Source organism: Stegostoma tigrinum, chromosome 17 (assembly GCF_030684315.1).
Source record: "Stegostoma tigrinum isolate sSteTig4 chromosome 17, sSteTig4.hap1, whole genome shotgun sequence".
In the NCBI taxonomy this organism is placed as follows: Eukaryota; Metazoa; Chordata; class Chondrichthyes; order Orectolobiformes; family Stegostomatidae; genus Stegostoma; species Stegostoma tigrinum.
This window is the reverse complement of record NC_081370.1, coordinates 19,443,293-20,596,725: the sequence shown is the minus strand read 5'-3', so window position 1 is coordinate 20,596,725 and position 1,153,433 is coordinate 19,443,293. Positions and strand designations below refer to the sequence as shown.

General features: G+C 40.6%; 2 protein-coding genes across 10 annotated transcripts in view; one reads left to right on the top strand and one right to left on the bottom strand.

The window, feature by feature from the left end:
- The first annotated feature begins 406,692 nt into the window (after positions 1-406,692).
- LOC125459215 (synaptotagmin-7-like) lies at positions 406,693-1,044,356 on the top strand. 2 transcript variants are annotated; one of them, XM_059652015.1, is made up of 15 exons: positions 406,693-407,004; positions 444,762-444,800; positions 638,320-638,425; positions 709,406-709,509; positions 843,933-844,012; positions 859,548-859,679; positions 860,174-860,377; positions 870,412-870,774; positions 892,418-892,540; positions 926,595-926,730; positions 1,005,364-1,005,628; positions 1,011,091-1,011,260; positions 1,027,504-1,027,618; positions 1,030,313-1,030,512; positions 1,034,537-1,044,356. In XM_059652015.1, exons 3-15 carry the CDS (start codon positions 638,398-638,400, stop codon positions 1,034,639-1,034,641), a joined length of 2,025 nt encoding a protein of 674 aa, XP_059507998.1. In that variant the 5' UTR covers positions 406,693-407,004; positions 444,762-444,800; positions 638,320-638,397; the 3' UTR covers positions 1,034,642-1,044,356. The 2 variants fall into 2 exon arrangements, with proteins under 2 accessions (XP_059507998.1, XP_048401261.1); XM_048545304.2 differs by lacking the exons at positions 444,762-444,800; positions 638,320-638,425 and having other exon boundaries at positions 406,694-407,004.
- A 23,337-nt stretch (positions 1,044,357-1,067,693) lies between these two features.
- Positions 1,067,694-1,153,433, bottom strand: part of dagla (diacylglycerol lipase, alpha) — a 319,027-nt gene continuing 233,287 nt past the window's right edge. For 7 of the 8 annotated variants that reach the window (XM_048545917.2, XM_048545916.2, XM_048545918.2 and 4 more), the window contains 9 exons: positions 1,150,960-1,151,037; positions 1,148,148-1,148,228; positions 1,133,261-1,133,403; positions 1,131,343-1,131,411; positions 1,124,116-1,124,188; positions 1,122,450-1,122,643; positions 1,111,552-1,111,681; positions 1,105,574-1,105,728; positions 1,078,345-1,084,307 (listed from right to left, as the gene is read on the bottom strand). In XM_048545917.2, the coding sequence (XP_048401874.1) occupies positions 1,083,350-1,084,307; positions 1,105,574-1,105,728; positions 1,111,552-1,111,681; positions 1,122,450-1,122,643; positions 1,124,116-1,124,188; positions 1,131,343-1,131,411; positions 1,133,261-1,133,403; positions 1,148,148-1,148,228; positions 1,150,960-1,151,037 (1,881 nt within the window). In that variant the 3' untranslated portion in view covers positions 1,078,345-1,083,349. Of the gene's footprint in view, positions 1,076,913-1,078,344; positions 1,084,308-1,105,573; positions 1,105,729-1,111,551; positions 1,111,682-1,122,449; positions 1,122,644-1,124,115; positions 1,124,189-1,131,342; positions 1,131,412-1,133,260; positions 1,133,404-1,148,147; positions 1,148,229-1,150,959; positions 1,151,038-1,153,433 lie in introns of those variants that run through there. The other variant, XR_007249020.2, reaches the window with a different exon arrangement.

The window sequence follows — 1,153,433 nt, the reverse complement described above, 5'->3', positions numbered from 1 at the left end:
GTTGCGAACCGAGCGGAGGTGTTCTGCAAAGATGACCCCAAGCCTCCGCTTGGTTTCCCCAATGTAGAGGAAGCCACACCGGGTACAATGGATACAGTATACCACATTGGCAGATGTGCAGGTGAACATCTGCTAATGTGGAAGGTCATCTTGGGGCCTGGGATGAGGGTGAGGGAGGAGGTGTGGGGGCAAGTGTCGCACTTCCTGCGGTTGAAGGGGAAGGTGCCAGGTGTGGTGGGGTTGGAAGGGAGTGTGGAGCGGACAAGGGAGTCACGGAAAGAGTGGTCTCTCTGGAAGACAGACAAGGGTGGGGATGGAAAAATGGCTTGGGTGGTCGGGTCAGATTGTAGATGGCGGAAGTGTCGGAGGATGATGCGTTGTATCCGGATGTTGGTGGGGTGGTATGTGAGAATGAGGGGGATCCTCTTCGGGCGGGTGTGGCGGGGGCGGGGTGTGAGGGATGTGTTGTGTGAAATGTGGGAGACACAGTCAAAGGCGTTCTCGACCACTGCGGGGGAAATGTTGTGGTCCTTGAAGAACGTGGACATCTAGGATGTGCGGGAGTGGAATGCCTCATCCTGGGAGCAGATGCGGCGGATGCGGAGGAATTGGGAAGAGGGGATGGAATTTTTGCAGGAGGGTGGATGGGAGGAGGTGTATTCCAGGTAGCTGTGGGAGTCAGTGTGCTTGAAATGGACATCAGTTTCTAGCTGGTTACCTGAGCTGGAGACTGAGACCTTGGCCTGCTGTGTTCATCCAGCTTCACACTTCGTTATCTTGGATTCTCCAGCATCTGCAGTTCCCATTATCACTAAGAAAAAAGTACAATGGTTGGGATTAGTCATTCATCCTAGTTAACTAAAAATCTTAAATATTGTATTCAGCTTCAAGAGGAACAGCACATAATGCGGAAACATAGCTAACAAATCAGAGGCTTTGGCAAGATATAAAGAATATAAAAGAATAATGATAAAATTAATGAGGAGAGAAAATTAAAGTACATTGGAAAGCTAGTCAAAAAATACACAACAGATAGTGCGACTTAGCATAAAATTTTCAAAATTTAAAAAGAGAAAAAAGTGAGCATTTGTCCTATAGAGAGTGAATCTGGAGAATTTATAATGGAAAATAAAGAGATGGCAAGTGAATTGAACAGGTACATTGCATCAATGTTAACTATATACAGTATAAGTAACATCCCAGAGGCAGATATAAATATAAATGTAAATGCAAAGGAGAGAGAAACTTAGGAAAATTACAATTTCTAGAGAAGTGGTAGAAAATAAGTTATTGAAATTGTGGGCTAACAAGTATTTGGGTTCTGATAAACATCATGCCAGATCTCAAAAGATGTGGCAAGTGAGATGGTTGATGCAATAGTAGACAAATTAGATTAAAAGGTAGCAGCTGTAACCCTCATATTCACAAATGAAGGAATATGAAAAGCAGGAAAGCAGGAAATTACTGGCCAGTTGGCTAGCAACATTAAAAGCTACTATTTAATAAGTTATGGCAAGACATTTAGATGATTTCAAACATAATAAGACAGAGTGAGCATAGTTTTGTGAAAGGGAAATCATATTTAACCAATCTATTAGAGTTCTTTGAGGATGTAACATGTGTTGTGAATACTGGAGAACTAGTGGACATATTTTATTTAGATTTCCAGCAGGCACATGATAAAGTGCCACGTCAAAGTGTGGCAAAGTAAACTTCAGAACTTTAATAACTGTTCGTGGATTGAAGGAATCAGTAATAGCTCTTTCTGGAATAAATTGTTTCCTGAGATGAAAGGGTCAAGGAGAAACCATTGTAAAGAAACTGAAACCACCATGCTAATTAACCATCGCTGGGAAGAAGGAACCAAAGCAACATAAATGAGCTAACAAAGTGTGGAGCTGGATGAACACAGCAGGCCAAGCAGCATCTCAGGAGCACAAAGCTGATGTTTCAGACCTAGACCCTTCATCAGAGAGGGTCTACGCCCGAAACGTCAGCTTTTGTGCTCCTGAGATGCTGCTTGGCCTGCTATGTTCATCCAGCTTCACATTTTGTTACATTGGATTCTCCAGCATCTGCAGTTCCCATTATCACCAACACAAATGAGCTGTTTCCTGGGAAAGAGTAGATAACATTGCTTGATAAATTGTTCATGAAAAATGGGCAATTAACATTGCCTATAGAAGGAATGTTTTGAAGTAAAGGGGTTAGTTGCAGGACAGTTTGTTTCAAACAGACAGCTAACACTGAATGTGATGAGGAACAGGGGAGCTACTTTTGGTAAGAAAATAAACTACAGACTTGAGGACTCCAGTAGTATAATCAATAATGTCAAACCACAAACTTGAAAGGGAGACAAATCGTACAAGAATCAAATACGAGAACTTTCCCTTAAGTGAACTTCAAAGAACAACACTGCACAAGAATCAAATCTTGGTCACATCCAGGGACAGGCACTGTTGCTTGGAATTGTAGCTAAATTCCACCATTAACTAGATCATAGCCAAGGTGACTTTTGAGGCTTAACTTGCTTGAGAGGACTTATTTTGGTTGCTATGTGCAATAAAGACTAAAAAGTTGTTTCGGTATTTGATAGTGAGATTTCTTAATAAATAGCCAAATTAAAAGTAACTTGCATTGATTTAGACACAACAACAGACTATTGCAGAAAAATAAAAGCCTCTATAGGGAGTAGCATTTTTATGCATTCATCATTGAAGAGAATTAAAAGTCAACCTCATTGCTGTTGGTCTAGAGTCGCATGCCAGCCAGATCAGGGAAAGATAGCAAATTTCTATCCCTAAAATACATTAGTCAACTAAATTTTTAAAGACAGTTGACTGTAGTTATATGGTCACCATCAGTCTAGCTTTTCAATGAATTTAGAACTTAGCAAGTGCCATGATGAGATTTGGACCTGTTTCCACACAACTTTGCCCTGGGGGTCTAGCATACTAGTCTAGTGACATTACCACTATATGGTGTTTTGCCCAAATCCTGGTAATGGAAAATAAAGAGACAGCAGATGAATTAACTGATAATTTGCATCAATTTGCATTATAAAAGATGTAGATTATTTGGCTTACAGGAAACTGAGAAACATAGAAACATAGAAGATAGGAGCACAATCATGGCTGATCATCAAATTCCGTAGCCTAATCCTGCTTTCTCCCCATAACCTTTGATCCCATTGGCCCCAAGTACTATATCGAGCTACCTCTTGAATACATTCAATGTTTTGGCATCAACTACTTCCTGTGATAATGAATTCCACAGACTCTCCACTCTTTGGGAGGAGAAATGTCTCCTCATCTCTGTCCTAAATGGTCTCTGCGAATCTTTAGACTGTGACCCCTGGTTCTGGACACACCCACTATCAGGAACATCCTTCTTGCATCTACCATGTCTGGTCCTGTTAGAATTTTATAAGTCTCTAGAGATTCCCCTCATTTTTCTGAACTTATGCAAAAACAATCCTAACCTAATCAATCTCTCCTCATACATCAAAGAAACACTTTTCTTCCTCAAGGTTGGTAAGATGTCATAAATAGTGTGAAGCCCAAAGAATACAGCAGGCATGTTCCTCCAATGTTCCTCCAGCTCCAAACTGTATTGTCTCTGACTCCAGCATTCACAGTTCTTTCTAACTCTAGGATGTAACAAATGTTGCTCCACCAGAATCAGTGCCAAGAATTTAATAGCTTCCAATGTAAAAAAATAGTTTGAATGAAAGCATAGAGCGTTGGTTACAAGTTTGCTGATGACTCAAAAATAGATAGAAAAGTAGGTTTTGAAGAGAATGCGAGTAGGCCATATAAAGATGTAGATAGCTTAAGTTAGTGGAAAAAGAAGTGGTGAATGGATTTGAATGTGGAAAAATGCAAATTTGTCCAATTTGACCGGAAGACTGAAAAATAAGAGACTATCGGGTTTTGAAGAGCAAAGGCACCTGTGTGTCTCGGTGAGTGAATCACAAAAGCTTAGGATAGCAGGTAAAGCATAGAATTAGCAAAGCTAATTGTATTCTAGTGTTTGTGAGAGGAAATGGTTAGAAAAGTAGGGAAGTTAAGCTTTGGTTATACAGGGCGAATACATCTACCATGTTGTGTATAGTGCTGGTCACCTTAGTTAGGATAGGTTATGAATGCATTGCAGTTCACAGAAGGTTTACCATACTAATACCTTGAATAGGTTGGTTGTTCTGAGGAGAGACTGGACAGGCTGGGCTTGTATTTGCTAGAGTTCAGTAGTGTAAGAAGTGCCCTGATGGTAACAAAACATCTTGCAAGGTCTTGATAGGGTAGCTTTGAAAAGGAAGTTTCCTGTTAAGGGAGAATCTAAAATGATTGGTCATTCTTTAAAAACAAGGGGGTACCTAATTAAAACTCAAATGAGGCAAAATACTCACTCTCAGAAGGCCATGAATCTTTGAAATCCTTTTCTAAGAAAAGATGGTGGAAGCATAGTACTTGAATAATTCTAAGGGAAAGGTAAATAGATTTGTGGTGGGAAAGGATTTTAGATATTCTCAGAGTTAGGCAGGAATGTGGTTTTGAGGTTACAATCAGATAAGCAGTAATCTTATTAAATGGCAGAGCAGGTACAAGGGGGAGAATGGCCTACTCCTGCTCCTTGTTCACATGTTCATATGAAGATGTAGAATGGGACAGAGTAATGAACAGTGGAAATTAATCCTTGTTGGTGAGGGAGAAAATCATATTGTTAGGTACCTTTCTCCAGGATATTCAAAATGGATTGGATCGAGTTACTGAAAGAAAAGATGTCTGCAGAAGGTTTGGACTTTATATAGTAAATAGCCGCTACTTATTTCATGATTCCTTCTTTAGCGTTCATTATGACTACCATTATTATTCAATTTTGATCAAACTATCTTCTTTGGCCTTATATTTCAAAAGTTGCAGGAGTCAATGTAGAGGAGGCCACAACGGGAACTGTGGATGCAGTATGCCACATCAGCAGATGTGCAGGTGAACATCTGCTTGATGTGGTAAGTCTTCTTGGGGCCTGGAATGGGGGTGAGGGGAGAGTTGCAGGGGTAGGTGTAGCACTTTCTGCAGTTGCAGGGAAAAGTGCCTGGTGTGGTGGGGCTAGAGGGGAGTGTGGAGCGGACAAGGGAGTCACGGAAAGAGTGGTCCCTCTGGAAGGCAGATAAGGGTGAGGAGGGAAAAATATCTTTAGTGGTGGGGTCGGATTGCAGATGGTGGAAGTGTCGGACGATGATGCGTTAGATCTGGAGAATGGTGGGGATATACATCGGGGAAACCAAGCTGAGGCTAGGGGGCCACTTTGCAGAACACCTACGCTCGGTTCACAATAAACAATTGCACCTCCCAGTCGCGAACCATTTCAACTCTCCCTCCCAATCCACAGATGACATCCTGGGTCTCCTGCAGTGCCACAGTGATGCTACCCAAAGGTTGCAGGAACAGCAAATCATTCCGCTTGGGAACCCTGCAGTCCAATGGTATCAAAATGGACTTCGCAAGCTTCAACATCTCCCCTCCCCCTACGACATCCCAAAACCAGCCCAGCTCATCCCTGCCTCCCCTTGGGGTGGCACAGTGGCTCAGTGGTTAGCACTGCAGCCTCACAGCGCCAGGGTCCTGGGTTCGATTCCCGCCTCGGGTGACTGCCTGTGTGGAGTTTGCACATTCTCCCCGTTTCTGCGTGGGTTTCCTCCGGGTGCTCTGGTTTCCTCCCACAGTCCAAAGATGTGCAGGCTAGGTGGATTGGCCATGCTAAATTGCCCGTTGTGTGTTCAGGGGTGTGTGGGTTATAGGGGTGTGGGTCTGGGTGGGATGCTTCAAGGGGCGGTGTGGACTTGTTGGGCCAAGGGGCCTGTTTCCACACTGTAGGGAATCTAATCTAATCTAACCTGCCCTTCCTCCCACCTATCCCCTCCTCCCACCTCAATCCCCACCCCAATCTCCTATCTACTAACCTCATCCCGCCCCCTTGACCTGTCCGTCCTCCCTGGACTGACCTATCTTCTTCCTAGCTTCCCACCTACACTCACCTTTACTGGCTCCATCCCTGCCTCTTTGATCAATCTGTCTCCTCTCTGCCTAAGTTCCCCTTAATCCATCTTCTATCCACCTCCGCCTCTCCCTGTTTATTTCAGAACCCCCTTCCCCTCCCCCATTTCTGAAGAAGGGTCTAGGCCTGAAACGTCAGCTCTCCTGCTCCTCTGATGCTGCTTGGCCTACTGTGTTCACCCAGCTCTACACCTTGTTATCACAGATTCTCCAGCATCTGCAGTTCCTACTATCTCATCTTGTTGAAAGCAGTTTTGTTCTTAAGAAAATTTTGTCTGAATGACTGGAAAGACACCATAAGGGTGACTGGGGTGCTTGAGTGAGCATAGAGGATATGAGGGGACATGGGGAATAGATGGATGAGTGAGGTGGTGAGATACGAGGTCCAAAGGCCTAACATTTCACAAAATAGATTGGACAAAGTCTAAAAGAACTAAGGAAAGTATTTTAAACAACCCATTTTGACATTTGGTGATTCCCCATGGCCAACTCTTATCTGGTGATCGGCCTAACCACATCTTGTATCAGCTCCTCATATCTCAAAATGACAATTGTACTATTCAGTACAGTGTTGCTCAAGGTGGGTACGCTGATGTGGGGCATTTTCTACCTTAGGAGCAAAAATTCTTCTGAATCCTTCAGTGCCTATCAAGTATCTTCAGATTTTTCCAGCATTCAATGAGTATAGTCCCATATTACTCATCATAGGACAACAGTCTCATCCCAATTTAGTGAAATTTCACTGTACTGCCTCAACTGAAATTGTGCCATTTTCAAAAATACAAACTCAAAACTGTGCAGAGTACCCCTGGTATAGTCTCACCAATATCCTATACAACTGCACTAAGGCTTCTATATTAGAACAAGGAAAAAAGAACAAAAAAAAACAAACAGCAGTACAGGACAGACTTTGGCCTCTTGGCCCACCAAGAAAATTCTTCAACTCTACTCCCTGTGCAATAAAGATTAACATGTCATTTGCCTTCCTAATGCTTTCTGTACTACAAATGAACGTTCTATGTTCCTACCACAAATACTTAATCACTTATAAATTTCATGTCTTTATACATTTTCAATTTTGTTATTCTTAGTTCCAAAGTGAGTAACTTCACACTCGTCCACATTACACATGATCTGCCATCTTGTTGCCCACGGCTTTAACTCAGTGTCTCTCTTTGTAGCCTCTTTGTATCCTCTTCATAACTTTTGTTCCCACCTAGCTTAGTGTTGTCAGCAAACAGAAGTGGATTACTTCTGGAATTTTCATCTGAGTCATTATTATAGATTGTAACTAGTTTAGATTCTGGTTTCTGATCCTTACACCCTGCCAACCAAATGCTCTTTACTCCTACTCTTTCCTTCAGTCTAATACACAGTCCATACTTGTATGTTAACCCCAACTCCAGGAATGTTTATCTTGTATTTTGTATTTTAATTGCCACCTTGTTGAACACTTTTTTACTAATCAAGTATGCATTCATTCCTTGTAATCTGTTAATTCACTATCTGTTGATCTATGTATTTGTCAGGTTGACCCTCAAATATTTTTTCTTAAATACTCATCCACTTTGACGACATGGTCCTTCACAGTGCATAGGAGAATTACGTAGGTGGGTTATCCAAGTTATTTTGATATCCACAGTAAGTTCATGCCTCCAGCTCCCACAGATAATGATGATTCAGTATACTACATCTACTAGATCTCTTTAATGTACCCTATATCTTCAAAATATTTTAATTTTTTTTCAAAAATGATTTTCTTTTAATAAAGCCAACTTAACTTTTTCTAATCATTCTTTGTTTTATAAATATGTTTTTAATCATTCCTTAATACAGGGTTCAGATACACTCTGAACACTGATGTCAGACTAATTGGCCTGTGGTTCCTTGTTTCCTGCAATTGGTTTAGTGTTAGCAGAGTAACATTTAGTCATTTTCAAGCCACTAAGACCATTCTAGGTAATTTGAGAAAATCATAAACAGCACATCCACTACTTCTGCAATTACCATTTGGGACCTGTGGAGGTAAACCATTCGGGCCTGGGATTGTTAGATTTACTTAATACTTTTGCTCTGCTGATATTAATTACCCTATGTTCCTTACTCTTTTCTCATTTCTGAATTGTTCTTTACTTCTGGTAATTAATGTCTTTCTTCAACTATGAACACAATGCAAAATATTTGTTTAGTCTCTGTGCCATTTTCTCATTCCTGACGATAATTTATTTTGTCTCTGCATCTAAGGAACAAACATTTACGTCAATTACGTTCTGTCATTAATTGTACTCGCTAAACCCTTGCAATCTGTTTTAATGTTCCTGGCCAATTTACTCTCATATTCAATTTTTCCACCCTTTTTTCAACTTTATGATGGTTCGTTACAGGTTTCTAAAACACTTCCAATTCCCAGACTTACTGATATTCATTGTCACATTATCAGCTTCTTTATTTAATCTAATACAATCCTTAACTTGCACACTAAGCCATAGAGTGACCCTTCTTGCTGAGATTTTACTGTTTGGGGGAAAATATTTTCATTGATCTTAAATATTTTCCACTTCATTTGTCATCATACCTTTTAGTCAATCAACTTTGGCCAGCTTTTCCATCATATTGATCTAATCTTTAAGGGCTAAGTGCTTGTTGGGGGCAAGTTGCTTTCACACTTAATATAGAATTCAGTTGTGTATTATAACCTCTCAAACCCAGAAATCTACATCAAGCCATTTCTGAATTTCAGAACTCCTGGATTTAACTTCATGTTAACTTTGAATCAGATAGAAACATGCAACAGATACATAAAACAGTGGTAAAGTATTGTAAAGCAGTACTAAACTGTCTGCCTCATCCATCCAAAACATGATGAATGTTGTAAATATGTTGTAAGCCAGTTAATAGAGTTGGATGGAAGAGGATGCAGTACCTGCAAAGTATGTTACAAAACTTGAATTTACCTTGTTTCAGACTCCTCTTCCTGTAGGCCACAAGTTTTGGTGATGGTTAAGAGCAGCAGCATGATAGGTCATGTGTGCTGTTTGCCATTTCCCAGCCATCTGGGTCATCAAGAGCCCACCTGCAGGATTATGGAAACTACAGCCCAGGACTGGCGCGGCAGCCAGACCACGAGACAGCTGTAAAAGGTCAGTCACATGATAGGTTAGGGGCTCAGGTTGTTAGGGTTACGGCTCAGGAAAAGTCCTGGGAAAGGCTCTTGTGGCTTGGAGATGGTGTCCCTGCTTCTGAGAGAGGAGACAGGGATTCAACTCCCTCCTATGCCAGATGTGTGTCATAACATGTTTGAACAGGCTGATTAGAAAAATATCAAGTAAAATCCCTGAGAACTACCCAGAGCAGTGGATAGCTTTGATATAAGCCTGGGAGTCATTGATAATTCTAGCTTTGATATAAGCCTGGGAGTCATTGATAATTCATCGTGGCTGAAGAAGAGAGTGGAGGTGAAGGAAACACACAAGCAACAATTCCTTGGTGCAGAAAAGAAAGATTGGAGGCTAGTGAAACTCAAGGACCACGGAAGTTTAGTGAAGTCTGTGGAAAATCTGAAAATGTACCCATGGCTTGGTGCTAGAGCGCAGTCTCAAGAATTCAGGAGACAACATTCACAGAAAAACAGAGACCATTACCAAAATATGAGCAATCATTGAGGCAGCCAGTGATGCAATGGCTTTTGAGGGAGATTCAAAACTAGGTTTCAAAAATGAATAATTGGAAACCCTTGTAGGGGAGATAAATGTTAAATAATATTTGGTGGTCCACAGTTAAATAATATTTGGTGGTCCACAGCATAACTGTTGTCCAGGATAGCTGAGAAATCTTTGGAATCTGTCTTGACCATATTTGTTATTCAAAGGGCTCTGTGGGGTGTTCAATTGAGTTTATCTGTTTTTGGATAGGCATTCATTCAGGCAAGTGGCGAGTATTCTATTTAACTCTTGACGTGTGCTTTGTAGATAGTGAACAGTCTTTGAGGAATCAGGATGTGAGTTTCTTACTGCAGTATTCCTAGCCTCTGATCTGCTCTTGTAACCATTGTATTTATGTGGCTAGTCCAATCATTGTGAACATGTTATTGAAGATGGTTCTCACAGAGTTCTCTAAGCTCTCAAGGAAACCATCATCTGACTGACAGTACAAAGGCATTCTTAACTAATATTCATGAACAAGAATTTGACAGAGAAAGGTGTTCCTGACTGAAGAACAGCAGAGAAGGCAATAAATATTCTGGAAGATGTATCCTGGCAATAATTTTGAGAGACTTTTGATTCATGTTTTTTCTTTATTAATTTAATTCTATAGACGGATCTTACTAGCATACCATTAGAATTTTGTTTTATTTGGGAATAGTTAGTGGTTAAAGTTATAGTTAGTGGTTTTTTTTGTTAGTCATTCTGCTAATTTGTTCACTGTTAGTTACACAAATAGATTGTTACTTGTTGATTATAGAGTGACTGTCAGGTGTTCATTTAATTTAACCTCCCCTTTCTAAGAGAGTGGGCATTGTAAAAGGCAGGTTATACCACTTTCCACACTTTAACAGATTAAGAGGTGAGGCAAGCTTCTCTAGGTGTTTCAGGTTTAGTTATTCAGAGGGGGGGTTGACCTCCGCTTTATTAACAGCTCAATTTCTGGTCAATGGCAATCCTTAGATATTTGACAGTGGGGAATTCAGTGATGATAATGCCACTGAATGTGAAGTTGTTGCTGGACTGGTAAATGTATCTTTCAACATATGCTAAACATTGACTGAACTTCTTTTTAAGTAGCTATTTGATTTTGTATTGTGAGTTCCTCTGAAAAGTACAGTAAGCAAGGCATCTGCTTCTCCAGGTCTCAGTCATATGCATAGGATTCTAAAATTTTTTTCTTGTGTACAATAAAAGGTGATGGCTGAAAAATTCCAATGGCCAGTGCTCTTGGAGTAGAGTAAATTGGAGTTGGGTACTGGGACCAAGAGGAATTCCTGATGTAGCTGACTGGTAATAGATCAGAAATTTTCTTTCAAAAGAGGCATTTTCCCTGTTTCTGAAGAAATCCTCCAAGTGTCTATTAAACTCAAGTGAATTTGAACCCTCTGAATTCTTTTAACAGTCCAACTATGCTAGAGGATTTTAAAACATTATTATCCAACTAACCCACCTGCTCCCTGCCTCCATTCAACACTGACACCCACCCTCTCAACTATACCTCCACTATATTTTACACCCCCGATTTCAGACAGCTGCACCCTTCACCAGAAACCTCCCTTGTCCTGCCAACCCATCTTGATTCCACAACCAAGGCCTGGCCTGACTGTGCTAGATCAGGCATCCTCTCCTTCCTAGCCTGACTTCCTCCTCCTTAGACTCTCCTCCCCCAAAACCATTTAACTATGAAAAGGGTGGTCTTACAAGCTTGTGGTAGTATGCCTACATCTGGGCCAAAAGCTGTAAGTTCAAACTCCATTTCCCTTATCTAGCCTATCAAAGCAAGTTGTTTAAAAATAGTGCATGGATTCCTGTGCTGCAGAGGTCATGTTCCTAGCTCTGATCCAGGTCCAGCGTTGTATCATAACATATCTGAACAGGTTGATTTTAAAAAGATCTACAGGTGTGCTTGTAAACTACTTTAAACAACCTTTTATAAACCTTGCCTTTCCTGAGCAGAGAAAACACTTGTGCACACAAAAAAAGACTCCTGAGGTGAAACTGAAACATCTGATACATTTTATCTCCAGATTGTTCTAATCCCCAAATTATGTTATCAAGAGGCAAGAGAACAACAATTATTTATCTCAACAGCATGGCAACACAAACAGTTAATCACCTAACTGTAATGACCTCAATCTCACAGCTTCAGAACAATTCCACTACACAAGTGCTGCATTGCATTTGCTTTTCTAATTAAAACAATTAGGCTGGTTTAATGAATGAGTTCACAACTCCTGTTTGCTTTGTTCAAGAGGAAATCAACAGCTTCTTGAGTCACAGCAGATTGGAAGCCTGCATCTCACCTTCACTCCCACATTTCACAAACCTACACAGCCCAGTGATCAACGCTTAGCAATTCTACCCAATGCTAAATCTAAGATAATAAAATGTGAGGCTGGATGAACACAGCAGGCCAAGCAGCATCTCAGGAGCACAAAAGCTGACATTTCGGGCCTAGACCCTTCATCAGAGAGGGGGATGGGGAGAGGGAACTGGAATAAATAGGGAGAGAGGGGGAGGCGGACTGAAGATGGAGAGTAAAGAAGATAGGTGGAGAGAGTATAGGTGGGGAGGTAGGGAGGGGGATAGGTCAGTCCAGGGAAGACGGACAGGTCAAGGAGGTGTGGCTTGGGGTGGGAGGAAGGGATGGGTGAGAGGAAGAACAGGTTAGGGAGGCAGAGACAGGTTGGACTGGTTTTGGGATGCAGTGGGTGGGGGTAAGAGCTGGGCTGGTTTTGTGGTGCAGTGGGGGGAGGGGACGAACTGAGCTGGTTTAGGGATGCAGTTGGGGAAGGGGAGATTTTGAAACTGGTGAAGTCCACATTGATACCATTGGGCTGCAGGGTTCCCAGGCGGAATATGAGTTGCTGTTCCTGCAACCTTTGGGTGGCATCATTGTGGCACTGCAGGAGGCCCATGATGGACATGTCATCTAAGCAATGGGAGGGGGAGTGGAAATGGTTTGCGACTGGGAGGTGCAGTTGTTTGTTGCGAACTGAGCGGAGGTGTTCTGCAAAGCGGTCTCCAAGCCTCCGCTTTATTTCCCCAATGTAGTGGAAGCCACACCGGGTACAGTGGATGCAGTATACCACATTGGCAGATGTGCAGGTGAACCTCTGCTTAATGTGGAATGTCATCTTGGGGCCTGGGATAGGGGTGAAGGAGGAGGTGTGGGGGCAAGTGTAGCATTTCCTGCGGTTGCAGGGGAAGGTGCGGGGTGTGGTGGGGTTGGAGGGCAGTGTGGAGTGAACAAGGGAGTCACGGAGAGAGTGGTCTCTCCGGAAAGCAGACAGGGGTGGGGATGGAGAAATGTCTTGGGTGGTGGGATCGGATTGTAAATGGCGGAAGTGTCGGAGGATGATGCGTTGTAGCCGGAGTTTGGTAGGATGGTGTGTGAGAACGAGGGAGATCCTCTTTGGGCGGTTGTGGCGGGGGCAGGGTGTGAGGGATGTGTTGCAGGAAATATGGGAGACGCGGTCAAGGGCGTTCTCGATCACTGTGGGGGGAAAGTTGCGGTCCTTGAAGAACTTGGACATCTGGGATGTGCGGGAGTGGATTGTCTTATCGTGGGAGCAGATGCGGCGGAGGCGGAGGAGTTGGGAATAGGGGATGGAATTTCTGCAGGAGGGTGGGTGGGAGGAGGTGTATTCTAGGTAGCTGTGGGAGTCGGTGGGCTTGAAATGGACATCAGTTACAAGCTGGTTGCCTGAGATGGAGACTGAGAGGTCCAGGAAGCTGAGGGATGTGCTGGAGATGGCCCAGGCGAACTGAAGGTTGGGGTGGAAGGTGTTGGTGAAGTGGGTGAACTGTTCGAGCTCCTCTGGGGAGCAAGAGGCGGCGCCGATACAGTCATCAATGTACCGGAGGAAGAGGTGGGGTTTGGGGCCTGTGCAGGTGCAGAAGAGGGACTGTTCCACGTAACCTACAAAGAGGCAGGCATAGCTGGGGCCCATGCGGGTGCCCATGGCCACCCCCTTAGTCTGTAGGAAGTGGGAGGAGTCAAAAGAGAAGTTGTTGAGAGTGAGGACGAGTTCAGCTAGGCGGATGAGGGTGTCGGTGGAGGGGAACTGGTCGGGCCTGCGGGACAGGAAGAAGTGGAGGGCCTTGAGGCCATCTGCATGCGGAATGCAGGTGTATAGGGGCTGGACGTCCATGGTGGAGATGAGGTGTGGGGGGCCAGGGAATTGGAAGTCCTGGAGGAGGTGGAGGGCGTGGGTGGTGTCACGGACGTAGGTGGGGAGTTCCTGGACCAAAGGGGAGAAAATGGAGTCCAGATAGGTGGAAATGAGTTCGGTGGGGCAGGAGCAGGCTGAGACGATGGGTCGACCAGGGCAGGCAGGTTTGTGGATTTTGGGAAGGAGATAGAAACGGGCCATGCGGGGTTGGGGAACAATGAGGTTGGAGGCTGTGGGTGGGAGGTCCCCTGAGGTGATGAGGTCATGAATGGCATTGGAGATGATGGTTTAGTGCTCGAGTGTGGGGTCATGATCGAGGAGGCGGTAGGAGGTGGTGTCGGAGAGTTGGCGTCTGGCCTCGGCGATGTAGAGGTCAGTGCGCCATACTACCACTGCGCCACCCTTGTCTGCGGGTTTGATGGTGAGGTTGGGGTTGGAGCGGAGGGCTGCCCGTTCTGCGGGGGAGAGGTTGGAGTGGGTGAGAGGGCTGGAGAGGTTGAGGCGGTTAATGTCTCGACGGCAGTTGGAGATGAAGAGGTCGAGGGAGGGTAGGAGGCCTGGGGGTGGTGTCCAGGAGGAGGACTTGTGTTGGAAGCGGTTGAAGGGGTCAGTGGAGGGAGGGTTAGGCTCCCGGTTGAAGAAGTAGGCATGGAGGCGAAGACGGCGGAAAAACTGCTCTATGTCCAATCGTGACTGGTATTCGTTGATGTGTGGTTGTAGGGGGACAAAGGTGAGCCCCTTGCTTAGGACTGACCGTTCATCCTCAGTCAGTGGAAGGTCTGGGGGGATGGTGAAGATGAGGCAGGGCTCAGTGTGGCTGTCTTCTCTGGGGTTGCTGGCTGTGGACGTTGTGGGCGGAGCGATGAGGTCGTCGGCCGTGGGCGGGGTTCCGTCGGCGTCGGCTGTGGGCGGGGTTCCGTCAGCCGTGGGTGGGGTTCCGTCGGCGTCGGCCGTGGGCGGGGTTCCGTCGGCCGTGGGCGTGGTTCCGTCGGCGGTTGGAGGATCGGGGTGGGCGGAAGCATCTGCGGTGAGGGTGGTGTGTGAGGTGTTGTACCTGGAAGTGGAGGTGGTGACTGCAGCAGCGGTTCCGGAAGTTCTGTGGCCAGCGGAGGCGGATGTGACATCATCGGTGGGGTCTCCGGCCGTGTCCTCATGGTCAATGGCGGCGGGTGCGTGGTGGGGGAGAGACAGGGACAGACTCGGGATTTGGGAGGCGCAGGAATCCTCTTGTGGGTGGCAGGGGCCAGTGAGTTGGTTGTACTTACGATTTTTGGTGTCCAGTAAAGCTGAGTGAAACTGGGTATTCAGTCTGTGGATCCTGCGGAGGATAAAAAACAGCAGGGGTCTTTTGCAGGTCTGGGAGAGGGAGGCTCTGAGCTGGGGCAGGCTGGATTGCAGTGTGTGGAGGTGCTGGCGCATGGCTGCGAGTGTCTGTTTCAGGACTTGCAGGGAGAAACGCTTCTGAAGGGTCTGAATATTCTGGGTGTAGAGGTGGTCACGGTTGGGGCCAAATTGGGAAGGCTGAAATGTAGACTGTAGTCCCTTGGGGATGATCTGGCTCCGTAGGCAGGTGCTGAGGAAGGTGATGTGGCTGTGGTATCTGGTTTGCTTCAGGACATGGTCGAGCAGTTTCAAGGCCGAAGAGATTACAAGAGAGTTGCAATGGGAGAGAGATTCCCTGAGGTTGGTCCGGAGGGAGGAGGGTAACTTCTTCAGGTTAGGCATCCCTGGAAGAGGCTTTGCAGTGAGGTTAAAATAGTATCAGAGATAATGGGAACTGCAGATGCTGGAGAATTCCAAGATAATAAAATGTGAGACTGGATGAACACAGCAGGCCAAGCAGCATCTCAGGAGCACAAAAGCTGACGTTCCAAGATAATAAAATGTGAGGCTGGATTCCAAGAAAATAAAATGTGAGGCTGGATTCCAAGATAATAAAATATGAGGCTGGATAAGATAATAAAATGTGAGGCTGGATCTAGTTGCTAAATCTAGTTGCCCATTTACAGGCTGTCCTGCCTGCACTAAAAAGTAATGAGCTACCATCTCCTTTACCCACTCTGTGGCAGCCCTGTTTGGCTATGCAGTTATAAATTTGTTTGCTTAGAACTGGCTTACTCTACAAAATGTGCTGACAGGCCTCTTTTTGCATTTATAGCATTTCTAGTTTTGTCACATTGTTTAACTGTTCACTGAACAAGCTTGTGAAAAATTTAATTGTCACCCCTGCCCTAAAAGAGATGGACTTGGTTTGGTTGGGATGGGTATTCAGCTGCAAAAAAAAATCTCCAATCCCAGAGGCAGACTCCTGACTCCACCTCAACATCATTGGAGTTGAGACAGAGTATGAAGGTTTATGCCCAGGCAGGTGGGTTTCTTCATTAGACACTGCAATGAGGCTGCATGTCTAAGATTTAATCTGTTTGAAATTCCACCTTGGCTGGCTAGGGTCAGTGGGACTTGGGAAACACAGCAGCTTAGAGAGGCAAAGCTATCTGGATCTCAGAGTTAAATGTTCTTTCATTTTATTCACTGGATCCAGTGAAGCTACATCCTCCCCTCCTAATAATTTTATATAATCAACCTTTGCCAGATTCTGTTTGACACATTTCACCACTAGAATCCCACCCCCCTTGACCATCCCCCCAATTTCTCCCCAACTTCTGATCTTGAGTACATCTCATGAACTTATCTTTCAGCCTTCTGACTCTCCAGCCTTCCCCAGAAGAGTTTGATTCTGACATTTAATTTTTCTAACCATTAAATGAGGGACTCAAATCTAGCCACCTTCCAATTTGAGTTTCCAATCTCAAACATGTCACTGCCCTACCAATGAACAACCATCACACTCCTTCCATCTAACAACGATGTCTCAAACTTTCATCAATCCAAAGCTCCCAGTATCTTCAACCCACCCCCTCAATGTTTTCCAAGTGCTAACATGCCCCCTTAACCTCCCCAGTGTTTCTGATTCTCCAATATCTCCATCTCCTAATGCTTTTCTAGGCCCCTGATTTGCATTAGAGGCTCTACCAGTGTGTACAATTCTGATCAACCCACAGTTACTGGTATAAATCTTATTTTTATCCTCTTTGCTCCCTGGCTGTGATATGATGCTAAAGGACTTACTGCAAGCCAGCCAACTAGTTTCTCAATCTGCCTGGCCATCACGAGAAAATAGAGGTGTAAAATATTCATCAGATCTTGTGGATAAATTTGCCACTTCTCCAAAAATAACTGTTCTTATGGGTTTACTGATCACAAAAAAAAACACCCGACTTTCTCCTATCCCTCAGGCTAACATTCATCATGGCCCACATAAGGCCAAAAGCATATAGTATGTAAGCTGAAAATCTGAAATGAAATCCACTGGGAAGCATTCAGCAAGAGGACACTGAAAAACAGAATTAACATGTGCTTTCATTGCAATTGGGTGGGTGCCATGCAAGTTCACTATGACAGACTACCTCCCACCATTCCATCACACCCACCTCAAAGGCATAACAAATTAGAATGAAATCTCCCTACTTATGCAATAGGCATTCACCTGTGATTTTAAGGCAAAGGTCTCATTTGAAGACTGGCTGGCAATAATGAGCTACTTAAATTACACTATAGTTTAGTTCATGGTATTACCTGAATCAGTCCATGTAATTGCTTTCAAATTACTCTCAGCTGTCCAATACTCTCTATGTGAGTCACAAGTGCAATGTTTTAAGTTGATGTATAATAACTTGGGGTAATGTAGTAGATGAGAATTGAAAAGATTAGTCAGCGATAGCAGTAACTCAGCGGCTGCTATCTGAAATAATTTGAGAGAATTTGTTTATTTAGAACCGCTTTGATTCTGTAACAGGATTACCAAATATACTGCAGACATGAAAAGAAGCTAAATTGATCCATAGAACAGTTATTTATTCAGTCCAAATAGATATTTATTGTTTGAAATGGGGTGTGAGGTGTATGCACATATTTCCAACATTAGCCTTGCAAAGAGTTTCTGGTACGCATATCAAATGATTAGGAGCATGCAGAGGCGGCAGGGCCTGAAATGAAATCAGTAATACTTGTTGATTCCTATCAGCACCAAGGTTCTAAGACAAAATTCTTGCTGCTGAACAGTGAGAGCTGTATTAATGGTGTTTATTGCTCACTATCAGCCTCAATACTACCTGATCTCATCTTATCAATATTGCAGTTTTCCTATTCTCCCTCCTGCTGGAAGGATGCTGAGAATTCCTAACATCAAAGTCAGAAGGGGTACTTGGTAACTCCAGTTTGCCACTTTCTCTTCCAGATATCTATCTCAGACCCCTGGCACCAACATCTCAGAAGGCGTAGAAGGATGGGTTCGTAAATTTGCAGATGACACTAAAGTCAGTGGAGTTGTGGATAGTGCGGAAGGATGTGAGAGAGATAATGGGAACTGCAGATGCTGGAGAATCCGAGATAACAAAGTGTGGAGCTGGATGAACGCAGCAGGCCAAGCAGCAGTCTGGGAACATGTTGCAGGTTACAGAGGGATATAGATAAGCTGCAGAGCTGGGCTGAAAGGTGGCAAATGGAGTTTAATGTGGAAAAATGTGAGGTGATTCACTTTAGAAGGAGTAACAGGAATACAAAGTACTGGGCTAATGGTAAGATTCTTGGTGGTGTGGATGAGCAGAGAGATCTTGGTGTCCATGTGCACAGATCCCTGAAAGTTGGCACTCAGGTTGATAGGGTTGTTAAGAAGGCGTTCAGTGTGCTAGGTTTTATTGGTAGAGGGATCGAGTTTTGGAGCCATGAGGTCATGTTGCAGCTGTACAAAACTCTGGTGCAGCTGCACTTGGAGTATTGTGTACAGTTCTGGTCACCGCATGACAGGAAGGATGTGGAAGCATTGGAAAGGGTGCAGAGAGATTTACCAGGATGTTGCCTGGTATGGAGCGAAAGTCTTATGAGGAAAGGCTGAGGGACTTGAGGCTGTTTTCATTAGGGAGAAGTAAGTTAAGAGGCAACTTTATAGAGACATAAAAGATGATCAGAGGATTGGAAAGGGTGGACAGTGAGAGCCTTTTTCCTCAGATGGTGATGGCTAGCACGAGAGAGGTGTGGATTGCCCTGCCTGCAACAGTAGTAGACTCGCCAACTTTCAGGGCAAATGGTCATTGGATAAACATATGGATGATAATGGAATAGTGTAGGTTAGATGGTCTTCAGATTGGTTTCTCAGATCGGCACAACATCGAGGGCTGAAGGGCCTGTACTGCACTATAATGTTCAATGTTCTAAGTTCTATACTCCATGGACAGCAGCCACATGCACAGATGTTTCTGTCCAATATGTACCAGCCTTACCACATCATCTTGGCACATGTCTAACCCACTTAAGGATGCTCCCTCACTTAACATGCTGCATTTTGGAACACAGTGGTACCAGCAGTTGCTGGAATTTTCTTTCTGGCTGCCCGGGTCTTTGAGGTCTGTGCACACTAGGGTCTTCCTGAAGTCAATTCCATGTTTGGCATGCCAACGCCATTTGCTATGCACAGTGGAGGGATGGCTCTCAGTTAGCTGTGCAGCTTAGAGAGAACATTGATCTCTACTGTTCATTGCAATGCTGTTGCAAGGACACTGTGCTCCCTAGACCAGGGAGCATCTCAGGACTGTGCATTCACTCTATTAGTGCTCACTCACTGCATCTACCAGGAGGTGGACAGCATTTATGCCCGGCCTTGTCATGCCTTTTGAGCTTTACCCCCTCAGCCAGAAGTTAAAGGAGTGCAATATTTCTAACTTGTCTTCCTATTCAGCACATTCAGAAAGCCTAGCAGTTTATCATGGTTGTCAGCTGCCATCAGTCAATGGAGTGGTCAGCTTGCAATATCACACTATCCAATCTAAAAGTCATGCTGATAACATGCACCATCAGCCCACTTGGCAGACACTGCATGTGCACAAACAAAACGGCTATTGTCACAAAGCCAGAGGGGAGCAGTCAGCACTCATGGGGAACGAGGTGTGCTGCCATCAATCAGGAAGTTCCTGTACCATCAGTCAAGGTAGCCTCCAATATTAGCTCAAGGCTGTGGGTCATGAACAGGAACCTCGCCTCCGAGCTGAAACCATCTGTTAGATACCCAGCACCCATCTTGGCTCTTTCAGGAGTACTGTAGGCAGCTTTCTCCTGGAATGAGACAGAGAGCGATTGAGTGGGCTGAAAGTGGTTGTCTATTCATGCTTGTATAGGTGGAGGAAAGGTGGTGAGGTCTCCCAGTTGAGAGAGTAGGAGATGCAGATACTATGCAGAATAATTAGTCGGGGGGATTGGGTGGGTGAGAGTGTGAGGGAAGATGCTGCATGCAATACACCAGTCATAGACCATGGGCCTTAGTGGGATGTGAGTGCAGCAGCAGAGATAGAATGAGTGTAAGTTACCTCTTACCCTAGCAGAGTGTAGAAGCTCATTAACCTACCTGCACTATTGTAGAATATTCCTGCAGAGACTGCACTGGCCACTGACAGCAACCTTGGTCTAGTCTGGAAGATGTTGTCTGCTGGTCTTGGAGAAAGAGGGTGACTACCTTCTGCACCAGCCATTCACCAGAAAATCAAAGTCCCCGTCCACAAAGCAGTATGCCCAATTCCCTTTATCTATCCTGCCCAGGGCAAATATCAAGAACCATTTCAGGCAGCAACAGCATCCCAGCACCACATTTTAGAAAAGCTACTAGTATCAGACATCCAGAATGTCTCAACAATAGAAAGTACCTCTGCTTACAGCGAGTGGGAGAATTGGCTAGCATCAGACAGGAGGGACAACATAGAGGCATTATCCCTAGTTAGTGAGGTGTGTTTGGGATAACAATGCGAGAAATGTCACTGTCTCATGGACAGAAACCTTCCATGAAACTTGACCAAAATGACACTTGGCTATTTTCTGTTAAGATTCAGCCCATGTTTTGGATCTTGCAATTCATTCAGGCTTTGGGAAACTGTTGACATGGTAGGTTTAGCTTATTTAAGTAAGACATGGCAGAGAGTGACTTGTTCACTAGTAACCTGCATGTCATGCTGTATACCCTAAAACATGATGGGTAGAATTTTGGATCTAACTCACATCAAGTCAAGGGAGCTTTTAATCGGATATTTGTGCGTGTGTGGAGGAGAGATAGACAGGAGGAGGGGCAGCATTCCTGACCTGCTGTCAATTGAGGATTTTGAGTGGTCAATTAATGTCCACTTCAGGGATTCAAACAGCCACCATTACTAACTCAATGGTGGACCAAGGGCTGTCATACAGGAAAAACAGGAAACAAAGCCTATAATATTGCTCTTATATTTCAAGAGGAAGTTTCTCATTCAAAAGTGTCCCAAATGTGTTAAATGGTGCCTTTAAACTATGGAGCTTTAAAAACAAAAAGCTGGCATTAAAATACATCATATGGAAAGTGCTGGTGTTGTGATAATGTCACTGGGCTAGTAATCCAATACCCCAAGTTAATGTTCTAGGGACATGGGTGTGAATCCCACTGTGTCAAGTAGTGAAATTTGAATTTAATAAAAATCTATATTAAAAAGTTAGTTTAACACATGTAACGACTGTTAATTGTCAGACAGAGATCTGGATCAATGACCTTTAGGGAAAGAAATCTGCTCTCTTTATCCTCTCTGCCTTACATGTAACTCCAGACCATCCAACAATGTGACTGACTCTTAACTGGGATTTGCAATAAAGGCTAAGAGATAGCACAGTGTGGAGTTGGAGGAACGCAGCAGGCCAGGCAGCATCTGAGGAGCAGGAAAGCTGATGTTTCTCGTTGTGACCCTACTTCAAAACCCGACCTGCTTTCTCGCTCCTCTGATGATGCTTGGCCTGCTGTGTTCCTCCAGCTCACACTGTGTTATCTCTGGCTCCAGTATCGGCAGTTCTCACTATCTCTTTTCAATAAAGGCTGACTTGTGAGGTTCAGTACCTCATCCAAAAGCAGCCAATGTCTGATCAAGAGACACTGAGAGGGGTGAGAGTCACTGAGACCATGTGTCCTGAGCTTGCAACTGGCCCCTTCTTTCCCCCCCTGTATACCATGATCCTCTTCATCACTCACCCAATCCTCAGTCCCGTCTCATTCTGAGACCACAGGGTGACATAATAACAACAGCAGCCATCTCTCCTCCAGGGCTAATGTTGTGATCAGAGATAATGGGAACTGCAGATGCTGGAGAATCCAAGATAACAAAGTGTGTAGCTGGATGAACACAGCAGGCCAAGCAGCATCTCAGGAGCACAAAAGCTGACGTTTCAGGCCTCGACCCTTCTGATGGTTCCAGGCCCGAAACGTCAGCTTTTGTGCTCCTGAGATGCAGCTTGGCCTGCTGTGTTCATCCAGCTCCACACTTTGTTATCTTCTCCAGGTCAGTTCTGAGTACAGTAATCTGGCAAAGTGAACCACAAACATCAAGAACCCCTGCTAATTTTAATTTGTACTCCTTAAGTCTTGAAATTACAGGAATAGTGACATTGTACACTTTTCACTACATCTTTGTCCTGGAGTACATGTGAATACACATAAAATCTAAATCCAAATGTTCTCTCTCAATCAGGCAATCCACTGAAAGATTAATGGTGATAGGGTGAAGTTGGACTTTCAAATCATGGTTTCTTCATGGGTGAGGAACAGAGAGCACTCAAAACACCAATGAATGTATCACAGTCTTTTGACAACAACTCATAACAACAGCTTTGGTTTTCAACTTGAACTGATAGAAACACTAGAACCTCTGGAGCTGATTGACGAGATTGTCTCAGCATACTGCAATGGGCTGGAACAGTCTCATTGACTGAGACAACAAATCTACCCCTTGAAACCAATTTGGTAAAGTTAAGGGAGTGAAAGAAATGAACACATTTTTCACTGTTGTAGCAATTACAAACAGTAAGAACTGGAAGCTAAATGCTGCTAAATACCTGCCAGCAAAAAGAACCACCGCAAACAGAGGAATGTGAAGCAATCCCTGTTGACCAAATAAACATACTCCCCACACAATTGTAACCATACAGAAAGAAAAACAGATGGTACAGACTATAAGCCAAGCTCACTCTTTATATTTTCTAGTCTACTGAGGGCATCTTAGGCAGCACAATAATCCATACTGCTCACTAACATTTGTCATCTGCAGCCAAAGAAAACACAGCAAAGAGCTAAGCATTTAGGAAAAGAATAGCAAGTAAGAGTGAATTCAGAAAACATAATAGATAACAAAGTTAAATTAGGGAAAATTGCTTAACAACATTAAGGAGCCCAAAATTCAGAGAGGTCATTGGAACAGGTAAAGTCTCCCCTCCTCCACAACACAATTGACAGCCACATGTCTCCACCCCCATCCACCTTTAGCTGTGACATTTGTCTTTGCTCTCAGTTAACAAGTAAAATCATCATATCTCCTTTATCTGACACTAACACAGTGTGGAGCTGGAGGAACACAGCAGGCCAAGCAGCGTTGGAGGAACAGGAAGGTTGATGTTTTTTGGGGGGTCGGGACACTTCTTTCGAAAATATAGGTCTGTTCTCTGTTGTAAAAAAAAGACAACCGGTGGATTGACCTGATGCTTAGCCTAAAATAATTCCATGCCTCATGCAAGGGGAAAGATTGAGAAGGAGGAATCCTTATGGTAACTTCAGCCAGTAGGAGAGTTGAATGCAGGCTGTTGGCATTACTTTACATTGCAAACCAGCCACCCAGTCCACTGTGTCAACTGATCCCTGCAGTGTCAAATAGGGAAGAGACAACAGCAGCAGAGCATAAAGCCAGTTGTTTTTGAAAAGGGATATGGTACCACAGGAGGAAACAAGTAACCAAAGGAGGAGGTTGACAGTCAGACTGAGGAAACAAGTGCCAGGTTTCAGGGAGCTAGAGCTACATATCAAAATGACAGAGATACAGGACAGGAACGTAAGTCTATTTCAAATCAGGGGCTGGATAGCAGTGAATATGATGATATGTACTTTATCAGAAGAAATGACTGTTATAATGATGTCCACCTCTTTAAACTTGATGATTCCCTTCCACTGCAGGAAGAAGATTCACTATTTCACTTGAGCAGCCAAGGTAAACTGTTTGTCTGGTGCTTTCACTCTTTTTCCATGTGGGCATTTGTTCAAGTGTTGTCCTTACTTTGCCAGAGGAATCAGAGATGAAACTGAAATCTGACAGAGGAGAAAATGACTCTGCAATCATTAGTTTTTGGCTTCTAGTTTGCAGGCACAAATCTATCTGATAATGTTCCAGCACATTCAATTGGAGCCAATGAGCACCATCTTGAAAAATGTGTGATGGATGGCAGCCAACCTCAGTGTTATTCCCAGTGTGAAATATTTGAAAAGGATTCAAGAAAGATTCTGACAGATACAGTTAGCTCCACCATCCCATTGATCAGTGCTTTTCAGGTTCAGAGGAAGTCGCATGTCAGCATATGTGACCCCACATAGAAATCACTTCCATAAAGTCATCCTCTCCACAGTTGACAGCTTGAATGATGTTTTCAGCCAATGCTGACAGACATGTTCCTTTATTACACTTTGCAACTGTAGTGATTGTAACAATGTCAGCCAAGTAGACCTCATAGAATATGAGTTCCCTAATTAGGGCTGGTAATCTGGTCCAATCAGCGAGCCCTAGCTGACAGATAAGAACAGGACTGTCAGAGATCCTGTTCATTCTGAGACTGAGCTCTGAAGGAGTTGATAAAGGGTGACTTGGTGATGGGATACCAGCCTCCGGAGTCATTTCTGTGGCGATGAGAGAAAAGCACACTTCTGAAGAAGTTTGCTCGGTCATCTTTGAGATTGGGTAAGCATTTCTGGCATCATGTCATTTTTTGGGAAGCTTGACTTACTTGATCCTGCCGTCAAAGGCAGGGGCCCAGTATGTGGAAAAATGCGTTATTTTTTCAAGGCAAAGAACATTGGGGCAAGTAAAAAGCAACAATTAATTCTCCTGACACCTTGTGGACCCGCAACCTTCTTGGTTATTAGGAACTTAACTTTCCCTGAGGCAGCAAATAAGGAAATATTTCAAGTGCTGACGGATTTAATTAAGGAATACTACGACCCTAAGCTTCCTCTAATTCAGAGATGCTGTCAGTTTTATTTGGCAACTTGAGAACCAGGTGAATCCATTTCAGGTTTTTTGCTTGATGATTGGTAGAGGCATGTGAATTTGGTTTAACCCTTAATGAGAAGCTGAAAGCCTGTTTCATGTATGAGATTAAAGATGAAACCATGCAAAAGAGCCTAATTGCTGAAGCCCAAATGGACTTCAGGCAGGCACCACAAGCAAATGGAGCAAGAGTTGCAGGGAAGTCCAATGGAAATGTACACTCTCACCAGGCCAACTGAGCTTGGGGAACACCACTTGAGTGAAGGCAATTGCATAGCCTCAGTCAGGGCATATTCCGATCAGAGGATCTCTAGGTCAGCCCACAGCAAAACCCCAAAACAAAGCCAAGTCTCAGCCAACTTGTTAAAAGTTTCTTCAGGATCCGGGCCGGCATGCCATTGTAGTTGCTGCTGTTAAGCGGACTCAAGACAGCAAAGAAGACCCTCTAGGCCTGAACTGAGTAAGAGAACACATAGGTTACTATCCAGAAGAGTGCACACCCTGGAAAGTCCACCTATATCTGGTTTGCAACAGCTAAATTACTTAGCAACTTCCAAATCGGAACCAATCGAAATAAACTTCTGGTTAAATGTTCATCTGGTCCTCATGGAGGTTGATATCAGCTCAGCCATTTCAGTGATCGCACTGAATTCACATTGTACTCCAACCTTTAAGTTTATGCAAGACCTCGGCTAGACTGAGAACCAAGACCGGGGAATATTTACAGGTTAACGGTACAACTTTGGTTCTGCTCTCTTGGTAGAAGCAACTGGTTCAGTTACCACTGATTGTAGCGCAAGGTTCAGCTTGGTTGGGGCGAAATTGACTAAGAAAGATTCACCTAGATTGGCACAACATTTTTCAATTAGAAAATGACTGCCTGAGAGAAAGCCTAATTAAATAGCCAGAAGTTTTTCCAGCAACATCAAAGGAGCAAAGGCCACCTTGCACGTCAACCAGGAAACTATTCCACAATTCTGTAAGGCTAGCCCGGTGCCATACAGGCAAAAATAGATAGACAAATCAGAAGGCTGGAAAGGGAAGGAATCAGCAAACCAGTCCAATCTGTGACCAGACCATTTGTGAAGCTCAATGAGTTGTTATGCCTTTGTGGGGATTTAAAACAAACACTGAACGTTTTTTTTTGCAGATTGATAAATACCCAAACCCTTGAGTAGAGGACTTGCACACAAAGCTGGCAGGGGGGCTGTCCTTCACAAAGCTGGGCATGAATCACATGTACATGCAATTGAGATTCAGCGAGAAGTATGCTGCAAATAATACCCATACATGTTTGTAACAACATACAAGATTGCCATTTCTTGAATTTTTCAGCAGGCAAAGTTTTACAAGATTTACCTCAGGTCACCATTTACCTAGATGACATGCTTATAACAAGGGAGCCCAATAAGGAGAACTTAAAGAACTCGGACATAGTCCTCAGACATTTCTCCCAGGCAGCATACAGGAGGGAAAAATGTGTGTTCAAGGCAGCCAACTGACATACCTGGGCTACAGGGTCCACAAGACCAGGTTACACCCATTGGAAAATAAAGTGAGGGCAATCAAAGGTGCCCCAGCTCCCGTGTCTGTACCAGAGCTTAGGTCTTTTTTTGGATTGGTGAATTATTAGGAAAAGATCATACATCACTTGGCCTCCGTCCTGGCACCTTTGCATCCACTCCTGAAGAGTGGTCAGCCTTGGAAATAGTCACATAGACAAAACCAGAGCTTTCAGGGAAGTGAAGCAACAGCCTTCATCTTTTAAGGTGCTGGTCTTTTGAATCTTAAGCAATATTTGGTTTTAACATGCAATGTCTCCCTGTACAGCATCAGGTTAGTATTAACTCAGAGGTGGACCAAAGGAGAAGGACACCCAATAATGTATACATCCAGGACTTTGGCTAATGTAAAGTATGCCGAAATGAAGAAGGAGGTTTTAGAATTCATATTTGGTATCAGGAAGACCCACCAATACCTTTACAGATGTAATTTGTAGTAACAAAGAACCACAAACCCCTGCTCGGCCCAGTTAAAGAGGATAAGGCAGTGCCAGCCATAGCTTCAGGCCAAATTCAGCAGTGGTCTCCGACACTAAATGCATATAATGCAAGTTAGAACACCACCCAGGAGGCCAAACAGCAAACGCTGATGCATTGAGCCTTTTCCCACTGGAAGATGTACCACCATTGGTACCACCACTAGAAGAGTCCATTATGGCTTTAAATTATATTGACATACTTACAGTCACAGCTGACAATATCAAATTTTAGATACAGAAAGATCTCTTTCTGGCAAAATTGAGGCAGCTGGTGTGAATGGGAAACAAAAGGGCCATCGCAACCAGGATAAAAACCATTTTGGAACCAGAGACACCAGATCGCAGTAGAGGATGCCATATTTTTTATAGCGAGCAAGGTTGACTGTCCTAAGTAATGGTTGCTGCCAGACACTGACTGAACTCCATCAAAGTCATCCAAGAGTTTCCAAAATGAAGATGTTGTTGAACAGTTATGTCTGGTGACCAGGATTAGATACCGACATAGCCGTATTAGTGGGGAAGTGGCCAGAGTGCCAAGAAGGATAAAAATTACTGCCAGCAGCTCACACACATTCATGGGGACTATAAACCCTAGACTCAGTTGCATGTTGACTATGCGATGCCAGTCATTGCGATGCATACTCAAAGTAATTGGACATGCATTGAGTTCATTCATCAAGCACGGGGACGATGATAGAAGAACTGTTTGCAATCTTTTGCAATACACTGACTCTGGAAGCACATCCACACTTTGAAGGCAAGCTTAAAGAAACAGCTTACATCTTTAGTGGAAACCAAACTGTCCCAGTTCCTACTTGATTATAGGGCCACCCCTCATGCAACAACAGATATAGCTCCAGCAGAGTTGCAAATGGGGAGAAGACTTTGCACCAGGTTAAATCTGATCTGCCCAGAACTGGAGATGGGGGAGGGTGAAATGGCATTGAGAATGCTAATGCCAGACACAAGACTCCGATAAGCAACAAGCATTCTGAGCAAACTGGAAAAAGACATTTCTAGTTAGAGGTAATGGGAACTGCAGATGCTGGAGAATCCGAGGTAACAAGGTGTGGAGCTGAATGAACACAGCAGGCCAAGCAGCATCTTAGGAGCGCAAAAGCTGACGTTTCGGGCCTAGACCCTTCATCAGAAAAGGGGGATGGGGAGAGGGTTCTGAAATAAATAGGGAGAGAGGGGGAGGTGGACCGAAGATGGAGAGAAAAGAAGATAGGTGGAGAGGAGAGTATGTGTGGGGAAGTGGGGAGGGGATAGGTCAGTCCGGGGAGGATGGACAGGTCAAGGGGATGGGATGAGGTTAGTAGGTAGGAAATGGAGGTACAGCTTGAGGTGGGAGGAGGGGATGGGTGAGAAGTAGAACAGTTAGGGAGGCAGGGACGAGCTAGGCTGGTTTTAGGATGCAGTGGGGGGAGGGGAGATTTTGAAGCTTGTGAAATCCACATTGATACCATTGCGCTGCAGGGTTCCCAAGCGGAATATGAGTTGCTGTTCCTGCAACCTTCAGGTGGCATCATTATGGCACTGTAGGAGGCCAAGGATGGACATGTTGTCTAAGGAATGCGAGGGGATATTAAAATGGTTCGCAACTGGGAGGTGCAGTTGTTCATTGTGAACCGAGCGTAGGTGTTCTGCAAAGCAGTCCCCAAGCCTCCACTTGGCTTCCCCAATGTAGAGGAGGCCACAACAGGTACGGCTGATGCAGTATACTACATTGGCAGATGTGCAGTTGAACATCTGCTTGATGTGGAAAGTTCGCAATAAACACCGCCTCTGGTCAGATTTTACCTCATGTTAACTAAGTACATGCTGCTAGTACAAATAAGGCCAATTTGTGACAGCAAGAGAGAATGAAAGATAAAGAAATAAAGTGCATTTATATTTTAGATCACTATCTTGATAACCCAGTTAAAGCATTAGTTTCACACTAATTCATCATTGAAATTTAGCGTTGCAAAAATCAGGATTATAACTACTTCACAGTTATGCGCCTGAACAATATGTGCCCAAGTGTCCATAAAGGTAATGTTGAAACAATGAGAACTTTCCCAGTGGAATGGAATGGGAGTGACATTCTGGGGTTGGGGAGAGGTGGCATATGGCGGTGGGTGCTCAGTGATGAGCTCAGGTGCCTGGTCAAGGAGACACTTTACCCCATCTTTCCTGCCACCAGTTTGCGTAGTGAAAACCCTTAGGCTGGATGAATGACCTTGGTCCTTCACGCTTCTGCTTAAATCCTAAAGACAGGCTCAGTCCCTCAACTGACTACTACCTAACCACTTCAGAACCTTCTTTGGCATATTGGCAGACTGCCACCCAACAGCGCAGTGCACTCTTTCTGCTGCAATCTGGTGAGGTAAGATTCAGCAATTAGGCCATAACCACAGCACCCATAGCGTTTTATGACTCTAGCCTCCTGCAAAATTCCATTGGTAGGCGGTAAAATCTAGGCTCCTATTGTATTCTATTGGGTTCTATCTGATCCTTACCAGAATAACAGAATTAATTCAGCATAAGCCCTGAAAATATTTGTGTATTTGGGCTGGACAAAATCAGAAGTGACATGACACCAGGTTAATAGTCCAACAGGTTTATTTAAAATCATGAGCTTTCAGAATGCAACTTCGCCTGACAAAGGAGCAGCACTCCAAAAGCTTGTGATTTTAAATAAACCTGTTGGACTCTAACCTGGTTAATAAAATGTGAGGCTGGACGAACACAGCAGGCCAAGCAGCATCTCAGGAGCACAAAAGCTGATGTTTCGGGCCTAGACCCTTCATCAGAGAAGGGTCTAGGCCCGAAACGTCAGCTTTTGTGCTCCTGAGATGCTGCTTGGCCTGCTGTGTTCATCCAGCCTCACATTTTATTATCTTGGAATCTCCAGCATCTGCAGTTCCCATTATCTCGGACTCTAACCTGGTGTTCTGATTCTGAAAATATTTGACATCTCTGCCTCTAGACTGTTCAAACTAGGAATATCTCAAGCTTTATTCCCTACTTATTTTATAGTAACTTACGACAGCCAGCGTTACGAGAAAATAACGAACAAAGAAGTGTACAGCTCAAGAGCATGTCCTTCAGCCCACTGCACTGCACTGACACATGATGCCTTTCTCAACTCAAAACCTTTTCCCAAATCATATATCAGTCAAGATGCTTGTTAAACATTGCTACTGAATTTGTTTCTACCACCTTCTCTGGCAGTGCATCCCAAGCACGTACCACCCTCTATTTAAAAAAAAAAGGCCTCTCACATCTCTTTTAAACTTAGCTCCTCTTACCTTAAACTACAGCCCCTAGAAATTGACATTTCTACCCTGGAAAAATGTTCCAATGATCCATTCTATTCATACCTCTCTTAATTTTGTAAACTTTAAGCACATCATTGGCAAAATTTAAGTGAAGCAAACTTAAGTTTGTCTAATTTTTCCTCTTGGCTTACGCACTAATTAACCAAAGTGACCAAAGTTTACACAGGGTCCCCTCATCTTGATGAGCTGTTCTTCCACTAGTACAGCACCTGTATGAATAATGGACAAGGTCTCGGATTGGCCATTGATCTCTGCCAATGCTCACAAGGAAGCAAAATTGAGTGAAGTGCTGGAGAAGAACTAAAAATGTTGCCCACTCTGAAGTAATGTTTCTGGAGAAGATGAAGAAAGCAAGAAATTGGGAGGAGGAAAACTGGAGAGAACATCAGCGAGAAGAAATTGAAAGAAATGCTGATACTGGATTGATATTTGACCGTACGATATCGGAGGAGAATTAGGCCATTCGACCCTTTGATTATGCTCCACCATTCAATCATAGCTGACGTACTCTTCAACCCCATTGTCCTCCCTTCTCCCTCGACCTTTAATCCCCTTATTAATCAAGAACCTATCCATTTCTGTCTTAAATACACTCAATGACTTGGTCTTCAAGCCTTCTGTGGCAATGAGTTCCACAGTTAAATTGTTATCTGGCTGAAGAAATTCTTCCTCATCTCAGTTCCAAATGGTCATCCTTTCACTCTGAGGCTGTGACCTCAGGTCCTAGTCTCTTCCACTGGTGGAAACATATTCTCCGTGTCCACTCTGTCCTTGTCTCTCAGTATTCTTTACCTTTTCAATGAGATCACCCCTCATCCTTCTCAACTCCACCGAGTACAGACACATGACAAGCCCAACATCCTGGGGTCATTCTTATGAACTTCCTCTGGATCCTTTCAAAGACTGGCATATCCCTCCTTCGTTAGATAAACCCAAAACTGCTCACAACATTCCAAATATGGTCTGTCCATCGGCATGGTTAGAATAACAGACTGTGTTACAATCATTAACATTTCTGCACCTTAAAATTTGACATTGGGTCTTCCTGAATTGACCGAAATCTGCGCGTGGAAACTTCTGCCATCCTAAACAAATGTTTTTGATGATAATGCATTAGGGACTACTGTGCAAGGAATAAATAGTTGGAAAAACAAATTTGGTGTTATATGGGAACTGGTCTTTTGTAAAGCAGTGAATATTAAAGCTTCATGGTTGAAACAGAAAGAAACTAATGTTACCATTCTCCATAATTTTTTTTAATCATTGCTGTAGGTAATTAACTTGTTCTTTGCATTACTGTTTTATCCACCCCAGCAAATTATGTATGCTAGCTAATATTTCTCTCACACTTGAAGATTGTTTACATGCACCTTGACGATTTTGACATTTATTTTACCAAGTGTCACTCGTATGTTAAATTGGAAGGCCTCCTTTCTCTGATTATAAAAATCTCTTCTGGCTCCATTACTAGTCAAGTGTATGACATAGGTTACAATAGAGCTGACAATCTTTCAGTATTATATTTGCCTATGAAAGTAGCATGTTTTTGTGTGTGTTCATGACAATTAAAAATGTCTCATCTTTCAGAGGGATTGAGCCAGAACTCAACTGACACAGTCAAACAGAGAAGTTGGTATGTTTGTCATGTTGACATCTGTTTATTAGCTCAGGTACATAAAACACAACACCTGCAATTCAGTAGACTTGTCTGAGAAAATACTTGCTTAATATGCTGCAACTTTTTGCTGTGAATCAATAACATGGAAGATGCACCTTTCCATATATTTCCAAACGGACTGACATAGGCAATATCTGTTGAGGAATTTGATGCCTGGATACACACAGAATTCAGATTGCACTTAGAATCCATATTATGACCCCGACTGCACAAACTTTCATCCAACCATGTACTGGCTAGGTTTGGATTTGAATTTTGAGTTTGCTTAAGAAATTTCTAACATTTAAATCAAACACGACAATCTGATTTTTGCTTTGATTCAGAAACAGAAGTCTGTTTCCCCTTTTTTTTCAGTCATTCTTTAATGGTTTCCACAGACTCCCTCTTTAAACACAGCTCCAGCCTTGACCCATCTCTATCTTAGTTCTTGACTGGATTAGACTTGCTGCCATTCCCACTCATACAAATTGCAGCGCAAAGTAAGAAATAAAACCTGGAAAAATTCCAAGAGGCCAATAAGAACACCTTTCTTCACTTCGAAGAGTATATGTGTCAGATGGAAAGATGGGTCAGTCAGATGCCAATTGCATTGTGGTATGCAATATCAGCACTAAACTCAGTGTAAATTGTTGAAACAAAGAACTTGATTTTGAATAAAAAGTGCTGGAAATACAACCAGTTTGGCAGCACCTGTGGAGTGAGGTAGAGAGTTAACGTTTCAGATCAATGATCTTTGATCAGAATTGATTTTTTTAACTCTGCACAATCAGTGAAAACCATGTGGGTTGTGCAGTAAAATAGGAGCCAGCTCCCTCTCACTAAAATTCTGATATCTTTGTGCCACTGCTATTTTACCCTGCCAATTCCAATGGAATAAATGACTGCAGGCTAGCAGCTGCCTCATCAAAATTTAGTATCACGGCCCAATAACGTTGTGAAGATGCTGATGTGATTTGAACTCAGAATCAGAACTGTGTAACTGTGTGTTCTGGCCTTTTCTGAATTTTGGCAAGAGATGGGTCTTTCCTGGCTGTGGTCCTAAGAGCTTTTTTTAAAAGATTGCCTTGAGGGACCCAGGGAGCAGGGGCAGTGTTCAACATGTATACAAGGATATTATGGACTTCTTTTTCTGACCAGAATTGTTTCAGGAAACCTTGCTCAAACAATTACATTGCTTAACAGATATGTAAGACCTTTGAATTACTATTGCTGACCCCCACTAAACAAAAATAAAGTTTTGGTCTAAGTTTCAGCCCCATTATACATGACACTTTTAATAATCGTTAGTCAGTTGAGATTTTCTGCCCATGTCTCAGACAAGGAAATTGACTTCAGTGTCCACATAAAAACCACATAAAAAAAATTATTAGCTCATCCTGCTACAGACATTGGAGCTGGAAAGAAATGCTTATGGTTCACTAACAGCATTCTCAGAAAAGTCTTGAAGCATTCTTCAAGCACAAACCAAGTAATTGTTGCTGCATAGGTGAAACAATAATACTTTTTTCCAGGGCTGTGTATACTGATGATATTTAATGAAAGACTGTTAGTTGAGCCACATACTGTGTTTAGTCACTTAGCTAAACTATCACATCCTAAGGTCAGCACCTCTACCAATGAAGCACTATCTCAGAATCACAATAAGGGAGGAATCCATTCTGTAATGGTTGACTCAACAAACATTCGGAGGCAGGCATACCATCAGCTAAGCCAAGCTAATACTATTGATCTTAAATGTCGTAAAATTTCATCAGTTTACAGTTGATGTGAATCTATACAATTATTATGCTTTATCACAAAATGTAAGTAAACATTTACTTTAATAGCAGGACCTTGAATTTTAGTCTTTTGCACTGTTTGTGTGATTTATATAATCCTGAGCTGTCAATTTAAGATACAGAATGAAGAACTGAATGGTTCACTGTTGTGGTTATACCTCCATCTCCCACTCATTCAAATGCAGTTTCTTCACTGGGAAAACAGAGTAGAAGAATTTACTCATTATTTTTGTATCCTTTTCATTTAGTAATATTTTATATAGGCCTGAAGAAATTAGTTGAGTCTTTGTTGTGATCAATGTAGGAAAATTAAATAAACTGGATGTACAAATCCTATTTATCAAGGGTTTAGTTTCCAAATGGGGAATTCCAATTAGATGTAAAATAATTTTGAGCAGAATAATATCATCCCAGGCCACAAGTGAATTAGATTTGAACATGTGCTCATTTTTGGACCATGCTGATGGTGTGAGTCACTCTTCTAAAGTCACTTTAGTTAAAGTAGGTTATGCCCTGTTTACCACTGAGTTTTATTTCATCATGAACACTAGTGGCCATACACTTCTTAAATGATTTATAAATCAATGTTAAGAAGAATCATCTTTTGGAATAATATATCAATCCTTTTTTACAAAAGGAATCTAAATTATGCAACAGATATTTGGACTTCTAAGGATATCTTTCTGATAGAATGCCTTTGATTTCTTTTTATTCCAAATGCAACCTGGAGGTGTTGAAAGTTTGCAAACAAAATAAAAATACAGCCCTTTCTGTTTTCATTATGAGCAGTTGGTTGGATCAATAGTAATATCAAGCTGTTGTTGTCCTGCACCTTCAGAATTCATTGTCAGCAGGAATCCTGGATAGTTAACAGTTCCTATGTCAAAATCTGCTGGCTCTCAGTATCATTGGTGGCAAGTGTGCTGACAGCAATGGCTATTTCATTTATATTATGACAGTGCTGAGGTAGTGTCTGCTCTGTCCTGATGATAAGAAGTGAGCAGCTTTTGTTGAACACTGAGACAAATTCCTAACACAGCCTTAAATGTAATGTATAAATGGAATGAGACTGGATTTTCCAAATTAAGGATGAGTAACTATACAAGAAAAGCACAATTGCAATGGTTCCTTCAGTTGTGATGGGGCAGAGGGCGATTAACTAGTGTGGCTCTCGACTTGCAGAGGGAAATCTGGAAGCCAATTGAACACATTATAAACATGAGATCTCAGCTCAACTGTACCAATTTAACCTGACTTCTGAATTTCTCATTTATACTCTCATGATTCAAATTTGATCTTTGTTACATTTAAAGGGAAAGTTACAAATAGCAGTTGGAAGCTTTCAATTTGTACAGTGATAATACAGTAAGGAAAAGCATCCAGATTCAATGACTCTTCATTACAATTGCTGTCAGGTGCTGACCAGAGGAATAGGGTATACTTTTCTTCCCAGCAATTGGAGGAAGAAATTTGGTTCAATGAACTAGGAGGCACAGATTGAAGTAGTGAGGAGATGAAAAGCAGTAACATTGTGCCCTGGATATTCTGGATGCAGTGTCAAAACCACTTCAACGGTCGAAATCAGGTCAGAAAAAGTGTATACATTTGCTAATGCAATTACATTTTTGTTTTAAGCCCTACTCACCCTCTAAGCTGTCTTACTAAGTTGTCAGATCCATTCAATGTCCACAACAAACAATCTTCACTTTCAATTCAATCATCACTTCTCTGTTGACCCACCATTGACATTCACCTTAATCCTTCTGCAATGTGATGCATCCATCCGTTGAGAAAATACCTCACTTCCTTGCACTTACAAATATGCCCTTCATTTCTCATAGACAAGAGTATAAAACACAAAGGTAGGGGACCGAACTGATAATGGGCTACCACTTTGGTCTAACTCACAAAAATTCTGGAGAAGTTAAATAACATAATTATATCCAGAGCTGCAGTGACTGAAACCTCACAAATATCTCGTGCAAATATCTTTGATTCGTAAGTGCTGAATTCATCAATAACTGAATTTACAAGAAGACTAAATCATGTCCCTTTCATTTGGCTTCCAGGCCTTCACATGAGAACAAGTACCACAGAATATCCATGAATGCAATTCCTCAGAGGATTCGATTCCTGCAAAGCTTACACTGTCGTAAACTGTATATCAATGCACTAGCACAGAAACTCACACTTCAATGAGTCCAGTCAGACAGTTGGATTTTCAGCTTGTGATTCACAATTCACAAATGAGCATAAGCAGACATTGGTGTCAGCGAGTGTTGTAGATAATCCATGTCAGGAATAAGAAGAATAATCCCCCTTTAACCTCAGCTGAACACAGACACATTCAGAGGGAGGATGCTAAAGATACCTTAAGCAACTATTTGACTAACATATTACTTACACTGTCCACAAGAGTGAAGAGAATCACTAGTACATTGCAGAGATTTGTGAGAACATTAACCCTGGATGGGCAGTCTATCTGCAAAGCTGCACAGCTCTGCAATTGTTAGATACCAATTCTTTTGCCACCTTTAACCAGATATCCACAGCCTTACAACCTAGCTTCAGCCTATGTGGTCTGCAGCGGTATGGTAGGAGTGATGCAGGACTGGCTTTGGATAAAGATAATGCAGAAAGTGAACATGGAAGATGGAATTCCAATGTTCACACTTCTCAGCCAATATCCACTCCTCCACGTTCACCACCCACCAGTACCTTAAGTGGTATCTCACCAGAGAAACGATGACCTCCAAAACACAGAGGAGCTAAGCCAAGAACATCTCAATCAGCAGGGATCCAAGAAGGCCACCTAAACTTTTGCTAAAATCACACAATTGCACAATGTGCTGTAAAGTATTGGTGAAGAAATTATAAATCACAACAAATGTGTATATAAATATTAGACAAAATGTTTTTGTTCTAGCTTTCCAGCATTTGTATAACTCCACAAAAAAAGTAATAATTTTCACCATGTCCACATGTTGCTCATTTAGAGGCCCATAGGTCATCTTGTCCTATAGTGAATGTTAATATATGCTGGAACCCATTGTGTGGTAGATGACTGGTAGAAGGACTATATAGCTTCAAAGCAATGGTGCTGAGCATGGTAAGGGAGTAGGGAATATGGTGATGGCAGTGGGAATGAACTTTGTTTTGTACTGTTTCCCACTTATACACTATCAGAGCATCCCCAACAGCCTGGGCAACAATGTGAACAACTTGCCTGGTCATGGGTGTTCTGTCTTTATCCTCCTCCACTGCTTAGCTCTTCATCCATTTTGTCCTCCTCATTGTAAGAGAAGAGAGAAGCCCTTTCATTCTCCACCACCTGGAAACCTCAGTGTTGCACGTCCACGCTGCTGTGGCTGATGATTGTCTCTTCTGGTGTGCTGACAGTGACAGCCAAGTAGCTCCTATCCTGAACCTGTCAGTTTGACGTCTTCTGAGTTGATAATATTTGTACTGTCGCAGGTACTTGCTACTATATCTTAGAAGCGCCAACTGAGCAGTAAGTGATTTCTGGACAGGTACGATAACAATGTGCAAATACACAGCTGACCTGTTGTTTATACTTGTCATCATTTCCCAAGTCAGCTTCCAGAGTTGCTGGCAATGTGTGGCAACCAAGTGAAATTTGGAGCCAAATTAAAAACAACTTTAAAATGTTTCATCAACATTTCTTATCAATGCAAAAAAATCATTTGTATCCAATTAGAAAATGATCGAGTCCAGCAAGAACTGTTCACATGTGTATGTTAAAACCAAACATAGGTATCTGGGAGCTGGATGGCACTCCTCGTCAAAGTCAAAAATATTTGCACAGACCCTTCGGTTCCCTGGCTGGATGGAGACCAGACTTACCCCATCCTCTCCCAAGATAGGAGCAGCACCCCTCAAACTTTCCAACATTTTGGCTACACAGGAATTTCTTAAAAAGGTTTAATCTTCTGATGGGCAATTTCCCTGCAGCTGGAACCCCCTGCAGGGTCTCCTACTCAGGGCTAGAATAAAAAAACTTACATTTTCCAATTTACTTAACTGTACCATTCTCCAGGAAGCTTTAGAAGGATCAAAAGCAGTTCAAGCTCCTTGGTAATCATAGTACTGACAATCCCCTTTTCACCCATGCCCCTTCTGACTGTCCCCACAAATGCCTGATTTCCCCTCTGTCACGCCCCTAAACCACATTCATAATCCATCTTGTCTACTGCCCTGACCCAAACTCACTACCTCCACCTGCCTCAGTTATCCCCTGCCCTATTGAACATCTCCCAATCTCATCCACCCATCTGCCACATTATCCCCTCAGGCAACTGCTACCTGGCTACCTCACTGACCCACTTGATATTCTACTCCCTTGAATTACTTGCCATCCTAATCCCTGACCCACATCCACCCCACCCCCTCACCCAGTCACACATTTTCCTTCAACCTCACACACCTACACAATACCCTGTCTCCTCACCAACCTGTCACCAGGCCCATATCTACCCAGGTGCTACACTACTCCATCAGCCAACCTGTGCCCTCACCCACCTGCTACCCTGCACCTCATCTACCTGCAATGTGACTTCATCACCTACTCACTCACCACATTATCTCTCAACCATCTGTCTCCCTTTCCCTTCCCCAGGTACCTTATACCTTTACCTTCTCTCTGTAGCTTTCCTGATAGGCTTTGGGACATTAAAGCCCTGTACTTACCAAAATGCAGGAACCAGTGCTATAAAAACCAGGCCATGGTTTGAATCACCCTGTTGATCTTATCCTGCCAAAATGGACTCCACATCAAGTACATCATCCAACAATGATTCCTGCTTCTCAGAAGTTTTGGCCAATCATCACCACATAAAGTCCTATCCTATCACCTGTACTAGGGTTAAAATTCCAAATGTGATTGAGAAACAATTGTGCTGTAATTCAAAGTAATGTTGTGTACACTATGAGTCCTTACTATAAGACTGAAATATTACCTCAGCTATACTCACATTACATGATTTTATCTTGGCATCAAACAAATTGCCGATAACACATTCAGCTTTCATGCCTCCGAATATCGTTCCTAAATTTTACAAGTAATCATAAACAAACACAACCCCTCAAGTCCTGCTGCTCCACTGTTTCTAAAAGTAATGTTCTGGATTTACTTCCTCTATCCCTCAAAGTACTGTGTCCTATATCGTTCAATGAGCTGCTCAATGATGCAGTCAATGACAAAAATGGACTAATGTGCTCAGAGATCATTAGTGCATCTGGCCAAATCAATTGTAAATTTATTACAAGGATAGAATCCAAACTTAAATGTTCAATTAATGGTGCAATTTATAGTGACAAGTTTAAAACAAATGCTATGCTGACCTGAAGCACAGCATTGTTTTGGATTTAGGTTTCCGAGTTCAGTTTATGCTCATAGCTTGCACATTTTTCAGTTACGATTGGATGATGTCAAACAACACACAACTGATGAGATTAGAAAATCTGGATGTGAGTTTGCTCGCTGAGCTGGAATGTTCATTTTCAGACGTTTCGTCACCTTTTTTTTAAAATTTGAAAAAATATACTTTATTCATAAGATGTACAAAAAATAAAACATATTTATACACCTACCCAGTCAAGCAAGCCGCTCCGGATTACCCAGGGGGTACATACATCAACTAAAGGAAAAAAAAACAAACAAAGAAGAAAACAAAACAAAGCAAAGAAAATACCCCGGCAGTCGTCACCCTGCACAGTCCCCGTTGGCCCCTTGACCAGTTGGAGAAGGCGCCAGCTGGGCCCAGGTACCAGATAGGACCCTTTTTTCTATTCTGGACAAGGGGTTTCATACCGTGGTCTTTCCCCACCGCGCCTTGGTGGCGGCTGCCCCAAGCTTTAGCGCGTCCCTCGGCACGTAGTCCTGGACCTTGGAGTGCGCCAGTCTGCAACATTCGGTCGGGGTCAGTTCTTTCACCTGGCAGACCAGCAAGTTGCGGGCAGACCAAAGAGCGTCTTTCACCGCATTGATGGTCCTCCAGGCACAGTTGATGTTGGTCTCGGTGTGCGTCCTAGGAAACAGACCCTAGAGCACGGAGTCCCGCGTCACGGAGCTGCTCGGGACGAACCTCGACAAATACCACTGCATCCCCCTCCAGACCTCCTGCGCCTAGGCACACTCCAGAAGGAGGTGATCGACAGTCTCGTCCCCCCCGCAGCCACCTCGAGGGCAGCATGCGGTGGTGCAGAGATTCCGGGCATGCATAAAGGATCTCACTGGCAGAGCCCCTCTCACCGCCAGCCAAGCAATGTCCTTGTGCTTGTTTGAAAGTTCTGGCGATGAGGCATTCTGCCAACCGACTCTGGCAGTCTGTGTGGGGAATCACAGGACGGGATCCACCCTCTCCTTTTCCCGAAGGGTCTCGAGGATATTACGTGCTGACCACTGCCTGACAGCCTTGTGGTCAAAGATGTTTCCTTTCAAATATTTCTCCACGAAGGACAGGTGGTACGGAACGGTCCAACTACTCGGAGCGCTCCGCGGCAACAAGGCCAGGCCCATCCTTCGCAACACCAGGGACAGGTAGAACCTCAGTAAGTAGTGACACTTGGTGTTTGCGTACTGAGGATCTACGCACAGCTTGATGCAGCCGCACACAAAGGTAGCTGTCAGAGTGAGGGTGGCGTTCGGTATGCCCTTTCCCCCATTTTCCAGGTCTTTGTACATGGTGCCCCTGCGGACCCGGTCCATCCTCGACCCCCAGATGAAGTGGAAGATGGCCCTGGTGACCGCAGCGGCGCAGGTCCAGGGAATAGGCCAGGCCTGCGCCACATACAACAGTACCGAAAGCCCCTCGCACCTGACAACCAGGTTCTTATTCGCGATGGAGAGGGACCAGAGCGTCCACCTGCTCAGCTTCTGCTTCAATTTGGTGATACGCTCCTCCCAAGTCTTAGTGCAGGCCCCAGCTCCACCAAACCAAACACCCAGCACCTTCAGGTAGTCTGTCCAGACGGTGAAGGGGATGAAGGAGCGGTCGTCCCAGTTCCCGAAGAACATGACCTCACTCTTACCCCTATTGACTTTGGCACCCGAGGCCAGTTCAAACTGGCCGCAGATGTCCAATAGTCTACTCACCGACCGACGATCGGTGCAGAGGACGGCGACATCGTCCATGTACAGGGAGGTCTTGACCTGAAGGCCTCTGCTGCCTGGGATAGTCACACCTTTCAGGCTCACGTCCTTGCTGATGGATGCGGCGAACGGCTCCACACAGCACACGAACAAGGCAGGAGAGCGCGGGCAGCCCTGCCTGACTCCAGATCTGACAGGAAAACTGTCCGATTCCCACTCGTTGATCGAGACTGCGCTAACAATGTTGGCGTAGGCCAGCCGGATCCAATGCGGATGCCCTCTCCGAACCCCAATTTGGAGAGGACGTCCCTCATGTAAGCATGAGAGACCCTGTCGAAGGCCTTCTCCTGGTCCAGGCTGACGAGGCAGGTGTCCACCCGCCTGTCCTGTACGTAGGCGATTGTATCCCTGATGAGCGCAAGGCTCTCAGCGATTTTCCTTCCCGACACAGCACAGGTTTGGTCAGGGTGAATCACCGACTCCAGGACAGACCTGACCCAGTTGGCTATGACCTTGGCCAGGATTTTGTAGTCCACGTTCAATAGTGAAAAGGGACGCCAATTCTTAATTTCTTCCCTCTCCCCCTTCCTCTTGTAAATGAGGGTGATGATGCCCTTCCTCATGGACTTGCACATTTCCCCTGCCCGAAGCGCACTATCGTACACCTCCAGCAGGTCCTGGCCGACCAGGTCCCACAGAGCGGAATACAGCTCGACCAGTAAGCCGTCGCTCCCGGGAGTCCTATTCCTCTCCAAGGACTTGAGGGCTGTGGTCAGCTCGTCCAGGGATATCGGCCAGTCCAGCCACTCCCTCGTGCCATCGTCTAAGACCTCCGTGATAGACGACAGGAACGACTCGGAGGCCGTGCTGTCTGTGGGCTTCGCGTCGTACAGTCCGGCATAGAAGGATCAGCTGATCCTCAAAATGTCGGGCCGAGACGACGTCACTGAGCCGTCGTCCTCCTTCAGCCGGCTAAGCACAGAGCTCTCTTTGTGCACCTTCTGAAAGAAGAAACGCGAGCACGTCTCGTCCTGCTCCACAGAGCGGACCCTGGACCGGAAGATTATCCTGGAGGCCTCCGCGGCGAAGAGCGAGGCTTGCTGGCCCCTCGCCTTGCGGAGGTCCTCCGTGACATCGACCCCCATCAACCGCAGAAGGAGCAGGTTCTGCACCCTTTTCTGCAGTTGTGACAGCTTTCCCCGCCTCTCTCTCGCCTTCCGAACACCCTTGAGGACAAAGAACCTCTTGATGTTCTCCTTCACCGTCTCCCACCAGTTGCCCGGAGACTCAAAGAGGGGTTTCACGGTTCTCCAACCGGCGTACTCCCTCTTAAGCTCCTCGACGTTCTCTGGGGTCAACAGAGTCGTGTTGAGCTTCCACGTCCCCTTGCCGGCCAGCTGGTCGTCCTGTAAGTGACAGTCGGCCAGCAGGAGGCAGTGGTCAGACAAGAACACTGGCTCGATGCCGGTGGACCTGACAGAGAACGCCCGTGACACAAACAGGAAGTCTATCCTTGAGCGAATAGACCCGTCTGGCCGTGACCAGGTGTACCTCCACTGCACTCCGTCTGCAGGGGTGCTGAAGACGTCGAACAGCTTGGCGTCCTTCACCATGCCCATCAGGAATCTGGACGTGACGTCCAGTTGACTCCCCCCACCCGCTGTCCCCACGCCGGATCTTCCATCTGCATCGATGATGCAGTTGAAGTCTCCGCCCAGGATGGCCGGCCTGGACGTAGCCAGCAGGGGTGGAAGCCGCTGCAGGATGGCCAACCGCTCACTCCGTACCGCTGGGGCGTACACGTTGATCAGCCTCAGGGGAGCGTTCCTGTAGGTGATGTCAGCCACTAGGAGGCGCCCCCCCAACCGCCTCCTGAACTTGAGAGATTGTGAAGTCGCGCCTCCGCAGCAGAATAGCCCGGCCCGAGGACCGACAGTCGTTACCCCTCGGCCCGATCAAAGGCCCACAGGTCCAGGCGCCGGACCATTTCCCGTACCTGCCGAGGTGCGGTATCCCGCACTCTTGCAGAAACAGGAGGTCCGCCTTGATGGTGGTCAGGTAGGCCAACGTGGACACACATCTTGCAGTGGACTTGATATTGCGCACATTAATGCTCGCAACTCGTACCCCCATTGTGGGCAGTGGCCGCAGTACCCTCCCCAAGTCCAAGGTCCAGCCCCTCCATCTGTCCCTTCGTGCCCATTGCCCGGGCTAACTGCTGAATGCTTTCCGGGCTGAGGAAACCGTCCGTGCTGCCTTCCGGGTGGCATCCCCCCGTCGGGGGTACAGAGGCAGGAGGGTCCGGCTCTGGGTCAGGCTGGGGTCACGCTGTTTCCTCCTTCCTGCCTGGAAGTTCCAGGGGGCCCTCCAGTGCCCCAGCGGCACTTGACTGGGTGTCGGAGCGAGCCTCAGGACGCCTCCCGTCACCTGGAAGCGTGGTGCTGCTTTCCTTCTCCCTGGAGATCTTTAACTTCTGCTTCAGGCGGGCCCTCTCCAAATCCCCTTCGTCAGAGGAGGTCTTATAGCCCCCCTGTAGCTGCCTCTTCCCGCCTGATGGTTGCGGTTCCTGGGCCCGTTGACGCACCTTCCTCCTCGCTTTCCGGGCCGTCGTCCACTCCCCTGGGTTGCCTGTCGCCACCTCCATCGACTCCGGGTTGCCGGGGGGGAGCGGAGCCTGCAGGGGCGCTTTGCTGGCCTCGGGCCTATCCTGCGGGGCTGGGCCCTCCTGGACGACCTGGCCCTCTTGTACATTAGTGGGGTCATTGCTGGGCCCTGGTGTCTTCCTCTCCTCCGGGGTGCTGGCCCCGCATTGCCCCTGCCGGCGACCTGGGCGTGGGTGGTCCCCCGCTGCGGGCATGCCCTATAGAGGTGGCCCGCTTCCCTGCAAAGGTTGCAGCTTTTCTCTTGTGGGCAATTCTTTGCAAGGTGTCCCTCCTCCCTGCAGTTCCTGCAGATGGTGGCTTTGCAGTCGGCCGCCACGTGACCTGACCTACCACAGGCATGGCAGACTTCAGGTTGCCTTGCATAGGTCAGGTAGCCCTTGCTCCCGCCGCTCGCAAAGCTGGACGGTGGGTGTACGACGTTCCCGTCCGTGCCCATCCTCAGCGTCACCTTGACCTGCCTCTTACTGGCCCAGATGCCAAAGGGGTCCATGATGTCAGTTAGGGCCCCTTCCACCTTCACGTACCTTCCAAGGAAGGTCAGGACATCAACTGCTGGCACATGCGGGTCGTACATGTGTACAGTCACCATACGGCTCCTCTGCGCTGGCATCACAAACAGCGGGACAGCGGTCAATACAGAGAGGGGACCCTCACCTCCTTTCTCCTTGAAAACCTCCAGGAAGCGCTCGCAAAGCTTGGCACTCCTGAAGGTCACATCGTAAAAACCTCTTCCGGGGAAATCCTGCAGGCAGTAAATGCCCGCAGCAGCGAACCCGCAACAATCCAGCAGGACCCTCTTCACGAAGAAGGTGCGTGTCACAGGTACACCTTCATCCACCTTCTTTACGGAAACGTGGATGGTGTTCCAGACCCCCTGACCTGGGGCACGAGCACTTGCCGCAGCCATCGTTGCAGGTTGGCTGCTCCCCTGAGCCAGCGTTAGGCCAAAGCCAACATTAAGAGTCACTGGTTGCAAGGGTGCACCGCCAACCCGACGTCTTCCTTTCACCTCCAACACAGTGCTCTCCTCCTCTCGATCCACAAGAGAGTGGGTCTTTATTTTGTTCCAGATATAAGCTGGTTCACTGAGCTTGAAGGTTTGTTCCCAGACGTTTCGTCACCATTCTAGGTAACATCATCAGTGAGCCTCCGACGAAGCGCTGATGTTATGTCCCGCTTTCTATTTATCTGGTTAGGTTTCCTTGGGTTGGTGATGTCATTTCCTGCATTGGTGATGTCATTTTCAGTTCTTTTTCTCAGGGGATGGTAGATTGGTTCCAAATCAATGTGTTTGTTGATGGAGTTCCGGTTGGAATGCCATGCTTCTAGGAATTCTCGTGCGTGTCTCTGTTTGGCTTGTCCTAGGATGGACGTGTTGTCTCAATCAAAGCGGTGTCCTTCCTCATCTGTATGTAAGGATACGAGTGATAGTGGGTCATGTCATTTTGGGGCTAGTTGATGTTCATGTATCCTGGTGGCTAGCTTTCTGCCAGTTTGTCCAATGTAGTGTTTGTCACAGTTCTTGCAAGGTATTTTGTAGATGACGTTCGTTTTATTTGTTGTCTGTATAGGGTCTTTTAAGTTCATTAGCTGCTGTTTTAGTGTGTTGGTGGGTTTGTGGGCTACCCTGATGCCAAGAGGTCCGAGTAGTCTGGCAGTCATTTCGGAAATGTCTTTGATGTAGGGGAGAGCGGTTATGGTTTCTGAGCCCGTATTGTCTGTTTGTTTGGGTTTGTCGCTGAGGAATCGGCGGACTGTGTTCATAGGTTACCCATTCTTTTTGAATACGCTGTATAGGTGATTTTTCTCTGCTCTGCGTAGTTCCTCTGTGCTGCAGTGTGTGGTGGCTCGTTGGAATAATGTTCTAATGCAGCTTCGTTTGTGGGTGTTGGGATGGTTGCTCCTGTAGTTCAGTATTTGGTCCGTATGTGTTGTTTTCCTGTAGACGCTGGTTTGAAGTTCCCCGTTGGCTGTTCGCTCTACTGTGACATCTAGGAATGGCAGTTTGTTGTTGTTTTCCTCCTCTTTTGTGAATGTTATGCCAGTAAGGGTATTATTGACGATCTTGAAAGTCTCCTCTAATTTGTGGAGTTTAGTGATGACAAAGTGGTCATCCACATAGCGGACCCAAAGTTTGGGTTGGATGATTGGCAGAGCTGTTTGTTCGAGCCTCTGCTAAGAACCCTGATATCGGAGATCCCATGGGTGTACTGTTGGTTTGTCTGTAGGTTTTGTTATTGAAAGTGAAGTGGGCGGTGAGGCATAGGTCCACTAGCTTGATGATGTTGTTCTTGCTGATGAGGTTGGTGGTGTCTGGTGTATGTGTCTTCTGTTCTTCTAATAGTGTCATCAGTGTTTCTTTGGCCAGGTTGATGTTGATGGATGTGAACAGGGCTGTTACGTCAAAGGAGACCATTATTTCATCCTTTATCTTGGTGTCTTTGATGGTGTTCAGGAATTCTTGGGTGGAGCGAATGGAGTGGTGGGAGTCTTCTACTAGGTGTTTTAGTCTTTAGTGTGGTTCCTTGGCTAATCTGTAGGTTGGTGTTCCAGGTAGCGACACTATGGGTCTTAGGGGGGCTCCTGGTTTGTGAATTTTTGGTAGTCTGTAGAAGCGTGGTGTGTTGGATCCATCTGGTTTCATTTTTTGGAAGTCTCTCTTGTTTAATTCTCCAGATTTTTGAAGTTTTTTGAGTAAGGCTGTGATTCGGTTCTCTAGTTGTGGGGTCGGGTCTATCGCCACCTGTTGGTAAGTGTCGATATCTGCAAGCAGTGCGTTCGCTTTCTCAATGTAGTCTGTTCGGTTTAAGATGACTGTCAAGCGTCCTTTGTCTGCAGGTAGGATAATGATGTTTTTGTCTTTTTGAGTCCTTTTAGGGCTTTCCTTTCTTGCGTATTGAGTGTGTTTTCTTCCTTTTTCCTGCTTAGTGTTGGTGCAACTGTCTGTCTGATGGTTTGCTGGGTTTCTTCTGTGAGTTTGTTGTCTTTCAGTGTTGCTTCTAACGCTGCTAAGAAATCTTTCTTGTCTGCATCCCGGAAGTTGTAATTTAATCCTCTTACTAAGACGGCATTCCAACCGGAACTCCATAAACAAACACATTGATTTGGAACCAATCTACCATCCCCTGAGAAAAAGAACAGGAAATGACATCACCAATGCAGGAAATGACATCACCAACCCAAGGAAACCTAACCAGATAAATAGAAAGCGGGACCTAACACCAGAGCTTCGTCGGAGGCTCACTGATGATGTTACCTAGAATGGTGACGAAACGCCTGAAAACTAACCTTCCAGCTCAGCGAGCAAACTCACATCCAGAACCTCAACCTGAGCTACAAATCTTTTCAAAACTCGCTAGATTAGAAAATTGTGTGTAAATGCAAACTAAAGTAACACATGTGATAAAAGTTAAGCCTCAGGACAGAAAGAAGAAACACTTGAAATGTAGGAAGGATTCAGACCTATCACATTGAATAGTGCCTCCAACTGTCTTAGTAATTTTTTAGTAATGTCTTTGACAAGGGCCTGCGTGGCAGTCTAGTCATGAAAGTTAGGTCGCATGGGGTCCAGGGAAAGCTAGCTAACTGAATTCAAAGTAGACACAATGGAAGCTGAGCTGCTTTTGCAAAGAGTTCACATGGACATAATGGGCTGAATAACCTGTGTTTCTAGAACTGTAATATCTGTAATAACTGGAAGCAGAGGGTGATGGTTGAAGGTTATTTCTCGGACTGGAGGCCAGTGACTAGTGGTGTGCCACAGGGCTCAGTGCTGGAACATTTGTTACTTGCTATTTACATAAATGATCTGGATGTGAATGTACAAGGCATGATTAGTATCATCCACAAACTTACAAAATTAGGAGGAAACGTTGATCGCAAAGAAGGTCATCAAAAATTAAGAGGGATCTTGATCAGATGGTGAAGCTGACTGAGGATTGGCAAATGCAATTCATTACAGATAAATGTGAGGAATTGCACTTTGAAAAGTCAAACCAAGATAGGACTTACACATTAAATGGTAAGGTCCTGAGGAGTGTTGTGGAATAGAGAGACCTAGGAGTACAAGAACATACTTCATTGAAAGTGGTGTCACAGGTAGATAGGGTGGTGAAGAAGGCATTTAGCTTGCTGGCTTTCATTGGTCAAGGCACTGAGCATTGGAGTTAGGATGTTACGTTACAGTTGTATAAGTTGTTGGTGAGGCTGCACTTGGAGTATTATGTACAGTTTTGGTCACCCTGTTATAGGAAAGGCATAGTTAAACTGGAAATTGTGCAAAGAGGTTTTATGAGGATGTTGCCAGGACCAGTAGGCCTGAGTTATCGGGAGAGATTAACCAGGTTAGGACTTTATTCCTTCTAATTTAGGAGAATGAGCGGTGATCTTATTGAGATGAATAAAATCATGAGGGGCATAGACAGGATGAATACATATAGACTTTTTCCCAGGGATGGGGAATTGAAAACTAGAGGGCAGAGGTCTAAGGTGAGAGGGGAAAGATTTATGAAGGACCTGAGGGGCAATTTCTTTACACAGAGAGTGGTGCATATATAGAATGGACGGTTATAGAAAGTGGTTCAGGCAGGTACAATAGCAACACTTAGAAAACATTTGAATAGCTACACAGATGAGAAGAGTTTAGATAGATATGGATCAAATGCGGGCAATTTGAACTAGCTGAGTGGGCATTGCAGCCAGCATGGACCAGTTTGGCCCATGGGGCAAGTTTCCATGCTGTATTACTCTATGACTCTATGACTTTATGACGTATTTATTCCAAACATCTTTCCTAGACATGACTAGCAGATTCCCACCTGCTGTCTTTGAAGCTCACTGACTGACAAGAAGCAGTTTCCCTGATTGTTTGAGATGGACCTTCAGGACTGACCATTGTCCAATCTCCAAATAATACTTGGACATATCTCCTGACTGGGGCCTAGCGCCTGGATAGTGTGCTGACTCCACCCATGACTGACAGTACTGGGATTCTCTAACCAATGGTGATTCCACCTTGATTGGACTGAGAACTATTCCCGCATTCTTTCAAACATAACCATTTGGTTGAATAATTGTCCTATAACTGATAAGTGTAACAAGCAGGCTTTTTATGTATCTGCACAGTGGAGCATGTCTCTGTGGCAGTAGTGATACATTTTGGGCTCTGGCAGAAGTGTCACTACATTATTTAGCATGGAAGAGCAAAGCATGAATATCGTCAGCAAGCAGGTAGACAGCAAATGAGCATGTGCAAAGAGCAAGAAATCTGTCCTGAGATGGAGCCTGGGTCCCATTGGTGAGCTGGGTGCCTGTCCCTGCATGCAAAATATCCTTTCAGTAGCCATTCATTGTTAGTTACCAATGCACCCACCAATGCTGATCTCAACCTGTAAGTGAATCAGAGATGTGGCAGGAGGATACAGAGGGATTGGCAGTTATTGAATGCCAAAGTCCATGGATGAAGGGTGTGTGGCCTGTGCCCATGGATCACGCTATGAGATTCTGCTACATGTTGACCAATATGAAGGCTTTTCAGAGCCAGCAATTAGCTAAGTTGCCAGTTGCCTGTTCTGACATCCTAGCATCTAATTTATTCACAACAGGTAGTATGATAGATAAGTGCATGGTGATGAGGCAAGATCTATAGTTGATGAGGTTGTTAACAACCAATTATTCCCCTAAGTAGGCAACTGACAGCTGTCGAGTGAGAAATCTCACTTTGACACCCAGAACTTAGTTATAAGAAGCAGCTATATATTACCATTATCAACTTTTGCTGGACTTCTTGCACTGTTCTGCCACAATTCTCACCATAATCCATGGTGGTCAGGTTCCTGCAAGATTCTGCCCTTCATCTTTTCCTAGCAACTCTAGATATCCATTTCAAAAAGGAATAATCCAAAAAGCGATATCCTGTACTCCTAATACTAGGCACTGATATACAGAATGGTTATACCTGCAATTTAATATTTAAAAGAGACTCCCATCTGTTTAGGATTGGCTCTTCAAACACAATTGTTCCATTACACAGATGATGCAAACAGAACTAAGATTCAGGGTATTAGCAATTTTCAAATCAAATGATCTGAAAACTTCAGCTCAAATTTTCATAGGCTTTGATATCAGTATACAAAAAATTGGTCAAGTACATTCTGAATTTGTCTGTATGAGAAACAATCTCAATGGATTAGTTTTAACTGATGAAAGGCAACATTGGCTTTTCATGCCATTTTGTTCATTACAGAGATTAAAAAGATCAGCTTTACTAATAAAAGGAAAAGAACAGTTTCTATTGAGAAAGTTCTATGTGAATGCTTGTCAGTGAAATTTTGGCAAGGAGATAAAACAGTTAGATCTTTAATCCAACAAAAGACCTTGTGTGAAAAATCAAATTGAGCAGTGCCAACATTAAGGTGCTGCATTTTCAGTGCCTGAAACAGCATCCATAGCCCATTCAAATCATATTGGACACAATGGCCTGAATTATACTAGAAATTGTCAAATCTGCATCGCCTGTCTGGATGACACCAGCACAAAGACCCACACATGACCTGCATGGAAACCTGATATCGAGCAGCCATCCTACAACCATGGTGACCCCAGTGAGAAGAGGTGTGACATTGCAGATATGTTGGCAGCATGACATAACCTTCTGATATGCACCTCTGGGCAGTGTGTAGTCACAGCCCCTCTCTCATCTGGAAACGCTTTCACGGCAGTGTCATGATCTGTACATCCTTTGCTTATTATGATATTCTGTAGCGCTCGTAAACTGTATTACGGTGCATGTGACAATAAATCAATCAATCAATCAATCAAAGATAAGACAGTGTGAAGCTGGAGGAACACAGCAGGCCAAGCAGCATCAGAGGAGCAGGAAAGTTTGACGTTTCGGGTTGAGACCTGGGTCTCAAAAACATCAAACTTTCCTGCTCCTCTGAAGCTGCTAGGCCTGCTGTGTTCCTCCAGCTTCACACCATTTTATCTGATTCTCCAGCATTGGCAGTTCCTACTATCTCTGTAATCAATCAATCAATCAATCAAGGTGAGTGACTGTGACTCCTCTGCATCTTTGCCACACCCTGAGGGCACCTAAAGCAGTAAGTTCTGCACTCGGATTCAGCTACATGTCAGTGGAGGTTGATGCTAGTCCTGGGCTTGTGGTCACGTTTTGCTTATCCATGCATGTGGCAGCCCTTATCATATGCTGAATAGGGGACAGTCCCAAGGACCTTACATGGGCAACAGCAGAAACAAAGCTGCTGCTCAGGCCAGTGATCGTTCAGCAGTCACTGCACAAATAATACTTAGACAGTATCCTCTAAACACTGGGACATAGAGGACCCCAACAACTACCTAGATGTTGCATATATTGTCTGATTCTGTTGCTCACACCTCTTAGCAAACAACCTGGGACAGAGTGTTGCAGTATTAATGAGAACCTTTCTCCCCCACTTTCAGTCTTCACTATACCCAAGAAAGGCAGTGATGCATACAGGACAATGTTGTGGATGTCTTATGGTCCACGGTGGGAAGTGAGCATTTTCTGCACCTTAGATAGGTTATGGGACTTTGAAAGGTGATTGCTACTTTGGCAACGAGGGTGAGCTTTTTCAGTTCACAAAACATTGTTCGTGTCACAGCTATTAGTGGGAATGATTCATAATATTGTATAGTGTGGTCAAGAGTGCTTGGGACCAGGACTTCCAGTTGACAATGTTTACATACAGTGTTTTGTATTCACAGATTACTTTTACTTGTACTGTTTGAATGCCTGTTTATTCCTATCAGCGTTTGAAGGGTCTCACAGCACACAAATGTGGACTCCCCTCACTCACAGGGTGACCAATTACTTGGCCACACTGGGTGTGGTGGCAACCATTTTCGTTCCCATTGTGCACAGTGATTTGGATGACAATGGAAGGAAACAGCAGTCACAGTGAAACATAGGTTCAGATTCTCAATCCAGGCAACCCACCAAATCTTCATATTCCCTTCTTCCTTACCATGCGCATCAATGCCGCTGGTTTTAATCTTCTCTACGTTTCCACTCAAACCGTTTGTGTAACTTGTCATCTCGACACTTTATCTCCTGAATCCCAGGGGCACACTGGGTAGACATGCCACCCGTAGTAGTGCAATGTTCTCACACCCTCATTGAAGCCTGGATGCTGCTAACTATTGATGGCACCCATCCTGCAGTACCCCTTGTCCTCCCATTCACTGTAATTCCCTCTCTTCATAAACACAGTGTTGGCCCCTTTTACAGCAGCAATTTTACTGAAATATGTGTGGTTTGTTTGCCAACTACAGGTGTAATTTTAATGTAGCACAGAGTCACCCAGCAAAGCCCTTAACTGATCACTGCTGTAAACCTACCTGGCTTTGCGTCTGTGCATGAAGGCAAAGCAGGACAAAAGTATTGTGAACCTTCAAGCTCTGGGTGGGGGGCAAAGTGCAATTAAGCAAGGCAGAAATGTTCTAAGCATCCAAGTTAGCACAGAGTGAGTGAGTGCTCGGAGAGTAAGTGAGGAGCCATGGGTGCACCTTAGACAAATAGGCGCTTATCCCTGCAAGCAAGGTGCCCTGGTCAGCCTTGGAGTCTTAGAAACCTTGGAATCCTCTACAGTGTGGAAACAGGCCATTTGGCCCAACAAATCTATACCCACTTGCCAAAGAGCATCTGAGTTACCCTATAGCCTTGCATTTCCCACGGCTAATACACCTAACCTACATATCCCTGGGATTATTTAGCATGGCCAATCCACCTGACCTGCACATTTTTGGACTGAGGAAGGTTCTGAGGAAGGGTCACTGAACCCAAAACGTTAACTCTGATTTCTCTTTACAGATGCTGCCAGACCTGCTGAGCTTTTCCAGCAATTTCTGTTTTTGTTTCCGATTTACAACATCCACAGTTCTTTCTCTTTTTTTAAATTGACAAGTGAATGTGTGCTGATTTTTCTGTATTTTCACAAATGAATTAACATTGCCCACTTGTCTCAGGGGTTGGGAAGACTCTGCCCCCCTGTGTCCTGTCAAGATGCCGTAATGCTGTAGCAGTCCACTGTGTCATCTACATTTGAGCTGTCATGGCAAAACCAGTGGTGATGACTAAGCAGCAAGGGTTATGCAAAGGTGACAACTCCGGTGTATAAACCATGTAGGTATGTGTAGCACACGTACAATGAAATCCATGTTGCCACTCTTAGAGATATAAAACAAAACAGTGATGTGCTGAACAATCACTTCCACTGCCTGGGGCACTCTGCAAAAAAAATCCTCAATTATTTATCATAATTTGTGGCACTTGACAGCACAACATCATTGTCATGGTACAACAGCATTTGTTACCAGTTGTACAGCAAGCAGCTGAAAAAAGGGAGAGCAGTACAAAGACTGGGGAAAGCAGAAAGCAGGAGGTCAAAGACTACACAATAGCTTCATTCAGCCCTGCTGTCCTTGAAGACCTTCAGTGGGTGTGAAATGAAGAACCTAATTCCACACTCATCAACTGCCAACTGAAAGGCCCTTGGTACATTGACACTGATTGGACAATGAATGCTGTCTTCCTGAGCAACAAAATCATCTCTCTGGACAAGGGGAGGCACCACAGCAATTCTCAAAATCTGTTGAAGGATAAGTTGTTGGATTGATGTCCACCCTGAACTGAGTTGGTAGCCTGAGTTGGAACCGAAATGGTAGCAATCAGAGTGAGCATGGCAGCAAGCTGAGCTTCTATTGCAACACACAATGCACCAATTGGAAATTGTGCTATTGACCATCACATCTTGCATCTTGCTTGAGTCCACAATTTGACGAATGACATTGGTCATGCATGCCAGATGGGAGCGATGAACGTTAAGTTCTGCACAAACTCCTGTGCAAGGTTGGTGTCAGATTGCTCCACAATCCATGAAGGAAACGTTCTGCTAAGCAGCCAAAGCCCCAAGCATTCTTTTGTGCATAATTATCAGGCTTCTTCAGTAGTCTGTCTGATCACAGTCTTTGCCTGAGTTCTGTGCAGCAGAAATTGTGAGGAAATTTCACAGTCCTAGGAGTTGATACAAACATAATCCTTTCCTTCTGGCTGGCCTGGAGGCAAGTCCTGCCCTGGGTCTCCCAATCCACCCGCAGTTTTCCATATGTGCAGTGTCAGTATCTGAGATAATGGCGCAAGTGTAGGTGTGAGTAACAATTTGCCTTCAACTCCATTATCATTTACACTTCAATCTGTAGTTACACCAGCACATGGTGATCCCTGGGTATCTGAGACCAGCATAGGGCAAGGTTGTGGGGAGATGAATGGTCAGGTTGCAAGTTCTGACAATCTACAACATCTACATTAGAAGAGATTGGGTGATGGAGGTAGGTAGGTTTTGAAAAGGGGGATTAATTTTGAAGTGGGGTTAAATTTTCCGAAGAAGGGTCTCGACCTAAAATGTCAACATTCCTGCTCCTCTGATGCTGCTTGGCCTGCTGTGTTCATCAAGCTTCACATAGTGTTATTTTAGTTTTGATGTTATTCCCACATTTTATTATTTCAGCAGTCATTGTTCCAACGCTCGTGAATATAATTTTCTCTTGACAATTTTGAGAATTCAATCTGTTTCAGGGAGGTGGTAGATATGCTGGAGCACCTGAGAGTTTATACAGTCTGTAGTTTGTGTCTATGAGGCTATCAGCAATGCAATGTGTGAAGGAATGGTGAAACTGTGAATGTAAAGGTATCAGTCCTGATTGTTAGATATTGTTAAAAATCGAAAGAACTGCGGATGCTGTAAATCAGGAACAAAAACAGAAATTGCTAGAAAAGCTTACCAGGTCTAGCAGCATCAGTGAAGAGAAATCAGAGTTAACATTTCAGGTCTGGTGACCCTTCCTCAGAACCGATATTAGCAAGAAAAATGTTGGTTTTTATGCAGAAGGGAGGGTGCAGGGAGAGGGTATAAAGTTCACTTTCTCTTCACAGAACTAACAGACCTGGTGAGATTTATCCAGCAATTTCTGTTTTTGAGTTAGATGTCGTTTAGCAAACAGTGCATGTGGTACATTTGAAGATGCACTGACTTGGTCACTCATGTGAAGTAATTTCTCCTGGTATTTTGCAGAGATCCTTGGCAGTGATTGCAATGGCTATCTGCTTTCACTGCCTTCCCAGAGTTTATTGGAGGGTCTACCTTTCTCCAATTGACGTAGCACTTCTCTGCTCTTCTGTGCCTCATTAAACAAGGCCTCGAGAACAATGTCAAAGAGATATATTGGAACTTTATAAGATCACAAGACTATAAGAAATAGGAGCAGAAATTGGGCCTTTCAGCCCATCGAGTCTTCTCCGCCATTCAATCATGGCTGATAAGTTCCACAATGCCATTCTCCTGCTTTCTCCCCGTAACCCTTGGTCCCCTTGATAATCAAGAACCTTTCTATCTCAGTCTTAAAAGTACTCAATGTACCTTTATGTACTTATGTCACACACAAGTCAGAAACTGTTTTGGATTTCATCTGCCTCTTTAAATAACAATGCACCACTGCTGTAAGTAATGCAGACTAAGTTTTAATTGACGCTAACCTTCAACAATTTTGCCGGTCTTAGTGATGCAATTAGTCAGCACATTCAGCTATTAACTGAAACCAAGGATGGACCATTTACTGTTTCAGTAGGTTCTTCTGGAGCAGAGGTAGAGCCCTTATCCCTGGATCATGAAGCCCAGGTTCAAGTCCCACCTGCTCCAGAGGTGTGTAATAACATATCTGAGCAGGTTAGTTAGGAAAAATAGGTTAAATAAAAGAAAAAGAATGATTTTGGGCCTTGTGCTCAGGCTTGGAGCTGTTCAATGGCACAACACACACTGCCTGCAGGCCACAATCATGAAAATTAGTAAGGAGCATAGAGTTTTACATTCCTTCAATCAGAAGGAACAGGTGCAGAGTGTTTGGTTTACATGATTCCCAAGCCCTTTTCTGTGGGATGTCGAGTACTGTGGCTCATGTATCTACTCATTACTGCTGGTATCCTACGCGTTAGTGCAGTCAGGCACAACTGGGTTAATAGGTAAAATATTATTTCGTATCCAGTATTGCCACTACTTCAGGGGAATAATAGATCCCAATATGAGAGCCCAAGTGATTTTTAGTTGCTGCCAATGCTTGTTTTGGTAGGGTATGGGTGCTGCTCCTGTCACCTGGGATAATATGGAACATTTTCCCAGACAATAATTAGAGACACTTTAGTTGAAAGCCATGAATTTTTTGTTGTCTGTGATGTTCCACAAAACTAAAGAGAGTAATTAAAAGTTCAACCTTGGAGAAAATTGTCAAATTAGTTTGGCAAAAAATTATAAAGCACGACTAATAGCAGACTGTGTGTGGAATTGGAATCTGATGTAAAATAACAACCTTCGTTTTTTTTAGATTTGCTTCCTTGAACTTTTATTTTGCATTCATGTTTACTTTGGCTCAGGGTGTAAAATTGTTACAAACAATTAAAAATGTTGTGTGTTCACTTGTCACCCAGGTCAGCACATCAATATGAGATTAGGTCTTGAGTACAATACTGAAGTGGCTAGTTCGATGTTAAAAGTGATATCCTTCAGATTAATTGTTAAATAGGGACCCAGGTATTTGTTCTATTGGCTCAAGTCAATATCCTGCTCCACTATCTAAAAAAGGGCAGGGAATGCACCTGGTATTCTAGGCATCAAACAAGAGAGAAGTAGATCTTACCCTATTTGTTCCAGATAGAATGTGTTGCAGCCCCTCTTTAGAATCTGAACCACAATTTCGAAGATCCACTTTCCCCAAGAGAGTTTGTTATTAGCATTTGGCAGGCAATACCAACTGCACCGATAACAACAACAAATAATATTTAAAATAATAAACAGTCTAAGGCACTTTAATGGAAACAAAATACAACTCCAATCCATGCAAAGAGATATTAAAATAGAGTGACCAGAACATTGATCAAACAGAGAGATTTTAAGAGATGTCTTGAAAGAGAAAAGTGAGGCCAGAAAGCAGAGAAGTGTAGGATGAAAGTAAGGAGCACACACCAATGGGAGAGCCATTAAAACTGGGAATGTTCATCAGACTAGAATTAGATGGGCATAGATGTCTCAAAGCACTGTGAAGCATTGGGGAAATGACAGAGTTTGGGATGAGCATGTCCAGGGACCAATTTGAAAACAATGAAGAGAATTCTTTAATCAAAACAGTGCAGGCTAGTGAACACAGTGGAAATAGTTAAACAAGATATGGTGCAAAGTACAATATGGCACACAGATTATTGAATGCAAGATAACACGGTGTGAAGCTGAATGAACACAGCAGGCCAAGCAGCATTCTGAAGAAGGGTCCCGGCCCGAAAAGTCAAACTTTCCTGCTCCTCTCATGCTACTTGGCCTGCTGTATTCATCCAGCTTCACGCCGTGTTATCTCAGGTTCTTCAGCATCAACAGTTCCTACTATCTCGGTAACAGATTATTGGATGCAGTCAGGTTTATATAGCATGGAATGCTGGACAACTGTCAGGATCAGTTTGGAATTGTTGGGTCTCTGGGTAACAAAGGCATGAAATAAGTGTTTGAGCAGCTTATGAGCTGAAACAGAATCAGAGTAAAGTGATCTTATGGAGGTGTAAGTGCCTGTCTTAGAGATAGTGTGGATATGCAATGAAAGCTCATCTCACATCAAATATTACACTAAATTATGAACTGTCTGATTTCGTCTCAGGTGGTTGTCAGGAAGATGGCTGGATTCAGGTGTGGTGAATTAGTTTTGGAATTGCCATTGAAAACAATGGGCTGACTCTTACTTTTTTTGGCTAAGTGTTAATTTTGTCAAATTTCATGAAGAGTTTCTCTTCTTATACTCCTCGTATTAAGCCTCTCTCACTTGATTCTAGCTCCACTTGACCATTCAACAGTCCCAGAGCTATTTGTCACTCACTGGATATCTACTGAAAGCCTCTTTTCCCTGGGGCCGAGGTGCACCAGACAGTCTGGAGTTGCCCCTCACCAGCAATATAATGGCACAGCACAATAAAGCCATGCTGCTCACAGCACAAAGCCGACATGGCTGACACTCCTGCACACATACAACTCCACTCTCTTACCCATTGGTTAAACACCAAGCCACACATTCAGCTTGCCTTAGCCTCATCCTACGTAACCACCCTCTCTGATTCACAACTACTCTGTCACTATTACCTATAACAGACCTGTAGCTACTCATTGTTTAGTCAGGGAACATCACTTACAGGGAAATGATCAGACAATTCCAAAGTTGAGATTCCTTTTTTACAGTCAGCAAAATGCAACACAAGACAAGTAAAGGCTGCTGTACACCCCCACAAGGCGAACCAGATGCTGGCAAGATGACCAATGACAAACATTTCTCAATGGTCAGCCCTTACTTAATAGAGCCAGTGTAAATCAGGCCTTGTCTGGCTTGTAGCACCTGACGCAGCTGAGCTTTGACATGGACAAGGGGAGCTTCCGCCTCCCATCATTCCCGTTTTCCTCCTTGAAGACTGCTCCCATTCCCCCAGTTCCTCGGCATTTATTGAATTGCTTCATTGTCTGTGCCAATTGTGCAAAGCACAACATTCTAGGATGATGCAGCATACAGTGTACAGACTATACTGGAAGACTCCCCTGAAACGGGTCCAAGCAGCAGAACTGCACTATCATTTGCTTGAAAATGGCACTAACATTGTATCTGCACTCTGTGTCAGTCAGGCAGCTGTACAATGGTGTCATGAGCCATAGTAGCAGTTGTTACCTGTCTTGGCAAGTATCGGATGCCAATGCCTGTTCATGAGGGGTGATTGCAGCTGGTGCACATGGATTGTGCCCTGAGATACCATTATATGGTGAGCAATATGGAGGCCTTTCACAGCCAGTGGTGAGCTGAAATTGCCTGGTGGCCACTCTGCCTTCCAAATCAAGAATTATCGCCATCCAGCTTTCTCGTAGTGTATAGTGGGACAAGTCACTGCATATTAATGAGGTTGGATGTATAGTTAATAAGTTCATTGAAGAGCAAAAATTGCCTAATTCCCCTTTAATTAGCTCCTTACTGAGAGTCTCACCTCAACTCTGGGAATCATGGGGCTTGATTTCCATTGTGCTGCTCCAGCAAGAAGTAACACAGAGCCTTCCTTTTTCTGAGGAAATTGCAAAATTGGCAGAAGGAAGTAAATTGAATTTATTTTGCTTTTATGAAGTTGTTTCTTCATCCTGATGCCTGCTTCATGCTCAAGTGCTGTGATAACTGCAAACCAGTTTCGGACAATAGATTTATTTATTTAATTTAATGTACCCAAGTACAGTGAAAAGTGGGCAATGTTGCCATGTTGCAGTGCCATCTTGGATTAATAAATTACTGAATAAATTGTATGAGTGGTAAAATTCTGAATAAGTTAAAATTAAACTGATATTACTGGAACTGAAACAGCTTCAAAAGTTCATTTTTCCCTCTCTGCTCCACCAGTTGCCGCCATCCGACATCATCCCCAGGATCCTGGCAATGTGTTCCTTTTCTGCAGCTGAACCAAGAGACACGCTCTCATTGTCTACGGCACGCATACATTTAGATAAAGCCAACAACTGGAGTAGATATTTGAGTAAAGACTATCCCTCGTACTTTACTGCTTCATAAAGGCAATCAAATCTCAGGTTTGTGTCTCAGGACAAGTCTAGGTGACTATCCAACTTTCCTTAAGCTTCTCAAAATTGTGGATAAGCCAGCTTGAGTGCAGGCCTCAATGTATTCTTATTTAATGGCCCCAATCCAAAAATACCCTTGGTCTCTGAGAAACCTTTGTTGCTGTTCCACAGGTTCATTTCAGCTCCTCACCCAGTCTTTTAACCGCCTGTTTCAAAGCTGCTTCCCCACTGATTTCAAAGAACTGATCCTGTATGAAAACATACAGATGAAACTAGACTAAAAGAGTATCTTCCTGCCTATTTTTTATAGGATAGTGTCTCTGGGATATGTCAGAGAAATTTAAGCTAATTAATATAACCTTCAAAACATCAGTAGGGGTTCCAGAACATTCTGCTGATCTGTAAAGAATGTTGAAGCTTCTACTTTGAGAAATTATGAAATGCTGTAATTCAGTGGTGAGATAAATAACAATTTAATAGTACCTACTGTACCCTAGAGGGTTGGTGAATGAAATTGCCATGGAAATACACATCAACTTTTGTAATATCAGATTGAAATTTAAGCTTAATGCTTTTCCAAAATTGAAGAAAATGCTTTACGTAATGTTCAAGGTCTGTAATGAGCCATTGTGAAGAAAGGAACATGTACCAACTTGTAAAATGGTTCCTAGTTTATGTAAAATGGCTGATTTCTTCACTTTCTAACCTTGAAACTTGATCATTTCCTGAAGTTTATTTTTGTCCAATTCTCTGAAAAATGTTGCAAAGCACATTGAGGAAGGATACTGTCTCCTTTAACAAATCCTTACGGGTCAGTCTAGGTCATGAAGAAGGATGTTTCCTTAATTTTGTGATCATCTTTGGAGGATATGGGAATGGATGATGGATGAGAGGGAGACTTCTGATAAAACACTGGCATCATTTCCTGTCCACCAAAATTTCCAGAGCAGAGATGAAAACATAGCATAAACATTTGGGCATATTACTTCAGTAGGCAGATGAAGGAAATAAACATAGAAATGTAGAAGCTAGGCCATTCTGCCCTTCAAGCCTGCTCCACCATTCAATTTGATCAAGCTGATTTTCTGTCTCAACACCATATCCCTGCTTGCTCTTCATACCCAGTGATTCGTCCAATATCTCGGAACATAACAATCTCTTTCTTGAATTTACTTAGTAACTTAGCCTCCATAGTTCTCCACAGCAAATTACACAGTTGACCTTGCTTTGAGTGAAGAAATATTTCTTCCTCTCAATCCTAAATACTCTACAACCTATCCTAAAACTGTGATCCCTGGTTCAAGACTCCCCAAACAGGGATAGCATCCTCCCTTCAACTAATCTGTCTAGTGCTGTAGAATTTTACACGTTTCTATCAGTTCCCCACTTATCCTTCATACTCTCTTCATACAACAATCCCGCCATCCCTGGTATCAGTCTAATGAACCTTTGCTCTCTGGCATGTCTGTCCTCACTTAGGTGGGGAGACCAAAGGGGTGCACAATGCTTCAAATGCAGTCTTAACTGCAGTTGGATATCCTTACTTGAACTCTAATCCTCTTGTAATGAAGACTAACTGAACACCTGCCTTCCCAATTGTTTGCTGTTCCTGCCTATTTATGTTCATACACAATTTTATAAACTCATATGATCATTTGGAATTTGCAGACAGCTAAGCAAGGGCACTGGCTACGATCTTGAATAAAGATGCCTGCAAGTATCCAGTAATCTCTGTTGCATGATATCCCCTTTTCTAATAGTAACTCAATTCTAATGCCACATCTGAGAGACCTCATAGCACAGAGATTTCAGCAAGTCCCTACAAGCCAGCAATGAACTTGGAGCATTCATACTTCATTAACTAGGAAGTTATAAAATATTTTAAATTCTGCGTTTTAGTATAAATTTACAGATAACAAAATTATTCTTTGGCCGGCTTAAGATAGGATCTAAAATTATGTTAAAAAGACATTTAAATATATATATTTAGTACTCCAAGAGAATATTTCTGAAAAATAAGGCAGAATATTTAATCATTGCGAAGGAATTTGGAATTCCACCAATATAAAATTAGGAAACATATGGATTAGTTCATTCTAATACTTTTGAATAAGATTCCATTGTGGGTTATTGCCATTAGCTCATGTTTAAAGGCAACAGCATTCCATGTGAAAATCAGAGCTGTGCTTTTTTTTCTCTCCCATGATCAAAACAGCAGAAGTCAATTGCTGCAGATTAATTAATGCAGCAAAGATTAGACATTAAATTGGAACTGTACTAAAACAATACACAAAGGAATATTATGAGAACACAATAACTTATTCTGTATTAACAAGCATCAGAAAATATAGTAAATGTGGATATTGATACTAAACTCTGGAGAACAAAATTTGCATTCTGTTAAACTGCTGCTAGTAGTTAAAGAATCCCTGATCAGACAGAGGTCGATAGTGTGGTTGTAAGTATTTAATTTCACAGTTTGTTTAGGAAATTAACTCTCAATATAGGAATTTATTTTGAATATCGATAAATGGGAACACTTCAATGAGAAACTGATGAGCTGAATTGGGGTAATTAGAATTCAAAGTGAAACCTGTATTTATTTAATAATTTCAGAGTTAGATGTGAGAACACTTAAGCAATGGATGGCCCATCTCTGGAGGAGTATGAATTCTACAATTATTTCTAATCAATTTAATTCCCAACATTGACTTCTTTGCATCTCCCCTTTCTTTTTTCTCACTACTATAAGCGATACCTTCAGCCTCTTCAACTCCACGAAATAAAAATAAACTAAAAGGATTAATAAGGACAGAGCGGTGGAAACGGTCCATATGGATTTCAGTAAGGCAGTTGACAAGGTTCCTCATGTTAGACTGGTCAGCAAGGTTATATCATACACAAGAGAGGGAGAACTAGCAATCTGAATACAGAACTGGCCAGAAGGTAGGAGACAACATGTGGTTATGGAGTGTTGCTTTTCAGACTGGAGACCTGTGACCAATGGTGTGCCACAAGGTCGGTGCCAGCTGTGCTGTTTTTTGTCATTTATGTGAATGATTTAGATGTGGACATAGGAGGTGTGGATAGTAAGTTTGCAGATGACACAAAAATTGGATGTGCAGCGGACAACGAAGAAGATTACCTCAGAGTACAACAGGATCTTGATCCGATGGGCTGATGGGCCAAGGACTGGCAGATGGAGATTAGTTTAGAATAATGTGAGGTGTTGCATTTTGGAAAGGCAAATCAGGGCAGGACTTATACACTTAATGGTAAGATCCTGGGTAGCATAGGTAAACAAAAAGACCTTGGAGTGTAGTTTCATTGTTCCTTAAAAGTGGAGTTGCTGGTAGACAGGAAGGTGAAGAAGACATTTGGTACACTTGCCTTTATTGGTCAGTGCATTGAGTATGAGTTGGAAGGTCACGTTGCAGCTGTACAGGGTATTGGTTAGGCAATTTTTGGAATACTACATGCAATTCTGTTCTCCATGTATAGGAAGGATGTTGTGAATCTTGAAAGGGTTCAGAAAAGATTCATAAGGATGTTGCCAGGATTGGGGGCTATAGGGAGAGGCTGAATAGACTGAGGCTATTTTCCCTGGAGCGTCGGAGGATGAGGGGCAATCTTTTAGAAGTTTATAAGATCATGAAGGGAATGAATAGGATAGATAGAAAGGGTCTCTTTCCCTGGTTGGAGGAGTCCAAAACTAGAGACCATAGATTTAGGGTGAGAGGGGAAAGATTTAAAAAGGATATAAGGGGAAAGATTTTAATGCAGAGGATGGTGCATGTATAGAATGAGCTGCCAGAGGAAGTAGTGGAGGCTGGCACAATTACAACACTTAAAAGGCATTGGGATGTGTATATGAGCAGGAATGGTTTTGAGGGACAGAGGCCAAATGCTGGAAAATGGGACTACACTTATTTAGGATATCTGGTCAGCATGGACGAGTTGGACCGAAGGGTCAGCTTCTGTGCTGTATATCTCTGAGTCTATCACTATTGTGACTGCTAAAAATCTGAAACAAAAGCATGAAAATGTCAGAGAAACTCAACAGGTCAGGCAGCATCTGTGGAGAGAGAAACAGAGAGGATGCTTTGAATCCACAACAGTCCCAAAGAAGAATCTTTGAACTCTAAATGTTAACTCTGTTTTCTCTATCCACAGATGCTGCCAGACCTGCTGCTTTTCTCTAACACTTTCTGATTTTATTTCTTCAACTCTACTGTCTGGAATTCCCATCCCAACTTACATTCCCATCTGAGATAACAGGGTGAAGAGCTTGATGAACACAGCAGGCCAAGCAGCATCATAGGAGCGGGAAAATTGACGTTTCAGGTCTAGATCATTCCCATCTATTTCCTTGTGAGCACATTTGGTTTTAAAACATTTTAAGCTTACCTTTACTGGCAAAGATATCAGTCATCTCTCCAAATTCTTCCATGCTGGCTCCATGTCTGTTCCTTTCATTTATATAACAAAAGAACCTTCTCTGTTTAGAATTATTTTACACTGTTAAAAGTAGTACATATAAACAGCAAAGAAATAGACCACTGAATCCAATTGGCATGTACTAATCTTTCAGTGCTACTCATGCTTTCCTTCATCCTATCTATCAACCTCCTTCTATTTCTATTATTATTAATCAAAAGTATTAAAACAATTGACCAAAATGGTTATGTGAAGTTATTTTGTAAACTATCCATGGCGTTATTGAAAGTTGGAACTAGCTCCAGGGGTTAAATGGTTTCTTTCTCTTTCTAGATAATAAAATGCGAGGCTGGATGAACACAGCAGGCCCAGCAGCATCTCAGGAGCACAAAAGCTGACGTTTCGGGCCTAGACCCTTCACCAGAGAGGGGGATGGGGTGATGGTTCTGGAATAAATAGGGAGAGAGGGGGAGGCGGACCGAAGATGGAGAGAAAAGAAGATAGGTGGAGAGGAGAGTATAGGCGGGGAGGTAGGGAGGGGATAGGTCAGTCCAGGGAAGACGGACAGGTCAAGGAGGTGGGATGACGTAATGCTACACTTGCCCCCACACCTCTTCCCTCACCCCTATCCCAGGCCCCAAGATGACTTTCCATATTAAGCAGAGGTTCACCTGCACATCTGCCAATGTGGTATACTGTATCCACTGTGCCCGGTGTGGCTTCCTCTACATTGGGGAAACCAAGCAGAGGCTTGGGGACCGCTTTGCAGAACACCTCCGCTCGGTTCGCAATAAACAACTGCACCTCCCAGTCGCAATCCATTTCCACTCCCTCTCCCATTCTTTAGATGATATGTCCATCATGGGCCTCCTGCAGTGCCACAATGATGCCACCCGAAGGTTGCAGGAACAGCAACTCATATTCCGCTTGGGAACCCTGCATCCCAATGGTATCAATGTGGACTTCACCAGCTTCAAAATCTCCCCTTCCCCCACCGCATCCCAAAACCAGCCCAGTTCGTCCCCTCCCCCCACAGCACCACACAACCAGCCCAGCTCTTCCCCTCCACCCACTGCAACCCAAAACCAGTCCAGCCTGTCTCTGCCTCCCTAACCTGTTCTCCCTCTCACCCATCCCTTCCTCCCACCCCAAGCTGCACCTCCATCTCCTACCTACTAACCTCATCCCACCTCCTTGACCTGTCCGTCTTCCCTGGACTGACCTATCCCCTCCCTACCTCCCCACCTATACTCTCCTTTCCACCTATCTTCTTTTCTCTCCATCTTCGGTCTGCCTCCCCCTCTCTCCCTAATTATTCCAGAACCCTCACCCCATCCCCCTCTGTGATGAAGGGTCTAGGCCCGAAACGTCAGCTTTTGTGCTCCTGAGATGCTGCTTGGCCTGCTGTGTTCATCCAGCCTCACATTTTATTATCTTGGATTCTCCAGCATCTGCAGTTCCCATTATCACTCTTTCTCTTCCTATGTTCTTTTCTGCCATGTGTACTTTTCAAGCCTCCTCTAATATATGTGTTTATGATAATCACTTCAAACACTTTCTGTGGTAGCCAGTTCCACATTCTCACCAAGCAGCACACCTACTATGTATTGCCAGCACTTTCTTTTCTTTTCATTTCAAATTTCCAGTTTTTAGTGGGTTTTCACTTTATCATCTCTTCGTCCATTCCAAATGATTTTGGCACCAAGTTAAAATGCTGTCATTGAGCTGACAAATTTCCCTTGTCATCTTACTGTGCCAAAAAAAACCAACACTGATGGTTTGGTATGATGATTTGCGAAAGTTGACAAGTGACCTTGCTGTAATGTTACCATTTTCAAGCACTGTGAAAGTATTTTGCAGTCTTTGTTGATAAGGAAGATGACTGTGTAAATTTTACACTTCAATGCATGCCTTCCTGATTTCTGTGTAATTAGGATAATTTAGAGAATGAGAGATTCTGACAAAGAGCCCTGATATTCGTTTATATTAAATAAGAATTGGTAATTATGGCATTTATAGGGAATGAGTGACATTTGAAGGAAAGCCTCAAAGGATTCAAAGGCTTTTGTGAGGAATGATGGCAACTTCTACTTCACTTAATGTACAACACCGTCCTCATGTGGGATTAATTGAGGCATTAGTCTGAGGATCATGTTTTGGAAATGGAACTGGTTTAAGCCAGCACCTTGAAAAGGGCTTGTAACAAACCAACAGCTGATTTTTCATCATCTCCAATTTTCTTTCTGCTGGCTCACAGGCAACACTTAAAACCCATTTTGAGGCTGGTTCTCTGGTATCACTGTCGCATTCACTTGGTTTAAAATTAAAACCTCCACAATATTTCAACAGATAGTATAAACTGGCGCACTGTATAACAAGTTGCTGATTTAATATACACCCATTTCACACTGCTAGCATGAATCAATTTCACCATTTTTATAATTTTAGTTGTATATGTGCCAATAAAATGAACAAAACACTAGACGTTCTGAAATGTCTCTTCTCTGAATAAAATGTGAAGGCAAATATCTTTCAAATCTATGTGTTTTTTTTAAGGGTAGATCACTTTTTAACTGATGCAGTTTTTTTTTCCAGATAAGATACAAAGCTGAACATGATTATGCCTGCTCTGTGCTGTTCTGACCAGATGAGAAAATTGAACCAGTTCCCTTTTGTTTTATACCTCCTAGATTGGTCACAACAAAATTTATAAATTCTTTGTAGCATGGAGCTATATCCTTCTCCAGTTAAAATGTCAATAACCTTTTTTTTACTGTCAACAATAAGGAGTCAACTGCAAGGTATTTTTGAGCGAAAAGAAGATCAATTTGAAAGATGCAAAGTCACATACATGGTGCTCTTGCAGTCACAGGTATAAAGTTAAAAGTGATCAGTGTGCAGTACAAAGGAAGGTTGAATAATATGCAGTTTAGGATCTTTTCAATTTACTTGAAGTGTATTTTTATAACCTGAGACCACAGTTGAAATTTGGCTTGTTGAACAATCAAAAGTATCAACTGTTGCAATTATTGTTTAAGTTCTTGGTCTTTTGATGCTTCTTCCCAGTCAGAGTTTCTATAGAGAAAGGGAGAACACCAATTGTGTTCAATTCCACATTCTTTAGCCTAGCTCCGCTTCTTCATCTGACAAAGGACTCTTCAAAAAATAACCTCGCTGTGTATTCCACTTCTGCAGAGGTCATTGTGCCTGGGCTTAATAATTGCAGGCAAAGTTTCATCTCCAACATGTGAAGATTCTCACAAAGATATAAATCAAATAAGAGATGAAGGCTTTTGCATGTCTCCAAGGTGGACCTGGCTGACTGGTTTCATTGCTGTTAGGGAAAATGTTAATATCAGGTCAAACTGTCTTTTGTCTAATCCATGTTAGTTTTGTGAAATTTCGTAACTTTGTGTGTGTCAGTCAATTCCTGTATTTTGATTTTTTTTAAAAAATCATTTCCATCCATTAAAGTCCCAAGTATTAAATTGGCGAATGGTATTCAAGGATCAGTAGTCTGCATTCCACTTTCATGACAGAACATAGAACATAGAACATAGAAAAATACAGCATAGTACAGGCCCTTTGGCACACGATGTTGTACCGTGGAATAATCCTAAGCCAAAAACAAAATAACCTAATCTACATTCCCCTCAATTTTCTGCTGTCCATGTACATGTCCAGCAGTTGCTTAAATGCCACTAATGACTCTGCTTCCACGACTACCACTGGTAAACTATTCCATGCGTTTACAACTCTCTGGGTGAAGAACCTCCCTCTGACGTCTCCTCTATACCTTCCTCCTAACACCTTAAAACTATGACCCCTCATGGCAGTCAATCCTGCCCTGGGGAAAAGTCTCTGGCTATCGACTCTATCCATGCCTCTTATTACCTTGTACACCTCGATCAGGTCACCTCTCTTCCTCCTTCTCTCCAGAGAGAAAAGTCCCAGCTCAGTCAATCTGTCCTCGTAAGACAAGCCCTCCAGTCCAGGCAACATCCTGGTAAACCTCCTTCGCACCCTCTTCAAAGCCTCCACTTCTTTCCTATAATAAGGCGACCAGAACTGGACACAATATTCCAAGTAAATAGTTGTTCAATAGATGTTAAAAGTTCCATGTAAATATTGAAAATAGTCTTCTTTGCTCACCCAATGTCACCAAAACAAAGGAATAAGTGTTGATTAATTTCACTGTTGTTATTTGAGATATTTCTGAAGTAAATTTAACATGATTTGATGTGGAAAGTTGATTTAAAATTAGAAGGTGGAAACTTAAAGGACCTAAATAACGTAGCCTATGGTAAGGTCTGTGGCAGAATCCACGCAAGCTATCTGGTGAGGCCTATCTTGATATTCGGAGCAACTTGCTCTGTTTCTTACGTGTCTGGCAGACAATGAGGCATGTTTCTTGCTAAGCAACAGTGAGTTGCCCACTTTAGGTGGATAATAGCTTGTTAAATACCTTATTAATGTCATACCTCACCTCATCAATATTCAACTTTCCATCCTACTTTACACACTGAACAATCTAGATATCGAGAATTTTTGACATGCAAGTCAGAATAGGTACCTGGTCACTTCACCTTGGCATTTGCTCCAAAGGACATCTATGTTGGACACTGGGCACCGGAATATCAAGATATGGTCCATAGGCACTGGCCAATGTGTACTGCACATCCATGACAATTGGCACTCTCTACACGTGCTAGCATCTAAGAACCTTTGTGGCACATCAATGATCACTTCAGTACACTTCTGCACTTTAATGCTGTAACTTGGGCTGCACCAGCAACTATCATTGTAATGCTGAAACCAGGTCACTGCCTGCTTAGGGTCATACATTTAGCCCATGGACTGGAGCAGTTCACATCTCTGACCTGTTCGCTTGCTAGCATAATAATCAGTCACACTCAGTCCATATGGATGTTCACAGCATCACTACGTTGCCTTGCATCTTTGCACTTCCACCTCCACAGCCAGAGGTACAAGGCTCACAGTGCTGACTCAGAGATAGCAGGAACTGCAGATGCTGGAGTCAGAGATAACACCGTGTCGAGCTGTAAGAATGGAGCTGGAAGAACACAGCAGGTCAGACAGCATCAGAGGAGCAGGAAAGTTGATATTTTAGATCGGGATCCTCCTTCAGAATTTCCAAAGGAGGATTCCCACCTGAAACATCAACTTACCTGTTCCTCTGATGCTGCCTGGCCTGCTCTGTTCTTCCAGCTCCAATAAGTGTTATCATAGGAGTGCTGTACTGCCATACTATTTAGTGCAGACACAAAGCCAGGAAGCTTGTCATACTTGTCAGCAGCCCTCAGTTAAGTCAACAGAGATAGCTTTCGTTCAGCAGTTCCAACAGAGTAAGTCAGGGGCAGTCTCCAACACCGGCCAAGGAGTGTAGATACAGTCAGTCAGCCACACAGAGCAGTCAAAGTCAGGAGGAGCTGAATGTCGGGCAGTCCACCACCTGTCTTGATTCTTCCTGTCCTATTGTGGGCTGTTATCCTCCTGGAATGAGAGAGATGCAGGTATTAAGGGCGATGAAATGAGATGAAAATGGAGGTACTTCTGTTACATTTGGTGCAGGTGGTGAGGTATGTACAGGCAGCCCGGAGGTGAGTGATGCCAGAGATTAGAGTGGCTGACAGTGACTGAGGGAAGATTACAACAGACAGTAGTAAGACTGGTAGAGCATGAACCTTGGTGGGAGTGGGTGAAGTAGCAGAGAGAGAGTGAGTGTGAGATATCAGGGAAAATTACAACTTACATGAGTGGAATTTTTTTTTTCGTTTGTGGAACATGGGTGTCCCTGGCTGGCACATCCCTAGCTGCCCTTGAGAAGGTGGTGGTGATCTGGCTTCTTGAACTGCTGTAGTCCTCCTGCTGTGGGTTAATCTACAATGCCATTAGGGAGGAAATTCCAGATTTTTAACCCAATGACAGTGAAGAAGTGGTGATGGACTTCCAAGTCAGGATAGTGAGTGGCTTGGAGAGGAACTTGCAGGAGAGTGAAGGACATTGACCTTTTTTCCTAAATTGCTGTGCATTCCTGCAGTGGCTGAGGTTTGAGTTGTATCTGCAGAGCAGGCTGGCATGGTATGGTGTCATGGCCTCTTGTGCTGGTCCAGAGGAGAGCAGGACTTCCCTGTCATTCACCACTCCATCTAGCATGACTTCAAAATCCCTGCCTACAAATTTCCCTCACCTGCTATGTTCAGGCAAACGTCAGGAACTGTACACTACAGCTCCAAACTGACAGTACTTGTCCAGGCGCACAATGGGTTTTTAAAGATGGCATCATTGCCTGCGAAGCTGGTCAATTCTGGGATATCTGAGTTGTTCAGTGAATAGTAAATAGTAAGATGGGCTGGAATCAGACAAGCGAGACACCATAGGATTGGATGGATAGTTAATGTAATTGAGTTTTATGAGATAGAGCAAAAATACCCAACAGTCCTTGTGATGAAAAACCTCCCAAAAACTTCAAACAACTCCAACTTAGTCAAAGAAATTCAGATTCAGTCCATTACAAATATTATAAATAACACAATGATTGGAAAAAAGGGGCAGGATTGTTCAGTTCCGTAGCAATGGCCTTTATCACATTAAGAATTGTTGATTGTCATTGACATTATATAACCAAAATGCCTATGTCATAATTAAGAATCACTCAGTTATAAATATAGCTGTTGATTATTGAAGAACCACTGAGTAATTGAATATCAACAATAATCATTGATATTTATACAGAATAACATGAAAGGTTCAAGAATAAATGTCAATCAACAACTAGGGCTAAAAACACTTACCATACTATCTATCTACATAGGCCAGTAGGACATTGAAATCTTCCCCGGTGGTCATACAATAGCCTTCAGTTTTCTGGCAAAGACCAGTGTGGAATTAATGCAGTTGCCAGCTTGGGCCTGGTATTGAAGCCGCAGCCACTAGTTTCACTGACTCAGTTTTATTTGGAACTAGCACCGATTTTTAAACAGTGCAACAGCACATCACAGGCCATTCACTTGAAAGGTTCCCAGAGATATCTGAGATTAAACATAGTCCATCCATTTACTGGTTGATTAATACCAAACTCCAGCCCTTTCAACATGTGTAAAAAGATATCACTGGAAGGAAATAAGTAGAACACGTGTAAAATTTGGAAATGCCTCCATTCTATATGTTGTTAAAAGTTCTGAGTACAAACTATTCGAAGAAAAAAATTATCTCCCCAGTCATATAAAATATTGACTAACCAGAGTAGAAAACATTTGTTGATCCTTTCAGTATCAGTCATAATACACATCATAACTTGCTTCTTTGCTTTTTATTATTTAACAGTTATGAAATATTTAAGGCAAGTGTATTTTATGCCTCCTTTGTTAATTTCTACTTCAGAGCAAAATTTTACTTTGTATCTTTCACTGACTTTTGTACTTTGACAGGATGAAAGAAAATCCCATAACTCTCCTTTCCAAAAATTATTGCCTAAGGTTTCCCATAAATATCCCACTCTGAGGTTTTTTGGTTTAGTGTTGGTTTCCACTGGCTCATCACAAATAGTGCACAATTATCACTTCTCACAATTTTTTACAATCACATATTGATGATGCTATCCAATTACCGCCACATTGGAATGGATCGGCCTGAGGCCCATGAATATTGACGTCTAAGACTAATTTAAATTGCAGATGGCAGCTGGTTGCCCCCCTGTACCTGACTGGCAAATTAATGATGGATTATGGACCTCTAGACTGTTGAAAGCAACCTCTGGCAACTCCCAGTATAAATGACCATGAGGTGGGGAACAGAAGTTCAACTGGGAACAAAACAGAAGTGTTTAGGAGAGAGATGAGAGTAAAGCTAGCAATAATTTTTGGTGTTGCAGTGAATCTGGATAGAACATTTATCAATCTGCAGACTAAACATGCAAACAAATACCTTTCAAAGGACTTAATGTGTTAACTGCATCTTGCAATTGTTTCTTTCAGGAAAGTGGTTAGGCCAAAGGTTGACCAAAGAAATTCCTTTACCCGGACAGCCTATGGAGCTCGCTGTCACAGAAAACCATTGAAGGTTTTCAAGAAGGAGTTAGATATAGTTCTTAAGGCGATAGGGATCAAAGGGTATGGCAGAAAAGAAGGGCAGGCTACTGAGCAATTCTCTTGTTCCAACATTCTGCACACAGCGGTTGGTATGCCAAAGCAGATCACAGCATTAACTTCCAGTTGATGAATTCACTGCCACACAGACATCAGAAGTCCATGCAGAAGAAAAAACATAGAAGGAACGCTGGAACTAAGTTGGATAATGAACCATGATCATATTGAAAGGGGGAGCAGTCTTAAAGGGCAGAATGGCCTACTCATGCTTTTAGTTTCTTTGCTTCTGTTTCTGAGGTGTTTGAAATTGTGAAGGAAACAAGAATGAGAGAGCATTGATTTAAAGTGATGTGGAGAAGAAGCAAAGGCGATGTAAGGAATAGATTTTTCAGACAGCGAACAGTTAAGGTATAGCATGTTTTGCCTGCAAATGTGGTGGAGGTAGGTTCAATTGAAGCAATCAAGAAGGCATTGAATGATTATTTGAACAGAAATAGTATGCAAGAATATGAGGAAAAAGCAGGAGATTGGCACTAGGTAATCATGCTCTTTTGAAGAGCCAGTGCAGCCAGACTGGACCAAATGGCCTCCTTCTGCATTATAACAAGTCTGTGATTTATTGATCATCTGCTTACACGACAGTCCAGTTTTGCAAAAGAGGCCTTTTAGTCCAATTTGCTTACTGCCAATTTTTTTTATCATGTCTAGGCACTGGATATTTTTCTTTTGATGTTGACAACATGGCAGCTGGCATTTCCATCATTACGTATGCGTGTAGATGGTTACTTTGGCAATTAGTTTAGTCTTGTTAAACACAAATGACATTAACCATTACAGGCTCTACTCTGGTTAGTCAGTATTTTATATGACTGGGAGAGATTTTTTTCTTCTAATTGTTTGTACTCAAACCTTTGAACAATACATAGAATGGAGGCATTTCCAATTATTCTAGATGTGTTATACTTATTTCCTTCAATTGATGTATGTTTATATTTTTACAGATTTAGAACAGATATACTTCTTTTCAAATTATTTTGTACTTCCTCCATTTATAGTCTTATAACCAGCAAAACATCCTTAGGAAGGGTGACCGGGCCCAAAACATTAATTCTATCTTTTTTTTCTTCACAGATGCTGCCAGACCAGTTGAACTTTTCCAGCAACTTCTGTTTTTGTTCTTGATTTACAGCATCCACAGTTCTTTTGGGATTTTATTTACCATTAGAATTAATGCTTTTGCTGACGTCAAATAAAACTTTGCAGTAATTTGTGGCTTGTGCAAAGCGAATACATGAAAATCTCCACTGGGACAGCTGATTCCAAAGCAGGCCTAACAATGAGAAGTGAAATCAGATTTGGTTAATTTTGGTGACTAGGCCATGAGATGACAGATACAGTCAGTAAGAAAAATACAAATTAATTAAAAGATAGCGATGAACAATTTGACATGATGCAGGATGGACAAGACATCTTGATCATAAAAACAACACCAAATGATGAGCGAAGCTGATTACGGACCAAAAAATGTATCATCTCTAGGAAGCAGATATACTAAGTGATAACTTTGCATCTTTTCTTTGCTAAAGAACAGAATAAGAATGGGGAAAAACATGTCACAGTAAATGAAGGAGTAGTAGAGAAAATGTTATAGATAAAAGTAGTTCATGATGGGTTTCTTGAAACATTGACAGCACTCAGAATAGAATAGTCATGCTGATTACAAACTATACTCCCCTTTTAAATAAAGGGGAATAAGAATAAACTTGATAACTCCAAGCCAGCCAGCCTAATGTCAGTGGTGGGGAAATTTTCAAGTCTTTTAATAGAAGTTTCCCAGCCTTTGACCATCATGGGCACTAGCAAAAATTGGAAGAATGCACTGAGAATTGAAAAATGAGATGCTCAGCTTCGAGAAAAAAGTTGATTTCCCTTAAGGTTTCAATGTCTAGGTGAATATGTCAGGATGCTACTTCTGTGCATGAGCATCTACGTCTCAGTTAATATTGCCTCATTTATATGTAGTTTTCATTTCTCCCAGGTACGTTTGAGAAACTGGGTGGCGATAAATCCCAAATTGGAAGTCTGAGGTTTCCTGGAGAGTTCAGGCCTCCATGTTGACCACTATTTCTCAACATCCCAGAGCATAGGTAGTATAGTCAGTGGGCAGACAGCTTGTAATGCATGCCAGTACTTAATAGACATAGGGTAAACATGTTGCTATACTGCAACGTGCTATATTAATGTCAGATTTATAGCATGTGCCAGCAGCTTTCAAAGCAAACCTCAACATAATGGCCATATCTGAAAGTCCAAGATATGTACTACTCATGTGATTGAACGTGGTTATGGCTTGGTTAGAGGGTGCCACCATGCTCAGACAAGAGCACCTTCCAATCTCAGTCCAAAGTTCTTGACAACCATCAGTTGGCACTTTGTGTGATCGGGGTCCGAAGATCCGTATGCTTTCAGTTCAGGAGTTGAACCATGATCAGCCCCACTGGACAAGCCCAACCACTCTGGGATTACAGGCAAGTCAGAAGGGGAGCTGTAGAGACATTTGTGAGAGGTCTGTGCTGTCCTCAGTCAGAGCTGTCTTCACAAGTCAGTTCAGGGAAAGGACCACAGTCAGGAGTGGTTGTTTGAGCAGCTGATGTCAAAGGGCTCATCAGGGGTTAATCCATACTGTGTTGGTTAAATAGGAATTGAGGATTGGAGACACTACACTGAAGGGCAACTCCAAATAGAAGGATCAGATCTCAGACAGTGTTAGAGAGTATGGGGTTCTATAAGTGCGGGTGGGACTTATCACAAGGCAACAGAATGTAGTTTGTTAGTGCACATGTCAATGTAGCAGGCCAGAAGTTTGAAGGAAAAAAGGGATATTGATAGTTGTATGGAAGGTTTGAATGGGTGTGTGGTTAACCTCAAAGCTGATGGGGTGGGCTGAGACAGATGTACAAAAGGATACAATAAAGGCATTGAATGAGAGGGGAAAATCACGGCTTTCAGGCAGAACCTGGAAGTCATTCTCAGGAATATGATGTAGATATTGGTCCATCTTGCACCAAATCTCAACTGTGCAACAAAGACGAAAAATAACTGCCAGCACTCTCTCAGTGGGTTTGTTTTATCCGTGGCCAAGATGCACTTGTGGATTATATGAGGCCATTTGGTCAATTATATTAATCAGACACGCACTGGATCAATGATATCTTCACTTAAATATCTGCACATGCAGCTCTTGCACTGACCAACAATATATACTACAATTCTTGACCTAAAGCAATCATATACATGTCATTGATCATGATAAATTATTCCAATCAAGCTTTGTGAAACAGACGCAATCACAGGTGATCTTGAAAGTGCCACCTTCGTTCATCAATACTTAAACACGTTCAAAGGTCTCATAGCTGCACAAGTGCTAAAAGTACTTAAAGTCAACTGTAAGTCTGTGATAATATGAGCCAATATACTCAATGTTACATTTCATGGGTGATGTTGGGACTGGGGCAAGGTAGTATTTCTCCTGCTACTGTTACAATATCTCAATATAGTTGTGTGAGGGATCTTCCCCTGGCAGGGGCTCAGGACACATTGCCAGCCACTCTGCCACTGTTTTTGTCCTTTCTTTCCTTTTATGAAATAGTTTCTCCCACAATGAGACAAAGGGAGGACTAAGTGAGACGGAGGGAGCTGGAAGAGCTCTGAGTTGCAGTGCAGGAGCACAACAGGTAGTGCAGTGTCTGAGTGAGTGAGCAGAAAGATAGTAATTTCAGAGGATGAGGTGGGTAGAAACCATTAACCATTAACCATTAACTATTAACCATTAACTAAAGATGCTGCATTAGTGACTGCTGTGGACCATTAACCTTGGTGAGAATTCCGCATGTAGTGATATGAATTAACATGAGTATGAGGTAACAGAGGAAAGATGGGGTCTTTTGTAGAGCACAGAAAGTTATTGTCCTCCTTGCACTCCCGCCTCATATTCCTTCTGACCACAAAAATGGCCCTCACCCAGTTGTCCTTCACAAACCTTTTCCCCAGGGCAGGACTGACTGCCACAAGGGGTCATAGTTTTAAGGTGTTAGGAGGAAGGTATAGAGGAGACGTCAGAGGGAAGTTCTTCACCCAGGGAGTTGTGACCGCATGGAATATTTTGCCAGTGGTAGTCGTGGAAGCGGAGTCATTAGTGACATTTAAGCGACTGCTGGACATGCGCATGGACAGCAGTGAATTGAGGGGGATGTAGGTTGGGTTATTTTATTTTTGGATTAGGATTAATCCACGGCACAACATCGTGGGCCGAAGGTCCTGTACTGTGCTATACTTTTCTATGTTCTATCTATGTTCTAAACCAAGCTGGTAAGGTTTGGGAACGTAGTGTCCACTGGGAGTCCTGGGGAAAGGGAATGACCTTTCACTCCTGTACCCTGTCTACCAGGATCTCCAGGTTGCTGTTGGTGGAAGGGTGTTTCAACCTCCTTTTCGCTGCAATCTACTTTTGAAATATGGTAGAGCAACACCTTTAGACTGGTCATTCCTAGCTGGTAACATTTGAGGTGCTGTACAGCCATTCCTAGTTTGAGGTGCTGTACAGCTAGAGTTTACATATAATGTGTGCGGCATCTACACCAGCAGGTCTCAGCTGCAGCAGCTTTTCTGCCTCAGTGTCTGCATGATTCAATGGGAAGGGTGCATTGGAGCTTGATGCATATTTGATGAGATGAGCAGCAGATGGTTGCGTAAGAAATCTCATAGAGCCCACAAATGGAACTATCTTTGTTCTTGTTCAGAGATAGTAAGAACTGCCGATGCTGGAGTCAGAGATAGCACAGCATCCTGACCCAAAATGTCAACTTTCCTGCTACTCTTCAGCCTGACCTGCTGTGCTCCTCCAGCTCCTCACTGTTTTCTTTGTTCTTGTCCTCACTTCCTGCCGTACCTGGCTCTGCATTTAAAGGATCATCCTCTGCTAGTTCCGCCAACTCCAGCAAGATGCCACAACCAAATACATCTTCCCATCCACTCCCTTGTTAGCATTCTGCAGAGGCTGTTACCTCTGTGGGTCTTCAATCAACTTCTCCACAAATCCTAATGCTTCCTCATGTCATCTGGTACCTTCCCACGCAGTTACAGAAGGTAAAACACATTTCTTTATACCCTGTTCTTTCTCATGGTCCAAGGTCCCGAACATATCTTGCAGCTGATTCAGTAGCTTACATTTACTTGTTTCAAACTAATCTGCTGTGTTCACAATGCAGATTCTTTTACAAAGGTAATGCCAAAGTCAAATGAAATGACTGTTTTGTTGATGACTTCAGGGCGATAAGGCAGGAAATTGCAGTTAAAGTTGATGAGGTCAGCCATGATCTCTTTGAATAGTGAGTAGAAACGGTGTGCCAAATGACCAATTCTGCTCCTGTATCTAAGATAACAAAGTGTGGAGCTGGATGAACACAGCAGGCCAAGCAGCATCTCAGGAGCACAAAAGCTGACGTTTCGGGCCTAGACCCTCTGATGAAGGGTCTAGGCCCGAAACGTCAGCTTTTGTGCTCCTGAGATGCTGCTTGGCCTGCTGTGTTCATCCAGCTCCACACTTTGTTATCTTGGGATTCTCCAGCATCTGCAGTTCCCGTTATCTCCGCTCCTGTATCTAATGGTTTTGTAAAACACTTGTCTTTAACTCTATTACAACACTACTAATATCTACAATACTACCAATTACTAATGTCCTTTAGGGAAGGAAACTGCCATCCTTCCCTGGTCTGGAATAAATGTGATTCCAGACCCACAGCAATGTGGTTGACTCTTAACTGTTCTCTGGTATGGCGATAAATACTGGCCTAGCCAGTGACATACTTATCCCATAGAGCCATAGAGACACAGCTAAGTACAACGTGGAAACAGATCCTTAGGTCCAACTTGTCTATACTAACCAGATACCCTAAATTAGTCTAGTCCTATTTGCCAGCATTGGCCCATATCCCTCTAAACACTTCATATTTTATACATGCATCCAAATGTCACTTAAATGTTGTATTTGTACCAACCTCCACCACTTCCTCTGGCAGCTCATTCCATACACACACACACACACACACACACACACACACACACACACACACACACACACACACACAACCCTGTGTGTGAAAACATTGTCCCTCAGGTTCCTTTCAAATCTTTCCCCTCTCACCTGAAACCTATGGCCTCTAGTTTTGGACTCCCCACCGCAGGGTAAAGGCCCTCTAAACCATGGGTAAATTAAAACAAAATTACAGTTTTGGTCTTTATCCAGGAAAAATTTTCTAGTATAGTTTGATGGTCTGAAAGAGGATCAACCTAGCTGTTGCCGTGATAACCCGTATACTTTCAAAAATCAGACTTTGCCAAATGTTTGAACAATTTTATGTAATAGCACTGTTTCCTTTTCCAATCTGAATTATTTAATTTCCACAATCCACTGATCTAATTATAGATCTTAGATTTATTTCTATGGTTTATGAATAGGCTAATCATATTCCAGCTCCTTCCAAGGAGACCTCATCTCATCTGAATTGAGCTGTTCTATTCTAAATCTGACTAAGTATGCAAAATAATACCATTAGATCTGGATCCTCTTTATGGAATTGTAATTGCAGCTGTTATAATGGAGTGTTTCTCTTTCCTCTCACAGAATGTTTAAATGATGCTGTCAAATTATTTTACTGGCATTACAATCAATAGCTTGGAATATGATAAGTGGGTTAGTGTGCCCTGATTTTATGTGATTTGCTTCTAATTCTTAGCAGTTCTATTCAGCTCAATGAAAACATTAGAATGGCTAACAAATACTTTGATCTTTTAGTTTGTTTTCATCAATAATCATTTCCAAGGATTTCACATACCTGCAATACTTAGCCATTCTAGGTTTTTATTCTTCTGGGTAGATACAATGAATAGATTATACACAGCACACATTGAATAGAATATATAAGGCCCAAAAACAGACTGTTCAGCCTTTTGGTATTTATTTTTCACTCAAGCCTGCTCTTGCCTTCCTTATCTAAATAACAGCATAACTGTTGAGCATCTTCTTCCTCATATGGTATTTACCTTTTCCTCAAATATGTCTGCATTGCCTGCCTCAACTAATTTCCCCAACTCCAACTCTTTCATCATTACTACTATCATGAGTTCCATATTCTCACTATTTTCGGAAAAGCAAGTTTCTTCTATACTCTCCATTCAACATTTTGGTTACTATAATATTTGAAAGAGACCTTGTAACAGATTTCTATGAAATATAATTTCTAAATTTACCTTTTTACAAACTGTATTTCCCTTCTCATTCAGAGTCGTGAGTGCTAAGGACACAAATACAAAGTTTTGTCCATTATTCCAGCGCAATACAGGTAGTTCTGCTAAGACGTGTGTTTCGTTAATGCAAATTGGTTGTAATGCAATTGATGACGCTGTTTGGATAATGCAAACTTTCTGCTGTACAGGTATAATGATTTTCTGTGGCAACTTCCCCATAATGTAATTTTCTATAATGATTTTCTATAGTGTGAGGTCACAAAAGAATGCAACTATTGCATTACAGGAGAACGACCTGTACTGAACAAATGTTACATTGTCTGAGGTTCTTTCCTTTGTATGTGTAACTAGCATGGATTTTATTGTTTGTGAGAAAGCAAGGTGCTCTGTGGTGACATTGAAGAAAGCTCCCTGCACAAATGTAACAATTGTTGTGGCATCTTCTTCAATCTTCCAGTTAAATCATGAGGATTTCCAGGCATACAGTAAATGTAATGTCGGCAAGTTGGGTTAGCAGTCAGTTACACAGAATTTTTTTCACATTTTGCTACACTGACAGGGGGAAATTTTTGTTTCAGTCATTCACGGGATGTGGGCCTTGTGGGTGAGGTCAGCATTTATTGTACATCCTGGCACGGTGGCTCAGTGGTTAGCACTGCAGCCTCACAGCACCAGGGACCGAGGTTCAATTCCAGCCTCGGGCAACTGTCTGTGCGGAGTTTGCACATTCTCCCTGTGTCTGCATGGGTTTTCTCTGGGTGCTCTGGTTTCCACCCACAGTCCAAAGATATGCAGGCTAGGTGGATCGGCCATGCTAAATTGCCTGTAGTGTTCAGGGGTGTGTGGGTTATAGTGGGGTGGGACTGGGTGGGATGCTCCAAGGGGCGGTGTGGACTTGTTGGGCTGAAGCGCCTCTTTCCACACCGTAGGGAATCTGTTCAAAACCCAGAAGGCAGTTAGAGTCAACCATGTTGCTGTGGGCCTGGAGTCACATGTAGGATAGACCAAGTAAAGACAGTAGCTTCCTTCCCTAAAGGACAGTAGTGAACCACATGGGCTTTTCCTGACCATCAGAAATGGATTCATAGTAATCAATAGACTTTCAGATTTTTATTGAATTCAAATTCCACCCTCCATCATGTTGGGATTTGAACTCAGGTTCCCAGGACTTTACCTGGGAATTTGGATTAACAGTCTAGTGATAACGCCAATAGGCCATCTCCTCCCTTAAAAGCAATGGAAATGTGATTGCAATCAAGCCCCACTACTCCACAAACGGTGCCTTTAGTATCACTGTACTAAGTCAATCGCCAAAAAGAGCAAACTGTTTCCCCTTATTACTGTTATCCATAATAAAAGAAAATTTCACTGGGTTTTCACCAGAAATTCAAAAGTAACTTGTTTGTTATTAACAAAACATTTTTTAAGCAAGTTGTAAAATTTGGTTAATAACTGATCTCTCATTTGGAAATTGAATTACTTCTCCCTAATCCAGACAAGCACGTTCACACAAGAAACAAGGCCATACAGCTATGTAAAGAGTATATGTTTCTTTTTAAAGAAACAAATAAATACTGAGGGCTCATAGTTCCAATACAAAGGATAAAATAGGATGGCTTCTTATGATTCCCTTAATATTCTGTTAATGAGAGCAAAATAATGAATAAATAAGTCAAGGAAAATCTTCAGACCAGTTCAAATTGGAAGTGTTCAGTTCAGATAGGAAGTTCGTTAGATTTTAGGTACTTAAACGAAAGTTACAATTCAGCTTTCAGAGTTTATTGAGTGCTCAAAGTCTAATATTTAGAATAGTTTCAAGTTCCCAGAAATATTTCACTAAGAGACAGCTTTGTGCAGTTTGTCCTCTTTAAAGGTTTCATTTTGTATTTTCTGGAGGAAGAAATTTGTAGATTGCACATTTTAGAAGCTTATTAAATTTGACTCGTGTCCTCAAGTCACAAAAAAAGCAGGAACCAACTCCAGAAGAGTATTTCTAGACAATGTTCAACACACAAGCTCCATCTCTTCCAAACCAATTTTGTGCAGCAATTCAAGCCATAAATCTCATCGCTTGCCACTCTTAAAAACATTAATTGTCACTTTTCCAAAGTTACTTCAGTTTTAAGTAATTGACAGGTGGTTCATTTCTCAAATGTCCGTTCAAAACTTTGGTGAACTTTTTTAGTCCGGAATGCTCAAACAATATCGTATTCAATTTCTTCATACTCTTTAATGATAAAAAGATGTTCCCAACAACAGAAAACTCAGAAGATTAAACAAAAACTTTACCTTACTTTTTATTAAAATTTTCAGGTAACAAAATTATGACTATTATAATTATTATGGCTAGATTTAATTGAAACTATATAATTTATATATATTTTTAGAAATTACAAATATGCAAAACCTTTTAGCATGATTGAGAAATTTGATATCCTACAAATAAAGGTTAGTGTTTCAGAGCAAGTGAGAGTGTAAGCAATAGTTATGAAATTAATATGTTTTCAAAATCCAATTATCTCACTGTACAAGGAATAATTTTCTTTGGTTTCAACAGTAAGACTAACAGCACAATGAGTCAATAGATTTTACATTTATTGTAATCTGGCAGTGCCTCATAAGTGGAGAAATGTATCCCAAAAACAATTTCTGGATATCTGCATTATTTTGCATCCTTGAAGTTGCTTTCAGTAATAACAGATAAGTTCCAGTTCACATCTTCTTTGTCATCATGGAATATGAGTCATAAACTGTGGGCCAGTTGTTTGTTTCGATTTTGTGTTAAATGTTGCATTTATATTATCAGTAGAACACTCCCAGTCCCATGCAAGCAGTACCAACCCCAATATAAATCTATCAGTTCATTAAGACCAGGAAGTCCGAAACAATAATACAACAAATATAAAAAGAAGGTTAAGAACAGAAAAGGATCCAGGATTGTTTGGAGAGCAGTGGATGAGGGGAGGGGGAGTGGTGGTGGAGGGTAACAGTTGTTGGTGTAGTGGTTGTGGGAGATTAAAAATGTTGTTTCTGCAGATAAGGATGAATGGTGGGGTCTTGCAAAAGCAGACCATTAAAGTCACAAAATTTATAGCAGAAAGTCACAAGATTTTGTAGCAGAAATTCACAAAATTTTGTAGCAGAAGTTTATCATTAACCAGAGATTAGGTTCTGCAAAGATGGCAGTTAGCATGACCAGAAACATTCTTTCTGCAGACAAGGACACGGTAGAGATAAGGGTGTTGTAGCAGAGGCTTATTTCTGCAAACGTGACGATTCGCACGTACAGCATGTCTAGTGCTCTTTAGGATCGCCAAATACGGATTGCAGTAAAAAACAGGGAATGGGGCCTTCGGCCGGCAGAAAAGGGAGCAATAAACAAGGGCTGTCCGACAGGACAGGGAATGATAGGATAAGACCAATGGGAGCAGGGAGGCGTGATTCTGCAACTCGTAAATTGTATAAGAATGTTTAACATTCTTCGTTGGGGTGCCTGTCTAGCAGACACCCTTTCTTGCAAGATCGTACAGAATAAAATTGTCTTGTTTCCAAGGCTTTGTCTCAGGCTGAATTTGTGAGCAGGGACCGTTTCTCACAATTGGGGGCTCGTCCGGGATACGACACTCCGACCGCTCGATACTCTTGGGACGACAGGGAAGGTGCGCCTCGCCGATTTTGGCGATCTCCAACTCCCTTGTTTGTCGTTTGCGGTTTGGGCGAGTGCGATCTGGACTGGGAGACCTTGAAAACAAGACGGGTAGACGCGACGGGTCCGGTCGGGTAACTCTTGTGCACAAGACCCAGATCAGGAAAGGTCTTAAAGATCTGTCCAGGCGACCGGGAGAGCAGCGGTATTTGCTGCAGGTATTGCTGCAGGGACGTACGGAAGTACAGGGAAGAGTTGTAACGACCAGGTAACTCCGTGCACGGACCAAGGTAAGAAAACTGACCTTTAAGTATTGCCTCGGTTGCCAGGACGTACGGACAGTACGGGGAATTGGCAAAATATAAAAAGTATATAATTGGCCTGATTAATCGGACGAGTAAGGTGTCTGCCTGATTCGAGCACCCAGCCTTAGACCGGTTGTTAAGAGGGAAAATCCCCCATGCGTGGGTTAGGACCCTGAAGTCGGTGTGGAAGAAGGTGCCACCGAATCTCGACAAGATTAATTAAATTAGCAACAATGGGAGGCAAGGGGAGTTGCCTGAGTAGCGATTGATCTGCAAATAACGTCAAAGTGGAATATATTCCGCCCGACAGTCCTTTTGGGGAGAATGTTGGGCAGTTGAGAATACGGCTCCCGGACGCGGGAGAAAGACAAGACTACAATGATAAATTATTGTTGTTTTGTTTGGTCTAGAGAAAGCATTAAGGTACCTGATTTTTTTTTGGCCCAAATATGGATCCGACGAAGATTGGCTATGCCAATACCTATATATATATATACATCAATCGGAAAGAACCATTCAGTCAGAAAGAGTCACATTATGCGGCTTGTTGGATAGGAGGTGCGAAGTTAAGACTATATCCTATGACTACAGAAAGATCAGGGGGAGGGCAGGGAAAGGAAGAACAAGAGAAACCACAATGGGATCCCCTAACATGTTTGCCACCTCCCTACAACCAGCCCACAGCCCCAGAACAAACCCCAGCACCTGAAAAAGAGACAAACTCTGAGGTAAAAGACGCGGAACCTAGAAGGCCCAGAATTACACGACCTACCACACGTAAAGGAGGGGCAGAAACAAAGGAAAAGGAAAAATTATACCCTTTAAGGGATGTCCTGATTGGGGATGGTGAAATTGGGTATGTGGATGCGCCCTTAACCAGTAGCGAAGTCAGAATCTTTAAAAAAAGAAATGGAAAGGTTTATAGAGGATCTGGTTGGACTGGCCGAACAGTTAGATCAATTCCTAGGACCCAATTTATATACCTGGGGAGAACTGATGGCAATTCTAGGAACCCTATTTTCGGGGGAAGAACGAGGTATGATTAGGAGGGCAGCCTTACAGGAGTGGGAAAAAAGACACCCAGCAGGACTGAATGTGGTCCCCGCAGATCAGAAATTCCCGAATGCCGATCCTCATTGGGACAATAATGATAGACACGATAGAGCATCAATGCGGGATGTGAGGGAAATGGTAATATTGGGAATTAAAGAGGCAGCACCCAGATCGCAGAATTTTGCTAAAGCCTTCGAAGTACGACAAGAGAAGGATGAAACTCCTTCTACATTTCTTTAAAGGCTCAAGGAGGCCACAAGGAAGTATTCGGGGATGGATCCCGATGATCAGGGACTTTTAAAAGTCCAGTTTGTAACTAAATCGTGGCCGGACATACAAAAGAAATTACTGAAAATAGAGGGATGGAGTGAGAGACAGATGGAGGAATTACTATGAGAGGCGCAGAAGGTATATGTAAAAAGGGAGGATGAGAAGCAGAAACACAAAGCAAAAATGATGGTCGCCGCCATTAACGAAGTAACAAAGAAAGAAAGTTTTGAACAGGGAACACGGAGGCAGAAAGAGAGACAAAGAGGCGAGGTAGATACTAGACGCGGGAGACGACAGGCAGGATGTTACCGTTGTGGAAGAGTGGGGCATTTTAGGCGGGAATGCCCAGAGTTAACACAGGAAAGGGAAACGGTCTCCCTAATGGCCCTCAATGAGGATTAGGGGAGTCAGGGGTTCCTTCCTCCTAAGGCCCACCAGGAACTCTTGATAAACTTAAAGGTGGGACCTGAAAGGGAGGAGGCAGTATTCTTGGTGGACACCGGTGCGGCACGGTCATCCCTAAGTTTTATACCTACTAGTGTTAAATTGACTAGCGAGTATCTCAGGGTTTCCGGAGAAAAAGGCGAAGGATTCCCAGTACCTATTTTTGAGCTAACCCTAATTAGAAACGATGATAAGGAAGTGACAGGACAATTACTATACATTCCCGACATTGGGAGTAATTTACTAGGTAGGGATTTGATTATATTGCTGAGCTTAAAAATTGGGGTAGAGAATAGTGCGGTAGCTGTAACAATGGCTATGTTAACGCCTAGGGAAGAACAACAAATCAGTCCTGATGTGGGGGCGAGAGCTGATAACGCAGGGCACCTAACTATTACCCCATTGGTAATCACACTGACTCGAAAAGATGAGACGGTTCGGGTTAGACAATACCCTATATCCTCTCTCCTTATGAAATGTTGTTTGGATTACCTTTCTTGGGTGGAAAAGGGGAATTACCAACTGTAGAGTTCAATGATAAGTTTTTTTAAGAACTATATTGTGGCGCTTGGTTCTTCTTTGTCCGTCCTTAGGAAGAAGGGTCTGTTGATCCAGACACCTCCACTAGAGTTCGCAGTACATCGGATACGACTGGGTGATTGGGTCCTGATCAAAACCTGGAAAGATACCAAACTGCACCCAAGCTGGGAGGGACCGTTCCTAACCCTCCTGACTACTGAAACAGTCATGCGTACTGCTGAAAAAGGGTGGAGTCATCACACTCGTGTTAAGAGTCCGGTGGACGCTCCTTCCCCTCCAGCCGAGTGGCAAGCTCATCCTACAGACAACCCTTTGAAAGTCAAACTGAGCAGAAAGTATGAACTGAATTGATATGAGAAACTTTAAGTATTGGTTAAAATTTTTTTTGAATTGTAAGCGTTGCGAGAACCCACGCCTCCCGGGTACTTAAAGGGTTAGGGAATAGACAGGTAGGGGGGTGCTGAGAAGCTGAAATGAGCAGGCAGCTTTATGTTGTTACGAGAATATTAGCGCTAGTTGCCAAGGGGGTTGGGAAGAATCATTTTACCGCGTTATGTCACAATTATGCTAGAGTAACAGGGCGTACCGACTGTTGGGTATGCGCTGCGATCCCACACCATGGAGAATCTAGAATCCCTCTCATGGTAGTACCATTTACCAATAGAGAGGTGTACGAGGCACAACAATTTGACTTGGGCTCAAATGATACCAAATGGAGATCTGAAAGGGGTGATTATAAATTCGCAGGATGGTTCCCACGACCAGCTTTGAAAACCTTGGGTGCTATCGACGGCCTCAGGGTTTCCCCACCGAAAGAAGTAGTCAATACCACTTGTTTCTGCAATCAGAATGACAGCGCACCCTTCTAGTTAGGAAACTCATCTTATGTCGCCACCAGCCAAGCTACTGGCACAAATGTACCCCACATATTGAACGGGACATATTGGATATGTGGCCTAGAGGCCTATCCCTTTATCCCCGGGGAAAGGTACATTCGGGTGACCGAATGCGTAGGAAGCGTAGAAATGCAGGAACGTTATGATCTTGATCTAACACTGCCTCAAAGTCAGAAAGGCTGGAGTGGCTGTTGCTACCTCGCCTATGTAATGCCCCATCTGAGGTTGTTAGATGAAACCCCCGAAATAACTCAGAATGAGCAGGGAAAGAAGCGGACACCCCGAGAAGTAACTGAAGGGGGTCGCTTTCTCTGGACTTTAATACCTATGTATGGGACCGCCCGAGCAGGAAGAGAAATAAAAAAGCTGGCGGTTTCCCTGGAGGAGTTGGCCAACAATACTGCCGATGCATTGGCCGAGACTCAATCCCAAGTGGCGGCCATAACGATTGAAATGATTGCTGCCAGACTAACGATTTTCCAGAATAGATGGCCCTAGATTATATTTTGGCAGAGAAAGGTGGTACCTGTGTCCTAATCGGGGAAGAATGTTGTACATACATACCTGAGGTTTCCCATAATATTACTGATATCTCCCAACACATGCGTGACTAAATCGCCAAAATAAGGGAGGCTGGTAACCGATACCGGAATGAAAAAGGCTGGGAATGGGGAATTGGGGATAAACTGTTTGGGGAAGGTGGTTGGTTAATTTGGCCATCTATGGATTATTGATATTAGTGGGTCTGGTGGTGGGGTTTAATGTCCTCAAATGGATACTGAACCGATTAATGACATCTCTAGGGGAACGAACCCTAGTACATCACCAGATGCTTTTACAATCAGCAGATGGTATGCAACAAAGAGAAAGTCAAAGAATGCTTCTAGAATTCGAAAAACGAACATCACAAAGAGTGATTTAAGGGCTAACCGTGTACAAGATTGTGAACCTCAACGCCAGCAGGCGTAAGAGGGCAGAAAATGGGAAAATGAATTTAAAGAAGGGGGCTTAATTAGTGCAGAAACAACAGTTTGAGAAAAAGAAAAAGGGAGAATTGTGAGAGATTAAACATGCTGTTTCTGCAGGTAAGGATGAATGGTGGGGTCTTGCAAAAGCAGACCATTAAAGTCACAAGATTTTATTGCAGAAAGTCACAAGATATTATAGCATAAATTTACAAGATTTTGTAGCAGAAGTTTATCATTAACCAGAGATTAGGTTCTACAAAGATGGCAGTTAGCACGACCAGAAACATTCTTTCTGCAGACAAGGACATGGTAGAGATAAGGGTGTTGTAGCAGAGGCTTATTTCTGTAAACGTGACGATTCGCACGTACAGCATGTCTAGTGCTCTTTAGGATAGCCAAATACGGATTGCAATAAAAAAAAGGGAATGGGGCCTTCGGCCGGCAGAAAAGGGAGCAATAAACAGGGGCTGTCCGACAGGACGGGGAATGATAGGATAAGAGCAATGGGAGCAGGGAGACGTGATTCTGCAACTCGTAAATTGTATAAGAATGTTTAACATTCTTCGTAGGGTTTGCCTGTCTAGCAGACACCCTTTCTTGCAAGATCGTACAGAATAAAATTGTCTTGTTTCCAAGGCTTTGTCTCAGGCTGAACTTGTGAACAGGGACTGTTTCTCACAGTGGTGGAGTAGTATTTACTGAAATAGTACTCCAGAGATTCAGGTTAATGCTCTGGAACATGGGCTCAAATCCCACAATAGCCAATAGTGAAACTTGAATTCAGTTAAAAAAATGATAAACAGATTATTGAAAACCATTTGGTGTACTGATGTTCTTACCTGATCTGGGCCTACTGAAGCACAATGTGTTTGACTCTTAAATGGCCTAGCAAGCCATTCAGTTTAAGGGGCAATTAGGGATGGGCAAGTATTGACTCAACCAGTGACATACACATCCCTTGATTTAACAAATGCAAGGGAGAAAGCAAGAAGGCTAAGCCATCAGCCCCTCAAGCTTGCTCTGTAATTCGATAAGATCATGGTTGATCTGATTGTGGCCTCAAATCCACTTGCCTTGCATCTAATTCTCATTTTTGGATCTTACTATCTTGGAAGAACCTTGCAAAATGAGTTACTTGCTGAAATTTATTCTATGTGGAATAATACTCAGTAGTCAGTACTTTGCAAGAAAGCATAAGAAGTCAGATGAAAGAGAAAATATTTGATGTCAGTAGAAAGGATAATATATTATATTGACAGCTTCATTATTTCTTAACCAGGGCCCTAAATTCTTGAGACTCACTTTCAATGGTTTACAGTGCTATGTTTTTTAATGCACTAATCTCCAGGAGACAGTCTGGGCAAGCTATCATCCACACAATACAATGCACTCATGTCTTCAATATTCCATCCTCATTCAAGGGTCATCTATCACATATTTTACTGATAATAATATTGTGGAATGAATACAATTAACTTCTGACATAAAATCAGGAAACTGCAAAAAAGGATCAAAAGAGTTTTCTCTTAGTATTACTGTTGTGAACAGGCACTTCTGTATAATTAGTTCCAAATCTACAATTGATGACAAATAGAACATTGGGTCTTCTTCTCAGTGGATATAAAATACCTGAGTTTTGTAATAAGGTGATAAATAAGGGGACACATTTTTATTAGCTCATGCCCTGAACTGATAATCCTCAAACTATTATTCACTCAGTGTATCTCTGAATTAATTTAAATTATGTTTTTTACACTTCCTAGGTTTTTTGCATAGCAGGCCTTCCATTGATTGATAGCAAGGGTGAAAACATTAAAAGAAAACTGAATACCCAATCAATTTAAATCTGCTAACACATCTTTCTTATTTCTTGTTGAAATCAAGTTTCAAAAGATAAAATGTTCTGTATCTTAGTATTTCAGTTCCTGCACTCTAGTCTCACATAACAATAACCCATATACATTGCCACGGTGTCATTATTAGTCTGACATGAAATAGGTTAATGGTGAACCAGTGTACAGTGAAGTATGGGTGTTTCTGTCAGTGCTCAGCTTACTATGTGTTGAATGGATACCTTAATTCAGAAACACAACCAGCATCATTGCAATCTGCTCACAGCCAATAATAACATGGTTCAAAATTATTTTGATAAATGACCATAGGATCTATTGCATTTCCAAAAAATCTCCAAGGATTTCCATCAACTTACTAAGCATACTCCCTATGTGACTTTTGACTACTGGATACAATTTAATTTGGTGATTCTGTCTGAACAGGTTTGTCTAATTGTGGCAGCTTATTCAATTTTTCACAAGATGCCATAAATGTGATTTATATTTCTCTCACTCCTTTCCTGTGTTTCATTTTGTGGGTGTTCCTTCGTATTCTAAGACTGTAACTTCATTTCTGCTTGTATTCACTGCTTCTGATACTCAGTTTTAAATAGTCATTCTTGCTGTAGGCAGGTATGGACTTTGTTACAGTGAATGCCGTCGAGGAAGAATTGCTCTTATTTTGTGAAACGAGAAAATCATGTACCACTGGAATTTTGGTGTCCTTACAATTCCTGTCATGACATCCGTGGAAAACAGTAGAGACCTCTGAAGATGTAGATTGTGTGAATTGTTTCTCCAAGCTGTCTGCAGATCTCCTGCTGAAGTTATAGTCAGTGATCAATGAACCACTGTGAATGTTCTATCCCATTATTTCCTCTATTGCTGTATTATAGCATTGTTGTAAGTAGAGACCGGAATCATCCTTTCCTCATTCAGTATAAGGCAACAGAAGAAAATCTGTAGAATACACAACATACCAGTGACTGAATACTTTGACACTTTTCAGTCAATAGGGGGTAATAATCATATATTTATTTTTTTTAAAAATAGAAGAACTGCAGATGCTGTAAATCAGAAACAAAAGCAGAAATTTCAATTCCTCTGTTCTGAGGAAGGGTCAGTCAACCCAAAACATTAACACTGACTTCCTTCCATGGATGCTGCCAGACCTGCTGGGTTTTTCCAGAAGTTTATGTTTTTAACATATTTACTATGATTGTATTATGAACCTGACTGCACTCTTTTGAAAGAGGTCACTAATGTAATGGGTGGGAATTTATTTTTTGGTCTTGGGATTTGGGTATTGTTGGCAAAGCTGGCATTCCTAATTGCCCTTGGGAAGTTGTGATGAACCACCTTCTTGAAGTCTATACAATGCAATTACATCTATATTGCTGTAGCAGACTGATTTGCAGAATCCTGATAGAGTGACAATGAAAGACTGTGACATAGTTACGAGTCAGGGTAGTGAGTGACTTTCAAGATGGTGGTGCTCCCTTTTATCACCTGGCCTTCTGATTCAAGGTGGCAGAAGTCACTAGGTTAGACTGCACTATAATAGGAACGTGGGCAAAAACATCTATGAATGTTAATCATCCAAACTTCCAGAAGCATTTAATGAAATCCATGATAAGTGATTGTTGGTTAAAGTTGAAGCGCATGGAATTGAAGACAAATTGTTTACCAGGTTAAGGAATTGGCTGAGCCACAAGTGACAAAGTTTAGGACAGTTACTCTAGGTGGCAGGATGTGATTTGAGGTTCTGTTTAGGGCCTCAGCTACTCAGTGCATTAGCTAATGTTTAAATGATGGATAGAAAGTCACATATCCAAATCTGCCAATGACATAAAAAAGATGCTGCCGCAAGCAGCATAGAGGCAAAGGTTGAATTGCAGAGATATTGAGAGATTCAGAAAATGGGCAAAACAGACAAATGGACAAATGAATTTCAATATAGGCAAATGTCAGGTCAGCAACTTGGGACCTAAATGAATGGAACGGGGTACTTCATAAATGGAGAATAGCAAGAAGCTGTGACCGTTAGAAGACACTTGAGTTCAGGTATGTAGATCATTAGAATAGTATCACTTGGATTAGAAAATAATCAAGAAAGCTAATGGAATGCTGGCCTTTCTTCCCACAGAACTAAAATTTGCATGGAAATACAAAGCTTTGGTCAAATTAGACCAGGAATACAATGAGCAATTCTGGGCAATGCAGCTATGCAGCATCTTGGAATACAGTTCAGAATTACTAGAATGATAACTAGACACTAAGGCCTAGATTTTAAATGGAGATGGCCATTCCATCCACAGGCTGGAAATGTTGGAGATGGATCTAGGAAGCCATGACTGGAGTTTAGGTTATTGTCTCCGAGTCTGAGGTGTCCATCTTAGTGTGGGAAGATTTCCCAGATCCAAAACAACTTTTTGTAGCAGTTGCATTTATGACCTTGATTTCTTTTTGCCTTAAAATATCTTACAGCTGACTATATGAATATGCCTGGAAACAGTACTGTATTATTTGAAGATTAAAATTAAATTCTACAAAGCTGTTGACCTTATTGGCCCTCTGTTTTGCAGAAAACCTAGCTCTGCAATAGTTGGATCACCAAAGACACGTGAGGGTCATCAAAAGCATGAGTATGGAGCTAAGTCATGATGATGTCCGCACAAGAGGGAACGGGAGCAAAGTGCCAAAACCAATAGCCTGATGCCTTGCCTTTCTACACCTGCAAGGTCAGTTTATATAAAAGAAAAATACTGCAGATGCTGCAAATCTGAAATAAATACAGAGAATGCTGGAGAAACTCAGCAGGCGTGGCATCTGTGGAGAGAAATAGAGTTAACGTTTCAACTCTGATATGAAGCTTCTTCAGAACTTATTTGCATCCATAAAGCTCCACTCCACAAGTAGGAATTATTTTTTGATTTTTTCAGGAAAGGCAGTCTACTTTTTCAGAATATTAAAAGGATTTGTTTTTGTTCATGAAGTATGCAGGATGTGCAGATTCTTGTTTGCAGTTTGACAGGCAATTAGATTTATTATCCATTTTCTATCAATCTAATCTGAAATAGGGAATGGAAGTTAGCAATGGAGAGGGCTATTTTATCCCTCTTCTGAAGTTAGATCAGGACCTGATTGCTGGTTCATGATGTCAATTTTGCATAAATGCACAGTGGTGGTATTATTGCATCCCAAGTATAGTTAGATTACTATGTAACATTGCAGCACAAGGAGGCTGATTCTTATATCCTTTTAGCTGTGAGTTGCATTAGGCTTTTTGGAACAATTACAACCCAGCATGATTGTTTACCATATCTCACCAAACATGCCTCATTAATAACCTACACCTCCTGTACAGAATGTCTCATATCCAATTCTAGCCCCATTTTACTACGCTCTGTTTCCTGAACAATTTGCCACTTGACATTTTACGAAATACCAGGATCCCAGATGCCTGTGCCATTTATTTAAAGGCCACTATACAATGGGATGAACATAGGCACCGCCATCCCAAAGCTGCCCTGCTCAGTCAAGGATAGAGCCTAAGCCCATCTGAGAAAGGAAACATAGAGTCACAATTCTCTTTGTATGGTAGTTTTTTTTTGTGATTTGTGCACAAATTCTCCCAAAACTCTGCGCTGTCGCTTTCTGTATTCCCTCTCCACTAAAAAGAATTTAGCTCCTCTATATCCTGCCAAAGTGTACAAACTCACATTTTGCCACATTATATTCCATCTGTTAAGTTTTTGCCCATTCACTTAGCCTGAATGTATCTCTTTGCAGACTCTCTTTCAGCTTGCTTTCCCATCTATTTTTCCATCATGCATAAACATGGCTATAGAACATTCATTTTCTTCATCCAAGTCATTAACTTATATTGCAAATAATTCTGGCCCCTCACTGATCTCTGTGGCTCTCCATTATTACCAATCAGCTTGAAAATGCCCCCCTTTTATTCCAAGTCTTTGACCTCTATTTGTAAGCCAATCTTCTGCCCATGGGTGATATAATATCTCCAATGTCATGCATGGGCTGTTAAGTTATTAAGTAGCCAAATATAGAATAGAATTCCGGAACCCCACAGTGCAAAAGGAGGCTATTTGGCCTGCCATATCTGTGCCAACCCTCCAAAGATCATCCCACCCGGCTCCAACCCCCATCCCATCCCCATAACTCCACATGGGGTTTTTACCATGGCTAACCCACCTAACCTGTGTGTCCCGGTGCACCATGGGCAATTTTCAACAAGGTCAATTTACCTCACCTTCCCATCTTTGGGCTGTGGAAGGAATCCAGAACACCTGGACGAAACTTACATGGACACGGTGAGAATGTACAAACTCCACATATCCGCCTAAGACTGGAATCAAACCTGGCACCTTGGGTCCCTGGCACTTGGAGGAAGACAGTGCTGCACAGAACATGTGGTACCTTATGAAACAAATTCTGGAAATTTAAATATATTACATTCATGGTTTCCCCTCTATCTATCCTGCTTGTTACCTCTTCAAAGAATTCTAAGAAATAAGTCAGGCATGATTTCCCCTTCTTGAAGCCATGTTGACTTTGCTTGGTCATATTCTTTATTTCTAAATGCTCCGCTATTACATCCTTCATAATAGAATCTTGTATTTTCCCAAAAGGCGTTAAGCTAAACAAGCCTCAGTTCTGTGCTTTTATTTGTCTCCTTCCATTTTTAAATAAATGTGTGACATTGGCAGCTTTACAATTCTCTGGGACTTTTCCAGAATCTAAGAATTCTTAGAAGATTACTAGCAGGATCTTCACTATCTCAATAACTACTTCTTTTAATATCCTAGAATGGATCCCATTAAATCCAGGGAATGTAGCAGTCTTTAGCACCATCGTTTTCCCTGGTACTTTTTTTCTGCTGATAGTCATTCTATTTATTTGCTCTCCTCCATTGCCCTTAATATTTTAGTATTTTGGAATGGTACATAGTGCCATCTTGTTGGTGAGGAAGAATGAACAGAAGTGTTATAAAAAAGGACAATGACCTTCTCGGTTCTGCCAGCATATGTACAATATTCTTGATCCTGCTATATCACAGTCACTCTTTCTCTGCTACTGCACTCTGTTCTAACCAAGGCACAGGATCTGTCATTTTCAATACTTTCTGAAGTATTATGTGGATTGGCTGTGGTCTAGATGTATTAATGCCAGTCTGTAAATCCACAGTGACTAAGGGGATATCTTGGGAACTTGGGTTCAAATCCCACCATGGGAGATGGTGGAATTAAAATTCAACAACTCTGGACTTAAGTGAATGTAATGTTAATCATTGATGATCAATGGCGATTGTCAGGAAAAACCCATCCAGTTCACTAACATCCTTTAGGGAGGGAAACTGTCATCCTTACCAGGTCTGGTCTATATGTGAATCCAGACCCACAGCAATGTGGTTAACTCTTAAATACCTTTTGGGCAATTAAGGATGAGCAATAAATGTTCACCTTACTTGCTCTTGCTCAATAAGATGACTAAACCTTACATGACTTTTGCACTGCCAACACACTTACCAGGATACTTCACCATCTTTCACCATCTGCACCAGCACTAATGGCCATGCCACCCCTTTCATTTCACTCGATCCCTCCCTTTATCTCATTTCAGGAGAAGGCAGCTCATAAGGGCTAAAAGAACATGGTAAAGTGAAGGGGTACTTGACATTTGGAGTCTCAGCTCCTATGAAGAGAGAATCGTGGCCCTCACTGGAGAAGGCTAGGCCCACCCTTGTGGATGCCAATACATCCACGTCTCACCATCTGAATGAGTGCCACTCTTCATTTCATTGCAACTTTTACAGCAACCCCGCTGTCAGTCTCAACAGCTGCACACTACTTCTAATCACCTGACATGACGCCCTTTCTCATTCTCTCTCTCTCTCCTGTCTTGCGCAATGAAACTGCTGGCCTCCCCAGAGACTGTATCTGAGGCCTCAGTAGTCTTGTCCTCAGAGGAAGCATCAACAAGACTGCCTTCTGCACTCCTCACATTAGCCGCGATACTGACGCGGTTGTGGGCACAGAAGGTCTTGTAGCACAATCTGGTGAGCACCTCACTGCAGTGGGTCCACAGTAGATTGAGGAAAAAATGTTCCATTCCCCTGGAACTTGGAGGACTGCTGGAGAGCAGGCACCTATTCAGCCCCTTCTGACAGCATCAAACAAGGGCTTCATCTATGTGCACAGGGAGGAACAAGGGTAACAGACAGGTGAATGGGACCCAGCGGCTCTCATTGCCCAGAAGCTGCAGAAATGCAGTGAGTCATCTGGCCTAGAGTCAGAGATTCAAGGATGCTCAGCAAATATTGTGCATTGTTACACAAATTAGGCAACTATGCATTTCTTAGGTTATCCATTAGATTTTACAATATTAGCTTCAGTCAATAGAGCATTAATGTTGATTTCTGTCAGTTGGCATTGAATAGTACAGATATGCACATTTTAATTTTGCAGGTCAAGATCATTTATCAGCATTTTATGTTTTGAATCCTATCAAATGAAAGAGAGTTTAATAAATTAATTACTTAAATAACGAAAGCATTTTACTTCCAAACCACTGGTCCACAGGAGTTTCATATTTGTCATATAATCATTAATTCTGTTCGAAGACTGGAAATGTCAATCAATCAATGTAAATAAAGGTAATAATATTGCATGTTTTGGCATATTCACTGTTCAAATAGTTTGAGTCATCTGGCAGAAATGATAAAAAAAATCAAGCAGCCTGATTGACAGCTGTACGGCAAATTTGTGAAAAGAGGCCAGATTAAAGATTCAGTGTAGTTCTTTCATGGTTAGCTCTGGAGTTTGAAGTTTCTATGTGGTCCTAGAACAAAGAACAAAGAAAATTACAGCACAGGAACAGGCCCTTCGGCCCTCCAAGCTTGTGCTGATCCAGGTGCTCTATCTAAACCTGTCACCTATTTTCCAATGATCTGTATCCCTCTGCTCCCTGCCCATTCATGAATAAGTCTAGATACATCTTAAATGACACTATCGTGCCCGCCTCTACCACCTCCGCTGGCAATGTGTTACAGGCACACACCACCCTCTGCATAAAGAACTTTCCGTGTGTATCTCCCTTAAACTTTACCCCTCTCACCTTGAAATCATGACCCCTAGCAATTGAGTCCCCCACTCTGAGGAAAAAGCTTCTTGCTATCCACCCTGTCTATATCTCTCATGATTTTGTAGACCTCAATCAGGGCACTTGTCAACCTCTGTCTCTCTAATGTAATCCTTATCTACTCAACCTCTCTTCATACCTAGCACCGTCCTTATCAGGCAACATCCTGTTGAGCTTTCTTTGCACCCTCTCCAAAGCATCCACATTCTTTTGGTAATGTGGAGACCAGAACTGTATGCAGTATTCCAAATGTGGTCAAACCAAAGTCCTACACAACTGCAACATGACCTGCCAACTCTTGTATTCAATACTCCATCCGATGAATGAATGCATGCCATATGCCTTCTTAACCACTCTATCGACCTGCATTGCCGCCTTCAGGGTATAATGGACCTAAACACCCAGATCTCTCTGTGCATCAGTTTTTTCCCAGGGCTTTTCAATTTACTGTTTAGTTCGCTCTTGCATTGGATCTTCCAAAATGCATCACCTCACATTTACTTGGACTGAACTCCAACCGCCTTTCTCCACCCAACTCTCCAATCTATCTATATTCTGCTGCATTCTCCAACAGTCCCCTTCACCACCTGCTACTCCACCAATCTTAGTGTCATCTGCAAACTTGCTAATCAGACCATCTATACCTTCCTCCAGATCATTTACATATATCGCAAACAACAGTGGTCCCAACACAGATCCTTGTGGAACACCACTGGTCATAGTTCTCCATTTTGAGAAACTCCCTTCCTCTACAACCCTCTGTATCCTGTTGCCCAGCCAATTCTCTATCCATCTAGCTAGTACACCCTGGACCCAATGCGACTTCACTTGCTCCATCAGCCTACCATGGGGAACCTTATCAAACACTTTACTAAAGTCCATGTATACGACATCCACACCTCTTCCCTCATCTATCAACTTTGTCACTTCCTCAAAGAATTCTATCAAGTTGGTAAGACATGACCTTCCCTGCACAAAACCATGCTGCCTATCACTAATAAGCCCATTTTCTTCCAAATATAAATAGATCCTATCCCTCAGTATCTTCTCCAGCAGTTTGCCCACCACTGACATCAGGCTCACTGGTCTATAATTACCTGGATTATCCTTGCTACCCTTCTTAAACAAGGGGACAACATTAGCAATTCTCCAGTCCTCCAGGGCCTCATCCGTGTACAAGGATGCTGCAAAGATATCTGTTAAAGCCCCAGCTATTTCCTCTCTCCCTTCCCTCAGTAATCTAGGATAGATCCCATCCAGACCTGGGGACTTGTCCACCCTAATGCCTTTTAGAATACCCAACACTTCCCCACTGCCTTATGCCAATTTGACCTAGAGTACTCAAACATCTATCCCTAACCTCAATATCTGTCATGTCCCTCTCCTCAGTGAATACCGAAGCAAAGTATTCATTAAGAATCTCACTCATTTTCTCTGACTCGTCGCATAAATTTCCTCCTTTGTCCTTGAGTGGGCCAAACCTTTCTCTAATTACCCTCTTGCTCTTTATGTACGAATAAAAGGCTATGGGACTTTCCTTAGCCTTGTTTGCTAAAGATATTTCAAGACCCAATTCTATTTGGATTTTTTTGGGAGGCTAGATCAGCAATTATTTTGCTGGTGCCAGAGAGACTTTGCAGAAACAGTAAAGTGCTGGTAAGATTCTGGCTTATTCAAAGTGGAATTGCCATTATCATCGGCTCAGATTATTTATTTATTTATAGATCACATATAAAAACAAAATTTGCAGTTACTCTAGGTATGTGAGTATTGTGTATTTGTCTATTAAATTTTAGCATATATATATATTCACAGGAAGAAGGACATTATATGGGATCACTTTCCAGTATGCCAGTGTAGAATAACAATTCTTTTTCTATTTGATCCTTTCGTCTTACTTATCCAATAATTGGGCGGATAAAGGCACAATCCAATCATCGCGGGCACAAGTCTACTTACAACAGCAGCCAGCAATGTTGGAGCTAAATGAGAGACCAAGGATAAAACCCAGGAATATATTCAATTCATTGCAGAAACAGGAGATTGTGCCCATTCAACCAGTAACATTGATCTTTTTCCTCATTAAGGTATGCCCAACATTTCTCCAGCTGTACCAGTGACATTTTTGCAAATTTAAAAATGCAAATTTAATGCACAATGGGAAAATCTTACAAAGTTATAACTATCTGTATAGACAGAATAGATGATAAGAAATAATTACACCGGATCTGGCCTTATATTAATAATGAAGGCTTCAAAGACTATTATGCATTTTTCTTAAACTAAGATGTGCTATTCTTTACCATTTCCTTTTTCATAACCAGATCTTTTACATACCTTTAAGCTGTAAAAAGAAAGGTTATGTCCCTAATAGGGAAGATATTGGTGTACTGTATTTCCACCTGACATAGAAAGCAGCTTGGCATTGCTTGCGTCTCTGATTCAGAATTCATACTGGGTCACTTTCACAGTTCAGGCTAGTAATCATTCTTTCCATTTAGCATTGCTATACATTTGCAAGACATAGAGAGATCAATATCTTTTCAGTTTATCCAAGCACAGTTTGACAAGTGAAGCTATTAATAATTTTTTTGGAATGAGGGTTACCAACAACAGCTCATATCAAGGGGAGTTCATGTAAGATATTAATGATGAGAATGAACATTGAATTCTTGAAGAAAACAATTGGGGCAATCAAAAGGCATTATTTCCTGAGTAGCTCCACTGTGTTACTAACAATTACAATTGTATTCAGTCAGCTCAGAGTTGAACACAAAACTCTGTAGCCACATTTCGTACAAAATACTTTGATGATATGGAAACCTCTTTCTAAATGTAATAAATATTAAGCAAAGAAAATTGCACACTCGATTAAACGGGGACAGCTGCTCTATTACCTTAGTCATTCAGAAAGGATGCTTTACATTGCAGCATACATAATAAATTCTTCACAGAAGTGACCTCCAAATTAAGAACCCAAATGGGGAGATTTTTATCTTACTTATGGTTGTGAGATGCCCTTCTTTTTGTAGAAACATTTTCACATTTAGTTTATCCTCCATCATGCTGTCGGGCACTATCACTGTCTGAAATGGAATAGACTTTGATCAGACCTAGAAACTGAAAACTGGGCATCCATGAGGCACTGTGGCCATGAATAACAGCAGAATGTTACTGAATGATAATCCACAGCCTGTGGTCACATCATATCCTCCACTCTACTGTTGCCATCAAGCGGAGATTAATCCTGGTTCAATGGAGAATGCAGAGGGTACGCCAGAAGCAACAGCCTAAAAATGACACATCAGCCCAGTGAAATGACAACAGAGCTCTACTTGCATGCTAAACAGCCTAAACTGCGCACAACAAATAAGACTAAGGGACCCCAGAACCTAAGGGTCAGATTTTGTTGCTGACGTCCTGTCACATTCTGTCACGAATAGTGGTGAACAACAAAACAATTAACCAGAGGATGAGAATCAAAAGAACTGTGGATGCTGTAATTCACAAACAAAAACAGAAGTTGTTGGAAAAACTCAGCAGCTGTGGCAGCGTCTATGAAAAGAAAACGTTTCGGGCCTGGTGACCCTTCCTCAAAACTGATGGTAGCAAGGAAAATATCAGATTATATGCAGAAGACAGAGTAGGGAGGGGGCTGGGTAAGGAGTAAACAGTAGTAGAGTCCACAGAGAGAGACGAGTAGTTGGAGAGATAAAGGAGTGGATAACAATCTGGCTAGGAGGGTGAATAGCTGTTAATGGTTAACAATGGGTAGTGTGTAATGACAGACTATGTGATAACAAGGCCTCGTATGTGCTGTAGTGGGCTAACACATACTATTTGTCTTCTTTACCGCCTGCTGCAGCTGCATGCTTACCTTCAGTGACTGGTATACAAGGGCACCCAGGTCCTGCTGCACACTCCCCTTACCCAATTTGCAGCCATTCAGGAAGTAATCTGCCTTCTTGTTCTTGCTTTTGAAGTGAATAACCTCACATTTATCCAAATTATACCACACCTGCCACTGATTTGCCCAGTCACCCAACTTGTCCAGATCATGCTGAAGGATCTCTGCATCCTCATCACAGTTCACCCTCCTATCCAACTTGGTATCATCTGCAAACTTGGAGATGTTGCATCTTGGTCCCTCATCCAAATGATTAATATATATTGTGAATAGCTGGGGTCCTCGCATCGATCTATGTCTGCCAATTTAAAAAGCACCATTAATTCCTATTCTTTGTTTCCTTTCTGCCAACCAGTTTCCTATCTGTCTCAATAAACTTCTCCCAATCCCAAGCACTTTAATCTTGCACATTAATCTCTTATGTGTGACTTTGTTAAATGCTTTCTGAAAGTCCAAATATACTACATCAACTAGCCCCCTCTTATCAATTCTACTAGTTATATCTTCATAGAACCCCAACAGATTTGTCAAGCATGATTTCCCTTTCATAAATCCATGTCGACTGTCTGATATTGCCATTGCTTTCTATAAAATCCTTGACAATGGATTTGAAAATTTTCCCCACTACCGATATTAGGCTCACCGGTCTATAATTCCCTGTTTTCTCTCTACTCCCTTTTTGAATATTAGAGTGACATTAGCCACCCTCCAATCTGCAGGGACTGTTCCAGAATCTATAGAATCCTGGAATATGACCATCAATGCATCCACTATTTTTAGAGCTATTTCCTTAAGTACTCTGGGATATAGATTATCAGGCCCTGGGAGTTTATCCACCTACAATCCCAACAATTTTCCCAGCACCATTTCTCTACTAGTATTGATCTCCCTCAGTTCTTCCTGCTCAGTAAATTCTTGCATCCTCCAACAATTCTGGTGTCTGATTTGAATGGTCTTTAGTGAAGACAGAACCAAAGTATGTATTCAGTTCCTCAGCTATTTCTTTTTCCTCTAATATAAATTCGCCTGTTTCTGTCTGTAGGGGACTTATGTTTGTCTTTACCAATCTCTTTCTCTTCAGGTACCAATAGAAAGTCTTAGTGTCAGTCTTCATGCTCCCTGAAAGCTTACCTTTATACTCTATTTTCCCCTTCTTATTCAGTCCCAAGGTCCTTCTTTGCTGAATTCCAACTACTTTCCAATCCTCAGATTTATTATTTTTCTTGGTAAATCTGTATGCTTCTTCCTTGGATTGGATACTATCTCTTATTTCCTTTGTAAGCCATGGATCAGCCCTCTTACCCATTTTGCTTGTGCAACAGACAGGAATAAACAATTGTTGCAGTTTCCCCACACGTCCCCTATCAACTGTCATCCCTTTAAGTAACTCTTACCAATCTATCCAGGTCAACTCACACTTCACATCCACATAGTTTCCTTTATTGACTTTCAGCACCCTAGTCTCTGAATCGACAACCTCGCTCTCCATTTTGATAAAAAAATTCTATCATGTTATGGTCGCTCTTCCCAGGGGGTCTCGTACAGCTAGATTGGCAATGATTCCCTTCTCTTACACAGGAACCAGTCTAAGATAGCTGGCTATCCAGTTGGTTCCTCCACATATTGGTCAAGAAAACCATCCAATTTACTCTCCAGGATTTCCTTCTCTGTGGCATTGTGACTAATTTGATTTGCCCAATCCACGTGCAGATTAAAATCACCATGATCACTGATATTTCCATATCACATGCATCTCTAATTTCCTATTTAATGCCATTCTTGACATCACCACTGCAGTTTGGGGGTCTATATATGACGCCTACTTATGTTTTCTGCCCCTTGGTAATTCTCAACACTACCAATATATACTCCACATTGTCAGAGCTAACATCCTTTCTGTATTGTTGTGTTAACTACCTCTTTAGCCAGCAATGCTGCTCCACCACCATTTCCGTTGTGCCTGTCCATCCTAAACACTGAATACCCTGGAACATTCAGTTCCCATCTGTGGTCACACTGCAGCCATGTCTCCATAATCTCAATTATATCATACTAATTTACATCTATTTGTACAATTAGTTCATCCACTTTATTGCAGATGCTCCGCGCATTAAGGCACAAAACCTTTAAGCTTGTCCACAAACACAAACAATGTTTGTCTTCTCCTTATTTTTCTCAATAGTCCTTTTTGAATCTTGTCCTTGGTTTCTCAGCCTTTCAGTTTTCTTATTCCCTTTTCTAGCTTTTGTTTTTGTCCAAGCTGCTTGTGTTTGGCATGTGGACCACAGCTCATGTTCCTTAGACTTGATATAATTCTTAGATGCCTTGCATCAACAGATTTTAGCAGCTCTGCTATCAACTTCTTTGAGATAATTTCTCTATTTCCTTCACATAATGTGCCATTTGGACTGAAAGATCTATCATCATCATGCAAGATCTATTCTGCCATGAATCTGCTTTAGCTCTTCATTCACAAACTTGGCACGTCTGCACAGACCAATTGCTCTGGACACTCATCTCATTGCTTTTTCAAGCACCCTGATTTATGTGTCAACATAACAGCGTGTTCAACCTGAGGACTTTATAGTAATGAAGCTTAAGACATCTGCTTACAAGCTGTGTACTTCATATTTGAGTTCTCGTGACTACAGTAGTCTAGACGTAGCATTTGAACATTATTGAATTTCAATCCAAACATATTAGTTTGAATTCTATTGTGAAAGTTCTAAATTTAAATTTTCAAAAAGCCCAATTTTAATTAGAGAAAGTTTGAAAACTGAACAGTTTGGAGACATTTTGTTCATTAAACAAATATGTTAACATAATGTCTTTGGACTAATTAATCTGACTTCAGGAGCAATGGAGAAATGTTAATGGAGTCATCATAATGAAAATGATAGCATAATGTCAGGTAAAACTCATTATGTTTTTTTTTAGGAATAGCACAATCAATTCGCTGGTGTCAGAGAAACCGTCCCCATTAGTAAATTGTATTCAGTCGCTAGTTACTTTTCAGTCAATGTCGGTTGTACTAAAGTTAGACATTCTCATTAATTGTGATCAAAGGCTCAGCTTCACACTAATAGTCTTCAAACTTCAGTAATACAGAAACAAACTATTGCAAATGCTGTAAATGTAAAAGGGCTAGAAAATTCAATAGGTCTCTGCACTGGTAGAAAAGAACAGAGGTAACATTTCTGGTCATGAGAACTAAAGCTACGAAAAGTTTTTAAGCCTATAATAAAGGGTGAGGGGACATGGAGAACAAAGGAGAAGGTTACAACGAGGATTAAGATTTCTTGATGCAATAGTCAAACAGAGAGAATGGTAATTTATATAGGAATGATACATAAATTGTGTCTAAATGAGGTCTGATTGCTACATAAACACCATCTAAATGCAATATGAAGATATAAAGAAACAAACAATGTTGACCCAGCAAAACCAAAAAAGACAATATCCCAGACTAAGATGAAGACAGGGGTTATGAGCTAATGAGATTGGACTCAATATTGATTGTAGAAGCTGTGCAGTACCAAGCTGAAAGATATTTTGCGAGGCATCTTGTCTGTTATCAGTCAGAACTGTCTCCCTAAGTTGGTCACAGGTGTGCACACCGTCAGTCCTGGGAAAGCATAATGAATGTTTTGAGGATGGTAACAGGGGACATTGTTGCAGTAGCGAGATAAGGGGACCAGTAAGAATTTGAGGCAGCAACCTGGTGTGCTGGGTGACAAGGACAGTGAAAAGCAAAATTTCAATGTATAAGTGAAGAGCAAACTGGGTTCAGTCGGACACAGAATGTTGTGAGAAATGAGGTGGGAGGTGATCACCACCATTGTGCCTCGACAGCGTGTGTGGGAAGGTCAGCTGTAGTAATGGGGCTCAGGAGGTAAGGAGGAAAGTTGGGAACTAAATTTGACCAGTTGGGTGGGAACAAGTAGAAATTCAGTAGAGATTGATTGTCCAGTGAATGCTGGGTAAGAAGTGACGTAAATGTTCGGTGTGGGAATCTGACAAGTAAGCCAAGCTGGTACCAGAATGCAACTTGCATTGGCTTCTACAATCTGACAGTTGCTGAATGCAGCCTACAAATAGATAATAGCTGTAACCATGCTCAGAGTGAATGCTGTCAGTGTGCGTTTTCGGGTGAAAAATGTGAGATCCCCGAGGGGCAATTGCATCGATCATGTACAAGCAGAGTACAGGTTAAAATTGTGTATCATCCAGCATGCAGTGTTCAACTGTGTGTTGGTAAACAAGATTGACTATGTGATTGGACCATATAGATTGCCGTTAAATATCTCTGAAGCAAAAGTAATCACAGCCTTAAAAGAGGCAACCACAGGCCACGATGTACGCAACTAACGCAAAACCCCTAAGGTGCGCATGGGGCACAGGACTGATTCTTCACTACCTATACTGTAAGTATCATGCAAGGCTCTCTTATATGCAATGATGTCTTTTGTCGCTAACGTGATGCTAGGAGAAAAAACTCCAGTACTGATGTAGTACTTACAATCTCCTATTATTTGTTTGCGGCCTAAGTTGTGCTGCTTCATTGGAATAAGGTCCAGTGCCAAAATTCCAAGAAGAATCACCCCATGGCTCTCCTTGTCAGAGTACTCCATGTTCCAATAGATGATGGAATATGTTAAGCAATCATTTGTAAGTAATGCAAATTCTGACTGCTCTCATTGCTCTGTTTCTCATGTTCCCACATAGATTCATTGCAATTATGACTAATGGATCCAGCTACAACAGAGCTGGTTGTCACTGTTGCTGCAATGTAGTGAAATTGAAAAGAAAGGGAAGAGGAACAGATGTATCATCAAAAACAGGACCAGCAATAACCTGCAGCACACTCTGAGCAGCCTCCACATGAAGAAATCACAGCCGAAGGGCACTTCAGGTCGCTCAGAAGGCACACGTGAGACAGGGTCTTCCATTTTTATTGCCAATTCCTCTGAAAGAGTGAGGCATAGCATCGTCACAGGCTGAGGGCATCTCTGGACGGAATTGCTGAACTCTGCTATCTCTTGGAGCAGGGCCTGTGACCGTGAGGAATGAGTAGCCATCCTATTCTGTTGACCATTAAGGTGACAGCTGTATTGAACATTTATGCAATTGGCTCAACTCAGTGATCCACTGAGAACCTCCGCAGGGTTTCCCAATCATCCACCTGTAAATGTATTGAGACTTTGGTTGCTGCTATTTGTGCCTCATCATACCCCTTCACTTGATTTCTCTGTGCGACGGTCAGTGCTGCAGCTTGGGCACTAGAGTTCAGTAACATAGCTGCTTCCTCCAAGTGCAGGACCATGATAGATAGTCGATACATGATGTTGAGAAGGCCATATCACAACACAGCTGAGTTCATCAATAGAAAAGAATTAGATTCCATTAAACCGCACAACATCTGTGATCATCAATGCCACTTCTTAGAAGTGTGTGCACAGTACCCTGGAGGTAACCACAATGTTTATATCCTTGAGATATTTTGTGTTCCTTGTTGAGCATGGTTGATGACTCTCTCATGCAATGCCCTGAATTAGGTGATGCACTGGTACTGTACAGCCCATTCTTTGACTTGGGCCATGGCGGAGTTTACAAAGGCCTGTTGAAGATTTGATTCTACTCCTTGTATTGGTCTGTTGGGGCCTTTCAGTATCCTCCAAGACGGAGTGTGCCGTATAATCCTGGCATGCTGTGATCAGTACAACTGAATTCAGACGTGAGGCGACATTATAGATTCTGAAGTACTGTAAGAGTGAGAACAGTCTTCTGAGGAAGAAGATCAAGCAATGAGCAGAAATAACATCACCTAATGCATCATAAAACACAGCAGCACCAGGTACTACAAGCCACACAAGGCTTAATTGACACTCAGTTCCAATAGGTGAGAGCTGTGGGCAGTGATCATTCACTGACTGACTGTAAAATTGTTAGTGCTCAAAATACAAGCAGTTAGATTCTGTTCCAACAACTTCAGTTTTTACTTGATTCCTGTGCACTTGTTTACAAATGAAAGTTAATGTTTTGAGGTGACTAAAGGCTTTCCTGAAAAGTGATAGTCCCACATTAAGTTGTAGGGGGGATTAGGAAAAGAGTAGCACTGAGTTAGAGAGGGCTGTAAGATGGGATGTTACCAAGGAAAGTTGTATTGTGTAGCCTGATGTTTATCAGTGATTGGGGTAGGAATGAGCAGTTGTACATGCAAAGACGTGTGAGCCTTGACAGGCATGTGGCATGAGATTTGTGGTTACTGTGCCATTATGTGCATGGTGAAGGACAAGTCTAGACTGTCAGTGTTTAACTGGGTGAATAGCTGAACTTTCCTTCATGACACAGTTACCTGGGATACACCTGGCAATGGCATGTACATCTGGTTATGGCAAGTAGAAGAATTGGACTATTACCAAATAAGAGCAGAATCATGGGAGGTATAGGTAGCTAAGGGGGCAAGTTGGAGATGATTATGGGTGAAAACTCATTAAGCCTCACAGAGAAAACCCTCCATGAAACACAATAAAAATGACACTGTGCAAACATATGGGAAGATGCTGCCCACTATTTTTAAACTGAAACAAGCACACAAACATTGCCACAGTTTGAATTATTATGTATTCTGCGTCCCACTGTATTGGAACGGAAGTGCAAGGTTGACAATTTGAAGACCCCACCAGTGGCGGAATGAAGCATACAGAAGTCAATTACTTAGAATAAAACTTTGATTTCCTTGAGATAATGGCACACTATTAAACTAATCAAAGCTACCATTTGAAAAGATAATGGGATTTTTGAGCTAGCGATGGCAGCTAAAGCAAAGTCATGCGACTAACCAAGCTTTGTGCATGAGACAAAAAACTGCTGATGCTGGAATTCAAGACAAACAGGAGGCTGGAAGAACACAACAAGCCAGGCAGCGTCTGGAGGAAAGGAGAAGACAATGTTTCGGGTATTACTTTTCTTCAGGAGGATACTACCTGAAACATTGACTTCTCCTTTCCTCCAGATGCAGCCTGGCTTGCTAGTTTCTTCCAGTTTCCTGTTTGTCTACAAGGAGATAGTAGGAACTGCCGATGCTGGAGTCAGAGATAACACAGTGTGGATCTGGAGGAATGCAGCAGGCCAGGCAGTATCAGAGGAGCAAGAAAGCTGACATTTCAGATCAGGAATAGAGATAATGGGAACTGCAGATGCTGGAGAATTCCAAGATAATAAAATGTGAGGCTGGATGAACACAGCAGGCCAAGCAGCATCTCAGGAGCACAAAAGCTGACGTTTCGGGCCTAGACCCGGGAAGGGTCTAGAGAAGGGTAGACTGCTTGATGTGAGTGAGAAGTGAACCAGATCATCTCAGAGGGATTGGTGCCTCTGGAATCCTGGAAAGGGAGCACAAGGGAAGATGTGTTTGAATGTATCACATTGGAGTTAGAGGAAATGGCAGAAAATGAAATGTTGAATGTAGAGGCTGATAAGGAGGAAGGTGATAACCAAGGAAGCGCCATCATGGTTCTGGGAAGGAGGAACAGGGCTGAGAGCAGACACATTGGAAATGCTGGAGGGCTCTGTCAACAATACTGGGTGGGAATCCTCAGTATATAGAAACAAAGTCATGTTGAAAGTGGTAACGTGGAAGTTTGTTTCTTCATAATGAATACAGTGGAAATAGAGTAACTGGGAGAACGATGCCCGTACAAAGAGCACATGGAGTAATTCTAGATTAGGTAGTTGCAGCAATCCATGGGCTTGCAGTAAACATTCAATTATTAGTCTGCCTCTACCTCCTTGCCCACAGTACATTCTATCCTTTTCTACTCCACTTGTTTCTATTCCATTGAATTTAAAATTTCCTATCTTAATTTAATTTGTGCTCCCCTTATACAGTCTCTTCCCAATTATTCCCTATCACTCTTCTAACACCCTAGATGTTTCCAGTTTCCTGGCCCTAAACATTTCCTTTCTCATTGCATATCAGATCGCTCCAACCCTCAGGTTTGTACCAGATCTGTCTGCTTCATCCTCAAATGAAGACTCAATCAGTCACAATCCACCATCAGCCTTTTCCATTTGACTGAGATTGTTTAGGTATTGAACAATTTCTGTCAATTCCACTCACATCCTCCAATAAATAGTGTTGCCTTGGGTCTATGCCTGGGTCTCAGATACAACCTCCTTTCTTCGGAATAAGTGGAACATCTCATTTCTAGTCAGCTGAGGCTACTTTTTGAGTATTGTTCTGGTTGTCCTGCTATAAGAAGGATATTACTAAACTGGAGAGGCTTCAGAAAAGATTTACAAGATGTTGCTAGGGCTGGAGGGTTTGAGTTCTAAGGAGAGGCTGGATAGGCTGGGATTTTTCTCAGTAGAGAATGGGAGGTTAGGGGTGACCTTACAGAGGTTTATAACATCATGAGGGGCAGAGATTAGGTGAATAGCAAAGGTCTTTTCTCTAGTGTAGGGGGGGGTCTTAGGTGAGAGGAGAAAGATTTAAAAGAGGCTTGAGGGGCAGCTTGTTCACACTGATGGTGGTTCATACAAGGAATGAACTGCCAGAGGAAGTGGTAGATGAAGGCACAGTTACAACATTTAAAAGACATTTAGACAGATATATGAATAACAAAGGTTTAAAGAAATATGGGCAAAATGCAGGAAGTGGAACTAGTTTAGCTTGGGAAACTTGAATTGTGGATGAGTTGGACTGAAGGGTCTGTTTCCATGCTGTATGACTCTGAATCTATAACTCACATCCTGAGACCTGTAAGAACTTCATTCTACTCTACCAGTTTCTCCATCTTGGTTATATGTGTTTCGATGATGCAATATTTCACATAGGTTCCTCTGACATGTCTTGCTCCAGCATGCTGTGACAACCAAACCAGCCTTCCTCTGCTCTCCCCTTTCAACACTCCACAGGGACATTTCCTCATAACACACTTATCCATTTCTCAATCACTCCTAAGATCATCTCAATATCCTCTGACATCTTTTCAGGTCATTTATAAAACAGCACTACTTGCACACCAGAAGCATAAACAGCAAGTGATAGACAAGGATAAGCAATTCCATAATCAATGAAACAGATCTATGCTCTCTAGTCGTGCCAGATCTGGTCATGAATGTGTTGGACAATTTAACAATTTACTGCAGGAAGTTGGAGATGTGAGTGGGGATAGGTGGAGGGGCTGGCGACGGGTGGACAGCACATCCTTGCAAAAATTGAGGCTGAAGGTTGTTATCAAGGCTGAAGCATTCACAACAATCTTCAGCCAGAAGTATCAAGTAGTTGATCTATTCCGGCATCCTCCAGAGTTCCCCAGCATCACAGATGCCAGTCTTCAGCCAACTTGATTCATTCTTTGTACAATCAAGAAGTGGTTGGAGGTACTGGATTGTACAAAGGCTACATTCTGGCAATAGTACTGAAGACTTATGCTCCAGAACTTGCAGCTCCCTGAGTCAAGCTCTCCCAGCACAGCTAAATCATCGCATCTACCGAACAATATGGAAAATTGCACAGGTGAGGCCTGTACACAAAAAAGGAGGACAAATCCAACTCAGCCAATTACCATTCCATCAGTCTATTCTCGACCATCAATAAAGTGATGAAAGGTGTCATTGACAGTACTGTTAAGGAGCACTTGCTGAGCAATAATCTGCTCCACTGATGCTCAAATTGCATTCTATCAGGGCCTTTCAGCTCAGGTCTTCGGCATATGCACTCTACACAGGTTTTGCATTGGGCCAATTTCGAACATCCACTAATGGATTCTCTACAGTTATCGACCACATGGCTGAAGCATATGTATATTGGGATTCCTACAGCTCTACATGCTATTTGATCGGGCTCACTGAAAGTGTGATAAACATTGGTTAGCCACTTGCTCACCACACAGGTTTTACTCTGAAAAGGGATACATCAAACCCAACCTGCACACTAATGGCCACCTGATCAGATCATACTTGCTACATATTGTGCAATCACACAAATAAGGGCAAGAGGAGTTGGGCCTGCAAGGGACCATGTTGCTTTCACTTATGTAATAGGGGTGAGAAGAAGCAGACCTGAAAGGGGAATGAGAGTACATCATATTTAGCCTTTAGTTTTAGCAGTGCAGACTTGATGGACTAAAGGGCCTCTTCTTTGGAGTATGATTCTGTGAGGGAGCATATTGTGGGACTGCTCAACTGCGTTTGACAAAAGGTTCAAAAGTGACATTGCAGGAAAGTCATGAGCAGTTTGATTATTAAGCAGCTGCTGGTGGGGGCTGAGTTCAACTCCAGTAATTTTGAAAAGAAACATTTTTTTTAATGTAGCACAGGCAAGGTACTAATTGATGGGTGCCGGAGAGGGACCTAACTTATAATTAATGGCTTTCTGTTAATCTCTAATAAAGTAAGCTTGAAGTAAGTAAGAGTAACAAAACTTATAAAGTAATCATTGGGTTTAAAAATTTAAGGATCGAGTATGGTGTCTCAGCTCTGCAAATGACCTACGGCATATTGTGAATACCTGTGTGACTCATAAGAGCCCATGTACAGGAAGTGACATTGGTTTCAGAGCTTGAGCAGTGTATGAAGTCAACGAAATGCAATGTGATGCAGTGAACTAATTGGATTGCATGTTTAGAGAGATAGTCACATCACAAGTTAGGGGCGAGAAGGCAGATAGGCAAAGGATGACCATCAGGTAGTCTAAGAGAAATAGGCAGGTAATGCGGGAGTTCCCCTGGGGTTGTATTGATGGACCCACTTTCCATTCTTTGTATCAGTGAAACTATTGGATCCTTGTATGAGTGATAGCAAAAACCAAGCCTTTGGTGCCATGTGTGACTCTGATTTGCAAGAAGGAAGGAAAAAGAGTAGAAAGGCAGTACCAATACAAGACAGGCATTTCTGAGGCCACCAAAATAACTGGAAGATGGTTTGCTTCGTCCATGCTGCTAGGTTTGCAGAGCATTCTTCTGGGGGAGAGTGAACAACCAGAAATCATGCTCTAAATTGATACCAATTACATTGCTAGGAAAAGGGATGTGCAACTGGAATGTAGGGAACTAGGCAGATAATTAATAAGCAGGACCTCTAAAGTAGTAACTTCCACATTCAAGTAAGTACAGAATTACAAAGACAGATGAAGGAATGGCTGGAAAGACGAAGTAGCTGGCTCTAGATCCCTAGGACACTGAGGCTGACTCTGGAGCAGCAGACACCAGTACAAACTGCACCAGAACTGGAATTAGGTTCCTTTCAGTGTATTTTGCTGTTGGGAAGGTTTAAACCAAGCATGGATGTGTGAAGCATGAGAGAATATTAGAAAGCAAGGTGTGCAAAACATTGGGAGAGCAGAGAAGTAAAAGAGAGAATAGTAAGTTAATAGCAATGTTGAAGTAAGACAGAAAGTAATGAAATCTAAATCTGGGTAACACTGCATGTATGTGAAATGAACAGGATATAGTTAATAAGACTGGGGTGTTATAGGAACAGATTGCCTTATGGGATTGTGATGTTGTGGTGATTATGGAGCCCTGGATAATGAAAGGCAGCTCTGGTGAGAATATTCCTAGTTATAAGAAGCTCAGAAAATAAAGAAAAGTTTAAAAAAGAGGAACAGTGGGTTCTTTTGGTTAAGGAAGATTGCAAAACTGGAGAAAGAGAATATTTCAAAAGGTTCAAGGACAGAATTTACAGCTAAAGAATAAGAGGACAGCATTACATTACTTACTGTAACCTGTAGACCACCAAGTGAGAAGGATACAGAGGAACAAATTTGCAAGGAAATTACAGGGAGGTGTAACTATCATAGAGTGGCTACAATGGATGACTTTAATTACCCATGTATTGACTGGTATAATGATTTTGTAAAGGGAGAAAAGGGATATTATTTGTGGTCTGTTTTCAGGGGTATTTCCTATAGCAGTATGGGTCCTGACCAACCGGAATAGAGACACCAATAAATTGGAAACATTGTCTTAAGAAGAGTCTACAGAGGTTGGCTGTTGGACTTAATTCTGTGATATGACTATGTCAATTGCTTGATCAAATCTATGTTTAGGCACGTCCAAACTGGCCATGAGACCCCAGCTATTCATAACAATGCTTTTTCAGGGTGGATTGGGCTGAGTTATTTTAATCTTCCTGACTTATGCTCAAGGATCCTACATCATTGGTTATATTTTACATTGACTTTGAGAAGTTTTCGGATTTCACTCAAATTTCCCAATTGGATTTGTTAAAGTCTGAAGATCAAAACTTGTCTTTTTCACTCTTCTTGGACAGCATCCAGTTTCCCAACCATTCTGATTTCTCTTTGATTGGATCCTCTTGTTTACATCATTACCTCAATGAATTAAGGTCATGGACTGGCCATCAATTCATTCAGTTTCATTTCACAGAGCAAAACAAGGTTTAAATATTGATTTTCTTGGGAAGAGCCTGTTGGTATTCAATAATTTGCTTGCAGATATCTCCCAACCATAATCCATTAGTTTATGAATGTAAAATGCTTTTGAGTTGAGATTGTGTTGCATTTCCTTATCAAGCAAAGACACTAAAGCTCAAACCGTTGGCATGTGCACTGTCAGCAAGAACTCTAACATCAACGCTACAGAATCCAAGCTGAATACATTTCATTTATTTGGAGTAAAGGCTCACTTGTTTTGATTTAAAATCCAACTTTCATCCACTAATGCCAGAGAACGTGCTGGCAAGTGTATAATGCAGGGAAATCTACTTTGTATGAATGCCAACTTATTTACTGAGATCAACTGAAATGGGTTTTGTGATTTGTCTTCACTATGGTGATCATCAATCTCGCTCCTAACATTTTCTCAATGTTGAAAGCTCTAACAGTTCCAGAATATCTTCCCTTTTGTCCCTGTAATTTAAATCTTTCACCACTAAAGACATCTTTACAACTGTAGGCTTTGATTCAAATACAATACAACTAAAAGAGTAAAGCAGAATGGCAGAGCACATTGAAAGAATTAAGTCGTAACAGGCAAATCCAAGCATTAACACTGCTTGAGAGTAAATTTCACAAACCTTCAATGATCAGATCAAGTTTTCACAGATTCAGAAAGACTGTGGAGCCATTAAAAATGGTGGGTGAGACTTGATTCCAGTACTAGAAATATTCCCTGATGCGGAATAAGGATGGAGACAGTGAATCCATGACCTACACTCCTGACTTGGTCATTTCTTTGCAATTCCTAGCGCCCTGCAGTCTTTGTGAAGTTGGTTTAGTAGCTCCATGAGTTTTGTCCTCAGAGGAGATATTAACCATTGTCTGTATTTGAGAACCGAGAGTTGGTATTTTTACGAAAGGTTTACATATGTTCTCTTCCTGGCATAAACCAAACCTAAATTAAATGAAACTAAATTAAACTTTTATGAAGGGGATTTCATAAATGTACGGAGCATAGGTTATACAGCTACAGATCTGTGTTTTCATGAGATATAGACTTTGATAGAAAATATGTCATTTCTGTCCATTTGTTTGACTGAAATCAGGATTAAAAATTTACCTTTTGTTCCCTCATTCAGTTGCTTTTATTTTATTTGTTCATTTTTGACATGTGCCATTGAAAAGGTGCAGTGAGCCATTGAATTGAAACGTTGGAGTCTGTGGGAGTTAGGTATACTGACAGTGCTGTTTGATTTTGACCCTGTAGCTGTACCACTGGAATGGTGGTATAGTTCAAGACAGGATGGTTTGAGGCTTGAAGGGGAATTTACAGATGGTGGTGTTCCTGTGAGCCCTCAAGTTCTGAGGAAGTGTCACCGGACCCAAAACTTTAACTCTGTTTTTTTTTCTTTACAGATACTGCCAGGCCTGTTGAGCTTTTTCAGCAACTTCTGTTTTTTGTTTGTGGTGTTCCTGTGAGTCTAGTGACTTTGCCATTCTGGATCTGAGGGATTGGAAGGTGTTACTAAAGGAATGTTGGTGAGTTGCTGCAGTACTTCATGTAGATGGTGTACAGACTCCTGGCACTATTCATCAATAATGGACATTTTGAATGTTAAAAATGGTGGATGATCTTCCAATCAAGTTGATGTCCTGCATAGTGTTGAGCTTGTTGAGTGTTGGACGTGGACATACCCATTTGTAACCTTATGATGAAGAGAAGTTTTTTTTTAAGGTTAGGGCTTTTTGATAATATACACAGTCAACTGCTGTCGTGATGTCAAGGGCAGTCAATCTCCTTTCCCTTTCATCCCCCACCCACTTGGGTTCAGCTCTCTTGACCATATTTGGATCAAAGTTTTAATGAGATCTGAAGCTGAGCGACCCTCGGAGAACGAACTTGAATATCAGAGAATGAGTAATTGCTTGTCATATTTCATCTGATAGCACTATCAAAAATACAGTTGATCTTCTTATTGATGATTTGGAACAGACTGGTTCGGCAGTACTTGGTTCAGTTTATATTTTTCCTGCTTTTTGTTGATAGGAATCAGAAGGCATTGGTGACTGTGGTGGTCATCACTAAGGAGAAGGTGCTGGGAAGCTGTAAGGTCTGAAGGTGGATAAATCACTCTGACTAAGTGGACTACATCCAGAGTTCTGAAGGAGATGGTTGAGACTGGGGAGGTGTTGGCGGTGATCTTTCGGGAAGCATGGAAGTCAGGCAGAGTCCCAAAGGTCAAAAAAATGGCTAATGTAACACCCTCTTTAAGAAGAATGGGAGGCAGAAGACAGGAAAATAGAGGCCGATCAGCCCGATCTTGGTCATTGGGAAGATTTTAGAGACCATTGTTAAGGATGAGATTGCAAAGTACTTGGAAGTGCATGGTAAAATAGGGTTAAGTCAGCACGACTTCATCAAGGTCATGCCTGACAAATCTGTTAGAATTCTTTGAGGAAGGAACGAGTAAGTTAGACAAAGGAGAGGCAGTGGACGTGATCTATTTGGATCTATCGATGGCCTTTGACAAGGTGCTGCACAGAAGGCTGCCAAATAAGATGAGCCCATGGTGTTAAGAACAAAAGTACTGGCATGGATAGAGGATTGACTGACTGGCAGAAGGCAGAGAGTGATGACAAAAGACTCTTTTATAGGATGACAGCTGGTGACTAGTGGAGTTCCACAGGTTGGGACCACAAATATTCATGTGAAACATTAACACTTTGGATAAGGGAGTTGAGGATATTGTTCTTAAGTTTGCAATTGATAGGTGAAGGGACAGGTAATGTTGAGGAATTGGGGATTCTGCAGAAGGACTTGGACAGACAAGGAGAGTGGGCAAAGAAGTTGCAGATGGAATACAATGTGGGAAAGTGTGAGGTTTTACTTTGGCAGGAAGAATAGAGGCATAGACTATTTTCCAAATGGGGAAAAGGCTGTGCAAATCTGAAGAACAAAAGAACTTAGGAGTCCTAGTTCAGGATTCTCTTAAAGTTAACATACAAGTTCCACCGGCACTGCTGTAGTATTTTACTATCACTGAAAAGTAACAATGTTAGCATTCATTTCAAGAGGGCTAGAATGCAAGAGCAGAAATGTTCTGCCAGGGTTGGGCAACAGTCTGGACAGAACGTATTTGGAATATTGCAAGCAGTTTTGACTCTGTATCTAAAGAACGATGTGTTGGCCTCAGAGGAAGTTTGCAAGAGTGATCTTGGAAATGAAAGGCTTGTGCTATGGTAAGCCTTTGGGCCTGTACATGATGGAGTTTTGAAGGATAAGGAGGGAATCTCACCGAAACTTACAGACACTAAGAGGCCTGGGTAGAGTGAACATGCGGAACGTGTTTCCACTAGCAAGAGAGACTAAGCCCTGAAGGTAAAGCCTCAGAGTAAAGGAACAACCCTTTAGAACAGTGATGAGGAGGAATTTCTTCAACCAGAGGATGGTGAATCTGTGGAATTCATGCTGCCGAAGGCTATGGAAGTCAAGTTGTTGGGTGTATTTAAAATACACATTGATAGGTCCTTAATTAGTAGGGGAATCAAGAGTTAAGAGGAGGAGGCAGGAGAATGGGATTGAGAAACACATCAGCTATGATGAAATGGTGGAACAGACTCAATGTGTTGAATGGCCTAATTCTGCTCCTGAATCTTATGGTCTTACGGTATTACTTGAGCAATTTTCCAAATTGTAGGGTAGATGCCAGCATTTTACTTGTGCTCAAGCAGAGTGTAACTATTTTTGGAGTGCATGTCTGTTGTACTATTGCCGTAAAGTTGTCACAGCCCATAGCCTTTTCAGAATGCAGTACATTAAGCCATTTGTTGATATTTACAAATGTACATATTAATTAGAAACAAGGGTAGGCAGTCCCTCAAACCTTTTCCACTATTTAATAAGGTCTTGAAAGATCTGATTACTCCACTCTTTTGCCTACCTTTCATTACCTTTCACCTCTTGGTTATCAAGAATCTATCTACCTCTGCCTTAAGAAGTTTCAAATACTCTCCTATCACCACCTTTCAAGGAAAAGATTCCCAAAGGCTCACAGCCTTCTGTGAGGAGAAATAAATCTTCTTAATACTGTCTTAAATTGGCTAGTTTTTTTTTTCAATAGTTAGCCTTCATTCCCACAGGAGGATACATTCTTTCTACATGCATTATGTTGAGATCCCTCAGGATCTTATATGCTCCAAGCAAGGCATCTCTTACTCTTCTTAACTCCCATTGGAAAAAAAGCCAAGACTATCCATTCTTTCCTCATAAGACAAGCTACCCATTCCAGGAATTAGATTTATTATCCTTCTCTGAACTGTTTCCAATGCATTTGCATCCATCTTTGAGTAATGAAATTACTACCAAACAGTAAATATGATGTCATCAATGTCCTGGCTGAGGTAAATACACCCAACCTTTGTATTCAATTTCCCTCGCAATAACCTATTACATTCCATGAGTTGTACCTACTCCATTAACCTTCTGAAATTCACGTACTGGGACATCCAGATCCCCCAGAAATTTACGAAATAAAAACTGAAAGAACTGTTGCTGTTGTAAATCAGGATCAAAAACAAAAATTGCTGGAAGCTTTTTCTTCACAGATGCTGCCACACCCACTAAGCTTTTCCAGCTCCTTCTGTTTTAGTTCCCCCGAATTTTGTAACTCTGCACTTTCTTACCATTTAGATTTTTTTTTTATTTTTGCAATCAAAATGGACAATTTCACACATAAACACATGGTATAAAATTTGCAAGATCTTTGCCCACCCACTTAGCCAATCTATACCCGTTCATAGTAGTTCTTTGTATCCTCGTCACAATTTATCTTCTGACTTCTCTTTCTGTCATGTGGAGTGAATTGGATTTGATGAAGGCTGACATTTATGATACGGGGCACTCAGAGGAGGTTTTGATGGGGCATCGACTTATCACTTCTGATTGACATTGGTTGCAAATACTTCAGTCATTTTTTTGCACTAATGTGCTACATTCCTCCATCACACAGTATGGGGATACCTGTGGATCCTCCTCTTCCTGTTAGTTTTTTAATTGCTCATCATTATATAAGACTGAATGTGTCAGATTTGTAGAGCTATAATCTGATTCCTTGTTTGTGGAATTACTGAGCTCTGTTCTAACCACCGTTCGGCATGCATTTGTTCTCTGTTGTAAGTTTACCAAGTTGGCACCAAATTTTGAGGTAACCTTTGATGCTGCTTTTCATTGGACCAGGGTTCATCTCCTGATTTGATGGTTATAATAGAGTGGGTGTTATAATGAGCAATGAAGTTGAACGTTGTGTTTGAATGTAATTCTGTGGCTGCCGATAACCCACAGCACCTGATTGATGGCCAATTTATCGTTGCCATAACTATTTGAAATCAATTCCATGCAGCATGGTGGTTAGTGCCATACAACATGATGGACGAGGTCTGCATGGTGAAGAAAAGATGCCAACTCTACAAAGATAATGGGATGGTAAATCCTAACAAAACTCTCTTTGGCAGATGTGGATACAACAGGTAGATTGGTGAGGTTGAGATCAGGAAAGTTGGTCTCTTGTTAGTTCCCTCACCATCTGCCACAGGTTCAGTCTAGCAGCAAAGTCCTTCAAGGCTTGGCCAGCTCAGCCTCTAGTGTTACTACTGAGCCACCCTTGGTGATGAACATAGTACCTCCCAATACAGACTACATTTTTGCCTTTACCATTCTCAGTGCTTCTTAAAATTGTTGTTAGACAGCAATAGCACTGGTCCATCAGCTGGGGATGGAGGAGCGGCACAGGTTTTCAGCACAGTAGATAGTAAACAGTCGGAGAGTTTCTTGCCAATGTTTGACTTGGAGCCATGAGACTTTGCATGAGCTGGAGTCAACATTGAGGACACCCAGTGCAATTACATCTTGACTATATTCTAGGTACTGCTATCTTTGCTGGTGGGATATGATATACCCAGGGACATGCGAATGCTGGATGTCAATTATCTTGGTCCTGAAACATCACTGCTATTCTTCAGCATTTGAATTCAGCTTTAGTTGCTTTATCAATGGCCTTTCTTTCCATCACAAGTTCAGAACTGCAGATGATTGCTAATAATTATACGATATGCAGCACCATTCAAGCCTCCTCAGATAGCAAAACAGTTCATGGTCATATGCAACAATACCTGGACAACATTTAGGCTTGAGCTGACAAATAACAAGTAAAATTTATGCCATATAATTGCCAAGTAATGATCATCTCCAACAGAGAAAATCTAGTCATATCCCTTTGCCATTCAATGGCATTACCATTACTGAATGCCTCACACATAATCCAGCAGGTAAGGATAGTACATTTCTTCCATCGTAATTGACAAATGTTCATTGTAACCATCACTGAGTCTAGCCTTAATTAATTCAAATTAAGCCAGCTACCGTGGTGGAATTTGTGCCCATATCCCCAAATCATTGATTAGGGTATCTCTAGATTATCAGTCCAGAGACATTAAAGCGCAACCTCACCTTGTAAAGTTTAGTCTATGTAATAACACTGTCTTGGAGACAGCTGCAAAACTCTGAGTGCCATTTAAGTAATCTAGCCAGTTTTGTTATTGTTTAAAATTTATCCCTTAACTGTCTATTTGTTTGTCTTTTCTGTGAATGGGGGCTGAAAACAAATGTTTCATCCAAAGCCTTAGAGAGCATTCAGTCATAAAGCCCTTTGGTCCACCATATCTATGCTGACCAACAAATATCAAACTACATTAATCCTATTTACCTGCACTTGGTCCACTACCTACTCTGACCTTAAAAGTTGCAAAAGAACCTGCTTCCCCTACCATTTCAGATAGGACATCCAATATTTCTACCAACCCCCGGGTGAAAGATTTCTTTTCCCAGATCTCCTTTAAACCACTTGCTCCGCACCCTAAACTTATGTTGCCTAGTCTTAGAAATGTCTGCCATGGGAAAAAATTCTCACAATCTACTCTGCCAATGCGTGTCATAATTTTTATATACTTCAATCAGATCGCTCTGTATTATTCTGCAGCACCTTGCAGCCACGTAGCCGGTTGAACTAACTAGCCCTTTGATCACAAATGTATTTACCTGCCCTTTCTGCTCATCACTTCTGAACTTTGAAAACCAGAAAACTAACAATCTCAGTTTTCAAAGATTCAATTGTTTCAGCATACACTGCTCTCTGGTAGAGACTTCCAAACTTAACTAACTTTCTTCATGTTGTTTCTACCTTCACCCACCCACTACCATCATCACCCCAGGAAGGTAAACCTACTAAATCAAACTTATGGTCAGCTTAAAGCCTTAATGATAAGAAATTTCATATCATTAAAGATCCTTACCTTTAGCAGCAAGAGGCTGTATCCTGTAATGAAATGTCCTTTCCCAAGCTGTATCCAAGCCAGCAAAATGTTCTCATAATAGAAAATATCTCCAAGGATATTACACTAGAAGCAACTTAGTTTTTAAGCTCACCAATATCAGCCCTTGGAATCTTAACTTACAAATTCTTGGATACTGCTGGGGACTCATGAGATTTTAAGTATGAGACTGAACTCTTCTATTGGCTTCTGAACACTTAATTTAAGAATAAATTTTAAATTATGCTGTAGAAATTAATATTGTATCATACAATATCAATGACAACTATGACATGAGATTAATATGTTCAATTTGGACAAATTGATTAATTCCATATTTCAAAAAATTTACCTTCAATCAAATAGATTTAAAGAAAAATATACACACAATTCGTAATAATTTCTTTATATTGTCTTGTCTCAAGCTTTGAGGGAATTCTATTTGAGCTCAATCCTTTCTTGTGGCTACTGATCTGACAGTGTGTGAGATACATGTCTGTTGCCTTATAGTTTGTCGCTGTGACAGGAAATTTTATCACCTTGCTTTCATTAATTCTTCTGGTTCAAATAGTCCTAATATCTGGCTCTGTCACAGATGCCTGATCACCCTCAGACGTCCCTAAAACTCATTTGCTTTCCTGTACAGCATTTTTGGCATTTATTTAAAAATTTAACATAGTGCATTTCATTTAAAGCAATTCCTCTAAACTTAACGTACACCTTAATCATTTCCATGATTTGTTAATTTCATTACAGCCTTCATGGAAAAATGTGTTTTCTGATTTCCCTCTTGAATTGCCTAGTTGTAATTATGAAGTTATTTATTGTATTTATAATTTCAACAGTAGCAGGGTCAGTGTCTCTCATATTGTGTTAACCTACTGCATAATTTTAACTTCAGCATGAGCAAGAACAATTATTTTCCCTTTCATTTTAATAAAGTGCTTGTCATCCCTGAAATGCTACTTAATTTGCATTCCTTTGAATTCACATAGATTTGAGCAAAGTAATTAAGATACTTTAACCATAAGACTCATATTGAATTGGTTCACCCATATTTGTGGTGTCAGAGGTTAACTGATGGTCAGGTATGGAATGCAGCATTCATTCCTCAGCAAGAAAGGCTCCTTCCTCATTTGCACTTGAGGCATTTCTCTTATAATTTTTGATTTCTCTGTTTACGTAATATTTTACAATAATTTTTATTAACAGCAGTGCTTATATTTTGTTATATATGCTTTATTGTTACATTGGTAATGAAGATTGGGTCATTTTCTTGTATCACGTCATTTTTAGCAAATTTCACACACACTACATTTTCTACAAAGCTGTCATCATAAATACCATGCAACAATAGTGAAAATCAAAACCTTTCAGGTGTAATTTCTTTTTGTTAAAAACCCAAGGCAAAGCATTCTATTACTTGCCTGTGTTGCCCTTGAGAAAGTGGTGGTAAGTTTTCTTCCTGAATTACTGCTGTCAGTGCAGGGAGAATTTCATTTGTAATGATTTTTGATGCACAACTGAGTTTTTTAAAGTACAAGAAACATGATTAAAAGGCTTTTGTTTAACTTAGACAATGAATATGCAGAAGAAGGTGGTCATCTGATATTAGAATTTTTTTTGCATTCATAAAATGTGTGGGTATCTTTGTCTCAACCACTATTTATTGTTCATCCCTAGTTGGCCCAGTGAAGGTAGTGTTGAGCCGCTTTCATCAACTACTGCAGTTTTTGGAATACCCAGAGTGTTATTAGGAAAGGAGTTCCAGGATTTTGAATCTGTAACACTGAGCAAACAGCGGCATAGTTCAAAATCACCATTGGGTCACTGGTGAGGAAATTTCAAGTCGCATTGTTCCCATGGATTTTCTATGTTTATCCTTCTAGTTTGCAGAGGTCATGGGTTTGGAAGGTGCTGTCAAAGATGGTGCATACTGGTACTGACTGCTATCATCATGTATCTGTAGTGCAGGGATTGAATTTTCAAGATGGAGTAAATTAAACAGGATGTTTTGTACTGGATTGTGTCAACATTCTCGAATGTGGTTGGAGTCATACCCACTCAGATAAGTGGAAAGTTCCATCAGCCTGCTGAATTATTTGCCTCAGAGTTCCTGGCTTCTGATTTGTAGCCATAGCTCTTTTTTGACTGGTACAGCTCACTTTCTAGTCAATGCTAACCCCTAAGATGATTATAATGGTGGAAATCAGCAATGGTAATGCTATCAAACATCAAGCAGTGATGCTTACCTCTCTTTTGATGAAGATGGTCATTGCCTGTCACTTGTATGGCATGGTTGTTAATTGCTACTTATCAGCACAAGCCTGGATGTTGTTAGAACTTCAACACGCTATTTGGGGCTGCATAGATGGAGTTGTAGCTAATCCTGTGATAATTAACCTGGAAACACAAAATAGAAAGTGATCCAATTCCTACAGCTGGATCATAGAAAAATACTGTGGATGCTGAAAATCTGAAATAAAACAAAGTTCTGGAGAAATTCAGCAAGTCTGGCTACATTTGTGGAGAAGGAAGCAGAATTAATATTTCAAGTCAGATAAGGCCTCTTTAGAACATACATTTGCATATGTTAGATAGACAAAATGTGCAAAAACAATATTCCACTTAAAAACAAAATAATTATAATTCAACAAATATAACCAATTGAGTTGCAAAACTGATTGGTGATCAACACAATTTATTTTTACAGTTTCATAACAAGAGTCCAAGACATAATTGTGTTGTGATTAAAAATGTAAAAGCTTTGAATAGTAATCACTGGTGATGGGTAACAAGGGAAATGCCATTCATCTAATTGCTGTATCTGATTAAAAAGAATGCAAAGGCACAGACAGAAAATTGTCTTATGTTTTCTTAACTAACAATATGGATAGATTAACTTTTCCTGTTCAATATAAATATTTTGATGCAGAAAGCAAAAGACAACTAATATTGTTATCTGAGATAACAAGGTGTACAGCCGGTTGAATACAGCAGGCCAAGCAGCATCAGAGGAGCAGGAGGGCTGATGTTTCAGGCCTCGACCCTTCTTCAGAAATGGGGGAAGTGAAGGGGGATCTTAAATAAATAGTGAGAGAGGGGGAGTCAGATAGAAGATGGATAGAGGAGACGATAGGTGGAGAGGAGACAGACAGGTCAAAGAGACGGAGATGGAGCCAGTAAAGGTGAGTGTAGGTGGGGAGTTAGAGAGAAGATAGGTCAGTCCAGGGAGGATGGACAGGTCAAGGGGGCGGGATGAGGTTAATAGGTAGGAGATGGGATGGGGCTTGAGGTGGGAGGAGGGGATAGGTCAGAGGAAGGACAGGTTAGGGAGGCGGGGACGAGCTGGACTGGTTTTGGAAAGCAGTAGGGGGAGGGGAGATTTTGAAGCTTCTGAAGTCTACATTGATACCATTGGGCTGTAGGATTCCCAAGCAGAATATGAGATGCTGTTCCTGCAACCTTTGGTTAGCATTGTTTTGGCACAGCAGGAGGCCCAGGATGGAAGTGTTGTCTGAGGAATGGGAGGGGGAGTTGAAATGGTTCACGACTGGGAGATGCAGTTGTTTACTGCAAACCGAGCGTAGGTGTTCTGCAAAGTGGTCCCCAAGCCTCTGCTTGGTTTCCCTCATATAGAGGAGGCCACAATGGGAGCAGCGGATGCGTATTCTACATTAGCAAATGTGCAGGTGAGCATCTGCTTGATGTGGAAAGTCTTGGGGCCTGGTTTGCGGGTGAGGGGGGAGGTGTAGGGGCAGGTGTAGCACTTCCTGCGGTTGCAGGGAAAAGTGCCAGGTGAGGTGGGGCTGGAGGTGAGTGTGGGACGGACAAGGGAGTCATGGAGAGAGTGGTCCCTACGGAAAGCAGATAAGGGTGGGAAAAATATCTTTGGTAGTGGGGTCAGATTGCAGATGGCAGAAGTGTCGGAGGATGATGCTTTAGATCCAGAGGTTGATGGGGTGGTACGTGAGGATGTGAGGATGGGGGGTTCTGTTTTGGTTGTTATTGCGGGGGGGGGGGTGTGGTTGTGAGGGATGAGTTGCGGGAAATGTGGGAGACACAGTCGAGGGCATTCTTGACCACTGAGCGGGGGGGAAGTTGCGGACTGTGAAAAACGAGGACATCTGAGATGTTTGGGAGTAGAATGCCTCATCCTGGGAGCAGATGTGGCAGAGGTGAAAGAATTGGGAATAGGGGATGGCACTTTTGCAGCAAGGTGGGTGGGAGGAAGTGTATTCTCAGTGGCTGTGGGAATCGGTGGCTTGAAATGGATATCGGTTTCTAGGTGGTTGCATGAGATGGAGACAGTAAGGTCTAGGAAAGAGAGAGAGATATTAGAGATACTTGGGTTGAACTTAAGGTTGGGGTGGAAGGTGTTGGTGAAGTGGATGAACTGTTCAAGCTCCTCGTGGGTGCATGAGGCGGTGCCGAAATAGTCATCAATGTACCGGAGGAAGACGTGGGGTTTAGGGCCAGTGTAGGTACGGAAGAGGGATTGTTCCACTTAACCTACAAAGAGGCAGGCATAGCTTGGGTCCATGTGGGTACTCATGGCCACCTCCTTTGTAGGAAGTGGGAAGAAGTGAAAGAGAATTTGTTGAGGGTGAGGGCGAGTTCAGAATAGCGGATGAGACTGTCAGTGGAGGGGGACTGGTCGGGTCTGCGAGACAGGAAGAAGCGGAGGGGCTTTAGGCCATCTGTATGGGGAATGCAGGTGTATAGGGACTGGACGTCCATGGTAAAGGTGAGGTGCTGGGAACGGAGGAATTGGAAGTTCTCGGGGAGATGGAGGGTGTGGGTGGTGTCATGGACGTGGGTAGGGCGTTCCTGGACCAAGGGGGATAAATGGAATTGAGATAGGTGGAGATGAGTTCAGTGGGGCAGGAACAAGCGAAGGCAATGGGTCGACCAGGGCAGTCAGGTTTGCGGATTTTGGGAAGCAGATAGAAGCGGACGGTGCAGGGTTGGGGAACAATGAGGTTGGAGGCTGTGGGTGGGAGGTCACCTGAAGGGATAAGATTGTGGGTGGTTTGGAAGATGATGGTTTGGAGGTCGGCGGTGGGGTCATGATCAAGGGGGCGGTAGGAGGAGGTGTCGGAGAGTTGGCATCTGGCCTCGGCAATGTAGAGGTCAGTGCGCCATACCACAACTGTGCCTCCCTTGTCCGCCGGTTTTATGGTGCGGTTGGGATTGGAGCGGAGGGCTGCACGTTCAGCGGGGGAGAGGCTGGAGCGGGTGAGAGGGGTGGAGAATTTGAGGCGATTGATGTCTCGGCAGTAGTTCAAGGTGAAGAGGTTGAGGGAGGGTAGGAGGCCTTGGGTGGCTTCCAGGAGGGGGTGTGTTGGAGGTAGGAGAAGGGGTCAGTAGAGGGAGAGTTAGGCTCACGGTTGAAGAAGTAAGTGTGGAGGCAGAGGTGGCGATAAAACTGCTCTATGTCCAAACGTGGCCTGTAACCGTTGACGTGTGGGTGGAGGGGGACAAGGGTGAGCCCTTTACCGAGGCCTGACTGTTCATCCTCAGTAAGGGGGAGGTCTGGGGGGCATGGTGAAGACCCAGCAGGGCTGGGTGCTGCTGTGTCCTCTGGAGCTGCTGGCTGTGGAGGTGGTGGGCGGAGCAGCGGTGATGGGTGGAGTTGCGTTGTCAGCAGTGGGTGGAGCTGCATCGGCGTCGGCATGAGCGGAGCACCGTTGGCAGTGGGCGGAGCGGGGTAGGTGGCAGCAGCAGCAGTGATGGTAGGTGTGTCCTCAGAGTCTATGGTGTTGACCTCAGAAATGGAGGCGGTGACATCAGCTGCGGTGTCGATGGCGTTCGCTGTCCCGGAAGTGTGGTACCCAGCGGCGGAGGATGTGACATCATCCGTGGGTGGTCCGACAGTGGTCACATGGCCAATGGCGGTGGGCACATTGTGGGGAAGGTTCTGTATACAGCTGGGGATTTGGGAGGTGGAGGAAGCCCGTTTTGGGTGGTTGGCACCAGTACGTTTACTGTACTTACAGCTTTTTGTGTCCAATAAACCTGAATAGAATTGTGAGTTCAGATTGTGGATTCTCTCTGAAAAAAAAACTGTTCACTTCAACACAAAGTACTTACTTTGAAAGCTAACTTTTGTATTGCTAATTTCACATTGAGACATGTAACATTAGCATTGGGAAACATTTCCATTTCAGGTATCTATAACTTTACTTTCCTCTTTGCACTATTTGTCATACAATAGCATACATTGCAGCCTGTATTTTCTTAATTCATCGATAACTGGTAAATAAATTGGTTAGTCACTGAGCTGGTTCAAATAGAACTTTATATGAATGTATCAATCAATGTGGTCATAAAATTGCACTGTTAAGTCATTCTCAGTTAGGTAGACCACAATCAGGAAAAAATTAAAATTCACTCAAATTTATCTCTGTAATAATATTAAACTATGTTTTTTGCCATCATCATACAAAATATTTTTGTACAACCGTGATAAATTATGGGCTTTAATTTTTCAACAATATTTGACTTTAACCTATTTTTCTGACCAACCAGTTCAGAGTTGTCGTTACCCACTTCTGAAGCAAACAAAACTTAAATCTGAACCTTCTGGGCCAGGGGTAGGGATACTACCTGAGATATTCATGGAGTAAAATGATTTTTAAAAAGGAAGAAATGTGGACCTAAAATGCCTGCAATAACCTGACCGCAAACTGAAGCAATTTTGGGAAACCACGACAAAGTTAATTAAAACATCTGAACTGAAATTAACATTTTATCGAAAGGCATTAAACAAGTCATTTGAGTCAGATGTCAAGAAATTCACATCTTCTGTTTTAATTTACATTTGTATGAGAAGTTGTTTATTCTGTACATGAATTACCTGCTAGAACTAATCCATCTTCAAATTTCAGTTGAGCCAGAATAAAGGAAACACAAAATGAACATTGTTTTATCACTTCTTCAGCAGAGCAGCAGAAAAGTAAAGGAAATTGATTGGTAATAGCAAGGATTGGAAGATTCTCTTTCACTGTTATCTTCTCAACATTCGAAATGCTACCACAAAGCAAATTGAAATATTTTATTATCACTTCAGATTTGCATTTTAAAATAGAGGCAGATGAACTTTTGTCATCTCAGTGAAGGTTTTTTTTAGAATTCAGAATGTTATTTGGAATAATACACCATTTCTAAGAGGCAAGTGACTTCAGTTAAGTTCCCTGCTGGACACCTGTGGTGTTAATGGATGTAATGTTCAAACTACTGGTTTATGTCAAGCAGAGAAGAGAGATCAGGGCTATTAGATTTGTTTTGACTTCAGAAGTGGGTTTAACAGTAGATACATGAGATCTAGTCAACATAGCCGAAAGGGTTTAGTTTGTGAAGCTTCTAAGTTCAGAGAGATTACAGAAAAAGTCTTCAAGTTGTTTAGAATTGAAAATGGCTAGGCCATTATGGCAGTGGACACAGAAAGACTTCATAAAATTCAGCAATTTAAAGAAGAACTGAAAACAGCCATGCAGGTCAGAAATTACAGAGCTGAAATGGAGGTGATAGTTTTCTGGGATTGAGTATCTGTAAGGATAAGGTAAGAATCAAGATAGTGTGAGGAAACAGGATGAAACTTTACTTTGATGCTTATGTTAAAATCTATCCAAACTGCCATAAATTAAAATCTTTGTCTGTTAGTTTCTTCTTTCGTATAATTAATTTGGGGTCTTTTGTTGAAGGATATTTGCCACATTGTGTTCAGCAACCAACCAGCACGGTAACTACAAAAATTTAATATTAGGACAGGTTTCCGTCTGGGATCTGCCTTGCCTAGTTTTACTATAAAATAGGATCAAAGCAGGAGAAACATTCGTTCTCCAAGAACTCAAGGAGATCTACAGATTTTGCTGCTGCTGAGGATGTGAAATATCATGTAAACAGCCATAATCTTGATTTCAACACCAAGGAGTCTAATAAGCTATTACATTGCAGAGCCTTTATCTTTCTATTGTTGAGGGGGGGAGTGGGGGTTTGAACCCCTGTGATAATTAAAATTGAAATACAAGACCCCATTCTGTTACGGTGGGAGTGGAGGTCCCCTCCTAATAATTAAACCTGAAAGATCCAGAGAAGTTCACCCTCATCTCACCTAACCTGTTAAAAATTTACAGAGATGGGGATGTTAAATGAAAGAAAATCCCTGATATTCATTTGATAAGTCATAAGTAACTATTTATTTATTTAACCCTAACAGTGAACAAATTAACAGGACTGCTAACAAACTGAACAAATGCCCTCCAACTCCTAACTATTCCTTAACTGAACAAAATTCTACTAGTATACTATTCCAATAAATATAAGTCCCACTTATATAACCCAAGCAGTAAAAAAAAATAAAACTTAGCCTGTCAAAGTCCACACAGAATGTGTCTTCCAGAATATTCCATCTTCTATACTGCCTCTCCATTCATAAACACCGTTCTTCCACTGTCAGTGATGTTTTCACTGTGACAACTCTTAATCAGAAGTGCCCTTGTACCTTTTATGAATAAGATGGTACTTTCTTAGAGAGCTTAGCGATTTCATTCGAGAGCGAGGTACTTATTTCTCAGATGGTAGTTCACTCTCACACTGATTTTCAAAAACCCTCTCCTTATATACCTTGGATGACATATGCATTTTCTTACAATTGCAGTGGTCCGAGATTGTCAAAATCATCAGATTTAAATTCAACTGGCTTTCAATTGTTAAGCGCTTGGTTTAAATTAATTGGTTGATTCCAGCTATTTGCTAAAATATCAAAACAAGCCTAAGAATTCCAATCACGCAGACAATTGATACATATTTCCATTTCAGCACTGTGTGTATCTGCTCAGCTGTTTACAGACACCTTTTTGTTTAAATCTCCGAGCTTAGAAAAGCACATCACCTCTTAAAGGGATGACTCACTCTTCCCCCTTCTCATTTTTATGAACAAATTCTAGCTTCTGGCCTTCCAATTCAAAATTACTCAACACAACTTCATAACACTATTGTACTAGACACCTCCCCTTTTTAAACCTTATAATTGTATTTGATGTTCGAATATAGAACATAGAACAGTTCAGTACAGTACAGGCCCTTCGTCCCACGATGTTGTCCTGACCTATTATCCGACTCTAAGATCAAACTACCCTGCATACATTACATTTTATTATCATCCATGTGCCTACTCAATGTTGCATTTTATTATATTTTTCCCAGAAGTTAGTAAGAAAGAAAATTTCTCTTCCTTTCAATCAAATAAATTGCATAATTAGCTCCTATAATTTTGACTAGTACTGTGTTTCAATTAAAATGTGAGGTAGCTGAAAGCAAGAGAAAAGTAAAACAAATCTTTGCTGCAGTCAATCAAGTGTTGTGAAATATAGGGTAGCTGATTCACCCCTCCTCACCTCTCCAAAGTGAATTGTTAATGCCTAATAAAAACCAAAAGAACTGTGAATGCTGTTAATCAGGAACAAAAGCAAAGTCGCTGCAAAAGCTCAACATGTCTGGCAGCATCTGTGGAGGAGAAAACAGAGTTAACGTTTCGGGTTCGGTGACCCTTCCTCAGCACAGCTCTGAGGAAGGGTCATTGGGCCCAAAACGATAACTCTGTCTTCTCCTCCACCGATGCTGCCAGATCTGCGTAGCTTTTCCAGCAACTTTGCTTTTGTTGTTGTCATTGTCAATATTTAATGTTTATTGTGCCGTATAACCTGTTTATTTATATAGTTTTCCTCTGTACCTAAAATGTATTTTGTTGTTAACTACAGAACAAATGATTACCACTTCTTATTTTGCTTCCTTTGCAGACGTTTTTTTTGCTTTTTCATTCATCTATTTATTTTCTTCTCTGAAACATAAGAGTTTACAACAGAAAAGAAGCAACCTAGGTCCCAATCAAAGTATCAGCAGGAGCTGCAGATGCTGGAGAATCTGAGATAACAAAGTGTAGAGCTGGATGAACACAGCAGTCCAAACAGCATCATGGAAGCAGGAAAGCTGACATTTCGGGCCTAGATCCTTCTTCAGAAATGCAAAGAATGTGCAAAGAAACACATTGCTTTTCATATTTTCTGCAAAGGCTTAGAACAACCAACATCACAATTCCTGTCAGGACTTGATAGCTAGTAGAATTTATGAATTCTTTAGTCTTACTTATTTGGGATAGCAAGGAATATAGAGCAAAGACAGGAGTTGAAGCAAAGATCCACCATGGCTTAATAGAATAGTGAAATAGGTTGGGGGCTGAAAATCTAGCAATGTTCCTGTATTTATCAGCAATCTGAAAGAATTCCACCAAAATTATGAATAGAAGAGACTCCTCCAAAGGTTTGAAATGAAGTATGGTGTTAGGAAGTCTATAGTGTGTAGAAACTCAACTGTTCTTCACGCAGTATAATCCAAGCTGGTCTCACTTTCCTCCAACTGTTTACTCTTTACTGACAACACTGGATGCCTGATTACAAGTTGTCGGACTATCCCCTTAGCTGAAATGGCTTACCATTCAGAAAACAACAATAACAAAAACAAACAGAAATGGAACACAACTAAAAAGTGCAACTGTCATATGAATTGGTTTAGAGCTGAAAAGTTTGGTCAGCAAATGAGTTGCTTTGTTGATTACAGCGACAATGTACAGCGACAAATTAACCACAAATTACTGTCAGTTTTTGGGTGACTGTCTCACCTGTCAATTTGTTTCTGAATATTTATATGTGGCCCCAATGCATAATTAGAATTGAATTCAAAACATTCACTTGGAACCTATTTAATAAAAGTCAAACAATAGAAGTAAATATCTGGAACAATTAAGTGTATATAAATATATAAACATTCAAATAATAAAGGAGAGGACAATGATGACACAGCAATACAATGCATTGCTGTGATATTAGAAGACTGATAAAATATAACCTACGGCAGGGAATTTTTGGCATTGTTTATTTTCTGTTGTTTTGCAGGGAGCAACCATCACACACTGGTCCTATTTTTTATTTGCAATATTCATTTTCCTACCTGGATATTCTAATTTCCTATAAAATTGCTTCCTAACTACCATATGCATACATGATGCCAATTAGTTCCAGGTTGTGTTTGGCCAATAGCTGTTACCATCCTCTTTTACCAGCTGCATCTATAAGGCCAACCAGTTCTAAAGTGTTTGAGGAAATTTACAATAAAAACAGAAATTGCTGAAGAAATTCAGCAGGCCCGGCAACGCCAGTGCAGAGAGAGCAAAATTAGCATTTTGGCTCGAGTGACCTTTCAGAAGTGATTGTAGAAAGAAAAAAGTTAGTCTCTGAACTGAAGATAGGGTGGATGGTGAGGAGGATGAGTAAACAATAGGTTGAGGTGGAGTCAAGGAAGAGACAACAAACAGTTCGACAGGCAAAGCAATGGGTAACAATCAGACTGGGAGAATCAATGATTGCTGCCCAGAATGGGTTGTGCAACATTATTGTGGCATTCTGGCCCTTTCACAGCTGGAGTGAATAAAGGAGTATATCCTGAATTTAGATGAAGTTGGCAAAGAACAAAAACAGCAATCTTTTGAAGATGAAAATGAGGCTTAAAATCAGGATGTTGAGCAAGGGGATGACCCAAGAGAAAGACAGAGGAATGCATCATCAAACCCAGATACCAGAGATAATGAAAAGAAAACACACTTCCAGGACCAATAAGTTTGTTTCAAATTTGTACAATTGTTTAATATTCTTTTGACAATCTGGCAACAGCCCTTGCTCGGTGCAAAGGGCATATGGAGCTTGTTATGTTTTCAGTCCTTGAGTGTATTTTATTGCTGAATAAATATTTCATAATCTATGTAATTATGTGCCTGATATTCCTCAGTGATCCTATTTTCAAATATCTATACATTACATGTTCTACTGACTTTTATCTAAAAAGCAGCAATCAGTGTATTAGCATCCCATGGTGCTAAGGTGAGGTAGCTCTCAAAGCTTCTATCAGGATGTCACATTAAGAGTTGTGCAGTGAAATCTCTCATTGTATCTGGCAGGTTGAGAGGAGTTCCTGAGGAATCGCCTTTTGACTCTTTCATCGTCAACAATATTTCAGTATTTCAGAGGCCGTAGACTGTAACATTGCTCTGATAGGATCAAGCATAATATAGCACAGCACTGAATAAGAGATGGAATTTTGGGCAGGCTTTTTATCAGCTGACTTTATCATTTGGCAGAGATTGGACATGTGAATTGCAATTCTCTGAAACAAAAGGAGAGATTAAGTGTGATGGAAGTGGGTGAAAGAGCAGGTAGTGGTGATGCATGAAAAGGAGAGGTGGTGACGGGTCCCTGGTGAGTAAGGATAAAATGCAGAGGACTGCAAAGGTCCGTGGTTTTGAACAATGAAAAGGGTTAGTGTAGTTGAGAGGGTACGATGCATGTAATTGTGAGAATTGTAGTCCAGGAACATTGGTGAGAGGTGTGTACAATGGCAATTAGTGTGATTTGTGGTAAGTGAGAGAGAAAAGTTAGTGATACTTACCCTTGTAGAAAATAAATGATCATTGGTCTTCTTTTTGCACTTCTGGCATCCCACTTCACCTGGACGCAGCACAAACCCAGGCTGTAATGAGTATCCAAATGGCTTGGCCTAGAGGTGTGGCCTTCTAAGGTGGTCAAATAGAAAAAGGACTACTCTTCTTTCCATTTCTCTGTCCATTAATGGCTCCAAGTTCCTAACCACAATGCAAGGAATCAGCTTGCATTTCCTCCCAGCTGCATCCTGCATGATAAAGTTCAAACACCAGAGTGTAAAGGGGATTTTCCTGGATTATAGGATCTGAAGTGCAACTTCAAATACAGTGGCAGAGGTGTGTTTGGCCATAGGGTTCTGGCATGGGCCAGCCCATCCACTTCTCTGGCTGTACAATTCCTCAGGAAAAGCACCTAAGAATTTGGCTGAATAATCCATGACCTGAACAGCAGAAAACTGCATAAAAAGTTATTCCATAATAGAAAATGGAATGCCTGAATCTCACTCGACAAAACACTTCCACTAGAAGTGGGAAATCTCTCCCTATTGTTACTAAGACAAGGGGGAGACCTAGAAGAACAGTCTGTCCCTTTCAAGATGCTAATATAAAAAACATAAGAATAAAGGAACTAGGAGCAGGAGTAGGCCCATCTGGCCCCTTGAGCCTGCCCTGCCATTTAATGAGATCATGGCTGATCTTTTTGAGACTCTGTTCCACTTACCCGCCCACTCACCCTTAATTCCTTTGTTGTTCAAAAATTTATCTAGCCTTGCCTTAAAAACATTCAGCAAGGTAGCTTCAATCACTTCACTTGGCAGGGAATTCCACAGATTCACAACCCTTCGGGTGAAGAAGTTCCTCCTGACCTCAGTCATCTGCTTCCCTTTATTTTGGGGTGATGCCCTCTAGTCCTAGTTTCACCTGCTAACAGAAACAACCTCCCTGCCTCCATCTTATCTTATCTGTTCCCTTCATAATCTTATATGTTTCTATATGATCTCCCCTCATTCTTCTGAATTCCAATGAGCATAATCCCAGTCTAAACAGTCTCTCCTCATAATTCAACCCTCTCAACTCTGGAATCAACTGAGTGAATCTCCTCTGCACCCTCTCCAATGCTAGTATATCTCTTCTCAAGTAAGGAGACCAAAACTGCACACAGTACTCCAGGTGTGGCCTCACCAGGACCCTATACAGCTGCAGCATAGCCTCCCTGTTTTTAAACTCTGTCCCTCTAGCAATGGCAGACAAAATTCCATTTGCCTTTTTAATTACCTGCTGCACCTGCAATCCTACTTATAGCAATTCATGCACAAGGATACCCAAGTCCCTTTGCATCGCAGCGTGCTGCAATTTTTTACCATTTAGAACATAGTCCGTTTTGCTGTTATTCCTACCAAAATGGATGACCTCACACTTATCAACATTGTACCCCATCTGCCAGACCTTTGCCCACTCACTTAGACTATCTATATCCCTCTGCAGATTTCAGTGTCTTCTGCACACCTTGCTCTACCACTCACCTTAGAGTCATGTGCAAATTTTGACACACCACACTCCAACTCCAAATCATCTATGTAATATGTCTGTCTTTACCTACTCACATCCTTATGACATTATTAGATTGGCTGGAGGTAAACACTTTCAGAACAATTATTTTACACTATGCACACTACTCTGCATTTTTGGAACATGATTAAATGAAGAGGTTGAAGTGGAGAATAGCAGAAAATGTTTTCTACAAGAATGTAAAGGTGAGGCTTGATCAAATAGAGGTAAAGGTGTGAAAGTGAACATACCTTCATTAATGATAATGTTTAAACCAAATAATTTGCCATTTTACATATCTGTAGCCAAAAAAAATTTGTAATGCATTAGAAATCACATCATATAATAAGAAAGTCTAGAAAGTATAAATTTTAAACCATTGGGTAATGTTATGGAAGACTTTGATAGATGGAGCTGAATAATTCATTATTTTGTTGACCTTAAAGTTCACAAAAATATACCAGACAGTTAAAACACTATTTCTCAATCAAAGGCAGTGACAGCGGGAAACCACAATTATGTGTCTGTAGTGAAAGCTGTGAAAATTTCTCAACTTTTACCCCTGATTCATACTTCATTCTCATTCCTGATTTCTATCTGATGATCCTCCGGGACATTGAATGGCAGTGGAGTGAACTCCATATTAGGTACTAGGTTTGTGAGATCAAGAATTCCTGTCCTGTGTGCTGTACGGTTCAAGTTGCTGTGACAACAACTTAAAGTTGTGATCAAGGATAAGTTGCAATAGGGAAAGATTACAGGTGGGTAGGTGGGAGTAACACAGAAAACAACACCTTTGCGAACTGGAAACGAGAAAGAGAACTTAGTGCTAATGTGTACTATGGATCAAATAGAAACAACAAAATCAAGGGTGAATAGGAGAACAGAGCCAGCGTGAAGGCAAGTGGGAGAGCAGCCAAGCGAATTAAGGAAGGAGAAGGATGCTAATCTGTACATTCATCAATGTGATTTTCAAATAAGAAATACACACAAATTCAGAGGGCAGTAGGATAGTGCCACAATTATGAAGAATTTCTCTTGAAAACCTTATAGACAACTCCCTTTAATTCCTTATAGAAACCTTTGGTTTTTCCATGGCCTTGGCTGAACACTATTGTAACACTGTAAAATCTTCTTAGACAAGTTACTTGACATAAAACATAAAGTGAGTCATCTTGTGCAGAAAGAAACACATGCACTATAGAAATTTCACTCTGAATAGCAGAAGGTCAAACAAAGAAGGCTTAATGATCCATTCTTTGGAGTTTCAGAACAATAATTGTCTACATCTATTCATTAGACGCTAGGCAAATCTCTATTTAATTTATAAATCCTGAATGGCACTGTTCAGATCATCAAGTAAACAAAAAAAAACTTACTGGAGTGTTTTAGGTGCTAGGAGTATCATTATGTTGGAATTACTTCCTTTTTTTATACCCTTTCAAGAAGAAGTGCTTGTTGCTAATGTTCTGGACCCCTGCTGCATTTTTTTCTCTCTTCTAAATTGCTGTCACCACCTAGATGTTTCAATGACCTTGTTGAGCAGTTATGTATAAGAGAGAATTTGAAAAGCAGAGTTCATGTAAGAAAAACAGCAACAAACAGAAACAAAGCAAGAAGTCTGAGGATTCCCATTTATGATTTTTTTCTCTTTGTGCATCAATTTCATTGCCTATAGCTTCCATCGCCCAAAGAACAGCATGTGTCTAACCTCCAACCAGGCAATGACAAAACAGGCAGGTTCAGACATCTAAAACAAAAGATTACATTGTTAAGAGTAAGTCTTGGCAGGATTTCTGAATGTTCGTGTTGGAGTTACTCTGACCAAACTATAGGATATCTCAGGAAACTTATTAGGGAGCTCAGTTTATTCACAGTAGGAGGCTGAGTATCACAGCTGAATAATTTTAAGCAATGAAGAACCAATGCAAAACTTTGGTCAGTGAGTGAAATACAAAGTCCTGTAATGCTCATCTGTTGTGGATTGATCTCTTCTGTTTGAAGCTAATGGGATTTCCACATTAAAGCCATTGACTACTGTAGAATAAATAGGCAAGTGCACACATATTATGAGCCTTTTCTTTAAAGCACCAAACTGCAATTTTAATGTTAACTGAACTCAGTTGGTACAATGGTTACCTCTGAGTAAGGAAGTTGTGTCTTTCCAAATTTGAATGTGATCTGACACTTAATTCAGAGGAATATTCAATTTTCATAGATGCCAGTCTTCAAATATCATTTTAATCCAAAGCTCCATTTGCAGATTCAACTGGACTTTATTTGCAGGCAAGCAGAGACATAGCCACGTGTCCTGGTCAACATCCTACCCTCAACAAAAGCTACCATTAACAGCTCAACAGGTAATCATTGTTGCTGCATTCGCTCATGTAACAACTGCCTTTTAAATTAATTAATCACATGTTGAACATTAATGCATCATATTTGAAAAGGAGGCAATGAACAAAAACCTTGTCAGTCCCTTACTTGTCTCCAGCCTTTTGTGCATTTATCATTCACCAATCCAAAGGGTTTAGTCCTCCAATGGAATGCTCTGCAAGAAGTGCTTTACTTCTCTTTTCTTCTCCTTCAATAACACTGTTGGAAATGCACCAGTTTGCAGTTTTGACCACCGATCCTAATCTCTATTTCTTTGATTCAGTGCCCACTTTCCTTTTGGGCTGATTAAACATCTTGGGTCATTTCCTGCTAAGCCTGCTATGTAACTGCAAGCAGTTGTTTCTTTCTCTTCCTATTTCAAGTAAATATGCATTTTTATAGCAAAGGTTTAGAAGTGTCTGCAACCCAGCGTCTACTTATCAAAGCAACATGTAAAGAGAAAATGTGAAAATTCCTTAAGAAAAGATAATCTTACTACATATAAGCTGAATATTGATTCACTTCACTTTAACATTTATTCTTTCATAAACCCAGGCCGCCTAAGGTCTCCATAACCTGAGGTGTACCATTTTACTATGCCCAGAGCCTATCATATACTTTTACAAACTCATAAACCATGATTTAGAATTGTTTAAAAAATTTATTGGAGTTCGTTGAAAGAGTGACATGCACTGTGGATGCCTATGTTTGAGCTGGTAGATCTGTTCAGAAACTATTTTATTTACCAGGCTTTACATTAGTCATCCTTCTCAATACTATAATGGACAGATGTAACCTTGACAGGTAGATTGGTAAGGATGACCTGAATTAAACATATCTCAGTGATAATGGGAACTGCAGATGCTGGAGAATCCAAGATAACAAAGTGTGGAGCTGGATGAACACAGCAGGCCAAGCAGCATCTCAGGAGCACAAAAGCTGACGTTTCGGGCCTAGACCCTTCATAAGAGAGGGGGATGGGGAGAGGGAACTGGAATAAATAGGGAGAGAGGGGGAGGCGGACCAAAGATGGAGAGAAAACAAGATAGGTAGAGAGGAGAGTATAGGTGAGGAGGTAGGGAGGGGATAGGTCATTCCAGGGAAGATCTTCCCTGGACTGACCTATTCCCTCCCTACCTCCCCACCTATACTCTCCTCTCTACCTATCTTATTTTCTCTCCATCTTCGGTCCGCCTCCCCCTCTCTCCCTATTTATTCCAGTTCCCTCTCTGATGAGGGGTCTAGGCCCGAAACGTCAGCATTTCTGCTCCTGAGATGCTGCTTGGCCTGCTGTGTTCATTCAGCTCCACACTTTGTTATCTTAAACATATCTCATGTTGTTTCTCTCACCAGCTGTCTCCTGTCATGCCTGGAAGCTTTACTTTGCAAACAGCTATTGTTTCTTTCCTTGTACCTTATACCAAAATTGGTGACAAACCCAGTATTTATTGCACACTCACAATTGCCTTTTTATAGGTAGCTTTTTGAACTGTTGCAGTAATACTGTGCAGGTTTTCCAAACCAAAAGTAGTTCCAGGCTCCAAAACAGTGAAGGAACACTGACATATTTCCAACTTTTGGGAATGTGACCTGGAGGGGAACTATCATTTCATGACTTCTCTTGCATCTGTTGTTGATGTCCATTTTCATGATAGAGGTTGCAGATTTGGAATTTGCTTTCAAAGAAACCCTGGGGTGAATTGCTACAATGGATTGGCTAGATGTTAGATGCTGCCATCAGTAGACAGAGTTTTAAGGTGATGGATGAAGTGCCAATCAAACAGCCTGCTTTGCCCCTGAATGGTGTTAAGTTTTTTTGAGTGTTATTGAAGTTGCTCTCATCCTGAGATTCTGTGTCTGTGTGGCTTGCTGAGCTACAAGAATCAGCTACATTGATGTGGATTTGGACTAGTATATATGCCAGGCTAAGGAAACATGGCAGATTTCTACCTTCAAGGCCACTAGTGAACCAGAAGGCTTTTCACAAAAATGGAATCATTTCCATTTACACCTGCTTAAAAAATCCTACCACTGACAATGAACATTTCTACTGCAATTAACATAGTTCCTGGAATTTTAAGAGTGCAACATGCCCCACTTAGAATCAAGTTGCTTGTGACATATGGAACCGAGTATAATATCTCACGTAATAAATAAAAGATGAAATAATTATTTTTGAGCAGCAAATGCCTGTCTTGATTTTGGATCCTTTCTCAAATTTCTTCCTGTGAATAATTTCAATTTCTTGTAATGTCTTTAATTCAAATCATATCCACCACATGCATTTGCTTTGCTCTTGCCTAGTGCTATATTCCCCGGAATTTAGAAATACAAGGGATGATTGAACCAAAGTTTACAATGTATTAAAGGCAACAGTTTGAGTGGATAGAGAAAACTTGAAAATTAAACCCTTTAGGTGTGAAATTTGACAACACCCCTACATGCAAAGAGTAGTGAAGATGTTTGTGTTTAGATCACCCTATCCAGTCACATATGGCACACCTTTGTGGGAGGTGGGATTTCAGCTAGGACCAGAGGTACGGACACTCCCACTGCACCACAAGAGCAGTGCATGTTCTGAATGTTCTTCTACAAATGCCAATTGATGCTGTTAATTGTTAGCTTTAAAACTGAGTTTATTAGTTTTTATTAACCAAAGCTATTAAAATATATGGGGAAATTTAGTTATATAGAGTTTATTGTAAAGGAGAGATTGGCCACACTGACCTAAAACTGAAACACTCAAAGAGGAGCATCCTATAATCTGTTTAAAAAAATATGAAAAGTGATGTAACCTGCCTTTCAGCAACTTCTAGTGGTTAAGTAAAATAAGTTCCTGACACTCACTTTAAAATCAACAAGTAACAATTTAGTTATCTAATTTTAACAGTGAACAAATTAGCTAAACACTTAACAATACAAAAAACCCATTCTAACCACTAACTATTCCCGAATAAAACAAGATTCTAATGGCATGCTGTTCCAATAAATACAATTCCCACATATATAAATAAAAACAAACAATAAAATTTAGTGTCTCAAAATTACAGCCAGGTTACGTGTCTTCTGAAATATTCTGTGTCTTCTCCGTCGAATGTTCTGTCAGGATCACCTTGTCCATTGATTCTTCTGCCAGGAATATTAACTAGTTGTGGTGCAGGTACTTTTGATTTAGATGGTGCTTTCTCTAAAACTTAGAGGAGACTGCGAGAGCCAGCGATTCTCTCATAAGATCTGAGAGTTGTTAATCCCAACAGTTGGCAGTTTACTTTCTTGTCTTTGTCCAACTGCCTTCTTCCTTTATACCCTTGATGACATATCAATTTCTTACAATAGGATTGGTCCTATGTTGCAAAAACCATCAGAATTAAATTTAATTGTTTTTTGGTATGTAAGTGCCTTTTTAAATTGATTGGCTAAATCTCAAACATGCTGTCTTGATAATAAAATAAAACTGCAGCTTGGCCTGCTAATTGTGCGGCCTTTTAATATAAATGATTCAATTCATGCTCTTGAAAACATTCAAGCTGCTCACAGATGCCCTTTTTAAACCTCTAAGCATGGAAAATGCGTATCATCTGTAAAGGGACTACCCACTACTTTCTCCCTAGCATTTTACAAGCACCAAATTCTAACTTCCTGCCTCCCAATCCACAAGTACCCTACCCAACTTCACAACAGGTTATGCTGCAGATCATTCATGATCTTATGAAATGTTTGAGTAGACTTGAGGGACTAAGTGGCTAAGAACGGGGCTTATGGGTGGTTTTTTTGTGAGGTGAGCTAGAGGGACAATTCTCATTGAAGTGCAGTGACTGAAATAAGTGCAAGAGAGAGACTGACAGATTTCTAGTTACTGATGACCTCCAAGGATATGGGGAAAGTGCAGAATTTGGCATTGTGAAATGCGTGATCTAGGATGACAGAGCAGGCATAAGGGGCTGAATGGCCTATGTCTGCTCTTTCACTCATCTCTTATAAAAGTGAATCGCCAACGTGAAAAAAAGTTGCTGTGCAACAATAAGATGCTGTTGGCAGTCTAAACAAACAGAGTCAGACCTCTCCCCTCAGTGAGTGGATGTCTGCCTTAGGCGGTTGATGGGCAATCTGCTTAACCAACAGCTCTTGCAACCCCAGCAGTGCCAGAACTCAGTACTGGGCATAGTTGGACTGCAGGAAGCTCCGGTTGAAGAGGGAATCGTCACTAGATAGTAAGTCCAGGATTTAGTTTGGCAAGAGTTTGGGAGACTGGGAGTGGAGGCACAGACTTTGGAGGTTAGAAGGTGAGAGGTTAGTACATCAGTGGGAATATCCACAAGCTGCATAGGACTCCCACTGAATGAAATTCACCCCCATCATGCTTTTTTAACATGGCCTTCCAACTCTTGCCTGCCTGCCCACGCTAACCATATTATGGAATATGCACAATAATAATTAGGTCAGTTAGTTTGTTAACAGTCTCCTATTGTTACCAATTGCCTACTAATGAAGTCTTTCAAAAAAGAATTCTGATTTTGGCACGCAGAATCTTCTAGACACCATATTTAGAATTCCAGTTACCATTTAAGATTTTCAACAATAGTTGTCCTATACTGGCCAAAATTTATTCTGTAGTAATTTGTACAAATTTTGTTCCCTTTACAAAATAGTGAAAGTTAATACACTTAAATACATTTAACGGAGCAATGCTCAATTCAGTATTATAACATATTATTATTTTCTTTACGTAAACAACAATGTTAAATTGTTAAAGCCAAACCTGAAAAATCATTGATGTATTTTTATTCAACTTTGAATGTGCTCCTTCTTAGCATTTGATCAAGTATCATCACATAATCTGCTTCTGAAGTTAAATTCTGGTTGATACTTAACTCAGCGAGACGCCACTTTGCTGTTCTGCAGCAATTATTTGGCAACTACTAACTCAGTGTACACATTTCATCTTTTGATATCACTGTCCAATATATTATCAATTTTTGAACACATCTTTTTTAAACCTGTAAATCTGGGATTGCGGCTCAGTTTTGGTATTTTCACAGATAATCATTGCTGGTGTCTGGTGGCTTTTGACTGATATCTGGTACTGAGTAAGGGGTGCTGCTGCCAATCTTCCACTGCCTTTGTTTCATCTTGGGCCTCTCTAATGATTAGTGGTAGGGGATGTACTATGCTGGAGCATCTGCACTGTCCTCAGATAACAAGATTTATTGCACAATAGCAATAAGTAAAACTACATTTGTTCAGAGTCAATTACCATTACTTAGGAACTGGTACTCCCTCTGAAAACTAGATTAACTCTCTTTGTCTCCAGCCACAGACTTTTGTGCTATCAGTCAAATAATTGGAGCCAACATAACATGAACATTATTTCCTTCGGAACCATTACCACTTACAACAAAAGTGAAGTCAAAATGGGCAGATTGCTGTTGACAATCTTAAACATAAGTCAAAAGGAAATCTGCGTACCGATGAACACGTGTCCAAATTACATCTGTTCAGAACCAGCATATTTCAGGAATTTGTGCAGGCAAGAAAGAGTGTTGTGCAGGTGAAGAATGGGAATAATGGCTGAACAATGCCAGTGAACAGCAGTGGATGAAGTTCTCACCGGACTGTCATGAAAGGTTGAAGAATGTTCTCTGTAGCATAGGTGATTTAAGCCTGAATTTTGTCCATCTCATGAAATCGTGAATTGCATTACAGCTATGCCATTTCAATGTGTAAATTGCTAGAAAATTTAAGGTCACAAACCTGAAAATGAGTGATAGATTTTGATACAAGATTTAATATGCTGGAATATTGACATACACCATGAGAATACTATAATGACTGAGACTGCAGTCCTACTACTTCATGGGTCACAGCATAAAATAAAAATTCTTTCCCCAATTACCAAGATAACCTTCTCACTATCAAATTTTAAAACAAGGCATATCATTTTTTTTTCTTAATAGAAACAATTATTGGTTTATTATCAAAAATCTTATTCAATAAAGATGCAATCATTTGTTAACATACACAATTGTTAGCACAGAACCATAAGATTCTCTCTCTAACTATCCCTAAAATACACACCGTTTACACATTCTTCAGGAAAAGATTTTTAAAAATTGACTTCTCTACTGGGATTGACTTTCTGAGAGAGAAAAAACCAAACACTTTACACTTTAGGAAGTGTTTTTTTTCAGGGGGGTTCTGATTGTCAGGTTGGGTGATCAAGTCACTAACTATGTGTGACAACAAGGTGTAGGGCTGAATGAACACAGCAGGCCAAGCAACATCAGGGGAGCAGGAAAGCTGATGTTTTGGGCCTAGACCATTCTTCATAAAATCATAACTATGTCTGGGATCTTGCTCAGTTTGCTCAGGAAATACAATCTTGAGATGTTTCTTCAATCATTCTTTCAAACGTACAAACAGTTGTTATCCTAAATTCAACAAAAGGGCTTTCTTTTCTGAAATAAGAGAGATCAATTGGGTGGCTTACTCATAGCAAGATTTTCTCCAACTCACCTTGCTCTCAGTAGGATTTCCCTCAACCAAAACAAGAACCACTCCAAGTCAGTCACTGTTCAAATTAGCCCCAGTGATGGTCTACAGCAAAGCAAAGATATATCGCAAGTAATGTGATCAACAGGAAACCTTATTAAAACAAAATCACCAATACAGCCAGTGAACTTTCAATAAATTCTCTAAAGAAATCATGCCAGGAGTTTCCACATAACTTGAAATGAATCCATTTTCCACAACCCTCAAAACTTTATTCCTCCAACCAATGTTAAACAAAGCATTTTTATAACAATGTTAACACCTTATCAATAAGTAACAGACTACATGTCTAACAATTCTCCTCATAAGCAAAGTGGGTGGCAACTGATGACCAAGAACCCCAAATTTTTCAAATTTACTTCCCACTTTAATTTGAAACAGAAGTTTGAAAACAAGAAATCTTAATAATTATTTCCAGAAATTTGGTTATTCAAAATGCTTCACCTATAATTCTTGCTTATCTAAATTGCTTGACAAAACAATTACCTTGAACTAATATAAGCAAAGTTCCACAGCTAAAGACAAGAGTAGCAGGGAAAGAAATCATTCGACCCAGGTAGTGTTAGGGTTAGGCAAAGACTTAAACAAAATATACTGTGGTACCAAAGGCAATTCATATTTTTCACAGCCTTGAATATCCTTTATCAGTGCCACATCAATAAGAAACAACAACTCTGAATTTCAACTTTCACAGACAAAAAGTACTAACAAACACATTGCCAAGGCAAAATTTCTGTAGTAAAGAAAACTGTTGGTAGCATACTTATGACAGTCAATATAGCCGAATTGACCGGTGCTGTTACTTAAACAAGGATGGAAGAAAAAGGTTTTGCACTATTAGCCCAGTTTTGCTGGAAAATCACAGACCATAACTGCTTTCAAACACAGTATGCACTTGGCGCATGAAAATAGCAAGTTGAGAACATAAAGAACAAAGAACAAAGAAAATTACAGCACAGGAACAGGCCGTTCAGCCCTCCAAGCCTGCACTGACATGCTGCCCGTCACAAGTAAAACCCTCTACCCTTCCGGGGACCATATGCCTCTATTCCCATCCTATTCATGTATTTGTCAAGACGCCCTTTCAAAGTCACTACAGTATCTGCTTCGACTACGTACCCCTGCAGCGAGTTCCAGGCACCCACCATCCTCTGTGTAAAAAAAAACTTACCTTATTCATCACCTTTAAACCTTGCCCCTCACACCTTAAACTTATGGCCCCTGATAACTGACTCTTTCAACCTGGGAAAAAGCTTATGGATATCCACAATGTCCATACCCTTCATAATTTTGTAGACCTCTATCAGGTCGCCCCTCGACCTCCATCATTCCAATGTGAACAACCCAAATTTCACCAACCTATCCTCAAACCAAATGCCGTCCATACCAGGCAACATCCTGGTAAATCTGTTCTGTACCCTCTCCAAAGCCACCACATCTTTCTGGTAGTGTGGCAACCAGAATTGAACAGAATATTCCAAATGCAGCCTAACCAAGGTTACATTTTCCTCCAAATCATTTAGATATATTTCAAACAGCAAAGGTCCCAATGTGGATGCTGGAGGAACACCACTAGTCACAGCCCTCCATTCAGAAACATACCCTTCCACGGCTACCCTCTATGGCGGAGCCAGTTTTTTATCCAACTTGCAAGCTCACCTCTAACCCCATGTGACATCACCTTCTGTATCAGCCTGCCATGAGGGCCTTACTGAAGTTACAGACAGACAAGAATGGGGAAAGCACAATAAACTCATTGAAATTCTCTCCTCTGATACACATTTTCTCCTACTGTAGGAAATGTCTTACTTCGTTTATTACTATGCTTGACAAATTACTCTGGACACTTATTTCTCTTTAATTTGGCTTTTCATTCTTTTTAATTTGAATCCTAGAGTCTTATTTCCTGGTCTTATTAATGGATTAGATTTTATTTTAAAAATTTTGAGAATTTATGGAGCAGGACACGCAAAGGAGAACCGTTGAATGTCCTACACTTTCGATTTTCAAAGTATGTTTGATGATGTGGCACACAAATGTAGTACAGAAATAGGGGCTTATGGAATCGGTGGTAATCAATGAATGGAGGATTAGCTAAAGACAGAAAACAGAGTAGAGAAATAGGTTATTTCCAGGTGGTAGACCATTACTTGTGGGTGCTTAAGCTTCAACATTTCCCCAACCTACTTATGACTTAGGTGAAAGGGCCAAGTATAACGTATTAAAATTTGTTGATGATAACAGATTGGGTGGAAAGTAAGTTGTGGGGAGGTAACAGGAATCAGCATTGGGACAAAGAATTAGGAAGGTTAAAAAATTGGGAAGTTATTCATTTTGGTTAGAAAAATATAAACAATAGAGTACTTTGAAGGTGATGAAAAAGTTAAATATTGGTTTCCAGATGCATTTCAGTATCGTTGTGTGAAAGACAGGAAACTAATGTCCAGGGGTCTTCCTTGCAAGTCCTTGATCTTGTGATGAGCCTTATTGAAACACAACAGTCGACTGTGATGGGAGATGTTAGTATTAAAACAATGTATAAATTAACATTGGCCATAGAATTGTTCCTTAAATTGGTCATTTAGTCTGCATTCATTCTTCCAATGTAGCAGTGAGGACTGCACTGGTCAGCAGTAAATGCAGTATACTAAGTTTTAAGACATGAAAATTGTTGCTTCAAGGAGTATTGTATGATGAGGAGACGGGAGGTGAAATGGAAGTTGTTACATTTCCTGTTCTTACATGAAAGGCTGCAATGAGAGGGGAAAGGGGTGTTGGGCGAGTAAGGACCAAGAGAGCCCTACCATTGCCCCAGGAAAATAGGAAGGAGTGGGAACAGACTGTGGGGAATGGTTTGGTGACAGTTCACAATTATGTCAAACGCAATGGGCAGAATCCTGAATTGAGCAAGAAGGATATGTCAGAGAGGCATGCATGGATAGTTGCATTGTCAGAGCAAATATGACTGGGTTGCCACAAACTGACAGAGTGGAATGGAAATCTTACAGGGTGCAGGGTGTGAGGAAATGCAATCAAGGTATCTGTAAGAGTCAATGATCTTATAACGCATATTCATCAATTTTCAGTTCCCTGAAATGGAGGAGAGAAGTTGAGGAAGGGAAGAGTCAGAGTTAGGCCATTTGAAGGCAAAAGGATGGAACGTGAAAGCAAAACTGATGAAGCTTCCCAATCCAAGGGGAAGGCAAGAAATGGCACACCAAAATCATCAAAGAACCAGAAAAAAAAGTGTTGATAGAGGGGTTCCTGAGACAGACTAGAACAAAAACAAGAGAACAAATGAACAAAGAACAAAAGAGAAGTACAGCACAGGAATAGGCCCTTCAGCCCTCCAAGCCTGTGCCAATCAACATGCCCTGACTAAACTAAAACACAAATCTTCTGCCTCTATTTGGTCCGTATCTCTCTATTCTCTCCCTATTCATGTAACGATTCCAGATGCCTCTTAAATGTCACCAACGTGCCTGCTTCCACTGGCTCCTCTGGCAGTGCATTGCAGGCTCCTATTACTCTCTGCGTGATAAACTTTCATCGTAAATCTCCCATAAACATTTACCCTCCCATATTGAACATGAGTACCCTTGTAATTGAAACTTCAACCCTGGAAACAAGCCTCTGACTGTACATCCTATCTGTGCCTCTCATAACTTTGTAGATCTCTATCAGGTCTCCTCTCAGCTGCCATCTTTCCAATGAAAACAATCGTAGCCTTTTTAACCTTTCCTCATAACCAATGCCCTTGAAACTGGGCAACATCCTGGTGAATCTTCTCTGCACCCTCTCCAAAGCTTCCACATCCTTCTGGTAATGTGGCAAACAAAACCGTACACAATAATCCCAATGCGGCCTAATAAGGTTTTTATATAGCTGCAACATGATTTGCCAACTCTTGTACTCCATGCCCCGACCAATGAAGGCAAGCACACCATATGCCTTCTTAGTCACTTTGGCCATCTGTGTTGCCATTTTTAGGGAACTGTGGACCTGCACGCCTAGGTCCATCTGCATGTTAATGTTCCTAAGGGTCCTGCATTTAACAGTATAATTCACACCTAAATTTCATCCTCCAAAATACATCACCTCATATTTGTCTGGATTAAACTCCATCTGACATTTCTGTGCCCAAGTTGCTATCCATATCCTGTTATATACTTTCACAATCGTCGGCACTATCAGCAACTCCACCAATCATCATGTCATCTGCGAACTTATGAATCAGACCTCCCTTATTCTCCTCCAGATCATTTATATATACTACAAACAATGAAGACCTAAGACTTATCCCTGTGGAACACCACTAGTTATAGGTCTCCATTCTGAAAACAACCCTTCCACCGCTACACTCTGTCTTGTATGCCTCAGCTAGTTTTGTATCCATCTAGCCGACCCACCCCAAATCCCTTGTGATTTTAGTTTTTGTACTGATCTGCCATGTGGGACTCTATTAAATGCTTTACTAAAATCCACATAATCAACATACACAGCTCTTCGTCCATCAATTATCTTTGTCAACCTGTCTATATATGCTATAAAAAGACAGCAACAGCTAGGATCAATTTGATAACAGCAAGGATTGAGGGGAGGTCAGTACGCAAAGGGAGAAATCCAAGTTGAAGAAACAACACTGGAAGAATATGAAAAGGACTGCTGAGACTGGGGAGGAACATTGATCAAAGAAGTAGCTAGCAAGGTGAAGGTTATGGAAGTAGAGCTCAAAATCATGCTGAACAAAAAAATAAGTAAATATGGGGATTAAAGGGATAAAGCCGAGTCCTTTGCCCAAGGACAGGTCATTCAGGAACTTGAAAGGTGAAGGTCAGAGGGTTTCAAGAATAAACATCAAGGGGTGAGATAAGAAGAAGGGATGGCGTCAGAGGAAAGTTATTGGGAAGATAGACCTGGAGGAATGTTTGTACCCATGAATTGTTGGAGTCTTTAATCCTTAAAATCTGAAAGGAAGAGAAAAATATTTTGAAGTAGTCAAATGGTTAAAAGAATAAAATGAAAATGAAAAGCAGGACAGTATCAGATAGAGATAGTAGGAACTGCAGATGCTGGAGAATCTGAGTATCGGGGCCTAAACCCCAAACATCAACCTTCTTCCTCCTCCTCTGATGCTGCTTGGCCTGCTGTGTTAATCCAGCTCTACACCTTGTTATCTCAGCATCAATAGCCTCAGTGCTGCTGAAGAGAGAGATCAAAAGTATTTATGTGGCAACTAATGAAAATTCCAGGAGTTGTCTGCAACTTTACATTGATCCAAAATACATAAGGTGGAATTTCTACTGGAATCTGCATGGAACCAGATGCAGTCACTGAGCAAGAAAATGTGGCTATGAAAGCAGAGACATGACCAAACATTGCAATGCAATTAGACACCAATGAAAATAGACAAGGTAAAAGGCACAAATACAAATTCCTCCAGAGCAAAGAACAGAACATCTCTGCTGTGGGCATTCCTGGAAGAGAAGTGGCAGAAAACAAAATCTTAATCCAAAAGCAGAAAATGCTGGAAATATTCAGCAGGCCGCCGGAGAGAGAAACAAAGTTTACATTTCAGTCTGTAACTTTTGATCAGAATGGATGACCACACAAGAGGTCCTTAACTGCAAGGAAAACAGCAACTTTTGAATGCACAATATAATTGCCAAAGACAGAAGATCGTTTGGAAGTACTTGCCAAAACATCAATAACATCAACATCACTGCAAGCAATATTATGGCGACTCAGCTTCACATAGTCTGAGGTAACAGAGGAAAAATGATGATGAGCTAAACATTACTTACAAATGTCTTGAAACTAATTTAATTTTGTAGACAGAAGTCTATTTCTCCATTTCTCAAATACTCAATGAAAAAGAAACATATTATTAAAGGAGGAATATCATGTTAAGATATTAGCCTGCTCATTAATAATGTAGAATAGGTCAATATTAGATCCTTTAGTTTCTATTTTTAACTTACGTTGCAGTGTCAGATTTGCATTGCTTCTGATTTAATCTATTTCTTTTCTTTTATATGGCACTTTGTCAAATGCTTGTAAAAGTCTGCCTTAAATATTTTCCCTACTTACAGCTCTACAACTCATTTTATCTATAATAAACAAGTGAATAAATGATTTTTCTCAGCACCATTGTTCAATGTTGCAAAGGGAATTCTCATCCAGTACATACACAGGAAATCATCTATATGCATTACATCAGCATAAAAACATACTCTCCAAATATATTTTCAGACTAAATGCTGAATTAGAATTTACCTCACAATTGAAGTAAAATTTGCAATGCAAAAGCAAAATGACATAGTTTGTGATATGCACTGCCAACTAATGCTGCCAACTCTTTGGCAAGAGAATATGGTTACCACCGTAGATTAGCTAAGGCTTTAAAAAGAAACTGAGTTTGCTAGTAGTACTAGTAGCAAGACCACTATTCAACCTATTGCTAAATATCTAGCACTACCGATAGCTTCCAAACATCTGGCTTCCATTTTAGTTCTATCTGAACACTTACTAATTGGCGTAAAATGTCAGCCTCCAGTCATTATTACAGTGAATCAGTGGTAAATTTCATGAAAATGAACTTGGTGTCAGTGATATTGTTTTCAAACTATTTTAATCCTATGTGTAACGCACAAGTTTATTATGGTTCAAAAGAAAATTATAAGGTTAATTTTAACTCAATCTGGCATTGGGACACAGGATGTCCCTAAACAAGCAGTCGGCCAGGAAGTTGGGAAAGAAATGAGACCAAACCAACTGGGTCTTTGTAAAAACGGTTTTACATCTGTCTCCTGCCTAATGCTTGTAGGAATGACATGGAAACCAATGGGCAGGATTTGGCACCTGATACCATTGTTACCCCAAAGGAGCAGTTCCCAATGTAAGGTAAGGGGATGTTGTAGAGCCAATCATGATGATGACAAAAAGAGGAAATATGAAAGCAGTAAGGTCCCATGATCCTTTGAGGAGTTCCTGCTCTTCCTCATCACATGGACTCCTTTCAAAACACAAAAGAAAATAGTTTTTAGTAAATTATAGAGCATCTCATTTATCAAACTTAAATATCTTGTAAACAAATTCCAGAAGACATATAATCTTGGTTAAAAACTTATATCAATATACTTTATTTTGTGAACCTTTGAGACTCAGTCATTTAGCCTATAAATAACATGCTGGATCTAGAGGAGTGAAACAACATAGAAAATATCCAATTATCAACCCAGTGAATAAATCCATGTTAGTGATACACTTGTGAATGCACATACACTGCATCATGGTTTTAGTTCGACAAAACAGTCTATCCTGGACAGTTAAAGCCAAGTAATTTTAGATTGTGTTCAGGCAAGCTGTCCCATGACTGGAACCACTTGGATGCACCACCTTGTAACAGATTAGTAGATCCATGGAATGTGTCAGATAGCAAGGAATGGAAGCAGGCGAAAAGAACTATGGTTGAACTGACAGGAATATATCTCTACCAGACACCAGAACTGATGCCAGAACAAAGTTATCTCCCTAATGAGCCAAGCAGAACTATAGGTGAAGACTCCAATTATAGAAAGTTTTAGCTACTTGACTGGAACAAAGCAAAAGATAGCATTGTTTGTTTTGGCAAGCAGAACCATGGCTTAAATTGAGTAATGCAAAGCATTCTCATGCCAGGCAAAGACAGACTGCAAAAGTGCAGAATGCAGCATTGTGATACACACAAGCAGAACAATGGCTGATATCAAGCATGATGTGCATTCTATGGCAGAAGCTTTTTGATGCTTTTGCAGTATGGAAGTGCAGTGGGTGTGAGGTAGTAATTCTTTCTTCATTAGTGTAACTCTTAAGGCTGAATTTGCAAACATCCTGCATTCAAAATTGTACCCGAGACTGACAATGAAATGGGTCATAATTTTACTGCTATCTTAAAACTGCTAGACTGAATGAAGTGAATGCAGAAAATTAATTCTGTGCACTCTCACTTGCCTTCTCCAAATTACACATTTCCACCCACTTTTTCAATAGAAACCAAGTCCCAAAACTTTATACAGAACCAACATTGCAGTGAAAAGTCAGCCCATACATGAAACCAAGTAGATTGAGAAAGGCAAACAGAACATTGATAGGAAATAGCATTGGGCAGTAGAAATACAAGCCGGGTCTATGCATGGCACTGTTTTGATAGAAAATACTGTTCCATCCTTTCAGTGCAGTAATTGAAATTTAAGATTCCGATCAAGGTGTAAATAATCACAAACATTTGGTACAAACCATATCAGTAATCTTTATTTAAGTCAGAAAGAAGGGCAAAGGTTTTGAATGATTAAAGCAAATTGTGTGATGGAAATTGGAAATCAGAATGAGTGTGACCTTGAGAAGGTGATGCTCAGAGTTCCTGAAACTTTATTTTGTTTACTTGAAATGGCTATATATACTAGGTGAGGTCATTTAAAAACAAAGACATGATCCCAGACCATGAAATGTTCCTGAATATTGAAATTGTTCTCAGTCCTTGATAGAACTGTACAAGACCATAAGCTATTGATTTTGAAATCAGCTGAATTAACATTCAGATGAAGAAGGTAATGAGGATAGCTGTAGATTGATATTATCAAATATTTCCATGGGGTGTATTAACTGTATGCTTCTGGAGGGATGGTTACAATGGTTTAGTATTCCAACAATATACTACTGGTCCGGGGACATGGGTTCAAATCATGGCAGTTGGTGGAATTTAAATTCAATTAATGTATCTGTAGTTAGGCAGCCAACTTCAGTAATGGTGACCATGATAATCCACACTGAGTCTCATAAAAGTCCATCTGGCTCACTAATGTCATTTAAGCCAGAAAATCTGATGTCATATTGTGTCTAGCCTACATGTGACTCGAAACAGTCAGTAATGTGGTTAACTGCCCTTTGAAACGGCCCAGCATTTATTTCAAGGACAATTGGAAATCAGCTACAAATGTTTTACCATCAATGTCCACATCCAAGGAACGATTTTAAAAATAATCAGAAGTATTTTCAGTGGAGATTTGAGTTCAATTGTGGAAAATTGGATATTAATTATTGCTATGGAATTCCACTTTAACTCCTTTCCAAAACAAGGCTATTTACTATAGTTAACTATACATGCAGTGTGGAACCAGAATATTATACAGTTCTCATGCTTTCTTTATGTTTGAAAATATCTTATACTCTCAAGTACTGTGCTCAATGCATTTGCTTCTACTGTTGAACAGAACCTCATGACGTCACATATAAAGAGTCCTATATAAAATATCTGGTCTCAACCTCTAAGAATAGGAACAACTGACAGAACCAGTACTGCGACAGATATCCACAGCATTTAGTATCACAGGGTAATTTAATCAAACATGCATTCCCTTTATCTAATCTGCAGTGCTCAAAGTCAACAATCACTGCATGCTCTGATTATTTTTTCTTTCTGAATACAAACATCTGAATCAACGGCAAAAATCAATGAGATTTCCAAATCGATGAAATTTCCAAATCATCAGTCATCTCACAGTGTTTAAATTTAGGCAGGCTATATTCCTTAAAGCCCAATACTGCCTAGTGATCAAATGTTATTTTCCTACATCTTTTTTTCATGTAAAAAAATACTTTGTTGATTTTTTTTATATTTTCTAAACTGAGGTATGAATTTCATTCCTTGCAGCAATGAGCTTTGTCAATTATTGGGTGGTTTTGTGAAAACAGTACAAATGGTAGAGGCAAAAGGTTTTTAGTTTAGAAAGGTATCATATGTTGGCATAGTCTAGATGGGCCAAAGAGCTTACTTCTGTACTGTATTTTCTTTTGCGCTATGGTGCTAAACTAGCAGATCAATGGTGGTACCTGACAGATCATGCAGCAATCCCAGTAAATGGGAAGACTAGTTGGCCCATTGGATCTGTACTGGCCCACTGAACATTTGAAATTCATGCCAATCTCCTACCTTTACCCTGTAACGCTGAACATTGCTTTTATTTAAACAATCATCAAAAACATTTTTTCATGTCTCAATTGATTTGTCTCCACTTCACTTCAGATCCTAATTACTTACTTTGTGAAGAAAGTTTTTCTCACAAACAAACACAGTAATTGCTGGAAACACACAGCAGGACTGGCAACATCAGAACATGTTCTGAGGAAGGGTCACTGAACCCAAAACATTAACTCTGATTCCATCCACAGATGTTGCCAGACCTGCCGAGCTTTTCCAGCAATTTCAGTTTTTGTTTCTGACTTGCAGAATCCGCAATTCAATCTTTTTTTAAAGTTTTTCTCATCTTGCATTTGCTTCTTTTACCCAATACTTTAAAACTACTTAATCTTTTTACAAGTCACAGAGTCATACAACACAGAAACAGAGCCTTTGGCCCAACTCATCCATGCCAACCAGGTTTCCTAAACTGAACTAGTCCTATTCATCTGTCTTTGATCCTATCCCGCTAAACACTTCCAATCCATGTACCTGTCCAAATGTCTTTTAAATGCTGTCATTGTACCTGCCACGACCACTTCCTCTGGCAGCTCATTCCGTATACGTGCCACCCTCTGTGTGAAAATGTTGTGCCACAGGTCCATTTTAATTTTTCCCCTCTCACTTTAAAACTATGCCCTCCAGTTTTGAACTCGCCTACCATGGGAAAAGTGGTAAGTTTTTCTCTATCCACTACTCCAGGTCCCTCACGATTTTGAGGCCTTCTGTCAAGTGTCCTCTTAGCCTTTTCCTCTCTAAGGCAAACAGTTCCAACTTTTCCAATCTTTCCTCACAACTCAAGGGTCTCAAACTTGGAATAATTATGGTAAAGCTATTCTTCACTCCCTGCAATGCCTCACGCCAATAATGTGACACACAGTGCACACAATATTCCAGCTAAGTCTGACCAGTGTTTTTTAAAAGTACACCATAACCTCCTTATGTGTACTCAATGCACCCATGTATGAAGCCTGGAATACTGAATGCTTTACCAACATATCTCTTTACCAGTTCTTCTATTTTTAATGGCCGAAGTACAGATACACTCTCTGCTCCTTGTACACCTTTCAGAGTCGTACCCTTCCTTTTACACCGCTTCTTCATGTTTTTTGATCAAAGTATATCAGCTCACACTTCTTCCCACTGAAATCGACCTGCCGCCCATCCACCCATTCCTCCAGCATATCAATGTTGTTTGAATTTCGACACTGTCCTCCTCACACTTTATAATTTTCAACTTTTCCATCATTGGCCAACTTGTAAGTGGTCTCGGTCTTGGTCTTCGGGGAACAATTTCAACGTCTCGGGAAATGTCCCAAAACCAAACTGCTAGCAACCTTCCTCCAGCCTGATAAATTCTCATTCACCCTAACTTTCTGCTTTATATCCCTCAGCTAACTTTATATCTGCATTGCTACTTTCTATTTTATTCGATGACCTATAAATTTCCTCGCAAGTTTGTTTCATATCAGTAGACTGAATGATGTCCACATACAACAGATGAATGGCCTTCCCCTCATCAACCCTCCTTCCTACCACTTCAAAGAACTGCAGCAAGTTAGGCCATTTTTCCAGAACCAAATCAGGTTATCCCTTCTGAGTCTATTTACATTTTTTCATGAAACTATTAATTTTATTTAGAATAATTGTTTCCAGAAGTAAACTAATGTGGGCTGATCTATAATTGCTGGTGCTTTTGAGGCTTTTTCATAATTTCTCTTTACTTCTCTTTGTTTTCTGCTTCCCTTCTGAACTTTCTGTAATCAGTTTCATTTTTAATTGAAATCATTCAATGACCCCTTGATTTGTTTGTCCTACCTTTTGCTTTTGAATGTGCCCAAACCTTCTCTACTTTGAAGGCAGTCAATTGTTCAGCTCTGTTTCTCCAGTCAACTTTTGTTATCCATCTACCCACACAGCTCCTATTCTTGGTCACAGTCCCTGGGCCTTTGTAGGATGTAGCAAAAATCTATCAAGTTTTCCATTAGACTCATCAAGTAGCTAAGTAAAATTCCTTCACTCTCTTTGAGGGATTTGGATAAATGCTTTCATTCTTGCTTACACCCCAAGTTCCTTTTAACTAGTTGCTCCAGAGCTGAGAGCACAGACTTCATATCCTTCCTGTCACTTGTTTCTCTCCTCTGCCCCTCCAGATACTCACCACAGAACCCAAAATCCCAGCTGAACCCCATTGCCAATTGCTGACTTTCTTTGTTTTCAGGCGATCTCCCAAATGCATTTTGCAGCCTCGACCTATCATCTTTTCTGCAGCCAAGAGGATGACGACTTCCTGCACTACTTGAGCACTTACCACTCACACTCTTTGCAATCTCCTTGTACTTGCTGACATCTGTTTCTCCAATGGCCAAGATCATGGGATCCATGCAAATTTGTGACACTGTCACACTTAGCTCCCGACTGAGCTTTAAGGCTCAGGTATCACAGACTATCCAAATTGGGCAGTCAAGGAAACAAGTGATGTTAAGATAACTTATTAAGTTCATTATGAAGTAACAGCTTACATAATGTAAGCTCATATTTCAGCTAAATTAATGGAAAATGCATATGACTGTAACAGCTGAGATGTGTTAACTGATCTCAAACGATAAACAGATGGACAGCACAGAGCAAGTGTTTTCTCTTTAGCTTGAGACAGCAGTCTTCTCCTTTCTAATTGAATTATTAAGAAACTGTTCCCCCGGTCTACCTTCATCCGAAGTCGGCACATTAGACCATAAAGCCATTAAAAAAAAGAATTGGAGGAGTCCTTTCGGCTCCTTGAGCCTGCTCTGCCGTTCAGTAGGATCATAGCTAATTCGACATACCTCATGTCTACTTTCGAACAGCACTCCCCACTACACAACCCAAACTCTGGGCCCGCTATTTAGATGACGCCTTCATGCTTATCAAATGCACAAAACTAGAAGAAACACACCAACACATAAACAACATCCTTACCAGGATAAAATTCACAAACGACAAGAACGACTGACTACCGTATTCCTAGACATAATGTTAAAATGCAAAAACTGTGGGGAACTCCAGGCTAGCGTATATAGGAAGACCACACATATGGACTACATATTCAAGACACAACACGACCAGATTCACTAATCACCCTATCGTACATCATGGACATTTCAGAGATGACCACAAGACTACTCAGACCCTTAAGCATCAGGGTAGCCCACAAACTAGCAACCACCCTACACCAGCTACTGACAAACGTAAAGGATCCCATACCCAAAACCAGAAAAACTAGTGTAATGTACAAAATACCATGCATGGAGTGTGAGAAACACTACACAGGCCAAACCGGAAGAAAACTGACAATACAGATACACAAGCCCCAACTAGCCAACAAAAGACACGACCAATTCTCACTTGACTCACGACACATGGACAAAGAAGGACACAAATTTGACTGAGACAACACGTCCATAATCGCACAAGCCAATCATGCCAGGGAATGACTTGGAGGCCTGGTATTCTAACTGGAACTCCATTGATAAACACATTGAATTAGATCCTGTGTACAAACCAATGAAAAACAGAAACAGAAGTGGTACCAAGTAACCCAAAAAACAAAGGCACATAAGTAACAAGTGGGACAGAACACCATCGCTTCATCGGAAGCACACCAATGATGTTACCTAGCAGACTGACGAAACATTTGCAACCAAACCCACTGGCTTGGCAAGCATGCCTACAAACTCATTCATAACCCGAGCTCAAATCTTCTTGAAAACTTTAAATATTAAAGGACTTTCTTAATGGATTGAATGCGATGTTAGGAACATGCTCACCCTGGCTCTCAGATACTGACAGCAGCTTTGGGAAACTGACACCTCAGGCAACATCAGGATTTTAGGTAATAAAATGTAGGCTGGATGAACACAGCAGGCCAAGCAGCATCTCAGGAGCACCAAAACTGACGTTTCGGGCCTAGACCCTTCATCAGAGAGGGGGATGGGGTGAGGGTTCTGGAATAAATAGGGAGAGAGCGGGAGGTGGACCGAAGATGGAGAGAAAAGAAGATAGGTGGAGAGGAGAGTAGGGAGGGTATAGGTCAGTCCAGGGAAGACGGACAGGTCAAGGAGTTGTGATGAGGATGGTAGGTAGGGCTTGGAGGTGCGGCTTGGGGTGGGAGGAAGGGATGGGTGAGAGGAAGAACAGGTTAGGTTGGACTGGTTTTGGGATACAGTGGGTGGAGGGGAAGAGCTGGGCTGGTTGTGTGATGCAGTGGGGGGAGGGGACGAACTGGGCTGGTTTTGGGATGCGGTGGGGGAAGGGGAGATTTTGAAGCTGGTGAAGTCCACATTGATACCATTGGGCTGCAGGGTTCCCAAGCGGAATATGAGCTGCTGTTCCTGCAACCTTCGGGTGGCATCATTGTGGCACTGCAGGAGGCCCATGATGGACATGTCATCTAAAGAATGGGAGGGGGAGTGGGAAAGGTTTGCGACTGGGAGGTGCAGTTGGTAATTGCGAACCAAGCGGACGTGTTCTGCAAAGCGGTCCCCAAGCCTCCGCTTGTTTTCCCCAATGTAGAGGAAGCCACACCGGGTACAATCCATACAGTATACCACATTGGCAGATGAGCAGGTGAACCTCTGCTTAATATGGAAAGTCATCTTGGGGCCTGGGATAGGGGTGAGGGAAGAGGTGTGGGGGCAAGTGTAGCATTTCCTGCGGTTGCAGGGGAAGGTGCCGGGTGTGGTGGGGTTGGAGGGCAGTGTGGAACAAACAAGGGAGTCATGGAGAGAGTGGTCTCTCTGGAAAGCAGACAAGGGTGGGGATGGAAAAATGTCTTGGGTGGTGGGGTCGGATTGTAGATGGCGGAAGTGTCAGAGGATGATACGTTGTATCCGGAGGTTGGTGGGGTGGTGTGTGAGAACGAGGGGGATTCTCTTTGGGCGGTTGTGGCGGGGGCGGGGTGTGAGGGATGTGTTGCGGGAAATGCCGGAGACGCGGTCAAGGGCATTCTCAACCACTGTGGGGGGAAAGTTGCGGTCCTTGAAGTACTTGGACATCTGGGATGTGCAGGAGTGGAATGCCTCATCATGGGAGCAGATGTGGCGGAGGTGGAGGAATTGGGAATAGGGGATGGAATTTTTGCAGGAGGGTGGGTGGGAGGAGGTGTATTCTAGGTAGCTGTGGGAGTCGGTGGGCTTGAAATGGACATCAGTTACAAGCTGGTTGCCTGAGGTGGAGACTGAGAGATCCAGGAAGGCGAGGGATGTGCTGGAGATGGCCCAGGTGAACTGAAGGTTGGAGTGGAAGGTGTTGGTGAAGTGGATGAACTGTTCGAGCTTCTCTGGGGAGCAAGAGGCGGCGCCGATACAGTCATCAATGTAACGGAGGAAGAGGTGGGGTTTGGGGCCCGTGTAGGTGCGGAAGAGGGACTGTTCCACATAACCTACAAAGAGGCAGGCATAGCTGGGGCCCATGCGGGTGCCCATGGCCACCCCCTTTGTCTGTCGGAAGTGGGACTTCCGATGTGGACTTCACCAGCTTCAAAATCTCCCCTTCCCCCACCACATCCCAAAACCAGCCCAGTTCGTCCCCTCCCTCCACTGCACCACACAACCAGCCCAGCTCTTCCCCTCCACCCACTGCATCCCAAAACCAGTCCAACATGTCTCTGCTTCCCTAACCTGTTCTTCCTCTCACCCATCCCTTCCTCCCACTCCAAGCCGCACCTCCATCTCCTACCTACTAACCTCATCTCACCTCCTTGACCTGACCGTCTTCCCTGGACTGACCTATCCCCTCCCTACCTCCCCACCTATACTGTCCTCTCCACCTATCTTCTTTTCTCTCCATCTTCGGTCCGCCTCCCCCTCGCTCCCTATTTATTCCAGCACCCTCACCCATCCCCCTCGCTGATGAAGGGTCTAGGCCCGATACGTCAGTTTTTGTGCTCCTGAGATGCTGCTGGGCCTGCTGTGTTCATCCAGCCTCACATTTTATTATCTTGGATTCTCCAGCATCTGCAGTTCCCATTATCACTGATACAACATCAGGATTTTAACCTGCAGGCACAACTCAGCACAACTCTCCTGCACAATTACAATTGAGCAAGGTTTTCATGAGAATGTCATCGAATTTATGGTCCCTTCAACCAAGAAGAAAGATAAAGGACAGAGGTTTACACTAGTTGCAAAAATGTCCTGATATCGAAACAAATGATCATTGTTTCATTTATTACTGGGTCAAAATCTTGGCACCTGCTTCCTTTAATTAACAATGTGCACTCAACTTTCACAGCTCAATTTAATGCTCAACAAGGACCAATGAACATTACCAGCATCTGAAATTTACCAACAGCTCAGAGTGACAGCAGCTATAGTAAAGTGAAACTACGAGAAGTATGGATGGAATGGATAGCTGGAGTCTTTTTCCTAAATGCTATGGGGCATAGGTTTAAGGTGAGAGAGGGACAGTTTAAAGGAGACATGCAAGTCAATTTGTTTCTGCAACAGAGGGTGGTAGGTGTCTGGAATTTGCTGCCAGGGAAAGTGGCAGAAGCAAACACGACAGCAACATTTAAGCGGCATTTGGACGGCACATGAACAGACAGGCAATAGTGGGATATGGACCATGTGCAGGCAGATGGAAGTAGTTTAGAATGACATTGTGGTCAACATGGACATGGTGGGCTGAAGAGCCTGTTGTTGTGCTACACTTCAGCAGTCCTCATACATTTTAACCCACATCCAGTAATGTGTTCTCTAACAGATGCATCAGGAAATATCTGGAATTGGATTCACACAATACTTATGCATTAATCTCACTGTCAGACACTCAGCACAGAAATTCTAACAGAGAATAGGAAGAATAAACATGTAATTATTCTTGTGAACATTAAGATATGTATATCTAGCACAGATGCCAATTACTAAGTGTTATCTGCATTGTTAGATAGATCATCAACTTCTGTGTATCTACAGATGACCAAATCTCTCTTATTAGTTCAAACCTTCAGCTGGAGTATCTTATAGGTTAACACAAAGAAGCTGACATGCTTCACCACATTACTATCAGACAGAATCAGTGCTAGCACAGAACATGCATCATTGAGACTTTGTGATCACAGTCATTTCACACATGACTGAATTTTGTTATGTGACAGAAATTGAGGGCAGAATCAGCAGCATTGCATGATAGAAAGCAGGCCATCATCTAAAAATCAAGTGGCCTTACAAACTAGTAGAAAAACTGATTTTGTACTACATCGTGTGCCATGAAATCATATTGCTTCATGACAATGGTATTGCACATGAAACTTGACCAGCTATACCAAAAGTACAATTATCTTAAATGCATGACAGCCATATGTATTGCACCTTTTCCAGGAAGGACTTCTGAGTGTTAAGATGGAAATATTCTTGTGGAGCAGCCTTGTGGTCAGAAACAGCTTCCCATATGGAACAGTCCATTAGAAACTATATAATACACAGGAACATTGAAAACTCTGTTAACATCTACAACTGAATCCATCATCAACAAAACCATAGCAACTACTCCAAGTTAATATTTTATGGAAAATACAAGTGGTCCTTGGAAATCAATGTATTTTGCTTGTTATTCATGATCGACATAGGAAATGGCCAGAAATCATTCCAACAAATTATATTACTATCAATTCAGTTATTGGCATTCATGATAAGTTATTTACAAAATGGGTTTTGCTGGAAGCTATGATGAAGGACAATGAACTGCAGTGATAATGGGAACTGCAGATGCTGGAGAATCCAAGATAATAAAATGTGAGGCTGGATGAACACAGCAGGCCCAGCAGCATCTCAGGAGCACAAAAACTGACGTTTCGGGCCTAGACCCTTCATCAGAGAGGGGGATGGGGTGAGGGTTCTGGAATAAATAGGGAGAGAGGGGGAGGCGGACCGAAGATGGAGAGAAAAGAAGATAGGTGGAGAGGACAGTATAGGTGGGGAGGTAAGGAGGGGATAGGTCAGTCCAGGGAAGGCGGACAGGTCAAGGAGGTGGGATGAGGTAGGAGATGGAGGTGCAGCTTGGGGTGGGAGGAAGGGATGGGTGAGAGGAAGAACAGGTTAGGGAGGCAGAGACAGGCTGGACTGGTTTTGGGATGCAGTGGGTGGAGGGGAAGAGCTGGGCTGGTTGTGTGGTTCAGTGGGGGGAGGGGACAAACTGGGCTGGTTTTGTGATGCGGTGGGGGAAGGGGAGATTCCCAAAACCAGTCCAGCTTGTCTCTGCCTCCCTAACCTGTTCTTCCTCTCACCCATCCCTTCCACCCACCCCAAGCCGCACCTCCATCTCCTACCTACTAACCTCATCCCACCTCCTTGGCCTGTCCGTCTTCCCTGGATTGACCTATCCCCTCCCTAACTATACTCTCCGCTCCACCTATCTTCTTTTCTCTCCATCTTCGGTCCACCTCCCCCTCTCTCCCTATTTATTCCAGAGCCGTCACCCCATCCCCCTCTCTGATGAAGGGTCTAGGCCCGAAACGTCAGCTTTTGTGCTCCTGAGATGCTGCTGGGCCTGCTGTGTTCAGCCAGCCTCACATTTTATGACAATGAACTGCAGTTTATTTTCAGCTGGTTCGAAGAGTTCCTAGAAAGCTATAGAATTTCCTATAAACTAAAATCATCAACCCACTACAACCCACAATCAAATGGTGACACCAAATGATTTAACAAATTGATAAAAGGCAATCTGAGAGCCATTATATGGAAGGGAAAGCAATTTGAACAATCCAGCCATGTCCTACTTCACAAATCAATTGATCCCTCAGTTGTGGACTGGAAAGTCTCTCACCAAATTTATGACTGTTGTAGTCTTGGCATACTGCTGACCATTCTTAATCTATCTAATGGCAAAGTTAAAACAAAAACAAAAAGGAAAAGAAAATCACAAAACAATAAGCTAAGCAAAAGTATAATTCATCAAGCAGACAGATGCAAGAAACCATGATTTGAAGATGAAGAATGGGCTTGCGTGTCTTAGACCAAACTGCAACAATAAACTCACGTCATCTCTATTGAGAACCACGCTCAACAAAATTGTTGAATCTGTTGAATGACAACACACAGTAAAATGTGGGAAACTTAGCAGCTAATAGACTAGGAGATTGAGGATGCTAATTATGAAGATGAATTTTCTTTTCTGAAGAGTAACTGCAAAGTTGATCTTCTGCCTCATCCAGCTGATTACACAGGACTGCAATGTCAAGTTCATAGATCTAAGCACTATCCTCAACAATCTGATGGTGGCATTCTGCTGGAGTATTCTGAAATGATGGAGAATGATCCCTTGAATGCGGAGCCTGATGGGATGAAATGATTTTTTCGAACATCAATGATTGCTTCAGTGCCACTTCATGCTCCTGCCAGGACCTTGGAAACTTTGTTCATTTTGCTTCCAATTCCCAACCCTGTATAACGTTCACATCATCCAGGTCCAATTCTACCCTTCCTTTCCTTGGCCTCTATGTCTCCATTTTGAGAAATAAACTGTCCACTGCCATCCACTGTAAAGCCATTAACTCCCGCAGCTACCTTCATTACAGCTCTTCACACCCCACGTTCTACAAGAACTCCATCCCATTCTCCCAGCTCCTTCGACTACATTGCATCTGTTTTTTACAAGATAATGTATGGTTTAGAAGGGGTGGACGCTAGGAAGTTGTTTCCGTTAGGCGGGGAGACTAGGACCCGTGGACACAACCTTAAAATTAGAGGGGGTAAATTTAAAACTGAAATGAGACAACATTTCTTCAGCTAGAGAGTGATGGGCTTGTGGAATTCATTGCCATAGAGTGCAGTGGAGGCCAGGACGTTGGATGCCTTCAAGGCAAAGATCAACAAATTCTTGATCTCAGAAGGAATCAAGGGCCACAGGGAGATTGCAGGGAAGTGGTGTTGAAATGCCCATCAGCTTGATGGGCCGAATGGCCTTACTTCCACTCCTATGTCTTATGGTCTTATGGTCTTATGGTTTGGATGATGCTACCTTCCAAAACAATCTTACTGAAATGGCTATCAGAGATAATGGGAACTGTAGATGTTGGAGAATCCAAGATAACAAAGGCCTGAAACATCAGTTTTTGTGCTCCTGAGATGCTGCTTGGCCTGCTATGTTCATCCAGCTCCACACTTTGTTACCTCTTTTATTGACATGGCTTGCTTCTTTCATAATCGTGATTTCCTACCCACTGTGGTTGATAGGGCCCTCTACTGCATCTGACTGATCACCTGTGGTTCCACCCTTGCCCCTTCCCATCACCCACAACAGCATGATCGGGTTCCTCTTGTCAGCACTTTTCATCCCACCAGCCTCTGCATTCAAAGGATTATTCTCCACCATTTCCTATGCGCATTTTTTGTTTTAAAGGTTGGAATGGTGGTTCAGTGGTTAGCACTGCTGCCTCACAGCGCCAGGGACCCAGGTTCAATTCCACCCTCCGACAACTGTCTGTGTGGAGTTTGCACATTCTCCCTGTGTCTGCGTGGGTTTCCTCCAGGTGCTCCGGTTTCCTCCCACAGTCCAAAAATGTGCAGGTTAGGTGGATTGGCCATGCTAAATTGCCCACAGTGTTCAGGTATGTGTAGATTAGGAGGGTTATACAGGGAGATGAGTCTTCCTGGGATACTCTGAGGGTCAGTGTGGGCTTGTTGGGCCAAAGGGTTTTGTAGGGATTTGATGGTTTCAGATAACTCCAGCACTATGCCACCACCAAACATGTCTTCCCCTTACATGCCCTTCTGCATTTTGTAGGCATCAGTCTATCTGGGACTTCCTTGTCCATTCCACAACCACCAACACCACCCCACTTTCCCGCAGAACCCTCCCATGTGACAGCAGAAGGTGCAACACCTATCCCTTCACATTCTCCCTGCTCACCAACCCACAGTCTAAACAAACAGGCTTTCCAGGTGAAGCAGCAGTTCACCTGCACCTTCTCCAATCTTACGTACTATATTCACTGTACGCAATGTGGCCTATTCTACACTGGAGAAACCAAACGCAGCCTGGGTGACAGTTTTGCAGAACACCTCAGATCTGTGTGCCAGCAGGACCTGACTTTCCTGTAGCTAGTCATTTTAACACAGCATCCTGCTCGCATGCCCATGTGTCTGTCCTCAGCATGGTGCTGTGCTCCAGATAATCACAGCACAAACTGAGGGAGCAACATCTCATCTTTAAACTAGGGACTTTACAGCCTCCTGGGCTTAATGTTGAGTTGAATACCTTCAAATTGTAAACTAACTCCCATTTCTTCCTTTTCTGTTAGCTTGTTACAATCTGTTATCATGTCCTTTCTCCACTCCCCCCATCCCAGTTGGACTGTCTGTTCTTTTAAGCCTGGTGGAGGACAACACACAATTATCCTGCCATTCTCACAGTCTGATCATTTTATCAGAACTATCAATGTCTTTTCTCCGCTAGCTCCCTATACCCACTACCCCCATTCCTACACTGTCCCCGCCACAGACTATAGCATAACTGCTGCCCCCTCCACACTTCACTTCAGCTATGAAGAAACAGCATCTAAACTCGAAACATTAGCTTGCTCTCCTTCCATACATGCTGTCTGACCCATTGTGATCTCCAGCATTTGTTGTTTTCAATACAGAATTCAGCAAGTGCAGTAATTTTCTCAAACAGAAGGAGGGAGAGAGTATGTTAGACTGTGCAGGAGAGCACTTAGTAAGTGATGCATGAGCAATGGAAGCGATAAGGTGTTTCCAGAGGTGAGCAGGAAGTATAGAGTGCAGGGTTTGTGGTAAAGGAGGATGACGTTGATATGACCCATTGAGTTAACATGAAACATGTAATACTGAGAGTTACAGACATGAGCCTTGGTTTGAGGTGGCAGGGTTAGAGCGTCGGGCCTTTTGAGTGTGAGATAGCAGAGAGAATATAATGATACTCTTGTGGAGTGCATGTCTTCCTGCATTGCTGTGAAATGTGTGTAACCTGGAGTCTACATTGACCCAAGACAATATCTCATTCCATGCTGGATCAGTCTGGTTAAGTGACCTCTTCTGCTCATCATCAGGATACATTACTGCCCTCCTCTCCACCACCCCATCCACCAGCATCTCCAGGTCCCAGTTGGCTTACTGAGGAGTTAAGTTCCTTTTCTGGGCTATTTCCTGTACGTGGATGCATAGCACCGAAGTCTGAAGGACAGTTTGTGGTCTGCAACGCCTAAAATGGTGTGCAGCTGGGTGTTAAATATTATGCCAACTGCAGAAACTCCAAACCATGTTGGCACCTCAGTGCTTCCTGCCATTCAGCTGTATGAGATGGGCACTTTAGTCCCTGGCTGTAAAATTAATGAGGCAAAGAGCAGAACATTGTGTAAGAAAAACATGCTATAAATCTCACTCGAAAACACACTCTAAAACAAAATAGTAACATCCAAACCCAAATATTCCCCTTGAGATTTCAGAGTACTTCATGCTGCCATGGTGTTCTGAGAGTTTGCCTTTGACAGGCAAAGCTTATGTCATCTCCAGTAACGTAAAAAATTGAGAGTGGATAACGTGACATTAAAGAACCTTACAGACATACATTACAACTAACTATTATGTATAAATATTACAATTCTTAGGCGCGTACATGTCTGGACTAATATTAGGTTATGACAAGGCAGCTTGTTTATTGTAGAGTATATTATGTTACACGTTATCTGAGGTAAGATGGAGTACAAGAGATCTTTATGCCTTCATGTCACATGTTATGATACCCATGAGGTGGAGATATCGGTATCGGACTGGGGTGGACAAAATGAGAAATCACACAACACCCAGGCTATAGTCTAACAGGTATATTTGAAAACACAAGATTTTGGAGCTCTCTCACTAACACCTGAAGAAGGACTGAGGCTCTGAAAGCTTAAGTTTTCAAATAAACCTGTTGGACTATAACCTGGTGTTGTGTGATTTCTGACCACGTTATGATACATCAATGATATCATGGCATCTCTCCCAACAGCATACTGACAGAGTAACGGTGAACTATAGCACATAAAATGTGTTACATCTTTCCCATGTGCAGATTTCTCCTAGCCGAAGTAACTTAGAGATGAATTTCATCCAATGCAGTTATTCATGTGGTGCTAAAGGAAATTAAACTCCCCATAGCTTTATGTTCAATACCTTGATAGTTTGTTTCTAAAAGAGCAACAAGACTTGCTCTTATTACCACAGAAACACTTAGGGAGTGACTAAAGCAATTCAACTCACCAACATAAATTAGAAACTCAATTTACAGAAATGAACAATTATTACCTGGCAATATCACGGTACCAAGGGAATTCTAGTATTGCAAAGTTTCTACAATGCCTAGAGTGGCTCTTCTAACTCGTTCAAATATAGAACATTGGTAGAAAGTACATCAAATTTGCATTACTAAAAAGCATGTGGTGGGCACTGTTGCTGGGATACAGATTGAATATTTGAACAGCTGGCTGCAGCATCAGGACAATGTTTATGCTGTGTCCCAAACAGCATAATACTGCAATCAGAAACAAGACAGTGACTATATAATAACCTTAGGAAACATTTTCACTGAATAAAGCCACTTGGAAGGGGAAAGTTGGCCAGAAGTTATTCTCAATTCAAACACAGTTCTGCAAACATAGAAAATAGCCTTCAACAAGGATACTGAGGTGTAAAGTTATTCACCTTGGTCGTAAGAATACTATCTCCAAAAATCGTGGAATGTTGGCTATTATTGTGAGGAGATTGGAGTACAGGATTAAGGAAGTATTGATAAAATTTAACAGGGGTTTTGGTAAGTCCACATGAGGAACACTGTGTAATTCTGGTCTCAGCATTTATGCAAAGATATGCCTAACAGTAAGGCAGTGCAGCATAGATATACAACGTCATTACTTGGGATGAGGGATGTTGTATAAAAGGTCGTTAGTACCTGTAGGGATTAACTGACATCACAACATAATCTATGGGTAGAATATAAAATATTGTTGCTGGGAGAGGTAACTAACTTTTAAGTATCAGTATAGCAGTGATCCAAGTGCAAATTGGAGACAGCCACAACATATCCCTGGTGAACAGAATTGCAGATTTCATTAAGACAGTGCCAGCCAGACAAGAGCTTCACATATACAAAAGCTACAGCCATCTAAGAGGAAGAAAAAAAAGATTCAAGTCAGAAATCAATGAGTGTATCTTTCAAAATTTAGCAGCTTAAAAGCACAAAGACTAGTCAGCTTCTGTGAAAGCAGCAGTGATTGGAAAGGTTGCAGAAGCAATAGCAATACACAGCCTGCCTGTAGAAGTTCAAAGCAATAAATCATAGTTAAAAACAAAACAAACAAAAACACAAGTGAAGACCACAGAAAATCTCTCAAAGTTACAAGAAAATTTAAAAATCAATAAATTGGATAAAATAGTTGATAACAGATAATTGAACTAAGTAAAATCCCTTGGAGGAAGTGTGGAAATTCTTACATTAAAAGAAAATATCCTATACCAATAAAAGAAGGCTTCAATCACTGTATTGAGTGAATGGGCATCATCTTAAAATTGTAATGAAAATTCAAGGAAGAAATCTTTGTAAAATAGTTACTTGCTAAGAACCTCATTTAACCACATTTAGTGCTGTCCCTATTAGCATTGCTTCATTTTAACATCACTAAAATTTTGGGATGATAAATCTCACTGAACATTGTGAAATTTGCAATATCACCTTTGGCCTGAATGGTGCCATTTGGGAATGACCTCTTCCCCTCCCACATCAGAGGCCAGTCCCACAGTATAGACTTGCATCACTGCCTGAAATTTTCACCAGTGAAGACATACTCACCAAGCCTAGACTAGCCACCAAAGTCTGTGCTCACCCTGGTCAGATTGCAACCACTGCCAGACAATACACCACCCCGATGAATTGTGCAAACCACCACCACCCTGAGGACCCACCCTAACATGATGGAGCTGTCCCTTCCGACCAGCAGAGCTCCAGAAATCTCCAAGCTCTTCAATGTACTCCCCCCATGACTTGCAGGGCATCTGACAGAACTAAACTCAGCAGCCTTGCCTGCCTCCTCTCCCCAAGGCCCTCATGCTATTTGTCACTTTCAATTCAGCAGTCCTCCCCTCCTCTAGGTACACCAGCAACTTCTCAAATGAACAGCACCCCTTTTCCCACACTTCCATTCCGAGGTGGTATTCGGATTGGCAGAGCCCTCATGGTAGACTGTGGCTCACAGACAGTGGAACAATGCAGTGCAGCTAGACCAAAGCAGCCATCATGCTCCACATGCCCCAACCATCACCCCAATCCCACCTATACCCAAATCCCTAGCATGCAACAGTTCTTCTGTGCTTCACCACCAGTCTCAAACTGCAATCCATCATGGGATCCCTGGCCAACATTACAGAAAGGGAATGGGGAAGCAGGGAGTGGAAGGACATGTCAGGTAATCCAGTCACAACTGACTCTCTATCATTCGTTTACCAATATCAGAATTCTGCTCAAGTAAGAGTGATACGGTCACTTTAGAAAATACAGCTATAATCTTATATTATTTTTTCACTGTTAAGGAAAACCCTGTGGAAACCAATTCTAACTCCAACATTAATTGTCATAGGAATCAATGCTTCACTTATTTTCTCTTAAAGTCATGATTTTCAGGAATGTAAATACAACTTTAAGTGAAAGCCCTCTCCAATTAGAGTATGAAGTGAAAGCCAGAAGAAGAGTTTGCTAAAAGTCATTGGTTTGTGTAAAAATAAACTTTTGTTGTATATCCAAAAATAATGCTTAAGATCAAATCAGCACAATGCAAATTTTTTAAAGTTTAAAAAGAGATAAGCTGAAAAGATATGATGCAAATGATGCAAAGTTACAGTCTTTCTCTCCAACTCGAAAGAAAATAGTAATTCTACACTTTTCAGCATTTTAACCTTTAAATCTTGTCTCCAGTTCAAAGTTGCTTGCTCATTAGGCACAATTAAAATTGGTTCCTGTACCTTTCTTTTTACAGATTTCTGAGCACATTTTTTCAACAGAAATAGATGAATAATTCTGAAACATCTAGAAGTTCTTTTACATTAGTTAACAGAATTTTTTAAAACATTATACAAACAAACATAAGAAGATAGAAATTAATCTTTGAACAACGACAAAGTTGCTGGAAAAGTTCAGCAGACCCGGCAGCATCTGTGAAGGGAAAAACAGAGTTAACGTTTCAGGTCCGGTGATGCTTCCTCAGAACTGGGCTCCAAAACATTAACTCTGTTTTTCCTTCACAGATGCTGCTAGACCTGCTGAGATTTTCCAGCATTTTTGTCTTTGTTCCTGATTTACAGTATCCGCAGTTCTTTCAGTATTTATTTAGAAATTAATCTTTGTTATAAATGAAAAACAAACTTTATAATCAATCTTCACTATCCTATAATGCAAAAATGAAACATTATAAAAGTAGTGTTTTAAGAAACTCGTTGAAGATGTCTCAATATTTAACATTGGAAATAAGCATTCAATTGAAAGCACTGAACAGCAAAACCAGATGCATCAACAAACAATTTTTTAAAAAGTCAGCAGCTTTCTAGTGAAGTATTTAAATAGCAGAAATATCCACAGTTAAATGCAGTTACAATGGAGAAAGTCATTATACGTTCAAACACATTTAACAGATTCTCCAGACAGGGAATTAAATTGGACTGTATGGAAAACTCGTCATGCAATTGAAAATTGTGACATTAGAAGTCCTGAGAAGAACAATGTCCAGGTGCAGACTAAGTTTTAAACAGCAGAATGTAACAGAAGAGATGGATACCATTGATAATATTATGAGAGGACCTTATATGAAGAACCATTTAGATAACAGAAACAGTATAATTTAGTTGAAGAATACAGCTTCTAAGGGAATCTATTGACAAATTTATTCATGACCTTTATTGTTTCTCAGGATTTCGTGATTTTGGTGATATATTCTGCATGAAATCATTCTTCTTCTGAAGAGGAGTGATATTGCATTCGGAATTATCAAATTTGCTTCTCTCTTCACAGATGCTGCCAGATCTGCTAAGTTTCCCCAGTATTTTCTGTTTAGCATCTGTAAGGTTGCTGTTGAGAGTAAAATGTTTGAATCTTTATTTCTGGTGTTTTTAAATAGCCCATTTCAAGTCATTGTTGTATCGTGTTGTATAGTGTAAAACAGTTTATGTTTTTTATTTCGCAAAGTGTATGTTTCATTGAGTTCTTTACAGGATTTCTCACCATGAGGCCTAGCGAGATGTCTACCATATCTTACCAAAATCACCTCATTAAATACATTACCTGTCACTATGGCATCCCTCTCATTTGATTCTAGCCCCATCCTACCTTGTGCTACTCCCAGAAGTACTAGTCATTCACTACATATCTGCCAAAAAACTTTAATCCCTGGCACCCATGCCATGTGTAAAATGCTGCTATGCACGTGTACAAATTGATATTGCTTCTCACCAACAATGTCATAGCATAGCAGACACAAAGCCACGCTGCTCACTGCACATCGTCTGTACGGCTGAAATTTCCTACTATCATAGCATACAGCAAATGTGGATCCTGCACTTTTGCCCATCAATCTGAGACTGACTCCACCTACTCTGGTCATTGTCTCTTCCAATTCCAATGACCTTTTAGTCAATCAGCACCAGGTTGCCAGATACCTCTCCAGAATCTTCAACTTCCTTTTTGCCTCGCACTACACTGAAAGACCCTAGGTCCAGATCTAACACAGTAAAGTTTTTCTACCACTTTCCTCTCTGCCCCCTGAGTCCCAGAAATATGCCTTAATGATGCCTACCCTGGTCTGTTGTGATTCCCCTACTGCTTGTAATATCTCTACAGGACTGACTATTGCCCACTCTGTGGACTATAATCAGAAGTATCCCCCAACAGTGATGGGCTGAGCAGACAACTGACTGTGCCTAAGCCCCTGGACCATATGTGGACTGTGCCTCTCATCAACAGCAGCCCCTCTCCCCTTGACTGGACTGAGGAGTAGCCCACACCCACTTTTCATCATGGCTATTTGATTCAACATATGCTCAACGGTTTTACCATGCAGCCACCTGCACATGCTGTAGGTTTTAGATTGACATCTCAATATGCCATACCACAAGATGGCCCCACCCTCTGCCTCAGACAAATCATAATAGGCAACATGGCAAGCAACCTGTCTGTGTGTCTGTATGAAAGAGCACGTCAATATGTAATATAAACTACAAGGACATCACAATAGACAGTGAGCTGAGCCATTGGATCGTAATTCAGCAGGAACAAACAGTTTCACAGAGTGGAGAAAATAACCTGGTAATATTGACAAGATTTCCCTTTGTTTAGATTAATGAAATAATTCTTAATGTAATTAACTACCTCATTTTCACTTTCACAAGAAACCATTAGCTGCTCATCTCCACTGTTAAGCCTAATACCCAAACAAAAACCAGTGAATAAGATAAACAAAGCAAATGTCACATTGATCAATTATTTAATATGTCCCAAACAATCTAATTATCATAAATCTAAATATATTTTCACTTGTATTACCAACATTTCCTCAAATTTCTTCCAATAAACCATTGAAATTCATGGAAAATCATTTACATTCTGTAAGGTGGGCCAAAAATCCCCAATCAGTTGTTGGACATACCCTGGGCTTAAAAGCCCTCTCAATGAAGAAGTTATGAGAATTATAGTATTTCAGATTAAAGTCACTGGGACTCCAGGAACCATGGACTGCAATGGAGCCAGGGAAAGGTTGGCTGGGAGAAACTGGCGAATATACATGCCCAGGGCAGATGGCTGAGACGGGGTTAGCTAAGCGAAACTAAAAGGAAAACCTCCCATTCATGCCTCAGCTATAACAATGCAAGCCAGCCTACAGGAAATAACAACCTAACAATTCCAGATCCTCTGCAGCCTACACAGGTATCAAACCATTCACTTCCAAATCAGTGCTCAGGCACAAAGGTGCCGAACATTCCACCCCTCTGTGTTGCATGAAAATCTGTTTCAGCTTGGAACCTTCACACCACTATGGGAACAGACACCAATCCGAAGGAAACGCTAGCCATTCCAATCCCATCAAAACCATTCTTTCCAATCGAAAAATGATTATTAGTCACTCCAGTACTCAGGAAGCCTTTTCAACTCTGAAAAGAGGAACAATAGCTCACAGATTTGGCAGGAGATAAAGGGGAGGCCTGCAGTGGGATATAACTGGAGACCCCAAGCCCAGCACAAGAGAGAGTGAAGTGGAAGGTGTAGCAAAAAGCCAAGGAAAAATGAGAGAGAAGCAAGAAAAGAAAGGGAGAATCCTGCACTGTGAGTGGGGCACCACGAAACCAGTACAACAAAACCAAGATAACAAAGTGTGGAGAGATAATGGGAACTGCAGATGCTGGAGAATCCGAGATAACAAAGTGTGGAGCTGGATGAACACAGCAGGCCAAGCAGCAGCTTAGGAGCACAAAATCAACTACTGAAAATGAACTACAAACCTCCATTCAGAGATGGTAGGAACTGCCGATGCTCAAGTCTGAGATAATAAGGTGTAGACCTGGATGAACACAGCAGGCCAGGCAGAATCCAAAGAAGGGCCCGAACCTGAACTGTCAGCTTTCCTGCTCCTCTGATGCTGCCTGACCTGCTGTGTTTATCCAGCTCTACACCACAAACCTCCGCTCAATGTCCAGAGGCGACCAAAGGCTCCCGAGATACAACACGCCAACTGGGGCAACATCAGCAACATTCTCCACCAGCCACAAAAACAACCCGCTCGCAAAACCATCAGGAGGAGGAGAAAATCCAGGATGCTCACCAGGCCGGTCCCACCCGTCCAACGGCATCGACAGACACTGCCTGACTGACTATTATCAGCACCCGCTGCCCTTCGCAGAGCCCCAGCTATGGCAAGCGACTACAGTGAGAACCAGTCAAAATCGTGGTTTTCACACCAGGGGTGAGCCTAAGGTCTCTAACTCAGCTGCACTAGACAGGGAAGGGGAGTTTGGGGTCAACTGTGTAAATTACCTCCACGGAAGGGAAGTGGATTAGAACAGGTAACTCTCTTCCTCTTTTCCTCTCACTGGTATAGTAACAGCTACCCATCATATTTACTTTATCCACTGTATTTAATTAACTGGGAGATGGTCTCATTCGGAGGCTGGGGGTTTAATTTGATATTCACTTCTTTGTTTTGTAAATATATTAATTTTGCTTGTCTGTTCAATAAAATCAGAGTTTTTCTTGGCCTCTGAAACATCTGCCTCCAGTGTTATTCCACCACATCATATTATGCTCATAAGCCCAGTGTCAGAACCAGCGAGCTGATCTGCTGTGAGCCAGGCAGCACTCCCTACAATTCCCTGAAAGAATACATTGTACCATGTGATTGAACAATACATTAAAATCAGCACTACTGAGCCCACTAAAAATGTGCAATAACAATGTTCTGCTATCTCCCAATGTCTCTTACTTAACTTGTGACAATTTAAGGGAAACATTTAAGCTAAATATGCATGTTGTACTGCAATATCTAACCTGGAAAATCCGAGAATAAGTTGTTAAATGTTTGTGTAATTATTCGACCAGTCACATCATTGGAGCAATTACTGCAAGTTTCACTGTTGATGCCACTCGACAGATACAGCGAAATTTCCTTTCTTTTCTTACTAACATTCTCTCCCCAGCTAAAAAGTGGCTGTTATTTTGTTTGCCTTAATTCCCCTTTTTGTACATCAGTGCCATGAATGGAAGGGGAGACAACTAATATGCTTCCAAACCTGGTTCCTGTCTTTCTTTTGGCTATCACAGAAGACCAGATCAGGTTCAGTCACAGATTCTTCAATAGCGCCTCACTCAGTATGAGAAGAACAGCAAAGTTATTACAAATAATTCATCATCTCTTCAGATCCACTGGGAGTTTGATTACCTCTGGAACAGTTTTAAGCAAAAAGCTCAATATGTAGGCAGCACACCACACATGTAAGCAGAAATCAAGAAAAATAGCATCAAGTATTCATGGCAAGGATAAATAACCCACGAGGCCTGTGTGAAATTTGAGGTTTTTATTTGTTACCAAAACTGATCCTATAGCATTTCAGGTTCTATAGAATTCATATTAAACATACCTGGGGGCTAAGGGCTACATGGACTGTTGTGTTGCCAGGAAACAGTTTGAATATTTGAGCAGCTGCTTCAATCTTACAGGAGCATTGTTTGCGCTGGATACAAGTAAACAGATTGAAAGCCCTGGTGTCCACTTCTTTCTGGTTCTCCACTTCCTATATACTTTTATTTATCTTCCTCCTTGATTACGAATTATTATTTAGATGGGAAAGGTTTGAATTATGAATGTATGAGCTCAGCAACCTCTGGCAATATTCTTTTAAAAGGCAGCTGCATAGAAAACAGACATAAGCCTGCAGTGGTTTGGAAAATATGGAAATGATAGCAAAAAGTTGTGACAGAGAAGTTAATGACGCCACAAAAATAGCAACCATAGGAATGCAAAATGGAGATGTGTGTAAATTATTATCTTCATTCATGTTAATTATTCACCTGCCAAGAGCCGCAAAAGCTAGGCTTGACAGCACGATGGAATAAGATAGCATTGACATTGAATGGCACTAGACCTCTTATCAGCACTGCAGACCAGCACTAAAAGAAATTAATTGACCAAATAAGGGCAAAAAAAATAACAGAGATAGTAGGAACTGCAGATGCTGGAGAATCTGAGATAACAAAGCATAGGGCTGGATAAACACAGCAGGCCAAGCAGCATCAGAGGAGCAGGGAGGCTGACATTTCGGGCCTAGACCCTTCTTCTGTGGTCATCCAGCTCTACACTTTGTTATCCAAGAAAGGTAACAAACAGGTTGTTTTAAATTATACAGTTATTCAACAGCATAGCACAAAGGATACCCTTAGAATCAATGCTGACATTTTCAAAGTGAATTCAGTTCTACTCCCCTGCTCTTTCCCTATATATCTGCACCTTTTATCTTCCTAGGGACCTATGTAACTCCTTTTTGAAGGCTACCATTGAATCTGCCTCCATCAACCAGTCAGGCAGCCCATTCCAAATCCCAGCTGCTCAATTCATTGGGAAAAATAAAGTTGTTTCCTCATGTTACGTCTTTGGATTATCAACACTTTTAGTCACTGGAAAGATTTTATATTTATTTATTCCACTGGGGACAAGACCCAAAGCAGTGGGCCAGCAACAATGCCACAGAAGTTCCACTGAGTATTAATAACCGCATGCCCCCATTAAACTTTGCTGTTTTTATCTACCTCCATCTGAAATATATTGAAAAACTCTGCTTTCACTCCTTGTGAGGAAGAGAGTTCCAAACAGTCCTGTGGAAAGAACAAACCCTTATTTTTAAACATGACTCCTAGTTCTGGATTCATCCACAAGAGAAAACATCAATAACAAGTAATGCTATTAGTGCTGGATTGGAGTTAGATATCATACTTTTACCATTTGAACTCACTCTCAACATCCTCTTCTACCTATTAGGGAGACAGATTTAAATGATCACTGTTATGAAGGCCTCACATTTAGTATTATTTTGAGGACTGAGTTTGAAGGATTTTGGAAACAAATATTTTTCAATTTATTTGGAGATACCGGGAGTGTTTTTTTAAAAATGTAAATGAAACATAGAAACATAGAAGGATAGGAGCAGGAAGAGGCCATTTGGTCCTTTGAGTCTGCTCTGCCATTCATCATGATCATGTCTGATCATCCAACTCAATCGTCTAATCCTGCTTTCTCCCCATAACCTTTGATCCTAATTACCCCAACTGTTATGTCTAGTCGCCTCTTGAATACATTCAATGTTTTGGCATCAACTACTTCCTGTGGTAATGAATTCCACAGGCTCACCATTCTTTGGGTGAAAAAATGTCTCCTCATGTCAGTCCTAAATTGTCTTTCCTGACCCCTGGTTCTGGACTACCCACTATCGGGAGCATCCTCCCTGCATCTACCCTGTCCAGTACTGTTAAAATTTTATAAGCCTCTAGGAGATCCCTGCCATTCAACTGAATTCTAGCAGAAACAGTCCCAACCTAGTCAATTTCTCCTCATACATCAGGTCCACCATCCCGGGAATCAGCCTGGTAAAACTTTGCTGCACTCCCTCGAGAGTAAGAGCATCCTTCCTCAGGCAAGGAGACCCAAACTGCACACAATATTCCAGGTGTGGTCTCACCAAGGCCCTGTATGACTGCAACAACACATTCCTGCTTTTGTACTTGAAACCTCTCACAATTAAGGCCAACATACCATTTGTCTTCTTTACTGCCTACTGCACCTGCATGCTTACCTTCAGCAACACCCAGGTCCTGCTGCACACTCCCCTGTCCCAATTTACAGCCTTTTCGGTAGTAAGCTGCCTTGGGACAAATTGCTAAAGGTACTTTTTTTAAAAGATTTTTATTTGGAAACCACGTGGATCAAGATAATTGCTGGATCGATTTTCTTTACCTTGCTTGAAGGAAAATACCTGACTGTTTTTACAAATGGGTTTTATGGCCGTTCTGTTTGTTTTTCAAGATTGGAAGTGGATGGAGTTGAAGTCCAACATCATCATGATTGTATTAAACTGTGGAGTAGATTTGATGAACCATACAATCCATTCCTGCTGTTAGTTCTGTGGTGATTGTTGAAGTGTAAAATGAATAAATTAATAGGAAAGTGGAGGCTTCAGATTAGTGATGGCACACCTAGTTAGATGTTGTAACATCCCATGTTGTACAACAACATTTCAACTCTGGCCCTCAGATGAATTAATGGTCACACAATATTTACTCTGTTGTCCTTAAAATTTTAAAAGAAAAAGTGATCCGGGGTGCTGAAGGAGTTGATTGATAGTGATTGATGAAGAGGAGGACATCACTTTCAGTTTATTCTGGTAACAATGACCATGAAGAAGGGAATAACTGATACCAGCTCAACTAATGTGCCGCTTGATCCAGTCCTAGGTTGCCCTGTCTAAACATTTCAAATTTACCTCATGCTGTTTGCTTTCTCTTTCTAATGTACCTACTTAAACATTGAGGTAGCGCTTTCTTATTTGAGAAGTTTCACTCAATGCAGAACTCACAAAGCAATGTGGATTGCATCTATCATATTCTGGGAAGGCCAGCAGAATCATAATACTAATTACACTCTCTCAATGATGTCCCACTATCATGCTAAAATGAATGAACATCCTGGAACCTGGAAAATTTTAACAATTTCATAATGAATGTATGCTTCAGAATTTCAAATCTATACAGGGCTCCATGTAAAAGCTCAGTGAAATAAAAGTTAGACAAATCAATGATTTATTAGTTGTTTTGGCAAAAGACTGTAGCTTGATGTATGTTATAATTGGCACAGTTACTCTACGTATTTTTCAAATGCATTCTTCTAACACACTAGAATTTGCAAAGAACCTACCTGAACTGGGGATGCTTTTAAGTGTACTAATATCATTAAAGATACATCTTCTTTTTACACTACCTCACTCATTTTCTGCTGTCTGCTACTTTCTGCTAACATATTGGCAAACAAAAGTACCCTGCACCCAATTCTAGAGTTTTTCTTCCTAAATTTTATTTGAAATTGGAGTAATCACCAGGAAAGTTCACAGAATTTTTGTGTTAAAATTATGTTCCATGTAGCTGAAATTTCCACTGTTTTAAAAACAGTACATTAGAAACACACCCTCACCAAAAATCTAGCCACACAACTAAGATGAGTGAACTCTGTTACTTGTGCCAATTATAAGCATTTACGAGGTTTGTAAAAATTAAGTTGAATCTTTCAGGTGCAAAGGCACCAACAGGCATGTTTTCCACAAGTTTGGAATTTTTGTTTTATTTTGTTTGAACTTGCATAGGGTTTGACTATATGACCCAAGCTAACAAGATTTTAAAAATTTTATAACGCAGCTTTGTTATTTAAAACAGAGTCAATCCCAAGTGGTTGACCAGCACTGATTTAAAATGCTTGTTTATTGAGAAAAAGCTATTTTCAGCCGTATTTATCATATATTAGCAAATTATGACTCTTAAAAAAAATCAAAGGATAGTTTTATGGCAACCTTAAACAAAAAAAAAATGCACTGGTTCACGATAGGCTCTATATTTGGCAATAACGTGATGATCTTTTACCAATAAGTAATATAGTAAAGAAAGCCCTGTCTTTAAAATCTCTGCAGAATCGGTAATTGTTTTTAAGAATGCTCAGAAAGGACTTAAGGGTTTGCATCAATTGTCGAGGAATCAATTGTAATTTTCTTGGATAATAGGGAATATTTTTAATGAGACCTGTCAAGGCTTGACATGGAAGCAGTAGCAGCAGGAAGGAGGTTAAGACCAGATGCCATGTGGCTGGCAGATAAAAAGGGCAGCAGAAAGCAGAATTATATCAGTACACAAACGCAGACAGTGTGCTGCAGTAGGACAAAGTTATCAAACTCAATGTTTGTTTAGGAGCATGCCAGGCTTACTACAAAAGGACAATTTTGTATTTGGTAATAAGAAGGAAGACGGAATTCCAGAATTCTTGAGAAAGTGACGCACAACTGAGGTAAAAGGGAATGAACTGTGAAAGTGGTGTGAACTTCTCATGTGAATGAACTGAGAGGAACAGAACTAGATATTGTTGGTTGGCTGGTTATTTGTAAAGGAACTCTGGAAAATTATGCCATGAAGATTGTTGTGACTAGACCGAGAGGGGATTTATAGATGTTGGTGTCTTCTTAAGGTTAACTGCACCTTGGGACCTCAGATGAAATAAGGCTAATGGGGAATGCAACTCAAGGACCAAACTGACTGAGTGAGAGATCCTGTGTTTCAGAGGCTGAGTTGGAATGACTGTAAGATTGTGCAACATTTGTGCAGAAATTGATACAGGTGTTTGTGTAAGATTGTTGTATCAACAGTTTATTTGCTTGTTAATTTCTGTGTAATTTTTATTGGCTCTTATCTGTGGTGATGTAAAAGCTACAAAAAACCAAAGGCTAATTTTTTCGTGGGGGGGTCAGAGGTTTTAATTCAGTAAATATGGTTATTTTAGCTTTCACTCTACCCAGGCAGTTTTAAAAATGAAAATGACCTTAATTTAGAACAGGGAAATGAAGAAAACACTTTAAAATGGGTGTAAATTTGAGAACAATTTACATAACAATCACTAATTACATCCCAAGATGAAAATCTAGTCCTTCTTATGGCAAAAGAGGCAAAGTTATCTTGTGCCAGGCATACTATATTGTGTGATTCAATTGCAGTGCAACATGAAAAATAGCAAAACATTCTAAAGACACTTATCCAGTATTACAAATCCACTGCTGTGCCCTTGAACTTAATGGATTTTGACTTCCAACAGTCACAGCTGAACTAGGTGAGAACTACCTGTTCACATTTAAGTAAATGCTAATAAACTATGGCATGAAACAGTGGGGACATAGGACAGGGCCAAACTGGAATCAGAAATTCAGGTGCACCTGGTGAGCTATCAGAAATGGTCCAGATCTAACTTGCAGGTCAGTACATTAAGTTGCCTTGATCTTTACTGCTCAGACAAACAGGGAAGAATACTCCCTGCATCATGGGAAGGAAAAGCTAACCAGCTGGAAATTACAGCTCAGATACATTCACTGATCACCTCATGCCAGCAAAAATAAAGGCAACATATTCAATTCATGGACCTTCCCATCACCTTCTGCATTAAAACAAACACCAAATGCAGCCAATCAGGGCTTAATGGCTTAACTGGAAGCCAATTATAAATTTCAAGTTAAGATTTTCTTCTGTATTTACTGACGATGAAGCAGGAATACAAGGTAATGTAGGAGAACAGAACCACACTGGCCGCTTTAGCACTCAGAACACCAAAAAGTGCCATGAATTACGAGATGGGAGTGTGATATTTCTTGCTATGAACTCCAATCATATACTGAGTGCTGAAACAGAATGTTCTGGTCAGTGGGCCCAACAATCACAAAAAACATAGTGATAGAGTGAAAATAGAATAAAGATAGATATAAAAATATTGTGGCCAATTAGCCTCATTTCCATTTCTACAAGGAAAATGACACTTGGTTCCCTAATTGGTGATTGATTTGTAATGCCTGGATATTAAATTGTAAAATTACACTATTGCATAGGAAGCATCACAGAGGTATTACACAGGGAGTCAGACCAGGCTTGAGTTTCTGTTCAGGCAAAAATCAACATCAGCTAACATCGAAAAAGCATTTTTAATGCTAAAATACATTTCAAAGTACTGCAGGAAGGCCTGAGGAAAATATGGCCAAGTCACGGAGAGAAAGTTTAGGAGGGCTAACTAAATATTTCATCAAGAAGTTGCATTTTAAAGAGATTCAATAAAGGATGAAAGTACAATTGAGATGTGAAGTGTTTCAGGGAGAAAATCCTGAACTGATAGAGCCAAGGAGATCATACAAAATGTTGGTAAAATGTACAGTCTGGAGTAAGGATTGTCCATTTTATAAAAAGGTAAGAGACAAGGAGCACAAGGCCATGATCTTGAAGGACTGTGCAGGTCAGTGGATGTGATGGGAAAGCAGTGCTTGGTATAAGCCAACAGCTAGGCAATAGAGGTTTAGTTGAAGTTGGTGGAGACTGAATGAATCGTAAAGGGTGGGATAACAGGAGAGCAACAGAATAGTCATTCTATAGGTTACAAAGGTTTTACAGAGAGCTGAGATAGAGGAGCAGCTTGGATAAATGTATCACCTCAATGAAGCCAACCCGTAGGAAAGCTGCAGTGCAGCATTTGTAGCAAGTGATATGGGCATTCATTCCTAATAGGATACTCATGTAGGGCAAGAGTGTCAGAATATGTTCAATGAATTGGGGATATGGAGGTAGCAACAAAATGCACTGTACTGAACAAAAGATCTGCTTTCACACTTAGTTGTAGGGTTAAATTGCTTATTATCAGCATTCAAGGAGCAGCACAATACTCTTTACATCTTAAACTTCACCTTAAAATATTCTTTCACTCAGCTACACATGCAATCAGCCCAGAGGAAAGAAAACGTGAAGAGCGTAATTGCTCACTGCATGCACCTGTCACCTTCCCCATTGTGAGCTGCGTGCAGCAACTTGTACTTAATTGTGTTTCATGATAACAATCTTGGTTAATTTTACGTGCTTTTGTTTCACGGTTAGATGAAAAAGAAAAACCTAAGTAACATTAGAATTTTCAACTGACCAGCCAGAACATCATTTACCACAGCAGTCTCTTACTCACCTGCATCATCCCACTCTCACAGAGACACTTAGGATTTTTCTTCTCAAGACATTATCTCCCTTCAGGTCTAAGTTTTCTTCTTTTGTTTGCTTGGATAATAGGCAATGCTGACAAGGTCAATCTTAATTGCCCTGGAGAAAGTGATATTGAGCTGGGTTCTTTAACTGTTGCAGTCCATTTAGTAAAGGTCCACCTAGAGTTCTGGTAAGGAATTGCAGGATTTTGTTCTAGCGGCTATGAAGGATTAGCAAGATGGTTCACATCAGGATGCTATGTGACTTGCGGCAGTGGTGTTCCTATGCATCTGCTGCCTTTTAACTTTCTAGATGGTAGTTGCTGCTTGTTTGGAAGGTGCGTTGTTGAGTTTTTGATGTGCGTCTTATCGGTACAGACTGCAGCCATTGTTCATTGGTGGTGAAGAGACTGAAAGGTTTAGGGTGGTGAATAGGATAGTAATTTGAGTAGACTGCTTTGCCCTGTATAGTGCCAAGCTTCTTGAGTGCTGTTGGAGCTGTACTCATTCAGGCAACTGGAAAAATATCCAATCATAATGCTCACTTGTGCCTTGTAGATAACAGACAAGTTTTGGGAGTTAGTCACTGATGTAATTGCAAGAATTGCCAGCTTTGTGACCTGTTGTTGCAGATACTATATTGCTATGAATGGTCTAGTAAAATGTCTGATCAATGGGAACACCAAGGGGTTAATGGTGGGCGACTCAGAAATGAAATTCCATTAAATTTCAAGGGGAAACAGTTAAATTCTTTCCCATTGCAGATGGATTGCTTCAGTATAAGAAGAATGGTGAATGGTGTTGTATATTGGACAATCATCAATGAGCATCCCGCCTCTGATGTTGAAGAGCAGGTCAGCATTTCCAGACAGAAGTAAATGAACGTAGTTAATTCATAAATACTTGATACAATTGGAGAAAAGAGAGATAAAATAGGCATTCAATGTTCGATCAATGAATTCATGAGATTGAGGAATTCGTAGACATTTTAAAAATAATGTGTGAAAATAGAACCTTTGAAAGCTAGTACGCCATGCCAAGGAAAGTTATAAGTAGAACTCATTGGGGTCAAATGGCAACACCTTCCTGTCACCCAACATTTTAACTCCCTCTCCCATTCTCTGGTGACATTTCCATCCTGGGCCTCCTCCAGTGTCACAATGAAACCACCCGCAAACTGGAGGAGCAATACCTCATATTCCACCTCAGGAGCCTACAGCCCAATGGCCTAAACATTGAATTCACCACTTTTAAAATCTCCCCAGGCCTGGTGTCTTCCCATGACCAAGCCTCCTTTTCATCCTGCCTCCTTAACCTGACACAACTTGTCCATCTTCTCTCCCACTTATCCGCCACATGACCTTGCATGAATATAGTTATGTCATGTATCACAGAAGAGAAAGAGATGTCCAATGCTAAAGTTTAGTGGAAATGACCAGAAATGCAGCCAAAGAGAAACTTTCAAAAGTGGCTAAAAGTCAAACAAGGTTTATGGGACCAAATTTCAGAAAGTGACACAAAGCAAAATGGTAAGCAAGGATAGACTAGAAAGAGGAGAAAAAGGAGGAAGCTATACTTGAATTTTCCATGACTTAGCAAGGAGGCAAAGGAAGAGTGAGTTTTTTTCTTGTCAGAAACTAAAGTTAGTTGGCTAATGAACAAATAGCAGGAGTGCTGTGGAGGTGACCATTTTTAGGCAGCACCGGGAACTGAGGCAACGGCCACATCATTAGCTGATACAATTACCAGCAACATCTTTAATGGACCACCAGCACCTGAATGTTGCTTCAAGTTTCCTTTAATATCTGCTGCTGAACAGCATGAGAGAATCAAAGTGACCCTGGTGTGGACAAAAGCTCATCAGCTCCACTAATACCAGTCATACCCCCATCTCCAGCAGTTGCAATAACAGAGGATGCTCTTGCTGCTAAGCAGGGATCCCCACAGCATGGCAGCATACCCCAAGCCTCAAGAAGCCAGAGGGCAGTTACGAGGTCTTCACAGGTTCAGCGGCAGCAAGGTCAGCAGCCTGTCTCCACTGCAGCTTGCACCAAAGAAGGAGTATCGCAGATGAACTTACAATAACATATTAGGTACACTTGAGTTTCACAGCTAAATAGTTAAGGCTTTACTGCTTGTCTGCTTGTGTTTGTAATAAATGTATTATTTATTCTCTCTACATTATCATCTGTTGTGTTGGGATGTTGCAGCTGGTAATTGGTTCCTCAATACTCTCTTCGTCTTAGGAGACTCACGCTTTACAATAACATCATTGGTCAAGCCTCCTCCTTCAGCAATGTGAAGCTGCACAAGCACAACAAACCACCACAATGTGAGGACCTTCACTGGGTCCGAAATGCCCCAGCTGAATGATCCAGACACCGAAATTTCATCTTTTCAAAACTTATGGTCTGTTTGACAATAACTTGAATCACCTCATATCTAGATATTATTTTCGTTCTGCCTGTTCTACAGTTACTCACTGGTTTCATCATCTTAGACCATAAGACCATAAGACCATAAGACATAGGAGTGGAAGTAAGGCCATTCGGCCCATCAAGTCCACTCCACCATTTAAATCATGGCTGACGGGCATTTCAACACCACTTCCCTGCACTCCCCCCCCCCCCCCCCCCCCCCGTAGCCCTTGATTCCTTTTGAGATCAAGAATTTGTCGATCTCTGCCTTGAAGGCATCGAACGTCCCGGCCTCCACTGCACTCTGCAGCAACGAATTCCACAAGCCCACCACTCTCTGGCTGAAGAAATGTCTCCTCATTTCAGTTTTAAATTTACCCCCTCTAATTTTAAGGCTGTGCCCATGGGCCCTAGTCTCCCCGCCTAACGGAAGCAACTTCCTAGCTTCCACCCCTTTAATCCATCTTTAATGGATAATACATTTTACCAAGAATCCATTCTTGAAAGTGAGCAAGGAAAATGAAAAGCTTAAGAGGGGACCTGTTGAATGTTGAAGAAATGGATTTTCTTCTTGATAACAAAAGAGTTGGCTATTCTCTGAGGACCTCATATATGACATCAATCACCCTTGTATGTGGAGGAGTCCCACAATAGTGCCAAACCCATTGGTTCTCTCCAGCTGACTATGCAGGTCAATGCAATGCTGTATATATTGCTTGGCCCTCCTGAAAAGGGAATCTTTGAGTTCCTTGGTACAGTGATGTGCAACTAATTGGAAGATGCCACACATTCCCACAGTAGTTAAAGAAATGGTCCTAAAAATAGGAAATACATTGGTAGTCACCTTCCAAGATTATATTGACTCGATAAAAGTTACTACAGATTAAAAAAATAGCTAATGCGCCCCTTTATTTAAGAAGGGAAGCAGAGAAAAAAAAAAGCAGGAATTATAGACCAGTCAGCTTGACATCAATAGTGAGAGAAATTCTGGATTCCAGTGTAAAAGAATTAAGAGCTGAGCATTTGGAAAATAGTGGTAAGGTCAGACAGAGTCAATATGGATTTACAAAAGAGCTTGACAAATATACTAGAATTCTTCCAGGATGTAGCTAGTAGAGATGATGACAGGAGCCAGTGGATGCATTATTAAGACTTCCAGAAGATTTTTGACAAAGTCCCACATGAGATTAGGGTGCAAAAATAAAACACTTGGGATTCAGGGAGTATATTAAGATGGAAAGAAAACTGGTTGGCAGACAGGGAATAAAGGGTAGGAATAAATGGATCTATTTCTGAATGGCAGGCAGTGACTAGTGGGGTATAAGAGGAATCAGCATTTGGACCCCAGCTATTTACAATATTTATTAATGATTTGTATGAGAACACTAAAAGCAATATCTCCAAATGTGCAGATGACAGAAAGTTAAGTGGGAGGGTGAGCTGTGAGGAGGATGCAAAGATGCTTTAGCATGATTTGGACAAGCTGAGTGAGTGGACTTTTTATGGCAAGTGCAACATAATGTGGATAAATGTGGGGTAATCCACTTTGGTGGCATAAACAGGAAGACAATTTCAGCTGAATGTCTCAAAATTGAGAGAATGGAATGTGCAATGAGACTGGGGTGTCCTTGTAAACCAGTCACAGAAGATAAGCAAGATAATAAAATGTGAGGCTGGATGAACACAGCAGGCCAAGCAGCATCTCAGGAGCACAAAAGCTGACGTTTCGGGCCTAGACCCTTCATCAGAGAGGGGGATGGGGAGAGGGAACTGGAATAAATAGGGAGAGAGGGGGAGGCGGACCGAAGATGGAGAGTAAAGAAGATAGGTGGAGAGAGTATAGGTGGGGAGGTAGGGTGGGGATAGGTCAGTCCGGGGAAGACGGACAGGTCAAGGAGGTGGGATGAGGTTAGTAGGTAGATGGGGGTGCGGCTTGGGGTGGGAGGAAGGGATGGGTGAGAGGAAGAACCGGTTAGGGAGGCAGAGACAGGTTGGACTGGTTTTGGGATGCAGTGGGTGGGGGGGAAGAGCTGGGCTGGTTGTGTGGTGCAGTAGGGGGAGAGGACGAACTGGGCTGGTTTAGGGATGCAGTAGGGGAAGGGGAGATTTTGAAACTGGTGAAGTCCACATTAATACCATTAGGCTGCAGGGTTCCCAGGCGGAATATGAGTTGCTGTTCCTGCATCAAGGATCCCCCTCATTGTCACACACCACCTCACCAACCTCCGGATACAACACATCATCCTCCGACACTTCCGCCATCTACAATCCGACCCCACCACCCAAGACATTTTTCCATCCCCACCCCTGTCTGCTTTACGGAGAGACCACTCTCTCCGTGACTCCCTTGTTCGCTCCACACTGCCCTCCAACCCCACCACACCCGGCACCTTCCCCTGCAACCGCAGGAAATGCTACACTTGCCCCCACACCTCCTTCCTCACCCCTATCCCAGGCCCCAAGATGACATTCCACATTAAGCAGAGGTTCACCTGCACATCTGCCAATGTGGTATACTGCATCCACTGTACCCGGTGTGGCTTTCTCTACATTGGGGAAACCAAGCGGAGGCTTGGAGACCGCTTTGCAGAACACCTCCGCTCAGTCCGCAACAAACAACTGCACCTCCCAGTCGCAAACCATTTCCACTCCCCCTCCCATTCTTTAGACGACATGTCCATCATGGGCCTCCTGCAGTGCCACAATGATGCCACCCGAAGGTTGCAGGAACAGCAACTCATATTCCGCCTGGGAACCCTGCAGCCTAATGGTATCAATGTGGACTTCACCAGTTTCAAAATCTCCCCTTCCCCCACCGCATCCCTAAACCAGCCCAGTTCGTCCCCTCCCCCCACTGCACCACACAACCAGCCCAGCTCTTCCCCTCCACCCACTGCATCCCAAAACCAGTCCAACCTTTCTCTGCCTCCCTAACCTGTTCTTCCTCTCACCCATCCCTTCCTCCCACCCCAAGCCGCACCCCCAACTACCTACTAACCTCATCCCACCTCCTTGACCTGTCCGTCTTCCCGGGACTGACCTATCCCCTCTCTACCACCCCACCTATACTCTCTCCACCTATCTTCTTTTCTCTCCATCTTCGGTCCACCTCCCCCTCTCTCCCTATTTATTCCAGAACCCTCACCCCATCCCCCTCTCTGATGAAGGGTCTAGGCCCGAAACATCAACTTTTGTGCTCCTGAGATGCTGCTTGGCCTGCTGTGTTCATCCAGCCTCACATTTTATTATCTTGGATTCTGCAGCATCTGCAGTTCCCATTATCTCAGGGGTTATTGCCTAAGTTTATGTAAACCATTTAGGACTGAGACGAAGAGAAATTTCTTCAGCCACAGAGTGGTCAGTCTGTGAAATTTGCTAGCTCAGATATTAGTCAAGGGCAAAACATTGCATAATTTCAAGAAGGCAGTGGATATCGCACTTGGAGCTAAAGGATCAAAGGATGCGAAGGAAAAGCAAGAAGGGGTTTCTGAGTTGAATAGTCAGCCATCCTCATAATGAATGGTAGAATAGCCTTGAAGGGCCTGTTCCTATTTTCTATGTTTTATGTCTCATTTAATCTCCATAACGAGTTCTCCACGGTCAGTTTTCCAGAAGTACACTTCATTCACACTTTGTTTGCAATCCACAACTGGTCATACATGATCTAATTTGATATTGTCAGCGATCAATGCCAATGCCAGCCTACAGGATTGATAGGATTTTACATGCCCCTATCCCCATGACCTTGCCCTCATACCCCCATCTCCAGCTCAGATTTGTCCATGAAGAGTCCAAACAATCTTGCCCTTGAGTCAAAAGAGTGAAAGTAATTCACATCATGGCAAGATCTGTAACTGAAAGTGATTTTCTAAGCATGGCTTAGAAACAAATGCAAGTTGATGAAGACAAGTGAGGCAGTTGACTGGAATGGAGTGTGCGTTAGGATGTGGACAATTTAAGTGATGGTCAAACTGGAGAATGTACATTTTGGGAGGCAAGTGAGGCGTGTTTCAGGAGTGCTCCTGAAGTGAAGCCTGGAGGCAGCAAAATCATAGACATGCAGTCGGATGGGGAGAACATGAAAAGCGGCTGGCAAATGTGATTGTTAACAGTCTTGTTGTTTAACGAAATTACTGACAAACACATATATAACATTCTCTTGCCAGAACTTTAACAATAAATAGGTGAACATTTATGTTAGATAATTTCATCCATTTATTATGTTATCCGGAATTACTTTAGCCTTTTTGGAGCTTATTGAACTCTGGACGCACACTGGTTAATGTGCTTGTGTAAGCTTCATTTTTGTTACTTCATTCCCATTTACTCCAACCCAGGTAATAACCATGTTAAGCAAGCACACGGAGGAATTTTCCACAAACATATTAAACATTGAGCTACCAGAGGAAATTAAACCTGATTTAAACACTCAGATATTGCTCCTAAAGTCCCAGATGCGTACTGCATGAAACATCCAAAATATTAAGTGAGAAATTTGTTATTGGTTATTTTGTAATGGCCCTTTTGTAAAATTGAATCTTTTTTATCCACTGAAACAGTTGTTGAAATACATACACTTGTTTTCAATCTGAAATAAAGGAAGTACAAAGGACTTATACGACTGATTATCTGCAGACAACATTTCTCATCACTGAAAGGCGAAAGTAGGCAAATGTGTGGAACAGAGTAGATAGGTCACATACTGCATGTGCCCTGTGACCAGCCCTGTGTGATTAAAAGATCATTATGATGAATCATGCAGCATGATTTGCCTTCAGTAGCAACTGCTTTATGAAAATAATTTCACTATTCACAAATGCTTTCTGACTGAGACAAGCTGCAGGATATAATCCTGGAAATATCAAAGTTTCTCCTTTGCACATCAGAGAATAATTTGAACTCATTATGAAGTCCAAATGCCAGAGTTACCCTCAGTGTCTTAATAAGACAATGCCTCTTATGCTTCTGTACCAAAGAGATACCAACATTATAAAAGTCAGTGTTGCATCAAAAAATTCATGGAAAATGTCACAGGACTATAAATTACACTTGCTAGATTTGAAGCACACAACCAAGACAAAGTCTGCAATATAACCACAAGCTGTAAACAAAATAAATACAGTGGGGGCTGGAGGAACACAGCAGACCTAGCTCTGAACAAAATGTTTTCTGTGCAGTTTTCTCATATTTTTTCAGTTGGATGTTACAGTTGTAATCATTGTGAAGCACTCAGTGTTCACTAGTGAATTACTTTATGAAGTGACAGCAATGTCCAAAGCCCACACACGCACAGTCAAATGCATAAATTCAGAAGATGATGCCAGTAATTTGCTGTTTCTCCACTTGGTGTGTTGCTGAAATCATGGCAGATTTAAATCAATCACAAATTGCTGAGAAGATGCAAATTGACCTTTTTGTCCCTGTAATATTACAGTATAAAAGCTCTGCGTAAGTTGAGCCTTGTTACTGAGTGTAACTAGACTTTTTTTTATAATGTACTGGTGATTAACCTCACTGGTCTTGGAAAACAAATTTCATATTTGTGTAATGTCAGTTTTTTACTAAAATGTTTAAAGTGCCATATTTATTGAGTATATTTTGATATTTCTCTTTCTAATGTATATGTCTCAATTTTTATTTCTCTCTGTAACATTTATACAAGGTATGGGTTAAAAATCTATTATATTTCATCGTTTTCTGTCTGTGAGAATCGTTAAATGTGATTGGTTGCTCAACCTTCGTGATGACATTTGTGTTGTTGAACATCTGGAGATCTCCTTCACTTGGCAACATATTTACATTAACAATTGTGAAATCTAGCTTTCTTCAAAATCAGTGAGAAGATTGTCATTTGACACTGACCACAAAATCCAGGTCACTATTTCTTTGCTTTCAAGCTTCCACTACTGTGTTGGTCAATTCCAGTCCAATGACATGACCACAGGCTGATACAGCCAAATACTATTGTGGATGTAAGTTAAGCGGCTGTCTCTAGAGAAAGAGAGAGATAAGAGAGAGACTCTTGATAAAGCATACCTTCGGATGCTAATGCACTTCAAACAGCCTTTAAAGGGCGAAAGATGCACATTAAAACAGACTGATCTCTTGTAACTAGAAAGATAATCCTGCTGATGAACCTGCTCAACACCAAACTACTGCCTGTGGATTATGTCCCAAACTGCAGTCGTGTCTTGTGTTTTTCTGTTTGAAGAATACATAAGGACAGGGGTAAAAAAACAGTTTCAATTCCACTGGAGTGAGCTAGTTGGACAAAATGTTCACATGTACATGAGTTTCAGCATTAGACTGCAAAGGTCACAGCGGAAAAAATTATCCCGCGGTCCACCCTATGTTGCAGGAAAAAGAACACTGTCACCCTAGGAGCTGTAAGTTGACCTCATAGTAGCTACATGAAATGGAAGCAGGACAACAGAATTATACCTTCTCGCCCCTGAATGCTGGAATTCAGCCATGATCAAAAGGAATCAGAGCAGCAGAATCTCAGCAAATCTGCAAAACTAAATATTGTGAAATTGGCTATTCAACTGTCAATGTTAATGCTACCAGTAACTTGCACTGCAACAGCTGTAACATTTAACTAAGCACTCCATGAACAATTCAAAAACTGATTCATACATCTGCTTTTTTAACCATTTTTCTCCTTGCACTCAGCTCTTGTTTCAAATCTGTGTGTATATGTGTTGCATGACTAATTCTTCTCATGGTTATGAATTGATAAACTCACACTCTTTATTAACGTAAGCATGATTAAATTGGTTCATTTCAAAACATACATTCTTTTGGGTTTGGCAGAAACATATCCATTTTTAAATTATCCTGTTGTGACTAATTGAGGATGTGTGGATGAATAAAGTGCAAATTTATATCTCCTCACCCCGGGGGCTTGAACATTTGAGGTTTCCCAGTTGGAAACATAATAAATTGGGGAACCTCATGCAGGGTCTGGGTGAAACACGAACCATTCTGAAACGGTTAATAATTACATACAAGTGTCCCTCCTTGAACAAAACCTGAAGAAAATATTCTCTTGGTTTTTCTTGAACCAGAAGTAAGCATTCATAATGTGTGAAACCTTAGAATTGAGTATAGTTGTTCTACCAGAATTGGTTCTCAAGCTTGGAGGCAGTAGAAGACAAAACGGGCCCAGAAACCATAACCACTCTCCCCTACGTCAAAGACATTTCCAAAATGACTGCCAGACTACTCGGACCTCTTGGCATCAGGGTAGCCCACAAACCCACCAACACACTAAAACAGCAGCTAATGAACTTAAAAGACCCTATACAGACAACAAATAAAATGAACGTCATCTACAAAATACCTTGCAAGAACTGTGACAAACACTACATTGGACAAACAGGCAGAAAGCTAGCCACCAGAATACATGAACATCAACTAGCCACAAAACGACATGACCCACTATCACTAGTATCCTCACATACAGATGAGGAACGACACCACTTTGATTGGGACAACACATCCATCCTAGGACAAGCCAAACAGAGACACGCATGAGAATTCTTCAAAGCATGGTATTCCAACCGGAACTCCATCAACAAACACATTGACTTGGAGCCAATCTACCATCCCCTGAGAAAAAGAACAGGAAATGACATCACCAACACAGGAAATGACATCACCAACCCAAGAAAACCTAACCAGATAAATAGAAAGTGGGACATAACACCAGCGCTTTGTCAGAGGCTCACTGATGATGTCACCTAGTATGGTGACGAAACATCTGGGAACAAACCGGCAAGCTCAGTGAACCAGCTTACATCTGGAACAAAATAAAGACCCACTCTCTTGTGAACCGAGAGGAGGAGAGTGCTGTCTTGGAGGTGAAAGGAGGACGTCGGGTGGGCTGTGCACCGTTGCGACCAGTGGATCTTAATGCTGGCTTCGACCTAACGCTGGTTCAGGGGAGCAGCCAACCTGCAACGATGGCTGCGGCAAGGGCTCGTGCCCCAGGTCAGGGGGTCGGAACACCATCCGTGTTTCTGTGAAGAAGGTGGATGAAGGTGCACCTGTGGACCGCACCTTCTTCGTGAAGAGGGTCCTGTTGGACTGTTGTGGGTTCGCTGCTGCGGACATTTACTGCCTGCAGGATTTCCCCAGAGGAGGTTTTTACGACGTGACCTTCAGGAGTGCCAAGATTTGTGAGCGCTTCCTGGAAGTTTTCAAGGAGAAAGGAGGTGAGGGCCCCCTCTCTGTATTGACCACTGTCCCGCTGTTTGTGATGCCAGCACAGAGGAGCCGTATGGTGACTGTACATATGTACAACCCGCATGTGCCAGCAGTTGATGTTCTGATGTTCCTCGGAAGGTATGTGAAGGTGGAAGGGGACCTAACTGACATCATGGACCCCTTTGACATCATGGACCCCTTTGGCATCTGGACCAGTAAGAGGCAGGTCAAGGTGATGCTGAGGATGGGTGCGGTCGGGAACGTCGTACACCCACCGTCCCAGCTTCGCGATCAGCAGGAGCAAGGGCTACCTGACCTATGCAGGGCAACCTAAAGTCTGCCATGCCTGTGGTAGGTCAGGTCACATGGTGGCCGACTGCAAAGCCACCATCTGCAGGGAGGAGGAACACCTTGCAAAGGATTGCCCACAAGAGAAAAGCAGCAACCTTTGCGAGGAAGCGGGCCACCTCTATAGGGCATGCCCGCAGTGGGGGACCACCTACGCCCAGGTCGCCGGCAGGGGCAATGCGGGGCCAGCCCCCCCAGAGGAGAGGAAGGCACCAGGGCCCAACAAGGACCCCACTAATATGCAGGAGGGCCAGGTCGTGCAGGAGGGCCCAGCCCCGCAGGATGGGCCCGAGGCCAGCAAAGCGCCCCTGCAGGCTCCGCTCCCCCCGACAACCCCGAGTCGATGGAGGCGGCGACAGGCGACCCAGGGGAGTGGACGACGGTCCGGAAAGTGAGGAGGAAGGTGCGTCGACGGGCCCAGGAACAGCAACCATCAGGCGGAAAGAGGCAGCTACAGGGGAGCTATAAGGGCTGACGAGGGGGATTTGGAGAGGGGCCGCCCGAAGCAGAAGTTAAAGATCTCGAGGAAGAAGGAAAGCAGCACCACGCTTCCAGGTGACGGGAGGCATCCTGAGGCTCCCTCCGTCACCCAGTCAAATGCCGCTGGGGCACTGGAGGTCCCCCCGGAACTTCCAGGCGGGAAGGAGGAAACAGCGCGTCCCCAACCTGACCCAGAGCCGGACCCTCCTGCCTCTGCACCCCCGATGGGGGGATGTCACCCGGAAGGCAGCACGGACGGTTTCCTGAGCTCGGAGAGCATCCAGCAGTTAGTCCAGGCAATGGGCATGAAGGGACAGATGGAGGGGCTGGACCTTGGACTTGGGGAGGGTACAGCGGTCACTGCCCACAATGGGGGTACGAGTTGCGAGCATTAATGTGCGCAGTGTCAAGTCCACCGCAAGATGTGTATCCACGTTGGCCTACTTGACCACCATCAAGGCGGGCCTCCTGTTTCTGCAGGAGTGCAGGATACCGCACCTCGGCAGGTACAGGGAATGGTCTGGCGCCTGGACCTGTGGGCTTTCGCTCTGGTCGGGGGGGTAACGACTGTCGCTCCTCGGGCCTGGCTATTCTGCTGCGGGGGCGCGACTTCACCATCTCTCAAGTTCAGGAGGTGGTGCGGGGGCGCCTCCTAGTGGCTGACGTCACCTACAGGAACGGTCCCCTGAGGTCGATCAACGTGTACGCCCCAGCAGTACGGAATGAGCGGTTGGCCATCCTGCAGCGGCTTCCACCCGTGCTGGCTACGTCCAGGCCGGTCATCATTGGCGGAGACTCCAACTGCATCATCGATGCAGATGGAAGGTCCGGGGTACGGACAGCGGGTGGGGGGAGTCAACTGGACGTCACGTCCAGATTCCTGATGGGCATGGTGAAGGACGCCAAGCTGCTCGACGTCTTCAGCACCCCTGCAGATGGAGCGCAGCGGAGGAACACCTGGTCGCGGCCAGACGGGTCTATTCGCTCAAGGATAGACTTCCTGTTTGTGTCACGGGCATTCTCTGTCAGGTCCACCGACGTCGAGCCGGTGTTCTTCTCTGACCACTGCCTCCTGCTGGCCGACTGTCACTTACAGGATGACCAGCCAGCAGGCAAGGGGACGTGGAAGCTCAACACAAACCTGTTGACCCCAGAGAACATCGAGGAGCTTAAGAGGGAGTACGCCGGTTGGAGAACCGTGAAACCCCTCTTGGAGTCTCCGGGCGACTGGTGGGAGACGGTGAAGGAGAACATCAAGAGGTTCTTTGTCCTCAAGGGTGTTTGGAAGGCGAGAGACAGGCGGGGAAAGCTGTCACGACTCCAGAAACGGGTGCAGAACCTGCTCCTTCTGCGGTTGATGGCGGTCGATGTCACGGAGAACCTCCGCGAGGTGAGGGGCCAGCAAGCCTCGCTCTTCACCGCGGAGGGCTCCAGGATAATCTTCCAGTCCAGGGTCCGCTCCGTGGAGCAGGACGCGACGTGCTCGCGTTTCTTCTTTCAGAAGGTGCACAAAGAGAGCTCTGTGCTTAGCCGGCTGAAGGAGGACAACGGCTCGGTGAAGTCGTCTCGGCCTGACATTTTGAGGATCAGCAGATCCTTCTATGCCGGACTGTACAACACGAAGCACACGGACAGCACGGCCTCCGAGTCATTCCTGTCGTCTATCACGGAGATCTTAGACGACGGCACGAGGGAGTGGCTGGACTGGCCGATATCCCTGGACGAGCTGACCAGAGCCCTCAAGTCCTTGGAGAGGAATAGGACTCCCGGGATCGACGGCTTACCAGTCGAGCTGTATTCCGCTCTGTGGGACTTGGTCGGCCAGGACCTGCTGGAGGTGTACGATAGTGCGCTTCGGGCAGGGGAAACGTGCAAGTCCATGAGGAAGGGCATCATCACCCTCATTTACAAGAGGAAGGGGGAGACGGAAGAAATTAAGAATTGGCATCCCGTTTCACTATTGAACGTGGACTACAAAATCCTGGCCAAGGTCATAGCCAACCGGGTCAGGTCTGTCCTGGAGTCGGTGATTCACCCTGACCAAACCTGTGCTGTGCCGGGCCTGGCCTCGTTGCCGTGGAACGCTCCGAGTAGTTGGACCATTCCGTACCACCTGTCCTTCGTGGAGAAATTTTTGAAAGGAAACACCTTTGACCACAAGGCCATCAGGCAGTGGTCAGCACGTAGTATCCTCGAGACCCTTCGGGAAAAGGAGAGGGTGGGTCCCGTCGTGTGGTTCCCCACGCAGACTGCCAAAGTTGTTTGGCAGAATGCCTCATCGCCAGAACTTTCAAACAAGCACAAGGACATTGCTTGGCTGGCGGTGAGAGGGGCTCTGCCAGTGAGATCCTTTATGCATGCCTGGAATCTCTGCGCCACCGCACGCTGCCCTCGGGGTGGGTGCGGGGGGGACGAGACTGTCGATCACCTCCTGCTGGAGTGTGCCTTTGCGCAGGAGGTCTGGAGGGGGATGCAGTGGTACTTGTCGAGGTTCGTCCCGAGCAGCTCCGTGACGCGGGACTCCGTGCTCTACGGGCTGTTTCCCGGGACGCACACCGAGACCAACATCAACTGCACCTGGAGGACCATCAATGCGGTGAAAGACGCTCTTTGATCTGCCCGCAATTTGCTGGTCTGCCAGCTGAAAGAATTGACCCTGACCGAACGTTGCAGACTGGTGCACTCCAAGGTCCAGGACTACGTGCTGAGGGACGCGCTAAAGCTTGGGGCAGCAGCCGCCAAGGCGCGGTGGGGAAAGACCACGGTATGAAACCCCTTGTCCAGAATAGAAAAAAGGGCCCTATCTGGTACCTGGGCCCAGCTGGCGCCTTCCCCAACTGGTTGGGGGCCAACTGGGACTGTGCGGGGTGACGACTGCCGGGGTATTTTCTTTGCTTTGTTTTTTTTTCTTCTTTGTTTGTTGTTTGCCTTTAGTTGATGTATGTACCCCCTGGGTAACCCGGAGCGGCTTGCATGACTGGGTAGGTGTATAAATATGTTTTATTTTTTGTACATCTTATGAATAAAGTATATTTTTTTCAAATAAAAAAAACGGTGACGAAACATCTGAAAACTAACCTTCCAGCTCAGTGAGCAAACTCACATCCAGACTAGTAGAAGCTGCAGATGCTGGAGAATCTGAGAAAGCAAGGTGTAGAGCTGGATGAACACAGCAGGCCAAGCAGCATCAGAGGAGCAGGAAGGCTGACGTTTTGGGCCTAGACCCATGTACTTTGCTTGGTATCATCAGTTGTTATAACAGATTTATTATGTAAATACATGTAAAATTAACGACATAGGTGTTATACAGCTTAACCCACAATTAACATTTATATAGCACACAATCAAGAAAAAGTTTCCCAGTTGAAACAACATTGTTCATCAATAATTAATATGTCTTTATTTTAATATGATAATATCTCTGTTTTAACAGTAGGTATCAGAATTCCATAGGAACATAGTAACACATTTGTTCTCGACATAGTTTTGCTGGACAATGTGCTCATTATATGAAATCCTGAGAAGTGGAAGTTAAATATTAGAGAGATTTTCCCTCTCATCCCCTGGAACTTCGAAGACAGAATAATCAAAAACTGAGAACACAGGGAAGATGTTGTCTGGCTTTTTTTCCAGATTAATTTGACTCTTAATTTGAGGTTATGGACAGAAAAGGTGGCAAACGCAATGGAAATTCAAACAAAATTCAACCTCATTAAGCCAAATGTTGCTATACTGAGATATTTTGTGGCATGTGTTAATTGGGCAATTTGTCCTATGCTCTTACTTTCCAAAAATATTTTTGAGAAGCAAAGAGCTGGATATGTGGCTTTGAAATGGCACACGAGCAGCTGACATTTTATTCAACAGTAGGAGAAACAATGGGAGAATTGGCAAAGAAAGAGGCCAAAAATTACTCCTTCCCCACCAGTGCCACCCCAGTGGTAAGTTTGTTGGTGGTGGTGGTGGTATTTCAATGGATTGTGGGTGCAGAGTTCTGAAGCTACTACTTTCCTGCCTGGATTTTAATTGAGACTTTTAAGTGAACCATCCTCTGTCTTTCCTTCTGACACCTTTCTACCCTTGGCATCAACCTCCTCTCTGTGCCCCTCATCCCACCCCTCCCTTGTTGGTCCTATGCCTATGGTCAGTACATTACTAAAATCTGCCATCACTCCAAGTGGCACTGATAAGCAATGGAGAATGGCATGATAGATAAGTAATTCTCCCAAACCTATACCAAGTGCAATGCTTGGAAGATCCTGCCAGTGTTTCAGGTGGTGGGTGAGATCTCTGGTGCCAACATTAAATATTGCCAGAAAAGTAAAATGAGGAAGGTGAATTTAAAACACAAATGAAAAGAAAAGTAAAGATCTGAAGAAGAAAATATGTATGAAAGGAGAAACAGCCAAAGAGACAAGTGAGAAGAAAATTCTGAATATTGCAGTTTATAATTTTCAACATCCTACACTATAAGCACGAGATTCCATGCTGCGGTGATTAGTCTTAAATATTGGTGAAGTTAATTAGTAGTACTGAAATAAAGAAGTGATATCAAGAAATGACTTTCCTCACACACTATTCACCACCATCACTCCCACACCCTGGACGGCATGAACAGAAATACCTGTTTCAATTTCCAGTGTATGGTCCCACTTTCTGCCACAACAGATAGCATTCTCATTGTGGCAAAAATGCTGGAAAAAGCGAGGCATCCCAAGTCTCAGCCCGAACCTGCATCCCTCTTTATCATGGGGACAGGACTGAGAGCTGACCAAATTTCGTTCATTCACAATTACTGGATGGAGATAAGCCTATTAGAGGAACAGCTGCTTCCACAAAATTTTATTTCATAATCCCTGGTAATTGGACCCTGGAGTGTCGAGATTAGACCAGGTAAGAGCAAGCCTGTTCTTGATGCATTTCATTGGATAGCCAGGGTATCCCTTGGAAAAGGTACCAATACAGATATGTTTCGAGGCCATTCTGTCAAAATGTGTAGGGGATAGAGACCATGTGACACATCTTGCTCTCCCAAGCTGGAAAGCTGCAACCAATCTCAGAAAAACTTACCAGCGTAGGCCCAAGGGGCTTAAAACAAAAAGGAGCTCATCAAAGAAGGTATAGCAGGGAGTTAAAGACCATCGGTGTTAGAGAGGTCAGAATGATACTTGGATACAAGAACAGACAACTAGGAGGCAGAGGCACAATGATAGCTATAAGAGGAACAAGGAAAAGTGGCAGTTCCTAACTGAGTGCAAGGAGCATGGTACCTAGGTAACAAGGTGTGTTGGTGAGAGTGAACAAGCAAGTAATTTAGTAAGTGATACATGAGGCTGAGGGTGGGCATGGTGAGTTCAATAGATCAGGAATCAGCAGGATGCTCAGGAATGTTCGGAAAGGGGTCATGATGAGACAAGTTACATGTGGAAATTGATGCATGACGGGGCGGGGGGGTGGAAGGAAAGTCTACAATAATTAGTGGGGTTGAGAGGGTGGTTTGTACGAACGTTGAGTGATGCTCCTGGTTTGTACGGAATGAAGTATTAAGGCATCTGAAAGTTACAGTTTGGGTACCGTCTGTGGGCTTCAGCATTTTCTGTCAATGAGTGTTGGCATTTTACTTCAGCATGCGTATGTAATCAGTTGAGGAGAATGTAATTGCACGAGATAACTAAACTAAACGCCAAGAGAATATAGCATCAGAGATAATGGGAACTGCAGATGCTGGAGAATTCCAAGATAATAAAATGTGAGGCTGGATGAACACAGCAGGCCAAGCAGCATCTCAGGAGCACAAAAGCTGACGTTTCGGGCCTAGACCTCTGATGAAGGGTCTAGACCCGAAACGTCAGCTTTTGTGCTCCTGAAATGCTGCTTGGCCTGCTGTGTTCATACAGCCTCACATTTTATTATCTTGGCCAAGAGAATATAGCTCCCACTTTTAAACCCAATATCACAGTTAGTTTCATGGAAACAATATCTTGCTTGTTGACTCTATTTCTATCACTACAGATGCTGGCAGACTTACTGAGTATTTTTACCACTTTATATTTTCATGAGAAATATTGCATTAATTAAGTAAAACAAAAATAATATTATATATATATATTTAATTGCATCATTATCTTTATGCAAGACAAAGTCTTGTGACATATTAAGAAGGAAAATGGGAGGGGTTGGCCACAGAATCTAAAAGATTAAGAATCCTGCTTTAGGGAAAGCAGGTCAGCTCTTTTAACATCTCTGATTAAATTAGATTCATTAACGTTGGGATCATTCTTGTAAATCACTTCAGAAATAGTGCCAAAGTGAATATATTATCTACTATGCCAGAAAGCCAAAAGCAGTCACAGTAGTCAAGATTGAACATTGTAAAAAACAAAATCCAAAGTGACATTTCCATTTTCACAGCAGGCAGAAAGGCGATTAATAAAATACATGGGTTTTAAAAGAAACTTTGCATCTCAGATGGGGAGCAAACTTGTTGGATTGACGTTGACCACTCCTCCATTATTGTTGCCATCGTAGTACAAAATTGAATGACCTTTTCTGTAATGGGAAGAATTTCCTGAGGTTATTAACTTCCTTTTTTCAGACTTATTGATCTTGTTCATATTTTAAAAACACATGAATAATGTTTCCAATAAGCCACCTGCTTTTTATTTTGCTGATGACACAGCTGACATTTGATATAATAGTCTCTTACAGTACTATTCCAGACACAATAACTTTTTTATTTGGCTTCCAAATTTATGGTGTTTCTCTATTGATTTTCAATTCAATCTGTTTACAGTTCCACATCCGATTTGTCACCAGAATCACTTCTATCAAATTCAAAGCATTATAAACTTTCATTCCACAACAATTGCATTCTAATTCATAGTTTTATCACCTTATCGCTGAGCCTCTCTAATACACCTTACCTTGCCCATAATCTCACTAGCTGTAATTTATTCAGACCACTGTGGCCTACCTCAAATATGCCTGATCAAAAAAATGTCCACGGTACTTGGCCCCATGTTCAATGCCTCCCATGGTCATCGACTCCAAACCACTGCAACGATTGCTTACAGTCATGCGTTCATAGATGTGCTGTCTCCTTTTACAGCACCATTGTGCCCTTCGCATTTTCTACTCCATTACTGGTGCTCACTCAGTCATTATTTCTTTTCCCTCAAGCTGCCCCTCTGTAAACATCCCCAAGTTGTTATCTCCTTCATTATTTCCAAAAACTGCTTTTGTTCAAGGTTTTCTTTATTGTTCATTCTTGTGTTTAGTGTTGCTAGCAAGGACATTTATCAATAGAATTTTGAATTTAGTGGCTCACTGCTCCATTTCAGACAGCAGTTAAGAATCAACTAAACTTTTGACCAGAAAACATTCTAGTGTCTTTTTTTCATCTGCTCAGTGTCCATTTTTACTCCACAAAAGTTGTCCATTTCTGCAAAAAATATAATCAAGGCAAACAAATTGATTATAATAATTCAGCCATTCAGTCCATTTTGGCATATAACCTCCACGTGGCTATTAATTCTAATCCATCCACTTTTATTAATTTTACTTACATTTATAACTTGTTGCTGGTGCAGCATATCTGTTTTTCATGTACTTAGTCATAGATGCCACACTTCAAAAAGTAATTCATTGTATAAAGTGTCTAGTGAAGTGACAAAGCAATAAAAGGTGTATAACTGAAGTGTTATTTGTTTTTGCAGTCTGTAGTATCAACAGGATGCACCATGATACATCTGTTTTTCAATATTGCTCTGATCTACCAAAATACCATTTTTCTCTGCAATTAGTTCTTCACGCTAAACTCTGGCAAATAGAACTGCATGAAAGCTACAAAAGGAAAGATAAGTAAATTTGACCCAATCAATATGTGCAACCATTGGCTTTTCACATGAGGAAATCTAGTTATCTTTTGTATTCATACATCTATAATACAATTTGGAATGTTGAAATTATTTCTGTCGCACCACTAAACCTGAAAATAAATTCCACAGCTTCACAACAAATGTTCTTGTTCTTTATTTTAATTTTAGATTTCATCAGTTTTCATCTTGTAACCATAGCTCAACTAGTTTGTTCCCAATTCTTTTTGAATGCTTTTATTGTATCAATCTATAACTGGCAATATTCTTCCGCAAAGCTTCTCATTTTTTAAGACATTCTTTTCTATTTGTATTCCCTCACGTCAGTCAGCACAGCACCTTCATAAGTCTCTGTTGTAATTAGTGGTATGATCCCAATTGATTGTAGTACTGGTCAAGTCAGTGTCCATAATTACGTTTATATATTTATCATTTATGATTATGACATTTGTAGCAATATCTATCTCCCAGTTAGCATAGTATATGTTGTGATCAAGATCACCAGAACTATGTAAAATGTCATTGCCACTAATCCTTCTTGTTGACATTAGTCTTAAGTTAATGATAGACGCAGGGAAGGATGCCCACTTAAATTTTTACTTGGTTATCTTTTCTTTAAAGCCTTTTGCAGTGACAGGGCAGCAAGAGCAGATTGTGCGCAGAATGGCAGCAGGCTCCTGGGGCCTGGAGATGGCAGTGGGATCAGAGGCTGCAGCCCCCAGGCTCCTCTTGGTGGACAGAGGATGTGACAGCACAGCATCTGCAGCAAAAGCAGGGCATTATAGCAGCAGCGGTTGTGATTACTCTCAGGGTCCTCTTGACAATTGAAGGCAATTGCAGCATGGCATCGGCAGTCAGCGTAGGCCTTTTGCATCATGGCGGCAGCCTCCTGGCTGTCCTGGCAATTGGATATGGCAGTGCCAGCAGCAGCAACAATATAGTTCCTCCCAATGTTCGGGGCAGTAGTGGCAGCATCAGCAAAGCTCCTGCTGGTGATGACAGGCAATGCCGGCAACAAGTACGCAGTTCCTTCCTGTGATTGGTTGACCTAGATTCCAGGCCGTGGCTGGGCCCAGAAGCCTGCGTTCTTGGCTGTGCTTTCCAAACACTGTTATGGTGATAAGACTTTAGGTTTTAAGGTCTGGATGTTTTCTTATCTTTTGGTTCTTTATTTATTTTGCCTTTTTTTTATTGGTCTTGTAACCAAAATAACTGGAGAATGGCAACTTTGCACACTTTTCACTGTACTCACATATTCCTAAATTGCATGCACATGACAATAAAATCTAATTATAGTTCTATTACGTTTATTTGTTTATGTTTGCTTTTCTTGTGTTTATTGTATTTAGTTAGTTAACATGCTGGCTAGTCACTGAACTGGAGATTTCTAATTAAGTGATCCTGGATAGAAAATTCCCAAAAAAAAAGCCTTTCTGTTGAGATGACTTGTTATCTGAACTATTATGAACTTCTCTCAGGAAAGAAATTAAACTTTCTGTTGAGCTCAACTCTCATGTCTTCAGACCCTAGGTAAAGTTCCCCAATTAATTACACTTCCAGTCTCTAACTCATGGTGTAATATATCCTTCAGTTATAATCAACCCAGCTTCAAAAAAACATTTTAGAGCAGCATGTGTTATATCTCAGAAGTAAGCACTTGTTGAAGCTACAACACCGTGTTACCTTCAAGCACACAGGTACTATGGTACCAGACTGGACTTTCAACTTTTACATCACAATTCACAAAGGCACCAAGAACTCCTTTGTGTTAAAGCAGACGTGCGTGAGATCATAGGTATTGGTTAAGAAAATAAAGCTGCAAAATTCCACAATTTTGAGCAAAACTGTAAATTCCAAGATGCAAAATTAGAGCAGTAATTCAACCTAATGTAACTTTAATTCTAACATTCAATTTGAATTAATCTGAAGTAAACATGGGTAACAGGCCCCACCGGGCCAAACACCCCTCAAAGCACATCAAACACCAAATGCATTCACAACATGTTTCACAGATTTCCCCAAAGGCTCATGATGCTGTGGGTCATCAAATCTCATTTAAAAGTTTACAAGTGACTTCAATTCTTCATTGTTGCATACCAATCTTCAGAATTCTTTCAAAAGGCATTCGACCATTGTCGGCTTCAATAATTGTTGGTGTTCTGGCAGTTCTCCCAAACATGTCTGTGCTCCAATGGATGCTAGAAAGTGCACTCCATTATCCGCTCACAATTTCTGATTTTCTCAGACAGCTAGCTTCAGCAAATTCGCAATATCGCTTCAGTTCTTTGAGCTGTAATCTTTCTCAGCTAAACAAAGCAAATGTTGCTTGTGGGCTTCTTACAACCTTGCGCTCAGCTAAAAAAAAATTGCACATAGTTTCTTCTAAGCCTCCATAACTCCTGGGGCTTTTGCTCTACCCTAGCCCCGAGTTTTAATTGCACCTCCTGACTCCTTGGTCTTCTTCTGAATCAAATGGTTTGGATGCCACTACAGCATCGCTTTTGTAAATGAAGCCTGTTGTCCTTGCTTTGGACACTTTGGCCAGTTTATGTAATAACAACATTTTACCCAAATGCTCTTGTCATTCAAAGGTATTCTAAGGGACAAAGAATTAGATTTGCCATTCACCTCAATTTTATTAATAAAATATTCCTTCTTTAAACATTATGTGAGCATTTCCCAAATTGCCACAATTTTTACTGTCTACCGAGCTCTATCTGACAAAGGATTTTACCCACAATGATCCAATGATCCACATGTTTAAGCTGGGACATTGGAATCTCTTTCTTTTCTGAGGTCAAAAATTACGCCAAACCAGGTTCTAGTCCCACAGGTTTCTTTCTCGGTGCTGAGCTCAGAAAGCTTGCATTTTCAAATAAGCCCGTTAGACCATAATCTGGTGTTGTGTGATTTTTGACCTTGTCCATCCCAGCCCTACATCAGCATCCCCACATCGTGACTTCTTTTCTGACATAGGGCTGACTCTTTTCCATGAAGGTGGGTCTCTTAGGTCAGGGCAGATCTTCTCCTGGGCTTTCTGCCAGGAGTTCATCTGCGAAACCCTCCTGTGAGTCTTCGCTGAGTCTTCACTGCATCTTCAATGCATTTTCACCGAGGGGGTGGCACTCAGATGTATGTTTTATTACCCCCTTGCTGTGGCCTTCCAGAATATTCTAAAACCTTTGACCAAAGGAGTCATGAGCTGGGTTAAAATCAACGAATGGGGTCACATCAGTATCCTTCACTGTTGCCACACTGGAAGGTGTAAAGTGCACACACTTTGGCAGTCAAGATGTCAGAGCATCTGATCAACATTTCTCCAAAACACAAACCTTGGACTGGTTGCAATTGCCTCCCCTTGAACCTTTGTGTACTCTTTGATCTTTGTTTTCACTGTTGTCTATAGCTGACACTTGCTAGCTGCTGTTTAATTTAGTTTGATCAATTTTCTGTCAGGTTTGATAGCTCTAGCTGTGGGCCAATTTAGAATGTTCAATTTTAGGTCCACGGTCACCTGACCACAAGCCTCTTCTCCTTGCCCCAAAGTACCTAATTGACTAGCGGCCCAGAAGTAACAACTTCCTCCTCTGACTGACTCAATCCAACTGATTAAATTTACTGCTCAGTAATAATTGAACTGTTTAGAACATAGAACATAGAACAATACAGTGCAGAACAGGCCCTTCAGCTCTCGATGTTGAGCCGACCTGTGAACTAATCTAAGCCCATCCCCCTACACTATCCCATCATCATCCACATGCTTATTCAAGGACTGTTTAAGTGTCCCTAATGTGGCTGAGTTAATTACATTGGCAGGCAGGTATTCCACGCCCTTACCACTCTCTGAGTAAAGAACCTGCCTCTGACATCTGTCTTAAACATATCACCCCTCAATTTGCAGCTATGTCCCCTCGTACAAGCCGACGTCATCATCCTGGGAAAAAGACTCTCACTGTCCACCCTATCTAATCCTCTGATCATCTTGTATGTCTCTACTAAATCTCCTCTTAGCCTTCTTCTCTCCAATGAGAACAGACCCAAGTCCCTCAGTCTTTCTTCAGAGGGCCTGCGCTCCAGACCAGGCAACGTCCTGGTAAATCTCCTCTGCAACTTTTCCAATGCTTCCACATCCTTCCTGGAATGGGGCGACCAGATCTGTACGCAACATTCCAAGTGAGGCCGCACTAGTGTTTTGTACAGTTGCAGCATGACATCACGGTACCGGAACTCAATCCCTCTACCAATAAAACCTAACACACCGTAAGCCTTCTTAACAGCATTATCAACCTTGTTGGCAACTTTCAGGGATCTATGGACATGGACACCAAGATCCCTTTGCACATCCAAGAATCTTTCCATTGACCCAGTATTCTGCCTTCCTATTATTCTTCCCAAAGTGAATCACCTCACATTTATCCGCATTGAACTCCATTTGCCAACTTTCAGCCCAATTCTGCAGCTTATCCAAGTCTCCCTGCAACCTCCAACATTCTTCCATTCTATCCACCACTCCACCGACTTTAGTGTCATCTGCAAACTTACTAACCGATCCACCTATGCCTGCATCCAAGTCATTTATAAAAATCACTAACAGCAGTGGTCCCAAAACAGATCCTTGAGGCACACCACTAGTAACCGGACTCCAGGCTGAATATTTTCCATTAACCACCACTCGTTGCCTTCTTACAGAAAGCCAGCCTCTAATCCAAACTGCTAAATCTCCCTCAATCCCATGCCTCTGTATTTTCTCCAATAGCCTACCATGTGGAACACTATCAAAGGCTTTACTAAAGTCCATGTACACCACATCAACTGCCCTACCCTCATCCACATGCTTGGTCATATTCTCAAAAACTCAATGGGGTTTGTGAGACATGACCAGCCCTTGACAAATCTCTGTTGACTATCTCCAATCAAATTGTTGCTTGCTAGATGATTATAAATCCTCTGTCTTATAATCCTTTCCAAAACCTTTCCTACGATAGATGTAAGGCTCACTCGTCTACAATTACCTGGGTCATCTCTTCTGCCCTTCTTGAACAAGGGCACAACATTTGCAATCCTCCAGTCCTCTGGTACTAAACCTGTAGACAATGAGGACTCAAAGATCAAGGCCAAAGGCTCTGCCATCTCCTCCCTAGCTTCCCAGAGAATCCTCAGAAAAATTCCATCCGGCCCAGGGGATTTATCTACCTTCACACATTCTAGAATTGATAACACCTCCTCCTTACTAACCTCAATCCTTTCAATTCTAATAGCCCATAACTCAGACTTCTCCTCTACAATATTCTCCTTTTCCTGAGTGAAAATAGATGAGAAATATTTGTTTAGCACCTCTCCGATCTCCACAGGGTCCACACACAACTTCCCACTTCTGTCTTTGACTGGCCCTATTCTTACCCTAGTCATCCTCTTATTCCTCAGATACCTACAGAAAGCTTTAGGATTCTCCTTTATTCTACCTGCTAATGTCTGCTCATATCCCCTCCTTGCTCTTCTTAACTCTCTCTTTAAATCCTTCCTAGCTAATCTGTAACTCTCCATCACCTCATCTGAACGATCTTGTCTCAACGTCACAAAAGCCTCCCTCTACCGCTTAACAAGAGATACAATTTCTTTAGTTAACCACGGTTCCCTTACCTTATCACTTCCTTCCTGCCTGACAGGGACATACCTATCAAGGACACGTAATATCTGTTCCTTAAACCAGCTCCACATTGCGATTGTCCCCATCCCCTGCATTTTACTACCCCATTCTATGCCTCATAAGTCTTGCCTAATCACATTATAATTGCTCTTCCCCCATTTATAACTCTTGCCCAGTGGCATGTTCCTATCCCTTTCCATTGCTAAAGTAAACATAACCGAATTATGGTCACTCTCTCCAAAGTGCTCACCTAGCACTAAATCAAACACCTGGCCTGATTCATTGCCAAGTACCAGATCCAGTGTGGCCTCCCCTCTTGTCAGCCCTTCGACATACTGTGTCAGGAAACCCTCCTGCACACATTGGACAAAAACTGATCCATCCAACGTACTAGAGTTATAGCATTTCCAGTCAATGTTGGGGAAGTTAAAGTCTCCCATAATGACCACCCGTTCCTTTCACTCCTGCCCAGAATCGTTTTGCCAATCCTCTCCTCCACATCCCTGGAACTTTGCAGAGGCCTATAAAAAAACTCCCAGCAGTGTGACCTCTCCCGTCCTGTTTCCGACCTCAGCCCATACCACCTCAGTTGAAGAGTCCTTGTCAAAAGTTCTTTCAGCCACACTTATACTGTCCTTGACCAACAAAGCCACACCTCCCCCTCTTTCACCAACTTCCCTGATCTTTATGTAAGATCTAAACCCTGGAACCTGCAACATCCATTCCTGACCTTGCTCTATCCTTGTCTCCGAAATGGCCACGACATTGAAGTCCTAGGTATTTATCCATGCTGCAAGCTCACCTACTTAATCCGGATTTCAAGATTTCCATTGTTTCAAGTCACAAATTGAAAACCTCACATAAAGAACCCACCTTTGTGCCTTGGCAGTATTTGGGAACAGTGAAATGTAGCAACTCCAATTTTGGAACTCTTGTGCTCCCCAATGTAGAGACCTTCTCAAATTGTTGGCTTACACAGCGCATATTGCATGCAACTATTATGATCAACATCACTCGGAAGCAAGCAGTCCTATGTCCAAGAAAAAAAATGATAGTCACTGTCAAACATTAGAACAAAGAACAAGGAAAATTACAGCACAGGAACAGGCCCTTCGGCCCTCCAAGCCTGCGCCGATCAAGATCCTCTATCTAAACCTGTCATCTATTTTCTAAGGGCCTGCATCCCTTTGCTCCCTGCCCATCCATTAGATTAGATTAGATTAGATTCCCTACAGCATGGAAACAGGCTCTTCAGCCCAACAAGTCCACACCGCACCTTGAAGCATCCCACACACCCCTGAACACTATGAGTGATTTAGCATGGCCGATCCACCTAGCTTGCACATATTTGGACTGTGAGAGGAAACCAGAACACCTGGAGGAAACCCACACAGACATGGGGAGAATATGCAAACTCCACACAGACAGTCGCCCGAGGCTGGAATCAGGTCCCTGGCGCTATGAGGCTACAGAGGTAACCACTGAGCCACTGTGCCACCCCTCATTACAATGAGGTTTTCAACATTTTAGAATGTATGCTATACCTGTCACTAACAAAGTGCCGGCTTTTCATTTCCAATCACATCTCTACCATTTTATGCAGTACTAGTACACAGTCACTTTGAGCTCTCTCATGATTTGGACTTGAAGATGATATTGTGACCATAGGATAGCCTTATTTCACAAACCAAACATAGAAGGAATATTGCCTCAGGTTCCTTATGGTAGCAGTCATCAATTGGAGAATTGCCAATAACAAAACAATTTGCTCGCACAAACAATCCACTGTACTGTTGCATTAGTGGTCCCTGGTACACCTACACAAAATCCCCTGATATGCAGAAGAGTATCTACTCTAATTAACCCTGTAGCTTCAGTGGGAAAGCAAACTGTTGTCTACCAGTAAATCAGCCCACACACCCTCTTTAATTATTTTTAAAAGTAGCATGCTCATCCTACTGCCAGCAAAATATCCAGATAACATTTATGTTGCTGCTGTGTTTTTACTAAGTAGACATCAATTTCAGCTGTACACAACCATCCGTTCTAATTAATCACAGCTATACTTTAGTGCCACTTGCACACTTACCAGATTCATCTCCAGTACTATGATCTGACTTATATCACAGTAGTTTGATGCTTAATGATAAACAGAGGCAGTATTTTACTTCAGAATTCATTTTTTTAAAACAACAGCAAAATTCTTTCGGTTGGATCAATATAAATTGGGCTTAGAGGAGGGAGAGCACAGGAGCATCCACAAACTGAACCTTGGCTTTATTTTCACTCTTGGGCAATTGTGCATTAATAAAATATGGTTTCTAATTTAATGTTTACCGGAGAAGAAAGAAGAAAATCAATTATTATTCTATGTGATCTAACTTACACCAGTGACACCAGATAAAAACTAATTAATTAGTCAGATTGTCATGAGTAAGCATTAGTGTTGCTTCTCACTCTCCCACCATGAGCTGAAAAATTTCATTAACTTTGCCTCCAATTTCTACTCTTGTCTCATTTTTCTTGAAACCTGCTAAACCACAAGCCAATCAGGCAACAGTAAGTCTACCGTGGGCCATCCCCCTAAATCAAATCTCCATGGGCAGTAATCTCACCTACCAAGAGCTTCAGGCCTCTCTTTTAATCGCAACACTGTCACGGGGAGGCAGAGCAACCCAGGCCACAGCGAAGCCATGTAGGAGCAAATTACTGCAGATGTTGGAAACTGTACCGAAAACAGCAAATGCTGGAGACCACAATGGGTCAGACAGCAGCCATGGAGAGAGAGTATGTTAACATTTCAAGTCTAGATGACTTTTCATCAGAACTGAAGTGAAGTGTGGACAGGACAATATTTACGCCATACTTGGGGGGGAGGAGGAATTTGGGGGTAGCGGGTGTAAGGTGAAAAAAGATGTTGAAAGTTCAGATTAAGTGATCGGAATATGAGAATGACAGAACAATGGTGTCTCTACCTGCCAGCCTAAAAAGATCAGGCACATCCACCAAGATGGGGGGAATGGGAGAGAGAACATGATGACAGAGAATGTAACAGGTAAAGCTAAAAGAAAGGGAAGAAATGGGAGTTTGCTCACAATTTGAAGGTCTTGAACTCAATATGAAGCCTAGAAGGCAGTAAAGTGCCTAGTCTGAAGAAGAGATGTTGTGCCTTCTGTTTGTGCTGTGATTCGCTGGAGCACTGACATATGGGCAAGTGAGCAGGATGATGCGTTAAAATAACCAGCTATGGGAAGGTTGGGGTCTTGCTCGCACATAGGCCAGAGGTGTTCCGCAAAGCAGTCACCTGGTCAGCGTTTGGTTTCTCCAATGTAGCGTAGGCCACATTGGGTACAGTGAATGCAATACACAAGATTGGAGAAGGTACAGGTGAAATGCTGCTTCACCTGGAAAGACTCATTAGGCTCCTGGATGGTGAGCAGGGAGAAGGTGAAGGGGCAGGTGTTGCTCTTTCTGCTGTTGCATGCGAAGGTGCCGTGGGGAGGGGGTTGATGTTGGTCGTTGTGGAATGGACTAGGGAGTGCCAGAAGAAGCAACCCCTGTGAAATGCAGACAGGGGATTGAGGGAAAATGTGTTTGATGGTGGCATTCTGCTGGAGTTATCCGAAATGATGGAGAATGATCCTTTGAATGTGGAGCCTGATGGGACGAAATGATTTTTTGGAACATCGCTGATTGCTTCAGTGCTACTTCATGCTCCTGCCAGGACCTTGAAAACTTTGTTCATTTTACCTCCAATTTCCACCCCTCTATAACTTTCACAGCATCCGTTTCTAACACTTCCCTTCCTTTCCCTGACCTTTCTATCTCCATTTTGGGAAATAAACTGCCCACTGCCATCCACTGCTAAGCCATCGACTCCGACAGCTAGCTTCACTACAGCTTTTCACGCCCCACGTCCTGCAAGAACTCCATCCCAATCTCCCAGTTCCTATACCTACGTCACATCTGTTTGGATGATGCCACCTTCCAAAACAATGCTACTGACATGGCTTGCTTCTTTCATAACCGTGATTTCCTACCCACTATGGTTGATGGGGTCCTCTACTGCATCTGACCTATCACCTGTGGTTCCAACCTTGCCCCTTCCCATCACCCACAACAGCATGATTGGGTTCCTCTTGTCCTCATTTTTCACCCCACCAGCCTCCACATTCAAAGCATTATCCTCCACCATTTCAGACAAGTCCAGCAAACCATCACATCCTCCACCAAACACATCCTCCCTTCTCTATCTCCCAGTGATCGTTCCCTCCAGGATACCCTAGTTCATTCCATGGCCAACAACACCACTCCCCAAAACCAAGCACAGCCAGGGTAACTGCTTTGCAGAACACCTCAGGTCTGTGTGCCAGCAGGACCCCAACTTTCCCATAGCTAGTCATTTTAACTCAGCATCCTGCTCACATGCCCATGTGTCTGTCCTCAGCATGGTGCTGTGCTCCGATGAATCACAGCACAAGCTGGTGGAGCAACATCTCATCATCAAACTAGGCACTTTACAACCTCCTGGAATTAATATTGAGTTTCACACTTTCAAATTCCAAATCCCATTCCTTCCCTTTCTTTTAGCTTTACTTGCTACATTCTCTGTTATCATGTCCTCTCTCCCATTCCCTCTGTCCCAGTGGATCTGCCTGTTCTTTTTAGACTGGCATCAAAACAAAATGTCAACTTTCCTGCTCCTATGATGCTGCCTGGCCTGCTGGATTCCTCCTGCTCAACACTGTTGTCTTTGACGTCAGCGTCTGCAGTTCTTACTATCTCTTTTTTATCTCCTCCTTTTTCACTGCCCAAGGACTCAAACGATCCTTCCAGATTTACTTGAGAATTTTTTAAAAGATTTGTATTTAACCTATTTTTCCTGATCAACTTCTTCAGAAATGTTATTACACACACCTCTGCAGCAGGTGAGACTTGAAACGAGCAAGCTTAATCTGCCAGGTGTAGGGACACTACCAGTGAGCCATAAGAGGGCCCCAGATTTACTTGATAACAAAGTATGAAGCTGGATGAACACAGCATGCCCAGATTTACTTGTACTGCTTTCAATTTAATACACTACATCTGCTACTCATGATGTGGTCTCCTGTAAACTCAGGATACAAACAGGACCAACTAACCTCATTAACATTCAGATTCCTATCGTGCAAAATTTTCTGGATGCTACTTTGGAAACCAGAGCTGATACTTGGCGGATTAAGCGTGCTGCTTGCTCTGAACTAACTCCATGTTATCAGACTGTAGCTCAGGGCATGATCCATTGGTATGCATCCCTTGTCGACTGACTTTGGCATCTGGCATCTGCCATCATATACATCAAAGCATCTCTCCAATAGATTTATAGGCCAATTAGGAAGCAGACTCACATTACAGGGTATACCAGCAATTAGCATTGAAAAGCTGCAGCTGCAATACTTTGAATGCAAGAACAGGATTCTTGGCTTTGACCAGGCTGCACCACAGAGCTAGTCAGTTGCGTTGTTCGTGCTTGCTCCCTTATATTCTACGTGCATGCTTGCAGCATCCATGCCTTGCCATGTAACAGCTGTTGGTGTATTGGCACTTCTGACAGAGCCAAAGTTTCTCACTACTTCTCTACTGAGGTGATCTTTAGCTCAGACACACTGACAAGCTAGTTGTCATTCTTATCAATACAGATCTGTCCAGGGGTGGGAGGCACATCCTGATGTTCTGCACATTAAAATGATGCCACTTTCCAAAACAGTGCTACTGGCACAGCTTCCTTCTGTCATAACCGTGGTTTCCTACCCACTGTGGTTGACAGGGCGCTTTACTGCATCTAACCTATCACCCGTGATTTTCAGAAGAGGTGAAGAAGGGTCCTGACCCAAAATATTGACTTTCCTGCTCCTCTGATGCTGCCTGGCCTGCTGTGTTCCTACAGCTCCACACTGTGTCACCTCTGACTCCAGCATCTGCAGTTCTTACTATCTCTGAATCTTACAGCTCAGTGGTGCAGCATACACAGTGCATGTTCATTCAAGCAAAGTCAACCAAACCTACATTGGTGAGGATGAAGGAGCAGAATGTAACAAATGCATGGCCAGTGGGCAGGTAGAGAAATATAACAATGAGGGGGAGATGATGGCCTCATGGTATTATTGCTGGACTGTTAATCCAGAGACCCAGACAACATTCTGGGGACCTGGGTTCAAATCCTGCCATAGCAGGTGGTGGAATTTGAATTCAATATCTGGAATTAGTTATATTAATGATGACTGTGAATCCATTGTCGACTGTCGGAAGAACCCATCTGGTTCACTAATGCCCTTTAGGGAAGGAAACTGCTATCCTTACCTGGTCTGATCTATATGTGACTCCAGAACCACAGAATGTAGTTGACTCTTAACTCCCCTCTGGGCAATAAATGCTGCCTAGCCGGCAACGTCCTCATCCCATAAATAAATAATAAAGACAGAATGTGTGAGTCAGAATTAATTAATAAATACCTGGATACAAGAAAAAGCTTGCAAGATATGCAATCAGTCCAAATAATATGATGTCATTCCCAAAATGGTTCTATGGTGTAAAGGTCCAGAAGCCAGCTCAGTCCAATGTACAACAAGTTGAACACGCACAAAGAGAGTGAGGAAATGTTTATGCGATTCCACTGAGTGACATCACTGAGCAGTAAGACATGTGTATCAGTGCAATACACCTTTAAGGGACATTGCCATCATGCCCTTACTATGTCATTGTACGTGCCTGGGATTGTAGTGTACAAATGTAAATACTAGGGCTGCAGTAAAAGTTCATTAAATTCTTCGGTGTTACATGACTTACACCTCATCCTTATGTTACAGGAAACAACAAAGGTATCACAGTATGATAGTGGCAGATCATCAGTTATCACACTACCTCCTGTCACTAGCTATTTAGGACTGAAAAGAGGAGAAATATCTTTGTTCAAGTACTAAGAAAAACTTTGAAATTCTTTACCCAAAGTGCTGTGGATACTAAGTCATTAGGTATACTTCAGACAGAGATTAATAGATTTTGAACAGTAAAGAAAGTGGGGACATTAAAAGATTGTGCAGAAATGTGAAATAGAGATTGAAGCCACAATCTTGTCAAATGAGGTGGCAATCTCCAAAGGACAGATGGCCTACTCCAGCTCCTGTTTATATATTATTATAATCAGTTACATATGCATCAAAGTTTAAACCCTTATCAAACTACCCTGCCTTGATTTTTTTAAACTTTAAATACCAGCTGTGAAACAATTCCTGGATGTCATATAAATAAACAGGAGTTACATTTCTTATTCCTACCTGTGAGTTAATTTTCAGTGATTAGAAAAGACAGTAACTTCTCTTTAGAATCATAGAATAGTTGAGAATAGGAGCAGGTGCAGGCCATTCAGTCCTTTAAACTGCTCCTCTGTTTAATATGATAATTGCTGATCATCTTACTTAGTACCCTGGTTCTGTTTCTTACCCCATATCCTTAGATCCCTTTAGCCCTAAGAACAATGTCTCATTCTTTCTTGAAAACTTTCAGTGTTTTGGCAGCAACCACTTTCTGTGACAAAGAGTTCGATAGATTCACGACTCTCTGGGTGAAGAAATCTCCTCTCAACTCGGTCCTAAATGGCCCACCTTTATTCTAATATGACATGAGCCGTTAAGAAGGATTTGTTCTGTTATGTTTCTTTTGAAAGCAAGTATAAGAAACTTGGAGCCAAACTGATTGTTCTGAGCCCAGCTAACTTTTTTTTTAAAGTTGGTCCAATAGAAGCAGCATGAAGCGGTGGGGTTTAGCTCCAAAGGAACCAGGATTTTAGTTTTAGCTCACAGTACTTGCTGGGGTCTTGGAGCTGGGTGTGGAGATTGTTACTCCTCTCTCTGTCACAGCTAAAATCTTGGGTTTCTTCCTGCTGTCAGAATTGCATGTGAGACAATCTATTTTATGAATTTGCCTCTGCTAAGGTGTGTTTATGGGATGGTACTATATTGGAACAGTTACTGTTTAGTAGTTAAATAATCTCTAACATCATGTTTTCCAACACAGTTAAGTCAACCAATTCTTCTTCATTTTGCTTGTAATATAACCACAGAGTTAAAGTGCGTTGTGCTTCAAGCCTGGTAGTTTTTGACCAATCAAATTGCATCCAGAACACCAAATCTTACACTTGCCTTTAAAAATAAGAGAAGTTGAGGCCAAGGCTACTTTCCCCAATGTACTTTGAGAGAGTTTGGTCTGATTCATTATGACCCTTAGACTGTGATCACTGCTTCCTGACTGCCTGATCATGAGGAATATTCTTTGTGCATTTACCCAGTCCAATCCTGTTAGAATTTTATATGGTCCTAACTAATCCGGTCTCTTTGTCATCAGTCCTGCCATTGCAGGAATCAGTCCGTTAAACTTTCATTGCCATTGTTCTCTCATCTGAACTCCTACCTCAGAGAAGGAGATCAAAACTGCATACAATACTCCAGGTATGGTCTCACCAAGGCTCTGTACAGTTGCAGCAAGGCACCCCTATTCCTACACACAAATCCTCTCACTATGAAGGCCCACATACCATCTGCCTTCTTCATTGCCTGTTAAGCGTGCGTGCTTACTTTCAATAATGGGTATACAAGGACATCAAGGACTCGATGCACTTCCCCCTTCTCCAATCTATCGACATTCAGACAATAATCTGCCTTCCTGGTTTAGCTGCAAAAGTGGATAACTTCATATTTATCAACATTATATCATCTGTCATGCATTTGCCCACGTCTTATCCAAATCACACTGAAGCATCTTTGCACTGTCCTCACAGCTCACGCTACCATTCAGTTTTGTGTCATTTGAAAATTTGGAGATATTGCATTTAATTTCCTCAACTAACTCATAATTATGCATAACGTGAATATCTGGGCTCCAAGCACAGATCCCTGCAATCTACTTATTGCTTGCCACTCAGAAAAGGACCTGTTTATTCTTATTCTTTGTTCCCTGTCTGCCTATGTCTACCAATGTCTGTGCACTACCAACAGTCCCTCCTACATGCTAATCTCTTATGTGGGACCATACTGAAAGACTTCTGAAAGTCCAAGTAAACCATGCAAGTCTGTCCCTTATCACCTCTACTAGTTACATTCTCAAAAACTCCAGTTTTCCTTTTATAAACCCATGCTGATTCTGTCACTATTTTCTAAGAGCTCAGTTATTATATCTTCTCTCATGGAGTCTAGCATCTTCTTGCATTTTTCAGACAAAACTTAAGAGATCTCAGTTGTGCTGCTGGGATATGCACAAACTATAGATAGCATCAGTATTACAACACTGCCCTGAGTTATTAGATAATACAAATAATGTTGTTTCAAATTGTGTATTTTTGCAAGGTGAATATGAAAGCATTTTAAAAACAAGTCATAAATTGAATGTTAATATTTTAAATTGGACAGAATCCAAAGAGGAAAATTATAATGTAATTATCAAGAAACTTATACTCAGTATATTAAGTAGTTGGGGACCTTTAACGGCAATAGAAATGCTAAAACAGGCCTGTAAGTAGCACTAATTAGATCAGTTTCCTCTTGGAGTCCTAGTGGGCAATCAGAACATACTCAATACGAGGTCACATGTCTTTCCAATAATGCCTGCAACCACTCCATTCTGAAAACAGCGTGAGGTTAGTGCAACAACCTGGTTTCACAGCATAACAAAGCATGGAGCTGGATGAACACAGCAGGCCAAGCCTGCAGGCCACTGGGCATTTCTAAAGTGAAATGTTCTCAGTTATAAATTGTCAAAAAGTTCACTAAATTGTGGTGGACAATCTGAAAAAAGTGACAGTCACGATACTATGGAAAGAAATACTTTTATCCACAAAAGTCATAATCAGCACAACTGTGGAAGTAAGCCAACTGGTGAAAATTCTGTGCAAAAGTAATTTTATCAAGTGAAAACAAACTCTAATGCCTGCCCAATTACAATGCACAATAAGGTAATAGGGTCGTTAGTTGATTTTGCATCTATATAATAATTTTTACAATCTCAGAATATGGCAAAGCACTTAGCTGTCAACTAAATACTTTTGATGTGTAGTCACTATTACATTGAAGGGAATCATGGAAGCCAACTTGTGTACAGCAAGGCCCATCAAACAACATTGTGATAATGACTATATAATCTGTTTTTGATTGTGTTGGTTGAGGAATAGATTTACTCTACTCATCTTTAAGTAGTACTTATAGGATCTTTTATATCCACCTGAACAGGCAGGCAGAGCCCTTGACTTAATCTTCTGTTCAAAGAACAAAACCCCTGGCAGTGCAAGATTTTCTCATACTTCACTGTAGTGACAATATAGATGCTGCAAGTCACTGAAATGGGATTTAAACACATAACTTCTAACATGTTCTAAATGGTACGAAAACCCATTCACTCGTTCTGACCAACCTACACTGGATTCTGATTAAGCAATGCTTTGATTTAAATTTTTTTGTTCTTGTTTTCAAATTCTTCCACGCCCGAACTAACACTGTAACGTCCTCCACTATAATACAGTTTTGTGCTCCTCTAATTCCGGAATCTTGAACATGTATGATTTGGCTCATTCCACCATTTGTGACAGTGCCTTTAACTGTCTATGTCTAAATTCTGGAATATACCTCTCCACCAGTCTAAAGGTCAGTCCACCTCAGTCTCCTGCTAAAGTCCCGAGCATCACAGATGCCAGACTTCCACCAATTTGATTCACTCCACATGATGTTATAAAATGGCTAAATATACTGGGTAGTGAAAAGACTACAGGTCCTGATAATATTCTGTGATAAAACTGTCCATAGTCCTAGCCAAGCTGTTCTAGTACAGCTATAACTCTGCCACGTACCAATCTTCAGCTGTTTTATCAATGATCTTCCCTCTATCATAAGGCCAGAATTGGGGATGTTTGCTGATGGTTTTGCAATGTTCAGCAGCAGTTGTGATGCCTGTGATATTAAAGCTGTTCTTGTCTAAGCACAGTAAGATCAGAACGATATCCAGGCTTGAATAGAAAGTGTCAAATAGTATTCATGCCACAGAAGTGTCAAGCAATAACTATCTCCCACAAACAGAATCCTACTACTGCCTCTTGATATTCAATGATAATACCATTGCAAATATTCCACTACAAATATCATGTACCCCCTCAAGGTCCCAATATTGAATTGAATTAGCTGACCACTTCATGTATGTTCTCGATTTTTCTTACATTGTCTCTTGCCCCAGCTTTTCATTGCCCCTTCATTACTCCGTCCATAGCCTTGTATGTTTGTATCTAGTTTATCTAGCTCGAAGCAGAGAGGACCCATTTTCCTCCTTTCACACATAAATTTACATCCATTTTGCATCTTTTTTTTCTCCATCACTAGCAATCCCTTTGTCATCTGTACTGGGCCTCTACCTCTGTCAAAGTGCAAAATAAAAATTTTCTGAGACATCTTTCCAATGCAAAGAAGAGTCATAAAATACTGAAATTGTTAGCTCTTTCTCTCTCCACAGATGCTTCCAGACCTGTTGAATTTCTCCAGCCTCCCCATTTATCACAAAATAGCCCACCTGATTGACACCCTATCCTCGACTTGCAACATTCACTCCCTCCACCATTAGTGTAAAGGGGCAACAGTGTGCACTGTCTGCAAGAGGCATTGCGGTAACTCATGAAGACTCCTTTCACAGCATCTTTGAAAATCACAACCTCTCAAACCTACAAGCAGCATCCTGTTATTGCACTTACTATGGTCTAAATGCATTAGGCCTCTTGCAGCAAACTGAGGATAATGTCACAAAGATGCACTTCACAGGTTATAAAATGAATAGAGTTAAAACGGATTAGTAGGATCATTCTGGAAAACACGCTAGTGTGAAATGTTCTGGAATAAAAACATGATGAGTACATGGACTTGATCTAAAAAAAAATAGATTAGTCTGTACCTTCTTGTAACTGTAAGATCAGAAACTTGTAGATCCTTGCTGCCACGCGTCATGGTAGTTAGACTGAATGAATAATAAAAAGTGTTACTTTGAAGTCTAAGCCTGAAGACAGTACTTCACTTTGCCAACTCCTCAAACAGTCTATAAAGAATCAAACTCATGCTGTGGCATCAAATCACATGATATGAGACTTACATTCAAAGTTTTGTGTTGCAAATTTTGCATAAGAGGATAAGAAAATAATTACCCCATCTTCCAGGATAAGTATATTACCAGAGATAATGGGAACTGCAGATGCTGGAGATTCCAAGATAATAAAATGTGAGGCTGGATGAACACAGCAGGCCAAGCAGCATCTCAGGAGCACAAAAGCTGACGTTTCGGGCCTAGACCCTTCATCCTCTAGAACTATATATTACCAAAAAGCGCTGTTCATTTTGAAACCCACGACCTATATTCAATGCTGCTGAAGGGTCTAGGCCCGAAACGTCAGCTTTTGTGTTCATCCAGCCTCACATTTTATTAAGTATATTACCAATTTGGCAAATTTCATTGCCTGAGGCAAATGGGGTAAATATATCACTATTATTCTCTCTGTTATTATTTTCTATACTTTGTTATTTCGCTCTCAGTTTAGACATTTCTTATTAATTTCTGATCCTCTCCGAAGATTTTTTCTTCTGCTCAATTTTTAATGCTTGTGGCTATACAAAAGCAGCAAATTAAAGTCATTAACACTTATTCTACTTGTTCCCTTTCTCCTTTGTAAACTGCATTAAAAATTCAGTTTCAAGCCCCTTTCAGTTCTGAAGAAGTCATTGGACTCAAAACATTAATTCTGCTTTTATCTCCACAGATGTGAGTTTCTCCAACACTTCCTTTCTAATTTCAGAATTGCTGTATTTCACTTCTCTATTATTGCGATGATCATAATTATGTTTCCCAAGATTTGTACTTACATAGAACGTAGAACATTACAGCACAGTACAGGCCCTTCGGCCCTCAATGTTGTGCCGACCTGTCATACCGATCTCAAGTCCATCTAACCTACACTAGTCCACGTACGTCCATATGCTTATCCAATGACGACTTAAATGTGCCTAAAGTTGGCGAATCTACTACCATTGCAGGCAAAGTGTTCCATTCCCTTACTACTCTCTGAGTAAAGAAACTACCTCTGACATCTGTCCTATATCTTTCACCCCTCAATTTAAAGCTATGCCCCCTCGTGATCGCCGTCACCATGCTAGGAAAAAGGCTCTCCCTATCCACCCTATCTAACCCTCTGATTATTTTATATGTTTCAATTAAGTCACCTCTCAACCTTCTTCTCTCTAACGAAAACAGCCTCAAGTCCCTCAGCCTTTCCTAGTAAGACCTTCTCTCCGTACCAGGCAACATCCTAGTAAATCTCCTCTGCACCCTTTCCAAAGCTTCCACATCCTTCTTATAATGCGGTGACCAGAACTGTATGCAATACTCCAAGTGTGGACGCACCAGAGTTTTGTACAGCTGCAGCATAATTACGTTGGGTCATCAAAGCGCAGGAAACATTACGGCATTTAAAATGGGGGAGGTAAGACAAAGCTGGGATGAAAAGTCCCTGGAAAACTGAAGACACTTACAATACAGCCAACTGCAAATATACTGGGTTCACGTGCAATTGTCAATATAATAGACCAGCCTTCATTGTTCAAAAGACATTGGTGGATTTTCTGTGGACTGACAAATTTTGATCAGAAACTGAAAATACAGAGCTGGATTTTCTCACCAATAACAACGGCAATCGCAGCTTTCCAGTTTCTCATTGTTTACAATGGTAAATGAACAGAGAACAGCATTGAATATAGGTCGTGGGTTTCAAAATGAACAGCGCTTTTTGGTAATATATAGTTCTAGAGGATGTAATTACACTACCAAAAGTTCAATGTACAGTATTAGTTTCAGAAGCACATGTGGGCAGGAAAAAACCTGGAACAACATGAACATATTGGGAAGTCGCTCCTGTCTGCCATGTCTAACTTGAGCACAGTAGCCGGATTGTACAAAACCCCCTAAAGCAAAGGCAGTTTTCCTTCCAATCACCCAATTGAAACAGCATTTCAACTAACTTTCAAACTTCCAAACCATTTCTAGGGTTCCTCTCTTCTAAACTTACTCTTTCTCTTCTCCACTTCCTCCCCAGATACCTGAATGAAAAATTGCAATGTTGGGGTAGCATGACAGAGAGGTGGTGGAAACAAGGAGCTGAATGTTACCACGGGAAAATATTGCAGAATGCAAGACAATTGAGATCTGGGAAGAAGGAAGGAAATCTCATTACATTCACACTTTTAAATTCAAAATGTCATTAAGGAAGCTAATTGCCTCACTGAGAAAAAGGCACAGTTTATCAAAGTTTTGTCGCTTGCATTCATCAATTCAAACCACGAAAATACCAATTTAAAGCGAAAACCAAAATTTATTGTACATGAGAGAAGAATAGTCATTGGTTGGCAAGGGTCGTTGATTGGTGGAGACATGGCCATAGAGATGGCAATAATTAATGGTAATTGACTATTAACTGAAAGGTATTGTTTAACTTTTATACCAGGCTGGTTGACTGATTAGTCATGGTATTGCCACAAGAAATCAACGTGTGAATAGCTGTCACCTAAATTGAAATGATGAGTGTGTGTACATGTTCTTTCTTAGACCCTATGTATTAATATATGTAACTTCCAACTAAGGTAAGTACATTCCCCTGCAAACTCAACTGATAATCCTAAATTGGTTGTCAGCTTCACCTTGTTATGCAAATGTGTGAGATACATTACCCTTCTAAAGTAATCTGAAGTTGACTGGACACTTTTCAGGACTAACAGTAAGTGCCTTAGGGCTTTTCATGAGCTTGTGCAATATATATCAAGAAACATTTCAATCATGGAATCCCTACAGTGTGGAAACGGGCCCTTCAGCCCAAATCGAAACTCAAAGCATCCTACCCAGACCCACCTCACTATAACCCACCTAATCTACACATCCCTGAACACTATGGGCAATTTAGCGTGGTCAATCCACCTAGCATGCACATCTTTGGACTGTGGGAGGAAACTGGAGCACTCAGGGGAAATCCACACAGACACGGGGAGAATGTGCAAACTCCACACAGACAGTTGCCCGAGGGTGGAATTGAACCCAGGTCTCTGGTGCTGTGAGGCTGCAGTGCTAACCACTGAGCCACCGTGCTGCCCCAAAGTAGCCGTTATCCTGCAAGGAGGCTTTGATACATCATGTTTCAGCATCAATCTTGTATGGTGAACAAATGGCTCTGACTCCATTTACAAGATGACCAATCTTGTAAGCAGACCCACGAAGACAGGTTTGTGCAGACAGTCGTAGAGAACCCTTGAGTGATTCTTCAATAAGGAAATTAGGTAAGGGAGCTCATTTTATGTATTTTGTATTTTGTCTTTTGAAGATGAATTTGTACTCAGGATGGAACCCATTAAGACATGTGAGGAAATTCATAGCAGCACCTGCAGATAAAATATATTTAAAATGTTTATTGTTATTAAAAATATTGTCATATGGAACATGATTGGTGGAATCTTATGCATTTTAAAAAAGTGAAATTCAGGGCCTTTTCTGGTACCCAATCCTACACTGGTCATCAGGGCACTGCCAGAATGATCTCTTAGGGGTAGAAAATTAAACCGCTACGATACCTGCCATCAGCTTTAAGACAATCTGTGGGACCCCAAAGAGTTGCAATCTCCCCAGCACAAGCTGCTGCCTTAGTAAAGTTCAGAACTGTCAGTGCAGCATGAGGACTGTGAATATGCCTCCATCTTGTACCATCCCCTGAAGAAGTTAGAAGCACAAAACAGTAAAGTTGAGAGACTCCAGGCTGCCACTATGCAGGGACATCCTGCAATGGGATGGCCAATGGCCAGAGCCATGGCTCAGTAATTGATGCCGCTTCATGGGGTCTGCTGGAACAGGAAGTCCAATAGGCCCCATGCAGCTAGCCACTGGTCGTCCATCTCCAATAATCTGCAGGGCCTGACCCTGAAAGGGGAGGATGGGATCTGTTTCCTCTTGGGCAGATCCCATCAGGCCACAAATGGCCAGTTCTTGTTCACATTTGCTACCCCTTCCTGCTGCGTGTGCAGTATCTACCAGTGATGATCCAATTCTTTTAGATCTTCTCATCTTCTTCTGCTCTGTAAAAGAAAGGGAGGTCCTCCATAATGTATAGACTAGTGCACCATTTGTTAAATGTCACATTACAAAAATAATGATCACAGAACAGTAGAAAATAAAATATTGACCATTGTTACAACTTGTCCCCAGGTGAGGAGTCCCAATTTGTTTCATTTCCAGATGACACACTTCAAACTTTTTAATCACCTGGATGAGGAAGGATGAACCGACTTCCGTTCTTCATTCCCCAGTGCCTCAGTTGGTCACAAGAAGATGAATTTCAAAGGATGCCTTTCCTATGGATAACTTCTGCTCAATTTAACCAGATTTTCTTGAGATATCAAAATGGCAAGTTTATTAGTAATACAAGAAGGAATAATAACACAACACACATACATAGTTTAGAAATGAGAAATGACTACCAAAAAGACAAAAATTAAAAGCTATTTGAATCAGTGTCTGGGTTGCTTGTGATGTGAAATATTGATGGTTGATCAATTTTATGATCCTCGTTTTTGCAGGTTAGCCAAAATTATTTTGTCCTGTTACTTTTGAATTGGTTTACTAGCACTCAGAATGAGAAATACTTTACCTGCAACATTGGGATGATGAAGAGATGTATTTTCAATTGAGACTTTCACAGCACACCAGTGTACAAATCCAGGTTAGTACATGAATACCTCAGCCACTGGGCACACTTCCTTTTAAACCCTGCCCCTATGTATACTTGAAAAGGAGGCTGTGAAAGACTGTTGCCTTTACTTCCATCAAGTTCACAGTTTAAGATACTCACAGAAGACTTCAATTCAATTGACAGTGCATTTCTCCCTTTGAAGCTTCTTTGACATTTTGAAGAGTGGCATTGCAGAATTCGTCTCCAGGAAACCGTTGGCTTTACATCTGCAATCATGTTTTTGGCTGCATTACCTCTCCTTTAAAAAAAATGCTGCAATTAAAAATCCAATATGTTGTAAGCGTCCAGAGCTATGTTCAATGGTCATGACACCATAATTGCAGAGTTCTGATGAAAACAAAGTGTTCATTTAGAAGCTAATCTATAGCACTTTTAAAAAGTCAGTGAAATTACCCTTAAAATGCCTATTATGCCTGGCTGCACCTGCCTTGCAACACTGACAGCATTCAATTATTCAAAAACAGTAAACTGCATACTGAATATCTGAAATAAAAACAGAAAATACTACAAGTCTGGTAAAAACTGTGCAGAGATAGGCAGGGAGGGTAAGTGAGAATTAAGAAACAGCTAGAGAAGCCAACATGTCAAGGGCATGGATGCCTTGTCAAATTTTAATGTCAAATACTTATAATCAGTCTTTTTTCCTCTTCCATACCCAATAACCAACCAAACTGATACCCTGACTGGCTGTCTAGCAGAAAAGCCAAATATAGGTGTTGCTGTTGGGACACTTGGGGACAATACTTGGCAATTAGGAGAAAGAAAGAGCCAACATTTGAAGTTTAGAAGTACAAGGATGCAAAACATTTACTCTTTAATGTCTTCCAAAACTGAATTGATCTGACATAAACTACAATCATGTTCGTCCTTCAAAATCAAAGGTGAACATGATGTCAACTGTAATGCATTGAGTTAAGTTTCAGGTGTGATAACACATCAGAGATCTGTCATACTTTGAACTAGAGCAGCTATTGACCAGCCTCAGTCCCAAACACAGACAACACTAATTGGGGAGCCACACACAAACACTGTGCAGCAGGGACAAAACACTGAGCACATGAAGACACACACAACTGCAACTGAGGAGAAAAAAAAATTATGGTTAGATCAATGCATTAAGTCCCCTTGGAATTATTTAAGCCAAGAATCGAGATACATTCAACTCAAGTGAGAAAGGAGTGACCCTGATTAGCACTCTGTGCAATGACCTCACACCTCTCTTCTTCCCAAACCAGGTCCTAGGAATCTTTCTTTTCCCTTGTGCAAACTGACTGAGAGACAGGTAGAAGAGAAGCCATGAGGGAAGTGAGTCAGAAGGAGTCATGAGGGAAGGAAGGACAGAGACTCTCACATCAAACTAAAAACCTCAGACAATGAGGCACCTGGTTAAAGTCAGGCACTGGACCAGTTAAAACCAGAGACTGACCAACGTGAAAACTGGGCAGCCTGGTGTAGAACTGGTCAACTCTTCACCCTCTGTTGAACACACATGCCATTGCCCTCGACTGACAAGTATGAGTGTCCCCCAAGGAGATGGTGTGTCATTGGTCATGGATTCTGTGGGACTTTGTGTGGCTGATGAAACCGCTTCTAGAGCTACATTTCTGATCACATATTTGGCTGGTGTTTCTCAGAGTTGGAAGTAGTCCTTGGCCTTGAGATCATTGGCATTTCTTTCCTCACTTCCTCTTGCCATTAAAGTATTGTCAGGAATTGTGTCATTTCATACAAATGGTTCCTCTGAGTTGATTCTTCTGAATAAGCATCTCCCATGCATTGACATCAATGTTGCATTTCTTGAGGGAACACTTCAGTGAGTCTTTGAAACACTTCCTTTGAAGACACACTTCAAGTGCTTTCTTTAAGCTGGGCAATTAGAACACAGGCATCCTAAGTACATGGCTAGCACAGCACAACTGTATCTTCAATTCTGGTGCTGTTAGCTGCTTCACGCTCATTGATGTCAGCATGCACATCATCCCAGCTAGTGTGGAAAATATGTCTCAATCAACATTGATAACAATTCTCAAGTGTCTTGAGGTGGTGATTATACATAGTCAAAGTTTCAGACCCATAAAGGAGAGTTACATAAATTGCTGGGAAAGTTCAGCAGGTCTCTGCGAAGAGAAAGCAAAATTAACACTTTAGTGACCTTTCTTCAGAACTTTGTAGCAAGGAAAAGGTCAGTATATATGTAAAGATGGGATGGGGAGGGGAGAGCAGTAAATAATAGGTAGAGGTTGGCCCTAGAGAAAGAGAGAACAATGGCTAGACAGACAGAGGAATGGGTAAAGGTCAGCCTGGGAGTATCAATAGCTGTTAATTGGGACCATTAGTAGCTGACAATAGGTTGGTTGTATTTATTGATTCTTCTCGGCTTACCTGTTACCCATTCCTTTGTCTGCCCAACCTTTGATCTTTCTCTCTTTCTCTGGGCTCCTTCTCCAGCTATTGCTTACTCCAGCCCCTCCCCCCACCCCATCTTTAGCATATGTACCAACCTTATCCAACCTGTTCTGAAGGAGAGTCATAAGATCTGAAATGTTAATTCTGCTTTCTCTCTGCGGAAACTGCCAGACCTGCTGAGATTTTCCAGCAATTTGTGTTTTTTTTTCTGATTTCCAGCATCCACAGTTCTTTGGTTTTATTTAGAAGAGTTGGAGGGATGGTTGCCTTGTGAACAAAGTCCTTAATATCAGCATGAATGTTATAGACATTGAAGGCTCTCATCCTTAGGCATACAAATGCTGCACTCACAGATCGAACGCAATCTTGAATTGCCCAATCGATGTCACCGTTAGGTGAGAGGTAGCTTCCCAGGTTGGTGAAATGTTCCACATTTGGGAGGACTTCTTCTTTAATCCTAGTGGAAGGATAGAACAGAACTTGACTTGGGATGGGTTGGTAAAGGGTTTGAAACTTCAGGAGTTTGAAGCCAAGACCAATTCTTTGGTACACTTCTGTGAAAGAGTTAAGTCAGGTTTAAAGATTCTCTTCCACAAGGGAGGTCGGTGTCATTTTCTTCTTGGATTTCAATGGTTGAGGTTGAAAAGCTTTCTCTCCATCTTGTAGACAATGCTCACATCACATGGAAGGTTGTTCTTGACTAGATCAAGAATGGTGGTGATGAAGATGAAGGAAAAAGAATGGGGATAATGGCACACATCTGTCTGACCCTTGTGTTGGCCTCAAACAAGTCTGTTATATATTACCATCATGATGGTCATCACGGACATCTTGATGTGGAGGAGATGGAGATGTTGATGAACTTCACTGGTCAGCTGACTTTTGACAAGATCTCAATATCAAACTTCTCGATTGACTGAGTGAAAAACCTTGGCCATGCAGAGTGGTCAGTGGTGTTCCTGGCATTTCTTTTGGAATTCCTCAGCTCTTGCTGAGCGGTGAAAATCATATCCATAGTTCCATAGTTTGATCACATTAGTTTTCAGGAAGGGTTTCCTCTGAGACTAGGAGAATGCATCCTGCGAGGATTTGGGCAATGATCTTTCTTGGGGTGGAGAATAGGAAGATTCCTCGATAGTTCCCTCAGTCCACTTCGTCATCTTTCTTGAAGACGGTAATGGCAGCATCCTTGAGCTTTGCAGGGATTTCTTGTCTGCCCAAGAAAACTTGATGGAGTTGATGGATAAGCCATGCACCTCTTAAGTTTGCAAATCTCTTCAGGAATCTCATCTATTCCTGCAGCTCTTCCATTCTTCATGTGTCTAATGGAGGCTTCAAGTTCTGCCATACTAAGCGGAAGTCCAAGATATACATGTGCTGTAGGTTCAAAACGAAACCAATTGTTGACCAATAATATGCAAAGTTATCCCATGTCTCAAAAATGGTTGGAAACTTTTCAGTGAGACCTTCAGTGTGTCCTTGAAGTTTTTATTAAGCATCCATATGAACATTTCTCTTCAATTAACTCACCATGGATGAGTTTTTTTGGCAAGTGCTTTTCAGGCATTTGTTGTAAACCTAAATACAACTGCTGAAGCATCAGACAGAGGGGCAAAACAGTTGGAACACTCTGATCAAAAGTTAATCACATCAGGAGGTCATTAGCAGATAAGGAAGTGCTAGTATCTAAGATTAGTTGAAACAATGGGAAAAGCAAACTGGTAAACAGATGGCTCTGGATTGCAATAACTGTTTAAGCAGTAGGTGAGCCATGTCATGTTCTGATGAGAGACTGGATAGAAGAGAAAATTAACTTGAACTACAATCAGAAAGCAGATAGTGTACATGTTATTATCAAGGCTAAATACTGCAGATGTTGCAAAACTGAAGATGAGATAAAATGCTGTAATAAATAATGAAAGTTACTGACCTGAACTGGCACCTGTTTCTCTCACCACAGATGCTGTCTAACCTGCTGGGTGTTCAACATGCTCTCTTTTTAGAGATAGTAAGAACTGCAAATGCTGGAGTCAGAGATAACACAGTGTGGAGCTGGAGGAACACAGCAAGCCAGGCAGCATCAGAGGAGCAGGAAAGCTGACGTTTTGGGTCAGGACCCTTCTTCAGAAATGGGTCGATGTCTGAAGAAGGGTCCCGACCCGAAAAGTCAGCTTTCCTGCTCCTCTGATGCTGCTTGTCCTGCTGTGATTCTTCAGCTCCACACTGTGCTCTCTTTTTACTTCAGTATGCACACTGCTTGCCATGGAAAGATAGTACAGGAAAGTTAGTGATGACAACAGGTGATAGTTCAAGATTCACTGAAATGGGATAAAAGGACAAATGGATCAGTATCTACTGAATAGACTTATTTGAGGGACATGGTTCTGCCCAGAGGCCTGCTGTTTGATGCAATGGGTCCTATTTTTGTTCCACTCTTCTGGTGTGAATCATGCCAGGAGCTACATTAAGTAGTGCACAATGGCAGAGAGTCTGTACTGGAAACATGCAGAACAGGCAGATCGAGGTCTCAATCAATCAACATGCATGATTTGATGTTAACTTTGCACTTTTCACACAACAGCCCAGCTACAGTTGTATGGACATGCTATATTACTACAGTGAGCTAATGCTTATGATGAAGGTTGCTGCCACAATCCTCCTTAAGTGTAAGAAGCCACAGGGCCTAGTGTGGTAGAGAGAAACCACTTTCTGTCTCACAAGAAGTGTTTCTTGTAGTTAATACAATACATTTTATTACTTGTAAGCAACCAGTTGTATTGATGTGACAGATATTGTTACATGGAATTTGGGGAAGACCAGTTGTTAAGTCTCACTTCTTCAAGATTCCAAACTGTTCTCCTTGCAGGTCCATATGACACTATCATTGTGGGTGGTGCTTACGTCATATCTGCATTAGAGACCCAAATTGGTCACATGACACCCACGGCCAGTGGCAAGGCCTACACAACATGATGGGATACAAAATGAAGCAGAACAGAACAGCAGACAAAAGCACATCCCTCCCTGATATATTCAACGGCTTTTACACTTGGCTCAAGCAGATTGCCAGTGGAAAGGTGTCACCTGCACCAACAGAGCTGGATGCACCTGTTCCCTCAGACACCACTGCAGACATCAGTTTGGCCTTCTTGGGAGTGAAATCCAATGGAAGTGACTGGCCCAGATGGAGTCCCTAGCCGTACACTCAGATCCTGTGCAGACCAACTGGTGAGAGTATTTGCTCACACCTTTACCCTCTCCTTGCTACAGCCTGAAATCCCCACCTGCTGTGAGAAGATCACCATCATCCCGATACCAAAGAAAACACACGCAACATACCTCAATGGCTACCACTCGGTTGCTTTGACCTCCATAATTATGAAGTGCTCCCAGAGGTTAGTCATGGCTCATATTAACTCTTATCTCCCAGCCTGCCTCAATCACCTGCAATTTGCCCAACTACGCAACAGGTCCACAGCAGACAGCATTTCCCTTGCTGTACAATCAGCCCCGGAACATCTGGATAATAAGGATACCTATATCAGGCTTCTACTTATCAACTACAACTCCACCTTCGACACTATAATCCGAACCAAACTAATGTCCAAATTCCAATTTCTAGGGGTCGCAGCTCTGCACTCTACAACTAGCTCCTCAGCTTTCTGACTCACAGACCACAATCAGAAAAGATAAACAATAGCACCTCCTCCATGATAATCCTCAATACTGGCACCCCACAAGGATGCAAGGTCAGGCCCCTATTGTGCTCCCTGTACACTCATGACTGTGTGGCAAAATTTTGCCTGAATGCCATCTTCAAGTTCCCTGATGACACTACTGTTGTAGGCTGGATATCAAATAATGATGGGTCAGAATACAGGAAAGCAATAGAATGCATGGTGTCATGGTGCAAAGATAACAATCTCTCCCTCAATGCCAGCAAAACTAAGGAGCTGATCATTGACTTCAGGAAGACACACCCCAATCTACATCAATAGTATCTTGCTTTTGTACATCTCCTACGCAGCCATAAGTTCATATGCCTCTCTCTGTTCAATCACCCTATGATCTATATGACCTTGTATGGTATGATCTGCCTGTACTGCATGCAAAACAAAACTTTTCCGTATACCTAGGTACCTGTGACATTAATTAATCAAATTAAATCAAATCAAGTCTAATTCTCGGCAGTAACCCTTTCAGACCCATACACAATATTGCAGCAGTCTCAAGGTTTGTTTCAATGATTAACACAAGTTTGATTAAATTGTTCAAATGCTTACATTCACCACTATCTCATCTCTCCCAAGTCTCAAGAGTTCTGGAGGTATCATTAATATTCTAGAACTTGTGCTCCTCAGACCTAGAAAACTTATAGTTTGCTCTGTTGAAGATCATTGACTTTAATCCTCATCCTGACAGTCTGAAGTCTGTAATGTCCTTAGCATTATCAAGCTCCCCATTGGACAATTGACCTGTGATAGGAAATAAAAACCAAAGGAACTGCAGATTCCTATAAAACAGGAATAAAAACAAAGCTGCTGGAAAAGCACAGCAGGTCTGGTAGCATCTGTGAAGGAAAAAACAGTTAGCATTTTGGGTCTGGAAACTTTTCCAGCAACTTTGTTTTCTTTTGTGACCGGTGATAGGAAAGTGTCCTGTAGTTCCTTGTACCACCATTAGATTATATGAACAATATCCAAGCATCTTGAATGACCATAGTTTTTTTTGTTCATACTCTTCAATTGTGTTGCACTGTATCATTATGTCATCAAATCACATGTAAGTCCATGAAGCCTTTGCAATATCTTGGACATAATCCATTGAAAGATCCCTAGGGCCCATGCAACCTCAAATGGTAATCTGTATTATCTCCCAAATACATTTAAGAATGTAACAAGCAACCTTGATAGCTCATCCAACAAAAAGGTCCCAGAATCCATTGTTTGCATCCAGCTTTGTGAAATCTCTACTTTTGGACAGTTTAACAAAACTCTCATTAACTGTGGACATGATGTAGATTTCTCTTGCGTTGATGAGCTGCGTAATTTTGACACAAATTGGAATTGCAAGTTCTTTGTTAATTTGTTTCATTAAGGGATTTGGGTTCATCCTGGCCATTTGGAGATACAAGGGTTTAGAATCTTTTTTTTTCAGTATGGTGCTGCCAGCATAATTCAGTCTAATACAGTGTGTTCAGGAGTTAACATTTTTAGCCCGTTAAATAATTTATAGCATTTCTGTTCAAAAGTTCTACTGTTTAATCTCGTTTACCTTTTGAGTAAGACTGAGGTAAAGGCATTCCTCTTTACTCAAACGTGAGAGTTCTTTATTGTGAGCTACTTGTGATGTTGAACTATATATTGGAGAGTTGTCTTGTGTGGCAAACCATTAATCTTAAATGCCACACCTCCTGAACCATGTAATTGCAAACTTTGCTGCCTGTAGACAGTGTCTTCTTAACAAGGGCTCATTCTCCAGCAATATAAAGACAATCAATCTTGAAGCCTGTGAGATGACCATTGTCATAAATATCAACTTGCTAAAATATATGGTCAGGTGACCTATTTAGCTGAGAAAAATTTAGGTATTCTTCTGCTGTAGATTGTTCTGCTTCATTAAAATTTTTGTATTGGCAGCTTTTTAATTCTTTGTTCTTCTGAGACTGTTCCTCTTCTACTCATTTTCTGAATATAACCTACTGTGTGATAGATGAAGCATTGACATTTAATAGCTGGGCACTGCCTTTGCCTGTGACTTTTCTGTATTCAACAGCACTGTCAAACAAAATAGGGTGAAATCAATTCTTAAATTGACAAAGACAAGCAAATGTGAAGCCATTTAAAAGAATGAGTATATACAACCAAATGATTCAGCTGTGGATAAAACTATTCTTGTAAAGTATAAAATACAAAATGAGGTCAAAATTCTTGCACTCATTAGTTAATCTGGCCAAGGTATTTTAAAGGTGCTTTAAATGGCATTTAATGAAACAAGAAAATAATAAAACTGCCAAAACCTCTGCAGAGTTCAATGAAAAAAGATACAAGCTCTAAGTTATTGTTAGGTTTCTGAGATACAGTCAAAATACTGTGAAGTGTTCAGGAACTGATATTGTCAGAACCCAAAGTACCCTTTGATCATCAGAAGTAGGAGCAGGAATAGGCTATTTGGTCTCTCAACTATATTCTGCCATTCAACTTGAACATGGCTGATCTTCTGCATCAATTCCAATTTCACATGGAATTCCCATAATCCTTAATACCTTTAATATCGAGACATCTACTGATCTCTGTCTAAGCCTCCCCATCCGTTTGGTGTAAAGAGTGCCAAGAAATCATTACCTCCAAGTGAAGAAATTCATCCTCATCTCAGGCCTATGTCATATTCTGAGGCTGTAAACATTGGTTCTTGATCCCAGCAATACACAATTCTTGCATCTACTTTGCTGAATCATGTCAGAATCTTGCACGCTTCAATGAAATCACTACTCACTCTTCTAAACTCATGACAACATAGGTTATGTCTTCTCCATCTTTTCTGAAATGACAATCCTGTTATTTCAGGGATCAGTTTGCTGTTCTATTGGTTGTTCTCCAGTAGGAATGCTCTTTCTTCAATAACAGGACCACAACTCCTGGCATGACCACAGACCAAACATGTCCTAAGAGTGGTCTACAAACTAAGAATTTGCAAAAAATCATTTGCAGCCTATTTCATTCTCAAGTACTTCAATTTAAAAATAATGAGCAACACAACCTTTAACACAATGCTTTAAACAGGACAAATGGTAGGTTTATTTTGCAACTATTGATTAAAGTCCGTTGATGACAAATCCAATTATGTTATTCATTAACATATAAATACAAAAATTTAAAGTAAGGATAAAGATGAAAATGAAGTCAGTCTGTGCTCTCATTGTCGGCCTGGCTTGTTTGAATAATCTCCTACAGAAGTAATGGGGTTGGGATCTTGAAGCCAAATTACAGTAGCCATGCTGGGTTCTGCAGTTGAATAGCTGGAGATTGCTCCCACATGTGGGCTGAACAGAACAGATCCTGGGAGTGAATGAAAGTTCCTCAATTTGCTTTTATGGCACTGCAGATTGTGGCTGTTAGTAATCTTGCGTAGTAAAGCATCCTCGATGCTTTCCTTATTCTTCCTGTTGAGAAGCAGTGTCTGCTTCAAAATGTTTCTTTTATAGTCTCTGCACAAAATATTGTCAACAATATTTTACCATGGTGTGTGTTGCCAAAGCCTAAAAGACCAACATGCATATGCATGTGTAGGTTGTGGCAAAGACATCTCACTGCCGTGACTCAGCCACTTTGCCACCTCCAGATGCCCAGCTGGTCAATGTCACCTTCTTCATTGGTAGCTACAGTATGCCCAACGCGCTGCTGATAATTAGTTACTGTCCTCCTTGCACTTCACAACATTATTGGATCCCCACCAACCCTCACTTCCAGCAGCATCAGCCCCTACTCTACTGCTCCTTGTTGGCCCCATCTCTCATAGCATATCTTGCTACCTCAGATTTTGACTGAGCATACTAACCACTGAACCATTTAATGGTGGCGTTGGCTACACACACAGCTAACTTTTGTACAGGTCAAAATAGCTGCTATCCCAAATATGTTAAAATGATACTTCCATATTAGAAGCTGGTTTAGCCTGCGTGTGGAGTACAGACATTGTCTTTTACTCAAAGTAGGTCACACTAAATGTTTCAGCCATGAGCTGGATGGTTCTGATTATGCCAAGCCTTGTTGGAATAGAAGAAAATATTCACGTCTCCAGGGAAACATTGTCAAGGTGCTTCAATTCATCTTTTAGAATGTTCATTGGATTCAAAATGTAACTTTTGATTCCTTTTGTCAGATGCTCACAGTTTGGTTTCAATACTAGCTGAGGGTAGTAATGCAGCTTTTGAAAACCATTTTGTAAGGTTGTTTGGGCTGAATGTTTTAGTGACGTGAGTGATGTGGGCTAACGTGAGATTTGTGACAAAATCAGACGTGATGTCCATCAAGGAATATCTCAATGCCAGGAGCATCTCTCTTCTTCTTTTACACTTTTGCCGAATTAGGCAGTGATGAGTGGCTAATTAAGAGCTAATCACAACTCACCTCATGAACACAAGCCATACAACAGCCCTTTCCAAACTCTCACAATCATCATCACACCCCACCGCTCCACTTCGTGGCTGTTTAGGAAGCACATCATTGCAAGGCACATTGGTAACGATTGAAAGGCTGCCGCGAAAACACTGTACGCATGGGGTTTGACAGGGGCCAGGCTACATCTTAGGGCTGCTTGCCTGCTCTCTAAGCAGTCTCTCATGACAGCTTGCCAAGACTACAAATTAACATGTTCTAGCTGGCTGCAGAGTGAACAGACTGCATGTACATTCAACCAGATAGTCATGTCCAAAACTGAGAAGATTCAAGGCTATGTGGGAAAGCAGAGGAGTAAGCCAGGATGCTCATGTATGGAAATTCATGGTGTAGGGGCATACGGAACAGCATCAGAGGATATGGTAGAATATGGAAGGAAGTGGGTTATTGGTAGTGACCGATGTTATGACCCCCACAGGGAATATATAGCAAGTAGAATGGACATCATTAAGGTGTAGTATTGGGGCTCAGGCACAGGAAGGGCAGTTGGAGACAAAGTACAATATTGTAGTTCTCCACATCAGGGTGATGGGTGAAAATGGGCTGGGATAGAGCAAGGTAACAATAGATTTGGAGGCTCTGGGTGGGTACCGGGGATCCAGTGCTAACAGTGTTCACTGCCATCACTTGCTGTTCTCTAGGTGGTAATGTAACAGAAAATTAGCTTGGACTGTACTCTGGATGGGCAGAGTCACTGTTACTTTGTACTTGAAGTGGTCTTGAAAGGGTGGGGATGGTAGGGATGGGGGTTGTCTGGGCAGCTTGTGCCGCATCCTGGTGCACTACGTCCTGCACATTTGGAGCAGGTAATAAGGTGCTGGGGCATGACAGCAATCATCCAAGGAGAAGGATGAAGACATTCACTTGGAAAGAAGGCGAACTTGTGGATGACAGAGCCACAGTTACAAGATAGACAGAAACTCATTGATACATGGTTCCAATAGATGTTGGCTGGGTGCAGCTGACCAACACGGACTGTCAACGTCAAGTTGCCAGCTTTGGCCTGTATGGAGCTGGAGCTTGGACTTGTTTCCATTGTGTTCCCATTTGCTGGCTTTCAATTAAATCTTACATTTGCATTTGTCTAAATGCTTGCGAATATATGGTAACACCCTACTGGGCAATGACAAGTTGTGAGTGACCACTGGGCATTGGGGAAAGAATAGTAGAGACTTAGAGAGGATTTTTAAATGTTATGTGTTTGAAGTGAAGTAAACTGCTGTGCTCCTGAGATGCTGCTTGGCCTGCTGTGTTCATCCAGCCTCACATTTTATTATCTTAAACTGCCATGAAACAGTGATTAATGTAAGAGACTGGAGCGAGGGAGTATTAACCATACGAAGGCAGTGTGATTTTGTGGCTGCTGATCTATTATACTGCCAGTACTGCAATATTGGATTGCCAATGCCTGTTTGGGTACAGAGCGGTCTCTCAAAATGATCTGGGCCACCTTTCAGCAAATATCCAGTGAGTGGCAAGTTGTTTAGGAAGTGGCACATGGTAAGTGTGGTTTTGAATCAATTGTAAAAGACAGCAACAGGATGGGGTAGGTAGTTAACAAGGCCATTTATTAAGATATGGGGGCAGGGCTCTCACTAGACTTCACGAAACTCACACTTGACAAAAAAAAATTCAGTCTTTGTGATAATGGGAACTGCAGATGCTGGAGAATCCAAGATAATAAAGTGTGAAGCTGGATGAATGCAGCAGGCCAAGCAGCATCTCAGGAGCACAAAAGCTGACGTTTCGGGCCTGGACCCTTCATCAGAGAGGGGGATGGGGCGAGGATCCTGGAATAAATAGGGAGTGAGGGGGAGGCGGACCGAAGATGGAGAGAAAAGAAGATAGGTGGAGAGGAGAGTATAGGTGGGGAGGTAGGGAGCCACACCTCCATTTCCTACCTACTAACCTCATCCCACCTCCTTGATCTGTCCGTCTTCCCTGGACTGACCTATCCCCTCTCTACCTCCGCATCTATACTCTCCTCTCCACCTATCATCTTCTTTTCTCTCCATCTTCGGTCCGCCTCCCCCTCTCTCCCTATTTATTCCAGCACCCTCTCCCCATCCCCCTCTCTGATGAATGGTCTAGGCCCGAAATGTCAGCTTTTGTGCTCCTGAGATGCTGCTTGGCCTGCTGTGTTCATCCAGCTCCACACTTTGTTATCTTGGATTCTCCAGCATCTGCAGTTCCCATTATCCCTGGCAGAGGCATGTGATTTTGGTTTTACCCTAAGTGAGGTTCTGTGGGGCTTCTTGGTATGTGGGATTAATGATGGGACCATGCAAAAGCACCTACTCGTTGAAGTCCAACTAGTCTTCAAAGCGGCTCTACAACTGGCATTATCATTGTAAAATATGGCAAGTGGAGTATAAAAGGTACAGGCATGCTGACAGAAGTATACACCCTCACCAGTCTGGCTAAGGTTGAGCGAAGGCAGTTGCGTAGCCTTACTCAAGACATATTCTGAACAAAAGGGCCTGAGGCCACTGCACAGCAAAATCACAAAGTAAAGCCAAACCTCAGTCAAATAGTCAAAACTTTCTCAAGAATCCAGCCAGCAGGCCATTGTAGTTGCTGCTGACATGCAGACTCAAGACACCAAGAGTCCCACTAGGCCTGAATTGAGTATGACAATTCATAGGCCAGTATCCATGAGAGTGCATACCCTGTAAAGTCAGCCTACATCTGGTTTGGAACAGTTATGTTGCTTAGCAACACCCAAATCAGAACTGATTTTGTTAAATCGCCACTCAGTTCTAACGGGGCTCGATACTTGTGTGTGGCTAGATCAGCGATTGCAAAGCCAACCTTTACCAAAATTCACTCGGAACTCCAACACAAGTTTGCATAAGACCTTGGGCAAACTGAGAACATATACTGGGGAACCCTGGCAGATTAAGGGTACAACTTTGGTTTCAGTCTCTTATGAGAAGTAGTTAGTTCAGTTACCACTGATGGTAGTGAAAGGTTTTGGCCCAAGCTTGATGGGACAAAATTGCTTGAGAAAGATTCAACTAGATTGGTTCAACATATTCCAATTTGAAAATGGCTGCCTAAATGAAGTTCTAATTAAATACCCACAGGTTTTTCAAGGAAGTCTAGAGACTATCAATGGACCCAAGGCTACTTTACATGTTGACTGAGAAGCAATTCTACAAGATGAAATGCCCACCCAGTGACATTTGCCTTACATGAAAATGTACAGGCTTAAATCGGGAGGCTAGAAAGGGAAGGAACCATCAAACCAATCCAGTTTGCAGTATGGGCAGCACCAGTTGTACTGATTATGAAACTGAAACGGTCAGTTTACCTTTGTAGGGATTTCAAACACAGTGGACAAGTATACGTGACTGCCATTTGGAGTATCATCAGCCTGTGCCATTTTCGAGCAGGTGATGGAGAACATTTTACAATGCTTACCCCAAGTCGCCATTTATCTGAATGATGTGCTAATAACCAGAAAGACCAATAAAGAGCATTTAGAGAACTTGGACAGAGGTGTTAAATATTTCTTCAAGGTAGGGATAGGCCTTGGGGGGTACAAAATGTGTGTTCTAGGCACCCCAAGTGACCCACTTAGGCTACACAGTCAACAAGATCAGGTTACACCCGTTCAAAGCTAAAATGAGGGCAATCAAAGGTATCTCAGCTCCCACATCTGTACTGGAGCTTAGGTCTTTCCTTGGGTTGGTGAATTATCATGGAAAATTTGTACATACTCTGGCTTCCACCTTAGCACCCTTGTACTTGCTGTTGAAAAAGGATCAGCCTTGGAAATGGTGGCCCATATGGAGGCCCAGCACAAACAGAGAAGGTCCATGTGAAAATACAGGATACCAAGCTCTCTCTTCTTCAAACCTGCTCACCCGTAGCAGGATGCGTAGACTTAACTTTGGACTGTTTTGACACCGTAGGACCAACAATTGCAGAGATGAAGGGAGTAACCTGCTATTTTGAGGAACAGACTAAGAACAGGTGGAACAGAAGTAGGCCATTCTGCCCATAAAGTCTGTGCTACCATTCAATTAGATCATAAAGCCTTTTCCTTTAGGATGGTATAGTGGCTCACTGGCTAGCACTGCTGCCCTACAGACCCAGAGATGCAGGTTCAATTCCACCCTCAGGTGACTGTCTGTGTGGAGTTTGCATAGTCTCCCTGTGTGTGAGTTTCCTGCCACAATCCAAACATGTGCAGGTTAGGTGGATTGGACATGCGCAATACAGGGTGGGATGCTCTTCAATGGGTTTGTGTAAACTTGATGGGCTGAATGGCCTGCTTCTGCACTGTAGGGATTCCAACAAAAATCCATCAATTTCAATTTTGAAGTTTTAATTGACTGATCCTCAACACGGCTTTCCTCTTTTCAATGTACCCCTTGTCTGAAGAGACGCTTTTTGCCCAAGGAGGCATTTTCCAATATCATGCTGAATTGATCGTAAATTGATATCTTACTATCATCCAGTTTTGAATGGCATGTACCAAAGGGCTAATTAAAAGAGAAAGATGAAAATAAGGGGGACTTTTAAAAATAGGATAAACATAATACTTCTGTATACGCCAGATGTCCTTTCTATCAATTACCCTGGAAGAGTATTCATGAGCTGTTAACAGAAATCTGTGCAAAGGAAAATCTTTGTGTTGATAATTATTTCTATTTGCACCTTGTATGCAGCCCATCCAACACCTGTTCTGTAGTGATATCATCTGCCAGCTTTCTGTCCTCACTTACAATCAGTTCCGGGTTTTTCTCTTAAACTTAAATAGAACTGGGATTTGTGGACTTTAGTAGACCCATTACCAGGACCAGGAATGCTTAAAGGAAACCTACATCTTTACATTAGCTTTGACAATAATTGTCTTTTTGCTCATCCCATTTTGTCAAATGCAAACTTTCCTATATTTGAACATTACAATATTTTGATATGTCCTTGATTATGGCTATCTCATCTTAAGCCACAATTTTTAATTGAAATATTTAAAAATGAAATGAATAAAATTCAATCAGTTGCATTTGGAATGGTTCAGTGAAGTTGCATTCCCTGCATGAGGACCTAACCCTGAACCCATCGCAGATATTCCAGTGATTGATGTTTCCTTGGGAAAAGTCATGTTTGACATCTGAGCTAAGTCCGTGCCTATGTAATGTAAACACGTCACATTGCCTGCTTCAACTTATCTAACTCACAAAAGGCTCTTCACATGGACAAAATCTAACACTTCCCTTATTTTAAACTGCTTGTCATAGAAAAATTATTACTTTGGCTTGTGAATTATTCAGCTCTTGTCTCAATTAGTCCAAAAATATTTCACACCTTTCTCCCCACTCCTGTTTCCTTTTTCCATTCCTGTTTACAATTTGTTCATTTGTAACATGTCAGTTTCAGTGAAGTGTCATGTTGCGTCCCCTTTTCCTGGAACCTACTGGATCTGCTAATTATGTCTTACTATGGAACAAAAATTATTTTACCTATGCAGAGATAGTAAGAACTGCCAACGCTGGAGCCTGAGATAACACTGTTTGGACCTGGAGGAACACAGTAGGCCAGGCAGCAGAGGAGCAGGAAAGCTGACATTTCGGGTCGGGGCCCTTCTTCAGCAATGGGGGAGGGGAAGGGTGTTCCACCTATCCGCTCCTCCCACCTTACTGACCAATCCCCACCACCACCTAGCTACACTCACCTTTATTAGCTTCATCCCTGCCTCCTTGGCCTGTCCGTCTTCTCTCCCACCCTATCCGTTCCACTTTCTACCTGCTATCACTGCCCCCCTCTTTATTAATTTCCCAGCTCCTTACAGGGGTGAAATGGGGAGGGGGCCACATTTCTGAAGAAGGGTCCTGACCCAAAACGTCAGCTTTCCTGCTCCTCTGATGCTGCCTGGCCTGTGTTCCTCCAGGAACTGTGTTATCTATTTTACTTAATATTGTGTCCACATATATCAGCTATCTTCTCTGAAACTAGTCTTTTGACTTTTCTGAACAGCAACTTCTATTGTTTTAAGCCAATTTCAAAAGCTCTCTGTTTTCTTGAGAACTTTGTTACTTCTTAACCATTTAAGTCATTCTGCCAAGATATATTTATCCTTACACATTGACCTGTTAACCAGGAAGACGGGGTTGCTTATTGAATAATCTGTAACACTGTTGCAATGATACCGAGTTGAAGGACCAAGTCCAGCTCATCTTCTTTCACTTGCTTTGTTTCCCAAGGCTGCTAGACGAGATTAAAAGTAGAAACCCTGTAAAGATCAAAGGACTTGGTATTATCCCAACTGAGCAAGTCAAATCCTAGAATGAAATCTGGTTTTACAGGTTTCATTTTGTTCATTTGATCATCAGTCACTGAAACATAGAGCTAAATATTCCCAGCCCCTGAATGTTATTGGCATGTTAGTTGGGAAAAATTGGTGAGATTGTAAAAATGAGATTCTCTACATCTAAGGGTTTTGTGTAGGGGGGCACTGGCAAAGTCAATGTTTGGGATTGGAGGCGGCACGCTGTGATGTAGAGGTAATAACAATTGTGAAGGGGGCAACTTATTGTTTAAGGGTGGGAAAAGACCATCATGGGAGGGCAAGGGGTACTGTGAGAGGGGAGGACATCAATAGCCAGTTGGCTTCAATGGGGGAACAGTGCGTGGTTATGTTTGGCACGATTAAGCTGTATCCCTTGGGACTCAGGGCATCCATCAGTAGATGAGCAGTTAACTAAAAGGGAATGTGGGAAGATCAATGCTGATGGGGTTGCTAGGGAGGACAAGGCAGAAAGGAACTTGTGGGTTTGTGGGCTGGAGCGTGAAGTGGGGTGGGGTGGTGGGGGAGGATCACCTAGACCGAGAGGCTGAGAATGAAACTCACTCCAAGAGTTGTGTTGCCTTCCATCCTCAACTGAATCATGATAATACGGTGAAAGCCACACTGAAACATGGGCAGGGATAAATGTTTTTTTCACTCTGAGAGAGGACACTCTATTTTAGTGCATTGTGATAATCTTTAAAGTGCAACAGCACCAAACAGACAACTACACAGTTCAGGTGAAGGACATCTGTGATCTGTATACGGACATTGCACATTAACCTACTGCAACAACTAAACAACCGAGCCACAAAAACTCTTGACCACATCATTCGGCATTACAAATTAATCCTATTAATAGCTGTGAGATACAAGTGATGTTTGCATTACTGTGGTGCCATGGTAGAGTCCTTACCTCTAAGCCAGTAGGCCTGTGTTCAATTTCTATCTGCTCCAGCAGTGTGTTATAATGTCTCTGAACAGGATGATTATGAAAACATCTACTAGCAATGTCTTCTGGGCTGGAAGGATTCACCCGTGTTTCGAAAGGATCAATAACTCTCCAAGCTTCCAAAACCAGCACAAGGTGCAGGAGCTGTTCATTTCAAACTTGGAACATGGAATACCTGCTCCATTATCCTACATGTAGTGCAGTCCTCCTTAGATACTGTGTCTGGTGTGACAGCAACATTCCATCTAACTCACTTCAATGTTCTGCACATGAGAATAGGCATCGGTGCACAGATTACAGCATTAACTTCTGGTTCAGGAAGTCACTGAATACACAGGCCTCAGAGGATCTGCACAGCTGGTAAGTAATACTGAGCGAGAGGTCCAATTATTGCTGCCATGTGTACAATTTACTGCTGTATGTGTGTCAAAAAGCTTGAGTAACAGACATTGTGCACAACATCCACATAGAGGACTCCTTGATGGAGGCCCTAGTGTGTGGAGGATGCTGTCCAAATATCATTTGTGAGTGCAGCAACTGCTGAATGATTACCTTATTGAGTGCTGCTTTGCTTCTCATATTTCCCACCTTAATTCATTGGATCCAGGGACAGAAGCCGTGGTTGTTCCAGCATATGAAGGGCTGTTACATGAATAGAAGAGGAACAGATGCATTTGGAAGCTCTGGACCAGCCTTAATTGGTACCTGACGTTGGGGGTGGGGCTACACAGTGCCCCCATGATACAGCAAAGATACAGGAGAGCCACAGTTACTCATCATCCATGAAATGTCATGCAGTTGAGAATGGGCGAATGGTGCCAAACTTGGTCCAAATGCAGCAATCAGAATGCCAATTCATCAGAGATAATGGGAACTGCAGATGCTGGAGAATCCAAGATAACCAAGTGTGAAGCTGGATGAAAACAGCAGGCCAAGCAGCATCTCAGGAGCACAAAAGCTGGCGTTTCGGGCCTAGACCCTTCATTAACCACATCTGATGAAGGGTCTAGGCCTGAAACATCAGCTTTTGTGCTCCTGAGATGCTGCTTGGCCTGCTGTGTTCATCCAGCTTCACTCTTGGTTATTTCAGAATGCCAAGACATGTTGTCTTCAGTATGTGCAAAGCAACACCTTCTTCCACTGGGACTGTTGAGGGCATCTCCATATCAGATTTCCATATAGGTAATGCCTAGAGGTCAGTACTGATATGGTCCAGTGAGGGGATGCACTTGATCCTCAGAATCCCTGCACTGGACAACCAGAAGATGCCTCGAGCCTATGGGATGGATGACTAAGATCCACCAGTGCCACAGCATTGTGACGAGTAGGCAAATGAGAACATTCCTCCAGACAGAACAGTGCCTTCAGCATCACACAGAGCAGCAGTGTTGGCCAAAGCAACGCAGGCAGTATACCTTTCTGAATTTCATTCAGTGGAACTGAGTTATGTGAAGTTATTATTCATTGATTGTAAATGTATTGATACTCCTAAGACCAGCATCCCTTTTGTAATCCCAACTGCAACTGCAGCTAATGGTTTAAACTTTCTTTGTCATTCATGCTGTTCAATAAAGATTAAGTTTACAAACAGATGGAAGCCTTGACAACATTGGATTCTCCCTCATTCAGTCACAAAGTTTATGTGAGGATTGGCACTACGGAAAGGATGGTAATGGATCAGGCAGGGTTAGAACAGTGTAGGAACATAGGCACAAGAGGTGGTCATTTGGCCTCTCAAGTCTGTTTTGCCATTCAATGAGATCGTGGATGATCTGTGGCCTACAAAGCCCTAAATACCTTTGCTTAACTAGAATTTATCTCATATCATGTGACACTCCACCTTCATTCCTACAGTTGCATCTAATAATAACATTCGCTCATCGATCTATTGAGGTTATATTTAAAAATGAGATCATGCTTTTACAATTAAGTGTCAACCATGTGACATCATAAAGGTCAAAATTGCCCTTTGATTTCTTATGTCTAGGTGCAGTTCTGTGTCCACAGCCAGTTTGGAGAGATTAGTTCTAAGGAAGGGTCACTGGACCCAAAATGTTAACTCTGTTTTCTCCTCCACAGATGCTGCCAGACCATCTGAGCTTTTCCAGCAATTTTGTTTTTGTTGGAGGGACCTTGTCCTGTATTGGACTGACAGTTTTGATCAGGAAAGCCCAGGGGCATTTGTAGCTACAGGGCCTAGATACTCTTAGTGAGTACTACCCAGGTGTAGTTTACCCACTTTGCTTGACCTCACAGAGGGTTGAGGATGGCAGTCAGGTGGAAAGGAATGGGTTGGATACCTCTGAGAGGAGACATCTTAAGGGCTTCTTTTTCTGGCTGAGTGTCTGCTGGCTCCTGCCCGATCCCATGTGAGGAAGGGTCAAATGGAATGAGTTCAAGGTTCTTCATTCCCCTATCACCTTACAGGCTGGGGCCATGGAGTGTAAGTACAATAATATATCCAGCAGACACTGAGTGCACAGAATTTGGCTCTCCAAGATAGCTACCAACCAGTCCATGGAGGCAACTAGACCCCACATGCAAGAAGCAGTATGCTGAAGACTGTGTTTGAACGACTCCTCCAACATTTGAGTCAGGGTTCCTATCATTTCAGCCAAATCTGACTGCTCCTCCTGTATCTGCTTGGGGCATTTGGATGAAATCATGAATGGGCTGCTCTCCAGCCTTGGGCTGACCATGTGCCTTGTCTCCAGTAATGCTCTGAATCTCAGCAAACTTGGGTGCTTCTACCTCAACTAGCTGCAGAGATATGTCAATGGCATACTCCTTGAAATATGCTGCTGGTTGTAATCTAGCTAAAGTAGCACCGAAATGTCAGGATCTGAGCTGCTGGAGGGAGACCATCTGGCCGGTGCTCCCTCTGATGGATCTGGCTTCTTCTGCCCGCAGAATCTCTGCTCTAGACAACTGGAGGATACACCTAAAATTCATCCTCATGTCATTTCATGTTGTCATTTCGGTTTTGATGCTCTTAACCCCTTCCTTCCCCAGACAGTATGGCTGAAAACTGAAGTGCAACCACTGTTCTAAACATGTTTGAATGACCTATGGCCCAACGACCAGTTATCAATAACATTTTGCCTACCATTTAGGCAGCACGGTGGCTCAGTGGTTAGCACTGCAGTCTCACAGCGCCAGGGACCTGGGTTCAATCCCAGCCTCAGGTAACTGTCTGTGTGGAGTTTGCACATTCTCCTCATGCCTGTGTGGGCTTCCTCCGGGTACTTCAGTTTCCCCCCACAGTCCAAAGATGCGCAGACTAGGTGGATCAGCCATGCTAAATTGCCCGTAGTGTTCAGGGGTGTGTGGGTTATAGGGGGATGGGTCTGGGTGGGATGCTCCAAGGGTTGGTGTGGGCTTGCTGGGCTGAAGGGGCTGTTTCCACACGGTAGGGAATATAATCTAAAAAAAACTATGTGATTGGTAATAAAATGTGAGGCTGGATGAACACAGCAGGCCAAGCAGCATCTCAGGAGCACAAAAGCTGATGTTTCGGGCCTAGACCCTTCATCAGAGAGGGTCTAGGCCCGAAATGTCAGCTTTTGTGCTCCTGAGATGCTGCTTGGCCTGCTGTGTTCATCCAGCCTCACATTTTATTATCTTGGAATTCTCCAGCATCTGCAGTTCCCATTATCTCTGATACTATGTGATTGGTTCTCATTTAAATGAACAATTTGCAGCTCGTAACAAGATACAGATCACATCTCCCCAGGCTCAGAAGCTGTCTCTCCATTCTCTGCTGTCAAAGCCCACTTTAAACCTAAAGGAAACCAATTCATCTTTCCTTCAGTAGTTGCTGTAAGTTGTGACTTTTAATTGATATGTGGGAAGCCAGCCACCCTGTGCCTAATGGAAGCATTCCAAAAGGAAGGTTCAAGAGCGACCTCGTGATCAGTAAGAGCCAATAGATGCTATGAACTAAAACCAATTTCCCAGTTTTCCGTCTGTCCTTGTTCTTTACTCCCGTGTATGTGGTGTGTGTATGTGTGTAATCTGTAGTGTTATATATGACAGTTTATAACTAACTGTTTGCCTGTAGTTAGAGTCTAATTACTTTTAACGAGTCTGTCTTTTCTGTTACCTTGAGTCTATAAGACAGGTAAACTAGAGAGTTTTGCACACATGTTAAAACCTTTAACAGTTTGTTTATCAAACATAGCACATGGTATTATTTCAAAACATATTCAATAAATCTTCAGCATAATTTGTGATAATTTCAGACTTTGGTGGAGCACAAGACATTAAATTGACTCCACCACAACTGTGCTCGTCATGATACTTAAAATGACAGTGGTCATCACCGTTTACCACACCATTTCTTTCCAGACGATCAACAGACATCTGTGCAATATTATCTGGGAAACTTGCAGGGGTTCCATTCTCAGAGTGGCCAGAGTGTCTACTTTATCTATGATGTAAACTAAACCATTCTTCACTGCAAAGGACAGTTATTACAAGGCATTTCATTCACTTATTGATTATTGCAGCAGTACATTTGCCATATCTCCTATTCATCCTACCAATTGGCACCAAAGCAGCTCTGAGTGTGTCAAAAGGGTGTGAGGTTGTGAATTGTGAGGTTATAATTGTCAGTTAAAGAACACATGAAACTTTTTATAGGGGGATGAGCCTGTAGGGAGTATAAAGTGAATGAAGGTATTTTGTGGTCATGTAAGACAGTTAAGACATTTTAAGGAAGTTGTAGGTTCTTTGCTCAGAGTACAGTGTAAGGAATTAGTACAGTGGTGCTGCAGTAGCAGAGTGTAGAGTGTGGTGATGCCCAGGGTGGGTGGAGTTTGGAGGAAGTGTGGACTATGAGGTGCTTTCATTTCTTTCTGCCTTGCTCTTAATGGTTGGGTGCAAATTCACTCGGACTTAATGCCAGTACCAATTCCCTGCAGGGAGCATGTGAAATGTTTACATCTAGGATAATGAATGTAAAGACCCAGGAGTGTATGACTCATGGTGCACTTACAGATGAAGGTTTGAAAGTCTTCCTTACACCTGATGCTTCAATATGGTGCCTGGGTTTCAGTTGGTGCCTGCATAGACATGATCTCAATCTGAATTGATACAGTGGTTAAGAGATGTTATCAGGTAATTTGTTGAAGATCACCAGGAAAACAACTTATCAGCGTTTACCTTGCGTGTCAGAGATGCTGTGTTGCTGCTGAGAATCTGCAAAGTAGATTTTATGGAGTTATTCTATTGCTGCACCGAGGTTTCCTGGTGAGAACTAGCTGGGGACAGGATGGAAAGGTAGTGGTGTCAGTAATTTGCATAGTTTCCAATGTCAAATTGCACCAGGCCTTCATCAAAAATCGTGACATTGGATTATCCCAGGAAACTTCTGTATGACTCCCTCTGCTGGTAAAACATACTTCCAAGTAACAATGTCAAAAGTCACATTGAGGAAATTCAGAGTAAAAAAACTGCGTACTCACAAGACCAACTGAACAATCATTCACAGAAAAGTTATCTCAATGGCTCTTGTAACCCAATTCTTGAGGGCATTTGACCCTCTTCTAGACTCGCTGTAATATTGGTACCCGAACCAATTCTCAACGTTTTTACACACTCTCCTTCCCACTTCACAATGGCATTGTTTCCATCTCCCAGCTCTGTTCAGCCAGGCAGGTTTTTCCTTAAATATCACTTATTTCCAATTATCTGTTACAGTCACCTGATAAGTTGGTCTCTCCTCTCAGTGCTGCTCCAAACTTACATTTTCTGCATCCTTCTATACTATAGCATTATGACTTCATCATTAATTATCCAAACCACTTCAGCATCAAAGAATCTGCAAGTATTCATGTTAAACCAATGTTTATGGGACATTGAAGGTGTTCCAGTTTCAAAGAGCCAGTGCAAGAGGCAAATTTCCATTTTTTTCTGTCTGCTCCCTATCTCACGCTTGACTATGTCAAGATTCACTCCTATGTACCTATGAAGATGAGTAATAATTTGTTTAAGGCATCAGAGGAATCCTGATGTTCTACTATGTCAACACTTTTATGTGTGGCAGGAAGCAGGATAGAGCAAGAAAGAGAGAGACCGAACAATATAAAAGTACACTATTAAATCCAGTTGGGTAATAAAGGAAACTAAGTATCAGCAAGGAATATTGAAGACGCTTTAGCAATAAAGAGCTAAGTTTTCAAAACATCATTTGCAGGATTTGTTTTAAAGCTAAAATTAGCTAATCTCTACAAAAGGCTTAAATGGAATAATGATGCTATATATGAAAAAGTTAAAACTTTGAGACCCATAGTTAATACAGATGTAAAACAGACTATCTTACTTGAATTGTGATTAGAGAAAAAGAGATAATAAACATAAAATGCGCAAGACTCACATAAACCTAAAGATCAGAACTTTTTGTCTCTTCCATGGAATATTGAATTTACAAAAAAGCAATCAGATAACGCTAATTAATCAGCATCATTTAAAAGAGTCAAATCAGTTCAAAAACATTGGACAGAAGCTGGTTATTGGCTAAACCAGACAATACAGGTGTTTTTTGTTCTACTTGAACCTCTTTGCCTCTTTTCTCATCTAAAGGCAGTATAGAAACATAGAAAATGGGTGCAGGAGTAGGCCATTCAGCCTTTTGAGCCTTCACCACCATTCAGTACGATCATGGCTGATCATGCAATCTCAGTATCCCATTCCTGTCCTCTGCCCATACCCCTTGATCCTTTAGCCACAAGGTCCACATCCAGAACCCTCTTGAATATATCTAATGAACTGGCCCCATAGGCTGCCTGTAGGAGAGAAGTCCACAGTGTCATAACTCTCTAAGTGAAGAAATTCTTCCTCACCTCAGTCCTGAATGGTTTACCCCTTATTCTGAGACAGTGACCCCTAATTCTGGACTTCTCCAACATCGGGACATTCTTCTTATATCTAGCCTGTGCAGTCCCATTAGGATTTTATATGTTTCTATGACATTCCCCCATTCTTCTACATTCCAGTGAGTGCAAGCCCAATCGACCCAGTATTTCCTCATATGTCAGTCCTGCCATCCTGGGAATCAGTCTGATGAACCTTCACTGCATTCCCTCAATAGCAAGAATGTCCTTTCTCAGACTAGGAAAAAAAAACTACACACAATACTCAAGGTGTGGCCTCACCAAGGCCCTGTATAACAGCAGCAAGACACTGTTACTCCAATAATCAAATCCTCTCACAACAAAGGCCAGCACGCCATTAGCTTTCCTCACTGGCTGCTGCACCAGCATGCCAACCTTCAGCAACTGTCCTACCATAACACCCAGGTCTCGTTGTGCCTCACCTTTTCCTAAACTGGTCCTATTCAGATAATAATCTGCCTTCCAGTTTTTGCAACCAAAGTGGATAACCTCACATTTATCCACATTATATTGCAGTTGCCAAGCATTTGCCCACTTAGCCAATCTGTCCAAGTCACCCTGCAGCCTCTGAGCATCCTCCTGCCATACAGCTTAGTGCCATCTGCAAATTTGGAGATACAACATTCAATTCCTTCATGAAAATCATTAATGTATATTGAGAACTGCTGAGGTGCCAGCACTGAAAGCTGCATTACCCCATTTGTCACTGCCTGCCACTCTGAAAAGGGCCCATGTATTCCAACTCTTTGCTTCCTGTCTGCCAACCAGTTGCCTCTCCACAATACATTACCTCTGATATCATAAGCTTTAATTTTCCTTACTAATGTCCTCGGTGAAACCTTGTCAAAAGCTATTTGAAAATCCAGACACGCAACATCTACTGATTCACTCTTATCCACTCTACTGGTCACATCCTCAAAGAATTTCATAAGATTTATAAAACATGATTTCACTGTAGTGAATCTATGTTGGCTAAGACCAATTTTGTCACCACTTTCCAAATACTCAGTTATTATATCCTTAGTGATCGACTCCAGCATTTTCCCAACAACAATGTCAGACTAACCAGCCTATAATTCCCCATTTTTCTCTCTCCTTTTTTAAAGAGTGGAGCTATATTGGCCACCCTCCAGTCCATTGGAACTCTTCCAGAGTCTACAGAATGCTGGAAAATAATCACCAATGCATCTGCTATTTCTAGGGCCACTTCCTTAATTACTCTGGTATGCACAGCATGTGGCCCTGGGGATTTATCAGGTTTTAATCCCATCAATTTCCATAATACCATTTCCTGACTGATAAGGGTTTCCTTCAGGTCCTCCTTCATGCTTTACCCTCTGTCCCCTACCATTTCCTGAAGGTTATTTGTGTCCTTCTTAGCAAAGACAGATCCAAAGTGTTTGTTCAACTGGTCTGTCAGCTTTTTGGTGTCCCTTATGAATTCACCTGATTCTAACGACAAGACACCTTCATTTGTTTTTCCCAGTCTTTTTCTCTTCACATATTGATAGGAGCATTTGTGGTCAGTACTTATGCTTTCTGTGAGCTTACTTTCACACTATATTTTCCCTTACTGAATTAAACCCTTTGTCCTCATCTACTGCATTTTAAATTTCTCCCAGTACTTGGGTTTGTTGCCTTTTCTGGCCAATTTATATGCCTCCTCTTTGGCTTTAACACTATCCCTGATTTCCCTTGTTGACCACCTTCCCTATTTTACACTTATGCCAGCTAGGGATGGACAATTATTGAAGTTCATTCATGTGTTCTTTAAATGTCTGCCATTGCCTATTCGCCATCAAACCCTTAAATATCTTTGGCTAGCTCATCCCTAGCCAATGCATGCCTCACACCATTAAAGCTAGCTTTCTTTAAGTTCAGGAAAGCTAACTTTGATGATATGAGGCATGCACTGGCGAGGATAAGCTGGCCAAGGATACTCAAGTTTTGTCACCTTCTCCCCCAAATGCATGGGTATTTTCCCCTTATTTATTATTTTTTAACAGTTTACATGGTTTTACAAACCATTTTCAGACCTATCATGACTGATGCAGTTTATTTCAGATGGTTTAGTTGCAAAACCTTCTGGCCAGGTTAAAAACATTATAGGCCAATGACATATCATTTTCCAGTGCACAAGTGTAAAAGGAAATAACTTGACCTAACTTCAGATCAAATTTAAAAAGTACAAGCAACTTCCATATTTGAAACACATCTTGGAACACCCATAGCACTTTGCCTAGGCACAATGGTTTTGGTTTTTCTTCTCAATCCTTGCTGATCTCCACCCCTTCTTGTTTGAAGTGATTGATTTTTGACAGACGTATTATTCCACAGGCACTGGGTACTGTCTAGCATCTTACTCAAGAAGATACCATTCATCATTTAGCAAGCTATCTGAACAAAGGCACAACACAGCTGAGCCCATTGAACATACACTTGCATGTATTTACAGCAGGTGTCATTAGATCAAATGCAACGGTGGAAACATTGATCAAGTGAGAGTACATTTTTTCATTGAACCTAACTCTGGATATCTTTCAAGCAGCTATTGACTAGCATAGATTTGAGATCAATGAGTATATCTTAATGATGAAAAAATGCATACTAAATCATCCTTGGCATCAATTCGACTTACAGCTAATGACATTTGAAAGTAGGACTATATAGAAGGAAGAGATGATAATCATACTGCCGCAGGGCCAAGTTGTAACATTGATCCAGCTCACATTAGCCAGCTCATTGACTCTATTTAAAACTTGTCCTTCCTTCCAGCTTTTAAGTTTGCGCAACAACACCGACCTCCTTCTTCACGTCTTAGCTTCAGACATGCTTTTTTTTCAGAAAGCACACAGGATACCTTCAACTGTTACAGTTCAATGAATAGGAATCTCACCTAATTATATAAGATGCCACATGAATTAGAAAGGTAGCAGCACAATTAGCCACATCAAGTGTTCCAAAGGAAATGTTAAAACTTTTAAGGAATACAGTGTCTCAAAACGTTAGGGAGCTCATAAGTATTTCTTTTGTATATAAAGCTGATTCCTCACTAACTTTGAATTAAACTTACTTTTTTTATTGTAGGGTGGAGTTATGTAATTGAAAAAGAGTGTCGATTAGTACGTTCAAGAAAACAAATTTGCTGGTCCTCTGGTCTATTGCTTCAACATTGAAAAGTCTCTCCATCCAATTTGTGCAGATAAAGTCTGTTTTTTGTACTCCTTGCTTAGTTCCATTTGCACTGCTTTCCAACAATCTGCCTTTGTCCTTGGTTCACTCAGCTTCCACCATCAATCTTTCTGAGCCTTTATTATAGATGAAAGCTTTCTTTTAGTTTGGTCTCCATCCTGTTTCACTATCGGTTGCTGCTCCACAGCTCAACCAAAGCCTTCAATGTACTTATGCCTCTTACTTCACTTTGTGACTCTATTATACTTGCTTGTTGACATTGGCATTATGTTTAGTCTGCTGCTTCACTTCGGTCAAGCTAACCATATATTTATCATTATATTCATCTGCAACTTTGAAGTTGCCTGACTCCTTTTGCTAGTGGTCCTTTGATCCTATACCTAACCTTGACATTTGACTGAATTTTACTTTCAGGTAAGCTAACACATAAGCCTCCACTTCTCTGTACCAAAGCCTTTCTTGTCAACTCAGCGGACTCCTTTTCTACTATTACGCAACACGTTACTTTTCCAAAGGACCAACCCAGTTCCTACTTGAAGCAAAATGCTGCACATACTGAAAATCTAGAATAAAGGCACTAAATGTGGAAAATCTCAGCATATTTGGTTGTAACTGTAGAGAGAAAAGCAACTGTAATGATTCAGATCAAATACATTTAACCAGGATTCTTCTGACAAAAGGTTGCATCTCTGACATGTTGAACAGAATCTTCTTTGTTAGGTAGGTATCTTACACACTGCCTGAAAAACCACAGAGACATCTGCATGAGGAGATAGTAGGAGTTGCTGATACTGGAGTCTGCAATAACAAGGTGTAGAGCTGGATGAGCACAGTAGAGGAGCAGGAAAGCTGATGCTTCGGATCTGGACTCCTCTTCAGAAAAACCCGAGACATCTGCATTGGCTGTCACAGGGCAAGCCCACCTGATTTTGTACTCATCAAGTGCTTAAGCAGGTACCAGCAGGTCTTTCATCCAGTTGAGAACCCTGGAGTTTGTGCAGCACAAGGGGTCAGTGCTGCCTCACAATTCCAGGCACCTGGATTCAATTCCATCCTTGGGTGATTGCATGGAATTTGCACAATCTCCTTGTGTTTGTGTGGGTTACATCTGGGTGCATTGGTGTCCTCCCACAGTTCAAAGATGTGCGGGTTATGTGGATTAGCCATGCTAAATTACCCATAGTGTGCAAGGATGTGCAGGTTGGGTGTCTTAGGCATGGGAAATGCAGGGTTATGGGGTAAGGGACTGCATCTGTGTGGGATGTTCTTCGGAAAGTCGGTGTGGACTCAATGGATTGAATGGCCTGCTTCCACACCATTGGGATTCAATGATTCTATGGAGATGTTGTTCCAGCTATCAGGAACTGGGGTCTCATGGGAGTCACAAGCAAGGGCAGGGTTTTGATGTATAGCAGCTACCACCCCTGTCCCATCACAATTTCCTCAGTCATGCAGAAATTAATGAAGAGAAAGGGCTCCCTTCCAGCTGACAGGAAATTCAGACAGGTTTACCTGTCAGTGAGCAACTGATCATTTTTCCTACCTTGAGCTGAGGTAATTGCAACTCAGGCGGGAATACTTAGGCTGAGGTCAAAGGCATTGAGCATCTATCTTGACAACTTACATAACCTTCCAGGCTTCTATCTACTTTCTCACATTCTGCAGGCCCAGAGATTCTGCTCATTAATTCTAATTCTGCCTCTCTCTCCCTCTCTCTCTCTCTCCACAGTTGCTGCCAGCCCTGCTAAGTATTTCCAACACTTTCTGCCTCATTTTCTAGCCGTCTTAGCTTGCAGACATGTATGTCATGAAGTTCCAATAGAGTAGTTTGTGAAACTTGAATTGCATAGACCATCATCATGGTCAATACACATATTTACTGGGAATTGAATGATACAATAGCTTTTCACTTCTTAGTCACACTGATCTAATAGAGACAGGGGGATTGAGTTTAAGAGTCGTGAGATCTTGCTGCAGCTCTATAAAACTTTGGTTAGACCGCACTTGGAATACTGCATCCAGTTCTGGTCGTCCTATTATAGGAAAGATGTGGATGCTTTGGAGAGGGTTCAGAGGATGTTTACCAGGATGCTGCCTGGACTGGAGGGCTTATCTTATGAAGAGAGGTTGACTGAGCTCGGACTTTTTTCATTGGAGAAAAGGAGGAGGAGTGGGAACCTAATTGAGGTATACAAGATAATGAGAGGCATAGATAGAGTTGATAGCCAGAGACTCTTTCCCAGAGCAGAAATGGCTAACACGAGGGGTCATAGTTTTAAGCTGGTTGGAGGAAAGTATAGAGGGGATGTCAGAGGCAGGTTCTTTACACAGGGAGTTGTGAGAGCATGGAATGCGTTGCCAGCAGCAGTTGTGGAAGCAAGGTCATTGGGGACATTTAAGAGACTGCTGGACATGCATATGGTCACAGAAATTTGAGGGTGCATACATGAGGATCAATGGTCGGCACAACATCGTGGGCTGAAGGGCCTGTTCTGTGCTGTACTGTTCTACGTTCTATGTTCTATGTTCTAGAGACATATAAGAAGAGGGGTAAATCATTCAGCCCCTTAAACCTGCTTCACCATTAAATTAAGCTATGTTTGTTATGGATGTTCACTCAATTCACCCACCTCAGTTCACCTCGCTCAGTAATCTTACCCCAAAAAGTCTATCAATCTGAGTTTCATGACTTTCAATTGGCCAAGGCTCAAAAGCTTCTTTGGGGAAACTTTCCACAATACAGTGAAAATGTGCATTCCTGACATCACTTCAGAACTATCAAATAATAATCGTTATAATAAGTCTTATATAAGTAAGTTTGGTCTGTTCACTTGGTGTTACTAGTGAGTATGAACTCGTGGATCAAAATTTTCAAATGAGGCACTAATTGCCAGTAAATTGTGAAACTTGCCCTGAGGTGGAAGCTAATAAGGGAAGAATGGAGAGAAATTTACATTTCATCATACAGTATCTAACCTGACACTGTTTAATGCTGGTACTGATGGGAGAACATCTGAGGACATTCTCCTATTTGTCTAGAAGCCCTTTGGCAGAAATACCACAGAACCATCAGAGAGGTTCCTGATACTCTTCTACCACCTACAATGAAAAAGTCAGAGAAGCCTCTCCAAATTTTATCCTCTTTGTTCCAAACTAAATATATTATATTTCCCAGCACATACATATTTCAACTTGAGGTATAAATTCAAGCCAAAAATGTATAACTCAATCTTAACACATATAGTATATATGCCTCATAATATCTTAATCACTTCACTTATAGCTTGTCTTCTGTTCCATAAAATAAATTGCCCTGAAATAATCAACTTGATCACTTGGAGGTTGGTCAATCAATTAATCCTTGAATATAAATCACCAGGCACAAGCCATGAATGTGCTTCAGGTTAGTAATCAATTCAAGGCACATAAATGAATTGAAGGTTGTACTAATTCCAATTCTTGCCTGACTTCTCCTCAAATTATAATTCTAAGAAAGCATTCCTTTAATGACAGCCAGGGCATGACTACTAATATATTAATCTCTTTCATAGCCAATCTAAAAATTATTCTTCAATAAATTAGTGCCTTTGAGCCGATCAATATTATTAATTGCTGCCATTTGAATGTCAAAATTAATTTGCTCCCTCCCACCTTCACTTCTTTACTCAGTCACACTTTGGTCTCAAAAACATTTTCTTCTTCAACCTGCTCCACTGAATTTGCTGCTTTATTTCCTTCCCTGCTGTTTCACAAGTCTCTTTATTTCACCTTATTTTACCCCCTTCCATAAACAGACAGTTCACAACTTTCCAATTCATGTGTTATTCACACACAGATAGTATGTCAGATGATACATAGACTCTATTTTAATGTGGTGGGCCCACCAAAGGTGGGGTCATAGAAATTCAAGGATCTTGCTTCTGTACTTAGCAACTGGTTCTGCCTCTAGCAATGTTCTGCTCAAGACTGTGACTAAGGCAAACTAAGGAACCTGCCTAAAAGGTTTTTGTATTTAGGGGAAATGGGTGGGGCAGAGGTACCATTAAAGCATTTAACGGGGTCCCAACAGGATCACAATTCACATGGATGGGTTTCATCTTTAGTTGTTCCAATTCAGTTCAAATCGAGGACATTTTGCTTTATGTTGGAAAACCAAAACCAGCCCAGTTCATCCCCTCCCCCCACTGCACCACACAACCAGCCCAGCTCTTCCCCTCCACCCACTGCATCCCAAAACCAGTCCAGCCTGTCTCTGCCTCCCTAACCTGTTCTTCCTCTCACCCATCCCTTCCTCCCACCCCAAGCCGCACCTCCATCTCCTACCTACTAACCTCATCCCACCTCCTTGACCTGTCCGTCTTCCCTGGACTGACCTATCCCCTCCCTACCTCCCCACCTATACTCTCCTCTCCACCTATCTTCTTTTCTCTCCATCTTCGGTCTGCCTCTCCCTCTCTCCCTATTTATTCCAGAACACTCACCCCATCCCCCTCTCTGATGAAGGGTCTAGGCCCAAAACATCAGCTTTTGTGCTCCTGGGATGCTGCTGGGCCTGCTGTGTTCATCCAGCCTCACATTTTATTATCTTAAAAGCTCCCATTATACCATTTCAAAGAAGCATATAATTTAACATAGTGCAAAAAGCAATCTAATGTTTTTGGCCCTTTAAAATTATGTTTTTCCATACAGTTGCACAAAAGTCGACCCGACTCATCCCTCCCAACCACAACATGCTCAACTTGCATTAATAGTCAGCATCAATTATTCACTCACAAATGCATGTTTTACTTACTAGTGCCTTGCAACTGGAAGATATCGTCGGTGGATGTAATCTGTGTTGCAAAGATGCATGTGAGTTTACGGTATACCTATTTTTTACATTAAGATGCCAATGACACTTCAAAATGGAGACCACCTACGCCTGTGTTGGAAGTTCACTTTTATATTCAATGTATATAGCCAGCTGCTGAATTAAGGGTGAAGAGATTAATATTAGAAGACTTAAATTTAAAGTGTATGACAGTGTTGAAACAAGAGCTGTAGTTGTGTTTGAATTCTTCTATATTGTAACTATAACATCCCGCGTAATTGGGTTACTCATTGACGCACAAAACAAGATGATGAGAGGAACTGTCAATCCAGCCAAGGTAACAAAGTGTGGAGCTGGATGACCAAGGGTCTAGGCCAGAAACATCAGCTTTTGTGCTTCTAAGATGCTGCTTGGCCTGCTGTGTTCATCCAGCTCCACACTTTGTTATCTCAGATTCTCCAGCATGTGCAGATCCCATTATCTCTGATCCAGTCAAGGTAGTTGAGTCATAGTAGAAAGCAGCAGACCTAAGACTGAATGCCTAGCGAACAGGGGGCTGCATGAGGATGAGAATTGTAAATGCGTGTTGAGACATTCTTTAGGTAACCGAAATAATCATCTCCCTTGAATAAAATCTTTGCTTGAATCATGCAGATTTAGGAGTGGTAATTTTTCATCAGAACAATTGGTGCAGTCAGCAGGATCCCTGAGGCATATTCGCCACTCCCAGTTTGAATGTTGAAACCAGGTGACACATTGGAATAGCTTCCAATTCTAATACAAGCAGGTCAGTATCTGAGACGGGGAACTGGCTGGCCAATTTGTGACTCTGAAACAAAGAACAATTTTGCATGTTAAGTAATTAAGATGTGTGATTCCAGTTCTGCGGGTGAACAATGAAGTAGCATTGTTCTCAGATTAAACTAGGCAGATTAACGAATAGCTGTCAGTAAAAGAGCTCAAGATAACAAAGTGTGGAGCTGGATGAGCACAGCTGGGCAAGCATCATGTTAGGAGCACAAAAGCTGCCATTTCGGGCCGAGACCCATCATCAGAGAGGGGGATGGGGAGAGGGTTCTGAAATAAATAGGTAGAGAGGGGGAGGCGGACCGAAGATGGATAGAGGAGAAGATAGGTGGAGAGGAGAGTATAGGTGGAGAGGTAGGGAGGGGATAGGTCAGTCCGGGGACCACGGACAGGTCAAGGAGGCGGGATGAGGTTAGTAGGTGGGAAATGGAAGTGTGGCTTGAGGTGGGAGGAGGGGGTAGGTGAGAGGAAGAACAGGTTAGGGAGGCAGGGATGAACTGGGCTGGTTTTGGGATGCAGTGGGGGAAGGGGAGATTTTGAAGCTTGTGAAGTCCACATCAATACCATTGGGCTGCAGGGTTCCCAAGCGGAATATGAGTTGCTGTTCCTGCAACCTTCGGGTGGCATCATTGTGGCACTGCAGGAGACCCAGGATGGACATGTCATCTAAGGAATGGGAGGGGGAGTTAAAATGGTTCGCGACTGAGAGCTGCAGTTGTTTATTGTGAACCGAGCAGAGGTTTTAAAGCGGAGGTGTGTAAAAGAGCTCAGTTTGCAACAAGGAGTGAGACCAATATTAAATAGGAGAAATCCACTTCCCAAATGAAATACTGTATTGAACTATCACAGACAGATCATGAGAAGATTGCAAATCTTACAGTACAACAGACATATGATTGATTTAAGACCAGTGTTCAGGTGGCACAAGGCAATGGAGTCACATAAACTCTGTGAGAAACCTCCCATGGATATGTCAAAAGAAAGTAAATGGCATTTGAGAAATTCTCTAAGGCAAAAAACTGACCCAGAATAATTCAATATACCTTAAAATGTTAAATGGTCTCTGCCAGAACCACCAAGAACTGCTAAATTTGGGAATCTTAGTGTGTAATGATCTTGGAACTATCATGTAAAGCAAGTGAGAAAAATGTACAAAAATAAAGCATGTACTAAAGTCAACAGTGATGCAAATAGTTGAACTCTTGAATGAAACCATCAGGTTCAGCCAGATTTTCACCTTTGGTGATTGAGTGAGGGATTGCAGACAGAATAAACAAGGAAGGGTTACGTGCAGCAATTGTGGGAGCAGAGTCATAAAAAGAAGCATTGTTGGAGGAAGGAGGGAGGACAAGCAGGATGTAACTCCCATCAGGACAATGCTCTGCGGTCACATAGGTAGCACAGCTAACACCCCATTTCTAATACAAATACACATTTTAACATTGCTATTTTACACCATCACACTCTGACAGTAATCATGTAACTGCAACTATAAGAACTAAAGTACACAAGCTACCCATCCTCAGCGCCACACTATCTTGGAATCCTGATTAAGGGAGTGCTTGTCTGTGCCTAATACCTGTTGTGGCATAACATCTTGTCATTATTCAATGTGGGACATACTGGAAAGACTTTGGTTGAAAAGGTTCACCTTTATACAGCAACAACAAAAGTGAAGAAAAGAAAACAATGAAAAGCTGTATTTGCTTCTGGGAATGTCTATTGAAAGGAGGGTCAATTAAGTTTCATCTGGCTTGCTGTGCTTGAAGCTGCACCACTCTATCATTCAGAAGGTAACACTTTCCCTGCTCAGTGTTCTCACCTTCTTCCTTGGAAGCCTGCTGCTTTTCTCCAGCCCTTTAGCATTCATCATGTCTCCTCTTAGCCTGCTCAGATTATGCAGAACCTGCTAGGATTGTGCTGCATACTCCACCTGGATTACATCGCAGGTGCCCACACACTGATTCAAGAATCAGATCCTATTCTTCAGCAGGACTATCATCTGCTTCATGACAGACTTGATGAAGAATGGACATTATACCTACTCTTGGCCTCAGCCAGGTTTTGCGTAATGGAGTTATCAGCCACAGCTGCAGATGGCAGCAATTGACTCCCTCGAACCATGTATGTAGAACATTCAGCCCTCGAACTGAAGCAGGAACTTGTGAGTTCTCAAGATTATAGGCACCATGACAACTTCCGGGGTGCTTAGTGTAGACTTCGAGAATAAAGAATTGATGATCACAGATGACTTGTACATTTATAGAATGGAATCTTTGTTCCTGTTGATAAAGTCAGCCTCATGTGAAGGCAATTTCAATCTGTCATATGTAATTTATAGAGCTCTACAACTGGGAGAAGCCAGCCATCTTGGTAAAGTCTTCTGCACAGATTGCAATACTGGCCTTGTCACAGGGAAACCAGATGAAGCAGTGTGATCTGGCACAATTTGCATTGGTAGCAGCCTTGATATACTTGTGGGTTGAGCTTTGTGAGATATCACAAAAGTCCCCAGTGGCTCCTTAGAAACAGCCAGTTGCAAGAAGAATTAACAGAACTATCACCTTGACACCACCAAGTTAGTACAACCACACATCCCTTCAAACAGGTCTTACTCCAGCTGTTAGTATAGTTCTGTGACAGTGTCCTGGGGCATCCTAAGTCTGTGGTGATACTGTGTCTCACTCACCTGGAGATTGACCCTGGGCTTCTGGTTCCTCCTGAGGGGACCATGCAACATCTTCAGCTGGAGCCAGATTTGGCAGCTGCGTGAGGTTGCCTCTGGTCCTAGGCTTGGTGATGCATTTGTTCCACTTTTATTTCTCTCTGCTGTCATTGCTGTGGCTGGCTCCTTTGGTTACGGTTCCAATGAGCCTGGGTGAGGAATGTCAGGTACAATAAAGATACTTAATAATATAACTAGTCAGCAGTTGCATCACACACAAACACCATTTTAGCAAAGTCCTCCACCAGTGAGACATCGAAGACTCAGAAAAGGAGGGCAATGTAATGCCTCTAAATAGACTTTTCTCATAGGAGCCTTGTTCCATACAATGTGGCAAAAGCCACATCATGCAAATGTAGTAGGAGACTGTGAATGCTGCAGGATTACTTACACTTTGTAGTCCCAGCAGCATTCCCCACACCACCCGAGAAAGGCAGAAGTGTGTATAAGAGAATGTCAGTGAAAATGCTGAGCTCAAGGTGAGAGGAAATCAATTCAGCCCCTGTGTACAAATTATGAGATCTCGGATTATCTTTGTGAATAGTGGCCTGCTAGTGCCACTTTTAAGATGTCTTGTGACTATTTCTGCTTCACAGAGATGACTGTAAGTAATCTCTAATGTCAAGATAATATCGCATATGCAATCAAGATTTCTTATGACCAGAATTTGTACACCACATAGTTGGGTACTACACGCATTTCACATGCAAGGTGCTTTGATTACAGGTTATTCAATTTCTACCATGTAAGTACCTGTTAATGCAATTAATCCCTAAAGGCCTCAGAACATGCACAACTAGAGCTGCATGCTCAGAAAGGAAAAGTATGCTCTGCCCACTCTGAGTGTCATTGCAAATATTTTCTCTTTCAATTCAACATTAATGATTCACATGAGTATGGATGGCAAAATAAGCCTTGTTTTAAGCTGTGAGTCACAAGCTCAGCCTGGTGATTACCGGACCTGTTCACCTGAAACTTCCACATTAATTCATCCTCACTTGCCATGTCAAGCCCTAAGTGCCAAGCTTCACATGTTCCCAACATCTCTTTGAATTATGACTTAATCTGCAAACATTGATCCTTGAACCTCGGTCTTCCAGTGTAATCATACCATGAGGGTAAGAGAGGTGGGGCGTGGTATTATTGATTAAAGAAGCCATCTCTGCAGTAATGAAGGAGGATATTGTGGACAGGACTTCAAATGAAGCCATCTGGGTATAGCTCAGAAATAAAAATAGGGCAATTACATTGCTGGGATTGTACTACAGGCCTGCCAATGTCAGGCTTCCGGACTTCATTAGCAAATGCATGGAGGCCTGTGTACCAAATCAATCTGAGCGTTCCCCAACAGTAAACCTTGGATGAACCAGGATCTGTTCTCTGCTGAAGACCAGACATGGAACATTCAAGTCAGACGACACAGACCTAGACACGAAATCCACATATGACATGCAGAAAGCCCTATGGGATGCCAAGAGGCAGAATGGGACCGAGTTGGATGCCCAAACCTACCAAACAGATTCCCGCCACTTATGGCAAGGCCTAAACAACATTAGTGGATACAAAATGAAGCACAGCAAAATAGGTTGATAAAGACACATCCATCAGTGACCCACTCAATGCTTTCTACACCTGGTTCCAGCAGAATGCCAGCGGTGCGGTGACACCTGCCCTGACAGCCCTGGACACACCTGCTCCCACTGTCACAACTGCAGACATCGGATCGGTCTTCCTGAGAGCCAACTCAAGGAAACTGACCAGCCTGAACGGTGGCCTGTTGAGCACTCACTTCTGTGCAGACCAGCTGGTGGAAGTATTCACTGACATCTTCAACCTCTCCCTCCTACAAGCCAAAGTTCCCACCTGCTTCAAGAAGGCCACCATCATTTCTGCATCTAAGAAAGCACATGCAGTGTGCCTTAACGGCTACCGCCAGTGGCTCTGACCTCAATAATCATGAAGTGTTTCAAGAGCCTGGTCATGGCCCACATCAATTCCAATCTCCCAGCCTGCCTCGATCCCCTTAAATTTGCTCACTGATACAACATGTCCACAGTGGATGTCATATCCCTAGCCTTGCACTTGTTCCTGGAATATCTGGACAGCAAGGACGCCTATGTCGGACTCCTTCTCATTGACTATAGCTCTGCCTTCAACACCATTATCCCCTTCAGATCTCAACACGCCATGACCTTGGTCTTGGCTCCACCCTCACAAACTGGATCCTCAGCTCCCTGACTCACAGGCCGCACTCAGTGAGGATAGGTAACTGCACCTCCTCCACAATAACACTCAACACTGGAGGCCCCCAAGGATGTGTCCTCAGCCCCCTACTTTACTCCCTATACACCCATAACTGTGTTGCCAAATTCCGAATGAACACCAACTGCATGTTCTCTGATGACACCATCATAGCAAGACAGATATCCAACAATGTCAAATCAAAATACAATAGGGAAATAGAGGATTTGGTGTCATGGTGCAATAAGAACAACCTCTTTCTCAACATCAGCAACAACAAAAAAACTGATCGTTGACTTCAGAAAGAAAGGAGGAGAACACGTCCCCATCTACATCTGATTTTGAGAGGGTGAAGAATGTCAAGTTCCTCAGATTGATGATAAACCAATAACCTCTCTTGGAGCTCACATTGATGCGATGGTCAAGAACGTACAACAATGCCTCTTCTTCCTCAGGCAGCTCAGGAAATTTGCCATGTCCTAAAGGTCCCTCACGAATTTCTACAGATGCATCATTGGAAGCATACTATCTGAATGCATTATGGCCTGGAATGGCAGCTGTTCTGCCCGGGACCATAAGAGACTGCAGAAGGTTGTGTGCTCAGCCCAGACCATCATGGAAGCCAACCTTCCCTCCATGGACTCCATTTACTCAGCTCCTTGCTGCAGAAAGACAGCCAACATCATCAAATACCCATCCTATCCTAATAAAGATCTCCTATAAACTCTTCAGTCAGGCAGAAGATACAGAAGCTTGAGCACACACCCTAGCATGTTCAAGAACAATTTCTTTCTGGCTGTTATCAGGTTGATGAATGGAATCTCTAGCCTCAATACTGATCTTGCTAAAGACGATCTTGCCTAGTGAATGCCTTGTGCAATGCAACCCTGTGTGCTTCTGTCTTAGTGTTTCTTACAACCTTTGACCTGTACATCCTTGTTTACTGTGATTCACCTGTACTGCTCATAAACAAAGCTTTTCACTTTACTTTGACAAATTTGTTCATAAATCAATCGATCAATCAATCAACAATCAGGAGATAGAGGAATAGACATGGAGACAAATCACAGAAAGAGTCAGAGAAACAGAGTTATAGTTGTAGGGGACTTCACCTTTGCTAACATTAACTGGATTACCTTAGTGTGAAAGGATGAGATGGAGTAGAATTTTTAAAATGTACCCAGGAGAGAGTTTTCTGACAGTATGAAGGTTATTCTACTGGAGATGGGTCAGTGCCAAACGTAATCATAGGGAATGAAGCCGAGCATTTTGGGGATAGTGACCATAACTCTGTAAGTTGTTACAGAGGGGGAATAGCCAAACCTCTCCTCTAATTAAACTAAAACACAAGCCCCATTCTTTTATAGAGATAACAATGTGTAGAGCTGGATGAACACAGCGGGCCAAGCAGCATCAGAGGAGCAGGAAAGCTGACATTTCAGGCCTAGACCCTTGATTCTCCAGCATCTGCAGTTCCTACTGTCTCTGAAACAATTTTAACCCCATTCTTTTATGACAGGACTAGGGGTTCCCCTTTAATAATTACACTCTGCAACACCCAGATAAACTTGCCTTTCCCTGTGTAAACTATTAAAAGTTGTTAAAAGAAAGATAGTTTCTAATCTCCAATTTACAAATAACAAGAATCAATTTATTTATTTAATCCCAACAATGAACAAATTAACAGAATTACGAACTGACAGACAGTTCCCCACTGAACTACTAAATACTTCCTAACTGAACTAAATTTCACTAGAATATTGTTCAAATAAACACAAGCCCCACTCATATGAATCCAATTAATAAGACAACCATAAATTTAAACTTAATCTCTTCAAATTCACACAGAATGTGTCTTCCTTTAAGTTCTGTCTATTCCATTGATCATCTGTCACAAAAGCCTTTCGTCCGATGATTCTTCCGTCTTGGATGTTTTTCTTTTTAATTTCTTTGGTGACGACTTTGAGCTAAAATGCTACGGTAGCTTTGATAGGTCTTTTCAGAGAACTCGGTAATTTTATTTGAAAGCAAGGTTTGTATCTCAGATGGCAGACTGAAGCTTGGCTCTCTTCTTAGATGGCAGTTGGCTCTCTGTGAATTTTCAAAAATGCCCCCATCTTAATACCCATAAACACATAATGGTATTTCTTATGGAGGATTGGTTCAATGTTGTCAACACCATCAGATTTACATGCAATTGACATTCCGTAGCTAGGTGCTTGTTTAAATTAATTGACTAAATTCAAACGTCGTCTTGGTAAAAATGCTGCTTGTTCAATACAAAGTGTTTTCATTCTCTGTGCACAGTGCTTGTCAACTTACAGGCACAGATAAAGCCACAAGCTCTTTAAGGGACCACAGCACTGCTTTTCCCCATGATCATTTTTACCGACAAATTCTAATTTGCTGCCTTCCAATTCATAAATACTTTATAACTTTGCAACAAAGTTTCAGAGTTACTATGGCAAGGGATAAGGGTAATTTTTTTTCTGTATTCATTAATGAGATGAGGACATTGCTGGCTAGGCAGCATTTATTGCCCATCCCTAACTGCCCGGGGGCAGTTGAGAGTCAACCACATTGCTGTGTGTCTGGAGTCACACGTAGGCCAGACCAGGTAAGGATGGCAGTTTCCCTCCCTAAAGGGCAGTAGTGAACCAAATGGGTTTTGCTGACAATTGACAATGGATTCGTGGCCATCTGTAGATTCTTAATTCCAGACATTTATTGAATTAAAATTCCACCATCTGCCATGGTTGGATTCAACCCCAGATCCCCAGAATGTTATCTAGGTATCTGGATTAATAGTCCAGCATGCAAGCGTCCAGAGTTCAATGTGTAAATTATGTGTCTAAATTGGATGAAGGCCAATGTCAATATCGTTACAGAGGATTTGGCATATCTAGATGGGGCTACTTATGCCAACTACATGCAGGTAAGTCAATATTTGGAAGCTTTTTAAAAGTAGTTTAGTGAGAATTCAGGGCCAGTGTGTTTCTCTAAGAAGTAATGACAAGGGCAGCAGTCCAGGAAACCATGGATGTCAAGGGATATCAAGAGTTTTGTAAAGAAAAAAAAGGAAGTATATGTCAGGCACAGAGTATTAAAAACAAAAGTATAGAGAGTTTAGGAGGTTGCTCAAAGAGAAATTAGGGCTGCAAACAGGGGCCACAAAATATCTTTGGAAGATGGGATCAAGAAAATTTCCAAAAAGTATGTTAAGTAAATGTAAGCATGTTAAGAGTAAGAGAATTACCAGGGAAAGAGTGGGGTCTATTAGGGGCCAAAGGGGCGACCTGTTCGTTGAGCCCATAATGAGATCTTAAATGAATACTTTTCACCTGTAGTCACAAAGGGAAAAGACATTGTTGGACTAACTGAACTAAATTTCACTCGAATATTGTTCAAATAAACACAAGCTCCACTCATATAAACCCAATTATTAAGACAACTATAAATTTAAACTTAATCTCTTCAAATTCACACAGAATATGTCTTCCTTAAAGTTCTGTCTATTCCATTGATCATCTGTCACAAACGCCTTTCTAAGTAATGTTCTAGAACACATTAAGATCAATAAGGAAGCGGTCTTAGGCATGGAGATACATAAATCCTTGGAGCCTGATGAGATGTATCTCAGGCTGCTAAGGAGGCAAGGGAAGAAACTGCTGGAGCCCTGCAGAAGATATTTAATGTCTCACCGACCTCAGGTGTAGTGCTAAATGACTAGAGGGTAGATATCATGGGTATTTGATAGATTGATAGTCAAGAGATGCTCTTTGGGGCACCACCCAGCACTGTACCAGTGGGGCAAGAACTAAACTCATTTTCCACCATTAATGCTTCATGTCTTACATTCTATAATTTGTGAGAGCATCCTAAACTCTCGCAATGAGACCCTTGCTTCATGCCACTATCCTCTCAATACTGATTCCATTACCCTGATTTCTAACTGATTGCAACTGAAGGGTCTGGAAAGTGAAATAGCAGTTAACAGGCAACAGAGTGAAATAACACATAATGCCGGTGAAGTTTGAAAACTGAACTTTTGGTATCCTGATAAATATGTGACAAGGAAGCAGATGAATCCTCAACATTGTTCCTTTATTCCTTGCTAAGTTAAATCTCTCCCAATTGGTGAGGCCATAAGTTCAACTCTGGGACATTCATGTTGGCAGGGAGCAGGCCTGTATATTTTCAGCTCACCATTTTTATCCTGAGTTGATTTGTTGCCTGGTGAGGAAGATTTGCAAATTGAAATGTGCTTATTTGTTGGAGGGTGCCGAAGAGAAACAGTCAGTATTTCAAAATGAATAATACAGTCCAAGTTCTTTAAGGACATCCCAGATGTCCAAGTTCTTTAAGGACCGCAACTTTCCCCCCACGGTGATTGAGAACGCCCTTGACCGCGTCTCCCGCATCTCCCGCGACACATCCCTCACACCCCGCCCCCGCCACAACCGCCCCAAGAGGATCCCCCTCGTTCTCACACACCACCCTACCAACCTCCGGATACAACGCATTATCCTCCGACACTTCCGCCATTTACAATCCGACCCCACCACCCAAGACATTTTTTCATCCCCTCCCCTGTCTGCTTTCCGGAGAGACCACTCTCTCCGTGACTCCCTTGTTCGCTCCACACTGCCCTCCAACCCCACCACACCCGGCACCTTCCCCTGCAACCGCAGGAAATGCTACACTTGTCCCCACACCTCCTCCCTCACCCCCATCCCAGGCCCCAAGATGACATCCCACATTAAGCAGAGGTTCACCTGCACATCTGCCAATGTGGTATACTGCATCCACTGTACCCGGTGCGGCTTCCTCTACATTGGGGAAACCAAGCGGAGGCTTGGGGACCACTTTGCAGAACACCTCCGCTCAGTTCGCAACAAACAACTGCACCTCCCAGTCGCAAACCATTTCCACTCCCCCTCCCATTCTCTTGATGACATGTCCATCATGGGCCTCCTGCACTGCCACAATGATGCCACCCGAAGGTTGCAGGAACAGCAACTCATATTCCGCCTGGGAACCCTGCAGCCATATGGTATCAATGTGGACTTCACCAGTTTCAAAATCTCCCCTTCCCCCACTGCATCCCTAAACCAGCCCAGTTCATCCCCTCCCCCCACTGCACCACACAACCAGCCCAGCTCTTCCCCCCCACCCACTGCATCCCAAAACCAGTCCAACCTGTCTCTGCCTCCCTAACCGGTTCTTCCTCTCACCCATCCCTTCCTCCCACCCCAAGCCGCACCCCCAGCTACCTACTAACCTCATCCCACCTCCTTGACCTGTCCGTCTTCCCTGGACTGACCTATCCCCTCCCTACCTCCCCACCTACACCCTCTCCACCTATCTTCTTTACTCTCCATCTTCGGTCCGCCTCCCCCTCTCTCCCTATTTATTCCAGTTCCCTCCCCCCATCCCCATCTCTGATGAAGGGTCCAGGCCCGAAACGTCAGCTTTTGTGCTCCTGAGATGCTGCTTGGCCTGCTGTGTTCATCCAGCCTCACATTTTAATACAGTGCAATGTTTGGGTGTGGAGGCTACAATGTGATATTAGATGCAAACTGAATAAATATTTTTATTATCTTCTGGTAATAGTCACATTAACTGAGAAGATGTTGTTTTAAGTTATGAAATCCATGCTGTTTTATCAGGAACATTGATTGAACTAATGGATTTGGTGGTATTTTCAGGCAGAAACTTTATGGTCACTGTTTATATATGAATCGGTAATCTTGGTTATTATTACACACTCATGCGAAGTTAATTTTTTTTTCTTTCTATTTAACTTCTGGAATCCGTAGTAAAGTGGTAGAAAACGTCAGAACACAGGAATAGAAGTAGGCCCTTTCGCCTACTTCACCAGTCAATATGGGATCTGCAATCCAACTCCAGATTTTTCTTTTAGTGCCTTGGGTTAATAAAAATTCATCAATCTCAAATTTAGAATTAACAACACATCGTGCAACAATTCCCATTTGTGGAATTGATATCTACCAAGTTATTTATGTAGAAAATGCTTCCTAATTTCACGCCTTAAAAATCTGGCTCCAATTTGTAAACCACCACAGCCAAGATCATACCTCTCCCCCCACCCTACTTACACCATCAACCAGCAGAATTTTTTTTCCAATTTAATTTATTTGTATTCCTTAATATCTTGAAAACATCAAGCGAATCACCCCTTAACTGTAGTGAATGAAACTACATCAGCCAGGTGGATCTCTTGGGAATATAAATTGCCTGATTGGGCCGTTATTTTGGTCCAATCAGGGGGTCCTGGCTGACAGCTAGAAACAGGAGATTCGGGGCTTCTGCTCACTTTAGGAGCCAGCTCTGTGCACCTGTAAATAAAGGGTGACTTGGTGGTGGGATTCATGGAGCTATTGCAATAACATTTTAAATTCAGGGACTACAATGCTCATTTGCATAACTACCACCCACCCCCATGATCCTGGTAAATATACACAATATAATCTTTCTAAGATCTAATGTCCAGAATGCTCACAGTTTTCCAGTTGTTGTCTGACCATTGTTGTGCATTATGGGAAAATGATTTACATTGAGTCATTGGGTTACATAGCATGGACACAGACACTTCGGCCCAATCAGTCCATGCCAAACATAATCCCAAACTAAACTTGTCTCACATGTCTGCTCCTTACCCATATCCCTATAAATCTTTGCTATTCGTGTACTTATCGAAGTGTTTTTTATCTGTTGCAACTGTGCCCACGTCTATCAATCCTCAGGAAGTTCATTCCACACGCAAACCACCCTCTGTGTAAAATATGTGGGCCTCATGTCTTTTTAAAATCTCTTTCCATTAACCTTTTTGATTGCTTTGTGTATTTTGTCTGAATATTTGAAGTATTTTTACTATAATACCTAGATCACCAATCTCTTTGGATTTCCATTGACTCTAATTTTAAAAAAATACCTTTTCTCTATGGAGAAAGCACATAAATTATACAGGTGCTAAAGGATAGTGATTAATTATAGAGCATTAGACGGCAGATAGCAACTGATTTGATCATTTTTGTCAAAGTAGCTCCTGGTTGAGAAAGTCTGGAAGAAGTAGGAGGGAAAGATAAGGGGCTCAGATATGGTGGAATTTGGAGTACAGGGAATTGAATGCCTAGGGTCTACTAAGACTGAGTTGAGTGTTCGAGAATTGCTTCACTATGGGAAGTCATGACGTGGGAAAGAGGTACAGCGCTAGTCAGCAGATCTGGTGAATATTGTGTTGTGATGGGTGAGAAGACTACTTGCAATTTAGGATTGTAAGGTGGCAATGTTTGAGTAGGGTTTTTGGTGTGGATTAGTTATGTATCGAATTGTAATAGATGCTTAGTAGATTTGGTGGCAAAGCAATGCATGGTAGCTGATGAAACGCGTTAGAAAGGACTTTGTGGTCAAGAGAACCTACCTGTTGCAAAGAAATATAGAAGCAGCATTGGGAAAGCGGTGGTGGTGGTGATGAAAGATGGTGATAGTGCTTTGTTGCACAGGTAGGATCTCTTTGTTTCTCCAACACTGGCTTGTGAAAACCGACACGACTTAAAACAAATTGTCGTTGAATCCTATTTGATATAAATATAAATACTGAAATATTCAGACATCTTCCAGCAACAGCCTTGTGCATGGCTCTGGGGGGACAAGACTTTTGCATATGAAGTGGAAAATGACAGTATGAGGGTCTTAATATCAGAGCACAATTTCAATCTGGAGGTGTCTGAGAGAAGGATGCAAGATGTGGAAACCAGATGGATTTTTCCTGACAGTCGGCAATGGTTTCTTGGCCATTATTAGACTCTTAATTCCAGATTATTATTGGATTCAAACTCCACCATCTGCAGTGGTGGGATTCAAACCAAAGCCTGTAGAACATTACTTGTGCCTCTGGATCAATTGTCTAGCGATAATACCACTAGGCCATTGTCTAGCCAGCATTCGTGCTCCACATACACTTCCTTCGACTTTTTTTTAATCTAATGCTGTCAACAAATCTTTCTATTCCTTTCTCTCTCTGGTGGTTTTTTTGTTCTGTTTCAACTAATCCATGTTATGGTGAGTTCCACATAAACACGAACTCCCACCTTCCCGCACAGTGAATCACAATAATGAGCCATAATCACTGATCTCGCTATCACTTATGGATCTTGACAAATTGGCGTTATCTGAATTTTCAGGGAGATAGCAGACCCTTTCCCCCTCAAAAATCATCTCCATGGCAACATGAATGCATTGGTCTTATATCTGCATAGAGAAGCTAATTAACTATCTTTGAGACTCCTACTCAATTTTATCTTGGAAACAAATGGACAATTTAAAGCCCAATTGTTTACCATGTGACATTTTCAACATTTGAAAGGTTCCTCGTTTATCCATTGATAACACACAAGTTACAGCCATTGTCTCTGAGTACAAAAACCTCTTTGACAGTGAAATAATTTGGTCCTTTTTAATCGCTGACAATCAAACACCCAGACTTGCTGCCAGGCAGATTTCAGAACAGGTCATCTGACCCTCCTCATTTTACGCTAAATTAAAGGCACTGATCCCAGAGTGCAATAACCTTATACATCTCATAAATGTAGCAGTATCATACATTATTTTAACAACATTGGAAGATAAAATCAGATTAAATTAAAATCAATAGGTAAATTTAAACCTTCTGAAGAAATATGTATGTAAATGCTGTATTACAAAAGAAAGAAAATTGGTCTTACAAAGCCCTGATTTTGCATAATAATGATTGTTCTTGCATCATCAATTGATATAGTTGGTTGTGAGAGGTTTGGGGAGGGGAAGGGGGAATGTTGTGTTACAAGGTTGCAATTTCATGAAGAGAACAGAATATCTTGATAATAAGATTCTTGGAGATTCAGTTTCTGGCCTGGGTTCTTGCAATCGTGGTTTAACAGCAGGTATTTCTATTTACTGTTCTTTGAAAAGAAACAAGCAGAAAGCAAATAAAGACTGACTGGAAGTGGCTGTGCGTTATCCATGTGTTTGTACAAATGATTGAGTAGAATGTTCAGGCCTTATGAAACTGAATATAACCAAAGCTTTCTGCAGAACAAAGACTGTTGTAAAAATGACTGCTTCGGTGGTCGTATAAATAGTAAAGTTTTACTTTAAGTGTCATGCAAATACAGTGTTAATTTGGTTATTCCTTCCTTAATAAAATATTCGTTCAATTTACCAAAAATATGATGAGGAAATTTTGAAATAATGAATCTGATTGCCATGTTGCTGGATATTCCAGCGGAAAATAAAGGGCAAAGACATGATTCTGTTCAAATATTCACCACTATAGAATGTTATCCTATTAAAACATGTGTAAGAGAAAAGCATTTCACAGATGTAGTGTAAACAATTAATTTTACTGATATTCAATGTATTGTCCTGTTTTCCAACCTTTAAAAGCAATAAAAGTCAAGCAATGCTTTGAAAAGTTGTAACAACCTTTAAAAAGTTGATAAGTTAACATTCATGACAATTCTTAAGACAAAGAAACTAAAGCCTATGTCTCATCTCACCTGATTGTACTAAGAAGGCAGCACTTCATAAATACATCCCAATGAGCAACTTAATTGACAGTTAGCTGCTAACATATACAGTTACATAGAACATAGAACATAGAACATAGAACAGTACAGCACAGAACAGGCCCTTCAGCCCACAATGTTGTGCCGACCATTGATCCTCATGTATGCACCCTCAAATTTCTGTGACCATATACATGTCCAGCAGTCTCTAAAATGACCCCAATGACCTTGCTTCCACAACTGCTGCTGGCAACGCATTCCATGCTCTCACAACTCTCTGCGTAAAGAACCCGCCTCTGACATCCCCTCTATACTTTCCACCAACCAGCTTAAAACTATGACCCCTCGTGCTAGCCATTTCTGCCCTGGGAAATAGTCTCTGGCTATTATTATCTTGTATACCTCAATTAGGTCCCCTCTCCTCCTCCTTTTCTCCAATGAAAAGAGAACGAGCTCAGTCAACCTCTCTTCATAAGATAAGCCCTCCAGTCCAGGCAGCATCCTGGTAAACCTCCTCTGAACCCTGTCCAAAGCATCCACATCTTTCCTATAATAGGGCGCCCAGAACTGGACGCAGTATTCCAAGTGCGGTCTAACCAAAGTTTTATAGAGCTGCAACAAGATCTCACGACTCTTAAACTCAATCCCCCTGTTAATGAAAGCCAAGACACCATATGCTTTCTTAACAACCCTGTCCACTTGGGTGGCCATTTTAAGGGATCTATGTATCTGCACACCAAGATCCCTCTGTTCCTCCACGCTGCCAAGAACCCTATCCTTAATCCTGTACTCAGCTTTCAAATTCGACCTTCCAAAATGCATCACCTCGCATTTATCCAGGTTGAACTCCATCTGCCACCTCTCAGCCCATCTCTGCATCCTGTCAATGTCCCGCTGCAGCCTACAACAGCCCTCTACACTGTCAACGACACCTCCGACCTTTGTGTCGTCTGCAAACTTGCTGACCCATCCTTCAATCCCCTCATCCAAGTCATTAATAAAAATTACAAACAGTAGAGGCCCAAGGACAGAGCCCTGTGGAACACCACTCACCACTGACTTCCAGGCAGAATATTTTCCTTCTACTACCACTCGCTGTCTTCTGTTGGCCAGCCAATTCTGTATCCAAGCAGCTAAGTTCCCCTGTATCCCATTCCTCCTGACCTTCTGAATGAGCCTACCATGGGGAACCTTATCAAATGCCTTACTGAAGTCCATATACACCACATCCACAGCTCGACCCTCATCAACTTTTCTAGTCACATCCTCAAAAAACTCGATAAGGTTTGTAAGGCATGACCTACCCCTCACAAAGCCGTGTTGACTGTATTTGATCAAGCCATGCTCTTCCAGATGGTCATAAATCTTATCCGTCAGAATCCTTTCTAACACCTTGCAGACGACAGACGTGAGACTTACTGGTCTATAATTGCCGGGGATTTCCCTATTTCCTTTCTTGAAGAGAGGAATTACATTTGCCTCCCTCCAGTCCTCAGGTACGACTCCAGTGGAGAGCGAGGATGCAAAGATCTTCGCAAGTGGCGAAGCAATTGCATTTCTCGCTTCCCAAAGCAGCCGAGGACAAATCTGGTCCGGGCCTGGCGACTTGTCAATCTTAATGTTTGACAAAATTTTCAGCACATCAGCTTCCTCTATCTCGATCCATTCCAGCATGCACACCTGCTCTTCAAAGGTTTCATTCACTACAAAGTTCGTTTCTTTCGTAAAGACAGAAGCAAAAAACTCATTTAGGGCTTCCCCTACCTCCTCAGGCTCCACACACAAGTTCCCTATGCTATCCCTGATCGGCCCTACTCTTTCTTTGATCATTCTCTTATTCCTCACGTAAGTGTAAAATGCCTTTGTGTTTTCCCGGATTCCTTCTGCCAAGCCTTTCTCGCGCCCCCTCCTGGCTCTCCTCAGACCATTTTTGAGCTCCTTCCTCGCCTGCATGTAATCCTCTCTAGCTGAACTTGACCCTAGCTTCCTCCACCTTATGTAAGCTACCTTCTTCCTTTTCACAAGAAGCTCCACCGCTCTCGTCATCCAAGGTTCCTTTATCTTACCCCTTTTTGCCTGTTTCAGAGGGACATATTTACTCATCACTCCCAACAACTGTTCCTTAAACAGTCTCCACATGTCTATAGTTCCCTTACCATGGAACAACTGCTCCCAGTCCATGCTTCCTAACTCATGTCTAATCGCATCATAGTTTCCTCTTCCCCAATTAAATATCCTCCCATTTTGCCTAATCCTCTCCTTCTCCATAGCTATGTAGAATGTGAGGCAGTTATGGTCACTATCACCAAAATGCTCTCCCACCACAAGATCTGATACCTGCCCCGGCTTGTTTCCGAGCACCAAGTCTAGAATGGCCTCTCCCCTCGTTGGCCTGTCAACGTACTGCGTTAGGAAACCCTCCTGAACACACCTTACAAAAACAGCTCCATTCAAATCTTCTGCTCGAAGGAGGTTCCAATCAATATTAGGAAAGTTAAAGTCACCCATTACAACAACCCTACTGCGTCCACACTTTTCCAAAATCTGTCGACCTATGCTTTCTTCAATCTCCCTGCTGCTATTGGGGGGCCTGTAGTAAACCCCTAACGAGGTGACTACTCCCTTGCTGTTCCTAATTTCCACCCATACTGACTCAGTAGGCAGATCTTCCTCGACAATGGAAGCTTCTGTAGCTGTGATACCCTCTCTGATTAGTAGTGCTACACCCCCTCCTCTTTTTCCCCCCTCCCTATTCTTTTTAAATGTTCTAAACCCTGGAAGATCCAGCAACCATTCCTGCCCATGAGAAACCTGCTGACACAACTAAAACCAATATGTACACTTCACAGTTCTCAAGCATTCCCAGTACAATTGTGTGGCTGTTAAGACAGTTGTTATTCCGCCACCATCACTTGATTCAACTCTTCACCACCTCATGAAGTGTATAATGGATAGCAATCTCCAGACTTGAAGTAATTAGTGAGGTGACATAAGCCTAACACTAAATTGGCTCAAACAACTAAAAGCAGATTTGTACTTCATTCATTTTGCTGGAAGGCACATTTCTTTTCATCCCTTGGCAAGCCATATGTTCTGTGCTCTGTGTGGGTGGGTGGGTGTTAAATTTCTCTGCATCTTCTTTGCAACATAGCCCAGCATGCCTGCTTCTTCCCAATCACTGATTTACAGTGTGAATAAAATGCAAACTTCCGGGGTGAAAAATTGAGGTCAGTTACTAATGCAAATATGGAATATTATACCTGAAAAGTGGGTCAACAGTATAGAGGAAACTCTGATTATTTTTTGCTGAAAAAGTGGTATCCACTTATACATCACAATCTGCATTACTTCATGTGATTTGGTTACTTTTGACATGGAAATAGTACCTTACAGAAAGTTAAGAAAGAAGCTACGTGGCTGACAGATACCAAAAAAGTTTCAAAAGGAGTTGAAAAGTAAAGATGATCAGCACGTTAGTGCAGGGAGGAACAGAAACAGAAACACAGGATCATTGTATCATGCTCACATTATATACCCACACGTGTACGGATGTACAAATAATGGACAACTTATCTTAAGAACGTAAGACCAAAATAGACATCAACAACATTTTTTATCGATTTAATTTTGATTTATTATCGTCACACGTACCATGATGCAGTGAAAAGTATTGTTTTGTGCGCTAGACAGACAATTCATACCTTACATAAGTACAGCAGGGTAATGGAACAGAATGCAGACTATCGTGTTACAGCTTCAGAGAAAGTGCAGAGGAAGCAATTCTAATATATGAAAGATCCTTCCGTAAGTGTGATAACAGTGGAGAAGAAGCTGTTCTTGAATCTGCTCGTAAATGTTTTTAAATTTTTGTATGTTCTGCTTGACAATCACAGGTGGGAGGGAAACCTTTCAGTTTTAGTTTCAGTTTAAGTGGTTCTGCAGGGTGCTTAGCTGAAGCTAGATTTGTAAAGCAGGTGCTCCTGAGAAATGGAGAAAACAATTTATAACTGTTGGGATCAATGGGATTATATTTTGCTGTCTGTTTCAAAATCTTTAAATATGTGTTTAGTTTGTTTCTTCTATTTTATTTTCATTTCTTTTCTATTGTAGATTTCTGTTTTATTGTTAAACCCAAATCTACAGCACTGTTTGCTTGTTTTTCAGTGATTAACCTCCTCACTGAAACCAATAAAACAAAATACAATTCATCAAGCCAGATTTCAATGAGGGATCGGACTTGTCAAGTAATATTATCTACTGCTTTCATAACAATTTCAATGTCAAGAATCTCATTATTGCCAATCTCACCCTATTTTCTCAACTTTCTCATCAATGTCCATGTTGTTCATGGCCTGGGAACATTCTGCCCTATGTCTATCATACCAATGTAAATTGTAACTGATTCTGATCATATTATAAACTACATCGCGTTAAAGAAAACAGCCTCATCTTGTTGGCTCTTAGTGGTTTTCTTAGTATAGAAAGTAACCTCTCAGCATAAGGGATGCAAACTTACAAAAAACAAGGAAAGGATTTGGAACTACGGATTATTGAATGTACTATTTTCCTACAGATTGCTTCATCTCCTTATGGTCACTTTCAGGAAGCTAAGAAAACCAGCATACTTAATATAAAACTAAAGCGTATGTGCAAATATTGCTCTGAGTGAACATATAATGGCAAACCCTCTTTCCTGAGAGGTTGCAAAATTGATTACTAACAAAGCTTCTCTCTATGAAAATCATGCAAAGAAGGAGAGGTTTTCCATTGTTAATTGGCTGCTGATCCTTGATATGCATTCACGCATTGGTAGAATGCACCTTAGATAAGTTATAAAAGTTTGTTCAACAGCACATTCCAAGGTTGCCACCACTGCTGCTGCACAAAAACAATAGGAATACATGGGAACTACTTGTGGGTTCTACTCTAAGTTACAACTCATCTTGACTTGGAAATATATCAGCATCATGCGAACATATAGGAACATAGTACAGGAATAGCCCTTTCGGCTCCTGTTCCAACTTTTAATGTGATCATGGCTGATGTGTGGGCTAACTCCATATACCTGCCTTTGGCCGGTATCCTTTCATACTTGGCTTACAAAAAAATTATCTTTCTTAGATTTAAAATTAATAACTGGTCATAAATTTCTAGAGTTCCTTCCCTAACGACATGATGGATCTACCACAGAACATGGATTGCAGCAAGACAAGAAAGCAGCTTACCATCTCATCTCAAGGACAATTATGGATGGATAATCAATGCAGACTTTGCCAGTGGTACCCACATTCCATGAACAAGTGCAAATAAAAAGACAGTAGTATTTAAGTAACTGTATCCCAATGAGAGTCAGGATAGCCTCAACAGCATTAAGTCAAAAATAGAATGAGCTTGAAACATGATATTTATGCTGAGCACTGTCAATCGTGGAAGCTATTTTAAAAGAATAGTTTATTTCTGACAGTGATTGGCAGCATTCACAGTGAAACCAAAAAGAAACAGAAATAACCCCTACTTTATACATTATAGAATATGTAAAAATACTGGAGGGATGAGTTAAGTTTCAGAGAAAAGTAATGTTTTTGGATTGAAGGAGAAAGGAAACTGTTTGACTTTGAATAGAAGGTATCTTAAACCAGTCTAGATGAAAAGTTTTACGGATGCAGGAGCCAATTGTTCATATGTATACCTATATGTATACTCCTACCTGATGTTTTCCAGAGGCTCAATCAATTTTTGTGATTGGTTCTCACAGGCAAGCTGCCTGTGTTAATCACACTGGATATTGCAGCTCTCCATGTGGGAGGACAGAAAACTCAAGTACGTTGTTTCTTAAAATCAATACTGCATCTGTTAAAGGGGATGGGAGCTTTAAAGGATGGGGTGGTTACAGAAGTTCACTGGAAATTGTATATCCAGTGTAGCAACACTAACAGCAAAGTCCATCATACCTTAGCTTACATTTTTTTTGTGAAATTGCATTCAAGTTATCTACTTCATATCATTTAACTGAGATTAATTCTAGTTACACATCTTCAGTATGTCTATACACACTGACAAAGCTTGTCTCTTGCTTCCTTTAATTTCCACTAAAGAGAATTTGTAAATATCAGCTAGTCTGTGAAAGTGAAAAGTCGATAATAATAAAATGTGAGGCTGGATGAACACAGCAGGCCAAGCAGCATCGCAGGAGCACAAAAGCTGACGTTTCGGGCCTCGACCCTTCATCTGATGAAGGGTCCAGGCCCGAAACGTCAGCTTTTGTGCTCCTGAGATGCTGCTTGGCCTGCTGTGTTCATCCAGCCTCACATTTTATTATCTTGGAATTCTCCAGCATCTGCAGTTCCCATTATCAGTTGATAATAATACATTACTGTAGCAAATCTGGTTGGTTTTGTACAGCATAATATCCTTCATTAAGTATAATGATAATAGCAAAGGAAGAAATAGAGCAAGTTTTTAAAAAAGCAAAAATCAAACCACATTGAATCGAGGCTGACTTGTCCACATTTTTCAAGTGTGTTGAATGCATACAAATTATTAACCTAAACACTGTAGCGATAAGAGTGGAAAGAACTGAATATTCAGTTGCTAAAAATAATCGATCTCAAGAAATCAATATTAGTCTAATACTAATGATAATGGTACAAATAAGGCTGCAAAGCCTGTGATCCTGTGTTCCCAAGTAATCATACTAGCAGAAGCCACACTACAAGATAAATATAAAAATGATTTTGTAATTGTTCAGATGGCCAGCCACCATAAAACTTTAAAAAAATCTCCAGGATAGATGCAAGATAATAAAATGTGAGGCTGGATGAACACAGCAGGCCCAGCAGCATCTCAGGAGCGCAAAAGCTGACGTTTCGGGCCTAGACCCTTCATCAGAGAGGGGGATGGGGTGAGGGTTCTGGAATAAATAGGGAGAGAGGGGGAGGCGGACCGAAGATGGAGAGAAAAGAAGATAGGTGGAGAGGAGAGTATAGGTGGGGAGGTAGGGAGGGGATAGGTCAGTCCGGGGAAGACGGACAGGTCAAGGAGGTGGGATGAGGTTAGTAGGTAGGAGATGGAGATGCGGCTTGGGGTGGGAGGAAGGGATGGGTGAGAGGAAGAACAGGTTAGGGAGGCAGAGAAAGGTTGGACTGGTTTTGGGATTCAGTGGGTGGAGGGGAAGAGCTGGGCTGGTTGTGTGGTGCAGTGGGGGAGGGGACGAACTGTGCTGGCTTTGGGATGCGGTGGGGGAAGGGGAGATTTTGAAGCTGGTGAAGTCCACATTGATACCATTGGGCTGCAGGGTTCCCAAGTGGAATATGAGCTGCTGTTCCTGCAACCTTCGGGTGGCATCATTGTGGCACTGCAGGAGGCCCATGATGGACATGTCATCTAAAGAATGGGAGGGGGAGTGGAAATGGTTCGCGACTGAGAGGTGCAGTTGTTTATTGCGAAGCGAGAGGAGGTGTTCTGCAAAGCGGTCCCCAAGCCTCTGTTTGGTTTCCCCAATGTAGAGGAAGCCACACCGGGTACAATGGATACAGTGTACCACATTGGCAGATGTGCAGGTGAACCTCTGCTTAATATGGAAAGTCATCTTGGGGCCTGGAATAGGGGTGAGAGAGGAGGTGTGGGGGCAAGTGTAGCATTTCCTGCGGTTGCAGGGGAAGGTGTCGGGTGTGGTCAGGTTGGAGGGCAGTGTGGAGCGAACAAGGGAGTCACAGAGAGAGTGGTCTCTCCTGAAAGCAGACAAGCGTGGGGATGGAAAAATGTCTTGGATGGTGGGGTCGGATTGTAGATGGCGGAAGTGTCAGAGGATGATGCGTTGTATCCGGAGGTTGGTGGAATGGTGTGTGAGAGCGAGGGAGATCCTCTTTGGGCAGTTGTGGCGGGGGCAGCGTGTGAGGGATGTGTTGCGGGAATTGCAGGAGTCGCGGTCAAGGGCGTTCTTGACCACTGTCGGGGGAAAGTTGCGGTCCTTGAAGAACTTGGACATCTGGGATGTGCGGGAGTGGAATGCCTCATTGTGGGAGCAGATGCGGCGGAGGCGGAGGAATTGGGAATAGGGGATGGAATTTTTGCAGGAGGGTGGGTGGGAGGAGGTGTATTCTAGGTAGCTGTGGGAGTCAGTGGGCTTGAAATGGGCATCAGTTACAAGCTGGTTGCTTGAGATGGAGACCGAGAGGTCCAGGAAGGTGAGGGATGTGCTGGAGATGGCCCAGGTGAACTGAAGGTTGGGGTGGAAGGTGTTGGTGAAGTGGATGAACTGTTCGAGCTCCTCTGGGGAGCAAGAGGCGGCACCTGTCCATCTTCCCTGGACTGACCTATCACCTCCCTACCTCCCCACCTATACTCTCCTCTCCACCTATCTTCTTTTCTCTCCATCTTCGGTCCGCCTCCCCCTCTCTCCCTATTTATTCCAGAACCCTCACCCCATCCCCCTCTCTGATGAAGGGTCTAGGCCCGAAACATCAGCTTTTGTGCTCCTGTGATGCTGCTGGGCCTGCTGTGTTCAGCCAGCCTCACATTTTATTATCTTGGATTCTCCAGCATCTGCAGTTCCCATTATCACTGAGACAATCCAGGATAGATGCAACTGTGATTAGGGAATGACTGATGAAAAGTATTCTGAAGTGCATTATGAGTCACCAGGATCTGGCAAAACCGCCTTGACATATCTGTAGAAAATGAATAGGAGCCCATATTAGATTTACAGGTACATGGCAACCTTTCAAATATTGATTGTTTAAGAATAGACTGTGCCTTATCCATTATTCTTGAGCATGTGTTGTGAAGTAGTAAGTGACTGTGTGTATGCATGAGCAGAGTAAGATGAAAGCATGAGAATTCACTCTGATGTGGGGAAAGTTTCTGATTTGGTACATCTGTGTCCTCTAACACTATAATTTGCAAAGTACTAGCCTAAACATATTCATCATTTGAATCTAGTACCCACTCTTAATGTTATGCAACATATTAACCTACAAAGAAAGAAACAGAATTTAGAGGTTAGATGTAATAAGAGCTCATACAGTGAGACTCAAGTTGTATCTCTGCAGCCAGTCATGTAGGATTAATATTCATTATGTACATGTGCAATAAGCAGCAAGGGTCATGTGAAATCTTCGGGAATGAGAAGGGGAGTGTCGGAAGAGTGTACTTTGCATTTCCAGTATTTTCTATTCATTTTTAAACTTTTTATCTTTTGTTTTAAAAACCAACCAGCATCAGGGTCAGGGAAGTCAGACTCTGAACAGTTGAATCAGTAAATACAAAGAAAATGCAGTATCACTGATGGTGGTACATGAGGCTTGAACATGTGATTTGTCCATTCCTTCTTATCTTGCAGGATCCAGCACTTGTCTTATTATCTATTTTCTACGAATACAAATGTTTCAGGGAATCTGATTTGTCTGTTGTGCAATCAATAAGTTTGACAACTTTTACTTTCTATCCTAAGACTTTTCTAGACTTGAGGATAACCACCTGAATAAAACTTTACTTGCCACTGATTTTCCTTCAAGTAACTGCATTCAGTTTGCTTTTGCCAGGTCAAATGTTAAGCTTTATACTGTTTGCCCTCACCAAACTTAGAACTTTTACTCCTATTCTACCTTTGTCCCTTTCCAAATTCATGCTAAATCTTGGCTGCATTATGATCACTATCTCCAAACTGTTCACTCACTGCTACTTCATCCACTTGCCCAGCTTCATTGCCTAACGCTAAACAAAAAATTGTGCACTCTTGTTTTACATGTTACATGCTGCCCAGATAAATTCCCTTGAATTAATTTCAAGAACTTTGTGCTTTCTGAGCCTTTCACACTGTTTCCTAGTTGATATTTAGCTAATTGAATTCCTAATTATTATTGCTCTATTTTGCACTCAGAAATTTATTGATATATTTGCTGTTCTAAGTCTCTGCCACTATTTAGAGCTCTAGACTACGCAACTGCTGAGTAGCCACCCATTTTTTATTTCTGAGCTCAACTAAATTGGCCCAATTTGATGTTTCATTAGTATATTATCAAATGCTCCCTGCTGTGGTTAATTCCTTAACCAATAATGAGAGACCTGCATTAGGGATTCCTGTGGCACTGTCCTTACCTCTGAGTCAGGAGACCCAGGTTCAAGTCTCATCTGCTCTGGAAGTGTACAATAACATTGCTGAGTAGCTTAATTAGAAAATATCTAAGTGGCCTGGGTTAGGGCTCTTCAGGACAGTGGCTGTGTCCCTGGCTCTAGGCCCAAGAGGCTTAGGCTCAACTCCTACCTTCTCCAGAGGTAATAACATAGCTGAATGATGACAAATATCTGCTACACTTCACCTTTCTTTATCACTTTCACTATCCTGCCTGAAAGTTCAATATCCAGGGATGTTGAGCTGTTACCCTTGCTCCACTTTAAGCCAAGGTTCCATTATAGCAATAAAACCATGCTGCCACATGCCTCTGTGCCCCTAGCCCATCAGCTTTTTTTTTCATTATCCTCCTTATATTTACATTTATATCTTCTAACATTGCAAATTTTCTGTGCTGTACATTTTTAACCTTTGTTTCTTATGTCTTTTGGAGACATTTGTTAAGTTTTTGCCTCTCATTCTTTGCTCTGAATTTGCCCTCAGGCTTCCATCCTCCTGCTAATTTAGAAGAACTGTTTTCCAATAGTACGAGTGTATCTCCCTGCACTGTTATTTATTGTGATCCTGTTTGGGTGTAGACCACCTAGTTTGCACAGCACCCACCTTCCCCAGCACTGGCCACAATGCCCTAGTACTCTGTTTCCAACATTCCTACACCACAGCAACATGTTTCAATCACTCAATTCTCCAATTTCTATGCTCACTAGCTTATGGGACTGGGAGTGATCCAGAGATGACTGCTTTTGAGGTCCAGTCTTTCAATATCACTCCCTGAAATCTACTTCCAGCACCTCATTGCCATTCCTACCTAAGTCATTGGCACCAACGTGAACCGTGACCTCTGGCTGATCACCCTTTCACAGAAGAATGACCTATAGCTGCTCAATAAGACCCTTTATCTTCCACCAGGGAAGCTACATAAATTGAGAGCTGCAGAAATGTCTGTCTGATTTCCTGACTCTGGAATGTCCTATCAATATTACTCTTCCATTCTTCTTAAACCCTGCTCCCATATAGCTAAGCGCCCAGCCGCCTCCAATCTGTACAGCTGAGCTGCCTATGGCTGTGCTGTACTTGCCTGAGGAACCATCAGCTTGACCAGAATTCAAAATGGAATATCATTAGTAAGCATGATTGACCCTATGGACGTCTGAATTGTAGCCTCATTTTCTTAGGCTGCCTGGTTGCCGCCTGTATGCTTCTAATGTTTGGTCTGACCAACTCTCTAAACATGTTACCCAGATAATCCTGTGCCACATGGATGCACAATCATGACTCAACCTGCTGCTCATGTTATAAAACCACAACTCTGTTCTTATAAGCAGTGACATTTCCTGCATATGTGTCATTCTGGGACATGTTGTGTGTTCATGACTTCATGCATGCCATAAGTTGTACACTCCACTTGGCTGAACTAAACTGCCATCTCATAATTTTAAAAGTTATTTATTATAACTAGAGGAGAAGAAAAACTTGCCAGTCTGTGCCATTCAGCTTTTTCCCCTGTCCATTCCCCGTGCAGATACTTCTCTCATGTTATTTCAGACTCTCAGAATGCTTACCTCTGGTAATATCTTTCAAGGAAAGAATTAAAAGACAATCACAGTTATTTAAATTCTCCTTGATACCCTTTTCTTGAATGCTTAATTCATAAATCATGTCAAGAGTCTTCCAAATATTGAAAACTGTAAGGAAAGAATTTAGATTTAAATAGCACTTTTCAGACTTTTAAGACTTCCTAAAGTACTTTACAGCTAATTATATTTTTTTAACTTTAGTTAATATGGTAATAGGAAATATAAGCAGTGAATAGTCTCACAAAAATGTCCCACAAACAGCAATATGACAATGGCCAGACTGTGTGTTATTTCAATAATAGTAAAATATTACGAATGCTGGAAATCTGCAATAGAAACAAGAGGTGCTGGACAAACTCAGTATCATCTATGGAGCAAAAAAACAGAGTTAATGCTTGAAGTATGACATCACTTCTTCAGCACCAAGGAAGTTCTGATGAAGAATTACATCAGACTAAAAGCATTAATGTTTTCTCTTGACACACATACTGCCAGACTTACTGTATTTCTCCTGCATTTTCTGTTTATACATTTGCTATGTAGGTAAATTTGATTGAGGAATAATTTAACTAGAACCCAGATGAACTATCCTCTGGTGTTGTTTGAAGAGTTCTTCCAGACATTTTACATATCTAAGAAGGCAGATAGGACTGCAGTTTTATATCACACTTGAACAATAACATTCAAGTGTCAACCTAAATAATGTTAATTTCTGCAGTGGGGTTTGAACCCTCAGCCTTTCAGCACCACTGCATAGAAAAAGTATAAAATGAGCAGCCACATGGCGCAGGAGTTTTCCTTCTAGTTCTGTATTACAACCATTGATTGCTGCTGGCTACAAATTGACTTCACCATGTTAACGCCAGCAAAGTCTAATCCAGATCAAACTCATTATAGATTGCTCATCCCCATCCTTCTTCTTAACTGACATCCTCTGCTTGGTCCACCTAAACTAAGCAATGAATATTTTGATTTTTGGATAAAATTCAGATTTGTCCGGAGTTCAAAATAATGCGATGTAATTGTAAATCATTTGCTTTAATTAAGGTTTTATCATTCAAGCTCTAGGTTACAATATGGAAATCAGAATTCCAGGTATGATTCATCAAACCATGTGGGATTTGCAGTAAAATTTGTAAAGTGAACTTGCAAACACTGGGGAGCTGGTTTGAGACTGTGCATATACAGCTTATGCAGAAAGAAACTAAGAAACCTGATCTTGTACAGAGTTAGAGATGGATTTATAATCAGATGTTCAAGAATTGTCACTAAGATTCATGGGTGATTGTCATCTTCAAGTTTCAAGATGGCAGCAGCTGGGGTACAGTAGGAAGTGTTCAGGCTCTGCGCCTGTATGGTCTCACTCACCTGGCTGGCCACACTCTTCTTTGTTGTTTTCTTTTGTTTTGTTTCTTCATTTCTCTTTTGTATCAGAGTTCACCTTTTCTTCTTTTCTGCAGCTGTGGTGGATGAATGTAGTTGCGAGGCCCTACAGCGGCAGCAGCAGCATGAAAGATCCAGACGTCCACTCCTCGTGGCCATAGTGGCTACAGCTTTATCGAAGGCTTCTTTGTCGGTGGGTCTGGTGCGTCCCTCCTGACAGCAGTTTCAGCAGTGATGGCATGGTGGTTTGGTTTACTCCACATTGCTATGGCAGCAATGTGGTGGTTTTGGGTGGCGACTGAAGTAGCAACAGTGTCAGCATCAGTGACTTGGTGGGTCCAGTCTGTCCCTCGTGGAAATGGCAGCGATGCAGTGGCTTTGGTAACAACTTTGGCAGTAGCAGCATGGTGGGCCTAGTCTGGAAATCCTTGCTTTGGCCATGGCATCCTGTAGCCACTTCAGAATCCCTAGAGCCATGGAGGGAGCAAAAAAATTAACTTTGTCCTAACTTTGACTCAATTATTTCCTTTTATCATTTCAGCAATTAAAATGGTGCTGAACTGTGGTGACTTATACTCATGTAGCTGCATTTTCATAAATCCAAGTGACAATAAATTCCTATTCTATTCTTTCCCTGCTGGACAAGCCTACAGATCCGATATTCAGGAAGAATGGCAGGTTTTCACCTCCTAACTGCAGAAGGGATAGATTGATCACCTAAATCAAAGATGCAATGGCCAATGGCCTCACCATTCAATTCTCCAATCCGAAAGAGTTACATCCCCTCAATACATGGGACTCACATAGAAAACTGTAAGCCAGGCTGTCAGGAATAGCAGAGATAGCAACAGGAAAGTTGACGTTTTGGGTCAGGACCCTTCTCCAGAAATTAGGACAGGGAAGGGAGCTCAGATATAAATAGAGAGAGGAAGGGTGGGGCTGAGGAAGGTCAGTGGCCTCCTCTACATCGATGAGACCAAACAGAGACTGCTTTGTAAAACACCTGCACTCAGTTTGCAACAAACAACACCTTCCAGTCGCAAACCATTTTTTCCCCCTCCTACTCCCTGGCTGACATGTCCATCCTGAGCGTCTTCCAGCGTCACAATGATGCCACCTGGAAGCTGGAGGAGCAGCACCTCATATTCCACCTTGGGACCCTACAACCCAATGACCTAAATGTGGATTTTACCAGTTTCAAAATCTCCACACCCCGCCCCCGGCATCATCCCATGTCTAACCCTCCCTCTCATCCCCACCTGCTTGGCCTGACACAATCTGTCCATCTTTGCTCCCACCTATCTGCCCCTCCCACCTCACTGACCAATCCCCACCACTGCCTACCTGGAATCACCTATTACCATCCCACCTACCTTCCCCAGCCCCACCCCTCCTCTCTCTATTTATTTCAAAATTCCCTTCTCACTCCCCACTTCTGAAGAAGGGTCCTGACCTGAAACGTCAACTTTCCTGCTTCTTTGATGCTGCTTGGCCTGTTGTGTTCTTCCAGCTCCTCACTGTGTTACCTCTGACTCCAGCATCTGCAGTCCTTGCTATCTCTGTCAGGAATACCATTTGCTTGACTGCATATTTACAACAACTTATTTCACCAGCTAATGAAGATGAAGCAGGCTGTCAAAACAGCACATTTAACATAACACAATAAGTGATAGTGAACAGAAATTAAGTATAGATTATTTCTGTGAAAAAATAAGGAAATAATAGATTTCCTCCTCATGCTTGCCTCTCCATTGGCAAACTGTTGATCACCTTCATCCTGCATGGTGTTATTTCCCAGACAGCAGAAATCAAAAAGTTATCTCAAATTGTCTTCACATATGTGAATACAATTGTGGTAAATGGTCATTAAATTGAATTATACCTTTTTCAACTATATTTAAACATTTGTCTATCAGAATGCAACAAGACGAGAAGCCAATTCCAATTCAAGTAAGTCTCAGCAGAGAATAGGCACAAGTCTTCCATACTACTTTAGAGTCAGGAGGTCAGTGTTCTTTCATAGAATCATAGATCATAGAATCTTTACAGTGTGGAAGTAGACCATTCAGCCCATTGAATCCACACTGACTCTCCAAAGAGCATCCCATCCAGACCCACCCACCCTACTCTATCTCCATAACCCTGCATTTTCCATGGCTAATCCACCAGCCTATACATCCCTGCACCATACGGGCAATTTATATAGAATATAGAACATTACAGCACAGTACAGGGCCTTCGGCCCTCAATGTCGTGCCGATATGTCATACCGATCTCAAGCCCATCTAACCTACACTATTCCATGTATGTCCATATGCTTATCCAATGACGACTTAAATGTACCTAAAGTTGGCGAATCTACTACCATTGCAGGCAAAGCATTCCATTCCCTTACTACTCTCCGAGTAAAGAAACTACCTCTGACATCTGTCCTATATCTTTCACCCCTCAATTTAAAGCTATGCCCCCTCGGGCTCGCCATCACTATCCTAGGAAAAAGGCTCTCCCTATCTACCCTATCTAACCCTCTGATTATTTTATATGTTTCAATTAAGTCACCTCTCAACCTTCTTCTCTCTAATGAAGCCTCAAGTCCCTCAGCCTTTCCTCGTAAGACTTTCCCTCCAGACCAGGCAACATCCTAGTAAATCTTCTCTGCACCCTTTCCAAGCTTCCACATCCTTCTTATAATGCGGTGACCAGAACTGTATACAATACTCCAAGTGCGGCCGCACCAGAGTTTTGTGCAGCTGCACCATAACCTCTTGGTTCCGGAACTCGATCCCTCTATTAATGAAAGCTAAAACACTGTCTGCCTTCTTAACAGCCCTGTCAACCTGGGTGGCAACTTTCAAGGATCTGTGTACATGGACAGCGAGATCTCTCTGCTCATCTACACTACTAAGAATCTTACCATTAGCCCTGTACTTTGCCTTCTGGTTACTCTTACCAAAGTGCATCACCTCACACTTGTCTGCATTAAGCTCCATTTGCCACCTCTCAGCCCAGCTCTGCAGCTTATCTATGTCTCTCTGCAACCTACAGCATCCTTCGTCACTATCCACAACTCCACCGACCTTAGTGTCGTCTGCAAATTTACTAACCTATCCTTCTATGCCCTCATCCAGGTCATTTATAAAAATGACAAACAGCAGTGGACCCAACACCAACCCTTGCGGTACACAACTAGTAACTGGTCTCCAGGATGAACATTTCCCATCAACTACCACCCTCTGTCTTCTTTCAGCAAGCCAATTTCTGATCCAAACTGCTATATCTCCCACAATTCCATTCCTCTGCATTTTGTACAGTGTTAATAGCTCATAAAATATTATGGGCAATTATAACAGTGGGGAAGAAGAACAACTAATGATACCATTTTAAATTATGCTCTCTATTTAGTTGAAACATAGTAAGATATAGGCATATGACTAAGCCAATATTGAAAGCAAAATGCATGGAATCATATTACATTTAGTAGTGCAGATTGGAGAAAAAAAATTCTTATAAATGGAATGCAAAGAACCCTATTACTGCATGTTGATCATTAAAGGTATAAAATTAGAACTTGATAATGATGTGTGCACAACTAGTTGTAATTTTCTAATATCAGGATTTCTTTGTTAAAAAATGCATAGAAAATTTTCAGATAAATGTAATCATTTCATTTAATTATAGCACACAGAACTGTCAATCCATTTACAGCAACCGAGTGATAAATGTGTTAAAATCATGAGCAGGGGAATTTCGCTCAAACACATTAGCCAATTTGTTAGAACTGTCGCAGGAACATTTTGCCTGAAGTGTATTTGTAATCTGAGGTAGCTAAACAATTGGTTTAAGATAATTTAATTATGCCAACATTTGTTGGAAGATTTTGCTTTATCACTGTGAAGTGAAGTCAGAAGTGGACAAATCTAGCTGGAGATTATTCTTTATTCATGGAATGGGGGCATCACTGGCTAGACCAGCATTTATTGCCCATTCCTGACTGGCCACTGGCATCGTTGTGGGTCTGGAAATACATGTAGGCCAGAACAGGTAAGGATAGCAGTTTCCTTCCCTAAAGGACATCAATGAACCATATTTGTTTTTCCTGACAATTAACAATGATTTTGCAGTCATCAGGAGGTTCTTAATTCCAGATGTTTTTTCACTGTTAAATTCAAATTCCACCATCTACCACAGCAGGTTTTGAAGACAGGTCCCTTGAGTATTACCTGGCTCTCTGGATTAACAGTATAGCAATAATACCACTGGGCCATTACCTACATGCCTATAATTTAGCAAAACTCTGGGACTCTGTGGTTTATTTCCCAGCATTCATTACCAAGAAGGATACAGCCAAAACTAAATGATGCTCCATGACTGAGGCAGGAAGTGATCTTGATGGTCAGCATGATGTATCATTTAATACTGAGGCAGTAAGGTTATTCTAACCAAGAATTGGCTATCCAGTAGTACATTCACATTCAATTTTAACATTTAGGATAGCATTTAGGAATATTCTTATTTTAGTTTAATCAGAATAACATTTGGGGCAGTTATAAATTTGTCTGCACTGACTGGTCATCTTAATCGGAAAGCTTGGTTTGAAGTTTGCATTTTTTCTGCTATAACTGTTCCGTTCATAACAGAAACGTCAGTAATTTTTATGAAATGATTACTAATCATCATCATTTCACTGTGATCGGCCAGTAAAACATCTTATGTTATCACGTGTAGATTGGGCAACTTTTGTGAACAACAATATCAGGATAATGTCAGCCTCCAAGAAAGAGTAGGTTGGGGTAAGTGAGAAAGAAAAATATGTTAATTCCAAATCTGGCTCTAACCCACACATTTCCAGTTTTAACGCAGGTGCATGCCCAATCTTCTCTGAAGAGCCATGTTAGTCAATAAACAATTCTGTAGGTTTATTAATGTTCAGCCAGGGTTGTCAGCCCTTGGAAAATTCAACAGTTAAAAAGACGTCAACAGGGTAGGACTTGTAATGGCATTCACAGCACTGTACTGGATAAGACACAAATGTGTTTCCTCCAGGCTCAACAATCTTATCTGCACCCCCCCAAACCATCACTCTCTATTTCTGAGCTCACTGCTGTGTTTTTCTATTATGTTATCTTTCATGGCATGAGCACCAAGACTGGGTTCTTACTGAGAACCAGTATCAGAAAATTTATTCTTAAAGCAATTAACTACAACACAACATTTTAATAGACATTTGTGTAGTCTAGGTTGGTTGAATAGCTAACATTCCTGCAGAATTACAAAGCACAGCAGTGTCTATTCAAGATGGTGGCGATTCCTTTATACAAAAGTGTCACATAGCATTATGTAATATTGATTCCTCACTTAAGTCTCTTCAAAGTACTTGCTTACCCACTCATCGATACAACAATATCATAATATCCTCCCTTTTTCTTCAAGGAATTTTAATGAAAAGGATGTACAAGGATACAGATCAAATATAACAATAATGCAATTACACCCATTAGCTTTACATATTGAGATAACACTTCAGCAAAACTAGACTACTGGGATCAAGTTCTCATACAATTAATAGAACGTTGTTACACAATTCCATGTTTATTGTGTGTTGTTTGCCAATATATTTGATGTAAACGGTTTAATATGATTGTGATATCTTGTGGTGTTAACATAATATTTTTAGTGTCACAATCATCACCTTGAATACCTGTATATTAACATAAATAATTTGATTTTTCTTTCTTGTTCTGTCTAATAGTAACACTATTATGTGATCTGAATAGAGTACATTTTCTGTGTCCTTTCATGAATTAAGATGTTGCTATTATTGTCTCATGCACTGACATTTTGACCTGAATGATGTTGAAATCATTCCATCTCATGCTATTTTATTGAGTACATGCAACACTCTATCTCAGCTTTCCAACACAGAAACATGGGCACTCTTTAAGAAACATATGAATTGCGAGAAAAATACAGACCTGTCTTCTGAAAGTAAATGTTGCAGATGAAAACAGATATCTGCCTTGAGGTGAACTTTGTACCATTAACATGGCAATCCTGAAATATTGATAATTTGTTTACACTTCAGGACCATGCCTTAAAATGTGTACAGTATGCTCTGTACAGACCATTGAAATTTGGATAATATAGTGGATAATATAGTAATATATGCTGGATTCACCAGCTATTGCACTTATCTTGGAATGGCTTTACCAATGTATCAAGGATTGTTGGCTAATATGAACAGCTAATTGAGACAACAAAAATGCTGAAGATGGTGGTTAATGTGTCAAAGATTACCCTTGACTTGAATAATGAAAGAATGTTGGTAATGTCACCAAATATAGCACTGAGAGTGTATCTGACATTGATACATGGTTTAGATGGAATTTCATGTGGAATAAGTGGTTCTTTGAATTGTATACTTTATTACATTATGCTTGATGAAGTTTATATGCTTTGTTTAGTATCAATCTTTCCATGTCTTTGTTTGTGCAAGGCCAATAGAGAGATTTACATGCTGGTTTTTTGGTTTTCTCTGAACCAATGTGACTAATATGGAAATGGCTAAATACGTCTTGATGCAAGATTTTGGGAATTAACACTTCATTATCCTTAAAATTAACAATCCTTGATGGGCCTAACCTATCCTTACATGGCCAAAATGAACAGGAAACCTACTAGTGCGTTCAGACCATCTATTAATGATGATATGTTTCAGCTCTTGCAAATGACCATCATCTGTTGTAGCATGTTGAATTTATTCTGTTCTAGTAAAGATCAAAGTGGACTACATCAATATTGAAGACTGTCCATGATCATTATTGTGAGAACATACGTTTCTCCACCTCTTGCATCATTATGAAATGAAGACTGTGTCCACTGGAAAGCCAAAATAGACTACTTCTATCAATAAAGATTTGGTATCCATTCATATGGCACAAATTGCCCCTTAAGGCTTAATATCCTGATACTTGAATCTTGGATCCATTATATGTCATGTGTAGGCATCACCATACTGTGCCTGCATACATTTTATCCAATTGTGTAATGGTACAATGTTAGCACTCAATGTGGCAATTTTGGATTGTAAATTATGTCATGTTTTGTGGTATACATAATCTTGATCACAGTGAATGCTCCAGTTCTTCTAACATTAACAATGTGGTGTGTCAGATTGACCATGTGTTTAGTTTAATTAGGATCTAGAAACTGCTTTCAAGAATTATAGAACCCCTACATTGTGGAAACAGGCCATTCAGCCCAACAAGTCCACACCACTCCTCTGAAGAGCATCCCACCCAGACCCATTCCCCTACCCCCACATTTCCCATGTCTAACCCACCTAACCTAAATATTCCTGGTTACTATGGGCAATTTAGCATAGCCAATCCACCTACCCTGCACATCATTGGACTGTGGGAAGAAACCACAGCACCCAGAGGAAACCCACATAGATATGGGGATAATGTGCAAACTCCACACAGACAGTCACCCAAAGCTGGAATCAAACCTGGGTCACTGGTGCAGTGAGGCAGCAGTGCTAATCACTGAGCCACCGTGCCACCCTGTTACAGTATTTTCTGATCTTCACCTATGCATGGTAGACTGGTTAGCAAGGTTAGATCACATGGAATACAGGGAGAACTAGCCATTTGGATACAGAACTGCTTCGAAGCTAGGAGACAGAGGTTGGTGGTGGACGGTTAGTTTTCAGACTGGAAGCCTGTGTCCAGGGGTGTGCCACAATGACCGGTGCTGGGTCCACTGCTTTTTATCACTTATATAAATGATTGGATGTGAACATCACAGATATGGTTAGTAAGTTTGCAAATGACACCAAAAATGGTGGTACAGTGGACAGGCAAGAAGGTTATCTCAGAGTACAAAGGGACCTTGATCAGATGGGCAAATGGGCTGAGAAGTGGCAGATGGAGTTTAGATAAATGTGAGATGCTGCATTTTGGAAAGGCAAGACAGGGCAGCACTTATTCATTTAATGGTAAGGTCCTGGGGAATTTTGCTGAACAAAGGGACCTTGGAGTGCAGGTTCATAGTTCCTTGAAAGTAGAATTGCAGGCAGACAGGATAGTGAGGAAGGCATTTGACATGCTTGGTATTATTGGTCAATGCATTGAGTATAGGATTGTCGGGGGGGGGGTCATGTTGGGCTGTACAGGACATTGGTTAGGACACTTTTGGAATACTGAGTGCACTGCTGGTTTCCCTGCTATAGGAAACTGTTGTGAAACTCGAAATGGTTCAGCAAAGATTGACAAGGATGTTGCCAAGGTTGGAGTGTTTGACCTATAGGGACAGGCTGAACAGGCTGAAGCTATTTTCCCTAGAAGGCTGGAGACTGACCTGACAGAAGTTTATAAAATCATGAGGGGCGTAGATGGGTGAATAGCCAAGGTCTTTTCTACAGGGTAGTAAGGTCCAAAACTAAAGGGCACAGGTTTAAGGAGGGAGAAGAAAGATTTAAAAGGGTTCAAAAGGACAACTTTTTCATGCAGAGGGTAGTGCGTGTATGGAATGAGCTGCCTGAGGAAGTGGTTGAGGCTGGTACAATTACAACATTTGAAAGACACCTGGACGGGTATATGAATAGGAAATAGTTAGAGGGATATGGGCCAAATGCTGGCAGATGGAACTAGATTAATCTAGGATATCTGGTCAGCATGGACAAGTTGGACCAAAGTTTCTATTTCCATGCTACAGAGCTTTATGATTCTGTTACACTTTAAATATGTAACTTTGGTCACATCCTTTTGTTGGATTTTGGCTAATCCCTTTTCATGTTTTATTGTTGAGTTTTGAGCTGTATCTTGAGTCTTTCCTGAGGAAATTACTTTCTCCACATTTTTGCACTGTGCCCCTTTGAGGTAGACAGCCTGCATATGCTGGGTAATCCTGGATTCCACAATAATAAACGGGATAAAGTGCACATCACGCATGATTTGGGTGGTAAATTGACTGTGTTTACCATTGCTATTATTATTACAAACATGAGAGCATGATGGTGTTGCTGTCCTGCACAATGGCTTCAAACTTTCATCTGTCTCCCATTTTCTAACAGTACTTCTTGAATGACTTAGTTTTGTCTAAGGTATTATCAATTACATGTGTTTTCAGCAAATTCTCTTTCACTGAAGTCACACCCTGAATCTTTGTGCTGAAACTTGTCCACAAACTGGTTAATAGTTTACTCAGTTGTGGCCTACAGGATATAAACTCGAGCCTGTGAATTTTGAAAGTTGCTCTAAGTTTGAGCTGATTCTCTACGGCTTTCAGAAACCTTTAATTGTCATTGTTGGAAAAGCTGCAGAATTTACTCTCCTGAAAACTTCATCTCCAAAAGTATTGAACTTTCTAACAGATTTCAGTTCTTCGTCAAGTACTTTTGGTCAGTGAAGTGAAGTGTAATCTTTTAATTAAAAAAACTGGAATTCTGCTATGAGGTCCATAGCTTGACAATCCATATTCAGAATTTTAATATTCATTGTGGTTTGTATATTTTACACCTTTGTATTTTCACTGAGGTTTTAGAAGTTTCAAAGCGATACCTTGAACAATTACCAGTTAAAATGCACTATACTGCTTTAATTCATAACCGCGGTTGTTGATACTTACCTTTGATCTGGGAGTGAGATTCCTGTAACAGGATACTGTGCAGTAATTCAATGAATGTTGCTGAGCGCAGACTGCAATTGTATTAATTACAATAAGACTTAAGATGGCCACCATTTGCACCAAAATTAGGAGAGAAAATGGAGTTTTGCACATCTTCTTTGCATTTTGCACTTCTTCTTTTAATCAAAATGGTGGATTTGAGCAACAATTCAATGGAACACAACCTTGGAAAACATTAAGTCCACACACAGTAGCTCTGCTCGTGCTTTGACTAGGAACTGCTACCAGAGCAAGAAAACTACTCCAAGAAAAACACTACCCGGTTTCTATTATCACATCCAGATTGATTCAAGTATTGCTTTGCTTGTCATAGATTTACACAGCATGGAAACAGATCCTTCAGTCCAACTAGGTATCCTAAACTGATCTAGTCCCACATGCCAGTATTTGGTCCATATCCTCATGGATCCTTCCTATTCATAACACCATCCAGATGCCTTTTGGATGTTGTAATTGTAACAGCTTCCACCACCTCCTCTGGCAGTTCATTCCATACACACAGCAACAGCTGTGTGAAGAAGTTTCCTGTCAGGTCCCTTTTAAACCTCTCCCCTCTCAAATTAAACCTCTAGTTTTGGACTCCCCTACCTTGGGAAAAAGATTTTAGCTATTCCCCCCATCCATGCCCTTCATGATTTTATAAATGTCTATAAACTTTAGCCTACAACGATCCCAGGGCAAAAGCCCCAGACTATTTCATCTCTCCTGATAGCTCAAACTTCAGGTCCCAGTGATATCCTTGTATATTTTTTCTGAACCTTTTCAAGTTTAGTTACATCTTTCCTGTATCAGGGAGGCCAGAATTGAATGCAGTATTCTAAAAATGGCCCGACCAGTATCCTGTATAGCCGCAACATGGCATCCCAATTCCTATATTCAATGCATTGACCAATGAAGGCAATGATGCTAAACGCCTTCTTCACCATCCTGTCTACCTGCGAGTCTATTTTCAAGGACATGAACCTGGGCCCCAAGGTTTCTTTGTTTGTCAACACTGCACAGAGCCTTCACCATTGACTATATAAGTCCTGGCCTAATTTGCCTTACCAAAATGCAACACTTCACATTTATCTAAAGAAAACTCCGTCTGCCACTCCTAGGCCCATCGGCCCATCTGACCAAAATTTCATTGTATTCTGTGGCAACCTTCTTCACTGACCATTGCACACCAATTTGCTAGTCATCCAGCATTCCTTACACCTACTATCCTTGCCCTTCACACTTACAGATCAATACCATCTCTGAACTCTTGTATCTCATTTTTAACAGCCTCACACTTTCCACCATACTTACTAAACATCGAAACTGTTTATATAAATGATGAAAAGCAGTGGACCCAGGACTGATCCTTGCAGCACACCACTGATCACAGGCCTCCAGTCTGAAAAACAACTCTCCATCGCCACCTGTTGTCTCCTACCTTCAAGCCGATTTTGTATCCAATTGGCTAGGTCCCCTTGGATTCCATGTGATCTACTTAGCTAACCAGTCTGGAATTTTGTCACATGCTTGCTGTGGTCCATATAGACAACATTTACCGCTTTGCCTTCATCAACATTCTTTCTCACTTCTTCAAAAAACTCAATCAAGTTAGTCAGACATGATTTCTCATGCACAAAGCCATGCTGATTTTCTGTAATCAGCCCCTGCCTTTCCAAACGCACATAAATCCCGTTCCTCAAAATCCCCTCCAACAAGTTACCCACCACTGATGTCAGGCTAACCCATCTATAGTACCCTGGCTTTTCCTTACCACCTTCGTTAAATAATGGCACTGCATTAACCAACTTCCAGTCATCTGGCACCCCACTTGTAGCTATTGATGCTACAAATAACCCAGCAAGGGGCCCAGAAATCTCTTCCCTATCTTCCCACAAAGTTCTGACCAGGTTTGGGGGATTTATCCACCTTTATGCATTTTAACACGTCCAACACTTCCTCTTCTGTAATATGGACACATTTCAAGATATCACTATTCATTTCTCAAGTTCTCTAGTCTCCATATCCTTCTCCATTACAAATACTGACATAAAAACTTGTTTAGTATTTCACCCATATCCTGTGGTTCTACACATAGATGGCCTTGTTGATCTTTAAGGGGCCCTATTCTCTCTCTAGTTACTCTTTTTCCCTTAATGCATTTGTAGAGTCTCTTTGGATTCTTCTTAACCCCCTTTGCCAAAGGTATCTCATGTCCCCTTTTTGCCCTTTTGATTTTCCTCTTAGGTGTACTCCTACTACCCTTATATTCCTCTAGGGATTCTCTCAATCCCTGCTGCCTACACCTGGCATATGCTTCCTTCTTCTTGACCAAAGCCTCAATTTCGCTTGTCATCCAGCAATCCCTACACCTACCATCCATGCCCTTCGCACTAACAGATACATACTGTCTCCAAACTCTTGTATCTCATTTTTAAAGGCCTCCCACTTTCCACCAAACCCTTTACCTGCAAATAGCCTCTCCTAATTAACTTTTGAAAGTTCTTATCTAATACTGTCAAAATTGACCTTACTCCAAATTAGAACTTTAACTTTTAAATCAGGTACATCCTTTTCCGTAGCTATTTTAAACTAATAGAATTATGATCACTGGCCCCAAAGTGCTCTCCCATTGAAATCTCAGTCACTTGACTTGAAGGGCTAACCAAGAGGACAGGTGAAGGTAGAGCAATGGACGTTATCTATATGGCCTTTTGTAAGGTCTTTGATGAAATCCTGCATGGCAAGCTACTCGTAAAGGTTAGGCCACATGGAGTCCAGGGAGAGCTAGCTAATTGGATTCAAAATTGGCTCAATGGTAGGAAGCAGAGGGTGATGGTTGAAGGTTGTTTCTCCAACTGGAGGCCTGTGGCTAATGGTGTGCCACAAGGCTTGGTGCTGGGATCTTTGTTATTTGTTATTTACATAAATTATCTGGCTGTGAATGTACAAGGCATGATTAGTAAATGTGTGGATGACACAAAAATAGGAGGTATTGTGAATAGCGAGGAAGGTTATCACAAATTACAGAGGGATCTTGATCAGATGGGGAAGCGAGCTGAGGATTGGCAAATGCAATTCAACACAAATAAGTGTGAGGTGTCATACTTTGGAAAGTCAAACCAAGGTAGGACTTGTACAGTAAATGGTAAGGTCCTGAGGAGTGTTGTGAAATAGAGGGTCCTGGGAGTACAAGTACATAGTTCATTGAAAGCGGTGTCACAGGTAGACAGGGTGGTGAAGAAAACATTTAGCATACCAGCCTTCATCGATCAAGGCATTGACTACAGGAGTTGGGACATTATGTTATGGTTGTAGACAGTTATACATGTCAAGTGAGGCCGCAATTAGAGCATGTGTACAGTTTTGGTCACCCTGTAATAGGAAAGACATAGTTAAACTGGAATGAGTGCAAAGAAGATTTACGAAGATATTGACAGAAATAGTAGGCCTGAGGTATAGGGCTTGGCCAGGATAGGACTTCATTGCCTAGAATGTAGGAGAATGAGGGGTGACCTATTGAGGTATATAAAATCATGAGGAGCATCAACAGGATGAATGCATAGTCTTTTTTCCCAGGGATGGGGAATTGAAAAAAGAGGACATAGGTTTAAGGTGAGAGGGGAAAGATTTAAGAACAACCTGAGGAGCAACCTCTTTAAGCAGAGAGTTGTGCATATATGGAGTGGGCTGCCAGAGAAAGTGGTTGAGGAAGGTACAACTGTAGCATTTAAAAAACATTTGGATAGATACATGGATGGGAGGGGTTTAGAGGAATATGTACCAAATGCAGACAATTGAAACTAGCTGAGTGGGTACCATGGTCAGCATGGACCAGTTCGGACTGAAGGGCCTGGTTTCATGCTGTATTGCTGTATGACTATGACTCTTCCTGACTTCTTTCCCAAGAGAATGTAAGTTTTGCTCATTCTCTGGTCAATACATCCTCATTGAGCAAGGAAATTTTCTTGCGCACACTTAACAATTTTCTCTCCATCCAAGCCCTTAACACTCTGACAGTCCCAATCTACTGATTTTAAAGACTGAGAAGGTTCCACTAACACATATTAACTGAGACATTAATTAATTGATCTCTGACTAACTAAAATACGACACAGACCATCCATTTCCTGATGAGGTTGCTGCGCTGTAGGGTGAGTTGAAACACTTTGATTTTGTTCTCTTGTGGACTTCCATCTTGAACTCAGCAATGTAGCTGCTATAATTTTAATGACCTTCCAGAGTTAACTATTGAGGTATTGTTTTTAAACACCAAGCACTGAACAGCCTTCTAAGATAAATGTTCCAATGCTATATGTAAGCTGGCATTATGATGTGTTCTTTGTGTTCCTCTTGTAAAATGAACACAGAAAAATTATCAAAAGATTTATTTATTGCAGAAGTAAATACATTACAGGATGAATTTTACGAGAAATCAGCTAGGAGATATTGCTCAGATCTTCCTGGATTCAGGCTGCCATGTGTTTAAAGCCCCGCTATATACTAGGTCAAATACTGCAGCTGGGAATGGCCTTTCACATTAGACAGAGTGGAAGGAAAATGAAAAAAAAAATTTCTGATGACTCATAAGAGGCATGGGTGACATTTTATTGGAAACAGCGTATCATATTCGCAAATGTATTGCCACTTATTATCACCTTCTGTCTGATTGACTGTCAATGTAACTGCAGCTGCAAGAACCAAGCTACCCGTCTCTCAAATGATCTCAAGCTAGAAGCTTGTCTGAAGTTGTGCTACTCTTTCCCAAATGCACAGCATATCATCTTGACATTGTGAATGTGGAAATATCACATATTGTGAAACCTTCAAACTGTTGTTAACATCGCTCATTATTGAACAAGATGAAAAGCCAAGAAAGCAATTTCAAAAAAATGTTATACTTACTTCTGGGACTGAGCAGGGGCTGCTTGCTTCTAACAATAATAAATTTATTACCAATGATTGATAACGTCACACAACTTGGATTTCTTGGAATCAGGCATCAATTTAGTGTATATGGTTTGTTGCGTGTCAGATGCAGCATTGCTCTATCAGACTGACAGTAATGTTTCTCCTACTTAATAGCTGAAGTTTCCTCCTCAAACTGCTGTTGCTCTCCGAGGTCTTCACAATCCATCACATCCCCTCTCTGCCAGGTGCAGTTGTGCTCAGATAATGCAGCCGAAAAGATAGAGCAGTATACTGCAAGACATTCCCCAGAATGTTTCGAATATTAGAACCTCATCTTCAGGGGGCCTATATTCTGCTCCACCATGGCCCCAAAGAAAAAAACTGGCTGTAATATGTCTACAATTGGCCTCAGTCATGGGTTATATCATGGAATCATCAGCCATGGTTGTGGAGGTTAGCCGTTGCAATACGCCAACCACCCTCATAAAGTATCTACTTATTGAGATGAGGCATGAACCTGGGAGTGCTCAAAAATATAGGCATCCGGGAAGTTTTCAGGCTATGTATCACAGACATCATGTGGTACTAATGACCACAGATGAGTTGCATGTTGACAAAACAGAAACCTTTTCTACAAATGAAGTTCAGCCACTTTATGGTATTGTTCTCTCAAATCAACGTCTGTACAAACTATTATGCCCTGCGCCAGGAGAAGTCAACTATGTTAGCAAACTACCTAGCTGCAGCAGTGACCTCAGTATGGGGAAATGAGATAAAGTGGTGTGATCTGGTACAAATTACATCAGGTAGAACCATGATACATTTGTGGTCTCAGGATTAAGAGATCCTACACAAGTTCCTATTGGTTCTTTGGAAGCAATCAGCTGCATAAAAATTTCACTGAGTCTAAGAAGCACTGTGAGTATGGAGTTTGAACTCTAGAGAATAAAACAAATCCCACTGGATTACATTGACTCAAACTTTAGAAAGTCTCAAGAGCAGTCATGCCTCCCTGGGGCAGTACATTAATAATCTAGTTGAGCTACTCCACTGTTCTATCTTTATGAACGGCTGCATGTGATGACAGAAGTACTCATCACTGCCAGGTCCTTCCAGGATTACGGTTCCCATTGCCATGTTTGAAACATAGCAATGCATCACAGCAAGCATGGCCAGCCACAAACATCCCTTCACACTGGACATATTCAGAGGAAAATGAAAAACAACAGCTTCTGGGGGGCACATAGGTGGCCCGGGTGATGCTTTATTGTAAATATAAGTTGAGATTCATAATTGTTTTGCTATTTTATATCATTTGTTGATTCAACTTTCACTGTAACTGCAGCTACAAGAAGTGCAGTCCTTCGTGCCATGCTGTGTTAAAACTCCATCTAATAGAATGCTACTCTTCACCTAATGCCCAAAATAGCATTACATCTTATCATTGTTCGATGAGAGAGCATCACAAGCTTCAAAATATTCACTTTTATTCAACAACAGCAATACTGAATCAAAACCAAAAAGAAACTGCTTTTTTTTCTTGGAACAGATGAGGCTTACTCGCCCTTAGACCAACAACACGTTTACAATCAATGATCTGGGAACTGGACTAACATAGTTGCTCATCCAGACAGCTAGCGTAGAAACAATTAGTTGAATGGTATCCTTCTGTATTGATTCTATGAATATAAATTTTCCTGAGTTAAATATTAAGATGTTGGAAGCCATTGCTTTCATTCCCAATCCAAACTCCATTCCCTAATTACTGATTCCATCCCTATCCTAGACAACTGTCTGGCACTTGACCAAACTGTTCACAATGTTGAAGTCATATTTGACCCCGTGGTGAACTTCTAACCAGATATTAATTTGATTAGATTTGATTTGATTTATCTTTTTGTCGCATGCAATTTGTAACAAAATATGGCGAAATGTATTAGTGTTGCCACTCTCTGGTGCCATCTCAAAACACTGAAAAATAAACCAAAACATAGAATATAAAGGTAGTAAATTAAAGAAATAAATTTTAACTTTACAGTCCTTCTTGTTAAGTGCTCAGCCACGTGCCTGGAGCCACACAATTGCTAAGACTGTTTATTTCCATCTCCACAACAGCACGCAATTTCATTTTCCCAAACTCCTAAATCCATAGCATGTAGAAACCTCCAAATACGTCATTGTTAAATCTAAAACTGAATATTTCAATATGCCCTTGGCTAGTCACTTCCATTCTATTCCCTGTAATTTCTAGATAATCCAAAACACTTCTGGCTAGCCATGTATTAGTTTACACCAATCCCCTGTATCCATTCTTTCTGTAGCCTATATTGGCTATGCATCAAAAAATGCCTTGATTTTAATATTTCAATTCTTTTTTTTCAAATCTCTCCACGGCATTTCACTCCCTGTCTCTATAATCTCCTTCAACGCCACAATCCTTCGAGAAATGAGAAGTATTCTATTCTGTCCTCTTAAGCATACCCAATTTTAATTAGAATATTATTTCTCATTTGTCTAAGCACAAAGGCCTGGAATTAAGCCCATAAATCTTTCCGACTCTTTACTTCTTCTTTCTCCCTTGAAGGCACTCTTTAAAACCAAACTCATTGGTCAAGTTTTGGCAATGTTCCTTAGTATTATGTGGCTCAGCTTCTCCACTGGTTTACAGTACTCACATGAAGTTCGTTTGGGAAGCTAATGACATTAAATGTGCTGTATATATTAAATTATTGTTAGTGTTACAACACAATATAATTAAAAATGCCATACAATTGCAAATATTTATTATTCAAATTCAAAGAAAATAAATAATCTAGTATCTGCCAGTAGCTACTTAGCTTCCTTGGCAAAATTGCAATCTAGATGTGAACATTAATACAAGTGTCATGAAAATTTGTGACAGGCCTGTCCTCCTGTACTACCATTATCACCTGCTGTGTGACCTAATACCCTATAATTAATTTTTAACCTATATGCATTTGACATGTGTTAGCAATGTTAGCAAGATACTAGCTTTCATATGCTGTGAACAATGACCAGCTCTTCAAATCATCTTAGATAACAAGGTGTAGAGCTGGATGAACACAACAGGCCAAGCAGCATCAGAGGAGCAGGAAGGCTGACATTTCGGGCCTAGACCCTTCTTCAGAAATGGGGGAGGGGAAGGGGGTTCTGAAATAAATAGGGAGAGAGGGAGAGGCAGATAGAAAATGGATAGAGGAGAAGATAGGTGGAGAGGAGGCAGACCAATCTAAGAGGCAGGGATGGAGCCAGTAAAGGTGAGTATAGAACATAGAACATAGAACATTACAGCACAGTACAGGCCCTTCGGCCCTCGATGTTGTGCCGACCTGTCATACCGATCTCAAGCCCATCTAACCTACACTATTCCATGTACGTCCATATGCTTATCCTATGACGACTTAAATGTACCTAAAGTTGGCGAATCTACTACCATTGCAGGCAAAGCATCCCATTCCCTTACTACTCTCTGAGTGAAGAAACTACCTCTGACATCTGTCCTATATCTTTCACCCCTCAATTTAAACCTATGCCCCCTCGTGCTCGCCGTCACCATCCTAGGAAAAAGGCACTCCTTAACCACCCTATCTAACCCTCTGATTATTTTATATGTCTCAATTAAGTCACCTCTCAACCTTCTTCTCTCTAATGAAAACAGCCTCAAGTCCCTCAGCCTTTACGAAGGTCATAAGACCTTCCCTCCATACCAGGCAACATCCTAGTAAATCTCCTCTGCACCCTTTCCAAAGCTTCCACATCCTTCTTATAATGCGGTGACCAGAACTGTACACAATACTCCAAGTGCGGCCGCACCAGAGTTTTATACAGCTGCAGCATTACCTCTTGGTTCTGGAACTCGATCCCTCTATTAATAAAAGCTAAAACACTGTATACCTTCTTAACAGCCCTGTCAACCTGGGTGACAACTTTCAAGGATTGGAAGTATAGGAGGGGAGGTAGGAAGGAGATAGTCCAGGGAGGATGGATAGGTCAAGGAGGCAAGATGAGGTCAGTAGGTAGGATAACGAGTTGGGCCTTGAGGTGGGATGAGGGGATAGGTGGGAGGAAGGACACGTTAGGGAGGCAGGGACGAGCTGGGCTGGTTTTGGGATGCAGTGGGGAGAGGGGAGCTATTGAAGCTTGTGAAGTCCACATTGATACCATTGAGCTGCAGGGTTCCCAAGCAGAATATGAGTTGCTGTTCCTGCAACCTTCGGGTAGCATCATTGTGGCACTGCAGGGGGCCCAGGAGAGACATGTTGTCTGCAGAATGGGAGGGGGTGTTGAAATGGTTCGTGACTGGGAGGTGTAGTTGTTTAGTGTGAACCAAGCATAAGCTTCTGCAAAGCCATTCTCAAGCCTCCGCTTGGTTTCTGCGATGTAGAGGAGGCCAAAACAGGAACAGCAGATGCAGTATACCACATTAGATTTTCCCTGCAACCACAGGAAGTGCTACACCTGCCCATACACTTCCACCCTCACCCTCGTCCCAGGCCCCAAGAAGACTTTCCACATCTAGCAGATGTTCACTTGCACATCTGCCAGTGTGGTATACTGCATCCGCTGTTCCATTGTGGCCTCCTCTACACTGGGGAAACCAAACGGAGGCTTGGGGACCACTTTGTAGAATGCCTACGCTCAGTTTGCACTAAACAACTATACCTCCCTGTTGCGAACAATTTCAACTCCCCCTCCCATTCTGCAGACGACATGTCCATCCTGGGTCTTCTGCAGTGCCACAATGATGTTCCCTGAAGGTTGCAGGAACAGCAACTCATATTCCACTTGGGAAACCTGCAGCCCAATGGTATCAATGTGGACTTCACAAGCTTCAAAATCTCCCCTCCCCCTACTGCATCCCAAAACCAGCCCAGCTCGTCCCCACCTCCCTAACCTGTCCTTCCTCCCACCTATCCCCTCCTCCCATCTCAAGCCCCACGCCCATCTCCTACCTACTAAGCTCATTCCACCACCTTGACCTGTCCATTCTCCCTGGGCTGACCTATCTCCTCCCTACCTCCCCACCTATACTCACTTTTACTGGCTCCATCCCTGCCTCTTTGACCGGTCTGTCTCCTCTCTACCTATCTTCTCCTCTATCCATCTTCTATCCGCCTCCCCTCTCTTCTTATTTATTTCAGAACGCCCTTGCCCTCCCCCATTTCTGAAGAAGGGTCTAGGCCCGAAACATCAGCTTTCCTGCTGTTCTGATGCTGCTTGGCCTGCTGTGCTCATCCAGCTCTACACCTTGTTATCTCAGATTCTCCAGCATCTGCATTTCCTATCTCTTCAAACTCACCTGTAGCTTCCCTTTCCAGTTGCATTTCCAACATCAAGTCCTGACTAAGTCAGAAAATCCTCACCCTTTAAATATTAACATAGCTGTTCCGTCCTGTTCAGAGGTCAACCGAACTTCAGTTATCTTGCTGCCCATTCCATCCTTCTAACAGTTTGTTTTAGCTGCAATCAAATGTATAATTTTGTGCCCTATTGATTTGTGCTGAACATCACATCCTATTTCAAGTGCTTTGTCAAGTCTGCTTATTTCCATTTCCACAAAAAATGTGTCTCTGCCAATCCTCTCCCCTACTGCTGCTGAAATTTTTTGTATAGGCTTCAATCAACTGCACACTCCTTTTGTTTCCTCCATTTCCCATGCTAGGCTGCAAGGCATCATCTCCCAGCGTACTGAAAAGCTGTCATATGCATCTTCAGTAATCCAGCTGATTAAAAATTCAACTTATTTTATAAAATTAAAATTATTTAACAACTTTTCTGATGAAATTCAAGTGCATTGTTCATCATTTAAAAGTTACATTCAAGGAATCTGCTCACTCGATGTCAGTCACATTTAGAATAACTGACAAGCTGCGGGAACAAATAAACTTTACTGGAAAATCTATAGGTGGGTAAAGTGTAGCATCACTCATTGGTCCTGTTGGAAAAGCTCTTTCCAGCTATTTTAAAAATGTAATATGATGGTAAAACAGGAATCAGGTACAAATTTTGCATTGAGACGTGTCATTGGAATAAACTTTAATTGCGCAAACCGTCATGCACCCAATATAGATTAATTTTGTTCAGGTGGAGGATTAAAAATTATAAAATTGAAACCGAAACTCACCTGCCTATGTACAGTTTTAACAGAGCCAAGACAACGGGCAAACCACCAATAAACTATCAGGTGCAGATTGAGCATCTGAATAATTGCGTTAGGGTGCGTGAGGCCATTATTTTAATAATGATTCTAATTTTAACCACACTCAGCTTGATTTTCCAAGCTTAAGGAAAACCAAGAAGGTAAAAGAAGATGAGAATAACATAATTCATGAGATTCATGAATTTACATCCGTGCTTATTGGCCAAGTGGAGCAGGAGTACTTCCCCCAGTTCAAAAGCTATAACATTACAATTGTAGCCCTGACCATTCTGGTCAGACTTTCCTAGCGGTGAACATGAATGAGGGCATCATGGAAAGCTGTAACAGTAAAGAATTACATGAGATTTAGGAAGCTAGAATTTCTCTCCATAGCGTCACTCACTTGCCCACAGCCCACACTGTACATACCTCTGAGAGAAGAAAACAAAATTGCCAGGACTGATAAGATAACTTAAAGCAATTCTGGGCAACATCCCTCATAAGCTATCTTTTATTATCTCAGTTAAAAGCAGATCTGGAGCTTGACTGTAGTTGCTAGTGCTGATAAGAAATTATTGCATTAAGTACCATATCTAGTTGCAGTCTCAGTAGAAAAGCTGAATGTCACATGTAAGTAGTGTAGAGAACTGACTGACATCTTTTCACAAGGTCAGTTCATTTCCATATTTAGGCAATGCACTCTTCTCACATTGTCCCAGGCTTAAAGGTACAAGGCCACTCATGGAGGCAAAAAATCTTCCCACTTTCATAAAGGCTGTGTTTAATTCTGAAGTATTTTGCAGCCTTGATAAAGTCTGTATTGAGCAGAAGTGAGAAGTAAGAGTAAAGAAGGCAAACTCAACGGGAGGGTGATAGACAGAACCTGGACAAGTAGAGTGAAACAGCCAATCTTTTTAATGGTTGCCAAAATGGCGCAGAGTGTGAATACAGCAAGGATTATCTTGTCCAAAATCAGGGCATGCTCCCCAGAAGGCAACAATGTACGTTAACATTGTGGAACTGATTACCAGGTAGCATACTGTGCAAAATAAGTACTATCAAATAAGAGGGTGTCATCATGACTTAACCCTTTAATCCTACAACTCACACTTTACGTTGCTTCAAGGTGATTTTCTTAATGATGGCAATATTTTATATTTTAATTAGCATAATTAACATTTGATGAATTTTAATGTCTAAGCAGTGAAATCAAAACACAATATCATTACCACTGAGTAGAAGCACAAAGTCTGTGTTACTGCTGTTTGATCATATCCCAGCTACATTTGCATCAGTCAATACAACATATCTCTGCAACCTTTGTGTTTAAAGCACTCTTTCTTATACTATTGCATTGCACCAAAGTCCATGGAGGATGATTGCACCTAATCATTACCTTGCTATTATTTGAACAGTCCAATTACAAAAGCTGTCTTCCCACCCAGGGCAAGTTACAGTGGTATGATTTCTGATGTTATCTGTGTTTTTTTCTCTATGCTCAAATAACTGTCATGTAAAAAAATTCAATTCCAAATTGAACAAATTTACAAAATAACTTGGTAGCCTTAGAACTCAGGAGTTTGTTCAGGATCCAAGGCATTCTTGTTTTCTCTGCATTCTATTTAAGCTCCTTTGGGGGTTGGCATGGTGGCTCAGTGGTTAGCATTGCTACTTCACAGTGACAGATTTGATTCCATCCTTGGCCAACTGTCTGTGTGGAGTTGACACGTTCTCCTCATGTTTGTGTGGGTTTCTTCCAACAGTCCAAAGGTGTACAGGCGAGGTTGATTGGCTATGCTATGTTGCCCGTAGTGTTCAAGGATTAGTTAGGGCAGGATTACAGGGATAGGATAGGGTAGGGGGATGGGTCTGGGTAGGATACCCTTCAAAGGGGTGGTGCGGACTCAATGGGCTAAATGGCTTGCATCCACACATAGGAATTCCTTGCTTCTAAGCAAAGCTCTTTAGATAATCTCTTCATATGCTGATTTTTCAAATCTTGCTCTTTCAAGAATTTTATTAATTTTCAAGTTGAAGTAATTGTCAAAGGCTCAGATTATCTCTCTGAAAGTATCTGTTTCTTCTTTTGTGTCTTGGCAAGCTATAATATCATCAGGTAAGCTGTCATGGAAGTATGTTTATTTGGTCAGCTTTTGTTTTAGTATCTAATTTGAAAGCTCTTCTATGCCTCAAAATTGTTATCTCCAAGACGTTCTACATTCCATTTGGCCCATCTCTGAAATTATGTCTTCCTAGCAATTTCTAATGCCATGTCTTCCTAATGTTATCACATATTTTGCTTGCTTAAAAGTCTTTTATTTAATGGGGATAGCTGATCTGCTGCTGTACTGGAAAGTTTCCTTGAATTTTGTGGCTATGTGGAGATTTCTACCTTTCCTGTGGCTTCACTGCATAAATCCCACTGTTTGCAGTTTTAATAAATGATTCCTACAGCTGATTTTGTGTAAATTATCTTACATTTATCTCGGCTCAGATGAAGGAACTTCTGCCTTTTTTGTGGGGCTGAATAAAGTCTCCTCACTTTCTTTTCCTGTTAGATGAGGTCTACTTTTAATCTGCCCAACCATTTTGCTTTGCTGACTTTGTGATATCTCTGAGCTTGCAACCTTAGTAATATTTCTTTTATGATCCCTTTACTTCTGCTTCTGTAGCTGTGCCTGGTGCTGTCCAATCACTATGAGTGCAACACTCCATCTGAATTGTATATAATCTTTTGCCTTTGTGCTTTTCCAATCTGTATTACTATTCTTTCCTTTTAAGAAACCCACCAGGGATTTTGTACTTTATTCACAGAGTTTTCCACTGTCTGCTTTATTTACGCAGAACTCCATCTTGAGAATGCTCTAACAGACTACTCAAGGTGAAGCCTGTAAATATGAAGTTACTAATTCTACATCTCCAGGGACTTCTATCTTTTCTGTTGCAGCATGTCTCTTAGCAGGTCCGAAAGGCCTTCACCATTCACTGGAGAACTCTTCCTTGTTGAGGATTGCCACAAGGATTTCTTCTGCAGGTTTTGAAATCCTCAACTCTTCCCTGTTGATGGCCATACTATATGAACAGTTAGCTGAAAGTTGAGCTTGAAGATCAGGAATCATAGCCCATCCTGTCTTGTCAGATAAGTGAAATCAAATTCTCACTGCTGCCTACCAACTTATATGGGCATGTCATCTCTCTATACTCTATAAACTGCTGTCATGATGAAGGTTGCTGCTACACTCTTTAAGTTATAGGATACTGCAGGACCTGCTTGGTATAATATGATGGAGAAAACCACTTCTTTGTCTAAGTAGAAGAATCTTGTGTAGTTCATAAAATACAATTTATTATAATGCTAGCAATTAGATTACACTGGTATAGTAAGGGTATTGTTGTAAGGTGGTAATGCCCCTATCTAGGGGCCAGAAGGCACTTATTCAAGTTCCACCTGCTCCAGAAGATTCAAAAATATTTACACTGATATAACAGACAGTGTTTTAGAGACTGAGAAGGATCAGATGTTAGGTCTCAAATTTTTGAGATCTTAAACTGTTCCACCCACAAGTCCTCATGATACCTTCATAGTTAATTCCTCAGTTTGAACCCTTTCATTACTTTTCAAATACAACAGTGAATGAATTTGCTTCAATAAGCCAAACATGGTGGAAGCAGAATGAGACATACATGAATGCAAGTCAGCAACTGACTAAGATTATATAGCAGGTTTATTCATGTCCGAAACATCAACAACTTTTCCACATTAGCAACATCCAGAAAAGTTGCCATTTACAGTAACTCACCTAAATGTATAATTAATGTCAACCTACTAGGGGACAGGAGGCCTGGTTTCAAGTCCCAACTTCTCCCAACTTATGTGTAATCATATCATTGAGCATGTTGATATCTGTGAGTGATATAAATCCGTGGAAAAATAAATCAAAATATGGGTATTATATTATGACTGGCCTAGCTCGTGAGTGCCAAATACTCCCACCACATATAAGACGTAAGTCAGGAATTTAATGGTATTCTCCCACCTGACCAGAAGTAAGCACTTCAAAGAACTGTCAAAAGCTAAACAGCAACACTGTCAAAGGCAATCTGCATTTTGAATCTTTGCAGGTTGAATCTGCATTTTGGAACCTATCCATCAGTTTAAAAATACACTCCCTTCACTATCAGCATCCCAGAGCTGCAGTGTGTGCACTTTTTATGGCAGACTTGTCCAACAGGCAGCCTGTTGGCCACAATGTGACCTACCAAGGGATGCATGAATGAATGAATGAATGATTTATGAATGAATCAATGATGAATGATGGATGAATGAATGAATGATTTATTGTCACATATATCCAAGGTGATACAGTGAAAAGTGTTCTGTTGCCACAATCTGGTGCCTTTTTGAGGTGAAAAGAAAAAGAAGAAAGTACTTAAGTAGAGTTCATCTTCAACAGCTGGTGGCTCCAGGACTTCTGCAAAGTCTCTGTTCCAGGGCTACCTCAGCCAGGAGTCCCTGCTCCATCAAGGAGTCCGAATTGGCTCAATACCAGAGTCCAGACACAGGAAGTAAAAGAGGTTCTGCAAAGGAATGCTCCTTCAATGAAAGTGTGTTCTTCCCTGCATTTGGTGCTGATATGCTACCAGGTCCATTCAGCCTATCAGCAGCAAAAGAAGAGATATACCTTGAATAGAAGAGTGACAAATTGTGTAAACAAGGGTTGTATTATTAAAGATTGAGGCCTGCACATGTAGAACAACAACAGTGAGTCTGCTGGGATGACAGATGGCAAGTAATGGGCAAATGTAGGAGAAAGGCTCCTAGCCAGGAAGCATATCTAGAGTAAGGCGAGTCTACTTCCTTGTTGCAGTGGTGACTTCTCCCATAAGGAGGCAGTCAAGATGGTGGTGCGGCATACAGTGGAGAGAGGGATAGTGAGTTTGTGATAGAGATACATGCATGTAGGTGAAGGAATGAATATGCACCAGTGTGGCAGACGAAAAGAGCATGTGAACCGTAAGACGTAAAATGAGTTGGATAGCCACTCACCCTTTCTCTCCTCCTCCTCCTCCCTCCCAAAACCTAAACACAAAACATATTGGGAGATGAGGTAATCCCAGGGTGAAAGACAAGCCACTTTGGGCCTCTGCATTTATATGAATTCTGCCAAGGTCAGCTCAGAGTGTGCACTACCAGAATCTTGGCCAGTGTTAGTTAATTCTTTAGTTCAAATCCAATTGGTACCACTCCCCTGATGATCAGGCCTTGGAGCCCAGTCCTTTGCTCTCTATATTTCTGATTCATAACAAAAAGGCCAAAAAATGTTTTATTTGTTTGCTCTGCACTTTTTAAAGGCAATTGTGATTAAGCATTCACTTATTTAAGTTATCAATTCATTGCTTTGGAATTGTTTTCTCACTAAATTCATGTTTACTGTTACATCAAACCTTATCATTGTGAAATGTATCAGAGATAGTAGGAACTGCAGATGCTGGAGAATCTGAGATAACAAGGTGTAGAACTGGATGAACACAGCAGGCCAAGCAGCATCAGAAGAGCAGGAAAGCTAACATTTTGGGGGTCTAGGCCCGAAACATCAGCCTTCCTGCTCCTCTGATGCTGCTTGGCCTGCTCTGTTTTCCAGCTCTACACCTTGTCTTCTCATTGTGACATGTGTGGAATTTCCTTTATTGTCACATATATTCAAAACAAAACAGTGAAAAATGTGCACCGCCGCTGTGCAGAAACATCATTCACATTAACTTAGAATAAAGTCATAAAAAGCAAGGATAGCTTAAACTTCCCTTCTCCACTGCTACAGCATGCCACCGCCATAGTCCTGCTCCAAGGTTCCCAGTCCACACTGTGCCACCAACAATGTCCTGCTCCGGGCTTCCTAGCCCACACTATGCCGCTGAGAGTGCCCCTCAGCCCCTCCAACACTCCAGGGATGTGGGCTGCCTTCTCCTGCTCACCTTGGGCTGCCTTCCTGTTACTGCTCATGCCGCTAATTCACACTTGCTGCCCGCGTGCTGCTGCGGAGCTCTTCAACACCCTTCTCCCAGGCTCGCAGTCTACGCACTGCTGCAGGGCTCACTGCTCACAGACTTTCAGGGTACGAGGGCTCACTGTTCTGGGCTTGCCACTGGCTCCAGTGCTGAGGGGAGAGAAGAAGAATAAAAACAGGAGAGGAGGAAAAAGAACAGGCGGAACAGAGCTCCAATAGGAGTGTCCTACTCTGCCACCATCTTGACTTTATTGGACTAAACCTGGTCATTGTCCCCCATCCCACACCCAAGAAACATTAATTGAAATGTGACCTTCCATGCAAAAAGGTTAGATAACCCTGTTCCACAGGATTCTTTGCAGAAAATCAGCGAGTCAGCTTTGACCTTTCCACTCTGTGACCATCACTTCGGCCAAGGGCAGCAAATGCATGCCAATGCCATCACTTCTAAGTTCTCCTCCAAATCACCACCGTCATGACTTGTGATAGCAAAATCCAAAAATCCCTGCCTAACAACTTTGCATCGGTATCAATATTATGAGCATGAGAGATAAACTTGATAGAAGTACAGCACATCTCAGTTCCGCAGGCACAGGCACAGAATCATCTAAAAGTCTGAAATTGTTCTTCCACAATTCTTGGGAAACAGCCAATGGGGCAATTTTGAATTAATCATTAGAAGAAATTATTGGAAAAAGTGAGTTTTTCTAAAGGTCCTTCTGCATTTTTAATGCATTATTTTGGAAAGTGCAGCTTCACTGAAATGTAGTCATGCTGTTATTAAGCAAAGTGCCTAAACCTGTTAACATTCAAGCACAAATTTTAATAGACTTGCCCTTTCTTTTATTTTCCTAAAGTTGAGAGGTCTTCAGATTGCATCCTTCTGCAGAATGACTCTTGCTTTAATGTATTTTGATTTTCACTTAAAGTGTAGGATACACAAAATTTAATTTGAAGTATCATAAGTATTTTCATCCAAGTTAGAGGTTACGAATAGAGACTTGATTTGCAAGATAATCAAACTGTAAATGAGATACATAGAAAAGAGAATTAAGGGCATAATCAAATCAGCCATGGCCATATTTAATGGTAAAGTTATCTTAAGGGACCTAAAGTCTTAATCCTTCTCCTAATTCCCATGTTTGTTTGAAATTTTCATATATTCTGAGTACTTTGTCTGGGATTTTGTTATCCACAACAGGCAAAATGTTCACATTCCGAGAAATGGTAGGAAAGGTGGGGGCTTCTGAGGTAATTATGTGAGTTCACATCAGGGAGTTACCCACCCCTTTCCTGCTGTGTCAAAAATTAAATCTTGGGAAGGCCCATAGTTAATCTGCTGCTAATTAAGGCCCTTACATGGTTGATTAATAACCACTTAAGGACCTCATCAACTAGGGTTGCAATTATTTCATGAAGTATCATCCTACCCAGTCAGCAGACAAACATGAACAGACTATCTGTTTGGTTGGGAGGAGGAAAGAAATCTGAATTCTTGATTTGTACTCTTTTCTGTGGGTTGAAACCTAGGGTAATGGGCTATTCTCAACAGTTCTCTCGCTTCTGAACTCCGAGTAACTCTCACTGAGAATCCTGTCCCTAGACTGGTCACCCACAAACTGCATACCCACCCAGAAACCCCTTCTTCTCCAGCCCCACTACCAACATGACACACCTCCATCAGCAGTAAACCTTATCTGAGAATCCAGGAGGTAGTGGACCAGTGGCAGCCAATGCCCTCACAGTGGCACTAGCTTGAGTTCTAGAGTTGCTATCCTCTGATTCTCCAGCTGTGACTTCCAGCATCAAGTTTGTAATTCTGTCAGAAAATCTGCCTCACTGACTTGATCTGAAAATGGGAAAATTCCGCTGAGTATCTTGTCATCTCTCTTTCTGCCTTCAAAATCTCCTACAATCATCTCAACGACATCATTACCCTCCTCCCTCATCTTCCTGAATTTCTTTCACAAAATCAAATTTCTTGGATGTTTTAAATGTATCAAATAGGCCCGTTAGTTTGGGCTCCCGATAGTCCAAATGGCAATGGCACCTCTTGCAATAAATAACCCACCTATTTTTGAACAAAAACAAAGTTGCTGGAAAAGCTCAGCAAGTCAGGCAGAATCTGTGAAGGAAAAAACAGAGTTAACATTTCAGGTCCAGTGGCCCTTCCTCAGAACCCTTCCCATCCATTTTTGACCCCGGTGACAGAGGATCTGCTTTCTACACAAAATTCATCCCACAAATCAACCCAAACCAATTAGATATAACAAATCTGCATATGTGTAATTCCAACTTCTGATATCTGAGGATAAAAAACAAAATATCAAATATATGCAATCTCCCAAAATGAGCAGGAACAGATCTCCCATGGCATTTATCACAGCAAATACAGGAAAATACATCATTTTATCCAATGAAATATTTATTTCAATCAACAATATATCTCAAAGTACCAAAGTTCTGCTTCTCTCAATCTGCCAAACAGTAAAGCTTCAGAGTAGATGCTCTCTCAGTCATCAGAATTTTTGTCAGCATGAGATTCACTGATGAACATTTCAATTAATGCTCTCACCACAACAGTACCACTGAGTTCAGAACACTGCAACTGTAGTAATCAACTAGAAACATATTTTAGAGTTATGCAGACTCTGGGAGAAAGAGTGTGTGTATGTGAATGAAAAGATGAATTTAACTCTGAAAAGTGCACTGATTTATCAACCTGGAAGTTAAACTTGGGTCCATTTCATTTGGTCAGGTGGTAAAAGTCGCACCTTTCCATAATTCTGGTGCATTTGTGCCAAAAATTCTACATGAAAATTCTGTCTCTCCGATTCTCTCACTTCCTTTTTCTATTCCACAAATCTCTCTCTCTCGTTAATTGTATTTTGTAAAGTTAACTGCTTGGAAGTAATCTGATATGAAAACATAAAAACTGAAAAATGTTTCAAGTTTGTGCTTTATTATGGTTTGATATCATTCAGACAGACAGTGTTATAATTGCTGTTATAACCTGAGAAATGATAGTTGTATTCTGCTGACAGAATCACATTAATGTACTCAGGGAATCCTCCATCAGGTATGGGCTCAGATTTTGGCTGGCTGTCCATTCTGGGCACCTGGGCTATGGCAAAAAATGTAGTTGTGTCTTTAGCTATCACAGTCATTATCAAGCTGAGAAACCCAAATCCAAGTTTTCCTAGGGGCTCAGTGCTCCAACAAAAATACACTTGAACACTCACAAATATACAAAAATAATTCAAAAGGTAAGTTTAATATTGTGAAAAATGCAGTTATGTCAGAACTCATTTTTAGCAGTGCTTATATTTATAGGTTAATCACTTCCTTTAGATAGCATGCTTAAAAATGGCATTGGAAACCATAGGCCTCAATTGGATGAGTTCATAATTATGCCTGACAAAATACTGTAGTGGTCTGCTGTAGCATACTGTATCACTGTTACAGCCTGCCATCATGTACATTAGAAAGATTTGTAGGCAGAAGATGAACATTCTTGGTCAAATTATGAATGCAACTTGCAAAGCCATCAAGTCCTGAGGTGGGACTTAAACCCATTGGTTCTGGCCCAAAGGCAGAAACACCATCACTGCCCCATAAGACCTCCACAGTAAAAGTAGTCTTAGCAGACCATGGGGTTGCCTCTCATTAGAAAACAATCATAGGTGGTGGTTTAACCTGAAGGCTAATTGCTGTTGGTATCACTCTGCATTGTAAAAAGGCTGTCCAGCCAACTGAACAATTTCCATGCTTCCTTCATCTTTGCTGCAGAAACAAAAATAATGTAGAAATCAGTAAGTGAGATTATTAGCTGGATGAAATACAAATACCAACAAATCATCAACAAAATAAACAAATTTGTCAAAGTATGACAGTAAGTGTGCCATAATGAATAGGAAATGTGAACAAGTGGACTATTTTAGCTAATTAATGGATTGCCTGTAGTGTTGTAAAGCTGGGCAAACAAAGCAACCATTTATACACAAAACCCAGCACTATGTTTGAGCTGAATGGGTAGTTATTCTATTTAGTTTTTTGTGCTGCTTGACAGGTATATGTTATCCAGAGCATTGAGATTCATTTTTTTTAATAAAGTGTCATAAAATCATTCCTACACTTTTTTTTCTAAACCAAGTCAGGAACTGGCTTAATGTGACAACTGAGGGACAGTTTCTGCAGTGGTACAGCATTCATTACCACAACTTTGAAATTTCAGCCTAAATTATCTGATTAATTCCTGAAATGGATTTAACTCCATAACCTAAATCGGTTCAGAATACTACCAACAGACCAAATCATCCAAACTGATTGATGAAACAACAGACTCAGAGACAGTGAATGGAATATTTGCCAGTCTTTCATCCTAAACTCTATAAGTTGTAAAAAAAAAGCGTATTTTGTTCATTGGGTGAAAACATAGAGAGTTGCCCATTTTACTTATGTAGTGATAACGTACAATCTTCTATATACACAAAATAAGTAGAGTCAGTGAACCACTAATGACAGTCTAAGAATACCATCAACTGCATATCTACTGTCACCATTCATTCTTACAACTGGCACCAGTGTTATACAAATGTTGTGGAAAGTGATAGTGTTGATGAGATGAGGAAGCTAAAGGAGAGACAAAAGGCAACGACAAAGGGCAGTAATTGTACATATTGATGAGGAAATGATTAAGTCAGTATAATCTGATTTCAAATGTTATCTATGTAGCTAAATCTCAGTAAACTGTTCAAATGAATGTCAGTGGAAACACACTCCAAAAAGTAATTTTCTTACTCCCATATCGTATGCTGTAGGCGATGTTGAAGAGTCTAATATCCAGAAATGTAATGCCACCTCAAGAAAGATGTAATTGAGCATCAGTTTTGGATACCAGGCTACTGTTAAGACAATAGCAAGGCTACTGCATCATCATTAAAATTTGATAGACAGATGGACCTTTTACTTCCATCTCTTATGAATGGTACTGTCTATCTTGCAGATTTGGGGACTTCCAAATGGAAATGGTCCTCTAAAAATGGACATTTGCTTAAATAAGTGAATAATCATGTTGCAATATTTCCAGTGAAACTCAATTTAAAAATATCAGCTCCCATTTTCAATGGAAAATACAGAAAACATGTTTTCACGTGATCTCTATTTTCCATCTTATTCAACATTTTTCATATTATTTACTTCAAACTTTCTCATTGTGGAGAGATTTAAATCTGAATCAAAATAACTCTGCATATCAAGTCTTCCCTACAACCCATCCAATCACTCCCCCTAGCCCTGGAAATGATTGAATCGCTGCACTAGGAACTTGTATTTGCATAATACTTTTAAATGTAGGAAAACATTCCAAAATACACACCGTCAAAAAATGGATGTCAATCTATATGTCAGAAATAGCTCAAAGTGTTTCACATATACGAAGCAACTGTTGTAACTCCGAAGCAACAGTGCAGATAGGGAGCAATTCGTTTTCCCAAAGCAAAATCCCATAAAAAATGCCAGGTAACTTTTTTTTGGAACAACTTAGTAAGATACTAAGAGAATTTTCTATCCTTCGGTTATGTTGACATTTTTCATCATTGAATCAGAAGTTTGTGGTTTCACATGGAGGTAAAGGTTATACTGTTTATAGAGTGTTCTTATAGTGCAGAGTTCTGCCAATATCTTCGTCAATATTTTTCATTCCACTACGAACAAAAATGATTGTGAGGACTTCTATTTTCTATTTGTGAGATCTTAGTGTTAATAAATTGTCTGTACATTTGCCTAAATGTCAATAGTGACTATATTTCAGATCAAATCAATTAGCTGCAAAGTGTATTGTGATATTCTGGGATATGATCATGTGTAATTTAAAAGTAAGTTTTTTATTTCATTTTTGAAGTCATGGAATCTTTATCATCAACCTGCATCATCAGGACAAGCGGACAGAGCATAGGTTTGATACCCCACTTGAAAGATGAAGAAACCTCTGGAATGGAAGAAGAGAACAGAGTCATGAGAGTGACAGAGATGTCTGCAGCAGAAACGTGGTCCCTCCAACCTGGAGACCACGCACCAAGAGAATCCAGGACACCAAAATAGCTGGATCTGTCAAGGCATAAACATTGTCAGGTGACAAGCCCCACATTCTGACTTTACCAGCATTCAAATTGCAACATAGATCAGGTCAGAGATCACACAACACCAGATTATAGTCCAACAGGTTTATTTAAAAACACAAGCTTTCAGAGCCTCACTCTTTCTTCAGATGCTAGTGACAGAGGTAGTATCACACACAGAATTTATAAGTTCCGGCTGGTTTTATTTTCAAAGTAAGAATTTATAAAACACCACATTGATTGACTGTCCACAAATAAGGAGCAAGGCTCGGAAAGCTTGTGTTTTCAGATAAACCTGTTGGACAATAACCTGGTGTCATGTGATTTCTGACCTGTCCACCCGAGTCAAACATCAGCACTTCCACATCATAAAAAGAAGAAAACAGCTGCCATTCAATCCTTTCCCCTCTCCCCAACATTTCTGATCCCTATCTGAGCAGGCAATGGCCTTAGCCTGTTATCCTTCTTGCAACCATTGTCCATGGTCACTGCCCCCAAATATTGTTCTTCTCTAAACTTGCCTGCTGCCCACATACCACCCCCATCAGCTAACTACACCGCCTTCTACAAAAACAATTAAAAACAGTCAAGTTTGTCTTGCTCTCTCTTCTTGTAGAAGGACAGCGCACATTTGGTGACAGGCAAGACCTGATTGGGAGATAAAGGATATGGTCCTCCCAATTTCCCTAAGAAAGATTGGTTCCTGGCAGACAGTATATCTTCAACTTCCTTTTGAAACGTTGAAACTGATTTCATCATCTTTTCAAAAAGAGCATTCCAGATGCTGACAAGAGTGAATAAAATGCTCCTGACATTTTACTAAGCTTTTAAATATATGACCTTTAGACATTGATCCATTTGCAAGAGGGATTTTATTTTCTCTGTCTGTCTTTCTATGAGTGGTCCTCATTTTCTAAAGGCTCCTAATCATGGCTCTCCACACATCTCTATTAGTCTTTCCTTAATGTCGTGATATCACAACAGGGCAAGTAAAAGGGAGAGGTCCCCAGAAATCCACAGTAGTCTGGGAATTTAACTGTCTCAACTGGCGCTATTTTCTCTGTTGTTTCTGTCAAAAACTCTATGCAATAATTTCATTAATTCAACTGCTGTAAGGACAACAATTCCACTTTTTCAATCTCTCTTCATATCTGAAGTCCCTCATCATCTGTATGTCCTGGTAAATCTCTGGTGAACTATATGAACAATTACATTCTTTCTTCCAAACTACGAACTTATGAACAAAAAGTTTCAACCTCTTGCTATCATGGCTGCGATCCCAATGTTCAAAGCAAGTACATCAACAGATTACAAGGATTTCTGAGCTGTCTTTCCTGGGGAACAGATGACAGCACTCCTAGGTGACAACATTTGTGCTCCCCTGACTTCAGTGACCTTACTTGTTGTCCTGTCATCCAGCTAGCCAGTGCACCCAGTGTGTTGCCACACAGGCTGAGATTGTGCAGTCTGAAAATAGTCCCTGAAAGCTCAGCACAGTTTAACCATCTGGAGACCTCTATCATCTCCCTCTTCCCCCAGTCATGGTGTAACCACAAGAGACAGTTTGAGTAATAGTGTGAAGATAGGTAAGGACAGCTGCAAAACAGGTATTCTGGAAAAACACAAGGGCGAATCATTCACTTTTGTTTGCACCTTGCACGTCTTTTTTGATAAAGATGGTATGACAAGAGTTCAGCTGGTAGTAGTTGTGCAGAATTTTGCTGTGATAGAACACCACGGATGAATTGATAAATGGTGCATGGCAAAATAAAACGGTTTTCTGCCTGTCTCTCTCTCTCTCCTTCTGCTGCAGAAACTAACTGGGAGAACTGAGAAATAATATGAAGCTCAGTGAACAGAAGGATTTAGAAAACAAAAGGGATCTCTCATCAAATCCTGTCAACTGGTGCTATTGAACTGTATTTCCAAGTGCTTCTTCTCTACACAAAACACTCATATCTGTTTGTTTATCTTTGTTTGTATGTGTGTATAGGGATTTAAGAAGGTGATTAGAGTTTCAACTTATAGAACTGTATATTGATAATTCACAGCGTTCTTTTTGCCCATGGTTAGAAGTGATTCCTATTTACAAAGGGAGTGAGAAATAAAACAGAGAATTACAGGCAAGTAGACCTAACACGGGTGATGGGAAAAATGCTAGATCTATTATAAAAGACATGGTGAATTTGGAAAGCATTAAGGATATTAGACAAAGCCAGCATGTGTTTATGAAAGTTAAATCATACTTTGTAGAGTTTTTGAGAATGCATCAGAGTAGAATATTTAAGGAAGAACCAGCCTTATGGTGTATGTGAATTTTAATAAGGTCCCTCGCAACAGGTTAGTTGGTAAAGTTAAAGTACATGGGATTGGGGGTAACATACTGACGTGGATCAAGAATTGAGTGGTGGGCAGGAAACAAACAGTGGGAATAATTGGGACTTTTTGAGTGGCAGGAAATGACTAGCGGGATGCTGTAAGGATCAGCGCTTGAGTGCCAGCCGTTCACAGTATGTATAAATGACCTGGGTGAGAGAAACAAATACAACAATTCCAAGTTTGTTGATGATACAATTCCCTGGCTGGGATTGTGAACAGTGAGGGGCATGCAAGGGGGTTTCAAGATGATTTAGACAAGCTGCGTGAGTGGACAAACAGATGGCAGATGTAATACAAGTTAGCTAAATGAAGTTATGCACTTTGGTGTGAAAAACTTAACAATTATATTTAAATAGTGATATGTTGTAAACAGTGGAATTACAAAGGGACTCAGGCTCCTTATACACTAGCCAATGGAAGTAGACAGGCAGGTACAGCAAGCAATTAGAACACCAAATAGCCTTCTTTGCAAGAAGATTTGAGTTCAGAATTAGAAATGCCTTTATACAGTTATTTGGGATTAATCAAGACCACATCTGGTGTATTGTGAGCAAAACCGCCGATGTTTCTGGAGAACGTATAACTGCAGAAGTTGACGGCTGATCTGAAGAGATGGATAATAGCCGGACCTCTTGACACAAGAAATGAAAAGACTTAGTAATGAAAGAAAAAATCAAATCTCATTTAGTAACCTCATTGTACAATCAGAATAGTCTTGTTCTATTTTATGTTCACTTATATTCCTTTATCATTCAAAATACATTCTGTAGATGCTTTACGTTTTGCCTTCAACGCACTGTCACTTCCCTGAAGGCCTCCCATTGCTTTGCTACTAATTTACCCTTAAGTCACCTTTCTAAATCTACCTATTGTAGATCCTTTTCAGGTATATCTGATATTAGGTCTTCCTCAGTTGAGAATTTTGCCTACAATGCAAGAGGCAAAGAATAGTTTGCTGAGCTTTTAATTTATTTCTTAAATATCAGTTTGTATTAAATCAAGGGTGGTTTGTTTGACTGTCTGGTGAGTAAAGATAATTTTTAATCCTCTCACTTTATTTCTGTATCCTGATCCCTAACCAACAATTGTGTCTCTTCATAAACCCTTCGAAATCAATATATTAGTAATACAGTCATGTTTAGAACTTGCAGGGCTTAGTATTTCAAGAATTGTGATTCACGTAATTCATGAATGAATTGGTTAGAATTTGAGTACACAAAGTTTTGCTACAGCCCTACACTCCAAAAGCCAAGTTTGGGAATTCTAATGGTTTATTTTCTTATTCTCACACATACTTTGTTATTGATACATTTCAGTTTGGTCTCTCACTTTATAATAGCTTTCCTTCCACTGGTATCAAAGGTACATATTTTCAAGCAAAGTACCTCATTTGAGAGGAGGATTTTCTCAAAATTATGTTAGAATTTAATAATTTTTATAGCAGAAAGGTATCCTCTGATGATCATTTCCAGAGAATTTTTAACTACTGTATTTCAATACATTTTTGCAATTATTCTAGAAATACAAAAGTCACCTTCCTAATATGTTTTGTAACATAAGGGCCTCTACTTTATGGGAAGAAGGGGGCCAGTCAAAGAGAGCAGGAAGTAAAATTTTTGTTTACACTCTGCTGATTTGAATGGCAGGACCTGAGGCAGGTAAGCACATGGTGTTGGGACACCACTAGACCGGCGTAATCTAGGCATGGGCAAACTAGGGATTGGCAGGTAACAGGGTTGGAAAGAGAGCCTTAGAGTGGTTTATGTGGGAGTGGGGACAAGATTGTAATAGGAAGCAGCAGAAGACACTTCAGGAGTGATGGGAACAATTGAGAAGATGGTGTGGGTTGGGATGGTGTGATGATAATAGGATTTGCTACAGGAAGGTGATAACAATTGAATTTGGGTATAGAACATCATAGGAGTATCCACTGAAATCAGTGCAGTTTTTGGGGAGGCATGTAGCAAATCGGGCAGAGATGGAAAGGAGGGCTAGGTTTGTGGAACGTAAGGTCTCAGGACAGCAGTGAATTTCACGGCATGGTTCAATCACCACCAGCAGGCATCCAAATGATGGAAAACGTACCTAGAAAGTTGGGTAGCAGGGGACAACACAGGAAAAAGTTACAATGGAGAATAGGGAAATGGTGAAGAAACTAAACAATTACTTTGTGTCTACCTTCACAGGATAAGATAAAGTCCCAGAAAAATTAGGGATCCGAGATACTCGCCTATACACTGTCAGGGAAATGAGTGGTAGTGGGGTGTGGATAGTGACAGGCTCACTTGCAGTTGGCTTAGTTCTATCAGGCCCTTACGTAGTCTGAGACCCTTACGTGGTCCTCAATTGGCCACTTTAGGGCCTCAATTGGTGGTGGAATGGTAGGTTGACCATGGACCATTTTCTCTCAAACTTAATTTAAGTAAAGGTGACAAAACAGCAAAGTTTGGGCATGCCATTACCCCCACCTCATGAAATGTGCTCCCTTCCTCTAAGCTCACCAGGTACAGGTGCAGAAAATTCAACTTGTTTAGACTACAATTCTATAAATCTACAATACTAAGATGTCGTTATCTTTGGTTGACTAATTCATGTGAGTACATATAGGAATATAGGATGAAAGTGTTTGATGTTTGTATGTAAATCTTGTACAACAAGTTGGTACTATTATTCATTCAGAGGTTGTGGGTTCTTCTGGCAAAGCCAGTAGTTATAGGCCATCTTAATTGCTCTTGAGAAGATAGTGCTGACTTAACTTCACAACTGAGTGACTTGTATGCCATTACACAGAACAACTTAGAGTCAGTAATGTTGTTGAGCACCGGGAGTTAGATATAGGGTAAGGGTGGCTAGTGAACTGACACATTTTTAAATAATCTGGTAGTTACATGGTAATCATTTGAGACAGTTTTTTTTAAAATTCCTCACGTATTTAATGAGTTCATAATCTCCAGCTACAATGGTGAGATTTGAACTCATATCTGGATTACTGGTCTATTAGCCACCATGTTACTTACAAAACTGAGTTTATCAAATGGGTTCAAGAAAATATATTCGATAAGCTCTAAAGTGATACAGGCATCTCCATCCAACTTGGCCCCATCATTCAGAAGGAAATTATATTTCCACTCCTGTTATTGTACCTGTTTATCTCGAAATCTGTGCTATATGTTGACAACACTAATATAGAGAATTTCCTGACATAAATCCTAGATTTCACAGAATCCTTTCAGTATGGAAGCAGACCAATCGGCCTACTGAGTTGACACTAAACCTTCAAAAAGATCCCATCCAGACCCACCCCATCCCTGTGTCCCTCCACTTCCCATGGCCAATCCACCTTGCCCTGCACATCCCTAGACACTTTGGACAATTTTAGCATGGCCAATCCACCTTGCCCTGCACATCCCTAGACACTTTGGACAATTTTAGCATGGCCAATCCACCTAACCTGCACATCCTTGGACTGTGAGAGGAAACCAGAGCACCCGGAGGAAATCCATGCAGACAGAGGGAGAACGAATTGAACCCGTGACCCTGATGCTGTTAATCTCAGTACTAACCATTGAGCCACCTTGATGCCCCTAAACTTGTCTATTAGATTCATCTAATATGATATTGAATTAGAATCCCTTTTATCCTTTGTCTTATAATTTTGCAAATATTATGCTAGAATTTAACCAGAATTTCCCATTCAACTGCTAAGAGTAGCTCCCATACATTGCATTTGATCAGTTTTGTCCAAAGGCTCAAATATAAAATTGAAACTCCAGCTAGTTCATGCTCTGGACATAATGATATTTCATTTCAAGATTGTATTTATCAAAAGTTGCATTGGCTTTTTTTATATGCAAGTTTTTTTTACATGCAACATATTATCAAAAGAAAGAAAAGCTATTCAACTTAGAAAATGATATCCTGCAGCAAGAATTCAGTCATTATCATGAATTACCTTCTGAATGGATTGTGTTATGGTTTTGCATCCTGCAATGATATTCTATCTTAATTACACAATTTACAGTTTGCTTTGTTTTATCTTGACATCCAGAGGAGAGCTCCTAAATGATATATGATCATCAGAGATAGCAAAACCTGCAGATACTGGAGTCAGAGTCAATACATTGTGGAGCTGGAGGAACACAGCAGGTCAGGCAGCATCAGAGGAGCAGGAGAGTGGACATTTCAGGCCTGGACCCTTCATCAGTTTGGGGAGGGGGAAGGGAGCTGGGAAATAAATAGAGAGAAGGGATGGGGTTTGGAAAGATAGTTGGGATGGTGATATGTGGATGCAGGTAGGGATAGTGGGGATTGGTCAGTAGGAAGGGTGGGGTGGATAGGTGGGGAGGGAGATGGACAGGTAGTGACAGGTCAAGGAGGTGGGGATGAGAGAGTGGGTTGGACATGAGATGAGGCCGGGATTGGGGAGGTTTAGATCATTCTTTTCAGCTTCTAGATTTACAAAGCCAGTCCAATTATCAGTATTGCCAGGAAGCTCTTTGGAAGTAAATTTCATTCTCATATAACAGAACTCAAGATACGTACTGCTAAATTTCCTTGTATCTCAAAACAATTTTCTCTGTCAGTATGAGTAGATTGCATTAACCATTGCTGAGTAACAAGGAAAGTAGAAATTTGTCAAAAGTCATTACCATCGAACTAGATCAGAGGAAATTATTCATTACAAACACTAATCAAAATATAACTTTTGTATCAGAGACTTCTGTCTCTGGCTGGTAAAATAATCATGTTATTTTTAACACTAAATCAATGTCTGTCTTGATTGTCATATTTATATTGTCAGATAAGACTTTAAACAAAAAAGTGGCAGAGTGGATTCAAGTAAAAGAAAATCTATAGGCATCAGAAATCAATCCCTACTTCTTATCCCCATATCTGGTACTGAACAAATATAGCTGTGTAGTCTGGAATTTTTCAAAACCTTCATTTATAATTGATAATTAACAATTACCATTCTCTGTTATTTCTTATCTTACAGCTTTAAATTTACCATTACATACACGACACATGATTTTAGTTGAGCGTCCCTGACACGAACAGCAGTAACAATCTGATTGTACTTTATGGTTATTTACTACCTCATTTACATTGGCATTCCAATCACTGCCATATTACTAGATGTATTTAAATAGGCACACAAAGAAAATGATGTTTCAAACAAATGATGCTTTTAACAAGATGTAGTATTGTAATGTAATTGTGCACCAAGCACAGTTTGCTCTAACCTGCAGGCCTTTCAATGTGATGTTGGATGCCGAACATTAAGCCTGTGACCCTCTTCAATGCTGCCAGGCCAGCAGGAGAGCAAGGGGGCTGCACCGGTGCCAAAGCCAGGCTTGGATGTGTGCTCAGTGAGAAGTTTCTAAATCTGCTACTCCCAGCTGTGGCAACATCGAAGGAACCCTTAGGTTAGGGTGGTAGCTCATGACACTAACTGATATTTACATTTTTCTTACAGTTTCCCATCTCACTCCCAAGACTATAAATCAGCCTCAGCACCAGCGCAATATCCACCAGCCCCTCTAATTCTATGACGGGAAGAAGTTGTCTCCAGGAGTGGAGGCTTTGAGTTATATGCAGAGGCTGGATTGGCTGGAACTTTTTTCACTGGAGCATAGGAGGTTGAGAGTTGACCTGATAGAGTTTTATAAACTAATAAGTGGTATAGATGAATAGTGGGAGACTTTTCCCTAGGGTGGGAGATTTCAAGACTAAGGGCATATATTTAAGATGTGAGGAGAACAATTTAAAAAAGACATATCAGGCAATTTTTTTACACAGAGAATGATTCGTGTGTGGAGTCAAGTTCCAGAGGAAGTGGTGGACAGGACTGCAGTTACAATATTTAAAAGACATTTAGATAATTACATGAACAGGAAATGTTTCAAGGGATATGGGACAAATGTACGCAGGTGGGACTAGTTTAGTTTGGAAATATGGTCAGCATGGACTGGTTGGGTTGAAGGGTCTGTTTCCATACCGTATGACTCTAAGACTTGATAACAACTGGAAATTTTAGAGGATACAATAACAAGGCCATCCTTCCCATCCTCAACAAGGGCAAAGACATTCACCTCAATGGGTATTCTATCTAGGTTCAGCTCAGGTCATATTCTGGTGAGGACAGCACTGATATAGACCCGTAGTGAAGGGAGTCAGAAATAGCTGGGATCTCCAACACTCAGAGGACTGATGCAAAATTTCTCCCAGCTGATTCCAGTTAAGATTATAGCCATCTGTACCAGCCATTAATGAGCTGATGAAGCTGCAGAAACAAGCAGGGACACTTGTGGTAGAGGTGCCAAAGATGTCACTCAGATTAAAGTGAATGATGGAGGAGTCCGCTCAAGTTCTGCCTGATGTCTTGGCCAGAGAAAGCAGTCGAGGCCAAATCATTTAATGTTTTCAAGTAGGATACAGATATAGTCCTAAGGTCTAAAGGGATCAAACGGCATGTGGCAAAAGCAGAAACAGAGAGTACTGAGTTGAATAATCAGTCATTATCATGTTGAGTAATGGAGCCGGCTCGAAGGGCCTGGAGTAGATCTGTTGTGAAATTGGGTACAGCATTTGTGGACTGGGAGGCAGGACATTAGAATTTGATGTTTGTAAAATGCTGGGGGAAAGCACTGTATGGTTCCCTTTCTTAAGGATGTCTGGGCAATAGCTTGTGGGTTTGCAGATGTACAGAGCACCTGAATTGAAACATTTATATCAAAAGGCTGTACAGTTAACAGGCCAAGCAGCAGTTTCGTTTTGTTATCAAGACAACAAGTTTTAAATTTAGCCAATTAATTTGAACCAGGCACTTAGATACTAAAAACCAATTAAATTTAAGTCTGAGATAGTGGGAACTGCCAATACCAGAGAATCTGAGATTACAAGGTATGGAGCTGGATGAACACAGCAGGCCAAGCAGCATCAGATGAGCAGAAAAGATAATGTTTCAGGTTTGGACACTTTTTCTATGAAATTTAAGTCTGATGCTTTTGACAACATTGGATCAATCCCATTGTAAGAAATTGTGATTAAGGATATAAAAGAAGAGGGCAGTTGGACAAAGAGAGGGGAACGAACAGCCATCTGCCAGATTTAACAAACATCAGCTCTAAAGAGAGAATCACAGGCTCTCAAAGAATTCTCTAAGCCTTAGAGAAAGCACCATCTCAATCAAAGGCACCTGGCACAACTAGTTAATGTTCTTGACAGAAGTATTCAACAGAAAAGGCATTCCTGACAGAACATTTGATGGAGAAGACACAGAACATTCCAGAATACACATAATGTGGCTGTAATTTCGAGAGACTAAATTCTAATTTTTAATTTTTTTTTCTTTTATGTAAGCGGGATTTATATTTATTGGAACAGCATGTCATTAGAATTTTGTTTTATTTTGGAATAGTTAGTAGTTAGAAGGGATTTGTTCAATTTGTTATTAGTTTAGTTAATTTGTTCACTGTTGGAGTTAGATAATAAATTATTACTTGTTGATTGTAACATAATCATTAGAGATTTTTTTCTTAATCACTATAAGTTGCTGAAAAATGGATACACCACTTCTCACATTCCTTTTGACAGATTATAAGGCGAGGCACTCTCCCTTGGCTCATTCAGTGTTAGTTCATAGAGGGCAGGGGTCAACCTCGGCTTTATAACAGACTGGGGGCTGGGGTCCAGGACATGGCCAGTTCATGTTCTGGATCTGAATGGATTTGGACAGATTTGGGGTATGAAAGATCCCAGCAAATTTAAATAGATTTGGGGATTAGTGTCCTAGATCTTTAAACTAAACTTAAATGAGAAGTGGAAAATCTGTTTAATTGTAGTTGTTTGTTGTTGGTTAAATCAAAGGTGAGCAAATGGTTTTTAACATTGTTAGAGCTTTTGGGTGTTGAAGATGCTTCTGAAATTTGTCAAGAATGTTTATAAAGACAGAAAATCAGGTCATTTTTAGAATTAGCAAACAGGTTGGAATTGGGTTAAACTAGGAATATCAGGAAAGAATTTGCTGAGCATTGAGCTATTACAGAGAACCAATCAAATGCAGTGAAGTTAGAAAAAATTATGTCGCACATAACTGGGGTTAGAAAGTGAACTTAAAGAAAGGGAAAGAATGCTTGAGTTGGAAAAGATGATATTGGAACTTGAAGCAAAAAGACTTCAAATGGCAGAAATAAAAGTACAAGATAGAAGTCATGATGAGCAAACTTATCACAGCCTACAGCCTGGTAGGAACATATACAAATATGTCCAAACATTATCAAATTTTGATGAAAGAGATGCAGAAGCCTTCTTTATTTCCTTTGAGAAATTGGCTAAATGGATAAACTGACCAGAGTCTATGTGAGTAATGTTATTTCAGACAAAGTTGATAGACAGGGTAGTGAGGTGTTTGCAGTGCTGTCAGAACAGGCTATGTTGAGTGCCTATGAATTGGTACCAGAAGCATATACACAACGGTTCAGAAATGTAAGAAAGGAACCAAGGCAGACTTATATTCAAGCTTGAAAGCATTAAGCAGAGCAGCTTTGATAAATGATGAGAGCATTAAAGCTAGAAGAAACATATGAGAATCTTTGAGATATCATTCAGCTGCAGGAGTTCAAAAACGCAATTCCAGAAGCGATAAAAATTCATGTTGAGGAACAGCAGGTTAAAACAGCGAGAAGAGCTGCTGAGATGGCAGATGAATACGCATTAGTGCTTAAATTAAAATCTAGCTTGATACTCAATGATTCTGCGTAGATTATCGGTAGGTCAACTCCATGACCAAATCTGATTTATACCCAATTCCAAGGCTGGAGTACTGTGTGGAAAAAATAAGACAAGCCATTTAGATCACAAAGTTGGACTTACTTCACGGTTACTGGCAGGTACCTTTGTTGGAGACAATGAAAGAAATTTCTGCTTTTGTCACCCCAAATGGGCTATACCAATTTAAAGTCATGACCTCTAGAATGGAAAACACACCAGTTACTTTTCAAAGACTTATGAACAGAGTTGTTGCAGGTTTGACTAATTGTGCTGTCTATATGGATGACTCAGTGATCTTTATCATTTTGTGGAAAGATCACGAGGCATTTGGCAAAGCGTCATAAACTTGGCAAAAACAGAATCTGTGAAGGCAGAAGTGATGTTCTTACAGCACAATTTGGGACATGGACAGATGATACTGATAAATGTGAAAACAAAATCCACTGAGTAATTTCAAGGCCATCCTCAAAGAAGGAAGTGCTATGTTTTCTTAGGATTGAGTGGAATCTACAGAAAATTTGTACCAAACTTTAGTAGCATGGTGGCACCACTGAGGAATTTGTTAAAAAAGGCACACAAAATTTCAGTGAACAGAGCAATGCCAGGAGGCATTTGAGAATTTAAAAGCAGTGTTAATAACCATGCCAGTTTCAGCTCTGCCAAATTTTTTGAAACCCTTTAAAGCTGCCATCGGCGCAAGCAATGTAGATGTTGGAGATATGTTGTTACAGGAGGATGATTGTGGAATTGAAAAACTAATTGTTTTTTTTTAAAAGAACTCAATATCGACCAGAAATATATATCAACCATTGAAAAAGAGTGTGAAGCTGGATGGACACAGCAGGTCAAGCAGCATCAGAAGTGCAGGGAAGTTTGACGGTTCGGTTCGAGACCCTTCACCAGCTTCACACTGTGTTATCTCAGATTCTCCAGCATTGGCAGTTCCTGCTATCATTGAAAAAGTGTTATTGAGTTTGGTGATGGTGTTGCAACATTTTAATATTTGCATTGTAAACAATGTATCAAAGACAGTTGTATATACTGATCACAATCATTTGACATTTCTGGAGAGATTTAAGGACGAGAACGCCAGATTATTTTGTTGGAGTCTGATGTTACAAGCATTTAATTTACAGATTGTACATGTCGTGGGTCATGAAAATGTTATTTTGGATGCTTTATCGTGGGTTTGAAAGAAAAATGTTTATATAAGATAGAAATTGTAGAATTCAATGTTATAAGTAAATAGAATTAGTATAAAAGGCATAACTCTAGATTAATGAGCTATTAATCTTGTAATATAATGGAGTTAAGGTTTTAAAAGAAAAAGATGAAGCCATCTATTCATAATGATTTCATTATGAAATGAAATAGTCATTTTATTCATGATGGGGAGGTGTTGCAAAGTTAGGCAGAGCATTGGTGACTGGGAGGCAGGATGCCTGAATTTGATGTTTGTAAAATAACGGAGTTTGTAAAATGATCGGGGGGAAAGCACTGTGTGGTCCCTTTAAAAAATGTTGTGTTTTTCCTATGCTTGGAGATTCAAAAAGGATGTCTGGGCAGCACCTTGTGGGTTTGCAGGTGCACAGAGCACCTGAATTGAAACATCTGTATCAAAAGGCTGTACCGTCAGCAAGCTAAGCAGCAGTTTGTTTACTGTTAGAGTTAACTAAATAAATTATTACTTGTTGATTGTAATGTAATTGTTAGGGATTTCTTTTACTTCACCACTAGAAGTTGCAGAGAAAATGGATTACACCTCTTCTCACACTCCTTTCAACAGATTATAGGGTGAGGTGCTCCCCTTTGGGTGATACAGTTTTAGTTCATAGAGGGGGGTGTCAACCTCCACTTTATGACAGTACTCCTGCACTTATCTTCCATATTTCTAAGTGGCATTAGCATTGGATTGCATGACTGACTTCTGGAATGGGTGGCAATCACCTTTGAGAGACAGATGAGTCCTTACAATTGGTTTCTGCCAGGTATGTGCAAGGACTTTTATTACTCGAACCTTGAATGTATTCATTCATTGACTAGGTTGGGGAGGGGAGAGAGTCCTAGGGATCCTAACCACCCACGAGGTGCCCTATTCCCTCAAGCAGTGAAAGAGGAGCGTCTGCATACTGGTAGGGATGATAAGTGGCAGATGCACAAACAGATATTGTCATCTCAGGACACTTCAGAGATACCCTCTGCACCTAAATGCCTCTATCAGAGCAGGACAAGGAAGTTCATATCTACATATGTCCAGGGGATTGACAGCAGCCCAGAACCCATTAGGCACCATATCACCAGGGAATGCCTGACAAAGTTACCTAAGGAAAACCAGTCACCAGACATTCTTAGCTTGGCTGCAAAGGTGCTAATGGTAGGAAAACAAAGGTTTAAGAACGTCAAAATCACTTTGGGTGCACTGGCGTTAACCTCCTGTACAGTGTGAAACTTGACACAAACGTAACACTTTGACTGTCTCATTGTGTCTTTCAAAACGTTAAGGTTCCTTATTATTCATGGTTTTTTATAGAATACCTTGACAGGCACTGATCACCACACGGACTCCTATGCCTATCCTGTGAGCAGTGTGAAACTACTGAATCGATCATTTTCTGTGGCCCTCTGGGAGAAACATAGCTTCCAGAAAGTGAGGCAAAGACAAGATACCTGTCTGTCAGGCCATGGTGACACAGCAGGAACTTAAAATTGGTAAGAGGGATGTATTGGATAAGGTGTCAGTATTTAAAGTTGATAGAGCAATGGGACCAGATGATAGATGCCCTCGATGTTGAAGGAATTGAGAGAAGAAATTGAGGTTGGCAATTATCTTTTAATCTTTCCTACATTCATGATTGTGCTGGAGGATTGGGAAATTCAGTCAGTATATTGTTTTTCAATAAAGTTTGTCAGACTGGCCTATTATTACAGACCACTCATTTTAACTTTGATGGCGGAAAACTTCTAGAAACAATTATTTGTCATAAAATTAATATGAAGGCATTGTTATAAAACTTGCTGAGGATGAGGAAACAGAGTCGCTGGTTAATAGCTATATTTTGGGGTGTAAGATAGTTTATATTGGAGTTCCCTCGGTGCTGGAATTGGGACTCGTGTTTAGCGATACATTTTAAGATGATGCAGGTCTTGGAGTGCAGAGATCAATTTCAGAGTTTGCAGATAATCCAACACGAGAGAATTGTCAACTGTGAGGCCAGCGTAGAACTTTAAAAGGAATCACTCGGTCGGTGGGGTGGGCAGGTGGATGGCAGATGAACTCAAAATAGAGAAGTGTGAGATTGTGCCCTTTGATACAAACAACATGGAGAGACAATACAAAATAAACGGTATGCTGGAGCAGAGAGAACTGAGTATATAAGTACATAAATCTTTAAAGGCACCAGGACAGGTAAAGAGAGCTGTTACTAAACCTATAGAGTTGGAGGGCTCATAAGCGGGGGCAATGAGCAGAAGAATAGGGAGATTATGATGAATTTATATAATGGTTGGATCTCAGCTAAAGTATTGTGTACAGTTCTGGGTGCTATGCTATAGGACGGAATTGAATGCGCTGAAGAAAGTGAAAAAGGGTTTGTGAGAATGATTTAATGGATGAGACACTTCAGTAATCAGGGAACATTGAAGAAGTTGGAACTGTTTCCTTGGAATGCAGAAGATTAGAAGGGTATTTGATAGAGGTTTACAAAATCATAAGGGGTGAGGACAGAGAGACACTGTTCCCACTCATAAATGGATTGAAAACTCAACAGCACTGCTTAAAGGTGAAAATGAAGAAAATGTGAGGTGGAAAAAATACCTTTCTACACAGCGAGTGGACGAATGTTCAATTGAGGTATTCAAGAAGGAATTGGATCATTAATTAAATAGAAACAACATGCAGGTTTATGGGGAAAAGGTAGGAGGCTAACACTGAATTTAAACACTTAGAGATCCAGTGCACACACAATTGGCTGAATGGCCACAATGCGTGTTGTAACAATCCTGTGGTCTCATGCCTTTACACAAGATGCATTGTGTGGGTCTTAACTTACTTTCATAGCACTGTCTTTGTGCTTATTTGGAGGTTGCTGGACCCTCTGACATGCAGTGCTGTTATGTGCTAAGAGAACTAGTTATAGTTCAGAACACTGAAAGTCAATGGAATGGGTCTGCATGTCTGTATAGCACTGTGCTACATCAATGGCACGTCTACAACAAGGTGACAGCAAATTACACAGCAAATATATTGCATGTGATTCAGCTAAATGTCATGTCCAAAAGTCAAAGGGGACCAGTTTCTAGATGTGTCAAGAGAGGACACGGTTGGTGATAAGGTATTACCATTATCAGTCAAGGCGGCTCATCCAACTCCAGCTGTGAAGAACGGTCACCAAACCAAAAATGCTGACTCTGCTTTCTATCCACAGATGCAGCCAAACCTGCTGAGTTTTTGTGTTGGTTGAGTATGATGAGAGTTAGTGGTAATGCAGGAGCAGGGGAGGTGTTACATTGTCCACAATGAGTAAGTGGGAAGCATAGAGGGCAGGAACAATCAGTAGTTTGAGAGGATGAGAGGTGTGAGGGCCATTGAGTGGACATGATGCTTGGAATAATGAGAATTATAGCTCATGAATCTTAGTGACGTGCATGTGAAGTACAGTCAGTACTGGCCCTGTGAGTGTGACATCACAGAGAGATTACAGTGGCGCTTACATCATACTGAAGAAGAAGATCACTGAACTTCTCAGTGCATCGAGTTTTACGCAGGACACTGCACTGATTCAAGCTACTATTTCAGTCCAGGCTGGCTGAATCTGGTGCTGTGGCCTCCTTTGCCAGTCGAAAGGACAAAGCACTGCTCTTCTTTCCACCACCCCATCCACCATAATCTCCAGATATTGTTTAGGAACTGTCATGAGCTAATTTGCCTTTCTGGGCCATTTCATACACAATAATGGTGCAGGACCTCATAGGTAAGGACATTCCTGGCTTGCACTATCTGAAATAATTCCCAACTGGGGTCTAAAGATGGCACCAGTGGTATGAACATCACAAACCTTTGCTACATTATTCTATAAGGCATATGTAACATGGAAAAATATAATCTGCAAGTGGCTTCCTGTAAACCTTTGTAAAAATGGAATATAGGATACCGACTGTCATCTAGATAAACAATTAGCATATTATCCATTACTTTGTACTTAGGGCTTCTAAACATAAAGTACATTTAAGGCCTCAGCTACCCTGATCATCTCTTCTTTACAGGAAGTTCTTCTCTCTGTGCTGTCTTCTCAGCATGTTGATTTGTGTAAATGATAACAAAGTTGAATAAGCTTGTTCAGTGGTGTAAAAAGTTGCATAATGCATAAAGGCTGTACTATCTACCCAATCATTAATGGATCCATCAATCTCATGCTTGATTTTTTTTGCTTCCTGGGCCCAGATAACACTTGGGTTCTACTCCAATGGCCCAGCGGACACTCCAGCTCTATTGGATATTCCTCTCATCCCCACCGTACATTCAAGCCCGGTCTCGATGAGTATTCATCTAACTCCTCCAGCTTGTTACATCAAAAGTTCCCACCCCTCAACCCTCCTCATTCTCCAGTCACAGGCTCTACGTCTGAGAGTGCACCAACAGTGGAAGAGTAGGAACTCTTTTTCTGGACAAAGTCACCTGCAACCCTAATATATTATTAGAGTTGATGTGAAGCTTAGCACCTGAAAATGTTTATATACTATTTACCTCTCTGCTCTGCTGAAGCCCTGGATCCTCATGCTGCTGTGTCTCTTAATTGGAGGGTGCCACCCTTCTACCAATGACTCCCTTGTCTACCTCTATGCATGCTTGCTTTTGGAGATGCTGCCCTCTTCTTGCAATCCTTAGGAGAACTCATTCAATGCAGGATCGATCCCACAACACGACCTCTAGGTAAAAGTGAGAGACTGGTGATTAGGAAGTGGTTGGGGTATCCTTCCGTTCTCTCTTCTCCATTCTTGTGAATGCTCCAGTTCAAAAACCTAAGTGCCAGTGAGCCATTGTAACCAATGTCATGATACCTTTAATTAGAAATCCGTCCATTGACATATACCATGTACCCTCTGTGATGAGACAGGGAACGTGAGAGACTGAATGCTCATACCATGGTTCAGATAAGGAGCCTCAGGAAAAGTCATTCCTCCTCCATTTGGCTCCTGACTCAAATTTCTTTAGCCAGGAACTAGGCAGGGGAATTCCACCCATGGTGTGGTTTGTTAAATGTCAATCTATCATCTGACAAAAGTATTTTCACTGTTCAATTAATAAAATCTCTGTAGCTATGGTTGCATTACCAAAAATAGCATGTATATGACCAATTGTTCATCTACTGTTTCCAGGCTGTACCTATTTAAAAGATAGGAATATGTACGAATACATATTTTTAAAATCCACAATAGATCCTTCAATTGATGCAATCCTTAGTGTCATTCATATAATGTGACATATTCTTTTACAGAAATAGCTAGAAATCTAGAATATTAAAAATGCTTTTCCTCAATGGATACTACAAAATGATGAAGGCATGTTTGCAATTGCCTCAGAAATCATCAAATTTTCTTACAAAGTCAAAAATGAAAGAATGTCTTAATTTTCATTATCATGTTCTATACTGATTCCTTTTGAGAAATATTTTTAAAATACAAGAGTAATCATATTTACCCATCACTCTCTAACATTATCTGATAGAATACCAGATAGATTGTCTATTAAGTTCTGTTTACAATTCACTGTGATTACAATTTAACGTGCTGCGAATTGTACAGGAGTTGGGCTGCAGTTGTTTGAAACAGTTGTTAAAATTCTGCACAGCGGAATCATTCCCTTAGGCAAGCTAGATGCATGTTATTTTATCCAAAGACTTGAAGCTGGATCTGAAGGAAAGAATTGCACGTCAGTTGCTTCCCCATCCTCCTTTAGTACTTATAGGCCTATCCCACTGCTCTCCTGCTGTGATAGCAAAAATTCTCTTCCACCATCATCAGAATGATATAAAAGACTCTGCCCATTGAATATGTCACAGCTACTCATTGGAAGCCTTCACCATGAGCAGAGATAAGAAGGGCCAACCTTGTCAGGAGAAAACCCACATGCCAGTAAGCAGAATTGCAAAACAACAAATCTGCAAACTGTATTGCAGGACTACAGAAATTACTAATGAAACTCAACAGTCTCAGAAACACTTCACTACAGTCTATATCAATCATTCTCAACAGCAGTTTCACCTTGTAAGGTCCAGAGTGCATTTTCAGTGTAAAATCTTTGTTGCAATATATGTTAGTAAGATCAGTTAGGATGCATAATTCACAGGGAGAAAGAAAAACCATGTAGCAATTTACAGGGTGAAATATATAGATCTAAGTCAAAGAAAAAAATGTGTCCTCTTGCCTTACCTACAGCCCTAATGCATGAAAAACAGCATGTAAATTAATTCCGCAATTTTTATTCTTGGTGCCTTTGTGATTTTGGAGTCTTTTTTCGTTTATTGGAACTATATTACAAGGTTTGCGATCACTGCATTCAGAGTGGATGCTAAGTATTAATGTTGCTTGGCAGCAGCATAAACGTGAAAGGCAATTGGCAGTGAGTTGGCTTATAAATCAGAATTTTACTGAAGCTTTTGAACTATTGTATTCTCAGACTCACTAGGAATGAAGGAAATCTGTGCACATGGGACAGTAGGGCAGAAATGCAGCTGGCTAGCAAATATGCTGCTAAGATTGTTAATATGCTACATATTCTAGTCTCTTTTTAAGATTCACACTTTGAAACATGTGCGCTTTCCAATAATATGAAAATAAGGTAACCATTCCTTTATCCCATATCCCTCAATGGGATTGAAAGCAGAGATCATTGATATCTTCTCCACTGCAGTTACCAAGTCAAACTGGGTTTTGGAGCACTCAATTGTTAAAGTACTGACATTTGAGAAAACATTTTCTGGGCTTTTGCATAAGAGTCTGGGAGTACAAACAGTTAAGATAATAAAATGTGAGGCTGGATGAACACAGCAGGCCCAGCAGCATCTCAGGAGCACAAAAGCTGACGTTTCGGGCCTAGACCCTTCATCAGAGAGGGGGATGGGGTGAGGGTTCTGGAATAAATAGGGAGAGAGGGGGAGGCGGACCGAAGATGGAGAGAAAAGAAGATAGGTGGAGAGGAGAGTATAGGTGGGGAGGTAGGGAGGGGATAGGTCATTCCAGGGAAGTCGGACAGGTCAAGGAGGTGGGATGAGGTTAGTAGGTAGGAGATGGAGATGCAGCTAAGGGTGGGAGGGAGGGATGGGTGAGAGGAAGAACACGTTAGGGAGGCAGAGACAGGTTGGACTGGTTTTGGGATGCGGTGGGGGAAGGGGAGATTTTGAAGCTGGTGAAGTCCACATTGATACCATTGGGCTGCAGGGTTCCCAAGCGGAATATGAGTTGCTGTTCCTGCAACCTTCGGGTGGCATCATTGAGGCAGTGCAGGAGGCCCATGATGGACATGTCATCTAAAGAATGGGAGGGGGAGTGGAAATGGTTTGCGACTGGGAGGTGCAGTTGTTTATTGCGAACCGAGAGGAGTTGTTCTGCAAAGCCGTCCCCAAGCCTCCGCTTGGTTTCCCCAATGTAGAGGAAGCCACACCGGGTACAGTGGATGCAGTATACCACATTGGCAGATGTGCAGGTGAACCTCTGCTTAATGTGGAAAGTCATCTTGGGGCCTGGGATAGGGGTGAGGGAGGAGGTGTGGGGGCAAGTGTAGCATTTCCTGCGGTTGCAGGGGAAGGTGTCAGGTGTGGTGGGGTTGGAGGGCAGTGTGGAGCGAATAAGGGAGTCATGGAGAGAGTGGCCTCTCCGGAAAGCAGACAAGGGTGGGGATGGAAAAATGTCTTGGGTGGTGGAGTCGGATTGTAGATGGCGTAAGTGTCGAAGGATGATGCGTTGTATCCGGAGGTTGGTGGGGTGGCGTGTGAGAATGAGGGCGATCCTCTTAGGGCAGTTGTGGCGCGGGCGGGGTGTGAGGGATGTGTTGCGGGAAATGCGGGAGACGCGGTCAAGGGCGTTCTCGACCACTGTGGGGGGAAAGTTGCGGTCCTTGAAGAACTTGGACATCTGGGATGTGTGGGAGTGGAATGCCTCATCGTGGGAGCAGATGTGGCGGAGGCAGAGGAATTGGGAGTAGGGGATGGAATTTTTGCAGGAGGGTGGGTGGGAGGAGGTGTATTCTAGGTAGCTGTGGGAGTCGGTGGGCTTGAAATGGACATCAGTTACAAGCTGGTTGCCTGAGATGGAGACTGAGAGATCCAGGAAGGTGAGGGATGTGCTGGAGATGGCCCAGGTGAATTGAAGGTTGGGGTGGAAGGTGTTGGTGAAGTGGATGAACTGTTCGAGCTCCTCTGGTGAGCAAGTGGCGGCGCCAATACAGTCATCAATGTAACGGAGGAAGAGGTGGGGTTTGGGGCCTGTGTAGGTGCGGAAGAGGGACTGTTCCACGTAACCTACAAAGAGGCAGGCATAGCTGGGGCCCATGCGGGTGCCCATGGCCACCCCCTTAGTCTGTAGGAAGTGGGAGGAATCGAAAGAGAAGTTGTGGAGGGTGAGGACGAGTTCGGCTAGGCGGATGAGGGTGTTGGTGGAGGGGGACTGGTCGGGCCTGCGGGACAGGAAGAAGTGGAGGGCCTTGAGACCATCTGCATGCGGAATACAGGTGTATAGGGACTGGACGTCCATGGTGAAAATGAGGTGTTGGGGGCCAGGGAATTGGAAGTCCTGGAGGAGGTGGAGGGCGTGGGTGGTGTCACGGACGTAGGTGGGGAGTTCCTGGACCAAAGGGGAGAAAATGGAATCCAGATAGGTGGAGATGAGTTCGGTGGGGCAGGAGCAGGCTGAGACGATGGGTCGACCAGGGCAGGCAGGTTTGTGGATTTTGGGAAGGAGATAGAAACAGGCCGTGCGGGGTTGGGGAACAATGAGGTTGGAGGTTGTGGGTGGGAGATCCCCTGAGGTGATGAGGTCATGAATGGTGTTGGAGATGATGGTTTGTTGCTCGGGTGTGGGGTCGAGGGGGCGGTAGGAGGTGGTGCGGAGAGTTGGCGTCTGGCAGTTAAGTTGCCTCTGCACAGAACTGGCTTGAACACAAAAAGGAAAATAGCTCTTTCCTGTTCTTTAACCATTCCATGATTCTATGTGCAATTTGTGTTTGGCCTTATCCACATATTGTAAGCAATCTTGCAACATCGAAAGGCAGTTTGTCCTCTAAAGTAAGTGTAAATCTGATGCTACGGTAGGATTTAAAAATCTGCATCAATCTAAAAGTACAGGGTGTTGATTTTCAGCTTTTCAAGGTAAGAAATATATAAACAAACAACCTGTAAGGTATTTGAAAGGACAGAAAATAGTCAATTTCATACACTGGGCCCTTAACATATTCAACTGCAGGGCAGGACCAAAGAAATGGAAATGGAAGGACTTGGTTGGTAGTGCTAATGCCACCACCTAAAGAAGCAGTGCTCGATAAAGTCTAATAGTCTTTCTGGTTAGCCAAGGTCGACAGTTCAGTTGTTAACTTTTATTGACAATGTATAACAGCAGCAAGGACAGGCGTTGTTCAGAGTAAACAAGGTGCAGAGCTGGATGAACACAGGAGGCCAAGCAGCATCAGAGCATCTTGTTTGTGATTTTGAAATTATGTGCTTCGAATCTCTTAATAAAATACAAAAATCCACAATTCAAACAATGAAAACCAGTTAGTTCTGTTTGTACCTTTAAGTATTCACTGGGATATTGTAGGGAGTAGAAAAATATTTACTGATAACCCAGCATCATATTACCAGTGGTTGGACTTTGTGCTTTCAGGCTTTTGTACAATAAGACTTTTGTTTTGTTTAACTTGTTAGATTGATAGAGATAATAATAACATAGAGTGTAAGCCTCCAACACAAAAATCGTCCTCGTGATCCACCTATGCCTGCAAAGTTGCACCCTTGGTGTCACACAAGAATAACGTCAAATCTTAAACTAGTTGTAAGATCCAGGAAAACACAGAAACAATTATATATTGTTTGCAAATTTCTTCATTAGGAGAGTCCCTGGCTTCAATATAAAGAACACCAATGTATTCTGAGACAAGGTCACATTGCACTTGTATAGGAACCAGGTTTTTATCAGAGACTGGAAGTTTCCAACTGCAAAGAAATGTATCAGTTAATTATAATTCTTGCTGTTTTCCAAGAACTTACAACTAACAAACAGACCTTGGAGAACCAGCCCAGTTTGTCCCCTCCCCCCACTGCACCACACAACCAGCCCAGCGCTTCCCCTCCACCCACTGCATCCCAAAACCAGTCCAACCTGTCTCTGCCTCCCTAACCTGTTCTTTCTCTCACCCATCCCTTCCTCCCACCCCAAGCCGCACCCCCATCTCCTACCTACTAACCTCATCCCGCCTCCTTGACCTGTCCGTCTTCCCTAGACTGACCTATCACCCCCCTACCTCCCCACCTATACTCTCTCCACCTATCTTCTTTTCTCTCCATCTTCGGTCCGCCTCCCCCTCTCTCCCTATTTATTCCAGAACCCTCATGCCATCCCCCTCTCTGATGAAGGGTCTATGCCCAAAACGTCAGCTTTTGTGCTCCTGAGATGCTGCTTGGCCTGCTGTGTTCATCCTGCCTCACATTTTATTATCTTGGAGTGCAAGTTCATAGTTTCTGAAAATAGAGTTGCAGGTAGACAGGATAGTGAAGAAGGCATTTGACATTCTTGCCTTTATTGGTCAGTACATTGATTATAGGAGTTGAGAGGTCATGTTGCAGCTGTACAGTACATTGGATAGGCCACTTTTGGAATACAGCATGTAATTCTGGTCTCCCTACTGTAGGATGGATGTTCTGAAACTTGAAAAAGTTCAGGAAAGATTTAAAAGGATGTTGTCAGGGTTGAAGGGTTTGAGCAATAGGGAGAGGCTGAATAGACTGACCTATTTTCCCTTGAGTGTTCAAATCACGAGGGGCATCGATAGGGGGAATAGCCGAGGTCTTTTCCCCAGGATAGCAGAGCCCAAAACTAAAGGGCACAGTTTTAAGGTGAGAGGGGCGAGATTTAAAAGGGACCTAAGGAGAAACTTTTTCACACAGAGGGTGATGCGTGTATGGAAGGATCTGCCAGAAGAAGTGATGAAGGCTGGTACAATTACAATATTTAAAAGGAATTTGGATGGGCACATGAATAGGAAGGGGTTAAAGGGATATGGACCAATTGCTGGTAAATGGGACTAGATTAATTTCAGATATCTGGTTGGCATGGATGGTTTGGACAGGGTAGCTCAAAATATTCCTATCCTCTGATTTAACGGCCTGATTCACATTACTGTCACATATCTGCTCTTTATAATGTAAATCAGTTTCTCCGGTTCATTGACATTGTTTTTGAATGCAGAACTGACTAAAGTCACCACATCGTTTTCCACATTTCACCACTTTTGAGTACAGACGATGTTTCAGTAGAGCCACATTTGGGTGTAGATGATATAAACTTTAAAAGTGTTTCTAGAAGTTCACATGGTGAGAATGTTTCTTAATTATAATATTCACACAGTTCAGTTCTATTTAACTTATCAGAACTTTCTTGATGAAAAGCAAACCAAGGGCCGGAAGGACCAGAAAGATGATTCACCACCTCAGGATGTCCCAGGGCATTTTGCAGTTATTGAAATACATTTAATGTATTGTCACTATTGCAAACTGCAATTTGGTAGAGCAAATTCTCACAAACAAAATTGTGATAGTGACCAGACAATCTATTTTTGTAATGTTGATTGGAAGTAAATATTAGTCACTGTAGCAGGATCAGTACACTCCTCAGCTCTTCTAAAAGATACAAGAAGATCTTCTATATCCACCCAAGAAAGCAGAACAGGCCTCGGTATAATGTCTTAATCAATGGATGGCACTGCTGCACTTATTCAGTGTCAGCAATGGAGACAGACCAAAGAGAAGAGGGCAGTGGAGGGACCTTCTGAGGCAGTCCGTTGCCAGCACATTATTTCCAGAGATGCTTTTGTTTTCTACCATGAGTAAACCGCAGAGAAGCTCAGGGGTTGACAGTTGCCCTCTGAAGAGACACTGAGCACATGCATGAATATCCTCACCCCAGAAGCAGAAAGCTCCTTAGTCATCACCCTCAACATGATCAACTGCTACCCTTCAGGGAAAATAGATATGATATCTGGAAGCTTGCATGGGGTAGGGACGGCCAAGGGGCTGGAAGTTCATGTGGCATAGAGACAGTCAGGGGGCTGGAGGCTCATACTGAACAAGGACAGCCAGGTGGCTGGAGGCCTGAGCAGGGACAGCTAGTGGGTTGGAGTGTCATGGAGAGTGAAGATAGCCAGTGGGTTGGGGCTTGAGCAGAGCGGAGATAGCTAGTGGGTTGGAGGCCTGTGCAGAGCAGAGATAGCCAGGGGGTTGGAGGCTCGTGCAGAGCAGGGATGGCCAATGGCCAGGAGGCTTGTGCAGAGTGGGGACGGCCAGTGGGTTGGAGGTTTGTGCAGAGCGGGGATGGTCAGTGGGCTGGAGGCTCGCGCAGAGCGGGAATGGCCAGTGGGTTGGAGGCTCATGCAGAGCGGTGATGGCCAGTGGGTTGGAGGCTTGCGCAGAGCAGGGATGGCCAGTGGGTTGGAGGCCCAAGCAATGTGGGCACGTTTGTTGGACGGGGGACTAATGCAGGCAACCAGGGGCTTGTGAGTATAGAAGGCTGATCTTCTGAAAGACTCTAATGTTTATCTTTTTAACTTTATTCCCTTCTTAAAAAACATATACTATGAACAGCAGTAAATAGTGTAACTTTTTTTCCTTTCTTTTTCCCTTTATTTCTGTATTTTGTTTCTAAGGTCTGTACCTAGGTACTTTGTACCTAACACGGTGCCAGTCAAGGTGACATGGTAAGCTTTTCACTGTAGTACTGTACTTCTGTACTTAATTACACATGACAATAAAGGTTTTTCTATTTCTACTTCACTCGAATGTTAGAGTAGATCTGTGCTCAAGTCCTAAAATATAAATATCCTGAAGCTCACACCATACCAACTTAGATGTTTCAGTGTTACCAACTGAGCCCTGACTGACAGAGGGATACTCAGTGAATACAGGAAAATTTCAGTTGAAGTTTTTTATCTCAATTTGGAGATTTTGCAGATAAGGCTATTCAGCAAAGTTTGGCAACTCTGAACTGATGATTGATTAATTAAAAAATGCAGATTTTATTGTGGCATTAAGGTACTTACTGTAAAAAATTATGCGTACAGGACAACTGAAGTAAACAGGAAAGTTGACATTGGACCAGGATATCTCTAACCTCTATATCTAAATCTCTATCATACCCATGTAACCTGAATTCATCATGTGCCCATCAAGGTGCACATTTTAACTATCACTTGAGAATTAAACCCACCACACTCTTTCCTCGTTTTCTGATCTTGGTCACTCTCTGGCATTTCTTTCCTTCCTTTCCCTGTTCCTGTCATTGATCTTGCCATTTTTGTTTTTCCCTCTTGGATAGAGTCCCTTGTTTGATTCCGAACACAATCTATCACCAGTCATCTGCCTTCTTACCATCCTCCTGCCACTTCCACAGATTTGAATGTTGCTTCAATATCCTCATCAAGTAGCCCAAAGTTGCAAGTCCCATCCCCGAACTGAATGATTGAATAATTGAACTGAATGATTTATTTTCACATATATTTCACGGAAAGAAAAACAATAAAATACAGTCAAAAGCTTTTCCAGTGTTGTCATGATATGGCGCCAATTTGAATAATCTAAGAATAATGGAAAAAAAGATTTATCTTAAAGAGAGTCTATCAGTCCTGAGCAGCTCATCATCATCAATGGCGCTTGCACCACCTTCCCTCCTTCACCACCTCATCATCACCTGCTCTGAAACCACCAACATCGGAGTCACATCTGTTGCTGCTCAGCCCACTTTGATGTCATCATTATGCCCTTCTGCTACTGACTGGCTGCTGCCAACGGCAGACCCTACCAATGATAATGTCGCAGATCCCAGGTGCTGTCTTTTGCTGCTAGGCCTACCTCACTGTCATCGCCTCGGCCGATGTAGGAGCTGCCATTTCTCACTCCAGGTCCTGAAAAGTAAGTAAAGGCTCACTCGAGGTCCACGCTGCGTTCGCTTGACATCCGCGCTGGGCCTACTCTCCTCTGTGCTGGGCTTGCTCAAGGTCTGCTGCCAATGCCATCCAAGCTTAAAAGGTAAGGAAGAGAAATAGGAGACAGAAGAAAAACAAGGAAAGAGAAAAATAAAAAAGCAGCCAAAGTGAACGAGCACTTCCATTCAAGGCACAAGACAAACCTTACACATTAGACAGGGGTTCACCTGCACATCCATCAACTTGGTTTACTACATCCGCTGCTCCCAATTTGGCCTCCATTACATTGGTGAGACCAAGCAGAGGCTTGGAGACCGCTTTGTAGAGCATCTGCACTCTTTACATGACAATCAACAACATCCTGTGGTCATGAACCATTTTAGCTTCCACTACCACTCCCTGGGAGACATGTCCAAACTGGATCTCCTCCAGTGTCACAATGACGCCACCCACAAACTGGAGAAGCAGTACCTCATATTCTGCCTTGGGACCCTACAGCCCGATGGCCTAAATGTGCATTTTACCAGTTTCAAAATGTCCCCACCCCCGGCCTCATCCTATTTCCCATCCTCCCTCGCATTCCTCCCTCCTTGACCTGAACAACCTGACCATCTTCTCTCCCACCTAACCAACCCCCCCCACCTCATTAACCAATCCTCAGCACTACCTACCTGCACTCACCTATCACCATCCCACCTACCTTCCCCAATCTCATCTCTCCTCACTCTACTTATTTCTGAGCTTCCTCCCCCTCCCCATTTCTGAAGAAGGGTCCCAACCCAATACATCAACTTTCCTGCTCCTCTGATGCTGCCTGTCCTGCTGTGTTCCTCCAGCTCCATATTGTGTTATCTCTGACTCCAGCATCTGCAGTTCTTACTATGTCTAAGCTCTGGGTCAGAAGCTCAATCGTAATGCATATCAAAATAGACTTGACACCAGGCACATAGGAAAGATATTAGAGCAGATATCACAAAAACCTGTTCAAATAGATAAGTTTCTAAAAATCTTAGGAGGAAAGAAAAGGAGAGATTTAAGGACGGAATTCAACAGCTTCAGACTTTGACAGCTGAAGGAATGGCTCACAACACTGCAGTGATTAAAATCATTAATGCTCAAGAGGATGGTGTTAAAGGAGTACAGTTAATGGAAGGTTGTGAAGCTGCAGATCAGATATTCAGATGGTTAAGTCCATGGGAGGAGTTGAAAACAACAATGAAAATGTTATTAAGAAGCAAACAATTGTGGATGCTGGAAATTTGAAACAAAAACAGAAAGTTCTGGAGATACTAAGCAGGTCTCAAAGCATGTACTGACAAGGGCACAGTTTATGTTTTGAATTCAGGGATCCTTCATCAGAACTGAAAATAGTCAGGAAAATGTAGTATTTATGCTGATGACAGGATGAGGGGAGTGAATACAGTACATGGAAGCAGTGCCCAGAGACAGAGACAAAAAAATGGATAGGTAAATAAAGAGATTGCTGATGATAAGCCAAGAAAGAGAGATACACTCTCTCTCTTCCCACTTCTATGGGAACAAGAATAGTGTTAGCTCAAGTATCATGCACATACTTTTCTCAGGAACAGGTGACGATATAAGTGGTCACTTGGCTCCATTTACATCCCACTTTGGCAATCTGGACTTTGTGAAACCAGTTCTGAACAGGTCTGTCCTCAGTGCAAAAATACCAAAGAACTGCAATGCTGGAAATCCAAAATGAAAACAGAAATTGCTTGGAAAACTCAGCAGGTCCAGCAGCATCTGTGCAGCCAAAGTAGAATTAACAGTTCTGGTCCCGTGACCCTTCTTCAGAACTTATTGTAGCTTGGAAAAGATTGGTATGTATGCTGAAGATGGGGTGAGGAGAGAGATGAAGGAGTAAACAATATGTAAAGATGAAGCCCAGGGAGGCAGAATAACAGTTGGACAGAAAAAGGAATGGGCAAATAGCTGCGAATTGAAACCATTCGTAACTGGCAATGTGATGGTTGTAGCAGCAGCCCAGGTGATGACAAGGCCTGGTGTGTGGGGGTTGGGATAAGTACATGGGAGAAGGCACCCTAAAATTACTTAACTCAATATTGAGCCCAGAATACTGCAGTCTCCAAGAGGAAACTGAGATGCTGTTCATTTGCTTGTGCTGAGGTTCGCTGGAGCACTGCAGCAAGACCGAGACAGAGATGTTGGCTTTGAAACACAGCGGTGTGTTGAAGTGGCAGGCAACTGGAAGCTCAGGGTCATTTTTGCAGATGAATGTAGATGTGTTCCAAAGCAACTGCCCAGTCTGCTTGCTGTTTCGCCAAGACTGCTGTTAGCTCAAGCTACATTTGTGAGCAGCAAATTATAATGTTATGCCTTTGAGAGGCTTATTTTGTCCCTTTTTTAAATGAGTCAAGCTTAAAGCAGAGGTGGAGAGAGGACTGCTCAAAAGCACTAAATTAAACAACTTGTGAGGTCTTGTTTTTTCTTAAAAAAGTTGGAACAATAGAAGCAGCCTGACTAGGTGGGGTTAAGCTCCGACAAAACCAGGAATTTAGTTTTCGTTTACAGGAGTTGTTAGAGTCTCGATATTGGATGTGGAAGCTCTGATTCCTCTGCCTGTTTCAGCTAAAAGCTTGGGGTCTTTTTCTGCTGCAGGGATTGCATGTGAGACAATCTGTTTTACTGAGTTTACCTCTGCCAAATGTGTGTTAACGAGGATGTTACTATATTGATACAGTTAATTAGTAGCTGCTAATATACAAACATATGTTATTTAGTTAACCATTTTGATAGAATTACAGTTAAGCCAACTTTTTCTCTTTTGTTCTTATTTTGTCTCTACTTTAACCGTAAAGACAAAGTGAGTTTTGCTTAAAGTTGAGTAGTTTGACTAATCAAATTGCATCTGGAACGTAATGCCTTGCCCATACCTTGAAAATCAGAAAAAGTTAGAGTATAAAAGTTATCTTATAAAATATATTTTATATATTTAAAAGAGACTCTGCAGTATTCTCGCCTCAATATTGAGTTAAATAATTTTAGGCTGCCTTCTACAATGTGCTTATCTCAAACCTCACACACCAGGCCTTGTCATCGCCTGGGCTGCTACTACAGCCATCACATTGCCAGCGACTAATAGTTTCAATTAGCACCCAATTGCCCATTCCTTTTTCTGTCCAACTGTTATTCTGTCTCTCTGGGCTTCATCTTTACGTATTGTTTATTCCTTCCTCTCTCCCCTCATCTCATCTTCAGCATACATACCAACTTTTTATGAGATAAAATATATTTTAAATATATTTTAAATATAAAATATACATACTAATCTTTTAAAGGTTATCTTCTTACTATATTTTGAGGGGTTTGGTCTAGTCCATAACAGACTGCAGTGAATGAAGTGCAGGTAAATCCTGCAAAACCCAAGTCAGGATGGTAATTGGCCTGGAGAGGAACCTGTAGGTGGAGGTATTCCCACGTATCTGCTTCCCTTGACCTTCTAGATGGAATTAGCCATGGCCTTGGAAGGCGCTGTCTAATGATCTTTGGTGAATTTCTGTGTATGGTACACATGATTGCTAACGATCATTGGTGACGGATGGAGTGAATGTTGTGGATATTTTACCATTCAAGCAGGCTTCTTTCCCCTGGATGGTTTCAAGCTTCTTGAATGTTGTTGGGGCTGCACTCATCTGGGCAAGTGGGAAGTATTCCATCATACTCCTGACTTATGCCTTGTAGCTGGTGGGCAGACTTTGGGGAGCCAGGAGGTAAGTTAGTCAGTGCAGGGTTTCTAGCCTCTTACCTGTTCTTGTAGCCAATGTATTTGGCTAGTTCTAGTTTAGTTTCTGTTCAATGATAACCACCCAATGTTATTGATTGTGTGGGATTCAGTGATGGTAATGTCATTGAGTGTCAAGGGGCAATAGTTAGATTGCCCCTAAGTGGAGATGGTCATTGCTTGACATTTGTGTGGCAAGAATGTTACTTGCCAGTTTTCAGAATAAGCTTGGATATTGTGCAGGGCTTGTTGCATTTGAACACGGACTGTTTCAGTTTCTGAGGAACCATGAATTGTGCAGAACATTGTGTACACATTGGTGAACATCCCCACTTCTGACCTTATGATGGAGGGAAGACTACTGATAAAGCAGCTGAAGATGGTTTGGCCTAGGACACTATCTTGAGGAGCTCCTACACACATGTCCTGGATCTGAAATGATGTACCCCCATAGCCAAAACCATTTTCCTTTCCTTTGATTCAAGTATGACTTCAATCAGCAGAGTTTTTCCCCAACTCTTATTGACTCCAATTTTCCTAGAGCTTCAAGATACCACATTTGGTCAAATGAGGCTTTGATGTCAAGGTCAGGCACTCTCTACTCACTAGTCACCGAATACAGGAATTACCAATAAGAAAGATTGAAAGTACCATTTCCAAATTTGCCAACAACACAAGGCTAATGGGAGTGGGTGGATGAAAAGAGGCTTCAGTGTGATTTAGACCAGTTGAGTTAGCGGACAAATACATGGCAGATGCAGTATAAAATATGTGAAATTGTTCATTTTGATTGGAACAGTAGAATGAAAGAGTGTCACTTCAAAGCTGCAGTTGCTGACACTGAGAAACATGTGCACTATTCTCTAGGGAGACACACACGGTGCTAGTGAATGAGATTTATGAAGTATCTGCTTGTGCACTTTTGTCATGGCTGGCTGTCAAAATGAGAAAAGCTGCATCCACGAATGTTTCTTGCGGCTCGATTCCTTAACTTGTTTTGCAGTGTCTGCAACTTTTCAGTTTGAATACACTTTTTGACTTTAGCTGTATTTACTTAAAAATTTAGGGTGGCATGATGGCTCAGTAGTCAGCACTGCAGCCTCACAGCCCCACGGATCCAGGTTCGATTCCAGCCTCGGGCGACTGTCTGGGTGGAATTTGCACATTCTCCCCATGTCTGCATGGGTTTCCTCCCACAGTCCAAAGATGTGCAGGTTAGGTGGATTGGCCATGCCAAATTGCCCGTAGTATTCAGGGGTGTGTGGGTTATAGGGGGATGGGTCTGAGCGATGCCTCAAGGGGCGGTGTGGACTTATTGGGCTGAACAGCCTGTTTCCACCCTGTAGGTAATTTAATCTAAACTATTTTTGCCTTTAAATATTGGTCAAGAGGAAGAGATCGGAGGGGGTTGGTGGGGGGAGCAAGAGTTTGGGGAAGGAGGAGACTGGGAGGGCCCATTCTCCCCCTTGCCTCACAGACCTAATCATTCCCCACTGTCCCATCCATTCTTTCCACGGTTGGCTTGAAATGAGAATCGAACGGGGCTGGAAGAGAATGTGGACAGATTGCTGGCTCTTGGGATCTCAGGCAGGTGGGCTGAGAGAATGGAGAGGTCTGAGAAATGTTGTGTCTGTGAGTGGATAGAAAATTAGAAGATAGAGAAGTTGTTTAGCATTATGATGCTACAAAAAATCTGGTAATTCCTGACTATGCAAGCCCTAACTTAAAAAAAGCTTAAGTTAGCATCATAACCGCAATCTCTGAGCAGATTATCCATGGCGACTGCCATTAGCAACCTACGGAAGAGCAGACATCACTGACAGCAATTTTAAATTCTTTCACGGGATGAGGGTGTTGCTGGCTAGGCCAGCATTTATTGCCCATCCCTAACTGCCCAGAGGGCAATTAAGTGTCATCCACATTGCTGTTGGACTGAAGTCATATGTAGGCCAGACCAGGTAAATATCACAGGTCCCTTCCCTAAAGGACAATAGTGAACTGGATGGGTTTTTCCGAAAATTCTGAAATTGACAATGGTTTCATGGATAGCATTAGACTGTAATTCCAGATTTTTATTGAATTCAAATTCCACCATCCACCATGGTGGGATTTGAACCTGGGTCCACAGAACTTTACCCGAGTCTCTGGCTTATCACTTCAGCAATAATATGACTAGGTCATTGCCTCCCTTCAAGAAGTTCCAGGTTTATATATTAATCTTGATGCCAGAAATTGCCACAAGTTTCACTCTGCAAAATCCTAGGCCATTGTTCTATGAACTTTGTTCACGGAGAACTAAGAGAAGATAACTGATTTATTATAAGACTGTGAGATAACAAGGTGTAGAGCTGGATGAACACAGCAAGCCAAGCAGCATCAGAGGAGCAGGAAAGCTGATGTTTTGGGTCTAGACCCTTCTTCAGAAAAAAAATTATTTTGTTTTTCCTGAAGAAGTGTCTAGACATGAAATGTCAGCTTTCCTGCTTCTCTGATGCTACTTGGCCTGCTGTATTCATCCAGCTCTACACCTTGTTATCTCAGATTCACTAGCATCGGCAGTTCCTACTATCTCTATTATAAGATAACAAAGTGTGAAGCTGGATGAACACAACAGGCCAAGCAGCATCTCAGGACCACAAAAGCTGACATTTCGGGCCTAGACCCTTAGATGTTGCTTGGCTTGCTGTGTGCATCCAGCTTCACACTTTGTTATCTTGGATTTTCCAGCATCTGCAGTTCCCATTATCATCTCTATTATAAGACTCTTATTGGCAGCAGAGAGGAGACTTTTATCTGCGCTCAATGTTTATTTCAGTTCCCACTGATGTCAAAGATTTCCAGAAAATTCAAACAAAATTGTGATGTTAACCTTCAATGTACAGTTATAAAATTTGAGATTGAAGATAAGGGTTACTGGGGAATTTGGACTAAATAGTAAAAATATTGCAACCTGGACTTTCAGTTGGATTCTTTAATCTTCTGCTATAACATTATGGGACACAAGTCAAAAATACTGATGATACAGCAGAAATAACCATTTGTTTAATTTCAAGTATTGCTTTGATTTTACTCTGAAATGAGATGGGAAACAAAGGGAGCCCTAAAGAAATTCCATCTGAATGGGATGTGATGTTTCCTTTACAGCCACAGCTGGGGTCGTGCTGTTTAGGACAAACTGGCAAGAATCTCTGGATTAGTACTTTCCCTCTTTAGATAACTATTTTTCTTATTTATACCATGAATGATCTTCACATGACTGATCACTTCTTCTGATGTTGGCTACAGGTGGACCATATTTGCAAATTTTCCCTATGATTCAAAACTGGTATTTCGCCAGGGTACTTTCCTCTAAAAAAAATCTCAAGGCTTTGTTTACTAAATTGGCAGTTCTGGGAATCTCACCATCTCCTTTGTCCAGCTGGCCAACGTGCGATTTAAAAACTGGTGCCTCCCTTTAAAGGTTTAGCAGTCATCGAAGATCTAATGAATATGTATATCCCATGTTTGCACAATTCACTCAACACTTTCTATACACGGGAAATTCGCAGAATAACTAGTTAAAATCATCAAATGATCTAAAGCCAAAAATTCAATGACATTGTGTTGCCATTCAACTTGAGTTAGTGAACATTAGGAATGTTACTGAAGGTTTTATTTTAGCCTTATGTCCCAACTTATGAAGAGAAGGGAAGAAACCAGGGTGGAGAATGAAAATAATGTTCTGCATTAGCAGGTGATATATTTTTCATTACTATATATTGTTAAAAGGAGGAATCAACAGACATCATAGTACCATGCAGTTACTAAAAACATCAAAAGAGACAGTTAATTAACTCAAGAAAATCTTTATTTGACTTCTGGTTCCTCAATATATTGTTCTGGAAAATTGCTTCAATTGCATTCCTTAGATTCATCGTCTGTATACTTTGTCAATTTGGTCTGCCCTGTCTATATTAAAATTAAACTGCCTCAGGTTTACTTCATTACCATGTTACATGTTCCTCTAACCTCATGAGTTATACACAGTCCAACACTCCGATTACTATTATGTAGACTGATAATACTCTCACCAGTGTTTTCGGCCTTTATTTTAAAAATCCTTTTTTAGCTCCACTCACTGATGTTTTGAGCTATAATCCTTTCTCCAAGTTGCAGATTCAGTACTAAACATGGCTATCCAGAGCAATCAACAAAGGCTTTAGAACTTTGGGATGCATGAGCAAAAAAGTAGCATGTTAATTAGAGCTTGCAATTCTCAAAATTTATGATGCCCTGGCCAAAGAGTATCCTGAACACCAACCAGATCTGGTTGCCGGGGAAAGACAGGAGGAACTGAAGAGGAAAACCACTAAACTTATATAAAATAAAACAAAGAACTGTGGATCTAAAACAAAACCAGAAAGAGAAACTCAGCAGGTCTGGCCATATCTGTAGACAGAAAAATAGAATTAATACTTTGAATCCAGTGACCTTTTGTCATCTAGTATTAAGAACTTGTGACATAAGGAAAAACTGGAAATGTCTGGACTTTTCAACCTCGGAAATAAATATAAATAAGTGATATTATACATCATCCAAGATTGTGAAGAGTAAAGTAAATGTTGTCCCAGTCTATGACTAAATAGATCTTTGGCAGTTGAAATGGCAGACACAGATCAAAACTAGAGAAGGGCACTTCTAGGACAGTTAAGAGATTTTTCTTCACATGGAAAAATAGTAATTTACATGAAAATTTCAAGCACAAAAGAGAATGCAAGAATCTTGGAATTAGATTAGTAATAATTGAGTGCAACAATATGGTGACGTTAGGATGTCTCTAGATAGATAAATCAAGCTGGGTCAAATGGCTTTCCTCTTCAATAATTACCTGTAATCCACATTCTGCTTTGGTTTCCATTGGCAGTGGGTGCATTTCAGCATCGTTCTTTCATACAAAGAGCAATTTGTACGTACTACACACCAGTTTTTAAATTTGTAACAACATTTAATTTAAAGATTGAGCACATTCTTTGTACAAAAAGGAAACAAGTTTTCTAAATTTTTACGTGTTGATACCTTCCAAAGTGTTAGCTTAGAACTTTCTTTAAAATTTTCCATTTCTCTTCAAATGTTGATCCTCTAGATTTATGTGTGTAGGGATGTATTGTCATTAACAGTAAATGCATATTTGAATTTAATCTGTGTACAAATTACTCTTAATGATTACATTATACAGTAGGGTGTATTTTTAATAGATTGTTACAATGGGAGATCAGTGAAAATTACATTGCATCAAAGTATATCTATGATTTACCTGGAACAAGACAAGACACTATAATCAGTATGTCTTAAAATAAAGAGAGAGAAAGACTTGCAAATTATATAGCAAATTATCATGTCTCTTAGAAGCACCTCAAAGTACTTCACCATGAATACTTTGAAGTGTGGCAGCTATTGTTATACAGACAAATGCAGGAGCTCTTTTGTTCACAGTAACATCCCACAAGCAACAAAGAGATGACTAATTAGCTATTCTGTTTTTAACAGTAATGATTCAGGGGGGCATGTTGGAACAGAAAATCCAAATCAAGGGAAAAAGAGACAGATTTGAAGGGCTATTACAAATGAAATTATTAAGATTTTGCACATGCTACAAGAAGCATGCATAAACTTATAGACACTTTTTATTTACAAAGTTCAAAAATATTGGCTGTGAAATGTTATGAGGTTCAACAGTGGAAGGATTTTTCACAGAATCAGTTTTTGAATGGAATTATACATCAACCACTGAGCCACACTCGAAATTGCTCTGCTAATTTCAAGATGATCTTCATAGAATTCAAAGGAGCTCTAATTAATGATATACCTGAGGTGCCAGGAGGAGCAGCACAGTGATCAGACAGGCAATCTGACTCCACTCTTACTACTGGTACAGGAGGAAACAGGGCAGTCATATTGATAAAATGTGCCAGGAAATAGACTAAACAATGAGAGCATTGTTGGCAGACTAATTCAGTTCTGATATGCTGTAGAACTGGTTATCAGGGAGGTGCCTTTAATTGAAGCAACAACAAAAGATTCTTTTTGACCCTGTCCCACCCAATCTCCTGCGCAAAATGTATTATATCTTCAACTTTTCCCAGTTCTGATGAAAGATCACAGACCTGTAATGTTCATTCTGGCCAAGGCTTTGTTAACAACATGTCTTTCCCGATATCATAACTGGAACTATGCACCACTTATATTCTCTTCTTCTTTTTGCCCAAGCTGCAACAATTAAAATTAAATTTCTGTGCTATGCACGGATAACTTACATAATTAAGCACACAATGGAGCTTTTTTTTTAAACTGGTGAAACCTGTCATCAGTTGATCATGCAAGTACAGGTGGGCTCTAAAAGAGCCCCTAGGTCAAATCATGGTCATAACTTACTTGCGCAACCTCACTGCTGTTAACACAAGACTTTTAGAGCGCAAAGCTGACATGGGTTCTCATTTTTAAATTTCACATTACATTAATGTCACTTCAGTCACATGCATATGTCCATTAGTTGTGCAGGCTAATTTAGTTCAAGAGCTAATTTTACCAGCACATCCCATGTTTGGCACAGATTGATTTGGGACATTTCCTTTTGCTTATACTGTAGTGAATGATCTATCATCTGTCATTCTCCCTCTCCCACGCACGCGCACACGCACACGCACACGCACACGCACACGCAAAGTTGTCATGATTTGTTCCTCTCTGTTATGCTGCAGACAAGGAAAATCAATCACTGTACACACAAATAAATAGATTGGTGCACACCATTTTAAAATGTGAATTGGGCACCGCAAGATTTTCAGACACCGTTAACCTTATTTTGAAGGCAGGGTTTTACTAAAATCTGTAATACTAATAAGTAAATAATAAAATGTGAGGCTGGATGAACACAGCAGGCCAAGCAGCATCTCAGGAGATGCTGCTTGGCCTGCTGTGTTCATCCAGCCTCACATTTTATTATCTTGGAATCTCCAGCATCTGCAGTTCCCATTATCTCTGATACTAATAAGTAGTCATGGAATGCAAATATATTACAAATAAAAAGACTTCACAGACCAGTGTATTGCTTGGCACATCACAAACAAGCCACTGACATTACCCCTGCATCTCAGTCCTTTGGGAAATCAAAATTTTGCATCCCACCTAATTAAGTCACCTTGCATGTGAGTTTCCAATTCCACTTCAGTCATGTTTATGGCCTGAGTGAGATTGCCAATTAGGTTCTAAACAGTGTTGAATTATGATCAGTTCTGCACGGAAAGTTGGAAGTAATTGAATTATGGTGTTAATTAATTTCAATTGATATTTGTATTTGAAAAGCTGTATTTGATTTGAACTAATAGTAAAAGTAAAGCGGCTTGTAATTTCTCCTTGCTCAGGCTGTCTGATAGGATAAGAACCTTGAGAAATATCTTATCAGCAGTAATTTGCTGGTAAAATAATATACAGATATCAAACATGCTGGTCAAGGAAGTTATAGTAATTAGTAGACTTGATTGCCATACAAGTGAAATCAATGAAACCAAAATGTAAAATTCATTAGCTGTATCAGATAAAGACAGGTTTTACAAACTCACAAAATAAACAGGTATAAAACACTTGCTGGATCCTTCCATCATTCCCAATGTCAACACCCAACAGGTGAAGTTGCTCAACAGGAGCACAGATTTGTGAAATTAGGCCCAAGGTGCTCATTCAACTAAACTGGACTCATATTAAGCTAGCTACTAATTGAGCTCCAGATAACAATTATGCACAATAAGTCGAAGCTTCCACAGCTTGGAGTTCCAGTAACAACCCACAGTTTAAAAGACATAATTTATACTGCCTGGCTATAAATTTGACTATCGTAGCCATGGTTACATGGTTGCACATCTGCACAGAGCTCCAGCCCATCAGTTAATTTAACAATGTAATGATTGGGCAGACAGGGTCTCAAAATATCTTCATCAACTTAAGCTTATAAGGCACTTAAAATGTTCAAAAAAGAACTTCAGATTTTTATTTCAATTCACAGGAGTTCTGAAGAAGGGTCACTGGATTTGAAAAGTTATCTCTGCTTTCTCTCCACAGATGCTGCCAGACTGGCTGCGTTTTTCCAGCAATTTCTGATTTAATTTACTAAAATTGCATGGCATGAGGCATTATTTACAAAAGATGTTGCACAGTTTCCACAAAAGTGAGAGGAAACAACACTCTATTCTTCATCACATTAGGATTTCCTGATACTTCTGTTGGTTAAAGTCAATATGGAGAGCATTCACACACATCATAAAACATTGCATGGTGGCTCAGGGGTTAGCACTGATGCCTCACAGTGCTAGGGTCCTGGGTTCAATTCCACCCTCAGGCAACTGTCTGTGTGAATATTGCACATTCTCCCACAGTCCAAAGATGTGTAGGTTAGGTGGATTGGCCATGCTAAATTGCCAAGTGTCCCAGGATGTGTAGATTAGGTGGGTTATAGGGGGACAGGTCTGGGTGGGATTCTCTGAGAGTCAGTGTGGACTTGTTGGGCCAAAGGGCCTGTTTCCACACTGTAGGGATTCAATGATATAAATTGCAACTTATTGTTGTAGAGGCTAATAAAGATAGAAATTAAGAGTAGGAGTAGATCATTTAGCCTATGGCACCATTCAATATGATCAAGATTGATCATGTATCTCAATACTACATTCCCCTTGGAGATGTTAAGGACTGCAGATGCCAAAAGTCAGAATCTATAGGTGTGATCTGGGAAAGCAGAGCAGGTAAGTCAACATTTCAGACCAAAACCCTTTGTCAGCACTGGTGGGGGAGGGCGGAGAGGAAGGAAGAACATAGGACGGCGGAGGAGCTGAGGGAAGGGTAGGAGAGACGGTGATAAGCAGATGCATGTACAGGGTTATTGTGATTGGTCCATGGGAAGGGTGGAGCAGATAGGTGAGAAAGAAGATGGACAGATTAGGTCAGGTCATAAAGGGGAAGGGAGGACATTGAAGTTGGTGAAGTTAATGTTAAAGCCATTGGGTTGTAAGTTTTGAGGCAAAAAATCAGTTGTTGTTCCTCCAGTTTATGTTTGACCTTATTCTGACAGTGGAGACAAGGTTTGAAGATGGTATTGCACTATGGTGATGCAGCCTGTGTGGTTTTAATTTGCAATGAAATGTCATCCACATGATCTATGTGTCCTCAGAAGTTTTATTTTCATTTCCTTGAACTTATGTGTGATGACTTTTACTGTGCTTTGTTTAAGTTGTTAGATTAATAAGTACTGTATGTTCCCAACACAAAAGACATGCCTGTGATCCATCTGCACATGTGTAGTTGCAACCTTGATGTCACACAAACAGAGCATTAAATCCTAAACTCTTCTAAGGGATATTAGTAGAGGATTCAAAATGTGTGTTCAAGGACTACAAAATTTCACCAGTTTGGCTCTTCTGCTCCTCACTGAGATGCGTGATATGTCTTGTAGCACTTATTTCCTAGCACACTTAACAGACTTGCTACTCTTTGTTTCAGATTTACTTCTGTAGTTACTTCATAATTTTGCCATTGACACTTGTCAGAAATTCCAATTCATAGCACTTTACATTTTTCCAGCATCACTGACTGGAATTCACAGCCATTCTGATTCACTCAGTGGAAAGTTGCAAATTGCTGTTTTTAAGTCTTTTACATTGTTTCTTAGAGTAGTTAGCTAAATTAAAGCTTAAAGATTCACACAATTTCAGCTACTCACTCCTGATACCATGTTTCATCTGGAGGTTGTGAATAGGTCACCCTGAACTGAAAGCACTTGCAGCAGAGGTCATGTCACTATGGCAAGTCAAAGTGTAACATATGTTTGCTCATTAAAGTTTTTGAACAGTTTCATTCTATGCCATAATACTATAAATCTCTAGGTGTTTTCTTTCTCCCCGTTATCATAATAGAATTAGGAGGTACTTCGTTCATTTCATCAGCTAAACTGATATGGATATAGTGCTACAAGTAGCTTATTTAACTTAAATTGCATTCAAGTGGGACAAAAATAAAATTAATAAGCCTCATGCAGAATGCAAACATTTTATTCACATACTCCAGTAGAAGATTTGCAGAATGGGCTGCCATAAAAATACATCAATGTTCTTGCATAAATCCTTTTACAAATAAACTAGTCCTGGTGGTGATATGATTACTTAACTAATTAAACAATTTATGGAACATTAAGAGCTGGATCTTCCTCAAGCTAATCACCTATTTTTGGAGAGTTAGTGGAGTGGTAAATGATACAAGAATACAGGTGATAACAACAACCTTTCAGAAAAGGTGTACCTAAGAAGTGAACAACAGAGCCTCAGCTTTTCACTACATATTGTAATGACTTGTATGCAAGAATACAGAAATATATATCCGACATTACAATTGCGTTAAGGTAGACAAATCTGCAGGCCCAGATAGGATTTATTCAAGACACTGTGGGAGGCAAGGGAGGAAATAACTGGGGCCTTAACAGATATCTTTAGCCAAAGATGACGTTCCAGAGGACTGAAAAATGGCCGGTATTATTCCTTTGTTTTAGTGGAGACAGAGAGATAATCCAGGTAATTATAGGTTGGTGAACCTGACGTCAGTAGTGGGGAAGCTGTTGGACAAGGTACTGAGAGATAGGATTTATTCATATTTGGAAGCTAATGGACTTGTTAGTGAGGGGTAGCATGGGTTTGCGCAGGAAAGGTCATATATCACCAATGTATTCGAGCTTTTGAGGAGGTGACAAGAATGATAGATGAGGTAAGGGCAGCAGACATTGTCTACAAGTACTTCAGTAAGGCATTTGATTAGGTACCTCATAGACAGGCTGGTACAGAAGATGGAGTTTCATGGGATCTGAGGTGTGCTAGCCAGATGGACACTGGTTTTGTATAGAAGACAAAGTAGCAGTGGTGGGGGGGGCTTTTCAGAATATAGATCAGGAACTAGTGGTGTTCTGCAAGGATCTATGCTGGGACCCATTTTGTTTGTAATATATATAAATGATCTGGAGGAAAATGTAGGCGCCTTAATTTAAAAAGTGCAGATGACGCAAAAATTGATAGAGTTGCAGATAGTGAGGTGGATTGTGAAAGGATACAGCGAGATATAGAGCGATTGGAGATTTGGGCAGAGAGAGTTTAATCCAGAAAAATGCATGGTGATGCATTTTGGAAGATAAAATTCAGGCAAATTATACAGCAAATAGCAAAACCCTTAGGATCATTGACACACAGAGGACATACAGGTCCACAGATCACTGAAAGTGGCAACATAGTTTGATAAGGTTGTCAAGAAGGCATACAGCAAGCTTGCCGTTATTGGTCAGGGCATCAAATATAAAAGTTGGCAAGTTATGTTATGGTCATATAAAACTTTACTTAGGCTACACTTGGAAGATTGCATGCAGTTATGCTCGTCACACTACCACAAGAATGTGGATGTTTTGGAGAGGGTGTAGAGAACGTTTATCAGAATATTGCCTGCTGTGGAGGGTTTTAGTTATGAGTGGAAGTCTGATCAACTTGGAAGTTTTCACTGGAAAGATGGAGGCTGAGAGGCAACCTGATAGAGGCCCACCAAATTATGAGAGATATAGATGGAGTGTATAGTCAGCAGCTTTTTCCCAGGGTGCAAAGGTGAACTACAAGAGGACACAGGTTCAAAGTGACGGGGGGGAACATTTAGGGGAGAAGTACAGGGATGATTTTTCACATAGAAGGTGGTGGGTGCCTGGAAAACAGTGGAGGTGATGGAAGCAGATAAGTTAGCAACGTTTAAAGCATATCCTGGTAGACACATGAACGGGAGTTGAACAGAAGGTAGAAATTGCATCTGGACAATAAGTAGCCGGTCTAAATAAGGATTAGGAATCGTTGAAGGCTTGGTGGGCTGATTGACCTGTTTGTGCTATATTGTATTGTATTTAGAAAGGACATGACACATTAAGTGAATGTGCAACCTGTGGATGGATCCCGATGGGGCAAATGTGAGGTCAATCACTTTAGTGTCTAAAAAATATAAATGACAGCGTTGAGAGGTTAGAAGTTAAGTGTTAAAAATTACTAAACACTAACGTCAACATAAAACATAATCAAAATGCCTCTTGAAGTGTTATCCTCTTCTCAAAGGATTGGAATTCAAAAGTGAATAACACATTCAAATATCTTAATCGCACAGATCCTTTGTCACACCCAATCTACAGTACTGAGCACATTTTTAGTTGCCAGTACTTCAGACAAAAATATAGCAGGCCAAATTTTCTAAGAAGTGACAATTTCACACAGATTCTCACTCTGGCACATTTTTTTAACCAAAGAAAGGAGCTCTGTTGTTGAGAGGAGATTCTGATCAGGGTTCCAGAAGGCTGGTGATGCTAATTTAATTTAAACATTCAAGAGTTTGAAGAGCAGATATTTATTAGATAAAGATGGTAAATGTGATGGAATAAAAGAGAAGTAAATGAAGTTGAGGAAGAGATTACTCAAATGATGTCACTAATTGGTTCAACAGGTTTTAGAGGCTGAATGGACAACTCATCTTCCTGTATTTCTCATTTTAGCTTTTCAAAGTTTATTACATTTATATATTATTTTAAGAATTTTTTTTCTAGTTTACATGTATATTAAGGCTGTTTAGCAACATTCAATGCGATTTCAGGAACTAGTGAGTTGGCCATTAGATTTCTGAGTTCTTCTTTTTCACAATGAAGAAGAGGATCAGAAGAACCACCACAGGTTTAACATGGGCAGGAAATGATCCCTGTCAATCCTGCTTTAATCCACCCTGCCTATTTCTCTCCAACACCTACTTCCTTGCCTCAAATCATTCTGTATGGAGACGATCAAGGACAATAGCATTTTACTGATAATAATGGTGACAGCCTCCTTATTGATTAAAGCTATTATGTCCTTCATGATAATTACTTTTCAATCACAGTATTCTACTTCTCCCACAGTGCCATGAGATTTTGAGGTGATTTGATGATTTTCAGCTGAAGCTCTTGAGCATCAAGGTCATAACAAGGCAGTTAGTCATAGGGTCATCACATCATACAGCATGGAAACAGATCCTTTGGTCCAACTTGTTCATGTCGACCAGATATCCTAAATCAATTTAGTCTCATTTCTCAGAATTAGGACCATATCCCTCCAATCCTTTCTATTCACACGGCTATCCAATCTTTTAAATGTTGTAATTGTACCAGCCTCCGTCACTTCCTTTGGCAGCTCCTTCCATATAAGCACCACATTCTGTCTACAAGAGTTGCTCCTTAGGTCCCTTTTAAATATTTCCCCTCTTATCTTGAACCTGTGTCCCCTAGCTTCAGACTCTGCTACCCTGGGATCTACTGACCCTTTCCATTACCTCTCATGGTTTTATAAACTTCTATAAAGTCATGCTTTAGACTCCGACGCTCCAAGGAAAATAACCCCAGCCTATTGAGCCTCTCCCTATAGCTCAAATACTCCAACCCTGCAACATTCTTGTAAGCCTTTTCTGAACTCTTTCAAATTTCCTCTCCCTTAGAGAATAGAGAGCAAAATTGAACTGCGTGTTCCAAAGTGGCCTAACCAGTGTCCTGTACAGTTGCAACATGACCTTCCAACTCCTATCCTCAATGTACTGACCAATAAAGGCAAGCATACCAAATGTCTTCTACACCACCCTATCTACCTGTAACTCCACTTCCAAGGAACTATGAGCCTGCACCTCTAGGTCTCTTTGTTCGGCAACACTCCCCAGGGCCTGAGTGTAGAAAAGTTAACCAAAGACTTGTCAAACATAGTGCATAGTGCTGCAGATTCTTTAAAATGTGAAGAAATCATCATTAAGGGAAAGAATCCACAAACATCTATAAAGAAGGAAGAGGAAATTCCTTCAGCAATTTTTAAAAAGGAACACATATCTAGCCAGAGATAATGGGAACTGCAGATGCTGGAGAATTCCAAGATAATAAAATGTGAGGCTGGATGAACACAGCAGGCCAAGCAGCATCTCAGGAGCACAAAAGCTGACGTTTCGGGCCTAGACCCTTCATCAGAGAGGGGGATGGGGAGAGGGAACTGGAATAAATAGGGAGAGAGGGGGAGGCGGACCGAAGATGGAGAGTAAAGAAGATAGGTGGAGAGAGTATAGGTGGGGAGGTAGGGAGGGGATAGGTCAGTCCAGGGAAGACGGACAGGTCAAGGAGGTGGGATGAGGTTAGTAGGTAGCTGGGGGTGCGGCTTGGGGTGGGAGGAAGGGATGGGTGAGAGGAAGAGCCAGTTAGGAAGGCAGAGACAGGTTGGACTGGTTTGGGGATGCAGTGGGTGGGGGGGAAGAGCTGGGCTGGTTGTGTGGTGCAGTGGGGGGAGGGGATGAACTGGGCTGGTTTAGGGATGAATAGGGGAAGGGGAGATTTTGAAACTGGTGAAGTCCACATTGATACCATATGGCTGCAGGGTTCCCAGGCGGAATATGAGTTGCTGTTCCTGCAACCTTCGGGTGGCATCATTGTGGCAGTGCAGGAGGCCCATGATGGACATGTCATCTAGAGAATGGAAGGGGGAGTGGAAATGGTTTGCAACTGGGAGGTGCAGTTGTCTGTTGCGAACTGAGCGGAGGTGTTCTGCAAAGCGGTCCCCAAGTCTCCGCTTGGTTTTCCCAATGTAGAGGAAGCCGCACCGGGTACAGTGGATGCAGTATACCACATTGGCAGATGTGCAGGTGAACCTCTGCTTAATGTGGAATGTCATCCTGGGGCCTGGGATAGGGGTGAGGGGGGAGGTGTGGGGACAAGTGTAGCATTTCCTGCGGTTGCAGGGGAAGGTGCCGGGTATGGTGGGGTTGGAGGGCAGTGTGGAGCGAACAAGGGAGTCACGGAGAGAGTGGTCTCTCCGGAAAGCAGACAGGGGAGGGGATGGAAAAATGTCTTGGGTGGTGGGGTCGGATTGTAAATGGCGGAAGTGTCGGAGGATGATGCGTTGTATCCGGAGGTTGGTGGGGTGGTGTGTGAGAACGAGGGGGATCCTCTTAGGGCGGTTGTGGCGGGGGCGGGGTGTGAGGGATGTGTTGCGGGAAATACGGGAGACGCGGTCAAGGGCGTTCTCGATCACTGTGGGGGGAAAGTTGCGGTCCTTAAAGAACTTGGACATCTGGGATGTGCAGGAGTGGAATGTCTTATTGTGGGAGCAGATGCGGCGGAGGCGGAGGAATTGGGAATAGGGGATGGAATTTTTGCAGGAGGGTGGGTGGGAGGAGGTGTATTCTAGGTAGCTGTGGGAGTCGGTGGGCTTGAAATGGACATCAGTTACAAGCTGGTTGCCTGAGATGGAGATTGAGAGGTCCAGGAAGGTGAGGGATGTGCTGGAGATGGCCCAGACATATCTAGCATATCTAGATACATATATTACATATCTAGCCAGCTCTTGAACCTCCAGCAGCCCAGAACTGGAGAGCTTGAGCTGCAATTAATCTTTCTTTAGAAGCATTAATAATACAAAGCCAGATGGGAGGAAAACCATTAAAAACGTAGTGAGGACCAGAAAGAGTGCCACCAAAGCTACTCTGAGAAAAATCTGAGTCACAAGCTGGGGAAATTACAGCTGCTATCTCACTCCAGAAATAAGTTCAGTCCCATAAAAGATAGGCAAAATTGTTTTTTTTTTGGAAAAGTTCTGAGCTGACAAGCTGAAAGAGGGTTTAAATAATTGTATTTAATAAACATCATGTTTTCATCATTAAAAATCATTACCAGCTTAAGAATTTTTTTAAATGAGGTTAAATCTTGTAATTTTTTAGAACCATCAATATAATTCATCTTACTAGAACTCTGAGGCTGGAAGGCAGGAAAAAAATTGAATTTTAAAAAATGTCATTTTGAACTAATACGAATCTGAACCCACTACTATGGAGGAAAAACATTTCCACTGGGTAGCCTGTGGTCAAGGCTGTGGCCAAGTAGTCCAGGCCAGAAACAGCCTGAGAAGTAGCTGCCATACTATTGATATTGTGAGGGGTCTGCAGACTGACCGCAAAATTCCAGGTATCCTCTGATCCCTGACTTGATTGATCTTTTATTTATATCAATTAGCAAATTGTCTGTGACCTGGTTTTCCCTTAAAATAACTTGTGGTGGCACGGTGCCAGTAAGTTGGCATGAGTAGTTGGTCAGTAGCACGAAATGATGTGCCTGTCTGTTAACTGCATATTAATTGTGTTTCATCATGTACACACAGACAACATTATTGGGTTTTTACTTGAGTATGCAAAAACAATTTTTTTTCTTTATTTATTCATTCACAGAATGAGAGCGTCGCTGCCTGGGCAGCATTTATTGCCTGTTCCTAATTGCCCAGAAGGCAGTTAAGAGTCAAGTACTTTTGCTGTGGATCTTGGAGTCACATGTAGGCCATACCAGGTAAGGATGGCAGTTTCCTTCCTTAAAGGATATTAGTGAACCAGATGGTCTTTCCAACAATTGGCAATTGATGCATGGTCATCATTAGACTTTCAATTCCAGATACTTATTGAAATCAAATTCTATCATTGCCGTGAGATAGTTGGAACTGCAGATGCTGGAAAATCTGAGATAACAAGGTGTAGAGCTGGATGAACACAGCAGGCCAAGCAGCATCAGAAGAGTAGGAAAGCTGATGTTTGGGCCTAGAAATTTCTTCAGAAATCTGCCGTTGCCATGGCAGAATTCAAACCCCGGTCCCCAAAACATCATCCACTTTCTGGATTAACAGTCCAATGATAATACCATTGGGCCACCACCCGTCCCCTGCATTGTGGTTCCAGTAGAAAATATATGCTTGAAGATTCCCCTCTGGAAATAAATGTAAGAGGGAGGACAGACCGACTCCCAGCATCTCCATTCACTAACCAGTTTTCTGCGATACAGCCATTCCCAATCCCATATCAATCTAAAAATTCAGTCCAAAATGATTGCTGCAGTCTGTTTTTATTTCATCGAATGCTTGTATCAAGGCAGAATGCTGATAAAAATGCTAACAGCATTTAGTTTACCATGAGTTCACCATAACTATTGATTAGTAAGAAATGAGGAAAAACTGAGTCAGTTCCGGAAGGTGTTAAACTGACCTGAAGTATAGTGTCGTATATTTCATCAATCAATTCACCAAGGGGCAAATATAAACACATGGCTCTAATCTTGCTTCAATCAAAGGCACATTAACTATGCAATTCTCAAATAATGTTCCATCAATATATCTGCAATATTTATTTCTTTTCATTGCATTTTTAGTTTTCTTTGGAATTGTATTTCAGTTGTTCAGCCTTCTCAGTGACTTGAGTAACAACCAACAACAAACAATTATACAGTGGTCCCATGTCATAAAAAGTGTCGAACTGTTTTACAGAGAGTGAAAAGCACAGACAAAAAATCAGGAAGGAAAGACAAAGGGAATGGAGTTAGTAATCATGTGATTGCATTTGAAAAACTTTCAAGGCAGGAAAGAAGATATATGGCAAAGAAATTCAAGGATAAAGTCACAAAAGATGGGGCTTTTTTTAGTTCACTCTTGGTACACGGGTGTCGCTGACTGGCTAGCATTTATTGTCCATCCTGGTTGCCCTTGACAAGGTGGTGGTGAGCTGCCTTCTTGAACCGCTTCAGTCCATGTGCTATTCTTTGACCCACAATGCTTTAAGGCAGGGAATTCCAGGTTTTTGACCCACCGATGGTGAAGGAATGGCAATATATTTCCAAGTCATGATGGTGAGTGGCTTGGAGGGGATCTTACAGGTGGTGACATTCCCAAATATCTGTTGCTCTTGACCTGCTAGATGGAATGGGTTGTGAATTTGGAAGGTGTTGTCTAACAATCTTTGGGGAATTTCCGCAGTGCACCTTATAGATAGTGTACACTGCTGCTACTGAACATTAGTGATGGAGGGAGTGGATATTTATGGATTTGGTGCCAGTCAAGTGGGCTGCTTTGACCTGAATGGTGACAAGCTTCTGGAGTGTTGCTGGAGCTGCACTCATCCAGGCAAGTGGGGAGGATTCTGTCATACTCCTGACTTGTGCCTTATAGATGATGGACAGGCTTTGAAAATCTGGAAATGAGTTACCCGCTGCAGTGTTCCTCGCCTCTTACATATTCTTGAGGCCACTGTGTTTATGTGGTGAGTCCAGTTGAGTTTCTAGTCAATGGTAACCCCCAAGAAGTTCAGAGTAGACGTTTCATTAATACTAACACCATTAAATGTCAAGAGACAGTGGTTAGATTGTTGCTTATTGGAGATGTTCATTACCTGGCATTTTCGTGCTGCAAATGTTACTTTCCACCTGTCAGCCAAAGCCTTGATATTGTCCAGATCTTGTTGAATTTCAGCATAGGCTGCTTCAGCATCTGAGCAGTCATGAATGGTGCTGAATATTCTGCAATCATCAGCAAACATATCCACTTCTGACTTTACGAAGGAGGGAAGGTGAAGTAGCTGAAGATGATTAGTCTAGAAAAATATCTGAAAGTTTCCTGTAGAGATGTCCTGGAGTTGAGATGACTGACCTCCAACAACTACAACCATCTTCCTACATGCCAGGTATGACACCAACCAGCGGAGAATTTGCTCCCTGTTGTCCATTGATTCCAGCTTTGCAAGGGCTCCTTAATGACATTTGTAGTCGAATGTGGTTTTGGTGTCAAGGGCTATCACTCATTTCATCCCATCATGGCTAAAAGAGGTTGCTGCATTAAGTTGTGTTGTTCAAGGGTGAGAAGGTATGACAGGAAAAGGGGAAGAGGCTGAAGTTCAAATTGGTGAAGAAGAGTCACCTGCCACTTCTCAAATTGGATGTGGCAGATGCAGACCATATGTTGTAAGGTAAGGGTAAACTGAATTTATGCCCAGATGGCAAGATCAACAAAAGAAGGGTTTAGGACATTTGGAATGCAGGACAGATTACATCCTACATAACACAAATCTCTTACTCAATTAAGTAACAATGTGAAGTCAAGCAGTGCAATATAAAGTACATAGAAAAGGTCAGCACAATTAGAATTTCATATATTTGTTTTAAATTTTAAAAAACGTGATGTGCCAAACAACATTACAGCTGGAAAGGCAATGACGCAACAGAAACTTAATAGAATGATTAGAATAAAATTGTGATACTTGTCTTGATATTAATGTTAAGGGAGTTTCCATGTGGATTTGATTGGGAGAGGGTAAGTGGGCAAGGTGGAATCATATGGGGCAAGACTACAATTCAGCTGAGCACAATAAAAATAGGAAGTGCTGGAAATGTTTAGCAGGTCAGGAAACATCTATGGAATAAAAAACAGAATTAATGTTTTAAGTATTCTTGAGAACTGAGCTTCAATCTTGGAACAGTAATCTTTTCTATGACATTATTGAAAGCCTTTTTGAAATCAAAATACATGACATCTACCGTTTCCTTTTTTCCAGGCTTCTTGTAAAATTCTTAAAGAATTCTAATAAATTCATCAAATGTGAATACTGTTTACTATATTCTGATTTTCTGTACTTCTTGCAAAACATAATGCTGTGATGATCTTGATAATAGATTCTAGCATTTTCCAAATGACAACTGTTAGACTAATTAGCCTACAGCATTTTTTATTCACTATCTCTGCCCCTTCTTGAATATTGCTGTGAAATTTATGTTTACAGTTTCTTGAGACATTCCCAGAATCTATGACATTTTGAAAGATTGCAACCAACGCATCCATTACTTCTGCACACTTCTGCTAGGATCCCAGGGTGTTGGAAATCACTTTCAGGAAACCTGTTGCTCTTTAGTCCTATTAGTTTATCTACCCCATCTTCTCTGGTTTTGTGATGGCTTAAAGTTGTCCCATGATGTCTGACTCTTGATTTTCCACTATTGTTGGGACGATTTGTGTCTTCCACTTGTGTCATACAAAATAGAAAGTAATTGTTCAAAGTCTCTGCCATCTTCATGTTTTCTACTATTAATTTCAGAGACTTATCTTCTAAGAGACCAATGTTTACTTTAGCTCCATTTATTCTTTTCGCATAGTCACAGAAATGTATTCCTCTTCATTGTTTTTGGTCAATATGTGTATGTACAAAAGGTGTATATTTTCTTACTCTTACACCAAATTTAAAATGTTGCAGCAACAGGTTTTTGTTTAGATAAGTAAATAACCTTTACAACCATCGCAGATGTTTGAAAAATAACATTTCATACACATACTACCACATACAATGATTAAATAAAGATGAAGAAAAACAATACAATTACAATGTATACTTGTCTCAATCTCTCTTTCAAGAAAGATCTGTAGTTTCTTGGGTGAGTTGATGCTTTTGTTGATGCAAAGATCTTATAAAGCAGAAGATCCTTATTAAGCTGATACCAGGTAGTATAATATACTGGGTGGAATTCTTTTTCCACTTTCAAGGTATTGTCATCAATTATTTTGACTGTTTACTTGACTGTAGCTCATATGATGGTTCCATGATAGAACTCTGTCTCTACATCCTTAAGAAACCACAGAAAGTTATGTGCACAGCGTAGACCATCACAGAAGCTAACCTCCCTTCCACGATCTCCATTTACACATCTTTTGCAGTGGAAAGGCTGCCAAAATCATCACAGACCCATTCCACCCAGGTAATATTCTCCTACAATCTCTTCTGTCAGAAGATACAGAAGCTTGAATACAAACACCAGCAGGTTCAAGAACAGCTTCTTCCCTGCCGTTATTAGACTGATGAATAGACTCTCTAACTTCAAATATTGTTGATCTTGTTAATGTTGTTCTTGCCTCTTGCACGCCCTGTGTGCTGTAACCTGTATGCCTCACTCTGTCCAAGTTTTCTCACCCTATGATCAGCCTGTAATGCTCATAAACAAAGCTTTTCACTCTACTTAGGTACACGTGACAATAAATAAAATCAATCAACCAATCACATAACAGCTTCTTCTGTAATTTATTAAAAGCAGGCAGCAAAATGGTGTCATCATCATGTGATTTATAAAAGTTCAAAGTCTCTTTTCTTAAATAAGGTGGTGTATTTAAAGTTTTTGAGAAGATTTGTCGCTCGGGCTGCGGATGAGGTTGTAGATTTGCTCACCAAGCCAGTATGTTTGGTTGCAGATGTTTCGCCACCCTGTTACATAACATCATCGGTGCACCTCAAGTGATGTGTCAGTATTCTGTCCCACTTGTTATTTATATGCCTTGGGTTGCTGGGGTGGTTGGCATTTCTTCTAGTTCTGTTTTTCAGTGGTTTGTATATCTGGTCCAGTTCAATGTGTTTGTTGATGGAGTTCAGTTGGAATGCCAGGCCTCCAGGAATTCTCTAAAAGGTCTCTGTTTAGCTTGTGCTATTATGGACTGGGACCCCATAAAGTTAGTTTACTTTCATACTCCAGTTGCTCCATATATATTTGCTCCATTTATATTTATTCCTTTCCTTTGCTGGTTTCTAAAATGTTCCCACTTTTCTGGGTTATATTAATCTTTCTAGCATTGCATGTTTTATTGCAAATTCATATAAGATTCTGAGATGGCCTGAGAGGCTAAGAGGATCTTTCACCGTTGGGGGAATTCAGAATTAGGATTTTAAAAATAAGGGCGCACTCATTTAAGGCAAGTACGAGATGGAATTTCTTCTCTGAAAGGTTTGTTGTGTTCTTTTATTCATTCGAAAGAGTATTGCTGGCTAAGCCAGCATTCAGGACCCATCCCTAATTGCCCTTGCAAAGGTGGTGGTGAGTTGCCTTCTGAAGCAGCTACAGTCCTGTTGTGGAGAGAATTCCAACATACAGAATTTCCAGAAGGTCCAATACAAGATTAATGAGATGATTAAGTGATGTAATAATCTTTCAGGTCAAGTAGGTCAAGTACATATATGTATCAGGAATTAAAGTCTGATAGCACTGTCAGATGCTTGTTTGCAATCTATTGCTGATAATAAAATAAAATAATTTACTCTGCAGAACTTTATTTCACATTGTTTATTCCAAACAACATAATTTCGTAAACTGTTTGTCAAAAACAAAACCTTATAAGTTTCCCTGGTATTACATAAAAACACCGTCACTGCTGTGGTGACACTTGGATTACAGTCTGTGTGTAGTTGACATCACCATGTAACCAGAGAAAAAAAAATACAAATTTGTCCTCATTCTAGCTATTCCTGTCATAGGGAAACTCGACACAAATCTCTGCCCTGGTAAACAAGCCTTCCTGCTCAGGCCTGACACTTTCAAGCTCAGCCAACTAAGTGAACATGGATATGTTGCTAGTTATGCCTTGGAAGGATCTGGAGATGAATTCCCTGCCAGGCACCTCCCTCCATACAACTCTGTGCCATGTATCTCTCTCCTCTGCATGTTCTGGTCCTACTTTTGTATAGCTTTGGTGCTATTCATGGTCATGGTCTTCTTTTATTGTGCTGTCAATCACATCTGTAAACATCTACAACATGTTTACGTTAGATGACCTTGCCACTGGTAAGTTAATAGATTCACTTTGGTTCTGACAAAACTTTAAATAATCAAGGCAAGGACAACACTTTAGATAGCAAACTTTCAAAGTAATTTATTTTTAAAAGAGTAACGGTATATTTGTTGCAGCTTCAATTGAGTGATCAGTCTTGCTAGAAACATAAATTAAACTCCAGTTCTTTCACATGTACCAACTTCCCAAAAATCCTGTCCCAGGGAGCATTCACTTACAATCATAACTATAGTCTCACACTCATGAGTGAATTAAAGATGGTTCTTGGAACATCCTTTGTTAACTGCTAAATTATTATTATCTCAACTCAAATCAAACCTGATGTGAGTAGGGTAATTGCATTGGATTTAAGCATTGTTCTGTTTAGTGGGGCAATGATTTAATCTGAATTCGTACAAATTCCCAATCATTACCGTGCACCTGTTTTAAACCACTAAGGGCAAAACTGAGATTCATGTTCAGTGGTTCCAAATTTATCACTTTCCCACAGACAAAGCTTAAAGGAGCAAATTAATACTTTTAAACTTATAGACATTAATACTTTCCCAGCCATAATACTTGATTTCTACTATTGTTAATTATGACATGATTAGGATACATCATATTACAAATTTGTGTCCAACAGGATGTTTTACCTGTTGGGGCAATGATTATCTCCCCTAATGTAAGACCCTAGTCGTGGATTTCAAGGTTTGAAGAATCCAAGACATTTTTAAAACTAATTATTATATAGAAACATTACTTTTCTCAAGTGCCTACATATCTGGGCTCACATTACACTATTATCTTACAACAGAGGACCATGATTATGGTAGAGCATTATGTTTCAAGTCATTCAAGGTAAGATGGAGTCTGAGATCTTCAGTTCACATGCTGTGACGCATTAATTATATCAGAAGCATGTCTCTTAAATGCATACTGACCTATTGACTAGATATATAAGAAAATGTCCATATTTTTACAAGACAAAAACTTGAGCCAAACATGCACACTTGTTATGAAATAACTCCAGAGACTAGTATCCCATCACCAAGTCACCCTTTAATTATGCATTGGAAATACTTGACATTGATCCAGCTCCCTCCGAGCCAGCTCTCGGAATGACACGATGTTTGACACTCTTGTTTTTCACCTATCAGCCAGGGCTTCCCGATTGAGGCTGTCAATCTGGCCCAAAAAGGGAACTCATATTCCGTGAGGTCCACCTGGCTGACTTCATTACAATCACTACTGATGTACATGGGGATTCTACAGCCATGGCATCAGGCAGGTATTTCTGCAGTATGGATAAGTGATGTGTTGTCTCCCTTGTGTCAGGGTCAAGGATGTCACAGAATTGCTGCAAGACATCCTTTTAGGGGAGGGGTTCAGTCATTATTGTGGCTCACTTTAGTGCCAACAACTTAAGTAGGAAAACAAATGAGGTTGTGAAAGCAAAATTCAGGGAAAAGAAAATTAAATGCAGGGTCTAGAGCAGTAATCTTAGGATTACTCCCAGTGGCACGTGCTAATGAACATAAGAACAGAAGAATCAGTTGATTGAATATATTGCTGAAAAACTGGTGCAGGAGGGTAGACATCAGATTTCTGAAGCATTGGGGCCAATTCTGTGCAGGTGGTACTTATGCAAGCTGGTTAGGGATGCCTTAGCCAGGCAGGGACTGATATCCTCACAGGGAGATATGCTAGTGCTGTTGGAGTTGGTTTAACCTATCTTATTAGGTTGATAGTACAAATTGGAAGGGTGTTAAGTTGGTAACAAGAAGTAGAAAAGCTGTGAGGGAAGACTACAAGACAAGAGAAGTAAAGCAATGCACAAAGTGTGCCTCAAATGTGAGGAAATGTCAAAAAGGCAATGTTAAGAACATTCTTGAATGTTCATAACATTCACAATAAGTTGGTGATCTAAAGGCCCAAATTGAGGTAAATGTTTATATTTGCCATAACAGAAACATGGCTGCACAATGATTTGGTCTGAGAGCTCAATATTTAAGGCTATTCAGCACAGAAAAGAATGTTTTGGGGGAACAGAAAGGGGCAGCTCGAGTTACTTGATTGGAGTTATTTACAGACCACTAAATGGTAGTGGCAGCGTGAGTCATGCTATAAATCAGGAGATGAGTGAAGCTTGTCACATGGGCAGTGCAATATCCATGAGTGAATTCAATTTGGATAGAGACAGTATAAAGTAATTGAGCTTTACATCTGTGGGGGACATACCTTGGGAGTGTCATCAGGTTGGATTTCCAGAGCAGTATGTTGAAGAGCCAACTAGAGGACAGACTATTTCAGATCTAATACTATATCATGAAAAAGGGTTAATTAATAATCTTACTGTGAAAGAACTTTTAGGGTGTTACCACAATAGGATAAAATTTTGTATTTTTTTTCAAACTGAGGTAGTTCAATCCAAAGCAAATTTGAAGAAAGAATGGGCACAATTTGTCTGACCTTTATTCGGTAAATACGTTAAAAGACACAACTGTACAGAGGCTGTGGTCAGTTTTTAAAGAACAGTTGCATGGCTGACAATAACTATACATTCCTTTAAATGGTTAGCTCAGTGGGTTGGATTGCTGATTTGCAACGCAGAATGATGCTGAGTAGAATTCCCACACTGACTGGGGTTACTTTGAAGGTCCCTCCTTCTTCACTTCTCCCCTTGCCTGAAGTGTGGTGATTCTCAGGTTAAGCCACCACAAGTGATCTCTCTCTAATTAGAGAGTGGGACCCTGGTATTACAATAACCTTTCTTTCTTTCAAGGCACAAAAACTAAAAAATAATTAGTCAACAGTGGATGACAATGCAAGTTAAGGTTTGTATAAAATTAAAATAAGCAGCTTATGAAGTGGGCAGAAATGGTAATAAATGTGAAGATTGGGAATTCAGTGACAGAGGACCGAGAAACTGATATGGAAACTAAGTGTCCAGAGAGAATAATAAGCAAATTATTATTCATAAGGAATTGTAGGGAAACATAATTGGGCTGTAAGTTTATATGTTACCAGGATCTGATGTATGTCAGAGTGTTGAAGGAGGTGGCTATAAAGGCAGTCGATGCATTAATGGTCTTTTTGCAAAATTCCAAAAATTGTGGAATGATCCTGCAGATTGGAATTTTGCAAACGTTATCCCACTATTTAAGAAAGGAGCAAGGGAAAAAAACAAGGAACTACAGATCCATTAACTGACCATCAGACATACTGAAAGAATTAGAATCTATCATAAAGGATATGATAAATGGACACATAAAAATTAAGTGGTTGGGCATTATCAACATGGATTTGCAAATAGGAATCTGTGTTTAACAAACGTGCTAAGACATTTTGAGGATATTACGAAGAAATCTGATAAGGGGTAGTTGATACATGTAGTATATATGGATTTTCAGAAAATTTTGATCGTGTCCTTGACAGGAGCTTGGTTAGCAAAATTAAAACCAATGGTATAGGATGTCATGTTCTCACATGGATTAAGGACTGGCTAACAGAAAGAATGCAAGAAGTAGAAATAAATGTATCACTCTTGCATTAGAAGACTGCAGTTAGTGGCATGGTGTGAAGAGTAGTTTATGGACCTGAGATGTTCACAATATAAAGTAGAAAGATTTGGACAGTTTCGGAGAGTGGTCCAGGAAATGGCTGATGAAATTCAATGTGAATAAATGTGAGGTTTTGCACTTTGGAAAAAAGAATACAGGCATGGACTATTTTCTAAATGGTGAGAAAATTCGCAAAGCAGAAGTACAAAGGGATCTGGGAGTGTTGGTCCAGGATTCTCTAAAGGTTAACTTGCAGGTAGAGTCCGTAATTAAGAAAGCGAATGTAATGTTGTCGTTTATCTCAGGAGGGTTGGAATATAAAAGCAGCGATGTGCTTCTGAGGCTTTATAAAGCTCTAGTTAGACCACATTTAGAATGCTGTGTCCAATTTTGGGCCCCACATTTCAGGAAGGACATACTAGCCCTGGAGTGCGTCTAGCGGAGATTCACACGGATAATGCCTGAAATGGGAGGTTTAACGTATGATGAATGGCTAAGGATCCTGGGATTGTACTCATTAGAGTTTAGAAGGTTGAGGGGAGATCTAATAGAAACTTACAAGCTAATGTATGGTTTAGAAGGGGTGGACGCTAGGAAATTGTTTCCATTAGGTGGGGAGACTAGGACCTGTGAGCACAGCCTTAAAATTAGATGGGATAAATTTAAAACTGAAATGAGACGACATTTCTTCAGCCAGAGTGGTGGGCTTGTGGAATTCATTGCCACAGAGTGCAGTGTAGGCTGTGACGTTGGATGCCTTCAAGGCAGAGATCGACAAATTCTTGACCTCAGAAGGAATCAAGGGCTACGGGGAGAGTGCAGGGAAGTGGAGTTGAAATGCCCATCAGCCATGATTTAAATGGCGGAGTGGATTTCATGGGCCGAATGGCCTTACTTCCACTCCTATGTCTTATGGTCTTATGGTCTATGGTCTAACATTACTACTGTCAGGACAAAGCTGGACAATGATCTTTTTGTAATTCCAGTAGTTACGCATCTTCAGCAGTTATCCAAACTGTTCGCAATGCCTCAGACAAAAGTATACAAATCAATCTTCAAAATGTTTTCAACATTTAGAGTATGAACATGTGGGCCAAAGGGAATTATTTGGAATGAGTAATCTGCTCAGTGTGACAGATGTAATTTTCATGGTGCCTGGTTTATTCCTGAAATTAGAGTCCTAGTCGTGGAAATTGTTGACTGACTTGATTGGCATGGTTTCAGTGTCATGAATTGTGATTATATGAAGATCCGCTGAACCATTGGTATCTTTCAGGTAAAATATTTTGGGATGCAATGTGGTCATGCCAATGCACAGAATTAGTGATCTGTTACACAACGTAAGACAATCTCTCAAAAATTAGACCACGTGGCACTTGTTAGATATGTGTCTTTTCGCAAGCATTGTGATGTGTTTGCACGAGTTCCTTTTGATGTTTTAGCTTTTAATGTGTGTTGTCCTGACTTTTCAGGATATATACTAATGGCTATAAAAACTTCTGATTGCTTTATACCATTGATTTGCTACATGAGATTAACAATGTGGAAAGCTTAATTGAAAAGGCATATTGGATTTGAAATGTTAACCCTGTTTCTCTCTCTATAGATCTAACTAGACCCGCTGAGATTCTCTGGGAATTTCTGTCTTTATTTCTATTCTCCAGAACCTGTAGTACTTCACTTTTATAATAGGGAAGGCTTAGTCATCTTTTGAAATTTCCCTTCCATTTGGTTAAGTCTGAACTTCACTGACATACATATATTTGTGCACATTCTTACATTTTAGATTAGATTCCCTACAGTGTGCAAACAGGCCCTTCAGCCCAACAAGTCCACACCGCTCCTTGCAGCATCCCACCCAGACCCATCCCCCTATAACCCACACACCCCTGAACACGATGGGCAATTTAGCATGGCCAATCCACCTAGCCTGCACATCTTTGGATTGTGGGAAGAAACCGGAGCACCTGGAGAAAACCCACACAGATATGGGGAGAACGTGCAAACTCCTCACAGTTGCCCGCGGCTGGAATCAAACCTGGGTCCCTGGTGCTGTGAGGCCGCAGTGCTAACCACTGAGCCACTGTGCTGCCCCACTCGTTATTCTCATGTGGGATGTGGCGGCTGCTGGCAAAGTTTGCATTTGTTGTCCCTTCCTAGTTTAGCTTGAAATAATTGGCTCAGTAGGCCATTTCAGATGGCAGCCAAGTCAATCATGTTGCTGAGGTCCTATAGTCACACATAGGTCAGACCAAGTAAGAATGTCAAATTTCCGTCCCTGAAGGACATTAGCGAAACCAATATTTCTTTTACGATCAAAAATCAACCAATCAGTGATGGCTACCTGATCACCATCAGGCTAGCTTTTAATTTCAATTCAAATTTCACCACCTGAATTCAAATCCATGACCACAGAACATTAGCCTAGAGCTTTGGATGACTAGTCTAGTGATACTATCACTGTGTCAGCACGTCCTCCTGTTACACCATATGTTGGCTAGCTGTGTTTTGTTCTGGAGTCTGGTTTAACTTTTTAACCAGATTTCCTACATATGGGCACCCATTGTCACTTGATATCCAATATTTTACAGATACCAAGAAAACCTGGATAATATTTGACTAAGTATGGCAAGCCGCATCTATTACCATTTTGTTGGTTTGGTGCATTTTGCTGACTATAACAACAGCGTTACCTGCACCCAAAACATGTAACTGTTGTTAGCCTGCTGCTATGGTTTTACATTAGCATTCATCCTCAAGCAATGAACAAATAATAGGGCTCAATTTCTTTCCAAAAAGATTCTTCCTAAATGATTTAATTGGTGTGGTAGTAATGAGTAATATAAAGTGCTTCTCTTGACAATTTGGAAAAGTCAGATTCATGCCGTTTGCTGTCACATTTCTGACAAACTGGTCTACCGGGTCTTGGATTTACTGTCCGTCTGACATGAATTGGAGTCTGTTAATGCGGAAGTTAATTTTTATCTTGGCTAGGGCTTCAAGAATCTTGCAGACATCTTCTGAATTTTTCTGATCAAGTACGCAAAGACTGGATGTGGCACATCTGGGAAGCTCCTTGTGCCAATGGTAAGCAAGATTTTTAGGGGTATTTTTCTTAGGATCATTTGTTACTCGATCAGTAAAACAGAACAGCATTGCATGTTTGAACAATTGCAATTCAGTAAGAGTGTCATGGGATGCTCAATCCATTATCAAGTTTCCATTATTCATGATTCTGTCTTAAAAACATTGAACACTACCATTAAACTAATTGTGTTAGTGAAAATTAACAATAACTTCTTCTGTAACAACACAAATTTTGCTTTTGTTGTCTCTCAAACTTTACTTACATGTTGACTGACATGAACAAAGTATTCCAGCTACTAGCTTTTAGATGGTAATGCATTGATTTTGTGTTCCAGCTCAAAACTGCACTTCATCTATTTTGTTTCTTTTCCTTTTTTTAAAAGTATGGAAATCTCAGAAATTTCTGTTGTCTTGAAATATTTCCTTCTGATCAAAAATCATTTAACAATACTTTCTTAGTAGTTAGTGCCTCATCTACAGATCTGTACTCCTCCAAATTAGGATCAGAGTTCCCTCAGAATGTGAAATTCTATCCTAAATTTGAAAAGTCCCAAATAGAGCAGGACAGTTGGCAAATTATTACCCAACTTTTCACAAGAGTCAGGTGTAATGGTAGGTTTTCAGACCCTGGGGGAAAAGGGATTTTTTAAGTCAAGGTCTGGGGGTTTATGGGGTCTATGGAGCATGTAACTGGTAAGCTGAGAATCAGTTTAACAGTTACCCAGGAGCTTGGCTAAATATTTACCTACTTACATAACTGCAGCAGAACACACCGAGTTCTCCAATTTCAATGGATACATTTGGAGGATTCAAAGGAAAGGATATTTGCGCATTGGAATCTTAAATATCCCAGGTAATTCCCAAGAAGTCTGTACAAAGAGATATCCGTAAGGTCCCATTACTCAAATTTCACCTTTTCCACAAAAACAACAATCTGACCATCAGAAAGTACGGGTAATAAAACTGTCCTAAAAATGGCCAAATCTACTGTTCAGCCTACTTACATACTTAAGGAACTTTCCCTCTTGACTTTGTCAGTTTGATATCTACAAAGGTTGAGAAAAGGTAAAAAGACTCTCCATCAAACATTTGACAAGAGGAAACTAAGACAGCAACAACAAGAAATAATTTTTCATTCAAGTGGAATCACAAGAAGTGTAAAATCCTTCTGAACTACAACTGAGACTTGCTTCCATTCACAAACCCTGAAAAATCAGTGCCACCCAAATAAAATTTAGAATCAACTTAAAATGTGTTGAAAAATGCTCATAATTGTGGCAGTAAGTTCCAGTCCCCATCCAAACTGGAAATCTCTGACTTCTGAATCAGGTGTCTTACATCATCCAAATGCACCTTTATTAAACAGATGTGGAAATGAATTGTACGCCCTCTCTATAAATCAAAGATTTTGTTTTACTTCCCATGAGCCTAGGGTTTAATATTTCCACCAATGCATTCCAAAGCCAGACTTAAAAGAAAAATCCAAATTTTTTTTTATCTTTAGTGCTGCAGTGAATCTCTGGACAAGGAGCTTGAGAGAATAAAATTATCCTGTGATCTTAAGCCCAATGTTTTAACACTAATTTTTTTTTGCGTTGGCATAACAGGCCTAATGAATGCAAATTAATCCAATTTGTTTCATGTAATGCTTTTCTCTTCTTTTCTTCCCTTATACTTACCTGCTCAGACATGACATGATATAGTGCCTATGACATAGGTGGGAGTTAAGCCAATAATTTCCTGCCTGCAGGAAGGAATACATTATTACGTCATGAGAGTTTCCCATTCTTCTGGACTGCAATTTTATTACAGAAGTGTATTTATTTGAAATAGTTATGTAACAACCCAAAACCTGAGAGTTGAGTGAACAGGGAGGTTGTAGGTACCCTCTCCATGTATCTTGCAGGCTACAGCACCAGATAAGCAAGTCACAATGTGGGTAAATCTGTGAAAGCTACAAATCTCATTCTGCTTACCAGTTTTTAAATCATTCTTGAGGTAAGTTTACACTAGCATTAAAACAAGAACACATAGAGTGATGATTTAGCATGCTGTCAGGCAAGAAGGAAAATCAGCCTGCAAAGTACTAGGCAGTGTTTACATTTGCTGCCAAGGTAATGCAACCTCTGTAATCAGCTGTCAAAACCTCATTTACATTATAGAGCTGTGCCAAAGTCTGCCTACCAGCAGACAATAGTATTCTAAGATAAACAGGCCATGAAGAGGTAAGTTCCTGAAGTAACGTACTGATTAATTTGCTTGCATGGAGCTCTTGAGCATCATGTTTATGTAAAAACAGAAAATGCTGGAAATATTCAGTGGGTGCACTACTGAGTACTGGCATTTCAGATTTCCAGTATCTCTATATTTTGCTATTACAAGACATGTTACAATACCATTTTTACACACTTAACATTTTATATTAAATTGGTTTGCATTTATAATAAATAGAGCAAAAACAACATCGGAGAAAATTTGTTAACTAGTGTGCTAACAATGGGAATTAAAATTAAACTGCAGTGTACTTTACCTTCAGCTCACATCCAATTACCTACCCGTTGAATTTCCCAGGCTCTGGTCTTCAGAGGGAGTTAAAATCTGATATTCACACCATGAAAATGGATTGTAGTAGATTCAAAGGATTGGTGGAAGTCTTGCCCTGCAGGAACACTGCCCCTACAGTGTTGAATCATTGTACCTGCATTTATGAATTCCTGAATTTAATATTGTTTTGTGCACATCAGACACGGAAAGAGTTTGGTATAATCATCTAGGTTCAACCAATTTGCAAATGAAATTGCCATATAAATCTAACGCACCTATTAATGAGTGTGGCTGCAATTTTATTTACGTAATACTATACTAACATGTACTGTGATCATGATGAACACATTATTCCACCACATTATCATTTAAACTTCTGATTAAAATGAATACGATATGCAAACTAATAATGGCATTTTTAAAATTAAAATGAAAAACATCAAAATGCATTTTACAAATTACACATCTCAATCTTTTAGAAAACTTAGAAAACAAAATTACCTGGGGAATGAATGTGGAAAAAGAAAGGCAGTAATAACAAGTGATATGCCAAGAAGGCAGAAGCAGAATTGTTTATTTTTCAAATTTTACATTCTCTCGTCTTTTTTTGAAATGGATATTTTGCTGTAATGAGAACTTATGTCAATTGTGTGATACCAGCTAACTATAATTTCTGAAAAGTTCCGATCAGCAGTAACCAGAGGACAAAAGCTGAACCATCCTCCTAGAAAATCATACTCTGTGCATTGTGTAGACATTCCAATCAAGGCAACACAAAAGAACCAAATGTTTATGCTCGATCCATTCAAAAAAAGTCACCAAAATGTATTATTTATTAGATGATACCAATGGCCTTTGCAGTTATCTCATTATATACGCAATGGTTTTGATTTTGTTATCTGAATGTCTCAACCAGGAGACCCAGTCATATGACTGAAACTGCTGGTTTTTGAACAGCTTTAGTTATAAAGATTTGGCTTTTTTCCCATTAGTCTTCCTCTTCTATCAAGGGCAGAAAACAGCAAAAAGCAGCTTCAATCTGAGCTAAAAGACTGAACACTAGCCTGTAGTGTTCAGGAATGTGTAGCTTAGGAGGGTTATTGGAGATGGTTCACGGTGGGATGCTCCGAGGGTTGATGAGGACTTGCTGGGCTGAAGGGCCCGTTTCCACATTGTGGGGATTCTATGATTCTATGACCTAAAAGCTTCCAACATCTCAAAGTCTCATTTCCAAAATCAGGCCTCATAAACAGGTTTTGGGGAAGCACACCACTGCTTATGTTTTTGAAAAGGGAAAACAAAACAAAAAAGAAATTGTAAAATCTCACCTCTGTAATGGGCAGGAGAAAAGTCAAATAATTCAAAACACCTCTCCCTTACCTGAGACACAAGATTTTATGTATTCTACAGGAAGTTTGATTTGTGAATATTTAAGATTTTCATATTTCCAAAATCTTATATCCAATAATATTCAACTCCCAGTCCTTCTGAGGCAGTCATATCCCACGGTTATAATCACGTCATATTTCCATGTGTATGATACAGTATGTATAAACTTGGACCAAACATTCAACATATTCACTTGTCACTTACCAAAGAACACATGTTTAGCTTCAAGAGGGGCCCTGCACTGGTGTTATTTACAGGGCCAATCACTCAACACAGAGGTAAGGTAATGTAAAGTAATTTCTGCTATTTCACAGTTTCTGGAAATACTGTGGAATGTTTTTTTGGAGGTATTGCTTAGATTTGGAAGAAAGTGCTGCTGCATATCCATAGAATGTTGCCTGTCTACACAAAGGCTGCCACATGTACAGTGGTTGTAATTGCAGTGCCTCTTGATCTACATCAAAGAAATGGAGAATCACCTAAGGAGAGAGTAAGCTCCATGTGATATTCTTTGCCAAGTTTGAATGCCCACAAGCATTCCAATGATACTAGCCTGCCACCATTCACATGTCTTCATCTATGAAGCATAATCACTGACATTTCTCCTTCTTGCTGACAGGGCACAGACACACAATAGAATCAAAATGAGTGTTACTAGTGAATGATGAGAATGCTGCATATTCTAAGTCATCATGAAGGAGCTTATTTTCTACATTGTTCAGTGGATGTAGACTTTCATAGCTTGGTCAGCATTTATTGCTTATCCATTGTTGCTTTTGAAAAGATGGTGGTGCATTAGTTTGAATTCTGAATCACAGGGACTGCTAACAGGTGAACAATAAATAAGGATGTAATGCATTGAATAGTGTGAGAGGTTTGTGGACCAGTCAGCATTAAATATTATGTGACGATACATTCACTGACAATAACCACCTGTAAGGTCAAGGCTCTTCCTGAGACAATCTTAGGACACAGACCCTAGGCATTGATCTTCTAGGCTATCTGCTCCTGTTCTTTTCTGAGATTGGTTTTGAGGACCTTCCTGAGAAACATGACCTATTTCCTCCTATCAACGTCTACCACTAAGACTTGCAAAACTGCATTCATGAGTGCAGAAGCCTTCTCTCCTTCCTGGTGCTCTAGCTGCATAGCTCCTACATTTAGCCATAGTTAACACAACAATCTTGTATACTGTCTGCAGCTCACCACTAAATCAAGTAGATGGCTTTTAAGAAGAGCAGTTTGACTGCATCACAGTGATTATTGGTAATTGAGCTCTCCTGAGATATGGTATAGGATTCCCATGAAGTGTTTGTCAGACCACGGCTTGAATATGGTGAAATGCTGATTCTCATTGCAAAAAATCAAGGAAATTTGTGTGTATGATTTAATCATAGCTTTACGTTAAGCCTGAGTTCCCTTTGTTTTTCATCAATTTATTGAAACCTCAATCACAACCCGCGGTAGATTGTTAACCTAGCCCTGCCCTCAAGCAAAATCCAGATATTGCTAATTTCCTGCATTCTCATGTGTTTTGAGCAAATTTCCGATTAAAATTAAAATAATATAACCAATGCTTTATAGTGATATATTTCAATATTCTTTTTACACTCTGGAACCTGTTTGTGTGTTTCTGAATCCCTCCTTACACATTTTTAAATATCAGTCAGCAAGATCAGTGCAAATAACAAGAGATACATGTTCAAGCAGGATGGTGTATGATCTGGAAAAGAAGTTGGAAGACGAGATGGTATTTTCATGCACCTGCTACCTTCCAGGGTCCAACTTTGTTAAGTGTTACTTTGAGCATTCCCAATACCATCTAGATTTTCAATTCTCTCCAACTGCAACCGCTCTGTGTGACCAATTTTGTACTGCCATTCATTTCTGCTAGAAATGGAGACGAGATAAATCTCACCTTGTTTAGTCTGGCAGTGATAGCACATTTAGTATAAATATTATTATTTAGTATTGAGGTTGCAGTGATCCATGGGCTGGTAAAAACAACGGACACCTCTTGGGTCACTATCCATTAATTTGCATTGGGCTAATGCGGGCTGAATATACTGTATCCTGCACCGGAACACGGGTTGGTGGTGTGGGAATTTCTGGTCACAACTGTAACAGTGTAGCCACTGTTGCATATCGGCAGCTACAGCAAAGTTTAAAATTGGATATGTTCTGTCGTATGTTTTTCTGAGACAACGCTCTAGTCTGTGAGTACGAAGGAGACAGAGAAAGTTGAAGCCAAACAAAACAGGAACAAGTTATTCAATCAAAACAAACAGTTGTCCAGAGAAACCAAAAAGTGTCCCAAAGATGAGGATTTAATTTATTCAACGCCAGGAGAGATTATTTTAACACTGCTTTCCATTATTGCCCATGCGAGATTGAGTTTTACTTCAGCCTTTAATTGCATACAGTCCTGGACACAGACCAATAAAGGTAAGCATACCAAATACCTTCTTCACTATCCTGTTTACCTGTGACTCCACTTCCAAACAGCTGTGAATCTGCACTTCATGGTTTGTTTGTTTGATGATGCTTCCCAGGGCCCTACAACACCTCAAATTTATCTAAATTAAACTCCATCTGTCACTCTTCGATCTAAAGGTCCATGTGGTCAAGATCCCATTGTACTCTGAGGTAATCTTTTTTGATGGCCACTACATTATCAATTTTGGTGCCATCTGCAAACTTACTAATTATGTCTCCTATATACACATCCAAATAATTTATATAAATGACAAAAAGCAGTGGAACCAGCACAGATCTTTGTGGCATACTGCTGGTCACAGTCTCCAGTCCGAAAAGCAACTCTCCACCACCACCCTCTGTCTCCTACCTTCAAGTCAATTGCGCAATTCATTGTTATAGACCAGGGTAAATGATCCTACAAACAGCAGGTCAGATTTAAGCATTGAATATGGCAGAACTGCAATCATGAATGATAACAGAAAATTAAGCGTCAAAATGGAAGAGGAAGCTCCACCAACATTCTCATCTTTAATGTTGTGGGAGCCCAGAGCATCAATGCAACTACCTTCAACCATACCTGCCAAGTGGATAAACTATCACAAGTGACAGTCTTGAGCTGACTCAATTCACTTCACATGGTATCAAGGATACAGCAAACAAGATGGGGCCTTACAAATTTCCAAATGTAATGTTGTAGATTCGTGAATAATTCAGTCCTCGAGCCAAACTGTTCCAGTATAATCACAACATTGATTTCCATCAGAGAATGTGTAAAGCAGAACAAATCTAATCCAGCCAATTACCTCTTTCCCCTGTTAACTCTCAATTGTCTATACAGGTGATGGCAGGTTTCATCACTGTAATGTCAAGTGCCACTCACTCAGAAATAGCCTGCTCATTGATGCTCACTTTGCATTCAATGAGGGCCATCCAGCTCTAGGCCCTGCAGTTGAACTCAAGAGATGAGATGAGATGAGAATGACTTCCCTCGACATCAGGGTGACATGTGACTGTGTGGCATGTCACAAAATTAAAGTACATAGGAATCAAAGGAAAATTCTCCACTAATTGGAGTGATATCCAATAGAGAGTTTGGGTACTTGGAGGCCAATCATCATAACTCTGCAACATCACTGCAGGAGGTCTTCAGATCAACCCTGTGTTCCAGATCAATCTAGCTTCTACTGCTTCACTAAAGTCCTTAAGGGAAGGAAACTGCCATCATTTCCTGGTCTAGCCTACATGTGACCCCAGACCCACAGCAATGTGGTTGACTCTTAACTGCACTCTGAGCAATTAGGAATGGGCAAATAATGCTGCCTAGCCAGTGACACCCACATCCCATGAATGAATAAGGAAAAAAACAATTAATAAACCCCCATCTATCACAATAGGTCAGAATTTGGGAATGTTCAATGATGGCTGCAATCAAATCTTAAAAAGTCCAGAAAATATTCATGCCTGTATTCATAAGTAGTAAGTCGCATTCATGCCACTCTAGTATCAGGCAGCATTACTATCACTGAATAACCCACCATTAAAATTCTGAGATTACCACTGTCCAGAAGCATAACTGGATCAACCATATAACTACTGTGGTTTCAACAGGTCTGTGGCTGAGAATTCAGCAGTGATTCATAAACCTAATGACACCCCAAAGTGTGTCCACTGTCTACAAGGCAAACGTCAAATATGTGTTGGAATATACTCTACTGGCCAAGTTAAGTGAGCTTCCAGGAATATTCCAGAAGCTCAATTCAACTAATTCAAAGCAGCCTGATTGTCGGCACTCCATGTACCTGTTTAAACATTCACTTCTTTTATCATCATGCACAGTGGCAACAGTACATTCCATTAGCAAGTCTCCTTTATCAACACTTTCCAAATGAGTGACTTCTATTGCCAAAGGTGGCTGACCACCATACTTTCAAGGGCAATTAGCAATGGACAACAAATGGCAATTAGGGCTTTATCTGAGTTGCTGTTCCTGCAACCTTCAGGTGGCATCATTGTGGCACTGCAGGAGGCCCATGATGGACATGTCATATGGAATAATGTCTTGGGTGGTGGGGTCGGATTGTAGATGGCGGAAGTCTCGGAGGATGATGCGTTGTATCTGGAGGATGGTTCACTACCCTGCCTACCTGTGATCCTGCTTTCATGGAGCTCTGAGCTTGCACTTCCCAGGGCCCTACCATTAACTGTTTAAGTTCTACACTGATTTGCCTTATCAAAATACACCACCTCAAATATATCTAAATTAAACTCCATCTGCCACTCCTCGATCCAAAGGCCCATGTGATCAAGGTCCCACTGTACTCTGAGGTAGCCTTCTTCGATGTCCACTACACCACCAATTTTGGTGTTATCTGCAAACTTATCAAACTTATTTTCTATATTCACATCCAAATCATTTATAGAAATGACAAGAAACAGTGGACCCAGCACCGATCCTTGTGGCACATCACTGGAAACAGGCTTCCACTCCAAAAAGCAAACCTCCACCAAAGCCCTACCTGTCTCCTACCTTCAATCCAATTTTATTTCCAACATCTTACCCAGCTATGAAGATGCCTCCCCACCTGTCTTGAGTCACAGCACAAAATAATCACCCCACTGAAAATTTCCATCCACCATTTTTCCAGGTAAGCCAGTGGAATGGAAGGATTGGGATGTTTAGATTAGACATGGGGAAATGCAGGGGTAGGGGAATGAATCAGGGTGGGACGCTCTTCGGAGGGGCGGTGCGGACTCGTTGGGCCGAATAGCCTGTTTCCACACAGCAGGGATTCTATGATACTATGATTTGCAACACCTGCTTTTCCCCTCCTCTCTTCCCAATCCAGACCCAAGCATTCCTTTCCAGGTGAAACATTATTTTTATCGTACAACAAACTTTGTTTTAACTGGTACCTTATGAACTGGCACTCTCAATAAACTAGCAAAAATTATATACCTCAAGTACTGGAAGTTTACAGTATTATTGCGATCTCTGTGATGTCCGAGTATTCAGTCTAGGGTGCGAGTGAGAAGGCTCTCTGCTATTAAGTTTTATTTAAGGCAAAATTGCCATCTTATTTAAGTGATTTTTGCTGTAAATAAAGTATGACAGTGATGTGTATATCCCTGCATTATGTCTCTATTAGTTCCTACATAAAGTCAGGTGACAGGTCAGGAAGTTGACATGACGACCATTGTCTACAATGATACAGAGGGTTATTGGGCCTTGAAAGAGACAGCTTGACCACCTTCCAAAAAGAGGCAATTGTGAGGCTGTTACAGCAATTAAATTACCATTGCACTGAGATTTAATGTGGCACATGAAATATTTTGGGAAGTGTATGGGACAAATAGGAAATTTAATCTAGGTTAAGTTTGCATGGGTGGTGCTGAGCTGCCTTCTTGAACTGCTGCTGTCTACATGCTGTAGGTTGACCCACAATGCCGTTAGGGAGGGGATTCCAAGATTTTGACCCAATGGCACTGAAGGAATGGCAATATATTTCCAAATTTAGACAGTGGGTGACTTGAAGGAAAACTTGCAGATGGTGGTGTTCCCATGTATTTGTTGCCTTGTCATTCTAGATGAAAGTGTTTGTGGGTTTGGAACGTGCTGTCTCAGGATCACTGGTGAATTCCTGGTAATATCCTTCTCCATCGGAGTCATTATTGTCAGATCAGATATTCCTCGATGGTCCTCACCTTCTCCCAAGCATTTTGGACCTTCTTCTCCAGGGAAGACAATGGAAGAATTACCAGTTCCATTTCTGGATCAAACTACCAGAGTAATAACAGTGCTTCATTCTTCCAGGTCTCATGCCACATTACCTTTCCCACCTTCAACTCTATTAAGTCATATAGGATGCCGAAACTCCTTGAGTATGCATTCTGGTCATATATGGTCTGCTCACGCATTTTCTTCTTTTCCATGTGCATCACTCACAAAACCTCTAGATGGCATGTGTCCAAATAAAGAATTGGATTTGTCTCTCACACTTATTTTGGATCTGAGCCAAAACCACTGAATAACCCTATAGCTATTGAGCTTGTCTGCATGTCAATCCTCACTTGCCTGGCCTGGCAGGAACAGTCCCCCTTTCCCTTCCTGTCATTCAGTCACAGCCTGGGTGAAAGCACATAAGAAAACCTTAGGGCTGCTTGTTGTCTCTTTCATTGCTCCTAGAAGCTAATGCTATGGAAATTGGTCACTGACCTGGTGGGCAAGTGCCCTGCAGGAGCAATTGTTATAAACACCCTTATTATCCAGAGATGTTATCCAGGTAAGTGGAAAAGACATCTGTTGCCACTTGATATAAGGGTGAGTGTGGAATGGGAGAGAGGGGAATGGGAAACTAGGGAAAAGAAGAGTGGAAAAGGGGAGAGTAGATAGTGGAAGCGAGTGGGGAGGGGCATGAGTGGAGCAGTTGAGCATGGAGCAAGGAGAATGGAGCATGGTGACTAGAGAGATACAGGATACAATGGGGATGGGGAGCAGGGTGTTGTGTAATGTGGCTAAGGTTAATGGGACAAGGAGTGGGGAATGTGACAAGCTATTTTGGACTGAGGTTGGGGAATGGTCTGGGGTATTAAGTGGCTGCAGGTGGGTTAGATACAAGTGGGGAGTTGAGGGTTAGCAGTTGGTAATGGGTATGAGCAACAACCTGCAACACTTTTGTTCCTTTTTGATGCATGCTGAGGTAAATATAAACATTTACTGCATGTTCTCTTTGGTAGCCTCTATGATAAGCTCCAACTAATCTTAATGATTTTCAATACAAGGCAGACCTACTTTCAAAATCAAAGCTTTCCTGGAAGACTAATTAAAATATACTGCAGCAAATACAATAGTGGCAGTCATTAACCAATCTATTGATACCACGACGTTAGTTCCTAAATAATTCTGACTGATATTGTAAATATGTTGCGAAATAGTTCAAAAACAATCTCTTTAGGTTAATGTATATTTTTGGAAAGGGGGGATGGGGGTGCTTTGGAGGGTGTGAGATGATCTGCTTTAAATCCTGTCTGATGATAAACTTGGCTGGCTTGATTGTTGTAGGTTGTGGGGGGTGCCATGTGGTTTCAACAGGAGCAGTATGCAATGTATTCACACCTTTGAGTGATGCACATGGAAAAGAAGAAAATGGGTTATGGAATGTAGGTAATTACAAAATTGTATAAAGCTACTCGATATTCAGAGTTTTGACTGGAGTGATACGCATGTGAATAAAACAATCATAAGCCTGTACTTTATCTCCAGTGGTCAATTGTTAGGAGTTATGATAACAGACCTGATAACCATCCCCACATTTGTTTAATTCTTTATGTTCTGGTACTTATTCAAGATGGTAACATTGAATCATTCACTTTGACCTAAACGGGTAAACATGCTCTCTGTTTAACATATCTGAAAAACTGCACCTCAAGAATGCACTGAAGTGAACTCAGCCTTCTAATTCAATGACAACTGTGCTAATATTGAGCAAAAAGTGAAGCAAGGTGACATATAATTACTTACCATTATTCTGCTGTTACACATTACTCAGTTATACTTCATTGAGGTCAAAATTTGTTTTGTGAGATAAACATTCTATTCTACGCAATTTAAACTAGATTGCGATTTTTGTTTACTTGCCTACTTACCAACAGAGGTATAACAAAAGTCAGGAATACAACTGTATGTTGTAGTCCATTTTGAAGCAAGGCACACCATGAATTATCATCAAGATATCATGAATATTCAGAATTTAGCACATTTGAGGGAAATAATTTAATGATGTGATTCTTTATGTTGGTTATATTGAAGCTGAACTCCAAAGCAATCAAGTACTAGGAAATATTCCATTACATTAATGCTTAGTACAATTGCAATGATTACTGTGTCAAATTATCTACCTAAATCAGAGCAATTTGATAGCTGATAATTTGAACTCTGTGCTCCTCCAGACAGAAGAGGTAGTTGTGATTCCATTTATGATGATGAGATTGGAGCTTATCTTCAGATTGACCTTGTGAGCCATGGTTCTAGAGCCATTTTTTTATTCTACATGATGGCAGACTGATGATTGATTAAATGCAGAAAATTCATTGCCCCAAGTGAGTTTTGAGGGTGAAACTATAGTAATTTTCTCATATGCTGTTTTTAGTGTTGGATAACATATCAGCAACAAAGACAAAGAAAATTATGGAGTGGACAATATATTGATGCAAGTCATTCATAACAAAATTTATTGGAACTTCTGAGCTAAACTTTGAGATATAGCATAAATGTCTAATATGATGCTGCAAACTTTCCACACAGTGCAGGGCAGTTTTTTAAAATTTAGAGCTCCTTAAATTTATGATATGGTTTTAAACACTAATTGGGGCCACACGTTTTGGGCACCAGATTGTTTTCCCTTTTCTAGGGCTTCTTTCTCTGAGTGCTGCTGCATCCTCCATTATGCCATCTTTTTGATGGCTGCTCCAAGTGGGTTGGTCTACTGCCTCATGAAGTTTGTCAGAGTTACCTGCCTTTATGTGAGAAACCTTCCTTAAGAGTGAGCCTTTGCCCACTCTTCCTGTTCCCATATAGGAATATTGGTTCCTTAATGATTGTCATCGATTCCATTGATACCGCTTGCCAGTTACCTCCAGGGTCCATTGTTCTATGCTTGCATAGTAAAACATTTTGGAATGAGGGCTCTTGTGGTGCAACAGTAGTGACCCTATCTCTGAGCCAAGAGGCTTAGGTTCAAGTGCAATTTGCTCCAGAGATGCTTAATAACATCCCTGAACAGGTTGATTAGGAAAAAAAAAACTATATTGGAGATTTCAACAAAAAAATCCAAGAAGGATTCATTTGTATAATTACCCAATGCCTGTTCAAGGTGGTGCAGGCAGCTAGTAAATTCAGACAGTCTACTGCCAGGGTCACATCAGAGGGGTGGAGAGTTATGTGGATACACCTGGCAATCACACCTCTGAGATCAGCTATCTCAAATTCAATCAGTAGTCAGGGACAAGAGAGCGTGGCTCTGAGTGAGGCAGGTAGAGAAATTGAGGAGGTAGTGCTGAAGAAGCCTCAGTCTAACAGGTTTGAGATTCTTTCTTGGAGACAGTAAGGACTGCAGATGTTGGAAGCTAGAGTCAACAACTGTGAAACTGGAAAAGCACAGTCGGTTAGACAGCATCCGAGCAGCGGGCAAGTCAATGTTTCAGGCTGAAACCTTTCGTCAGGACCTTGCTTCCTGTGTGGTTGAAAGTGGGGTCTGTAGGAAGGATGAGCAAGCTGACCATAACACTGTGGTACAGGCAGCCATTCAAAAGGAGGAAAAAAGAGAAATGTAATTGTAGTAGGGGATTGTATAGTGAGGAGAATAGACACTGTTCTCTGCAGGCAGGATCGAGAGTCCCAAAGATTAGGTGGGCTGCAGAGGAAGTTGGAGTGAGAGGGAAAAGATTAAGTTGTTGGTCCACCTAGGTACCAACAATACCTGTAGATAAAAGTTATGCTTAGGGAAGATTAGCAACTAAGGGTTCAATTAGAAAGCAGAACCGGGAAGGTAATAATCCAGATATTATTACCTGGGCCACATGCAAACTGAAATAGTGTCTACAAGATTAAAGAAGTAAAAAAGTGGCCCATAGATTGGTGTGGGAGAAGTGCATTCGAATTCATTGTACATTGGTACTAGTGATGGGGAAGCAATTAGCAGTCTTCAACTAGACTGCATGGTTCCTGTCAATTGTCCCAGAAATGTTGGAGGGGTAGAGTTTGGCATATGATCTATAGGTCCTAAAGGACACATGCTACATGTGGCCACTTCCTATGGAGCTTGCCCTGAGATGTTCAAGATTGTTGTTCAAAGTGGAGGGCCAAAGAAGTAGGCCCTGGAGTCCCCAGATTATGTTAGGAATTGGAGTCATTAAGATGCACAGCATGGAAACAGACCCTTCAGTCCAACTTGTCCATGCTGACCAGATATCTGAAACTAATCTAGTCTCATTTGCCAGCACCTGGCTCACACCGCTCAAACACCTCCTGTTCATATATCCATCTAAATGCTTTTTTAAAATGCTGTAATTTACAGCCTCCACCACTTGGCCTGGCAGTTCATTCCATACAAGCATCATCCTCTGCATGAAAAAAGTGTCCCTTAGGTCCCTTTTAAATCTTTCCCCTCTTACCTTAAACCTACTGCCTCTAATTTTGCAATCTCCTACACTGGAGAAAAGACTTTAATTATTCAGCCTATCCATGCTGCTCACGATTTTATACACTTCTGTATTCACCTCTCAGCCTTCGACACTCCAGGGAAAATAGCCCCAGCCTCCTCAGCCTCTCCCTATAGTTCAGGCCCTCCAACACTGGTAACATCCTTTCTGAACCCTTTCAAGTTTCACATTAGTTCCTATAGCAGGGAGACCAGAATTGAATGCTGTATTCCAAAAGTGGCCTAAACAATGCTCTGTACATCATCAACATGATCCCCTAACTCCTAAACTTAATGCACTGACCAATAAAGGCAAGCATACCAAATACCCACTTCACTACCCTGTCTCTCCGTGACTCTACTTTCAAGGAACTACGAACCTGTACTCCAAGATCTCTTTGTTCAGTAACATACCCCAGGACCTTGCCATTAAGTATATAAATCCTGCCCTGATTTGTCCTACAAAAATGTAGCACATCGCATTTAACTAGATTAATCTCCATTATCCACTCCTTGGCCCACTGGTCCATCTGATCAAGGTCCCGTTGTACTCTGAAGTAACCTTCTTCACTGTCCACTACACCACCGATTGTTGCTGTTTGGTTTCTACGCAGCAGGTAGGAGAATTGGAAACTGTATATCAATGATGTTAGCTGACGTAATAATGAGGACATCAATGCATGCTAAACCATTGCACACTATTGAGCATTACCTACATTTGAACACCTACTTAGAAAATAGGACTTTCTACTGTAGACAAAGGTAAGTTTCTCACTGTCCATCTCATGCTTTTCTTCCAATGTTTTCATACCATTGCTGATGTCATGGGGAGATTTTGCCTTAAGTTGAGAACACAAATCATATAGCTATTGTAAAACTTTTCTACCAAGCTAAGCCTTTCTCTCCTTTATTTATACATAAATTTAAGAACAGCACCTCTACACCAAGGTCTAGATCAATAAGAAGTATCAAGTAGAGCAAGGGTCTCAAAGCTGACTCCTGGGAACTCCACTGCAATGTTGTTTTGGCCCAAAGAAGAACATCCAGTAATCTTCACTCTCTGTATTTTGTCATTGAATTAATTTTGGATTCTACTGCATGTTGCTCCTGTTCCTTTTGTACCATTAGCTCTAACTTTTCTCACAAGTCTTTTTTGCAGCACTATCAATATCTTCTGGAAGTCTATGTGTACCAGACCAATGGCACTGCAATGATCAATTGTCTCTTCTAAAAAAAAGTAAGACAGTTAAATATGATTTTTACTAAAAGACTCAATGCTAGCTCTTCACTAAGTATATATTTTTTTCACTTTCAGTTTCTAAACATTTCTTAACTATGAAGTTAATCTCACTGATCTATTGTTGCTAGGCTTATGTTTGTACCCTTGTTTCATGAAGTGTTGAACATTTACAATTCTACTGTTCTCTTTCCTAAACATTTCACTAAAATGTAGTACTAAATGCTTCATAAATGTACATTTGTTCTTCATAACATATGACTATTCAAAATAGGGTTTAATGGTTAATTATCATGATTTTACCTCATCAAATGAAATTATTTCTTGATGACAGAAAGACATGTTCAACTCAAAAAACATGTGCTAAGTAATGAAATTCATTCATTATTCATATATATTATTCACTCTAAATTATTTGTGTTAATGGCTTTCAAAGATTGCCATCACACGATCATTACCTCACCACTGAAAGTTTCTAGAGTGGTCTGCAAATGTACTTTCATTCAATTCTGCATTAAAGAATCATTGGTTAACACTTTCTAACAATCTGTCACAATGCTCTAAGCCAAGTGGGTACAAAATATAATTGGCAGCAAACTGGTCAATTAGTTGGAGTACCATTTAGCAAGATGTGAATCAACTTGCCATTATACAATGTATAGGATCTTACAGACTCCATTGCCCACTTCGAAAATGCAATTAAGTGCTGCTTGGTAAACAAGCCAATTCCAGGTTGAGATAAATCTGGATTAGAAAATGAATAAATAGTTGTTTTTTGAGTAAAAAGTGCTAAGCATTCAGAGATTATTACTGCAATTATTTACCCCATTTCATCGCATGATGAAATAGCTGGTAAGTCAACAGCAAGCATAGTCTTAGAAGGGCACAAAAATAATTTAAATATACATCTTAACTTTTACATACTTGCATTCAGAAGTCATTTTTACTTATTTGAAATAATCCAATCTATTTTGACAGAATGCAAAACACCTTCCTGCCAGTGATTGTACTGCAGTGCCTCCACTGTAAGAAATATGTAATTACAACCTAACAAGTTTACTTCAATAAATTCCGTAATAAGTTAGACACAGGAGACATTTGATAAGGAAAATGTAAACAAGAAACATACATAAGCAAGTTGTAAAACATATTATTGGTCAATCAGCCATGGTATTGCCTACACAGGATGAAAACTAAATGTTTTTCACAGCTAAAGAAAAACAAAAGATTAAGGGGTAACCGGGCCAGGATGCAACTTGGATATAGCCCAAAGTAAAAATTGGTATAGAACAAGAGGGTGCATGAGGGGAAGGAAAGAGAGGGAAAGGGAAGATGATAGCAAGAGATGGGCTGAAATAGACCGTAGAGGGACTTAGCAGGAGAAGCAAGGAAAAGGAGAGAAAGTTGGGAAGGAGAGACCAGAGAAGAAATTAGAATGGAAATTGGGAGGTGGGAAGGATGAATGAAGTGACATATATGAGTTGATGGGACAAGATTTAACCTGCAAATCTGACCAGTGGTTGAAAATATACAATAATGGTATCACCACACTAATTATTGAAATCAGACAGTTCTTAGATTGAATTGAAATTCCAATTCCAATCCTGATAGTTTGCCCTTAGAATGACTTGGATTATTTACCCAATGAAGCATAGACCACTGATTTAAAAGAAAGGGAAATTCTAATGGCCTCTGATGAACTCTGCTTTTAGTACCTGGCAGTGGGCATGGAACAAAGGTAAGATCAGGTCTGGCTATTATGTAGAAGAGTGGAAATTACCACTGAGGTGCATCATCATTCCAGACAATTTTGATTTAGTAAGTTTCTGTTTTGATGCAAGTTTCCATTAATCTTAATTTGTATTTTTCTAACAGTGCCCCGTCAGGGAACGTTTAAATAAATTTTGTTTGTTTAAAAAGAGCAGAAAGCCATCACTCACTCTCAACACCTCAATGCATATAATGCCATTTGAGAAAGGTCCAGAAGTTCTCAAGGAACAATACTACAGCAGAAAAATAAAAGGAAAGGTACAAGTTTGAAGGTCAGCAGTGTTCAAATCTTCATTTGTTTAGCTTAATGGTGCCAAGATGCTACAGATTTGGCCAGCATGCAATGATTACTCCAACAAAAATAATAATTGTCCAAATCAACTCCTTACATGAGGTCTACAATCTCTACTAGTTTTTGGTACTCAGCAGGTGTAAGCTGATATTGTATGGACATTTGACAGCCAAAGCCCCTGTTGACTGGAATTGTTGGAGCGTGAAAGTCAAGAATTGTCATTGTAATTTTTTTCAAACCATATTCCATTATCCACAGGCTGTATTGCTCAGGCTGACAGCTGATCTGTGGGGGAGAATGCTGTTCTGCAAGGGTAAAAATAACCACCTGTCTGGGTTGAGAAGTATTACGCTAGTAGATGGAAAAAAACAATGATCAGACTTATTATTCACTTTATAGGCAGTCCATAAATAATTCTGCCAAGACTTCTACTGCATAGAGTGGTGCACCTGGGATTTTTAGAAAAATCAACCACTGTACTTAATTTTTTCTGAGGATGTTAATGTATGCTTATCCATCTGCCATTAATGTATTTATATTTGGGAACCAGATATATGTAGATAATTGAGGAAAGGTATTTATCAAAGAAATATATTTCCCACTCAACCTATTTTTTTGAATCTAAGCTTACCACCTTCTACTATTTCCAAAATGAATTGGATAACAGTTAGATCATATCTTTACTTCTGAGGTTTGCTATATTCAATGCTGCCAAAGTGTTGAATTTTATTTTAAAACCTTGACTATATGTCCAGTTTGTGGTTTAAATTTCCACTCAGTGCACTTAGACAAAAATGACAATCAGTCCTAAATTGAAGGAGTAATAGCCATGTGCTATCAGTGAGGCCTGGGCATGGGGGACATTTGAAATTTGTATGATTCCCAGAGCTGTATCCAGTTCCTTCCTGTTATCATTCACGTAAGGTACAAAACTATTTTCTCCAGCAAGTGTAGCATCAGTGACTCAGCTAATTGCAAGTTAAACCTGCAGTGTCTTATGTTGTTAATAACCAATGCATCTGCATGGAAACAACAATAGGCAAAGAGTCTTAGAGCTGCAGTAAGCTTGACTGCAACAAGTGATGCCATGTTAGCTTTAGTAGGTAGCTGCAGGTTTTGCTTTAGAGGGTGACATTATATTGAGATTGTCCTCCCGGAGAAAAGCAGCCTCCTTGTGAATTACTCCTCAGATAAATATCTTCATGTTGTTCTGGACCAATGCACTTTGTTTGGATGGCAAAGGTATTTATGGGTGAGCCAACTTCTACTTGGTCTCTGTAGTGCACTTTATTCTATCATTTGCTGATGTTCTTCCTCCTTATTATCATTGTCTATACAAAAGTAGTCAAAAAAGGAATAACATCTCTAGAAACCATTTAGCAGCTCAGAACATTATCTGGCCATTTGAATCACTTAATATAACCTAAACAGCAAAAACAATCCTTTCCCACTCGATGATCTCCGCTGTAAGTGTATTTATGTGGACATTAGAAAAGGAAAAAGAACAATTTTGATTGACAAAGATGCCCGTCATAGACAAACAGCAAGCTATCTAGTACAAGCAAGATGTCTTTCAAAAGTTTCACATTTTTACGTAAGAGAAGTTCAAGATTCTCTCAAAATGGTCATGTAACAGCAGTAATTTTGAGGTGGGTGAGGAATTAGCTTAGGAAATATGGTTTGAAGTGCGAATGCAGTTGGGGTCTGAACTTTTTCATTTTAGCTTGAGATGTATCTAGTGTTTTTGGCAGTAGTTCTAGTTTCTCAATCAAGGTCTACATCAAAACTGCTAGATCTTTACAATAAGTTGGTACATCAAACACTAAGTAAATTTGATCACACTATCATCCATTTTTAAAAATTATATGGCATGATAGAAAGACAAAAATTGTCCTCAAACTGAACTTGACTTGGTACATCTAATACAAATAATATCAGCATTTAACCAGCCATTCTGTTTCAGTCCATATTCAGTCACTTGAGATTGCCCGGGGTTGAGCTGAACACTTGAACCACTTCAAATCCCAGCACTGGGGAGGCAGTGGTTTAATGGCAATGTTGTTGGACTAGTAAACTAGTCACTGGCCAGACCTAAACCAGGCTAATGTTCTGGGGGCATGGGTTAATTCTCACTACACATCAAATGGTGAAATGTCAATTCCATAGAAATCTAGAATTAAAAATAAAACTATCCTAATGGTGACCATGCAACCTCTGACAACTGTTGCTCATGCTCTTTCGGGAAGGAAATCTGCCATCCTTATCTGGTCAGGCTTCCACGTGACTTCAGACTTGCAGAAATGCTCTAGGCAATAAATGCTGGCTGATACAATGATGTCTACATCGCATGAATGAACTAAAAAAGATCATTCCACACTGATTAAATTTTAATTTTAACTTTGGAGGTTTCTCTTTTTGCAACATTGAAATGGAAATCAACATATCACTCAACTTCAGTAGATATACTACCTTATAATGGTCTCAAACTATGAATAACTTTACTTTATTTCTGTTCATTTTGAAATTCCTTATGTATAGCATGAATACTCAAGTTTGATAATCATTCTACCTGATAATGTAAAAGAGCTGAATTGATGACAGTAAACACAATCACTAATCTCAAAATTTACTTTGGTCGTATTATTTCAACAGTGTATGTTGATTTGGCTCCATCACCCTTCTGAGCTAGGTAATTTCTTCCAGCAAAGGCATTAATAATCGGCAAAAGGTTTCTCATGCAAATCACCAATTATTATTCTCCTCTCCTCAAGTCCAATGTTTGACTCTATCATCTTTGTAAATTACGGCTCCATCTTCAACCTTCCTTTCCTCTCTAAAGTCTTTGGAAATACTGCCACTTCACAAACCATTACCCATTTTTCCAGTAACTTCATATCTGAATCTCTCCAGTGAGGTTTTATAACCCTGTTATAGTACCAAACTGCTCTAATCAAGGTGATAAAGGTATACTAGCCCACTTCATCTTTCTTGACCTGCCCAGAAGCTTTCATGTGTTTGAACACATTATCCTCCTTAAATGCCTCTCTACCATCATCCAGCTGGGTTGGATTTTTCTTGTGTGGTTCTCTTATGTCACTCACAGCTAGACAGTCCCAAAAGCATTGTCACTTCACCCCTACCTGAAGCCACACAGTGACAAACCTGCCCTGGTTTTCATATCTATACTAGTGCAAACCAGTTCTTATCCCACCCTTGATCCTTCGCTGTCTCTACATTTTGACATCCAGTATTGGATGAACAGAAAGCTCTTGCAAGTGAACACTAGGCAGACTGAAGCTACTAATTTCAATCTTTGCCACAAAACACTGTTCTCTAGTCAATCACTTTCTCTGGCAATTGGATAATGCCGAACCAAATTAATGGTTGAATTTAACTCTAAGGTTAAGCTTCAATGATATATTTCAATGTAACTAAAATTAATTATTTTCACCTCAGTAACATCATGCTGTTTGGCTTGTCTGCTGCTGAAAACCTTAGCCACTTCTTTGTTACTGCCAAGCTTGGACTATTCCACCGCATTCCCAGCTAGCTTCCTACATTCTGTCATCCATGACTCTGAAGTCACCCAAAACTCTTGTGGTGATGTCATAACTCACATTAACTCCCATGCACCTGACCGACCTTGGCTCATTGTCAAAGTTTTGATTTTATAATGCTTATCATTGTTAACAAATTGCTGCAAAAGCCTCACACCTCTCTATCTTTGTAATCTCCTCCAGCCAGAAATTTCTGTGAGATCCCTGCATTCTTCCAAGTATAGCTTCTTAATGAACCCAAATTTTAATCGCTCCATCACTGCTGGTTGAGATTTCAGTTGTCCAGGCCCGAAGTTCTGGAAATATCCTCGTTAAATTTCTCTGCCTCTCTACCTTTCCTTTTTTCTTTAAGATACTCTTTAAAAGTTATCTCGCTGACTAAGCTTTTGGCTATCTGCTGTAATATTGCCTATGTGGTTCAACATCAAGTTTTGTTTGATATTGTTGCAGCCAAAAGCTTTTACAAGTTTTAATTTGTTAAAAGATATTATATAAATAATAAGTCATTGCTCTGACATATTTGATGCTAAAGCAAACATAAACAAACATTCATTTAAACAAGCATTGTTTTTTTTAATCAATATAGAGACAGATGATATGTGCTTTGTTCCAGAATTAGTTGCACTGCAATATCAGTGTCAAATCATGTGTACCATAGAAGAAAAGCATGACAATATGAGTAAACTAAAATTAGTTACTTAAGAGACCTGGTAGTCATTTCAGGACAAATTTCCTTTGTTTTTATAAATTTTACATTGTGTTTTCACGTTCTACCCAATCATTAGGATATTAACAACAGATTAATGCAAATTATAGCAGAATTATAACATTATCGTACACTTATTGAAATCTTTATGCTGTCAATTTTGATTCCGTCTTACAACTTGTCTCGGAGTTAGAAGATTGTGGGTTAATGTCTCACTCTAGAGTCTGAAACACATAGTCAAGACTAGCACTCCTGCAGCACTAACAGAATGATTCACTATCATTGATGATGCCTGTCAGATGACTGAGGTGCAAGTGCCAACCTCAGGTGAGAAGATCCTTCAGCAGTTCTCAAAAAGAGTAGAGGTGCTCACCTACTATGCAGGTCCATATTTATCACTCAATCACTGTGCAAGGAGAGTCATTTCATTACCATTTCGGGGACTTTGCTGTGTACAATTCAGCCGTCACACTTCCTGTAACAGTGACATTTCAAAAGTATTTGATAAGCTGTAAGATACTCTCAGATGTCCTTGGGCTCTGAAAGGTGTAACAAAATACCAGTCATTTCTTCCCAATCAGTCACCACTTACAGAAGTAAGCAGAAGTGCACATAGACATGAAGGAAATACATCACATAAAAAGTTACATTTCCCTAATTCTCTTGGTTCACGTTTGCTGGCAAGACTCCAGTACCTTACAGTAACAGCTGTTCCTCATATGGCCAGTCTCAAGCCAGTTATTAATGACTTTTTCTATGCAAAAGGGTAATCAAGGACTTAACTGGGAACCTCACCTGGAAAGGCCACAAAGGTTGGTGTGAAAAAAGAGAAACTCTACGCTGATGCAGCAATAAATGATCTTTATAGTACAGCTTGCTTTCCAAGCAATGAAAAGTGTATTCTTTATTTAATTCATCCTTTGTGGCAGTTTTCTCTTTGAATAAACTAATGGGATACTGATTTTGTTTTGGATGAGAGGGGTAACAGTGTGATCAATCTTGAATTTGCAGAACTGACATTCATACTCTACCTTTATCATAAGTCTACATTCACCTCCTGCCTGCATATTTTGATTTTCTGTTGCAACTGTCACGTCTTTAACATCTGTTACCATTTCAATTTTCAACATCCATATTCACCATAAAATGCTCTGAATAAGCAATCTAGCAAGCAGGCAGTTAGAAATTGCTCAAAACGCTTTCTTTTATACATTTGTCTTTTTTTTCTGTAACTGAATACTTTAAGTCCAAAGTAAGAGTTTAACGATATTGCATTTTTAAATAATATTTCACAATAACACGATTACAGTTATCAATTGAATTGTTTTTCATGCCTTCATTAAGGCTTATACTTGTAAACTTTCAGGCTTTAAAAAAAATAGGCTTGAGCTTTATATTGTTACCCACAGCTGTGTCTCTATGAATTAAATTTAGATTGAACTCTCTGAACATGTTCAGTTGTCTCATATCTGAGGATTCATCAATGTTGTTCAGGTAGCTGCACTGATACAAAAAAAAAATTCAGTAGCTTCTGGTTGTTTGTGCTAAAAAGCCTTTCAGAATTATTTGAAGTTAGAGAACAAATTTTAAAATCTCTACTTAAATAAAATGTATATAACTCTTGTACAGTCATGTTTTATTGTGTTTGCTAAGTGAGTAGGTGGAATATATATCAATAGGGAAGTAAAAAAGGCTCCTGGTGACACATAAGTTATCATTCTATAAACTCTGGAGAAACTTCTTTTTCCTCATTGTATTTAGTTAATGTTATAATAAAGTTGCATTTTAAAGCAAAATGCCACTAATTATCTGTCTTGACTATCTGATCTGGCTTAACAATTAAGGAGCCTGATTGCCACCTGAATCATGTTGACAGTTTTAAATATTCTAATTGCTGCCTTTAGCAAAATGAGAGGAATGAATTAGGTTAAAGACACTCGTTCTAAAATAAACTCTGTAAACATTTACTGAAGGTCCATGAGAGCAAATGACAGAATAATTGGAGCTAAAGCACCGTCCCAAAAATGTGTTATCATAACGAACATTGTATTTGACTAAGTTTTTTTGCGAAGGTTGTGGATGAGGTGGTTGGCTTGCTCGCTGAGCTGGCTGGTTATCCCACAGAAGCTTCATCACCATACTAGATAACGTCATCAGTGCAGCCTCTGATGATAAGATGTTGTTCTGCTCTGCTTGGAGTTTATATGATTTATATGATCTGCTCCATCTGGGTTGTGTCATTTCTGGTTCTTTTTCACATGGGTTTGTTTATGGGGCCTAATTCCAAATGTTTTTTGATTGCATTACAGGTTGAAAATCAGGCCTCTAGAAATTCCTATGTGTATCTGTGGCTGGCTTGATCCAGGATGGTCACGTTGTTCCAGTTCAAATGATGGCCTTCATTGGCTGAGAGCACTGAGATGATGTAAAGTTTGTTGTGTTGTTTTATTGCCAGCTGGTGTTCGTATATCCTGATAATGAGTTTCCTTCCGGTCTGGCCAATGTTGTGGTTGTTGCAGACATTGCGAGGTATTTTGTAAACTGGTTTTCCACCTGTAATGCAATCAACAAACATGGAGAATTAGATCCCATGCAAAAAAAAGAACCAGAAGTGACACAACTGAACTTAACAGGCTGGATCATATAGATTCCAAACAGAGTAGAAATCGCCTCATCGAAGGCCGCATTCATGAAACTACCTAGCATGGTGATGAAACATCTGTATGATAATCAGCCAACACCACAAGCAAGTCAAACCTCATTGTATTTGACTTGCATATGTTGAGAAAAGTCATTGATTACCCAGAAGACACTAAGTGGTTGAGCTCATGGGATTTGGATAACCACAAGCTTTGCTTGGAACCTCAGACTTGACTTGAGTCAATTTGAAAATTCCGTTCTCGCTTACACAACTAATAAAGAATACTTAAGGTGGTTGTTCAAGATTTTCAGGCAAGGAGCTATTTTGCCTTGCATAATTTTTGTTGTGGTATCTTGACTTGGTGAATCTCCATGAGTGTCCTTCTATTGGATACAGAACAAGAGCACAATATAGAGCAAATGGAAGACAAGGTTACAACTAAAGTGAAAACAAGTGAGGGGTTGTCCTTCTTCCAGATTCTATAAAGCATGCCACTTTGTCAAAAGATGAAAATGATTCCAAATTACAATTACAGAAAAAAAGTGAAACTTAAGACCTCCCAGTAGTTGGCTGATAATTAGAGATAGTATGATTAGGCAGAAAGGCTTCAGTGGAGAACTTATTACATTCCTGAGTCCCTTCAATTAAGTTACCTTGACTGCGCACCCTCCTTCCTTAAAGGCTCTATTCCATTCTCCCAGTTTCTCCCTCTCCGCCATATCTGTTCTGATGATGCCACTTCTACACTGGGCATCTGCAATGTCTACCTTCTTCCTCCGCCAAGAACTCCCCATCACCATGGCTGACAGGGCCCTCAGGTGCATTCAACCCATCTTCTGCACTTCAGCCCTCACCTCTTGTCTTCTCTCCCACAACATCTGAATGATCCTTAGCCACTATTTCTGCCATCTCCAGAGGGATGTCACCATCAGACATATATTCCCCTATTCCCTCTTGTCAGGCTTCTACAGGGATTATTCCCGCCAAGATATGTTGGTCTACTCCCAATGCCTCTCTACTCCAACACACATTCCCTTACAATTGCAGATGGTATAACACCAACCCATTTACTTCTCCCTTCTCATTATCCAAAGCCCTCGACAACCTTCCAGGTGAACTAATGATTTACCTGCACTTCATTCAATCTAGTCCACTACATTTGCTCACAATGTGGCTACTCTACATTGAGGAAACACAGAAAAGGTGACCGCTTTGCAAAATACCTACATTCTGTCTGCAAAAATAACTCTGAGATTCCTGTTGACTGCCACTTTCACAAATCACCATGTTGCCTGGTCGACATCTCTCTCTCAAGCTTGCTGTAGTGCTCCAGTGAAGCGCAGTGCAAGCTGGAAGAACAGCATTTCCTTTTCCATTGGCCTTTCATTTGGCTTTCAAGACTCAATAATGACATCACTGCTTTTACAGATTGAGCACCTCTCCTGTGTCCTTATCCCAAAGCTCACAACACCAAGCCTTGTCGTCATGGATTGTTACCACAAACAATCTATTATCGGCTACTAATGGTCCCATTAGCAGCTGTTAATTCTTCCAGGCTGACATTTGCTCAGTCCTTTGTTTGCCCAACTGTTGTTCTCACTCTGGGCTCCATCTCCACATTACTTACTCCTCATTTTCAGTAATATATACTAAATGTTTCCTAGTTAAAATAAGTTTTGAAGAAGGACCACTGGACCCAAAACATTAATTCCACTTTCTCTTCACAGATGCTGCCAGGCCTGCTGAGTTTTCCCAGTAATCTCTGTTTTTGTTTCTGATTTCCAGTGTCTGCAATTCTTTGGGGTTTATTTTCCTTCAATTACCAGGTCAGGAAGAGTTAGATACTTTTCCCAACTGGAGGGCAACTGAGGCTCTTAAGTGTTTATTTAGAGGTCTCATTCCATCACCAAATCATTAATGAATGGAAACCGCACCTATGGGCAAGCACAGGGAAAGACTGACAGGAATGCCTGTGGGCTGTTTTGTCTCCTTGTGCCAAATGTAATAATCTGCAGGTGGTACAGGAATAGCCTCTCTTACTAACCCAAGACAGCCAGTTCTACTTTCCTGCATTCCAGGGTTCGGACAATGATCCATTCCCTATGACAAAATGCAGTGAATTACCATTTCCTATAGCAAAGCCAATAATGGACATCCACTCACATCTAACTCACTACCAGTTCTTAAAAGTACAAAATTCTACCTGCAGGATCAGGGAACTCAGACAGGAGCAGGAGGCTGCTCAATTTGCATTTTACCCCTTAGGAGCTACTGAAAAAGGACACGGTGAGGTTGCCACCACTCAACAGCCAGCAGATAAATCTACTGTTGTGACCATTAAATTCTGCAGTGTATCTCAGTGAAACCTGGCTTCTAAACAACATTAAAAAAAGCAAAGATCTCACTAATTTGAAAACATTGGGCCTCGTCATATTATTGTTTTACTGTATGGTTATGTAATTAGAGCAAGTCTGTTTTGTTTTTGTTATGTCCACTCCTTTTTGCCATTGGTACCTCAATGCTGTATTGGTGTTACAAGTAGGTATCACAAGCTTGTTAATATGGAATAACACATTATTATAAAATAGCAAATATTTTGATTGAGTGCAAGCAAAGCCACAGGAAATCTATGAGTCGTAAAGTGAAAACAATGCAATTTGCATACACCTCCTGACAACTTTTCCCAGTGCCACCACTTAATGGAGCAGATAATTACTACATACAAAAATAAGTTTCTAATATACACATGATCATAACAACTTATAATGGTGATCTTAAAAAAGGGTAGAAAATTAAGATCAGTTAGTTTTGTGCCCAATACAACAGTCTCCCCACTCTCTCGGTTTCACTTGCAGTTAAAAGTTACATGAAACCAGGTTATAGTCCAACAGGTTTATTTGAAACCACAAGCTTTCACAGCATTGTTCCTTTGACATGTGAAGTGAAGAAAAACATCCATGTATTTTTCGAGAGATCAATGGCCAGAGAGATCTAAAGATCATACAAATGGCATAAGTAGACTGTCAAATAATGAGTTTCTACAGGTGATCGAAATTACCAGATGGTGTGAGTAAAGAGTCAGCAGCTGCAAACTAAGTGAAGGGGCTGATCTATATATTCAATTAATTCAGGCAGAGAGATAATTACAAAAAAACAAAAACAAGGTGGTGCTGGAGACAAGCCAAACAGCTGGAATAACATGCTGCGGGTCTAACCAAAGTCTGCAGTATTATGTGTCATCATGAACAATAACATGCAACGATCATTGGTTATCGATAGTAATGTGGCAGCATTATACATCAACACTATAGATTCATGACAGCCCATTCATATCAAAGCACAAGACTAAGAGGCTCTACTTTGCTCTGAACTTGTGTTCCAGTCAACTTGGCCCTGTTTGATCCTAACACTTTTGGTACCAAAAGTAAACATTTGTTCAGTTCAGTGATAATGGGAACTGCAGATGCTGGAGAATCCAAGATAACAAAGTGTGGAGCTGAATGAACACAACAGGCCAAGCAGCATCTCAGGAGCACAAAACCTGACATTTCAGGCTCAGACCCTTCATCAGAGAGAGGGATGGGGAGAGGGAACTGGAATAAATAGGGAGAGAAGGGGAGGCGGACCCAAGATGGAGAAAAGAAGATAGATATAGAGGAGAGTATAGGTGAGGAGGTAGGGAGGGGACAGGTCAAGGAGGCAGGATGAGGTGGTAGGTAGAAAATAGAGGTGCGGCTTGAGGTGGGAGGAAGGGATAGGTGAGAGGAAAAACAGGTTAGGGAAGCAGAGACAGGTTGGACTGGTTTTAGGATGCAGTGGGGGGAGGGGACGAGCTGGGCTGGTATTGTGATGCAGTGGGGGGAGGGGAAGAACTGTGCTAGTTTTGGGATGCAGTGGGGGAAGGGGAGATTTTGAAGGTTGTGAAGTCCACATTGATACCATTGGGCTGCAGGGTTCCCAAGCAGAATATGAGTTGCTGTTCCTGCAACCTTTGGGTGGCATCACTGTGGCACTGCAGGAGGCCCATGATGGGCATGTCGTCTGAGGAATGGGAGGGGGAGTTGAAATGGTTTGCGACTGGGAGGTGCAGTTGTTTGTTGCGAACCGAGCAGAGGTGTTCTGCAAAGCAGTCCCCAAGCCTCCGCTTGGTTTTCCCAATGTAGAGAGAGCCACACCAGGTGCAATGGATACAATATACCACATTGGCAGATGTGCAGGTGAACACCTGCTTGCTATGGAAGGTCATCTTGGGGCTTGGGATAGCGGTGAGAGAGGAGGTGTGGGGGCAAGTGTAGCACTTCCTGTGGTTGCAGGCGAAGGTGCCGGGTGTGGTGGGGTTGGAGGGGAGTGTGGAGCGGACAAGGGAGTCGCGGAGAGAGTGGCCTCTCTGGAAGGCAGACAAAGGTGGGGATGGAAAAATGTCTTGGGTGGTGGGGTCGGATTGTAGATGGCGGAAGTGTCGGAGGATGATACATTGTATCCGGAGGTTGGTAGGGTGGTATGGGGTGGTATTTGTTCAGTTCACTCAGCTGTGGATATCATGGCCTTGGAATTTGTTCCTTGTTTCCGTTCTCCAATTCTCTTCCAAAAACAGATTAAGAGACCTCACTTTGTGGCTGCTTGTTGGATCAGACTGAGTGCATGATCACAAACCTGCTGCATGATTAACCATTTGAGGGGGACCCTTTTGTGGTGCAGCAGTAGTATCCCTAGCCCTGAATCAACAAAGCCAGGGTTCAAGTCTCACATGCTCAGAATGTAATAATATTTCTGAACAGGAAGGCCATTTCAAGATACTAATTTCATTTTAAGTACTCAAACACTGGGGAGACATGATGTGTAATTTTAAAAAAAAGCAAAAGTGGTCCAAACTAAAAGGCAGTCTTGCATTTGCATGGGACTTTTCTTGTCTTCAACATGTGCTGGAGCACTTTTAAGAAAGTAGTAAAGTATTTTAGCAATGTACAGTTGTAATGTCAAAAGTGTAGCATTGCACACAGGTCCTGGTATTTACTGAGGCATAAACATTGGTTGCCATGATGTGGAGATGCCAGTGTCGGACTGGGATGGACAAAGTCTGAAATCCGGTATAAACACTGGCCAAGGAGAACTGTCCTCGGGATAATGAGCGCCTTCTCCAGTGCAGCACTCCCACAGTGGGAGTCTCAGGAGGCAGCACCGGCCCGTGGCTATTTTGTAGAGCTGGGGATTATCCATATCCTAAGAATAATTTTAGGCAGGCAACAGCTTTCTGCTCAACTCCAGGGACCGGGAATTGATGGGGATGGGGATGGGGATGGGGATGGTCGGGGGGAGGACAGCTGCAAAGGCGACGATAAACCTACTTGGCGATCCGGACATAATTCAAAAGAGGATTTGGTGGTGGAGGAAGAAAATGGTTTACAAAGGAAATTAAGCTCTACACACGTAGCCAGGATTAGCGACACCAGATAGGCTGGTATGTACACAAAAGAACCACTTTCGTTTTCTACCTCGTACCTGTGGGACGACTGGGGCGGGGGAAGAAGCCTTTTGCGAACATCTCTCCCGTCTCACTTGTCCATGCGCTCGCCAACTGGCTGGACGGGCGCTTCCGCGCGCCTCCTCCCCTCCCGCCCCTGGGTGCGTGCCCGCGGAGTGTGTGGTGCGAGCAAGCCTGAGTGTGGCAGTGTTGTCAGCGCGTGGGAGCGAGCGAGCAGGCAGGGAGTCAGAGAAAGTCTGTGTTTGCAGGAGAAGGCTGATAGCAGCCAGCGCCGCGTCCTCTCTCCCTTTATATGTAAAAATGCAACACGGCGCTTTCTGAGTCTTCGCTTTTATTGTGCACGAAGGAAAATAAACAAAAATAAACCCCCCCCGGACACTTACTCCCGGAGAGAAATAAAAATGCTCAAGGACACTCCGAAAGGTAGGGAGGTGGAAATTAAGTGTTTTTTTTTAGAAAAGGTTGCATCGCTTGGGTGTTTGGTTGACAATGGAACAGGCTTTTTGATTTGTTTTGCTCCTTATTTTGTGGCTGCAGTTATCTTCCTCAGTCAACCTGTCGCGTTCTAAAGTCCGCTTCGTGGCGGGTCCTCTATTCTTCTAAGATGTTTTAAAGATAGTGTTCTTTTTATTTTGTCCGCTGGATGGAATCGTCTCGCTTAGGTTGTGTGTGTGTGTGTATGCGAATGTGTGTGAGAGATTTTTATTTGGGAAGTTGCAAAACACCCAGTCTCAGAAGTGGTTGACTTGGCGCTAGCACAACGCACTCGCCTGATGTCGAGGCGAGAGATATCACGATTATCAGTCATTAGTTGGTGTTCTAGAGGAAGGAAACAATTACAATACTTAATGTGATGCTTTTGTCTGTTATGTCCCTCTTTGTGTATGGATGAGCTTTTATCTTTGGCAGTTGCCTCTTACTGTGTGAGTCTTGTTTAGGTTTGTTATATTGTTGAGATTTCGTGGCTATGTTCGCTTTAAATCTAGCCCATTGGATATAATGCCTGCAGTTTAACCAATTTTTTGAGTCGTCTGCATATATTTATTCATGTTTCCTTTTAGTATCTTGCCAGATTCCTTGTTTGGCTTCGGTTCTTTAGCCCATGCAAGTGCAAAATCTCCCTCTTCACCCCCGTCCATCTTTTAAACATTATTTTACGTTAGAATTGTCCTCCACATCTTCATTTTCAAGGTCAGGAGATGTGAGGCACCTTCCGGAACATTACTCTCTTTCCCCCTTCCTTTCTCTCTTTGCATCTAGGTCATAACACAAACCTAAGATGGTGTAGATTTAGGATGAGCATTTTTTGACCTTTTTTACGATTTTGGCGAGATAGAGGCACAACGAAGTTGTTATTTTGAAAGTGGATGTTCTGATAATTTGGAGGACGATCACTTGAGTAAAAAAGTTGGTTTGAAAGGACTTGCAACAATCAATTGTTTCGATGTTGTGCAATAAATCTTTGCTTGTACTTCCAGCTAATCATTTTTCGTGAGTTTCATGTTACTGTTAACAGGTTAATTCTGTATGTTGACATTTTGACCCTTCTGCAAAAAACACCTTTATTGAAATGAGGAAATGTGGTCCTGACACTGAGAAAGCTCTACTGAGAACTTAGATACGGTTTAGATATTGGCTTAACCCAAACGTTCATTTCATATTACACTTGTAATAATAAGACCTACTCAAGAATGCAGTTGAGTAACGGGTGGATTTTAAATACATCGGTGCAGTCACAAATCTACGACGATGTTATACAACAGTTACTACCACCACCCCCACCCTCCCGGTGTGTTTAAACAGCGAGCGCGTTTGATTAGTGGCTAAAATATAATTTCTAATGTAAAATACCTTGCACAGTTCACGTATTGTTGTGCCAAATAGTTTTATACAGGTTTGAGTGTGTCAAGGTGGAGCAGTACAGTACGTTCGTGCTATTGAAGGTATGCTGTACCAACCGCGCCTTTCCTCCGAACTGCTTTCTACTGCCCCTTTACATAGTACTGATTGGAACAAAGATTTCAAATGGATAATAGCTTCAATCCAAGGCTCGGTTTCAAACTGCATCTTCCCACACCTGGCGCCCTCCTGTTCTCTATCAATGAATCAAACGCGTGTTGATTAAAACGCCTTTCAACGGCGCAATTTGGAATGAAGATCTTGGGAGACTGGCCCACCTGCGCCTCCTTTGTGTGTGTGTGTGTGTGTGTGTGTGTGTGAGGGAGTGAGTGAGTGTATGAAAGAGAGAGAGAGATCGAGATATCACCTGTTCAGTCCTGGATCCCGCTGTGCAGCAAGAACTACCGTGCTGCAGGTGGATGTTTGTGTGTAATGTGTTTGGCAGGGAATCTGTGCTCCATTTTCTGTCGTGTATCTTTCCTTGTTGCCTGGGTGGGGAAGAGGAAGTACTGTCTCCATGTGGGAACACGGGATGCACAGCGGACGGAATAAGAAACAATAAACCCGATGCAGCGAGCGTTATCACTTTTATTATATAAGCATTTGAGTAGTGGACGTTTAAGGTTGCCTTGACTAAGGTTTATGATTGAAATGGCGATATGGTCTCATGGAGAGATCTCTGGATTGGTACGATTTCCATTCGGCACACGTCCTTCAAGGACAGAGGACAGGTAGCCAGAGGGTCTGTGCACTTTGCTGTAGATTTGCATTCAGTCTGGCTTAGCAGCGAAAAGAGTAAACCGCCTGGCTGTCAAACAGTTGACAGTCCCTTTTTTTACAATGAGTAGTGGCGAGGATGGGAGTAAAATCTGGTTCAGCGTTGTATGCGTTGACCTTCAAATGCAAAGATTAGTCCTGCACGAATAACTTAAATTCCCGCAGTTAAACAGTTAATATGCAGGAGAACACCAAAGAAAACTATGGTCTGCTGAGGGTGAAATGACCTGAAATAATACCCGCTCAGTGGTGGCAGTAAACACGCTGCAAGTCATTGCCTTCGACTGTTCGGTTGAAACGAGAAATTGATCACTTTCTAACGCTGCCCAAAAACATTTATTACACTCAGTTTTTCTTCTTGCTTGACGACACCATAACAGTTGTAGGGTCAACTGACTAATTGTCTGCTTCTGAATGGTTATTGGGGAATGGAAGAAAGAAATGGACATATGTGATAGGTGTGTCTAGTTACTTTCCTTGTTTTGCACGCGCTGTTCCATTTTAATTGTTTTTCGTTGTCCAGAATGTTTGGTCTATTCAAGTTGAACTGTGTATAATTAGAGACGGCGTACTTTTTAATGGACTTATTGCTGCAATTTCCCCACTTTTTAAGTTAAGATAAACTGATTTACAAACATTGTTGGCTATTCACCTGCTGAGTCACATCACCAATGCGAAATGGTGATGGCTGAAAAATGCATCAAAACGTATTCTTGATAGATTTAGATTTTTCTTCCTGTTACATATTTCAGCGGCACAGGTGTTGCTTTTCATTGCCTACGGTTGGATCATAAATTCTCAAAGGCCTTTACCTGCCATGGGGAGAACAGACTGAATGCTGAATATTAACCCATGATTTTGAAAACAGTGGATAATTCTATCACCAGATTGACGGGGCAACTAATAAGCATATTGATCCGGATTTCGATACAACGATCTCTGCAATGTTTACACCCAATTCATTAATACTCGCGACAATTAAATCTTAATTATTTCCCATTTTACATCGTTTTTTTCTAAAAAAAACTGCCGGGCCGACAGTCCGGATAAATGACAGTAAATTAATTTTGCTTCATTTCCTTTACAACATTATAAATAACAATTAGGATTTCAACAGGATTTTTGGTAGTTTATTTTAAGCACCCCATTTAGAATAACGTTAGGGAAGACTTGCATAGAGAATACGAAAGGAAAAATAGTACATACCAAGGGAAGCAATGCCAATGCCCCAAGGTCAACCTGTTTCACCACCCTGTGTTCATAAATTTAGATTTATGGCCAAGAAAATTAATGGGTTTTTGGTTTCTCTGAGGCAGTGGAAAGGATGTAGAAAAGATTTACAAGAATGGTTCCTGGCAAGGGGAATTTTAACTATATGTGATTGGATTGGTTTGAGAAGCTCAAACTATTCTTGTTGGGTGAAAGAAATCTTGAGACAAATTATAATAGTGATGCTTGATGCCATCATGACTCTGGATAAGTGTAAACATGGGAGAAAAAAACTGTTCCTTCCCTTTTTAATAGAAGAGTCGAGAAACAGAAGACGCCAATGGTCGGCAAAAGGACCAGATGCATTGAGTGATTTTTTTTTCATTGTGAATGATTAAGACCTAGAATGTATGTGTAGTGGAAGTAGATTTGAAGGGGAGTTTTATTTTAATATTCACAGCACGTGGTGTTGCTGTCTAGGACAACATTTATTGTCTGTTCCTAATCGCCTGGAGGGCAATTGAGAGTCGGCTGCAGTTCTGTGGGTCTAGAGTGACATATAGTGCAAATCAAGTAATGATGGTAGTTACCTTCCCGAAAGAACATTACCAAATCATGTGGATTTCTCTGGCAATTGACAATAGTTCCATGGTCATTATTAAACTTAATTCCAGGCTTTTTACTGAATTCAAATTCCATCCTCTGCAATTGCAGGGTGCCCAGAAAATTAGTTGTCTCTTGATTAATAGTTTAATGATAATACAATGAGACCATTAAAAAGAAAACACTTGTAGAGCTATGGGGAAAAGAATTGTACAAACTGACTTGTTTTTGCATATAGCTAGCAGGGTCACAAGGTGCTGAATAGTTTCCTTCAATGTTCTGTGATTAGATGCTGAAAGTTGATGTGCATTAGTCTTGCAATTTAAAATGGTAATCTGTGCTGAGCTCAAAAACAAACCAGAATGTTCCAACAATAACCTACAGGCCATTTGTTAATATAATGCCATGCAATCATGTGACAATTTCAATGAATTGAATAATATGTGGGGTATTCTGTAGACTGTACTGGTGCTTAGCTTATGTACGAGACAACTTAGATTCTTCTGAGCTTGTTGATTGATACATGTTACAAATTGTTTGAATTGTATAAATCAGCAAAGGCTCTGATACAATCCTAGGTCTCGATGGAAAGATCTTGACTTGGCATTGGTGTTTACAAGAGTGGAAAAAAAATTGACCATTTTTTCTCTACTGCTTCTGCTCACTATCCAATAATCCCTGATAGAAGTGCATTTCTGCAAATAAGTGAGTGTAGATGATGGATAGTCTTTCAATTGGTCCCTGATTGTGAAGCCTACAGCCATTCCTTTTTAATACTTGAGCCTTGATAGTGATGACTTCACAGACTTAAAGCATCTAAGTAGCTGTAGTTTGCAAAGTTTTATCAGCATTTTTCTAGAAGGCAAATGAGACTAATTTTCATGGGTCCCAGTTTTGTACCAACATTTCAGTTGTAAGTGCAGATTCAATTTGGAGTCCTGGTTTGAGGCAGTAGAAAGGCTCGCTGTGCTGGATGTACTTTTGGAATTTACATCACATTTCTTTCCACAAAATGTTAATGTCAGTGATATGGGCCTTTGTAGTGTAACTACATTATGTATAGTTTCCACTAATTTAGCAGTAACAAAGCATTTATTCTTTGCTTCTTCTTCCAAAACACAGCTAAACATATTAACCCATGCTTTTTTGTTCATCAACAAAGCTTGCCTACAAAGATTCAGCATCCCTTTTGTGGTTTTTCTCCTTTCCTGACAGCAGTTGAATTCTGGTACTAAGTCAGAGAGATGCCTTGGTGTGCAGGAGTAGTGATGTTAGGAAATTGGTAAGGGGCATTCACATCTGGAATTCATGTGTAACAAATTAAATGTTCACGATGCGTCATCTTTAAGTTAAACTGTAGTGGCAAAATAAATGATTGGATTAACATAGACACTAAAATGAACTTTAACTTAAATGATTAAATCCATAATTTTAATCATTGGGAGAAATTTGGTACTGCAGAAATTAATTTTATTTATTCAGCTCAATTGAAGATGTTCAGCAGTAATTATAAACTTATTACACTGTTAGAAAGTACAATTGCCCGTCAGACAACAAGTTGTAACTTTTACAGTGAAAAGCAATGATTTGTAAAAATGAAAATTCTCCCAATTAATAGATTTCCCAGTCATTGGAGATTTGTATGGTTTAGGGGAGTGTTGGGTTGCCATCTGGAAAAGCGTAGAATTGCTGACAATGTTTCGATCTGTGTGGAATCCTGAAGCTGCTGTTGGTTCCAGTTAAATATCATAGGAGATGCTAATAGTTTCACTGTCATTACCACTGCAAAACTGGGCAATTCCATTATATTAGCATGTGTGGAGTCCAAGTCTTCTATCTTTTATTTTGCTTTCCAGATGGGTAGAGGTGTTGAAGTTTCCATTAGGTTAAGTTTTTTTTTTATGCCTTGGGTGAAAATTTGTTTGACATTTTTAAAAGTATTAATACTTGGATATGTATGTGGACATTGAAAATTATCATGGAATATGATAATTTATTTGTAAAGCTATTGTAAGTTTGTAGATTTTATGCTTGTCATTAGGGTCTCTATGAAACATTCTGGAATGAAAACTTGAATTTCTCAGTTTGTAGTTATTTCGTTTTAAATGCAAGGTTTAATGCATGGGAAGAAGCTGCAACCTTTTTTCATCTGCCACTAGATGTCATGAATACACCTATTTTGGAGATGAACTAGAGCCATCTAGTGACAGTAATAGTACACAGCAATCACCTGAATAAATAATTTTGCAACTATTGGATATAATTTGATTTGTTTACAGTTCCTACAGTTGTCTTGAGCCATTTTCAACTTTCGTTTCATTTCATAGGCAGACGATCTTTCAACTTCATACATATAGTGAAAGGTTTTGAATGAAATAATCAAACATACATATCAAATTATTGTTGTTCTGTGCACTGAACTTCAAACTACGGCACTATTAGGAAACGAAGTCAACACAAAGCTAATTTAGTAGCTTTAACTGATATCTGCATTTTTTCCAAGTTTCAGCAGAATATTTCTCGCAATGTTGTCAATAACCATTAGCTAAACATAACAAATTTTACCAGTGACTTTAAATACTCAAAAGTATCAGGTGTAAATTTTGCATATTAAGTAAAGTTAAGGTTGGTGCATTTCTGTTGTAGATCAATATTTTACATCGAGACAAAAAAAAACAAATGCTGGAATCCAAGGTACACAATCAGGAGGTTGAAAGAATGCAACAAGTCAGGCAGCAACTGGAGGAAAGGAGCAGTCAATGTTTTGAGTATTACCCTTCAGGACAGCCCTGAAGAAGGGTAATACCCAAAATATTAACTGCTCCTTTGTTCCAGATGATCCCTGGCTTGATGTGTTCTTCCAGCCTCCTGTTTGTCAATATTTTACATAGTTGTGGATGAGGGTGAAGGTACCAGGTTTGTGAGATGCACTTACATTTAATAGCTGCGTTTCTTTTTAGGTGAGTTATGGAAGTATTGTTCAGGAATTTTTGAAGATGGTAGCTGTGAACAGTGGTTGAATGTCAGGATTGAAACTAAAGTTCAAGAAGTGAATGTGAGTCAAGATCTCAGTCGGGGGGAGTTGTCTGAACACAGCTTGCAAAATACAATGAATCATCAATGAGATCCATTTAATATTTGGTTAGCATTCATTGGTTACAATGCCTCTGTTGGTCCATGGTGAGTCAAAGATTAGTTGGCCAGTGTATTGTAATCCTTTCTTTTTATTGTTGATCATCCATCTATAATAAATCAATGTGAGTTTCACAAGTGTTTGAGATTGTCCATATTTGCTTGAGTTTCAGGATTGCCTCGGGCTGTTACTGCTTAAAATGATGTGATATGCTGCAGGCATCTTAAAAGAAACATAGCTATTAATTGTAAGTGCCTCAAAATTTTTGGAGTACCTTCATAACTGTACGGAGGAGTGACAGAAGTAATGGCTCCTAATGACCAAAATTGTTAAATCCTCAGGCATTCAACAATTGTAAGAGAAGATTGATTCTGAATGTGCACACTTCTTTCAGATCTGGCTACAGTCAAAAGGACCCCACCTGAAATTTTCAAAATCTGCCTTTTCTCTTTCCAAGTACTTACTGACATGCTGAGTATGGAATTACTTGTCTATATCTGTGAAATACTTGTCAAATGCAATCAGAGCTTGGTAATTGTTTGTTAATTATGGAAGCTAGGAGCTCGTGAAAATGTTTTTTAAATGATTCAGGAGAAGGAATAAGACAACCATGAGAGTGAGGAAGTTAGACCCAAAAGTGAATGCTTGTATAATTTAAGAAAAAAACAGGAAATGCAGATTTACCAACATTGCAAAATAAATGCCTGGTTAAAGTTTTTGAAATAGAATTCCCCATTTGGAAAATATCTTTTACAGTTTTAAGATGCAGTAACGACTTATTTTGAGTATTTTCTGATTTTGATTTTAGATTTCCAACATGTTCAAGCTTTTTTTTAATCTTGTGAAAATTTTTATGTAGTCTCAGAATTCGGATATCTTCAGGTGGCAGTGGTAAAGTATACATTTTGCAAATCATAGAATGAAAATCAATCTTGTCAGGGGATTTAAGTTAATTTTATTTTCAGAAAATAACATTGACATCGACATCATGATAATGGTGCCATGTGATTCTGGCTTGTATTGTATCGCAGTGCTTTAAGGCTGACAGCAACAGTGTGACTTCTGGTCAGTAGCATGGAACTGTAGCATTGTGCCCTGGAGAGAGCTCCACACCATTAGTTTCCAAACCAGCTTAAACTTTGCAAATTGGTTTGTGATCACCACCTATACAAACGTAGAATAACATATTTTTAGTTTCAGTATATTTAAAAAGGTGCATGTTGTGGTTTCAGTAATGTATTTAGTATGCTGTTTATGTTTTATTATTGGCAAGAGGGAGGATAAAAGTCATGTATGTGGTATGGAATAAAGTAAACAAATGTCATGAGAGCAAGTATGTTTAACTGATGTAAATACTTTGGTCAGTCTCGGTTCCGTTGGAATGACATACCTACTGTAAAAGAGCAAGAGTAGAAAGTACTACAGTAACTAGAAATGTAAGCATTTATTTTTCATTTCTTTCAAAGTATTTTAGAAGAAATCACTGTGTAAGCGGAGCTTTATATGATGACCAAAATAGGTTGTAAAAATGTGTTTAACTGTGTTAACGTTACTTGTCTCAACTAGGGTGTCTTTAGCTGTACTAAATTGAATTATAAATGTAAATTTTTTTTTATGCCATTCCTAGGCTAGTATGTCAAGTTTATAACTTGCATTGTTTATTATTCTATCTGTCCAGCAAGGGACCACGTAAAATCAAAATCAGAAAATGATTATATGAGAAAAAATACCTCCACAACCTTTAATGGATTTCCCTCCACTTGAATGTGTCTGCTCTGATCTGGTGACATATCAACTAAAATAACAGCTGACCTTTCTAGTACCATTTTTTTCAAAAAATAAATTTTCAGCTCATCCAGGGTCTTTATACTACCTCTTTCGCTCTGATTTTAGTAGCATCGTCATAATGAAGTGTCACATTATACTGTTGCTCATAGACTGCAACTTTAGACAAAATAGCAGTCTGCTAATTATTTTCCTAAGGCATAAGCCAGACCTTCTGCAAATGGATACATCCTTGCTACACTCCCTTTCAGCCTACCGCACTTCATGCTGCACACAACTTCTGAAAGAAGTGTCTTGAGGTATGGTGATAGTGTCCCTACTTCTGAACCAGGAGGCATGCATTCAAGACCCGCCTGTTCTAAAAGAGTGTGAAAATACCTCACTGGTTGGAAGGCAATGTTACAGAGCGACTAGATACTTTCATAGGTGATTCATTCCCCAGAGCTTAAAAACAGCTTGTAAAAAAGATCAATCCCTTTAACCAAAATGTTACTTGTTGTTTTCACCTCGGATGGCTTCCCACTTCTGGTGATTTCTGGATGTGCTTTGGTTGTTCACTACCTTGCGTAATGAGTGACAGAGTTAGTAGCCTTCAGGAATCACTCTAGACAAATGAAAATTGCTATCATATGTCAGTTTTAATGCTTTTCTTTGAGTTATTTTGATGGAAAAGAATTTGTATATTTCTCATTGTCCAAGCGATATAAAATCATTTGATACAATGAAATGACTTGCATTGCTGCAGCAGTAGTAGTAACATAGAAAAGGACAAATCAGTGCCAAGTCATAGGAAGACTTCCTCCACCATGTCGAAGTTGTAAGTTCCAAGCAATTTGTTAATGGAAATGGGGAAGGGAGAAAGGTTTGTAAAAGAGATTTCCAGAGAATGAGACCTGGATGACTGAAAGCTATGGGTTAGAGGAAGAGGGATGGATAAGCAAGCTGGAGGAATGCGGCATTTGGGGAAGAAGGTAGAACATGAAGAATTTGGAGATGGGAAGTGACAATATGGTTGACGGTCTTAAAGATGAGGATTTGAACTTTGAGTTCAGAATGAAGAGGGATAGATTTTGTTCCACTGGAGTTCATGAAGCTTAATGGTAGTGAGCCAAGGTTTGCAGTAGAAGCAAGCAAGTTCAAATAACAGGGATTGTTTCGAGAAAAGGAAGTTTTTAGTGTCGGGCAGTAGTAGTAGTAGTGTAGTTACGTGAAATGTATTAGCGGAATCTCCCACATTAGATAACTCTTTTATCTTGACTTATCAACGCTGTGGTTATTGTAGCTGTTAGAATTTTGATTATTACTAGAAAAGCATCAGTCCTGCTGCTGCAATCTTATTTTAACCTTTGGCAAACAATAGCTGCTTCATGCATGGAAGCTTCAGTTATTTCAGTTTAAGATGTGGTTTGGCCTACAGGCTAAAGAAATAAAGCATTTCTGCACACTTTCAGGGGCATTTCCTTCATCAGGATGTCCCTGGCTTAACAGGGAAGGGAAGTTTACTGGTTCTGGATACTGAAGTCAATCAAATTGAGTAGTTGTCTTCAGCGGAAAAATGATTGTAGCATTTCATAAGATTTAGATCAACAGTAGGGCAAGGAACAATATTAAGAAAACACTGTATAGCAGACATAAAGCCAACTAGAAAATTATTTGGTCAAAGTGATGTTGGGTAAGGCTGAAAGTATAAGAACTCAAACAAAAATTTTCAGTGGACTGAACTAAACTCAGCCATTCGGGTAGAGTGGCCCTGCAGAAAGATATTACCAAATACTGACTGTAGCTGGAATGGGGTGATCGGACCATATATGGTAAAACTACTTGGGCCAAGACTGACTGAAAGAATAAGCAATTCCAAATATGCGGGGCAGATGAAATCATACACTGGACAGAACCACTTTTAAAAAAAATAGCCAAAGGAGATGCCAAGATCAGTGACAACTCCAGAGGCCAACCCTTGCAAAGAAGTGAGGAAAGACATTGAGACAGGTACAAGCCTGGCCAGCTGAAGACTCTCCGGGATGATAACATAAGGGTATATTGTGGATGCAGGGAATTCAGAGGGAACCAGGTGAGATATTTTCAGTATTACATTATTAACAATTACTGGTGTATAAACTACTGTAAAGTTGTACTTGTTAGAGTTCTGAGCAACTCCATCATTGTCTATCCACCAACTGTTAGCTTTCAGCAATGGGTATCATTGAAATTAAAAATAGATGGGCAAAAATGTAATTCAAATCTATTTGCAGTTGGGTGAGCTTTTCAGCAGATGATTCATATGCATTCCCATGAAGTGAAAAGTTAAAGCAACCAAAACCAGAGCACTGTGAATGCCAGAGGAAATACTGCAAGATTAAAATGAAATAAGCGCATTAGAGATGTCAGGTTCACTTAAAAAAAAAGTTGAATAATCCTGAATTTGCTATACTTTTCTGAAGAAGGGTCACTTGACCCAAAATATTAACTCTGATTTCTCTCAACAGATGCAGCCAGACCTGTTGAGTTTTTTCCAGCAATTTCTGATTTGGTTTTTGTATATATCTAGGTTTGGAATAGAAGTTAAAAGGGAAATAAGAAGAGTAAAGGAAGAGAATGAGAAAGAAATGGCAACCAACATAAATGGGGACCTGTTAGTTTCTATGCGCATATAAATCGTAAGAAGTTAGTAAGATGAATGGAACAATTGGGGTCCAAAATGGAGACAGACACATAAGGCAGAGGGCATAAACAAGTACTTTGCATCCATTTACCAAAGATGGATTACACATTTTTAGAAAAAAGTCAAATCAAAGGAACTACTTAAGATCATATTTAGGCTAAAATTTGACAGAGATGGTACTAGAAAATAGGCAAGAAAGCCTGCCCAGATAGGGTGCTGAGGGAAGTAGCATTGTGAATTATGAAGGTTAGTCATTAGCCTTCTTAAATATGGTGATGTCAGAATAATGGTAAGTTGCAAATGTTACACCCTTGTTCAAAAATACAAAGTATTTTTTGTGGCAGTGTCCCTACCTCTGAACCAGGAGGCACCTCACTTGATCTAGCGTGTGTAATTAAATCTTTGAATGTGTTAATTATAAAAATATCTAGGTAGTGAGTAAGTGGTAACCCTGATATTCATTGAAATAGGCGTTCTTGTATTATGGTAATGTCCCTACCTCTGACCAGGGCGGCCCAGCTTCAAGCCCCATCTGCTTCAAAGGTGCGTCATAACAGACCTGAACTGATTGATTTAAAAATATCTCAAGGATAAACCTACAGACCTAACAGTTTAACCTAACTAGCAGGCAAGTTTTTTGAACAATTTTCTGGGACAGAATCAACTGTTTATTGTGGATTAATTACAGAAGACCAAAATGCATTGTAAAAGGCAAATCATGTTTAACTAGTTTTGGATCAAAGAATGGATGCAGACCATTCAGCTGATCAACTTTGTCACCCCCATCTGAAATCGACTCCCCTATTCCCAAATTCCCCTTATTCCATATGGTGCTGAAAATTTCATTAAGAAGGGGTTGCTAAGAGTAAAATGGCCAATATAACATATATGGATTCCTAAAAAATGTTTAATAAATATCTTTAAAGTAAACCTGCCAGCAAAGATGATGTCTTTGGAATAAAAGAGGCAGTGTTGAGCTGCATAACGAATATTGAACAGGAAATGGAGTAGTGACAAATAGTTGCATTTTAGAAAGGGGAAAGGTATGTGGTGGGATTTCACAGGGGCCAGTATGAGGACCAATGCTTTTTGCAATATTAGTTATTTGATCTTGGGTGGAAAAGGAACAGCTTCAAATTTTGCAGATGAGACAAAATTTAGAATTATTGCACATTCTATTATCGCTCTTGTAATTCAAGAGGATAGAAGTTGGTAGTATAGATAGATGCATGACCGGAAGAGCAATGCAGATTTCAAGACCTCAGGATATATGGAGACATATCATTAAAAACAGCAAGGACGGTTAAGAAAGCACACAATCTTTGGCTTTGTGTGTGAATATATAGATGCACTATACAAAAAAAAGGAATTATATTGTATGATAAAACACAGATTTAGCTATCGTGGTGCAGTTCAGACTAAGCGTTTTAGAGGGTTTGTAAAAAAATATGTACCAGAGCGACTCCTGGATTGACTACAAGTTCTACTTTGGAGGAGATTTGGTAGAAGTGTTCAAAATAGAGTTATCTAGAAAGATCAACTTTTCCAATAAGAATAAGAGTCATGACAAAAGAGCCAAAGGAGACATGAGAAATTATTTGTGCAGTGATTGATGAGAATTTGGAAAGCACAGCCTGAAATGGTGGTGAGGGCAGTTTCTGTCATTGTTTTGAAAAATTAACTTGTTAAGTACTTGGAGAGAAAATTGTAGGTGGCAGAGAAAGATCAGAGTGGAACTCGTGAAACTCCTGACAGCTGGTTGGATGAAGAATCCAAGGCTGGACTTTATTTGGGATATATTTATTGAGTGTGAAGTATTACAGGCATATACCTCTTGACTGAACACATTTTGTTCTTTAAACATTGCTTTATAGATACTTCTAATCAACTTTTTCAGACCATATTATGGCACACTTCCAGAGCAGGTAGCGTTTGAACATGTTTAGGGATGCTCCTACTGCATCATAAGACTCCTTTGTGTTTGCTTTATTTGTGCTCAAGTAAGCATCTATTAATGCTCTCCATATGTATATATCTTAAATTAGATTGTTATAGTATGTCTGAACAGGTTAAGGCAGGTAGGACTTGAACCTGTGGCCATTCTGGTCCCATGGTAGAGACACTATCATTGCCACAAGAGCGCTTATGTGTTTAACTTTGCATGCAATTAACATCTAGCTGGATTGTTCTTGCCAAACGCTGTTGGGGTTTCAGCAGGCTAAGCTTCCATCTTCTGTGTTGCAATTATTCTACAATTCTTGAGAAGAAAGCCAGTGGAGGTATTATTTCCAAATTCGTGTTATAGCATTATGCAGCACAGGGACAGATCATTTGGCCCAACTAATCCATTACCAGGGTTGATGCTCCACATGAGCTTCCTCCCACTCTTCATATGACCCTACCTGCATAATAAGCTGTTCCACTGTCTGTTTATCTAGTTTTCCCTAGAGCACATCTATTTTATTGTGAGATCCATTATTGTAGCTGTTCTGTAGCTAAAGAGGTCTCCCCTGAATTCACTGTTGAATTTATCAGTGACTCATTTTATATTTATTTCCCCTTAAACCATCACTTTGCCCACCCTCCACCCCACCCCAACAAAGAAAAAAAATCTTTGTACCTTTTCTGCTATGTTCTTCTTAAACTCTTTCCTGTTTTTAAGTTAATTGGCTGTATTTTGAAGTTAAAAGGTTAACATGTCTCATTTGGCATTATGTTTGTGACTGAAGTATGCATTCGTGAGGCAGTTGTAGAAAGAATGTTGTTTGTATATGTTCTGGATATAAGTCAAACTCAGTAATTCTCATCCTATTCTCCACATGTTTTGGGTGTGGAATTGGTTATTGAAAGCAGTTAAAAGTGAATAGCGTAAAGTAAATATTGATCATTTAATAATGTAATGTAGAATTTTAGGTAAAATAGCTCCAATTAAACTAACATTCAGAGGAGGATGTTTACTTTGACTTTGACCTTTGAGAGGCAAAAAAGAGTTAGCATATGCTAAAGCTGGGTTGATGTGTCAGATTGTTTCTTTTGGAGTGTGGAAGCAAGTTTCAAATTACGGCTATAAACAGCAGGTGTTGAGTGGAGCCAATTGAGTTTTCATGTGTCATATGCATACACCCACACAATAACAGGAGGTGGGAAGATGTTCCACTTATTTAAATGTAAAATTTTAAAGCACGCTTCTAAGTTACCCAGTCCTTTCCAAATCATTTTCACCATGTTTCAATATTTTTCCAAATAACCTTCTAAAGCCCACAAAATGGTAGCACTTGTAATAAGAAAAAGTAACATGAACAGATAATTCAGTTTAGAATTTTGAAATGTTTTCATAACAGGAGAATTTTTTTCTATAAACCAAATTGTTGACACAATTCTACTGAGTAGAATTCTAAACTTGGCATGTTCTGCATGGGTTCCATTGTAGAAAATGGTTTCATGTGATAAAGATCAAAACTAGGATTTTATGTGTAAACAAAATGAGATTGCAGGGCACAAATTGATGTATAGTCATTGTGATATTAGTTGTTTTTTTTAAGTGCACTGATTCTTCTGAAATGATCAAATGCAGGAAACATTTTTACAGACAATTCTCAAATCATACATAATTGCTGCAAAATAGAGATAATATTAAGAAAATGTGTGGGAATTGGCTGTTCTGCCCCTTGAGCATTGATCATCATTTAATACATTATGGCTGATTTACCTTGGCAAACCTCTCCACATTATGTTTGCATCACTAGTACTCAAAAAAAAAACTTTTGATCTCCAAGTTGAATAAACTCAAGGACAGAGTTTCGTAGTGCTTGGTAAAGCATTCCAAAGACACTCAAACGTTTTGAAAAAATTCTCCCCCATATAATTCCTAGGTATCCAACCCTTTATTCTGAATTTATGGTTTCCTAGTTCTGACTGTTCAGTTGAGAGAAACATCATCTCAGAATCTACCTTATCAACTGCTAAGATTTTAAATGTTTGATTTACTCACCTCCTAACTTCTAGGGAATATGAGCCTAATCACGCAATCTCTTTTCCCGGAGCAATCTTCCCATTCTAGAAACCAAACTAATTGATCTTTGCATTCCCAAAACAAACAAAATAACAATTTAATTCATACTTGTTATATAAATTCTTTGAAAATAACTTGAACTCATTTTATAATACATTTTTTTGTTGTACCAAAACTGCATGTACTGCAAGTGTGGTCTCACCAGGACCTTAAATAGTTTTGTAAGACTTATTTATTCTTACCCCAATTCCTTTTGTAATAAGGCTATAAGATGCCTTTTGTTTTCTAATTGCTTGCTGCAGCTGCATTTTAACTTTTAACTGATTCATATCTAAGGCATGATCCCACAATACCAGCTTCTCGATTTAACAAATATATATTTTTATTCTTCAGACCTAAGTGGTCAACTTCAAAATTCTCTCCATTACATTCTATCTGCCAGATTGTTGCCCATCCATTTGGCCTATCTGAATTATTTGGCAACTTCCAAGTTCCCAGTTTGGTTTCTCACCTAACTTTGAAATATTTTTAACGAGTTGTTCGGATATACAAGGATGTTGCCAGGGTTAGAGGATTTGAGCTATAAGAAGCAGCTGGGGCTATTATCCCTGGAGTATTCTTTATAGACATTTGTAAAATCATGAGGAGCATGCATAGGGTGAATAGCCAAGGTCTTTTCTCTAGGGTGGGGGAGGCTACAGTTAAAAAGCATAGATTTCAGGTGAGGGGAGAAAGATTTTAAAGGGACCTAAGGGGCAACCTTTTTGCACAGTTAGGTACACGTGTGGAATGAGCTGCCAGAGGAAGTGGTGGAGGCAGGTACAATTACACGTATTTAAAAGGCATCTCAGTGGGAGAGTTTCGAGGGATGTGGGCCAAATGCTGGCAAATGAGACAGGATTAATTTAGGATATCTGGTAGGCATGGACGAGTTAGACCAAAGGGTCTGTTTTCATGATATACAGTTCGATGACTCTATATTGAGACACATCTCTGGAGCAGATGGGATTTGAACCTGGACTGTCCAGCCAAAAGGTAGGGACAATACCACTGCAGCACAGGAACCCTCACATCTAATTTTAGCGATGGCATTTAGCTTAATTACACTACAGTACATTTATTCCCTTGTGTTGTCGTAGATATCGATTGCAAATGATTAGTTTGAGCCCAATTACTGAGCATCAGAGTCATCCTCTAACTACAGTGTATCAATCTGAAAACGGCCTCTTTTATTCCATCTGATTTTGTTTCCATTAACTAATTCTCACTCTCATATATTACACCATCACGAGAACTCAAATTTCGTGTAGCAATGTCTTTTACAGCATCTTATCAATAATTTTTGAAAATCTAATAATTCTGCATCCATATTTTTCCTCCTGTTTATGTATCCTCATAGTGAGTTTTGTCTAATACAACCATCCTTTCATAAGCCACTTTGATTCCATATTTCAGTCATAATCTTAAAATATTGCATTACGTTCCAGGGAAAAATAACCGACTATCCTTTCTCTAGATGTAATGGTAGAACGCAAGAACAGGGAACTCCAGTCTAGCGTATACAGAAAGACCACAAAATGGACAAGACACTTGATTATACCATCAATGACCCAACACCCATAAACAGAGCCACATTAGGATATTATTCAAATGAGCCACAATATGCGCAGCAATCCAGAATTGTGCAAAGCAGAACATGAGCACTTATGCAGAGATTTTAAAAGGAATGGATACCCAGAAAGCACAATCTGCAAATACACCTGCAATGAGACACAACACAACCGTACATCAGGGATGTATCAGGTGATCACAAGGCTACTCAAACCCTTAGGTAGCAGGGTAGCCCACAAACCAACAACCACCCTGCGTCAGGATTGTGAGAAGCATTACAAAGGTCAAACTGGAAAAAAACTGACAGTAAAGATACATGGACACCAACTAGCCACTAAGAGACATGACCAATTCTCACTGGTCTCAATACACCAGACAAAGAAGGACATGAATTTGACTGGGACAACACGTCCAGAATAGCACATACTAAGGAATTCCTGGAGGCCTGGCATTCCATCTGGAACTCCATCAACAAATGCATTGAACTGTACCTGATTTACAAACCACTGAAAAATGGAACCAGAAATAATGCCAACCACCACAGCAAACTGAGGCATGTAAATAACAAGTGGGATAGAACCCCAATGCTTCACTGGAGGTGCACTGATGATTTTACCTAGCAGGGTGATAAAATGTCTGCAATGAAACACATCAGCTCGGCAAGCAAGTCTACAACTTCCTCTGCAACTCGAGCTACTTTGTCCAGATCGTTAATGTACCACATGAATAGTTGTCCCAACACTGACATGTGTGGAACTCCACTAGACACTAGCTGTCACTGTTTGGGGGGGGGGGGGGTGGGGGGCAACCCTATTATCCTGACTCTCTGCTTACTTCTCATCAACAATCCTCTAACTGTGCCAGTACATTTTCCCTTAATGCCATGGGCTCTTATGTTATTCAGCACCGCCCTGTATGGCACCTTGCCAAATCCAGAAGATCATGTCCACTGGTTATCCTGCACCTAATATGTCACCTCCTCAGACTCTAACAGATGCGTCATACATGACCACTTCTTGATGAAGTCATGCTGACTCAGCTCTGTTTTACCATGTACTTTCAAGTACTCCAATCTTACTAGCGACTGATGTCAGGCTAACTGGCCTATAGTTTCCTGACTTTTGCCACCCTCCTTCTTCTTAAATAGGGTGTTACATTAACCATTTTCCAGTGTGGGCTGTCCCTGACTACAGTGATTTCTAAAAGATCACTACCACTATTGCTTCCACAATATCCTCCACTATGTCCTTCAGAGCTCTGAAGTGTAATCCATTTGATCCATGTGATTTTATCCACCTTTTAGACTTTTCAGCTTTTGCCACACCCCCTCTTCAGTGATGGCCACTGCACTGCACTCTGCCTTTGACTCTCTTGAATTCTGGTATGCTGTTGCTGTCTGCAATGTGAAAACTGATGCAAAGTACCTATTCAGTTCCTCTGCCTTTTCTTTGTTCCCCACTGTTAGTACTTCAGCCTCATTTTCCAGCAATCCAGTGTATAGATTGTCTCATCCCATAATCTGAAGTCCTCAACCATGTAAATTTAAAGAGTTTTAATTCCTTTTCTTCTCTGGAGATCATTTTCAAATGGATGTGAAGAATAGAGAAATGTTAAGCAGAAACATTAACCCTAATATTAAGTATTAAACAACTCAATTTGATTGTTGAAAGGAAGCTAAGTTACTCATTGGCGTTCCTGGTCTCATGAGCCATTTGCAGCAGATAATTGCTGTTGCATATCCTACAGTTGATAGCTTTGTTCAATTATAAAATGTTAATCCTTGTTTTCTTCAAGGAACAAAGTTAATCAGCAGTTATTGGCTCAGGGGAATATTTGTCAGATTTTTTGTAAGTTAAGCAATTGTTCCTAATCTATTCTTCTTCAAATCAAGCAGGATCTGTCAACTATTCAGTCTTCACCACAAACTTATAGCAGCAGCAGCAGCCACTGATGCATCTTAAATGTTAGGAATTAGTGAAGCGTCAATTTTTTTTTGTATTATTTTGTGAACGGGAAGGTGAAAGTTAAATCTAATTGTATGGAATTGATCATGTTTATCATGTACTACCAACTAAATTTGTTGCTTAAACAAACTTGGTTTTGTAAAGATTTACAAACATGAATGCAGCAAGGAGACCAAGCTAATTATTTAGAATTAACGACACATAGAGGTGAGTATGTTGCCCCAGGTAGCACTACAGGTGATTGACATTTTATACTGATAGAAAATATATCATTTGACATCCTCTGTCTCTGGAGAAAGGGTTGATTGTCTTTGTCTTTGTTGCACAGTGACTGTGATTATTCTTTTCCTTGAAAGTTAAGAGCTGTTATGACTTTTTTTAAACAAACTATGATAACATGAATATATAAAGCATTTTTAATGTAGGAAGCATGCCTCAAGATACTTCCCAGATCAAGCTTGATGAAAATGGATGCCAAATCAAACGTGGAAGTATTGGAAGCTGTGGCCATAAACTTTGAAGCACTGGACTTTTTTAAAGGAGGGAAAATTTTGGAGAGGTGCTGACGTTTATGCAGGACATTCCAAAGTGCAAAACCCAATTGATTGAAGACACTGACATCAATGTTGGATCCAAGGGTATGAGTGTACGAGGGTACAGATTTGAAGGAATGGTTCAGAATACATGCCATTAGAGATCTGAATGAGCAGCTGTGTTTCAGACCCTGAATATTCGGATGCAGATTTGATAGCATCAACATGTTTGAGGTAGAATTGCAAAAAAAAGTTACAAGAACAGAGTAGATCAGGCAAGATTTTAAACCGCGTACACTTTGAGTAGAGGGAAGCCAGTTACAACGTCAACTTGTATGGGCCAGGATGAGAGAGGTTTAGAAAAGACAATTAAGAAACAGGAGAATAAAATAAAGATATGAGGAGAAGAACTAATGGTAATGTTTTGCTTTCCAGAGGAAGAGGGGCAAGAACAGGAGAGGCATTTGAATAGAGTCTGGGCCTTAGTGCTAAAGAAGTTGTTGAGCTTCTTGCACTTGTTAATTGAAGAAGAGAAAAGAAACATTTCGGGAGATGACTGGTAATGGGGGTGGGGGAAGCTTATTTGTCTTTGTTCCAATACCCTCATGGCACAGATGAAGTTCAATGATGCTTAATATGGTTCAAGGAATATACTTAAATTATGTTCCTTTCTCTTTGGGCAAAGTGGGGTGGTGGGCGTGGAGCACTGTCCTACGATTGGGTGAATAAAGGTTTTACTGAAGATGGGGCATCGAAGGTGAAGGCCACAGAGGTTAGAAAATGGAGAAATGTCAGATTGACTCGCAGGCTAAAAGGAAAAGAACTGGTTTCCTGGAAGTGCAGTTATAACTTGCTTGAGCTTGAGTTTCCTTCTATGACTGGGGGAAATCAATCATGGATTTAAAACGGAACAGAGAGATTTCCATGATCAAGTCTATGGATGTACGAAAACCTCAAAATGGCAATACCAAAGGTGCAGCTAAGTATATGATGTGGAGATCCTGGTGTTGAACTGGGGTGGTCAAAGTCAGAAGTCACACAACACCAGGTTGTACTCCAACAAGTTTATTTGAAAACACAAGCTTTTGGAGTGCTGCTGCTTCATCAGGTGTGAAGTGGAATGGGAACCGCAGATGCTGGAGAATCCAAGATAATAAAATGTGAGGCTGGATGAACACAGCAGGCCCAACAGCATCTCAGGAGCACAAAAGCTGACGTTTCGGGCCTAGACCCTTCATCAGAGAGGGGGATGGGGAGAGGGAACTGGAATAAATAGGGAGAGAGGGGGAGGCGGACCAAAGATGGAGAGAAAAGAAGATAGGTAGGGGGAGGGAGGGGATAGGTCAGTCCAGGGAAGACGGACAGGTCAAGGAGATGGGATGAGGTTAGTAGGTAGGAGATGGAGGTGCGGCTTGGGGTGGGAGGAAGGGATGGATGAGAGGAAGAACAGGTTAGGGAGGCAGAGACAGGTTGGACTGGTTTTGGGATGCAGTGGGTGGAGGGGAAGAACTGGGCTGGTTTTGGGATGCGGTGGGGGAAGGGGAGCTTTTGAAGCTGGTGAGGTCCACATTGATAGCATTGGGCTGCAGGGTTCCCAAGTGGAATATGAGTTGCTGTTCCTGCAACCTTCGGGTGGCATCATTGTGGCAGTGCAGGAGGCCCATGTTGGACATGTCATCTAAAGAATGGGAGGGGGAGTGGAAATGGTTTGCGACTGGGAGGTGCAGTTGTTTATTGCGAACCGAGCGGAGGTGTTCTGCAAAGCGGTCCCCAAGCCTCCGCTTGGTTTCCCCAATGTAGAGGAAGCCACAACGGGTACAGTGGATGCAGTATACCACATTGGCAGATGTGCAGGTGAACCTCTGCTTAATGTGGAATGTCATCTTGGGGCCTGGGATAGGGGTGAGGGAGGAGGTGTGGGGGCATGTGTAGCATTTCCTGCGGTTGCAGGGGAAGGTGCCGGGTGTGGTGGGGTTGGAGGGCAGTGTGGAGCGAACAAGGGAGTCACGGAGAGAGTGGTCTCTCCGGAAAGCAGACAGGGGTGGGGATGGAAAAATGTCTTGGGTGGTGGGGTTGGATTGTAGATGGCGCAAGTGTCGGAGGATGATGCGTTGTATCCGGAGGTTGGTGGGGTGATGTGTGAGAACGAGGGGGATCCTCTTTGGGCGGTTGTGGCGGGGGCGGGGTGTGAGGGATGTATCGCGGGAAATGCGGGAGACGCAGTCAAGGGCGTTCTCGACCACTGTGGGGGGAAGTTGCGGTCCTTGAAGAACTTGGACATCTGGGATGTGCGGGAGTGGAATGCCTCATCGTGGGAGCAGATGCGGCGGAGGCGGAGGAGTTGGGAATAGGGGATGGAATTTTTGCAGGAGGTTGGGTGGGAGGAGGTGTATTCTAGGTAGCTGTGGGAGTTGGTGGGCTTGAAATGGACATCAGTTACAAGCTGGTTGCCTGAGATGGAGACTGAGAGATCCAGGAAGGTGAGGGATGTGCTGGAGATGGCCCAGGAGAACTGAAGGTTGGGGTGGAAGGTGTTGGTGAAGTGGATGAACTGTTCGAGCTTGGGAACCCTGCAGCCCAATGCTATCAATGTGGACTTCACCAGCTTCAAAATCTCCCCTTCCCCTACTGCATCCCAAAACCAGCCCAGTTCGTCCCCTCCCCCCACTGCACCACCAACCAGCCCAGCTCTTCCCCTCCACCCACTGCCTCCCAAAACCAGTCCAACCTGTCTCTGCCTCCCTAACCTGTTCTTCCTCTCACCCATCACTTCCTCCCACCCCAAACCGCACCTCCATCTCCTACCTACTACCCTCATCCCACCTCCTTGACCTGTCCGTCTTCCCTGGACTGACCTATCCCCTCCCTACCTCCCCACCTATACTCTCTCCACCTATCTTCTTTTCTCTCCATCTTCGGTCCGCCACCCCCTCTCTCCCTATTTATTCCAGATCCCTCACCCCATCCCCCTCTCTGATGAAGGGTCTAGGCCCTAAAACGTCAGCTTTTGTGCTCCTGAGATGCTGCTGGGCCTGCTGTGTTTATCCAGCCTCACATTTTATCATCAGTGTGAAGTCAGCTTTCAGCACTCTGAAAGCTTGTGACTTCAGCTAAACCTGATGTTGTATGACTTCCAACTAAATTATGTAGAGGTGTTTATGTGGACATAATACTTAGAAAGCACAGGAAGGCAGGTGGATCAAAGGAAAGAGTTGTGAGAGTTGAGCTGAAGATATATATTAGAGTTTTGCTACTCGGCGCAGAGACAGGAGAAAGATATTTTAATTTTCATAGAATCCCTACAGTGTGAGAACAGGCCATTCAGCCCAACATGTCCACACTGCCTCTCTGAAGAGCATCCTACCCAGACCCATTCTCTTACCCCTTTATTTCGCATATCTAACCCACCTAAACTAAACATCCCTGGACACTACAGGCAATTTAATAAGACCAGTTCACCCTATCCTGCACATCTTTGGACTGAGGCAGGAAACCCACGCAAAACAGGGAGCACATGCTCACTCCACATACAGTCACCCGAGGGTGGAATTGAACCTCGGTCTCTGGTGCTGTGAGGCAGTACTGCTAGCCACTAAGCCACTGTGTCACTGAAACGTTAAATGTAATGAAATCAGCTTGTGAAGACGTTGATCCAATAGTATTCCATTGCTGACCCACTCTACTGATCTGCAGGGCTGCTGAAATGAAGACCAAGGAAGTTCTTTCATTTATACACGAATTGCTATCGGAAGAATCATAGTACAACCTGCGAAGCAAGTACATTCCTTTTGTACATGTTGTTGAGACACAACTATGCTGTGTGATGACACTATGGCTTTAAGCAGCGTAGATTGACCTTTTTTTACGAAGAGCGGTTGAGATGGAAGTCTGCTTCTAGCCAATAAAGTTTAAGCGCTTGTAGGCTCCTCTGATGCTGCGTGGCCTGCTGTGTTCCTCTAGTTATCTCTGTTATCTCTGACTCCAGCATCTGCAGTTCTTATTGACCCCACTTTAGGCTGTTTTTTAAAAAATTTTGAACAATAGAGGTGTTCTGAATGGGAGGGGCCAAGCTGCCTCAAAGTAGGATTTTTAGTTTAGCTTTCAAAGAACAAGGAAAATTACAGCACAGGAACAGGCCGTTCAGCCCTCCAAGCCTGCGCCAATCCAGATCCTCCGTCTAAACCTGTCATCTATTTTCTAAGGGTCTGTATCCCTTTGCTCCCTGCCCATCCATGCACCTGTCCAGATACATCTTAAAAGACACTATCGTGGCTGTGTCTACCACCTCTGCTGGCAATGCATTCCAGGCCCCCACGACCCTCTGCATAAAGAACTTCCCACGCATATCTCCCACAAACTTTCCTCTCACTTTGAACTCATGACCCCTAGTAATTGAGTCCCCCACTCTGGGGGTGGGGAAAGCTTCTTGCTATCCATCTTGTCTATACCCCTCATGATTTTGCAGACCTCAATCAGGTCCCCACCTAAATCTCTGTCTTTCAAATGAAAATAATCCTGATGTACTCAACCTTTTCTTTATAGCTAGTACCCGCCATACCAGGCAACATCCTGGTGAACCTTGCTACACCCTCCCCAAAGCATCCACATCATTTTGGTAATGTGGAGACCAGAACTGTACACAGAACTTGAAATGTTTCTCTTGCGCTCGCTCTCTCTCTCATTTTTACTTTTTTTTTCCTTTCTTTCTCTCTCTGTCTCTGCTCCAGCTTAAAAACTTGGGTTCTCTTGCTGCTAGAATTGCATGTAAGATAGTCTATTTTACTGATTTTTGCCTTTGCCAAGGGATACACTTATGCGACCTTACTATGTGGAACAGTTAATGAGTAGTTTATTGTTTTGAGTATTTCAATAGAATTATTTAAACCAATTTTTTTTAAAATTTTGTCTGGATTTTAACAATAATGTATGAACAATGTATTTTGTTTCAAGCCTGGTGGTTTGACCAATCAAAATTCATCTGGAATGCAAAGCTGGGCAACTGCCTTTGAAATAAGAAAAAGTTAGGGTCTAGGCTATCTTTTTGATATGTTTTGAAGGGGCTAGGTATTGTTCAAAATAGCTGGCTCCAAGGAAGGGTAATGCTTTTGGATCCAAACTCTCTAATGTTTTCATGCATGTATGTGTGGGGAGTCAGTTGGCTTGGTGGAAATTGTGAAGCACATGAAGAGGAATAACGGAGAAGATATCTGTCGCTCTTGATTGTTCAGAGGCCTGGTGTATTGACCATGCTGTTTGTAGAAATGGGTGAATGCATCATTATAATTATGTCCATACATAACAAATAATCTTTTAGATTAAGTAGTTTGTGTGTGAGAAATGCTTATGGAAATTGGAACTTGCAGAACTTGTTTTTTTTGTAGAACTGTGATTTAGACAGTTTTACTTTAGTGGAATCTAATGATTAAGAAGTTTTGAAATATTGTGATGAGTAAAAAGTTGACTTATTTGCAATTAGGGGTGAAGAAAATGACTCGGCGTCTACAGCCTTCTATGCCAATCCTGTCAAATCCCCAAAAAATCTTTGCACGTTTCAGTAAGGTGACCTTTCATCCTTTGAAACTCTAAGGAGTGTAGGCCCAACCTACTGAATCTCTCTACATAAGACGGACCCTCCAGACCTGGGATCAGCCTACTGAACATTCGCTGTACTGCTTCAATGCCAGTGTATCTTTTCTTGGATAAGGGGACCAAAACTCTTCACTATATTCCAGCTGTGATCTAACCAGTGTATTATTTTAGCAAGACCTCCCCATATTTATACTCCATTTCCTTTGAAATAAAGGCCAACATTCCATTTGCCTTTGCTAATAGTTGAATTTGGGTGCTAGCTTTTCATGATTTATGTATAAGGGCTCTCAATTCCATTTATGCTGTAGCTTTTACAGTCTTTTTCCAGTTAAATAATAATCAGCTGTTATATTCTTCCTGCCAAAGTGCATAACTTCACGTTTTCCCACATAATACGCTGTCTACAGAGATTTTTGCCCAATCACTAAACCTGTCTATAACTTTTTGCAGGCACTTGACTTCCCAGCTATGTTTGTCATTTGCAAACTTGATTATAGTGTAGCACTCTGGGCATTTTATGAATGATTATTGATTCCTGTAGTAGTCTACTAATTGCGGTGGCCATCCAGAAAATACTCCCCATATCCAGCACTCTCCCTCCAGTTAGATAACCAATTTCCTATCAAACTAATATACTACCTCCAAATGACTTGGGCTGTTATGTTAAGTAGCTTGTGTGATACCTGAGCAAATGTGAAATACCCAAATGTACGAAATTCACAACTTCCCATTTATTTAAACTGCTTTTAACCTTCTCAAGGAATTCTAATATATTTGTCAGGCATTAATTCCCCATTGACGCTGTGCTGATTTTATTTAATTATATATATTTCTAAATGCTCTGCTATTACACCCTCTCATAGACTGAAACATTTTCCAAACAACACATGATAAGCTTACTGGCCTATAGTTACCTTTTATTTAGAAAGAAAATTTTAAAAAGATGTTACATTGGCAGTTTTCAAATCTTCTGGACCTGTTCCAGAATTTTAGGTTCTCCTGGAAGATTACTACCTACTAATCATTCAGGATGATTTTGCAAAAGTCCTTGGATTCTGAGGAAATACCAGAGGATTTGAAAACTACTAGTGCGACATTGCTATTCAATAAGGAAGGGAGGTAACTACTTGCCGATTAGTCTAACACTTAATGTTGGGAAAGGATTGTAATTAATTATTAAGGAAATAACAGAACATTTGAAAAATCATGGTCCAATCAAGCAGAGTCAGCATGGCTTCATGAAAGGGAAATCCTGTCAGATTAATTTATTCGTTTTTCGAGGATGTCTCGACAAGAGCAGATAGAGGGGATCCAGGAAAGGTGATTTATTTGGACTTGCAGAATCCGTTCAACAAAATGCCTCTCAAAGGGTTAAATGGTAAAAACCCAGGATGTTAGAGGTTAGGCAGAAAGGCAAATTGTGAGAGGGTTACTAACAGTTCACAGAGAGATGTTGATAGGTTAATTAGACAAAAAGGAGTATAATTTGAGAAAATATGAAGTTATTCAGTCTGGAGAACAAAAGACAATATTATTGGAGAAAAACTGCAGAAAGCTGCAGCACAAAGGAGCTTGGGATACTTGTGCATGAAACATAGGAAGCTAGTACCAGGTGCAGCAGATAATCAGGAAGGCTAATAGAATGTTAGCCCTTATTTCAAGGAGGTTGAAATAGAAGTGTACAGAAGTCTTTCTGTAACTGTACAAGATGATGGTGAGACCATATCTGGAGAGCTGTGAGCAGCTTTAGTCCTCCGTATTGAATGAAATATGATGTTTAATTCGAGACAGTTCAGAGAAGAACCACCTCATATGATGCTCATTATGGAGGGATTGTCTCATGACTAACAGTTAAACAGTTTGGGACTCTATTCATTGGGATTTCGAAGAATGAGAGGTGATTTAATTGAAACATATACAATTCTGAAGGGGCTTGACAGGGTTAATGCTGGGAGGATGTTTCTCACGGGAGAGTCTAAAACCAAGAGGACATAGTCTCAGAATAAAATTTATGGTTCAGTTGAGTAATTTCTTGTGAAGGTTGGGTGTGATTGGATCTCCTTGCCTGAGAAAGTTGTGGGGACAGAGTCCTTATATGTCTCTTCTAAGGTTGAGATTGATTCCCTTATTTATCAAGAATATACTATTTCCAGGTAAAAGGCAGGAAAGTGGATGTGAGAAATGTCAGATCAAGCTGTAATCCTATTGAATGGTAGAGCAGACTCAAGGAACTAAACATTCTACTGCTGTTAATATTCATCTGGTCTGATGGTCTTTGAAACATCTAAATGTGGTTATTCATTACACACTCTACAATCATCATCTTTTGACACAGTGGAGGGACCTTAACTGTGGACCAGGGAGCCTAGTTTCAAGTTGCACCTGCTCCAAAGGTGTGTAATATTTCTGAAGTGTTTGATTAGAAAATAATCCCCTTTACAATGATCATAAGAGCTCCTTTGATGCAGTTGGAGTGTCTCTACCTCGCAAAGAGAGCACCTGCGTTCAAGTCTCCCCTGCTCCAGAGGTGTGAAATGACATCTCTGAATTGATTGGTCAATATTTTTTCTTATGATCATGTCTCTTTGCAAACAGTGAAAACTGTTTTAGTGATTATTTATTTTGCAAAGTTGTATAAGTTTCTGCCTTGCATTAAGCACCTGGAGCCCTTTGTAATTTTAAGCTGACTTCCTCTATTTCCAACAATCATCTTGTTGTTGTGTTAAAACATTTCCTGCTTTACACATAGTGATCATATCAGCCTTTTGTGGTTTTTAAACTTTTGTTTCTGTTTTGGTCTAGTTTTGAGTTGACTGTGTCTTGATCCCTTTTGATACCTACAGCCATGTGTCACTCCTTCTATATAACTGGCTGTTAATTTCTGTGTATAACTTATTTTCACTTGTGTTTCCTTAATGTGTGTAATTTTATGGCTGTTGGAAAAGCATGTCAAATGGAGCTGGTTAGCTGAATTTTGATTAGAGAATGTTAAAATGTACAATTGCAGAACATTTTATTTGTATAATTGGCAAGTAGCAAATTGGTGTGCACAAATATGTTCAAAACCAATTATTTGGAAAGAATGTGCAGGTGGTATCTCCATAATCTATAGTCTTGGAACCATGCCTTTGCTGGACTGTAGAATTTGCTGGACCGTGGAATGTCACCTGTCAGGGTCAGCATGGAAATATTTAAACTTGTCTAAGAAACGCTATCCAACATTAACTGAAGTGAAAATCAGTCATTTTGGAGAATAAATGTGATCTCCTTACTTGTTAACACAAATCTGGAAAACCAGAAGGACTGCAGGGCTTTGTGTTGGCAGGACATGCCAAACAGCAGAGTTTGCCAAACCAGAGATTGCCACTTTAAAGGAGATACATTTTTAGAATACTGGTTGTATGAACCTGACGTTTGCAATCCAAATGACAGTAAAGTTGTTAACATCTACTGTTTATTGAGGTGCAAATAGCACATCCAATTCTGTTGTGGACAGGTGCATAGTTAAACACAGATATTAAGAACTTGTGTTTGTTGGTGTATTGCTTTGCTATTAATGTCACATAAATAGCACCTAACTGACTGGCATCCCACTAAAATGAATAGAGTGATGTAAAGTTTCTGTATTTGCATTTTAGTAATGATATATATGTAGGTTAGTTGGGTTAACGATGGGGAAATTCAGGGACAGGGTAGAGATTGGACTTTGGGTGGGATGCTTTTTGGAGGGTTGGTGTGGACTCGATGGGCCAAACTGCCTGTTTCCATGCTGAGGGATTCTATGAAATGTATCTAGAAAGTTTGGCTTATCTATCTCCGTCTAAGCACTTTCATAACTGCGCAATGTGTTAATTATTGCCAGTCGAACACACTTTGAAATGATTGTTAACTACTAGAAGTAATTTTTTTTCATGTTTTAAGAAAAATAAACTTGCTTCCCTTTCTTTTCTCCTCATTTAATATCCCCTTCAATGAGTTATCTTCCAATTTTTTTCCTTCCTCTTGCTGTTTCAGTGCCTAATTTACCATTAAATACATTGTTTTAATTATGATTTCTTCTTTAAAACTTTTACCATTAATTTAAGTTTTTCTGAATGAGTAGATGCAGTTGCTTATCCTCGTCCTTTTGATCCCAGATGGTCTGCCAAACTGCTCAAGCACTTAGATTTTTTTTCTCTCAATAGCTGACTAAACCGTGGCATTTTCAGAATTGTAAAATAATATCAGAGTTTTCCTTCAGAATTTTACTCTTAAATAACAACATATTAAAAATTGTTAACACCTGGTGCACAGTGGTACATAAAATGGGAGAAGTTACATTTGTGAGGAAGAAATAACTTGGATTTATGTACTACCTTTACCTTCTCAAAATGCATTACAACTGCTTAACCTACTGTCTAGTGTTGTAAGAAACGTGTTAGTTTTGCACATGGATTCACACACAACAATAAGGACAGAATGGCCAAATAATCATAACTTTCGGCAATGGTGGTGGAAGAAGTATTATCTATGTAATGGAATCTTTTACATGGACCGAGAGGGAGGAATAGACCTTTTGTTTAATTTCTAATATTCAAAGAATTGTACCCTCAAAGTTGCTATGCTTCATCCGTACTGTACTACAGTTTCCGCATGAATTATGATCAGTCATGAGATTGACTCAAAGGTGAGACTACTACCACTAAGACAAAGCTGACAACACCATAATGTAGCTGATCAGATAAACAGTGCAGAAAACAATACATGTGACAAGCCACAAAACTCAAATCTGACATTTGTTCATTGACACATAGATATGATCAAAGCAAAGCTTATTACAACACAGCTATAGTAGTGACAAACATAACACAAAAAAAAGGAAAATGTGTTGACAGAATTCATTTGTCTGTAGATTATTTTACACTATACCAAGACATGTTTGCATGAATTATTATATCAAATTTTCCAATGAAAGCTGAAAATAATATTATATTCGTACCCATTTATAATGGGTGTACAAAATATGCTGCTGCATTTTATTGAAGAGAAATTCATTAACCTTTAGGAAAATCAATTCCATTGCTTGTTTTAAAATGAAGGTGTATCCTTTTGAGTTCAAAAAATTTGCACCTTGCCTTTGTTCTGCTAAATATCAGTGGATGCTGCTGTCTTTTTTTTTATATAAATTATTCATAAACAAAGCTCCATGTACATGATACCTTCATGATTATCCAGTGCTTTTAAGATGTAATGTTTGGCATTTTTTGTCCTAAATTTTTTAAAGATTTCTTCATAAAAGTTGTATTGGTGTTATTGTTCACATTGAACATATGTCAAATAATTATTTTTTAAAAACTGATTTCTGAAATAAATTGACCTATATGGTCAAGGTATTTTTAAAAGGAAGCCTTGCATTTATATAGCAACTTGCATGATTGCTGGATTTTCAAAAGTCATTTACAGCAAATAAAGTAGTTTTGAAGTGTAATTTCTATTCTAATACAGTAAGTTTGACAGCTAATTTTAATTTACTCCTTTTTAGGTATCATTAATTCAAGCAGCACTTTACAATGGCATGAGAAATTCTGCATATGAATTTGTGGATTTGAATTGTTACTTTATTCTTTGCATTGTACTACACGTAAAACCTGTACAAGTTCAGCACACAGCCAGCCAGAACTGCATTTACTACTCATACAGGGCGTTGATGCTTTCAAAGTTAACTTCTCATTTGAGAGCTGTTCACTATCTGATTTCAGAAATTTTCCTGGAAGTTTATTGGGGAAACATATTACAGTGAAGCGTGATTACTATCCTCCTTTCTCTGAGGTTACACTATTCATAATGAAATGATTTGATGAGTGGTTGTAGGGGTAGTGGGGAGGGCAGAACTCAGAAATGTTCATAGCCCTCTGCTGCCTTTGTGTGAGTTTGCACAGTGCTATTCACCTGTAAAATTATCAGCACTGGAAACCCTGATCCTGATCTCACTGTGAAATTATCGCTGTCTATGCAAGTATCCAGCAAACAATAAGCTGTTGTAAAATTTCCTTCCAGCACGCATTGCAGTCAGAAATTCTAATAGACTGTTGCATATTATTGTCTTGCCTCTCCAGGTAAGGGCAAAAACGTGAATGTACAAAGACCTTGCAATAACAATTCAAATTGGCTCTGAGATAGAGAATTTAACATGCTACCAGCCTGCATGCTAACAGTAGTATTTGCACTTACACAAAGCTTTAACACATCAATCTCTTCATGCAATGAATGGGAGAGAATGGAATAAAGGAAGGCCATTTGGCTCCCCAAGATAAATGCTTCCAAGGATTGATTATTCAATATCCAGAGAGAAATTTGCAGAATGATGTTTGAGTGGAATTGGTATTTATGAGACAGATGGCGGAACTGTCTGAATTTGTGTGCGCGTCTAACGCTTTCTAAAATAGTAAATGAAATGTTAAAATGTCTCAGCTAGCTGTCGTACTCCAGAATTAAACACACAAGTGTATTCTTAACACACAGCTTGGGTGAGAGCAATGTGACACCAATCTAACTAATGGATTAACATGAGAGTTAGTGTGACCTTTGAGTTAAATCTTTAATTCTTTCACAGCACTGTCACAGTGTATGATTATCTTTGCTTTTCCACTCCTTGGTTTCATTTCAACTCCAAGTCCATCTGCTTCTTGTTATCTTATGTTCTGTCCCTAAGGTTTTAAAAATAATTGTTCCTTCCATTTATCTTTCTCACTCTTTTCAAGATCTGATGGAAGTGTATAAAATTGAGAAGCAAGATTGAGTAGATCTTTGGAGTCCTTTTTCCAGAGTGAAGATATCCAATACTAGGAGCATAAGTTTTTAAGTTGAAAGGGCAAAGGTTTAAAGGAGATTTACAAGGCAATTTTTGTTTATATGGGGTGATACGTGCCTGAAATGCACTGCTGGGAAGGTGGTAGAAGCAGATATGATATCAACATTTGAGACATTTAGACAGACATATGTACAAGCAGGGAATAAGGAATGTAGACTGTGTGCAGGTAGGTCAGATTAGTTTAGCATGACTTCATGGTCGGTGCAGACATGGTAAGCTGAAGGCCCTAGACCTGTACTGTACTGTTCTCAGGGTTTGTTTGTAACACAGCAACAGAGGATTAAATATGACAGCGTTGTCTGTTATTGTTTTAGAATTTGTTTAGTGAGAGTTGTCCCAGGATGAATTAGGTTTAAATCCTTTTTTTCCCCTTTCCTGTGGAAACTGCCTAATCTCTTGTTGGTGCCTCTAAAGTGCAAAACTTGAATAAATAACTTGTGCATGTCTAAATTTCACAGGTTTCTATCTGCAGCTATCATTTGTTATGCAAAGCATTTGTGCTCTAATTCACTGCCCCATCGTGCTCTGTTGTTCTCAAATTTATCGTCTGCTCAATCCTTCCCCTGACAATGCGTATGCACACATCTCTTCAGGGTGTCCTCACTAGTACATCTGAAAATAATGATTTTAGGTGTATTATGGACCAGGCCCCCTCATTATTTTAAGAAGGTTGCCTGGACCCTAACTTTTCTTTATTTTAAAGGTAGATGTGAAGCGAGTGTTCCATATGTAATGTAATTGGTCAAAGCACTCGACTTTAAGCAAAAGAGAATTTATTTAAATACTACAGTTGCAACATGAACCGAAGCGGAATTTAGTGTAACTTAACTATTTGAAAGCAGCCAATCCGATACAGCAACTTAACAAATTAACTGTTTCAATATAGTGACATCAATATAGTGACATCCTATAAATGGCAAAAAGATAAATTCAGACACAGATTCTTACAGCCAGTTGGGAACAACATCGAGGGAGAGATTTCAGACAAAGTCAAAGGAATCCTCTATTGAAGCTTGCAACACTTCTGGACTGCCACAGCTTAAAAACCTGAACTGGGAGAACTGGGCACTCCCTTCCATTGTTAAATTCATTGTTAAATTAACTGTTAAATTCCGTGGACTCTGGTAGCTCCGCTGAAATGACCACTTAATCAAAAAAAAAGTAGCAGCATTGTTAACTCCACTTTTAAGAAAACCATCAATTACAAAAATGGCTTCATTTTAAAACCCTTTTGTTTTACACTTAGCACACCAATATATTATATGTATATTACACTGACTCTAAGCATACAAGCATTCACTACTATATTCTGTTTTAGTCTGTGTACTCCTGCCATCAAATGCCACTCTCTTTCTTCATCCAAGGTGCGACAATGCATCAGTAATTTCATTTTCTCTTCCTGTCACATGTATGATTTTCAAATAAAACGACTGCAGTAATAAGCTTCATCTAAACAGTCTAGAATTTTTGTCCTTAAATTTCTCCAAAAGCTTTAATGTATTCTGACCAGCATATATAATTATCTCAGACGCAGTACTGGTAACATTTTTTACAGTGTGGAAACAGGCCCTTTGACCCAACAAGCCCACACTGACCCTCAGAACATCCCACCCAGGCCCATCTCCTGATAACCCACCTAATCAACACGTCCCTGAACGTTAGGTAATTTAGTGTGGCCAATCTACCTCAGCTGCACATCTTTGGACTGTAGGAGGAAACCAGAGCACCTAGAGGAAATCTGCACAGGCATGGGGAGAATGTGCAGACTCCGCACAGACAGTTAGCCAAGGGTGGAATTGAACCCAGGTCCCTGGTGCTGTGAGGCAACAGTGCTAACCACTGAGCCACTGATAAACTTGAACGATTTTCTATTGAATTCAAAATTTCACCACTTGTTACAATGAGATTTGAAACCATGTACCCAGAATGAATTTGGGGTTCTGAATTACTAGCCAGTGACATTATCATTAAGCCACTTCCTCCCCAGTTTGTTAAATGTTGTATCGCCAACCCCAAGCTTGTGTTTTCCTTCTCAATTGTGGAATATTTCTGATGAATATTCAATTTCTGGGAGAAATATCCAGTGGGTCTTTCTAGCTTGTTATAAAAGCGAAAATTGTCTTGGCTGTTTTGCATAAAGGTACCTACCAGTATCTTCTAAGTCAAACTTAGAAATATAAGTTGCTTGACCCACCTTCTCAATACAGTCCTCCAAACTTGGAATTGGATTTGAATCAGACTTTGTAACTGTATTGATTCTGCGATAGTCTACATGTAACCGAGTTTTGAGAAGATTTGTAGCTCAGGTTGAGGTTCTGGATGTGAGTTTGCTCGCTGAGCTGGAAGGTTAGTTTTCAGACGTTTCGTCACCATTCTAGGTAACATCATTGGAAAGGTGGGAAAACCACAAATGTGGCAGCACTATTCATGAAAGGTGGAAAATAGAAAATAGGCACCTACAGACTTGTGAGCTGAACATCTATCTAACAATCCAATACTAATGAGGTGGGGGCACAGCATTTCATACAGTCGGACAGAGTCTGTGTTGTTTTGTGAAAGGGAAATTGTATTTGAATTTATTATGATGCCATGAGGATTTAGTGAAGAGAGTGCACACATTATATTTAGATTTCTAAAAGATATTCGATAGCCTACAGGGATAAGGTAAAATGCTTAAAGTTAAGATGTTAGTGAGTGAGATTGATATTTTGCATGGACAGGGATGAAAAAAAGTTAGAATAAATTAATCATTTTCAGGAAGACGAGCAATAATTAGTGGAGCACTACATTGACCAGTGTTGGGACTTCAACTGTTCACAATCTATATCAATGACTTGGATGGAGGAACTGATTATATTTTGGGATGGGTAACGAATGCTGGTCTAGCTAGTGATGCCCTCATTCTGTGAATGAATAAGGAGAAAAAAAGCCAAATTTGTTGTTGATGCAAAGGTTCGATATGAAAGCGAATTTTAAGGATATAAGAGGGATATGGATAGGTTAAGTGAATAGGCAGGAAATTGACAGATGACTATAGTATAGGAAAAATATGAAGTTGTCCTCTTTGGCAGGAAGAATACGAAAGCAGAACATCATTTAAGTGGAAAGAGATTGCAGAATGCTAAGGTATAGAGGAACCTGGACATCCTCAAATGTGAATTATAGGGAATCAGCATGCAGTTACAGCAATAATTATGAAGACTGAATTATGGCACTGCAAGGGGAATGGAGTATAACAAGTAAGGATGTTTTCTACAACTGCACAGATCATTGAGACTGCAGTTAGTAATTCATTTTAGATCATAATTAGGAAAAGTATATAGTTACATAGGAAACAGTTTAGAGAAAATTCAATTGGCTGATTACTGGGGTGAAGCATTTTTGAGTGTTTAAAGGTTGAGCAGTTTATGCATACGTTCATTGGAGTTTAGAAGAATGTTAATTAAACGTAAAATTTTGAGGCAAGTGGGGCACTGACCTTTGAGATGCTGAGACAATATTTACCCCTGTGGAAAATTTGGAACCAGAGGCACAGTTAGAAATACGAAGTCTCCTATTTAGATGGAAATGATGAGGGATTGCAGTTCTGAGAGGATCATTAGTGTTTGGAATGCATTTTCACAGTGAGCAGTGGCAGCCTGATCATTAAATACATTCTGTGCTGAACTAAACGGATTTTTGCTTGACAAGGAAGTAAAAAGTTATGGTGTAGTCAGGAAAGTGAAGCAAAAACCATTATCAAATCAGCTATGATCTTACTGAATGATGGAGCAGGCTTGAGGGGCTGAATAGCTTAGTCCTCTTATATAATTCTTAACTCAACCTATGCAGTAGGTAATGCTGAAGGCAGCATCACATGTCTACAAATAAATAACTTGTGCTGAGAACTGCAGTTGATATTCCAGGAATCACCAGAATAACGGCAAAATAAAGGCAGCTATTGTTTCATGGAAAATCTGTAATATGTTAATCATCACTGAAATAAACAGTGTTTCATTGCAGTGTCTACTTGATAATGAACCTGAATTTAAATTCAAAACTATATTGTGACCCAAACCGTCAAAATGATGTTGGTCAGAGTACCCAAATGTTAGACTGAGGAAAATAATCGGCTAGGGCTGACTGTTTATTGTTAGCCAGCTCACAAACTGGAAAATACACTCATTTAAGTACAAGATCAGCCATTGCTCTGATACCCAAGGTGAGTCACCTCCTGGCACTTGCTGTGCTCACCCATAAGTAACGGCCAGTTAGGTGGGTTTATGAAAAGTGCTTTGTCAAATTGTATGTCGGCAAGATGCCATGGCTTCAGGAAAGAAGGGAGAAATTGAAAGTGAAAGATTGACTTGTCTACTAGAGTCAGTTACTGTCCCGACTTTGTTCCACACTAAGCAAATCAGATCACTACTGTATTCAATACAACAGATCAATAAACTATTCAATAATTGTGTATGCATGTTGACAGTGCAAATGTTTATTTTTAAAGCAGAGATAGGTCGAATCTTGATTACCATGGATGAAAGATTATCAGGGATGTGAAAGAATCTAAAGTTGAGGTTAAAATCTGATTAGCCATGATCTTATTGAATAGCGGAGCAGGCTTGAAGCTACAGTTTGTACTATTTAGCGCCTATTCAAAAGAGAACATGGGACCAATTTTTAACTATAAACTACTTTGGCTTTGTGTTGCAGGCACCCCCTTATCCTTGAAATTGCATCATAAATGCATTTTAATGGAACATTAAGTTGAGAGGTTCACCTCATTAACATTAGGTGCTAATACATGCTTGGGTCTTCCTTATTCAGTTACAGTATTGTTATAGCACCTTTTGAGAACCAATGAGCACACTTTCATGAATCAAATAGTATGCTTTGTGTTTGAAAATGTTCTACATTAAATATCCTAATATGCAGGAAGTCTTTTCTGTAAATTTATCTTATTTGTAGAAACTATATTTTGTGATCAGACTTGCCTTCATTGGAATGGATGAGCTCCCGTTCTCTCTATGTATTTATTTGTCACTGCATTTGTGAAAATGCCAGTGTTCTGAAATGCATTAAGAATGGATTGTATTTGGGGTGGTGTTTATTTAATTTCAGAGAAACAAGTTGGTTCCCATCAATCTGTTCAAGTTTGAAGAGTTGCAGTATCCAATTTTCATCCTGCAACGTTGAAGCTGCTTGTTGATATGTTGACCCCCCCCCCCCCCCCCCCCCATTCAATGGAGGCATTTCTGCCTCTCGGTCAAAGGATGAGTTCAAGCCCTTTACCAGACGCTCAAAATGATATGTTGAAGTGATGTGAAGATCAGAGTAAACAAATTCATCAATGCTGAATGGTTTGGCGAGGCTATGATGAATTCATCTAATGCGAATATGGTGAAGATCCATGGGAAAGATGAGATGTTACCGAAGCAACTATATACAGCTAGATTGAAGGCAGTTGAGCTCAATTCAGAGCCCCAAAATCACTCCGTCTGTCTACCCTTTCAAAATGCGTTTTGTCCAGTTTGTTTTTAAGGGACTATAATATGTATTGATTTTGATTTGCAGAAGGAAGAAAAAAACCTTTTTGAAGGTCAAAAGAACAGGGTGAGTTTGAAATTATCATTGTGGAGAATAATGGATGCATGTTTAACTTGTCCTCTTGTGTTCATCTCTGCATTTTGTTAATAGGTGTGAGGTTTCATTGCAAATTAATTTGCAAATCCTGGTGATAGTATGGATTGAGGAATGCCACATGACAATGTTAACGTGCATGTGAACCGCATCATGAGTTTTTGACCTTTTTTTTTAAAAGTACATATTTAATTTAAGTGATTCTATAGGTTGCCTGGTTAGTAAGCTGAGAGTTGAGTTACTGTTTAGTTGTGATCATTCTTTAGAATGCTTTTTAGATAGCTAAAAGAAAATCAGTGTACTCTAAATTCAAGTACTATTTTAAATCCTTGCTGTACAGAGACGCATAGAATGGGACAGCATCAATCTGTTTCATTTTGAGGGTATAGAATATGTTGCTAAGTCAGATTTTGAATGTGTATGGAATGTTTCATTTTATGAATGGAATATTTGAATCAAAATAGCCAGAAACTATGAAGTTATGCTGAATTTCTCATTCCCACTGTTATTTTTATAAAGGATTTCCAATTTGTGCAGGAGAGTTTTACTCTTGGTTTGAATGACAAAATTACTGTTAGTGATAGATCCTGAGAAAAGAGCTCTAAAAATTAAAGGTCAGTTAAAACGTTTAGGAACAATCTTCTGGTCAGTTATTTGCATTATTTCAGGTTGGATGCAAATATGAAGCCAAAGTGACAGACCAGCACTATGTTCATGATTTAGTTGAGACCAAAATGGCTATAATCAGCAGAGTACATCAAACTGCCAACACTGGCAGCAAGGAATGTGTTAAGATGCACATATATAAACATATTGGTGACGTGAGAAGCAAATTTAAGATGATGACCCAGCTTTTCATGTTATTAACACCATGCCAGTACTAAAGCAATCAAAATCTTTTACATTTATGAATATCATATGTCCTGGAAAAAAGAAACCAGGACAACACGAGGGGTCATAGTTGTAAGCTGTTTGGAGGAAAGTATAGAGGGGATGTCAGAGGTGGGTTCTTTACACAGAGAGTTGTGAGAGAATGGAATGCGTTGCCAGCAGCAGTTGTGGAAGCAAGGTCATTGGGGTCATTTAAGAGACTTCTGGACGTGCATATGGTCACAGAAATTTGAGGGTGCATACGTGAGGATCAATGGTCGGCACAACATCGTGGGCTGAAGGGCCTGTTCTGTGCTGTAGTGTTCTATGTTCTATGTTCTAACACATGCACAAAACTAAAATTGACAAGGGAGGTAGTGCTATCAAATTACCACTGCATCGTGGATGATGATTACTCCAGCAAGTGGTAGTCCATGATACAGCCTTTGAGAAACCATTTCTTGGCATAAAATGAATCATCATTTCTGTAATTGGTAGCATCACATTGCAATGCCAGTATGTGCATTCAGAGTCATAGTCATGCAGCGTGGAAATCAACCCTTCGGTCTAATCAGTCCACCCCAAACGTAATCCCACAATAAACTAGTCCCACCTGCCTGCTCTTGGCCCATATCCTTCCAAAACATTCCAATTCATGAACTTATTCAAATGACTTCTAAACGTTGTAATTGTATCCACCTCAGCCATTTCCTCAGGAAGTTCATTCCACATGCAAACCACCCTTTACATTAAAAAAAAATGCCCGTCATGTCTTTTTTAACATTTCTCTCCTCTCGCCTTAAAAGTTTGCCCCCTAGTCTTGAAATCCCCTATCCTAGGGAAAATACAATTACTATTGACTGTATCCATATCTCTCATAATTTAATAAGCTTCTATCAGGTCACTTTTCTCAAGCTCCTGTGCTCTAGTGAAAAAAATCCCCAGCCTATCCAACCTTTCTTTATAACTCAAACCTTCCACACTCGCAATATCCTGGTAAATCTGTTCTGAACCGTCTCCAGCTTTAATAATATTCTTCCTAGATGGCCAAAACTGGACACAGTACACCAGAAGAGGCCTCTCCAATGCCCTGTACAAGCTCAACATGACTTTCCAACTCAAAGCAATGAAGACAAGCATGACAAATGCCTTTTTAACTACCCTGTCTATATGTGGGGCAAACTTCAAAGAATTATGTACCTGAACCCCTGGGTCCCACCGTTCTACAAACCTACCCAAGGCCCTACTATTCATTGTATAATATGTATCCTTGTTTGTTATACCAAAATGCAATACCTCAAATTTATCCAGATTCAACTCCATCTGCCAACCATCTTGACTTTCTGAAAAGTTCTGTCCAGTAGATACCAATACCCCAGTGGTGGCAGTGTTACTAGTATGCAGGTTTTAGTCATAATTCATAAGATTCAAGCAACACCCACTGAGGTGGAAAAGAACATGTGATGGAATAAAATATTTCAATGAATCCCAAGGATGTGACTTTAGTGAGGCTGAAGCTAGCCAGCAAGACAATTGAGTGCATGCCAGTAGATTACTTAATCCACACAATGATCAAGATATTTCTCCTTAGCTACATGCTTTAGACTGTAAAGTTAAAGATTGCCTCAAGATTGGTCTGTTACATTTGGCTTGAGCCTGTGTGAACGATTGCAATGAGCAAATGCAGGAGTTTGAGATCATTATCTAGGGCTGATCTAATAGTATTAAAGTACTACCTCAGAAGGCTCATCCATTTTGGCCATATAGAGATGAGCTTTGTCCATCACAAAGTCATAGAGTTTTACTGCATGGAAACGGGTCTTTCAGTCAAACTCACCGATGCTAATCAGATATCCTAAATAAATCTAGTCCTATTTGCCCGAATTTGGCTCATACACTCATCCACTCATCCAGATGTCTTTTAATTGGTGTAATTGTACCAGCTTCCTCCATTGACAAGTGACCTTCCTGTCACTGGAAAGACAGGTTAGTTGTTGCATGCAGAGCATAGATGCTCTGCGAACCTGTCCCCGAGTCTGCGTTTGGGTCCCCCAATATAGAGGGAACCACGTCGGGAGCAACGGATGTAATAGAAAAGTTTGGATGAAGTGCAGGTGAATCTCTGCTGGATCTGGAGGGATTGTTTCGGGCCTTGGATGGAGTTGAGAGGAGAGGTGTAGGGGCAGGTGTTACACCTCTTGTGATTGCAGGGAAAGGTACTTGCTGTGGTGGAGGAATTGGGGAGCACAGCGCTGACAAGGGAGTCATGCATCACCCTATCAACCTCTGGATCCGACACATCATCCTCCAAAGTTTGCACCACCTACAATCAGACCCCACCACCAAGGAGACATTTCCCTCCCCAGCCCTGTCTGCTTTCTGCAGGGACCATTCATTCCATAACTCTCTCATCAGCCTCGTACCTACAGACTCTGGCATCCAGCATCTGCAGTCCATCTTGTCTCCACGTCTTTCAGAATACATTCTTGTTTAAAGGTAGGTTCACAATATCTGTTCAAGCTTTGAAGTTCAAACCTTTAACTTATTTTTTTGAAGGTGACACACTCAGTGTAATTTAAGGTTTTTCTAGTTCAAACAAACACACAGCTTAACCTGAGCCCTTTGGTAGCTTCAAGTTATCAAGTCTAGAGAACCAGTTTCTTACAAATGGCTGCCCCTGGCTATTGCCTCAAAAGCAGAAATTCAAACCATTCTAAAAACTATTTCAAAGATAGTTACAGACAAATCCTAAAATGTTATTTCAATCCAATATGGTCTCATAAAAATAGCAAGGATATCAAAATCTTATGATTTATGTTGATTGGTTTTCAATTTAAATCATTGGTAATACTTATGAGCTTCAACATGGGTTCTTCTACTGTCAAACCAAAGAAAACGCCTCAGCCATGCAGTGCTGGTTTAATTGAAGATGACGTGTATTTTTGGTTTGGTGGTTTGGTGTGGTTGCCTCCAACATCTGAGAAAGTTTCACCATTACCTCAGATGTTACAACTAGTTAGGTTGCTCCTCTTGGGAATATGATAAAGTAGAACAGTACGCTCAATTACCATCACACAATCGAGGTGATGTTTTCTCATGCACTGCTGTAATCATTATTCTTGTTAAAGGTACTGTTCCAACTCCCTTGAAGTTGGGTAGATCCCTGTCTGTTTAAGTTTTATGTATCTCTTTTGAAGAGAGTTGGGGACAACACAGCTTTCCTAATTTGATGTTTACTTATGTTTTCGTGTGGAATGAGATTTGAAGCAAAATCTACCACAGAAATAACAAACACAACCGAGATTAGAGATAGTAGGAATTTCTGAAGAAGGGTGTAGGCCTAAAACGTCCGCTTGCCTGCTCCTCTGATGCTGCTTGGCCTGCTGTGTTCACCCAGCTGTACACCTTGTTATCTCAACTGAGAATAGACCTTTTTAGTCACTGTGTATTTCTGTTAGGAATCTGGTGATCTCTCAGTAAGTTATAAGCAGTCATTAGGAGAATCCAAGTAGAAATTCAGAGAACCGGTCTCCTTCTAGACTGCAACCTCAGGTGAACAACTCTTTGAATGGATTACACTGTGCAGTATTATAGAACGTGTTTCCATAAAATTAGTATTGCTTTTGTTTAATGCAGCTATGTTGTATGCCATGCATTCATATTTGTTCAAATGTACTACCAAAACCAAATAATATGTAGTAAAATAAAGGGAAAGAAGCGGAAGTTCAAGAAGCAAGCCTGGTAAATTAAATCCAGAGGCAACATTTTTTGGTGCCTTGAGTGTACTTTCAGGAAGGCATGCAAAATAAGCCTCCGCCTAATTCCTTCCCCTATGTTCTTGAGCTGACCCTCGTTATCATAGTTGGTGGATAAACACCAAAATTGGCCGGTTTCACACACACTTTTCAGATATACTCTGACATATCTCTGGGATAGCAGCGACAGCTTACTTCACTCCAGGGAGTCTGGCTGTGTTTATTTTCCTCTCTGCAGCCCCAGCCGCGCACATGATGTTTCGGGTCTGGACCATTCTTCTTCAGGTTTCTGAAGAATGGTCCAGACTCGCAACATCAGCCTTCCTGCTCCTTTGCTGCTTGGCATCTGTGTTCATCCAGCTCTACACCTTGTTATCTCAGATTCTCTAGCATCTGCAATTTCTACTATCTTTGCTGCCAGATCTGCTCAGTTTCTCCAGCAATTTCTGTTATTATTTCATTGTACAGACATCTTTGCCAAACCATGTGTTGTAGCCACAGTTCCAGACTTCTCCATCACCACCACCGGAGCGGCCAAGTCCCACCAACAGGACAGACCCATCAAAAGTGGTGGCACAGTGCACACAATCAGGCTAGAGTCACTCTAGTACTCTTCAGTATTGCCTCTGGAACTCTGTTTCATGGTGGTCAAAGAACCTCAGCTGATAAATCAGTGCTTCTATGTGCTGAACATTATTTAGAAGAAGTTGTGAGGGTAACAAGGACACAATGTACTCTGAATGGGGGCACTTCAATGTCCATCATCAAGTGTGCTTCAGTGGCATCACTATTGAACTACAACTGGCTGAGTATTTAAGGACATAAGTGCCAGACTGGTTGTGCAGAAGCTGGTCATAGAACCAACAAGAAGGAGTGCCTCCCCACTTTCCTGGATGAGTGCAGCTGTAATGAGACTTGAAGGTTAACACCACCCAAGACAAACCAAGCCACTTGATTTGTTACTTTTTCAACCAGCGTAAATATTCACACCTTCCACTACTGATGGACAGTGACAGCAGTGTATATTCTATGTAAGGATCCTCACTGCAGCAACTCACCAAGCTTCCTTCAACTGATCTCTACTACCTGGACAAACAACGACAGCAAATACATGGGAACTGTGCCAGCTTAAAATATCTCCTCCAAGCCACACATTGTGCTCACTTGGAACTGTATTGTGGTTCCTCCACTATTCTGACCTAGGAATAGAAGGCCAAACCAAATCAGCCTTATTATCACTGGATTCACAACACGGTGAGATTAACTTATTCAACTGGCCCTCAAAATTGCCCATTGCTCCAAACAAATAACAAATTTTAGCCGGCAGGTTTATAGCTTAGACAAAAATGAACAATTTACTATTAATACAGTAATTTTAGCAGAATAAAGCTAAACAACAAAGTAATCTAATGATTCTTTTATTAACCTCTGGCAGGCAAGTATTTAATTGCCGTTTTGGTGTGTCTTTCCAGTTGCAGTCCTATTGAAGATGAACCACTCTCTCTCCTCGGAGGTACTGACCAATTGAAGAGCTGCTTGCTGTTCAGCGTCTTCAACATCTGCACGAGTGCGGGCTGCTGATTAAAATGTCTGGAAGCTGAAGAATTCATTAAAACCAGCTGCCCCCTTCATCAGTTCAATGTGGGTTTGGTGGGCCATGTAGGTCCTAGTGAGCTTTTGTTGGGCCATCTTGGGGGGTTGTGCCAATTGCTGCCAGGACTCATTCACAGGCTACACAGTACTCTGATAGGAGTTCAGCCCCCACCTACCCACAAAACAATAAGAGAGCAGTAAGGGACCATCAGTGTAAACAAAGTGGTCTTCCTATGAGGTAACATGGCCAACTGCTGCTGGCCTTAGCCAGTTAATTGCCTTTTCCTGGCTCAGCTGGCATCCATGAGGAGACCATTAGGCACCTTTCCTGCCCCTGTTAGAGTGGCATGGCAGGAAAACAATGGGCACTCCATACTGTTTTTCCAGTTTTTCGTAAAGGACTGATAAAGTCAAGCCTGGTGCGTGTTATCGTTTGAAGGACAAGCAAAATTGAACCCATCCTTTTAAGATAGTAAGAAATTAAATAGGTTACAGAAGAAACCTTTTACCCAAAGAATGAAAGAGGATATGGATCTTGCCACCACAGTAATTGGTTGAGGTGAATAACAGATGCATTTATGCAAAGCATGTGACAAAAAAGGGAATTTTTGATTATGGTGATGGACAAGAATGAACTGAAGGAGACCGAAGTGCTAACATGGACTTGCTAAGTGTAACTAATGTTGGATGTAATGGTCTTCACTCACCAGACCACCATTCATCCTTCAAATACTGTCAATGGATTTTTCAACTGAATTAGCACTACTTTAATGCTTTGCCAAATAAGCCACTTGATGTGCTGTACTATTATGCTTCATTTGCTGATGCACAGTTGCACAGGGGTTTTGTTTAAATATGCATACTTTGTGTGCTTGAAACCTTCAATATTACAATGGCATTTACCACTAAACTACAGTGGCCTGTGACTTTTGGTTCATAGAATCTTAATGCGCACAAGGAAACCATTCAATTCATTGTGTTTGTGCCATCTCTTTGAAGGAGCTAACAATTAGTCCAATTTCCCTGCTGTTTTCCCTTTTCTTCTCTGTTCAGCATTAAAGAGCCTGAGCTGAAAATTAACAAGCATCTAATGAGGCAAGTTTTTTTTCTCTCAAGGTCTATTAGATGCTTGGAAAATTTGTATTTGGAGAAATGCAGTTTGTTACTGAGTAATGAGGGTCTGTCACGACTGCTAATTATTTGGGTGATGATCCTTCAGAAATGAGATAAAAATCATGTTGCAAACACAAAGAGCAAGCTTGTATTTGGCTGTTGTGGCGCAGTGGTCATGTTACTGTCTCTGAACCAGGAGGCCTGGGTTCAAGTACCACCTGTTCTAGAAGGGTATAATAACATACTTGAATAGGTTGATTAGAAAGTATCTATAATGCTTTGCTGTCATGCTGTCAAAAGAATAGCATTCACAAGATAAGAAAAAGGAATTGTTTAGAAATGGAAACGGCTACAATATTGTTATTAAATCTGTGAAAGGTCCAACTGCTTCTAAATCAGGGGAGAAAAAAAAACAAGATGTTGCATATAGACCAGAGCAGCGCCTCGGTGCCGGAAAATTAGGACAGATGACTCAATAATTGGACTTTTTTTTTCTCCCTTGACAGTTGAATAACCAGGTAAATTTTAAGACGGCAACAGAAAATTTTGTGGTGTAAAATTTATTGGTTAAAAATCAAACATGGTGATTTAGCATGAAGGATCTCTGGGAACTATGAAGGGTGGAGCAAGGAGGGCAAGAATCTGTAATACAGAAGGCGTGTGGATTTTTGCTGTACCAGGCAGAAGAAGCAAATACCAGTTAGCAGTTCTAAACCAAACCCAGCTGCTGGTTGAATGTTTTGAATGTTGTTGCCGGAAGAGGGAGGAAGTGGCAGTATCACAATTATTTGTTGTGTGGTCAACTGGCCCACAGTGTAAGCTAGTTTTGAGGAAAGAGGAATTTTACAGATGCAGAAGTGTTAGAAGAGTTAATTTTTTGCCCAACAGGATCAGCAACTGAAGTATAAACTTGTCTGATCTTGCCATGTTTTTTGTCCCTGTTTCTGTCAACTGATCTTGCATGTCTTTGTGGCTCAATTTATTGTAAACCTAAATGCTGCAAATTCTTTGAATATGTCTCATGGAAGTATAGGATAGGCAATCCCAGACCTCACCTGTTTTACAACCACGGCATATCTCTTAATTTTAAAACAGTGTTGTTATTTTTATCCATCTATGTCATTAACATTAAATGTATGTGTACATGTTGTTTCATTACATTTTAAATGTGAAGCACGTTTCTATTGAACTGAATGAAGTTAAATCTCATGAAATAATGTATGTCATACAGTTTTGAATATAGAATCTGTCTTTAAGCTGAAGGCCAAGCACTTGGGAAATATGAAGGCTTTCAATTATAAACTTCTCTGAGCATTACTAGCGTAAATAAAATAATCTCTAATTTGAGTTAATGAATGAATGTTGAAATGTACGATTAGGGAAAAGGCTATTTAGCAAATACAGGTGACAAAATGTGTGGCAAATTAAACTTAATATTTGTTGTTTTTAATTTTTCCACTTAATTTTTCTATTTCCAAGATAAAAACCAAGGTGAAAAATGAAACATCTCGAAATTTGGCAGGATGAAACACTATCATCTAACTTCGGAGGGTTTCTGATTTAGCAATCAGAATGAATGTAGAGATAAATAATGTATTGAAGGAAAGATATGAAAAAAAACCCTGCTTACTACTTGTTTTGTGCCCTCATTGTTTAAACCCCATAGGTGAGTCAGCAATTGAAGGTCAAGAAATCTCTCTCGTGTTTTGCGAGTGTTTGTTTGATAGGGGATGATGCTGGCATTAGATAAGAATTCAATGCCATTTTGAGATCTTTGAGATCTAGAAAACTGTTCCAAACCGAGAACAGTTTTCTAAGTAGCTCTCAAATACTACAGGTAAAACAGATATTATCATTTGGTGCACATACACCTATCCAGACAAGGAAGTTCCAGGACATAATGTCTGCTGAACGCATCATAATCAATGTCTTGATTTTCACAGTCTAGCAATGTTTATTTTCCATTTATTTTTAAATGCAGTGCCTGGAAATGTTTAGAAAGACATCTACTTCTCTATAAATAAAGAACAAAGGAACTGTGGAGGCTCAGAAGTTCTAAGGAAGGGCCACTGGACCTGAAACACTAACTTTGATAACTCTTCAAAAATGCTGCAAGACCTGCTGAGCTTTTCCAGCAACTTCTGTTTTTGTACCTACTTCACTTTGCTTTATTTTGCAAAAAAGGTGTGGCAACTTGACAGCTGATTTTTGTCTATTTTGGGAAATGAGCCTGAAATCTCATATGTACTGGAATTTTAATTAATGAAATTTGCATCATGATTTCTACTGAACTTTGTTTTTGGCATAACCTGAATTTCCACAACCAGAGCACAAGAAAATTCTTGTAGTACTTAGCAGTTCTGGCAGCCTCTTGTGAAAAGTGGAGTTTACGTTTCAGTAAAAATAATTTCATCAAACCTTAGAAACTAGAAGTCTGGTGTTTGGAGGGAGTAGCAAGAAGAAAACGGGAAATCTGTGATGGGGTGAAAGATAGAAGAGATGACATTATGAAAAGTTTCGTGGTGCATTTCCAAAGAAAATGGTAATGGGGTATGTAAAGTCACAAAGTCTATGTCCAGAAGAGGTGTTAATGTCAGGAAAGCTACCTTCTGAATGCAAGCAGAGGAAACCATAAATAACCAGTAACCTGCACCTTTCCTGCCCCTGTTAGAGTGGCATGGCAGGAAAACAATGGGCACTCCATACTGTTTTTCCAGTTTTTCGTAAAGGACTGATAAAGTCAAGCCTGGTGCGTGTTATCGTTTGAAGGACAAGCAAAATTGAACCCATCCTTTTAAGATAGTAAGAAATTAAATAGGTTACAGAAGAAACCTTTTACCCAAAGAATGAAAGAGGATATGGATCTTGCTACCACAGTAATTGGTTGAGGTGAATAACAGATGCATTTATGCAAAGCATGTGACAAAAAAGGGAATTTTTGATTATGGTGATGGACAAGAATGCACTGAAGGAGACCGAAGTGCTAACATGGACTTGCTAAGTGTAACTAATGTTGGATGTAATGGTCTTCACTCACCAGACCACCATTCATCCTTCAAATACTGTCAATGGATTTTTCAACTGAATTAGCACTACTTTAATGCTTTGCCAAATAAGCCACTTGATGTGCTGTACTATTATGCTTCATTTGCTGATGCACAGTTGCACAGGGGTTTTGTTTAAATATGCATACTTTGTGTGCTTGAAACCTTCAATATTACAATGGCATTTACCACTAAACTACAGTGGCCTGTGACTTTTGGTTCATAGAATCTTAATGCGCACAAGGAAACCATTCAATTCATTGTGTTTACCAGACCAATTTCTGGGATTTCACAACTGACTTTTGAAGGTGCACTTAGTCAGTTAAGACTATAGTCACTGAATAAAGAAGAATGAGGGGGATCACATGGAAGCCGAGAGCATTCCAAGAGGACTTGTCAGGGTAGAAACGGAAAGAATGGTTCCAATGACTGGGGAACCTAGAACCAGAGGTCACAGTGTAAGACTATGGATATGCCATTGAGATGAGGAGGAATTTCTTGACATAGTGAGTAGTGAGGCTGAGAAGTTCTCTGCCACAAAGTGTTTGGGGCCAAGACGTTGAATGCTTTCAAGAATGAGTCACTATAGTTCTTGGGGATAAAGGGATCAAAGGGTTTGGGAAGAAAGTGGGAACATTGGACTGAGTTTGCTCAGAGGAGGCAATGGCCTTGCAATGGAATTACTGCTGGGTTATTACAAAAGAGACCCAGGTAATAGTTTGGTGACCTGGGTTCAAATCCTACCACAGCAGATGGTGGCATTTGAATTCAATTTTAAAAAAAAAATCTGGACGCAAGAGTCTAATGGCCCTGAATCCACTATCAATTGTCAGGAAAAACCCATCCAGTTCACTAATCTCCTCTGGGAAAGGAGATTGCCATCCTTATCAGGCATGGCCTACAAGTGACTCCAGACCGAAAGCAATGTGGCTGACTCTAAACTGCCCGTGGGCAACTAGGGATGGGCAATAAATATTGGCCTACCAATGATGCTCTCATCCCATGAATTAAAAAAATACTGTGATCATATTGAATGGTGGAGCAGATCCTGTTTCTGCTGAAAAGCCTAATAATACCTGAATTAAATGCACTAGAATGCCTAATATTCAAAAGCATAATCTCCACCCCATCTTGCTGAAGGCCATGACATATATGGGATTTTTGTTTTGCAAGATGAACTTTCGCATTCATCACCACCAATATTTCACAATCATGGCTGACCTATTACTGTAGCTTTGTGTTTGCACTACCTAATAACAAAGACATCAAGAAATTAAATGAAGCATGTGTTGACAGATTGCTTTGTTGACTAGTGTCTCAGGCAAAAATGATTTATCTTGCATAGTTTCTATTGTTTCCTTTGGATTGAATAATGCCTGCAATAATTACTACTAAAAAATAAGTGGTGAGTTAATTCTTGACAATGGCCATTGACCTTGTGTGCTGAAACTGGGAGGTTCATTCAATTAACAATAGAGAAACCAGTTAGAACAAAAATGCAGAGAGTTGGAACTGCTGATGCTGGAGAATCTGAGATAACAAAGTGTGAGGCTGGATGAACACAACGGGCCAAGCAACATCGAAAGAGCAGGAAAGCTGGATGTTTTGGGTCGGGACCCTTCTTCAGAAATGGGGGAGGGGAAGGGGATTCTGAAATAAATACGGAGACGGGGGAGGCGGATAGAAGGTGGATAAAGGAGAAGATAGGATGAGAGGAGACAGGTCAAAGAGGCGGGGTAGGAACCAGTGAAGGTGAACATAGGTGGGGAGTTAGGAGGGGATAGGTCAGTCTAGGGAGGACGGACAAGTCGGGGGGTGGGTGTCGGTGGGATGATGTTAGTGGGTAGGGGATGGGGTGGGGCTTGAGGTGGGAGGAATGGTTAGGGAGGCAGGAACTAGCTGGACTGGTTTTGGCATGTGGTCAGGGAAGGGGAGATTTTGAAGCTTGTGAAGTCCACACTGATACCCTTGGGCTGCAGAGTTCCCAAGCGAGATATGAGATGGTATTCCTGCATCTTTCAGCTGGTGTCATTGTGGCAATGCAGGAGGCCCAGGATGGACATGTCGTCCAAGGAGTGGGGGTGGGGGCGGTGGGTGGGAACTGAAATGGTTCGCAACTGGGAGGTGTAGTTGTTGGTTGCAAACTGAGCTTGGGTGTTCCGCAAAGTGGTCCCCAAGCCTCTGTTTGGTTTCCCCGACGAGAGGAGGCCACAACGGGAACAGTGGATACAGTATATCACATTGACAGATGTGCAGGTGAACATCTGTTTGATGTGAACAGTCTTCCTAGGGCCTGGGATCAGGGTGAGGGGTGGGGGTGGGGGGGGAGGGGGTACAGGGGCAGGTGTCGCACTTGATTCAGGTGCAGGGAAAGGTGGAGGGGCTGGAGGGGAGTGTGGAGCGGACAAAGGAGTCATGGACAGAGTGGTTCCTCTGGAAAGCGCAGAAGGGTGGGGAGGGAAAAATGTCTTTGGTGGGGTCGGATTGAAGATGGCAGAAATGTTGGAGGATGATGCGTTGGATTTGGAGGTTGGTGGTATGGTACATGAGGACAAGGGGGATTCTGTTTTGGTTGTTATTGTGGATCGAGGGTGTGAGGGATGAGTTGCAGGAAATGCGGGAGGCACGGTCGAGGGCATTTTTGATCACTGTGGAGGGGAAGTTGTGATTTTTGAAAAAAGAAGACATCTGGGATGTTCAAGAGTGGAATGCCTCATCTATGGAGCAGATGCGGTGGAGGCGAAGGAACGATTACTTAGGGCCATCTGAATGCAGCATGAAAAGATAAAAAAAAAATTTAGTAAAAATGATCCAGCAGAAAAAAAACCTACACAACATGATGAACGCAACAGTTTTGATCCAATGTTGTTGAACTTGATGTCAGATCATGAAGGCTGTAGTGTTGAGTTGAAAGATGAAGTACTTTTTCTTAACCTGGAATCCTTTTTCCACTGTTTCTGGATCATTCCAATGGAAGCATTTTCCTTTACTCTCTCTCTCTCTCCTTTTATTTGCTCACACTCATTCTTGTCACCTCATGATTTTGAATACTTCAATCAAATTTTCTTACAATCGCCATAAATTGGAGACACTGAGACTTTTCTCTTTGTCTATTCAATTAAAATTTCTCATCCCTGGAACTAGTTTTGTGAATCTTTGCATCCTCTCTACTGTCTTCAGATCTCGAAGTGCGGCGTCCAGAACTAGACATAATAACTCCTTTTTAAAAAGAATTCACTCGCGTGACATCAACATGGCCAGCTGGGCCAGCATTTATTGCCTGTCCCTTGGTGAGGTTGAATCAGTATTTTGTACATGTTTTATGAAACTCAGGATTGTATTAGCTGCTTTCATTACACAATAATTTGTGTACATGTATCAACAGCTTCCTCTGCTGCTGAAGTCTCTTTAGAAATAAAATTTCTGAAGTAGTATGTGGGATTGAGGTTCACAAGGAAGAGGTATTAGAAATCTTAGAGGGTGAAGATAGATAAGTCCCCTGGGCCAGATGGGATTTATCCTCGGATCCTCTGGGAAGCCAGGGAGGAGATTGCCGAGCCTTTGGCATTGATCTTTAACTCGTCATTGTCTACAGGAATAGTGCCAGATGACTGGAGGATAGCAAATGTGGTTCCCCTGTTCAAGAAGGGGAGTAGAGACAACCCTGGTAATTATAGACCAGTGAGCCTCACCTTAGTTGTTGGTAAAGTGTTGGAAAAGGTTATAAGGGATAGGATTTATAATCATCTAGAAAAGAATAAATTGATTTAGGATAGTCAGCACGGTTTTATGAAGGGAAGATCGTGCCTCTCAAACCTTATTGAGTTCTTTGAGAAGGTGACGAAACAGGTAGATGAGAGTAAACCGGTTGATGTGGTGTATATGGATTTCAGCAAGGCGTTTGATAAGGTTCCCCACAATAGGTTATTGTACAAAATGCAGAGGAATGGAATTGTGGGAGATATAGCAGTTTGGATCGGAAATTGGCTTGCTGAAAGAAGACAGAGGGTGGTAGTTGATGGGAAATGTTCATCCTGGAGACCAGTTACTAGTGGTGTACCGCAAGGGTCGGTGTTGGGTCCACTGCTGTTTATTATTTTTATAAATGACCTGGATGAGGGCATAGAAGGATGGGTTATTGAATTTGCAGACGACACTAAGGTCGGTGGAGTTGTGGATAGTGACGAAGGATGCTATAGGTTGCAGAGAGACATAGATAAGTTGCAGAGCTGGGCTGAGAGGTGGCAAATGGAGGTTAATGGAGACAAGTATGAGGTGATGCACTTTGGTAGGAGTAACCAGAAGGCAAAGTACAGGGCTAATGGTAAGATTCTTAGTAGTGTAGACGAGCAGAGAGATCTCTGTGCCCATGTACACAGATCCTTGAAAGTTGCCACCCAGGTTGACAGGGCTATTAAGAAGGCATACAGTGTTTTAGCTTTTATTAATAGAGGGATCGAGTTCCGGAACCAAGAGATTATGTTGAAGCTGTACAAAACTCTGGTGCGGCCGCACTTGGAGTGTTGTGTACAGTTCTGGTCACCGCATTATAAGAAGGATGTGGAAGCTTTGGAAAGGGTGCAGAGGAGATTTACTAGGATGTTGCCTGGTCTGGAGGGAAGGTCTTACGAGGAAAGGCTGAGGGACTTGAGGCTGTTTTCATTAGAGAGAAGAAGGTTGAGAAGTGACTTAATTGAAACATATAAAATAATCAGAGGGTTAGATAGGCTCTGCCTAACCACCCTTTTTCCTAGGACGGTGAGGGCGAGCATGAGGGGGCATAGCTTTAAATTGAGGGGTGAAAGATATAGGACAGATGTCAGAGGTAGTTTCTTTACTCAGAGTAGTAAGGGACTGGAACGCTTTGCCTGCAACGGTAGTAGATTCGCCAACTTTAGGTACATTTAAGTCGTCGTTGGACAAGCATACGGACGTACATGGAATAGTATAGGTTAGATGGGCTTGAGATCGGTATGATGGGTCGGCACAACATCGAGGGCCGAAGGACCTGTACTGTACTGTTATGTTCTATGTTCTATGTAGTAATGACTAGTGATGACTGGATATGGCATAAAATTGCAACTCGACTGATGGCCTACGTAGCTGGACACTCCTGTAGTATAGGCATGATCATGGCTGTGCCTTTCTGAAATCTTCTCACTTCGAATTTCTGTCCATCTCTATGCATTCCAGGATATAGTCGCTTTTCCTTCCTGCTACCACACTGTGCCATTGGTTTCATTTGAAATTTTTTGACGTACTCCTAGCATTTATTTCATGGATGTTGTAATCTAAAGCCAGTTAATCATTGTTTTTTTTTCTTTTTCCATTTGTGGGATGTGGGCATCGCTGGCTGGCCAGCATTTATTGCCTGTTCCTCATTGCTTGAGAACATGGTGGTGAGCTGCCTTCTTGAAACACTGCAGTCCACCTGCTGTGGGTTGACCCACATCACCATTAGGGAGGAAATTCCAGTTTTCCTTACAAGCAGTATATAAGTCTGGTCCAAAAGAGCTGCTTGTAATTTTAACTAATAAAAGCTCATTTCTGCATCTTCTCACCACCTTTCTTATTTTTCCTGCAATTGATAGATGGGCTATTTTACAATTGAAGGGAAGCTTCAGTGAAATGTACTGAAGCAACACCACGGAGTGTAATACTGTCATCACCAATCATCTGAACTGTACCGATTTGTAATCAATCTCCTGTGATGCTGCTTTGGCTACTGTATGGGGTTATTTCAAATTAATTGAAATATTCTCTGCAGTTGGTTGTTATCTCATGGAATTGCACTGTTCAGTGAATTTAATAAAATGTGGTGGCTGAAGTGTGATTGTATAGATCAGAAGCAACTTATTTGAAATGAAGGAAAAAGCATTCAATCCTAAGACTTACTACAAAGCAATATTGAAGTCATGTGTTGAATGGTAGCTTTCTTTTTCTGCATCTTGCAGTGTATTACGTGGCTGCTGTGAATTTTGTTTGCTTCAGCACATATAACAAGATGCATTGAAATTATCTACTCCCATCTCTGTATCAGAGGAAACCAATCAAAATTAATACAAAATGAACATGTTTAATTGGTTTGTGCTCTTTGACTGGGACCAAGATAATGAATTAAAAATGAGACTACTTATAGATGTGAGTTTTGCCTCTAGCAGGAAATGTTACGCGAAGTGGCAATGCTTATGTTATCTCCGGTAACACAAGAAACTGGACATGGAAAGCCTGATATTGAAGAGTCCCAACATTTAGTACAGCTTGTGTGCACATGTACACACAATTACATGCCTGTCATAGTGCTAAACTATTCAATTATATCCGAACAGTGTGTTTTCAACCGCGCATCATGCTTCAACTTGTCCAAGTTAAGATGGATTCTGTTTTATATCTTCCTACTGTATGCTATGAGACAGCAATGATATAATGAGCATGTCTCTTTAAAGATCTATTGACAGGCAGACTGTGTGACATAAAACACAACTAATGACTGTAAAGACCATTCACGACCTCATCACCTCAGGGGACCTCCCACCCACAGCCTCCAACCTCATTGTTCCCCAATCCCACACGGCCCGTTTCTATCTCCTTCCCAAAATCCACAAACCTGCCTGCCCTGGTCGACCCATCGTCTCAGCCTGCTCCTGCCCCACCGAACTCATCTCCACCTCTCTGGACTCCATTTTCTCCCCTTTGGTCCAGGAACTCCCCACCTACGTCCGTGACACCACCCACGCCCTCCACCTCCTCCAGGACTTCCAATTCCCTGGCCCCCAACACCTCATATTCACCATGGACATCCAGTCCCTGTACACCTGCATTCCGCATGGAGATGGCCTCAAGGCCCTCCACTTCTTCCTGTCCCGCAGGCCTGACCAGTCCCCCTCCACCGACACACTCATCCGCCTAGCTGAACTCGTCCTCACGCTCAACAACTTCTCTTTTGACTCCTCCCACTTCCTACAGACTAAGGGGGTGGCCATGGGCACCCGCATGGGCCCCAGCTATGCCTGCCTCTTTGTAGGTTACGTGGAACAGTCCCTCTTCCGCACCTACACAGGCCCCAAACCCCACCTCTTCCTCCGGTACATTGATGACTGTATCGGCGCCGCCTCTTGCTCCCCAGAGGAGCTTGAACAGTTAATCCACTTCACCAACACCTTCCACCCCAACCTTCAGTTCACCTGGGCCATCTCCAGCACATCCCTCACCTTCCTGGACCTCTCAGTCTCCATCTCAGGCAACCAGCTTGTAACTGATGTCCATTTCAAGCCCACCGACTCCCACAGCTACCTAGAATACACCTCCTCCCACCCACCCTCCTGCAAAAATTCCATCCCCTATTCCCAATTCCTCCGCCTCCGCCGCATCTGCTCCCACGATAAGACATTCCACTCCCGCACATCCCAGATGTCCAAGTTCTTTAAGGACCGCAACTTTCCCGCCACAGTGATCGAGAACGCCCTTGACCGCGTCTCCCATATTTCCCGCAACACATCCCTCACACCCCGCCCCCGCCACAACCGCCCTAAGAGGATCCCCCTCGTTCTCACACACCACCCTACCAACCTCCGGATACAACTCATCATCCTCCGACACTTTCGCCATTTACAATCCGACCCCACCACCCAAGACATTTTTCCATCCCCTCCCCTGTCTGCTTTCCAGAGAGACCACTCTCTCCGTGACTCCCTTGTTCGCTCCACACTGCCCTCCTACCCCACCACACCCGGCACCTTCCCCTGCAACCGCAGGAAATGCTACACTTGTCCCCACACCTCCTCCCTCACCCCTATCCCAGGCCCCAAGATGACATTCCACATTAAGCAGAGGTTCACCTGCACATCTGCCAATGTGGTATACTGCATCCACTGTACCTGGTGCGGCCTCCTCTACATAGGGGAAACCAAGCGGAGGCTTGGGGACCGCTTTGCAGAACACCTCCGCTCAGTTCGCAACAAACAACTGCACCTCCCAGTCGCAAACCATTTCCACTCCCCCTCCCATTCTCTAGATGACATGTCCATCATGGGCCTCCTGCACTGCCACAATGATGCCACCCGAAGGTTGCAGGAACAGCAACTCATATTCCGCCTGGGAACCCTGCAGCCATATGGTATCAATGTGGACTTCACCAGTTTCAAAATCTCCCCTTCCCCTACTGCATCCCTAAACCAGCCTAGTTCGTCCCCTCCCCCCACTGCACCACACAACCAGCCCAGCTCTTCCCCCCCCCCCCCACCCACTGCATCCCAAAACCAGTCCAACCTGTCTCTGCCTCCCTAACCGGTTCTTCCTCTCACCCATCCCTTCCTCCCACCCCAAGCCACACCCCCAGCTATCTACTAACCTCATCCCACCTCCTTAACCTGTCCGTCTTCCCTGGACTGACCTATCCCCTCCCTACCTCCCCACCTATACTCTCTCCACCTATCTTCTTTACTCTCCATCTTCGGTCCGCCTCCCCCTCTCTCCTTATTTATTCCAGTTCCCTCTCCCCGTCCCCCTCTCTGATGAAGGGTCTAGGCCCGAAACATCAGCTTTTGTGCTCCTGAGATGCTGCTTGGCCTGCTGTGTTCATCCAGCCTCACATTTTATTATAATGACTGTAAAGATATGGCCTACCAATCCCCAACCACAACCACCACCATCCGTATAATTTTGTACATAATCAGAAAGGTCTGTGTAAAATATGAAGGATGCTGATGTAGCATAGTTGGTTATCTCACTAATACAGACTAGAAGCGTCTAGGTTCACTTGTCTACATTTGGTTCTGGCTCTGTGGGTAAAATTTATAAAATTTACAGCTCCAGAATTAACAGTAAACACTCTTCCTTTGTGTTCATTCTCTGTCGTCTTATTTAACCCTTTCTCTCTAATATGGTTTGTTTTATTGTGTTTATCTTTCCAATTTTGCGATGTATAATCATTACAAATGTATAGGAGAAATATTTTTCCTACACTGTGTGTCGAATCATATCATTGTTACTACTTCTCATTTTGTTTTTAAAAAAAATTTGGTCCTCTATTGTGCAGTGTAGTTCTTCATTGCTGTAAATCAAGTACAGTATTTTGTGTGACCTTTAATCATCTCGCAGCTTTTTTTTAAAGGAACCATATAACTCATTTTCCATTGCCATCCAGCTCTGGTTTTTTTTTTTCCCTCTCACTTTCAAGTTGATTTTCTGCTTGGTTTTTTTGCATTTCCATACACAGCACAGTAAACCTTATACTGTCGCTAAATCATTGGTGGCTGACCCCTCTCATTAACCCTTTTTCCCAGGAGGCATATTGTACCAGAGCTAAGCCTGTTGTGACTACCTGCAGTGGTATTATTGTCTCTGAATTTCAGGCAAATAGCATGTTATGATAAGATCCTGAACATTGTACCCCCCCTAGATAGTGACAGACATCTTCTGAAATACAAATATGTTCCACCCTACCTCTGTCTATTTTTCATGCTGACTAATAGTTAAATGAAACTTAATCTAATATATTGTGTTCAGAATTGTGTGCTTGTGTGCACAAACACTGATGGTATTAAGAAGTTAGATCAGTCATTGCTGGATCAAGTACCTTTTTAATGGAACAAAATATGTACATCACTTAATGCAGTGTGGAGCTCGAGGAGCACAACAGGTCAGGCAGTATCAGAGGAGCAGGAGAGTCGATGTTTCAGGCCTGGCCCCTTCTTCAGGACTCTGACTCTAGCATCTGCAGTTCTTGCTATCTCCGAGAGACTTGTGCACATTGCTGATAGTTGATTTAACATTTTTTATTCAAATATCATGCAACGCATGTAATTATTTTTATGATCGAAATAATTTAATGGATTAATACTCATTACTAAGTGGAGGAAATGTATTGCTTGCAGTATCACATTATATTTGGCAGTTTTTCTAAACAACTCCTTTTATGATCAAGGGATATCTTAAAATGCTTCACAACTAATAAAATAGTGTTGAAATGTAATTAAAAAAAGAAATTGCTGGAAAAGCTCAGCAGGTCTGGCAGCATCTGTGGAGAGAAATCAGAGATAACGTTTGGGGTGCAATTATGCTTCCTCAGTACCATTTTTGAAATGTACTTTTCCAAATCGAAGGAAGGCCAGCAGACAATTAATGTACAACATGGTCCTCCAAAGAAAACGGCCCAAATAATCTAACTGAATTCTATTAGCTGCAGGGTAAATATTGGCCAAAGCACAGATCCCATAATTCTTTTCAGTTATGTCATGCATTTTCTTTCTATACACTTGAAAGGGCAGGTATTACTTGAATATTTCATCCAAAGAACAGCACTTTGACAGGACATCACTCTTTAATACTGCTGTTAAATATCATTTTGACCTTGTGTATAAGAACTAGGATATGCCTTGGACCCAGGAACTTCTGAGTCAGCTGGGAGTTCACTGAACTGGTTTTAAATACTAAGATTAGTGGGACCTCTGAATTGCTATTGTAATTCTAATTTAGCATTAGTCAGCGATTTGGTCAAAATATTAAAACCAATTTGAGTGAAAGGTCCATTTGTTCTTTTTAACTGAGTATCCGATTTTAATTACAGGAATGTGAGTAAACTACATTAGACGTCATCCAAAGGAAAGGTATTTGTTTTCACGTGTGCAATGACAACATGCAGCTCTACTTCATTATTTTTCTTGATTTTTTTTCACTTTCAAAATCATAATGTTTATCCAACTCAATCCACTACTTGATGTGCAGAATCACTTTTAAGTTAAATATTATAAGATGGGAGTTATTGTTTTCCGTTCTTAATCCAAACTGTGTTCCTGAACTGCTGACTTTTTCTTTTTTACTTCCTGCTAGCAATCGGTGATTAAGCCAGTTCCTTTACAACCTGGTGTCATACTTTATCCAGAATGAGCTTCTGATCTCATATCTATACAATACTGTACAATCCACAATACAACACTGGAACAGGCCCTTTGGCCCACCAAGGCTGTGCCAATCCCCGATCCTTATTTAGACTTGCTGCTAATTGTCCATACGCAGTATCAATCTCTGCATGATCTGCATTATTCTTGTAATTAACTTCAAAACTCTAACTATTTGTTGCATTACCTTCAAGTTAAATTGTTAGACTAGCACCTCCTGTTTTGCCAGCTGTAATTTGAGATCCAATTTGTTTCATTATGAAGAAGCCTTGACTGTGGTATCCTTGCAAATAATTGTGCCTTTTCCAATAACTATTTCCTCTAACCTAACTCAATTCCCCCAAGTGTGTGAATATTTTACTTTCCATATATTCAAAACAGCGTTTGACTTAATGTTGCAGGTCTGGTTCTGAGGAACATTCTGAGGAAGGGTCACTGGACCTAAAATGTTAACTTCGATTTCTCTCCACAGATGCTGTCAGACATGCTGAGCTTTTCTGGCTGTTTCTGTTTTTGTTTGATTTACAGCATCCGCAGTTACTTTGGCTTTTTTTATTCAAGTAATGTTTGATATCATACTTTGTAGAACAAAAATGATTATATGTTACTTCTAGGGACCCTTACCCACCGAGAACATGTATTGAAAATGGAGGTGCATTATTTTTCTTTGCAAAGCTATAACTGATCTGAGCATTGTTGCATGTAGCGTGTTCCAGACTTTGATATGTGATCTTGGAAGGTATAGCACACAGGAAGTCAGAAATTTAATTCTGAACAGTGAAGTTTTAACAAGTAGTTATTATTTAAATAAATATACCACAATAATTGCAATTATCTTTAAAACTTTCAATTTGAATTGAATGAAACCTGTGGAAGCTATGAACATTCGTTTTTAATTTCTGGAAGATCAAATAGATATTTTGTGCATTTTGACCAAATATTCTCCTTTCAGAAAACAGATGGGAGAGTCTGGATGTCAAAAAGTAATAGCAATTTGAGAACAAATTACACAATTCCCAAATCCATCAGTCATTTTTAACAAATGAAGCTGATATACTGTTTTTTTTAAAAAGTTGATTTTATAATGCAAGTAAAGACACCAACCATTGTCTGGCAAACAAAACAACTGTCTGCCATATTTTAAAAAAACTGCCAGAAGGAATTGCTGTTCTCTGTCAGTTCTAGAAATCCAGCCTTAATTCTTGCTGTGTCCTAACTATGTGCTCACGCTCTTGTATGAGTCTGTCTTTAACTTTCAACCTTGAAACCCAAAGACAGGAAGATGGCCAGTTTAGCTGTTGCAACATTGATCGCAAAACACATTTGGTAGGTGACCTGAATCAATATTTTTGTTATTCAGAGCAAGAGGTGAAAATATACCTGACCTGTGGTAGCACTCTGACCTCCTAAGTCAGCAGATGATGAGTTCAGACGAGTACAGAAACTTCAGCGTGCAACCTAAGCTGACACTCCAGTTTAATGTTGAGTCACTTTGACACTTTTGGAGATGTTTTCCTGGATAAGATCCTTAAACCTACTGTTTTGATCTTTCACTACAACTACCTCTGTTCAAAATTTGAACGATCCCATATCACAATAGGAAGAGAAGCAAGGAAACACTTCCTGATTATTCATTAAAGAAACATCTCAATTTTTTTTCTTAGGTTGTGAGAATGCACATTTCGAAATTACTTTTTTAGAAAAGCTGAGTATTTGTTGCTTAAAAACTGAGTTACTCAAAACCCTAACATTTTGCCATGACTACATTTTGGCATGAACATAGTGGGTAATTAACTTAAGCTCACACCACTGTTGTGATCTCTATGTATATGTCATTGCTGAAGGTTGGGACAGCGTGATGTGTAAGGGATTAAGGTATCACAAATAAAAGCTTCCAAATTTTGGCCTTTAACTCTACATCTGTCAGTGTTAGGAGCTGCTGTTATTTTTCTTTGACATCAATACAGCATTTGATTGAGTACGGAATTGAGGAATCCTAGCAAAACTCGAGTAAGCTAGGATGGTGGCATCAGACTTAACACTTCTTTTAATATTCACTTGTGGTACATGGGCGCCCCGGGCTGGCCAGCATTTATTGCCCATTCTTGGTTGACCTTAATGTGGTAGTGAGCTGCGTTTTTGAACCAGAGGAGTCAAGAGAGAGAAAGATGGTGCTTGAAGTTCAATAATCTCTATCCCAGGACATTGTTGCAGGAGTTCTTCACAGTGGTGTCCTGGGCTTAACATCTTGAAATGCTTTTTCAATGACCTTCTCTCCATCATAAGGCCAGAAGCAGGGATATTTGTTAATGATCGCAATATTGCTCAATTCCTTCCACAACTCCTCAGTTTCTGCAACAACCTATATCTAAATACACAAGACTTGGACAACATCTAGCCTTGAGCTAGAAGTGGCAAATAACAGTCACACAACATAAGTTACAAGTAATGACAATTTCCAATAAGAGTATCTGGTTATCTCCCCATGACACGATGGCATTGCCATTTCTGAAACCCCTGGTGTCAATCTTGTTAGATTTAACATCAATGCAAAACTGAACTTGGATTAACTGTATAAATACTGTGGCCACAAGAGGAAGTCAAAAACCAGGAAAACCAGAGGACATGACTCATCTCACGACTCCCCAAAAGCTGTGCACTGCTTACAAGGCACAAGTCAGGTATGTGATGGAATAAACCCCACTGGCCCAAAAGAATGCAGTTCTAACAATGTTTCAAGAAGCTCAAACCATCTAGGACAAAACAGCCCACTTTACTGATACCTCATCTACCATCTTCAACATGCTGAGGCATATGGCCCAGGTTATGGTCCACACCAGCCACTCTGCCAACCACCACCCCCAAGAAAAGTGTACTATCGAGATAGCCTAGACTCTAATGGTTAGATTTTTTTTTTAAAGAAGGCAATTTGAAGTCACCATGTTCCAGATATGATTTGAATGGCCCACAACTAATTCTTACTCAACACATACACATACTTTTTATTCTTACAACACAGTTAAAACGCAACAAAAAAAGAAGAATTGGCAGAACTTTACTTATTGCGATACTTAACAGAATAATGCATTATTGAACCAGTAATCATTCACTATTCCAATATAGACAACGTCCCATAAATATACCCTTGGCAGAAGCAGTTCAGCAGTTATGATTCTCATGTGCTATCTTGCTCCAGTCCAGGAGAAAGCAATGCCAAAAACTCCCCCTTATGAGTTTTAAGAGGAAGTCTCTCTCACTCACTCACTCACTCACTCACTCACTCACTCACTCACTCACTCACTCACTCACTCACTCACTCACTCACTCACTCACTCACTCACTCACTCACTCACTCACTCACTCACTCACTCACTCACTCACTCACTCACTCACTCACTCACTCACTCACTCACTCCACTCTAGTAGCAGAGAATGCAAGCTTTCAGCTCCAGTGGCCGGCAAAAAAAATACCAACTAACTGAAAGCAAAAATAAATTCTTCTGGATTTCGGTGAGCCGGACCCTGTCTATTCATAATTCTTTTGTCTTACTTTTGAACAAGATCCAGGGAAAATTTGAAACTGACTGTCTATAGGAGACATTTTGACACCACTGTGACAACATCCCTCCACAAGAGAAACAGACAGAACATACCTCTTAAAGGTATAGAATCATTGCCCCATCTATAAGATGTGCAGCTGCAACTTCTCCCAGGCTCTTTGTAGAGTCCCATTCAAACCTGTGAGCCTGTATCCTACAAAGATAAGGGCAGGAGGTGCATGGGAATAGCACCACCTTTCAAGGTTCCCCTGGGCTGCACATCATCCACACTTGGAAATATATCACCATTTCTTTGTTGTCACAGGGTCAAAAATCTTGAATTGTTTTCCTGTCAGCATTGTGAATCTAACTATCCCCAATAGACTTGCAGCAGTTTTTAATGGACCTGACCAAATCCCCTCAAAATATATGAAGATAACCTAGAGCCCACTTCTTCTTATTTTTACAGGCAAGTGTGAAGTGTTCCGGTTGCAATTTGATTTATCAAACTACTGGTCAAAATACAAAATAAAAATAAAAGAACTAACTTAATTGTGATTCTATTGAAATACTTAACAAGGTAATGTATATATTAACTATTACTAATTAGCTTTTCCAAGATAATAATATCCCATAAACACACTCTCGCCAAAGGCAAGTTCAGTAAAATTGATTGTCTCACAGGTAATGGTTCTTCAGTCAAGGTGAAAAGAACATTGAGAAAATTCTGGTAGAGGGGACTCAAGCATTTTGCTGTAGTAGGGAGAGATGTATAGCAGCTTCTGAACCCCTACAGCTACTGAAAGCTAAACTAAAATCCTGGTTGTGTGGGAGCTTGACCCCAGCCATTCATGCTGCTTCTGTTCTGATGTTTTACAAAAAAATTTGAAGGCCTCACAAGCTGTTTATTTTGTTGGCTTGGAACAGACCACTCATCGCCTCTGTCTCAATCTTCTTCACTTTTTTTTCAAAAAGGGCCAACCTACATCTGTTAAAGCCATAGTGTGACCACAAGTTCAAGCAGGCAGGTCACTGGTAGCAATTCAAGAGCATTTAGTGATTGTAAAAAATGCTGGTTACATACCATGAACTAATTTTATAAAATTAGTGAACCTTGGCAATCTCATTGCCAATCATACAACAAAATCCTTGCTATTCATTTCCTCTTTATAGAGTTACTAGCCTATAATTATTATTCATAAGAATAGTGCAATGTCCAATTCTGTCTAAAGGTGGTAGTTCATTCATCTTTGTTTATTCATTTCTGTTTTGCATCATGAAGGATAATAGCTTGTAACACTTAGTTCAAGGATATACGAATAAAAACAAACATTGACCTGCTATTTTAGAATCAAGTTGATTGGAAAAAAATTAAATTTCCATAAGATATATTAAAAAAATGAATTTCCATACAGAATTGAAAACTGTCCCAAATATAAATGCATTCCAAGTTGAACCCTCCAGCTGGCAGAGCAACCTTTTTAATTTCATTAGTCTTCACTGAAGTACAAGATGAAATGTCAGCAAGCTAATCCACAACATCATTTACTCCTGAAAATACCATTAAGTATCAACTCTGGCTAATAGAATAATGTTCAGCAATAACAATAGTGTGATAGTTGACGGACAGGAGGGGATGTGGTTCAGGGAATTAATAAGGGAGTGAGAAATGCACAAGAGACCAAATAGATTGGCGAGGACTCGCCCTGAAAGTGGAGCAGTATTTGTTTAAATGAACTTTAAATTGAAATTACAGGGACTAAAAGATAAATTAATTGAGATAGTGACTGTAATCAGCGAGCATTTAATTAACTTGTATATTGTGGAGGTTGCTGTCAAGCTAGCATTTATTGCCCTAACTGCCATTAAGAAGGTGGTGGTATACTGATTTCGTGAACCTCTGCAGTCCATGGTATAGTGGATAGAGTTCAGTTACACCCTCCAAGCCACTGGGGAGTGGGCCTTGTGTTATAACCCAGGAATGGCAATATAGACCCAAGTCAGGAAGATGTATGGTGTGGAGGGGAACTTGCAAGTGGTGGTGTACCCATGCATCAGCTACCCTTCTCCTTCTAGGCAGTAGAGATTAGGTTTGGAAGATAGTGGTGAATCAGCCTTTGTTGAGTTACTGCACTATATCACATAGAAGGTAAACATTACGGTCAGACGCGAATGAAAGATTAAATTACTATTTCTCAGAATGGATGATTTTACTATGTGTTGCCTGTGACTGCTATGAGTGTGTTTCAGTTCTTTAAGACTTGCTGTGAACTTAGGTGTAAAAGAAACTTGTGTATTTGAGATTGGATGTTAAAGTAGCCTTGTAATTCATTCAGAGAAACTTTGCATGATTGACCTATGCAGGAATTTCCTTGACACTTGAAATTGTTCATTTTTCAAACATGAATTACCTCAAGAGTTAGGATTGGTTACACTTGAGGAAGGTCAGTCATGATGAAGGTCAATATTGATAAACTTGACTGCATATTCTTTCCAAGATACAGTTATTCTGCAGATATGCTTTGGCACTGTTAAAATTTGGTGAACCCTATTACATAAATTGAATTTGGACTTCCAAAAATATTATAACAAATTAATAAAGGGTTTGAAATGTTTTATAAAGGCCTTAATAAATAAGTACTAGGAGTGATTACATTAATGCATGCCATTCAGATGTCTGGATTCTATTGCACTTTCAATATCAAAAGACAGAGTGAATAGTTTGTTCTTCAACTGGCTCATAAGAAAGTGTGGTCAGTTGGCATAGAGTTACAGTTTATCTTCTGCCTAATATCACCTGCATCAAAATAATGGGCTTCCAGGTGGCAATTAAAAGTGGTTTGCTTTGAAGAAGCTGAATGAGGCAGTATGGGGTTAAATGGTGTCACAAATTTAAATCTCAGGCACAGAGGTAAATTTAAGGTGTAAAGTTCCATTGGAATTGCACTGCTGGCTGTATTAGTGTGGTATCAAATTGGGTTATCAGCTGGCGCACTTCAGGAACTTGACAAAATTCATTTCAATTTGTAACAGCAACATGAGCTTCATTGCATTATACAGCATGGGTCTGTTCTCTGAATGCTCAGTAGCTTGAGCTGCTAGATATATACAATTATTGTAACATATAAAACTGTAGGTTGCAAAATTTACCAAATTGGTCTCACCTAAACCGTCTTGAGAAGGATAAGAAAATCAAACAATCTTTTGTTTATTTTGCATGAAACTAGTGGTGGTACAAGACTGATGAATGAGGGAAGTGATTTGACACAGCAATATTTTTAAATCATGGAATGGTTACAGTGGAACTGGCCAAAATCATAGCCAACCAAACATGCTGTCTGTATATTTCAAAGGTGGTGCCTCCAACACCGTACTTTATTCATCAACATGTAGTTTTTAAGTACCTGCATTTTGCCTCTTTGCTTGCGAACAGTGAAGGAAGGTTATGGCTATTGGTATCGTTGGAATTCACCCTGTCGTTGGCACTCAAATGTTAAACTATGAATAAAATGCCAATGGGAAGCATCGTAATGTAATGACTGGTTAAATATACACTATACTAAATAGTTTACAGCATCTTTATTTGGGCTACAGCGAGGTAAAATACCAGTTAAACAGCATATTTTATAATTCTGAAATAAGTTTTCACCTTACTTGAATCCCATCATAATTTCAGTTACTGCTGCATCCGCAATTCTCAGGAAATTTATGTGCATCTAACTCTAATCTCTTAACTATGCCCCACTTCCATCACCCAACAGTGACAGCCATGTTTCAAGTTGTACAGGCGTAAAGTTCTGGGAACCCTGACACACACTCCCCTCTGTTTTTCATGAACTCACTTCTTCTAAGACATTAATGCCTGACCTTATGACCCAATGGTCACCTGGTCTAATGGATTTTCTCCTTGGCTTGGTGTAAATTCACATCTGATTACACCTGCAATGTTTTAGTATATCTGATTACATTTAAAGGTACTTCATAAATGCAAATTGTTTTAATTTTGAAGTGCCATTTTTAAAAGATTGTCTCATCTACGCAACAGCAGAATTAACCAAATATGGAAATTAAGATTGAGTGGTGCAACACAAGAAATGTTACTGTTTGTTTTAAGAACATTCTGATTTTATAACACGTTCATATTTGTTGTCATGTGGCTCATTTCATTTGAGTTGTTAATCTGTTTTTACAGCTGACCTGGTATTGAAAATAACCATCCTATTAATTGTAATAAAGCATGAAATGTCCAATTTAGTCAGTGATATGTTCATAATTATTTTTTATCTCTTATATATCTTCTGATTTCTTTCCTCAAAGCCAATTCTGAAGAAATATTGCCCATGTAATTGAATGTCGTCCTCCTGTACTGTAACACTTCCAATCTATGAAATCTAATGACAGATATGCCACCTTCTATATCTGAGTAAATATTACAATTGTATTGTACATTGGTAATGCATCACAGGTGTTTACAATATCTTTTAAAAGTGTTGCACACTACTGGAGCTTGATTGGAATTCTTTGAGCATTTTCAGTACTTTTTCTCACTGCTTATTGTTGTTTTGATTCATGATTGAGGTAGACTTCCAAGGCTGCCAGTTACCCACTTCTACACCATATAAGCCTTGACCTATGAATATAGATCTATTCAGTTTTAGGATATTTTGTCCAAGCAGGATGCCAGATAAACCTGATCCATGCTTTTGCAACATGGCATCAAGTTGAACATATTCAAGAGCACTACTGTCTTGGCATTACTGTTCTTTTATACCCCTAGCCCCAATCATGTTGACATGATAAAGACCAAGAGAAATAGGAGAAGTATTAGCGCATCCCTTGCATTGAACCTACCCTGCCATTGAGTAAGATCGTGACTGATCTGATGTGGCCTTAATTCTAACTTCCTGCCTGTTCTCCCGTAACATTTTACACCTTTGTAAGTTGCAAAGCTATCTGGCGCAGCCTTGAATATAATCATTGATCCAGTCTCAATGCTTTTTGAGGAAGAAAATTCCAAAGGTTATTAACACACTGTGCCCCCTTAGCTCTAGATTCCCATGAGAGATAATGGGCGGAAAGAAAAGTGTAATTCTAAGCCTTCTAACTCACACCATCTTATGAACCAGTTGGAAAGCAAATCATTCACTCAGATTTTAATATGGAAATTGCACATGGAATCCAGTCATCTGAACCACTTGCATTAGTAGAATCACATCCTGGTACTTAAAACACTTCATCTTTTAATTATAAAATTGTTTTGATGTCAAAACCTAATTAATATAATAAAATTGATCAAATTTAACTAGTGCCGAAGCATATCCATAAGACATGTATATATTTCTATGTCGTCTTGGAAAGAACAAGAAGAGAGTCATATTCGTCAATACTCCCCTAATGACTGACCTTCCTCAATGCTAAATCCTGATAGTATGAAAAAATGCTGAGCAATTTCAGATGACTTGAGGAAATGCATGCATAAAATCAATCGTGTAACAAGACCAGATATGAAACAAGAACAGATATAACAAGATATAGTAAGAGCACAGTTTCACTGAATGAATTACAAGGCTAATTTAACTAATCCATCCATTCCCGAACATCCCCAGCCTCTTCATCAAGATTCTCATTGAGCCTTAAAGCATTAAAGATTGAAGTATAATTCAGCAAAGTTAGGCTGCACTTAGTAAAATCATCACTCCTGATAACTGGCAGTTTAATCTTTCCTTTGCACCTTCCCTTTACATCCGAGAGCAATGTGTACCATTTATGAGATGTACTGCTGTATCTCACCACGGCTGATTCACCAACATCTTCTGCATTTGTGACCTGTACTATCTAGAAGGACAAGGGCAGCAAATACTTGGTAGCATCATCTGCAAGTTCCCCTTCCGAGCCAAACACCAACTTGACTTGGACATATATTGCCATGCCTTTACTGCTGCTGGGTCAAAATCCTGGAAACCCTTCCCAGATGATACAGTGACTGCCATGACACCACATGAACTGTAGTGGTAGAGGAATTTCTCAAGGGCAATTAGGTATGAGCAATAAATGGTGGCTGAACCAACAACTCTCTCAAACCATGAATTAATAAACAAATACTCACTGATTTACAGATTTTCCATCTTAAATCATTTATTGCAACACTTTTTCTGCAATTTCTGTTCACAACCAGTCCAGTTATTTAATAATCACCTCTCCTTTTCAGTCATTCCTTCAGCAACCTATTTTGTATCTTGTGCATAGGTAAAACATTCTTGCAAGATTCCCTGTCAAGCCGCCTCAGAATATATTTCAATAGAATCACTTGTCTAAAGTTTTTGAGACGATTTATAGCCTGGGCTATGGATGAGGTTGTAGACTTGCTCACTAAGCCGGTGTGTTTGGTTGCAGACATTTCGTCACCCTGCTAGGTAACATCATCAGTTGTCTCCGATGAAGTGTTGTGTTCTGTCCCACTTGTCCGATATAACTCATCTGCCAAATTTTGTCCACTCAATTAACATATCTTTAATATCTTTGCAAAGTACTTGTTTGTGTCCTCTTCCATCTTTCTACCTGTTTTTTACAACAACTTTGGTTACAATACCATTGGCCCATTCATCAAAGCCATTGTTTTTTTTCATAAATTGTTAAGGCCTGAGCAATAATTCCTGAGGCACTCCATTTGTAAGGTTATTCCACACGGAAACAGACCCTTCAGTCCAACTCATTCATGACAACCAAGTTTCCCAAACTAAACTAATCCCACTTGCCTGTGTTTGCCCCGTATCCTTCTGAACCTTTTCGCTTAATGTACCTGCCCAAATGGCTTTTAAATGTTGTAACAATTACCTGCATCCAACGCTTCCTCTTGCAGTTCATTCCACATATGAAGCACCCTCTGTATGGAAAAGTTGCCCCTCAGGTCCCTTGGAATTCTTCCTCCTCTCATCTTAAAAATATGCCCCCTGGTTTTGAACTCCCGCCCCCCCCCCCCCCCCCCCCCAACCTAGGCAAATGATCTTTGCTATACTCCTTATCTATGCCCCTTATAACTTTATAAACCTCTATGTGGTCACCCCTCAACTCCTACCCTGAAGTGAAGAAGGTCCCATCCTATCTAGCCTCTGTTTATGACTGAAATTGTCCAGACCTGGCAGCATCCTGCTAAATCTTTTCTGAATTATCTCCAATTTAAAAACATCCTTCCTATAGCAGAGCGATCAGAAGTGTGTACACTACTCCAGAAGAGGTATCAGCAATGTGCTGTACAACCTCAGCAAGACGTTGCAATTCCAATGCTCAATGGTTTGAACAGTGAAGTCAAGTGTACTAAATGCCTTCTTTAACCATCTTGTTCACCTGTGATGCAACTCTCAAAGAACTATGTACTTGAGCCCTTGCGTATCTCCGTTTGACAGAATTACCCAGGACCCTACCATCTATGTATTTGACCACAATGCAGGTACAAGGTGGGCATCTAACTGCAATAATTCAAATATGGAATGTGCGGTAAGTGGAAATTGAATTAGGAGATGAGAATATGTTAGTTGTGTGGAAGAGAAACCAAAGCTATCTTATCACGTTCAATTCTTGAGTCACTGTAGCCAAAGAAATTATAATCTAATGGCACTTGCTATGATTCAGCAAGATCCTGGGATGGTTAAACCAATTATGAGTCAGAATTTATGAAGTCCTTGTCCATTCATCTTCAGGAGATGATACCACAGCGAGAGACCAAAATTAGGTAGTGGTGATTAGGAGCAGGGCTAAAGGAAGGTGGATGCCTGAACAAACGAGCAATCGGAGAAACTTGATGGAAACTCTTGTTTAGGCTGTGGCCTGGTTTGATAGTAACTGGGACAAAGTTATTTTCAAGGTTTTGCAGAGTATCAGCATTTTCTAGTATGAACATGCGCAACATTTTGAAAAAAAAATGCAATCAGTAAATAGAAAACCTGATCAAGTTATTGGGTTGTGTTAACAATGGACATTTGAACTTACTATTATGTGAGAGTATGGGTCTATAGAAGTCATTTTCGATTACAGTTGAACGGATCTTGGTGTATCCTACAGTTTATTCGTTCAAAAGACACTGATTAAATAAAACCTTGAAGATTCCTCTTTACGGATGAGAAAATAGATAGCTTTCAGCAAATATCCGTTTCCATTCCTCTCACGAAGCCTGCTTTCATTGATGTTCTTTCCTTGTTTTCTGGTAATTGCTCCTGAGAGTTTTTGCCAATCTGACAATTTATCCATTTATTTCTACTCTGATCCCTGTTTGTTATTCAATCCTCTGTACATGTTAATTCCAAAGTCCCAATACGTAACCTTAAAGCTGTACACTTGCAACAATTTTTTTGTAAAACTCAAACATTAATCACCACATCGGATTCCTTATTTACGCAATATTTTCACAATTGAGGCTAATCCTTCACCTACCGGGAAAACTGCAGCATTAGTGGAAGCATAAACAAATGTTCAGACTTTTTTTGTTAAATTATGGGATATGGCTATCCCTGCTGAGGATGTCATTTATCACCAAGCCCCACTTACTCTTGAAGTTGGTGATGAGCTGATTCCCTGAACCACTGCAGTTCTGTATATCCAAAATACTGATAGGAAGTGTATTTCAGGATTTTGACCCAGTAAAAAAGAAGGAGCAGTGACATTGTCCAGATTTTGTGTGCCTCGGAGGGAAATTTGCAGGTGGAATTGTTCGGTGCATTTGCTGACCTTGTTCTTCTGGATGGTGAAGATCATGGGATTGGAAGGTACTGTCATGGTTTTGATTTATTGTAGTGCATCTTGTAGATAGCACACACTGCTGCCACTGTCGGTCGTGAAGCGTGTGAATATTGAAAGTTTTGGATAGGTTCCAATCAAGTGGGCAGTTTTACCGTGGATGGTGTCAAGTTTTTTTTTATATGTTGAAGTTTTAATCTTCGAAGTAAACAAAGAATATTACATCACTTTTTTATTTAAGAACCACTGTTTGTTCAGCAGGGTAAGGGGTATTTAACAGTACAGTGTGTTCCATCACACTCTCGACTTGTGGACAGGACTCGGGTGATGGGAGGTGAGCTATTCACTACAGGATTTGTAGCCTATGACCTGTTCGTGCAGCCACTGTATTTCTGTAGTTGGTCCAGTTTAGTTTCTGGTCAATGTTAACCCCCAGTGTGTTGATAGCAGGGGATTCAATCGTGTAAATGCCATTGCATGTTAGCAGGTGATGTTTAGATTCTCTCTAGTTGGAGACGATCATTACCTGGCACTTTTGTGGTACAAATGCTACTTCCCTTATCAGCCCAAGCCAGGATGTTGTCTAGGTTTTGCTGCTTATGGACACTGGCTTCCTTAAGAACTGAGCAGTTGCAAGTAGTGCTGAACTTTGCACAGTCATTAGCGAACATTACCATTTCTGGCCATATGGTGGGAAAGTAATTGAAGCTGCTTAAGATGGTGGGGCCTAAGACACTCCCTTGAGGAGCTCCTGCAGTCTTGTCCTGGGAATGATTGACTTCCAACTACCCAAAAACATTCCTTTGTGCATGAGACAATTTCCATCAGTGAGGCGTTTCCTCCCTAATTTCCATTGACTCCAATTTTGCTGGGCTACTTGACATCAAAGCAGCCACTCTCTCCCCACCTCACCTCTGGAGTTCTGCTGTCTTGACCATATTAGGACCACTGCTTTAATTGTATCATGAGCTGAGTTACTCTAGCGAAACATAACTGAGGACAATAAACAGGCTATTGCAAAGCAAGTACTACTTGACATTACGATTGATAACCATTTCCATTATTTTCATGATTGAGAGTAAACTAAACTGGCTGAATTATACTTGTCTTGGTTTTTGCAAACAAGCCGTATCTGAGAAACTATCTTCATTGTTGGGTTGATGCTAGTTTTGAGCTGTACTGGAATAGCTGCTGTAAGTCATGGCTATTTCCCAAGCATATACCTTCATTACTATTGTTAAGTTGTCGTCAGGGCTGATATCATTTGTGGTATCCAGTGCCTTCAGCCATTTCTTGATATCATGTAGAGTCCATGAAATTGGCTATTGACCTGAAATGCTAGGATTCCTTTGGAGGAAGCAGAAATTGATTATTCTTTTGGCACTTCTGGCTGAAGATGGATGTAACTGTCAGCTTAGTTTTTGCACTGATACCTTGGCTCCTCCAAGATTCAAGTTGGGGTTATTTGTGGGGCTACAATCCTTTTAGTTATTTGATTGTCTTGATTGTTCACCACCATTGTTGACTGTATGTTACATACCTTTAGTGATCTGGTGGTTGTGGGACTGCTCAGTTCTGTCTACTGCACGCTACTGCTGTTTGACTTGCAAGTAGTGCTGTTGATTTATGCTTTGCACTGCGCTTTGCATTCCCTCCTGAACTCTTCACCAAGCCAGGTTTGCTCCCACAGCTCAATGGTTACATCATCAGGCCCATTTATCATAGCATTGTACCAAACAACATAGAGTGTATCCTCAGTGTGAAAATGTGACTGTTTCCACAGGGATTGTATGACAGCTACTAATCAGTAAACAGAAAGACAAGCAGATTGGTGAAGACATGGCCCTCATCTCCTGCAGCACCCGCCGCAGGCCCACTCTCGCAGTGTTGTCCTTTTGGACTAAGTCAGCTTGGAGGAGAAGTAGTGCTACTCAAACACTCTCGGTGATAGCCATTTAAAGACTCCCACCCAGAGTACATTCTGTGCCCTTGCCACCCTTAATCTGGCCTCCAAGTGGTTCTGAACATGAATGAGTGCTGATTGATTAGGCAAAAGCAAAGCTAGTGGGTGGTAATCGGGAAGCTGTTTCCTTTCCCATGGTTGACTGGATGCCACTAGACTTCATGGATCCAGAACAAATGAGGGCTCCCAGTGAAACTTTGTCCTGACCGAATACCATTGTGCCCCCTCAGCAGCTGAGGTCGGTGTCTGGGATACTGTAAGATATGATTCTGATAGTGATTATGTTGGCCTGTTGCTCATTGTCTGTGGGATAACTTTCCAAATTTTGACAAACCCACAGGTATTATTAACAGGGACTTCTGAAAGGTTGGCAGGATTGGGTTGGCTATTGTTGATTTCTAGTGGCCTGTCTGGTTTCATTCCTTTTAGACTTTACCTATTTTGATGTAACGGTATGGATTGCTACATTATTTTAGAGGGCATTAAGAGTCAACCATGCTGCTGTGGCTCTGCTGCCGAATATAGGCTGGACCAGGTAAGGACAGCAGATTATTTGTCCCTAAGGGACATTAGTGAATCAACAGTGATTTCATGGTCACCATTAGTGTAGACTTTTTAAATTAATTCAGATTTCACCATCTGCCACTGGACTAGAGAGCCAGGTTGCATTTTCGGATTACAAGCTCAATAATATTACGACAATGCAATCACCTCCCAGTCCTTGTGTTTAAAAGACATTCGTCAGCTACAAAACTTGCACGTTTTTCATTTTTTTTTAGTCACTCTCTGTTTTGAGATGTCGCTATATCCCTCTGGGGCAAACAGGACTTGTGTTCAAGTCTCCAGCCCTGGCGGTAGGGACATTGCCATTGCAGCACAAGAGCCCCTGTGTGTCTCAAGTAAAAGTTTTGAAATAGTCCCACTTGCTGACTATGTTTTACAAATCAAATGGATGTCAAGGGACAGTGGTTTGATTCAATGTTATTGGAGATGGTCATTGCCTGGCATTTGTTTGGTGTGAATGTTACTTAGCACTCATTGAGCCTGGATGTTATTCAGATCATGCTGCATTTGGACATGGAATGCAAAATCACAAATGGTGCTGAGCATTGAACAATCGATAGTGAACATCCCCACTTCTGACCATATGTTGGAGGGAAGGTCATTGATGGAGCAGTGGAGGATGGTTGGGCCTAGGACATTTCCCTGAAGAACTCCAGAGATATCCTGGAGCTGAGATTACTAGCCTCCAACAATCTCAGCCATCGTCGTATGTGCCAGGCTCAGTGGTTAGCACTGCTGCCTCACAGCACCAGGGACCGGGTTCAATTCTACACTCGGGCGATTATTTGTGTGGAGTCTGCACGTTTTCCCCATGTCTGTGTGGGTTACCTCCGGGTGCTCTGGTTTCCTCCCACAGTCCAAAGATGTTCAGGTTAGGTGGATTGGCCATTCCAAATTGCCCATAGTGTTTAAGGGTGTGTAGATTAGGTGGGTTATAGGGGGATGGTTCTAGTTGGGATGCTGCAAGGGTCGGCGTGGACTTGTTCAGCCGAAAGGCCTGTTTCCACACTGTAGGAATTCTATGATTCCAACCAATGGAGAGTTTTCCCCTTGATGCAAAGCTTGGTCATTCCTGGAACTGTGGATAATGATGGTAGAAGCTCCAATGTTTGCACATTGCCTAGCTCACCAGGAATCTTTGTCACATGTATTGCCTGCTGTTAAAATATAGTGGAGGGATTTGTTTGTGGATGCTCATACCTTTTTTGGCCATCCAGTCCTTTTGTGGAATTTGCAGTCTGAACTTCCAACTCAGGGACACTAAAGCTGTGCCATTAGACCACCTCTAATTTAACTGTAGAGTCTAGGCAGATCCAACATATATCTTGAGTCTGCACTGGGTTGGCTGATCTCAAATGGTATGACAGAAGGAGAGGATCTGTGTTCCTACCCAAAGAATCAGAAATCAGTTATGCCTGTGGTAGAGACAGAAATTTAAAAGCTCCTAAATCAGAAAGAAATTGGACAGAATGCTTACAGCCTTGAACTAAATTCAGTATGGTGTCTGGAAGCCAAAACCATTTAGCCCAGCATTGCACTGTGTGAGATAAAAATATTAAAGAGGCAGTCATACCTCTGTGTGGTGTAGAAAAAATATAAGTATCAGCCAAAGACACTGACGAATAAGCATCATGACTATTTCACAACTGTCGAGAATATTTGTGAGAGGGGCAAGGTTTAAAATGTTATGTTCGGAGAAAGCCTTTATATGTATGTAAGTCAGTATAATTTTGGGCTAATAAGCAATCAGTCAGAGAAGTGCTGTTAAAAGTGCCCAGATTCACACAGAATTCACTTGCAGAGTAGCAGAAGACAGCACATTAAACTTAAATGCTTGCAATGTAGTAGTTAATGTTAATTGCAGAGCACCAGCACTTTATAGAATGATTGATTCAGTTAACCCATAATTGCTCCAAATCAATTGGATTACATCTTAATCTCCTATTCTCAAGAATGCAAATTAAGATCTTGCAATCAATCGTCTATATTTTGTCAGATCTACAAATTTGAATATGTCACACTTTTGTTGTAACTAAGTTGTTAATAGACATGGCACAAAACTACGGCCTCCTCCCTAGGGATCTGTCAGTATGACATATCATTTGAGCCAAAAATGGTGGTCAAAAATGGCGGATATTAAAACAGAAGCAAGAGCAAAATTCTGCAGGTGCTGCAGTTTTGAAATAAATGCAAAAATGCTGGAAATACACAACATCTATTGAGAGAGTAACAGTCGATTTTACAAGTCAATGACCTTTCAACAGAACTGGGACAGGTTGTAGATAATAAAATGTGAGGCTGGATGAACACAGCAGGCCCAGCAGCATCTCAGGAGCATAAAAGCTGACGTTTCGGGCCTAGACCCTTCATCAGAGAGGGGAATGGGGTGAGGGTTCTGGAATAAATAGGGAGAGAGGGGGAGGCGGACCGAAAATGGAGAGAAAAGAAGATAGGTGGAGAGGAGAGTATAGCTGGGGAGGTAAGGAGGGGATAGGTCAGTCCAGGGAAGACGGACAGGTCAAGGAGGTGGGATGAGGTTGGTAGGTAGGAGATGGAGGTGTGGCTTGGGGTGGGAGGAAGGGATGGATGAGAGGAAGAACAGGTTAGGGAGGCAGAGACAGGCTGCACTGGTTTTGGGATGCAGTAGGTGGAGGGGAAGAGCTGGGCTGGTTGTGTGGTGCAGTGGGGGGAGGGGACAAACTGGGCTGGTTTTGGGATGCGGTGGGGGAAGGGGAGATTTTGAAGCTGGTGAAGTCCACATTGATAGCATTGGGCTGCAGGGTTCCCAAGCAGAATATGAGTTGCTGTTCCTGCAGCCTTTGGGTGGCATCATTGTGGCACTGCAGGAGGCCCATGATGGACATGCCATCTAAAGAATGGGAGGGGGAGTGGAAATGGTTTGCGACTGGGAGGTGCAGTTGTTTATTGCGAACCGAGCGGAGGTGTTCTGCAAAGCGGTCCCCAAGCCTCCGCTTGGTTTCCCCAATGTAGAGGAAGCCACACCGGGTACAGTGGATGCAGTATACCACATTGGCAGCTGTGCAGGTGAACCTCTGCTTAATGTGGAATGTCATCTTGGGGCCTGGGATAGGGGTGAGGGAGGAGGTGTGGGGGCAAGTGTAGCATTTCCTGCGGTTGCAGGGGAAGGTGCTGGGTGTGGTGGGGTTGGAGGGCAGTGTGAAGCGAACAAGGGAGTCACGGAGAGAGTGGTCTCTCCGGAAAGCAGACAGGGGTGGGGATGGAAAAATGTCTTGGGTGGTGGGGTCGGATTGTAGATGGCGGAAGTGTCGGAGGATGATGCGTTGTATCCGGAGGTTGGTGGGGTGGCGTGTGAGAATAAGGGGGATTCTCTTTGGGCGGTTGTGGCGGGGGTGGGGTGTGAGGGATGTGTTGCGGGAAATGTGGGAGACGCGGTCAAGGGCGTTCTCGATCACTGTGGGGGGAAAGTTGCGGTCCTTGAAGAACTTGGACATCTGGGATGTGCGGAGGTGGAATGCCTCATCGTGGGAGCAGATGAGGCGGAGGAATTGGGAATAGGGTATGGAATTTTTGCAGGAGGGTGGGTGGGAGGAAGTGTATTCTAGGTAGATGTGGGAGTCGGTGGGCTTGAAATGGGCATCAGTTACAAGCTGGTTGCCTGAGATGGAGACTGAGAGATCCAGGAAGGTGAGGGATGTGCTAGAGATGGCCCAGGTGAACTGAAGGTTGGGCTGGAGGGTGTTGGTGAAGTGGATTAACTGTTCGAGCTCCTCTGGGGAGCAAGAGGCGGCGCCAATACAGTCATCAATGTAATGGAGGAAGAGGGGGGGGTTTGGGGCCTGTGTAGGTGCGGAAGAGGGAATGTTCCACACCACCCCACCAACCTCCGGATATGGAACAGTCCCTCATCCGCACCTACACAGGCCCCAAACCCCACCTCTTCCTCCGGTACATTGATGACTGTATCGGCGCCGCCTCTTGCTCCCCAGAGGAGCTCGAACAGTTCATCCACTTCACCAACACCTTCCACCCCAACCTTCAGTTCACCTGGGCCATCTCTAGCACATCCCTCACCTTCCTGGATCTCTCAGTCTCCATCTCAGGCAACCAGCTTGTAACTGATGTCCATTTCAAGCCCATCGACTCCCACAGCTACCTAGAATACACTTCCTCCCACCCACCCTCCTGCAAAAATTCCACCCCTATTCCCAATTCCTCCGCCTCCGCCGCATCTGCTCCCACGATGAGGCATTCCACTCCCGCACATCCCAGATGTCCAAGTTCTTCAAGGACCACAACTTTCCCCCCACAGTGGTCGAGAACGCCCTTGACCACGTCTCCCACATTTCCTGCAACACATCCCTCTCACCCCACCCCCGCCACAACCGCCCAAAGAGAATCCCCCTCGTTCTCACACACCACCCCACCAACCTCCCGGATACAACGCGTCATCCTCCGACACTTCCGCCATCTACAATCCGACCCCACCACCCAAGACATTTTTCCATCCCCACCCCTGTCTGCTTTCCGGAGAGACCACTCTCTCCGTGACTCCCTTGTTCGCTCCACACTGCCCTCCAACCCCACTACACCTAGCACCTTCCCCTGCAACTGCAGAAAATGCTACACTTGCCCCCCACCTCCTCCTTCACCCCTATCCCAGGCCTCAAGATGACTTTCCACATTAAGCAGAGGTTCACCTGCACATCTGCCAATGTGGTATACTGCATCCACTGTACCCGGTGTGGCTTCCTCTACATTGGGGAAACCAAGCGGAGGCTTGGGGACCGCTTTGCAGAACACCTCCGCTCGGTTCGCAATAAACAACTGCACCTCCCAGTCGCAAACCATTTCCACTCCCCCTCCCATTCTTTAGATGACATGTCCATCATGGGCCTCCTGCAGTGCCACAATGATGCCACCCGAAGGCTGCAGGAACAGCAACTCATATTCTGCTTGGGAACCCTGCAACCCAATGCTATCAATGTGGACTTCACCAGCTTCAAAATCTCCCCTTCCCCCACCGCATCCCAAAACCAGCCCAGTTTGTCCCCTCCCCCCACTGCACCACACAACCAGCCCAGCTCTTCCCCTCCACCCACTGCATCCCAAAACCAGTCCAACCTGTCTCTGCCTCCCTAACCTGTTCTTCCTCTCATCCATCCCTTCCTCCCACCCCAAGCCACACCTCCATCTCCTACCTACCAACCTCATCCCACCTCCTTGACCTGTCCGTCTTCCCTGGACTGACCTATCCCCTCCTTACCTCCCCACCTATACTCTCCTCTCCACCTATCTTCTTTTCTCTCCATTTTCGGTCCACCTCCCCCTCTCTCCCTATTTATTCCAGAACCCTCACCCCATTCCCCTCTCTGAAGGGTCTAGGCCCGAAACGTCAGCTTTTATGCTCCTGAGATGCTGCTGGGCCTGCTGTGTTCATCCAGCCTCACATTTTATTATCTTGGATTCTCCAGCATCTGCAGTTCCCATTATCACAGGTTGGAATTGTAATAGGTCTTCAGCAAGTCAAAGGGGAAAGGTGGAAAAATAACAAAAGGAATATCTGTTAGAGTGGGAGACTAAATGTCAAAATAGTTGATTGAGGGGAGTAGTAATGGGATAATTGAAGACATAAAAGATTTTCTGGAGGACAAGTGAATGGAATACTGTTTGACACCTGCCTCTGAAAACATACATAATGGAAAAACCAGGCTAAAACTGAAAGCTGCAAACTAAATAGATGCAGAAAATATGGTTTGAAATGTTGAACAGAGAAAGGGAGAGAGTTTCGCGTCAAGTCCAGATGAAGGTGAATATGGTATACTGGCTTCTGATTGTTATAATTATACTTTAGTTAAGGTTAATTATAATTGCTACCTTGCAAACTATTTGTTTCTTGTTGTGTAAGACACGTGTCCTGTTTAGGTTCGATGGTGGTAGATCGCCCATCACTGAAACTTTAGCAAGTCTTATGTTCATCACAGAAAAGGAGCATTTGTGACAGCAAACACAACCACATCCCATTCACTTACTGCCCATCACGTTTGTCATTGAGAAAGTGCTGTTGATTTGCTTTCTGGAAATATTGCTGTCCATTTGGTGTAGGTGGATCTGCAATGCTGTTGGGACAATGGAACGACCAAAATGAGAAATTGTTTTAGAAACTGAGCCGGTTTTGGCAGCATCTGTGGAGAGAAAGAGTTAAGTTTTTGAGTCCAGTGATTCTTCAGAATCCAATTGGGAAAAATAGATCTTTTTCAGCTTGCACAATGCAACTAAGAGTGCCAAAAGATTAGTTCTTGAACCTCGATTCCCCTTGATTCCTGTTGACTCCAGTTTTGCCAGAGCATCTTGATGCTGTATTCAGAGATGTGCTGTTCTGATGTCAAGAGTAGCAGCTGTCACCTCATCTCAGCTCTGGACTTCAGCTCTTCTTTCTCTGAATGAAGTAAGGAGGTAGTGAGGTCAGGCGCTGAATGGACCTGGCACACCCCAAACTGAATGTTGCTGAGCAGGTTATTACTAAGCAAGTGCAGCTTGGTAGCACTGTTGATGACAACTTCAATCAATTTACTGATAATTAAAAGTTGACTGGCATGGTTAGATTTGTGCTGCTTGTTATGTGCAGGATATATCTGGGAAATTTTCCACATTTTTGTGCAGTTTAACTGGACTTGTAACAGTTTCGGTAGTGGCACAGCAGGTTCTGGAATGCGTGATTTCAGTGCTATTGCTGGAATGTTGTTAGGGCACATAGTATTGCAAAGACTCAGCGCCTCTGGGTAGTTCTGGCTTTCACATGGAATTAATTAATTTGACTGAAGACTGATATCTGTGTTGCAGGGGACCTCTGGAGGAGGCTGAATGCTTCAAGTTTATCTTTTGCAATGGTGATTTCCTCCACCATTGAGGCTAGGAATATTTGGGAGTCTCCATTTCCATTGCGACCCTAGGACTGACCTTTTGTGGTTCTCTGCTAGTTCTGAAGAAGGGTCACTGGACTCAGAGTTAACTTTGTTTTCTTTCCCATAGATGCTGCCAAACCGGCTGAGTTTCTCCGGCAGTTTCTCATTTTGGTCATTCCATTGTCCCATCTGTCTGTCTTTGCTTTTGCTTTCATCTTCTTTTTAACATGCTTCTTAAAACCTACCCCTTTGACCAAGCTTTTGATCGCCTGTTTAATATTCATTGTGATTTCCTGCCAAATTTTGCTTCTGCAAGAAAAATCCTAAAATTGTTTTATGATGTTCAAGAGTGCTTTTATAAATGCGGTGTGAACACCTATATGAGAAAAAACAATCTTGACTCTGCATACAGATAATAAACTATTTGAGTTGAATAGTTTGTAGTTTGAATTCATCAAAGCAGCAGTTCCCTTTCATACATTCCACCTCATGTATTCTAATATGTTGACAAATCCGAGCTGTAACTGCACTGATCAAGACAGTCGCTTTTTAATGCATAAATTTTAGAATTTCAAATCAAATAGATCCATGCAGCTTTCTTCTAACATTGTTTATGTATTTTTAATAGCAGTTTTATTAGCTATTATAGCAGGTTCCATTTTGAGCCTTTGTATACCTTACCACTTGAGATGAAGCACGTATTATTTCAAACCATGAATTTGTCAAACTTACTCTGACTCTCGAGCATTCTGGAAACCACAGAACAGGATGCAGTAAAAAACAATCTTTTCAACATATTATCACACAATTAAATCAATGCTTCATCTGCAGCTCTAATTTTGAGCTTGATTGCCTCAGTGCATGCAGATCATGATGGATAAGATGTATGCACTATGTACAATAAATTGAGGCAGGAATTTGTGGAAAATTTTAGGCTTGTTTCTGGTATACCAGTTAATTTGAAGCTCCCTTTAAGTAGGTGATTGTGCATTCTCCCCTGAGCTACAAACACCAAAAAAAATTAATAGTAATAAACACCAAACTAAGAGCAGTATGGTGGCTCAGTGGTTAGCATTGCTGCCTCACGGTGGTAAGGAACCAGGTTCAAATCCAGCCTCAGGCAACTCTGTGTATGGAATTTCCACATCCTCTCCCTCTCTGTGTGGGTTTCCTCTGAGTGCCATGGTTTCCTCCCACGGCCCAAAGATGTGCAGGCTAGGTAGATTGGACATGCTAAATTGCCCATGATGTTCAAGGATGTGTAGGTTAGGTAGATTAGCCTTGGGGAAATGCAGGATTACAGGCATAGAGTAGAGGTGAGAGTCCGGATGGGACACTGAAGCGTTGATGTGCACTTGTTGGGCCACAGGCCTGTTCCACATTGTAAGGATTTTAAACCATGAAGACTAAGTAATTTCTGTAGATAATACAATTCAAGTTAGAGTTTTTGCACTGGAAAACCATCCATTAATCCCAGTCCACTGCAATTTCCCCAAAATGCTATAAATTTTTTAAAGATGTTTTCCAATTCCCTTTCAGATTCTACAGCTGAATCTACTTCCAAACACTTTTTTAAAAACAGCGCATTCCAGATAATCATAATTTAGTGATTTTTTTTAAAATAGCCTCATAATTTTTCCTCTTTTTGTGGAGCATCTTGAGTTTATGTTCTCTGGTTGTGAACTTATTAGCTGCATTAGAAATATAAATTCTAAATTAAATACAAGTAATAAATTTACTCGTATACAATAATGTTTGTAGAGTAGGTGATGTGCTGAGTCTCCAAGATATTGGAACTTCTAGATATCAGCATATTTTAGGTAAACATATCTGAAGTGAGCACTTGATGAGCTTCACCTCAGAATCAGTGAGCTGAAGACTATACTTCTGTCACATTGAGGAAGGAAAATGTCACCTGGGCATGTTATTCCCTAACACACACGCACATGCAGGCCTGCAGATTTATGGATTAGTCTCTGAACTTGGTGAAGAATGGATTAATGAATGTTGTGGCCATTCTAGTGGATGTTACTGGAAGCATTGTCATTCAAATTGAACAGACATTTTTTAATCTGTGGTTTTGTAGGCTGATTGAAGTTACTTTGTCCTTGCTCATTATTTTAATTGGCTTGTAGCACTCTGAGTGACAGCTTGGCTTTACCTGTAACACACTGCTAACTAAGGGGTAATTCTTTGTCTGTGATCTCCACAGCATGCCAACACTCAAACCCAATCAGTTGCATGCATTCTGAATAATCACTCCAGTAGTGTTCAGTGACTTGTTAAATCCTGTTCTTCTGTGCTTATGGAGGGTAATTGAGAAATGGCGGAAAGCTGTGACTTTTAGCTGAGAGAGAAGAGCTGGAGGTTAGCCGTCCTTATTACCTCTATTTGTTAAATCTCTCCCTTTCTGAAGATTTCCTTACAATTTACAATTGATTACATTAGCTTCACACAGGATTTTGCCAGATAGTCACTAAATTTAAATCTGCAGTTTTCCTGTATTAGTCCTCCTTTTAACAAAGAATGCATTTTGGAATAAAATTTTAAAAAGTCTGCATGCTCTTTGGCAGTTCTGAACATTATCTTAATACCATTGTGCAGAATCTGAACCAGGATAGTCATGTAAATGCTGCAGCTGTAAGAGCAGGTCAGAGCTAGAAACTTGCATTGAGTAACTTACCTACTGCCTTCCAGATGCTTGTCCACTATCTACAAGGCACAGGTCAGGAGTATGATGGGAAATATTCCCCACTTACCTGGTTGGCTGCAGCTTTAACAGGTTGCAGATTGTCTGTTCTTTGTGTTGACTTAAAGAAAATAAAGTATATTTTCTATGCATCTCCACATATACTTGTGTGGATGTTATAATGTATTGTGGGAGAGATCCTGAGGAGGACAGGAAAGGAAATGCTCCGATAGTAGGATAGGAATAACTCCGAACCATGTGAAGACCCATAGCAACACCCTTTGTTTAGAGCTCTGATGAAGGGTTTAGACCTGGAAACGTCAGCTTTTGTGCTCCTGAGATGCTGCTTGGCCTGCTGTGTTCATCCAGCTTCACACTTTGTTATCTTGGATGCAGCAGGTAAGTTTGGTAAAGCAACTTAAAGTAATACGAACCATGAATAAGCAACCTCTAGGTTTAAAAATATCATTTAAAAATGTTTCTCCATCTGGCATCAGAAAATACTGAGAATTGTGAATCTGAGCTGAGGATATAGAGATATTGTGACCTACATAGGTACATTAGCTGAGAAACACTTCTGCAAATGAAACTGGGGTCAGAATTCCAAATTTCTTAGAAGTTCTTTTCACATGGAACAAATTTGCTGGTAGATTGTGACATTTTGCCGATTTACTACTGCTTGCATTTTGTGATGCTTATCATCTCTACCAGAGTGTGGTCCCAGACAAATGTTTTTTGTAGCGTTTCGCTGCCACCAATCTTCCTTCGTCTCTGCTTTAACTTGCGTCTGTCTATTGATTAATGCTCAAGGATGCACCACTGTAGAAGAGGCACTGTTGTTGGATAACAAGAAGCATTATTGCATAGTAGTAGTAAGTACCAGGATGCACCTTTTCCCTCAGAAGCTAGAATGGAATACCATATCTCCAGCCAAAGACTGCGTGACATTAGTAGATTGGATACAGCCAATGTAATATGAACATTTACAGCTTCAGAATTACCACAATGGTGTATTAGAGGAAAATACTTGAATTGTTTAAAGAATAGTGCAATTCCAAAATGAGAAGGCAATACTTTATTTTGATTATAGATGGATGATATTAGGTTCACCCATTTTATTCTTGCTTACCTTATGGCAGGTCATATCCTGGAGGCTATGCATAAAGTTAGATCAAGGGAGAGCTTGCCACTTGGATACTTAACTGTAAAAAAGAGAGGGTGGTGATGGAGGAGTTGTTTATTGGACTGAAGGCCTGTGACCAGTGATGTTCTGCAGGGATTGGAGCTCGGTCCATTCTTACATGTCACTTATATAAATGATCTGGATGAGAATTTAGGAGGCCTGGTAAGTTTGTGGATGATACCAAAATTGGTGGTATAGTGTACACTGATGAAAATTATCTAAGATTGCAAAGTGATCTTGATCAAATGGGCCAGTGAGCAGTGGAGAGAGCTATGGATTTTAATTTGGATAAATGCACGGTATTGTATTTTAGTAAGACAAGCAGGAGCAGGAGTTGTACAGTTAATGGTAAGGCCCTGATGGTGTTGTGGAACGGTGAGACCCAGGAATTCAGGTACATAGTCCTTTGAAATTTGCGTCACAGGTAGACAGGGTGGTTAAGGCGATCAGCATGCTTGCCTTTGTTGCTCAGACCATCAAGCATAGGAGTTGGGACATGGTGTCGAAGTTGTTCAGGCTGTCGTTGAGACCTTTTTTTGGCGTACTGTGTCCAGTTCTGGTCACCCTGTTGTCAGAAGGATTTTATTAAATTGAAGAGGATTCGGTAAAGATGTACCAGGGTGTTGTTGAGACTGGAGGATTTGAGTTATAATGATAGGCTGTGACATTTTTCTCTGGAGTGTAGGAGCTTTATGGGAGACCTTACTGAGGTTTATAAAGGGGCATAGATAAGGTGAATAGCAAAGGTCCTTTCCCTAGGGTGGGTGAGTTCAAAACTAGGGGGCATGTTTTTAAGGGGAGAGGAGAAAGATTTAGAAGGGAATTCAGAGGCAACTTTTTCACACAGTGTTGTTCGTGTGTGGAATGATCTGCCAGAGGAAGTGGTAGATGCAGGTACTGTTAGAACATTGGGACAGATACATGGATAGGAAAGGTTTAGAGGGATATCGGCTGAAGAAAGGTAAGTGGGACTAGTTTAGTTTGAAAAACTTAATTGGTATGGATGTGTTGGACTGAAGGATCTGTTTCCATGCTTTGTTTCTATCCAAATTCTGGGAATGGTATTTCCAAGTAATTTGAGTTGTTTGCTGGTTTTTAAATATCACACTTTTTAAAACATTGTATTTTCTTTTGACTCCCTTCTCTTTCTTTTAAAACAAACTATTATATGTTGGGCAGATAGACATCCTGATCATTTGTAAATTCTGTGATCGGCTTTATTTATCTATCTGTAAAGTACTAGGGGACCTCACAGTCATTGGAGCTAAAAACATAAACTCAAAAGCACAATTAAAGAAATAATTACTCAAATAATAAAGACCCATGCTGTGTACTGTAGTTATAATGTTTTTACTAATTAAACAATTAATTTCCTGAGGAAGGGTCAACAAACCCGAAACATTAACTCTGTTTTCTCCTTCACAGATGTTGCCAGACTGGCTGAGCTTTTCCAGCAGCTTTGTTTTTGTTCCTGATTTACAGCATCTGCAGTTCTTTTGGTTTTTAATTAATTTCCTTTAGTGTTCCCCGATCATGAAAAATTTCAAGTGAAATAATGGGCATTGCATATGTCTACTGGATGATTGCCAGCTGCATGGTAGAGATTGGAATGTATGAAAGCATTCAGTGAGACCCAACCTGATCCGCTGATCTATCAGATTCTAGATCTGTCAGTTTAAGGAGCATTCGACTATAGAAAAGGTTGAGAGTAGGGTGGTCCGAAATAAAGTTTCAGGGAAGCAAGATGGCACCGGCAAGCAAGAAGTTGGTTTGAAGTGTGTCTACTTCAATGCCAGGAGCGTCCGGAATAAGGTGGGTGAACTTGCAGCATGGGTTAGTACCTGGGACTTCGATGTTGTGGCCACTTCGGAGACATGGATAGAGCAGGGACAGGAATGGTTGTTGCAGGTTCTGGGATTTAGATGTTTCAGTAAGAACAGAGAAGATGGTAAAAGGGGCGGAGGTGTGGCATTGTTGGTCAAGGACAGTATTACAGTTGCAGAAAAGATGTTTGGGGACTCGTCGGCTGAGGTTAGAAACAGGAAAGGAGATGTCACCCTGTTGGGAGTTTTCTATAGGCCTCCAAATAGTTCCAGAGATGTAGAGGAAAGGATAGCAAAGATGATTCTCGACAGGAGTGAGAGAGACAGGGTAGTTGTCATGGGGGACTTCAACTTTCCAAATATTGACTGGGAACACTATAGTTCGACTACTATAGATGAGTCAGTTTTTGTCCAGTGTGTGCAGGAGGGCTTCCTGACACAGTATGTAGGTAGGCCAACAAGGGCTGAAGCCACATTAGATTTGGTACTGGGTAATGAGCCTGGCCAGGTGTTAGATTTGGAAGTAAGTGAGCACTTTGGTGATAGCGATCACAATTCTGTTATGTTTACTTTAGTGATGGAAAGGGATAGGTGTATACCACTGGGCAAGAGTTATAGCTGGGGGAAGGGCAATTACGATGAGATTAGGCAAGATTTAGGGAGCATAGGATGGGGAAGGAAACTGCAGGGGATGGGCACATTAGAAATGTGCAGCTTATTCAAGGAAAAGCTCCTGTGTGTCCTAGATAAGCATGTACCTGTCAGGCAGGGAGGAGGCTGTAGAGTGCGGGAGCCGTGGTTTACGAAGGAGGTGGAATCGCTGGTCAAGAGGAAGAAGGCGGCTATTGTTAGGATGAGATGTGAAAGCTCAGTTAAGGCACTTGAGGGCTACGAGGTAGCTAGGAAAGACCTAAAGAGAGAGCTCAGAAGAGCCAGGAGGAGACATGAGAAGTTGTTGGCGGATAGGATCAGGGTAAACCCTAAGGCCTTCTATAGGTATTTAAGGAATAAAAGAATGACAAAAGTAAGATTAGACCCAATCATGGATAGTAGTGATAAGTTTGTGTGTGGAGTCAGATGAGATAGGGGAAGCGCTAAATGAATATTTTTCAACAGTATTCACTCTAGAAAATGACAATGTTGTCAAGGAGAATACTGAGATACAGGCTACTAGACTAGGTGAGATTGATGTTCTATGTTCTGTGTTCTCAGAAAATCTTCCAGTTTGTCTTGGGTAAGTGTGACACCCTCATGGGATCAAGAAGGGCAGTATCTCTGGCTTTGCATATAAGTATAAACAAAGTGTGAGGATAAAGGAACGTACAAGAGTCTAATCAGAGTAAAGGATTCTGTACGTTTTAAAAATGTGTTCTACGTCAGGTGAGAAGCTGCGTGTACATATCTATTGGGATCCTCATTCCGGCCAAGCAGCAGATGTATAAAAGAAAGTCAGCCATCTTCCCACAAAACAATGTGGAATTTGGAGGAGAATTCAATGTAACTCTGGTTGGAACAAATATTATCAGCAGAAGTTTTGTGTCAAAGTGGTTACAGAATTACTGCATGAGTTGTAATTGAAAACCTTCGGGTATTGGAACAAAGCACGTGACCCAGTTTCCTCCATGTTTTGAAAGAAGCAGTCTAATTTTTTTTTTTAAAATTTGACCAATAATTGCTGACAGGGAGAACACACTTTTTAAGTACAAAGAATATTTTTAAACTGTTTATTTTATATGATCACTTGTTACCATGGGATATAATGGTCCGAGGAATGTAGTTAGATTGCATTGATTGTCGAACGTATGCCTTTTGCTTTTTCCCTAAAGATGCATTTGCTTTTGCTTTGACTAGCATAGATAAAATCTGAGAGGATTGTGGCTGCAGTTAGGTAAAGGAAAGCTATCTCTACTGGAAGGTTTGTAAATATGGCTTTAATATATATCTATCTCTGAGTGCTTAAAGCAATGTAATACATTTTATACTGCAAGGACATTAGCTCTCTGAAGACTATTGTGCTGAATGTGACTGGGAACAAGCAGGGCAATTTGTGCCCTGCCAACTGTCTCATTCTCCTATGATTCAATGCCTTGTTAACAATGTGACCCATCTGACTGTCTGGCAAAGAGCTGAACAAAAAGGCTATCACTTGATCGTGACTGATGAAGTGGAATGTTGGACAGTTTCAGGATTGGAACTGATGATCATTTTGTTACTAATCAAGCACTTGATCTTTTCAGCTACAAAGCCATGTGAAAATGCAACTATTTGTAAGAGAACGTGCAAAAACGTAATTACCATAGTGCAAGTATATTTGCAGTGGTTTGGGTGTGCAGTGAATTTAGCAGAAGCTGGTGTAAATACTTCAATTAAGATGCCACTGTGGCATCATTGATGTTGATACAAACCACTTGATGAAAATTTTGGCAGAGAAGTTTGATATAGAACCAGTGTTCCTAAGTATTAGATTGAATTCTCTTAAAACATAAGCTGTTTGTACATGCAACAAGGAAATTCAAAACCCACCCAAATCAATGCTATTAAGAAATTCTGAGTGAACATAAAAACATGGACAAGAAACAAGAATAGGCAGTCAGCCCTTCAAGTATGTTCAAACATTCAATAATATCATTGCTGATCTGCTTTTAACTTCAATTCTAAATTCTGCATATTAGATTCCCTACAGTGTAGCAACAGGTCCTTCGGCCCAACAAGTCCACACCACCTCTTGATATATCCCACCCAGACCCATCCCCCTATAACCCACGTACCCCTGAATACTACGGCCAATTTAGCATGGCAAATCCACCTACCTTGCACAGTTTTGGGCTGTGGGAGGAAACTGGAGCATCTGAAGGAACCCCACCCAGACACGGGGAGAATGTGTGAACTCCACACCGACAGTCGCCCGAGGCTGGAATTGAACGCGGGTCCCTGGTGCTGTGAGGCTGCAGTGCTAACCACTGAGCCACCGTGCTGCCCCTATCTCCAATTAATTTTTCATCCCCTCGGTAGTCAAAAATCTGCCCTAAAAATATTTAAACATTATGAACTTGGACTCTGTAATTTGTAGGGAGACCACTACTATTCATTGTTAGTGGTTTGAAAATTATTTATTGACAAATTCTTTATTTTATTATCTCCCATTCTCTTCACAATGTTTTGATATACCTGAACATTTTTTTTTCACTGACGTCAGTGATATGATTGGTACTTTATCTGAGTCCATTTATTATGTCAGGCTGCACATCATGTGGTTGAAGGCTATTATGTTGTGAGTTTGCATCAAAATAGGCATGTTGTCATTCATATTGACACTATATGCAAGTTCACCATCCATTAGGAAGTGAAAATGTCACCAATAGTAGCCACCCCTTCGTCCCACTCATATCCGTATAAGACAAAATTCACCAATCTAATAAATTTACTTGAGTTAATGAGATTTTGGAGTTTCTGATTAAGCATAGGCTGGACCTTGTTTTGTTCAGGAGACACTATGCAGTTAACTACATCAAAAGCTGAGTTGATCTAGAACATGGTATCACAGTGTGAAGTCAAATGACAGAGCTTTTAATTTGCATACATTCTGGTTGACAGTTCATAAATTACAATACATTTGTTATTTATTATTGCTCTCTCTTCACCAAGTATTTCATCTGCTGTTTCAGGACTTCAAGTCCATTCACTTTTCTGTCTTTCAGGTCCTGATTAAGCATCTGTCTGATTTCACGCTACCTATTTCCTTACTTCATCTTCTTCTTGAGCAAGCTATAAAATGTTCATACCAAAAACCTTTCAACCATTTCATTATAGCTGTATTCCATAAAATAACAAGGCAATGAATGGATGACCAGTTCATTTGTTTTCGAGTTTATTTAGAAGAAAAAAATGTTGTCCAGGGTCTCCTTGTTCTTTTGAAAAATGCCATGTAACCTCCGACGTACATTTGGAACACAGAACAAGGTCCTTTGTTAAAAGTACCATCTTTTAAACTATTGCAGAAAATGGTCTTCTACATTGATATATCAGCTTCGATCATGAGTTTAGCCCAAGGGCTGGCCTGCAAGTCAAAATATGATTGTATTACTATCAACCTTCATATTACTGAAAGGAAGCTATCCACCTAAGAATCATATAATCCATAAATAGCATCCAATCTCTTTTTAGAAAACTATACTGTAAAAAAAGTGCTGCAAAGCATGAAGCATAATTCCAAGAATATACTTCATTTTGCATTTTCACACGTGAAATAATAACCCTGGAGATCAAGAAACAACGAAAGTGCTTGTACCTTAAGAGAAAATTTGTCATTTAGGCTCCTTTGGTTGTATCATTTCACTTTGCTTATTTCCATCCCTCAAAATGAACTTTTCTCACTGAAATACTACTTGGGGATGTCAGAGTTTGTAAATCTGAATTAAATAAGTTAATTCAAATTTAGGCTTGGGTCAGCTTTTTCTCTCATTGCTCAAATGTGTAGTCATATCTGAGCCAAATCCTGTTGTGTTTTTTTTTGGAATGATTTTTCACAGTACGAAGTTCTGGATTTCCGCACTGACTCGTGCCTGTTCTGTCTGTCTCTGTCATCTTACTGATCCTGGGGGATTACATGTAAGACTCTTACCAAAATTTGAAAAGCCCTTTGGTGAAGGTCTTAGATGGGCAGTGCAAGTACTTTTAAGGCTGAAAAGAATAAAAGGGAATACTAGTACATCAGGTAGTGACTATCCTCACAGTAAACATTTCAAAGGCCTCAAATGGTAGGAAGAACAGACTGAAGAACTTTCTGGAATTTTAGAAGTATTAAGGATCTTGAAAGAATGAAGCTAAGTAGGAAATATTGGACTAAGTATTAATTTGACTCTGTGAGGAAGAGAGAACTTCTTGCAGAGAGTCACCCTGATCGTTCCAGACTGTTTTACAACAAATCAAACAGTTTTGAAAGGCAGACACTTTTTTTATGATGGAAAGAAACCCAAAGTTAAATTAGCACAAAAGTTAGAGAATTATTTGCATCCACTTGAAAAGTAGATACGATTTAAACTCTCCTTTGAAGAAAAGCAGTTCCACAGTTAGTGAACTCTTATCACTGCACCGAATGGATTATAAACATAACGTCACTACAGAGGGACTTTAAATTAACATCTTTTGATTTAAAGGAATAAGTGCTGGTATATTGTTTAAATATTAAATTTTGGTTCAAAATGGTGTTTCTGCTGCTAAAGTGGAAAAGTTTTGCCTGGCAAAATGAGCATCAAATATACATTATCGTTAGGGGTGGATAACTGCATCCCTTTCTGGGTACTGATTAACTGAATAACTCAGTCTGTAATGTATCACTGATCTTTGTGTTGGTCATTTTTGCTCATTAGCTTGTGTTTTAACCCAGTACCAGATACTGGGACAGACTTTTCACAGCTTTTCTAACTTCCCCCAACCAGCCATACAAGTCTTTGAAGAACTCTGCCTTCCTCTAGCTCTGAAGCCATATTGCCCATATTTCCATCATTGCAATGTTAGTGGTAGTAGCTTCAATAGCTTCCCACCTTTCTCTCCTCCTTTAAGATTTTCCATAGAAATAAAACAAAGGCACACCCTCCCACTGATCAATGGTGAAAGAACAGAACGAATTTGTCACTTTTTGTGTCAGACAATCATGGCGAGGAAATGTTCACAAATCTTTATCCTCTGGTAAGAGAAAAATTGCAGTGCACTTTTTGAAGATGAAATATTTTGCACTAAAAGCCATCGTAATCAATGCTGAATGTTTTGAAACCTGAAGTGGTGCAATGAGCATTGAAAGAAAATGTTTTATTGCAGAGGAAGAAAGTACAACTATTTAATTTATATGATTAAGATACAAAAGAATAATTGTAAAATTAGCCACAGCTGCATATTTGGTTAAATTTTGCAGTTTCATAAACATCTTTTGCAGTGCAGACCATTCATTATGGTGAAAAGAGAGCTCAAAAACAAAAAAAACATAACAAATGTGTTGAAGCATAGGTTGTGCTTAGCATCAACATGGTATTACATCATCACAATTACAAAGGGTAATTCATGGCATTGACCCAGTTTCGTATTGTCTACTGAGAAAAGCAAGCCAAGTTTTTGGCATTTTGATCATGGTGCAAAAACACTCCATCATTGTGTTATATGGAAGTATGCCTTGAATATCGGGATTTGATAAGCCAATTAAAATGAGTTGACATCTGGTGAAGATGGAGTTGGGCTTACCTGGGATTGAATAGCCTGCATGGCCTGATGTTGACAAGCTATCAGAAGTAAGCATGGAGAAAATTTAAAAGGGAAAAAACACTTTTCAAAGGATCATTTTAGTATAACGTGATGGAGGTTGATGGGGATTTAGGAGGTACTTCCACTTGAAGCAATAGAATAGGAACAGAATTCTGCAATAGAATTAGAGTTGATTCAGCTCTGAATTGCACACCTACATGTGGGACATGGTCTCCAATATGGGCTTTGGGGACGGAATCCACAATTGGATCCAACTGCTCTGTACCAAAATCGTTAGTGCAGTCTCAATTAATTGATGCGAATCAGAGAGCTTCCCAATCTGATCTGAAGAAAGACAGGGCTGCCCACTTTCCCCTTGTATACAAGGCTTTTGCCGAGTCCATTATTAGGTTCTCATCCTGAGAGGAGTGAATATTCCAGGCAGCAGAGGCATGCAGGTCAAAGCTTCCTTGTGCGTGGAGGTTGTTGTGGTTTTCTGCTCATCCTCTGTGATTGTGTAGACTCATAAGCATCTGTGATTAGCCTGAACTGGACTTGGGAGCCAAGGTAAATTGAGGCAAGAAAGAGGCCATGTTCATAGAACCCCTATTGTGTGGAAATAGGCCCTTCAGCCCAACAAGTTTACACTGACCCTTGGAGCATCCCACCCAGACCCATCCCCCTATAACACACCAAATCTACACATCCCTGAACACTACGGGCAATTTAGCATGGCCAATCCACCTAGCCTGCATATCTTTGGACTGTGGGACGAAACCGGAGCACCCAGAGGAAACTCCCGCAGACATGGGAAGAATGTGCAAATTCCATGCAGACAGTCACCCGAGGGCAGAATTGGATCTGGATCCCTGGTGCTGTGAGATGGCAGTGCTAACCACTGAGCCACCGTGCCACCCTGTATGTTCTTTGAGAACTGGGTCAACTGATCCTTTACCCCCTTCACTGTCAGGACACATTGCCTGAAAGTGCTGGGAGTATGGTTCTGAGGGGCTGGGGCCTATGCAAAAATTTGGAAAAACGCATTGCCAAGATGAGGCAGAAACCGGGCTTTTGGGAGCTCCTCTCCCTTTCCATTGCGGGTAAAAGCCTGGTCGTTAGACGTTGTAGGTGGCCCATTCCCAGAAATTGCACCGTTGCAGCCACCTGAGCCATCTTACACTTTATCTGGAGGTCTAAAATGCACCAAGTCTGCAGGGACCCCACATACAAAACTCTGGATAAGCGGGGTGAAGAACACACCCAACACCACCCTTCTCCTCATGGTCACCATTGTGTCTGGCTGTAACAAGCTATGTACAGACCCTCAATATTGTGAAGGATAGGACTGGCCTTGTTACCACAGGACACTCCAAGTACTTGGACCATTCAGGATCACCTGTCCTTTGGGGAGAAATTTGCAAAGCAAAACACCTTCTGATCACAGATTCATCAGGAAGTGGTAAATACATAGCATCCTTCAGAACCTGCAAGGAAAGGCGAGGGTGGATTGTATTGGATTATTACCTGAACAACTGTCAGTCATTTGGCAAAATACCTCATCACCAGAACTTACCAACAAGCATCAAGACACCACTTGGCTGGTAGTGGGAAGGGCATTCCTGTGAGATCCTTCAATATGCCCAGTCAGTCTGCCCCACCACACACAGCCCTCAAAATGGCTGGGCTGGGGCTAGGGAGATTAGAGACTATCTCACACCTGCTTCTGCAATATGCCTTTGCAGAGGAAGCCTGGGGAAACATGCATTGTTATTTTGTCGTGGTTCATCCTGACCAGCTCTGTGACACAGGACTTTGTGCTCTACAGTCTGTTCCCCTGGATGCACACCCAGCCAAACGTGAACTGTGCTTCCAGGACCATCAGTTTGGTGAAAGATGCACTTTGGTCTGCACAAAATATGTTGGTCTCCCAGAGCAAGGAGTTGACCTCAACTGAGTGTTGCAGATTGGCTCATTCCAAGATCCAGGACCACGTGCTGAAGGACGCACTAAAGCTTGGGGTAGCTGTTGCCAAGGCGCAGTGGGGAAAGTCCATTGCCTGAAGTCTTTCCACTGGTGGGAAATTGGGATCTGTTCAGTTATTGGACCCTCTTAATGCCTGGAATATATGTAAATATTACCTTGTATAAGTAAGAAGTGCATTTGGCTTGTTTTGTTGGACAGTCAAACCCCAGTTGTTTGTTTCCCCATATGCTAATGTAGAGAACTGAACTTCTTCAGTCACTGTGTATATATTTAAAGATATTTTTATGAATAAAATATATTTTTGAAATAGAGATGTGAAGTAACTAAAAAGTATAAGCTAATGGATAGCTGGGCAGCTTTACCAAGTGGTGTGCAAGGAGTCTTGAACCCTTTTGATAACCCAGTCAGGGCCCTCGGGTACAAAATGTCAGTGGTTGCTCATGTTTGAGCCCTGGATTTTAGAGCTTGAGATGTGGTCATAGTCACTGAAGTGTATCTGTAAAGCAGATAACTGTGTATAACATGTTCAGAGGTGTCCTCCTATCTCAAGTTAATGGAAAACAGACAGATAGAGAATGGGTGACTGCAAGGCAGTCCAGGAGAAACAAGCTGGTATTGCAGGAATCCACTGAGGTTCCACTCATTAACCAGTTTTCTATTCAGCATATTGTTGAGGGCAGTGGGTCATTTCAGGAGTGGGGCAGAAGCCAAGCCCATGACATCAGAGGTGTCCCAACAGTACAGGAGGGAAGGAAGAGTAGTGAAAAAGCAATAACTAACAAGGGATTCTTTACTTGAAGGAGCAGCTGGCATTTCTGCAGCTATCAACATGACGTCAGGGTGGTATCAGAGATAATGGGAACTGCAGATGCTGGAGAATTCCAAGATAATAAAATGTGAGGCTGAATGAACACAGCAGGCCAAGCAGCATCTCAGGAGCACAAGATGCTGCTTGGCCTGCTGTGTTCATCCAGCCTCACATTTTATTGTCAGGGTGGTATGTTGTTTCCCTGGTGCTAGGCTCATGGATGTCACTGAAAATGTCTTTAGGACATTCTTTGAGGAGAGGGCAAACAGCCAGAGGTCATACTTTACATTTGGTTCTAGCACATTAGGAAGGGAAATTTTAGGGAGCTGGGTGGAAAATTAGCAAACAGGATCTCTGAAGAAGTAATCTCCAATTCAGTCCCAGTGAAGCAATAAGGAAGGTAATGACCTGGCATTATTATCATTGTGCTGTTTATCCAGAGACCCAGATAATGTTCTGGAAACCTGGGTTTGAGTTCCGCTGCAGCAGATGTTGGAATTTGAATTCAAGATAAACAATCTGGAATTAAGAGTCTAATGATAACCATAAATCCATTGTTGATTGTTGGGAAAACGCACCTTGTTCATTAAGGCCCTTTAGGGGAGGAAACTGCCATCTTCACCTGGTCCAGCCTACATGTGATTCCAGATGCACAGCAATGCGGTTGATTCTTAACTGCCCTCTGGGCAATTAGGGATGGGCAATAAATGCTGCCCAGCTAGCGATGTTCTCATCCCATTAATGAGTAATAAAATGCAAGTGGGTGCACAAATGAGTATAAGCCAGATGAGTGCAAGGCTGGAAAGAGATGCTTGAAGGGTGCGCTTTAGATTCCTGGGAGCCTGGGATTGGCTATTGGATTTGGCTCCTCTGCAAGTTGAATGAGTTACATTTGAACAAAGCTGAAACTTAGATTCTTACAGGGTGATTTCCTAATGTTATTGGTTGGATTTAAACTAACTCAACAGGCGTATGCAAGCCGGGAGAGAAAGTTAGAAAATAATTCTGGAGTGGACAAAATGCTGGGAGAGGCAGATAGAACAAAAATACGGAATAGCAAGTTAATAGTTAGAACTGGAGCAAGGCAGAAATAGTAAAGTCTAAATCAGGGCCACACTCTTTGTACGTGAATGCATTGGTACAATGATAAGATTATGTAGTTGCCGCCACCTTATGCCTTGTGGAATTATGACACTGTGTGGTGATAATGAAGGGCAAGCCTGCATGTTAAATATTCCTGGTTACAAGGTGTTCAGAAAAGATTGGAACAGAATAAAAGCAAGGAGGGCAAGGCTTTTGTTTTAAGATGAGCAGTGTAATATTGGAGAAAGAGGGTGTTTCAGTGGATTCGTGCTATCAATTGTTTTGGCTAAAACTAAGGAATACATAGTCTACTATTTACATCAAGTAATGTAATTATACCTATCAACTGGTGGGGAAGGATGTAGAGGAAAATTCTGCAAGGAAATTAGAGGTGTAAATATCATAGAGTGGTTATACTGGATGACTTCAATTACCACCGTCCCTGTCGATATACAGGTAATGTAAAGAGAAGCAAGGGACTAATGTTCCTAGATTGTGTTCAGGAGAATTTCTTGAATTACAGCAGTACTCAAGTTCTTGAAGAAAGAAGACACTGCTGGAGCTGGTCTGTGTATGCAGAGAGACAATGGGAAGAAAGTGGGCCAAGTCAAGTAACAGCAAGGAAACCTATCCGGAGCAGTGATCGTTACATCATAAGGTTTACGATGAAATTGGAAAATGACATTGGTCAATCCAAACAACCAGAAAGCAGTCTTCAATCGGGCAAGAGCAGAGCTCAGCCAATTAGGTTGGAGAAAAAGTTTAACAATTCAAAGAGAACATGGTTTTTGCACAGCCAAGGCATATTACCTCTTTAAAAAGAAGAGGAGAATAAACCTGTTCAGAGCTCCCTGGATAAAAATGGAGATGGAAAGTACATTAGAGACGAAGTGTGCTTATCATGCCTGGTAGTAAGTTCAATTGAGAGTTATGCTGATTACACAAAGTTCAAAGGAAGGAGGAAAGCAAATCAAAAGAAAGAAACTCGCTAACTAGAAAGGTTTAAAATTGAAAATGAGTGCTGGCAAAGCTGAGATTATTCAATGTTGATAAGGCACCAGGACTGGATAAGATAGGTCTAACATTATTGAAAGAAGCGAGAGTAGAAATTTCAGAGGCATTGGCAAAAGTCTTGCAGGTCAAGAATATAGCGTAAAATGCTTTCGGCCAGTCCCCCAACCTGTTTCCTTGCACTTTTAATGGAGGTCGTCTCAGGGTGGTGAAAAGTGTAAAAGGTCATGATGGAGGTGGTTAGTTGCTAGTTTTGTAAGATGATGGTATGAGTTCTTTGTCACCAACTCTTTATTTCGTAGACAAGTGTTCGGAATGTCATGAGATTTGTATGCAGTGGCTTACGTTCTCTGGAGCTCCGAAGAATGAGATGTAATCGATCACGTTACCCCACTGTCTTCAATTTTCCCACCTTCCAAATGGAGAGTGTTCGCTAACTTTTGTTTCCTCACCTAATTGACTGGTCAACCTCAAAAGAGTTTTAACATACTTGTTCAATATGTGAGCAGCAGAACACAGTCTAAGAACCAAAAGAACTGCAGATGCTGTAAATCAGAAACAAAAACAAAGTTGCTGGAAAAGCTCAGCAGGTCTGGCAGCTTCCGTGGAGGGGAAAAAAGAGTTAATGTTTCTGGTCCGGTGACCCTTACTCAGGGAAAGGGTCACTGGACCTGAAACATTAACTTTTTTTTCCCCTCCACAGAAACTGCCAGACCTGCTGAGCTTTTCCAGCAACTTTGTTTTTGTTCCTTGTTGCAGAAGACAGTCTGTTTTGCTCAACATACACTTTACGGCAGGAATCATTGAATATCTGTCAAGTGGAAGAACTCTGTCTTTATTCTCCTTTAGTTTGTGTATTGAGGATAAATGCCTATGATAACATACAAAAGTAGCATCTTCCCAGAACAAAGCCAAAATATATTCGTAACAATGCGTCAATAATCTGTGACTTTGTAATTTGTAATTGACCATGTTAAAGCAGAACAATCTTCATTGCATCGCCAAAATTATTCTGCAAAGTTCATAAAATGTTATTTTTTTATTTTTACCTGAATAAATTTTTAGCAGGAGAAACTATTCCTTAATCTGTCAGTAAGCATATACCTTTGTAAAATCTTACACTATAGTATCTCGTGATCACAATACGATGTTTCTGATCTCTTGAGTTATAAAATGTTCGGTTGTTTTCTTCTGTTGTCTTTACCATGATGAATGAGACCATTCCGTCTACCTTGTTCTGGTAAACCAGCAGCAGACGCTGTATCAAATAAATTAGTCTTCGTAATTGGAGTTTTCATATGCTTGATATAAACATAATTATATATTTTATCCTCGTCTTTTAGTATGGTATAACAGCACAACATTTTGGGTTCAACAATGTTGATGCTTTTTAATCTGAGAAAACTTCATCTCAATTGAAAGGTTCATATTTCATAGTTACTAATGTACTTCCAGCCAAATTATAGTCCCACGTGAGAAGCATAAGAATACCAGTTTTCCAAAAGATGGAAAAATAGAGGAATGACCAAAACTTGTTATGCATGGAAGGAAACATCTATGTAGTTTTAAGTCTTGATAACTGACATTTGTGTTGAGAGTAGTGTAGAGTATTAGTCATTTGGATACTTAACATAGTGAGGGTAAGTTGTATTTATTGCACAGATCTTCAAAAGGCGGTATAGGTTTAAATGAACCAGATGAACGTCTTATGTAATAGGTCTTCATCTTACTCCCTGTAGTGTTAAGTCAATAGTTAAACAATTGGTCAGTTAAGCACGCAATTAATCAGCTAATTATATATGTAAAACAATAGTAACATAAGCATGGACCCAAACTATATGCAGATTTGAGATGTGTACCTACTAATTTTAAAAAAAGTGCTTAGATACCTGCCTCAATAATAACCCATGCCTCTGTATACATTATTTGGGCTAATATATACAAAACAACATCTGATCAGGATGTGTTAGGATAGAAATTTAATTTTATTGAAGAGAAAGCTGAGGGCCAGGCTAAATGTAAGCATATTGAGTGAAAGGAGAGTTTGCATACGAGACCACCAATTTCACATTTAATCTATTTTTTTTAGGAATGAGTTGGAATTATCACAACTATCTGGTATAGTACATTGGAAGTTGAGCCCCACTTTTCCTGGAGTCATCATTAAAAAATAAAATTAGTGAAAGTTTGATTAAACCACTGAATTTTCCCAATTGTTTTTAATTGTCCCTTTTAGGTTAAAAGACGTGTGTGTCCCTTTTAGGTTAAAAGATGTGTATAGCATGGTAACAGTTTGGGAGAGGCGGTGGGGTGAGTACAGGGAGACAGGTGAAGGTTGGAAAACAAAAGAAGCACATGGGTGGAAGATTGAGGAGGAGTAGAGGAGAGTGAGAAGGAATGGGGAGAATAGATTTCAGTAGGAAATGGGAGAGCAGCTGGGGAAAGGAGTCAGTGAAAATAGAGTGAAGGACAATATTATGTAACAATAAAAATATAGTTACACATTTTAAATCAATTATATTAACCAACTTAATTAATTGTAGCAACACTGATTCCTGTCGAAGTAGTCTACATTAAACAATCGCAGCTTGCAAATGGAACTTGAAAACATTTCTGTTTTGAGGTTTTCCTTCTCACTATTATTTCTGAGCCGAGCAGGCATTTGGTTAGCTACCTGATTTGTCAGTTGATTTACAATGATTTCAGTTGAACACTGTGGAGCCCTTGAAAGGAAAACATTTTTTTTGAAATTGATGTGCTGACAGTGCTGTGTGATTTTGTTTAATGGTCATTGATTTTAGTAGGTCATGACTAGATGTTGAGCCTTGACTGAGTGAAAGCTTGAGAAAGCAGATTGAATGCTTTTGAATGCATCACCACTAATTAATGTGATTAACTGTAGTTGAGCACAGAATGACATTGTTTATCTGCTAGAGAAGGCAATGAACAAATAATACACATGGAATTGTATTGTATATGATGATGCAATAATGAACTGATTTGAATTCCTTTGCTTTGATGCTATCAGGAAAGATGGGTTCATATCTCCATTGATACAGTGAATAAGAGAATGTTATACAACCCACTAAAAGTCTATGTGCCACTATTCATGTAAGGGAATTTCAAGGTTTCACAGCAAATATAAAAGACACAGAGGAAAGTTTTTTTTTAAAGAAAATTTGACTTTTAGGTGATGTATCAGCCTGACAAGTGAGTGATCAGTGGGAAAGTGAACAAGAACAAGGTTTAGGTGATGTCTTTTTCCAAGAATTCTAAGGTTCAGTTTCTTTTCACACAATGGCTTTGTCTGTAATCTGAGATGGAGTTGACATCAGTTTGCCAATTGTATTGAAGTGAATGCTCATCAACCCAAAGTGGTAACACTAATAACGTATGATAACAATGAAAACTACGTAAGACATTTACAGTAGTATTTTGTGATACACAATAAATTTTGTCATCCTGCCAAAACATTCATTTCATTGGACTGAAACTGTTCTGTATTGTACATTACAAAATTGCAATGGTCATGATTCCTGCTAGTTCAAGCTAGTTCTGATTTTATCGGGGGATATCCACTCAAAATTACAGCTGATGACTCAGTGGGGATATCACTCTCAAACAGTGCTGGTAAATCAGTGAATTTCCACATTACAGATATGCCAAAGAATCAGTGGGTGTTTCACTTATTCTGACAGTGCTGATGAGTCACTGGGCATTTTTCTTTTAAGGATTTAATACTGTCTCCTTTCGCATATAATCAAAAACATTGCAATATTTTTGTATTTCAGAGATGCACTGCCATGATTAACAATTATTCCACCTTCAAATTTGTTGTAAGGCAGTAGTCTTTTGAGTTGTGTTGTTTCCTATATGCTTCCTGGCTTTAGATTTGGTGTTTTCTTGCAAGGAAAGACTTCCAGTTCCTGTTTTTAATGTCCATTTATTCATGTGGCTCATCAACAAACTGTATCTAAGTATAGATTTGTGTGAAGTATGAGGATTGGTAATCACTTCCTGAAGGATTTGAACATGTTGCTGTTAAATTTCTCATTTAATTGACTCTGTGCTTGAATAATTAGTATAGATTTTTGAACAAATTTAGCAACTCTAGAACAGCATCCATGAGGCACTGTGGGCCGTTAGGGCAGCAGAATTATAATCCACCACAGTCTGTAACCTCATGGCGTGGCATATCTCACACTCTAAGATCTGCAATCCCCCAGTCATGGATGATGGTGGACAATTAATGGAGGGGAAACCCCATGAAAAAGTGCATTTTTGATGTTGGAGAACCTTAGCACTGCAAAAAAAGGAAAGTTGAAACAGTTGCAGCAATCTTTGGTCATGTGTAGAAGGGGTGATCCAACTTCACTACTTTCTGAGAATCTCAGCATCATAGATATTAATCTTTTTAGCCAATTTTATTAGCACTACATGGTATCAAGTAATAACTGAGGACACTGGATGTTAGAAAGGCTATGGGCCCTTGCATCATTCTGGCAATAGTATTGAAAACCTGTGCTCTAGGACTAGCCATGCCCCTGTCCAAGCTTGTGAAACATTCAGTTACAGTACCGACACCCATCTGGAAATGTGGAAAATTAACAAACTGTAGCCTGCCTGTAGAAAGCCAGACAAATCCAACTGACCAATTAGTATTCAATCAACATGTTGGAAGTATCTTGGATAGCCCAATTGAAAAACACTTCTTCAACACACAACCTTTTTACTGATGCTCAGTTTGTGGCCCCCTCCTCTCCTGAACACATTACAGCCTTACTCCAAACATGGACAAAAGATTTGCATTCAAGATGGGAGAAGTAAGGGTGACTGCACCTGAAATCATAGGAATCATATGAAGCAGGAGCAAATGTTCATCACTAGTTCCTGCCACAACTTACGTGTTTTAAATTCCACATTCCAATTTACCTTCGAAACCCTTTGATTTTCTTGTCTAACAAAAATCTATCCACCTCCGCCTTAAAAATGTTTAACGACGACTAGCTGAGGCAGCATTCCAAAGTCTCACGATCTTCAGGGAAAAGTAAATTCCTCTTCATCTCTGTCCTAAAAAGGTGACTTGAACTTTAAACAGGTCTTCCAATTCCTGACTCACCCAGAAGAATAAATATCTTTCCCATGTCCACTTTTTAAGGCCGTTCAGGATCTTGCACATTTCAATTAAGTCACCCTTCACTCTTCTAAACTCCAGTAGAAACAAGCCCAGCCTGTCCGACCTTTCTTCACAAGACATCCCACTCACTGCAGGCATCAATCTAGTAAACGTTCTCTGAGCTGCCACAAATGCATTTTCAATCTTTCTTTCAATAGGGGGACAAAAACTGCAGACAGTGTTTGAAATGATTAACATGAATCATCTGTCTTGAGATGCTTTTTAGGCTCTAAGGCGCTAATATTCCTTAATGTCAGCATTACACTTGAAGCAGAATCCTGACATCTCTGAGTGGAAAATACAGTAGAATCTAATGATATTCAATCTTTGCCATAGAAGATTTAATCATGTGAATTTCCCAATGTTTGCAAAACTTCCATCGACCCTTGAATGGTTTGAAGATATGTAACATCATCACTATATCATAGTGTGATAACGGATAGTGATAACTGGTAAAAGGATCTTGGACTCCATAACAATGTGATTTATGTAACTGTTGACGTTGCACTATGAATGTAGTGTTTTGTACATGATAGCTAGTTATAATCAATGTTGGATTGTTCAATACCATAATATCCGTGTCTAGTTTTTTTGTGTTCTGAACGATTACATCAGCAATGTTGCGTCAAAATATTCACTACCGTTCAATAATTTTTATGTCTCAAGTTGACACCAGTTTTCTTCATCAGAAACAATCATTCATATTGAAGCCGAGACAATGTTGTTTTGAGTAATTATATATGTCAGTTGAAACCGAAATTGCGATTATTACTGAATTAATTACAGCTACCGTATTAAGTGCTGTCAAAGAAAGAAGTCTTTCCTACATGAGAACCAGCGAACTGCACAGAAAATAGATTATTAAAATATTAGACATGCATTCTGCTCGACAGGTGTTCATGTATTTTTTCCAATTTACAATTTAGATTCCGGTTTCCAGCTGCGATTGCTCTTTTCCAGTGATATGGTCAAGTTAACTGAACTGTTGAGCACAGTTCAACACCTCATTTTTATTTTTTAAGAATCGCTGAAATGACCTATCTGTTTCAATTTAATGTGATTCTGATGTTTGTTTTCCAACAGTGTTCATTTTCTATTTATTGTTACACTCTATGCAGTACCTGTAGCACTATTAATTACTTTATTTCACCTTTTTATAATGCAGCTTTATTTTGTTAGCTTTCAGCATGGAACTATGATTTGTTCACATTGAATTTATTCTCTTTCAATTTTAGCCTTAGCTGTCAAGTCGACAAACTCTTTCTCGTAAATTGTTGAATGAAATACTTATGAAAACTTGAAATATTTATTTTAAATATATTATTGAATTTTAATTTTTTTTTTGCTTTGATGTTGCTGTTATTTCTCTGATGTTTATTGCATTCTGCATCCATCCAGCTCCATTTCCCTTTTAACTATTTTCCACAAATGAAAGCAAACTAGCAATCCTCAGTCAGGTGCATGAGCAACCAATACTGCATGAGTGCCTCCTTATTCAGAAGTTACCAATTGAGTTAAAAGGTTCTCTGGAGTATTTAGTTTAAGGAAATGATGAGGAGACTCTGGAATAGACAAATGGATCTTGATCAACAGCTGATTCTGGGCAACAGAGAAAATATGATGAGAAAGCAGATTTGTGAACGAGAACTGGAAGACACACTGTGCCTGTTTGTCTCTATTTCAAACTACCTGATGAAAAACAATTTGGAACATGGACAACTCACTGAACTCTAGAATCTCTGCAACTGTGCCATTACAGAGAATCATAACAGGTAAACAATTGGATTCTGGTGTTTTAATTTTTACAGCTCAATGTCTCTAAACAAAACAAAACAAAACCATAAATTGCCAATGTGATTGCCTTTATCTTCCTGTTTGTACCGGATACTCCTCCTTGGCTCCCTTTGTGAGCTCATTGACTATCTATGCGTATGTCATGACATGATTTTCAGGTAATAAAATACTTACTCTTACTCAAGAAAACTTTTTTGAATTATCTCTCCATTTTTGAGCAGGTTAATTTAGCTGGGTAACTAAATTATATTCAATTGTGACATCTTGCATGTTTAAGAAAATTTTGTTAAAAAGTTGTCATGACTGACCAAATAAGGGGAGAAAGGAGGAGAGTTGTGATGCTTCTTCACCTGACTGTAACAATGTAGCAATGTTCAGTTTTCTCTATACATAATGTTGTAATGCTGCAGCTAAGCTGGTACTATTTTGTACCATACAAACTTTGAACAAGGAACAAGAGTAGTACATTTGCCCTTTGAGCCTGCTCCACTATTCAATAAAGTTATGGCTGATCTAATTTTAACCTTAAGTCTACATTCCAGCATATCCCCAAAATTCTTTCATTGTACACTATGACCCAGCAGGACTTCTGCCATAAGATAGACCTGCTAGCATTATTCTCCTTTTAGGTTGGGATCTCCAGGGCCTGCTTTGTCCAGTATGGTGGAGGAATAACACTAAGTAGTTTAATAAGAAGATGGTCTTTTCTTAAACTGTCTGTTATACTTCATTGCATGATAATGCATGCTGCATTGGCACAATAGACATTGTTACTTAAACTATTGTAGAATCAAGTTGAGAAGCCTTATTATTCAAAATGCTGAGATGTTTTGCCATTCCTCATGCATATTCTTATGACACCTTCAGATGTTCTTAAAAATAAACCTCTCATAATCATTGGCTGGATGAACACAGCAGGCCAAGCAGCATCTCAGGAGCACAAAAGCTGACGTTTCGGGCCTAGACCCTTCATCAGACCCTCTCTGATGAAGGGTCTAGGCCCGAAACGTCAGCTTTTGTGCTCCTGAGATGCTGCTTGGCCTGCTGTGTTCATCCAGCCTCACATTTTGTTATCTTGGAATTCTCCAGCATCTGCAGTTCCCATTATCTCTCATAATCATTACCTTGTGCAACATGTAAAACAGTGTCCATTGCAAGGACACCAACAACAACTAGAAGCAGCTATAGAATCCCTATTGTGTGGAACAAGGCCATTTGGCCCACTGAGTCTGCACAGATGCTCTGAAGAACATCCCACCTCAACCCCCCCCCCACCCCCCCCCCCTATCCCTGTAACCCTACATTTCCACTGGCTAATCCACCTTACGTACACATCCCTGGATAGTATGGGCAATTCCTCATGGCCAGTCCACCTAACATGCATATCTTTAGACTGTGGGAGGATACCAGAGCCTGCAGAGGAACCCCACGCAGACTTGGAGAGAATCTGCAAACTCCATACAGACAGTTGCTGTTGCTAGCAGTCGTGGCCTCTGGAAGCTAACTGCTTAGAAGGTTGTTAGAAGAAGTGAGAATTTCAGCTTGCTGAGGAGGGGTGCCTGGAAAATAAAGCCAGCAAATCACTACCTCAGCCCTCTATCTTTATATGCAGCAGAGACTGCCAAGCACTCTAGAACAGCACCAGGCTTGACGGAGTTGACCACCACGGCACAAAACATCATCTTAAGTGCCACACAGCTGGCAGCAAAAAAATCTCAAAGTTGTGTTTGGCTTTCAAAGTTTAAACAAATTTAGGTGGTTCTTTATGCAACAGCACCTGAACCCATCAACATTTATGGTGGAAGATTTGTGATATTTGCATTATTACAACTCCTCCTTGGATTTATTCGAGCTTTTCTGCAAGTTTGTTTCAAATGATTCCTTCAGTGAGAAAGGACTCCCTTTCCCTTTACTGCTTTATAGAATTTTAATTTATATGTCTTTTGGAATAATAAAGAATTTCCCTTTGTGAAAAATTGTATCTCTTATTGAACACCAAGCTCATGACAGCATATTGGAGGGCAGGATATTTGGTGAATTCTATTGTTTGAGAAAGGTTTTTGGATCACAAAGACGAAAGATTTTAGGAATACTTCGAGTACCACAATAGCCAAGTATAAACATGCAGAAAAATGAAAAGCCATACAATTGTAATTAAAACGTATGCCATGTCCCCAGCCAAATTGTTCCAGTTCAGGTACAACCCTTGCATCTACTGAAGGATGTGGAAAACTGTCCATGTATGCCCTGTACACAAAGCAAAAACATCCCGAACCTCATCAATTAGCAACCCATCAAGTCTACTCTCAATCATTAGTAAAGAAATAGAAGGTGTTATCATCAGTGCTGTCAAGCAGCACTTGCTCATTGCTCAGTTTGGATTCTGGCCAGGCCACTCAGCTCCTGATCTTTATTAAAGCCTTAGTTCAAGCATGGACAAAACACGAATTCCAAGGGTGAGGTGAGTGTGACCACCCTTGACATCAAGGCTAGAACATTGAACAGTACAGGCCGATCAGCCCACGATGTTGTGCTGACCTGTTATTCTTCTAAGATCATTCTACCCTGCATACCCTACATTTTACTATCCTCCATGTGCCTATCTAAGAGTCGCTTAAAAGTCTCTAAAGTATGTGACTCCACTACCACTGCTAGCAGCATATTTCCACAGGCCTACCACTGTGTGAAGAACCTACCTCTGACATCTCTCCTAAACCTTCCTCCATTCACTTTAAAATTATGTCCCCTCATAATAATCATTTCTACCCTGGGGAAAAAGTCGCTGACAATCCACTCTATCTATGCTGCTCATCATCTTGTACACCTCTGTCAAGTCACCTCTCATCCTTCTTCGCTCCAACGAAAAAAGTCTCAGGTTCGTCAACCTTTCCTCAGAAGACCTGTCCTCCCGTCCACACAGCATCCTGGTAAATCTAAGATAATAAAGTGATAGGAACCCAAGCAGAACTGAAGACAATAGGAATTGTAGAGAGTTGGGTGGGGTGGGGGCATCTGGTGGGTTGGAGGGGGTGGTGATGTGGAGGTTACAGGGAATATACTCTCCACTGTTTGGAGTCATACCTGGCATGCAGATCGTTGGAGGTTAGTCATCTCATCACCAGGAGATCTCTCGTCCTCAGGGTAGTGTCCTTGACCTAACCACTTAAGCTGCTTCAACAATGTCCTTCTCTCCATGATAAGGTCAGAGTGAGATGTTCACCAATGATTAACTGCATAATATTCAATGCCGTTCTAAACTTCTCAGATGCTGAAGTAGTCCATGTTCAAATGCAGCAAAACCTGAGCAACAGAGATAATGGGAACTGCAGATGCTGGAGAATCCAAGGTAACAAAGTGTGGAGCTGGATGAACTATGCAGGCCAAGCAGCATCTAGGAGCACAAAAACTGACATTTTGGGCCTAGACCCTTCATCAGAAAAGGTGGATGGGCAGAGGGTTCTGAAGTAAATAGGGAGAGAGAGGGAGGCAGACTGAAGATAGATAGAGGAGAAGATAGGTGCAGAGGAGAGTATGGGTGGGGAGCTAGGGAGGAGATACTCCTGAGACAATCTTGCTGGCAAATTGCTTTTCTCCTTCGGATACTGGAAAGGACGATTATTTCCGAGAGGAGTGCAGTCATAATCAAGGTGTAGCATCATCAGTTACCCAGCTGTGCAAGAGGGAGGGAAAAAAAAGTGATAGTGAATACTTCTGGTTAGGGAATAGGTGTGCCTATGAACACAATTCAAGGGAGTGGGATGAGTTTAGTAGGTAGGAAATGGAGGTGCGGCTTGAGGTGGGAGGAGGGGACAGTTGAGAAGAAGAACAGGTTAGACAGGTGGGGACGAGCTGGGCTGGTTTTGGGACCACAAGGGAGTTGCAGTGGGAGAGAGATCCCCTGAGGTTGGTCCAGAGGGAGGAGGGTAACTTTTTCAGGTTAAACATCTTGGAAGAGGCTTCGCAGTGAGGTTAAAATTGTGATCAGAGATAATGGGAACTGCAGATGCTGGAGAATCCAAGGTAACAAAGTGTGGAGCTGAATAGGAGCACAAAAGCTGACGTTTTGGGCCTCGACCCTTCATTAGAAAAGGTGGATGGGGAGAGGGTTCTGAAATCAATAGGGAGAAAAGGGGAGGCGGACTGAAGATAGATAGAGGAGAAGATAGGTGCAGAGGAGAGTATGGGTGGGGAGGTAGGGAGGAGATACCCCTGAGACAACCTGAGCTTTAACACCTGAGCAACATCCAGGTTTGACTGACAAGTAATAATATGCAAACCAGTGACTAAAGGACATACATGCAGAAGTAGGCTGTTCAGCCCTTTTGAGTCTGCTGTGTCATTCACTGAAACATAGCTGAATTGATATTTCTCAATCCACTTTTCTGCTTTTATAAAACCAAGTCAGGCTAGAAATCGTGTAGTGAGTAACTCGTTTCCTGACTCCAAAATGCTTGTCCATCACAAAGAACGCATTCAGGAGCATGATGGCATACTCTACATCTGCCTGGATGAGTGCAGCTCCAACAACACTTAAACTCAACACCATCTAGGGTACTTGCCTGTCGCCACATCCATAAACATTCACTCCATCCACCAGCAATGTGCCATAGCAGTAGTATGTACCATCTGTAAAACATATATAGCAATTCATCAAGGCTCCTTGGCACCTTCAAAATTCACAATCACTACCATCTAGAAGGACAAGCACAGCAGATACTTGGGAACCGCATCACTTGCAAGTTTCCCTCCAAATCATCCACCATGTTTACATGGTAATATATCACCAATCCTTTGTTCTCCTACTAAAAGCAGAACTGATGAGCCATGGTATTTGTTCATCTCCTGGAGATGTCATGATACTTAATGTATGGCATCCTTCAGTATCACATAGTCAAAATCCTGGAATCCCTCTCTGATGACATTGTGGGTGTCACTACACTAAATGATTTGCAGTGGTCCAAGAAGACAGCTCACTGATACCTTATTATTTCCATTTGGGAATGAGCAATAAATGCTGGCCCAGACAGCAGCACTGTCTCATGGGTGAATTAAAAGTAATTACCACAATTAAGGCCCTGTTTGTGCGCAAGTTTGGAGTACCTTTGTTTTATTAGAAGCATAGATTTGAATGTAAGAGAGTAATTGCAAACCTATCCAAATCGCTGGTCAGGTCTCTAATTGAATATTGCATTCTATATGGGAAACTACATTTTAGGAAGGATATAAGGCCTTGGACAAGATGCAGAAGCTATCAAGGGCAAGGGATTTCCAAGAAATGTAGGTGTGGATCCTTTACTTTTGAGCAGAGGGGTTGAAAGAGATCTGATGGAGGTGTTGATAATAAAAATGTTGATGGGGTAAATAGAATATCATGTTTCTATTGATGGAGTATCAGTATCAGTAACTGAAGGACCTACATGAGATAAGGTCAGCGTCATAAGAATCATACAGCATGGAAACAGACCCTTCGGTCCAACCAGTCCATGCCAACCATATTCCCAGATTACACTGGCCCCAGCTGCCGGTGCTTGGTCCATTTCCCTCTAAAAAATTTTGTGTTCATGTACTTACCTGAATGTTTTTTTCGTCACTTCATGGTGAAACTCTCTTTTTTATAGAATTATTATGCTCTGGAATGTTCTTTCTGAGAGGGTGTTAGGAGTGAATGCTATGGTGACTTTTAAGGGATGATTAGGTAAATATTATAACAGAAAAAAAAATGGAAAAATAGGAAATATTGCAAAAATAAATGATTAATTCTAACAAAGTATCAGCATAGGCATAATGGCGCTGAATTGCTTTGTTCCATGTGGCATTATTATTATTAGTTGAAGCCCTGGTAGCCTCTGGTGAATGAGCACTCTACATTATTAGTTGATCAGAATTTCGCACACTGTCGAATTTAGCTTCAAATATGGATAGGTGATGGTGTGGTCGTGGGGATCAGAATGAAACTATGACCTGGGCTAAGTGTGTAATTACTTTTGTTAATAATATGCCTGTTTTATCCTCATTAAGAATAGTGGTGATTAACTATATCTGTATGGCATACTGAATCTGTGGCTGAAAGCATAACTGGTAAGTCATGGTATTTGTTCATCTTCTGGAGATGCTGTGACACTTAATATATGGCATCTTGTTTTTACTCAAAGTCCATAAATATTCAGAGTTCCTTCAAGTGATTGATTGTGACAGAACGTGAAAGGCTGGCTATTATCGTGCATCATTTTTCACCATGAATATCACATCAAATGTATGGATAATTTTAATAATTATTACTTTGTGGGAAGATAGTACACTTCTATTGTAGTTTTGAAAAACTTCAAATTGCTAATGCTATATTTTATCTTGCAGACTGACGGCATTTGTGATTTAATTAGCAGACTGATTACAACAAATAGCATTTACCAAATAATTGCTTACAAATTGGGATAACCAAATTAGTATATTATTACAGCAAATGTTTCAGACTGAATTTCTAGATCCCTTAAAGGTCTATTGAGGAATGAACACTCATTTAGACATAGGCATATCTGCTTATAGGACAGCATTCAGTATAGATGTATATTATGACGAAGATGGAAGGAATGTGATGTTTTTCAATAGTCCAGATGTTCCATAGATAACATGAGATTTAAACATATTCTACCCAAGTCCAACACAGCCAACATTATGTTTCACTTGTATTAGAGTTAGAATTTTAAAAATCCATAGAACAGGTTTCTTTCCTAAACACATTTATTGTAACCCATCCAATGCAGATGCAGAATTGTTTAATTCCCACAATTTATAATATGGAATAACTCAAAACATCAAACATACTTCCTAAGTAAAGGTGATAAGGGGGAAGTAAGCATCAGCAGAGACATTAATTTTAAAAAGTGAAATACTTTATGACCGAGTTTGATTTCTGTAAGGCTCAAATGATAAGGAATAGATTGTTCTGGCTATTTGGTAGGTTTGTAATTGTTGTCAAGTTACTTATCATACACAATAGTCTCTGGATCTTGGCAGATACGGGTTGTTTAGAAAATATAACAATGAGAAGCTCTTTCAGTCACTTTCTTCCAGAATAATTGAGGCTTGACACTGTATTCGTCATAAGGATGCTTCGGAAATGAGAACAATGAGCTGGTCAGCTTGTTCTTACCAGGCTTTCCTCAACTAATTCTAAAACTCTAGAAACTTCAAGTCTGCATACACTGTTCAAACAGGACATTCATAAAACTCAGGCATAAACCTCAGATATAAACTAGTCGGGCCTATTCCCTGAAGTGAGTTCAAGCTATCAAGAATAACAATTATCACAAGTCACATGATCTCCAAGCAGCCTTGTTATAGAAAAGTTCAAATATCTTTTCACTGACCCTTTTGTTTTTAGGAAATAAGACTTGAGGCATAAAACCTTTCAAAATCCAAATCTTCAAAAAAAGTCGTGTGAGGTAGTTATACAACTCCTAAAAAAATTATAGAACAGGATGCTTTGTAAATGGTGAAAAATAGACACTTTGGAAGTCCAAAAGAGATTTTAGGTCCATGTGTGCTGCTTATTAGGTCATGAAGAGATAAAGAATATAATAATAAATGCTAGTGCAATATTTGGCCCTCATAGCAAGTTGATCTTCAGATCTAGGAGACTTGAATACAAGGAGTTGAAATAATCTTTAATCCGCACAAAATATGGTAAGAATTTGTTGTCCCACACTTTGGGAAGGATGATTTCACACTGGAAGGAGTACAGTGCAGATTTACCAGAATAATGCCAGACTATGAAACTGTATTTCCTTGAGTTAGAAGAATAAGAAGTGATTTGAATGTTTAATTGTTAATGTGAGTAGAGATTGTCGATTGGGAGGAACAATTTTTGGTTGTCATGTCCCAAATTTAGGCATAACCAAAAACTTAGAGCCGGAACTTGTAGCTGTGAAATTAGCAAACCACCTTGTACAAAATATGGTAGAGGTTCAAAGATCTGCTTCACAAATGACAATTGATGTTAGATGAATTCAGATTTATGTCTTTAGCTAACAAAAGTCAACTAAGGGATATGAGGATGAAATGTGAATTAAGGTTACAAGTCAATCATGATCTAGTGGAAAAGGTTTGAGGGACCAAACGGCTAACTTCTGTTCCCATATTCCTAAACTATTAAGCATAAATCACCTCCTTGTATGTTGACATGGAAGGAACCTTAAAAATGGATATCACATTTCAGATTATAACTGTTACTCTCATCAGTACAATGCAGTTGAAATGCATAGCAGTTATGCTAACTCAAATTATTTTTGTCTGAAGAATTTTGGAGATGAGTTCTACTTTTACTGATCAGGCATTGCATACTCTTGAGAATAATTTCAACCAGGCTACATTAATGCAACACAACATTATTAATGCTTGTCTGATTTAAAGTGTTTATTCATGAATCTAGTTGCATGTTCAGAGTCCTCCTGGAAATATTTGAATAAAGATATTTATGACATGTTCCCTAAAGTGGTTAGAATGCTGGAGATTTTATTACATAACAGGTGACTTCATGAAAAGTGATTAGAGCATTGATGCGTTTCACTTGAAAATCACAATTTATTTTCAATTAATAAATGTCAGAAGCTTGTGGTCAATTTACCCCACACTCCCGCCCCAAAACCATGTGTACAATAATACATAAAGTTAAATTAAAAGGCTGAAATGTGTTCAATTGAATAAGGTATAAGCAGTTGGTAACAAGGCATCATCAACACAATCTATGTAAGAATGTTCATAATCCCAGTCTTATCTCAGTGAAAGTGTTCTCAATGTGCCAACCATTATTCATGCTACATCAATTCTTTTGGGGTGTGACGTAGACTTTTCCTGTTCTACACAATGTTACATTATTTTCCCCCACACGTTTTATTTTGAAATGAAGTATTTGGGATCTATTTTATTTGGATAGATCCACTCAATTTCTATGTACATCTTGCTTGAAATGAATCATAAAATCCTCACTGCTACAAATGGAAAGTGCTCAGTTCACAAAATTCCACTGGAAGTGTCAATATTTGGAAACAATAGCTGATTTGATGCTTGTGATTTTGCAAGCTGAGTGCTTCCTATTTGTTGCACTCAGTTGTGACCATAGCGAGCATTGTGCACATAATTTGATTTCTACAATCAATATATAAATAGATGCCACAGTTACCTACAAATTTAAATATAAGTTGGTTTCATGAGCTATAAAGAAAAATCATTTGAAAGCAAGCAAAATCGACAACCTAAAGGGGATACATGATAAAACCTGCCATTTTATCCCTGTGAATTTCCTTACTGAAACAAGATTCACCCACATCATTATTAAGGGTTGTTTGATTTCGACAGTCAACTAACCCAAACATCAGCCCCCAGAAAAAAATCATCCAGACTTCACAGGAACCAGTGCTTCAACATACAACGGATTTTTCAAAAATCCTGTATTTCCATCCCAGATACAATTTTCAAGACTTAATACAAACATCATCAAAAAATGTGACTAACAGGTACCAAGTGCAATTCCTTCCAGTGCAGAATAGGCATCACGCAGACACCTTAATTGATTTTAACCTTCCTGTGAATTCCATGAGCTTCAGTTCTGTCTGTCCTTCAATTCAGGATGTCTGTGTGATGGTAAGATAATTGGTTTGCTCTAGTTTAAATTTGCTTGTTGGAACCAGTTATTTGAGTCAAGCAGCTCCATCCCTTCCCCCTTTTAAGAATTGCCTGACTATTTTTCTCCAAAAAATTCTGCAGCAATATTGCAACTTGAATAAACTTACTCAAAGATATTCATTTTAAAAAAAATCTTAGTCACAAATGCAGTTTGGTTCTGTATAGTAACACTTGGAGGAAGCAAACAAACAAATATTGGATTTTGACTTTATCCAACAAACAAATCAAAAGCAGCTCTTATTGTACAACACTTCATTTACATGCATCTGAGGCACTAGAAAGGTCCAACAATTAAATGGATTCCCATTTAACTTCAGCAATAAGACCCCATACAGTGGTCTTTTCCAATTGTGCCTTAGTGGAAACTGCCTCGAGCTTTAGTACATCCTTCAGCATGTAGTCCTGCGCCTTGGAATGTGCTGGCCTGCAACACTTGGTCGAGGTCAATTCTTTATTCTGGAAGACTAACAGGTTTTGGGCAGACCAAAGAACATCTTTAACTGAGTTGATTTTTTTTCTGAAAAAGTGTCTAGGCCCAAAACATCAGCATTCATGCTCCTCTGATACTGCTTGGCCTGCTGTGCTCATCCAGCTCTACACCTTGTTGTCTCACATTCTCCAGCATCTGCAGTTCCTACTATCTCTTATTAAAGCTACACTTGATTTTGCATACCAAGCTCAAGCAGAGAACCATTGCATGCTGATTATAATTTAATGTTCTTCCACTCTCATTGGTTTTAGTGTGAGATAAAAGCAACCTTGAATACTAATAGATTTTGTAAAGAAGACCTCTGTCTTCATGTATGGTAATAGAACCTTCTACTAAAGGATGACATCCCTTACAAGCAGTGTATCCCATTTATACTATTTTACAAAAGATGTCTGTGTCTTGGGGCATCAGCCTGACTGCCTTGCAGAATATATGACAAAATGCAAGATGTCTGTGTGATGATAAGATAATTGGTTTGCTTTAGTTTTAAATTTGCTTGTTGGAACCAGTTATTTGAGTCAAGCAGCTCCATCTCTTCTCCCTTTTAAGAATCACCTGATTTTTGCCCATTTATGTTTCTTTTCCTATTCATTTGTGGAATGTGGGCATCACTGGCTGGCCAGCATTTTTTGCCCACCCCTAGTTGCCCTTGAGAAGGTGGTGGTGAACTGCCACCTTAAACTGCTGCAGTCCACCTTCTATAGATTGACCCACAATGCCATTAGGGAGGGAATTCCAGGATTTTGACCCAGTGAACGAACAGTGATAAATTTCCAAGTCAGGATGGTGAGCAGCTTGGAGGGGATCTTGGAGGTAATGGTGTTCCATGTGCCTACTGCTCTTGTCCTTCGAGATGGAAGTGGTCGTAGATTTGGAAGGTGTTGTCTGAGGATCTTTGGTGAATTTCTGCAGTGCATCCTGTAGACAATACACATTGCTGCTAGTTTTCGTGGTGGAGGGAGTGAATTCTTGTGGATGTAGTGCTAATTAAGTGGGCTGCTTTGTCCTGGATGGTGTCAAGCTTCTTGAATGTTGTTGAGCTGCACTCATCCTGGCAAGTGGGGAGTATCCATCATACTCCAGACTTATGCCCTGTAGATGGTGGACAGGCTTTCAGGAGTCAGGAGGTGAGTTAGTCACTGCAATATTCCCAGCTTCTGACCTGTTCTTCTCAGCACAATGTTTATGTGATGAGTTTAGTTGAGTTTCTGGTCAATGATAACCCTCAGGATGTTGATAGAGGGAGATTCAGTAATGGTAACACCATTGAATGTCAAGGGATGGTGGTTAGATTGTCCATCTCTTATTGGTGATGGTCATAGCCTGGCATTTGTGTGGTGCAAATGTCACTGCCACTTGACAGCCCAAGCCAGGATATTGGCCAGATCTTGTTGCGTGCGAACACGGACTGCTTCAGTATTTGAGGAGCCATGAATGGTACTGAACATTGTGCAATCATTGGCAAACGCCTCCACTTCTGAGGAGGGAAGGTCAGTGATGAAGCACCTGAAGATGGTTGGGCCAAGGACGCTACCCTGAGGAACTCCTGCAGAGATGTCCTGGAGCTGGGATGATTGACCTCCAGCAACCACGACCATCTTTCTGTCAGGTACGACACATAGGAAGATAGTTGTAGTTGTTAATAAAATGTGAGGCTGGATGAACACAGCAGGCCAAGCAGCATCTCAGGAGCACAAAAGCTGACGTTTCGGGCCTAGACCCTTCATCAGATGAAGGGTGTGATGAAGGGTCTAGGCCTGAAACGTCAGCTTTTGTGCTCCTGAGATGCTGCTTGGCCTGCTGTGTTCATCCAGCCTCACATTTTATTATCTTGGAATCTCCAGCATCTGCAGTTCCCATTATCTCTAGTTGTAGTTGTTGATGATTACATTAGGTGATGTAATTAAATTCCATCAATAAAACTGATCCAATTTCATTACTTTTATATTAGCAAAACAGATTTGCATTCCATGAATTTTAAACATCCTGATCATGACATCATAAATGTAACTGATTATTTCAATCTCAGTTCTGCTTCTGGGAGGCATTAATGACATTATACATGAACTAAATCATGACTTACAGTTGTGTAATTCCCATAAAAAGAGAAAATGAACGCCTTTTGAATTATCAGCAGGCCTGGCGGCATCTGTGAAGGAGAAAACAGAGTTAACATTTCGGGTCCGTTGGTCCTTCCTCGGAACTGATGGTGGCTGGGAAAACGTCAGTTTATATGCAAAAAGAGGGAGGTGGACGGGGTAGGGAATAAATGATAGGATAGAGCCCTATCCTATCCTGTCCTATCAGGGTTCTATCCTATCGTTTACTCCCTACCCCACCTACCTCCCTATTTTGTGCACATAAACTGACGTTTTCCCAGCCACCGTCAGTTCTGAGGAAGGGTCACCAGACCCAAAACGTTAACTCTGTTTTCTCCTTCACAGATGCTGCTAGACCTGCTGAGCCTTTCCAGCAACTTTGTTTTTGTTTCTGATTTACAGCATCTGCAGTTCTTTTGGTTTTTACCTTTTTTGAATTATATTGTTCTTTCCCTATTTAAAGATTTATATTGATTTTGTTAGAGGGATACTTGTAGTCATACAAGACTTCTAAATGGGCTAATTTCTTGCACTAAATTAGGGTCTTAATGGATTCAGTTACTTCCTGGGAGATGAGTATCTGTGGCCTGAAAAAGCAATGCCTGAATATTGCATTTCTGTGCAGTAGCCATTTAATAGTGTTCTTTGGCATTTGACACAGACCTTATCATCATAAGCCATGCTTTATAAATTTACATGCCGGGAATCCAAATTGAATTTTTAAAAAGGCTAGGCCATATTCCAGTGATTGAGATTACAGTTAAAGGTGATTGCAGATTTGCTTCACTGCACCTTTTACATTCCAAACTATTGAAATGGAGGCGATCTGCCAACAGAGTCACATCAAGAGCAATTGTATCACAGAAGTATGAATGGGAGCCATTGCCCACATGATTGGCAAAGGATCAGGACAATAATGCGGGTACTCAAATGAGTGGAGACAATCTTTCAGCCGTTATCACTTTAACAATGACACTCTAGTTATGAATGGAATGCCCATATATATATTCTTATCATTGAAATCAGGCAACTGGACTACACTAGACAGGATCATATGTTGTTTGTGGAGTGATATAAGGCCATGTGATAAGCCAGTTGCATTTAATGAGTTTAGGTAATGATTTTCTCTGCACAATACCGTAAGTAACTGATATGCTGAAGGAGCAAGACTTTGAGTACAACTAAATACAAAGTGCTGGAGCAACTCAGCACATCTGGCAGCATTTGTGGAGGGAGGAACAGTTAACGTTTCAAATAGAGTATGACTCATTGGAACTGAGAAACAAAAACCTATCAATTCTGAAAAAGTCATACTTGATTTGAAACATTCACTCTGTTTCTCTCTCTGCAGGTGCTACTAGACCTCTTAAGTTTCTCCAGCACTGTTGTCTTTATTTTGGATTAACAGCTTCCACAGTACTTTGCTTCATAAGATCCTGAGTATGTTTGCTTTCTCACTTTATCTCCAGACAACTCATCAGTTTCAAACCCATCTGGTAATTTTACCTATCCAAGTGCTGCATAAAGGGATTTTGAAATGATCTTGCCCAAGCACCTGATATCTCCAAATACATGGATAAATTATCAAGCTTTGTTTTTAAAATGCCTTGATGCTGAATGTAACAGGATCATCAGGTTTATCTGTGTGCCAAAAAATCAGAAATACTCAAGGTCTGGCGACTGTAACTTCACTGGATTCTAAGTTGCTTAATCGATGCCCTCATGTTATAAACAATTCTATGGGGTATAGGAATTTCAGAGCATTTCAAAAATCGTTTTACTTAGACCAGATTAAATACTATACAATAATCCTTTTTAATGTGTTATAAATCAAAGTCTGTCTGTCCCTTTCTGATTACATCTCAAAAAGTTAAATACTCCCTGAATTGGCAAATTTAACTTTTTCCAAAAAAAACTTCTTGCCATCGTGCAAAAAACTAGAGAAGAGAGAAATCAGTCACATCCAATTGTAACAATGTTGATAAAGAAATGAAGATAAAGTTGAATAAACCAAACTATTTCCATAGAATGCAAATTTAAAGATTTCAAAATGCAATAAAATACAATACCATTAATCCTAACAGCACCTGATTACAGTACTTAAACAGCAAAGAGAAATTTCTTCTCTACTGAACATAGAGTTTAACCCTTAGCTGTGTTTTTTTTAATTCCAGGCCATAAGAATCTGATAGCCTCTCCCTTGTATCATTATATAATTGAGATTAGATTTTCTCAACTCCACATAATTCCATCAGGATTTTAATCAAACATTTCTGCTCAGGAAATTCAAATCAAAGCCCTGACCCTCAGGAAACCTGTTTCTGAACAGTCCTAAAGCATCTCCCTTTCTAAGAAGCAACTGTTTCATACATTCACTCACAGCCAAGACTTCTACTTATCTGAATTGATAATGTAACACTGGGAACATCATTTAATGGTAATTAACAAATAGCTACCAGAAGGCAATGTATGCATTTTTTAATAGAACCATGGTAGCCACAGTATGATCAGATCCGAGAAAACTGAAAGTTTTAATGTGTGTATGAGAAATGGAAGCAAAACACAATATATGCTATAAACTTCCAAGATTGAAGTGTTAGTCTATATTGATGTTTTTCTTTGTGAAAGAAGTTGATAAGTTAGTTTTTTTGGAACCATGATTTCAAATTGGTTTCTGTCAAGGAGTAGGTGACTGCAAGAGCCCTGGAACATTAATGGAAATTTAATGGCAATAGTGGCTTATATTGTGGGGTTTTATGTCTGGAGAAAAGAAACACTAAAGCTTTAGTTGTAGCATGGTGTTAGATGCATTTAAAAAAAAAACCATAGTGAGAAAGCTATTGGGTCTACTTTCAAAGGACATCCAATATGTGTCAGAAGCAAGTATCAACTAGTGGAGAAAAAAAGATGATCGTTGTTTAGGGCAGTTAAGGAAATGTGTTACTTCAGTGCAACGATTGCTATTTGTGAACACCTCCAGATAAAAGAGTTTGTTTAGAATTCTGAGCAACAGTTCAGAAACTAAGAGCCAGTCATGTTAAACCTAGACATGTATCTAGATTTTGATTACTTGTGAGATGGTGTTTGGGAGTGGATGGGATTTTGTTTTGCTGTATGTTTTGAAATCTTTGAAAGTTTTGAAGCCATTTAGCTTCATTCAATTTTTAAAAAAATTTCTAATGTAATAAACTTCTGTTTTATTGTTAAAATAAAATCTACACTCTTTTATGTTTTGGTGGAAAGTCATTATGTTAAATTAGAATAAAATAATCTATCAAGTTGAATTCCGTTCTGGGATCTGATTTGCTGATGTAACATCTGTTCAGTCTAGCTCAAGTCAATAACATTTTCACTATTGTTTGCAACGACACAAACTTTTTGCAAGTTATTTCAAACCTCACTCCAATATAATGGAGAATATATCCTAGCCTGAAAAATCAGTGTCTCTGATGTAATGCACTCACCTTTCAGATAAAATGAGCCATTACACATTCTGCCTGCGTTTTCCAATAACTCGGATGAATATAAAATATCCCATGAAGCTATTTGAAAAGGAGCCTGGGATATTCCCAGATGTCCTGGCCAATATTCATTGCGCAATCACCTCTAGTATTACATGTACTAACAGATCAATCATGTTGTGATTGGTTATCAAATCCCGCTGAGCTGACAAGGGTTATCACGGCAAACTTTTTATGCATAGTGCTATGAAAATTGAGAGACATAAGGCAATGTATGCAGGATACAGTAGTTGCAGTTTGTGTCCTTGCTAAATTTAAAACTTTGTGCTTATTCTGCTCAAATGTAATAGGCAATGATGTTCCATGACTGTGCAATATAAAATCAAAACATAGGCATGCATCTGAACTTCTTTCATTGCTGAGTTTCTGATTTCAACTAGATAGTCTGAGTGAATTCCAGATTCTTTCCATAAGGAGACATTAAGTTATTTGGATAAAGCCAGTGATCAGGTCTTTATGGCTATTTTTCAGTTAAGGTTTCTGGCACAGTGTCATTATGATCACTAACACAATATAATTTTGGGTAAGAAAATAGATGCATTACAAATAGTCAGCTGGACTGGAGGCCTGTAATCAGCAGTATTCTGCTGGGATCAGTGCTCGGTCTGCTGTTGTTTTGTCATTTACATAAACAATTTGGATGACAATTTTGGAAGCATAGTTAGTAAGTTTGTGGTTGACACCATATTTCGTGGTATATTGGACAATGAATAAGGTTATCTATAATTAAAAAGGGATCTTGATCAACTGGACAAATGGGCTGAGGAGTAACAGATGGAGTTTAATTCGGATAAATGAGAGGCGTTGCATTTTGGTAAAATGTACAATATACAGTTAATACAAAACATCAAAAATTAAAGTTGCTGGAAAAGCTCATCAGGTCTGGCAGCATCTGTGAAAGAGAAAACCGAGTTAACGTTTCAAGTCTGGTGACCCTTCAGACTGGATGGTTAGAGTTAGAAAGTGGTTGGATAGGCTAGAACATTTTTCACTGATGTGTAAGACGTTAAGGGGTGACCTTATAGAGGCTTTTAATGTACAGTCAATGCTGGGCCCTGGGAATTGTCAAACGGAGAGACTGAGGGGTTCAGGTACATAGTTCTTTGAAAGTTGCATCACAAGTAGACAGGGTGGTTACAAAGGCATGTGGCACGCCCACTCTATTGAGTATAGAGTTGGGGCAACATGTTGAGATTGTACAGGATGTTGGCGAGGCCTCTTCTGGAGTACTGTGTGCAGTTCTGGTCACCCTGGAATAGGAAGAATATTATTAAATTGGAGAAGGGACAGGAAAGATTTGACCGGATATTGCTGGGACTGAAGGGTTAGAGATGTAAAGAGGTTGGCTAGGCTGGAACTTTTTTCACTGGGGTGTAGAAGGTTAACGAGTGACCTTTTGTAGAGTTTATAAAATCATGAAGGGCATAGATAAGGTGCATAGCGAAGATTTTCTCCATAGAGAGGGGAGTTCAAAACTAGAGGGTGTATTTTTGAGGTGAGGAGAAAAAAAACAGAGTTAGAAGGGTCTTGAGGGACAAATTTCTCACACACAATTGGGTTTATGTGTGAGAAGAACTGATTGATTTGATTTATTGTCACGTGTAACTAAGTACAGTGAAAAGCTTTGTTTGCGAGCAGTAGAGGTCATAGTATTGACATACAGATCATAGTTTAGGGTATCTGGTCGGCATGGACAAGTTGGACCAAAGGGTCTGCTGTATATCTCTATAACTCTATAGGGTAAAGAAAAGTTTGATAGAGTTACACTGTATAGGAGATGCATGAAGCAAGATAAACATTATTTGAAGTTAGAGTTCATTCATCAGTCTAATAAAGGCAGGGAGAAATTGTTCTTGAACCTGTTGGTGCAAGTGTTCAAGCTTCAGTGCCTTCCATAAGGCAGAAGATATTCTAGGAGAGCATTGCCAGGGAGGAGAGTGGTTTTGGCAGCCTTGCTACACCAATGAGAAGTGTAAATGAAGTCCAGGGATGGAAGGTTGGCTTCCGTGATAGTCTGGGCTGTGCACACAACTTTCTGTCAAATCTTATAGTCCTGGGCAGAGCAGTTGCCATTGTAGGCCATCATGCCCCTAGACAGTATATTTTCTATGGTGCATCTCTAAAAGTTGGTGAGGGTCTGAATAGACATGCAAAATTTCCTAAGCCACCTGAGGATGAAGAAGCGTTGTAATGCCTTCTTGACCGTCACAAGTATGTGGGATGTCGGTTATCGTCACTTCTAGGAATTTGATGCTGTCCACCCTCTCAACCTCTGCTCTGTTGATGTAATTCGCGGTGTGTTCTCCTTCTTTCTTTATGAAGTCAATGATCAGTTCTTTTGTTTTGCTGACACTGATTGTAATTGCACTATCACTTCTCTATGTCGCCAAGCTCTCTCTCTCCTTTTTGCATTCTGACTCATTGTTGTACAATATAGGAAGTGGTAGATGTAGGTGCAGTTACAACATTTAAGGACATTTGGGCAAGTACTCAAATAGGAAGGGCTCAGAAGGATATGGGTCAAATGCAGGTAAATGGGACCAGATTAGCTTGGGAAACTTGGTCTGCAAGGACAAATTGGACTGAACAATCAGTAACTGAGATTTGTGATTCTATGACTTATACTTGAGAATAACCATAGTATCTTAGTTCTGCATAAGGCATCCCTACATTTTGGCTATGCTGTGAAGTAATTGTTTCTCATGTTAATTGTTCAGGAGTTCTGAGTACAGAAAAGTCAGCTGAGTCTGACCTGCATCTGCCTGGCTGTTCAGTTGCCAGTTCAACAACTTAGTGAACGTGCCAAGTATGGTCGTCACCAATATACGTTGTTGATTGATCGTGGTCAGGATAAGCAGCTGTACTCACCCATGTTGTTTTCTAGCTATTCCACATACTTTGTTGGGAAGTATGCATGGAAGTTCAACAAGTAAGGATGCATTAAGCCCACCAGTAATCCCCTTCACAACGAGATCACCTGCCAGTATTTGCAAGTAGTACTGTGGTGCAGCACTTTTCTCATGGTAAGGATTCATGTAAGAGGAAAACAAACTGGAAGACACGCAAGTTTAAAAAAAAACTAGCTCTCTTACAAAATAATAAAATGTGAGGCTGGATGAACACAGCAGGCCAAGCAGCATCTCAGGAGCACAAAAGCTGACGTTTCGGGCCTAGACCCTTCATCAGAGAGGGGGATGGGGAGAGGGAGCTGGAATAAATAGGGAGAGAGGGGGAGGCGGACCGAAGATGGAGAGTAAAGAAGGTAGGTGGAGAGAAAGTTTATTCTCTCCTGATGGTTTTTGTAAAGACATTGGAGCCTGTCATATTACCCGATATTCTTCTCATGTTCATAAGGATAATTACTCTTCTTGATATGAAAAGAGACAAAATAATCATGTGGGAGATGGAAATTCATACCAATTAATAATTTATTGTAATTTTTCTGCCAGTGGAAACAGGTTCACATAAGCTTCACTGATCTAGTTAATTCAGAATAAATCACATTGCTGAATTCTATTATATGTTGAATTCTAACCTGAAGCTTTGCATAAACAGTTCTACTTATCAGACTGGCTCAGACTTAGTTCCTGTGATGAAGCGTACATCTACACTGTCTGCAGTCAGAAGTTGTTTCATTTCATGAGCAAACATTGGTGAGAAACTAGCGATAGTGCACATTCTAAAATTAAGTGCCATCATGTCTGGAGTCTGAGTGGGAGATGCCAGTGTGTTCCCACTAAGAATAATTACCTTGAATCTTCCAATCGTATTTGCTCTTAAGGTGATAGTTGCATGTGAAAATGGTTGCTGCGCTTTTTCATGGTCAACACAAAGGCTACAATGATCTCCTAGCTGTCATCTAAAGATGAGATTTCAGCCCACTTGCATATTATCAAGCACTTTGCCTTATACGGTTAATTTCAAAATAAAGCAAGCATTCTGTGATTTCTAGTTGTTTGCAATCAGAATCTATTTGCAGAGGAATAATACCTTTAGAGTGATATTTCACATTCCAGACTGTTATCCCCTCCAAGCAAGTTGGCATTAAGCAAGTATACTTATGATCAAGAGCTCAATTCACTATAGATTCACTCTCCTGACATGCACTTATTACAAATCATTCAGTTATCACTGTTCATGCCGCTATTGCCATTTCTTTGACTTTGTGTTTGTCTGAAGTGTATCTGCGTTTACACTGATTTTTTTTTTCCTATTACCCACCCTAAGTTTACTTTCTTCATGTACCCTATGTAACGGCATTAAGTCTGCTACTGGCTGTAGCATTGTAAATCATGTTCTGCCTGAAGCATTTCTAACTAACATGCAGATGGTTATTTTTCTTTGCCATTTATCAAGTTATCTCAGCACTCTTAATCTGTATCTTTTGATGCAAAGCTGTTTATTACTCACAGATATTAAAAGTTATGTTATGCTGAATTATAATTTGACTGCCTCCAATATCTTGTCTTATTTGGATTCAGTAGATAATTTTTTGCCTTCAGCCCTCTTGTACAAAGTGTAATTGCATTTTCACAATACCGGATAACATAAAGTTTCCCAAAATGTTCAACCAAAACCTTGCTACCTTTCTGTTCTCTACATTCTTCCTCTTAGCAACATCAACAGATGTGTTCAACTTCGAAATGCAACCTAATAAGGTACAACTGTATCATCAGTTGACACCTAATGCTCAATGAATCCAAACTTTGTGCTATCATGTTGCTTGATCAACATCTTGTCCTGTGGTGAACTGTATCTTCCGTCAGCTAAGCTTGTGGATTCTGAAAAAAACATTTAAAACACTTGGTACCATGTTTGACTGAGCTCCTGATATCCTCTCCATCACAACATTTGCCCTCTTCTGTTCCTGCAAAATATTTATCCCCACACTAATCGAAGAAAATCAATCACTGAAGCTTTCTTAGATAACAAAGTGTGAAGCTGGATGAACACAGCAGGCCAGGCAGCATCTCAGGAGCACAAAAGCTGACGTTCCGGGCCTCGACCCTTCATCAGAGAGGGGGATGGGGAGAGGGTTCTGAAATAAATAGGGAGAGAGGGGCAGGTGGACCAAAGATGGATAGAGGAGAAGATAGGTGGAGAGGAGAGTATAGGTGGGGAGGGGATAGGTCAGTCCGTAGAGGACGGACAGGTCAAGGAGGTGGGATGAGGTTAGTAGGTAGGAAATGGACGTGCGGGTTGAGATGGGAGGAGGGGATAGGTGAGAGGAAGAACAGGTTAGGGAGGTGGGGATGAGCTAGGCTGGTTTTGTGATGCAGTGGGGGGAGGGGACGAGCTTGGCTGGTTTTGGGATGCAGTGGAGGGAGGGGGAGATTTTGAAGCTTGTGAAGTCCACACTGATACCATTGGGCTGCAGGGTTCCCATGCGAAATATGAGTTGGTGTTCCTGCAACCTTCGGGTGGCATCATTGTGGCACTGCAGGAAGCCATGATGGACATGTCGTCTAAGGAATGGGAGGGGGAGTTAAAATGGTTCGCAAATGGGAGGTGCAGTTGTTTATTGCGAACTGAGCGGAGGTGTTCTGCAAAGCAGTCCCCAATGTAGATGAAGCCACATCAGGTACAGTGGATACAGTATACTACATTGGCAGATGTGCAAGTGAACATCTGCTTAATATGAAAAGTCATCTTGGGGCCTGGGATGGGGTGAGGGAGGAGGTGTGGGGGCAAGTGTAGCACTTCCTGCGGTTGCAGGGGAAGGTGCCAGGTGTGGTGGGGTTGGAGGGGAGTGTGGAGTGGACAAGGGAGTCACGGAGAGAGTGGCTTCTCCAGAAGGCAGACAAGGGTGGGGATGGAAAAATGTCTTGGGTGGTGGGATCGGATTGTATATGGCAGAAGTGTCGGAGGATGATGCATTGTATCAGAGGTTGGTGGGGTGGTATGTGAGGACGAGGGGGATTCTCTTAGGGCGGTTATTGCAGGGGTGGGGTGTGAGGGAGGTGTTGCGGGAGAAGCGGCCAAGGGCGTTCTCGACCTCTGCAGGGGTGGGGGGGAGGGGGAAGTTGCAGTCCTTGAAGAACGCAGACATCTGGGATGTGCGGGAGTGGAATGTCTTATCGTGGGAGCAGATGCGGCGGAGGCGGAGGAATTGGGAATAGGGGATGGAATTTTTGCGGGAGGGTGGGTGGGAGGAGATGTATTCTAGGTAGCTGTGTGAGTCGGTGGGCTTGAAGTGGACATCAGTTTCTAGCTGATTGCCTGAGATGGAGACAGAAAGGTCCAGGAAGGTGAGGGATATGTTGGAGATGGCCCAGGTGAACTTGAGGTTGGGATGGAAGGTGTTGGTAAAGTGGATGAACTGTTCGAGCTCCTCTGGGGAGCAAGAGGCGGCACCGATACAATGTAACGGAGGAAGAGGTGGGGTTTGGGGCTAGTGTACGTGCGAAGCATCTGCAGTTCCCATTATCACTGAAGCTTTCTTACATATGCTTGTCACATCTAGATTCCATTACTCCCCTGTCCTGCTAATTGAGTGCTCATGTCTAACCATCCACCGAGCTGGAAGAATCGCAACTCATTTTCCGCTTGGGGACCCTGAAGCTCTCTGGACTGTATCGGGCTCAATAACTTTAAGGCTTGTGCTCTCATCTGTCCTTGCCTCAACTCTGCCACTGCCACCCCACCCCCCGCCTCCCACCGCCGACCCACCACAGCCAGGCATGTTATTGCATAGTCTGCACACGACCCATTTTTTTGCCATTAACAGCCACCATTAATAGCTGGAGATAGCAAGAACTGCAGATGCTGGAGTCAGAGACAAAACTGTACGGAGCCGGATGAACCTTCTGAAGAAGTGTCCCGACCCAAAACATCAACCTTCCTGCTCCTCTGATGCCGCCTGGTCTACTGTATTCCTCCAGTTCCATGTCATCATGCCTCCATTAATAGCTATTCAACCTCCTTTCCAGAACGTTATCCACTTCTTTGAATGCCCAACTGTTCTTCTCCCTTTTTGGGCTCTATCCTGACCTATTGTTTCCTCCTTACCCCTTCCCCCCACCCCGTCTTCAGCATATAAACCAACATTTTCCAAAATACCATCAGTTGTATGGAAAGGTCAGTCAACCTGAAATATTAGCTGATTTCACTCCACAGATGCTGCCAGATCTGCTGAGTTTTTCTAGCAATTTTGTTTTTTTGTCTCTGATTTACAGCATCTGCAGTTCATTCAGTTTGTATCCATATACCTAGTTCATTTCCTGTTTAATTTAAACAATGCCAGGTCCTCTTGTTTCCATTGTGCAGTCTGAAAACAGACATCATAAAATTACCATATAAAACAGGTGGAGACTGTTGCTGGGGGAAAGAGGAAAAAAAATTCAAGCAAAAGCTCAGTTTTCTGAAATTAGAATGGCCACTGGTCAGAATCACAAATATATTTAAAACTAGCTTTGTGTTTTAATCCCTCTGGAGGTTCATGATTTCTGATTTTTGTGGCTTCTTGCATCCTTTCAACCTCCATGCAGCACAACACAGGGATAAATGATCTCTCGTCATCTGCCAGAGTATGTGTCACTTTTGACTGTTTCTTACAATAATAGGGTTGCTACCAATAGGACTGACACAGCCTTGCATGATGGACGTGTCCATCACATTCCTCTTGTCAAATCTGTTTCTTTCACTTCCAGCTGGCTAACAAGTAGTAATTTGCAGCTACTAGTGTTGGCATAAGAAGCATGAAATAGAGATACAAATATGTAGACAGATTATGGAAAGATATAGGAGTGACAGGGTGGTGGTGATGGAAGATTTAAATTTTCCCTGGGATTCACTTAGTGTTAGGGGTCAAGATGGAGCAGAATTTGTAAGAAGCATCCCGGAGCGTTTTATAGAGCAGTATATAAATAGTCCAACATGGGAAGGGGCTTTACTGGACCTGGTGATGGGGAATGAGCCCGGCCAAATGGTTGAAGTTTCAGTAGGGGATTACTTTTGGAAATAGTGATCACAATTCCTTAAGTTTTAGAATACTCATGAACAAAGACGAGAGTGGTCCGAAAGGAAGAGTGCTAAATTGGGGAAAGACCAACTATAGCAAAATTCGGCAGGAGTTGGGGAATGTGGATTGGCTGCAGCTGTTTGAGGGTAAATCTACATTTGATATTTGGGAGGCTTTTAAAGAGAGGTTGATTAGAGTGCAGGACAGACCTGTCCCTGTGAAAATAAGGGATAGAAAGGGCAAGATTGGGGAACCATGAATGACAGCTGAAATTGTGACACTAGCAAAGAGGAAAAAGGAAGCATACATAGGGCCTAGACGACTGAAAACAGACGAAGCTTTGGAAGAATATTGGGAAAGTAGGACCAATCTGAAACAAGGAATTAAGAGGGCTAAAAGGGACCAGGAAATATCTTTAGCAAACAACTGGGACACGCACGAGAATTCGTAGAAGCATGGCATTCCAACCAGAACTCCATCAACAAACACATTGACTTGGAGCCCATCTACCACCCTCTGAGAAAAAGAACAGGAAATGACATCACCAACACAGGGAATGACATCAGCACAGGAAATTACATCACCAACCCAAGGAAACCCAAACACACAAATAGAAAACAGAGCATAACACCAGCGCTTCATTGGAGGCTCACTGATGATGTTACCTAGAATGGTCAGGAAACGTCTGAAAATGAACCTTCCAGCTCAGCGAGCAAACTTACATCCAGAAGATATTATTCTACTTCATTCATAAGCATTGGGAAAATGAAACTTTACTATCCATCATGACGACAACATCAACGTCCCACTTTCAAGAATCAGACATTTCATCTGCTTTCGGACCATATCATATTCCCTTCTTCTCCTCCTCATCTCTTTCAGTTTTATCATTGCTAAGATTGGTGCTGGTTTCAGCACATGCAATGTGTGAAATCTGTGAAGAGATGTGTAGAACTTTTCAGTCAAAATCCTGACATGAAGAATAAACCCTGTGGGTGTTTCTCAGGCCGGTTCTGTGTTCGGTGAAAGACTTGCCCTGTTACCACTTGTACATGAAGACATCCATCTTCTGTAACCCATGATAGGTCATGCCCTTTCCTGGTGCCAATAGGTGCTAGATCTCTGTGATATTTATGTCAACATTGCTTTTCATAAATGTTATTAATATCTCCATTTGATCAATGTTGCAAGCAATTTGCTGCAATCTCGTTACCTTTCAAATGCAATAGCTTATGCACTGTTGTTTACAACTCATTTTGCATGAACACCCACAGCATCTGGATTACTGGTGAGTGTGGGTTGCCATCCTTTTGAAATGTTCTTGTTTGACATAACATGGCTGGCGTGGAGAATTTTTAGGCTTTGAGGCATCAGTGGCATTGAATTTACAGTCATTGAGGCTTTGACAATGATGGTGAACAAAGGATTGCACATTCAGTGATTTTTTTTGAGGTTCACGCTTCATTGCTTGCTTTGGGCATATATGTCCTGCTAACAAATTGAGGGTCCCTTCCTTTTCCACTGTTCTGCTTCACATTCCTATTTTGAATGACTAACCCGAGGGTTAATTCCCTTTTTTTTCCAGTACTTGTAATCTTTCTTTTCAAGTGTATTTTTCTCCCCATTACTTTAGATGGCCTTCTTTGGTCCTTTTCCCCTTTGTTTTCCTTTGATCATCTCTGTAAAAATGGGCTGTTTCATCAAATCCACAGATATTCCTTCCCTTCCCCCATGAACCTACCAGCCATAGCATTTTTAAAGACCAGCCTCATCCTTGTACCGCTCCTCCCAATTCATTTTCTCTGGCTCTTCAAATCACCCCATTCGGTTTCCCCCACTCTAAATATCTATTTCCATGCGTTATCCCCCATTACCCCTCGAACTTTGACTCTGTTAGGAGATCCACTCTGCTCCCTCCAGTCTACTGGATGTTACCACTACCTCCTACAATCCTGCTTCCCTCCTGCTTCCCCTAGCTTCACTTTGCATTCTGCGCATTCTTGTTTATCAGTGAAGTTTATCTGCCTTTTAAGTTGCATTCTCTGCATTTATTTAAAGGCTCCTTTCAGTTGATTACATTTTTTATCTGTGGCATACAGGCCATGGACAGCATTCTTGCTGAGCCAGTATGCCTGCCTCGTTGCAGCATACTCATAGGCCCCATCAACTTTTGCCCCGAGCATTGTAATGACTTCAGAAGTGGAAGCTTGATCTGCAGTGAACCCAGTTTGAGAGAAGCTCTTGAGCATTGAGCCCTTCATTCTAAAAAGTATTCCTGTCAATACAATGAATCAATTTGTTTGAGAAAATGATGTACACTATGTTCATTAAATCTGGGATGATGCAGTCTATCCTGCTCAGTACGGATCAAACATATAGAGGCAAGTTTTAGAATACTTATGTATTCTGTTGCAGATGAGGAAATTGTGCCCCTGAGCATAACTCAAGTGGATTGGAATTTTAATAAGTATTCATGCTCTTTTAATGCATGCAAAAATTTCCTGCTTATGCGGTTTGGTAAAGTTGACCCACCTGAAATTTTGAGAACTTGATACCAAAGGCTTTTCCTCCCACTGCCAGGAGCTTCTGTGTTTGCACCTTGCTCAAGTAAGTTCTCTTGTTTTCTTTCTAAAAACTCCAATAGGGTCTGGATAATTCCACCCAACTCATCTTTTTATAGATTTTATAAACTTACACTACGTCCTTGGGTACAAAAGGCACAATATATATTATGGAGAGCTAGTAGCATAGAGGTAATGTCATGGGACTGTCAATCCTCAACCCCAGGTTAATGTTCTGGGGACTTGAGCTCAAACCCCACCATGGCAGGTAACAAAATTTGAATTCATTCAATATCTGGAAAGTGACCATGCTGTTTTTTTCATGAAAAACCCATTTGGTTCAGTAACATCCTTTTAAAACAAAGAAATCTGCTGTCCTTGCCTGTCTGGCTCACATGTGACTCCAGACCCACAGAAATGTGGTTGACTCTTAACTCTTAACCTCTTGGCAAATCAAAATGGACAATAAATGCTGGTCGAGAAAGTGACACCCATAACTTATGAATGAATAGCTTTCTTTTAGCTAAACTTCCGCTGTAACTTAAGCATGAAGCTAAATCAGTGGCTTGAGAAGCTTCGCAAGACTAACTTCACACTCACCAACCTCCACTTAGGCTGCATGATTGCTGTAAATGAGCTGGGAATATATCTCATTTGTATTTAGAAATTGTGCATAACAAAACAAAATATGTGATCTGTGGATGGACATGAAATTTATGAAATCGGTGCAATGGCTTCCTGTGTCCCATCCAAATGTAGCGTATTTGTTTGTTACTCAGCACCTTACCTTAATTTGACTTATTGCTATACAGTGCAAACAGTCTGTAGGAATGCTTTCTATTTTACAATCAACACTGATTTGTATTGTCGTATTGTTTTCAAAATAACCATTCTTTTGAATGAGTCAGCTGTTTTATCTTCAATGCATAAAAAAGATTTAGCTGTAATAAATACATCTGTTCTTTGCATTGATAATACGTTGACAGTCATAGAAAATAGGTGCAAAGGACCATTTGGTCCTTTGAGCTTGCACCACAATTTAGTATGATAGCTGATCGTGCAATCTCAAATGTCCCATTCCCGCGCTGTCCCCACACTCCTTGATCCCTTTAGCTGCAAGGAACATATCCAGCTTCTTCTTGGAAAAATTAATGAACTGGCCCCAACAGCTTCCTGTGGAATTTTATCCCACAGGTTCACAACTCTGGGTGAAGAAATTATTCCTTATTTCAGTCCAGAATGGCTTGCCCCTTATTCTTAGACTGTGACCCCATGTCTGGATTTCCAACATCAGGAACATCCTTCCTGCATCTAGTCTGCCCAGTCCCATCAGAATTTAATGTTTTTATGAGATCCTCCCCTCATTCTTCTAAATTCCAGTGAACTCAAGCCCAGTCGATCCAGTCTTTCCTCATATGTCAGTCCTGCCAACCCGGAAATCAGTCTGGTGAACCTTTCCTGGACACTCTCAATGGCAAGAATGATGTTCTTCAGACTAGGAGACCAAAACTACACACAATACTCAAGGTATTGGCTCACCAAGGCCCTGTATAATCGCAGCAAGACATTCTTAATCCACTACAACCATCCGCTCACTATAAAGGCCAGCATGCCATTTGTATTCATCCATGCCTGCTGCACCTGCATGCCAACCTTCAACGACTGTTCCACCATAACAGCCAGGTCTTGTTGTGCGTCACCTTTCCCTAAACTGCTCCGTTTCAGATTATAATCTGCCTTCCAGCTTTTGTGACCAAAATGAATAGCCTTTCATTTATTCACTTTATATTTCATTTGCCCATTCAACCAGACTGTCCAAGTCACCCTGCAGCCTTTGACATTCTCCTCACAGCCCACATTGCCTCCCAGCTTGGTGTCAACTGCAAGTTTAGAGATATTGCATTTGATTCCTTCATCCAAATCATTAACATGTGTTGTCAACAGCTGAGACGCCAGCCCTGAACTCTCTACCCACCTTTTCACTGTCTGCCTCTCTGAAAGGATCTGTTTGTTCCAGTGCTCTGCTTCCTGCCATAATGGTGTTGATTTATGTCAAAAATATCAATTGTTCACTTTGCATTTCTGAAGCTTGTGGCAAATACAATTCCATAGCTAGTCTTATACAGTAAGTTGTATGAAAATCAGTGAGCTGACAGACAACAATTTCTCATTCTTCTTTCCCACTTCCACCAACCACACCTCAGCATCTTCACCAATCTGTTGTTTTGATCCCGTCTTGTGTTAAGCAACTGAGATTTGGTAAAATATAATAAGTTACTCATGATAATCCTTCAGTATGTTGAAGATAAAAGAGCACTGAGATAAGCTGCAGAGATTCAGTGGAATAACCAAAACCTTGATTGAACATACAGACATTTAAGAGAAATGTCTTCTGCTGTTTCAAGATGCCAATGTGTTGGATGAGGGGAATTAAGTGAAATAGGAGTGCACCAGAGTTCCCAGAAGAAACGGTCCCATCCAATGTTAACAGGGGAGGGAAGGGGAACATGAGTCTGGTCATGGCATTCTGTTGGAGGTTTCTTCAAAAAAAAGGGCTGCTTACGATCTTTTGGATATGGTGACTAGTGGGGTAATAAGTCAAGACTAGGCAAACTCTGTGGGACAGTAGGGAAGGGGTGAGGTCAAAGTGCGGGAAATAGGTTGGACATGGTTCAGTGCTCTGTTGACCACGGGGAATCTTCGGTTGAATGAAAAGATTGACATTTCTGAGGTCCCCCTCTGAAAGGTTCAATCGTCAGAACAAATGTGAAAGAGATAGAGAAGCTGGGAGAATGGGATGGACTCCTGTATAGTCAACAAACTGTGGATGTCATTGGGTTTGTTTTGTGTGTTGGTGGCCAACCAATCCCCAGAAATGGAAACCGAGATCTACTCTCAGGCCCTTTATCACATTGCCTCCCAATCAACATTGCTCACCCATTTTCTCACTCTTAGCTCTTATTTTTACTTATTCAACTTTTCTTCTGTCCGGGCATGCTTTCCATACCCTTCTTGTTTATACACTGTGACAATACTATGGTTTTAAGAAGTGTATTTTGTCCTGGATTTTTCTTTTTGAAGAGAGATTTTAAGACAGACACAGTGCTGTCTATTCAATGCTAATAAAATAAACAGCTTGTGAGACCTTAGGGTTTTAATTAAAATTGGAATAATAGAAGCAGCATGAAAGGGTGGAGTCGGGCTCGCACAGAACTAGGGTTTTAATTTTGCTTTTAGTAGCTGCCGGGGTTTAGAAGTTGGCTGTGGAAACTGCACATGTCTCTTGGCCACAGCCAAAAGCTGATGTTCTGTCCCCATTTCCAGAATTGCATGTGAGGCAATCTATTTTTCTAACTTAGCCTTTACCAATGGCATGTTTAGAGGATGTTACTATATTGAAACAGTTGCTGTTTAGTAGTTTTTCTGTTTTCCAATAGAGTTAACTTGATATCAATTCTTTTTTCTTTTGTTTTTATTTTAACTGTGGGGTAAGAATAAGTGTGTTTTGCTTAAAGCCAACTAGTGTAACCATTCAAACTATATCTGGAATGTACCACCTTACACTTCCCTTTAAAGAAGATAAAAGTTAGGGTCAAGGCTATCTCCTTGATATATCTGGAGGGAGTTTGGTCTGGTCCATAACCTTAGCTCTTCCGTAGCGCCTCTCTCACTCCACACTCTCACCACCCTACACCCAGCTGCTAACAGTTGTGAGCAAGGGTCACTGGATCTCAAAACATTAACTTCTTTCTGCAAAAGCTGTCATATCAGCTGAATTTCTTCAATAACTTCTGGTTTACTTGTTAGAGTATGTTCACCCAGAGGCAGTGGATACATGTGGATCTCTATGCATATCCATGTGGACCCAAGAGGGAACAAAACTATAAATTTTAGATTTTGATTTTTTTTCCTCCCCCTTTCTGACCGTGCAACTATTCAGTGGGTTTAGCATGCACTCTTCAATTGGGTTAATTGGAGTATTTGGGGGAGGGAGTATTTTTCTCAGTCGCTTATGTTAAACATTCAATTCCACACAAATTAAATGGATTATCTGTTGAAGATAAGACATGTACTTTTAAAACTGTATAACCAATACCCTCTGAATTACTTAATTTTGCTTCCAGCAGCACTGTTAAAGATGTTTGAAGGTCAACATCATAACTTCCTCTTCCCAAATGTCTGTTATGCAGCAGTAATGTTGCCAAATGTGAACTGTGTTGGGGCTTTAAATTGTTTTCACTAAAGAAAGTGCTTGCCTTAGACTATTAAATACAACCTTTTATTACAGCACTCACTGACATTAGATTGAGCTGATCATTGGCAGATTTGCAGTAGTGCACAAGAGTTGATTATCTAGACTGAAAGAGCAGCAGAATGTCCAGTTTTGCATCATTTGAATCTTATCAGTGTAAATAATGAATGTGCCGCCAGCAGAGTATTAGCAAGAACACAATCTCTGATACTACCTTAAATCCTACCACTCTATACTCTTTCAGGTTTGATTGTTATATTAAATCTCTTTACCAAACACTTCCCATCTTTTCCTGCCCACAGCAACGAGAGAAATCTTTGCATGTTAACAGCAGTCAACATTTGACATATCTGAGATATGTTTCAAGTTGCATCTGAGAAAGGTTGTTTAATGCGACAAATGTATCATTATAAGCTATGCAAGTGGTGTAAGCGCAACAAATGAAAGGAGGAAGGTATCCCCACCTTATTGTATGTGATCAATTTTTGCTGTTATGTTCTTTTTTTCTTGCCCTATGAAATCATTTTGACTTCATTCCAGAAAGTTTCCAACTTGCAGTATGTTTTATTTTCTGGAGATGGCAATACCGAGGTATTGGCTGTAGTTAGCATCGGGTTGTAGTACCTGAAGTGGATCCAACAGCAAGGCATTTTACCTGATGTGGCAATACTTATATTAATAGCATAATCTAGGATGACAATAGCATGGTATTGAACAATCTAATCGATGTTTATACAAGAACAAAGTTGCTGGAAAAGCTCAGCAGGTCTGGCAGCATCTGTGAAGGAAAAAACAGAGTTAATATTTCTGATCCGCTGACCCTTCCTCAGAACTCTCTGGGCTCTATTAACTCTGTTTTCTCCTTCACAGATGCTGCCAGACCTGCTGAGCTGTTCCAGCAACTTTGTTCTTCTTCCTGATTTACAGTATCCACAGTTCTTTCGATGTTTAGTACAGCTGACTAATATGTATAAACATTAAATTCAAAGGCACATCTGTGTCTGGGCTGTCATTAAACTGTTAAATTACAGTAGATGCCATGTCACACTGAGGTAGCATGCTGCAAATCAACCCCAGCTATTTCCATAGTTGTCATTAAAAGTTAAAGACTTTACTGAAGTATGCAAAGCCCCCAATTTACCTATTGGTTTTTGGTTAGATTTGAGTGATCAGGAAGCCAGATTTCTGAATTTAACAAGTACTGTTTAGTATGAGGAAAGATTCTAATCACAAATGACCATGAACTGTTGACAAATACAGGCAGCCCCTGGGTTGTGAATGGTTTCTGTTCTGGAGTCTGTTCATAAGTTAATTTGTACTCAAGTCACATCACAATGCAGGAGAATATAACAGAGCCATTCACATAAGATAACGAAGTGTGAAGCTGGATGAACACAGCAGGCCAAGCAGCATCTCAGGAACACAAAAGCTGATGTTTTGGGCCGAGACCCTTCATCAGAGAGGGGGATGGGGAGAGGGGTCTGGAATAAATGGGGAGAGATGGGGAAGCGGACCGAAGATGGAGAGAAAAGAAGATAGGTGGAGAGGAGAGTATAGGTGGGGAGGTAGGGAGGGGGATAGGTCAGTCCAGGAAAAACGGACAGGTCAAGGAGGCGGGATGAGGTTAGTACGCGGGAAATGGAGGTGCGGCTTGAGGTGGGAGGAAGGGATGGGTGAGAGGAAGAACAGGTTAGAGAGGCTGAGGCAGGCTGGGCTGGTTTTGGGATGCAGTGGGGGGAGGGGACGAGCTTGTCCATTTCAAGCATCAGCTAAGAACTGATGTCCATTTCAAGCCCACTGACTCCCACAGCTACCTAGAATACACCACCTCCCACTACCCTCCTGCAAAAATTCCATCCGCTGTTCCCAATTCCTCCACCTCCGCCGCATCTGCTCCCAGGATGAGGCATTCCACTCCCGCACATCCCAGATGTCCACCTTCTTCAAGGACTGCAACTTTCCCCCTGCAGTGGTTGAGAACGCCCTTGACCGTATCTCCCGCATTTCCCGCAATGCATCCCTCACACCCTGCCCCCGCCACAACCGCCCTAAGAGGATCCCCCTTGTTCTCACACACCACCCCACCAACCTCCGGATACAACGCATCATCCTCCGACACTTCCGCTATCTATAATCCGAACCCACATTTTTCCATCCCCATCCTTGTCTGCCTTCTGGAGAGACCACTCTCTCCGCGACCCCCTTGTTCACTCCACACTCCCCTTCAACCCCACCACACCCGGCACCTTCCCCTGCAACCTCAGGAAGTGCTACACTTGCCCCCACACCACCTCCCTCGCCCCCATCCCAGGCCCCAAGGTGACTTTCCATATTAAGCAGATGTTCACCTGCACATCTGCCAGTGTGGTATACTGTATCCATTGTACCCGGTGTGGCTTCCTCTACATTGGGGAAACCAAGCGGAGGCTTGGGGACTGCTTTGTAGAACACCTCCGCTCGGTTCGCAGCAAACAATTGCACCTCCCAGTCGCGAACCATTTCCACTCCCCCTCTCATTCTTTAGACAACATGTCCATCATGGGTCTCCTGCAGTGCCACATTGATGCCACCCGAAGGTTGCAGTAACAGCAACTCATATTCCGCTTGGGAACCCTGCAGCACAATGGTATCAATGTGGACTTCACAAGCTTCAAAATCTCTCCTACCCCCACTGCATCCCAAAACCAGCCCAGTTTGTCCCCTCCCTCCACTGCATCCCAAAACCAGCCCAGCCTGTCTCCACCTCCCTAACCTGTTCTTCCTCTCACCCATCCCTTCCTCCCACCTCAAGTCGCACCTCCATTTCCTATCTACTAACCTCATCCTGCCTCCTTGACCTGTCCGTCTTCCCTGGACTGAGCTATCCCCTCCCTACCACCCCACCTATACTCTCCTCTCCACCTATCTTCTTTTCTCTCCATCTTCAGTCCGCCTCCCCCTCTCTCCCTATTTATTCCAGAACCCTCTCCCCATCCCTCTCTCCGATGAAGGGTCTAGGCCCGAAACGTCAGGTTTTGTGCTCCTGAGATGCTGCTTAGCCTGCTGTGTTCATCCAGCTTCACACTTTGTTATCTTGGATTCTCCAGCATCTGCAGTTCCCATTGTCACAGAGCCATTCATACGTTGGATTTTCGAACATCCCTGTACGAGATCACATTTGTAAATGAACATCTGTAAGTTCAACGTTCATAAATCACAGACACACTGTAATTCTTCTAGTTAAAATGCTAACCCCTTTCTGAGGTATACCATACAGAAAGACAGAAACAAAATTGATATAACAGGCAGAGGGAAAATAACTGGGGAAACAGTTCTGTAGCACCTGCCCTGAGGCTTCTTTGAGGCATTTCTTTTACTTCCCGAGTCCTTCAGTTCTCTGATCTCTTTCTTCAGGTTCTTTCACTGCTTTCGAGCATGTGTAGAACTACTCATTCATAAATAACACAGACTCAACTTATTTGATAAAAACAACAGCTTACAGCAACCTGTGGGAGGAAAATAAATCTGGGTTTATTTTAGCTTCAGGTATTTTCATTGGAGAGAGAAAGAGTAAGTGAGACCTGACCTCCCCTTTCCAAGGTCATCCACAACGTGTTACAATTGCCCAAATCAATATTTGTCGCCAGCTGAATCTCACTTTGTGTACACACCCCAAAACCCATGCCAACTCTTTTTACACCTTCTCCCATTCCAACACTGCTCGCAAAGCAACAGTGTAAACATGACCAGCAACGTGGGTCAGTAATTAGCTTTTTAAAAATACTGCAAATATTTTCTCAGTCCAGTGTTGTAAACAAATCCTGTTACCAGTTCAGTCCACAGAGTATGGTCTTAACACACAGAGTAGCATGCTTCTAGGATTGTGTCATGCATCAACTGATCACTGGATAAGACCGTGCGTGAGATCTTTATATTCTCAAGTCATATGCTATGGTACAATGATGATCCACGAAACCTAACACAACAGTAACTATTTATCTCCGTGGTGTTGCTCTTAGATCCAGGTGGCTGCTCCTTATTTACCTGCATGGCCTCAAGGGAATGAAGCTTGAAATGGCAACTTTCTGTCAAGGTATAATGAAGTGTGTTTCAAAACACTGTTAGTACAGATTCAGGTCTCTGCTTAGAACAAAAACACTGTTCTCCCCATGGGATTTCCACTTGGTTTAAAACAACATTCTACTAACAAAAGGTCTATTGTACTGACCTGTAATGAATTATTTGACGCTGGTTTGTAAGACACAGGCAGCTAAAAAAATTGACTTGTAAATTGTGTCACCACATCCTTATGAGCATACCATTTAAAAAGACAAACATGTGAATAAATATTTGTACCGTACAGATGAAAAGGGTTCAGATTTGATCTACAGTCGGTGCCGAATTAGCTGGTTTTATCCAGTGCCACTACTGACTCTGCGTTGCTGGGCCTGGGAAGCAATGAGAAATCAGTCCAGAGTGTGGTTCTTGCTGATCTAGATATCTAAGGCAATCTCTTACTTTCTTAAACACATTGTAGGCAAAGAAGATCAATGGCAGTCAACTACTCGACATGACTAGTTCAGTACTGCATATGGTGATGGTTGCAATGCCATACATCTCCGATCCATCACAGTCTCAGAAGAGCCATATCAGACTCAAAATATTAATTCCATTTCTCTCGCCTTAAATGCTGCTAGCCCTGCTGAGTTTCTCCAGCATTCTGTGTCTGCTCGATCTCAGAATGAAAGAACAGACTTGAGAGACTAAATGATCGACTCCTGTTTCTATTGTTCTCCATAGAAAATTATCTGCACTTTCAGTGTATGTCATTGTGTATTAGATGAATGGTATTGCATTTTGATTTCAGTGACAATACAATGATTTCTGCATCGATATTACACTTAAAAAATAAAAGAACCATGTTGCCTTGCAAAGTCTGTTGAATGGGAAACTTGAGTGTCAAAGAATTGCACTTTATCATTTTATATTGTTGAGGCGAAGAACTTTGCTATGGAATGGGACTATTTCTCATGTTCAACTCTGTATCAATCACATTCATGTCACATTGAGCAGTTCACTATTAAACACAGGATAAGTTACCCGATTCTCATGCAATGTTATATCCCAGTTACAGTTTGGAAGGGATTCACTATTTTATCAGTGCTACGATTTTGTATTTGAGACCCTGTGTGGCATTTCGAAGTGACATCACCAGTTAAGTGTCAAATTAGAGACAAATTTACACTGACCCTGAGCCTAGTGGAACTGTATTATGACTGTTCAAATTCATTCTATATTGGCAGCTGCCTTTTTACTATTCCATAAAATAGGCTAGCACTGTAGTTATAAATAACACCCTATCAATATGTTGTCATGGTGCCCTATCTCTGTAAGCTCCCACACACTTTCTAAATAGATTTTACTTTGAAGGCAGAATTGCTGATTTTATGACCCTGTAAATTTTAGAGAGTTCATACTCTGAATTAATCTGTCTTCTGTGTTACTTATTCCATTTTGGCTGAGAAGTTATCAGATTGTGGATTTTGGTTGTTGTAGTTATATAACGTGTTATTATCCAGATCAGATAAATCTGGACACATGCAACATGCTGCTAAAAATCTGGAACAGAAACAGAATATGCCAAAAATATTCCAGATCTGGTAACCTCTGTGGAGACAGAAATGGTTTTAAGATTTTAGGTCTTTGATGCTGCATTAAAATTAGAACAAGAATTTTAAAAATAAAAAATCAAAATGAATTTTGAGCCAATGAAAGTGGCAAGAGTTGAGAGGAGAACAATATTGAGGTCGGGATGGGATCCAGGACTGGGCAGATTAAATGACCAAGTTTCATGGTTCAATGCTCAACCATGTAAAGAAACAAAATGTCTACGGAAGATATGTTACTAGCAGAATCCTGAGTAGTCACCATTTTAAAAACCTAGCCAATGAAATAGAGAGGAGCCAGACAAAGAAAAACAATAACTGAAAATGAAACAAAGTAGGGTTGGAGGTTCCGATTTAAAATTGTTGAAATCAACTTTGAATCCAGAAGGCTTTAAAGTGCAAAATTTTAAAATGATATGCTGTTCCTTATTGCTGAGCTTCAGTGGAACACTGCAGCAGACCAAGAACAGAAAGGTCAGAGTTGGGAGCAAGCAGAAGATTAAAATGACCAGCAACTGGAAGCTCAGCAATATGCTTGCAGACTTTATAGAGGTGTTGCGCAAAGTGGTCACCAATCTATTTCTGATATCCTCAGTGTACAGGAGTTTGTGCTGTGAGCAGCGATAGTACTGGAAGAAGTGTAAGAATGTTGCCTGTTTACCTGAGAGGCATCTTGTGATCAAGGATCGTGAGAAGCAAGGAGGTAAAAAGGAGAGGTGTTGCATCTCCTGAGCTTGCAAGTAGTCATGCTGTTGGAAGGGGAAGGGACTGAATAGTGAACCAGTAATTGTGGAGAGATCAGTCTCTGCAGGATGCTAAAGGAGGAGGGGCTGTTTTGCTGATTTTATACTGAGATGTCAGAAATGGCAGAGGGTGATCCATTAATATGAAGGCTGCTGTGATGGAAAGGCAGGACTGAGGAGAATGCTGTCTTAGTCAACAAGTGATGAGGATAGACGTGTGAATTAGATTGACCAGGTCCTCTAATACATTCACTGGTTGAAGGAAGGGGGCTGTGTGAATCCTTGGTTGAGAGAAAGGAAGGCTTACTGGGAGCGTTAGTTTGAAGACTAGTATTATTTGAGCATAAGTGAAGTTGATTGAGAAAGAAATGTAGCTCCTACAGCAAGTGATATGCTGAGAAGTATAGATCAGGGAGCTTATGATGACTTTTTTCCCTCTGATCGCCTATCCTCAAATGGAGGTGGACGTGTCAGAGATACATTATGTGAAGTTGAGGGCAGTGTGAAAATTGGAATTTTTCTGTTCAGCGAGAGCAGGAAATGACACCTGTTGAGGACCCACATGTCAAATAAACCCACAGTTTGGAAAAGTATTTCATATCCTTTAATCCATGCTAATACTCAAAATACAACCTGTGTTCAACTATTTAGCTATGTTCAGAACTGGCAACCGGTTAAGCACTGTATCTCAATTGACAACAAGCTTAATGCAACTGAGATGAAAATCAGCTAAAACTTAAGGAAAATTCCATTAGCTATTCTGATCATGCTACAATTAAACAGTGCAGAATTGTAGACGATGAATTAAAATAAACCTAATTAGTCCAAAGTGTTTTTGCTTTAACCTTTCCTACAGGCTGGCTAGATTGAAAGACTCATGCAAGCACAGCAAGACTAAGCTTGATAACTGCAGACCCAAAGAATCAAAGAAATACCAATTTGGATTTAATGATTTACTGTTTTAATATATGTGGGAAGAATTGTTTTGAAATAATTAAGTATGAGAGCAACAAAACAACAAGCGTGCAAAAAAGTGGAGAAAAAAAAATCCTAGAGCTTGAGCTTATCTTTATTAATCTATTTATAGCAGTTGCAAAAGTCCATGACCACATCAGTGAAAATGACCACTACAATCCTTGTTGAAAGAAGGTTCACCCTTCACGTTGAAAATATACACCATCATGTTGTGTGGCATGCTGAATGGGATAGGTTTTGAACTTGTCTAGCAACTCCAGACTGGGCATCCTTAAGGACCTGTGGGCCATCAGCAGCTGCATCATTATATTCAAGCATAATCTGCAGTTTTATGCTTTGGCATATAACCCAGTCTCCCTTTATCAGCAATGAAGGGAATCAATCCTAATTCAATGAAGAGTACAGGAGGGCCTACCAGAGGAGGCAGCAGAGATACCTAAAAATGAAGCATCAACCTGTTGAAGCTGCACAATAGAACTACTGTATGCCAAGCAGCATACAGTAAGCAAATGTCTCCACCAATGGATCAGTTTAAGCTGTGCACTTGGCTTCACCATCACTGAATTCCCACTAACAACAACTTGGGGAAAACCATTGATGAGAAATTGAACTGGACTAGCCATATAAATATAGTGGCTACGAGATCTGGTCAGAAGAATGAAATCTGCAGTGAGTAACACAAGTCAGGAGTGTGATGGAATACTTGTCATTTACATGGATAAGTACAGCTCCAACAACATTCAAAAGGCTTGAAACAATTCGGGTACGAAACATTGATCGGTGCTGAGATCCACCAACATTCTCTCCCTCCACCACTGATGCTCATTAGCAGCTGGGTGTGCCATCTGGAACATGCACTGCAGAAATTTACAAAGGCTGCTAAGACAGCACCTTCCAAACTAGTGATCAATACTATCTAGAAGGACAAGTACAGTGAACACATGGGCACACTGCCACTTGCACAATCCCCTCCTAGATACTCACCATCCAACTTGGAAATAGGTTACCAGTGTTGCTAGAAAGAAATTCTGGCACTCCCTCCCTAATGGCATTGAGGATGGAACTACGCCAAATGGATTTCAGCATTTCACGAATGGAGCTCACCACCATCTTCTCAAGGGCCACTTGGGATGGGCAACAAATACTTCCAGCCAGGCTTGTCTACATCCCTGGAGTACATCCTAGAATTATAAAAAGAACACAAAAGTTAGCCTTTAGCCAATTCAGCTGAAGCCATTTAATATCAGCAATTACTCAAGACACTGGATAATGCAAAGGCTATATACCTTGACAGCTTTCTTCAAATAGTATTAAAGACTTATGCTCCGCAATTAGGTGTGCCAGTAGCTGCTCCTGTAAAGTGTCAGTACTGGCATCTACACAACAATGGAAAATTGCCCAGTAGTGTCCTGTCATGAAAAAAAATTGACACATCTAACTGCCAAATACTGCCCTCATCACACTCCACCTCTTTGCTGATGTTTGAGAGTAATGTGTCAATAGTGCTGCCACATACAATGTAAATATTGAAAAAAAACCTGCTCACTGATGCACACCTTGGGTTCCACCAAGACCACTTAACACCTGAACACATTACAGCCTTGGTCCATTTGCTGGTGATCGCAGAAGTGAAGTGACTGTCCTTGATGTCAAGACAATATTTGACTGTATGGCATCAAGACATTCTAACAAAACTGGAGTTGATGGAAATCCATTGAAATTCTCTGCTAGTTGGAATTACGCACAGCACAAACAAAGATGGTTAAGGTTGTTGGAGGCCATTCAACTCAGCCATAGGATATCACTGCAGGAATTCCTCAGGTTGTGTCTTCAGTCCAACCATCCTCAGATGTTTTAGGACACCATTCCCTCTATCTTAAGATGATAAGTGGGGATTTTTGCTGGTGATTGCAGAAGTTTAACACAGATTGTCTCTTCAGATGCTGAAGCAGTTTATGTTAAAATGCAGCAAAACCTGGACAAGGTTTGGGCTGGCCATTAAAAGTAACATTTGTGCCATGCTCTTTGATGTGCAGTGTCATTACTATTGCTGGGTGCCTTACTACCAATTTCTTGGGGGTTCCTATTTAGCAGAAACTGAACTGGACCAGCCATGTAAATACTGTGGCTCTAGGAGCAGATCAAAAATATTTGTCACTTGACTCCTCAAAGGTTATCCATCATCTACGAGACATGTCAAGTCTGTGCTAATATTTCTTCTTCACTTCACTGGATGCGTGCACTGCAAAAACAGAGTGATGCTTTACACCATCATCTATGTCACATCAGCTTGCTCAATTGACAGCCATCTAACACATTCAGCATGCACCCTGCACAGTGATAGCAATGTTCATTGTGTACAAGATGCACTGTAACAACCCACTAAGGCTCCTCAGGTAACATCTCCTAAATCTGTAACCTCCACTACCTAGAAAGTCAAAGGCAGTAGTTGCATCTCTGCCACCTGCAAGATCTCCTTCAAACTATCTTGAGTTGGAATGATGTCACTGTAACTTCACTGGAGCTGGGCCAAAATCTTGGAATACCCTCCCTAATGCTGTGGGTACACTCGTGCCATTTAGACAACCATAGTTCAGCAGTTTACCACTATCACCTACAGAGCAATTAGGGATGACATAAAAATGTTGGTTTAGCCTGCAATGCCCACATCCTGCGCACAATAGTTGGTTCCAAAGAACTGCATTGAACATGAGCACTTTTGCTGTTATTGAAACTTGCCTCTTAATCATGGAATACATTTCATCAATTGGACAAGATAAAACAACATTCTTATAGGTCTCGGCACATCTTGGAAATTTGACACTAAACTCCCTGTCGTTTACATTGTTCAGTCTTATTTCCCTTAAACTCTGAAAAAAATGGGTCCAGTGGTTTTGGTGGTGGATTTAGCAGTGTAGAAACAGAGCCAGCTTGTGTACATCATAGTATTGCATTCTTGTTAAAGATTTCCTGGCAGTGCATTGCTGCCGCTGCTAAAAGTTCAGTGTATTTACATGACTTTAAAAATCTTCGATCTTTCCAGAACTTTTAAATATAAATGGCATTGCTAGCAGCAGCATGTGCAGTCTTTTGAATTTCCTCTGAAAATCAGTCACTTGACTGTCTAACTCCAGCTACAAACTAAAACAAACAAGTGCTGTACAGAAGGATTTATGATCAGACAAACTCAAACAAACACTGTATCACGACAGAAATAATATTCTAGTTTTCAAATGGCAACACCAAAATTTAATATTGCTACTTGATAGGATTGCTGAGTTCTTGTTGCAAATCTACTAAGAGTCGACACGCACTAACCTAAATAGTTGCACATGAATTGCTTTGAAGCATTTGAGACAGCATTTAATGCTGTATAAATGTAATCACTTTATACCATACCAGTAGATCAACTTGTATATTTAGTTTCTCTTGTTAGATTAGATTAGATTAGATTCCCTACAGTGTGAAAACGGGCCCTTTGGCCCAACAAGTCCACACTGCCCCTTGGAGCATCCCACCCAGACCCATCCCCCTGTAACCCACACACCCCTGAACACTATGGGCAATTTAGGATGGCCAATCCACCTAGCCTGCACATCTTTGGACTGTGGGAGGAAACCGGAGCACCCGGAGGAAACCCATGCAGACATGGGGAGAATGTGCAAACTCCACACAGACGGTCACCTGAGGCTGGAATTGAACCCGGGTCCCTGGCACTGTGTGGCTGCAGTGCTAACAACTGAGCCACCATGCTGCCCTAATATTTGTTACCACCTAACTGAGTAGTTAGGTGATTGCAGAGGTATTTGCTAATTGAATGGGAGATGGACCCTATTCTTACTTGTTCAGGACAATTATACTCGTGAGACTTTGTAAAAGAATTGTCTCTATTTCAGAAGCTTTGGAATACAGACAGTACAATAATACAAATGTTTAGCCATCTTTGACAGTGATTTCAAGACATAGGAGTATGACCAAGAACCAATTGGGGTTCCACCCAGTGAATTCACAAAAGGATTTTGAGTACAATGTATGGCTTCACAACAGTGAGCTTTTCTTGTATCTGATCAATGCGTAATTTACTTTGTCCTTGTAAATTCCAATTAAACCCAAAGTTGAACAAATACATTTGGAGGTAGGATATCAAGTTAGGGGCGGCACGGTGGCTCAGTGGTTAGCACTGCAGCCTCACAGCGCCAGGGACCCAGGTTCGATTCCAGCCTCGGATAACTGTCTGTGCAGAGTTTGCACATTCTCCCCGTGTCTGCGCGGGTTTCCTCCAGGTGTTCCTGTTTCCCCCCCCACAGTCCAAAGTTGTGCAGGCTAGGTGGATCGGCCATGCTAAATTGCCCATAGTGTTCAGGGTTGTGTGGGTTCTAGGGGGATGGAATGCTCCAAGGGTCGGTGTGGATTTGTTGGGCCGAAGGGCTGTTTCCACACTGTAGGGAATTTAATCTAATCTAAACTAGCACAATTGTACACTGTCATCCTAAATGCAATTGTAACTTCAGCTGGTTTAGTTTAGCCACAGAGATGCTGCAGGCACTCTGAGATATGGAGTATAAGCAAAATCGGTGAAGACGCTAATTCCCGATTGCAATTCTGTAATGGTTGGTTATTGGCCAGTTCCTGTATTTGGATATTGGGTGAAGAGAGATGGAGATGGCTCTGATGAGGCTTTTAAATAAAGTAAATGCCAGCATTCACTTTAAAGAATGGATAAGATGACAGAGTATTGTTTTTGTCCAGGGAACTGTGATTAATCATGAGCTACTGCCCTCTGGATATGAACACAAAGTAATTATAAGAGAGAAATTGGATGCAAAGATGTCATGCAGAGGGAACACATTTGTCCTAATGATAAAATGAGCCAGCCTACTGGCAAAGATCAGAGAGAATTGCCATCATTTCTGTGAACAGGAGAATTGGTGCCTGGAGTTTAGACATGAGCAATGGACAGAATAATACTTTTTTTTAAGTAGTGCAAATTTTATTTCAAACTCTTCAGCTTTTGTCAAACTCAAAAAGTGAAATTATCTAAAGGCATATCTTTTCATGCAACGTGCAAGATGGAAAATACTGAATTTTACCATTGAGCTCTTATCTTCAATGAACATTAACCCGTGTGATGTTGAATTACCACATTGAGTCTCGACATGTACGCCATTTGGAAAGGAGATGTCAATCTGGCATCTGTTTGAAGGGTCGTATTGAGCTGACTCAAACATAACTACCAATTGTTATCACTAATCTTACTATCTTGATGTGTATCCAAATCAATCTTTAATACTTATCGGGTTGTGCGAACTTAATGTGAAGCTTTCTAAATATAACATCATCCCTGGTTCTGAGTCAGAAAGTTACATCAAAGTTCCACTTCTTTGACTTGGGTACAAAATTAAAACTGCCATGCTAGTGCAGTACTGAGGCAGCTACACTGACTACAATTTTTTTGATGAGAGGTCCAATTTTTGCATTGGATGTAGAAGATTAAATTGCATTATTGTGCGTTAAACCTTGTTATCTGGCCTATGTATATCTTCAGTTAACATCATGCAAAAGCCATTTCATTAACATGTTGGGGAGTTTAGAACCATGGGGCAAAATTTATAAATAAGGGAGATGCCCCTTAAAACTGAGATGAGAATGTTTTTTGGAGGGTCATGAATCTTTGGAATTCTCTGCCATGAAGGGCTGTGGAAACTGTCTTTGAGTATGTTTAAGGTAGAAATTGAATATTTCTAATTACTAGTGCCATAAAGGATTATGTGGGTAAAATGCAATGACAAGTTCAGTCAGCCATGATTGTTTTAAATGGTAGAACATGTTTTTTTATTCCAGAGAGCACCAACGATTTTACCGCTGTGCGTAGTTTCCGAATTTTTGTTCAATCAATTGAATGCATATTTCACAGATTATTTGGCATGATGCCATAACATTGCTCCATCATACGTACACTATGAATGGAAAACAATGAATTTAATTAGCTGCTGGACTTGAAGACCTAGGTTGATCATTTTTGGCCACTGATGAGATGGAGTGAGGTGTTTCTGTTAGAAGAATTGAGTATAAAGGAAAGGAAAGTGATGTTACATTTGTGCACTGCCTTAGGAGATAGCAACTGGAATACCATAAACAGTTTAAACCTTGTTATCTAAGGTATAATTGCATCTTTAGCAGTTGAGAGAAGATTCCCTTAACTGATTCATGGGTTGAATGGGCTATCTTATGAAAAAAGATTGAGCAAATTGGGCCATAAACCCATTGAAATTTAGCATGGTTAGCATGTGGGAGACTTCAACTGAGTGTTTTGTTGGATGCTGACGGCTGATCTTATACAGGTTTATAAAATCAGGAGGGGCATGGAAAAGGGTGAATAGCCAAGGTTTTTTTCCTAGGCTGGGGGAAGCCAAAACTAGAGGGCATAGGTCTAAGTGAGAGGGGAAAGATTTTAAAATGGAGCTGAAGGGTAGCTTTCTCATGCAGAGGATGCTGTGTATATAGAATGAGCTGCCAGAGGAAGTGGTGAAGATGGGTATAACTCCAACATTTAAAAGGCATTTGGTTGGATAAATGAGTAGGAAGAGTTTAGAGGAATATGGGCCAAATGCTGGAAAATGGGACGAGGTCAGATTGGGATGTTTCGTTGGACCGGACGAGTAGGATCATAAGGTTGGTTTCTGTGCTCTATGACTCTAAATATATCAGGGAATTTTGTTCAAAGTGGGAATTCAGAGCAGAGGGGGAAAGAGATGCTTGAAGTAAAATCTACTGCAAGAAGTAACTTTCCTACAGCAAGAGGTGAGCAAGCGAGTTTAAAAGATGCAGATTAAGAGGCTTACATGTTGCAAGACCAGAAACCAAGTCATGAATCACAATGTGGTACACATGCAATGAAAGCTGATTGGTGAGTGTTTCTGCTCTTTAAAGATGAAATGAAGTTGGTTTGGACCGTGTTTAGGTTTCTCTTTTTGAAACCTAGCTTTATATATAAAGTTGATATAGTTGTAAAAAAGAAGTTGGAGTAAAATATAAAGAGCAGAGCTACTAGAGAAATCGACAAATAAATTATATAACATGTCATGATGTGTTGCTGCTGCACTATGTAGGGGTTGCTGGATAACAAGGTTATCCAGGGAAAATGTACCCGTAGCACACTTGTGCCGCTTGAGGAACTTTGGATCAGAGTTGAACTGGAATCTGACCTGCAACGTTGTGCTACCTTAGGTAGGAGGAATACTGTCTGCTCACTTTACCAGGGAGGTACTTGCATCCCTCAAGTTAGGCTATTCAAATGCAGCCTGTGATTAGGGACAGGAGGATGTGACTGCAGGTAAGGCAGAGGACTTGAGGACTAGCATTTGAGGAGCCTCATACCCTTCAATTGTCTGACGGTTATGAAGCCTGTACCCAGTACCAGAACTGAAGAAGAACCTGGAATGGGAGGGGAGCAATCCCTTGCCATTATCTAAGTTAGTTCTTATTTCATTGATGGTTAAGGAAAGGTTCTGCTGGAAAAATAATTGAACAATTAGGAACTAAATTAGAGAGCAGAAACTCCAAGGTATAATTGCTGGATTACTAAGAGAGCTATAGGCAAACTAACATAGGTTAAAGGCCAGACCCGAAATGTCAGCTTTCCCGCTCATTTGCTGCCTGTCCTGCTGTGTTCATCCAGCTCTCCGCCTTGTTATCTCAGACTCCAGCATTGGCAGTTCCTAATATCTCTAGGCTAAATAAAGTTAAGGAGTTGAATGTATCACTCAGATATTGACCTGAGAGGCATGGGTTTCTGTTGAGAGCACTGACGGAGCACTGGTGTGGAAGGAACCTGCTTTGATCGGACAGGCTCCACTTGAACAGTGATGGAACCAATGTTCTAGTAAATTAAGTAACTGGAGCTGTCGAGAGAGCTTCAAACTAGATAAGAGAATGGGAGGGCAGTGGAAAAGAAACACAAGTTTTCAAAGCAAAATGATATGTTAGCATTGCAGGGCAACTATTTTGGTAATGATACCCAAATTAAAATAGGAAGGGAAAGAATCTTCCAACATAAAGAAATGCAGTAAACCAGGATCAAAGGGGGAACAGTTGTTTTATTTACAGAAAGCAAAATTAATGTTTCTTCATTCCAATATATGTGCATTTAAATGTCATCTTCCCTACTCCTATGATGCTGCTTGGCCTGCTGTGTTCATCCAGCTCTACACATTTTTATCGCAGATTCTCGAGCATCTGCAGTTCGTACAATCTATGAATAGAGGTTAGTGAGTATTATCTTGTAAACATGTCTGTATAAAGACTACAAGGAGATCAAAACTGGGAACTAAATATTCAGAGACACATAACTTTTCAAAAGGAAAAGCCAAAAGAGGAAGGTGGTGAGGTAGCTTGGGTAATACGGGAGGGAATAGTTGAGCAAAACATATAGCTGCAAATAAGAATAAGGCAAACCAAAGGGTGGTGAGAGTAGTTCATACGCCCAAAGAGTCACTATACTGTAGAGACAGAGATGAAATAATGACATTTAATAAAGGCAGTACATTAATCATGGGTGACTTCAATCTTCAAGTGACTGGCAAAATCAAATTGACAGGGATACAATACTTCTTTGTGGCTGTTGGGACAGTTTCATGGAATAAAATGTATGGATCCAACCAGGGATCTGACTATTTTGAATCTAGTAATGTGAAATGAAACAGGTTTAATAAATGAAGCCAGAATAAAAGATCCTTTAGAAAACAGTGACCATAACATCATACAATTTAGCATTTGGGTGGAGAGTGATGGATTGGAAACAACACTGCTAAACTTAAATAAAGGTAACAACAAAAAAAAATCAAAGTTGACTGGGGATGTAATTTAGCAAAAATCATGGTTGAGGAACAATGGCAGACATTTGAAGAAAATAATGCATAACTTACAACAGAGAAATTTAGTGAGGAGAGGATTCTGGGAAGGGGATAAACCAATCATTATTAACCAGAGAAGTTAAGGCGAGCATCAAAATGAAAGAGAAAAACATATATACAACGTGACAAAATTAGTAGTAAGCCAGAGAATTGGTATGGTTTTAAACACTAACAAAGATGACCAAAAAATGAGTGTGAATAAACGTTGAATGTAAACTAGCAAGTTATCTAGAAGTGGACCGTAAGAACTTTCTTTTAGCATCCGCAGTCCTTTCGGTTGTTGTAAATCAGGAACAAAAACAAAGTTGCTGGAAAAGCTCAGCAGGTCTGGCAGCATCTTTGAAGGAGCTGAGTTAATGTTTCAGGTCCATTGACCCTTCCTCAGAAGAGAGTCCTTTTTACATATTTAAAGGTAAGGGAGGCCAAGATGAACACAAATTTCTTAGAGAATGAGACAGGGAAAATAACGAGGAACTAGGAAATAGCAGCAGAATTGAACAAATACTTTGAATCAGTCTTTACGGTAGAAAACACTAGCATTCCAAAAATACTAAAAACATTAAGTGGAGAAAGGGCAGGGGAAATAAATACAATAATTATTACTAGAGAAAAAAGACTGGCGAAACTAAAGGGGCTAATGACAACTGTTTTCCTCAACCTGACGGGATGCATCCTCGGATACTAATGGAATTAGCTACAAAGATAGTCAATGCTGAAAATGTAATCTTCCAAGACCCCTTAGATTGGGGAAAAGTCCCACAGGACTGGAAAACAGCCAACATTACATTCTTATTGAATAAAGTGGTGGGTAGTGAGGAAACAGATAAACTAGTAACTCTCAGCCAGTTAGTTTACCATCAGTCATTAGAGCATATGTCAGCAAAATTATAAAGAATGTAATGGAAGCGCTTTTAGAAAATGACAATTTGATCAAGCAGGGTCAGCATGGTTTCTTGAAACCATACCTAGACTATTGTGTGCAGTTTTGGCCTCCTTACCAAAGCAAAGATGTTCTGACTATTTAAGGAGTACAGCACAAGTTTACCAGACTGGGATGGCAGGACTAATGTATGAAGGGAGATTGGATCAGTTAGGACCTTATACAGTAGAATTTAGAAGAATAAGGGGGGATCTCACAGAAATCTAGAACATTTGAACAGAGTAAATGCAGGAAAGGTGTTCCCAATAAATGGGAGTCACAGTCTAAGGGTATAGAGTAGGCTGAATATGACCAAGATGTGGAGAAATGTCTTCGCCTTGAGAATGGTAAGCCTGTGGAATTCCCTGCCAAAGAAAGTAGTTAAGGTGAGAAAGTTGAATGTCTTTTAGAAGGAGCTCGGTATAGTTCCTCGGCCTAAAAGGATCAAAGGAGAAAGCGTGAACAAAGTACTGTGCTAGAAGATCAGCCATGATCATATTGAATGGCAGAGCTGATTTGAAGGGCCTATACTTGCTCCTGTTTCCTGTTTCTATTTAACAAACAGGATGGATAAAGGGAAAAACAGTAAATGCACTTGGATTTCTAAAAGGCATTCAGTAACATCCTGCTCTACTTAATAAGAGTCCATGGTGTTGGGGTAGTATATTAGTGTGGATAGAGGATTGGTTAACGAATAGATGGCAGAGAGTTGAGATAAGGCATTCATTTTCAGGACGGCGACCTGTAACTCATGAAGTGTACAGGGATCAGTACTGAGGTCATAGTTATGTTCAGTATATATTAGTGACTTGAATGAGAAAAGTGAATTTACCACTGCCAAGTTTGTGGATGACTCAAAAATAAGTGGGAAGGCAACTGGTAAGAATGCTACAGAGAGTGTGGAGAGGGATGTAGACAGGCTGTGAGTGGGCAAAAACTTGGCAGATAGAATATAGTGTGGGAAAATGTGAGGTAATGCAATTTGGCAGGAAGAATAGTGGAACAAAGTATTTAAATGAAGAGAGACTGCAGAATCCTGCAAGACAGGGATTTGGGGGTTTTCATGCAAAAATTACAGAAAACTAGCATCTAAGTTCTGTGGGTTACAGGTAAGTCAAATTAATTGTGGGCCTTTGTTTGAAATAGAATGGTGTATATGAATAGGGCAGTCTTGCTTCAAGTGAATATGACACCAGTCAGACCACACTTAGAATACTGTGAATTGTTTTGTTCCCCTTATGGAAAGATGTACTAACATTGGAAGCAGTCCAGTGAGGCCCATGACGGTGATCCTGAGCATGGACAAATTTTGTTATGAAGAGAGGTTGAATAGGTTGGGCCTGCCCTCATGGAAGTTTAAAAGAACGAATGGCCACTTTATTGAAACATATAAGGTTCCTGCAAGAGCTCTTGTGATGCAATGAAAGCCACCCTATCTCTGTCCCAGAGGCTGGGGTCCATGATGCACCTCCTCCAAACATGTGTCAAAACATGTCTGTTATATAAATATTTAAAAATATTTAAGATTCTTAGCAAGCTTGACAGTGTCAATGCTGAGATATTGATTTCCCTTTTGTGGCATACCCTGCATAAATAGGCCATTTAAAACCGAGATGAAGAAGAATTTCTTCTGAGTGTAGTGAATCTGTAGAATTGTTTTCTGAGGGGGCTGTAGAATTGTTTCCTGAGGGGGCTGTAGAAGTTCGGTCATTCAGTATATTCAAGCCTGAAATAATAGGCAGGTTTTTAAATCGATTAGTGCATCTAGGTTAGTAAGGAAAGACAGGAAGATGATCACATTAGCAATATCTAATTGACTGGTGGAGCAGTCTTGGGCTGAGTAGCCTATTTCAGTTCCTGTATCTTATGGTCTAAAAATGAGTAGTGATCTCATTGTAATATATAGGGTGGATGTTAACCTCTATATATTAGAATAAGATTCTAAGCATATTCTAAGTGTAGTTTCTCTGTTAGGTGGAATCTACAACTAGGGGACCTAAGTTTAAAATTAAAGGCCTAGGTCTTCAATTTTAGGCTAAATTGAGGATTTATCTTCCCTAAAAGGTAATTTGTCTGTGAAATTCTCTTCAGAGTGAGGAGCTGGGTTGTTGAATACATTCAAGACTGAATTAGGTTTTCAATGGTGAAAGATATCAAAGTTTTATGGGGTGCAGACAGGAAAATTTGGTTCAGGAGACAGTCAGAGTTTGAGAGGCTGTAATGTGGCTGCTTTTTTAAAAAAACCATGTATTCTTTGTTGCCTATTCCTAATTGTAAATTAAATGAGTAGGCCATTTCTGAGGACTGTTCAGGGTCAAGCTTTTTTCTGAGTACTGAGAATTGCATGCAGACTAGATCCGAGTAAGGATGGCAGATTTCCTTCTCTAAAGGATATTAATGAACAAGAAGTTGACAGTTGATGATTTATTACTGAGGCAGCTTTCAATTCTAGCTTTAATTGTGTTTAAATTCAACCAGCCATAGTGATGGCACTTGAACTTGTGTTCCAAAACAAAAGTTTGGGTCTCTGAATTATTAGTGTAGTGACATTGTCACTAAACCATCAATTTCTCCTAATTCTTTGTGTTCAAATTGTTGTTTGGCAGTTTATAGTTTTAATATTGCTGGGAAAAGTACATTCTGGGGTAGCTTTTCATCTTGCACTCTTGAAACAGTTCTCAGAAATAACGTTTTAAGGATAAATCAACGTATAATCCATATGAGAGGAAAGTGCTGCTGGATTGGAAATGTACTCTGCTAGAGGTGTTACCATGGAGAATGCACCGATTAATGTATGTGCAGTCAGGAATATAGGTCATATAGCCCAAAGACTGCCAAGTTGTATCACGTAGTATATCCCTTCGGTAGTTTGCAACAATCAGGATACTGACGGTTCCCAGCCAGCCCTTGCAAAACTCTGAATGTCGTGTCCAACATTAGATGTGATTCTGCAATTAACAGCATTTGCTGGATGATCTTCAATGTGCAAATAATCCCATTGATAATCAGTTTAGTAGTACCAGTTGGACTCTGTGTTGCGCACTTGCATATACTTGAAGTTGTACAGATGCATAGGGCTCTGGACTTCGCAGATATGAAGAACATGTACACACTGCATCAATTTGAACTCAACAAAATAGATGACTGCCATTTGTTGATTTATTTCTCAGGGGACTGCCTTGGTCAATCATAGTCATCTTGCTTGCTTTAAAATTTAAAGCCTGACAGTTAACTGTCAGTCATTATTAACTGGTCATTCTCTGTTGCAATGCCTCTATCAATCAGAGATAACTTGCCAACCCTTCAGCACACTCCTCTTATCCTCTTACAAATGTTGTTTTTTCCCTTTAAAATGTTATTTATTTGAACTGTCCTCAAGTGTGCAAGATGAAAAGCTTCAACAAAATGCCTTTTTTCATCAACTGTCAAATTCTTATGGTATTGTATATCTGTTCTAACCCATTGCTGCAAATTCAAAAATTAAAATGAATATCGGTACCCAATGTTCAGCTGCTTCTCTCAAGTTCTACTAAAATGCCTGTATCATGAGAAAACATGCCTGTAATTCCTAAGTTAAAGTCTCAGGTAAAATGGAAAAAAATAATCATCTGAAAACTCCTCTTGGCCAAATCTTTAAATTTTCCTTGAGGATAATTGTAAAATAACATTAACAGAATCATAAATACTCATTGGTTGTTTGTTCTAACTGATCTAAGCAAGAAAATGAATGAGGTGGGAAATATGGCACATATCTGTATAAAAAGCCAAAAAAATGACCACTTTCCCCAAGTAACGGGTTTTATTTTATTCCAGACAGCACCAACTATTTTATTGCTGTGCATAGTTTCCTAATTTTTGTATCGTCAGTTGGATGCTGACATATTTGGAAACCTATCATAATATTTGTGATTTCAAACTACACAAATCTGCACCTTTATGTATGGGATCTTATTGTCAAAAGAAATCATGCAAACTACCTTCCCTTAGTGTGAAAAGATCTTGTGTCATGGAGAGTGTCTGTACGTCTGGGCCAGAAAACCCAGGTTCAAGGTCTGTCAGAAAATATCAGAACAGGTCAATTAAAAATATCTTCCCACCAGTGACACACTACTTACCAAGTTGAGAGAAACCATGCTTATTGGTGGAGCTAAAGCTTGAAAACCTCTTATTTTATGGATTTCCTTAGGAATGTAACCAGATGAAACCATGTAATGTAACAGTACAGAAACCAGGTGAATAAGTCATCTGAAATGGCCTAGATTGCCTACCTGGTTCTGGTATTTATCAAGAAGTTGACAGTGTAGGTAAAATGTGCTGAAGTATTTATTTGTGCTGTTTTGTCAACCCTTTATCTATAGTAAGTCTACAGAAGTAACATATTAGTATGAATAGTACAGGGAAAAGCAATTACCAATACCATAAAATTGGCAAACAGAAATTGACTTGAGGATCATTTTGATCATTTGAAACAAGTTGACATGTCACCTTGAAGGAAGTTTCAGAAAAAATCGTGATATTTAAAGTAGCAAATCAAGATGAGATGAGCAAAAGACCGCATTTCAAACGAAAGTAATATAACTGCATATCACTGTCTTAATGGAAATTACAAATTTATTCCAACAGGAGGTCAAAACTCAAAGTTACGCTTGGCAAGATAGAGCTTGTGATTGACAAAACAACAGTCATTGTATCTCAAAGTAATTTACTTAAGTGCCTGAGAGATTTCTGGAAGATGTGATTAAAAGGTTCTATAAATGTAAACCTCTTAATTCAACAGTAACTAAGGAAAAGTTCATTCCTGTGAGTATCAAACATGGACATCATTCCAAATAGATTCTGACATGCAAGTCTGGCTCTACCTTCAGGCTGTCAGCCCATTTGTACACATCCCAATAAAGGTTCAAATTAGACTTTGAATAGGAAAAAATAAAACCTTAGGTTCCATCGTGGTATGAGATAACACTGTATTCTTGAACGGTTGATAACTGTGTAGTCATGGGTTTTTGACTTTTTTTTTCCATCCTCTCTCTTTTGATAGTATAAGTTACTGAGGTAGAAAATAATTTGCAAAAGCAAATCAGCCTCTGCAGCTGGTAGAGCAGATCAAGGCTCCCTTGATCAAATAATCGTATGTTTATCCCTGTTGCTCATAAAATTATGAAATCCACTGAATTGTGATTTGTGCAAGCTTCAAAATGTACAACCAAAATTAACCTGAGCTCCAGTGATTATGTTTATAGCTCAGATTGTGAACTGAATGAAGGATTCCATGGAGGGTAAATTGAATAAAGAGTAGTGATGGTTAGTACTGAGAAAAATCGTTGAAAATGAAATATTAAATTGCTGCCCTGTATCACTCATCACTTTCTATTATACAACAGTCCTTACATGTAGCATTCTATTGAGTCTTGAGCATCTTATGAGCTTGATGTGCATTAAATCACTATTCAAGGCAAAGATATCAGCCATATTCATACAGGAACATTTAAGAAAGAAATGCTATGACTATCCAGTTAATCTGTTTTTGGAGGTAGTGTTGGAAGAAAACATGCTAGCAAAGGGGAAACAAGCTTCATGTCCTTTTAATGTTCCGTTAAGCATAAAGAAACTTTAGTTTGTATCCCACTGGAAGCACAGCATTACTCCGTATAAAGCATATGCTTCGTATTGCAAATGAATGTTAACCAAGATTATAAACCCGGATGGTTACTATGGACTTGATTGACTAGCCTTGATACTGATAGTCGGTGAACTAAAACAGATTATCTTTCTATGCAAATAACGTAATGAACACTATTTTTTGCTAGATTGTCCTAGCTGTGATGATTTATGTTATTCAGTGGTAATTCGTGAAATCAAAAGCAAGAGAGTTATTGTCAAACTATTTATGTTCCTAAAGGAGAAATTTAAGTTGAAACTAATATCAATAACATAGATCACAGCCAATGGTGGAGTAAAAGAGAACACAGGATATATCAGAAAACAGTTTATCTAGATGGTAGGAAGATGAAATTGGCAGTTTGGGAGATGGAGAAGGTTCAGTCACCACTCCTGCACATATATTTCCTTGGCTGATTTTAACCATCAGGAAGAAGCTATGAACTAAATGAGACCTACAAAGTATTAAGTAAGTGTCGAGGCACTAGATATTTTAGATAATATTATAACCAAGGTAAATTTCAAGTTGTCGTCTTTGCAATGTAGGAATTACACTGCAGCTGATTTGCATTGTATAAAGTTCCAAAAACAGCAGTGTGATCATCACCAAATGGTCTGTTTTTAGTGCTGTTGATAATTAAATATCGTTGAGAATATCAGGGATAAACTGCCTAGTCTTTCTAACAAAATCCAATACGTCCACCAGTTAGGGCAGGCAGGACTTTGATTTAATACCTTATCCAAAATAGGAAAGCATATACTTGGTAATACGGTGAAATATCAGCTGGGATAATGCACTCATGTCCAGAGTTGGACCTGAATGAATGGCCTTCCAGCTCAAACAAGAACACTATCACTGAGCCACAGCTGACATTATTCTACAATTAAAAGAACACGGGGAATACAATTTGTTTATTTATGTAAGCAATGTCAAAAACATTGCATTAAGAGCTAGAAATTGTTGACTATATTGAGATAAAATTAGCTTTAAAGCAAAGGAAACTTACAGTATATAAGCACGTAGTAAAATTCTGCTGTATTTGTAGAGAAAAATGTGCCTCGTCTTAGTTATAACTAACGGAAGGATCTACAATCATATTAAAATATGGATACTAACATTAAAGCTAGTCCATTTAAAATATATCCTATTTCTTTTAACACAGTGTAGCATTTTATTATTTTAAAACTAAGTATCATAAATTATCACTAATAAAAGTAAATTCATTGTGATTATTATGAAAAGTGCAGAAGATTGTCTGTTATTTTTGTCTCGAATAACAAATCAGAAGTCTGATCCGTTAAGAGATAGTACGAACTGCAGATGTTGAAGAATCTGAGATACAAAGGTGTAGAGCTGGATGAACACAGCAAGCCAAGCAGCATCAGAGGAGCAGGAAGGCTGAAATTTTGGGCCTAGACCCTTCAGAAAAATGTTTCTGAGGAAGGATCTAGGCCCAAAATTTCAGCCTTCCTGCTCCTCTGATGCTGCTTGGCCTACTGTGTTCATCCAGCTCTACACCTTGTTATCTCTGATCCATTAAGATTGAGATAGTCTAATGACTGTGGAATAGATTACAGATGTTGGACAGATGATGAAGGAAGAAAGTCTTCTCAATACATATTGCTGATTAATAGGTTTATATATAAATTCATTCAGACTGTCAAATCGCCATCTATTGGGTAGAATTGAGGAAGAGATCATAAATGTGAAACAATACGGATGGAGTAGCTTATAACGATGCTGAGCAGATTTAGGCCATTTTGGCCATTAAGTCTGCTCCCCCATTTGTCAAAGCTGATATGTTTCTCAACCCCATTCTCCTGCCGCCTTCATATCATCCTTGATCCCCTTACCAACTAAGAACCTATCTATGTCAGTCTTAAATGCACTCAATGACTTGGTCTCCACAGCCCCCTGTAGCACTGAGTTCCACAGATAAGTACCCTCTGGAGGAAGAAATTCCTCCTTCTCTCAGTTCTAAAGAGGCATCTCTACCATTCTGAGGCAGTGTCCTCAGGTTCTAATCTCTTCTTCTAATGGAAATTTCTTCTCCACATCCAATCTGCTCAGGCCTGTCAGTATTTTGTAAGTTTCAATCAGATCCTCCCTCATCGTTTTAAACTCCATTGAACATAGACCCAGAATCCTCAACAGCTTGTCATATGACAAGCCTTCATCCCGAGATCAGTCTTGCAAACCATCCCTGTTCCCCCCACTGCACCACCACACCCGAGCCAATGCCAGCATGTGCTGTCTTCGATATGGGGCTCAATATTCCAAATGTGGTATGACCACAGACTTATACAGTCTCAGTAGTACATCTCTGTCCTTGTATTCCAGCCCTGTCAAAATGAATGCTAATATGCATTTACCTTCCCAACTGCCAAGTGAACCTACATATTATCCTTAAGAAAATCTTGAACTAGGACTCTAAAGTCCATTTGTGCTTCAGATTTCCAAAGCTTTTCCCATTTAAAAAGTAGTCCATGCCTCTACTCTTTCAACCAGAAGTACATGACCTCACATTTTTCCATATTATATTCCATCTAGCACTTCTTTGCCCAGTGCCCTGGCCTGTCCAAGTTCTTCTGCAGCTTCTCTCCACATATCTTTGTGTCATCTACAAGCTTAGCAACAATGTCATCAGTTCTTTCAGTAAAATCTTACTAAGTCATAATGTTCAGTAGCTGTAAAAAGTATTTACCTCATTTCTGTGAATATTCTGAACCAGCCAGTAGCAGTGGTGCATTCAGGGTGATTCCCTGTCTCAACCACATCAAGATGAAATGGGTCTTCTTAAATGTCTGCCTGTTCTGTCTCTTCAACCAGCCAATTAGCTTCCACGAGTATTCTGTCTGGTAGCTAAGAGAGAGGAAAGCTTTTTTCCCCCCGATACTTGCAACGCTTGTGTGTGTGTGTGTGTGTGTATGTATATTTCTTTCTTATGAAGGAGACAGTCTAAAACATAATTAGTTGCAATTGTAATGCTACTGCTTCTAAAATTTGAGAAGTTAGCTCTTCAAATTCCTGAAGCCATTGTAAGATGGTCCATTTAAACAGAATAAAAAAAGGATTCTGATTGGTTTAGTTCTTAGAGTTGTAACTCTCCAGTGTTTTGCCTAGTAAAAGGTAAAAGTATTTTGGTAAATTGTCAATCATTGCATGTCATTATATACATTAACCTCTATGATTTGCAATCAAATTTGCTTCAATGTTTTAATGGTTTTTAAGTGCTGGGGTGAAAGCCGGTGAACATTTGAGCTAAGTCCCATTATTGGAGCAAATAGTACACATGGATGTTGTTTCCTAGGTGTGCTATCAAACAATTGTCTAAATTTAGAAACAAGGAAAAACAGTCTTGAAAGTATGAGCATTTGTTATTAACCAATGAAAGTTAAAATTAAATTTAAATTTAAAATTAAAATTAAAAGTGCCATGTGTACCCCAGAACACAAAGGGCATGGAACAAATATACATATGGTTAACACAGTGTAAATAATATTTGTGGATTAAATCCAGTGTAAATGTAGAAGTTGTAAGAAAATAGAGTTTAAGTACTACATTATGAAAATATTTTTATAAATAATTAAAGAATATTCTATTACAAGATGATGGCAAGGGAGAAACAATTATACAGATGTATAAACTAGAATCCTGTGCCAAATTTGCAGCTAGCATGTTAAGTTTTATCCATATCTGCAATTAATTGCCAAAATGACAATCAAGAACTCCTTTTCCCAAATCTGAGAATTGGGGCTATATTTTAAAATAAAAATGATTGTCTTTTGCTGAGGCATAGAATAATGAAAGGGATTACCTTGTGAATGTAGATCAGGCAAGGTAAATCCTGCATGTAACTTTAAAACAAATTATGGTAAGACTATAAATATAAACAATAAATATAGACTGAACATTAACCTTAAGAAAATTATCATGAGTTGTAGCATTCGGTAACCTGAGTGTATTTTTGCTAGTGTATCACACTTCCATGCTAGCCAACCTAAATCTGGAGATTCTGAAATTGTTCTCTCCTGTGATGATTGGTGAAAAGTGGCAAACTAAATGTTTTTTAAAATAAGGTTCTTTTGACTGGTTAAAGGCATTGCACTGCTATTAAGCTCTGCTATTTGCTACCATAAGATTGATTACCATTGGTGGGTCATTAATGGCTTAAATTGTTCATAGTGTGTGAGCTCCTTTTCCCTTTTATTCATTCACGGGATGAGGGTGTTGCTGCCTAGGCAGCATTTATTGCCCAGAGAGTCACGTGTCGGCCGGACCAGGTAAGATTGGTAGTTTGTTTCCCTAAAGGACATCAGGGAACCAGATGGGTTGTTCCAACAATCGACAATGGATTCGTGGTCACGTTTAGACTCTTAATCATAGATATTTTATTGAATTCAAATACCAGCATCTACCATGACAGGATTTGAACCTGTGTCACCAGAATGTTTTCTGGGTCTTGGAATTAACAGTATAGTGATAATGCCACTAGGCCATCACCTCCCCACTTGATGTGTAATTTTACATTTGGCTCACCTAGTAACCAAAATGATTAACTGAAGAAGAATATTATTTGGCACAACAGTTTTACAAGTGCCAATACACAGATATAGTTTGTTTCATGATGGCTAGGCACTTTACCTACAGTATTAAAATTTCTGGGAGAGCCAGGAGGCAAACTCATGCATATATAAATTGACTTTTTGCAACAGAATAATGTGGTACAGACAGAGCGGTCTTACCACTGTTAGCTGTTTAAAAAACACTACTGTTTTTCTCAATAGCCTTGCAGATTCTCATTTCTTGTGCACTTGTCTGACTTCAGGCAGTGCATTTCATCTCATGATTGTACAGTGAGCCTTCTGTTTCTGAAAAAAGGGGCATAAACCTCAAATATCCATGCAGCTCTTGATTTACACACGCATCAAGTCTGTGCAAAAGTTCCAGCAATTAGAAACATTAACTTAGTAATAGTTTCTGTGGTAAGTAGAGAAACAAGTTTGGAATCAGAATTATGTTTGGTTCTCCTTTCCTTCACTACTGCTGGATTTCTTGGCTGTCTGCTGTGTGATCGTTGATTTAGTAGGTCTATTACTGGTCACTTGCCTGTATCAAAAGCTTGCGTTTCAAACATAACTCGAGGGAATAGAGCTCATAACCTAGGTTAACACTTGAGACTCTCTAAAGTGATGAACAATAGATTTTTCCAGTGTTGTAACCACCATTCCTACTTCAACATCATCAAATGCAGATTTATTTGTTGTTTATCTTGTCCTTTGTGTTTGCTAACGAGCATATAAATTGCACACAGTTTCCAAAATTAAATATTCAAATATAAATCCACAGATGTTAAACATGCAACCTCTTAGAGGCAGAGAAACTGAAGGAACCATAGAATTTTCTCAAAATGTTTTCTCATTTAGAGGGAGAGACAACAGGTGGCGAGTTTGACCTGAGGGTCACCACACACCTCTGGGAAGGAGTGAGGTGGAGAAGACAGGTCCTTCATGGTGATCTCAACCAGTTTGGGAATTGAACCCATGATGTTAGCACCACTCAGCATAAGAAACCAGCCACCAGCCAACCAAACAAACTAAGCTCCAAATAATCAGTATCCATTATAAACACCACCGATATAATGTACAGCAAAATACTAGGTAAACGTTTTTGAGAAATTTGTAGCTCGGGTTATGGATGAGGTAGTAGACTTGCTCGCTGAACCAGTGTGCTTGGGTGTAGACGTTTAATCACCATGTTAGGTAACATCGTCAGTGTGCCTCCAGTGAAGCTTCTAGGCAATTGAATGTAAAACCACTGTTTGACCAGGGTGGATCATTAACGCACATCTTCTCCTGACTTCAACCATTACAAATTACACAAATGAAATAATTTATTTAAAATTCATGAGTAATTTAGAATTTCAAGTGTGAAAAATATGATGCCACTACTTCAGTTACAGATCTCAGATGACAAGGTGAATTTGCCAGAGTTTTGTGTAAGATAATGAGAACTGCAGATGCTGGAGAATCCAAGATAACAAAGTGTGAAGCTGGATGAACACAGCAGGCCAAGCAGCATCTCAGGAGCACAAAAGCTGACGTTTCGGGCCTAGACCCTTCATCAGAGAGGGGGATGGGGAGAGGGTTCTGAAATAAATAGGGAGAGAAGGGGAGGCGGACCGAATATGTGTAAAGGAGAAGATAGGTGGAGAGGAGAGTATAGGTGGGCAGGGGATAGGTCCGTCCGGGGAGGACGGACAGGTCAAGGAGGTGGGATGAGGTTAGCAGGTAGGAAATGGAGGTGCGGCTTGAGGTGGGAGGAGGGGATAGGTGAGAGGAAGAACAGGTTAGGGAGGCGGGGACGAGCTGAGCTGGTTTTGGGATACCGTGGGGGAGGGGATGAGCTGGGCTGGTTTTGGGATGCAGTGGGAGATTTTGAAGCTTGTGAAGTCCACACTGATACCATTGGGCTGCAGGGTTCCCAAGCGGAATATGAGCCGCTGTTCCTGCAACCTTCGGGTGGCATCGTTGTGGCACTGCAGGAGGCCCATGATGGACATGTCATCTAAGGAATGGGAGGGGGAGTTATAATGGTTTGTGACTGGGAGGTGCAGTTGTTTATTGTGAACCGAGCAGAGGTGTTCTGCAAAGCAGTCCCCAAGCCTCCACTTGGTTTCCCCAATGTAGAGAAAGCCACACTGGGTACAGTGGATACAGTTCCCTTGATAGTTGATTTGTTTATCCTATTGGTCATCAAGAATACTTTGTTTAGCAATTCAATAATTTGCAATGCCAGTCATCTTACTAACTTAAGTTTCCTAACAAGGGCCTTGTGGCACGTTGGTAATGTCCCTATTTTTGGTAAAGTCCCACCTGCTGTTGAGGTACATTATGTGTGAACAGGTTGATTTTTATACACGTTTATTCAAACTAAGGCATCTGAAGAGTTACCTTTTTCAATGTTTGTGAAAGACTTCTTTTTTTCCATTATGTTATCAATGCCACATTTCTGAGTGAACTGGCAATTAAAGGATATGTTGTGCTGCAGTGTTCTTGCCCTGTTCTTGACCCACATTGCTTTCAATGATGGGCCATGCTGAGATTGAGAGAGTGCTCAAGTTATCTTTTAGCAATGAATTGCTGGTTTTGAATGTTGAGCTCATTTAATAAGGAGGTAGAATAAAGCTATTCAAATTAATTTTGTCGAGAATCCTCACATGGAGTGGTGAATGGGATTTAATCCCAAGTGTGTTAAACCATTACACCACCACCTTTAAATCAGGACAGGCACTTTTCACTTGTTTGTAATGGACACCTTTTCTGAAACTGCCCTCCCTGAAGAAAACACTTCAGGCTTTGTCAAAACCAAGCACTGTGGAAACTGGAAATCTAAAATAAAGAAAACACTGGATGTACTCAGTGGGTCAGGGAGTTCCTGTGGAGCTAACAACAGAATGAACACTTCATGTTGATGTTCGTTAATCAGAAATGAGAAAAACTGTATATTTTCATTGCTAATTCATAATGGTGCTGGTTCCTAGGACAACATTATATTTTCTTTAACTGAGAGTTATGACTTGTATCTGAGTTTTGAACATTGATTTTTAGGAAGTTATTTGCAATAGAATGTGATACAATGAAATCCTGTTTGAGTAAGGCCATTAGCTGTTGATCAGAATGGTGGATGATGACAGGTTTTCTTGCTTTCTATAATCACAAGCACTTCAGCTAAGTATCACACACCACTGCCATTCTGGCAGAGATCAGCTAATTAAAAATACACAAGACTAGGGATTAAACTTTTAAATTAAAAGGAATTAATTTATTTTATAAATTTCTTTATTAGTCGTATGTAGATGACTAATTTTGATACATCATTAAAATATTGAAAAGATGCTATCTTTTAACTGCAGCTTACCAAATGAATGCATAAGCTTTTTAACTAGGTCACCAAAGTCTAATAGGCTGCTGACACTCACCACCAATAGAAGATTCACACCCATGTGTTTTTATAAGTAGTGACAACACTACACACATTACAGCTACACAAAGCTTTTTATGACCCAACGCTGCTGTGCTTTAGAGTGAAGAACAGTACAGCATAGTACAGGCCCTTCAGCCCATGATGTTGTGCGAACTTTTACCCTAAACCTAAGGTCTATCAAACCTCCACCCCTATCTTAGACTATCATCCATATGCCTATCTAATAGCTGCTTAAATGCCCCTAATGAGGTTGACTCCACTACCATCTCCAGCAATGCAATCCATGCCCCTACCATTCTGAGTAAAGAACGTTTCTCTGACATCTCCTCTAAATCTACCTCCACTCACTTTTTAAAACTATGCCCCCTCGTAATAGTAACCTGAACCCTCGGAAAACGTCTCTGGCTCCCCACTCTATCTATACCTCTGATCATTTTGTACACTTGTATCAATCGCAGCTTCGTCTAAATGCACAGTGCAGCATACCCAATGGGATTCTGAAGGAGAGTAATAGAGTTGTCTTCTCATGGCACAATGTGGCATGTTCTCGATGATACATTTTAAAGGCCCAATCTTCATGGGTGGGTTAGTAAATCAGGGAGAATGTGGCTGAGTAGATTGTTTGGATTGGAGAATAGTTGGGTTGGGAGATTTTGTAATAAAGTTGGTACTTGGCTAATGATCATGTTGGAGGTTGTGGTCAGGTAGTGGCCTGATTGGGGGTGGAGGGCGTAGTCCAGTTATAGAGTAATTATTTGTTTGGAGGTTAGTCAGATGGTCTTACAGACTGATAAGGGAGTCTATTGTGAAGTTTCCCAGCATTATATTGGGTTTCATTCCCCACCACCACCACCCCTCCCCGCCGCCTCAGCATTTAAGTACAGATCTATTTCAAGTCTCCCACTCCGAGCTAGGTTTAGAGTCCTGCATGCAGGGCCCCAAGGAACAGGGGAACTACTCATTAGAAACTTGCATTTGTTCAGCACATTCTTTGTAGGTTCGCAGGTCAAGATTTCGACAAGGATGTGCATGTTGATCATGCATCAAGTGTCCAACTGTCCTGAACCCAAGCAAATTGGACTTCGAAAAGAAGTGTTTTTGGTTGAAATGTGAGGGATTGTTTGAACCTAGGTGACAAGAGTTGATAGAAATAACTAGATTGTTTGAAGATTAAAGAGAGGCCTGTCCTGGGGTTGTTTATTCAAACACTTGAAATATTTGAATGATGTGTCAGTAGAACTCTGAATAAGGGGAAGAAAATGAAATTATAGCAGAATTCTGTGCATGGATTTTTAATACAAATAATGGTGCACTTACGCAGCACACACATGAATGAACAAAACAGAACATTATGAATATTGTTTCAACTCTTGTTTTGATCCAATCGCATCAGAAATGATCAGATTAAACAGTTTGCCTCAGTGTCCCAGGAGAAAGAAAAGCAGTCAAGTTTCCAAATTAAAGCTTGACCCATACTGCAAAATATACTTGTATGGTCACGAGGCTCGGTTCTGATGTCCTGTCTGTTTAAACTGCTGACACCCACCATCAGGCTCTCTTGCTTACACCCAAGAGAAAAAAACCGATGGAACTGGATTGCCCTGCTCTCTGGAGAGGCCATGTAATAGATTTAACATGGCTGATAGAGTAAAACTGATTTCAAATTGTAAGTCTATAAATTTAAGGGAAGTGAAATGCTGGCAACTATTTTCTTGTGTTTTGGTGATTTTTTTATTGTATGGTTTAATGACATTTTGAGTATGGGTTCAAGACGGCCTGGATGTCAAGAAGAGAAATATAACAGACTTCAACGTAACACAGTTTAACATTCATTAATACTAAATACTGATATGCAGGATAAACATAGATATACTGGACTTTGACTTAGATTTGCACTTATCCAGTGTAACTATATCTTCTTTGTGTGTTCATGCCCACATACCACAAAGGTATTTTCTTATTCTAGAATGTAGCGTAGCCTAGACTGGTGCAGACCAATTCCAGACTTGCTGTGCTGTTTCCTTGACATCATGGCAAGTTTGCTGTAGAGTTCTGAACCCCTTGCATAACAATGTGGAAATGCATAACCACTTCAGACAATCATTAGTTATTGGCATTCCCACTGTAAAGCATTCTGGAAAAACAGCTGGTTGATTTGGGGGTGAGGGTGCGGTGTTCATGACAGGCTACACTATGAACAGTTGGTGAACACAGGATATGTGCCTTGTTTTCAGTGAGGAACACTGCTCCATTGTCACTGTATTGCAAACTGAACTATTTGTAATCATACGTGTTTGGCTCTCTGTCCATTATTTTTTGATCTGAGATTGATATCCGCTAAGAAATTAGTTTCTGCTATGGATCTTCATGTGATTGAACAGGCCCATTCTTGACCCGTAGATTTTTGAGCTGGATATCCCGGCAGATGGCAATTTTTGGCATTTAGGTTTTGATCCCTAACTACTCTGCTCCTGCACTCTGCCTCATTAGTAAGACATTGAGACTCAAGGTGTCACACAGGTTGGTAGATAAGTGGTTACCATTTTGAAGCTATTGCCACACCCAAGATTAACGAGTTACTCGCAGTAAGCAGTTTGCAGTCACACAAACACAGTACTTGTGATTTGCTGAGCTCAGTGCTTTGTTTGTGACAATGAATGCAATGAAGAATTCCTGGTAGTGTTCTTGACACTTAAATTTGTTTGGCAATGAAGAGCACATCACAAGTTTCTCTGGAAGGTGGACCAAAACCACTGTCTCTGGGAGGATTTCCTCAGCTAACGAAGAGGGCAATTTAGAAGAATGCATGCCAAGACTTTCCGTATTCTGGAGATGAGGAAAATAGCATCAAAATTTTCAAAAGTATGATTAATTTCTTGATGGTTAGAATTGTTGCACTCGAAAACCGATAAATAATGTGGTGGGGGCATGGTAGGAGAAAAAACTACTCTACATCATTGAGGAATTGGTAGCAATATTCTTCCCACTTTGATAGATGGCAGTGTCATCTATAAGAAGCAAAACAACATCCTGAGAGGATAGGACAGCTAAAGGAGAGAACAGGGATGGACACCTAGAAAAGAAAGGCTGACAGTAGCTGTTGTGTCTGTGGCATTGGCAAAGCCAGCTTCCTGAAAGCAATGATGTGCTTCTTTCCCTTTCAGTTTTATTCAAAGATTTGCACAGGTCTAAAAAATTCAAAGAGAGCTTTTAGCAACAAGCTGACTATTGTTGACCATCCCCTTGCAGCCCAGTCTTGACGTTTGTCCCCCACCAATGGTTCCATTCCAGATCATGGAGTCACAGCTAAGTTTGGCATTCAAGTCTCCCAGAATGATTATCTTTTCTTCTGAGGTGGTTATGAGGAGTTTAGTAGGTTTGTATGTTTGGTTTCTTTGAAAAGAATGTTTTAGTTATGCCCTGACTCAATTAACAAATTCACCCTTGATGCATGCTATGAACTTTCTCCTTCTTGCTTGCGTATGCTGTCTTGGAGGTATTACTTTTTAAAACATTGCAAAATTCCTAATCTTGGACCCAGCACAATGTGGCAAATAACATTCTAACGATTGAGAATATATATTGTCGATAAGAATTGCATCTGCAGGTGGAATCGATCCTTTGGAAATTGCATAGGTCTTCCTGTGACTCACCCCCAACTCCTTCAAAGGAGGGAAGTTATGCGAGGAGTCAGAAAATGAGTGAGATTCCTAATGAGTACTTTGCATTGGTATTCACCAAGGAGAGGGACATGATTTTGAGGTTAGGGATAAATGTTTGATTACTTTAGGTCAAGTCAGCATAAAGCGGAGGGGAAGTGTTGGGTAGTCTAAAAGGAATGAGGGTGGACAAGTCTCCAGGTCCAGATGGGATCTATGCCAAATTGGGGAGGGAGGCGAGAGAGGAAATAGCTGGGGCCTTATCAGATATCTTTGAAGCATCCTTGAGCATGGGTGAGGTCATTGCTAATGCTGTTGCCTTGTTTAAGAAGGGTAGCAAGGATAATCCAGGTATTAATAGACCGGTGAGCCTGATGTCAGTGGTGGGGAAACTACTGGAGAAGATACTGAGGGTTAGGATCTATTTACATTCAGAAGAAAATGGGCTTATTAGTGATGGGTGGCATGGTTTTGTGCAGGGAAAGTCATGTCTTACCAACTTGATAGAATTTTTTGAGGAAGTGACAAAGTTGATAGATGAGAGAAGGGTTGTGGATGTCAAATACAAGGACTTCAGTAGGCATTTGATAAGGTTCCCAATGGTAGGCTGATGGAAAAAATGAAGTCGCACGGGGTCCAGGGTGTACTAGCGAGATGGATAGAGAACTGGCTGAGCAACAGGAAACAGAGGGTTGTGGTGGAGGAGAGTTTCTCAAAATGAAGAACTGTGACCAGTGGTGTTCCACAGGGATCTGTATTGGAACCACGGTTGTTTGATGATCTGAAGGAAGGTATAGATGGCCTGATTAGCAAGTTTGTAGATAACACTAAGATTGGAGTAGCAGATAGTGAAGGGGACTGTTGGAGAATGCAGAATAGTATAGGTAGGTTAGAGAGTTGGACAGAGAAATGGCAGTTGGAGTTCAATCCAGGAAAATGCGAGGTGATGTATTTTGGAAGATCCAATTCAAGAGCGAACTATACGGTAAGTGGGAAGGCCCTAGGGAAAATTGATGCACAGAGAGATCTAGGTGTTTAGGCCCATTGTACCCTGAAGGTGGCAATGCAGGTCAATAGAGTGGTCAAGGCGGCATATGGCATGCTTTCATTCAGCGGATGAGGTATTGGGCACAGAGTTGGCAGGTCATGTTGCAGTTGTATAGGACTTTGGTTTGACCACATTTAGAATACTGCATACAGTTTTGGGCGCCACATTACCAAAAGAATGTGGATGCTTTGGAGAGGGTGCAAAGGGGGTTCACCAGGATGTTGTCTGGTAAGAAAGGAAGCAAGAAGGGTCAGAAGAAGGGTCTATGCCTGAAATGTCAGCTTTCCTGCTCCTATGATGCTGCATCGCCTGCTGTGTTGATCTAGCTCCACACCTTATTATCTCAGATTCTCCAGCATCTGCAGTTCCTACTATCTCCTGGAAAATAGGTGACTGGTTTAGATAGAGGATCTGGATTGGTGCAAGCTTGGAGGGTTGGGGGGCCTGTTCCTGTGCTGTAATTTTCTTTGTTCTTTGTTTTATGTTCTTCAACTCCATATTTACTGTGCTTCTGATGTTTGGATTTTATATATAAAACAGCCACCTTAATGCATTTTCACATCAACTCCATTTTATTGGTTGTTTTTCCTAAGAAGATAAATAGTAGTCATGTTACTGGACTAGTAAAGCAAAGGGTCATGCTAGCACTTTTGGGGAGAAGTTCCTGAATGGCTCATGGGATTTGAGTTCATATTTAAAAATAACTGGAATTGAAAGTTAGTCTCAGTAATGGTTGCCATGATTAATTATCGTAAAAACACATCTGGTTCACGAGTATCCTTCAGAGAGCAATGGAGGATCTGTCCTTCTCACCTGATCTGGCCTAGCTATGAATTCAGGCACACAGCAATGTGGTTAGCTCTTGTCTCAGCCCTCTGAAGTGGACTAACAAATACTCAGTTCCAGGACAACTAGCAATGGATAAAATATGCTGCCTTGCCAGTGACACCCGTTCTACGAAAGCGTTATTAAAAACTGACAATCTGAAGTTCAGTTAGTGTCAGACATTGCCAAGGCTCAGCCTATTCATGTATGGTTCAGTGCACTTTTCTGTTATGCAAGTATCCCTCCTTTAAAACTTGGAAGTTGTGACTGTTATAATGTAAATTTATACCATTATCATTATTTGGGAATTTGGATTTTAAAATGGAGATGTAAGGGCTTATAGTTTTAGTCCTGTGATGGTGACTGGATTGTTTTGTGAGATAGAATGAACTACAGATGCTGGAGAATCTGAGATGACAAGGCGTAGAGCTGGATGAACACAATAGGCCAAGCAGCATCAGAGGAGCAGGAAGGCTGACGTTTCAGGCTGAGACCCTTCTTCAGAAAAAGGAGGATTGTTTTGAGGGCAGTTTAATTTGTATTGCAGCTTTCGGTGCCAGCAAGGAGTTTTAAAGCTTGTTTAGCAGTTTAAGTAGACAACGCTTTTCTTTAGGCTCATTTGGAAAAATCTAAGGTATCTAGGTGTCTATGTATCTCAGAGAGACAACATAAGGGAGAAAATCAGATCTGGTGAATGTATAGAAAGTTGCTAAAAGGAAATTCTTACAATATCAGTTAAGTAAGACACTAAAGAATTAGGATAGGAGTCATAATTCACCAAGGTTGAGTGTCTATAAAGGGTATCACTGGGAAAAGGGTTGAATTTTTTCTGTCTGTTATTAATGTTAAGGTTTTTCTAAATTGTCTTTATTTGGCCTTGTCCATTTTTTTTTTCCTTGTGTAAGATGCTGGTGTTCATCTGTAAAAGAACATTCAGGTTTCAGTGACTGGCAACCATAGTAAACAAACATTTCAAGAGCATAAGTTTGATTTTCACTTATGATCTCTCGAACCAAGTCTCTTTCAGGTCTGAACTGTCCAGTATTACTATTTGCAGAGATCAGGACCATGAGGAGTGATCACAGCTACAGAGATTGACTTGAAATAAATCTAGTGGAAGTTGTTCTTAGATTCTCAGTATGTGATAAGCTTGTATATGTACTGGATGCTTTTTTCTGAACTTCAAAAAATATATTTTCATAAAATATCATCTCTAACTATATACAAAGATTCTAAATCAGTTCTGCACAATCTTTGCAGAGAAAAAACAAACAAAACATTGGAATTTTGAATATTTTCCACAGCTTCTCTGCAGTTGCAAAATCAAAGGCATTTTCTACTCCTTTCAGAAACGATGTGTATTCATTTTGAGAGAGAAAGAGGGTCTGCTTGCTGAATGGATTGTGCTTTGGCAGAAAGACCTTGTATGGTGGTCTTTCCCCACTCCTCCTTGGGTGGCAGCTGCGAGCTTTAATACGTCTCTCATCACATTGTCATGGGCCTTGGAATGTGCCAGCCTACAATACTGAGTCAAGGTCAACACTTGAAATTGGAACAGCAACAGGGTTTCAAGCAGACCAAAGAGCACCTGTCACTGAGTTATGCTCCTGCAGGCACAGTTGAAGTTTGTCTCTGTGTCCCAGGGAACAGCCTCTTCAAAACCACTGCATCTCTCTCTTCAAATCATCTTTGCAAGATCAAATTCCATAAGGAAATGTCGGACAGTTCCCATCACCACCTGCTGTCCATCAGTCCTGAGGGTAACATGCAGTAGTGCATAGAGACAGAGCATGCATGAAGGATCTGACAGGGAGTGCCTTTCTCACCACCAGCCAAGTGATGCGCTTGATGAAAATTTCTGGTGACGGGGCACTTTGCCAAATGATTTTGACAGCCTGTCTGCTCTGCTCAGCAAACTACCCGACATGGTTCATGCACCTTTTCCTGCAGTTTCTTGAAGACATTATGCGTTGAATATCGCCTCTTGGACTTGGTTCAAATGTGTATTCATTGATAAATTTTTCCTTGAGGGACAGATGATACGAAATGTTCCAACTGTATGGATCATTCTGCAGGAAAGAGGTCAAACCAATCCTTCATAGCACCAGGGACAAGTAGAACCTCAGTACATTATGACACTTAGAATTTGTGTACTGAGGGTCTGCACAGAGCTTAATGCAGCCATACCCAAAGGGAGTCATCAGGATGAGGGTGGCATTGGGTACATCCTTCACACCCTTTTCCAGAGCTTTGTACATGGTGTCCCTGCAGACGGAGTCCATCTTTGACCTCTAGATGAAGTGAAAGATGTCTCAGGTGACTGCTGTGGCACAGGCTCAGGGAAGAGGCCAGATCTCTGCCAAATACAGCAACACTGACAATGCCTCACAAATGATGACCAGGATTGGTGTTCCTATCTGCCCAATTTCTGCCACACCTTGGCAATATGCTGCTCCCAAGTTTTGGCAATTTTTGAATTCCCTTCAAGTCATAAACCCAATACCTTCAGATAATCTGTCCTAATTGTGAAGGTGATAAAGGATTATTAAGCCCAGTGCCCAAAGAACATTGCCTTCAATTTACCTTGGCTTCTGAGGCCAGTTTGAACTGGTCGCAGGCATTCATGTGTCTGTCGGAGTAGACCTGAGCAGAAAACAATGACTTCATCCATGTACAGGGAGGCTTTGACCTGCAGGTCTCTGGTACTGGAATAGTTACCGCTGTCAGGCTTGTACAGCTCCTAATAGAGCTTTTTGCTGAGTCTATACAATACACAAACAAGGCTGCAGGGAGAGAGTGGCCTGTCTGACTCCAGGGCTGATTGGGAAACTTTACACACCCATGGAGTGAGACACTGTTACTGATGTTGGTATGGAGCAGTTGGATCCAATTACAGATTCCCTCCCCAAAGCTTATTGTGGAGAGCAAGTCCCTCACGGAGGTGTGTGGTATCCTGTCAAAGGCCTTCTCCTCGTCCAGACTGAGGCTGGTGTCCACCCCACAGTCCTGTACTTTGATAATCACGTTCCTGAGGAACTGCTGGCCAGAAGCATTCTGTCGTGCACCTCCGGTGGCCCTGGCCGATCAAGTCCCACAGAGCTGAATTCAACTCCACCGATAAGCAGTCACTTCCAGGAGTTTTACGCTTTTTTTTAAAGGACTTGAACATCTTAGTCAGCTCTATGTTGTTTTATAATGCAACTGTTTGAAATGTACAAATCTACTCCAAAACCTTATTGAAATGTACAGTCTGTACCATTGGGAACAGTCTAATCTTATAGTTTCACATCACTGCATTTTAAACTGGAGTGCACACTGCTTTTATACTTGGCCATTTTTCAACACTGCTTCCCTACTTCATGGTGACACTAACAGCAGTTTATTTACAAATCCAGCACAGATTTTATCAGAAATGTTCTGAAACATTTTTTTTCATATGGTTGATTATCTGCTTCACCAGGGAGTACACATCTACATATTTCTCAACCATGGTGGATGCCAAGCCTTACACTTTGGCATAATTAAATAGTAAATTTCTGGCCAGGAATCTTAGTTCCAGATGGAACTAAACTTGTTAAATTGTTAAATCACTTTTAGTACAGTGTTTGATGCCCTTGACTGGGAAAGTGGCCAATCTGTGGGAAAATAATGGTGAAATTTGAAGATGTGTACGAAATAGAGAATGTACAATTTTTTGAAGATGGAACTTGACACCGATCAAAATCATTTGCTGGGTTGTGCGTGATGAAACAGAAATATGATCGACGTAAATGAACATTTGAGACAACCTAGAAACAATGTAGGATGTAAAAAAGGTATGAAAAGGCTGATTTTGCTTTATACAAAATGAGGTTCAAAAATAAAACTCTTCTTTGAATACAGCAAACAAAACCATCTGGCCATTCTCTTTCACTTTTTTATTCTTCAGAATATTTGAATTTACAATGAGCTAAATAAATTTGTATTCCCTACCTCAATGATGACCATGAATCTATTATCGATTGTTGGAAATTCCCCATCTGGTTCAATAATGCACTTTTAGGGAAGGAAATCTGCTGTCCTCACCTAGTCTGGCCTGCATGTGGCTCAAGAGTCATAATGTGGTTGACTTTTGATTGTCCAATGGGCAGTAAATGCTGGCCTATACAGTGATGTCCTTGAATGATCCCTTGAATGACTAGTACAGTAGATTTATCTGCCAGAAAAACCTGACTGCAATTTTCAACAGGCCGTAGAGGTTAAATTTGCTAATCTGACTTGCCAATTAAAAACAAAATTGCTTGCTATAAATAATATTGTCTGTACCTGTGGCATGATTGATTTTGATGATTATTAAATGTATTTACACAATCTAGAATTATTAATAAAGTGCTATAATATTTTGAGGGGACAGGTCAATAAGAAACCTATTTTAACAATAATAATGTGTTTATATGATTCATTATACATTTATTTCTTCAACTGTGTATTGATGCATGTTTTAAAAGGAAAAGAATATCATCACTAAAGGAAAAATAATGATAAAAGCATGTTACAGGATAAAGAAACTTAGTTTCCTTTCACTGTGATGTGTTTTCCCATTTTTTATTTTTCTTTTATGATTTTCAACTTTTCCATTTTTGGTGCTGCAACATTCTGCAAATTCTTATTTAGGCAACTTAGGTTGCCATAGCAATTCTTAACCGATGGCAAAATCTGAATTAACTTGCTTTGCTTGGTGTGTGTACCATAAGAGCTGTGAAAATTATATCAGGCTTTGTAGAGGAAGTATAGGTCCTCTATGGCGTCATGGAATACATCTTGACAGCTCAAACAGATTTAAATAGATGGTGACAGAACACTTCAATGGGAGAAGTCTTTTTCCAAGTTTCTATATTAAAGTGCCAATTAGTCGGGTCTTGTGGTGACAATGAAGAAAATTTCCTTTCACATTTGTAGTGAAATCTCAAATGTATGCTTCTGAAAATCATTTTGCTACTGATAGTGAAAACAAGAGAACTATCTTTACAGTTTTCCTAAATTCAAGTGTTGTCTTCATAGGACCATTCATCATTTCAAAGGCATGTTCTAATAACAGTTGTCCAATAGTATTGCTGATATTCTCTGACCAGTTTTGGTGACAAGATTGACAATTGACAAAAAGAGTTTGAAAAATTGGAACGGAACTTAAAGAATTATGAAAGAGGCTGACATTACTCTGTTTTCGTTTCAGTTTAAAACTTTAGACTTTCTATCTTGTAATTGTTTCTTTCAGGCTTAATGAAATGTGACGGAAGTCAAGTGGACAGTGAATGAATGTAGTACTGGTGAAATCGGAGAGACATGAACTAAACAAAAAGTTGTCACTGAAATCAATACGGTTGGCATGTATGCAAGCATTGATGTAACTTGGAAACAACAGGAGCCAGCGGGGCCAAGCTCCAGGTGCACTTACTGTTACGGACTGTCAGTTACTCTAAGATTTAACAACAGTGTGAAGAAATGCAGAATATCTTGAAACCATCCATTATGTGCTAATGAAAAAATATTCAGTTGCACAACAGTTTTGGCACTGATGTTTTGGCAGCACAGTTCTAGAACTGTAAACACATTACTTGTTTTTCATCTCTCTCTCACATTATGAGAAAGACCATATTTTGTCCCTCTAATTTTGATTGTAGAATCAAATGGGAAAAGAACTGTTTAGAAAACTAGGATTGTTAAAACATTACAGCACTACTTTTTCTTAAAAGCAAGTAACTTGACCATTTAGGTGATGTTTACACTGCAGCAGGTTCAAGCAAAAGAGCGAGTTGTTTACAGAAGTTGTGGAGCCAGTGGATGTGTGGTGGTCGGCTTTTCCATAGGATGAGGTATTTCAAGACTCGGGCACATTTTTTAAGGTGAGAGGAGAGAGATTTAAAAAAGACATGAGGGGCAAATTTTTTATACAGATGGTGGTTTGCATGTGGAATGAACTTCCTGAAGAAAAGGTGGATGAGGGTACAATTACAGTGTTTAAAAGACATTTGGATAAGTACATGAATAGGAAAGGTTTGGAGGGATATGGGCCAGGAACAGGCAGGTGGGATTACTTTAGTTTAGGACTATGTTCAGCATGGACTGATTGGACACAAGGGTCTGTTTTCGTGCTGTAAGTCTCTATGGCTGTGACTCTATAACAAATTGATGACTGATCTGTTGAGCAGTGTCAAAGACCCTTTGCCTGCCAATAACTATGTAATTGGCTTCCAGGTAAATGAATAGCTTGGGGTATGAACGTGATGATGAAAAGTCAGCAGACATCCAAACGCTCAAGAACGGAGATAATGGGAACTGCAGATGCTGGAGAATCCGAGCTAACAAGGTGTGGAGCTGGTTGAAGCATCTTAGGAGCACAAAAGCTGACGTTTCGGGCCTAGACCCTTCATCAGAAAAGGGGGATGAGGAGAGGATTCTGAAATAAATAGGGAGAGAGGGGGAGGCAGACCAAAGATGGATAAAGGAGAAGATAGGTGGAGAGGAGAGTATGGGTGGGGCGGTAGGGAGGGATAGGTCAGTCCAGGGAGGACGGACAAGTCAAGGGGGCGGGGACGGGGGCGGGGTGAGGTTGGTAAGTAGGAAATGGAGGTGCGGCTTTCGGTGGGAGGAGGGGATAGGTGAGAGGAAGAACAGGTTAGGCAGGTGGGGACGAGCTGAGCTGGTTTTGGGATGCAGTGGAGGGGGGGGTTTAGATTTTGAAGCTGGTGAAATCCACATTAATACCATTGGGCTGCAGGGTTCCCAAGCAGAATATGAGTTGCTGTTCCTGCAACCTATGGGTGGCATCATTATGGCACTGCAGGAGGCCCAAAATGGACTAGTTGTCTACAAACCGATGTCCATTTCAAGCCCACCGACTCCCACAGCTACCTGGAATACACATCCTTCCACCCATCGTCCTGCAAAAATTTCATCCCCTGTTCCCAATTCCTTCGTCTCCACCACATCTGCTTCCAGGATGAGGCATTCCACTCCCATACATCCCAGATGTCCTTGTTCTTCAACGACCGCAACGTCCCCCCGCAGTGGTAGAGAACGCCCTTGACCGCGTCTCCCGCATTTCCTGCACCTCATCCCTCACACCCTGTCCCTGCAATAATGGCCAAAAGAGATTCCCCCAGTCCTCACACAACCACCCTACCAACCTCCGGATACAACGCATCATCCTCCGACACTTCCTCCATCTACATTCCGACCCCACCACTGAAGACATTTTTCCGACCCCACTCTTGTCTGCCTTCCGGAGAGACCACTCTCTCTGGGACTCCCTTGTCCGCTTCACACTCCCCTCCAACCCCACCACACCCGGCACTTTCCCCTGCAACCGCAGGAAGTGCTACACCTGCCCCCACACCTCCTCCCTTACCCCCATCCCAGGCCCCAAGATGACTTTCCACATCAAGCAGATGTTCACCTGCACATCTGCCAATGTTGTATACTGCATCCGCTATACCTGGTGTGGCTACCTCTATATTGGGGAAACCAAGCGGAGGCTTGGGGACTGCTTTGCAGAACACCTACACTCGGTTCGCAGTAAACAACTGCACCTCCCAGCCATGAACTATTTCAACTCCCCCTCCCATTCCATAGACGACATGTCCATTCTGGGCCTCCTGCAGTGCCATAATGATGCCATCCGTAGGTTGCTGGAACAGCAACTCATATTCCGCTTGGGAACCCTGCAGCCCAATGGCATCAATGTGCATTTCACCAGCCTCAAAATCTCCCCTCCCCCCCCCACTGCATCCCAAAACCAGCCCAGCTGGCCCTGCCTCCCTAACCTGTTCTTCCTCTCACCTATCCTCTCCTGCCACCTCAAGCCGCTACTCCATTTCCTACTTACCAACCTCATCCCACCCCCTTAACCTGTCCATCCTCCACGGACGGATCTATCCCTCCCTACATGCCCACCCATACTCTCCTCTCCACCTATCTTCTCCTCTATCCATCTTCGGTCTGCCTCCTCCTCTCTCCCTATTTATTTCAGAATCCTCTCCCCATCCCCCTTTTCTGATGAAGGGCCGAGGCCGAAATGTCAGCTTTTGTGTTCCTAAGATGCTGCTTGGCCTGCTGTGTTCATCCAGCTCCACACTTTATTAGCTCAAGAACGGCCTCAGTTCTGTGTAGGGGAGACAAAACCACACTCTCAACCTGAAGAAAAATGGTGTCTTTGTCATTCAGCAGTTGATGTATGCTGTGACTTGTAAATATTAAATCAAAAATCTTTTACAAGTGTGAATCAGTCACCCTGTGCCTCTTACAAACAAGTGACAGCATCTGAGAGGGAAGATTAACAAGCAGTGTTCTGATTAGCACAAAAATCATATCAGCAAATCCTGTGGACACGCACAACTCAACAGCTTTACAAGTTTTTTTCCCCTCTGCCCATAGCAGCCAAGTTCTTTTTGTAGTCTGTGTCTGTCTGTATGTGTATAAAAAAGAGCTTATGAGACGTTTGAGTTTTAACTGGTAAAGAGCGATTTGACAAGCGTCATAATTGTTTAGTTGTGGCTAGGGTTTGTTTATTTGTATTAGATAGTCATTCTTTAGTACAGAAACCTGTTCCATGCTTTGTTAACCTGGTCAGGTAAATTGAGGAATTACGCATGCTTTTAAAACCTTTCACTTTTATGACAATTCCAAGAGTAACAGAGTTTGATTTCTAGTGTATTACTCCAGTGGGGCATAAGTCAAGTGAAGCTAGGAATCTTATTCTGTGCCCTATGTATTTGGTTTTGAAACTCAGCTTCGAAGATGTTTCACCTCAGTCTCATTTGTATATTCAAAAAAATCTACATTGACTTTTTCCAACTTCAGGCCACTTAGTTTTCTTAAATGTTATCCCTTCTGCATTGTGAATATCATCAAAAATTGTGGCTGACTTTGTAATGCTAGCATGTATGAATAGGGTGTACATATTACCATCTTTGATGCAGCTGTGGTTATTGTTTTAAAACTTTCAATGTGAAATCTTGTTTTTAGTTGATGTAATTCTTGAAGAAAATCTTGAGTCCCACCAGTCCCTTGGCATGCTCTTGAAAGATACCATGTTATTTCACCTTTAAAAATATTAGATATGCTTATCTCGCTGCTGTAATTTAGTTTTGCTTTGTCAAAGAGCACTGCCAATCAGCAATGACTTTCTTCTCCGTGGTTCTAGCCACATTCTGGTCCATGCAAAATGTCATTTGGGAAAATGGAAATTTGGGGTTGTTTTTGCACTCAATGCAATAATGTTAAAGTAAATATACATAATTTATTTGAGAAATTAAAATGCTATAATGGCAGATACACTAAATTTGAGTTAGCTATCCAATGAACCAGAAGTAATGTTAATTCTGGTTGTCTACTGGCAACAAAAGAAAAATTTCTTGTTTAATAGACTATGAACAGCTGGTAGTGGAATAACTGGTAGTTGGTATTGTCCTAATTTTATTAACAAAATAGCATGTCTAGGTCATTATAGTGTGATGTGATCTACCTGATAAAAATTCTGCTTTAGATATCTAAGTAGCCAGTTTGCAATGTTGAGTAATTTACTGGAAACTAAGTCAGCCAGTAGTTCTGTTGCTTTGTTTAATAACCCACACAAATAGTTTTAGCCGGAATTAAGTGGTCTCTAGGTATAGCGTAAGAAAGCAGTCAAGTTTAAACAAGTTATGTTTAAAGAAACAGAAGTTTATTCCAGATTAAGCATGACTTTCAATATACCTGCAATGATATTTCATTTTGTTGCAACCCCAGCAATTGGTACTACTGTCACGTCCAAGTGTGACACCAGGCTTCAGGTATCTTTTAATTTAGTCACATGAGTCTGCAGAGTTTCTTCGGCCATAGGCATGCATAACATATATGAGAAATAAATAAATAATGAAGTTATCTGAGTCTAGAACACTGTTTGAAAGAACTCAAAACACAGCAACACTGTTTTCCTGTTTCCCAGCTAGATAGAAAAGTATGTTGAAAGAACTTTACCCTTCTGTTAAATATTTAAGTTCTACTTAACTGATTCTCCCCAGTTTCTTTGCTGTGAGATATGGAGTCTGTTTGCATAAATACCTATAAATTGAGCACATACTTTCTCGGCTTCTAATGAACTGCAGATTTCAGGTGTGTAACTTTATGAGCCAAATACCTATTACAATAGCATAATCCCTGAACTGCACCCAAAAAACTAATTTCAAGGAAACAATCCCTATTGCTTTTGACTTCAGGAACAGTTTTTTTTTCATGAGCTAAGAATAACCCTGCCCAAATTTATTTCACATAGGACCAGAATGTATGAGAGACTGTAGGTTGCGTTCAAATCTAACACCCAGTAGTGAAAAAGCCAGTCTACTAAATTCCATTCCAGTGCACCCACATTGCCAAATGTTTTCCAAAAGGTATGATTTCTTATTATGCACTAATAGAAAACAATATTTTGCAGGAAAGGAAATGCCTCCACCCTACAAAGTTCATTAATATGAAATGTTCACAATACTTTCTGTATTCCAGTACCACAATATTTCACAAAGGGCGCAAGATATCAAATTTTGGTTACTTTTGCCAAAGTAATAAACCATCTGCTGAGAATACTTTGATTCTAAGTTTTTTTCAAATCTAATAAGAGCTGCGAGATTAGCAGATTCAAATTTAATAAGAGAATTTTTCATATCAAAACAGTGTTTCCACTTTAAAAACCATAACTCTCTGTATGTGACAACAATGGGGCAGATATGCTGTGAGAATATTTCCATGGGGAAAGATCAAAATAGATTCTGAATAACTTGAACTAAATTCACTCCCACTTCAAATTTCAGCTTTAAATTTCCCTTTGTAGTAATTTTAGAGATAAACTAGCTTCAGCGAACCCTAATGCCCAAATGAATGCAGATGCATTTGTTATTGCCCTGTTCTACAGTTGTTGCACAAATGTATCTAGGCTACAAAAAAATGATTTCAGAGACAGCAGGAACTACAGGTGCTGGAGAACCTGATCTAACAAGGTGTAGAGCTGGATGAACACAACAGGCCAAGCAGGAAAGCTGACATTTCAGGCCTAGACCCTTCTTTTGAAGAGGGGCCTAGACCCAAAACGTCAGCCTTTCTGCTCCTCTGATGCTGTTGGCCTGCTGTGTTCAACCAGCTCTACACCTTGTTATTACAAAAAAATGATTCCAGTTTCAATGATCTCATTCTGGGCTATCTGACCGATTTTAGATATTTTCGTTACGTTAACCCAAGACGACTGAAACACCCCAGCTACAAAGACAGAATGTGTCACAACTTATTTCTTTGCTTTCAAAATGTCCAGGTGATCAAAAAGACCATTTGAGCATATTTGACATCCCTTCTGGCACTATCTGTGGGGTTGAACTCAAACTGTTTGAGACCATCATTCTTCTGTCTACCTGCTTCAGTGATGCTCAGAATTGAGTTATGTATTCACGACATTTTTTGTTGCTACACATCATAGGATGCTGTTTATTGATTCATCAGTTGCAGTGTAACTATAATCTACGTCGTAAATGACATTTGTAGATATGTTTCATATCCCTAAGTACATTTAGGAGACGGGGAAAATGTTTTCTATGGGAGATAAAAATGACCATTGTTTTGTTGCTTCAGTTTGCAACATTTCTACCTTTCAATGCAAAGTATAGCACTAGATTACAAAAAAAGGAAAGAATTCAGCTTTGTTCCTAGTTTGTATGAAAGCAAACAAATCCCCATTATCATGCCATGGTCTTCCTATCTCATACTGGCTTTTAAAAAAAATCATTGCTTCAAAAATATTGACAAGATGATAATTAACCATGCTTCTGACATTCCCCTAGACCAAAATACAAAACGCAACATAAATGTTTTGTATATAGATATCTGTTATAAAATATAAATAAATCTCTCACTTTGCTTTGCAGTTTTACAAGGAGACATTTCTCTTTGAAATAATAGTTTTACATGAACATGGCCTTTCCATGAAATTTCTAAATAACTTCCTCTGAGTCAGCAAAGTATTTTTCAAGCGCAGTCGCTTTTTATAATGTTTGGAAAGTGAGACAGTCAGCCAGCAAGGCCCTTCCACCCAACTTTGATAAGATAAATTTTTGTGAAGATGGTGGAGTTATATATTTTGGGGTATGATATCTAAAAACTCCCTTGTGTATCTTGTAACAGGGTCAGAGGATATTTTACGCACATCCGAGAGAACAAGTAGAGGTGCTACTTCATGTCTCGTCTGAAAGACAGCATTCCCAAAAGAATGTAGTTCCTCAGTGCTTTACCCCTTTGGTCCACCTAAGTTTCAAGCTAGATTATGTTCTGTTGCCTTCGTGTGGGATATGAATCCTATTATCACCCGAATCAGAGACCAAAGAATGGCACTGACTAAAGACAGATGTGATATATTGATACTTCATTGTAGTACCAAAAGGAATTTTGCATTTGTAAAACTGGACATAAACATGAATTGGTTCCTCTAAGTGTTTAAGCATAGAAAAATACACCATAGGAACAAGCCCTTCAGTCCACCATTCTATGTCGACCATGATGCTATTCTAAACCAATTCTATTTGCCTGAGCATCATCCATATTCCTCTCTTCGAGCCTATTTCTGTGTCTGTCTGAATGCCTCTTGGCCATTTCTTAGCATATCTGCTTCTGCCACGTCCGCTGCAGGGTGTTTCACCCTCTGTATAAAGAAACTTGCCTCGCACATCTCCTCCTTTAAACTTTCTCCCATCACCTAAACTGCAACCTGGGGGGGAAAAAAAGGACTCTGATTATCCACCCTGTTCATGTCTGTTGTAATTTTAAATACTTCTGTTAGGTCAATCCTCAGCCTCTGAAGTTCCATCAAAAATGGTCCATGTTAGTCCAACCTATCCTTAAAGCAGTTACACTTCAATCCAGGCAACGTTCTGGTAAATTGCTTTTGCACCCTCTCCACATCTTTCCTTTACTGTGGTGATGACAGTTTCTATTTGTGCAGAATATCTATCCTCCCTTGAAAGTCCCTTTCAATTTACTGACTGCAACTTTCAATGCCTTCTTATTGAATGTGTGACGCTATGTGCTAATTTAACTCTATTAGCTCTGTACTAAGTCTGAGATGTGTGAGAAATTGCTGCAACTGAGAATTCTAAAAGGAAAATAAGAAACTAAAGCACATTTTATAAGTTGCTTTGAGCTGATTCAGCGCTATGAAAAAGAATATTTTCATTATGTGTTAGTTTGAAAGTATAAACGGCATTTGATTCAATAGCCTTCACACGAGGGATTGATTTGTCTGAACACACAGTAGATTTCTTCAATTAGAAGCAAGACAGATAAATAAAGAAACCAATTTACTTTCATACCCAGCAATAATTGTTCATTTATTACTTGATGTGTTTGCTTGACATGATTGAACACCTGTTTTGACATGTGAGATGCACTTTATCTTCCACTAGAAATTGAGTAAATTTCTGCAGGTTATTTTCTGAGCGTGATGTGGTTTATGACACTGGCCTGCTGTGAAAAGTAATAACAGTTCTTCTTTTGTTATTGACTTACGTTTGTAGTGCCTTTTTCAACTGACTATATCAACCAGCCTTGTAAACAAACAAGGAGATATGGTATCATTTGCAGCTTTGTCCTGAGCTACAGTATATTTAACAGATTTACATCATGTTTTGGCGAACAGAGCCAGAGCATGGAAACAAACCTATCAACCCAACTTGTCCATGTCAACCATGTTCCCAAACTACAATAGTCCTACCTGGATAACAAAGTGTGGAGCTGGATGAACACAGCAGGCCAAGCAGCATCTCAGGAGCACAAAAGCTGACGTTTCAGGCCTAGACCCTTCATCGGAGAGGGAACTGGAATAAATAGAGAAAGAGGCGGAGGCGGACCAAAGATGGAGAGAAAAGAAGATAGGTGGATGGGAGAGTATAGGTGAGGAGGTAGGGAGGGGATAGGTCAGTCCAGGGAAGACGGACAGGTCAAGGAGGCGGGATGAGATGGTAGGTAGGAAATAGAGGCGTGGCTTGAGGTGGGAGGAAGGGATGGGTGAGAGGAAGAACAGGTGAGGGAAGCGGAGACAGGCTGGGCTGGTTTTGTGATGCAGTGGGGGGAAGGGAAGAACTGGGCTGGTATTGGGATGCAGTGGGGAAGGGGAGATTTTGAAGCTTGAGAAGTCCACATTGATACCATTGGGCTGCAGGGTTCCCAAGCGGAATATGAGCTGCTGTTCCTGCAACCTTCGGGTGGCATCATTGTGGCACTGCAGGAGGCCCATGAAGGACATGTCGTCTGAGGAATGGGAGGGGGAGTTAAAATGGTTCGCGACTGGGAGGTGCAGTTGTTTGTTGCGAACCGAGCGGAGGTGTTCTGCAAAGCAGTTCCCAAGCCTCCGCTTGGTTTCCCCAATGTAGAGGAAGCCACACTGGGTACAATGGATACAATATACCACGTTAGCAGATGTGCAGGTGAACATCTGCTTGACATGGAAGGTCATCTTGGGGCCTGGGATGGGGGTGAGGGAGGTGGTGTGGGGGCAAGTGTAGCACTTCCTGCAGTTGCAGGGGAAGGTGCCTGGTGTGGTGAGGTTGGAGGGGAGTGTGGAGTGAACAAAGGAGTCGCGGAGAGAGTGGTCTCTCCGGAAGGCAGACAAGGGTTGGGATGGAAAAATAGCTTGGGTGGTGGGGTCGGAATGTAGATGGCGGAAGTGTCGGAGGATGATGCGTTGTATCCGGAGGTTGGTGGGGTGGTGTGTGAGAACGAGGGGGATCCTCTTTGAGCGGTTGTGGCGGGGACGGGGTGTGAGGGATGTGTTGTGGGAAATGCGGGAGATGCGGTCAAGGGTGTTCTCGACCACTGCGGGGGGGAAGTTGCGTCCTTGAAGAACGTGGACATCTGGGATGTGCGGGAGTGGAATGCCTCATGCTGGGAGCAGATGCGGCGGGGGAGGAGGAATTGGGAATGGGGCTGGAATTTTTGCAGGAGGGTGGATGGGAGGAGGTGTATTCTAGGTAGCTGTGGGAGTCAGTGTGCTTGAAATGGACATCAGTTTCGAGCTGGTTACCTGAGATGGAGACTGAGTGGTCCAGGAAGGTGAGGGATGTGTTGGAGATGGCCCAGGTGAACTTGAGGTTGGGGTGGAAGGTGTTGGTAAAGTGGATGAACTGTTCGAGCTCCTCTGGGGAGCAAGAGGCGGCGCCGATACAGTCATCAATGTAACGGAGGAAGAGATAGGGTTTGGGCCCTGTGTAGGTGCAAAAGAGGGACTGTTCCACATAACCTACAAAGGGGCAGGCATAGCTTGGGCCCATGTGGGTACCCATGGCCACCCCCTTTGTCTGTAGGAAGTGGGAGGAGTCAAAAGAAGTTGTTGAGTGTGAGGACGAGTTCGGCTAGGCGGATGAGGGTGTCGGTGGAGGGGGATTGGTCGGGCCTGCAGGACAGGAAGAAGCGGAGGGCCTTGAGGCCATCTGCATGAGGAATATAGGTGTATAGGGACTGGACGTCCATGGTGAAAATGAGGTGTTGGGGGCCAGGGAATTTGAAGTCCTGGAGGAGGTGGAGGGTGTGGATGGTGTCACGGACATAGGTAGGGAGTTCCTGGACCAAAGGGGAGAAAATGATGTCCAGATAGGTGGAGATGAGTTCGGTGGGGCAGGAACAGGCTGAGACAATGGGTCGACCAAGGCAGGCGGGTTTATGGATTTTGGGAAGGAGATAGAAGCGGGCCGTGTGGGCTTGGGGAACAATGAGGTTGTAGGCTGTGGGTGGGAGGTCCCCTGAGGTGATGAGGTCATGGATGGTGTTGGAGATGATGGTTTGGTGCTCGGGGGTGGGGTCATGATCAAGGGGGCGGTATGAGGAGGTGTTGGAGTTGGCATTTGGCCTCAGCGAAGTAGAGATCAGTGCGCCATACTACTACTGCGCCACCCTTGTCTGCCGGTTTGATGGTGAGGTTGGGGAGGGAGCGGACGGCTGCCCATTCTGCGGGGGAGAGGTTGGAGTGGGTGAGAGAGGTGGAGAGGTTGAGGCGGTTGATGTCTCGACAGCAGTTGGAGATGAAGAGGTCAAGGGAGGGTAGGAGACCTGGGGGAGGTGTCCAGGAGGAGGACTTGTGTTGGAGGTGGGTGAAGGGGTCAGTGGAGGGAGGGTTAGGCTCCCGGTTAAAGAAGTAAGCGTGGAGGCGAAGGCGACGGAAAAACTGCTCGATGTCCAAATGTGACTGGTATTCGTTGATGTGTGGTTGTCGGGGGACAAAGGTGAGCCCCTTGCTTAGGACTGGCCGTTCGTCCTCAGTCAGTGGGAGGTTTGCGGGGATGGTGAAGATGCAGCAGGGCTCAGTGTGGCTGTCTTCTCTGGGGTTGCTGGCTGTGGAGGTTGTGGGCGGAGCAGTGTGGTCGTCGGCTGTGGGCGGGGTTCCATCAGTTATGGGCGGGGTTCCTCTCTACCTCTCCTCTCTACCTATCTTCTTTTCTCTCCATCTTCGGTCCCCCTCCCCCTCTCTCCCTATTTATTCCAGTTCCCTCTCCCCATTCCCCCCTCTGATGAAGGGTCTAGGCCCGAAACGTCAGCTTTTGTGCTCCTGAGATGCTGCTTGACCTGCTGTGTTCATCCAGCTCCACACATTTTGTTATCTTGGATTCTCCAGCATCTGCAGTTCCCATTATCACTAGTCTTACCTGCCTGCATTTGGCCCATATCCCTTCAGTCTTTTCCTATTCATGTACTTATCTAAATGTCTTTTAAACATTATAACTGAACCTGCTACTTCTTCTGGCAGTTTATTCACTGTACTCCCCACTGTCTGTACTAAAAAAAACATTTGTGTCCTTTTTAAAGCTGTCTCTTAACTTAAATATGCCCCTCAGTTTTGAACTTTTGCTATTCACCTTGTCTGTGTCCCGAACAATTTTATAAACCTGTTCAAGGCCACCCCTCAACCTCTTACGGTCCAGTGAAAATGTCCCAGACTATCTAGCCTGTTTTTAAAAACTCAAATCCTCCGTTTCCAGCAATATCCTGGTAAACTTTTTATGAACTCTCTGCAGTTCAATAGTATCCTTTCTGCAACAGGGCGACCAGAATTGCTCCAGAATTTGAAAGATAAGGGAAAATATACTTTTTATCAAAATAATTGTTTGACATTTTATCATCTGAGGCATTTTGTATGTTGACAACAGACCAAAACATGCTAATGGCCTGAAAACTGACAGCCAATTTGGAAATTGGTGCAAGAATAGGTTTTTGACTAATGCAATATTTTGCAATGAGAACTGTAATCTCCAAATAGTTGCATGTGTATATGTAATACAATTAGTTAATTCTACGTCTTGTGCATTTGGACTGAATTTATTATTCTGAGTGAGCATGCTTAGGGGATGGGTTATAATTGGATCAATGTCAGGAATGGTAGCGGGATTGGAGGTATGGAGACATAAAAGGAAGGGTGTGTGCAGTTGAGAAAAAAGGCTTGGGTTACAGTGTTGACCTGCTTAAGGGCTCCAAAGACCACACTTCACCTTGGGCTGGGATGAGGCCCTTGAGGGATTGGGAATGAAAAATGAAAGAGAATAAAAGCAAAGAAGAGGTAGACACTGTGTTAGACTATCCTTTGGCTCATTCTTTGATACAATATATCCTGGGTATTGTAAGGAAGAGGTTGCACAAGGAGTGTGGCTTGACTGAAAGCCTGTCTGTTCTCAAATAGTGTTGACAAGGTGAACATGAAAAGGATGTGTCCTTTTGTGCATCCGAGATTATCACTATTTAAATGTTTTGGGGGCCACTCTTTTAAGATGGAACTGAGGAGAAACATTTTCAGTGACAATAGACAATAGACAATAGGTGCTGGAGTAGGCCATTCGGCCCTTCGATCCAGCACCACCATTCACTATGATCATGGCTGATCATCCACAATCAGTATCCTGTTCCTGCCTTATCCCCATAACCCTTGATTCCACTATCTTTAAGAGCTCTGTCTATCTCTTTCTTGAAAGTATCCAGAGAGTTGGCCTCCACTGCCTTCTGGGACAGAGCATTCCATATATCCACCACTCTCTGGGTGAAGAAGTTTTTCTCAACTCTGTTCTAAATGGCCTACCCCTTATTTTTAAACTGTGTCCTCTGGTCCTGGACTCACCCATCAGCGGAAACATGCTTCCTGCCTCCACAGTGTCCAATCCCTTAATAATCTTATGTCTCAATCAGATCCCCTCTCATCCTTCTAAACTCAAGAGTATACAAGCCCAGTTGCTCCAATCTTTCAACATATGATAGTCCCGCCATTCCGGGAATTGGCCTTGTGAACCTACGCTGCACTCCCTCAATAGCAAGAATGTCCTTCCTCAAATTGGGAGACCAAAACTGCACACAGTACTCCAGGTGCGGTCTCACCAGGGCCCTGTACAGCTGCAGAAGGACCTCTTTGCTCCTATACTCAATTCCTCTTGTGATGAAGGCCAGCATGCCATTAGCTTTCTTCACTACCTGCTGTACCTGCATGCTTGCTTTCATTGACTGATGTACAAGAACACCTAGATCTCGTTGTGCTTCCCCTTTACCTAACTTGACTCCATTGAGATAGTAATTTGCCTACCTGTTCTTGCCACCAAAGTGTATAACCACACATTTATCCACATTAAACTGTATCTGCCATGCATCCGTCCACTCACCTAGCCTGTCCAAGTCACCCTGTATTCTAATAACATCCTCCTCACATTTCACACTGCCACCCAACTTTGTGTCATCAGCAAATTTGCTAATATTACTTCTCATGCCTTCACCTATATCATTAATATATATCGTAAACAGCTGCGGTCCCAGCACCGAACCTTGTGGTACCCCACTGGTCACTGCCTGCCATTCTGAAAGGGAACTTTACAGTTCTTGGGACAGGATTATTGAAAAACGTTTAGGTAAATATGGAGAGATTCTTGCTGGGTAAAGAAATCCGAGATTATCATGGATAGATGGGAATGTGGGCTAGAAAGCACAAAAATATTAGCCATAATCTTACTGAAGGGTGGACCAGCCTTGAAGGGCAGAGTGGCCTACTTTTGTCCAAAATTTGCATGTTTGTAAAGTAGATTTCCTAGCAAATGTGAGAGAGGGAATGAGTAAATTTTTGACTCAGTACTATAGGGGATGATAGTGAAACATCTGCAAAATTTCCTCAGTCAGGTGGAAAGAATTACTGTTATCTCAGACTGTTGTGTCTCACTGCTTGAGGAGAAGTAGGGAAGGGAGTAAAAACAGAGGCTTTTTTTTGGATAGAATGGATTTTATTGCTGAGTGAGGGAAGGGTACCACAGATTGGTAAAATAAAACTGCTGAAAACTGTCCCATGTACATGAATAGGAAAAGTTTGGAGGGATATGGGCCAGGAGCAGGCAGGTGGGACTAGTTTAGTTTGGGATTGTGTTCGGCATGGACTAGTTGGACTGAGGGTCTGTTTCTGTGGTGTATGACTCTATGACTATATGTGAAAGCTTTTGATGAAGCACTCAAGGGCAAATGTAAGAATGCCAAATTCCAACCACCACACCAATTGATACTGGATGACTCTTGGATTCTGGTTGACAGGCAAATCAACTTTATTCATTCACAGGATGTGGGCATCGCTGGCTAGGTCAGCATTCATTGCCCATCATTAATTTCCTAGAGGGCAGGTACGAGTCAACTATGTAGCTCTGGGTCTGGAGTCACAAGTAGGCCAGACAAGGCAAGAAGGACAGATTTCCTTCTATAAAGAACAATTAGTGACCGATGGGTTTTTTGAGCACTCAACAATGGCTGCACAGCCATTATTAGACTCTTAATTTCAGATCCTCATTGAATCAAATTCCACCATCTGCCTAGGCAGGAATGTCACGAGAACATTACCTGAGTCTCTGGATTAAAAGTCCAGTGTTAATGCCATTAGACCATCATCTGCCCTTACTATGGCCAGGGCATTGTGTGTAGAAAACAATGACAGATTATAGGCTTCCCAAGTACCTGGGTAATTCAGGAACAAAAGCTCTTAGCTTGAATATATTGCTTTTGTTTGAAAGAGTATTCCCAATGTTGTATGTCATTTCTACTAAGTGTAAATGATAATTTCAAAATATGACTGATTATCTTGAATTCATCATTAGTGTTGCTCTTGATACATGTTTGTAATATGCAAAGAGTGCTGAATGAGCTTGTGCTTTTAAATCCAAAAACAAAATGTTTGCCTTTTCATGTAATTGGATCACTGGACACCATTTACCCAATAATTCTGCATGTACTATTTGTACCCATGTTGCCTCCCTTGTAGCAATAGCTCAATCAATCTGAGTTGACTTGCCAACCAATCAGCATCCTTTTCTCTTATAATTTAAATTGTTGCGCTCATTTGAAATTTGATCTTCTTGAGTTATCATTGAAGAGTGCAAGATGAAAGCATTCAAATATATAAAGTAGGAACAGAAGTAGACCATTTGGCCACTCAATTGACTCCACCATTCATAATTGATCTGTTTGTGTTTAGAATTCCACATTCCCATTGAACCTGAGAACCCTCAATTCCCTTGCTTAATAAGGGTCTATCCTTATTAAAATAGTAACTAATCTTGTCCTTAATCTTCAGTCTTAAATGAATTCAATGACCCCACCTCCCCTGCGTGCTGAGACAGAGTTTCAAAGATACAAAAATAAAATTCTCCTTATTTTTTACACTGAAAGGTTGGCCCCTAGGTCTGGACTCACCTACAAGAACAAACATCCTTTCCACCTTGTTGAGACCATTCAGGATTTTATAGACTTCAATTAAATCATGCTTCACTCATAAATACAAGTGGGAACAATCCCAACCTACCCATTTTAAGATGCCCATTCCTGGTATCAATCTAACGAACCTTTAAACTGCCTCTAAAGTAGCTACACTATTCCGTAAGTAAATAGACCAAAAGTGTGCACAGTATTTGTGGTCTGGCCTCACCAGTCTCTTGACTAACTAAATAATGATATCCTTTACATTCAATTTCTTTTATAATGAATGAAAGTTTCCCATTAGCTTTCTGGTTTAGGTGCTGCATACTAACTTCTTTTGACCCATGCACCAGGACGCGCACATCCCTTTGCACCTTTAATTCTACAATATTTTTCTGTTTATGTAATAATCTCCCTTTGTGTTTTTTTATTCCTGCCAAAGTGAACTTCACATTTTCCCACCTCAGGGTGCCTTAACTCAGCTGATAAATTATTCTTGCCACATTACATCATACCATGTCTAATATAACTTGCTATCTGGTTGGTTCCAAACTATGCTGCTCTAAGAAACTATTTAGGAAACGTTCTTTAAACTTCCCTGCCAGGCTTACTGTTATCCAATCTGATCTGTCTAACTTATATGCTTAAAGGCACTCTTAATTGTTGCTGTACTTTTATTGCAAATCTCCCTCTGGCAGATTTTTGCCCACTTATTCAAATTATCCCCAGTGATAATGGGAACTGCAGATACTGGAGAATCCACCTCTTCCTCCGTTACATTGATGACTGTATCGGCGCCGCCTCTTGCTCCCCAGAGGAGCTCGAACTGTTCATCCACTTCACCAACACCTTCCACCCCAACCTTCAGTTCACCTGGGCCATCTCCAGCACATCCCTCACCTTCCTGGACCTCTCAGTCTCCATCTCAGGCAACCAGCTTGTAGCTGATGTCCATTTCAAGCCCACCTCCCCCGACCCACCCTCCTGCAAAAATTCCATCCCCTATTCCCAATTCCTCCGCCTCCGCCGCAACTGCTCCCAGGATGAGGCATTCTACTCCCGCACATCCCAGATGTCCAGGTTCTTCAAGGACCGCAACTTTTCCCCCACAGTGGTCGAGAACGCCCTTGACCGCGTCTCCCGCATTTCCCGCAACACATCCCTCACACCCCGCCCCCGCCACAACCACCCAGAGAGGATCCCCCTCGTTCTCGCACACCACTCCACCAACCTCCGGATACAACGCATCATCCTCTGACACTTCCGCCATCTACAATCCGACTCCACCACCCAAGACATTTTTCCATCCCCACCCTTCTCTGCTTTACGGAGAGACCACTCTCTCCATGACTCCCTTGTTCGCTCCACACTGCCGTCCAACCCCACCACACCCAGCACCTTCCCCTGCAACCGCAGGAAATGCTACACTTGCCCCCACACCACCTCCCTCACCCCATCCCAGGCCCCAAGATGACTTTCCACATTAAGCAGAGGTTCACCTGCACATCTGCCAATGTGGTATATTGCATCCACTGTACCCGGTGTGGCTACCTCTACATTGGGGAAACCAAGCGGAGGCTTGGGGACCGCTTTGCAGAACACCTCCGCTCGGTTCGCAATAAACAACTGCACCTCCCAGTCGCAAACCATTTCCACTCCCCCTCCCATTCTTTAGATGACATGTCCATCATGGGCCTCCTGCAGTGCCACAATGATGCCACCCGAAGGTTGCAGGAACAGCAACTCATATTCAGCTTGGGAACCCTGCAGCCCAATGGTATCAATGTGGACTTCACCAGTTTCAAAATCTCCCCTTCCCCCACCGCATCCCAAAATCAGCCCAGTTTGTCCCCTCCCCCCACTGCACCACACAACCAGCCCAGCTCTTCCCCTCCACCCACTGCATCCCAAAACCAGTCCAACCTGTCTCTGCCTCCCTAACCTGTTCTCCCTCTCACCCATCCCTTCCTCCCACCCCAAGCCGCACCTCCATCTCCTACCTACTAATCTCCTCCCACCTCCTTGACCTGTCCGTCTTCCCTGGACTGACCTATCCTCTCCCTACCTCCCCACCTATACTCTCCTCTCCACCTATCTTCTTTTCTCTCCATCTTCGGTCCACCTCCCCCTCTCTCTGTATTTATTCCAGAACCCTCACCCCATCTCCCTCTCTGATGAAGGGTCTAGGCCTGAAACATCAGGTTTTGTGCTCCTGAGATGCTGCTTGGCCTGCTGTGTTCATCCAGCCTCACACAAACTATCCCCGTCTATTTGCAACTTCCTTGTATTTTCTTGATAAGTTACTCTCCTACCTGATTTGGCATCACCTGTGAATTTCACTAACATGCATCCACTCCCCTCATCCAAGTCATTGATATAAATTGTAAAAGATTGAGACCCCAGCATAGCAACTTGTGGCACTCCATTAATCACATCTTGCCACTCAGACCAAGAATTGTATAGACAGGCCCTCTGTTTTCTGGCAGCCAGCCAGTTTTTCTGTCCATGCTTAAAAAAAAGTACTCTCATCCTCCTGACTGTATTGTACTGACTGTACAATACCTTTGATTGCACCTTAACTATTTACTGCTATTAACTCCGCATTCCCATGCTCCAGTGCACCAAAACAATTGCTTTACTTTGTCTCTTAGTCTTTAAATACTTATAGTTTCCTTTTATATTTGGATTTCTTCCGCTGAATTAACCTTTTAGTTATTCTCTGTCATACTTAAATTCTGAGCCATCATCTGAACTGCTATCCATCTTTGCCCAGTTATGTGTCTTTTCCTTAAGTTTGTTGTTTCTCCTAACTACCTTAAGATAACGCAGAAGGTGAATCCTTGCTTTAGCCTTTTTCTATATAGTTGAAATACCCCTTTAAATATATCTACCACTGTGCCACCTACTGTGCTAGTTCACTTCAGCTAGTTCACCTTCCATGCCCACATAGTTGCTATTTATTATGGTTCTGCACTTAGTTGAACTAATCTTGTCCTGTTCAAACTGTGTGAAATTTAATCATGCTGCTGTTGTTGTTACCTCAGGGTGCCTTCACTCTGCTCATAAATTATTCTTGCCACATCACATCATACCATGTCTAATATAACTTGCTATCTCGTTGGTTCCAAACTACGTTGTCCTAAGAAACTATTTAGGAAGCGTTCTTTAAACGTCCCTGCCAGGCTTACTGTTATCCAATCTGATCTGTCTAACTTATATGCTTAAAGGCACCCTTAATTGTTGCTGTACTTTTATTGCAAGCATCCAGTATTTATCCTTGCATATGTTGTCCATATTGTGATTAGTTAGGAGGCCTGTTAAACCACTTTTTCACTGGTGACCTCTTTCCTCTACTGTTCTTCATTTTCACCAAAACTGATTCTACGTCCTGATCCCTTGAATCAAGATCATCTCTAACTATTGCACAAATGCCATCCATGATTAACTGTGCCACCCCTCCACCTTTTACCTAACTTCCAAATTTGCCTCGTATTTCATATACCCCTCAGAATTTCACTTACCCTTCAATATTCCAGTACTCAGTCCTTGTCTAAACGAAACTGTATTTCCTTAAATTTGCACTATTGATGAATTTGCTTCATTAGAATGTGACAGACATTTGTGTATAGGGCCTTTTAGTTTTGCCTTTTTGTTTAGTTGTAGACAATTATGTTGAATGTTGATGTACTCTGGGTTTTTCTTCTCTGCCTCTTCTGTCAATCTCAACCCTTGTTCTCCATATTATTTTTCCTGTCTTACCTTGGCTTTACTCTTTGATACACATGCCTTTGCACATTTGATCCTTTAGTTTAAAACCCTCTCTATTTCCCCAGTTATGCAGTTTTAAAGAACACCGGCCTGAGTATGGTTCAGTTGGTCCCAAAGGTTGTGCACCTCTCCCACTCAGTAGTGCTCAAGGTTGGTACTTATTGGAGGTTGGACAAGTTCCATGTACAAGCAGTTTCAGACACTTAAAACAAAGTAAGGAGCAAATACTGCTCCATTAGGGTGAAAAAGAGCAGAAGTTATGCTCGGTTCGCACTAAATACCACCCAGTCGCGAACAATTTCAACTCCCACTCCCATTCCTCAGATGACATGTCCATCCTCAACCTCCTGCGATGCCACAACGATGCCACCTGAAGGTTGCAGGAACAGCACCTCATATTCCACTTGGGAACACTGCAGCCTAATGGTATCAATGTGGACTTCACAAGCTTCAAAATCTCTCCATCCCTAACCTGTCCTTCCTCCCACCTATCCCCTTCTCCCACCTCCAAGCCCCACCCCCATGTCTTTCCTACAAACCTCATCCCACCCACTTGACCTGTCTGTCCTCCGTGGACTGGCCTATCTCCTCCCTAACTCCCCGCCTACACACCTTTACTGGCTCCATCCCCACTTCTTTGAACTGTATGTCTCCTCTCCACCTATCTTCTCATCTATCCATCTTTGGTCCACCTCCCCCCTTTCCCTATTTATTTCAGCTACCCCTTCCCCCTCCCTCATTTCTGAAGGCCCTCCAAGCTTGCACCGATCCAGATCCTCTATCTAAACCTGTCATCTGTTTTCCAAGAGATAGTAGGAACTGCGGATGCTGGAGAATCTGAGATAACAAGGTGTAGAGCTGGATGAGCACAGCAGGCCAAGCAGCATTTTAGGAGCAAGGAAGCTAACGTTTCGGGCTTAGAGGGTCTAGGCCCGCAATGTCAGTTTTCCTGCTCTTATGATGCTGCATGGCCTGCAGTGTTCATCCAGCCCTACACCTTCATATCTCAGAAGTTAAAGTATCCTGGGCTGATTAAAGGGAGGGATGGTCTATCGTGGAGTCAGGTAAACTGTCTGATTGGAGTCAGATGCAAGGCGCACAGAGACTTTAAAGGCAAGAGATGGGGATATGTGCTGCTTCTAGAATAACATGATTGCATCGTCACTAATTCTGTAATTGTGATGTAGTTTTCCCAATTTCAGAAGGACTTATTCTCCTCTTCATTTCTGACAGTTGAATATGTAAGAATTATGGTTTCCAGATATACAGGTGGTTGTCTGTACTGAACTGTGGGAATAAATTTTAAAAATCCTCCCCTTTCATTTGAGAATTTCTGGATGAATCACTGCTCATTCACAATTTCAATAAGATTTGATGCAGTGATTATAGTGTTTTTGAAGCAGATAATTAAGACGATTGAAATTTAACATTGAGTTGGAGGATCTTTATATTGACTTTAACAGCCTGTGTATTAAGCTAGAGAAGTAGATTTTATTATACAATTACCTGCAGGTCATGATGCATCTCTATGCTTTCCCACATGGTGTTAATGATATGGTGCTCAGTGGGTCTTGATCATGGTTAAGGTATCAAATTTGACTGAATGGATGAACATTCACTTTATAGTTAAAATATTTCTGAAATAGTTTATGCATTTCTCCCTGTGGTTCAGTTATTGAATGTTGCTATGGTAAGTTACTTACTAAAGAAGGTCCCAGCTTTAAAACACCCACTTGAATTTACTGACCTAGACAGATGTAATGGAAACTGTATAATTGATCTCAATGCATCAGCTTAAGAGCAGAAGAAATTAGCCTGGATTTGTGTTATGATTCTATCAGTGCTCCCTGCTGGAAAAATGTTTACATATGATCCATTATCAGGTTCTAGGGCAGATTTGGCCAGAGCAGACTGGGCTGAAAGACACAAACATAGGACATTGATGAATAGTGGAAGGCATTTAAGGAGATATCCAGGTCCTCCCAACTAAAATATACTCCAGAGTCAATAAAACAATGTAAGACGGGATAAAAGCATACATGACTAAGTATGGAAGTTAAGGATAATGCCAGGGCATAAACTAAAGTATATTATATTGCAACAGCTAATGGCTGATTGGAGGATTGGGAAACTTGTGAAAACCATTGACGGTGACTAATAAATAATAAAAAGAGCAACAGTTAATATGAAAGAAAATTAATGCAGTGTTTAAAAGAAAGCAAAAACATTAGTATGTAAATTGGAAGAGAGTTGTTAAAGTGATCATCAGTCCCTTCAAGAATCAGACTGGGGTGTTGATAGTGAGGAACATGGAAATGGGACAGTTAATAAATCACTAGTTTGTCTCAGTTTTCATGAAGGAGAACACAGACACCATCCAAATATTAACCGTAAATGTGGTGATTATTGAAAAGGAGGAACTTAACAATTGCTATCGCAAAGGAAAAGTGCTCAGTAAACATTTGGGATTAAAGGCAGACAAAACCCCTTGGTCTGTTGGGCCACATTCTAAATATGTAAAGGAAGTGGCAACGGAGAGAGTGGATGAGTTACTTATGATATTCCAAAGTTTCCTGGATTCTGAAAGGGATTCAGTGGATTGACAAAATGTGAGTGTAACACCCGTATTCAAAAAGGGATAGAGGCAGAAAGTAGCAAACTATAGACCAGTTATTTTAATGTCTGCCATTGGGAAATTATTGGAATCCATTATTAGTGAAGTTGTTTGGGGACATTTGGAAAGTCAAAATACAATCAATCAGAGTCAATATGGTTTTATGAAGGGTAAATCATGTTTGACAAATCATGTTTAAACCAAACAAACAGACAAAATGGGCCCAGAAACCATAACCATTCTTCCCTATATCAAAGACATTTCCGAAATGACTGCCAGACTACTCGGACCTCTTGGCATCAGGGTAGCCCATAAACCCACCAACACACTAAAACAGCAGCTAATGAACTTAAAAGACCCTATACAGACAACAAACAAAACGAACGTCATCTACAAAATACCTTGCAAGAACTGTGACAAACACTACATTGGACAAACAGGCAGAAAGCTAGCCACCAGGATACATGAACATCAACTAGCCACAAAACAACATGACCCACTATCACTCGTATCCTTACATACAGATGAGGAAGGACACCACTTTGATTGGGACAACACATCCATCCTAGGACAAGCCAAACAGACAAGCACGAGAATTCCTAGAAGCATGGCATTCCAACCGGAACTCCATCAACAAACACATTGATTTGGAGCCAATCTACCATCCCCTGAGAAAAAGAACAGGAAATGACATCACCAACCCAAGGAAACCTAAACAGATAAATAGAAAGCGGGACATAACACCAGCGCTTTGTCGGAGGCTCACTGATGATGTTACTTAAAATGGTGACGAAATGTCTGAAAACTAACCTTCCAGCTCAGCGAGCAAACTCACATCCAGAACCTCAACCTGAGCTACAAATCTTCTCAAAACTCGCATGTTTGACAAATTTACTACAGTTCTTTCAAGATGTAAAAAGTGGATAATCGGGGTCCTGTTGAAGTGATATATCTGGACTTTGAGAAGGCATTTCATAAGGTATCATGTAAGAAATTAACACACAAAGTGAGATCACATGGGATTATGGGTAGTATATTATCTTGGAGTGAGCATTGGCTAATCAAAAGAAAGCAAAGTTTTGGGAGAAATGGGTCTTCTTCTGGATCGGCAATCTGTTGCTAATGGGGTGCCACAGCATTCGGTCTCTGGGCCACAATTATTCACAATCTATAGTAATTAATTAGATGCAGGGATAGAACATACTGCAGCCAAATTTTCATGACAATACTTAAAAAAAAGTGGGGGAATGTAAATTGCAATGAAGAAATATATAAATGGATTGATTAGGTGAATGGTGGAAAGGTTAGCAGTTGGTGTTTAATGCAGATGAATGTGAGATTATCAATTTTAGCTTGAAGAATAAAAAGGCAACTTGTGGTCTAAAAGGAGAGAAGCTTCAAAATACTTTGGTGCCAAAGCATCTGGGTGCCCCTGTGCATGAATTGCAGAAAACCAGTATGTGGTACAGCAGGTAATAAGGAAGGTAAATGGAGTGTTGGTATTTATTGCTAAAGGAATAGAATGTAAAGGTAGGAAAGCATTCTTACGTTGGTACAGAGCATTGGTGAGACCACATCTGGAACGCTGCATCAAGTTTGGTCCCCTCACTGGATACAGTTCAGAGAATCTTTGGAATTTACTACCCGAGTTTACAAAGGATGGTGAAAGACTAAATAAATTTGAGAAGATAGACCATAATTTAATTAGCTATGGGTTAGAGTTATGGGGAGCAGGCAGGAAGGCGGATTTGAGAGCATCCATGATCTTAAATGGTGGAATGGGCTCGAGGGGCTGAATTGTTATTCCTATTCCTAGTTTTTATGTTGTTAACTTTAAAAGCAGGAGTCAGTAATCATGATTGTTTCCCCAGAGGGTGTTCTGTAGAAGCCACCACAAACTAGAATCAATTAGAAATCACACTGTATGAACCTGCAGTATAGGTTAGATTCCCTCGAATTAGATATACATAGATTTTAACGATATATTGCATGCGTAACCATTGCTGAAGAACATTTTCTGAATTTATGAACTTTCATAAATGAAAAATAGTTAGTAATACATTTTAAAAGACGTTCACAAATTTTATTTTCTATCCTAATCCCATATGTGGCTTTCAATCTGAAATTTTGCTTTCTATAAACATATAATTAAATTGGAAGGTTAACCAGTGCATTTATTTTCTAATTTATGGTTTGAGACTATTTCAGTGTTCACTTTGTTTTACTCGCATCACTATTCCTGAACGCTAGCCATTCCCTTGATATGGTACCAGGGCCACCTAACACTGTAGTTTGAGAAACCCATGCTGTAGAGAACTGAAGTGCCTTCAGGGTAACTCTCATTTGATGTTGATGGCAAGCATCATCATTTCATTATTGACTATGAAATCTGGGCTATTCTAAACATTTTCCAAACTAGGATGAGGAGTTTCTGGCTGACTGCTTCATATCATTCGATGATTAACATTCATTTTTGACTTTGTAGAAGCTACATTTTTGGAAAAGTTCATGACATAAAGAGTACTTACAGATAAAATCATTCTTGCCTGTTTGCTGTACATATAAATTGATGGAAGAGATGACAATTTCATGTCCTTTATCTTTTAAATCAGCAACCCATACAAGGCGATGAAATAATATTTCCCGTTATTTAAAACAAAACTTGCAGAGGAAAGATGCACATTCCTAAAACACACACTGCCGCTAATATTAAAATAGAATCAAATATTGTTTGCTTTAGCAATCTTGTTTCTAATTTTACTGAAATGTGCCCTGTTGATCAAATTTATTTGTGCATAGCAAGTTTTGAGAAGATTTGTAGCTCAGGTTTGTGAAAAACTCATGTTTATTTGTGTATATTTAGGTTTTTCAAATTATCATGTACAAAGTTGTTTGTGCAAGCTTGAGTGGTGAGGAGAAAAAACATCTGTGACCTTGATGATCAATGCATCTAATTATATTCCCTTAGTAAATAAGGTTAGAGGATTGAGAAATAAACATAAACTAGATTGAAGTCAAACTAGATAGTAAATGAATTCATTGTAAAGCAAGCACTGAAAGCTCAATATAGAATGAATGAAAAATGGATTGCAGTGATAAAGGAAAAACTTAAAATATAAAATTTGACATTGTTAAAATTGCCAGTAGCTCTCAACCTGAGAGATTGAAACATACACTTGTAATGTTTATTTTCTGAGAAGTTGTTAAAAGCAATCATGTTGTTTAAAAGTTTCTTACACAGTGTTTTGCTGGACTTAATTTTCCGTGGTGCGCATGGATAATTAATATGCAAAATCTAAAGCTTCATAAATAAGTTAACAGTCAGAATGCTGCTTCTTGAAAATTTAGGGTGGAGTAGTACTGCTGGTTTAACCTAATCCATCTCTGACTCCTCCCATGCTCACTTGACATCTGTTTCCATTTCAGAGGAATGCCTGGGTCAGCCCCAATATCCACCGTAAACCTGGAAACTCCCACAATTAACTTGATTATACATCCTCTCAATCTGCTTCGTGTAAAGATTCCATTCCATTCTTCTGGTTTCTTTGTTGTATCTGTTCTGATGTCACCTTCATCAAGGGGCCCTCAAATATCCACCATTCTCCTCAACTGAGGATTCCTCACTACTGTGGTTGACGGCGCTATTAGCTACGTCCTCCCACCTTCCCTCCAACAATAATGACAGGGTACCTGAGCTCCTCAGTTTCTACCCCATCAGCACCCCTATTCAAAAATCACAAGTTGTCATTCTGCCTCCACAAGACACATTCTCCACCCAGACCCCCAATCCATTGGAATTCCACAGAGACCATTCCTTAAGAGATACCCTGGACCAGTCCTCCTCTACACCCAACATCTCCCCATTTTCCTGCAGCACCTTCTTATGTAATTGCAGAAGGTGTAACATTTGACTGTTTACTTACTTCCATCCAAGGCTCCAGATACACGTTACAGTTGAAGCAAATATTTTCACAGTTTATAGCCAACCCATGAACACCAATCTATCTTTTCTATCCCTAGCCTTAGTTTAAAACAATCCCTTTCATCTGCCTACCCTTCTTTTTCCTCCCTCTCTCTGGGCACTATGTGCACCAATCTGTCTCTAACCCCCACCCTACCCCACATCAGCATGAATACCATTTTTTTTCCTACACAAAATAAAAACTGAAAGAGCAGCAGATGCTGTAAAGAACAAAAACAGACATTGCTGAAAAAGCTCAGCAGATCTGACCGCATTGGTGAAGAAAAATATCAGATTTAACATTTTGGATACGGTGATCCTCCCTCAGAACTGATGCTAGCAAGGAAGACATTGCTTTGTATGCAAAAGATAGAGCAGGGATGGGATAGAAAGTAAATGACAGGGTAAAAGATAGAGCCCAAAGAGAGAGAAGAGCAGTTGGATAGACCAAGCAGTTGATAACGATCTGGCTAGGAGGATGAATAGCTGTTAATGGGGGCTGTTACTGACTAACAAGTGATAACAAGGCCTGATGTGTGGGGTAGGGGGCTAGGACACGGAAAAGTTTAGGCCCTAAAATTACTGAACTTAATATTGAGTCCAGCGGACTGCAAGGTCCCCAGCAGAAAGTGAGGTGTTGTTCTTCCAGTTTGTGCTGAGATTCGCTGGAATGCTGCAGCAAGCCTGAGACAGTTGGGGTCAAGGAACAGGGTGGTGTGTTAAAGTGGCAGGCAACTGGAAGCTCAGGCTATTTTTCCCTAGCTGCTTTCAGTCCTGAAGAAGGGTCACTGAACTTAAAATGTTAACTCTCTTCCTCTCTCCACAGATGATATCCGACCTGCTGAATTTCTCCAGCAATGTCAGGTTTTGTTTGTTTCAGATGTCAAGCATCTGCAGTTCTTTGTTTTGTTATAGAGGAATCATAAAAATCCCTGGTAAACCCTGACAATTCAGAATTTACCACATATCTCCACCTTCCCGCAGCTGTTGATCAGTTTACTTGTTAATATCAGGTTGAATCATTCCCACACCTTTTACTGATTCTGTAAATTCTGGACATATGAATATTTTGAATAATGGGTATGCAAATTTGAAACCTGACCCTTCACCTATCACCTGGATTTGATTCCTACATGTACGAAAGGGTAGATAAAGAGAACAGGACGTTGCTTAACTGTAAGGGAAACATATTCAGACGCTTTTCAATTCCATTAAATTTGCAACCAACAAGCACCATTTCACTGCCATGATGATTCCAGTGGCCATCAAAGACTTGCATGTTATCAAAGCGCCAAATAATCTGTGCAGTTTTATTCGCAGGCATGTTGAAGTGTGGTAGCTTTTAATTCTGATAATTCTGCAGAAGTCAATTAGATTAAGAACCTGTTTTAACATTGCAAATGAATAGGATAAAAACAGAAAATGTTAGAGGTATTCATGTTCTGTGGAGAGAGAATCAGAAAATGAAGTTTAATTCATCTCACCAGGACTACATTGTGGTGCATGAGCTGAGGGAATTGAGCAGAAGAACCAGCACTGGAATCCTGATGTGGGAAAACTGCCCCAATTAAGTTGGGACTAGGACAGGTCCAGTGTGGATACTGTGCCCGCTGGCAGTGGAATATCAATTAGACTCACGAGTGAACCACTTAATATCCATTATCTGAATAACCTGGGTATTAAATGGGACTCTCTCTCAGTATTCCCATGTGTGCAGCAAATTTTATTGGATTTACCTCTGGCCTGGTAGGCATGTATCTCTTGGACAGAAACTTAGTGCCTGACCAAAGGACCAAGCATTGGGCAGTGGTTGTGTTAGGACAGGATGAGTGCTGCAAATTGGACTTGAGAAGGTGATGTGTTTAATACAAGGTATTTAAAAAATAATCAAATGTACACGTCGGGCCCATGTAAGTGCCGGCGCAGAGACCTAGAAAAGCAATAGTTTCTTTCCAGCATGAGTGGTAGGTTGCCATCCCACTCTTGACCACTTCCAAATTTGTTTCTGTACCAGGTCTAAATAGCAACAACCTCATACTCAGTAAACGTCAGCTTGGTCGGTTAAGGAGATTTTACATCAGAAAGTACTGTACCAACTCTGAAGCTATGTAACCAATATTTAGGCCGATGCCTCAATATTTACTTGTTCATAATCACTTATATTGTTATAATACGATGGCATTCATTGAAATGCCAGGAGGAGCGTGTAGTCCACTGCAGTGACATTTTGGCCTTTTTATCTCCAGACTTGTTAATCTGCTTGGTTTATGCACATCAGCTTTTTAAATTGATGGTCAGCATTTCCTATTATTTGAGCATTTGAGTATTTCACCATTAACCATTCTCATCATTTGGAAAGCAAGGCTGGAAAATTAAAATCATTTAGAAAAGTGTGACTGAAGCATGTCAGAACCAATTGTGTTATTTACAAGGTGAAATTCGAATTGACGAAAGGCAGACAATTTAGATGTGAGCTTGGACTAATTGTAAACAGTGAATATAAAGTTTTCTAAAAGAATGTTTTGCTATGACAAAAGGCTTTTTAAAAGCGTGCCTGACTAGTGTGTTAATTTGTTTTATTAAACCAGTGTGGTATTCTCTAGTATCAGTCCATCATCTTGGTTTGAGTAAATTTGTCGTGACTTATCCTTCACAAAACCTGTGCTGCCTTTCTTTGATCAGCCCTTAATTGCTAAGTGGTTCATCATTCTGTCTTTGATAGCTTCCAGCAAGTTTATCATAACTGATGTTAGATTGACTGGTCTGTAGTTCATGGTTTCACCTTCCCTTTCATCTTAAATAATAATGACATTGGTAATTTAACAATTCAACCTGCAATTACCTCGTACCTTTCAAATGTTCTGCAGTAGAATCGATCATGCCTTGAAGATACATATATTGTTTTCTCAATTTTTTTAAAAATTGTATAAATCCATTTTGTTGTGCCCTTTAGCTTACTTATTCAAAAAAAAATCATCGTACTCTACCCCAATATGAAAATGAATACAAAAGCAAGCCTGGAATTCTCCACCTATCATTTACCTCATCCCTCAGTTTTTATACAGAAAATGGTCATTTTCCAAGCTGACATCGGTTCTGAAGAAGAGTCATTGGACCCAAAATGTAAACTTTTTTGATTTTTCTCCTCCAATGCTACCAGTCATGCTGAAATTTTTAATCAATTTCTGTTTTTGTTCAGTTTTCCAGCATCTGCAGTTCTTTGGGATTTTCATCTGGAATTCTGTTTTTCTGGTGTAGTCTCACCTGTGTCTGTCTTCTGGAGACCCACATTTCCTGCTATTATAGTAATGCAACTTTATACTGTCTTGTTCGCACTTGTTGTTTTGTCACCCACTACTAAACATGATTGAAGCAACTGTGCAGTACAAATATCTGCCAAAAAAGGATGCTGATTATTTTAACCAATTTACTATATTTCTTTCTATTTTCTATATAATCCCATATCTTGAAAACTGGTGAGCTAGACCCACCCATTCCCTGTCCTTAGCCCGATTATATGAAGTGTTTATTAATCTACATTTCCTGCCCTGGGTACATTCCATACTCCCATATACTTTGCAGGGATGAATATCCACAAAGTGAGCCCAATTTTACAAATGTGTTAGTGAATGGGTTTTCAGAGAGTTAAAATCTCACCCAAACTGTCAGCGAACCAAAGTGACAATGTTGTTTACTTGTCTGAGTGCAGTTTACAACCTGTCAGCTCATCGTGTCTCATGAGTCTTATTAGAGCAATCTAAAGCCAATCCAATGGCTCATCTCATTGTTCCATACTTTGCCAATTTATTCTTTCTCTAAGAGCTGTAAAAATAAAACCCTTTACCTCTGCCATTCTGCTGACATATTCCATTCCCCAGCAGATCTTTTACTGAGTCTTGGTGTTAATTTTAATGTTGATCCCTGATCATTTTCTCCCCGGGATGATATGAAAGCACCACATAATTTTACAATCTTCCATTAAATTTTGTCCTGAATGACTTTACTCCTATTAAAATATTTGTAATTCAGCCATTTTTTCATGTGCTTGCATCAACTTAGTTAACTTATGGCTTTAATATGCTTTCTATAAAATGATACCACAATACTACACACACAACAGACGTGTAAGATCTTTCATTGCTTGTTTACAAAAAGGTCTCTATTTATAAAACTGCAAAAGACTTATTCATGACATCTGTCTTATGTATATTTTAAGAAATTGTGTAATTGACACATTCAGTCTATCCATTCACAAGTTTCAGGGTATTTTTTCTAGAAAGTGCGACATATCAATAGTTACCTTTATTTTATCAAACCCATCACTCTTTGTTTGCCTCTAGAGTCTAAATATGTTCTTTGCAAATTTAAGCCATGCAAACAGACACTTTAGCATCACCTTGCAATATTTTAATGTTTGGTGAGCAAAGCTGTAATATTTTTAAAAATTACAAGCTTTTAGAATTACATTTTATCCACAGCAAATTTTGGCCACAACGATTTGGTTCAAATTTGAATCAGTGAGTTAAGAGATCACAAGCAATAATAAATGAAACTGTTGAGTATATCACCATAAAGCTCTCAGGTTTATTAGATTAAACCTATATAACAATGTTGTATCAATGCTAACAGTTTCTTATTTATGAAATATAACCTTGCCTGGCACAGATACTTTACAGTAATTCAACTTATTTGTGGTGCATGTTTTTTGAACCAGCCAACCTAAAGGAGACTGATTCCATGTTCTGTTTGAATTATACAATGGCTAAAACATCCCGGGAAAATGAAATCTTGGAGCCTTGAAAACTGTGCTTGGGTCAAGGGACAGTAACGATGAAGCAGAGATAAGTGACCTCCAAGGGTTGATCAAGTTATTTTGTCTTTGCAACATGCTTCTTGTGATAATGAAATCAATTGAGACCTAAGCTGTTCTGCAAATCCCTCCGTATGTAGGATCTAGAAAAGGCTGATCTATTGACCTCCAAGTTGAACAAGTAGCCTCTGATTATTGACTTTATTTCTTGCCTATACTAGGATTTTTTTGATGTAACAGCATGTTTACAGTATAAAAGTACTTTTCTACTATTGTCCAGTTACTTACTACCACATATTCAGTCACAGTTACACTTCAAAGCTGTTGGTCTATGACTTTGTTGTTAATATAGTACAAATACTGTTTATTTTATGCTGGTTCTTAAAAACTGGTGTCTGAAAAATGTGTCTGAAAGAGTGGTTCTAGTTTTGAAACCAAGTACCTGATGCCAGTAGCAGACTTTGTAAACAGCAGTAACTGAAGTTCAGATTGCAGTCGACCTGAAGATGAGGATGTGTGCTAATGTAGTCTTAAATATGGCAAGAGGCAGCAGATAAGTGGTGTTCAGGCTCCCAGCCCATCTGCTCCCTCTCGCATGAGCAACCACATCTTTTTTTGTTTTACTTTTCTTCATTTGACTTTTGAATCAAACACAGTATTTTTTTTCTTTCTGCGGCCACGGTGACGAACAGAGGTTGCAGAGAACTATGGAATGGTAAATCCAATCCATGCCTCATGGCCATGGCAGTCGCGGTTTGAGCAACTCTTCCAGCGTCAATGGAATGGGGTCTGTTTTTCCTCTGATATTTCAGCAACGTCCACAACGGTCGCGGAGTGAATGATCCCTCCATTATACAGGAGTTAATTTGGATGGTCCATCAGTCCTCAGAAGTTGAGAATGGGCCCTGTCCATCTATAGCAGGGGCAGGCTTGAGGCTATAGCAGTAGTTGGGGTATCAGGGGCAATGAATCGGATTTAGCAAAGGTGACATTCTGGGTCCAGTCGCTGGTGGCGGGGGCTGTTTCAACATATTTGCTCCTTGGTGGTGCAGACTCGGGGACAGTTTTGACGGCTGTGGAGTAAGGTAGTGTCCCATAGCCACGTATGAAATCAAGAAGCCCTGACTGGAACAAAAAAAAAGTTGTCTTAACTTGTTTCTTTTTTTAACATATAATTAAAATGGCACCAGATTTATTGTGGTGACTTATACACATTTCGCTATATTTTCATGCAGCATAATTTACTATATTGTGTATGAAGCTCATGTTGGCACCAAGACATTGCTTAGTCTGTGGAGCTACTGATAGTTATCAATAACAAAGGTCCTTTGTTTGTTAACAACGGAAGAAGTGTACAAACTTCCTTCAAACTTAGAAGCTGAAGTCAAAAACTCAATTTAAACCTGAAGAAAACTAAATTTCTTTTTCTGCAGCAGTTGCTGTAAGCTGTGACTTTTGCATTGATAAATTGGAGCCATTTTCCAAATGAATCAGTTGCTCTACTCAACTTACAAACTTGTGGAAGCATTCCGAAAAAGACAACTGAATACCAAGGAGTCTGGACAGCCAAATAAGGATCATCTCAACATCAGAATCGGGAAGCAATAACTACTGAACTAATTTTCCAGCCTTTCTACCTCTACCTGTCATCTATCTTCTCTTCTTATTTGGCAATGGCCGAATGGACTGTTAATTCAGAGACGAGGTAATCTTCTGGGGACCTGGATTCAAATCCTGCCACGGCAGATGGTGAAATTTGAATTCAATAAATATCTAGAATTACGACTCTAATGATGACCATGAATCCATTGCTGATTGTTGGAAAAACCCATCTGGATCACTAATGCCCTTTACAGAAAGAAGCTGTCACCCATACCTGGTCAGGCCTACATGCAACTCCAGACCCACAGCAATGTGGTTGACTCAACTGCTGTCTGGGCAATGAGGGATGGGCAATAAATACTGCCTAGTCAACAGTGCTCTCATCCTGTGAATGAGTAAAGAATAAAGAATTTGTATGTATGTATAAGGGAATGTTTAATACAAGGATTAGAGTTTGTGACAATGGTTTCTATCTCTATTTGTAACTATAGTCTATTGCCTTTTAATAAGTATAATTCTTGATTGGTACAGAAATTAGGTTGATGCTTCTTATCAACCTTGGTCTGAAAGTCAGGTAAATTGGGGTACAATGTGTTTTTGAAAAAAAGTTTTAACATTTGGTATGACTCTGGAAACAATAAAGCTTGATTTAAGGCACTCTAACTCAATGCATTATAACACTGATGTGAACAGTGACTGAGCTGGAAAAGCAATATTTTTATACCAGAAATTTGTTTTGAATATCTCAATCTGAACAAGACTTTAATTTTGTACTGTATAAATTGAGTCACAATGATATGCTTTTCTGTGCAAAAGGGAATCGTTTTCAAAGTTTGCTCTTGACTGCATTGGGTTTGTGTACACGCATGCTCTTGCTCACTGTTCCTTCTGTGTTGTCATAGTGCATTTGTGGAATGGTCCGTGAACTACAAATTTGTACCGCTTATTTCAGTCTCCTTTTTAGTTTTATTTTCAGTGTTTTAACTTAGAAATAACCAACAATAAATGTTTACTCATAAGATCAAAGATTAGTTTATTACACTGTTACTTCAAGTTGCTGTGTAAAACGTAAATAGTTATGAGCTAAAATAGACACAAAGTAAGTGTGGATAAAATATATTTACAAATAAATAAGAAAGATTGGTCTTTTCTTTGTTCCTGTTACTTGGTGAAATCAGAATTCAACATCTGTGATGGCTTCTGTACATGAATCATTTGAAATTTACTTATACAGGTGGACACAAATGGTAGAGCAGGCTTTGGTTGGAGAGGGAAGGTTTTTGCCCACTAGTTCTACAGTTAACTGCATTTGCAGATTGCTTTAAAACAAAAAGTTGATTCTTTCTCCTGAAAATCCTGTCTCCTGAGCTTGTGCTCACACTGTCATGCTCTTCTTCTGTCTTTGCCCTTCTCTAGATGTCTGCATTCTTCCTGGGGTGTTTTAACAAAATGGTGTCTCTTAGCCTGACTTTTTTGAAATCAAAGCAAAATGGCTGTTCTGTTAACTTTGAACTATTATTCCATAAAGCAAAATCAATTATGTGGTAATTCTCTGCAGTGACACTCCAATCTGCAGTTTTCTGAGGAGTTTTGAATTCTCCCACTGTTACAGGGATCCATCACATTGTCTAAGAGTTAGTCAGTTTATGAATCACACTCTTTGATTCTGAGATAACACATCAGTCTGTCTTTTTGGCCGCAGTGAAATAGCAAGGACAGTCATGTGATATTTGACAGTCACTTTGCAGCGTTTAACGTCCATTATTACACACAGATTAGCCTTCTTTGTGAAATATCTCCCACGATTACATAGTTGTGACAGTGTCCTCATTAACAAACACACTCACTTTCTCTCATCTCTTCCATTCCCTGGCACATCATTATTTATGTCACTTTCACAGAAACACAAAATGGATTAATGGTGTCAACGGCATGTGCCTTGTTCTGAGACACCATGAGGGTCAGGTTTTAACATTAATGGTTTTAATATTAATGTATCAAAGTGCTGAATGTATTTCGGACAAACAGCGACTGTGGATGGAACAAAAGAGTTAACATTTCAGGTTAAAATTGTATCAGAGATAATGGGAACTGCAGATGCTGGAGAATCCAAGATAATAAAGTGTGAAGCTGGATGAACACAGCAGGCCAAGCAGCATCTTAGGAGCACAAAAGCTGACGTTTCAGGCCTAGACCCTTCATCAGAGAGGGGGATGGGGTGAGGGTTCTGGAATAAATAGGGAGAGAGGGGGAGGCGGACTGAAGATGGAGAGTAAAGAAGATAGGTGGAGAGGAGAGTATAGGCGGGGAGGTAGGGAGGGGATAGGTCAGTCCAGGGAAGACGGACAGGTCAAGGAGGTGGGATGAGGTTAGTAGGTTGGAGATGGAGGTGTGGCTTGGGGTGGGAGGATTTCAGCATTTCAGGTTGATGACCAGTCATCAAGATTTTGAACCATGCTACAAGAGATGCAAAAACTCCAAACTGAGAAAATTAGACGCTGTAAAATAGAACCAAGTTATCTTTGAATTTACAATATCTGTGACCCATACAGGACACACTACTCTTGGTGTGTAAATGGAATTTTTGTATGAAGTACGAAGTATCACCGCCACCCACTCCTTCAAAAATGTCAATAACTCCCACTTACTTCAAATTGTTCTTTGCTGTTAAGTACCTTGTTGTTTCTCCTCAGCAACTTCTGAATTTTGCATTTAACTGTATGATTATGAACTCGAAGTTAGTGTTAGTGTTGGTGAAACAATAGCAGCTAACCCTGTGCTGCCTCTGCATGCCAACAATGTTGTTGCCATTACTATTGACCTAATCCTGCTCTAATATTTACAATGCAAAAGCAGGTCATTCAGCCCAACTAGTACTTGCAGTAATGCTCCACATCAGCCTTAACCCACCTTTCTGCAATTAACCACATCAGTGCATCCTTCTATAATGTTTATTTAGCTTTCCCATAAATATGTTTATATTGGTTGCCTCAACTATTTCATAGAATAATGTGGATATATTTGACAAAAGTCCAATTACACATTAACTTTAAATATAATTGTTTTCATGGGATATGCATCAATTTCAAAGCTGCTTATTATGTAGGGCTCCTTCAGATTTTTTTTGAAAAGTTTGCGTCAACTTTTGCTAGCTTTCAGGTAAATATGAAAATGGAGCCTGCATTTTTTATTAGTTCACGGGATGTGGGTTTCACTGGCTAGGTCAGCATTTATTGCCCATCCCTCATTGCTCAGTGAGCCATTAAGAGGTAACTACATTGCCATAAGCCTGGGTCTATGTCAGACCAAGTAAAGATGGCAATTTCCTTTCCTAAAGGATATTAGTGAAACAGAGGGTCTTTTTCCAGCAATCAGCAATGGATTCGTGGTGATCATTAGACTCTTAGTTCCAGTGTTTTTCTATTGAATTCATGGCAGGATTCAAACCCAGGTCCCCACAAAATTACCAGGGTCTCTGGATGAACAGTCTAGTGATAATACCACTAGACCATTGCCTCCCCCCTCACTGCTGATTAAAGACTTATTTTATAGGAACGTAACGTATATATTTGAAATTTTATTATGAACAAATCTCTTCTTTTTCCCTCCGTGCCTAATATGCATGTGCATAAGTATAAAACATTTCTTGCCAGCTGAAAAAACTGGAGTTCCACTGCAGAACTAAGATTCAGATGTGCATGACAGATAAATTTGAGTACCATTGCTTCTTTTGGAATCATAAGATCAGATCTAGATTGGATTCATGATGCACTTATATAGGAGAATTTTTGGATTTTGCAATGTTTTAATAAAGAGCTGACAACTTTTTTTCCATTAACATTAAATACTATAACTCGTTGGAGCTTTACCATAAGTGCAGTTGCTTAGCTTTTACTGCAGTGCATTCTCATTTAATAATGTTTGGTCCAAAATACTTTGTTTGGAGTGCTTCAATATTCATGATTTAAAAACAAAACCACTACTGGCTCAAAGAAAACAAGCAGCCAATCTGAACTTCAAAGTCTACAAGTGCTACCTTCTGGTGTATTTTCTCCACATCACTTCTCATTTCTGTTTTTGAAGGTGCTAGACTGTTCTTTATATATCCCTAGACCATGCCAGCTGATACTTTGTGTAGTTAAATACACTTACCAAAGTCACAGAATAATTGTTTCATATTTTCACTTTGCATATAAATACGATGCACTATTTTTCAGATCCTAGTTTCCATATCTTAACTGGCATTTCCTTTTGATGCTTAGGATTATCATGGCAAAGATTTACTGACAGGAATTAGACCCATTATGTACAATTGTGAATCAATCTACAGGAATGAAAAGTTATTTTTCTCCCTACTAAGTAATGATTTGTTTTGCCTAATTTTTAAAAAAAGTAGTCTGTGGGACACTATTCTCTTCCCTTGTTCACTGAAATGGGAATTTATATGAATGATTGGCTGGCCTGAACTCTGCATGCCTGTGCCCTGTGCACAAATCATTCTAGTTTGTTTGTGGTATAACAAAACATGCTTGATTCTAAGGAGCTTATTCCCAATGGTGTACATGAATAGTTAGGAATTATTTGGTCTCACATTTTGGGTTTGAGATGTGCACAGAAGTTGCGCCCAGTGTTGTACAATGTATTTGGCTTAGGAACGTGAGTTTTCCTATTGCTGTATTGATATGTTCTGCATTTTTTTAGTTAACCTATTTTCTAATAAATCTGTTCAGGGGTGTTATTACGTAGTTCTGGAGCAGGTGGGACTTGAACTTGGGGCCTCCTGATCTGGAAGAAGGCACACTCCTACGGCACCACAAAATGTTTCCCCCACCCCCCATCCTGTTCATGTCCTGCAATTGATACAGAGGAGCAAATTTGGTCCAGTTGCATTTCATAATGAATAGCCTACTTTGCTATCAAGAATAACAAGTAAAAAATAGCCAGCATAATAGAGGAGTCAAACCCCATCAAAAGTTAAATACACAGGAGAAATCAGGGCAAAACTGAGACAAAATGACAAGATAATCTCAGCAATTGTAATATAGACAAAATTAATACTGTGGAATAATGTATATCAAAAGTAGTATTAAATATGGTCTCTATACCTCGGTATAATGAATTTCTATTAACCTTCGTTGCCTCGGAGTCAGTTTTTTAAAATTATTAACCTATTTTTCTTTTCAGTCTGGTCAGAGGTGTTATTATACACTCCTGGAGCAGTTGTTACTTGAACCCTTGCCTCCCTGGCCTAGGACAGGAACACTGCCACTGTACCACAAGAGGTCCCCCTCTTGAGTCAATAAGATGAACTGGAAGTATGAAACACTTGGTTGTGGTTCAGTTAAACTAAGGAAAGACAACTTGACCCAACAAAGATTCTTTCTTTCCTTTTGTTATGAAAAGTATCATTTTCATGTCCAGTGGGCCTTCAGGTATTAATTCTTCCTTACTACCAGCTGTCATCTTGTTGAGGATTGGCATTTTTGCACTCCTGTTTAAATGTCATCTTAAATTTACAAAAACTTTGTACCTGCTCTCTTGAGTTGGCCTGTAATGTGTTTTTTCTGATATCCTTCAGCCTCACTCATACCTTTTATTACATATAGCAGTCTATATGGGATACAATGTCTTCATTTCACCTGTTAGAAACCTTACCCACATAAAGCTAGCTTAGCTGATATAGCTGTCATGGGTCTGAAAAACCATATCAAGAACCAAACTACCCCCTGCAGGAGAATGCAGGGTATTCAGAAGAGAATATATCCATCACTAGTTCATCGAGCAAAATGACTAACATAACTTGAAAGCTTCACATCAGCCCTACCGTAAAGTCATTTGATTCTGTTTGGAATATTTCAAGGATGCTCAGTGAACAGTATTTACTTGCCTGGTTTCTGTCTCTGATCAGAATGTACAAGCATTAGTATATAGCTATATCACTATGGCAAGAATTCTGGAAAAACATCCATCTTTTAGTCTGTCTTCCAGCATTTGCAAACAGCTGACTAGAAATTGTTTGTTTGAGATGCAAATACAATGAAATAAACCTCTGTCTGAAGCAGTAAGTAGTTCTCTGTAGAGAGCAATATACTTCTGCTAATCTTCCAAACTTCATATGTTTCCCTTTTACTAAAAAAAGCCCAGTGTAAAGTATTTGTGTATTACCATGAGATTGAACAATTCTTCAACTTTACCAACACCTTTCACTCCCAACGTCAAGTTCACCGGGACCATCTCTGATGCCTCTCTCTCTTTCCTGGACCTCTCTGACTCCATCTCTGGTGACCGCCTCGAAACCAACATCTAGTTCGAGCCCGCCGACCCCCACAGCTACCTAAACTACACCTATTCTCACCCACCTTCCTGCATGAATGCAATCCCTGAATCCCATTTCTGCTGCCTCCATGGTATCTGCTCCCAAGGTGGGGTGTTCCACTCCCGAACATCCCAGAATTCCTCTTATTTCAAGGACTGCAACTCGCCCACCTTGAGAGGTCAAAAGTGCTTTCGACCACATCTCTTAAGTTTCCAGCACCTGTGTCCTCCCATCCCACCCTGCAACAAAAACAAAGACAGAATCCCCTTTGCTCTTCCGTAACACCCCACTAACCTCCAAATTCAATGTATTATTCTCCTCCACTTCTGCCACCCGCAATCTGACCTCACAACCAAGGATATATTTCCCTCCCCAACTCCGATCTGCCTTCCATAGGGACTGCTTTCTCCGTGATTCCCTCATCCGCTCCACACTCCCCACTAGCCCTACCACCCACGGCACCTTTCTCTGCAACTGCAGGCAGTGCTCCACGTGCCTGTACGCTGCCCCCTCACCTACCCCACCTCTCTCCAAGGAATCAAAAAAACCTTTCACATCAGACAGAGTTTCACCTCCACATCTGCCAATGTGGTCGATTGCATCCACTGCTCCTGATATGGCCTCCTCTACATCCAAGCAGAGACTGGGAAACTGTTTTGTAGAGCACCTGTGCTCCATTTGTGATGAACAACAACACCTTCCAGTTGCAAACCATTTCAACTCCCCTTTCCACTCCCTGGGTGACATCCCAGGCCATCTCCAGTGTCACAATGACCACACCCGCAAACTGGAGGAGCAGCGCCTCATACTCCCCCTTGGGAGTCTACAACCCATTGGTCTCAATGTGGACTTTACCAATTTCAAAATCTCCCCCCCCCCGGCCTCATCCAATGATGAACTCTCCTTCTCATCCCTGCCTCCTTGACTTGATACAACCCGTCCACCTTCTCTCCAGCCTGTCTGTGTCTCCCAGCTCACCGACCAATCCCCACCACTGCCTACCTACACTCAGTCATCATCATCCCACCTACCTTTTTCAGTCCCACCCCTCCTGTCTGTCTTTATTTCAGAGCTCCCTTTCCTCTCCCCATTTCTGAAGAATGGTCCCAACCCGAAATGTCAAATTTCCTGCTCCTTGATGCAGCTTGGCCTGCTGTGCTCCTCCAGCTCCACACTGTGTTATCTCTGACTCAAGGTTTGGCAATTCTTATTATCTCTTTGTGTACGAATTGTTATTTTCTCCATTTTCAGTCAAAATATCTTCATGCTTCTGCTCAGGGTGAATGTCAATGCATAGGATATACATTGTGCTTCTAAAACAAACTCCAAACTAAATAATTTATTGCTGAATAAAGTTGAAACAACAGACTAAGTTATAGAGGTCTACAACACTGAAAAAGACCCTTTGGCCCTTTGAAATCTGCAATAGTTTTTAATTGAAAACTAGTGTAGTCAGCGACTTCCTATTTATTCAACCTGATGATTACAAGACAAGGACTATAAATCCAAACCAAGAGTTTTGAGAAGATTTGTAGCTCAGGTTGAGGTTCTGGATGTGAGTTTGCTCGCTGAGCTGGAAGGTTAGTTTTCAGACGTTTCGTCACCATTCTACGTAACATCATCAGTGAGCCTCCGATGAAGCGCTGGTGTTATGTCCCGCTTTCTGTTTATCTGTTTAGGTTTCCTTGGGTTGGTGATGTCATTTCCTGTTCTTTTTCTCAGAGGATGGTAAATTGATTTGGAGCCAATGTGTTTGTTGATGGAGTTCCGGTTGGAATGCCATACCTCTAGGAATTCTCGGGCGTGTCTCTGTTTGGCTTGTCCTAGGATGGATGTGTTGTCCCAATTAAAGTGGTGTCCTTCCTCATCTGTATGTAAGTATGTATAGGGTCAGACAACAAGCAAAACGAACGTCATCTACAAAATACCTTGCAAGAACTGTGACAAACACTACATTGGACAAACAGGCAGAAAGCTAGCCACCAGGATACATGAACATCAACGAGCCACAAAACTACATGACCCACTATCACTAGTATCCTACATACAGATGACGAAGGACACCACTTTGATTGGGACAACACATCCATCCTAGGACAAGCCAAACGGAGACAGGCACGAGAATTCCTAGAGGCATGGCATTCCAACCGGAACTCCATCAACAAACACATCGGCTCCAAATCAATTTACCATCCTCTGAGAAAAAGAACAGGAAATGACATCACCAATGCAGGAATTGACATCACCAACCCAAGGAAACCTAAACAGATAAATAGAAAGTGGGGCATAACACCAGCGCTTCATCAGAGGCTCTCTGATGATTTTACCTAGAATGTTGACGAAATGTCTGAAAACTAATCTTCCAGCTCAGCGAGCAGACTTGCATCCAGATCCAAACCAAGATTCAGGATCTTCACATACCTATAGTCAGGATGAGCACCGGTGGAGCAGAATTGGACCCTACTCAGCAGCAGGACTGAGTTTGGGGGAAAAAAAAATTGAAGTATGACATAAAGGAAAATTCCTAAGTTGGTTGCTGGTTGAACAGCTGCTATTCGTCTTTCATTTCAATTTAAGCTGTAAGGAAAGACTCCTCATACGTTCGGTACTTCATTTTCTCTAGTTTAAAGAATATTATCATAGGAAGCAATTCAAGGCTATGACTTGGCAAAGCGGCTTGGCCACATGGAAATGTGTGATGTAGGCAGCAATGTGGCTTAGTGGTTAGCAACTGCTGCCTCACAGCGCCAGGGACCCAGGTTCGATTCACCCTTGGGCGACTGTCTACGTGGAGTTTGCACATTCTCCCCGTGTCTAAGATAACAAAGTGTTGAGCTGGATGAACACAGCTGGCCAAGCAGCATCTTAGGAGCACAAAATCTGATGTTTTGGGCCTTGACCCTTCCACGCGGGTTTCCTCCCACAGTCCCAAGATCTGCAGGCTAGGTGTATTGGCCATACTAGATTGCCTGTAGTGTTCAGGGATATGTAGATTAGGTGATTTATAGGAGGATGGGTCTGGGTGGGGTGCACTGAGGTTCAGTGTGGACTTGTTGGGCCAAAGGACCTGTTTCCACACTGTTGGGATTCTGCTCTATGAGTGTAGGAAGTTGGAAACAATTCTAGTAATAGGATATTTTGCATATTAACATGCACAGAAATGGATTTGTACACCACTGGAGCAAGTGGGACTTGAACCCCAAGGGTCACCCTGGCAGGAGGGAGGGACACTACAGATGTGCCACAAAAACAATCACTAACAATTTTTGTTTATCTGTACCCAGTACCGTTGCATACTGTTTTCTGATGAAGGTCGAGGCCCGAAACGTCAGCTTTTGTACTCCTAAGATGCAGTTTGGCCTGCTGTGTTCGTCCAGCTCCACGCTTTGTTATCTCGGATTCTCCAGCATCTGCAGGTCCCATTATCTCTGTTGCTACACACAACCGACTTTCTTTCCCTCAATCACCAAATCAGCCATAGTTTTGTTTTTTTGCCAATTGGCCACCACCAGTAAAACGCTCAATAGATTCATTTACATTCAAAGCCCATTAAGGGCATTGCAGACCATCAAAGGTGAAGGGGTGGAAGCATGTTTATTATTATCATGTGACCAGGAAGTGCCTCCAGCTTCAGATGCTCAAGGTGGCTGACATTGAATTCAGTATTTTCATTTAGGGGCATGGTGATAGATAGACAATGGCTTTTCATGAGCAAATGCATGCATTTCAATAGTGAAACACTCCTTTCTGTTGTGAAAACACAGCAGGAAATGTGGCTCAGCCATGGCTAACAAACATATGAAGGATAGTATTAGATCCAAAGCGAAGTCATACAACGTTGCTAGGACAAGTAAATGATTTGTTGATTCAGTGTTATTTACAAAGGAGTACCAAGAGATTAGTTAAAGGGAAAAAGAAAAGTATGAGTAAACTTGCAAAAAACAAAAAGTAGACTTGTATAATTTCTGCAAGAATGTAAATAGAAAAACAACAAATGAAGATAAACATAGGATCCTGACAATCGAAAATAGGAGATTGGTGATGGAAAACAAGAAAACAGCAAAGCACTTTAAATAAAACTCATTACATCCTGTTTTCACAGAAACAGACAGGAATAATCTAGAAATGATGTAGGACCAAAGGTCTAGTGAAAAGGAGGAATTCAAGGAACTTCAATGTTAGTTTTTGTTTTAAAAAGCGCTGGAAAAATTAATGGAGCTGAAAACTGGTAAATCCTCAGGGCATGATAATCTAAGTCACAGATAACTGAAATACATAGCCATAGAAACGGGGGATGTATCAGTTATCATCTTCCTAAATTCTGTAGGTTCTGGAGCAATCCAAGCGGATTACAAATTGGCAACTATAACCCCATTCTTTTCTTTAAAAAAAAGGAAGAGAGCGAAAATGGTGATTTACAGATAGTTAACCTCACAGTAGTGATAGGAAAAATGTTAGAATCTATCACAAAAGATATGATGACAGAGCACTTAAAATATTAACAGAATTCAAAAAATCAACATGGATTTATGAAATCAAAATCACATTTGATAAACCTAAGAGGTTTTTGAGGATGAAGCTAGTAGAATAGACAAGGGAGAACCAGGGGATGTTGTACATTTGGGATTTTCAGAAAGCTTTTGATAAAGTCTCTCAAGGTTACTGTGAAAAAACATCATGTGAAATTGGTGGTAAACACTGGTATGCATTGAGAATTGGTTAGCAAACAGGCAACAGTAAGAATAAATGTCTTGAAGTATTTTATTCATTTTTTGGGAACCTGAGTTTTGTACATGTACTCCTCTAATCTGTGGAGTATTAGAGAAACAGTGTCTGTGCAGATATGGATATGGTGTAGCACTGAGATGGAAATTAACCGCAATTTTATTTATAGAGATTAGTGAAGGTAGGCAGTTTTATTGTTGTGGTTATTTAATTAGATGAAGTTTATCATGGTTTTAGCTCCTTTTGAAAGGCTATTAGCTGCTATTTTTCTGCTTTGTCATATTCCTAGATGATAGCAATATCTCTACAGCACTCTGCGGATCGATTACAGATGTGTTGTATATTGCAGGGGGTTGTTCTTCTAAAATCAATTTTCAACACTGAGATAAAGATGATGATTTCAAATCTGTTACCATTTTTGTTAGAGATTTTGTTGAAATCTATTATGCAAATATTGAAATGGGAAAGAAGCTTCTGAAAGATTATTGGGCTGAAGGTTCTTGGAAATACAGATTTTCTGAAATTACTATTCAGAACAAAGGTAAATTGTGGTATTTGCAGGTTTAATTTTTTCAGTATTTGTCTTTTTGACTGCGCAAGTACCATACTGCACAAATTCATGCTTATCCAGATACATCAACTGCTTCTTGTCATCACTGTCTTTGATACGATCTGGTTCTCTTGAGCCCATTTCTACTTCTTTCATGAGAAATCAACTCCCCCTTTTGAACTTGAACCTTGCCAGTACTATGGCTATCTCATTTTGTTTAGATATGACTTTATCAGTTCAGCCTCAACATCATCATCTCAACTTACATATCCTCAACCAGCCCAACCAATACAATTACCATTTCCACTTTTATTCTATCATTTTATCTCCTTTATTGTCCTCTAATGTTTATAAAACTTACTAGTCACATCACTAAAACCGCCCTGCTTTGGGATTCAGATGCAATTTTACATTAATAGGTGAATTGTCCTTTCTTGATCTCTTTCCTTCTGTGATGTTCGGTAGAATCACGGTCCAATTCTTCTCCATTATATTTCCACTGTTTATATTCTTGAGACTGCCCTTGAGTGATTATATGCGTACTTTTCTGATGCAGCTTTCATAGACAAATTTTAGAAGTTTCCTTTCATTACCATTTATTTGTATGTAGATATACCAACTTTCTTATAGCTCAAGTAATTGAGTTAATTTGAGTAAACTAGCAGCATATTTAAAAGGTTGTTTTATTTATAACACCTTTAGTTGCGAGCTTAACAGTAACACAACACTTTATTCAATCAGTTAACCCACAATATCTCTCACATGCAATTTAAATGCTGACAGAAATGAAACAGTCATTATAAAGCGGAGTTTAAGTCTCTTTTTCAGTGTAGGCCTAATCTTTCTACTTGAATTGATACTTCAGATGAATCCATATTCATTGAATTTATGAATTCAACAACTTGTGAGTTGAGTTGATGTTTAATGACTCCTTGTTTGTCCAAATAAATGGTATTGCCAAAGGATCCCCCCGCCCCCATTTTCTCAGGCGTCTTTGTTAGATTCCAATTTATTTATACCTCTTAAAGGGATTACCTCGATGAAACAAACAAGAGCAGGTCTTACACAATTAAAGGCCTCACCAATGCATTGTACAGCTACAATGAGGAAAGGAGTTGGGATTTCATATTGAGGTCGGACAGTACATTGGTGAGGCCTCTTCTGGAGTACTGTGTGCAGACCCCAAAGGTCTGAGCAATGAAGGAAAGGATTTTAAACACCTCAACCACCATGTCTACCTGCAACACAACTTGCAAATAATTATGTACCTGAATCTTTAAATCTCTTTGTTCCACAGTACTACCTAGGACCCTACCTTTAATTGTCTACGTCCTGTCTTGTTTTGTTTTATTTTTCCCCAAAATGCAATACTTCACATTTTTCCAAATTAAATTCCATCTTCCAGACCTCAGCCCATTGACCCAATTGATCAAGATTTCTTTGTAATCTTAGAGAACCTTCTTCACTGTCCACTACACCACCAATTTTGGTGTCATCCACAAACTTAGTAACCATACCTCCAATATTCTCATCCAAATCATTTATATAAATGTCAAACAAAAGTGGACCTAGCACCAATCCCTGTGGAACACTGCTGCTCATAGGCCTTCAGTCTGTAAAACAACCCTACATCATCACTCTGTCTCTTACCATCAAGCCAATTTTGTACCTAATTGTTAAGCTCATCCTGAATCCCAGGTGTTCTAATTTTACTAACCAGTCTACAATGTGGAATCTTGTCACAGACTCTAGTAAAATCCACGTAGACAATGTCTACTATTCTGCCTTCTTCAATCTTTTTGGTTATTTCCTGAAAACAAGTTTGTGAGACATGATTTCTCTTGTGCAAGACCATGCCAAATATCCCTAATCAGTCCTTGCTGCTCCAAATGCATGTAATTCCTATCCTCCAAAGTAATCTCCAACAATTTACCCACTATCAATGTCAGGCTCACAGGTTTACAGTTCAATATTGGACTTTAATAGTTTAAATGCCTCAGTTACCAAATTGGCAAGGATCATATGTTATATCTTCCAATATCTTTTTAGAATATATGGGCATTATCTTACAATTAGAACTAGGCCAGTCAGGTGGAAAATCAGGAAGTATTTTTGCGAAAAGATAAATGAAATTAGAACTCTTTGTCCCACTTTCTACCTATTTTCCATGCCACCGGAAAGCTGTACTATGTAGAATTGATTTAAAATTTAATTGCAGATTTTTTAATGGATCTGAAGAAATGTACTGTAAGCTGTAATTCAGCTAAAAAACAGACTTTGCTTGACGGTCTACAGGGCCTACTCCAGTTCAAAAACCTGAAACGTGTTTTTTAAACAAAAATGTTTTTTTCAGTGCAATTATGCTGACATTATCATCATAAATTAGCTCTAATTTATTTCTCAACTGTTCAAGAAACACAGCTTTGATATACTCAAAGTGTACTGTTGTGTCATCGGTAAACTTAATAAAACGGTAACTATGAAAACACCATTAAATTGCTGTACAATACAGTGCATTCCAAGAGCTGCATACTGAATGTTCCATTCGATTAGTTCAAAACATTGTTCAATCATGCAAAGCATAACTAATTTTCAAAAGCACATAGGGCAGCAGATTAGCCTGTACGTTAAATTTCTGTTCAGAATTTTGCAAACTAATGACCTTGAAACATGCTCATTGCTCAATTTTTCACTTCACAGTAACTGTGTTCCAAAAAGTGCAAAGGAGTTAAATCCTTTAGTGATGCTTTAATGATTTTATAGTAGCCTAAAGCAAAGCTGGTATTTTCTGGAGCCCATGCTGCTCTTTTACGCGCTGTGATATGTGATAGTCTCTAGTCCTTTAATCTTTAGGATGCCCAAGCTTGCAAGAGAAGTTTGGAAATGAATAGTTTTGATTATTTTTCCCAGCTAATATGCAGTGACACTGATTCATTAATGAACCAGTTCAAAACAGGAATAATTGTATCAATGTAATTTAGGGTTAATAAATGTTAGTTTCTGTATTGGTACAAATCTCTATCTTAGTCAGGATTGTGAATTACCATTCAAGAACATGACCACATAGACCAAATGCTAATGGAATGCTGCTTTATCAGGTATGTCAAGTTTATAATTGAAATGTTTAATCAAGGCTGGGATTGACCTTTCTAGACAATCTATATTTGGTGATACTTTACAATTTTGACTTCATTGAATTTCAGTCCTACGCGTATCCATTTCTTGTCATAGCAACATATTCTACCTGCAGATAAAAGACACTGAGATATAAGGTGCACAAGAAGGCATCTGCATTGTGTACTTCCTATGTTTAGATTTAAGCACAGAACCTCCCAAATCATCAGTTGCTCACTATTTTCTTGTAGTCCATCATGTTTTTCTTGAAATTATTCATTCACACAATGTGTTGCTGGCAATGCTTGTATTTACCAGAACCACTACAAAAATATTGTGGCTACGAGGCTAGAAATTTTGGGGCAAATAACTCATTCCCTGATTTGCAAGAGCTTTTCTACAGTACACACATCAGGAATGTGATGTAATACTCTTCTCTTGCAAGGTGAGTGCAGGTGCAATAACACTTTAGAAAATGACTGCATCAATAACAAAGACTTCAGACTGCTGCCATCTTCTGAAAATGGATGGATATCATTTTAGTTGTGTTTGAACAGTTGATGAGGGGAACAGTTACTTATGGAGCGCAGGCCCTCAATAGTACAGCTGCTATATTGTTTGAGCCCATAGCTTTTGCTCCAAGTATGTCCTGGTGTTTTTTTTTAATATTGTATAGAGTGAACTAGATTGGTTGAAGACAGAATTTCTGATGCAGGCAATCTAAGGAAGACACCAACATCATTCATTTGTTTACATTTCTGGACAAAGATGACAGCAAATACATAGGTCTTTTGCACATCACCGTCATTCAGAATGGGAATTATGTTGGCTGCAGGCTGAAGAGTTCTACCACAATATCTCTTTAGTGGTCAGGGACTAAGAGTCTGTTCAGTTGTTCTTCTGGCACCATAAACCATTCATGTGCCTTACCAAGAAGATGCTCTTGTCTTATCAAGATATACTTTATTGCATAATAGTGGCAAGGTACATTAGTTAGAAAGTCATTTTAAGCAGATGGTTAGGATATGTAGGTGACATATCTATCTTCACAATCCAGCAATATTCTCCCGATTTCTCCTCTGAAGACTCCATTATCATCAAATTGGATGGAGTTTAATGTCTCCTGCAATGTTAGCCCTTTTAGAAACATTGCCTTTTCCAAACTTTTTGCCCCCAAAGTTATCATTTGTAAAATCATTTACCACTGTCACAGTTCACCCATGACTCCAATTTCACAAATTCAGGAAGTCAGCAGGTTTTCACTATATTTCCAGAACATGTTTTCTGCTTGGAAGGTTGATGGGTCTTTAGTTTCAGGACTATTGACCTTGATTCTGAGTTCCCGCAGTTCCTCTATTCAACTGGCTGAGCTGTATGGATATATATGATTGCTGCTGGATCACTGCATCTTAAACAACCATACCATTCGTGTTAAGCGATAACAAGGTATAGAGCTGGATGAACACAGCAGGTCAAGCAGCATCAGGGGAGCAGGAAGGCTGACATTTCGGGCCTAGACCCTTTTTCTGAAAGGTTGCTTTTCTGTGCACATTGCCCTTGGCTCAAGCACGACAATTGTCGTGCACCATGATGCCTACAATAGAAGGTACTTTGCTATTCCTGAAGACAGCTACCTCATGTACATCATCTACTAGTCCTGTGCACTCAACTGTGGAATCAACCTCTTTTTTAGGATAGGAATTGTCTTCAGTATGTCAGTGAGTCTAATTAGTCACACTGAAGTTGGTAAACCAGTGAGCTAAATAAAAATCAGCATTTTTATTCAAAAGTAGATTTGACTTGCTGAATCCCACACTGAGTTTCTCCATTGGATTATGGGTAATTGAGATGAATCCAGATCTCGCTGAAAGACTCTCTAACAAATTGTAGCCGGTTGTCTGACATAACCATGTCATGGATCCCACTTGTAGTGAGTATTTCATGGCAAATGTACCATTTTCACCTCTGCCCAGTGGAAAAAGTAGTTGGCAGCAATAATATAAGCTCATTAGTCAAATATAACTGGCTTGTTAATACTAATTTCCAAGGTCAAGTATTGGGGATCAGGGGCGGCCACTGCTGAGTTCTGTGATTGGTTTAACTTTGCAGTCAGCCATGAGGTCCGCAAAAATACCTGACCTCTCAAAGACAATTGAGCCCTGCCTTTGCATTTGCTTATCCCCAGGTGTCCTTCAAATATTCTGTCTAGTTTACCTTGCCCCAGTGAAACAAAAACCACCAACTTTTCATCAAAAACCAACTCCGGCTACCATTGTGACATGCTGTTTCACGCTCAAAATAGGTCAAAATGACCAACCCATTGTTGCTTGGATCCGATCAAGCTTTGCAATTCTGACAAATGGCCACAAATTCTCAGTCATTTTGTTTGTCATATTTTGTCCTGTAGGCGAACCCTGTAAGTTGTAGTCAGAATCTCTGTATCCATGGAGACATCCTTACCACCTGCTTTCTTGTCATAGGGAAATCTATAATTTATGATACTTCTGTGAGCACATTTTGCCAAGAATGTAATCTGAAAATCCTATGCACAGCCATATGATTCAGAGTCTCCTCCTGCACAATTTAGTGGTTTTCTCTGTCTGAGAATGCTATGGAGGCACACTGATTTACAGCCCCTATCTAGTTGTTGTGGAGAAAGCATTACACCCATGCCTAATACATTTGCAACTGTGGCGGTTGGACTGGATGAATAGTAATGGGCAAGGACATCTGTGAACTTCAGCATGCCCCTCATGTTTTGGAATGTGTATTTTTGTTTATTCGTTCACATGATGTGGGCATTATTTTTTATTGCCCATCCCTAATTTCCCAGAATCAACCACATTACAATGAGTCTAGATTCTCATAGAGTCCAGATAAGGATGGCAATTTTTTTCCCGAGAGGATATTAATGAATTTTTCCTGACAATCAATGATGGCTTCATGGTCATTATTAGATTCTTAATCTCAGATTTTTAAAAATTGAATTCAAATTCCACCATCCGCCATATTGGAATTTGAACCTGGGTTTCTGGATTAACAGTGTAGCAGCAATGCCACTACGCCACTGCCTCCCCCTTAGCCTCCTGATGGGAGTCCCAGTACCATCCTCTTGTTTTCCTGAGAAGTTGAATCAAGGGTTCATTAGTAATTCTGGAGTGAAACAAAAATGCTGCTATTCATTTACAATGTTTAGAAAAATCTTTACAGATTATGAACTGATCTCAGAAACTACTTGACAGCCTTTTTATGTGGTTTTGCTTTTCCATCTTTGTAGTAATGTGTCACAAGAAATGAATAAGCACCTTGAAAAATTTGCTTTCATTAAGGGAAAGCCCTTCGGTCAATAAGTCTCTTAAAATTGTATGGGCTGTCTTGTTCCTCAAATGTTAACCATGTGTCATATGGCACCTTCTAAATTTTGTAAAATTGTGGACATGACCCCAGAGATTTTGAACAGACCGTGGCAATCCCAAATATCAGCCTCTGAAGCAAAATCATCCAAACAGCGTGATTGAGGTAGTAAGCAAACTTGATAACTCATCTAATGTCAACTGTAGGAACCCACTGTTGGCATCAATTACAATGAAAACTTTGACTGGTCGGTATTAAACTCTCATAGATTGTAGACAAGGGTGAATCTCCCTTGCTAGGCTGTGATAGGTTAACATATATTTTGATTGCTTTTTGGTCTGCATACAGTAGTCATGCCCAAATATTGATCTGTTGGTTTGATCATGCCCATTCTGGTTATTTCTTCAAATTACTTCTGAATTGTACTAATTAAGAATTGCAGAAGTTTTCTGACTCTGTACAAGTATAATAATCCTCCTTGAAAATGTATTTGTGAGCTTACCTAATCTTGGAACAATTTACGATGTGCCTTCTTCAAGAAAACTTTACTCATGTTTTGTTCAGCTTCAACTTTTTGAACAAAGTTGTTTTCTCAAACTTCTGACTGAGAATACTCCAATAGATCCTTGCTTGTGTTGTGCCTCTGAGACTCTCTATCTTTAAGAGCCATGCTCATGGAATTAGCACTCTATTTATAGCACGTGACTTGAGAATATAAAGATCGCATTCTCCGTCTTACCCAGGAGTCACTAGAATCATGACACTTGGGTGATGACTCTCTGCTGGAAGCATGCTTTCATTTGATATCTTAATAGTTATCCAGACATGCACATTTTGGAGGAATGAAATGTTTGTACATTAGCCAGTTGCAATAATTGTGTATTAGATTCATCAGTACATTTCCTTGGATGATAATATAAACATTTGTCACATCATGTGGGAGGCAAAATCTCACAGAAATAATCTCCATTCACGTAATGGAATCTGTAACTGGATGTGTGACTGATCCTTATGTGGTTTCAATTTCACACTTCTGCACTTACTAGACCTGAAGAAAGATGTTAACCTGGAGTCTATTTCTCCCTTGTTGGTCTTTCCACAAGTTCCAGCTGACTTTTTTTTTGTTAATCCTCTTGCAGCTGCTGACTATTTGCATGAGTAGTTCTTAAAGTGGTAGAGTTCATAAACTGTAAACTCACTTAGTCTTTTGGAATTTTCTTTTTCTCCTGGGTCCAATGGACTTTTTGACATTGCACCTTGTTGTATTGAGAAGCAATGACCGCTACAGATTGCCATGTGGTATTTGTGCACAAATGCATGCTGCCACCTGTCTTTCCCTAATTAAACCTAGGAAAGTATTTGGTCTGCAGTCGTAGTGGAACAACCACTAGTGAGTCTTAAAAAGATGAAGTTCTCATCTTAGATAACAAAGTGTGGAACTCGATGAACACAGCAGGCCAAGCAGCATCTTAGGAGCACAAAAAATGCCGCTTGGCCTGCTGGGTTCATCCAGCTCCACACTTTGTTATCTCGGATTCTGCAGCATCTGCAGTTCCCATTATCTCTGATACAAGCTCTCATCTTAACAAGCTGTAACTTATTAGAGGATAGTAAATATGCACAAGTCCTATGTGTGAGTTAGACAATATTACTAAGATATTGTGAGACATAGGTGGCACATTTGTCACCGTCGAGGTTCAGATCAATTTTAACAATTATCTCACCAAATCTATAACATCACATTGGGTGGAGTTTAATGCACTTTTCAAAATTGACCCTTTAAGAAGAACTGTTGCCATGTGCAACAAGAACTAGCATCCTCAATTTATTGTTTGATTGCTTGCTGATGACTGGATCTCATAGATGGCACAGCTTTGATGCACCTGTTGTGGAATTGCTTAATTCTGTCTGTAGCATGCTACTTCTACTGCTAGCATGTTATAATCTTGTGTTTAGCTTCACCGGGGTAGTGCCTCATTTTTAGCCATATCTGGTGCTCCCCGCTCTGCTTAATGAGTGAGGGTTGACCATTTGCTGCAGGCTTGATCTGGTGTGAAATGTGCTTCAGGACTCTGCCGTTGTGCTGAATGACATCACTTTTGAACGTGCAAATTTCCGAATGAATATAAGACAAAAAAAATTGGTCTGTTTTTTAGCAACACTTATGTTCTACTACCAAAGACCAAGAACATTAAATCCCTTGCAATACCTTTCAAATGTTGTCGCTGTTGTAATACTGGAAAATAACAGCAATGTCACACAAGACCTCTCAAATAGCAATCAGACAATGATTAAAATAAATTATTGTTCTGGGTATTAGGGAAAGCCATTCTATTCTTTAAGATATGTGGTGGCATTGTTTATATCTACCTGAAAGTATCGATGAGGCTTCGGTTTAACAACTTGTCAAAAGGTGGAACCCTCAGTAACAATTATGCAGAGCCAACAGCGTAGATTGTATCAGAGATAATGGGAACTGCAGATGCTGGAGAATTCCAAGATAATAAAATGTGATCCTGGATGAACACAGCAGGCCAAGCAGCATCTCAGGAGCACAAAAGCTGATGTTTCGGGCCTAGAACCTTCATCAGAGAGGGGGATGGGGAGAGGGAACTGGAATAAATAGGGAGAGAGGGGGAGGCGGTCCAAAGATGGAGAGTAAAGAAGATAGGTGGAGAGAGTAGAGGTGGGGAGGTAGGGAGGGGATAGGTCAGTCCAGGGAAGACGGACAGGTCAAGGAGGTGGGATGAGGTAAGTAGGTAGATGGGGGTGCGGCTTGGGGTGGGAGGAAGGGATGGGTGAGAGGAAGAACCGGTTAGGGAGGCAGAGACAGGTTGGACTGGTTTTGGGATGCAGTGGGTGGAGGGGAAGAGCTGGGCTGGTTGTGTGGTGCAGTGGGGGGAGGGGGTGAACTGGGCTGGTTTAGGGATGCAATTGGGGAAGGGGAGATTTTGAAACTGGTGAAGTCCACATTGATACCATATGGCTGCAGGGTTCCCAGGCGGAATATGAGTTGCTGTTCCTGCAACCTTCGGGTGGCATCATTGTGGCACTGCAGGAGGCCCATGATGGACATGTCATCTAAAGAATGGGAGGAGGAGTGGAAATGGTTTGCGACTGGGAGGTGCAGTTGTTTGTTGCGAACCGAGCGGAGGCGTTCTGCAAAGCGGTCTCCAAGCCTCCGCTTGGTTTCCCCAATGTAGAGGAAGCCACACCGGGTACAGTGGAAGCAGTATACCACATTGGCAGATGTGCAGTCGACCAGGGCAGGCAGGTTTGTGGAGAACACCTCCGCTCAGTTCGCAACAAACAACTGTACCTCCCAGTCGCAAACCATTTCCACTCCCCCTCCCATTCTTTAGACGACATGTCCATCATGGGCCTCCTGCAGTGCCGCAATGATGCCACCCGAAGGTTGCAGGAACAGCAACTCATATTCAGCCTGGGAACCCTGCAGCCTAATGGTATCAATGTGGACTTCACCAGCTTCAAAATCTCCCCTTCCCCAACCGCATCCCAAAACCAGCCCAGTTCGTCCCCTCCCCCCTCTGCAACACACAACCAGCCCAGCTCTTCCCCCCCAGCCACTGCATCCCAAAACCAGTCCAACCTGTCACTGCCTCCCTAACCTGTTCTTCCTCTCACCCATCCCTTCCTCCCACCCCAAGCCACACCCCTATCTACCTACTAACCTCATCCCACCTCCTTGACCTGTCCGTCTTCCCTGGACTGACCTATCCCCTCCCCACCTCTCCACCTATCTTCTTTTCTATCCATCTTCGGTCCGCCTCCCCTTCTCTCCCTATTTATTCCATTTCCCTCTCCCCATCCCCCTCTCTGATGAAGGGTCTAGGCCCGAAACGTCATCTTTTGCGCTCCTGAGATGCTGCTGGGCCTGCTGTGTTCATCCAGCCTCACATTTTATTAGCCTAGATTGTATGTTTTTTGATGCCTGATAAGAAACCTTTCACAATCGTCTTTGTTTTTGCGATACTGAGATTTGAATTAGATTATTATAAGTATTCTCAATAAAGCCTATTTCAGTGCAACATGGTTCGTTAATGAAATTTGTAATATTATTTCTTATGATTTGAAGTGCACCATGAGCCTCAGTGGAATCAATGTATTTGTCCCTGCTCACCAAAGTAATCTAACCAATCATCTATCAAATGGATGACATGCTTAAAGTGTTAAGCAACTGTTGTCATCAGGGCTGTTTTTCTTGTAATCAATCTCTACTTGTTTTAACTAAAAATGTCCATTACAGTGTCTCGCACCAAAAGACTTGAAGGTCACTCTGGGGGAAACATAAGGGGCGTGGATCGATTAGAAAATCAAAATACAGATGGGTACATCTGTTCAAGGCAGTTCAGGTACAACTATTGTTTTACTGTATGTTTTAGTCATTGCTACAATGAACCTTTCCCTTTTCAACAAAATCCGTAAATCAGCCCTTCTCTTTCAGGTTTATTTCTAACTTTTATATTCTCTAGTTCAGACTTGCACTTCTTGCCTGTCATTACTTCAGCAGTCATGATTTCTTTTTGAAAAGTAAGTTATTGAATGAAAATCAGCTTCTGTGTGATAAATGTTTAAATTCTGGAGAAAGCTGTTGTCTCAGCACGTAGCTTTAATCTTCAAGAGAGATGGCATTCTTTAATGTGAAATATTTAACCCTGCTTCTCTCTTCACACCTGCTGTCAGATCCAATTTTTCTTCTCTTTTCAGATTTCCAGCATCTGCATTATTTTGCTTTTCTGATAATATTCTAGTTCTTATTCTGGAGTTGCCAGCCGTTGATAATGACACTGTGTGGTAGATTGTAGAGTATTTTCCGAAGAAAGAAATAAGGCATTTATTTGCACCAATTGCAACCTGAAAACATCTGACAAATTAAGTACTCTTCAAGCCCATTGTAAGTCAGAATCACCAATTTATGCTTGGCAAAAGTCCCACATATAGCAATGCAATATTGAACAAATAATCTGTACTTGTGATGTTCATTGAGGGATAAATATTTGATTTATATTTATTCAATATTGACACTTGTACCTAGGCAGCAGGACAACTGAAAGCATGCCAAGCCATAGGAAACACTGGAAAATCAGCTTTGCATAAAAGTAAAATTTAGAATTCTTCATCTAGACTTGATGTCTTACAGGCAATAGCCAGAAGGATCAGTTGATGCATTTCTCAGTTGGTGCCATGACACTGACTGTGATTTTTTTTAAAAAGGCTAAGCTGTCTGAGATAGTATTGCAACAAGGGGATAGCAAGCCAAGCCAAATCAAATCAGCCTCACTCCTGATGGATTCATAACACAATGAAATTAAAACATTCAATGATGTTCAAAATTGTTCAATTAATCCTAATGAGACTTTACAAATAGCAGATCTTGGACTTAAGTTTATAACTTAATCAAAAGTTAACAATTTATTATTAAGTATATAACCTTAGCAGAATACAGATAATCTGCAAGGCAATCTAATTAATAACTATGATATAAGCCCAATCTTCTTTGTTCATATTTGTACTGACAGAAGGACACAGTTAAGGGAAAAATTAAAAAGAACTTTTCAATGATGAACACCGGATTTTCATGAACTTGGATGATAGGCTGCATTACAGGCATGGAGGGCTGTATATCTTGCTTGAAATCCAAAATCACTGGTCTATGCATAATATTTCCACAGGCCTTTGACTTATTTCTTACCAACCAGGATTCTGTTCTCAGAACTTTCAACAATTTGATGACTGGAGAGCACAGAAACTAAAAAATAGCAGTCTGGAAGCTTCAAAACAAAAACTGCCTCCTGCCTAAAACCTGGTCAGAGCCAGTTTGCTCACTGTTTTTTTTTAAAACATTCTCTGATTGTCCGGCCAGCATGAGTCCACCCTTGAAACGGTCAACAATTCAACATCCAATCAGCTACCAGCCCATGACCATAGCAAAATCTCAGTGCCAAAACATCTATAGTCCCCTTAGAGCAGTAATTAACCTGCATTATATTTCAAGGCAAGTTCCCAAAAGCAAACATTTGTCTTTTGTGACCTCTATCTTGAAAAACAACCTGCTGTACAAAGTTCAATTCTTAACTGCAACTCTCCATTTCAAACCAAAAATGAGGAAAATAGAAGAAAAATAGTGATAGTCTGAAAATTCATTGTAACTTCACATCTTACTGAAGCTTTCTGAACATCTGAGACAAAGAAATATGACAATAATGACACACTGTTAAAGATGACAAAGTTACGAAGCCATTGTAACTAGAGAAAAATATCTGCAAGTATCGTGTGCGGAAACTTATTTGATCGCCATAATAGCAGTGATTTTCTCCGAGTCACCTTCTGCTTTCTAAAATTTTCAAAAAAGGGCATGTTAAGTGTATTCATAGCAGGAAGTTAAAGTGAGTATACCTGAAGAGCTCACATCTGATAATAGGTTACAGTTTACAGTTAGTCCTTTTCGAGATATATTATGGAGGCCCCTTAAGGCACATGTGACAGCCTCCTCCTGTTGTCCTGATCTGATGGTTTTGCAGTACAAATGGTTTGCATCGTCAAAGCACTCATCATAAACTCCAGTTTACAGCAATGTGAAAGGTTTTTGTATAGTGAAGTTACACCTAAGGTCTACACTTCTGGTTTGGATTTACCCTCATAAGCTGAGGATTATTTTGGAAGACAAGTTAGGACCATGCTGCCAGGTGATACCTATTCAAATTCTCAGATACCGTTCAAACATTTTTGAAAACAAGCGAGCAAAGATGGTTCATGGCAGACATGCAAGTATAGAATTATCTAATCTGCACACAGGGCGGAAGATCAGAGTCACATATCCTACACAAAACTCATAAAAAATAACCTTGGATAAAGAAGCTGTGGAAGATCAGCAGGATAACAATCAACACTAAGCATGCAACCTCCAACACACTTACAGGTGGTTATACCTGATTCTGTGGTCTAAATGTCTAGAAAGTCATACCATCACAAAATCTGGAGGGATCATCGAACCATCTATATGTTTCACAAACTTTGAATTTTTAATTTATTCTTGGGATGTGAATGTTGCTTGTTGGCCAGCATTTATTGTTCATCTCTAATTGCCATTTGATTTCAATGTCTCACTAAGGCTATTTCAGAGAGTGGTTAAATGTAGACCAGACCACTGTAAGGATGACAGATTTCCTTCTCTAAAAGATATTAGTGAACCAGATGTGGTTTTGTGACAATTGAAGATGGTTACAAGATTATGATTAGGTCAGCTTTTATTACAAATGTTTATTGATTTCAAATTTCACGATCTGCCATGGTTGGAATAAAACTCATATCCATGGAAAATTCAACAGGAGATTCTGGATTACTAGCCCAGTGACATCACTGTACCAGTGTCTCCTTCTAAACTTTTAATTTATTTCCACTCTTTGTTTCTGTTTAAATAGTTTTTCAATTGCCATAATGTAAACATTTTCACCCTTAATGTTTGTGATTTTACCTTTCATGGGGGAGAGGGAATGGAGTGAACCAACACCAGCCTAAAGTAAAATATTTTTATCGATTCATCCTTCTCCTATATCTCCAAATTCCAATTCTCTCTGCCCCATCCTGGAGCCATGAAACAAATCAATGAGATGTGTTAATCACTTGTTGGAATGTTATGTTCTTCCCCATGGTGCCAGTAGAAGAGAGATGTTCTTTTCCAAAGCTAACTAGTGAAAATGTACCTTCAATCTGCTAGTCACGGCATGTTTGAAATAGTCTGAAGGCTGGTTGCAGTCTGTCTCCACCTTGCCCATGCTTGTAGGAGGTTGAATAGCATTGGGATTTGGGCATGAGCTGGTGACTAATGAACAGAAGAATAAATTTATGAAGAAGGTTTATTTTCAAAAGAAGGAAAAAGCGCACCAATTAAATTAGTATTTCTTTTGCAACCTTTCATTGGTGTATTGAAACTGCTTTCAGTCCTCGTATCTCGCTGCCTATCTTTGACAACAATGTATTTGCACTGTGTATCTTAAAAACAGCATCAATAATATCCAAAATTGTTGACCATTATAGACTAGGTAATGCTGCCTCTACAAAGAAAATGTGTGTATATTTTTATACATTTCAATTAATTATTTAATAATAGATCATTGTTAAGAATTACATTTCTGTCTTTCTCAGAACCTTTCTTGCAGAGTAAGTAGCTTTTTGTTTCTTTTAAAAGTTAGCACAAAGCTTCCTTGTAGCGTCATTAGAAATCTTTTTTTTGTGATTCGTATTGTGGTAGCCAAACGAAGCGGGTTCAATATTCATGCCTGGCCCTGTTGAAGTTGATATGAATAGCCTGTACAATTGGTCAAAATATTCCAGGATAAAGGAAGAAAAGCAATTTTAAGAGGCATTACAGTTGTTATTTTCCCAGGGCTTCTATTCTGACGTGTACAATTGGTCAAAATATTCCAGGATAAAGGAAGAAAAGCAATTTTAAGAGGCATTACAGTTGTTATTTTCCAAGGGCTTCTATTCTGACGTATCCATGTTTGTCCTTGAGAATAGAATTGGATTTAGATGCAGTATTCTTTTAACATTTTTAATTCACTGCATAAGCCAACACAAGCATCCACTTGTGTGAAAAGGATAATCTGTAAGCAAAAGAATGTATCCCAAGAGGAAGAGGCCAAACAATGATCATCCCCAACAAGAAAGAATCGAACTTGGTGCTCTCCGCACCATCACAGCGGCTGTTAATCATAAATGAGTATTAATAGTGCACATTGGTGAAATAATCAAGCATTTTGGAGCATCTTTCAATCCATAACAATGACTTGGATAAGGGAACCAACTGTTTGGGTGTTAAATTTGCTGAGGACTAAGATAACTGGGAGACTAAGTTACGAAGATGCTACAAGGAGTCTGCAAAGGGATATTCATAGGCTAGGTGAGCAAGCAAAAACTTGGTAGTAAGAGTATGATGTGAAAAATGTGGACTTTTTCACTTCGGCAGGAAGAATAGAAAAGTAGCAAATAACTTGGCTGGAGAGAGATTGCAGAGCCCTGGGGTGCACAGGGATCAAGGCAACATGGCAGCCACAATAAATTAACATGCAGGTGTAACAAGTGATAAGGAAAGAAAAAGGTGTGCTACAGTTTATTGCAAGGGGAATGAAATATTAACAGTAATGATGTTTTGATACAGTAAACTGGTACTTTGAGCCTATGTCAGAGTACTGTATATAATTTTGTTCTTTTTATTTAAGGAAGGACATAATTAGATTAAATGAAAACAGTTCAGAGAAGGTTAACCCAACTGAATCCTGGAATGGGGTTTATTATCTTATGAAAGGTTGGACAGGTAGGGCCTGTATGTGCTGGCATTTAGAAGATTGTGAGGTGGTCTTATTGGAACACCAAGTCGCCTCAAGATGCTGAAAGAATATTTTGTCTTGTGGGAGAGATGAGCAGGAGATAACATTGTTTAAAAATAAAAGCTGTCTCAGTTAGGATGGAGACCAGAAGAAGCTTTTACTGTGCAGATCGTGAGTCTGTGCAATTCTCTTCCTCGAAAGAGAAGCCAAATGGCCTACTCCTTCTATTCTGTATTTTCAGTTACATGAGCTGAAAATTACAATATTCATAAGATTCGTCAAACATTTCAGTTTTTTTTCAATGTAGAACTAGTAAAAAGGAAATGTAAAATGAAAACAAAGTTTACTTGTAAGTATCTGTATGTATATGACTGAAGAGATCATCAATTCCAGTTTTAGATAATTTATCCTGTAATGTGTCTAGTAACTGGCAAGACATGCAATTCTGGTTAGTGAACAAAATATTCATCCTTTTGTTTACTTTTAATTTTGCTGCTGACATCTATTAACTCAACTAAGTTCAACCCTAAATTTTATTCACTTTTGTTATAACATAAATTGATAGTAATACTGAACAAGTCCGATTCCTGAGTGAAACAGCTAATTGATCATAAGTTTAATTTTTGCAGTTAGTTACCATGGTGGTTAGTTGCTAAAACATATCGTGTGATACTACAATTGTTCTTTTACAAGAGAACACAAGTTTATCTTAGAAAAGAGGAAAAAAAAGCACAAGCTACACACATATATTAAAAACTGCTTAGCAAGATCATAAAAAAACAAGTTTTAAACTGATTCCCAGCAATATGTGTTATAGTTATTCAAATCTTAGAGAACTATCACTCCTATCTCAACTCTAATTTCTTAACTTTTTAAACTCTCATTCTTGGACTGTTGAGACAAATGTATGACTTGTTTCTAAATATGCCGAACCTCCCTTCAGTTAAAACAACTTAAAAACTTCTTCTTAAAGAAAAAAACCCTTACAGCTCAGAGATTCATAAATTAAGCCTTTCTGATAAGGTGACTGGTTCCCTTGAACTGAGAACTTGATTTTTCTGCTCTGACAAAACTCTTCTGCAGAACTGAGTTCTTGGTTCTTTTGAAGTCAAAAACTAAATTAATGATTCCTAGTCTGTTTTCTCTGCCTTAGACGAACTCAGCAGCATACACATTCCAGAAATAACATTACAGGTGTCCTGCTACACACTTGACTGAATCACTTGAATATTTTTTGGAAATAATGAATTTAGGTTACTGTTCTAAGTGACTTTCTGACCATTCAAGAAAACTTACTTTCACAGAATTGAAACCAAAATACTTTCACCTTTTATTTTAAAAGTCTAATTTCTAAACAATGATATTATACAACTCATTTAAAAATCAATTTCTAGTTCTTTTTGTAAAACAGTGAAGCAAGCAGTTTGGTAAAATTCCTGACCTGCTTGCTTACCTGAATGTGGATCTCTTGAAATTGGCTACTGTGAAGTCCTGGACAATTAAATAGATCTACAGTGAATGCTGGGATTTAGTTTAAAAAGCCACCAATGGCTCAGACCATCATCACAAAGGTTTTAAGTGACTTCTGAGCTGGATATTAGAATGCAATTGTCTTGCAAACCTGCCCCCATGAGAGTAAACATTAAAAAATGAATTTAAAATAAATTACGCCAAGTTCCAATCTCCCCGGTAGGAAGGTCAAAAAAATCCTGAAATGTGACCAGGTGTTAAATTGTTTCATTGAATTACAGGTGATCCCTAACTATAAATTAATATCAGATAGTGTCCAGGAGCAGAAAGCAGGCAGACGCATTTGGAAAATAAACCCATTCAAAATTATTTCCAGGGTATGGAGTGTGTAAGATAGAGTAAGAACTGGAGAGGTACAAGGAAGGTAAGAACAGAAGACAATGAAAAACAAACAGCAGGAAAGAGGAACAACAAAGTTAAATAAAGAGCTCAGATTATGTGGCAAGCCGCAGCATGAGATCGAACAGTCAATGGATAACACGTTATCTACGCACAGAACTGAAAGTATACCAGAAACAACATGCTGCAACCAGAACAGATTTTCAGGAAGAAAAATATTGTTTTGCTTATTTTCTCACAGGTTGTGACTCCAACAGTTACCTCTTAAAAACATTGATACTTCTAGTTCAAAACACTTCATAAATCCAAAGCACTTCCTTAAAAAGATATAGGAAGGTTTATATTGGCAGGCTTGTCCTGTGGGTTTCAGGCTTAATGTTAGGATAAGATGAAGGAGTTTTGTACATGTACTTGCCAGCCATCAAACCAGCAGAGCTGATTTTTTGATTCCCTATTGGCCACCACTTCTTTCACAATCCAATTGAGAATAACATGAATTTTCCCACTGCTTCTGCTGGTACAGTCACTCCAATTTAGATCGGAAGGGGGTCCTGCAAGTTTTTTTTTACACAGAATGGTAGGAGTCTGGAACACGCTGCCAGGGGTAGTGGTAGAGACAGATACTTTAGGGGATTTAAAGGACTTTCAGATAATCACATGAATATGCAAAGCATGGAGGGATATGCACCAAGGACAGGCAGAAACAATTAGTTTAATTTGGCATCACATTTAGCACAAAACTGTGGGCTGACAGAACAGTACAGCACAGGAATGGGCCTATGTTCTGTGAATGCATTATGGCCCTCAGATCAGACTAGAACGCCCTCCTCTTAAATTGTTGTGGCCGCAAGGTGTCTTTCCTAAGTCTGATTTCTCCACCACCCTCTGATGACCCCCCCCCCCCAAAGTGATTGTGGGGATGAGGGGGGCACTCCTTCTCCAGGAAGATGCGAGTGGTCATGTAAAATTCCCAAAAATTGATGTTTTTAGCTACTTCAGTTGCCTATCTGGCTCCACATGGTGGGTAGGCAGTCATCCAAGAATGTATCAAGGAGCTGTCTAAGCTCAACTCACTCTTTCTTCTGTGAAGCTCCAGTCTCACTACCTACAGCTACGAAAATTCAGTCTGTGTTTGCATTTGTCCCTGAGGTTTTTTGGAGTACTAGCAGAGAAGAAAGAACTGCTATGTTGCCCATCAAAAGTTTAAACTTCCAATGCAATTCTTGCATACCCATTGCATCAGAGCTTCTGCAGGTCCCAATATGACTCCTAAGCTAAATCCTTTCTCCAGCCACCTGGGATTTTATCCAAACTGGTTCTGAATAAAAGTCATAATTGACTTGAAATGATAATTCTATTTGTGATGCTATCAAACCTGAAAATTTCCTGCAATTTTTTTAAATTTTCAAATTTCCAGCATCCACCGTACTTTTGTTTTTTTTTTCAGTTAACTCTTAGTTCTCCCTGAAAGATCTTCTCTTTTTCTTTTTGAATTTTGCAATCACCAGAATTCTCATCAGTCTCCAAGCTAGATGCTGCAGAGTGTTAACCCAAAGCAATGCCAAATTCATTTTGAAATCCAAGGCCAAGAGGCAAGTGTGATTAATCAAGAATAGCTCTGTCTTGTTATGTCACTTTAGTTCCCCTATTAGTGAAATGCCTGAATTCTGCTGGATATCTTTCCTCGGTGGCAGAGCTGAGAAGTGATCACAAGAAGCAATGTGAATCAGTCCAGGATGCAGTGTATTACAGCTCCGATGGACACTTCTTATATCATCTGTTGAATCTTCTGCAAGAGTAGAAGGAAGTCTGGGGCAAAATAAGGGATGCAATTATAACCGGAGTCGTTGAGTTCGCGTACATTATCTCCTACACAACATACTCTTGCCTCATGAAATACTTGCATAGAAGAACTCATTTATGCAAGCATGCTGCTTTTCAATCCATTTGGTTTCACCTTTCCAACTTAAGGAACCACAGCATTTCCAACTGTGCCTTTAGCAGTTTTATAAATGAGTGTAATTTTAGATGCCGCTTAGCTTTTCAAAATCACAAGATGATATTGGGTGGCACAGTGGGTCAGTGGCTAGCACTGCTGCTTCACAGTGCCAGCAACTCAGTCTCAGTTCCATCCTTGGGTAACTTCCTGTGTGGAGCTTGTGCATCCTCCCCGTGACTGCATCGGAGCCCCCATTTCCATGCACATGCGCAAACATTTCTCTGGTTTCCTCCCACAATCCAAAGATGTCGATTAGGTGGATTGGCCATGCTAAATTACCCATAGTGTCCAGGGATGTGCAGTCTAGATGGATTAGCCATGGGAAGGTGCAGTGTTACAGAGATAGGGTAGTGGGGTAGGCCTGGTTGGGATGCTTTTTGGAGGGTTGGTGTGGACATGGTGGGCCAAATGGCCTGCTTCCAGACTGTAGGGATTCTATGGATTCCTAAAATGATATTTCTGCGTATTTAAAATTAATTTGCTTTCATTATTTAAACATAGTATTTCCTTGTCTATAAAAAAAGTTCATTAACAAAAAAATATAGGAATAGGAATGTGCAGGAGCCTAAGGAGCATATTGAACTAGGCATAAACACTTAGATTTTAAGTTTAAAAAATGCAGTTAATTGGATTAAACCCAAGTGCCAATCCTAGACAATGCTACCCTCAGTGCACAAGGGGACTGGGAATACATTAGCTATAAGTTTGAAAGTGGGTTTCAGTGTTCTGAACATTGTCTTGTAGTTGGCTACAACTCTCATTCCACTTATTCCTATGCATCTTGGAGTGTAGGTTCATTGTTCCTTGAAAGTGGAATCACAGGCAGTTAGGACAGAAGATGTTTAGTATGCTTGCCTTTATTGGTCAGTGCATTGAATCTCGGAATTGGGAGGTCATGTTGCAGCAGTACAGGACATCGGTTAGGCCACTTTTAGAATACTGATCTCTCTGTTATAGTAAAGATGTTGTGCAACTTGTAAGGGTTCAGAAAAGATTTACAAGGATGTTGCCAGGGTTGGAGGGCTTGAGCTAGATGGAGAGGCTGGATGGACTGGGGCAATTTTCCCTGAGCATAGGTGGCTGAGGGGTGACATTATAAATGTTCATGAAATCACGAGGGGCATGGATAGGGAAAATAGACAAGGTATTTTCCAGAAGTGGGGGAGTGCAAAACTAGAGGGCATAGGCTTAAGGTCAGAGGGAAAAGATTTAAAAGGGACCTAAGGGGCAAATTTTTCATGCAGTGGGTAGTGTATGTATGGAATGAGCTGCCAGAGAAAGTAGTGGAGGTAGTGGTTATAATTACAACATTTTAAAATCATCTGGATGAGTTTATGAACAAGAAAGGTTTGGAGTGTTATGGGCCAAATACTGGCAAATGGGATTAGATTTATTTAGGATATCTGATCAGCATGGATGAGTTGGACTGAAGGGTCTGTTCTCATGCTGCAAAATTCTGACTCTATGTTCCTTATGTCAGGTTGCTTTATAAGACAGAACTCTTCATTCCTTCTACCATGACTGAACTCTCAAAACTAGGAAACCTACACGAAATAGCGCTGCATCTCTGAGATCAAGTCATTTTCATTTAGCAGCTGTTACCAGGAAGTTCTGCAATAACCCATACTCCTCATCGACAATGATTTGTTGAAAAACAATTAACCGACTGGCTAACAAATGATTTTTTTTCTAAGATAGTACAAATATGAGATATTCCCTTGTGCAATGCAGTTAACTCGTGGCCAGTTGGATACATTCTGTTAGATTCCTAAGGTATTACTTATTCTAGGACATTTAGATTCTTGTGCCACAGCCGGAGCATTAAGGAGGAAAAGCATGCTCTCTACTTTTCAGAACGCTTCCGGTGTTGTTGCTCATGCAGTGCTGTTCACTGATGCTGGGCTCAGGCTACAAGATTAGAGACATTTTTCTAGTATTTGAATATTGAGAATTTTTATTTTTTCTCTCAGAAAGTAATGAATATATATCAAATGGATTTGAGGGATATTTGTAGCTTCATTACTCTATTCTGAAAAACTGCATAAGTTCTGCTCTTTGCCATTTATAAATCACTGATTTTCCAGGTGTGAAATAAAGCTAGTAATGCACCATTACGAGTATGATGTCCGTCATGCTGTCTCAAACCTAATTTATAACCTTTTTGTAGTACGGTTCCAGTTCACCACCTTAGTTCCACTGACAAACACGAAATTTGTCCTTTTATCAAAATAACAAAAATCATATCTGTTACACAGCAGCTCTGTAAGCCTTTTTACATTAATGCAAAACACTGCCATAGGAAGCAACATGACACTTTAATAGCATAGCGGAAACAGCTTTAATAAGCTGATTTTTAAAAATCCAATAGTAGAAGACTAGCAGTTAAAAGTTGCAACTAACAAAAAATTGAATCTCACGCAGGTGATGATATGAGGAAAAAAATGTCAGTGCCAGATTTAGGGATGGAAATCTGGCTTGTTCTCCCTTGTCCACTTTGTGCTGTTATGGAGCACAATCTAGCCCTTCATCTTCAAACAGTCCTGGGAGTAGCGGAAAATTGTATTATGAACGCACTTGATTTCCCTCTTTGATATACCACCTGCATTTGGCTGTACATCAACATTAATAAATCTGGATGCAGGTCAGCTAATTGAATATCCATGCAAATAGTAATTTAGTTCAAATTATACAGCAGTTAGAAGGTATAGGGAATATGATCAATGAATTGGTAATGTGTTCATGTTAAGCAGAATAATTGCTTAGTTTTGAATTTTACTGATTTGCACATTCATTAGACGAAGTACAACTCAAGTAATTTTAATCAACATGCACTTTAAATGCACGTGACCTGTGTGATTTGATTTTTTTTTCACCCCAATATTCTGCTAAATTTGCCAAATCATAGAAGGGTACAATTAGAACACACCAAAATTAACACACCGAACAGTCAGATTTCAGCAATGAGACAAGTAGTGAACCTTCAATCAGAACAGTGTTGGAGCAAACCTAAAAGATCAATTATCTCAGCATTAGAGTTGTTTTAAAATGTTCCCTCTTGCGCTTGTGCTGAAGTACCCAAAGATGTGATGTGGTGTGAAGATCCAACATACTCAACTGACAATAGGAACTGCAGAGGCTGACATTTTGGGCCTAAACCCTTCATCAGAAATGCTTTTCTGATGAAGGGTTTAGGCCCGAAATGTCAGTTTTCCTGCTCCTATGATGCTGCTTGGCCTGCTGTACTCATCTAGGTCTACGCCTTGTTACTTAATTCTGATAGTTTCTTTGAAGAACCTCTGGGTAAATGTACCTTCCATTGTAAGACAATGAATCAGACAACATGGACATTTCAAATTTGCATTCTAATTGAATTCTAGGTATAACGGCTTTGTAAAAGTAGCATTCCATGTAAAATAGTTAATGTGTGAATTTGCAGATTAGAAAAATGAAAAATTAGGCTTGGTTTCTGCTCCTAATTGTGCATTCTACATGTTGTTCGAAAGTATCATATCTCTCCATGGCTCAGTGCCTGACAATCTCCAATTTCTCATCTATAAGCCTTCCCTTGGTGACATTATGACATTAATTTGCTGATTGTATACTGACAATATCCAGCTCTACCTCATCACCATTCATCTTGACACCTCCACTTTTGCTACTTCATTGCTTAATCTATACTGGATGAGCAGAAGCTTTCTTGAATATGAAATATTGGAAAGTATTGCAGCCATTATTTTCAGTTCCGTAGGTAGTCTCTATCCATCTACCTGTTCACAACATTGGCATCACAATGGATCCTGAGATAAACTTTCTGACCTGCTATTAATGCCATTGCTAAGTTCTCATACTTCCAACTCTAACATCACGTGATCTCACCTCAGCTACTTCTGTTTCTTCTGGGCTCGACTAGTCCAATGCATTCATTGAGAGAGATTTTCAAAATCATGAACAGGCTGGATAGAGTAACATTGGAGGAATTTTTCCCACTTGTAAAAGGAACAAGAACAAGGCATACATTCAAAATAATGTGTAAAAGAAGCAAGGGTGATGTGAGAGCAAGCATTTTCACACAATAAATAGTTGCAGTATGGAATGTACTGCCTGATAATGTGGAAGCAGGTTCAATTGAAGCATTCAAGAGGGCATTGGATGAATATTTAATAAAAAATAGTGTGCAAGGGCAAGGTGAAAAAGCAGGAGATTGTCAGCAGGTAATGATGCTCATTTGAAGAGCTCGAGCAGATGTGATGGACCAGTGGCCGCCACCTCCATCGTAATGATTCTGTGGTATTCACTCTTGGCTGGAATCCCACTTTCTACCCTCCATTGACGTGAAGTCATCAAAATCACTGCTGTTAACATCTTAACTCGCTGCAAGTTCCATTTGCTTCCTGTTCTGATACTGGCTCACCTGTTTGGTCCCAGTCAAACAGCACCTTGGTTTTAAAATGCTCATCCTTAATGTCACATCTTGCCTAGCTCTAATGATTATTCAGCTGCTACATATCTGTACTCTTCTAATTCTGGCCTTGTGAGCTTTGATGTTTATAATTATTCCACTATTAGAGGCCATGTTTTTAGTTGTTCGGTCCTTAAGTCTTGGACTTCCCTCTCTGCATTGCTCAAGGTTCTTGCTTTGCTCCTCTAAGACACTTCTGAAAGCCAATTTCTTTGACCAAGCGTTTGGTAATCTGTCCTAATAGCCCATCATGCTTAGTGTTGTACATTGTTATGTGATACTCCTGTGAAATGTGTGCACATTTCATTACATTAAAGATATTTTATGTGTTGTTGTAATAAGCAGATGGTTTTTCTTTTTCCCATTGAATGGAATGGTGCACTTTTCTATCTATAATCCCTGTTTGCCAGCAGAATTCAGAAATAAACCATGTTGAAAGCTTAATAAGAGGGAAGGGAAAATAAGGAATCAGCTACAGAGACCATTGCCATTTGTCCGAATTAAAATCTCAACTGTATAATCAAAATTGTAGCTTCTGGCTCAACCATATCCTACTTTTCCTATTTAAGTTTTACTTTTTAAACAGTGTCTGAAAGAATTAACAAAGCTAAACATCAAAACCTGAAGGAAAATCCTGAAAGTGAAAAATTGTTTTGGATTTTAATATCTTTTAGAATTTTTTTCCAGTAGAGTATTATTAAAAATGTACTAATTTGCCTGAGCATTGACGTGTTGAAATGAGAATGAAAGTTTTTGGATATTTTAACTTGATAGGATTATTTCCATCATTAATGCTGTTGGAAAAAGAAAGTTGTCATATGGGGGATGGGGGAGAAAACTTGCATTTATGTAGCATTTGTATGACTGCCAGACATCCAAAAGTACATTATTGACAGTTAAGCACTTTCTGAAATATCACTATTTCATGTCAGAAACTCAGCCTCCAACTCATGAACAGGAAGCATTCATGAACAATATTATAGTGCCTGGATAATGTATTTTATGTGATATTGACTGAGACAAAGATAATAGTTCAGACAGTGGGGCATCTCTTCTGCTTTTTCAAATATTCCGACAGGATCTTTTGTATGCAACTGAAAGACACCCCTTCCAACAGTGCAGTGCTCCATTAGTACTCTACTGAAATGTCAGCCTAAATATTGTACTCAAGTCCTGGCATGGGATTTGAACCTACAATCTTCTGACTCTGAGACAAGAGTACAATAAACTGAAACACAGTGGATGGATGAATGAGTCATTTGTACTTTTCTTCGAGCTGTAGCTTTTTATTAAACATCTCCTTTATAGAAATCAAACATTTATTATAAGCAATCAAAGCACAAATTAATTTTTTTACTACCACACCTTTCTCAGATTTGGCTTCCCATACTCCACTAAGGTATATTTTGAGGCTCATGAGTGAATGCAGCTCTCCATTCCAGCTATCATCAGTCAGTCCAAATAATATTCAATATTTAGAGTGGAAATAAAATGGCCAAAGCTTTTAGAGATCATATGTATATGGAAACCAACATATTTATTCAAAAATCTTAATTTCAATAGGAAAGGAGCATGCAAATGAGTATTTGCAATTTATTCAAATAGCTTGTTTGGAAATTTTTGTTTATATACATACATGTATGCATATAAATTGTACGTATATGTGTGCAGGCTGTTGTTGGTTGTTTATTTTTGTATCTGCTGTTTTCTTAAATGATGCTAATATTGATTGTTTGGAGAATGTTGTTGCTGTGTCAAATCAGATGTGCTTGATGGTCAATTAATTCTTCATTTAGATGGCATGATCAGATACCTCTCATCGGGTGACTGATCTCAACGAACAGCTTTTACAATTGAGCACAGATCTTTGCAATTGCAATAATAGAACTAGTCATTCACCATTATCCTGTATTGCTGAGGTCACAACTTCATGCAAACCCAAAGTTGCTAAATTGAAGTTTTTTTTTAACTCAGGTGCATTGAACGTTGGATTCCTCTCCAACTCTCAGGTAACATTCCATCAGTTTTAATAAAGAGAAATTTGGCTTTCAGATGTTTCACTTTTTAGTCACATCACTCACTCCTGGTATTACTGGTTTTGGTAGCTTTTTGGAAGAGTAATCAAAGTTTGGTGTATCATTATTTGCTGGACTGGAATGCTGTCCATGTTTTAAGTAGGTATCTTCCTTTGCTGTCAGAATGCCCTTGTATATTGTGCTGGATCTAGTGGATTCGTTGTTAATTCTTGTAAGAATTTTCAACAAAGACTTTCCATTTCACTATGGATACAATGAAGGTAATCTGTATCCTTCAGTAGTAACTGAGGGCCTTTCTTGCTGATTGCAATGTCACAAATGCCCTGATGACTGGAGTGTGCATTCAGATATTCTGTGATCCCTTGAGTCATCATTCATGTCAGATGGTCAAACTCCCAGATGTTTCAATTGAAGTCAATTGTGATAAGATAATCAGTTCCACAGATAGTGAAGCTGTCTACTCTACGTTTTCTCCATAGTCTTGGGTATTATGAGTAATGTGAGACACTTTAGCCTGTTTAGTTTGATGTTCATTGCAAGCTTAATGCTGACTGTCATACAATCCCTGCAATGTGGAAGCAGGCCGCATGCCCCTCTGAAGAGCATCCGACCAAGACCATTGTGCTACCCTATCCTTTTAACCCAATATTTCCTGTGGCTAATCCACATTGCGTAAAGAGGTTTCAATGACTCTTTTGCCTTTTTGTGGTGGTGGCGGTGGTGGTAGTAGTAACTGACCTTAATCACTTTGTACAAGAAGCCACCAGGCCATTATTTTACTAAATAAAAGCCAAAAGAACTGCAGATGCTGCAACTCAGGAACAAAAACAGAAGTTGCTGGAAAAACTCAGCAGGTCTGGCAACATCTGGGAAGCAAAAACCAGAGTTCTGAGGAATGGTCACCAGACTCAAAATGCTAACTCTGATTTTGATTCACAGATGCTGCCAGACTTGTTAACTTTTTTCAGCCACTTTGTTGTTTTTGTTGTGGTCGTTATTTTATCTCTGTGAGAGCAATGCTGTCTTATAGCAACAGCAGAATGATCATTTCACGGCAGCATTTCATTTCAACATCCTTGAACAGTTGAAGAGATGGCATTTGCCTGATCTGAGCAAGACCTTTATGTAAAGACCGTGTCATTTACTTGGTCTGCATTTTTGATTGTGGACTGAAATGCAGTGAGGGCTGGTTTAGAAACCAAAGACTGTTGAAGAGATTACTGGACTTTTTTTTTAATAAACCTGTTACCTGATGATCATTGTAAGTGTTGTTTATGCTGTCACTTATTCAAGTAAGGAGGGGAAACACTGCCACCAGGGATTGCGTAGAAAGGTAGATTCAGCCGGCAATAAGTAGCTGAACTAGTTGTCAGTGATGAAGACCTTCTGCCTGCCATCAACTGTGATTTGGCTCCTGGGTATCCGAACAGAAGGTGGATGCGAATGTTTGTTCAGAAACACTCAGACCTCCAGAATGTAAGGTACTGTCCTTTCCTCTGTGGAGCAAAAACATCTGAAGCCTTAAGAAACTTCTTTATTACACATCATCAGTTGCTATAAGCTGTACTTTTTAACCAATTAGTCAGAGGCTTTATAACTATGAACTAATCGTTTTGTGCCTCCTGCTAGCACGTGAAAATATCTTGAAAAGAAAGGTAGAGGAGCAGCAAGTCCTGAAAAGCCAAAGATCTCAGTGAAGTGAACCCGTGAACAGAGGCAATTGAACTGCCTTCTCTGTCTTTCCCTCCACCTATAACATCCATGTTTCTTCTGCATACTTTCATTTTAGTGATGATTCTGGCAATAGTGGGGTCTTGATTTCCAGTGGGCAACCTTTGAGGCAAACATTTATCAGATTCAATGCTTCTGCTGGCTTGATGATTTCATAAACGTGTTGTGCTGCTTGTTTAATCTGGAAGATTTTTGATTGTCCTAACAACATCAACGTCCTACAAAGAGAGTGCAGCTCTTCACAGCATTTTGATGACAGACATCTGCTTCCCTCGCTTACAGCTCACTTCTATCTGATGTCCAAATCAAGACTCACCTGGTGCAAGTGCTTTGGAACAGTCAGACGTCGTCATGGAAAATATTTTTGAAGTGGCTAATGGGTGAACTCTGTCATAATTTTCTCTCTATCACGATAAAGGTCCTGATTCTCACCAGCAAAGATCATAGTGCACCTTCTTATTCTGTGCATTATCATTCAGTTTGCAGTGTTATTTTGGATGCAAGCACATCTGGCTATCCTGACTGAGATTGCTGAGAAGTTGTAACCTCAGGATCACCATCCTTTGATCTCTTGCAACACATTGTAGGGTGACTTTGCTGTTGACATCATACTACCTCAACATTATTGTCATTAGTTACTTTTAAATGGAGATGCTGTTGTTCTATGCCCAATATAATAAACAATCCATTGCTGTGGGTTTGTGTAGAGGTTTAGAATAAATGACAAGCTAACACTGACACACTGGCTATAAAGTTAGGTAGATATTTACTAATCTAACAAATTGTTGACTGTCCTCACATTTGTTCATAGCTACAATCTCATAATCCTGTCAACAAGGCTGGAAGAATTCCCAATTTACCCTAAAATCTCCCTTCATCTTGATTGGAGCAAGAATTGGAAAATTTGAAGCTATGTTCACTTACCTAGGTATCAATGTCTAACAAAGTTCCCAGCAAATTTTTATGACCCATCTGCCATATAGAATGCACTTGTGCATTTCTGAATATACAATTTACTCTCGCCTGAGAGCATGGCTTGGAGCTTATCGAATAAGCTTTTCAAAACTGCTCATAAACCTTTCCCTGCTGGAATTCCATAGGCATCATTATCCTGGGATAAATTAGACATTTGTTAGCTACCTTACAACAAACATGCCGAAAGCCAAAGGCTGTCAAAATTCCCACACAAGCTTGGAAATCAAATTTGACACCAAATTTGGTGAATAAAATAGCCAAAGCCTTTGTTTGCGTATATTAACATCAGAGATCATGTGTAAGGTAAGCCAGAGTGTTCAAAGTTTATTTCCCAAGCATTCAGTATCTTATGGTATGTCCTATAGACTCGTCAGTCAGCACATGGAGTTGTCCCTCTTATCCATTTTTCCGAAGCACAGAAAATATCATGGACCAAAGTACAGTGGAAGCCTGAGACAGGACTGCATATCATTAATGATATGATATCTGAAGACAATGCAAGAGCAGCAGCATATTGAGTGATGAGTTTACTGTACAGAGGAATCAGGAAATGACTTGGTATCAAATACGATAATATGTGCATTTCCATAGGAATTATCTTTTTGCTGCTATTCACTCCACTGATCAACAAATCTGTGAGCTGAAATTTTCCAGTCTGACTTCTAATAACAATATATAGTGAATGCATCCTAGAGATTAACTAATATCCACATACTAGAAAAGTACGGACAAACTCTGTGCAATTTTAAACTGAAAGATGGATAAGTTTGGCAACAATGTTGCATGGTATGGGAAAATGAAAAACGTGATCTTTTTGGCACAATGTTTGCAAATTTAAGAGTCAGACTCCTTTTCAAAAACAAAATGATTTGGCTTGCTTTAATTACATAGTTGTATGAAAGATTTTTTTTGTGCCAGGTGCCATGAAAAAGGATTGAACTATTCAATTCAAATGCAATGAATTTGTAGAAGCTGGCAGAATATATTTTTGAGCAGCTTTCTGTTTAGTCTACCTAGTTAAATTTTCTTTGCCCAAACCAGCCTGCCTTGTTTTAACTGTGCAGTCTTATATGTAGCTCAAAAGAGGTAGACAGGTCAATAATTCATGAAGATCATTATGATCTAACAAAATATTATATTTTGACCTGTGGTCAAAATAAAATTATATTATATTGTTCGACCCTTGGGTTTTTGATAAATTGTTTAGATATTGGGTAGGAAAAAAGTGATTTTGTACATGGGAAATGAGAAGTTGTTAGCAAGAATAATGTGAGGCACTGAATGGTAGAAAATTACCTAGAGAGAAAAACCTAAGAATGTAACATTCACCTCAGCAAAATCATCAGAATTGTTATTGCCTTATGTTTTATCAGAAAAAGAATTGTAAAGACTTAAGTTTGAATAAGACAGATGATAACTAGCTGGACCATTTACTTAAATGGTGCATCCCAGTTCGATGAGGGAGGGAAGAAAATGCTATATGTTTAATAGTGCTCCTGATTGATTTATTATCATGTGCACCAAAGCACAGGGAAAAGCTTTTTAAGCAGTACATGCAGATCATAGTAAGAAAGTATGTACAGATCAAAAAGTCTTTGACAGAGGCATACGGGTTACATTGCACAGGGCATGCACTAAGCAAGATCAGCATTATTTGAGTCTAGAGGGGCCATTCATCAGTGTAATAATGTCTGGGAAGAAGCTGTTGCTGAACCTGCTGGTGCATGTGTTCAAGCTTCTGCATCTTCTGCCTGATGGAAGAAGTTATAGGAGATCATTACCAGGGTGCAATTGAACTTTGATGTTAGCAGCCTTTCTGCAGCAGCGAGCCATGTAAATGGAGTCCATGGATGGAACTTCGGCTTCATAATGGCCTGGTCTGTGCATTCTGTCGTTTATGTTCCTAGACAGTGCAGTCTGTGAAAGATGCAGTCTCTGAAATGGTTGAAGAAACAGATGCTGAAATCAAACAGTTAGCAAAAGTAAAATGAAACCTTTAGACATTATGTTTTGCTCCTCCTGTCTCCACAAAAGAAGGTGACTTGTATAACTCAGCCTTGGCTTGCCCTTCACTCTCAATACTGAAGCCTGGGCAGCTTCAATGGCAAACATGGCCAGAGTTTTCCAGAGCCCACCTGGCCGCTAGTAACTTGCCACTTGTACTCCTTACAAGATGTCTCACAAGCATATCCCTTAGGGGACAGATTTGGGACTTTACTGGTGACAAACATGACACTATTAAAGATGTCTTTGCTGCAGTTCCAGAAAAATATCTACAGCTTGTATATTGCATAATTTACCCCTTCGCTTGAATTGAATGATGGAACAGTTGCAGGATATAAACATCTAATTGACAGCTTGGCATTTCATACATTCTTATTTGCCAATCTGTATGTCTGCCTATATCATCTCTCTACTTCAAAGTGTGGTGTCTAACACAAAGGAAACCTAGAGACAGTCAAATCAGAGAAAATAACCTAGGAAACAACAGTTGTTTTCTTCAATGAGGTACAATCTTTGTAAGGCAGTCATTGCTATTTCCTTGTAGTTATTCTAGGCTTACTGCCAATTATCAATGAATGGTTCTATCCTATGCTGCTAGGCAACTGTAACTTGGATTTATATTCATGTGGCCTACTCCTGGGGAACTGTCTGTCTGTCAGTAGTAGAGCAGTGCAGGCTGTGTCAGTATTATTGTTAGCTAGAAATGAATACTTTCTTATGAAGGTGCGCTCGAAATTTAACTTACCTGTATCCTGACAGTTATTTTATTAATTTTGTAGTGCCAATGTGGATGTCTCTCATGAGGCCAATACTGACAACATATCCTTGAGTTTAACACGACAGGGTGGCCGTTGTCATTTCACTAGGTAATTTAAGATCATGTTCATGTGGAGCTAGAGTCACATATTGTCCAAACTGGGTAATGACAGTTTCTTCGTTTCAAAAAGAACATTAATAAACTGGCTGGTTAAGTAACACAATCTGACAGCTTCAAAGGCACTTGCTATTTTAGATCTTCAAATATGGCAGGATTTGAACTCGCATTCCCTTCATTACTAGTTCAGCAATATAACTACTATTTCACTGAACTTGTAAGGTATTTTGAAATTGATCAGCACGAAATATTGTGGATTTAGCTTAAGTGAAACTTATCACTTTTACCATATTTTAACATTGAGAACTGAATATTTAGTTTTATTGCTCAGTGAGGTAAGTTATTTTAGAATTTCCGAACATTTTTAAAATTTATGGCACTTGTTATGTTATAGAAAAGAGTAGGTTCAAAAGGCTTTCAATGAAGTGCCATTTACAGACTAATGAAGAATCTCAAACCAAGCAGAGAATAAATAGTAGAATGAATAACTATCTGGCTGCAAGAAAACAAAATCATGAAGTAGGGGCAAAAGATGCAGAGTGGCAGAACATAATATTTAAGATTCTCCAAGCATCAGTGCTGGGACCATGTTTTCTCATAATTTACTTTGATCATTTAGCCTGCAGAATCAAGAACAATTTCTAAATTTACAGATGACGCGCAATTGAGAGGGATAATCAACAATGGGGACGGCTGCAAGAAATTTCAAGAAACATTAATTAAATTCTAGAATGGATATTGCATTGGCAAATTCATTTCAACCTTGATAAGCGTGGTGTATCACATTTTGTATGGAGGTCACGGTGTTTGAGAAATAGGAATTTAAACGAAATAGAGGAGCAAATGAATCTTGGAATATAGATACACAAATTACCAAAATGAGCTATCAATGTCAATTAATCCACCAAAAAGTAAACAAGCCAAGCAGTACAGTTTATTTCTAGAGGGATAGTAAGATTGAAAAATAAGGTTTGCTAATTTTATCGAAAGTTTGATTAATCCTCGCATACAGTAGTATGTACTATTATGGTTCCTATTATAGAAAGGATTTAGAGACACTGAAAAGGATGCAAAAAGATTTGCCCAAATTATACCAGAACTATAAAGAATAAAAGGCTAGATTTCTTATTATTTAAAAAGAAAGCTGAGGAGTGACCTAATAAAATTCATTAGAAAAAAAATGAACATTTTCATAGAGTAAGCACCATGTGTTCACATGTGTGGAAAGATTGAATTAGAGGCCTTCAACATAAAGGAGTCATGAAAAAGAAATTAAATGGGAAATTCTGAAAACTCAGTGATGCCAATATGGAAGCCACTACCGAAGAGTAGTTGAGGCAAAAAATATAAGTGTGTTTAAGGGAAATGAAACTAGGCAATAAAAAAAATTGAATTAAGAATTATGTTAAATGTGTACCGTGGAGCATTGGAGGCTGAGGGGTGACCTTGTAGGGGGTTATAAAATAATGAGGAACATAGATAGGGTAAATAGCCAAAGTCTTTTTTCCCTGGAGTAGGGGAGTACTAAACTAGAGGACACACATTAAATTGAGAGGGGAAAGATATAAATGGGATCTCAGGGGCAACTTCTTTACGCAGAAGTTGGTGTATGTATGGAATGAGAAAGTGGTAGAGGCTGGTACAATTACAACATGTAAAAGGCACCTCAATGGGTACGAGAATAGGAAGGTTTAGAGGGATATGGGCAAAATAACGGCAAATGGGACGAGATCAATTTAGAATACCTAGTCTGCATGGACAAGTTAGACCGAAGCGGGGACAGGGTTCTGGTTTGGCCTGGTCTGGTCTGGTCTGGTCCAGGACAGTGTTAATTTGTTTGCCAATAAACATGATGACCTGACTTCTAAATACATCTGAAAGTAGGATTTTGATTGTTTTATCAGATTTAAACGTCGCATGTAAGGAAATGTAAAGTCAAATCTTAAGCAAATTATTTGCTGTGTCTTGAACAAAAAGTAAAGCAAAATTGTGTTTTATTTCCTTATTCATTCGACAATAAATTTGTTATACTAGGTTATCAACTTTGTCTTTACAATGACACAGCCTAAATTCATGTGGGCACTAATGCTTCCCTTAGTGCAAGTCATTATTTATTCGAGATGAAATCTGGTGTATGCTATCGTAATGTCAGATTGATAAATTCCTTCAAATAGCTGCTAGGCCACAGTGTATTTTCACTGAATTTGCAGAATAGTGCTGACTTTTTTTCACTATTGCCATAACAAAATAAATAGATTTGAAAAGAGTTGCAAAGACTTGTATAGATTCAATACATGCTGAGATAGGCAAATTTATAATAGGACATGGAAAATGGCAGGTACAATAAATAATTACCATGTTTTTCTTCATAAAGGAAGAGTCAAGAAATGTCCCAGAAATAATAGACTCAAGGAACTAATTGGAATAAGGAACTGAAAAAAAATAGTAAAAACAAAACAGTTATATCGTAGAAATTAATGGGACTAAAGGTCAACAAATCCTGACGACCTGCATCCAAATGTGTTGAAAGAGTGGATTTTGTGGAGATCATGGATACATTAATGAAGATCTTGCAAGACTCTATAGATTCTGGTATCATATCTAAGGTTGCATATCTAACCAGAATATTTAAGAAAGAAGGGAGAGAACTACAGACCTACTAGCCTGATGTCAATAGAAGGAGAAATCTAGAATCTATTATAATGCATGTGATAACTAGACAATTAGAAAATAATTACTTTATTGGTCAGAGCCAACATGGATACAGGAAAGGGAAATTGTGTTTGAAAATCTGACTTTTGAGGTTATTGCTAGCATAGTAGGTAAGGGGGAACAAGTGGATTTGGATTTTTGAGAAGGCTTTTGATAAAGCGACACACAGGAGGTAAGTTTAAAATAAAATTAGAGCACAAAGGATTGGAGATAATCTATTGATACAATCTGATTTGCTGCCACACACTTACTTCTTGCTGATCCCCTAATTACAAGACTTCCTTTCATACATTTGTTGCAGATATGTGGGACAGTTCCTTATAGGATTTGTCACTTCTACTTATGGAGGAGGTGGGGAGGGGTGACTTTTCATGAGCTGTGCCCATGGTTAACCTTCACTAAAAATAGAAATTATCCTGAGAACACAAGGAATAATAACAGGAAATATGATTCAGTGGAGCCAGGACACGCATTAAGGTAGCAATGGCAAAATAAAAGCTGGGCATGTGGGAGTGAAATTTCTTCTCTGTTGGCAGATATGAACTTGGCTGTCAGGTGTGAGGCAACCAGCATTAGTCTATATGACACAGGCCTGGCACAGTTCTCATTCTGATACCATGGTGATCATTCAAGTTATGTTGCAATTTATCTGAAAGTCAGAAATGGACTATTTCCGCAATGGTCAAACTTCTAGAAAAAGGGTGAACATGCAAATAGACCACCTTTTACATTAATTTGCATGCGGACATTCATAGTAAAAGCCTGGCTAGATGCTGAGATTCTACCTGTCCTAGTGGTACAAATGCTGGGTTTAGCCATGTTGCTACAGAATGTGCCAGGATGCAATGGTTCATTGGTATGTCATATCCTTCAGGCCATGCAGAAAAAGAAGAGGAAAGATCTAATCAGTTGGTTCCCTGAGTGCGGCTGTTAGTCATTTTGCAGAATGCCTTATCGTCAGTGCTTTTAGGCATAGTTTGGCTGACAGTGATAAAGGTGATTCCTTTAAATCCTTCCTACACCCCTTGGGTCTTGCTGTCTCCACACATTAATTTTAAGGTAACCATGCTGGGGAGACTATTGCCCACCTCTCTGTGGAATGTGCCTTTGGTAAGAAGATCTTGGGAGAGAAACGATGATTTCTGTTGAGGTTTATCCCTAGCAGCTCTGTGATGTAAGGTTCTGTGCTCTACAGGTTATTCTGAGTCATGCACAGTAAGGGGAACATCAAGTTGAGGTTGGTTGGCTCGCCCAGCTGGTTTGTTTTTCTGCAGATGTTTCGTTACCATGCTTGGTAACATCCTCAGTGCAGCCTCTGATGAAGCGTCAGTGTGTTTTCCCGTCAGGTTTTTAAACTCTGGGGCCCGTTGTGATGGGTTGCCTCACTTCCGGGTTTCCTCCATAGTGGAATGTATACGGGGTCTAGTTCAATGTGTGTATTAATAGAATGCTTCATGGAGTGCCGTGCTTCCAGGAATTCCCGTGCTTGTCTCTGCCTAGCCTGTTCCAGGATCTTGATGGTGTTCCAGTCGAAGTCGTGGTTCTCCTTGTCCATGTAGATTGAGATGAGTCAGTATTGGTCGTGTCGTTTTATAGCCAGTGGGTGTTCATGTACTCTTGTGTTAGTTTCCTTTCCATTTGTCCGATGCAGTGTTTCTCACTGTCTCTGCAGGGGATCTTGTAGATGACATTGGTCCTGTCAGTGGCGGGGAGTGGGTCTTTAGTTCGGGTGAGCACTTGTCGGATTGATGTGGGCCTGTGTCCCGCTCTGATGCCGAACGGTCATAGAAGTCTCGTGGCGAGTTCTGATGTGTTTCTGATGTAGGGTAGTGTGATGAGTGTGTCGGGGCGTGTAGAATCTTTCTGATCCATTTCTTTGGATATCCATTATCCTTGAACACTTGGAAGAGGCATTCCTCCTCCTCTTGGCATTGTTCCATGTTGCAGCAGTGTGGTGTTGCCCTTTTAAATAGTGTTTGCATGCAGCTTCGTTCGTGTGTGCTGGGATGGTTACTATTAAAGTTCAATACCTGGGCTGTGTGTGTGTGGCTTTTCGTTGTACTTTCATTTGCAGTTCCCCATTCGCCTTGCGCTCTACCATGATGTCCAGGAATGGGAGTTGTTTGTTCTTCTCCTCCTCTCTGGTGAGTTTTATTCCAGTAAGGACATTGTTTATCAGTTTGAGTCTCTAATTTGGTCCATTTAATGGTGACAAAGGTGTCATCTACGTAGCATATCCACAGTTTAGGTTGGATTTGTGGAAGGGCAGTCCTTTCCAGTCTTTGCATCACTGCTTCTGCTATGAGTCCGGAGATAGGTGATCCCATGGGTGTCCCATTGATTTGTTTGTATGTTTGGTCATTAAAGGTGAAGTGGGTGGTCAGGCATAGGTTCAGTACTTTAAACATTGTGTCCTTGGAGATGGTTTCACTGGGGTCGTGTTCTTCTTCAAGTAGTTTTGTCATTGTTTCCCTTGCTGGTGGTATGTCTATTGATGTGAATAGGGTGGTAACATCAAACAATATAATGGTCTCATTGTCTGCTATCTTTGTCTTTGATGGAGTTGAGGAATTCTTGGGCTAAGTGGATGGAGTGGGGTGATTTGTTGACTAGCTGCTTAAGTCTTCTTTGTAGTTCTCTGGCTAAACTGCGTGATGGAGTGCCTGGTGGGGAGACTATGGGTCTGAGGGGGACTTCCGGCTTGTACACTTTAGGGAGGCTGTAGAATCGGGGTGTGTCGAGCCTACCAACCTCAACACCCACAACCCGAGTTACAGATCTACTCCAAAACCTTAGGAACATCAAGTATTGCTGCAGGATCAGCAATCCTGTGAAAATGCTCTTTGGTCCACCTGAATGTGCTGATCTTCCAGTCAGAAGAGTATTCCTTAATCAAGTGTTGCAAACTGGCTCATTCCAATATGTAAGAGTATGCATCAAGTGTAGAAGTTCTTAAGTTTTCAGAACTGAAAACAGATTCAGGCTAGCAGAACTGGGAATAAGTCTTAAATGTCTCAGTAATACATAATGGAGTACTGATAAGAATCAGAAAAATAAGAAATTTCAGTTGAGATAGGATTGACTGTTTTTGGGAAGGGGGTGCGGTGGAAATGGTGCAGGTTTTGTATCTGTAAATGATATTCCTGAGAAACAAGTTGAAACTTTGTTTTGCTGTTTACGTCATATATAACTTTTTATTTTCTTTTGTTTAATAAGCATTGTGTTTAACCTCGTGAAAGAACATTTGCAACCTTGTGAATATGATCAGTGATGAGCCTCCAAGGTAAACGGCTGCAGAAATGAAACATATGATCTATCAAGCCCACTTTCACTCTCGGCTTCAACTTCTTCAGTATTACAATCATTTTGGGATCTTTACAGTGTGCCATTAATCACTCCATCACAGAAGTTGCAGCTGTAAGGCTAGGTGACCACTGAAAAAAAGGACATGAATGAACTTAGATAACAAAGTGTGAAGCTGGATGAACACAACAGGCCAAGCAGCATCTCGGGAGCACAAAAGCTGACGTTTCGGGCCTAGACCCTTCATCTCTGATGAAGGCCCTGACATTACTACAATAATTGTCCCATAATCTCTGATGAAGCGTCTAGGCCCGAAACATCAGCTTTTGTGCTCCTGAGATGCTGCTTGGCCTGCTGTGTTCATCCAGCTTCACACTTTGTTATCTTGGATTCTCCAACATCTGAAGTTCCCATTATTTCTTATTCATGATTGAACTTAGTTTGCTCTTTCAGGACAGAGACATGAAATTAGCCCACCACAAATCTTTTAAATTAAGTGGAGGCAGAATTCCTAAGACCTTCCTGTTGGTTTGGGTTCAGGCAGTACTGTCAAGAAGGCCCTACTGTTTTTAAGGATCGGAACCACTTTGAAGCAGGTGACCAAAAAATGAAATTGTCTGCTTATTTCACTGAAATAATGTACAACGAAAGCAACCACAACCACGTGTGTGAAGAAATTCTTCCCTGAAATGCAGGCAGGGGCTCTACAGGGAAGCCAAAAAAAAAGTGAATCCTTGAAGTCTCAACTGCCATCAGCTACACCTCCAAATGTTAGAATTTGGATTTTGTGAGAATTTTGCGAAATTTGGATTAATGAAACTCAAATTAAAAGACCTGCCAGTGTTGTAAGCTACATGTAATGAACAGACTCAAATGGTAGGTGCCCTGACACTTAAAGGACCAGGAACTGACAAACAATTTATATTAGTTAAATCACAAATCACAAAAAAAGCTTTAAAAATATCTATAACTAACAAAGTGACCACAACATCTGAGAAGTCTTGGATTATGGGGTTGGGAGGGGATCTCCATTCGTGAAAGTGCTGTTGTGGCTTTGTCACAGATTAATGCTCATTCAAGCTTTGGGCAAAGGAATGTTGCGCCACTTGCATTTAACAAATGTGCATGACTGAAATCTTTACAATCATACAAAAGAAGCTTTAATGTGACCTTCATACATTTCAGAGAAAACTTCAAACCTTGGAAAAATCCCATCGTGCATTTGTTCAACAGCTGCGAACAACTGATAATAGATCAAGGATAAAGGATATGCTTAAATTCAAATTGGATCATGACAGTATTCAACATGTAGAAATGATTAATCTGTATAAATAACAACTAAAGTTTGTAGGTAAATCTCAACAGCATGGAAACACTCCAGTTTTTCAATTAACAAATTTTCAAGTCCATATAATAGAGCGTCTGAAAATGAGAGCCTTGGAGAAGCTGTAAGTTTATCATCAAAAGGACCTCAAATGGCTCAAAATTAAATTTCACTGTTACATAGCTTAGAAGCAGCTGTAGTGAGGAGTTGCCATCCTGTTTCAGCCTGCTCTCCTCCAAAGATAATGATAAGGAAGCACATACATCCAGCACATCCCACAAGAGAATTGAAAATACTGTTGGAGATTAATGCCTCAGGTAAAAGGGGTTCAAAGGAGGAAATGAGAGTGAAGGATTACACGTTAATTATTGAGTGAAACAATGTGCAAAAAGAAAAACTTGGGGAAAGTGGTGGGGTGCATGGGGAAAGATGTAGAGTAAAGGGTTAATTATAACTTACTGAGCACTTGCATTGTGATATCAGATCACATGTAACTAAAACCTGAGTCTGTAGGGTTCCAAAAAATGACCTCTTTTACCATCCCTTGTATGTAGTTATATTTAATAAAACTTGTTAATGTTCACTCGTGATTGTGGCCGTGATATTACTACAATAATTGTCCCTTAACCAATTTTTGTTCAAGTGTTAGCCCCACTCTAGCCTGAGTCTTGAAAACCCCTTCTTGTTTGACATCTTGTAGAATGCCTGGAAATCCAAATATTCTCCATTCATTGTTTGCCCCCCCCCCCCCCACCCCCCTCAGCATCCCCTCCAACCAGCCTGCAAGTTGTACCATCAAAAAGCTCCTCATTTTACTTAGTGATTGAGAAATATATTGCCCCAGAAGTTCCAATGGCTAGATTGTCACTGCTGCAGTAAAGCCTATAGTTGTGTGTCGTGCACGTGAGGAAGTTCTGGTGTAGCTGATTTGGTGCATTACCCAGCAAACAGAAAATTCAGATGGACAATTCCAGTACATTTGGAGCCCCCGCATAACCCCTTCTAAAAAGTCAGCAAATTCAGTGGGTTGAGATTCAGTCGAGCTTGACAGTTACACAGGAAAAGTTCAATGATTAAAAAAACCTACTATAACTGCTGGATAACTCTTACACTGATCCTTTAACTCTCCTTTGAACCCCTCTTCTGGCCCAACCTATCCCCACCCCCTAACATCATCACCTCGTAGTAGATGGTAGAACTTAGATTTAATTTGCAGTTCCAAAGTTAAAAGCTCATATTGGTAATGGTGATCATGATGCTTATCAATTGTTGTAAAAACCCAGCTAGTTCATTAATGTCCTTTAGAGAGGAAACAGTGTGGTAGCCTACATGTGACTCCAGACGAGCAACGACATGATTGATTCTTAATTTCCCTTTGAAATGGTCTATCGAGCCATCACTTCAACAGCAACTGGGGACAAACAGCATACACTGGCCTTACCAATGATGCCCGCATTCCATGAAAGAATAAATAAATATACAAGGGAGTGTCTTGATTTGCAAAACCACCACTGTACTGAGTAGATTTTTCCCTGGTTTCTTCCCGTGGATGCACTTGGTATTGCATTTGTGCCTCACCTTTACAAAGGCTCGTCTTTAAGAACTCAATGTACTGTGTGCATTCAAATTTACAACGCTACCTCCAGTTAGTCTGCTTTGCCTACAAGATGAACAGACACACACAAATCAATTGGTCTGCTGTAATGTCTGCTTCATAACTGTGAAACATATTACAAGTTTTAAATAAACCAGCCCATGGATTTAATGAATTCCTAATGGGTGATTATCCATTAACTTGACATCTAGGATAGTCAATGCATCAATTCTGGTAGAAAAATCACTAACAGCTAGGTGGGTAACCTTAAAAAGGATTATTATAGATTGAATATCTTTTGCTGGATGTTGGAAATTTGGCTACTAATTCTGTTTAAAAACCAAAAGAGCCGTGGATGCTGTAAACCAGGAACAAAAACATAAATTGCTGAAAAGCTCAGCTCATCTGGCAGCATCTGTGAAGGGAAAAAAACCAGCATTAACATTTTGGGCCAGGTGACCTTTCCTCAGAACAAAGTTTTCCGGTTCTGAGGAAGGGTCACCCGACCCAAAACATTAACGCGGTGCTTTTTCCTTCACAGATGCTGCCAGACCTCTTAATTATTTTTCTCTTGTCCGCCATTCCAGGTTAGCATTTAATTTTTGTTTCATGCAGACATTGTAAAGACCCGGGCAAACATGGATTTGTTTCAATTTAATTTGACTTGTAAAAGCTGAAATAAAGTAACTGTAATACTTTTCTTTCTGGTGACTTATTCAAATTTCCAGGACAATTATGGCAGCAAAGGCATGGAAAGTAGAGGGGAAATACAGCTTGCTGTTTGCAGCATTTTCAGGTCGGAATTTCCCTGATGTAGGATGCAACAGCTTGGTGTAACATCATTGGCCAGACCCTTTCTGAATTCCTTGAAAGTAAAAGGTATGAAAATACAAGTAACAGTCATAGGAATGGTTCAGATCACTGACCTGAAACATTGACTCAGTTTTTCTCTCCAAGTACAACCTGGCCTGCTGAGTGTTTCCAGTATATTCCATCTCATACCAATATTCTAATCTTCAACTGGGAACTGCAATTGCGAGAAATTTTGAAGTCTAAAATGAGATTGCAATTTAAATTAACTCATTTCTCCAAATGTGGCATCAGGAGTGATTGAATTAACAAATCAATTTTCAGTCAAAGACATATGCAAATAGGAATTGTTACTTGACCTGTGTCATCCTGAAAAACCTGACAATGCCCTCCTATTGCAATGTCAAAATGTCTCTTAAAAACTGTTCAAGGTCTATTAACTGTAACATGCAGCAGGTTTTTTTTCTTGTCAAACAATGGCCTGAAGGTGATGCACAAAAGGATCCCAGAAAATGATTTAACACCAAGTCCCATACGGAAATATTACAACAAATGACTAAACGTCTTTGTCAAAAAGGTAGGTTTCAAAGAACATCTTGAAAGGGAAAAGCATGATAGGGAGTTGGAGGGAATTCCAGTACATACGGCCTAGGCAAGTGAAAGCACAGCTAACACTGGTGGAGTTGTTAAAGACAGGATTGCTCATGACCAGATTTGGCTGATTGGAGAGATGAAAGATTTTTTTAACGGCTCAAGGAGACTACAGAGATCAAGAGGGGTGTAGAAATAAAGGTGTGAGTAATGATTAAGGGATTTTAAAATCAAGGTGTTGCTTGGCTAGGAATCAATGTGCATCAGTGGGCACAGTGGAGATGTGTTCATGAGACTTGGTGCCAAGTTAGGGCATGTGTAGCAAAGTTTTGAAAGACTTCAAGTTCGTAGAGAGTACTATGTGAGAGACTAGCCAGTGGTGCATTGGAATGATATAATAAAAGTAAAGATGAACATTTCAGCAGAAAATGTGTTGAAGCAAAAGTGGAGTGAGACAGTGTCATGAAAATGGGCAGTCTTTAGTGTCATGCATACCATTTTATGATCCTATCTCAGTCACTTTCTTACAAATTTGAAAACTCAAGATTCCAGATTGATTTTTTCACAAATCTTCCTCTACCAGCGCAAGACTTCTGATTCTTGCATCTCATACCTGCTTTGTTTTGAGATTTAATCTAACCAAAAAAGTTCACTTTCTTGCAGACTTGACCTTATTGTCTTTTTGTCTTTTTAGTTACATAGATTAAAATTGTTGTCTGCCATATCCCTTTCTGCTTTATTGTAGTAGCTATTATAATCCCCACAGTAAACAGTAAACTTTAAAGAGAGATAAATTTCCCAGCAGCTAACCAAAATAACCAAAGGACAAAATTTCACAATTTGAGGCTTTTGTTAAAATGAGTAAACTAAAAGCAACAGCGATCAAAAGATATGTAACAGGCCATTAATACTTCTGAGGAAAATATTCGTTCATGTTGCATTAGATAGTTAATGAAAGTAATCTTGATGAAATATTTTTATTTCCAGCAGTTATGTAACTTTAGAGATGAAGTTCTGAGTTCCAGTTTCCCAGCAAGCCTCTCTTTTCCCTGACACACTATGTCACATGCTTAGCCTTCTGACTATGCCCACATTGACTTCCACCAGCAAGGACCGTTATCGCAACACTATGATTATTAAATTGCCAAAAGTCTCATTTCCCTGAGCAAAGAGTAGGTACTCATCAGCTTCCTGCTTGGTTGCTAACACAAACAGTCTTTTCCTCTGCGCTTATCAGCAATTTCTGTGTGTCTCTTTGCTTGTGTCTGTGTGTGTAATCTGTCACTTGTTTTTCAAGAGATTTTGGTTTAAATCATGTTCACCTGCCTCTGGACAGTTAATTTTATCACCATCCTCTCTATTGAGCATTCTGTTTTTAACCTTAAGGGAAACATTTTAAAACATAACTGTTTTCTCAAATTAAATGTTCTGGATGAACCTGTGAAGTATCCTTCTACTTATGCAGGCTCATGTTGATTAGCTGGTATGCACTGCTTAGAAATGGTGAACATTGAAGCAATTAAGTCTCACACATAGCTTTCATCTTCAATATTAAGTAATTCAAGTACTTGTATTATCCCATATTCTTCCTTGCAGTACTTTCAAACCGTATGCATTAAGTTCCATTTCACATTGTTTGGTCTACTAACATGTTTAATTCAAAGAATTTGGGAGTTATTGAGGTTTTTTTAATTTAACCTGTTGCCTCCTTAAGTGGATATTAGAAGAGAATTTTACCGGTTAGGATTGAACTTCTGAATTCTAGTCTTAAATGTAAGTAATAAAAAGGTACACTCTCAGCTATGATCCTTAGGCTCTCTGATCAGTACACTCTCCCCTCACTTTCAGCATAAACAAGTAATTACCACTTGCTGTCCTCAGCCATCTTGTTCCCTTGCTGTTTTACATCAAGTACTCAGAATTTATGCTGAAATAGGGGCAGATCATGTACAACCTGGCAAATGCGTTTTGGAAGTCAGTATGCACAGAGATGCTTGCTTAAAGACAAGATCTTTCCCTTCTAGATACATGTTGACAACATAACTGAATTCTTATCACACCTGATACTAATGTAAAAGTAATGAGTCTCTTGTCCTACCTCATGCATTCGCAAGTGCTCTTTCGTCCTTTTTAAGTTATAATTAATGATGAACGATGAAAAAAAAATAGATCCAAGATTAATTCATGGTCCTTGCTGAGTTAGACAATGCTAGCCATGTCCACGATAAGAAGGTCATAAAATGTGCCTTGAATGAGTACACGGAAGTGTCCCTGAATGTGAAGGTTGACAAGTGTTATAAACCAGACAAAACCCCAACAAGATATATCAAAGAGATAGCCTAGACCCTAACTTATATCTTAGCCAAAGACAAGTGTAAGGCACTACATTCCAGATGTGATTCAATTGGTCAAATTCCTAGACGTTAAGCAAAATACAATAATCTTACTCTATATTTAAAATACAAATAAAAAATCAGCATAACTTTAACCTCTTAAAATACTTGTTAACATTAATATATTATTTAGCCACTACTCATCAACTGTTTCAATTTTGCAGCATCCTATAAACACATCCTTGGCAAAGGCAACTTCAGCAAACAGATTTCCCTCACTTGCTATCTCTTCCAGTCCAGGAAAAAGGAAAAACTAAAAGAATGAGTCTTGTTGCAGCTTCAACTCCAAAAATCCTAACTTCAACAAGTGAAAGCGAAACTAAAACCTGGGTTTGTGTGAGCCTGACTCCACTCACTCATGTTTCTTTTGTCTAATTTTAAAAACACCAAAGCTATTTACTGTCCTTTCCACAGAGCAGACATCTCACACCAGATTGACAACACCCCTCTTCTGGAGAAACAGGACAGAAAAAAAAGCCCTCTTAAAGCACATATTGTCACAACAAGTTTTAAATAAAAAGCTGTAACCAAAGTGAATAATTTCACACTTCCCCACATTATACTCCATTTGCCATCTGGTTGCCCATTTCCTGCAAATTAAAACTGATCATTTTTAAGTTTAGTCTGTTTTTAAATATCGTCTACTAATGATTCTTTTGGAAACTACTTTTTCTTTTTCTGTTTCACTGTGGTTGCCTAACAAGCAGGCTTGTGCCAATGATCATTTAAAGCTAGCTACCGTGAGGCAATGAACATGGTGAATCTTTTGGCAATTCCATATAGTCAACTCTTTGATGGAGAACTCAGCATGTGGTGAGTAACAGGTGCAAAATCACATCAGTTAGCACTCCCACATTACCTGTGAAAATTTTTAAAGTGGTTCTCAGCCTTCTGTTCTCACAACCTTCGTTAATCCATGAGATTGCATCATGTCATTAATCCTTGACATTCTGGGAAATAAGGTTGAAATTATCAAGATAATAAAGTGTGAAGCTGAATGAACACAGCAGGCCAAGCAGCATCTCAGGAGCACAAAAGCTAAAGATGCTGCTTGGCCTGCTGTGTTCATCCAGCTTCACGCTTTACTATCTTGGATTCTCCAGCATCTGCAGTTCCCATTATCTCTGTTGAAATTATCAAGGCATGTTAGAATCTGATTTTTTAATGAATATGCTGTCCTGTCTTTAATACTAATCTGATAAGTATCAGCTGTCCTTGATGGTACCGATAGCACAAACAGGAGCAAAGTGCCTAGTTATAGTATTAAAGCTTTTAGCATTTGCTACTGGATGTAGCAATTGATTGCCATCTGTGCTCTCACTAGGTGTTCTACAAATCTGTCGATTACAGCTGTCAATCAGTATTAGCAAGTATGACCTGAGGAAATAAACTGTCACAACATTAATTGGCATTCGCTGTAGGCAAGAAGTTATTTTTCAGCAATCGTCAAAATGCCTATTGTGTGATACCCAAAGGCATGGAATAGCCCAGCAGACAGCTTAAAAGTAAAGTATACCCAGTCTGTAGGTATAGCATCAAAGAAGCACACGCAGCTACAATTGTATTTTACTTAACTCAGTTTACACTCTTATACCATACCAAGCAGAAGCTTTGTTTTCTCCTTAATCAGCTATGTGCCTTAATATGAACCAATGACTGGACTACAGGCCGACTTAAACAGTTTGATCTATAGATCTGCCATAAGTTTCACACACCAGTTTTACACATCTTTCATCACAGAATTCAGAGCTGAAGTTACAATTGCAATTAAATCTAAAGTACTACAGCCAAAACCACAGGCTAGAAACATACTTAAAAGCATGAATACTCGACCTCTCTCCTTCAAGAAAAAAACAACACTGTTCATACTATGGAATCCATGATTATTTAACGCAGCTTTCTAAAAATCTTGGCACTTTGTTAAATCTACATTGTAGTATTAAGGCAACTGTTTATCCTAGCAGTTCCCATGTTTGGGATATAGATCCAGACAATTGTTCCCTCTTACGCTGCCTCACAACCCAACCACATGCACCAAATCTTATTCAAAAGAATGGAGGAAATGGTACAAAAGTATGATTGATAAGCATTCAGACAGTTTTCCCAACTTGAACCAGGAAGAGGTGTATGTGTTTTGAGATTTTCGTGTGGAGAAGTGGGCTCATAAAAAATACTAGTCATTATGTCCAAACTTAGTTTTATGTGAAATTGTAATGAACATTGGTGAATTCCTGTGAAGGTATAGGTGATACACTCAAGCTGCATATCATCCAACACCCATTACATTAGATGGCCAGTCAGATACTGAAGATGTCACGTCAGACAAAAAAAACCACACAACCACAACAAATGATACACATCCATCCACAATGACAGATAAACAGAGTGAAGCTATGCCATCAAGTGTGACAACTGTATAAGGACCAGATCCGATTGTAACAAATGTTCACCAAGGTGTTACCTGAATATATAGCAACAATATATCTTTATACATCCTTGTATATCTCCATCAGAAAAAGTGTTTCATTCTTTAGAGAGAAAAGAAAGAATGTTATGTAAGAGAACCGGTTCCAGAATAGACAGGCCTTTTAAGACAACTACATATCATCACATCATTGTATAAAGATACCTATTTTGTCTTCAGTCACTTGCTGTCATAAAGTTAGTGTTCAGTCATTCAGCAATTTGTATGTAAGGCATAGTAACATTAGTAAGTACTTATCATTATGTATAAACCTGAGATATTAAAGCCATTCAAATGATTAGTAGTATTAATGAACTTCAAGACAGTTGACTCAAGAAGAACCAGACTCTTGTTTTTTATGGACTAACAAGTAGAAAACTGTAAACCAGAGAGGTTAATGTTCATTTTTGATTGTTTCAGCTTCATAATCTTGGCATGATAGAGTAAGTATGGCATCTGTTTGTTCTATAGTACGTACTGTGTAATAGTAAAGGGAATTAGTAAGGGCCGGCTACAGTATGAACTATTCATATTTTTGTGGGATGTGGGCGTCGCTGGCTGGTCAACATTTCTTGCCCATCCCTAGTTGTCCTTAAGAAGGTGGTGGTGAGCTGTCTTCTTGAAACACTGCAGTCCTCCTGCTGTGGGTTGACCCACAATGCTATTAGAGTGGGAATTCCAGGATTTTGACCCAGCGAGAGTAAAGGAATGGCAATATAGTTCCAAGTCAGGATGGTGCGTGACTAGGAGGGGAACTTGGAGGTAGTGGTGTTTACATATATCTTCTGCCCTTGTCCTTCTAGATGGAAGTGTTTGTAGGTTTGGAAGGTGCTGTCTGAGAATCTTTGGTGGATATCTGCAGTGCATCTTGTAGCTAGTACACACTGCTGCTACTGAGCATCAGTAGTCAAGGGAGTGGATGCTTGTGGGTGTAGTGCCATTCAAGTGGGCTGCTTTGTCCAGGATGGTGTCAAGCTTCTTGAATATTGTTGGGTTGCACTTGTCCACGCAAGTAGGGAGCAACCATCACACTCCTGATTTGTGCCCTGTGGATGATGGACAGGCTTTGAGGAGTCAGGTGGTGAGTCACTCACCGCAGTATTCCCAGCTTCTAGCCTGCTGTTGTAGCCACTCTGTTAATGTGGTGAGTCCAGTTGAGTTTCTGGTGAATGGTAACCCCCAGGATGTTGATACTGGAGGATTCAGCGATGGTTATACCATTGAATGTCAAAGGCCTGTGGTTAGATTGTCTCTTATTGGTGATGGTCATAGCCTGGCATTTGTGTGACGTGAATTTCACTTGTCAGCCCAAGCCTGGATATTATCTAGATCTTGTTGCATTTCAACATGGACTGCTTTGGTGTCTGAGGAGTCACGAATGGCACTGAACATTACACGATCATTGGTGAACATCCCCACTTCTGAACTGATGATGGAGGAAAGGTCATTGCTAAAGCACTGAAGATGGTTGGGCCTAGGACACTACCCTGAGAAACTCCTGCAGAGATGCCCTGGAGCTGAGATGATTGACTTCCCACAACCATGAACATCTTCCTGTGTGTCAGGTATGACTCCAACCAATGGAGCGTTTGCCCCCAATACCCATTGATTCCAGTTTTGCTAGGGCTCCTTGATGTCACATTCGGTCAAAACATTGGCATACAAAGATTAGAGCACAATTCTGTTGCTGTTGATGGCCCACAGCGCCACATGGATGCCCAGTCTTGAGTTGCTAGATCTGTGCAAACTCTATCCCATTTAGCAAAGTTGTTCTTAAGTTGATGAGGTTTTGTGTTTTCATTTTTACCAAAACGTTGCCACATACTGTGGGAGCGAAGGAGTGAGGTATTGTCTCCTCTTTGGGAACAGTCTCGACCTGATATATTACTATTTGGTTGTAAATCTTCTGATCATTGTCAGGAGGTGAAGCAGAGGCTATAAATGTTGCCCTGTAACCCTGTTGACATAGTTTCCTTAGTGCTGTCATTAACTGTATTCAACATTAAAGCTGTTTATTATCTGTATGTGTGCATGCATTGCTAAATTTCTAAGCTCCAAATGATCAGCACTTTATTTACTGTCACGTTTTGTTGAAAATTCCTACATTTTCCTCCATGGGAAATCCTCTTTCATTTGTAAAGTTCAAATCACAAATGTTATGGGCACTGATGTAATCCATTTTGAGAAGTCTCTATTCTTCTAAATTATTGAATATTGGAGTTCAAGTTATTTTAAATTTAGTTCTTTTGACGAAACAAGCATAAAACCTTTGCAATAGCCTATTGAAAATGAAGATTGCAGCTACCATATCACATTAGTTGCTGTACTGTTGTTCACAATTAATCATGAAAACTTGTTTGCAAAACTATCCATCGGAACAGCACCATTGCAATTATGAGACATCTTATTGTTTTTCTCATGTATAAAGACTAGCCAGAATCACTCACTTAAATTCTAGACGGAAACTGCATCCTTTGAATGTGTGCTAAGTATAAACCATCCAAACCCCTTGATTAAGTTCCAGCCTGTAATTCACTCATGGTTATCTATTGTTCTAAACATGTCATCTGAGCCCCTTGATTAGTTTATCATTTGTAAATACAACCATGTAATTCAGGCACTAGGGAAGTAATTTTAAAGCCATCTGCAAACAATTAAATTCTATTTGAATTACCCCCACAATGCTTGTCTAGATTTTGATTGTATGGAAAATGTATCGATCAGTATTAAATCAATTAAATTGATTATTTAATGCTTAAGAATTCAATGCTTACGTACCGTCTATTCGATGCTGTTTTATGTCTGTTATTCTCTCCACAGTAAGTTCTAATTTCTGTTGATGACTGAGGAAGAATGGTTTCTGTAGACATCAAAATTTTATGTGCTGCTCTTGTTTAGCACCAAGGCACATTCTCAAGACCGCTACCAGGAAATTTCTCGACACACATCACAGCCCACTTCGTTTAGACAGCAATAGTGAATAATTGGAAGTTTTAAAGAGAATCTACAGAGAAGTTAAGAAAATAAAATGCACTAAACTTCAGTCACTGAAACATTTTTTACAAGCTAAGCACAATATTAACACACTGTCTAACTAATTACTGTTTTCCCTAAAATTTTTAAAAATAGATAATCTTGTGTGTATTTCACACTTTACTGCAGTATGATCAAGAACAAATTGTATGTTTTTTTTCCTGTTTGTTCACAGGATGTGGGTATCACTGTCTAGGCCAGCATTTATTGCCCAACTATAATTGCCCAGGAGAAATAAATGACAGATCACATTTTCAGGATAACAACATTATCTTTCCTTGACTAAGTCTGGAAGTAGCAGTCAGAATTGGAGGGGTAATTATGATGAATGCTGACATTTTACTGTGAAAGACCATACAAATTTTGAGCCATTGAAATGGGAAGATTTTTGAATTAATTCATTGCATATGAGCAGTGCTGGCTGGATAAGCATTTATTGTCTATCCTTTGTTGATCTTGAAGACCAGTGGTGAGCTGCCTTTTCAAACCACTGCAATTTATTGGTGTAGGTACTCTCAAAATGTGGTCAGGGAGGGAGTTAAAGGATTTTGACCCAACAGCAGTGAAGAAGCAGTGAAGATCTAGCAGCTCAAGACTGGGCATCCATGTGGCGCTGTGGGCCATCAACAGCAACAGAATTGTGCTGCCCTTACCCTTCTTGACAGTCATGGGTTTGTAAGGTGCTATCTAAGGATCCTTGATGGGTTGGAAACCAATTGAGGCATTTAGAGCCAGAATAATCCAGGACACTTTATGATTAGCAAAATTATGTGTGAAATGGAACTGGAGTATAATACCACCTTCTTGGAGATGGGGAGAAGGCATACTAATGCGGTGAGTTGAGCCTGGAAAGAAACTTACCCCTTCTCACCATCTGAGGAATTAAGTGCATGGTTAGAAGCCCCACCAGGGAACCATTTTGATTCAAAGACAATCAATGACCTTAAATAGTCAATTAGTGGCCACTTCAGAGCCTCCAGACACTACCTCCCTGATCCCATAACTTCCTCTGCAGGTGACAAAGGTGGATAGCTTTACAGCTGGGAAAACATGGTGATATGAGGGGCTGGGAGCAACCACAGGCACAAATGAGAGATAAGGGAGTGCATTCTAAAAACTTAACCCCAACTCTTGCCTCCAATGGTCAATGATAAGGAAATGAAAGCTAAATAAAAACCAAAAGGACTGCAGATGCTGTGAATCAGGAACAAAAACAAAGTTGCTGGAAAAGCTCAGCAGGTCTGGCAGCATCTGTGAAGGAAAAAACAGAGTTAACGTTTCGGGTCCGTTGACCCTTCCTCAGAACTGGAAAACGTTGTTCTGAGAAAGGGTCATGGGGCCCGAAACGTTAACTCTTTTTTCTTTCACAGATGTTGCAAAACCTGCTGAGTTTTTCCAGCAACTTTGTTTGTGTTCAGGAAATAAAAGCTTCTCAAAACCCAATCTGTTAGCACTGGCAGACCTGAGGACCTAATTGGCTGGCAGCTTTGTGACCATCCAGGTTACCACTGTTGAGATCTGTGATAGGGCAAGATACTCACTCTCCATCATATCTGTTAGTCTTAATGATCTGATTGGCAGGCAACTGATGAGTTATTTTGCTGGTGGGGTGGCATTCTTGTCACTATCTAACAGGCTTGACGCATGATTTTTTAAGAATTTTTCTTTGCAGGGTAGAGCTGAGGAGACAGATACCCATATTGGAGTAGCTTTTAACTATTTTGGTCAGAAGTAGATTGGCACTGTAGATCAGTTGCCCTTCACAGACAATACCCAAATTTCACTTCCAACTTAAATATCAGACAGTTTCTGTTTTGTGAAGTAAATCTGCAAATGCTGTTTTGATTGCCAGGGTGGCTGTTAAATTCTATTGCATTGAATATTGACACATCAGAGATGAGTTATGCAGATGTAGAGATGTAGCATAGATACCTTGGGGTAATTGCATATAGGTTAATACAAAGTACATCGATGTTACATCTAAATAAAGGCATTGAATTTAACATACTCTAGGAACCACAGATAACTGGAGGTAAAGTTGTGAAAAACATTGTTCTAGTTATAAAAATGCATACTTAATTGAGCATCTCCTTATGGGATGTTGATCTGTTTGTTGTAGCATCCATTGCTCATAGATAACCTGAGATCTGGTGCACGATTGTTATCCATTTGAGTGTCTCACACAACTTTATAGTCATTGGCGTAGGAGGAAAATGATCTAATTAGGCATTTCCTAAGTTTAATTATGAGAGAGTTGCTCAAAAAAGATTGCATATTGAAGTAACTGGTTTTGGTTATCTGATTTTTTTGGGAGATACAAACTTATCAGAGTCATAACACAATCAAGAAATGATTTTTTAAAAAATCTTGTCATGGGATCCTTTGAACAGAATAGTAAGCAGGTTCTGAAAAACACAGGCAAACTGGTGATATGGGCATATAAATGTCTGATCACATTTTATACGGTGAGGTGTACAGTAACAAACTTTGGGAAATACAGGGATAGGCATTATGAAATAAATTATACAACTTTTACAGGATTGTAGGAACAAAAGGACCTGAGAGTTTATGCACACCAATCTTTGAGGTGACAGGACAAGTTGAAAACACTCTAAAAGAAGTATATGGGATCCTTGACTGTACTAACAGAGGTGGTGAATACAGAATGAAGGAAGTTATGCCAGTTTGACCTCACGTGAAGTATTGTACTTTATGAAAGATTTCAAGGCTGGCAGATGGTGCAGAAGTGATTTATTGAGAAGTACCAGGTAGGTGGAGAGATTGCAGAAGATGTGACTGCTTTCTGCAGAGCAATTACGGTTAGGCAGAGTTTGGTTGTGGTGGTTAAAATCATGAATACTTTTGATAAGTATACTAAGAAATTTTTAAAAACACAAAATGCTGGAAAACTTCAGTAGGTGCAAAAGCACCTTTGGGGAATAAAGTAACATAGTTAATGGGCTGAATTCTTGTTGACTGAGTAATTGAGATCAGAGATGGGTAAGCAGGTAATCTTGTGTCAAAGCAAAGTTTCCCATTCATATTTCTAACTTCTGTGTCAATTTGAAGGAGTCTGGTTTGCAAGTTAGGAGCGGACAACTGACTAAACTTAAAGGCCCTTTTAAGACCACACTCGCAACACTGACTTGAATTTTTCAGTGAGCATGCAAGCCACAGCCAAGGCCAAAACCTGGCAGTTAGATGGCAGAGTCCTCCTCACAGGGCCTTATAGTCTTTCTTTTTGTGCGTTGTAAATCCTCAATTTTGCCTTCAGTTGCAATTAACAGAAGGCCTCAAATATGGCCATACCTCCATTCAGTGGAGGGACCTCCTCAGTCATGTTCTGGTGGCTCTGTGATCTCTGAGTTTCTAAAATTTAATGAAAACAAAGGGCACCGCCATCTTGAGCTGTCCTCTCATTCTTTCCCCAATGTTGGCAGCTCCTATTTCTGAAATAAGGGTGGGCAATGTCCTACAGGCCCTCCAACCAAGACAATGGCAAATGTGCGATCTGGCCACTAATCAACCATGTTCTTAAAAATTGCATAGGTCCTGACACACTATTCCTGATCCAAAAATAAAATGTCAGCCCAGTACTTCAGGCCTGTGATCTTTCATTGAAATGGTCACAGGCCTAAAATGTTAATTAACTCGATATCTCCACAATTGCAGTCAAACTTGCTGCCTGTATTTCCAGCATGATGTATTTTTGTTTCAGATTTCCACAGTATTTTATGTCAGTTGTGGAGAAATGATTATCATTGGCACAAGCATGAGTTACCAAAACGCAAAGCTTTAAATTTAATGCAGGACAACAAGAGAAAATACTTATTTGTACAATGAGATGTTGTGATCATGAATGCATAGCCTGAGAGGGTATGCAAACAAATTTAGTAGTAACTTGGAAATGGAAATTGGATGTATGCTTGAAGGAGAGATTATAGAAGATAATCAGGAAAGAGCAGAGGGCTAAGACTGCATGCTCCACAAATTGCTGTGGCAGAGATGCTGCATTGATTGATCCCACTTGTCATCTTAAGACTATAAGGGATTTTTTTCTATCTACCTAAATGTTACAAAAATACCCTCTATTTAGTTTTTCAGCGAAAAGATGGTGCCTTCAAAGGTGCAGCATTTGCTTGCACTGATGTGGCAACCTGGATTGTATTTAAGTCTGCGGAGAAGGATTTGAATCTTCAACCATCAGGTTCCGGAAGGGAAGAGAAGGCACTGATCTAAGTCGGAAATGTTGCAGGAGAAGCATCATGGCAACCCCTCTAAGTTGGTCAAGGTTTTCCAACGTCACTCAAATCTTCAAAACAATTTTTTTTAAGAAAAAGAAGCCCCTTTTTAGTTAGTTCCTTTACAGATTCAGGAGTCCATTTTCCATCTTGTAGAGTCAAGGATCATGAGAAGCCAGCAAATAAATTAATTTATTTAATAAAATACAGAAGCTGTGTCTTGCCTGAAATTAGCGACCATGCCCAGACTGTGTAAAGGATGCAAGAATATTCCCAGATATGCTTTAACATGTAATGTGAATCCATTATGTATTGTTTGATTTCCTGGACTCTGAATGATGCTTTCAGTTAACTACCAATGGTAGGTAGCTTTTTTTTTAATCATGAATGTATAACGACCTGGTCTGGGAAGAGATTGAACTTCATTAATTTACTTTAGATACTTAGTGAACAAAACATGTACAATTTCTCTCAATTATGTTGGAGTTAAACTTGTGTTTCAGCATTGAAATTACAGTTTTGTGATTTGCTGCACCACACAGCCTGTGTGATCTTCTATTATTTTATATATCTGCAAAAAAAAACATGGTGAGATGTAATGTGTGAAGGAATTCTAACATTGAGCGTAGTATGGGTATATGTTGAGCAGAGCAAAAATTATTTAATACTGATTCGTAATCTGATGAAACACAAAATCCTTTCCAAACAAGTTCCAATATAATATTTACTCTCTGTAGATGGAATTTGTTTACTCTGCAGTTTTCTTGATCCCGTGGATATTGTTCCTTCTCCAATTTTCTTTTCTAATTTCTTTGCTCACCCAAATTACCGTAGTTGATGCAAGTGTGACAGATTGCAGCCAATCTATTCAATCACCAGAGGCATCATAGCATAAGACCTATTCTGTTCTCATCGCATAGTCTCTGAGACTCAGCTATTACAATGTCTCCTCAATGGCAATCAAGGCAAAAAAGAAATATGATTTGTCCACCCTCTCCCAAGCACTCAAAAGCATGGAAGCTAAGCTCAATTCTTATCCAGTTGGTTTTGCATAAGTCTGACGTCGATCCTGTGATAATCTTGATCTGCATGGCTCAACTGTTTGCTACTGAAAACAGAGTGTTAAGGGGAACATGAATCTAAGATTCCAAAGTGATAAATTCTGAAACAGTAAGTAGTTACTTCCATACCAGCTTCTCACGATATCTCATTATACCTTTGGGGGAATATATTTGGGGAAATAGTTTAAATGGTAGTTTTTCCAGGGTTTCCTTTATGTCAGGCACATGGTCAAGAGTTAATTTCTACCCTCAAGAAAGTTCAAAATTACAGTTTCTGCACCATAAAAAACCCTACTTGTGACTTTGTTTTTGAGCATTACTGCCATAGATGGTTAGTTCCAAGAATGTTGAACTACATTGCCTCCTTACAACTTGCATGCTTCATGTTGAATTCAAGAATCAACAACACTTTAATCTCACACTTCCAATATAACAAAATGTTCATGGACATTATAAATTAAAATTTAGAATTGAGCCATGTAAGAAATATATGGGGAAATGCCCAAAAGTTTTATCAAAGTAGTAAGTTTTTTTAAAAAAGTCTTAAAGGAGGCAAGAATGGAAGCAAGATTTAAGGAGAGAATTCAAGAGCTGTGAAAACCTGAGCATCTGAAGGCAATGCTCCTGATGGTGAAGTAATTAAGATTGGGGAGTGGAGAAACTTGAATTAAGGTAATCCAGATATCTGAGTAATATGATTTGAGAACATTGTAGAAATGAGACGCGAGGCTATGAAAAGATTTAAAGTAAGGATAAGAATTCTAACTACAAGGTGCTGCATAACTGAAAATCCCTGAAGTCAGTGAATCTGGGTTGAGGATGAATGATATTTGATGAGAGTTGGAACATGAACAACAGAGTTTCAGGTGACATCAGTTTTACAGGGGGTGGAACATGGTTGAGAAGGCAGGATACATTAGTTTTGGACTTGACTATTCTAACGAAAAGATTGGTAGGGATTTCACCAGAGAAGCCATGGCAGGCAAGGATTTGGGTGATATGAAAGAATTGGAAAAAATATGTTTTAAGAGATGGTATAGATATGTGGTCAGACATCAGCTCTGGGCCAAATATGGCATCAAGCTTGTGAACAAACTGATTATTTTTCAGTTGCCTGGGAGATGAATAGAGTCAATGATTAGGGAATGGAGATTTTTTGCAGGGACTGAAGTCAATTACCTTTGATCTTTCAGATATTATATTGGAGCTCTTTTCAGCTCGGTTGATAGTGGATGTCAGGTATGCAGTCAGTCAATTTAGAAACAGTGATGAATTGAGTGAAGTGGCATTGAGGTACAGTTGGAATTCAAATTGAATTGGAGTGTCCTAGCATCGTCACCCATTTTACTTATTAAAACTCAGGACCTCAAATCCACACAACACATTGTCTTTGTTTCATCTTTCAATCTACAGACTTTAGCACCAAAGCTGACATCATTTAAGCAACAATATTGTTTTCATATTACTACCCAAATGTTCTTAGTCTTCTTGGTAACCTGCATTATTGAATTTGGTTATTCAGTGAGTTTCTCTGCAGTTGTAAATTTTGGGAATTCTCTGTTTTTAAACAGAGACAGCAACACTTGTAAATCAGAAAGAAAAATATTATTGAAATTCTACTTTGGAACCACAAAATTGCTGATTGCTTGATGAATGAAGGTATAATTTTCCAAAGGACTTATTTCAGTGGAAGAAATTAGATAATCTGTGGCAAGATCTTTACTAATATTTTAAATATGACTGAAATATTTTGATTACATGTTGTAGTTGAGTTTTCTGCACTAAATTCCACTGAGAAGGGAAAAAAACAGAGTTAATATTTCGGGTCCGGTAAAATATTCTGAGGAAGGGTCACTGGACCCGGAGCGTTCACTCTGTTTTGTCCTTCACCGATGCTGTCAGACCTGCTGAGCTTTGCCAGCAATTTTGTTTTTGTTCCTAAATCATACTGGGTTGGACTTCTGGTAATAGTAGTTAATTGTTAATTTTATGTCCAAAGCAAAGACTGATTTCTCTTTCCTACTTTGAATATAACTGCGTAGTTCATAAGTAGGTAATATTTGGTGCATAACTACCTTTGGATGCATTTTCTTCTCAAATTTGCACCCTGAATCTTTCTTAAGCAGCCTGACTTTTTCTGGTGTCTACTTCCGTGGCTACTAACAACACTCTCTAATACTGCATGCAATTTGCTATTCCTTACATGCAGACGCAGACAGCAGTGTCAGTTTGATGTCCTCACCCAAAATACATGTAATCATTTACCCGCTATTTAGCAAGCTTTTGCTGAATAACTGTCAAGTTTCAACACTAGTCGTTTTGCTTTCATTTAAATTAGACTATTTTGAAGTGTTCCAATATACCATTGAAATTGAGGTCAGCAAACTCAGTGCAGACAAAAGATCAAATCTTGGTTCAATGCATGACATTGAATGGCATCTTGACTTATCCAGCCGTCCTGACTAGTTTAACAATATAAACAATGAAAAAAATAGATTCAAGATTCTGAAATATTTTGCAACCATTTGAAAATTTATCCTTTCTTTTAATGCTGCTTCGGGTTTTTTAATTTATTTTTGCCACCTCAGGAGGCCATGTTTTCTTTAGTTTCTTTGAATTGTGACTCAAAGCTCATAAATAACGCAAGAAGATTACTGAACATCATCAGCCTGTGTAAAATTTTGATGAAGAAACAGATGCCATTGGAAATCACAAAGCAGAAGTGGCACCTTTTCATAGCTTGAAGAGAATGATGAAATGCTGCTTCTTAATTTAGAACCAAATCTTGGACAGGTTTGATGCTGTAGTTGGAATTGCATATGTATGCCAGCCCTTCTATTACACATCAACATTATTTATAGACCAGGATCCAACTGGGGATTAAAATTTAATTTTCACCTTTTAAGCTTAGTTGCCAGGAATTGGATAAACCATTAGCAATATTGTACATCATAAGCAATTTGGCTTGTTCAGACTTTTGTGCATACAGTTATTTTCTAACATGAAGTTGAGTTTTAAAATCATCAAAGTCATAACTGAGGGAGGTGGAAACTGAGGAGATGTTGAGCATTACTCATGGTCAAGATATCCCAGGTTTGGACTTCTCAGCCTTTACAAGTTTAATCTATGCTGCTCAGAATTGCGTATTCACTGTCCCTCAGGAGAAATGGGGTACAATTGATCTGTGATCCTGATCAGTTTTTGATCTTATTGGGCGACGTTTATACTAAAATATATTTGTGTTTGTCCGTGTTGAGAGTGATGCTAGGTGACGACAGAATTGGGTTCAGCTGTTATGACTGCCCTTGTTAGTCCCCATGAATGAGCATCTAGCATTCAATGTAAGGGCTCATATGTAGAAAAAAACATAATTTAGCCAAGGTAATAGAAAGCAATTGTACCCAAAGTTGTCTTTTGAAAATGAAGGAGATGTAGGCACTACAATAGACGGTATGTAACTTCAAAAATTCATCAATGCATCAGTAATTCTCTGACAGCTAAAAACATTCAAGTAAATTATCTGTAAGATTTTGATATGCACCTTAACTCTGAAATTGACTTTGATCTTACATTTAGTTGTAGACTGAACTTTCGACAGGCCAATCTGAAGTCTCAAAAGAAGTCTCCTGCCATGTACAAATATATTTCAGCAACTTTTACAAGATTTAAGTTTACCATAACAAGTGGAAAAATATTGATACTTCATAAAAATAACGGATTTCGGCCTATTCAAATTTGGTTGCCAGATTTTGGAACGGATTGACTGGTGAAATGTCTCCTGGTCTGTTGACAAAAATTCTGCTTTTGTTCTTGGTCTTCCTTTCTTGTGCACAAAACCATTTAAACCATTAAAGCACAGGTCTTATTAACACTTGCCTGCCACTAGCTATTGTGCATGATCAGAGGAATGTTGAACTATAATTGGTTTATCTGTGCAGGGACTGCATTAATGTGTCATGACCGATCTTGGATCGGTTAGGAAGTCTATGCCCAATTTGTGATTGGTTTCTTTAAAGTAATGGTCATCTTAATGATCTCACTTTCTACTCTGCCCTGATTCATTCTTTAACATGCCAATAATTTCCTAGGTTTATCCCTTCTATGATGGCCTGTGCCTCTTAGCTTACCAACCATATTGATCTTTAATGAAACAAGGTAACATCAGAAAGGCCACTTACACATTTGCCTGGAGTATGTGGTCAAAGCCAAAAGTCACATGATAGCTGGTTCAGGTCCAACAGGTTTATCTGAAATCACAAGCTTTTTGAGCACTGCCCATTTGTCAGTTGCAGTGACAGGAGAGTACACAGACCCAGATTTTATAGGCAGAGAGATAGACACCTCAAACTGCTGGCTCAAAGTGGCGAAGGTCTGCAAGAAGATTGTGCAAGTCGACACAAGTGTTAAGTTTCTGCAAAAATGCAAGAAAGCAGAGAAGATCCCAAAAGGACTGTAGATCACGCCTTTGATCTCTTTGCCTTTCATCTCTCTGTCTATAAACTCTGCATCTGTGTGCTCTCCTGCCACTGCACCTAACGAAGGGGCTGTGCTTCAAAAGCTTGTGATTTCAAATAAACCTGTTGGACTGTAACCTGGTGTCGTGTAATTTTTGACTTTTGTCACCTCCAGTCCAACACCAGCTTCTCTACATCAAAAGTATGTGGTATCACACCCTCGTGATTACCTATCATGGCAAGTGTCCCAAATGATATATCTGAAAAGAGCAAAGCAAGTACAAGACCACAAAGCTCACCACAGAGACTTGTTTCAGAGCAATGTATATTTGCATATGCCATACATATTTTATATGTAAAATATAGGCTTGTCACACTCATTGTTAGCAATTTAAAGCATAGATGTAGTCTTTGGGTAAAAGCCCTTTGCCTCAAAACATTCTCATGAGTTAGCCTTTATTGACATTAGCCAAAGCCATAAGATGACGATAAAATCATAAACCTTGCCTTTGACATGACCATATGGCTTCGTCTTTAGAGAAATAAAACTGATTTACAGCAGAATATAAATTCATTCCTTACTGAAGATAGGTCAAAATTATTGACTATTGCAAACTAATGTAATCATATATATCCTTTGACATTAGGGATAAAATTGATGATCAAGAATAAAAACAGAAAAATTGAACTACAAAAAGATCCTGCTGCAAATCTTTTGAGCTACACAGTTCTTAAGGAAACCTTCAGTGGGTTTCTTTTAAATCTTTGGATTGCAAATAAGCCATTTGCTTTGAACGTGGCTGACAAATATTTTGTATTTGCAGTTCGGTTACCAGGTGTTGATTTTATACTAGTTTAGCTCTTTTTTTTGAAGGCTCAGATTTGTAAAAATACCACCTATAGGTGATAGAAGCAGCATGCACATGCGAAGGTAAAGCTAATATAGTTGATAAGTGATATAAAGAAGCAGCCAGCCCCAGGAAATGTGTTTATAGAACATTTCTTCAGATTTTTAAATCATTTTTTGAGTTGCTAAAAAGAAACACATTTGGTCGAAGGTCTTCACCTTCAACTTATTCAGAACAATTTGCAAGAATACCAATCTAAAGGGAAAACCAATATTTATACCTCATGAGAATTTTGACTGATAAGTGGACTGTAATTGGTAGAGGGATTGCCATGGAAAGTGTATCAAATAATGTTGATTGATGACTAAAAACCAGACTTTATTTACTTCTTGAATCAAAGGTTGACTCTGATTTGTTGGCCCATAACCTTGAGAAATGAATCAATGAATAGTGGTTGCTTATTTTGTTAAGTTCAGATAGGCTTAGCACATAGACAGGGAGGAACAGGAAAGTGGACATTTTGGGTTGACACCCTTCTTCCTGCTCCTCTGCTGCCTGGCCTGCTGTGTTCCTCCAGCTCCACCCTGTGTTATCTCTGACTCCAGCATCGGCAGTTCTTACTATCTCTCAGCACATATGCAGTATTTTGGGAATACTCAAGTTTGATACCCGTAACAATTTTTTTATCAAAATGAATGCACTGTAAAGATTGTATAATTTTATTTTCCTGTATTTTTGATTGTGGCCTGAAATGGGAAAAGGGACTGCTTTTAAAATTAAGAATTCTGTACAAGACTGTTGTACTTTTTCAATGCAAGCCAGTAATGCATATTTTGGTCTCCTTCTCTGAGGCAGGATGTTCTGGCTGTGGAGGGTCAGCAACAAGGGTTTAACCAAACTGAATCCTGGGATGGCAGGACTAGCATATAAAGAGACACTGAATTGCTTAGGACTACATTCAATGAATAAGGGAGGAGGAGAGGGGAGCCTCATATAGAAACTTATAAAATTTGAACAGTTCTAAGCAGGGTAAATGCTGGAAGAATGTTCCTGATGACCAATTGGTTCAGAATCAAGGGTAACAGTCTAAATATGTGGAGTAGACCATTAAAGACTGAGACTAAGAGAAATCTCTTCACCCAGAGCCCAGGGAACTTTTGGAATTCCTTCCCACAGAAAGCGGTTGAGGCAAAAACATTGAATGCTTTTAAGGAGGAGTTAGATCTAGTTCTTAGGTTAAAGGGATCAAACTGAATGGGACAAAAGCAGGAATAGAGTACTGAGAAGGATGAGCAGCCATGATTATTGAATGGTGGAACATGCTTGAAGGGCTGAGTGCCTAGTCCTGTTCCTATTTTCTGTGTTTCTTTATGCTGTATACACAATTGTTTGTTCAGAATATCGTGGGGAGTGGGGGCGCAAGGTTCAAAAAGGGGGAGGTTTAGTTTCAGACGAATCAACTAAGAAGTAGCTGATCACTCTGTGGTGACCAGTCAGTGGCAAAGACCTTCAGCCTTGCCAACAACTGTGATTGGCTGCCAGGTGACTGAATGGCTTATGGGTGTGAGCAAGATAGCCAGAAGCCTTTGGGTCTTCAAAAGCATTGAGCTGTCTATGTCTCTGCAGTAAAAAAAATCTAATGCCCAAAGAAAGCCACAATTTATTTTCTCTGAATATTTGGTCAAAGGTCTTGCTTTTAGCCAATAAGTAAAAGACTTCATAACTTGTGAACCAGTCAATCTGTGCCTCCTGCAAACAAGTGAAAGCACCTGAAGAAGAGACTTTGAGGAGCAGCACATGCTGACAAGCCAAAACGATCATCCCAATAAACCCTGTGGACAAACAGAAGTGAATTACCTTCTTAGTTTTCTCTTCACTCAAAGCACCCTTTTTTTTCTGTCTGTGTGTGTGGAGTTAATAGGGAGATTTGAGTTTAACTAGCAGTCATATGCCAACAGTTCATTACTGTTTATTTGTAATTAGAACTAATTTATTTGTAATAAATAATAATTCTTATTAAGTACAAAAGCTTTGTCTGTGCTTTCTGTTCACCTGGCTTTTAAAAAAATAAATTTGGAAGGTTTGCATATTTTTATAATTTTGTAACATTTGTGATGACTCTGGTAGAGCAGGGCTTGATTTCCAGTGTGGCGTGACAAGGTTGGGGGGATTGTCCAGGACTGATTTTGAAACTGAAGCAACAGTTTGGTATGGTAGTAGTAAATAGCACAGTTGAAGGAATATAACAAGTTCTGTGCTGCATTTAAAACAGCACTGGAAAGGACAACTAATTTCCCTCAGGTAGCAAAGTTGTCCTTGATGGTCTTGTGGAAACTTTCAAAACCTAGGTTGATTGTATTTGCGAGATAAACTGGAGGTAGCATTGTTTGGCAGTGCTAAAAGGCAACAAAATCTTGAAATATGGACACTGCATGTGAGTTTAGAGGAAATATGAGAGAAATCAGGTACTCTGTGAATTGAAACATCACAAACCAGTAATATTGATTAAAGCAATAAATAGTAATTCTGAATAATTAGTCCATGGTTTTCTGTTAATGAGATAAATTGGGGAAGTTTATGTATTTTTTATGAATATTTAACTTGTGTGACAAGGCCAGAAGTAGCAGGACTTGATTCCGACATGTTACACCAGTGAGGTGTGACAGCACAAAATGGATAAATGAAGATTGGCTCACTCTGCTTTCAGTGTCCGCCTTGCCTGGGTCCTCGTGGTACTTGAATTTGTCTATTTCAAGATTCTGTCTATACAATTTGATTGAAATTCTTTTTGACAATGACTGGCTGGCCACACTCAGTGAGAGACTCTTTCCTTTATTTGCCTGCAGTGCAGAGGTGTTTAGTAGCGTTACTGAAAGCTAGATATCCAACATGTTAGGATATCAAGCTACTAACATACACTGGCCAAGGCTAAAACTCACTTTTTAACCCCATTCTTGAATGGAATAAAGGAGACTTTTGCCCAAATTGTTGACACTTCTTACCATCATGTTCAGAGTCTGAGATACTCCCACGGTATTAAATTTCAGCTTTTAGCATATTGTTGACTTAAAATTCTCTGACACCTGTCTAAAATTTTAAAGGAACAAGAACAAAGAACAGTACAGCGCAGGAACAGGTCCTTTGGCCTGCCAATATTGAACCGACACATTATGTCTTTGTAAACTAAAAACATTTTACTTCTATGTCATCCATAGCCTTCTATTCCATGCCTATTTATATATCTTATCAAGATACCTCTTAAACATTGCTATTGTAACCACTTCCACCATCTCTGTCAACGAATGCTAGGCACTTAACGTCCCCTGTCTTTTTAAAAAAAATCTTGCCCCTCACAACTCTTTTAAACTTAACCCTTTTAACTTAAACCTCTGTCCCCTAGTAGGTGATATTTCTGCCCTGGAAATTCTGAGCATTCTATCCATGCTTTTCATGTTTTTGTAAACTTTGGTCAACCCGGCCCTCATTCTTCACATGGCCAATCTCTCCTCATAACTAATACCCTCCAAACTGGGTGACATCCTGGCAAACTGTTTCTATACCCTTTCCAAATCATCAATGTCCTTCGTATAGTGTGGAGACCAGAACTGCATGTAGTGTTCCAAATGTGGCCTAACTAAAGTTCTGTACAGCTGCAACATGACTTGTCAATGTTTATACTCTCATATCCAGACCAATGAAAGCAAGCATGCTGTATGCCTTCTTGACCACTTTATCTACTTGTGTTGCCACTTTCAGGGAACTGTGGACCCCTCTGTATGTGACTGTACTAAGGAATTATGCCATTTGTTGTACACTTCCCTCCTGCTTTAACTCTTCCAAAATGCATCACCTCGCATTTGTCTGAATTGAGCTCCGACTGCCATTTCTCTGCTCAAGCCTCCAGTCTGTCTATAACCTGCTATATCCCCTAGCAGTCCTCTTCACTATCCATAGGTCCTCCCATCCTTGTGTCATCTGTAAACGTACTAATTAGGTCACCAATGTTCTCCTCCAAATCATTGTTATATATACATACAACCATATTTACATATATTACAAATAACAGAGGCCCCAGCACTGGTTTCTGCAAAACAGTATTGTTTGCAGATCTCTAGTCAGAAAAGCACCCTTCCACTGCTATTCTGTCTTCTATGACTAAGCCAGTTCTGTATCCTTCCTACTAGCTGACCATGAATTCCATGTGACTTCACCTTTTGTATCAGACTGCCATGACCGACTTTGTCGAAGTCCTTGCTAAAGTCCATATAAACAAAACTACCTCCCTGCCCTTATCACTCACCTTTATCACTTTCTCAAAAAAAAACTCAATTAAGTTTGTGAGAAATGACCTTCCTCACACAAAGCCATGCTTCCTTTTGCTTTTAAATTCATAGTTTTTCCAAATGCAAGTAAATCCTATCCCTAAGAATCTTCTCCCATAATTTCCCTACCACTGAGATGGAATTTGATTTATCGTTGTCACATGTACCAAGGATATATTGAAAAGTGATGTACCACTTGAAGTGAATCAGAGTAGCAGAACAGCGTGCTGCTACAGTGTTACAGCTGCAGAGAAAATGCAGAGAGAGGGATCAGAATTAATATTCACTAGGTCTGTTTGAAAGTTTGACAACTGAGAAGAAGCTGTTCTTGAATCTGTTCATACATTTATTCAACCTTTTATATCTTCTGTCTGATGGAAGAGAGTTTAACTGGGGTGAGAGGGGTCTTTGATTACGTCGGTTGCTTTCTTGGGGCATTGGGAAGTGGGTGGAAGGCTGGTTTACCTGATGGACTGGACTACATTCACAACTCTCTATAGTTTCTTGCAGCCTTTGGCAGAGCAGCTGGTATGCCAAATTGTATTGCTTTCTATGGTGCATCAATAAAATTTGGTAAGATTCCTCATGGACATGCTGAATTTCCTTCCTGAGGAAGTAAAGACATTGGTTTGCTTTTTTGAGTGTTGTGCCTATGTGGGAAGACCAGGACAGATTGTTGGTGATCATTACTCCCAAGAACTTGACACTCAACTGTTTCCACCTCAGCACAATTGACGCAGACAGAGGTGTGCCCTCCATTTCACTTCCTAAAGTCAATGACCAGCTCCTTTGTTTTGCTGTTGTTGATAGAGAGGTTGTTGTCTTTCCTGTATTTTGACTCGTCATTGCTTGAGACCTGTCCTACAATGGTGGTGGTCATCAGCAAACTTATAAATGGAGTTGAGGTGGAATTTAGCCACACAGTCATGAGCGTATAAGAACGTAGTAGAGGGTTAAATACACAGGGCACTCACATTGAGGATTATGGTGGAGGAGGTGTTGTTATTCTTACTGATTATGGTCTATGGGTTGGGAAGTCACAGATCCATTTACAGGAGGAAGCTGAGACCTAGGCCTTGGAGTTTAGAGATGAGTTTGTTTGAAATTATGGTGTTTGAAGGCAGAGTTGTAGTCAGAGTTGGAGGCTGACATGGGTATCTTTGTTTTCTAGATGTTGTATGGGTCATCGACCTGTAATTTTTCAGATTATTCCTGTTGCCCTTCTTAACCAAAGGAACAATGATGGTTATCCTCCAGTTCTCAGGGACCTCTCCTTTGACTGAAGAGAATTCAAAAGATTTCATATAGGGCCATGGCAATTTCTTCACCTGTCTCCCTCAGCATTCTGGCACAGATCTCAAAAGGTCCTGTGGACTTGACTACCTTAATGGTTTTTAAAATGCCTAGCACCCCCTCATTTCTTAAATTGATATGTCCCAGAATATCAATGTACCCCTCCCAAGACTCACTATTCACCATGTCCTTTTCCTTTGTGAATACTGGCGCACAGTATTTATTATGACCTCAACCTCTTCCTCTGGCTCCATGCATAAATTCCCTACTTTGTCCTGACTGAACCTACCCTTTCTTAGCTACCCTGTTGCTCCTTATATATGTATAAAATGTTTTGGAATTGTCCTAACTCTTGTTTGCCCCATTAGCCCTCCAAATTCATTTATTTGAGTTCTTCCCTGCTATCTTTGTAGGGTGTCTGTCTGTCTTCAGTTTCCTAAACCTTATGCATACCTCCTTTATCATTTTGGCTTCAATTTCTCTTGTCATCCGAGGTTCCCAAATCTTGCTGTCCTTATTCTTCATTTTCACAGGAACATGCTGGTCCTAAACTCTGATCAACTGGCCTTTAAAAGATTTTGAAATGCCAGAGTTGGATTTACCTTCAAACAGCCACCCCCAATCTACATTTCTTAGTTCCTGTGCAATATTGTTGAAGTTAGCCTTCCCCCAATTTAGCACTTTTACCTGTAGACTACTCTTACCCTGATCCATGACTAACTTAAAACTCATGAGGTTAAGTTGTTTACAAGGCATTTTGAGCTTCTGGATATTTTATTACCTTATTATCAACCTTGCATATTTGCTGTAAACTCATCAAGATGTAGATGATCCTCCCATATGGGAAAGTTTTTTAAAAAAAAATGTTTTTGAACTTTTATACGTTGGAGCCCTGCAAATATTGACAGTTCTGTGAACTCCACATCATGAAAAGCTTCTGAAAGGAAGTATCTCTTAAAAGCTGGCATTGATGTCACTGCTGGAAATCCTTTACTCATTCTCCCAATGGAAATATTATACCAATTATGGAATCGTAGATGCACCGATAGAAATACATTATTATGACAAATTGTGTTTCCATAGAAGTCTTCTCAGATCTAATCGCTTTGCAAGCTACTATCTAAATAGTTTAAATGCTCAATAATTGCAGCATTGATGCTATAGTGAAACTGGAAAAAAAACCTGTCGAGAAACACTAGGCAATTTCATTGAGTTTGTCGGTGTCTAATCATGTAACAAGCACTTACATTTCTCATTTTCTCACACAATTGCAAAGATCACTGGACTTCTGGTTTCTAATGTTTGCTTCTGTTGGCATTTCAGAGAAAGTTCTGGCATATATAAAATATTTTTCGCATGTGTGTGTGCATGCGCACGTGCATTCTTTCAGCACCAATCCAAGATGTCCTTTAGCTTTGAATTAAGACATTATTCGCCTCATTGGACTCACATTGGCCAAATTGTACACCAAACTATTTGACTTCAAAGAATAACTTACAGCAACATCCTGTTCTTCATTTGTTTTATATTTTTCTTTGTAAGGTAACTGTCAAACATTGAATTTACGATATTTCAAACTTGGTTTTGAAAGATATTTTAAGTTTTTATATAGTTCTTCCTCTCCTAGAAGCTGTGTCTCATCTTCTTTTTGAACTCTCATGGGTTTATGAAATCTTCCAAGACATGATCAGTTCGCAATTCTCTCAACATGAAATAGGACGTTGCATGTCAGAAAAGACCTGAAAGAGAAAGAGCCTCCACATGTGCTGATCAATATCATCACCACTTGGTATTCACACATGCCCTTACACATGTCAATACTCCTGCACCTCCCACCAAGGCTAACAGTCATAAATGTAAACTTTGACAATATTTTTCCCATTTCTGAATTAGGAACATTGACCTGTCAAATCAGTAGCAAAGAATTAAGAGTGGTGCACGGTAGATTCAGTATACTGGGCTATGTAATTATAGCTATGTAATTATAACACCTCCGCTCAGTTCGCAGCAGAACACCTCCGCTCAGTTCGCAACAAAGCAGAACACTTCCGCTCAGTTCGCAACAAACAACTGCACCTCCCAGTCGCAAACCATTTCCACTCCCCCTCCCATTCTCTAGAGGACATGTCCATCATGGGCCTCCTGCACTGCCACAATGATGCCACCCGAAGGTTGCAGGAACAGCAACTCATATTCCGCCTGGGAACCCTGCAGCCTAATGGTATCAATGTGGACTTCTCGAGCTTCAAAATCTCCCCTTCCCCTACTGCATCCCTAAACCAGCCCAGTTCGTCCCCTCCCCCCACTGCACCACACAACCAGCCCAGCTCTTTCCCCCCCCCACCCACTGCATCCCAAAACCAGTCCAACCTGTCTCTGCCTCCCTAACCGGTTCTTCCTCTCACCCATCCCTTCCTCCCACCCCAAGCCGCACCCCCATCCACCTACTAACCTCATCCCACCTCCTTGACCTGCCGTCTTTCCTGGATTGACCTATCCCCTCCCTACCTCCCCACCTATACTCTCTCCACCTATCTTCTTTACTCTCCATCTTCGGTCCGCCTCCCCCTCTCTCCCTATTTATTCCAGTTCCCTCTCCCCATCCCCCTCTCTGATGAAGGGTCTAGGCCCGAAACGTCAGCTTTTGTGCTCCTGAGATGCTGCTTGGCCTGCTGTGTTCATCCAGCCTCACATTTTATTATCTTGGAATTCTCCAGCATCTGCAGTTCCCATTATCTCTATGTAATTATAGAATGTGGCTTTGCAGTTGTGACATGTGGACAGTAGGAATACACAGAACTGCTGGAAACTATTCTGGGTGCAGTATCACTTTGGTTCTCATATGGTCAGAATGAATCACTTGTCAAATAGTCAATTCTGTTTTGAATTTACTGCTATCGTAAATTCTAAATTATAACTGTGTTGTTGAAAAAGGGGGTTTATTCTTTTTAAAAGGGTAAGGGTTAATTCTTTAAGAAGGGTTAGTATTTGTTAAGAATCATCCTGACTCATTTTGCAAACTCCTGTTCTTGCCAAAAAATTGTTTTAGCAGAAGAGGAGACCAAAATACTGTACATTACTGAAAAATTCCTAATATTTTAGTTCTCCCAATGCACCATAAACCTTGTAGGTGCTTCTCTACAGTCAGATTAGATGATGCTAATGCAATGATATAACATTTCATTCTAATACTAATATTTTGTGAGAACATTCTCTCTTAATTGAGGCTAAAGGAATATATTCTTGATTCAATATAGCTGATCTGGAAGCACATTTGGTTTGGAATTAGAAGCTTATATGTACTCAAATACAGTCATTGAGATATACAGCATGGAAACAGACCCTTTGGCCCAAATCATCCATGATGACCACATATCCTGAATAAATCTAATCCCATTTGCCAGCATCTGGCCTATATCTCTCCTAAACCCTTCCTATCCATATACCCATCCAGATGCCTTTTAAATGTCATAATTGTTACAGCCTCCACCACTTCCTCTGGTAGCTCATTCCATACACACTCTACCCTCTGCATGAAAATATTGACCCTTAAGTCCCTTTTAAACCTTACCACTCTCACCTTAAACCAATGCCCTATAGTTTAAGACTTCCCCCATCCCAGTTAAAAGACTTTGTCTGTTTGCCCTATCCAGGCCCCTCATGATTTTATAAACCTCTGTAAGGTCACGCCTCGGCCTTTGACACTCCAGGAAAAATAGCCTCAGTCTATTCACCCTTTCCTTGTAGCTCAAAATCCTCCAGCCCTGACAACATCCTTGTAAATCTTTTCTGAATCCTTTCAAGTTTCAAAGCATTCTTCCTATAGCAGGTTGACCAGAATTGGACACAGCTTTCCAATAGTGGCCTAGCCAATGTCCTGTACAGCCACAACATGACCTCCCAACTCCTATATTCAATGCATTGACCAATAAAAAGGCAAACATACTAAACACCAGTGCCTTAGCATAGGAATGTGGAACTGTAATTGCAAAAGAAGAGAGACACTCAAATTTATACGTCATCTTTATTTTGAAGTTTAATCCCTTGTAGCAGATTAGCCAACTAATTTGCATTCATTAAGTTCCCACAAAACAGACAAGTGATAACAATCAGATGATTAATTCAGTGTGTTATTGGCTGAGGTATAAAAGTTGGCCAGGTCTCTGGGTAGCCTTGCCAACTTTTTTTTTCCCATAAGTTGCCATGGAATCTATTATTTGCAATGAAGAGGGGTACACAGGTTTAACATTTCATCTAAAAGCTGATATCCCCAAGAGTGCTGCACCGCTTCACTGTTTCATTGGACTATTAGCCTAGATTTTCCACTCAATCTCTTGAATTGAGCTTGAATCCAATATTGTTTATCATTTAGTCAAGACTTACAGCTGCACTGAGGATGTATTTTTGGAGTCATCATTCTTCAGAACCTCAAGTTCAGCTGGAGATTAGATATTTTATTTGAAGAATTGAGAATTTTCCTGATATATGTAAAGAATCCTCTCTCAAAAATAGGTTGCTGACTAGTTTTATTTTAATCCATACAATTTCACTGTAACAGAATTGCATTTATAATAATCATTATTGTATGTCAAATTATTTGTGTTGTAAAGCATTGAAGAGTTTCTCAAACATAAGGTACTAGAGAAAAGCTAACTTTTTTTTTAATCAGTTCTGTACTGACATAGAATCAGACACAGAAATACCATAATGGTGTTTGAGTTTTGTGCTTAAATTGAAGGAAATTATTTCCACTAAAACTACTATATGGTAGTTGCTCAGAAGGAGTGAACTCTGGCCTCCACACTTACTCACTTTCAAGAGATACCCCATATTTGTGGAGATAGCGATTGATGGAATTGTGTTCAGTTGGGTGACCCTTGTGATGAAACAGAATGCTGATACATCTTGCCCAGGCTTACACTTCTAGACGAATTGCTTAGAAACAGTACCAGCAAAACTGGACCCAATTCAGAATCACCACCTGCATTTCAAAAAGGAAGAAAAAGAAACAAAAAATGAATTTGAGAGAATTAATCTCTGGCCAAATTGATGTTGACCCTCTGACAAAGTATCCCTAATGTAGGTAACACAAGTATAGTTCAGGAAGAAGACTTATCTGTTGAAAACTGCTCGAATATTTCCAGGCCACTAGCTTCAAAAGATAATTATTCAAGAAGCCAGAACATTACTCTCTATACTACTGCTTCCCAGTTGATCAGGTTAGCACAATGCTCAAAACCAAAGAAAGGTCCACATATTGTCATGCAACATACTCCATATAAATTTTGAATGGAAATCAAACATTTATAAGAAGTGAATTAATACCAAATGTGACCAAGTTCAAAGAGTTCACAACTAACTGCACACACCTCAAAGTGCTACTTTTACAATCTCAAGTGTTGTTGAGATATTGAGTCTTTAACAGTCACTTAGGAACATCTGTTGTTTTTTTAAAATTAATCTAATCATCAGCTGCACTCATTGTATGCTTCCTGTGAAAATTCTCCAGAGGAATACAGTAGAGAAAATCCACAGAGTACCACTATTAAAGTGCAATATGATGGGCATGTGCTTCTCGTGCATTCAGATGTTTACTGTTCCAGTGGCATTTTCTTAGTATGACACAGTCCACCACATAAATTTTGGTCACGAGTCTTATTACAACTCTCACTAATTTCTCATCATACACTCAATTTTCACCCAAAAATGTCTTAATTGAGATATAACTCAAAAAAGCACAGGAATAGGCCCTCCATGCCTGCACTGACACATTTTGCTCTTCCTCCCTATCACCTGTTCCCAGTTCCATTTGGTCTCTGGAAGCTCTACCAGACCTAACTTGATAACAGATTCCCTTTTCCTTTTTAAAAATAAATTAATATATGCAATAATGAAAAACAAACAAAACAAAACATACTAAATATCACCTTATTATGCAGTATGCCAGCATTAATACTCCCACTTTTTATGTATACATTAGAGTTCTAAGCGTCCTTTTTGCTGGTATTCCTACAAGTTTATTACAGCTCACCCCTTTCTTCATAAAGCAATCAGACAGCTGGTTTGTGATAGCCCCCTTCACAACCCGCACCCAACCCCCATTTCAATTCAAAGATTTGCCTTCAGTATTTGTTTTAAAAATTCAATTTCATTCCTCAATCTTGGTTCATTATCATTTTTTGGTTGACTAAATCTCATTGCCCAAACTACAAAATGTAAAATGTAATGTTGCTCTTTATCCACAAATTGAAATCTACAATCACTATCTCGTTGAAATCCCTTGCTAAGTGCAAAATTACTATAGACCCTGCCAGTGCCATTCGATAGTTATTACAATTTTTTAACCTAATACCTTTTTCTTCCAAAAGCTTCTTATACTCTTCAACCATTTTTGCTAGATACTTGACTGAAACTTCTATCCTTTTAGAGAACAGATAGTCAAATTGCCGTTGCAGTTTTATCGCAATTAAACTAAATTCAATACTTTGGAAACAATCTGATAAATTAGATGCCAGCACAAGATATTTTCTGCCGTTATTTGTCCAAAACTTCCTCAAAGCGAATTTATCTTCTCAGATTCTTAAAATAAAATCTTTGCATCTTATCTTGATTTTGTATGATCATGAAAAAAAAGCAAAGTCACACCTTGATTCTTTGTCAGTAATAAAATTAGCACAGATCCACATGAATCCTTCTTTCTTCCACTGGTAATAACATTTGCATTCAGAAATAGGTGCAGATAACCACACCATAATATTTGAATTTTGGTACATTCATTTCTCTTAAGTTTCCTCTAAATTGCTCTTTGGTTAGAATAATAATTAATTTTCAATTATTGATTAAAAACTGCTAATTATCCTGTGCTGGTAGACATTGATAAACAAGCAGAAGCCACAGGTTAGTTAGGCAGAATCCAGGCATATACTTTTCAAATCTATTTTTTATTTCAACTCTCGCATCACAGAATTCCAACAAACTTGTAAGATTGCAATATTGTTCAACAATTAATCATTTTGACTTGCTCAACCAAGTGAGGAACCAAATTATATTTTGTTTGTCTGTGTTTAGTTGTTAAACAGTTCTTTTAATTAAGTCCTATAAATACATCAAAAGTAAGGTGTATGGCTTTATTGATGTTTTATGGGTCAAGCAAACATAACTTAGGCTGACAAAATAGAAAATACTTTTGAAGTGCACACAACTTTTAGTCAAAGATACAGCTATATTTTAAAATGGTTCCGTTTGGCACGTTAAAATAAGTAATTGTTCCGTGTGCATTAGTTTGCAAAGCTACTTTGAGCTTCAATTTATTTTAGGCATTAACAGTTCTTATGGAGTCACACATGAATTTATAATTAAAGGATATTGATAAATTTTAGAGAACATTTAAGTGTATCAGTTGAGAAACTATCATACCAGATGTATCATAGGATTATCATAGGTGATGCTATATGGTTCCACCCATGCAAATGGATAAGTTAGGAGAACTTGGGTGTAACTAAAGGGACAAACTTATAAAAAGATTTGTATATTGAAGATTGAATGAGAAGACTGTAGGAAGTGATTCCAATATGATGATCATTACTTTTTCCAGAAACCAATCCAGAATTAGGCATAGACTTCCTAGCCAATCCAAAATTGACTGTGAAGTGTTCATGCACTAATAAGCTAAAGTTCACAGTATGTTTGATGATATGCAGGATGTAATGACGTGCCAGTAAGACCTGGATTTTAGTGTTCAGTGCACAAGGAAGAAGATTAAAGGTTGAAGAATTTTTAAGTCAACAGACCACAAGAAAAGGCCTGTGCCCCTGTCAAACCAGTGTCGTGAACTCTTGTCCTAATGTGAATCAATATGTTTACTTCTTTCTGTACCTCTTTTTGATAATTCATGCTAATATCTTAAGTGAACATACATACAAAAATGATTAACAGGAAAATATCTTCTAGTCCATTACCCTTTCCTATGCAATGGTGAGCACATAGCTCTGATTCTAGTCATTCAAATCACCATTCTAAGGCCAAAGTTGTACTGTGTGCTCAAAAGAAAGAACAAGTCATTCACAGGATATCGTAGTATGTAAAATCTGTATGTGAGTTTGCTGGCTGAGCTGGAAGGTTAGTTTTCAGACGTTTCATCATGATTCTAGGTAACATCATCAGTGAGCCTCCAATGAAGCGCTGGTGTTATGCCCCGCTTTCTATTTCTCTGTTTAGGTTTCCTTGGGTTGGTGATGTCATTTCCTGTTCTTTTTCTCAGAGGATGGTAGATTGATTTGGAGCCAATGTGTTTGTTGATGGAGTTCCGGTTGGAATGCCATGCTTCTAGGATTCATGCTTTTGCCAGCAAAACGTCATCTACAAAATACCTTGCAAGAACTGTGACAAACACTACATTGGACAAACAGGCAGAAAGTTAGCCACCAGGATACATGAACATCAACTAGTCACAAAATGACATGATCCACTATCACTAGTATCCTTACATACAGATGAGGAAGGACACCACATGAATGGGACAACACATCCATCCTAGGACAAGCCAAACAGAGACACGCACGAGAATTCCTAGAAGCATGGCATTCCAACCAGAACTCCATCAACAAACACATTGATTTGGAGCCAATCTACCATCCCCTGAGAAAAAGAACAGGAAATGACATCACCAACGCAGGAAATGACATCACCAACCAAAGGAAACCTAAACAGATAAATAGAAAGCGGGACATAATACCAGCGCTTCATCGGAGGCTCACTGATGATGTTACCTAGAATCATGATGAAACGTCTGAAAACTAACCTTCCAGCTCAGCGAGCAAACTCACATCCAGAACCTCAACCTGAGCTACAAATCTTCTCAAAGCTCGCTATATGTAAAATCGTTTGCCCTTATTGGCAGTTACGGTTTGCCTTGTATTTGGAAACATGTGTTAATTCATTGTGTAAGTTCATGCAGGAAAGAGGCCAGTTGGGTGAAGTAGAAAAGAATCAGTGCAGTCACGGAACTATTCATTAACATGATTCACACCCTCAGGAAAACAACTAGAGACTAAAAGCATCAATATTCCTTATTATCTTCAACAAATCACCCTGATAGTAACAAGATTTTGTTTTAAATATAAAACCTCACACACAAAAATTCAGCTGGCCAGTTTTAAAGCAGGTCTTAGATCATGACAGTTCAAAATTGCTAATTGAAAAGTTGTAGACGTGCTCTTGGAACACTGTCCTTGGAAGTCCTTTGTTAAATGTGAGACAGATACATCACTAATTAATCCTTGTTGCCCACAATACTTTCATCACCCAAATGAAGGAAATGCCTTTCAGTATGATGAAGATTGAATGAAATCAGCATGAGTTAGCTTGAATTCACAGCTGTCCTGACATTGTAATTACTAATGCCTATAGTTACATGAATTAATTCAGTACTGTGTGTGTAATTGTTTCTCAGTTCCCTCATCTTTTCCACTATAGCGTTGTCAGTCACGGTGATGGGGTGGAGAGGGGTAACGGTTTGAAGGGGATGGAATGTCCATTAGGACTTTGATATACGTTGGTGCTATTCCACTAAGGCAAATTACTACCAGCTATACCTCAGTTCAAGGGTGATACCTGCTCCAGGTTATGTGTTTCTACTACGAGACTTGACATGATTGAACAGGATGATTTTTGACCAAATCTTTGGACACATGGGGCGGGACAGGACGTCCCTGATATAATGCTTGCCATTGTAGGATTTGCTTCGCTTAGATTCTTTCGCTGATACTATATGTTAAGACTTTGTGACTCAAAGCGTGATGTAACTTGAGGATACATTGATGTCATTTTGAACATTTGGTAGCAAACTTATCTCAGTTATCACTGTCATTGTAACCACACCTAGACAAAATCCTTAGTGTCTTCAGTATAATAAAATGTGAGGCTGGATGAACACAGCAGGCCAAGCAGCATCTCAGGAGCACAAAAGCTGATGTTTCGGGCCTAGACCCTTCATCAGTCTAGGCCCGAAACGTCAGCTTTTGTGCTCCTGAGATGCTGCTAGGCCTGCTGTGTTCATCCAGCCTCACATTTTATTATCTTGGATTCTCCAGCATCTGCAGTTCCCATTACCTCTGTCTTCAGTATGTTTCCTTCATATTCCCCCTGGAATGTTGGCCATTTAAGAATTGAGGTTGGGCAAACCAAGGCCATTTCGCAATCTGGACACAGTGTCGAGTCCATCAAAATTCATTTTGCAGGGTCTTGTAAATTATGCCTTCAAGAAGGACACTTTCATTACTTTATTAGTCCTTCCATTGAATCTAGAGGATGCAGCAGGGACACTGCTGACAGAATTTCTCTCGTACTCTTAGATTTTACTGATTTCCAATCGGCTTCCACTGGTGGAGCTAATCTGGGCTGAATCTCTTAAATGGTGGTCATTTGAGGGTAGTTGTTGTTAAGGTATGAAAAGTGCTCAACATAGTACAGATTCCTTTAACGTATGTGAGGTGGAGTATTTAGTTGACCAGCTATCGATTGATATGAGTGCTGTTTGAGTAATGTTCAAGAACTGGTCAAATTTGCAGATGACACTAAGCTGGGTGGCAGTGTGTGCTGTGAGGACAAGGTCAAGAGGCTGCAGGGTGACTTGGACAATCTGGCTGAGTGGGCAAATACTTGGCAAATACAATATAATGTGGATAAATGTGAGATTGTCCATTTTGGTGCAAAAGCAGAAAGACAGATTATTATCTGAATGGTGGCGGTTTAGGAAAAAGTGAAGTGCAATGAGACCTGGGCGTCATGGTGGAACAGTCACTGAAGGTTGGCGTTCAGGTACAGCAGGCAGTAAGGAAAGCTAATGGCGTGCTGGCCTTCATAGTGAGAGGATTTGAGTATCAGAGTAAGTAATAACTTGCTGGAGTTATACAAGGCCTTCATGAGGCTACACCTTAGTATTGTGAGCAGTTTTGGTCTGTGGAAAGACATTTATTGAGGAAGTCCAGCAAATGTTCTCCAGACTGATTCTCAGGTTGGCAGGACTGGCATATGTGGAAAGACTGGATCGACTGGTCTTGTGTTCACTGAATTTAGAAGAATGATTGGGGTTCTCATAGAAACACATAAAATCCTAATGGAATTGGATGGGCTAGATGCAGGAAAATGGTTCTGATATTGGGGAAGTCCAGATTAAAGGGTCACAGTCTAATAACAGGGGGTAAGCCATTCAGGACTGAGATGAGGAAGAATTTTTACACCCAGAGTTGTGAACCTGTAGAATTCTCTCCCACATGTAGCAGTTGGGGCCAGTTCATTATTTAATTTCCAAGAGGGAGCTAGACATGGCCCTTGCGACTAAATGGATCAAAGGTATGGGGAGAGGGCGAGAATGGGATACTGAGACTGCATGATGAGCCATGATCATATTGAATGATGGTGCAGGCTTGAAGGGCCAAATGCAATATAATGTAGATAAATGTGAGGTGCACATATTCCTGCACCTGTTTTCAGTGTTTCTATATTCCAATGAAGAATTCAGGGCTCCCTAGAAATCTGATGAGGAATGTACAACAGCCACACAGTCATCTGTAAACTGTGAATCACAAATATTTATAGTGGTCAATTTAGTTCTGATACAGAAACAACTAAGATTAATGAACTTCACATCCAGGTTGTATTTAATTCTGAACTACAAGGTAGTTTAGTATAGATAAGCTCAACAGCTGCTGTCTGGTAGATTTTAAGTAGTATGGGAGGTAACATACCGTTTTCTTGACTGTGGCCTGGTTTTGTTTCAGAACTCACACTTGTATGTATATTATTTCAAAACAATTGCAGGGTGGTGGTGAAGTTTCTTGGGCACTTGTATCTTTGAAGCACAATCCGTGAGGCCTACAACTGATTCAAATAAAGCAGAAGAGGGAAAAAGGAATTGTTGTTGGCAGAAATAAAAAACAGCAACAGACAGACATTGCTGGAAAAACTCATCAGGTCTGGCAGCGTCTGTGGAGAGAAAACAGAGGCGGTATTTTTGATCAGTGTCTCCTCTTCAGATCTGTGTCAAGTACTTTGGTCACGCCAGTGAATGCACGAAAGCATTTTTCAATATTTTTCCTGCAGTTGTCTGGCAGAAGTATTGTTAAGCATTCTTCTGGAATGTCTAAAGCCACACTTAGTTTCTGTATCTATAGATGGCCCTTGTAGCTTCAAAGAAGCTATGCACGCCATGATGGCTAATGCTTTGTTTATCTTTCACGTTTGTTTTCTGGGCAACAGCTCACAGCTGTTGGATTGCTGTGTTCTTGCTTTGCCCAGGCCCAGAAAGACCTAACAGGACTGATAAAGATATGTCAATTGCAGAGGCTCTTTTCTTCATGATATTCTGTTCAAGTTGCAGCATGTCAATAGGAAAATATGCAAATCTAATGAACTAACTCTGTTATTATGTCATTAACAGTGTCACTTTCTATTTTTAAAAAATCTTTGAAAATCATAATGCCTCAGGCGAATCCTTGTGCCTCCAAAGGGCTACAAAACCATGATCCTTCATGACTGAAGTTTGTCACTAGTTTAATTTTGCTTAAATATTTTATTACATAAATTATTTTTAGTGTTGCATCTTGTTATATTACTTCTGTCCAGGTTGACTGACACTAATTAACTGAATTGAATAACGTAGGATTATGTTATTATTTTGGCCTCTTCTAGTCCTCTGTTACAACTACCATAATCAAAGAATTTTGAAACATTCTAGTTAGTACTTCTGTTTTCTCCTTGGATTTTGTAGGAAGTATGTCTTTCGAACAAAGTGCAGTGTATTCTGCAAATTTCATCAACTTCTGTCCAACTTTCTTCTCTTTGGGAGCAATACTTACTTTTTGCAGTTTCCCCTCATACAAACTTCGCCTGCAAACTAAGATCAAACCCTTACCTATATTCTACATGGGGAACAATAAAGTTAGTCTTTTCTCCTCCTAATCTACAAGCCTACTAAACACGCAATTCTTGTTGCTCTCCTACTCTGAGCTGTTGCCTGCAACTGCTTTGTGTGGAAAACTCCCAGATAAATTAAACAGAAGAGCTTTATAATTCCTGCTGCTGATCTCCATTGTAATAGAACATATTTGGGATTTTCCAGACAGAGCTGTAAACTAATTATCTTTTTACCTTAAACACAACAGTTTGGTTCTACGATTCATAAAATAATTTCTATCTGTAACAGAGTTTCACAAGTTGCTCCCAGAATTTCTAATGTTTAATATCATTCATCTGGGAACTGCATAAATAATTTTATGAAGTAAGTATAATATACCAATTTCCATATTAAAAATCTCAAAAAAAGTCACTCATTGTCTCAGTTTTACACTTTCATCCCTGACCTTTAAATAAATATACATTATCTTGTAACTATAATTAAAACAATTGTTTGATTTGCATTTACTTCAGGGATCATGTGTCAAATTCTCAATCAGATTTTTCCATTTATCTTAACACTTGAATTCTTAAAACCAGAAGCTACCTTCTAAAATATAGGAAATATTAACTAGGTATTCACAACAAACTGTCAGAACGCAAGAAATAGGAACAGGAGTAGGCCATTCAATACGATCATGGCTGATCCAACGTTCCTCATGTCCACTTCCCTGCCTACTCTGTCTAATCTTTGAGCACCCTACTGATCAAGAATCTGTCTGTCTCAGCCTTAAATATACACAAGGACTCTGCCCCCATACCCGCTGCAGCTGTCTGTGGCAAGGTGACTGTCCAAAGTCTGACTTTTGTCAGAGGACTTTCCTCTTCATCTCGGTCTTAAATCGGCACACCCCTTTATTCTCAGACTTTGCCCTCTGGTTGTAGACTCTCACATGAGGGGAAACATCTTCTCAGCATTTACCCTATCAAGCCGCTTAAGAATCCTACATGTTTCAATGAGATCACCTCTCACTTTTCTCAACTCCAGTGAGTAGAGTCCTAAGCTGCTTAGCCTTTGCTCATGAGACAATCCCTGCATAACAAGCTCACCTTAATGAACATTTTCTAAACTGCCTCCAATTAAACAATATCTTTCCTTAAATGAGAAAACCAAAATCACTGACCATCAGATGCCATCTCACCAGCACCATGTCAGTAGCTGTAACATCCCCCTATTTTAATATTCCAATCCCCTTGTAATAAAGGCCAAGAATCCACCTTTTTGTGAAGTTACATATATCTCAAGATGCTATTACTAACTGATGTTAGCATTCTGATTTTAAGTTTATTCTTTAATGAAGCAATTTTCCTTTGAACTTAACTGTCAAATATCTAGTCCTATGCATCCCAAACAGCAAAAAAAAACACCAGCTGATAAACCTATGTGCAAATTAAGATAAGTTGACTTGGCTTTAAGGGCTGATCCGTATGTTTCAGGACTGACAGGTTGGATACCATTCTGCTAGAAGTTATTTCAGGAATTCTCCACGGCGAGTGGACAGTTGTTTGATTTCCTTCTGAGATGTGGACATGATTGACATGATCAATGAGTTACTGATTGTCTTTTGAACAGCTGCAGTCCTTGCAAATCGCACTCGCTCAGTCATGTTAATTGGGAAATTTAACAAAATTGACCCAGTGACAGTTAGGAACATGCAATATATATAGGAAAGACAATTGATAGTGTAAGGCAAATGGAAGTCACACAGTTATAAGAAAGCAAAACATTAAAGAAATTTCAATGTCAAAATAAAGATTTAGATTTAAGTAAAGGGTGATTGAAAGCCAGTGCTAGTCCATGACAATTGGTGTAAATTCGTGACCTAGTCTCACCATAAGCTGAGATACAGAATTTTGAATCAATTGAAATTGACAAAGATTAGAGAATGTAAAGATGGCCAGATGAATACTGAAATGTTGAGTTTGAAGTGCTGAGTCTGAAGATGATGACAGCATACTATCAATTTCAACATTACACAAGCTGAAGAAGGAGTAAAGATATCAGGATTGAAGTAAGCCAAAACAAACAGATAATTCTGAAAAGAGAGGAACAGAGTTAATGCTTTGAGTCCAGTATAACTCTTCTTCAATATGACTCAAAATGTTAATTCTGTTTCTCTCACCACAGATGCTGCCAGACCAGCTGAGTATCTCCAGCATTCTGAGTTTGTTTCAGATTTCCAGTTCCTGTAGCATTTTACTTTTACTGAAGTAAGCTCTGTTGGTTTGGGGTTGGGAAGCTGATCTTGATGTTGAGTAGGATACAGATGCATCTTAGTCCTGACATTTTAATTTCAGATATCCAACATGTGTGCTTCCTCAGTTTTGTAGTAATACTATAATGGCCTATGTTTATAAACTGAAAATAAGTCTCAATCCAACTGAATGATAATATATTGTGTGTACTTGACAATCTACAGCTTGACCTATAATGATGCAGTGTGAAAGATCAAGTGCCGATGAGTTATATAGCATTTAGCAATGATATGTTTACAAATATTGCCAGAAGTGATTGTAAATTTCAAGAACAGCAAATGATAGTTTAAGTTTTAATTTAAAAATGTAATCAAATTACTTTGCTTGTGCTTAACTGTTTTGTTGATTTTGTTTGTTTCTTGACTGTGATACCCAAATATCTATCTTCCTTCCTTTTTGACAGATTCACTCACCCTGGATGTGGCTCTAGTCTCGGCAGCTGTGGTAATTTGTCTTGCTGCAATGGTTGCCATGTGTGGGATCTGCAAATGGTGTCAGCGCAAATTGGTGAGTTTAATTTGGTATATTATAACAACAGCTTAGTTGAGTACAAAAACATACCATACACTGACAATTATCTCCTTTGTCACCTTGCAGTGAACAGCTGGAGAGATGCACCTATTTCTTCTCTCCATACTTTAGGATTCCAAACAAGTGTAAACAGCAGTATAGGTCAAAAACACTATTTGGTTCATTTTTCTGGTCGCTGCCAACAGTTAACTGGAGATTTTTATGTCTCCCTAATTCATCCGTGATTATCTTTTGGGAGTTCAATGGATTCAATGAATAAAGCTGTGTAGTGATGTTTTGTTTTAAATTCTGACAATAGGATTCATTTTGATCTGCATCATGTGCATAGGATGAAAGTGGTCCACTTGGTCAAAAAAGACCAAATGAGGATGATTTCAGTCAAAGAAATTACGTTTGTAGAATTCACCTTGCCTTCGTTAATGTAGATATTCTTTTGAAAAAGAACTTTACTCCATTTATTTCATAAACTCAGGATATAGGGTGGCCTTTTTGGACAGAGATGAGGAGAAATCTCTTCCCTCCAAGAGTGGTGAACCATTGGAACTCTGCCACAGATGGTTATGGAGACCAATTCACTGAATATATTTAAGGAACAAATGAACAGATTTCTACAGACTAAAGTTGTCAACGTTTGTTGGGAAGGAGCGAGTGTGGAGTTGAGATACAGGATCGGAAGTAATCACATTGAATTGCAGATCAGACTTCATAGGCCAAATGATCTCCTCCTATTTTCTATGCATGCACTTTATCAGTGTCATTCTGTTGTGGCGTTTTTGTGTTACACTACAATTTTAACAAATTAGCAATGCTGACATTGTAATGTAATGCTGAAGGAAATCTGCATCATTAAAGGCTGTGCTCTTTAAATGAGGCACCATTGCATCCCAAAGATTATAGTACGTATTTTCCTCACTTGTCCAGATGTGGGTCAAAAGCAGGATCACTAGGTTTTCCTGCCAGTAATGTACACCTGGCATTAGGATACCCACTTACAGGGTTTAATGGCAATGTGTAAGGATCAGGAAAATAAGCTGGAGTTTCCATTTTGTCATAAGCAACTCTTGTGTATTTAATGGAGTTCTTGAGCCAGATAACAATGGAAGTTGATTCTGGGTGGAATGCAAAATGTCAATGTAAATATGTAAATTAGGCAGCCTTTATTAAGAGAAGAAATGTAAGAGGTAGCTATTGTTTTGCACTGTCCTTATTGAATAATATCATTTATGCATTTGGTTCAGCAATCTATTATAACAGTCTACAATTATTCAGTTTCTTCCTGGGCAATCAGCATTATAGACCACACTCCGGCTTGCTTCCATAACATCATCTTCTGAAGACTTCAAACAGACCATCAATTAACCTTAGAGTTTCAGGAATCTAGTTACATTGGAAACCGCACCTAATGTCATGGCTGATGTTTAGAGTGATTATGATCTCTTGCTTGGTAACAGTACATCTAATCTATAGCAACAAAATAATTATTGTTAATGGTACATCCTGTAAGGGTGTTTGGTGGACATTTACCAGTGTTGGTTTGTTGTGCTAATGATATTAATGTGAACTGTTATGAAAATGTCTTGTTAAATGCCAATAAATCTCTAATCAGGTCAACAAGAATGTAGACATAACACCAGTTATGTAGTTAAGCATAGCGGACCAATAAAAAATGAAAGATTGGATGTTTGAGATTAATTATTGCATTTTAATTATGTCAGATAGAAATAATACTTGTTTGGTACTTTTGTCTGCAGTTTTTTTAAAAATCTTTCCTTCTAGAGTCCCCCCTTTCATCCCTTAAATAAAGTACTGGAAAGTTGGGTGCTAAAATAGCTTGTCTTTGTTCTCAAAGACTGGCATCAAAAGGGAGCAACTCTTTTCTTTGGTCATGCTCTTGTTTGTATTAATTTGCTATTACCATTGAGAATCTTTGATTTGTTTTTTAAACGAGTGTAGCTGCTATAGATTGCATTTTATATTGGAGTACTATTGAGTAGTAATTTTTTGTTTTAAATTTAATGCTGTCACTGTGTGCGCGGATATGCTGAGAAATGCAGGATGTAGATTGTTTGAAGCACTGAACTTTGTGCATTTATAGCAGCTGAAGGCAGAAGTGAGGAGGGGAGAAAGAGCAGATGGAAGAAAATGGTGAATGAGTAAAGCAGAATGATAGGAAAGCTCAACAAGGAACAGGCTGAGAATACAGAAGACAGATATGCAAGACATTGTAAAAATAGAATGAAGCTCAGTTGTATTTGATGTGTCATTTGTGAAGATGGGATTTGTGTTTTTTTTCCATTTTGTCAAATACTTTGGTCCTTTTGCCCCCCTTCCCACAACTAATCAGCGTCATAAATTGTTTAACAGTCAGACAATGAATGGATGCTTGAACTTCACAGCGAATTTTCCATGAGAACTTTAACTGACACTGAAGTTAAATTATGGGCTTTCCAGTGCTTGATATAAAATAAATTATTGTATGGTCAGCACCATAAGTCGGTGTGCATATAGTTTTTACATCTGAATGTAAATTAGACAGCCTATATTAAGGGAAGTGGACGTTGGTGTTTCATGGGATGATTGTAATTTCTATGACACCAGCACCAAGACAGAGACATGCACACACACGTACGCACAACGCAGGCACTCTTTTTCTCAGGCTTTAAATGATTCTGGGAATTTTAGTTCGGTTTGGGAGAGAAATCTTTATGTCTACCTTTGCCATGAAAATTGGTCCTGGAATTAGAAGTTGCATGACTGAGAAACAAAGGGTAAGGAAGCCATTGGAAGCATAGAGTTTTATTTTAGATTGGTTCCAGGAGAATGAAAGAATCCACTTTAGGGACAATATAAAATACAAGCATGATGAGGGATTTTTTGTTACTTCTAAAATGTAAAAATTTCAGAAGATTTTTTGTTTATAGTCTGGATTTGAAGATACCTGGAACAATGTGCGGTCAATGATAATTTTAATTAGGTTAATATGGGAAATTCATAAGATTTGAAACCTTGTTGTATATTGTCAGGTGCATGTTGTTTGTTGGCAATCTTGTTAATTATCTCAGTCACTGAAAATTCAAGTATCATTTTAAAATTTATCTATCTTTCATGGAAGTGCAACAGTTTTGGCCTGGATGGCCACACAAATGGGCTTTAAGACACATCTTAAAGGAAGAAAGTGAAGTTAAGGGATAGAGATATTTAGGGAGGGAAGTCCAGAGCTTAATGCCCAGACAAATGGAGGCCACCAATAGTGCAGTGACTCAGATCCAGGTTGTTTAAGGGGCCTGAATTAAAATAAATCAAATATATCAATTAGGGTTGTGGGATGGTAGGCAATTACAGAGATAGGGAGGGGTGAGTTATTTGTGAAAAGAAGAATGTTAATTTTAAAGTCGTTATTTATTTGTTGAGAGCTGATATTGGCCAGTTAGGAGGTTGATAAGAGAACGATTGTACTCGGTGCATGTTGGGATACAATAAAGCATTGTTTTGGATAATCTCAAGTTCATGGAGGATAGAATGTAAGAGATCAACCAACTGTTCATGAGAGTAGTGAAGCCCAAAACTATGAAAAGCAAAGGTGATGATTCGGCAGTCCTGTTGTGGGCGAAATAGTTGATATTTCTTCACAAATGAAGAGTCATACTGGTTTCAAACTGTTAACGTTTTCTCTCTCTACAGATGCTGTCAAAGTTGTTGAGTTTCTCCAGTAATTTTTGTTTATTTTAAATATCCAATATTTGCAATATTTTGCTTTTTGTTATGGTACCATTTCACACCAGTTGAGCTGTAACAAGAACAGATTTAGGCAGTATGCCAGACTTGTTATAGAATTGGTGGTCTTGGAGAATGCCAGCTACAGCAAACATTTTATTAGCCCTCATCTATGGGACCAGGAGTGTGCCACTTGATCAGATTTTCCATATAATCAAGAGGTCCACATTAATCAATGTGAAAAAACACGCACTAAGTAATGGAAACATAATGCAGAGGGTAAACACATCACAGTTATACTTTATTTGTAGCATAAATCACTTAAATAATAATACAACTTTACCTTGAATAACACTTACTGGCAGAGATTCTTCTCACTCGCACCCTCAGCTCACTGGAGATCATGATATTACAGTAAACTTCTGGTATTTCAGGGATATATTTTTTGCCAGTTTATCAGAAGTGCTGGTTAAAAAGGTGCCAGTTAAAACAAAGTTCGTTGTTAATGTGATTTGTAAAGCTCATCTCAAGGCCAAATTTGGCAACAAGGTTGCAAACAGTTCATGTGAAGTAACACTAATTGCCACCAAATAGATGTGGAAACGCTAATGAATCTTGTTAACTTCAGGAGAAGAGTGAAAACTAGAGAAAGAAGTCTTAAAACTTGAATACTACGATAGGGGAAGGATAGAATAATAGAAACTACTCTTTACTCAATTATTAAAATTTATACTTAGAGAGACACATGGCACAGTCTGCATATTTAACCATCAACTAAAGATCTGTTTTTGCAAAGCCATGTGAAAAATTTGTTGTTGATCAGAGATGAACAAAACAAAAAAACAAGCCCATGGGGGAGGCCCATTCTGTTTAGACAGTGCTAAATCATAATATTTTGTCACTCAACTAGTGTAAGTTAAAGTTTATCAGTACCACATTATCCATTCTATCTCCATCACTGAGGTTGCAAGAAAGATCATTGCCACAATTCTGTTTCAGTAATCCATTTATCCTCATGTAAGTGAACAATCTGTTCTGTAATAGAGAATGCAGAAACAAATTTTGCCTGTAGGTTAGATTTCAGTGCCATTATAGCATTTTTTGACCTTTTACTGTGATTGCTAAAGTAATTGCAATTTTTTCTTTGTGGGGAGTTTGGATCTGTGGAATAAAGTTCTAAAAACTAAATCTAATTTATACATAAGTAGTCCCATAAATTTGCATCTATTTCAATACAATCAGATTATGTTCACCAATTGGGACAGGAATCCAAAGACTCAGGCCAAGACAGAATCCATAAATGAAATATAAAGTATGAGTACTAAGTAGAGGTTATCTGCTGTACTTTTTCACATTACAATGGTGATTACCAGCTGGAACTTCAGTACCTGAGAAACAGTTTTGAATGTACCAAGAATGTGGAAGTAGCAATAGTAGAGTAAGTCTGCTCTTTATTTTAACAAAAATAGAAATTGCTGGAAGAGCTCAGCAGGTCTGTCAGCATCCGTAGAGAGAAATCAGAGTTAATGTTTGGTTCATGTGACTTTTTGTTCTTTCCTTCATGTGTTAAACTGTCACAACTCTCAGACCACATACAGTCAGGTGCTTAATGTGAACAGAGTACTCCAAGTTCAAGGTGATTTGGTTTTGTTTGTAAGATGGCTTTTAGTAAGTTGAACTATAGTTGGTCTTAATTCAAACTTCCTGTTCCCAAAGCACTTCGTAATACATGTGCATATAATGGTGTAGTTGAAATATCATTCGTCGAAGGTTGAAATAATTTGAAACCAGTTATATGTAAGTCTAGAGAAAGTACGGTTAATGTTTCAGTTCCAGTGACCCTTCTTCAGGACTAATTGTAGCTAGGAAAACATTGGTAGATATGCTGAAGACGAGGATGGGGAAATGCTGGAGATACAGCCTAGAGAAAGACAGAACAACAGTTTGGCAGACAAAGGAGACCCTTACCTGCCCTTGTCCCCAATCAGTAATGTCTAAAGGTGGCATTGAGCTGAGTTATAAAGAGAGCCAGTGTACATTTGTTGAGCAAAGTCATGTTTTACTTGATTTGGTAACAGGATTGTTGGAAGTGATGCAGTTAATATTGTGTACTGACTTTTAAAACTCAATTGATGAAGTATCACATATTCAACCCTTTTAATAAAACTGACATCTTTGGGATAAAAGGCATAATAGTAGCATGTATATAAAATTATTTTATATATTGAAAATCACATTGTGATGAATGGTTATTTTTCGTGCAGGATGAAGGCGTGCAGTGGAGTTCTGAGATTCAGAACTAAAATGTAATTTTTGAAGATATTGTAATTTGGACCATGAGTACAGGGTGTGCAATTTCAAAATTCACAGTTGACATGAAAATTGGAAGTGTCATAAATAGTATATAGGCAGCGGCTTGAAGAAGACAGTCTGAAATTTAATAGAAAGTGAAGTGATGTATTTTGATCAGGAGAGTACAGAGGCAGAACCCTTGGTAAATAATTTTAAAGGATGTGTAACAAAAGAGAGGCCTTGTGGTGTATATAACCACATCTTTGAATTTGACAGGACGAGTTAATGAAGTAGCTCATTAAGAATGAAAGATCTTGGCCTTTATAAGTAGAGGCATAGAGCATAAAAGCAAGAAGTTTATACTAAATCTACTTGAAACAACAATGCTGCAACAGGTGGAGTACTGTGTCCAGTTCTGGGTACCAGATTTAGGACAGCTATTAAGGTTTTGGAGAAATTACAGAATAATTTTGTGGATTGGGATTGGTAGTTTCATAATACACCAGATGCTGAAGTTGTCATCACTAAAGCAGAAAATAAGAAGAGACAATAAAAATTACAAAGGGATTAAGTAGTATAAATTATGTCAAATTATTTCCAAAATTTGGCACGTTGATAATTAAAAAACAGAGACTTATGGTAACTGGCAAGAAAACTAGAGGCAACGTATGTTGTTGGAATATGGTTAAAGTGGTGGATACAGATTTATTTCTTGCCTTGAAGAGACAGTTAGATAATTACTTAGAGAAAAAATAAGTACTGAGACAGGCGGTGAAAGTTGTAAAATGGAACTAACAGGAATACTGTTAAACAAAAGCTAATTCCAACTTAAAGCTCCAAATATCCTCCTGCACCACACTGTTCAAAGATTCACACTGATACTACTTTTCAGTTCATTACTCTCCAATTCACACTACTACTGTTCTACCTTGATTCTCAGAACTTCTGAAGATGTTAATCAACAGCAGGCAGTATTTAATTCCCTAGAATATATTTCCACTAGGAATGAGGGGAAAAGAAGGGTGTGGTGTTGTTTTAATTCATAAGGCTGAAGTAAGTCTGAATCATTGCCTCTTTATATAAATAAAATGGACAGATGATGTATGAGAGCCCAAGGATGTAGTCACCAAGGAATCAGAGACTTGATTTTCAATTGTCAAAGCCTTAAGATTAGAACAAGTATGCTGCTATAACTTCAAAATGAAGGAAGGGACTGACCTCTAAATAACTGCTGCTTAAGTTTAATAGGCTGGGGAGGGTCGGAATGCAATTTGGAAATTATACATCAGCCAACCGGAATGATCTGGTGTAAATCTCTCAGGGGTAATGTGGGAGCCACCAAGTCCATGTTTTACCAGGCGTTTAACCACTTGTTTGTGCTGTGAGGCAGCTGCCTTGCAGATCTTCTACCTCCATTCTTTGCAACGTCGTGGCAAGCCAAGTGACATGTCCAATCTGCCTTTGAGGGTCGCACACAGGAGCCTGTTCCTGCCTCTTGGCCACACTCATTCCACTAATTCAGTGCTGATCTCAACTCCAGCCCAATTAGGTGATCTGCATTGGAAACTATCATTGCATCAGGTAAAGGAATGTTAGATTTTATTTCTAAGGGACTGTTCAACAAAGTTGAGGAAGTGATACCACAGTTTTATATGACCTTGACAAACCATATCTTGATTATTACGTGCAGCTCTGGGCAGCAAAGCTCGGGGATCTGATTATGCTTTTTGAGGAGGCTTCCAAAGTATTTGACAATCTGTAGATGGCATTTATGTGGGTTTCCAAAGGGTATCTGATTACGTCCCATTAAGAGATGACTAGCTAAACTTGAATCCATGGAAAAGAAAACAAATTGTTGACCTGTTCAGTAAATAGGCTGACTGGCTGGAGACTGAGAGTAGGGATAGTGAGTAGATATTCTAATCAGCAGGATGTGACAAGTGTTGACCCACAAGGATCTGCCTTGAGGCCTCAATTGTTCTAAATGTTATTAATCTTATTATGGCGAGATGAAAAAGCCCCACATTCAAATTTTCTTGGCATAAAAATGCTATGTAGGTGGAAGCATAAGATTGCAAAGAGGTGGTGATAAGTGAATGAGAGAAACTGTGGCAAGTGGAGGTCATCCACTACACATTTCTTTTAAAAACCGAGATTCTTTCTTAGTAGCGATATTGGTGTCCAGGTGCATGAATCTCTAAAATGTTTTGAAGAGACCAAAAGGTCTGATGGACTGTTGTCTTTTATACTTAAAGATGCTGAAGACAAAGAAATAGAAGTTATGCTGCATCTGTACTTTGTTCTTTTAGGTACAATGAAACTATTTTCTTTTGTTCAAAAATCTGGAATGAAAGGTCATAAAAATAAATTAGATCTTTAGGAGTGAAGTCAAGAACCAGTTTCATCGGTCATTAAATTCTGGAGTTTTGAAAAATGAACTGGAGATTCTGGCTCAATTGAAATGTTCAAGACCGATTGTTGGATGTTTTTTAGTTGAGGGTATCAAAGAAGGTGAAGCAAAGGCAAGGAGATGGTGTTAAGATGCAGGCAGCCATGCTGTTGTTGAATATCAGAACAGTGTTCAAATGACCTCCTCAGAGATAGCAAGAATTGCAGATGCTGGAGTCAGAGACAACACAGAGCTAGAGGAACACAGCAGGCTAGGCCATAACAGAGGAGCAGGAAAGTTGACGTTTTAGGTCAGGACCCTTCTTCACAAATGGGGAGGGGGAAGGGAGCTGGGAAATAGAGAGTAGAGAGATGGGGCTGAAGAAGTTAGGTGAGATGGTGATAGGTGAGTGCAGGTAGAGAGTGGTGAGGTTTGGTCAGTGGGATGGGGTGGGGCAGATAGATGGAAGAGAAGATGGACAGATTGTGTCAGGTCAAGGAGGCAGAGATGAGACGAATGCTTGGGCATGGGATGAGATCGGGGCGGGGGGGTGTGGGTAGAGAGATTTTAAAACTGCAGGATTCCATGTTTAGGCCATCAGGCTGTAAGCTCCCAAGGCAGAATATGAGATGTTGCTCCTCCAGTTTGCGTGTGGCATTATTGTAGCATTGGAGCAGGCCCAGGATGAACATGTCACCCAGGGAGGGAGAGTTAAAATGGTTGGCGACCGGAAGGTATTGTCATTTGTTGCGTATAGAGTGCTGATACTCTACAAAATGACCTCCAAGTCTACGCTTGGCCTCACTCATGTAGAGGAGGCCACATCGGGAGCAGCAGATACAGTAGACCAAGTTGACGGATGTGCAGGTGAACCCCTGTGTGATAGGAAAGGTTTGCTTTGGGCCTTGAAAGGAGGTGAGGGGGAGATATAGGGGCAGGTGTAGCACATTCTGCGGTTGCAGGGCAAAGTGCTGGGTGTGGTGGGGCTGGAGGGGAGTGTGGAGCAGACAAGGGAGTCTCAGAGAGAGCGGTCCTTCAAAAGGCAGATAGGGGTAGGGAGGGAAATATCTCTTTGGTTGTGGGCTTGGATTGTAAGTGGTGGAAGTGGCAGAGAATGATATGTTGAATCTGAAGGTTAGTGGGGTGATACATGAGGACAAGGGGGGGTTCTGTCTTTGTTTTTGTTGTGGGGAGGGGATGTGAGGGCAGAAGTGCCGGAAACACAAGTGATGTGGTTAGGGCATTTTCGATCACCGCAGGAGACAAGTTACGGTCCAAGAAATAGGAAGACATCGGGGATGTGCATGAATGGAATGCCCCATCATAGGAACAGATGCGGCAGAGGTGGAGGAATTGAGAGTAGGAGATCGCATTCTTGCAGGAAGGCGAGAGTAAGTGTAGTCCATGTATCTATAGGAGTCGGTGGGCCTGAAATAGATGTCAGTTCTCTTTGTTTGTGTGGGCTTATCATTTTTCAATGTTATCTTGTTCCAATTCACGTATTGATATTTTTGTGGGAAAAGTGGTAGATTTCCCTCCATAAATGAATTAAGCAGGAAGTGACAGTTCAGTGCATTGAAGGTTATAGCTTTGTGAGTTAACTTTGTGAGTTTAAACTTTAATAGGTCAGCAAAAATAGTGTAACAATTTGGCACTGCAGTATCTGAACTGCACCACGAGAGGACACTGCAAGCTTTACAACGTTTATTAACAATGCCGAGATCAGCACTTAGACATAATGACCATCTACATACACCTGCTGTCTGTAAGGATATTGATATGATTTACATTAAGATGGTGGTCACTGCTTTTGTACATTAAGAGTAATTGAGTAACAGCATAATAGAAGGCGTCCTAGCTGACAACTAGTTATTGAGTGACAAACGTTCAGCTCAAGTGATATATTTCTGTAATAATTATTCCTGCTTTTAATTTTATACCAGAGCTGATGTCAGAAGAGGAATAGTTGACCTGGACCTAAGCAATCATTAATCAATTTAAACTCACTTGTAAATAATAGTCCATTTTCAAACTTCTCAGCAAGTTACATTACGCAGAGAGACTGATTCATTTACAGTGTTAGTACAGTGAATGCCTCAAGAATGATAAGTGGTATAAATACAGCAAGTTATATAATCTAGCTATGGAATTGGGGTAGATGGATATACATGCCTCTTATCTCCGAATAACATCATTTAATGTGGGAAATTATTTCTTATTGTTCTTGCAAGATCTTTAAACAGAGCATTTTAAGATCCTTATTGAAATGGGTAAATGTAGTTTGGAAAATATTAATTTCACTCAGCCTTACATATTTTAAGAGTTGTTTTATCAGCACTTTCGTAGCCTCAATGAATGTGATTAACCTTGTATAGCAAGAAGGCCTCCAGTGACCAATCTATGCTGGTCTCAATTCTAACAGTGGTGGGGGCCACAGTTACTTAATGGTTTGGAAGGTTCAACTCATTCAGTAATCTATCTTCTGTTTGCTACTTGGAATGGTACATCTGGATGTGCATGGGTGTGGCATATGCATCCAGGCATTAGGCGAGAACACACATCAACTTAGTTGTAATGCCTCTTCAGTCTATCAGCCAATGTATGAGTAACTGTACATGAGACAAACAATAGGCAACAATGGTCAATAATGGAACCAATTCCAACTAAGAAGCAGCAGCATTTCTAAAAGGAAGAGAAAAAACTTGGCAATAGGTAACAAATTTTCTTGGAAATTCTGGAGTTAGCATTTGCAGAACATATTATCATGAGTTGTTGTTACGCAGTAGAGACATTTCATAGAATCCCTACAGTGTGGAAACAGGCTCTTCGGCCCAACAAGTCCACAGCAATCCTCAGAGCATCCCACCCACAATCATCCCCCTATAACCTACCTAATCTACACATCCCTGAACATTATGGGCAATTTGGCATGTCCAATTCACCTAGCCTGCACATCTTTGGACTGTGGGAGGAAACCGGAGCACCAGGAGGAAACCCACACAGACGGGGAGAATGTGCAAACTCCACACAGACAGTCATCCAAGACATGTATAGGAAAAATATTCTGAAAAGGTAATTTGTATTTCCCCAAACCCATAATCCAATAAATGGCAGAAATTAACCTCTAGTAACATTGCCAGTAATTGTTCATTAGTAGAATGGCACATTCCAATGTCACAAGATCTGAGAGTCAACAATAAGTATTGATGACAGGTCTCCACTGAGGAGATCGTCTTGATTTCTGCCTCTACCTATCTTATCTATTGGAGAAAACTGACCTTGTCGTTTTTTGCCAAATCTGCAACATTTGTCAGATCTAGAATTTGATAGCATGGGTTTCAAACTGAAGACCTGCTGGGGTAATATCCTAACCACAGTTCCCATCATGTTAATTCATTGTGCTACCTGGGACAAAAACAGTTGACAACCTGAATGAATAATTTATTTATTGTCACATGCATCTTGAATATACAAGTAAAAGTGTTTTATTGCCACAATTTGGTACCATTTTGAGGTACAGTTGCCTGAAGAAGTGGTATAGACAGTACAAAAATATTCGGCCGTACATGATTAGAAAAGATTTAAAGAGCTATGTGCCAAAAGCAGGAAAATGGGACTACGTCTATTTAGGAAATCTGGTTGGCATGGATGAGTTGAGCCAAAGGGCCTGCTTCCGTGCTGGATGACATTATGGCTCCTTAGCCCCTTCCAAACCTATGACCACTACTATCTATAGTGGCAAGGGCTGCAGATACATGAGAACACATCCACTCAAAGTCACACACATTCTGAATTGGAACTATATTCGTCCTTCATGCTCAATGGGTCAAAATACTAGAATTCCCTCTCTAATTGTATTGTGAGTCTACCTACACCAAATGAACTGTAAAGGTTCAAAAAGATAGCACACCATTGCCTTTTCAAGGGCAAATAGCAATGGACATTAAAAGCTTGCCCAGTTAGTGAAGCCCACATTGCCTAAATGACTATGCAAGACAAAAGGTGATGTTAATGGACAAGTCAACAAACAAAAGTTAGATCACCAAGGACAAGACACATTCGAACACCATCACTCCTTCAAGCTTCCTGACTTGGAACAATGTTGACGTTCTTGCATTGTTTACATGTCAAAATTCTGGAACTTCCTTCACAACAACACTAGCGATGTACCTAAACCACACAGACTGCAGTGGCTCAAAGCACAACTCATCACCAGAACAATTAGGGATGAGAAACAACTGCTGGCCTGAACAGCAATCACCAGAGTTTGTTTTGCAGCCATTGTTCCATGAACAGAATCCAAGGAAAGACTCAATAACAGTCCGATGACATCTCTTTAGTAGTACCTATTGTAGCAAGGCCAAGTGTCCGTAATGTTTATGCTTCCATTATCAATTAAAATTATTTTTACATTTAACATGAGACTTATCATTCTGTAAGTATCATCTTTTCCATGAGATCATCCAGTTAACAGGCTAATAGTGCAAACAATCTGGGTTTGAGTGTGTCCCTTGGTATGGACAATACTGCAGCTTTTGGTTAATGAATATGCCAGACCTGGTGAAGAATTAATTTGGGAAAATTGTATTTTTTGTTATTTAACTTTACTAATAGTAGTGTTTACCACTATATTGATCAAGTTTTAGAAATTTTAGACATTTTAGAAATTATTCTGTTTAGAACATTTTGACAGTTAAATTTTAGATTTCAAAAAGTTGTGATCCTTGTGGGAAGGATGGATAGTGGAATCATCAAGTGAGTATATAAGACATGTAAATACTTGTCCAGGGGCACAGCTAGCTGCAAATGCTCCGAGATTCTAACAAAACCATGCAAGAAATCTGGGGTGGATAATCTCTATATTCAAGACCATTCATAGTTCAGTTTTCTCTTTCTCTGGCTTTCTCATCTTGTCTTGTCCTCTATCAACGTTTTTCTGTATACTTCTGAGGCCAACACATTGTCAATTTCCCTAGCAGCTCCAGGCCGCACATGGTTAACAGCAGGAGTGCAAGATAAATGGAATTCCATTATTACTTTGTCATTGCTGTGCTGCAGTCTGTCAATTGCGTCAAGATTAGAGAGCAACGCATTCTGAATTACTTTGAGACTGACTCAATACAGTGGGCTTTTCAAAATTAGTTTCCTACCTTTTATGACCCTTGCCCAACCCTCTTTAATAGCCCTTCACAAATGGGCTTAGAATGTGAAATATAAATGAGCCATTCAAGCTCCTGATGCCAGACTTTCAATCGGCACCTAGGTTGGCAGGACAAAACCACTGTGCCTAGATCCCTTCCCTGAGTGGAAAGGCAGACAGTAGCAGTAAGATTAAGAGATAACAAGGTCTAGAGCTGGATGAACACAGCAGGCCAATCAGCATCAGAGGAACAGGAAGGCTGACGTTTCAGGCCTTACACCCTTCTTCGGAAACGGGGGAGGGGAAGGGGGTTCTGAAATAAATAGGGAGAGAGGGGGAGACGGATAGAAGATGAATAGAGGAGAAGATAGGTGGAGAGGAGGCAGACAGTTCAAAGAGGCAGGGAAGTTGTACCTTAACTCAACTCTTTAGGGTCCTGCTTAACCAACCTGTGACAGAGTCTTTGCTTTGGACTGCAGAGACAATTCAATGAGTCCTTTCTGAACCTGCTGACATGGACTTTTCCACAAATATCAGATTCTAAACATTCTCAGTTTTAATAATCCGCAGATTGCTAACCAACATCTCCTACTTTGGAAGCTCCACAAACTAAACATTTTTCCTAAGGTAATGTGTTGCCTAAACTATTTTGAATGCTTCTCCTTGGAGGGAGAATAAACTTGATTCTAAATTCAACACGGGTGCCCTCTGAATTGAATTAAAACTGAAATGTTACGAACTAAAGCTGAATGTTTAAAATAAAACTTGCGCTAGATTCTTCTGAACTGAAAACAAATCCGAAACACTTGTGTTATTCAACATGTCATAAACCCAGCATGTTAAACATCTCACCATCAGTGACAGAAGTTTGTAGTCACTTGTTCTCTCATGCAGACTAGTTGACTGCTCTGACATATTCTTTTCAAAGAATACCCTTCAAAAAACAACATAACACCCATTATGAAATCCAAATTCCAAAATAATAACATATATAAATTATATACCTTATCGTAGATCTCATTAGTACTGTGTCTTACGATAACATTTTCTTTCCCTACCAGTTAAGTCAAGTGTTCAGATTCATAAAAGAGAAATACTATGGACAATGGAAATCTGAAAGGAAAACAAAAAATGCTAGTAAAAGCCAGTAGATTTGACAACATCTTTGGAGAGAAACAAGTCCAATGACTTTTCTTTAACACCCATTCTTCAGAATGTGGTTAGAATATTCATCTTCCTTAAAGTTGAATTTGCTGAGTTTTGGGGTCCATCACTGTTACCACCATGTAGTATGTTGGTTACTCTAGCTTTGGAATGTTTGCTGTATCACTTTAAGTTCCAGCAATTACTATTATTATGATTTGAGGAATAATATACAACTCTGCATTACTAGGTCCTGAGCATTCTTTCTTCAACTGACTGTCATGTGTTTTCTTGCATCAGGAAATGGAAGATGCTATTTACATAATCTCAGACATGGACTCTTTATAAACTCTTATACTATAATCCGCATGTGGCTAGATTACCCAAGAATATTTTGATCTCTGCCTGGCGTGCTCAGTTATTATGTGTATTCACAGCTCTCTTGAGGGTAGAAATTTCCAAGGATTCACAGCCATCTGATTGAAGAAATATCCTGTCACCTCATTCTCAGCATGAGGACTCGGCCATTTAGGTCTGAGATGTTTTGTTCTAAATTCTCCAGAGAGCCTCTGTGGGTAACTTTACCTTCACCTCTCTGACCTGTGCATGGTTTTACTTGGGGTAGGTTAGACCCAGGCTGGCCCTTCCATGCTAATTTTGAGGCTGGAAGGTGGAGTTCAAGGCAGGCAGAAACCAAGCAGGTAACCCAGCCTGGCCCTTGGGTTGGAAGGTAGGGAGAGACAAAATTCCATTGAGTAAAAGTGACTATTTAGCTTGTAATAATGATGGCAGCAACAATTTCCTTCTCTCTAAAGCAGTATATGTAGCATGTACATATACATCGTGAATAATGAAATCTGCTTAACACATAAACTAATTGTTTATAATGCATATAACATGAGTGACATCACTTCAACAAAAAAACACCATGGTATATCCTAGATTCAACAAGCATAACTGTTCTGAAGTCTAATCTTTCATTTTTAAGTATCTCCAACACTTCCAGCATAAAAGAATCGTTGGTTCAAAAAGCAAAGAGTAGAATTCAAAAGCTAAGAAATTTCCCCATTCAAATTCCCAAAAATGTCAATTTAATTATGTAGTTATGGGAAAATATAGGTACCTTTCCTGTACTTCCAGCAAATAAATCTTGCACTTTCAGCAGTCACATTCTCCTTCAGAAATTATTAAAGTCATCCCCAGTGTAAACTGCTTTCTTTGCACAGAAGCTTATCTTGCGGAAATTTAAGTGACGTATTGTTGGATATATCTGCAGCTTACATTATGACAAACCTATATCTCATTGCAGTTCGGTATAACAATTTATTTTCACTTGTCATATTTGTGCTCCTTCAGTCTTTCCTATTTTCTAAGTCAGAGTGATGAGAGTAGATTCAGGGTCAAACTTCGTTATAAGTTAGAATTAAAGATGGCTAAATAAGAAATATGGACATCTATTCTTGGACTATCCTCCACAAAGGGCAAGTTCCAACCTAGACAATGAATTAGCAAGTAAAAAAGGTAGATTTATGTAGATGATCTGCTCCACCACTGTTGGCCTACATTTTAGTCATACTCTTCATAAATAAAAACATACAGAACAAGAGCACATCACAAAACAAACATTGAAGTATATCCTGCTAGCTAACATTTTAATTATCCACAGAAATCTTGCTAGAAAAGGTCACAACCAGTTCTGTAACATCAGCAATGACAATATCTATGGAGCATAATCGATAAAGTGCTGACATTCCCTTGCAGGATGTCAGCTCTTCATACAGGAGGGCTGTTAATGCCACACAAGATGGATTATACAAAATTGGGGTTCACATGAGTCAATGTAATATATACTAATATGGAATGATGTCTAGTTAAGGAACAGAAAACTGATGGATGAGTCATTTACGGGTTGGCAGTATTTAACTCAAGGTCAGTGTTTGGGGCCTCAGCTGCAAGTGATATTTGCTGTCTCCTTATGATTCAAAGAAAATTGAGAGGGTAAACTGTGAGGAAGACGGAAGATGCAAAAGATTTTTCAGATTGTGGTGTTTCCTGTCCTGCCATCTGAAGAGTCACAATAGACCCACAGTCGAAGAGCTTTAAGTGTCTGGGGTGGGGTTACTTCCTAGGCACAAACTCTGCATCAGCAGCTTTGAAGCACCACCAGTGGGCAGGATCAGGATCACAAAATATTCTCCAGATTCTAAGACATGGAATCCAGGATCAGGAAAGAGCAGGGAGGTGAGGCACCTGGGGTGATATTGTAGCAAGAGGATAAAGGCCAGACTTTCAGGGAGGTGTACCCAGTGTGGAAAGAAAGCTATCTCTAACATCTTTTAATTAAACTGGATACTGACTAGCAGGTTTGTTTTAGCTTTTGATTAATTTATCAGTTATCTGTTTCTTAAATGTCTCTGTACGGCGTCTGTTTTGACACTTTCTTCTGCTATTAAGCCCACCTTTGTAAAGCCTTGATAAATGTTGAAGTAAGACATTTATATAATATTTCTGTCATGTGCTCATTCCCTGAAAGCTTATACTGGCTCAAATTTTAAGAACTGGATCGGAATTCTTATTTCTGACTCGTATCAAACAAAAATGTCATTATATGTTTGACTAGGATATTTCAGGTCAACCTCCCATACAAATCTGTCACAGATATGGAAGTTCTGATGTTGAACTGGGGTGGACAAGGTCAGAAATCACATGACACCAAGTTTATTTGAAAACACAAGCTTTCGGAGCCTCAGTCCTCCTTCAAGTGTTAGATCTTTTACATGTAAATTCTGTGTCTGATGCTACCTTTCTCACTAATTTCCTGCAGAGTCACTGCATCAGAACAGGTCCTGACTTCCATTTCTCAGAGTATATCTGATCTTCAACCATCTAGAAACTGGAAGATGTAGGCTCAGGTGCAGCCCTGTTGGCCATATTCACTTTCTGACTTAAATTTTGTAATTTGTGTATCTGTATTTTCCCTTTTGTCATCCTCTCAATGCTTGCTTTCTTCTTCTTCTTAGTATATGCAGTTTCAGTTAGTTTCCATTTTGTTTTTATTCCATAGTATCTTATTGGCTAGAATGATCTTTTCTGTTTGGAGATTTATTTGTCCTATTTTATACTGCTGTTCTACTCCTTTGTCAGTAAAACTTTGTCTATTTTCTTGAGCTCTGTTCTCACCACCTATTAAAGTGTTTTTTTCTATAATTTATTATATTGATGTTTTTTTTCTTTTGTTCTTGTAATTTATTTTACAGGATGTGATAGTCATTTCCTGGATGTTCTCTCACATATTTCTCTTATTTGTTCTAGTTCATTTCCTCTACTGGATCCAGCAGTTGTTCTTCCCTTGGTTTTTGTTTTAGTGACAGTGTAAGAACAAGAGCTGTGCAGTGTTAAATATTCCATTTTCAGCACACTCTTTGCTGGCTCTTCATGCCAGTTTGTTTGAGCTGGTTATAGACTCCCACAATTGTTATTCTATGTTCTTTGTTTCTTTCACACATTTGATTAAATATTTTTTTCCTTCACTTCTCTATTATTCTGTGGTATGATACTATTAGTGTGATCCAGGCCTTATCTTTTAATTTGTGTGGAGTCTGTTTCTGCCCCTTTGTTCAGTCATGATTGTTACCTCGAGGCATTTGGCTACCTCATCCACTTCTGGTTGTTATAAACTGCAGACTTTATTTGCTGATCTTGTTCCTATAGCGCTGTACCTTCCTATTTGGAGGCTGTACAGGCAGTTTCATCAATTTTAGTAGTAGTTCTTTCTTTACATTTAACTGTCCTTTTATTCTGCTATTTTATTAACAGTACTAAACTTCACTTGAAGGATGTGTGTCACATGCCATAGCAGCTGATTATAGCAGTGGTGACTGAGCAAGGAAACCATTTCTGAAGTTAGCTTTCTTCTACGTAATTATTTGGTAGTAAAAGGCTGTAATACCATTTGTGTAGCTACGAGAGTTTTCCAGTGTCTTGATCTAAGTTGATATCCAAATGCAATTTCCCAGAAATGATGGCAATCTAAGGGTTTAAAGTATTTACCCATCTTATCAGTATCAGCCTCTGCAGCAGATGAGCAAACATGTTAAGTGCATGTGATTCTGTTTCAGTGTGGGTTTTAAAGATCCTTACCGAACAGAGTACAGTTCACTTACTGATTTACCTTACTTTTATAAGTGTCTGGTTCTGACAACTCTTGTAAGCTCAGTGCAGGCTCTAGAGAAAATTCACATTTTCTAGTGGGACAATAAAACTTAAAGAAAATTTCTGTCATGTAAGCTAGAGCAAACAGTGTCACCACCCAACAGTATTGCTTCTGTTTGGAACAAATCCCTTAAATAAATCAGTGGATTTGCTATGTGCAATCGATTGCTGTCATTGTAGTTCTGGCACAACACACAGTTCTGCCTTACAATCAAAGGCACATACATGTCTAGATTTCTACAAATGTCTTGAGGGAGACATGTTCAAACAGAAGTCTAACCACCTCACATTGCTTTCTCTTGTTTAAAATTCTACTACTGCTGCAACAGAGAGAGCTCAGCTGGAGGCCAAATGTCTGTGACTCCAAAGCTGAGAAGAACGAGTTTAGTTACAAAGATTTAATTTTAAATAGAGACCTGCGGAAAGCTTGTGAGACACAAAATAATTTAGACCCCTGGAAAGTTCAGTTAAAAGAAAACCTTGAATTATGCATAGTAGAAGATTCCAGGTACAATGCTCAATCGGTGCTGTGTCAATTACTGTCAGCTGGGCAGCGAAAGGAATGTTAAAGTTAGCAGCACCTCCCTAAAGTAGGTGGGAGTTGATTCAGGATTCCTCTTTATGATAATCATCGATGATTCCTCCTGTGCAGTTTCTGAGCGTAAATGATGATTAAGGAGAGTCTTAGACTTGACCATGACACAAATGATAAAAGCACAAAAACAAGCCATTTGACCCAACTAGTTTACGTTTTTACTTTACACATGTTTCTTAGCATTCCAGTTACCACATCTCAGCCATTCAACACACCTTTCTATTTCCTTTGTCTGTTATATGCATGATAGCAACAAGTATAACTACACGTGGTCAGTTGTATTTACTGGGACATAGGAAGATCTGGGAAGCAGTGCTGTACTAGACTGAGAAGTCAAATAAATGAAGGTGTAATTAGAAAGTCCATTTAAAATCTGGTGGCAAAAGTGGAGTTATAATATGGGGATGGCAGTAAAGCTGGAAGTTGGTTGAAGTCTGCTTCTGTGAGTTAATAAGAAAATACATTTTAGGTTATTGTTCACTGGACACAATATGTCAAAGGTACAGATGCATTTCAGGAAGATGCAGTCGCAATTCAAAATACTGTATCAAGAAAGGGGATAAATCCCTTGCAGTGACTGTCAGATAAACATCTTGACAGCATTGCATCATTGAGCTGAGTCTTCAGCCATTTAGCAGCTGTTACGTTTAGTCATGCTGCTTTGTGTTATTTCCAAAAGAGATGAGAAAAAAAAATTAAGGATTTCAGGATAACAAAGTGTGGAGCTGGATGAACACAGCAGGCCAAGCAGCATCTCAGGAGCACAAAAGCTGACGTTTCGGGCCTAGACCCTTCATCAGACATAAGGATTTCAGTTCTGCTAGAGCCACAATAACATCCGTTTCCAGCAAGAACATGCTGTTGAGAAAGAGATCGCCCTGTACCATGGAAATGGATAGGACACTTATGAACTGCTTCTAACTTTTCTCTCTTCGATCATGACTATCTTGGACTGTCGGTGAATTTCCATCTCTGACAGCCAGTTCGTGTTATTGGTGTTACAAGGATGACAGAAAATTCCTTAAATTGAAGCATGATATGATTTGGAAGCAATGAAATTATTTTAATTTAGTGCTGTTTATTGTGAGAAAACTAAATGGTGTATTTCTAAAGATGTGAAGTGGCATGCTCCTCCAAAAATTGTGAATTTCAACATTAATTTATTATGCTTTAATTTTGAAATACAATTTTAAAAATAATTGAATGTTACTTTAACATAGAGACACCTTTAAATTTTCAATCACATCTTGAGTTTCACAGAAGTTAACTCAATATACTCACTCAACAATCAAATAATTCTCAAATCACATAGGCCATTTAAACCTCAAGGGCGAGTTTATAGCTAAGGAAGGGTCCAAACCCAAAGCGTCAGCTATCCTGCTCCCCTGATGCTGCTTGGCCTGCTGTGCTCATCCAGCTCTAGACCTTGTTAACTCAGTTTATAGCAATGTTGTGAATGGCGAACCTTTTCACCCTTTCATATATGGGCAGGATTTTCCAAGGAGTGGCCCTCTTGCACAGATTGTAACTCTGCCCCTTTTTTAGGAAAGGAAAGAGCCCTGACTTGTTGAGAGGAAATTCTGATCAGAGTTCCTTAAAAAAATACAGAACCATACTTTTATTCTGACAGTTCTTTTGTTGATGGAAGGCTTATTCAAAGCAACCTTCTGACTGTTCTGAGATTTAAGGGTCCAGACAGCTATTTTGACAGCTGTTATCAAATGGTCAATATGTCAGGTAAGTGTGAGGCTGGGATGCCACCTGGGTAGAGAGTTTGATACCAGATGGGTAAGGGAGTAGGGTGTCAGGTGAGTGGGATACTAAGTTTGAATAACATAAGGTTCTAAAAGTGTAGGCTGCAAGTTGATGAGGGGTTCACGTAAATGATGCAGCATTTCGGGTAGGTCAGATTGAGTGGGAAAAATCAGATCTAATGGGAGGTAGGAAGGGACAGATATTGGGTTGCTGACACAAGATGGAGCTTGGGTGTGTAGCTGGGTGAAGTGGGATCATGTTCGATAGTGTGTTAAGGGAGGGCGAGTGTAAAGATGAAGGAGGGAACATATCCAGTGGAGGGGAAAGAGGGCCAAGTGCAGACTGAGTAATCAGTCCCACTGGCCCAAAGCAAGGTAAAGGGGTCACTCCACCAGATTCAAAACAGTCACTCCTGCAGTGCCTGGACTAGGGGAATGGTGGCCGTGTCCTGGTTTGCAGGCACTGTGAACGGGGGTGAGGGGGTGGTGGTCAGATGATTGGTGTGAGCAATCCCACAGGGAAATGGATGTTTGGGCTAGGGTGGCGTATTCATTTGATTTTGAGTTCAGAGCTGGAGATGGGAGATTTGGGGATACTGTGGTGTTGGGTACAGAACAGAGGAAGGGGGAAAATGTCCTTGAGTGTAAAATAGGGATGGGTGGAGAGTGGGTGATCAGTGCTGTGATCTGCAGCATTGGGTCTGGATCAGAGAGCTGGACTGGTCAGGTATGGCGTGGAGTAGAGGGTCTGGTCCCGAGGGATGTCAAGTAGGAGCCCAGTTGTATTCTTTCAGGGTGGGTGTGAAGGTGAGGGATATGCAATTGGTCTGGTGGATTTGTGATTGGAAGTGTGTGAGATAAAAACAGGGTTCAGTTGAATAGTTACTCAGGAATTAGAGTATGTCTTTAGTTGTCTAGCTTTTCCAGAGTATTTGATTATTTACCTACACTGGAATCCTCTAAATTTCCAGGTTTAGCTAAAGATTTTCAGAGGCTTTTAGGCTTTTTGAAATTCTTACCCCAATCTCCAAGCATCCAGGCAATTCTTATTCTGATGTAATGAAGATTTCATAAGGTCCCGCACACACAACTCCTACGTAGGCTGGAATAAAGTTCATCTGGCCATCAGAAATCCAGACCTATGTACCTCATTTCAGTGGTCAAAACGTTTGTTTTGTAAAGGGCTTATTTTTCATTGTTGGGCCTCCATCTTTATTGTCTCAACCTCCTTTATTAAGTGCTATGGTCATGTAATGCTGTAGGGCTATATCTTACCTGAAATTGGCAAAGTATCAAGTGGAGTTCCTTGGAGGGTTTCAAACTCATCTTGTTAACTAGGTACCAAGCCTCTATGATGCCTGCCTTTCCGATGCTAGTCCAATTTTCCCATTGAAGTACTTATCACTGTTGGGATCCCTGGTGTCAACCTCATCTTAAAGCCCAGCTGTTAACCTGCTCATGTGTTAACAATCCAGCATTGTCCTTCACCATGCACCTCATGGGACAGCAGCTACAAGCCACCATTTCTCAAGGCCTATAAAAGGCATGACCACTTCCTTACACCTCCTTACGTGTACGAGTGAACACTCCTTCACTGTTGCTGTTTGAGCACCAGGCCACAGAGCTTATCTGTTCTTAGCATAATCCAATAATACGCCTGTCTCTAATTCACTGCTACTCTTCCCCCAATGCCCACTGTAGCCCAGCATCTTATCATTATTAAATGTGGGGCCATCACATACCATGAAGCTTTCAAACCAGTCACTTCTATTCAACAGCAGCAAAAGCAAACTGAACAGAAACTGCATCAGTGTTTTGGAACAGAAGTACACTGCTTGTGTTTTGAGCAACGACAATTTTACAGTCAATGAATGATCACTACACCCAGCTCTTATCTACTGGAACTGGGTGTCATTGTTTGGCTTGTACTGTCCAATGTCGCAGTGCAGATTATTCCTGCTACTCAGTGTCCTCATTTTCTTCCTTGGGAAGATTGCTTCCACTTCTCAAATTAGTAAGCCTTCATTCATGCCCGTTTTTTGCCACCTCCAGTTGTGGAACACACAACATGCTAGGACCATATGGCACATTCTGCTTGAAGTGTAACATAAGGCTCTGACTCCCATCCCCATTTGATCTAAGCAGAAACTCATACTCTTAGAGACAATAAGGACTGCAGATGCTGAAAACCAGGGTCTACAGGTGCGAGGCTAGAAAAGCACAGCAGGTCAGACAGCATCCAATGAGCAGATAACTCAATGTTTCAGGCGAAAACACTTTGTCAGGACCCCGACAACATTTTCCTAGCTACAGTCAGTTCTGAGGGTCACTGGACCTGAAACATTAGCTCTGACTTTTCTTCTCAGATGCTGCCAAACCTGCTGAGCTTTTCCAGTAACTTATGTCTTTGTTTCTGATTTGCAGCATCCACAGTTCTTTTGGTTTTTATTACAGATGATTTGCTTGTTGATGGAATGGGACCATTTCCTGTCGATGAACTCAGCTGCTTTACAAAATTATGTGGTTATCAGTGCAATTTGCGTAACTCCACTTGAGGAAAGGACCTATATTAACAAAGCATATCCTTAGGCTGCAGCCTCATCCACAGGGAAATGAGTTGAAGTGGTATGATTGGGTATAAGTTACATCAGTAACAGCCTTGTTTCATTTGTGAGCCGAAGGTTCTGAGGTTCCACACAAGGTCCTTGATGACTCCTTGGAAGGAGGAGTGCAGAAAAGTTTGACGTAGATATCACATTCATGACCACCCACTTCTTGATGACCTGCCCCAGCAGTTTGCATAGTTCTGTGACATCACAGACTGTACTAAATACACTTCAAGCATCTGGATGGAATCACATTTAGGAAGATAGATTCCAGGCATCCTGTACATCCTGAGAGGTCTGTTAGCTGTGACCTCTTCAATTGGAGGCTGCTTGGCATTAGCTTGATGCTGTTGCTTGTTCTACACTTGCTGGCATATCTATTATTATCTAATTGTTTCAGCAATCATGTTGCAAAGAAACAGGAAATTCTAAATGCTGCATAAGTGCTGAGATCTTGTCCTCCCAGCCGCACATCACCAAGAAAGGCATCATTGTATACAAGTGTGTTGCATCACATTTACAGTTCAAGGTGATAGAAAATCAGTTCAATGTCTCTCTGCACCCCATGAGATCTTGCATTATGGGAAGTGGGCTGAGGATTGTCAGCTGCAATTCAATACCGATAATTGTGAGGTATTGCACCTTGCAAAGTCAAACTAAGGTAAGACTTGTACGGTAAATGGTAAGATCCTGAAGAGTGTTGTGAAACGGAGGATCCCGGGAGTACAAGTACATAGTTCGTTGAAAGTGGCATCACAGGTAGACAGGGTGATGAAGAAAGCATTTAGCATGCCAGCCTTCATCGGTCGAGGCATTGTGTACAGGAGTTGGGACGTTATGTTACAGTTGTATAAGTCATTGGTGAGGCCACACTTGGAATAATGTGTATGGTTTTGGTCGACCAGTGTTAGGAAAGACATAGTTAAACTGGAATGTGTGCAAAGAAGGTTTACGAGGTTGTTGACAGGACTAGTAGGCCTGAGGTATCGGGAGAGGTTGGCCAAGGTAGGACTTTATTCCTTGGAAGTAGGAGAATGTGCGGTGACCTTATTGAAGTGTACAAAGTCAATGGGCATAAGATGGGATGAATGCATATAGTGCTTTTTCCAGGGACGTGGAATTGAAAACTTCTTCACGCGGAGAATGGTGGGTATACGGAATGGGCTGCCAGAGAAAGTGGTTGAGGCAAGTACGATAGCGACATTTAAAAAACATTTGGATAGGTACATGGATGGGAAGGGTTAAAAGGAATATGGACCAAATGCGGGCAGTTGGAACTAGCTGTATGGGCACGATGATCAGTATGGACCAGTTTGGGCTGAAGGGCCAGTTGTGCTTTGTGGCCACAGGTGCAACTTCTAATGACATGATAACTTCTGCCTCATAGAGAGAACTATTTTCAATCTGCAGTGACTATTGGTTGAGATTGCTCGTGACAAACATTTGTACCTTGCACAACTGTATGCTGCATGCATTTCCCATGCATAATGAAATGATTGTAAATGATTTCAACCTATACGTTACAAGTGCATGATTGATGCTAATGATCCTTGAAGGGCTTCCTGTCCATCAGAAATAAAGTTCACATGTTGGGACAGAAAACTCTACCTGCTTTGGGTATGGTTGCATCTATTTTCCATTCGTTATTCAGTTAGGAGTTGAGGAAATATGGAAGGCAACACAAGTCACACTTGGCACAATGAATCACTTGCACTGGACTTGCATTATTTACCATAAATCACTCACCGTAGTGTAATAAGACGAACTGTCTGACTGTGAAATCATAAATGGACAACTGACTGTACCCAAATCTCTGTTCCAGGACACCTGGCTGATGGCAGCGCCCTTGACTTGACTGAGGACTCATCTCCATTGACTTTGAGATATAGCCATTTTTGTTAAAGCGTATGCAATGTGCTTGCCACATAGGCTGCTGGCACATTATTGTAGATGTGGGTTTGATGTAGCACATGTCTACCCCTGACTGTCTGCTACCAATCACGACAAGCTGCCTATTTTTGTATCTGCACTAAGTTGCAAGGCAACATAAAAGTATTGTGAGCTTTTTAAAGTGTAGCTATCAGGGAATGGAACAAAATGGCAAGCTGAAGCAAGGCAGGAATGCTGTGCTTATTGAAGTTGACGCAAAATAAATGAATGGTAAGAATAGGCAGTCAGCCCTGAAATGCACCTTGGTCCATACCGTGAGCTGGGTGCCTGATCCCTGTGCATAAAATGTCCCGGCAACAGCACTGCAGTGAAAGACGCCTGTGCATTCCAAAGTACATTTAGTTACTGTATGTACTGTAAGTTGGTTAGAGGTGTGCCACAATGATGCAGTGAAGCTAGTCAATGTCAGATGCTAATGTCTCTGGACTTGGGGCTCATGCAGTTGCTGCCCATTGAGTGTGCCCTGAGATGCAGGTGCCACTGTCCAAGATGGAGATCCAAAGGGACCAAGCAGCAAGCTGGGATCGCCAGTCTCTCTGACTTTCACATTGCAAACTCCCAGCATCTAGTTTCTATCTAGTGGGTGGGAAAATGGGAGCCTGCAAATTAACAAAGTAAGATTAGTCAGCGATGAGTGATAATCTGTGTAAATTAGCCTCTCACTGTTCACTGTCACATGATTAGTTAGAAAATGGGACTTTCTGCTCTCCACATAAGGAAGGTCCTGTCTGGACATTTTGCCAGATTTCCCCAAATCTCTAGCCAATGGCTCAGGTTGTTCAAGAGCTGAAAAGCTTCCACTTATATTCTTTTGTATTTATGTTGATGTATGGGATATATGAGCTCTCACAGAATTTGAAGATTTCATCAGTATCCTCAATAATTATTGCTGCTCATTAATTGTAATAACATAACACACAAGAGAAGCATCAATATTCTTAAACACCACAATATTTATATTGACAGCAGACAACAGGCATAAGTTAGCAACAAAAGATTTTTTAAAAATATGTTTGTGTACACAAAAGCCATTTTTCTGCAGACTGATGAGATCACAGCTAGATGGTTGCTTATCTTTCTCTATAATTCACAGTGTGGTGGAAGGTTTGAGATGTGATAACACACAAGTGCAAATTTCTATGAAGTAAAACCATTCAGTACTAATTTATCCATTTGACAACACCTTCATTGCAATAGAATCCATTACATTCACCCCCATCAAGTAACTCCTGAACTTCTGCAGCCTTAAACTGGAGACTCCACAGCCATTTGCATGAAATCAATATCTTGATAACTGCAGGTTTACTTTGTTCCACGTTAGCTGAGACTTAAAACTGTTTTTTTCTCCTTTTTCAGATCTCCACTGTGCTTTGTAGCCCCTCTGTCAACCACCCACCCCCAGTAGCCCCTCTTCCTCCCCACCCCTCCATTGCCCCTTTTTCATGCATCCCATAGTCCCTCTTCCATGCCCCCTCTTGGCCCTCCAACTCCCTGTAGCCCCTCTTTTTTCCCACCTCCAACCCTGGTAGCCCCTCTTCCTCCCTTTGTAACTACATTTCCCCACTATGTTGACTCTGTCCCTCCAATCCCTCCACAAACTGCACCACTTCCTTCCTTTGCAGCTCCTGTAGACTTCCAGCCTCACTACCCTCCACATCCTTCACTGTCGCCAGCCTTGTTTTATGCTAGCTTTCTCTGGTTGCATTTCCTTCGGCCCAGCATCCTTACTCACAATGGTTTGCTGTGGCAAACCAAACATGACAGGGAAACCGCCTATGATTGGAGGAACAACTCCTCAAAGATTCTGACTATTCTGAATATGGGGCAACCTTTCTCCCGTTGCCCAAATGTTTGATTGAATTTCCCTAAAGATTTTGTTGAATTACTGAGACAAACATCTTCCATCCCAGGGTATTTTTGAGGACTGACTCCGACTGTGTGAGTTTATTTTTGCCACAGTTCCCTCAGTTCACTTTGACATTATTGATCCTCTCACGTTCCAGCTGGTGTTCAATTACCTATCGTCTTTCTTCAAATTATGATTTTTAATTTGCTTAATCTCCTTGTCTCAAAAAAAAGATCAATCTCTATTTCAATATTTTCAATTGACCTAGCCTCCAAATCTTTCTGGTACAGATTTTCATGACCTTTTGTGCCAAAAGCTGCTTTCTAACATTACCTGGAATGACGAATTTATAATGTAATAATTTTCACCTTTGACCGTTTTAGACGTTTAATTTAGAATACTCCTTAATATCCTACATTCAAGAGAATATAACCTTAATTTACTCAATTTTTCTTCATAATTTATCCTATTTAGCTCCGGTATAATTCTGAAGTATCTGCCCTGAACTCCTCTCCACTGCCAATAAAAACATTCCATGAGATGTAACACAAGAAATCAACACTGTATTCAGTCTAACTGCAGCTGTTTGTAAGCTATAATATGATTCCTTTTCATTCCAGTTCTCTTGAGATGAAGGTCAACATACTGCAAGCCTTTTTCATTTGTTTTTTGTATCTGTCATCTAGCTGTTGAACCTCTAAATCTCTCTGCTCCTTCACAGCTTTAAACTTCTTGCCATTTAGAAAACACTCCCATCTATCATTCTTGGGTCCAAAGTGGATGACCTCAAACTTTTCCAAATTGAATACCATTTGCCAGTTTTCACTAGTCAGGTAATTTGTAATATTCTTTGACAACTTTCTGCTCCTGCCTACACTATTTAGTGTTCCATTTCACTTAGTATTGGCAGCAAGCTTAGATGTTTGGCTCTTATAGCTTATAATCATTTGGAAATGCGGTGCAAAGTATTGAGTGCGTGTGCATCAGACTTCTAGAACTATCAAATTTATTTGTGCTTTGAATAGGAAATTGATTAGAAGGTCTGAAAAATGGCTATGCACTCAAGTTAGCAGGATGGTCGTCACTCCTGATGATGCTGCTGGCACTAAAGGCCTTTCAGCCATGCAGCTAGCAGCTCTCTGATGGGCAATGTCCAACCACATGAGGGGCTCAAATCTCACCTCTAATTAATATTTTACAGAGCATTAAGTCGCTGTAGGGATGCATTCCCTGAGGGCTGTTCCAGTGGCAGGACAGTGATCTCCCCACATATTAAAATCTGCCCAGAGATGTCAACATCATCTATTAACTCTCTCGCTTTTTGTTTTCAATTTTGAGTGCCTAAACAAATGGTAAAAGAGGTGGTGAACACTTTCCTAGTTTCATCCGTTCTTTGTTTAATTATTTGTTTTCATGCTGTAACATGAAACGTGGAGGACAGGAGCTTGCCTATTTTAAGACTTCAAAATACCAATTTTACCAGCCTGATTTAACCTAAAGAGCACAGGCTAATGTCATGGTTTTTTCCTCTTTTTAGTACAGACAGGAGTGCTTGATGAGCAAATTATGGAGTCTCAATACGAAGTAACTTATTGACAGGATCTCTTTTACTCCTCTAACACATCAGTCCATGTTATGCCATGCTTCTGAACATGATGTAATAATGGAAATATACAGTTTTACCTTCCAGGTGTTCGAGGAATTTCATTCAGTTTTAATGGCAAGGTCTCATTATTAAGCTGATTTTATGCCCTTGACAGGAAGAAATAGAAAGATTTTGTTTTTAAGTTGATCATGGCCAGCATTTATTACTGATCCCTAATTGTCCACTCAAGAGTCATCCACTGTGCTGTGGACTGGAGTCATATTTAGGTCAAACCAGGGAAGGATAGAGGATTTCCTTTCCTAAAGAATATTAGTGGACCAGGTTATCTTTAATGACAGTTGGCAGGGATTGCTATTTAAACCTCTCAATTACTTACATTTTTTAAAAATGCAGGATTTTCAACTCAATTCAGATTTCATCACCTGTTACAATGAGATTTGAACCCATGTACCCAGAATGAGTTTGAGGTTCTGAATTACCAGCCAGTGATATTATCATTATGCCACTGTCCCCCCCTCCCTGGTTTGTTGTTATGGCCAAGGTAGCTGAAAGGATGGGGTCTTCTAGAGTAGTCAGCAATTTGTGAGGTATTGTTCTGAGATGTGGTGTTTGGAGAGAAGTGCCTTGCATATTCTTTATGAAGCAGTGAGGAACACCTCCTCCTGACCTCCCAAAGGGAAATTTGCACTTCGCTGCAAAGACTGCTTTGAAGGGTCTAGGCCCGAAACGTCAGCCTTCCTGCTCCTCTGATGCTGCTTGGCCTGCTGTGTTCAACCAGCTCCACACCTTGATATCTTTGAATTTCACACCTGTTTTGTAAGCTGTTACTGCTGGCGGTTCACTTCCCCCTGGGTTAAAGTAGCATAAAGGATCTGTTAATGTATTCAGAAGCTGTCTTGAATAATTCGTGAAGTCTTCCACATGATTCAAGCACTGTTGATACCTGGTGGGAAAAGAATGAGACATTTTAGAGTCAACCCCAGTAGGATTGTGTTTATCCAATACATTCTTGCTGAGGTGTGAGGTAACTAAAATCTCAGTGTTCTGTCTGTGAAACCACATTTTGCTGTACGAAAATGGTGAATACTTGAACAAAAATTCCTCTTTCCATACCTTTTATAGCTTTCAATTACCAAATAAATATGCAACTGCACTTCAACACAACAAAAATATTCCTTGATTTCTGTATATGTTTGTGTATTAAAGAAACACATTTAATGACAAGCTAAATCAAAATCTGATCGATATGCTGAAATATAGTAGATTTAAAAAGTTTGACTTTTGGCAGGTGCTAAATCACATTTTACTGCATTTATCTGACCAAGATGTAGCCCTGAACAGTGGCACATTGTACGACATAACTGTTGCAAATGGGTGAAAAGTGGTCATTTGAACTTGCATTAAAGCTACATTGAGTTTTGTTATCAAACTGAATGCTTTGTTCATCTCTGTGGGCCAGGTACCTTTCCAGCTGATTGCATCTGGAACTGCTCTGAGGGAAAAATCCATATGCATTATCTACTGTAGCATAATTTGCCTGTGGAAGTTAGAACTGTAGCCAGCTTTTAATTCTCTGAAGGATTGTGCCAGTAATGGATATTGAAATAGAAAATCAGCTTTGTGTTTTTTTTCCAATCTAAATGTATTACATATTAGGTTTAGTGCCAAGTGTTTGACAATGAGTTGCCGTAGACTTGACCTCTGTGAGCACAAAATACAATTTTGTAGATTGATCATCAAGTTTATTTTAGAAAGAGGATGGAGTGAGAGAGTAATTAGTACAGACCTAAGGCAAAATTGTGGAGTAGGAAAATTACATTTGCATGCAATCAAAAATTAGAAGCAATGATTGTGACATGAGTTGCAGTATAATACCCTGTCTTCAGAACAATTTGGTTGTGGGATAAGGAGGCATGAAGGTAACAGGTGGAGACCCTGGCCGCCATTGTCCACGTGGTCTGGTAGATAGGCCTGCGGTTGGCCTGCTCACCCTGCTGCCCGTGAAGTCTTTAAGCTTGTTTTGTCCCTGTTGCTGTTTGCCTGAAAATAAATGGGGGACTCACTTTGCAAGGAGCCTAAAAGTCAAACCCTAGGGAGTTTGATGTGGACTTCTGGTGAATGGGTGGTCACTTTTTGCCTGGCACTTAACTGGGCACCGATCATTATGAAGGGGTCAGTGGATGTGGGAAGAGCCCCTATCACTTCTATCACCTCCATCCTTTCCCCCAACCCTTGTGTAACCTCCATCCTTCACCTGTGTCCTTGTTATCTATTTCCACTCACCTGGTCCTGGGTCCCTGGTGATCCGAGGCCTATGATTGGTTCAGGAGTGGCAGTAATTACTGCCTCACCATAGCTGAAGAAATAGCCTCCTGATTGGCCAGTATCTCTTGTCAGCTGGGTCTTCTACACCCAAGGTTCTTAATTCCAGGAGAAACACATCGCTGCCTGTTTAATTTCAAAATTGACACTTAATATGGTGCGAATTCCCAAAAAGAGGCTAAATAATGCTGTAACTGGCTTGTAGCCAGTGTCCTAGACAGTCATTACTTGAATTGAGTACCACCTCTACTTACCCTTTTGGAAAAAAATGTAAATTAGTCTGGCAGGGTTAAAAGATATATACTGAGCTGGCAATACTGACTGTGCTGATCAAACATCAGGAAAAATGCCAAGAGAGTGCATTGAATAGCTAAATCAGTCACAGAATTCTGATTATTGAATTAAATAAATTGTAGTTCATCACTCAGCTTCTATAATGAGATCGAATGTGAAGAAATTTGATGGATGGAAGTGGGAAGTACTTATTTGGATTGGATTTCTACTCTGAAATTCATCTGTGTTTCCACATACAGTCGATTCTTCTCTAACGTAATAGTTGTGTTCCTGCGCAACATCGCGTTATAGAAAAGTGCACAATAGAAATAATGGGGCCTATGGAAAAAGCGAGGTTCGGCAGACTACCAAAAGAAATCACTCAAAAATCACTCAAAAGCCTAACACTTAGAATGAATAAACATTTAATTCAAATCTAGTAATAAAATATAAACAAATTTAATAGTTTACCTTGAAAAAACTGTCAAGATAACTTGATGCCAAGGAGGTTTCAAGTTTGAGCTGTCATTAATGCAGGGACTGAGGGTCATTGTCATCATCATTATCATCACCTTCAGGTGCAGTAGCAGTTTCAGGTTCAGGATGTAAAATAGTTAATCCAGAAGAGGATAGCTGTGGTTCATCGTCTTCTGTTTCTTGGGGTTTGGCTAATAGAAGGCATCCAGTTTTTGTTACTTTGCCCTTTTTCTTTTTCATGAAGAGGCTGTTGACAGGGTGCCAAATAAGGTCTTATTCCACAAACTGCTGCCCCGCTGCATTCTGCATTGTAATTATTGTCCTCTAAGAGCTGCAACTGCTTCTCAGTTACTCTCAGGATAGAAGACAAACAGAAGTGGAAAGCTCTCATGGTGTTGCATCTTGGATTTCATCATCTTCATCTCCAGTTTCCACTTGCCCCTTAGCAACAAGTTGTTGCAGTTCAGCTGTAGAGAGGCCTTCACAGTGGGACTCAAGCAGCTCTTCAACATCCTCACTCTCCACAAATCCAACTTGCTTTGCAAGACTAACATGATGTTCTTTGATTCTTGGGAGCTCATCTGACAGATTAAAATCTTGAAAAAAATCAGAGAGAAGCTTGCTCCAAACTGCATGCAAGCAGTCCTTACTGACATCACCTCCAGCTTTCACAATAATGTCAATTGTGTTCTTGGTGTTAAGGCTCTTCCAAAAGTGTAGAGTACTGTCTTTATCTTCCTCAGTGGCTGCATTCAGCCTCTTAAATAGGCACTTAAATATTAAGCATACTCCCCCATTCACTGATGGAATCGCGTTATAGCCAACACAAGTTCACATTTTAGAATAGCATTCCCCTATTTGTCAGTCACATTATAGCCAATTTGCATTGCCGGAACACGCATTGCAGCAGAACCAACTGTAACTCGCCTACCAGAAAGAATTGGGCATTTAATCATTCATAGAATCCCTACAAAGTGGAAACAGGCTCGTTAGCCCCACAAGTCCACACTGACCCTCAGACCATCCCATCCAGACCATTCCCGTATAACCCACCTAATATACACATCCCTGAATACTACAGGCAATTTAACATGGCTATTCCAGCTAGCCTGCACATCTTTGGACTGAGGGAAGAAACCAGACCCACGCAGACACGGGGAGAATGTGCAAATTCCACACAGACAGTCGCCCAATGGTGGAATTGAATCGCTGTGAGATAGCAAATCATGTTCAAAAATGCTCAAAACTGCACTAATATCACAATTCAGTGCAGTGCACTGGAAACTAAGCCCTGATAGTCTCAGAGCAATCACAAATGTGAAAAGATTCAAACTGTCTAAACTCTCCAATTTACCTGACAGATAAGCTCAAATTTAAAGAGAGCGCTCACCAGGTTTCTGTACTTGACAGGAAAACAGCTATTTTTGGCAAACAGTTTGTTTAACCAATGGCAGAAAAGAATCACAAGTTGTTAACTTATAACCCTGCGTAGCATAAACTCCACCCCTTCTTAGCTTCCTCCTCTCACAAAAAGACATCTATATAAAAAGTGAGGAAAAAAAAATCAAGGAAACTGTTCAACAGAACCACTCTGAATCACAGGAGTTGATGAGCTGTTTTCTTTTTTTTCCTTTTCAATTCTCTGGTGTTAACAGTAGGTTGTTTGTACATCAATGTTCAGTTTTTCACTCATTGGTTGAGAATTTGCTCTTTTTGGAGTATTTAAAGATGATTTTCCTTTTTTAACAGAGGATTTGCAGAAAAAAGTGAGTGGAAGCCAGCTGGCTATTGCTGGAGACTCTCTGATACCTCCACACCGTACAGACTGAGACAGAGATGAGACATTTTCAATGCTTTCTCTTCTCAGGCTGGGTGGTTCTCTGCTGCACTGGCCCCAGACAAGTCATGGCCTTCTGATCTGAAGACATTCAAAACATTGTTGTTAAGCAGAGATAGTAGGAACTGCAGCTGCTGGAGAATCTGAGATAACAAGGTGTAGAGCTGGATGAACACAGCAGGCCAAGCAGCATCAGAGGAGCAGGAAAGCTGACATTTCGGGCAAAGATCCTTCAAGGGTTAAAAGCAGTATCTTCCTTTGGTTTTGGACTGTTGGCTAATAGGAAATAAAATGTGGCCGTTACAATAGGCATGAATGGACATCAAATATTGTAAGTTTCTTTCGATTCCTGATCACAGAACATGAATTAACATCCTTGTTCAGGATGAAGCACTCAAGTATATGAAAAAAGCATCATGACTTTGTGAAAGTGTTCACTTGCACTGAAAAGCATTCAGAGGTGGTTATTAATGATCACTAGCAATGTAGAGTTAGCACTACCAGCTGGGTCAGATGGACCTCAAGATCATTAAGTTTGATTGACAAAACCAATGCAAATTTTATGCCTCCCATTTTCAGATGTATGCTAGACTTTAGAAAAGTTTAGGAGACAAATAAAATTGTTAACGATCTGATGTCAGATAGGAATTGGACCTAGCAAAATAATTCTGACTACAATCTTCACTCTGCAGTCAACTGCTGAACAGCCCAATTCATTGAAAAACACAAGGATAATACATTTCAGCAGCATCTCTCAGGGCCACAGCAAGTAAATCTTATTACATATTTCCAAACCTTTTCCCAAAAATTTCTCTTGCTCCTTCCACTTCAACTGGCATGCCACCCTTCCTCCTGATCATTCTTTGACACTTCTGTGCTGACTTTGTCAAATCTCCGTGTCGACTCTGGCCAGCTCTCGGGGAGCTAAACACAGTGATGCTTTGGCAGGGGCACAGATTAGGAGGAGGGGATAAATAAATAGTTAACAGCAAATATTCAGTGACATTGAGGGAAATAAAAGTGTATTGAAGAATAAAAGAGTGGGATTCCACTTAAAAATACATAATGGAAGATGAAAGCCAGCACTCGCCAAGAATCCTTTTGACACCACCTTCCAATCTGTAGCTTCTATCGTCTAGATTGCCACAGGGCAGCAGGTGCATTAGAACTCCTCAGCCATACATTGCTATCCAAGCCACACACCATCTTGACTTAGAACAATGTAGCCATGTCTTCTCTGTCATTGGGTCAAAGTCTTGGAAACACCTTCTAATAGCCACCAGCTACTTGGTCACTGTTCATGAGTGCCTGACCACTGGGATCTTGAAGCTGATAGAGCAACACAACACTGGATGAACAAGAAGACCTGCATTAGCCCTGCTACCTGCAACTCATCATGCTCAATGATGAGCAACTCTCAGGATGTGGGAAAGAGCTACCATAGCCCCAGACATGACTGTTGAACATCCAGGCTGAACTGCTGCTCAAGGAAACAGTACCGCTTATAGCAGGATTTTTACCTACAGGTGGCAAAATGAGAAAAAGGTAAAGAAGGATTATGAATAAAAAACAACTCCAAGCTACAATGTTAGCAATTCACCCCACACTTCCAATTCTCCATGAATCCCACCAAGGGAAGGAAGGTTTCAAGACCAACCAATTCTCTAGCTAGCTCCTTCAAGCCTGTCATAAAGATTGGACTTGCTTTGATCTGTGTGTGTAACCTGCCCAAACCCTGGTCCGCCCTGGGTCTCAGGACTGCATAGATTTTTCTGTCCTCATCCTCACTGCAGAACACCCCCCCCTCCCCCCCCGCCAAGTCGTGTAACTACAATTTGGAGCTTGGTGGAGTGCTGAGACTGCAGACACAGTTTAGAGATGAGGATGGGTGAGATGGCTGTTGAATGTAGCTTGGGTAAAGGGAGGGAGGGTGTGAGGGGAGAGCAGTGTGATTGATGAGAAGAAGGTGATAGTGCTGGGAGGATGGGTTTTGAGGAAGGTTTGGGTTAAAAAAAGAGAATTGAGGAGCATGAATTGGATGAGGAGAGGGAGGCTCTGAGAAGTGGAGGTGGCAAGGAAACAAAGCAGCTATTAAGAGAAGGGAGTTGCTGTGGAGGACTATAAAGTATATTACAATTAAAATACCGTAACCCAACATTTAAGTAGAAATTAGTATTAGTTACATTGTTTATCGTAATAACAGCATAATGCTTGCTATGGTGGTTTGCATCTGGGCTTGAGTTTTTCCTTTTCATGACTGCATCTAGGTGAGGAAGCTTTTGTTTCGATTTAATTCCTTGGTATTTAATTTCCAATGGCATCAGACAACTATTGCTGAGTGTTTTAAAAGATAATAAATGTTTGCAGTTTTGAGTTTAGGGCACTGTGTGATTTCATTTCAGTGTCATTGATTTCAATGGATCACTCTTAGCCGTTGAGTGATAACTGAAAGAAAGCTTTGGAATACAAATTGAACACCTTGGGAAGCAAGTCCTTGCAAATGGGTGTGATCAAATACTGTTGAACAGGGAATGATGTTGGCACTTCTGCACAGTGACTGTTTCACTGCTGTGAGACCTGTGTTCAAGTCCAACTTACTTCAGAGGTGTATCATAACATCTCTGAAACATGTTGATTTTTCTAAAAAATGCAACAATATTACAGTTTTTTGGTAGTGTTGTGTTTGAAATTGAGTAAATAAAATGCAAATTGCTTTAGTTTCACATTGGTTTGAAGATATTGGAGAGAAGTAAGAAAGTTTAATCTATTGAAAACTGTTTAATAAAGATTCCTGGTTGTGAAACTTTTTATTAGATGGTATAGTTCCCGAACTAAAGGTGGATGGTTGGAAGTTTGGCTCTTGCTATTATAAAGTGCTGACTAACTGAACACCTGGAAAACATATCAAAAATAGTGTCCTTGAGATACAATAAGTCACGCTGCCAAAATGTTGTATGGTGTTTATTTTGAGTTGATTGCATGCTACAACTCAATTGACCACAGTGGAATGCAGTTTACAGGCTGAATAATTTTGAACAATGTGCAGAAGGAACCAACCACTGAGAAACTGGGAATCAGCAACCATGTTAACAAAAGTTCTTGTAAATAGTGATTTGTTTGAAAATGCAGCTTGATTTTTCCATGAAGCATTTAAAGAATCAGTGAAATATAAATAATCAGTCTCTTCTGTCAGTCTCATTCATTTTGACCATAGGTAAGAAATGACTTGAGAAGCTACAGGCTCCTCAGGAGAAGATGTTGTTCCATGATTAGCATTAGCCACTTTCAAACTCTTTCCTGAAACAGAGATATTGAAAAGCCAGTGTGTGAAAAATACAGCTTAAGTTCTTTTTCTGAAAGGAATTGTCACAATTTGCATTTTCACAGGAGTCGCATAACATTTTTGATGCATTGGTATTTCATTTAAGGAGAAGCTAGATGTTTGCAATTCACCGGGGAAACTGGGCCCCATTAATCCTGAGGTCATTACAAATGTTAAAGATTTAGTCAACATAATTGAAGTCCTCATTATACCTCTCTGACAACCTCAAGTTAAAAGAAAACACTGACCACGTCTCTGTACTAATCAAGGACTACTGTTTGTTGCAAATAAGCACCCCGTAACCATAGGTAAAGAACTATGAGCTATCAATTTATAACTCCACTAGTTAAAATTCGAAGGTCCTTTAAAAAGATGGGAGTTGTGAATGACAAGACACAGGGAATTTGCACTGAATTGCTCAGTTTCACAGTCACTGGTCAAAGACGATAGCTCGTAAGAAACAGCAGGAAAGAACAACTGTCTTCTAGCTTGGGTTACGTTACAAAAGGGAGACAGAGACAGTTCCTGCTTCTTCCAGTCTGGAAACCTCCTTCCGCTATATTGTTCACACACACAAGCGGTTCAATTGCCTGGGACCCAATCCGAGTTGCTAACAGATATCCAGAACTGGAGACAATTATGCACCAATTAGCAAACTGCTGCTGGCTGACTCTCACTCTGTATGTGCTCCAGAATGTGTACCATCAGATCTTTCCTCTCCCACTGCTTGCAAAGCAGCGGTGTAAACACAGCTTGCAATGAGTATTTTTGGTAACTTGTTTGGAAAGTGCAGCAGTCCTTTCCCCTGTAGTCCTTGGTTTTAAAGCAGCCCTTTTCCCATTTCAGTCCATAAACAAATATAAAGAAAATAAACAGATGCAACCTTTAGTCAATCTTTCCTGCCTCAAATTTGCAGAATAGTCAGATCCTGATGCCTATGTATGAAGATTACGATATTGCTTTGAAAGTTTCCAATATTTCAGAATATCAGGTATCTAGTAACTGAGGCAACACACTGAGAGCATCAGCTCTTTAAATCAATGTATATATTGAAAGTACACTCAAAATAGGTCTAAAAATGATATTTTCTATCTTCAAAACGTTCCCCCATGCCGTAATCTACTTCAGAGCTCAGCCATATTGATGTCCATGCTCTCCAGAACCAATTTATTGATATGTGTCAGGGAGCAACTATTCCAGAACTGCATTGTTTTATAAGCACCCATAGTTTAAACAGGTTCAAAAGGCAATCCAGAAATGCTCACCTTGCAATGAAATAGATTGCAAGCTACATTGTCCCTAGAGTAGTCAGATTTATATTGACACCTGTGATTATTTGCCTACTGTGTTCCTGCTGTAACTTATGAGAAACTGTTAAAGAGGGTACTCTGTAGGACCTGTACCTTCACCATGCTGTGCTAACTCACTGCTGTTAGGACAGCACGGTGGTTTAGTGGTTAACACTGCTGCCTCACAGTGCCAGGAACACAGGTTTGACCCCAACTTTGGGCAGCTGTGTCTGCATGAGTTTCCTCTGGGCATTCCAGTTTCTTCCCACAGTCCAGAGGTATGCAGGTTAGGTGGATTGGCCATGCTAAATTGCCCATGGTATTAGAGATGTGAGGTCCAGGTGGAGTAGCCATGGGAAATACAGGATTACAGGGATAGGTTGGGGTGGGATGCTCTTCAGGCTGTAGGTGTGGACTTGATGGGCCAAATTATTTACCATGCTGTAGGGATGCTATGATTACAATTATACAACTCTCCCTTATGACATTCCCTGCCTGTTTGATGTTCCATAATTAAAAAAAGATTTTTTGTTTGAGTTTTCTATTAAGGGCCTTCATCTCACTAGGAGGCTTTTATTGACCTACATCCTGGAACATGCTTTGAAAACTCTACTCACATTTTAACAGTAGTAACTGTTAAATTTGATAGTTATTGACCTCATTTTAGAATGTTGTGGTTTTCTTTACTACTCTCTAATCACATCTTGCACACTAACCAAATTGACATCTGGTTAACAACTCAAAGACATGGTATAAGACCTGAATATGTAGAAGTGGTTCCTCTGTGCATATGTCATTATTGTGCTAATGAAATTAAAGTATGAGTGACTTGTGATGTGAATAAATCCATACCACTATTTCAGGGACTTCAGCACTGCTTAACAGTGGTGATGGCCAATAAAGTGGATTGGCAAGTAATCAATCTCAATTTGTCAATAAAGTAAATGGCAATTGTAGATTTCCTGCGTTTACACCAGCGTTTATGCCATTGCCCTTAGACAGAAAGTTAATAGCTCTGAATATCTAGCTAGCTAGCAGTATAATTTGTGTTTGTGTATGTTTGTTGCTTTTAATGCCATAGCCTCCACATTTAATGCACACAAGATCAACCTGAAGAGAATCCCACATGCCATTCTCGTAAATCAAATTCCATAAAACTCGTAACATATTCAAGAATCTATTATAGATTTTATTATTGACAACTTGTGTTTAAAGTCAATGAAAAATAACTTGGGCAACAGTTAAATTAAGTTATGGGTCTGAAAAAACTGAAGAAAACTTACCCTTGGGGGAATAATACAGTTGCACGAAAAACTGAAGTGAGCAGCATTCACTTTTAATATTTGTCCAGTTTGCAATATTTAGTTCCTTCAGAGTTGTAATGAAACATTGGCAATATATAAAGTTGAATTGAAATGGAGATTTTATCCTTAGTTGAACTAGCAGCATTCATAAGCAGTTGACTGGTTTATGAACACTTTCTTTCATTGCCTGTCAGTTACTCATTTTCTACTTTAAATTTGTGATAAAATCTATTTATTGCTTATGTCTGGTTGTGTTGTCAAGTCTAGCCCTGTGGAGAAGTCCTTAGCTGGATACAGGGTAGAGAATGTTCCAATATTCTTGCTAGGTGGGATCACATTACCAAAGTATGAGTTGGAAATTTTTTGATTAGAGACACAGATCAGCTCATGAGTCAGTGAATGGCAGTTCAAGGGTCAATCTTATAGCTGTTAGAGAAAGCCTGAGAAGGTGGTGTCATGCTGTAGAAAAGATTTGGCCTGAAAGAATGTTCCATACCATTGAATGTTCAATGCAGCTGAGAGTATGCTGAGGAAGTTCACAAACAGTGTTGGCTTGGTGAAACTGACATGGTTGGAACCATGGAATTTCTTGGGTGCCAGTCTAACCGTTTTGTGAGAAGAGAAAATTGTGTTCCTAACTGGGTCTTGTGAGTCTGTCAAAGCCTGAGCAAAGTGGTCTTGGGAGAAGATGGTGGGCAGTCATTGAGACAATCCAAGTCACTGTGGCTTTGAGGGCCAGATCTTTGAAAGCCAACAATTGGAATCCCTTGTGAAAGAGAGAGAGGTTTAATGCAGTTAAGTAACCTGCATTAATTCTTGGTGTGTTGCTGAGGAGTCTATCCAATCAGCCTTGATCGTATCTGTGACCTTCAAAACAAATAAATCACTACTCCCTAATCTGACTTCAACTTAAATTTAGTGATCTCATCTGGGATTGTAGCAACTTTATGCCTCAATAACCTAGTGGAATTTATGGCATTGGCATGTTGTCATTTTAGCAAATGGCATCCAGTGAATATTGCCTTCACGTTATAAATCGTGCAAATTGTAAAGGTCCTGTTTTTGCCATGTAAAATAATCCCTTCATTGATTTTATTTATGTTTAAAATATAAATGAATTTGGTGTGTGAAGTAGCTTGAAGAAAAAAATTATTTTTCATAGAATTGATTTCCCTAAATTACTAGAGATAAAGAGACAGTTCCTCAGATTTGTTGAACATTGGCTGCATTGCTTCTTCCTCATCACTTCATATTCTAACTAGTTCTCCAGCAAATTGTAGTCTAAATTTGTTGCTTGAATAATCAGGAGCATAACTTATGGCATTGATTGCCATCACTATTGCAGTGAATTCCAAGCCATTGTTTTATTATGGAAGTTCAAGTAAGTTCATGGCCAATCCATGTATAGTAGGTACATCCAACATTTGATCATCTGATATTACCAGTGATGCTTAAATTTTGGACGTAAATAATAAAAGCAGAACAAATTCGACTAAATGTACATTTGATTTCATCTCTATGCTTCTCATACTTGAGTTGAGATAAAACCCAAACTGAGTATTGAAGTAATCTGACGTGGTCTTGTTGTATTTTATCTATTCTGTATCTTCTTTCTTATTCCCAGAGTCATTCAGAAACATTCAACAGAAGTAACAGATGTTCTGAGCAACAAGTTTTGTTAATGATATACTCAGTGCCGATCTTCATCAATAGGTGATAACATTAAGTACCTGGCTTTTTTAATTTTACTGGCTATAAATAAAAGTTTTTTTTCAGTTACACAGAGCGAATAACCAGTCTGGTCAGTTGTGCTGATATAATAACTCATCATAGTCATTAGAACACTGAGATTAAAATCTTTGTCAATTAGTTATATGAGAAAGAGTGAGAAATTTTCATACAACAAACAGCAATCATAGAACCCTTGAGATAGGGACTGTAATTTCACAATGCAAAGATGAGTTATGGTTTATTGTCCAAAATACAATCCATCATCTTAAATTTATGTGCCTTCCCTCCTCTGTCTTAATTTCCTACAGTAAACAATAAGAATTTCATGGATTTCTTTGTCACACAGACTAAGAAAATCATAGGACGTTGATGCATTGCTTGCAATTATCCATGCCATTATTTAAAATCCAACGCAGTGACTGTCTGCGGCAAAACAGTAAACAAATTAGAAATTTGTCAGTTGACCAAAAGTACTCTAATTCCATGGAAAGTGCATTCAGAATATATGTTTGATTATGAACTAAAATAATATTTAGTCAACTTATTTTTTTAGTAATTTTTGCAGGAAATGTTTTAAAACATTACAGCCCGTTACACCATTCTTTCAGTTAATGACTGAAACTTTGCTATGTCTTAAAACCTTACTCTTTTGAACCCAGTCATTACATTATTTACATTTATTAGGTTTCATTTAGGCTGTTTAGTTTCATTTTCTCAATTTTGGAACATAGTTGTACTTACTCTGCTCTTTTTTCAGTGCTTCAATATATAGGTTTATTTTTATAGTATGGAGACTAAAACTGCATATGTTATTACATGTGTGGTATAAACAAAGCCTTTCTTTTAAATAAAGAAACATTTACATGACAGCATCTATATTTGATTTCTAGAATCAAAATGAATCCCAATATTTTGAACTCCATCTGGCAAAATTAACCTGCCTTACATAATTTTAGTAGTTTATTCAATATTTAGGTATTTAGGCCACATTGCATCAGATGTGCCGTTCTTGAATGAAATGATAGAGAGTCACAGAGACATGGAGTTATACAGCACAGAGACAGGCCCTTTGGTCCAAACTGGTCCATGCCAACCAAAATGTCCATTCATGCTACGCCATTTTCCTGCACTTGGCCCATACACTTCTAAACCTTTCCTATCCATGTATTCATCTAAATGCCTTTTAAATGTTGTTGATGTACCTGCCTCAACCACTTCTGCTGGCAACTCATTCCATATGTCTACCACCGTCTGTGTAAAAAAAGTTGCCCCTCAGATTCCCATGTATCCTTTCCCCTCCTACCTTAAACTGATGTCATCTAGTCCTCTATTCCCCAACCCTAGGAAAAAGACTGAGTGCACTCACCCTATCCATGCCTCTGATAATTGTATACACTTCTATAAGCTCCCTCCTCAGTCTCCTATGATCCAAAGAAAAAAGTCCCAGCTCGTCTAACTTCTCCCTATAATTCAGTCCCCTGAGTCCTGGCAACATACTGGTAAATTTCTTCTGCACTCTTTCCATTTTAATAACATCTTTCCTATAACAAGGTGACCAAAACTGAACGCAGTATTCCGAGTGCGGCCTCACCAACATCCCGTACAACTGCAACATAAGTTATCAACTTCTATACTCAATGCCCTGACTGATGAAGGCCAGTGTGCCAAAAATCTTTTTCACTGCTCTGTTTACCTGTGACCATTTTCAGAGAACAGTGCACCTGAACTCCAACGCCCCTCTGTTCCACTACACTCCTTAAGGCCCTACCATTCACCATGAAATTCCTACCTTGATTGACTTTTCAAAATGCAACACCCTGCACTTATCTATATTAAACTCCATTTGCCTTTTCTCAGCCCAGTTCCCCAGCTGATCAAGATTCTGCTGCAATTTCTGATAACCTTCCTCACTGTCCACAATATTGTCTATTTTAGTGCCTTCTGCAAACTTAGTACATTCTGATCCTGAATAAAGACTATGTCCACTTACTGCAGTGATTCAAGTGAACACTAAAGGTTACACGATTCAAGGAAGAACAGGTTGTTCTTCTGGTGTCCTAACTGATATACTTATCCCCTTCAAACAGGACCATAGATAAACAGGTCAAGTGGCTAATCATGTTATTGCTATTTGTGATATCTTGTGTAACAAATTGGCTGCTGTGTTTCTTCCCCTTTTTGGACAATACCACAGAAAATTATTGAATGCAATGTTCTTTCAGAAATACTTTAAAGATGAGATAAAGTTTAAAATTTGAATTGATTGATTGGTGTTGGTCTCAGATGCACTGTTAGCTACAGGAACAAAGCTAAAAGTTTGGTAGCATCCATTGTAGCATACTAACCTCACCCTCTGCCTATCATGAAAAAACAACATTGTTTTTTGCCATTGTTTGTCAAAATGTTATTGAAGTAGAAGACATTGTATAACAGAATTGTTTAATATTATTAATTTAAACTAAAACAATTAACAATATAAGAACCACGAGCAAAAGTAGGCAATTCTACTCTATCATTTAATACAATCATTGTTGACCTCATTTTGGCATCAACTCCATTTTCCTGCCCAACCCCCATAATCTTTTTAACCTACTACTGGTTAAAAATCTGTCTTTCTCCTCTTTAAATTTATTCAGTGTCCTGATAGTCACCATACTCAAGGGTAATGAATTCCAAAAATTCATGACCCTTTTGAGAAAAATAATTCCTCCTTGTTTCCCTTAGCCTAAAACGATCATCCTCTTGTTCTAAATTGCCTCAAAAGGAACATAGGAACAAAAGTAGATCATTCAACGTTTTGTGCCTGTTTCACCATTCAACGAAATCATAATTGATCTGTGGCCTAATCCATATACCTGCCTTTGGCACAAATTCCTTAGTCCCTTAACAGGAAATATCCATTCTACATCCCCTTTGACATTTCACACACTTCAATCAGATTTTCTCACATTTTTCTGATCTTAGGCGAATACAGGCCTAACCTGTTCACTCTCCCCATGTGAAACAAAGTTTTCATCTCTTAATAAGAGATAACACAATGTGGAGCTGGAGGAACACAGTAGGCCAGGCAGCATCAGAGGAACAGGAAAGCTGATGTTTCAGGTCAGGAGCCCATTTCTGAAGAAGGGTCCCAACCCAAAACATCAGCTTTCCTGCTCCTCTGATGTTGCCTGGCCTGCTATGTTCCTCCAGCTCCACACTGCGTTATCTCTGACTCCAACAGTTAGAGTTCTTACCATCTCTTTCATCTAGTAAACCTTCTTCGAACAGCCTCCAATTCAATTACATTCTTCTTCAAGTAAAGGGATCAAAACTATATGCAACGCTTCAGATGTGATCTAATTAATGCCTTACATAGTTGCAACAATACTTCTCTGTTTTTACATTCCATTCCTTTAGCAATAAATGCCAAAATTCCATTTGCTGTCCTAATTATCTGCTGTACCTATATATTAGCTTACTGCAATTCTCGCACAAAGACACTCAGATCCCTCTGCACTGAAGCATTTTGAAGTTTCTCCCAATTTAAATAATAAGTTGCAGCTCATACTTATCCATATTAAACTGCACCTGTCAAATGATGTAAGCAAAATAATGTGCAAAAAACAACATGAACAGTAATGTTCCTGAAAATGAGCAGATTTTATTCGAGAGGAACAATAAATGGTTTATTACACAAATGGGTTATTTTTACTTATAACTTAATGCAGTGTAAACCTGTTACAGTTGAACTACAGAACAGAAAATGATAGAGATGCAAGTCATTATACGAGCGCCACAACTATTATTCACAAAAGGATACTGTTAAGATAATCTTCCATCTGCTTTGTTGAAAATAATATCTCAAAGGCTATTTGGAACCTTGCCTGTGATATTATTCCTCATTTATGAGCTGCAAACAGTAGGTGTCAGCTAGGTTTTCAAGCCTAGGAAGTTTAATACCAAATTTTATTCTGTTATCACTTGACGCCCTCGCAAGTTTATTGCAGTGGAAGTGCAATTAGAAACAGGAACATTGAGATGATGACTCCTTCTATAGATCAGGGGTGTTAAAGATAAGTATAGAATTTTGTTTTACTTGAGATCAAGTAATGCAGGCAAGAAGTCAGAAGTAAGAGCTAATGAACTCTCTAGATTCCAGATCATTTACTCTGATCCGGAGTTCTTCCAGCGACCACATCTGCAGCAAGTGTTGGTTGCTGGAAGAACTCTGGATCAGAGTAAATGATCTGGAATCTGAGCTTCAAACTCTGCGGCACATCCGGGAGGGGGAGAATTACCTGGACACTTTGTTTCTGGAAGCAGTCACACCTGGTAGATTAACTCAAATTCAGAAAGTGTTCAGGGACAAGGTGTGACTGTAAGTGAGGCAGGTAGGGGGATTCAGAGTTCAGGAGTGCAGGAGCCTCAGCCCTTGACCTTGAGCAACAGGTATGAGATTCTTGCTCCCTGTACGGTTGAGGAAAAGGACTGTGGACAGGATGAGCCAGCTGACCACGGCACCGTGGCGCAGAAGGTCATTCAAGAGGGGGGAGCAAAAAGACAGGTAGTTGTTATACAGATTCTATAAATTAGAGGGACAGATAGTATCCTATGCAAGCCGGATCGGGAGTCCCGCATGGTGTGTTGCCTGCCCAGTGCTAGGGTGCAGGACATCTCCGACCGGGTTGAAAGGATATTGGAGCGGGAGGGGGACGATCCAGTTGTTGTGGTCCACGTTGGGACTAACAACATAGGCAAAGCTAGGGTAGAGGACCTGTTCAGGGATTATCAAGCACTAGGAAGGAAATTGAAGTACAGGTCCTCAAGGGTCATAATCTCCGGATTACTGCCCGAGCCACGTGCCAATTGGCATAGGGAAAAGAAAGTTAGGGAAGTAAACACGTGGCTAAGGGATTGGTGTGGGAAAGAGGGATTCCATTTCATGGGGCATCGGCATCAGTTTTGGAACCGGGGGGATCTGTACCGTTCGGACGGTCTCCACCTGAACCGATCTGAAACCAGTGTTCTAGTGAAAAGGATAAATGGGTGGTCAGTAGGACTTTAAACTTCTGAGTCGGGGGGAAGGGAAAGTGAAAGAGACAGGGAGTATGGAGTTAAATGGAAAGATAAGCAACAGGATAGCATGTGTACGGGTGGATTTAAGCTCGAGGCAGACTAGGAATGCAGCAAAAAGGAAGGATAGCTTAAGACATCTTGGGATTTCCAACCTCTCTAATAATAAGAAAGCTAGCATTAAGACACTTTATCTAAATGCTCGTAGGATTCGCAACAAAGTAGATGAATTAACAGCACAAATCCTCTTGAATGATTATGATGTGGTAGGCATTACAGAGACATGGTTGCAGGGAGCTCAGGACTGGCAGTTAAATATCCAGGGATTCACAACATATCGAAAAGACAGGGAGGTGGGCAGAGGGGGTGGGGTTGCCTTGTTAGTTAAGAATGGAATTAAGTCTGCGGCACCAAATGACATAGGGTTAGAAGATGTGGAGTCTGTGTGGGTGGAATTGAGGAACCACAAAGGCAAAAAAACTATAATGGGAGTTATGTACAGACCTCCTAACAGTGATCAGGACCAGGGGCGCAATATGCATCGAGAAATAAATAGGGCATGTCAGAAAGGCAAGGTCACAGTGATTATGGGGAACTTCAATATGCAGGTGGATTGGGTGAATAATGTTGCTGGTGGATCCAAAGAAAGAGAATTCATGGAATGTTTGCAGGATGGCTTTTTGGAACAGCTTGTGATGGAGCCCACAAGGGAGCAGGCTATTCTAGACTTAGTGCTATGTAATGAGTCAGACTTTATAAAAGACCTTAAAGTAAGGGAACACATAGGAGGCAGCGATCATAATATGGTAGAGTTCAGTCTGCAGTTTGAAAGAGAGAAGGCAAAATTGGATGTAATGGTGTTACAGTTAAATAAAGGTAATTACAGGGGCATGAGAGAGGAACTCACGAAAATCGACTGGAAGCAGAGCCTAGCAGGGAAGACAGTAGACCAACAATGGCAGGAGTTTCTGGCTGTAATTGAGGACACAGTACAGAGGTTCATCCCAAAGAAAAGAAAGATTATCCGGGGTGGGATTAGACAGCCATGGCTGATAAAGGAAGTCAGGAAATATATCAAAGAGAAAGAGACAGCCTATAAAGTGGCCAAGAGCACTGGGAAATCAGAAGATTGGGAAGGCTACAAAAACAGACAGAGGATAACAAAGAGAGCAATAACGAAGGAAAAGATCAAATATGAAGGTAGGCTTGCTAGTAATATTAGAAATGATAGTAAAAGCTTCTTTCAATACATAAGAAACAAACAAGAGGCAAAAGTAGATATTGGGCCGCTCCAAATTGATGCTGGAAGGCTAGTGATGGGAGATACGGAAATAGCTGAAGAACTTAATAAGTACTTTGCGTCAGTCTTCACAGTGGAAGACATGAGTAGTGTGTCAACAATTAGGGAGAGCCAGGGGACAGAGTTGAGTACGGTAGGCATTCCAAAAGAGAAAGTGCTGGAAAAGCTAAAGGGTCTAAAAATTGATAAATCTCCTGGCCCCGATGGGCTACCTCCTAGAGTTCTGAGGGAGGCGGCTGAGGAAATAACAGAGGCTTTGGTCGTGATCTTTCAAAAGTCACTGGAGTCAGGGAAAGTCCCAGATGATTAGAAAATTGCTGTTGTAAATCCCTTGTTTAAGAAAGGATCAAGGCAAAAGATGGAAAATTATAGGCCGATTAGCCTAACCTCGGTAGTTGGTAAAATTCTAGAATCCATTGTCTAGGATGAGATTTCTAAATTCCTGGAAATGCAGGGTCAGATTAAAACAAGTCAGCATGGTTTTAGTAAGGGGAGGTCATGCCTGACAAACCTGTTAGAATTCTTTGAAGAGGTAACAAGTATGTTTGACCAGGGAAACCCAGTAGATGTCATCTATCTAGACTTCCAAAAGGCTTTTGATACAGTGCCTTACAGGAGGCTGCTGAGCAAGGTGAGGTTCCATGGTGTTCGCGGTGAGCTACTGGCTTGGATTGAGGATCGGCTGTCTGACAGAAGGCAGAGGGTTGGGATAAAAGGCTCTTTCTCAGAATGGCAACCGGTGAAGAGTGGTGTCCCGCAGGGTTCAGTGTTGGGGCCACAGCTGTTCACCTTATATATTAATGATCTGGATGAAGGGATTGGGGGCATTCTGGTGAAGTTTGCCGATGATACAAAGTTAGGTGGACAGACAGGTAGCACTGGGGAAGCTGCAGAAAGATTTAGACAGTTTAGGAGAGTGGTCCAGGAAATGGCTGATGAAATTCAATGTGAGTAAATGTGAGGTTTTGCACTTTGGAAAAAAGAATACAGGCATGGACTATTTTCTGAACAGTGAGAAAATTCGCAAATCAGAAGTGCAAAGGGATCTGGGAGTGTTGGTCCAGGATTCTGTCAAGGTTATAGAGTCCGTAATTAAGAAAGTGAATGTAATGTTGTCGTTTATCTCAAGCGGGTTGGAATATAAAAGCAGCGATGTGCTTCTGAGGCTTTATAAGGCTCTAGTTAGGCCCCATTTAGAATACTGTGTCCAATTTTGGGCGCCACACCTCAGGAAGGACATACTAGCCCTGGAGCGTGTCCAGCGGAGATTCACACGGATGATCCCTGGAATGGTAGGTTTAGCGTATGATGAACGGGTAAGGATCCTGCAATTGTACTCATTAGAGTTTAGAAGGTTGAGGGGAGATCTAATAGAAACTTATAAGATAATGTATGGTTTAGAATGGATGGACGCTAGGAAGTTGTTTCCGTTAGGAGACTAGGACCTGTGGGCACAGCCTTAAAATTAGAGGGAGCAAATTTGAAACTGAAATGAGGAGACATTTCTTCAGCCAGAGAGTGGTGAGCTTGTGGAATTCATTGCCGCAGACTGCAGTGGAGGCCAGAACGTTGGATGCCTTCAAGGCAGAGATCGACAAATTCTTGATCCAAAAGGAATCAAGGGCTACGGGGAGACTGCAGGGAAGTGGAGTTGAAATGCCCATCAGCCATGATTTAAATGGCGGAGTGGACTTGATGGGCCGAATGGCCTTACTTCCACTCCTATGTCTTATGGTCTTAGACCAATTACACACAGTCGTTAAGTAGTTAATCTATCCAGGAGTCCAACAAAATGTTCTCAAAAGGAATACAACAAAGTAATTTGAATCATACTTTTGTTTTTCATTTTATAAATTTGAATACGTTACTGCTTTACTGGAGTGTATGACTACCTCATTGTGGTAGTAGTGTCATGACCGTCATTGTTGTAGCAGTACCACAACCTTCTGTCAATATTGAAGATTATCAAATCTGCTGCTGGAAGCATCAAAGAATCTGATCTTTTGTAGCTCTCCATGTGCTCTGACTCTCGATCTTCATGAAATGCCCAGCAGAACAGTTCAACTCGATTCAAAGCAGCAGCATTTACATAGACTTGCAGGGACGGTATTAGGATTATTGCATAGGAAGCACCATTTTAATTAAAAAAAACACCTTTGGTGGACTCTGCATGGACATCTCACTCCACTGCAGGGTTAAACAGAGAAGTAGCAGATAGCTCAATTTCTTAACAGCAGCTCAAAAATAAAAATAACCATTTTCTCATAACACAAGTGTTACGTGTCAATTGCAGCATAAGTTTACATCTGATCCTGCATTTCTCAGCTATCTTCACATGGATATCCAAAAACACATGCAGGTAATAAAAGTTGGCATACATGAGAAATTTGAATGCATTAGTTTATAATTGACCTGATTGCATAATGTAACTATGACAACACTATCTCAGCCTTTTTTGCGCGACTGATGCGCTTCGGTGAGTGGTGCAAATAAGCTCACTTTTCTGAAGGTTGATGAATTGCTATGCCAAACATAGAGAATTCACCATATGTCAAGCACTCTGCCTTGTTTACAATACAGTGGCAGGTTCCACTGAACTTTGCTGTGAACTATAGAGAATGGATAGCCAAGGGCTGAACCTGCAGACAGAAAGGCTGCTGCGTAGAACTTAGTGGCATGGGTCTGGCACTGTAGTGATGCCACACTTTGGGCCAGATGTCACCATAGTGATAATGGGGATAAAATAGCCAAATGGTATTGTGTTGGTCTCGTGATCTAAAGACTCAGGCCTAAAGTACAGTGGATCTGGGTTCAAAGATGGTGGAATTTGAATGAAGTAAAAGCAAAATGTTGAATGAGTCCAATGATAACCATGAAAACGTTGTTGATTATCTTTAGGAAAAAAGTCTGATTCTCCATTGGCCTTTAAGGAAGGTAACTGCCACCTTTTCCTGGTCTGGCGATATTCGACTCCAAGCCCACAGCAATGCGTTGACTATTAACTGCTCCAGAGGGTCAATCAGATGTATAAACCACTAGAAAGGAAAGAAGGAATGAAGCAAGATGGACCACCTGCCATCAACCTAGACACCAACAGTGAAAATGGCAGACATTGCCCAGACTACTCTTTTGAGTCCTCCTTGCTAACACGTGGGAACGTGTGCCAAATTTGGAAGACTGTCCCACAGCCTTATCAAGCAACAGTCTGACATTACTATCAAACAACAGTCTGACATCATCATACTCACAGAATCACACCTTACACGATATTCTAGATGTTCCCGAGTGTGTCCTGTCCTACCAGCAGGCATATAGCTGGGAGAAAGTTACCTAGAAGTCCTCAAGTTTGACTCCAGAGCTCGTGAGATTTCATGGCATTGGGACAAAGCTGGGCAAGGAAACCATGTGTTGTTACCACATACAGTCATCTTTCAGCTGATGAACCAAAACGCCTCCATGTTGTGTCACTTGAAGAAAACACTGTAGATGGCAAGGGTGTGGAATGTACCTTATGTGGGGACTTGCTGTCCATCACGAAAAGTGGCTAAGCAACACCGCCACTGACACAGCTAATCAAGTCTGAAAGTACACAGCCACTTCTCTGGATCTGCAGAAGGTGGTGAGGTAATCACCAAGAAGGGAAAAAACCACATTTGATCACATCCACAAAATCTAATTGCTGCAGTTGCACCTGGACACACAATATTGTAAAAATGAACGGATTTGACAATTCAAGACTGAACATCCATGAGGCTTTGTGGGACATAATTATTTTTAACTCCAATACAATCTGCAGTCACATGACCCAGTGAACCCCGTTCAAACTAACGGATCACACTGGTTCAATGAAAAGTGCAGGAGTGCATGCTGGGAGCAGCACCAGGCTGCCTAAAACTAAGCTGTCTACCTGGTGAAGCAACTAAATAGGATAACTTTGCTTAGCAAACAGTACTAGCAACAAATGATAGTCAGAGTTAAGCAATTCTACCATTGTATCAGATCTAAACTCTGCAGTCCTGCCACATTTAGTTGTGAATCAACAAACAACATACCAAGAAATAGTTGGAGGCACTAAAAGCGGCAAAGGTTTTGAGCCATGACAACATTATGCTCCAGAACTTGCTGTGCCCCTATCTAAACTCTTCCAACATAGCTGCAGTGGTAGAAAATTGGAAAACTGGAAAATGTGGAAAATTGTCCAGTTATGTCCTGGAGAGAAAACAGGACAAATCGAATCTGGCCAACTATTGACCTGTTAGTCTACTCTTGATCATCAGTAAAGTGATGAAAGGTGTCATCAACAATGCTATGAAGCAACACGAGTTCAGCTGGAATAGGAAGGCAGTGGTACTTGAACTTGGTAGGGCTGCGACTATGCCCAGTATTATGTCAATAGAGTATGTTGCTGGAGGGATGGGTGGGACATGGTTTTGATGGCAACTAATAGGCATTAAAGGTGTTTTTGCAGTGGTGGGTTTGGACATGTCCCTCTTGCCTATTAGTCTCATAGAGAAATTTTATTTATGAAACATTTTTTGATAGATTTGCAGCATTGTCAAGCATATTGAGATGAACATAGAAATGGTAGTACCAGCACTATCTGCTGAAGTCTTCCATTTTGTCAGTCAAAGCATTGTTTATTTCATACACTGTATTCATACACTTCATATATTGAGGTTATAGTTTCATTCATATTGATAATCAAATTTTGTTTTTCTTTTTATCTTTTTCACTGAAAGCTTGTATGATAATTGCATAGAATCACGTTATTTTCTTCCCAAATTCTTGATAAAGCCACCATTCAATGACAATATTACTGTCAGTGAATTTAATAGAGATATAATTACATAATTCCCAACTAATGTTTTCCAGGGCAGTCCACGATCGATAACATTACTCATAATCTTTTTGTAGGTTTTTTTTCTCTCTGGATGCACTGAGGAAGTGATAACACTCAGCCAATCACCATGCAATTTAAAATTGACTTGAAATGTCTAAGGATTCATGAAGTTTTGAAATTGGGAGTAAAATGAGAAAACAGATGGCTAGAAATGCAGAGATAACACACTGTGAGGTTGGATGAACACAGCAGGCCAAGCAGCATCAGAGGAGCAAGAAAGCTTGACATTTTGGGTCGGGACTCTTCTTCAGTGGGAGTTGCACAAAGGAGTCTATTGATAAAACAGTGATGCAATATCGTTGTTAGTACGAATAACTAATATTGAGTTTCAGTGGCTGGCAGTCCTCCGCTAATTGGCCATTCTGCAGGTGTTACCTGAAAACAAGAATTATCATTAAATTATTTAGCTATTGATTGTTCCACAGCCAACTTGACCTTGTTCTTCTCTGATTTTTCCACATACAACTTCTGGAAGAATCCCTGAATTCCTTAAAGGAGTGGAGCACTGGCTGCGTTGTTCTGAATTGACCTATCCTCTCAGAACCACCATCTGTATGGGACAAAACAGGGACGGGACAAGAATTTTGTGATTATCACAGAAGATTTAAAACATTTTAAAATGTTTACTTTGTAGCATTAAAAACAAGCTATTGTACACAGCACTAAAAATCCCTTCAAAACCATTAACAGTTGAAACTCTTCTCCAAATATTATACATTGTGTATCAAGAGTTTAGGCCCAAAACGTCAGCTTTTGTGCTCCTGAGATGCTGCTTGGCCTGCTGTGTTCATCCAGCTCCACACTTTGTTCTCTCGGATTCTCCAGCATCTGCAGTTCCCATTATCTCTGATCACATATTATAATATCCTCGTTGTCGTAGAATAGCAGACAATATCAGACATTGAAATTTTCTTGTATAATTTATTAATTTTTAAAAAACTGTGTGAACCTTTGGGGTCCATTATATAGCATTATCATAAGTTGGAGAAAAGATGAATCAAGAATTTTTGAAGTACCACCGTGCTTGGATTTTAGAAGTATTTCATATTACAGGAAGAAAGGAAACTGGGGAAGAGAATGAGATTGGAAATTTATGTCTTGGAATGAATAAATAAATAATGATTTCAACACAATTCAGTGACAGAAGGAGGAAGATTTATTGGAAAGAACCAAGAGAATTATGTTCCTCATGGAACAAGAGTGAGGGGAGGTTTCAACTCTGTAATTGCATTATATTGTTTGAGTATTAATTTGCTTCCTATGTTTTAAATTAGCTAAGCATACAATGCCTTGAGTTAATGATACCTTCTGCTTCATTGATTTGATTTTATAGCAAGGCTATGTTCAAAGCAGTTTTGGAAATCAAGCTCTCATACATATAATCACAGTTCTTTGATAAATGTTTGCTTTCAATATGAGTTACTAAAAGGGAATGTAATTCTTTTCTCAGAGTCACATGTGAAAGTATCAGATTATGACACAAAAGTGCATTTCAATGATGCATTGTTCTGTCTGCCGAGCTCATTGGGATGAGTTAATTTGATGCATTTTGAAGCTGAAGTAACAATTAATAACTTTTCATATGAATGCTACGATGTGTACAATTTGCAGTTGACTCTAGTTTGTCTTCAAGGACCACCTCTAATGGAATGTTTGGAGGTTAATTAAATTAGCATAATTTTGTGGCGTAAGCTGTAATGTAATTATCAGGCTTCTCTTCCCTTTCCGGATATTATTGCATTATTCTTTTATCTTTGTCCTATGCAACACCCTTCAGAAGCCAGCTTATTGCTACTGGAGAGCCTCCAGAATTGAAATCATTTATATTCAGACGTTTTTTTTAAAGTCCATTAGCATTGATTAGTGTCCATCTATTCAGAAAGAAAATGCATGAAATTTCGGTAAAGACATGATCCTTCAACAGGTAATTTACCTGCTGATGCTCTCAGTAAGAAAAAGCACAGGTACAGTACCAAAGAGAAACTGCAGTCATGAGGCTATAAACACAAATCAAGGATTGAAAATAAAATCAACCCCATTACCCCCAACCCTCCACCTCCTGCTATCCCTTCAATAAAAGTTATAGTTTACGTTGACATCTGCATACTTGTCCCACCCTTTTACATTGGCATATTCCTTCAGTGTCATTGGGTCAAAATCCTGCAATTCTCTCTCTAACAGCATTTATGGATCTACCTATAGCACATGGACTGCAGTGGTTCAAGAAGGCAGTTCACCACCACCTTCACAAAGGCATCTAGGGATGGACACTAAATGCTGGTCAAGCCAGTGATATTCATGTTCTATGAGTGAACTTTTTAAAAATTAGCATTTAAAACAGTGGAAGTTTTTTTTTATTCATTTGTGGTTGGAAGGTAAGGCAAGGCCATCAATTATTGGCCATCCCGACTTTCCCCAAGACGCTAGTGTTGTGAGCAATCTCCTTGTACTGCTGAAGTCCACTTGGTGTAGATTCAGCGCTGCTGCTAAGGAATAGGTTCTAGATTTTTGATCCAGTGACAATGAAGAAAAGATAGTATTGTTCTTAACGGAAACGTACAGATGATAGTGTTCCCGTTAATCTGCTGAATGTGTCCTTCTAGATAGTAAAGGCCACAGGCTTAAGAGGTGCCATCATATGAGACTTGGCAAATTGCTGTAGTGTATCGTTTAACTTTACACATTGCTGTCTTTCTTTTCAGGTAATGGATGGGGTGCCAATCAAGTGAGTTGCTTTGTTCTAGATGGTGTTGAGCTTCTTCAGTATTGTTGAATTTGTAATCATCCAGATATTACATTCCTGACCTTTCTCTTGTGGATGATAGACAGACTTTGTGGAGGTTGAATGTAAATTACTCATTGCAGAAATCCCCAACTTGCTGTTGTAGCCACAAATTTTATTTGACTGGTATGGTTAAGCTTCTGTTAAAGAGTAACCACTTTGGCTGCTTGGTGTTTCAGCGATGGTGATGCGCAATGCCTTTGAACATCAAGCAGAGGTGTTTAGCTTCTGGCATGACAATATCATTGCCTGGCCCTTGTGTGGTGTGAATGTTACTTACCATTCATCAGCCTAATCCTGATTGTTTCTAAGTTTCGCCGCCTGTGGACAGAAGCTGTTTCAGTATCTGAGGAATCAAGAATTGATACTAAATATTGTGATGCTTTGTAATTACTTCAAACATAAAGATTTGAAATTAATAATTTTTCCTAACCTTCTCCTTAGCTTGTGAACTCTGAAGTTGCTTGTAGCATCCCTACAATTCACATGATCAAACTCAGATAACTCCAGCCTGGACCAGAGCTGCTTGATACTGCACTATGGTATTAAACTATGGGTGGAAGGGCTAGGAGGGGAGGATGGGTGATCGTGTCAGTTTGGGCTACTCAATTGATCTGTCCAGTATTAGGTTATTTATATTTCTTTGGTCTCCACCTATAATCTTTCATTTTAACCAATGCACCATAATTTCTCTCAGCACTGGTGGTGGCACCTTGCTGTGTTCAAATTGGCTGCCCTTTTTATCCACATCATCCTAATGAATGCACTTCACAAACAATCTCTCATAATCAAACACTAATCTGTCAGGAATGGATTATCAGGTTGTCAGTTAGAAATACACTTCCCTATAAGGCTTAGAGTGATCAGCTCCAGAGTTGATCCAGAACAGGTGATGCTTGTGGATTTGATGCATAAGAGACGGGTTCTGCATACCCAGGTTCAAGTTCCACCTGCTGTAGAGTGCTGTAGAGGCGCGTGATCACATCTCTGAACACATTGGTTAGAAAAAAAGGTTAATTTTAAAAACAAAGAGTTGAGTTCTGTTTGAGCTCGGGCGTCATTGGCAAGGGAGCACATGGTGTCCAATAATGGTCTTGTGCAGTGGATACAGTGCATTATCCCACACCCTCCCCCAACTCCATTTTGATTTAATCCCTTTCTTCTCTCCCTACTACCCACAGCTTCATTTTTTTTCGATATTAGCATTGCCATTAACAGGCTTTGCTTGTAAATATACAATTAGTTACATTGGTGTTTTCCTGATGGTGGAGAACAATGTGTATATAAAGTTTATTTGCAACAGTGTCTTCATTTTGCTGTCTTACCGTATATAAAAAAAATGTACAGATGATTCAGGGCAAAATATAGAAAAAATAAGCTTTACTGCTGGGCCGTCTTTTGGCACAGTGGTAGTATCGCAACCAAAAGAAAAAGAGGTACTTTGAGAGCACTTGAGGCTCAAAAACAAAGAGATGAGTTCTAGAACTCTTGTGGCACAGCAGTATTTTCCTGGTTCCAGTCCCACCTGCTCTGGGGTGTGTAATAACATCTCTGAACAGGTTCGTTAGGAATGAAAAGATGAGTTATTTTCCCTTTAATGTGTTCTGCGCATAAGTTGAATAGTTGGAAACATGGGTGATTTCATGGTGTTGTTTAGCAGATGAAAATTACAATAGGTGATTTGGTGGTGGAAAAGTCATTCTGTTGTGTGAAATGGCACTTCTGGATATTCAAAAAAAGAAATAAGAAGAGATGTGTTCTGATTTGAATTTAGTAACTAAATCTGGAGTTGAAGAATCTAGTCTAAAGGTAATCACAAAACTACAAGGTGGGTGCTTGTGCCACAATGATAATCTAAGCCAGGAGGCCTGAAATCAAATTATACCTATTCCAGAGATGTGTTACAGCATCTCTAAACAGGTTGATTAGAAAAAGAGATGAGCTCTGTTATTGGCTTTCCACTGACTGACATAGTAACAGTTTGTTGGCAGCACGACCCTCTCAGAGTGCATGACAACATGACCACCTTCTCTGCTCCATAGAGTGCTGAGACAGCTATCTCCAATGTCTTTTCTATGCATTCCCTGGTTAGATTATTAGCAGGTGACAAAGGGCTCCTTCTGAAATGCTGGGAAAAAGACATGGTATTTGTTTACAAGTTGTAAGAAGGCCTTAGAGAAGTTTAGCAACAACCTTCAATTGACTGAAGCCTGGCAGCGCGGAAAGGACCATCAGGAAGGCTGGAGTAAAGCATTTAAACTACAAGGTCAAAGAACAAATGAGGGCCTCATTGAATTGCTGCAAGATGGAAGCTCAGCTGTGCTGGTGGAGACAGATTGTGAAATTGATTTGGTTGCCAGCAACGTCAAATTCAACAGCAGTCTTGATACCTTTAAGAGAAATGGATATTGGGTGGTGCGGCCACTATGAAAAAGAGCACCTTATTTCCCCCTTCCAAGTCATTTTTAATTAAATCTCCCCCTTCTCTCCCTATCTATCCCCCACTTTTGTTACAAGCACAAATTATTCATTTGGTGGTATAAATTGTTCAGAGGTGTGTTGTAGCATATCTGAATAGACTAGAAAAAATGAGTTTTAAAAAAGGTGAGTTCTCTTAACTCTTTTTTATTAATTGGATGTTTTGCTGGTGATTTGAATTAAAATTACAAAGATCTTAATGCTTGACATAGTCTCCTTTCTTTTTCCTGTTTTTTTAATGTTTGATTGAACTGTCCCAAAAGGGCAGTGCTTGTTATTTGCTAGTTAATTATTCAGGTGATCTGGCAATAGGTTCTTAAACTAAAATAAAGCTAGGGGCTCTTGTGGCACAGTGGTAGTGTCCTTATGATCCAAGAGAATTCTGCCTGCACCAGAGTTGTGTAGCAACATTGTTGGACAGATTGGTTTAAAAGTAATGGTTTCCACCTTGGACGTTGAGGCCTAGTCCTTTATAACAGCTTTACAGAAACTGAGTTCTCTTTTTTTGTGTTCTATTATTATTGCACTGCCTTACAGCCAGTGTTTGTAGCAATTTGGTGGGAGGGAAAGAAAAGCTGAGTTCTTTGTAGGGCATCTTCTGACAGTGTGATAGTGTCCCTACCTCTGGACCAGAAGATTTGGGTACATGTCACATCTGCTCCAGACATTTCTGAACAAGCTGATTGAAGAAGAAAAGAACAGAGTTCTTCCCCAGTTGTGGTTGGCTTCTGGACAAGGAAAGGGTCCAGAAGCAAAAAGTGGAAATTGACACGTGTGCTATACTAAAGTTAAACGATTAAAACCTTTTGTAAATCTTTGCAAGTCTTCTGCTGCCTAATTCAACATACTGATATATGAAACAGTGTTTATTGCAATCATTCAGTTTATTTCTTTCCTCTGTCTCACATTGAATTAAAAGTACTCAGTTTACTAGTGAGCATTTACACATGTTCTAAATGCAAAACTATCAAGTCTGTTCACTGATAGCTTTTTCAGAGGTCTGCAGCCTTGTAGTTTATAATGTAACCTTGAAAGTTATATACACAAGTACTAAAAGCATTCAAGGACAACAGTGTAAAAGGGACATGTTTCTGTCACTCAGGCAGTGATGGAGGAAAATGGAGTATATTTACTGTAATCATTTGAAACCAGATTTGTCAATCAGTATTGCTTGCATAAAAGCATTTTGCTTCTAAATGGAAGGACTGCTATGAATTTTTGAATCCATTAACTCAGTTTCCTACCTTATCCAGTCAGAAACAAATATCAGCAAAGCCTGATAGCATACCTCTAAAATACACAAGCTTCTTTATTTTCGAGCCTTTCCTGATATATATATTCTGGCAAAAGTCATGCTGTATACATGATCACAAATCCAGAGTTAAGTCAACTCTACAACTGAAATTAGTAGCAAATATTTAAAATGCTAACCTTATGGAATTGATGAAGGTAATTGTAAAGATCAAAGATTTTTCAATTGCTGGACATATGGTTACAATTTCAGTAAAGAGTTTTATTTTGCATTCTGTAGTCTTAGTGGTTTGTTCACAGATCATCTGGTAGGTAGCATCTCACATTCAGTTTCTGTTGATATCAAAATAGGAAGTAAGAAGTTTTCACAATGAAATTTCAAGTCTGCGAGTGGACTTTGACGCTTATTTTCCCAGTTTCTCTCAACCTCCCACTTTCCATTCCTTCCCAAAGCATTTCTCAGAATTCTAAGGGGTGTTAATACCATGCACTGTGTACCATCAGGTATATATGGGATAGGTATAAAATGGTTAAATAAAGCCTTTTCCCACAATTAAGAGCTTTCATCCAAAACTTTCCAATACACCATTACTAACCAAATGTTGTACTTTTCTACTTGAACCACTTTTCACTGTCAAACATGGATCACAGCACAAAATGATTTGTTGAATCAATTTTTCATCAAAATAAGAAAACAACATTAATTTTCAAAATAAATCTTGATATTCATTTACTGTCTCAAGGATTATTATTGTCACATTCAGTTACAGGCTTGTCTGACTCTGCGAGTAATTCGTAATAAACTAGTAGTTAATTTTGTTTCAGACAGTTTTTAAATTTTATTTTGAGAATTCAGTTCAGAGTATATTTCAAAGTATTTTTGACAAAGCAAAGAATTCCAGAGAATCTATCTCAAGTTTTTAGACTCTAGGGTTTCTTAAGTGTAACAATAATCAGCAAACTAACTGTATTTTTGGAATACTTGAAGTAAATTTTTGTTGATGTGAGGATGCCAGTGTTAGACTGGGATGGACAAAATGAGAAGCCACACAACACCAAGTTATAGTCCAACAGGTTTATTTGAAATCACAAGCTTTTGGAGCATAGCCCCTTCATCAGGCTCAATGGCCAGTGCACTCTCCTCTCTGTCCAAGCTGTCACCCAATTCAGTTTTGATGGGCCACAGAAACATGCTTCCAGATCCAACTTGTATGACAAACTTTTGCTCCCTGCCTCAACCATTAAAATCCCGCAAATTCCACTCTCCCTGCTTTTATTGACAAAATTGCATTCTAAATGTTCCTTGATCTACGGACAGTCCAAATGCCTCATGATTCCTGTTGTGCCTCCACTGTTCCATGCATCACTTTTCCAGTGATGCCAGATATCAAAATTTGCCCCAAGGTTCGCAATGCCTTGTAACCCTTCACCAAGTACTTGAGTCCTAGACGTCTACAGTAGAGAGAGGGGCCTTTCAACCATCAAGTCTACACCAATCTAAACAAGTTCCTGATCTCATTTTCCAGCACATGACTCATAGCCTTATATGGCTTGCATCACAAGTGGGCATCTAAGTACTTCTTAAATGTCATGATTCTTTCTGTCTCTCCTGCCCTTGCAAGCATTGAGTTACAGATTCACAGCACCCTCTGGCTGTGAGAGAGATAATGGGAACTGCAGATGCTGGAGAATCCAAAATAATAAAATGTGAGGCTGGATGAACACAGCAGGCCAAGCAGCATCTCAGGAGCACAAAAGCTGACGTTTCGGGCCTAGACCCTTCATCAGAGAGGGGGATGGGGTGAGGGTTCTGGAATAAATAGGGAGAGAGGGGGAGGCGGACCGAAGATGGAGAGAGAAGAAGATAGGTGGAGAGAGTATAGGTGGGGAGGTAGGGAGGGGATAGGTCAGTCCAGGGAAGACGGACAGGTCGAGGAGGTGGGATGAGGTTAGTAGGTAGGAGATGGGGGTGCGGCTTGGGGTGGGAGGAAGGAATGGGTGAGAGGAAGAACAGGTTAGGGAGGCAGAGACAGGTTGGACTGGTTTTGGGATGCAGTGGGTGGAGGGGAAGAGCTGGGCTGGTTGTGCGGTGCAGTGGGGGGAGGGGACGAACTGGGCTGGTTTTGGGATGCGGTGGGGGAAGGGGAGATTTTGAAGCTCGAGAAGTCCACATTGATACCATTAGGCTGCAGGGTTCCCAAGCGGAATATGAGTTGCTGTTCCTGCAACCTTCGGGTGGCATCATTGTGGCACTGCAGGAGGCCCATGATGGACATGTCATCTAAAGAATGGGAGGGGGAGTGGAAATGGTTTGCGACTGGGAGGTGCAGTTGTTTGTTGCGAACCGAGCGGAGGTGTTCTGCAAAGCGGTCCCCAAGCCTCCGCTTGGTTTCCCCAATGTAGAGGAAGCCACACCGGGTACAGTGGAAGCAGTATACCACATTGGCAGATGTGCATGTGAACCTCTGCTTAATGTGGAATGTCATCTTGGGGCCTGGGATAGGGGTGAGGGAGGAGGTGTGGGGGCAAGTGTAGCATTTCCTGCGGTTGCAGGGAAAGGTGCCGGGTGTGGTGGGTGTGGAGGGCAGTGTGGAGCGAACAAGGGAGTCACGGAGAGAGTGGTCTCTCCTGAAAGCAGACAGGGATGGGGATGGAAACATGTCTTGGGTGGTGGGGTCGGATTGTAGATGGCGGAAGTGTTGGAGGATGATGCGTTGTATCCAGAGGTTGGTGGGGTGGTGTGTGAAAACGAGGGGGATCCTCTTTGGGTGGTTGTGGCGGGGTCTGGGTTTGAGGGATGTGTTGCGGGAAATGCGGGAGACGCGGTCAAGGGCGTTCTTGATCACTGTGGGGGGAAAGTTGCGGTCCTTGAAGAACTTGGACATCTGGGATGTGCGAGAGTGGAATGTCTTATCGTGGGAGCAGATGCGGCAGAGGCGGAGGAATTGGGAATAGGGGATGGAATTTTTGCAGGAGGGTGGGTGGGAGGAGGTGTATTCTAGGTAGCTGTGGGAGTCGGTGGGCTTGAAATGGACATCAGTTACAAGCTGGTTGCCTGAGATGGAGACTGAGAGATCCAGGAAGGTGAGGGATGTGCTGAAGATTCCCAATTCCTCCGCCTCCGCCGCATCTGCTCCCACGATAAGACATTCCACTCCCGCACATCCCAGGTGTCCAAGTTCTTCAAGGACCCGCAACTTGCCCCCCACAGTGATCAAGAACGCCCTTGACCGCGTCTCCCACATTTCCCGCAACACATCCCTCACACTCAGCCCCTGCCACAACCGCCCAAAGAGGATCGCCCTCGTTCTCACACACCACCCCACCAACCTCTGGATACAACGCATCATCCTCCGACACTTCCGCCATCTACAATCCGACCCCACCACCCAAGACATGTTTCCATCCCCAGCCCTGTCTGCTTTCCGGAGAGACCACTCTCTCCGTGACTCCCTTGTTCACTCCACACTGCCCTCCAACCCCACCACACCCGGCACCTTCCCCTGCAACCGCAGGAAATGCTACACTTGCCCCCACACCTCCTCCCTCACCCCTATCCCAGGCCCCAAGATGACATTCCACATTAAGCAGAGGTTCACCTGCACATCTGCCAATGTGGTATACTGCATCCACTGTACCCGGTGTGGCTTCCTGTACATTGGGGAAACCAAGCGGAGGCTTGGGGACCGCTTTGCAGAACACCTCCGCTCGGTTCGCAACAAACAACTGCACCTCCCAGTCGCAAACCATTTCCACTCCCCCTCCCATTCTTTAGATGACATGTCCATCATGGGCCTCCTGCAGTGCCACAATGATGCCACCCGAAGGTTGCAGGAACAGCAACTCATATCCCGCTTGGGAACCCTGCAGCCTAATGGTATCAATGTGGACTTCTCGAGCTTCAAAATCTCCCCTTCCCCCACCGCATCCCAAAACCAGCCCAGTTCGTCCCCTCCCCCCACTGCACCGCACAACCAGCCCAGCTCTTCCCCTCCACCCACTGCATCCCAAAACCAGTCCAACCTGTCTCTGCCTCCCTAACCTGTTCTTCCTCTCACCCATTCCTTCCTCCCACCCCAAGCCGTACCCCCATCTCCTACCTACTAACCTCATCCCACCTCCTTGACCTGTCCGTCTTCCCTGGACTGACCTATCCCCTCCCTACCTCCCCACCTATACTCTCTCCACCTATCATCTTCTCTCTCCATCTTCGGTCCGCCTCCCCCTCTCTCCCTATTTATTCCAGAACCCTCACCCCATCCCCCTCTCTGATAAGGGTCTAGGCCCGAAACACCAGCTTTTGTGCTCCTGAGATGCTGCTTGGCCTGCTGTGTTCATCCAGCCTCACATTTTATTACCCTCTGGCTGTAAAAGGTTTTCCTCACATCCCCTCTCGACCTTCTACCCCTTATTTTAAATCTATGCCCCAGTCATTGATTCCGCTATCAAGGCAAAAGTTTCTTCCTGTCTGCCCATGAATGAAGTAACTTATCCTCATCTCATTTCTAAACGATGGACCTCTTTGCTTAAGTGATGTGGTAGCCCAGTTGAAATCAAGGGAGCTGACATAAACTTGTGCCATTCTTTGAGGAGCATTCGTGTTGATACATTCAGGCTGTGCAATAAGTAGTCATCAAAGTCTTTCAATCAATCCAGATAATGCAGTCATGAATGCAACCTAACTTGCAGGAATCAAACTAAGATTGTGAAACTTTTATGCACTTTTATAGGTTTATACTGTGTATAAAACAAATGGATATGTTCGACATGGTGATATTCAACTAGATCAAGCAGTAAGTTCATTTACTGGATTGAGCAATTTCTTGTGACACATGTTGATATAGCCTCAGGCTGCTAAAAATTACTTTCAGGTTTGCCCAGCAGTAAGAATCCTACAATGTGATTATGGTAGGCTATGCTGAAGGACATACCTTATGAAAAAAAATGCCTGCAACCAATCTGTCTTTCAAGCTGACAAGGATCTTCATTTCACTGTGTGTTCTAGACAATTAGACTGCAAGTTAGTAGCATGATGGTGAAGGATATTGAACCACAAATCAAAAACTAGCTTGGCCATTGTTGCTTAGTCCAGAAAGTAATCAAATGATCTGCAGCTCTATACTAACTGGCAGGGGTAGGGGTTCCAGACTAGCACTTGGGACGATAGACAACATACACATAGGATTAGAAGAGACAGAAAACACTAGAATATGGAATATTAAGGTGTTAGATGTGGCCAGAATAATGAATGTAAATTTATCTAATTCAAATTTACATGAATATATAATAAACCTTAATAAACAGTGTGCAATAAATAAGCTTGGTAATCTATAAGAGCAAATTATGGGAATATAATGTTACAGCAATGACTGAACATTCAGCTCAAAAAAAGACAGGTCAGGCAATGAATATTTCTGGACATAAGGTGTTAAGGAAAAATGGGTAAGGAAAGAAAGGAGGAGTGGCAGTATTGAATAAGAAGAATATTAATGTTAGAAAGATTGAGGATGTTCTGGAATAGTCATGGAAGAATGCATGGATGAGAATTAGAAGAAAATAGAGGCACCACTAGCGTGTACTGTATAGGCCATATACAGTGAGAAGGATGTAGAGGAAAATGTTGGTATGGTAGTCTCAGAGAAGTGCAAGAACTACAGAGGAGTGATAATAGTGTTTGCTGTGCTAATATCATAAGAATAGTAATAGTGTTAAATGTCAAAAAGTGAGAAGCATTTTGAAATGTGGTCCAGAGAATTTTGTTTGGCTATTAGCTTTCCAACTCATTGAGGAAAGATACTTTGCTTGATCTGGTTCTGGAGATGAGGTGGATTGAGTATGTCCCTGGTAGGAAAATGTTTAGGGAACTGTGATAATTCTACCATAAGTTTAGATTAGATCTAAAGAAAGACAACAAGCAAATCAGAGTGAAAATGCTTAATTGGAGGAGGGACAGTTTTAATAGATTTAAAACAAACCAGTCTCATTGTGAATTAGAATAAAATAAATACTGTTAATTTTGTAATCACACAATGGTCTGCCTTTAGTTAGGAAATTGCTTTGGTATAGTATGATGTAATGGTGCCATAATGGGAAAATTGGAGCAACCAAAGTCAGATCTCCCTGGATGAGGAATGTGATGAGAATTAATGTGGAGAGTTTTGGGAATCGGCATGGTAATGGAAAGAGCTGAATTGCTTGTGGAACCTGAGCAGTCTTAACAGACCAAATGGCCTCGTCTCTAGTATAACTATTTTATGATTCAGTTGTAAACCTATTTCCCTTCTCCATTGTGGCTAAATATTTAATACGCTAATCTCATTGAAGACTATGTTGTATAAGGGTTTAATTCACTAACCTGCAAATTTTTCCAGTATACTGGACTATCAGGAAAGCTATTCTTCAAAAAACTTCTACAAATCTGAATATGATTCAGTACAAATTGAATTTGACATATTCGGTCCACCATAGAACAGTTTCCCTTAGGTTTTCCTATGATAATTAGGAACTTGTAATTAAACAGCATATTTTCAGCCTCAGAATGGACAATCCTATGGGAAAGTGGTTGAAATCTAGGAAATTATGTCTTTATATGTGAATAAATGAACCAAAAATCTATAATGTACTATATCTGAGAAGTAGCATTAATTCCTTACTGAAAAAACTCAAGACGGATGGTTTAAAATGTATCATGATCAGGTTAGGCCTCTTTGTGATACTCTTCCAATTTCTAACTATTGAGTTCTTGTTCAAGAAAATATAATAATGATTTCAGAATTTTCTTATGAAGTGTATAAGTTTGCTCAAAATAATTGTCAACGTGAAGAGAAACAGCCAATTTATAATTCCTTACATGTGTTATTTTATCAGCTATTTATTCACTAATAAATAGGTGGCATGGTGGTTCAGTGGTCAGCAATGCTGCCTCACGTCAAGACTTGGGTTTTGATTTCACTCTCAGGCAAATGGCGTTTGCACATTTTCCCAGTGTCTGCGTGGGTCTCCTCCCACAGCCCATAGATGTGCAGGCTAGGAGGAATAGCCATGCTAAATTACCCATAGCATCTAAGGATTTGTAAGCTAGATGGATTCACCAAAGGAAATGCAGGGTTACAGGAGTAAAGGGGTGCGTGTGGATGGGATGCTCTTCAGAGGGTTGGTGTACACTGGATGGGCCAAATGGCCTGCTTCCACACTGCAGGGAGACTATAATAATATTTTAAACAAATTACTTTCTAATTTCTTCCTTACTTTCCTTGAAGGCCCTGACTCCCTGCACACAAGCACATAGATGCTGATGATTCACACTAACTAATGAACAAGCCCAAGCGTGAGCCCTGAACAGATTATTCACCAATCAGTAGGTCACAACTGAGTCCAATTCTGTGTTCAATGATATTCATACATGGCGCATTTCTAATTGTGATCTGTGCTCATTGATGTCACATATGTCACTGGCCTAGTTAATTTTCAAAGCCCTTCAGAATAGTACCAACATCCATATGCTGTAATTTTAAAACCCCAACTTAGAAATAATATCAGTTTAAAACAGACCTTCACCACAACATAGATTTTAAGACAATATCTCACATTCTGATATTAATTGTTTACAAAGGCAAAAACAAGAATACTTTTAGAATGAATTTCCCTATCAGTAATATTCTAGTACAATAATTATTGATGTTCTGGGATACCATAAGCTGTAACAAAAGCCAAGTTATTACGCTGGAAGGAAATTATGTTTGTTACATTTTTACAACAGTGTTCAGGATATGCCAAACAAGCAGGCAAGTAAACATATTTAATAAATGATTTACAAGCTTTCGTGCAACCTTTTAATTCTTTATAATGAATACTATTTTGTTGTAAATAAATTCTGATTGCTATTTGTAATTATTTTGTCTGGATTTTCCAAAAACTGGAATTCTCTCAGCCCCTATTTTTGCAATTGGAAATTCTGGAGATTCCAATCAAGGCCATGCTTCTATTCTGACATTTCTCTCAGGGTGCAGAACAAGTAGGAAAGGCAAACCACATGAACTTTTCACATCAGTCAAATTCAACATTCTGACATTTACAGGTCCTAACGGTCACATTGACACAAGCTGTCAAACAGTAAGTACATAAAAGTAAAGGAGATGATGGGAACTGCAGATGCTGGAGAATCCAAGATAACAAAGTGTGAAGCTGGATGAACACAGCAGGCCAAGCAGCATCTCAGGAGCACAAAAGCTGACGTTTCGGGCCTAGACCCTTCATCGGAGAGGGGGATGGGGAGACGGTTCTGGAATAAATAGGGAGAGAGTGGAAGGCGGACCGAAGATGGAGAGAGAAGAAGATAGGTGGAGAGGAGAGTATAGATGGGGAGGTAGGGAGGGGATAGGTCAGTGCAGCGAAGATGGACAAGTCAAGGAGGCGGGATGAGGTGGTAGGTAGGAAATGGAGGTGCGGCTTGAGGTGGGAGGAAGGGATGGGTGAGAGGAAGAACAGGTTAGGGAAGCAGAGACAGGTTGGGCTGGATTTGGGATGTGGTGGGGGGAGGGGATGAGCTGGGCTGGTTTTGTGATGCAGGGGGGAGGGGAAGAACTGGGCTGGTTTTGGGATGTAGTGGGGGAAGGGGAGCTTTTGAAGCTTGTGAAGTCCACATTGATAGCATTGGGCTGCGGGGTTCCGAAGCAGAATATGAGTTGCTGTTCCTGCAGCCTTCGGGTGGCATCATTGTGGAACTGCATGATGGACATGTCGTCTAAAGAATGGGAGGGGGAGTTAAAATGTTTCGCGACTGGGAGGTGCAGTTGTTTATTGGGAACCGAGCGGAGGTGTTCTGCAAAGCGGTCCCCAAGCCTCCGCTTGGTTTCCCCAATGTAGAGGAAGCCACACTGGGTACAATGGATACAGTATACCACATTGGCAGATGTGCAGGTGAACATCTGCTTAATATGGAAAGTCATCTTGGGGCCTGGGATAGGGGTGAGGGAGGAGGTGTGGGGGCAAGTGTAGCATTTCCTGCGGTTGAAGGGGAAGGTGCCGGGTATGGTGGGGTTGGAGGGCAGTGTGGAGTGAACAAGGGAGTCACGGAGAGAGTGGTCTCTCCAGAAGGCAAACAAGGGTGGGGATGGAAACATGTCTTGGGTGGTGGGGTCGGATTGTAGATGGCGGAAGTGTCGGAGGATGATGCGTTGTATCCAGAGGTTGGTGGGGTGGTGTGTGAGAACGAGGGTGATCCTCTTGGGGCGGTTGTGGCGGGGGCGGGGTGTGAGGGATGTGTTGCAGGAAAAGTAAATGTGACTTTTGCAAGCTGGAGTATAGTGTGCCACTGATTTAGGTAACAGCTGGGTAGTGGCAAGATGCTGGTGTTAGGAAGTCAAATAAGTAAGGGTTTTATTAAAATTCATGGAATATGAGTATTGTGGCTGGGCCAGATTTGTTACCATCCCTATTTGCCCTGAGGAAGTGTGGTGAGGTGCTACCTTGAAACATGTTGTTAATTTGGAGTAGATGTACCCATAATACCATTAGAGAGGGAGTTCCAGAATTTCAACCCAACGACACTAAATATATTTTCATATATCTGGTGATATATTTCCAAGTCACAATGGTGAGTGGCTTGGAGGGGAACTTGCAGGTTGTAATATACTCAAGGTTCTAGCTGGGTAGGGTGCTGGTGGAAGGATGTCAGATGAACGAGAGGTTGGCAGCCAAGAAGAGTACCAGATGGTTAAGTTACCAGATGCACAGTGTGCATTATAGAGTATGGTGAAAAATGGCAGTGTTTAATGTAGTTCAGTATGTGTGAGAGAAATCGGACCTGGCAGGTGATCCATTTTCAGGAAAAAGAAAGAGGTTTCGATGTGGAGCAGGGGAACAGGTGACGGTGTCCAGAAGCAGGAGAAGGGGGTAGTATAAAACTAGGATTAAACAGCTGAATTCTGAGGTTAACGTGAATGATACTGCACTTGACATCAAGGCAGTATTTAACTGAGTAGCATCAAAAAGCTGCAACACAGCTGGAGACAATGGAAATTAGGCGAAAATGTTCCACTGGTTAGAGTCAAACCTAATCACAATTATTGAGATTGTGCTTGTGATTGTTGGACAGCAATCATCCCAGTCGCAAGATAGCAGAGCAGGAATTTCTCAGAATCACGTCCTTGATTTAAACATTATCAGCTGCTTCATCAATGGTCTTCCCTGCATCATAAGATCAGAAGTGAGATGTTTGCTGACTATTATATATTTTTCTGCCCCATTTCCAACTCCTCAAATGTATTCATGTTCAACAAGGCAGGCGATATTTAGGCTTTGACTGAGAAATGGTGAGCAGCATTCAACACAACTACCAGGCAATGTCCATTTCCAACAAGAAAGAATTTAACTGTTTCCACATTTAATGGCATTACCATCACTGATTCTCCGAGTATCGGCATCTTGGTGAATATTATTGACTAGAATCTGAACTGGATGAATCATATAAATACTGTGGCTGCAAAAGCAGGGCTGATCTTAGGAATCTTGTGATAAGTAGATTAATTTTGGTGCACCTAATGCCTGTTTAGAACCTACAATGCATCAGTCAGAACATTGATGGAATACTTACAACTTATCTAGATGCACACAGCTCCAACAGGAAGCCCAATATCATCTAGGACAAAGCAGCCTGCTTGATTGGCACTACATTCCACATTCAATCACTTCACCACCACTGCACAGTGGCAACAGTATGTACCATCTACAAGATGAACTGCAGTAACTCACCAAAGCTCCATAGCTAGCACTTTCCAGCCCTACATTCATTTGCTTCTGGAAGGACAAAGGCAGCAGATAGATTGCAGCACCACGTCTAAAAGTTCCCCTCCAGGCCACACGCTGCCCTGACTTCAGCTGTATCATTGTTCCTTCACTGTGGCCGGAAGTCCCAAGGACTACAGCAGCTTATGAAAGCAGCTCATTGTCAAACTCTTGAGCAATTGAGGATGTGCAGTAAGTGCTCACGTAATCAGTGATGCACATTTTTCTTGAATAAATAAAATAAAATCCAGTCTTTTACTTTCTAATTTCAAGAGTTCCAAGTTATTTTGAGGTTTAAGGGTTCATTCATTCTCCACCTGGGATCAAATCAAATATTTCATGGCTGTATGAAATTTGTATTCTGTGTTCCAGCTATGTTTTGGGAGATGTAAGATTGCATGGCAGTCCCAGCATTATCTTTTGGATAAGCAATCCTCTCCCTTGCCTTCAATACCTCATGATTGTGGACTTCTCAATTCAGACTTGGGACTTGCTGTGTTTGTGTTCAGTGATTTGAAAATCAGAGTCCCACTTTGGTTTTCCTAATAGTCCTATGTTTCCAAGTCTGTGCTTTGGGTAGGTGCGGACTGATTTCTTTCAATTTGCTTCATGACTAACTGCCATGCATTTAAAGGGTTATTGCAGATTTCTTCCCTTCACTGCAAGAAATCTTCCGCCCTCTTTCTCCTCACAAACTGGGTGTGAGCTCCCAGCTGTATTCCTTGTGGTGAACAATTAAATCAGTACATTATCTGCTTAAGGTGCAGGCCTGTCCAACATTTATCTCTTTGCTCTCCCTGCCCCTCACTCTCAGTGAGCTATCTACTACACAAGACCAGAGTTAGTTTCTCAGTCTGGCTATTCTTGGGGTTATAGGTAAACTGGTAACTTGATCCAAAAAATGGCTTCTCCTATCAGAGCAATAGAAATAATTTGGCCAGCTCTCCAAGAGTAATTGAGAATGGGCTATCTTTGACTCCAGCAGCCTTGCATCTTGGAAACAAAGGGGCACGTTTTGGCAGAACTATTTACAATCTTGATACTGGTAGTATCTTTTTGGGTTTCAGGATACTTAGTCTTTTAATAATGGGCATCGCAACCATTGTAATTATCGTCGAATGTAAATATCAGTTTTCTCCAGTTTGGCAAACAAATGTGACACTTGCCTTTAATCCATATAAATTATCACCAATATTTTACAGTCCAAATGCAATGATCCCTCACACTTATCCTAAATTTAAAGATACACTCCCAAACTAGAACCCTCATGCAACAAATATTGTCCTAAATCATCAAATAGTATCATATAAAATTCACTATTATAGCAGTAGTACTCACAAAATTGAGTTAAATGAGGTACAGAAAAGTCACTTTTTTTTCAAAAATTGGTTCTCTGTGCCTTATATATAAAGCAGTTTAGGTAAAATTCCCTTGTTTCTGTTGCTTTGAGCTAGGGTCCCTCTTGGCCTTCCTTTTGTTGGGTTCCCTCTTTTTTCTTTATTACAGTTTTACCATAGGTTAGTTTAAAATTGAGGAAACTGAGTATGGCACACAGCACTAGGGACCTAGATTTGATTCCAGCCTTGGGCAACCGATTGTGTGGAGTTTGCAGATTCACCTGCTGCCTACGTGATTTTGCTCCAATTTCCACCCACATTCCCTAGATAGGCAGGTTAGATGGATTGGCCATGGGGAATGCAGGGTTCTGAGTCTGAGTGGGATGGGGTTGGTGGGACTTGATGGACTGAATTGCCTGCTTCCATACTGTAGGGATTCTATGATTAGTGGTGGCAAGGTAGCTCAGTGGCTAGCATTGCTGTCTCATAGCGCAAGTGACCCGGTTCGATTCCAGCTTCAGGTGACTGTGTGGAGTTTACACATTCTCCCTGTGTCTGTGTATGTTTCCACTGGGTGCTCTGGTTTCCCCCCACAGTCCAAAGATGTGCAGGTTAGGTGGATTGACTATGCTAAATTGCCCATAGTGTATAGGGTGGGAAATAAAAGGATAGGGTAGGGGACGTGATAATGGGAACTGCAGATGCTCGAGAATCCAAGATAACAAAGTGTGAAGCTGGATGAACACAGCAGGCCAAGCAGCATCTCAGGAGCGCAAAAGCTGACGTTTTGGGCCTAGGCCCCTCATCAGAGAGGGGGATGGGGAGAGGGAACTGGAATAAATAGGGAGAGAGGGGGAGGCGGACCGAAGATGGAGAGAAAAGAAGATAGGTATAGAGGAGAGTATAGGTGAGGAGGTAGGGAGGGGATAGGTCAGTGCAGCGAAGATGGACAAGTCAAGGAGGCGGGATGAGGTGGTAGGTAGGAAATGGAGGTGCGGCTTGAGGTGGGAGGAAGGGATGGGTGAGAGGAAGAACAGGTTAGGGAAGCAGAGACAGACTGGGCTGGATTTGGGATGTGCTGGGGGGAGGGGATGAGCTGGGCTGGTTTTGTGATGCAGGGGGGAGGGGAAGAACTGGGCTGGTTTTGGGATGTAGTGGGGGAAGGGGAGCTTTTGAAGCTTGTGAAGTCCACATTGATACCATTGGGCCGCAGGGTTCCCAAGCGGAATATGAGTTGCTGTTCCTGCAACCTTCGGGTGGCATCATTGTGGCACTGCAGGAGGTCCATGAAGGACGTGTCGTCTGAGGAATGGGAGGGGGAGTTAAAATGTTTCGCGACTGGGAGGTGCAGTTGTTTGTTGCGAACCGAGCGGAGGTGTTCTGCAAAGCAGTTCCCAAGCCTCCGCTTGGTTCCCCCAATGTAGAGGAAGCTACACCGGGTGCAATGGATACAATATACCACATTGGCAGATGTGCAGGTGAACATCTGCTTAATATGGAAGGTCATCTTGGGGCCTGGGATGGGGGTGAGGGAGTTGGTGTGGGGGGGTAAGTGTAGCACTTCCTGCAGTTGCAGGGGAAGGTGCCGCGTGTGGTGGGGTTAGAGGGGAGTGTGGAGCGGACAAGGGAGTCGCGGAGAGAGTGGTCTCTCCGGAAGGCAGACAAGGGTGGGGATGGAAAAATAGCTTGTGTGGTGGGGTCGGATTGACTGTCTGGGTGGGATGCTCTTCAGAAGGTCTATGTGAACTGAATGGGCCAAATAGCTTGCTTCTACACTGTATGGATTCTATGATGATCTATGAACATTTTTGTTCAATTAGATTTAAAAAATTGAGGAATAGTCTTTTTTTAAAAAATCCTTTTCTTTCACTATAACATGATTTATTGATACACGTTGTCAATTTCAAGGACTGTCAGACTCTTTTACATTTCACAGGGTGACAGGGAAAAAAGTGCTAACATAGAGCTACACAGATATTTGTTATAGTTTTACTTAATATATTAAAATTAATGGCAGATTGAGGTGAAGAATAAATTTATATTTTCTCAATTTCTCTGTTTTCATACATTTTTTAAATCTAGTTCTACTTTATCACACGGCTAACTAATGTCTGCTCTTTTAATTATTCCAAATCCTAAAAATTGGCAGTTTCCAATAGTAGTGAAATAAAATTCCAATTTTTGCCACACTAAGGTATTACATGTGTAATGTGAGGGATTAATGTCTTAATGTGTGTCAAAGTTTGTATGTTCATCTTATAATTCCACCAACAGTAATTCATACACATGTGGTTTTGTTTGTATTGTTTTAAAATATGCACTTCCTGGGTCTTGCTACCTGTTTTGGAGATGGAACCCACCTTGGAAACAATGGTCTCTTATGGGCTACTTTTCTAATTCCCATGTCAGGATTTTCAACATTGCTACCTCATAGTCATAACTAGGTCAAAATGTGATTTGCTGTTTGTTCATTCAGTAAACTATTATGTCAAGCAATGGCTGTCTGATTGATCTGGACAAAATAACTAATCAATAATGAGTATCTTGCAAAATTAAAATTAGGAAGGATAATGCTATAACTAAGCAGGTTTAAGGGCAATCTCCTGGAGGCCTTCATGATTGTGAAAGGTGACAATAAATACTGATGGATAATTTTCATCGATTAAGGATATGCTAATGATGCACTATTTAGATAATCAAAAAATAAAGGGATTTGAGCAAAAGCATCTTAGTGAACAGTTAAGACAAAATTACAGCACTTTTCTTAAAAAAAGGTAATTGAATGTTTGCTTGTGAAATGAATTTGAGAGTGGGATTAGATTAAATATGGTGAGGTTAAAAGCAACACCAACACCAAACTGATGGTCTGTTAACCTATTTTGGTTATGTTATTGCTGATTGTATATTGTTGCGACTTTTAAATGTAACTACGGTTAGGCTACGTTTTATCCACATTTGATCCAAAGGGCAGTACCTCGCTAAAGTATTGTTCTCTCAAGTGTTATGCGTGTTGACTTACTGCAGTATACAATATTTTTAAAACAATCTGTTCAGACATGTAATGGTGCATTTCCAGGGCATGAGGGAATTGAACATGGACCTTCTGATTTTGTTATAATTTAAACAAAATGAGTTGAGTTGTTAAAATAATTAAATGAGGTTAAATGGTTAGTCATGCTGTGTCGATCAATGCATAAAGCATTTTGTCACTGAATTTACTGTAGAACTATTTCACTATTCTTTCAATTATGCGCCACGATGCACGTAACCTCCCAGGACCTGGCTGCAAGTACCATCTGCAGTCTAGGTTAATAAAGTGTGAAGCTGGATGAACACAGCAGGCCAAGCAGCATCTCAGGAGCACAAAAGCTGACGTTTCGGGCCTAGACCCTTCATCAGAGATGCTGCTTGGCCTGCTGTGTTCATCCAGCTTCACACTTTATTATCTTGGATTCTCCAGCATCTGCAGTTCCCATTATCTTTGCAGCCTAGGTTGTTACCTTTCCAGTTTTGAATTTTAAATTTCATTTTGGAGTAGATATTTGATGGTAAAAACAAAAGCAAAATACTGAAAATCTGAAATGAGAAGCAAATAAAATAAAAATTCAGCTCTGATACTTCCTTCAACATTCCCCTGGATCATGGCCCCAATGATGCATTCACCTTTCCTCACCAAGACCACTACCAACTTTGTATCCTCTGGAGATGATCTTCCCACTGTCTTCAACTGCATATTCCCAAATCCTGAACATCTACCCCCTTCCAAAGATCCATGAACAAGGCTGTTCCAGTCAACCTATTGTTTCCGCCAGTTTCCACTCTTTCCTCACCTTCATCTGGTTCATCTCTCACTTTTGCCTTCCTCGTTATCTTCTGTCTCCACTTCTGGAGATAGGCCATCCACTAATATTCACCATAAATCTTGGACTTCCACAGTTACCTCAACTGTGTTTCTACTTCCTGTGAGAACTTTATTCCACTCTCAATGTCCCTATCTCCATCATATCTGTTTTGCAACTTTCCAGATTTGTGCTTTCAACATTAGTTAATGAGACCCTCCACTTTGCCCAATTCACTTCCTACATGTCTCCTCTCACCACTTCCACCCCCACCCCCAAAAAAAGACTCCTATCTGCTTGCTTATCTGGAAGTTAGTCAACTGGTGTAGTATGATGTGAAGCATATGGGACACAGGAGGAAAAAGGTAATCTCTGTTTTCCTCCTCATTATCCCAGTACCACTGAGGCCAGTTATTATAGTGTGTGTCTGTGTTTGTGTGTGTGTGTGTGTGTGTGTGTGTGTGTGTGTGTGTGTGTGTGTGTGTGTGTGTTGGCCTTCCTCTTGTCCCACATAAGTTCTTAACTCACCGCAAACATCCCTTGTGCCAGGGACCTCAAAGTTTTCTGGAACAGGAAGTTTTCCATTTCTAAAATTGGATGCTGTACCTTTCTTCTGTTCCACTTTCATTTATTTAACCGATTAATATGCAAAGGAAGTGTAAAGATGATCTCAGTTACACTAATGAGGTGTGAATTCTTTTCTGATGTGTTACCTAGATTAGGCAGATCATACTCTTCCTTCTTAATTTACATTTTGTTTAGCAATTTTATTTTTGCACCTTTCAAAATAACATCCTTGTTGAACACACGCCGAGGCTCATTTTGTACAATGGTTCTTGAGTTTTGACCACTGAAAAGCATGTGACTTTTTAAAGCAGTTTTAATAAAGCAGAGTAAGAGCCCTATAGAAGGAGAGCACAGGATTGCAATACCAGGCTTGATGCAGTCATAAGCTTTTTACAAGGTAGGATTTTCATTTATTATAGCTGAATTTACCAATGTCAATTCTTCCAATAAAGACGACATCAGATAAAGTGATGTGCAGCTCAAAACTTCTCCAAGGGAGTCCTTTACTCCAAATCAAATCTAATATTGGTAATAGTCACCAGTAAATTATTGTTTGTTCAGTGATTTTTCAGCAGAGGTGGCAACTGTATTGGAACAGCAAAATTCAAGGTTTACTGTAGCATAATGGTAATGTTATGTATAGTTCTGGGACCTGTAATAATGATCAGGAAATATGAATTCACATCCCATCAGGTCAGCTAAGAAATTCAAGTTTGATTAACTGATTTAAGGCTGGAATTAATTATTACTAATGGGGACTACCCTCCTATTGTTACCTAATCTGGTAATCTAATCTCCAAATCCAGAGCAAAATGATGGGTTTGTAATTGTCCTTTGAATGACCCAGCATCCGTTCAATAGGTTTTTGAAGGTGGTACCCCGTCGCCATCTCAAGGGCAATTAGGACAGCAATAAATGTTGATCCTACCAATGACCTCTACATCCCATGAAAGAGTTCAGAAAACAAAGTTCCACAAATTGGGATGAGATGAATAACCAGCCAACATATTTAAGAGAGTTGTTTGAAGGAGCAATTTTAGCATGGTTATCAGGATCTCACGCTTCTCTTTGAATATTAGTTTGGATTTTTTAATACCCGCCTTAGCCATATAAATTATTAGATAGAACTTAGCTTTCACGCTTTATCCAAAGAGTAGCGGACTAAACTGTATTGGCATGTCAGCCCATACTACAAATCCAATATATCTGACAACAGCAGTTTTTAAGTCATTGTTTTTGTCAGCAACAGAAGATTCAATATCCACAGTTTTGTGTAAAATAGTGAAAGGTTAAATTCAAACGTTTCTGTACAGTGGGGCTATTTTCCTGTTTTCAAGTAAGTATTTTGAATTTGCAGACTTGAGCCTTTTCCTTTGTGTAAAGTAAAGATGCTGGAATTGTGTCAGTCTTTATGCCCAGGGTCTGTGTCGATGCTTTTCTTTTTAATTATGCCTGCCAAGTTTTCTTGATAAATTAACATTTCCAACATAATACACCAAAAATATTGATATGCTTTGTATTGAATCATATTACTTCTCTATTTAATTGTGTGAAGTCCTCCTTTCCAAAGCAGGGCAACAAAGCAATTTCATGGGGTTTTCACTTCTTTGTCAGAATATGGATTACTCACCAGGTAATTATTGTTTTCCTGGTATGATTTTTTAAGGAATTCCTTCAGCAAAAAGTTAACACACTGTATAGCTACATGGCATGCATTTATTTTGGCAGGTAAAGATTATTCACATAGAGTTGCTTTATGATGTAGCAGCAATAAGATTGCATTACTGTTATAATTGCACTGTTGATATGAAGCATTTTTTTTTACCAGCAATACTGAACATCTACTGGAACCTTGGAATTATTTGGGGCAATTTGGATGATGGTCTCTATTGTGCAGTCAGTTGACTGAGTTTTTTTAGTACTTAGCCATAAGTGCAAAACAAAAGTACTTTGAAAGTGAGTAAATTCAGTTGCAATTGTTAAGTAATTATGCAGAGCGCCATTTATTTTAATCGGGTAGAGATTTGAATAACTACATTTGACTTTGCTCTTCACTTTATTTGTATTTTGTTTTGAAATCTGTAAAATACACTATGATGATTTCTTCGTTTCTTGGATCTTGATGGAATTCATATTGGGAAAACTTGAGCCTTGAGTGGAAACTAGTAATTAGCCAATGAGGAATCCCAAAGATGGTTCTATCACAGTCATAAGATAATTTTACAGAGGTCTGCCCAATGACAGCTATGGCAAGATCTCCAGTAGAATGGGACAAGAAGTCAGGCAAGGTGTGTCTGTCTGTCAGGAGCATTTTACATCATCATTTATGCATTTTCCAAGTGACAAGGCAAGTTTTTCACAAGGCCATGGCAAGTTGCCAATTAAGGAAGATTATAGCTTGTTAACTGCCTTGTTAATGATTCAGTTCACCTCATTAATGTTCTACTCCCTATTTTGCCAAATGTGCCAAGCAAGGTACACATCAAGGAATCTCAGCATGGAAATCAAAGCAGGAACATGGCTCCTTCAGCTACCGCTGGGTGCAAGGAGTGTCCCATGTTTTCAGCATTGAACAGCATCTCTGGGCACAATTCATGGGATCCAGTGGCACATGCCCCTTGAACACAGACGTTGGCACCTGGCATTTGCCAATCTCTCTCGCCATCATTGTACCTATCCAATCTACTTGTATGCTGCTCAGGAATCACAGAACTGCATTGTAGGATGCATTAGAAAGCTGCAGGGATACTTTTTGCTCAGGATATGTCCAACTGCAGTGTGACAAGTGGGCAATGGACTGGACAGCCAGTCAAAGGAACTGTGTTTTCAATCAGGGAGCTGAAAAGATAACATTCAGGGGTCTGGTCAGTCATGTCTAGAGGCTGTTCGAAGCAGGTCAGAAGATTGTGGTGAATACAGCCCTGGGAGTGCATCAATCGATTGTTTAGGAAGATGCCTATAGTGACCACAGGGTGTGACTGCCAGGAAGGGATGAGAGAATCAAGTTTGGGCGTCAAAAAAAGATACTTGTGGAGGTTGGAATAAGGATGGTGGAGAGGGGAAACTCGAGGTGTATGGAGGGTATGCAAAACAGCATTGGAAGGCATGATATTGATTGATTGATTTATTGTAAAGTGTACTGAGATACAGTTTTGTTTGCAAGCAATACAGACAGATCATAGTGAGCAAGGATGTACAGATCAGAGATTGTAAAAAAACCTAGAGGCACACAGATTACGTTGTACAGTGCGAGTGCTGGGCAAGATCAATGTCAGCGAGATCAGCATTATTTGAGGTTACAGAGTCCATTCATCAGTCTGATAACAGCCAGGAAGAAGCTGCTCCTGAACCTGCTTGTGTGTGTGTTCAGGCTTCTGTATCCTCTGCCTGACAGAAGAGATTGTAGGAGATCGTTACCAGGGTGTGATGGATCTTTGATGATGTTGGCCCCCTTTTCGCTGCAGCAAGTCATGTAAAAAGGATCCGTGGATGGAAGATTGGCTTCTGTGATGGTGGGGGCTGTGCACACAACCTGCTGTAGTTTCTTGTGATCCTGGGCAGATCGGTTGCCACACGGGCCATTACGCACCCAGACAGTGTGCTTTCAGTGGTGCACCTGTAAAAGTTGGTTAGGGACTGTATGGATACACCAAATTTCCTGAACCACCTGAGGAAGAAGAGGCATTGTTGTGCCTTCTTGACCGTCACATCAATGTGGGAGTCCCAGGACAGGTTGTTGATTATCATCACTCTGAGGAACTTAAAGCTATCCACCCTCTCCACCTTGGTTCCATTGATGTAGATGGGAGTGTCTTCTACTTTCTTTCTGAAGTCAATGATCAGTTCTTAAGCTTTGCCGATATTGACAGAGAGGTTGTTCTCATTGTATCACATCATCAAGCCCTCTATCTCCCTTCTGTATTTTGACTCGTCGTTAGATACCAGTCCTACTACGGTGCTATCGTAGAGTGAACTTGTAGATGGTGTTCATTTGGAATTTGGCAACACAGTTATAGGTGTACTACAGGGAGTACAGTAGGGGGCTGAGGACACATCCTTGGGGAGCTCCAGTGTTGTGTTATTGTGGAGGAGGTGCAGTTACCTATCCTCACTGATTGTGGCCTGTGGGTCAGAAAGCTGAGTATCCAGTTGCAGAGGGTGAAGCCAAGACCAAGGTCATGGAATGTTGAGATCAGTCTGGAGGGGATAATGGTGTTGAAGGTGGAGCTGTAGTCAATGAGCAGGAGACTGACATAAGTGTCCGTGTTGTCCAGATATTCCAGGAATAAGCGCAAGGCTAGGGATATGGCATCCACTGTGGACGTGTTGCATCAGTAAGCAAATTTAAGGGGCTCGAGGCAGGCTGGGAGATTGGAATTGATGTGGGCCATGACCAGCCTCTCAAAACACTTCATGATTACTGAGGTCAGAGCCACTGGGTGTTAGTCATTAAGGCAAGTTGCATGTGTTTTCTTAGTTACAGGGATGATGGTGGCCTTTTTGAGGCTGGTGAGGATTTCAGCTTATTGGAGGGAGAGGTTGAAGATGTCAGTAAATACCCCCACTAGTTGACCCGCAATGATCTCAGTGGGGACACGGTCTGGACCAGTCTTTCCTTGGGTTGACTCCTAGGAAGACCGATCTGAAGTGTGCAGATGTGACTGAGGAAACAGATGTGTCTGGGGCTGTAGTGGCAGGTGTCACCGTGCTACTGACATTCTGCTCAAACCGAACATAGAAAATGTTGAGCACCTCAGCGAGGCATGCGTCTTACTGTACTTTATTTTGTATTCCACAATGTTGTTTGGGCCTTGCCATTGGCGGCGGGAGTATGTTTGGTAGGTTTGCGCCCCAAACTCGGTCTCATACAGCCTCTTGGCATCCCCTAATTTCAAGGGAAAATTCTGCCATGCTATTGGTGTTATCTAAACTAACATTTTTATATCTGTGACACAGAAGGAAACAGCAATTGTGGAACTTCCAATGCTTCTGTGGGCTGACTATTGCTGCATTGTAAATAATGTCAGTGCCATGACAGTCGCTAATGGATTCAATGAAAAGTGAATGGTCGAGGTGGGTCTGGGTTGGGAAGGGGTTTTGCTGCGGTGGACTCTTCCTTTTTCAATGTAATGTGTTGTTGCTCAGCTGACACAATATCTTCACCAGTTCGGTTCATATGTTGTGACTGAGACAGTGGTGAAGCAGTTGATAGAGCTGCTGAAGTTCTGGTTTGAGTTGGAGCAGTCTGAGGGGTCTTTCCAGTATAGTGCGGTTAGAGTACACGGGCCATCCAGGACAGGACAGGATAGGCAGTGGTAAGATATGACAATAACTTTTCCAAGGCCGCTTCGTAAGAATTGCTCTTTAAAAAAAAAACTTGACATAGTTAACACGTAACCAGTAAAAATAGTAAGATTCATCAATAGATTTTATTAATTGTTTTAAGTTCAGTAAACAAATTATTGTATCAAGTGCTGGCAGCCTGAACAAGATACAATGAGATTCCTTTGTCTGTAAAATGGAAATTAAATTATGCTACAAAGAAGAAGGCTGAGAGAAAGCCTCCTTTAGGCCTATATCATTATGAAAGGTTATGATAAATAGGTTTAAATAGCTGATTACAGCAATTATACGAATACCAGATCATCAAAGTAAAAATATAAATGTTTTTAGAATGAATCATTTGTAAACAATGATAAATGTTCTCAATGATTCATTCAATGATGTGTTCAATATGATAACTCGATTCAAGCCTTGTAAATGCTGAATTAATGGGTAACTATACAGGTGAAGGGACAGTAATTGACCAGAGTGCCCAGCGTTTCCAGTTCAGCAAAGTTTCCCAGTTAAGCTTTCCAGTTTCCCATTACAAGGACATATTATATTTGATGGAATAGTGTATGGATATCAGGAGAATAGGGCTGTGCCAGTGCCCTGTCTGGTGGAATATACAATTGGACATAGTTGAAGAATTAACAGCTGGAGATATTTTCTAATCAATCTATTATTTATAACAGAGATGTTATATGAGCCAGTAAATCCAGGTTCAAATCCCATCTGTTCCAGAGGTGTGTAGTAACATTTATGAACAGGCTAATTAGAAAATATCAGATGTTATTAAACACCTCTGAACGAGGTGGGACTTGAACATGGGCGTGCCTGGCTCATAAGTAGGGACACTACCACTGTGCCTTAAGAATCCCCAAATTGTCATCTGGATGTTGTCCCGTGTTTTAACAGCACTAATGAAACTGAAAGAGAGCTAGGGTAAGTACGATCAGTGCAGGAAGCTTGAGGTAACAGATTAGGAAAATATGGTTATTTTCTTTTGATGCTCTTAAAATGCTCAAAATTAGCCTTAATTTTGTTTCATTTCATGCAAAATTGTTTGAGGTAATGGTGCTCTCTTCGTTTGTTGTAAGTAGGTTTTGATTCAGGCATGTTTTTCTGCCAATGAACAGCATTTCTGCTGAGCACCTTCTTCCAAAGAGAGCCTGCTGTAACAAGGGAGTGGCATTAATCTTCATCGCACAGTTAATTATGGCTAGAAGCAAAGTTCTATTTGTCGCACAGTTTGCATCCAAATTGCAGAATCAGGCACAATAGATCACAGTTACAACTTACATATTGTTTGAGGCTATCTTAATTACATAGTCACATGTAACTGTAGGCAGTACATAAATCTGGAAGAATGTGATCACAATACTTATGAAAATTAATGTATTAATGCTAATTTAGCCCAAAGTTTTTCAATGAAACCTAAGAATACTAAAGTGTGTATGGCCACATTCTAGCTTTGCTGAAGAGTTTACAATGGGGAATATCTGATGATCTTTATATACCACATATGCCCAGACACGTTACAAGATGATAAAATAAAATGCTCAGCAAAAAAATTAGGACAGGTTACTGAATATGACGACAAGCAAGCTTCTGAAGATGCCTAAACGTGAAGCAAGGCTTTTGAAGAGAACTCTAAACAGCATTGCTGAGCTAACTAAAAGTTTGACGCTAATGAGTCAGAGGGAATGAAGGATATACAGACGTGAACAAAGAAGGTTCTAGAAAGGTTAAAATGTTTGCAATTCTTCAGTCCTCTAACAGCACCACCAATTCTAGGGAAGATTGAAGGATTAATGCCAGCACCTCTGTAATTTTTACTTATTTCTTTAAAATCCTTAGATGTGTCTCATCTGGTGCCTGATCAAATGTAAGCATTGACAGCTTAGTAAATACCTCCTCATCATCAATTTTAAACTCTCTTAGGCTGAGGTTCTTCCTCTGTCACCATGGCTTGGGCAGTATTTGCCTCGTAGGTAATGAAGGATGTAAAGTATTCTTTTAACACCTCAGCAACACCTTTTGCTTCGATGTGTAAATCCCTTTTTGGTGCCTAATCATCCCTATTCTGCCTGTTACTATCCTTACATTATTGTTGTGCTTATAAAGGACATTAGGATTTCCCACTATGTTGACTGCTAGCCTTTATTTGTGATTCTGCTTTGCTTTTCTAATTTGTTTTTTCACTTCGCTGCGGAACCTTCCATATTTGCTTAATTATCAATTGTGCTTACGACCTGACCCCCTGCCAGAAGCACACATTTTCTTGTTCAGCTTAATGTCTAGCTCTTAGTTATTCAGGAAGCTCTGGATTTCTTTGTCTTACCTTCCCTTTTGAGGGAGTAGACCTTGATGTGCCCACACCATCTTTTGTTTAAGATTAGATTCCCTACAGTGTGGAAACAGGCCACTCAGCCCAACAAGTCCAAACCGCCCCTTGAAGCATCCCACCCAGACCTGTTCCCCTATAACCCACACACCCCTGAACACTTTGGGAAATTTAGCATGGCCAATCCACCTAGCCTGCACATCTTATGACTGTGGGAGGAAACTGGAGCACCCGGAGGAAAGCCACGCAGACACAGGGAGAATGTGCAAACCCCACACAGACAGTTGCCTGAGGCTGGAATCGAACCCGAGTCCCTGGACCTGTGAGGCTGCAGTGCTAACCACTGAGTCACCGTGCCGCCCATCTTCTCTTTGAAGGTAGAGAGGTGGATGAACGCAGCATCTTAGGATCAGGAAAGCTGACATTTCGGGCCTAGACCCTTCATCAGAAATGGGGGAAGGGAAGGGATTTCTGAAATAAATAGGGAGAGGGGGGAGGCGGATCGAAGATGAATAGAGGAGAAGATAAGTGGAGAGGAGACAGACAAGTCAAAGATGGGGGGATGGAGCCAGTAAAGGTGAATGTAGGTGCAGGCCACAACCCCATTTCCTACCTCATCCAGCCCCCTTGACCAGTCCGTCCTCCCTGGACTGACCTATCTCGTCCCTACCTCCCCACCTACACTCACCTTTACTGGCTCCATCCCGCCTCTTTGACTTGTCTGTCTCTTCTCCACCTATCTTCTCCTCTATCCATCTTCGATCTGCCTCCCCCTCTCTCCCTATTTATTTCAGATCCCCCTTCCCCTCCCCCATTTCTGATGTATGGTCTAGGCCCAAAACGTCAGCTTTCCTGCTTCTTAGATGCTGCTTGGCCTGCTGTGCTCATCCAGCTCTACATCTTTTTATCTTGGATTCTCCAGCATCTGCAGTTCCTACTATGTCTTCTCTTTGAAGGTAGCCCATTCTTAAGCTACTAGTTTTCCCACCCATTTTCAGTTCCAGTCCATCCTGGCCAGCTCCCTTCGTGCCCCGCTGAAGTTAGCTTTCCACCAGTTAATTGTTCTTCTTCAGATTGACCAATGCCATTTTCCACCATAATCTTTTACCTTATGATACAACAATTGCTGTCTCACAAATATTCCCACATTGTCATTTGATCTACTTGAACTAGATCATTCCCAAGGATAGGGCCTAACAGATTGCTGTAGGAAATTCTTTCAAACACACCTAGGAATCCTTTCTGGACTAGAGATTGCTGGATTAGGGAGGTACAACCTGCCGTTAATTTAGGTTAATATAATCATGGCATTTGTTAGACATTGATTATGTCTCGGTAGGCACAATCAGGTGCCTCATTTTGCAGAGTTAATGCCACCAGAAAGCTAGAGATGGTGACCCACTTAAACTGGATTTAAACAGTAAGATAATGACATTGAAAAGGGAGTGAAAGAAAGACTATTATTTTCTCCCAATTGTGGTTGACTTTAAACTGCCCTCTAGGCATGAATGGGCAATTAATGCTCACCAGCAAAGCCCACGTGTACAAATTAAATTGAATATGAAACAGAGCGCTTGTCTATCTGAGACAAAGAAGGCTTTTCCCCCTAATTATTCATTCTGTTCTCTGCCTTTGACACAGGAAATGATCCCTAATGGTTTTTCAAATTAAAAATAGGTTTCAATAAAAAAGTAGAACAGGCAATGTTGGATTGATTCAGCTGTTTTGCATATCCTCCTACTGGAGTGTTCATACCTATGTGTTATAATTCTGTAGGAAATCTGTTTTCCCTTCTTATAGACACACAATTGCACTTTTGCATTATTTACCAAGTGTGAAAGAATAGGTTTCAATGATGTGATGTGAAAATAATTATCGTGTTTGTTGCCAACAGCACAATATTTATCCCTGAATAGTTGAACCTATTTTGCAGCAGGTTAAATAAAAATTTGGAACTAATTAAATGTAAAAGCAACAACATCATGCAGCCAAAATTAGCTTCCATCCACGTGCAGTATCCATACTAAGAGATTAAGATCTTTGTTTTATTTTATGACAGTGGAGTGCCTCAGGTATCTGCTGAAGCCTTCATTCATGCTTATCAATAATTCGTGGGTTCCATACAGTGCAGATAAAGGCAATTTAGGCCCATCGAGTCTGCACCGCCCATCTGAAGAGCATCCCACCTGGATACCTGCCCCAGCCACCACCTATATTCACCCTTACCCCTGTGCTCCATTCGTTCTGGTTAAGCAACACCTGCTGAGACGGGGCACTAAGTTTATAGCAAGGGTCAAATTCAATTCTTTTAGTTGGAAGAAATAGCTGCTTGTCCAGTACTAGATATCAGAAGAATTGTGCAGGTGACGAGTTAGTGGAAAAAAAATCGTATTTAGTAATAATTTGTGAGGACATCTATAAATTCTGATGTTATTTCCCCTTTCCCCATTGCAGTCTATCCATTCATTGCAATGATTGATTGAAGATTGTTCCAAAAACCTCAGTAAGATGAACTGACTTTTTCCCTTGAGTTGGCTAGCGTTGTGCCGGCATATGAGTGATGGCTCGGAATCCACGTAGATAAAAAGAAAATCTGTTCAGCCCTGAAACTTTCAACCTTGTTTACCTGTAGGTTAGATGGTGAAAATAATGCAATACTTCCAGGTGAGAAAAAAGAACTTGATGTTTCAGCCATTTTACTGCCTGGGTTGTCAGTTGGCCTCGTACCAAATCTTCAAGTGCATGTGGGACCTCCCTAATCAAATTTCTGCTACACGTATTCTAAATTCTTTGCTTTTCGGAAAAGGAAACAACTGTAAATCAGTGTAAGCTCCTGAATGTTGAATGATTTTGTACCAGGCGTTTCAACTGCAATATACCCTTGTAATTCACAGCTTGACAGTCAGTATCATCTATACCATATTATTCACAATACTGTGGTATACTGCTGTATATCTCAGTGAACTGATATTGTATGTGGTGATGTAGACTTCATTTTTTTTATTCTGCTGCTGAGGTCATTGAGGTGTTAAGATAGGAAGGGCACATTGATTCCTGTCCTTGTCACACCGCTCCAGTGACCACAAGGTTTGAATTTAAAAGAGAAGTGATATACACAGTAGACCATTTAATTTGTAATATCTCAGTATGGAAAACAAGTCAGCCTATTCCTAAGTTAACAAATAAAGAACTTGCCTAAAGTAAAGCGAAACTGACTCAGGCAAAAATGATCAACAAAAGATTTAAGCATGGATATATATCTTTCTTTTAAAAATAACACACATCCACACTCCTCTTCATTCATCAAGCCTGGAAAAATATATAAAACCTTGCATCATGTGATCTTAAAACAACTTTGGTCAAATCAAAGATAACAAAATGTGAGGCTGGATGAACACAGCAGGCCAAGCAGCATCTCAGGAGCACAAAAGCTGACGTTTCGGGCCTAGACCCTTCATCAGAGACCCAAAACGTCAGCTTTTGTGCTCCTGAGATGCTGCTTGGCCTGCTGTGTTCATCCAGCCTCACATTTGGTCAAATCAAAGTTATGTTTGGGTAAAAGAAAATATTCTCCACAGAATGTTTAAATAGTAGCCAGCATTTGAAGCCACTTTACACATAAGATATTGGCAGAGATTTTTCTTGATTCAGTCAAGTTTGGTTGAATTATCTTCTCTGAAGAAAATTCTTTTTTCTGGAGACCATGGTGTAATTTCACATTTGTCCTTCCCTTGCAGAGATGAGGTGTTCCAGTGAGTTTCCAAAAATAGAGAGATGGCAAAGGGTTAATTGTTTCTGTCGGTCTGTGTTCAAGCCCATTATACATTGCACTCTTAAATTGGGCCATGTGACTTCTCTGAAAGCATTGTAAGCTCTGTCTCCATCAAAAGTCCAACACTTGTACTGCTTTATAGCCAACATCATCTGTTTTGAAAAATGTTCTGCACAAAAGTGTTCAAATCATAGAATCCCTCCAGTGCAAAAGCAGGCCACTTGGCCCATCGAGTCATGGGGCAGCACGATGGCTCAGTGATTAGCACTGCTGCCTCACAGCACCAGGGACCTGGGTTCAATTCCACCCTCGGGTGACAGTCTGTGTGGAGTTTGCACGTTCTCCCTAAATCTTTGTGGGTTTTCTCCGGTGCTCCGGTTTCATCCTACAGTCCAAAGATGCGCAGGCTAGGTGGATTGGCCATGCTAAATTGCCTGTGGTGTTCGGGGATGTGTAGATTAGGTGGGTTATAAGGCGATGGATCTGGGTGGGATGCTCTAGTGTCAGTGTAGACTTATTGGCCCAAAGGATCTGTTTCCACGCCTTCGGGATTCTGTGATTAATAGGATCAACATTGACCCTCCGAAGAACTACCAGACCTACCCCATTCCTGTAACCCTGCTTTTCCCATGCTCAACCAGTAATAATATGACTTAATGTTTTAGACAATAGATATTTCTAATAATGATGTCAAGTAATGAATGAGCATTGAAGCACAAACTGATCATTGATGAGCAGGTTATTGAGAGCTGTCCTTAATAATACGACTCCTTCCATCAGTTTGCAATGGTATTGAAATAGTTTGGCTAAAGAATCAGGGACCCTGTCTGATGAAGGGTCTGGGCCTGAAACGTCAGCTTCTGTGCTCCTGACATGCTGCTTGGCCTGCTGTGTTCATCCAGCTTCACACTTTGTTATCTCGGATTCTCCAGCATCTGCAGTTCTCATTATCTCTGCTGTAAGAATTCAGAGACCTTTCTGTTTAGTTTTTAAAATCTTCATTTGTGGGATGTGGATAGCGCCAGCTTGGCCAGTATTGCTCATTGCTGATCCCTAATTGGGAAACGTGATGAGTTGCTTTCTGACCTGTTGCAGTCCTTGGTGTGGAGAGTCTTTCAGTGCTATTGGGAAGGGAGTTCCAGAATTTTGACACCAGAACAGTGACATAATTCCAAGTCAGGATGATGTGTGGTTGGGAGAGGAACCTGCAGTGGTGACCTTCACATGCATTTACTGCCCTTTCAGAGGAGCTTAAGTCATTTGGTACATCAAGCTGCCACTGCACATCGATGGTGGAGGGAGTGAATATTGAATGTGGTAGAGGGAGTGCCAATCAAGTGGACTGTTTTATCCTAAATGACGTCAGTCTTCTTGACTGTTGGTGGAGCTGAACCCATCCAAGCAAGAGGGGACTATTCCATCACACTTGTGACGTTTAGTTTGTACATGGTGACAGCTTTGAGAAGTCATGTGATGAGTTATTCACCATAGAGTGTCGAGCCTCTGATCTACTTTTGTAGTCATAGTATTTAGAAAGGCTTTTCCAGTTTACATCCTGATCAATGGTAACTGCAAAATGTTCACAGAGGGAGATTCAGGTATGGTAATACTACTGAAAGCTCTTTGTTAGTTTGCATTTTTTGTAAGTCAGTCACCTTGTTATTTTGTGACCTTAAAACAGACTGAATATTGATCTGAAAAAGGAAGGGATTCACGTACGTTATTTCCTCCTTGTTAGAAATCCCAAGACATGTTTAACAGAAAATGCACAACACATATTGTCAAAATAAATGTTTTTAGGAATCTCTTGTCTTTGATTTTATCTCACTTTTGAAGATGTGGCGCCTTTGCTGAGTAGTGTCCTTAAGTGATCTTCATAGTTAATTGTAGTCGGCCAATAGAGAGAGCAGTTTGTTCACTGATAGCTGTAAGCCTCTTACTGAGTTCTCAGATGTTTACGATTAAATGCTACTGTCAACATGTCATCAACTAAATGTGTTAAAGAAGCCATCCCCTTCGGACAAGCCCTCCGCATACACAGAATCTGCACAGGCAAGGAAGAATGTGACGGATACCTGAAGGTGTAGAAGGATGCCCTCATAAGAATGAGATACGATGTTCAACTCATCAGTTGCCAATTCTGATGTACCACAGTGAAAAACCGCAATGAATTCCTCAGAAGACAAACATAGGATATGACCGATAGAGTAACCTCCATTGTCCACTACTTCCCCAGAGCCGAGAAACTACACCATGTTCTTCACAGTCTTTGACATGTCATTGATGACAAACATCTCGCCAAGATCATCTTTACGTATCCACTTCTCACCTTCAAACAACTGCCAAACCTTAAACAGACTATAGTTTGCAGCAAACTACCCAGCCTTCAGGACAACACCATTACACTATACAACCCTGCCGTGGCAATCTCTGCAAAACATGTCAGTTCATCAACATGGATATTACCATCACACGTGGTAACACCACCACCACGTACACAGCAAATGTTTATGTGACATTGTCGATGTTGTCTATATCATACACTGAAGGCAAGGATGCCCCGAGGCATGGTATATCAGTGTGACCACGCAGGCGCTATGACAATGCATGAATGGATACCTCACAAGAATTGCCAGACAGAAATGTTCCCTCCCAGTCTTAGATATCTTAGATAACCATGGCATCTGGTGTAGATTCACACAGTTGTAGCGAGATACAAGTGAAATTTAAAGCAGCAGCACTAATTTAAAGGGACTGTCACAGCAGGGAGGTAAAAACATTTTTTCCATTGAAAGCCTTTGGAGACCCACAAAGTACCTCAAAACTGCCAGGTTGTTGATGGTGATTTTGACTAAGAATTGTCAGATGAATATGAAGGGCAAGGAAGTTTCAGATGCAGGTGCAACTCAGCATTCAAATGAAGAGCCCTAGGAAACTTGTTTTAATAGCTATTGAAATTGGTATTACACAAGATTCCGAAAAGAAGAGTCACTCATTGCACCCCTTCTTGGCAACATCCAGGTACGTCGTACAGTATGGATACAGAATCCTTCAGTTTAACTAGTCCATGCTGACCTTATTCCCAAACTAAACTAGTCTCATTTGGCTGCTGTTGGCTCATATCCCTCCAAACTTTTCCTATTTGTGTACTTATCCATATGCATTTTAAATGTTGTATATGTCCCTCCATCCACTGCTGCTTCTGGTAGTTCACTCCAAACACAAACCACTCTGTGTAAGAAAAAAAGTTGTGCCTCTTGTCCTTTTCAAAACTTTCTCCTCTCACCTTAAATACACCCCTGAGCTTTGAACTGCCCCACCTTAGGGAAAACACCTTCTCGATGCCCCTCATGATTTTATAAACCTCAACATGCTATGTTCCAGTGGGAAAAAAGCCCCAGCCTATCCAAGATAACAAAGTGTGGAGCTGGATGAACACAGCAGGCCAAGCAGCATCTCAGGAGCACAAAAGCTGACGTTTCGGGCCTAGACCCTTCATCAGAGAGGGGGATGGGGAGAGGGTTCTGGAATAAATAGGGAGAGAAGGGCAGATGATGGGGCGACATGATGAACATGTTATCTGAGGAATGGGAGGGGGAGTTGAAATGTTTCGCGACTGGGAGGTGCAGTTGTTTGTTGTGAACAGAGTGGAGGTGTTCTGCAAAGCGATCACCAAGCCTCCGCTTGGTTTCCCCAATGTAGAGGAAGCCACACCGGGTGCAATGGATACAATATACCACATCGGCAGGTGTGTAGGTGAACATCTGCTTGATATGGAAGGTCATCTTGGGGCCTGGGATGGGAGTGAGGGAGGTGGTGTGGGGGCAAGTGTAGCACTTCCTGTGGTTGCAGGGGGAGGTGCCGGGTGTGGTGGGGTTGGAGGGGATTGTGGAGCGGACAAGGGAGTCGCAGAGAGAGTGGTCTCTCCGGAAGGCAGACAAGGGTGGGGATGGAAAAATAGCTTGGGTGGTGGGGTCGGATTGTAGATGGTGGAAGTGTCGGAGGATGATGCGTTGTATCCGGAAGTTGGTGAGGTGGTATGTGAGAATGGACATGTCCATCATGGGCCTCCTGCAGTGCCACAATGATGCCACTCGAAGGTTGCAGGAACAGCAACTCATATTCCGCTTGGGAACCCTGCAGCCCAATGGTATCAATGTGGACTTCACAAGCTTCAAAATCTCCCCTTCCCCCACTGCATCGCAAAACCAGCCCAGTTCTTCCCCTCCCCCCACAGCATCACAAAACCAGCCCAGCCTGTCTCTACTTCCCTAACCTGTTCTTCCTCTCACCCATCCCTTCCTCCCACCTCAAGCTGCACCTCCATTTCCTACCTACCACCTCATCCCGCCTCCTTGACCTGTCCATCTTCCCTGGACTGACTTATCCTCTCCCTACCTCCTCACCTGTACTCTCCTCTATACCTATCTTCTTTTCTCTCCATCTTGGGTCCGCCTCCCCCTCTCTCCCTATTTATTCCAGTTCCCTCTCCCTATCCCCCTCTCTGATGAAGAGTCTCTGCCTGAAACGTCAGCTTTTGTGCTCCTGAGATGCTGCTTGGCCTGCTGTGATCATCCAGCTCCACACTTTGTTATCTTGGATTCTCCAGCATCTGCAGTTCCCATTATCACTGATACAATCCCAGCCTATCCAGTCTATATCTATATCTCAAACTCTCCAGCCCCAGCAACAACCTAGTTATTTCTTTTCCGAATACTTTCCAATTTAGTAATATCCTTCCTATTGCAGGGCAACTAGAACTGCACACAATAGTTCAGGAGAGACCTCACCAACATACTGTACAACCTCAACATGATGTCACAACTCCTATACTGAATGGCATGAGCAGTGAAGGAAAACAAGCTGGACAACTTCTTAACCATCCTGCCCACCTGTGATCCAAATTTCAAAGAACTATGTAACTGAACCCTTAGGTGTCTCTGTTCAGAGCCCCAACATTAATTTTTAAGTTCTGCCAAATACCTTGCATTTAGAAGAAGGTCCCATCACATTTTAGGTTATAGCTGGCTACTGCCTCAACTCGATACCAGAATAATAACCTTTCAGGCTAGCTGCATGTGTTCTACATAATAGGCTCTTTTTGAATAAAAACTTGGTTATGATAATACTGAGATCAGAAATCTGTTTTACTTTCATGCAGAGAGATGAGAATGGTTAATAATGTTGCCAACTCTTCTACATTGGCCAATCATTTTAGTTTGAAAAGGAAATGTGGATGGTTGCTCCTCTTCAACATAATTGACAGTCGTAATGTGGAGGTGCCAGTGTTGGACTGGGGTGGACAGGGTCAAAAGTCACACAACACTAGGTTATAGTCCAACAGGTTTATTTGAAACCACAAGCCTTTGGAGCATAGTACCCATGTCAGGTGAAGAGAGCACCCAGGTACAGACTTTATAATTAGAGAGATCAAAAGATCATACAAATGGTGTGAATCCAGTGTTGACAGGCTGAATGATAGGTCTCTGTACGTGATCAAGAATGTCAGACAGCGTGAGTAAAGTTTCAACAGCTTAATAACAAGTGAAGGAATGGTTTATAGATAATGGGGACTGCAGATGCTGGAGAATCCAAGATAACAAAGTGTGAAGCTGGATGAACACAGCAGGCCAAGCAGCATCTCAGGAGCACAAAAGCTGACATTTCGGGCCTAGACCCTTCATCAGAGAGGGGGATGGGGAGAGGGTTCTGAAATAAATAGGGAGAGAGGGGGAAGCAGACCGAAGATGGAGAGAAAAGAAGATAGGTGGAGAGGAGAGTGTAGGTGGGGAGGTAGGGAGGGGATAGGTCATCCAGGGAGGACGGACAGGTCATGGAGGAGGGATGACGCTAGTAGGTAGGAAATGCAGGTGCGGCTTGAGGTGGGAGGAGGGGATAGGTGAGAGGAAGAACAGGTTAGGGAGGCGGGGACAAGCTGGGCTAGTTTTGTGATGCAGTGAGGGAAGGGGAGATTTTGAAGCTTGTGAAATCCACATTGATGCCTTTGGGCTGCAGGGTTCCCAAGCGGAATATGAGTTGCTGTTCCTGCAACCTTTGGGTGGCATCTTTGTGGCACTGCAGGAGGCCCATGATGGACATGTCGTCTGAGGAATGGGAGGGGGAGTGGAAATGGTTTGCAACTGGGAGGTGCAGTTGTTTATTGCGAACCGAGCAGAGGTGTTCTGCAAAGCGGTCCCCAAGCGTCCGCTTGGCTTCCCCAATGTAGAGGAAGCCATACTGGGTACAGTGGATACAGTATACCACATTGGCAGGTGTGCAGGTGAACATCTGCTTAATATGGAAAGTCATCTTGGGGCCTCGGTTGGGGGTGATGGAGGAGATGAGGGAGCAAATGTAGCACTTCCTGCAGTTGCAGGGGTAGGTACCGGGTGTGGTGGGGTTGGAGGGGAGTGTAGAGCGGACAAGGGAGTCACGGAGAGAGTGGTCTCTCCGGAAGGCAGACATGGGTGGGGATGGAAAAATGTCTTGGGTGGTGGGGTTAGATTGTAGATGGTGGAAGTGCCAGAGTGTGATGTGTTGTATCCAGATTTTGGTGGGGTGGTATGTGAGGACGAGGGGAATCCTCTTAGAGCGGTTGTTGTGGGGGTGGGATGTGAGGGATGTGTTGCGGGAAATGTGGGAGACGCGGTCAAGGGCATTCTCGACCACTGCGGGGGGAAGGTTGCGGTCCTTGAAGAACGTGGACATCTGGGATGTGCGGGAGTGGAAATCCTCATCCTGGGAGCAGATGTGGTGGAGGCGAAGGAATTGGGAATAGGGGATGGAATTTTTGCAGGAGGGTGGGTGGGAGGAGGTGTATCCTAGGTAGCTGTGGGAGTCGGTGGGCTTGAAATGGACATCAGTTTCTAGCTGGTTACCTGAGATGGAGACTGAGAGGTCCAGGAAGGTGAGGGATGTGTTGGAGATGGCCCAGATGAACTTGAGGTAGGGGTGGAAAGTGTTGGTGAAGTCGAGCTCCTCTTGGGAGCAAGATGTGACGCCAATACAGTCATCAATGTAACGGACGAAGAAGTGGGGTTTGGAGCCTGTGTAGGTATGGAAGAGGGACTGTTCCACGTAACCTACAAAGTGGCAGGCATAGCTTGGGCCCATGTGGGTACCCATGGCCACCCCCTTTGACTGTCGGAAGTGGGAGGAAGCGAAAGAGAAGTTGTTGAGGGTGAGGATGATCTCGGCTAGGCGGACGAGGGTGTCGGTGGGGGGGGGACTGGTCAGGCCTGTGGGACAGGAAGAAGCGGAGGGCCTTGAGGCCATCTGCATGAGGAATACAGGTGTATAGGGACTGGACATCCATGGTGAAATTGAGGTGTTGGGGACCAGGGAATTGGAAGTTCTGGAGTAGGTGCAGGGCGTGGGTGGTGTCACGGACGTAGGTGGGGAGTTCCTGGACCAAGGGGGAGAAAATGGAGTCCAGATAGGTGGAGATGAGTTCAGTGGGGCAGGAGCAAACTGAGACAATGGGTCGACCAGGGCAGGCGGGTTTGTGGATTTTAGGAATAGAAACGGGCCGTGCGGGGTTTGGGAGCAATAAGGTTGGAAGCTGTGGGTGGGAGGTCCCCTGAGGTGTTGAGGTCATGGATGGTACTGGAGATGATGGTTTGGTGCTAGGGGTGTGGGGTCATGATCGAGGGGGCGGTAGGAGGTGGTGTCAGAGAGTTGGTGTTTGGCATCGGCGATGTTGAGGTCAGTGCGCCATACTACCACTGCGCCTCCCTTGACTGCGGGTTTGATGGTGAGGTTCGGGTGGGAGCGGAGGGCTGCCCGTTCTGCGGGAGAGAGATTGGAGTGGGTGAGTGGGGTGGCGGTAGGAGGAGGTGTCGGAGAGTTGGCGTTTGGCCTTGGCGATGTAGAGGTCAGTGCCGTGGTTATCTCTGCTAATCAATACAACAAAGAATTGAGAAGGATAAGAACAGGGATGACATAGAAACAGAGCCACTACCAAAACCATTTCAAATTGCACATCACACTTACCCAGACACATTTCATCATTCCTCCATCAAAGTAGTATCAACATTGTTTATCCTCCTCCATAACACATTATGAGAACACTACAGTACTACTGTAAAGATTGCCGTGGTTCAAGGAGAAGGTCCACCAAAACAGGGATAGACAGCAAATGCTAGGCATATTGGCACTGTCCAAAAGGAGATTAAATGTTTTCGAAATGAATGTTATTGGCGATTTGTTTAAGGCAGGTTTTATCGCAATTCATTACAATTTCAAACTAGCTTACATATGAGACAAAAGCCACAGCAGTGCACCAGCAGAAGAGGAAGGAAGTTTCCTTCTACAAAAATCTTTAAGCACAGTTGTGATGCATATATTACTTGTACGGCAATACTATATGCCTCACCTATGGAGTAAACATCAATGGGAGATAGCAGTTCTTACAAGAATCTTCAGTATCATCTATAAGTTTTACAACACACTAAACACATTGTGGTTCACATGTTTGTCAAAGCAGGATGCATTTCGAATAACAAAAGCTGTTTTGCTTTGCTTGCATTTTTGGCATCATACCATTACAGAACATAGCAGTCAATTCCATATCCAAGGGATCAACTGCTGGCAGCAAAACATCATGTCAGCTAAAATTCTAATGTCCTGCACACCCTATTACTTTAGAATGAAATAATTATTTGTTTCAATTACTTGATCTCCCAAACCAATCATGTGAATAGATTAACTTTTTATTGTGATTTTAGGACTACAGTAGACCTAAGTAAAAGAGAATTGTAAGTTATGTAAAATGAATGACTTGAATAATAGAGACACTTTTTAATAGGCTATTTAAACTCTGTATAACAGCAGAAAGTCAGCCTCCCCTAAAGAGGATAGGAATGTTAAAAATCTTGGTAAACTTCTTCCAAAGAATTCATTACCAACTTCTTTTTTAAACATGATGTAAGTTTGGGCTCTGTTGGTTGTTTTGCAGCACTAGACAAGATATTTATTAAAGAAGGGAACAAACAATGATAGTTAATCTTTGAGAACTGAAACAGGTCACTGACTTGAAATGTTAACTTTGTTTCTTCTTCCGGACATGCTGCCAGTCCTACTGAGCATTTTATTTTAGATTTTCTCCATTCACAGTATCTGGCTTTTGTGTTGTGGCAATTAATCTTACTGATCTATTTTTCATGCCCAGATCTTATAACCCTCAAAGCAACATATAACTATCTAGCTTTTTATTTAAAAACAAATTTGTTTCGCTTCATACACAACACCAGCAAACCTCAACAGAGCATTATTTAAAAATTAGTCCGGTTAATGCTTATGACTGCTATTCAGTGACCCCTGCTGGAATACGTTTGCATGTGCACATTGTGTGAGGGATGAAGTTGAACTTGACCTATATCCAGAAATTTAAAAATCATGCCATGGGAATTAAAATCAAAAAGATCCAGAAATAATTCACAAATCCCAAACAAACTATGCAGCCTTTAAATTACTTGAGTTGCACACTGAAAGTAGTTTAGTCATGCAGTTCTTATTCATATCGTGGTCCTTTTTAAAATTACACACTTAAATTCAAATTCAGTTATTAATTTGCAGATCCATTAAGTACGTCATGGAGGTTTCATACTGATCATGAGAGTGAGGAAAGGAATTATCGCTTTACAAATGTAAGTACCAGATACTGGGGTGGTTCACGGCAGTGCAATGCAGTCAGTTGTTGATTTGTGAGGAGCTCTCAACACAACAAGTTGTATTTGTGTATTTCCATGATCTATATGGTCTCAGGCCTTAGCAGCTGAAGACATGGCCAACACTGGTGGAGAAACTAAAACTGGAAATGCTGAAGAGGAGGGTAAAACTGACAGAACAGAAAACATCGGAGTCCTTTTAGGTCAGAGGAGGTTGCAAAGATAGAGAGAAGTAAGGCTGTGGAGGGATTTGGAAACAATGCTGAGAATTTTAGAACTGAGGTTTTGTTTAACTGTGAGCCAATGTGAATCCACATGTACTAATAATCAATAGGATGCTAGTTTGAAACCTAGGTAAATAGTTCATTTGGAAATAGCCCCAGTATTCAGTTCAGATTCCATTTAACACTGTAGAACAAATTTTGCAATTTTGATGTACCAAAACCAGTGCTGATCTATGGTTCCATGAACACCTTGGAGTTCCCCACCCATATACATACCTGGACAGTAAGTGCCTGGTAAGTATTTATTTGATTATGGCCTTGCATTATAATCAGTTCCAGTTATGACTTCATTCAACATTCAAAAGCGTTTGGCTAGGGTCAATGAATAATGATCAGGACTGTATACTTTTGTTGATTAGTTTTGTTTTAGTTCCCCTGCAAAACCCATATAGTTTGGAAGTCTAGAGGCTGTTCTGACCAGGAAAATGAAGACAATAACATTGATTTTTGTGGCTCAGTGAAAAATGTTTTGTATTGTTCAGTTAGTGTTTTTAATTAATTGCTGCTCTAATGAGAATTGCCAGCTTGACTGGGTCTATCGACCTCCTGCTCCCTTTGCACCATCTCTCCAACCACAGACATGCACAGTCACTCCCAGAGGGAAGTAACTCCACAAATGATTTAGTGTATATTTCATCAATTTAATTGTTAAAAGGAAAAGTTCTTTAAGCTGCTTCCGATGAATTTTATGTTGTAAACATGAAGAAAATTGGAAAATTCAATTCTAGACATGGGGCAGAATTCTCCTGGACAGTCAACCACACCAGCCTCGCAAACACTTAAAGCTCAATGGAATGTTAATCAGAATGTTCGCCGATAATCAAACAACAGAAATACTTTGGCTGCCTGTCAGTCTCATTGACAGCAAGGCTGTAGTCCTGGCATCACCAATGGAACAGTTGGCCGAGCAAGGCAGTCTGCAGACTCTAATTCTTAGATTCAGGACCAGGTAAGCATGGGTCACAGCAGGGTGGGTAGTGAGGCCTGAGATGGTGAGATCTTGAGGGAGAGGCTGGGAAAAGAGACAAACCATGGGGGTTGGGCATGATGCAGTATCAGTTGTTTTGGGTGTTCCCTGCTTTGGAAACAGAATAGTCAAGGAAGTGGCACCCCCTTTCCCAACCCAAGTGCTGAGCCAGGTGACCTCTCAGTCTCTTGCCTCCTGAACCCCTCCTGCCAGTTTTACGATTGAGGTCGAAATTGGGTAGATGCAGGTAGGAGGGGTACGGAAAAAACACCTGGGAATTTTGAAACTGGATTGCCTGTATCCTGCATCATTATGGGGGCAACGAGATTGACTGCTTGGTTAATGGCATCATTCATTTGGTTTGCCAAAGAAAGCAAAATGAAAGATTCATTTCCAGTCAGATTTTGTTGTTCTCTGATTTTTGCAACAATTACATAAATTTTCTGTTTTTTCATGACATATGTAACATGGGCTAGAATGCACAGCAAAACATGTACCTTTTTAAATAGTTATTGAGAGTAATATTTGGGTTAGGAAAGAAAAGTACTGTTTCGAAAGACTTTTGTACATGGAAGATGCTGGAAATTTATCAACCAGTTATAGAATTGTGCCAGAGTCCCAGATTGGCATCTTTGTCAAACCTGGCCATATTCCTGCAGTCTCTCTTTTTATGTGTAAACTTCTCTAGGCATCTTGAGCACAATTTCTAACTGTACGAACGATGCACAATATCTTTTATATGTCTGGTCAATCATTCAGCATGCCTTCGGCAGCATCAGTAGACTCTGATCAATGCCTCCTGAATTTTTTAAATGTAAGCTGTAAGTTCTGAACAAAGCCTGCCTGTGCTCTGATCAGTCTTCACTGTCACCTTAGTCAGATGATTCTGGCTCCCTGATCAACGCCTTGGGTTCCTTGGCATTCTGTGCTGCCTCTCTGAATAATTTTCTCGCTGATGCACAGGTGGCGACAGGACAGTAAGAAGTAACCTTGAAATCAATGTTTTTTTCAAAATCTCAAATCAAAAGGAGTGAAATTCCTGTCCTGTGAAACAAGTGTTATGTCGTGCAGATGCTTTCCCCTACCAGAACTATTTTTAAAATAGCCAACAATCCAATAACAGGAAGCTCATTTGCAAAAACAATTCGCAGAATATGCTCCAGAAATACGTTAGCATATGTTTTTTTGTGTTCAGTGAAGCACAGATTTATTTGAAGTGCCACTGTGAAACTGGTGGCTGGTTTCTGAGGGACACAGGAAATATGAGAATTATAATGAGCTAAAATTTCATGCAGTAATTGAGAACATGATGTTTGCATGCAAAAATCTGAATTGACCTAGTTTCGTTTGTATTGCAAGACTTCTGTAACTGATAATTTGACAACTCAAGAGGAGTATATAACAAACATTAGTGGTTTCAGGTGTTCAGTGTTCATTTTTTGGGAGGGGGGATAGAACTGCAACAGATGCATATCAAAACAGGCTAGTGTTCCAATCCCAGCTGTTTGAGAAATGTGGAGCATAGCTGAAATCACCATAGTTCCCCATAGTGCCGGATAGTTGGGGGAATTGAACCATAGCACCTTTGCAGCCTTGGGCTTGCATCCTGAGTTTTAAATGTACACTTTGACAGCTACTGTGAATACAGTTAAGCAAGAAGTTAGGTTGGCAGATAGGTAGGGTGTCAGATGAGGGATGGACTGCCTGCGGTCACTGGGATGTCTGACAGCAGAGGTAGATAGGTAGGTACGGGATGTGAGTGGAGGGGGTGAGGATGGCAGGGCCTCTGAATGGAGGGAGGTGTGCTCATGTTGGTGCCAGTGGTTGGGGGGAAATATCAGGACCCCTTTTGGTGTGTCAGTGCTTGTGCGTAAAGTGGATGATCTGTATTAGGGTAGGAGGTTCAGAGCCTGTGAAAGAGGAGAATTTTGGGGTTGGTGGGGCTGGAGGCAAGTTGTGATTTTGTGTTTGTTTGGGGAGGAGGGGCCTTATAGTTGAGGGGAAGGGCGGGAGCAAATCTGGTCAGGGAAAGGCATTATTGCAGGGGTCTGAGGTGAGTTGGGGTGGGCGCAATGCAGTTTGATAGTTAACCAGGGATATGCTTGTTTTTAACACTCCAACTTTTCCTAGGTAACGTAACTTGATGGAGGCAAAGCACTTCAAATTCTTTGAAGTTGAGATTTCTTTGAAAGTTTCAGATGCAAAAGAATTGCCTGTTAGATTTCTGCAGTTTCCTGGTCAATAATTTCCATGGGGTTTGCTATGGACTGGAATTCCAATTCAATTCAACTATGTCTGATTCATAACTTAACTTCATTTCTGAGTCTTTGTTCTGTGATACCTAAAACTCTGGTTAAACAAAGTTCTAACAATTTTGGTGAGGGGAGTCCATTTCGACTTGATACAATGTCAGCTAAACTTTTCAAACTTTTATTTGTCTATTTTTTTGTTGGTTGATGTCATGTAATAAATGTGAACAGGAAGCAAGCTCACAACCTCTGTTTGATGTTCACGATGGAAAATCTGGAGAGGAACAGGAATAATCAATAGTGCGAACAACAAACAACCAGAAAGACTTGCATGAACAGCAATATTGTGACTAAAACTTTTTGTAGGCTATCCCCACAGTATAATAATTTATGCTTTCACTACAATAAAAGTATTTTAACAGAGTTAAAACAGCAGCACTGATTGGGAATTAATGTTGATGACAGATGAATGTAGAATTTGCTTGATATTTCTCTAACAGAATGTAACAAATTTAACAGAAGCATTGAACTACTGTTCAAGTGGATTGCATGGTTCTGTTAGAGTAGCAGAATATCATGAATGTGATAACCAATCATTTTTAACCTAAAGATCCCCAATATTAATAACATGGGAAATGTTTGAAGTGCACAGCAGATTGATGAGGAAAAGGCAGTTTAATGTTCTGATGTGATCCTTCATTAATGCTGAGTTCTAAGGTTTTTCTTCAATTATATTGACTCAGCCTGATCTCTTCTGAAGCTGCTTTAAATTAAAATCTGTTTATCCACAGTTGCCCTTTCAACTGCTCTGTATCTGCCTGTAAACAATGAAAATCTGTGAATGTAGAATATATTGCCGTTCAGAATTGTTGTTGATGCATTTTATAAAACATGAGTCATTTAATATTGTGTTTGATAAAATGTAACTTAAAAATTAGGCTGTTACCAAAACTACTCCGAATAAAAGAAAAGTGATAGCAAGGATACAAGGTTAGCCATTTGACAAGGAAGAGACCATAAGGTATAGGAACAGAATTAGACCATTTGTCCCATTAAGTCTAAAACCGCCATGTGATCATGGCTGAAATATTCCTCACCCCATAATCCTTGATCCCCTTTAAAAAAAATCAAGAACCTACCAATCCCTATCTGAAAAACACTCAGTGACTTGGCTTTCACAGCCTTCTAATGCAATGAGCTCCAAAGATTCAACACCTGACTGAAGAAAATGATTTGATTTGATTTTTTTATTTACGTGTATCTTGTTACAAAATACAGTGAGAATATCACCACTCTCTGGCTCCATCTTATAACACAGAAAAATTACTAGAACATAGAATATAAAGGCAGAAAAATGAAGAAATAATGTGTCCAACTTTGCAGTCCTTCATGTTAAGTGCTGTGTCGTAAGCCAGGGGCCCGATGGCCAGGCTTAAGAACCTTTGCCACACTTTTGCCACTGGAACCAAAGTTGCCTCTGTTCAGCACCATCTCGCCTCTGCCAAAACCATTGCTGAACCTCAGCAATGCAGACACTGCTGGATACCACACCAGCCCAAACTCGACCCTGCCACTGCCATGAGACCACTTCTGGCCCACCTCATCAACACAGCCACTGCTGATGCCATTGGGTCTTGTACAGGGCCCAAAGCCACTTCCAGAATCTCTGCTGTAAGCAGATGCCGCCAGGACACCAAGCGTGCCTCCACAGAGGTGGCCATGAGTCAGTGCTAGGACGACCTCAACAATGCACAAGCCAGCGGGAACCCAAACTCGCCTTCACTGCTATCACCTTGATTCTGCGCTGCTGGGTGCACTCAAGTCCTCGCTGGGCTCACTCGCCACTGCCGATGCCATTGCCATGAGAAAGCTCTCCTCCAAGAGGTAAGTAAAATGATGTAAAAGAGAAAGAGAGGAAGAAAACAAGAAAGAGAAATGAAGAGTGGATGAGCCTCGAGTTCAGAAGGCCTATTCTACCAGCATCTTACCTGAAGTTGTCTGTAGTTTCTCATCTCAGTTCTAAAGTATGGTCCCTTCACTCTGACACTGCGCTCTTTGGTTCTGGTCTCTCCTGGTGGAAATATCTTCTCCATGTGCACTCAATCCAGGCCTCTCAGTATTCTAAGACACACCCCGCCCCCCCCATCCTTCCAAACTCTATGGCGTATGGACCAGACCTGCATCCTTAACTGTTCCTCATATGACAAACCCCTCAACCCCAGGATCATTCTTGTGAACCTTCTCTAGGAACTGTCCAATAGGCAGAGAACCTAAAACCTCTCTCAAAATTGCAAATGTGGCCTGACCAGAACTTTATACAATCTCAGTAGTACATCCCTGCTCCTGTATTCTAGACCTCTTGAAATGAATATTAACATTGTATTTTCCTTCCGAACCACCAACGGAACCTGCACATTAACCTTGAGAGAATCCTGATACAGAATTCCAAGTTCCCTGTCTGCTTCAGATTTCTGAAGCCTTTCCCCATTAAGAAAATAGTCTGCATCTGTATTCTTCATAACCAAGTACACAACCTCACACTTTCCCACTTGTGTTCCATCTGCCTCTTGTTTGCGCACTGTCCAAGCCTGGACAAGTCCTTCTGCAGCCTCCCCGCTTCCTCAATACTACTTTTCCCTCCTCTTACCTTTGTCATCTGCAAACTTAACAACAATGTCCTCAGTTCCTTCATCCAGATTGATAATGAATAAAATGAATAGTTGTGGTTCTAACATTGAACCCTGCAGAATTCCATTAGTCACTGGATGTTATTATGAAATAGACTTTCTGCCAGTCAGTCAATCCTCTATCCATGCCACTGTCCCGGCCCTAACATCATGGGCATTAACCTTATTTAGCAGCCTCGTGTGCAGTACCTTGCCAAACGCCTTTTGGAAGTCCAGATAGATCACATCTACTACTCTCCTTCACCTAACTTGCTCATTACCTCCTCAAAGAATTCTAACAGATTTATCAATCATGACCGGCCACAGATAAAGCTATGCTGACTCAAGATAACAAAGTGTGAAGATGGATGAACACAACAGGCCAAACAGCATCTTAGGAGCACAAAAGCTGATGTTTCAGGCCTAGAGCCTTCATCAGAAAAGGGGGATGGGGAGAGGATTCTGAAATAAATAAGGAAAGAGGGGGAGGCAGACTAAAGATGAATAGAGGAGCACATAGGTGGAGAGGAGAGTATGAGTGAGGAGGTAGGGAGGGGATAGGTTAGTCTGCGGAGGACGGACAGATCAAGGGGGTGGGATGAGGTTAGTAGGTAGGAAATGGAGGTGCGGCTTAAGGTGGGAGGAGGGGATAGGTTAGAGGAAGAACAGGTTAGGGAGGCGGGGACGAGCTGGGCTGGTTTTGCGATGCAGTGGGGGGAGGGGAGATTTTGAAGCTGGTGAAATCCACATTGATACCATTGGGCTGCAGGGTTCCCAAGCGGAATATGAGTTGCTGTTCCTGCAACCTACGGGTGGCATCATTGTGGCACTGCAGGAGGCCCAGGATGGAAATGTCATCTAAGGAATGGGAGGGGGAGTTGGAATGGTTCGCGACTGGGAGATGTAGTTGTTTACTGCGAACCGAGCGTACGTGCTGTGCAAAGTGGTCCCCAAGCCTCCGCTTGGTTTCTCCAATATAGAGGAAGCCAGACCGTGTATAGCGGATGCAATATACCACATTGGCAGACGTGCAGGTGAACATCTGCTTGATGGAGAAAGACATCTTGGGACCTAGGATGGGGGTGAGGGAGGTGGTGTGGGGACAGGTGTAGTAGGATAGTAGGTTTATAGAAGTAATAGGAGAGCTTAAGGTTGGGGGATAGACACCATTCTCTGTAGACAAAATGAGAGACCAGAAAGCCAAGTTGCCTCATCTGTACCAGGTTTTGGGATATCTGCTCCAAGTTGGAGAGAAATTTGCAATGGAAGGGGCAGAATCCAGCAATAATGATCCACATGGGGATCATTGAGGTTGGTAGAGTAATGAAAGTGGTTTTGCTGAGTGAATGTTAAGAGCTAGAGGTTAAATTAAAAATATTTCCATTTGTGGAATACTGGTGCCAATACTGGAGAGAATAAGAGCTGTAGCATGGTGTTTATCTGAGTCATGCTGGTACCAGCATTGCAGTGAGTCGTATGACTGGAGAGTAGAAAGGGTTTGAAACTAGTTAGTGGAGGCCAGGGATCAAGTGAGGGATAATGAGATAGATTAAAGAGACAAGGCAAGAGATCTGCTTGAATGACTTCCCATATCATGGTGCCCTGGCCAACTTGCGCATACCCCTGCAATCCCCACTTTCATCCAAATGGGCTGCAAGTTCCTCAAATTTACTGAACAAGTGGAATAAGAATAAGAGAAATGATGTGAGAGTGTCACAAACCAAAGCTCAGAAAAGAACAGAACTAAAGGCTCTGTATCTGTATGCATAGTATTTACAACAAAACAACTTAATTAGCATCTCAAAGAGAAATAAATATGTATGAATTAGTAGCCAATATGGAGACATAGCTGCAACATTGCAAAGACTGGGATTTAAATGTTCCAGAATCTATGGTATTTCACAAGACGTGAACCAAAGAAAAGGTAGAGAGGTTGTTCAATTAATTAAGAATAGCACTAACGTGACAGAGGTGATTTCACTTCTAAAGATCAAGAGTTAGAAGAGGAGATAAGAAATTTGGGTAGAAATGAGAAATAGTAGAGGTAGGCAGTTCATCGTTGACCACTGTAAAGTAACCATGCTGTAGAACCGGCTATGCAGGAAGGAGTAATAGGGTTTGTGAGGGAAAACATCCATTGTATTCAAAGGAGGTTTTAGTTTACATATAGATTGGCAGAATCAAGTCAGCAAAGATAGCCTGGAAATTAATTCTTAGAGTATTTACAGGACAACTTCTTTTGGCAACATACTCCAGTTCCAAACAGTTCCAGAGCAGACAATTCTAGATGTGGTAATATGCACTAAGGCAGGATTAATTAATTAGTTCATAGTAAAGATACAACTAAGCAGCAGTGATCAGATGGCAATTAAATTTTACATTAAGTTGGAGAGAGAGTAGAGTGGGTCTAAGACTGGTATTTTAAACTTAAATAAGGACAATTATGCTAAGACATTGGCGCTGGCTGAAGTGAACTTGGAGACCATGTTTAAGAGGCCAATAGAGTTACAGTGGCAGACATTTGTGGAGATTGTTTTTAACAATCAACAAAAGTGCATTCTAGTGAAAAAGAAAGTTTCTAAGAGAAAGACCACAGTATCTATGGCTAGATTGGAAGTTAAAGATTGGTTATTAATTCTTTTTTATTTTGAGACTGGACAAGATATAAAATCATAAAAGCATGACTAACAGTCATGAGAAGTGAGAAATAAGAGTATGACATAAATGTAGCAATATAAAACAAATCCTAAGAATTTCAAAAAGAAAAAGAGAAGTATTTTAAGCATTGGTACGCAAGTGTGAGTCAGGAGAAATCAGAAGGAAATGAAAGAATTGTATCTGTTTTCATTGTATAATATCCCAGAAGTAAGCAAGTTAAGAGCGAAGCAGGAACTTGATAGAATTTCAATCAGCAGAGAAAGGACACTAAGAAAGTTACTACAATTAAAAGCTGATGTGAGGTTTTTGGCTTGCTCGCTGACCTGGCTTGTTTTTGTTCAGACGTTTCATCACCATACATATGATGATGTTACCTAGCATGGTGATGAAAAGTCTAAATGAGAATAAGCCATCTTGGTGGGCAAGTGAACAATCTCGCTCTCAACCCGAGCGGTAGAAATTTTTGATAAAACGTTATAAAGCTGATGTATCCTCAGATCCTGATTCTAGGATCTTAAAGTAAGTGGCTGCTGATATAGTTGATGCAAAAATTGGTTTAAATTATAAAATTTAAGATTTCTGAAATGTTTCATCAGATTGAAAAATAGTGAATTTAATTCCTCTATTCAAGAAAGAGACAGAAAGCAGGAGACTACAGGCAAATTAGCCTAACATCTGTCATAGGGAAACGTTGGAATCAATCCATAGAGATTATAGCAGAGAACTTTAACACTAAAAAAATGGAATTAGGCAGAGTAAAGATAACAAAGTGTGGAGCTGGATGAACACAGCAGGCCAAGCAGCATCTCAGGAGCACAAAAGCTGATGTTTTGGGCCTAGACCCTTCATCAGAGAGGGGGATGGGGAGAGGGTTCTGGAATAAATAGGGAGAGAGGGGGAGGTGGACCGAAGATGGAGAGAAAAGAAGATAGGTGGAGAGGAGAGCATGGGTGGGGAGGTAGGGAGGGGATAGGTCAGTCCAGGGAAGATGGACAGGTCAAGGAGGTGGGATGAGGTTAGTAGGTAGGAAATGGAGGTGCGGCTTGAGGTGGGAGGAAGGGATTGGTGAGAGGAAGAACAGGTTAGGGAGGCAGAGACAGGCTGGGCTGGTTTTGGGATGCAGTGGGGGGAGGGGATGAACTGGGCTGGTTTTGGGATGCGGTGGGGGAAGGGGAGATTTTGAAGCTTGTGAAGTCCATTGGGCTGCAGGGTTCCCAAGCGGAATATGAGTTGCTGTTCCTGCAACCTTCGGGTGGCATCCTTGTGGCACTGCAGGAGGCCCATGTTGGACATGTCGTCTGAAGAATGGGAGAGGGAGTAGAAATGGATCGCGACTGGGAGGTGCAGTGGTTTATTGCGAACCGAGTGGAGGTGTTCTGCAAAGCGGTCCCCAAGCCTCCGCTTGGTTTCCCCAATGTAGAGGAAGCCACACTGGGTACAATGGATACAGTATACCACATGGCATTTGCCCCCACACCTCTTCCCTCACCCCCATCCCAGGCCCCAAGATGACTTTCCACATTAAGCAGAGGTTCACCTGCACATCTGCACCTATCTTCTTTTCTCGCCATCTTCGGTCCGCCTCCCCCTCTCTCCCTATTTATTCCAGAACCCTCACCCATCCCCCTCTCTGATGAAGGGTCTAGGCCCAAAACGTCAGCTTTTGTGCTCCTGAGATGCTGCTTGGCCTGCTGTGTTCATCCAGCTTCACACTTTATTATCTTGGATTCTCTAGCATCTGCAGTTCCCATTATCTCTTAGGCCGAGTAAATATGGTTTTATGAAATGGAAAATGCTTGTATCATTTATTAAAATTCTTTGAGGAAATAGCAAGCAATAGAGGAGGACCTGTAGACTTGGCATACTTGGATTTCCAGAAGGCTTTATTAAATGAAGAAAGCAAGGTTACTATCGAAAATATAAGTTCATATTATAGGTGGTAACATATTGGCACAGAGAATTGGTTAGCTAGCAGGTAACATCAAGTAAGCATAAAATTGACATTTTGCAGGTTGACAAGATGTAATAAATAGGATCAGCACTGGGATTCTCAACTATTTGTAATTTATTTAAATGACTGAGTGAAGTTTGCTAAATTTGCTAATAACGAGATTGTTGGAAAAGCAGGTTGTGAAGAGGACGCGAGTCTTCAAAGGTCTCTATTTAGATTACAAGTGGGGAAAAATTGGCAGATGGAATATATTATAGTAAGTTCAGAGAATGCTCATTTGACTGATTCCTGGAATTTAAAAAAATTGTATTAGAAAAAGTTGGATAGATTGGGTCTGTATCTACCTTATGGGCAATTAGGAATGGGCAATAAGTGCTGTCTACCTAGCGACACCCTCGTCCCGTGAAAGAATAAAGAAAAAAAATGATTCCTTGAATCATCAACTTCAATTACAAAGATTTGCAAAGCTGTAGAAAAGAAACTATGAAGAGACAATTTTATAGCTGTCTTCTTAGTCATGAGGCATGAGGAGTAAATAGGAAGAAATTGATGAAAGTTTTGAGAGCTAGAACAGGCCAATTTGAGATGAATAATAAAAGAACTAAAGGTGATCTAAAGGAGACCTTTTTATCACATTGAATGGCTAATGGTCTGGAATGCACTGCTTGAGCATGTGGTGGAGATAATGTAAATTATCTTTTAAAGTAGGTCAAGCTAATTATCTGAAGAGGAACTAAATTGCAGGGCTACAGGGAAAAAGTAGGGGAGTGGAACTAGGTGACTTATTCTTACAGGGAGTGGGGCATAACTAACTAATCAACCTTCAGATATGCCGTAAACTGTTTTATGTATCTGGGGTAAGATTTTCAATGAAAAATGTTTTGTATTGAAGACATCTGGAGAAACATATTTCTCTGTTTGATAGAATTGAATAAAATTCTAAACATAAAGTGTCAAAAACCAAGAAGGCTTATTTCGAAAAATCTTGTATTCTGGGCATTAACGTAGCCACACACAATATCACCTTCAACAATTTCTCTGCCAACTCTAAATTTTATGCAATGCTTTTAGGTAATTAGAGTAACCAAATATTAGTCATATCTGAACATGCGTAAATAATTATTTTTGGGTTCAACCCAAGTTAGCGAAAAGCTTTTGAAGTACAATCATTCTTGTAATATAGCCAATGTTCAGCAATTTCTCAAGCAGCAATGAAATAAATCAACATATAAGTTGCTGTTTGCTTTAAATATTGGCTGGGACTTCATAAAAATCTCTCCTTCTCAGATTATGTGGGGAAATTTTCTTCTACCCCATGGCATGGCAGAACAGATCTCAGTTTATTTCTAATCTGAAAGATAACAGCTTTGATAGTGTGAAGTACAGAAGGATGCACTGTCACTTTAGATGATGTGCTCAGGCTCGTGGAATGGAGCTTGAACCTGTGACCTTCTGATTCTAATATGAGAATGCCACAACTGAAGCAAGGTTCACTCACAACATTACGTAATGACAAGCCATGTCTCGATAGACGAACTTCTAGCTTTCATGAGGTTTGAGGCTGACAGTAGACCTATTTTAATTGCGAGCTGTTTTGGTGCTTTGTTAGCATTTTGAAATTGCCAGTCAACTTTAGTTCACTCTTCATGTTACTTAAGAACATGAGAACTAGGAGCAGGAGTAGGCCGTCCAGCCCCACCAGCCTGCTCTGCCATTCAGTAAGGCCATGGCTGATCTTTTTGTGGACTCCGATCCACTTACCCATGCTCTCACCGTATCCCTTACATGTTGGCGTGCAAATTTGAAAGTAAAGTGGATGTTCAAGTTCAACTGGGACACAAAATATTTAAAAAGGAAGAGACAGCAAAGGTTAAAATGACAGACTGAATTTGTAAGCTCGCATTGAGAAATGCGTTCCCTATCAGGTGAAAATCTTTCTCATTTGGATATCCAAGTGTGTTAGAAAATGTTCTGGGACACTTAGACCTTGTGCCTCAGTAAAGGTTAATCTATTTAATACAATCTTGCTACATATTTCTTCCTAACCATGAAGTAAGGACTCAAGCATAATTCACAAGATGAAAACACCAGCAATTTGTTCTTTAAAAAATGGCATTACTGCTTTGAAGTAAGCAATCTATGTCAGCTGTCACTATAAATAATACATACAAATTTGCTCAGTGTGAAAATGTTAACTTAAACATATCTCCTGTCAGTCCTGGGCTCAAGATGCCACATGATAGGAATAACAATGTGGCAGCCTTAGTCTTAATAAAGAAGTTGAGGGCATAATCTCTTTTGTCTCCTTTTGTCTCATTACAATTGTTTAGGTTATCACTGGGGTTTAGCTATACAAATGTACAAAGATATGATTTAGAAACATGATTTGGCCATTCTCTCCCTTCAGCCTGCTCCACCATTCAATAAGATCATGGCTGGTCCTACTATGGCAATAAATTGGTATTATTAGCTGTTGATCACTGGACATCTCTTATGCATTTTGTTGGAACCAGATGTTATTAATAGATGAAGCAGACGTGCAAGGTCAAATTAATTGGCCAGAAGCATGTGGATATAATTCAAGTCATGCTCGACCTCAGGTGTTGACCATGGCGTTTCAAAATTGAGTCCAGTTCACAAGTATTAGGGAAAAGAGAAATGAATGAATTAAGGTGGGAGAGGGAACTGTAAACAGAAAGGGGTTGGTGGAGGGTGGAAAAATGATGCACTGAGAGAGAGGAGAGTAGTAGGGCCGGGTGAAAGAGTTTGAAAAGCAGCCATGCCTCCACCACGCCTGAAAATGTTACAAGCCAAATGTTAATTCTTAAAACTCCAAATTCGGATGTCTGAAGCCTAAGAGCTGTTTGCCAAAGAGAAGGCCAGCTACGATTCAATTCCAGCAACATCAATAACAATGGTAATCAACGTTGAGACTGCAATTGTCTATGAACTAGGCATGATGGATGTGTCGTGGAATGCCAGGTAAGTGTGATCAAGGATTATTGGAGACAATATGACAGGTCTCCAGCAAAGGAGGGGAAACTCCCCAAGCCCAGCAGGTTTTACTGGGCAACTTCCCAGCTGGCAAAGTACCTGTCTTTATCTGGTGAATTACTAGTTGCAGTGGGAAGAGGCTGTTAATGAATCTATATTGCCCCTGGAAAGAAACCTTCCTGAGCTTTCAATCAGTATTATTGAAACTCCAACCAATGTTTAGGGGTGAAAAGGAAGGAAGGCGAGAAAATATAGAGTTGTGCAGGAGATGAAGATGAGAAAGGGAAGATCAGTTGAAAGCAATGAAAGAAAAAAAATAGGTCACGGGGCTAGGCACTTGACCATTCCTTCCAATAAGGAACCTACCAACTAGAAGTGCAACAGCAGCAGACACACGAGAACGCTGCTAGACACAAATTTCCCTCCAAGTCACCCTGCTTTGAAACTATATGATCATTCCTTCACTGCCACTGGGTCAAAATCCTAGAAGTCCCTTCCCAATGGCACACCACACAGATTACAACAGTTCAAGAGGTAGCTCATTACTACCTCTTTAAGACAGTTAGGGGTGGGTAGCAAACGTTGACTACTTAGCAATGCTACGTCCCATGAACGTATTTTTAAAAAGAGATATTTTCATTTGTGTTTGAGAGTAGGAATTTTATAACAAAAACTTGCATTTGTTTAATAATTTTTAAAACAAAACCTAGGCTCGTGATAGAGAAATGAAGAATAAAGATGAATGTACGTCCATTAGGACTGAGCAACCACATGACTAAAACAATGCATTTTAAAGAAGATTTTCAAGGAATAGAGATGGTGGTGCAAAATGTTTAGTTCCAAATTTATGAACTTTAGGTAGTCAAAACAGAAGCCAGCAATTTTGGTGCAAAGAGAATAGAGTCTTGCCATGGAGATTATTTCATTCTCAGGGTATGATCAGTTTATTTGGCAGTAGGTAGTTGGGGGAGAGCGATGCAGCTTTTCATGCAGTGTTTTCTAATCCACTGCAAAAGATAAAAGATCACATCCAGTTGATTTGTGCTAGATATAATTTCTGCATAAAACTTGTAGTGTCTTGTACTGGTTTGATGGATTTTAGCTGAACAGCAGTAGAAATATCATTGTACTATTTTTCACATTAGTAAATCTCGGCATTGAGGGGAAGATGTTATCTGCCTCTGGTAATTCTGCCCTCTGAGATTGAACAGTCTGTGTTATACATTAAAATGTGAATGAAATCTTCTTTTTGCGAGTTACTATCAAAAATGTGGAACCTATCCCCTAAGGAGGAACTTTAGAAGAGAAATTATTTCTGAAGTAAAGAAAATGGAAATCAGGAGGAAGAAAAGGCAAAATGAGAAAGATTTGGCAAACGGGGTTCAGGAGAATTCAAAAGCATTCAATAAATACATTAGGGATAAATGGGTAATGAGCCCGTTAAAGATGAGCAAGGTCGCTATGTGTGGAACCACAGGAGATAGAAGAGACATTAAATAATTATTTTGCATCAGTGATTACTATGGAGAAGGATGTGGAATATATGTGACATGTGGAAATAAACAACAATGTCTTGAAAAATGTCCACCAAATCATTTCACAAGAAAGCTGTGTTTTAGGGAAGGTGCTTTTGGAGAATCAGAGTTATAGTAGCCTCATGTATGGTATCTTTTATGTGTAGCTCATTTCCAAGACCACAAGACTCATAAATTTGCCCATCTGTTCAAATTTCTGACATGTTGTCCAGTACATTTTACACAAATTTGTAAATTCAATATAATCTCCCAGCTGTAAGCAATGAAAGCCAGAGCTAAATTACCACATCTCTGATGAAGGGTCTAGGCCCGAAACGTCAGCTTTTGTGCTCCTGAGATGCTGCTTGGCCTGCTGTGTTCATCCAGCCTCACATTTTATTACCACATTATGTCTCTGATTTAGTTGTTCCTGTGCATCCAGTAATGTCTGCAATTTTCTAGACTTGATCATGGACATTTAGGTCAGCTCTCAAAGAGTTCCTCATGTAATGTCCTAGATCCCGTCATCTTCAGCTGTTCCATGAACAGCCAACCTAATGTGAACATTACAACATCTGAAGTAAGGAAGCTCACTAATGATTGTACAGCATTCTGTTCCATTTACAGCTCTTCCAAAAATAAATTCTGTGGCACAGCTGGAGCAAAACCTAGCCAATATTCATGCTGATGAGTGGCAAGTAATATCCACAGCACAAAATTCAGGTGCCCACCATTTCTAACAAAAGAAAATTTAAGGACCTCCCCTTGATGTTATCAATACTGAATTCCTCACTACCAACATTTTCGCCAATGGTTCACTATTGAGTATAAACTTAACTGAATCATCCACATAAACTGCTTGTGAGGTTCTTCAGGTATAAAGTGGTATGGTATGGATGAGGATAGCAGCCTTTTTGGTCTAACTAGGGTCTTGTAAGATAAGCAATAGAATGCTTATTACATTTCTGCAACTATTACACACGACATAGATATGAATTGTACTACACAGTCTGTTAGGACCACGCTGTAAACTTGAGTTTATCTCCTATCAGCTCCTCCTCCTCTCTGCCCTAGTCCTCATGACATCATAGTGGGTGGGTTATTGCCCTCATTTGTACTAACCCTTTTAGCACCATATACCACAAATTAAGTCATTGCAAGAGCAGTTTGATAGCTGGGTCTTCTGTGGTGTATGACTCACCATCTGAATCTCCAGGATATTTTTACCATCTACAGGGGACTCGTCAGGGTTGTGATGTAATACGTCCACTCTGGTGGATGAGTGAAATTGCAACAACAGTCAAAAAGCTTGATACCATGCAAAACAAAGAAGCACACTTGATTCCTTCTTAGCCGACTGCAGTATGCACTCTCTGCAGAATGCAGGATCATCCAAGCACCTAAGTCTTGTCCTGAACGGCAAAGATAGAAGGAACAACACCACCTGCAAGTTTATTTCCAAGTTTCTCACCATCCTGAATTTTAAATATGTAATCATTCCTTCATTGTTAATTAAGTCAAAATATTGAGTTATTCCCTAATAGGGGTATACCAACACCACATGGACTGCAGATTTCAAACAAGCAGGCTTAACAGCACCTCCTTAATGGAAATGATCAATTGGAAATGTATGCTGTCTTTGACCAAATTTTTAAAGTAAGAAGCCATCATGATGGTGACAGCTAAATTTATGTATACATATTAATCAATTAAAACATTCTAACTGATTAAAGATTTAACAGCATCTTGGGTTTGTTTAATATGTTCTCATTGATGGTGTGATCCTGTGATCTTTTACATAAATTCTGTGTTTGATACTATCTCTCTCACAAACAACTGAAGATGGAACGAGGGTCCAAAAGCTTATGTTTTCAAATAAACCTGTTGGACTATAACCTGGCGTGTGTGATTTCTGACCTTGTCAACCCCAGTCTAATACCGGCACCTCCACAAAGCAGCTAAATCAATGAGATAGCCATGTATTCACAGGCAAACGTAACCTTCAACTGAGAATCACTTATGTGTAATCATGTTTAATTTTTTTAAAAATAGGTGATCTTCATTATCTAATACTGAACAGTGCTGACTTGGAAAAAAATGCCATACACATGTTGTAAAATGTGAGGCTGGATGAACACAGCAGGCCAAGCAGCATCTCAGGAGCACAAAAGCTGACGTTTCGGGCCTAGACCCTTCATCAGAGAGGGGGATGGGGGGAGGGAACTGGAATAAATAGGGAGAGAGGGGGAGGCGGACCGAAGATGGAGAGTAAAGAAGATAGGTGGAGAGGGTGTAGGTGGGGAGGTAGGGAGGGGATAGGTCAGTCCAGGGAAGACGGACAGGTCAAGGAGGTGGGATGAGGTTAGTAGGTAGCTGGGGGTGCGGCTTGGGGTGGGAGGAAGGGATGGGTGAGAGGAAGAACAGGTTAGGGAGGCAGAGACAGGTTGGACTGGTTTTGGGATGCAGTGGGTGGGGGGGAAGAGCTGGGCTGGTTGTGTGGTGCAGTGGGGTGATTCAGCCCAGTTCATCCCCTCCCCCCACTGCACCACACAACCAGCCCAGCTCTTCCCCCCCACCCACTGCATCCCAAAACCAGTCCAACCTGTCTCTGCCTCCCTAACCTGTTCTTCCTCTCACCCATCCCTTCCTCCCACCCCAAGCCGCACCCCCAGCTACCTACTAACCTCATCCCACCTCCTTGACCTGTCCGTCTTCCCTGGACTGACCTATCCCCTCCCTACCTCCCCACCTACACCCTCTCCACCTATCTTCTTTACTCTCCATCTTCGGTCCGCCTCCCCCTCTCTCCCTATTTATTCCAGTTCCCTCCCCCCATCCCCCTCTCTGATGAAGGGTCTAGGCCCGAAACGTCAGCTTTTGTGCTCCTGAGATGCTGCTTGGCCTGCTGTGTTCATCCAGCCTCACATTTTATTATCTTGGAATCTCCAGCATCTGCAGTTCCCATTATCTCTCATACACATGTTGTGAATGCTTTCAGTTTACTTATTAATTTACATTTTGGTTACTCTTTTTTTAGAGGAAACCCAGTGGAAATTTTCTTCTTTTAGGTAAATGCAATGACTTCTGCCACATCAACGATGATAGAAGTGTTCACTTCACAGATTTCCACCTAGCTGTGACCTTGCGGCAGCCTTTTTTTTGCACGCACAAACATCAATAACTCATCACAAGTGCTGTTCTTAGCATCCATATGCTGTGCTGTCTACATCACTGCAAGCAATGCCTCATGCATCATTTAATCATATTTCATATGTGATATGATACATATTCCTGTTTTTTTATGGTTAAAAACCACTTTCTTGTGGAAGAGAAACAAAACAAGCTTAATGACGTTACTGTTTTAATTCTTTTTCCAATGTTGTTTTCCAATATTCTGCTAACTGCATTTTGTCATAAGGATGTGGATGCCATACCCGATCTGATAATGCTATACTAATGGAGGTGCCATCTTGCAGCTGTGGAATTTACCAATATTGAAGGGAAGTAAAGGTTACAAGATAGGTTTGCCATTGTCTTTCTAGACCACAGGGCTACTCTCTCAGAGGCACGACTGGTGGTGATTTAACCTGAGGGTCACTGTACCTCAGGTGAGGGGAGAGATTGAGAAGGAGTCTCCTTCATTGTATCCACAGCCAGTATAAGAACTGAATCTTTGCTGTTGGCATTACTTTCAGCCAACTGAGCTAATTAATTAGGAAAAAGATCATGAAAATTAAACCCAGAGTGTAAGTTAAGATTTAAAGAATAGTTAGAATGCCTGTAGTAAACAACAAAACTACATAACTTAAAAAGTAATTCTATGTAGTTCTATGTTCATTTTTGTTTCTTTTCATCCACGAAATTTAAAGTTTGACTCCCATTTTTTTTCCTATTGTTTTTACCTTTTGCTTTTTGGTATGCTGGCTGGTTCAAACTCTGGTCCCCAAAACATTATATGAGTATTTGGATGAACAGTCCAGCGATAATACCACTAGGCCATCATTTCCCCTATGATGGTTAATTCATCCTTTCCAGGCAGCCACACTATTGCATTTACAGTATCATAAGTCCAGCTTGAATTATATGAATGAGGATTGACAACCTGTCGGATTGATACCATCCAGAGAGCCCAAATAATAAATTATTGTGGTAATTTATCCATTCTGTGATTCAGCAAACAGAATAGAAAGTGCAAATGTTTTGTCAATGCGTAACTAAAATCACTGTAGAACATTAGAAGTAGGAGCTAGATTTGACATTTTGAGCTAGTAGCCAGTTTGACGGTAGATCATTGTTGTGAACCAGTGAATGGTTGTCACCTATTTTCTTACATCCAGCAATTCCATTGGAGAATCACATCTAATATTGAACACACTGTTGCTAGAATTACACTGTCAATCAATTTAGGATTTTAATTTGGGCTTGTGTGTACTAGAAGCTACATTATTAATACACAAGATCTTGCTCTTTGCAGTGAGAAAGAACATGTTCACATATTGTGTCTGTTTCAACTCAATTCATGCTGGTTCACTTTTGCGGGAAATGTCCTAATCAATGAGAGTCCACTTGCTAACTTGAATCAGAGTTTCACAGCACAGAAAAAAACTTTTGACCCATTGTGTCAATGCCAGTCATCCAGCACAAATCTACTCTAGTTCCATTCTCCATAGCCTCGTATGCTATGGCTTCTTAAATGTTCATCTAAAATGTCTATTAAACTTTATGCTTCCTGCCTCTGCCACCCTTACAGGCAGTGAATTACAGAGTTCCCTCAAAAGATTCTTCTTTAAAACCCCTCTAAACCTCCTGCCTCTTGTTTTAAATCTATGCCTCCTAGTTATTGATATAGAAAAAGTTTGTTCATATCTGTGTTCCTTCTATTTTTGTACACCTCAATCAGATTTTCCTCAGCCGTCTCTACTCTAAGCAAAACAATTGCAGCGTATTCACTTTTCATAGCTAAACCTTTCCAGCCCAGGCAACATCCTGGTGAATCTTCTCTGCACTCTGTTTAATACAGTCACATCCTTACTGTAGAGTGGTAACCAGAACTGCACACAGTACTCCAGTTGTTGCTTAACTAACATCTTACACAGCTCCATCATCACATCCATGCTCTTGTATTCAATGTTTAACTAATAAAGGTAATTATCTCATCTGTCTTTTAAATCACCTATCCACGTGGTCTGTGGACACGCACACTAATTTCCCTCCAAACCCTGGTACTTCCTAAGGTCATGCCATTCATTGTATATTCCCATGCCTTGTTGACCCTCTTAAAATGCATCACCTTACAACTTTTTTTAGATTAAATTACATCTGGTGTTGTTCTGACAATCTGACCAGCCTGCCTATATCATCCTGTGTCAAATGCTTTTCTCCTGACTGTTTGACACACCACAAATTTTCTCTGCAAGAAGGAAGATCGTGGGAAAACCCATTGACATCACTATTGTCCTCAGTTCTATTCTCATTACCAAGGTAGAACAAGAGAGCTGGTGCAGGAACTCTGTCTTCAGCAGAGCAGCAGTTCTTCTGTGGATCCAATTCTGCACAACCTCTCACTCCCTTCTCACTTTTAACCCTGCTGACTTCAATCTCTTTTCCCTCTTTTTTTCATTCCTCCTGACCTAAAAGAATGGGTAAAGAATGGTGTTGAGTGCCACAACTATCCCCATCTTCTGCACTGTCTTGTCATGCAGTATAAATGCTGTGTTTCAAGTCAAATTGGTAATCGTACGAATTGTCCTGATGATCTTAAGATGAAAAACTTCTATAAAATATGCCTTTATTTAACAATAAAAATATTATTAATTTACAATCTGTTGGGACCATAATAGAATCAAGGGAATTTTGGAAATCATGAGTGCTAAGGGGATGTTCTCCCTTGCTGGAGACACTAGAACTAGGTAACATAGTTTAAAAATAAGAGATCTCCCATTTAACATGGACATGTGAAGGATATTTTCACCTTAAGTTTCATGATTTTATCAAACTCCCTTTCCAGACACCATTGGAGGTGGGGTCTTTGAATATTCTTAAGGCATAGCCAGATTGATAAAAATCAGTCCTAGTTAGAAATATTGAGATGAGGCCTCAATGGGATGAGCCCTCAATGAGATAAGCCATGCCTTTTTGAACACTGGAACAGTCCAGATACACTAAATGGCTGACTTGCTCCTAAATTGTATGTTCATATTTATGTACATAGTTTGCTTTGTTTAAATTCAAAACGCTAGCTTCAGACTTACTTCACTTTTAAAGTCAATTTAAAATTATACATGTTCTGGTCACTGCTCCCTACATGCCCTTTTGGTGCCAAGTTATAAACTAAGCTTTTGTCAGTACCCAAGTATAGATTCAAATTAGCCTGTCCCTTAGTTTATTCCCCAATATACCCAGCTCAAATTATGTGTTCTCTACGCTTTTGCTTGAAATTTTGTTTGCCCAGACTGTATAAAAATTAGGACCCCTGTGTTGCCCTCATTTTGTGTGTCTCTTATTTCCTGATTTATACTCCTTACATTGCAACTATTGATAGGAGACCTATCAACAACTCCCACCACTGTTTGCAAGGTCTGTTGTGCTGTAATTCCACACAAACTCAGTATGCATCCTAACCGAATATTGTCTAAACTCTTTCCATCATTCTATTATGTCCAATGACATAAATTTATTTGTGCTTTTCATTTTATCCTCATATATTGCAAGCCAAAGTTTTCTTTTCAAGTTTCTATATAACCAGTGAAAAATAAAGAATAAATATATTTAATATAGTCTTTACAAGATTAAAAGCGAAAACAGTGAGACGGCAAATTCTGGGAAGAAACATGCAAATCATAACTTTATTTTTCCAGCACAACTTTATTTCAGTAATGCTATAGAGTCCACTTTGGTATTGCACCACTGCAATAGGCAAGCACCTAACTTTTATTGTGCTAAAGAAGTTGTGAATTCTTTCCAAGAATCAGAACTGCCACTAACCAAGCTCTGCAGGTTGGGAATTGTGTTGCCACTGAGCAGCCTTTTTTCGGTTATTATAAAATACAGAGCAGTCAGATAAGACATGGCTGGTTTATAGATACATCACTCGTGTAATGATGTTCTGTGGTTAAATTACACTAGGTATGGCCATTTGGGTTAGAAAACTCAGTTGACACGAAGAGCTGTGTTGGCTACACATGATATTTAATGCTGTGGACTCTTGATAATTAAGTTATTCGGTGCAAATGTTTTTGAAATGTTGCCTCCTTTCTAAAGCAATGTGATGGAAATGCTATCTGTGCAAACAATGTTTTTGTTGTTTGCTTGATAAATGTGTGTGCTGCAAATTAACTGACCTTTGCAAATGCTTCCTTGCAATACATTGCTAGTATAAAAACTTAATACCTTGATGACCTTCAGTTCTATGGGAAGGGTTGTCCATTGAAATAACTCCACACAGGCTGGTATCCCATCACCAAGCCACCCTTTGTTTATATGTAGAAAGCCCTCGGCTCTAATACAGCCTCATCAGAGCCATCTCCCAGAGTGTCAGGATGTCTGAAACTCCTGTTTCCATCTGGCAGCCAGGGCCCCCTGACTGGACCAGACTAACAGCCCTAGTCAGGGAACTCATATTCTGCGATGGCTATCTGGCTGACCTTGTTATAATCACTACAAATGTTCCAGGCATTAGTACAGGTCAGCCTGCAGTGGATGATACAGCTCTGTGACAGGCTTTCTTGTGGAATGAAAGAGGCACAGATTGTTTATTTTTTGCTGCGTCAAGGTTAGTGTGGCAGGTCAATGATGGAGGTAATGCATGTCAAGTGTCATTACAGCTACATCATTTGATTCCTCGTCAATCTTACCCCTTATATTTTGTGTTACTAATGCAATGGCAGCAGCAACAAAAAATCATTTGCAGAGGTATCGATGCAAGAATACCAAAAAATATAAAACACTGGAGCTCCGTCTGGCTGTTACCATTCATGTATAAAGTTAAAGAAAAGAAGATTGCATAAATTTGTTGCACTTCCCTTGTGTGTATTAGGAGTGATCTTATTTTGGGGTTAAAAAAAATTTGCCAGGATCAAAAGAAACTATTTCTTCTCGTTGGCAACCAAAAATAAGAGGGCATTTTCTTATTTTACTATGAAAATTAACAGCAGTAAAAGAGGCTTGATATTGTTCTGTTGAAAGAATGATTATTCTTAATTCCAAATAGCAGTTTTTGTTACAAAAACTTGCATAGTGAGATCATAATGGAGATTGAGGAAGGTGACTGTATTCTCATCTTGCAAACAACAACTTACAACTGTTGTTTATAAATCATTCATAAACGGTAGGAGTGAGCATTCCTCCAAACCTGCAGCTTGGTTCAAGCTCCAAATGTATCCTACACATCAGCAGACATTACTGCTGCTGTATCCTGTTTATTAGCATAATAGGGTCTTACCACAATGCCTCAGCTTGTAGGGTTTCACCTTCAAGTACCCATCCAACCACAATTGAAAATTCTTCAAGTAATCAGCTTCTAGAGGTTTCCATTTGGAGAAGAGACTAGGACCCGAAGGCACAGCCTGAGAGAAAAGGGAAGACCCTTTAGAACAGAGATGAGACAAAATGTCTTCAGCCCGAGTGGTGAATCTTGGGAATTCATTACCACAGAAGGCTCTAGAGGCCAGGTCATTGAGTATATTTAAGACAGAGATACATAGGTTTTTGAATGTTACAAAGGATCAAAGGTTACAGGGAGAAGGCAGGAGAATAATGTTGAGAATGAGTTTGCCATGATTGAATGGCAGAGCAGACTTGATGGACCAAATGGCCTAATTTCTGCTGCTTTATCTTATTTCCTCATGGTCTATAGTAGTTTCAGATAGAGCATTTCAAGTCTTGACAATCCTGAGTGCAAGGATTTCTCCATATCTCCCGACGTCAGCTTTTGCTAATGATTTTGTATCAAAGATGTCTGGTTATAGAACAGCTCACCAGAACGTTCTATCCACTCTATCAAAGCTAATCATCTTGAAAACCTTTAGTAGGCCATCGCTTCATGCCCTCTGTTCCAAGGAGAATGTCATTAGTTTACTAACTTCTCTTCATAACTGCATTACTTTGTCCCTAATAGCATTCTAATCAACATCCTATATCCTTTCCTGAAGAGTGGTGCCCAGAATTATTGACATACTCCAACTGAGTTCTCAGTATCTGATTGAAAAGGTTCCAGCATTATTTTTCTTTTTAATTTTTATAGTCCATCCCTGTCTAAAAAATCCAAGCAATCCTTTTGTCAGCCTCCTCATCAATTTACCTCATCACTTTTAAGGCTTCCCTATGCGAACACCTTGCACTCTCTGCTTATTTCGATTTTTCAAAGTTGTGTCATTTATACATTTTAAACATCCCAAAATGCATCACTTCAAACTTCTCTGCATTAAAATCCACATATCATGCTTCTATCCATCGCAGCATCCTGTTAATATCATCCTGATACCTGTAACTATCCCCACTATCTGTTATCTTCCTATGCCTTGTATCATCTGCATATTTTGTAAAACCATTCTTTATAAACAAGCAATCTAGTCATTGTATAAAGTTACAAAGACTAATACATCCAAACTGAGTATTAGGAATACACCACTGCAAACCACATCTCAGTCTGAAAAACATCCACCCATGACCAATCTTTACTTTTTGTTCCGAAGCTAATTTTATATCCATACTGCCACGTTCTTTTTGATGATGTGGGTTTCCATCTTAATGTTATTCCAATATGGTATATTGTTGAATGTCTTCTAAAACTCTCTTCTATACAAGGCAACTCAAAGAATTCAATCAAGTTAGTCAGACATGACCTACCTTCAACAGTTTGATGCTGGCTCATCTAGATTGATCTTTCTAATTTTATTTGATCCCAAATGATGGCTTCTAATAACTTTACTGCCACCGAGGCCGTACTGACTAGTTTACAGTTTTTTCGTTTAACTACGTCACTTTTCTTGATTAGTGATGTAGAATTATCAGCTTTTTGGTCCTCTGGCACTGGTACTGCTGTTGCATTCACTTTAGAATGAAAGATTATGATCAATGCCTTCAATATTTCTATCTTTGCATCACGACTATCAAATACAGAAAGTTTGCAGTCCGGAAATCGGCCACTTGGCCAATTGTTTGCACTGGGTAGTGAATGAACTGTTCTGTCTAGCCGCAGTTTCCAGCATGTGTCCTGTAGTCCCGCAGTTTACGCCATGGAGGTGTACATCAGACACCTTTTAGATGAATTGTTGGATTTTTGCCTCCATTACATTGTAAAGCACAGTTTCAGAACCCTTTTACCATCTAGGAACAGGAATAGGCCATATAGCCTATTAATACACCACCATTTTTATACGATCATTGCTGACCAAACACATCAATGTTTTTTCCCACAGTATCCACATAACTTTCTGTGCCATTCATAATCAGAAAATAAAATCATTCTTTATATATTTCCAAAGACTGACCTTTCACAGCTTCCTGGAGTAGGGAATTCAAAAGATTAACCACTTTCTGTGAAATGATTTCTCCTCAGCTTGGCCCTGAATGGGATTCTCCAGAGTTTCCAGTCAGAGGAAACATCTCACTTGCATCTACCCTGTCTATCACTCTAAGTATTTTGCAGGTTTTAATCAGAATCCCTCTCATTCTTTGATACTTTGGAAAATACAGGACCATTTTGCCTAATCTCTCTTCAGAAGACTGTCCTAGGAATAAGTCTGATTAACCTTGCATTCCCTCTGTGGTAATAATATCTTTCTTGAGTTAAGGAGACCACAGAGTACTTACTCCAGGTGTAGTTAAACTATACCCCTTAACAAATGAAGCAAGACTTCACTACTCCTGTATTCACATCCTCTTGGGATAAAGACTAATCTTGCAATCACCCTCCAAATAGCTTACTACGCCTGCATGCTTTCTTCCAATGACTTAGTGATAAGGACACCCAAGATACTTTGCATATCTACACTTTTCTACCTGTCACCATTAAAGAAAAATCTGTGCGTCTATTCTTCTTATCTGAGTGAGCAATCTCACAGTCTTCTGCATTTTTCCATCTGACATAATCACTAACCTTGTCCAAATCCACCCCCACATAGCTTGGTGTTGTATCACAAGGACAGTAAGCCCAACCAAAACAGCTTTACACATAATTGTATATCTATTTTCAAAGTCAACAGTGAATGTGAACAATTTCAGTATACTGCCAGGGTTATTTACTTACTACTTACAAATTGGAATTCTTTCTCACAACATTCAACAACTCTTTAACTGGATAGAAAACTGGAGAGAATTTCAAAACAGGGTCTCGGCTTGAAGCTGACCAAAAAACACTGCACTAGCCAAAACTAGTCAGAGCTAGTTTAATGCCTCCTTTTACACTGGGGAGGCAAAGGACCTGTTGTGTTAGATTTGATTAGATTCCCTGCAGTGTGTAAACAGGCCCTTCGGCCCAACAAGCCCACACCGCCCCTTACAGCATCCTACCCAGACCTGTCTCCCTATAACCCACACACCCCTGAACACTACGGGCAATTTAGCATGGCCGATCCACCTAGTCTGCACATCTTTGGACTGTGGGAGGAAACCGGAGCAGCTGGAGTAAACCCACGCAGATACAGGGAGAATGTGCAAACTCCGCACAGACAGTTGCCCAAGAATGGAATCGAACCCGGGTCCCTGGCGCTGTGAAGCTGCAGTGCTAACCACTGAGCCACCGTGTTACCTTAAATTATTGCTAGACTGTTCACGCAGATACCCAGGTAATGGTCTGGGAACCCAGGTTTGAGCCCACCATTGCAGGTGGTAGAATTGAATTCCATGAGAAATCTCTGGAATGGAGAGTCTTATGATAACTATGAATCTATTGATGATTGTCATAAAAAACCCCACCGGGTTCAATAATGTCCTTTGGGGAAAGAAACTGCCATTCTTATCTAGTTTGGCCTACCTGTAACACCATACACATAGCAATGTAGTTGACCTTTAACTGCCCACTGGGTCATTAGAGATGGGCAATAAATGCTGGCCTAGCCAGCGACACTCGCATCCCTTAATGACATCCATTGTAAAGTCAGCGGCCAGGCTCATCGATAGTTGATTTGCCTGGATGGATGTGGCTCCAACAATACTGGAGAAGATTGACACTATTCAGGATAACTCAGCTCGCAGTAACTTTTTCAATAACACCTCCCAAACCAATGAACTCCACTACCCAGAAAGACAAGAGCACTGCCCCCAAGTATCACACCATCCTAATGTGGCAATATATCGCTGTTCCTTTTGTTGTCACTGGATCAAAATCCTGGTACTGCTTCCTTAGCACCACTGTAGGCTTACCTACATTGACTGCGGCAGTTCAAGACAGCCTCTGGTTCTTTCTCAAGGACAATAAATGCTGGCTTAGCCAATGATGCCCATATCTCATAAATGAATAAAAGAAAAGAAAACTGCTTTCAGTCTTCATAGTGTGTAACTACACGTGTTCTGAAACTGCTTCCTGTCTTCTGTGTTTATTTTCAGCTCTCTCTCTTTCTCTGTTTCTTCCCACTTCTAACTAATTCACCTACTGTCTGTCTGGTCCATCTTCTTTGCCATTCTACTTGTTCCATACCAGCTCCACATCTGATTCTTCCTCCCCTACTCTCAATCTTTGTCTTCTCTACTTTCCCACCCTCACCTGCTCCTCCTCCCTGTCCATATCACCTACCCACTTGACAAATCCTGTCTCTATGTGCCTCGATAATAAAATGTGAGGCTGGATGAACACAGCAGGCCAAGCAGCATCTCAGGAGCACAAAAGCTGACGTTTCGGGCCTAGACCCTTCATCAGAGAGGGGGATGGGGAGAGGGAACTGGAATAAATAGGGAGAGAGGGGGAGGCGGACCGAAGATGGAGAGTAAAGAAGATAGGTGGAGAGGGTGTAGGTGGGGAGGTAGGGAGGGGATAGGTCAGTCCAGGGAAGACGGACAGGTCAAGGAGGTGGGATGAGGTTAGTAGGTAGCTGGGGGTGCGGCTTGGGGTGGGAGGAAGGGATGGGTGAGAGGAAGAGCCGGTTAGGAAGGCAGAGACAGGTTGGACTGGTTTGGGGATGCAGTGGGTGGGGGGGAAGAGCTGGGCTGGTTGTGTGGTGCAGTGGGGGGAGGGGATGCACTGGGCTGGTTTAGGGATGCAGTAGGGGAAGGGGAGATTTTGAAACTGGTGAAGTCCACATTGATACCATATGGCTGCAGGGTTCCCAGGCGGAATATGAGTTGCTGTTCCTGCAACCTTCGGGTGGCATCATTGTGGCAGTGCAGGAGGCCCATGATGGACATGTCATCAAGAGAATGGGAGGGGGAGTGGAAATGGTTTGCGACTGGGAGGTGCAGTTGTTTGTTGCGAACTGAGCGGAGGTGTTCTGCAAAGCGGTCCCCAAGCCTCCTCTTGGTTTCCCCAATGTAGAGGAAGCCGCACCAGGTACAGTGGATGCAGTATACCACATTGGCAGATGTGCAGGTGAACCTCTGCTTAATGTGGAATGTCATCTTGGGGCCTGGAATGGGGGTGAGGGAGGAGATGTGGGGACAAGTGTAGCATTTCCTGCGGTTGCAGGGGAAGGTGCCGGGTGTGGTGGGGTTGGAGGGCAGTGTGGAGCGAACAAGGGAGTCACGGAGAGAGTGGTCTCTCCGGAATGCAGACAGGGGAGGGGATGGAAAAATGTCTTGGGTGGTGTGCCTCTCACTGCTCTGCTTCACTCACCAGTCACTCTGTCCCTCCCCTCCCCACCACAGCATTTTTCCCACCTCTCCCACACTATTGTATCCACCCACTGCACATACACTCTCCATTCCAGTTGCACTGCCCAGTTTCTTCACCGATGTCACCTCTGCCCCCAAACCTTTGCCAGTTCTAACAAGAACTGTTAATTGTTATCAAATGTTGCCCATTTATGTACTATACCCTGCTGTGTCTTCAAAGCTTTGACTCACTTTAAATCTGCTTCAGGAAGTCAGCAAGCATTTCCAAAAAGAGAGTGAATGCACAGATATTGAATAGCTCCGTAGCTCCACTGCAAGAGAAAACTATTCATGTGAAATTGCTTTTTTTTAAAATAAATCCTGATTTTTAATTTTGCAAGGTAGGGAGAATGTTAGCCCAACTGAGAAATATGTCCCTTTTTGAAATAATTCAATAGTTATGGTCAATTGCCATGTTGTGTTTTGTTTTCCAATTATTGAAACATTTATTATACTTCCACAATATCAAATAAGAAAATAGTAATTTTGGTTTTGATTGTTTGACTGAAAAAATTGCATCCAATCAAAATAGAAATTTACAAAACTCTTGCAGGAGATGATGTTCTGGGATATTGAATACTAATATTGAAATGTTAATGGAGTTATTCCCTTAATATTCCAATGCATAAAACTCTGAAGGTGTGTGAAACTGTTCCCAAAAGAATTCTCGAAATAATATGCTTACATTGAAGCTCCCTAAATTTCTCAAAAGGTTGACCTTTCAGAAGACAGTTGGTACAGGTGATTTAAGTAAATTATTTATTCTAGCATTCCTAAGGGCAAGAAGACACATAGGAAAAATTAGGAATAAGAAAATTGAGCTGTTAAGAAATTGTTAATTGAGGGTAACGCCAATGTGGCAGGCAAAAGACATAATTGGGTTTCAGAGATGAATGCTGCTTCTGTTTTAAAAAATGGATTGAGGGGTCTGATTGAATGCCAGATAAATGTAAAGAAGATCGGTCTAAAAGGCTTGTTGAACTTGAGAGCTATTCATTCTCTGTTGCTGCTACCTTCTCGTTTCTTAAGTTGCATTCAGTGCCAGTTTTGTTTCATTTGCTCAGCAAAGAAGTTGCAGAGTACTGAGTCACACTTGACTACAAACAGAAATCATAAGCAATAGAAACATCAGTTTTATAATAAATATTTGCAAATAATTTTCAAGCATAATGCTTCCTCACTCTCCACGGGAGTCGTACCAGAAGATTGGAGGGAGGCAAATGTTTCTCTTTGCAAGAAAGGGAATAGGGAAATCCCTGGAAATTACAGACCAGTCAGTCCCACGTCTGTAGTCAGCAAGGTTTTGGAAAGAATTCTGAGGGATAGGATTTATGATTATTTGAAAAGCATAGCATGATTAAAGGGAGTCAGCATGGCTTTGTGAGGGGCAGGTCATGCCTTACAAATCTTATTGAGTTCTTTGAGGAAGTCACGAGACAGGTTGACGAGGGTCGAGCAGTGGATGTGGTGTACATGGACTTTAGCAAAGCATTTGATAAGGTTCCCCACGGCAGGCTCATTCATAAAGTCAGGAGGTATGGGATATAGGGTGATTTGGCTGTCTGGATTCAGAATTGGTTGGCTTACAGGAGGCAGAGAGTGGTTGTAGATGGTAAGTATTCTGCCTGGAGGTCAGTGCTGAGTGGTGTCCCGCAGGGCTCTGTTCTTGGGCTTCTGCTCTTTGTAGTTTTTATAAATGACTTGGATGAGGAGGTTGAGGGGTGGGTTAGTATATTTGCTGATGACACAAAGGTTGGAGGTGCCGTTGATAGTACCGAGGGCTATTGCAGGCTTCAGTGACAGAATGCAGAGCTGGGCTGAGAAATGGCAGATGGAGTTCAACCTGGATAAATGCGAAGTGATGCATTTTGGAAGGTCAAACTTAAATGCTGAATATAGGATTAAAGGCAGGATTCTCGGCAGTGTGGAGGAACAGCGGGATCTTGGTGTTCAAGTGCATAGCTCCCTCAAAGTTGCCACTCAGTTGGATAAGGTTGTTAAGAAAGCATATGGTGTTTTGGCTTTCATTAACAGGGGGATCGAGTTTAAGAGCTGCGAGGTTATGCTGCAGCTCTACAAAACCCTGGTGAGACCACACTTGGAATATTGTGTCCAGTTCTGGCCGCCTTATTATAGGAAAGATGTGGAGGCTTTGGAGACAGTGCAAAGGAGGTTTACCAGAATGCTGCCTGGACTGGAGGGCTTGTCTTATGAGGAGAGGTTGACTGAGCTTGGACTTTTCTCTCTGGAGAGAAGGAGGAAGAGAGGTGACCTGATCGAGGTGTACAAGGTAATGAGAGGCATGGATAAAGTCGATAGCCAGAGACTTTTCCCCAGGGCAGGATTGACTGCCATGAGGGGTCATAGTTTTCAGGTGTTAGGAGGAAGGTATAGAGGAGACGTCAGAGGGAGGTTCTTCACCCAGAGAGTTGTGAGTGCATGGAATAGTTTACCAGTGGTAGTTGTGGAAGCGGAGTCATTAGTGACATTTAAGCGACTGCTGCACATGCACATGGACAGCGGTGAATTGAGGGGAATGTAGGTTAGGTTATTTTATTTTTGGACTAGGATTATTCCACGGCACAACATCGTGGGCCGAAGGGCCTGTACTGTACTTTTCTATGTTCTATGTTCTATGTTCTATGTTCTATAATCATCTGATAATGCCTGGAAAGACATGGTAAACCTTGATTCTGGCTCTGAAAGGTGGGAAAACTCCAGAGGGTAGAAAACCTACAGCAAGCAGTACAAAGTAACACTAGCTCTATTTAGATGAATTTAAAAGAAGAGAAATAACCCAATTCAGATTTGCTCATTAAAAAAATTTAAACTATCATTGGAAGAATAACTTCTCATTGGTCATTAGTAGAATATAAAACTTTATTGCAAAACATCATCCGTATTACTGTCTTAAAACAGTGTAAAAGTTTGAAGCAACTTTAAGACAACAGAATATAAATATGTTGGTACGTCCTACCTCTCAGACAACAGGTTATGAGCAATGTTGAAATGCTACAGATTTAAAGTCATTTTAAAGGAATAAGAATGAATTAAATAAGAAGTAGGAAGAGAAATAATCATTTTTAAAATATTTAATGGCATAAAAGGTCGAACAGAGTACAAGATTGAACAGCACGTAGAAAACAATTCTGAACAAGTTAATTCATTATTGTAATCAGTAGGTCCTTTATTGAATTATGTTATAAATCAACAAATTTTTAAAGATTGTTCAGATAGTTAGGACTAAATTTTAAAAGCCTGTGAGTCCCCAAACAAACAAAACTCTTAATGAGACAAGATTTAACAGTGCGGTTCATCTTCCAGGGAATTTTAAAGATTATTTTATTCATTATCTCTACAGATTAGTGGAAAACTCCATCTATGGAACTTTTAAATCAAAATTCGTAAGTAAAAGTTATTATTGGAATTATTGCCATTATTAATTTTTTTACAGCTCATGGAACTGGGCACAGGTAATACCCAGATATCTGTAGAGCTGGAGGTCAATTTCCAGAGATGTGTAGATGTAGGACAAAGTTTCTAAGCTGCAAAAAGTCAAATGCATACATTTACACAGACGTTAATAAGGTTGGACTTCAATCTTTAGAAAAGACACCTGAATTAGTGTATATACCTTAATTGCAAAAGATAAATAACACAGGCATTCTGGGGAACTTTACTCTTCAAACAACATTACCAAGATGAAATTATATTGACTGGGTAGAAAAACTCCGATGATTAATGATATGTTATTAAGTTGTAGTGCAATACAAACAGTGTATGAGAGTTAAAAAATGTGTGCTGTTCACAATCAACATTCCTTGCTTTTCAGCCTGTATGTATGTCATGGCCTCAACGTCTTGAAAGAGTTCAACTAGTTCCAAAATGAACATTGTTGACCAACCAATTAAAGAACAACCAGTAAAATATTAGCTGCTGCATTCCTGTGTTACAATTGTGACTATATTACAAAATGGAAAAATTGTACTACTGATGTCTGTTTCCAGTTTTGGTTACCCAGTACTGTTTGCTTAAACTGATGATATTGCGAGTATTTTTAGTGCCTGTAATATGATAAGTAATTCAGTATTTTTGGCACTTCCCACTGTGCTATAGATGATATGCAATGGTATAACTGGTCCAAACCCATTATTTTTCCAGTGTGCTGTTGTACCTGCTACTATCATGCAATAAATTGTACCTTGTTAAATATGACCTTACAAATTCTGTGTAAGAGTAGGACACTAGGAAGAGAGTCTAGCAGATGGAAAAAGTTAAGAGTTTTAAAATTGGGAAACTCAGAATTTAAGCTATGATTTCAGTGGGAAAGGATTTCTTTAGGCTGTATTCATAGAGGCTTATTAAAAGAAAAGTGTGCTGTAATTATTACAGGTACGATTAGATATTTTCTAATCAACCTGTGCAAAGATGTTCTTGCACATCCCTGACGCATATGGGAGATAGACCCAGGCCTCTAGATTCAGAGGTGTAGATTCTTACCACAATGCCACATGAACCCTGTATTACTGGTACATATAAGTTGCAATCTTGAATGAAGATCAGCTGATGTCTGTAATTACCTGAGTGTCCAGTCACTCTCCTAGGTGTGTGTGTAGGTGCTCTGGATTAATAAATGTCACTAAGCAGAGTCTGTATGTACATGTAGGTGCTCTTCATGTGATTCTCCAAAATTTGCAACAACAGCAGCACACATCTATACAAAAGAGTCAAACTTTTATTTTGTGTTAAAGCCATACAGATTTTATTGTGAGAATCAGTGCCTTTAAAATCATAGAGTTACTTCACATGTATGTTTCCTTCTCCAGTCATGGCAGTCACTGGAGCACTTGCACTCTGCGTGTGTCTGGGTGGTGCTGACACAGACAGGCAGAACCATAAGCTGCACGGTCACGTAGAGAGGCGGCTGCATTTCTCTTGATTCATTTAGCATCAAACTATTTTTATATCAGAGATTGGGAGGACATTTGCACAGCACCAATAATCTATCATCTTTTATTCTTAATGCCGTATTTACCAGCATCAGAAGGGATGTAGCAGGTAATTTAAACTGCAGTGATATATACATATGTATACCCTGCCTGAAGGTTGCAAGAATTTCTTCTTCAAGGTGGCCATTTAAGCCAGTAAATGTTTTCCAGTGTTTCCTGGAGGCTGCCTTCTCTGCTGCCAACATCTGGAAACTGTTCCTGGCATTGGGCAGGTTTCATGACGTATTGTGGAAAATGAGAGATGGAATTGGGCTGGGGCTCAACTCCACTCAGTCAGTGAGGAGCTGTGGAGCCCAGTATGCTGCTGACCCAAAGGCACCAAGGAGTTTCCAGGGACAGCATGGAAGTGAGAGAGCCGTTTACAGTCACCATCTTGCACCAAGCCTCATAGCTAGGACAATTTTATTGCTGCTGCCCTTTTATTCTCTTGCCGTGCTGACTGCCACATCTTTCAAACATATGACTGTGATGCACTTTGTGATAATACAAATCCATGGAAAAGTGTTAAATATGAGATTTTAGCTCCTTTTAAAAAGTACGTATCAGATCTTTTTGCTTGTCGTTTTATGGCATTTAACTGATAGCCAAATTGCAGAATATTGCACACTCGGTCAAGCCCATGAATAGCATTCTCTTGATAAAATGATATTTCTTTACACAAGCTGCTGCAGTTCAAAGTTATTTATTACACTGAAGCCATCATAATAATTGTTGTAAGTCTTGGCCTAAACACGTTTGTTTATTTTCTACATTGTCATTCTCTGCAGCAAATGAATGGAAAAATATCGTGTTTGAACTCAGTCAGAGATAGTAAGAACTGCAGATGCTGGAGTCAGAGATAACACAGTGTGGAACTGAAGGAACACAGCAGGCTAGACAGCATCAGAGGATTGGGAAAGTTGACATTTCAGATCGGGACCCTTCTTCTGAAATGGGCACAATGGTATTCGGAGGAAGGTGGATTTACACTGGAACCAGGAATTTCCAAAACCTCAGAAATGGCAGCCATGTTGATGAGCCCATAGGAAGATGTCACCACGTTAACTTCTACAGTTTTACCTATTATTATGCTGTTTTCTGCAAGGAAATTTTTCGAGCTATTTTGGTTGCAAAGCCTGCTGAAGATAGCACAGCTCTAGGTAAATCAGGTGGCGTGTCAAACCATCTCAGTACAAGGGCAGTTCCAGCCCAGGCAATGATCCCACTGCCTGACGAAGCTCACACCACTCCATCTACCACTGCCACCTGCCGTCCCCTCCATGTTGACTCCCTCTGCCCCCTATGAGAAAGCCCAGCAGTATTGAGTGCCAAACAGTGGGACTTTGCTACAATCAAGAACCAGAGGATATCATCCTGCCTTCTAAGAGTTACTTGCCAATCTGAAGCTAGCAGCTCTTGTGAACAGTAGTGCCATTGAGAAGGCTGTGGCTGCTGCTGGGACAAAACTACCTGAGCTCAGAATTGCGAAGCAGTCCAACCCCAGATAAATAATGTTGAGAAGGATTTTGCAGGCTGGGGACAACAGAGAGGGGACTGGAAAGAGACAATTTGGTCAAACTTCAGTTTCATCAATGTTGGACTACAATATGTGAAATTTAAGGATGAACTTTATGCAAGTAGGATAATTACAAGAATTTGAAATAATCTGATAGGAAAGAAATGAAATCAGAAAGTCACCAGTAACTTATAACAAAAAAAAATTGATGTGTCCCAAGGGACTGGTAAGATACAACACTGTGTTGCAGTTTCGGGCCTGAAACGTTAACTCTGACTTTTTTCATCACAAGTGCTGCCAGACCTGCTGAATTTTTTCCAGCAGCTTTTGTTTTTGTTATACTGATTTACAATATCCACAGTTCTTCTGGATTTTACAGAGTTTCAGATGGTGTCTTAGGGTGTAACTTTCAATGTTATGATTTTCTAGAAGCGAAAATGAATTCCTCACTTTTCCTGTTTATTTCTCTTTTGAAGTAGAGTACTTTTAAGGCATTTTCATTTAGATAATTACAATGGGTTAAGATTAAAATTCCATTCATTTTATAATTTTAGTGTGATTTCCTGAATGGCACAAATGTTTCTGTTGCTTGAACCTAATTGTAGTGCACACTTTGAGGTCAATTTACAGGGATCTATTTTGTAAAAAATCACAATCTAGCATCATTCTTTCTCAGGCTCTATTTCTTTTTATCCTGCTGTCATTTCAAGGTTTATTTTAATAAATTTCAATTTCAATTTCTTTTGTCACATTATTATATCCCAGTGTTGTGAAAATAATCATCACTAATTTTTCACACGAGCCTTGAAGTTCTTTTTTCAGGTTTAGGGTATTTTCAAAATGTGGATAGTGTTGACACTTGGTTATCAATATATGCAACATGCTAATACATAATCAATTGCACAGCTGTGGAAGGGTTGATCTTCCTAGTGTTGCTGCATAAACTAAAGCAAGCAAAAAGCAGCATCTACTCTCGTACACTACCACAAACACCATATGCAAAGCGGTATTGTTCACAGGCTCCTGATTTTGATTCTTGAGCTATATAGAGCCATAATCAATTAGCAGATTTAATCATTAAATGAATTGAGTAACTAAATTTTAACCAACACAATGGCACTTTTTTTTTGCTTGGATTGATGGAAAACCTGCAATGTTTGTCACCGTTATTCCTATGCTAATTTGTTCTGCATGCTAAACATTCCCCACGTTAGAAAAAAAATCATTTTGGATTTGATATTAATAAACTTAAAAGTGAAACAAATCAGTGTTTTTGTTTTCTGGTTTTCTGCCTGTGAGAAAATGTAGAAGTGACTCTCTGTTTGCCCTGTTTAATAACATCACTGTTCCTGCAATGGAGATCCCCTGGATTGATGTGAAAACAAAATGACATTGGGAAGAGGAAGTATATGCCATAAAGGAGGCAGGATTTTAGTGGGAAGTTTTCTTTAAGGTTACTGCAAACTGCAGCCAGATTTTTTAAAAAATCCTATCCCAAGTAAAATACATTTTACCGTAACATCTATTTTGTCACAATTGTGCAGCAGGTGTAATACATGTCTTAGTTATTAAATTATTCTTTTCTTTCTGATCTCTTTTTAAAGGGTAAAAGACACAAGAGCTCTTTGGAAGTGGTCAACACACCAGACTCCAACCGAGGCCGCAATGAGAAGAAAGCCATCAAGTAGGTGCTGTGGGTATAAAATTATGGGTGGGTTTCAATGTTTAAGATGAGCAGCTGGTGTTCTTTTCTCAAGAAAATTTGTACATTGACTTCACTGTGGTGATGAGATAAGCACTGCACCCAACTCTAGTATAAATAATTCTTAAAGTCTCTTTATGATGTCACAGATATATGATCTTGAGGACTATTTCTGTAGTATGGACTTTGTTGCAACAATAGCCAAATTATCTTTTAAAAAGCTTTTCATTCTTTATTTAGCATGTGTGTCCGCAGATATATAAGACCTGGGGTACAATCTTTGCAGCCTTTCATAGTCCAAAGTCTGATTCTGTCCTCAATGAATTGTCTTTGATTCTTTTCGGGGGTAGAGAACAAGATCCAGAAGCATGAGATGTACTGTCCTCCTGCCCCTTTCAATATTAAGCATGATTATTTCTTCTGCAGCTTCTGCAACAAAAAAAAGGCAACCGAACAAAATAGAAGAGGGGAAGAAATATGGCAATAAAATTTTATGGATTGTTCTCATTATAGCATTCAAGACTTTGTAGTTGAACTTAAGGGCCAACAGGAATTCTGTAAACTATTCACAAGAATGATGTCTGGTCGTAATTTCAATGTCATTCTTTTAGCAGCAATGCTCTTTACTGTGGCTATTAGATAATATTGACAGATTTTGTTGAATTTTTTTTTCCTTTTTAAGCATTAAGATCTGAAAGGTGTTCCATGCAGGCTGTGATAAAGATTACTCTGTCCATTGACACTTGCTGAGAAACAACCATTTCAGTGAGTGTTTGTCATAGTTGCCACCTCAGAATATATTTTAACTGAAGCTAGAAAATAAACCAAAACTAATTCTTTTTCTTTCTATCTTTATGTTGATATTTAACTCTGTGTAAAAAATTTAACTCTCAATTCAGTCTTGTAGACTATAAGTTGTTAGTTTAACTTGTTAACCATGCATTTCACTTTGCTTTCTTTCCAGGCAATACACAGTGGTCCAATTATCATTGATATTTTGTTGTCTTAAATTTATCAGCCAAGTAATACTCTTTATAGGTTTTATGCAGTAACCACAGGTGGCACAGGATATGCTGATGGATTGAACTAATATGGTCTATTTTAGTTGAGGTTATAAACTTTGTACATTATGTGGCTTCACATTTAACTTGGAAAGGCCATGGAACACTGTATACATGGCAGTCTCTCTCTGAGTGAACACTGTAGCTCTAACTGCTCTGGAGCCTATAGCCCACATATCCTGCTCTCCTGTCAGTAGTTTTTAGTACAGGTCGATGAAATTGTCCAGTAATGATAAAAGGCTGTTCCTTATACTAGAGGATTTCAGAGTTATGATGATTACATGTTGCTTATTATACATTCTTCATTTGCTCAGGGTTTGATCATTATTACACATGGTGTTCCCTGTGAACTTTGATTAAATTTACTAAAATGTAGCACTATTCATTGCAAACTGAAGGTACAGTTGCTGAACCATGACATAAAAAGTTCAACCTTCACAATATAGCATCATAGTAAAGAGCAAGTAAAGGTTTTTTATAAAAATCTTGTCCAACCCATTATCTGTTCCGTTCCATGACCAGTTTACTGTATGGACACAAATTTACAGATCAGAACCCTGTCAGAAAAGCGTACTAAGCATGTAATGAAAGCATTTTTCCATCTAGTTTACAATTTAAATGATAATTCACAATAATATCAAAATAGATTTTCAGTCTCCAGTTGCCTAATTTCATTTTCATTAGTTGATATTATTGTTTTTGTAATCTACGCTTAGGGTTCAAATGATGATCATTTAAATTTTTTCTGAATTGTGCTCATTATCCTCAGCTAATTTGCAGGCTTGTTGCTGGCTGTACTTCTTGCATAGTTCTGTGCATTGCCAAGTTATAATGTTGTCACAACAACCCTGAAAATTGTCACTAAGAGTTTGTGAAAATTTGTCAAGGCCATTCAAAATATTCTCATTTCACACTATTATTAGCCTGATTTTTGTTTTCGATACTGTTATTAACCCTGCCACTTTTCCTTAATCAGTTTAATGTATTAATAATAATTCATAAATCTGCCTGCAATGACTCATAGTCCAAGTGTAAATTGTGTTAATCTTTAGATTATACTGTTCAATTAAGTTTACCTTTTCCCTTGTTTTCCTTATAGTCACCTCCCAATTTTGTATCTTTCAGTGAATATTTGGCACTCATCAGTCTGGATTTTTGTTTGAGCAAGCAAGCACTCTCAGGCACATTGGTCAGGCGTAGCATGGTTAGATGCAACATATAATTTCCCAGCAATGTGCCTCAGGTCCACTTCTCAGAAGGACACCCGCTTCTGTACAACTAGGCATTCAACGGCCTCTCACAGATGGCTGATTTGATGCCAATTAGGGGCAGTTCTGTGCTGTGTGTTCATGGGCATTAGGAAATCGCATCGAGGCTGACAGATTTATGTCAAAAGCACATAAAGACTATAATGCCAATAAATTATTAATGGTATGTAGTAGCAACTCAATGCTTTTGGAGTGACTTAATTCTTTGAAGACAGCAGAATAATATGTTAGTCAAATAACAAAGGATCACAATACCAAATGATCTGGAAGTTCCTGTCTGATTTAAATCTGCCTGGTGCTGGTGCTGGTGCTGGTGCTGGTGCTGATGCTTTCATCTGGGTATGAAGTCAATGAAGTCACAGAAGCTTGTCAAATGTCCTCCTCCTGAAATTTCAAAGGATTTTAAATCTAATTTAAAAAATAAGAAGATATACCACAGAAATTAACAAATGGGTTCCCAAAATGTAATTTCTGCAAAACATTTGGTTGACAGAATTACTTCAAGAAATCACAAAGGCAGAATTATTTTTAGAATTAATTTGAATTTAAAAAGCTCTACTTTACTGAACATCACTGTCTTTTTGTGAATTATTTATTTAATATTTCAAGAGAACTTCTTTAAATATTTAAAAGAAAATTGAATGTTAGTGCCAGAATGGAATTTTTTTGTTTGCATCCAGTGACAACAACCAGCCCTCTTATGGCCATTACAATAACGTTTTTTTGAAAAAAGATACATGTGTCAGTGTGGTTTAGATGCAGAGTAAAAATCCATGCATATTCTCTTATCAAATACTCTTGAGTGGAATAATTTACATTACAAGGTTCGTCAGCAAAGAAGCCTTTATAGATGCTTATCCAGTTATTTTAATCATCTATCAGATGAATATGATGGCAGAGTAAATTATCGTGCTGTATCCCAAGATTCTGGCTTATGGACCACAAATAACATCCACTGTCCGCTTTGCTCCTCTCATCCTTTTTAAGTCTTTGCCCTCTCACCTTAAACCTACGTCCTCCAGCTTTGGAGTCCCTTACACTGTGGAAAAAACCCCAACAGTGATGCAAACAGTATCTACGTATAGAGACAGAGCATGCCTGAAGTATTAAATGACCATTTTTGTCGCCGTGTTTTTCACAGGTCTGCTGCTGGCCCCACAAAGTTCATCAAAGATGGATGTGCCTCACCCCTGTCAAAGATTGCAAAAAAGCTTCTGATAGATATCAAAGGGTGAATTAAAAGAACTTTATGAAAGGGTCCAACAGTCTTCAAGGGCCCGGGCCCATAGGTCATTCTCCCCATCACCTAACTCCACACCACTTTGACTCTTCTGGATGCCACTTAGTGTATCAGCTTGCATAAAGATGTTAAATCTCACTACATCCACTATCCCATCTGCTCCAGGCTGAGTGCAGAAGGTGCAGTGGGGAGTCAAAAATCAAATGAGAGAACCAAAGAGGATTATAGGAAGAGACCGGCAGCTAACAATAAGAACAAGTCTATAGGCATAGAAAAGTCTTGTAAAAATATGTTAGCAGTAAAATTAACATGAAAACGTGAGATGAGGCCAATTGGGACTGAAAAACAGTGTCCACATATAGAAACAAGGCATGGCTGAAGTATTAAATGACCACTTTTGTACCTGTATTTCTCATGAAAGGTATTGCACTAGAACATAGTGTGTGGGTTTTTAGTGTTAATTTTTACCTGAAATATAGCTTTTCTTTACTTGAGCAATTAACAAAACATTGCATTTAAGAAAACTTGTATTGTAGCTTGAATTCAGAGGTGTGCAATCTTTCAAAGAAACTAGCCAGTTTAAGAGTGGCTAGTTTAATTTTTTTTAAAACTCAAGTCTGTTGTTTTCAGGAAGAATAAAGAAATCTCACTCTGTATTGACTTGCCAGTACTGCTTCATTTGTACAAAGTATGAATTGGGAGTTTGGTGAGAACAAGGATAGAGGCTGAGGGGTGACCTTATTGAAGTTTATAAAATCATCAGGGGCATGAATAGGGTGAATAGACAAGGTCTTTTCCCCAGTGTAATGGAGTCCAAAGCTAGAGGCCATAGATTTAAGGTGAAAGGGGAAAGATTCAAAAAGGACCAGAGGAGCAACTTTGTCACACAGAGGATGGTGCCTGTAGGGAATGAACTGACAGGGGAAGTGGTGGAGGCCAGTACAATTGCAACATTTAAAAGGCAATTGGATGGGTACAGAATAGGAAGGATGTAGAGGGATGTGGGGCAAATGCTTTCAATAGGACTACATTAATTTAGGATATCTCTCAGCATGGATGCATGGGTCCAATGGGTCTGTTTCATCTCTATGACTGTGACTAGGTGTTCCACTTTCCTCTGATTTCAGTTAACCGTAGTTGGCTCTTAATTTAGTACAAGAGTAAAACCTGTTTGACAATAACGAGTAAGATTTTCTACTATTACAATTGTATTACATTGTTTTTAAAGCTACAGGATAGCAACTCCATTTGACCAAGTAGAGTGCGAGTATGTAGAGTGGTATGTGTGAAGTCATGGATGAACAATGTGTCCTTGACTACCACGTCTACAGGAAGTCTCACCGGCAGCAAAAACCTGATCATAGGGTTTTGGAACCTGACTGGTGACCATTAGCACTGTTATGCGTCCACAGAGATCTGTATGGCAGGTGAATTCAGGGAATTGGACATACTGCAGAAATGTTCAGGTAGTGAAGAAATGTCTGATTGCCAGGTAGTCTGGGAAAACCAGGCACTTAGTACAGGAGATTTATGAGTTTGTCTTACTTGTTAATAAATATTGGATTTTGGATACTGGTGAGTGTGATGGCTCCTTAGAAGAGTTCTATTGGAATCAAAAACAATGGGTACCTCAGCTATATGGGCTGGTCCAGAGGCAGAAGAATGAAACAACGGTAGCAACACAGGCATCAGACCAGCATTTCTACAACTGTCAGTGTAATTGCAGGTCAGAATGTTGCCGTGCTGGTGACAAGGTTTAAAAAAAAGTTAGAGTGGCAACAGGACATTCTTCTGGGGGAGGTGATCAGTCATAGGGTATGAGCTGAAGATGCATGTAACAATGGGGATGAGGTCCTGGAAGCAGAGTTCATACAGCTGGGCCTTTCAACTTTTGATTGAAATATTTCAAATGATGAAGGCGCCACACCATCCTGTGAACAGGCAACTTTGTTAGTCAAATTAGGCAGAATTAGGGGAAATGCATTTAAATTATGTAAGCACAGAACCATACTAGATGTCAGAGATTTCAATTAAGAGCCAGAAGGCTTGGCTGTCTGAGTGCCAATAATTTTTATCAACCTGTCTAAAGATGTTATAACATGTTTCCAGAGCAAGTGGTCCTTGAACCCAGGTGTCCTAGGGACGCTACCACTGCAACACAAGATATTTTAGCTCTGAGTGTGAAATAATGACTAAATTAAGTATTAATCTATAGGTTCTTCTGTGAACCTATTCTGGGACAAGGGGCCTTAATGTTTGAAGGCCCTGAAAGCCCTTGTGTAGTGTGAATATCAGTTGATCTAGCAACAGTATTGGTAGTGGAACACACAAATGAGATGTTTGTTTACTGATCTCCTCCTTATTTGTGCTTAATGGAATATTGCAGTTAGTGCATGCTGAAAGGGAATGGTAGAAAAATGTCCCAAGTTACTGAAATAAATTGTACCAATGAGTCAGTGCCTACCGCCAGTTTTCACCTTATTGATAATAACAACCATTGCTCTGTGATCATTTGATGTCCTCTTTCCCTATCTTTGTGAAGTAAGGCTCACCTAAACATTTGCATTCTTTCTTCAGTTAAAGGGAATTTAATGCAGTTAGATGCCATGAGACAGGTTCTTTACTTGTAATGTGTTAATGCTATAATAACCCTAATCATTCAAGAGGAACCTCAGATTTAGACAGCCACCATATGAATGGATCAGATTACCATACAGTATTCTTTTTGGGAACTAATCAATTCCTTGTATATGGATAAAATAATGCTTCATAGTAGGATTAGTTCAGAACTACTTAATACTATTACCACATCTGTTTTTAAAGTTAATAGAGCATTTGATCAGGTGAATTGGGAATAAAAGTTAGATTCTGAAGGGGACACAAGTCAGTAAGTTGATGAGCATCAAAGGAGAATCCTGCCTCAGGAAGATCAAAATATTCTCATCAAATGAAGAATGAAATTTAATATAAAGAAATACATGATGCAAATTGCCAAAGTATCAATGCTTGCCAGTAGCCAACTATACAATGATTTGTTTCCTCCCAGATCCTTAGAAGTCCCTAAAGAACACAGTTACTTAGAAATCCACATAATAACTTAAAACGAACAATACAAAGACAACAAGTAGTTTCCAAGGTGGTTGGGCTCATGAGATGGAACTTCCATCACTCTTCACCCACAGTGATGAAATGTTTCCCAGACACTAATTAAACCTGGCTTTGAGTATGGGCTAGCTTCTGGTGCATATGTACTGCTAAAGATATGATCTTCCTTGAGTAATTTTATTGCTGATTGGCTCAATTTGTTCCTAAGGCTTAGATACATGTATTGACAGATTCAAGAACAGCTTCTTCCCTGCTGTTGTGAGACTTCTAAATGACCCTCTTAGATTTCAAATTTAATGTTAACCATGCTCTTTGTGCACCTACTCTGCAGCCGTAACATTGTATTCCTTGCTCTGTTCTGTTACCCCATGCGCTTTGTATGGTATGATCTGTCTGTGCTGCATGAAAGACAAAACTTCTCACTGTACCTAGGTACATCTGACAATAATAAATCAAATCAAATCAAATAATAGTTGCTAACAGTGTCTTCCAGTTGGTTGTGTTACAAGACTGGCAGTCTGCAGATCTGAAGAAAGGTTCCCAGGTTGACATGGCTCCATAAGAATTGAATGGATAATTAAACATTTGTATGTAACATATTAACCCTAAAGGTGACCAACTTAGAGGGTTCACAACCAACAGCTCCAATTCTGCACACCTCAATGTGCTTCCTTTGCTTATTCCTGAAAAAAAATCTTCCCTTAACTTTAATCTCCATGCCCTCTAAGGACACATGTAAGAAAAATATGTTAAGCATTTTTAACTAACGCAACCATTGACTGTACTCGTTGGACACCACTTGCAAAAGAAAAATGCCTGTGGAACATTATGGAGGGAAGCCAAGTATTAAAATAAAAATGATATACTAGGACAGAGAATTACAACAAAACTGTTTAGAAATCTGTATTTATTTTAAGAAGTAAATTAACATTTGAAGTGAAATATGTTGAAATTGAGAAATGGGGTTAAGCTGGTAGTTAATTCAGAGCTGGTGCAGACACAACAATCAGGCTGGATTGTACTTTGCAGCAAACTTTACATCCACTTTCTAGAATCAGAAATTGACCCTTCCTTTTCATCCTCTAAATGTTACATCTTTTAAAATCTATATATAGATTTTAGAATAAGTGGTGTTTCTATTGTGGTTATCCTATTTTACCAAGACACTAGCTTTGCTGTGAAAGATTTGGAGCACTGTTAGATGTTATTTCCTAAGGAAGTCCTCTGGGCATAGCTTTGCATGCTCAGTGGAGTGAAAGCAGTAAGTTGGACCAATCAATCTAGAACAATGAGCAAGACCATTAGTGATACTGATCCTTTGGCAAATTATGTTTATATTCCACACAAATTGATTGATCAATTAAGAAGTTTCTTCTATAGCTGTATGGCACTTACAGCGTCATTTGTTGCTTGTGTTTATGCTAAAATGAACCTCTTTGTGGATGTGGAAGCTTTGGAAAGGGTGCGGAGGAGATTTACTAGGATGTTGCCTGGTATGGAGGGAAGGTCTTACAAGGAAAGGCTGAGGGACTTGAGGCTGTTTTCATTAGAGAGAAGAAGGTTGAGAGGTGACTTAATTGAAACATATAAAATAATCAGAGGGTTGGATAGGGTGGATAGGGAGAGCCTTTTTCCTAGGATGGTGACGGCGAGCATGAGGGGGCACAGCTTTAAATTGAGGGGTGAAAGATATAGGACAGATGTCAGAGGTAGTTTCTTTACTCAGAGAGTAGTAAGGGAATGGAACGCTTTGACTGCAACTGTAGTAGATTCGCCAACTTTAGGTACATTTAAGTCGTCATTGGATAAGCATATGGACGTACCTGGAATAGTGTAGGTTAGATGGGCTTGAGATCGGTATGACGGGTCGGCACAACATCGAGGGCCGAAGGGCCTGTACTGTGCTGTAATGTTCTATGTTCTTTTCACCTTACTTCATCTTACTTGTTGACATCTCGTAATTCATTTTTGAATTATTTATCTAACTTCCTCCAATTGCATTTTTACTAGTGGCCTAAAGTACACAGTTTGATCATTTCACAATCTGACCACTTTCAGTAAAGAGGTAGCCTCTGAATTCCCTATTTCCTATTAGAATGCCGTTAAAGTTCTTAACTTGGACTTGCACAAATGAATAAATTTTCTACCATATCAAATCCTTTAATGATTTTAAACTTTTGTAAATTCCTCAGTTTTCATTCTCATTCCTCACCCCTCAAATTTTTTTTTCTACACTTATTCATTCTTCCATGATAGGCATGATTCCAGAGGGCTGTTATCATTCCAGCCTTTGCCAGTACCTCTCTTGCATATCTTTTATCCTTTTTATAATAAGGATACTAAGCATAGTATAACAAATATTCCATATAACGGATGAATGTCAATGCTTTATTTGCCTTTCTAGGGCATTCTTGATATGCTGCTACTTGGAGTAAATTTTTGTAACTGTATTCCAAAATTTCTCTGCTCCTCTACCCCGTTTAAATTCTTGCTTTGCAAGGGAGGATGCAGCCTCCTCATTCATCCAAGCAAACCACACCAGTTCATGGATATTGATGTTAATTTACCAATTATATGTCTACTCTGCAAAGTTATTAATGTGTTCCTAAGCTGTCATGGTCATCCTCTGTAGTAACCATATCACCAGTTTGACATCATCAGCAAATTTTGAAATTTTACTTATGATTCTCAAGTCACAGAGTCATGCAGTATGAAAATAGACCCTTCAGTCCACCTCATCCATGCCAACGAGACATCTTAATCTGACCTAGTCCCATTTTTGTGCCATTTGGCCCATTCCCCTTTAAACCCGTCCTATTTATATACCCATCCAGATGCCTTTTGAGTGTTGTAATTGTACCTGCTTCCACCACCTTCTGCGGCAGCTCATTCCCTGTACGCACCACCCTCTGTGTGGAAAAAGTTGACCCTCACATCCTTTTTAAATCTTTTTCCCGCTCACCTTAAACCTATATCCTCTAGTTTTGGACTCCCCCACCCTAGAAAAAGACCTTGGCTATTCACTCTCTCTGTTTCCCTCATGATTTTGTACATCTCTCAGATTGCCCCTCAACCTCTGTTCTCCAGGGAAATAAACCCCAGGCTATTCAACCTCTTCCTATAGCTCAAACGCTTTACTCCCAGCAGCATCCTTGTAAATCTTTTCTACACTCTCTAAAGTTTAACAATATTCTTCCCATAGCAGCTTTCACTTCTGTTTATTTAACACAAAAATAAACTACAAGAAATAATACAGTAAGAAAAACAGAAGCTGTTGGAAAAGCTCAGCAGATCTGGCAGCACCTGTGAAGAAAAAATCAGAGTTAAGTCGGGTCTGATTTTGTTTTCTTCACAATTTTCTTCAAGGGTGCTACTAGAATTGCTGAGCTTTTTCAGCAACTTCAGTTTTTGTTCCTGATTTACTGCATCCACAGTTCTTTCAGTTTTTAAGGAATATTACAGGTTTGAAAATTAGTCTGTAAAACATATGCTCTCTCAAGACATATTAGAACAAATTTAAAAGAGCAGAAATAACTTCAAAACAATTCTAAGCCTAACATACCTAGTGTCAAGGACAGAAGATTACAGTGCAAGAGGCTATGTGGTAGCTCACATCTAGAAACATTATCTGATTAAACAATGACATCAGACCAAGCTTCATACTTTCCCACAAGGCACATATTCTGCTTGCAAAATTTGTCCTAAACCCCAGATCTGTAAAATTGACCGAGAGCCACCAGCTGGCCCATTGAGACTGCATCGCTGAGCCGTGCAGTATTTCAACAAGACAACAGGATGCCCAGCCACCAGTATATTTCACAAAAGATCTAAATTTATGTATTATTTAGTGGGTTGAATAAGATAGGAGGAGTTCATTGTTGTTCTCTGGTTCCACCATTCCATAGGTCACAACATGATTTAGTTTTTTACCACAGCTCTGGATATGACCAATTGTATGCTTCCTTTATATTAGACCCAAATCATTTATGTAAATTGTGAGCAATGGTGATCTCAGCACCAACCTTCAGAAAACTATTTCCCACATCTGTCAGGCTGGATTTAGCCCTTACTCTTTGCTTATCACTTGGTGGCCAGCATACTATGGATCCTTCATGTCCTGACTTCACATTTAATGGCCGACTAGCTAAGGGATGCATGCAGCAGCGATGATAATATAAGAATTTATGGTAATGTTTGAAAGGGAAAAATGTGTAACAGTTTCTGAGAGGCAAATCAAGTTTCCTATGGACAGGCATCTGCAGAATTTTATGCTGATGCCTGCAGTGCTGATTCGCCAGCTCTATTCTGCTCCTGGAGGTAAGATGGGGAAGTGATAGGGCTACTTGCTGTCAAGCAGCAGGTCAAAAATTCATGTAAGTAAGCACATGCTAACACCTACTCTTAGAAGCTACATGGAATCGGCTTTCAGATCCCCGGGGGCTGTCCTAGAGCAGGGCAACTGCCATGGCAGCCTCAACTCCTGGCAAGCATGGATACACTAGCTGCTTGGAGATACTCTGATGAAGGGTCTAGGTCCAAAACAACAGCTTTCCTGCTCCTAAGACGCTTCTTGTCCTGCTGTATTCATCCAGCTCCAAACCTTGTTATCTTGGATTCTCCAGCATCTGTAGTTCCTATTAACTCTGGAGATACTCTGTATCTTTTTAACAGCCTCAAGCTGTTCAGCTCCCTAAGGACAAATCACATTATTGTTAGCAAGGGAAGGTCTTTACTATTGAAAACTGGTCACTAGTCCACAGACTAATCCACTACTTGTTGCTAACCAAATCTCCATTTGCCCACAGCTATTCGACTTCAGTTAATCTGCCACCACTGCTGTAACCCATAACCGTGCAAACAGCATTCACGATGAATAACAACTTACTTGTTTTTGAGCCATGCAGCAATCCTTGGAAGCCTTAGCTCCTTTAACAGTTCTTCTTTCAGTCCATAATTTAAAAAAAACAAAAAAATAGACACGGTCCTTCCACAAGACTGAAATTGGGTTTAATATCTATCTATTATCTTCTGTTTAATAATGTGGCCCTACATTGAAGCATGAGCACACAGTCCTTCACATATAGTTTTTAACCACACAACAGTAAGTCATTATACAAAAATGAAGATAAAAAAGACTAAACCAATCAAATTTACATGCAACACAATTGAAAGATTTCAAATTGCATGGTAAAATTGATCTATCACAACACCATTATTTTACAGAACTCATACTAGAGAGAGCTCCCTTCCAAATCACACTACAGGTTTGGCTTATCTGTTTCTTTCAATTCTCCGTCTTGAGTTTGGCCATGTTCTTGAATATTCCCACAAGTGAGCTTAGACTTTAAATAACCCCTTTAAGGCTCTAACCAAACATGCATGGAATAGAGCTTTCAACTAAAACTCTCACACTGATGTAATGTATGTTCAAACTGTTCTGAACCACCAGCTTTCTTCAGGTGAAACTGTTTCTGAAAACAAATTTTAACCACAACTTCTAAGAACTGATCCTATAAGCTATCCAAGCTATGGATTTTTCCTCTGTGCAAAAAAAAGTCGATTCTTGATTCTCTTTAACCAAAAACAAATTGATATTTTTTGATGTTTACTTTATCTGGTCTTAAAACTCTGAAGCAAATAATTTCCAATAAATACTCCAGCAACTTTCCTCTCTCTCTCTCACAAATACATATTCTGGTTTTTAAAAAATGATTCTTAAAGTATTGATAGGTTAATCACTGACCCTGCTTATACACACACCAGGCTACAGTTGCAAAATCCAAATTATCTAGAGGTATTAAATGATCAAGGGCCAAAATCTCATTGAAAGATGGTTCAGGCCCATGAAACTAAATGGCCTACTGAGATCTGTATGTTCTTTTATTTTATTCCCTTCACTGTCCTGTCTCCATGCTGAACTCAGTAGTTAGTGCCGTTACCTCACAATGCCAGGGACCTTGGCTCAATTCTAGCCTTGAGTGACCATCTGTGTGGAGTTTGCATGTTCTCCCCATGTCTGCGTGGATTTCCTGAGTGGTCCATTTTCCCAAAGATGTGCAGGATAGGTGGATTGGCCAGGCGAGGTTGCCCATTGTGTCCAGGATTGTGCAGGCTAAGTGAGTTAATGCAGGGTTATAGGGATAAGGGTGAGGGTGTCAGATGCTGTTCATGGGGTGGATGCTTACTCACTGGGTCGAATGGCCTGTATCTGCACTGTAGGGATTCTATGATTCTATCTAATCTGAGGTTTGTCTTGCGTTCACTCTTTGATTTACATTGTCTGAGCATATTTCATTCATTATGAAGGTATTTGTTCTTAAACGATCCTCAGTATGTTTAGGAATTATCCTCCACCTTACTGGTTTAAATTTCCCTTGTTTTTTTCTGTACATGAGGATACTGAAAATAGTTTGCTTTGGGTCAAATCATTTCATCTTTAGAATTCTTCCTAATACCCAAGAATTCAAATCTCTTCCACACCATGTCAAGTTATGCCTGACTGGGGGTTGTTTGTTAGGACAAGGCTAATGGACCTTTACTCTGCATGTAAATTGTACTTCCCTGCTATCGTAGTACTTGATGACACATCCAACTAAGTTTCACTCTGCTTTAATTTAGTGTGGTGTTTTCAATAGGCTGTGTAATGGACACAGTATGTTTGACTGTTAATTTGGAAGTACTTGATAGAATATTTGGAAATTTTCTTTCCTTTAAACCTTTTATAAGTGGCCTTGTAATATATAATGTCAAAAGTAGGAAAAATTTTTAAAAATCTCATTTTGACACTGATGTTTCTGCAAAAAAAACTTTCAGAAAGGTAAATATTTTCAACTACCTTGGTAGGATGTTTCTGTTGCTAGTTAGCCGTTGGGCTCGATTTTTAAAGCTCAGAATGGGACAGGACCATGGTTAGCCTGACCGAAAAAAACCTGCTCTAGAGGAACAGCGCACTGATTTGGCAATCTTATCAAGCCAGGCCATTTTACATATGACCGAGTCTGGGCACAATGCCTGCTAGTAATGAATAGCTAACAAAATGGAAACACCTTTGCTGACTGGAATTTTAGAGTTGCTTGGCAGAGTGACTGAAATGCAGTCACAGTGTGTGACCCTCCAGTTGTAAGTGGACCAGCAAGCCAAATGTCTTAACATCCCACGTCCCCCTGCAGCAAATTTTCAAATTATCATGGCCACTGCTGTGACAACAGTCATTCCTTTGGTGTTGCACATCCTGCACAATGGTGAATTGGCAGCTGAACCATTTTTAATTTCATCAATTTTAAAATTGACAGGGAACCACTATCTCTTGCGTGTTTTGTCAGGCAGCAGTTCTTCCAGTGCTTAAGGATCTTTTAATGGTGACTAGTGACGGAAGCTCACTTGGTATCCTTAATTGGGTGCCAGCATGCCATCTGCCTAAAAATTGACCAAGAAGGTTTTGAGTGTCTATTCCTGTCATGTTGCAGTGTTTGAACCCATATTTGATGTCAAGGCCAAAGTGTCAAACTGGAAGGAAAATCCAGCCCATTGTCTTTCTATTCAGTTATTGTTAGCTGGCTGTCAGTAGCCTACAATGAAAATTATTTTGTCCAAAGCATTTCTTTTTTATCCAACCACTGTTGGAATTTCAATAGTTGTTAGCTTCAATGTTCCTAAATGTATATCTTCAAAATAGAAGGACAGTCACATAATACAAATACTTTGGAGAAACAAATTCTTGGCATTTTGGGAACACCATAAATAAGTATTTCTGTAATTCTGAGAAGGGTTTAGATCAATTGGTGCATTTAAAAAACATTTACTATGTTGCAAGATACAATTCATATATAATATCTGGGAATCATTTATTTAGAATATTATGATGTTTGGTAAATCAGTTTAATCAGTGCTTCTGAAAATGACACAGTTCCTGTTACTAACTTTTCCTGACTTAAAATGATGCCTGTTCCAGCTTAATGTGCTTTTTAGAGGTTTGACAAAGCCCTACTGCTGTCTAACTACAATTGTTTGATCTCTCTCTCTCCCTCTCTTTCTTCAAGCTCATGGATTACTTTGTAAATCAACTTGCTCTACGTCATGTATTATAATTAATTAGACTGTTCAAGATATATAAATGTCTAGCGTGATCTAAAATTTTCTGTAAATCATGTATTACTGCTTGACTTATTAATTATATGTTGTACTTAAAATGTGAATCAAGTTCAGTGAAGGAAAGATCAGCAGAAGTGGTGTTTATAAGCACGGTTGCATAAGGGTCTTAAACTCTGCTAAACAAGCTGAGTGTCATTATACATTGGGGCAAATGCTTCCTCCACACTTCAGCTATGTTTGAAGAAAGCAGAGCCCATCATGTAGTGTTATCAAGGGTTATGTGTCCATAGTATATTCAAATTTATTGTAGACCCATCATGTCTTGAGTCGGTATCAGTGTCAGTTCAAATGATCAGTTGTAAAAGAGTCATAAAAATAAGCCATTATTGAATCTAACTTGACTTGTTCCTCACTAACATACTCTAGCTTTTTCCCCCTCCTTCCACTGTGTCTCTCACTTAGCAGATTGTTAATGTTAAGTTCCTTGCTTTTTCTTTAAGCCGAGCTTCAGTGAAAATTTAGGCTTTTAAGCTTCCCAACGATTTGCACATTTAAACTGTTAGACTATTGATCACCATTGAGCTCAATTCCTTAATGGTGCTTCCTCTGAAATTGAATTTTATCACCACCTGGCCTGCTATTCACCTACAGTGATAAGAAAAGCAAAGTCCAACATTTAACAGTCATTTTTTTTCCATATTTCAGCTTCTTTTGTGTTTTCCCTCTTTTTTCTTCTTTCTCTGCTGCTCTAGTGATCTTGACAAAGACTTTTGGAATAACAATGACAGCACAGTACAAAAGAAATGGAGTTCCTACCCTCCAAAGGAGTTCATTCTAAACATTTCGCCTTATGCACCATATGGTGACCCACGACTTTCACTCAAGTGAGTTTCTTTTGCTGGTTTGGTTGTCTATAGTGTTTAATGCTTCCCTCCTCTGCTTCCCACCCAATCATCCACTCACACCCATTCCCAATTCCTCTATAACCCCGTAGATGGCTTAATCCCATGGAGAGGAGCAACCCTTCTGTACCTTGCTTGATTTCCACAACAGAAAATCCTTCCTTATTTGATCCTTGTGTGGAATAGCAGAGAGTTGCTTGTTGAGGCCTGTGCAGGCATTCCCTCCATATTACTGTGTAGTAGATCTAATTTTACAAAGAGGCTGCATATGAAAATGGTTGGCTGATCTGTAATATGGATGTTGACAGAATCTTTCAAACTGCTTAATCCCTTTTTGCTGTTGCATTTTTTTCGAGCTTTGGAGGAAAAGGTTCTGTAGGTGTACACTATCACGCTTTAGCAGCATAACTACTTTACTCCAATCTTCAATTAGGGCTGACTCACTCTCTGTCCACTCTGCTTCCTGTCCGTATTAGTGGCACTCTCATGTCCGGTAACAAAGCTTCAGTAGCTGAGAAAGAAACACGCACGGCCGAGAAGCAAACCCGCAGCAACAGCATGAAGAGCAGTGGATCTTCCAACAGTAATCGGGGTGAAGCTGCCAATGGCAAGGTTGGGAAAGGTGGGCGCTGGCACACAGTCCAGACTCTCCTAGCATCGGGCAAGCTCAACCAAGCTAAGTGAGTTTAAATGGGTAGTTACATACTTACTGAGACTGTGCTGGCTGGACAAATCAGTCTTTTGATTTTAAAATGATTGTTGTAGGAAATATATAACCTGTCTTCACTCATGACTCCTCTGCAGCTCTGGATCGTATCATTTGTCCATCATGTCTTTACATTGATTTTAAGAACATTTATTATAAATATGCCTTATGCATTCATTCACCATCATGATTAATTAACCATATCATTCATACAATACTATGGAAATGTTTCACTGGCATTTTATTTAGCTTGCTATGGTAGGAATAAATGCTGGGTCTTCATTGCAGATGTCAGGATCTGCTCACTCCTTGTAACTAAGTCCAGTTGCAGTGTGGGAAATAAGCATGCTTTGCCCAAAGAGATATGCGAACCAAAAGGTTTGCCTAGCCTGCTGACTAGATTGTAATACATGAACCACAACATTTAACTGCTGGAACTTGGCATTTTTCCTTTCATTATCTGTCCACAGAAGTATTTTCTTCTATCATTAGTGAAACAATGGCTTTGAGTAGGGCTGTTAATTTACTTTTTTAAAGTGGAGAGCCTGTTTTGTCATTGACTTAAAATTCTTTGTAGGATATCGTATTTTGTAACATGGTCATTATAAGAAACATAATGGAGAGCTCAACCATACCAAGTCAGGTCATGGAAAGCCTTGAAGTAGCAAGATCCATTTTCACACACAAACTCAACAGTTTTCAATTAGGGATAAATGAAAATTACATGGTATTTGCTGTTTCTTTAATTTGCAGAAAATCTTATACCAGAAAGAGGTGCAGAACCAAACTGGAAAATGTGATATGAAGCAATTTTGAATGATTGTGGGTTCAGATATTTTCCTCCATTAACACAAGTATATGACACATTCGGAAGAAATTACATTTTTTCTGCACAGGCCTGATTAATGTGAACTTGTTGAGATAACATATGCTCAACAACATGCTTCTTATTATCTCAATGATAACTGATTTCTGTGGCTGAATATACTGCAGTAATGATAAATAGTATTTGTCTTTTTTTCACACAGTTCATGTGAAGGTAGAATTTGACTAAATTGTAAGCGTGTCCTATCTGTCATAGCTGGCTTTCCTGGTGGTTCAGTAATGTGTATGAGTCCATACTTACTGATCCTTTATTAGAAATGGTTCTCCTAGTAATTTCTGACAATCCTTTCCACTGAAAAGTTGTTGTGCATCGTTGCTTTCATGAACTTCAGGACAAGTCTAGGAAGAATAATGCACAAGTTTAAATTTGTGGGACTTTTTTGTCTTTTAACTAATCCAAACCTTTGTGCTAATGAAATTTGAGATTAACTAAACAGGCAAATTTCACTGCCTGTTATTCACTTTTAAAAACGTATCTTAGTTCACTTGCTATTAGTTGCTTTACTAATGTGAGCAAAGATTTTAAAAAGCATAGTACTGAAATGGGATTCATAGATAGTGCATTGAAACATGGCTTAAGGGCCTTTCCCTGACTCTGGTGTGATTTCTACCTGCCCACAAATGGGCATTTGGGAAGGTAATGTCAGCCATATCTTAGCGATGGATTTGCGAGTCATAACCTGCTATCTTCAGTGCAATTGCTCCTGTCTAAAAATCTCCTATTTTATCATGTTAAATAGATGCAGGGTATACGACTTTGCATGAACCAACAACACACGAAATGAACCTGCAGTACTGCCCAATGTGTGAATTGGCTGGAACACATTCTGTAACATCAAAATATGATGAAAAGTTCTTGGATATGTTCAGCCAGATTTGGTAAACATAAATCACTCACAGAATTGAATGCAACCAATGTTTCAGAAAATTTTCCACCCATTTGAGCTGCATTCCAAGAGGATTAAAACAAGAAAGGCTCCCTATTGCCCCTTGATTCCCTACATTTGCTGAATAATTACTTTTTAGAATACAATCGATTGTTTATGACATCATGCATAAGTAGTATTTAATTTTTCACAATTTATATCTAAATTAACTTTCTAAAAAGTTTATTGCAATTTGATCCTCAAACACATCATAAACATGAATATAAGATCGGGTAAGGATCAATGTTTGACCTCTCGTGTTCTGTGTCTCAACTAACATTTCTGTCACTCATTCTTTACTTAATTATAAATACTATGTAAATTTTATCACTGTTATTATACTACAGTGAAACCCCAAAGGAGTTTTGTTTGGTGTTAGTGTGTAGTTTACAAATGCATCAGCCAGATATTTGATTTGTCATACAAAGGGCTTTGTATTTGTACAGGAGATTCTGCTGTTTAATAGATTTTATTCCTCTTAAATGAATGAGACAAATGTCAACTCTTTCACAATCAAGCATATCCCCTTTTCATCAAAGGTACCGGAACAAAGCCATATAATGCAAGAAATTAATTAATTATTTACTCTATCTTGTACAATTAAGTAGTTCACATTAAGATCCAGATCTGCATCCAGGCAGAGTTAAAACAATCAGCAAGAACACATGCACATTAACATAGATAAAGAAAATAAATAGTTGGTTCTGATTAGAAATGGAGAAGCCCTTAAGGTAATAATGGATTGAAATTCTCAATTATCCCATAAAGGTGTTACGGTTTATATTTGTCTGAATCTGGGAAAGGTGGGTTGTCATTTGGGAAGACAGTTTTCCCTGGCTACTACCAAAATCGGAATTCATCTATATTTGAAAGTTTTGTCATCAACTTTGCAGACTGAATACTGTAAATATTGCCTGAAAGTGCAGAACCTTTCAAAAATAATTACATTGGTAATGTTGAATCCGCTACAGGTAACAAAACATGATCTTGATGAAGTCAAATGATCTATTCTTACATTTCTTATATTCTCTGAGAAATGTATTTGGGAAGAGTTTGCAGCAATTCCTACAGTATCAGTAATACTGGTAATTTTACACCCTTGCTTTTTGCCTATAATTAATTGGGAAATTAATTTTTTTTGTAAAATCAGTGTTATTGAATACCAAGGTCAGAATATTACTCAATTATATTTTTGGGTAGAAGATTTTCAAGGACCATTTTTACAGAATTTGATTTTCCCTCAGATAATTACTTGAGTCAGGACATAGTTAACAAAATCATTGGAGGTGTCAGTGGTAGGACAAGTGAAAAAGTGTGAAACGTATTATTTCGACCAAATAAAGTTAACACAAGCATATTTTGTTTGTGTTGCTACACAGCCAAATTAACATGACCATGATTAATCTATGTCAACATACCCTAGTGGGTATGATACTGTATAAACATGTACCTTATTTGCATTTACAATATCACTGAGTAGTTAGTTTTACAATTATGGATCCCAATATTTCAAATTCCTGGTCTTGAGTACAGTATGAAGGAGCTACACTGATTTAGATGGGCAGAAAGGGAGTAAAAAAAGCAAATCACTTGAGACAGGCAATAGCTCCTTCTTTACAGATAATTAGAAAGCATTTTTAGCAGATAGCTAGAAGCCGCCTTGTACATTACAAATCCAGGGTACAAAGATACTCATGGCATAGGAGGAACTAAGTGCTTAAACATGGCATGAGAAGGCAACCCTTTGAGAGGACAGAAAAATTTAAAAATATCTGTAGATAAATGCTCCAATTGGCAATAAAATTGTAAAATTGTAATCAAAAATCAGGCAACATCTCCAACGATTTGTTTGAAAAATGAGTTCCTCAAAAGTAATATGTGAAATATTTATACTCCTAGAGCATCTGCCATGTAAACCAGTCAGCCGAAGCGAACCAGCACTTGATTTGGTGTCATTATTTTGTTTTCTAATCTAGTTTATCATGTTTTATTTATAAAATGTCTCCTAGTAATTTGCCTCGACGGGAGAACTTGCTCTATTAGTAACTATGTTGCTTGTACTAATGTACAACAGGCCCATTTGTTTTTGTGAATCCATCAATTTTCTGTCTTTTACATTTGACATCATCATTTCTCTTGAAATGTTTGTGGAAAGCAGTGCACTCTCTCTCACACATACACTCGCTCTCTCACTCTCAGATTCATTCTCCCACTCACTTATTCTATCAGATGCTATCTTTCTAATGCACACACTTGCATACTGTCTCTTGTGGACTTCTCTTCTTGCGTATTCACACCCTGTTGCATGCTCATTCTTGCACTCTCCATTTTCCTATACATGCAGTCTCTCTCTCTCTTTCATTAGACCATAAGGCATTAGAGCAGAATTAGGCCATTCAGGTTTGCTCTGCCATTCAATCATGCCTGATATGTTTCTCAAACCCATTCTTCTGCCAACTCCCAGTAACCCTTGATCCCCTTACTAATCAAGAAACTATCTACCTCAGCCTTATATACACTCAATGAGTTGACCTCCATAGCCTTCTGCAGCCATGAGTTCCACACATTCACCACACTCTGGCTGAAGAAATTCCTGCTTATCTCAGTTTTAAAGGGTTGTCCCTTCACTCTGAGACTGTGTCTTCAGCCCTAATGTCTCCTACTAGTGGAAAAGTCCACTCTATCTTGATGTCTCAGTATTCTGAGAGTTCAGTGAAATCACCTCTCATCCTTTGTCTCATGCTCTCCATGTCTGTCTGTGTCTCCATCTCCCTTGATCATGTGCTCTCTTTCTTTCTGTCACATGTAAATAACATTTGGGGGGGGGGGGCGCGCACCAAAGAAGACACTTAAAATGAGTAGGTGTTGCATTCAGATGGAGAAAGATGTGACACTTGCACCGCATGGTTCCCAACTAATTTGCTGTATCATTAGAAACTTGACCAATTATGTGGCAAGCTGGACATAAAGACATTGACCTCACCAATATATTACAGTCGACACAGATCTGGGCGCCATATTTATGTTACACCTGGGTAAACATCACTACATGTATCATTTGGCCTCTTTGGGAGGAGGATTTTGAAGTGCTCCACCTACCACTCTTGGCTCCCTGGAGCAACAAGTCATAATATAAACTATGCCTTCACTCAGTCATCTTTGACCTTGTCTTCACACTCTGCCTTTTGGCACTCTTAACCCACAATCAACTTAAAACTGCCTCCCATCGCCATCAAACAACATCACCACTGTCACCCTTAATTTGTCAATTGTCATCATTGATCTAACTGCTATCACCCTTGACCTGCCCTTAGTTACCTTTGACTATTAAGCCTCACCTTGCTCTCAAATGCCATTCAGTCTTAATTACTGTTGAAAACACTTTCATTCTCCCCCTCTTCCCCCGCCACTTGTGCTCACTTACGCGCGCGCGCGCGCACACACACACACACACACACACACACACACACACACACCCCTTCTCTATCTGGCACGTACAGACAAGCTTTGGCAAGATCTTGTTACAGTGAGAAGGTGCTACATGATGTGAGCAGGACTTGGATTGAAGCTGAAGAGGGCTGGGTATGTACACTGACAATGGCATGCAGCCAGTTAGTTTCTTTCATATCTATTCACCTACTATCCACCATAGATAATCCTCATAAACTACATAACACCAATAAAAGTGCTTAAAAATTATTTCAATCTACTTGTTCGGACGTACAATACCTCTCTTAGCCAGCCATGCTCCAACCACCTGGTCGATTGGTACAGCTCACATAGTAGATGGGACGGAGCAGAAGTAAGATCACTACACTGTGCCACAAGTGCCCTTTGAATGGGTATAAAATTTCTAACAGTCTGGTAGAGTTGTCAATCAAACACACTTTCTTTCATCATTGTGGTCTTTGTGATAATCTAAAATGTTATTCTTGTTCTCATTTCCCTTCAACAATAAGTATAGGATACACATCTGTATAACATGTAGCTATAAACTTTCATTGGTCATTATTGTGCTCTGCTGCTTGCTTTTTTAGAAAGCAACCAAATACACGATGGGCCAAATGACCTATTCCTGTGCAGTAACTCATTCTGTGTTCTATGATGTAATGTAATTGTCAAATCTAAATGTTATTTTACCAAAAATTTGCAAGAATGAAATCATCCTGTCCTGGCTGCATCCAAAAACTCTGTAGCCTTGTCTTTAAATCCATTAAAGTCTGATGTTTGCAATATCATGCTGAGTTCCTGTTCATCCATGAGCTGTGTTTAAAGTTGACATCCCATCTACCCTTAAGACTGCCTGCTTCAAATTCCATAACATTGTTCACCTCCATTCTGGACTTAGCCCTGCTACCAATGATGTTTGTTAACCTTTGTCTTCTTAACTTTCCTGTTATATCCTACCATGCATAAACCTTTTAAACTCCCTCAAACTCCTCGGCCACCATCTTGTACTGTAAAGTGTTCTTCATACATGTTCCTGTGCTTGTAAGCTCACAATCCATTGAATTTAAAATCCATTTCTTAAAATTTACTAATTCCTTGACAACATGGCACACCCTACCTCATCAGGCCTCCAATTTTGTTTGTGGTGGCATTCTGCTGTATGGTAATGCCACAGGCTTCAATCTTATAGCGTGCTCCTTCAAAGTTTCTCTGTGATTCCCTTGCACTGGCATTTCTCTTCCAAAGTCTACTCCTTAAACTGTGCATTCAGTCATTTCTCCCAATACTTCTTTTGTTTCTCTTCTGTGTGGATTATTGGCACTGTAAGAATTAAAGTTGTGTGTCACAGCAAAACATAAGTAATTGCACAAGTAAATTGAAAATTAAATTCAAATAATGTACTTGTTCATGGGATGGGTTCATATTAGGTTAGTTTAAAACAAAAGCATGATCTCTGCTAATTGTTCTGATGTCAGAATACATGCGCTGTTCTCATGCCTTCCTTTAGATAAGAACTCCTTAGGAAGTAATTGTGCAAGAAAGTGCATCAAACAGAAACCTTTAGAATTTTGTGCGTATTTACTTTTGATTTATACTGTGCTGAGACTTAGAGCTGAGTTAGAATATTAATTTATGGCCATTCACAAATCCGTAAATTCATGGAATCAAATGTGCATCCTCTTGGATAGTTCTTTATTTACAACAACTTACATGATGAAGAAAGGCAATCTCTGAATGATGTTAAAATCTCAATTATTATTTTGTAATTCTGGATATACCATTGCAATTAGTGCTGAACTATGATGAACAGCGCTACAGCATGATGAATAATGCTGGTAATTCAATCCAATTTTCTAATGGGCGAACGAGTGTGTGAATTTGTGATCATGAAAATGAGCCGAAACATTCTCAACTCTTCTATTCCCGTAATACCCATTTCAGACATTTATTGCTATGCCTCTGCAGAAGCCCTGATATACAGCATATGTGTGTGTTCTCTGTTTGATATAAATGTGCTACATGCTGGCAATCGAAAATAAGTGCATAATTGCCAATTGGTGCCATGTTTATCCCCATCATCAGTGTTGGTGTTGCATTCTGCTTTGTTCTTTGTACCAGCTGCCTCATATATGTGCTGTTTTAAGCAGTATTGGCAACTGACAGCATGTGTACAGTGGTCTGGTGAGAATCTCACAATTTCACATCTAACGTTTGAAATGTGTACATGCTTTGAGTGAGATTTGGTGCTGTGGGGTGCAATTTAATTCACACTAAATTTCATGACCCATGATCTCTAGCCTGGTGCTATTTCAATTTGCAAATCATCAATTGTCCCTCAGAAAATAAGTGCCAGGTAACAGCTATAACTGAAATATGACTTCACACTACTTCCAATTTATAGCCATCTATGTGAACTAAAGTGAACCTCACCTTGAGGACTCTGCTGTCATATGCCTACCTAACTCTCACCTCTTATCAAGCATGTAGACTCTTGCACGCTGCAGCTTCATAGACTCTGCTTACTGCTGATCTTTTTGAAAAGTAACATCAAATGTGCAATGTATGGCAATGCCAAGATATCGAATGTCTAATACTTGTATTTAGAGATGTGTGTGGAGAAAGGGGATGGTAAAGAAAGAAAATGTGCTTCACCTATTCGTGTGCCCATGGTGTCTATTAACTCAGCTCAAAATCTTTATTTATGTTTGAATAGGTACTTTGGCAAGTTTAAAAAAAAGCACATTTAGGACAAAGAGAATATTGAATTTAAATTATTTCAACATCTGTGATATATATTCGTCATAATTTTTAGTAGACCCAGTTGCAGGTTGCTTCTCAATGAACCTAAAGTGGTGATATAAAGATTGATTGTTTTGTTTTGACATTTAATTCTTCCAATTTAACGTATTCACACTTCAGGTATGGGAAGCACAATGTTGGTCCCAGCCTACAATTACCAGCCCCTAACCAGCACTAAACTGGACCAGAAACAGGGTAGGTGGTGCATCATGTTAGACACTGGCACTTCATATCCAATCTTGTTTGATTCCAACTCAAGCATTTGGAATAAAGATTGTCCTGATTGCTGAGAGGGCTTTATGATATGCAGTTCCAGAGTTCATAATTCAGTTGCTAGGGGATATTAACCTACAGCACAAAACGACCCCAATCTACCATTAGTGGGCCTTCTTACTTTGAAAGGTTCCTGAATTGATCATGTGGGAAATGAAGAGAATGCAGTAGAGAGATAAACATCTGTGGCTGAGCTTTACTAAGGGGGTTTTATAATACATGGAAGAAAGCTGTACCAAAACTGGAAGTACATGGACCTAACATAAGTTGCTTGGAATAGAGAGTGCTCTGTCTCCCTCACTAACATACATGACTTCAATGACCTAAAAAATATGGAATTCTGTTCCTGCATTGATAAAATTTCAAGCTGTTATTTAAAAATGGCAAACATAATTTTTATGGCTACCTTACACACATAAAAGTTTTTTAAAAAAATTATTCTCCCATTCGCCCTGAGCACCAAAAGTAATTGCAGTGTTAAAACAAAGTTGATATTTTGGGGATAGCTTGCAATCTGCCTATAACCATGGATAGAAGTAGAGACATGTCTTCTAAGTAATTTATGTTGACAACTTTGCTGAGGGGAGAGTGCACCCAGTACAGGTTCAGTGACAGCCACTAAAACAAGATGGATTTCCCTGCAGGGAATCTTTCATGAGTATGTGAGGTCCTTTGGTAACAAATGCTTCAATTGATCCAGTTGTGAGGTATCTAGAATAACTAATGACTGTGCTTTTAAAATTTTGTATCTTCCACAGGTATTAGAAGTCGATTGAAATAAAAGTTTGCTAGTAAATTTCTTTATAAGCAAATGTGGTTCAATCAATAGAAGACTAAAGTTCAAATTCCCTCTGCACAATAACTGCAGCAACTTTAACTTTCTCTCTTTTCTGTCTCTAATTTGTATGTTTGACATTGCTTTTCTTTATGTAGCTACACTAAGGAAATTACTACTGATTAATCTTGCCCCTATTTTATAGGCTTTTTCTTGACATCTAGCATTGAAAAACAGGATTGCCATAAATTATCAGACAAATAAGTGCTCTGAAGGTATTTAGTGTACAGGAAATTAATAAGGAAATATAATCAATATTTAAATATGCAATCAAAGTAAGGTTCTTGTAGAATAATACTTTCCATTGTCATTTCTTTGAAGCATCTCCTTAAAAAATCATTTCTTGAAAATAATGTTTGTCACTCATGGGCTATATTACGTTTAACACTCTAAAATGCTATCAATGATTTTGGTCCTGTTGCTGGTTTTGCTTACAACTACCTGCCAGTGTTGAGGGAAAGATGTTCTTTGCATAGCTTCAGCTGTTTTATTTTCAGCAAACCACTTAAGTGCTTGAGTTGAACCTAACTCACCTGTTATATTCCAACAACAAGTACAAGGCACAGACTGATCATGATGAGGAGAGCAAAAACAAGGATAATTTAAATTGGAGTTGATGACATTGTATTGTGTTAAGGCATTTCACAGGAAATGAGAATCGCCTACCAGTAATGATGTGTTAAGAACCTATAAGGGCATTTTTAAAGCCAGGTATCCAACAAACTCGAGACGCAATTACTGAACTTCACTGCAGGTGACTTCGCTAACTGTGCTTTGCTTTTTGTTTTCTCCCTTTACTCTTTCTTTCTGTTCTTTTCTTCTGTCGTGCTGTTCTGTTAGCTTGGATGAGCCGACCTTATCAGCAGCCTCCACATTAGAGCACATATCTACACCACCAGGCGATCAACAGTCGAAATGCCCACGACCTCGGACGCTGCAGAGGCAGCAGAGCCTCCAGCAGCCGCTGCAACTGCATAGACCTGCCCACAGCCAGCCGACCACCAGTCAGAGCCTGGGGCAGCTTCAGTTCCAACAGCAGACAGCCTCCGGCAGCAGGTCTCCCTACAGAGCCCAGCACAGGCCAAGTGGTACGGCAGGCTCACGCAATCGTACAGCTGGAGGTCGCAGTCGCTCCAATCCTGGGAGCTGGGATTACGTGATGGGACAGCTCCGTAATCGAGGGTTAGATATGAAGTCTTTCCTGTAAGTCTCCTCTTTTTCCTTTCCACCTCAAAAAAACCTTTCATATTCCCCCATTACAAACGTGCTTGTACTTTTATTCGGACTTAAAAGGCGTGAGAATCCCTTTCATTTCTCCAACCATGTTTTGCTAACTTTACCCACAGCAACGGGGCTGACCATTGGGATTTCGCAGGATAAACTGTAAATTGAATAGGATTTATGTTCTGAATTACAGGATCTTCCGGACAAATCACCAATTCGATGGCCGAGAATCTCGTTGCGCTCATAATTTAGCCCTACCATTGACGGGGAAATTCTGACTTCAGATCCAGGTCAAAACATATGGGGCCAGATCTTGACAGCATTGAAACAATTTCAGAGAGGCAAAATTCCCAGGATACTGTATTGTCAAAAAGCTCTTGATGCCCTGGCTGCTATTGTTAAACAGTGTCACTATTGTAGCAGAAGCAGTAGGAATTAGGCTCACTACAATTACTCAAGAGTAATGGGAAATCTATGCTGACCTTGATAGCAACGCTCTGATGCCAAGAACGTTTATTAAACTGGTGTTTTGAGATAAGATGATAAATCAGACTATATAAGTTGTAAATTGTTTATATTCCTTTCTCCTATTGTATTGGCCACTTAAAAATATACACTCAGTCCTGGATCTTGTGTCAATGGAATTTCCCAACTTTGGTGGTTAGTTGTCTTCTAAAACACACACATTTAATATTTGAAGCAGTGAAATACTGAAATTATTCTTCATCCTCTACTTAAAAGATTATATTGTTTTTTGTTTAGCTGCAGATAGCTGTCCAGTGTATTCAAATGCATGCATCAAATAGTGTTTCATCAAATTCACCATAATTAGAGTTTGTGTGCATGCGACTGCAACAAAAGCAGAAAAATATTGTGTACACAGCATCTTAAAAAGTGTGGGTCACACGTGATTCTTCTGCACTATTCCTCCATTTGATATCATGTGCACCATGGTGGAGTAGTCAAATTGGATATTAGGCACAAGCATGTTAGCCCATCAAATATCTATAGAATGAAGATCGCTTTGCTCTTTACATTTTCAGAAGTTGAAAGCACATATTTGATGCAGCATTAGCATTAACTCTGTAACAGACAATTATTCATGGAGGCAGGTATGTATGAGTTTCTACAATGGAATGCCCTTGAACTATCATGTTTTCATCTGATGAGCTGGTGAAGGCTGATTTTTGCCTTTAGCATTTATTTGCCATTATAATGTAGCTGTGATGAATTCAACAATTGTCCTGGCTTTGTACATTCCAAATGAACTATTTCAACTACTTATCTCAGCACAGTCTCATTAAGTGAAAAAGTATTACAGTTTCTTGCACTCATTAATACAAAACAAGCAAAATTCTTTTTCAACTAATCAAATTCTTTTAGTTAACTATTGCCTTATATAATCTGTCTTTCTGAAAAATTACTTCCACTTTCTGATTATCCAGTCAGAAGTGACAATTTGCTCTGGCTTTGTTCCATTGCATTATAACTGAGACTGGGTGTGCAGCTTACTGTGCTTAGTTTCCTGCACTGAATATCCACAGTTCATTAGGTGGCAACTTAACTCTGTCCTATGATTGACACTAAATGTTCTTTTTTTTAATCAAAGTTGAATTGCAATGAACATTTGATAAATAAATATAATTTTCAAAATTAAATTCAAAGTTCAATTTTTCAAGCAGCTGTTTAGTCCTGCAGACTCAACCATGGAGTGAACCTCTTTGATAATTTATAGTTTTTCAATTTATAGTTTTCTCCTCACCAGTAATTCTGATCGCAATAAACCGTGCTGTAGTAGGGTAGTGCAGAAATTTAACAACACTGCATAAAGACAGAATTGTTTTTCCAGAAGTATTTTACCATTTGGACCCAGCATCTGACTTTCGCATTCAATCCTGGTTATTGTAGGAAAGTGGTTAAATGTTCAAATTTGGAAATGGTTAGAAGCTATTGTCTGATACATCAGGGAGGCCATGTGCAGCAACTACTTTGTGCAAGACCCTGACAACTACTACGCTGGCGGTAACAGCATGAAGAATAGTCAGAAGGAATAAAGTAAGACCATCATCCAACCTTAATGGGTCAATCTATATTAATTTACATGTTCAGGTGGGAAATATTGCGGGGTTCAGTGGCTTTCTCTGTCCTGGTCTGCGAATAACACAAGCTTCTCTATCAGCTATGAGGCACACAATTGCCTTTGAGATTTCTGACCACTACAGGAATACATGACTCCAGGTGCTTGGTAATTCCTGAGTTTTTCTGATGTCTCCTATCTCGGATATCATTCCACAGTTATGCTGGAATGACTAGACCTTTTATCAAACAACAGGAAGTGCTGTTGATGACCAACACTTTGTGGTCACCAACAAGGCCTTTGATCTGGCCCCTCTTTTATACAACCTTGATGAATGATAATGTGCTCTCATACTCTGTTTTGTTCCTATCAGATTCGATTGAGCTTATTTTGAGTTGCTGGCCACTGAGTGTGATTCTGTTTCACCAACAAATTCCTCATCACTCATTTTAAGGCTGTTGATAGTCACCCTGGAGAATGCATCTGCTATTCATTGCAACTTCCCCTGCACCTATTTGGTCACATAGGCAAACTCCACAAGGTAGATGTGGAACCTTTGTATCCTTGAAGGCATGCTTACGAACACTTCCTCATGTAAGATGGAGACTGATGTTTTGTGGTCTGTTTCTATAAGAATTTGACATGAAGGATGTAAGCTGGAAATCGCTTGCAAGCCCATGTGACCAAGATACCTCCCTTTCTCCAGAACTGCACAGTGATTCTCCTTGTACGACAGTGCACTAGAGGCTTATTATAGTAACTACCTCTACATGTCTGTTGCTGCTGAAAGTGCACTGTTCCTTTACCCATAACTGAAGCAGCTGCAACTATAATAGTTAAAAACAATGAATTGTAGCCTGAGACATCTGCAGATGTCAACATGTTCTTGATCCATTGTAAAACATCCTCTGGATATGAGCTTCACCACCATTCTCACATCTCTTCATTAGTTGCCTCAGAGTTTGTTCTTCTTTACTAATTGTGATTTTTTTTTTAAAAGGTTCAATAGGCCTGCAATGCTAAGAAATCATTGCAAGTCATGAACTGATTTTGGAAGGGGTAATTCTTTAACAGCATTTATTTTTGGTTGATCTGGCTTATCTCATTTCTGTCAACAATAATATGTCCCAAGATGAAAATATATTCCTTAAAAATTGAGAGTAAGGCCTTTAGACATTTTAAAACTGCTTAAACCCTCTGATCATGCTTCTCACCTGTCTCCTCATGTATCAATATATCATTCATGTGATGTATGACACCTTCTGAACTTTGTAACATATTAGGCAAAGTCTACTAGAAGATCTGGGAATAAAACAATCTCATACGCAGTCTGTTGAAGGAAATTCTCCGAAACAGTGTAATAAATGTAGGGAGCAGTCTTGATTGCTTATGTAATGACACTTGTCAGAATTAATTGTTAGCATTGATTTTAGTAAGTATTCTACTTTTCACCAATCTGGCTAACCTCACATCAATTGTAGCTTAGGGTCAATTTTTGTAGTTGGCTCTTTGTTGCATCATGTTAGGTCACCGCATATTCTGATGTACACATTGAGTTTGGGTTCAGTAATGATGCCCGAGTACCACACTGTCGATTTGGTCACCAGGAAAATTATGCCTGTCCTAGTCATTTCCTCAAGTTGCTTCTGTGTTGAAAAGTTTGGAAACCAAGTTTCTGCTGAGTCAATTTATGTTTCTAATGCGCTTAAAGAGCAAACACGAACAATTGGAATCGAGGTCCGAAGGACCACCTCTTGGCAGGTGAGTCCAATCCGAAGGGGATCACAGCTAAACCGGATATCATTAACTACTATCATTGAGGCCCCTGAGTGTGAAGTGCCATATACTCATTTAAGGATCATTCTCTGGACTAAACTGTCCTAAGGTGTGGATCCCTACCGTCTTGTGAAATTGTGTTGAGTCCTATCTATGTACATACGTCCCAACAACTTGACTGTCACCATTCGCAAGTTCACAATAGAGTCATAAAGTCATACAGCATGGCAACAGACCTTTTAGTTCAGCCAGTTCATGCAGAACATAATCCCAAACTGAACTTGTCCCACTTGCTTGCTGCTGTCCCATATCCCTCAACCTTTCCTATTCATTTACTTATCCAAATATCTTTAAAATAATAAGAGATATAGATAGAGTTAGTGATAGCTGTCTTTTCCCTAGGATGGGGAACTTCAAGACCGGGGATACGTTTTATGGTGAGCACAGTGAGACTTAAAAGAGGCATGAGAGGCAATGTTTTACACACAGGGTGGGTGGTGTGTGAAATGAACTTCCAGAGGAAGTACTGGATGTGGGTACAATTAGAATATTTTAAAAACTTCTAAAAGATCACTTCTCAACCTGCTGTGCTTCAGTGGAAAAACTCCCAGCCTTTCTTTATAACTCAAACCATCCATGCGGGGGAACATCTTGGTAAAATCAATTTAAGTTTCTAATGCTCTTAAAGAGCCAACACAAACGACTGGGATCTAGGCCCATAGGGCCATCTCTTGGCAAACTAGTCAAATCTGAAAAGGTTCACTTTTGACTCTTTACAGCTTAATAATACTCTTCCTAAAACTAGGCAACCAGAACTGGACACAGTACTCCAGAAGAGGCCTCACCAATGTTCTCTATAACGGCAGAAATCCAACAGGTTTGCTTGAAAACACAAGCTTTTGGGCCCTCACTCCTCCTTCAGGTGTGAGTGAAAGAGGGAGTATCAGACACAGAATTTTATAGTAGATGATCGTAGGTTCACGCCACTGATCGGGATGAGTTCAACAACCCTAAGATGCTGTTAACACTTCAATCAGTTGGAAGGTTTTAATTGATTAATATGTATATGTAAATCCCCCTCAGTTTCTCCCCACTTCACACGCGCTCTCGCTCTCTCGCTCTCTCGCTCCCTCCCCCCGCCCCCACACCACCCCCCCCCCACACATACAGCCACCACCCCCCACACACACATCTACACGCCTATACACACATATGGGGTGAATTTGTATTCGCATATACGTTTTATTTTGTTCAAAAAGCGCACAATTTACAGCCAGTCAGTCAATGTGATATTTTATAAATTCCTACTTTCGCATCAAACTGGTTTTAATTCTAAACGAAAACACAAACAGATTCTAAACAAGGCCTCACACCTAACATGCATTGTCTGACCTAAATTGTCACCTCTTCTTTACACTGATAAAACCTTTAACTCTCTCAGGACCATGACTTGAAAGGAATATAGAGATTTCCATATACATATTAATCAATTAAAATCTTCTAACTGATTAAAGATTTACCAGCATCTTGGGTTTGTTTAATGCATCCTCATTCCGTGTCTGATATGACCCCTCTCACCAACACCTGAAGAAGGACTGAGGTTCCAAAGGCTTGTGTTTTTCGAATAAACCTGTTGGACTACAACCTGGCATCATGTGATTTCTGACCTTGTCCACCCCAGTCCAACAGCAGCACCTCCCCATCATGCTGTACAATCTCAACATGACTTCCCAATTCCTATAGTCAAAGGACTGAGCAATGAAGACATGTGTCCTAAATGCCTTTTTAACCACCCTATCTAAATGTGACACAAACTTCAAAGAAGTATGTCGCTGAACCCCTAGGTCCTTGTGTTCTATATCCCTACACAAGGCTCTACCATTAGCTGTAGGAGCCCTACTCTTGTTTTTTTTGTATAAAATGCAATACCTCGTATTTATCCATACACTGTTTGGATGAAATGGTCTGTTCCCATGCTGAATGACTCTTTGACTCTCATATTAATGTGTTGGTATGCATGTAAGAGCATAATCTGTTGTAAGCATCATAAGCAAGTCACCCTCAACCCTGAAGGACTGACAAAGGAGAAGTCAGGTACAACATGAACCAGATTGAACTCTATCTGCCATTTTTCAGCCTGTTGCCTCATTTCATCAAGATCCCTTTGTAATCTTAGAAAACCTTCTACACTGTCTACTTTGCCACCAATTTTGATGTTGTCTGCAAACTTGCTAAACATGCCTTCTATATTCTCATCCAAATCATTAATGTAAGTGACAAACAAAAGAGGATCCAGAACCAATCCCTGTAGAACACAGCTGGTGACAGGCCTGCAGTCCGAAAAACTTAATTTGTAAAGTATATTTCAGGGGGTGGGGAAGAAGGACCAATAATAATTGAGCAACAGCTTTACTTTGAGAAACCCGAAGGAATCAACATGATACTAGTTTCTCCAAGCTATTACTTTGTGATATTTTCTTTTAAATCTAAACAAACAAAACTCCTGCAGTCAATGTCGCATTTTATTTTTATGGTCCCACATGCCATCCTTTGTTATTTACTGCCAGCCATTATCTGTTACTGAACCAGAAGGTATGAAACTGTGAGTAGCCTGTTAAATCGCAAGCTGAACCACTGGCTCCATATTCTAGTTGGACTACTTCTATCTACGTAGTGATTGCTTTTGTCTTTTGCTACAAATGAGTTGATCTTAAAAACCTCTTTGATCTTTCTGGGACTTACTACTCTGATGTTCTCCTGGCCAACCTCCCGTTCTCCACCCTTCTTATAATTGATTTCTGAGAGAAAAAAAATGTTCAAGTTACATTGCACTTTAGCATACTCTTGCAATAAAGGAAGTATAAGGGTAATAAATTCTGCAGCAACCTAGTTGTTGCTAATATTCTCTGTGCGCACTCATCATTTTTAATGTTTCAATTCTGTACCATTTTTATTAGCAAGATAATGAATGTCAAAGACTGATATTAAAAAAAAACCTTCTACATCAATGGCATACACACTGATGTAACGTTAAATTGAGTTTGTTTGTTAGATTTATAGATATTTACCCCTACTCCTGATTACTTTAACTTTTTCCTCATTTTCTTGGAGTAGCGCAATTCTTTACCATTTCGTACCCACAATAGATTCAGACAAATGACATGATGTGATTTAGAGAAACCTGTCATGGAATATCTTTCAGAATTTGTGATCATGATAAGCTTCTGTTATGAGAATATCATTTATAGTCATTCATCAACTCACTGAGAGATTCAAACCTCAAATAAGTGTTTACTTTTAAAAGCATGTTGAGTGGAATTATACAGAATCTTGCTGACTACCACTCCCAGATGTGAAGCATGCAACCTCATAGGAAGCCATTTGTGTAATACTCTCAAAACGGCTGCACTATTTCCAATATGAATGTAAGTCAATATGGTTAAAATTGAAAATGCTAGAAGTGCATAACAGTGACCATCCAAAAGAGGGAAGACCAGTCAACTGTTTAGGTAAATTTTATTTGTTGTGGTGTCCTAATTGAAAGATTGGTTAATCTTTTTTTTTGTTGCTGGATGATTTGTGCATTTTGTTGTTTTGAGTACATGGAGGCAGGCACTTTTTATGTTGTTTGAGTTTTCCCATTACTTGGCAAATTTCAGGGCCTTGAAACAAAACACTACTTTCAATTATTCTGCAACTATGGAATTTTTTTATTGCATTTTCATTGCATATCCAGGAATTGGAAGCCAGTAACAGATTTCTTGAAGAACTGTGTTTTATAATTGCTGTTCAGGATGCTGGAAGACTTTACACGATTTCACATTGTTATCACCTCAGTTGAAACTGGTAATTCTGACTAAAAATATCGGAAATCTAAAATCCCAATTAGTTGAAGAATGAAGCCACATGATTCCACTGTTTGAAATAAAATAGATCACTATACAAATGTCATACAAACCAAACATTAAATGAAGTGAAAAAGTATATCATTAAATAGATTTTTAAATGGTCACTTACATTCCAAAATCCACAATCAACACAAGTTAAACATAAATTAACAAAATTCTGGTTGATTATAAAGTATAAATTGCCATTTATTGACATGTACAACTAAAGCAGATCTTAAAAACTGGCTTGGCAGCCCACTCCACATATAAACCATCAAAGTGAGTCATAAAATCTTCCAACCCTCAGGTGTCTTCTGGAAGAAATTGAACGGCTCGTCACACACTTGGTTTGATCCCAGTCAACCCAATTCCACAGGCATGGTCTTGGCTGCAGAATATCCTGAACTCTGCTTACGATGGTCTGGATAACATCCGTCTATCAATGTTATCTTAAAGTAACTCTGTTGCTTTAAGTTTCCTTATTCACAGCTTTGGTGTTTAGACACTGCCATCTTTAGCCAGCCTATACCATGTTACTGAGATCATCATCATCATTCTTCTGAGCTCTGATTGCTGTGTCCTTTTTCATATGATCTCAACTAGTTTAAGTCCCCCCAGAAGTTTTAATTCCTGATCTCATGTTAAGTCCTTTCTTAGAAAATAGAACGATTGGTTTCTTTCTCTATTTTAGCGTCTGCCTCAAAATACAAGCTTTAAAATTGTGGATATCATCATAGTGACTGGTTTTTCATAAGCTGTGTAAAATGCTCACCTCATAGATCTGAGTTCATCTAGTGGAGAATTGAATCATAGAGTTGTGACATCCCAGGTTCAATTTGTGCAAAGTTAACTCATGGCTGCAATGGTAGTAAAACCATTAACTTGGCTTCCGCACATCAGTGTTAAATAGTTGGTAAGTATTGGGTCTGAATTTTCAGAAAAGAGATGGCCTACATCTGAGCCAATATGGTGCTGGAGCCCAGATTCCAGAAGCCCCACTCCTGAACCTGGCAGCCACCATTATCATTGGAGTGGGAGGGAAAGAGCTGGGATGGAATGCACTTTGTATATCTTTGCTTCATTGATACAATATGTTAAAGGGCCACTGCCTTCAAACTGATCCAATTTTCAGTAGTAAGATATCCAAAACATGACTTGTGGGCTTTGCGTTTTCCAGAAGGAGGTCTAAAATTGCTGGAGTTATTTAAAGTGGTATTGTACCCCTTTAGGAGATAGAATGTACCCTTTTGAATAGGTTGAGGGTCAAGTTTGGGAAAGGCCACATGATTTTTGGGATTGTTAAGAGTAGATCTGAAGTGCTTCTGTGTATCAACTCAATGGATCTGTCAAGGCATTAAAAAAGCTCCCTATAATGTTTTTAAAAAGGGAGCTTGCTATTTCGCTCTAAATGATTAACATATGCTTAGGAACTATTATTGTAGTATAATAAAAAAAACTGGATTCTGGAAATCGGAAGCAAAAACAAAAATTCCTGGAGAAGTGCCTGGCAATACCTCTGGAGAGAAAGTATTATGATGTATTACATTTTTGTAAAACAAACAAGGGCAGGACTTATACAACTAATGACAGGGCCCTGGGCATTGCTGTCAAACAGAGAGACCTAGAGGTTCAGGTACATAGTTCTTTGTCACAGGTATACAGAGTGGTTAAGAAGGCATTTTTCACGCTTGCCTTCATTGTTCAGACCTTTGAGTGTAGGAGTTGGGACATCATTATGTTGAGATTCTACAGGACGTTAGTGAGGCCTCTTCTGGAATATTGTGCAGTTCTGGTCAACCTGTTTTAGGGAGGGTATTATTAAACTAGAGAGAGTTCAGAAAAGATTTACCAGGATGTAATCGGAACTGGAGGGTTTGAGTTATGGGGAGAGGCTGGGACTTTTCCCACTAATGCATAGGATGTTGAGGGATGATCTTGTAGAGGTTTATAATATCCCGAGGGATGTAGATAAGGTGAATAGCAAGGGCCTTTTCCCTAAGATGGGCAAGTTCAAATGTAGGGGACATATTTTTATGGTGAGAGGAAAATAGATTCAAAAAGGACATGAGGGGCAACTTCTTTTAGCCAGAGAGTGGTTAGTTTGGGGAATGAATTGCCAGAGACAGTGATGAGTGCAAGTACAGTTACAACATTTAAAAGACATTTGGATAGATGCATGAATAGGAAAGGTTTGGAGGGATATTGGCCAAACACAGGGACTAGTTTAGTTTGAGAACATGGAAGGCATGTATTAGATGGGCTAAAGGATCTATTTCCATGTTGTATGACTCTATGACTCTGAGTTAAATGACCTGTGTTGAGTTCGGAAAAATGATCATTAGACTTGAAACATCAATTCTGTTCTCTCTTGAAAGATGCTACCAGACCTGTTAATTTTCACCAAATATCATTGTAGGTTTTGTACTGAATGACTGATAGCACGATATATCATTATCACAGTGGGGAGCCTATAAATTCAGTTTAATTAATAGCTCCAAGTGTTTATGAAATCTCTTAACTGGTGTTCTGAATACAATTGCTTGTTTTTATCAGACATTAAATAGTTGAAGGAAATTGCGTGTAGTGAATAAGCTTTAAGCAGTAAATTCATCAAAAGATGCTTCGACTTTATTTTGTTTCTGCACAGACCCACTGGATGAACTGGCAAGTTGTATAGGCATGGAGAGTGTAAGTGTAAAGGATAGTGAGTAGGGGATAGATTGAAGAATTAGCACTAAGCTGTCATAGGGGCACAAGTGGACAATGGGATGAATAAGTTGGCAAGAGAGGAATTCAGCTTGTCATGGAGGGTTTAAGAGGCCACTGGGGTAAGTGGGACATGGCGTAGCTTGGCACAGCTTGAGCATGGGTGTGTTTGTAGTGAGAGAGGAAGGAGGGATTTTTAGTTTGTTTTGTTTTAAACCGTTATAACAAAGTCCCAGATCACTGAAACTGGCTTTTCGTACAGCCACCCTCTGCACCCAGCAGTTCCTGTGCTAAGTCGGTTTTCTCTTTCTGGAGATAGTGGGAGCTCAAGCCAATAACTGCTGTCCTGGGACAAAAATTACATTTCTTATTCTCTATTAAAAATTTCTAAAGTCAAATCTGATTTATTTATTAACGCTTTACCCAATATAGGAAACGTTCTCTCTTGCTGAGTTCCCAAGGGAGTCATATTTAAAAGTCAAGCATGGGAAGAATACATCTATGAAGCAATTTCATTAGACTACCATTCAGAATTTGTAAACATTTAAGTGTATTACTGAATCTCAATCCTAAATGTGTGTAAAGGCGGCACCAAACCCTTACTGACTCATTTCAGTTGTCCATTTTTAAAATGTTATGTACTTTAGAACAAGCTAAATTTTAGATTTTGCTTAAGAGTAGGTTTCTTTCTTGTAACAGTCCATCCAGGAATCAGGAAAAAGCTAACAGATTCTCGAGTCATGACATTAAGGGAGGGATTTCAAAAAACGGCATCAGAAGCTTCGATCAGAAATATAACATGACCGTCTCCAGAAAGCCTTAAACCAACAGGTCATCACCTTAATGAGGGTTACTGTGTCATTATTTGCCTATACAACATTAAGGAATAATTGTCAATTGAGTGAAACCTAGTGTTTGTGTTTAAAATGTCAGCTAGAAAGAAACTAGCCAAGGAAAATATTTCATGCATGTGAATAAATAGTGAGTCTAGATCCAAAACCTGTTTTATTGAACATTATGAAGTGTGGGATGTTCGCTGTAATAAATTTTGTAAATAGATTTTTGAGGTGAAAGTATTTAAAAAGGAGACCATTTTTGATTTTGATCACTATTGTCACTTAAAGGATGCCAAAGAACAGATCATTTTTGTTTTGATAAACTCCACAATTGAAGGTAAAAGTATTCAATGGAACAGATTATCAGAGTAAATCAACCATATATGATTGAAGATTAATTCCTTTCACAGAAGAGACCATTTGAGGTTACATTTTGACCACTATGTGAACCCCTAATGAGACTCTGCTTGAACCTCTTTGCGGTTCAATGAAATTGTTTGGTGTATGTTTTTCTCCTGTGCTGTAAATAAACAGGGCAAATAATTCTGTTTGATTTAATCCAGTTACATATCCAGGATGATATGTTGCATTCTGTTTTTGAAACCTTGACTAAGTTGACAGGTTTAAAGGGTTGCAAGGCATGTAAAGGAGGTATCAATAGCCAGAATTGGTTGCTTTCTGAGCGTACTGTGGAAAAAGTATTCTGAAAATATAATGATTGAGCAATCACAAATTGTTACCAGGCCATTTATACTCAGATAACCAGCTGCTCTGTTCTGTTTATTCTATTGCGTTGATAAAACTGCATCCACAAATTCATGCAGATATGCAGCCCAGCCTACCAATGAGGTTCCCTGGAATAAAGCTGTTTCCAAATATTCATAACTTGATTTAGTTAAATTCTTTGTATGCATTTCCTATATTTTTCTTGATTAAAATTTGTTAAATACAAGCAAATCAGCATTATGCAAGGAATTGTGATTCACCTCACTTCATAATACTTAAATAAGAATTCCCACAGTTGCCCATTTGTAAACAGAGCATTATCTTAGAATTCTGTCAACATGCAAATGTAAAATATGGAGGCAATAGCTGCAGACTCATTCAAGGAACATTTGAGTCTTTCAGCAGAAAATACGTAGGTGGGAAATAGGATTATTTTGGGTGAATGATACAAGAAAAACCATACTGGGGGAGATGGTGGCATTTTGGTAAATATTAACAATCCAGAATATTCTGGTGACATGGGTTTAAACCCTACCATGGCATAATTCAATTAATAAAGTCTGTAATTAAACTAGTCTTAGTGGTGGTGACCATGAAAATCAATGTTGATTGTCACAAAAATCTGATCTGGTTCAGTGATGCCCTTTAGGAAAAGCAGTCTGCAATGTCATCTGGTCTGACATGTGCCTTCAGATTCACAGCTTATTCTTAAGTTCCTTCTGCCTGGCATCAAACCGCTAGAAGAATGTGTAAATGAATGAAACCAGAAGGACCATCCAGACGTTGACAGAAAATGAAGCTTCACCTCTCCCCATAACCCTTCACTTACAATGGCTAATCCACCTACCTTGCATGTCCCTGGACATTACCATGTAATTCTATTATGGCCAATCCACCTAACCTGCATGTCTTTGGACCTTGGGAAGAAACCAGAGTACCAGGTGGAAACCCACGAAGAGGCAGACAGCATATGCACACTCCACACAGACAGCCACCCAAAGCTGGAATCAAATCTGGGTTTTTGGCACTGAGGCCGCACACCTAACTACTGAACCACCATGCTGCCCTGACATTCTTAGATCACTGTCTCCAATGACCTTCTGATCTGTTTTAAAAATAAGCCTTCACAGAACTGACCAGAATTCATCTGCATCTATTTTAAAATCAAGCTCCAAAATTAGTAATGACATAATTTTTTTTTCACGCAGTTGACCAAAAATTAAACTGGACCGGCCATGTAAATACTGTGGCAGCAACAGCAGGTCAGAGGCTAGGACTTTTGTGGTCATTAACTCACATCCTGACTCCCCAAAGACTATCCACATGGGATAAATCAAGAATGAGATGGGATGTTCATGATTTACCTGAATGTCTGCAACTGCAACTGCAACAATACTCCAGGACAAACCAGTCCACTTTGGCACCTCATCCACCGTTTAGCATTCACTTTCTCTACTAGTGGAGCCACACAATGGCAGCAGAATGCATCATGTACAGGATGCGTTGCATCCTCACCTAAGCTACGACCTGAACGTCACTAGTACATTCCAAATCCCTGATTGCTTCTCCCAAGAAGAATAAAGACTGGAGACACGTGACATTACACTTGCAAATTCCCTTCAAATTTACACAGTGCCGTGATGTTGGACCATGTTGCTATTTCTGCCCAGCAGTTGGGTCAAAACCCAAGACTCCCGACCTAAAAACACTGTTGATGTCCTAAACTAACATGTTCACATCCCCACTCCAACCACTACACCTCTCTGGCTGTAGTAGTTCAAGAAAGAAAGCAACTCAATCATTTTCTCAAGGGCTTTTAGTTATGGCTATAAATATTGGCCTTGCCAGCAATTCCCACATCCCATTAAAGATTACATGTATAAATTAGAAACACAGTCTATTCATAAGTTGCCCTGCCATTAATTCTCCTCATTTTCTTTCATTTTACTAAAATATGTTCCGGCAATTGGCTTTAAAAACATTTTCACCATGTTCACTGTTGGCTGAGGAATACATCAGAAGTGAGTAAAACAAAACCAAACAATTATTTTAATAAAACACCCATGAGAAAGAGTTTTGTGATGTGTTAGACTTTCAGAATATAGGAAATAGTGAATATGGTGAAAATGCTTTTAAGGACAATTGCATGAGCATATTTTTGTGAGAAGGAAAAATTGGCAAGAATAAGAGATGGTGAATTTCAAGATTGGGAGTGCATTTTTAACGTGAGTAGAGAGAGATTTTAAAAATACATAAGGCAGATTTTTTGATAACAAAATGTGGAGCTGGATGAACACAGCAGGCCAAACAGCATCTTAGGAGCACAAAAGCTGACATTTCGGGCCCAGCGCTTCATCAGAAAAGAGGGAGGGGGAAAGGGTTCTGAAATAAATAGGGAGAGAAGGGGAGGCAGATTGAAGATGGATAGAGGAGAGGATAGGTGGAGAGGAGACAGACAACATGTAGTTGGGGAGGTAGAGAGGGGATAGGTCAGTCCCGGGAGGACAGACAGGTCAAGGGGGCAGGATGAGTTTAGGGAGGAAATGGGGGTGCACTTGAGGTGGGAGGAGAGGATAGGTGAGAGGAAGAACAGGTTAGGGAAGCGGGGACGAGCTGGGCTGGTTTTGGGATGCAGTAGCGGGAGAGGAGATTTTGAAGCTTGTGAAATCCACATTGATACCATTGGGCTGCAGGGTTCCCAAGCAGAATGAGTTGCTGTTCCTGCAACCTTCAGGTGGCATCGTTGTGGCACTTCAGGAGGCCCAGGATGGACATGTCGTCTAAGGAATGGGACGGGGGGTTGAAATGGTTCGCGACTGGGAGGTGCAGTTGTTAATTGTGAACTGAGCGTAGGTGTTCTGCAAAGTGATCCCCAAGCCTCTGCTTGGTTTCCACGATGTGGAGGAGGCCACAAGGGATACAGCAGATGTATTATACCATATTGGCGGATGTGCAGGTGAACATCTGCTTGATGTGGGAAGTCTTCTTGGGGCCTGAGATAGGGGTGAGGAAGGAAGTATGAGGACAAGTGTAGCACTTCCTGCGGTTGCAGGGGAAGGTGTGGTGGGGTTGGAGGAGAGTGTGGAGCGGACAAGGGAGTCATGGAGAGAGTGGTCCCTCCGGAAGGCAGACAAGGTGGGGGATGGAAAAATGTTTTTGATGGTGGGGTCGGATTGCAGATGGCGGAAGTGTCGGAGGATGATGCGTTGGATCTGGAGGTTGGTGGGGTGGAATGTGAGGACGAGGGGGATTCTCTTTTGGAGGTTATTGCGGGGATGGGGTGTGAGGGATGAGTTGCGGGAAATGCGGGAGACACGGTTGAGGGCATTCTGGACCACTGCAGGGGGAAGTTGCGGTCCATGAAAAACGAGGACATCTGAGATGTACGGGAGTGGAATGCCTTGATTACCTGGAATGCCAGATTTTTTACACAATGGTTCATGTGTGGAACGAATGTCCAAATGAAATGGTGGATAAGTGTACTATTACAATGTTTAAAAGACATTTCGACAGATATGTGAATAGGAAAGGTTTGGTGGGATATGCACCAGGAGCATGCAGGTGGGCCTAGTTTAGTTTAAGATTTTGTTTGGCATTGACGAGTTGGACCAAAGGGATCTGTTTATGCTGTATGACTCTGAGGGCTGTCAGTGAATAGCCCCTTTTGAACACTGAGGATACTTGAGAGATGTCAGGAACAGACAGGAAAGTACAGCTGACGTAGGTAATAAACCTTGAATTTATGGAATGGCAGAGAAGACTTGAGCGGCTGAATGGCCAAAACTGCTTTTATTTCTAATATTAATGTGCAAAGGAATCACTACCTCCATGACACACAATCTAATAAGAATCCTGCCAAACTTCAAGATTTTAAAATAAGAACATCTAACTTAATTTTCCACTAGTTCTACCTGTGACTCATTCAGATTTGCTACATTTGTATCCAGTTACCAGAGAAATGTTATGTCTGCCTATTCAATTGGATTTAAATTATTTCATACTATTTCTTAAAAGAGCATGATAGTTTGCTCAACATTTTTCTTGCAGCCATTACATTTGAGCATTCACTAATTAGCCATTCATCTCACTTATTGGTACTTCATTGTACTCAATATGACAACTAGATATCTCAACAATGGTGAGATGTTAAAATTAGTTGGTTGATTATTTAGCAATTTTCACGTGTCCTGTGGATAGAAAAGACATCAAGACAATCATTATTGTTAAATTTTCTTTATGCCTTTTACTTTAAGGGTCACTATATCTGCAGTTAAATGGTTATGTGCATACCTTCGTACCTATTTGTCTTTGTTACGAGCTTGCTGCTGCTATTCTGTTATTCTATCGAGTTCTTTATTACTCAGGCACATTTTTCTTCTTCTTGCTCTTGGTTATGGAAATTTCTTGCTACCTGGCTTCCATCTGGCTTAAATTTTGGCTGGGGCTGAGTTTTGATCCTTTAGCTTGAATATCATGGTGGTCTCTTCAAAGCCGCCTTGTCCTTTCTGAATTGTAGAGCTGAGATTTGAACACAAGACTGCATCTGAGGATGAAACAATAAATTTCATTATAGCTTTGCAATCTATCTCCCTATTTTTAAAGCCAAAGAATCTAAATATGACCTGCTACCTTCAGTAATATTTATACATAAATGCCTCCATGGGGTGTCTGTTCCTGTATTCAAGAACTTTGTATCATTAGTTATATTGTCTCACATTGGTCACACTTAGTCAGATGCCCTTGGAAGTCTATATGCACCACGTCAATTGTATTCTACTTGAGGACCTCTTTACTTCATTAAAAAAAAGGTTAGTATAGTTGTTAAAAGTTGAGTTATATTTAACATATTTCTGGTGGCTTTCCATAATTAATCCTGCCTTGTCCAAGTGACTTCAAATCTTGTTCCAGATGGCTGTTTCTAAATGTTTTCGCACTACACAGTTAAATTGAGTGGCCTTGCAAGTCTTCAATCACGGCATCATCCCCATATCTAACAAAGGTTGGAAGATTATAGCCAGTACATCCATGCTAACTGACCTTGCTTCCCTCTGTATCCTAGGATGTATCCAATCTGGTCCTGCAAACTTTGATCAACTTTAAATACAGCCAGCATTTCTGAAAGCTCCCTTTTAACAATTTGTTGTCTATCTAATATCAGTTCTTAATTGAATTAGGGAAAACAGATGTAAAGAATATTCTGTTAGAAAACTCAGTCATGCCCTCAGTTTCCATGCTTAGATTGTCCTGCCAGTTTTTAATTGGCCTCATTCCTCTACTTACAACCGTCTTGCTATTCAAATGCCTGTAGGATGCTTTGAATTTCCTCCCTATATTAGCTGCCAGTCAGACTCCCTCTTTGTTTCTCCCATTTCTTCTATCACTGAACAATCTATATTTCATTTCTTACTTGTATCATAGATCTGACATCTGCCCTCTGTCTACTTCATTGACTTTTTTATCATCTAGTTGTTCCAGCTTTGAATGTCCTACCTTTTCCCCTCTTTGGGAATGTAGTCAAGCTATCTTCTGTTTAAAGGCAGCCCATTAACTACATTGTTTGCCTCACAATTTTTGATTCCAAATATTTGGGTCAAGGGTGTTCTCAACCCATTGAACTTAAGCCTCTAAATATTTTTACCCCAGATTACTCCTTGTCTTTCTGCACAAATAATCTAAGTCCAATGTTCCTGTGATCATTGTTTTTGAAATGTCTGTTGCTGACTCTTATCAAAAAGACTCACTCATTTCCCTGAACCAGACCTAGAAGTGTCCCTTTTCTCATGGAGTCTGAAATGTACTGATCAAGAAAACTCTCTTGAGCTCAGTTCAGAAGAATAGAACTAGCTCTGAAATGTATGCTCACAATATTCGACTTTACATCTGTCATCTTCAACTCAATGGGTTATTACTGTATAGCCTGTGATCATTAATTGTGGATGAGGAAGAACTCTGTTTAATTTAAAAATTAGCAAGATCAATTATTGTGTTCGATTCATTTCAGAAATTCTGCACTTTATTCCAATATTTTAACTTTCAGCAGCTTTTCTGTCAGGTTAGAGACAGTACATAGTGACAAAGCATACCCACTTTCCCCTTGGGTTTTCCCAATTGCCCTCCATAACCCCAGCAGAAGAGCCAAGTAATGTTTGACAAATAGTCTCAGAAATTTTTAACCACCTCTTAAATCAGGTTGAGTCTAACTTGCTGAGGTTGAGTCTTGAGACTTTCCTTCAAACCAACGTCTGATTGTGTGCAGCCCAAAAAAGTGAGAGAGGAGAGAAAATATGTTTTAAATATACAGTCACACACTCAAAACAAACCCTTATTGTTATGAAAAAATTGTAGGCTTTTCTTTCATTTTCAACAACTCAATCTTTTTAAGTGCTAGAGATAAAATAAAAGCTGCAGATGCTGGCATCCAAGGTAGACAAACAGGAGGCTGGAAGAACGCAGCAACCCAGGCAGCATCTGGAGGAAAGGAGCAGTCAATGTTTCGAGTATTACCCTTCTTTAGGACTCGCGAGTTCAGTCCTGAAGGGTATTACCTGAGATATTGACTACTTCTTTCCTCCAGATGCTGTGTGGCTTGCTGTGTTCTTCCAGCGTCCTGTTTGTCTGCCCTGTTTTTAAGGGCTGTTTGATGCAGCATTTTCACTGGGTCATTCAAAAATAGAAAATAACAATGACTCAGAGACTAAAAATATTTTGATTGCCCATTGCTTTGCTGCAGTATGTGTCATTTGAGACTGACCAGTTACTGATCACATCCCAGTAGGCTACTGGTTAGATAATGACCTCTAAGTTCATGTCAACACATAGGCATGCTAATCTGCCATCTGGGAGAAACAGTTTTGGTTCTCAGTTGGTGAAAATGTTCCATCACAGATCAAGGAATAAATGAATTATGATATGCTTACTAACCTAATCAAGAACCAGTAATTTGGATATAATGAGGCAATATTTGACATGGGTCCATAATCATTTCTTCATCCCAATTCCTGATGTAAATATAATGTCTTGCAGGAGAAGAAGAATAAAATGACAATAAGACCTGTCAACTAAGGCCAGGTTCCTCTGTCAATGGTGCCTGCTCACACTACTCAGCTTTATTGAAGCTATTTGAGATTGTTATTTCTAATTGGTTGATGTTCTATGATATGCTTAGGAGATCAATATTTGCAACATTCTCCTTTACAGGGCAATAACTCAATTACTATTTAATAGATCTGAAATCTCTAGAAGATCACGGGAGCTATCCCCTGGTATCCTGGCCAGTAATTATCCCTAAGTCAACCTCACAAAAACATATCTGGTCATTGATACATTGTTGTTTGTGGGGAGCTTCCTATATATAAATTAGCTGTCATATTTTCTACACCACGACAGTGACCACACTTCAAAATTGGTTACAATTAATTACAATTAAATCAATTAGAAATTAATTGGAGGTAAATTTCTTTGAGACATTTGATGGAAAGTAGTTCCCTAAATACATTTTTCAATATTACACCAACACTTTTCCTTTGCCAATGTGAGTTTCATGTAAACGCCCATAGTGTAACGACACCATAAGGGAATAGACACCATGTGGACTATACTACTGGTGTACACTAAGCAACCAGGTACCTTCAATGTTGTAATTTCTGACTGTAAAGTAGGATTTCTTACATTGGAGGATGACCCTTTCATATCACAGCAGAAAAGAAGTGGCTACAAAATTGATACCCAAGCAGATGTGGCATGTTAACTGAGCACCGTGCAATATATTAGTCTCTTGGAAAGTGATTTGCTGGCTTCACTGAGCTACCAGAAAATAAGAATGCATGAAAGCTAAAATATCCATGAATTTAGTAGCCACTGAAGGCATGAAATTAGATGCCACTGGTGCTTTGTCCTGATGAATCGATATTGCCCAATTCTGGAAATCTCTATGTGATACTGAGCTAACTTGATTCTAATAAATTTAACAAATGTTCTTCACTTTTTGTTTTTAAACCAATTTTCTTGACAAAATTGCAGATTTCAAGTTTATTCCAATGGCTTTAACTCAGAATCACAGAAGTATTATGGCACAGAAGGAAGCCATTTGACTCAAAATGTCTGCACCAACAACTCATTTTCAATGGAAAATTTACTGTACTTCTGACTCATCTAATTTTTCAAAAGCTTGTATTTTACAGAGTTTTGTAAGAATTAGTTCTGTGTCTCTTTCAGCTGCACCTGGAGATGGTCTGGTGTGATCTGTAGCAATTCTCTCCTGTCTTCTCAAGTGCTCTAATAGATCTTTATAACCAGTGAACAAGGTGAACTGTATATGAATGTGCAAGACATTTGTTAACCTTTTGTAACATTACATTTGGTCCCAATTTCACCCAGAATAATTTTCCTGGAACAATTGTTACCTGCTTTCTATCTGGTCTTGTTTATTTTCCAAAAAAAAAAGTAACTCCCAGCAAGTTCAAAATAAATTAATTGGAAGTGGGCTCTCCTGATGTCTCAATTTATAAAGAACGCAACAAATTTAGGTCTGAGTCTGGATGACCAGTCATCCAGACTAGGAAGGCCCCACATTTAAGTTCTAGGTTGATTTCAGCCATTCATCTCCAATTTGCCTCAGCACCCTTTGCTACAAGAGGAAACTGTAACTCTGGTTCATGTTTAACAATCCTATCATTGCTGGAATGTGTACATGCAAGGACAGGCTCAGACATAACTGTGGTGCATCCGACATCTTTAGCAAATGTCATTTTGCATAGTTAATAGTTACTGGGATGATATGGGAGGGAAACACCTGTGGGCCTAATTGTCCTGTCAGCACCTTCAAGGGAAGAAAACATTAACATGAAAGACGTATCCAAATTACTTCAAACAGAGGCCAAAGAACAAGATATGTGGGAACTGGAATTCAATGACAGTTCTGTTCTGTACCCATTTTATTCAGTTCACATGTTTAATACATTGTCTTTTTATCTTCTGTTAAAATCTGTCTCTAACATGCATTTTATTTCATTGCAACTGAAACAAGATACTTGGCACAGATCATTCGACGACATGGAGCATCACAGCTAAGCCCAATCTTGTCCTCACCTGATATTGACACATTCATACTTTCCAGCAGGAGTAGTTGTATAACATTCAGAAGCAGGACCCTTCCTTATCAAGGTACTGAGGCAAATTGTAGTGTCCTTACCACCATTTAAGCTGAGACTGGAATATTTTTGTTTAGAGTTTGAAGGATTTTTCCTTTGCAAACTCATTCTGGTTTTCAAATCAAATCTGTTTAAAATAATGATGAATAAGTTTTAAAATTGTTTGCTGATCTTGTTTGTCAATTCATGTGCCAGAAATTGCTCAATTATGATCATTTATGTACCTTATCCACTGGACCTAAAATGGATGTTTCCTTCAACTTACACCTTCTATGGCATGCGCACTTACTTCCAAATTTTGCTTCCTGTAATTTCCATTTACATTGCAACCTTAATACTAAACTAGTCCCATTTGGTGCAGTTGAGTCCAGACCAGAGTTTTACCTCTGCCTGTTGTATATTGGAATCTTTCTGTCTTACCTACCTCTCTCTCCCTGCCCTTTTTCCCTGAATGGGTTTCTTCAGTGAAGGTCGGATGGTGGTCCTTTCCCTGATTATGGGTTTGACAGAACAAGATGACTTTGCAAATATTCCTGATCTACAGACCAGCAACAGCCAACAAAACCAAGGCATGCAGTCAGACAAAAGGTATGAATCTGACAATAAGGATAGAAAAGTGATCGCAATGTGTGAATTAGGAGGTGATGATGGACAACAGGAAATGAGAGAGCAATTTTTTGGAAACAATTAAATACTGAGTGAAAAACTAAGCTATTGTGTAGGCAATATATATATTATTCTAGTGTCGTTAGTATTTAGCATCAGCTCTGTGTATATGCCTTTTGTGATGCATTTTTCTTTGCAAAGAATGCAATATAAAAAACCTACAGAGTTATCTCTGCTCATAGTTACAGCAAACTAGTATTAGTTGGGATTGCAAAAGTCATGAGGTAGAAGATGATAACAGCGATAGAATTTAAAATTGAGCCATTAAATGTGCTCCCTCTTCCATTTTAAAAGAAGAGAATGTCAGGATCTTTGGTCAGACAATGTGTCCGAAGTTCCAATGTTTAGTGATCTTATGTGCTTAAATTCCCTTTCACCACATCTGTGAAGTGTAAATTGTGCATACTTTGAATGTCACAGGAGCTGGTTGAAGTTTGTTTTTACTTTACTAAAGTTGCAAGTTGCTGTTGATGCTTTTGTTTTCCTGTACCCCTTCTGTTGATTCCTGTCGTCCCATACTTTAGTGATAGAATCCTCTGAATGGATTCTTGTAGATATTTTTCATCAACCCGTTCATTCTTGTAATGACACACCTCTGGAACAGAAGTGCTTGGATCCAGGCCTTCTGGCTCAGAAGTAAGGACACTATCACTGTATCATGAGAGCTCTCCCAAATAGATTATTGTCATTACTCTCGTTTGCTCCTAGCATCTGATCCATCCACTCATCTTCAATTGTCTCAAGAATTCTCAGTATCTCCCCTTTTCTCTATCCAATAATTCTGGCCATGTCTTCCCCTTCCGTCCTATCCCTTCCCCTCCCCTCACCATCCCTTCCCCTCCCCATTCCTTCCCATTATTGACCCTTGGCTTAGTTAATACCACATCTTGAATGTTTGGTGTATTTTCTGTCATTGACTGAGAACATTTCTTTACTTTGCCCCATGAAGGATAATATAAATTCAACTCCTTAGCACAATCAAACTCATTAACTCCTCTGAGTCAGCACCCAATATTATTCAGCCATGAGCTTGTTGGATAGCATCTCAAGGGGCTGAATGGCCTACTCCTATTCCAATTCCTAATGGTCTTAAATAGCATTATCTCCACACATAATCTAGCATTCTCATACTTTCAGCCTTGGTAACTTCTCAGCCAAAACCCTGTAATAACATCAGGTTTCTTGTGCTAGACTCAGTAACAGCTGAGTTAGTTCACTCCAAAAATAATTATCAAGCTAAACACATTAGCTGCCATTTGTTATTAAGCAGATACTATAAATAACTTGTGTTCTTCAAATATAATTAGGAAGTAACTGCAGAAAGATTTAGACAGTTTCGGAGAGTGGCCCAGGAAATGGCTGATGAAATTCAATGTGAGTAAATGTGAGGTTTTGCACTTTGGAAAAAAGAATACAGGCATGGACTATTTTCTAAACGGTGAGAAAATTCGCAAATCAGAAGTGCAAAGGGATCTGGGAGTGTTGGTCCAGGATTCTGTAAAGGTTAACTTGCAGGTGGAGTCCGTAATTAAGAAAGCGAATGTAATGTTGTCGTTTATCTCAAGAGGGTTGGAATATAAAAGCAGCGATGTGCTTCTGAGGCTTTATAAGGCTCTAGTTAGGCCCCATGTAGAATACTGTGTCCAATTTTGGGCCCCACACCTCAGGAAGGACATACTAGCCCTGGAGCGTGTCCAGCAGAGATTCACACGGATGATCCCTGGAATGGTAGGTTTAACGTACGATGAACGGGTAAGGATCCTGGGATTGTACTCATTAGAGTTTAGAAGGTTGAGGGGAGATCTAATAGAAACTTACAAGATAATGTATGGTTTAGAAGGGGTGGACGCTAGAAAGTTGTTTCCGTTAGGTGGGGAGACTAGGACCCGTGGGCACAGCCTTAAAATTAGAAGGGGTAAATTTAAAACTGAAATGAGGAGACATTTCTTCAGCCAGAGAGTGGTGGGCTTGTGGAATTCATTGCTGCAGAGTGCAGTGGAGGCCGGGACATTGGATGCCTTCAAGGCAGAGATCGACAAATTCTTGATCTCTGAAGGAATCAAGGGCTACGGGGAGAGTGCAGGGAAGTGGAGTTGAAATGCCCATCAGCCATGATTTAAATGGCGGAGTGGACTTGATGGGCTGAATGGCCTTACTTCCACTCCTATGTCTTATGGTCTTATATACATTCACTCTTGTACTTAAACTAAGTTGCTGTCTGGTTGTTGTAACTCATCCTGAGTTATTGATGGTTTTCATGGAATAAAAGGCTAAATCGGATGTTGAAACAGTAGAAGTTGCTCACTTTGTCAGACTCTGTGGTGCGTTGTTCAGTTTATAGTGTCCCTTTTTGTAATTACGTGTTTCTGATTTCTGCTTACGTAACACTGTTTTTTTTCCTAGTTTCTGTCTGTATTATACACTACAATCTACCCAGATGAATGTTTTGAAGTGTATTACCTGCACATTTGGGTGTTGTCTGTGTTTTATGCATTCCGCATGACTCCAAAGCTGAAAACTGTCAGTGCCATCAGTTCAACGTTTTTGCTTTCTCAACCCCTGCTTCTTTTCTCCTTGTACTCTTAATCGATGGCCAGCCAATGCTTTCTCTCACTAACTCAATCTGATTGCAGTTAACAATTAATGCATTGCACATACTGTTTAAATTCTGCATGCGGTATTCACACTCCGATTTTAAGCTTTGATACAACTGATGACACTTTGTTTAAAGTTCACATATTTTGGCTACGCGCTGATCATTTCGTATCAGCAACCTGTGGGTGCCAAGGCTTCATGGGATACATCGTTCCGTAGTAGTTAGCCAAATTTGAACTATTTCTTACCTTAAGTTGAGAACTTAAACGTGACTATCGATTCATCCACAGTTGTGCCAATACGTCTTAGTTTTATAGTCACACTATCATTCTTGTCCAGTAACTTGCATCTTCAAATCTATTTAATTTCCCTCAGCCCTGCAGCTTAATTGCAGGATTTTAGATTAATCGCCATCTCTCCAAACCTCAGTTCTTTGTATTCCTTTTGAATTTATGTCACCTAAAATGTTCTTTTCGAAGTTCTGATTAGCAACATCTAAAATTAAAAGAAACTCCCCTCGTCTTTGAGAACTGTGGAAGCAATCAGAATCCTCAAATCTGTCAACTTGCAGCTTGTTTTTGTTCAAAGATCAGTCCAGCACAACTACTAAAAATTAATTGTAATTACTCCAGACATTTAACATTTAAAATACTTCGTTTTTTAATAATTTCCCGGATTAATATCTTTCCCTCTTGCCTTGTCTGTACACTCTGATTTATTGCATCTTCCCTAATTTAGTTTAAAACCCTCTCCCCTCCTTATTATGAAGCACGCTAGAATGCTGGTCCCAGCCCACTCAGCAGTAAACCCCCACATACCCAGAGCTTGTGCTAATGTTCCCTGAACTTGAACCCACTTCTACCATATCAGTCTTTGAGCCATGCACTCATTTATCTAATCTGATTTGCTCAATGCCAATTTGCACATCGTTCAGATATTAATTCAGGGATTTATGGCTTTGAGGTTGTCCTTCTTAATCTGGTGCCTAGCTCCTCATACTAACTGTGCAGAACATCCTTCTATATCTTGCCTATGTTATCAGTACCTACATGAACATTATGACCCAATGCTCACCTCCCGCTCTTGTCCTGAGCAAATGTTTCAAACCCCGGCACTGGCAGGTAACAGCCCGTCTGCACTCTTGCTCTTCTCTGCAGAGAACAGTCTTGATTTTTTTCAATATACTGTCCTATACAATAACTTAATTTCTTTTGGTTCCCTTGCTTCAATTATTCCCTGTAACATGGTACTGTGGTCAATTAGCTCATTCACCCTGCCATCCCTCCCCTATTGAAAGAACCTCAAACTTGTTGGAAAATTACAGACTGAGATTCCTGCAGTCCTCCTTTCTAGGTTGCCTTGCATAACACACTAGCAATCACACCCTCATTTCCCTGACCGGAGACCACATCAGAAGACCCTACCCTAAGATCTGTGACAGCCTTCTGGATTAAAGATCATCCTTCCCTGATCTGCTTATTCATAAACTTAATTTCAAAATTAACCTGGGAGATTTTTTATTATAACATCCTATTAGCCAATAAAATATTCTCTGCCCATTGTTCCTATTTGGAAGCCGTGTTATCGTAGTTACTTCGTCAATATACTTTTCTGTCTAATTCATCACAAAAATATCATATTCAGGTAGCTCACAAACCAATAAAAAGAAAGCATATCTGTTTTCGTCATTTAATAAAACTCAAGCATTTTCAACAGTCAGACTTTAGTAACATAGTACAAACTAGTCTTCTGCAATGAACACGTGCCTGAGCAAGAGAGATAATGGGAACTGCAGATGCTGGAGAATCCGAGATAACAAAGTGTGGAGTTGGATGAACCCGGCAGGCCAAGCAACATCTGAGGAGCACAAAAGCTGAAGTTTTGGTCCGAAATGTCAGCTTTTGTGCTCCGAAGATGCTGCTTGGCCTGCTGTGTTCATCCAGCTCCACACTTTATCTCACATGCCTGAGCAGGCTGTGCTGTAAAATAAGGTTCTGTTCCATAAAATGTTGGCTTTCATATAGAAAAAATTATTTAAAAACATGTAAATAAATAGTAATCACATGGTCCAAAACTGTATAAATAAAAATTATATTTGTGCTATATTGCATTGTCATCCAATCCATACACATTGTCTCGATCTAAAGAAAAAATTGGATTTTGCAGTGACAGTAGCAACAAGGTGTTGATTTTTCATTGCTACTGGATATTGGGGAGGTCCTGTAACTTTGAGTTTCTAATTTGAAATTGATCTGAATATTGTCATTTGCCAATCAATACTACTTCTAAGGATTTGCTATATGAGCCCCAATTTTGGAGCAATTGTAAATTTGGGATAATTGCATTACACTTTAAAAAAAATTACACCTGGAGTTTCAGGCGTAAGAGGCCTCTCTCAATTCTCGAAGACTGTTATGAGGAGGTCGTACCATTTTTGTAAGTTAAAATGGATTCACCCATTATCGTAAAATTTTTTAAACATCTGATGAATCTTATTTAGTGCAAAAACTATGATTTTTCAGTATGATTTAACAAAATTTTGAAATAACACTACTTAAAATAATTTGATTAAAATTATCATTATTAAAAATGTAGACACTTTTAACTGTGTTAAATTTATGTGTCTGAAAATGTGATTTTCCATTGCCTTTTTGGAACCTGATTCTGCAAAGCTTTCTCTTTTCCTATGACTTTTTACAGCAGCAGTTATTAATTTCTAAAATTTAGTAGTCCAGGATCATATTACATTCCACAACTATTTGCTTTTTTTGTGAATTGCTGAGCCTCCATGCAGCCTATGCCAAGAATAGAATCTTACCCCAATGTGTTTGGGGTTCTTACTGAGCTTATGTCACTGCCAGTGGTGCACACAGTTGCTACACTGCTGTCTGCAAAATCCAGGCCAATGAAACCTCTAAGTCAGCAACAGTACACAGTATGACTTCCAGATTTCAAACAGTAATCCAGTTGCTCAGTCTAATTTTCTGCCAATTTGTGTTTGAATCCTGCCTTGTCAGATGGTAAAATTTGAATTTGATAAAAGTCTGGCCATGTAATCACTGTCAATTATCTTAAAAACATATCTGATTCAAAGGATATCTGCCATCCTTATCCAATTTACATATGACCCCAGACCTTCAGCAGTGTGGCTGACTGTAACCAGGGATAAGTGATAAATGTTGGCCAGCCAACATCACTTTAAAAATCAAAATGGGGTTATACTGGAAGCTATACGGGATGCTAAGAAACCCAGGGAAACAAAAGGATGTTGGGGTGTTTTCCCACAGTTCTGTGAAGGCAGCAGAGCAGGTTAATAATGTAGTTAAGAAGGACACTTGCCTTTATTGGATGAAGCATAGATTAAAAGAGCAGGGAGGTTTTGTTGTGGTTGTACAGGACTTCACTTAGGCCCGAGCTTAAGTACTGTGTACTGATCTGATTTCAACACTGTTGGACTGGATTGGAGGTTCACTAGGATGATACCTAGAATTGAACATCTCTATGAAGAAATGCTGGATAAGCTTGGATTATTTTCTGTGGTGCAGAGAAGGTTGGGGGTGGGTTTCGTGATATAGGTGCATGACTGGCAGGGTGGATAGAAAGCAGCTATTTTCCCTGTTCAATGGTCAATAGCAACATGGCCTAATTTTAAGGTAAAAGGCACAAACATTAGTGAGGTCTTGAGAAAAGATTTCTTATTCACCCAAAGATTGATAGGGGTCTGGAATGTTCTGCCTAGGGTTGAGGCAGGTAACTTCACAACCTTTAAAATGTACTTGGATGAGCATTTGAAATGTCATAATATTCAAGGCTATGGACCAGTGGGACTAGTGTAGTTCTAGTTTAATTTTGGTGTTTTTATAAATTCATTCACAGGATGAGAGCATCACTGGCTAGACCAGCATTTACTCCCCTTCCCTAATTGCACAGAGGGCAGTTAAGAGTTAAACACATTGTTGGGATCCGGAGCCCCATGTAGGCCAGACCAGGTAAGGATAGCAGTCTTCTTCCCTGAAGGATATTGATGAACCAGATGGGTTGTTCCAACAATCAACAATGGATTCATGGTCATCATTAGACTCTTAGTCTTAGATATTTAATGAATTCAGATTCCACCATCCGCCATGGCAGGTTTCAAACCCAGAACATTACCTGCGTCTCTGGATTAACAGTCTAGCAATAATACCACTGGGCCATTTCCTCACGAATATATAGTCCATAGTATAGACTCAGTTGGCTGAAGGACCAAGTTCTGTATGCTATGATTCTATGATCTCACTGAATCACTCCAAATTCTGGCAGGGCTGGATAGTCTGGATACAGGGAATTATTACTCTTGACCAGAGAGGACCAGAAAAAGGCATCACAATCTCAGGGTATGTGATAAGCCAACTCATAGGGCAGTAAACCTGAAAGATTCTGTACCTCATGAGGCTGTGGAAGCCAGGTCATTGAATATATTTAAGAAAGAAATAAGTAGATTTTTAAAGATGAAAGGATTCAAGGGGTTTGGGCGAAGAGCAGGAGTATGGCATTAAAATAGAGGATCAGCCAAAATCATATTGAATGGTGGAGCAGGCTGATGAGATGAGTTGATTACTTAGCTTCGATTTCATAAAATTCTGAATGCTGTAATTGGGGTGAAATTAAGCAAAATACCCAACAGCATGGTAATATGACCTTTATTAGAGCCTTTCTGTATGTAAATTGGAAGAAATGTGGCTCACTGACCTGGTCCTACTTACATTATACTACTCAAAGGGCAGGACCAGGTAGGTTCTGCAGATAAGTGGGTGAAGGCTGAGGGGTAAGTCAAGGCATCTTTCCTGCGAGGAATTGGTGTCCATTAGGTAATGTTTGGTCAGCAGATGATAGCTATGGGGAGTATTGGTATTGGACATATGGGGGCACTATCTTGGTGTATATATTAGGTACTTGAGTGTTGGGTCTGGATGGTAGATGGAATTTTGGTTGAGGGTTTGTTTTTTCCAGGGGAGGGGGTTCTTCAGGTGTGGGAAAAGTCAAGGGTTGGAATGTGGTGTTGCTGAAACTAGATGGAAATTGTGCAGGTGGAGAGGTAGGAAGTGCAAGCAAGAATTCTTAGTTCTACAGTTATCTCAGAGTGGGAGTTAGTTTAATTCCTCTAACCATTTTTTTCTGCCTTACTACTTGGGCAAATCCAATTGAACCAGCTAAAGTTTCTGACTCTAACTCAGATATGGGGACTCTTTCAAGTGGTTGCAGATGGAGGGTAATTACCCATCAGACATTTAAAAACTTCCTAGGCAAAACTTGTGAAGCCAGCTGCAGTAGGACATTGCATGATCCCAATGCCCAATTTCTGTCTTGAACTGTTGCAGTGTGCATCTTCCTATTGGAAGATGTTCATGCTTCCAGTAGGCACTTAAGTGCAACATGACTTCCTGCAGCAGAGTGAATATGAGCGAATGAACGAACAGGCGGGCCCCACCTTCTCAGTTCTCTTTTACATCTTCTGTATTAGTCAAAAAAAGTCATGAAGCATGCTTACGTTCATCTGTGTTTACTATCTTTGGGCTGCCATGCAGATAAGCATTATGAACATTCCTTCCTGCTTCCTGATATCTATCATATCGCATTGCCTTGAGTTCCCATGTCTCTCCTGTTGGCTGTCTAAAATTGAGTTAAATGTTTAGAAAAATATGTATGGTCTTTCTTGAGACAGGCATTCCCAAAGGATATTCTGAACATTGACATGGGGAGTCACTTTTAATCATTTAAAGTGCACAATGGATTTGAAAACTGCTAGCATACAATCAGCAATTGCAGATGTGTACAAAATGGTTCGAGTACTTGAAATAGATTTCTCAATTTAGAGATGGGATAACATTTTTGTTTAACCTTTGGAAGAGGCAAGGCAATTGCTGAAATCTGACAGCCTGCACTTCCTCCTTTTTCACTCTACTTCATCCCCAAAATACAATTGGATTCACGACCCAAGCATCCAATCCATCCTCTCAAAAATTTTACATCATAATCCGTAAACCCTTCCAGATTTCACGATCAAAGTTTGAAGTTGTGCATTTAGCTCCCAATCCCGTATCCCATGGCTTTTTTCTCTGTGAAAGATATTGCATGTATCTTAGTGGAACCACACCTGTAATGCCTCATTCCCTCGTGCTTCACAACCCAGCACCACTTTCACGATCTTACTTTGCACCTTCTCCCAGACTTCCCTGTGGATCCTCTGTGCAGTACATCAAGTGCTTCCATACTCTCAAGACACTATTCCCAGAATCAAAACCCTCATTAATTATTCCCAGGTCTCATCAATGGTTTTTGATCAATATTTACAAACCCATAATAACATTGAGCACCCCTCCCACTTATTCTGGAATCCTCAAAGCTGCTAAGTCAAATGATTTCCCTGCCTCAGCAGTGCTATAAATCTTTTGTTCTCTGTAATCTGGGAAATCTACCCTATTGCCAGAGAATTATAGAGTCTAGGGGGTGAATAGTGTATTCAGCCCTTTAAGCCTGCTCCACCATTCAATTATTATTGTGGCTGATCCTCTGTCTCAGTGACATATTCCCCTTTTTATCCCCATATCCCTTGACACTTTTAAAATCTAAAAAATATTTCAATGTCTTTCTTGAACATATTCAGTGACTTGTCCTTCGTAGCCTTCTGTCGTAGATAATTCCACAGGTTCATTACACTTTGAGTAAAGAGATGTCTCCTCATTTCAGTCCGAAATGACTTACCCCAAATTGTGAGACTGTGACCCCTGGTTCTAGACTTGTCTAACAAGAGAAAACATACCCCTGCATACAATCTGGCTAGCTCTGTTAGCATTTTGTGTGTTTCATTTAAACCTCCTCTCGTCCTTCTAAACTCTGGTGAATACAGCCCTGTCAAAGCAATCTCCCCTCATCGGACTGGCCTGCTGTCCCGGTATCATTCTGGTAAACCTCCATTGCACTCTTTTTTGGTAAGTATATCCTTTCTAAGTGGGGAGACCAAAACTGCACATCATATTCCAAGGCACTGTATAACTACATAAGACATGCCTACTTCTGAACTGCAATCCTTTTGCAATGAACGCAACATTCCATTTGTCTCCCAAATTACTTGCTGCACCTGCCTGCCTATTTTCATTGGCTGGTATACAAGATCACTGACCACTTTACACTTCCCAATATATCACCATTTAAGTAACATTTTTCTGTTATTCATGCCAAAGTGTATAACTTTGCATTTAGCTATATTGTACTGCATTTGCGATGTGTTTACCCACTTACACAACTTGTCTAAATCACCTAAAAGCCTCCTTGCGTTCTCTTTATCCATCTTAAGCGTGTTGCAGTTATTTTTTAAAAATACATAAAGGAGGGCAAGCATATGCCAAGACCTCTTGATTTACAGTTTCAGTGAAAATTATGTGATTTGTATTTGAAAATAATTTGAATGTTTCCGAAATAATGCATATGATAATTTGTTTTTATTGAAATTGCCATAAATCAATAACCTTAATCATTTATTTTATGTTACATGCCATAAAACAGCCTAACTGCTGAAACTTACAAATAAATGTATAAAATTACATCCTGAAAATAAAATTCAAAGCTAGGATTATATCTGATTAATTCTAGAAATGTCTACACTTGCATGCTGCATCTTCTGTTTCAACAGATCCAGTTGCATTTTTTGTTTGTACTAGTGTTCATTGAGCATTAGCAAATGATTGAATGAAAATCCTAAGGAAAGGAAACACTGAGGTGACAGCTAATGTTGTACAGCAACACACTTTACTATTATGCCTTGTGAAGGCAAATTATTAATTTTGTTGATAATGAATTTTATTTTTCCTTCCCTGGTTACTTTCTTGCACAAAACAAATTTTAGCAATGATAGGCATTTTTATTTTTGACTTGAAAATTCATGTTTGTTTGAACTGATGGCCAAAATGAAAATGCTTGCTCATTAAGCTTAATTGTTATGAGATGCGGAACCATAAAATTCTGCCCAGTGTGTCACAAGCTGGAGGTTGGGCATCAGTTTTCCTTTGTTAGTTTTTGCTTTTTCTTACTAAGAATGTTCAAAGAAACTGTTTTCTCCGGTATAAAATTAAGTGTATGGGGACATGATCCTTAAATTTGAGCAGACTACTCAGCTATATCCCATTTGAACATCGTCTAAGTCAGTGCTACCCTGTTTACTGTAGATCTGTATCTTGTCATTCTTCCGTAGGGAAACGTCATTTAGAGACAAGCAATCAGACAAATTCAAATGTGAGCTTTTATTTACAGAGTGCAAAAGGGAACGCACACAAAACCAATACAGGCTGACGCTTGCTGACACATGGAAAATTAAACACTGGCATGCTGCCTAATGAATATTTTATAGTCCATGGGCATCCAGCTCTCATCTATTGGAAGCAGGTGTAAAACGTGATTCAGCACATCATCTCATTGCCTTCTCCAGTTATGCAGAGCATTGTATGCTAGGATGATGTGGCACACTCTGTACTGGAGCCCTCCTCCAAACTGGTCTAAGCAACAGAACTAGATATTCAGTTCCTTTTTACTCTCCTCACACTGGCCCTGATTGAAGCATTGGTGACATTATATCTGCACTCTGCATCAATTAGGGGATGATACAATGGTACAATGTAAAATGAAGCATGGATGCATTGCATAGTCCTTGTCCCCCCCAGTATCCAGCATTGTTAGATGCCTGAACCCGCTAACAAACCAAGTAGATGAGTGCTCCAGGACGTTGGACCCAGTGTAGGGGGAAGTGGTAACAATGATTAAAGCTAAGTGAACATTAATCAAGTTGAGCCCTTTTTATGATGAAACCCTCTCAGGGCCATTAGGCACCCTGCAACTGGAGGAACCCAGCTATACTCCTGGATCCTCCTACCTGGGCTATAGCATCAAACTCATCGTGGTGAATGAAATGTCTTTGTGAGACTTAGCTGAAATAGCATCAGTCACTGTCCTCATGCACTTGAGGGTGCACAAGTGAGAGACCCCACATCCACACAGGCCATCCATCACTCCCTGAAAGAAGACAGCAATGTACAAGTTCAAAGCAGAAATCATTTTTACAGCCACCAGGAGAAGCTAGCCTCCTATTTCTGCATATCTTGGGTCCTGCTCTAGCATCCAGCATTATTGCATCACAGTGCTCCAAGATATTCAGAGACTGTTTTAGCATTAAGTCTCGCTCACCATAAAGTAAACTCAGGAAGAAACATTCTGGGCCTCCTTCAGACCCCTTGTATCAGGATGGAGCGTGCAACTACAACCTCGCCCAGATGTGGATACTTCTCATCCTCAGTTTATTGTTCCTGTGTTTACTGTTGGCCCTGATCCTCTTGTGTGCACCTTCACCTTCTTAAGATGGAAGCTGTACCAAGGAATATCCCACCAGTGGCAATGTGCAGGACTCTTGGTGGAATTGACCTTCATGGGAAACCGAAAGAAGAGGTTCTTGATCTTAGCAGATGGATCAGTTGCATACCCTGCAAATAAGGATTGAGAATGCTTTTCCATATGGTGAGACATGCAGCAGACTGATTACGAAGACCATGTCTCCATTGTTCACCCAGCTTCAGCCTTAGCATGTGCAGCAACATGAAGGAGCTACATCGGACGAGTGGACCACCATGTTTCCTAATTAAGGGTCTGCTCCCTGTGCTCTGAGATCCTTCTTATCTCCAAATGATGTCACCTGCTGAATTTCTCCCCGCATTCAGTATGGACCATCGTTACACTTACGGTGACAGATGATGAAGGAATGGTATGGGGCTCATACAGTTCCCTTGGAAGGTGCACAAATAATGATTCACCTATGGCCAGCAATGGCCTTTTTAAATACCATTTCTGATAACGTCACATGTACCGTATGCCCAAATTCAATTTATAAACAGCAATGGCATGTAGCAAATCACCTTTGACCAGCATCCTATAATTAGTTTTCTTCCTGTATATGACTTGAAATTTAATTTATACTTCCCACTTAATAATTCCTGCTTTAGGCTTTACAGGTTTTAGTGATGATTCTTCTGATTTTGTTTTCTGAAGAGTTGCACTTACGTTTCATTGCTTTACAGAGCATTCTGTGCTGGATGAGAATCTGGATTCAAACAATTGTCTGTTCAAAAGCTTTCAAAATTTTTGTCGTCACTTTTCACTCTGGTCTTTCCCACAGACTAAATTTCCAGTTCAAATGCCATTACTTAAAATTAAAGCTCTGTTGAAATCTCTGCCTTGTTGCCCATGAGTACAAATATGTAATTCTGTACCCTCCCTCCCGTTCCTGAATCCTTATTATTTTTCAATAAATATTTGTTACCTTATTTCTGTTTCTAATAAATACTTTCATAGAATCTCAAAAAAGTATGACTTCTTAATTCCATTTGTTTCCCATGTTCAATCTACCGTCTTTTAAAATGCAGGTGATACAATTCATTGGTTCGCTGTGCTGACGTCCCAATATATAGGTTAGTGTATCTGGAGCAACCAGGAGAATTAACTGCAATAAATTTTGTGCCTCCCAGCTTTGTGTATTTCAGTTCAGACTTGCCTAGATGTTAATAGAAAGTTCAATCTAACAGAATCATGCAAGACAGCTTTAGGTTTCTTCTCTCATTTGACATAATTCCAGAGCTTCACTATGAAATTTTGCTTCTAGTTAACATGCAAATTATAAACGTAAAACAGATGATGTCGATATGACATCAAAGCTTGTATTTCAAAGCCTGCGGTTGTGAAATGTTTGGAATGGTTTGAGGATAAAGGCACTGCATAAATGCAAGTTCTTGCTTATCATTCAATAGCAAGCCAAATGAAAAGATCCAAGACAAAACAACTACCAAAAGTATTCTTAAGCTGTAATACATATTGAGCATGATAAATTCCACAACCTGATACAAGAATAACCGAACCATCTATTTCTAATGTGGACACATGGTCCAATCTTCCCAATATATATATATAGGGATATATGTACCTTTACTAAGAAAGACCAATATTTCAGTTAATATACGTGTATCCTAGAATGTTTGTCATACTTAGGACAATTTTCCAATGGATAACAGCCCTTTCCAAATATATTAGCTGACAGAATTCAAAGCAAAACAGCAAGAATTACACTTGAGCACAGATAGATTTGAAATGCCTGAGCTTTGTAGACCAATTATCAAGGTTTCTTAATTATAGATGGAGATTCCTTCCTGTAAAGATCACTAGACTTAACCCTGTTTGTGGTACAGCATCTTTCTTTCCAGTGGACTTTCACAAAATGCCATGTATATTTGCATTTATGACTCTCAAAACGCACAATAATGTATTAATTTGTACACATCTTCTGTTGTTTTCTTATATTGTCTTCTAATACATCTGCCTGCTTTGTGCCGGGTTTGATCTGTTAGTGACGTAGTCCATCTTTTTGTTTGGCACATGCAGCACATTCTGAATTCATATTGTTATTCTGTTTGTATCGTAGTACCAGCTCCCAGTCAGGCAATATGCCATACTGTAGCGTCTGTCTGTATTCATTTTGTATTATGTAGATTGGTGCTTCAAGACTGATGCTATACATTATCCATTAGCAATTAAGAAGTACTATGTCTCTTTCTATGTACTTCTAGTTTAATAATAAAATAGAGATGACAATAATGATTTTGGAGCATAAATGGGAGAGCAAGGTATGTCAGTGTTAGATATCCAGAATAGTTCCAGAGTTAATTGACAGTGGCAATGCTCATTGGATATTGCACTTAAAAGTTGGGTTCGTGTTGGTTATAAATGATTGCACCCCCTTTTTAGAGATTTGTATAATGGGGTTGTGGACATGCTGGCCAAACCGGTGGGCTTGGTTGCAAACATTTTGTCAACCTGCTAGGTAACATCATCAGTGCGGTATTGGTGTTTTGTTCTGCTTGTTATATGCCTCAGTTTGTTGGGGTGTTTGGTACACTTCCAGTTATGTTCCTCAGTGGTTTGTACACAGGGTTTAATTCAATGTGTTTGTTGATGGAGTTCCAGTTAGAGTAGCAGGCCTCCAGGAATTCCCTGGTCTGTCTCTGTTTGGCTTGTGCGATTACAGACGTGTTATCCCAGTCAAATTTGTGTCCCTTGTTGGCCATGTATAGTGAGACAAGTGAGAATTGGTTGTATCACTTGGTGGTTAGTTGGTGTTCATGTATCCTTATTGTCAGTTTTCTTCTGGTTTAGCCTATGTAGTGTTTCTCACCGTCCTTGCATGGTATTTTGTATATTACACCGGTTTTGGGTATGGGATCCTTTACGTTCATCAATAGCTGTGGTAGGCGGGTTATTAGTTGTGGGCTACTGTGATACCTAGGGGTCTGAGTAGCCTTGTGCTCTGAAATGTCCTTGATGTATGGTAGGGTGATTAATGAGTCTGGTCTTTTTATGCCTTCCTGCTGTGGTTTGTCTTGGAGGTAACGGCGGATTGTGCTTTTGAGGACTCTATACAGGTGCTGCTGTTCTGGCTTGCCTAGTTCCAGGTTGCTGCATTGTGTTGTGACTCTTTTAAAGAGTGTCCTGATGCAGCTCCATTAGTGGGTGTTGGCATGGTTTCTAGTGTAAATTGAGTATCTGGTCAGTGTGTATGGTCTTTCTATATGTGCTAGTGTGGAGTTCCCCATTGTTTTTGCATTCAACCATTTCATCCAGGAATGGTAGTCAGTTGTTGTTTTCCTCTTCCTTTGTGAATGTTATCCTGGTGAGGATGTTGTTTGTGTCAGTGGGTTTCTTCTAGTTTTTTGCGTTTGATAATCACGAAGGTGTCATCTACATATCAGGCCCAGAGTTTCGGTTGTGTAGTGGGGATTGCTGTTCGTACTAACCTTTGCATTACCGCTTCTGCAATCAGTCCTGATATTGGGGATCCCAGCGGTGTTGTAGTGGACAACACCACCCACTCCATCCATTTGTCCCAAGAATTTCTCAACATCATCAAGCACACCAGGATAGAAGAGGACAAGATGATGATAACCTTCGATGCAACAGTACTATTCACGTCCATAAACATTAAGCTAGCCAAAGGGGCAGTTCCCACACTGCTGGATGAATCAGGAAGGCAGGCACCCCAGGCATGAACAACATCAATAAGGACACCACCATGCCTCTCGGCCCACTTCACCTCCAACGACGCCATATACATACAAATCAATGGAACACCAGTGGGATCCTCAATATCAAGACTGATTGCAAAAGCAGTAATACAAAGGTTAGAACGAACAGCACTCCCCATGACACAACCCAAACTCTGGGTCTGATATGTAGATGACGCCTTCGTGATTATCAAATGCACAAAACTAGAAGAAACCCACCGACACACAAACAACGTCCTCACCGGGATAAAATTCACAAAGGAAGAAGAGAACCACAACCAACTACCCTTCCAAGACATAATGTTAGAACGCAAAAACAGTGGGGAACTCCAGACTAGCGTATGTAGAAAGACCACACGTATCAACCAGATACTCAATTACACCAGCAACCACCCGAATGCCTACAAATGGAGCTAGAGTAGGACACTCTTTAGTAAAAGCCACAACACAATGCAGCAACTTGGAACTATGCAAAGCAGAACAGGAGCACCTGTACGGAGTCTTCAAAAGGAATGGATACCTGAAAAGCACAATCCTCCGTTACCCCTGAGACAGACCACAGCAGGAAGACACCAACACGGCCAGCCTCACTAATCAACCTACCATACATCGAGGATTTTTTGGACCCCTGGATATCAGGGTAGCCCAGAAACTAATAACCACCCCATGGCAGCTACTGATGAACATAAAGGATTCCTTACCCAAAACCAGTGTAATATGCAAAATACCACGCAAGGACTGTGAGAAACACTACATAGGTCAAACCAAAAGTAAATTGACAATACAGATACATGAACACCAACTAGCCACCAAGAGACATGACCAAGTCTCACCTGTCTCACTACACACAGAAAAAGAAGGAGATGAATTCAACTGGGACAACTCATTCACAATCGCATAAGCCAAACAGAAACACACCAGGGAGTTCCTTGAGGCCTGGTATTCTGATCGGAAATCTGTCAACAAACACATTGAATTAGACCCTGTGTACTGAGAAACAGAGCCGGAAGTGGTACCAAACACCCCAACAAACTGAGGCATGTAAATAACAAATGGGACAGAATACCGATACCTAAATGGAGACACACTGGTGATGTTACCTCGCAAGGTGACAAAAAGTTTAGGTAGGCGACCAAACCTACCGGCTCAGCCAGTGTTTCTAAACCTCATCCACAACCGAGCTATAAATCTTCTCAGAAACTTTAAATATTTGAAAAATCTTTGTAGTGCTTTTCGTTGCACTGCAGCCCCACACTCCTGATCTTGGGCGTCCAATGCGGAGGCATGTGAGCAAGTCAGAGGACCTCCTCATGGATCTATTCCTGAAGCTGGCCAAGTTGGAGGTTAACAGGTTCAGTCAGCCATGAAGGGGGTCATCACTGTCAATTGACTGCCCCACTTCAGCATCTACGTTCACGTGCAGTTCTCCATTAAGTGGGAGCACACGCTGTTGACCAGTACACTTGCAACTTTTAGAGATGTTTGGGCACCAGAGAGGGTTGAGTGCTTATCTTCTATTCCAACTCCACTTTGATTTAGCTCCCTCCCCCTCTCCCTACCTCTCTCACATCTTTGCTGGTCTGCCTTTTCCTTGTGGACTTTGCATGTGACTTAATCAGTTGGAAAACCAGGGTGAGTTGTTTGAAATAAAACGATTCAGAGGTCTTTTTCTCATACCAAAAAGAGCTGGGTTCTAGGCAGCCCTTGCAGGGGCTAGAGTATGTTTTATATCCCTCTACAATACCATTTTAGTTCAGGCCCTCCCTCCATTTCCTACCCTCCCCTTCTTGTTTGTTCGTGGGCATGCTTGTAATTTGTTCATTGTTTAATTGGTACAGTGGGTGATTGGGGATATGTCTTTCTAAGAAACATGCCAGATTCTATGTGGGCACCTCAGGGACTGGAGTGAATTGTTTCCCATTCCAACTCCATTTTAATTTAGGCCCCGCCATCCCTTCTGTTGTTTTTTGTTATTGTTCCTGCCCCAGCTGTCTGCTGCGGCTATGTCCAATCCCTGGTGTCCTTAAAGGGAGAGCATCAGCATTCTTCAGGCTTTTAGAAACAGGCAGGCACCACCAGGGAGTGATGTGCATTATTACCCACACCAATTTCATTTCAATTCCCCTCCCTGTTTCCCTGATCTCCCTCCAATTTTTTTTGTTATTGTTGCACTGCCCCTAGTGGACAGTACTTGTAATTTGTCCTTTGCTTAGGTAGTCAAATGGGTGATTAGATTGTGGGTTGTTTAAAGATAAATCTATGGATAAGTGTCCTTGGAGTGGGACCACACAGTACCCACCAGTACCTTTGAAGTTTTCAGGATACAAGGGCATCGCAGGGGATCAGACTGCATTATCTCCCATTTGACTTACCATTCTCCACCCAGCCCTTTGTTTTCTTTGGTTATTGATTTTTAGTTTTTGGCTGTTATCAAACCGTTCCTGGCAGGCAGTGTTTGTTACTGGATGATTTGTTGATGTGATTATTGGGCTATTTACAAAAAAAGTGTTCTTGCACAGTGGGAATAAGCTTCTGAACAAGAGACCAAAAGAGAAAGTTGGAAACAGGTATTTGTGCTAAACTTTACACTTAGAATAAAAATCTTACAAATGTCAAAGTCTTTTGCTGCCTAATTCTACATATATATGTTGGTCTGTTAAACAAGATATTTGTACCCTAAATTACTCTGAACTACTACAAAGTCAGAACGATGATTGTAAATGAAGATCAAGTGCATCAAAAAAAATCTGAAAAATATATTATTTTGCTGTAAATTTTTAAATTCATGTTGAAATTTTAAAGAGATATGAACAATGTAAGCCTACATTTTATACTGTGAAAGTTATTTCTGATAACCCGGTTTATTTGCTCCCTGCAGGGTCTGGTGTTAATTTAAACAGCCGCTATTGCTGTATGTTTCGAGCATTTGTTTATTATTGATTTTTTTTATTTATAGGTTGATTGAAACTATTAAATGTTGACCCCTTTGATCAGCTTAATTCAGTCTTTAGAATATGAGTTTTGTCTTACATCCTGTGTTCAAAGCTGTGTTTCCTGCAGATGTCCTGGACCCAGGACCATGATATTTGTTTAACCTCAAGCTTTTTGTGAACTGTATGTCTTGTTGATGTTCAGATCCTCCAACTGAAACATTTCTCTCAATCCTGTTTGTTTATTTGTAGTTTCTCCTTCCAGCTGTCCATGTTATGTGTGGTTAACAATTGTCTGTTAATTGGCTTCCAGTACCTTGCTACTGCAGTATGGCTGCGACTGTCTGTAGCTCGTCTGTGTTTGAGGATCTGCAACTTTATTCTTCCTCGGTCTATCTTATCCTTTTTCTCTCTCTGTATCTTTTTTTCCACCTGTTTAAGGAATCACTTTGCTTTGCTTACAGACTGCACACTCAGACCCAGATTGCTCACTGCCTTAAAAGCTATGCTAACTAACATCAAATCCCTTTTACAGCACTGGTGTTGGTAGTTGTTAATTGTTTTACAGTAACACCATCTCCATTCGCTTCCTGTTTAGCCTGACCTTAACTGCCTTGCCTCCTGTCTCTCTCTCTCGCCCTCTTTCTCTTGCTCTCTCTAACTCACGCTATGAGTCATCAGACACATAGAAATTCTAATAATGACTAACCTTTCTGTGCCTCTGCTTGTTGATTTAGTGAGTTTTTCTTTCCTTTACTGCATAACAAAGTATGTGTATGCGTACATCTTAGTACATGTCAGATTCTGTGCTGTAAGGCCCATTGATGCCGAATAATGTGTTTATCCAAACCCTTGAATGCCCATGAATGTCCATACTAAAGGCTAAGACTTCTGATACAAATAACCCAGAAGTATTCGATACTGGTGCTGACAGCTTCTGCCTAAAATAAGGTAATAGTAAGTAACAAAGATGGACAAAGGATGTGATTATTGAAGGTTAGCAAATATGATTTTCTCAAGTCAAGAAACATTGCCTAACTATTACATGTCATTTGAAAAAATGCATTTTCTTCTTCAAAAAAATTTCAGAACAAGGAAAATTTTTCAGACCACTCATTAAAACCCTCACTCTATTCTCACTGATGGTTTGCATTTCTTTTGGGAATGATAATTTTGTAATAGAACTGTGCGATGTGGTCGGAGGCCTGTAGGCTGGTGTTTACAATGTGTCTTTGAAAGCTGACAATGTCATCTGATTTAATAAAAAAAATTGAAAGAACTGCAGATGCTGTAAATCAGGAAACAGAACAGAAATTGCTGCAAAAGCTCAGCAGGTCTGGCAGCATCTGTGAAGGAAAAAACAGAGTTAACGTTTCGGGTCCAGGCACCCTTCCTCAGAACTGAACATGTTTAATTTTGCTGTTAAATCCGTAATCTCAATGGATTTTAAGTGTACACTCCACCTTTAAAGGGTTAAGTTTTATTTCACTCAAAGCTATATTTGCTTGCTTTTGGAAATGCATTCTTTGGCCCTTTGAAAAGCTCTTTTGACATCAACTGTGTTTGTGTCACTTGATGCATATCTTCTCTGAATGTAATGTTCTGCAGTGGGCCCTGTGGTCTTTTTAGGGTGCAAGCTCTAAATATTTCTTTGTGTTTTAGCTCGACTGATGTGGTGATGTTTTATGTGTGAAACAAAGGTGTCACTGGGCTCTATAAGCAGAAAGCTATCACAGTCAAATCCAAATCTATTTGTAACTTAAAAACTGAAAGAACTGTGGTTGCTGGAAATCAGAAACAAAGACAAAAATTGCTGGAAATGTTCAGCAGGTCCAGCAACATTTGTGGAGAGAAATCAGAGTTAACGTTTTGAGTCCCGTGACCCTTGCCCACATCTGCTGAACTTTTCCAGGAATTTTATTTCTCATTTCTATTAGTAGCAAAGAAGTGTTAACTGGATCCTAGCTTGTAGGTAAGTTAGGAACAAAAACCCACTCTTGCCCCTGACAGACAGTTTATTATCACAGCTTTTATTTTCAATACTCTCTCTGATGTCAGTGTTTTGTCTTTATATTCTTTTGAGTAAATAACTGAATTAACTAATTGACAGCTGTTTAAAAGGAGCACTGTAACAAAGAAAAAAACCACAAAAGAAAACTTTCAAAAAAGGTCATTCCTGGGACTGAGGATTCCTAGGGCACTCTGGCACCCATGGGAAGTGCCAGCGGACACCATGCTATACCTGCAGGCCAACTGAGTGTATATGAAACTCTGCAAAATGAACTTGACAACATTATCAATGGGTGCTCTCAAAGAAGGCGAATTCTCATCAGGAAATTGAACAACCGTTTCCTGTTTAAGAGGTAGGACTTTATCCAGTTTGTTCAGAGATTGTATTACACACATCTGGAGCTGATGGGACTCGAATCCAGGTCTCTCGGTCCAAGGGTAGGGACACAACGGTGTGTTACAGAGATCCTTATTTTATGTACATAGTAAATTAATGAATTAACACCAGCTTTTTACATGCTAAGCTTCAACAAGTTGATATTGATAGCTATCACCTGTTTGCAGTTTGTTTTCTAATATTAACTAAAACCACATATTTGTGTTGTGCAGCACAAATCACTGAATCATGATCTAGTTTGGGAATACTGCCTAATTTTTCCCTCCCAAATTTATGAGAGCTTGACTGAAGTTATCTAAGCTGATGCATACTGTGTGTCGTGGACAAAGGGATAATGGGGACTGAATTTAAATCGTCATTGCTTTTCCTCATTTGATCCCAGATAGATATTGTGTGATTTAATGTTTTCCTCCCTTTTTAATCCTGTCTGTTATTGAAGTAATCCAAACCCTTTTTTTTTTATTCATGTTTCACTCTTAGAAGTAAACCCACGGCAAAATCCTTTGAGTGAAATCAAAATAGGGTTTATGAACAAAACAGTCAAAATTCAAGATAATTGTTCTGCTATTCCACACACAAGAATACAATGTCAAAAGGAAAAAAGTTACAATTTAAGAAAATCTTTAAAAATGAATGATGTTAGTATTGTGGTTACTTCTGTTAATTGACCACAGAAATCTTGAGGACAGGGTTATGATTGTTTATTCAAGTGAAATCCCGGAAATTTGTATTCTAGGGCTCGTTAACATTGAGGAATATAGAAAAAGATAGTATGTTTACATAGTTTTTTTTGCCACATAAGCATCTCATTATCCAAATTAAAATTGTGCCTCATACAGACCTAAGAAACAGATGGCCGTTGTACGTCACAGGTTATAATGTTGTTAACTTCTCCTTCACCCAATCAGGGAACAATTAATCTTACCCTAGATGTTGTTTCTTCCCCAATCCCTAACAACTTCTGTCACCCCTCTATCTTTAAATCTTTCCTCACTCCAAGGCCTCCCCAGAATGTTTATTTAAATTTTTTATTAACTTATACTTGTGCAATGTTGTTTACATATTCCTGCTGACACTGAGCTCAAAGATGCATAACCTTCATTGTTTGTTTGTTGAAGTCCCCTTTTTACTTTTTATATTTAAAAAATCTATGTTTAATACCTGGTTTAAATCTAATATGTGATTTAGAGTCCCCAGTAAGTCAGTGTCCAATTGGAAGTCTGTCAACTATCTGATCTTGTACTAATTGTTTTCCTGGGGAATAGAATGCAGGTGGAAAGCATTTGAAGATGCAGCAATATATTGCTGAAATCAAATTTTGAGTGAATACTCCCTGTTGCCTTAATTAACATTTTCACAGTATGAATGCCAATCATGCTATGGCCTGTAATGTTGAAACTGTTAGTTGAGTGTCAATTCATGCCAGATATTCTTGAAGTAATATATCTGTTTCTAACATGTCAGAATTCATTAGATATGAACAAAATTTTAGTGTTGCTGGTTCTGAGGTTGAACTTGAAACTGACCAGAGCAACAGTTGATTATTTGATTGGCCTGTGCTTTTCCTATTGAGAACAATTGAGCCTCATTGCCCAAAAAAAATGAAGATCCCATCTTAGGATAATATTCAATAATGTTTAGTGTAATGCACATATTATTATCAAGCAGATCATTAGACTTGCAATGGCTAAAACCACAGGCATTTGCTATCTATGTTCTGAATATCTGGCATTTGCACACACTTCTACATAACATTTTCTTGACGATATACCCCACTTATAACAATACACTTTACTCATTGGTTCAATTTTTTTTAATAAAAGCGAACCACATATGAAAACCAAGTGAGTTCATTAACCAAAAGTAAGGAAAGTGGCTGAAACCCAAGAGAATCAACCACAGACATCTGAAACCACCTATCTTCACAGAATAGTCAAAAAGAAAATAATTAATAGACAAAATTATGCAACCATGCTCAGGTGTAAGTGCCAAATGAATACTTCATCTAGATTTTCCCACCGAGCTAAACTCTGCCACCAATCTAAGATGCCTCCCTTCAGCTAGTTCAATTCATTACACATGATGTCAAGAAAAACTGAGTATAATGGCTACAGTGAAGATCATGGGCCTTGAGAACATTGTGGTTGTAGTGCTGAAGACTTACACTTCAAAACTAATTATGATTCAACCTACTTTAGCTCTGACATCTTCTTGACAGTTTGGAAAAGTGTGGACATATGTCCTATTCTCGCATGATTGGCAAATCGTGCCAACTAATAACAGCCTATCCGTCTAGTCACAATCATCAAGGTGTTAGATGATATTTTTGACAGTGCTAGCAAATGGCAGTTAATCACTTGTAACTTACTCATCAGTGTTTTATTTTGACTCCATCAGTACCACTAAACGACATAAATCATTAAGCCTTAGCTCAAACATGTACAAAAGTAGGTTACTTCCAGCATGACAACATTTGATATTTGAGGGGATGTGACATTGGAGAGTCCAAGTAAAATTGTAATCAATGAGAATTGTAGTAGGCAAGAGTGTTTTTGGAAACTTAGCTGGCTGGAACTATGCATAACAAAATAAGTCTGTTCTGATTTTTTGAGGGTGAATAAATATGCCCCAAGGGCATTGCCATGAGTAGCTCCTGTGGCAGTAAACCCCCATCCAGCTATGTTCAGCTGTTTCAGCAATGACCATCTCTTCAGTATGAGATACGAAGTTGGATGCTTGCAGGATTTTCACTTGCATTTGCATTTCTGAAAATAATGATGTCGTCCAAGCCAACATGCAGCAGAACCTGGGTAACGTTCAGGCTTGGACTGTTAATTGGAAAGCAGCATTTATGCATCATAAATGTCAGGCAGTGACTATCTCCAACAAGAAAGTCAAAAGACCTCCTTGATATTCAACAGCATTACCATCAATGAGTCCTTCACCACCAGCATGGTGTTAATGATATTGCTTGTCACCATTGAACATTAAATCAATTATAAAAGTGAATAAATATCCTGGTTACAAGAGCAGGTTAAAGGATAGATATTTTGTTCAGCTGGCAGTCCGGAAGTCAAAGTCAATGTTAGTATTCAGTTTGATAGGACGAGAATACAAGAGCAGGGATGTACTGCTGAACCTGTATACGGCTCTGGTATACCCAAGTTGAAATGTTGTGAGCAGTTTTGGGTCCCATACCCAAGAAAGGATGTGCTGGCCTTGGAGGGGATCCAGAGGAGGTTCACAAGAATGACCCTGAGAATGAAGAGCATGTCGTAGTAGGAGTAGTTGAGGACTCTGGATTTGTATTCAATTAAGTTTAGAAGGATGAGAGGGATCAGGGATCTTATTGAAAGTTACAGAATACTGAGTTGCCTAGACACAGTGGATGTGGAGAATATGCTTCCACTAGTAGGAGAGACCAGGGCCCAGGAAACAGCCTCAGAGTGAAGGAATGAGATGAGAAGGAATTTCTTCAGTCGGAGAGTCATGAATCTTTGGAACTCATTGCTGCAGAAGACTGAGGAGGCCAAGTCATTGAGAAATCTAAAACAGAGATAGATAGATTGGTTCTTGATTAGTTATGGGATCAAGCGTTATGGGAAGAAGACAGGAGAATGGGTTTTGTGAAACATATAAACCATGATTGTTTGGTGGAGCCAAATTGATGGGCCAAGTGACCTAATGCTGCTCCTATATCTTGTGGTACTGCCAAGTAACTTAGAAACATATGATACAAAGAAAGACCACAACTTGCTAGTTCCCATTCAAAGTACCTACCATCATGATTGTTGTTGAATCAAAATCCTGGAACTCCCTCCATTGTGAATTGGAGGATCTACCTACATCAAATAAACTGAAATAATCTGAGAAAGCAGCTCACCTGCACCTTCTCAACAGCAACAAGGAATGGCCAATAAATGCTGGCCCAGCTAGCAATTCCCACATCCCATGAATGAACAAAAAAGGCCGTGTTCTTACTGAATGGTGGAATAGGCTCAAGGGTCAAATGGTCCACTTTGCTGTGGACCATCAGCAGAATTGTGCTCCACCCACAATCTACAACCTTCTGTGTATCCTCTACTGTACCATTACCAACAAGCCAGGGCATCAACTTTTGTTCATTGAAGAATGCAGGACAGAAACCAGAAGCAGCACCAGTCATATGTAAATATAAGGTATCAAGTAGTGTGAAGCTACAAAATGGGTCCTCTTGTATGTCAAACAGAGAAAACAATATGTGATAGACTGAGCTAAGCAAGCCCACAACCAACAGACTGGATATAAGCTCTGCAGTCCCACCACATCTGGTCGTGAATGGTGGTGGGCAGTTAAACTTACCAGGGGAGGAGGCTCCACAAGTATCCCTAACCTCAATAATGGAGCATTAAGACACCCTAGCAAATCTGGAGAAAATGAGAATCAGGGAGGAGAAATTCTCCGCTGGTTAGAGTTCTATCTAGTACAAAGGAAGATGGTTGTTGTTGGATAATAAAATGTGAGGCTGGATGAACACAGCAGGCCAAGCAGCATCTCAGAAGCACAAAAGCTGACGTTTCGGGCCTAGACCCTCCTTCAGAGAGGGGGATGGGGAGAGGGAACTGGAATAAATAGGGACAGAGGGGGAGGCGGACCGAAGATGGAGAGTAAAGAAGATAGGTGGAGAGAGTGTAGGTGGGGAGGTGGGGAGGGGATAGGTCAGTCCAGGGAAGACGGACAGGTCAAGGAGGTGGGATGAGGTTAGTAGGTAGCTGGGGGTGCGGCTTGGGGTGGGAGGAATGGATGGGTGAGAGGAAGAACCGGTTAGGGAGGCAGAGACAGGTTGGACTGGTTTTGGGATGCAGTGGGTGCGGGGGAAGAGCTGGGCTGGTTGTGTGGTACAGTGGGGGGAGGGGACGAACTGGGCTGGTTTAGGGATGCAGTAGGGGAAGGGGAGATTTTGAAACTGGTGAAGTCCACATTGATACCATATGGCTGCAGGGTTCCCAGGCGGAATATGAGTTGCTGTTCCTGCAACCTTCGGGTGGCATCATTGTGGCAGTGCAGGAGGCCCATGATGGACATGTCCTCTAGAGAATGGGAGGGGGAGTGGAAATGGTTTGCGACTGGGAGGTGCAGTTGTTTGTTGCGAACTGAGCGGAGGTGTTCTGCAAAGCGGTCCCCAAGCCTCCGCTTGGTTTCCCCAATGTAGAGGAAGCCGCACCAGGTACAGTGGATGCAGTATACCACTGCATCCACTGTACCTGGTGCGGCTTCCTCTACATTGGGGAAACCAGGCGGAGGCTTGGGGACCGCTTTGCAGAACACCTCCGCTCAGTTCGCAACAAACAACTGCACCTCCCAGTCGCAAACCATTTCCACTTCCCCTCCCATTCTCTAGAGGACATGTCCATCATGGGCCTCCTGCACTGCCACAATGATGCCACCCGAAGGTTGCAGGAACAGCAACTCATATTCCGCCTGGGAACCCTGCAGCCATATGGTATCAATGTGGACTTCACCAGTTTCAAAATCTCCCCTTCCCCTACTGCATCCCTAAACCAGCCCAGTTCGTCCCCTCCCCCCACTGCACCACACAACCAGCCCAGCTCTTCCCCCGCACCCACTGCATCCCAAAACCAGTCCAACCTGTCTCTGCCTCCCTAACCGGTTCTTCCTCTCACCCATCCATTCCTCCCACCCCAAGCCGCACCCCCAGCTTACCTACTAACCTCATCCCACCTCCTTGACCTGTCCGTCTTCCCTGGACTGACCTATCCCCTCCCTACCTCCCCACCTACACTCTCTCTCTCCACCTATCTTCTTTACTCTCCATCTTCGGTCCGCCTCCCCCTCTCTCCCTATTTATTCCAGTTCCCTCTCCCCATCCCCCTCTCTGATGAAGGGTCTAGGCCTGAAACGTCAGCTTTTGTGCTCCTGAGATGCTGCTTGGCCTGCTGTGTTCATCCAGCCTCACATTTTATTATCTTGGAATTCTCCAGCATCTGCAGTTCCCATTATCTATGGTTGTTGTTGGAGGTCAGTTGTCTCAGCTTCAGGACATCTCTGTAGGAGTTCCTCAGGGTAGGCTCAACCATCTTCAGCTACTTCAATCAACAATGCACAATATTCAGCACTGTTTGTGAATCCTCAAATACCGTAGCAGTCCAACTCCAAGTGTAGTAAGACAGGCGAGATTTTTAGGTTTGGGCTGACAAGTGGCAAGTAATATGTGCCAAACAAGTCCCAGGCAATGATTATTTCCAAGAAGAGAGAATCTAACCACTGCCCCCTGACATTCACTGATATTACCATTGCTGAATACCCTACTGTCAACATTCTGTTACCATTGATCAGAAATTGCTGTAGACTAACTAAGTACTACAGCTACAAAAATAGATCAGAGGCTAGGAATCCTGCAGTAAGTAGCTCACTTCCTAACTCCCCAAAGATTGTTCACCATCTACAAGGTACCAGTTATGAGTGTGATGGAATACTCCCCACTTGCCTGGATAAATGTGGCTCCAGTAACATACAGAAGCTTAACACTATCTAGAACAAAGCAACCAGCTGCTTTCCTATGTGTTTTATTAATTTTGCCACCAATATGTAAACTATATTCAGCTTAACATTGGAATAGACCTTATTGGCTTGCTCACCAATAGAGTGAGAACCTATTCCTGTTGAGTGAGAAGGATAGATAAGTGAAAGAAGACCATATTCTCCTTCCAATTATCAATTTGATGTTGTCCTTCAATTCTCTTAACTGCACTCAATATTCTTGCTTCCTGACTCCTTGAAAACCTGTTCCCTTCAGTAAAAGTTGCCATAGTCTCGGAGGATCTTTAGGTTGCTGTCCTTGTCAGAGAGTGATGACTAGTAGTAAGTTTAATCTGAGATCCTCCACATCTCCGGTGAGGGGCAAGGTTAAAAAGGCAGGACTTTCATGGTACCCACAGAAGTTAAACCCATGTTTTTGACATCACCCTGCATTGCATACTAGCTGTCAAGTCAATAGAGCTAACTGATTACTGAATCACCAACTATAATGTATAAGTCAGGAATGTGATGGAATGATGCCCACTTACTTAGATGAATGTGGCTGCAACAATACTTGGGAATTTCATCCAAGATGAAGCAGCTTGCTTGATTGTTGCCTCGTCTATTGCCTTTAAATGTTCATTCTTCTCGTAACTACTTTCTCCATTGTGTTCCAAAGCCCGTTGTAAATGACCAATTTGTTGAGCTATCTTCAGCATTTTTGAAACCCACAACTTTTACAATCTCATAGAAACATTGCCACCTGCAATGTTTCCCTCCAAATCTCGTGTCTTCTGGATAGGAAGTGCAGTATTGGTCCTTCAGTGTTGCTGGGACAAAATTCTGGGTCTGTGTCCTGACAGCCCTCTATGAAAATTATGACCACATGGTCTGCGGTATCATCACCTTCAAAGGTATTCATGGCTGGGCAATAAACACAGGGGTTGCTTGTGAATACCACATCCAGCAACCAAATATGAATAAAGTACTTAGAATATTTTGTGGAAAGAAAACTGCAATTTCTTTTCTCCGGATGCACCATGTAATATCTATAATTGCTTTCTCGAAACTATACATTTTCAATTTCTAATTCTATTACAGTAAATGAATGTATGGATTCATATTTCTGAATCAATTGGACAATTAAGTATATTTTCAAACAGATATTTTCGAGCTATTGACATACTTCTCAAAGTGTATCCCCAGACATAGTTTATGAAATCACCACACATTCTAACAGTTGTATCCATGGAAGGAATATTATTACTGTGGGCTGTATGCAACAAAGGGATAGATTTTATCTGTAGCTTTTTGAAGGCAATCACTGGTCTCTAATATGGGTTAGAAGCTCACACTTTTACGCAAAGTGATTTTCCTTGGGGAGCCAATTAGTGACCAGATGACAGGTTCCCTTTCTAATTAAGGAGGGTCTCTAAGCTCTTGAAACAGAGCCTATCATTCAGAGGCTATCCAAATTGAAAGAAGAGCATGCTGCAATTGGATGTGATTTGGGGAGAAGATGCCTCTAAACGGGGACATCAACTTCCCCCAACTTCTTAAATTTTACTCTAAAAACTGGCTTCTGCAACTTGATTACAAATGTGGGAAGGGATCCTGTTGCTTGTCTGGTGCCTCCAGATCCCCACTGCTTGCAGTATTCTTGAAGCTGACTAGAAAGTCCAAGATAACATCCTTTAATTGGCATTAATGGCCTTTAGGTTTGAGTGTGTAAACCTGTAGCTCCTCCAGCCCTTTTGAAAATGACCCACAACAAGATTGAGTTGACAAACGAAAATATGGTGATTTTAACATTGGCTAAAATTCAAGCCCCAATGCCTCTCATGTCGCAAATTCCTAGTATAAATTTTGGCTGTCCTGTTAAGAGTGGAATTATCTATTGGCTAGTACCTGCGTTGAATCACATTTTCTAATCCACCTGTTCAAAGATGTTATTGTACACCTCTGGAGCCGAGGGTCTTGAACCCAGACCTCCTGCTTTAAATATAGGAAGATCACCGGTACACCATGAGGGCCCCTTATGTTGAATCTCAATGCAGAATAATTAATTAATCTCTCCCGGAACCTGCAGCAGGAGAGAGACAAATCATCCTTGATAATCACAGATAGCCAAAGATCGAATAATACAGAGCTATGCCTGACCACCTTACAAACCATCTCCAAAATCATTTGTTTTGGAGAGGGGCATATTTTGCAACTTCTTCAAAATGTGGGAAAGAGCATTGTTGGACGTTGGACTTTTAAAACAAATTGTATTCATGCAAGTTTAAATTAAATGTTAAAAATGGCTTTGAAAATGTTGATTGGCTAAGCATTGTTTCTGCAAAGATAAATAATTTCATAGTCTGAATCAGCCATTGAGAAACACTTCAGCCCCAATCTTCTATCCCACTTTTGCTTCTGAACTGGCAGATTGATTAAAAGGGACAAAAACACTCCATGGTAGTGAACTGTTTGAACACGAACTGTTTTCCTCAAGATTCATAAAATTTAAACAGTGGCGAATCATCTGAAATTTGTTTTAAGTCAAGCAAAATAACTGGTTGATGTGCAGCGTCATTAATTAGTCACACTTAATTCAGTCATGTTGCTCTGTACAATCACATACTGTCCAATGATGAAACAGCGCAAAACGTCAGCCTTCCTGCTCCTCTGCTGCATGGCCTGCTGTGTTCATCCAGCTCTACGCCTTGTTAGCTTAGTATTGTATGTCTGGTTTCACCTCACCATGTGTTTTCTCCTTCTGTTTTTACAATATTCATGGTATGCATATTGAGCATATGTAAAAGGTAGACTATTTAATTCAGGTGTCAAGGGAGAAACATGGTTTACATCTAAAATTGAGTGAGTCAGATGGGCTATGGATGACAACTGCAAAAATGTTAGATGTGTGGTTTCTACTTATGGAAATGGCTTACACCAAGAAAATGTCTGCTATCAACTTAAATGCAGAACCATGACTAATAGTGAACAGGGATACTTTTTACACAGGTGAGAAAGATAACTCAACACTTCAATAATTTAAAAGTGAACAGAACCGAAACAAGTAAACAGCCTAATATGGTCAGAATATGAAATAACTTGGTTCATAGTGAAAAAGACCAGATCAGCTGATGAAGTGAATTTTAGTTAAGTTTTTGCATGAGAAAGGACTAGAACAGAGACAATGAGAGGAACATGAGTGAGATCAGGAGAAATTGAAGTAGCCATTGTTCTCCTTCTGGCAAAGAAGCGTATATCCAAAGGTATACATCTGGTAAGTGAAACTGTGGAACTTGGGACCCATCATCATCTTCAAACAAATTTTAAAGAGGGGTTCATTTTATTCTGTTGATAATTTTACCCAGTCATTGAATTGCTAATTAGCTACCACAAGTGAAATAAAATTGAATGTGGGAGCAAACATGATCCACGAGTGAATTTAAAAAAAAACACTCAGGTCATCTCGAAGCAAAAGGCACTCACAGATTTATCTCATGTCAGTTTAGTTGGTAGTGCAGACTCTGAAATTTTAAAGGGTGTAATTCTTGAGTCCATTGTTTCATAGCTATTTGTGTTAGGTGAACAGGATCATCACACAAACTCTGCAATGTTTAGCAAGACAATGTAAAATAACCTCATCAGTTACCTTCTTAGTGAAAACAATCTTCTTTGTTCTCGAATGGAGTTCAAAAATGAAAGTTGCAAGGGACTTTTTTTTCCATTGCCTAGAACATAAAGGCTAGTTACAGCACTGCTGAGAACAGCTAATGTTGCATTCACTGAGGGTAAAATCTGTAGGTTTTTCTTTTAGCTACGTATGATTATTATACAACACTTGCATTTGACAACTGGACCAATGTTGGAGGTCTTGTTCTTACTCTTACAGTATGTGTGTGCTTTCAAACTCTTGTTGCAAAATTCATTGCACTGCTTATAAAGCATAACTCTTATATACTTGTACTCTAATACACAAAGAATACAATGTGATTGCCAATTTCGTGTAACACATGGGGAGAATGAAAGCAAGTTCAGGTTGGATGCTCAATTGACTTGAATAGAACCAAAATTCATTGGGATATAAATTGTGCATCTAATTCAAAAAGGCCTTATTCTCCTGCATTTATTAGGTGAAAACCAGTGCTACAGTATTTTGTAGAATGAAGATGTACAGATGTAATAATGTGACATAAAATTTCATTCTTTAATTTATTATGGGAAATTATGAATAATGTTGCCAGGGTTGGAGGGTTTGAGCTATAGGGAGAGGCTGAATAGCTGGGGCTATTTTCCCTGGAGCATCGGAGGCTGAGGAGTGACCTTATAGAAGTTTATAAAATCATGAGGGGCTTGGGTAGGTTGAAGAGCCAAGCTGTTTTCCCCAGGGTAGGGGAGTCCAAAACTACAGGGCAGAGGTTTAAGGTGAGAGAGGAGATGCTTAAAAGGGATCTAAGGGGCAACTTTTTCATGCAGAGAGTGGTACATGTATGGAAGAAGCTGCAAGAGGAAGTAGTGGAGGTTGGTACAATTACAACATTTAAAAGGCATCTGGGAGGGGTGTGTGAATAGGAAGGGTTTAGAGGGGTATGTGCCAAATGCTGGAAAATGGGACAAAATTTCCAGGATATCTGGTCAAGTTGGACCAAAGGGTCTGTTTCCATGTTGTACAACTCTAGAAGCCAGTTTTAATGTAAGAGTTTTCTTAAATCTAAGTATTGAACCAATTATTAGAGGTTGGACGTTTTCACAATGCAAAATGAACTATTCAAAGTATTTGAAGTCTAGCTTAGTGTGGCACAAGCACACTCGAGGCTACCATTACTTCGTTCTGCTTAGTCTCCTGGTTAATTCCAAAACAAAGCTTATATCGAGCATGCTTGCTGTACTTGTCCATCAGTGTTGCATTAATGCACTAAGCAACATCTGTATAAGGTAGCAATAATTTATGATTAATTGACTGAGAAAACAACTTGTAAGATAACAAATGTGGCAAGTATTTTTAGTTTGGCTGAATATTTGGTTCATATCTTAGTTCATTTTTAGCAACATATCATCATAACAGATTTGCAGCAGATTTTCTGCAGCTTTGTCTTCAGGTGCTGAGTTGCTCCAATTTGTTGACTTCAATTGCATCTAGAATTCAACTGGACCATTGATAAATTAAATGATCAATTTGGATATTTATGAAGTTTTACTAGCTTTTGCATTTGGATTAGGATATGTCAAGAGTTCAGGATTATTCACCATGAAACTGCCAGTAACCATTAATGTAAACTTGTGCAAACAAGAGCGGTTCAGATTTCTTTGTGAAAGTTGGCACTCATCCTTAATAGTTACATGTAATGCAAGTTGTATTACTCTCCCATAATGCATTGCAGTCATAAATATCACAAATGCATGAAAATTTAAGATCCAAAGACTTATCAACTGTATTGTAAACTAGGCTGCTAGTTTCCATTATCCATGAGCTTCTGAGCAACAACCAACTCCTCATTGTGAAACCCAAACTAGTGAATTTCCCTCAGTCAGCAAAACTAAGAAGTCACAATCCAAACTAAATCAAGTTTACATTAATCACTCAACATTTGGAAGGACTCCTAAATCCTTGTGACAACCACATTACTGTATTATTAATGAGCTTATTTTGTGTTACTACTCCTTCACGTTACCCATTTGCTAAGTCTTTTTCTATGTCTGTTTCAACTTCTTTCAACTTTCAAACCTCCACACTATTGTATCAAGTGATTGAATTCTACTTGGCTTTCCTCAAATTATCAATGTTACATTTTTTTGTGATCGATTCATTATCTGCTCACACCATGGTCATGTTAGTTGCAGTTTGCTAGTGGCAGAAAATCTCTGAAACTTTGGATAAAGATAAGCAACGTTTAGAATGCAGTTTCATAAAATGATGAGTTTGTAGCCTCAGTGGCCTAATATTGATTACTAATATAATTACTATAAGACACTGCTACCTAAGGTTTGGATCATAAATTCACCATTGGTTCCATTATAGGTGATATATATCTGTATGCACAAGTGTAAAACTGAAAGTATCTTTCAACAATCTATTTTCCATATTCCATCATTTTCTGGAATATCTCCCAAGTATCGATATAAGTTAATGTTATGCTGTACATAATTAGTTAAATTGTCATGGTAAATTGCTTAATATATAAATTAACTTTTAGTTTTTGAAACTTGTGGACTATTTTAAGAATATGGACTATTTCTGAATCAGGTTCACTGGGGAAATTATGATCATTTGCAGCTGTCAAATCCTAGTTAGTCTAGGGAAAGAAAAGGGAATCCAGTCTTGCTAATGGAACATCTCAAAGTTATCACCCTGGTGACATTGGTCTTATGGTCAGATCGTTGACTGTTATTTCTATTTACAGGTTACCCACTGGAACGAAGCCAGTAAATACAACTCCTGTGCAAGGGCAGGTCCCTCAGGATGACTCTGATGGGAGAACAGAACCTCGCTCTTCTGTCTCGGACCTTGTGAATTCGCTCACAAGTGAAATGCTGATGGTGAGTAATCAGACATCACAACGCCATGCAACAACCTGTTGAAAAAATTACTCCCTTAAATTCCACCTTTCAGCATTGATGGACCACTGCAAAATTGACACAGTCAAACAAACCAAAACTTTGGTCGGTTCACAGAACTTATAATTGGAGCAGCCTGAATTTAATTGGAGGGTCTGAATTGCCTACACCAGCTCTTAGATTTTCGCGTTATGTAAAATGAGATTGTATGAGTTAGCACAAATTATCAATAATATATTAAAAGTCTTGGAGGAGCTGAATTTTCTCTGTACATCACATTGATCATACTTTACACACACACCTCAGACATCTTAAGTTAGTGTATTCTGATTCACCTTGAGCCAGCTCCTAACGTTACTTCAATAGTGAATAGTTCACGTTCTGTCTGCTCATATGACATGATTCGTTGCATACATTTAGACCCTTGGACATTATAGATAGCTGTGCTACAAAACTTTTAGGACCTGATTTGGCAAACCTGACTCCGTCAAGGAACACCCATTTCATGAGTACAAAAATCAATGCCAGATTCATAACGGAGTTTCCAGTTATTTAATGTTTTCAAGGTTTATGGAAGCTTCTCAGGCAGTAGAGTCTGCACTTGCAGTAGGGATATGCCCAATGGTAGCATAGAAATAAGACACAAAGGTATTCCTCAGCTCCTATCGTTTTTTTCTTTGATTTACAACTATGGATACCCAGATGTAGGAAATCTCTTTGGATTTGGAAGTTTTAAAGGGATTGTGCAGTAATCAACAGAATAATTCCCATTTAATTTTATTCTATGAAATAGGGTTTTTTAGGTTTTTGCAAATAGATACAAGGCTGACAGTTCAGAAATCAGCTACATGCCTATGAGCCTTCCAACTTATCTCGAACTTCCTACTTCTTTTGTCAGATGAAGGCTCTGTTAGAAGGCTGTTCCACATCAGGAATAACTACAGGACATTTATGGCCTAAGATAGGAAATACTGTACTAGTAGGCCCAAAGAAGTACAAAAGCACATGAAAATTGCCTCGTTGATTTATTTGCACTCAATGTTCAAATAGTGCTCCGTAATTAAGAGAACCTCCATACTCTATGAAACCCTGGAATGCTTGAGGCAGTGAGGTTGCCGATTTGATGCTTAAGAATTGGCATCGCTATAAATTGTAAGATCTGTGCATGATATTTGACTTTTGGTGTACTAAGTAATGTTGAATTATGCTGCAGTTCCTCAGTGACTGTATTATTTGAAAAATGTTGGCAGTAAAGCAGGACTAGATTAAGAGTATAACCTAATTTCTCTTGGTGTTTGTTGCTAGACCCAAAGTGAGAAGTCCCCCACCTGCACTGTGCAAGTTTAGTTGAAATCCAAAACACAGGGGAGTGCTAGCACACCAATACAGTACTTTTAGTTCTATACTTAACGTATTTTAGCATTACGTGAGTACAGCTGATTGTAAATGCAAAGTTCGAGCACTGCAAGCTGTCGCTTATTATATAAATAGAACACAGAACATAGAACAGTACAGCGCAATACAGACCCTTCGGCCATCGATATTGCGCCGACCTGTGAAACCAATCTGAAGCCCATCTAACCTACACTATTCCATTATCTTCCATTATCACCCATATGTTTATCCAATGACCACTTAAATGCCCTTAAAGCTGTCGAGTCTACTACGGTTGCAGGCAGGGCATTCCACGCCCTTACTACTCGGAGTAAAGAATTTTGCTCTGACATCTGTCCTATATCTATCACCCCCCAATTTAAACCTATGTCCCCTCGTGCTAGCCATCACCATCTGAGGAAAAAGGGTCTCACTGTCCACCCTATCTAATCCTCTGATCATCTTGTATGTCTCTATTAAGTCACCTCTTAACCACCTTCTCTCTAATGAAAACAACCTCATGTCCCTCAGCCTTTCTTCATAAGACCTTCCCTCCATACCAGGCAACATCCTGGTAAATCTCCTCTGCACCCTTTCCATTGCTTCCACGTCCTTCCTATAATGCAGTGACCAGAACTGTACACAATATTCCCAAGTGCGGCCGCACCAGAGTTTTGTTCAGCTGCAACATGACCTCATGGCTTCGAAACTCAATCCCTCTACCAATGAAACCCAACACACTGTGCGCCTTCTTAATAATCCTGTCAACCTGGGTGGCAACCTTCAGGAATCTATGCACATGGACACCAAGATCCCTTTGCTCGTCCACACTAGCAAGAATCTTACCATTAGCCCAGTACTCTGTATTCCTGTTACTCCTTCCAAAATGAATCACCTCACACTTTTCGCATTAAACTCCATTTGCCACCTCTCAGCCCAGCTCTGCAGCTTATCTATATCCCTCTGTAACCTGCAACATTCTTCCGCACTATCCACAACTCCACCGACCTTAGTGTCATCCACAAATTTACTAACCCATCCTTCTACGCCCTCATCCAGATCATTTATAAAAATGACAAACAGCAGTGGCCCCAAAACAGATCCTCACAGTACACCACTAGTAACTGAGCTCCAGGACGAATATTTCCCATCAACCACCACCCACTGTCTTCTCACAGCTAGCCAATTTCTGATCCAAACCGCTAAACCACTCTCAATCCCATGCCTCCGAATTTTCTGCAATAGCCTACCATGGGGAACCTTATCAAACGCTTTACTGAAATCCATATACACCACATCAACCGCCTTACCCTCATCCACCTGTTCAGTCACCTTCTCAAAGAACTATGGAAGAAAAGAAGGTGGCTCACCTCCACTTTCTCAAGGGCACTTAGCAATAGGCAGTGAATTATGGCCTGGCTAGTGATGCCGACATTCTGTGAAGGAATAAATAAAAAAGAAAAATGGACCAATTATATTATTCTAGAGGTTGGTGAAGACTTGACTTTTCTGAGGGTCACTTCTTCTGCTAACAGATTGGCTTCTGGTTTTATAATACATGATATTGGTAAGTGGGGCTCCGGATAAAGGAAAGCCAGTGGCTGAGAAGCCAAGAACATCAGGTTTGTTCAAGTCAGTGCTAAAGGTAGCATCAATAATTTAATGCATTATGCTATTTTTAATGTTTCTTTAAAACCTTACATGCTGTATTGTGTAAGTACTGTTTAGGAACAAATAATGGGTCTAATTCATGTAGTGCAGCATTGTTTCGCAAATTTGAATTAATCAATAACTTGATTTAAGCAGGATTCATATTGTGGTAATTCAAAGCATAGTGCTTAAGACATTGAATTAGTAAATAACTCTAAGTAAAAGGAATGTCCGTTATCAGAAACTTGTCTTGATTTGCTCACCCTAGCCTTGACATTCTCATTAGGTAGTCAATAATTGAAACAATGGATTATTACAGACAAGATTTTAAAATATCTGTTGTCAACTCGGCATTGCCTTCACAGCCTGATTTAGGGACGGAGATACCTCGTGCACTGCATAATTAGGGCTTTATAACCTGATATTTTCTCAAGTTCAGAGCCTCTGACTCCTCCTGAAAGCAAATTGTATGTTTCATGCAATCTGCAATATATCAGCCAATATTTTGGCAAATCATAGAGCAATTAGAAAATTACAATTATTTTTTTTTGCTTTATGTATGGGTCAAAATCGTGGAACTGTCTTTCTAACAGTAATATGAGCATACCTACCCTATAATAGATTGCAGAGGTTCAAGAAGGTGGCTCACCTCCACCTTCTCAAGGGCACTTGGCAATAAGCAGTGAATTATGGCCTGGCTAGTGATGCCAACATCCTATGAAGGAATAATTTTTTTAAAAAGTGCTTTAAGTGTAATAAAATATCCCAAGGCATTTCCCTAGAGCATTACAAAACAAAATTTGATACTGAGCCTTAAATATGGATGGATGAATTAGAGCTTGGTACTAGATGCAAATTTGAAGGAGCTTTCAGGGGAAGAAAAGTTAGTGGAAGGACTTTCAAAACATGGGGCTTCGATAATTAAGGGCATAGTCATCAGTGAATTAACACATACAATCAGGGATCTTAAGAGGCAAGACTTTAAAGGAAGGAATATGAGGCTGGAAGAAATTCTATAGCAGTATTTAAAGGCCAGGATGAATTTTCAAAATCAAGACATCGTATCACCAGAGGTCACGTGGACCAGTGAGCCGTTTTTTTTTCTGTGCTTAACATCCTACCAGCAAACATTGGATGCCCTCAAGTTTACATATGGTAAAACATTGTCGGCCAGCCTGGAGTTCATTGGAATAGTAAAATCCAGAGGTAAAACAATGTTGAGCAGCTTTCAGCAGCAGATGAGCTAATGCAAGGGGACAATCATCTTATTGAAGCCACTAATATGGGTTTTAAAGCCCATCTCAGGTTCACATATGAAATCAGGTTTATGAACAGTCTCTGACATCTGTTGCAGTCCTGGTAGAGAATCTTTACTTTTAAAGAGAAAATCATCGAGAGATGAACTGAAAGAACTGCCACACAAAGGAAGACCATTAAATAAAACAGAAAAGCAAGCATGAGTAAAATAATATTATCATTTATAACAACCCATACTATAAATTTTCTATTCCCTCCAACTTGGCTTGAGCCCAAGAGCTCCCTTACTCTGTTAAGTCGTGAACGTCCATCTTCTTTTTGTGCCCCGATCCAAAGGTATGACATAGCCTTCTGAATTTCAATTCGATTTCTTCTCAGTATTTCAACTATTTTCTGAGGTATGCAATTTCGTTGGACCCTGCCATTCACTTCTGGCTAAGCAGTTTTCCAAATTTGTTTCTTGACTTCTCAACTCAAACTTATGTGTTCTCTGCATTCTTCAAACCAAATGCTAGTTTTGACCGTGAGAATTAGAAGTGGATTCCTTCCTGTAGCTCCGAGCTAGGTAATCTCATGGCTTATCTCCAGATTTCAACGTGTGCTGCAACCTACACAAGACCAAATCTGCAATCGCCTTCAATGAGAAACACAAAGATAAATTTTAAAAAAACCTTCTAATCCCCAATGCCCATTTCCATTTCAAGGTGGAGTATCTTGGATATACCAAACATAAATGTAAAAAATGATCTACTAATCTTCAAAACAACTAATTAATTTGAGTAAGCCAAATAATAACTTATGTCTCTAATGGATATGAATGCACCCTCTCCAGACGTTTTGGTTTTTTTGAGGAAGATGTGTTTTACAGACTAACCATAGACTCCAAGTTTATTTTAATCTAAAACCTGTGTGAATGATTTAACCATCCTCTTAAAATAAGTGTGGAACTTCTGGCCCTACCAAAAGGTCAACAATAGGTCATCCATTGTCTTAAGTTTCTCAGTTCTATATTTGATAGTATAAGGACCTTTCAAACATAGTGAGGAATGCCAGTTTCTTAACCAAGTGTGTCCATTTACTACATAATGTTATAATCTTCCCCCAGCCTGAACATGAGCTTTATTTGCACCATTTTATTGGTACTTCAAATCGGAAACAGCCCTGGTTCCTAACGGCCTTTATCCTGGCTGAGGGCATATTCTCTCTGCTTTCTCCAACATGTTCTGGATACAAACTGATCAATACAGCAGAGATATACAAAAACTAAAAACTCACTAACCCTCACAGCTCCTGATATGTCAGTAATGCTGCACATGGCCTGACCCCAGATAGAAATGCAAAGCTTTTACCATTAAATTAAAACCTCTTATTTGATGCAAAAGGTTTATAGGCAGTTTAAATCTCCTTTTTTCTTTTACCAATGACCTTTAAACTTCTCTGACCTATGAAATTACATGAATAACTTAAACCCTAACAGATTGACCATCTCCTCAAAGGATGATTAATCAGGCTGCCATTGTTTAACTTTTGACACTTCATGTTATGGTTTCATTAATATAACATGGGTCTGTTGTCAATTTATAGTTGTTCCAGGTCTAAGTGCCAGCCCTTTGTACTAGGTATCCTTTACTTCATCTGACATTTGAAAAATCTTACATAAGTTTGACATTAAAATTGAGATCAACTCAGCTGTCCATGCCATTTCCCTCTGCAAATTCACTGATACAAAATAGGATCATAAAGTGTAAGAGCAGAAGTTGGCTTTTCAACCTATCAGGTGTGCTCTGCTATTGAATGAGGCCATAGTAGGTGTGATAATCTGCAACTCCTCTTTCCCTGCCATTTCCCCATAGCCTTTGATTCTATTACTATCCTCATCCAAGTCATTCACATGTATTACACATATTTATGGCCCCAGCATTGATCCCTACAACACTCCAATAGTTACAGATTGTCATCCTGAAAATGACCGACTTCACCCAACTGTGTCTCCTATTAGTTAGCCAATCATCTCCCTATGATAATATACTACCTTTGACACCAGGAGCTCTTAGCTTATTAATTAGATAAATGTGTGGTACTTTATCAAATGCCCCCTTAAAATCCAAATATATTACATCCATTACTTACTCTTATCTGTAGTGCTTGATACTGCCAATGTCACCCCATCCCAAATAATTCTAATTAATTCTAAAAAACTTGTCCACCACAATGTCATGCATGCACTGTTTGACCGTATTGCATATTTTTAAATTCCTCTGGAATGCTCCCCTTGCCTAATCCTCAACATGTATTATTTTGTGGTTTTTCTGCTATCTCCCTTCAAGGCCTCTCTGAGCTCCTCCATACATGCAAGCCAACTTCTGCACCTTTTGATTGTATTCACATTGTGACCTTCTAAACTTCACTCTCAGATCCCATGCTAATTAATATAGTCAGCAATCCTCTCTCTCCAAGTACATTCCCCCTTTCCTTCCTATTTGTCCCCTTTTTCCTGAAAGAAACAAACCTTCACCCCAACCACAAAAACAAAGTTGCTGAAAAAGCTCAGCAGGTCTGGCAGCATCTTAATCGCAACCAACTTTTCAATATACTGCTCCATTTTCAGTCTTCCAATTCCTTGAGTTTGTTGTCACCTCCCAAATGCGTACCCATTGTTTTCCGCAATTCTGAGTTGATTCCCTAAGAATCACATTTCCATCCTGCCGTTGTACCAACATATCTCAAGCAAATATTCCAGACTCACATTCCCCTCCCGTCCCTTGTCCGCTTTCCGCAGAGACCGTTTCCTCCAGGACGCCCTGGTCCACACTACCTTCACCCCCAACACCTCCCCACAGCCCTACGGTGCCTTCCCCTTTAACTGGCAAAGGTGCAACACCTGCCCATTTACTTTCTCCATCCCCACTATCCAAACATACCTTCCAGGTGAAGCAACACTTCACCTGCACTTCCCAGAATCTAGTCTGCTACATTTGCTGCTCACAATGTGGTCTCCTCTACGTTGGGGAAACGAAGCGTAGACTTGGCGACCACTTTGCAGAGCGTCTACGTTCTACTCGCAAAAACGACCCTGAACTACCGTTGCCTGCCACTTCAATGCACCACCCTGCTCCCTGGCCAACATCTCTGTCTCTGATTTGCTACAGTATTCCAGTGAAGCCCAACACAAGCTAGAGGAACAACACCTCATTTTCCGCTTGGGGACCCTGCAGTCCTACTCAATATTGAATTCAATAATTTTAGGGCCTAAACTCTTCCTTGTCCTAGCCCCCTACCGCACACACCAGGCTTTGTTACCACATAGCCTGCCATTACATCCCTGCTGTTGTTAGTCACTAACAGTCCCCATTAACAACTATTCATCCTCCCTGACTGATCGTTAGCAACTCCTTTGTCTGTTCAACTGTCTTTCTCTCTCAACAGGCTCTATCCTATCATTTACTCCCTACCCCATCCACTTCCCTATTTTCTGCATACAAACTGACATTTTGCCAGCCACTATCAGTTCTGAGGAAGGGTCACCTGACGCGAAACATTAACTCTGTTTTCTCCTTCACAGATGCTGCCAGACCTGCTGAGTTTTTCCAGCAGCTTTGTTATTGTATCTCAAGCAAAGTTACATGTGACATTCTATATGTACAAAGGTATAGTATCTCTCCCTATCCTTCTGTCTGTAGTCTTTGATATGGTTCACCACACCAGAAGAGTTTCACAAGAATTATCCTGGTAATGAAGGGCTCGCCATATGAGGATCAGTTGAGGACTCTGGATCTACACTTGATAGAGTTTAGAAGGATGAGAGGTTATCACATTGAAACTTGCTTAATACTGAGAGGCCTAGATAAATTGGATGTGGAGGAGATGTTTACATGAATAGGAGAGATGAGGACCAGAGCACTCAGCTTCATTGGTGAAGGGATGAACCTTTAGAACTGAGCTGAGGAGGACCACCTTCAGTCTGAGGGTGGTGAATCTGTGGAACTCAGTGCCGTGGAGGCCAAGTCATTGAGTATATTTAAGACAGACTTGGATAGGTTGTGATTAGTAGGGTGATCAAAAGCTATGGGGAGAAGGTGGGATCATAGGGTATTAGCCATGATTGAGTGGTAGAGAAGACTTGGTGGGTTGAATGGCCTGTTTCTGCTCCTATATCTTTTGGTCGTATTTATACTGTTGTAGACAGTTCATTACTTAAATTCCAAAATGGCCAGTTTTAGATATAGACCTTGTTTTTCTTGTATTCCAAAAGTGATAAGATGCCTGTTACCCCTGGTATCACCATTTCCTCTCTTCTAAAGGTACCATTCTATCCCCTCTCCAAAGCATGTGCTTTGTTAGCATCCTTGACTAAACCCCATTGCTTTGTCTTTCTCAATACAGTACGGCATCATTCTCACATTTCTTTTTCAAATAAGGCCTCAGGATTACTGCTGGTTCAGCCATGTTGCATTTTCATGTAAACTCTGTCTGCTTCGTCATCATCTAAGTGTGTTTATGGTTTAACCAGCTTTTCTATTCACCTGACCACCACTATGAATAAATGAAGAATGATCTTAAATGATTTATATGATTATTTCTTAGGAAGTTAACCAAAACTCCCAAACCATTCTAATCCCAGCTGAAACTTCATGTGGATTTACAGGTTAACTCGTACCTAAATTTCCCACAAATGGCACAGATTCATCAGCATTACATCAGGGTTTAAAGCTTTAATGATCAGAATTGGTTTCAAATTTCTTGCATTTGCAAGGTTGCATTGGGATCTAGCTGAGGTTTTCAAATTAATCAGTGATTCATTAGGGGAGATGCAGTGAAGTATACTCTCTGGTGGGGGAATCCAGACAAGAGGGCATTACGTTAAAGTTAGAACTAGGCTTCATAAGTTCAGAAAGCTTTTTTTAAATGTAACGAATGAGAGCAATCACCAACTTGTTTCTTAAAAGACTATTGATGACAAATATTTGTTCAGTTTCAGGGCTGTATTCCTACATGTGGTAGAAAACAGTAATCATCTTAATGCATAAAATTCAAAACAAATTATCTCTTTTACGTGCTGCGTCTTCAATCTAGCTTCACTTTGCGGTTGGGTAGGACAACTGAAAACATAAAACCTTCTAATACTATCTGAAAACCTGATAGTGATTTTAACTGATAGACATCTACTTAAATACTTTTTGAAGCTAAACAAAGATAGCTGTTTCTTCCAGAGATAATGGGAACTGCAGATGCTGGAGAATCCAAGATGATAAAGTGTGGAGCTGGATGAACACAGCAGGCCAAGCAGCATCTTAGGAGCACAAAAGCTGACGTTTCAGGCCTAGACCCCACTGTTTCTTTCATATTTAAATTAAATTAATAGCCATTCACAGCCATTAACTAGTTGGCGTCTTTATGATCCAAACACAGTCACCAGTTCCAAACAGCTATGGAGTTTCAAACTGACCGTCTATAGGCAATGTGTTAATCCAGAATATATTGAACAGAACATCTAAGAAGCATTTTATCACAAAGTACTTCTGAAAACCTTTATCATTTTCACCATAATATTATCTGCTTCGCAGGACATGAACAAGGTAGCCATGCATAATGTTAGCCCTGTGTAATCTGTTTTAGTCCAACGATTATGATATTGCCAGTGAAATGAAATATAAGTTTTAAATAGACAAAAATACAGGTTGCTTTTTAATTAATTAACAAAGCGCATTAGAAAAGGCAGACTTGGTGATGTATTACAGCTACAGTATGTGGAGTTGGTGGGCACCACGTGAGTCTCTGAAGTTTTTGTTGAGGATCTGGAGTTTGAGTTTCAGACATTATGATGCATTAGGGTGGGAACATACTGAGATATTTATCCCAGGAGCCACTCCTGCTCCTTAGACTGAAGTGTTCAAAAATGGGCAGTGACAAGCAGGTGTGAATATGAATGAGGGATTGTTTTGAATCCAAAAGACACCATTGGAGGATCCTCAAGTCTTGCACTTCTCCAACAGACATGAGGGTCTTCAAACCTGCATGGATGAGAACAGGGACTTCAGGAGGATGAATAAACTGACCTCAGCTCTGAATTAGAAACTGAAGTTGGGGATGTAGTCAAAACAAAATAATGTGCTGCCTGGGGATAGTACGGTAAAGAATATAGATACTGTTCTCTGCACCTGGAAAATGGGGTCCTGAAGGGTATACTTGCCCTTTACTAGAGTTAAAGTCATTTCCACATCATTACAGGGAGGAGAAAGGTCCAGTTGCAATATTCCATGTAGGAATCAACAGCATAGGGAGGACTAAGAAAGAAATTCTAAAACAGAAATTGCTAGAAAAGCTCAGCAGGTCTGGTAGCATGTGTGAAGAGAAATTAAATTTAACATTTCAAACTTGCTACAGTGCTCCAGCGAAGCTGAGCACAAGCAGGAAGAATAACACCTTATTTTCCACATGGGGACTCTGCAGCCCTCTGGACTCAATACCAAATTCAATAAGTTGAGGGCCTGAACTCTCCCATGTCCCAGCCCCCTACCCCACACACCAGGCCTTGTTATCACATAGTCTGTCATTACACACTACCTACTCGTAATCGTGACAGTCTCCATTAACAGCTATTCATCCTCCTAGCCAGATCGTTTGGGCTCTGTCCCCACCTATCATTTACTGTTTAACGTGTCCAGGCACCCAATCTTCTGTATATAAACCAACATTTTCCTAGCTACCATCAGTTCTGGGGAAGGGTCATCAAACCTGAAACGTTAACTCTGATTTCTCATCACAGATGCTGCCAGACCTGCTCAGCTTTTCCAGCAACTTCTGTTCTTGCTTCTGACTTAAAGCATCCACAGTTCTTTTGGTTTTTAAGAAAGAGATCCTGTTGAGGGAGTATGAGCAACTAGGTGCTTAAGTAAAAAAAGCTGAACCACAAAGGTAGTGATCATTGGATTATGGCCAGAGCTATATGCTAAATGGCATTTAATCAAAAACCATCAGAGACCTCAATACATAGCACAAACATTGGAGTAAAATCTTAAATTTTATTTAAATCTTAAGTCCAATCTTAAATTGGACTCTCCAATAAAAACAAATAGCTTTTTTTCGAAATTCATTGTAGATAGAAATCCGTTTAAATTCTTCTTAACCAACTGAGGCCTAGTGTATATACTCCCCCGATCAGCCTTTTCTCCTTGTTACTGCAGTTTTCTATTCTTATCAGCACTCTGGTAAATTTATGCAGCATGTTAGTTTTAATTCTAAAGGCCATTCAATAGCTGGCTGCTGAAAACTACATAGGGTCTTCGAATTGCAACCCAATCAATGTTTAAGAACATATTAATGCATGTTCCTTTGTAATCTATTGACACAAAACTTTATTGTGCAGTAGCCTAGAATTAAAATAGTGTTTTCTGTGCATAGGAACATTTCTTGTGCAAGCTGTATTGGATGCCAGTATGGTGAAAGCAATATATTTCGGGGTCATATACCAGAAGTATGCAGACAAAGGTGATTATGATGCCAGTCAGTGTGTAAAGTTGATTTGATTCTAGCAGTGCCGATTTCGTCCTCCATATTCTAGCTAATGCCCTCTCTTAACCTCGCACAGCTGAACATGCATTCAGCAGCAGGAAGGACCCCACACCAATGCTATTTAAAGGGATCATCAACCACTTCCAGGTTAGTTGCTGATTGATTTCTACTGGCTGATGCTGAAGTTTTTAAAGTTTGTCCTGTTAAATAAAGTTCATGAAGTCTAGACAGGATGGTTTTGTACAAGAAAGTCTTGGGTGTGACCTCAAGAGTTCTACTCATACCAGTTGATCTCAGTAATAGGTGCTACAGATTCCATCCCCTTTGGCCAATGGCATGACAGCGAGAATGAGTGGAGATAACCCAAGAGAACAAACTGCTTGTTTACAGTGCAGTAGAAGAAAAGGGCCTCCCAGAAGGAATAAATAGCGACTCGGGATCTTCATGGAGTAATTCTCCAATAATAGCGTCACCAAGAATTAATGCATGCAATGATTCAGTCTTACCAAGATATTTCCTGAAACCTGACACATTACAGATTTAGAGATAATGGGAACTGCAGATGCTGGAGAATCCAAGATAACAAAGTGTGGTAACAAAGTGTGAAGCTGGATGAACACAGCAGGCCAAACAGCATCTCAGGAGCACAAAAGCTGACGTTTTGGGCCTAGACCCTTCATCAGAGAGGGGGATGGCGAGAGGGAACTGGAGTATATAGGGAGAGGGGGGAGGCGGACCGAAGATGGAGAGAAAAGAAGATAGGTAGAGAGGAGAGTATAGGTGGGGAGGTAGGGAGGGGAAGTGTCAGTCCAGGGAAGATGGACAGGTCAAGGAGGCGGGATGAGGTGGTAGGTAGGAAATGGAGGTGCGGCTTGAGGTGGGAGGAAGGGATGGCTGAGAGGAAAAACAGGTTAGGGAAGCAGAGACAGACTGGGCTGGTTTTGGGATGCAGTGGGGGGAGGGGACGAGCTGGGCTGGTTGTGTGATGCAGTGGGGCGAGGGGAAGAACTGGGCTGGTTTTGGGATGCAGAAGGGGAAGGGGAGGTTTTGAAGCTTGTGAAGTCCACGTTGATAACATTGGGCTGCAGGGTTCCCAAGCGGAATATGAGTTGCTGTTCCTGCAACCTTCGGGTGGCATCATTGTGGCACTGCAGGAGGCCCATGATGGACATGTTGTCTGAGGAATGGGAGGGGGAGTTGAAATGGTTCGCAACTGGGAGGTGCAGTTGTTTATTGCGAACCGAACAGAGGTGTTCTGCAAAGCGGTCCCTAAGCCTCCGCTTGGTTTCCCCAATGTAGAGGAAGTCACACCAGGTGCAATGGATACAATATACCAAAGTGTGGGGCTGGATGAACACAGCAGGCCAAGCAGCATCTTAGGAGCACAAAAGCTGACGTTTCGGGATGGATAGAGGAGAAGATAGGTGAAGAGGAGAGTATGGGTGGGGAGGTAGGGAGGTAGGAACAGCAACTCCCATTCCACTTGGGAACACTGCAGCCCAATCGTATCAACGTGGATTTCACCACTTCATAATCTCTCTCACCCCCCCCCCCCCCCCCCCCCCGACCACCCCCACTGCATCCCAAAACCAGCCCAGCTCGTCCCTGCCTGCCCAACCTGTTCTTCCTCTCACCTATCCCCTCCTCCCACCTCAAGCCGCATCTCCATTTCCCACCTACTAACCTCATCCTGCCCCCTTGATCTGTCCGTCCTCCCCGGACTGACCTATCCCCTCCCTACCTCCCCACCCATCTGCACCTATCTTCTCCTCTATCCATCTTCAGTCCACCTCCCCCTCTCTCCCTATTTATTTCACAATCCTCTCCCCATCCCCCTTTTCTGATGAAAGGTCTAGGCCCGAAATGTCAGCTTTTGTGCTCCTAAGATGCTGCTTGGCCTGCTGTGTTCATCCAGCCCCACGCTTTGTTATCTTACATTATAGATTTACCTAGGAGATATTTACTGAAACCTGAGACCTGTTACAGACAGACCTACAGCCTCAGCTTACTGAGGATGACATTGCCAATAAATGTGAATGGAACCATGGCCTTTAATTTCTCCATGTTGTGGTCTCCGTTCAAGCTAGCAGCATCTCTAAGATCTTGTAGTTGACCAAGCAGTGCTACTTATGAAAGATCACTGACACTCCATTTGGAAAGAGGGGAAACATTGCATTCTTTCCTTCTGGGGAGAAACAGGTGGAGCAAGCCTTCCCAGAATTGCAAGTTTCTGATGGTGTATGACACTTGCCTTACTTTGCAGACATTATATATAAACTTAAGAATGCATCACAACTGCCAAGGTTTATGCCCCCCTAATGTTCGCATTATGTAGATCAATGTCCACACAATCCTAGCAGAAGCCACAATGCTGTCATTCTCAGGAGAGTTGCTGGAAAAGCTCACAGGAAGAGTAACCAGACCCAAAACGTTAACTCTGATTTTTCTTCACAGATGCTGCCAGACCTGCTGAGCTTTTCCAGCAACTTCTGTTTTTGTGCTCCTGAGATGCTGCTTGGCCTGCTGTGTTCGTCCAGCCTCACATTTTATTATTCTGTTTTTGTTCCTGATTTACAGCATCTGCTCCTCTTTCACTTTTTATGCCATTATTCACCATCAGTCTTCTTGCCATTACCCCTTGAGCAACCATGTGAGACCAAGAAGGTAACTACTAGGCTGAGGGTTATTGGCCAACAAGCTGGTGTGTAAGCAGCTGTGCAACCAAGGGAAACAAAGGTATGTTAAGGGCCATGCTGCTAATAGAGCACACAATTGGGGTGCTTAAACCCCAACCACAATCAGCTGTCTGTGTCTGTCTCTCTCTCTCTCTCTCTCTCTCTCTCTCTCTTTTCCCCTCCCTCCCTCCCTCCCCCCCCTACTCCGCCCTCAACCTCTGCTCGCCTCTTCCTCTTCCCCTCCCCCTCTCTCTCGCTTACATTCCTTCTCTCTCTCACACTCTGTCTCTTTGTCATTGCATTCATCTGCTTTCACAGGTTTTGGAATTCTGAATGGTTTTGAATACAGTCTTTCAAACTGTCATTCATACTGCCTATAGACAGGAAATCCCAAAAAACAAATTAGGGGAACTCTGCAATTGAATTATCAACGTTCTCAGAACAGGTTGCAAAAAATGGAAAAGGAATTGTAATGCAGCGTTTTGTTAATTTAAGCATGGCAAAAATGTACTAACAACAAGGCCCTTTGTTTATTTCACAAGATTTGTTTGCAAGACAATATAAGCAGTAAATCATGCAAACAGAACTTTAATTAGTCTAACTATAGTGTTGTTTCTGATTAAAGATTATGCTTAAAATGTATTTTTATTTTGCTAGAAATGAATTGTGGGTCTTTGTTGTAATTACCTGTTATAAAGCAAGTTCTCATTTGCATATAGCCAGAAAATCTGACTTGGTTGATGAACGATGAGGTCTCGATTCAGTCAATAAAAGCTCAATTACCTTGAAACCTCTTTCTATAGCATATAATGTGGTGAAGTTTAGTGGGAAGCCAAAGGATTAAGAAGCTTTTAAAAACCAGCAGAGGACAACGAATAGGCAATAAGAGGGGAAGAAGATGAAATATAGGGTAAACAAGCTATTAAATAAGATTGCAAGAGTTTTTTTAAAAAGATATATAACAAAAATGAGAGAGGGGCAAGGGTGGACATGGACCGTGGAAACTGAGGCTGGAGAAGTAATAATGGAGAATAAAGAAATAGTGGAGGTATTGTGATAACTGCTTAAAGTCCAATGGGGAATCGCTTATTAATGTCCCTGTGGAGGTTGTTGAGTATGACATCCCTTGGTAACAGGCGGTGGCCTACCCAGCTGGAACTCAGTCGTTGAGTCCTATATGAATCATCTCTGCGGATGACCTGACCCTCTTTCATGGTTATGTTCAAGTGCGGATATCACTGGAGAGGGAGCATGGAGTAACTACCAATACACTCAAGGCCTTTAGAGAGAAGTGGGGACTGTGGGGGAATAGAGTGCTTTTTCCCCTTCCAACTTAATACGCAATTGGCCACATGTGTTTTTATCTGATGGTGGAAAAATATATACCATAAAGTTTATTCACAAATATGACTTGTTCTTCTCTCTCGCAATATTTATTTTGAACAGCCTCGGGGGATGTGAGAAATAAAATAGAAAATAAAGAGCATTATTTGGCCCTCTAGTTTCTGTATAAGAAAAAGAAATGCACCAGAACCAGCAGCCCTCCTGTGGCACAGTACTAGTATTCCAACTGGACAGGGAAGTCTAGGTTCAAATCCCACTTGTTCCAGAGGTGCACAATAATATCTCTGAGCAGACTGATTAGAAAAATAGGTTTTAAAAAAAATAGGTTCAGACCCAGGAGCTCTTCTGGTGCCACAGCAGCATTCCTCCCTTAGCAGTGCCACGAGGGCTGTGTTCAAGAGTTAATGCTTTGGTAATGTTTAATAACATTTCTGAACAGGTTGATTTTTAAAACAAGATAAAGCTGACTCAGGTTTAAAAAAATGCAGATGGAGCTGCAGAACTATCTGTCCTGGGCTGGGACTAGCCTGAGTATGCCACGAGTAGTGACTCTATTCTGATTATCAACGCTAAGGGATCTACCTTGCCAATCAGGTTTCCTGACTTATTATCAAACTGAATAGAACTACACAGTCAAGGGATGTAGGTAAGTACAGTGGCCATCACTAAGGGAAGCTGAATGGTTAAAAGGCAGATAGATTACCTAGACCGGATGGACTATACACCAGCCTTCTGAAGAGATAGCTGAGGAGATTATAAAGGCACTGGAGGTGATCTTTCAGGAATCAATGTGGGTCCCAGAACATGGGAAAATGGCTGATGTTCTGTTTAAGAAGGGAGGAGGAAAATTGCAGGCTAATTAGACTGACTTCCATCATTGGGAAGATTTTAGAGTTCAGTATTAAGGATGAGATTGTGGACTACCTGGAAGTGCATGGTTTTTAAAAAAAGTGTTGTCAAGATGGCTTCATCAGGAGCCTAACAAATCTGTTAGCATTCTTTGCGGACATAACGAGCAAGTTAGACACTAGAGAGCCAGTGGATTTATCTATGTAGATTTGCAGAAGGCTTTCGATAAGGTGCTGCACATGGTACAATTACAACATTTAAAACATTGGATGGATATGTGAATAGGAGGGGGTTAGAGGGAAATGGGTCAAATTCTTGCAAATGAGACTAGATTAATTTAGGATATCTGGTAAACATGGACGAGTTGTACAAAAGGGTTGGTTTCTGTGCTGTATATTTCTATGGCTCTATGAGACTGCTAAGTAAAATAAGAGTCCATGGTGCTAGTGGCAGGGTACTAGCATGGATAGAGGATTGACTGATTGGCAGAAGGCAGAGAACGGAAGTATGGGGTCTTTTTCAGGTAACTGGTGACGAGTGGAGTTCCACCAGGGTCAGGAATGGGACCACAACTCTTCACTTTATACATAAACATTCTTGACAGGGGAACTAAGGGCATTGTTGCAAAGTTTGCAGATGACACAAAGATAATGTTGAGGAAGCGGGGAGACTGCAATAGGATTTGGACAGGATACAGAGTGGGCTAAGAAGTGGCAGATGGAATACCATATGTGAAAGTGTGAGGTTATGAACTTTGGTAGGCAGAATAGAGGCATAGACTATTTTCTAAATGGGATAAGGTTTTGGATATCTGAAGCAGAAGGACACTTAGGAGTCTTACTTCAGGACTCCCATAAGGTTAACATGCAGGTTCAGTTGGTAGTTAGGAAGTCAAATACAATGTTAGCAATAATTTCAAGAAGACCAGAATAAAAGGGCAGGGATACACTGCTGAGGCTCCATAAGACTCTAGTCAGACAACATTTGGAATATTGTGAGCAGTTTTTGATTCCATACCCAAGGAAGACTGCCTGGCATTGGATATGGTCCAGAGGAGGTTCGCACAAATGATTCCAGCAATGTCATATGAGGAGCTGCCCGGGTCTATACTTGATGGAGTTTAAAAGGATGAAGGGGGGTCTGATTAGAGATAATGGGAACTGCAGATGCTGGAGAATCAAAGATAACAAAATGTGGAGCTGGATGAACACAGCAGGCCAAGCAGCATCTTGGGAACGCAAAAGCTGATGTTTCAGGCCTAGACCCTTCATCAGAGAGGGGGATGGGGAGAGGGTTCTGAAATAAATAGGGAGAGAGGGGGAGGCGGACCGAAGATGGATAGAGGAGAAGATAGGTGGGGAGGGGATAGGTCAGTCCGGGGAGGACGGACCGGTCGAGGAGGCGGGATGAGGTTGGTAGGTAGGAAATGGAGGTGCGGCTTGAGGTGGGAGGAGGGGATAGGTGAGAGGAAGGACAGGTTAGGGAGGCGGGGACGAGCTGGGCTGGTTTTGTTATGCAGTGGGGGAGGGGGAGATTTTGAAGCTTGTGATGTCCACATTGATACCATTGGGCTCAGGGTTCCCAAGCAGAATATGAGCTGCTGTTCCTGCAACCTTTGGGTGGCATCATTGTGGCACTGCAGGATGCCCATGATGGACATGTCTAAGGAATGGGAGGGAGAATTAAAATGGTTCGCGACTGGGAGGTGTAGTTGTTTATAGTGAACCGAGTGGAGGTGTTCTGCAAAGCGGTCCCCAAGCCTCCGCTTGGTTTCCCCAGTGTAGAGGAAGCCACACCGGGTACAGTGGATACAGTATACTACATTGGCAGATGTGCAGGTGACCATCTGCTTAATATGGAAAGTCATCTTGGGGCCTGGGATGGGGGTGAGGGAGGAGGTGTTATATTGGGGGATCTGACTGAAACTTACACAATACCAAGAGGCCTGGATAGAATAGCTGGGAAGAACATGTTTCCACTGATAGGATATCCTATGACCCAATGGCACAGGCTGCAACGGAAGGGACAACACTTTAGAACTGAGATGAGGAGAAATTTCTTTAGCCAAAAAATGGAGAATCTACAGAACTCATTGCTACAGAAGGCTGTGATGGCCAATTCATTGAGAGAGGCTCTTGATTAGTAGGGGATTCAAGGGTTATGAGAAGGCAAGAAAATGGGGTTGAGAAACATATCAGCTATGGTTGAATTGATGAGCAGACTTGATGGGCCAAATGGCATAATTCTGCCCTTCTATCTTAAGGTTTTATGATCTACCCCTTGCCCCTCTTCCCAATCTCCCTCTCCCTTATCCTGACGTGGTTAATGAGGAATGATTTAATATTATAAACAAAATCACAAGAATATGTGTAAGTTTTCCTGGGTCCATTTTCCAGTCTGCTCTGAGTTAGCTGTTCTCAGGCATATTATTGATGGATCTATTTAAGATCATCTTTATGTATGGGGCAGGAATAGGGAAATATATCAGTGTGATAAGAGATCCTAACTGAGAAATAGGAAATGCTCTTCATAATTTTATATTGTCTTGCACAGACTTCAGATCTCCAAATCTGGCATCTTTGGTAGCTTCTTCATATCTTCGCAGGACTTTCCAATATTCTGAATCTACTTTCCAGAATTCCTTTTTAAGACCCCTATACTTCTTTGCTGTTCTATTTATAAAAGATGTTATGAAATCCATCTTTTCAACCAATTATTTGGTCATTCATCTATCTTTTCTAGCACAGCTCAGCATTCATTCCATTACTTTTATTTTCCGCTCCAAAAAGCAGTTTAAAATTTTTTCAAATTGGAAGCAACAAAACTGTGGGCTGTTGTCATATGCTGCTACTGGATATTTTATATGATAAATAAGGTGAAGTGTGCTGTGTACACTTCAGGTTTGTCATAGTTGCTAATAATATCTAACTACTCACAATTTAGCAAGTACTCCTCCAATCAAGTTCTGAGCAGGAAGAATGACTTTCTAGCTTGGTGGTTAATAGAGTTCCTTAAGTAGCCATTAAAGGCCCTCATTGCACCATTGTTAATATGCAGCCTATACTGGGTGGGGTACTCGCCACCCAGGCAGGCTACCCAGGAATGTCTGGGTTTACTGGTGGGGTGGACGCAATCTGTGTCGCCCTATGTCTAATCAAGACTATCAGCGGCAGCAAGTGGTCACCACAATGTTCTCCCACCCTGCCCTTGGTTCTGACCTCCTCCCCACAAACACCATCCCTAATGAGCCTCAGCCCCATCTCTAGTTACCTTTAACTGGTGATCATGGTCAATTCCTCCTGCAGGTGTGGGTTCTGGGTGCAATACTAGCAGTGGCCTCCCCTCCTGGTGGCACTGATGGTAGAGGAGACCTGCTGGCCTTTGGCTGGCTGGCTGCTACTTTGTGGGGCAGCGGCAGGCAGGCAGGATCTCTGCCTTGCTGTTTATTTGCTGTTCAGTTGATGTACTGGGTTGCCAGTTAATTGCATCAGACTGCCTGCAGAAGGGACTCCCACAGTAGTCGAGAAACCACCCATAAGACACACATTAAATTCTGCCCATACATTCAATCTAACTCATGTCAGTGTAGTTAAATATTTCTGTTGAACACATGCAAGCTGAAAGAACACCTAGATGAGCTGTCTTTAAGTTTAGCTTAATGCAAGTGAATGGACTCATTAGTGATAATGAGAACTGCAGATGCCAGAGAATCTGAGATAACAAGGTGTGGGGCTGGATGAACACAGCAGGCCAAGCAGCATCTTAGGATCAGGAAGGCTGATGTTTTGGGTCTAGACCCTTCTGATAAACTTTGATCACCACTTCTTTGGATTTATAATCTACTCTTTTGCAATTAAATGTTCAGTTGGCTTTGTTGATTGCTGTTCTGCATTGATTCCTTTCTCTGCCAACATGAGGACAAATCTTTCAGACTTCTTAATTTCCTGCTGATTCCCTCTCCTTCACCAGATGATCGACTGTCATCGTTATTCTACCTAGTAAATAACAGTCTCATGTTTGATAGTTTCTGCATCTGGAACTAGGTATGAATGCTTTTCAGCTGCTCTAGAATCTGAGTCTTGAACTCATTAAGACAATTCAAAGAATACCAATAAAAAAGGGAAAGTAACATGTATGACAGTATGAGAAAAAATTGCCAATTGCAAGTGGACTCTGATTAGTAAAGGTATTGTCATGGAGAATGCACCAGTTAATGAGGACTAATAGTTAATACAAAGTTTTGTTTGAATTTTAAAGCAGGCAGGGTAATTGTCCAAAACTTTGCACTGAGAAATGAACTAGCAAATAGTTGCCACCCAGTTTTTTTTTTCAGATGAAAACAGGTGCAGTGTGAATAAATGTTCTTTCTGTTGCATTGATCTGGGCTGTGTGTATTAGTATGTGTACTTTCCAATGTATTGTGGATGTAGTGTAGCACACAGCAATCCGAACTAACAATCCTAAATTGGTATCAGAGATGATGGGAACTGCAGATGCTGGAGATTCCAAGATAATAAAATGTGAGGCTGGACGAACACAGCAGGCCAAGCAGCATCTCAGGAGCACAAAAGCTGACGTTTCGGGCCTAGACCCTTCATCAGAGAGGGGGATGGGGGGAGGGAACTGGAATAAATAGGGAGAGAGTGGGAGGCGGACGGAAGATGGAGAGTAAAGAAGATAGGTGGAGAGAGTGTAGGTGGGGATGTAGGGAGGGGATAGGTCAGTCCAGGGAAGACGGACAGGTCAAGGAGGTGGGATGAGGTTAGTAGGTAGCGGGGGGTGCGGCTTGGGGTGGGAGGAATGGATGGGTGAGATGAAGAACCGGTTAGGGAGGCAGAGACAGGTTGGACTGGTTTTGGGATGCAATGGGTGGGGGGGAAGAGCTGGGCTGGTTGTGTGGTGCAGTGGGGGGAGGGGACGAACTGGGCTGGTTGAGGGATGCAGTCGGGGAAGGGGAGATTTTGAAACTGGTGAAGTCCACATTGATACCATATGGCTGCAGGGTTCCCAGGCGGAATATGAGTTGCTGTTCCTGCAACCTTCGGGTGGCATCATTGTGGCAGTGCAGGAGGCCCATGATGGACATGTCATCAAGAGAATGGGAGGGGGAGTGGAAATGGTTTGCGACTGGGAGGTGCAGTTGTTTTTTGCGAACTGAGCGGAGGTGTTCTGCAAAGCGGTCCCCAAGCCTCCGTTTGGTTTCCCCAATGTAGAGGAAGCCGCACCGGGTACAGTGGGGTTCCTCTACATTGGGGAAACCAAACGGAGGCTTGGGGACCGCTTTGCAGAACACCTCCGCTCAGTTCGCAAAAAACAACTGCACCTCCCAGTCGCAAACCATTTCCACTCCCCCTCCCATTCTCTTGATGACATGTCCATCATGGGCCTCCTGCACTGCCACAATGATGCCACCGAAGGTTGCAGGAACAGCAACTCATATTCCGCCTGGGAACCCTGCAGCCATATGGTATCAATGTGGACTTCACCAGTTTCAAAATCTCCCCTTCCTCGACTGCATCCCTCAACCAGCCCAGTTCGTCCCCTCCCCCCACTGCACCACACAACGAGCCCAGCTCTTCCCCCCCCACCCATTGCATCCCAAAACCAGTCCAACCTGTCTCTGCCTCCCTAACCGGTTCTTCCTCTCACCCATCCCTTCCTCCCACCCCAAGCCGCACCCCCCGCTACCTACTAACCTCATCCCACCTCCTTGACCTGTCCGTCTTCCCTGGACTGACCTATCCCCTCCCTACCTCCCCACCTACACTCTCTCCACCTATCTTCTCTACTCTCCATCTTCGGTCCGCCTCCCCCCCCTCCCTATTTATTCCAGTTCCCTCCCCCCATCCCCCTCTCTGATGAAGGGTCTAGGCCCGAAACGTCAGCTTTTGTGCTCCTGAGATGCTGCTTGGCTTGCTGTGTTCATCCAGCCTCACATTTTATTATAAAGGTTATGCTGTTTGATATGTTAATACACAGAACCCTGTTCTTTGTAGCATTCTTTGTAGACTTGATGAAGGGAAATCAGTAGATATAAAAAAAATCCATTCACAGTAGAGAAGCAAGGCTTAAAGGGAAGAGTGTTTCCTTTAAAACAATCAGAATTGCTGAAAGAAAAAAATCTTTTAAATCCAAAGTCCTGGGTTAAAGGCTGTTAAGCCCCTTAGACCTGGTAGTCTGCATTAAAAGAAGTGGATGCGTCGGGTATAGTCTTCTAAAATTCCATAAGGGAGGAGATAGAAAGTAGGACACTTTTGCCGGTTAACTAAAATTTGTCGTTTGGAATGTGCTGGAATCCATTATCAAGTAAGTAGTAATAGGATATTTAGAAAATCATAATACAGTTAAGCAAAGTGAAAGTGGTTTTGTGACAGATAAATCATTTTTGACAAATTTATTAGGGTTATTTGAGGATGTAATAGCTGGATGGATCAAGGAGGACAGTGAACAAACATTTGAATTCCCAAAAGTTATTTGATAAGGTGCCTCTTGATTGGTTATCTTTTGGCTCTTTACCTCACTGGTATTAATTGTGCTTGACCACTGACTAATAATTCATGGAACTAGATATTCGTGTCCAGCAAAAATGGGAGCCTGGCCAACAAGACAAATTGTAAAGCTTCTACTTGGATTCCAGTTCAACTCAGATGAAAGATCAAAAGTTATATTGTTAGTATTTTGTTAAGTTTTTACTGATTTTTGTAGTTTTGTGCCCTCAAATTATTCAAAGAGCAGGTAAAAAGAAACACTGGGAGAGGAGTGGCTGGACATAGTTTAAATTGGCCCTTGTAATTCTGTTTCACCTAGCATCGTGTCTATGATTGAGTCAGGTTATGGCTGATTTGAATGTTCCACGTTCCTGTTTGCTTTGATAACCTTTTCAGCCCTTGCCCAGCAAGATTTCAACTACCTCGACCATAAAACAAAATCAAGAACTCTGCTTGCACCAACTTTTGAAGAGACTTCAAAACACTCATGATCCTATGCAAGGAAAAGAAAATGCCTTATGCATGTCTTAAATGAGTGATCCCTTATTTTTAAAAAGTGATCATTAGTTCTTGATTCTTCCACAAGATGAAACATCTTCCCTACATGTAGCCTGTCAAGATCCTCAAGATGTCACTTGGTTCAGTAAAGTCGCCTCTTCTTTTCCTAAATTCCGGTGGATACACTTCGCCTACCAAATTATTCCTCATAAAACAAGCTGTCCAATCCAGATTTTAGTCTAGTAAATCTTCCGTGAACGGCTTCCAACATTTTTACATCATTTGTTAATAGGTAGACTAAGACTATACATAAAATTGAGATGGGGTCTCCCCAATTTCCTGTGTTACTAGGGATAACTCTTTTGCAATAAATAACAACATCTTATTAACTTTAGGTATTTTCTGCACCTAAACACTAACCTGTTGCGATTGATTTGCTAGGATACTCCAATCCATCCATATATTGAAGCCTGCAATTTTTGCCATTTGAATAAATGATTTTTGGTTCATTTGACGGGAAGAACAATTTCACAATCCTCCTACAATCACTCCATTTACCAGATCTTTGACCACTCGCTTAATCTATTGATCTATCTTTTGTAGCCCCTTTGTCTTTCTGCAATTTATTTTCCTACTTAACTTTGTCATTAGCAAATTTACTAACCATATCTTTTGTCCCTTCAATCAAGTCATTTATACAAATTGTAAAAGGCCGCAGCACTGGTCTGGATGGCACACCATTTATTAAATCTTGCTAATCAGGAATTATGCCTGCTCTCAGTTTTCTGTTTACTAGCTGATCTTCTCTCCCTGTCAATATGTTACCCCATATACTATGAACTTTTATTTTCTGCAAATCCTTTTGAGGGTTATTTCATCAAATGCCTTCTAGAAATCTGAGTACATCCACCAGTTCCCCTATGTCCACAGCACACGTTAGTTCCTCAAAGCACATCAGTAAATTAAAAATCTTGGTGATTTTCCTTTCATATTACAAATTGTATCTGCCTGAATTTTTCTAAATGTCCTGCTGTAACTTTTTAAATATACATTTCTCAGTTAACTGACCTGCTTTCTCTTTCATTTCCTTTTTGAATAAAGGAGTTGCACTTACTATTTCACAATTTAATGGAACTTTCCATGAACCCAGATAACTTCAGAAAATTAGAACTAATGCACTACCTCACTAGCCATTTCTTTTAAAACAACAGGATGAAGTTCATCAAGACCCAAGAACTTGTCAGTGCACAGTTTCAACAATGATGTTTGACGTTGATATCCATAAGTAGCAAAACTCTTGCTCGAACATCATTTTGCTTAGTATTACTTACCTGGTAATTTGAAATTTTCTTAAGTTTCTCCACCTCTATTTCCTGATTTACAGCTAGTTCTGAAATATTACTTGTATCCTCTATAATGAAAATCAATGCAGAATACCTGTTCAATTTCTCTGCAATCTTCATATTTTCTATCATTAATTCTTAAGACTCCTTATAAAGGACTCACAATCATTTTGTTGATTTTTTTGAGTATCTCTAGAAACTCTTGACTCATGTTTTTATATTTCTAGCTAGATGTCTCTCGTACTGGTCATTTTTTTCTTCTTTCCTTGAATTTTCCATCCTTCTTTAATTTATTTTTATTCTGCATAATTTTCTCACCTGCTAACCATCGTTAAGCTATTTTACTTAACAATAGTGATGTATCTTCTTCTTGGAATTTTTTCTGTTTCTTGTTCCAATGCATCTATTCTGTGTAGTTTGAAATATCACCTTACATGTCTGTCATTGTCTTTTGATCCAATTTGCCACTTCAGTTTAACCAGATCTACTTTCATTCCCTCAATTGTGCTTATTTAAGTTTACAACACTAGTCTTGAACCCATTCATCTGTCCCTCAAATGGAATTGGAAGTTGATCATGCTATAGTCTCTTCTGCCTTTATTGTGAGATAATTTATTAATCCTAATTCTTTGTGAGAAACTAGATGTAATATAGCTTGTTGTCTAATTAGCTCTAGATGTTGCTATTCTGAGAAGTGATCCCAAAGCTATTCTGTAAACTTCCCATTTAGGCTACCTTTGTCCATCTGATGTTTCCAGTCAATCTGTACATTCAAATGCCTAATAATTATTGCTGTATTTGTCTTACAAAAGCCCATTATTTTCCCTTTGTATACCATCCAAGCATGTGTACACTGTTTGTTAGACAGCCAGTTTGTAACCACTACCATCAGTGACTTTCTTCCTTTATTGTTTGTCATCTCCAAAGATTTCTTGTACTCTGATCATATGTCTGTATTGTGTTAATAATATAATTAATTAACATATCCACTGCCCAACTTCTCCTAGATTTCTCTCCTTCCTAAATGTCTTGTATGTTTCAATATTCATGTCCAAATTTATGTCATCCTGTAACTATATCTCTGCAATGTCTATCTAATCATAGTTATTTATTTCTATATAAACTAACAGTTCATCCATTGTGTTTTGAATGTCATGTGAATTCAGATTCTGAGCCTTTTGTTTTGACCTTTTGTTGTTGTTATAACTTCTAGTCATCTCTGTTGGTCTACTGTTAGATTTGTACTCTTCATCCTTTCACATTATTTTTCTGATTTCCCAAATTAATAACTTTCTTTCTTGCATTGTCCTTAGTCTGTGATTTACTACATTTTCCCAAAATTTGATGCCTTTCTCCCACTATTAAGTTTTAAACTATCGCTATCTCCTTAGTCATGTAGCTCATTAGAATAATGTTCCCAGCATTGTCAAGTGGTACAGACCTCATATTTCTTAGTAGTGCTGTCAGAACTCCATGAACTAAAACCTCCTTCTACTGCACTAGTCTTTGAGTTGCAAATTCATTTCTCTAACGTTATTTGCCCTTTTCCAGGTGCCAAATGGATAATAATCCAGATATTACAAAATATGAAAGTATGATACCAATATTTGGTTACAGTTTTCTTTTTCATGTTGAATTATAATAGGTGAGATGAGGGTTTTCTTCTCATTCTTTGGCATCAAAGGCAAGTATTATTTTTGCGTGATAGATCAATGATAACTAGATCACTATCGGTTGTCAATGTAAATTACACTTTGACCTGTGATTAAACAATAATAGTTTGACTCTGTGTATTCTGGAAAATTGAAATAAGCATGATTGGTATTTAATCATAAACCAGTTTGTCAATATTAAATTCTGTGGGTTCAAAGGCCAGTTCTATTCAGTGATATAGAATATATAGAGAATATGACTTTTTGAAAAGTAATTCTCTTCATTAATTCCCATTGATCTCTTTCAGCTGCTCATTGTCTGATATAAAATTCATATGAGGGTATTATACTTTAACTGTAATTGAGTATTCAATTCGATTCAGGTTTTAGACATTAACAAGATTTCAAATTTGCTCCAGTACACAGTGATAGTACCCTTGTTTCTGGGCTAGAAGGTCTGTATTCAAATCATAGATTCCCTAGAGATGAGTCGTTGCATGAACAAACAGTTTGAATAAAAGTATCTAAAGTGGTCTTTTCCCTGCTTTTGGGCAAGTAGGTTAGAGGAACTAGATAGAAGTGGATTGAAATTGGTTTTTGGGTTAGGATGTGCATGTTTGTAATCTGTATCTCTCCAGACAGAAAACTTAAGTAAGATTAGACTCAAGTGTTACCCTTTACGGCAAAGCTGTCTGAAGTACATTATAAACTGCATTTGGAAGAGGAGGATTTGGTCACTCAAAGTATTTTTTTTAAACTGTGTCACAACTCACTGAGGTAACACACAGGAAATCAAGACTCTCGATCTCTGAAGTCATCAAGGTTATTTCTTTAATGCAAAATACCCCAATTTACGTGTCTTCGAGACTCAGGCTGACAGAAAGCATGGATAAGGTGTCTGTACTTAACAAAAATTACTACTTACTACAAATAATTAGCCTCCAGCAACAAATAAAAAGTTATCAGCCATTGACACATAACTCTACAAATTAATATTTTAATTCTGTTATTGACTTCTCATGATATCAGTGGTGAGCCCAACTGCCTCACTGTGCCCGGGTTCAATTCCAGCCTTGGGTGACTGTGCAAACTCCACACAGACATTCTTCCCGTGTTAGCAAGTTTTGAGAAGATTTGTAGCTCAAGTTGAGGTTCTGGATGTGAGTTTGCTCGCTGAGCTGGAAGGCTCGTTTTCAGACGTTTCGTCACTTTTTTTAATTTGAAAAAATATACTTTATTCATAAGATGTACAAAAAATAAAACATTTATACACCTACCCAGTCATGCAAGCCGCTCCGGGTTACCCGGGGGGTACGAACACCAACTAAAGGAAAAATAAACAAAGAAGAAAAAAAGACAAAGCAAAGAAAATACCCCAGCAGTCGTCACCCCGCACAGTCCCAGTTGGCTCCCTGACCAGTTGGGGAAGGCGCCAGCTGGGCCCAGTTACCAGATAGGGCCCTTTTTCTATTCTGGACGAGGGGTTTCATACCATGGTCTTTCCCCACTGTGCCTTGGCGGCGGCTGCCCCAAGCTTTAGCGCGTCCCTCAGCACGTAGTCCTGGACCTTGGAGTGCGCCAATCTGCAACATTCGGTTGGGGTCAATTCTTCCAGCTGGCAGACCAAAGAGCGTCTTTCACCGCATTGATGGTCCTCCAGGCGCGGTTGATGTTGATCTCGGTGTGCGTCCCGGGAAACAGCCCGTAGAGCACAGAGTCCCGCGTCACGGAGCTGCTCGGGACGAACCTCGACAAATACCACTGCATCCCCCTCCAGACCTCCAGACGCATAGGCACAATCCAGAAGGAGGTGATCAACAGTCTCGTGCCCCCCGCAGTCACCACGAGGGCAGCGTGCGGTGGCGCAGAGATTCCGGGCATGCATAAAGGATCTCACTGGCAGAGCCCCTCTCACCGCCAGCCAAGCAATGTCCTTGTGCTTGTTTGAAAGTTCTGGCGATGAGGCTTTCTGCCAAACGACTTTGGCAGTCTGCGTGGGGAACCACAGGATGGGATCCACCCTCTCCTTTTCCCGAAGGGTCTCGAGGATACTACGTGCTGACCACTGCCTGATGGCCTTGTGGTCAAAAGTGTTTCCTTTCAAAAATTTCTCCACAAAGGACAGGTGGTAGGGGACGGTCCAACTACTCGGAGCGTTCCGCGGCAACGAGGCCAGGCCCATCCTTCGCAACACCGGGGACGGGTAGAACCTCAGTAAGTAGTGACACTTGGTGTTTGCATACTGAGGATCGACGCACAGCTTGATGCAGCCGCACGCAGGTAGCCGTCAGGGCGAGGGTGGCGTTCGGTACGCCCTTTCCCCCATTTTCCAGGTCTTTGTACATGGTGTCCCTGCGGACCCGATCCATCCTCGACCCCCAAATGAAGTGGAAGATGGCCCGGGTGACCGCAGCGGCGCAGGTCCAGGGAATAGGCTAGGCCTGCGCCACATAAAACAGTACCGAAAGCCCCTCGCACCTGACAACTAGGTTCTTACCCGGGATGGAGGGACCGGAGCGTCTACCTGCCCAGCTTCTGCTTCAATTTGGTGATACGCTCCTCCCAAGTCTTAGTGCACGCCCCAGCTCCACCAAACCAAACACCCAGCACCTTCAGGTAGTCTGTCCTGAAGGTGAAGGGGATGAAGGAGCGGTCGTCCCAGTTCCCGAAGAATGTGACCTCGCTCTTACCCGTATTGACTTTGGCACCCGAGGCCAGTTCAAACTGGCCGCAGATGTCCAACAGTCTACTCACCGACCGACAATCGGTGCAGAAGACGGTGACATCGTCCATGTACTGGGAGGTCTTGACCTGAAGGCCTCCGCTGCCTGGGATAGTCACGCCCTTCAGGCTCACGTCCTTCCTGATGGATGCAGCGAAGGGCTCCACACAGCACACGAACAAGGCAGGAGAGAGCGGGCAGCCCTGCCTGACTCCAGATCTGACAGGAAAACTGTCCGATTCCCACCCGTTGATTGAGACTGCGCTAACGATGTTGGCGTAGAGCAGCCGGATCCAATTGCGGATGCCCTCCCCGAACCCCAATTTGGAGAGGACGTCCCTCATGTAAGCATGAGAGACCCTGTCGAAGGCCTTCTCCTGGTCCAGGCTGACGAGGCAGGTGTCCACCCGCCTGTCCTGTACGTAGGCGATCGTATCCCTGATGAGCATGAGGCTCTCAGTGATCTTACTGCCCGGCACAGCACAGGTTTGGTCAGGGTGAATCATTGACTCCAGGACAGACCTGACCCGGTTGGCTATGATCTTGGCCAGGATTTTGTAGTCCATGTTCAATAGTGAAATGGGACGCCAATTCTTAATTTCTTCCCCCTCCCCCTTCCTCTTGTAAATGAAGGTGATGATGCCCTTCCTCATGGACTTGCACATTTCCCCTGCCCGAAGTGCACTATCGTACCCCTCCAGCAGGTCCTGGCCGACCAGGTCCCACAGAGCGGAATACACCTGGACCGGTAAGCCGTCGCTCCCAGGAGTCTTCTTCCTCTCCAAGGGCTTGAGGGCTCTGGTCAGCTCGTCCAGGGATATCGGCAGGTCTAGCCACTCCCTCGTGCCGTCGTCTAAGACCTCCGTGATAGACGACAGGAACGACTCAGAGGCTGTACTGTCTGTGGGCTTCGTGTCGTACAGTCCAGCATAGAAGGATCTGCTGATCCTCAATGTCAGGCCGAGCCGTCATCCTCCTTCAGCCGGCTAAGCACAGAGCTCTCTTTGTGCACCTTCTGAAAGGAGGAACGTGAGCACGTCTCGTCCTGCTCCACGGAGCGGACCCTGGACCGGAAGATTATCCTGGAGGCCTCCGCGGTGAAGAGCGAGGCTTGCTGGCCCCTCACCTTGCGGAGGTCCTCTGTGACATCGACCCCCATCAACTGCAGAAGGAGCAGGTTCTGCACCCTTTTCTGGAGTCGCGACAGCTTTCCCCGCCCCTCTCTCGCCTTCCGAACACTTGAGGACAAAGAACCTCTTGATGTTCTCCTTCACCGTCTCCCACCAGTCGCCCGGAGACTCCAAGAGGGGTTTCACGGTTCTCCAACCGGCGTACTTCCTCTTAAGCTCCTCGACGTTCTCTGGGGTCGACAGAGTCGTGTTGAGCTTCCACGTCCCCTTGCCGGCCGGCAGGTCGTCCTGTAAGTGACAGTCGGCCAGCAGGAGGCAATGGTCAGAGAATAACACCGGCTCAACGCCAGTGGACCTGACCGAGAACGCCCGTGACACAAACAGGAAGTCTATCCTTCAGCGAATAGACCCGTCTGGCCACGACCAGGTGTTCATCCGCTGCGCTCCGTCTGTGCTGAAGACATCGAGCAGCTTGGCGTCCTTCACCGTGCCCATCAGGAATCTGGACGTGACGTCCCGTTGACTCCCCCCACCCGCTGTCCCCACGCCGGATCTTCCATCTGCATCGATGATGCAGTTGAAGCCTCCGCTAGGATGACCGGCCTGGACGTAGCCAGCAGGGGTGAAAGCCGCTGCAGGATGGCCAACCGCTCACTCCGTACCGCTGGGGCATACACGTTGATCGGCCTCAGGGGAGCATTCCTGTAGGTGACGTCAGCCACTAGGAGGCGCCCCCCCCCCACCACCTCCTGAACATGAGAGATGGTGAAGTCGCGCCCCCGCAGCAGAATAGCCAGGCCCGAGGAGCGACAGTCGTTACCCCCCGACCAGATCGAAGGCCGACAGGTCCAGGCGCCGGACCATTTCCCGTACCTGCTGAGGTCCGGTATCCCGCACTCCTGCAGAAACAGGAGGTCCGCCCTGACGGTGGTCATGTAGGCCAACGTGGACACACATCTTGCGGTGGACTTGACACTGCGCACATTAATGCTCGCAACTCGTACCCCCATTGTGGGCAGTGACCGCAGTACCCTCCCCAAGTCCAAGGTCCAGCCCATCCATCTGTCCCTTCATGCCCATTGCTCGGGCTAACTGCTGGACACTCTCCGGGCTCAGGAAACCGTCCGTGCTGCCTTCCAGGTGGCATCCCCCCCGTTGGGGGTACGGAGGCTGGAGAGTCCAGATCTGGGTCATGCTGGGGACGCGCTATTTCCTCCTTCCCGCCTGGAAGTACCGGGGGGCCCTCCAGTGCCCCAGCGGCATGTGACTGGGTGTCGGAGGGAGCCTCAGGACGCCTCCCATCACCTGGAAGCGTGGTGCTTCCTTCTCCCTTGAGATCTTTAGCTTCTGCTTCTGGCAGGCCCTCTCCGAATCCCCCTTGTCAGAGGAGCTCTTGTAGCCCCCCTGTAGCTGCCTCTTCCCGCCGGATGTTTGCGGTTCCTGGGCCTGCCGACGCACCTTCCTCCTCGCGTTCCAGACCATTGTCCACTGCCCTGGGTCGCCTGTCACCGCCTCCATCGGCTCTGGGTTGTCGGCGGCGAGCGGAGCCTGCAGGGGCGCTTTGCTGTCCTCGAGCGCATCCTGCAGGGCTGGGCCCTCCTGCATGCCCTGGCCCTCCTGCACATTAGTGGGGTCCTTGCAGGGCCCTGGTGCCTTCCTCTCCTCCGGGGGGGGGGGGGGGGGGGCTGGCCCCTCATTGCCCCTACTGGCGACCTGGGCGTAGGTGGTCCCCCACCGCGGGCATGCCCTATAGAGGTGGCCCGCTTCCCCGCAAAGGTTACAGCTTTTCTCTTGTGGGAAATCCTTTGCAAGGTGTCCCTCCTCCCTGCAGTTCCTGCAGATGGTGGCTTTGCAGTCGGCCGCCACGTGACCTGACCTACCACAGGCATGGCAGACTTTAGGTTGCCCTGCGTAGGTCAAGTAGCCCTTGCTCCCGCCGATCGCGAAGCTGGACGGTGGTTGTACAATGTTCCTGTCCACGCCCATCCTCAGCGTCACCTTGACCTGCCTCTTACTGGTCCAGATGCCAAAGGGGTCCATGATGTCGGTTAGGTCCCCTTCCACCTTCACGTACCTTCCAAGGAAAGTCAGGGCATCAACTGCTGGCACATGCGGGTTGTATATGTGTACAGTCACCATACAGTTCCTCTGCGCTGGCATCACGAACAGCGGGACAGCGGTCAATACAGAGAGGGGACCCTCACCTCCTTTCTCCTTGAAAACCTTCAGGAAGCGCTCGCAAAGCTTGGCTCTCCTGAAGGTTACATCGTAAAAACCTTCTCCGGGGAAATCCTGCAGGCAGTAAATGTCTGCAGCAATGAACCCACAACAGTCCAATAGGACCCTCTTCACGAAGAAGGTGCGGTCCACAGGTGCACCTTCATCCACCTTCTTCACAGAAACAGGGATGGTGTTCCGGACCCCCTGACCTGGGGCACGAGCACTCACCGCAGCCATCGTTGCAGGCTGGCTGCTCCCCTGAACCAGCGTTAGGCCAAAGCCAGCATTAAGATCCACCGGTTGCAAAGGTACACAGCCAACCCGACGTCTTCCTTCCACCTCCAACACAGTGCTCTCCTCCTCTCGGTCCACAAAAGAGTGGGTCTTTACTTTGTTCCAGATGTAAGCTGGTTCACTGAGCTTGAAGGTTTGTTCCCAGACGTTTCGTCACCATTTCTAGGTAACATCAACAGTGAGCCTCCGCCAAAGCACTGGTGTTATGTCCCGCTTTCTATTTATCTGGTTCGGGTTCCTTGGGTTGGTGATGTCATTTCCTGCATTGGTGATGTCATTTCCTGTTCTTTTCTCAGGGGATGGTAGATTGATTTGGAGCCAATGTGTTTGTTGATGGAGTTCCGGTTGGAATGTCATGCTTCTAGGAATTCTCGTGCGTGTCTCTGTTTGGCTTGTCCTAGGATGGATGTGTTGTCTCAATCAGAGTGGTGTCCTTCCTCATCTGTATGTAAGGATACGAGTGATAGTGGGTCATGTCATTTTGTGGCTAGTTGATGTTCATGTATCCTGGTGGCTAGCTTTCTGCCAGTTTGTCCAATGTAGTGTTTGTCACAGTTCTTGCAAGGTAATTTGTAGATGACGTTCGTTTTATTTGTTGTCTGTATAGGGTCTTTTAAGTTCATTAGCTGCTGTTTTAGTGTGTTGGTGGGTTTGTGGGCTACCCTGATGCCAAGGGGTCCGAGTAGTCTGGCAGTCATTTTGGAAATGTCTTTGATGTAGGGGAGAGTGGTTATGGTTTCTGAGCCCGTTTTGTCTGTTTGTTTGGGTTTATTGCTGAGGAATCGGCGGACTGTGTTCATAGGGTACCCATTCTTTTTGAATACGCTGTATAGGTGATTTTCCTCTGCTCTGCGTAGTTCCTCTGTGCTGCAGTGTGTGGTGGCTCGTTGGAATAATGTTCTAATGCAGCTTCGTTTGTGGGTGTTGGGATGGTTGCTCCTGTAGTTCAGTATTTGGTCCGTATGTGTTGTTTTCCTGTAGACGCTGGTTTGAAGTTCCCCGTTGGCTGTTCGCTCTACTGTGACATCTAGGAATGGCAGTTTGTTGTTGTTTTCCTCCTCTTTTGTGAATGTTATGCCAGTAAGGGTATTATTGATGGTCTTGAAGGTTTCCTCTAATTTGTTTTGTTTAGTGATGACAAAGGTGTCATCCACATAGCGGACCCAAAGTTTGGGTTGGATGATTGGCAGAGCTGTTTGTTCGAGTGTCTGCATTACTGCTTCTGCTAAGAACCCTGATATCGGAGATCCCATGGGTGTACCATCAAAGACACCAAGATAGAAGAGGATGAAATAATGATCTCCTTTGACGTAACAGCCCTGTTCACATCCATCAACATCAACCTGGCCAAAGAAACACTGGTGACACTATTAGAAGAACAGAAGACACACACACCAGACACCACCAACCTCATCAGCAAGGACAACATCATCAAGCTAGTGGACCTATGCCTCACCACCACCCACTTCACTTTCAATAACAAAACCTACAGATAAACCAATGATAACTGGTAACCAATCCTCTACTTTTGGCAAACCATAGCTCCATTTGTACACAGCCCTTTGGCTCCAGCTCATCTGCAAACTAAAATTCAGTTACTGCTTGAACAAGCAACTATATAAATGATGCTTACTATGAGTGTCTAGTTACTTGCTTTTAAAAACATGCAGCAATCCTCCAGCCATTTTTTTTCTCATTTCAGTCTGCAATTAAATGTACAGAATGAACAAAAGACATAGTTTTTAACAGTTGTTTAGCAGTATTATTTTCAAATAATAAGTTGATATCCATAAGTAGCAAGACTCTTCCTCAAACATCATTTAGAACAAAGAAGTTTGAAATCTGAGCATTGTACATGAACAGATTAAAATATCATTTCATCTTGAGTAGCATTGTACGTTTGACTTGAAAATTGACCTATTCTTCCAATAAAAATAATGTTAATTTGAATTTGAGGGAAAATCCTTCCAGCTTGGTTAAAAGATCAAAGTCATCATAAATCAATTGCATGTTTTCCTGTGACATTATCAAATTACCACCACAACATTTCAGATCAAAGTTTCACAGTCAGATTGTCCATCTTGTCTCAATGTGCTGATGGATTGCTGATGTCTGCTCTCTGAAATATAGCAATAAAATGCATTGTCAAGAATTTCTAAAGCACAGTCACAGGAACATAACAATAAAAGAAAACAGACGGCATGCCATTCAATGAGAAAGACATTCTATAAAAATATTAGTGCTTATATCAGAACTCTGGCATTCATATTGAATATTTTATTTTATATTACTGTTATCTATGACAGTAATAAATACAACGTGGACGTGCTAATGTTGGACTGGCATGGACAAAGTGTGAAGTCTCACAACGCCAGGTTATATTTCAACAGGTTTATTTGAAATCACAAGCTTTCGAACTGTAGTTCCTTCAAAAGTGTGCAGGTTATAATGATATAACGCAGACTAAATCACCCGTAGAATCCAAGAATGAGCAGGCTACATGGGTTAGCCATGGGAAATGCAGGGTTACAGAGATAGAGTAGGGGAATGGGTCCAGGGCTGGGTGTGATGCTCTTCAGAGGGTCGGTGTGGACTTGATGGGCTAAATGGCCTGCTTTCACACTTTAGGGATTCTATGACCAGACAGCAAAACATGTTGCAGTTATTATCATATTGCCACAGGAGAAGTGAAAAAGATTATTTGGAAAAGGAATGGAAATGAGAAGTGTCCATATATGTACATTACCAATATTTTTCTTATTAGCTAAGTATCATGGAACGTTGTCCCTCAAGTACATTTTCAATCTTACAACGCAAATTTTTCTTACCTAATATTATTGATATGGAGGGACAAATCTTATGTCAGAAAGGAGGGCAAACTGACAAACTTGGGTTGTTTTCAGGTCATTCTGTCTTGTAGTTTAATATAACAACAATGGAGCATAAATACTGACATGGTCTGTTTGAGCTAAGGGGTCTCTTGTGGCACTGTTGTAATGTCCTGACCTTTGAGCCAGAAGGGCTGGGTTTAAGTCCTATCTGCTCTAGTAGTGTGTCATGAACTACGTGAACGGGTTCATTTAAAAAAATAGCTGCTTGGGCTAAATGACTTTTACTTTTCCTGTATATTCTCGACAGTTCACTTTATATTTGGAATGAGATGGGCATGTAGCGGGTGAAAAAGTGAAGTATTTAAGTTCCCTCCCCTCCTAAGTTCTAAAATTTGTTATGACTGAAAAATTGAAAAATCTCTAAATTATTCACCATTGTCCCCATTCTAATCTGTTTGATTTCAATGGCCTGGTGAAGAAACTGTTGATTCTTTCTCTGGCTGTAAAATTACATCGAATTATGCAGGTGAATGAAATAAATGGAGCAGGTATTGCAATAGACAGTTTAAAATTCACATTCACTGAATGCCATATATTCTCAATGTTCAGTTAATTACACAATTCTAATTGCAGTCTAATTACATTGATGCAGAGACTGTTGTGCCTGATGCCTTATACAATAAAAAAAGGTATGCTATTGGGAAAGGAGCTATTGTGTTTAATGGTTGGAGAGAAGCAGCTATATCAGGAGCGACCATTGATATTCTGTGTGAGCACTTGTAAATTGATACCGCTAGAAGAGTTCTCAGTAGCTCCAGTTATATTGAATTGGTCAAGGTTGACTGATCAGAAGCATTTTGCCCTTGCCCAGAGCTGTGTGAATTATGCAGTACATTTGCTCAATGAGTTACATAATCTGATACAAAATGCTCATTACTGAACCAGAATAAAATATCATTACTGCAATGCAGTTGGTTCCTGATGCCTAATTTAATGAGCTTTATAAATTCATTATTCTATTTAATATATACACACTGATATCTATTTTTCTTCTGAATTTAGATTTAATTTACACAGAGGACAGAGCGATGTGAGTTGTTGAAGCATATGATGCTGTCTGTTTGTCAGATGATTTAAGTATAGATGCTTTAATTAAAGGCTTGTATAACCATCTGTTGGTCACTCATCTTGCATCTCAGTTGCCACAATGTTATTGTCTATTGTTATCTCTTTGTATCTCACATTATGAGTGCTCCAGTTACTTTAATCACTGAAGATTAAAAAATTGTTGACTGTTCATTGAGTTAGTTGGTGTATAAGCAATAGTTCCATTTGGAAGTTTCAATATTGGTTTATATATGATTTTAATAAGCATGTTTTTAAAACTCAGGAGGTCTGTGACTCTGAAAGGTCTCATGACTCTCAAAGGGAATATATATTTTTAAAAAAGCTAAAAGAGCAAATTTTTCAAAGCACTTTGATATGACAAAGCAAAAATATACCGTTCCTTGCTTACAAATGACTAGAAGCCTTTTAAAAAAGAATCATTGAATTGGAAGGATGTTGGCATTTTTTAAAAAAAAAATTACTCCAGGGGATATGCGATGTGCCTATCCCTAATTGCCCACAGGGCATTGCTGTAGTTCTGGTATCTTATAGACCAAACCAGGTAAGGTTGGCAGATTTCATTCTTGAAGGGGAATTAGTGAACCAGGTATTTTTCCTATGATAATGGTTACATGGCCACCATTAGGGTAGCTCTTTAATTCAGATTTTATTGACTTCAGATTGCACTATCTGCGATGCTGGGGTTTGAACCCCTGATCCAATAGCCCGTGGTTCTGTATAACTAGTGACATTAGCAGAGAGTATGGTGGCATAATGCTAATGTGGTTTTGCTGAAGACAATAAACTTATTTGAAAGCATAAATATATGTTGAACTTGAGCTTAGTAGGGGTTTGATTCTGAAGGTTTACGATGAAATGGGTAAAGGGTCTCCTAAGCTTTTGTTTTTCATTCTTTGGCATCGCTGTTTGCTAAAGTCAAGTGTAAGATTAATGAGAATCTTTTCACTGTGATTGAACTGCATCCCCATAACAATTTTAAACCTTTCTGTCCTGGAATACTCCTGAGTAAGATACAGATTCTTTCGCACATATTGCCGTGCAAACAAAGATATTATCTATTACCATCAAGCTAAATTGGGTTGCTTTTTCCAGTATGTCTGACTACACCATTATGATTGTGTTTTCCCAAATTTAAATGTTAAGATATAAGAAAGAAATGGGAGCAGGAGTATACCATTCAGCCCATCGACCCAGCCGTACCATTCAATATGATCATGGTTTATTTGATTGTTGGCTTAAATCCTTACTCCTGGCTCATCAGATCTTCTGACACCCCACCTGCTCACCCACCCACCCACAAATCCTCACATCACCCTTCCCTGTGGATTAAAAATCAATCCAATTCAGCCTTAAATATATTAAATGATTTAGTCTTCTCTGCTGTCTGTGGAAGAGAATTCTAGAGACTGATGACCATCTGAGAAAATAAATTTCTGTTTATTTTCATCTTAGATGGGACACCCCTTGTTTTAAGGTGCCAACTAGTTCTGGACTCACCCATGTGTAAACATCGTCTCACTATCTATCCTGTCAAGCCACTTATGTTTCACCCCGTTCTTCTGGACACCAATAGCACAGGTTTTTTCTGTTCAACTTGTCATAAGACAAACGTTTCAGCCAGGAATCGGCCATTTGAACCATGTCTGAACTTTCTATGCAAATGTACTTTACAAGTTGTGACAAATGTTTATGCTATGTGCATCATATGCTCTTCACTATTGAGTTGTAACCAGGTGGATGGTTTGCTCAGTTTCGGAGCCCCCTAATATTTGCTTCATTGAGAGATATGATCAGTTTTTCCAGATTATCAACCAGCATTGAGGATGAAAATCTCATCCCACTTTTTGATATCACTACCATGAGCAATATCTTCGCTTTTGTTGTTACATGTGCTGTAAATGTTGTCCTCTTGGCTTTCTCAAGAAGAAGTCAATGTGATTTGTGAGAAAAGACTTTTTCTCTCCTATCCAGTTGATGATGTAACATTGGGGAACAGCTTTCTTAGCTACATAAAATGCCGACTCACGGGAGAGCAAAAATAACATGAATAAAGCCTGTTACGAATTTGAAGAAAAGACTTTCTCATTAATGCTTCACATCAACAATCACCATAGAAATAAAATGGTTCTTGAAAAATATACCTATGGTGCAGAGCTTGACTTCCTTTAAACTGTTCCAACCTTCATGTGTCCTATTTTTCCATGAACATTGATCTATTCAAGACTGGGTGTTGCCACCTCCATAGTGTGGACACGTTTCTAGGATCATGAAATTCTTTTGCACCCAACTTTTCTGCCAAGAAAAATATTGATTGTCCTCTTAAAATATAATGACCTGTAATTCCCTCTCAAAGTAGAATGTATGCTCAGTCTCCACATGAAGAAGTTGAAACAAATTAGTAAAATAAATCTTAAGACACCCCTTCAATGCAGAGACTTTGGATCTCAAATCATGTCAGTAAAAGTGCCTAATTCTTCTTCCATTGTACTTCATGTAGTGACATGTCTCCTTAAAATTAATCTGCTGCTTCACCTACTTGAGGCCTGTAGCCCCTTATGGCTTCTGGTGAGTGGTCATTGGATGAGTTGAGCAACGTTGTGTTGCCATCTGAGAAAGAGTATCAATACCTATTCCTATTTCAGTCATGCTGCTGCTTCTAAGCTTTGCTTCCAGACTGTTGATCAGTTGTAGAGTCAAATTGAATTGTAGTCTATTTGGGGTGCTTGTTCAATAGTTTGAAACTGATTCCATGTTGATAATAATTGATTTTTTTTAAACATATGTAAAACAAAATCCAGTACTAGTTGTTTTAGAGCAGTATTTTACAAAAAATTGAGAATGATATTACCTTTTTAACCAAAGGTTGCAATTCACCTTTTGTACTCTGTCAGATACTTGATGCTCCCTGTTAAATCCTTACAGTGGAAAAGGCCCCAGTCCTTCGAGCCATTCCACCCAAACCAAAATAGTGACAAAATTCTTTACATGATTATTTCCCATAACACCAGTTTACTTAATGCTGGGGTTAGAGTTCATTCCTGACAGACAGCAGGCAGCAGAAGCTCTCAGTTTGTGATATATCTACAGTATTTTCTAGTCATCAACTAAGTGAAGGTCTTGAAAATAACAGCTGTGATCTAGTTGTAAAGAAAATCCTAATGAAATCATTTTTTAATAATTCTAATAAAGGACAAATAAAATAAATCTAACAACTTATAATTTTAATATTAACTTTATCAACAAACGGGAAATTGCATTTGATTATATTTTAACAAATAACATGGAGTCTATAATAGGCATGACTAGATCCAAAGAGTGATAATTTAACACAGTAGACAGCTTCATGTTTCAATCTAATTCTCCCTTCCCTGCTACTAATTGAGTTGAAGGTGTAAAATCAGTCCTTTTTTGCAGAACATTAATTCTAATTATTTAAGCTTTTCAAGGATTCCACCAAAGGTACCCAGCTGTAGACCTTCATGAAACCTTGATCCAAAGTAGAACGAAAGGGCTGAGTTCAAGAAGTTAGGCAAGAGAGACTGTCCTTTTCATCGAGGTAGCATTTGTCAGAATGTGACCTCAAAGAACTATTCAGAACTGAAGTCAGTCAGAGTTACGAGATGACTGTCCACTGACAGGAAAATGTTTGTGGTTTGGTTGTCAATCATTTCAGCTTCAGAACATTTTTGCAGGAGCTCTTCAGGGTGGTGTCCTAGGTCCAAACATCTTCAGTTGCTTTATAAAAGCTAGATGTTGGAAGTTAGGATGTTTTCTAATGACTGTACGGCATTCAACTCCATTCAGGATTGCTTAGATACTGAAGTAATCAGTAATCCCCTGCAACAGGACCTGGATAATATTTGTGATTGGGCTGATAAGATGCAAGTTACATTACATCCTACTAAGTACCAGGCAGTTACTGCTTGATCAGCACTCTATTAACCATGCTAAACATTCATTCCTTGCACCAGTGACACACAGTGGAATGCAGAGTACAATCGCCAAGATGCATTAAAGCAACTTACCAAGCCTTCTTTGACAACACCTTCCAAATTCCTGCCCTCTATCAGCTGGGAATGCTACTAACTGTAAGCTCCTCGCCAAGTCACAGACCATCCTGACAGATATTTTACTAATGCTTCACTGTCACGGTTTTAAAAGCTGGAGCTACCTTCCTAATAACATTGTGGATGTAGCTACAACACGCAGATTGGAGTAATTCAAGTAAGTGGCTCACGACCACCATTTCAAGGACAATTAGCAATGGGAAATAAATGCTGGCCTTATTAGTGACAAACACATACCATGAGCAATTTTTTTTTGTTTTTGTTTTTAAATGCCTAATCCCCAAATACATTCCCATATTTTAAGATCAAAATTGGTAACCCCAATAAGCTCAATGAAGCCTTGCTTCAAAATTCTCTCATAAATTCTCATAATTCTGAGGCTAGAATTAATGGAATTTGAACCTGGAACATAAAACCTCAATGTACAACACAAAAATAGGCTATTTAACCTAACCAATGTTTATCTTCCACTCATGTATCTTCTCATCTTTCCTCATTGAAATCCATCAACATAATCCTGTGTTCTCTTTTCCTCATATGCCAGGTGGCTTCACCTCATATGCATCTATACTATTCACTTCAACCACTCCTATGGTAGTGAGTTCCACATTTTAAGCAGTATTTGTATAAACAAGTTTTTTTTTCTGAATTCCCTTTTGGATTGTTTGGTTACTTTATATTACTGATGCCTCTTGTAATTCCTTTATTTTACACTCTATCAAAAACCTTTAAGAATTTTAAAGATCTTCATTAGGCCAGGCCTTGACCTTTTTCTTTGTTCCCTCAAAAGGAAAGATGTCAGCCTGTTCATCCTTCCTGAAACGTATACCCAAATATTTCTGGTTGGATCCTTGTTAAACTTCTGTATACCCGCTCCAGTGCCTCTGTTTGATTTTTACAATATTGTGACCAGAAGTGCATCACTACTCTTGAGCATGATCTGAGCAGTTTTTGATACAATTTTAGAGTAACTTCCCCACTTATCAATTCTATTTCTCTATATTTCTGCAGGAGTTCCTAAGAGTGATATCCTAGGTCAAAACATCATCAGTTGCTTCATCAATGACCTTCAATTCTTAAGGTTAGAAGTCAGGATGTTTGATGATTACTGCACAGTGCTCAACTCCATTCATGACTCCTTCGATAGTGATGCAGTCAGTACCTTGTACTTGATTTGTTTTGGCCAACCTGTGGTAGAACGTTTAGTAATTCAGTGTAGATCCCCTTGTTTACCTACCTCACCTGGATTCACGACTTGCAAGTATTCCAACCCCATTCCAACCCCGTCTTTGTTCGAAAACATGCTACTTCAATTTGTGTTGCATTAAATTTGTCTCTTTTGCAGAACCAATAACATCTTCCTGTAATTTTGTTAATTTCATCCTCAGTATTGATGATTTATTCAAAATCAGCTTTTCTCCTATCTGTTCTGTGGAACTGAATGCTCTCATTTTAAATGTTCCCTGAAGCATTGGAAGCAAATGTAGGAATAAGCAAAATGGTTTTACTGGTCTGAATGTAGGGAAAATGCTATGAAGGATGAAATTAAACCTGTAAATATTGAACAGGATATGAATGATGGATGCAGTAGATTTATCTTTCAGTTGGTTATGGAGCACCATTACACTATGATTTGCTATACTTGTATTTGGAGTGCACTATAAGGCAGTTAGCCCCACAGAGGAGAAAAAAAAGAGTATGATACTGTAAGTGGTTCAGAGTTAATAAATGTATGACAGCTTCATAACTCTGTCAAGGGGAACCATGAGAGACAATACTAGTTTCTTACTTAATAATGACCAAAAATGTTCAGACTACGAATTTTGTGACATCAAAGGAGATGGTGACCAGAGAATGATTAGTTCCAACATCCTGTAATTCAGAACTTCCAATAGAGAGGTGCCACTGATATAACTATAACAGGGTTTATTTCAATCAAATTAGTATAATCTATTTATTTATTTATTTATATCACATATTAAGTATAGGAATACTTAAGTACAGCCAAAAGTGCACAAAGTCGTCATTCACCAGGGCTTACTTGGTTACAAAAATCAGAATTAAAAGATCTTAACTGAGCCAAAAGTTAAGCAAGGGAAAAAGAAAATCCAGATCTCAGAGTCCCAAGTGCCATTTCCACAATAGCGAGGACAACCAGGAGGTGGCCACTGCTGCTATACAAAAGGCTCGCTGTCACCGCCAACTATTGCCTCACTGACCCTCTCTCACCGCCATTTGCTGCCCCCTCACCGGCCTGCTCTTGCTGCCGTCTACTGCCCCCTCACCAGCCCCGGTCTCGCTGCCATCTACTGCGCCCTCACCAGCCCCGCTCTCACTGCCATCCTCTGCCCCCTTACCACCGACTGCTGTCCCCTCACCAGCCCACACTCACCACCATCTGCTGCCTCCTTACCGGCCTGCTGTCACTGCCATTTATTGTCCCCTCACCAGCCCTGCTCTTGCTACTGCTGCCTCACCAGCCTGCTCTCACCAGCCCACTCTTGAACCACCAATGTTGCTCTGGCCCGCACTCGATCCGCCGTCATGACAGGACACGGCCCGCTCGCTCAGCTTCCACCATGCAGTTCCTGGTCTCAACCTGACTCCTCAGGTAGGTAGTTAAAAAGGTCGGAGGTCGAGGGATAGACTTACTGCAAAGGGGAGACAGGAGAAGAGGGAAAAAGGAAAAGAAACTGGCAAGCAGAGCAAAGTGACTTAACTTGCTGCCATCTTGCCAGCTTTCTTCGAAGAAAGAGAAATTTGATGTAGGGTAGTGGAATGAGAAAAGCACTGCAGGTCAAACCCATATCTGCATATTAAATTGCAATATACTTTGGAAAGGAATATGAAAAGACCGTATGCTATAAGTAGCAAGTTTCTGAAAAACATAAATGAGGGATACCAGTGACCATTTATGTGAATTTTTAAATTTGGGATGGAAAGTTGATAGGTAGTCCAAGAGTTCACGTCAGACAAATCTTTACAAATCCTTTATAAACTAACCAATTACAACTCTGCTGAAGTGTTGCGGTGAGGTCTGGGTACCATACTTCAGGACGGATGTCCAGATCATAAAAAATGATACGGAGAAGGTTTAACAGGATCTATGAAGAATGTGGGATTTCAATTACAAAGAGAGGTTAGAAAAGTTAGGATGACTTCTTGGAATGGAGAAAACGTAGGAGTGGCCTCAAAAAATTTAAGGTGATCATTTTTGATAGAGTAGATAGAGGAAAGTTATTATTTCCGTCAAATGGAACAACAATGAGAGGTTATGGATTTTAAATGATTGGTGAAGGATCAAGAGCGGAGAAGAAGAGATTTATTTTTCACTGACATCTCGGAAAATGGAATGCTATACCTAAAAAGGCTAATTCCATTGGCAAATTTTAAAGAGTTAGGTAGCTACTTGAGGATGAAGCCTGATAGGCAGTAGGCTACTGCATTGGATTTTCTGTGGCTCTCTAAATATTTCTGTCAAGAACAAGTAGCACCCTTATTAGTTAAATGAATGACCTATTAGTTAAATGAATTCAAACTAAACAATTGAGCTTTCACAATTCTTGCAGAACATATCCTGTTTGGTCTTAGAAATTTGGTAGGGTTTACCTTGATGACTATTGACCTTAATTGGCACATAAATAATTTTCCTCTCTGAGATCTTTTTTCCCTTATCTCTTTAAGGGGAATGTTGTTCTTTCTAAACATAATATTTGGTCCATTACAATTGGTTAAGAGATAAGGCTGTAAGTCATAGGAGCAGAACCTGTCCATTCAGCCCATTGAGTTTGCTCCACCATTCGATCATGGCTGATATGTTTTCAACCCCGTTGTCCTGTCTTCTTCACATAATCCTTGATTCCCTTACTAGTCAACAATCTATCTGTCTCTGCCTTATTTAATTTCATGCAATTCCTTCACAGAGAAACTTTTTCTTGATAACTCAGGTAGTTCCCTGGTAACATCATCCGAGGGACCTTAAACCTCATGACTAACTATCACGGAAAATGGCACTCCATAGGGGAAAAAAATTCTTTTGAAGTACTTAGTATTTTGCAGCCAGGTAATTCCTCCTTAACCGTGTCCTAATCTGAGAGTGTAGGTCTGGTTTCCTCATAGTCATATGCAACTCATCTTCATTTTAAAAAGCAAATCTTTCTCAGTCTACTGAAACATCTATGTTGAAGTATGAAAATGCTTTACTTCAACTTGTTGATCAGTTTGAACATCTTCTGTCACCTTTGTTTATGTTATTATGACGAAATAGATATTTTTATGTCCTCAGTTGTGTTATTGGAGGATTGCTGTTTACGTATCACTGGGATTCATCCTTTGAAGTTAAATGTTGCTCTTGAACTTGTGTTGACATTAAAATCAGATCTGCTGTAATAACTCGTTCATTTCTTTTTTGCTAAGTTAGTTAACTTCAATGAACTCAAATGATTGTACTGCTCAAGAGATCAGTGGTTGTTATGAAGTGAGGTAAATATTTCCCCAACTCGTTTACAATGCCTAAAAATCTTTGCAGGTCACTACTCCAGTATACCTATACTTGAGTACATGTGACAATAAAATCTAGTAACGGTAATGTCACTGGACTGATAATCTTAAGCCTCAGGCTAATGGTCTGGATACAAGGGTACAAATATCATCATGACAGCTGGTGGAATCTTACCCCAACCAACAAATTCTGGAATTGAAAACTAATTTTTGAGATAGCAACTATAAAACTACCATTAATTGTTGTAACAATCCAGTTGATTCTCAATAACATTCTTTAGGGAAAGAAGTGTGGACTGGCCTATTTGTAACTGCTGATGCATAGTAATCTGTGTTACTCTTAACTGCCCTCTGACTTGCATGGCCATTTCATTCATGTCGAGGGGAATTAAGGATGGGCAACAATGCTGCCTATGCCTATCTTGCCTGTTTTCCAAGAAACAATTTCTTAAAAAGCTCCTTCATTGTTTCCACATTCTGTTGGATGTGGCCTTATTGTGTTGCTGTTGGTAATGTCTCTCAAGATGAGAATAAATCCCTTCGAAAGTATGTTTTCTTTCCTTGAGGGTAAACCTGTCAACCTGTAAACAATTTAAAATTGCACAGACCCTATAATCATGTTTTCATTTATCGAAACAGATTCTATGTGGCAAATTACATCTTCTAACTGCGTTAAATATAAGACATAGCCATTTTTGAAAAATCTCAGGCCAAATGGAAGCCTACTAAAGCAAAATCTCCAAGATGGATTGGTAAAGACTGTAAACAGTCTTGATGCTGATCCAATGGTTACTACCCAAATCCACTGTTTGCATCATGATGAGTGAAAACTACTGTTTCAAACAATTTTACTAAAATCTAGCCAATGATTCATATCGGATGGATTTCCCTCTCTTCCACTTTGAGTTCTGTTAGGTCACCACATTTTCTGATGGAGTCATTGGATTTGGGTACAGTAATCATGCTTGGACACTATTCATGTGGTCTTGTCACCTGGGAAATGCCTGTCCATTCGGCTAATTTCCTTAAGTTGCTTCTAAATTTTATTCATTAAGGGATGTGGAATCTTTTTGAGTTTTCAAGAGACATAACTGTTCAGTGTCCTTTCCAAATGTGATGCTGTATTCAATATCAACTTTCCTAATCCAGCAAACAATTTAATGTATTCCACCTCAAAAGAACTTACACCCACCGTGTTCAAGCTCTTCAGCAATTTGAATATAAAGAGGTGAAGCATAACTTTCCACTCAAGTGAGGTTTCCTGATTTAAAAGTAATATATATGCAGTCTGTATACCTAACATCCTTTGTATTGTTTTGTGACTTGTAGCGTACCTTTAATGTTGAGAGTTACTTTACCTAGAACAGGTACCTTCATTTCTATAAGCTGTAACTTCTGTTTATTTCCAGCCATGGCATTTGAACTGATAGGACCATAACAGTTGCCCCTGTATCAAGCTTAAAATTAAAGAGAAATTTGTTGACATAAATAGGTTTTGTCAAGCTCCAGTCAGTTGAATTGCCAATTTTCCTAAAGAATGCCTTGAGTATACTTTCCAATACTGATAGTTCAATCACATTAGTAACTTTGTATGAAGAAGCATTTAAATCCTTGCTGCTGTGAAACTCTGTCCTACTTAGATCATAGAATCTCTATAGTGTGGATACAGGCCCTTCAGCCCAACAAGTCCACACCAATCCCCAGAGCATCCCACCCAGACTCATCCCCCTATAACCCACCTAATCAACACATCCCTGAATACTGCAGGCAATTTAGCATGGCTTATCCACCTAACCTGCACATTTTTGAACTACGGGTGGACACCGGGTCATCCGTGCAGACACTGGGAGAATGTGCAAACTCCACACAGTTTCACGAGGGCGGAATTGAACCTGGGTCCCTCACTGAGGCAGCAGTGCTAACCATCGTGCCACAATGTTGCCCCAAATCACCTATAGCTTTCCGGAAGGAACATTTTTTCCGTCATTGCTTGGCCACACTTTGTTTTGACTTTGTAATTTGTGTCTTAAGAGTGTTTGTACCTCATAAAATACATGGTTTCCATTTCTCTCCTGTAATAAGATTATCTTGCTTCTTTCAGACAAATCCTGCGAGTCATCCTGATTTCTGCTTCCAGCACAATTTGAATATCTTTCTCCAAAGTCACATCTTCTTTGGATTATAACTGATCTGACAAAAACTCAACAATAATTCAAATGATGATTTTGTATCTTATGAATTCTGACTTAAAAGCTCCAGAGTTGATGTTGACCATTAATTATCAGAGCTCAGTTTCCTGCCTTCTGCAGCCAAGATGAAATTTCCTGAATTTTCGCAGGCGCAATGGTCACTTTCCCACCTTCTGCAGCCTAAAGCACAATGTACATCCCATCTCAGATTTTCCAATAAATGTTAGTGGCCATGACTTTAAGTCTTGCCACCAATATCAGGAAATGATTATTAATGTCCTATTCTTATCCCAATCTTAAAAGTATTCTGTCTGACTTGGTCATTTTCAGTGAAGTTTCCTTTTAATTGCATCAGATTTATCCTGTGATGTTTCTAATATTGCAGCCTCAGTAGAAATTAAATTAATGGTCCTTAACTTCACTGTAGCGGTGCCTTTATTGTATGTGACAAAGCTTGTTGTTGTCTGACAGTATTCCTTCCTTAACTTCCGTCTTTCTTAGCCTGGTCTTTTGCGTTTTTAAGTGAAGGGTTTACCCCATGCCTGGCAAGGATTTTTGACACTATTCACTGAACTCGAATACTTCCCAGCCGAATCGCAAATCAGGACTGCCCTCCATAGATCCTTATTTTCTAAGGACTCTGTAACTGCTGAGTGGTACTAGTTTTGTAAGCTTTTACTAGCGCACAATACTTTGCCTATGCTATTTGCCAGGCCTGAAGTGAAGGTTTTAGTCAGAAGTGCTGTTTCTACCTTGCTGTTTCTCCCAGGAGTTCTGCTGCTTGTTCATCTCTTGCATCTGCTGGCTGACTGCCTTGGTACTCTTAAAGTGGTAAAATATTTAAAGAAGCAAAGTCACTTGTTTTATGTTTTTTTTCCCATCCTATATCCAGTGGATTTTTTTTTCTCCTATTGTTATGTTGTACTATTTAAGCAATAATGTTAACCACTGAACACAATGTTGCATCTGCTGTGGAACCACCTCTACCATCCAATGGTTAGGATTGAGTGATGTTGCTGATCTTCCTTTCTATATGGGCTCTGAGGGCCCATTTGGTTAGCAGTCGTGGAGGATAAACCCCTGGGAAGTCTTGGTGAGAAGAAGTGTTTGTTTTCATAAGATGCAATTGATTGTATAAACGCAATAGATACGAGTTACAGTTTTTTAAATTCATCCATGAAATATTGGCTGAGCCAGTTTTATTTCACAAGACTAGTCGCTCTTGAGAAGATGATGGTGAGCTACCTTCGTGAACTGCTATAGTGCATGTGCTGTAGGCAGACCCACAATGTTGCTGAGCAGGGAATTCCAGGATTTTGACCAATGATACTCAAAGAACAGCAATATATTTCAAAGTCAGGGTGATGAATGGCTCAGAGGGAACTTGCAGGGAGTAGTGTTTCCGTGTATCTGTTGCCCTTGTCCTTCTGGTTGGAAGTGGTCATGGGTATGGAAGGTGTGACCTAAAAAGACCTCGTGAATTTCTGCAGTGCATCTTGTAGATAGCAGCAGTGTATACTAATGAACATCAATGATGGAGAAAGTGGATGTTTGTAGGTTTGGTGCCAGTCAAGTGGCCTGCTTTGTCCTGAATGGTGTCAAGCATCAAGTGCTGTTGGAGTGTATGTTGTTGATATAGCCTTAGTTATTGTTTAACTATCTAATCACAATTCAGTGATGACCCATCTGTCTCCATTGGAATCTGAGCTTTTCACCTCTTGAACTTCATCATGACTCTATGACGTCTAATTGGGTGGAGTTTAACAAAGTCTGCAACATTAACCCCTTCAGAACAATTACGTTATACAATGCACTGTTACTCCCTGTTGCTGCACCCTATTAAGAATCATACACATTAGTTAATGTTGCTTGTCCAAACAAAATGTATCACTTCTTACCTCGCTTTAAATTTGATCTATTCCTCCAGTTTGTTTGTGGCTCTGTCTTCCGTACAGTTAACAACATTTCAAAGATGTGTGTCAACTGCAAATTTTGAAATTGTTCTCTGTATACCCAAGATTATTGATATTGATATACCAAGCAGTGGTCATAGTAATGAAGTGGTGATAGGTCCCTTTATATACTTTATTACAGACCAAAAAACAATCACCACCTGTTTCCTGTCACACAGCTAACTTTAAATCCTTGCATTCATGGACTTAGCATCACTTTCTTTGGTAAGGACAAAGGCAAACTTCCCATTTAGCCGTCTGCTTCCAAATGTATATTTCCTTTCAATGTCTAATTTGATCCATTTCTCCTCTCAGTATCCATTTATCATTAATAATGCTTGTTGAAGACTTTTGGATTAGATTTTTTTTAATGTGAGCTTCTGGCCTGTCATCATACTTCTCACTGCCTGAGTTACTACTTTTAGCATTTCCCTTTTGGTTTTCTATGTTGAGTTTTGGTCTCCCTTCAGATCAATATGACCATCTATCATCTGAATTTTTTTCTCAGCTTCGTCTTACTCTTTACCTCTTTTGTATTCAGGGAGCTTTACCTTTGGAGGCCTTGCTTTTCCTCGCACGGGAATGTCTTTTAGGCAGGTAGTTCTTCATCCACAACAAAAATAGAGATTTCTGGAAAAGCTAGCAGGGCTGTGAAGAGACATCAGAGTTAACGTTTCGGTTCCAGTGACCCTTCTTCAGAACTGATGGCAGCTAGATAAATTCGGATTATATTGAGAAGATAGGGTGGGGGAGGAGGTAAAGAATAAATGATAGGTGGGGATAGAGCCCAAACAGAGGGAAGAACAATTGGACAAACAAAGGAGTGGATAACAATCTGTTTGGAAGGGTGAATAGCTGTTACTGGGGGTTGTTAGGTAGTGTGTAATAGGAGACTATGTGATAACAAGGCCTGGTGCATGGGGTCTTGGGCTAGGACCTGGGAGTTCAGGCCCTAAAATGATCGAACTTGATATGGAGTCTGGAGGCCTGCAGAGTCCCTGAGCAGAAAATGAGGTATTGGTCCTCCAGCTTGCACTGAACTTTACTGTAGCAAGCCTAAGACATAGAGGTTGGCCAGGGAACAGGGTGGTGAGTTAAAGTTGCAAGCAACTGGAAGCTCAGGTTCTGTTTTTGCAGGCAGAATGCAAATGTTCTGTGAAGTGGTCATCCAGTCTACACTTCATTTCAATGTTGAGGAGACCACATTATGAGCAATAGACTAGATTATGAGAAGTGCAGGTAAAGTGCTGCTTCACCTGGAAGCTATGTTTGGGTTTTGGATACTGAGGAGGAAGGAAGTAAATGGGCAAGTGTTACACCTTTGGCGGTTGCAGGGGAAGGTGCAGTGGGGCTATTCATTTGCAGTTTGGTCTGTTAATATCTGATTCAGATCCAATGTGGGGGAAGATCTGCTCTGTCCACACTGAAACTGGACTGAAGTGTTTGAAGAAGAAAGTTTGCCAGCCGCAATTCAAACAACAACTTGGGTGGGACAATAAATGCCAGCCTTGCTAGGGGTGCCCAAGCCCCAAGAACAGTTTTCAAAAAGAACGCAGAGCTAACTTGCAGCATTAGAAATTGCTTGATTAATATCACTGGTAGGAGATCTAGATTTTTATTCATCATATGATTATTAAATACTTAGATAAAGGAAAATTAATTAGGGTGATATATCCCAGTGCAAAATGAAGGATTCTACAAAAGAGATGAGACAAACATAGTTGACAGGATATTATCAAATTGAAAGAAAAGGCAAACAACATGGCAAAGGTTAGTGGTAAACCAGATGACTGGGAAAGTTTTAAAAACCAACAAAAGATGATGAAAAGGAAATAAAGAGGGTGAAAATAATCTTTGAGAGTCAAATTAAAAGTAATGCCAAGATCGATAGCAAGAATGTCTTTAAATGTATAATAAATAATTGAGACCAGAATGAATTTAGAATTTTTGAAATGCATAATATGATCAAGCAGCGTCAGCTTGGCTTCATGAAGAAGTCAACTTTTAGACTTCTTGAAGCGGTAACATGCAGGATAGATAAGGTTTGCTGAGGTCCATGGACATCTGTCACGCTCCCGCTGTCTCGCTCTCGCTCTCTCTCCCCGCCTCTCTCTCTCTAAGAATAGAGCAAACCAGATGATCCCCTGGAATCTTATATTTTGTCTTTAATTTCCACAGTCTTCATGTACATGCTTTCACGGCAGGGAATCCATTCATTTCTTGTTAAATGTGTTCTGTGATAGTGATAGGTTTTCAATGATTTCATTCATTGACTCTCGTCTGAGTTAAGAAACCACTGGTTACACCTGACCAAAACAACCTACTCCAGAAACAAAGATCGTGATCACATTTGTGTTGGATATCCCAAACCAGGTGGAAGATGTAATCTGCAACTGTATGTCCAGATCCAAGTATATGTAATTCATTTAAACTTTCAGAAGATATTTGATAAACTACCACCCATAGGTTAACTAATAAGGTTCCCATAATGCTGAATGTAGTATATTTTAAGTAGCTGATTTGCTAATTCATAGAAGACATTACAGCATGTCAACCTGTAACTAGTGGAGTGTCGCAAGGATCAGTGCTGAGTCCACAATATTTACTATGTATTTTACATATAGGTGTATATATAGGTATATGGAGGCTTGATGAGGGAAGTGAATGTACAATTGCTATGTTTGCGGTTGAGTCAAATAAGTGAGATGGCAAGCAATGAAGATGACACATAGAAACTCCAAAGGATTAAGATGGGTTAAGTGAATGGGTGAAAACTTGTCGGATGGAATATAATGTGGGGTATTGTGAGGTTGTGCACTTTTTCAGGAAGAATAGAAGTGCTGACTATTACTTAAATAGAGAAAAGCTACACACAAATGCAGTATAGAGGGATTTGGGAGTCCTAGTGCATGGATCACAGGACATCCAAGTTCAGCCCGTAATGGGATGCTTCCCTTTATTTCAAAGGAGTATTAGAATAGGAAACTCTTGCTAAAACTATGCAAGGCAATAGTTAGATTACGTCAAGAATAAAATAAACAGTTTTAGCCTCCCTATCTGAGGAAAAACGTACCCGTATTGAGGCAGTTGAGAGATGGTTCACAAGATTGATCACGGGTACAGAGGAATTTCTTATGAGGGGACATTGAGTGGATTGTACCTGTACTCCTTGGAGTTTAGGGGAATGAGAGCTAACCTTTCTTTGAAAAAAAACAAGATGGTTCGGGAATTGACAAGGTAGCTTGTGGAAGATTGTATTTATGAAAGAGTATCAGACCAGAGAACAAAATCTCACAGGGAAGGGTTACGAAGTTAGGATCAAGATAAATAGGAATTTCTTTTCTCAGAGGATAGTGAACCTGTGAAATCCTTTACCACAGCGTGCTGTAGAAGTATAATAGAGGCTGGGTAATTAAGTTATATTTATGGTTGAGGTACAGATTTTCAATCGGTCAGGGTATCAGAGTGAAGGGGGAAAAAGCAATAAAGTGAAGTTGAGGGTTATCAGATTATCTATGATCACAGTGAACAGCAGGGCACACTTGATGAGCCAAGTGGCATCTTTCTGCTGTATATCTTATGGACCTATGGAAAATGTGAGGTAGATGTAGAAAATGCAATGAATGTGTTGTGCATGCACCTTTTGGCAATTTTCAACATTAAAGAAAGTTAAGGGATATGTAATTAGAGGGAAAACACAGCTTACATTGAAAGCTGTTTGGAAGGAATGAAACCAATAGAAACTGAGCACTTTCTCAGACAAGTTGATATTGAGTGTTTGGTTCTGGGGTAAAATCTGTTCCTTGTGTGTGTCACTGATTTTGATGTACACCTAGAAAAAGCAGCTTTGAAATTTTGTGATCATTTTAAATAAAAGGCATGAAAAGTAATTTTAGGAATTCAAGGAGGCTGTTCACTTCTGTTGATACCATTGTGGAATTGCAAAAAATTTCCAGTAAATGTGAGGTGATTCATAGAAAACTACAATATTGGAGTGGACAAGGTGGCCATTTGATCCATCTTTGGTTTTAAAATAAAATTGCTAATTACATTTCAAATGAAGGGGAGAAGACTGGCTGATGTGAAAAGCAGAGACTGTTGAAGTTCAGGCTCACACAATATAGAAAGCAATATTTCAATCGGGGAAGACCATAGAAAAGATGACTGGGATGCTGAATTTATTGCATGAGGTACAAAATATGTAAGGCAAGATGTAATTGGTGAATCTACACTGCACTTTTGTATATTGTACAGTTTTGGGTTATATGCTATAAAGGCAACAAAGACAGTACAGTATGGTTTCCCCCAGGGAATGCTTAGTCTTGCTTTCCTGGATTTTGTATGTAACAATGCAACCACCTCTGCCTTGTGCTTCTGTCCAAGTCTGTTTTTAAATTTGTTTATGGATCAGGATTCACTACCTTTTGAGATGGAACATTTAAAATCTTGATGATGAAAAGATTTTTCCCAATTTCTTCCCTCAGCTTTTTGCCAATGATACGGAATTTATGACATCTAGATAATAACTCACAGGCAAAAAGATTTTTTCTTCCCCTTTATGTGCTGTATAAAAACCTCTTGCTGTCCAGAAAACCTCTATTAGATTACATCTTGACCTCATTTATTCAAAACAGAATGGTTGTAACTTTTCCACCCTCCTCCTTATAACTGAAATGCATTATTTCTAGTGACATCTTCGTCAGCCTCTTGCACACTCTTTCAAAGAGCTTTATATCTTTCACTGAAGCCCAGAATAGTCCACAACGATCAAACTGAGGCTGAAATAGTCATCTGAAGTCCAAGCATGATCTTTTGAGTTTATAAATATTCTATTTCTCTATTTGTAACATCAAATAATTTTTTTTGCAACAGCTTATTAACTCATCATGTTAACTTTAAGGATTCATGCCAATGAATACAGTAGTCTTTCTGCTAATTGGCACTTCATAAAATCATGCCATTTACTGTCTTTCCATATTAATTCCCTGAAATGCATAATTTCACATTTTCATGCATTAATTTCCATCACCCATGCTTCTGTTGTTATCATATCATGTCCGTTACCCTGAAGCTTATCTCATTATTGCTATCTACAATTAGGTTTTGTATCAACTGCAAATGTTATAATTCTGCTACACCTCGACAAGAGTGATAAACTTTTGGGGAAGAGTTCAAACCATTTCCCTGATATGAAAACCTTGTATCAATGCCAGATAAAAATAGAAATTGCTGGAAAAGCTCAGCAGGTCTGGCAGCATCTCTGGAGAGAAATCACAATTAATGTCTTGGGTCGAGTGAACCTTCCTCAGAACTGATGGTAGCTAGGAAAATGTTGGTTAAATACAGAAGATAGGGTGGGGAGGGAGTAAGGAGTAAATGATAGGTGGAGATAGATCCCAACGAGTTGGGCAAAAACAGTTGGATAGACAGCAATCTGGCTAGAAGGTGCCAGACCTGCTGAGCTTTTCGTACAATTTCTATTTCTGTCTCTGATTTACAGCATCCACAGTTCTTTTGGTGTTTATTCATCAGTACCATCCTCTTTTCTTTCTGTTATTGACTGAATTTTATATCCACATACCATTTTCTCTTAAATTTCATCATTTTAATCAGTTCAGTACGTGTGACTTCGTCAAATGCATTCTGAAAGTCCATATGCCTGATCACTACAACACTATCTTGATCAACCTTCTCTGTTATTGCATCAAAGAATTCAAATACCATAATCAGGCATGATTTTCCTTTGACACATCTATCCTGGCTGCCCTTAATTAACCCTCCCTTATTTGAGGTGGCCATTACCTGACAGTTATGTGAAAGCTACTTGACAAAAGACCCATAAGATTTTGGAGCAGAATTAAGCCATTCAACCCAACAAATCTGCTCCGCCATTCAATCATGCTCCACCAGGTCTACATTCAGGATCCCTTTACCTATTTCACTTGTCATACACTCCCATCCCTGACAAATGGCCAAATTTGAAATATTTAAGCGACAGGGTATGACTGCCTGGAATACTGGCATTAAGGTAACTCTGCCCTTTCCAAATATGCTGCAGTGTCTGATACTTGGATTCTAGTTCATCAACTTGAAGTTCTTCAAGCTGCAGATACTTACTGCTGACATGGTCGCTCTGGTTCATAAAGGGATCCACAGGTGCCACATCAACAGGAACGATACATCACCTGTAATGCCATTTCTAATATAGTTAACTAGCCTTTATTTATTGTTCAAAGCATTCTTATTGGATACTACAAGATTATTATATTTCATTCTGAATCCAACACTATTTCATGTTGGTCTCTAATGTAGGCCAATCAGACCAAGGCTTCTGTGATATCACGTTCTTAAAAAGAAATGAAAATAGTCAAACTCTGATTTTAAGTCATACTCATCGCCACTGGCACAGTCCTTCCTCACCCAGATGAATGTGGACATGTTCTCCACTTAATATGCCAATTCCTGATGAACAGGCATCTGTATGAGGTCTTGATCTGATGTTTGGCTCCCTTCAAATCCTTCATTTCCGATATCAGCAATGAAATTATTGACTTCCTGTTTGTCACTTTTTTTCCCCAACAAGAGCAGATTGCAGACACTCTTCCCAGGATTTGAGAGTGAAATGTCATCATTTTCAGAAGTGAGTGATGAGAATTTTTTATCCTGTACAACCTGGCACAACAGTGTGCCTGAACTATCTGACCATAAGACCATATGATATAGGAGCTGAATTTAGCTCAGCAAGTGTTTGGTGCCACTTGATCATGACTGATAGGCTTGTCAACCCCAAACTCCTGCCTTCTCCCCATAATCCTTGATTCCTTTGCTAATCATGAACCTATCTATCTCTGTCTTAAATACACTCAATGGCTTGGCCTCCCTAGCTTTCTGTGGCAGTTGAGTTCCATACATTCATCTCCCTTTGGCAGAGGAAATTCCTCCTCACTGCGGTTGTAAAGGTTTTTCCCTTCACTTTGAAACTGTGCCATGGGCTCCTATCTCAAGTACTAGTGAAAATATCTTCTCATCCATTCTATCTAGATCTCTGAGTATTCTGTAAGTATTGACAAAATGTTGGTGACTATCCTTCAGATGTCCGGAATGGAGAGAAACTTGTATATTTGCCCTCTGCACTTTTCTTTTCCCTTTTTATGTGTAATCTTTAGCAAGTAGATATCTGCATGTGTATGGAAAGGAATGAAAATTAGACTTTGAAAGTAATATATTGTGGTTTGTCACATAATGTCGTGAACGTATGTTACTTTAGGTTTCTGTAGTCATTGTGCACCTGTACATGTTTTTGAAGCGGTTTATGGTTCAACCTTTTGAGGTTTAAACTCAGTCTGAAGTCTTCATGTTGGCGAATCCAGCAGGTTACATGCATACCTCTACATTAATACTTGCCACTCCTAGCAAAGGACCAGGTGACTCGAATAACATGTTAATATGGTGAAATTCTAGGCTGATTGCATTGACAATTCCAATATAAGTCACTTAGCAACCCAAGTACAGATGATACCCAGGTCTTTCTTCATTTGGATACAGATTGCTTCAGTATTCAAGGTAAATGTCTTCTGAACCCTCTCTAGTTTAATAATAACCTTCCTATAGCCATTCCCATCTCTGACCTTATGATGAAGCAACTGAAGATAGCTGGGCCTAGGACACTACCCTGAAAACTCTTGTACTAATGTCCTGAGAGACAGACCATCAACAACTACAATCATTTTCATTTGTACTATGTGTAACTCCAAGCATCAGAGAGCTTTCCCCCAATTCCTGTTGACTCCGTTTTATCTGGAGATCCTTCATGCAGCTCCAGTCAAATGTGTCTTGGTGTCAAGGGGACCTTCACTTCCTGCTAGAACTCAACAATTTTTTCTATTTTTGAACCAAGGTTGTAATGAGATTAAGAGCTGATTGGGCCTGAGAGTACCCAAACTAAATGAGCAGGTTATTATTGAATGCTGCTTGATGGCACTAACATCTTCCATCACTTTTGCTGATGTTAGGGAGTAGACTGATGGTTGAAGTTTGCCTGCTTTTTGTGAATAGGACATACTGAGCAATTTTCCATATTGTTGAGTAGTTTCCAGTGCTGTAACTGCTTTGGAATACCTTGGCTAGGTGTGCAGCTAATTCTAGAGCACAGGTTTTCAGAATCATTATCCAAATGGTATCAGAGTCTTCAGTATTTATAGTATCCAGTCCCATCAAATATTTCTTGATATCATGTGAATGAGTTTAATTAGCTGACAGCCAATATCAGTGATGTTGGCACACCTGGAGGAGGCCATAATTAAGCATCCTTTTCAGCAGTTCTAGCTGAAAATGCTTGCAAATGCATGTGTTTTATTTTTTGCACAGAAGTGCATGCCTTTCCCATGAATGGGATGATGATATTTGTACAGCTGCCTCCTCGAGTGAGTTGTTCATCAAACAATGGATATGGCAGGACTGAAGAGCTTAGATCTGATCCATCAGTTATGGCATCACTTGGGTCTCTCTTGCATGCTTGATATGACGCTTGATATGCAAGACATCCAGTGTTTTAGCCTTACCAGATTGACAACTCATTTTTAGATATACCTAATGCTGCTATAGGCATGTCCTTCTTCATTCTTCTTTGAATCAGGGTTGATCCTTGGGCCTAGAGGAATGGGAGAGTGAAGGATATGCCAGATGATGAGATTACAGATTATGGTTGGATACAATGATGCAGCCCAGGTGAATGCCCAGTTTGAATTGCTGGACCCATTCGAAATCTACCCTGTTTCAGATGGTGGTAGCACAATACAGCATGATGGCCAGCCTCGGCATAAAAGCAGGACTTCATGTCCACAAATATTGTGCAGTGACCACTCCTATTTATGGTTCATTGGTAAAAGCATTTGCTACAGGTAGGTCAATGAGGACAAGATTAAGTACATTTTTCCTTCATGTTTAGTCTACTTGCCATGCGCTGCAGGTCCATTCTGGCAGCCATGTCCTTTAGGATACAACTAGCTTTGTCAGCTTGGTGCTGCCAAGCTGCTGTTGGTGATGGACATAGAAATCCCCCTCCCACAGTACATTTTGTGCCCTTGCCATCTTCTGTACAATGAACCTTGGACAACATTCAACATGTAGGAAAACTGATTCATCAGACAAGGTTGTGCAATGGTTAAATAATAATTAGCAAGCAATCTCCTTGCTCATGTACGACCTAATGTCGTAAGATTTCGTGGGGCCTAGAGTCACTGTTGAGCACATCTAGGCCAAGTGTGCTGCCACCTCTAATGAGTTTGCCCTGCCAGTGGGGCAGATATAACCAGGATAGTGATGGTGATGTTTAGGATATTGGCTGTAAGGTATAATTCCATGAGTATGACAATGTCAATCCCAGGTGCATGACAGTGGGTCCAGCCTGAGCTTGAGTAATTGGCAGCACTTCCTGGACCCATATTTATCCATGGCTACATAAAAGGTCCCTGATATATCAAATATCCACTGACCTCCAAGTCATTGAAATTGTTGCCATTAACACTTGACTGTAAAACATTGGAAACTCAAACTTCAATCCATGTCCTATATAGTTCTAAGAAATTGACGTCCTAAAAGACAGGTGTTAAAAGAGTAAAAAAAGTAAAAATGTGAAGTAAAGATTTCAATCAAGTTCAAGGACAATGAAACTACCATCTAATGATTTTTCAACAGTGAACAACACAACAAAACAAACTAATGATCCCCATTACCCTCCAATCCACTCCCTCTGAAGCAGTGATATAGATTTTTGAATTTACATAGAACATAGAACATAGAACATACAACAGTACAGCACAGAACAGGCCCTTCAGCCCACAATGTTGTGCCGACCATTGATCCTCATGGATGCACCCTCAAATTTCTGTGACCATATGCATGTCCAGCAGTCTCTTAAATGACCCCAATGACCTTGCTTCCACAACTGCTGCTGGCATTTCTTTCTTGTTTTCCTGTGTTCAGCCTTTACACTGACTCTGAACTCTCATTGATTACTGTTATGAAAGGATGAAGCAGAGCAGATAGAAACAAATAGTGGCCAAGGGATCTGAAGCATGTAACATTATTTAACCCACATGTATCATGAGGTCAGTGCTTTTATTTCACAAACGGCATCTGTGTTATTGACTACCAGCTGCATCAACATATGGAAAATTTGTGTAAAACTCTGATTTTTAAGAAAACAAGGCCTTTTGGATTTATTACAGACTTGCTTTGTAAAATCTGTACTACTTAGTAGAACACAGTGTTAAAACTAAAAATAAATATATTTGAATATTCAAGATGTCATCATAGAAAGGTGGTCACACATTAACTCTTTAGTTTTAGCTCATTAGCAACTAAACTGGAACCATGTGCAAGTCATAGAGAGTCATAGATTCATACAGCATGGAAACAGACCCTTCAGTCCAATGAGTCAATGCTGACCATAATCCCAAACCAAACTAGTCACACTTGCCTGCACTTTGGCCCAAACATTTCACATTCATGTACTTATCTAAATGCCTTTTAAACATTACAACTGTACCCGCATCCACCACTTCCTCTGGAAGTTAATTCTACACATGAACCAAGCTCTGTGTAAAAAAAAAAGCAACTGCCCCTCATGTCTTTGTTAAATCTTTCTCGTCTCACCTTAAAATATGTTCCCAGTCTTGAAATCCCCACTCTAGGGAAAAACAACTACCATTCACTTATGTGTATACAACTCATGATTTTATAAACCTCTACAAAGTCACCTCTGAATGTCTTATGGTCCAGTGGAAAAGGTCCCAGCCTATCCAGACTCTCCTTATAACTCAAAGCCTACATTCCCAGCAATATCCTGGTAAATGTCTTCTGAACCCTCTCTAGGTTAATAATAACCTTCCTATAGCGGGGAGACCAGAACAGGACACTGTATTGTAGAATAGGCTTCTTCAGGGTCATGCACAACTTCAATATAACATCCCAACTCCTATATTTAAAGGTCTGAGCAATGAAGGCAAGTATGCTAAATGCCTTCTTAACCACCCTGTCTATATGTGATGCAAATTTCAAAGAATTATGTACCTGGACTCCTAGGTTTCTCTATTCTACCAACTACCCAAGAACCTACTTTTAATTGTCTAAGTCTTGCCTTTGTTTGTTTTACCAAAATACAATACCTTGCATTTATCTAAATCAAACTCCACTTGGAACTCTTCTGCCCATTGACCCAATTGATCAAGATTTCTTGTAATCTTAGATAACCTTCCTTCACTGTCTTATCATACCACCAATCTTGGTGTCATCCGCAAACTTACCAATCATGCTTTCTATATTCTCATCTAAACCATTGGTTTAAATAACAACAACACTGAATCAAATGTGATCTCTTATTTAAGAAGAAAAATCACTAGTTGGATTGGTGGTTCAATGGTCAAATTCTCAACTGCCACATGGATGGTCTGGTTTTGATTCCTGGCCAATACATGGTACTCCTTTCCCTCAGGACCCTCTTGTGGGGCAGTGGTAGTGTACCTACCTCTGGACTGAGCAGCATGGTTTCATGTCCCACCTGCTCCAGAGGTGTGTAATTACAGATCTGAATGGGTTGGTTGGTAAAATAGTTTGACAAAAAAGAACAATCAGAATACAAGGATCTACCTGTGTCAAGAATTCTAATGTTCTTGCAATGAAATGCAATGCTGAAACTCTTCCTTCTGTAAGGTGTTCAAATTAAGGTTTTTAAAAACAGTTTTGTGTTACTGATTATATACAGCTACTGACAAGAAGTACTTGCCACTTCTGATCAAGAATTGCATTTATTTACTTGCCAGGGTTAATAATTACTCAACCGGTAAAAAATGACACTGCAATTGCCGTGTAATAAATTATCATGATCCGTCAGTCTGACAGACAGAAAATATCAAACAGTTAATCAGTTTAAACAACAATAACTCAGTGAATTTGTTTCCTCATGAGAGAATTAGGAAAGTGCTGTACTCAGCTGTAATGTCTTGAAGTTTTATTTATTTATTTAGCCTCAAAAGGATTTGAGTGCAAGATTTTGTATTGAATTTCAATTTTGCCAATAACTCTGAGAAATGCCAAGTGCCTGGGATACTGCTTAAGAAAAAATAATTGGCACACCTGGTGAGTCAAACACTTCAGAACCATACATTCTTACAGTTTGAACCAATAAGGGATATCTCACATTGTGGAAATGTTGACACTGTTACACTTGGGATAGTTTACAATGATCTCAAATCAGAGGCTCTAACTAGCTCCCATACGATAAGCTAAGTTTTCTTATTCAAGGTCATAATTTTGATATGCAATATGCAACTTGGCAGTTCAAACTTAGGCGCAGAGGACTGATGTGGGGGTCCTTTGCTTTTTTACTCTATTATGAATAGGAGATCTTGATTAATTTGTGAACCTGGAAAAGTTAGAGTAGTCAGTTTGTCTTTCTAAGATTAATAGTAGTCTTGGCTCAAAGGTAGAAGACAGAGGGTGGTGGTGGAGGGTTGCTTTTCAGACTGGGGGCCTGTGAGCAGCAGTATGCCACAAGGATCGGTGCTAGGTCCACCTCTTCTCCTTACTTATACAAATGATTTCGATTTGAACATAGGTGGTTTGGTTAGTAAGTTTGCAGATGACACCAAAGTTGGAGATGTAGTGGATAGCGAAGTAGGTTACCTCAGAGTACAATGGGATCTTGAACAAATGGGCCAATAGGCCGAGGAGTGGTAAATGGAATTTAAGTTAGATAAATGTGAAGTGCTATATTTTGGAAAGGCAAATCAGGGCAGGACTTAGACACTTACTGTGGAGTGTTGCTAGACCTTTGAGTGCAGATTCATAGTTTCTTGAAAGTGGAGTCGCAGGCAGATAGTATAGTGAGGAAGGCATTTAGTATGCTTGCCTTCATTGGTCAGTGTATTGAGCATAGGTATTGGGAGGTCATGTTGCAGCTGTGCAGGACATTGGTTAGGCCACTTTTGGAATATTGTGTGCAATTCCAGTCTCCAGGCTATAAGAAGACTGTTATGAAATTTGAAAGGGTTTAGAAAAGATTTACAAGGTTGTTGCCAGGATGGGAGGGTTTGAGCTATAGGGAGAGGCTGAATAGACTATTTTCTCTGGCGGGCGGGAGGCTGAGGGGGGGACCTTATAGAGGTTTATAATATCATGAAGGGCATGCATTGGGTAAATAGACAAGGTCTTTTCCCTGGGTGGGGACTCCTAAACCAGAGGGCATAGGTTTAAGGTGATAGGGGAAAGATTAAAAAGAGATATAAAGGGCAACTTCTTCCACACAGAGGGTGGTGCGTGTATGGAATGCAGAAAGTGGTGGAGGCTATTTTTTATTATTCATTAATGGGATGAGGACGTCGCTGGCCAGGCAGCATTCATTGTCCATCCCTAATTGCTCAGAGGGCAGTTCAGAGTCAACCACATTGCTGTGGAACTGGAGTCACATGTAGGCCGGACCAGGTAAGGATGGCAGTTTCCTTCCCTAAAGGACATTAGTGAACCAAGTGGGTTTCTTTTCTCACAATCGACAATGAATTCATAGTCATCATTAGATTCTTAATTCCAGATATTTTATCAAATTCAGATTCCACCATCTACCACAGCAGTATTCAAACTCATTGTAAAGAGAGTTGTAAACCTTTGGAATCCTCTGCCTCAGAATCTCATTACTACTTACATTTAAAACCAAATTCGAAATGTTTATTTTGATGCTAAAGGAATGTAGGGATTTAAGAAAAGGTTCATGAAACTGTTAAGTTCAGCTTCAGTCATATTGGCTGATCAAGAAAAGGCTTGAGGGACTGTAGAGCTGACTCCAGCACCTTTCAATTTCCAAAAGTCGAAGATCAAATCATGAGGTATTCAGGATCATAATAATCGGTACATGGGTTTTATTCTTACGATCTCCCATTCAAGCCTCCATTTAACTGAAGGCAAGTTGCTCTTTCAAAGTGACCGAATTAATTGGGCCAATTCATGTAATTAATACTTTTGCTTCTTTGATGTGAGAGCAATAAGCTGCAATATGTAGCTTTTGTTACTTTCAATTTTCATTAACAGCTAATCACTATAGATGATTACAATTTGTAATAGAGGGCAGTTGTGTGGAACTAATTTTGGTTGTCCTAATAGCTTTCTACAGCAATCATTTGAAGAATCACACTTAATGCCACAAAGATGGCACATGAAATTGAAATATGAGTGTGTCAGACAAGGAGCTTGCCTCACACTAGTGAAAGCATAATGTAGGAGCAAATTGCTGCAGTTGCTGGAATCTGTACTGAAAGCTAAAGATGGTGGAAATCACAGTGGGTCAGGCAGCACCTGTGGAGAGAGAGAGTAAGTTAATGTTTCAAGTCTACTTGACTCTTCATAGAGCGGATGAAGAGTCATCTCAATTCAAAACGTTAGCTTGCTCTCTCTCTCCGCAGCTGCTGCCTGACCTGCTGTGATTTCAAGCATTTTTTGTTTTAAATAGCTATAGTTAAAAGAAAATGTCCATTGTCTTTCTTATATTAATAAAACTTATTTTTTATAATGAATTTCTGTAAATTACTAATACGTAAACTTGAATGGTACCACCTTTAAATCCAAACATGCACATTTTCATCCATAAATAAGATGGAAAATAAGATGAGACAGATTTGCAGGAATATTGCGTGGACAATGTAGGTAAAAAGGAGGGAAGACCACACTGTTCAACATCTAAACAAAGAAACAACTCATTCAGTCTCTGCAATATAGCAGATCAGACCTCAGTGCTCCAGTTTGTATTTTAAATAAAATATATGTAATCTTTACAATGTTTGGGATGCTTAGGGTTCCTCACTGCAGTTAACCAGGGAGTCAGCTCCCAGGTTAGTTATCCTGACACACAGGAATGTATTTCGGCAACATTGTCTGAATGCTGTAACACATACTTACAGTACTGAGAATGTGAAAGATTAAGATTTTTGCCCTCAAGTTTTCTTTGAGAACTGTTCTGACCTATGAGACACCATGGGCAGAGATCTGTCTATTTTGTATGTCATTTCAGGCTTGTGTATTCAATCAAACAAGAATTGTTTCAGGCAACATCCAGGTCACAACTCATTTTTACAATCTGGAAGAAACTGTGTTACAGCCACAGTAATATTGTAACATGTTCCACATTTAATAGAGCTCCATTTATAAATACTTTCCATGCAGTGGCGTTTATTCTTGAAATCCCACTTTGGTGCCCTACTGCTTTTAATATAATGAGCCAGGACTCAAAACCAAGGATATAAATCAAACTAAAATAAGATACAATGTAATCAGTCTGTTTCTGAGATTACATATACTGCAAAATATCAATGTTAAATGCACATTTTCCCCCGATTTATATACCCCAATTAAATAAATCCCTCATCATATCAGGATGGCTTTTGGAATATACTATTGAATCAATATGTAATCTCTTCATGTTTTGAGAATCTATATTATTGATGAATACAGGTAGTAGTGGTAGTGAGTTTATACTTAAAGCTAAAATATATAAACACAGGAATTATGAGCAAAGTGAATACTGTGTTAAGAGAACTTAAATTTCTACATCCGTGGACTATTAAGAAATACTGGGATGTGTTTCTCATTAAAATAACAAAGGTTAACAGCACTTGTTATCATTGCACAAATAATAGTATAACAGCTATAGATGAAGGGAAAATGTGTGGTTAAACTCAAATATCCAAATGTTTCTTCCTGAGTTGTGGTGCTGTGCCATTAGCGTGGCAAAAATGACATTCTGCTGTCTACTTCTTCACTGACATGCATTGAATGGTGTGAAGTTGCTGTGCTTGTGCTGTAGATATGAATTAACCATACCACAGAAGTTATCCTTGTCTTAATGATGCAACATCTTTTAATTATGAATCAAGAATGATTACAAGCATTTAGCCTCTTTGTTACTTCTGCAGGTCTGGAGTCTCATTCCTATTGGTTTTAATTTTTGGAGATTTTAAACTTTTTTAAAAAATTTACATTTTGTCAGTTCTGTCCGTCTTAATCCCTTATTTCTTCTCAACTCTTCTTAAATTTTTGTGGTAACCTTTTATGTGATACCTTATTGAATGCCTTTGGGAAATCCAAATATGTTAAATTTGCTGGTAGCCCTTTATGCACCATATTTGTTCCACCCTGAAAGAACTATAATAAATTTGTCTATCATGATTTTCCTTTCACAAATCCATCCTGATTCTGTTCCACTGTATTATTGTTTCGTACATGATTATTTGCTACTTAATAGTGAATTCCATGTTTTACCAAAGACACATTAAGCGATTGGTTAATAGCTTTCAGCCTCTTTCCTTTCTTGAGTAGGGATACCACATCTGTAGTTTTTCAACTCACTGCGACCCTTCCAGATTCTATAGAATGCACGCTGCTTGTAGTATGTGGCAGTTTATAGCAATTGTAAAACATGTTTCTAGGCATTGAACCTTATTTATACAAAGTATTATGTGTTTTCCAAGATTACACTGATGCTCTTTAATTCTGTCTACCAGTGCATGCCAACCCTGCTTTCCATCTTCATTATTGACTTACTAACTTCACATTTAATGGTACTACTGATCTAGGGATTAAACCATCCTAAATCCATTTCCCTCAAAGTTATGTAAGAAATCCTGCCCAAAGTATCCCACAGAATGTGAGCCCTTAGAACTGTAGTGACAACATATGGGAGTTGGAAGATTGGAATTGCAAAGTAGATTTGATTTTCTAGCTGAAGTGACTATGATGAGATACTCAATAAAACAATAGTTGTTTTCTGAAAAAATCCATAAGAAGCAATCAGAATCTTGGAAGGGGTACACAGGTAGTTAATAATATTTCTCCTGGTCAGTCATATCAGGACCACTACATGAGAGACTAGGTGAAATATTTTCTTAGACATTTGTTTGCGAGTATTAACATATTTGGCTTTTAAACCCAGTCAGCAAAAACATTTATGAAGTATTTAACTAAGTCCTTGAAAACGTTTATATGGATATGGAATTATTGTAGATCACGCTGACCAAACTACCAACAGCACTAAGATAATGGGCTGAATATGCTCCTTTGTGTTAATTTTTTTTAATGGCTCTGTGTGTTGTATAATTTTATTTCGAACTACATATTATCTGAACAACTGTGATGACCTTGTTGTGCTACCCGTTACATGCAATATCTCTGATATGCAAAATCAAAATGAAATATTAATGTTTGAATATCATAGAGCATATATAAACATGAGTGGATAGCAGGCAGTGAATTATTTTTGGCCTAATTTCAGACCCTCACTTTGTACATGTACACAGATATTTTGACATAGGCTATGAGATGATTGGAATGTCCAGGCTCAATCAAAATTGAACTTTATTTGAAATTATGCCTGTTTGAACAAAAGCAAAACAGTACAGATGTTTAAAATGTGAAATAAATAAAACAAAGATCGTGGAAACATGGAGTGGGAAACAAATTTAATAGAGTTTGTATTAATGACTGTTCATGAGAACTCAAACAATTCTAAGATGTAAAAGTCAAGGAAAGAGGTAAAGGGAATGAATTTAAGGAATAAATAGGATGATCTGTCATAGAATAAAAATACAAAAGAGATCATAATGCAAGGTAAAAGAACTAAAGATAGATTTAGTGGAGCTGACAATGTCAAAAGCAGCAGTTCTTTGAATAATCTCCAATTTACTATCTAGCATCAAACAAAATAATTCACTAAATACCTTCAAGAATCAAGGAGTAGATGACGTACAAAATTGCTTTGGGATTACAAATATTGTCAGATACTCAGTTTGGTAGAGTTTGTTTTGTTGGAAATTTCTTATCAAAAAAGGGATTAGTCTGGATTTTGACATTTCTTAGAATTGAAACTGAGCTGATTGCTGTAACCTAAATAAGAATCTCAGCCTATATACCTTCTTTCAGTTTTCTTGCTGATGTTTAATCTGGTGTCATGGGAATTTGTATGTCTTTGATGCTGGACTGAGCACATACTCATTCTGCACTTTAGTAAACAAGATTGCTCCAGCTGGATCAACATTCAGAAACTACAGGATCAAACTGGTACATTGGAAATTGTATCTTCTGTATAAAAATGGGCCATTCAGTTCAAACAATCTGTGATAGTGTTTACATTCTATACAAGCCTCCTCTAACTCATTTTTTTTCCCAATTACTCCCATGTGCCTTTATTTACCACTCTATTGTGTATGCTCAAAAATCTACGCTCTTAAAAATCTATCACTGATATTTACTTAAAATAGTTGATGTCGTAGTGAGTTCCACTCCTCTACTTTGTATGTAAAGAAGTTCCTCTTAAACTTCTTTACTTCACCTGTAACTATCTGAGATGTATGCCCCCTTGTTCTGGACTCCTCCGTAAGTGGAAACAATTTCTGCGTAATTTCTTCAATCTACTGTACCATTTCACAATTTTAAAGACCGCCATCAGGTTACCGTTACCTCTTAAACTTATTTTCAGAGTAAATGTCCCAACTTACTCAATATTTCCAAAGTTGTATCCTTTAAAGTCTGAAATTTTCATTGTTAACATTTTCTCCAATATTTGATATTTAGCCTGAAGAACAGAACTGCATTCAGCACTACCAAGTTTGAGCTAACCAAGGTTCTTTATAAATATTACATTAACTCTACAAATTAATTTGGTTGTTTAGTTTGTATGTAACTTGTTGCTAATTTAGTGATTTATGTATTAATCTTAAAATGTAGAGTACAGAAATAGGCTCAGATTCTCCAGCATCTGCAGTCCCTACCATCTCTATTACAATAATAGGCTGTTCAGCTCAACTGGTCTGTATGATTTTACACTCCATGTTGGCTCTATCCCATTTAGTTTCTTGTGTTTCAAAGTGAAAGACCTCTTACTTTTCTTAGCAAAGTGATCCACCTCATTCTTTGACATTTAGATTCAATTTACCACATCTGATCACTGTAGGACTGCTGAAGTCTTCCTCGATTTTGGTGTAGTTTTACACATTATTATCCGTTCCCCAGTTTGGCATGCTATGTACTTTATGACATAACATCTTGAATATCTGAGTTACAGTCATTTATGAATGTAGTAAATCACAAGGATCCCAACCAAGATCTTTGTAGGACATCATTACTGACTTCCTTTTGGATCAAGAAGTGTTTTTTAACTGCTGTAGCTATATTTCTTTCAAACCATTCTGCTGCTGGTTTCATGTTAACTCCATTTAATTTGACATTTCTCGTAAGTCCCTATGTGTAGCATCTTAGCAATGAAATGATATAAGATCCCATGCATTTCTACTCTCTCCAGTTTCTCTTCAAACAATTCAATTAAGTTGATGTTCTGAAAATGCATGCTTACGTTTGTTAAGTGTTTTGTTACCAGATCTGATGTAGCAAGGTTTCTCATTTTTTCTTCAACTGACTTTAAGATAACTGCTTTATAATTGAGTTAAAACCAATTCCTTATTGAATGTAGGAATTACATTGGCTGCTTGACTATCCTCTAAAACCATTCCTCCTCCTATTGATTATTTTTAGATATATGTATCATTGTTGTGTGAGCACAGACAGTAATTTCTATGGGTCATTCATTATCCGTAGCGTGGATATTACAATCCTGTCTTCACCTTTATTTACAAATCAAGATTTTCAGTTACGATCACTGAGTTTGTGTCCTCTCCATAAACATGAGACCTTTTTTACTTTAGTTACCAGTTTGTCTGAAGCCAAAACTTGGGACACTTAGATTCTATGGTTCAGTCAACAGAGTCAGCATAGATTTGTGAAAAAGGTAATCTTGTTTGACTGGTTTATTAGAATGTTTTGAGAAAGTAATGAGCTGGATTGAAACTGGGAACCCAGTAAATGTAATGCATTTAGATTTCCAAATGGTATATACATATATGCCACATATGGTGCACATGCTGTTTGGGTGACATATTAACATGTATACAGGAAGCAGAGAGTCAAGATAAATAGGCTATTTTGGGATTGACGAACTGTAACTAAAGGAATGCCACAAGTATGCCTCAACTATTATGTATCTATACTCGTGACATGGACGAAGAGACTGAGTACTTGCTGGCTAAATTTATTGATGACACAAGATGCTATAGGAAAACAAGTTCAAAAGAGATTAGGAAAGGTTTGCAGATGGCTTATAGGTAAATTTAGTTAGATTTACGAAAATTGGCAGATGGAGTATAATTTGGGACAATATAGGCTTGTCCACTAAAGCAGAAAGAATGGGAAAACAGAATATTATTTAAACGGAGAGAGTTGGCTTTAGAAGGATCTAGGTATTCTGGTGTGTGCATACCATATGCAGCCCATTTGTTAGTATGCAGCTGTAGCTAGTGATTGAGAAGGTAAATGGGATTTTGGTTTTAATTGCAAGGAGAATGGAACTTAACTGGCTCAGTGTTGCTAGAGCTGTACAGAGCTGTGGTGAAATAGCATTTGGAGTTTGTACATAGTTTTAGTCTCTAGAATTGCATGGAAAATTGTTCAGAAAAGGTTTGGATGGTAGTTCCTGGGAAGAAGGTGTTGAGCAGATTAGAATTGTACCCATTTTAGTGTAGAAGATTGAGAGATAATCTGATTAAAGTGAATGTGATTCTGGGAGACTTGACTGGATGCTGGAAGGATATTCCCCCCTGTGGGGAAGTCTGGAACTAGGGGCACAGTTTTAAAAATGTTTCCAATTTAAGATGTAAATAAGGAGAAACTTGGAGTGTTGATATACTTTGAAATTCTTTTCCCCCGAGAGCATTTGAGGCTGAGTCATTGAAAGTATTCAAAACCTGAGTTTTACAAATTTTTGATCATCAAGGGAGTTAAGAGTTTTGAGAGCAGAGTGGGACTGGTCGGAAAATGGAATTAAGGTCACAATCAAATCAGGAATGATGGTATTAAATGATGTGCAGTCTTAAGAGACTGAACAGCCTATGCCTATGTATTATGATCTTCACACATTACAATACAATATTTACCCACTATATCTGAGGTGATGTTAGGTCTTATCCTGGAGGTTAATGTTGTTAAACGTCTTCTTACCCTGTACCAAAAGTTGTTTTCAGATTTGCTCAGCTCACTTCAGCTCATCCGTTGTCCGCCCAGGTGTAAATAAAATCATGACTAAAATGATTTCAGCTTTTCCCCATCTTGGAGATGTCAATAGAGAATATTTGTGTGCTAGGGAAATCTTAGAGTGAAAGTAATTTGAAAACATTTTCTATTTCTATTAGAACTGTAGGGTTTTATAACCTGTCTAAGACTTATTCAGAGTTTTTTTTAATAGATATGGTTTTGTACCCGAATAACTATTGTTTAATTACTCCTCTTATCAAATATTCTCCTCCTTTTTCTTTAATTTAAAAAAGGCCTTAGTCCAAAGTCAACATAACAATTCCCAATAGCTACAAGCAATTTTGTTACTAATGATGGGTCAAGATTAAGAAAAAGCTCTGGATTGATTTATTGTTTAAAACCATTTCAGATCAACGCCCCTGATGGCTAAATTGATAATTCCACTTTTTGTTGTGGGGCAAAAACATACAGGTGGCTTAAAAAATGTCTAGATTTGATTCTCAGTTTTGGTTGAATTGATGGGGGTGGGGGGGGGGAGACTGTGGCTCAATGGTTCACATTGTTGCCTCACAGCATTCGGGACCTAGGTTTGATTCCAGCCTTGGGTGACTGTCTGCGAGGAGTTTGCACAGTCTCCCCGCGTCTGCGTGGATTTATGTCGGGTGCCCCAGTTTCTTCCCACAGTCCAAAGGTTAGGTGGATTGGCCATGTTTAATTGCCCACAGGCTAGGTAGATTAACCATGGAAAATGCAGGGCTACAGGGTGGAATCTGTGTGGGATGCTCTTCAGAGAGTTGGTGTGGACTTGATGGGCTGAATGACTTTCTTCTATACTGTAGGGATTCTATTCTATTCTAATAGGTTTCAGTATTGAAAGGGTTCTTCAGGTACACTGGTTGTGTCCCTACAGCTGAGACAGGCAGCCTGTGTTGAAGTCCCACCTGCTCCAGAGGTATGTAATAGCATCCTGAACAGATTAAATACAAAATATTCTTCAGTGTTAATTGTTGATGTTTTCTAATCAACATGTTCAGAGATATTATTATGGGCCAAGACTGAAAATACATAAACAAAAACTCTGTTTGTGCTGTGTGGACTAACCCCATCATTACTGTAGTGCACAAAGGAATTTAATTTGAATGTGTAAAATAGTTTGATACAAATATTGCACAGCATGATTACAATTCTGTTGACACTATATATGAGTCACCATTTAATCTATAAATCTGATATATGCATGCCCCACTATATCATGCTGTTATCTAATACGTTTGTTATTAAAGTGAGTTAATTATAGTTAAATTTTAAATAATCTATGTGTGTCTTCACATAATAGCAGTTTTGTTGTTTTTGATGGCACCTTTCACTGAGGAATCACTGCTTTCCAAAATAAATCATTTGCACTTAAAACAAATTAATCTTTTGAGAGTAGTACTAAGGAGCTGTGAATGTGAAAAGTTTCTTTTTCCCCTTATCAGTTTAGAACTTCTTTTTGTTAGTTTACAAAATAAAAATAATTCTGCAAAACAAGCAATTTAACAGTTTCTCATAACTCAGCTGTGAAAACTCCCAGAGTATTAACAATACATGCCCCAGTCTCTTCCTTTTGTCATAGAGATTTACTCTATTTATAGCCTCTATACTGAGATTGCTAAATTGAGAATTGGATCAGCTCATGCAATTATTTTTTTTCTGGTGTTTGTTGTAAAGATTGCCTTTAAATATTATAATTATAGAGAAAGAAGTAATAAGTATTGCAGTGATCGAAAAAGTAAAACCTCCATCACAGTGTTCTTGTTGTTTACATCTTGTCATCTTTTTACAATAGTAGTGGAAGACATTTATTGAATATTCAGGCTACCCAGTAGTATCCATGACATATCTTCAAACATAGTGATCGCTGCATGCCTAGGGGAGGAGAGAGAACTTTTCCAGTGCTTTCTGACAAGATAAAGCTAAAAATAAACTTCATCGGTGCATAATCTCATGATTGTAAATATAAGAGTATCATTAGGTACAAACATTGCATCACGTTTCTAATTAAACTGTTTTGTTCTAATTTACATCAGTATTTTACTTTTAAGTCCAGCAACAACTGCCAGTCTGCTATTGCATCCTTGCAGGAAGAGTTTTAGACCTCAGCGGAGGATAGTGCAGATATGGGCAGGTGTGGAAATTGGTGCGTCTGGCCGATGTGCTGCCACTATCCCATCCCCAGGCTGTTTTCCCAGCAGTGGGATTGATACGTGAACAGCATGCCCAATGGCAATCAATAGGTACAGAGTTGAAGGATTTATAAGGCATTATGTCAGAAATTGACTGGAAATTTCTACCTCAGGGCATAAGGAACTGGACCAGCTACTGGTTGCCTCCGAGCAGCAAACAAATTAGGGCCAAATGGTGGCTCAGTGGTTAACACTGCTGCCTTGCAGTGCCAGGGATTCAAGTTCAATTCCACCCTCTGGCAACTGTGCAAACTCCACACAGACATCCTCCCCATGTCTGTGTGGATTTCCTCCAGGTGTTGCAGTTTCCTCCCACAGCTTAAAGATGTGCAGGTCAGGTGGATTAGCCATGCTAAATTGCCCATAGTATCCAGGGATGTGCAGGCTAGGTGGATTAGCCATGTGGAAAGCAGAGTTACAGGGATAGGGTAGTGGGGGTGGGTCTGGGTAGAATGATGTTCAGAGGGGAGGGTGTGGACACAATGGGCTGAATGGCCAACTCCCCCACAGTAGAGATTATATGATTCTATAGTGGTCCACTGCTTCAGGCTTTGAGGTACTTCTCGAGGTTCCCCACCCAACAAGCTTAATTAGCTTCTCAGTGCAACTGACAGCAGGTTTCTGCTACTGTACAGGAGTTGCTTCCAGGAAACGAAAACAGAAATTGCTGGAAAAGCTCAGCAGATCTGGCAGCATCTTATAGAAAGAACCCAAGTTAACATTTCTGGTCAAGTGACACTTCATCAGAATGCTTCCAGGAAAAGTAGGCAAGCATTATGTTGAGGATCCTGCACAATGCTTTTACTCTTAGATTTTGCTTGCTGCCTTGTCTTTAAATGTGCCACCAAGGGACTAATAAAATTCCTCCATAATGACACATATCCTCTTCCTGTGTTTTAGACTTTGTTACTGGAATAATTGCACTTATAGACCATGGTTTTGGCTATAAGCTACAGGCTAGTTTATGTCAGAAGAATATGCAACACAGTAAAATGCAATCACTTACAGTAGGGCTGAGCTGATGGTCTCATTATCAGTGGACGGTAAATTCTGAAACCCAAGTCATGTTCTGGGGACATGCATTCAAATCCTGCCACAACAGATGTTGGAAATTTAATTCAATTATATCTGGAATTAAGAGTCAAAAGATCACCATTAATCCACTGTCAGGAAAAACGCATCTGATTCACTAATGACCAATTCGCTTTCCCCTTGCCCCTGACTAAAAGATTCCTTAGCTACTTCTACAATTGAAATTAGTATTCCACTCAACTACCAGCAATTGTCTTTGGTATGTCCAGTTGTTTTAACAACTGAGGCATTTTAACCTCTTTATTCCACTTTCAGATGCAGTTTTTTTCCCCCACTTTCATATCTCCTGATGGTCCTTTCAAACGAATATCTCTTCCATCTTTCTTCGTTCACCATGTATTTACTCAGACACTCAACTTGCTTCAATTGTCCTGAAGCCTCCTTGCATCCTCCTCTCAATCTCTTAGATTTACGTTATTTAATTTGGTTTAACTTATTTTTAAAGTTTCAGATTATCTAAAGCCGAAAAGGTTCAAACTCGGTTGTATGGAGTCTCAAGGAATAGGTTATAGATTTCTCAGGACCAGAAATTGAAATATCCATCAGGTTAGACCTATGTGATAGGTAAGGGAATTTTCTCTGGTGAGAGTTCTGTAATGGAGTGCTGCTGAACTGAATGGGATTGTATTTTACAGTGTGTTTCAAATTGTTAAACATGTGTTATGCCTAAATAACTTAATTTATTTTGTTTCATCTTATTTGCTTAATGAACATCTATTTTCATGTTGAACAAAATCTGCAGCACTGCATTCTTGTGTTTTAGTGAAAGACTGTGGCCTTAAAACCAAACAAAAAAACACTAAAAAGCTAGATTGCAACTGGAATCTGACTTGTTCAGTAATAGTTTCAGCTGGATTTTTAACCACTGGAGGTGCTGTTTAGCAGGATTTGAAAGCAGTGGATTCAAAAGGGATCTTTCTCATTCCTTTTGAAGTAACGGGTGCATAGTGGTTCTTATAAATGAACTCCATCGTGGTGAAATTTATTACTTGGAGTTTCTAGAAGTACAAAATATAATATGGATTATTTGAATCTTTTACAGAAGTTGAACTTAGCAAATAAACTGAAGGTAGAAATAAAAGAAGGACTTTGTAAGGATGAGCTGCTTCATGTGATTTTCCAATGTTTCGAATTGGAAGGAAGGAAACCTGAAATTGGGATGTCACTGAAGAAATTAGCTAAAATACATATAGAAATAATGAAAAAAAGGCTTGAATTAGAGAAGAAGGACAAAGAGATGGAGTTAGAATTAAAAGAACATGAAATGTAAACAGACAAAGAATTTAGAGAAAGAGTTGGGCAGGCACCGTCTGGCAGAAGCAGCGTAACGTGAATAAACATGAAATTATACATTTTAGTGTAACAAGCAAATGACAGATATTAACTAAATATGATAAATTAGGAAATGTGGATACAAAGGGATCTGCATTTCCTTGTACACCAGTTGATGAAATAAACAGGCAGGTGCAACAAGGAATTAGAAAGGCATATGATATTTTGGTCTCCATTGCAAGTGGATTTGAATTCAGAAGAAGGGATGCCTTACTGTAGTAATTACAGGGCCTGGGTGAGACCAGTACTTGCAGTATTGTGTGCAGCTTTGACCTCTGTATTTAAGAGTGGATACTTGCCATAGAAAGAGTGCAGCAGAGGCTCATTAAAGTGATAGTGGGGATGGGAGGACTCTCATTCAAGGAGAGACTGGTTCACCTTGGCCTGTGTTCACTACAGTTCAGAAGAATGAGAGGGGATTTGATCAAACATATAAAATTCTTAGAGAGTTGGACTGACCAGGCACCAAGCGAACAATTCCCTTGGTTGGGAAGTTTTGAACTAGGGATCATAGTTTCAGGTCATGGGGTAGACATTTAAGATTGGTAAGACAAGATTTCTTCACTTGGTGGTTATCACCCTATGGAAATCACTATGACAGAAGGCTGTGGAGATAAGGTCACTGAATATATTCAAGGAGATTAATTCATGAAAGTCACTGGATGTCAAGTACATCAAGGAGAATGGAAAGAAAACAGGAATATAGCTAGCGATGGAAGATCAGCCATGAATTTATTGAATGCAGAGGTCAAACGACCAAATGACCTACTCTTGCTGCTAGTTTCTATGTATCCTTTAGTGAAGTAACCTATTTCTAAATGGTCCTAAACTGTTTCCTTTTGTCAGGAGAAACTATTTTACACATCTTCCTTCAACCATGACTTCTGCAAACTCAATACGAAATGGTTCTGTCAAGCAATGAATGTTTCCACTAAGCTATAAATTTTCCAGATTCTTCTAACTGAAGCCTGATGCCAATTGTTGATTCTTTTGACTTGTAAAACTCTCCCAATGTAAATAATTTTCCCATTCGCCTAAGAGAATTGTCTCCCTCTGGCTACAAAAATACTTAAAATTGATCATTAAAAGCCTTTCCTGATCAAAGATCAAAATCCAAACTCTTAAACAAATCATATTAAAATATATATAAATCACATTTGGAATAGATTTCTTCACTAAAAGAAATATTACAGGTAGGTATTTTGGACTCAGGCCTCCTGGCTCAAAGGTATGCATGCTACTACTGCACCACAAGTGCCGTCCAGAAACATCACAGATATATTTATCTCTAATTCCATTCCATCTTGTGCCAGTCACTGTCTTTTTATATAGGTTTAGTTGACTATCCAATCAATGTTTTTGAGCTCTCTGTACTTTTCAAACTCAAGTTAACAGCCTCATCTCTCTCTTATATCACAAGTGCATTAATTTCGTCATTGTTTAATAATTATTCCAGGTACCACTGAAACTTCTTAATCCTCTGTTAGTCTCTGCTTATCTAATTGACTGTAAAAACATGCATCACCAACTTGGTCTCCGTTCGTCATCAGGCAATTTATATCTTGGTCAGAGTTCATCTTCACCCCTAGTAAAATTCATTGATAGTGAAGTGAACTCTAAATGTAGCTGCAAAGGATAGCACAATATGTTACAGGACAACTTTAAGTAGGAATGTACTATCTCTCAATGGGATCATAACAACTTTGTATACAATTTAAATTTCCAAGATTAGCTGCCTCGTAAGCATCTCTGTTGATTAAAGTGATCAAGGCTAGTCTTAACATTTGATAACATACGTTAGTGTAAATCTCTTTCATTCTGAGTTATGGTAACCAATCTGAGTTTGAATAATCCCGATAGTCATCTGGCACCGTACCTATCTGCCCATTGGCAATGTGGCAACTTAATATTCACCCTACTGGTGTCCTACTTCTCACACCCTAAAACCACACTTTGATGTACTTAAAGCAGCTGTCAAAGGGCTGTCAGGATTTTTAAATTTCAGAATATGACAGCTGACTGCTGTGGAAAGGAGTTGTTGTCTGCCTTCCTCTGACAGTTCTTCGCTATAAAAGAATTATCACAATGGAAGTGCGGCTCCATATTTCTCAGGAAGCCCAGATCGGAATTGCGTCTCAGAATAGTGGAGCTCCTTTCTTTCACAAACAAGAGTTTGTCTGAACATGAAACATGAAAGCTGGCCCATTATTTCTGCATGTGATCTATTCTAATAAAGGTGGTCACCATAATCTTGCCAGATCATAAAGCTGGCTCTGTCATTAGAGAAAGATAACTAGTGGTAGTTTAACCTGAGGATCATCATGCCTCAGGTGAGAGGAGAAGAGTTCTTCATGGTAACCTCAGCCAGTACAGGAATTGAATCCATCGAACCCAACTATTGGCATCACTCTGCATCACAAAACCAGCTAACTTACCCCTTTTGTTCTACTCATCTCTAAAGACAGCACAAAATGGCTCACATGTTTTATCATTTTTTTCATGAATATTTGTACTTACGAAGCTGGAGATACTAGTAATAAGGATTGGAGTACTTTCCACCTCAGGCATCCAATGTCAATTTCAAAGCAACCCCATATCAAGTAAAGAACGGTTGGATGAAAAACTTTATCCAATCTGCCCTTGCAATTTGACTCTGCCTCGCCTATTCACATTGCAGCAGTGTCATGTTTTCCAGTATCAGGAATGTGTGACCACTAGGCATAAGACAATAAATCAGCATGATTCAGCTTTGTATTGTGGACTCATCCATTGTGGATTGTACTGAGACTGTGTTAACTCACGTGATTACTTTTATTGCTGCAATTCTTTGTGGTTCTATCTCATGAATAATATAGTTGAAAACCGATAGACGGCATTTGCAGAAATGAAAATAAGAGCTACATATTCAAAAAGTAACTTTTATAGAACAGCAACTACCATTTATAAATCATCACAATACTAAAATTTCCCAAGTAGCTTCACAGTGTTTTCAAACAAATTCTGATAGAGCCACATGAAGAACCCTTTGCAATCCCTTTCAATGAGTCATATGATTTGTTTAGGAACCTACAAAAGCCTATTCGGAATTCAGAATCTTCTGAGACTCTATAAGCAGAACAGGTTTTCCAAACCTTATCATTTTCAGAAGAATTTGTAATTTCTTTTTTCCAGCTGTCACCGGGTTCTGAGGATGACCATGAGGGAAGCTCACGTGAAAACCTGGGCCGGATTCAATTCAGCGTCGGCTACAATTTCCAGGAATCTACTTTCACCGTAAAAATAATGAAAGCAGTAGAGTTGCCAGCGAAGGACTTTAGTGGCACGAGCGACCCATTTGTTAAAATCTATCTGCTACCTGACAAGAAACACAAACTGGAGACAAAGGTGAAAAGAAAGAATTTAAATCCGCATTGGAATGAGACGTTCCTGTTTGAAGGTGAGGTTGATTAATATTGCTAAAAGTTGCTCATTTTCTCAGTTCATTGTCGGTTGTTTCACTGTTTCTTCATTTGGGTGAGCCATGATGTTGTGGCTGGGAATCTGTGGGATCAATCTTCCCAAATAACGTGTCTTGCACTAATTTAATCTGGAGAGTGTTTTCCCTGTCGGCTGTTTACAAGTGACTACATCAGACAATTTATGCGACATCTAATTGACACCTGGGAGGTTATAATGTAATGAAATGGTTCAAATCATTTATGCACAACATAATGAATATGCAGGAAGAGTTGTTGAGTTCAAGAACTGCAAGAGAGAAATGATATACAATTGTCATTTGAATCTCTCAGGGAAATTGCACCTCTCAGAAATAACAGATAATGTGAAGTTTGATTCATGCAGTGGTTACCGTAATGATCCTGCTAGTGGCCCAGGTTGTGAAGTGATAATGAAACCAAGATGCTAGAAATGTGGAATTTAGAAGAATATGAGAGTATGGGCACAGGAAGCCCATTAATCATTAGTCTGATTTAGTTAAATGGATGACTGGGGCTAGACTTGTATTTGCTGAACAAAAGCATAAAGGGATCTGTCTGAAATCTTAAAGATAATGAAGAAAATTGATAAAGTTGATCCAGATAAATTATTCACTGTGGTGAAAAGTTTCAAGTGCGTCAACTTTGGGGAAAAAAAATAGGAATTCAGAAAGGCTGGACAGAAGTTGTGTACAGGATTTTAAAGTGGTGGAGTCTGATGTTTGGAATGAGTGTTGTAGCAGGAGTTATAAGCTTGTTGATGAGGCTGTTCTATTTTTCCTTATCAACCTGTTCAGAGATGTTATTACACCTCTCTAGAGCAGGTGGGCCTTAAACCTAGGCCTCCTGATCGAGGGGTAGGAACTCTACCACTGCACCAGTAGTTCTATGAGCTTTGTTTTATTTAAGAAAAGGCAACAATTTGGTGAGATTCTTCATGGGTAGATGATTTTGAATTAATCAAAAACAGCTTGTTGTCATAATGGAGATTTTGTTTCCCATGGAAAAAATTCTAAAATGATCCAACAAAAACACAATATTCTGGCTTTAACAGACAAACTCAAGGGGTTAAAATCTCTCGGGCCTAAGGTTACTGGGCTCAGCTTGATTTGGCTGCTGGACCTTGCCCTATTGTTCAAAATCTGGGCTTAATTTTCTGTTTGTGATTCAAACCTTGGGACTGGAAAAGGGGAAAACCATAGTTTCTCATAATATATGCAGGATACTGTTGTTTGATACTACAGAACTTAAATATTGCTGAAAAGAGAGATGCTGCTTTTTACCTTGCACTCATCAGGGCAAACACAAGCTTCCCAATTCTTGGGTAAAGCAAAAACTACAAATTCAATCAAACCTTCTGTCTTCTTTTTGACTTATAAGGATACGTTCAGTATCCTGTTGCTTTCTCCATGACAATGCCTTGATCAATCAGAATTGATTTTCCGACTATTTATCCAGATAAAAAACATGAGCGACAACTCTCTCTGTTCAGTAATATACAGGAAACTGAACCTTGTTGGAGCTGAGTGTTATAGTGTTGTGGAACTCCAGGCCTCATAGGAAATCATGCTTGTTTTTTGTGGGAGTCAATATTGAAGAAATTGAATGATCAGCAGTGTTACATCAAGGGCTGTCTAATAAATTTCCGTTTTGGTTCCAGCATCCAACTTTGAGGAATCCAGTATGGATTTCAGCAGGTGCTGATCGATGCAGAGCTGTTGTTTTATCTGCAGTTAACTTCAGCATTATTTGAAAATATAATGTGTTACTGACACCCAATGGCAAACTATGAATATTGCACTGATATTTGATAGGCCTCAATTATCTGATACATTTTAGCCCAAGCATATTGCAATGCAATAGTGAACTTCTAACACTCTATCTTAATAATTTCAAACAAGTGTATTAAGCCTTTCTACAGAAAAGTATTTCCACACAGCAAACTGACCACTCAACAAGATATAACACGGATTATTAAAAAATTACAAAATACTTGTCCAATTGGTGTTGCCTCCATCCTCCCCTTGTCCACACACTGTGATCATTATTGATCTTCCCTTCTTTCCTACTGATGATATCTGTTGTAAAGATGCAACTACTCGTGTGCCAACTACTTATCCAAGTGAGATAACAAGGTGTAGATCTGGATGAACACAGCAGGGCAAGCAGCATCAGAGGAGCAGGAAAGCTGACGTTTTGGGCCTAGACCCTTCTTCAGGGGGAAAAAAAATCCAAGTGAAATTTCTTTGTGTGTAAACCTAGATGATGACTGTTAGCAGACTTTACAGCCAGTCAACGAGTGGGAAATGTGTCTTCTGAGTTTAATCCTGCCAACTCATCTGCAGTCACATTCCAACCAGGAGCACAGAATGCAACTGATCAGGAGCAGACCTTTCCTGTCTGTAGAACTCTGCATTTAATGTTCCAATGCCTATTTGGTTCAATATTATCTAAAACTAATAGATGGTGTATAATTGGCACTGTAACATATGATTAGTTTATTTCCCATAAGTGATGACAACAGAACCATCTTAAGGTGACTTCAGTCATTTGTGCGGAAACAAACTCTAGAACAAAGCAAGATACCAAAATGTGAAGCTAGATGAACACAGCAGGCCAAGCAGCATCTCAGGAGTACAAGAGCTGACGTTTCGGGCCTAGACCCTTCATCAGACAGTGGGATGGGGAGAGGGTTCTGGAATAAATAGGGAGCGAGGGGGAGGCGGACCGAAGATGGAAAGAAAAGAAGATAGGTGGAGAGGAGAGTATAGGTGGGGAGTTAGGGAGGGGATAGGTCAGTCCAGGGAAGACGGACAGGTCAAGGAGGCAGGATGAGGTTAGTAGGTAGGAAATGGAGGTGCGGCTTGAAGTGAGAGGAAGGGATAGGTGAGAGGAAGAACAGGTTAGGGAGGCGGGGACAAGCTGGGCTAGTTTTGGGATGCTGTGGGGGGAGGGGATGAGCTAGGCTGGTTGTGTGGTGCAGTGGGGGGAGGGGACGAGCTGGACTGGTTTTGGGATGCGGTGGGGGAAGGGGAGATTTTGAAGCTTGTGAAGTCCACATTGATACCATTGGGCTGCAGGGTTCCCAAGTGGAATATGAGTTGCTGTTCCTGCAACCTTCGGGTGGCATCATTGTGGCACTGCAGGAGGCCCATGATGGACATGTCATCTGAGGAATGGGAAGGGAAGTTAAAATGGTTCGCGACTGGGAGGTGCAGTTGTTTATTGCGAACCAAGCAGAGGTGTTCGACACAAAGCCTCCTTGACATCATTACAGCTTGGTTCAAACATCAGCTAAACAGCTGGATTCCAGAGGTGAAATCAGAGTGGCTGTCCTTGACTCCAAGGCATCTTTTGTGCATGTGTGGCATTAAGGAGCCCCAGTACAATTGAAGTCAATGGGAATCGTGGGAAAAACCTCTCCAATGTATAATTGTTAAATTTGGTGGTACCACAAGGTAGAAAAGTATGTTTTGCAGATGACGTAAGGAGTCCGCAAAGGGATATAGATTGATTAAGGGAGTAGACAGAAGTTTGGCAGACAGAATATGTTGTGTAAAAATGCTGGCTTCCAGATTTTTGTGCCTTTGCGCTTCTCTGAATAAAGGTTGGCAAGTTGGACTAATTAATCTTATACCTTAAGTAGCTTCTCACATGGCATTTGGATGAAAACCATTTGAACATATTTTATTTGTAAGTTTTTAAACAGCTGGAAGATTGATTTCAAACTTTTAAAAAATATTTTGTCACGTGTATCACGTCCATGAATAGTGGGGACTTTTCTGAGCCCCAAATTCATTTCACATGTTAAAAGTTTGATAATAAAGCTGGAAATAAGACCAACCCAAGTCACCTGACTTCTTTTTGCAGTTTGGAGACATGAGCCTTTTCTGATCACAAGGGTATAATTAGATTGAATAGATGATTTAAAAAAAGATGCTGCCTGTATGTCTCAAACAATCAGCAGTTTTGACCAGCAACCCAGAATGTGTAATCAGCACGCATACCCCACATTATTTGGAGGAAAAAGAAGGTTGAACTTGGGAAAAGCCACTGGGTACAGACAAAATTCATTTCAGAGCTGTTTGCAGTTAGTTTCAACAAAGTCAATGAGCCATCAGTTCAAGCAATACCTCAGGCAGAGAGTAGGAAGCACTTTGAAATAAATAGTGAGCAGTGATATCTGAGGAAAATCATAAGGTTTGGCTGGGGAAAAAAGAGGAGACGCAGAACTGTGGGAATTAATCAGGAGGATAAATACCTGAGTTTAAAAAAAGTGACCAGGAAATTGTCAATTGCTTGGTGGTGAATAACAACTGCCAGGGACTGTACAAAGTACTGAAATTAAGAAGAATGTCATTATTTTAAACAACTGTAATTATGTTGCTTAGAATTATTTGGAAGATTCTAATAGAAGGAAACTTTAAAAAAAAACTAGTTATTTCATTAGAGATAGTAGGAACTGCCAATGCTGAAGAATCTGAGATAACATGGTTTGAAGCTGGATGAACACAGCAGGCCAAGCAGTTTCAGAAGAGCAGGAAAGTTTGATGTTTTGGGTCAAGACCCTTCTTCAGAAAAAGGGTCTCGACCCGAAACGTCAAGCTTTCCTGCTCCTCTGATGCTGCTTGGCCTGCTGTGTTCATCCAGCTTCACACCGTGTTATCTCTATTAATTTCATTACTTATCTTATTCCTACGTGGTAATGTTTGTTAGATTCTATTTAAATTAGCACTGGAAGTGGTATTGAGAAGGGAGTTAATTTATTTCATAATTAATTAACTATATAATAAATAATTTAAATAGGACGCTATAAAGTTGGCAAGGCAGAACAGGTATTGAAAAACACGGGATCTTCTGGATGCCACTGTGATCCAGATTTAAAAATACATCTGTAGCAACTGTTTGCAAATTGAGTAGCTTCTGTGAATATCCTTTTAATGGAAAAGGTACACTGTTGAAATAATTGGCTTATTCATTTTATTAACTCTGTTTTCACTTCAATGCTAACAGTTGGACAGTCAGGTTTGAGCTGGAGCCTGTACTAGACATAATGACAAATCAGTGACTATAATATGGGAAAGTATGAAATTGTTGACTTTCGCAGGAAGAATAAAAAGAAGCACATCATCTAAAAAGTGAGAAATTGCAGAGCTCTAAACATAGAGGAACTGCAAAAGGCTAGCATGCAGGTACAACAAATAATTATGAAACCTGAAAGAATATTATTGTAAATATTATTGAACATAAAAGTTGAGAGTCTATGCTTCAATCATCTTGGGCATTGTTGAAATTGCATCATGAGTACGTACACCGCATTAGTCACTTTATTTAAGGTAGGCTGCAAATGCATTGGAAATGGTTCAGAAAAACGTTACTAGACAAACACTGGATGAAACTGTTTATTTTGCTTCTCTGTCCTTAGGTTTCCCTTATGAAAAAGTGGTTCAGCGAGTGCTGTATCTTCAAGTCCTGGACTATGATCGTTTCAGTCGAAATGATCCTATTGGAGAGGTGTCATTACCTCTAAACAAGGTGGACCTGACACAGACACAGACATTCTGGAAAGAACTAAAGCCATGTAGTGATGGAAGTGTAAGTAATATTCAATTTTCCTTCATATTATTTTTTGCAGCTTTTGGCACAGATGGCAACTATAGTCTCAGTAATTTTTGTATTGAAAACTTCAAATATTCAGTAAATATGTTCCTCTTAATAACTTTATTTTTAATAATTAAGGTTGTGTCCTTTAAGCTCAGTTTCTTTGAATACATATCCATTGTAATAATATATTACATTAACACTGCGACATAAAGCCACTTGACTGTTATATTAGGAAAGCTGACGCAAAAGCTGCGACAAACAGGTGGCTTTTAAGGATCATCTTCTGGAGAGAGGCAGAGAGGTTTAGGAAGGAATTCCAGAGCGAAAGGCATAGGCAGATGGTCACCAATAGTACAATATTTAAAATTCAAGATGCATAAGGTGTCAATGTGAAGCCGTGCAGATTTCTTGAAGGCTTGCAGGGCTTGGGGAATTGATAGACACGGGGGGGGGAACAAACTTGTTTATTCTGCCTGCACTCTTTCCAGTGCCCACACACATTGTTATGAAATGGTGATCAGTGATCAGTGGCATATGACCAGGAATTGAGAAAAGCTTGATGTGTTTCACAAAAAAAATCTCCCAGTTGCACACAAGTAATGAAAATAACTAGAAACATGAAATATGTGGTATTTTCATACCAAGATATTGTAACTTGATTGCAAAATAGCTGCCAGTGGTTAAGGAATCTGAGATAGTGTCTGATTTTTGTACATCACGCAAACTAAATTACAGGACAACTACATTTTTGGTCATGATCAAATTAATTTAATTGCCTTTAGATAATGCATATTATCAAAAAGGTCAGTCTTGCATTTATACAGTGGATTTCATGGCCTTCAGATGCCCCAAAGTACTTCACTGTCAATGAAGTGTTTTATGAAGCACATTGTAGGGAATATACTAGCTAATTTCTACACAGAAAGTTCCAACAAAACAGAAATGTGCTTAGATTGGGAGTTGAACCAAGAACCTTATGCCTTCAAGAGGAAAGTACCACCAACTGAACCATGTGTGATTTGCCTACATTTCATAGAAGCTCTGGCATGCCCAGCAATGGTGGAACAAATATGGTTGGAGAATATACCAGAGGCTAGCACAGGTCAAAGAGTTATGAGGTTGAAGGAGATTATAGAAATAATAACATTAGAGTGTAGGAAATAAGAGCAGGAGTAGACCATTCAACTCTTCACTTCTACCCCGCTATTCTACAAAATCATGACTTAAATCCTCTTTTGTACCACTTCTTCATACACCTTACCACCCTGAATATTTCACAACTCTATCTACTTCTTTAAATACTTCCAGTGATTTAGAAAATTGTCAAGTTGAGGATTGTGAGGAAGGTTATCAAAGGATATGATAAGCAATAGACCAGTTGGAAGGTTAGGTGGAGAAAAGGCTGTAAAATTTAATGATGAAAGGAGTGAGGTGATGCATCTTGGGAGGTGAATTGCAAGAAGAAAGTATAGAGTAAATGGCAAGACCCTTAGGAGCATTGAAATAGAGAAGGATCATGTTCTGCAAGTCCGTAACTTCCCGAAAGTGGGAACCCATGTAGATAAAGTGGCAAAGAAGGCATGTGGTATGGATTTGCCTTCATTACTCAGCATTGAATGTAAAAGTTGGTAAGTCATGTTGTAGCTGTGTAGAACTTTAGTTGGTCCACATTTTAAGTACTGCATGTAGTTCTGCTCTCTAAACTATAAGGATGTGGAGGCTTTGGAGAGATCGTAAAGGATGTTTACCAGGATTGGAGTGTGTTAGCTATAAAGAGAGGTTGGACAAACTTGGATTGTTTTTGCTAGAGCATTGAATGCTGAGGGGCGATCAGATAGAAATATATAAAACTGTGAGAGGCATGGATAGGGTGGATGTTTGGAATCTTTTTCATGGGGTGGAAACATCAAATACTAGCAGGCATAGGTTTAAAATGAGAGCGCATAAGTTTAAAAAAACATGTGCGCAGAATGTTTTTCATACAAAGGGTGTTAGGTGCCTGTAACTTCCCGCAAGCAGAGACAATAAGAGGCACTTCGACAAATGAAAAGGCTGGGAACTGAGGGATACAGACCATGCGCAGGATTCGGAGTGAGTTTGCCAATTGGATACAAAATTGGCATTACAGTAGGAGACTAAGGGTGGTGGTGAAGGGTTGTTTTTTGGACTGGATGAGAATTCAGGAGGCATAGTTGATCAGTTTGCAGATGACACCAAAATTAGTGATATTTGGGACAATGAAGGTTATCTAAGATTGCAAAGAGATCTCAATCAGTTAGGATAATGGACTGAGAACAGGCAGATGGAGTTTAATTTGGATAAATGCGAGGTATTGCATTTTGATAAAACAAACAAAAGCAGAATTTATACAGTGGTAGGGGCTCTCTGAGTAGTGTTGTAGAATAAAGAGATGTAGGAGTTCTGGTATATAATCCTTTGAAATTTGCATATCACAGCTAGACAGGTTGGTTACAAAGTGTTTAACACCCGTGCCTTCAATGCTGAGACCATTTAGTCTAGGAGTTTGGACGTCACTGTGGATGGCATAGTAGCTTAGTGATAAGCACTGCTGCTTCACAGCACCAGGGACTCAGGTTCCAATCCAGCTTTAGGTGACTGTGTGGAGTTTCCACATTCTCCCTGTGTCTATGTGGTTTTCCTTCAAATGCTCCAGTTTCCTCCCACAGTCAAAAGATGTGCAGGATTGGATGGATTGGCCATGCTAAATTGCCCGTAAAGTCCAGGGATGTACAGGCTACGTGGATTAGCTAGGAAGTGCAGTGTTACAGGGATGGGGTGGATCTGGGTAGGATGCTCTTTGTAGCAGCGATGTGGACTTGATAGGCCAAGTGGCCTGCTTCCATTCTGTAGGGATTCTATGATCTGTCAAGTTTGTGCATTCTCACTCAATCTATCTATTTCGCTGTCCAGAATACTTATGTCTTCATCACAACGTGCCCTTCCATTTATTTTGTATCATAAGAAAATTTGTATGCATTATGCTCTGCCCCCAAGTCATTAATATAGATAATAAATAATTAAGACTGCTTTGAATGCCTTTCTTTTTGATTTGATATTCTCCTTGACAGCCTTTGTTAAGCATGGGATAGGTCGTCCTTGACATCAAGTTTTTCTTTTTGCCTGGAATAAATTTTTGCTGAGTATTATGAAGTATCTGTTTAAATGTCTGCTACTGCTCATCCCTGACTTTCCCCTTAGTTTATTTTCCCAGCCTACTTTAGACAAGTCTTTCTTCATAGCTCTGTAATTGTCCTTCTTTCAGTTGGTTTTAGACCTGAGTCACTCTCCTTCAAAGGGAATTTGAAATTCTACCGTGCTGTGGTCACTACCCCCAAGATTTTGTCCCCGATACCCATTGATTCCAATTTTTTTTGGGCTTCTTGATGTCAAATGCAGCCTTGATGTTAAGAGCTGTAACTCTCACCTCTCCCCTAGAATTCAGCTCTTTTGTCTATGTCTGAACCAAGGCTGTAATGAGGTGAGGAGCTGAGTGACCCTGATGGAACCCAAACTGGGTGTCCCTGAGCAGATTATTGCTAAGCAGGTGCTACTTAGTAGCAGTGTTGATGACACCATCCATCATTTTATTGATCAAGAGTAGACTGATGGGGTAGAATTTGCCAGGTCGGATTTGTCCTGTTTTTTCTGTCCAGGATACACCTAAGCAATTTTCCACATTGTTGGGTAGATGCCAGTGTTGTAACTGTACTGGAAGAATTTGGCTAAGGGAGTGGCAAACGCTGGAGCACAAGTCTTCAGTACTGTTGCCGGAATTTTGTCAGGGCCCGTAGCTTTTGCAGTATTGGAAGACAAGTGATTGCTATTTAAGCACTTACCTTGAAACCAGCAGTCATTTTACAGCAGAGAGTGGCAGGAGCTGAGTGGAAGTGAGGTTGGAGCAGAGAGGCTGTTGGGAACGCAAGTCATTGCTATATAAGTAGGTGTGACCTTGTCCAACAGGTATGAGATTCTTGCTCCCTGTACGGATGAGGGAAAGGACTGTGGACAGGATGAGCCAGCTGACCACGGCACCAATGTGCAGAAGGCCATTCAAGAGGGGGGAGCAAAAAGACAGGTAGTTGTTATAGGGGATCCTATAATTAGGGACAGATAGTATCCTATGCAAGACGGATCGGGAGTCCCTCATGGTGTGTTCCCTGCCCAGTGCCAGGGTGCAGGACATCTCCGACCGGCTTGAAAGGATATTGGAGCGGGAGGGGGAGAATCCAGTCTTAGTCCACGTTGGGACTAACAACACAGGCAAAGCTAGGGTAGAGGACCTGTTCAGGGACTATCAAGCACTAGGAAGGAAATTAAGTACAGGTCCTCAAGTGTCATAATCTCTGGATTACTGCCCGAACCACGTGCCAATTGGCATAGGGATAAGAAAGTTAGGGAAGTAAACACGTGGCACAACAGCAAGATAATGTGTGTGCAGGTGGTTTTAAGCTCGAGGCAGACTAGGAATGCAACAAAAAGGAAGGATAACTTAGGACAGCTTATGATTTCCAGTATCTCTAATAATGATAAGAAAGATAGCATTAAGGCACTTTATCTAAATGCTCGTAGTATTCGTAACAAAGTAGATGAATTAACGGCACAATGATGTGTTAGGCATCACAAACGTGGTTGCAGGAGGTTCAAGACTGGCAGTTAAACATCCAAGGATTTACAACTTATCGAAAAGACAGGGAGGTGAGCAGAGAGGGTGGGGTTGCCTTGTCAGTTAAGAATGAAATTAAGTCTATGGCACTGAATGACATAGGGTCAGATGATGTGGAGTCTGTGTGGGTGGAGCTGAGAAACCACAAAGGCAAAAAAACCATAATGGGAGTTATGTACAGACGTCCTAACAGTGATCAGGACCAGGGGTGCAAGATGCACCGGGAAATAGATAGAGAATGTCAGAATGGCAAGGTCACGGTGATCATGGGGGACTTCAATATGCAGGTGGTCTGGGTGAATAATGTTGCCAGTTGATCCAAAGAAAGGGAATTCATGGAATGCTTACAGGATGGCTTTTTGGAACAGCTTGTGATGGAGCCTACAAGGGAGCAGATTATTCTGGATTTAGTGCTATATAATGAGCCAGACTTTATCAAAGATCTAAAGGTAAGGGAACACATAGGAGGCAGCGATCATTATATGATCGAGTTCAGTCTGCAGTTTGAAAGAGAGAAGGCAAAATTGGATGTAATGGTGCTACAGTTAAATAAAGGTAATTACAGGGTCATGAGAGAGAAACTGACGAAAATCGACTGGAAGCAGAACCTAGCGGGGAAGACAGGAGAGCAACAATGGCAGGAGTTTCTGAGTGTAATTGAGGACACAGTACAGAGGTTCATCCCAAAGAAAAGAAAGATTATCCGGGGGAGGAGGAATTGTACAGCCGTGGCTGACAAAGGAAGTCAGGAAATGTATCAGAGAAAAAGAGACAGCCTATAAAGTGGCCAAGAGCACTGGGAAATCAGAAGATTGGGAAGGCTACAAAAACAAACAAAGGATAACAAAGAGAGAAATAAGGAAGGAGAAGATCAAATATGAAGGTAGGCTAGCCATTAATGTTAGAAATGATAGCAAAAGTTTTTTTCAATACATAAGAAACAAACAAGAGGCAAAAGTAGACATTGGGCCATTCCAGATTGATGCTGGAAGGCTAGTGATGGGAGGTAAGGAAATAGCTCAAGAACTTAATCAGTACTTTGCATCAGTCTTCACAGTGGAAGACATGAGTAATATCCCAACAATTACGGAGAGTCAGGGGGCGAGTTGAGTATGGTAGGCATTCCACAAGAGAAAGTGCTAGAAAAGCTAAAAGGTCTAAAAATTGATAAATCTCCTGGCCCCGATGGGCTACATCCTAGAGTTCTGAGAGAGGTGGCTGAGGAAATAGCGGAAGCATTGGTTGTGATCTTTCAAAAGTCACTGGAATCAGGGCAAGTCCCAGATGATTAGAAAATCGCTGTTGTAATCCCCTTGTTCAAGAAAGGATCAAGACAAAAGATGGAAAATTATAGGCCGATTAGCCTAACCTCAGTTGTTGGTAAAATTCTAGAATCTATCATTAAGGATGAGATTTCTAAATTCTTGGAAGTGCAGGATCGGATTAGAACAAGTCAGCATGCTTGTAGTAAGGGGAGGTCATGCCTGACAAACCTGTTAGAATTTTTTGAAGAGGTAACAAGTAGGTTACACCAGGGAAACCCAGTGGATGTTATCTGTTTAGACTTCAAAAAGGCCTTTGATAAGGTGTCTCACGGGAGGCTGCTGAGTAAAGTGAGGGCCCATGGTAAATGAGGGGAGCTACTGGCATGGATTGAGTATTGGCTGTCTGACAGATGGCAGAGAGTTGGGATAAATGCCTCTTTTTTAGAATGGCAACCAGCGACAAGTGGTGTCCCGCAGGGTCCAGTGTTGTGGCCGCAGCTGTTCGCTTTATAGATTAATAATCTGGATGAAGGGACTGGGGCATTTCTGGCAAAGTTTGCCGATGATACGAAGTTAGGTGGATAGGCAGGTAGTACTGAGGAGGTGGGGAGGCTGCAGAAAGATTTAGACAGTTTAGGAGAGTGGTCCAGGAAATGGCTGATGAAATTCAATACGAGCAAATGCGAGGTCTTGCACTTTGGAAAAAAGAATACAGGTATGGACTATATTCTAAATGGTGAGAAAATTCATAAAGCCAAAGTTCAAAGGTATCTGGGAGTGCTAGTCCAGGATTCTCTAAAGATTAACTTGCAGGTTGAGTCTGTGATTAAGAAAGCGAATGTAATGTTGTCATTTATGTCAAGAGGGTTGGAATATAAAAGCAGCGATGTGCTTCTGAGACTTTATAAAGCTCTAGTTAGGCCCCATTTAGAATACTTGTCCAATTTTGGGTCCTACACCTCAGTTAAGGACATACTGGCACTGGAGTGTGTCCAACGGAGATCCACACGGATGATCCCTGGAATGGTAGGCCTAACATACAATGAACAGCTGAGGATCCTGGGATTGTATTCATTCAAGTTTAGAAGGTTGAGGGGAGATCTAATAGAAACTTACAAGATAATGCATGGCTTAGAAAGGGTGGACGCTGGGAAGTTGTTTCCATTAGGCGGGGAGACTAGGACCTGTGGGCACAGTCTTAGAATTAGAGGGGGTCAATTTAGAACAGAAATGAGGAGACATTTCTTCAGCCAGAGAGTGGTGGGCCTGTGGAATTCATTGCCACGGAGCACAGTGGAGGCCGGGATGTTAAATGCCTTCAAGGCAGAGATTGATAAATTCTTGATCTCGCAAGGAATTAAGGGCTACGGGGAGCATGCAGATGTGGAGTTGAAATACCCATCAGCCACAATTAAATGGCGGAGTGGACTCGATGGGCCGAATGGCCTTACTTCCACTCCTATGTCATATGGTCTTATGGTCTTATTTAGTGACTCCACCCAGTTCTTAATATCCTGTGCAGTGAATCAAATTGGCTGAAGACTTGTATCTGTAATGCTAGGGACCATTGGAGGAGGCCAAGGTTGATCATCCATGTAGCTCTTCTGGCTGAAGATTGCTGCAAAAGCCCTAGCCTTATCTTATGCACTGATGTGCTGGGCTCTTCTATCATTAAGGATGGGAATATCTGTGGAGCCTCCTTTTCCAGTGAGTTGTTTAATTGTCCATCACAAGTCACAACTGGATGTGGCGGAACTGCAGAGCTTAGATCTGATCCGTAGGGTGTGGGATCGCTTAGCTCCATCACTTGCTGCTTATGCTTACGACCTTGTTTTGACAAGCAAAGAGTGGTAAAACACAACTATTTTTGATCCTTCGTTGTTGGATAAACTATGAGAGAGGCAAATTGTGTCTTATCACCTGATTGAGGCTTTGACGGAGTTAAAGATGAGGGGTGGTTGGTGAAAGTAATGAAATGGATATGTATGTGAGCTTCTAAAAGGATTTGATAAATTACCATGTAACAGGCTATTCAGAAAATATGGACAGGAAAAGAATGGGCTAACAAGTACTAAATTAGGTATGGGTGAGGAGACAAAGTGGTGGTGAGTGGATGCTTGTCTGACTGGAATGAGATACACTGGGGATCAGTATTGGGAACATTGCGTTACTTGTCACATAAACAATCTGGTCCAAATCACCCAGTCAGTGTTGTTCCCTTTTTGCCTAATGCTGATCAGTCTGAAAACTGTATACTTACCTTATGTTTAAAACAAAAAGCTCTGATGCATGATACAGTATACTTACTCACAGAAGTGTTATGGTACAGAAGGAAGTCATTCAGCCCATTATGCCTGCACTGGCTGTATAATGCACTCAGTGCAGGAATTCATTGGGGAAGACCGTCACACAAAAAACTCACCTAATTGTTGCATATCAGCTGCTGCATGGCAAGTTTAAGAGTTCAGATTTTTTTCCACCTCTGGGTCAGAAGGTCATGTCCAAGTCCTACCTGCTCTGGAGGTGTGTCATAGCATGTCTGAATATGTTGATCCAAAATACTGAAGTACAAATTTTGCGTGTTAGTGAATGGGTGAGATGGCTAATGGGTGATGGAGTCAGCGATGTAGTCAGGGTTATCGGTTGGATGAGGAAAGGGGTATATTCGGGCGAGCAGGTTGGGGTGGGGTGTGTGCTTTGTGAATAGGTCAGATGGTCAGGGAAGGATAATCGAGGGGTCATGGGGGTGATCAGTGGGTCAGCCATGCAGTTACTTGGGCAGACTCAGTTTTAATCTGCCTCATGTTTCCCAAGCAACTGACATTCTCAGAGGGTCCCAAGAAGCACGGGAATTACCAATTGTAAGTTTAAACTTTCAGAAAATTCCTATGATCTAGTGACTAGAAGGTTTAGCCATTGCTCTTGGATATGGAAAGTATAATTTCAAAGTTGATGTGCAATACAAAATTTGACAATGCAGGCTAGTAATAGGCATCAAGGTGACTGGTAAAGTAAACACCCACATGGCAATTTAGTGCAAATAAATGTGCAGAGTATTACTTCGGTAGTAACACATGCAGAGGCAATCCTTAATTGTACTGTTTTGACATGGGTACAAATTTACATCTTTCATAATGGCTTTACAAGTTTATAAACTGTTTAAGAATGCTTACACCCAGGGAACCTTCCTCTGAGTGCAAACAAAAGAAGCTCATGTTAAACTTTTGTTTATCACCTGAGCCTCAAATGGAGTATTGTGCATACTTCTGGAAACCATAATTTAGAGTGGATATCACAGCCCTGTGAGCGTACAGAGAAAGTTTTCAGTCTGGTCCTAAAGCTCAGGACATTTTGGTATTAGGAGACACAGATCATTTTTGCCCCAAGTTGTTGGGGATTTTGTTACAGCAACTAAGGAGCAACCATTCCTTCATTAAGACAATTATAGAATTAAAATTGGCAAAGAGATTAGAGGAATTTCTTCACTGCTGTTCTTAAGACCTGGAATGCACTGCCTCTAAGAGTGGTACTTGAATGGTACTAATTTTCAGAGTTATAGGGTAAAAGCTGGGGTTTGGGACTGAATTGGATATGTCTCTGAAAGAGCTAACACAAGTGTAACAAGCCAAACAGCTGCCTCACGCGTTGTCAGATTCTACACAAAATGAGCTTGATGCATTGTATTGTTACCACTTGGTGTCATTTTTTATTCAAGAACTGGTTTTGAGAGCAACACAGATATCTCATGGAGAATTACAGAAAAGTCACAGAAACATGCTTGTTATGATGCAGAAGGTAGCCACCATACCTGCACTGGCTATACAATAGAACATCATTACCTACTGGCAATCTCCTGCTTTTTCCTCCATGCTCTTGCACCTTATTTCTATCCAAATCACCATCCAATAGCCTCTTGAATGCCTCAATTGAACCAAACGGTGCATTCCATACCCTAATCAATCCAGAACACATGTTAAAGTTAATTGACTAACTCAGTTTAATGAATGAACACAATTTTTATTTAACATCAAAATAATTTCATTTGATTCACATTGTGTTATGAACTGTCCCGAGGGAGTTGAACAGAATTGAACAGTGATTTTTCCAAGTACAATTCTCAAAAGTTTGCACAGATTAATAACCAACAAAATCATGATGAGGACTGGTAAAAAGTATTAAAGATGAAAGCAAATGATACCATCTTCACCCTGCCATATGTTACCTCACTTTCTGTCAAGCTTTTCAATCTAGAAGGGAAAAGTATATGGTATACGACTCTGAAATAATCTTTGGTGGACTGATAAATGCTGCTTTTTAGCTGACATACTTTAAAAATATTTCTTCTACACTGACTGCTGATAAGACACTCATTGCCTGCCATGAATTCAACTCAGATCAGATTTTGAAAATTACAGTTCAAACTTTTGAGGTGGAAAGTGAACAGAAAAGTGAGAATATTTTTAGACACAGATGCCGTAAAAATGGCAGAGGACATCAATCACTCCTGCTTCTTGTTTGAGATCATCATATCTCATGACTTTAGAATGGATGGTTGTATTTGTGGCACTCTGACTGCAAATTTGTACTTACATGCCAGTCCAGTCTTGTGTTCAACTACTTTTACTTGTTGTACTATTGAGGCCATATAACGACACACAAAATGTCATTCTTGAAGTCAAAAGGTTATTTTCCAATCCTTCTAAGTAAATATTAACTGGTACTAATCTCAATATTATGCCCTCTCCCATTACCGTTATCACTTGAAGTGAGGTTAGCAATAAGCTTTGCGATGGTAAGAAGAAAAATGCATTAGTAAGAATAGAATTTCTAAGAAAAAACTGTGCTATTCTTTTTGGGGCCAAAAGATAATCCAATTTCATCTTGCAGAATTGACTTTTGTGTTCAACTAATCACATTCTTAGAACTTTGGAGTTCAAGCAGTTGTATTAGGCCAGAATTTGGTAGCTCAAGTAAGGAAATGTTCTGACTTGGCAAACATTGTTTAAAAAGTTAAACATTGAACATAATGTGTTCTGAACTGTAGGAACAGTATGAAGTCATGCCTGCCAACCCTGGAGTGTTGATAGCTACAGGAATGGGCAATTGCAGAAATGGTCTAATTTGAATGCCAGGCTCAGTTCTGGGACTGCATCCCAGTAGTTTCTGAAGATTTTAGCCTTTTATCCTTCATGCTCCCTCAGCCAACTCATGTTATTATGTACTCCTCAAAGCCTTTCATACTGCCTGTGTAAGTCATCTGGTTCATGCCCATTCCATGCCTTTTCACCCATTACTGTTCATGTATCGAACCAATGGGACTTTTAATAGCACTGGCAAGGAACTGCTGCTAGAGATTAAAACACCAATTCACATATCATCTTTAAAAAAACAACTGTGTTAATCAGACAGGCCATTAAACTAGCAGTAACAGATATCACATATTTGTTAATCTTCCAAACATTGAAGTATTGACAAAAAATTCACAGAAAGAACAGCAGATTATAACTCCTTGAGAAAGTCAATCATGCAAAGTCGTCAATTCACTTCATATTTCAGAACAGAACCCCTGCTGGATTTTTTTTATTGTTCTGAGCTCTGGCCAAGTTCATGATGCATGACTCTGAAAATCCAGACCCTTGTGTCCAAGTATCTCGACCAATGTTTCGTTTTGTTCCTAGGTAGGATTCCTTATGATTCTGATTCTTGTTGATCAATCTTTGAATATTTAACCTGGTGAAGCACTGAAGGTGTGTTGTGTTGTCAGATGTGACATTGTTTGCATAAAATCTTAAAATAAGCCCTCCCAATCACATGGCTGTAAAGAGTGCAAGGTAATAAAGTGTGAAGCTGGATGAACACAGCAGGCCAAGCAGCATCTCAGGAGCACAAAAGCTGACGTTTCGGGCCTAGACCCTTCTTCAGAGAGGGGGTTGGGGTGAGGGTTCTGAAATAAATAGGGAGAGAGGGGGAGGCGGACCGAAGATGGAGAGAAAAGAAGATGGGTAGAGAATAGAGTATAGGGAGGGGATAGGTCAGTCCAGGGAAGACGGACAGGTCAAGGAGGTGGGATGAAGTTAGTAGCTAGGAAACGGAGGTGCGGCTTGGGGTGGGAGGAAGGGATGGGTGAGAGGAAGAACAGGTTAGGGAGGCAGAGACAGGCTGGGCTGGTTTTGGGATGCAGTGGGGGGAGGGGAAGAGCTAGGCTGGTTGTGTGGTGCAGTGGGGGGAGGGGACGGACTGGGCTGGTTTTGGGATGCGGTGGGGGAAGGGGAGATTTTGAAGCTGGTGAAGTCCACATTGATACCATTGGGCTGCAGGGTTCCCAAGCGGAATATGAGTTGCTGTTCCTGCAACCTTCAGGTGGCATCATTGTGGCACTGCAGAAGGCCCATGATGGACATGTCATCTAAAGAATGGGAGGGGGAGTTGAAATGGTTCACGACTGAGAGGTGCAGTTGTTTATTGCGAACTGAGCAGAGGTGTTCTGCAAAGCGGTCCCCAAGCGTCCGCTTGGTTTCCCCAATGCAGAGGAAGCCACACCGGGTACAATGGATACAGTATACCACATTGGCAGATGTGCAGGTGAACCTCTGCTTAATATGGAAAGTCATCTTGGGGCCTGGGATAGGGGTGAGGGAGGATGTGTGGGGGCAAGTGTAGCACTTCCTGCGGTTGCAGGGGAAGGTGTCGGGTGTGGTGGGGTTGGAGGGCATTGTGGAGCGAACAAGGGAGTCATGGAGAGAGTGGTCACCTGTATTCCGCATGCAGATGGCCTCAAGGCCCTCCGCTTCTTCCTGTCCCCCAAGCCTGACCAGTCCCCCTCCACCGACACCCTCATCCGCCTAGCCGAACTCGTCCTCGCCCTCAACAACTTCTCTTTCGATTCCTCCCACTTCCTACAGACAAAGGGGGTGGCCGTGGGTACCCGCATGGGCCCCAGCTATGCCTGCCTCTTTGTAGGTTACATGGAACAGTCCCTCTTCCGCACCTACACGGGCCCCAAAACCCATCTCTTCCTCCGTTACATTGATGACTGTATCGGCGCCACCTCTTGCTCCCCAGAGGAGCTCGAACAGTTCATCCACTTCACCAACACATTCCAGCCCAACCTTCAGTTCACCTGAGCCATCTCCAACACATCCCTCACCTTCCTGTACCTCTCAGTCTCCATCTCAGGCAACCAGCTTGTAACTGATGTCCATTTCAAGCCCACCGACTCCCACAGCTACCTAGAATACACCTCCTCCCACCCACCCTCCTGCAAAAATTCCATCCCCTATTCCCAATTCCTCCACCTCCACCGCATCTGCTCCCATGATGAGGCATTCCACTCCCGCACATCCCAGATGTCCAAGTTCTTCAAGGACCGCAACTTCACCCCACAATGGTTCGCGACTGGGCGGCGCACTTGTTCAGTGTGAACCGAGCGTAAGTGTTCTGCAAAGCGGTCCCCAAGCCTCCGCTTGGTTCTCCCGATGGTTTTCCCTCTTCAATCCCTACACTGGCCCTAAACCCCACCTCCTTCCTTCGTGACATTGATGACTGTATCAGCGCCGCCTCGTGCTCCCACAAGGGGCTCGAACAATTCATCCACTTCACCAACACCTTGCACCCCAATCTCAAGTTCACCTGGACAATCTCCATCACATCCCTCACCTTCCTGGACCTTTCTGTCTCCATCTCGGGCAACCACGTAGAAACCGATATCCATTTCAAGCCCACCGACTCCCACAGCTACCTAGAATACACCACCTCCCACCCACTTTCCTGCAAAAATGCCATTTCCTATTCCCAATTCCTTTGCCTCCGCCGCATCTGCTCCCAGGATGAGGCATTCCACTCCCGCACATCTCAGATGTCCTCCCTCATTTTTCAAGGACCGCAACAACCCCCCCCACCCCCACCCCACCACCGCTGCAGTGGTTGAGAATGCCTACGACCGTGTCTCCTGCATTTCCCACAACTCATCTGTCACAACCCGTCCCAGCAATAACAACCAAAACAGAATCACCCTCACCCTCACGTACCACCCCACCAACCTCCGGATCCAACGCTTCTGCCATCTGCAATCCGGCCCCACCGCGAAAAATATTTGTCCCTCCCCACCGTTTATCTGCTTTCAGGAGGGATCACTCTCTTCGTGACTCCCTTGTCCGCCCCACACTCCCCTCCAGCCCCACCACACCCAGCACTTTTCCCTGCTACTGCAGAAAGTGCTACACCTGCCCCTACACCTCCCCTCTTACCCCCATCCCAGGCCCCAAGAAGACTTTCCACATCAAGCAGATGTTCATCTACACATCTGCTAATGTGGTATACTGCATCCACTGTTCCCGTTGTGGCCTCCTCTACATCGGGGAAACCCCAAGCGGAGGCTTGGGGACTTGACGCTTTGCAGAACATCTGAGCTCAGTTCGCACCAAACAACTGCACTTCCCAGTCATGAACCATTTCAACTCCCCCTCCCATTCCTCAGATGACACTTCCATCCTGGGCGTCCTGCAGTGCCACAACAATGCTACCCGAAGGTTGTAGGAACAGCAACTCATATTCCGCTTGGGAACCCTGCAGCCCATTGGTATCAATGTGAACTTCAGAAGCTTCAAATCTCCCCTCCCCCGCCATATCCCAAAACCAGCCCAGCTCGTCCCCGCTTCCCTAACCTGTACTACTTCTCACCTATCCCCTCCTCCCACCTCATGCACCGCCCCCATCTCCTACCTACTAACCTCATCCCGCCCCCTTGACCTGTCCTTCCTCCCTGGACTGACCTATCTACTCCCCACCTTCACTCACCTTTACTGGCTCCATCCCCATCTCTTTGACCTGTCTGTCTCCTCCCCAGCTATCTTCTCCTCTTTCCATCTTCTATCCGCCTCCCCCTCTCCCACTATTTATTTCAGAACGCCCTGCCCTTCCCCCATTTCTGATGAAGGGTCTTGGCCCAAAACGTCAGCCTTCCTGCTCCTCTGATGCAGCTTGACCTGCTGTGTTCATCCAACTGTACACCACCTTATCTCTTTTAAAAAAAAAACCTTGATGTGTTACCGCAAAGCATCTTGTGGAAAGTATACACTGCTGCTGTTGCACATCGGAGGTTAAGGAATTAATGTTGAAGGTGGTGAATGCGGTTCCAGGCTGCTGTGTCCTGGGTAGTGTCTAGCTTCCTAAGTGTTATTTGAGCTGCACTCATCCAGGTAAGTGGAGAGTTTTCTATCACCTTCTCTTGCCTTGTAAATAGTGATCAGACACTGGGAACATAAGAGGAGATTACACACTACAGAAATAAGATCAACAAAAAAGAAGCTTATACTTACCTAATCTCCTTTGACACAGAAACCCTTTTATTCTGACTTAGAACAGTTCTTGGACAGTAAACATAACTAAGCACTGTTTTGATGTGTTAATTTCAAAGTATGTAATGTCTTCTAAATTCCAGATATAGACACTTCTCTTTTATGAAATGGTTTTCATGTCCAATTCTGTGAATATTGGTTAAATTCTATGGACTGCCAACATTTGTATTATTACTTCCAGCCATTGAGTGACTAGTTCATTACTTTTATTCTTTTTTGTTTCCTTCTTCAGTTTTTTCTCAACTACTGAAGTAGTTTTAAGACTCAATTGCATGATGAAACTCTTAATAACTCAAGGAGTCTACAGAAACGTTGCCTCTGGTTGTTTCTCTGGTACAAAATCATATTAAATTCCCTTTCTATGTTGTTGTCCTCACCATAAAATTCCCTTCCACACAGTATTTGCGACTGCTAGTAACATTATAGTCTGGGTCAGAAATTGCTTTTGAGTGACATAATAGAACTCCAACTCAGAATCTAGGCTGATAGTTCAGCTTAGTTCTGAGGGAGTCTTTTAACATTAAAGGTGTTGTCATTCACGTTCTATATTTCCTGGCTTGTGCTTGTTGCAGATCTCATTCAGGAAGTGAGTCAGTGAGATTATTGCCTTGATTACAGTAAAATTGTTTCAGTCTTTCAGCTTGGACATCACTATTTATGTAATTTTGTATATGTAGTATCCATAGTAATAAACAGCTTGAAAATAAAATCTCCATGAAATTTAGAATGTAACTGATTCCCCGCTGTAATGTACAACTGGAAGCAAAAGTCAAGACTTGGTTCAGGATGCTGATGACAGAATGACGACTATTGCGTTACTTCGATTGAATTGTAATGGTGCCTGGATAAATGTTTAATTACTTTCAAGAAGGCTTTGTACTATAGAAAATTTAGAAGTACAGAAATAACTTGGTTCTTTGTTATTTCAGGGGAGTCGAGGAGAGCTTCTTTTGTCATTATGCTACAACCCAACTGCCAATACAATCACTGTGAATATTATAAAGGCAAGGAATCTGAAAGCCATGGACATAGGAGGTACATCAGGTAGGCGCATTATGTATTAACTTGAATACAAAGTAGAATCATTTGTTCCATTGAGAACAATTGTTGTATGCTGTATAATAAGATGAGCACAATTTCAATCCTTCATCACCAGTATAGGTTCAGATGATGTACTTGCCAATACAGTTTATGGTCTCTGATCTTTGGATTGAATTTTACAGTTTCCAATTGTGAGAAACAAGGATCGGGAAGCATGTAGCTGTCTTGCTCCCATCCTGCCTCATGACGAATTAAGTTAATTAAAGCCCAGCTGTCAGGAATTCCAGCCAGCTAGTGTTGGAAAAGGATCTCCACATCTAATTAGCCATTTAGGGCAGGATGTCCACTGGGAGAGGGGGGAGGCCATGATGCAGGAGTCTGTTCCAGCCACTGATTAAAGGCCTCCTTCCCCTATTTCTCCCCCTTGCCCTTAATTGTTAGATCACCTTATAAAGGCTGAACAAATAAAATCCACTAACAGTGCAACGCTTTCTGCTGCTACATGCAGAAATGGTGACATTTGCATGCCATTTCATCTGCTCTCACGCCACCTCTTCACACCTGATGAAACTCACTCTCAAAACTTTTCTATGAAAATTGTAAAAATGTGGAGTGGGTGCTGAAACATTGTAATCAATTGGATTTTTTTTTAAAAAACAAACCTAATTATTAATTGTTTTTTTCTGAGAGGTGGGCAGCCTTCTGATTCCAGCACTCACTTCGTTTCTGTATTATCAGACTGGTGGGATGATAATGGATCGCCATATTTTCCGTAAGCACTGCAGAAAGGGGAGCTAGCTCATCTGATTTATGTTTGTCAAATCTGCTTCAATGCATTATAATGCAGCAAGCAATTTATTAGAATTAAAGGGATATTTCAAGAAAATGTCTATTATGCATAAAGTTGATAAAGGTCAATATTTTCTCATCTTTGAGACAAATAGTTCACATCCAACTCAATTGATGAATACAAACTATCTAACTGCAGTAATGTTTATATTGCACTGTCACTACAATATGATAGAATGGATTATTTTGAGGGTTAGGGCAGCAATCCGGCTAAAGCACAAGAAATGAAAATAACTGGGTGGTGGCACTGGTTCAGATGGAGTGGAGATGGAGAAATATTCTTGCTTCAATAACAGAGAAACAGGATTAGGCCATTGAGCCCATCGCCCTAAAAATTCACTTAGAACACAGCACGGTGGCTCAGTGGTTAGGACTGCTGTTTCACACTGGGTTCGAGTCCACCTTTGGGCGACTGTTTGTGTGGAATTTCCACATTGTCTCATGTCAGTGTGGGTTTCCTGCGGGTACTCCAGTTTCCTACCACAGTCCATAGATGCGTTGGCTATGCTAAATTGCCCATAGTGTTCAGGGATGTGTAAATTAGATGGATCGGGGGATGGGTTTGGGTGGGATGCTTTGTGGGTCAGTGTGGACTTGTTGGGCTGAAGGGCCTGTTTCTACGCTGTAGGGATTCTATAATACTATGAACATGGCAGCCCTACATCTGAGCTTTATCCATGCACCTTCTTCAAACCTTTAACGCTTTTACTAAACAAAAAGTTATCCATCTTAGTTCTGACTGATGTTTTTCTGTCATATGTACTGAGATACAGTGAAGTGTGTTGTTTTGCCTGCTTTACAGGCAGATCATACCATACAAAGTACATGTTTTATCAAATTTCTGTAGCTCGGGTTGTGGTTGACCTTGTTGGTTGGTTTGCCAAGCTTACTGGTTTTTGAAGTTTTCATACAAAGTACATCAGAGTAACTGAAAAGAGTACAGGATTCGGCATTACAGTCACACAGAGAAAGAGATCAAAATTAACATCTGAGAGGTCCATTAAAGAGTCTGATAACAACAAGGAAGAAGCTGTTTTTGAGCCTGTAGGTAAACTTTTATGTCCCGTGTAACCAGGGAGGGAGGGGTCTTTGATTCTGTTGGTTGCTTTCCTAAGGCAGCTAGAAGTATAGATGGAGTCAACCACTGGAAACCTGGTTTGCATGATGGATTGGGCTATGTTCATGACTCTCTGTAGTCTTGATAACAGCAATTACCGTATTTCCCTGTGATGCATTCAGATGGGATGTTTTCAAAGATGTATCTATAAAAAGTCTTTACAGACATGCTGAGGACATAGAGATGTTGTTGTGTTTTCTTGACTAATCTCCACCTCGGCACCACTGATGCAGACTGGGGAGTGCTATCCACTCTGCTTCCTGAAGCCACCGACCAGCTCCTTCGTTTTGTTGACTTTGATGGATTGAATCCTGTATTGCGTTTCATTGTTGTTTGAGATCCAGCCCATAATGATGATGTTGTCAGCAAACCTGTTAATAGAGTTGGGTCAGAATTTTGCCACACAGTTGAGTGCATAGTAGGGGACTGACTACATAGGCTTGTGGAGCACTGGTTTTGAGGAGTATGGTGAAGGAATTGTTGACTGTTCTTACTTGTTGTGTTCTGTAGGTCAGGAAGTTGAGGATCCAATTATGGAGGATGGGGTGAAGTCGAGACATAGGTCTCGGAGTTTACAGCTGAGCTTGTTTGGAATTATGGTGTTGGATTTTTCATGTTAGCTTTGCTATAACATTGAAACTAAATAGAGATGCTATATTATTGTCCATTATCTTGATAAATATTTTGGACCAATTTTTTTTTGTGTCCTTTGTGGTTTGTCTTCCTTGCAGATCCATACGTCAAAGTTTGGCTCATGTACAAGGATAAGAAAGTGGAGAAGAAAAAGACAGTTGTGATGAAGAGATGTTTAAATCCCATCTTCAATGAGAGTTTCGTGTTTGATGTACCGACAGAGATATTGCGAGAGACAACTATCATCATTACTGTGATGGACAAAGACAAACTGAGCAGGAATGATGTTATTGGAAAGGTTTGTGCAAAATACTAATTGATGTAAATCTAGTACGAGGTTACAAAAGTGTTTCAAGATTCATTTCTCACAGGTGGTAAGTTTATCCAATGAGCTATTTCTTAGCCTGACAGTGAGACAGCCACTGATGTCCCTGAACCAGTTTGACACTAGGTTAAAAATCCACTTAATTTGTAGATTTTTTTGTTGTAAATAGCAACATTCTAGACTGTGGAGGACATTAATATCAAAACTCCAAACAAACATGGGAACTGAATACAGTCTCTAGAATCAAAAAGCACTTCCATCTTCCTATTATCAAACAAAAAATCTCTGTCTTGTCATCATTTAAAAACACTGTTTGCTGACACTCTATTTAAAGGTCTCCACTGAGATCCCTGTTAAAAAAACCAAAAAGAGTTTCAGATCATTGGTGACAATGCATTTTCTCCTTGGCTCTCTATAGACTTTCATCTTGTTGACCATCTGTTCCTTCTAAATGCCTTTCGTCTATCCTTCAACATGGTAAGGTTCTACTCACCTTGTCCCATGGTTAGTTGCACTACATACCTACACAATAGGAACCAAATAAGTCGCTATAAGCTTTTGTATCCATCCCCTCATTGTTACCTCTGGAGACTTCTATGGATCTGTCCTTTAGTTATTCGCTGCTACTTTGAGATAATTCAAAGAAATGAATAATCTTCCATGTGTGCATTGATGACGTTGAGCTCTACCATCTCGCTCCTCCTCTCCATTGCCTCTTGTCACTCTACAAGCCAGGTCCTCAATGAGCCACCATTAACTCTAGTTCAACATCAAGAAGAACATACCCTCTCCTGCTACTGTCTTTGGCAAAACCGTCTATTTGCAAACTTATCATCCTATTTGAGCTTCTGAACCTGTACAAAAATGCATAATTCTACATCAATCTCTGCCTTAATTCTACATCAATCTCTGCCCTAATTCATCTGCCATTGAAACTCTTACTGATGCATTTGTCACCTGCAAATTCATCAGTGTTGTCCATGACAACCTCCCATCCACTATCACTGATACATTTCAATTATCCCTAAAATAGATGTACTACCCTCTCCTCTTAAGCAACACAATATGAGAAAGTTACAGCATAATGTCTCTAAGATCCATTTCAGTAATTAGTTCAGGGTAATTGTTGGCCAGGGAACTGGAAGTGATACTTTGTTTTTCATTTAATAGTACCACATGAGAAGGCAAAAGCCTCAGATAGCACCTCTTAAAGCACTTGAGCAGATCATGTTCATGCTTGGAACCCACATTCTTCTGGTTCAGTGTGGAAGTTATGAAACAAAATGTGGAGCTGTGTTCCAAGCATTCACAACAATATTAAAATCCCTTAATTGAGAGAGAGCGAGAGCAGGCAGCTAGGGAATGATGGAACTCAAAGACTGACAGGAAATTATGGATTTCCAATTAAAAGTATGTGAGATTAGAAGCCAATCCTTATCGATACTTGTTTGGTTTTTAAAATAATGTTATTTTCTAAAGGTCAACCTTTGGTTTATTGGGAAAAGAGGGATATGCTGTAGGGTGTGATGATTTAGCAAAGGCACGCTTTCATGTAATATATATATAAAGTATGAACAGAAGTGGCAGGTTTCAGAGTTAATATTTTGAGTCTGATATGACTCTTTGCTAGAACAGAAGGAACTGGAAATTATGGTTTTCATGCTGTTAACAAATAAGAAAGGGGAGCGAGTGGAACAGATGATGGAAGTGCTCAGAGCAAAAGACAGTGGGTGTGCTAATGGTGGTAAAGGAGTGAATGAGTTATAAAATAGCTGTGAACAGTTTTGAAAAGGAGAAAAGAGGTCAGTACTGCTGACAGTAAAGCCAACCAGGCACAAATATGACACATGGATGATGGGAGGGGGATTATATGAGCAATCAAACTGAAGGACAGTGTTCGTACTCTGAAGATGTTGAACTCAGTGTTGGAGTCCTGAAGTTTTTAAGGTGCCTCAGTGGAAAATGAGATATTGTTCCTCCAGCTTGTTTTGAACTTTGCTGGAACATGGCCATAGGCCTAGGATAGAAATATTGGCATGTGAACAAGACGGTTTAATAAAATAGCAAGCAAACTCAGGTCGTTCTGACAGACAGAGCTAAAGTGTTCCAACAAGCCTATATTTGGTCGTGCCAGCAATAAAGGAGGCCAACAAGGATAGTAGGCTGGATTGAAAGGTGTGCGAGTTGTGTTTGGGGCTGTGAGGTGGTAAAAGGGCAAGCCTCACACCGTCTGCAATTCCTTGGAATGGGTTAAAGTGTTTGGGTGAACCAAGGTTTCATGGAGGGAACCATCAATAGAAGAAAGGGGAAGATATGTTTGGTGGAAGCATTGTGTTGGAGGTGAGAGAAATGGTTGAGGATGATTCCTTCAATGCAGAGACTGATGGAGTAGAAAGTGAGGACAAGAGGAACCCTATTCTCATTCTGGGAAGGAAGGATAGAGTGAGATCAGTCACGGTCCTGGAAACACTACTTGATGCTCAGCAGTAGGGTCATAGGAAGAAATGTATGGGAACTGATGCTCAGCCTTGCAAGGTATGTCAGCACCACCCTTATCATTACGCTTGGTAACAAAATCAGGGTTAGACATGAGACAATGGAGTGCAAGAAATTCAGAGATATTAATTAAAGAATTAAATTAAGAATTGAAGAGTTGGTGAGAGAAGCAGGAAAATTAATGTAGTTTTAGCCCTTTTAATGATTCATAATGAAGTGAAGAGGCTAGAGGGAGGGTGAAAGAGTCCATGGAGCATGGAGCATGGAGAGGAATTCTGTCCAAAGAAATGGACACAGTGGCAAACATGATGGAAGAAGAGTTCAGCATCAAGTTGTGGCCAAAATCTATTGACGTGGAAGTGTAAAAGGATAAAAATAAGTTGTTGGGTGAACACAGAATATTCAACATATAAGAGAGGAAGGCAAAGGGGATAAAGAATCCGGAAGGGCTGAGATATTTTGGAGCCAAAAGGAAAAGAAAAGGTTTCTTGATAAAGCTTCTAACGAGACATGGAATGACATGGAACAGAGAATCAGGACAACTTTGAGGTAATGCTGATGAAGTGATGGGTCAAGAGTGTGCATGTGATGGCAGTTAGCAATGAATTTGGATCTCAGGATGCAGCAGGAAACGCTGGCTGAGGACTGTTTCTCATCTGAGAGGTATCTGTAATCCTGGATTGATTCAAAACATGAATGGGTGGAATTTCAGTTGGTATCCACTTTGTGTAAGGTAGAGCCAGAGAGTGTCATGGAGGAAAGAGATGTGGCAGATATTAGGAGGGAAACAGAAGAAACATAAAAATGGAAGTCCTGTCAGAGAAGGGCAGAACTTCTTCAAGGTGGGCATACCTGGAAAGTATGTAACAATGAATTAATTGTCAATGCTGGAGACACTCAGCAGGTCTGGTAACATCCCTGGAGAGAGAAACAGAGTTATTGTTTTGAGTTCAAAGATGACTCTTTGAGAATTTTTGTATTTTCATGTCAAAATGCATAAAGCCTGGCCCCAGATTGGGCACAACGCTGGCTACCATTTTGCCAAATGGACTAACTTGGTGTGTATCATCCATTAAATTCTCATTTATCATACTATCACATGTTACCCACGTTATTAATTCCTGAGTACATTTACAGTAAAAGATTAGAACTAAATAATGCTTTCCCTCCAAAAAGTGAACACATTGAGTGTGAGTAGCTGCCTTTGAACGTATTTGTCCACTTTTTACTGATTCTTTATCATAGAAATTGACAAATGGCTCCTTATTTCTGTAGTGGAAGGCAGCTTAAGCGAATCTGTAACAGATACTAAATACCATTGGCACTTTCTCTACTCAAGAAACATCAATTGTGTTTGCCCAACTCTTTCCTTAAGTAGAAGGAATGTAGGTTGCGCAGATGTTTAGCTATGTTATCAGAAAATGGGGATCAAACTTAAAAATATTAACATTACTTGCTGTTTAACAATGTCAACTTGATGCATGTCATTTTCTCTCCTCAGATATACTTGTCTTGGAAGAGTGGGCCTGGAGAAGTCAAGCATTGGAAGGATATGATTGGGCGGCCGCGACATGCTGTGGCTCAGTGGCACCAACTCAAGGCATGATTATTCATCAAACCAAAAAAGAGGGGAAAACATCTGATTAATCCTGACATTTTAAGTATGCACAATGAAACACGTGGACTGAAATCACAGATCACTCAGTCAACACTCTGGGAGCCCAGCAGCCAATCCATATGCCATGGACTGAATAGCATTGAGCTGCCAGCAACATTTCTTTTCAGCCAAGAGATCATATCAACCCAGTGCTTCAACATTCCTCCCCTCCCCTCTTATAAATCCCCACATAATTTGGTAGTGGCACAATTCATTCTGTGTCTGAGGAGTCTGTGGCCAGTTGTCACGTGGCTTAGATTTTAGTTTTTATTTCATGTGACAAAAAAAAGAACCGTTCTTCCAGTGGTAAAGGAAGTTGCAGCATCGAAAAAAAAAACTTGTATCTTTTTCTGGAATGAGCTGACATTTGTAGTATTCTGGTGCAGGTGTAGATGCTAGCAGTTGTTTATTTATCTGAGTCAACACAATGAGAGGGAGGAAAATGAGAAAAGCAGGAACTTAAAATCTGTCTGTGTTTGTGTGTCTGTAATTATAGAAAGTGTGTTTTTGTGCACACAATGTAAGTACTCAGCCATGCCCTTAATGTGTGGGTGATTTTCTCTGCACTTTTTAAAATGCACAGTTTGGTTATGAAAAATAAGATGTTAATGGATTTTGGATTTTTAGAGGTGGTTTTTAAGTGGACAGTGTCTGGTTTACTCAGTATTTTAACTTAGCTCTTCTTTATCCAGGGCTTACAGAATTACTATACCGCAGCAAGCGAAAATTCTATAGTTTTACATACAGTATTGGCCTGGAATTCCTAAAGAAAACTGACAGCAAATGTAAAATACTGTCAAATTTCGAAAAATTCTGTACTGTAACACTGTAGGTCACTTCCATGCAAATCCTGTGTAGTTTTGCATTATGGTCAGGTACATTTAAAATAATATTGTTGTGTGGTAAACAATATAGCTGCAGTTGGTATATTTGACACAGTTTAATTAGAGTGGAGGTTTTAAGGACATTGAACAGGCATCTGGTGTCCTTGATAAAGCCATTTTCTTGTCTCATTTAAAATTTGTTGCTAAATGAACTTCTCCCAGTCAGATTAATAGTGGTAGGTTTAGAAATAAAACAAATTGTTGGAGAGAGACAGCAGGTCAGGTAGCATCAGTAGAGGGGGGGAAAAAAAGCAGTGAATGTTTCAAGTCGAGTGACCTCTCGTCAGAATGTTAACTCTATTTACTCTATACAGGCACTGCCTAATCTGCTGTGTTTCTCCAGAGCGCTCTGTTTTGTTTCAGATTTTCATGATCCGCAGGTCTTTTTGTTTGTTAAAGATTGAGACGCAGTTTTGCAACTAAGGGGAATATAAGACTTGTATGAGAATGTGATGTCTAGTATTACATCTTGTATTGAGATTGTTAGTAGTTAATTGCAACTTAAATATCTAGAGAAACAAACCAGCCTAGACAACAGAACAGCACAATAAAAGCCAAGACTGGAGAATTAAATAAGGCGATAGATCATGGGGTCACACCTCCAGTTTCTCAGGCATTGTGTTCTCAGTTTAAGCCATGTTATTATAGAGTGATGACAGACAGAAGACAAGTTGGAGTCTCTTTGCTTAGCTACTATTGAACACCTGCTTAAAAAGCAACTTTTTCAATCAGCCTGGTGTCTGAGGTAAAGGTGATCTCCATTTTCCACTTGATTGTGTGAATTTTGTTTTCCTTAACATGAGTGTTTTAGTGCTGAGGAATGGAAATCATTTTCATTTTGGAAATCCAACGTCCTGTGTCATGAAGGTGCTAGTCGGCTACAATATTGTTAGACTGCAAGTAAATGCTCAATGTGTGTCGACAATGACCTTAGAGGAACACCCTAAACTGCGAGCAAAAAAAAATCCATAATTTGTGGATTCACACTGGCATGCTCCTTTTTGTGGACCTTCTTTGGGTTTGCCAATTTGATGCCCCATATTATACAGAGTCTGTGCTTTCATCCCATGCCAGTAAGATAAAAATTGCCTAATCTCATTTCACATTGGATCCTTAAACAAGTATATTAGAGAGATTTCTATCTCTGACCTTTATTTCAATCCAGGACCATGATGAAGAACCAACATTTAACTATCTGTATTACCTATTTTTCATTTTCACTCATTCCATTTAGTTGTGGTTTCCTTAATTTTGAATCAAACAGTTAAGTTTCCTATTTGCACATTTCTGAGATGGAATTTCAGCTATTGAATATGGGGAAAATGCAAGCATATAAACTAAACTCTATCTATCCATTCAGCTCAATGGTCAGAAGATTCGTGAGATGTGTTGTTATCATCTCCTGCTATGTGAATTTATAGGTAAGGAGTACACATGCAGAAAGCATTCTTGCTAGGTTCACAATATTAGTTCTTGATTTGCTTTAAACGTGATGTTGGCCACCTCAATCTATTAAAGTATCAAGTTTATTATGCTCTTCAATACTCTATCCAAATTCCAGTCAGCAATCTTACAGTTTTTAATGTGCTATTTCTAGATGTCTATTTGAATTTATGCTCAGAAATAGATTTCACTAAAATGTAGAAAACTGACCATGTACCCCAAATCTCACAACATAAGCTAACACACCTGTCTGTTGGGAACTGGTAATTCAGCATAACACTGCTTTTTCTCACATTGTGTTTCAGATAGAGGGAAATGGACCAAGGTAGCTAGAAAGCTAACACATCTGCTGGACAGATTCTAATTGTATCACTGGCCTTCACGTCTAGCCATATTTAACCTAGGCCAACCCAGTAGCATTCTGGGGAGGGAAGCAAAGATACATGTTGATAAATTAACATTAACTAATATTCTGGGAAGATTTAGGAAAAGAATCTAGAAAGTTCATACAGACTAAAACAACGCATCTATCTGGTATTAGAGTTATAGATCTTCTCTCTACTTTGTCCAATGTTTGAATCATTCAGCTTGTCAAAAAGAATGAGAAAAGCAATGAGTAATTCAACATACTGGGAAAGAGATGAAATGTAGAAGAAATTCAGTCTATGTATCCTAGCATAAAGATAATTAAAGTGAAATATTAATGAAGCGTAATAAAGCATTAATTTGGTTGTAGAATTTTCCTTCCCATCAAACAAATTAGCTTGGGACTTTTACAAAGTATGTATCTCTACTATTTACCCACTAGATTGATCCAAAAAATTATCATTCTTTGTGTGGAAATTCCTGTATTATCTGTTTCAGAGTACTTTTTCACTAAGTTACGTCTGGGGACCCCGGTTTGAATTCTGCCACAGCAGATGTTGGAATTTGAATTCAAATCTAAAACCTAGAATTAAGAATGATGACCATTAAAACCACTGTCGATTGTCAGAAAGAACCATCTGGTTTGCAAATGTCCTTATCTGGTCTAGCCTACATGTGACTCCAGACCCACAGCAATAAATGCTGATCTAGCTGGTGACACCTTGTCCTGTGAATGAATTTTTTAAAAAAAATTCCCTCAACTAAGTCATCAGTATGATTCCTCATCAATTATCTTCTGTTCTTCTGTCAAGGATTTAGAAATTAATTTTTAAACCCTTTCCTCCAATCTCATTCCCTATCTGAATCTGGAATAATTTTTATTGGCCTCATCTCCAAAGCTGCATTTTTCTTTTATGATGTGCCAACAATGGTTATAGTTCTATAATGCCCTATGAATAATCGTTATAGTTACTCTTCAGGCTATTCTGGCATCAAATCAAAGGTTAAACTTAAGTGGTGAATCTTGACCGAACATTTTATGTCTACTGATAACTTCATATTTTGGAGATAGGCAGGCTTTATCAAAACTCAAAGATGATTTGGGCAGATTTGAGTCACTTAGAAATTTTATTCATCAATATATCAACAGCTTTTTAAGTTGTCGCATTTAAGATTTCAATGTTGAATATACTTTGAAAACAATTGCATTTTAATCGATATTGAATTGTCTTTAATCAATAGTACCTGATCCTACTTTGTAAACCAGACAAAAGTACTATATTAAATTATAGTAAGATTGAAAAGGATGAGTTCAAGTGCTTGTACTAAAATGAAGAACATAAATTATGCACAGTTGCAGAAGCCTAACCAATTAATCCATTTCTTACAACAGACTCAGTATGGGCTCATTCTAATGTATTTGAAAAGACAATTTACTCAAAGTAGTGGACAAAACATCCACAGAGAAAACTGAAATGATATTCTGACCCTGATCGATTTTCAAAGATGATATTCCCATGATCACAACTTAATAGAAACACTGTCTTTCCATACTGTATTCGATCATCTATGGTGGCAATTTAACCATCAAATCCTATTCCTAGTCAAAAATTCATCTAACTCTTATTGTAAAGGTGCTAATCAATGCAGGCTGTCACCGAATGTAACCAGCTCCATTCTAGAAAACTGCCGCTCTGTTAGGAAATATACATTTTTCCATTCTGTTGATTTTGGCTTTAGTGTCTTTTTAATAGTAGATATTGTTGGTTCCTCCCCGACCCTCAACATTTTTACCCAATGAGAACCCATGCCTTCTCGGGGAAACTAATATGCCCTGGGTACATCAATCAAGCCTTGTCATTTGAAAACCTTTCTCTTTTTTTAGGTGTTTTTTTTTACAATGATTGCAGGTGTAAGTTTTGGTTTCTAGGTTTTTCTTTGTACCCTGTCTCCTGCGTCAAGATTAATTTAAGGGAAGGATGATATAAATTTAACATTGTCTTCTGAATTCTTGCTAATGACTGAAAGTCTGATGACAACTTCATTTGATGAAAAATTTTGAGGAGAGTTAGTTGTACTTTTACACAGGCAGCTGGGACAGTACTGTTGCTGGAAAATCTGTATAACAGATTTTGAAATGCAGCCTGTACATTTAAATTCAAGTCCCAATCAAACATAAATCTGCATATCTGTGGTTTAAGAAATTGGCCCTCAAATCATTACAACGTGGCAGCAGAATTGAAATTTGAACGTTCTTGATGTTGGTACTGAATTTAGTTAGTCAATCTAGTTCAGTGTAAGTTTAATATATGTGGAAGTATGTGATATAAAACTGCAGCTGTAGAAATAGAAAAACAAACCATCTGTTTTAATTGATACTTTAGTCTCAATGTTATGCTATGTATATTTGCCCAATGGATTGCAACAGTACAAGAAAGCAGGGTGTCATTATGGATTGGTAAAACTGCTGGCCTAGCCAATGAACCCAACATCATCTAAATGAATTAGCAAAAACATTTTGGTGACATACAGCAGTCTTGATTTAATAAAATTGAGTCAGCAAGATTGCACAGGATTTATTTGGTGTAGAATTCCTTAAGAACAGATGACATAATGACCATCATAATGTCAACTAAATACTTTTCCTCATCACTTTAACTTCTTCCCAATCCTGTCTTGTTCCAGAATGGCTTTGGCATAATTTGATGTAAATGTGGTTCAGTTTATCAATAATTAACATTGATATGTCCCCATTCCTTATACTGCCTTTGTTGTCCCCGGAGCAAAGGTCAGCACAATTTGCAGATTGTAAATATAATCCAGCCCTAGGTATTTGAATTTTTTTTGTCTTTTTATCAAGTCTTTGAACGTTTAATTTCTGAAGGTAAAAACAAATTGTGGGCAAAATATGTAAATTTGAAAAAAAAGTGCTAATTTTTCTTCCCATCCTCCCTGAGCAAAATTTGTGAAGTATAGAAGAGAGGGAACAAAGGAATAGAATGCTATACTGTTAGAATTTGCCAAAGTAGGCCAGAGGCTATTGTGGAATTTAAACACCAGCATAGACCACTTGCGCCGAATGGCCTGTTTTAGTGCAGTAAATTTTGTGCACATCTGGACAATAACTTCCCTGTAGCCCAGAAATACATCTATATAGCACCTTTCATGAGCTCAGGACATTGCAACAAATGCTGTTGCAGTGTAGTTGCTGTTTATAAAATTTAGAATGCAGCAGCCAATCAGCACAAAATGTTACTAGAAAAAACATTAAAATAAATGTTGACCAGGACACCAGGAGAAGACTCCTTCTCTTTGACTACTGCCATAGGATCTTTTACCTCTACCTGAGAGGGCAGAAGGAGCCTCAATTTAACTGAATGACAGTGACTCCAACAATGCAATACTCCCTCCATGATGATGCTACCACTGAGCCACAGCTGACATCTCGGCACAAATGATGGATTATTACCTGGAAATGTCCCAGTTTGTAGCTCAGTAATATAGTGAGCCATGTATTTATTGACTGCAACATTGCAATTCACCAATTCATTTTGCAGGAAATATTTCTATACTGCCTGAGTAAATCATTTTCACTCAGGGTTACATATAATCACATCTCTTGCAGTTGGTTGCAGTGCAGAGTTTGAAGCTGCTTTAAACCCAGTTGGATTAGAGATCAAAATGGTTGCCTGCAAAAAATTAGTCATCATTCCAACTGTCTACAATCCTTCAGATGTCCATAAAGTGATAAATCTTTACTTCCCTTTCCAGTTTATTTTAAAGAGTCACTGTGGTGAGGCAACCTGTCTCAAATAAGAGGTGGTCTGTCGAGAAGTAGGGGCCCCCTTAAAAGGAGAGGTAATCCAAATTATATTGCAGAAGTGAAAGGCCAATTTATCACTTCTCAGGTGTGATACTCTGTTTGTCTGCCAAATTACTCCATTGTGTGCAAAATATATGCATAATAAATCATTTAAAGGTTGAAATATAGGTGAAGGCTTCAACACCATGAAATGGTGCTATGTGATTTTTATTATATAAATGCATTACCATATGTGTGCAATTTTCTTGGCCACTATTTTAACGTAGGTGCATAGTGTGATTTCACCTTACAAGGGTATTCTGTTGGTGTGCCATTGCTACATGCGCTGTATCCCCAGTTTCATAGGTGATATTTTGTTCTGCTGTTTGAGGACAGATCCATGGTTTTGTCAACATAGACAGTACAGACCAGATATTGTAAATTTGTGGTTTTACCTAGTAATAATATCAACTACTGAATTTTTTTAAAAATAATCTACAGTGTTCAAATATTATGTTAGCTAAGAATATACAGCTTTGTTCAGGCCAGCCAGTGGAACACTGTTTAACCATTCTAGCTCAGTAGATGCTGCTAAGGTTGGCTCACTTGAACTGCCGTTCCACACTGCTCTATTCGTGGGGAAATTTCAATAATGACGCCCAGTGTGTTCCGATCCTTCCTCTTTCTCCCAGATGGAAAAAAAAATCAAACCAAACATTCAGCATAATGGCTTCAGAGTTACAGTTACACATGAAATTTGGGATTAATGCCCAAAGTATGTTACAGAACCAGTCTGCTGATTCAGTAATAGGGGAATGCTAGAATATAATTGTATTGCTTCAACTGAATAGACATGGCTGTTTGATTTAAATTGGCTGAACTTCAAGCAAAGTTTTATGGAACTTCTCACCTACAGTTAGAAAGCAAATGGAAAAGAAAGTCTCCCAAAATCAATTCTTCTCTAAGAAATGTATGCATGAGGCAGATACACACACAGGAGGCACATTTCACTGAATGATTGGTCTTAGATCTCTCTCTGCCTCTAGTGGTCAGGTTGAAATTTAGGACATGGGAAAACGGATTCATTTAAGCTCATATTGTGAAGAAAAATAGCTTACAAAAACAGGAATTTAAAACAAACTCAAAATGTGTCAAATGATTGTATATAGGAAATTAATTTCTAAAAATGGAAACAGAATTGCAAAAACAAGGTGGTAAAGAACACACAAGCACAATATTTTGGGCATCACATCAACCAGCTACAGAATAATATTTCTCTACAAATTCCTGAAATTAATGTCCTTTGAAGATTGGGGACACAATTATGAATGTCAAAGTGTAGCAGGTGATGTGTTGGGAGTGATTAACACATAGGTCAAGTTATATCAGCATTAGGGCCAAAGCTACATTAATCAACTCATTTTGAGCTGACAGAGCATAGGCAGATTTCTTAGTCTAGAGTAACGCTTAACCCTGGCATCCTGGGTCTCTGAAAACTTCCAGTCAATCCAAAGGGCAGCAATCTCTTTCAAAGAGACCACCTAGGCCTACTTTTGATGGAATCCAGTTGCAAGAATAGGTGTTCCTATTTAATCCTCATGGAGAAAGGGAGGTTTGAGGAAAGGTTTTGTGGTAAACTTTGAGGCCACCTTGCACATCATCCATGCTTGTGATTGCTGTCAGGTTTCCCAAGTAGGCAACTAGCCACTTTTCTCAATTGCTGGGAAGGTAGAGCATCAGGGAGGTGGTGAGTTGAGGTTTTTATGTGGCCATGAATTGATCACTTAAGGGCTTAATTAGTACTGGGTTGAAAAAGCCCTAGTGGAAGTGGACCTTCTTACCCAGAATGTAGTTGCAAAGGTTGTGGGAACCGATTGAGTATCTCTCCAGGACCAAGCAATAATTTCCCTTTCTCACCAGCTCTAAGGATTGAAGATTCTGCCCCTAGATCCCTTTACAGTTTTCAATCATGAGCGTGACCATGGCATTAAACTAGGGAGCAAATAAAAACTATAGGATATGGATTCTTGCTGCATTCATGGGAATGCTTGTAAAGTTCTTTCAAATAATTAAGGGCAAGTTAAAAAGAAAGCAGAAAAGAATGCTGACTATGATACAATGCATGGTTTATTTGTATGTATGGGGAGGAGGGAGAAATATATGTGCGATGTAATTTGTGGTAGATTTGAAATTAGGTGATGAAAGCCCAACAAAGAATGGGATCACAGCTTTCAACATAAGCCTTAGTCTTGGTGGATAAAAAATCTTGGCAAGTATCCTATCCCTTGTGATCAGGGTCAGGACAGCAGAAACCAGATTTATTTTATGTTTACATTGAATGCTAGTTTGGCTGTAATTGAAGTTTTCATATAAATGAACATATGGTTAGGTTTTTACAACTCTGTACAGACTGTTTAATCTTAATGCAAGGTAATGCAGTCCTGAATTTATTGCATTTTTTGGTCCTTTTAAAAAAATGGACTGGGCGATTTGACGCTCTTGGGTAAGATGAATTAGAGACTGCTATGGCTTCTTTGTCACAAATTGCAATGTAACATTTTGCCAACTTTGTATAGGATATTCATGATACATAGGTTTAGCTGCCAAGTGGTGGTGGTATATTGATAGAAAACCAGTTCAGACTGGCTGAAGCCAGATGTGCTTTATCTAGATAATAACAGAGCTTTATTCTGTTAGTTGACTTCTGATTGCTCCAAACACAATGTTTTTTTCAAAAATTCTGCAGTATAATGTAAATGAAATAATATTTCTTCATAGTTTGAGCAATATTTGAATACAGAAGCACATCAACCTGTTGCCGTGGAAATAGTGTCTGTCTCCAGCCAGTCTTTGTAGATGATGTCTTTGAATTTCTGTTGTCATCCAGTCTCCTTGTACCGTTCTTTATCTTCCCCCCCCCACCCAATAATCTGACCCATTTCAGATTAAACGTGCAGATGGTACCTCAAAAAAGCTGATAGATAAAGATTGTAATTTTTATTGTGTTTGGTAGCGAATGTATTTCATGAAGGTAAATTATTTTGTATGAGATGACTTCATCTATATTATGTATATGGTAGAGTATTTCTTTCTGAGATAATATATTTTGAAACTTTACTCTTTTTTGTGGAAAAAGTCTTAGTTATGATTAATAAACAGTAGGAAAGCACTTATTACTCTCTGGAATGTTTCTTTATGCGAAGCCCACCTCTAAGATCAAACCTACTGCAAAATCCAAAATTAGAGATAATGTACACTTTACCGTTAATGAAAGTTAGCTTGTTGTTTCATTTACATCATGAACTGCAATTAAGTGGAAAATAACAGCATTTTGTTACTAAAAATTGGACCTTTGGTTTGGTTAACATTTAGGAAATCCCTGGGCAGTTCTCTCAAAGCATAGACTACTTTGACTGAAACAACACCTACGGCTAAAAGTAATCAACAATTCAATGGGACACGCAAACGCCAAGGCCACATATAACGTAATATGTACCTCCTTGCACTGAGTCCAACTGCAGGTTGTATATATACCCACCTGACTCGTCATCCGGTGACAGTCAGATTCAGAGGTACCAAAAAGCAGCAATCTTTGATGATCAGTCATGCAGGAAATCAGACCTGATGGACTTTTTTATACAGTTGGAAGAATGAGTGGACGGTGGTGTTGCTGCTGGGCTGAAAGTCTGCCTCAGGGCTCCAGCACTATGTTGAGGATTTGAAAAGAAAGCTTAAAATATGAAATCCTTGCACTCAGGCTCAATCACCACTCTCCATGTACCTTCTTATGGCACCTTATGCCCATTGACCCACTCCCCACCCAATGTCAATCTACACATTTCCAATTGTTCCTCATACCCCAAATGTCCACAATCATTCCCACGGCCCTTTATAGCCCCAACAGCTCATATCCTTAACCACCATCTGTTGCCCTTCCCTCGACATGCCAATTCACCTATTATTCAGCACAGACATAAATTTATTTTTTGTCACAGTGCTTCCTAAGTTATTAGTCATTGATGATGTCACTATCGAACAAACACAGTCTCTTGGATGCAAACAAAATCGTGAAATTATTTAAATCAATCTCAAATGTTCAATTCCTATATAAGAAAATATTTCCAAGCAAATACAGTCGAATTTGTCTAACAAAATGATCATTTCATACGTACCCCATTGCGGAACTGATTGATAGATTGAAAAGTCAGACATGCAGCATAAATCCTCCAATGCTGTGTGCATGTGGACAAACACACAAAAACATTTGTATTTTTGGGTAGTTTCTTCTCAGGTTTGGCAGCTCCAATGAGTTTATGCCTTTTTGCAATCCTAAAGTAAAGTATGCCCTACCCCTACCAAAGAGGTAAATTTACACTTCTCCAGCCATCCTATCATCGAAATGGCCCCAGACAAACGTCACAAATGTAATCCTCAATTACAGATTGTGGTGAATTTGGCTTTCTTTTCCTAATACTTACATGCAACATCGGCACAACTGATCAAACTATAGATTAGGTTAGATTCCTTACAGTGTGGAAACAGGCCCTTCGGCCCAACAAGTCCACACTGCCCTTTGAAGCATCCCACCCAGACCCATCCCTATAGCCCACACACCCCTGAACACTACGGACAATTTAGCATAGCCGATCCACCTAGCCCGCAAATCTTTGGACTGTGGGAGGAAACCGGAGCACTCGGAGAAAACCCACGCAGACACGGGGAGAATGTGCAAACTTCACACAGACAGTCGCCCAAGGTTGGGATCAAACCCGGGTCCCTGGTGCTGTGAGGCTGCAGTGCTAACCACTGAGCCACTGTACCACCCAGGATTCTTACTGAACCCTGAAGCAGTCCTATACCTGGTAAAATTATTATAAACACTTTTTACATTCCAGGGCCTGGTGTGGTCTCTCTCTTACCTAAAGTGTTTCCACAAATGGGTAGAATGCCTTCCATGCTTCTCCTGAACCCTGGAGCAGTTCCTGCATCCGCTACTTTGTCCTGCTGCTTGTTGCTTTCGGCAGCACTTCATTGCTTTTCTTCTCCAGGTCTGTTTGCCAGCCTGCTGGTGCTCTCTCAATGTTTCAACATCCCAGTGTGTCTTCAAAAACACATTCTATTCTTGACCAAGCAGCATCTCAAGCGCACAAAATCATCCAGCTTCACACTTTGTTATCTTGGATTCTCCAGCATCTGCAGTTCCCATTATCACTGATACAATTTTAAACTCAATGCGAAGCCTCTTCCAGGGATGCCTAACCTGAAGAAGTTACCCTCCTCCCTCCGGACAAACCTCGGGGATTCTCTCTCCCTCTGCAACTCTCTTGTAATCTCCACCTATCTTCTCTTCTCTCCATCTTCGGTCCACCTCCCCCTCTCTCCCTATTTATTCCAGAACCCTCTCCCCATCCCCCTCTCTGATGAAGGGTCTAGGCCCAAAACGTCAGCTTTTGTGCTCCTGAGATGCTGCTTGGCCTGCTGTGTTCATCCAGCTTCACACTTTGTTATCTTCTATTTTTGACCACAAGCTTCACGTTGTTCCTAACTTCAATTATTCTTTTGCTTTACTGCTGCCAGCAGATTCTGCTGTGTGTTTGGCCCCAAACTCTCTTTAACCTCTCAAAGGAATACTGCTGGACCAATGCAACTATCTGCTACTACTCTTTATTCACAGTTTGATCTCTTTACTATGCTAGGGATTGTGCTTCATTCTGGCACTCTCTACTTCATCATGTAAATCTGCCATCAATACTACATCAATACCATTATGTATGCTTCTGATATTAGCCTCATTACTGTACAAAAATTAGGAGAGAATCTTGTAGAATACTAGAAAGAGAGAGAGTCAGGGAAGTTGTAAGGAAATCAAACATGTGGTGTCATGTTTTCTATCTCAAAAATAGTGGGATAATGCTGTCTATTGCTGTTTGTGAGCTACTCATTAAATAACAGTATCAAAAAAAACTGTTTTCAAAACCATGCCACTTTTAAATGAACAAAGTCAAAATTGTCAAGGAGAAAATCAAGTAGATGCTTTGATGCTTTTGATAACACGGTGGCTGTCTGTGGATTGTGTTCTGCTCAATGTGATATATTGTTGAAGAATGGCAGTCCAGTGATGTAAGAACGTTGAGTTTAAATATATCAGTTGTGAAAGTTGAATGAGCAGTACCGTGTTGATATACCCAGAGCAAACTAACTTCTAGGTTATATGTGCAAGAAAATTCAGTCAAAAGGAAAAAATGCTCTACTTGTTGCTGAATAGGACTTTGGTCAGGCATCAGTTCAAATGCTGTGTTTGACATGAGATCAAAGCGGAAAATCTCAGATCCGTGATTGTCAGAGACTGGATATATGGCACCTGTGGAATGCCTAATGTGTTGACCTTCAATGGAATTTTATGGGAAATTTGGATTTTGGATGGGCAAATGCCCTGTTTCCAGGACACCCTGAAATAGAGCTGGAAACTTTGAACTGTTCTGTGAAACTTAACTGAATAGTTACTCAGGAAATGTTGAACAAAATAAAACATAGTCAAACTCATGAACTGATGAATCCACCCCTCCTGCCCCAACCATCTAAATCCCTGACCAGACCTGACTACCTCTCACCACGTAACTAAACTCCTTCCACTCAAGCCAGACATGACTATTCCCCAAGGCACCTACCAAACATCACCCACCTCACCCTACCTAATGGCTTTGTTACTCAGTTACTGAAGACACAGGAGAGGATGGTGTAAACAGTGCAAAATCTGGTGCCTTGGCCTTCAGGGTGACCCAAGATTGGGTTGCACTGCCCTGTCTCAAGTGGCCTCCTCCACCTTGTGGATAGTAAGTGAATTCCATGTACCACTGAAAGTACATGGTGGGTGTTTTAAGCCCCACAAAGGGCTGGATGAGGATGATGAAGATATATAAAATGATGAAGGTTTTAAATTGAATAAACAGAAACTGCTTCCAATGGCTGAAAGATTAATAAGGCTGAGATTTAAATGCATTTAATGGTAATAAAAACTAGAGGGATAACATAAACTACAGACTAAATAACACAAGGAAAACCTTTTACACAAGGAGTAAGGAAGCAGTTAAGATTTCAACAAAGGAAGATAAAGAGAATGATTAAGAGGAGGAAAATACAATTCAACAGTAATTGTGTGGGAAACCATATATCTGATTGTAAAACCTTCTGTAGGAATGTGAAGAGAAGAAGATTAGCAAAGACAGTTGTAGGTTCCTTACAGTCAGGAATAAGGGAAGTTATAATGGTAAAAAAAATGGCAGATTAATAAATACACATTTTGGTTCTGTCTTCATAAAGGAGGACACAAATAGCTTCCCAAAAATGTTGGGGAACACATCATCTAGTGAAAGGGCATAACTGAAGGAAATCAGATTTGGTAGGGGAATGATATTATGGAAATTGATAGGGTTAAAGGCTGATAATTCTCTAAAATACAATAATTTAAACACAGAGTACTTAAGGAAGTTGCCTTAGATGCACTGGTTAGTCATCTTCTAAGATTCTACAGACTCTAGAATAGTTCCTAACCCGACTATTTAAAAAAGTAGAGAGAAAACATAGATCTATCAATTGGTTACCCTGACATCAGTAGCAGGGAAAATGCTAGAGTACATTGTAAGAGATTTATAGCAGAGCACTTGGAAACAGTGACAGTATTGGACAGATACAGCATGAATTTATCAAAGAGAAGACTTGACAAATATGTGGAACTTCTTTGATGATATAACTTGAGGTGATAAAGGGGAGCCAGTGGATATGGTTTACTTGGACTTTCTGAACACTTCTTGTCAGGTCACTCAGAAGGGATTAGCATGTAAAATTAAAATGCATGGGATTACGAATAGTGTACTGACATGGGTATAGAATGAATTGGCAGACAGGAAACAGAGAATAGGAATAAATGTTTTTTTTTTAACTGAGTGGCAATTAGTGATTGATGAGGTACCTGTAGGGTCAATGTATGGATCTCCAGTTATTCACAATATATGTTAATAATTTAGATGAGGGAACTAAATGTAATATCTCCAAATTTGCAGACAACACAAAGCTCGGTGGGAAAGTGAAATGTGAGGAGAATGCAAAGCTGTTTCAGTGTGATTTGGACAAGTGGAGTATGTGGGAAGATGAAGTATGTTGTGGATAAGTACGAGGATATCTAGTTTGATGGCGAAAATAGGAAGACATAATCATCTGAATGGCGATCGATTGGGGAAAGGGACAATGCAATGAGACCTGGTGTCCCTTGTACATAAGTCTCTGAAAGTAAGAATGCAGATACAGCAGACAGTGACAAAGACAAATGGTATGTTGGCCTCTGTAATGCAAGGATTTAAGTACAGAATCAAGGATGTCTTGCTGCATTTGTGCAGGGTCTTGATGAGGTCATACCAGGAGCAATTTGTGTAGTTTTGATTTCCTGATCTCAGAAAAAGATTTTCTGGCTATGGAGAGAATGTGATGAAGGTTTACCAGACTGATTTCTGACATTGCAGGTCTGATATATTAAGAAAGAATAATTGGTTAGAACTATATTCAATGCAAGCTCAGTTTCTGAAGTAGGGTCATTGGACTGGAAACTTTGATTGTGTTTTCTCTCCACAGATGATGCGTGAACTGTTGAATTTCTCTAGCTATTTCTATTTATGTTCAAAATTCTAATAGGACTCGGCAAGGTATGTGCATGAAGGATATTCCTGATAATGGGAGATATCAGAACCACAGTTGGCAGTCTAAGGACATGGGGTAGGATATTAAGAACTGCAATGAAGAGAAATTTCTTTACCCAGACAGTGATGAATCTGTGGAATTGCCATAGAAAAACATTACGTGTTTTCAAGAAGGAGATGGGTAAACTTCTGATCAGTGATGGTTCAGTGACAGAGCAGACTCAATGGGCCACATGGCCTAATTCTAATCCTATGTCTTATCATATGGTCTTCTTAGGGCTAAAGGGATCAAAAGATATGGGAATAGTGTGGGAACAGGGCACTGAATTGGATGGTCAGCCATGATCATAATGAATGATGAAGCTGGCTCAAAGGACAAATTGGCCTACTTCTGCTCCTATTTTCTGTGATACTGTGTTTCTGTTAAGTATTTTTATAATGCACTTCAAATTGTATAAGATAAAATACACGGCGATGACATTGGGGAACACTCAGATTACATGCATGACGCCCAGTTTCAGATTGCTTGCCACTTTGATGCATCATCTTCCTTTTATGTTTTTGCTTCTCTCCTAGGTCTGCTGCAGCGTTCCGGTAAAGTCCAATGCAAACTGAAATAATAGCACCTGAATTATGTTTAGGCATTTTAGAGCATCCTGGACAAACATTGAGTTCAATAATTTCAAATCATGAATTCTGTCCCCCATTTAGCTATCAACAACACCACTCACCATCAACAGTGTTGAGCTATATTCCTATGATCAACTTTAGCTTCAGACCCATCCTCCATGCTGCACCCATTATCTATCTCTTTTGCCTTTTGTTCAGTGACTGCTATGATCTCTAGTCTCCCTCATCTTCTGACCTTCCTTTCTCAGCTTGCTTCTCCAAAACCTTTTTACACAGTATAAAACACAATGCTTTTCAAGCTCTTGCTTCATTTCCAAAAAGAGATGATTGCACTCAAAATGTTAACTGTGTTTCTTGCTCCACATATTGGTATACTTCTCTATCTTCTCTCATCTATTGTTCAATTCAATTGGACTGCCCCAACTTGGGTTCATTCTTGCCTAACTGAGTATAACCAGCATATTTTCAAGAATGCCTTTTCTTGCTGCATCTACATCAAGACCTTAGGCATAAATGAAGTAACTAGTGGTCCCTCTTCCATCATTAGATGTAAAATAATGTAAGTCCCTAGCTATTATCTCTGGCCTTCACCATAAACACCATCCCTTTATCAATAACTCAATTTCATTAGCCAGCTACTATTTTCTGCAACACTGGATTATGCAGAACTTCAGAGACCCACTTTATCTGAAGTTGAGTTTCTGCCCTAGCAATCCATTCCATACATCATTTTATTCTGTTCCTCATCGAACCACTTTTGGCTGAAAGTACTGGGTCTTTAACACCTCTGGACTGACAAATACAATGCAGTTCTGACCCATATTCTAATCTGGCCTTCCATAAATTAACCTGTTCAAAATTCTGATGTCAGAATTCTTTCTCATAACAAATCCTGCCTGCTGATTGATGCTATTGAGCTAATATTTGTTTCTAGCATCTCAATGACTCCAATTAAAAATTTGCACCATTGTGTATGATTCCACTTATCACCACACTGCTTCCTGACATCTGTATAAATAAATTCTAGTATTAAACATCCCTAACTACAATTCATAAACACCACATGACTGCCCCTCCACTGGAGCCTAAAGTTTCAGATGCCCACATACTGTACCTGAATTCTGTTTCTCCGCCTTTAAGATTAAAAATTAAATCCAAGTACTTGTCCAAAAATAAGGAAGGGAAAGTACTAATCACTCAGCAAGACTGGTAGCATTGCTGGACAAAGAAGCCGAGTTAACATTTCATGTTCATATGCATTCATTACAACTTTGACTAAGGCTTTTGGTCATGCTTCCCAATAATTCATTCTTTTGGATTAATGTTGTGAATTGTGAACCTGTGTAGAATGTTAAGATGATTGTTCATATTAGTTTTGGAGGATACTTCACAGTTCTTCAACTTCCTGCAACAATGTTTAATCACGTATTCATCAAAGCAAAAACAGCTTATACAATCAGCCCTCTCATTTGGCATGACAAAGATTTACATCAAATTTGATAGCAGTGATTTTGTTTTCTTCCTCAGTGCTTTAGATTCTGATCTTCCAGCACAAGTAAATTTGACACTCTCATAAGATTCTTCAAGTGAGATGCAAGATCTCAAGGTTAGTATCTTTAGTATTTTTAGTTATTGAGAAATCTGAGAATTAAGATATCTGTGCTATGTCCTATTTAGGTGAAAACCTGATTTCATTGAACACATGTCTGAAGCAGAAAAGTAGATGCCTGAAACTGTTTTTGCACATTGAAGATGTAGCGGAGATTGGGATAATTTTCAAAGAGAAAGATTAAGCCAGGTAAGGACATGCTGGCTAAGGTACACTTTCACAGAACTCCAAGAAACACTAGAATCCTTCAAGCCCTCCAGGCAATGCAAAAAAAAAACTCATGTTTTAAGGATCTTGAAACTAAAACCTGAGATATTCAGGTTGTTAAATCTTTGCTTTAGAAAATTAAACTTTTCTTAATTAGGTAGTGCACAAAGTCAGCTTGCCTGATTTTTTTTTGAATGTCAACCTGAAATTTCATACTTGGTGACACACGACTGCTTCAAATGAGTAAATATGATCAAACAAAAGTCAATATTATTCCTAGGTAAATGATAAGAAATAACAGATTCAAGATGAACAAGTTGCATACTGAGTCTATATTTTCTTCCTAGAGGAATGGTTTCATGGTCATCATTATGTTTTTCAAAATCTGGAATTAAAATATAATGCTGATTATGAAGCCATTGGCAATTGTTGTAAAAACACATCTGCTAAAATAATGTCTTTTAGAATCCCTACAGTGTGGAAACAGGCACTTCGGCTCAACATGTCCACACCGGGCCTCACAGCACGTTACCTAAACCCATCCCCCTATAACCCACCTAATCTACTCCTCCCTGAACACTATGGGCAATTTAGCATGGCCAATCCACCTACCCTGCACATCTTTGGACTGTGGGAGGAAACCGGAGCACCCGGCGGAAACCCACATAGACATGGAGAGAATGTGCAAACTCCACACACACAGGCGCCCGAGGCTGGAAACGAACCCGGGTCCCTGGTGCTGAGAGGCAGCAGTGCTGACCACCGTGCCGCTTAGGGAAGGAAAAATGCCATCATTGGCTGGTTCTGCCTACATGTGACCTGCAGAACTGTGAACTGTTAACTCTTAACTGCCCTCTGAAAATGCCTACATGCCATTCAGTTGTATCAACCATCAAAACATCTCAAAAAGAAATGAAACTGGATGGAGAACCTGCATCAACGAATACACCAGAAATGACATTGACAAATGCAGTCCTGTTCATGCTGAAGTCCTCCTTACTAACATGTGACAGCTACTGCCAAAATTGGGACAGCTATCTCAGAAGCTAGTCAAGTAACAGCCTGACATTGCGAGGTATGATTCTATCAATATGAAAATGACCCAAACAACACTATTACCATATAAAAACCAGAAGAACTGTAGGTGCTGTAAATCAGGAACAAAAACAAAGTTGCTGGAAAAGCTCAGCAGGTGTGGCAGCATTTGTGAAGGAGAAAACAGAGTTAACTTTTCAGATCCTCAGATGGTGGCTGGGAAAACATCAGCTTATGGGCAGAAAATAGGGAGGTGGGTGGTGTTGGGAGCAAATGATAGGATAGAGCCCAAAGACAGAGAAAGACAGTTGGACAGACAAAAGAGTTGCTAACGATCAGGCTGGCAGGGTAAATTGTTATTAATGGGGACTGTTAGTGACTAACAACAGGGGGTGTGTAATGGCACGCTATATGGTAACAAAGCCTGGTGTGTGAGGTGGGGGGCTGGGACAGGGGAGAGTTTATTGAAGCTCTCATATATTTTTGAAATTATTGAACTCAATGCTGAGTCCTGAGGGCTGTAGGGTCCCCAAGCAGAAAATGAGGTGTTGTTTCTCCAGCTTGCGTTGGACTTCACTGGAACACTGGAGCAAACCAGAGACAGAGATGTTGGTCAGGGAACAGGGTGGTGCGTTGAAGTGGCAGGCAATGGGTACTTCAGGGTTTTTTTTGCAAATATAACGCAGATATAATCCAAAGCGGTCGCCAAGTCTATGCTTTATTTCCCCAATATAGAGGAGACCACATTGTGAGCAGCGAATGTAGTGGACCAGATTCTGGGAAGTGCAGGTGAAGTGTTGCTTCACCTGGAAGGTATGTTTGGGCCCTTGAATACTGGGGAGGGAGGAGGTAAATGGGCAGGTGTTGCTCCTTTGCCGGTTACAGGGGAAGATTCTGTAGGGTTGTGGGGAGGTGCTGGGGTGAAGGAAGTGTGGACCAGGGTGTCCTGGAGGGAACAGTCCCTGCAGAAGGAGGAAAAGGGAGGGGAGGGGAGGGGAATATGTGTTTGGTGGTGACATCTTGCTGGAGGTGGTGGAAATGGCATCTGATGATCTTCTGGATGTGGTTGCTGGTGGGATAGTAGGTAAGGATAAGGGGAACCCTATTGCTGTTGCAGGAGGGAAGAGAAGGGGTGAGGGCAGAAGTGTGGGACATGGGTCAGACCTGGTTGAGAGCCCTGTCGACAACGGAGCTGGGGAAACCTCAATTGAGGAAGAAGGTGGGTATTTTGGAGGGTCCCTTGTCGAAGTTGGCGTCATCTGAACATACACGACGGAGACAGAGGAACTGAGAGAATGGGAATGGAGTCTTTACAGGAAGTGGGGTGTGAGGATGTATAGTCCAGGTAGCTGTGGGAGTCAGTGGGTTTGAACACTGTTACCATCCCTGCTGGCACAATAGATGCAATGGAGATGACAGCACAGTGGCAGAAAATTGGAAGGGAGTTGTCTAGGGAATCCTCAACATTTGAACCAGGACCTCAAGTGTCTCAGCATCAAGTCTATGGCTAAGAAAACCTCCTGCTGATTCCAGTGTATCACCTCACCCAACTTCACCCCTATCCCCAAACTCCAGCTGATGAATTACTACTTCTCCATTTTGACACCAAGTAGAGGAAATACTGAGGGTAGCTAGGGTGCGGAATATAATTCGGTAGGGAACTTGATAGGTATCATCAAGACAGGCTGGGCAATCCTACTACGAACTATCAGAGACAATAAAGATTTCTAACAAATCCAGTAACTCAAGACAATGACGTGCTGGAGGCCACCAACCGCTCCAATACAATCAGTAACATTCACATTATACAAGTATTGGAGAATGGCCATCTCCAATAAGAGACAATATAATCATTGCTCCTCGAAAGTCAATGACATTACCATCATTGAATCCCCACTCTTAATATCCCAGAGGTTACCAGTGGCTAGAAATGGAATTAACCATACAAATACAGTGGCTACAAGAGCAGATCAGAGGTAATGAATCCTGCAACTAATAACTCACCTCCTGATTCCCCAAAGCCCGTCCACCATCTACAATCTGAAAGACAAGACTGTATTGGAATATACCTTACTGCATGGGTCCTGTTTCAACAACACTCAAGAAGCTTGACACCACCCAGGACAAAGCAGTCTGCTTGACTGGCATTACATCACAAACATTCAGGACTTCCAACACCAATGCTCAGAACCAGCAATGGGTATTGTCGACAAGATGTACTGCAGAGTTTCACCACGGCTCCTTTGACAACGCAATCCAAACACACAACCACAATCATCTTGAAGGTCAAAAACAGCAGGTGCATGGGAAAACTACCACTTGCAATCTCCTCTCCAAGTTACTCACTATCTGGACTATATATTGCTGCTCCTTGAGTGTGACCGGGTCAAAATCCCCTTACCCCCTAACAGCATTTTGGGTCTACCCACAGTACATGGACCACAGCAATTCAGGAAGGCAGCTCAGTAACACCTTCTCAAGAATAACTAGGGATAGGCAATAAATGCTCATTCCAGTGAGTGTATATCACTACCTAGTTAGCAAGATTGTAGTTCAAAGACAGTGCTTAGTTGCTGGTTACAGACTAATCTGAATAATTGTTTGGCTCCTCTAAAATGAAGTGGTTATCACCCTTGGAAGAGGATCCAATCTCAGATCATTTAAAGCTTATGGCTAGGTCAAGTCTTACCATGTAATTACATGTATCATCTACATTTGTATTGGTAAATGTAATGTTGTGACTAATGCAATTAATGAAATATAAAGTGTCAGTGTCCTTTATGCTGGTGTACCTTCAAAAGACCTCTTTATTGAGTAGAATGTCAACAGTCCGTACTAAAATTACAACATGTTCATTAGTAGTTACATCAATTGAAAATGATTTTAATATATCAAAGGTCAGTTTAATATTGAAGAAAAAGACCTTTGCTATTTATGCAAAGTAAGTTAGTAAAATTCAAATCATTGTCAATAACCAGTTACTGCTATAGTACACCTAAATGTTTAATAATTTTAGTTTCACAGCTATTTCTCTATTCTTTTAAGGGAAATCATCCTCTCAGCACCTCCTCTGCTAAGAGCTCTCAAAATGTTATATGTTGCAGTAAGATTACCTCTTATTTATCTAAATAGAACCAGCTCAACCTTTACTCTTACGACAACCTGGTTTCTCCATGAATCTTCTCTGAATTGCTCACACTGATGGGGATCCTAATTAAAATGTTGCTCTTCTTGTCTACCCATACCTCCTGTATTCACATCCAAATCATTTACATAAATGACAAAATTGCTGTAATAAATGTTGATTGAATTAGACCATAAAATGTTTGAGAAGTAGGACTTCAGCCTATCAAATCTGCTCCAGCATTCAATTAGATCATTCCCCAGAACTCTTGATTCCCTTACGCATTACAAAATCTGTCTATCTTAGCCTCATGGATACCTCTACCAATCTGACTAACCCAAATTACATGATGATTATCCCCATCCACCCACCCGTGATTAATGGACTGACTTTCTAATTGCCCTCATTATAGAATACCTAAAGAACTTAGAACAGTACAGGAACAGGCCTTCAGCCCACTGTTTCTGAGCCAACCATAAGGCTTGGAGAAAATGTAATTTCCCTCACCAGTTGCTGTAATTTACTGCCTTTAACCTGACCCTAAGAGACTTTGCAGTTAACGTGCCAAATGCCTGTGCCTTCTGCCAAGAGAGGAGAACTACCTGGAGAAGGGTGACCGAAGGATAAGTCCTCCTGGCAAGCAAAAGGGTCATCTTCGTGAACCCATGTCAACTGGAGCCATTGAACTTCCTTACCAGTTTTTCTTCACTTCTCCATACTACCGCTGTTACCTTTTTAAAAAAGATTGTGTGCACATGTGTAGAGGGGATATGATAAGGGGGTTAGAGTTTAACCAATAGAGTTACATTAACAGTTCATAATTGTTTACCTGTGGTTACAATCTATTTATTGAGAATAAATAATAGTTCAATACAGAAACCTGGTCTGTGTTTCTGTTGGCTTGGGTCTATCTGACAGGGGAAATCTGGGGTATTTGCATACTTTGATAAAAGAAGTGTGAATTCTTGGATACTCTAGGAATAGTGGGGCTTGATTTGCAGTGTATTACTCCAGCGAGGCATGGCATCATGAAGAGGCCCCTGACAGAAACCTGTGACCTAAATCATGTCATCTGCTGAACTGGAGACTCTGAGGGTTAATGACAAGATATGTCATTCATACTATCCAGTATGATGGTGTCACATAGACCTGTGGATACAACAATCTAGAATCTCAAAGGACAGCTATTATCTAGCTGCCCTCAAAGTCGCTAAACAATGTCAATCATATCAATGTGACCTGTAACTAGTTGCTAACAAACAATAAGCAAATTCTTGTTAACTATGAGACTCTGCTAGTTACATCCAGATGTGGGTTTCCCCTACCTTACTAGGCCAAGCAGGACAGAAAGGATTAATATTGAAGAGAACATAAGAACGACCTACTGTAACAGTATTATATGAAGCTTAAAGAGTGAAACCTATTACCAGGGCAATGGCAGCAACCTTCATCAAGTGCAACAACTTCTACAGCATAGGCAGAGGTGTGGATTTGACAGCCTACATTACAGTCAGCAGCAATGTAAAATCTTCAGATTCAGTTTTGAGTCACATGCTCATACAGGATAGTTAGCAGTCAGGAAGAGGTAAAGGTTCAACAGCCTTACAGAAGACACCATCATAGCTATCCTCAACAACGAAGAATACTCTCATGGATGGGAAAAACATTTCTGACCTCTAAGTGTTGCAATGCAAAAAGAAAGTGGAATGAGAATTAATAAACCAGATTTGGGCTGCACTGTGAAGTGAATGTCAGTGAGTGTGGTCCCGAACTGGAATGCAACAGTGAGTGAGCAGTCTCTGCCTCTGTGAGAAAATCTTTGTTAGACCATGTGAAACTTGGGAAAGCAAAGTGTAGTGAATGTTAAAAATTACTTACAGGTCAGATCCTGTGAGCATTGCTATCGTGACATAAAGGCACGGTGGTTCAGTGGTTAGCACTGCTTCCTCACAGCATCAGAGACCCGGGTTCGATTCTACCCTCGAGAAATTGTCTGTGCGGAGTTTTCACATTCTCCCTGTGTCTGCACGGATTTCCTCCCACAGTCCAATGATGTGCAAGTTAGGCGGACTGGTCATGGTAAATTGTCCATAGTGTTTAGGAATGTGTAGATGGGTTTTGGTGGGATGCTCTGAGGATTGGTGTGGACTTGTTGGGCCAAAGGACCTGTTTCCACACTGTAGGGATTCTATGGTCTATGAACTAACAGACACCATTCTTTGAAATTGGGATCTTAATTTTCCCGTACTCCTCTTTTCATTTTTTGTCATGAATTTAACTGAGATGATTTCTATCTAATTGTGCAACTAAACAATCTCTAACAAATGAGGTCAACAGGCAAGTTAAAGAATATGGTTATGAAAGCTACTAGACCATTGACTTGGGTGGCCCAAGATGTTTAGAGAAAACAAAACAGCTTGCTCTTACAAAATGTAAAGTGACTTTCAGCTGGTATTGAACATTATTGTAACATCATGAGTAGTTGTTCCACATCCATTGGTTAGAAGGATTTAAATGTTTCATGGATTTAGAGTAGATGACCAGCCTTGAGAAATAGTCCTTCAGCTGGCAGTGCACTTGAGCTAGCTTTTTCCTTCAGATGGAATTAGAGCAGAAGAGGACGACATCCCAGGGAAGAGTTCCATAACACTTTGGCTACAGAACAGGATCTGCCTTCACAACTTTAAAGAGATTGACTCACACTGCCATATGTTGGATCGTTCTCGGGTATCAGTAAGCTTTTTCAATTGTCACAGGTCATGTACTTTTTCCTGTCTAGTTAAGTAACACATCATATCTAATTATTGCTTGTTGGCAATTTTAATAAATTGTCTAGAAATTCCTTATCAATGGTTGACAGCTTGTATCAGGTAACTGTGATCCTGCACTCCCAAAATCTAACAATCAAATCAAACGTTGTGTTCACGGGAGTTGAGATAAAATTAGCTTGAAATTTGAGAAGCAACAGTGCTATTTTGTAGGTGAACAGGACAGAAGTGGTCCTTAAGTGAAATCGGTAAATACAATGGCATTGGTACATGCCAATGAATGGATGAAAGAGAGTCTGATTGCAAAAACTGGGGCAGCAAATGATGTAGTTGAAATGTTCAAAGAATTTGATAAAGATTATGAGTTAAATTTCAAAGGAGTTTCAGAAGGGCACAATTACATCAAGAACAGTCTTCCAAGACCAGAGAACTCATTTTAGGAGAGGTTAAAATTGTTTCAGCGCTAGTAGGAACTGTTGATGCTGGAGAATCTGAGATAACAAGGTGTAGAGCTGGATGAACACAGCAGGCCAAGCAGCAGAGGAGCAGGAAGGCTGATGGTTCGGGTCTCGACCCTTCTTCAGAAAAAAGGGTCTAGGCCTACAACATCAGCCTTTCTGCTCCTCTGATGCTGTTTGGCCTGCTGTGTTCATCCAGCTCTACACATTGTTATCTCATTTTAGGAGGGCACTGAAATGCCAGATCACCTTAATTGGTAAAGTTAAAAGACTTGGAGGAGATGGGGTCTAATTGCATTCATACATCTATTATATTGATGTTCAGAAAAGCATCTTGGGAGTGATGTTGTATATGGGTGTCCCACTATAATAAAATTACATGAAGTTGTGGACAGAACAGCTTAGGGTCTCAACGGAGTGAGACCTGATACCTTGTGTTCCTCAAAATGCTGCAGTAACATGATGGACATCGTTACAATCAGTAACTTGTTACTAACTTGCGATATATTGTATTTGTTCAACTACAAGAGATTCTTCTAGTTAGCTTAGGAAGTGGTTTTCCTCTAATAGACTAAGTACCATGTTGATGCCAACACTGTAGGTTATGGTAGGTTTAGTGGGAGAATTCATCATGAGCAGCAGCTCACATGATGCAGTGAGTTGATACACCCCTATAAAAGAATCAACGGACAGCAATGTCAAGAGTAATTTTAACTCATATTGTCTATGGGACACTAGATGTTCTCTGCTAGGCTGTCTGGTTATTAGCACATTGCTGTTTGTAGGAGTTTCCTAGCAGATATTAATTACCAGGTTTCCGGCATTATAGCAAGGATTACACATTTAAAAGAAATCTAATGGCAGTCAAGCACTTTGAGACTTCTGGTGATAGTGAAAAGCTCAATATAAATCTGTCTTTTTATTTCTTTTTACTATAAAAAAACCTTCTAAAAATCTTTTTCCACTCACCTTACTTCCAATAAACATGAGAAACAGAAATTAATAGCCATATGGCCCATAAAAACTTTCTGCCATTAAACATGATTATGGCTGGTCCTCCATAGCAACAACATACTCCCGCAATCTCCCTATACACCTTATCACCTCTGGCCTCTAGAAATCTATTTCTTTCTTAAATATATTCAGTGACATCACAGGTGCTATTTTCTGTGATAGAGATTTCCACAGGTTCACCACTCTTCGAGTGAAAAAATTTCTCACCTCAGTATGAAATGGCCTACTGCGTATCTCTTGTTCTCGAGTTCCCAGCCAACAGAAATACCATCCCTGCATCTTGTGTCTCCAGCCCCATTAGAATTTTACAGATTTCAGTGAGAGCCCTTCTCATTCTTCTAAATTCCAGTGAGTGCAGGCCCACTTAAGTCAAATTCTCTTCATTTGGCAAATCTTCCATCTCCGAGGAAGTAGGCTGGTGAACATTTGTTGCATTTCCGTTGTCACACACATATCTTTTCTTAGGCAGGGAGACCACAATACTTACAATATTCGAGATACGCTGCTACCAAGACCCCACATAGCTCCACTAAGATTTTCTTCCTTCTGCATCCAAATCGTCTTGCATTGAAGGCCAACATTTACCTTCCTAATTGATTGCCTCGACTGCACGCTTGCTTTCAATGACTGATCTACAAGGATATCCAGATCTCGTGAGCATCAATCTTCCCAATCCATTATCATTACAGAATTCTTTGGCACCAAAGTAGAGACCATCCATTCAGTTGTTTGTACGACTTCTGCCCACCGACCATGCAATCTTCCAATATGCCTCGAACATCACCATCTCTCTCTCTCCAAATTCTCATTTTTCCTTTATGTTCCTCTCATCTGCAGGATCAATTTAAATTCCTTTGATTCCATTACGTAAGTGATGGGCAGAAAAATAATCATTGATCCTTCCAGTTGCGCCCACAGTCATGATTATTGGGAATATCATATTTGGACACTTTCCAACCCTCCCTGTTGGGGAAAGTAGCGAACAACTGACAAATAATTAAGTCCTCAACAGAGCTGATCATCCTAACCAAATTGAATGCTGCCTCTAAAAACTCTAATCGCACTGGGTAGGGTCATGTATTACATGAGGATTCCAAAATTACAATCATAATATTTTATGGCAAAATATGCTGGAATGGTATTCCAGACATCCATCAAATACTCTGGAAATCCAGATGGTGGAATTTGAGGGGTTTTTTTTTGAAAATGGAATAAAAGTCTAATGCTAACCATTGTCATAAAATTCTATCTGATTTTCTAATGCCCTTCAGGGGTGAAAACTGCCATGTGGCTTGGATTGGTTGACATGCAAATCCAGACCCACAGAAACGTAGTTTACTCTGATCACCTCTCTGAAATAGCCTCACAAGCCACCTCATTGTATTAAAAACACTAAAATATATCAAAAAAGGAAGAGTTGGACCTGGTATTGACCTGGGAAAATATGTATGAACTAAGAGTAGAAAATTCAGATCCTCAAGCCTGCTCTGCCATTGAAAACAACCATGGATGAGCTCAACTCAGCCTAAATTCCACTTTCCTGTCCACTCTCCATGACTGTTCAACCCACTACTAATTAAAAATATGCCCATCTCCTCCACAGATCAACTCAATGTCCCAGTATCCACCATATTCTAATATAGTAAATTCCACAGTTTCATGACCCTTTGAGAGAAGTAATTTCTCCTCATTTCTGTTTAAAATCTTATCCCCCTTTCCTAAAACTTTGACCCCTCATTCTAGATTTACCCACATGTAGAGACATCCATATTATGCTTACTTTGTCAATCTTCTGTCATTCTTCTAAACTCCAGACAATAACGGGCTAAACTGCTCAATCTGTCTTCATAAGACAAACACCTCATTTCTGATACCAAGTAGTGAACCTCCTTTTGCTTCCAGTGCAACTACATTCTTCCTCAAGGGGCCAGAAATTGCATGTAAAACTCCAGGTGTTGCCTCACGAATGCCTTGCGCTGTTGAGATAACTCATCCCTCCTTTTACAACTTTCTTTCTAATAAATGTTAAAATTATATTTGCTTAACTTATTGTCTGCTGTACCAGAATGCTAGTTTTCTACAATATGCACAAGGACACCCTGATTTCTCTGCGTTGAAACACTCTGAAGTTTCTCCACACTGAGATAATAAGTTGCCTCTCTATTCCTTCGACCAAAATGGTTAACTTCATATTATTCCATGTCAAACTTTATCTGCCAAATTTTGGCCCATTCACCTAACCTACCCATATTTATTTGTAAATTTCTTATTCTTTCTTTGCAACTTACTTTCCCACCTATTTTAGGTCATCTGCAAATCTGGCCTGTACTTCCTATTCCCACATTCAACTGATTAATACGGATCATAAATGGTTGAGGCTTGAGGTCCAAAACCCACTAGTTACATCTTACCAACTAGTGAAAAAATAATCCTGACTCTGCAGCATCACAGACAAAGCAGAATGTCCTCCTTACTAACCTCTCAGGGCTAGAAGATATATATGAGAGTCAATTCATAGACAAGTAATAGTCCAATACAGTGATACTCATGGAATCATCCTTCATAGACGATGACCTTGATAACAACATCACCATTCCTAGGTATTTCTGTGCACTGGCTGATCAAACCCAGAAGTGGCAGCACCTAGCCTCCTCAGTATTGACACCGGAAATCTATGGCATCAAGTCAAACACCAGCAAAGAAAGTCTCTGCTTATTGCCATGCACCACACTCTGCTCTTTGGCTGTTGAATTAGTGCTCCTACATATTGAACACCACTTGGAAGAAGTACTGATGGTGAGAACTGTACAGAATGTACTCTGGGTGGGGAGACTTCAATGTTCACCACCAAGTGTGGTCAGCAGAAGCACTACTAGTTGAGTCTAAGTGGACATAATTACAAGACTGAGCCTGTGTGAAGTGGTGAGGAAATCAACTAAGGGGAAACAGACTTGAACTCATCCTTACCAATTTGCCTGCCATGGATGCATCAGTCCATGACATTATCAGTAAGAATGATCACTGAACAGTCCTCACAGAGTCAACTTTCTGTTTTCATACTGAGTGTGCCTTCCATCATGCTGTGTGGCATTACCATTAAGTTAAATGGAATACATTTTGAACAGTACAAACAACTCAAGTCTAGGCCTCCATGGGTGCTATTTGCCATCAAAAGCAGAAAGATGTTGAAATACAATCTACAACCTCCTGGGATCCCCCGCTCTATCATTAAGATCAAGTCATGAGATCAATACTTGTTTGATGAGTGTAGCAGGGTAGACCAGAAACAGCAGCAGACATACCTAAAAACCAGGTGTCAACCTGGTGAAGTTGTAACACAGAATAAGAATCCTTCACTTTCAACATCGTGAGGCCTATCATTGACCCAGAATCCGAATTGTGCTCACCATATACTGTTCCTATAACAGAAGACCAGAGACAAGGAATCCCACAGCAATAACTCACTCTCTGACTCCCCAAAGACTATCCACCATCTACAAGACACCAGGCATATCACAGAGTACCCTTCATTTGGCTGGATGAAAGCAGCTCCAAGAACACTTGAGAAGCTTAACACCAGCAGGACAGCGTCAAGGCAACAACGTGGCTCAGTGGTTAGCACTGCTGCCTCACAGTGGCAGGGACCCAGGTTTGATTCCAGACTGGGGAGACTGTCTGTGTGGAGTTTGCACGTTCTCCCTGTGTCCGCGTGGGTTTCCTCTGGGTGTTCTGGTTTCCTCCCACAGTCTAAAGGTGTGCAGGCTAAGTGTATTGGCCATGCTAAATTGGCCAGAATGTCTAGGGTAGGGGGTGGGTCTGGGTGGGATACTCCTCAGAGGGTTGGTGTGGACTCAATAGGCCAAATGGCCTGCTTCCACACTTCAGGGATTCTATGAGGACACAATAGCCATTCATTTGGAAACACGTCCAAAAAAGTTTACTCCCTCTACCACTGAGTCACTGTAGCAGCCCTGCAGAAATTCAAAGATCCTTAGAGAGTGAATTTCAGACACTCAACTTCTACCTTCTAGAAGCATAAGCACTGCAGATACATGGGAAACTACAAGTTCCCCTCCAAGTCACCTTCCTCCCTGACTGCAATATGTCACTATTCCTTCAGTGGCAATGAAAAAGTCAAACGTGAAAGCCATACTGATGGCAATTCAATGACTGAAACAAAAACAGAGTTAATGTCGCAAGTCCAGTGATTTTTCATCAGACTGATAGCAACTCGGAAAAGGTGGTATTTATGCTGAAGATGAGGTTGGGGGTGGGGAAGGGGGTTTTGGGAGGTGAGCGGATAGAGAGAGATATGTGAAAGGGTAGGCAGGCAAGGGGATTATTTATAGCAGGACAGGACAGAAGAGAAGCTGATCAATGACAATGATAAAATGGGACAAAATGGGCTGGCTATGCTGAAAGTAACCCACGTAATGACAGAATCAAAGAGTGGGTGAAAAAAAAAATCATGGAGGGATGGAATCAAACTCAAATTATTGAACTCAATGCTGAGTCCTCGAGGCTACAGGCTCCCCAAGTGGATACTGTTCTTTGAACTAACACTGGAACACTGTAGCTGGCCTGTGACAGAAATGTCGACATGGGTGTCCTGGAGGGAATGGTCCCTGCGAAATGCTGACAATGAAGAAAACGTGTCTAGTTGTGGCATCCCACTAGAGGGGTTGTGACTGAGGACCAGAGGGGCCCTACCGTTGTTGTGGAAGGGGTGATGACAGGCATGCAGGAGATGGGTCAGATATGGCTAAAGGCCTTGTCATTCAGGGTAGCAGGGAGTCCTCAGTTGAGGATAAAGGTAGGCATTTCTGAAGCCCCACTGCATTTCATTATAATTCCCCACTTTGCCATTTCCAAATGAAAAATGACAGCTCATTACCAATTATTTCTGCTGATATTCATATTAGAAAATGAATTCTAATCTGATTCTCTGATTCTTCATGGTTTTCCTGCAACAATTCCTCAGTTAGATCACCTGCAGCTGCTTCATCAGTGGCTCTGCCTCCAGTATAGGGTCAGGAGTAAAATTATTTACTGATAATTCCACAGATCTCATCTTCATTCTAAAACTCTTGATAGTGAAGCCATGCATGTTAGCTTACAAATATTTTGTGGATAATGTCTCGGATTAGGCTGATATTTGCAGATGACATCTGAAATTCATAAAATGAAGATAATAATCACCTCATACAGGAGAAACCAAGCCAATTTCTCTTGAACTTCAATGGCATTATCATCACCAGTCCACTATTAAGATTCTGAGGGTATTATTGACCAGAGGCTGAATTGGAAGACCCGTTAAACCAGGAGCAGCAATGTCACGAAAATACCTTCATTTTCAAGTCATAGATCTTTACACTGCGTCAAAGAGACTGGTTTGACACAGCAGATAACAAAGTGTGAAGCTGGATGAACACAGCAGGCCAAGCAGCATCTCAGGAGCACAAAAGCTGACGTTTCGGGCCTAGACCCTTCTCTAGGCCCGAAACGTCAGCTTTTGTGCTCCTGAGATGCTGCTTGGCCTGCTGTGTTCATCCAGCTTCACACTTTGTTATCTTGGATTCTCCAGCATCTGCAGTTCTCATTATCTTTGACACAGCAGGTTCTCTTCTCCGGTTGTTTTTTTGAGATAAAATCAAGCACATTCATTCGTTGTACTCAGTTTAATTTACACTAGCTTTAAAGCTTAAATTCTTAGATCACTGGAGGTGAAGAACAAGGACTGAAGAAGTGTTCATAGATAGTAATGGCTTTGCTAAAAAAAGAACCACTATAACATTTAATACAATCGAGTATTTGGGTAGACAACAATGTGTTATCGCAAATTAGTTAAAAACATGAAAAGATTTTATTTTAAAAAATGTGCAAGGAAATAGGATTTGAGTAGACAGCTTGAAATGAAGAGCCAATTAGTGGCAGAATGAATTGCAGGACCTCCTTGTGAGCTCTAATTTCTATCAGGATCCAAAGTAAAAATTTTATATCTTTAGATGCTTTTTAAAAGGAACTTAAGTGTTAAAAAAATAAATACTGTCCTAAAGTCTTAATTCTACCTCCTATAAAAGGACTTTGTTCAAAGATTCCCCTCAACAGTGAGAAATTACCATGAGGAACAAACTCTGTGGTTCTGATAGTCTGTTTTATTTATTCCTCTTTCTGATCTCTGACCCAGAGTCACTAAATTATACTAAAGCCATGGAAATCTGGAAAATCCTAAATTCAATTCAGCTCATACACATCAGCAGTAGAGCATTACTGCTGACTCAGTATTCCATGTTCAGGATTGCACAGGCTTAGGAAGGAAATTTAGAAATGTTCCCACATCCGATCACTATCTGTCTTGGAAATGGCCCTGTGAGCGGTAAGCAACACGATCTATTTTGATGTAATGCTGTCCATTGTTAAAATAGCTTTTAGGCACTTACTGTCTAAGCTCACGTGAAAACAAGCCACTTGACTGAGGTACCAGGTGATAGTCACATCTCACAGAATTAGTACATCTGAGAAAGAAAATTGGAGATAAATCAAGGAGCAAATTAAAATCAGCATTTGTCTAAAATTAGATCCATGTCTATGCACTAACTGTAAAACACATTTAAGCAGTCACTTATCTTTATGGGAATTAAAATATGAGACAAGTCTGGTAATTACATTGCTTTGTACCATCGATATGTTTATTTAATTTCACGCAATTGTGATCTTACCCAAATTTTGGGTTATGATTACTTAGTGACCTAACCTTGCTAACTTTCTTCATATTAATGGCATTTATGTTGGAATTAATGATTGAAAAATTACTAGTTTGACAAAGAGTTCATTTTGTGATCTTCGATTCTCAGCTCTCTTCAAGCACTGTGAATTTAACCTATAGCTGCTTGATAAGTGCCTGGTTAAAAAACATGAGATTCCCGGACATGTAAATACAAATAATGGACTGCATCAGTAAGAAAGCCAGAGTTTATTTTTCTTTGTTTAATGAGGTAAATGTCTATACAGGATAAAATTGTTATTACAAAGTGCTAAAAACTGAGAACCATTAAACATATTATTACATGGTCAATTATCTGCAATATGTTGCCCTAGAGGATTTTTAAAAGTCTAGTTAGTTTAGCTATAATCATCTGGATTTTCTTTTTTATATGAATATGAATAAAGGTCTATTTTCATCATGGAAATCTGACATTCACATTTTACACACATCAAAAACACAGCAAATTACACAATCAGTAGTTTTTGCAGGTACAATGGTGCAGTTTATCTGAATCCATCAGCACATATCCAAGAGTCAGAATAAAAAATTGCAAATAATTGGCACTAAACCGAAGCACAGATGACCTATTCCAACAGAACTTTCACACACTGCTTGACTGCGATCTCAAATACATTATTTCAAGTAGGTTAAAGAATTCCCTTTTCTCAATAGTAAACAGGCAGAATTTAAAATAAAACCCACATTATTTATTTCATTGTTCCTGTAAGCATTAATTTGTTTACAACATGTTTTCACCATTTGAGAACTTTTAAAAAAAACATAAAATAAATACGGTGGAAATACAATTGACTAAAATCTGAAATTCCCATTTTAAATCATAATTCATCAACAGGGATACTGCGCATTGAAATAAACTGAAAATATGTACCAAGACTACATCCTTTTGCAAGTTTTCTTCCCAATAAAAACCAGGTCATATTATGGTGGTTGCAGTTAAAAGGAAGAGGGGAAGATGACTGCACTGAAGAGATGATGTAGGCATGTGTTTCAAGAATGGCAGCAAAAATACATATCTGTGACAAGCACACAGGAACAATAACATACTTAAGCATGCTTGCAAAACAAAATATTTCAAGACCCTTGATATCAGAGAACCATCTGCAGCCTTTTTATAAAATGTAATATATGTGGTCAACTTCAAGCTACATGACAAAGATCACAAGAAAATTACTTCAGGCCCTGTGAATTCAGGTAACAAAACTGGCTTTACACCTATATGTAGCACGTAATCAAAGATCATATGATCCCTACAATGTGGAAGCAGGCCATTTGGCCCTCGAGTTCACATGAACCCTCCAAACAGCATCCTACCCAGATCCATTCCCCAACCCCTCAAGCCCAACCTTATTCCCTGTAATCCTACATTTCCCATAGCTAATCCTCCTAACCTACATATCCCTGGGTACTGTGTGCAATTTAGCATGGCCAATCCACCTAATCTGCACATCTCTGGATTATGGGAGGAAACAAAATGCCTGGAGGAAACTCCATAGACACGGAGAATGTGCAAACTCCACACAGATTATTTGTCAGAGGGTGAAACCGAACCTGGGTCCCTGGCACCGTGAGACAGCAGTGCTAGAGATTAATGTATAACATTAATGTAAATGATAACTAAAATTTTTGTTATCACTAAGATTAGCTCAAATACAAAACTACATTATTTGACAAATTTTCCTATAGATGCAGAATATGCTGGAGTTACTATTTTGTCTTGAAATGTGGCAAATTACAGCATAACAATGATATTTACTTAAGCAGCTCTGATGTTCAGAGAATTCAAAGTCCAACTGGGTTTGAGAAACTTACAATGTTCTTTAATTAAGCATGAATGATAAAAATTGAGTGTTGTGTTTAAAAAAAGAGGTTCAAATCATCTGTATCCAACATCTGCATTAAATTTCATTAAACTTCAGCCTAAAACATAATGGCTCATAACCTGCTGTTAAATTAACAATGAGACTTGGTCTTACTTAAGCACACATGCTTTAGAACAGCTATGTGGTTATACATAAAAATCCCAAAGTTTGCTCCTAGGATGTGCAACTTGGCCATTAGGTTAACCAAAATGGAATCTCACGAAACACAGATGACCAGAAGAAGTTGTGAACTGAATTCAAAAATTATTTTGATTTACGCACTTCAGCCCAATCCAATAAATGCTAATTGCTGTTGGAGGTTTTTAAAAATCAATGTAAAGTTTAGGAAATGTTTCCCCTTCTTTCACTCACTTTATTACTCTTCCTGCAATACATTTGATACTTGACCTTATACTTACTTTTCAGGAACAATTCACATATAATTCACAAACCTTCACTTTGATGAGTAATAGTAACACATAGTTGCTTGCCCTGTTTATCAATTTCTCGATGTTCTCTTTTCCCCTCAATATGAATTTATAATGGTACAATTCAGGAAGGTGCCCTAAAAATGTTTTTAAGACTTTATATATATATATCGGCAGTTGAAATTTAAAAGCCTTTGCCACAGCAGCAAATTATGGCTTATTTTCAAAAATTGCTATTTTCTTCAACTGCTGCATTCAAATTAGAAGGTGGCACAAAGATGCAATATTAAGTAAGAAATCTACTGGGTTTGTTAATTTAATCATTGAAAGAAAAATGAAAATATATTCAGATTATAAAACCTGCCTATCTTGCATTAAGTTTACAAAAAAAGCAGATTTCAGATGAATACTTGAGGACTATGGTTGATCTTTTACTTGGTCAATTGCTTTAATTAGTAACTGACCTGCTCCATCTTCTGAAACTGCTGGAAAATAATTTTCTTTTAGTTAAACAGTGGAACAAAGTAGTTTCCAACTGCTCATGGCTCATTCTCAACTATTTTGTTATTTTCATAATGCAGCTTTCCATCTGTGTGATGTTAAGGCTATAAAGTTCCCACTCATGTATGTTATATTATTTAGAGTAATAGTTTTGGAAGTGCATTATGACAGTTTGACAATGCCAGCAAGTTCCAGATATAATTTTGCCCTCAAATTTCTCGTCAGTTCTAATGACTTACTCATGTTGGGAGAATGGCCACCTTTTCAGCCTTGACTCATCCACTTATGAGTCTATTGTAATAAGTAATATCTGGATTCTTGACGGGGGTAATGTTTCGAAAATTAAACCTAGTTCTGCTATGATTTGTTGTTTTCATATTGCACATAGCTGAATATTAATTCGACCTGGAAAGCCGAGCTGCTTTATCCCCTCCCAAAACCCTGTAAGGCGCCACATAAAAGAATTATGAACATTAAGGCACATTGCATTAAAAGTAACAAGATCATAGTAAGACACAAATTTTATATTGGGTTTAACAGTTAATTATAAAGGCAAATTACATGCATAATGAAGGCTCAAATCAGTGATCTTAACAGTCTTTGGCTGTATCTTTGTCTTGATTGTCTTGACGTAAATGCATTGTCAACAAATGGTCAAGTGAAGCATCTCACTATGAAAGCTTAAAACCTAACTACATTAATAGCTCCTTATTACGCATACTGGGAAGCAAATAGCTCATAGGTCAAAGCTTCAACCAAAATAAAAGCCATTTTGACTGGCTCTGTGAGTTGAGGTTCAGTCATTTCTAAGGCCTCTACTTTCTTCAGCTGATGGGACAACTAATAAAACTATCTCATCAACCGTCTGCGGATGCTGCCAGGAAAGCTAACAAAAGCAAGTATAAGTGAATTCAGTAACAAAATATCCTTCCAACTAACAGAAAAATAATTTCCTTGAAACTCCTTCAATGACCTATTTCCAGCCCAAATTTTTCACAGTGGGATGGTTGATGAGAGAATCTTGTCACATATCAAATCTCACAGTGTGACCTACCATTCTCAGGAACGTCAACATACTGCATTATCAAAGCTTACTTACCTATTGTATTAAACAAATATTTCCTTGCAAAGCATTGGCAGCCAACTGAATATTACTTGAATGTTAACAAAATTTTGTTTCCCAACGGACGTCCGAACAGTGCGCTAAGGATTAATTTATGATAACAGTGGTAATAAGAATGTTATTGGTCTTCAGATCTTTAATCTTATAGATTATTCAAGTAGGAGTTCAGTTTGTAACTGTCGCAAATTAACCTATTTTTATTATAATCTCCTTCAGAAACGATCTGTGATTATTTTTAATATAATCTCCTTCAAAAACAAACAATGTGTGTAGTACTCTCTAACGTTCCTATTTGAAAGCAATTTTCTACAGCTTTTTAAAGCTTTGCATGATCTTTACCCCAAGGGAATGGCAGCTTAAAACTTATTTCTTTGATTCCCCTGATTTAAAGGATTATTTACTGTACTGTGCAATCGTGACATCAAAATTAATTTTTAAACATTTATGGTGTTATTCTGAATGCAATGTTGCTTAACAGTCCAATTTGAACTAGCCATTGGATTAGCCATGGTGAAAGTATAATAGTTATAAGACCGCATTAACAGGATGCTAGAGAGTCATGGTGTCAGCCTAGTTAGAATTACTCCTTACATTGTACCATGTGAAATTTTCTAAGGGCCAACATTTATAAATCTACGTGACTAGTAAACAGCCTGGGCCACTGGAAGAACATTGGAAAGATTGGCACCAGCTTCCCACAATTTTTTACCATTTCAATGATTGAAAGGCCATGAGCAAGCTGTAACCTTTATATATTTCTGAAAGCTAAGGATTCCAATGGGAAATATTGACATGTGAGATGATTTTCTCAGTGCAATTAGATTTTGCAGCCTGTTTGAATGGATGCAGGCCTTGGTTCAATGCAAATATATTGAACTGGAACTGAAAACAAGATACACAGTATATCTTCATATAATGTATGCGATCTTACACTTCTAATCGAAGGATAAGTTACACATTAATAGATGTCACTGTTGGAACAGAGAAGCTCTGAAACCAGCAGTTAAATCTCAGGGCGATTTCCATAAAAGCAAATACACCTCAAAGTATAGAATATTACATAATAATAAAAGATTAAGGTATTGCATGACGGAGAACATAAGTTATGCCCAAAGAATGTTCCCAGATAAAAATGTGTAACAAGCTCAGCAACATTCCCCTGTGCCAAGTTCAGCAATAGTTTGCTGCGCCAAGCTCAGCAGAAGTTCCCTGTACCCTCACAACTTCAACCTTAACGCAGTGTTTCAACCATTATTTATATCTTCATAAACTGCGCATTTTATTAAAAAGCAACTAAGAGATGACAAATTATAAAACACACACTAGTCCAAACAACAATAAAGTTAAGAAATGGACTTATACGTGCTATAAATAACAACACTGCTCCAATGTTACCTAAGGGTTGAGCATCTATATAGAAGATTAGAGAAATGTCCACCATAAAAAATTGTCAGTTTTGGCACTGAATAGGTTGTTAAAAAAGTAAAATGGAAAACTTTTGACTATACATGTTGAACATCAGCAAGAGTTTGAAACCATGGAAGGAGACTACGTATTACAGAACAGCTATAGTACGATGAATGGAAACTTTTAATAATCTATTTTTAAACATTTAAATGATATATTATCATTCTTTCCTAACTGTAAAATAACTGGTTACTTGATACTGGTTGGTTAAATGTATAAATACAACTTCTGCTGCCAGTTCTAAAGCAGATATTCATGCTAAATTGATCACAATGACAAAGCCATATCTTAAATTTCTTTTTCAAACAATAGAATTCCAGGATTAAAGAGCAAATAAAGTAAACTGACTTTACAGCCACATCTTTGGTTGTAAATTCTTGGTGTGAAGATGTTTCATGCACAGTTGAAAAATCCTACGTCTCTGAGCTGCTAGGATATATCTTTAGTTGTAAGAAATGCTTTACTTCTCAGTTAATGTACTACAATGCTACAAATAGATGGAAGAATTTGCAAAGTGGGAGTCTGGAAAAACTGACAGAAACCTGGGTATCCCATTTGATACGTTCCTCAATGGCAAAGTAGTGCTGATCTGCGTGTTGATAAGTGCGGAGTCAAAGCATTTGTCCTGAAATAAAGCTAATGAGGTGGTGGTGAATTGGGAGGTCTCATGTCTTCTTAACCTGTTTAGACTAACTGTAGGTAAAGAGAAATATAATTCACACTTTTCAACTAATTCTAAACTTCTCAACACTTGGAGTGCAGACTCATGCTTGGCTCAGGGACATGCTACAGGAAGTACTGCTACTGAACACCACCTACTATTCTGCTGGTAGATATATTTCACCATTTTCTTTGTAAAACTGCGTACGTAGGTAAATGTATAGCAGCAGCAGCAAAATCTAACAACTTATTTTTGAGGGTAAACAGTTAAGATAATTTTGTCAGCCACATTAATGCAACTATGCACACAACAGCAAAAACGATTTTGCAATCTGTTAATTATCAGCAAGCAGCATCAATAAATCTGGGCAGGATAACGAACCTATACTTGATACTTCTTAGAACATAAAAATGCTACTTGCAGTGGCATAAAATGTTCGTTACCAAAGAGGTTATGATCAAAAAAATCCATACTTGTTGCTTCCTTATTACTATAATACAAAGACAATGCACATCTATTATTCAGTAAACAATTAAATAAGTAAATTGTTTTGCAGATGCACAATATGTTCTCAATAAACTTTTCCTACTTTATAATAAGATGGCAAATTCCAGAAGTTCCCAATACTATTTTCTATAACCTCAGTTCAATTGTGTTCTAGATTATTATGTTGCTAAGACTGTGCAGTGTTGCTCTATATACAATCACAGTATATTTAAATAGATTAGTGCAGGAGATGGCTGCTGTTCCTTCATATATCCATGGTTTGTGAACCAGAACGAAAGGTTGACATTGGATTTCTAGTAAACCATAGTCTAGAAAGATACTGTTAAGCTCACTACTTACCTAATGTAGTGTTTCCTAATTACAAATATATACATACAATAACTGTTCAGTTAAAGATAGGATCTTTTTCATTAGGCCCGTATTTGCTTTAAACTCTTGCATATGCAAAAATGAGCAGACATAGATACCTATCACATATCACTGCCAATTCCTTGCTTCAAATTTTGCACACATCAGAAGAAGGGTTACTTGTCTTGTTGAGTAAAACAATTTCTAATTTCAGACCTGCTGGTCAGGTACAGTAAGATTAGATGCAGACTAAAGTTCCCGCTGTTGCCTCTCAGAAATATAATTTTACATCAACCTGAGGAAAGCCCATCTTCTACACAAATGTTAATGGTTTTCCATTTTGCCATTTCATCATTGTGTAGCCGCTGACTGAAGTGATTAGTTTGGAGCAGACTATCCCTGAATTAGGGGAATGTTTTGTGAAGCTGATTCATATCCATTGGGAACTGGGCCTGCCCAGTTGAAATGCTATTTATAGTTATTTACTCAAGTCTCCAAAATATTCAAAATATTACAGTTACCTTTAATTTTTAAATCTGAATTCCATTTGATGTTTACTTTTGTAGGATTGTTGGTGGAAAAGCAACAGCTATAAGTGGCCTTTACTCAGGAGATGTTCACATTCTTACAACTTAATTGCAGCAACAGAGCACAAGTTAATGGGAGGAACAAGTTATGCTGACACTCAATTGTGCAGCTGTAATGAAATGTCAATCCTTTCAGTCACATAAATATAATGGTCGAGGTTGTGCCTCTGTTGGAATTAAGCCCATTGTTTTATGTTTGCTGCATGGAAAAACATTTAGTGATGGGATCCTGCAACAAATAAATTGTTCAGAATTTAAAGACACCATTCAGCAAAAGAAAATCTTTTAGAAGTATTGTTTTGGAATATAGTGGCTACACTGGTTGAGTGTATCCTTACCTTAAACAGGCTATTCTGAAGTACTGCCAGGATGAACCAAAGAAAAGAGGACAATGTATTTTCTGAAATTTAAGGTTTTTATCAGATAATAGTCAACTGCTCACCTGCCACCACACCTGAAATTCATCATTGTTGTTAAAATGTGCAGACACCAAAAATCCCATTCTAAAGCACTGCACACATTTTTAAAAATGCAACTGTGTTCACACATCAGTGCATACAGTAGCAACCTGGCTAAGCACTTAATTGCAAAGAGCAGTGAAAAAGTCAGAGTAGCTCAGAATTAGGAAAGACCACCAGAAGAGATGAAATGGTAACAGAATTAGCAGGATTCCGTAGGTTAACAATCAAATCCCATTGGCATAATTCAAGTCACCCAACAATAATTTTGGGAGTAAAATGTCTCAACATTTCAGGATTCAGTTTCTATTCCCAGTTCCCTTAGTTATCCATCACCATTTATTCTGCTCCATTTTGCAAGTAATTTATCTGTTTTGATTATAAGTAATTTGCTCTCTGTTTGCATTGCCTGTTGTAAACAGAAAGAGTCATAGAGCATTCCAATTTAACTGCAGAGTGGGAGAATATTCAATTTCAGGCAAAATTCTACTCAAAAACAAAACGTGGCAAATATGAGAATTCTTCATAAGTTACATAGTGCAACAAACATTAAAACATGTAACATGATTTTCTCCAGAATACCTTCATCTCATAAAAATATTGTGCAAAATTAATTTATTTCCAACATTTTCTTCTTACACCTGAGGCAGTTGTCCTACATGGTGCGTTTGAAAAGAATTGTAAATAAAAACAGAAAATGTTAGAAATAGATATGAGGTCTGTCAGTATTTGAATGAGACAAGACTTTAATGATTTGAACATAGTCCCTTTATTTGAAATCAAGAAGCTGCTTATTATAAGGAACCCCACCTGAAGTACTGCATTGAATTTTCATTCCTGGGATGGTATTCCAACTTTGGTCCTTTCTAGGACATATCTCTGCAAAAGTTCAATGCAATTTTGAAGGAAGTAGCTAATTACTGTCCAACTGGCAAGTTCTGTGGGACATGCTTGGCAGAGACTGGACAAACTTGAGGGTGCTGGCAGAGGTTGGAATACACCTGTGTGTCGGCATGGTATGTACCCATAGAAGGGTGACCCCCTTGATGTGTCAATAATTTCCTGAATGCCCTGTTAGAGATGGTGCCTACCAGGGAAGTGTTTGGTTTCTGGAGATTGACAGGATGCTAGCCAGTCAGACAAAACAGGCACAGATGGAGCTGCCTCACGTCATGGCCAGTACATTGTGTGCAACACTTCAAATTCCTTTTGAGATCTGGCAATCTGAGTGCAATGCTACATTCAGGACAGAGGCCTCCAATTCTGCAGTTGATCACGAGCATACCCACAAGCAGAACAACCTGACGATGCATAATGCTCGGGGACAATGGAGAATATTTCTCTGGTTCACTCCAGAGCTATGTACAACCACACCACAACAATCTGTGGAGAAGGCAACAGTGTAGTTATGGATATCACACATGAATGAGACACACCACAGTCTCAAGCATCCAGCTCTTGACTCTGTAAGAAAGAAAAGAACAAGGCATATGAAAAAGGGGGTTCAATGGTGTAGTTGTGCACATTCAGGCAGCCATGGAAGACAGTGATTAAATCAGTGAGATAAAGACAGCTGTCTGCTTAGCACACAGAGAAAGCACCATACCATTTTCATGTGAAGATAATTGGGCTCCATTCTAGTTGCTTGATTGCATGCCCAATGGATCAGCTGTCATGGCAGCTGCATCTCTGTGGAAACAGCACTAACAGGAGAGAATTTTTCTAAGCAAAGTACAACACGGGGCGGGTGGGGGGGGGGTGGGGGGAACAACCTCATAACATCACAATGCTCTTGGCAGCATCTTCGGTGGACAAAACAGCGCCTAAGACAACACTTTCACAGTATCAGTACAAAACCACCCCCAACGGTGGGGCATAATGAAGGTTTAGAACAGATGACATATGGGGACCAGCACTTTAAATGTGAGAAGGAAACAGTGATGAAGGCTGAGGCTGATCTGATCAGTACCTTTGAAGCGTGGAGAACAGACCCACTTATGATTAGCTGGAGGGAGACGTAGAGCTTCAGGGGTCACACAAAAGATGTGTCTTTCTGGAGCAGAAAAGTGACAGCGCACCCTGGTGCAGTGAACAGCACTGGACAGAGAATGGGAGACTCCATGAGATATACTTTGCAATGTCACTCCCATCAAGGAACACAAGTTGCTCCATTGAAAGATTGGCCAACTGACAGAGAGCCATATGTGGCAATATACCAAGTGAACAAGGAAGCTTAAGGTGAAGGAACCCTTGGAGACAGTGACCATTGGGAGAATTTACTCTGCAATCTGACAGGAAGAAACTGGAATCAGATGTAATGCTATTACAGTTAAATGCAGGTGACTACAGAGGCATGAGGGCGGGTCTGGCCGGAATTGACTGGTAGAGGAGCATAGCAGGAAGGACAGTGGAACTGAAATGACATGAGTTTCTGGAACTGGGGAGACACAACAAAAGTTCATCCCTAGGAAAATGAAGCACTCTAAAGGGAGGATAAGGCAATTATGATTGACTAGGGAAGTCAGAGACAGCATAAAAGCACATAATGCAGTGAAGGGCAGTGGGAAGCCAGAGGATTGGGAAACCTACAAAGACCAACAGAGGACAATTAAAAAATAAGGAAGGAGAACAGTAAATATGACGGTAAGCTAGCCAGTAACATAAAAGATTGTGAGAGTTTCTTTACACGTAAAAAGGGTAAAAGAGAGGCAAATGAGGCATTGAGCAGCTGGAAAATGATGATGGAGAAATAGCAATAAGGAAGAAAGAAATGGTGGAGGAAATGCACAAATACTTCACTTCAGTTTGCACAGTGGAAGACATGAGTAGCATCCCTAAAACTCAAGACAGTCGGGGGGGGGGGGGGGGGGCGCACACAGAGATGAGTATGGTGGCCATCACCAAGGAGAAGGTGCTAGAGAAACTGAAAGGTCTGAAGGTGGATAAAACACCTGGACCAAATGGACTACACCCCATAGTTCTGAAGGACATAGCTGAAGATGTTAGTGATGATCTTTCAAGAATCACTGGAGTCAGGAAAGATCCCAGAGGACTGCAAAGTTGCTAATGTGAAAATGAGGCAAAAGATGGGAAATTACAAACCCCAGTTGTTGGTGAGATTTTGGAGTCTATTGTGAAGAATGAGATTTCTGAATACTTGGAAGTGCATGGTAAAATAGGGCAAAAGTCAGCATGGTAAGTCATCAAGGGGATGCTTGACAAATCTATTAGAATTCCTAGAGGAGGTAATGAACAGGTTAGACAAAGGAGTGCCAACGGATGTTATCTACTTGGACTTCTAGAGGCCTCTGACAAGATGCCACATAGGAGGCTGCTGAGTAAGATAAGGGCCCATGGTATTAGAGGCAAGGTACTCGCATGCAAAGACAATTGGCAGTCTGGCAGCAAGTAGAGTGGGGATAAAAGGGTCCTTCTCAGGATGGCAGCCAGTGACTTGTGGAGTTCTGCAAGGGTCAGTGTTGGGGACCACAACTTTTCACATGATACACTGATGATCTAGATGAAGGAACTAAGTCTACAAATGACACAAAGATAAGGTGGAGGGACAGGCAGTGTTGAGGAGGTGGGGAGGCTGCAGAAGCATTTATAAAGATTAGGAGTATGGTCAAAGTGGAAAATGGAATGTAACATGGTAAAATGCAAGGTCATCAACTTTGGTAGAAAGAATAGCGGGCGCAGACTATTTTCTAAATGGGGAGAAAGTTCAAAAATCTGAAGTGCAAAGGGACTTGGGAGTCCTAGTACAGGTTCTCTCAAGGTTAACTTGCAGGTTGAGTCAGTAGTTAGGAAGGCAAATGCAATGTTGCCTTCAAGCAGATGAGAATACAAAAGCAGGGATATACTTCTGAGGCTTTACAAGGCTTGGTCAGACCACATTTAGAATATTATGAACAATTTAGGGCCCCCATACATCAGGAAGGATGTACTGGCCATGAAGCAGGTCCAGAGGAGGTTCACAAGAATGATCCTAGAAAGGAAAGGCTTAACTTAGGAGGAACATTTCAGAACTCTGGGTCTATACTCAATAGTTTAGAAGGATGAGGAGGATCTAATTGAAACTCACAGAATACCGAAAGGCCTGGAAACAGTGGACGTTAGAAAGCTGTTTCCATTAGCAGGAGATATTAGGGTCCAAGAGCAAAGCTTTAGAGTAAAGGGAATATCCTTTAGAATGGAGATGAGGGGAAACTTCTTCAGCCAGAGAGTGGTGAATCTAAAGAGTCCATTGCCACAAGAGGCTGTGGAGGCCAGATCATTGATATATTTAAGACAGAGAGAGATAGGTTCTTGTTTGTTATGGGGATCAACGGTTCCGGGAAGAAGGCAGGGGAATGGAGTAAGAAGCTGTTCAGCCATAATTGAATGGATTTGATGGGTCGAATGGCCTAATTTTTGCTCCTATATCTTATGGTTTTACAAAATACAGATACGTTGTATTGCCACATTTTGTAGCATTGACAAATCATTTGCACCGATGATGCAAAGATCACAGAATCACAGTATGGAAGCAGGTCATTCAGCCCATCAAGTCCACACTGACCCTCTGAAAGCATCCCACCCAGGCTTACCACTCCCCCCGACACTATCCTTATAATCTTGCATTTCCCATGGCTGGTCCACCTAGCCTGCACATCCCTAGACACTACAGGCAATTTTGGCATGGCCAATCCACTTAACCTAGACATCTTTAGATGAAAAATTATCCGCCCAAGGGTGGCATCAAACCCAGGTCCCCTGGCACTGTGAGGCAACAGTGCTAGCCACTGAACCACTGTACCACCCTAATGCTTGACCAGGCAACCTGATATGATCAAGATGCTGATTTGCTCAGATGAGCACAGGTACCTTGAAAGACCTGGGGCATCCAGAAATTATACTGAAAGAGGCATTCTTCATGGGCTTACCTGGCACTGGCCATTCCTTTTGCTCCCCTGGGACACCACCAAAATAGCCAATGCTCATAAACCTTGGTTATTCTTGACCTTTGCAGATAGATCAGCAGGAGCAGTGTCAAATCTCTGAGCAGGTGCGCCACGGACACCTCAGCTTCATGCAGAGAAAAGAAATCAGTTTGTCTCCATCTTCAAGTCTACTGAGGGTAGAGGGAGTGCACTTTATAGGAGAGGCCACCTAAAGGTGAGACCAAAACATTGTGGTTTTTCTTAATTCTTCTGTTCACTGATTGACCCACAATTTAATGAAATGTTTTATGCCAACACTATGAATTCCATGACCCTCTGGTTTGAGAACATTACGGCAACATGAAGTAGTAGACATGTGGCACAAAGGTGGGGAGTTTCTGCTGATGGTAACATGTCTTCCAGACATTATTATGGAGATATAGGAGACAACTCTGCCCATCAGGCAATTTGTTCATGGCAGTTCATTGTATGTGGTATGAATACCAGCTAAAATGAGCCTTCCTCACAAGGATCATATCTGGAATCGATTGATCTGGGCTCTTTCACCATCTCAGTAAACTGGTTCAACAGCTCAGCTGCATGTCCATAAAGCCTTGCAGAACAGGATTGCCATGTTACATCACATCTTCCTCTTCTTCTGAAGACATGGGCACTCCTCCTCTAAAGACATGGGGCACTCCTCTACATCTCCATTCACAGGGTCAACATTTCTCAATACCATCATGCAAGGAGTTTACAGGAGGAAATGCCACATCCTGTCCACCCTTGATCAGTTAAGGCACCAGAACCACATTGTCAGGAGTCCAACAGCTTGCTCTATGGAGACCTCGTATTAAAATGCAAGAGGTGTAGCAACTCTGTGCCTCCATTGTAGGATTATACATAGGTGTCAAGAACCCTCCTTCAAATGATAGCCATCCATCTAGTCTCTGGTGGCATGAGCACCTGCTGCCAAGATTCTTGGACAAGACAGATGCAGAAAGATTATTTTCCAGGACTAGACGCATTGTCTCAGAATAAGGGTTTGGACATTTAAGATACAGAAGAGGAGGAACGTCTTCTCTCAGAAAGTAGTGAATTTATGGAATTCATTACCACAGAGGGCTACTGAGGCTGGGTCATTAAGAACATTAGAGGCTGAGATATATAGATTTTTAATTCGTTAGGAAATCAAGGGCTCTGGGGAAAAGCAGAAAAATGCAACTGAAGACTCAGATCTACCATGATCTCACTGAATTGCAGAGTAATGGATTGATTGGCCTACTTCTGTTCCTGTGTCTTATGGTCTTATTGACTGAGGAAGAATACAGCTTTGCAACTGCCAAGAAATCTTTCACACACCTGCAGAAAATGCTTGCAGTTGTTTCATATAAGCCGCACACTGAAGGAGTTAAATTGCATACTTTCTATAAATGACACTGGCTGCATTGCTGCAATCTTGATTGTCACATTGGTGCAGTTAATCACACCATGAACATGAAGACATCATGCCCATCGCACTCTGTGCCTGAGTGGTCTCATCAGTTTTGCTACATCAGTCCAGAACTCAGCGTATTCCAATGCTCTCTCAGAGGGCACCCAACACTTGCTATGATAGATAGCACCTTGTGAAATGCTATACATGTGAATGACCTAGTGGCAATGAAACTCAGCACTATTGGTACTGCCTATGGGAAAGGTATGCTCACTCAACCAGTGGTGCACAAATTCTTTCACCATGAGTGTGCATACATTACTGAATATAATGTTTTAATATATGTAGCCTCGAGCAGAAATGCTCTTTGCCATGTTGACGAAATTGATTCCTATGGTGAGTACAGCATCTTTATGTTCTCCCTGCCATTCAGCATCATTTCTGCATCCCACTGCAGCTAGGAACTCTATGTGCTCCTGGCAAAGTGTCTCCTCATCAAAACCTATTGCCACCTCACAGTGGCTGAGCCGCATGCTTAGCCTCACCTGTTATCAATTGCACAGAATACTGCCTTGATCCGTTTGCTTTACTCACTGACATCCCCACGACTGCCTCAGCATCTTGCCATGAAACATTTCGCAAGCTCTGCTCAAAACAGCGACCACTGAGTGTCAGCACATGAGCTCTTCACTGTTCTGTTCATTGTTCTGTTCACCATTTGCACACTGTAAGACTGGCTCCCCACTGTGCAGCTACCTCAACTCCATGGAAATGCTGTGTTTCTTGTGTCTCACCTTCATCATCTCAAACATCTCTATAACAAGCTCTCAAGACTTGTCAACTGTCTCTTGCACCATTTTCTGGCAGGTTGTCACTACTTCAGGAAATGCTTTCAGCAAAATTACTGGAGCACAGGGCTATGTTGGGAAAGGGGCATAAGACACTGCCACATGAATTTGCTGGAATGTCCACCTCCGAGCCTGTCAGCTGCAAAATAAACTTGACTTTTCTCTTTCAAATTTTGACTGAACCACTTTTATTTCTGTTTATATTTCAGATTTCTGGCATTCAGTTTTCTACTTATCCCCAACAAAGCTGGAAATACAATGGTGAAGAGAGTTGAAATGTCTTTATGAGTGATTCTGTGCTGTAATCCCTTGGTTCCTACTACTGGTGAGATTTGTACTAATGCCACATATCAATAAAAGGATCAAGTTGATGTATGCAGTGGGTGAAACCTATATTCAAATCTGGACGCTTTGAAATTCCATTATAAAAAAAATTCCCAACAATCTCAAAAAGAGAACAATACTCTTTAGGGAATGTAATACTCTGCCTCTTATCAATCAACTGTCAACCAACTGCTAGTCATCTTATTCACCTTGTTCAATACCCACATAAAAATCAAGAGATTAATGTAAGACTGCCTGATTTCAATAAAGGGCTCAAGTGGTTTTCTCCCACCTTCTGAGTTTCACAGTTCTGCTCTTTGAAGCAAAAACCACTTCAAAGTCAGCATATTAATTACGTTCTTTACAGAGGTTCTAAAGAGCTGAAATGATAACATCTGCAGATTTATTAGAGTTGGGTTGGTGGTCTGTTGGAGTTGAAGTTCTCAACTTTGTATCCATAGTCAGGCACTCCTGACTGCTTATGCAGGTTGGAGTAATGTCCATCAGTTCACCCGATGAACTGAATGGAAAGGATGGAGACACCGAAATCCCAGATGAGGTCCCAGCATCTGCTGATCCAACAAACAAACGGGGCGGTTTTGGCACTAAATTGGGTTCAAACTGTGCTCGCATCAGGATCTCATGCTCACTTACTGACTTGGGAATTTCATTATATTCTTCTAAACTATCATCAAGTACCAAATGATAAATGTCTTGGAAGGAGCTGCTTTTTCCATCCAGATTGAAAAGGCTGTCTATAAACTCAGCAAATTCAAGAACTTGTGGACTTGGCACGTCTCGCAGGCTCTCTGTCCATTCTTTACTGTCTTCTATTGGCAACTTATCTGAAAAGCTATCTGTTTCCACCTCTGCAGCCTGTTTGTTCTCCTGCTCACCAAGGTCCGCTTGCAGGGGACTAGGCAAAGAATAACAGCTGTTCTGTAGTGGTTCGAGTGGTTGCACCTCCTGAGAATGCTTAGATAAACTGTCTGCAGCCAGTAACTCAGTCCGGGAGCTCAGGGAAGGATTCTCCTCTGGAATTGCTGGATCAATGTAGAAACAATGTGACTCATCTTTCTCCATTACGACATGCAGACTTGGAGAACCCCTTATACTGCGAAATCCAGAGGAGCGGCGGGAATCAAAACTGTAGATAGACTCGTTGTCAGACAGACTTTCCACTGTGGCAAGAGGAGCCCTACGCTCCTCTATTTCAGTTACCAGCCTCTCCTTAGTGTTCATTAGAAGCAACTCAACAGAGTCCTTTTGGCACGGCTTCTGTTTTGTCTGATAAAGATCTTCAAAACTCAGTTCAGATTTTGTCTTACTCCTGAAAAGACAATAAACATTGTTAAACAACAAATACTGAATCAGAAGAAGTAAAAATAAATCTGGCAGTCAAGTGCTTACTACCTCAAATTACCTAAAAGTCTACTGAATTATATTTAACTCAGTAAGATACATTGAAGTTACATTTAGGAGGCAAACAAAAGTTACAGAAAGCTTACAATACTTTTATTTGAATACCGTCCAATAGCGACAACACTAGTGTGAAGAATTTAGATTCCATGCTTCTGACAAAAGTTTGAATCCAACATCAGAAAGGTCCTGATAGCAAAGTTCAAATGGGCAGAAAAACAACAAGTTTCCTTCATCACAGTACCGTAACCTGACTGGTAATTCACAATTATAGGAACTTTTTTTTAAAGCAACAGAACAGGGAAACACTAAACATTAAGCATAGGATCACAGTCAAATTGAAAAAACATAAAACATAGAACAGAGAATGGCTAAGCAGACAAGGTGAATCCACCAGCAATGGAGACAAAGTTTGAGCAAGAGACTAAGGGTTGGGCAGGGGGCAACACAGCAGGGTTGGGTGGTAGGGGTTTTGTTGGCCTGACAGCACCAGAGTGGGATAAATAAGAAATGCTTAAATTTATGATGCACATTTTTTGTCCCATCACTGATGGTTAACATAAGAGCTTCAGAGCATTGAATATTATTTGTATTTTACAGCTTAACTGTAATAACTGTTAATGTTCCAATAATAATACTTTTTTTCTTGTTTTAAATAAGACAAAGTGGCTGTGTCATGAAATAGCACAAATGAATCAGTATTTCAATTCTTGCGAATGGTTTCTAGTTTTGCAGTGTGAGCAATATATTGTTGACCAAAGTAGAAATTGTATCTTTGCTCTGCAATATTTTGAAGGTCCACGTAACAGACCAAAGGAATCATCATAAAGACTGATAGTTTATTAGAAATTACAGGAAATACTTTTGAGGAGAATCTATTAGTCTCTTGAGATTCTATACCATTGTGCCATTTTAGAAACCTGCTGTTTTAAATTTTGCAGGTATATTTTTGAGGAGCAACATTTTATTTCCCAACTTTAATAGCAAAGGTACAATTTAAACATTCCATATTTTCTCCAAGCACTTGTCTACTTGGATAAGAAGCAACTTATTGAACACGTGCCTTACATAACTGACAATAGGAGCTTCACCTCATGAGAGAATCAATCAGTTTTGGACACTTCCTGCTGAGCCACAAATGCATGAATGATAATGATAATTTATTCAAAGTTTCTTAAGTAGAAATTTAGTAGAATTTCGCTTTGAATCACAGAATGGTTAAACCACGGCGGGAAGTCATTTTGCCTGTCATATCCATAGTTTTTTTTAGATTAACTTCACCGGCATGTATCTGCCCATTCCAACAGACTGTCTACATCCTCTTGTAATCCCTCTCGATCTTCCTCACTGTTCATAACACTTTACAGTTATGCATACCGGTTCTCTGTTGGAGCAACTCCATAAGCATTACTTCCGACACTTTTCTTATAGAATTGCAACTTTTCTATTTTGTGATAAATATCTAATTTGTTTTTAATGGCCAAAATTGAAACTATCTCACTTTCACTCTCAGGAAGGTGCATTCCAGCTCTTAACTGCTCACTACACCAAAACGTTATTCCTCATGTCACTTTTGGTTCTTTAGCCAGTCCCTTTAAAACAGTGTCTGACGATTCTTAAACTTTCTGCCAAAATGAAGTTTCTCCCTTTTTATTGTCTCCAGGCCCCTCATTCCTCTTCACCATCTGCCTATGCCACCAGATTGTCTACATCGTCTTGAAATCCAACTCTATTCTCCTCTCAGTTTCCTCATACGTTGTGGTTATGCGCCAACTGCAATATTCTGTAAATATGCTGAACATGTGTTTTGGTCATTAATTAAGAAAAGGGGTTCTAACACCGACCAATAGTTAACCTTTTGTCTATACGTGGATGAAAATCACTTGAAGATCATCAAACTTAGAAACAAAACAATGAGGCCAGATCTGGGATTGCACAAAGTAACTATATTCCAAGCCAAGAAAAAGAAAACTTTTAGGCAAAGTCCAAAAAGAATGATGGATTAACAACACTGGAACTGGAAGGATAGCTTTTTCTCTTTGCCTGCCTTTATGAGCCTCTCAGAAGATGATGCCCTTGAAAAGTAAATTGGACAAGTCAGAGAAAACATCTATTTACTGAGAACACGAAAGATATCCTTTTACAAGTGACCAATTAAAAATCCATGGGATCAGGCTGATCTTCTGATTGTATTAGAAACATTTCCTTTTTTAAACTTCATGCTTGCGCTTGTGTGAATTTTTGTTGTTCATTTTATTATTTTCCTTGAAGTTGGTGAGTACTGAAATTCCTCTTTCTTTTACTCAAGAAAAGCTTGTAACTGGCTCAATAATTGTGAAACAAAGAACTGTGTGAGATACAGTCAACTTCAGTACTTTAGTAACTGTTCATGGATTGGAAGAATCAAAGTTAAACTATCACACATGAAAGAATCAGCAATAACTCTAACTGCAATTAATTATTCTGGGACAAGGATAAACTTATACAGAAATTGAAAGCAATTAGCCACGTCTGGGAGAAGGGGAAGTCGAAGTTGAAGTCAAAGCAATATGAACAAAATTGTTTTGACATCTGCTTGAAAACTGGCTGCTTTATGTCACAAGGATAACGACTTGTCCTGCAGAAGAATTAAGAAGTTAAACATAGGAAAGTTGGTCTTCAAACCAATAGCTAACACTGAACGTAACAAGGAACACAGAAGTTACCTCTGATCAGGAAACAAGCTGTAGACTGAAGGGTTCCAGAGAAGAAATCAAGATTTTGGATGAAAGAATCTAAATGATTCATCAATAATGTTACATCATAGACCTGAACAATTAAGGAGCTGTATAAGAATCCAACAGAACTCTTCTTCAGCAAAGATTTGAAGAAGAACAAAGCACAAAAATTGAACCCTGGACACTGCTGCAGACAAACACTGTTGTTTGGAATCATAGCTAGATGCCACCATTAATCCGGTAACAGCCAGGTTGAGTTGTAAGGCTTAACTGCTTCCTTGAAGTGTCTTATTTTGGTTGTTACATGCCATAAAGTTTAAACCATTGTTTCAGTATTTGATGGTTTGTGAGGTTTCTTAATAAGTAGCTAAATTAAAAGGTAACTTTCGGTGATTTACCACAACAATGTTTTAATTTAAGACTGATGAAAATAATTAAAAATCTTCATCGGAACCAACTTAAAAAGGGAGCCAATTTATCCTTCATCTGGCTATAGCCACAGAAACACAAAAGGTTCTGTACAGAAAAAGGCCATGGAATCCATCATGTCCTTGCACTTTGAAAAATCTAGGCACCGAGTCTAATCGCACTTTTCAGATCGTTGGCCACAACACTGCAGATTGCAAAGTTTCAGGGGCAGATCCAGCTTCCTTTTAAATGAGTCGAGGGCCTCCACTTCAATCATTAAACTGCTAAAGTGGATTCCAAACTACTCAGCCTCTGGGTAATAAAAAAAACTTTCATGTCCCTTCTAATCCTTTTACTAAATCACCTTACACATATTTACCCAATAACTGAGAAAGATGCTTTACCTCTTCTAAGTCCATGTATACGTGCATCACATAAACTGCATTAATCTCATTAACTGTCTTATCTCATCAAGTCAGTTAAACACAATCTTCCTTTAACAAATGTCTCCTGGCCTTTCTTTATGAATCCACATTTGTCCAAGTGACTGTTAAATTTGTCCCAGATTACCACTTCTAAAGGTGTTCCCACTACAGAAGTTACATTAATTGGCCTGTTCTTGCTGATTGATCCTTACACTCGGTATAGAACAGGAATTTAACAGATGATATTATCTACTCCTCTGACGACATCACTGTATCTCAGAAATATGAAAATATTGGAAAGTCGGAATATGAGAATATCAGCAAAACCTAAGAACTAGGAGCAGGAGTAGACAGTTCAGTCCCTCAAGCCCGCTCCGCCATTTAATGTGATTATTGCCGATCACATCCACTTCTGTGCCTGCTCCCCATAACACTTTTAACATGTCACTAATTCAAAACCTACTGCCTCCTCAAATCAATCAGTACCCCAGATTTAACCAAACTGTGGAGATTCGCAACTCTTTGAGAGAAGTAATTTCTCATGTTTTTTTAAAATCTGCTACCTCTTATCCTAATACATATGAGCTCACATTCCAGATTGCACCACATAAGGAAACATCTATTCTAGATCTACTTTGTTAATCCCCTTTAGAATCTCATATACCTCAATGAGATCTCCTCTAAATTCCAGAGGAATTAGGCCTAAAGTGCTCAATCTTTTCATAAGGCAAACCCGTCAATTCTGGAATCAATCTAATGAACCTCCACTGAACTGTCTCCAGTGCAACTACATCACTCCTCAAGAAGGGGACCAAAGGTGTACTCAATGTTCCGGATGCTGTCTCATTTATGCCCTGCGCAGTAAGGGCAATGCTTTCCTCCTTTTATATTTAATCATTTTAGCAATACATTCTAAAAATCTATTTGCTTTCCACCAACTTTTACATTAGCTGTTATGCCCTCTCTTTGATTCTCTGAATTGCTTTCTCACTTCTTCTCCGAATTTTTCACCTTTAATCTATTTATCACCCATATGACTGTCATATTTATGCTTCATCTTACTCTCTATCTTTTTTGTCATCCGGGGAGCTCTGACCTTGTTTACTAAATGTATTCTACAGAATATCAGAGGCAATGTATTAATACCTCTGTCCTTGCTTGGTTGGAACCAAAATGATTCTGCCTCATCTCTCTCCAGCACAGTAACATGCTCCTTACTCCCAACCATCATTTCTTTCCTGAATACTTTGTATCCAGAAATATTTTGTATCCATTCCTGCCCTTTTCTACTATTGGTGTTTCATCAGTTCATTGTTTGGTTATTTGTATTTCATCAACCTTACTGCATTCCCCCTTACTCTGATACACTTCCCATTTCATATTCTCATATGCTAAAAAAATGAAGCTTTTCATCTTGAAATCATGAGGGCACATCTCAAATAAGGCAAAACCAATGCTGTATGAGAGAAGAATGCTGATTGGTGGGCAAGTGGAATCTGGCTGATAGAAGCATTGACCTGGTGAATGCATCAACTAATATAATTGACATTTAACTGCCAAACTTTGTACTAAAATTTGAAACAGGTAAGTTGACTTTGATTTCTCAGGGCAATGCTCAGACCAATGAATCAGTGAATGAATGTCAACTATTTTGTTGAATCAGAATAGGAACAGTAGTGTATGTGTTCTTTCTGTCCGTAAAGAACAGGGCCCTGTATAAACACATGGGGCTACCAGCATGTGAAAGTGCTGAGAGCTTTTGGAGGTCATGGGCGGTCACTAAACCATTCTTCCAAAAAACCAAAACAATATGCTGTTTGGTGCAATCTACCAGCCTTTGGGATAGCATAATACCAGCACTAAAATTCATATACAACAGTCCTCCTTGTGTAACAGGCATAATGCCTTTTTGGCTTGATGGCAGCAACACTCGTTACTAAATAGTAATATTGGAAAAAAAACTAGCTTTTTTTGTTGCTCGAACTTTTGAGACATCTTGCCAGCTTAATCAAAGGCAGTCTAGGTGCTTTTAAAGACCAAGAGTGACCACCTTGGGCTTCTTATAAGTTTGGCCAGTATATAGCAATAAATGATATTATCAAAGAAGCCATGATCCCACAAGGTGGTTTTGATGTACCCAACTTCTGCATCATGTTTGTAGGGTAAACAAATGATTCAGGCCCCAGTTATGAAGTTGCCAATAAGGCCAAACTATGGGAATAACTATTTGTATACCAACCAGTGAAGGCAGATTTACGGTAGACAGTAATAAAGAACCCCCATGCCAATTTTTCATCAGGACATGGAGGAAAGGGAACATATTTCATTGTTACTTTCCAAATATGAATCTGAGCAGAGGAAGGAGCACATTCAGATATGCAAAGAATTTTTTTTACATGCAGCTATAGATTCAAATATAGCAAAAGTATCATCTATATATTAGAAATATGCAAATGATAAGAGTTTAGGTGCCATTCCATCGAGGAACATAAAGCTTCCCCTTCTCCATTAATTTTCCAGCTCTACCTGCTTTATTAAAAACTGAAAGAATGCGGATGCTGTAAATCAGGAATGAAAGCAGAAGTTGCTGGAAAAGCTCAGCATGTCTGGCAGCCTATGAAGAAAAATCAGAGTTAACGTTTTGGGTCCGGTGATCCTTCCTCTTTCAGAACACTGTTCTAAGGAAGGGTCACCAGACCCGAAATGTTAACTCTGATTTTTTTTCTTCACAAATGATGCCAAACTTGCTGAGCTTTTCCAGCAACTTTTGTTTTTGTTCTATCTGCTTTATTCTCCCCTTTCGTTGTCATACATGCCATTACAAGAAATCAGCTTCTTTCCTAGCTTCCTAAAATCTGCATGCAAGACTTTTGTCGTTGATACTGATATGCACAATGACTAAAAGCTCTTCATAGTTCCCTCTAAGGTTGCTGTGCAGCCACTCAATGTCATCTTTGACCTCAGACAAAGGCAACAACATACCATTCTGGTCTCACATTTGCAGCCACATATAAGCCTATTTGTTCTTCTAGCTAATGAATCCTCCACCTCAATCGTGTTCTCAAACTTCTATCTTCCCTAGTGTACAGCTGAGCTCATTTTGTTGCAGAAGAATTTTTGCTTTGAGAGAAACAATCATTTCATCACTGTTTAGAACTGAAGACTGGGTGAAGACTGAGATTCACTTACAAGACTGGCACTATTTGCCTGGACATCTTTTATTGCTTGGTGGTCATGCACTACCTTTCTGCTTTTAAAACCTTGAATTTTACTTATTCAAATACCTCTCAACCTCACAAATGCATCATAGTGACACTAGCTACCAAGCAAGCTCTGATACCTGGAGCTTGAGCTGCTCCAATTAACAGACCTGCACGTGATCACTCAGGGTCCAAAAGTTCTCACCTATAATAGGATGTGCACTGTACATAACTGAGATGTCTTGTCATGCTTTTATTAATTAGATGATTAACTGTACAAACAGAAATAAACATAAAGCTGTGCATTATAACATTTGCTGTTCTTCAAAAAGAAAATGCAATAAAATTGGAATTGAGTTCATTCATTGTAGATGGTAATGGACTTCCTCATTAGATTGGATCTTCAAATTCGTTAACATTCAAGTTGGTAACTTTCTTTTCAGGTTTTGCCAATAGTTCTCTGAATGAGCTAGAGGAACACAAGTGAAACTGTACTCAAAGGTCTAGAATTGCCCACTTAAGTCTCTCCTCCTCACTTTCCTACCTCCTTGATTAACCTTTTGGTCATTTTCCCTAATATTGGCTAATGAAGCCTTATGCCAAATTATGCATAACAATGCTCCAATGAAGTACATTGAGATGTTTATTATGTAAAAGAAGTTGTATGATTCAACATGTTGAAATTAGTAAGGCATTTTAACTTCTTTATGGACACATACCCATGCTAAAGAAAACCACATGATTGAAACTCTCATGAATTCAAGGACCTGATTTACAACTAACTACATTTTGTCATCCAAAGTTTTGCTGACTGCTGTTGTGAATATCTACATTATGGTTCATGTGCTTTAGAGTGTTACTTCTAGCTTTAGAAATTAAAAGTTTTAACTGTGGAAAACTGGGGTAGCTGTAACATAACGAAACTTGACCATTATTGCACAGTATGAGAGATGTGGTCTCACCAATGTCCTGAATAATTGAAGCAAAATATCCCTATGTTTATGTTAATTCTTGTCATAAACAAAGGGTAAAGGGATGTTATCCTTCGTTATTACTTGCTGTACCTCTGTATTAACATTTTGTGAATCATGCAACAAAGCACCTAGAACCCGCTAAATCTTGAGATTCTGTAGTCATTCTCCATTAAATAATACTCTGCCTTGTTGTTCTTCGTTACAAATTAAACTACTTCACAGTTTCCCACATCAGATGCCAGATCTTGGCTCAATCGATCTATATCAATTGGTAGCCTCATGTCCTCTACATAGCCTATTTTCAAAATGTTGTGTCATCTGCAAATTTAATGCCCATGTTTCACTCCCCTCACCTGGGCCTGAGGGTCCAGAACAGACTCCAATAGGATATCACTCATCACATCTTGGCAATCAGAAAAAGATTTATTTACACAAACATATTCTGTCAGCAAAAAGACTCAACACTAACTCACCACCATCACTACCTCAAAGAACAAAGATGGCAGGTGGATAGGAATTCTTCCTTCATTTCATGCACTGCTTTGAATTGGAAATGTGTATCATCATTCTCTCTTTGTTACTGGGTCAAATTTCTGAAACTCTCTATGAAATAGCGCTGTTGAGGCATCTTTATCACAAAGACAGCAATTGCTCAAAGCAACACACAACCATCTTCTCAAAGGCAGTTAGGAATAGACACTAAATGCAAGATGTCACCAGCAATGCTCACATCCTCTGAACCAGAGAAACTGTGCAAATTGATGTCAGCAGCATTTGGAACTAGAGTGTACCTGGTTTTCAGAAAGTCAGCAGCAAAGGGGTCAGTTGACATAACAGGAGAATACACTGGCCAGAGGCAGTAGGTCAGCTGTCAGCACTGGAGCAAACATGGTTATACAAAGTGTACAGGTGTTGAATATATCACTTTGACAATATTAAGACAGGGATTTTGTATTCACAAGAATGATAAACAGACACCATCACTGGCATAAAACAGATTTATTTTCACCATATTGCTGCTAATAATTTATATATTAATTTCCTCAAATACTATCAGCAATAGTAACAATATTGCTGGCAATGAAATTATATGAAAGAAAAGTAACTTCATGGTTACAATTTCTGAGCTATTTTTCCACAGATAACATAGTAATTAAACAAGTTGAGACAATGGATAGTTTACTGTGACTGATACATGTAACAACATACACGTGCCTGTATGTCTTTATATGTGCATTATCCAATTTTTTGATCTAACAGCACAAGCAAGCCAGCAATATTTTGGATATTAACATCTAAGTTAAAACAGAATTGCACTGATATTAAACATAACTTAAGCTCTCATCTACTGTTATACAGAATAGCAAGCTATGAAGGCAATTTCATTAGGATGGCATTTAATTGTACTGTTATAGACGTTGCATTTAGAATTAAGTGCCCTCTCCAGCATTTGAGGTGCCTCAGAAGTAAACAGCTCTTTAACATTTCTGTTCTTTATTCATGTTGAAGTGCAGACTCTGGTTGTGATTTTAATGGTTTGGTTTGTGAAAGACAAATGAAAAAGCAAATTAAAATTACATATAAACACAGTGATAAATCAAAGTCGCAATCCATTCCTCCTACAGGTTAGAGGCAATACTTCAAAAGAATTGGAGAATGTGCAGATTCAAAGCAGTAAAAACAAAATAAATACACAGGATTCAATCTGGAAATTGCAACAGATTTGCTAGGTTCAGAAGCTAGGATCCAGTGAAACAAATGAAGTCTATGGCACTGAGAGCAATTATTGATCTCGTTAAGAGGTGGGTGAGTAGCAGAAATTAGGGCAGAAAAAAATATGACAAGTGGCATCCCACAGGGATCTGTGTTGGTGTTTCAACTATTGATTCTATTTGGTAAAAATTTTAACAGTGTGAGATAGTGTGAAGTATCGAGTCAAGTTTGTCAATGGTACAAATATTGGAGACACTGTAAATAGTGTGGATAACAAGAGATTAATATAACTGTGGCAAATGGATTTCAACGTAAGCAAATGTAAGATAATCAGTTTTGGATGTAAAAAGAAGAAGTTCCTTTCTAAATGGAATGGGTTTGGAAAGAGTAAAACAGAGAAACTCAGCAGTTCATATAGGTAGATCATTAAGATGTCACGGGCAGGTATAGAAGTATAATTTAGAAGATTAAATGAAGTCCTGTTCATTTTTTAAAGATGAAATCCAGAGGTTGGTTAATGGTGAAAGAGTCGTATTTGGTTGGGGTTGTGCAGGGCAGAAGTAATGCTACTGCTGTACAAAGCCCCAGTGATGGATCACACCTGGATAACTCTTTCAGAATTGGGCGCCATAGCACAGGAGAGAGATATTGGTACAGAAAGAATTAAGTAAAAATTTAACACAATGATATCTGGAATCCAAGAGTCACCATGAGGAGATATTACACAAACTAGTGTAAAGAGCACATTTTAAAAAATGTATTTTTGATTGTGGGCTGAAATGAGAGAAGGACTTTTTTAAAAGCCAACAACTGTGGAAGGGATCGCTACACTTTTTGAAAGTAAGATACTGTAACTCATTGTAAGTTGTGCACTTATAGTTGATGTGTCCAACCAATGGGGAAGTCTAGTGTAGATTGGTTGGAACTGGGGAATGTGCACAAGGGGAATTTTGGATCATATCAAGTAGCTGAATCTTTTCATGAATAATGACCAACTGTAGTGACAAAGATCTGTCAACAATTATTTGGTTGACTCCTGGGTAGCTGAACAGCTTCTGGGTGTGAACAATACTGTCAGAAGCCTTCTGATTTCCAGAAGGGGAATCGAAGTGCCACTCTACTGAAGAAACTACCTGACCTCTTCACTGGTTGCTGTAAGTTATTGCTTTTAACCAATAATTCAAAGACTTTATGATTTGTGCAACAATCACTCTGCCTCCAGCAAGGAAGTGAAGAGTAGTTGGAGAACAGAGACTGAAGAGCAGCAAATCCTGGTCAGCAAAGGCATATTTCAGCGAATCCTATGGACAGAATTTGTTTTTGGGGTGGGGGAAGCGATTGGGGGTAGGTAAGAAGAACAAAGAGGCTAATTTGCCACATGGGTAAGGAGGGGGAGTCTCCACTGGGAACGGTGAAGGCGCAAGTAAGAGCCCACTTTCCCCCTTCCCCAAAATCAGCCAATGCAGTTACAGCAACCTGTTCTTCCTCTCACCCTATCCCCTCCTCCCACCTCAAGCTGCACCTCCATTTCCTACCTACTAACCTCATCCCGCCCCCTTGACCTGTCCATTCTCCCTGGGCTGACCTATCCCCTCCCTACATCCCCACCTATACTCTCCTCTCCATTTATCTTCTCCTCTATCCATCCTCGGTCTGCCTCCCCCTCTCTCCCTATTTATTTCAGAATTCTCTCCCCATCATCCTTTTCTGATGAAGGGTCTAGGCCCAAAACGTCAGCTTTTGTGCTCCTAAGATGCTGCTTGGCCTGCTGTGTTCATCCAGCTCTACACTTTGTTATCTCAGATTCTCCAGCATCTGCAGTTCCCATTATCTCTGACAGCAACCAGGCTGTCCACTTGGAGCAGTTCACCACTAAAAGTGGTGGTATAGCAGTGGGCACAGGGTAAGGCTCTTAAGTGGCCTTTACTTAGCCACCACAGGATGTCATCAAGTACAAGGACAGTAAACTTCCCAAGGCTTCCTGTAACATGTCACATTAATCAAAGTAGGGTAGGTGTTGGGAAGGCCAAGGTCTTAATATTTATCAAGATCCTTGACTTCAACTCACCAGCAGGATAATTTAAAATTAAGCATATGATTGCTTGGCAGATCAGACTTGAGGGTGCACCTTTGATAGTATTAGAGAGAAGCCTAAATAAAGAAAATAAGTAATGTTGAAAATGGGAGATGGGAATTTGAACAATGACGAAAATAATTAATGAAAATTTAAGGTGCAATGTTCAAAGAAAGTTGCCAATCTGAACAAACAGAAAAGAAAACCTGAAAAGAAATCATTTCAAAAATATATGCAAGATAGATTCCAGCAAAGCGTCAAAAGGAGATAGTGATGAACTTCAGGCAGACCTTCTAAATGATAAATAAAAATAATGCCTTTCTTATATGCTCAGCGAAATAAGTATTTCTGGCACCAATTATTTTCCTTCTTCCTTCCTATGAACTGGAGGGGAATGAAAGTTGCTATTCTACACGTGAGTGCTGCATTCAATTGCCCAAAGCACCATTCTTCATGTCACCGTACAATAGCATTAACAGACTATTTGACTGTAAAGTGATGGAACATCCGAGCCCAATTCTATCACCATACCAACACACGTGCTCCCAACAAGAAGCCACCCGATAACAAATAAGGAATTTGAGAACCTGACTGATATTTTTACTCTGCCTGTCTTGGGAATGTTGAGTCTAAACATAGTGCACTCCATTTGCCAAGCTGGCTGATAGCAGTAGTCACAAATTCAAACTTAGACCTTCAGCTACCTACATTCAATGTTACATTTGGTATTATTTGTACCAACTAGACCATTGGTACAAGGCATTTTGTTTAATGAAATTGGGAATTAGCAAACACCTGATAATAAGTATGGAAGAATGCAGAGCTTATTTTCGATAAGCTGTAGTCATCTTTTTCTGCCTTCTATTAATCTAAGCAGTGAGCTGGAACATTAGGAGTCAATAAACTATTTGACTATAGAAACACCACAGTTAAGCTCTATGTGCACTGAACATTTATAATAACGTCCCTAGCATCAAACAATAATTATGCAGGCACATACTGATTCTAATCCAAAAGCACTGACTATCTTCTTATTGACACCTGGAGCAAATATAGTATTTAAATCTGACCTCCTTAATCAGGAAATGTTGGCTTTACTAACTCAACCACCAAAATTTTTTTCCCCAAATTCCCTTAAGTCAAGTCCTTCATTTGCTATCCCGTCAGCTAGGGAGTTCCCACCATCCTACATGCAATTTCCTCTCAGAAAAATATTTTTATATTGCTTTCTGTGGAAGTCATAAGGTTTAAATCATCAAAGAATGTAGTCAGAAGAAATTAATATTTTCTGCAGAAAAACTAAATTTACTTTGAAAAGTATTTGCTAAATATTTGCGAAAGGTGAAATGACAAGGAGTGCATTATCTGAATCATCGAAGAATTAGCATTTGAGGTTAGAGTAGCAGCAACTTGGAAAGTATGGGAAAGGCTGAGGAATGGATTGTAAACTACATCTGACATGCGTCTGTCACCTCAGAAAAAATAAAAAGGACTGTTCAAGAATAGAAAAATAAGATTAGGCACAACACATCTACTCCTTTGCTAGATTAGCCTCAACTAAACAACGGTTGAACCAGACAAGTTACATTAAATATGTAAAATAAAATACTCAAGAACCTCTCAATATTAAAAAAACCCTGTGTGCTGTCAAAACCTTTAAAGACATTTTCCATGCTACACACATGCTTCTGCCTCTCAACAAGGAGGTCATACATGTATTGAAATGAGACCTAACATTACCTCAACTTCTAGTGAGGAAAAATAAATGGCTTCTGTTTATACTTTCCTGTCCTTTATTTTATACAAGTACATTCTGAATAGCAGTTTTGAAATATGTTCAGATATTTTGCAGTAGCTTGTTTTCCCTGGGTATCAGGACCAGCTGAAGCTACTGTAGTTTATGATTGAGCCACTGTTGTTTGTTTCTGTCCAGTCTGTTCCTTTGCTTGATTGTAAATGGATTTGGTCTCGAGTGCAGTCCTATTTTGGCAAAGATTCCGACCTGGGTGAAAATCAAAATATTATCTTTGTCGTAAAGAACACCACTGAGACAATGAGTATTTGCAACATTTTGCCCGTGGAAATGTCCTACTGTGTATGAAAATTCTATTAGTGATTATGTGAAATTGTGTCACAGAAATGGTGTTACAAACGTAGTCAATGCAAGAATAAATTACATTTCCATCGTATCACTGTATAGAAAGAGTGTGTTTAACATAATGATGGATCCCAAGTTTGGGGCAGAAAAAAGGGGAATGGGAATACGTTTGCCAGACAAGAAAGGAAGTCTCAGACAGACGGTGAGGGGACAGAACCCAAACGCAGGTGGAAGAAGGATCTGAAATAGTGACTACAACAGTATTGAAGGCCCATTTTGCAAGAATTTGTCAATATGTAAAGACATTCATCTGCAGGAATCATGGGCGGGGGAGGAACCAGAGTCACATTGGTAAAGCTCACAATGCCAACGGGACTTGGTGAAGATAGCAACAATGAGCCTTTGTCCAAGTGAAACAGCAGTTTACCAGATGATTTGTTGTTTATGAATAGAGATGAAAGGCAAGATGGTCATCCAAGAAATCCAGCAACAGAACAGTAAAAGCTTGAAATTGGTTTTCAGCAGTAACAATGGCAAAGTTGCAATGATAAAACAAAATAGTCTTGACGACACATCAAGAAAACAGCAGAAAGCAGAGCTTAGAGTTAACAATGCACCGGTATATGATACCTGCTTTAAAGCCAGTACAACTTTGGGTCAAGACAATTGATAGATTTAAGATCATAACACAAGCTATTTGCAGGAGTCAAGTGATGGCTTTGGTTTAAGTGGCATTAGGAATAAATTTCCGACATCCAATTGGAAACAATTATAGCAGCCTTAAGAAGCAAGATATAAAGGTGGGTGCCACATATGTAAAATCCATGCTTCTCTATAAGATCACCAAGGTAGCAGGTCAATGAAGCATAGAGCCCATAAATGACCATGCAGGCATGGCAAGAGAAGTGACTTGAGATACATCAGCCAACACTGGATCCAGTAGAGAACAGAGCTGTGAAAAAAAAATTAATATTTAGCTCATAGGACCATCCAACATCCAACTACAAGCTGCAGAGTTGGAATCCTAATTTTGAGTAGATTTTTGTATCTGAAAAATGATTATGATGAACCATGCCCAGTAGGCTGATTTTGTATCAAATTCTCAATTTAATTCAGTGAAATTAACACAAATGCAAGCTTGTTCATTATTTATTGGTAGTATCATGCCACTTCATCTTTGTTCCTTATTACTCTCAGCTGGTCTGCAATGACCAAATCATCATTCCCTTAGATATTAAGGGGATCTTGTGGCATTGTGGTAGTATCCCTACCTCTAAGGCCAACGACCCAGGCTCACATCCCATCTGCTATAGATAGGTGTACTAACATCTCGACAAACAGGATGATTAGAAACCATTTTAACTTCAGATACAATGATACAATATGCCATGCAGTCACAGATGAAGAGTTGGACATTATATTTTTATTCTCCTCAGAATGTGAAATAATTCTGTAAATTGCCTTTGATTGTTCCGATTTTCAGATTTCATTGGCGGTTCTAGAAACAGCATCTGAAGTCTTGACTATCTGTCATCTGAAGAGGTAGCAAGGTGGCTCAGTGGACAGCAGTGAGTTTGATTCTACCCTGAGGCAACTGTCTGTGTGGAGGTTGCACATTCTCTCTATGTCTGCGCAGGTTTCCTCTAGGTGTTCCAGTTTCCTCCCACAGTCCAAAGATGTGCAGATCAAGTGGATTGGCAATGGGAAATGCAGGATTATAGGGATAGCTAAGGAGTGTAGGTCTGGATCGGATGCTCTTCAGAGGGTCAGTGCAGATTCGATGGGCTGAATGGCTTGCTTCCACACTGTAGTGATTCTATGAGCCTCCTCTATTGTTGCATACTCATTTCCTACTTTTACTGCTAGTTCTTCTTTCGCAAACATACTCAAAAGAATCCTTGTAGATCACATAGCTAGATTCAAACTGAAATGCTTCAGCTCTGACGACAGGTCACCAAAGTGAAATGCTTTTCTTTTCTCTCACATGTTGCCTAACTGGCTGAATATTTCAAACAGTTACTTTTTTAAAAATTACAAAAAGAATCTGAATTGGCTACACATGTATATTTTCCTGTTTACTTACAAACTGACCATAATTACATTTGCCCCAATGTCATTTTTAAATTTGATTGAACAGTTCTTGACAAAAGATGCACTGCACATATTTTACTTCCCTGGTATTAACAGTTTCTGGGAAAGTCCAAATTTCTTAATGTACCTCACAAATAATGCTGTTTTAAGAAAATATCAACATAACATTCCTCCTTTAAAAGTTAATGATAGATTTATTAGAGAATGATTTCCCACCTTGTTAAACTCTTGGTTTTGTTGTGAACATTTTGTTAGCTCCATCTATGAAGCGTCCTTATAGTTATCCAGTGAGTTCAATAGGATTATCTACTGCGCATATGGTCTGCTTATTCTTAGACATTGTCATCAATTGTATTGAGTCAACAGCTTCCTTGAGAGTCAACTTCAGATCACTTAGGCTGCAACAAGAATTCTCAAGACTTACAAGTAGTCTGTCATGGGGCATTTGGTTGTGCAAGTTTCTGTATTCATAACAATCCATGAGGCAGTTCAGGGTTCCAATGAGTAAATCAATCAAATCAGTTTTTTCCTTCCGCTGATTAAACTTAGTTGCTTGAGTATAACATTACTGCATGCCACAAAAATTCAAACTTCTCTGTTACAGTTGCAGATTTGCTTTACAAATACTAAGTAAACCAGAGAGATAACAAGGTGTCGAGCTGGATGAACACAGCAGGCCAAGCAGCATCAGAGGAGCAGGAAAGTTGACGTTTCAGGTCTAGACCCTTCTTCAGAAATTATTTCTGAAGAAGGGTCCAGACCCAAAATTGTGCTCCTGGGATGCTGCTTGGCCTGCTGTGTTCATCCAGCCTCACATTTTGTTGTCTTGGAGTCTCCAGCATCTGCAGTCCCCATTATCTCTGTAAACTTTCCTGCTCAACCTGCTGTGTTCATCCAGCTCTACACCTAGTTACCTCAGATTCTCCAGCATCAGCAGTTCCTACCATCTCTAATTAAACCAAAGATGTTAACAACATCATTTGTTACATTTGTTGAAGAGTAAGTTTGCACTTGTTTTACGACCTCAGGTTTCTTCAAAGTTTTAAAATGCCACCTGTTTTGCTGAGTCATGAGGATACACAAAATCAAATGCTTGTGTATCACTTTGAAATTATTAGTGAGGTGGCTGCAATTTGCCATAGCATTGCTAAAGAATACAGAAAAACACTTTCCATCTTGTGTTCAAGTTCATGTACTGAAGGTCTGCAAATTCTAATAGGCTAAATTCTTTCCATATAGTATGTGCTATTGGTTGTATAATACGGGTTCCCAAACAATCCGGGAGACAGAGAATCAAATATTTTATTTAATTCCCCAGAAGTGTAAGAATAATAAGGCAGTAATAGTAGGAGATTTTAATGACCTAAATATTAACTGAGATAGTTCTGGTGTGTGCAAGATAGGGAGGGGGCAAAATTGTATTTTGGAGGACTTTTTTTCACCTGTATTAAGGGGATACTTCTGAAAATGAGCCTGCACAGGTGGAAAACACATCAGCTGGGAAGCATTTTGCAGACAAGCATTATAATTCAGTCAGATTTAGCACAGGTATAAAAAAAGGAATCAGATGGACTGGGAATAAAACTTCTAAAATGAGGAAAGGCTAATTTCACTAAGAAAAGACACAATTTGGCCCATATTGCCTGGGAGCAGCTACTTGCAGATAAAACTTTGTCAGAGCATTGGGAGACACTCACGGACGAAACAGTGAAGGGTAAAGGGAGAAATATATTCCCAAAAAGACAAAGGGTGAGACCAAGACCAGAGAACTCTGGATGTCAACAGGCATAAACTTTATGTTTAAAAGAAAAATTATGCCAGATACTGAGGGTTCAATATGGCACAGTGTTTAAAGGAGTACAGAAAATGCATTGAGTACTTAGAAAGAAAATTAGGAAAGCCACCAGAGTGAATTAGAAAGTATTTGCAGCTGGAATAATGGTAAATGCAAAGGGTTTTTTCTGTAAGTATATAAATATCAAGAGAATAACTAGGGTAAGAGTCAGACTCTTAAAGATGATCTGTGTGCAGGCCTGGAATACATTGAGAATGTGCCAATGAATGTTTTGTGTTAGTCTTCGCAATGGAAAAGGGAAACATCAGGGTGGAAGACTGTGCAATGTTACAACTTAACATAAAGAGACAGGAAGTTCTGACAGCCTTCAAAATAGACAAATCCAGGAAGTGTTGCATCCCAAGCTATTGAGGGAGGCAAAGGAGGTGGTAACAGATGCTGGCAGTAGAATTTCGGATACTCACTTGCCACAGGAAATTATTAGAATTAATTTTGAGGAACAGAATCTATACCATAAATGGCAGAACTTTGAAAGTCAGATCTTAGCGTGCATTTCATTGATCCCTGAAGGTAGCAAGGCAGCTAGAGAAGGTGGTCAAGATGACATATGGAATATTTGACTTTATAAGGGCAGGAAGTTGCATGGAAATGTACAAAATGCTGACCAGGCAACAACTCAAGCTGAGTGTACAATCACATTGTTGGAAAGATGTGATCGGACTAGAGAAGGTATGGAGATTTCAGCCTCAGGTGGGAGGTCAGAGCTACAAGGAAAGATTGGATAAGCTGGGGCAGTTTTCCATATAGCAGCAAATGTTGAGAACTGATAGACATGTATAAGATTATGAAGGGCATAGGATAGGATGAATATGAAGATACATATTCGCTGAGTAGAGGCGACAAATAACTGGGGGCATAGATTTAATATAAAAAGTAGAATGCTAAGAGGACTATTGAGGATAAAGTTTTCACAGAGAGGGTGATGGAAGTCAGGACCTTGCTGCCTGAAGAGTTGTTGAGGCAGAAATTCTCATAATATTTAAGCAGTATTTATATATTCATGCATTGCTATAGCTTCCATTGATACAGGCAAACAGCTGGAAAATGGGACAGGTGTACTCAGATCTTTGCTAAACAACGTGAAACACAATGGACCAAACAGCCTCACTCTGTGCTGTAAATGTCTATTAGTGAATGAGGAAAATCTAACCCAGTGAATTACAGGACCAATACCCTAATCAAAAGTAAAGTGATGGAAGGGGTCAATAACAGCAGCGTTTCCTTAGAAATGACCTGTTCACTAATACCAGCTTGGTTTTCTCCAGGACCACTCAGCACCTGACCTCATTACTGCTACAATTCAAAAATGGACAGAAGTGATGAACTCCAGAGGGGTGGTCAGACTGACCGCATTTAATATAAACACTGTATTTGACTCAGAATGTGTCATCAGGAACCCTAGTAAAATTACAGCCAGAGGCAATGGGGAGAAAAGTGTCTGCAAGTTGGAGTCGTATCTGGTAAAAAAGAAAAATGTTTGCATTATTGAAGATCAGTCAACTTAGCATCAAGACACCTCTAGAGGTGTCTTAAAGCTAATCATTACCCCTAGACATTTAATGGGGTTGGCATTACTGAATGTCTCAGTATCAACGTCACCACTATCCTGGGCTTACCAATGACCAGAAACTGAACTGGACTAGTCATATAAATACCTTGACTACGAGACCTGGGCAGGAGAACTGCAGCGAGTAACTCATCTCCTGACTCCCCAAAGTCTTAAGCCAGGAGCGAGATGGAATATGGCCCATTTGCCTAGATAACTGCAGCTTCAACAACACCCAAGAAGCTTGACAACATCCAGGAAAAATCAGCCCACTTGACTGGTGCAAACATTACTCTTTTCCCCACCGATGCACTGTAGCAGCAGTGCATACCACCTATAAGATGCATTTCACCAAAGCTCCATAAACAGAACCTTCCGAACGCACAACCATTGCCATCTAGAATGACACAGTCAATAGGTGCATGGAAAAAGCACCTGCCAGTTTCAGTTCAAGCTATTCACAATCCTGACTTGGTAATATGTTGCTGTTCCCTCAATACCATTGAGTTAAAATCCTGGAGCTACCTGCCTAACAGTACTGTACGTATACTTACACCAAATGGACTGCAGCAGTTCAAGAAGAGAACTCACCACCACCTTCTCCATGGCTACTATGGATGGGCAATACATATAGGCCCAGCCAGCATTATCCACATTCCCTGAATGAATAAAAAAAGTCTAAATGCGATGCTTCAAGACCAAAACTTTAGCAGAAGACATCCTTTAATTCAGCACTGACCTGGAATAAACAGTTACTATTTTCAAGAAGGCTAGAATAAAAATAAAAATGTCATATTAATCCAAAGCAGCATTCTTATATGGTAGAGAAAATGTATTTTGTATTTAATTATTGGAGGAATGTTGTTTTTCTCCATTCTATCCTGTTGCATACCATAAACAGTATCGCACTGTGGATCCCGCTCTTGTAACTAATGGAATATGATCAATATTCAAGTTGTAAATATTAACTGAAACAAATATTAGATTTAGATGATACTGCTCGTGGAATAATTTCTAAGAGGCTTTACAGGATTGGATGGATAAAAACAATAAAGAACTTAAGGTCAGAATGGATAGAGATCAATAACATAGATTTTAGGGGCTTTTGAAAGCAGGAAGATCGACAGTAAAGTGGAGTGAATTAGACAGAATTCAGAGAACCAGAGACATTTGCCCGAAATAAAACTTGGCTCCAATGAAGTAGAGGATAGGTTGAAGTAGATAGGCTACATCCCTGAAGTAGACGAATGTCATCTTGGTGACAGATCTGATGTGAGATAAAAAGTGCAACTCACTGGTCTATATAACGTTAACACTGCACATGATCATAGGCAGAGTGGCTCCAGGTCTGCAAACAATAAGTCAAAGCATTTGTTCAGTTATTCAAATTTCACAAGCTATATTTTTTTAAAAAAAAGAATCAACATAAATGGACTGGAGAGAGCCATTCAAAAGCATAATACCAAACAAAAATGTAATATCTTTAAACTGCTGAACATTCATGATAAAACATAGTGAAAAGCAACAAGCTCAATCTAAACAAATTGAGAGGGTATACATCGTTTATTCAGTAAGTTGTGATGGATTATGAATATGCAAAAATGTCTGTCAGAAAAGGTCCAGCTTGACTCAGGCAGATGAGCATCAAGAGCATGTATACCTCCTGTATGCCAGGCAATTTCCTGGGAGAAGTGAGAATGGAATCAAAAACAAAATCCAATTAGGGAAAAGCAGATGTTTTCTAAATACATCCTATAGATAAAACAGATCTCGTATTGTATATTCCCTGCCTTTCCGTAAATTTAGTTAGGTTCTCAGAGATGCCACTTACTTAAGTCGCCGTATAGTTTTGGAGCTGACAATCCTGTTTTTCAGTAGGATTTTGAGAGACAAATTTATGAAGATAAAATTATATTTTAAAATAATATTTTTCCTCTGACTTTATGTCTCATGATGTGAAGGTATAGATTAGTTATTAATCTTTACCTTCAAAACAATTCTTGAGCTATTTTCATACTTTACCACTATTTCAGTTTTGGATTTTCTGTTCTGCATTTACTGTGGTTGTTCTCTTACTTTATACTGGCATTCTTCCTTTGATCTCCATGCTTTGTTGCTTGAGGCTGCTGCTGAACAATCATGTCAGGATTCAAATCCACCTCTGTTGGGCTGACCATGACCTTTGCGGCTCCTAACAAAGCAGTCTTTCCTTTGTTGTAATTCTCCAACACCTAGTTCAAAGGAAGATAAATTGCTTTAGATTAATACAAGTGATGTGAATAAGTTCACATTCACTTTGCAGTTCATCTTTATAAAACAAAGTGGTAAAGTCACATATAAATATCAAATGAAGCTAAATTGAGGACTGGTTGGTACAATGGGTTCTTTTTGGAATTTTAGTTTAACCTCCCACATATTATGGAGATGAATGCTTCACTTGCCTGTTAAACAAGCTCAATGCAGTTTCTTATGATTGTGAGCAAAAACATAAAATTAGCAATAAATGTGTAATCTCAGTCAGTGAGCTAATAAAGACAGTTGGTGTGAAAAATTTTAAAAGTCAAAGCGATGCTACACTTTGAGATATCAGTCTTGAATTTCACAGTCAATTTTTAATAGCATCTGAAGCCCAGAAACAAGCAGCCCAGCCTAACAGAACCGTGCCACTTGTGCTGTACTTCTGCTGCAAAGTTATTTTGTAATCGAGCGTATTCCATGAAAGTTTGCTGAGTTAAGCTAATTCAAATATTCTCAGTACACCCATGGTGCAATGTTAGTGTGGGAGCTATTACGTTGCTGTAGACCCCTGCACCAGGAAACTTCCAGGTAACATCTTAGCACAATGATAAGGATTTTAAATTCAATGGACGTGAAAATGTAACTGGTCAATGAGCAAAGCCATAGGATGATTCCATATCCATATCAATGCACAGTGCTATCTCCAACTCACTTCTTGCAAGTGCTTCTGCAATAGACTTGGCCTCTGTGCTATATCTGATGAATTCTCATGTCAATACAGGAAGCCTGAACACTTCAAATGTTATCACTTTCTAAATGATTGCGATGACACAATCATATAGATGATCTCCTTGAGAAAAATAAAGTGCTATTCTTCTAAAACATACCATTATACTACTTTAACAGAGATGAATTGATGCTGTCAGTCAAAGATCTGAATGCTTTTTCCTCTCATCTGTTTGACCACTCTATTGTGAGGGGAAAAATAATCTCAAATTGCTAATGTCACTCAAGGGAGTAATGGATGTGTGTTTTTATTTAGAGTAGCAATTACTAGACTTAGCAGGTTTGAAAAACTGAGACTTGCTTTAAGTATTTTTTCTTCTCCACTGAGAACAAAATAACAAGTTGGGAACACAGAACGAAGCAAGAACAGGGATGATAAACCTTACCAAATAACAGTACTAATATATCCAATCTGAACCCTCATGAAATACAGTAGATACTTTTCTAGAAATTATTGCATTTATTTAAGTTTTATTTGTCATTTCTGGTAATATCAACGTAACGTAATGTAGTAACAATGTAACATTATTTTATTATCACCAGCCATCTAAGTTTTGGGACAAACACAGAAAATGCTGAAGCAATTCAGTTAGTCTGGCAGCATCTGTGGAGAGAAAAATAAAAGTTATAACATTTCAAGTCTGATATGACACTTCTTCAGTTCTGAAGAAGTCATATTGGACTCAAAATATTAACTCTGCTTCTCTCTCCATACATGCTGTCAGACATGCTGAATTCCTCCAGCATTTTTCTGTGTTTGTTTCAGATTTCAAGCATCTGTAATATGTTGCTCTTATTTTTTAAGTTTTGAAGATGTTTGAAGTGGAACAGATCTCGTTTTATCATTCCAGATTGAAATTTTGTGTAGCGAGTACCTGACCTCCCAAACTCTGCTGCACGGTTCCATTTCTCACATACACTGCATCATATTCACAAATGTAACTGTTCACGAGCAAATCTACAATAACTTTCAAAAATGAACTGAAATGTAATGAATCCCTAATTCACTAAATAAAAGATAAAATTTCCAAATGCTAATTTTATTTTTAGAACACGATTTTAATTGAAGATTGGGTTTAAAAAGAAAGATGAAGTTTGAATTTGCTGATTTTGCTTTGCTTCTGGCAGGGACATGTTAAACACTGTGAATTACTTCAGGTTAGGTGAGTGTTTGCAGCCTTTACCATTAAGTGTGCAGTGCAGGATATATTTTCAGTCGTTTCAATAACTTCCTTAAAAATTAGTTGCAAATTTTCTGAGGAGTCTTGGATTGCTGTAATTGAGGCACTTGGATTGGTACAAAGAACAGTACAGGTTAGGAACAGGCCCTTTGGCCCATCAAGTCTGCACTGACACATGGCACTTTTCTAAACTAAAAATCTTCCAAATCTTTGCAGTCCAGATCCCTCTATTCCCCGCCTATTCGTGTATCTGTCAAAATGCATCTTACATTTTTATATTGTATCTGCTTCTACCACCTCCTCTGACAGCGCATTCCAGGCATTTACACCCCTGTGTAAAACAACACACCTCTCAACTCTCCTTTAAACTTTTACCGTTTAACCATAAACCTATAATTCCTAAAATTTTCATTACTACCCTGGGAAAAAGACTCCAACTATCTGTTCTAACCATGCCTTTCACAATTTTGTTAACTTCTACCAGGTCACCATGCAGTCTCTGAAATTCAAGTGAAAACAAACTGAGTTTGTCCAATTTCTCCACATAGCTATCTTCATCCAAACCAGGCAACATTCTGGTAAACGTTGTTTTGTACACTCCACAAAGCTTCCACATGGTAGAACTGCACTCAATATTCCAAATACAGCCTTACTGAAGTTTATACAGCTGCAAAGTGACCTGTCAATTGTTATACTCTATGCCCCAACTGATAAAGGCAAACATGCCTTCTTAATCAACTCATCCACTTACGTTGCCACTTTCAGGAAACTGTAGCCTTGCACGCCCAGATCCCTCTGGATGTCAACGCTTCTAAAGGTTCTGCCATTTATTGTATACTTTCCTCCCACATTAGATTTTCCAAATGTATCATGTTGCATTTGTCCAGATTAAATTCATCAGCCCTCTTTCTGCCCAAGTCTCCAGCCTATATATATACTGCTGTACCTTCTGGCAATCCTTACTATTCACAGCTTCCTCCAACCTGCATGTTGTTAGAAAACTTACTAATCAGACCAATTTGGTTCTCCTTGAAATTATTTAAATATATACATTACAAACAGGATTTGTCACACACCATTTCAAACACCAATTATTTTTGTTTTCTCAAGTTGCCGCAGTTCCAACTGGCTTCCTTTCTTTATTATTAACTTCAACAGAAGAGTCTAAAGGCTCTCTCACCAATCACATTCCATACCTGCTTTCTGGAAGTCTACATTCCAGGAAAAATGCCCTATACATACACTTGAATTAGATCAACATCTATCCCTCTCATTCTACCATACAATTTTTTTTTAAAAATCCAAACTAAAATGTAAAGTACAAGTTGCTGAATAAAGTATCAAATTCCATTTGCTTTCAGAGGTACAAATTATTGCCATCTAGTCAGATAAAAATACAGAACATGCAGTACTGTTATATGCATATTGCTTTAGGCCTACTTATGCCCATTTCCCATCTTGCTGTTCCCTTAGGCACAGATTTTAATGGCCATACTTCTGGTATTTACAGCTTGCTCAGCTCTGTAAAATTCACACAGCTACAATTTCATTAACAGAAAAACAAAATTCTGCAGATGCTGGAATTCTGAAATTAAAACAGAAAATGCTGGAAACACTTAGCACATCAGGTGGCATCTGTGAAGAAAGAAACACAGAGTTAACTTTTCAGGTCAATGACCTTGAGACAGAACTGTTCCAATAGTTCTGGGACCACTTATGATATGGTCTTGGAGAAAGACATTGCATGGAAATGTGCCAAATGTTTTTAAAATTATAAACAATAGGAGAAATTGGATTCCATTCAGCATACAAAACAGAAAGATCAACAAGAGACTGATATCAGCCAAGGATCAATGCAACATCACAAAGAGGAACAGAAAGGGACTGGACATCCATTCAATTTTTTTCTACTCCTGACTTTGGAAAACTTCTCAAAATAACTTGGAAGTTGTCTGCATTTAGTGATGGCTCAGCATAATGATCCAATGTATATGCTTTATAAGAGTCTTTAAAATTGCATTGTTAGCGTCAGTGTTATTCAATTGACAATTATCTTGCCTAAGCCAAAACGGAAAGCAAATCATAAATTAGCAACACGAACTAAGAAAGGACTGTTTTCTTTGCAGTAAGACTTTAAGCTAAGGCTATATCTGCTTATCAAAATTGATTACAGACCATAAAATAGACATGATTAGCTGAAGAGGTAAGTAAATTGGGTTATCAGTGATACGGTGATGGCTTTCTGGGCATTATCTTTTCTGTTTCTAAAAATTTTTAGTCTTATTATGAGAATGATTTATGATCAGTCTCAGCCAGTGAAAATACAATCACATAATACCAATGTTACATGATACTCAGAAGTGCTTAATACAGCAGAACAGTTGGTTTCATTATAGCGAGCTTTGAGAAAATTTGTAGCTCAGGTTGAGGTTCTGGATGTGAGTTTGCTCGCTGAGCTGGAAGGTTCGTTTTCAGACGTTTTGTCACCATTCTAGGTAACATCATCAGTGAGCCTCCGACGACGCGCTGATGTTATGTCCCACTTTCTAGTCATCTGTTTAGGTTTCCTGGTGTTGGTGATGTCATTTCCTGCATTGGTGATGTCATTTTCTGTTTTTTTCCTCAGAGGATGGTAGATTGGCTCCAAATCAATGTGTTTGTTGATGGAGTTCCGGTTGGAATGCCATGCTTCTAGGAATTCTCGTGTGTGTCTCTGTTTGGCTTGTCCTAGGATGGATGTGTTGTCCCAATCAAAGTGGTGTCCTTCCTCATGTGTATGTAAGGATACAAGTGATAGTGGGTCTTGTGGTGGTTTCATTATCATTAGCCATGTGTCTTCTTATGGCCATCAGTATGTGGATGAGAGTGCCGAGGGCTGGCAGTACTAATATAAATTGTGTGATGTCAGTAGAAATTTTATTAGTTGATATTCCGTGCACAATAGCTGTAGAGTAACATTTCATTCACACTTCTTCCCACTCACCCAACTTATGCAAAGCATATCAACTACATACATGACATTTTTCATTGTCCGCATCAAAATCCACGATGAACTGACATGATACTGTGTAAACCCATTCCAGCTTGTGCCATTATAGCAAATAGAGAGAGATGTTTTTCAACCCAATAGTCTGACTTTGATTTTAACTCAAATCCCAAAGGTAAAACTTCAGAGGAGCATAGAATTTGAGAGCATTTGTAGGCCATTTGGCTCTTTGTGGTTGCTTCATCATTTGATAAAGACAATTGACAACAGATCCGCTTGAGATCCTAATTTCACTTTCTTCTCTGTCTTGTAAAGTTTACTTCTTTGTCCATCAAAAATCAATCGAACAAAGTCCACAAAAGGAAATATCTTCACAGAATCTACCCTGTGAAGTCCCCTTAGGACTGTACGTGTGTCAAATTCTCGTTTCTTCTAAACTCCAATGGCTACAGGCCCAATCTGTTCAACATTTCTCCATAAGATAAGCACTTCCACTGAGGGAATTAGTCGAGTGAATCTTATTTAATCTGCTTCTAAAGCAATTATATCCTTTGTCAAATGAGAAAATTTGAAACTGGATACATTAATCCAGACAGGGTGGCAGCAAGGTCCTGTGCAGCTGCACTAACAGTTTTTCATTGTTATATTGCATTCCTCTTGAAATAAACACCAACATTCCACTTGCCTTCCTATTTGTGTGCTGCACCAGTATACCAATTTCATCATTCAGGCGTCAGGATACCCAACCTCAATGTCCCGACAACATAGAATTACATAGGAAATCAGTCGAACAGCTCACAATTTTTCTTTATGTTTCGGTATTTTGCTTCAACAGTTAGTAGGAAAATCAGTTGAAAAAATACCTTGTGTAATCCATCCATTACAACATGAGGCATGTGCTCATTCAGCATGGCAGCAGAGATGATGACCTCATCCAAAGTCTTGTTGTCACTCCAAATAGCATAGTAAGTTGACTCTTCCTGTCCACAGCAACTGCAAAAATTAACATGAAAGGAGTTCAAACCAAAATACCACAAACTGTCACTCACAAATCCCAATACATTTTTTAAAATGAGTATAGCAGATATAAATGTGCGTTGACCTCAATGAAAAATGGGAAATGTGAAAATGACATGTTACCAGTTAGAACAGCATTTTGCCCAACATCTAACAGAGGAATCATACTCAAATGCACATTCCCCATAGTAAACAAAGAAGAACAATTATAATACCCACCCAATTTATTCAATGGGAAACTGATAATATATAACCTCCAAATGTCATCTTGAAGTTTTGGGAACAGCAACAGTTGAGGTACTACAACTTATTGTGGGGAGGAAGGGGGAAATTTGATTCTGATGACTCCTGCTAGCAAGTGTACAATGCTTATATAAAATTAAAAAACATACAGACCTTTGCAGTTATGCTGACACATGACTAAATAACCTGCCAACATGCATAGTCTTGGCTCATATTAACATTTTCCATTCGGAGAAGATACTAAAGGATTACTAGATACTAAAGATGTTGCTGGATTAATAACAGCTGTGCAATCGTATTGCTACTTCTTTAGCTGAATAAGAGGCAACATTACAAAGATACAGTATTGTCTTAATACAAATTTTAAAGCTTTATTGCAAGGAAATAACACAGTATTGAGTGATTAAAATTTTACAGACAAAAGAAAATATTACAATATTGTTGTTATGTAGGGTTTGAAAGTTTGAAAATGCTTATAAGTCAAGAAAATTAGAATAACATCATTTTATGCAAGTCTCTAAGCTTTAAAGCTATCACAGTCATTGATTCACGTAGTATGGAAACAGATCCTTCAGTCCAACTAGTCTATGTCGACTACGTTCCTAAACGAAACTAATCCCACTTCCCTTCATTTGGCCCATATCCCTCCAAATCTTTTCTATTCATGTAGTTATCCAAATGTCTTTTAAATGATGTAATTGTACTTGCATCCACCTCTTCTGTTGACAGTTCATTCCACATATGAACCAGTCTCTGCATGAAAGAAGTTGCCCCTCATGTCCTTTTTAATCTTCGTCCTCTCGCATTAAAAATACGACCCCTAGTTTTAAACCCTCCAGCCCTAAGGAAAAGGTTCTTGCTATTCACCTTATCCATGCCCTTCATGATTTTATAAACCTATATAAGGTCACCCTTCAATCTCCTTCGCTCCAGTGAAAATGTCTCAGCCTATTTTTATAACGCCTTCTGCGGAATCGATAAACCCTAAAGAAAAATGATCAAACAATACATGAAATGCTACTCATCTAAAGCAACTTTAAATGAAAACTAAGTTGCCACAAAAAGGAGCAATGGCAGGAGGAATAATGTTGCCATCAAGATTCATATCAGAGATGGGCCAAACAGAAAACAGGTTTGGATATCTTAGAGAAATCAGTTCTTAAAGTTCAGAATTGCTTCAATTCTAAATACGAACTATGAAGCTAAACAAGTAAATGCACTATTTTAAACAGTATACCATATACAGCATGATATCATAAATCACAAAACTATAAAACAAGGCACAGATAATTTTCAGGAATTCTAATCGATTTTGATAAGTATGCAAGTCTGAAAATAAACAAAACTCTTGAAAAAGCAACATTTAACAGAGTTCAGAATCCAGGGAAATTCAGAGCTTTTGGTAGATTAGTAGAAGACTGAGAATATGATACTTTGAAATCAGAATCCAGAACAGACAGATTATTGTTCACAATATTGATGAATTTCTATCAAGATTATTACAGTCCAAAGAGTTGACTTTGGAAAAAAAGAAATTCAAAATACACTTGAAGCAGAAATCAAGAAGACTCAGACAAATCCTCAGAGAAGAAGGATGGCTACATCACAAGGGAACAACAGAACTTCTACAATTTATAAGACATAAACACTATATAGACAAATCTGACAAATTAACACAGAAAGTTAACAGAGATAATGGGAACTGCAGATGCTTGAGAATCCAAGATAACAAAGTGTGAAGCTGGATGAACACAGCAGGCCAAGCAGCATCTCAGGAGCACAAAAGCTGACGTTTCGGGCCTAGACGCTTCATCAGAGAGGGGGATGGGGAGAGGGTTCTAGAATAAATAGGGAGAGAGGGGGAGGTGGACTGAAGATGGAGAGAAAAGAAGATAGGTGGAGAGGAAAGTATAGGTGGGGAGGTAGGGAGGGGATAGGTCAGTCCAGGGAAGAGGAGGTGAAATGAGGTTAGTAGGTAGGAAATGGAGGTGCAGCTTGTGGTGGGAGGAAGGGATAGGTGAGAGGACGAACGGGTTAGGGAGGCGGGGACAAGCTGGGCTGGTTTTGGGATGCAGTGGGGGGAGGGGACGAGCTGGGCTGGTTTTGGGATGCAGTGGGGGAAGGGGAGATTTTGAAGCTTGTGATACCATTGGGCTGCAGGGTTCCCAAGCGGACCACTTTGCAGAACACCTCTGCTGGGTTCGCGATAAACAACTGCATGTCCCAGTCGCGAACCATTTTAACTCCCCCTCCCATTCTTCAGACGACATGTCCATCATGGGTCTCCTGCAGTGCCATAACGATGCCACCCGAAGGTTGCAGGAACAACAACTCATATTCCGCTTGGGAACCCTGCAGCCCAATGGTATCAATGTGGACTACACAAGCTTCAAAATCTCCCCTTCCCCCACTGCATCCCAAAACCAGCCCAGCTTGTCCCCACCTCCCTAACCTGTTCTTCCTCTCACCTATCCCTTCCTCCCACCTCAAGCCGCACCTCCATTTCCTACCTACTAACCTCATCCTGCCTCCTTGACCTGTCCGTCTTCCCTGGACTGACCTATCCCCTCCCTACCTCCCCACCTATCTTCTTTTCTTTCCATCTTCGGTCCGCCTCCCCCTCGCTCCCTATTTATTCCAGCTCCCTCTCCCCATCCCCCTCTCTGATGAAGGGTCTAGGCCCGAAACGTCAGCTTATGTGCTCCTGAGATGCTGCTTGGCCTGCTGTGTTCATCCAGCTTCACACTTTGTTATCACAGAAAGTTAACAGCTAGCTTTGGAACAAAAAAGCCTCACCAGCACTAGTAGTGCCAGCTATGACAAAAGAATGCTGCATCTGTAAAACCATTAGTCATTTCCAGTAGTTGTGCAGAAGTAAGACACAGGTTCAGAGCAACAAAAAGCTAAATGCTTACTCATACAAACAGGATATAACGAAGTAGAACCTCCTGCTTTAGAAAAGATATTAACATTGTAAAATATACCACCATTGGAAAAATTAACAGGCATCGCTAAATATTTTGGTGATTTAACCAATTCAAGTTTTATATTATGACAAGAACAAACATTAATTTTAAGCTTGATTCAGGATAATGACATTTGTTCTTACCAAATCAAATGTTTTGGCTGAAGAAAAATTAAAATTACAGCCTGCGTAGATGAAACCGTATGCACAGGTGGAGGAACTCTCATGAGTAAAGGTATGTTACAAGTAACATTACAATTAAAAAAAAGTGTAAGTTGGAAATGTGTATGTAGTTTGCAATTTACACTTCTCACTTAGCACATATGTCTTGATCTGAACAGTCTTAAGGTAGCTAAAGAATTTCAAATTGTTTCAGGTGGACAACTGGTTGAGAAACAAACCATTGTCAACAAAGCTCTCAAGGCGTAACTGGTAGAAGATTTCATTGAGCGTCATGAGTTCATGGCAGAATCCAAAAAGAAGAACGGTAATCTCAGTAGATTCTATGTCACTATGAGAAAATTTTTTAATACTGTCAATAAAAAGGATGTCTGTGACTTCTCAGAACTGCTGAGAACTTTTTCCATTCTTAGCACTGAAAAAAATCCAGAAGACAAATATCAGCCAAGTTTGCTCCAAGAAGCAGACACTGAAAACTAGAATGTGCAATATTGTCCACGTGAACTCAGTGATGAAATTTTGACTGAAATTGTTCAGATTGCAAAGCAGCTGGCTTAACAAATTAATTCAGTAAATTTAAATTATTTGGCAAATGTACAGCTGACATAAGTTCAAGAACAAACTTTCAATTCTTTCACTGCAAAAGAATTATCAGTAGAACTGAGAGAGATGATGCTACATAACCAGCAGTCTTTTAGCATTATGACTGCAGACATGAAAAGACTAGAACAATGGTAAGAAATTTAGAGGGTGGCTAGAGACAACCAACCTAATCAACAAGTGGAAATAGAAAACTTAAATACTTCAGCACAGATGCACCAGCAGACTGAGTGTAAAGATTTGCTTGAACAAAATGGAGATGAGCTTCATACAACTCCATGGAAGTCAGATCAAAATCCAGTTTCTGTTTATTGTCAAAAAAGCCCTGTCGTAAAATCCAAGCTACTACAAGGAAGAAAGCACATGCTTCAACAGAGCAATCATCTTCCATGATCCATGTTCATCAAGACCAATCCCTGAGGTGAAATAATTAGACACCTACCCGAGTTATCAGGGAAGAGATGCTCTTCACAGGACATTCATGAGATTAATGGTCTTCCAAATAGGTAATGAAAAAACTTATGCGTTTAGCAGGAATGGCACATTCCACAAATTACATCCAACAGACAAATGATCCTCCAGCAGAAAAGGATTTGCTGACAATCTGACTGAAGGTCAACTCCTCAAGCCAAAGACCTAGTAATCTTCAAAGTCCAAAGTGAATGCATTCTAGACGAACTGGGAAAAACCTTAAGGCCACCTGAATATGTGAAATCAGGGATATGGGGAGAGATGAGCTAGTAGGAAGAAAGACTTGTTAAAATTATCAACAGTTCTTTAATTTAAATTGCATTAAGAAGGGTGGCATTTATATGCCAGTTAGTGCTGTTCAGGTTACTTCTCAAGAAACAAAGACTAAATTTACCAGTCCCAAGAAGACATCTGATTGTAATCAAGGGCTTGGGAGATCCCGTGAGTGTTAATGGAATAAGCCGTTCATACTTTGAGATTTATAATAGGTAGCGTAAGCACAACAATGTTTTTAGTTCAGTTTAGAAAACACCAGAGTTTTAGTCAGGATGTATCAGCAGTTGAGCTCAGAAGCAGCTTTAAGTTTACCAACAAGGAAGTTTTAGTTCAGTTTAGAAGAAACCAGTTACTGCAGCAGCAGCAGCAGTTCTGAGGAAGGGTCACCAGACTCAAAATGTTAACTCTGTTTTCTCCTCCACGGATGCTGCCAGACCTGCTGAGCTTTTCCAGCAACTTTGTTTTTGTTCCTGATTTACAGCATCCGCAGTTCATTTGGTTTTTACTGCAGTAGCAGTATTTTCTTTGTTAAGTTTCTAAGCCAAGACATTTTAGGGCAGAAACGTTCAGGATGTGAGAATTCAAGAAATATAGGGTATCAGATCTGTGAAAAGAATCATAAACTTGCCTCCCCTCCCTATTCAAGAGACAGAAACTGGAAGAAGTCACTTAAGCAGATACAAAGAGTTGAGATAGGAGAAAAAATTCACTAGATTTGACTATTTGTAACAGATATGTTGGAAAACAAGTTGAAACTGTAGTTTGAAGAAAACCTTGTGATGAAGAATCAGCATACCAGACTCGTATTGTTAACTCTGTTTCTCTCTCCAAAAGATATTAGCAGATCTGGTGAGTTTCTTCAGCATTCTCTGCATTTGTTTTACATTTTCATCATCCACAGCATTATGCTTTCAATTGATACCTTGTTTCCCAGTAAGTTCTTTGTAATTCTAGTATACGTATGCAACTGAGTCAGTTTATTTTCTTCCTTTTCACTAATAAAACTGTGCTGCTTTATTAAAATAAAATCCAAAGTCTCATATGAATGCATGCCAGTGACTAACATGCCAACAAACTGAACAAACCAAAATAGGCATTTGATCTGTCCAGCCAGCCTTCATTCTGGGATCTGCCTTTTCCACTAGTACCATCATAACAGGAGCAGTAAATGTAAAATTAGCTACATCCTAAACATATAAGTGCTAACTAATGGAAAAAAAACTTAGGAGAGATGCTATGTAAGGCAATGATTCTGAAATAGTTAATGTTAAAGCCCCATTAAGCTCCAAACAATTTTATGATCTCACACAGTTGTTGCAATGGAAAGAGGCAGTCTAGTATGAAGTCCGAATGGAGACATACAAGTCATCCCTTGCTGCCAATTTTCTTTTTAATTATATCTAACTAGTCATGTAAGCTGTACCTGTTGCTAACATACAATTAATTACATCCTGTCATTAGACAAGCACCTCTTCCTGTTAACGTCTCATAAGTTGTTTGTCCTCGACCACTGTATATGATACAGGCTCCTATACTCAGCACAGAAAGGAGAATTGGTAGCAGCACTTTCCCTTAACCTTAAGTGGTTGGACAGCAACATATGACAGTGTTGAGCACATCAAGTCACTCTATCTTTAAAATCTCCCTTGCTGCCCAACTCAGCACCGAAATGCATTAGCTATCATGTCACAGCTGTATTGTAAAAGTAGGCATTTTTTTGGGGAGTGTGGACGGTATGGAATTTCATAGAACATAGAACAATACAGTGCAGAACAGACACTTCGGCCCTCGATGTTGCGCCAACCTGCGAACTAATCTAAGCCCCTCCCCCTACACTATCCCATCATCATCCATATGCTTAAATGCCCCTAATGTGGCTGAGTTAACTACATTGGCAGGCAGGGCATTCCATGCCTTTACCTCTCTGAGTAAAGAACCTGCCTCTGACATCTGTCTTAAATCTACCACCCCTCAATTTGCAGCTGTGCCCCCTCGTACAAGCTGACGTCATCATCCTAGGAAAAAGGCTCTCACTGTCCACCCTATCTAATCATCTTGTATGTCTCTATTAAATCCCCTCTTAGTCTTCTTCTTCCAATGAGAACAGGCCCAAGTCCTTCAGCCTTTCCTCATAAGACCTTCGCCCCAGACCAGGCAATATCCTGCTAAATCTCCTCTGCACCTTCTCCAATGCTTCCACATCCTTCCTGTACTGGGTCAACCAGAACTGCACACAACATTCCAAGTCAGGCCGCACTAGCGTTCTGTGTAGTTGCAGCATGGCATCACGGTTCCGGAACTCAATCCCTCTACCAATAAAACCTAATACACCGTAAGCCTTCTTAACAGCACTATCAACCTAGGTGGCAACTTTCAGGGATCTATGTACATGGACACTAAGATCCCTCTGCACATCCACACTACCAAGAATCTTTCCATTGACCCTGTATTCTGCCTTCCTATTATTCTTCCCAAAGTGAATCACCTCACATTTATTTGCATTGAACTCCATTTGCCACCTTTCAGTCCAATTCTGCAGTTATCCAAGTCTCCCTGCAACCTGCAACGTTCTTCCACACTGTCCACCACTCCACTGACTTTAGTGTCATCTGCAAACTTACTGAGCCATCCACCTATGCCTGCATCCAAGTCATTTATAAAAATGACAAACAGCAGTGGTCCCAAAACAGATCCTTGAGGCACACCGCTAGTAACTGGACTCCAGGCTGAATATTTTCCATCAGCCACCACTCATTGCCTTCTTACAGAAATCCAACTTCTGATGCAAACTGCTAAATCTCCCTCAACCCCATGCCTCTGTATTTTCTCCAACAGCCTACCATGTGGAACCTTATCAAAGGCTTTAATGAAGTCCATGCACACCACGTCAACTGCCATACCCTCATCCACATGCTTAAGTCAACTTCTCAAAAAACTCAATGAGGTTTGAGAGACACGACCTGGCCTTGACGAATCCATGCTGACTATCTCCAATCAAATTGTTGTTTGTTAGATGATTATAAATCCTGTCTCTTATAATCCTTTCCAAAACTTTTCCTACAACAGACATAATGCTCACCGGTCTGTAATTACCTGGGTCATCTCTACTGCCCTTTACAACATTTGCAATCCTCCAGTCCTCTGGTGCTAAACATGTAGGCAATGACGACTCAAAGATCAAGGCCAAAGGCTCTGCCATCTCCTCCTTAGCTTCCCCGAGAATCCTCGGAAAAATTCCATCTGGCCCAAGGGATTTATCTACCTCCACACCTTCAAGAATTGATAACACCTCCTCCTTACTAACCTCAATCCTTTCGATTCTGATAGCCCGTATATCAGTCTTCTCCTCTACAATATTCTCCTGTTCCTCACTGAAAACAGATGAGAAATATTGGTTTAGCACCTCTCTGATCTCCACAGGGTCCACACACAACTTGCCACTTCTGTCTTTGACTGACCCTGTTCCTACCCTCGTCGTCCTTTTATTCCTCACACACCTATAGAAAGCTTTAGGGTTCTCCTTTATTCTACCTGCTAATGACTGCTCATGTCCCCTCCTTGTTCTTCTTAACTCTCTCTTTAAATCCTTCCTAGCTAATCTGTAACTCTCCATTGCCTCATCTGAACCGCCGTGTCTCAATGTCACATAAGCCTCCCTCTTCTGCTGAACAAGAGATACAATTTCTTTAGTAAACCATGGTTCCCTTACCTTATCACTTCCTCCCTGCCTGACAGGGACATACCTATAAAGGACACACAACAGCTGTTCCTTAAACCAGCTCCACATTTTGATTCTCCCCATCCCCTGCATTTTACTACCCCATTCTACGCCTCCTAAGTCTTGCCTAATCGCATTATAATTGCCCTTCCCCCATCTATAACTCTTGATCTGTGACATGTTCATTACCAAGTACCAGATCCAATGTGGCCTCCCCTCTTGTCAGCCCTTTGACATACTGTGTCAGGAAACCCTCCTGCACAAATTGGACAAAAACTGATTCATCTGACGTACTAGAGTTATAGCATTTCCAGTCAATGTTGGGGAAGTTAAAGTCTCCCAAAATGACCAAATCTTTTTTTCACTCCTGCCCAGAATCGTTTTGACAATCCTCTCCTCCACATCCCTGGAACTTTGCAGAGGCCTATAAAAAAAACTCCCAGCAGTGTGACCTCTCCTCTCCTGTTTCTGACCTCAGACCATACCACCTCAGTAGATGAGTCCTCATCAAATGTTCTTTCAGCCAACGTTATACTGTCCTTGACAAACAAAGTCACACCTCCCCCTCTTTTACCACCTTTCCTGATCTTTATGAAAGATCTAAACCCCGGAACTTGCAAAATTTCTGGTAATCACAAATAGGTATTTTCACTTAGAAGATGTGAACATGTCATGATATGATCAGATAATATTATCACACATACTAGTTTCAATATCATTCAATAATATAGTATGTATGCTAACCTGGAAGATAGACTACACGGACACTTTTGGATTGAGATATGGGTGAGTAAATCCTACAACTGCAGTTGGAAATCTAAAAAAAATATAAAATTATGGATTTTATATTTTTAAAAAATCTGTCTCTTTTCCTCTTACTCCTATCCTTTTTCCCCATCTATTTCTTTTCTGCACTTACCCACTTTATTCCTTGTGCTGTTACTTTTACTGTGTTTCAATCATATTTGTTAAGGAGATATGAAGTTGGTTGCCCTGATCGCCAGGTCTCTGAGTCTAATCAAACCAAGCATCTATGTTACTAATTGACATTTCCAGCAACTTGCAAAGCAAAAGCAAATTCAAAACTTAAATATTCATGGACAAGTGTGACTGTTGGCAGATGTGATCAAATGCCCTGCACAGCAACTTAAAGACATTGCATCAGATCTCATTTCAAAATCTGGCTTGCTCTTTTTTTTATTTCCTACTACAGGTCCCAATTTATGGCACTAGATGGTGATATAGAGCTACAGAAACACCATTGTGCAACCTGACAAATTGGAACACAGCGTGAACTTTAAACATAAGAAACAAGAGTAGATTATTCTGCCCACTGGGATGTTCAATTAGGTCATGGCTGATCTATACATTAATACCATTTGCCAAATTTTCTCCAGATCCCTAAAACCCCTAACCAACCAAAATCTATTAACCTTGACAGCTCCAACTATCACAGTATACACAGCCATTTGAGGAAGTGTTTGAAATTTCTACTACTGTGTTAAAAACAGTTTGCTAATTTTGGCTCCTAGCTCTAATTTTATATGTCTCCCTCTTGATTCTTCCATCACCTGATAAAAGTGTCTCTACATCTACTCCGGCAAATTCATCCAGCATTAGAAACATCTCAATTAGATCATGCCTTAATCCCTTACACCCAGGCAAATTCACACAATTTTTACTCCACCCGTTTTCATAATTTAATCATAACTTGAGTTCCAGTATTATTTGGATGAATCTTGGATGTCCTGCTCCAAAGCCAGAATATTTTCTATAATGTGATATGCAAAACTGAATGTAAATTTTATGGTGTCTTATCTAAGCGCAGTAAAATAGAAGCATCATTTTCTCCCTTTGCAGTTTAGACTCCTTGATATGAAGACAAACACTGCAGCAGCCTTTAGTGATTTGCACCTGTGTACTAGCTTTTAATTATTTCTGTACTTGGACTACCAAATGTCCGCTTCTTTGCGGTTTCTAGTTTATCAACTATTTTTAAAAATTTGATTTGTCTTTCATTGGTCCAAACTTCAGCTCTATTTGCCATAGTTTTGTCCACACAGTTAATCTATCTCCCTTTGCAACTTACTGTTCCCATCTGCAATACTTACTATAACCCTATCTGCAAACTTGAACATACAACTCTTCACTCACATCAGCAACAAATAGGGCAAAAAAATCGAATCGAGAAGACAGTCAGGAGTTTCACCATGAAAGGCATGGTGAAAATGGGTTCACAGGTTGACAAAAAGGCATCGTGAACTGGAGCCAAACAATTTTATAGAACCTACCACTTTTCCTCAGGATGGTTGTGTACGACGTGTATAATCCGACCTGGTGGGTAGAGTGGCACACTAGCAGAAAGAGCGATAGTAAGGTCACTGGGGTAGGTCCATTGCCTGTTACTCTGAATGTTAGGCACTTCCTCATCATCTGGCAGTTCAGATTTAGGAATACATTTAGTACCGCCCATGATTATTCTCCACTGCAGAAAAAATTTTAATTTAAAAAAATTTAAACATTTGGAATCATGTTATTCATCGATAATACTGGACTAAGACAAAATTCTCCTCCACCCAAGGGTAAAGGGCCTTGTTCTTCAACTTATCTATGCCATAATTTTATAAACCTCTATAAAGGTCACCCCGCAACTTCCTATGCCCCAGTGAAAAAGTCACAGCCTATCCAGCCTCTCTCCATTCCAGGCAACTTCCCTCTCTAGCTTAATAATATCCTTCCTATAATTGGATGACCAGAACAGGTCACATTATTCCAGAAGAGGCCTCACGAACATCCTGTACAATCTCGACATGATGTCGCAGATCCTATACTCAAAGCTCTCAGCAATGAAGGCAACCATGCTAAACATCTTCTTAACCACCCTGTCTACATGTGACGTAAACTTCAAAGAATTATGTGCCTGAACACCTAGTTCTCTGATCTACAACAAGACCCAAGGCCCCATTTTTAATTGCATAAGTCCTGCACTTGCTTGTTTTATCAAAATGCAAGACCTTGCAATTATCCAAATTAAACTCCATCAATCACTCTTCAGCCCATTGACCCAATTGATCAAGATTTCTTTGTAATCTTAGATAACCCTCTTCGCTATCGACTATACTACCAATTATGGTGTCATCTGCAAATTTGGTAACCATGCCTTCTATATTCTCATCTAAACAATTTATATAAATAATAAACAATAATGGACCCAGCACCGATCCCTGTGGAACAACACTGGTAACAGGTCTCCAGTCGAAAAACAATCCTTCACCACCACTCTGTTGCCTGCTAGTAAGCTAATTTTGTATCCAAGCAGCAAGTTCACCCTGAATCCCATGTGATTTAACTTACTCCTTTCCCGTCAACCTGAATCCATGATCACTTCATTTGCTTCCTATACTCCACTACATATTCAAGACCACACTGTAGGTATCTTATCCACACTAAGTTCCATTTACCTTTGAGCCTATCTCTAATTAGCACCACGGCCTCCCCATTCTCTAAATTACTGAATTCAAAATCTTTGCTCTCATCTATAAATTCTTCACCTGTCCTGTTACTTGCAAACTCTTGCAACCCTGTCTGAACGCACTGTTTCCACTGTTCCAAATCTAATTTATTTTCATTTCCAGCTATTAGAGTACACACCGCATTGTTGCAAAGTGTAATAGTTCGCAATACAGAATGCACAGATGTAATATAAGCATGCTTAAAAATAATGTTTTGCACTACTGGGAAATTGGTTAGTCAAGAATACAGTCCTGATGTTTCTGAATTGATAACAGCAGCCAGATAATAATAACAATCAATTTTCCAAAATGCCTACAAACACAAACAAAAATACTATATTCCGGCTTTTGATGCATGCTACCATAGTATATTCACGTTATTCAATAAAAAATACTTAAGGAGGAAGTACACACAGAAAAAAGTCAGAAGAATAGGAAGGCATACCTTTGGTTTATTGCTCTTCTGCAACACTTCAAGTAAGTGTCTACGAAAGACCTCTAGCTGCGACAAACCAAGTCTGTAGGAACATAAGATTGGCAATGCATTATTAATATTCCTCGGCTAGTAACAACTAGGAACATATCCCATGGTAATACTTAATAGAACAAAAGTACTTGTGTGAAACCTGTATGCCTCATCTGGAAACCAAACAGCTGCACACAACAATGGCAGTCAACCTATTTGATCTTTCATCTAATGGGACTAGGTATTGAGAAGTTGCACAAACAAATGTGATTTATAGAAAGTGCAATGGACATTCTACTTGTGTAGAACTGTAATCTTATACCTCTTAACTCTCAATCTCTTCTCTCTGCTTCTCCACGATGTATCATCCAGAGTCCCTTTAAGCCTCTTCACTGAACTCTTAAACATATGGGCCTCAAACTCTGTTGATTCTGTAATCTTACACTATTCATAAACCTTATTCCTTCCAATGTAGGTTCTACCCTCACTAGTTTTTCGCTTGGTTGTTAACACAAACAGTTCTTTTCTTTTGCCTGATGTTTGACAAAGTCCCACAAAAGAGATTAATGTGCAAGTTTAAAGCGCATGGGATTGGCGGAAGTGTATTGAGATGGATAGGAAACTGGTTAGCAGAGAGAAAACAAGGAGTAGGAATTAATGGGTCCTTTTCAAATTGGCAGGCAGTCATTGGTGGTGAAACCCCAGCTATTCACAATATATATTAATGATTTGGATGTGGGGACAAAACGTAACACCTCCAAGCCTGCAGGTGATATCAAGTTGAGTGGGAGGTGAACTGTGACGAGGATGCAGAGATCCTTCAGCATGATCTCGACAGGTTGGGTGAGAGGGCAAATCAATGGCAGATGCTGTATAATTTAGATAAATGGGAGGTTATTCACTTCAGAAGGAAAAATAAGTCACATTAGTACCTGAATGGCTGTAAATTGGGAGAGGGGAGTGTGCAGCAGGACCTGGGTATCCTTGTACACCAGTCGCTGAAGGTAAGCATGCAGGTGCAGCAGGCGGTAAAGAAGGCAAATGGTACGTTATCCTTCATTGGGGCAGGTTTCCAGTACAGGGCAGGAATATGTTACAGTTATACAAGGTCTTGGTGAGACTACACCTGGAATAGTGTGTGCAGTTTGGGTCTCCTTTTCTGAGGAAGGATGCTCTTGCTGTCGAGGAAGTGCAGTGAATGTTTACCAGGTGGATTCTGACGATGACAGGTCTCACATATGAAGAGATTGACTAAGTTGGGATTGTTTTCGCTGGAGTTCTGACAAATGAGTGGGGGGGGCGTCTCATACAGACTTATAAAATTTCAACAGGGCTTGACATGGTAGATGCAGGGAGGATGTTCCCGATGATGAGTGTGTCCAGAACCAGGTGTCACAGTATGAGGATTTGGGGTAGACAATTTAGGATGTAGATGAGGAGGCATTTCTTCACCGATAGAGTAAGGGACCTGTTGATGCACATTGCATGTATTCAAAAAGCGACTAGGATACATTGAATATCTTCAAAGATGCACTTGGGGTGAATGGGATCAAAGGTTATGGGGTAAAAGCAGGATTTTGAGTTGGACGATCAGCCATAATCATGAAGAATGGCAGGGCAGGCTTTCAGTGGTGAATGGCCTCCTCCTGCTCCTATCTTCTATGTTTCTCACATATGAGCAGCTGTTGTGGGTTGTCTTCCCCAAATGTTTCTGTCTAACTGACTTCGAGTAGAGTGTCAAAGCAGCAAGAACTGCTGCCTTCTCTTTTGTATTCAGACATTAAAATTTTAGCCCTATTTTCAATAAGTTTCAGTCTGAGTCACAGCCTGTATGGCAGCTCAATATGATATGCTCATCTGAAAGCAAACCTGATGTGATATTATGTGACCCTCCCCACTATTCCATTTTATAGTGATTGGATAAACATATGGATGATAATGTAATAGTATAGGTTAGATGGGCTTCAGATTGGTTTCACAGGTCGGGTGCAACATCGAGGGCCGAAGGGCCTATACTGTGCTGTCATGTTCTATGTTCTATTAAATTGAAGGAGATAGTTTAAAACATCATGTTTTAAACGGTCAATGGTCATAACAGTTAGACAATGATATTAAAGGATACATATCTAAAGGTAGATAGGTCAAGTACAGATTAACCATAATCCAAATGAATTGCAGAAAGGGCTCAAGGGGCTAAATAGCCTATCATTGTTCCCACATTCACAAGCAATATGGTGAAAGAGTAACATTCTTTAGGAATTTTAAGGATGCATGTAAATGTTTCTATACAATGAGAAATTTAACTAATCTTGTTTGTGTATGATTTTGTGCATAATGATTTCTCTAGCCCCAGCAAATGCCTACATGTTTGAAAAATGTAGTTGAGTTACCCATGCACCAGACAATGCCATTAAACAGGCAGGGCTGAAAGTCAAAAGATATCCTTTCCATTAGAGGATCAGATCTGCCAATGATGGGTGGAGAGGAAGAGAAGTAACTAAAACAGTCAATCAAATATTAGCATAATCTGGGCTAATGCAACTATGCAAAAGATCAAAAGTTTAAATGTATGTCATGAATATAACAATGCATGACTGATTTTCTGTTCTCTTTTATATTGATTCAAAAATCAATTTGCTTGAAGTATTTTGTACAATTTTGCGCAAAATTGGCAATGTATCTAGATCAGTGTGGCATGCTTTCTCCAACTTCATCACATTGCATTCATCAAATTATCCCAAGGCACTTTGTGTCACATTAGCTCATCATTAATGATGTTAAGTTGCAGTGGTCAACAATTAAATCCTCACTCAGGTCTGTATCTCGTGTAACAATGATTCCAAAACTTCTGAATTCATATTTAAATGAGTCAAAGTTGAATAAATTTATTTGGTACTTATGATCTGGGACTGACAGTCACCCGAAATTACTAAATGGCTGGAGTTTTAAACAGCATAATTATTTGAACAAATTTCCAGCTCAAGTCAGTATAGTCTTAAAGTTCTGTTGGGCATGTTGTGATCATCAACGTAATACAATCTATAAAGCTACCTGATGGTAATGCTACATGTTACATTTTATGTTCAGCCTAACATGAATTAGCTCAAAAGGAAATCAGGATACCTCATTCAGTGCACATTGAGTGTTGACATATGGGAACTGTAGAATACTTGGCAGAAAATTTAGAAGTGACTGAAAATCTGTCTATTAGACATAAAGGATCACATGAAGCTCAAATCAAGAGATAGCAGTTCAGGGAAGAGACTAAAGTGGTGGAAGATGATGTAATTAAAGAAACAGCTCATCAAATAAATTCCAAAATGTACAAATTAACTATTCAAACATTGTACTGTAGAATCCCTCTGATAATTTGTTAAAGTAAGACTTCTTCACTGTTCTATCTCAAAAAGATTGCTTAAGCTTGAACAAGATAGAGAAATAGATGTAGTGAGGACCATGAAGCAGGTAGTAGAAATACAGTCAGATTCATTGGAGCTGAATAGAATTTGTTCTTGGTCTATTAAAGAGTTAGCTGTTTGGTGAATCTCGGGCAATTGATTAAAGTCTTTTCTGTCCTTAACCTTTTGTGGTAGGGGACAAATTGATTATTAAGTTAATAAAACATCTTGACATAGGGTACATAAAATTGAACAGATGAATACACAGCTTAAAGACTGATGCGGGAGAAGTGAGTTCCTGCTCATGGACACCAGTACCGAGTAAAGTGCAGGTAAACCATGTGGATAGAGGACTAGAGAGGGTTTTAAACTAAATAGTGGTGGCAATGTGATCAAAAGGAGAAGTATGCTGCAAATCAAAAAGTGTAGCCAAGGAAAGAGATCAAAATAGCAATATGGGAAGTGATGATCAGAAAATGATGGGAAGGGGCAGGAAGAAAGGAAACTAGAAATATGCCAACAGTTAAGACTAGATTTTACAAAGATAACTAAAAGACAAAATTACAAGCTCTGTATCTGAATGCACATTCATAACAAAGTAAATAAATTGACTGCACACATTCAAATATGATGTGACAACCATTATAGAGTTATGGCTTCAGGATGACAACAGTTGGGTCCTGAATATTGAGGAGTATGAGGCATTCAAGGAATTTAGCAAGCTGGTAAGGGTGGAGGAATCACACTGTTAATCAAGGATGTCATTTGTGCAATAGCTTGAGACGACCTTGGTTCAGGAGTTCAGTATGTAGAATTGGTTGGAGTGAGGAACAGCGTGGGAATTAAGTTTTCTGGAACTAGTCTAGCTATAGGTCACCGAACAGTAATCACAATCATAATGTGGGACAAAATATACAAGAAGAAATACAGGGTGACTGTGATAAAAAGATACCAACAACCATGGGTGACTTTAATCCGTGTGTAAACTGGAAAAGTCAGAATGGTAGTAGTAGCCTGGATAAGAAGTGTAAAGAATATTTATGAAATAATTCCTTACAGCAGCATGTTTTGGAACCAACCAAAGAAGTTACGGATAACTTAATGACCTCAGAGTGGAGGTACTCCTAAACAGCAGCGACCACAACATGATTGAGTTTTACATCCAGTTTGAAAAGGAGAATTTGGGTGTAAGATCAGTATTTTAAACCTAAATAAAGGGCCTGAAAACTGAAATGGTAGAAGTGAACTGGCATACTTAGCTAAGGGTATCAATACAAGTAGTTAAAAAGGAAAAGAGCAAGTAAAATGGGTGCTGGTCCTTTAGAAAGTGAGAATGGGACATTAATAGTTGATTATAAGGAATTGGCATACGAAATGCACAAATATTTTGCATGCAACTTCATTACAGAGAATACAAAAATACAACTAACAATTAGAAATCAGGAAGTAAAAGGGAGTGGGAAGTGTAGTGAAATTACAATCACCCACTACTTCATTCTAGGATCTTAAAAAGGTAGAAGATGTGTGCTGTTAATTTTCCAAAATTACCTGGAATCAGGGAAGATTCAATTGGAATGGAAAATAGCAAATATAATCCCTGAATTAAAGAAATGGGGGGGAGGGGGTAGACAGAAAATAGGAAAATATAAGCCAGTTAAATTGACATCTGTCATGGAGAAGGTGTTAGATTCCAACCTTAAATAAATCATAGTTGCACATTTAGAAAAATCTTGAAGTAACTGGGAAGAGTCAACATGTTTTTGTTAAAGGGAAATCATGTTCGCTAAATGTAGATAAAGGGTGTCTCCACAGATGTCCTATACTTGAATTTCCAGAAGGCGTTTGATAAGGAGCTATAGCAAAGGTTATTGCAGAAAATAAATGCTCATGGTCTAATTAATATGGATAGACGATTGACTTGCTGGCAGAAAACAGAATGCAGAAATGGTACTTTGTCTGACTGGCTGGGAACGATAGGTGAAGTCCTGTGTAATGAGTTTTTGCCTTCCTCATATCACTGACTTGGAGAAGGCATAATAGCTAAATTTGCAGATTGGTTTGTTTGCTGTTCAAAACTTATAAGGAAGTCGCAGAAGGACGCAGATGAGTTGAACTAGTACAGTAAAATCTGGCAGACGAAGTATAATGTGAAGTTATTCATTTTGGCAGGAAGAATGTAAAGCAGAGTATTACTTAAATACAGAATGACTCCAAAATTCCAATTTTGAATTAGGCAGCAAAGGACAGTCAGAGATTTAGAAAAGTGTCATTGTCACTTCTGGACCCTTTTGCTGTGCTGAGGCCCACTATCCCACTGGGTAAGGACTCAGGTCTTAAATAGAGACGTCAATCACCTGCTGCAAATGAACTCTGGAGTTGTTCTAGTTGACTCTGAAACAGATCTACATTAACTAACACTGACAAGGGGGGGCCCAACAAGGCTGTTTTATAAGAACTCAAGTGATGCAGCTTGGGATCAGGAGTGAGGAATGTTGGATGTCATGGTTAACAAACTTGTATACCAGAGGAGCAGTTCAGGCCAGTTGGGAATGGGGGACAGTGTGAACTGGGAACCCATAGAGGAGTCGTAATAGACTTGAAACATTAACTCCATTTGACTCTCTGCAGAATTTCTGCCAGACCAGCTGCGTTTCTCCACATATTCTGTGTTCATTTTGGATTTCCAGTATCAGCAGTATTTTGCCTTTATTGAAGTATTTCATTCATTGTCACTTCTCTTTCAGGTATGACCACCTTAAAGAGGTTGTGTTTGTCTCTCCAATGGGATCTCCATTTTCATCTTTTGGTTTGTTCATAGCAGCGCTTTCCATCTCCCTCCTACTGTGTAATCAGGTGACCACTTTTCACATCCTTCATATTTTGAACCCAAACAAGATGATGGGTACCTCCCAGTTCTGAACAACAGTTACACCAGACTCAAATTGTTAATTCTCTTTCACAGATGCTGCCAGACCTGCTGAGTTTCTCTAGTACTTTGCGTACCTTTCAGATATCCAGAATTTGCAGTATTTTGTTTTTATCAGACTATCAAAGTAGGGTTTTGGATTTCAGGCAAGCCCAATTTCCGGATTGTAATTCTCATGGAATCTCTGGATCTATATCTCAGGTAATAACATACAAAAGATCATAATAACCACATGGCAATCTGAAGTTCTTCAAAAATTTCAAATGGTGCAGCTTCTGAAATAAGTGCTGGTCTTGTATCCGACATTCATTATTGAATCAAACTAACAGCTGTATACATTCAGCAATTCACTAAAGAAAACAAAGATTTGATATCTGCTAACTTATGAAGCAGCATCTCAAATATTTTTTTCACAATAGAATGGTTCTCCTCAAAGCCATCAGCAGATAAGCAAAACCACCACATACTCAATGAAATTTGAATTTCTGACAATGCCAGTTAAATTATCCAAATAAGTACCAGATTATTTTTAATTAATAAAATGATGCAATCATTAACAACTGCAAACTGCCTAGCTCCTGCTCATTTCCTTTCTAAGATTAAAAAAAAACCACCAAAAGTGAAATAGCAGGGCTAACTGGATAAATAGTTCTTCCACGTGTTCCACAACTGGAAGATCAATCTGGGTGAATAGCAATACAAAGTGAAAATCAATGAAAAGCAATTAAATAAAGCTGGTTCTTAGAAAACTAAGCCTCAAATCTGTAAACATTCTGCCAGACAATCAAAATCATAAATAGTCAAAAAGCACAGAATTGAAGTTGCAATATAGTACAGTGGATTAAGAGCATGATAAAATTTAAATAGGATTCCTCGACTTGCCTTGGTACCAGATCCTTGCCAAGAATGACAGATGTCACAAACTCCTTGGAGTATTCCATAGCATCGGAGCTGAGGATTAAATTGGAAAAGAACAATTAAATTGGAGGCACAGTCATCTGAAAGAAAATTTAATATCGAACATCAAATGATCATATTTAAAAAGCACAAAAGATATACTTATTAAAACTGATCTAATATTAAACTGATAAATTTTCATATAGGACAAGATTAGCATTTACTTTCTTCCTTCCTCTCCTGAAGACAATTATTCTTGCTAGGATACGGTTCCATGGGTACCAAAGGTTTCAAGTAATCTGCCCAAGTAGCCATTCTTCATTTGAAAGTACAGGCTGTAGCCATCAACATGCTATTTGATCTTGAGCCAATCGCAATCAATTCCAAAGTTGTCCATGGCCAATATTCGGAGAACTATATCGCAGAAAGATTGTTAATTTAGAACTAGGAGTATAGATTCTGCATGATATGCTCCTAATCCATAGACAGCAAAGTCAAATTATGTCTGTAAAAGTAATCAAAGCATAATGGAGCACAGACCAGTAGTGGGATATTTTAGTCTCTTAAGGCTCATACTACAATAGGTGATGGTTTTGTGTGCAAGGTTAAGGAGAACTCAAATATTTTATTTTAACATATACTTATCATCATATTCTACCTTTTTTAATACTTCTGCTGTACTTTGATAAAGATGCAAAGGAAATTTAAGAAAAAATTAAGTCAATCCAGTTAATATGAGTGAATGCTCAGAAAACACAACCAATAGAAGCATGATTAGGTCCTTTAGGTATATCCTTAAATAAATTTATTTTACATTTGACATCTCTGTTAATGTAAATTGGAACTCAACTGGTATCTCATGTAATCAAATGCTTGTTTTACTTCTCATTGTGGGGACCTTCTGAAAATTAAGGTAGGCAATGTTAAGAGCAGAGAACAAAACATTTTCCATATTGGGCATTCAACATCGGTGTCCATTAGTTTCTGATCAAGTCGGTATATGTGCTTTAGCCCCAAGAAGAGTACAGCATCTTCATCTGCACCATATTTCCATTTATCACACTTATTCAGTGGCCAGTTCAGATGGACTTTGAATTAGGATCTCGAAGTTGAAACAACAGTGACTCATCCATTCTCCTTCTCAGTCCCCTGGGCTAATTATTCTTATAAATTCTTCTTGCTTTTTAAATGGGCTGAACATTTTCTGTGCAACAGAAAACATTGATTCAAATTTCTGCTATTTTAACACATTTGTTAACTCATTTGAAGCAAACTTGAGGATCTCCTGTGCCTAATACATTACTGAGTTTTGTTTAATTGTATGTTCCTAAAAAAAACTAATTACTGCTAATTAGTAAAACACAACAGACTGAATTTAAAGTCCGGTCATGAACTTTGAAGAATGGAATGTGATCATCAGTTTTCTACAGCAGTTTAGAAGTACCCATCACTTTTAGACTATTTTACATATGTACAATCTCCACACACTGACTGTTTTTAATATACTAGCCTCCCTAACACCGTAAGTGGTATGAAGTCAGCAGACGTTCAAGTTCAAATTCTATTAGTCTGGGGATGGAATTTGCTAGTTGGAATACTACCATCAATTTCACATGAGGTGCACTCCATTTGAAATAAAATGTAATGTGTGTATAGCAACAATGTTTTTAAAATATTAAAGATAATGTATTAACAAAGTTCAGACACAATTCAATCCCTATTTAGTCTAAATCATACAGTACCATTTTTCTTGTATTTTAATCAATCAAATAAGTCACTAATACAGTAGGCAAACTCAATATCACTCATCTGCAACAGTGTTTTTTTCCCTGTCCTATATCAGTCCATGCAGCTACTAACTCTGGTAGTTTTCTGTAACCTGGATTAGATAAAGTTCACCTACCTAAGAAGTCCTCCAGGTGGAGAGTAAGCATAACAATGTAGTGTAGGGTACTGAGGTCTGAGCAAGAAAGAAAGAATGGCTGCAGTTCCAGCTCCTAAGGAATGTCCAACCACAACTAATCCGTAATGTTTGGTCCCTTTTACCTGGTAGTAAAATAACGGGAATATAATGACAAACAATATTTGTGATGGTTTTTTTTTAAACTTACCTTCATAAATGGCATGGCCTTAAAGAATTTGTTTTGTCATTATAATAAATGGTTACATCGAGTTATCACCATTTAATTAGGACATTTCAATACCACAATTTACCCCTTATTGAAAAACTACATCCATTGCTTGATTTGCCTGGTCTTCCATAGCCGTTAGTTACCGATTAGCCTTCGGCAAAATATCTCACTTAGAACATAACACAAGACCATATGAATTAGGAGTAGGAATCCGCAATTCAGCCACTTGAGCCTGTTCTCAACCCAGCTCAACTCCACTCTCCTGCCAGCACTCCATGACCCTTCAACGTTTTACTATTTAAAAACCTATCCCTTTCCTTAAATTTACTCTGTCCCAGCATCCACCACACTGTGGGATAGTTAATTCCACAAATTCATTACCCTTTGAGAGAAGTACTTTCTCCTCATCTGTTTTAAATCTGCTACTCCTGATCTATAAGCTCTTGTTCCAGATTGCCCCATAGGGGATACATCTGCTCTATATCTACTATGTCAATTCCCTTTAGTATCTTACATGCCTCAATGAGATCTCCTGACATTCTTCAAAACTCTAGAGATACAGGCTTAAACTGCTCAACTTCTCTTGATAAAATAACCTCTCATCTCTGGAATCAATCTAACGAACCTCCTCTGAACTGTCTTCAATACAACCACATCCCTCCTAAGTAAGTGGATCAAAATTTGTATGATGTTCCAGGTATAGTGTCACTAATGTCTTATACAGTTTCAACATTTTCCTGCTTTAATACTCTTATTACTTTCACGATAAATGCTAAAATTCCATTTGCATTATTTATTGCCTGCTGTACCTGCATTCTTACTTTCTGCAATTCATGCTCAAGGACCCAATTCCCTCTGCACTGAAACACTATGAAGTTTCTCTCCGTTCAGGCAATAAGTTGCCTTTCCATTTCTTCAATCAAAGTGGATTACCTCACATTTATCCACATCAAATGCCATCTGCCATTCACCTAACCTACCCATATCCATTTGTAAACTTTTTATTTCTTCATTGCAACTTGCTTTCCCACCTATTTTCATAGTACCTCCTGTCCCTGCAACCAAGCCATAATATGGATTATAAAGAGGTAGTAAGAACTGCCGATGCTGGAGTCAGAGATAACACAGCGTGCGGCTAGACGAACAAAGCAGGCCAGGCACCATCAGAGGAGCAGGGAAGCTGACGTTTCGGGTCGGGATCCTTCTTCATAAATGGGGGAGGAGGAAGGGAGCTCAGAAATAAATTGAGAGAGAAGGGGTGGGGCTCAGAAAGTTAGGTGGGATGGTGATAGGTGAATGTAGGTAGGCAGTGGTGGGGATTGGTCAGTGAGGTGTCAGGAGTGGATAGGTGGGAGAGAAGATGGACAGGTTGTGACAAGTCAAGGATGTGGGGAAGAGAGGGTGCATTGGTCATGGGATGAGGCCAGGTGTGGGGAGATTTTGAAACTGGTAAAATCCACATTGAGACCATGGTGGAACATGAGGTGCTGCTCCTCCAGTTTCCGAGTGGCATCATTGTGACACTGGAGGAGGCCCAGGATAGAAATGTCGCCCAGGGAGTGGGAGAGGGAGCTGAAGTGGTTTGTGACTGGAAGGTGTCGTCGTTTGTTGCAAACAGAGCACAGGTGCTCGACAGAGCAGTCTCTGAGCCGTCGGTGGTCTCACCAATGTAGAGGAGGCCAGGTCAGGAGCAGCGGGTGCAATGAGTAGTCTATAGCAGTGGCCTGCTGTGCTCCTCCAGCTCCACATTGCTTTATATACGGATTGTAAATAAACTTTAACTCAGTAAATACAGGCAGCCACAACTATTCAACACTATGTAAATAAATGCAATATATTTAGTACACAAAGTGTACTCACAGTAATTATAAACATCATTATTCTCCTGGAATGGTGCTCCTCTGTTGACATTATCCGTAAAATGAATGTTTGAAAGACAGTCACCTCTGCTAATCCAGCAAATGCCAAAACAGATTAACTAATTCAGTTCAGTTGATTTGGCAATGAGCTGGAACCTAGAGTTATTCAACCTGTCTTGCAGAGATATCATAATTAAGCCCACCATTGCCAAAATATCACATAAGTTGTCTGTCCCAAATATTTTTCAACTGTCAGATACGGCAGTTACTCAGAGGGTTGCTGAGTGTACTATTCAACATTTTGACACCAAACGATCCTACACTTAAGCAAGCATTAGCATCAAATGTCTTTATTACTTGACAGGAACCTGTCCAGATGTATATTAATGCGTGAGTTGATGCGAATGCAAAATATATTCTTATTGCTCTCAAAGAGATGACACTAACCAATTAATAGTTACACATGTGCTGTGATCAGCAAGCAAGAATAAAATAAATAAAAAACATTTTTTCCATCCAGTGAGAAAGTTAATGTAATGTGAAGATCTCATCCGCAATTCCAAAAACCCACACATAAACACATACAATTAATTTATCCACTGCCCATATTTATTGGTAATGAATCAAATGTTCGTTCACATATTAGTGCAGGTTAAATATATGCACATAGGTCCTGGGAAACGCAGATGTACAAAGGGATCTGCATGTCCTAGTACACTAGTCAATGAAAGTAGACAGGCAGATACAACAAGCAATTAGGAAGCCAAATGGTAAATCGGTGTTTAGTGCGGCCAGAAGAAAGAGTATCTTACTGCAGTTATACAGAGCCTTGATGAGACCACACCTGAAGTACTGTATGTATTTTTGGTCTCCTCTCTAAAAAAAGAAATAGACAGCAGAGGATTCATCAAACTGATACTAGGGATGGCAGGACGCCTATGAGGATAGACTGGTTCGACTGGGCCTGTATTTATAGAATTTAGAATGATGACAGGGGGTCTAATTGAAATATACAAATGTCTAATAAGGCTGACTAGATGCAAGGAGGATGTTTTGGTTGGGGAATCCAGAACCAGGAGACACAGTCTCAGAATATGAGATAAGCCTTTAGGACTGAGATGAAGAAAAAAGTCTTCACGTAAAGAATAACGAACTGGTAGAATTTTCTGTCACAGAAGTTTGTGAAGGCCAAGTCACTGAATATATTTAAGAAAGTGATAATTCTTTTTAATTTAGAGGCATTAAGAGTATGATGATATCAAATTGTGATGCACTTCAAAGGGCCGAATGGCCTATTCCTGCTCCTAGCTTCTACATAACTGCTTTGACTTGAAATAAAAACATCCATAGTTTTAGCCTAAAATGGATGGAATTGCAACGTTTAGCACATTGTCCACTGATCATCAAGGATTAACCCCAAATGTTAGAATTTCTACACTGATCTAAAATAACATGCTTGCAAGCTTATGAAGACCTGCTATTTTGAGTCTCCTAGCAATGTCCTCTGCTGTTCTGGTCAAACAGTTCCAGGACCATATCAGGCTTTGATTAGATATAATGCTTTGTGTACATAGATGCATCAAATATTCACAATATGCACCAGTGGTCCAATCTGCAGTCATCCAAAGAGTTTTTTTTCCAAACTTATTTTTCCTTGAGAATAGTCTGCCGTTTGTGCCTTCAAGCTATCTAAATGTGGCAATTCTTCAAACGCAAGTCTCAACAATAATTAGTTCATCTCCGTCAAGCTGTATCACATCCTAAAAAACATGCAGCAAACCTGCCAGAAAGAGCCTCAGGACAACGATCACGTGGTAATAATGTTCAATTTCACCCTCATCGGCCCACAGCATTAGGTGCTACAAATCTCCAAATAGTGAGGGAGATGCGGGGGAAAATATCTGCAGGAAAATCAGAGCTATAAAAGTGTGAGCCCTTAATTACCTATCAGTTAGGATAATGTTACTTTAAAGGGAAAGGTGAAGAAATTTCTGAAACATATTCAGAATAACGTACGTATATTTCAACAAGGAACAAGGCAATGCTGGAGTTGATGCTGGAGTATGAGACAAGCCAAGTAGATCAAGTGTCTGTGGAACAAGTGTGGACTTACGTTTCTTCTCCTTCTAGCCGGTTACCCTCTACCATAATGAGGCACTGTAGCGAGGATCCACAAGCAAGACTGGAGTGGAGGAGAAGGTGTGAGGCCGCACACCCTTCTGACATCACCAGCTCAAGGTACTTCACTCAAGCTCAGGATGCTTGTGGTGTTATGATAAGTCAACCAAGAATGTAGGAACACTGTAATGCCTATAAGACTCTATTCCTTTGAATAATATTCCTTTATTACTTGACCAAAGCACCACGTAATATTCTCAAGGATATTGAGAATACCCTTCCTCTCGATATTCTCCAAATTTTAGGAGCAAGTTCCTAGTTGACATGATCTCTGATCTTCTCTAATACCTGGGGCATGTGGGAAAAAGAGGAATGCCAATAGTCAACTGAGGAAGTTGGCTTTATGTGCAACAATAACTTGAACTGTTAGCATTTTATTTCATGACACAGCGACTAAATTTTGAGTGCTTCTACATGTATTATTATTGCAATCAGGGGCACAGCTAGGTTCGTTCAGGTTACCAAAGCAAATTGTGAAAGCTAATCATTACTTTAGTTAACAATGCAAAAGCCAATGAAAGATCGCCAAAAGCCCTTGTCTTTGGACCTCATTCCAAACTCTGGTTTCTTGCCACCAAATCGATTTCTCACCCAGGCATGGTCGGAATCTAGATAATCTTGGCATCCTGTTTAATTACAAAATTAATGCCCAAAGTGACTCTGTGCAGATGTTAAACACATCTTCACACCATCAACAACCCTTTCTAGTCACAGATGAGGCTCCATAGATGAAAGTCAGCGCTGAGAGCCTACTGCACCATCCCAAAGCAGGGACACCTTTGGCCTTTCTTGATCTTATTTAGGTCCCTCTGTAGTAAAGGTGTAGCAGTCAAAGTGATGTTATTGGATATGCCAGGGAGATGGGACAGAGTCAGCCAATGCTGTAGGATGGCCAGGGAATAAGCAGGCTGCATGACTGGGCCCAATGTTGTTTCCCTTTAAAATTCCTCTGATTGGTTTTTGTTATGGCCTCTTCTCTTACTGGTCAAATCATTTACTCTACCCATTCCAAATGCTCCGAATTTCGATTGCACACTTCTGATTTGCATTGGGTCGAATAGTTATTCCTCTTCCAGTTGCATCCAGCCACAGAGAGCTGAGTCAGACTTGTAGCCCAGGCTGTTAATTGCATAGGCATCATATGTTCTTTATGGCACGTGGACTTCAGCTATTCAAAGATGTCCCTCAGCACCACCTTAAGGGCAACTAGGGATGGGCACTGAAAGCTGGCCCAGCCAGTGACACCAAAATCCCACGAACAATTTTTTTTTAAGAAGTACCACCCCAACCTCTGCCTACAGCTGCCTAGCTCTGTAACTACATTGGAAGCAGTTCACAGAAGCTTCACTACATTAATTCCAGAAATTTAAAGCTTGTCTTATAAGAAGAGATTGAAGTTTAGACATAAAACCACTAGAGTTTAGAAGGATGAGAGGAGATCTAATTGAGATTACTGGGTGCTAAAGGGAATTGATATTGTAAATGTAGAGTGGATGCTTCTCTGTGTGGGCCAATCTTGAATGAGAGATCACAGATTTACACGAAGGGATGAAAGATTTAAAACAGAGATGAGGAAGAACGACTTCTCTTAAAAAGCCATGAATTCTCAGACTCTGGGACACTGAATAAATTTGAGGAGACACAGATTTTAAATTAGGAACAGGTTATATGGTTATGGGGAGAGGGCAGGAAATTGGAGTTGAGGCTGACATTACATCAGTGGTGGTTGTATTAATGGTAGAACAGGCTTGAGGCTGAATTGCTTATTCATGTTCTGTAAATTCTATCATTCCCAAGAAGCACCCGTTACGTCAAATAACCATGTCCAATGTGGTCATTCACAGTCCCCATCCACGCTGAAGCAGGATGCTCCTGACCTCGATAACTCTCCTCCCTCACCCCACATTTCAACATTCACAGTCATGCTTTATAGTCTCCCTTCAGCCCCTTGCAAATCCTGCTATCTCACTTCACAACTATATTGCATCCTTGCCCAGAGCTTGCAGCCCAATGTCCCAAGGACTAACCTGCAGGGGCTCAAGTAACAGCTGCACCTGCCCCCACCTCACTCCACTTTAGTCTCTGTGGATGATCCCAAAGGTCTAACCGAAGCTCAATTCTTCAAATAACATGGCTGGACGGCCTTGGGCAAGATGTGTCTAGATGCCTAACAGATATCTATAGAACTCCTCAACCGTATTAGCCATAACCCCATAGACTTGGCACAACAGAGCCGACAAACTGACCATGACTCACTCCCTGGACTACAGGGATATGGACCCATGACCTAAAGCACACTGATAGTATTCCTGTCAATGGCTAATCCCCTGGGCCAGTATGGGAGGCTACCCTGGTCTTAATGCACTGGATCCCCTGACAAATGGGTGCCTCCATGGATGTTAGAGAGGATACTCCCCTGAGGCTTTGAGACATGGCTGCTTGCTTGCAGCACATGAAGTGTGCCTGCTGCATACACTGTTGCACATAGGTGCAGATGTCCAACAGACGAAGCATACGGCCATTCAGCAAGATGGGTGCCCCTAGACTGAGGACTTCTGGGCACAAAGGCAAGCTGCCAGTTTTTATGTTTGTGTGAATTGGCACAGCAAAGCAAGACAGGGCTGCTGTAAGCATAAGGTAGGTACCAAGTGAGCAAGACTAAGACTAGTGTGATGACCTTGTCCCAGCACGCAGGTCTCTTCCCTGTGTGGAGGTATTTTTTGTCTTTGGCTTCCAGGTATTCCAGCGGCCTGGCAGGTGTTCTCATCCAGGAGCAGCTGTCTCAGCCTAGCACGGCAGTCTTCTTTGGCGGAGGCTTCCAGCCTTGATCCAGAAGCTCACTGTGGTGGTCACATTCCAGAATGGCGGTCCTATCCTGGCTGTATCTTCAGAGTTTCCATCATTTCTTAATCAACTCTCCCTAGGCCCAGAGGCTGTTCACTGAACTGCGATGAACTTTATCTTAATTTTATATTTTTAAAATTATGTATGATTTGTGCCATCAACGTAGGTGCTGCAGTGGGGAGACACAAAATTTATCATGCATTTTTCATGTAAAATTGCACTTGATAATAAATTTCATAATCTATAAATGAGCATCACTGAGATGAGTCTAGTGCAGTTTCTAAAGTGGGTACCTGTCCCTTTGCACTCAGTGACCCCACTGCAGCCTTTGAACACAGGTTGCCAGTGCACCTTGCAATGCAAGTCTGCAGAGTTCACTGCCACTGCATAGTGAAGTACCAGGATGGTCATAAATGAGTTTGCTCATTCTTGAAGACAATGTCTGTGGACGAGGGGTGGATGCAGTTGCTGCTTGTGGATCACACTGGAGGGAGAAATCAGTTCTCAGGCAATGTGTCGGCAAGTGACAAGCTGAAGAAAAAAAATCTAGTTTCTTTCTCAAGTTTTGCCAATGTCTAGCTTGTTTGGTGAAATGGAAGTATGAACATTATTAGGATGAGATGGGGCATTAACAAAGCTTTTAACAAACTTTAATCCTCATCAATTGGCATTTTGCAGCTGCCAAGCAAGAATCTCCACAGCACTTGTGAGAAGTATAAAAGCTGGAGCCACATGTTCCCAAAGTTAAATGGGCATTGCTTAACGTTTACCTGATTCTGCCACAGCCCTTGTTGCTCGGATCCACTTAAGATTCTGCCCACATATTTTTTGACTCAATAGCAAGAGTACAGCCAAGTGACTCATGAAATACATGTGCATTTTTATATAGTCATAATCACTTTTCTCAACAGCATCTCAAAATACTTCATATACAATGACTTATCATTAATGATTTATTATGTAGGTAAACACACAGCAGGTTTCCTGAAATAGCAACATTAATAGGCTTTTTACAGCACTACTTTTTTAGACCCTCATGGGACACTAGCTAGCCAGCATTTAGTGCCTATGCCTAATTGCCATTGAGATGTTGGTGGTGAGCTGCCTTCTTGAACAGCTGCAGACCACCCACTGAGGGTTGACATACAATGCTTTAGCGAGGGAATTCCAGGATTTTCACCCAGTGGCCAATGGGTAAATTTAAGACTGAAATGAGACGACATTTCTTCAGCCAGAGAGTGGTGGGCTTGTGGAATTCATTGCCGCAGAGTGCAGTGGAGGCTGGGACGTTGGATGCCTTGAAGGCAAAGATCGACAAATTCTTGATCTCAAAAGGAATCAAGGGCTACGGGGAGAGTGCAGGGAAGTGGTGTTGAAATGCCCATCAGCCATGATTTAAATGGCGGAGTGGACTTGATGGGCCAAATGGCCTTACTTCCACTCCTATGTCTTATGGTCTTTTGGTCTTATGGTCTTAAGCGACTGTTGGACGTGCACATGGGCAGCAGTGAATTGAGGGGAATGTAGGTTAGGTTATTTTATTTTTGGATTAGGATTATTCCACGGAACAACATCGTGGGCCGAAGGGCCTGTACTGTGCTGTACTTTTCTATGTTCTATGTTCTAACAACGAAAGAACGGCAATGTCTTTCCAAGTCAGGAAAGCAAGTGGCTTGGAAGGGAACTTACAGGTGTTAAGTCTGGCAGCATCTGTGAAGGAAAAAAAATCAGAGTTAATGTTTCGGGTCCAGTGACCTTTTCTCAGAACGGACCCAAAATGCTAACTCTGATTTTTTCTTCACAGATGCTCCAGACCTGCTGAGCTTTTCCAGCAACTTTTCTACTTTATGCAGCAGCAGCAGCAGTGACAGCGAGGACCAGGGGCCTGCTGGGAGGTAAGTTTCCCAGTTAAAAACTTACCTCGTTCAATCAGCAGCCTCCCTTCTTTGCAGCAACAGCAGCAGTGAGAGCGAGGATCAGGGGCCCTGCAGGGAGGTACGTTCTTCATTTCGGCAGCAGAGCCAATTGGTGCCGGTCGAATTGCGCCCTCGGAACGTGAGTGAACTGATAATATTTGGGCAGTGGCTAAACCCAAGACACGACACGGGTAGTGTCTCCCACCCACCTTCCTCCTCCAACCAAAAAAAAATACTCTGGTGTGTTGAAAAGGTAAGTGATTTTCCTCTTCTTTTTAAATCGTGCGCTGGTAAGTAGAATGATTTGGTACAAATTTTTTCATTTCATTTATCTAGTATTTGATTTTATAATAGGACTAAGTTTTAGCCTAAAGTAAAAATGGCAGGAGATCTCAGATCCATGTAATGCTTCTCTTGCTCAATGTGGGAGCTCAGGGACATGGCTGATGTCCCTGACCCCTAAACGTGCAAGTGTGTCCGGCTGCAGGTCCTGTTAGACAACATGACGGCTCTGGAGCTGTGGATGGCTTCCACTTTGGAACATCCACGATGCTGCGAAAGTCATGGATAGCACATTCAGCAAATTGGTCACACCGCAGATTAGGATTGCTGAGGGAGAAAGGGAATGGGTGACCAAAAGGCAGAAAAAAAGCAGGAAGGCAATGCAGGTGTCCCCTGCGGTCATCTCCCCTCAAAACAGGTATACTGTTTTGGATACTGTTGGGCGAAATTGTTCACCAGGGGAAGGCAGCAGTAGCCAGGTTCATGGCAGTGTGGCTGGCTCTGTTGTACAGAAGGGCGGGAAAAAGAGTGGAAGGGCCAAAGTCATTAAGGATTCAATTGTAAGGCGAGTAGATAGGCTGTTGTGTGGTTGAAAACGAGACTCCTGAATAGTATGTTGCCTCCCAGGTGCATGGGTTAGGGATGTCTCAGATCGACTGCAGGACATTATGAAGGGGTAGGGTGAACAGCCAGCTGTCGTGGTGCATACAGGCACCGATGATATAGGTAATAAACAGAATGAACTCCTACAAGCAGAATTTAGGGAGTTAGGAGCCAAGTTAAAAAGTGGGACCTCAGAGGGTAGCAATCTCAGGATTGCTACCAGTGTCATGTGCTGGTCAGAGTAGAAATTGAAGAATAGGCAGGATAAATGAGTGGCTTGAGAGATGGTGCAGGAGACAGGGGTTCAGATTTTTGGGACACTGGGACCGGATCTGCGGGAGGTGGGACTATTACAAATTGGACAGTCTACACCTGGGCAGGACAGGAATCAATGTCCTAGGGGCTGCTTTTGCTAATGCTGTTGGGGAGGGTTTAAACTAATGTGGCAGAGGACGGGAACCAAATGAGGTGGTTAGTGGACAATAAGGAGGTAGTAACTAAAGCCTGTAAGGAATTAGATAACGAAGTCAGTGTGATTAAGGGGAAGAGTAGGCAGAGAGCAGATGATGAATGCAAGGGACAGGTGGTCTGAGGTGCATTTGTTTTAATGCGAGAAGTGTGGTAGGTAAGGCAGATGAACTCAGGGCTTGGGTTAGTACCTGGGAGTATGATGTTCTTGTTATTACTGAAACTTGGTTGAGGAAAGGGCAAGATTGGCAAATAAATATCTCAGGTTATAGATGCTTCAGGCGGGATAGAGAGAGAGTTAAAAGGGGTGGAGGAGTTGCATTACTGGTCAAAGAGGATATCACAGCTATGCTGAAGTAGGGCACTATGGAGGAATCGAGCAGTGAGGCAATATGGACAGAGCTCAGAAATAGGAAGGGTGTGGTAACAATGTTGGGACTGTGCTATAGGCCTCCCAACAGTGAGCATGAGATAGAGGCACAAATATGTAGACAGATTATGGAAAAATGTAGGGGCAACAGGGTGGTGGTGATAGGAGATTTCAATTTTCCCAACATTAACTGGGATTCACTTACTGTTAGGGGTCAAGATGGAGCAAAATTTGCAAGGAGCATCCAAGAGGGTTTTATAGAGCAGCATGTAAATAGTCCAACTCGGGAAGGGACTATACTGGATCTGGTGTTGGGGAATGAGCCCGGCCAGGTGGTTGAAGTTTCAGTAGGGGATTACTTTTGGGAATAGTGATCACAATTCTGTAATGTATAGAATACTCATGGACAAAGACAAGGGCGGTCCTAAAGGAAGAGTGCTGAATTGGGGGAAGACCAACTATAGCAAAATTCGGCAGGAGCTGGGGCATGTGGATAGGGTACAGCTGTTTGAGGGTAAATCCACATTTGACATGTGGGAGGCTTTTAAATAGAGGTTGATTACAGTGCAGGACAGACATGTCCCTGTGAAAATGAGGGATAGAAAGGGTAAGATTAGGGAAGCATGGATGACAGGTGAAATTGTGAGGCCAGCAAAGAGGAAAATGGAAGCATATATAAGGTCTAGACGACTAAAAACAGGCAAAGCTTTTGAAGAATATCGGGAAAGTAGGACCAATCTGAAATGAGGAATTAAGAGGGCTTAAAGGGGTCATAAAATATCTTTAGCAAACAGGGTTAAGGAAAATCCCAGAGTTTTATTCATACATAAGGATCAAGAAGGTAACTAGACAAAGGGTTGGCCCACTCAAAGACAAAGGAATGAAGTTAGGCGAAGAATCAGAGAAAATGTTTGAGATTCTTAATGAGTACTTTGTGTTGGTATTCACCAAGAGGACATGACAGATGTTGAGGTTAGGGATAGATGTTTGATTACTCTAGGTCATGTTGGCATAAGGAAGGGGGTGGGGGGGGGAGAGAGTGTTGGATATTCTAAAAGGCATTAGGGTGGACAAGTCCCCAGGTCCGGATGGGATCTATCCCAGGTTACTGAGGGAAGTGAGAGAGGAAATGGCTGGGGCCTTAACAGATATCTTTGCAGCATCCTTGAGCACGGGTGAGGTCCCAGAGGACTGGAGAATTGTTAATGTCCCCTTGTTTAAGAAGGGTAGCAAGGATAATCCAGGTAATTATAGACCAGTGAGCCTGATGTCAGTGGTAGGGAAGCTGCTGGAGAAGATACTGAGGGTTAGGATCTATTTACATTTAGAAGAAAATGGGCTTATTAGTGATAGGCAGCATGGGCTTATTAGTGATAGGCAGCATGGTTTTGTGCAGGGAAAGTCATGTCTTACCGACCTGATAGAATTCTTTGACAGAGTGACAAAGTTGATAGATATGGGAAGGGCTGTAGATGTCATATACATGGACTTCAGTGTGGTGTTTGATTAGGTTCCCCATGGTAGGCTGATGGAGAAAGTGAAGTTGCATGGGGTCAAGGATGTACTAGCTAGATAGATAGAGAACTGGCTGGGCAATACGAGACAGAGTTGTAGCGGAAGGGAATTTCTCAAAATGGAGAACTGCGACCAGTGGTGTTCCACAGGGATCCGTGTTGGGGCCACTGTTGTTTGTGATATACATAAATGATATGGAGGAAGGTATAGATGGTCTGATTAGCAAGTTTACAGATAACACAAAGGCTGGTGGAGTAGCAGATAATGAAGGGGACTGTCAGAGAATACAGCAGAATATAGACAGATTGGAGAGTTGGGCAGAGAATTGGCAGATGGAGTTCAATCCAGGCAAATGAGAGGTGATGAGAAGTGATTTTGGAAGATCCAATTCAAGAGCAAACTACATGGTAAATGGAAAAGCCCTGGGGAAAACTGATACACAGAGGGATCTGGGTGTTCAGGTCCATCGTACCCTGAACGTGGCAACACAGGTTGAAAGAGTGGTCAAGAAGGCATAAGGCATGCTTTCATTCATCAGATGGGCTATTGAGTTCAAGAGGTGGTGGGTCATGTTGTAGTTGTATAGAACTTTGGTTCGACCACATTTCAAGTACTGCGTACAGTTCTGGTTGCCACATTACCAAAAGGATGTGGATGCTTTGGAGAGGATGCAGAGGAGGTTCACCAGGATGTTGCATGGTATGGAGGGCACTATGAAGGCAGGTTAAGTAGATAGGATTATTTACATTAGAAAGCCAGAGGTTGAGTGGGGATCTGATTGAGGTCTACAAAATCACGAGAGGTCTCAACAGGGTGGATAGAAAGAAGCGTTTTCCCAAAGTGGGGGACTCAATTTCTAGGGGTCACGATTTCAAGGTGAGAGGGTTAAAGTTGAAGGGAGATACGCACGGTAAGTTCTTTAGGCAGAGGATGGTGGGTGCCTGGAACATGTTGCCAGCGGTGGTACTACAGGTGGGGACGATAGCATTATTAAGATGTAACTAGACAGATACATGAATGAGCAGGGAGCAGATTCTTGGAAAATAGGTAACAGGTTTATATAGAGGATCTGATTGGCGCAGGCTTGGAGGGCCGAAGGGCCTGTTCCTGTGCTGTAATTTTCTTTGTTCTGTTTTTGTTCCTGATTTACAGTATCTACAGTTCTTTCGGTTTTTAGCTTGCAGGTAGTGGTGTTCCCATGTATCTGCTGCCTTTGTCTTTGAATCTGGAAACTGTTGTGGGTTTAGAAGGTGCTGTCTAAGAATCTCTGGTGAATTTCTGCCATATATCTTATTGACAGTACACACTGCAATTACTGAGCGTTGGTGGTGGAGACAGTGGATGCCTGTGCATGTGGTGCACATCAAGTGAGCTACTTTGTTCTCGATAATGTCAAACTTCTTGAATTTTGTTGGAGCTGTACACATTCAGACAAGTGGGAAGCATTCCATTACACTCTTGACTTGTGCCATGTAGATGACGGACAAGATTTGAGGAGTCAGGCAGTGAGTTACTCACTGCATTGTTTCTAGGCTCTGACATGCTCTTATTGTGTTTATGTGGCAAGTCCAGTTGAGTTTTTGATCAATGATAACCTCGAGGATGTTGATAGTTGAGGATTCAATGAAGGTAACACCTTTGAATGTCAAGGGGCTGGGTTAGATTGCTTTTATTGGAGATGGCCATTGCCTGGCATTTGTGTGGCATGAATTTTACGAACCACTTGTCTGTCCGGATCTTGTCGCATTTGAACACAGGCTGCTTCAGTATCTAAGGAGTAGTGAATGCTGTTGAACATTGTGTGATCATCAGGGAACATCCCCACTACTGACCTTATGAAGAAGGGAAGGTCATTGATGAAGCAGCTGGATATGATTGGGCATAGGACATTACCCTGAGGAACTACTGCAGAGATGTCCCTGGAGATGTATTTGACGCAAGAAGGACCCTTGAAGAACTCCTTGCTCTTTTTATATTGCTGTGGAATATTTAAAATCAAACTCAATGGAATAACCAATTGATTAATATCTATTCCAAAAGTACGATTCATCACTGGACTGCAACGTTATTCTACATTATCAGGTCAGGTGATGGTGAGCACGTTGAGCCATCCCAACCATCTGATTCTGAGCTCTCAATGGAGCTCAGCAGGCTGCAATGCATCATTTAAATGAATACCAAATATGCTATGAAATAGCAAATCATAAATATTATGTTTATATATAGTTAGGGACTTCAAATTTCTGACTTTAGGAGAAAAGTGCACCCGTTTAAAGACTCAGAAGTAGTCTGCTAAAAGGAAAAGCTGACTAGGAGCTGGAACATCTACAAATTACACATGCAGCAAAATCTGAAAATGTAATTCAGAAAATTAGTAAATATGAGTTGTGTTTTGAAGAAAATCAATCAACCTCGCATCATAGAATATTGGAATCGCACAACAGGACATTCGCTACGCAATTTCAAGAGGAGGAGGGTTCTATTTCATGAGAATTTATGACAACCAAAACAAATTGGTAACCCAGTTTTCCTCTTTTAGATAACAATATTATCTTTACTTCACACCAACAGCATTCATTAGGTATATCTCTGTCAATATTTTGGAATATTAACTGTACCTTACCAGGTCTCGGCCAAAAGCTTGAGAAAGAATCATCTCCTGCTCTAGCTTCTTTTTGATGTATTCTGCGGATAGAACCATGCCCTGAAAAAGGATCAGAATGCAAACAAGATAAATTATAAAAACTAGTTAGAGGTAGATATTTTGTCTAATTCGTAATAATAGAAAGTATTATATAAGTATTAAATAATAGAAATATTAATTAAAGTATTCGGAAATAACTTTAACCTAGCCATCACAACGCAACTTTTTCAATTTTGCCATTACGAGCTTTCTAATAATGTATTCAGTTCACAGACTCTTGATGTTTAAAGACAGTGGGTGAGATCCTGCAATTCTCAAAACTAACCAGCAAAGGAGCTGCTTGACAATATCTGGCAGCTCTGCCTGTTTTGTGAAGGAAGAGTTAGTTGGCAGATCTTGCCTGCCATCTGTCTTGCAGATTTCAGCAATGAAGGTGATCCTTAAAATTGCTTTTCTTACAGGAAGATGAAAGAAAATTGATACTGCTGAAATAAAGTTTTATGACACGTATCACAAATGCTGGAGCGTGACAAAATATATTTACAACCGGTAGGACATTTAGAAATCTTAGACAGTTCGCCATCAACTAACAAATGTTGTGTAAGATAGAGAAAGTGTTGAATATACTGAATTATGATAAAGTATGTACATTAATTTTGTATAGTCGTTTTGTAATCTGCTCCATTCGTGCAATACATTATTCCCAAGAAGCGCTTAACAACGCTTATCAGTATTTTACTACACTTAAATAAGAGCGAATTACTTCAGAAACTGAAAATCTGAAATAAAAACAAAGTATTGGAGAAACTGAGCAGATCTGGCAGCATCTGTGGAGACAGTAACCGCAGAATCAGCTCTAAAGAACAGTCATTTCAGATTCAAACTGTCAACTTTGTTAACCTATCAATTAAATTAAGGTGATTATCAGAAGATGGTTTTCTTGTACATGTTTGACCTGACACCAGGAGACATTAGGAGGTCCTTAGTCAATGTCAAGGATTCCCTCCTGACTGTATACCACAGTGCAGCCACATTGGGTAGGTCTGTCCTGTCAGTGGATAGGACATACCCAGGGATGGTGATGGTCATGACGGTGTCTGGGACACTGTTTATATCAAACTGTTGCCTGGCTAGTCTCTGGGAGAATTCCCCCAATTGTTGCACAAGGCCCTCAGACGTTGCTAAGGAGGGTTTTGTAGGTTCAATAACACTAAAACTGTCATTTCCAGTTCCTTGTCAGGTGGCATATTCAGTTTCATTACCTTTGTCAGATCTGTAGAGGTTAGATACAGCTGAATGGCTTTCTTGGCAATAGCAGAGGGAATTCAAAAATTAACCGTACTGATCATTTCAAGGTCTTGAAATATATCTTTAAACTACAAGGTAGTGGAAAACTGCACAAATATGCTACTCTCTCCATTGACTACACACTTTAAAAATGTTACTTGTGTATAAGCGCATGTGACATTTTAATGGTTTTTAATATTATCACTTACCACTCCATCAGGTTGTTTTCAGCAAAACACATTTAAGATTATGAGGAAAGTAAAGTGGATACTCCTTTCAGAGGTGCAATGCATGAATCATACATTTCTGAACTATCAAGTACTAGCATTTCATAACAGTGGCAAATGGCAGTGAGAAAGACACCTGGATAAGGCTGACTGTATTTCAGTGCATTGGTTGAAAAAGTGCAAGCTACAGATGAACTATGTGAAATAGTTCTGTTAGAAAGAATCAACTGGCCTAGTGCAACCAAAGCTGTTACAGTTGCACAAACTCAGTGCAAATTCTTGTTTGCTTTCTCAAATTCCAAAGCCTACTCCTAGTCCAATTGCCAGTAACATGTTATAATTGATAACTTGGTATTTTGTCTTTTACTTCATAATCATAGCTTAGTAAAAACAAAAAGTGAGACAGAACAAGCTTTAAAAAAATCAAAAGTCAATTAAAATGCATATTAATATGAAACTGAAGTAAAATGTGATTGTATAAGGGGAAAAGAAGATACAAGAAAAACGGCACTGTATGAAAACTACACAAAACTAGAAACTCATGATCTTAAGAACTAAATTTGATCTAAAACAACATCTGGAAGTGAAGAATGGAACATTCTGTCAGGTATAGTTGAGTTTTAATATCAGAGCCTTTATTTTGTTCATGAAATAACTAATTAGAGATGGAAATATTTAGGGCATTTAAAATAAAACTGCTTGCTGCACAAAAGAGCATAGAGTACTACAGTAGCTATGGATAAGCAAAATGGCCTCTTAATGTTCTATATTCTTTATCCAACATCTTTCATTATAAAAGCGTATGAATATTCATTCACTGCTTCAAATCAAGTTTATTTTGAGGCTTTCCTTCACTAATATGGTTAAAACTTGATGATGATACTGTGGGGGAAAAAAGCACACTTTATTTGGAACATTTGGTTTGAGAATGCAAGATTTGAATTTATAAAATGAAAAATATACCATTCCATGGCACATTCCTTAACTTGATAGGCAATTAATTCAAAATTTTTTGTGAAAAAGGCTAATTTCTCTTTGGCACAGGAGGACATACTGTTAAGGCAGGAACGTTGTACAGCTTCCAATATAGTATTCCGAATACAAGAAATAGACACCACGTGCAACATTAATTTTTCTGTTCCTTTGTACGACTAAGTAAGCTTCATAACTTGCTTAATTTTAGAAACAGGGCTAGGTATTGGAATTAAAATTTCTGAAGTACTTACAATAGCATCATGACTATTTCATCTGAAGGATACAATAAAAATTCTACTTGCCTTGTGGCCAAGCCAAGTACCATGATGGCCCTCTACTGGTAATCGTTCAGCATCTCCAGTCAGATCAGTTAGGGCATCCTGTCATTAAGATTACAGTAAGTCAAAATGAGCCTGACACAGACTTGTCTTTGGTAGCTTGGAACTGATGTTTGTTTTCCCATTTTTGCTTCACATTTTCCGATCTTTCCAGGATTGTGTTTCCTCAGATTCAGCCACACCTCTATCACCCTACCACATAAAGTAAGTCCTCACTTATCAACTTAGATGGTTAAGTCAACAGGTTATTCATCTGCAGAAAGCAGTAATTCTATAATGTTCTGTTAACAAGAACATTAGCCAACATTGATTCTGTCCTCACTAGAATGTAAAAATTGTTTTTGGCATGACACGCAGTGAAACCGCATGCAACTAAGATGATTAATACATAGTTGCCAAGCATTTAGATTTTGTCTTACCCATGCTTATCCTGTATCAATATGCAATTCTTAGCAATACTTAGTGGTACTGTGAATATTGGCTGATCTTTCCCCTTGGTCTTACACTACTGAGTTAAAAGGGATCCATGCCTACATGCACAAAAACCTGGCTTGGGCTGGTAACTGGCATGTAACATTTCTGTGACAGTTGCACCAAGTATAATCACCTTTTACAAGAGATGATATAACCATCTACACTTTATCTTTGAGGAATTATCATCACAGAAATCCCTAAATGAGTATCCTGTCAGTCACACTGACCAAAGCTTAAATGGATTGACCATATAGATTGCATTGCTATAACAGCAGCTTAAAGTTTTGCTGAATCACCCATCACCTGGCTCTCCAAAGCCTGTTCACCATCTTCAAGGCACAAGTGAGGACTGTGATGGAATACTATCCATTGACCTGGGACCTACCGCCTCAATACCACTCAAGAACCTCAATGCAATCCAAAGCAAAACAGCCTGCTTGATTGGCACTTATCCAAATTCTTTATCATTCATTTCTCCAATACTGGTGCGCCATTATTTCAGTGCATACAATCTATAAGATACAATGCATCAACTTGCCAAGGTTTTTTGAGGACAGTACTTGCATGTTGGACAATGGGGAACCTGTGGATGTGGTGTATCTGGATTTCCAGAAGGCATTTGGCAAGGTGCCACACAAAAAGCTGCTACATAAGATAAAGTTGCACAGTATTACAGGAAATGTATTGGCATGGATAGAGGGCTGGCTAACCAGTAGAAAGCAAAGAGCAGGGATAAATGGGTGTTTTTCCGGTTGGCCGTTCAGTGGCTAGTGGTGTGTCTCAGGGATCAGTGTTGGGACCTAAATTGTTTACAATTTACATAGATGATTTGGAGTTGGGGATTAAGTATAGTGTGTCACAATTTGCAGATGACATTAAGGTGAGTGGTAGAGCAAAGTGTGCAGAAGTCACTGAAGGTCTGTAGAGGGATATAGATAGTCTAAGTGAGTGGGAAAAGTGGAGTACAATGTTAATAAGTGTGAAGTCGGAATAACAGCAAAATGGACTATGGTAAGAAATTGCAGCATGCTGCTGTGCAGAGGGACTTGGGTGTCCTTGTGCACGAATTGCGAAAAGTAGGATTATAGGTGCAGCAGGTAATTAAAAAGGCAAACAGAATTTTGTCTGCCATTGTTCAAGGGATGGAGTTTAAAAATAGAGAGGCTATGCTGCAGCTGTATAGGGTCCTGGTAAGGCCACACCTGGAGTACTGTGTGCAGTTTTGGTCTCCTTACTTGAGAAGAGATATACTAGCATTGGAGAGGGTGCAGAGGAGATTCACTCTGTTGATTCCAGAGTTGAGAGGGTTGGATTATGAGGAGAGACTGAGTAGACTGGGATTATACTCATTGCAATTCAGAAGAATGAGGGGAGACCTTATAGAAACACATAAGATTATGAAGGAAATGGATAAGGTGGAGGCAGGGAGGTTGTTTCCGCTGTCAGGTAAAACTAGGACGAGAGGGCATCAGCTCAAAATAAAGGGAAGCAGATGTAGGACTGAGGTCAGGAGGAACTTCTTCACCCAAAGGGTTGTGAATCTGTGGAATTCCAGTTAAAGCTACCTCACTGAATGTTTTTAAGGCAAGGCTAAATAAATTTTTGATCAGTAAAGGGATTAAGTGTTATGAGAGTGGGTGGGTAAGTGGGGCTGAGTCTCAAAATGATCTTATTAAATGGCAGGGCAGGCTCGAGGGGCCAGATGGCCTACTCCTGTTCCTAGTTTTTGTGTTCTCGCTTGCTGTCACCCAAAAGGACAAGGGCAAGTGATGCATGGCAACACCACTACCTGCAAATTCCCCTTCAAGCTATGCACCATCCTTACTTGGAAATGTGTTTCCAACCTCACATTGTTACTGTACCAAGTCCCGCAACTGCCAACTGAATAACACTGCAGTTATACCTGTACCAAGTGTAAAGCAGTGGCTCACAAGTACTTTTTCAGGGGCAATTCAGGATTGTCA

What these genes read in the sequence shown, in the direction of transcription:
- LOC125459215 (XM_059652015.1), top strand. Translation starts at nt 638,398, where the DNA reads ATGGGTACATCTGTTCAAGGCAGTTCAG. An exon ending in ATCTGTTCAAGGCAGTTCAG is followed by an intron (nt 638,426 to 709,405) that starts GTACAACTATTG and finishes CCTTTTTGACAG; the next exon opens with ATTCACTCACCCTGGATGTG. An exon ending in GGACATAGGAGGTACATCAG is followed by an intron (nt 1,027,619 to 1,030,312) that starts GTAGGCGCATTA and finishes TCTTCCTTGCAG; the next exon opens with ATCCATACGTCAAAGTTTGG.